At 43.0% G+C, this 999,138-nt stretch overlaps 6 protein-coding genes, 5 long non-coding RNA genes and 2 pseudogenes across 46 annotated transcripts; 5 read left to right on the top strand and 8 right to left on the bottom strand.

Annotated features, from left to right (window-relative positions):
* The first annotated feature begins 91,001 nt into the window (after positions 1-91,001).
* FJX1 (four-jointed box kinase 1) lies at positions 91,002-93,414 on the top strand. Its single transcript, XM_005596035.5, has one exon. The coding sequence runs from the start codon at positions 91,180-91,182 to the stop codon at positions 92,491-92,493; it is 1,314 nt and encodes a 437-aa protein (XP_005596092.2). The 5' UTR covers positions 91,002-91,179; the 3' UTR covers positions 92,494-93,414.
* Positions 93,415-134,839: 41,425 nt separating this feature from the next.
* TRIM44 (tripartite motif containing 44) lies at positions 134,840-333,473 on the top strand. Of its 4 annotated transcripts, XR_283882.5 has the most exons (6): positions 134,840-135,846; positions 157,838-157,915; positions 195,015-195,254; positions 204,425-204,444; positions 257,326-257,421; positions 267,180-268,563. XR_283882.5 is itself a non-coding variant. In XM_065528322.1 (5 exons), the coding sequence occupies exons 1-5, from the start codon at positions 135,178-135,180 to the stop codon at positions 331,623-331,625; spliced, it is 1,017 nt and encodes a 338-aa protein (XP_065384394.1). In that variant the 5' UTR covers positions 134,840-135,177; the 3' UTR covers positions 331,626-333,473. The 4 variants fall into 4 exon arrangements, 3 of the variants coding, with proteins under 3 accessions (XP_065384394.1, XP_005578239.1, XP_073870060.1); XM_065528322.1 differs by lacking the exons at positions 257,326-257,421; positions 267,180-268,563 and adding an exon at positions 331,616-333,473; XM_005578182.4 differs by lacking the exon at positions 257,326-257,421 and having other exon boundaries at positions 267,180-271,831.
* Positions 301,541-388,842, bottom strand: LOC135967032 (uncharacterized). The gene is made up of 3 exons (XR_010580831.2): positions 388,764-388,842; positions 388,194-388,297; positions 301,541-302,555 (listed from the first exon to the last, which is right to left on the bottom strand). It is a non-coding gene; the product is annotated as an uncharacterized lncRNA (long non-coding RNA).
* On the bottom strand, positions 320,495-322,074 carry LOC102117635 (keratin, type I cytoskeletal 18 pseudogene; annotated as a pseudogene).
* Positions 350,598-353,411, top strand: LOC135967031 (uncharacterized). Its single transcript, XR_010580830.2, has 2 exons — positions 350,598-352,039; positions 352,771-353,411. It is a non-coding gene; the product is annotated as an uncharacterized lncRNA (long non-coding RNA).
* Positions 388,843-406,702: 17,860 nt separating the features above from the next.
* On the bottom strand, positions 406,703-416,808 carry LOC123568619 (uncharacterized). 3 transcript variants are annotated; one of them, XR_012423331.1, is made up of 4 exons: positions 416,691-416,808; positions 416,453-416,527; positions 408,112-408,211; positions 406,703-406,929 (listed from the first exon to the last, which is right to left on the bottom strand). It is a non-coding gene; the product is annotated as an uncharacterized lncRNA (long non-coding RNA). The 3 variants fall into 3 exon arrangements; XR_012423330.1 differs by lacking the exon at positions 408,112-408,211; XR_006692025.3 differs by lacking the exons at positions 408,112-408,211; positions 416,691-416,808 and having other exon boundaries at positions 416,453-416,587.
* A 284-nt stretch (positions 416,809-417,092) lies between these two features.
* On the top strand, positions 417,093-745,013 carry LDLRAD3 (low density lipoprotein receptor class A domain containing 3). 7 transcript variants are annotated; one of them, XR_012423327.1, is made up of 7 exons: positions 417,093-417,159; positions 506,531-506,677; positions 552,613-552,738; positions 574,407-574,541; positions 737,307-737,405; positions 740,258-740,330; positions 743,092-745,013. XR_012423327.1 is itself a non-coding variant. In XM_074013956.1 (6 exons), the coding sequence occupies exons 1-6, from the start codon at positions 417,114-417,116 to the stop codon at positions 743,129-743,131; spliced, it is 567 nt and encodes a 188-aa protein (XP_073870057.1). In that variant the 5' UTR covers positions 417,093-417,113; the 3' UTR covers positions 743,132-743,264. The 7 variants fall into 7 exon arrangements, 4 of the variants coding, with proteins under 4 accessions (XP_073870057.1, XP_073870056.1, XP_065384393.1 ...); XR_012423328.1 differs by having other exon boundaries at positions 574,410-574,541; positions 741,484-743,250; XR_012423326.1 differs by having other exon boundaries at positions 741,484-743,250.
* Positions 418,681-420,816, bottom strand: LOC141408457 (uncharacterized). Its single transcript, XR_012423332.1, has 2 exons — positions 419,737-420,816; positions 418,681-419,431 (listed from the first exon to the last, which is right to left on the bottom strand). It is a non-coding gene; the product is annotated as an uncharacterized lncRNA (long non-coding RNA).
* LOC107127288 (wee1-like protein kinase 2 pseudogene) lies at positions 437,310-438,982 on the bottom strand (annotated as a pseudogene).
* On the bottom strand, positions 742,455-745,926 carry LOC141408456 (uncharacterized). The gene is made up of 2 exons (XR_012423329.1): positions 745,694-745,926; positions 742,455-744,194 (listed from the first exon to the last, which is right to left on the bottom strand). It is a non-coding gene; the product is annotated as an uncharacterized lncRNA (long non-coding RNA).
* Positions 745,927-747,725: 1,799 nt separating this feature from the next.
* Positions 747,726-761,964, bottom strand: COMMD9 (COMM domain containing 9). Of its 4 annotated transcripts, none has more exons than XM_074013957.1 (6): positions 761,902-761,964; positions 754,847-754,972; positions 752,301-752,468; positions 750,634-750,668; positions 749,755-749,858; positions 747,726-748,538 (listed from the first exon to the last, which is right to left on the bottom strand). In XM_074013957.1, the coding sequence occupies exons 3-6, from the start codon at positions 752,459-752,461 to the stop codon at positions 748,398-748,400; spliced, it is 441 nt and encodes a 146-aa protein (XP_073870058.1). In that variant the 5' UTR covers positions 752,462-752,468; positions 754,847-754,972; positions 761,902-761,964; the 3' UTR covers positions 747,726-748,397. The 4 variants fall into 4 exon arrangements, with proteins under 4 accessions (XP_073870058.1, XP_005578235.1, XP_015290399.2 ...); XM_005578178.5 differs by having other exon boundaries at positions 752,301-752,440; XM_015434913.4 differs by lacking the exon at positions 750,634-750,668 and having other exon boundaries at positions 752,301-752,440.
* Positions 761,965-768,670: 6,706 nt separating this feature from the next.
* On the top strand, positions 768,671-945,549 carry PRR5L (proline rich 5 like). Of its 22 annotated transcripts, XM_074013943.1 has the most exons (13): positions 852,082-852,408; positions 855,073-855,159; positions 855,624-855,866; positions 856,221-856,287; positions 857,334-857,469; positions 876,858-877,146; positions 879,183-879,263; positions 893,565-893,613; positions 906,214-906,271; positions 911,736-911,827; positions 926,792-926,932; positions 931,723-931,849; positions 942,738-945,549. In XM_074013943.1, the coding sequence occupies exons 6-13, from the start codon at positions 876,983-876,985 to the stop codon at positions 943,130-943,132; spliced, it is 1,107 nt and encodes a 368-aa protein (XP_073870044.1). In that variant the 5' UTR covers positions 852,082-852,408; positions 855,073-855,159; positions 855,624-855,866; positions 856,221-856,287; positions 857,334-857,469; positions 876,858-876,982; the 3' UTR covers positions 943,133-945,549. The 22 variants fall into 22 exon arrangements, with proteins under 22 accessions (XP_045226360.1, XP_073870055.1, XP_045226358.1 ...); XM_074013946.1 differs by lacking the exons at positions 855,073-855,159; positions 855,624-855,866; positions 856,221-856,287; positions 857,334-857,469 and adding an exon at positions 878,932-879,071; XM_074013947.1 differs by lacking the exons at positions 852,082-852,408; positions 855,073-855,159; positions 855,624-855,866; positions 856,221-856,287; positions 857,334-857,469 and adding exons at positions 853,471-853,849; positions 878,932-879,071.
* A 21,000-nt stretch (positions 945,550-966,549) lies between these two features.
* TRAF6 (TNF receptor associated factor 6) lies at positions 966,550-989,430 on the bottom strand. The gene is made up of 7 exons (XM_005578173.5): positions 989,210-989,430; positions 980,980-981,297; positions 977,453-977,603; positions 975,758-975,916; positions 973,579-973,650; positions 971,193-971,270; positions 966,550-969,272 (listed from the first exon to the last, which is right to left on the bottom strand). Exons 2-7 carry the CDS (start codon positions 981,273-981,275, stop codon positions 968,460-968,462), a joined length of 1,569 nt encoding a protein of 522 aa, XP_005578230.3. The 5' UTR covers positions 981,276-981,297; positions 989,210-989,430; the 3' UTR covers positions 966,550-968,459.
* Positions 989,431-999,138: the final 9,708 nt, after the last annotated feature.

Raw genomic sequence — 999,138 nt, 5'->3', positions numbered from 1 at the left:
GAAAGAATAATCAAACCTCCTTTGTAGATCATTGGAAGAATTTAATAAGATTATGCATGTAAGGCCCATAGCACAGAGCCTGCCACATACTAAGTGCACAATAAATATTAATCATTATCTCTATTATCTGTCCTGAGACTGCCCCCAAGAACATCGCATGGGATGAGTCTTGTTCCTACACTCAACTTCCATATTGAGGTGAAATCAGTTTAAAATAAGCACCAAGAGTAGCCTTAAACAGGAGCAGAATACCAGAGGGCAGCATATACCTAAGAGGTAGAGGGTAGAGGTTAGAAGAAGGGAAGTTCACCTTGTTGCTGGCCAACCAATACTGGTCCTTTGGTGATGGGATGGGGAAGAAGATGACTTAGTTTCCAAATAACTGTAGGCATAAGAGCCTCTCGGGCGGGCGCCTGTTTCAACTCCAGCTGACAGCACCACTTCCTTTTTCCTTTCATCTCCCGGGTCCCCATCTCCCACCCCCCACCACACACACCTTCCTGAGTTAATACCAAGCAGCCTCATCCCTACATGAATTGCATCCCCCTGACAGGATGGGGCTGTAGGTGATGAACCTGAAGGGTACCAGTATATACCACCCCCAAATATGCCCCTTTGGCATAAGGATTATTTTGAGCTGAAAGCAGTTAAGAAGAAGTAGATACAAGAAGAGGTCTCCACCTCCCCCTCTCTACCAGGACGGACAGAAGTTAATCACTGGAGACAACCCTAGACCCTTATCAGCCCAGAAGAATCTACATAGCAAAACTTACTAAGTAGTCTTATCTCCCATTAGTACCCCCATTTATTTATCTTCCCATAATTTGCTACCCGTAGAAGCTCAAAGGCCTGTTTCGTTGTCTTGCCATTTCTCTGTGAATTTATTGTTCTTTTTTAAAATGCAATATAAACCCAAATTCTAACCATCCCTTTGAGTTACTCCTCACTAGGTACCTCCACGTGTAAGCACCATGCACAAGTTAATAAACTTTTGTTTGTTTTTCTCTTGTTAATCTGTTCTTTTGTTGTTTTTCTGTTTGCTTGTTTGTTTGTTTGTCATTCTAATTTACAGGGCCCCAGCCAAGGAATCTAAGATGGGTAGTGAAGAAAGATTACTTTTCCTTCCCAACAAACCTGTTTGGCTACTTGCTAAGGAAGTCCCTGGTAGTAGGTCTTTTTTTTTTTTTTTTTTTTTTTTTTTGAGACGGAGTCTCGCTGTGTCTCCCAGGCTGGAGTGCAGTGGCGTGATCTCGGCTCACTGCAAACTCCGCCTCCCGGGTTCACGCCATTCTCCCACCTCAGCCTCCCAAGTAGCTGAGACTACAGGCGCCCGCCACCACGCCCGGCTAGTTTTTTGTATTTTTAGTAGAGATGGGGTTTCACCATGTTAGCCAGGATAGTCTCGATCTCCTGACCTCGTGATCCACCCGCCTCGGCCTCCCAAAGTGCTGGGATTACAGGCTTGAGCCACCGCGCCTTTACTTCTCTAGGTTCGGGGGTCTGGAAACAGAGGCCCTTATTCTGTTTCTGGAATCCCCTTCAAGAGTTGATTTGCCAGTTTGTTGTCACTAATTTGGGTTTGTAAATTTCCTAGAGCTGAGGAACCTGGAAAGAAACTCTCAAAAAGATGCTCTGCAAAGGTGGAGGATGTATTTTTCTGGAGAAGTCAAAGTAGTAATCAGATATTACCTTGTTGAACTGCACAATAATCCCAGGGCTGGAAGAGAAAGAGGAGAACTGTTATTATGATACAGAAAAGTCAGTAGTTTACCGAGGACATTCAGCACTACACAAATTTCTATGTTCTACACAAGTTTACCTTTCTGTCCCCATTATGGTCAATTCTATTTTTCATATTGATAGAGTTTAGTATTGTTCTAAATCAAGGGTTCTTAATCTGGAAGCTCCTGGTTGAGATAGGGTTTTTTGAGGGACTTTGAATCTTCCAAAATCATATGCAAATTTTTGCATGCAGGCTTTTGAATAAGAGGGAGCCATAGCCTTCTCATTTGCAAACTTGCAACTTTTTTAGAATCACTAATCTTCATAAGTTGAAATTGAAAAATGGACCAAATCTGAGATTTGGGGAGTGATTTTGTGAATATATACAGTCGTTGAGTCTAGGCTATAAACTGCACAATGGACATTTGGAGGGCCCTCTCACCTCCTCCTCACCTTTAAAAAATATTTCTGACTTAAGAGCACTTGCTCTGGACTCTACTGACTAATGTTGAATGCAGATGGACCACTCGCTACCTGCATACACCTGGGCATATTATTTCACCTATGATGGCCTTGGTTTCCTCATCTGCTAAGTCTGAAGAACAGTACCTGTCCCCATAGGGCTAGCGTAAGGAGCTCAAAACAGTGCCTAAAATATACTAAGATCTCAGTAAATGTTAGTTATTTCTATGATGCTTATCTCCCCCTCTGCCCTCACCTCCTATCACTGCTTGCTTCAGGGGAGAATAAATCACAAGAAAGGCTGTGTATGAAAAAGACAAAGTGGCATGCTGGGACGTAGGGCATGATACCTGGAATTAAGAATTATCTACTAATAATCAGCATCAGGAATAAAAACAAATTGGCTCTAAAGATAGAGTCAGGCCACCCATTTAATTACAAGTCATAATACCCACTAATTTTCACCTGAAAGGATGAGGCACTCTAACAATACCTGTACCTTTTTCAGTGCCACCAGGGAGGCTGGTTGCATGTGAATCCATAGGGAGAGACAGAGAGGAGACTGTCTTTGTGAATTCTTACAGTTTCCTCAATCTCCCAGCTATCACTTCTGCAGATCAGCAGCTAAGAAGCAACCACACACTGGGAAAGCCAGAGGAAAGAGGGCAGAGGTGGAACTGGTCTGCAAACCTATAAGAGGCATCCCAGACTTCTGGTAATTAAGTTTGGTTTCCATTAGCTGTGCAAAACACCAAGTTCAAGTCAGCCAAGGCCAGAGATGGAGAAGGGCAGGACTGTGGAAAAGACAAAGGACCCTTCCACTGGAGCCTGCTATAACTGGTCCCTTCATGGAAGTCTCCAGCCCTAATGAATCCCGGCTGTTCACCTACACAATGAGCAATCATGTTCTGCCTCAGGTCTGGCTCAGCTCCACTCCCTTCCACTGGGAGCCAGCAAGGGGGTAGGTACATCTGTGGTTCTTTCTCGGGCCACATTCTTCTGGCTCTATGTCATTCTTCACACAAATTGCTGAAAGCCGGCAAGCTTTTCTCCTTCATAGTTAATATGCTCCTGAATCACTTGGGGAAACCTGTTCTTGACTTCTAAATGTATATTTATAAACTTCAATTTTTAAAAAAGTTGTCTGCTACACAACTGAACTGCAAAGCCTTACAAAGAACACTGGCAAAAACGTTGACCACAGTCCAAGTGGCTAACTCAAAAACAGTTGAGTCATTTGGGTAGGGAAGAAAACAAAATATAGAATAATTCCAAGAGAAGGTGATGGAGTACAGTGGCACACAAAAAAGTCACTGTGGTCAAAAGATCCCCACATGGATCAAGGTTCTACTATGTATGAACCTGGGCAAGTCCATCAGCCCTTCTGAGCTTCAGTGTCCTCATCCGTAAAAAGGGGGTAATAGCTACCTCTGAATTTTGGTAAGAAGACTACAATGATGCTGTTATACATAATAGGAGCTCAATCAATGTGTACTATTTTTTAATATTATAACTACTATAACTATCTATCTATCTATGAACACCTCATCCTGGAGTTTTTAAAAATAGGATGGAGAGAAGTGGCTTGACCTGAGAGGCACTGAAGAGGTTAGAAGGATGGGATCTGTGATTGATGATACGTGGAGGATAACAGTGAGAGAGAAGTGAAAGATGATTCCCAGTTTAATGACCACGTGGTGGTGGCTGGTGCATGGTGGTGTGCTGGAGGAGCCCCTTTGTTCTCTCTCTCTCTCTCGGATTACTCTATCTGGGAGAATCTGGGAAAAACACTGTGGAGAGTCTTACATGGAGAGGAAGTGAAGCCTCTTGACAGTAGTCATATGAATGAGCTTGAGAACATATCCCCCAGTCCTTCAAATGACTGCAGCCCCAGCCAGCAACTTGGCTGCAACCTCATGAGAGAGTCCTAGCCAGAACGACCCAGCTAGGCTGCTCCCAGATTCCTGACACTCAGAAACTGGGCAAGATAATGCATTCTATTGTTTTAAGCAACTAAATGTGTTAGTTCATTCAGGCTGCTGTAACAAAATACCATAAACTGGGTGACTTATAAACCACAGAAATGTATTTCTGTCAGTCCTCGAGGCTGGGAATTCCAAGGTCAAAGTCCCAGGAGATTTGTTGTCTGGTGAGGTCTCACTTTCTGGTTCATAGATGATGTGGTTCATAGATGATGTGGTTCACAGCTGAGTCCTCACATGGTGGAAGGGAAGAACCCTGATCTCTTCAGTCCTCACTACGGTCTGAATGTTTATATACCCTAAAAATGTGTTGAAACCTAATCCCAAATGTGGTGGTATTCAGAGGTGGGAACTTTAGGGTGTGATTAGGTCATGAGGGCAGAACCTTCATGAAGGAGATTAGTACTCTTATAAAAGAGGCCTGAGGGTGATTGTTTGCTCTTTCTGCAATGTTAGGACACAGCAAGAAGGCACCATCTATGAAGCAGAGAATGAGCCCTCACCAGACACTGAGTCTGCTGACACCATGGTCTTGGACTTCCCAGCCTCCAGAACTGGGAGCAATAAATTTATCTTGTCTATAAATTCTCCAGTCTATTGTATTTTTCTTATAGCAGCCTGATTGTACTAAGACAGCCCCTTACGCATCTACCAATCCAATTCATGAGGTCTCCACCCTCATGACTTAACCATCACCCAAAGGCCCCACCTCCTAACATGTCATGATGTGGATTAGTGTTACATATATAAATTGGGGGAGATCATAAACAATCAGGCATAGCACACAGAAATAAAATACAAATACAAAAGGTTTCTGGATTGGGCAACATGGGTTAGAGGAGAAACTAAAACCTTCTATATATCAGCAAACATGCAGTCAAATGAAAACTGCCAGCCCAACCATATTTAATGTAAATATACATTGTTGAGCCTAAGGACTCAACAATGAGAAATGTTTAAATAGAGTTAGATTATCACAGTGAAGAGGCTTCCCTGTGCATAACAACAAACCAAATTCATGTGGCTTAAATAACAAGGAATTTTATTATCTCATATAACAATGAGTCCACAGGTAGAACAGCTCCAGAGTTGTTTAATCCTGTGGCTCAACAACAATGTAAAATACCCAGGACCAAATTACCAAAAGATACCTACAGCATGCAAGCATTTATATAAAATCTCAGAACACACAAAAAATAGCATACATTATTTATAAATATAAGCACATATCATTAGACTACTAAAACATATAAAGAAATGACATTCTCTTCAAGATAGCAGTTACCATTGAGAAGGAAGGGCAGAGCAAAATATGGGATATGAAATTTTTAGTGAAAATTTAAAAGAAGCACAGGAGAAATTTGAAATAATTGAAGCAAAATATTAACATGTGTTTCATCTTTGAGATGAGTACATAGGTATCCGTTATTACCTAAGCTTTTTTTATATGCTTGGATTGTTTATAATTATATGTAAATTTTATAGTGCTATAGAGATGACATAAGGGGGGAACATGCAGGAAACTATTTTCAGATGGATAAAGAAAACAAGCATTTATCGATTTATTTCAGAAACCATTTTGAGTGTCTGCTATATGCCAGGCACTATTCTAGGCAGTAGGGATAACATGGTGAGCAAGATGAATGATTTCTGTTTTTATGGAGTTCATGTACTACCAGACAAAAGTATGCAATAAAAAATGAAAACCAGATGATGATAGTGTTAGAAACGAAACAGAAGAATATGCTTGAAAGTGACTATTTTGTGGAATCAGAGCAGGCCTCTATGAGAAGGTGACATTTAAACTGAAAACCGAGGTGAACAAAAAAAAAAAGAAAGCCATCCGTGGGAGCCTCTGAGGAAAGATATTCTAGGCAGAGGAAACAGCTAATGTAAAAGGTCTGAGCTGGGAATGGGCTTAGTGTTCTTGCAGAGCACAAAGAAGGCCAGAGTAGCTGGCACCGAAGTACATCATCAACTCTTTAAACAAGAGAGAATACGAAAAGCGCCTGGAGAAAACGGGAGGATGAAGTGAGGCTTCATATCAGTGTAACTTTATCGTTTGGGTGTTAAAGAATCCTTTGAGAATTCAATAAAAAGGTATGGATTCTAGAAAAATATACATGCATTCTGATATTTGCTTACAGTTTCAGGATATGTGGGGACCCTCTCAAGCCTATCCAAAATGACCTAACTCCCACATTTGAGCAAAGGCCACATTCTTCCCAGGCAGCCCCCAGTCAATGAGGGTACAGAGAAAAAGCCTCTGAAAATGCCATCCTCTCCCCAAGATAGCAAATCAAAGACAATATCACATTCCAAGGGTATGGTTGGAGACTGTTGTCACCCCTAAAGATCTTAATGATGCAGTGTTGACAATCTCTTTCTTAGCTCCCTATCTCAACTTTATTCACCAGTCTAGTCCCTGCAGAATGTAGAATAATTGTAGATTACCACATGTTCAACAAAGTAGTAGATCCAATTATGGCTGCCTTATCATGCATGGTCTCACTGCTAGAGAAGATCATGTCAACTCAGGTGCATGATACGCAGCCATCGAGTTTTTTCTATTGCAATCAGAGAAGAAAATCGGAAACAATTTTGTTCATGTGCAATGGACAATAATATACATGCACAGTGCTGTCCCAAGTGTATGTTAACTCTCCCGCAGTCATCACAATATAGTCACAAACAATCTGGAGTATCTGGACATCTTCCAGGGTAACACATTGATCCATTACTTCAGTAGCAGAGCAGGGAGAGTAAAAGGTGGCTAGCATACTGGAGGCCTTGGTGAAACAACTCACTTCTGATGGTAGGAGATAAACTTTATGTAGATGCATGAACATGGTGCATTGGTAAAATTGTTAGGGATCCAGTGATTAGAGGAACGCTGAGAGATCCTGTTCAAAGTAAAGGATAAATTGCTGCATCTTGCATCCTCTATTACAAAGAATGAAGTAAAATGTCTGACATTGGTTGCCTCCAGAACCCCTCTTTGGGTTGGGTTCTGGAGACAATACATTTCACACCTCTCAACGCCACTTCAACCCAGGAGACATAAAAGATAGCTAACTTTGGGTGGGGCCTGGAGCAAGAAAGGGATCTATAATCAGTCCCGGCTGTAATGCAAGTAACTTGGCCACATGGAACATATGATCTGGTGGAAGATTTTATATTGGAGATGTCAATGGGGGGGGGAATATGCATTATGGATCTTATGCAAGCCCCAGTGGGAGAATCAACTTAAGCCCCTGATGTTCTGGACCAAGGTCATGCCATCTGCAGCACAGAATTCTATGCTTTTTGAAGAGCAAATACTGGAATGTTCCTGGACCCCAGTGGACATAGAACACTTGACTCTGGGGTATCAAGTGACACAAGTATGAAACTCTCCATCATGAACTGAGTTCTGTCAGACCCTCCAAGTCCTAAAGATACACAAACCCATAGCAATCTATCTTAAGATGGAAATGGTCCATCCAGAATCAAGCCCAAGCAGGACCAGAGGGAACAATCAAGCTTCATAATTGGAAAATCCAGACCCACATGCCATCCTCCATGACTGTCCAGTGCCCCTCTCCCAGCTTGCACTGTGGCCATATGGTTAGGGGAATTTCCAGTACAACTACCTGAAGAAGGGAACCCCATGCTTGGTTTACAGGTGGGATATCTTGGTAGTTGAGTGCAAGCTGAAGGTGGGTGATGAGTACATCGCAGCCACTTTCAAGAGTAGCTTTGAAAGACAGTGCTGAGAAAAGATCTTTCCAATGGGTGGAGCTTTGAGTGGTGTACCTTTTCATCTGCTTAGTGTGGAAGGAGAAGTGGCCTGAGGTAAGAATATATTTGTAGACTCATGGGCTGGGGTGAATGGCTTTGCTGGCTGATCAGAAGCCTGAAGTGAAATGGACTGAATAGTTGGAGGCAAGAAACTCTACAGTAGAGGCACGTGGATGGGCATATGGGAGTGGGTACCAAGTGTGACCAGAAAGTGTGACAGTGGTCAACAAGAAAGCCTCCACCATGGAAGAGGAATTGAGCAACCAAGTAGACAAAAATGGCTCATCCAGTTGACATTAGCCAGTGTTTGTCATCAGTCACCCAGGCCTGGCATGATGGGCACATAAACAGAATAGCACAGATAGAGGTGTTGCACAGGCCACAACAGCCTAGGCAGTAGCTTACCAAGGCCAATCTAACTACTGAAACCCCTGCATATTCAACCTCCCAATGCTGCTTCCCTGAGAAGGCACTATTCTGACCCACCAAGAATGAGACAGGGACTGGAGATTTTGCATTTCTAACAAGGTCCCAAGCCATGCCCCCAAAAAGGCTGGTCTGTGTACTAGTTTGAGGAGTGAGGACTTAAAGGAGCAGGAGTTACCTCCTCTGAGGTCATAGGTTGGAAAATTGACAGGAGAAAAAGCTCTTTCAATAGGCTGTAAAGGAGAATCATGAGGATTTTTAGCAGGGAACACTTTTTCCTTTAAGCAGAAGCAGCAGCAGGGGGACTGCTGGCCCTTGAGAACCGGCATCTATGGACTGGGGAGAATTTTCCAGGCAGGCTCCCTGGGAATGAAGGGGTTACTCTTTGCTAAGCAGCTTAGAGGTGAGCAGCATGAATTGTGTTGCATCTAAAGGGATTTAGGATTTGTAACAAAGTCTTCTCTTTCCCCTCTGCCCTGCTGGCTTGACCATAGGCCTTAAACTTTGCATCTTGAGTTTCCATGAGCCACAACAGCATCATTATCTGAGGAAGCATGCTACTCTCTGAAGGGGGGCCCCCATAAATCCAAGCCCACACATGCTTCCCTTTGGGCTCTGCAAACCTGCTTTACCCTTTCTCCTTCACAGTGGGTCTCCCAGGGCCTCAGCACAACCATAAGTCAGACTGGACCAGGGCTGTGTTGACACCGGGCTCCTCACAGATGTCCCTGTGGTGAACTGGGCCAATTTACCTGTGATTTGGCTCTGGACTCTTTTTTTCTTATAATATTTCGTTGGAAAATCTGATCTCATTTCAGGTTTGGGCTTCCAGTTCTGTTTTTGGTCAGGTGATCAGTGGAATGCAGCCAGGGAAATGTAAACAGTTAATGAAATCGAACAGGGCCCACACTTTCAGTGATATTTCATGTCTCCAACAAGTCTGCCTTTCCTATTTCCTCCACTGGGCTCTCCCTCCTGGGTATGGCCTGGGTCTGTTCTCCATCATCATGGTGAGCACTTCAGGGAAACACAGGTGTCTGCAGTCATCAGAAATTCAAATCCACCTGCTGGACCACGTGCATGCAGGAGGGCTACTGAAGGCCAATCTGCATGTGGTGGGTGGGGGGTGGGAGTTGCTGTCTAGCCATGAGTCCAGAGGACCCATAAATCATGCTGGTTTCCAGAGGCAAGGCGCTCTAATGGGAGTTAGGCGAGAGGCCCACCTGCGGCCAGGCGGCTGGATGCTATTAAGCAGTGGCCCCAGAAGGACTTGAAACTGGGCGTATTTGGCTCCTTCCACTCTGGAAGCAATTTACTGTTCCTGTCTGCCCTTTCTCTTATTGTGTCTCTCTGTACATCTCTCTTTCTGCACACGTTTGTTTCTCATTTTCTTTCACATATTTGTCTCTCTCCCCCTCTATTCTCCTCCTTTTCTCTCTCTCATTCTCTCTTCCCCCTTTCTTTTCCTTGGTTTCCCCTCTCCTCTCTTCTTTCTCACTCCTGACTTGCAGGGAAGAAAGACTCAAAAACATAAATAAGTCAGGCCTAACCATCATTACCCGGGAAGGGAGATTTTTGCACCCATGGCTGATGCAGGGACTGCTGCCTTGAGGAGGCATGGGAAATGGGCTGGGAGCTTCAAGGTAAAATTGAGAGTAGCCCATTTTTTCATTGTCCTCCACTTCCACTCCTTCCCCATTTTAACATCTGTTCACCCTTTTTGGAATCCCCAGGCCTCACTTCCAGGCTGCACCCCGGCTTGCCATCACACATAGTTGCTGCTGTCTCTGCTAGTGCTACAGGCTCCAGCTCCCTTCTCCAGCCCCTCTCCCATGCTCACTATTCCAAGTTCCTCAGGAATTGTCCCCCTTGACAAGAGACAGTTCCTCTAATAAAAGCATCTGCACTAAGTACCTAGTTCTAGTCCAAAGGAATGACTTCAGTGGAGGATGTTGCTGAGTCCAGGGTCTGCCATCAAGAGAGACATCTCGGGCAGGCTGGTTTTTTGTTTGTTTTTTTTTTTCTTGTTTGTTTTTGTTTTTGTTTTGAGACGGAGTCTGGTTCTGTCGCCCATGCTGGAGTGCAGTGGCATGATCTCAGCTCACTGCAGCCTCCACCTCCCGGGCTGAATGGACTCTACTGCCTCAGCCTCCTGAGTAGCTGGGACTACAAGCACATGCCACCACATCCAGCTAATTTTTGTATTTTTAGTAGAGACGGGGTTTCACCATGTTGGCCAGGCTGGTCTCGATTTCCTGACCTCAAATGATCCTCCCACCTCAGCTTCCCAAAGTGCTGGGATTACAGGCATGAGCCACCACACCTAGCCCAGGCTGGCTTTGGTCTGTCCCTGAAGTCACACCACATGGAGTCACCCAGCCTGGTGACAACTTGCTGGCATCAGCATCAGTGCACCCTTCCAAGTCTCAGTGGCCTGAAGAAAATATCAGTGATATATGTAAGTTCCCTCAAACTCCCTGAGGTACCAAGAGAAACAAGGCTAGAACTCAGATCTCCATCTTAGCTATCTACTCTGGGAAAATCAACCTTCCTCTCTGGGCCTCAGCTTCCTCCTCTGTAAAGTGAAGGGTTAAGCTCTGTGATCTCTAAAGTCCACTAAGCTTCTAACATCAGTGGGTTTATTCTACATAAAACTGAGTTTCTCAGGTCTCTCTGACCTGTGGGTAGCACTGGTCACCTATCACAGCCATTCCCACACTTCACTGGCTCTTTCTCCCATCGGATCCTAGAGAACATCAACTCCCCATGAGATCTCAGTCTCTGCATCCCAGCGTCCCTTGGAAGTGTCTCTCAGGTGCTCATAAGCCAACAAGTCACCATTAGACACAATGCATCCAGTTGCAGCCACTGGATTTTTCTCTTCTCCCACCTCACCCACCTATGTTGCCTGCATCTGAAGTCCCCCGGGAGTTGACAATGCTTGCCTCCCAGCGGCCGTGGATGCCAGTCCGTCACAAGAATGCCAGTGTCCACGGCAAGGGTGCTACCTACCACTGCTCCCACAGCTGCTCCAAGTGCCAGCAGGCTGCTCTGGTCCATTCAGAAGTGAGGAGATTGTCCCTCTCCCCTCAGCATCACATGGGGTCACCCAGACCTTCAAAAGGGCCTCCTTGTGCCCTCAAGGGTCACAGAGACTCTTGTGTAAACAGTTTCTCATTCTTTCCTTTAGGAGCCTCCTTTCCACCCGACTCAAATGCATGGCTAACTTCAAGGGTTCCTCCCCATCCCCTGGTTCCTCCCAGTTAAGGGTGGGAGAGCCGTCCTGCAAATCACCTCCTGGTCCCCGCCAGCCTCCCGCCACTGCTTCTACAGACATGAATTCCATTTTTAGGCTCAAGTTGAGACATCCCCACTGTCCCAAGCAACTCTCAGTATGCCAGACCACAAGAGCAGGTAAAAATAAAGAATTATCTTCTCCAATTCTTCCTCCCAATGTATTCTAGAAGCAGACCTGGGTCTCCAAAGAATGCCTGTGACAAAGAGTATTGCTGGTGATTTTTAAAACTCTGTGCTGGCTGACAAAGAAGAATCAAATTGATGAGGGAGTAAAATAATATACTGTAAAAAAAAAAAATTCCTTTCTAGTGATCAATGCAGGGGGCCTGGAGGCAAAAATATAGGCTCAATGCTCAGTCTGGAAAATCCACCACTCTATTTTTAGAACCAATGAAAAGAGCCTTGTATAAGGACAAGGCACAATAACAGCTATTTTTCTCCCTCTAAGAATGAGGATTAACAAGTGGTTATTAAGAGTCTGGATCCAGGATTCCGAGTGAAGAAACCTGGCATCTAAGCATGACTCTATGATCCGTGCTCCCTGCCTGTGACCCAGAGAGTGCAAGTCAGACCACATACTCCTGTAAGGGAGACATCCATTCAATAATCGTTGACTCAATTTCAACCAAGACAAGGCATATGACCAGAAGCCCAGACCCAGGCTAAGGGACCAGGGAAGGCTTCCTGGAAGAAGTGTGGCCAGAGCAGAGTGTTAAAGGAAGAAGAAGAATTGATGGGATATTAATAGATGGAGTGATACATTAGTGTTCCAGGCACAGGGGGAAGTGACACTTGCCAAGGCAGGCTGGGCAGGAATGTAGTGTATGTGGCAACTGAAAAAAGACCAGAGTAAACCGAAGCCCAGAGATCAAAAGGAGTATTTTATGAGCGGAGGCTGATAAGGTAAGCAGTTCTCTGTTAAGGACTTTGTCTTTAACTTAAGGGATGGTCACCAGCCTCCAAGATGGTGTCTCATAATTTTGGCCTCCTGGTTGTCATGAACCTTGCATGATCCCCTCCCGCAGTGTACCAGGGTTGGTATGTGTGACCCATCACAGATGGGAGTTGTGACCGCAAATCCCTCCTGAGATTAGGTTATGAAAGACACTGCTGTCTCCATCTGCACTCCCCACTGGATCACGTGCGCTGTGGGAAGTCTTGTCCTGAGCAGCCCCGAGGACAGGCTCCCAGGCAAGGAACGAAAGCTTCCTGAAAACAACCATCTGAGTAAGCTGCTGGAGAGAAAAAAACTGTTTTCCCTCTGCCCATCTTAGATTCATTCGCTGGCTGGGCTCTGCAAATTACACTGATAAAAGTCAGATAAACAAGAGAAAAACAAGCAGAATTGCATTAACATGTGCATGACACATACACATGGGAACACCCAGTGAGTAACTCAAAGGGGTGGCTAGAACTTAGGCTTATATTGCATCTTAACAAAAGAACTATACAGTTTTAGAGAAGTGGTAAGACAAAGGAAAAAGACTTTGAGCTTTTACAGGTGGCAAATTATGGAAAGGCAAATACATGTGGGGGCTAATGGAAGAGAAGGACTCATTGGTAAGGTTTTTTAATGAAGATTCCTGTGGTGCCCTCTCTGGGCTTATAAGGGTCTAGTGTTGTCTCTTGTGACTAATTTCTGTCCTTCCTGGTAGGGAGAAGAGAGAGGGCACCTTTACAAACTCACATCGTGTTTTAGGCAAATAGAGGGAGGGCAGAGAATTCTTCTTGGGTCTATCTTCTTTTTCTCCTTCGCTTCCAGCTCAAAATAATTCTTATACCAAAATGGCATATTTTGGGGTGGCATTTTCTGCTACCCTTCAGAGTCATCTTGGAAATGATGAAATCCAGCCCCAGTCAAGTCTTCAGAAACCACAGCCCCAGCTGACACCTTCACCGCAACCTGATGAGAGAACCATAGACCTAAGCTGCTCCCGGATCCCTGACCCTCAGAAACCATGTGAGATAATACATGTTGTTTTAAGATGCCATATCTTAGGGTAATTTGTTATGCAGCAATAGATAACTAATACGTAAGAGTAGCAACAGAATTAAACTTGCTAACTGTGACTTTGAACAAGCCACTTCACCTCTCTGGGCATCAGTTTCTCTCTTCACTTATAAACAGAGAGGAATGGGCTCAGGTAATAGAATGTTAGCCCAGGAAAGATTTTATATATAATCTAAGAAGGCCACAAGTCCCTGAGGGCAGAAGAGTGGGCATAGATGGGGACCCAGAATGACCCAAACTGCAAGGCAGCTGGGAGTGTAATGAAAACAAAAGCCTAATATTTACTGGTTACCAACCCTGTGCTAGGCATGGTGCATGCATTATCTCATGTAATTCTCCCGTCTAGCCTCAGTTAGGCCCTGGATTGCCCCAATTTTACAGAAAAGAATGTGAGGCACAGAAACACTAAGTCAATGACAATCCCATCCTTCCATACTTCTGAAAGTTGCAAATAAGTTGTTTGGGTCTAGAAGTAACTGCTACAAAACGCAAAGCAGAAATCACCTGCTCTTTTGCCTTCCCCTTGGTTCCTCCCCAACACCACCCTCATCAGCATCCTCCAGGAAATCATCCTGACCAGACAATTATTAAAGTGGCCCCATTCTACCTCCTGGGTACAAATTCCAAATTTTCAACCCCAGCTGACCTGGGAGTTCGAAGGTGGGTGCCATAAATGGCAGTGGGATGTGGTGTCAATGGTAGAAGCCAAACAGCAGCCACACAAGTGCCTTCCAATCATTCATTTCCTGACAAAACACTAAAAAGATGGCCATTGAAAATTTCTCCAGATTCATTGGAATTTGGGGTCTTTGTTCCCATGTCAGGAAACACATCAACCTGCCAATTCTGGTAACAGAGTCTACGATGATGCTCTTGGCTTTCATCATTGTTTTTGGCAAAAGCACTGCTAAGTGCTGCTTTATTTTTTTAGTTTTGGTCTCACTTTTCAGAGAAGATAAATCAACTGTAAAAGTGTGTTATGAAAACCAACTTGGCAAGCAGTCTCCTGGAGAGGAGCAGGGGTAGCTTTATTTTCCATTATCTCAGTGTAAAACAAATAGATTTCTCCCTCTTAGATGTTCCTGTAAGGTCATCAGGAGCACGTGATTTAAAACATGGCCCTTGGCCGACTCCAGTCCAGAGCATGATCTAATCAGGCCTGGAATTCTCAAAGAAGAAAGGAAGAGAAAAAAATTGGCCTCGTTTTGAGGATTTCAAAGTTATCTCAGTACAAGGAAGTTTTTCCTCTCTGCCGAAACCTCCTGAGAATCCTCCAAAGGAAACCTAATTCTCGACATGTTTTTAAGGTTCTCTGTCCTGTTAATAGTGAGTGAGGTTAAATCTGGGCAGACTGGGCCCTTGTCTTCATTCTTCTCCCAACAGGCTCAGACCTTTCTCAGCTTGATGGCTTTGCTTGGAATGTTAGGATTGAGCAATATTCGCAAAGTATTTAACCTATCTGAGCCCATATTTCCTCATCTGTATGGCTGCCATCAGAACCCATACTGAGATGTAATTATTTTTGTGAAAATTAAACAAGGTGATTGATGAGCACATCACCAGGCATGTCCCAACGAGTCATTTAATAGAGTAGCTATGGTGTGATCAAGGGTATAAGGACCACAGCTGGAGATGCTGCATTTGTATCCTGGTTCCATCACTTACCAGCCACAGGCAAATTACTTGACCTCTCTAAGCCACAGTTTTCTCATTTGCAAAAGGGGGTGATAATGGTATGTATCTGCTACCTCACAGGATTGTTAGACGGATGATATGAGATAATGCTTAGACTATGCCCAGAACATAATAGATAGTAAGTATGTGGCAGTTATTACTACTGTGACTTCAAAAAGGATGTCAAAAACAACCACAGCTACTATGACCAATGTGACCCCTCAAGTATTATTTAGGGTTCTTTGATTACTAAGCAAAGCAAATCATCTGTGTGTAACTTAAAAGAAAAGAAAATGTATTAGATGACTCTGAGACAACTGAAAGAATCAAAAGCTAAATTGAATGGCCAAGGTTTGGAAAGAACCAGGAAGCAGAAGAGCCCCAGATACGTCAGCCACAGGAACTAATGATGGACTCTTTAGGGTGCTACTGTCAGGACCAGTCAGCTCCACCGGGGTGCCATCTTTGAGCCACTGGCCAAAGGAAGGTGTACACGCTGACATCCCAGCCGAGACCAGATCCAATCGGGAGGGATAATTATACAAAGGAAAGCCTAGTTGTTACCAAAAGCAGAGGCCAAAATACTGGGGAAGCAGAAACAACTGATGCCAGCCATAATTATGAATGCACCTACCACTATTCCTACTAATATTAATATTTATTATAATAATAATAGTTGTAGTAGTGCTCCTAGACCAAACCAAGGGTCAGGCTGCTTATTCTCACAGCCCAGTAACAAAAATGCAGATGAACTGGGAGAGAAGGGAGTTTATTTCTATAGCCAGGTACAGGGAGAAGGCCTGGAAAATATCGCCAGACCAACCCAAAATTACAAAGTTTTCCAGAGTTTATATACCCTTCTAAGCTATATGTCTACATGTACGTGTGCATTCATCTAAAGACGTAAGTGATTAAATTCTTCTAATCTCTAACTAAGATCTGAGTCCTGAACACCTTCCTCTGGAGCCTTAGTAAATTTACTTAATCCAAATATGTCCAGGTGCTGGGGTAATTACCTTTATCTAGTCTCCTGCTAAATCATGGAGGTTTGGGTAGTTCCTTTAGACCCCTAATAAGCTTCTTTGTGGAGGCCTGGGGAGTTTCTTCAGACCCCCCAATAAGACATGTTTAATCTTAAACGGCCCCTGTTAAGAATTCCTTCGTTATCTTGTCATGCTTCAAAGCCCAGGAAAGGCCTAGGCAAAACTCCTGGTGGGCTTTTGTTACATTCCAGCCTTTGTATAGAAGCACTAGGCCTTTCAGCTTTTAATATTTAACTTAACCACTCAGTGCTGAAACAGTTGTTATGGAGGCCTGCCTGTTCAGCCTTTAGGGAGACCTGGCCTGCCACAGTAGTTGCTACTAATATTGCCACAGTATTCCCCCATTATCCTTGGGGAATATGTTCCAAGACCTCCAGTGGATGCCTGAAACTGTAGGTATTGAAGCCTATATATGCACATACATATATGTATATATACACACATATACATATATATACACAGATATATATGTACACACACTATATATATAATATATACTGTTTTTTCCTATACATTCAAACTTACGATAAAGTTTAATTTATAATAGGCACAGTAAGAAATTAATAATAATAATAAAGTAGAATATAATAATATAATGTAATAAAAGTTATGTGAGTATGGTAACTCTATCTCTCTCTCTGTTACTCTCTCAAAATATCTTATTCTACTATAACAGATAACTGAAACTGCAGAAAGAGAAGCCATGGTGATATGGTTTGGCCATGTCCCTGCCCAAATCTCATCTTGAATTGTAACTCCCATAATTCCCACGTGTTCTGGGAGGGTCCCGGTGGGAGATAATTGAATCATGGAGGTGGTTTCCCCCATACTGTTCTCATGGTAGCGAGTAAGTCTCATGAGATCTGATGATTTTATAAGGGGTTTCCTCTTGTGCTTGGTTTTCATTCTGCCTTGCCACCTCCATGTAAGACGTGCCTTTCGCCTTCTACCATGATTGTAAGGCGTCCCCAGCCAAGTGGAACCATGAGTTCATTAAACCTCTTTTTCTTTATAAATTACCCAGTCTTGGGTATGTCTTTATTCACAGTGTGAAAACAGATTAATACACATAGATAAGGGGGAGCTACTGTATTAATTCAAGAAAGGGCAAAAACAACAATGTCAATGAATATCCAAGCCTGAACTTCATGAACGCTGTCATTCCTAGATAATCAGACTAGCCATCAGGCTGGCACCATTTTTTTTTTCTTTTTTTTTGAGACAGAGGCTCACTCTGTCACCCAGACTGGAGTGCAGTGGCACAATCTCGGCTCACCGCAACCTCCGCCTCCCGGGTTCAAGTGATTCTTCTGCCTCAACCTCCTGAGTAGCTGGGACTACAGGCACGCACCACCACATCCAGCTAATTTTTTGTATTTTTAGTAGAGACAGGGTTTCACCATGTTGGCCAGACTGGTCGCAAACTCCTGACCTCGTGATCCGCTCACCTCAGCCTCCCAAAGTGCTGAGATTACAGGTGTGAGCCACCGTGCCAGGCCCAGGCTGGGACCATTTTTATTTCTCTTTTGGAAAACCTACAGTTTTCCAAAATGCTTTTATCTTTTGGGAAAAGTATAATTTTATTGTGATAAAATGAAGACCATCATTTCTTGTCTGCTTCCTAAATGTATGACGCCATGCTAAACACTTGACATATTTTATCTCACTCACTGCATTGTGAGGTTGGCTCAGGAGAAAGAATTAACCATTGTTAAATAAAATGTAATGGAAACCATAAAAGTTAATGTTGAAGTCACAATAATTTTTATAATTGCTAATAATTAATACCAAGCTATGATCATTTTTAATTTTGCAATAAAGCTTCTTTATATAGTGAGTCAGTCATTCAATTCACCAGGACACACAATTAAATCCATGCAGCTACTTGCCCTGGATCACACTACACAGAGTCAGTTGCCTGTGTGAGAAGCAGTTCAATCAAAAATCGATGCCTGCAATTTGGAAAATCTGTCCTTGTGATGTATAAGGGGTGGAACAGGAGAAACAGATGTTCATTAGGCATCTAATGTTTGTTGAATTATTAAGTGATTTAATGCAAAGGACTTATAGGTACTGTTACAACGTTTAAAAATTCTTTAGGATAATTGTACTGCCTCTTTTTAAGACAGCATCAACTTTCGGAAATTGAATTGCTGTTAGATTCTTTAGCTTAATCCTTTCAAGGCTCGTATTTGAAACCATTGTTTGTTGTCTGTCTTAATGGAGAGCAGATCTTTATGGGAAGGCAATGTAATATCCTCTGAGCTGGAAATCCATTGCTAGGGCTGTGAAAGCCTGGGCTTCTCTCCACAGCCATCACTTGGCCCTCTGAATCTCCCTCTGGAACTCAATTTCAGCTGCCCCAGAGCACCACAGCCTATCTCTTTAGTATCAAATATTTTGAGAGAGATGCATTGTTCTTTTCATTATGAAGAATATGTGTAGAGCTATTAATATTAATATTGATATTTTTCCTAGCATAGTGATGCCTTTGCACTGACCTTTCTATCCTCCATCGACATTTCTGCTGTGTCCAGCAAGATACACTTGTGCTATCAGGAGTAAGGGGCAGAGTTCTTTGCAGAGCTAATTATGACTGGAAGGATTCATTCATTGGCCCACCATGCTAGACATCCTAGCCTTCCTGGTCACACCCAGAGGAAGCTACAGGAGAAACGGGAGACGACTCTGAGAGTACTCATAGGAAAAGACCACACAGGCCACCAGGAGAAATGTAATCGTCTAGAGACCAACGGAACACGCTTCAGCAGGGGAGCTATGGAAAGTCTTATTGCATAATGGCATTGAAAGTACTTATTAAAGACAAAATTTCCAGAGCAGAGGAATTCTCTCCATCCTCCCTGGGGCTGCTCACTCAGTACTGAAGTGCTTCTCTTGGCCCCAAATCCCGTCTATGAACCTTAGGGCACAGAAAGAGGAAATGAGAGTGGAGTCCCTGGAAGCAAACTTATTCTATTTAATCATTTTGTAACAGTTTTAATCCTGTGCCTTTTCCCCTCATTTAGTACATCTCCTCCCACAGACAAATGATAGACGCCTGATCATTTAATTCACACTACAGCAGCTGGGGGTAAAAAAAAGAGCTAGAAGGACAGAACGGTGCCTAACTTGAAGGCAAAATAATAGGAAAAATAACCAATCAGTGCTCACAGTTGGGCATTATGTACCAAGCAATGCAAATGCATAACTTGATTGGCCTATTAACCGTCTTAAGAGGCAGTGACTAACCATCTTAAGGGGTAGTAAGTAACTTCTGCATTTTACAGAGGGAGAAATAGATGAAGCTCAAAGAAGCTATGATTTGATTTGTCCAAGGTAAACCCAGAAAAAAAAAAAAAACTGCCAGAGTTGAGACTCCTGCCTGGATGCCCCCACCTGGTGTCAGCATATCTCTGAATCATGTTAATAGAGCTGTGGTTCTCCATCCTAGCTACACATTAGAACCACCGGGACTGCTTTTTAAACTACAGAGGCCTGGATTCTTCCCATGAAAATTAAGTCAGAATTTTGGGCAGGGGGAAGCTGACTTTTTTTTTTTTTAAAGAGCCCAAAGTTGATTCTATGTGCAGCTGGGATTGAGAATCACTGAGACAGGGCACCCTATTGATGGAGGAGATCAGAATTAGTTCCCCTTACTTTCCTCGTGTCTACAATAAGACCACCGACAACCAGACCTTCTTCACTGCTCCTCTGCCCCATCGCAGGCCTGAGTGAAGCTGCTGCCTCTGCCCTGCTGAGCTAAGGAAAATGTCAGGCCAGAACTAGAAAGAAGACCCAGCTCCCCAGCCAAGAAACCAACAAATTTATCTCCACATCTGTCATGGGAAGATCTAAAAGGGAGCAGAAGGAATACGAAAGGGCACCAGATGAAATATGTGTTGGTCAGTCCAGAGGCCACTGGGGCACTGGAAGCAAAGATTAACCAGTTGGGGGAAAGGACTGATTCTGGAAAGTGCAAGGGAGGAGGAAGCTCTGGAGCCGAGCAGTGGTCTGGGGGCCAGGAGAGCAGGGTTCTCACCTACCACAGTGGTCTGAGAGATTTCAGACGTAGATGACCTCAGCCCAGCTACTCTAGGGTGAAAGGTGAGAAGTGTCTTTCCCAGTGGGCACAGCTAGATTGATTTTGGGGGTTTTTTTTGTTGTTGTTTTTTCTTTAGAATTGCAGTCCAGGCCTGACTGTTCATGCTAATGGAACGAGGCCATGTTGTACAGCAGTGGGATTTTTCAGGTTTTTTAAATTTTTAATTTAATTTTATTTCAAGTGCCAGGACACATATGCAGGATGTGCAGGTTTGTTACATAGATGAATATGTGCCATGGTGGTTTGCTGCACCTATCAACCCATCATCTAAATATTAAGCACCATAGCATTACTTATCCTGATGCTCTCCCTCCCCCTGCTCCCCTCAACAGGCCCCAGCATCTGTTGTTCCCCTCCCTGTGTGCATGTGTTCTCATTCTTCACCTCCCACTTATAAGTGAGAACATGTGGTGTTTGGTTTTCTGTTTCTGTGTTAGTTTGCTGAGGATGATGGCTTCCACCTCCATCCATGTTCCTACAAAGAACATGACCTCATTCCTTTTTATGGCTGCATAGTATTCCATGATGAATATGTACCACATTTGCTTTATCCAGTCTATCATTGATGAGCATTTGGGTTGATTCCACGTCTTTATTATTGTGAATAGTGCTGCAGTGAACATATGCATGCATGTGTCTTTATAATAGAATGATTTTTATTCCTTTGGTTATATACCCAGTAATGGGATTGCTAAGTCAAATGGTATTTCTGGTTCTAGGTCTTTGAGGAATCGCCACACTATCTTCCACACTGGTTGAACTAATTTATATTCCCACCAACAGTGTAAAAGTGTTCCTATATCTCCACAGCCTCACCAGCATTTGTTGTTTCTTGACTTTTTGATAATCGCCATTCTGACTGGCATGAGATGGTATCTTATTGCAGTTTTTATTTGCATTTCTTTAATCTCTAATGATCAGTGATGTTGAACTTTTTCTCACATGTTTGTTGGCCGCATAGATGTCTTTTTTTTTTTTGAGACTTGTCTATTCATGTCCTTTGCCCACTTTTTAATGGGATTTTTTTTTCCTTGTAAATTTATTTAAGTTCCTTGTAGATTCTGGATATTAGACCTTTGTCAGAAGGATAGATTACAAAAATATTCTCCCATTCTCTAGGCTGATGACAGTTTCTTTCGCTGTGCAGAATCTCTTTACTTTAATTAGGTCCCATTTGTCAGTTTTTGCTTTTGTTGCAATTGCTTTTAATGTTTTTGAGCTAGACTGGTTTTTAAGTTTCCTTAAATAATCTCACATCTGGACTATGACAACAGCCTTCTAACTGGCCTCCTTGCCTGCTGTCTCTGTCCCCACCCCATTCCCTTCTCCACTGAGCTACAGTGATCTTTCCTTCTCCACTGCAGGGCAGCTTAATCCTCTGTTCAAAAGCCTTCCAGACCTCCTATTGTTTCCAGTATAAAGCCCAAATGCATTAATGAGGCTTAAAAACTCTGCACGGTCTTTTATCTTCTTGCCTTTCTGTTCCTCAAACGAACCGTCTTTGACTGCTCTGGGCCTCTGCACAGACTGTCCCTTCCTCCTGAAACCCTCTTCCCACTCCACTTTTTACTCATCCCTCAGGGATCAAGTTAGACATCACTTCCTTTGGGAAGTCTTCTCTGATTCCCCTAGAGTGTGTCAGTGCCTATTTTAGCTCTTATTATACTGAATTACAAATGCTTGTTTCTTAGTCAGCTTCCCTTGAGATATAAACTCCCTCATGTAGGAAACATTGCTATAATATATTTCCAGCACCCAGTTGTTTGAGGTTAAAATGTCTCCAGCATTGGAAGGAAGAAATATAGAGTAGATCAAGAATAGCCCATCCAAATATACATCTCTTTCACTGGGGGAAAAAAATCCCAATGCTTTAGAACCACATTCTAAAATCAGAGGCCCTGATTTGACTTTGTGACTTACCAACAGATCATAAACTCAATCTCCAAAGGGCTAGAAAAGCCATGAAAGAATAAGACAGGAGATAAGGAAACAGAGTCAGCTTCCCTTGAGATGTAAATTTCCTCATGTAGGAAATATTGTTATGATATTAATCTCAGAGGTTTGCTAGTAAGTGCCATGCTTTCTCTAGAGCCCAGCATCTTAACCACAGCACCCAACTATCTGTCCTGCCCCACTCAGCCACTGGCAGGATCTCCAGGCTCTCAGCTGAGCATCTACTGCTCTGTAAGTGCAGGTATATTTTCTAGTCCCCAGTGAGAAAATTGCAGCATGTGCACTGAAACCTGAAACCCTGGCTATTCCAAGAGCCTCATCATATCTTTCAAGTGCTCACATTCCACAGCCCCAGCTCACCGGTGCTTTCTCACCAGAGGACTTCAGCCTGCCTGGAACTTTGTCTCCTCTGTAGTGTTGAGAGACCACAGTTATCACTCACCAGGGATGTGGCTACAATCAAGCAAGAGGATCTTAAGAGCAGTCGTTGTCAAATGTGGCAGATTCTATCCAATGATTCCTGAATTCCAAGTCAGTCTTTCCTCTAGTGTGACCCCAGTAAACCACTCTGCTTTATATTATGTTGGTGTGAAAATAATTGCGGTTTTTACCTTTATTTAAACAAAAAAAAAAGGTACTTGCAAAAACCTCAATCACTTTTGCAGCAACCTTTAACCAGCCTCTGAATTTGAAGTGAAAGGACTCTGACTTGAACACTGGATATGCACATTGACACCTGTGTAGCCTTGAAAATGCCACAACTCTGAATCTCAGCCTCTTCTTCTGTGGGGTGGCATTGTACTTGGACACCCCAATCCTTTCCACATCTCTGAGTTCTATCTTGATGCCACTCCCTGTTTGCTTCTTCCTTTTGAACGAATCCATGTTGATGGTCCCTGGCTTTAAATTTTGGTTCCTCTCCATATCACTGAGTCTCCCATTCTCTCTTAAATTGCACACCAGCCAAAGCTTGTGGTTAACTCCTAACGAGCCCTTGTCAGAGTCCCAAGTGTTTCCATGGAGATGGATATTGGAGAGTAATTGTGCACCAAAGGATTTGTCCTTTTTTTTCTGTGCAGCCAAACTTTGGAGGGTGGCAGATGATGGTCAAGTGACCTTTGGCCCTGAAGCCCAAGAATTAGTTCTATGAGAAGGCAAGAAGACCAAGAGGACTGTTGAAGAGAGTAGATTTGATGACATGGCAAGTTCCAGGGCACCAAATACACCTGAGAAGTTTGTGTGCTGCACACAAGCACCCAGGCTATCAAGTGGAGGCTGGAATCCAGCCCAGCTTCTACTGACCACGCCATGTGTCCATGGCTACATTCACCCAAAGGGGGTATCTTTCAGTAGATTGCACAAATGTACCCTACAAAGGATCCTTACTGGTCCTGGTACATGTTAGGGCTCAGTAAAGGTTAATTGAATCTTAAGTTCTTTATTATCCACACAGACAGAAAATAGAAACTATTATTGCTGAAATCATAATAATCTCAGCCTGCATCCCTGGGGTAGCAATACAGCAGAGTAATTAAAAACAGAAGCTTTGGAGTTAGCCCAGGGTTTGAGCCCCAGTTCTGCCACAACCATGCTGAATGATCAGAAGCAAGATGGGTAACTTCTCTGAGTTTCCGTTTCATCATCTGTACAAGGGGAATAATTTGGGAGGATTAATGGTGACTATCATAACTACTATCTCCTGAATACCTCCTGTTTCAAGTGCTCTGGGACCTAGCTTTATAGGGAAATGGACCTCAGATCAACCGAGGTAATCAAACATTCATTATTGTAATTGGTATTTATTAAAGTTTTAATGTGTTCTAGGCTCTGGAGGGCTTATGCCATCTATTGAGAATTTTCTATTTACCAGATAATGTGCTAAGCACTCTGTACACGTGGTCTCATTATATCCACAACCGCCCCAGGAAGCAGATACTATTATTATCTGCTTGCAGGGAACTTACAAACTAGTTAAGAAAGCAATGAGTTAGTGCTTGAAACCATTTGAGTAAGCACAAAATGAGTAAGAATAGATTGAGTTTCCAGGGAAGACAAGTACGAGGATGCACTTTGAGTGATAGAGTAATTAGGAACTAGAGTTAGTTGTTGGAGGCCACCTAGATATCTGTCTCTAGAGTGTTTGGTATAAAAATACAATAAAATGTTATGCAGCAGCCAGAAATAATCATTTATTCCTGGGAACAGGGATAGATCTAAAAGACCGTATCAAATGAAAACACTAAGAAACAGAGTGAGATTTAGAGAATAACAAGACAGGATAGTACATGCCAGATTGTGAGGTGACCCTACAGAGCTTCCCTTATCTAGCAGGGCTCCTCAGCCCTGGGAGCCTCCATTATGGATATCCAGGGACAGCCCCAGAATCATCCATTCATTCCTGATGCTGCCACGTAACATGGTACCAAAAACAAAGATGAGCAAAACCTGGACCCTTCCTCAATTTGCCATGACCTAGAATGGAATTCCTGAATGAGTAAGCTCTGATAGAAAACTATCTCTGCTACACATGAGCTTCTCTCTCACAGTTGTCCTTCTGGGTCAGTAAATTCATTTTTCTTTGCCAGATATGTTTTTATAAAGTGGTAGAAATTAAGCCTTGGTCAAAGTCGGGAGTGGTATCAGCTGGACCTGTGCTGGTCATTCTGAAGAAGCTAATTAACCAATGTAACATTCCATCAATGACCACTATCCTGTCCTGCTTGTTGAATTATTATGGACGAAGTTTCCTGGGTTAAAGAAAAATAGGTTCGGCATTCTGTTCAAGCATCATAACCACCCCTAACCCTATATAAGGCCTCAAACAGTTCAGCTTGATTTTTGATGATGATAGGCATATCTCGGACCTGCAAATATTCTGGGACCAGTACCTCCTCCAGCCCCTCTATAACTCCAAGACCCCGTTGGCTGCTACTAGTGTATATTTGATTGTCACACTCCTCACATCTTAGCAATACTTGTGGCAAATTCATGCTCCAAGATAGCCCCAGAAACTGTTATGTTCTGGGAGTTCTGGCTCTACCAAATCCCCAGCCAATAAAAAGGCCACTGTTTACATTACCTTCTCACAGAACTAATTCTTGGGCCTCAGAGCGAAAGATCACTTGACCATCATCTGCTACCTTCCAAAATTTGGTCATACAGAAAAACAAGGACAAATGCTTTGGTGTACAATTACTCTCCAATATCCATCTTCATAGATGGATATTGGGACTTTGAGAAGGACTGGTTAGGAGTTAACCATGAGCTTTGGTGGTGTGCAATTTAAGAGCCAAAATTTAAAGCCAGGGAACCATCAACATGGATTTGTTCAAAAGAAAGAGGCAAACAGGAAGTGGCATCAAGAAAGAATGCAGAGATATGGCAAGAATTGGGGTGTGGAAGGGTGCTAGGCATTGAAGCCACCAGAACAGAGCAGGAAGAACTCTTCTTGGACATTCTCGGCTTCAGTGTAAGTGACAAGGAAGCCATGAAAGTCTTTGAGTAGCTGTGGACAGCATAAAGACCACTGAGTATTTACACACACTCAGTAATGGGAGGATCACCCTGATTGCATTGCAGCAGAACTTGTGTGCATCTACAAACTCAGGTTTTCACATATTGTATTTAGATTCCCAGAAAGTCAGAGACAGAAGGAGATATGGTTTGGATCTGTGTCCCTGCCCAAATCTCATGTCGAATTGTAACCTCCAGTGTTGGAGGTGGGGCCTGGTGGTAGGTGATTAGATCGTGGGGGTGGATTTCTCATGAATAGTTTAGCATCATCCTGTCTTGGTACTGTTCTCACAATAGTAAGTTCTCACAAGATCTGATTGTTTAAAAGTGTATAGCACCTCCCACTTCTCTTCCTCTTCCTCCTGCTCTGGCTATATGAAGTGCCAGCTCCCCCTTCACCTTCCACCATGATTGTAAGTTTCCTGAGGCCTCCACAGAAGCCAAGCAGATACCACAATTCTTCCTATACAGCCTGCAGAACCATGAGCCAATTAAACCTCTTTTCTTCATAAATTACCCAGTATCCAGTATTTTTTTACAGCAATGTAAAAATGGCCTAATACAGAAAGACAAATCAGTCGGCCGGGCGCGGTGGCTCAAGCCTGTAATCCTAGCACTTTGGGAGGCCGAGACGGGCGGATCACGAGGTCAGGAGATCAAGACCATCCTGGCTAACACGGTGAAACCCCATCTCTACTAAAAATACAAAAAATTAGCCGGGCGAGGTGGCGGGCGCCTGTAGTCCCAGCTACACGGGAGGCTGAGGCAGGAGAATGGCGTAAACCCGGGAGGCGGAGCTTGCAGTGAGCTGAGATCCGGCCACTGCACTCCAGCCTGGGCGACAGAGCGAGACTCCGTCTCAACAAAAAAAAAAAAAAAAAAAAAAGAAAGACAAATCAGTCCACTGACTCCACACCATTTTTCATGTGGAAAAACATTCCCAGGGAGAGAAAGCAACTTATCCAAGAGACACCACTAGAGAGTGAGGAGCTTGGGGAGAAGTTGCTGCCTTCTTTTGCTTGGCCCTGGGACTAATTACGTCTAATAAAAGAACAGGTCATGATGTCTGCTAGCCTCAACATCCCATGTAGTGGAATGTAAACATTGGCTAAAACTTCTGAGGTCATTCAGATGGGTTCTCTGATTTCACACACGGGGAAACAGAGACTGCTCATCTTGCCATCATTCTAGTTACAAATGCCAGTGGATCACATCTCCAACTAGCCAAATACTTTCAGGGCCCCTACACAGCACAGCAGACCCCAGTATGACCTCTACAGATGGTTGACTACCCAGATGGTGAAGCACTGCTTTCTGATGACACAGAGACCTGGGTTTAAAGAAGGTCTCAATGGCCAAAGAGCTGTCCTAGGGTCAGGGCTGCTGAAGATAACCAGATAAAATGTTTTATTTGTCTGGAACCCCACACATCACTTTTGGGAAGCAATTCTCTTTGCTCTTTCTATCGCCAGCCTGGACTTTTGCCTCTCTCTCTCTCTCATTTTGGATGTGGATTGGAAATTCAAACTCCAGTCTGTCCTTGTATTTTTCCTTCCTCTAGTCTATCTGTTACTGAAGTAATCTCTTACAAGAGTTACATTCCCAAGGCTCATCTTTCAACCTCCCCACAATGATTTCCCAATGCAGCCACCTATTGATTTCAACTCCACCCTAGTTCCAGCTTGGCTTGTGGGTTCTCAGCCAATCACCTGCCCATTTCCATTACCCTAAGCCCCAAACCCCACAAGGGCTGCCTGGTCATCACCTCACCATTCAATTATCCCACTCTGAAAATTTCTGAGTCTGAAAAGGGCAGAAAAACCTCAAGAATTCTTCTGGAATTGAGGGATTATCTTTTACTCCTGTAAAAATGTTCAGAAGAAGCTCTTGTCTCTTTTAAGAAGACTTTAAATCTTGTTACACAAGGAACAGATGTAGTCAGGATTTTATACCAATGGAATCATGATCCTCGGTATTTTAACAAGCCTCTCTGTTTTGAAAATTCTTCAGCAGGAATCACCCTATGCACTCTTCCTAACAGCCACTAGGCTTACTTCAGTAACACTATGAGGCTTGGGGAAACAACATATTTGTTCGGATGTTTGTCTGCTGCTCTTCTTACTGTAGCAGGGCCTGCCATGTGTTTACCTTTTCCTGCAGACTCCTAAGAGGCTTTCATCTCTAGCCTCCCTTGCCACATTCGTTCTAGCCAAAGGAATATGATGGAAGTGATGCATGCCACTTCTAAGTCTGGTCCATGAAACAGCAGAGAGACTCTGCTGTGTCTCTTTTCTCATCTGCCAGCTAAATGAAGAAGACTTCAAGAATCTTGAGGAGGGCAGAGCCACCAGATAGAGGGATCCTGAGTCTATAAGTCATAACTTGGAAAAGAGCTGACCACGAACACCATCGTGGACTGTTGCAAAAGTGAGAAACAAATTTTTGCTGGGTTAAACTCTAGACAAGTGGGGACAATTTGTTGTATCAGCTAGCCTACTTTGACTAACACATTACTCTGTTTTTCAGAGACAGTAACCTAAAGTCAATAATCTAAAGTCAACTCAAGACAGAATAATCTTTAAGAATCTGTCTATTTATTTATTTATTTATTTATTTATTTATTTATTTATTTTTTTATTTATTTATTATTATTATACTTTAAGTTGTAGGGTACATGTGCATAACGTGCAGGTTTGTTACATATGTATACTTGTGCCATGTTGGTGTGCTGCACCCATCAACTCATCATTTACATCAGGTATAACTCCCAATGCAATCCCTCCCCCCTCCCCCCTCCCCATGATAGGCCCCTGTGTGTGATGTTCCCCTTCCTGAGTCCAAGTGATCTTATTGTTCAGTTCCCACCTATGAGTGAGAACATGCGGTGTTTGGTTTTCTGTTCTTGTGATAGTTTGCTAAGAATGATGGTTTCCAGCTGCATCCATGTCCCTACAAAGGACGCAGACTCATCCTTTTTGATGGCTGCATAGTATTCCATGGTGTATATGTGCCACATTTTCTTAATCCAATCTGTCACTGATGGACATTTGGGTCGATTCCAAGTCTTTGCTATTGTGAATAGTGCTGCAATAAACATACGTGTGCATGTGTCTTTATAGCAGCATAATTTATAATCCTTTGGGTATATACCCAGTAATGGGATGGCTGGGTCATATGGTACATCTAGTTCTAGATCCTTGAGGAATTGCCATACTGTTTTCCATAATGGTTGAACTAGTTTACAATCCCACCAACAGTGTAAAAGTGTTCCTATTTCTCCACATCCTCTCCAGCACCTGTTGTTTCCTGACTTTTTAATGATCGCCATTCTAACTGGTGTGAGATGGTATCTCATTGTGGTTTTGAAGAATCTGTCTATTTATAATGAAAGCATCTTGAGAATAACAGATGGTGAGAAAATATTTGCAACATATTTTATGGTCAAGTAGTTATTATGACTAAGAACAAAGAGTTCTAAAAATATCAAAGGATATAAACATAATTCACAGAATTACAAATGACTCGTAAATGTATAAAAAGATGTTCAACTTCATTAGTGATCTGAGAAATGCAAATTAAAGTAGCAACAAGATATAATTTTTCACCAATCAGATTAGAATAGATTAGATTAGATTATCTTGATAATTATTCAGTATAGGCAAGGGTTTGGGGAAAAGAGCATTCCCAGATACTTTTAATAGGACGGTAAATTGCTATAATGTTTTGAACATTTGCCTGTATCTATCAAAACACAAAACGTGCTTCTTATCAAACTGAAATGCATGTACTCTTTGCCTCAACAATCACAATTCTAGGAATATTTACATAAGGGCACAAGGATAGATGTTAAGGAATTATTCATTGAAGCATTACTCGTAACATCAAGAACCCACCTAAATAATTATCAATATGAAAACAGTTAAATAAATTTTGATACATCCAGCTGTACCACATGAGACGTTACACAGCTGTTGAAAAATGTAGAAACTGTCATGTCAGTGAAAAAGGCAAGTTTAGAGATACAGATGAGTATATAAGTATATGTAACGGATTACTACATGGGACTTTTCCTATCGCCTTTAAATTCTGCTAATGCCCAAAGCTAAAAACAGTAAGTGGCAGGTACCTACGCATTCTAGTTGTAGACTCATCCACCCACAGAGGACCTCTACTAGCAGACCCCCTCGCCCACCTCCAGGTCATATAAGAAAAGGTTGAGATTCCATACAGAAGATTTCTTTGAAGGAAATTCATAGGGGTAGAGAGCAAAATCATGTTTTTCCTCCCTTTCCCTTCAAACTGAGGGAGATATGCTTCCAGAGAACTACCCATGGACTCTGAGTTTGTCTGCCAGGAGAGGCAGCTACATCTCACCCTTTAGCTTAATGCATCCTGGGAACAATCTGCAAGCCCATCACCTGGCACGACTACCTGAGTGGGGCACAAAGGGGCTCTGGGGGAATCTGAACTGTAGCCCCAAGAGTTTGAGAGTTTTGGATGGGGAGATAGAAGTGCCTTCTTCTAGCCTAGACAAGTTTAAAGGTGGGAGACTAGCTAAAGCGACTTATGATGCTGGGGAGAAGAGAGAGGGCAGAGGCAGAGCCCACATGTACTTGAAAGGTTGTGCGTGTCAAGGAGGCATAAGGTTTCCTATGGGTTGAGTCATAGCCACTCCTAATATTTCCAGGGTCCACAACAGGATTACAAATGGAGGCCCACATATTCTATGTCTAAATAGTTTAAAGTATAAATAAAGCTCAATGAAACAGTTCTATCATTCCATGGTGACAAATATGTCTTCAAAGTGAGCTGGAAAGCCAGATCCAAAAAGAGACTTCTAAAAATCCTTGGAGTTGACTCCTATACACAGAGGCAAAATGAGAGCTGGCCCTGCCAAGCTTCCCTTCTTGTCCCACCCCACATTCCTGTTCCCACACACACATACAAGTTCATCCATATACCCAACAAGCAGCACCCCTTGGCAACCCCTTGAGCCTAGGGGTGTACACATCTGCAATGAGTCCCAGGTGAACCTGGGGAAGAAACCCACAAGAGCTTTAAAAGAGGCTTTGAGGCCATCCAAGCAGAGTATTCAGGAGTCCCATTACCCAAAATGAGGTCTACAGAAGTTGCGTGAGCTCAGCTGGGAACATCCTTGTGGACTGCTGAGTTCTCACCTGGTTAAAGAGATGCCGGCAAAAGAGGACAAAAGTGGAGTCTTCTAAAGTGTGGGAAATAAGGCTGGCAGCCTTCTTACCCAAATCTGAGGGAGGACTGGGCCAAATGAACTCTGTGAACATTGAGTGGGGATAGGAGGCAACTAGACCCCAGGGTGTATCCTTGGGAGTAGGGCCCAGGTCTTGGGGATAATAATTGTGTCAAATGGTATATCCTGAAGAGCCAGCATTCAGGCACCTGCCACACAGATCACAGCACTGCAAGTCAAGTAAGACTTTGCTTTTTTCTTCTAACTCCCTCTTTCCCATCCTGGGGGAGCCAAAAGCCACAAAGGACATAAGGGTGTGAAAAGTTTGAAAGAACAGATCATATCACCACTACTCCTCCTTCCCCATCAGCTCAGGACTAAGGTGGGTCAGAGGTGGTGGCGGGGGTGGCAAGGAAAGAAATTTTGAACTAGATGAGAGATTGAAGACTTAATGTGTACTGGACTGGACTGACAGTGATTGGAAATCTATGAGACCACCCAAGATGCCGTCAAGAGATTGAAAAGGGAGGCCAGGCATGGTGGCTCACGTGAGCCTGTAATCCCAGCACTTTGGGAGGATGAGGCGGGCAGATCACGAGGTCAGGAGATCGAGACCATCCTGGCTAACACGGTGAAACCCCGTCTCTACTAAAAATACAAAAACAAAAAAAAATTAGCCAGGCGTGGTGCTGGGCGCCTGTAGTCCCAGCTACTCAGGAGGCTGAGGCAGGAGAATGGCGTGAACCCGGGAGGCGGAGCTTGCAGTGAGCCCAGATCACACCACTGCACTCCAGCCTGGGCGACGGAGCGCGATTCCATCTCAAAAAAAAAAAAAAAGAAAAAGAAATCATTAGAGCATATTTAAAGTAAACATTGGGGTAAATTATACTAATTACTGACTGCACCCTACCAAGTCCTTCCCACTCAATAACCATGAAACAGAAAAAACCCAAACCAATTAGTAACACATTTGTATGTCATGTACAGGAATTTTATGATGGTTCTTATATTAGTGGTTACCCAAGAAGAATAAGCTATAAGAAGGGCGAGAGGTGATTTTGGCTTTTTAATTCACACATTCTGAATGACTTTTGTTTAAAAGAAATATCTGGAAAGGTTTTGAATGATGTATAATTGCCTGAATTTGACCAACGAGGCACTGAGAAATTCTCTTCAACCTAGGAGGAAAAAAATCAAGCCAAGCACAAGACCTAACTTGTGTATTACATAATTCCTCTCCGAATGTTGCCACAAGGCCAAACTCTATGATTTTCCTAGGAAAAAAGAAGTTGTTTATTATTCCAACTGTTGCCATAGCAGTCAGTGTTTCCATGTTACCATCCTTTTCTCTCCAGACATTACTCCACTAATACATGTTCCAGACCTGCAATTCCAGGCATTTCAGCCAGAAGGAAATAACCTTGTGCTGTTGTAAAAATCAACTGAGAAGGCCAGCCCTGTGGTTGTCATCTAAGTTCCAGCATTTTCTATCACTGCATCAGTGAGGATGAAAAAGTGGAGTCTGTCTCTAGACTCAGCAGGCTGGGATCCTGAAGAATTTTATCCAACCCCATGATCCAAGGCTGGCAGCCCATTCTTCTCCGCTTTTGGGACCCCTTTGGTCCCAGCCATTAGAACTGAGCTAGTCTCCTTAAGAAGAGTAAAAGAAGAATATAGAAACCTAGAGATCTGTTCTTTGAAAGTTTGGCCCTGGCTATATCTATGTTAATATAATGAAATAAAGAATCAGGGCAATTCTTCAATTATCATCAGGATATTGTTGTCTGGATTCACCAAGTCTCCCAGCCCTAGCGGCATGGTGTGGCCGTTTCATTTATCATTCAAGTAGAATAGTAAATGAATTGGCAATCAGAATCAATACCATTACCCAAATAACTCAAGAGGATTCTTTGGGGCCTTACATTTCTTCTGGTCACCTCTTACCCTGATTTTGCATTTCTGTTGAATGATCTCTCTCCATTCCACTCACTTCCTTTGATTCTTGTCTGTTCTCTGTCCCTCTGGTGACACAGTAAATACCACCCCATTCCTTCAGCCCTTTCCAAGTGCCTTAAAGTTACGTGTAGCAGACTTTTACTGAAGGTTGTAAGCAACAGAATTACAGCATAGCAAATATAAGAATCGGCTTAAACTTTAATCTCGTATGGTTGCATGTGCACAGAACATCCCTGCAAGCATGTGCTACACAGAAGAACGTGGAGTTAGGAAGATTCTAATTCACCTGGAAAATACTCACTGAGTGCCCAATGTGTGCCAGGCATCGTTCTAGGTACTTGGAATAAATCAACAAACAAAACACACAGACGGCCCCATGCGGTGGCTCACGCCTATAATCCCAGCATGTTGGGAGGCCAAGGCAGGCAGATCACCTGAAGTCAGGCATTCAAGAGCAGCCTGGCCAATATGGTGAAACTCTGTCTCTACTAAAAATACAAAAATTAGCTGGGCCTGGTGGCAAGCACCTGTAATCCCAGCTACACAGATTTTATTCCATCGAAGGGAATCAGAATAAACAACAAATAAATAAGTAAACTATATATTAAAATAGCATACTAAAAATGTATAAATGTAAGTGCTATAGAACCAGTAAGGAAGCCAGGAGTGCAGGGGGCAGAAGAGTTAGGTTTTTTTTGTTTTTTTGTTTTTTTTTTTTTTTTTTGAGACAGAGTCTCGCTCTGTCGCCCAGGCTGGAGTGCAGTGGCGCGATCTCAGCTCACCGCAAGCTCCGCCTCCCGGGTTCACGCCATTCTCCTGCCTCAGCCTCCCGAGTAGCTGGGACTACAGGACTACAGGCGCCCGCCACCTCGCCCGGCTAGTTTTTTGTATTTTTTAGTAGAGACCGGGGTTTCACCGTGTTAGCCAGGATGGTCTCGATCTCCTGACCTCGTGATCCGCCCGTCTCGGCCTCCCAAAGTGCTGGGATTACAGGCTTGAGCCACCGCACCCGGCCTAAGAGTTAGTTTTAAACAGGCAGACAAGAAAGCCTCATTGGGAAGGTAGCATTTTAGCAAAGACTCGAAGGAGGTGACAGAAGGAGCCATGAAGCTACATAGAGGAAGAACATTCTCCGTGCGGCAAGCAATAGCTACTACAAAGCCCATGAGTCAGAAGTGTGCCTGGTGTGTTAGACTCTGACAGGTAGAGGAATAGCAGGGAGGCCGGTGTGGTTGAAGTAGCATTAATGAAGAGACAGGAGGAGGACAAAGGATCAGAAAGGTAGGGCTGGCAGGGTTATGATCAGGACTTCAGGGTTTTCTTAGAGTAGGATGGGGAGACTTTGGAGGGTTTTGAGCAGAGGAGTAATGTGATCTGACTTGTGTTTTATCAGAAATACTCAGGCTGTAGCATTGCGAATAGGCTACCATGAGCCAAGAACATACCAGGGAGCCCAGTTACAGGGCAATTGCAGTAATCAGGGGATGTGGCTCCTAGCAAGCTGGTGGCAGATTTCAGATTTACTTTGTCATTAGAATTTCCTAATGGATGATGTGGTGTGAGAAAAGGAGAGAAGGAGATAACTGTGGATGGAGTAGGTCTGGGGAGGAATTTCAAAAGTTAAATCTCAGAAACATTAATGGGGGGGGCGTCTATTAGATACCCAGGTAGAGATATCAAGTAAGTAGCAAATATATAAGTCTGGAGTCTAAGAGAGATGTTTGGTGGGGATGTAAAGTCGGGAGCCATCAATACATAATTGAACTTAGAGCCATGATATCAGAAGAGATCACTGGGGTAGTTAGTATGGATCGTACATAAATGACTACACAACATCTGCAGTATTAAAATTTCATGGCTGGAGAGAGACAGTTAAAAAATAACAGAAAAGTCTCCTTAAGGAGACACTAATGAAAATAGAAAACTTGAGAAACACTGTTTAAAGACAGAATGTAAGAAAAGGCATTGGAGACAGAAGGTAAACAATGCTCTCATGAGTTTTGTTGCAAAAGAAATCAAACAAATAGCCAAGGACAAAGCAGGGTTCAGAGAAACTCCCCTAAAATATTTAATAATGGGAATGTAACAATAGTGCTTATAAAGTGCTTATTCTAGGCCAAATACTGCTCTTAACCTTTTACAGATGTTAACTCAGTTAGTCTCCTCATCAACTCCATAAGGTAGGTACCAACATTGTCCTCATTTTGTAGCTGGGGAAATCGAAGCATAAAGAAGTTAAGAAACTTGATCGCCCAAGGTCATGCAGCCAGGAAGTGTTAGATCTAAAATCTAAATAAATGCAGTTTGGTTTCTGAATCCAGAATCTGGATTCTGTTACAGTGTTTTTATCATTTACATTTCCTTTACAAAAGCAAATATATATACATATATCTATATACACAATCATACATTTCTAAAAATTAATATTTGGCATTTCATCCCTAAAATATGTCATTCTCTGATGTGGGGAATTCCTCAATGTTTCCTTCCTCTTTTGGTCCTTCTCTCTCGGGAGATCTTCTCTCTACTTCGGCTATCATCTCCCCCAGCTCTAATTCTTAAGACTTTCTATCCACAGCAATGTATGCTTGCTCATCCCGATTCAGCCAAGGGGGTCTTAACTTCCAAGCCAAAAAGTCCATCAAGGCTAATGAAGGTGATTTCCTTCATAGAAGAGCCACCTAATTCTAAAAGTAAATTAAACATAAATATAGTAAAACGTAAAATATTGAATTAGCCCTTCCCCTGGAAGGTAGAAATGCAGAGTCATTTTATTTATTAAATTACAGTTTTTCCCACAAAAATCCCAACACCCACTCCTCTCAGTAGCATTTCCTTCCACAGGCAATGGCTTAATTAATATAACCCAAAAGTAGTTCAGAGAAAATTCGAATAAAGAAATCCTTTGCCTTAATTAGATGTATTTGTCAAGGAAAACTATATTTGAAGGCTAAATTATTTGCATAATTATCTTAATTCTTTATTTAATTTAACAGGTTCATAGCAAGTGAGAGGCAAAATTGTTTAATTCTGGTAGATGAGTCCTAACCAGTATCTGTCCATGACAAATTATTTTAATTAGGGTTCAATTTGGGAGCAGGGACTTTTTTTGCTAATCTACAAGGGGCAAATGTAATGGATTCATGAGAAAACAAATGACTTTCTGAATGTGCTGTGTATAATGCTTTCATGGAGTGTCCTGTGAGCACACATAGTTCCCAGTCTTCCTTTCTGGTCTTCGGGTTTGTGATTCTCAGGGAAAGCATCTCCTGTTACTCTCTTCTGGAAAGTTCTCCACCAGCCTTTGGAGCAACCCTACCCCCATCAAAAGAAACCGGTCTTGTCCCAGGATCCATCATTACCCCTCACAGCAGGCAATATCCCCAAGTGGAATTCATGGAGACTGAGTGGGGGCTGGGGAGAGCTCCAGCAAGATTCAACCCTGTCCTCTGACACCCTAAGGCCCATGAAATATCCCAGAATATATCTTGCTATGCTTTTGAAATTGGTGTACAAATGGAAGTTAGAGATAAACTTCATAATTCTCCCTATTGTCCAGCTCCTTCTAACGATCAAAATCAAACACATCCACTCACAATTCCAAAGACAAACATCAAATTCAGAGTCAGTACAGTCATCTGATAAGCAGAAATATTTTATTTTTCCCATAATCCTCAATGTATGAGGCTATCTCTCACATAAAGAAGTGAGTCCTTTCTTTTATTATGCAGAAGTATGACTTCCTTTCCTCCAACTGCTAACTTCACCATTTCAAATGGTGTCCTCAGGTAGTTGGCATTGATGAGCGATAGATATCTAAATAACAACCTCCTTAGCTCCAGCCTGAATTTAGAGTAACCATGTGTAAGAACATTCAAGTCTGGCTGAGGACCATTCTCATCCTAGAGGATGCTAAAGATGCTTCCTTTTCTCTGGATGATGTAATTTTTTGTTCTCTAATTGCACTTTTCCCCTTTATCCTTCACTCAAGAAGAATATATGAATAGAAATGTGTGGGAATGATATGACTTTATAGATAATCCAGAATCCACCCTGGTTTCTCAATGTAAATCATTAGCTCTTATCAGTATTTTATGATTGCCAGTAGATTACTTGTACTATATCTAGCAGCTGATTGCAGGTACATAGCAGTTCTTTGGTTGAGAACTACTGAAATAGAATAGAGTGAAGGGATATATAGACAAGAGAGAAAGGGTTCATAAGTTAAAGTTATTAATACGGAGCACTAGGTAAGAAATACCATAGTTAAGAGCTTGAGATGTGGACCCAAACAGAGTCCTTAAACCTGTCCTGTGCTTTAGTAACTTTTAAGACTTTAGGCAAGTTACTTAAAACCTTTTGTGACCCTGGGTCTTCTCTTTTTAAAGGGATAATACAGTATATACCTCACAGCACTGCTGTGACAATTACAAGCAGTAATATAAGTAAAAGAGAAAGTACAAGGCTAATCCATAAAGAGATGGTTGTATCCAATGATCCACAATCCACACAGTCATAATCCTATGGGAGGGAAAGAAGAGGTTGGGCTGAAAGTTTTGCTAGTTTCCATATTATTGATAAAGAAAATATTTCAATCCATTTGCACATTGCACAGATGTTTTAATTTTAAAAATATGTAGCTGATTTTGCAATAATGCAAAGTTATTTGCCTAGGCCCATATTTATACGATGAAAAATCCATGTTTTGAGACAATAGAATGGTCCATATATTTTTGTGTTATCTAAATAAGCCATTTTGAAAACATACTGCTTTGAAATCTGTCTTGAATCCAAGCTAGTTTGAGTAAGTGTTTGGAAGTTAAGCAAAGAAAACTTATCCATAAATCTCGGTACTCAGATAAGTAAGTTTTTAAAGAGCTTTAAATTGTTTTGATTAAAAATTATTTAATTTTTAAATAGTATAAAATTGTTACCAAAATATTTGCCTAAGTGATCTGGTTTCAAAACACATTTTGACACTAAACAGGCTTGCACTGCCTTAAAAACCACTTATAAGTTATGAAAACCACATTAAATAGATTCCAAAACAAATAATGTTTAGAAAACCATTCCAAAACCACTATTTTGAAAAGCTTTCCAAATTTAATCATCGATGGCAATGACTCTCAAGATTCCAAAGAAATCAATTACTAGATGTACATTTCATGGGTTCAAACTTTACAAACTATCTTATTCTTTTTCACTCCTGGTTTATTTTGGCCTTTTTTCCTAGAAGACCCATGAATGCAAGTATGTTTAGCAACCAATAGCATGCAGAGGAGAAAGATATAGCAGAGACGGAAAGGACCTGTTTCTGACTGAAGTTCAGGCTCGAATTCCTTCTCTGCAATATACTATCTGTGGTAGCTTGGTATCATCACTACCCTTTTTTGAATTGCAATTTCTTTCTTAGACCAGATTCCCCATAAAGCAAAGCCTAGTCAAGAGTTTTCATGCAAGTAGTTTGGGAAATGGTCTGGGGAAAGGATTAAGAACTGAAAAAAGTAACACAGGAAAAGAGAAAGAGCCATTACAAGGGCTGGAGTTGGCCACTATTGTGAACAATTGGGCCCAACTGTGCATGTACCTTCTGGGGGTCAGGTTGAATGCCCCAAGGACAGAGGTGGGGACAGTTCTTGATGGGCTCCATTTTCCCCATAGGCGTACCCTCCCAGATTATACATGCGTAAGTGCCAGATGGGTTCCTGAAGATTTTCCACGTTAGAGAAGCCCCTGAGGTGGAAAGTGAGAGAAGTGAAGTGTGGCCCATATAAGGTGTCATCAGGCTACACCTGTGCAAGCTGGTTGCTGCGGCAACGGCTGCAATAAATGGTAGGCCCAAGAGGATGTGAGGTGGGGCACAAGAGATTTCTCCTGAAGTCTCCTCCTCTAAGTAATGGGAGTAAAAATATTATTTGCAGAACCTATGCTTCAGGCCTGGCAGAATGGCTCGTGCCTGTAATCCCAGCACTTTGCGGGGCCGAAGGGAGCAGATTCCTTGAGCTAAGGAGTTCGAGACCAGCCTGAGCAACATGGTAAAACTCCATCTCTACAAAAAATACAAAAGTTAGCCGGGCGTGGTGGCACGTACCTGTAGTCCCAGCTACTAAGGAGGCTGAGATGGGAAGATTGCTTGAGCTCAGGAGGTGGAGGCTGCAGTGAGCCGAGATCGCACCACTGCCCTCCAGCCTGGGTGACAGGATCAAACCGTGTCTCAAAAAAAAAAAAAAAAAAAAAAAATCTTCATCATCTAACTCTTTGCCTTTCTGAAACTTTTTCTGATATGAAGCAAAGAAGGCTCCCTTCCCCTCTGTCTGCCTTCCTCCAGGATCTAAAGGAAAAAAATTCTGTCCTCTCCATTCCAAACCACCCCCAGCCACCACCACAAACTTCTGTAATCTCCTAGTGAGAAGGAGTAGCTTATTTGAACTGCAATCTCAGAAAAAGCTCTCTTTTTCAGATTCATCTGACCACTCTTCCTTCTCTAAGGTGGGGCCTGCCTTCTATAGTAGGTATGTACCAGCTGGGCAAGATGAGGCAGGATTTACCTTCCCTAAAGTTGATGGGAGGGAAGGAGACTTGGGAGGAAAGAAAGAGCAAGGCAGATTCCAGCCAGATCCTCCCATCCCAATTACAGTACTTGGTTTTTACATCATCCATCCCAGCAGCTGGAAACTGAGTTCTAGCTATCCCCACCAGCAAGGGCTAAAGTACTCTGGTGTCTTAAATAATAACGAGCTAATAAATCTAGTATGTTGATCCCCATCTGATGCTTCAATCTACTTCTCATGGGCTCCTCTGTTACAAGTTCTCCAAAAGGAGAACAAATTCTCCTTTTGTTTACTGATGTCTCCCCACATGCCTGGATCAGAGCCTGGCACACAGGAGATGCTCAGTAGTTGTTTAACAAATTAATGAACTCACAGGGAGAAGGGACATGATTAGCACCTCAGAAACCTCAGTCATTTCCTCCAGACAGAAATGGGCTCTCCCTCCTTCGTGCTCCCTAACACCTCCTCCTACAGCATTTAACACGTTGTAATCATTTGACACACCTAGCTCTCATGTTTGACTTGGAACTTCCCAAGGACATGGATTTCGTCTCCTACTTATCTTTGTTTCCCAAATGCCAAACAGCATGAGGTCTGACCCCTAGAAGATGCTTAAAAAAGATAGCTGAATGAATGAGAAAGAAATGGAATGTAATAATATCACACTTTAGCTGCCTTCTTTTACTACTAATGCCAGAGAGTCGTCTGTTTTAAAGTTAGAATGTATGATTAATGAATCACTCCCAAGCTTCTCCCAGAATTCTAAAGAGAAGGAATGGAAAAACAAGATAAGCCAAAAGGAAAAGCCCAATGGACAAATGTAGACAGTGACTCTTGGCAACTATACTTGAAATCCAAGAAGCCTGTGTCATTCAAAAGGAAGGGTGTAAAGTTTTTTGAGGATTTGCTAAAATTGTCAAAGCTATGATTCCAAAAAGGAAAATAAGAAACCCAATGAAATAAGACTAGAAGCTGTTAAAACTTTAAAGAATTATAAGAATGGCAAATATGTGGCAATTGTGACAAATAATTTCCCCCACCCTCCTCATTCACCCCTTCACCTGCCGTCCTTGGTAGACATCACCAATGAATCCAAATACAGTCATGCATGGCATCATGCATATATGACAGTGGTCCCATAAGATTATATATAATACCTTAATTTTGCTGTGTCTTTTCTATGTTTTAGATATGTTTAGACACCCAAATATTTACCGTTGTTATAATTACCTGCATTATTCCATACAGCAACATGCTGTACAGATTTGTAGTCTAGGAGCCTACACACCATATAGCCTAGGTGCATAGTAAGTTATATCATCTAGGTTTCTCAGAGTACACTCTATGATGTTTGTTTGATGTTAAGCAACACATGACTGTACTTGTTTCTATCAAGGACTCAAAGTCCTTCCCAATCAGTGTGGTCAAGAATTATATTTGTTGGCCAGGTACGGTGGCTCACGCTTGTAATCCCAGCACTTTGGGAGGCTGAGGTGGGCGGATCACGAGGTCAGGAGATCGAGACCATCCTGGCTAACACGGTGAAACCCCATTTCTACTAAAAACACAAAAAATTAGCCGGGCGTGGTGGTGGGCGCCTGTAGTCCCAGCTACTTGGGAGGCTGAGGCAGGAGAATGGCGTGAACCCGGGAGGCGGAGCTTGCAGTGAGCCGAGATGGCCCCACTGCACTCCAGTCTGGGCAACAGAGCAAGGCTCCGCCTCAAAAAAAAAAAAAAAAAGAGTTACATTTGTTATTTGGTCTAGATCAAGAGTTCCCAAACTTGAATGAACTTCAGACTCACCTGGGGAGCTCCTTAAACATTCAAAAGCCTAACCCAGCTTTCCAGAGGTCCTCTTAGGTGGTTGGAGTGGGGCACAGGAATCTGAGTGCTTACGAGTCTTCCGGTGAGGAGGATCCTGGGGAGGAAAAGCGTTTCCTCCACCCTGTTAGGTTCAGTACTTAGGAGTCTGTGAATTAAACTGACAATAGGAGGTGGAACGAACAAGATGGCCAAATACAACCCTCCAGCAATCATCCCTTCTGTCCCTCCACAGGAATACTAATTGAAAAACTGTCCACACAAGAAAGCACCTTCATTAGAACCAAAAATCAGGTGAGCAATCACAGTACTTGGTTTTTACATCATCCATCCCAGCAGCTGGAAACTGAATTCTAGCTATTCCCACCAGCACGGGCTAAACTACGCTGGTGCCCTAAATAAACTTGAAAGGCAGTGTAGACCACAAGGACTACAGTTCTTTGGAAAGTCCTGGTGCTGTGTTGAGCTGAGACCAGTGGATCTGGGGTGCATTTGACCCAGTGAGACACCAACTAGGGTGGCCAAGGAAGTAATTGCATCACTCCAGGCAGTGCGGTTCCCAGCTCTGGGAAGAAAGGCAAGAGTAAAGAGGACTTGGTTTTGCAACTAGAATACCGGCTCAGGCGCAGTAAAATAAAGCACCAAGCAGAATCCTAAGGCCCCCATTCCAGGCCCGAGTTCCCAGATGACATTTCTAGACCCACCCTGGGCCAAAGGAGAACCCATTGCCCTAAAGGAAAGAATCCTGTCCTGGCAGAATTTACCACCTGCTGACTAAAAAGCCATTGGGCCTTGAATAAACATAAGCTGGAGCCAGGAAGCAGTCATTCCAGGTCTTGGACAAGACCTAGCGTGATGCTGGCTTCAGGTGTGACACAGCACATTCCCAGCTGTTGTGGCCATGAGGAGAGACTCCTTCTGCCTGAGGAAAGGAGAGGGAAGAGTAAACAGGACTTTGTCTTGCAAGTTGGGTACCAGCTCAGCCACAGTCAAATAAAGCAATAAGCAGACTCCTAAGGCCCCTGATTCCAGGCATCCCCTCCTGGAGGGGATTTCTAGACCCACCCTGAGCCAGAAGGGAATCTGCTGCACTGCCCAGTCCTGGTGGGATGTATTACCTAGTGACTAAAGAGCCCTTGGGCCTTGAATAAACATCAGCAGTAGTCAGGAAATAGTTGCTACAGGACTTGAGCAAGACCTAGTACTGTGCTGTCTTCAGGTGTGACCCAGCACAGTCCCAGCAGTGGTAGCCATGAGAGTGCCTACATCACCCCTCCCCTAACTCCAGGCAGCTCAGCATAGAAAGAGAGAGAGTTTGGGGAAAAGTAAGGCAAGAAATCAGGAGTATTGCCTGCTAATCCAAGGAATTCTCCTGGATCTTACCCAAGACCATCAAGTTGGTACCTCTACAAGTCTGCAACAGTCACAGCATTACTGGGCTTGGGGTGCCTCCTAATACAGATCCAGTTATAGTGACCAAAGACTTAGTTCACAACACTCAATTCTCTTTGAATACTTGGAAAGCCCCCTGAGAAGGATGAGTACAAACAAACCCAGACTGTGAAGACTAAAATAAATATCTAACTCTTCAATGCCCAGACATTGATGAAGATCCACAGCCATCAAGACCATTCAGGAAAACATAACCTCACCACAAACTAAATAAGGCACAAGTGATCAATGCCAGAGTGACAGAAATATGTGATCTTTCAGACAGAGAGTTCAAAATAGCTGTTTTGAGGAAACTCAATGAAATCCAAGATAACACAGAGAAAGAATGCATAATTCTATCAGACAACTTTAACAAAGAGAGTGAAATAATTAGAATCGAGCAGAAATTCTGGATCTGAAAAATTCAACTGGCAAACTGAAAACTGCATCAGAATCTCTCAGTAGCAGAACTGACCAAGCAGAAGAAAGGATTAGTAAGCTTGAAGACAGGCTATTTGAAAATACATAGAGGATTCAAAAGAAAAAAGAATAAACCATGCTTACAGGATCTAGAAAATAACCTCGAAAGACAAATCTAATAGTTATTTGCCTTAAAGAGGAGGCGGAGAGAGAGAGAGAGACTGAGGGAGAAAGTTTATTCAAAAGGATAGTAATAGAGAACATCTCAAACCTAAAGAAAGATGTCCATATTCAAATACAAGAAGGTTATAGAACACCAAGCAGATTTAATCTAAATAAGACTACCTCAAGGCATTAGTAATCAAATTCCCAAAGGTCAAGGATAAATAAAGGATCCTAAAAGCAGCAAGAGAAAATAAATAACTAACAATTCCACTGCTGGATATATACTCCAAAGAAAGGAAATCAGCATATCAAAAATATTTGCACTCCCATGTTCATGCAACACTCTTTAAAATAACCAAGATTTGGAATCAAGTGAATCAACCTTGGTGTCCATCAACAGATGAATGGATAAAGAAAATGGGTGCATACACACAGTGGAGTACTATTCCATCATAAAAAGGATGAGATCCTGTCATTTGCAACAACATGGATGCAACTGGAGTCTATTAGTTCATTTTCATGCTGCTGATAAAAACATACCCAAGACTGGGAAATTTACAAAAGAAAGAGGTTTATTGGACTTACAGTTCCACATGGCTGGGGAGGCCTCCTCATGGCAGAAGGCAAGGAGGAGCAAGTCACATCTTACGTAGATGGCAGCAGGCAAAGAGAAAATTTGTGCAGAGAAACTTCCATTTTTAAAACCATCAGATCTCATGAGAAATAACATATAAAGGAGCGTCAATATGTCTGGCAGCAGATTTCTCAGTGGAAACTTTACAAGTCAAGAGACAGTGACATGATATATTTAAAACACTGAAGGAAAGAACTTTTATCCTGGAATATAATATTCAACAAAAATACCCTTCAAACATGAAGTAAAGACTTCCCCAAACAAATAAAAGCTAAAAGATTTTATCAACACCAGACTTATCCTATAAGAAATGCTAAAAGCAGTTCTTCAGTCTGCCTAGCAAAAGAAACAATCAACAAAATGAAGAGACAACCCACAGAATGGGATAAAATATTTGCAAACTATCCATCAGTCAGGGGTTAATAACCAGAATATATAGGGCACTCAAACAAATCAACAAGAAAAAAAAATCTAATAATCAGATTTATAAATAGGCAAAAGATCTGAATAGACATTTCTCAAAAGAAGACCTACAAATGGTAAATAGGTATATAAAAATGTGCTCAACATTTTGATCATCAGAGAACTGCAAATCAAAACTACTGTGAGACTTCATCTCACCCCAGTTAAAATGACCTTTATCCAAAAGACAGGCAATAACAAATGCTGGTGAGGATGTGGAGGTAACCTTTGTATACTGTGGGTGGGAGTGTAAATTAGTACAGTCTCTATGGAGAATGACATGGAGGTTCCTCAAAAAACTAAAATAGAACTACCATATGCACTAACAATTCCACTGCTGGATATATACTCCAAAGAAAGGAAATCAGCATATCAAAGAGATATTTGCAACACTATTTAAAATAACCAAGATTTGGAATCAAGTGAATCAACCTTGGTGTCCATCAACAGATGAATGGATAAAGAAAATGGGTGCATATACACAGTGGAGTACTAATCCATCATGAAAAAAGATGAGATCCTGTCATTTGCAAGAACATGGATGCAACTAGAGAGTATTAGTCCATTTTCATGCTGCTGATAAAAACATACCCAAGACTGGGCAATTTACAAAAGAAAGAGGTTTATTGGTCTTACAGTTCCATGTGGCTGGAGAGGCCTCAAAATCATGGCAGAAGACAAGGAGGAGCAAGTCACATCTTACATAGATGGCAGCAGGCAAAGAGAAAATTTGTGCAGAGAAAATTCCATTTTTAAAACCATCAGATCTCATGAGACCCATTCACTACCACAAGAACAGCATGGGAAAGACCCACCCCCGTGATTAAATTGTCTCCCACTGGGTCCCTCCCACAACACATGGGAATTATGGGAGCTGCAAGATGAGATGTGGGTGGAGACACAGAGCCAAACCATATCATGCAGAAGATTAGGTTAAGTGAAATAAGCCAAGCACAGAAAGACAAACTTCATATTTTCTCACCCACTTGTGGGAGCTAAAAATTAAAACAATTGAACTTATGGAGCAAGAGAATAAAATGATGGTTATGAGAGGGTGGGAAGGGTACTAGGGAAGGAGGAGGAATGGTGGTGGGTAATGGGTCCAAAAATACAGTTCAATACAATAAATAAGATCTAGCACTTAGCAGCACAACAGGGTGACTACAGTCAGCAATAATTTGTTATACATTAGAATAACTGAGGTACGACAATTGAAATGTTCATAACACAAAGAAATGAGAAGAGCTTGATTTGCCCTGATGTGATTATTATACATTGTATGCCTGTATCAGAATATCTCAAGTTCCCCATAAATAAATAAATACACCTACTGTGTTTCCACAAATATTAAAATTAATTTTTTAAATGATGAGACTGGAATTTGAACCCAGTGGAAAAAAGACATACACTGACAATAGATTAGCAAGAGAAAAAACAAACTTAATCACACACTGGAGTTTACAAAGAAATGTGACCCAAGGAGGTGGTTAGAATTTGGGGTTTATATACTATCTTAATAGGGAAAGGAAAGAGAAAGAGCACTTAAGGGAAAACAAATGGCTTTTTGGAAAGATAAGTGGGCCCTCAGGGGAAGAGATGAGAGATATGATAGTTTTGTGACAATATCTGTGTGTTGTGCTGATTTCTCATCTCCAGTGATAAGAATCAATCTTCCCAAGTTACCCCCAGGGAGAGAATTTATGACAATTGAATTCTGTCGGTAGGCTCTGCTTTTAATCAGATAGATTTCAGGAGCCAAATGCCTTTAGCTCAAAATAATTTTTATGCTACACTGATGTATTATGGACCCCTTCAAGTATTATATGCCTGACATGGTTTAGAATTGCAGATGCATGGTGATCATAAAAAGCAGAACAACTTTTAATCCTTTGTATTATTGTTTGTAAAATCTCTACAGAAAATACACTCCCTCATTGCTCACTCCATCTTTAATACCCACAGCAGAGCACTCAGCTCAGCTCCTTTTGTAATTAACCTGATTGGCATAGGCTGGAAGCTCCAAGAAGTCAAAGGACCCATCTGTTTTTCACCTTCACCATTGCATCCCCAGCACTAGCAAAGCCTGGCACAGTGTAGGCTCTCAATAATATCTGTTCAATGAAGGAAGGAAGGAGCCAACTCAGGTGTGGTACGACAGTCCTAGGTACCCTTAGACAACTCGACCCACCCCAACTGTGCCTAACTCCCAGGCACCTGTCCATGAACTGGCACGGTCCTCAAATGAATTCATAATGAAGGGAGAACAATAAGAACAAGACAATTCATTTTTTGTTCATCTAAGTTTCTTTATTTTAAAAAATTCAGAGATTATGATGGCATGTGTATGTGTGTGCCACTGTACTTTTCTTATACTAAATGGTAATACAGAATTGCACACGTAGCTGCTGAGCACTTGAAATGTGGCTCACCGAATGGAAATGCAATGTAAGTGCAGAACACGTGCCAGATCTCAAAGGCTTAGTATTTTTCAAAAAGTCACATCCATATTTGTGTTATTCCATGTTGAAATTAGAATATTTTAGATATCTTGGATTAATCAAAATACACACTTTTTATAAAAAATTGTAAGCCTTCCTGTGATGCTAATGATTAACAAAATCTGACTACAACTGAAGTTGAAGACTAGATAGAGACTGAATTCAGAAAAGAACCTCAGGCACTATCTGACTATCTGAATTAAGAAGGCTGAACTGCTGAAAAGCCTTTTGTAGACACCATCTTCCTCAGGACTTTTCAACCCAAGTTTCCTGACCTACAAGCATGTCACCAGTGCTTTGTTACTAAAAATAATTAAAATTAAGTTTGAGAATTAATTTCCTTTTAATAAAATATAGTATAGTCAAGGATACTTTCTTACCAAAGTTATTTTCTCACTTACATACCAATATCCATTCTTTTTTCCATGTTAAATAGATGATTTCATTTTAGAATAGGGTTAAATTTACAGTAAAATTCCGAAAATAGTACAGAGACTTCTCATAGGCTCTGTATCCAGTTTTCATTATTAACATCTTATATTAGTATGGTACATCGGTCACAGTTAGTGATATCATATTTATACATTATTACCAACTAAGGTCCATAATACCTTATTCCTGTTTCCTTAGTTTTTCTCCAGTGTCTTTTGTTTTTGGTCCAGGATCTAATCCAGGATAGCACATTACTTTTAGTCATCATGTTTTCTTAGGTTTCTTTTGAAATTACTGCAATAATTTCTCAGACTTTTCTTGTTTTCTGTGACCTTGGCAGTTGTGAGGAAAACTGGTCAGGTATTTTGTAGAATGGTCATCAAATGGAATGCGCCTAGTACTTTCGTCATGATTGTTAGACTGACAGCTGTGGTCTGAATTTTTGTGTCTCCCCAAAATCCATATGTTGCAATCCTCACCCAAAGGTATAATATTAGCAGGTAGGGTCTTTGGGAGTATAGAATCCCCTTGGCTCTCTGAAGTTTCACCAAAAGAAAAATTCAACTTGCAAAAAGCAGATTAACTGGAGAAAAAAACATACTCATTTATTTAACATGTATTCACAGGAACCTTCAGAATAAAGACCCAAAGATACAGGGGAAATTGTCCATTTTCATGCTTAGGTTCAACAAACTATAGACAGCTGTGTAGAAATATCACTGGACAAAGTAGGTATTACCTAATGCTAATAGACTTAGGGGAAAACCCAGCAAGACCTGTCTGTCTAGATTCTTCTTGGCCTCTGAGCATTCATTTGGTCCTTCTGGGTATGGGCAGGGCCCTCTTTTCACCTATAGTTAAACGAGGTATATCAGATAATTGCTTTATGGCCAGTTTTTACCCAGAAAGGTAGAGGATAAGCTAGAGTAATATTTTTAGGTTTTATAGCTGACTTTGAAGAAAAGGACTTCTAGTTTCTACGACCTGTCCTGGGGAAGAGGGATTCTATTTTCTGTGGCTAAAGCTAGCCTTGGGGGAGAATGGGACTGAGAAACAGGAGGGCAAGAGAAGGTCAGACAAAAACTTTTGCTTCTGAGGCTACTTCAGAGAACTTCATTTTGGGGAATTGTTTTCTGAGCCCCAACAGGTTATTATGTTTTGAGGGCACAGTCCTTGTGAATGGAAATAGTGCCCTTATAAATAAAAAAGGCCAAAGAGAGTCCACTCGCCCCTTTTACTTTGTAAGGCTGCAATGAGAAGATGGCTGCCTGTAAACCAGAAAGCAGACCCTCACCAGATCACTAAACTGTTGAACCTTGGGAACATGCTTTGCTGTCTCTAAGGCTCAGTCTTCTCATCTGTAAAATGGCTGTAGCAGGGACAAATCTCAGTTCAGAAATCCATGTGAGTGAGAAATATAATTGTATTTTTCATAACATGGCTTAATTTCTGTCTTGAGCTCTGCTTGTAGCTGAATAGCAGGTCTTTACCTTCATCTGGAATCCAGTCTTCTGCCCTTTCTCTCTGTGGTTGTGAACACATTCTGAGGGGGTTATAACATGCTAAGTTTATGAGTGCTTACCTGGTCCCTGTTCATAGTGATATCTACAAAAATATCAGTCCTTTTATCCTTTTTAATCAGTCCAGCTTGGTAGCCACAGCTGTCAGCAGTTGATTTTTCTCTTGCATTTCTGTCTTCAGTTTCGATCTATCAAATTTCTCAATCTCAGCCATATTGGGTGTGTTGGACATGGTTGCCAAAGAAGCCCATCCAGCTCCCTTCTCTTCTCACAATGGTAGCTGCTGCCAGGAGCTTCAGACCACTGCACTAACTGCCTCCTCACTCTTGCTCACCAATGCAGCCAATAGCCTCTCAATTTCCTTGAAGTCCAAGATCAAGGCATCAGCAGATTTGGTTTCTCCTTGGAATGCAGATGGCCATCTTCTCTCTGTGTCTTCACATGGCTGTCCCTCTGTGAATGTGCGCCCCTGGTGTCTCTCTGTGTGTCCACATTTTCTTACGAAAGTACCAATCAGATTGGATTAGAGCCCACCCTAACAGCCTCATTTTAATTCAATCACCTCTTTAAAGGCCCTGTTTCCAAATACAGTCACATTCTGAGGTGCTGGGGGTTAGGGCTTCAACATATGAATATGGGGAAGGACACAATTCAGCCCATAATGATAGCAAATACATTTCAATTATTTAAATTTGAGAATTTGGCAGACTTTTTATCAAAAATAAATGAAATGAGACTGGGTGTGGTGGCTCACATCTGTAATCCCAGCGCTTTGGGAGGCTGAGGCAGGCAGATCACTCAATGTCAGGAGTTCAAGACCAGCCTGGCCAACACGGTGAAACCTCATCTCTACCAAAAATACAAAAATTTAGCCAGATGTGGTGGTGGTGTTTGCCTGTAATCCCAGCTACTTGGGAGGCTGAGGCAGGAGAATCATTTGAACCCAGAAGGCAGAGGTTGCAGAGAGCCGAGACCATGCCACTGCACTCCAGCCTGGGTGCCAGAGTGAGACTCCATCTCAAAATAAATAAATAAATAAATAGGCCTCATCATTTCAAGAAAAACAATGACCATATGTGTCACCGATGATAAAATTTTAGCTTTCAATTGAAAATTAGAATTTGGAAAAATTTTATTTACTATTATGAGCTTAGCAGTTTCTCAATATTTAAGAACGTTTCTAATGAGATCAGTGGTAATATTCACAAGTATGATTTTGTGATATTTTATAGTGAAATATTTGAATATGTGGAAGATAAACATAACCTCAGTGAGCCAATATTTTCCATGGTATTACAAAATCATGCATGGGTAAAATATCCATTCAAATTTCAAGACAGACCAATGGATTTTAGTGTAACAGGATATGAAAGTTCACTAACATAGTTTTAGATTCCACACTGAAAATAACCTTTAAGAAACTACCACTTAGCAAATTTTGTGTAGTATCAAAGGATAATATCTCCAATTTAGCAGGCATGGTGGCTTACGCCTGTAATCTCAGCACTTCGGAAGGCTGAGACAGGAGGATTGCTTGAGTCCAGGAGTTTGAGTCCAGCCTGGAAAACATAGTGAGACTCCATCTCTATAAGCAAAAAATAATTAGCTAGCGTGGTGGCATACGCCTCTAGTCCCAGCTACTAGAGGAGCTGAGGTGGGAGGATCGCTTGAGCCTGGTAGTTCAAGGCTGTAGTGAGCCATGATCACACCACTGCACTCTAGCCCGGGTAACAGAGCAAGATCCTACCTCAAATTCCAAAATATAAGAATATTTGCAATTATCTAAAAAGCCTATTAAAAAACTTTTTCCTTCTCCAACTGCATATCTCTGCGTATCTTCTTCATAAACTTCAACCAAAACAACATATCACAACAGATTAATTGCAGAAGCAGATATGAGAATCCAGCTGACTCCTTTTAAGCCAGATATTTAAGAGATTTGCAAAAATATAAAGCAATGCTATTCTTCTGACTAACTGGTTTTCTGTTTTCAAAACTTTTTTTTATTAAAAATGTTATTTAGTTAACATGTAATGCACTTGTTATTTTTAAATGAATCAACTGAAATTTTAATAAATGTTTTCTTATTCAGTTTTAATTTCTCATTTGATAAATATCAATAGATATAACCCACATAAACAAAAACTCTTTGGAAGGCTCCATAAATTTTAAGAGTATAAAGGAAATCCTGGCCAGGTGCAATGGCTGACATCTATAATCCTAGCACTTTGGGAGGCTGAAACGAGTGGATTGCTTGAGGTCAGGAGTTTGAGACCAGCCTGGGCAACACAGGAGACCCTGTCTTAAACAAAAATACAAACAAAATAGCTGGGCGTGGTGGTGTGCACCTGTGGTCCCAGCTACTTGGGAGGCTGATGTGGGAGGATTGCTTGAGCCTGGGTGTGGAGGTTGCAGTGAGCTGAGATCACCTCACTGCAGTGCAGCCTGGGCAACAGAGCGAGACTCCGTCTCAAAAAAAAAAAAAAAAGAGGTTCTAAGACCATACAGTTTGAGAACCACTGATTTAATCGACAGTCATATTTTGAACATCTACTGTATGCCAAACAGTGGGCACTTTATAACCACAGCTGTGGTATAAAAAATAAAAGTCAGGGCCGGGCACGGTGGCTCACGCCTGTAATTCCAGCACTTTGGGAGGCCAAGGCAGGCGGATCACGAGGTTAGGAGATCAAGACCATCCTGGCTAACACGGTGAAACGCCGTCTTTACTAAAATACAAAAAAATTAGCCGGGCATGGTGGCGGGTGCCTGTAGTCCCAGCTACTCGGGAGGCTGAGGCAAGAGAATGGCGTGAACCCGGGAGGCAGAACTTGCAGTGAGCTGAGATCGCACCACTGCACTCCAGCCTAGGCGACAGAGTGAGACTCCGTCTCAAAAAAAAAAAAAAAAAAAAAAATCAGTCTTTCTCCTTAAGGAGCTCACATCTAGAAGAGGAGATGTTGAAACATTATATAGTCACAATAGATTTATTTGTGCACAATGAAGGTGTGCAAAGGTGGCTCTGGTAAGGGGCAGGTATAGCCTTTAACTCTCTTGAAGCATCACTATTTCTCTGAGACCTCCTCTGACTCCCCAGGCTGCGGGCAAAAGGATAAAGAGGAATCACACAGGGAGACGTGGCAGGACAGAGCAGCCCAGGCGAGAGAATTACACATTCACATAACCCAAGGCAAGAGAAAGCTGCTCTGCTCAGGGAAGAGCAAATGGTTGTTTAACATGGCGGGCGTGTGGACCACACAAGGATTAGCAGGTGGGGAGGCTAAATTCCTTTAAAAAGGAAAATAAATAGATGTTGCAAGATCTTTCCTTTTTTTGCTGTTAGCAGATGATAATAGTTAGCTTCCCCATGTCACAGAGGAAATAGGCATGCATGACTCAGCAGAGATGACCCATCAAAAGGAAACTGGTGCTGTGAAATCTGAGTCAGTTCAAACTAAATCCACATGGTGCTTCGCCTTGGAAAATAAATTTTTCTCCATGGGAAGTAATTTTTACACCTTTATATTTAAGCAAACACATATATTATGGCCTAGATTACATGATTCATGTGAGTGAGACAAAGCATAAAACTTAAAGAAATGTTCTGTTTGCAGCTAACTGCTTTGGCTCCATGGGTACATTGATATTTTCAGTTGATTAGTACTTAAGTGGAGAGGTTTGTCTAGCACAATTTAAGAATTAACCCATCATGTGTTCTCTGCAAAAGCCAAGACAGCCCTATTAAAGGATCATATTCTTGGAAATACATTTTCACCTTCTCATTCTTTCATGTCATTCTTTCATGATGCCCTGGAGTAGAGTTTATTGTTGTGTGATATGCAGTCTGTGGAATGGCTCTCAATTATCCCTTCCTCTTGTCTTTCACACCCTCATGTAAGTTCCTCCCCTTGAGGCTGGGCTGTGCCTAGTAACTTGCTTCTAATCAATAGAATATGGCAAAAGAGATGGGGTAAGAGTTCCAAGATTAGACTGCTCTGATCTGAATATTTGTATTCCCACCCCAAAAATGTACATGTGATGGCATTAGGAAGTGTTACCCTTGGAAGGCAATTAGGTCATAAGCAAAGAACCTTTATGAATGGGAATATTGCCTTTATAAAAGAGGTCAGAGAGAGACTCCTTGTCCCTTTTCTACCATGTGAGGACATGGCATGGAGGTGCTATCTATGATCTAGAAAATGGGACCTCTCTGGACATCAGTTCTTCCAGTTTCTTGATCTTGGACTTCCCAGACTCCAGAACCACAAGGAAAAAATGTCTGTTGTTTATAAGCCATGCAGTTATGATATTTGTCATAGCACCTTGAACGGACTAAGACAGGTTACAAAAGATGGACTTCTACCTTGCTCAAATCCTCTCTCTGTCCCGCTCTCTTTCCCACTCTGATGAACTCCAGCACCACCCACTGACAGCTGCCCTGTGGAGAGACTCACCCAACAAGCAACTGAGCACAGCCTCTAGCCAAAGCCATCAAGAAACTGAGGCCCTCGGTGCATCAGCCCTCAAGAAGATGGATCTCGCCAGCCACCACATGGATGTGGACCTTCCCCAGGTAAGTCTTGACATGACAGCAGCCCAGATGACACCCTGATTACAGTCTATCAGTGACCTTGAACCAGAGCGCCAGTAAAGCTGCCCCAGATTCCTGATCCACAGAAACTGGGAGATTTGAAAACTATGTTGCTGCTTTAAGCACTGCATTTTGGGGTCATTTGTCATGAAGTAATACATAACTAATACACTCTCTATTGTTATGTTGTAAATGGATAAAATTGTCTTACTTTAATAAAAGAGGAGAAAAATATCTGTGCCAGCTTGAGAGAATGTGGCAGGCTGGACTGTGGGAACCCATTCCTCAGGAACAAATGTTCACATGCATTGTCTTTCTCCAAGGCATACCATGAGATCTAGTTTTTGACATGCTCTGTCCAATTACCCCCCACTTCTGTGATTACACAAAGCCAGCAGAGCTGTATGTTTCAGTGCCTCCATTCCAAGGGCTGCTACCATACCCTTGAATGCCCTAATCTCACTTCTTTTGCTATCAAACATCCAATAAACATTCTGCATGCTGTGTGTCGGAGCTGACATCTTCTCTCATGGTGAGAAGGCTCTAAACTCAAAAGAGATTTTTATGTCTGTTTTTCCTATTCAACTCCCTAACCTTCTGCTATTTTCTCCTCCTGTCAGTGCCAGTTATCTGGAATAAAGGCTAATAGATAGCATTGGCTTTATACCTCTGCTTTTCTGTTAGGGTTTTTAAGTTTGGACTGAATCTAGGTATGGAAGGCAAACTGGACAGTGGCTGTGTGAGTGAGAACAGGCACTGGATTCAAAATGGAATGGTGCTTGGGATTAGCCAGCCTTCCAACCAGTACAGGCCCCACAGGGACTGTTCTTTGAACCCATGTTAGCTAGGGTTGTCTGAGAGTCAGACTCCAACACGAGATCAAATATGCAAGGATTTGATAGGGGAAACACCTAGGAGAGAAAATGAGAGGGAGTCAGAAAAGGCTGGGAGAGTCATCAGACTGAGATGGGATCCTGGCCCTGAGTAGGAAGAGCAGGAAGGGAAGTATCCCAGATTGCCACACAGTCCAAGGAAGGTCCTGTAAAACTCTCAGGAAGACTTCAAGCCAAAGCTGGCATGGGAGGATTCCTGTGTTACCTAGAAAAGGTCTGCCCAGTAACCCTACTGCACTCGTCATTGACGGGGAGCATGGCCTCAGCACAGACGCAGTGATGGACTTCAGAGTCCATCTGCAGTGCCTGGGGCTCTTGGTCAAGTACACTCCCCGTGGGAGAGGTTTGCAAGGAGCATACTATGGCCAGCATAGAGGCATAAGACAATGAAAATTCTGGCAGCAGTGGGTCAGGGGGCAAAGGAGTATTGTAGAGTGATAGCTCTCCCTCTAAGAGGTAACAGCTTAGTATTTCTTTGTCTATATTGACAATATACGATCTTTACATTGTCACCAAAGAAGCAGAACAGTGCTATGTTTCCTGATTTATGTAGGTCATTTTCTGTGTTGTCACATTTCCTATTCATTTGCTTGTTATTCACCCAAGAATACCTTTTTTTTTTTTTTTTGAGACAGAGTCTCACTCTGTCACCCAGGCCGGAGTACAGTGGTGTGATCTTGGCTGTCTGCAACCTCCACTTCCTGGGTTCAAGTGATTCTCCTGCCTTGGCCTCTTCAGTAGCTGGGACTACAGGCACCCGCCACCACATCCGGCTAATTTTTTGTATTTTAAGTAGAGACGGGGTTTCACCATATTGGCCAGGCTGGTCTCAAACTCCTGACGTCGTGATCTGCCCGCCTCCGCCTCCCAAAGTGCTGGGATTACAGGCGTGAGCCACCACGCCCGGCCTAACAATACTTTTAAGAGTCTAATTCTTCTAGTCACTAGAGAATCTGTGGTAAATTGACAGTTATGGAAATATCTTGTTTTAGGTAAAATAGACAATAAAAGTGTGAACAAAAAAATAAAGAAGAAAATTTCTGATCATTATAATACCCTAAGGAAAATAAAACAGGATGATCCAATAAAGAATTACTTTTAGCAAGTGGAGGAAGAAAATCTGTTACTTGTATGTCCAATCATGTTTTCAGCTACTTTCTTTTCTTGTCCCACAAACTCTATTTTGAAACATTAAGATGGATCGACCTAACCTGACTCCAGTTTGTTTTCTCCCCTGGCATAAACATTGGCTTACACTATACACTCCAGCCTCTGCCTTTCCCTAACAATGTTATTGCTGGCAAGCCCAATCCCTCCCTCCGATAGTGCAAACTGCTCTGTACATCCCTCTATACACAAGGGACAGGGTTGGTCCCGCAGTGATGAATAAACATTTCTTCTGTATTAGTAACTCCTCTAATTTGTCTTGGACTATCATTATTTTTTCCTTTCAAGAAATAAAACCCCAAACAAACAAGGGTCTAACAAGCCACATGAGAGTAAAGCCTACCAGGTCACACTCAGCTCTGGGAACACTCAGCTCTCCCCTAATTAATTGTAATAGTTGAAGCATTAGCCACACAGCTAGATGAGAAGGAAGCATGAAGTTGTAAGAGTGTTGGGCTGGAAGTCGGAAGACCTATATTTTTGCCCCAGTTCTACCATTAACTAAATGGGCAATCTCAAATAAATGTCTTCTTCTCTGGCGCCTGCCATATAATAAGCATATAATCTATTTTGTTGAATGAGTGGAACAGGATCTTAAACTACCACTGCCCCATCAGCTAAAGTAGAGATTCAGAGGCTGTAACAAAGAGACCTCAGCATATAGTGGCTTAACCAGCAAAGAGGTTTATGTCTCTCTGATGCAAGAGAATAGTGGTAAGGAGGGGAGGTTGGCAGTTCTGCTCTGTCAGGATATCCCGGGACCCAGGTTTCTTCTATTTTCTTCTAGATCGTTTTAGGGTGGTGCTGCATGGCTGATGCTAGTTCAGCAGTGCCACATTCAAGTACCAGCCAGAGAGAAGAGGAAAAGGGAGTAGATGTGAAAGACTTACACTCCTGCTCCCATTCACAAGAAGCTGATAACGTGGCCACAACAAGCTTCAAGGGAGACTGGGAAATGTGGCCTCTAGCTGATTAGCCATGTTCCCTGAAAGCACCTATGGAGTAGGGGAGAATTTCTGACTAAAAGAGAAAAGGAGAGAACAGATACAGTTGGACATATAGCAGTCTTGGACATGCCTATAACAAGATTCTGTACTCAAGTCTGTTATTCTACTGAGGAATTAATTTTATTGTCAAGCAATCATTTAATTTTATTTGGCTTCTTTTTTTCTTTGCCCAGAATTTTACCTTGATTCTAACTTCAAACCTACTGCTGACCTAAACCTAATGTCTTTGGGCATGTGTGTTTTAATGTGAGGTCTATGGGTCCCACAGGACTCCCAAGGGAAGTCTTAAAATTTTTATGAGGATGTTTTTAATTGGAGGTTTTCATTTTGATCATAGTCTTAAAATTGAGTTTTACTATCTTCTGCATCATTCTAGTGACTCGTGATCAAATCATACCACAGGATTCCACTGGCCTTGTTTATTCCAGTTGCACAGATGTAAGCTTTGCAAAGATATGTTGGGTTAACCCAAATTAGGGCCAAATAAGTTCATAGTATACTTTACAAAGGCAGTTTCCATCGCAGTTCAAATAAACAGAAAGTGTGCAAAATTGGGTCATCACATGGCACCCAGTAGCATAGGCATGCCAAATTTAAAAGAATTAATGAGGCAGCAGTCAATATCATGTTTTCATTTGAGAGGTAATTTGGTTTCAGCAAAACAACATCATCCTTCTCATTAAATTAATGTTGTTAAATTGAATTACATTGACTTTGTAGTTTTGTTTGAATTTAACTTGTATTGAATTATATAATTTAACTTGTTTTTGGTTTTATATCTATATCAGAGCCATAAGGATAAATTTGAAAGTAGCATTATACTTAAACAATTTAAGTAAACATTGGGAGGAAAAGTGGAGATTGCTTTTTTCTTTCAAAGGGCTCCATTTATTACTAAAGGTTAAGGGGCAGAGTAAACATGAAGATTTGTAAACAGTGATTTCCCCCTAGACTATGATCCTAAATATTTTTACCCTGGAAATACTTGTTTTAGATCTTGTCCACACTCACCACTCAACCTCAATGCCTGCTCAGTTGCTGCCAACTTTAGAAAAAGAAGAAACATGGAATTGTATAATATTTGCAGCATTTCATGAACCAGAAATTTTGCCCAAGAGGATGAGTAGGTTACTCTCTGATTGCTAGTTGATTTCTGTTGCTTGAAAGGACAGGAAAGTGAAAAGTTCCTTCCTTTGCCTCTTGTCTTACCCATGACTGCAGTTTCTAGGGTAACTGCATGAAAAGGGCAATAAACATTCCAGCCCCCTAACGCAATGGTGTAGAAAGTGACAAATAGAGGGGCTCTGCAGCAGTGCATACATCAGTCTATCTGGTGCTTGGAGATCCTTTGGGATGAGAGGTGCTACATAACTTTAAGTTATAGAGACACTTAATCAACCATTCTCCCACTGACTTGTGTTCTGTCTGTGATTTACTGGCACCTCTGTTTACCTACAGGATAATGGTCCTGGTGGGCAAGAGTATGAGGAAATAAATGACTAGGTGGGTGATTAATTGTCCTCGCACAACACAGGGTCTGGTACCAAGATCATTATTTCTATTGTATGACAAGAAATAAAGAAGGAACAGCGAAGCAGTGTGCATAAATAATGGGAGAAAGGTTTCTTCATTGCTCAGGAAAGCTTTGCTGTCCCATTCTTTTCAGACTTCCTGAAGTGGCCTGTCCCATAGTGTGAATTCTCATCTCTCTCTTGAACCTTCAGAACTTGTCTTCACCAGTCCATTTCATTGGGGGCTAACAGATATTTGCGGGATAGTTTCCATCCTATTCACTACCAAATGCAAAGGGAGTATGGAACTGTTACTTTGCCCTTTCTGGAGCTTAACAATGCAAGGCACCCCCTAGGAGACAGCTCTGGGTTCCAAAAATAAGAGGAAGCAGGGAAGAATATATATTTGGTTTGAATGAAAACTATGAGTAAGGGCAGAGCAATATGGAGAAGAGTTCAGGACCCAGAGGCATCAGCTTTCAGCATTTTATTTTAATTAACTAAAGCAAGCATTTAGCTTAGTTGTTCTCAATCCCAGTACATATTAGAAACACTTCACTTGGGAGCCTTCAAAAAATACCAATGCCCAGGTCTCACCTCAGACCAATTAAATCAGAAAGAGGTCAATACCTTAAAATAACTGACCAAATGGAAATGAAATTCCTGGTCCTTGAATGTAACTCTTTGGGAGACTTGGAGCATAGATTTCATCACGGAATCCCTCGCCTGTCTATAGAGAGCAGCAGACAAGAGCAAAGCACAAGCTACTGTGGACTGTTCCCACTTCAACATTACTGCTTCCAATAGAAGGAGATAAATCACTAAAGAACTGTGCCTGATTTTAACTAGCCTGGGCTTTAGTAGCCCATCAGCTTTGGTTTAAATGCTTTTTGATAGCACTGAGCATTTGACCTTAAGCAAAGCACTTGGATTCAGCCTTGACATTTACCATAATTAGACAAAGAAGATTTTGCTCATTAAATATTATTTTTGTTTCTTGGACCATGAACTGAGTTGTGAATAATCTCCAGTTTCAGGCAATGCAATGGCATGACTCGCAGTTCCTTGCAGCTAATAGCAGCTACAAGCCCCAATCTGCCCTCAAAGGAAGGCAGGAGGCAAGGCTAGCATTTCCCACAGGTTCTCTTTGCTACTTGCAGCTGCTGAGAGATGTCACAGAGGCTGGCATCCACCAAAAGGAGGATGGGTAGGGGGTCAGGGAGGTAGGCAGCCCCATGCCAGTTCTCATGGATATGAACTTTAATGCCATGGAATCCCCACCCACTGAAATAAAGGAGTGGATCATTTTTGGCATACCCACCCAGTTCAAGCAGAAACTCTTAACTCCCTCCTCATCACGGCAGTGAGCCTTTGGCAGTTATTTTGTAAAATCTTGCCTCGATCTTCTGCCATGATTGATTGGACCAGATGTCACCAATTCACTCAAGTTAGATTGAACAAAGTTTTCCCAGGAACTGGGAATGGAATCAAGAAAAAGAGAATATGACATTGGATGACCAGACCTGTACAATGGACATGCTCCAGCCACCATGTGAATTGAGAAGCAGAGAAAGCAAGGCTCCAGGAAAAAAGAAGAATGGAACAGAGATCAGAGGCAAGAGACCCAGAATGAGTATGGCTTGTGTGTGCCCTGATCCCTGATCTTAGTGCTTTTCCAAGCCCCATTTTGTTCCTGTTGTTGGCTTCCAAAAAACACTCCTGTGTCTTTATAATAAACTCCCCTGTGAGAAAAAGTGACCTTTAACTGGTTTGTTCTTTTATTAAGGCTTAAATATTTTAGAGCAGTTTAAGGTTCAAAGCAAAATTGACAGGAAGATATAGAAATTCCTTCTGCCTTCACAAATGCACAGCCTCCCCCACTATCAACATCCCCCACCGGAGTTTTCCATTTGTTACCATTGATGAGCCTACGTGAACTTATCATTATCACCAGAGTTCATAGTCTACATTAGGATTTACACGTGGTGGTATATGTTCTATGGGTGTGGACATAGGTATAATGACATAGTATCATATCTAGTCGTTTCACTGCCCTAAAAATCCTCTGTGCTCTGCCTTTTCACCCTTCCCTCCCCATTCCCCATCAACCCCTGGCAGCCACTAATCTTTTTACTGTCTTCATGGTTTCCCCTTTCCCAGAACATGAATCACACAGGATGCAGCCTTTACAGGTGGGCTTCTGTCACCTAGTAATATGCATTTAAGGTTTCTCCATGTTGAACTGGTTTTTGTTACTTACAAACATGGCCTAAGCAAAGCAGACGGGGAAACATCTCATCCCTGTTCCCTTCCTCAACATTATTTATCTTCCCTCCTTTCTTGATGTGGTGTCCAGGCACCACGTGACCCACTTAAAACCAAAATCTAGGCTGGGCATGCTGGCTCACACCTGTAATGCCAGCACTTTGGGAGGCCAAGGCAGGCAGATCACTTGAGCCCAGGAATTCGAGACCAGCCTAGTGAACATGGTGAAACCCCTGTCTCTATGAAAAATACAGAAATTAGTCAGGCATGGTGGTGCACGACTGTAGTCCCAGCTACTCAGGAGACTGAGGTGGGAGGATCACCTGAGCGCAGGAGGTCAAGGCTGTAGTGGGCCATGATTGCACCACTGCACTTTAGCATGGGTGACAGAGCAAGACCCTGTCTCAAAAACAACAACAGCAACAACAAAAATCCAGGTGTAATCTCTAACTCTCTGGAAACTCCACCCACTGAGATGAGATAATGGATCCTTTTCGGCAACATCTTTCCAGTTCACAATGAGACCCACAACTTCCTTGTGATGGCTAATTTTATGTGTCTACCTGTCTGGGCCACAGTACCCAGATATTTGGTACATTATTCTGGATGTTTCTGCAAAGATGTTTTTTGGACGAGATAGATTTTGAGTAAAGCAGATTACCCTCCATAATGTGGGTGGGCCTCATCCAAATAATGGACGACCTTAATAAAACAAAGACTGGCCTCCCCTCCCCAAGCAAAAAAGGAAATCTGCTACCAGACTGTCTTTCGACTCAAACTGCATCTCTTCTCTGAGGCTGCAACCTGCTGGCCTCCTCACATCTCCTATCTAATTTTGGACTCACCAAGTTTCCACAATCATGTAAGCTAATTCCTTAAAATCTCTCCCCCTCTCTCTGTCTCCATATACTTACATACATAGCACACATCCATCCTGTTGGTTTTGTTTTTCTGAAGAGCTGGAGAACTCTGACTAATACATTCCTCCTCATCCACAACAGTGCGCCTCTAGCTATTATTGTCTCGATTCCCTCCTTGTATTTATTTGTGATGTTTTAGCATTGATATTAACTGACAATACGGAGGGAGTGTGGCAAAATGGAATGAACACTGGACCCCATTCAACTAATTAGTAGGGGTAATTAGTTGAGCAAGGCACCAATCCTGAGCAAGTCACTTAACTTCTCTGAACCTCCTCCTAGACTATAGTATTCCTAAGGGTTCCCCTCGTTTCATAACATCTCAATGGGAGGTGAGTCATTCCCTGTTCTGTTGGCCTTCACCAAGGCTTGGGACACACAGCTTGAGGTGCCTGTCCCTTTCTTTTCCATGTTTTTCCTTGGTTGGAAATCTTGTTTCTGCTCCTATAGTCTTTTTGTCATTTTGGACCTGGGAAAGGGAAGACGAAGGGTAAAGAACAAGGAAGAAGGAGGATATGAGGGCAGTTGTTGCTGGAGAGAAGGGGAAGATAGAAGGTACTTTCAGTGAAAGGAGGAGCTGAGAAGAGGGCTGAAGAGAAGATGGGCAAGTGTGACAGAGTGTCCTGAATTCCCCCTACAACCAGATCAAAACCCCAGGCTGGGCTGGGTGTGAGCATGCACTGGGACCTTAAGGAAACTTTGGAGAAACCTAGCAAGGCCATGGCTGGTGCTCTGCTTCCCCAGGTACAGCCTGAAAGAGCCACAGCCTGTGGGAGAAGTCTGCATTTCCAAAGGGTGCCGTGTACATCAGGTCTAGGTACTATGGGGCAGCATGGGCAGAAGTGGGTGCCTGTATAGCCAGGGCCTGAGATAGCCTCATTCTACCCCACCCTAGCTCTCTCTTGGCTTCAGCAGAGCACAAAGAAGATCTGGAAAGTTCTCAGGGACCAATAAAAGGGATGGCGAAAGTAAAGAAGAATTAGGAATTGAGAAGCCTGCCTGCAAGTGCTCACTGGGACGCAAGATGGGGAAACCCTGTAGCAGAGGCCACAGGGAGGTCTGGCCAGGTCTGGGGGACTCAAGGAGCTTGTGACCATGTCTCAAAGGACCAATATCATCAGCAAAATATCAGGTAGCTGGAGTTAGCAGTGGGAGATGGCTGAGGTTGTATTCCACGGGCTGAGAGAACGTTCACCAGGTCCACCAGGCTTCACATTGAGGCAAAGAAGGTTATAAGGCCAGAGGCTGGAGCCCAGAGAACAGCGGCCCAGAGGACTACATGCAGGCGCAGAACTCCTCCTCTCTGCTGTGAGGATATCTAAGGCTCTGCTTCCCTCCACCTCAGGTGCCATCTTGAAAAAGAGTAGAAAGCAACTTCTTGAAAAGAGAAAAACAGACGTGGTCGGGAACCACTTCAGAATATTTGCCCAAAGGGAACTATTTTGAGCTGAAAGAGACTGGGTTCTCATTTATTGGCATGTCTATTTTTATTTGTGTTTTTCTGCCTACTCCTATGGGGGCTTCAGAGCAGAAGAAAACCCATTATTAAAATAAAAGAAGCTCCTTTCTGGTTTTGCACACCTGAGCTGTAGTGTGTAGCCATAACAGAGGATGGAGAAGGGGAAGCCTTTCTTGCTGCCATGCCTTGGAAGGAGAGGTGCTCTTCTCCCACCCTGTCGGGAGAGAGAAAGTCAGGGATGGCTCCAAGGATGCCAGCTATTTTTAGGATGTGACTCACTGTCCCTAAGGATACATCACTGTGATAACAAGCCAGAAATACAAGCATTGAATTGTAGAATGATAGCTTGAGTCCTTCCCTCCTCCTGATGCTATAGCAGGTTGCAGCAAGAAGAACTGGGAGAGGCACCAGGGATCCTAGTTTATGGATGAAAGAGCTAAGCCAGGGAGTGGCGTCTCCCAGGTGTTGCTAGACCAACGGAGGGACTCAACAGGGAGAGTGTGCCCTTGTCCCTGCCTTTGTCAGTTTCCTTACCTGTTACACTGAGATACTTTAGGAGTTGTTAGAGCTGAGGTTTTCAGAAGAGGTGCCAGCCTTGCCAAGTCAACAAGAGGAAAGATTGGAGGGTAGCCCATGGGAACCAAAACTGCTTCTGCCATGGGTATGACACAGCTCAAAATCAGCTTGGAGAGCTCTCTGTGTCCAAGTATGGTCCGGTTCTGCCTATTCTGTTGCCATCTTACATTACTCGTTTATCCCCTTAGCCCTGTCACACTAGTCCATGGCTTTTCCGCCCAGACCCATTATTTCTTGAGAATTATCTGAAAGTGAAAAGTTAGTTCTAATACTATCTCTTATAATGTAGTTGCTAAAAATGCATCCCTAAAATCATGGCGCTTTCTACAACCTGTCTATCTATCTATCTATCTATCTATCTGTCTGTCTGTCTGTCTGTCTATGTAATCTATCACCTCTACCACGCTCACTATTTCTGTTCTTACTAGCTACTGCTCAGATCCATGCAAGGGCTTGAATCACAATTCCCCTCACCAGTTCTGCAAATTTGGTTTCTGTATGGTCATCACTCTTGTGTGCATACAATGTGCAAGGCACAGGAGTCGACATTTGAAATGTATCTTATTTAATCCTTACAATAGTCATGAGATGAGGGTAATCATCCCCATTTTATAGAAGAAATGAAAGCAGGAAAGATTAGAAAGTGAGTACTTTGCAAAGGCAGGAGTCAAAAACACTGGTCTATCTTTAACCAAAACGCATGCTCCTTCCATTACAATGCACTGCTTCCTTATTGCCTGCTCTAACCCCAAAGCTGCCTGTGGCCACATACCAATGCCTTCTGTCTATGCTGCTGCTGTTGCTGCTGCAGCTGCAAAATGAGAGCTCCTATGTAACTCTCTGATTTTTCACTGTCATTTTTGTGGAAAGATAACAATATCTGGATTAAGTTCAGAACTGAACTGGACTTCACCAACTGGATTGAACTCAAAAAAATCTCATTCATCTTCAGCGACCCTTCATTTCTTGTTTCCATTATCAATTGCATCCACAACAATAGTGAAAACACGTCTGTTTATGGGTATGTGCAATATGTATTCCTTTGGGTTGTCTACAAAAAGATGACGTAGAGAGAATTGAAATGTCTAAATGATTATATGACAGTTTATATTATGCCCCATTGCTGTCTCAGGAGAACGGTCCAAATATCAATTACAGGGCGAAAATGATTTCACCAGAATGTAAATGCAAAACCAGCAAATGCTTTCCAGAATTTTGTCAACATATTTTCAACATCCTAATTGTTGGACATGTTACAGTTAGTCCATAAGGATGGCGAGGGCCATTTTCCTTGTGCATCCTATTTCTTCATTTCTACTGGTAGAATGTGTACCTTCACTTTTAGAATAACGTCCCAGTTTTGTCCTTCCTGAACTTTCCCCTTCTTGTCACTGGTTATTTCTCTGTCTCCAGTGGTTATTGCTAAGTTCTTGAGGTGTTACTTAATCATGCCTTTCTCCCTTCCATGTTCTGAGGCAATTGAGAAATATACAAAGGAATCAGAGGTCCTAATAATAGTGGTACTACTGGCTACCTGGTCTGGTGAATGGAAACTGTCCCTGTGATCTGAATGAGTTTTCTATTCCATACTGAGTTATACTTAGCCACCTTCTCATGGCCACAGCAGCTAAACGACTGCAAGCCTTTCCTCTTGAGGGCAAAGCTTGCCTTGGCAGACTCACCACATGAAAGAGGCAGGAACAGAAGGAAGAACACATACCAGCTTCAGGCCATCTAACCTAAGAAAGGGAGCCACAGAGAGTATAACGTTTAAAAAATCATTGCTGGCCAGGCGCGGTGGTTCACACCTGTAATCCCAGCACTTTGGGAGGCCGAGGCAGGCAGATCACTAGGTCAGGAGTTTGAGACCAGCCTGACAAACATGGTGAAACCCCATCTCAACTAAAAATACAAAAATTAGCTGGGCATGGTGGTGCGTGCTTGTAATCCCAGCTACTCAGGAGGCTGAGGCAGGAGAATCACTTGAACCCAGGAGGCGGAGGTTGCCGTGAGCCAGTATCGCGCCACTGCACTCCCACCTGGGTGACAGAGCAAGACTCCATCTCAAAAAAATAAAATAAAATAAAATAAAATAAATATATATATATATATCTCTACAAATGCCTCCCATCCCTATATGTATGCCCCCTGGCAATGTGGGGTTGCTACTGCTCCCATCACTTGCCTTGGCCAATGGGTCAATGGAAAGAAGGAGAATGATGTTAAGCAATTTCTGAGCCAAGGTCTAAGTCAAGCGACCGCTGCATTCTCTTTCTCAAAATTCACCCACCAAGTGAAGAAGACCAAGCTAGCTAAACCAGTGGAATGGCCATGTGGATAAAAACCAAAGTGCCCCAGCTGACACTTCAGCCAACTGCTAGGCCTGTAAATGACATCATCCAGGATCAGCCAACACCAATCAACATGCCAAGTGACCACAAATATGTAAGTGAACCCAACAAACACCACACAGAATGGAGATGAACAATCTCAGCTGAACCCTGCCCAAATCACCAGGCCACAAAATCTTGAGTAAATAAATTAACACATGAACAGAGCATGCTCAGTAATTGTTATTCAGCTTCTCCAATCAGATAAGTCTCTCTGGTATAAGGCTAGACAAGCAATGTGGCTTTAATATGGTTTTCTACAGAACATGAGGTAATATCCTTACTCAAGAGTTATGAATTCTGCTGCTATCATGTACACTAATGCCTTCCATAGGCACTAGAAAGGCACTTTAACCATTGACCATTATTCAAGGATCCATTGAAAAGTAGAGTATATGTTTCCTACTGCTGCCATAACAGATTGCCACAAACTTGGTGGCTTAAAATGAAACAAATTGATTATCTTATATTTCTAGAGGTCAGAAGTCTGAAATGGGTTTACTGGGCTAACATTAAGGTGTTAGCAAGACTGCATTACTTCTGGAGGCTCTGGGGGTAAATCCTTTCTCTTGTGTTTTCCAGCTGCCAGAGGCTCCACATATGACTCATGACACTCTTCCATCTCCAAAGCCAGCAATGGCCAGCTGAGTCTTTCTCAGTCACTCTGAATTTTCTACCTTCCTTTTCCACATTTAAGGACCCTTGTGATTACATTGAGCTCATCTGGATAATCCAGGATGCTCTCTCTATTTTCAAGTCAGTCGATTAACAACCTTAATTTCGTCTGCAACTTGCATTTCCCTTTGCCATATAACATAACATATTCATAGGTTTCAGGGATTAGGTCGGGACATCTTTGGGGTGTGAGGGCATTATCTTATCTACCACAAATAGTGATCTCAGAAAGAGCAGCATCATACTACACAGGAAAAATTAACACTCAGTTCTCTTTTTTTGTTTTGTTTTGGTTTTTTTAGACAGGGTCTCATTCTGTCACCCAGACTGAGTGCAGTGGTGTGATCACAGCTCACTGTAGCCTCAACCTCCAGGACTCATGTGATCCTCCCACCTCAGCTTCCCAAGTAGTTAGCACTCCAGGCATGCACCACCATGCCCAGCTAGTTTTTTATTTTTTGTAGAGACAGAATTTCACTATGTTGCCCAGGCTGGTCTCGAACTCCTGGACGCAAGCAATCCTTTTGCCTCAGCCGTGGAAGGTGCTGGGATTACAGGCATAAGCTGCCGCAGCTGGTTACACACAGTTCCTTACTTCCACCTTACCTAACAGTTACTAAGTACTCTAAAAGTAGGGATAATAAGAAGTCATATTTCATGGTATGTTTTGGAGTTGATCATATAAGACAGACATGGAACCTTGTTGAAAACAAAATACATTTTATCTCTTGCTTCACTCTAATAGCCCTGTGAAGGCCAAGTTGACAGACTGTCCAGCTTCTCTCTCAATCATGTTGCCAATAACAACATTGAACCAGTGCTGGGGCCTTCAGGCTGGACACTGTCAACAATGCAGGCCTCATTGAGAGAGAAGCAATCTGTCTCAGTCTGTCAGATGCTACAAGATTTCTGATGGCAATGGCGGGGAGAGCACTCAACTTCCTGTTTTCATCAGTCTACTGAGTGGTGGGAAAGAAGTAGTACAGCAGCCTCCCTGCCAGAAGCCAGAGAAGGAGATGGATGGATTAAACAATACAGAACTCTTCTGCCTGCTTGGCCATTTTCTTCTTGTAATTGAATGCTAAAAAGATGACATAAAAAAAGAACAATTTGTCTCACAAAGGTGCATGCATATCTGTTAAATGATACAAGACACAAAGCGTCATCCCTACAAATGTGATGTGCATTCATTCACTGTAGGCCCCATACATTTAAAAAGTGAGAGTGGCCTTTCCCTACTCTATGTTTTTGTTTGTTTTGTTGAAGACTAGTTCGCTATAAGTATTTGGGTTTATTTCTGAGTTCTTTATTCTGCTGCATTGGTCTATGTGCCCATTTTTATACCAGTACCATGCTGTTTTGGTGACTATAGCCTTATAGTATAGCTTGAAATCAGGTAATGTGATGCCTCCAAATTTGTTCTTTTTACTTAGTCTTACTTTGGCTATGCAGGCTCTTTTTTGGTTCCATGTGAACTTTAGGATTTTTTTTTTTCTAGTTCTGTAAAGAATGATAGTGGTATTTTGAGGGAAATTGCATTGAATTTGTAGATTGCTTTTAGCAGTATGGTCATTTTCACAATATTGATTCTACCCATCTATGAGCATGGAATATGTTTCCATTTGTGGGGCATGATTTCTTTCAGCAGTGTTTTGTAGTTGTCCTTGTAGAGGTCTTTCACCTCCTTGGTTAAGTATAGTCCTAAGTATTTTACTTATTTTTTTTTTTTTTTTGCAGCTACCATAAAAGAGGTTGAGTTCTTGATTTGATTCTCAGCTTAGCCACTGTTGGTGTATAGCAGAGCTACTGATTTGTGTACATTAAGTATGTATCCTGAAGCTTTGCTGAATTAATTTAACAGTTCTAAGAGCTTTTTGGAGGAGTCTTCAGAGTTTTTTAAGTATACAATCATATCATCGGCAAACAGTGTCAGTTTGACTTCCTCTTTACTGATTTGGATGCCCTTTATTTCTTTCTCTTGTCTGATTGCTCTGGCTAGAACTTCCAGTACTATGTTGGATAGAAGTGGTCAGAGTGGGCACCGTCTTGTTCCAGTTCTCAGAGGGAATGCTTTCAACTTTTCCCCATTCAGTATTATGGTGGCTGTGGGGTTGTCACAGATGGTTTTTATCACATTGAAGTATGTCCCTTGTATGCCGATGTTGTTGAGGGTTTTAATCATAAAGGAATGCTGGATTTTGTCAAGTGCTTTTTCTGCATCTATTGAGATGATCATGTGATTTTTGTTTTTGATTCTGTTTATGTGGTGTATCACATTCATTCATGTTAAACCATCCCTGCATCCCTGGTATGAAACCCATTTGATCATCATAGATTATCTTTTTGATGTGTTGTTGGATTCGGTTAGCTGGTATTTTGCTAAGGATTTTTGCATCTATGTTCATCATGAATATTGGTCTGTAGTTTTCTTTTTTTGTTATGTCCTTTCCCGGTTTTGATATTAGGGTGATACTGACTTCACAGAATGATTTAGGAGGATTACCTCTTTATCTTGTGGAATAGTGTCAATAGGATTGGTACCAACTCTTCTTTGAATGTTTGGTAAAATTCAGCTGTGAATCCATCTGCTCCTGGACTATTTTTGTTGGTAATCTTTTTTTTAATCACCATTTCAATCTCACTGCTTGTTATTGGTCTGTTCAGTGTGGTGCTGGGATAACTGGCAAGCCACATGTAGGAAAATGAAACTGGATCTTCATACCTCACCTTACACAAAAATCAACTCAAGATAGATCAAGGACTTAAATCTAAGACCTAAAACCATAAAAATTCCAGAAGATAACTTCAGAAAAACCCTTTTAGACATTGGCTTAGGCAAAGATTTCATGACCAAGAACCCAAAGGCAAATGCAACAAAAACAAAAATAAATAGGTGGGGCTTAATTAAAGAGCCTTTGCACAGTAAAAGGAACAGTCAGAAGAGTAAACAGACAACCCACAGAGTGGGAGAAAAATCTTCACAATCTATACATCTGATAAAGGAGGACTCTACAGGAATTTTACAAGGAATCTACAAGGAACTCAAACAAATTAGCAAGAAAAAAATAAACAAACCCATCAAAAAGTAGGCTAAGGACATGAATGGACAATTCTCAAAAGAAGATATGCAAATGGCCAGCAAACATATGAAAAAATGCTCAGCATCACTAATGATCAGGGAAATGCAAATCAAAACCACAGTGCAATACTGCCTTACTCCTGCAAGAATGACCATAATCAAAAAATTAAACAATAATAGACGTTGGTATGGATGCTGTGAAAAGGGAACACTTCTTTTTTTATATTTCTTTTTTTTAGACGGAGTTTTGCTCTTGTTACCCAGGCTGGAGGGCAATGGTGCAGTCTTGGCTCACTGCAACCTCCGCCTTCTGAGTTTAAGCAATTCTCCTGCCTCAGCCTCCCAAGTAGCTGGGACTACAGGCACCCACCACCACACTGGGCTAATTTTTGTATTTTTAGTAGAGATCAGGTTTCAGCAACACTGCTGATGGGAATGTAAACTAGTACAACCACTGTGGAAAACAGTGTGGAGATTCCTTAAAGAACTAAAAATAGAACTACCCTTTGATCCAGCAATCCCATGACTGGGTATCTACCCAAAGGAAAAGAAGTCATTATACAAAAAAGATACTTGCACATGCATGTTTATGCAGCACAATTCTCAATGGCAAAAATGTGGAACCAGCCCAAATGCCCATCAACAACTGGATAAAGAAACTGTGAGATATATACATATATATGTGTGTATGTGTGTGTGTGTGTGTGTATAGGAATACTACTCAGCCTCAAAACCTATAATTGAGGATAATAATAAATACCTGTTCAGAGCCTCCTGTAGCAGGTTGTTACATTGATTGCCCACAATGAATCCCATCTTCCTGTATCCATACCCTTTCTAGCTCCCTTCCACCGGTGCTGGGCTTAGCCATGAGCTCTGCTTTGCCAATGGAACGTCACCAAATGAGACATCAACAGAAGTGGATAAGTGCCTGTATACTGGGGCTTGCCCTCTAAATATACTGCCACTACCATGAAAGAAACCTAAGATATCTTGGTGTAGAAGATACCACCTAGATACTCCAGCTAGCAGCCCCACCTACTCACTTACTGCAGAGCCCAAGGCCCTCCATCATCTGGCCCCTGCCTGCTTCTCCAACCCCTTCCTCCTCCCCTCCTCGTCTCTTTCCTCCTCTCTTTCTATTCACACTAACCTTCCTTCTGACCCTCAAAACTGGCAGATCTGTTCCCATCTCAGGGCTTTTGCCCTTGATGATCTTTCTGCTTGGAAAACTTCTCCCCAAAATCCGTACATAGCTGTCCCTTTTCTCTCACTGGGGGCTCTGTTTATTGTCACCCCCTGCTACCACCTTCTGTGACCTGCCTAGCTAAAACAGCCCCTCCCATATGCAGTCACTCTACATCACAGGACCTGTTTTATCTTCTTGATGGCTCTTAGACACACCTTCTTTGTGACTGCTTGCGTTGTCTACTGCTACTGAAAGGGGACCCCTTGGGCCCAGGGACTCTTCTTTGCTTACTGCTGTTTCTCAGCCTGGTACACTGTCTGGCTCCTAATAGGTACTCACAAAGTATAGATTGACTATCGGACAAGTAGATAGCAGAGCTGCCACTCAAACCTGGGCAACCAACTGTTCCCCAGTTGCTGAGGGGTTTTCCAGGATACGTGACATTCAGTGCTAACACTGGGAAAGTCCCAGGCAAACCAGAAAAGTTGGCCATGCTAACTCAAACCCAGTTCTTCTAACTCTGGCCAGTGTTTCTTCCTCTGCCCCACCCTTGAGATTCCAGGACATCTCATGTAAAGTCAGAGACCTCATGCTTTACAACAGTGCCTGACACGAAGCAGACAAATGACAAATATGTGTTGGATAAATGAATGAATGAAATGAATTAATGAATGAATGACCTGACTCCCATAAGTAGAAGCCGAAACAGAATCTCCCTGTGTCAGCTTGTTTGAATCATGTGGCCTGGGTACTCTGCAACATCATTCTGTGGGTATAACTAGTCATCTCAATATCCTAAGTTGTGAGCTATAATAAAGTATCCAGGCATTCCCCCAGTTCATGTCTTGTTTACTCCACCCTCTGGCTGCTGGTTTTCAGCTCTAGGCCAAAGACCTGCATTGAAGGGGCTTGGACACAAACAAAGAATCCAGAAAACTGATTCAGATACATTGGAATTTTTTTTCTCCTTGGGAATTTTTTTGCTTCTCCTTAGAATTTGTTGATAAACCCTGCAGTCCTGCTCATGGGGATGGAAAACAGAGTGGATGCACAAAGGTAAGTTATGATGACCCCTTCTTAGCTGCAGCATGGAGCCGCGAGAGTGGGAGAAGGCAAGTGTACATGCCCATGCAACAGCGGAACAAGTCTGAGACTTAATTGGGGAGGGGCAGAGAACAAAATAGACTGCTCTGGTAATCAGTTTCTGAGCCAAAAGGCAAGGGACAGACTCCCCTGTGCAGTACATAAAAATACATGTTCAAGGCCTCAGAGTTTCTGCAGCTGCAGAAAGGATGGCTTTGGAACCCAAATGACCTGCGTCAAACTCTCAGCTCTGCAATTAACATACCAGTCACCCCTCTCTATCTGTAGGTTCTGTATCCACGGATTCAAAACCAACTGCAGATCTGAAATATTGGAGGAAAGATAAAAAATAATAATACAACAATTAACAATACAAATTTTAAAATGCAGTCTAACAACTATTTTCATAGCATCTGCATTGCTCTAGACATAAGCAACCTAGAGATTATTTAAAGAATACAGGAGGATGTGTGTAGGTTATACACAAATACTACACCATTTTATATAAGAGAGTTGAGCATCTGTGGATTTTGGTATCCACGGGGATTCCTGGAACCAATCCCCTGTGAACATCAAGGGACTGACTGTACATGTGTGACCTTCAGCAGATTATTTAACCCCTCTAAGTCTCATCAAGTTTCTTCATCGGTAAATTGAGATTGCCGTGAGAACTGGCGATAATGGATGTAAAGTAATTGTCACATAAGAGGCACTGATAAACAGTGGCTGTGCATCTCGTCATTACATTAAAAGTTTATATCCAAGGGAGAGTTACTTGGGCCAAGAATAGTAGGTGGCTCTGTCCCTGGATAAAGAACAATTATCAATGCAGTTATGCTTTAGGGGCTGGCTTTGGCATCCTCATGGCGAGGTGGGAGTCATGAGGCTGGTGGTTCAGGATGCTCACAACATTGCCTGACTAAACCCTCCCCCACCCTCCAGCACTAATTTGTGACTTTCATTTCAATTTAGTAGATTTGAGTTTAACAAGATAATTATTATACTTGAAATAAATACTGACTGGCCAGAAATGCAATGTTTACTGCAAATTAGGAACAAAGAGACCTCCTTGGTTACATCTCTGGTATATCTCAAACACAGCTTTTGAATAATTAATTTACCATTTTGATAATACGTAATAACCAGCCTACTAAGCCAAGAATCTTGCATTTATTAAATGCTAACTTAATGGCAAACAAACAAAACCTGAGTCAATAGTTGCTTTGCCAGATATTAAAAGCTCTCCTCCCTGAGGATTCATGTGGGAGGCAGACCACATGGTTGGGGTGTGTGGATCTTAGGAGTAGGCAGTAGGAAACTGAAGGTGCATGCAGTAGGATATTCAAAACTCAGGCTCTGCTCAGGTGGGAGGATATTACTAGGGTCATCTGGGGTAAGTGCCAAAGAAACCACCTGGATTTTCCACCAACGCCGTACCAAAGCCATAACATTTGCTTTTTGTTTGGGCTTTCTGAATGTTCTTAATGCCTGAAGATGGGTTCGGGTGCAGTGGCTCGTGCCTGTAGTCCCAGGACTTTGGGAGTCCGAAGCAGGTAGGTCACTTGAGCCCAGGGGTTTGAGACCAGCCTGGGCAACATGGTGAAACACTGTCTCTACAAAAAAATTAAAAAATTAGCCAGGCGTAATGGCATGCACCTGCAGTCTCAGCTACTTAGGAGGCTGAGGTAGGATAATTGCTTGAGCCCAGGAGGTTGAGGCTACAGTGAACCATGATGGTGTCCCTGCACTCCAGCCTGGACGACAGAGCAAGGCTCTGTCTCAAAAAAAAAAAAAAAAAAAAATGTAGAAAATGGTAGGGATCCCAATATTAGGATCTCTCAATCAAGAATAATGTAGAACTGAAGAATACAGCCCTTGTTGTAGTTAACCACACAGTACAGATGCAAACAATATGGGCTTCAATGAAGAAACAATTAGGATGTTATTGATTGCGTATAAAAGCAACTCCAATTCCAAACAGTTTATACATTAAGAAAATTAGTTCTCACCCACAGGAAATTCAGAAATATATAGGCTTCTCAGTTGGGATTAAACCAAGCTGCATATAAAAGAAAACATTAAGTAACAGTAGCTTATGTAAGTTAGAAATTGCTAGCTTACATAGAGAAAATGCTATATTTCTCTCACATAAAAGAAGCCTAGAGAAAAACAGTCAGTAGCTGGTATGGCAGAACCCACACTCTCAGCACTGCCATATTCAGTAGACAACTTGTATCCTCAAGTTAGCTTCATGGTCACATAATGACTGCCATCGTTCAAGCCACCGTGCCCACATTCCAGGAAGCAGGAAAGTAAAGAAAGGTAGGGCAAAAAGCCACATAACTTCCATTGATGAGGAAATCTAGAAAATGAGGTTTTATATCTGGGTACATTACTACACTTATCAATGTAGATTTTTTTGTTACTAAAGGAGAATAGAATGCACACTGGAAAGGCAAGTCGAAGTTTCTGCTGCTGTAGGCTTCTAGGATGGTTATTTAGTGACTGAGTCCAATCCTCAAGGACCCAGATTCTCTCTATCCCTGCACTTCCATCTTGGGTATTGGCCTCATCCTCAGATTTGGTAGCAAATGGCTATGCAGCAGTTCCAAATGTCCCATCCAGATGCAATGAAAACCAGAGGAAGATGAAGGAAACTCCTCCCATAGCACTCCCTCAGAAGTGAGAACACTTTTCTCAGAAGCTCATCAGCAGATTTCTAATGGTCAAAATTAGATCAGTGGAAAAGGCGGCCTTTCCTTTGGAGGTGAGGGCAAGTGCATATTCCTTAAAGTACATGGCTTCATGGGGGAGGGTGGGATAACTGGTCATATTTAGGGTCTGTTAGAAAGGAAGAGGAAGGTGGGAGAAGGATGCTGGATGCAAAGACCAACTCTACCATAGTCTAACTCTGGACATTGCCACGGACTTAATACCTCCAAGCTGGAGGTATTGAGCTGCCTTCTCTGTCAAATAGCAGTATTTAATGACTAACTTGTAGAGTGCTGTAAGGCTAGAGTGAGATGTGTGTCACATATGTGTGTGTGTGTGTAATTTTACAGTTCTATAGACGTGAGCTGTTCCATGCTCTTGCAATATAAGTAATGCTATAAGTCTTTATTTCTCTAATAAAATGGAAGCTGCTCAAAATCCTATACACCAGATTGGAAGGAAGTTCAGTTACTGCACTCTTGAGACTTCTCTTCTCTAGGGCTTATAGAGCCCAAAAAGGAGGTTTGTCAAACTGTCACTTTCACACCAGGATGCCTCCGGAATCACTTGGCCTCCTGTTTCTTTTGCTGCTACTGCTTCTCACTACTTCCTAGCAACTAAAATTAAAAATACTTCTTGTAACAATGATTGAAAATGCCCTCCGTGTCATGCTCTCCAAGTGCTACACATAAATGAACTTGTTCAATGCCCCCAGAGCCCTTCTGGGTCTGTGGCCCTCCACATGTCTGCTGCTGTTGCTCCACGCTGCCATGGGGTGCCACTCCCCAGCTCCCTGCCTTGTCATGCCAAGACAGCCTTTGAAAGACTGATCTTTGAAAGACTGAAAGGCTTTGAAAATGTCTCCTTCACTGATTCATTCCCATAAAACCACACAAAATCCTGGAGGCTCCTTGTCTAGCACTCTAGGACTTTGGTTTTATGTAAAACCAAACATGTCCAGTTCTCTCAGGCACCCTCGTGATTATTCTCCGCTACAGCCCCCAGCCTAGAGCCCACACACACTGTCTCGCTTCTCAGTTTGGGAAATCGTCCACCCCTCTTGGATATTTTCTTCTTCAACTTTATCCACTCCCCCATACACCTACAAACACCAGTCATTCCTGCTTTATTATCCTAAACTAGAGTCTGACAGCTCCCTGAAATCCCTTCCACACACACCTGCATTGTGCAGCTGCCATATGGGTGAGATATGGTGATCCCACCACCACTGCCCCCATAAGTATGCTTTGCTCCAATAACCTAAGCCAATCAACATTCCCCAGTCAAAGGGACTCAGTCAAGTATGAGCATGAGACCCAATTTGAGTGGGTGAGAATGAACCTGAGCTTTTTCAAGGAACTTCTAGGGGCAAAAAAGATTTCTCTATCTCCTTCTAGATAATGTGGAAGTGAAGGCTGGAACTGCTGCATCCATTTTGCCACCATGAGGAAGCCAGGCTGCTGCTGTATGAAAAGCGTAACAGAAAGCTTGGAAGAAACTAGCATTGGATGACATTGGTGAGCCTTTGAATCAACCCAACCCAGAAGACCTTCTAGATACTCGTGCCTTAAATCTATCTCCTATATTGTTTAAGCAATTTGGAAGTGAGATTCTTATAGTTAAAAACAAAAAACAAAAAAACAAGACTTAAGTGACCCAATAAGGCATCCAGAAATGGCCCAGACCTTAGAAAGGCCTTAATTCTCTCAGGCTGGGATAAGAACAGCCCAGGTCAAGGGAATAATATGAGAAATACTGCCCTAACCGAGGACCTAATTAGACTTCTAAAGGAGTTCAGCCTGAATCTAAAAGGACCCTTAAATGAAGGAACTCATTCATTTGTCCATCCATCCACCACCCACCCACCCATTCACTGATAATTAGAATTCTAGCTCCTTTAGGTCCCTCCATAGCTCGGCACCAGTACCTAGGCTCCGTCCTCATGAAAACAGTGCCACTTTGCAAGACTTCAACAAATGCAGGTGATACCCCTGGCTCCTGGTTTTTAATGGCACTCAACTCCACTCCCTTCCTTTCCATCTTCACTGCTGCCACCCAAGCCCACACCCTTGCTAACTTAATTCCAGCTCCACTGGGGCAACTTCTTAACAGTCACCTATCCTATCTGCCTTTTGATGATCTGATGCCATAAGGCACGAATTATTCATTTGAAGGCATTCCCTTGATCATTTCAGTCTGCTCAAAAATATATGCTGAGTATAATGAATTTAAATGTCCAAGAATATAAGAAATTTTTTGAAAAAGAAAAGAAAGAAAGTCCTTTCTCTTCAAATTTCCTTTTCCCAAGGTAAGGTATGTCAACAGTTAGATACGTGTCCTCACAGACTTTTTTCAGGGAATAAATATATTTTGTACTTTTCTTTTTCAACAAAGTACAGTATAGCTTTATAAAAGTTACTATACTACAAGGGAAGGACTGCCCTGAGATCACATAAAAAACCATCCCTACATGATTCCTTAGGGCCACATTCACTCAAAATAATGGAAATTTAAACTCAACTGCCCTGCTGGGGGAGTGCTCTGAACACAATTGGAACACAACTCCAGTTTTGTTACTGTGATATTTCTGTTGCTACATTCTCCACTGACTTAATTAGTGCATGCTATTGTCTGAAACAATGTCACTTTTACTCCAGTTAGAGCCAGAGGCAATGAGCACGAAATTCACAATATTTTAAATTCCAATAAAACTATTCCGTCTAATGGTACTGTTTCAGCAACTTCAGAGGGTAGAACACCAGCATCTGAAGCTGCAAATGCAGGGAAAAAAGCTTTCCACGGTGTCTTAGAAAGAGTACTCCTCAGAAGGTCCATGACTGGACGTGAACTCCTGAGAGTTCCTGGTGCCTTGTTCTCCCAAACCATATACAAAAGAGCTTACTCAAAGGCTTGGCTTAAAATGATGTTAATACCATGCTGGTTCTGGGAGCAAATATTATATCATAATTTCCAATCTGTTGTAGTCCAGACTATGACTACTCAACAGTTCTGTGACCTGTCCCAGAGCAGCCAGGGATGGGTACCAAAGCTGCCAGTCTGGGGTCCTTTCAAGCTACCTTTGCAATACAGATGCGCGGTCAGGACTGGGTGACCTGAAGACACACTGGCCCAGGTTTGGATCTGGCCTTACCATTTAAGAGTCGTATCATCTTTAGCGATTTACAAGTCTCTGAAGCTTGCTTTACTCATCTGTAAATGGGGCTTATAAAACCCACCTGAAAGGGTTTGTGAAGCTATGCGAGCTGCCTGGCATGGAGCAAGACTCGGTAACTGGTATCCGTTATTAGCCTATCCCTGGTCGTTAGAGATGTGGCTTCTGCCTTTCAATAAGTCATTTCTGATCTCTTCCCCCAGCAACCACCCAACTCCACTTCCAAAGAAAAAACAAACAAATCACAAGGAATGGGTGGGCGGCAGAGGGAAGGATTTATTGCCACTAGAAAGGACTCTTACGGGCTGACCGGAGGGGAGCTAGCTGAGCAAGTCCTCTGTGGCGCAGATGTTGCCAGGAGGCATTACAGAGAACACAGAGCATTCCTCCTCCCCTCCTAAACTGGCCAAGCTCTCTGCTTCTCACTTTATTCTCAACCTCGTGGGCCTTGGCTGAGTGCCTCTTTGCTGGGAAACACGGATGGTCCACATAGAAAATGCAGTCTGGATTTGAGCTCGCCTTAGAAGAGCCCTAAATCAGTCTGCCCCCAGGGCAATGACATGTTTGTCTCTCTCTCTCTGTCTTTCACACACACACACGCACATGCACACGCACATGCACATGTACAGATTGTACTTTGCATGCCTTCTGTATGCTTCATATTCTCTGCCTCCCAATCACTGTAAAATGACAGCTCGTGATAGAAAAATCAAAAGATCCTCTATTACTTTTCTTTACCCTAAAAAAGGTCTCAAATTCCCTTCCTAACCACAGAGGCAGCACTAAAACAAATGTATGGAAATTCCGGATCTGCTAACCGTTGGAGTCAAGAAGACAAGTGTTGTTATTATTATGTGGGTGTTTGCCATCATAATCAACATTTATTCAGACCCAGGGCAGACGTGTCACTTCGCGATGTATCACCAAGCACATGAATGATGAATTCTGCTGGGTTTCAATTTTTGTTGGTTCCTTGTAAAAGATGGACAAAACACATTTTGTCAAGATCTTACAGCATAGCTCTACTCGCTTTATCCATTGTTAGAGGTTTCACATTATTATTTTTAAAGAAATGCAAGATTATAACTTTTTAAAAAATCAAACACCACAAAATTGTTGGGATGGACATGTGCAGAATCATAGTCCAGCACAGAACTGTTCCCTTACATACTAAAGGCTGGATGAGCCGATGCTCGAAACCTGGTCCTAAAATGGACCAATCGGATTCCTCCTTCCTGGAATATTAAAGCTTGAATGGAAGGTACCTGTAGCTGAGACATCTTATATCCACACCCTTGATCAAAGGCGCTCCTGTTTACATACTCGGGGCTGCTCAATTCTGGTGTTGGCTGGTGCCCACTTTTCAGTTCTTCCATTGATGCTGTTACGTGTAGTAAGTATAAATTTTGTAATCAACCTGGGCACAGTGGCTTATGCCTGTAATCCCAGGCATGAGAGGCCAAGGTGGGAAGATCATTTGAGCCCAGGAGTTCAAGACCAGCATGGGCAACAAATTGAGACCACATCTCTACAAAAAAATTAAAAACTTAGCTGGGCAGGGTGGCATGTGCCTGTAGTCTCAGCTACTTGGGAGGCTGAGGCTAGAGGAGCCCTTGAGCCCAGGAGTTGGAGGCTGCAGTGAGCTATGATTGCACCACTGCACTCCAGCCTGGGTGACAGAGTAAGGCCCTGTCTGAAAAGAAAGCCACAAAAAGCAGATTTTACAATCACACAAACAGGTGTACAAAAATGTCACATTAGTACTCTTTATCTGATCATAACTCTTAACGTGAGCATCTACACACCCATTAATACTTACATATCATTCCCACAATGAGATATAAAGTAAAAACATATGCAGTAAAAAAGTGAAAGTGCCCCCCACACACAAACATCTTCTTGGGGAATAATGCCATTACCAGGTTAGTGTGTGTCCTCCCAGACATTCTATGCAGCTTCATGTGTGATTTTTAATATTTATTAAGTGCCTACTATATGCCAGAAACTGCATTAGAACTTTTCACTTGCTTTTTTTTTTTTTTTTTTTTTTTTTTTTTGAGACAGAGTCTTGCTGTCGCCCGGCTGGAGTGCAGTGCCACGATCTCGGCTCACTGCAAGCTCCGTTTCCCGGGTTCCCGCCATTCTCCTGCCTCAGCCTCCCGAGTAGCTGGGACTACAGGCGCCTGCCACCACGCCCGGCTAGTTTTTTGTATTTTTAGTAGAGACGGGGTTTCACCGTGTTAGCCAGGATGGTCTCGATCTCCTGACCTCGTGATCTGCCTGCCTCGGCCTCCCAAAGTGCTGGGATTACAGGCGTGAGCCACCGCGCCTGGCCTTCACTTGCTATATTTTATCTAATCCCATAATCTCATTGAATTCTTGCAATACTTCTGCAAGGCAAGCATTAATATCCTATTTTTACAAATGAGAAAACCAAGGCGGGAAGACTTCATTAGTCCAGCACTCTCACTTATCCTAAAAAGCCATGCAGACCTGTTGTCACCCCTAACTAAATGGCCCTCTTAATGGGAAGAGATGAAGACAAAGTTAAATACCATGCTTTGATCTGCTGACTTGATTTTGCCCTGAGGGAGCGGGGGTATCGTGCACAGGAGCAGAAGAACAGGAGGAAGCTGTTAGCTATCTCAGAGTTGCTGTATGATCTTTGTCCCCCAGAAAAATTTCACTCAGCAAATAAGTCAATAATCAGTGATTACCTGCACTTTCTTTCTCTGACTTCTTTGGTTAGCTCTTCTGGTTATTGAAACAGATAAGCAGAGAAAAGTATTTAAAAATAATATATCTCCCTTTCCCCTAACTTTTCTTGCTCATTTTCCTTCCCCTCTTCCTTTCTTTCATAAGTGCTAGTAACAGAGATAGAAGAGTCCAACGCAGGCAGGTCACTTGAGGCCAGGAGTTCAAGACCAGCCTGGCCAACATGGTGAAACCCTGTTTCTACCAAAAAAAAAAAAAAAAAATTAGCAGGGTGTGGTGGCGCATGCCTGTAGTCCCAGCTACATGAGAGGCTGAGGCATGACAATCACTTAAACCTGGGAAGCGGAGGTTGCAGTGAGCTGAAATCACACCACTGCACTCCAGCCTGAGTGACAGAGCAAGACTGTCTCAAAAAAGAGAGAGAAACACCATTGAATGGGAGAGGAGTGTCTAAATATTCTAACTTTTCAGCAATCCTTGGTTTCTTTCTTCTGTCCTCATTACTGGAGTTTTAGCAGCCATTGTAATATACAGGTAACATGCACCTGTAACTATGTGGAAAACATGAGATAGAGATAGAATCTGCAGATGTGAGTCACACTGGGCAAAGAGGGAGTGTCCTATAAAACATCTGAGGTGGAACTCAGGTAAAGTGCATTCATGTTCTTGGTGTGTCAGGAACTAGCTGTGAACCTAGGGCTCATTATGCAACTCTCTGAAGCTCAGCTTTCTTCTTCATCAGTAGGAACGGTAACTAACCCCTGCCTTACTATCCCTCCCTAGCAGGTTGTTGTGAAAACCCAATGTGATCAGCATGTGAAACTGCTTGGCCAAACTGCAAGGAACTAGATAAATATATCACCATTGTTATTCCTCAGCTTTTGTCCTGCTATTCCTCAGGCCAAGATTGTAAAATGTAGCCATTTTTTAAACTCAAGCAGCAAGAAATGGCCTTTGAGGTTTCTTTCTTGTTTTATTCTTCAGGTGAAATGAAAGGGAACGAGACATTCAACAGCAAGTCTCAATGTGTGGTGTGTAACAAACACACCCAGCCCCACAGAGGCAGCTTCCCTGGGGCAATCTCAGAGTTTGCTCATGGGAGGGGCAAAACCAGAGGAGAAATGACAGCAGGTGTTCTTGCATTGCCATTCTTGTCCAAGCTGATCCGCTTCCCAGAGAGAAACAGCGCCATTTCCAGGATTGTCAGGCCAGCCCTCCTCTTTCGGAACCAATCACAGCCCACTCAATAAGGTATTAACCCTGTGGAGCTTTCTGTACTGCAACATACCTCCCAGTAAACGGGCTTGGGCTTAATCACTCAGCAGAGATGAGGATGCAGGTAGTACCTATATCAAACAACCTTGAGAAAGATGACGTCCAGGTACCAAAGAGAGAGGTAATTCCCCTGTAAGAGTCCCCTTTGCTAACTCACTAATGTTTCTCAGTCCCAGGAAGCCAAGTGGCATTGCAGTTAACATAACTTTGGTCTTTTGGCAGACAAGAATTGGGGTTCCTCTTCTACCCAGTAGCAGAAGTGTCCTGGTCTGAGGCTTGCTCTAATGATGTTCCTTTTTCCCATCAATGAAATGGGAAAATAAGATCTTGGGGTGTTGTGGGGGGATCTTAAAGATTAAGTGCATGGGAAACTCTCAGCACACTGCCTGACATGTAGAAAGTATGCTGAAAATGTTAAATTGTGTCTACCAGAAACCCCTTCAGGGACTCCCCAATTTGATCCCTAGAAAAACTTTGACCTGAGGTAGAAGCTGAGATCCTGAATGGATCCTGAATGGAAGTAGCCCTGTTTTACATGATGTAAGAGCAAAGTTTCACCTGTTTGCCCACACGGGAGGGAGCGAGAAAGGAAAGAGAAGACAGCTGCATAGATGAAGACCTTGCGCAGTGCAGTGACCTCTCCTTAGGGAGCCTGCCCCCAGATCTTTAGGAAGGTCAATGAACTTATGATATTTTGTTCCAAATGCAGGCGGAGGGGTGGTTAAGGCACCGAACTTCACACCCATGCTGATGTGTGTTGGAGCCAAAGTCACAACTGTGAAAGCAGGAAGTGGACACAGAGACAAGTTTGAGGCACAAAGCTCCAGGGAGTCTCAGGAATAGGGGGCAAGTCTTTGAACCTCCCCGCCACCGAGACCACACAATAGGAATACAAATAGGAATTTGGGCTAAGTCTAATTGGATCTCAAAAAAGCAGGTGGCTTCAACTGACAACAGGGTACATCATTATTAACATCATGATCATCACCATCACTGCCATCACCAACATCATCAAATGACATTGTCTGCCTATGGGATGCAAAAAGCTGATTTTAGGCAACCAAAGCTGGGGCCCTAGAAGCTAACACATTCTTAACCAGGGCTGCATTACCTAAGAACTTCTGTTTTTTCACCTAACTGATTGTGGAAATATAAAACTACCTCTAGGCTCATTATTCCCCATCAGTGAGTGTCTGTAAGTTATCCCTTGCCTTTTCCTACTCTTGCCAGCCAGTTTTCAGTCCAGCAGCAATGGCTTTTCCAGGGTCTGGAAGTCTCTCAGTCTCCCACTTAGGTGGCTCACTATTCCAAAGCCACTTTTCTGCACTGCAGTAAGCCCCCAGTTATAAATTACTTACCTGCTGGCCATCATTTTAATGTAAATGGATTTTAAAAAGCAGCAAAGGAATATATTTTCATTTGGAGTTAAAGCATCCATTTTTTATTTGAGCGTGAGCCTGGTCTAGGAGAGATGGCAGAAGAATGGCTCCAAGGCTAATATGGTTAATGATTATGATGGAGATCCCATGAGCAGCCGATATTTCACTTACAGCTATCTCGATCTGGGCTTTGCTGGCTGCAGTACTTTCTTTTTTTCACAGCTACTTCCATTAACACCCACCGCCTATGATGGAACCATTATGATAATATCTGCTTTCGGCAGCCTCGATTGGTCTTGACACATTATCACCCTAAGAGCTTAGCCACGTCGCACTAAGTCCTATTTATAATAACCTTTGGCAGGAGCCACCAAAATAAAACCTGGTACTTATGAACTACCTTTCATCTGAGGAAATCAGAAAGCTTTATAAGCTTAATTAAGCTTCAGCATCTATCTGACCGATGAGATATGTGGGGCCTTGGAAAGCTGAGGAGGCACAGAATCACTAATTGTGCACTGGATAAATCTCTGGGCGGCAATGAAGAACAGAAATCAACAAAGAAGAATGACAGTCACCTTTTTTAGTGGCAGTGTTTGTTAAGTGAAATTTTTCAGGGTGGGTTGAGACCAACAACCACAGGTTATTGATGAAGGGGCCATGGAGGGTCTCTAATGAGGGGCCTCTCAATCTAGGGAGGGTGCCTGAGATTTACTTCTTTTGCCAAAAGAGGATTAAGCTAATTCAACACACTGAAGGGCTTTCAAGGATGAAGAAATCGAGCTCCTGAAAGATGTAGTAATCCGCCTGTGGGCACATGGCTATTGAGCTCACACACTGTTCCCTCTACTTGACTGAATCTCCCACCCCACCTGTATACCTCCACCTCCCCTTCAAGACTCATCTTTAACACCTTCCTCCTCGGTGAAGCCTTCCCGGACTTCCCCAGCAGAATCAGTCACTCCCTATTCTATGCTCCTCCATGTGCTTTCTATTTCCATAATAGCTACAGCAATTGACATTTATTAAGTCCTTTCTAAGTGCTTAAGGTACATCTCATCCATACAATAATGAGGCAGATACAGTTACCATCTCCATTTTACAGATGAGTTAAGTAGTCCAGAGAGGCTAAGTGATTTTCCCAAGATGGTACAGCTCATAGGTGCAAGACAGCCTGGCTGCGGAGCACATGTTCCCAAACATTAAACCACACAACTTTCCCAGTAGCCCAGTTGTGATGGAAGAGATCTGTTTATCAGTCAGCCTCCTTCCTTAGTTCGTGAGCTCTGATGTGAAAGGGTATGTCATTTAGGAGATTTGGGGCTACAAACAAAGAAACCCCAACTCAGAGTAGCTTAAACCATAGGAAGTCTAGAGGAAGGACATTTCCAGAGTTGATTAACTTGGGGGCTTGGTGACATTAGCAAGGATCCAGGTTCTTTCCATCTTTCTACTCTGCCTTCCTGATTGTGTGAACTTAGTTACCCTCGCATTAACATGACTTCCTCAGTTCCAGGCCTCCCATCCAGCCTTGCCATATCTTTCTTGTGTCTCTGTAAGAGTACAGATATATTTTCCAGAAACCTCCCACTGGGCTTCCCCCGTAACGTTCACTGGCCAGAATCGTCTCACATGCCTATACCTTAACCAGTCACTACAATGAACTGAAAGCACCATGACTGGTTTAGCCCAATCAGGATTCGGCATCCCTTAAAGGTCAAAGGCACAGAGGATGAAGATGGAGACCTGCCAAGAAGGAGGAAAGGAAGGTGGAGGATGAAAAGAAGACAACAAACATTCCCTGATGCAGGTGTGAAGGAAGATCTGATGCCCAATCACTTATTCCTCAGTCCTTTGGCCTTTACATGTGGGCAATAAATGTCTGTTGAACTAAATTATAGTACAGAAATTCATGTTTCCAAATGCCCAGTCCAGAATTCTTACCATCATACTCTGTAATCAGGACTGAAATATGTGTTAGCAACTGCTCTAAAATTTACTAAATTGATTCACCAGTGCTCCAACCTTTAGATTCGAGTCTTTAACACTAGTGCCTGCAGGAACGTTTGCAAAGCAGGTCCAAAAGAGAGCTAGGTGGAATAACGAGAATCGTAAAAATATTAGTCTCACCATAATTTACAAGGTTCGTGTCAACTATGACTTTCTTTCCAGAAACACAATATGTTCTTAAAAGTGGGACTTGTTCTAGCAGGTAGGTTAATTGCATTCAAAGATTACTCTATTTCCTGACCTCCTTCTAGCTCTCCAGTAGGATTTATCTGGAACCAGGCATCAATATACCCGCCCTTGACAGCTGGGAATGTGAGAATGAGATCACTTAAGCAATTTTTGGAAGACCCAGATCATAGTCAAATAGAGATACCAAGAAAAGGAAACTGATGCCCAACCAGAAACATAATGTACCCTGGGGTAGAAAAGATGGGAAGGAGGGAGTGTCTTAGTTCAGGCTTACTATAACAGAGTGCCATTGGCTGGGGTAGTTTAAACAACAAACATCTGGCCAGGCACAGGGGCTCACACCTGTAATCCCAGCACTCTAAGAGGCCAAGGTGGGTGGATCACTTGAGACCAGGAGTTTGAGACCAGCCTGGCCAACATGGAGAAACCCCGTTTCTACCAAAAATACAAAAAAAAAAAAAAATTAGCTGGACGTAATGGCAGTGGCACACGCCTGTAATCCCAGTTATTTGGGAGGCTAAGGCAAGAAAATCGGTGTAGGTTGCAGTGAGCCGAGATTGTGCCACTGTACTCCAGCCTGGGCGATAGAACAAGACTCTGTCTCAAAAAAGAAAAAAATATATATATATACACACACACATATATATACACATATACATATATATACATTTTTTATATATAAGTGTGTGTATATATATATATACGCGTGTGTGTGTGTGTATATATATGGAGATTGGGAGGTCCAGGATCAAGGTGTCAGAAGACTGGGTGTCTAGTGAGGCTAACTCTTCCTGGATCATAGGCAGTGGTATTCTTTCTGGGTCCTCACATGATGAAAAGAGAGCTGGAGAGCTTATTGGGGTCTCTTTGATAAGGACACTAATCTCATTTATGAGAGCTGTGCCCTCATGATTTAATTGCCTCCCAAAGACCTTACCTCCTAATGCCACCATATTGGGAGCTAGGTTCTCAACATATGAATCTATGGCGCGGGGAGGAACACAAACATTCAGTCCATAACAGAGATACATAAATAATAAAATTATAGCCCAGAGGGTTAGAAAACTCCCCAGGGTCAAACAGTAGTGGCCAATGTAGGAGTCATACCACTTTAATGGAATACTATACTCATCTCTGATATCTTTTCTCCCCTCTCTTCCTTTTTGTAGAAGTATGTGGAAGGGTACATTTGTAGGCCTCTGTTTTGTCCAGGGGCTTATAACTCAGGACATCCAGAAAAGGTCAGGATTGAAGGAGGCAGAGTAGTGAGAGGAAGCCAGAAGCTGTCTGCCCGAGGCTGGCTGGAGGCTCTGGGCTTCTAACAAGAGTTACACCGGGAACCTTGGTAGAAGCCAGGTGGTCCAGCTCCATGGGGAAGAAATATTGCAAAATTTTCAGGAAAGATACCATTTCAGGCATAAAGCAGGTGCATTGAGCTGGAACACCACTTGTGTTAGGTCTCTCAAGACCAAGTGAGGCTTGGTAGAGGCCAGCAACAAGAGAAGAAAGACATCCCCATTTGGGCAATGAAACAGTGAAATAGAAAGGAAATAGAAAGCAAAAAGAACACCACCACCTATAATATAGTGAACACTTAGATGGTCTTTTAAGCACTTTAAATATAAGCACTAATTTAACCATCACAATAATCTATAAGATTTGTTCCTATTAATTACTAGTAATCATTAGATACTATATATTGTTATAATTTTTGTTAGTAATACTAGTAATACTATTCTTATTGCATTTTACAGATATATCCACTGAGGCACAAAGGGGTTAAGTGACTTATCCGTCACATGACTCGTAAGTGGCAGGACTGGGTTTTAAATAAGATAATCTGGCTTGACAGTTCACACTCTAAACCATTTCACTTGGGAACAAACCCTAGAGAATAGATGAAACCAAAATTTCGTCTGAGTTGAATCTATTTTGATTTAATGTAATAATTTCTGCACCTGACATTTCCCTAGCAATTTATAATTTACAAAGGGTCTAGCCCCCATCATTTTGGAATCTCAGCCCTGCCACTTCCTTGCTGCATGACCTCATTCCACTGACTGGCTAAGCTTCCACTTCCCCATCTGTAAAGTGGGAATAACAATACTTGTTGGGAGGATTTCATGAGATAAAGCACATGCAGGGTTTAGCTCCACACAAAGCCCATAATAAGAGCTCAAAAAGTGTTTGCTGCCACTGTTGCTGTGTTTATTATTAATATTTCACTTGAGCTGCATGACAATCCTGTGAGTTCGGAAGGATTTATTAACTTATTTCTCAGGTTCTGAAACTGAAACTCATAGAAAGTAAATAACTAGCCCAAGGAACAAGCCAGAAAGTGCTAATGCCAGACTTGGAAAATATTCCAACTCCAAACTTCCTCCCCTGCTTCCAACCCTCAACTCCACCTCCTCTCTTTCCCCCAGGAGGCACCATTACATGAACTAGATCATTCTTCAAACAGGACTGTGGGAAAGTTTGAAGATATTGGAAGTCCAGGTTCAGGGATAAATTCTAAGGAGAATCAAGAAAGTCATAAAGGTGCAAATAGATAGTTGCCCAAGCAACTGCCAGAGGGCAGAAGTGACTGAGGTTGCACATGGTGATTAACTATGCTACCCCATAGAGCCAAAGTGGTTTGGGCACAGGTGGCAGGGGAGTGTCCTCAGGCCAGAAAATAAAGGAGAATGGGAGTATTTTCATCTAACAGCTAAACAGAGGCATGTTTTTAAACCCTGTCTCAAACAATCAAATACCATTCCAAAACTGCATTCCACTTTGAGGAAGGGGCAGTGTTTGTTCCTTCGGTTTTCTGTATTTGTGCATTTCAATTAATTTGTTAAAGTTTCAATTAATGCATCCTGTTCTGGTACATGATGCATTCAGTCCTATGGCTATAGGCAAAGGGCTGCTCAATGATAAAATTAGTCCATCTTATGAGGTGTACGGTCTTAGTCAACTTCTTTAAGCCTGGTTTTTGTTTTTGTTTTTATCAGTACCAGTCATATGATTGGGAGATTCCAGGATTTCTAGTCTCTGGATTGGGAGCCAGTCCTCCCAGAATTAAAATCATGTGCTTCCCCTCACATCTGTTATGCAGAACCCTCACCGATATTTTTTCTTTTTAAAATTAATGGAAGTTCTTATTTTGTATTCTTTAATCAGTTAAACAATAACCCGCAACCCTTGGACCAAATTATTTTGTATTCTTTAGTAGTAAGGTGTTTAATAAAAAAAAAAAAAACTTGATACATGCTACTTGCAGAGCTTCATCTCATTAGCATTCTAACGATGTATTCAGCAAACTGTTGTTGAACACACACTAAGTGCCAGGCACTGTGCCCTGGCAGCCATAAAACAATGGACAAGACAGGCTCCCCAGGAAGTTTACAATGGTAGTTACTTACAGCTTTTGTTAGCTGCCAAAAAGACGAGACCCCAACTACTTTGGATTTCTCCATACCCCCTAGGACATAGCTTGGGACATAGTAAACATTTAATAGTCTTCCGAGTTTAACTTTAACAATTAATCATTCAGTTAAAAATGTATACTTTTCTCCAATTAGATGATACTCTACTTATGCCCACTAGGTGGCGATCTTGCTTATAGTTTGCCCACGCTGAAAGAGGCTGCCTTTCAAATACATACATATCCCAGTAGAAGTTAAACCAAAAGACAAAAAAATTAAATTTGCGTGCTTATTTAGTGTAATATACTATGTTAGGTGGTATAAGAAATAAAAGGTTAATAAGATGTAGTCCCTGCCTGCTAGGGAAAGACGAGGAGTTTGCACAGGGCAAAAAAATAAGACCTTTGAAGGAATTAATATATTTTGATGTAACCATATGGGAGCCATAGTAATCTCATTATCAGATAAGAGTTATAAAATTGCATGATAAAGCCACCATGTGGTTGGGAACAGATTCAACAGTTCAGCCAATACGTACTTAACTACACCAGTGAAAACACTTGACCGTATCCTGGGTCAGTGCTGGAATACTCCAAATGTGGTTTTTTGATACCTCTGTTCAGCCATAAACATAAGAGTGTCTGCTCTATCACCCTAGAACGTTTTTTCTTTGGAGAAAAAAAACATAATCAGTGCCAGTTGATGAGGTAGTCCAGTTGAAAACCTTCATATGCACCTGATGGGGAGATGAAAGGAGAGAAAAGATACACCATGTAAGGAAACAGATTTCAAACTCTGGCCTTTGGGAGGTGGATTCCACCACGCCCCTGAACTTGTGTCTACCCTGGGTATCTCAGTGTGGATCTGGGACTCATTCTGAGGCAGAGAGGTAAGGGAGAGGGCTGACTGGCATCCAAGAGTTTTCCTAGTAAATGTAACCCAGAGGTGACTGGAAGATGTGTTGGGGTGGAGAGGTTGTTCATTTTGTTTTGTTTGCTCCTTCACCACCTCCCCGCCCACTCTCCCCCCACCACCATTTGTTTTTCCCTTAAACCATAAAAGCAGTAAATCAAATGCAGTATGGGATGGAAGTTTTCTTTTTTTTTTCTTTTTTTTCCTGTTCATTTGAAAACTCCTTTTAATTGAAAAATCACATTTGGGGAACAAAGTGGTCAAATGACAGTTAATTTCAAACTTGAGAATGCTGACTTGATTTTTTTAAAAATACTGATCTTTCTTGATGGAGGGAAAATCAAGCACATGCAGCCAGGAGACCTGAGTTTGACTTTTAGTTTCACCACTTGCTAACTGTGCAATCCTGAGCAACACCCATTCCTTCTCCGTGCCTCAGTTTCCTCATGGACAAAACGGTATCATTTCCTTCGAAAAGTTGTCCCTGACTCCCCTCTCCCCAACACGAGGTTGGATGGCTATAATCTCTCTTAGCAACCTGAGAGTCCCACTGGAATGTAAACTCCAGCAGCATGGGACCGGGATCTGTGGATTTTGCTGCTGGTGAGCAAAACCAGAACCGAGGGGCAATCGCTGTGTTGAACGGATGCACGAATGAATGGGAGATGGCCTAGGTGTTCAAGGGCACGTGCACAGCGAGGCTTCATGCCCTGGGAGTCCCTTGGGAAAGGCAGAGGGCCAATAGTGATTGGTGCTGGTGTACGTGCTCAGAAAAGGGGGTGTCGGTTCAAAGTTGTTGGCTACAAAGGGTTCCTCTTTCCGCTGGAATCACATCCTCTGTGGCTCAGAGACATTCCCAGGGATTTACATAAAGCAGCGTGAATCACCCGGACAGACACTGAGAAAGCAAAGGGACTCTGCCTGATCCTAGCCTGGCGGAGCTCGGAGAGCGGTGGAAATTTGTCTGAAGTTTGCAGGAGACCCGGTGCTGCCTAGGCGAAGGGACCAGGCGACCACGACACCCCCACGAGGGCCCAGGGCGCGTCCCTCCCGCCAGGCCCCAGACTCCAGCTCTGCGCCACCCCCTCCTACGCTCTGGCGCGGGCGCAGCCAGTCCGGCTTCCTCCAGGCCCCTAAGTCCCCGACCGAGTGTGCGGCCGCCTCTCCCTCTCGGAAGAAGCCATCGCCGCTTTAAGGGGAAGAGGAGGGGAAGGGGGCGGGGGAGCGGGGGGCGGGGAGCGGCGGCGGAGGAGGGGGAGGGGGATCCCCCTCGCTCCCACGTGGTCCGGGCGCCTGTGAATCGCGCCCACCGGAGGGTCTCACAGCGAAATACAAAAGCAGCTGGGAAGCGGCGGCGACGCGAGTTCCCAGCGCCGGGCGGAGCGCCGGACAGAGCCCCGCAGCGCCCCGCGGCCGCGATGGGGCCGAAGCGCCCGAAGCCCCGGGGCCCACCAACTGCCGGGCCCGCCTCGCCGCCGGGACCCGGGTGCCTGGGCTCGGCTTGAAGCGGTGGCGGCGCACCGGCACTGTCGCGGGAGCATGGGCAGGAGGATGCGGGGCGCCGCCGCCACCGCGGGGCTCTGGCTGCTGGCGCTGGGCTCGCTGCTGGTGCTGTGGGGAGGGCTCCTGCCGCCGAGGGCCGAGCTGCCCGCCTCCCGGCCGCCCGAAGACAGACTCCCACGGCGCCCGGCCCGGAGCGGCGGCCCCGCGCCCGCGCCTCGCTTCCCTCTGCCCCCGCCCCTGGCGTGGGACTCCCGCGGCGGCTCCCTGAAAACTTTCCGGGCGCTGCTCACCCTGGCGGCCGGCGCGGACGGCCCGCCCCGGCAGTCTCCGGGCGAGCGCAGGTGGCACGTGCCTGCCGGGCAGCCCCGGCCGGAGGAGAGCGCCGCGGTGCACGGGGGCGTCTTCTGGAGCCGCGGCCTGGAGGAGCAGGTGCCCCGGGGCTTTTCGGAGGCCCAGGCGGCGGCGTGGCTGGAGGTGGCTCGCGGCGCCCGGGTGGTGTCCCTGGAGCGCGGGGGTTGCGGGCGCAGCTCCAACCGACTGGCCCGCTTTGCCGACGGCACCCGCGCCTGCGTGCGCTACGGCATCAACCCGGAGCAGATTCAGGGCGAGGCCCTGTCCTACTACCTGGCGCGCCTGCTGGGCCTCCAACGCCACGTGCCGCCGCTGGCACTGGCCCGGGTGGAGGCTCGGGGCGCGCAGTGGGCGCAGGTGCAGGAGGAGCTGCGCGCTGCGCACTGGACCGAGGGCAGCGTGGTGAGCCTGACGCGCTGGCTGCCCAACCTCACGGACGTGGTGGTGCCCGCGCCTTGGCGCTCGGAGGATGGCCGTCTGCGCCCCCTCCGGGACGCCGGGGGTGAGCTGGCCAACCTCAGCCAGGCGGAGCTCGTGGACCTAGTACAATGGACCGACTTAATCCTCTTCGACTACCTGACAGCCAACTTCGACCGGCTCGTAAGCAACCTCTTCAGCCTGCAGTGGGACCCGCGCGTCATGCAGCGCGCCACCAGCAACCTGCACCGCGGTCCCGGCGGGGCGCTGGTCTTTCTGGACAACGAGGCGGGCTTGGTGCACGGCTACCGGGTGGCAGGCATGTGGGACAAGTACAACGAGCCGCTGTTGCAGTCAGTGTGCGTGTTCCGCGAGCGGACCGCGCGGCGCGTCCTGGAGCTGCACCGCGGACAGGACGCCGCGGCCCGGCTGCTGCGCCTCTACCGGCGCCACGAGCCTCGCTTCCCCGAGCTGGCCGCGCTCGCCGACCCCCACGCTCAGCTGCTACAGCGCCGCCTCGACTTCCTCGCCAAGCACATTTTGCACTGTAAGGCCAAGTACGGCCACCGGTCTGGGACTTAGTGTCACCCGGAGGAAAAGAGAGAGACCTGGGGCTGGGGTATGGATGATGGGGGGAAGGGCCGTCGCCTCTGCCACTGTCGGGGACCAGCCGGCCAACGCCCACCCGCAAAGGTGTCTAAAAACTTAAGCTCTTCACCCACCTGCCCCTTTCTTTCAATCCCACGCTGTTTCCTTTCAAAGTTCTGGGAGGACGAACTCACCGAGGCGAGAAGTGTAACATTCCCTCCACCCAGCTTATAAAAGGATTCTTTCCTGTGCCAGCACGGAGATTGGATCCGAAGAAACTGGCTACTGGGGTTTGGCCCCCGAGTGGCCGTCCCTGTGGGAGATGTACCCCATTCTTGGGCCCCCCTCATTCCCTTTCCGAAAAAGGAAAACTTCCGTTTGAGCCGTTGAGCTAATTCTGCAATTTTCTACCAAACACAGCGCTGGTGGCCCCGGAGCAGGGCTGTGACATTGGCTGGTGGAGCCCCCTTCCTGTGTTCTCCCTTTGTTCCAGCGCCGCGATGGTGAGATCACTGTTCCAAGCAGGGGGACGGCTCCCGATAGGACAAAGAGAGCAGGACCTCCAGACTCTGGGGAGCCCTGCAGACCTTGACAATTTGCCTGACTCATTCCTGACCTCTTGTCATTTTGGCCTGAAGGCTACAAATTCAGGGCCAGCTGTATGCACTAAGTCAAATATAATGAATTTCTTCTTCCTCCCACTCCCAACCGACCAAAATTTTGACAATGATGATGTTCACCAGAAGGAACAAAAAAAATCAGTTTTATGCACTTTATTTTGTTTTTATTTTAATTTTTTATTAAGAAAAACTTTTTTATTTTACAGAATTTACCTTCTCTGTATATATGTGCATAAAGTGTGGTGTAAATATACTAAACAAACTTATATTTCAATAAAAGGGAGTTTAAAATTTATAATTTAATTCCTGTGGTTTTAACTTGTTTGATATTTCTGATGCCCCATCTGCTTTCAGAATAAGATTTAGGTTTTCTTTCTTGTGGATGTGCTTTTAAAACAAAGGATGCATATCCATTCCAGTTGTGACTACGGAACTTACAGAATTGAACAAAGATAAGAGCAGACTCCCTGTCCTCACTCAGATGAACCTTGGTGCTGGAAATTTGAGTTCAGCCTAGAATGTGGGGGGAGATGGGGAGAGAGATGGGAGGAAAGTGTTCTATTTCCTGGCAAATAAAACTTTGATATGAAAGGATTTCACTGTAATATATTCCTATATTAATCATTTGGCAAATATGATAGAACCAGATGTGGGGACTAAATTATGACAAACACCCCCCTTTTTAAACTTAACTACAGTCATGTTGCAAATTATTTTCAGCATTGTAATTACAGTGCATTGCAATGTGTACAGATAATAAGCTGAGCCCACATTGGGAATGGGTAGAAAAAGTCATAAATTAATTCTTCTGTTTAATCTCCTGGCATAAATTCCAATGGATTCAGAAGATCATAATCTCCAACATCTGGACTCATCCAGTTCTCTGAAGAGGTTGTACTGTTTTCCGGGTACTAACTGCATGGTCTCCTCAGAGCAGCCAGTGTGAGACCATGAAGGCGTACAGTACTTTGTGTATGACATTTGGACCCTTTTTAGGACTTCAAATTATTTTTGGATTTTTAACTCAAGAGGAAGAGGTTGATTTTTATTTTACAGCCCTCGGTGTTTTATTTTGGCATTTTCTTTGGTATCTGGTGACCTTGCCTGTTAGCTTCTTTTTATTTCATGACCTTTAACTCGAATCATCTTTTGGTTGCAACTTTAATAGTTTTTTATTTGACTTGCATTTGTAAAACTAGGGTTTTATAGACTCAGAAAGCTATTAAATCTCTGTGGGTTCCCCTTCTCACTCTGCATTACAACGGAGTGTGTAATTTAACTATTTAATGTCATCCTTATGTTTTCAGTGCCTTTTGCTAAGCCAAATCTTAGCCTTAAAAAAAAAAAAAAGTCCTGAAACTATCTGTGGTGTAAGTCAAGTGTTTGCACAGTACAGCCATAGAATGTACTGATAATGGGAAATTTATCTTTTTTCAAGACATTGTTAATGGGATACTTCTCATAATTACACCTTTCAGAAAGAAACATTTTCCATTTCTGGTGCTTATTTCACTATTAGATTTGCTGCTTTCGTTAATGGAGGCTGTTCCAAGAACGGGACAAGTATTCAGCAACCTGCATTTTTACCCAACATATTCATGGAGGAAAACAATGAGCAGTAATAAATTAGAAGTTTCACAGATTGCACAGGAAATACATCCTGGCTCCCACGAAGATTCAGCACTGGTGAGTTCTGGGCCAGCCGCATTCTCCACATTCTTTCTAAACTTCAGTTCCAAGCCCAGACTTGATCGTGGTTAACCCAGAGCAAAACACTAAGCATAATTTAAATGGCTCTTCTCAGATTCTTTAGTGAACCGTGTCTGCTTGTTTGAGAAATAAGTTTAATTACATGGTGGAGTTGTTAATGGAACCAAGACATAACTACAGAGTGGGTTTTAACTGTTGCTGTTCCTCATGGATAATAGGTAGGCTGTGGCATGGAAAGATCATTTAAAGTTTCGCCATGGTCAGTGAATGCTGCTAGGGACAAATTTCTCAAATGAACAACAACAACAACAAAAAAAAAAAAACTTTCAGACCACAGCATGATTTGGAAAGAGTAATGGGTTCTACAGGCAGACAATATTCTGAATTCTGTTCCTTACCTACTTTCAGCAAGTCATTTAACTTAGTTCCCTCATCTGTGAAATGGAGATTCGATCAGAATATTGTGTGATTTAAATATTAACATATAAAACATACAAGCACAATACAGGTGCTTACAAAAACAAAAACAAAAAATCCTCACTTCCTGTTCCTCTTTTAAAAAAAACAAAAAAACAAAAAACTTTTGCCCTTCTTACACTTCAGTAATTTCCATCATCAAAACCAAATCTGGCTGTTTCCAAGGTTGGTATCAGTTTTAAACATGTGGTAGTAAATTAATTCAACAAATTGTTTACTAAGGACCCTCTTCCAGCACTAGGCAAGGCACTGGTGCATAAGGTCAAGGGCACAGGTCCATTTGGGTTTGAGTGGGTGATTTCAGGACCCAAGCAGACTTCAGCACCAAGGCAGCTATACTACAAATATATGAGGGTGGCTTAAATTTAAAAAAAAAAAAAAAAAAGGCAGATGGCTTATTGCAAATCCATCACCACTTCTGGAAAGCTTCAAGAAGTGATGAATCTTTGCAAGAACAACCCTCTTCCCTATTCCTTCTGCCAAGAGAAAGTAGGCAGTTGACCTTTTCTCCCTGGATTTGACTTTTGATTAATTTGCTTTGTCAATGACATAGTTCTAAACTCTATTAAGTGTACTCACCCTCCTGTCTTCGAATCAGAAAGAAAAACAAATTATTTTAACACATCTCAATGCTTCTCAACCTTCTGCCTACAATTGCAGCTAGGAGAGTCCTCTAAGACCTTGAGGTTGATTATGTGGATTAAATGAGTAAATATTTATAATATTGTCAGAATAGTGCCTGGCACACAGCAAATGCAATATAAGTATTTATTGGTGAGGTAGAACATTTCTCCTCTAACTCAAAAACAGGCACCTTACGTTCCAGACATGATCCTCTTTCATAATCCTGTTCTATCTCTGCAGTTATAGAACACGATCTACACACTTCTATTTTGACCCAGGAAAACCAACTAGAGTGCTTGAGTTTGGCAGGAATTACCCAGAGCCCACAGCTGTCAGCTAGCTGTCTTGTTTCTGAGCATGCCATCTAAGTGAGTGGTCATATGTACTTCCCTCTTTTTCACAAGGAGGCTGTAATTCTATTCCTCATGTGGCTCATCAGCTCCAGGGAGCAGTGAGCTGTGGAACTCCAAATCTGGTGAGCTACCATGAGCTATCCATGAGTCATGGATCATCCAAGCCTAAGCGCTGATATTTTGCCCCTGCGCATGCCAGCCCACATCACACAAAATCGCTGATCCCAAGTGGTAGAAGGGCTGTGGGAATGCTAGAGATGGAGAAAAGGAAATTCAGAGCATAGGAAATGCTCCAAAAGAGAATATAATGTCAGCTGCCAAGGCAGTATGGAAATCAAAGGACAAGGGTTGACATCCGCCTTCAAGCATATTTTAGGTATTAGAGTCTAATGGAAAGGATACTGAGAGACAGGAGACCTGGGCTACTTCTGACACACTGTCTGACTTGAGAAAGTCATTTGCCCCTCTGGCTTCAGTTATCTTCCCTGCAATGGGAAGGTATTTGATTAGGCTGATAATTTCCAATATTTTGGACCAGAACTCACAGTAAGACACATGTATTTTATATTGTGACCTCTGTTAGAGAGACACACACACTCATACACTGAAATAAAAGTTTCACAAAACAGTATGTATAACATACTTTTTCTCTTTCGTTGAATGTTATTCTATTCCTTCTCCTCCTCTATTTCCTAACGCTAACTGTGGCCCTCTAAATTGATTTCATAACTCATTGGTGGGGCACAGGCTGCTGCACTATGCAAAACATTGGATTAGATCATCACCGTAGGCTCCCTTTCAGCTCTAAGATTCTAGGGAAATTCCATTTATAACCAGATTACTACCTACTACAATATTTCCCCAAAGGCAGTACAAACAGACTTCAATTTTGTACACTCTTTAAAAACAAAAGACGGTAGTGCTTTATTTCAAAATGTCATTGGAAGAACTGCTCAAAATCTTTCATAGGGTCTTTCTATAAATACTTGAAAAATTCCCTAAATATAGGAGGTGACTTTCCATCTGTTCCAACCTTGTGTGAGCAAATAGTGCTTTGAAGCAAAAATAATAATAATAATCTTTTGCATCTCTGTCTCAACATGGCCCCAGGATGACTCAAGAGGACAGTTTCTCTTCTGTGTATTCATAAAGATCAGATGTAGGAGTCATAATTTTTTAATGTGACTGTTTTACCAGTTTCTCTTTCTGTGTCCTGCTGTGGGGGAAACTGCATTAATAAACTATGTCTTAATGCTGCCTAGCTAGAATTTTTTTCTCTGCAGGACTCCACTAAATATAGCTAAAGGAATGCTCATTTTATTTATCTTTCCAACTTTCTTTCCATTTTGAATATGTCTTCTTGACACTTTGGAAATTTTTCTCCTAATGGCACCTTAGTGTTTTTTTGTTTTTTTTTTTTTGTTTTTTGGGGTTTTTTTTTTTTTGTTTTTTTGGAGAATAGAGAACTAATTGTTCATTGAGTAACAACAACAAAAAAGAACTCCTTTTTTCTCTTTCATCTGTGCCATATGGAGTCTTTTATGGTTTTATCAGTTATTTTACACCATATGCAGAAAAATAATGTAGAACTGGCATTTTTCCAGTACCAAGTCACGGATTTTACTTTGCTGAGAAATTGTGGGTTAAAAAATAGAGAGGTGTCACTTTTAATTAGATAGCCCTACACCATGCATTTGTCTTTGCCTCTTTACACCTTCCTCATGGTGATTTTTTTCCTTTTAATATTCATTAAAGACTTTGTCCTCACCTCACAACTGGCCTGGAAAGGCAAAGTGACTGGGGAATGATTAGTCATGACCTCTTTTTTGCTTCTTTGTGGTAAATATACATAACATGAATTTTTTTTTTTTTTTTTTTTTTTTTTTCAGACGGAGTCTCGCTCTGTCACCCAGGCTGGAGTACAGAGGCGTGATCTCAGTTCACTGCAACCTCTGCCTCCTGGGTTCAAATGATTCTCTTGCCTCAGCCTCCTGAGTAGCTAGGATTACAGGCATGCACCACCATGCCCAGCTAATTTTTGTATTTTTTTGTACAGACTGGGTTTCACCATATGGGCCAGGCTGGTCTTGAACTCTTGGCCTCAAGTGATCTGCCTACCTCGGCCTCCCAAAGTGCTGGGATTACAGGCGTAAGCCACCATTCTCAGCCCCATTTCGATCATTTTTAAGAGCACTGTTTAGTGTCATTACATATACTCACAGTTTTGTGTAACCACACCGTTGTCTATTTCTGAAACTTTTTCATCCATCCCCTGACCCCGTGCCAAAAAACCTCTGTAACCATTAAGCGATAACTCCTAATTCCTCCCTTCCTCTAGCCTCCGATAACCTCTAGTCTACTTCATGTCTCTATATTATAACATTGCCTATTCTAGGTATTTCATGTAAGTAGAATCATACTCCATTTGTCCTTTTGTGCCTGGCTTTGTTCACGTACACAGCCATAGTCACGGAGGCAACGTGACAAAAGTGAAGCAATACTGTTTGGGAACTGGCAGAACTGCATTTGAGCCTGATTTTTACCATTTAATAGTCCTGGACCGTAAGACAAATTGATGAACTCCTTATTTCCTTCACTGGAAAAGCAATGGAAAGACTACATAGTCTCTGGAGTCCCTTTCGACTCTAGAAAAATGTCATGTTTTTATGTACAGCAACTACGCAAATGAATTCCATTCCTGACTTCCAGCTTCTTTTCCATACCTGCAGATTCAAAAACTTTTTAGGTTCCTCCTAAAAAGCCCCAGGCTATATACTAGGCACTGTGGATTCAGTGGTAAGCAAGGTAGGTAAGAACCTGCCTCCATGAAGCTTAGAGTCTCACAGCAGAAGATGGAAAATTATCTAGCCGAAGCTCAATGTGAAAAATGCAATCTATGGTAGAGAAAAGTGCTATGGAACCATATGACAGGACTTCAGATGCTCATCTGGAGGGAGGTCAAAGAAGGCTTACAAGTTGGCATGTGTTTATCTCTGAATTTTAGAAAAGGTTTGAAGAAAAGGAGGGTACAAAGAGGAATTTTTCACAGTGGTTTTCTGAACAACCTAAAGATGTTCTGCTGACTGTGGTGAGGCATGACCTCTATAGCTTGTCTTGGAGGGTTGAGGGAGCCCTGTGGTATTGGTTTAAACTTTTCCAGCGGGAATACTATGTACTTTCTGCAACAGGACATCCACCTAAATAGTAATCACCCTGAGATTGGCTGCATAGGGAGAGTATGGTAGGAATTAATATCACAGGGAAATTAGTTCTGTCAATAACATCAATACCTACATTTTGCTGAATACATACAAACAAACTAGGCTTTGTATGAGGCATTTTGCAGGATTGTTAGGATAAGCAATGATAGCTATACACCAAATATTTCTGTTACAGATATGGACACTAAGGCTCAAAGGGATTAAGTAAACTTCCCACATGTCTAGAAGACATGGGGCTGTGGCTTGAAGATAGATCTAGTGCCAAAGAGTGAGCTGTACTTTTTCCTCCTCATCTTTTTCTTTTTTACTCCTTTTTAATATTGATTTTTTTTTTTTTTTTTTTTTTTTTTTTTTTTTTTTTGAGATAGAGTCTCACTCTGTCGCCCAGGCTGGAGTGCAGTGGCGTGATCTCGGCTCACTGCAAGCTCCACCTCCCAGGTTCACGCTATTCTCCTACCTCAGCCTCCCAAGTAGCTGGGACTACAGGCATCCGCCACCACCCCCGGCTATTTTTTTTGTATTTTTAGTAGAGACGGGATTTCACCATGTTAGCCAGGATGGTCTCGATCTCCTGACCTTGTAATCCGCCTGTCTCAGCTGCCCAAAGTGCTGGGATTACAGGTGTGAACTACCACGCCCAAGCAATATTAGTCTTTAATATTTTTTTTAAGTTTTGTCTTTGTCTTTGGTGTCCTATAATTTCATTATCATGTGTTTATATATGGTTGGGGATTTGTTTATTGTTTGTTTTGTGGAGAAAACATCTTGTTATGTTGCCCAAGCTGGTCTCAAACTCTTGGGCTCAAGCATTCCTCCCTCCTCAGCCTCCCAAAATGCTGGAATTACAGGCATGAGACACCATGCTGGGGCTTCATTGAGATTTTGTTATTGTTGTTTTTTCTGATAGAAACATGCTCTTTCTTAAATCTAAGAATTCCCTTTTATTTCCAGTCTAGAAAAATTCTCAGTCATCATCTCCTAAATTATTTTCTTTCTTATTCTTTCTATTCTCTCCTTTGAGAACTGGTATTCATCATATGTAAATCATCTTTCTATCCTTCATGGCCCAACCTCTCTCACATATTTTCCATCTTTCTGTGTTGCTCTCTGGGTACTCAGAGCTGTCTTTCAGCTGATTTGCTTTCTCTCTGATAGTGTCTAAATTGCTGCTTAATCCATCCCAAAGGATTTGTTTTGTCTGTCTGTTTAAATTCAATGACTATTTTCATATTTTCAAAAGTCCTATTTGGTTCTTTTTCAAGAATTGCCAAACATTTGAAAAATATTTTCTCTTCTTATATATTCAAGACTTTATTGTATTCGATCATTTAAAAGTATACAATCTGATTACTCTATCTGAAGTTCTGAGGTGCTCTAATCCTGTACCCCAGACTTTTGTGTGTCTCCTGACTTTTGCACATTTAGGACTGCCACATAAAATACACAAAACTCAGTCAACTTTAAATTTCATATATGCAGTGAGCAATTTTTTAGTATGTACATATTTTAGTATGCATGTAGTATTTGGAATATGCTTATATTAAAAATTATTTATTATTTGAAACTCAAAGTTAACTAGGTGTCCTGTTATGTTTTGTTTTGTTTTGTTTTGTTTTCCTAAATCTGGCAACTTGACACACAGAGTCTTTCTATTTTGTAATTTGAGATTGTAAACTCATGTTCAGGCAGGATTTTATCTGTGAGACTCTCATTTCGTTTGGGTTGAACATATGTCTTTCCCAAGATGTTTTCATTTCCTTGTATCAGACACTCCAGGGTTAAAGCCAGACTGGCTCACTTTTATATTAATCATTTTAAAGTGTAAATTTAAATAACAAACATATGACAACCGGAGGAATCCTCCCAGAGACTTTTATTTTTTTCCCCAACCAGAGTTCAAGCTAAGACAAGCAATCTCCTCTCACATCTTCCTTTGCTGGAAGGATAACGTTTTCCTTTGACAGTCCTGGCTTTATGGAGGTCTTTGAAAGACACAACTTTCCCTCCCACTGGGGCACGTTAAACCCAATCTTATTACAAAGACCAGACACACACACATACACAAAACCAGGGCAGCCCCAGTTTCAGTTCACACCTATCACTCTGTTTTTGGTTCTGTCTTTGTTTTGGGCCCCTGGGGATTTTCCTTACATTTTTATGATCTCAGCTATGCATTTTAAAAGATGTTTGTTATATTTTATAAAACATTTATAGGTGTTTTACAGAGGGAAGGTTTTTAGGTCATGTAGTTTGCCTTATTGCTGGAAACAAAGTCCACCTGAGCTCCTTCTAAACCCTGTTATCAAATCCTGCTTGCAATAAGCTGGCCCTTACTTGAGGATTAGATGCCCTATTTGGTTATTCATAGTGATTTCCCCACAATGGAGACATTTACTTTAATAGGATTTGACCCGAAATAATCCCCAAAACAAGTGACCCAGGAGTCAATAACAAATTCTGTTCTGTTTGCCACCAGCAAGTTTGAGATATATGCCAGGAAAATGATTAAAAGGTAAGACAAAAGGAAAAGATTGGGAACAAGGGGAAAGGGGAAGGAACGTTAAAAAGAATCACATGTGGTAAAGTGGCAAAGAAGCAGCCTTTGCCTCTGGTACAGATAGCCCTCACATTGACCTTCAATCAGCATCAGAGCCAGAAAAATGATACCACAGTGCAGAGGAAAGAGCTAGTGCCTCTGCAGGTTACATTTAGGATTAAAGAAAGGTCAAGTTACTCCAGGGAAAATTACTTTTCATTTGCAGTCATCATCCTGCCTCTGCCACAGCTCCCAACCATGCGAAGTCCAGCCATCACCACTTGATCTTTGGCCCCTTGACGCTGAAGAGCACATTCTGCCAACCTTTCAAAAAAGAAAGGCTTTGCCATCACACATGAATCTCAACCTTGCACTTCCAGAGGCAGCACATTCAATTTCATTATTTAGTGAGCCTATCTCTAGTGACCTATTAGCAAAAATCAAAAATGCTAATGAAAAAACAGGTTAAGCGTCTTTGACTTCTCAAGGCATTGAACTAATAAAAGATGCCCAGAAAACATTGCTGTGTGGCTCCCTTCTCCTCCACCTGTTTATAATTGGGATCCATCCAAAGTCTCCCTGCAATATAACATTCATGACCCAACTCCATATAAAGTGTCTGTCTTTTCTGATACTGTGATCCTGGATGCATGACTCGTGCCATAAAAATTATTGTAATGACTCTGGACTTAGCAATTCGGAAGTTGGTGCTCCACGTGAAATCCCTCTTGGGCTGTTTTCAAGTGATTACGCATGGCCCAGGTATGTGCTGCATGTATGAGTATAGTTATGTTGGTTACTAGACTATCGAAATACTTCCAGCTCAGTTGACAAATGTCTACTCTGAGGCCCCAGAGTGACTCTTCCATGTTTCTGAACAATCCCCGCTACCATCCCATGATCCTGCAACTAACAGGTTAACACCTGGAGTAGCAGAAAGTTCTTGAACCAGTAACCCAGCACTAAGACCAATAATAAGTTCTGATTGCCCCATATGTAATTTGAACAGTATTTCGTGGATATAAGAGTAAAGGTTCAAATCCACGGAACAGAGGTGTCATCCTAAACCCTATCTTTTGTTCCCCTGTTTTATTCAAAGCCTTGATTTACGTGGCAAACAGACACTGAGCATCTGCTCATTGCATTAATGTTTCCTGGCTGCTAACTTTGGGTCAGACACTGTGTTAGGTGGTAGGAACAGGTCAGTTAACTGGAGAGATATGGTTTCTGATCTTCTGTAGTGTAGAGTCTGGTAGAGGAGACAGACATTAAGCAAATTATTACTGTAATAAATGGGATGACAGGAAAATACATGGCCCTATGAGAGTGTTAATAGGGGACAACCTCACATTGGAGGTTGAAGGATGTGGCATTTAAACAGAGACCAGAGCAATGAGCAGAAGTCAGTCAGCGTAGAGGAGAAAAGAAGGAGTGGAGAGCATTTCAATCAGAAGGAATTGCATGTTTGAGAGCTTGAGAGAAGGAGCTTGCTGCACAGAAATGAAAGGCTGGTGTGATTGAAGAGTACGGCCCTAGAAGGGGATTGCATAGTTCGAGGTTGCAGAGATAAGCAGGCACCTATTAAGTGCCAGGCACAGAGGGCAGGAGATGGATATATCATAATCCTCACCCCTTAGGGAGGCCTTATCTCATAGTGGTAAGGGCTGAATTACAGAGGGGGACTCTCTAGGTTCAAACCCTGGCTCCTCCATTTTCTGGCTCTGAGACCTTAGGCAGGTTACTTATGCTCTCTGACCCTCAGTTTGCTCATCTGAATATAGGAATAATAAGACCTACCTATTTATGAATAACACATGCAAAGTACTTATAACAATGCCCAACACATAGTAAAGACTCAATAATTATTAGGCATTGACCACTAAGACACAAGAAAGAAGTGGAAACACAGATTAAGTGGCTTCTTTTCTACTCATTTCCACCCGGTTCAAAGGTGGTTATGTGGTGATATGGTTTGGCTCTTTGTCCCCACCCAAAACTCATGTTGAGTTGTGATCCTGAGTATTGGAGGTAGGGCCCGGTGGGAGATGATTGGGTCATGGGGGTGGTTTCTAAGGATTTAGCACCATCCCCCTAGTACTCTCTAGTGATAGAGTTCTCACAAGATCTGGTTGTTTAAAAGTGCAGCACCTCACCCTTCGCTCTCTCCTGTTTTGCCATGATAAGATGTGCCTGCTTCCCCTTTGCCTTCTGCCATGATTGTAAGTTTCCTGAGATCTCTCAGCCATGCTTCTGGTACAGCCTGTGGAACTGTGAGGCAATTAAACCTCTTTTCTTTACAAATTGCCCAGTCTCAGGTGGTTCTTTATAGCAGTGTGAGAATGGACTAATACATGTAGTAAAAACATGCTGTGCTTAATAATCCCACTAAAGGCACCAATGCCGTCTGTGCTATATAGTTCCTGAGAAGCTTATGTAGTGACTCTCCCTCCCATGATCCATTCTATCAAAAGCAGTTTCCGGCTGGGCATGGTGGATCACACCTGTAATCCTAGCACTTTGGAAGGCTGAGCTGGGCAGATCACTTGAGCCTGGGAGTTTGAGACAAGTCTGAACAACATAGCAAAACCCTGTTTCTACTTAAAATAAAACGCAAAAAATTAGCTGGGCATGGCGGCATCCATCTATAGTCCTAGCTACTCAGGAGGCTGAGGTAGGAAGATCACCTAAAGCTTGGAAAGCTGAGGCTGCAGCGAACCAAGATCACGCCACTGCACTCTAGCCTGTGTGATGGGAGTGAGACCCTGGCTTAAAAAAAAGCAGTTGCCATATACCTGTAGGGGTTTGCTACTGATTCTTTCCCAATTCAACTTCTTCACAAATTCCTCAAAAGCAAAGCCACAGAAACCTGCTTTTAAGGGAGATCATCCAGAGAGTACTGTAAAAACAAAGCCATCATCTACAGAGTTGTTATAAACAACAACAACAAAAAAGGAAGTACAAAAGAGGATAAAACCACCATTCTGAAATTTGTGACAATGCAGGACAGAAGGAAAAGGAAATCCAAACAAGAAAAGGCACACCAAGGCCCCACCATATTTCTGACAGGTTTACAAAAGACTTTCCTGAGTGCTCCGCTGGAACCCACAGAAATGTGCAGGGACCTGGGAGCAAACCAATCACCCTGTGATGTAATCCCAAGAGTACAGATCCCTCGGGGTTCTGCAGAGCTGTCTTCAAAGCCGTAGTCACATTAATCACCCTGGGCAGGAAAGGGAGAAACTGGAGGTGAAAAGGGCAGATTAAGTTCTTAAGTCTTTCCCCAGAGAATGCCACATGAAGATCACTCTGTGAAGTGCGCTCTCATGAACTCAGTAAACTTTGGGATTATTCAAGCTAAAGGCAGGCAGCTCTTCCTTGGAGGTCATTGTTTTCTGCAGTCTAATGGGCTTTGGGTTGTTGTTTTTTGTTTGTTTTTGTTTGTTTTCACAGATCTATGCTGCCCTCACATTCTGTGAAACACCATGGACATGAGGGTTACTCGCCATGATCATCTCCTTTGCAGAAATGGACCACAAAACATTTCCCACTGTGGGGACTAAGAAGGTAGAGTGAACATTTGTTGTGGTTATGGTCACTCAACATCTATTTCTTCAAGAACATCTGATTTTCTTTGGAAAATTACCCAGTTGTGGTTAATGTTGTTGAGTCCTAAATCTAGTTCTCCAATACATGGTTCTCTCGTACGTACTCATCATGCCAAAGAGTGAGCATGTGATCTAAACTCAGTTGACTGGATTCTCTCTTTTAAGAAGTTGCTTCTTGGCTGGCCACAGTGGCTCACGCCTGTAGTCCCAGCACTTTGGGAGGCTGAGGCAGGCGGATCACGAGGTCAGGAGTTAGAGACCAGACTGGCCAATATGGTGAAACCCCGTCTCTACTAAAATATACAAAAATTAGCCAGACGTGGTGGTGCACGCCTGTAGTCCCAGCTACTTGGGAGGCTGAGGCAGGAGAATCATTTGAATCCAGGAGGTGGAGGTTGCAGTGAGCCAAGATCACAACACTGCACTCCAGCCTGGGTGACAGAGTCAGACTCTGTCTCAAAAAAAAAAAAAAAAAAAAAGTTGCTTCTTAACTGTTTTTTCCAGTTGGGGAGACAGTTGGGGAGTGCCTGCAATCAGAAGTTCTGCAGCTGTCTGGGACCTGTGTATTCCAAGCTACATACTTCAAACTTCCTTTCAGATGTGTAAGTGCCTTCATTCTTGCCATTAAATTCCCATTTTGCTTATGTTTGCCAGAGGGTGTTTCTGTTGCTTACAATTAAAGACCCCTGATTAAAGAAAGCATTCAAAACGTGGGAGAGTTGGAAATGATGTCTGGAATGATTGTCCCATGACAACAGATATTTCACCTAATGCATTGTACAGGGGTGAAGACTGCATGGTTAGGAGAGGAGGAGTATCTGCCCCTTCCCATCTGTTTAACTGGGTAGTAGCCTTTGACCTGGCTGGGACCCCTATTTTCACCCAGCCCTGAAGCTGTGGAAAAGCAGGTTCAGTGGCGCAGTGTGTTCTCTCGCACTCAGCAGTATCCTGGTGAATGTTTAACAATTGGCTTTGGGTAGGGGATGGGCACTGGGGTTTATCTGTAATGTTTGCCAATTTCCATGGTGTAAACATTCCCACTATGGCCAGTTTCAAGCTGCAAATGTGATGTCATTGAATGCAGAGTTGGGAAGAGATGCACACATCAACTCCCCTGAGCCAGTATGAGCCGCTGCAGTGTGCCACTGCCTCGCTGCCTCTGACTGTGGCAGTTGCACAGGAAAGTTTCTGGGTAATGATAATGGCTAAGATTTATTTAACACTTTACTTTGTGCCACATACCATTCTGGGCACTTTACTACATGTATTATCTATCACATGAATTTAATCATGATCTCTTTGACAGATGCAATTCTTGTCTCCATTTTACGGATAAGAAAACTGAAGTACAAAGAAAATTAGAAATTGTTCAAAATCATAAGACTTGGAAGTTGAGGTGCCATGATTTTCATCCCTGGTCATTGTTTACAGGGGTATCTTGCTTAATGACAGCATTGTGCTGAGAGAACAAATCAGATCATGAAAGACTTCTGCCTTCTATAAGGCAAGGTGAGAGGTGGTATCAGGCTCAAACAACCTGTCAGAAATGACAGTGAAAAGATACACAGATACACTCAACACAGACGTTTCCTATTTGAGTCTAAACTTTATTTTCTGTATGGGAATTCTAATTATTTATACCCCATCTACCTTTTTTTTTTTTTTTTTTTTTTTTTTTTTTTTTTTTTTTTTTGAAACACAGTCTTGCTCTGTCTCCCGTGCTGGAGTGCAGTGAAGTGATCTCAGATCACTGCAACCTCTGCCTCCTGGGTTCAGGCAATTCTTCTGCCTCACCCTCCTGAGTAGGTGGGACTACAGGTGCACACCACCATGCCCAGCTAATTTTTGTATTTTTAGTATAGATGGGTTTCACCATATTGGCCAGGCTGGTCTCAAACTGCTGACCTCGTGATCTGCCCCAGCCTCGGCCTCTCAAAGTGCTGAGATTACAGGTGTGAGCCACCGCACCTGGCCTTGAAATAGTAATATCTAACAATTATTGAGTACCTGCCATGTACTATTTACATTTTATCTCATCTTCACTACAACCCTTTAGAGAGAGGAATTGTTCTGCCCATTTTGCAGATAAGGAAACTGAAGCTCACTAAAAGTTGATCTACCTCAGCCTACATAGCTAGTAAGTGACCAAAGGAAGACAGATTTTTAAAATCCTCTTTATTTCATTGATGGGGAAGCAGGCACAGAGTGGTTAAGTAACTTGCCCCATGTGACATAGTTAATTAGTGCTGATCCAAACCCCAGTCCATCTGCTACTGAAGCCCATGATCTTCACACCATATCCAGCCACTTCTCCCTTTAAGCAGATCCCCTTATGATGCAGCCAGAATTGATTTTCCTAAAAAGCCCTGTCTGGGACACTCAGGAAAATGACTCTGCCAAGAGACCACTGAAGAGTTAACTGCAATTCCACAGCTCAGAGGGCTGTCTCGGGACCTCCTGCCACTTGCTCATGATCCACAAAGTCAAACACTTGTCTCTCTGAAAAGCTTACCTCTCTGCGAAGATCAGCAACAGGTTAAAAGCAACATCAAAAGAATGAGTTTATTTTCCCAATAGTGGTTACTTCCGATCTTCTGTGACTTCCCTATGGAGACTGGGCTGGATGGGGGAGGTACCGCACCAGAGTGCATGATTCTTCCTGGGTGTGATCCTGAGTCGCTTTTGCCGGATGCATACACGACCCAACCTGACTGCCTTGACAGGTGTGATATGAATGAGATGCTCCCGTTATTGGTGATAATGAGACTTTTCAGTGTCTGTCAGTTACAGAACAATTGGTGTCATCCAATGAATGGCAGCTTCTCAGCTAACTTGAGGCAGCGCTGCTGAAACATGGAACACTTTAAGGAAGTCATTGGTGCTGGTTCTGGAAGGGTTAACACACCCCAATGTGCCTGCCTTCACTCTTCCAGCAGAGAGAGGAAGGGGTGGGCTGGGGGTGGGATGGGTCACATTCAGACACATATCCATAGCAAAACAGTGGAGAAACAGTTTTAAACCATAACGCTCCCTGTTCTGGCTTGCATACTGATGTCTTTGGGATTACTTTTCCCTGCTCTGGCAATCTGTCACCTGTAACCGGGGAGGAAAGGCAGGCATCAGAGAGCCTAAATGATTAAGTCATGTAGTCTTGTTTGTATGGGGCTGCCTTGCAGGTCCTTGGCCTCATTAGGGCACTCATGGTGGGACAGTTCTGCAGCAACACCTGAGAATCTCCAACGGTACCTCTCAACACCGCTTCTACTGCAAATAATATACACAAAGGACATCCAGCCTCAAAAAATTAAACCTAGAATTATCCTAGGACCAGCCATCCCACTTCTGGGTATACACTCAAAAGAATTGAAAGCGGGGAATTAAACAGATATTTGCACACCAATGCTCATAGCAGCATTATTCACAATACCCAAAAGGTGGAAATAACCCAATTGTCCACCAATGGTTGAATGGATAAACCACACACCCTTAAAATCATTCAGCCTTAAAAACAAATGAGTTTCTGACATATGCTACAATGTGGGTCAACCTTGAAGACCGTATGCTGAGTGAAATAAGCCAGACACAAAAAGACAAATATGGTGAGATTCCACTTATATGAGGTACATAGAGCAGTCAAATTCATAGAGACACAAAGGAAGATGGTGCTTGCTAGGGGACTGGGGAAGAGAAGAATGGGGGTTATTTTTTAATAGGTACAGAGTTTTAGTTTGGGATAAAAAAACATTTCTACAGATGGATGTTGGTGAAGGTTGTACAACAATGTGAATGTACTTAATGCCACTGAACAGTACACTTAAAAATGGTTAATATGGTAAATTTTATGTTATGTATATTTTACTACAGTTCAAAAAAAAAGATACCTAGCAGAGTGCATGTAGTCAGAGTACTTACAAATCACAAGCCAAATGAAAGAGAACTGAGGTATTCATTGCCATCAGCTATAAAGTATCCTACATATGTTAGCTAAATGTGCACACTTGCCTTTACCTTACTTATTCTTCAGGGAGGTATCATCAGCTTCTTTTGACAGAAGAGGAAATTGAAGTTCAGAGAAGTAAAGTCAGTTGCCCAGGTTCCACGGCAGTGATAGAGAGAAGATGTAAACCTTGAGCTGCCTATCATCAAATGCAGTGCAATTTACATACTGCAAAATGCCTTAAAGCATACTCCCTTTTCAGGGTGTTCACATGCCAGAGAGTCAGATGAAGCCAAATTCATCTGTTCTGTGAAACATGGGAGATTTACCCTCAGAAATACTTTAGAATTGGCCAATGTAGAAGAAGTCAACTTGTAATTTATAGAACTAAAGTGTATATCTGCTCTGATAATAGCTAAATAGAGAGAGACCTGGAGAAGATCCCACATCTATCATGTGTGACTTTGGCTGGCTTTGTAAGATACAGCATCAGAAAATTCAAAGCATTCCATTTATAACCAAGAGAGCCATGCCTCCATGGCATTGGTAATGACCACACCCCATTTGTAATAACCACACACCACTGGTTATTTTTCTAAACCTAGTTGGAATAACTTATTTATCCCTGGCCAGATCTCTCTCTTAGTTTGCAAAAGGTAATGATGTGTTATTCTCGTTATGTTTTTGTCATAGGTTTGAAGATCTTGGGGCTGTGTACTTTTCCCAGGTATTCGTTCCACTCTCAATGTTTATGTTAGCATATACATTGTAGTCTAAGCCAGGCTTGGGCTAATTCAGCATAGTGGTTCAGACTATGGGCGCTAGGGTCTTACTGCGTGAACGCAAATCCTGACTTTACCACCTACTAGTTATATGACCTTGGGCAAGTCACTTCATTTTTCAGTGACTCAGTTTCTTCATCTGTGATATGGGGACAACAATAGCACATACTTCATTGGATTATTGTGAAATTCACCCGCTCTAATAAAACTACCCACCAGGGTGCCTGGTTTAAAATAAACATACAAAGTATATTGGCCATTATTATTAATTTCTTTGAATGCTTCGATGCGTCTTACTTCCCAAGTTCTAATGATATGGAAAAGATCTCAGATCACTTATTTTCAGAAGTGCACCCACTACTATTTGAGAAGAGGGAGAGGCAGGAACTGGGAGGTGAGGAAAGGTGGCTTTGAACCAAGTATAAGCATCACACATTCTCCTCTGGTACCAATTACTGTGATAAATTGAAGGTGACAAGTTATTTTATGACATAAATGCAAATCAGCATTCACTTCACTGTGATTTTCCAATGCCCTGGCACTTTAATGGTCCCCATAAGTTTGCTTCACTTGCAGCAAGTATCAGTATGTTCACAGTCAGCCAGAGAATTTATTTTTAGGTGGGGAGTGCAATGAACTGAGCCCACCAGCTGACTTAGAAAAATGATCACATTTCCATCCACAAATTATTCACAGAGCTAGTTAGCATTTGAGCCTTTGTTGGTGAAATAACGCAATAAATAGAGATGTGTCAAAAGGGTTCATTTCCACCTGCCAGACTTGACTCTCTAAATATTAGGCATTCACACATTTGTGGGTGCCTGTGTGTTTATCAGAAAAACAAAAACTTATTCCAAAAGGTAAAATTCCCTGCAATGGATAGGAGTAGAGACTCCTCAGAAAATGCCGTGGAGAGAAGAGCATGGCTTCCTGTCTGTTGAGACAGTAAAACTGCTGTACACCTGAAACTCATGCCAGTGACTTCAATATGAAAGGAGACAAAAACAAGGAAAAAACTATGTGTTTGCTTTTCAGCACTGAACTTGATTTCTCATTCTACCAGTTCTACCAGCCTGTCATTCCTTCTTTATTGATGTTGATGGGGGGAAGAAAACAAAAATTTAAAAAATAAAAAAATAAAAAGCAAACAAAACCAAAGAGACTGGCAGCAATTGTCACTGTAAACAGGCTCTACCTCTCAACCTGTCATTGTACCATTAACAGACAGTGGAAGCTGCTAAATACAATACCTAATTAATTTAAAATACAACTTCAGACAGACAATCCCTAATTGTTAAAAGCTTTTTATTAGGACATAAAGATAATCATAGAATTAAGTCATTAAGAGTCATAATAAGGAAACTGGTGCTCAAAATGAAACCCGATCCCCAATGTCACCCTTCCTCCATCAAGGAGTTAGCGGCTACATTCATTCATTTATGTATTAACTAAATATTTAGTGAGTGCCTACCACCCTACCCCTGCCAGTGAGGCACAAAAAAGAAGGTCTTACATTCTAAAGACAGGTGGCTTTTTCCCCCGCTTCATCCCTAGAATTGCTGTTTGTGTGTATGAGAGTGTGTGCACATTGTGTGGTTTGCATGCTGAGATGCAATCCATGTGCAAAAGCAGGGAAGGCCAAGGGAAATGGGCAGTGAGAAACATTTTTAAGCAAACCACAGAATGAGGAGACTTTCTATCAACACCTTTCCTTAGGTGTATTGCATTAAGCATTGCCTCTGACCAGTTGCCACTTAGAGACACAATCTTACCCCCTTCCCCATCCTCCAACTTGAAACTCGACATTGCTTCACATCAAATGTTTAATTTCCCATTGTTTGAAATAAAATGGTATGTAAGGCATGCGTTGCCATGGATGCAAGATCCAACAGTGCATATAGAGTTTTCTGAAGTCAGTAACTTTGGATCTGCCCAGATAACCAGGTGTTGAATAAGGCAAAGGGAGAACTGACTCTCCCGAAAGAACTTCCAGTGGAAAGTTCCTCTGCTGCAACTGAGCAATAGAATATTTACCAGCAACGAACTCTTTCTTCTGTCTGCAGAAAATGTATCTGCTTCAGTCTTTCCTCATCTGCTGTCAAAAAAGTCATTTTCTTGGCCAAGTGCGGTGGCTAACGCCTGTAATCCCAGCACTTTGGGAGGCCGAGGCAGGCAGATCACGAGGTCAGGAGTTTGAGACCAGCTTGACCAACGTGGTGAAACCCTGTCTCTGGTAAAATTCAAAAATTAACCAGGCTTGGTGGTGTATGCCTGTAATCCCAGCTACTCAGGAGGCTGAGGCAGGAGAATCGCTTGAACCCAGGAGGCTGAGGTTGCAGTGAGCCAAGATCGTGCTACTACACTCCAGCATGGGCGACAGAGCAAGACTCTGTCTCAAAAAATAAAAATTAAAAAAAAAAAGTCATATTCTGAGGGATGAAAGCAAAGAAGTTTCTTTTATACACAACACTACAACACTTAAGGTGAGGCAATAGCTACTAGCAATGGATAAACATTCAATTCCACTCCTAGGTATATACCCAATAGAAATGTGTCCGTATCTTTTGCATGTTTGCAAAAGTTCCATTCTTAATAGCCCTAAACTGGAAGTTGAGAATCTGCTTCTTTGTGGCTGCCAGGCCAGATGATCAGGGGATGCTTCTTTGACTTTTGCTCCTCTAACTACCTTCCTCAACCCCAGTTGTTGTTGTTTGTTTGTTTTGTTTTGCTTGTTTGAGATAGGGTTTCACTCTGTCTCCCAGACTGGAGTACAGTGGTATGAACACAGCTTATTGCAACCTCGACCTCCTTGGCTCAAGTGATCCTTCCACCTCAGCCTCCCATGTAGCTAGGACTATAGATGCGTGCCACCACACCCAGCTAATTTTTAAATTTTTTTGTAGAGACAGGGTCTTACTATGTTGCCCAGGCTGGTCTCGAACTCCTGGACTCAAGTGATCCTCCCGTCTTGGTCTCTTAAAGTGCTGGGATTACAGACATGAGCCACCATGCCTGGCAAACCCAGTTTTGTTAAACTCAAATTCCTCATGTTATAAGCCTTCAATCTTGGAACACATTGATTGGCCTTTGGATTCCTGACTGATCCCTGACAAAGCAGAATAGTAGAAAGGCACACACACATGGAAGATCTACCATTTTGGAATCTAATGCTTAAACTTTTAACAGAGCTGTGAGGCTGCTGCCAAGCCCTGGGCCTTATCGGAGGAGCTGGCTTCCAGAGCTGTAAGACCTCTATAATCCCACCTCTGAGTTTTTCTCTGACTTCACCTAATACCATTCATTCCTCTTTCTCTCTCAGTCCCAGCCAAACCAGGCTATCTGTGTTTTGGGTCCTTTGACCGGCCTTATTCTACACTGACTCGGAGGCTTCACGTCAGCATTTGCTTTTATTTGACACCCTCCTTCTCCCCTCAGTCATCTAGCACACATCCTGAAGGCGTTAACTAACCAGTCACTTCCTCGGAAAGTCATTTTCGATACCCCAGAGCGCATACTCCCATTGCATCCTATGTGGCTCCTTTCTTACTTATTGTTTTCAATGCCCAACTCCTACCAGTCTATAAACACTGTGTGGGCAGAAACCAGGCCCAAAGAACGCACCACTGTACCTCTAGCACCCAGCATCCTCCTGCGACATGGAGCGTGCACAACGAATATTTGTTGAGTGATTGGTATTCGAAGCCTCCTCTTCGTGGATAAATAATGCATTTCCCTCAGAACAGATGGGACCCAGTTTTATAGCAGGTGGAATTGAGCAAAAGAAAGAATTAACATACATTGGGCCCTTTCTTTACACTGTACATTGTGTCAAGCACTTTGCCTACATTATCATCATTTAGTCCTTGCAAGAATACTATTAATATCTCCATTTTACACATGAAGGAACTGAGGCTTAGAGAGGTCAAGAAACTTGGCCAAGGTCATATAGTTGCCCCAAGTCTCAATTCCTCATCCTCTGTTTCATCAGTAATTGTTCATGATATCATATGGCCTTCACACGACTGGCAAAAAATGTCTCAGAAATAGCAACAGTTAATTTCCATAATTACATGAGGTTGTTTTGAGTGTGTCCTGATATTCTATTTTGCCACTTTAGCAATGACAGGCTTGCATTTCTACATCGTTTAGCTACGATGGCTTAGTCCTGACCTCTAACCTCCCCCGACTCTTTGAAATTGCTTCATTTCTCTCCCTTCAAAAGGAGCCAACACTGTTTCAGTTAAGGGGCTCCACAACAATTTCCTTCTAAATCCCTTTTTTCTCAAGATGGATTGAGGTTAGTGGTTTTCTGAGAGGCTCCCCCACCCCCAACCCCACCCCTAACTGGTAGACAGGGTGCATGGCCTGCTGGCAAAAGCAGGTGCGTATTTAGCAGTATAGTATCATGGCCAAGTGCATGGGCTTTGGAGTCAAATTATCCATTTGAATCCTGGCTTCACCATTTATTCTATGTTACACTCTGCCTCAGTTTCCTCATCTGTAAAATGCAAATGATAATAATATCTCTTGCATGAGATTGTTCAGGGGATTCAATGACATAAGAAATGGACTGTGCTTACAGCAGTACCTGGCCCATTATAAATGCTTGACAAATGTGAGCCTTTGTCATTATCGATGCTGTGTAAGCACTTGAGACAGAACGTATGCAAGTTTTATCCTGCATCCAAACTGCAACCACAGCCCTGGTTTTTGCTTTGTTTTGTTTCCTTTCTCCAAATAGACCTGAAGCTAAATATCCCTTGGCTATTTGGGAATGAATTCAAGAAAGCTTAGCTCCAAGGGCGAAGAAGAATATACCCTAGTAGGGTGAGCCACTGGCATCCATCCTTTCTTTGTTGACGAGTTTTCTCCCTTCAACAGCACTACCCTCTTCTCTCATCTCTCACCAGTGCTCCTGTGGCAGAAAAATTCATTCCCCTTTCTAACTGAATCACAGCTTTAATAAAGCTATTGTATTTGACCACAGGCTTAGAAAACGGTAATATAACATAATAAGAGAAGATCATTAAAGTTCTATAAAGCAAGCATTCGGCTCCTTCATTTCCAGTGTCCCCAAGCCTTAGATAGCAGATAAACATTTTTTAATCAAAATCTAAATAACAGTAAATCTCACTCTTCGTTTTATTTCAACTATTTTTCCAGTTAAGTATGTGGTGTTTTCTAATTTCCTGTGTAGATCAGATGGACCATAAAAGTTTTCTTTTAATTTTAAGTTTTCAGGGCACTTTTCTGACTGCAATTTCAGCACGTCTCTGGTTAGGTTGTCAGAGAAGTGAGCCAAGAATGATTAAAATTCTGGAAACAGTTTTGTAAGGGAATAATGACAAATAAGTACCGAGAGGTAAACACACTTAACTGTAGGTTAACTGGGTAAGTAGCTCAGAAAGACTGAGAAAACCAGACATTAACTACAATATTCAGAGGGTAGAGTTGCTCTGAGTTAGGAAAATTGTTTTAAAGGAAAACAGAAGCTTTTTATCCCCCTGCTTTTGCTTGAAACAGCAAAGGCCACGAGCACTGGTGTCCCAGGCAGAGACTCAAGTCTTATTTATCTCTACCATTTGCTGGCTGCGTAGCCTTGGAAGTAACTAAACTTCTGAGCCTCAACTGTATTGTCTGTAAATGGCATTAAGAAAAACCTAATTATTCATGAGATGGTCAGGAAAAATCAAGAGGAATATTTAATGCAGTTAGCACAGTGTCCAGCACATAATCAATTTCAAAATATTGACATCATTGATGTTTTGTGGTGATACTTCTGAATAGTATCATATTTTTAACAATGTAAATCTTCCAAAGGAATTGTTCAAAGAAAACTTAATTAAAACATTTCCCCCCGGCAAGGCAGAGTCTCACTCTGTCACCCAGGCTGGAGTGCAGTGGTGCAATCTTGGCTCACTGCAACCTCCACCTCCCAGGGTTCAAGCGATTCTTCTGCCTCAGCCTCCCAAGTAGCTGGGACTACAGGTACACACCACCACGTCCAGCTAATTTTTTTTTTTTTTTTTTTTTGTATTTTTAGTAGAGACAGAGTTTCGCCATGTTGGTCAGGCTGTTCTTGAACTCCTGACCTCAGGTAATCTGCCTGCCTTGGCCTCCCAAAGTGCTGGGATTACAGGCGTGAGCCACCGCGCCCGGCATTAAGACATTCATTTTTAAATGGTCTGGGCTGAGCCCAGCATGGTGGCTTATGCCTCAAATCCCAGCACTTTGGGAAGCCAAAGCAGGAGGATCGCTTGAAGCTAGGAGTTCATAGTGAACCTGGGCAACATAGTCATCCAACTCTAAGGTGAGATCGCTCAAGCCCAGAAGTTGAAGCCTGCAGTGAGACGTTACTGTGCCACTGCACTCCAGCCTGGGTGACAGTGCAAGACCCTGTCTTAAAAAAAAGAAGTCTGGGCTGAAGTATAAGAAATCTAAATCATGGGTAAGCCTGGAAACAGACCAGCAAACTGGGATTTGACACTTCATCAACACCATCATCAAAAAAATTTTTTTAACTTTATTTCATGGACTGTAAGATGCATTTTTTTCCCACATTTTCCAATCATGAAATCTTACGATCCCTAACTTTTTTTCCTTCTTAGTGCTATATGGAATGACGGTATGTATTCCAATGAATGGCATCTAAGTTTTGATGAAATATGGGGTTAAGCATTAAGCTTACTGGTGTACTGGTTTGAGTAAATCAGCCCAAACAATTTTGGCTCTTAAAGAATCTGTAACGTGAGGCGGACAATGTAAAAAGAACATCGAAACAACTAAGTCAACATTGCATGGAGACAGGGAAGATTTGGTTCTTTGTGGGCAAAAAATAAAAACAAAATTCTTTAATTAAAAGTTCCATTTCACCATTTACTTATTGTGTAAACATGTTTAAGTTACTTAATTTCTACATATGTTCATTTCCTCCTCTATGAAAGGGGCCTAATAACATCTCTTAAAATGTTGTGGTGAGGATTGAAGGCATCACTATGTAAAAGGAAAAGTCCTATTGGCCCTTAGCTTGGCACACGGGAGGCTTGGCTTTCATACTACCAAAACAGATGTCTGTGTCTTCCCTGAGTGCCCCCCAATATGGAGGAGCCAGACCAGTCTTATTTTAAGATTTCAATCAAGGATGATGTTTAGTCTATTCAGCCTGCTATGACAAATGAGTCCAACCTCAGGATTCTCATTGTAAATGGAGGTTTATAGTCTGTTCAGGCTGCTATGCACAATTACCATAGACTGGGTGGCTTAAACAACAGAAATTAATTTCTCACAGCTTTGGAGGCTGGGAAGTCCAAAATCAAGTCACCAACAGTCACCAATGTCTGCTGAGGGTACTCTTGTGGTTTGCAGATGGCAGTCTTCTCACTGTGTCCTCACATGGTAGAGAGTAGAGAGGAAGCAAGCTCTTATGCCTCTCTTTTTATAAGGGCACTAATCCTCTTCATGAAGACTCTACCTTCATGACCTAATTATCTCCTAAAGTTTCCACCTTCTAATATCATCGCATTGAGAGTTAAGATTTTAATGTATGAATTTTGGGGAGATACTAACATTCAGTCCACAGCAGGAGGAATTGTAAGCATCTACTGTCTCAGCTCTTGTTCCAATTAGCAACCCACATTCTACTGATACTTTCCCTCTTCATGGGTTTCTGTCTTACATCTCTTCTGTGTAGCTGTCATGATTTACATCTCCAAATTCTCCATGGTAAAATCGATCCTCATTACCAAATAGGCTTTCATAAAGTCCTAGTTGCTACAGAACGCACACCTCATAAGCTACATGAGGGTAGGGTCATGCCTGTCTCATTCACTGAGGAGTCAGTGGTAGCAATCGCAGAGTGAAGTGGGAAGGTGCTCAGTAGCAGGTCTCACCATGCTAAAGTCAAGGTTTAGAGCTTGCATTCCTTTTTGGAGACTCTAGGAGAGAATTTGCTTTCTTGCCTTTTGTATCTTCTGCATTCCTTGGCCCGTGTTCCCTTTCCTCCATTTTCAAAGCCGGAAATAGCAGATTGAATTCTTCTTATATTGTATCACTCTGCTTACCTCCCCTGTCTCTCTCTTCCATTTTTAAGAACTCTTGTGATTACATTGGACCCACTGGATAATCCAGGATAATCTTTCTATTAAAAGGTCAACTGATTAGTTACCTTAATTTCATCTGCAACCAGAAATCCCCTTTGCCACGTAACGAAGATTGGGACATAGATGTTTTTGTGGGTCCATTACTCTGCTTACTATACTAAGTTAGGTTTTTATTAATAATAGCAAACATTTGTGAGAGCCTAGTATGTGCCAGGTACTGCGCTGGCTAAGCACTTTGTATACATTCTGTCATTTTATCTTCACAATAACCCTACAAGGCAGAAACAATTACAGCCCTAGTTTTAAATATGCCATAGCTAAAGAACCCAGAGATTTAAAAGACCTGTGCAAGGACAGAGATCTAATCAGTGCAAAACCAGGATTTGAACCCAGGAGCAGGGCTAGTCGCAAGGTCTTAGCCTTAAGAGCTAGGCCATATAATTGCAGGTGGCAAGTATATCCACAGGAATGGATGAACCTGAACAAGGAACAGAGGTTCCAAATAAAAGTCCAAGAGAGTACCATAAAATTAAAGTGGCAGCTTGGTGGATGGTTTCATAATGAATATCCACACTTCCTTAGCTGGGATTTCTTTCTTTATAAGTGACAGAAAGTCTTACCAGGACAGTCTATTCAAAAAAAAGGATGGGTCAAGTAAACTGAAAAATGAAGAATTAGGGCTTCAGGCATGATTGGATTTAAGACTCAGTGATCTTATCAAGAGTCAGTTTTTTGAATCTATAATTTTTTTGAAAATTTTATTTTAGAAGAAACGAATGGGTTTTCTTTTTTTCGCTTGTGTCTACCTTCCTTGGAGTGGACTCTTCAAGTCAGCAAGATGTAGGGAAATCCAGCTGCTCCAGCCACTGTTCCTCTTTGCTTCTAGGTCCAGCAGGAAAAAAAAAAAAAGGAAAAAAAGTCCTCTTTCTCAGAAGTCCCAAGAAAAATTACATTGCCTCTCTGGCTCTGCCAGAGTTTTGGCCCATCTTTGAAATAATCACTGTGGTCAGGTGAATGCAGATGCTAATTGCTTAGTTCTGGGTTGTAAGCTCCTTCCTAGAATCACTCATGAAGTCAGTGTCTCTAGAACCATACAGATTCAGAGGAGTGAAAGAAGGATACTTTTGACAGTAGATAACAGACTTGCTTGTTTATAGGGGTGTATTATCTCACATAACAAGAAGTCCAGAGGTAAGCAGATCTGGGTTGCTGTCTTAGTTCATCTGTGTTGTTAAAAAGAAATAACTGAGACTGGACAATTTACAAAGAGAAGCGATTTATTTGGCTCATGGTTCACAGGCTGTACAAGAAGCATGATGCCAGCATCTGCATCTGGTGAGAGCCTCAAGCTGCTTCCCCTTATGGTGGAAGATGAAGGGGAGCCTGTCACAGAATGAGAGCAGGAAGAGGGAGGGAAAGGGAGAGGGAGAGGGAGAGGGAGAGGGAGAGGGAGAGGGAGAGAGAGGAGAGAGGGGGAGAGAGAGAGAGAGAGAGAGAGAAGGGGGGAGAGAGAGAGAGAGAGAGAGAGAGAGAGAGAGAGAGAGAGAGAGAGAGAGAGAGAGAAAGAAAAGAAAAGAAAAGAAAAGAAAAGAAAAGAAAAGAAAGAAAAGAAAAGAAAGAAAGGAGGAAGAGGAGGAGGAGGAGGGGAAGGAGAAGAGGAAGGAGAAGGAGGTGACAGCCTCCTTTCCACAATCAGTTCTCTCGGGGTCAAGGGGTAGGGGGAGACAAAGTGAGAATTAACTCCCTTGAGAATGGCACCAAGCCCTCAATGAAGGATTCACCCCCATAATCCAAACACCTCCCACCAAGCCATATCTCCAACACTGGGGATCAAATTTCAACATGAGACGTGGCAGGGCAAAACAAACCATATCCAAATCATAGCACTGGGTGACATAGCAGTTGGATAAATACAAAGCTTAATAATGTCAGGGGGCTAGGTGTTTTTTTGTGGTCTCTTACCTTCATGATTATAAGATGGCTTCCATAGCTTGTTCCTCACAAGATCCTAAAGCAGGACGGAAGGGACAGAGCTTTCCTCCTACAAGTCTCTTTCTTCTGTTTAGAAAAGGAAATCTTTTCCAGAAGTGCCCCAATGAGACTTGCCTTAATGCCTCATTAGCCAAGGCTTGGTCACATGTACACCTCAAAACCAATTACTGGCAAAAGAGGTTGGGATTCTCATGATTGGCTTAGCTCTATGATGGTTCATGCCCCAGGGCTGAGGATGTTAATATTTAAACATCTGGACAGATGAGAGTTCTGTTAGTAAGGTAGCTGGGTTTTAACCAGCTATGTGTGCACCAGGTCCCTGGAGGGAAACTGGGGAGCTTGGTTACCAGAAGGAGGCTGAGGGGACACCAGGTGGAAAAAACAATGAATGTCTATTAGAGCTAAACTCAGAGTAAAGAGAGTTCAAGACCTGGAACATACTAGGCTCTCAGTGGGGGAATTCACAGAGTTCAAAAACCAAATTGAGAAGAATGAGAATTGCCTCAGAACTTTAGGTTTAAATATGGACTGGCAGAACAAACATGGACCACACAGATTATGGTAATTGCTTTGAAAATGGTCAGAACCATCCCTCCCATCCTGCATGCCCTTTTATAATGTAACTCTGAAAGTCTTCAGGAGGTAGAGCCTTTCTCCCTCTCCTTGAATCTTAGTTGACCACTGACTTGCTTTGAAAAATATTCTACAATGAAAGTAATATTGAATGACATCTGGACTAGGCCTTCAGAAGCTTTCAAGTTGCCATTTTCATCCTCTTGGAACCATTTAGGAAGTTCAGGTTATCCAGCTGGAGGGACTGTGTAGAGAGAGAACTGCAGATCAAGTTGTTATTTCTTGCATGATGCAGTAATTCCTTTCAGTTCAACTCTGAATCTTGTCAATTCTCCAATGTGCCTTAGCATCTATATGGATTTCAGGATGAAGACAGAGTAAACACGTTTGGATTATTCTAGCCCTAGAGGAACTCTCCCTAGTGTAGAATTGACAAACATAGCTGCCAAACAAGTGGGCAACACCATCTTGGATGTTGCAGCTCCAGCTGAGCACCCCTCTGAAAGCAGCTGCATGAATGATCCCAGCCAATACCCTATAAAGCAGAAGAACCATCCAGCTGAGCCTAGACAATCCATACCATCCTGATAAATAATGAATCATTATTGTTTTCAGCACCTACATTTTGGAGAGGTGTGTGGTATAGCAATAGATAACCAAAGCAGGAATCATCTACTTCAGCTCACTCATTTCACAGAGGAGACTGAAAAGCCAGTGAAGTTAAAGGACTTGCTCAGAACCACATAGCTCATTAGTGGCAGAGGCATGGCAAGAACTTAGATTTCTGCATTCTCAACCCACTGCTCTGATAATTAAACCTGGCGTAATGGTCAGGCACAGAGGCTTACACCTATAATCCCAGTGCTTTGGGAGGTCAGGGTGGGAGGATGGCTTGAGGCCAGGAGTTCAAGACCAGCCCCAGCAACATAGTGAGACACTGTCTCCACAAAATAATAATAATAATTTTAAAATTAGCCAGGTGTGGTGGCACACGCCTGTAGTCCTAGTTATTCAGGGAGGCTAAAGCAGGGGGATGGCTTGAGTCCAGAATTTTGAGGTTATAGTGAGGTTGCATCATTGCAGTCTAGCCTAGGTAACAGAGAAAGACCCTGTCTTAAAAAAAAAAAAAAAAAGAAAAGAAAAGAAAAGAAAAAGAAAAAGAAAGCCTGGTATAACTATTTGCATCCAGACAAAACAGGTGTGCTTGTAACTTCTGCTCATGTGCATATAAAGTAATAGCTTGCACTGAATGAGTGTTTATTATTGCTTGGCACAGGGCTAAATGCATTATCTCATTTAATCCTCACAATGAGCCTATGAAGTGGGTCCGATATGACCACTCCCTCCCCATTTTACATGTACGATAATTGAAGTTAAAGAGGCTAAATAATGTGCTCAGAGTTGCCCAGCTAAGTAGGTGGTGGAGCCAGGATTCAAATTCGGATTTCTCAGGTTCTGAAATGCTTACTCTTTAGCTGTCATGATACACAGCTTCCACTGACTCAGAAGGGCATTTTTCACTGCAGATCAACTTTTTCTTTCTTGCATGATGCAGTGATTCCTTTCAGTTCAACTCTGAATCTTGTCATGTCTCAAATGTGCCTTAGGGTCTATATGGATTTCAGGATGAAGGCAGAGTAAACACGTTAGGATAATTCTAAGAGTTTTTCTTTACTGAGCATTTTCTCTGAGTCACTAGGACTGTTTCTAAGGAAGGAAATTAAAAGATCTTGAGTTTTTAGCCCTCAGAAGAACTACAATCAAGACACTTCCCACCCTACCCCACCCATTGTACACTTTGCATTGAGATTTATGGACTCCTACTATCCTGAAATTACCTGTGAAGTAAAGGTGAGAATTGTAGGGTTATGCTTTGGCAAGATTGGACACTCTTGCTGAGCAAGAAGAGAGGAAAAAAAAGATGGAAGGAGGAAGGAACTAGCTGGAAGGAGGCTGGACCCAAGAAAGACAAACTATTGATCTAAGATGATTACTGGGAGACTAGAAATCTAAGGCTAAGGCTGTTTCCCTTGGTTAGTAAGATGACTGTACATCACACTTTACCTAGGACAGTTCTGGTCTTTACCTAGTGTTCTGGCACGATTGTCAGTAGTGCTCCATTTCATTCTCAAGGTATCCCAGTTGGGGCAATAAGTCATATAGTGATCCTTTCAATCATGTTTTACTCTCGGCCCACCACTTGAAGTTTCAAGAAAGAAAACTAGGCACTAGATGCTACCCTGAGTGCTGAGGACATCAGAGTCAACAGATACGGCCCATTCTCCTGCAGAGTTCACTGCACAGTAGGGGAGATACATGGCCACTTTATGATTTAGGAAGCATGAGAACAGAGGCACTGCTGGGCACAGGGGTAGGCAGTGGTTGGGAGAGGAGATGAGGTGGCCATTACAAGAGAGGGAAGAGCAAGTGCAAAGCCATGGAGGTACGGCAAAGCATGGCATGGTTTAGGGAACCATAGAAACGAATCACTCCTAATGCCAAATGCCATGCAAGATTCTGGCCCCAAATTATTTTTCAGAAAAGGGCTATCTTATAGTCGATTTCTTCCCCAAGTCTCTCATTTTATGAGGTGATCTCCAGGTTACTTTATTTTAAATAAAATAATTACCATTTACGGAAGTAGATGAAATTGGTTGAGAAAGAGAGAGTGTGTGTGCATGCATGTGCATGTGCACGCATTCCTGGGCTCCCAATAATGCTTCCCAGAATAGCTGGGACTGAAAGAGGGAGCTCACTCACAACCGAGTCTCTCTTCATCCAGTGCTCTTTGCCCCTCTGCCCTGCAGAGCCTGAGAGCAGGGTTTGCTAAGAGGGAAAGAGGCAAAGAAGGAAAGCAGGCACACTGAGCCCAGAGCCCTAAGGACAGGGAGAGAGACAGATTGATGTAAAGACTCAGTATTATTCCTTGCCTGGGGTATGTCCTCAAAATCCTTAGGGGTGCATGTCATTGTAAAGTAGCCTTTTAAAGACCACTTTTAAAAAGCAACAACATAGCACATGGCTACATTGTGGAGAATATATATATTCTCACCTATGAGGAATGGATTTTTCTCTTTTTTTGGGTTTTTTTTTTTGAGACGGAGTCTCGCTCAGCCCCGCCCAGGCTGGAGTGCAGTGGTACAATCTCGACTCACTGCAATCACTGTCTCCTGGGTTCAAGCGATTCTCTTGTCTCAGCCTCCCGAGTAGCTGGGATAACAGGCACCTGCCATCGTGCCCAGCTAATTTTTGTATTTTAGTAGAGATGGGGTGTCACCATGTTGACCAGACTGGTCTCGAACTCCTGACCTCAGGTGATCTGCCCACCTCGGCCTCCCAAAGTGCTAAGATTACAGGCATCAGCCACCGCGCCCAGCCTATAAGGGACTTTCAAAAAATGTCCTGTTGTTATATAAAGGTATATGTATGACTTGTGCTAAAAATTCCAGTGGCTGTATCATTTCATTTCAAAAAGTCCTATGTTACAAAGAATGTAGAAAGCTGTGAAGATGGTATGCCTTGAAAAGCTGTGTTCTGTGACTCAAAATGTAGCTCTAGTGATGATGAAGACATTGTCAGAACTGCCTATGAAGAGCTGGAATAAACATTCATGAAATTTGAGACACAAAAATAATCAATGTTTCTAAATTAATATTTTATATAATATTTAATTTAAAATATATTTAACTAAATTAATACATGAAATATTACAAGGAAACACTGGAAATTTTCAGCTATATCCCCAAACATTTATACACTCAAGTTGGCCATACAAGTTTTCTTGTATGGTCATTTCATAAGAAAATGGGGGAATTGCCTTATTTGAGGTCACCAGATGTTTCGCACATACAAAACATTCCCCTTGGTCTATGGGGAACCAAGGTGTAGAGTTGAGGGAGCAGCAAGAGATGAAGTTGGAGAGGTAAACAGGTGATCAAATCAAAGAGGACCTTGCATACCATGCTGAGTTTGCAGTAGGCAATGGAAATCTAATGGATATTTAGAAGATGAGTATATCTTAATTAAATTTGCATTTTGAAAGAATGATTCTGATGGTAGTATGGAGGGTGAACAGAAATAGAAGAATGTTAACATATGCTCAAAATATAAATGCACTGGCAGCACTCATGACTCTGTTTTGCAGGTGCATCTTCAGAGCCTAGGAGAGGATCTGGCCTACGGAAAGTAATCAACACTATATTTTATTTATTTTATTTTATTTTATTTTATTTATTTTTTGAGACAAAGTCTTGCTCTGTCACCAGGATGGAATGCAGTGGTGTGATCTCGGCTCACTGCAACTTCGACCTTCCAGGTTCAAGTGATTCCCCTGCCTCAGCCTACCCAGTAGCTGGGACTACAGGTGCACGAAACCAAGCCTGGCTCATTTTTTTGTATTTTAGTAGAGATGGGGTTTCACCACGTTGGCCAGGATGGTCTCAATCTCCTGACCTCATGATCCACCCGCCTCGGCCTCCCAAAGTGCTGGGATTACAGGCCTGGGCCACTGTGTCCAGCCTACCAACACTTACTAAATGAATAAGTTAACGACTGAAGGAATGACCCACTCTGAAACTACCTATTCTCACTCCTCATTCCTCCCCATCAGAAGAGGCTGCCTCAGCGTTTTCAGGATGGCTCTTCTTCATTTTGACTACGTCTGTGGGCCCTCTGGCTTATCTATGTTTCTTGAACTGAGGCCTCTTCCATCCTCAACTCCACTCCTCTAATGTCTTGTCATCATAGTCTAACTACTATGGCTATATGTTGTCTTAAAACATTTTTGAAAAGGTACCACTTTTAGAGAGCATACTTAGGGGAAATAAGTCACCTGTCACCTGTCCCTCACTCTCTACTCTTACCTCCATCATTATGATACCTCCCACAATACAAATTTCTTTATTCATAGATAAGATTATAAATTGAGTCAATATATTAAGAAAAATGCCTCACTCTATGGAAAAAAAAAAGTTAAGTTAGACCCCTATCTCAAACCATATACTAAGGTAACTTCTAGATGGAACTTAATGTGAAAGGTAAAATCATAAAGATAAAGGAAGAAGATATTGGAGTGTATATGTATAATCTCAGAGTAGAGATAGACTTTTTAAACAGAATGGATTTGACTATGTCAGAACATAAGATCTCCGTTCAAAAAGGACACTACTATAGACAATGATAATGGACAGGTGACAGATTGGGAGAAGATATTTACAATGTCTAAAACTGACCAGGATTAATTACTCAGAAGAAACAAGAAAATTCTATGAAAACAATCATGAAATGTCAGAGAACTCAATCAAAAATAAGCAAAAGCTACGAACACACTGCTCATATAACAAGAATATAAAGAACCACGCATCTTTAGAAGTAATCCGAGACATGCAAAAATAATACAAGTTATCACTTTATACCAAAAATTAGAAAGTCAGATAATACCAAATGTTGTCAAGGAGTGCACATCCAAGATTTTAACAATCTCAGCATTGTATTAAAAAAAAAAGACAAAAACAACATTCCTTACTGCCATATTTATGTAAGGACTAACACGTGCATAAACAAAATAATTACAACACTTTTTAAAGATAGATACATACTCAAGGATATTTATCAAACACATTAGAGTGAGTTTCTGTGGGAAGAAGTTGGGGGAATGAGCATGGGAGTCTGTAGATAAAAGAAAAATTAAATTAAAATTACCTAAAATAAGATAACTTGCATAAACTAAAGACAGGTTATGATCTGAGTAGTATGATTAACTGTCCTATCTGCACCTGAGTTCCAAAATAAATAAATAAATGGAGAGAACAAGCCTTGGGGAGATTTTCCCTCATAATCCCTGATTTACAAGGGCAGTGCACTAACCGCTGAAATACAAAGACTTTAATTACTTCCAGTCCAGAGGTGACTGCTTTTCGAACTGGAGTAATGGAAGGCAAATTTAGGGATTTTTCTCACTCCCAAAGAGGGCTGATTTCACAGATGATTAAGTGTCTGCCTCCATTACCCGAAGTCCACTCGGGTAAAAGCGAAGACCACCCCTGAGAAAGCATTTTCAAGAAGAGGAGTTTGAAAACATCATTTTGCCAAAAAGAATGAGCACCACCCAGGGGTTAGGGAGCTGGCTTGGGGACCAGGCAGGAAGTCAGAGATTAACTCACAATTGACTGGATGTTCTTTTAAATCACTCTCTTGGCCTTTTATTTCCGTACTGGTAAAATGGAAACTCCACTAGCAGAGACTATAGAAAGTGCCTGAAGAAAACTGAAACAACAATCAATGAAATCTTTTGAATTCTTACAGTGAATAAAATGATGAATATAAAAATGGGGTATGTTATTATTGTTATACTCACAGGAACTATTTAGCAAGTATGATACTCCATGAGCGTAATGAAAACCTCTTGATCAGGGATTCTCCGAAGTTATCTTTACATATGCTTATAGGGATTGGGGTGTTTAAAGCATTGTGATGTTACCAAGAAGCAAAGCATTTGCTTGTAAGCACTGGATGAAATGAAAATATTCAGAAGGGAATTGGGCCATGGAATTATTTTGTATATCCCTCTCCAACAGGCTTCTGAGGAAAAGAGTCAGGCTCAACCATAAAGGCTTCATTCTTTATATTTTGGCAGGGCTGGGATGGGCTGGGAGATACTATATTTCACTGCACTGACGTTAATGGGATAAGATGTTAGCTAATATGATAACAGCATGAGATGAGATTCAGGTGATCTCAGGGGCTTATTGGGGAAAATGAAATGAGTTACTGAAGTGACAGTCTAATTACATAAGAATGGGATCAACTGAAGTGGTGCATTACCTTTCCTAAAGCAGTGGACTTCGAAATTCCACCCTGTTGTCTTTTCAATGTTTAAAGGTTTTTCTAAAATTAAATGTACTATGTTATGCCTCTTACTAAACTCGGCTCTTCTATTTGGCATAGGTGAAGGGGATAGAAATAGATTTCACAGCTGGAAGGAAAAGACAGGTAAAGTTACTTAGAATCAGGCAATTAGGGGGATATTAATTATTCAAACCACAGGTGAATATGGTAATATCCAATCTGAAAGCTCTGAGTTTGAATCCCAACTCAGCTAGCTTCTGACTGTGTAAACCTTAAGTTTCTTCACCTCTCTGAACCCAGGTTTCCTCATTTTGCGTAGAGTTCAAACGTTAAAGACTTAAGGGCTATCAGCCACATAACAGCTGACACCTGTTTATTTAGGAATACACTATTTCTGGAAGCCTCACATGCACTCAGAAAACAGCTGCAGCTGCAAACTGCCCTATTCTCCGCATCTGCCAGCTGCTGAGCATCTTGGAGATGCCTTAGAGCCATGCTACCGACAATGAGAAGACAACGGCAATGCCAAGTGTGATGACCAGCCCCCAAGATGACTCAAAGTTTTGGGGTAATTTGTTATTGTTTGGGCTCAGAAAATGATACCCCAGAATGAAGGCTTCGGAAGCACAAGTTTCTCTCTGACCTTCTCCCACGTTCCTGTCTCTAGCCCCTCATTCTCCCCCAAGGCAAGCCATAGAAATGAGAATTCCTCTTTCTCAAGGTGGGTCATAGATACCAGAACCTTTTTCCCCAAAGCCAGTCATAAAACTTAAAAGTATTACTCTAACATCCCCCCCCCCCACATTTCTGTGTAAAAACTGGCCATAAAGAAATTATCTGACTTACCTTGCTTGACTGTGGGTCATAAGACCCCCATTCTAGAGAAAGTCCTACCCTGTACCTAGAAGGAAGGAATGTTGCACAGAAAGGCCAAGAAGAATCTAGACAGGCAGGCCCTGCTGTCTCCCCACACAGTCTGTTAGTGTTATCAGAAAGGGGTCCCGATCTAGACCCCAAGAGAGGGTTCTTGGATCTCATCCAAGAACGAATACAGGGTGAGTCCGTAAAGTGAAAGCAAGTTTATTAAGAAAGTAGAGGAATAAAAGAAAGAGCAGCCCTGAGGGCTGTTGGCTGTCCATTTTTATGGTTATTTCTTGATTATATGCTAAACAAGGGGTGGATTATTCATGCCTACCCTTTTTAGACCATATAGGGTAACTTCCTGACGTTGCCATGGCATTTATAAACTGTCGTGACGCTGGTGGGAGTGTAGCAGTGAGAACCTCCAGAAGTCATTCTCATTGCCATCTTGGTGTTGGTGGGTTTTGGCCAGCTTCTTTACTGCAATCTGTTTTATCAGCAAGGTCTTTATGACCTGTAGCTGGTGCTCACCTTCTATCTCACCCTATGACTTAAAATGCCTGACCATCTAGGAATGCAGCGCAGTAGGTCTCAGCCTCATTTTACCTAGCCCCTATTCAAGATGGAGTTGCTCTGGTTCAAACAACCCTGGCATTAGCATTAGATCATACCCTTTTTTCTTCAATCATATTTCTACATGGCTGTTCATACTTCATTGACCCTAAGTATAAAAATAGACAGTTTCCTCCGTACCTTTGGGTCTTCATTCTGAAGACTCTTGTGTAATGTAAAACTTATATTAAATAAATTTACACGTCTTTTCTCCTATTAATCTGCCTTTGTTCAGGTGATTTTTCAGCAAATCTTCTGAGGGTGAAGTTTCCCCTCCCTTCCTACATTATGTAGCGATAGACAACTAACACAAATTTTATTAAAAAGAATAGTTTTTCCATAACAGAAACCTAAAATGTTGGAATGGTTTTAGAACTGAGCAGAGGGTAGAAGCTGGAAGGACTTTGAGGACAATGTTAGTCAACAACTAGAGTCTTTGCTGGATGCGGTGGCTCACGCCTGTAATCCCAGCACTTTGGGAGGCCGACGCGGACGGATCACCTGAGGTCGGGAGTTTGAGACCAGCCTGATCAACATGGAGAAACCCCATTCCTACTAGAAATACAAAATTAGCTGGGCGTGGTGGCTCATGCCTGTAACCCCAGCTACTCGGGAGGCTGAGGCAGGAGAATTGCTTGAATCCTGGAGGTGGAGGTTGCGGTGAGCCGAGATATCATGCCATTGCACTCCAGCCTGGGCAACGAGAGCGAGACTCCGTCTCAAAAAGAAAAAAAAAAAAAAAAAGACTAGAGCCTTTGAAGAAACCATTAGTAGAATCATGTTGGCCCTTGAGAAGGCTGCAGGGGAGAGCTTAAAGGGAAATGAGGAACATGTTTTTGTGAACTGGAGGAAAAGAGTCCTTGTTATGTAGTGGCAGCAGTTCAGTAACATTGTCACCTGCAGTAATGTGCAAAGTAGAAATTGTGCCTAACCAGCTGAGTGTTCTAGCTAAGGATATTTCATGGTAGACTGTTGAAGGTGCTAACTAATGTTTTCTTGCTGATTATATCAAAATGTGAAAAGAAAGAGATCATCTAAAGGAAGGACTTAAGAAAAAAAATCTGGAACTTGCAAGTTTTGAAAATTCCCAGCTTCCCCAGATGGCAAATGATGCTACTGTGAAAAAATGGCTTCCAGGCAAAGAAAAACTCCAGGACATTCCCAGGAAAACACCATTAAATGATGAAGGTAAGAGTGCGGCTGTAAAAATCCTTTGTTCAGACCTCAAAAGCATCTACAGCAGTGATTCAGAGAATCATTCAAACAATAGAGCTCTGAGGAAGTTTACAGTGTTGCGCTTCAGCAGTTTCACTGAGGGACTCTACAGAGAAGGGTTGATCTTGAAAAGAGCTGTAGGTGTAATTTTTGTCCAATGGTGTGAGCCCCAATTCAATTTATAGAAGATTCACAAAGTTTTCAAAACAATTCTTTGGCAGAAGCACTGCCAGCATGGACACACAGAGACAGTACAAAATGAAAAGTAGCCTTTGCACTTCCTAAATTCTACTTGCAATAAGCAAACTGATACAATTACACAGCTGCAAACATGAACTACTTTTAATGGAAAAGGAAAGATGACTCAGAGTGGTATCAAGAGCTCAACGGGTGAAATAAAAGACACGGGGAGTCATTCCTGAACAAGGAGTAGGTTTGAACCCTAATCAAACAACTTCCAACATGTGTCTACCTGGATTTAAGGATTCTATGGCCCAGTGACTTCTCAGGCCTCTGGTCTTTCCTCCTTTTTGAACAGGACTGTTTGTTTGTACCAGTTATCTCTCTTTTTTTTTTTTTTTTTTTTTTTTTAGGCAGAGTCTTGCTCTGTCACCCAGGCCGGAGTGCAGCAATGTGATCTCAGCTCACTGCAACCTCTGCCTCCCGGGTTCAAGCGATTCTCCTGCCTCAGCCTCCCAAGTAGCTGGGATTACAGGCATGCACCACCACGCCCGGCTAATTTTTGTATTTTTTAAGTAGAGATGGGGTTTCATCCTGACCTCAGATGATCTGCCCGCCTCGGCCTCCCAAAGTGTTAGGATTACAGGCATGAGCCACTGCGCCCAGCCTGTACCAGTTATCTTAAACCTGTCCCACCATTGCATGTTGGGGTGTGGGAGACACAGACATTCAAATGAACTATACTTGAGGAGCTGCACTTAAAACACTACACCTAAGAGCCTCATCCACACCTGGTCCAATTTAGATGACAGGGCTTCAGACTTTGAGCTGATAATGTAATGGGTTCAGACTTTTGGGGACCTTGGGAAGAAGTGAGTGTATTTCGCATTTGGGAGATACGTGAATCATTGGTGATCAAAGGGCAGACTGTGACAGCCAACCTCCAAGATGGCCCCAAAGATTCCCATCTCTTGGTATTCAAGCCCTTGGGGAATTTCTGCCCATACTGAATAGAGCTAATCTCTGTAACCAATAAGCTATGTAGGAAATGATGGTGTGTGACTTCTGAACTTAGGTCATAAAAGACATTGCATCTTCCATCTCGCCCTCTCTTGGATCCCTTGCTTTGTGAGAATTCAACTGCCCTGTCTTGAGGACATTCCAGCAGCCGTATAGAAAGTGGTGAGGCCTTTTGCCAACAGCCATGTGAGTGAACCATCTCGGAAGCAAATTCTATGCTTGTAGGTAAGCCTTCAAGTGACTATAGCACAGCCAACATCTTTACCAAAATCTCCTGAAAGACCCTAAGTCAGAACCACTTAGTTAAGTCACTCCCAGAGTCCTGGCTCAAACTATGTGAGACAATAAATGTATATTGTTTTAAGCTGCTACATTTTGAGGTCATTTTCTATGTAGCAATAGGTTAATATAACAAGGGTGCTATTTGTGGACACTCCCAAAGAGACGAATTCCTTGGTAATCAGATGGTTGGGATTTCTGTGCAGAGGGGTACAGAGATCTGCCTCACTGAGTCTGCCACACCTTGTCACCAGAAATTTATGAAGTCCCTTTCTAATAGTTTAATCTAGCCAAGTGCGGTGGTTCACACCTGTAATCCCAGGACTTTGGGAGGCCGAGGCAGGTGGATCACTTGAGTCCAGGAGTTCGAGACCAGCCTGGGCAACATGGCAAAACCCCATCTCTACTATAAAAACAAAAGTTAGCAGGGCATGGTGGCACACACCTGTAATCCTAGCTACAAGGGAGGCTGAGGCAGGAGAATCACTTAAACCCGGGAGGCAGAGGTTGCAGTGAACCAAGATCGTGCCACTGCACTCCAGCCTGGGCAAAAGAGCGAGACTCCATCTTAAAAAAAAAAGTTTAATCTGCCTGCCTCTAAGACCCTCTCTCCACAGAGTGCTCAAAGAAGAAATGTGAAGTGTCAGATACTGAACTGCACAGTATTATATTTTAACTTTCTGTCAAGTAACATTAGGAAGAAAAAAACGTTAAAACAATAATGACGACATGACTCCTCTTCCCACCATCAAAGACCCTGGATACAACAATATCCTTTTAAGATATTAAAAAGCCCAGGCCTGTGGCTCACACCTATAATCCCAGCACTTTGGGAGCCTGAGGTGGGAGGATTGCTTGAGTCCAGGAGTTCAAGACCAGCCTGGGCAACATAGTGAGACCCTGTCTCTATAAAAAATACCAAAACAAGTAGTGGGGCTTAGTGGCTCATGCCTGTGGTCCCAGCTACTTGGGAGGCTACTTGGGAGGACTACCCTGTGCAACAGAGAGAGACCCCGTCATGAAAAAAAAAAGAAAAAAGAAAAAAAGAAAAAAAAACACATTAAAAATTATTTTCATTGAAGGACTTTCTAAATGTGAGAACGTTATGTTTGTAAAGGCTAAGTTGTTTTCTTTTAAGCCGGGGGGGAGGGCGGGAGTAGAAACAACCAAGCAAGGCACACTTCTCACTAGGTATATTAGTGTTGATGTTTGAGTTGACATTAGTTGATTTTTTTTTTTTTTCGGAATGGTGCATCAACTCATGTTTCAAAAGCAGACACAGAAATAATTTCCAGAGAAATGAGCCAGGGGAAAACAGAAATGTGTATGGAATTGGAACAAAATAAACCTGATTTTTTTTCAACATTCTACAGAATTGTTCTGAGATTAAAAAGAAAGGTTTCTAAAAACTAAATATCTAACAAAAGCTGCACAAAGATTAGGCATACATTATCCATGGAGACATTAAAAACTATTAATTTTTTTTTTACCCCACCTCATCCCCTGGTATGTTTGAGGAAAGCATCTGAAAATTCTAACTCAAAATCATCTAAGGGAATCAATGTAAGACAGACACCATTCTATCCCCCTTCATTCTTCTTAACACACCTCAGCCTCTCCCTTGACTAGATAAAAACTTAATTTTCCCTCTCTCAAATACAGTGCAAAACAAAAACTCTCCTGTGAACGGAGAAACATGGATATGGGGTAGAGGTAGGGACTTGCCTACATTACCAGCAGCCAGCCGAAAATGCCCTGTGTGTGTAAAATATGTTCCTTCAAAGGGGCATTGTGAGCACGAAATACAATTTGTGCCAAAAATAATAATGAAAGCTTAGTGAATATTCTACAGTGCAAGCATCGTTACATTTAATCCATAAAACTATCCCATGAGGTACATATTTACCGTTCTTTTCACTTTACATCTTTTTTAAAAAGTGGAAAACAGAATATGATGAATTAACTTGTCCATGGTCATAAAACTGATAGGTAGTGGCACCAGGATTTGGGGACCATCGGGCAGAGGATCTTCCAAAACCGGCTTTCAAAGAGCCACAAAAAGATGTAGCCGGGTTCTTGGCACTACAGTACTGCTTTATAAACAACAGTTTCCTTCCGTTTTCTTAATGGGAATCTAGAGGGACACCTTACATAAAGGAAAATGACTGCAACCCGGACCTGTCACTCGACAAATACTGCCTCTCCCCACCTCACTTCACTTGACATCTCTGCCCAACACAAGGCAGCTCTCAGAAAACCGCACAGAGGTTACCACTCCAGAAGTTCTGAGATCCTAGGAGGCAGGAATGCAAATAGACAAAGCACAGTATTGCTTTGGATCGAAAATGTTTGTTTGCTCATCCTGACCCCGATTCCCCGAGCCTAGAACAAACATAGCCCTTCCGCACTCAGGAAATCCCAAGAGGTCAGGTTCAGTCTGGTAAACAACACTGTCCTGGCACCTTGCAGAACACTGGGGACTGTGACAAGCGGCGACAAATTGACACAGAGAGACTGAAATGCACAGGGACAGCAGCCTAGTGGCCTTGAAAACTCAGGTTGACACTTCCAGGGAGGGAATGGGGGAGGTGGAGCCCAACTCCGGAGAGAGTAAGAGACTTCCCCCATCCTCCTCCTTCTCCCTCCTCCTCCTCCAAGGTACGCAGAGATTTGGAGCGGCGGAGGTGAGCCCCGCGGGAAAAGCAGAAAAGGGTCATTGCCACTTTAAATGACTCAGGAAGTAAAAGGAGGCCTCCTGACGGGGAAAGGGAAAGTGGAACCGGGGCGGCGCGGGGGACAGCGGCAGCAGCAATCTCGCCCGAGTAGCGGGAGGCTGAGCGGGCGGCGCCACGCGGGGGCCGACGGGGGCGCCGGGTGCCCGCGCCGGAAGTGCCCTGCGCGGCAGAGGAAGCTCAGGGACAGAGCGGAGCAGGCCGAGCCAGCGGAAGGCTCTTTGCTGCTCCGCCCGGGCAGGGGCTGCCCCGGCCCCAGGTCCCGCTTCCAGACGCGGCGCGGTCCAGGCGGGCGGCGACTCCCGAGGAAGGGACCCGGGGCGGGAGAAGGAAGTGAGGAGGCCGCGCAGACGGAGGGCGGCGAGCCCTGAGGCCCCGAGGCCTTACCGCGTCACAGCAACCACATGGCCTCCGGAGTGGGCGCGGCCTTCGAGGAGCTGCCTCACGACGGCACGTGTGACGAGTGCGAGCCCGACGAGGCTCCGGGGGCCGAGGAAGTGTGCCGAGAATGCGGCTTCTGCTACTGCCGTCGCCACGCTGAGGCGCACAGGCAGAAGTTCCTCAGTCACCACCTGGCCGAATACGTCCACGGCGCCCAGGCCTGGACCCCGCCAGCTGACGGAGAGGGGGCGGGGAAGGAAGAAGCGGAGGTCAAGGTGGAGCAGGAGAGGGAGATAGAAAGCGAGGCAGGGGAAGAAAGTGAGTCGGAGGAAGAGAGCGAGTCAGAGGAAGAGAGTGAGACAGAGGAAGAGAGTGAGGATGAGAGCGATGAGGAGAGTGAAGAAGACAGCGAGGAAGAAATGGAGGATGAGCAAGAAAGCGAGGCCGAAGAAGACAACCAAGAAGAAGGGGAATCCGAGGCGGAGGGAGAAACTGAGGCAGAAAGTGAATTTGACCCAGAAATAGAAATGGAAGCAGAGAGAGTGGCCAAGAGGAAGTGTCCGGACCATGGGCTCGATTTGAGCACCTATTGCCAGGAAGATAGGCAGCTCATCTGTGTCCTGTGTCCAGTCATTGGGGCTCACCAGGGCCACCAACTCTCCACCCTAGACGAAGCCTTTGAAGAATTAAGAGTAAGTATTGGGCCTTCAAAGCATAAGCCTAGGGGTCAGAACACCTGGGTTTCTGCTCAGGTGGCCTGACTGTAACCACATTCGCTTTCACTGTGTCCCTAAGAAGCTAGTCTTTCCAACTTTTTGGGAGCAGTTCTTATTCGCCCTTTTTGGTTGAACTCCTTTGAGAATCTAATGAAAGTTCTGGACTCTCACCTGAGAAAATACATGCACACACAAAATCTAGTATACAATTTCTAGAAAATTGCAAGTTTCTGGTCTGTGGATTCCAGGTAAAGCATTTCTTGGGAGTTTTGACCCCACGTAGGCCAGTTTCCACAGCATCACTATTGTTGAAACTGGTGCTTTGTGCTAGGGCTCTTGATAAGGCAATCTTTTTGCCTACTTGAAAACATGGGAAATATGATTTTGCCACATGAATCCAATCAGGTGGTACGTCTGCATTGAAAAGAATAACACAATAGTTTAATAGTAACTTCATATGTGCCCTGAGTTCATTTTAGATTCTTCGTGTTTGAAACTTAGTAGAAAAGGAGGGTAAGAAGATGGAGGCCAAATTGGGGTGGGAGTGGAAGTTCCCATGTCCTCTGTCTGGATCTTTATCTGTCTTGGACCTTACTGGTCCTCCAGGCAGTGGACACTTAGGAAATGTTTGTTGAATGAATGAATGAATTTGCAGACGATGCGCCTTTTATTTATATTGTGGATATCTACTATCATTCAGAAAAACTGCTGGTGTTAATCGGGGAGGGAGGGGGGAAATTTTGAATGGAGTGATCAGTTGATTAAGTAATCTGTATTAGCGAGCATTGTCATATTATGATGACTTTTGCTTTCCTGAATAGGGAATAGCTGGCTTTGGGATAACAAATACTTAGAGAATGAAGCTCATCTTTATTAGGTTTTCCCTTTTTTAGTCCCTGTTTATAATTGTAAAATGCACATTCAGAAAGTATGTAAAAACTTACAGTCTAAAAAATAATTAAAAAATAGGTAGTCTCCAGATTAAGAAATAGAACATTGCTAGCAATATTGAAGCCTTTCCCCCATACCTTTTCCAATTATAACCATCTCTCTTCTGCATAAGTAAGAATAATCTTGACTTTTGTGATCATTTCCTTGCTTACCTTTATGCTTTTACTCCATATGTATGCATTCCTAAACTTATTTGAACTTGACACTACGGGTATAATATTTTTATCATGCATTCTTCTGGGTTTTGCTTCATTTTCTCAACATCGTGTTTGTGAGAGTCATCCTATGAGTGGCTGTAGTTTATTCAGTTTCTTTACTATATCGAATTCCATTTTATGAATATGCCATAAGTTACCTATTCTGTCATAGATGGACATTTGATTTGTTCCCAGGTTTGGGAGCATCGGGCTCTTACAAATAATGTCAGTGTAAATATTCTTGGTCCTGTCTGTTGGTGTACATTTACATATATTTAAGTGGCCTATAAACGCAGGAGTGAAATTGCTGTGTCAGAGGCTATGCATATCTTCAGTAATACTACATGTTGCCAACTATTTTCCAGAGTGGTTGTACCAGTTTGAATCACTATGAAGAGTATATGAGAGTTCCTGTTGCTCTGTATCTTTAACACTTGCTGTTACAGTATTTTTAATTTTTGTCAATCTTGTGGATATGTAATGGTATTTTATTGTGGTTTTAATTTTCACTCCTCTTATTACTAATGACTTTGAGGATCTTTTGTATTTTCTCTGTGAAGTACCTAGTCAGTTCTTTTGCCCATTTTTTTTATTGAGTTGTCCTTTTCTCATTATTTGAATTTTTATATATGTTTGTTCTTTTCTTTTCTTTTTTTTTTTTTTTTTTTGACATGGAGTCTTGGTCTGCTGCCCAGGCTGGAGTACAGTGGCTAGATCTCAGCTCGCTGGAACCTGTGCCTCCCAGGTTCAAACTATTCTCCTGCCTCAGCCTCCTGAGTAGTTGGGATTACAGGCACCTGCTGCCAAGCCTGGCTAATTTTTGTAATTTTTTTTTTTAGTAGAGACGGTTTTGCCATGTTGACCAGGCTGGTCTTGAACTCCTGACTTCAGGTGATCCGCCCACCTGGGCCTCCCAAAGTGTTTGGACTATAGGCATTAGCCACCATGCCCAGCTATATATTTGTTTCTGATTTTTTTTGTTGTTGTTGTACTCTGTGTGGGTTGCAAATATCTTCTGTGTGGTTCTTCTTTTTAAAAAAGTTGTGCTTTGAATAGAAGCTCTTCATTTTAATGTGGTAAAACTTATCGATACTTTTCCTTATGGTTAGTGCTTTTTGTGTCTTGTTCTACTTAGTATTGATTTTTGTGTAGTAGAATTAGCGGCTCAATTTCATTTTTTCCCCATACAGATAGCCAATTACTATTGGCATATTTATTGAAAAGCCCTTCCTTTGTGCACTGATTTGCTGTCCCACCTGTCATATATCAAGTGCCCGTAATGTGTGTGAATGTGTTTCTTGGCTCTTCTGTTCTCTACTGTTGATCTGTTAGTATATCCCTGTGTGAACAGCATGTTTTCTCAGTTACCATCCCTTTATAATATGTCTTAATATCTGGTAAAGCAGGTACTTCCATCTTGTCTCATAAGAGTGTGTTGGCCAGTTTTGGCCCTTTACATTTCTTAGAGTCATAGTATTAAAAAGCCTGCAGGAGTGTTTTTGGATATTGTATTAAATTTATAAGCCAATATAGGGAGAATTAATATCATTACAACATGAAGTCTTCTGATTCATTTATTTAGGTCTTTTTTATTGCTTTGCAGTAAACTTTTATTTTTTTTTTCCCGAAAGATTTTTCACATCGTTGTAAAATGATTTTATAGTATTGTAGAAAATATGAGCCAGGCACAGTGGCTCACACCTGTCAGCTACATGGAAGGCTGATGTGGGAGCATTGCTTGAATCTAGGAGTTTGAGGCTGCAGTGGGTTATGATCCTGCCACTTCCCTCCAGCCTGGTCGACAGAGCAAGACCCTGTCTCTAAAATAAAAATAAATGGTTTTAAGTTTTGTTTTCTAATTGTATATAGGAATGTGGTTAACTTTTATGTATTGATTTTTTTGTAATCTAGCTGCTGAATTATCTTACATATCCTAATCATTTATCTGTAGATTTATTCTACATACATGATTATATTATGTGTGAAGAGAGATACTTTTTGTTTGTTTCTTTTCAACCCTTATACCTGTTATTTGTTTTTTCTTGCCTTACTGCATTGGATAGCACCCCCAGGATTATGTTGAATGGATGTGATTGATAGATATTCTGGCCTTGTTCGTGATCTAGCAATAATTGATAACATTGCACAAATAAGTGATACAGTCTATGGTTTTTGAAAATAGATATGTTTTATCAGTTAAAAAAAAATTCTAGTCCTAGTTTGCTAAGTTTTTCTGAATTTTGATTCATTACTTAATATCAAATGCTTTTTTTGCATCTTTTGGGATGATCATGTGATTTTCTTTTTTACTGTGTTATGATGATGAATTACATTAATTGATCTTTTAAAGTTAAATTTAAAAATCAGTGATATGTTCACATGCCTCAAAAGCCTTTGCCCTTTTTACCTGATTCTTCCATCAGCTGTTGGTAACTACTTGTTTTTTTCTTAGAAACAGGATCTTACTCTTGCTCAGGCTAGAGTGCAGTGGTGGGAGCATAGCTCATTGTAATCTCAAATTCCTGGGCTTAAGCGATCCTCCCACCTGAGCATCCTGAGTTGCTAGGACTACAGGTGTGCACCACCATGCCTGGCTAATTCTATTTATTTTTTGTTTTGTAGAGAGGGTGTCTTGCTGTGTTGTCCAAGTTGGTCTTGAACTCCTAGCCTCAAGCAGTCCTCCCGCCTCAGCCTCCTACAGCTGTGGGATTACAGGCGTGAGCTGCTGTGCCTGGCCAGTAACTGTTTTTATTAGTTTTTTGGTTACCCTTCAGGTGTTTCTTTCTGCAAATAGAGGTGTGTGCGTATATATGGTCTTACTTTCATCTCTTTGTATTGTCGTATTTTATAATTAAAGCAGAAAGGCTAGCATTTCTGGGATTTCCTTGACCCAACTTGGTCAAGTTGAAGTAGCCTCATGTTTTTGGATTTGGCTTATTAATAATTTATGTAGTTTTTTTCGTTTATATTTATGGAAGAAATTGGCCTATCATTATTCTTTTACTGTTCTCGTGAGATTTTGCTATCAAAGTTTGGCTTCATAGTCTGAGGCAGAGTGTAGTGTTTCTTATATATTCTTTCTCTCTTTTAATAGTCTGGAAGTATTTGTGAAAGACTGAAATATTTCTTCCTAGAGTGATTGGTAGAACTGACCATGGAAGCCATCTATTCCTGGAGACAGTGAAGGGGGAAGGGAGAGTTGGTTTATTATTCGTTTATTATTGGTGTTTTGTGTTTTTTGTTTGTTTGTTTTTTGGTTTACATTTTTTAACATCCCCAACATTTTTTATTATTTTTAGTTTTAAACTTTTAAGTTCTGGGGTACATGTGCAGGATATGCAGGTTTGTTACATAGGTAAACGTGTGCCATGCTGGTTTGCTGCACAGATCATCCCATCACTTAGGTATTAAGCCCAGAATTCATTAGCTGTTCTTTCTGATGCTCTCCTTCCTCCCACTCCCTATCCACTGACAGGCTCCAGTGTATGTTGTTCCCCACCATGTGTCCATGTGTTGTAAGATGCAGCATTTGGTTTTCTGTTCCTGCGTTAGTTTGCTGAGGATAATGGCTTCTGGCTCCATTCATGTCTCTGCAAAGGACGTGATCTGATTCGTTTTTATGGCTGCGTAGTATTCCATGGGATATGTACCACATTTTCTTTATCCAGTCTATCACTGATGGGCATTTAAGTTGATTCAATGTCTTTGCTATTGTGAATAGCACTGCAGTGAACATACATGTGCATGTATCTGTATAATAGAATGATCTATATTCCTTTGGGTATATACCCAGTAATGTAATTGTTTTATGTAGTGTTTTTGACTATGGACTCAATTTCTTTAATGGTCATAGGTCTGTCTAGGTTGTCTATTTTTTCTTAGGTTAGTTTTGATAAGTTACATTTTCTCAGACGTTTCTCCATTTTATCTAAATTTTCAAATGTGCTAGTATGAATTTGTGAATCATATTCTTTTTTTTTTTTTCTGTAGCTGTCTTAGCTATTCCTTTAAGAACTGTAGGCATATTGATTGATAATCTGCCTCTGATAATTCTAGTGTGTGAAGACTTTGTGGACCTCTTTCTGCTGCTGTTTTTATTTTTTCATGTTTCATGTTTTTATTTCTTTTTGTGCTGGGTTCTGTGTAGCTGTGTAGCTTCTCATTGCTTTTTAAAAATTGCTTATGGTACTTTTCCAAATCTTGCATGAAGCTGCATACTTTGAGAGAGGATTTGAATTTGATTCTGCTAAGGCCTGAGAGTACAACTTGTTTAGAATCCCCTTCTACTAAATTAATTTCTTGAGGTTTCTTGGACCAAACTTTCAGGAGGACCTTGCCCACATCTTAGAGACTTTCTTTCATTTTATCCCCCTCTCTGTTTTGTTTACCTCTCTACCTTCCCCTTTAGATGTTTGGGTAGTGACAAGTTTAGTTTGCTTTTACTCTGAGATTTTATGCTTTAGCGGGGTGAAAAAGTGAGAGGGTCCCAAGTCTATATGGAAAGGATCCCCTTTATTTATTTATTTATTTATTTATTTATTTAGAGACGAAGTTTTGCTCTTGTTGTCCACGCTGGAGTGCAGTGGCTCCATCTCGGTCGGCTCACTGCAACCTCTGCCTCCCAGATTCAAGTGATTCTCCTGCCTCAGCCTCCTGAGTAGTTGGGACTACAGGCGCCCACCACCATGCCCAGCTAATTTTTTGTATTTCTAGTAGAGATGGCATTCCACCATGTTGGCCAGATTGGTCTTGAACTCCTGAACTCAGGTGATCCACCTGCCTTGGCCTCCCAAAGTGCTGGGATTATAGGCCAGAAAGGATCTCCTTTAAATGGTTTTTTGTTTGTTTGTTGTTGTCGTTTTTGAGATAGAGTCTTATTCTGTTGTCCAGGCTGGAGTGCAGTAGCGTGATCATGGCTCACTGCAACCTTTGCCTCCTGGGTTCAACCAGTTCTCCTGCCTCAGCCTCCTAAGTAGTAGGGACTACAGGCATGCGCCACCACGCCTGCCTGATATTTTGTAGTTTTAGTAGAGACCGGGTTTCACCATGTTGGCTAGGTGAGTCTGGAGCTCCTGACCTCAGATGATCTGCCCACCTTGGCTTCCCAAAGTGCTAGGATTACAGGTGTGAGCCACCGCCTGGCCGTCCTTTAAATGTTTTACTCTGAGCATGCCATAGGCTTTGCTTTCTGTTATCCCATACTCCCCTCACACCTCACTTTCTACTAACCAAATGCACAGCCTAGTTTCTTGGGCTCAGTATATGTTCTTAGATCAAAAACTGCTTCGTGCACTCTGCTTATCCTAATGTTAGAACATTACTAACTGAACTGTAGACTTTACTGAATGTCACTAGTTTTTCCTCTGATGACTTCTGTACCACGATTCTATCCGGGACCTCACATTTCCTTGTTTTGGATGATCTTGACAGTATTAAGCAGTGCTAGTGAGGTATTTTGTAGAATGTTCCTTGATTTCGATTTCTCTGGTGTTTTTTTCCCATGGTGAAACTGGAGTTATAAGGTTTGGGGAGAATATAATATTCTTTTATGCTTTGTTTTTTTACACTTAGTATGTCCTGGAAATCACTCCATAGATTCGCTTCATTCTTCATGTATAGCAGCTGGAAATACTCCATGAGTGTCACTGAATTCTTCATTTAAGATACCGTGTTTTTCAACTCTAGAATGTTAATTTGGTTATTTTTTAAGAGATCTGTTTCTCTGGATCTTTATGGAAATCATCCTTGATTGTATGTTACATTTTTCTGATTCTTTTTTTTTTTTTTTTTTTTTTTTTTGAGGCGGAGTCTCGCTCACTCAGGCTGGAGTGCAGTGGCGCAATCGCAGCTCACTGCAAGCTCCGCCTCCCGGGTTCACGTCATTCTCCTGCCTCAGCCTCCCAAGTAGCTGGGACTACAGGCACCCGCCACTACGCCCGGCTATTGTTGTTGTATTTTTAGTAGAGATGGGGTTTCACCGTGTTAGCCAGGATGGTCTCTATCTCCTGACGTCGTGATCCACCCATCTTGGCCTCCCAAGTGCTGGGGATTACAGGCGTGAGCCACCGTGCCCGGCCACATTTTTCTGATTCTTGTCATGTCTCACAGTTTTTCATTTAATGCCAGATGTTGTGTTTGAAGGAATTGTAGAGACAGGAGTAATATTTTCTTTATTCTTCTCAGAAAGAGCATGGCATTTGCTCTGTTAGGCAGCTAGGGTGAGAAACTGCTCATTTTGGTTCAATAAAGATAGGAGCTTGATGGCAGCTCTGGTTTCAAATGTTATGAGTGCAATGAACATTTACTTATTGGCAAGAGAATATCTTGGAACAGTAAAAGTGACTCAGTGGGATGATGGACAAAAGAAGAGGATCGTTATTATACTGCATTCATTCATTCAGCAAGTACTTATTGAGAATCAACTGAGTGTAGATACTTTCTAAGTATTAGGAATATAGTAGTGAACAAAATGAAAGTCTGTACTTTTGTCAGAGCTTACATTCTATTGGAAGGAAGTAGGAAAGAACAAATAAGCAAATCAACATGTAATAAGTATTATAAATGAAAAGTAAAATATAATACAGGATTAGAAAGGGACGGGAAATATGCTAGCTCTACCACTTTTTGACCTTAGGCAAGTTATATTATAGTTTGGCCTTGTTTCTGTATTTCTAAAATGGGCATAATGATAAGAAATAAAATAGAGCTTTTGTGAGAATGAAATTACTTTGTGGGTGATTAAGAAACTTTAACAATGCCTAACACATTGTTAGTGCTCACTAAATGTTAGCTCTTCTTTTTATTATTAATATAAAGAGGCTAATTATACAAGTTTAGAATTGAGAGGAATTTGTACAATTTATGTTTTGATACCTCAGTGTTTAACCAGGCTGTCAGTGGCTGGTATTGGCAGTAGAAGGCCAAGTTCTTGCCAAAGTCTGCTGACATTTAGAGAAAAAGCAAACTTCAGAGTAGGCCAGAATGAGCAGAAAAACAGGGTGATCCTACAGCGAGAGGGGATTAGGGATGGAGACAACCTGATAGGGAGTGAACATCTTGAGGGGACAAGATCATCACTTAGTCACTTGAAGTACTGTTCTTTCTTTTCTCCTGGATGTTGCTGTATTACAGTTTTGGTCTGTGGCATTTGGTCTCCAGGGGATTTTGTGGGTCCAAGTTTGAACTGAGCCTAGTCTTTAGCTTTATCATAGAAAAATAGTTATGCAGCCCAATTTATGACTTCTTACCGAGTCATGACTTGTCATCTCACATATGTGTGTTTCTCTTACTCTGACCATAATTTCTGGCTACGAAAATGGGTCACTGGATCTGACAAAGGAGCTTGATCTGGCTTATGGATTTATTCATACAAAAATTCTTACATTGTCAAGGGAATTTGCATTCAGAGCTACATTTAATGAACTTTTATGTTGAAATAAAAGTGCTTTAGATATACTCAATAGTCTAGTATTTTTAAAAATTATTTTGAACACAACCTACAGTAGAGGAAATATATTTTATACTGTGATCTCGTTTATACACACAGCCACTCACCAGACATACCCCGTTAACTCAAATGAGACACCATTTGCCTTACTACATATATGTTCTGTTTCTCTTCTATTCTGTTAAAAAAAAAAAATTCTGGACCCTCCCACTACATTGATCTCATGGCACACTAATGTGTCATGTCCTGTGGTTTGAAGACCACTTGTCTAGTTTACCCCAAGATCACCTGAAGAAAAGGTAGAGTCTTACAAAGTGGCAAAGGGAGAAGTGGTTGGCAGAATTCAGTAAATATATAGCATCTGTGGAGTTCTTAACATGGCTTTTCTAAAGACAGATCCGAAGGTTTTTAAGCCACACCCTTTGCTTTTAAGATGGGTGTTTGGGAAGAATGTTTGGTTAAGTGATAAGAGGAACAACTGCTTGGGGAGTGACTGAGGAGACATTGGTATCTGGGTGGATGGAAGAATATAAGTATATGCTCAAAGAGCTGTGATTCTCGAGGAGCTGGAGGTATGCCGTAGTGTATTCCATAGGGGTCAGTGAATCTGGCTTTTCAGTCAGCTCATAGAAGAAGCTTTCGTAGGGAGACAGAAGGTTGAAGGCTTGCTGTAATGTATCTATTTATGTTTTTAATTTTTTGTTCTTGCTGAAGAGATACAGGTCACTTCTAATTAGAGTTTGTAGCACTGGCATACATAGTGGTTCAACCAGTGTCTTATTTATTTGTACAGAATAAGACAAAAGTAAGACCAAGGTAAAGGGAATGGCATGCTGTCATTAGTTGGAGCCACCCTTGCGTAGTTCTGTAGAAAGTTTATGTGAGGCCTGCAGTTCTGGGATTTCCAATCAAAGTGTACTTTCTTAACCTGTAAAAAGTCTTGAAAGTATGCAGTGAACTAGACAGATAGGGCTCTAGCTTTTTGGAATTCACTCTCTCCAGTGGGAAAGAAATAGCAGAGTAATTTGGATGGTGTTATGTGCTATGAAAACAATAAATCATGATAATGTAAGAATGAGTTGGTGTGGCAGGATAGGTTACTTTTTGATAAGATGTGTTATAGAAGGCATCTCTGAGCATATGACATTGGGTGGGGACGTGAATTATGACATCTTGTGAAGTTCTAGGGAAATTTTCCTGTTGTATTACCATTTGATGCTACTGTATAGAGTCCAGTGATTTTATTCATAGCAGAGACAATTGGTTTGGTTTATTTGAACAACTCCTCATAGAAGGGTTAGTTGGCTCTGTAAATGAGAGAATGGCATTGTTCTAGCATTTGAATGTGTTGTTAGCACAGATGAAAATACTGCTCTATGGAGGGAATATGAGATTATGGGAATCCCTTTTACATTAGTTAGATTTTTTAGGGGATTCAACATTGATGGTGATGGAGCTTCATTAAAGAACCAGAGTGCTTAGCCAGTGGTCTGAACAGTCCACTCGAGAGTAAAGATCCAGGCTTTCTCTACTCTCTCTCCCAAAAGTCTGGTGCCCTCTTTTTCTCTTTTCTGGCCTTTCAGTCAAAATAGGATGAGTTCATAGGCATTTTATGCTGTTAGGCAATTGCTTTTTTGGGTAAGATTGCTGATGCAGTAGGCTTATTCTTAGGCTTCTCTGGTGATAAAGGACTCTTGAGCCTCTGTCACCATTGTCTTGACCACAACTCTCGACATGGAGGTTGCCCTGCCTGCCTCTTCATTGACATACCCACCTTTTCCCTCCCCTTGCATCTAACCCAAGTCTGAGAAGCCAGAGATTCATCTGTATCAGTGCCTCGTATGTGTTCTGCTTGAGGTTATAGTTCAGTCTGGGAGGACCAGCCCAGTTTCATGCTCTTATTCTTGTTTTAATAGAACCAGGGGCTAAACTTGTTAGGTGGCAGTAAGGAACACAGATGCTTATGGACCTTTCAGAATAGGAGATGTATTATAGACAGTGGATGAAACAAAAGCTTTAGTCTTGATATGGGGAGTAGAGATGAGAATGGGGTAAGAAACGCAGAAGCCTGACTCTGGGAGAGTTGAATCTCGTGTGTGTGGGTGGGGGAGAGAGAGAGAGAATTGTGTGTGTGTGTGTGTGTGTGTGTGTGTGTGTGTGTGTGTGTACATATCACTATGATAGGATCAAACCAACATTGCATCAGGTGCAAAAAAAGTCAATGTTGATGCCCTTTTTAAGTGTCAGAAAACTGATCAAGAATGAAAAAACCAAAACCAACCAATCAAGCAAAATCTACCAAAGGCTCAATCCACAATTTACAGCAAATAACTATATGGGCAGTGACTTTGATGTATACTGTAATGTGCTAGATTATTTTTGTTGAACATTTATATATTAAACCCACTTCAGATGGGTTTAGCTAGTTTTTGGTAAGGTAATAATTGGTTTTTAACATCAATAAGAAGATTAGCAAATACATTCATTATAATATGTCCAAACTATAACATATAGCTAGCTTTCATTTTAGAGACTGATTATGTTATTTTTTAAACTAATTTTATTCATCTGAATAATTTTGGAGCGTTTATTATGATGAACTGTGTGGTGGATACTAAGAAGAATAAGCAAAGTTTCCAACTTCAGCAAGCTTACAGCGCAATAGAAAAGATAGTCTTTTCACATGCTTATTTGTGTGTATTAGAGAAAAGGTACAAACAGTATGCTATGGAAGTGGAGAGAAAAGAGAAATTGATATCACTGGAGGGCATGCAGCCAGGAATAGATTCTTAGAGGAAGGAGTCTTCGAGGTGGGCCTTGAAAGATGGATAGGGTGTTACTAGGTAGATATAGGCTTTGAGGTATCCTTCTCTGTGTTCCCATTGTAACAGCCTGTGAACATTTATTGTAGCACTAGATACTGTGTACTATGTCATGTTATTTCTTTCCATGTCTTTCACTGGTGGGTTATAAACTCTTTAAGGCTAGAACTATATGTTACTCATCTTTGTATTCCCAGCACCTAGCACAGCGCCTGCTGGATAGTAGATGAACATGAAATATGTGATAAATGTGTGATAGGAAGTATAATAATCTTGTTTAGTTCCAGGGCATTAATGAAGAACTGAGAGAGTATTGCATAGGTGTTATATATCAGTATTTACATTGGGATTAATTTGACTGCATCTAAAATAATGAAATAATTTGGAAAAATCCAAAATAACTACTCCCACATGATGTTTATTTCTCTGTCACGTAAAATAACTTTGGGTGTAGGCAGTCTAAGGTTGGCGTGGCAGAACCATGAAGTTACCAGAAATGTAGGCTCTTTTCAGCTCCATTCTGACATCCTTACTGCATCATGGACCAAGATGACCGCTGGAGGTCCAGCTAGTATTTCCAAGTTCCAGAATCACAGACATAGAAAAGTGAAGGGCACACCCCTCTATTTTTGTTTGTTCGTTTGTTTGAGACAGAGTCTTGCTCTGTCGCCAGGCTAGAGTGCAGTGGCACGATGTCAGCTCACTGCAACCTCCGCCTCCCGGGTTCAAGTGATTCTCCTGCCTCTGCCTCTCAAGTAGCTGGGATTACAGGCACCCGCCACCCCGCTCAGCTGATGTTTGTATTTTTAGTAGACACGGGGTTTCGCTGTGTTGGCCAGGATGGTCTCAATCTCCTGACCTCGTGATCTACCCGCCTCGGCCTCCCAAAGTGCTGGGATTATAGGTGTGAGCCACTGCACCTGGCTGGGCACACCCCTCTATTTTAAAGGGAACTCTTGAGAAGTTGTACACATTGCTGCTTATGTTTCATTGGCCAGAACTCAATTCCCTGGCCTTACCTAGTTGCAAGGGAGGCTGGGAAACAGTCATTTCTCCAGGCCACAGTGTGTCCAGCTAAAAACCGAGATTCTCTTACTAAGGAAAAATGGGAGAATATTTAAGGACCAAACAGTCTTTGACCCAGTTGGCTTTGCAGTCTGTTTTTGAGTCTTAGCTCTTCCACCTACTAGCTGTATAATGTTGAGTAATTCACTCAGCCTCTGAGTCTTGGTTTCTTCTTCTGTAACATGAGTTAAGTAATTGTTTCTCCCTATTGAGTTATCATTAGGAACAAACAAGATCATAGATGTAAAGAGTTTAGCACAGTGCCTGGAATATCATAAGCCCTCAGCAATGGGTTGCTCTTATTCTTATTACTGTTATAAAGCCATCTAAGGTTCTATTCTGAGTTCCATTCCAGACAAGTTAGTCTGGCAGCAGTAGAAGTTCTGGACACCAAGTTTCTTGGGTGCAAACTGTTCATCCCCCTCTCCTTCTGTTCCTTCTGCCTGCTCTAATCTGGTGGGTAGATAGGCTGGAGAAAAACTTGCCTTTAGAGAAGAGGCTTCTGTATATTTCAGTGTCCTGCTGATGCCTTATGCACTAGCTAACCAAAACACAGCTGGTAGGTCTAATTTTAGGTTCACAAGTCTTTCTGGTTGTCCTCTTTAAATTCTGTTTTACATTCTGAACTGTGGGAAGTTTTTATAGAAGCAGAGGGGAGGTGGGGACAATATACTCTTCACTTTCTGGTTAGAAAATAACCTTCATTTTCTTTCTAGTAGGCAGTCATGGGGAGAGATGTAAGGTTAAGTTTATATAGGCACCCCTACTGTTTTCCTCTCAATTTTGAGTGTGTGTGAACCCTGGCAGGCTCGAACCTGTGTTGATTGGTAGACTCTGACTTCATGTGTATAAATAATGAAAATGCTAATCTTTGGCCAAGGTTATAAAACCAAGAGAGTCTAGGAATTTTTGTCTGTTGTTGAGTTTTGAGTCTCTGTTTCCAGATATATGAGAAAAATAACATAGCTGTCATTTATTGAGTGGCCAGGTCATTTTCATATATTGTTTCATTTGTTTCTTAATAAAATTCCACAGTAAGCTGTGTTGTTATGTTTCCATTTTATATATGAGGAAATTCAAAAGAGGTTAAATTTTGCTGAAGGTTACTTAGCTAGCAAGTGTAAGGACTGGGATACTGGGATTTGAATCCAGGCCTGACAAAGTACATATTCTTTCCATCATTCCATTTTGCCTCTACAAATTTGATTACTCCCTCTCATATTTAAGCCAAGCTGTACTGGTACATTATCCTTATGTTTATTTTCTGTATGAAGGTATTTAATGAATGAATACTTTCTGAATATCCTAAAACTACTTTTCCCCTTCTCTTTGGTCTTCTTTCTATATATTGTATATAATTTTAATTAGTAACCGATTTTTTTTTATTTTGTTCTATTCAGCACTTGTCTAGGTCAATACCTGATACTTAGTAGTCACTCAGTATTTTTATTTAATTAATAATAACAATAACAGAAATGATAACTAACATTTATTGAGAACTTAGCTTGTACCTCTTCTCTAAACTTTCTGCATATTTTTTCATTTAATGTTCACCACAATTCTTTGAAGTATAGTATTTCTTAAGATAATTTTGTATATTATTCCAAGTTAGTGGCATGTTATTTTCTTTTGATCTATTTATTTATTCAACATATATTTATCGAAGGCTTAAAATTTGCCAGGTGGAGTATTTTGGGCAGTAGGGAACCAACAAGAAGCAACTCTAAGTCATGGAATTTATAATCTTTGAGCAGAACAGACAGTAAACAAGTTAAATAATAAGTAATATTTTAAATAATGATAAGTGCTATGAATAAACAAACCGGGGAAGGAGATAGGGAGTGACTGGGATGTGGGAATGAGAGGGAAGCTTTTTAAGGATCCAAAGACTTTTTGAACTAGTGACCTGGGTATAGTTAGAGCCAGTGATGAGAAGCTCTAGAGGCATAATGGTTCAACTGAAGGGAATAGCAAGTGTAAAGGCCCTGAGATAGAACAAGTTTACTAAGGGGATAAAATGAATGGCTGGAGTATAATCAGTAGGGGTGGGGTGGGGGTTGAGTAGTGGATGAGGTCAGATTACCAAGTAGGCTGTGGTAAGGATTTTGGGTTTTATTCTAAGTAGTCATAGACTGTTTAAGCAAGGGAGTAAATGATCTGATTTATATTCTTAAAACTTCTCTTTGGTTCCTATGTGGAGAATGGGGCTGTAGGGTAGCAAGAGCAGAAGCAGTATTGCTGCTTATACTAGGTTGGGAATAGTGAACAATACAATAGTGAAGAATACATGCCAATTGGATATGGTGTATATTTTAGAGTTAGGCCTAAAAAGACCTGCTGATGGATTTTTTTCAGACCCAAGAATGACTTTGGGTTCTGACAACTAAAAGTGATGGCCTAGTGTAGGAGTGGGGGTTTGGAGTTAGAAAATGAAGTAGTATGAAGGAGATGATAACTTTTGTACATGGGATGGTGATACTAAAATTTAATTTCATTTCCTTTTGACAAAACCTTGCTTTCTGATTCCTTGGGAGGACTTCTCCCCTCCCCCTCCCCCTCCCCCCCTTCCCCTTCCCTCCCTCTCCCCCTTCCCCACCCCTCTCCCCCTTCCCCTTTCCCCCTTCCCCTCTCCCCCTCCCCTCTCCCCCTCTCCTCTCCCCCTCCCCTCTTCCCCTCCCCTTCCCTCTTCTCCTCTCCCCCCTTCCCCTTCCCTCCCTCTCCCCCTTCCCCACCCCTCTCCCCCTTCCCCTTTCCCCCTTCCCCTCTCCCCCTCCCCTCTCCCCCTCTCCTCTCCCCCTCCCCTCTTCCCCTCCCCTTCCCTCTTCTCCTCTCCCCCCTCCCCTCCCCTCCCTACTCTCTCAGTCAGTGTCTTGCTCTGTTGCTCAGGATGGAGCGCAGTTGATCCCCACCCACTGCAACCTCCACCTCCTGGGTTCAGGTGATTCTCATGTCTCAGCCACCCAGGTAGCTGGGAATACAGGCATGCACTACCATGCCCAGCTTATTTTTGTATTTTTAGTGGAGGTGGGGTTTCTCCATCTTGACCAGGCTGGTCTCGAACTCCTGGCCTCAAATGATCTGCCCGCTTTGGCCTTCCAAAGTGCTGGGATTACAGGTATGAGCCACTGTGCCTGGCCAAGAAGGACTTCTGTATTCCATCTTCTGATCCTTTTCCACTATTTCTCCCAGACAAGACCTTCTGGTAAAATGACTAAGTTGGATTGATGTTTTTTGTTTTGTTTTGTTTTGTTTTTTTTGAAGAATGATATCGACACAAGCCAATGGAATAGGGAGAAAAACACCCCAAAACAGATAGCTAGTATTCTTTCTGAATTCAACATCTTCTGATTGATTCTTCGTAATAATAGAATTCAATATTCAGGAGCCAGTTTAGGATATTTATGTGGCTTATATTTACATTTTTGCTGACATGTGACTTTTCGGTGCCTAGCTGGTTATTGGCATTAGACTAGACTGACTTCCATGAAAGTGCAGAGACCACTTGTCAGGGAATACTTCTTCCTATTCTGATGCCACTGCTACCTGCCATATTCTACTTTTGCTTCTACCCTTTGCCCATTTTTAAGACGTGTTTCCATTAGAATGAAATATTATTTCTGTGTTTTGGGGTGGATGGATATGAATGTATCATGTAATACGTGCTCCTTTGAAGAAAGGTACCCCTATTTTCATAGTGTCCAAACACAAGGAATCTTAGAAGTAGAAAACTTTTAGAATTGCTTCCGGGGATAGCAACTTCAAATATCTACCAGAAAGGTAATGTAAACAAGAGAAGCAAGCCAAAGTAACTGGCAAACTTGAGAGAGCTTGCTTTGCCTAAAGTGAATAGCTGCTACTACTCAGTTTCAGCCAATTTCTGCTGTATTGGAATGGGAGCCCATTACCGTCATACCCTTTGGATTTACAAAAGAAGCTAGAAATCTTTATTTTTATGTCATATGTCCTGATTTTTAAATGCTAGCAACTAATTTAAAACTCTTAGTGGATGTGTGGGACAATACTCTAAAAGCCACAGAAAATAGTTCTGTAGGCCACAGGCTGTTGATGTGTAGCTTTTGGTCTGGTCCATCTTCCTCATTTACAGATGGGAAAACAGAAACCCAGGGATGTAAAATGACTTTTCCAAGCTCACACAAGCAGTTACTGGCAGTGCTAGTAGTAAAACCTGGGTCTACTTTCTCTTTGTGCAATACTCTTTACATTTGGAATGTTAATTGTTTTTGAGGATGTAAGAAAAGCTAATGTCATGTACAGCCCAAATTTTATATTGTTTTGAGGATTTCAGACCCCCTGAAATCCATACCTGAATATCAAGTAAAGAACCTTCTCTTGAATCTCCTGGTTCATATGTTTGCAGTGTCAAAGGAAAAGGCCCCAGTATTTACATTTAGGCAAACACATGGGAAGAAGCACTGGAAGCAGGAGACCTTGGCCCTCTTGGTCAAATTCTACCTCTCTCCCTCCCTTCTTGCCTATCTTTTTTTGTTTGTTTGTTTTTTCGTATGCTAAATCTTAGCTATGCAATTAGTAGGAATATATTTAACTCTAAAATCTGTCTATCCCAAGTACCAGTCCCAGCAATAATTGCTTTTCTAATATTTTACATACCTGTATCACTCATAGAAAGTAATAGTTTTTTTAAAAATTATATTTATTACATGTACCATTTTGCAAGGTTTTTTTGTTTGTTTGTTTTGTTTTGTTTTGTTTTAAATTCAACAGTATGTCATGCCTTGTATCCAGGTACATACAACCTACCTCATTCTTTTTATTTGCTATGTCATGTTCCACAGTGTGTTAATTCAGTGGTTTATTTAGCCACCCACTATTGATGAATCCTTGGGGTGTTTGCAGATTTTTAGTATTACAAACAATGCTGAAATAAATAATTTTGTACATGCATCCTTGACACAGGTGCTAGTCTTCTTCAAGAGGAAAGAAGTGGATTGGTAGGCATGTGATTTCAGAGTGGCAGTTATTTTATATATCCATCAACAACATATGGAAGTCCCCAATTTCCCCAGGGCCTAACACTTGCTGTTATGAGATTAAGATTTATTTCAGGCTGATGGGTGAGAAATGATATTTTAATCATGAGTGAGTTTGAGCATCTTTTGCCTGTTTTGATGTGTTTGCATTTCACATTTCTGTTTTTTTTTTTTTAAAGAAGGGTCTTGTTTTATCTGTTCATATTTTTGGGGGGATTTCTTTTGGGTTTATTTGGCTTTTTCTTACTGATTTATAGAAATTCCTTATGTGTTTTTTCTGTATTCTTGATACCAGTGTCTTCCATTGTATATGTTATAAATCTTTTTAATTTAGATGTTTCTGATCTTGGTTTTGGCACTGACCAGTTCTGTGATTTTGGGGACATCGTTTGACATCCACAGTGCCATTTTAGTCCATTGTGAAGTGAGAATACACTATCTTTTAGTTATTGTATTATTGTGAAATGCCAGTGAAAGAGTGTAAGTGCTCTGAGCTTTGGGTTCATTTGATTTTCACCAGCCATTTTTCTCAGCTGTAAAGTGAGAATATACTGCTTTTTAGGGTTATTGTGAAATGCCAATGAAAGAGCATATGAAAGTGCTTTGGAGACTAAAGAATACCTTCACATGTACAGCATTTTGTCCTTTCTTTGGTTTTATTATGACTCATCCCTAGGAGCTGGCTTTTGTGAAGCATCCTACGCTTCTGCAGATTAATCAAATTCTGAGTGGTAAGTGTCACAACGTAGCACTTGTCTCTTTTTATTCTACACCTTCTTAGGGGAGGAACAAGGTGCATAAACAAGTTATGCTCACATTGAACTCCTGTGTTCTTAGAATGCATTGGGTGGGATGGAGGTGGAGAAGTACGGATAGCAGGAGAATCCTACTACTTCACTAGTCATGGTATGTGCCCCAAGGATTGACAATCATTTCTACTGTGGAACCAAATGTCTACAAGGTGAATTAGGCTGCCTTTTCTTACTATCCTGGTTCACTTCTCAATTAGAACTCAGGTTTCAGAGGCAGCTGTTCTGTTCCACTATCTTTTCTGTTCACTGGTTTCCCAATTAGGGAATATATGAGGGTATAATCTATCTGGCTATCTTTTGACTAATGGCTGTCCTCAACAACCGAATAATTAACCGAAACATGGTACTATTCTATGGTTTGGGGATACTCAGATTCAGATACCACCACCCTTAGACCCAAACAACCCCATGCCCCTGACCTATCCTGACCTATGTCCCATACTTTTTTTTTTTTTTTTTTTTAAGATGCAGTCTCACTCTGTCACCCAGGCTGGAGTGCAGTGGAGTGATCTTGACTCACTGTAGCCTCTGCCTCCCAGGTTCAAGCGATTCTCCTGCCTCAGCCTCCTGAGTAGCAGGGCTGTGTCCCATGCTTTTGAAGACCCCTCCTGTAGCCTTGCCTGTCCTCTTCCATACCACTCTTCAAGTACCTAGTTACCCAATAATTACCTTCCATGGCCTGCAGAGCCTCTTCCTGAGTCCATCTGCCTAAAGATGGACCAGTTTCTGATACATGTATCCCTAGGTCTCACATGTGTATCATGGGTGACCTAGAAGGGTATTCTCAGCTTGGACATGCTAGCTTGAACACCTGTGCACAAGGCCCCAGAGTCCATTCGGACTCTTGCCCCAGCTCTGCAGCTATCAGGGTCGGGTCTGCCCTAAGGAGCCTCTCCCTTCTGACCAACTGCTTATTTTGTGGATTTTTTAAAAAGCCTTTGGGAAAGGTTTTCTCACCACTCATTTAGAGACTGAGTATAGCAGGTTCACCATAGAGCCCAGTTAATCTTGAATAATTCACAGAGAGCGAGGTGGGGAGGTGGAACAGGTGAGTTTCCTGAAGGGAGGCTCTCTTAAGTTGCCTCTCCTCTCTCTCTTGCCTGGTTAGGTGATGCTGCTGATGTTTTGTGAAAGCTTTGTGAAAAGGAGGAAGGATTCTGCTGACACACTGAATTTTTATGAAAGAAGGCTAAGGGTTCGCTTATCCATCCACACGAGGCACATCTGCTTGCAGACAGGCTGTCTGCTTCTTAGGGATTCCTTCATTGTCGTTTTATTCTTTTCTGAAGGTTTTAAGGCACAGTTTGGTGCATTCCTTTCTGCTCTCTAGAGCCAGGGGAAAGTCATAATATATCAGAGCTATTGCCGAAGAGCTTAAAATGGGCGCTGGCAGCTGGGATGTGGGGGAAGAGAGCTTTCCAGGGACAAGTGCCCTGCTTGTTCAGCCAATGAGAAGCAGGTTAGAGGAATGATATCACCAGACAGGCTTTATTGTCTGATCATCTCGTAAAAGCAGGATTGTGTCTGGCAACTTAACCCTTTTTTAGGCACTTCAGGTCTCACCTGCTCCCTGGCATATGACCTCTAAGTTCCTTTTCTCTACTGTCTGCTATGAGACCACAGAGATTAAAGACTAAAATTAGTGGAGGATATAGGGGAGTTGTAAACCATCACTTTAAAAAATAGAACTTACTAAAATTTAGAACCTCTGCTAAGATGGAAATATGATCTAAGCTGTGTTTGAAGAACACATCTAAAGTAGATATTGGTTGTAGTCATGTTGTGTCTGATTTTTACTGTGTAGACTTGAGAGGCAAGAGAGGTCAGAGGGGGAAAAATTGAGCCTTTAGTATATTTTAATTTATATAGTGGAATCTCACTAGGTATTTCCTGTTTTGGAGGAATTGAAATTAGTTCTGTAAATTTGGAAGACATGTTATCACGGATCCAGAGGCCAATTTTGAGTAAGAGATATTTGCAGTGTCTTTCTTTTCTTGTGCTGCTTTGTTGTCCCTACCGCATAGAAATGACAGTGATTTTACCTCTTTGTGCTTCCTTTCCGTCATTGGTAAAATGAATGTTCCTACCTATCTCATAGAATTGTTGAGATAAGAAAATAAATGAATTCCTGTGATTTTAGATTGTCCTATATACAATATAATGTATTATTATTATGGCATTCATGTCTTAAGATTATATGTTCATTCATTGATTTGTTCAGACTTTTTACAACATCTAGATGTTGGGCGTAAGAGATACAGAGATATAAAAAAATTACGGTTCTTACCCTTAAGGAACTGAAAATATCATGAGGGAGACAGATAGTAAAACTGTTTCATACTTCCTTTTGTATTTACCATGTGCCAGGCTCTGTTCTGAGTACATTGACATACATTACCTAATTTAATCTTACTATAGTCCTATGAAATAGATACTGTTATTGGCTCTGTTTTACAGATAGAGAAATTGAGACATAGGCTAAGTAACTTGCCTAAGGTCACACAGCTAGTGTGTCACTAATGGCACTAGGGCTGTAGTCTGTGCTCTAAATCTGTACTGACCAATATAGTAGTCACTAGTCACATGTGGCTTTGGAGCACTTGTAATGTAGCTGGTTTAAATTGATTGGGCTATGATTGTGAAATACTAGATTTCAAAGACCTAACATGAAAAAAAAAATCTCATGTTGAAATTACATGTTGTAATGATATTTTGAATATACTGAGTTAAGTAAAATATATCAAAATCAATTTTACTTTTTAATTGTGGCAATTATGAAATTATATACATACGCTTGCATTTGGGGCTCACATTAGTCTTTTATTGTACTGTGCAACTCTAAATCATTATACTGTAATAATAGTAATGGCATGTGAAATTTTTGAGCACTCACTGTGTGTGAGCCACATACTGTGCTAATACCTTTTAAAACACTTTCAATTAGGCCCCAAAATAGCCCAGTTTATTATCACTATTTTATAGAAGGGGGAGAAGGTTTTGAGAAATTTAGTAATTTGCCTGAAATCAATCAACTAGTTAATGGCAAATCCAAAATTGGAACTGTATATGTCTGACTCGGAAACCCATGAGTTTTGTGGTTTTTTTGGTCTTGAACTCCTGGCCTCAAGCAGTGCTCCTGCCTCAGCCTCCTGAGTAGCTGAAATAACAGGTGCAAGCTACCACACCCAGTTAAAAAACCTGTGTTCTTAATCAGCACACTGGAGTTCCATTCGTAATTAAATTTCAGACTATTTGTTTTATTTTTATAAGTATATTTAATATTGCATACTTCTGTATCTGATGCATAAAGGTTCAAAATTAAAATTACTAGTCTGTAAAATAGACATCTTGTATGGGACTGTCTTTTGTAGAGGCACAGTGAACACTGGCACAGTTGAGCCTGAGGTGAAGCAGTGAGTCAGCCTATACAAATTGTATTTAATTTTCATTCCATATAGTTCTGCCAGTCACTGGGCAGTTTATGTCCTGACACTGTTTGTCCATAGAGAAGGGAAAGAGGGACAATGCACCTCTCCTTAGTTGTTTAGCTCTCTTCGCTGCTAAGAAAAAGTTGCTTTTTATTTCATTGTCCTCCAAAATGCTGTTTGTGTTTGAGAGAGCAACAAAATGCTGTCTAGTGACCCCTCACTTTTCTTCCTTCTAGAGCAAAGACTCAGGTGGACTGAAGGCGGCTATGATCGAATTGGTGGAAAGGTTGAAGTTCAAGAGCTCAGACCCTAAAGTAAGTATTGTTTGGAATTGATTGGGTGTTGGTACCCCAAGCATTTCATTCTTCTTGAGCTAAAATTGTGGGGTGTTGATGATCATCTCTCTGAACATTGCATTAAGATTTAATTAAGCCTGCCCATCAGAAACAGTGTTCTGGTATGCCTAGAGATAAGTCATCTATTTTTCCCCTTCTCTATTTTATGACTTACAACACATAATCATTAATTGCTTTCCCTGAACTGCAGACAAGTTCATTTTTAATCCTCCTTTACTGGGAGTCTTTGAATCTTTGGTCCTCTGTGTCCATTAAATGCAGCCAAAGGCGTCTGAGAGAAATACAGATCTTTTTTTTTTTTTTCTTGAGACAGAGTCTCGCTCTGCTGCCCAGACTGGAGTGCAGTGGTGCAATCTTGACTCACTGCAACCTCTGCCTCCCGGGTCCAAGCCATTCTCCTGCCTCGGCCTCCCGAGTTAACTGGGATTACAGGTGTGCACCACCATGCCTTGCTAATTTTTATATTTTTAGTAGAGACGGGGTTTCACCATGTTGGTCAGGCTAGTCTTGAACTCTTGACCTTGTGATCTGCTTGCCTCAGCCTCCCAAAGTGCTGGGACTACAGATGTGAGCCACTGCGCCCGGCCGAGAGATACAGGTCATCTTAATGCCAGGGACTGGCATAGGATCCAGACTCATTTAGTTGGTGTTCAGCACTAACGTCTTATCTCTCCACTGCTTCCAGGAGCCAGCTGCCACTCAGAATACTTTTTTCCTTATGACCTGTAGTCTGGTTTGGCAACTGTTTTAAGTGTCCCAGCTTTTTTTTTTTTTTTTTTTTTTTTTTTTGATATGTCGGGGTCTAGCGGATTGATATTCTGGGAGACACCATAATGGGGTGAAGGTAAACTGGGAACTGAACATGCTGGAGGGACTATGACTAACACAGACTTCCTTCTCTTTCCTACCTAGACACTTACTGTGGCACTACCTGGTATTGGTGCCAGCTGGCTTTGCCTTAGAATCAAAGTTTCTCACAGTTAAATAGGGAAAGGAGCATGATTTCATTTTACTGTAGGTTTTGTTTTTTTGTTTTTTTTTTTTTATTTTAAAACAGGAATGGTACTAACATTTCTTGAGTATCTACTGAGAGCCAGGCACTTTGCTAGGACTCTTACATAATTGTGCTAAAATATACGTACAAAATTTTAACCATTTTTGAGTGTACAGTTCAATGGCATTAACTGTAACATTCACTTTGGTTTTTTGTTTGTTTTTGTTTTTTGTTTTTCTGAGATGCAGTGTCACTCTGGTGCCCAGGCTAGAGTGCAGTGGCATGATCTCAGCTCATTGCAACCTCCGCCTCCCAGGTTCAAGTGATTCCCTGCCTCAGCCCCCTGAGTGGCTGGGACTACAGGCACACACCACCACACTCAGCTAACTTTTTGTATTTTTACTGGAGACAGAGTTTCACCATGTTGGCCAGGCTGGTTTCAAACTCGTGACCTCAGGCTATCTGCCCTCCTCAGTCTCCCAAAGTGCTGGGATTATGGGCATGAGCCACCACACCTGGCCACACTTGGTTGTATAACCATCACCACTGTCCATCTTTAGAGCTTTTTTACTATCCCAAACTGAAATTCTGTACCCATTAAACGCTAACTTATCATTCCTGCTCTCCCCTCAAATATTTTTAATTATTTAACAACACTGTAAAGTAGCATTTTATTCCTACTTTATTGATAAGAACACTGAGGTTTAGAAAGGTAGAATCATCTGCTCAAATCTAATGTAATACAGATGTGGAATTCAAACTCTGACTCCAGTGCCTGTACTCTTTGTTTTATGTCATGCTGCAAACCAGGCACTGGATTTTATCTCCTTTCTACCACATAATCACATTGTGCTGCAGTTTTCTAAATTGAAACACAATATGTGGCAGAGCCACAGACTGGTGGGCTCTTCAAAAGGTGGCTGCAGCCGCAAAAATAAATTTCTCTTCATATGGCAATGAAAATATTGGGGACTTTGGTAAGATCTCTCGTCTTCTGGTGTAGTTAGGGTTCTAGAAGTAGAGAGTATCTTGGTAGACAGAAAAAAATTGGAGTAACATTTGTCAACTTTCCTAGCTCAAAGTAGGGGGACCCCTGATAAAAGTTTTTCCTTTAGTTAGGATGAACCACTTATTAAAAGTTACTGAAAGCTTTTCTTGCCAAGTTTCTCTGGTTTCTGAGGCAACTCCTGTTCTGCAGGAGACAACCATATTCTGTTTCCACTAAATTTATAATTAGCAGGGCAGTGAAGAGGGAGCGGATGTGTGCAAATCACACTGAGTGTTCTCTATGACTATAATACAGGTAAAGTGCTTTGGGATCCTTTATGAATGCATGTAGTGCTTCTGATGGAAAGCTTGCCACAAAGTGAAAGGACTGAGTGGTCCCATCAGAGGAATCCCTGGAAGTGTCAGGCTTTTCCCTTGATGCATCATAAGGTAAAGGATATTTGTAAGGACCTGACTGGGTATGTGTGTCTACCTGCACCTGTTTTTTACTCTTCTTTATTTTGCCCTGGATCATTTACTACCAACCTGTTTTATTTTCAAGCCCCTTTTTAGTCTACCACAAGCATATGCTGTATATACTCGGAGCCAGCTTGAAGGAAGATGAAGGATAATTACAGAATGACTGCCAGATCAGGAATGGGGGTAAAAAATGGGCCACTTAAATGTATAATTTCTGCAACAAAGAAGATTTTCCTAGAAATAAATTGGCATCTTCCAAGACAACCCTTAAATTTTTGTCTGTTCTGTTTTCCCACAGAGCCCCACCATCCCCTTTTTGAGTTGGCCTATTTAAGAAGGGCAGAAATCTGTTAGACTTTGTGACCTGTCGTTTCCTGGCACAGAGGCTTTACATAGAAGCACTGATTGAGTCATGGAGGACTGAGCACTATCTCTGCCTCACTTCCTCTAGAATTCCCTAAAGCATCACAAAGCTTGATTAGTCCAGACAATGAAGCCTATTGGGAAATGAGTTAATTTTTACCTCTTGAGTTTTGCTAGAGAGGAGTAGAAGATGTCTAGATTAATCATTTTTTTAAATTATAAAATAATACATGCTTATAGATTTAAAAATACAGCTATTCATAAAGAAAAAGTAAAATCTCCCCCAAGTTAGCCACTGTTAACCGTTTAGTATATAACCTTCTAGACATTTTTCCATGTAGAAGTACATTTTCAAAATTGTTTTTTGCGAAATTATACCCATAGTTTTACAACTGCTCTTTCCTTTATGTAGAATATCTTAGATATTCTTCTGTGTCAATAATATATACTTGATTCTGTTTAATGAGATGCCTCATTTTATCCAAACATTTTGTCAGGCATCTTCTTTTCTTCCAGATCCAGAGGTTCTTAAACTTCAGTGTGCATGAAAATCACCCAGAAGACGTACTAAAATATAGAGTACTGGGCCCACCTCCAGAGTTTTTTATTCAGCTGGCCTGGGGTGGCTAGACAGTGTTCATTTCTGTGAAATTATCAGGTGATGCTGATGTTGCTGGTTGAAGTATCACACTTTGAGAACCTCTGTGCTGTACATTAGCTGTTTTCCTCTATGTTAATGATTTTTTTTCCACTCTTTTGAACAAGTAGAAGAGCCCTTAGAAATAAGTCCAGGTGATTTCAACTTTGAAAAAAGGTAGATAAAAATCTAGGCTTATGAAACAAACAAGTTGAGCAGAGGTAGGAAAGAAGTAGGGAGGGGAAAAAGAGGTAGGTTGGGAAGTCAGCTCAGGCTAGGAGGACAGGACTGCTTTACACTGTCACTTCCAACAGAGAAGTAGCAAAGCCGAAAAGAGGGAAAGAGATCCTGGTCAGGATTTAGGAGGATGATCAAAGCTCCCTGCCATGGTTGAGGTATAGGCTGAGTTCTAAAATCAGAGGAAATTCAGGAACAGCCAGCCATTATGGGTGAGCCTGAAGAGAGGAACCAGAGCCACTGATGGTTGAGAAATAGGGCACAGGACCAAATGAAGTTTTGTGCATGCATGTTGCTGTGGTGAGCCCTGTTTTAAAGGGTACATACCTCTGGGCATCTAGAACCCTCTATATCATGGAAGAAGATTACTTTTAATAACGAACAATCTTTAGTTTGTCAAAAGGATTAGTAGGAACTAGTCTTTTACATAATACGCTGCCCTAATGTGTTTGACCTGATTTAGTTTGCCAACTTTTTTTTCTCCAGCCAAACTTTTCTGAAACACCTGTTGTACAAGCAGGATACTTATCTGTAGATTGCGTACATTTATGCTAGGCTTTAGGGAAATTTAAAAATGTAATCAGTCAGGGGTATGTGTGTATATGTGTGTCTATACTTGGATTTTTAAAAAATTTAAAGCTTTCTTAATTCTTTATCTTCATAGCTTTCCTTTGTAGTGACTATGCAGTTATCTTTCACAGTTTACTCAGAGGTAACCTAGGCTTAGAAAACACATTGATTCCCTTTCCTCCCTTCCCCCTGCCCAGTCCTCAGAAAGCATTGAACCAAAAGTACAACATGCTAAGCTCAATCAAACTAACCTCTTATTATGTAGTTAATAACAGCCATTTTCTCTCTATTATGTATTGATTGCTTTTCTTTCCCTCTGATATGCACTGTTCATTGTTTCCTGTAACTGGTGTGCTTGAAGCAAACAGTTAACACAGTTGTGTATCTTGAATTCTTACTAATCTTATAGTCTCAAAAAAGAAGCATCTTAAAACTTGAGCCAAGTGGCTCACATTATTCTGTGTGACTGGAGTGGGATTAAACAGGGGATCTGATCATACCCAAGACTTCCTAAAACAGCAGGTTTTTTTTCCTTTTGTTTCTTCTAGCCTCTAGAGGTATTCTTACTGAAGTGTGAAACCACACCATTATCTAGCAACGTGAAATTAGTTAAATAAACCCAAGAGTGGTTTTCTTTTTTTATTTCAGTGTTGATGTAGCATTTTATAATTGCAAAAGAACTTTGCAGTCATTTTTCATAGCGATATCATTGGCATGGAACACAGCCCAGTCCTTCACTCTTCTGTGATAATCAGATTCTTGTCAAAAAATACAAATTTTTAATGTACAGGTAGTGATGAATATAAGCAAAACCTAATTTGAAATTCTTATTATTGTGTCCTACTATTCACAAGGGTCAAGCCAGGCGTCATCTTGATCCTTGCCCTGTGCCAAAAAAGAAGTATTCACTGGGGCACTGTTTATTCAGCCCCCCGAAGCAGAGAATTGAGATGCTTCAGTTATCAAGTTGTTACATATGAAAGTGTTCATGTGGTTGATGAGTTATTAGAATTATTGACCTATTTCTGTACTTTTCATTTAAAAAGTTGTAAGTAGGAATTTTGGAGGTCATGAGTTATATTTATTTTATCTCTGTATCTTCAGGCCTTATTAGCATGGAGCCTGGCACATAGTAATTGATACGTATTATCTATTATAGCAACCCTATAAAAATAAGTGTTTGTTTTGTTTTGTGGATGAGCATTCTGAGACTTAGAGGGATTAAATAGCTTGCTAGTAAGTGATGGGACCAGGGCTTAACTCGAGATTTGTCTTACTTCATGTTCTTCACCTATACACTATTATTGAATCCATGGGTAAATACATGTATATATAGCCTGGCATCCCTAGCAATATGACCCTTAACTGATTATTTTTTCCTCACACTCTTCTTTTACCTCCTTTTACTGGGATCCTGTGCCATAGCACAGTCCCCCACAATTCCAGAGAACCAGGACTGGAGAATGGCCTTTTCCAACAGAAAATGTGGGGAGATGGCAAAAAAGCCATAACCCTCAGAGCATTTAGCCCTCGCTAAACGAAGAACTGAGGCAAGTGCTTCCACAGTTTGACCTGATTAGTGAAGGACATCAATTGGGAAAAATACCTGTGCTCCCTCAGGCCTGCTCTGGGAAGAAGTAAATGTGGCCCCTTTTTGTCCTCTGTAGACACTTGGGCAGGAAAAAAAAGGAGAAACAAGCTCTTTCCCTCCTTCACCATTCCCCTGGCTTTATCAAAACAAAACAGCTTATCCCTCTCTCATCCTCCCCTACCCAATTATAAAAGAAATACCAAATATTCCTTGACTTACAGTGGGATTACATCCTAATAAACCCATCATAAGTTGAAAATATTATGTCAAAAATGCATTTAATACATCCAACATTCTGAACATCATAGCTTAGCCTACCTTAAACGCGCGCAGAACACTTAACATTAGTCTATAGTTGGGCAAAATAATCTAACCAAAGCCTACTTCATAATAAAGTGTTGAATAGGCTTACTTTTATTTATTTATTTATTTTATTTTTATTTATTTATTTTTGAGACAGAGTCTCGCTCTGTTGCCCAGGCTGGAGTGCAGTGGTGTGATCTCAGCTCACTGCAAGCTCCGCCTCCCGGGTTCACGCCATTCTCCTGCCTCAGCCTCCAAGTAGTTGGGACTACAAGTACCCGCCACCATGCCCAGCTAATTTATTGTATTTTTAGTAGAGACAGGGTTTCACTGTGTTAGCCAGGATGGTCTTGATCTCCTGACCTCGTGATCCACCTGTCTCGGCCTCCCAAAGTGCTGGGATTACAGGTGTGAGCCACCACGCCTAGCCGAATAGGCTAGAATAGTTGTATAGGTACTTGAAGTACAGTTTCTATTGAATGGTAGCACGTTTGCACCATCATAAAGTAGAAAAATAGTAAGTCAGACCGTTGTATGGGGACTATCTGTATATGTTTTCTGTAGAAAAATGTAGAAGACACAGGACAGACAAGTCTAAAGAAGAAAGAAAGAAAATCACCAATTTTTTTTTTTATCCCTGCAGTGGCTTGTAAACTTTGGATACTTACTTTTTATAAAGAAATGCTGATTCTTGAGCCTCACTCAAAGCATCTAATTTTGTGGTTCTGAGATCTACTTTTCAAATATGCACCCTGGATGATTCTCATGCACATGGTCACATGCATTCTTTTGAGACCATACTTTGAGGTGAAAGATACCTATGGAAAAAACTGGGTAATATTATGGTTCTTTGTGTTTTGTGCATAAAATGGTATTATAGATTGAGTATCCCTTATCTGAAATGTTTGGAACCAGAAGTATTTTGAATTTCGTATTTTCGAATATTTGTATTATACTAGTTGAACTTCCCTAATCTGAAAATCTGCAATCTGAAATGCTTCAGTGAGTGTTTCCTTTGTCAGTGCTCAAAGAATTTTGGAGTTTGGAGGATTTCAGATTTTGGAGTTTTGGATTTGGGACGTTTAACTTGTGTTATATATTGTTAGAAGAAAAACTTCAGGGCCTGGTGTGGTGGATCACGCCTGTAATCCCAACACTTTGGGAAGCCAAGGCAGGTAGATCACGAGGTCAGGAGATCGAGACCATCCTGGAAACAAGGTGAAACCCGTCTCTACTAAAAATACAAAAAATGAGCCAGGCATGGTGGTGGGCACCTGTAGTCCCAGCTGCACGGGAGGCTGAGGTAGGAGAATGGTGTGAACCCAGGAGGCAGAGCTTGCAGTGAGCCAAGATCACATCACTGCACTCCAGCCTGGATGACAGAACGAGACTCTGTCTTAAAAAAAAAACAAAAACAAAACAAAAAAAACCTTCAGCCGAATTAAATTTAAAGGACTTTAATTGAGCAATGGACGATTCGTGAGTTGGGCAGCCCCCTAGACTCACAGCAGATTCAGAGAGACTCCAGGGGTGCCTCGTAGTCAGAACAAATTGGTAGACAATAAATGACATACAGAAATTAGAAGTGAGGTACAGAAATAACTGGATTGGTTACAGATTGGCACTTGCCTTATTTGAACACAGTTTGAACACTCAGCAGTGTATGACTGGTTGAATTATGGCTGCTGGGATTGGCCAAGACTCAGCGATTGTAACAAGTGCATACTCCTAAGTTAGGTTTTCAATCTTCTCTACCTATTAAGTTAGGTTGTAGTTCATCCACAAAGACTCAAATATAGAAGTACAGAGTCCTTCTCAGGCCATATTTAGTTTGCTTTAACAATTCCCCCCTTTTGGTCATTTTCTCAATTTTGAGAGATTGACTAAAACTTTAGTCATTGATGTCAGTAATACCATCATAAATGTACTTCATTTGGTCTTGAAACCCACTGGGAAACAGTAGAACAGTGAGTCTTGCAAAGATAGGCACAGATACTGAGTAGTGGGTACCTCTTTATGCTGGAACATCCTGTTTGCAGGAGAAAAACAAAACATGGTCCTTTCTGTCTAGGATCTATGTTTCTTTAAAGTCTTAGTTTGATTGTGTCGCATTTAGCATGAGCGGCCCTGGTTTTGTATGGTTTGGTCTGTTGGGGCCTAGTGCATGAGCTCAGTCCAAAACAATGTCCTCCCATAATTTTGTTTTAAAAAATTCTCCCTTTTGACCAGATTCTCACTTAGGTGACTGTAACTAAAACTTAGGGCCTTAGTGCCACCCTTAGTTACCATCATTTTGGGTTTCCAGTCTCAGCATGTCATTCATAGGTTTTGGTGTCCTGTAATATTTCTTTTGGCTCTTGTCATTCCAGTTGAAGAGAAATCATTTGACATTCTGGAGGTGGCTGTATGCAAACATTTAAAACCTTTGAAAGAATAGAGTGTACTAGGGAAATTATTATTATGACTATTGGGAGGATAATACCAAGAGTTTGGAGTATGCTCCTTACCCAGGGTCCCCATAAACCCAACCACCTAAAATCAAATAGGTCAAAGAATGAGCTAACCAGTCTACTTACTTAACTAAGCAGTCTTTTTGTTAATCCCCAACAACTGAATCTCTATAATACCAGATTTTTTTCTCCATGGGACACAGGTGCCAACAACTGCTCATACACAGATACTTTTCTGTTTAGTCAATTCTATTATTTAGCTTAATTTTCACAAGAGAATTTAAAGTCTGTTGTGTAAGCATAGCCTTTACAGAAGAATCTGCTTTTGAGCTGATTATGTGGGATATGTTTCTAATCATTGCCTTTTTTATTCCGAATCATGGACAAAGGACCTAACAAATGATGCCGTTCTAGAAGAGTGAAAGTTTCCTGCAGTATTCTCTTTAATTCATGATGTGGGTTAAGAAGAGTGAATTAATGTTCTGTTTCTGACTGATGATGAGGCAACATATGTACCATTAGGGTTTCTAACCTACATTGGGCCTTCATCTTTTACCTTATAAAGTATAAGGTTATCCATGAATAAGGCTGGCTGCAAAATCCTTCACAAATAAAAGTATACCCTGTAAGTGCACACAACAGATCCCCTTTTCATTTCTGTTGTTCATAGAAGCATAAATAAGAAAAAATATTCAAAGATAAGAGTCTTATGATAGTAGAAGTCTTGATCTGTGATCATAGGAAAAGCTGTTCACATCAAGGATGCCATCTTCTGGGGAGAGACTTACGTAGTAAGTTTACACTAAGTGTTTCAATGGGTGTACATTTCTAAGAGTGAAGGGGGACCCTTCTCAGTTGTGAGATTATGAATCCAAAATTCAGGGTTCCAAAGTTTTGCTGCAATGTGGATGGCAAGGGCGGTCTTTCACTGATGTTCTTAGATGACCCAGTCTTTGGGTTCTAGATTGTGAAGGGGTTGACTGTCCTCAGTGAACCATAAAAAAGCTTTATTTACCTGGTGAAAGTACGCTGTGGCATAATTACTTAGCGTTATAACATTAGCCCTCTTGCGTGGGAGAGCTTTTATACAACCAGAAAAGATGCGTTGAAAATAACAGTTGAATGAAACTTTTTATAAAATGTTTAAATGGCCCATCAGATGACCAAATGTACCTGAAGCTTTGATTGTTTTCCCAGGAATATAGGACCAAACATTGTTTATAAACTATTTTAGCAGTTTGTAAGTCACGACACCAATATATTCAATTTGGATCATTTTATCTTTTCCATGTCAAGTCACGGAATGCAGAACTTGTAATAACAAAAGCTTTAAGGACTCAAGAAGGACAAGGTGCCCATCCTGGGTCTCCATTAGTCCATGCTTAATTAACATTAGACTTACGTCCTCTTTGAATACCAGTTGTTTCTTCAAACTAGGTGCAGAGCACTGATAACTGATAGGTTATCTTGGGTGATTTGACTTAGACCATAGAGTTCATTCAAATTGTGTATCTAAACAATTTCAGTATCAGCTGATTTAGCATTAAAATCTGACAAAGTATATTCTTGGTAGCTAATTTTGTTCTGCTTGAGTTAGCAGTTTTATAAACCAGTCTGTCTTTTCATTAAAGTTCCAGGAATTCTTACCCAGTTCAAATGATATGATTCTGAAGTTGTTAGAAACCTGTATTGAAGAGTACTTTTTAGGGTCCTTTTCATCCTTTCCTGAACCTCGTAAAAGACACGATATTCTAGGATTTTGTGTCCTCGTGAGGTTTTCAGAAACTGCATCAGCATTAAACAATTAACTGTGGAAATAACTTTAAATCGTTATAGATGAAAACACAATTGATAAGGAAATTTCGTTATTTATGTGATCTGCAATAACATAACCACAATTATGATTAATAGCGTATACTCAGACATACTAGAATTTTAGAGATCCCATACAACTTTGTAACATATGTTAATATCACTCACTAAAATATAATCTGAAGAAGATTAAACTTTTTTATTTTTTGACAGTGCTTCTCATGTAACATGTCACATCTGTTTACCTCTCTTTTGGATGCTTTAGGGGCCCTCTGTAGCATTTCAATGTTAGAGGAAAGAAAAGGCAATTTTGAAACTGAAATTTGATTTTGGTACCCTATCAAATATGTTAAAGGTTTAAAACACTTGATACTATGAAATAGAATTCCAGGTTACCATAAGTCATTCATTTAGCCAAAATGATGAGTCAAAAGTTTTTTAAAAGCTAAAAACCTTTACTCGTTGATAGAGTGAAGACTTAACTTTCCAAATCATGGGTCTCTTGTCTTTCCCTCTGCCCCTTTTTTGGTAGTTAATTTAAAAGGCAATCAAAGGCCGAGCACAGTGGCTCACGCCTCTAATCCCAGCACTTTGGGAAGCCGAGGCAAGTGGATCATGAGGTCAAGAGATCAAGACCTTCCTGGCCAACATGGTGAAAACCTGTCTCTATGACAAATACAAAAATTAGCTGGGCGTGGTGGTGCATGCCTGTAATCGCAGCTACTTGGGAGGCTGAGGCAGAAGAATTGCTTGAACCCGGAGGTGGAGATTGCAGTGAGCCGAGATCATGCCACTGCACTCCAGCCTGAGCAACAAGAGCAAAACTCCGTCTCAAAAAAAAAAATTAAGTAATTAATTAAATAAAAGGCAAACAAAAATGTTTCATTATCTTTTAATATTACTTGAAAATCTTGTTCAAGAGAGACAGCCAAATTTCACTGTTGTATTACTGTACTATTAATGTCAACCCCAATTTTTAATAAAACATTAAAGACAAATTTTTTCAATCTTAATCAGTTTGACCATAAGGTGAGATTTTCATAAACCTTTTATAGCCCTTTACAAATTTTTGTTTAAAAGCAGATCAGTGCTTTTGTTTCTATGTTCAATTTACTGAAAAACCAGAAAATACTACTTTAAATTTAGTCGAGGTGTTCATACTCAGAATTTTTTTTACAAGATTTTTACAGGCCTTCCACAACTTGTTCAAACCTTTAGCTTATTCTTATCTAATTTAAAACAATCCTTTAACCCTTTAATCCTTCAGGCAGAAATTTACATTCCCATGCCTTATAATCTTTTACCAAATATACATTTCATTCTCCTCACACATCTTGCATATAAAACTATTTTTTCAGTAGTCTTAATCACATGTTGTAACGGTAACTCTTAACAACTTTTACTTTTGATGCATACATTTCCTTTCATGAATCCTTTCACAACTTAACATAGACCATCTATGTTGTGTGGATTTTCTAACTTATCCTAAATATCCCTCTTTTTAAACAACCAGTTATTTTACTTTAAGACAAGAATTACCCATACAAAATCCTTTCTTATATAAAATCTCTTTTCTTTATAACCTTCTTTGCATAGCTAGGAGGCATGGCTAATTCCACATGTCCCCAGGCCTTATCTATAATATAATGCTCCAAAGTAGGTAAATTGAACAATTTTTAAAGGCAGTTTTAATTTCCCAAAGATTACTAAAGTTACGTGAACTGAAATATTACAGTTTTTATTTTTCTGACAAAATATTTAAGGGCTTATTCTTTTTTTTTTTTTTTTTTTTTTTTTGACAGAGTCTTGCGCTGTCGCCCAGGCTGGAGTGCAGTGGCCGGATCTCAGCTCACTGCAAGCTCCGCCTCCCGGGTTCACGCCATTCTCCTGCCTCAGCCTCCCGAGTAGCTGGGACTACAGGCGCCCGCCACCTCGCCAGGCTAGTTTTTTGTATTTTTAGTAGAGACAGGGTTTCACTGTGTTAGCCAGGATGGTCTCGATCTCCTGACCTCGTGATCCGCCCGTCTCGGCCTCCCAAAGTGCTGGGATTACAGGCTTGAGCCACCGCGCCCGGCCTATTAAGGGCTTATTCTTAAAGTCAATTAATTAGAGCTGTTTTATATAAACATTACACACACAATACATGTATAACTACACAGAAGATCCAGTAGTTGTAAGATTTTTCATTTGCCAGTTTTTAAATTTTTTTAAATTGGATTACTGGCTTTAGGGTACAGTCCTTAGAAGAACAGGGCCAGGAAAGCATGCAGTTTCTAAGGCCTAATATAATAAGCAGGCACAGCTGGAAGGCAAACCAGGTCCCCCAAAATTAAAGGTCCCATTTTTATACCAGATCCTCGATCCCAAAAAGAACAGAGCCTTAGATTTTGGGTAGATCTATCCATTTCCAATTCCTGGGGTTCCATGAGGAAAACAGGTTTGTTTCCGCCCCCACCCCAAAACGGGATCTTTTGCACCCCGTTTTTCCCGAGGAGTCCCAGGTTGTTAGAGCTTGAATATCTGCTTTTAATTAAGCTGACGTTTATAGCGCGCTTTTTTATTTTTATTTTATTATTTTTTATTTTTTTAAATTTATTTATTATTATTATACTTTAAGTTCTAGGGTACATGTGCATAACGTGCAGGTTTGTTACATATGTATACTTGTGCCTTGTTGGTGTGCTGCACCCATCAACTCGTCAGCACCCATCAACTCGTCGTGGCACATATACACCATGGAATACTATGCAGCCATAAAAAAGGATGAGTTTGTGTCCTTTGTAGGGACATGGATGCAGCTGGAAACCATCATTCTTAGCAAACTATCACAAGAACAGAAAACCAAATACCGCATGTTCTCACTCATAGGTGGGAACTGAACAATAAGATCACTTGGACTCAGGAAGGGGAACATCACACACCGGGGCCTATCATGGGGAGGGGGGAGGGGGGAGGGATTGCATTGGGAGTTATACCTGATATAGCGCTTTTTTAAAAAAAAAAAAGTCCTTTTAAATCTTTTATTACCCAACTGACTAGGCCAAATGGCCAATTTCTATGCTCAGAAAAAGGAAAATTTAAGATAGTTCATGGAGGGAAAAAGAATCAACAAATGATAAAGGTCATGCAGATCTCAAACCAGAAAGTACTCATTCCCTAAGCCAGGAATTGAACCCTGAACCCAGGCTGCCATTGTGAAAAGAGAAACCACAGCCATGTGGTTACAAGGTCGAGCTCCCAAGGACATAACAGACCAATTTTCTGGACCGTCTTGAACAGCAGGCTTATGGGGTCCTAGGCAGGCATTTTATCCTAAGGTACCCCTCTTCATGATAAAACAATACAGAAAGACGCAAAGCACACTAGATTCACTACAGCTTAAGACCAGCCTCAGAATTCTTTTTTTGTGTTAACGCAAACTTTATAGAGGAGATAAACAATGACTTTTACAATTCGTTTGACCGGTTTGCACAGAGAGAGAGGCCAGAGTCTGACTGGTAAGTAGTTCTTACCATTTTGTTGGCAGGCCAGACTTCTGGGTTCCTTTTCCCTGAGAGGCCCTAGTGACCCTGCTTGCCACACTATAACCCTGGGGGCCAAGCTGCATCATAAAGGAAAATCATCTTTTTTGTTTCATGGATCCGCAGCAAAAGCCTCTCAGTTTTGCAAGTTGCCACCCAAGGAGTTACATGGGGTGACTCAGTTAACATTTTTAATTCTGGCCAGAGGAATATATATGTGACTAAACCTAGAAATTAGTCACTCTGCTTAGCACCCAATATTGAACTGGCAGGACTCAAACTTGCCCTTGGTTGAACCCTGTCACCTTTATTCCATTTTTAACCAAGAAGGACTTTACTGAGGGGAGGACCTCTACCCCAATCCCTTCCTTTACTCAGGTAAAATGTACCCCATTACTTATCCAAAGTCAGCCAATTGGTGCTGCAGTCTATTTCCTTTGGATCGGGTTAGTAACTAAGCTGAAAGATAAACATTTAATTTTTGGAGGCTCTCATTTGTAAATGCACTTCAATGCATTGTTGTTTATTCAGAACATTCTACCATGAGTTACCTTTAGTAAGATTTCATTGTTTTCTTTAAGACTTTGCTGCCTCCTGTGCCTAATGTATAAGCCAGAAGGAACTCAGTTTTTCAGAAATTAAGGATCCCATTTTTACATAAAATATTGGCTTTGCTCTCAGATTCCCTTGATTAACTTAGCCAATGATTTTTCCTACCTAAGTGGGCAAGAAAAGTGAAACAAAGGGATCAAACAAAAAAATCCTTGCAAATCTTTAATCACCAAATTTTGTACCCCTAAAATACTACCATTTGCTGTCAGTTTCTTTCTGACCCAGTCAGATGTAAGAGGCCTCTAACTGGATCCAAGCCAATTAATTACCAGATCAAATCCATTGCTGGACCCAGCCCAGTTTCCGTCGTGACTTCCAAACCCAGTTTGGATCAGAAATTTGCTCAAAGAAACTCAGAGAGTTCAAAATGCAAATCCGAGGAGCTCTGAAATCGAGAGAGAACTTAACGCTTCCCAGCCACTCTGAGAGATCAGAGGGCGCAAGTGGATCCTGCGGGCACCTTACTTGTTCACTCAGCACTCCTGGGGGTCATTAGAAGCTGTACTTCAGACCCCACTTGTGACACCATTTGTTTAAACAAAAATGTCAGCTAAATTAAGTTTAAAGGAGTCTAATTGAAAAATGAACAATTTGTGAATTGGGCAGCCTCCAGAATCACAACAGATTCAGAGAGACTCCAGGGATGCCTTTTGGTCAGAACAAATTTATAGACAAAAAAATAAATAAAGTGACATACAGAAATCGGAAGTGAGGTACAGAAACAGCTGGATTGGTTACAGTTCAGCATTTGCCTTATTTGCACACAGTTTGAACCCTCAGCAGTGTATGACTGGTTTGAAGTATGGCTGCTGGGATTGGCCAAGACTCAGTGATTGTTACAGGCGCTTACTCCTAAGTTAGGTTTTCAATCTTGTCTATCTTATTAAGTTAGGTTACAGTTCATCCACAAGGACTCAAATAGAGAATTACAAAGTCCTTTTCAGGCCATATTTAGTTTGCTTTATATATATATACACACACACACACACACACACACACATATATACACACACACATATATATACACACACATATATATATATAGAGAGAGAGAGAGAGAGAGGGAGAGGGGGGGAGAGAGAGAGAGCTTTGTATCCTACTTTTTTTCACCTAATGTTATATCTTATAAATGGATACAATTTTATCATTTGAATCCAGTTCCATCGTTGAATCTCAATTTAGAAAACCGGGATCCTGAACAATAATTTTCCTCTCTACCTTTCAGAGTTCTTAGTTGAGACAGACCCTTTTAACAAAGACAGATTACCAAGAGAAAAACAGAAGTTTAACAACATACATACCTCATGTGTGCATGGGATACCTAAGGGAAGATAAGTAAATCCCAAAGAGGTGGCTTTGAGTTCAGGCATAAATACCATGGAAGGGAAGGCTAGTTACCGGGAGATGCCCAGGAAAAGCATAGTAAACAAAGGTAAAGTTTGTTATGCAGATTTAAGTTGGTGCCTTCTCCATTTATAACAAAAGAGTTTCTAGTGATTGGGAGTCATCCTTCTCTTCCTGGTATAGAGAGGGAGACACCCCTGTAAATGGAGATTTCCTTTACAGATGTACATTTCTCTTACAAAAGGGTAGCTTTTCTTGTTTTCAGTACTATTCCTGTATTTGCAGTTTCTCCAAATAATCAGCTCAAAACAATTCTTCTGCCAAAGAAGCATGTTTTGGGGTGGCATGGCCTCCTACAGACATATTTTGGGATAGCATATCTTGAACCCCATCAATAGTTAAAGAAGTTATTCTTTATATTCTTTATATATTCTTTAACCAAATATATGATTCTATCTATATGAGATGTTCAGAATAGGCAAATATATAGAGATAGAGACTCAATACTGTATGGGACTGAAGGAGACGGAGGAATGTGGGGTGACTGCTAATAGCAATGGGGTTTCTTTTGGGGATGATGAAAATGTTTTAAAACCAATGGTGGTGATGGTTGCACAACTCTGGGAATATACTGCAAACCACAAAATTGTATACTTTAAATGGGTAAATTGTAAAACATGTGAATTATATCTCAGTAAAGCTGTTGAAAGAGAACAAGATTACTGCCTGAATCACTTTTTTCAACCATTCACTTGGAGTGTCAGCAGTGAATATTAATTTTCTTTTTCCTTTTCTTTTCCTGACAGGGATGAGGGTTAAAAACCTGATGTTAGCCTCTGGCAGGGGGAGGCAGTATACTACAATTATTAAAAGTTCAGGCTTGGGAATTGCCTCATCAGCTCCAGCATTGATAGCTATCTGGCCTTGGGCAAATCTGTGCTTAATCTCTTCGTTTCTCAGATTTTTTGTTTTTTCAGTTCCAAAATAGGGAATAATAGTACATATTTCATAGGTTGTTGGGAAAACTAAGTGAGATAATCCATTTAAAGTGCTGAGTACATAAGGAGACCCCCACCTCTACTAAAAATTAAAAAAAAAATTAGCCAGGTGTAGAGGCACGTGCCTGTAGTCCCAGCTACTTGGGAGACTGAGGTGGGAGGATCTCTTGACCCCAGGAGATTGAGGCTACAGTGAGCCATGGCTGTACCACTGCACTCCAGCCTGGGCAACATAGTGAGATCCTGTTACAAAAAAGTGCAGAGTACAGCCTCCTATAAATGGTGGCTGCTGTTAGCCTCCAGTCCGGAGAATAACCACTACTTCCAGCAGAAGGGCAAGGGTACGTGAGGGCACCTTCCTCCCCACAAAGTTCTGGAAATCTTCCAAGCCTTGCAGAGAAAAGTAAGCCACCTGTTTATAAATAATTCTATGCTTTGATCAGTTAACGCTTCCTAGGAATAGTGACACCAATTGCATGTTTTAAGGGGCCATTGATACCTGTCTGAGTGATAATGACTTGCAAATAAATTGAGTTTAGTCTCCACTTTTGGGTTCCCTTGGTGTGGTTGGTTGGCTCGCTTACTCTGTGGGTCTTGCCTGGCTGCAGAGTAACTGGCAGTAGTTCAGCATAGGTCTGTTGCCTGTTCAAGTCAAGGCAAATGTATCTGCCTTGGGAGTGTGTAGTTGTGTGTCCATATATTCCCAATAGAAAGAAGAAATCAGTGCATAGAAGCAACTGTTTATTGTTATGAAGCAGACTCCCTAGTTAGTAGAACTGCTTGGTGCCCAACTATAAGAAAAATAAAGAAGTTAAGTCAAATTTAAGAAACACATTAGGAAATATATTCCCACTTTAAAGTAAACGCTACTGAGATTCTTCACTCCCTTCCTACCTCCTCTTTTCCCTTCCCCTGCAGCTTTATCTTATCCTTCTCTTTCTTACTGGAGCCCCAGATCTCCTAACTGAACCACAGCACCATTAGATTATAGTCATTTAAAACCAGGTGGGCATGGTTTCCAAGCTGCCTGGTGGACTGGAGCATTGTTACAAAGCAAAGGGATTGAGCTTTAAATGGCTTAATAAAATTAACACTTTGTGATGTCTTCTTCCCCCTGCTCCAGCTCCTCTCTGCACTGACAGGAGACTTGATAATATACTCTTTGCCAAAAGCTTGAAGGGCTGATTACACAGCGAACCTGGAGAGGGAAGTGAAGCTGTCAGGACTCCCCCGTAGCAGCCACGCTTCAGGTTTCCAGTGCAGGATTGTATTTGACAGTTAATTTAGGAGCCGGGGTACCTAGATATAAAACTTTATTGTGATAATAGTGATAAAATCACCTAGACTTTTATTTAAGGGCCTGCTGCTCTCCTATCCCCCTCCTTCCTCTTTCCCTGTTAGTTCAAGTTCTCATTCAGTTAAAGAAATAAAATCAGATTTGATAAGGGAAAAAGGTGTTTTCTTTGATATTTTTAGACCAAACCTGCAGAATGCAACTCTCAATCTACCTCAGATCTATATGTAGATGCTTATACATATATATAAATATAAAATTTGAGAACACTGCCTCTCTCCTGATTGACTGCATTTAGCCAAAGGGCAGAATTTGTCAGGTCTTTGCACCTACGAAGAGACATTTCATTCAACCCAGTGATTCAATGGATGTCCATCCCCTTGTTTAATGACTTTTGTTTACTTCTACAGCAGGTGAAATAGATTCTACCATGTCTCCCTACTTCCTAACTGAGCTCATTTAGTTAGACATTATAATCCCCTTTTACAAATGAAGAAACAAAGATTTAAGAGGTTAAGTGACTTGTTCAAGGTCACAGGGCTAAAGATGCTAGGAAATTGCCTTTTTGTGACGTCTATATAGAAGTTATTAACTTTTACCTTTAGAAGATGGATTGAGAATGGTATTCCAATGTAGTATTTGTTCAGACTTGGGGTAAAAGTTTACATTATGACATGCTTTTCTTTTTTTTTTTGCGGGGGGTGTGGTGAAAGAGCACAGATACTGGAGTTAGATGACATGAGTCCATATACTTCAGTTTTATCTATAAAGGAGGACTAATCATATTTTTATTAATGAAGATCCTGAAAGTGAAAACTTGTAAGGAGGAGATAAGAAACAGTGGAAGATGATTTTGTGGTCTTAAATATATGTTAGCAACTGTACTTAGTTAATGAGCACTGTGGTTCTTGGGTAAGCAGGTTGTTAGCTCCTTAAGGGAGTAGAGTAGGGTTTCAATCTACAAAGGAGAGAAAATACCATGAGAGGCAAGCTGTGAGATTGAGGAGCCAGCTATGCCCATAGACTGACTTTGTGTAGGTACAGAGGAACAGAATGTGACCCATCCTTCTTTGCTTCTGTATCATTGAAGTAGACTGACTCTGAGATGTTGGGCAGTCAGATCTGATCAAATTAGAAAAGGCATTCATTTCTCCTTGACAGCTCGTGGCCATTTATTTGAAACTCAGGCAAGGAGCCTTGATATAGATATCTTTACTTTTCAATGCCTAGGATGAGTAGGAAAGTCTTTTGTATGTTCCCCTGGGAAATTAGATCTAAACTCCCCAGGGCATAGGCTCCCTCTTTTCTTTAGGAAAGCTCATTGGGGGCTCTTTTTCTGTGAGAGCTCAGTAGATACCATATGGGAGGCACACAATAAAAGTTCACAGTTACTGTTACCTCTAATGAGCAGAATGGTTCTGCTGATGGTTCTGTGTGCCCAGAGAGCACTAAGTGCTTTCCATGTATTATTTTGTGTTAAGTTTAGAAAAATATCTATGGGAATGTTGTTATTACCCTCATTTTACAAAGAAACTTTTTATGGAGAAACTTTCACCTTTCTGAGCTACAGAAGCAGGGAGTTAGCAGAACCAGTCCTCAAACCCCTTTCTCTACTACATCAAACTCCATGTGCTGTACTGTTATGACCCTCTGTAGGAAAGAAGACTCAGCAAACATGAGAGCTACGTCTCAGTGCCCTTTCCTGAGTATTCATGGCGGTATGCAGTTGTTTTGGTGTTGTGTTTTTAATAAAATACAAATAACTGGCTTTATAGGGAAACTGCTTGAGAGAACTGGAGTGGAGATTGAGTCTTATTTAAAAATTGCTTTAATCTTCAGCAGACAAAATAGGCTTTCTTTGTATATTCAAGTCTAACTTATTTTAAGTCACGACTTAAAAATAGTATAAATTCTGTATAGTTGCCCCTCAAATTTTCAGTGTCACTTTCAACCTCCCACTTCCTACACGATAGTTCCCAAAGCAGAAGTTGTCTTTCTGGTTTATGCATAGGCTAAGGTGTTAAGAAAGCAGGAAAACAAGATGGAATAGAAGTTCTCACACTTATTCTTGGTTGATACAAGTCCTGGGTGTCTCTGGGGACACATTCTTCTAGTTTCACATTCCTATAGCAGGGGCCACCCAGAATTTGTTTGCTCAGAAGTTTGTGATTGCTTTCTTTATTGCCACCCTGGGGTCAAGCAAAGAAAGAAGCAACTTAAGAGCAAGCATTAGTATTGAGTCAAAGTGAAGCCACCATCCCCAGTGAACTGCTTTCTGTTGCATCCAATTCAGTGTCATGTCACTGGGTTACACATCAAGTTGTCATGGCAATAAAGTCATAGCAGCTGACAGCATGAACAAGCAGCCCTGGGAGGAAAGGATGCTTGGCGGCGATGCCACAGTTATAGTGGTTAGACATCCATCTCTCCCGTTAGGGGTGCTTGACAGTCAACTGTGGCTGTGTCTCAGGTAACTGGGGAACACAGTTGCTGTCTACTTCACAGTTGATTAACTGATTCAATTCGAGTGTTTATTAGGCCCTTTAAAGTACAAAGCCTCTAGGAAATATGGTCCTGAGCATGTATTATTCTCTATGTGTATGTGTGTGTGTGTGTATACAAGGACATGTATATTTATGGCTATATGGAGGAGGGAGAACCATGAAGGGAAGGCAATTCAGAAGAAGCGTAGGGTCATATTCATGAAGCTGTTAAGTAACAATACAGAATTAGGGCTTAAGTACCAAAATTTATAGTCTTCTGAAGAAGTACTCTGGCCACAAGTAGAGGAAGGATGGAGTAGTCTGACTGAGATATGGGGTGTATTAGTCCATTCTTGCATTGTTATAAAGAACTACCTGAGACTGGGTAATTTATAAAGAAAAGAGGCTTAATTGGCTCACGGTTCTGCAGGCTGTACAGGAAACATAGTGGCTTCTGGGGAGGCCTCAGAAAACTTTCAGTCAGTGAAAGTGAAGGGGAAGCAGGCATGTCATACGTGGCTGGAGCAGGAGGAAGAGAGAGGAAGGAAGTGCTGCCCATTTTTAAACCAGATCTTGTGAGAGCTCCCTCACTATGCAGTATCAAGAGGGATGGTGGTAAACCACTCATGAGAACTCCACCCTTATGATCCAGTCATCTCCCACGAGGCCCCACCTCCCTCACTGTGGATTACAATTGAATGTGAGATTTGGGTAGGGACATAGATCCAAATAATATCCAAAAGCATTTGTGTCTGGGAGTCAAAGCTATAAGCCAAGAAAAAGACTATATAAGAGAAAGCTGAATTCCAAGCACCAAGGCAGAGGGAGTGAAGGGCACATATGATCACTAAGTTTGAAGGGGCCAAAGGTGGGATTTGAGATCAAGGTTAGAAAGCCAAGGATTCAAGGCCAAATGGAGATGAAAAGAGAGAGAAAGCTGGTCAAGAAAAAGTTGGAGGTAGAAGCAAGATACTAACCAGTGTCCTCAAATCACTCAAGAGTTCTTTGTGACTTTGAATTTTGTTTTAGCGAGGTAGTGGTGCAGGGGGCAGTGGGACTAGGTTAAAAGGTCTAGGTGGGGTGAGCAGGGGATGTTAAAGTGGAGCCTTGAAGCATGGGTCTAGATGTCTAGCAGGGAGTGTTAAAGTGGAGCCTTGAAGCATGGGTCTAGATGTCTAGCAGGGAGTGTTAAAGTGGAGCCTTGAAGCATGGGTCTAGATGTCTAGCAGGGAGTATGTGGAAGGGAATACAAAGAAAAGAAGGGGATTTTCATGTATATGGGGCAACATCTCTGCAGCCATACTGGTGAAGGGACAGATGTGAGCTGGCCTCTGACCTTCAGTCAGAATGTATTGCCCACCATTTTTTGCAGGGCCCTTAGTTAAGGTGTCATAATTTCTCCTTGAGGTAGTAGTAAGTCAATAGACCTATTATCTGGTGGAGAAAATAAAACTTGGCTCCAGAGTTTGGAGCCTGATAACTGCCTAAATCATGGTGTCATTAAGGGGAATAGAGGAAGCAAGTCGACATTTGAAGGGAAGACGTAGGAGAATAATGTTGTGGTCAGAAAGCAGATTGTATAGTCAAACTACTTGGGTTCAAAATCTGCTACGTACTGTGTGCCTGAATTTGGGCAGGTTTCTTACCTCCCTACTTCAGTTTCCTCATCTGTAAATGGGTATAATAATACTAGCCACTCATGGCATCATCATAATGATTAATTGCAGTAATACACTTAAAGTGCTTAGAATAGTGTCTAATATGTGGGGCACTGAAAAAAAGTAGCGATGATAATGATGAGGAGGGGGAGGATTCAGTTTGAGGCTTGATGGCTTGGATAATAGAAATGTATCCAGGTAGAGAAGTACATCAGCCAAGAGCAACTGTGAGACTGATTTCCTGTAGAGAAAACCTAGGCGTAGGAGCCATCCTTATGGAGGTATTAGTTGAATTTCCAAAGATGGAATGAAATTGTTAAGGAAGACTGTAGAGTAGTGCTTCTCAGTGGAAAGTGATTTTGCCCCCAGAGGGCAGTGTTTAAAGACCAAGGGTGTCAGTATGCTGAATGCTACAGACAGGTCAGTGGTAAATAGAGTTGGTGACTTGCAGTAGACGCCTTTGTGGTGGGGGAAAAACGGGTAGCAAGTGTTATGGTACCTTTTTTTAAAAAGCCTAGTGTCAAAGGTAGAAGTCAGCTCCCTATGATTTCATCTTCAACCTAACCAATCAGGACTCCTGACTCCCTGGTCCCCTATCTGCCAAGTTATCCTTAAAAAACCCCAGTCCTCCAATTTTCAAGGAGACTGATTTGAGTAATAATAAAACTCTGGTTTCCGGTTCAGCCAGCTCTGCATGCATTAAACTCTTTCTCTATTGTAATTCCCCCGTCTTAATAGATTGACTCTATCTGGGCAGTAGGCATAGTGAACCCACTGGGCAGTCACAAAACTATGCCTCTGAGAACCAGGATTAAACCACTGGTAAGCAATTCAGAACAGAGGAAAGCACCAAGATAGAAGCAGAGGCCCCAAATATCAGTCAGTCAGTCACACCAACCAGCTGTGTGATTTTGGGCAAGTAACTGAATTTCTCAGAGCCTCATTTTTTTTAATTATAAAAAATGAAAAGCCAAACTCAGTTTCCTTTTATCTCTAACATAATACAACTGCATAGATTTTAGAGTCTTGAAGGAGTAATTCACCAATCCAGATTTGTTTCTAATCACATCTGTTGCACAAGAGTGGAGATTCAGGGCACTAGGAATCTAACTCAGTAGTAGTTAGGATGAGATAGCCAAAATAAGAAGTGAAGAAGATAATAGAATAATCTTGTCTTCTGACAATGCTCCTTAGCTATTTTGGATGCCATTATTTTCATGGGCTTAAATTGAAATGGGCTTTTTAAAACTTTGATTATTCTAGAAAGGGGGAGTCATATTGGGAAGGAAGGGTCTAGTATTAAATGGGAAGGCAGAGAATGAAAATGTTGACAAATCTGGGTGTCAGGTTTAAGCAGAATTATCTTTTCTGGTCCATTTGATGGTCACCCCAGCCCCAGATCTTCTGTAGGCTTCTCAGTGGCTACTTGGTTTTCTGTTTTAATTTTATTAGGTTGGTGTAAAGGTAATTGCAGTTTTTGCTAATGAAATGGCACCAACCTAATATTAACATTTTAAAATAGTTTTTTTAAAGAATGGTTTTATGTTAACAGAAAAATTGAATGGAAAACAGAGAGAGTTTCCATGTACTCCTTCCTCACCCCACGTGCACAGCCTCCCCCACTATTATCATCCTGTACTAGAATAGTACATTTGTTATAATTGGTGAAGCTGTACTAACATATCATTAGCACCCAAAGTTTGTAGTTTGGATTAGGGTTCACTGTTGGTGTTGTATATTGTGTGGGTTTTGAAAAATGCATACACCATTAAAATATCACACAGAATAGTTTCACTGCCTTAAAAATCCTCTGTGCTATGCCTTTTTATTTTCCCTTCCTCCAAACCTCTGGCAACTGATCTTTTTACTGTCTCCACAGTTTTGCCTTTCCTATAATGTCATGTAGTTGATTCCAAGCCTTTTAGATTGACTTCTTTCACATAGTAATGTACACTTAAGATTCTCTCTTGTATGTTCATGACTTCATAGCTGTTTGTTTTTCTTGTGTTTTTTTTTCCTGTTTGTTTTTTTGTTTGTTTGTTTTGGTGGGGGGGGGGATTAATATTCTATTGTCTGGATGTACCACAGTTGATTTATTATTTTACCTGCTGAAGGACATCTTGGCTGCTTCCAAGTTTTGGCAATTATGAATAAAAGTTGCTATAAACATCTGTGTGCAGGTTTTTATGTGGATATAAGTTTTCAGCTCATTTGGGTAAATACCAAGGAGCATGATTGCTAGGTTCTATGGTAAGAGTGTATTTAGTTTTGGAAGAACTGCCAAACTGTCTTCCAAGTGGCCTTACCATTTTGGATTCCCACCGCAATGAATGAGATTTTCTGTCGTTCCACATCTTCGCCAGCATTTGGTCTTGTTAATGTTTTGACTTGGACCATTCTAATAGGTGTGTATGGAATCTCGTTGTTGTTTTAATTTTTAATTTCCTAATGATATATGATATTGAGCATCTTTTCATATGCTTATTTGCCATCTGCATATCTTCTTAGTGAGGTGTCTGTTTTTTTGTTTTTTGTTTTTTTATACTTTAAGTTCTAGGGTACGTGTGCACAACGTGCAGGTTTGTTACATATGTATACATGTGCCATGTTGGTGTGCTGCACCCATTAACTCGTCATTTACATTAGGTATATCTCCTAATACTATCTCTCCCGCTGCCCCTCCCCACAATAGGAAATGGTATGTGATGATCCCCTTCCTGTGTCCAAGTGATCTCATTGTTCAATTCCCACCTATGAGTGAGAACATGCGGTATTTGGTTTTCTGTTCTTGCGATAGTTTGCTGGGAATGATGGTTTCCAGCTGCATCCATGTCCCTACAAAGGACACGAACTCATCCTTTTTTATGGCTGCATAGTATTCCATGGTGTATATGTGCCACATTTTCTTAATCCAGTCTGTCACTGATGGAGATTTGGGTTGATTCCAAGTCTTTACTATTGTGAATAGTGCCACAATAAACATACGTGTGCATGTGTCTTTATAGCAGCATGACTTATAATCCTTTGGGTATATACCCCGTAATGGGATGGCTGGGTCAAATGGTACATCTAGTTCTAGATCCTTGAGGAATCGCCACACTGTTTTCCACAATGGTTGAACTAGTTTACAGTCCCACCAACAGTGTAAAAGTGTTCCTATTTCTCCACATCCTCTCCAGCACCTGTTGTTTCCTGATTTTTTTAATGATTGCCATTTTAACTGGTGTGAGATGGTATCTCATTGTGATTTTGATTTGCGTTTCTCTGATGGTGAGTGATGATGAGCATTTTTTCATGTGTCTGTTGGCTGTATGAATGTCCTCTTTTGAGAAGTGTCTGTTCATATCCTATGCCCACTTTTTGATGGGGTTGTTTTTTTCTTGTAAATTTGATTGAGTTCTTTGTAGGTTCTGGATATTAGCCCTTTGTCAGATGTGTAGATTGCAAAAATTTTCTCCCATTCTGTAGGTTGCCTGTTCACTCTGATGGTAGTTTCTTTTGCTGTGCAGAAGCTCTTTAGTTTAATTAGATCCCATTTGTCAATTTTGGCTTTTGTTGCCGTTGCTTTTGGTGTTTTAGACGTGAAGTCCTTGCCCATGCCTATGTCCTGAATGGTATTACCTAGGTTTTCTTCTAGGGTTTTTATGGTATTAGGTCTAACATTTAAGTCTAATCCGTCTTCAATTAGTTTTCGTATAAGGATTAAGGAAAGGATCCAGTTTCATCTTTCTACTTATGGCTAGCCAATTTTCCCAGCATCATTTATTAAATAGGGAATCCTTTCCCCATTTCTTGTTTTTGTCAGGTTTGTCAAAGATCAGATGACTGTAGATGTGTGGTATTATTTCTGAGGGCTCTATTCTGTTCCATTGGTCTATCTCTCTGTTTTGGCACCAGTACCACGCTGTTTTGGCTACTGTAGCCCTGTAGTATAGTTTGAAGTCAGGTAGCGTGATGCCTCCTGCTTTGTTCTTTTGGCTTAGGATTGTCTTGGCAATGCGGGGTCTTTTTTGGTTCCATATGAACTTTAAAGCAGTTTTTTCCAATTCTGTGAAGAAAGTCATTGATAGCTTAATGGGGCAGTATGGCCATTTTCACAATATTGATTCTTCCTATCCATGAGCATGATATTTTCTTCCTTCCATCTGTTTGTGTCCTCTTTTGTTTCACTGAGCAGTGGTTTGTAGTTCTCCTTGAAGAGATCCTTCACATCCCTTGTAAGTTGGATTCCTAGGTATTTTATTCTCTTTGAAGCTATTGTGAATGGGAGTTCATTCATGATTTGGCTCTCTGTTTGTCTGTTACTGATGTATAAGAATGCTTGTGATTATTGCACATTGATTTTGTATCCTGAGACTTTGCTGAAGTTGCTTATCAGCTTAAGGAGATTTTGGGCTGAGACAATGGGGTTTTCTAAATATACAATCATGTCATCTGCAAACAGGGACAATTTGACTTCTTCTTTTCCTAACTGAATACCCTTTATTTCTTTCTCTTGCCTGATTGCCCTAGCCAGAACTTCCAACACTATGTTGAATAGGAATGGTGTGAGAGGGCATCCCTGTCTTGTGCCAGTTTTCAAAGGGAATGCTTCCAGTTTTTGCCCATTCAGTATGATATTGGCTGTGGGTTTGTCCTATATAGCTCTTATTATTTTGAGATACATTCCATCAATACCGAATTTATTGAGAGTTTTTAGCATGAAGGGCTATTGAATTTTGTCAGAGGCCTTTTCTGCATCTATTGAGATAATCATGTGGTTTTTGTCTTTGGTTCTGTTTATATGCTGGATTACATTTATTGATTCACGTATGTTGAACCAGCCTTGCATCCCAGGGATGAAGCCCACTTGATCATGGTGGATAAGCTTTTTGATGTGCTGCTGGATTCGGTTTGCCAGTATTTTATTGAGGATTTTTGCATCGACGTTCATCAGAGATATTGGTCTAAAATTCTCTTTTTTGTGTGTGTCTCTGTCAGGCTTTGGTATCAGGATGATGTTGGCCTCATAAAATGAGTTAGGGAGGATTCCCTCTTTTTCTATTGATTGGAATAGTTTCAGAAGGAATGGTACCAACTCCTCCTTGTTCCTCTGGTAGAATTCGGCTGTGAATCCCTCTGGTCCTGGACTGTTTTGGTTGGTAGGCTATTAATTATTGCCTCAATTTCAGAGCCTGTTATTGGTCTATTCAGGGATTCAACTTCTTCCTGGTTTAGTCTTGGGAGAGTGTAAGTGTCCAGGAAATTATCCATTTCTTCTAGGTTTTCTAATTTATTTGCATAGAGGTGTTTATAGTATTCTCTGATGGCAGTTTGTATTTCTGTGGGATTGGTGGTGATATTCCCTTCATCTTTTTTTATTGCGTCTATTTGATTCTTCTCTCTTTTCTTCTTTATTAGTCTTGCTAGTGGTCTATCAATTTTGTTGATCTTTTCAAAAAACGAGCTCCTGGATTCATTGATTTTTTTTGAAGGGATTTTTGTGTCTCTATCTCCTTCAGTTCTGCTCTGATCTTAGTTATTTCTTGCCTTCTGCTAACTTTTGAATGTGTTTGCTCTTTCTTCTCTAGTTCTTTTAATTGTGATGTCAGGGTGTCAATTTTAGATCTTTCCTGCTTTCTCTTTTGGGCATTTAGTGCTATACATTTCCCTCTACACACTGCTTTAAATGTGTCCCAGAGATTCTGGTATGTTGTATCTTTGTTCTCATTGGTTTCAAAGAACATCTTTATTTCTGCCTTCATTTCATTATGTACCCAGTAGTCATTCAGGAGCAGGTTGTTCAGTTTCCATATAGTGAGCGGTTTTGATTGAGTTTCTTAGTCCTGAGTTCTAGTTTGATTGCACTGTGGTCTGAGAGACAGTTTGTTATAATTTCTGTTCTCTTAACATTTGCTGAGGAGTGCTTTACTTCCAACTATGTGGTCAGTTTTGGAATAAGTGCGATGTGGTGCTGAGAAGAATGTATATTCTGTTGATTTGGGGTGGAGAGTTCTGTAGATGTCTATTAGGTCTGCTTGGTGCAAAGTTGAGTTAAGTTCCTGGATATCCTTGTTAACTTTCTGTCTCGTTGATCTGTCTAATGTTGACAGTGGGGTGTTGAAGTCTCCCATTATCATTGTATGGGAGTCTAAGTCTCTTTGTAAGTCTCTAAGGACATGCTTTATGAATCTGAGTGCTCCTGTATTGGGTGCATATATATTTCGGATAGTTAGCTCTTCCTGATGAATTGATCTCTTTACGATTATGTAATGGCCTTCTTTGTCTCTTTTGATCTTTGATGGTTTAAAGTCTGTTTTTTCAGAGACTAGGATTGCAACCCCTGCTTTTTTTTTGTTTTCCATTTGTTTGGTAGATCTTCCTCCATCCCTTTATTTTGAGCCTATGTGTGTCTCTGCATGTGAGATGGGTCTCCTGAATACAGCAAACTGATAGGTCTTGACTCTTGATCCAATTTGCCAATCTGTGTCTTTTAATTGGACCATTTAGTCCATTTACATTTAAGGTTAATATTGTTATGTGTGAACTTGATCTTGTCATTATGATATTAGCTGGTTATTTTGCTCGCTAGTTGATGCAGTTTCTTCCTAGCATTGATGGACTTTACATTTTGACATGTTTTTGCAATGACTGGTACCTGTTGTTCCTTTCCATGTTTAATGCTTCCTTCAGGATCTCTTGTAGGGCAGGCCTGGTGGTGACAAAATCTCTAAGCATTTGCTTGTCTGTAAAGGATTTTATTTCTCCTTCACTTGTGAAACTTAGTTTGGCTGGATATGAAATTCTGGGTTGAAAATTCTTTTCTTTAAGAATGTTGAATATTGGCCCCCACTCTCTTCTGACTTGTAGAGTTTCTGCCAAGAGATCTGCTGTTAGTCTGATGGGCTTCCCTTTGTGGGTAACCCGACCTTTCTCTCTGGCTGCCCTTAACATTTTTTCCTTCATTTGAACTTTGGTGAATCTGACAATTATGTATCTTAGAGTTGCTCTTCTCAAGGAGTATCTTTGTGGCATTCTCTGTATTTCCTGAATTTGAATGTTGGCCTACGTTACTAGGTTGGGGAAATTCTCCTGGATGATATCCTGCAGAGTGTTTTCCAACTTGGTTCCCTTTTCCCTGTCACTTTCAAGCACACCAATCAAATGTAGATTTGGTCTTTTCACATAATCGCATATTTCTTGGAGGCTTTGTTCATTTCTTTTTATTCTTTCTTCTCTACACTTCTCGCTTCATTTCATTCATTTGATCTTCAATCTCTGATACTCTTTCTTCCAGTTGATCGAGTCGGTTACTGAAGCTTGTGTATTTGTCACGTAGTTCTCGTGTTATGGTTTTCATCTCTATCAGTTCTTTTAAGGTCTCTGCATTGATTATTCTAGTTATCCATTCATCCATTCTTTCTTCAAGGTTTTTAGTTTCTTTGCGCTGGTTACGTAGTTCCTCCATTAGTTCTGAGAATTTTGATCGACTGAAGCCTCCTTCTCTCAACTCGTCAAAGTCATTCTCCGTCCAGCTTTGTTCCATTGCTGGCGATGAGCTGCGTTCCTTTGGAGGGGGAGATGCTCTCTGATTTTTTGGATTTCCAGCTTTTCTGCCCTGCTTTTTCCCCATCTTTGTGGTTTTATCTGCCTTTGGTCTTTGACGATGGTGACGTACTGATGGGGTTTTGGTGTGGGTGGCCTTTCTGTTTGTTAGCTTTCCTTCTAACAGTCAGGACCCTCAGCTGTAGGTCTGTTGGAGTTTGCTTGAGGTCCACTCCAGACCCTGTTTGCCTGGGTATCAGCAGCGGAGGCTGCAGAAGATAGAATATTGCTGAACAGTGAGAGTTGCTGTCTGATTCTCACTCTGGAAGCTTTGTCTCAGGGGTGTACCCCGCCGTGTGAGGTGTCAGTCTGCACCTAGTGGGGGATGTCTCCCAGTTAGGCTACTCAGGGGTCAGGGATCCACTTGAACAGGCAGTCTGTCCGTTCTCAGATCTCAACCTCCGTGCTGGGAGATCCACTGCTCTCTCCAAAGCTGTCAGACAGGGGCATTTCCTCTGCTGAGGTTTCTGCTGCTTTTTGTTTAGCTCTGCCCTGTCCCCAGAGGAGGAGTCTACAGAGGCAGGAGGACCTTCTTGAGCTGTGGTGGGCTCCACCCAATTCAAGCTTCCTGGCGGCTTTGTTTACCTACTTAAGCCTCAGCAATGGCGGGCGCCCCTCCCCCAGCCTCGCTGCCTCCTTGCAGTTAGATCTCAGACTGCTGTGCTAGCAATGAGGGAGGCTCCATGGGCGTGGGACCCTCCGGGCCAGGTGTGGGATCGAATCTCCTGGTGTGCCGTTTGCTAAGACCCTTGGTAAAGCGCAGTGTTAGGGTGGGAGTTACCAGATTTTCCAGGTGTTGTGTGTCTCAATTTCCTTTGGCTAGGAAAAGGAATTCCCTTCCCCCTTGCGCTTCCCAGGTGAGGTGATGCCTCGCCCTGCTTCAGCTCTCGCTGGTCGGGCTGTACCCATGGACCAGCACCAACTGTCTGACACGCCCCAGTGAGATGAACCTGGTACCTCAGTTGAAAATGCAGAAATCACCTGTCTTCTGTGTTGCTCACACCGGGAGCTGGAGGCTGGAGCTCTTCCTATTTGGCCATCTTGGGCGCGCCAGGTGTCTGTTTTTTAATCAGGTTGTTCATTTTCTTATTTTTGAGTTTTTATAGTTCTTAGTATATTTTAGATAACAGTCCATTTTCCTCATATAGATCTTGTACATATTTTGTTAGAATTATACTTAAGTATTTCATTTTTGGAGGTGCGAATGTAAATGGCATTATCTTTTTAACTTAAAATCCTGCTTGTTCACTGCTGGTCTGTAGGAAGGCGATTGACTTCTGTATATCGGTCTTCTATCCTGTAGTCTTGCTGTTGGTTCCAGGAGGTTTTTTCTTTTCTTTTTTCCTTTTTCTGGTGAATTCTTTCAGATTTTCTACATAGACAATCTTATCATCTGCAAAGATAGTTTTATTTCTTCTTTCCCAATCTGTATACCTTTTATTTCCTTTTCTTGACTTACTGCATAAAGTAGGATTTTCAGTACAGTGTTGAAAAGAAAAGGTTGAGAGGGGACATCCTTGCCTTATTCCTCATCTTAGCAGGAAAGCCTTGAGTTTCTGACCATTAAGTATGATGTTGGCTGTAGGTAATTGTAGATGTTCTTTATTAAGTTGAGGAAGCTCCCCCCACCCCATTCCTAGTGTACTGAGAGTTTTTATAATAAATGAGTATTGAGTTTTGTGTATCTATTGTGATTTTTCCTCGTTAGCCTATTGATGTGGATAAATTATATTAGCTGATTTTTCAAATATTGAACCAGCCTTGCATACTTGGTGTATATATCCCTCATTTATGTCATGGTATGTAATTCCTTTTTTTTTTTTATTTTGAGACAGAGTCTCATGCTGTCACCCAGGCTGGAGTGCAGTGGCACCATCTCCACTCACTGCATCCTCCACCTCCCAGTTTCAAGCAATTCTTGGGCCTCAGCCTCCTGAGTAGCTGGGATTATGGGTGTGCACCAACACACCCAGTTAATTTTTGTATTTTTAGTAGAGGTGGGGTTTTACCATGTTGGCCAGGCTGGTCTCAAACTCCTGACCTCAGGTGATCTACCCACCTCAGCCTCCCAAAGTGCTGGTATTACAGGCATGAGCCACCACACTTGGCCTGTTACTCTTTTTATACATGGATTAATTTGACTTGCTAGTATTTTGTTGAGAATTTTTTTTTCGTTAAGCCACATTTCTTTTAAAAAATCGTTTTTTTTTTTTTTTTTTTTTTTTTTGAGATGGAGTCTCGCTCTGTCACCCAGGCTGGAGTGCAGTGGCCGGATCTCAGCTCACTGCAAGCTCCGCCTCCTGGGTTCACACCATTCTCCTGCCTCAGCCTCCCGAGTAGCTGGGACTACAGGCGCCCGCCACCTCACCCGGCTACTTTTTTGTATTTTTTAGTAGAGACGGGGTTTCACCGTGTTAGCCAGGATGGTCTCGATCTCCTGACCTCATGATCCACCCGTCTCGGCCTCCCAAAGTGCTGGGATTACAGGTTTGAGCCACCGCGCCCGGCCTAAAAAATCGTTTTTAAAAAGTGTTACATGTTATTTCAGAAAATTTGAACTGAGAAGTAAAAAAGAGAAAAGTACTTGTAATTCTACCATTCACAGATAACCACTCTCCAACATGTTGGTATTTATTTTGGTCTTTTATAATGAAAATAATAACGGTAACAATAGCAATAGTAAATACCATTATATTATTTCATTGAGTGGATCCCTGAAGTAACTAAGTGGTTAACTGAGGTAGAGATCTAATAGTGCCCTGTTAACAAAGTGGAGGTGATGACAGAAGTGAAGATACAAATGACTGCTTTTGCCTGGAGGCTTCTGAAGAAGATGAGAAAGATAGCTTAATGAAGAGTTTAAATGTTCACTTCAGTCAACTTTTTTCCTTTCATTCTCACCCCACTGTAAAACCTGCTCATATCAGGCATCTAATTAGGTCGCTGAGGATGACATCACTGAGAATGTTGGTAGTGGAATGCTGTTCAGAGTTTATGTCTACTGTGTTTCTAGGCTGCGAATAATTTTCTAAGCCTGGTGGGTGGGCAGTTGTTTTATTCACAAATAGTGGCTATTGCACCGATACACAAAAGACACAAGAAATAGGAGATCTTCCCATCCATGGAAAAAAACCATGACCTCCTTATTGGTGAAGTATTTCCCTTGCCTGCCCTCACTGGAGTCTGGCCTAAGTTTGGAAGGAGCTCTCTTGGAGTACAATGTAGGAATAAATGCTGAAGGCTAAACAGATTCCTTAACTTTGAACTTCCCAACTTGAAGTTTCCATAGACACTGGCAAGTGGGGAGGACACTGTGCTGTGGGAGTGTGGACAGCTTGTAGCATCTGAAAAAGTTCCATTTCCTGCTTTTTTGTTTTTCTATTTTAGAATAATGGCCTTTCAAATGAGGAAGAGGGAAGTGAAAAATGGATTTTTGGGGGAGATATTTAGAGTCTTCAAACTATATTTCATGCAGTCTACAATTTTTAAAGTTATTTTTGGAGTAGTCTCCTTAACACCTTGCAGGAAATTTGGCTTGTAGGACTGTTACCAGAAAGGGGTCCTGATCCAGTCCCCAGAGAGGGTTCCTGGATCTTGCTCACAAAAGAATCCAGGGCAAGTCCATAGAGTGAAATGAAAGCAAGTTTATTAAGAAAGCAAAGGAATGAAAAAATGGCTACTCCATAGGCAGAGCAGCCCCAAGGGCTGCTGGTTGCCTATTTTTATGGTTATCTCTTAATCATATGCTAAGCAAGGGTTGGATTATTCATGCCTCCCCTTTTTAGACCATGTAGGGTAACTTCCTGACATTCCCATGGTTTTTGTAAATTGTCATGGTGCTGTGGGACTGTAATGGTGAGGACCACCAGAGGCTACTCTCATCGCCATCCTGGTTTTAGTGGGATTTGGCCAGCTTCTTTACTGCAATCTGCTTTATCAGCAAGGTCTTTATGACCTGTATCTTGTGCCGACCTTTTATCTCATCCTAAGACTTAGAATGCCTAACCTTCTGGAAATGCAGCCTAGTAGGTCTCAGTCTTATTTTACCCAGCCCCTATTCAAAATGAAGTAGCTTTGGTTCAGACGCCTGTGACAGAACAAATGTTTCTGAAATATTCAGTGTAGATTTGGATGCTTCTCTTTTGAGTAGCTTCCTGCTCCTAACCCTGACCATTATTCTCAGTTCATCTCAGCAATACTTTTGTGAAACAAATTTTTTTTCAATCTCTCTCTCTTTCTCTCTCTACCTCCGTCCCTCCCTCTGTTTCTCTTTACCTCCCTCCCTCCCTCCCTCCCCCCCTTCTCACTGTCTCTCCCTGTCCCTTCTCTCTCTTTCTCGATCTCCCTTCTTCTCTTTTTCTTCTTTCGACAGGGTCTTGTTTATAACTCACTGGAAATGATGAGTTGTAAAAGTACATTAGACTGGACCAGAGGAAAGTTTCTAAACCTAACTTTATTATCATACTTCTCTGTGGCTTTTTTCCCCCTTCACCTATAAAATTAGAAGGTTGAATTCAGATGTTCAATAGGTAGTTCTGACCATACAGTGGTCAAATTTTTCAAATTGCAGTGCTATGTTATAATTTCATTAAAATGCTATGTTTAATCATATTGCACTTCACCCTAATGCAACTATAACAAAGATATATCAGCTTGATTGTAACTAATGCGCTAAAGGTTTTGATGTCTTAGGCTGGAAAATGCTTATGTGTTAATTAGAGAATGAGAGTGGGAAAAGGCATAAAGGTTTTATAGAGTGGATTATTTTTCCTTCAGTTTTCATTTGTGACCTGATCTGTATAAAATACAGTGTCATGCTGAAAACCCTATGTAATAAAGCTATGGGAAATAGAGAATTTTAAAATCCATGACTTATTTACCTGCTGCAGTCTGGTCCACACCTTTACTAAGTGGGATGTCAGCTTCCTAACTCTGAACCACATGTGTATGTAAGGTCTAGTAAAATAGGTTGTGAGTCAGTTTTTATTAAGATATCCGTTGTTAGTTACTTGTAGCCATTAAGAGAGTTTCTCAGGCATTCAGAAAAGTCCAACCCTTAGTGGAAATGTTTGGTTTCTGAGAGAAGGTCCTAGTTATTTAAGACTCAGTTTATTTCAGGAGTAGAGATCCGTTGATCAGTGATCACTGTAAAGCATAATAGTCCTAAAATACATATACTAAACATAAAAAGGAATTATATAAACACCAAATCACAGTTCTCAATCTGATACAGAATTTGCGGGGACATTAAGAACATTTAATACACCTTCCCATTTTCTCCAGCACCAGGGAGAGCACCTGCAGAGAGTGTATGAGGGCTTATGACACTTAGTCACTTGATGTGTGAGCAGATACATTGTCATACAGGCCTTATTTTGCACTGATGTCCTTAGCAGTGTTACAAAAGCTGCGTAAGGTATCAAGCTTCTTTCAATTTCTAAGAGGCTAATTAAAAATGACTTATTCTGCTACCCTCTCCTTTAGGCTTTCTCTTTCTCAGTCTCCTTTCTTAGGTTTTCCCAGTTTGACTTCCCTGCTGACAGGCTTTTACAGTGAACAGAGCACCAGACTGAGAACAAGAAGATTGGAGTCTTTCCCTCTTCTGCGGGTTTGCAACTATGTCCATTTCCTTATCTGTAAAAAGGAAGGAGTTCATTTAGATGACAACTATTTTCTCTTCTAGTTCTAAAATCCTCTATTGACTTTTCTTCTGCCTTTCTCCTTTCATCTACAGTTTACTTCTTCCCTGTTCCCTATCTCAGCTACACTCATAATATGCGTAGTTGTTTTAAAATACTCATAAACTAAACATGGTTGTGAGGAAACATCAGTAAATGCAGGTAAAATTTGGAGTTTAGAAGTTCTCATTTTGATGATTTCTCACTTCATTAGCCTTTCTTATGCCCTAAGCATAAATATAGCTAGCAGTTGTATTTTCTTTGGTTTGCAGTTATTATAAAATAAAACAATAATATATTTGCACCCATCATAGTAAAAGTTTAAAAGCTTGATATTATCCAGTATTGGTAAGGGTGTACGGAAGTGCTATACGTTGTGGTAGGAATGTAATCAATACATCTTTTTCAGAAGGCACCTTGGCAGTATGAAACAATATTTTTAGAGTATATGCCAATTTACTAAGTGGCTCTAAACGTCTTTAAAGAAACTTATATGCAGATATTAAGAGATATACCCAAGGATGTTTATTGCTGTGTTGTTTATAATAGCAAAAATTTGGAAATATCCTGTACTTCCATTAAGAGAGGAATGGTTAAATAGGAGAAATACACACACACACAACCCTCCAGCTCCATATCATACAGATAGTAAAAATAATAGAACGAAGTTGATCTGTATGCACAAATATATCTTAAGTAGAAAAGACAACCATATTTTCACTATGATTCATTTATATAAAACCTACTTAATTATCTATATACATATATGTACATAACTATATAGAAAAATGGCTGGGAGGATACATACCAAACTGTTAACAGTAATTGGGGCAGAGAGGAAGAATTTCATGTTTTGTTTTGTTTTGAGATGGAGACTTGCTCTGTCACCCAGGTTGGAGTGCAGTGGCACAATCTGGGCTCACTGCAACCTCTGCCTTCTAGGTTCAAGCAATTCTCCTGTCTCAGCCTCCCAAGTAGCTGGGATTACAGGCACCCGCCACCATGCCCAGGAATTTTTTTTTTTTTTTTTTTTTTTTTTTTTTTGTATTTTTAGTAGAGACGAGGTTTCATCATGTTGGCCAGGCTGGTTTCAAGCTCCTGACCTCAGGTGATCCACCCACCTTGGCGTTAGGATCACAAAGTGTTAGGATCACATGCATGAGCCACTGCGCCTGGCCTCATTTTTTACTATATATGCTCATCATATATATTACTGAAAATGAACAAAACAAAAAGGAAAAAAGGATAAGAAATTACTCCCTGAAGAATGAAAAAGGCAAAAAGATTAGCAGGAAATTCATCAAAGATATTAGGGGAACATTGTTTTTAGAATATTCCCAAAACTTCAGGATCAGATAGGATCCATGGTATGTATTTTAGCCAGGGCTGTGTAGTAATAACTCTGCCCTTTTGTTTCTTTGTGTGTTCAACTTATTCTTCTTATTTGCCTCTGTTCTACAGGTAACTCGGGACCAAATGAAGATGTTTATACAGCAGGAATTTAAGAAAGTTCAGAAAGTGATTGCCGATGAGGAGCAGAAGGCCCTTCATCTAGTGGACATCCAGGAGGCAATGGCCACAGCTCATGTGACTGAGATACTGGCAGACATCCAATCCCACATGGATAGGTTGATGACCCAGATGGCCCAAGCCAAGGAACAACTTGATACCTCTAATGAATCAGCTGAGCCAAAGGCAGAGGTAAAGGAAAAGCCCATAATGTTTAGTAGCAAGAGAAATAGGAGGAAACTGATGCCATATTTGTTAGACCCCATGTGGTCGCTGAACATGAATGAATTGAAATCTAGGTAGGGTGTAAGTGTTTCACATGGTGTATAAACCAGTATGGAAGAACTGGCCACTAGTTTACCCAGTGGCTGGGCCTACCAAATTATTTATCCATCATTATTTTAAGGCGTATAGTCAGTGGGGGCAGATACTAATCACAATTAAGGAAGGAAGCCAAAAATTACAACCAGAGAAGAGGGCAAGCAACAGACCCCAAGTTGTGAAATGAGCCTTTAAAGTCATCATAGACCTGAGCTGAATGAGAACAAATCATGAAGTAGAGCATAAAGCAGGCCAGAATGAAAGATTTTAGACTTACTTTATACATAGTGAAAAGGTATCTCAAGCTGGCTGTTATATGGAGTCAGCTTCATAAATTGGAGGCATAACTACTGGATTAAGAATGGCATGTGCACTAGGTCATTGTAAGATTTAAAAAAAAAATACTACGAATGAAAGACATGAGGTAAATGTTGAATCACTATACAAATGTTAGTTGTCATATTCATTGTTTTATAACAGGAATAAAAGGGTCTTCAGCATTTTGCCAAACAACATATTTAGGCATTTTGAATCTACTTTGAAAAAAATTATTTAAGGTAGCCATTAAAAAAAAAAAAATGCTGGGCTCAGTGGCTCACACTTTAATCCCAACACTTTGGGAGGCTGGGATGGAAGGATTGCTTGAGTCCAGGAGTTTGAGACCAGCCTGGGCAACATAGTGAGACCCTGTGTCTACAAAATAAGAATTAGCAGACGTGGTGTCACCTGCCTGTAGTCCCAGCTACTCAGGAGGCTGAGGTAGGAAGATTACTTGAGCCCCAGAGGTTGAGGCTGCAGTGAGTTGTGATTGTGCCATTCCACTCCACCCTGTGAGATGGAGTAAGATCCTGTCTCAAAAAAAAAAAATTATGTTTCAACCACTAGAGAGAGGCTACTATTAATCAGATTTCACAGCATTATGTTGACAATTCTAGTGAAAATAATGCCAGATAGGTTTAGGGTAGGTCCTTCTAGAAGAAAACCTAGGAGCATCCTGTGGACTTTCTAGGACTGTTGATTACTCAGCAAGCCCAGCCTTAACTGGAAGTCTTGCCTTGGCTCGAGAGAGCCTGGCCACAGAATAAACTGGCCAGTAGAAGAGCCAAAGTAAACCAGGAGGCAGGTATTTCCAAGCTATCCTGACAGAAAATGTAAGAAACCATTAAAAGGTGTCTGCTATACCTATCCAAGGCTTTTGATTAATTTTCATCAATGTGTGAAAAGAATAACTCTTCCTCTTTTCATTTTATTCTCCCCATAATTGAGAAATTATGTGCCTAAATAAGTTTCTAGATTGGCAAGAGAGCACTTTATATTCATCATTTCATTTAATCCTTATGTCAGCATTCATTAACTTCATTTTACAAATGGGATATTTGAGATGCAGAGAACTGCAGGGATACTAACCCAATGTCATTTAGTCAGTAGAAAATAGAGCCACAGTTTAGATTTAAGTCTGTCCTATTTCAGTGCCTGTGCTTTCCCCCTACTATATGACATATGCTAAGCATCCCATCTGTATCTGTGGGAAAAATGAGAAGAATCCATGTTCTGGACAGCTTTGCATACCTTTACAATGTCCAGATGGTCAGTTTGTGTCTTAATAAACAAAAGATTCAACTAGAGTTAATTCAAGGGATCAACAGCATAACTCTGTCCACAATTCCCATCAAGTTCGACCCCTTCATTTATTCTGTTTGTTGATTAGGTTGTTATTTGAAAACAAAAGTTTAATTTTGGCTGGGCATGGTGGCTCATGCCTGTAATCCCAGCACTTTGGGAGGCCGAGGTGGGTGGATCACCTGAGGTCAGGAGTTTAAGCCTGCCCTGGCCAACATGGTGAAACCCTGTCTGTACTAAAACTGCAAAAATTAGCTGGGTGTGGTGGCGAGCCCTTGTAGTCCCAGCTACTTGGGAGGCTGAGGCCGAAGAATCACTTGAACCCAGGAGGCAGAGGTTGTAGTGAGCCTAGACTGTGGCCACTGCAGCCCAGCCTGGGAGACAGAGCGACACTACATCTCAAAAACAAACAAAAAAAAGTTTAATTTTGAGGTTTATTCTTCTCTTTTATTTTCATTTTAATCTATGAATTTAGTCCTTCTCTGACCTTCGCTGTCCTTTAAGCACCTCAACGGTACTATGCTTGTTAACTCTGATGAAATTACTCTTAAAGGGATGCAAGAGCTGACAAGGCTTAAGGACCAGGTTACAGACAAAATGAGCTATTAAAAATAGAGATAGCGTTCAGCCACTAGAGTAGAGTGTTTACAAAGAGCTGTTATTATTTAATAGCCTCTTGTTCCAGTTAATCTGGTAAGTTATTGGTGAGAGCAAATATCCAGTACCTGTCTTTCACTCATCAGAGGAATTATGTTATTTTTATGGTGTAGAATTTATCAAAAATCACCTGCATTTTGAATTCAGCCAAAAGACCCCCCCAATATTTTATTATAAAAATTTTTAAACATACAGCACAGTTGAAAGGATTTTACAGATTATGCCTATGTACCTACCACCTAGATTCTCCTATTAACATTTTGCCATACTTGCTTCATTACATATTTAGTCATCTTTTCAACCTTCCACTCACCAATCTATTTTATTTTTGGCATATTTAAAGCAAATTGTACCTTCTGCTTCTGAGCATGATGGAGTAAACATATTCTGTTTTACTCCTTTCATTTATTACAGTAGAAATCTCTGGGCAAAAATACTGAAATCATCACCAAAAGACTCTTGCAGGTGGAGAAAAGATGGCATACTGATCAGGGACCTTGGGATTTGAGGGAATACAAGGCAGTGAATTCTCTGGGGTTTTCTTTACTTCCTGTATATCCTAGCCAGGTATCCTACAAACTGGAAACACTAATACACACAGACCAAAAAAAAAAAAAGGAAAAGAAAGAAAAAAACCAAGAAAGGCTTGCTTCGGGAGGCAAACATCATGAAAAAAGTGGCACTGCTCCTCAACCCCAATTGGCACTGCAGCAGTGGAGCCAGTGAGTGAAACTAACTCATTTTATATATGCCCTATGTTAATGAGGTATCTTTCTCTATGGAACCTGTGGGTGAAACTTTTGCTTCTACCTTTGGCCCTGCTCCTCTCAGTAATCAGTGGTACCCATCTCCCATGCATCTGTGGGTAGAACTCTGACTTCCAACCTACCCTGCAGTAATGGTACAGAGGAAGTAGTACCTCTTTGTTTTGGAGACTGTAGATAGAGCTCTAAGTCCTCCCTCTCACCCCTGCATTAACTAGGCTATGCACTTCCCCAGCTGAATCAGTTATTGGAATTTTATCTTTCACTCCTGCCTTGTAGTAATGATTTGGTTTCCCTCCTCCTCCCCAACTAGCTCTGCGAAGAATGTAGAATGGAGTCCTATCATCTGAGTGGGACAGACAAGAATAGCACTGTAGAGGCTTTATAAACTTAAGGTGACATGTGAACCATAGTTCACAGAAAGGATCCAGGACATGCATTCTGAATCTAAACAGGTTGACTGCTAAAATAGAAGATTTAAATAGGAACTAGATTTTTATAATACAACTCATCGTGTCCAGGATACAGACCAAAGAACCAATAAAAATCTCAATTCTGTAAGGCCGAGGCAAGAGGATCGTTTGAACCCAGGAGGTCGAGGCTGCAGCCATCTGTGTTTACACCACTGTACTCCAGTATGGGTGACAGTGCAAGATCCTGTCTTAAAAAATAAAATAAAATGAAAATCCCAATTCTAAGGAGAAAACAGAATTGATGTATGCCAACTCTAAGATGGCATAGATGTTGGAATTATCAGACAAAGATTTTAAACCTGCTATTGTAAGAATGTTTCAGTGAGCAATTACAAGCACTCTGGAAATAAATGAAAACCTCAATAAAGAAATAAAAATATTAAAAAGTACCAAATTAAAATTTTGGAACTGAAAAATATAGTAACTGACACCAAAAATTCACTGGATGGGCTCAATGGCAAATTGAAGGAAAGATCTGGTGAATTTGAAGATAGATTGATACTGATCAAATCTAAACAACAACAACAAACATGGAAAAATAATCGAACTGAGCTTCAGGGACTTATAGGACAATAATGAAAGATACATGACACCAGTGTCAAGGGGGGAAAAAGGAATGTGGAGCTGAAAAAATAGTTTGAAGTAATAGTATCTTAAAATGTCTAAAATTTGGCTGAAAGACATAAGCCTACAGATTTAAGAAGCAGAGTGAACCAAAGCAAGATAAACTAAGAAATTCATACCCAGACACATCAGAGTCAAACTTCTGAAAACTAACGGCAAAGAAAAAAAATCTTGAAAGCAGAGTAGCTAAAGAGAAATGACACATTAGCTCTGCAGAACAGCAGTATGAATGAACATATGTCTCCATTTATAAGTCAGTTTTTACATGCTCTCAGAAATGGTTCATGGTTTTTATTTAAAAGTATTAATGGCTTTTATTAAATTTATTCCTAGTTATTTAATATTTTCAATACTATTGAAAATAGAATTGTTTTTAAATTTTATTTTTCAGCTTATGTTAGTATATAAAAAATTGTTTTTTATATATTAACCTTATATCTTGTAACCTTGTCAGATTCACCTATTAGTTATAATAGTGGCTTTATAGATTCTTTAGGATTTTCTGTATCAGCAATTATGTCATCTACAAATAGAGACAGTTTTACTTCTTTGTTTCTAATCTTTATGCTTTTTATTTCTTCGTCTTGTCTTATTGCCATGGCTACAACCTCCAGTGCAATGTCTAACATAATTGGTAAAAGTGGACATCCTTGCCTTGTTCGTAACCTTAGAAGGAAGGGATTCAGTATGTTACTATTAAGTATGATGTTTTTTGTAGATGCCTTTTATCAGATTGAGGAAGTGCCTTTCTATAATGTGCTGAGGGCTTTTATACAAACTGATGTTGACTTTTGTGAGATACGTCTTCTGTATCTCTTGAAATGATCATATGCATTTTTTTTCACTATTCTATTGTAATGGTTAATCATGTTGGTTAATTTTACAATATTAACCAACCTTGCATTTCTGAGATAAACTCCCATTTGGCCATGATGTATAATCTGGATTCAGTTTTCTTATATTTTGTTCAGGAGTTTTGTGTCTTTGTTCATAAGGGATATTGGTCTGTATATTTTTATAATGCCATTGTCAGGTTTGGGTATTAGGGTTATGTTGGCCTCATAAAACAAACTGAGAAGTAGTCTCTTCTCCTTTATTTTTTTTCTCACTCTTTGTGGAATTTACTTACATCATTTTATAAAACTCTTCACTAAAGCTAAGTATTAAAAAATGGTGTGTCTTTATTTATATGTCATGTGAGCATTTTTATCTTTTGTCCAGTTTGGTAAGGAGAGTAGTGAGTTGCAATAAGCTAATATTGGGAAAAGTATGTTCAGATGGATAAACCATTAAAAATGATACATGCATATGATAACTATTTATTTTAAACTTGAAACATATATTCGTACTTTTTTTAATTCCAAGGCAAGGCCTTTGAAAATATGGGTTTGCTAATTAGAGTTAAATGTCATGTTTCTGGCTTAAACCACACCCATTTTGCACCATTTATAAGGTCCAATTTCAGACTCTGTAGTGAGGGTGATACCATTCAAAGCAAGCTGAATGCAGAATCTTAGTTCTTGTAACTTATTGTTTCTAGTATTTTGCTTGTGTTTCACCTACACCAAAATTGACAACAATTTTTAAGTAATTCATCTTTATCAGTACTGTGGATGCATTCAACTTAGTTTTTATGTGAGCAAGTTATCTCTCTTGCATTCACTTTTTGTTATTTAATTAAATGTGACATCATTACAAGTTCATATAAACAGCCTTGTTTGATTCTTGGTGAACAACATTTCCATTGGTAGAGGTAGAAATGGGAGGTTGCACAAGAGTGCAGTCTGCCCAATCAAGAGCATTTGTGATATCTTAATTAGGGATTTGAGAGCAGTGCTTAATCTAACAAGTCATTTAAATGGAAGTTGGTATTTAATAGACTGTCACTTCTGATATTCTCTGAAACCAGAATTTGCTCATAATAGGAGAAGAAATTAATCTTAAACCTTACCCATATCTTGAGTAATTATTTACTATGAGCCTTGTGCTGTGTTCGGTGCAGTGAATACAGAAATGAGCAAAATACAAGCTTCTATTCTCAAGGAGTTGAAATCCAAAGAGGGAGGCACTGTTTGATGTTGTCATTGTCAGTTTTCTTCTCTAAGTACTAGTGTAGAGTGGCAAACCCTACAGATGTGGGGGAAAGGAGGATTAACTTATTCAAGATGTTAGTGAAGAAGTGTCTGAGTAAGGCTTGATCTTAAAGGATAGATAGGAATTAGCTAGGTTTTTAGAATAGGGATGTACATTTCAGGTAGCAGGAACATCACATGCACATCTTTTACTAGCAAGATTAGCAATTCTCTCTGTGCCAGCCTATTCAAAACGGCCTTATAATTCATATGTGTGTGTATATTCTTGCTTTGTAACAGTGACCATTGTTTCTGAAAAGAAGCATACATCTATAAGCAGTAGAATTGGATGAACATATAGCAAAACTTTGTGTCCCATCTTTTCTGTCCTTCCCTACTCTCCCCTAGAAATGTTATTAATTAACAATTCAGGGAAAGTAAAAATAATGGCTGCCATTTGTTGAATGATTACAAGGTACTAGACACTTGCTTAGTTTTTATACAGATTTTCTCATTTATTTTAATCCATATGGTGACCCTTTGAGGTAAGAACTAGGATCTTTATGTGCAGATGGAGAAACTGAACCTTGGAGAAGTAAATTGCCAAAAGCTGCACTGTTGGGATTCATGAACCAGAATTTGAGACCATGTTTTTATATTATAACTGGGAAACCCTGTCTCTTAATCATTACACCAAAGTATGTGATCGTGAGGAGGACTTGCTCTAAATTGTGGGAGAAAGTTTAGATATTTTTTCCATAAAGTTCTCTTAGACAATTAGGGTTAAACATCCAAAAATCATGGAAAAATTTGTGTTGGGATTTAATTGTGTCATTCATAGTTATGTAACTAATATTAAATTTAAATTATATAACTTTTTAATGGATATATTATAGTTCCCATGAGACATACCAGATGATAAAAATGCGAAGAAATTATCTACTATCCCTATACCCTCCCTCTACCCACTCGCCCTACTTCCCTCTAGTTGGAGTGTGGATGATTAACGCCCTTCCCACTATTGCAGATGCTTAACAGTCTGCCAAAAATGCCCTTCTTATTCAACCTCAAATGGCTAGTCTGATTTAAATCACCTTTCTGGCTGCAGCTGTGCTTTACAGGCTTTCACCCTGGCAGTCTCCCTTTACCTCAGTCACGCTCAACCCCACATTGCCCTCAGTTCCAACCTTATACCACTCCCAGCACCCTGCCCAAAACACACACGTGCACATCCCCATTCTCCAGTTTCACAGAACTCAAGGTTCCTTGAACAAGACATTTTTAGAAACTTGCCTTTGCTCTTGCTAGTTCAGTGTCCTTCCCACTTTTCTCTGTTGTCATCCTGGGAAAATACTATTTATCCCTCAAAGTGGCAATATCAATGTTACCTTCTGCATGTGAAGCTTTTCCCACCTTCTCCAGCAGAGGCAGTGTTCATAACTTCCCTGTTGATTCTCATATTATTCTGTTTATGTCTTTGGTATTGTTCATAACACATTTACTAATAGTTCATTTTCTTTCTGCCTGTTTCTCGTACTCCTGATTCGAAAATCCTAGAAGGTTAGAGCATTATGGGTGATTGTTTTTCCTTAGTTAGCATATACATAGTAGCTTCTTAATGAATCTTACTGAGTTGTTACTGATACTGATAAATAGCCTTTATTAAATACATCCTGTGTCACAGACACTGTGTTTGATGATTATAAGCATTATTGCATTTAATCCTCATACTTATGATACAGAGACAGTTATTACCTCATTTTACAAATTAGGAAATTGAAGTTAAGAAAGGCAAAATAACAAGAGTAGGCTAATACAGCAGTAAAGTGACAGGGTTAAGACTTGAACCCAGAACATCTGACTTGAGAGCTCATTCTGCCTTATACCAGTAGGAACCATTTATTCATTCATTCATTCGTTCTCCAAGGAGTACAACCAGAATGTACATTCTCTATTAAGACTACCCCTGAATGGCTAAAAAGAAGGATATAAAAGATATGCTGACACTAAAAGGATGAGTGAGGTCCCTTGGGAAAGGCTTGAGAGTTATTTGAAAAATCTCATTTGATCACAGAAGGAAGCTCAAAGGAATCTGCTGTGATCACTTCTGATAAAGTTAGGTTGAGAGAATGCCATACCTGGAAAAATAATGTTCACACATTGTTTTTGAGAAGTGGACAAGAAAAAGAGAAGAGCCATTGTTTGGTGGAAGAATGATACGGATCATCAAATGCCAGAACTAACCACTTACAGAGGAGAAGACCAAAGTCCAGATTAATTAATGTTTGCCCAAGGACACATAACTAATAAGTAACAGAGCTTGGACTAGAATCCCAATTTCCTGAGTCCCAGTTCAATGCCCTTTATACCACAGTGTTCTTTACATTAGAATTGCAGTGTTCATGTTTGATGAAAAATGCTAGAACAAGGCAGAAATGAGTCTTTGAAGGAAACAGCTTGATGCTTTTGGAACTGGCTAGCTTTTGCCTAAGACCTGCCTCTATTTTGGGTTTCTCACTTTGCTAAGAACTAAATACTGCCAGCCATACAAATAAAAAGGCAAGGCTATTATTTAGGCCTCCTAGGTCTGTGCATTCATTTCTCTGCTCTGCTTGTCAGGGCAAATTATCAGTTCATCTCCACTGGGCAGTTTGAACATAGGATTATATTAGCTCTTGTCTTATACTTTAGATGTCTGTTGGTTTGTCTCTGTTACAATAAATGTATAGTACATGCATTCAGGTTGGGAGAGGGGAGGGAAAAGAAGGAAATCTGACTCTCTCTGTAACAACAGTGATTTCTAATACTGTTTCTTTCTGTTTGTCTTTCAGGGCGATGAGGAAGGACCCAGGTAAGATCACATTATTGTTGCTTGTCTTTTCTCATAATTGAAATAGAGTGACATTTGTGGCCTTTAGTGCTCCATGAAATATGGACAGCCAAGGAATAGCACAGAGAAGGGATCTCTATCTTAAGCCTAGGATTTGAAGATCTTGTTTTGTAAGACTCCCATCTTCCTCTCATCTGTGTCATTTCCTGCCTGTAACTTTCAGATAAAGGTAGACTTTAAGGTATATAATGACAGTAACTTTGCTGTATTCTTTTGTACATTCAGAATACCTTGTTAAGAAGAATAGGCACTACATTTAAATGGTAATGTAGTATCATTATGGTAATGGTAATGGTATCAGGTGGACTGACTAGATAAATTTTTGTAGTGTTCTTTCTTGATTGGAATTGGATTGATTTTTTTAATGGCCTGTAGATCTAGTATTCTTTATTTCTGACCTATAATATCTTTGTGTCTGACCCAAGACACCTATATGATGAATCCTAGGGTACAGGTATACAAAACTTTGTTTAGGAAAAAAATGTTCTTTGTGCTTCTGTATTGCCACAGTTGAATACAGTGCATTTTATTATTGTCTCAGCCTTGCAGTGAACCTGGACTGTGGTTTACTTACCCTTCCTGTCATTCTCCTTAAGCAGTGAAAACAGACTCCAGGAAAAGCTACAACTGTGTCATCAACACATTTGAGGCATATTTGTACAAAGTAAAATGCAATGTCCACATGGGTCCCATCTGTCACATAGAATCAAGGGTTGTTAAGGCTGGGAAGTATCAGAATAGTCATCCAGGCCACTGCTATTCAAACTGTATTTTTAGCAGAAGCACCCTTTTTTCAAGTGGACTTTAAGCAGAACCTCAATGTGTGAAAAACAATTTTTTTCTGGTTAAAGTTGGGGCAGTATTCATTGAACCTTCTCTCTTCATCACAATATACCCTGAGGAGCTTCTGCAGAGACCTAGGGTTCCTCAGAACTCAGTTTGAAAATCACTATCAAGTCCCTCATTAAAAGAAGCTAAATGAATTGTCAAAGGTTACCTTACTGGAATCAGGATTTGACCCTTCTTTGTTATTTTGTTTGTTTGTGTGTTTGCTTTTTACAAACCAACAAAAACAGTTTCCTCTCTTTTTTTGTTTTCCCTCCCCATATCCTGAGCCTCTTTCTTAGCACCAAATGTTGTCCCACATCTGCATCTCTTGGTGTGTTCTTCCCTTGGAAATTATAGTTTTTAACATCTGCTCTGGAACAACAAGATCTTGTCTGTCTCCTTGTCTGCTATGGCTAAAGCCACAGGCACCCAACTTTAAAAGACATAGGCACCTTGCTTTAAACCTACAGGGTTTCAGGGAACCACTTCAGACTCCATCTTTCAACCATTCTCAGGAACAGGCTCTTCTGTGTTGTGGTACTTTTCCTTCCTTCCTCACTCTTCACTCCCTTCCTTTTGCTCATTTAACGTGTATTCGTGACCTACCGTGTGTCTGGCACTGTGCTACATCCTGAATATATCATGGTGACTAAAGCAGGCATAGTTCCTACTCTCGTAGATCCTAAGTGTAGTGGAAGAGGCGAACATGTAACTGGGCAATTATACCGTAGGGAATGTGTTCTGATAAGTTTAGGCTATTTTAGGAAGGGCTCCTAAGTTAGTCTTGGAGGATAAGGGGAGGCTTACCAGAAAAGGGTTTATATAAACAGAGATCTGAAAGGTTGGAGCAGGGGTTGGTTGTTCTAGGTAAACAAATTGTGTGCCAGTTCCAGACAAGAGAGGAGTGGAAGAAAGACAACAGAGCCCAGATCATTTAGGGCCTTGTAGACCTTCTTAAGGCATTTGAGCACTATACTGAAGGCAATGGGAAGCTGTTAAAGAATTTTAAACAGGAATTAATGAACAGATTTGCATTTTAGAAGTGTCTCCTACCTACGGAATGGAAAATGAATTGGAGGTGGACCAAGATCCTGGGAGACTTCCAGGCACAGTGACGCACATCTATAATTCCAGCTACTCAGAAGGCTGAGGTGGGAAGATTGCTTGAACCCAAGAGTTCAAGAGCAGCCTGGGCAATATTATGAGACTCTGTCTCTAAAAATACGTAAATAAAAAATAAATGTTAAAAATTGAGGCCGGGCACAGTGGCTCATGCCTGTAGTCCCAGGACTTTAGGAGGCGTGACAGGTGGATCACCTGAGGTCAGGAATTTGAGACCAGCCTGACCAACATGGTGAAACCCTATCTTTACCAAAAATACAAAAATTAGCCAGGCATGGTGGTGCACACCTGTAATCCCAGTTACTCGGGAGGCTAAGGCAGGAGAATTGCCTGAACCTGGGAGGCAGAGGTTGCAGTGAGCCAGGATCGTGCCATTGCATTCCAGCCTGGGCAACAAGAGCCAGACTCAAAAAACCAAAAAATTGAAAAATAAGAAAAGAGCCTGGGAGACTAGTTAGACTAGGTTATCAGTGATGGGAGCCTAATCAATATCTTCTAGTTATTGGTTAGGTTTTTATCATTTTGCACAGACCTTTGGTTTAGATGCACGTTAACCTATCTCCTTGGCCCTCCACCTTTTCTCTCAAGATTAGCTCTAACTCCTTAAAATCCAGTCCAGTCAGAGCCCTAGACTTACTTTCCCAGAAAAAGAGTTCAAACAAGACCATGATAAAGAAAATACCTTGGCAGAGGTAATGTGCAGGCTCCACAGGATAGCAGTGGCATTTGTGTCTTGGGAGAGCTGGATTAGGATGAACACACTCATCTTTATAGTCACATGCCAGAGGCACATTGATTAGAAGAATACAGGGACCGTATGAAGATATTAACTCCCTTTAAATATACTGTTCAGTGTGAGATTCTGGCTTTAGAGTTTAATTGCGGATACCTTTGTATCATTTTGACAAGATAATGGAAAGGCATAGAGTTTCTTTACTTGCAACCAAGATGTCAGGCCATCTCCTTCGAGCCAGGCTGCTATGGAGGTCTCAGCAAGGAGTTCACTGGACTAGGACTTGACAGACACTTTTTGGTATAATAAGTACTTGAAGTGCATGTTCTGATTTGTCAGAAAGAAGAAGGAGTCGTCAAATTTTCTTTTTTAACCTTTAAATTCCTATTTGTTGGTGCAATTCACTTTATTTGTATTGAGCTACCATTTGGCTCAATTTATTCTGATTAACCCTTCAGGGCAAATTGCCTTTGATCTGAATTTTTCTCATTTATGATATATACTTTACCATTTCAACAAGCCAAATATAGTTTTGTTCCAAAGCCTTCTATATTGCTGACAGTACTAAATGAGAATTTGATGTATAAGGAAGGCAGAAAGGAAGTGTGGGAGTCCCTACACAAGGGATGGATGAGAAATGAAGCCGGAGACACTGAGTTCCAGTTCTGCTTGGATCATTATGCCTGTGTCTCCTTTGCTAGTGTTCTTTTCACACAGCCACTTCTCCACTGTCTACATGAAGTCCAGAGAGAATTAGATTCTAACTAGTCTCCATGGTGGAAGGAAAAAAGAAATTCCTGTCCTATGGAAACATATTTGTCTATAATGGATCTTCCTCCCTTTCTACTAGCTGGAGTGTCTTGCCTTTTTTCCTTTTTCTGTTTTGATTTCCCAAGCTGTTTGATATGAGGGGACCAAATGTTGTGCTTTTAGTCATGTCTGTTCCTTGCCCTGAATTTCATTGTGCAGTTATTCTGCTAATTTACCACAATCATAATCGTAGCTACATTTATTGACAGTTCATTATGTCCAAAGTGCTTTATATATATTCTAATTCAATCTGCATGCAAACCTCATGATGTAGTTATTAGCCCACTTGTCAAATGAAGAAATTAATGCTTTGAGAGATTAATTTGCCTTAGATCACATGGCTAGTAAGTGGCAGAACTATGACTTGAATCTAGTCTGGCTTCAGAGCTTAACCACCAGGTGCTCTCAGCCACCATTTGGACTGTCTTCAAAATGGCAGCATGCTTCTCTCTGTGACCCTATACAAAAGCCAAGAGGATTCACACACAGTCCTCAGAATATCACTTTAGTCTCGTTCCTCTAACCTGGGAGTTCTTCTGTTGCTTTGACATTGAATTGCTGTGGCCCCTGTTTTCTGCAGGTTGCTTCCCCTTCTCAGCCTCTGTCATTATAAAGGTAATGTCTTTGTCTCATTCTCACACAGTATCCTCTGAGGGTTAGAAAAAGGGGTGCTCCCTGGGGAGCAGCGAACTAAGCCTGCCTTTGACTCCACAGAATAGCTGCCTGTTGCCTCTCAAACTGGTATGTTACTCCTCAGATCCATGATACGCAGTCATATAGCTGTCAAGAATTCTTGGAGGACATGGAGAAACAAAAGTCTTAATATATAGAACATGTGTATTAACTGTTGTGGAGTCATCGTTTAAAAGAGTGTCTTTGACTTTGGGAGACTGAAGTGGGCGGATCACGAGGTCAGGAGATCGAGACCATCCTGGCCAACATGGTAAAACCCTGTCTCTATGAAAAATACAAAAATTAGCTGGGCGTGGTGGCGTGTGCCTGTAATCCCAGCTACTTGGGAGGCTGAGGCAGGAGACTCACTTGAGCCAGGGAGTCAGAGGTTGCAGTGAGCCGAGATCGTGCCACTGCAATCCAGCCTGGCGACAGAGCGAAACTCCGTCTGAAAAAAAAAAAAAAAAAAAGAGTGCCTTTAAAGACCAGAGTGATTTTTTTTTTTGCCCTAAGCAGAAAAGCAATTTACACTTTTGGCAGCAATTTTCTGTCTTTGTGCTATTATGAGAGATTTTGTGTTCACTCCCTCACAGATTGACTCCTTCTCTACTCCTGCTGGAGCCTGCTGAGAAGTAATATATATCCTAGGAGAGGGGGTGGCAATGGGATCTGTTGGCGTAAAAGCTATTGTGTAGTGGGAGGAAGTCAGAGAGGGAAAAGACCCTTAAACTCTTGTGCTTAGAGGAGAAGGAGGAAGATCAGGATTAGATTTTGATTTGCTATTGAGGTTTTCTGTAATTTTTTTTTAACCTAAGAGGAAAATGGCTTTTTAATAGTAACAGCCACACTTGGAACTTCTGTAGAATTTTTCATCTTCAAAGCTGGCTGTTATTCAGGCAAAAAGCTCCTGCTGAGATCAGTGTGAATCTGACCCATACTGATTCTGTGATCAAACAGGAAGCGTATTCTGAAGGAGTAGGAGCCGAAGGAGAGTCAGCAGACTTAGCTTCTATTTGTGTTTCTGTCTGTGACTGTGTGACCTTGGGCAAGTCATTTAACCTCCTTGTACTCTATTTTTAGTTTTCTGTAAATACTATCCTCACCCCTCTCCACTCTTCCTCCACCTAGTTTTGGGGCCATCCTTGGGAGAAGGAATACAAGTCTTTTATCAAATATGGAGTGGAAACAACCTGCTTACAGATTCTATAATTTGGTGGATTTTTTTTTCTCAATTTTGTTTCTTAAAAATTATCTTGGGTCTGTATTCTAGGTACTCTTTTTGCCCCTCTAAATGAATAACCATATGTTCTTAGATATGGCATTTCTCTTTCTGTTTAGGTTGGAGAGATAAAAGAAGACTAAGTTAGTGATACGCTTACGTTTCTTTTGTCTTCTGATTGCAAATTTGTAGTTTGGTTGTTGCATTGTCTTCATTGCAGGAAGTCTGTCTGAAAGCTGAAGAAAATGGCTGTGATACTTGTGACATGGAATGGAACTATCAGGGCTGCTTATTATGCAGAGTGGGGTGCCAATATTTTAAGCTGGCCTTCAGCTTACAGAGTCTCTTAATTGTCACATTTGCCTGTTACGGAACCTGAGCTGACCTTATTTTTCCGTGTTGATAAGGATTGTTTATCCCTTACTTAAGTCAGGTGAAAGTTGAAGCCATACTATGCATTGTGCTGCCTGTCTATACCCAAAGCATACCTCCTTGCTAAAATAATTGATTCAGAAATTTGCCTGTAAGAGTCACAACTTTATTTTGTGCATGTTAGTATATTAACCAGAGATTCCATTCACAGCTGGAAGATTCAGCTGAAGTGCTTCTAGCTTATTGCATCTGCCTCCAACTGGAAATGTTGACTAGAAGCAGCCTATGTTTTTAACATACATCTACCTACTTCATAATGCTAAGAAAAAAGGTTCCAAGAGGAAGGGGCATTGATGTCATTTTGCATGCTATTGTTTAACTCTAATCAACTTGTTTGCCATCCAGTACAGTAGGTATGATGCTTGGCAGGCTAACCTTATTTATATATTTGGCCTCAGAACTTAATCAGGATAACATTTCCCACTAGGAGCTCTATTCGCTAACCTCTCAAACAAGAAAGATTGCAGAGGAATTATTTCTTTCAGACATCTTAGAGCGCCTAATGCCAGGACCTCTGCTAGGCCTCAGGGATATGAAGATGACTGACTTTGTTCCTGCATTTAAAGATCTCAAAATCTAGTTTGAAAGAGAGCTAAATAAACCATTTTAATTTTATTTATTTGTTTATTTATTTATTTATTGAAACAGGGACTTGCTCTGTCACCTAGGCTAGAGTGTAATAGTACAATCACAGCTCACTGCAGCCTCAACCTCCCTGGCTTAAGCGATCCTCCCAACTCAGCCTCCCACCCCCATCAGCGAGTAGCTGGGAGAATAGGTTCATGCCACCATGCCTGGCTAAATTTTTTATTTTTTGTAGAGATGAGGCCTCACTTTGTTCCCCAGGCTGGTTTTGAACTACTAGGGTCAAGTGATCCTCCTGCTTCAGCCTCCCAAAGTGCTGAGAATATAGGAATGAGCCACCACATCTAGCCAACAATTTAAATTTTATATTTAAGTGCAGTATAATAATTATTATGATAAATTATAAAGAAGCATTGAGTGCCAGCTATATGTGAGGAAGTATTTTAAACATTTACATATATTATCTACTTCTCACAACAGTCCTAATAAATGGTTAATATATTATTTTTATTTCTCATTTGAATGAAAAAACTGAGTCACAGAGAAGTTATATACTCATGAGGTCACACAGCTAAAAAGTGGTAGAGCCAGCATTCAGACTCAAGTAGTCTGACTCCAGACTGCAAGCTCTTAACTACTGCAGTATAATGATTCTCTGAAAAAAATGCTGGTTGTAGAGTAAGTTCCAACTAACTCAGGATAAAGAATCAGAAAATATAGTGTTTCTTCTGGACCTTGACAAATGGATAGGTCTAGGCTTCTTCAGATGGAAAAAACAGGAAAGCAGTCTAAGCAAAGAGGTAAGTATAAAGGCTCAAGGAGTGAAAACACATGTGCTGTGTGGGGAATGGTGAATAACTGCATGACTGGCCCGGGGCAGGAGACGAGACTAGAAGGTGGGTTGAGTCCAGCTTGTAAAGGGTGAGGTGTACCATGTTGAGGCACCAAAAGTTGTTACTGTTTTCTGTTACACTTTATCTCTTGATTACAGCATTGCCCCCTTATAGAAGAAATGGACAGACTTCTGAATCTTGCGGGTTTCTTCCTCTAGTAACATCTTATGATTTGTTATGGGTAAATTGCTTTCTTTACATTTTTGTTTCCCCATAAAAATCTCACATCTTATTATACTTAAAGGACAAATATGTTTAGAAGCATTTAAAGTATTCCCCTTTTGGGCTTTGTTCTTTTAGATGGAAAACTAAGCAACCGAGGTAAAGTAGTTGTAGAAGGGAATTGTCTATTTGATTTGTGTCAGTTTTGATAGCTTCTGCCTTCCTCTAATTTATTCTTTCTTTTCTTTTCTTTCCAACAACACCACGTTTATTACATAAAAGACTGACATTCTGTTCCATCATTGTCATCATCACTAATGTTCGTGACCCACTAAAATGATTTCCCATCTCATCAGTGGGTTATAATCCATGGTTTGAAAAACACTGGAGCACATTTTATGCTAATCTGCCATGGATACAGGGTTACCACTGTCCATGATACCTTGGCGTGAACTAGAAGAAGGTGCCCCTTCCTCAAGATGTCTAATTCCATCTGCCAAAAAATTGTCATAATGTGCTGACTTTGTTACAGTAAAATACTGTCATATGCCAGATAATGGTTAAAAATAAGTAAAACTTGATGTCAACATTATGAATGGTGTCCCCAATAAATAATTACGTTGTAAGCACCCTATGCACAACTGTACCTATTTGCCCTGGTGGACACTAAACCAGATGACAAAACAGATTGGAGTTGTTTGTTCAATGGATTATCTCAGAGTACCTGTATATCAGGGATTTGTGACAGCTGTTTTGCCTTCTTAGGGCCTTCTGCTCATTTCCCAATTAGAATAGCCAGATAAAATACAGAACACCCATTTTAACTGGAATTTATATAAACAACAAAAAAATTAGTATAAGTATGTGCTACACAATATTTGGAAGACACTCATGCTAAAAAAAATTCATTATATATTTCAGAATTGCTAAAAGAGCATTATCTTAAATGTCCTTAACACAAAAAATAAGTATGTGAAGTCATGGATGTATTAACTAGCTTAACTAATGTAATTGTTCCACAATATTTACATATATCAAAAGATCACATTATATCCTATAAATATATACAATTATTATTTGTCAGTAACATTAAAAATTAAATATTTAAAAACATTCACTGTTATCTGAAATTTAAATTTAACTGGGCACCCTGTATTTTTTTTTTATTTATTTCTTCAATGTTTAAGTTCAGGGGTACGTGTGCAGGATGTGCAGGTTTGTTACATAGGTAAACATTTGCCATGCCGGTTTGCTGCACACATGGTCCTATCACTTAGATATTAAGCCCAGCATCCATTAGCTGTTCTTCCTGATGCTCTTCTTCCTCCCACCGCCAACCCTCTGACAGGCCCCAGTTTGTGGTGTTCCCCCCATGGGTCCATGTGTTCTCATCATTCAGGTAGCACTTATAAGTGAGAATGTGCAGTGTTTGGTTTTCTGTTCCTATGTTAGTTTCCTGAGGATAACAGCTTCCAACTCCTTCCATGCCCCTGAAAAGGACATGATCTCATTTCTTTCTGTGGCTACATAGTATTCCATGGTGTATATGTACTACATTTTCTTTATCCAGTCTATCATTGATGGGCATTTGGGTTGATTCCATGTCTTTACTATTAGTGAAGATGGCTGCAATGAATATATGCATGCATGTATCTTTAAAATAGAATGATTTATATTCCTTTGGGTATATACCCAATAATGGGATTGCTGGGTCAAATGGTATTTCTGGTTCTAGGTCTTTGAGGAATCACCACACTGTCATCCACAGTGGTTGAAGTAATTTACACTCCCACCAACAGGTTGTTTTCTACACCTTGCCAGAATCTGTTACTCTGGCTGGCGTCAGATGGTATCTCATTGTAATTTTGATTTGCTTTTACTTTAATGATCAGTGGTGTTGAGCTTTTTTATGTTTGTTGGCTGCATGTATGTCTTCTTTGGAAAAGTGCGTATTCATGCCCACTTTTGAATGGGGTTGTTTGTTTTTTTTCTTGTAAATTTGTTTAAGTTCCATGTAGACTCTAGATATTAGGCCTTTGTCAGATGGATAGATTGGAAAAATTTCCTCCCATCTTCCTCTAATTTAAAGTCAGGTTTGGAAAGCACAGCAAGTCCTCACTTAACATCGTTCATAGGTGCTTGGAAACAGCAGCTTTAAGTGAAATGATGCATAACAAAACCAATTTTACCATAGACTAGTTGATATAAATAAGAGTTAATAAAGATTTAAGAAAGATTAATAAAACAAGCAAGGTAATTATTTACCCCATTATTACAGTTCAGAGTCATGTGTGGCTGGAGCAGCTCAGGGCAGAAGGTGGAAACCTGCCCTGGCCAGGATGCCATTTCCTTGCAGGGTGCCCTCACACCCACATTCACTCAGACTATGACAATTTAGACACACCTGTTCACCTAAGGTGTACATCTTTGAGATGTGATTGGAAACCAGAGTACCTGGAGAAAACCCACGCAGACATGGGGAGAAAGTACAAACTCCACACACAGTGGCCCGGGCTGGGAATCTGCCCCCCTCCCCACTTCCCTTTTTCCCCTCATGAACATTATTTAAAAAAATATTGAATGAAATGACTCTATTCAAGGACCTGCTGTAGTTTAGTTCCTTCTAAATTAATGGAGAAAAGCAGTATTAAAGCACCATCTTCCAAATAGATTTAAGGATTTAGAGGTTTTCCTTAAAAGGTAATCTAACAATTAAGTTGATGTGAAGGAATGCCACATTGGTCCCTGAGTTAGATCCAATGCTGAGGAATCTAGCTGCAGCCTAATTATCTTCTTCCTTATTTGTCTTCATAGCTATTTTGGACTAGCACTAAGCAGAGTGGAATTTAGGAAGTCACACAACTTCAGTCTGTGTTTTAAGAATAACTAAATTTGATGTCCTTGGTTATGCCTCCCTCACCTGTGGACAGCCACAGCAAAATTGTTGTTGGTGGTGTCTTTTTCATTTTAGGAGAAACCTGCTGGTCTTGAGTATCTTGTCACATTTTTTCCCAGTGAGAGGCAGGCAAGAGGTCAGTGATTCCATTTTCCCAACAGCTTCCAAGGGTCCTTCCTTTTTTTTTTTTTTTTTTTTTTTTTTTTTTTTTTTTTGAGCTCTGTGTCACCGAATTGTAGTCACCTCTTTATCCAGAAGCTGAAACAGCAGGTGTCTGTAACTCATGCTGGCACCTCATGCTGGTTGAGTTTTTTGTTTGTTTATTTTCTTTCCAAGATGATGTGAAGTTCAGAGTCGATGAGTGCAGATTTTCTTAAAATTAGAACTGCAGGGAGGTGGCTTCAGAACTTTAAGAAAGGTAGCCAAAGGCTGAGTTAAAACTGGAGTACCCTAAATGGTGAGGTTTTACCATGAGGCAAATTCATGTGCCTGTACTTGTTTGGACCCAGGACCTAAATATGAGTGGTTGCAGGTTCATAAAATACATACTTTCTTGTCTATAAGCAGGGGGTTCCGCGAAGAAAAACATTTTCTTATAAAAATGCCTCATTCCTTCTTAGCACCACTACCAGTTGTTCCCTGTAGGTTTGCAATGTGGTTGTAAAATGGAAAAGCATTTTGTTTTCTTGGTGAGTACATGTCTTACCCTCTGGTTTCATCATTTCTATTTAGAAATTGAGCATGAGAAAAACAGTGCAAAGAGGGAGGAGCTGACAGAGTTGCAGCAAAAGCAGAGAAAGAGGCATTTCTTAGCTGCTAGATGCATCTTGGTCTGGATACTTTGGGACAGCTGCCATTTTCTCCCACCTGTACAGGTATTATTGTCTCTCATACAAGGACTAGTTAAAACTCACTAAGCTGCCAACTTTTCCCTAACTTTCAGGATTGTCCAGGGTTAATAGTTATCCAGCAATAATACCTGCCTATGTATCGAACATTAAGTAGGAGCTAGATCTACATATATAATTTCAAAGTTTTGAAACAACTCCATGAGGACAGGTATTCTAATCCCATTTTTGTTTGTGTATGTGAAGACATTGATGTTATAAGAAGTTAAGTGACTAAGCCGTGATCACACAGTTAGAAAGTGACTCAACCAGGATTAGAACCCAGATCTATCAGGATTAAAATTCTGTGCTTCTAACTATTATACTGTACTGCCTTTGTCAGAAGATGGAAGATTGAGATCTTCCAACCTCATGGTCAGGAAAAAGTAAAGCTGATGGATGGAATTATTTGCCTACAGGGATTTGGTAGTTTTATGAGAACATTTTTTCATTTTCTTTTTGAATGTCAACAAGCAGTTTGTCTGAGAAGAAAGTTGAGGTGGGGCTTGCCAGGAAAGTGCCTAAGGTGGAATGAACAGAAACTTCTCTCCCCAGACAGGTAAACACTAGTTTACTCACTGGCTTTTGTGAAGCCAGCAACTGCCATTGCCTCTTCTGAAAGAGCCACTGTTCACCAAGTGGCAGGTGCAGGCCAACTGTTACCATGGCAACAGCAGGAGAGGCAAGCAGTTTAATTCCAGAACTGATAATTAACTGGGGGGTATGGTGTGGGGTGGGGAGAAAAATGGGGGGATAATTGCTGCAGAAGGGAAAACTTAGCAATTACCAGCAAGTTGCATAAATGAAAAGGCCAGGCACAGATGCTCCAGCCCAGCATGCTCCTAGCTTTCAGCACTCATTCCCTCAGGTTAGGAATTTTTGATACACTAAAGTGAAGGGTTGAATCCCTAGCCAACCAAGTCTTTTTAAGGAATCACCTGAGGAAAGAAGATTGTCACGTAGGCTGTGAAAAGAAATACAGGGGGCCAGATGAATGACTACCCGAAATTATACCACTCACCCAGAAACAACCCAGAAATGCTATCTAAACTCTGCAGGAAGGATTCATACTTGGTGATAAAATAGGACCCATAAAGCATACTTGTGGGTGTCTACTTCTTTGGGTTGAATAGGGGAAACTGGCTTATTAGAAAATAAAAGGAGGACTCAAGGAAGTGATGAATTTGTTTAGGTACTTAATCATCATGGCTATTAGTCCATCAGCCCTTCAGAGACTGTGTTAATGAAAGTAGCCAGCACTCACATGAATGATTATCTATCTCATTTAATCCTCAAAACAATTTAGGAAGAAGATGCTATTAATATTCTCATAACAGACTCAGAGATGTTCAGTACCTTGACCAAGGTCATAGAGCTAGTAAGTTGATGTACTGAATCTTATCCTATTGGGTTGTATTTTAAAAATAGAACCTATACTTTTCTATAGAGAAATCATGGTCCCAGTCTACAAAATCAGACTTCAGCATATATAAAAAATTTATAATAAAAAGGAAAATATTTTTTCTAGCAAAATAAGGTTAACTGCAAAATAAAATATCCTGAATGAGCAATATTGGAGAATATCCTTTTCTTTTGAGATCTATCAGGCTCATAGCTCAAGATTAGCCCTATGTCCCAAGCCCTGATCAGGTGAATAATGCGAGTCATGATTTTTTCCTAACTTGGTTCTGTGGCTCAGCTGGGTTAAAGCTCAGAAGAAGAGGAGACTTGTTGACATTAAACAATGCAGAGACTGTCCAAAGCTCATCTAAATGATCTGTTAGAACCAAACTTCCATGATGTATGTATTTTTCATGGGAAAAATACCATAATGTACAGCAAGACTTCTGTGTATTCCTTGGTGTGTGTATGCGTATGTTAGAGAGAGAGAGAGAGAAAGAGAGAGACAAAAACAGATATTTTACTTTGAAACAGTGAGTCTCAGTTGGAGGAGAAACATGGCATTCATTCAGCAGAGTTTAGAGCACCTGCTTCATTCTAGCGTTGTCTTTCGTGCTAGGGATATAACTGTAGAGAAAACATTCAGAGTCCCAGCCTTCAAAGAACTTATGCTATAGAATCTTAAGAAAAGGTAAAGGAAGGTAAGTGATGTGTAATTTAAAGACACATTTTTAAGGACTCATTAATCCTTTCAAAATCTATTAAAGAAAATAAAACTTACTCAGTCTTTCTGGCTGGTAGGAAGGTACACAAAAGATAGAATAAGAATAACAGAGCAGTAGAGGCTGGGTGCTACAGCTCACTCCTGTAATCCCAGCACTTTGAGAGGCCTAGGCGGGTGAATTGCTTGAGGCCAGGAATTCCAGACCAGCCTGACCAACATGGCAAAACTCCGTCTCTACTAAAAATACAAAAATTAGCCAGGCATGGTTGTACACACCTATAATCCCAGCTACTAAGGAGGCTGAGGCACCATAATTACTTGAACCGGGAGGTGAAGGTTGCAGTGAGCCGAGATCGTGCCAGTGCACTCCAGCCTGGGCAAGGAAGCAAAACTCTGTCTCAAAACAAACAAACAGAGCAGTAGAGGTTGATAATCACTATTTAAAACTGTGAGCTTACTCTTGATTTTCCAGAGGTTTGACAAACTAAGTTAATATTGCCTTTGCAAGGGAAAAAAATTAATATCAAAATTTGGGAGCTCAACTGACACAGTAATTATGCTGGAAAATGTAATTTTGCCTCCATAATAGAGATGGGATTATTTCAAGAAGATCTCATTAATGTGCTGTTCATCAACAAAAAGCAGTGTAACCTTTCTTTTATTAGATTAATGCAGGGTCGTGATGCAAAAGGCTGTTGGAATAATTCTCACTCCTTTGTTCTCAAAGAAAATAAATTAAGTACCGTCTTAAAGTCTAGATACGGAAATTAAAATCATTGAAGACAGAAAAACAGTGTGACCACTCATTCCAAAATCTCCATGAGCCTTCTGTCATTTCTATACAATTCATTCCTTTATCCATTTATGAAACAAATTTGATCAGGTGTCTACTATGTGCTAGGTAGTGCTAGATGTTGGAGCTATAGTAGAAACCGAAACCAAATGCAGTCTTTGTTTTCATGGCGCTTACCACATGGTGAATGGTCTCTCCACATTTCAGGGGCATATATTTATTCTGTGTCTGCTCAACTCACATTAAAAGATCAGCAACCTACTAAAACATACATGTCACTTGTAGCTGTAAATGGAAATCTCCCAATGCAGGGCTTTCTAGATATATTAGACTAAATACTATTTTAGTTGTTAGTTTACTCTTCTAAACTAGGGTTCCATGGTCCAATAAGTTTGGCAAAGGCCACCCTCTTGGAGTTCCACAAGTATCATGATGTGATAAAGACTTTGAGCATCCTCGTGATAATGAAATATGTTTACTTTGTTTAACCTGACATTCCCAAACTTATTGACTGTAAGACTCTTTTAACCCCTATCACATAAATGTTCTTTAGAAGCTGTGTTCCTCAAGATATACTATGATGCATGCCGCTTTTTTTCCACTAGGTGTTGGGACTTGTTGCTAATGACTGACATGCAGAAAGAGGGTATAAAAAAATGTAGAGTCATTTCCTTTGTTGAAATCATCTCTTCACCGTACTTTGGGACTTTGGGACTTCTAGAACATTTCTCTGCTATTATTCGTGTAATCTATTTGTACGGCAGTTAAAAGTGTAGCTATCAGGGGTAGAGAAAATGAAGGTAATACATATTCCTGGGAAAAGGAGGCCCAGAGAGGGCTGCTCAGATTTTTTTAAAAATTGCCATTAAAAAAAAAAAACAAAAAAAAACTTGGATGTACATAATTCCATATAAAAAAATGCCACCATAAATAAGTTTTGTGTTCTTTTCATCTTAATTGATTTTTTTTCCCAATTTTTAATAATAACAAAGCAGTGGTACCACTGTAAAACAAGCATCCAGCACATTGCCTAGCACAGAGTAGACACTCAAATCTTGGTTAAATGAATAAATGAATCAGGCAGTGACAAGGAACATTACTAAGTATAAAGCAATGCAGAACAATTACATTTTTCCGGTTTTAACTCATTGCATAAAGTGGGCCAATCCTTTTATGTCTTGATAGTGCGTCTTACATCTAAAAGCTAATACATGTTTATCATATGTTGGGAAGAACCAATAAAACATTTTGCAAACCCTTAAGTACTCCATCTAAGGAATAGTAATTTTTTTTCACCAATGATGATGGAATTGCTTTAACTTTCAATGTGTGGGAAATTTCTCTAATATGGCCAGGCGATGCCAAATGGATTATAAACTAGGATCACAGTATTCTGACTAAAGGCCAAGAGAAAAGGGCAGTGAGACCAGGATATCAGGCTTTCATTAGAACCTCGCTGTCTCAATTTTCTCATCAGTCATATAGGAGCAGTAGTACCTGCTCTGTATTAAGAATCAAGTAATGATAGTATATAAGAAATACAAATGAGAAGTATAAATTGTGTCTTATACCCTTTAAAAGCATAAAGTGCTAAACAAGTGAAATAAGAGTGAAATAAAGGTAAGTCTTTTATAATGGTATCTATTAAGACATAATTGTATTCACAACCTGAGGCTTAAATATGAGTCATTTAAACATTTACCGGAAATAACAAAGGCAACAAGAAAATTGACCTTGATTCAGCACCTTTACAATTTACAGGATGTACACAGACATCTCATTTCCATATTCTGTCAATCCTGAGAGGTGGTTTTGCTATTTCCATATTACATAGATGAGGATATTGAATGAGTATAAGTGACTTGTCCAAGTTTGCCCAGCTAAAACTAGAAGTGGCAGGAGTTAGAGTAAGGCCTTCCTGTCCTACATCCCATGGCTTTGCTCTCCTAGCTACTTGTGTTCAAAACATAACTCTCGTTTTCTCCTCTGTCCTCCAAATTCTCCTACCCTTTGCCTTCTTAGTAAATGGCATTAGTCTGTCTCAGGCCAGTAGCCGAAGAATTATCCCCAATATCTTTCTTTTTTCTTTGCATTCCACATCCAGTTAATCAGCAAATCCTGTCAGATTTATCCTAAGTATACATCAAATATAGAGACTTCTCACCACCTCTACCTCACCTTCCTGGTGTATGCCACATACTTCCCTTTAAGAATCCTACTGCCTTCTTCCTTTTGGCCACTCTTACTCATTCTTCCTCCTGCCAGACCTCCCCACAACCCCCACTGCCATTCCATTCTTCACATAGAAGCTAGCATGAACTTTTAGGATACAAAGAAGATCATGTAATTCTCCCAGTCAGAACATTGCAATATTAATTATATTGTGTCTGGAATTTGTGTCAGAATAACCTGGGGGAAAGGAAGCCTATAAAGCCTCACAAAATGAGGCTCCCACCTACCTCTCTCCATCCCCATGCCCCGTTGCTCACCTTAGCCACATTGCTTTCTTCCTCTTCTTCAGAGGTGAAGTTCCTTCCTACGGCAGGGCCTTTGTGCTCACGTTCCCCTCTGCAGGAATGCTTGTCCCAAGAGCTTCACATGGCTCTCTCTCTGGCTTCATCCAGGTGTCTGCTGAAATACTACTTCTTTAGAATAACATTCTTGACTGTGCTTTGGTTTTCTGCATACACTTGCCACTGCATGAAAGTATTATATATTTAACTTATTTTCTTTCTTTTCTGCTAGAACATAAATGTAATAAGGGTAAAAATTTTGTCCATTTCACAACTGTATTCTCTAGAATATAACAGGCATTTATTTTTGAATATACAAATCGCTTTGCAAACCCTGTTTTCTAAGTGAAGAAAACCCTGGTTTGGAATAGGAAAGCCTTAGATTCACTGGATTACATTCTCAGTCTGTCACTTTGTGCAGGTCATTTACCTTTGGCAGTTATTTGTGAGTCTGCTTTTGTTATTTACAAAATGGGCATAATAAGGTGATATGATGGGGCAGGGGAGTTAAATTAGCAAATGTATATGAGTCTTTTGAAAACTGTAAGGTGTTGTAGACGTGGAAGAGAAAGCCTGTATTTGGGCCTCAGAGCCTAATCCCCCTCTAAGACGGCGCTTGTAGGGAATTTATACAGACCCATTTCTTCAGTGTTTCTCTGCAGCTCTGTACCCTTACAGCTTGGCAGAGATTCTACTCTGCCAATGTTAGAATCCCAAGCCTAGGATCTTCATTCATTCTCAGACCCTGGCCTAAAGAATAACTTGTCTAAGCCATATGGTTTCCAAATGACTATGGGAAATAATGCCTATGGATCATAATTTTTGCTGGGAACCAATATTAAACCATCTAGGGGCAGTTCTCTTAGGCAGGACTACCTTAATGAAAGGCAAGTATTCTCTTGCTTCTTTTTAATCTTATTTTGTTTCCAGAACATGCAGATTATGCTTAAGTAAATGAGTAACACTGTTATTACTGAAACCAGATCTATCCTAATGCTGTTTGGAATGAGAATGTAGTTGCCAAATTGGATTTTTTTTTTTTTTCTTGAGATGGAGTCTTGCTCTATCACTTAGCAGGTTGCAGCACAGTGGCATGATCTCAGCTCACTGTAACCTCCACCTCCCGGTCTCAAGCGATTCCCCTGCCTCAGCCTCCCAAGTAACTGGGACTACGGGCATGTGCCAACATGCCTGGCTAATTTTTGTATTTTTAATAGAGACAGGGTTTCACCATGTTGTTCAGGCTGGTCTCGAACTCCTGACCTTGAACCCAGGAGGCCAAGGTTGCAGTGAGCTGAGATTGTACCACTGTACTCCAGCATGAGTGACCAAGCGAGACTGTCTCAAAATTTAAAAAGAAAAGAAAAAAAGAAATTTATTAAATACTTACTAAGTGACTAGTAAGTGCTAAGCATTTTACATGTGAGTATTACCATGGGCCTTGAGACTTTGTGTTAGAGATAATCTTTCTTTCTTTAGTAATCTTTACTAATCTTTTAGTGGTTGTATAAAAGAGAGGCATGCTAATATTACTGTAGTTGAAGGGAAATTATTGGCAAAATTTTCAGGTGAGTAAACGGAATCATCTCGAATTTCTTGCAGGATGCAGGGAACATTCTGGATGTAGTACAAAACAGATAGCCAGTGTCCATGCTGCGTGCTGCTCACTCTAGTGCCCGACTGTTACGGAGACTCACTGCCTGTCTCCTCTTTATCTGTACACCTCCTACCTTTCTTTCAAGGTCCCATTTAGTTGCCTCTTCTTCCATGAATCCGTCTTTGATCCTTCAATCTTTACAGTTTATTTTTGTGTTTTTTCAATTTATTTTTTTAGATTGACAGATAAAATTGTGTATTTATATAGTACAACATGGTGTTTTGAAGTACATATACATTGCTGAATGGTTAAATATAGCTAATTAACATGCATTATCTCACATTATTATCATTTTTTATAGTGAGAGCACTTAATATCCATTCTTAGCATTTTTCAAAAATACAGTATTTTATCATTATCTATAGTCACCATGGTGTAGTCACCATGCAATCTATCTGTTAAACTTACTCCTTCTACCTCGTTGTAATTTTATATCCTTTGACCAACATCTCCCTAACCCCTCCCTCAACTGCCCTAGCCACTGGTAACTACCATTCTTCTCTCTACTTCTGTAAGATCAACTATTTTAGATTCCACATATTAGTAAGGTTGTACACTATTTGTCTTTCCATGCCCGGCTTATTTCACTTAATATAATGTCCTTCAGGTTCATCCATGTTGTTGCAAATGACAGGACTTCTCTTTTTTTGATGGCCAACTGGTATTTCATTGTGTATATGTACTACATTTTATTTATTCATTCATCCATTGATGGTTTCTTGATTCCACATCTTGGCTATTGTGAGTATAATTTATCTTTGGACTTACCACTTTCTTCTCTGTTTTATAATTATCTGTCTGCTGTGTTATACCATCAGCCTTCGAGCTCCCGAATGGCAGTGTCTGTACCCAAATTTTCTTTATCTCTGTAACAAGTCTGTTGTAGCAGGTCTGTTGTATTATCTGCTCTCTCTATATATATATGCAATACTTTGCCATGTAATGGCATATATACTTTGCGATACTTTGGAAATGATTGGAAAATGATTGACTAGGACTCATGAACCCATGGCCATTCCTTAGATAATAATGATCACAGCCATAATAGCTAATACTGATTGAGGGCCTACTATGTGACAGACACTGTTAAAGAGTGTTACCTGTCATCATTCCATTTAATCCTTATAATAACCTGATAGGGGTAGAGTAGATACTATTATCATCCCCATTTTCCAAATGAGGAAAATTAAACATTCAAAGATAAAATAATTTGTCCAAGGTCACATAGCTAGTAAATGGTAGACTAGTAGTTGAACCAAAGCTTTCTGGCTGCAGAGTCAAATCACTATTGTAGACTTGCACTGAAATGAATAAAACTTCTCCTATGCATGTCTACTCTTAAAGATGGCTTTAAATCTAACTTCTCAAGGCTGTTATTTATTTTTGTTTAAAGCGACTTACCTTCCCTGTTTGCTCTCTGAGCCTTCTGAGAAAGGCAAGGATGCAGCAGGGAGAGCTTTGGAAGGAGTAAACTGTATTCTCAGGCATACAATGGCAGAAGAGCACCTGGAGAGATTTGGGCAGTGCCCTTTTCCCTTTCCTTGCGAGGTGACAGGCTAAGAGGGTGCTTTCATGGGCAGTGGCTGTCCTTTCAGCTTCAGGCTCGTGTACCTTGTACATGATGAGACTGGAGAACAGTGGACTGTCTGAGCCAGTGACCGTGCAGGCTGCTCTCTGGAAAAGCAGGGTGTGAATACAAATTTATTGTCCTGGGACATTCCCCAAAATAAGCAGACTTTTTGTGCTGACTCCTGGCTTTTCCAATTGAGGCCTATTTTCTCTTTCTTTTTTAAAAACAATCTTTCTAGATGACATTTCTTTTCCTTCCTGTCTTTGAGTGATAGGGCTCACATCTAGGAAGGAAATGATCTTTTACTTCAAAGGTTATATCTCTGTCAGACTTAAAGTTGTTTAAAATTAAGTCTTTGCCTCTGGAGCTCTGAGTCAAGGTGAAGAGTGCTCACTCCAGAGTTCTGACTCCTTGAGGACTGGAAGTAAGAGTGAACTCTTGCCCTGAGCCAGCTACAGTCGGTCAGGAAATAAGTCTTTACTGAGCCTTGACTAGGTGCTTGGGCTTGTGATAGGATGAAATCCTTGACCTCAAGTTGCTTACAAACATGGGGAAATGGTGTAGAAGAGTCAAGATCATAATATGTGAAATAACCAGACAATAATAAGATCATACATAATTATATATAATACGTATATCAAACTCAAGCGTTTTCCGAATCAGTGTGATGTACTGGTTAAACAATTTTGGCTTTGGGGTTAGAGGTTCTGGGTTTGAATTCCAGCTTTACCACCTACTAGCTATATAACCTTAGCCCTACTATTTAAACTCCTTAGACCTTAGTTTTCTCATCTGCAAAAAGGAGATGAAAATAGTGTCTAAAGTCAGTTTGCTGTTAGGCTTAAAGAAGATGATCCATTCATTCAGTTAAAAAAAATCTGAGTGCCTTCTTTGTGCAAGGCGCTGTTTTAAGTATGTGGAATATACAGATGACCCTGGAATCTCAGTGGCAATAACAACAAGTGGTTGTTTTTCTCACATACTACATGTCCACTGTGGATCAGCTTTAGCTGTGTTCCCTTCTCCTTTATTCTAAGACTGAAGTTAAAGGTGAGCCCCTATGTGGGACATGCTGGCAAAAGGAAAAGGGCAATAGCAAAACGATGCAATCCACCCTGGTAGAGCAGAAAATCACTGTTAGGGCAGAGTGAGAAGTGACTTCAGATGGGGAGAGAGAGAGTCCTGAAGGCCCACTAGGTTAGGACATTACTGCAGTGATTCAGATGAAAGATCTTGACATCCTAGACTTGGATAAGAACAGTAGCGAAGGAGAGAAAAGAATAGGTGGAGGGAACAAGGATACAGGGAAATGGAGAGGACTTAGTGAGTGTCTGTATTTGAGGAATAAGGGAGAAGGATGGAGCTAAACTAAGAGTACTAGTTTTCAAAATTAGCTGTGCTACTAAGTTTACTTAGTTGTGTGAACTCAAGTCATTGAACCTCTCTGGCCTTGAGTTTTGAACATTTATAAAATGAGAGTCCTGAGTTTGATGTGGCCCCTAAGGTTCCTTCCAGCTCTATTCCTCTGTGGCTCTAAAACTCCAAAGTCTTTGTTCTAGAAGACCACACACTACTGGGAGTGGTGCTGTTGGGAGGGAAAATTAATTTGGAGAGAAAGATGTTACAAAAACCTAGTTTTGCATTTGTCTGCTTCTATTGGGTTGTGTGCCTTTCCTTTTTGCCTTTGCTCATAGCCTTCACTTTCTCCTTGGCTTGATTGTAAATCCAGAAAGGAGATATAATTTATTCTTCATCTCCAAGGTGGGATCCTTGGGAAGATACAGGGCCTGGAGGTCGTGGAACTAATGCAGCCTTGTGCACAATGCCTTTCCAGCGTCTTTGGTATCTTGGCATCTTTATATGCTTCCACTAGCATATTTTGCAGTATGATAACATCTTCACAAATGTCAGCCAGGAGGTCTGTTTGGAGAAAAACTTTTTGTTCCCCTATTCCCACATATCCACAGAATCAGAAACTTTGGCCAACTCTTTCTTCTCAAGGGCATGCTGCTTCCTCTCTTTTATCTCTTGGTTGCTCCTTCTCATGGGAAGAGGAGCAACTTGTCTCATTGGTTAGTCTGGCAATCATTTGGTCCCTCTTCTCTATTGTACAGAGTTAATGTGTTAACAACCCCTGCTTCAAAAAGACAACATGGTCTTATCCTTCTTTTCTTTTGCTTTCTTTGATCACCTAGTTCAGGCAGGGTGGGCCTTCCTTCTGCTCTCTGTTACATTAAGCAGATTAGGATGGAATTGCCTCTGATACACCCAGACAGGTCTTTCTTTCAACTTCTCTAGCAGGTCACTTTTCCCCTGGGATTTAGATAATTTTAATTTAGTAGGAGAGGTGGCATGAAACACCTGCTATAGCCTCTGACACCAGTCCATGTAAGTCAGCACTGTACTTTATTAGTTGGGTCTCCATTAGCAAAAGTAGTACCTTGATCACAGTTTAGCTGCTTAGTTTCTGCTCTTCCTGTTTGAAATTGGAGAATCTAGTCAATAAGTGACACCATGACCTTTGGCAGAACCCATTCAGCATCACATCACAATTGTTAATGGTTTCCTATCCCTCTTTCCCAGCTTTGCCAGTAGGAGAGTACAATTATCAAAGAGGAAGGCTGTTTGCACCTTGCATCATAGGAAGTAGTTTACAAAGCTGAGTGGCCATCAACCAGTATCTGCTTGACCCATAAACTGTGCTTCCAGGAAACAATCCAGCATTATATCCTGGCATTTTAACCATTTCAGATGGTCTTTTCAGTATGAAATTTATTATGCAGTATGAGCTCTCTGAAGATGAATGTTGTACTTAATATTGTTTTAAAACCTCCTTCTCATACCCATCCCTATTCCATATCCCATATAGTGTTTTGTAATAAAACTTTTCAGCTGGAAAGTACTTAATAAATTCTGACATGATATCGAAAGACTTTTTTTGTTGTTTTGTTTGTTTCTAAAATGAGAGGCCAACTCAATTGAAATGGTTAAGCCATTTGTGTGCATAGTTGCAATCCCAGTTGATTCATTACAGAAAAAAATTAAATCTTAATAATTATTTTCAGGACCTCTCTCATGAGACAGAGCTCATGGGCCTTGATTTATTCCACAAACATGCATACCAGATACTGTATGAGGCACAACAGAGAAAAAGAATAAGCCAGGGACCCTGCTTTCAAGGCATCATAGTCTAGTTGAGAAATGAAATTCCTGAACAAAGAATTATAATCTACCAGTATGAGAACCCACATAGAGAAATGTGTTAAGTGCCATGGGAGGCAGAGTAAAATATGACTGGTTCTTCCTAGGAATTAAGGAAGATTTCACAGATGTTGACTCATTCTGACTAGTGACTTGAAAAGAGCTGTACAACAGTAAATTGAGTGGTGACAGATAGAGAATGGACATCCTAATAGTAAGCTTGGACAGCCTAATAGTAAGCTCTATTAGTTACAAGGAAATTTTTGAACTGTAGTTAAGGGGAAAGTATGCATTCCCTCACTATTTAAGTCCTTTGCCAGCATCGCGCTTTATTTTGTAAGGAGAGGGTTTTGCCAGCATTTATCTTTCTGGTTCTAGGCAAAGCTTGGGTATAAAAGAAATAAACTTGGCATATTCTGAGGCAGCCATAATTTGGGGCCTTTCAGTCTTGATGTTTCACTCATTCATTCATTTGTTTATTCATTCTCTCCTGCTCTTTCTGTGCAATCTGATAGAACAAAATTTAGTTTCTTTTTAACCATCCCCTACTCTTTCAGTGCTTCTTTGGTATAACTATGTCTCCTGTTTCTTACTGTGTTTGTCGGAGACTAATTGTAAGAAACCAAAATCCATCCAAACTAGTTCAGTCAACACGGGGGTTAGGAAAGGATATGGTACATTTCATAAGACCCAATGAAAGCAAGTATTTCTGTGCCTGGTGGAGACAGGAGTAGGAATTGCTTACAACCAGAGATTACTCTCACAGTCTTCTTTCTTCTCTTTGTCTCTTTCTCCTTTTTGTATCAGTCTCTACCTTCCAGAACAGCCTCCTCTTTTTACTTGTGCCTCTCTTCTTCCCGTGTAATTTCAGCTTGCACTGGCATCACTTTGGCCCATGCCTTGCAGTTCTCTGATGCATATTCACCCTTACCTTAACACTGTCTCAAAAGAAAGCCCAGCCAATTCATCTGACTGTTAATTAGCTGCTCGAGTTAGGTGGGCATACCTAGTCCAGTCAGCTACAGTAAAAAAGTATACGTGTGTTGAGGGTCGGGAATTTATGTGGTTATATAGGGCTTTTCCTCCCCAAGGCCAGGGTAGAGCAGAAGGGTAAATTGGGAAATGTAGGCAAAATTGAATGATACTCTGCTTTGTTTCCCTAGAGAGACAAACCAATGTACAATCTAAGATGACAGTTGAGACTTTCTTAACAGAAGTTTTTCATAGTTGGACAACAGAGTGCTCCTACATGCCCACATTCAGTGTCCATTCCAAAATAAATTCTACTTCTTGCATGCCCAGCATTTTGCAGATAAACAGAGTAGTGATCGTTCATCCAGCACATAGTTTTTACTCATTTCTCACTTGCTGTGGCCTCGGCAGGCCGGGGTATATGAGAAAAACCATGAATTTGGAGTCACTAGATTTATTAGTTTCATCCCTTACTAATTCAGTGACCATGAATAAGCTCCAACATCTTAAGAGCCTCTCTTCCCTGATTCAAAAAATGAGGTTGACTTGTGCTTCACCAGCCTCCCTGGATACTTATGAGGGGCACATAATAAATGTGTGTTGAATGACTTTGTGAATAGTAAAGCACTGTGCAAATGAGTTCAGTTATTAACAAATTATGTTACAGATGGGAACAAAGGTTGATTTTTGGCTTGTCTCACATTTAGCACGAGGTACCAAGGGGTAGATGCTCTGATATCTGCTCATCCAAGTCAAGGCATGGTTTTAGGCAAGATTCATAAACACAAGTTTCTGGTGCTCTGGCTCTCAGACTGTCATCAAGCATGTGAAGTTCCTTGAATGAAAGATGTAATGGAAACAAATGGGTGCATGCTTCTTCATCAATGTGTGTATCAATATGACCTCCAGGCATGATAGAGGACCTTTCATTTTTTAGCTGAAATTATTTTAATCATTATAGTGGTATTAAATGGGCTGTTATCTGGGTGTTTCTTTTAGTTAGATGGTGATGGTGAGAGAAAAAGGTGGATCACAAATGTCATTTAACTGAGGATCATCTTTACTTGGTGTGGATAAGAACAAAGAAAAGACCAAACTTGTCAACATACGAGATCACCTTCCCTGGCCTTCCTCTGTCAGTCACAGGTTAGGTATGCAATAGATAATCCTCAGTACTACTGCTCTGTTCCAGGATGGAGAAGTAAGGAGAGGAAAGGTCGGAGGTGCTGCCAGCTCTTTTTCTTTGTCTTTTCCGTGGTTGTATTATGTCTCTGTGCTGTGGCGGGATAATGAGGAAATATGAGAAGAATGTTCTTTCTCTGTGAGGAAAAAAGATATGTATATATGTATTATTTGAAGATGTATTATTTGAAGAGAGGCAACTTGATGTAATGGAAGGACCATGGGCTTTGAAGTTATACAGACATGGATTCAAAAATCAAATCCCACATTAACTATTTTTTAATGGATATGACCTTGGGAAATTACTTAACCTCTGTGAACTTTTCAGATGTTTCATCCGTGCAGTGCAGCTAATAGTTCGGATATGTGATCCCCTTGGACGTGGCCTAGCACATAGATGCCCACTAAATGGTGCCTATAGCAGTAACGATGTAGGCCCCTAATGGTCCTTGGCCCCAAGTGGCAGCTGCAGTGGAAATTTTAATCAGAAGGTTAGGGGGGCTTCTTTCTAAAACCACAGTTAGTTCATAAGGCTGCTCACAGCCCTCTGCTGCAGTTATAACATTCGCTGAATCACATAGAGGGACCTTTGGGGGAAGAGAGCCCTGCCCAGGGCATAGCAGACTAAAGGCCTAAAGGAATCTTAGATGGGGAATGAGGATTTAAAACGCAATGATTTGGTTGTGGGTAGCCCAAAGAGAATGTTTAACTTGTATTCAAACTTTGAGTGTAGACTGTAGAATTGAGTTTAAGAAAGTTTTATTATTTAATCCCCTGCCATGTGGCAGGCACCATGCAAAGTAGCTTGCATACTTAATTTAATTTACTGTTCATGGTAGCCGTACAAGGTAGGTGGGATTATTCTCACTTTGAAAATAACTAAAAGAACCTTAATAATTTGTTGAAGGTCACACAGCTAGTCGAAGGTCACACAGTTAGAAGTTGAGGATTCGCACTCAACCCATTTCTGTTTCCAAATTCAACATTTTTCCCAATATGCCTCATGGCTACCAGATCTTATAGCCCACTTGTTTAGTGCAGTAATTTCTAATCGTGGCCCTTGGATCCCTGAAGATAGAAATGAATTCTATGTGCCATTTTCATTATTTCAAAAACTTTAATGGAAAATCTTATATTTAGTTGCAACAAGTTTATACTTGGTAACAAAAATGGTATGTTTCTTTGCTTACAGTTAATGTTAACTGTTTTTCTCCCATGGTGACCTAGTGCATCAGTTACTGATGTATTTAATAAACTAATTAAGTACTCAAAAATGCTTTTGGTTAGACAAAGTCTTCAGATTCTGAAGCTCATGAGGTTAAATGGGTGTTCTTGATGGTAAAAAAAATTATGAAATATAGTCAGATTTGAAGACTGCAAATTGATGGGTCATCAGCCAATTCTGGCCTAAAGATGCATTTTGTTTGGCTAATAAAGCAGTGTTGTTTTTTAATTTATAAATTACTGACAAGCATTTAAAAATTAGAAAATGTCACATCAAAAAGCAGATGTTTAAGCTTCTTGTCAAAATTCAAAAGTTCTGGCATTACTGGATCCACATTTCTCCATGACAATAACCAGCTGGAACCAGGTTGTAACTTAGATGGAGCATGTGCTTTTCCAGTTTCCCACAGCCTCCACCTGACCCAGTTCATTGATGTATATTACCTGTCAGGCCCAGTAAGCATGTGAGTCTGTGATGCCTGGGCTAGCTCAGACTCCTCATCATCTTGTTATGCTATAGAGTAAAACCCATTTTCTGGCTGTGATCACTCACATCTTTTGTACTCTGTACAGCTTTGTGTCTTGGGATTTTTTCTTTTGTTGTTAGTTTATGTCTTTCATGTAAATAGGTCTGTTTGACAAGAGCCACATTCTCATCAGTTCACAATTGGCATTGTTTTGGGGGCTGAGAATGCGGAGGAGTCTTATGGCGCTCGTACCCTGAGGGAGGTCACAGCCTAGCCTTCTTTCTTTTTAATTTACAAATGCATCCAGCATTCTGATGTGCATGTTCAGGACTTATTAGAATGTGGAGATTAACAGCATGGGATTGGGTATCATAAAGACCTAGGTTAGAGTACTGACGTAGTTTATGTAAACTCTTCAGCTTCTGTTTTCTTGTCTTTAAAAAGGGGATAATTATGGTACTTACGAGATGCAGTGAGGTTTGAATGACCCAGTAATTATAAGGGGTTTAGTTCCAATCCATAATATTTAATAACTGCCAAATACCTGGTAACTCTTATTAATAGGGCTGGAAAGGCAGTTGGCCCTCAACTGATGCTTGTTGAATTAACAAATAAATTGAACAAATTGAGTGTAAGGAATTAGATGTATTCAGACAAATAACTGCAACGGATGATGTCACCAAAAGTGTCTCCAGCAGGCCTGAGGACTATGAATTTATTTTTTTATAATTTCAACTTTTAGGTTCAAGAGGTACATGTGCAGGTTTGTCACATGAATATATTGCATGATGCTGAGGTTTGGGGTACAATTGATCCTATCACCCAGGTAGTGAGTGTAGTACCCAATAGTTTTTCAACCCTTGCCCCACTCCCTTCCCTGTCTGGTAGTCCTTAGTGTGTTATTGCCATCTTTATGTCTGTGTCTACCCAGTATTTAGCTCCCACTTACAAATGAGAACATGCAGTATTTGGTTTTTGTTCCTGTGTTAATTCACTTAGGATAATGACCTTTAGCTGTATCCATATTGCTGCAAAGGACATAATTTTGTTCTTTTTATGACTGCATAGTATTCCATGGTGTATATGTACCACATTTGCTTCATTCAGTGCACTGCTGATGGGCACACAAGGTTGATTCCATGTCTTTGCTATTGGGAATAGTGCTGTGATGAACTAACAGTGCATGTAACTTTTTGGTAGAATGATTAATTTTCTTTTGGATATATACCCAGTAATGGGATTGCTGGGTTGAATGATAATTCTGTTTTAAGCTCTTTAACTGCTTTCCACAGTGGCTAAACTAATTTACATTCCCAGCAACCATGTATAAACATTTCCTTTTCTCCGTAGCCTGACCAGCATCTGTTGTTTTTTGACCTTTTAATAATAGCGATTCTGGCCGGGCGCGGTGGCTCAAGCCTGTAATCCCAGCACTTTGGGAGGCCGAGACGGGCGGATCACGAGGTCAGGAGATCGAGACCATCCACCGTGAAACCCCGTCTCTACTAAAAATACAAAAAACTAGCCGGGCGAGGTGGCGGGCGCCTGTAGTCCCAGCTACTCCGGAGGCTGAGGCAGGAGAATGGCGTAAACTCGGGAGGCAGAGCTTGCAGTGAGCTGAGATCCGGCCACTGCACTCCAGCCCGGGCTACAGAGCAAGACTCCGTCTCAAAAAAAAAAAAAAAAAAAAAAAAAAAAAAAAAAAAATAGCGATTCTGACTGGTATGAGATGGTATCTCATTGTGGTTTTGACTTCCATTTCTCTGATGATTAGTGATGTTGAACATTTTTCCATATGTTTATTGGCCGCTTGGATGTTGATATGCTTTGGCTCTGTGTTACCACCCAAATCTCATCTTGAATTCTATTCCCATAATGTGTTGTAGGAGGGACCCAGTGGGAGATAATTTGAATCGTGGGAGCGGTTTCCCCCATACTGTTCTTGTGATAGTGAATAAGTCTCACAAGATCTTTCATCTTTCTCATTTTCTCTTGTCACCACCATGTAAGAAGTACCTTTCACCTCCTGCCATGATTCTTAGGCCTCCCCAGCCATGTGGAATGCAAAGCCCAATGAACTCTTTTTCTTCCCAGTCTCAGTTATGTCTTTATCAGCAGCATGAAAATGGACTAACAGAGTAAAATGGTACCAGTAGAGTGGGGCATTTCTGCAAAGATACCTGAAAATGTGGAAGCGACTTTGGAACTGGGTAACAAGCAAAGGTTGGAACAGTTTGGAGGGCTCACAATAAGACAGGAAAATGTGAGACAGTTTGGAACTTCCTAGAGAGTTGTTGAATGGCTTTGACAAAAATGCTGATAGTGATATGAACAATAAGGTCCAGGCTGAGGTGGTCTCATATGGAGATGAGGAACTTGTTGGAAACTGGAGCAAAGGTGACTCTCGTTATGCTTTCGCAAAAAGACTAGTGGCATTTTGTCCCTGCCCTAGAAATTTTTGGAACTTTGAACTTGAGAGAGATGATTTAGGGTACCTAGCGGAAAAAATTTCTAAGCAGCAAAGCATTCAAGAGGTAACTTGGGTGCCATTAAAAGCATTCAGTTTCGGGTGGGCACGGTGGCTCATGCCTGTAATCCCGGCACTTTGAGAGGCCAAGGTGGGCGGATCATGAGGACTGGAGTTTTAGACCAGCCTGGCCAACATAGTGAAACCCCCATCTCTACTAAAAATACAAAAATTAGCTGGACGTGTTGGTAGGTGCCTGTAATCTCAGCTGCTTGGGAGGCTGATGCAAGAGAATCGCTTGAACCTGGGAGGCAGAGGTTGCAGTGAGCCGAGATCATGCCACTGCTCTCCAGCCTGGGTGACAGAGCGAGACTACATCTCAAAAAATTAAAAAAAAAAAAAAAAAATTAGTTTTAAAAGGGAAACAGAACATAGAAGTTTGGAAAATTTGCAGCCTGACGATGTGATAGAAAAGAAAAACCCATTTTTCTGAGGAAAAATTCAAGCTGGCTGTGTAAATTTGCATAAGAAGGAGCTGAATATTGATACCCAGGACAATGGGGAAAATATCTCCAAGGCTTGTCAGAGGTCTTCACAGAAGCCCCTCCCATCACAGGCCCAGAGGCCTAGGAGAAAATGGTTTCCTTGGTCAACCCAGTGTCCCTGTGCTGTGTGCAGCGTAGGAACTTGGCGCTCTGCACCCCAGCCACTCCAGCCATGGCTGAAAGAGGCCAACATAGAGCTCGGGCCTTGGCTTCAGAGGGTGGAAGCCGCAACCCTTGACAGCCTCCACAGGGTGTTGAGCCTGTGAGTGCACAGAAATCAAGAACTGAAGTTTGGGAACCTCTGCCTAGATTTCAGAAGATGTATTGAAATGCCTGATGCCCAAGCATAAGTTTGTTGCAGGGTCCGGGTACTCATGGAGAACCTCTGCTAGGTAGTGCAGAAGAGAATGTGGGGTTGGAGCCCCCACACAGAGTCCCTACTGGGGCACTGCCTAGTGGAGCTGTGAGAAGAGGGCCACCGTCCTCCTCACCTCCAGACCGTAGATCACTGACAGCTTGCACCATGCACTTGGAAAAGTCGCAGACACTCAACTCCAGCCCATGAAGGCAGCTGGTAGGGAGGCTATACCCTGCAAAGCCACAGGCACAGAGCTGCCCAAGACTATGGGAACCCACCTCTTGCATCAGCATGACCCAGATTTGAGACATGGCATCAAAGGACATCATTTTAGAGCTTTAAGATTTGACTGCCCTGCTGGATTTTGGACTTTAAGGGGGTGGTAGCCCCTTTGTTTTGGCCAATTTCCCCTATTTGGAATGGCTGTATTTACCCGTGTCACACAGATAGAACTCAGTGTGCCTGTACCCCCATTGTATCTAGGAAGTAACTAAATTGCTTTTTGATTTTACAGGCTCATAGGTGTAAGTGACTTGCCTTGTCTCAGATAAGACTTTGGACTGTGGACTTTTGAGTTAATGCTGAAATGAGTTAAGACTTTGGGGGACTGTTGGGAAGGCATGATTGGTTTTGAAATGTGAGGACATGAGATTTAGAGGGGCCAAGGGCAGACAGATATGGTTTGGTTCTGTGTCCCCACCCAAATCTCATCTTAAATTGTACTCCCATAATCCCACTTGTTGTGGGAGGGACCTGGTGGGAGATAATGTGAATCATGGGGGTGGTTCCCCCATACTGTTTTCATGGTCGTGAATAAGTCTCACGAAATCTGATGGTTTTATCAGGGGTTTCTGCTTTTGCATCTTCCTCATTTTCTCTTGCCACCACCATGTAAGAAGTGCCATTGCCTCCCACCATGATTCTGAGGCCTCCCCAGCCATATGGAACTGTAAGTCCAATTAAACCCTTTTTCTTACCAGTCTCCGTTATGTCTTTGTCAGCAGTGTGAAAACGGACTAATACAGGTATCTTTATTTTTAAATAAGTATCTATTCATGTCTTTGGCCCACTTTTTCATGGAGTTACTTGTTCTTTGCTTGTTGAATTGTTCAAGTTTGTTATAGATTCCAGATGTTAAACCTTTGTCAGATGCATAGTTTTCAAATATTTTCTCCCATTTTGCAGGCTGTTTACTCTGTGGATAGTTTATTTTGCTGTGCAGAACCTCTTTTTCTTAAATTATTATACTTTAAGTTCTAGGGCACATGTGCACAACGTGCAGGTTTGTTAAATATTTGTATACATGTGCCATGTTGGTGTGCTGCACCCATTAACTCATCATTTACATTAGGTATATCTCCTAATGCTATCCCACCCCACTCTCCCCACCCCACGACAGGTCCCGGTGTGTGGTGTTCCCTACCCTGTGTCCAAGTGTTCTCATTGTTCAATTCCCACCTATGAGTGAGAACATGTGTTGTTTGGTTTTCTGTCCTTGCAATAGTTTGCTCAGAATGATGGTTTCCAGTTTCATCCATGTCCCTACAAAGGACATGAACTCATCCATTTTTAGGACTGCATAGTATTCCATGGTGTATATGTGCCACATTTTCTTAATCCAGTCTATCATTGATGGACATTTGGGTTGGTTCCAAGTCTTTGTTATTGTGAATAGTGCTGCAATCGACATACGTGTGCATGTGTCTTTATAGCAGCATGATTTTATAATCCTTTGGGTATATACCCAGTAATGGCATGGCTGGGTCAAATGGTATTTCTAGTTCTAGATCCTTGAAGAATCACCACACTGTCTTCCACAGTGGTTGAACTAGTTTACAGTCCCACCAACAGTATAATAGCGTTCCTATTTTTACACATCCTGTCCAGCACCTGTTGTTTCCTTTTTAATGATCACCATTCTAACTGGTGTGAGATGGTATCTCATTGTGGTTTTGATTTGCATTTCTCTGATGGCCATGATGATGAGCATTTTTTCATGTGTCTGTGGGCTGCATAAATGTCTTCTTTTGAGAAGTATCTGTTCATATCCTTTGCCCACTTTTTGATGGGGTTGATTTTTTTCTTGTAAATTTGTTTAGTTCTTTGTAGATTCTGGATATTAGCCCTTTGTCAGATAGGTAGATTGTAGAAATTTTCTTCCATTCTGTAGGTTGCTGTTCACCCTGATGGTAGTTTCTTTTGCTGTGCAGAAGCTCTTTAGTTTAATTAGATCCCATTGGTCAATTTTGGCTTTTGTTGCCATTGCTTTTGGTGTTTTAGACATGAAGTCCTTGCCCATGCCTATGTCCTGAATGGTATTGCCTAGGTTTTCTTCTAGGGTTTTTATTGTTTTAGGTCTAACATTGAAGTCTTTAATCCATCTTGAATTAATTTTTGTATAAGGTTCAAGGAAGGGATCCAGTTTCAGCTTCCTACATATGGCTAGCCAGTTTTCCCAGCCCATTTATTAAATAGGGAATCCTTTCCCCATTTCTTATTTTTTTCAGGTTTGCCAAAGATCAGATGGTTGTAGATGTGTGATATTATTTCTGAGAGCTCTGTTCTGTTCCATTGGTCTATATATCTGTTTTGGTACCAGTACCATGCTGTTTTGGTCACTGTAGCCTTGTAGTATACTTTGAAGTCAGGTAGTGTGATGCCTCTAGCTTTTTTCTTTTGGCTTAGGATTGTCTTGGCAATGCGGGGTCTTTTTTGGTTCCATATGAACTTTAAAGTAGTTTTTCCAAATTCTGTGAAGAAAGTCATTGGTAGCTTAATGGGGATGGCGTTGAATCCATAAATTACGTTGGGCAGTATGGCCATTTTCACAATATTGATTCTTCCTATCCATGAGCATGGGATGTTCTTCCATTTTTTTGTTTCCTCTTGTGTTTTGTTGAGCAGTGATTTGTAGTTCTCCTTGAAGAGGTCCTTCACATCCCTTGTAAGTTGGATTCCTAGGTATTTTATTCTCTTTGAAGCAATTGTGAATGGGAGTTCACTCATGATTTGGTTCTCTGTTTGTCTGTTATTGGTGTATAGGAATGCTTGTGATTTTTGCACGTTGATTTTGTATCCTGAGACTTTGCTGAAGTTGCTTATCAGCTTAAAGAGATTTTGGGCTGAGACAATGGGGTTTTCTAAATATACAATCATGTCATCTGCAAACAGGGATAATTTGACTTCCTCTTTTCCTAATTGAATACCCTTTATTTCCTTCTCATGCCTGATTGCCCTGGCCAGAACTTCCAACACTATGTTGAATAGGAGTGGTGAGAGAGGGCATCCCTGTCTTGTGCCAGTTTCCAAAGGGAATGCTTCCAGTTTTTGCCTATTCAGTATGCTATTGGCTGTGGGTTTGTGATAAATTGCTCTTATTATTTTGAGATACATCCCATCAATACATAGTCTGTGGAGACTTTTTAGCACGAAGGGCTGTTGAATTTTGTTGAAGGCCTTTCTGCATCTGTTGAGATAATCATATGGTTTTTGTCTTTGGTTCTGTTTATATGCTGGATTACGTTTATTGATTTGTGTATGTTGAACCAGCCTTGCATCCCAGGAATGAAGCCCACTTGATCATGGTGGATAAGCTTTTTAATGTGCTGCTGGATTCAGTTTGCCAGTATTTTATTAAGGATTTTTGCATCGACGTTCATCAGGGATATTGGTCTAAAATTCTCCTTTTTTGTTGTGTCTCTGCCAGGCTTTGGTATCAGGATGCTGCTGGCCTCATAAAATGAGTTACGGAGGATTCCCTCTATTTCTGTTGATTGGAATAGTTTCAGAAGGAATGGTACCAGCTCCTCTTTGTACCTCTGGTAGAATTTGGCTGTGAATCCATCTGGTCCTGGACTGTTTTTGGTTGATAGGCTATTAATTATTGCCTCATTTTCAGAGCCTGTTATTGGTCTATCCAGGGATTCAACTTCTTCCTGGTTTAGTCTTGGGAAGGTGTATGTGTCCAGGAATTTATCCATTTCTTCTGGGTTTTGTAGTTTATTTGTGTAAAGGTGTTTATAGTATTCTCTGATGGTAGTTTGTATTTCTGTGGGATCAGTGGTGATATCCCCTTTATCATTTTTTATTGCATCTATTTGATTCTTCTCTCTTTTCTTCTTTATTAGTCTTGCTAGTGGTCTGTCAATTTTGTTGATCTTTTCAAACAACCAGCTCCTGGATTCATTGATTTTTTGAAGGGTTTTTTGTGTCTCTATCTCCTTCAGTTCTGCTCTGATCTTAGTTATTTCTTGCCTTCTGCTAACTTTTGAATGTGTTTGCTCTTGCTTCTCTAGTTCTTTTCATCGTGATGTTAGGGTGTCCATTTTAGATCTTTCCTGCTTTCTCTTGTGGGCATTTAGTGCTATAAATTTCCCTCTACACACTGCTTAAAATGTGTCCCAGAGATTCTGGTATGTTGTGTGTTTGTTCTTTTTGGTTTCAAAGAACATCTTTATTTCTGCCTTCATTTCATTATGTACCCAGTAGTCATTCAGGAGCAGGTTGTTCAGTTTCCATGTAGTTGAGTGGTTTTGAGTGACTTTATTAATCCTGAGTTCTAGTTTGATTACACTGTGGTCTGAGAGACAGTTTGTTATAATTTCTGTTCTTTTACATTTGCTGAGGAGCGCTTTACTTCCAACTATGTGGTCAATTTTGGACTAAGTGTGATGTGGTGCTAAAAAGAATATATATTCTATGATTTGGGGTGGAGAGTTTTGTAGATGTCTATTAGGTCTGCTTGGTGCAGAGCTGAGTTCAATTCCTGGATATGCTTTTTAACTTTCTGTCTCATTGATCTGCCTAATGTTGACAGTGGGGTATTAAAGTCTCCCATTATTATTGTATGGAAGTCTAAGTCTCTTTGTAAGTCTCTAAGGACTTGCTTTACGAATCTGGGTGCTCCTGTATTGGGTGCATATATATTTAGGATAGTTAGCTCTTCCTGTTGAATTGATCCCTTTACCATTTGACCCCCAGCCTCACTGCCACCTTACAGTTCGATCTCTGACTGCTGTGCTTGCTAGCAGTGAGCGAGGTTCTGTGGGCGTGGCACCCTCCGAGCCAGGCACAGGATATAATCTCCTGGTGTGGCATTTGCTAAGACCATTGGAAAAGTGCAGTATTAGGGTACAAGTGTCCCGATTTTCCAGGTACTGTCTGTCATGGCTTCCCTTGACTAGGAAAGGGAATTCCCCGACCCCTTGTGCTTCCCGGGTGAGGCGATGCCCCACCCTGCTTCGGCTCACGCTCCGTGGGCTGCACCCAATGTCCAACAAGCCCCAGTGAGATGAACCTGGTACCTCAGTTAGAAATGCAGAAATCATCTGTCTTCTGCGTCGCTCACTCTGGGAGCTGTAGACTGGAGCTGTTCCTATTCAGCCATCCCCTCCTCTCCCATCTTATCTGTCTAGAAGCTCTTTAGTTTAATTATTAACAGATCCCACTTCTCATTCTTATTACAATTGCTTTTGAGGACTTAGTCATTAATTCTTTCCCAAGACCAAAGTCCAGGATGGTGTTTCTTAGGGGTTTTTCTAGGATTCTCAGAGTTTGGGGTTCTTATGTTTAAATCTTTAATCTATCTTGAGTTATTTTTTTTGTATATGGTAAAAGGTAGGTATCCAATTTCATTCTTCTGTATATGGCTAGTGAGCTATCCCAACACCATTTATTGAATAGGGAGACCTTTCTCCATTCCTTTTTTTTTTTTTTTTTTTCCCACTTTGTCAAAGATCAGGTGGCTATAGGTGTGCAGCTTTATTTCTGGGTTCTCTATTCTGTTCCATTGGTTGATATGTCTGTTTCAGTATCATTACCATACTGTTTTGGTTACTGTAGCCTTACAGTATGGTTTGAAGTCAGGTAATATGATGCCTCCAGCTTTGTTCTTTGTGCTTATGATTGCTTTAGCTATCTGGGCTCCTTTTTGGTTATATTCAAATTTTAGAATAGTTTCTTTTAAATTCTGAGGAACACAGATTTTTGATGGCTTTGAATATCTTGCAGGATGAGACCAGAGGAAGCACATGTGGCAGAATCAGCACCCAGTTATTTAAAATAGATTTATAAGCCTACCCCTGTGGGATAACATCAGCCCCAGTTTAATATAAGTTGATACAAGGTTGAGAAGAGAGGAATAAAATATCCATCCTTGCAAGGTAGACTCATGCTTAGTGTTTTGAGAATGTACCTCAGGACTTCAGAATTGGCTGTAGGCTAGACTCCCTTATACAGCAGCTTGAGATTATCTCCCTGAAGAATTATAATATTGGTAAGGTGACTGCTAGAAGCATTAGCCACTTTCTTAGGGATCCTGCATTGCTTTTAAGAGCCTTAAGGACAGGCAGAGGGGAACTAACTGATATTGTGTGTTATCGTGGTCTCATTTAATTGTTATACTGATCCTCTGAGAAAATTCACTAAACAGATGACAAACCAAATCTCAGACAGATAAAGGAATATGTGCCAATATTCATACATGTTGTAAGTGACAAGATCAGGACTCTTTCTACAATTCCACATAGCATCTCAAAGCCATCCCCATCACCCCTACTCATATTAAATCCATAGCACCCATCAGCCCCAACCCCGCTCTCACTCTGAAAAGGAAACTTAAGGTAATCAAAATGGATCAACTCAGTGAACACACGCTGCCTTCTTTCTTTTTATTCATTTTCAACACATATTTATTAAGCACCTACATTATACCAGGCACAGTTCTCAGATGAGAACGCTTCTCTCATTTAACTCTAGTGGGAAGAGCTAGACAAAAAAACTAATAAACCACTAAATGAACAAAATAATTTTCGATAGCCATGTTAGAAAGGAAGTGAAATAGTGATTTGGTAGACAGAGACTGAGGAGAAGCAGCTACATAGCTACAACGTGGAAAGTGTTCAGAGAAGGGCTAAGGAGGTCACTTTTGAGCTGAAACCTGACAGAACAAAGGAGCCATCCAAGCAAAAATGAACACGGGGAGTGTTACAGGCAAAGGAGCAGAAAGTTCAGACCCCATCAGACCACTTCACGTTTTAGCCTTTTTTTAAATGTAATGTGCATAACAGTGAAGCATTTTTCTGATTTATAGTCTGAATGATATGTATTATTTGGCATTATTATTTTTCTGGGTATTTTGGCAGTGGGGCTAATAATCTTACCTCAAGAAGACTGTGATCTGCACAAGTCCCAGAGACGAGCTGGCTTTATAGGAGGAGAGAGAACATGCGAGTTTACATCTGTTTTCTGAGGGAACCGCATACCTTAGGCTCAGCCTGAGGAGTGACTCACTGCATTCAGAGATGGGCGAGATCCAGATATGCCAGAGCCAGCGGGAAGCCTCCAGATCCCTAGTCACACAGATAGAACTTAGGCACCTCAGAAGCAAGGTGCTGGATTATGTGAACATTTGTTTTAGTGCTAAATGGGACTTTTCCCAGGATGTCTTTGGTAATCATGAAGAGTAAATTCTAAAACAAGAAAGAAAATAAAATTATTTTTGTGTAGATAAGAATAAATATGTGGCATAGAATAATTGAGAGAGCCAGGAGTAGGAGAATGTTATGAACTTGAACAAGGATCAAGTGGAATAACTTTTAAAATGATAAAAATCACTGCCTAGACCTATTCCTTTCCAACCTAGAATCTCTGAAAGCAGTCACAGGAACTAGAAAGCGGTTTGTAGTGTTTCAAAGATAAAAGTGAATGATAAGGCCACATAGGCTATCCTTTACTTCATGCCCTTTGAGATCATTTTTTCATCTTTCAGTATTTCAGCAAATCGTTAATGAGTTATCTACTGTGTGCCAGGTACCATGCCAAGTGCTAAGAAATTTTGTAAATGGCTCAAGTAAGGACCCTTGGTGTTGATACATTTTAACCATCTAATGTGGCAAAGAGACAAGTAAATGGATAATTTTAAAACAATATTACTTGTACTGATACAGGGGTTTATGGAGTACTTTGCAGAGTCCAACGGGTGGGGGGAATGCTAATCCAACTGGGGTAGGGTCTTGGAAAACTTCCTAGAGGAGACATTGCTAAATCTCAGTCTTGAAGGACATATATAAATTAGCCACCTGGATCGAAGGGAATGAAATTCTTGGCAGAGGAAAGATCCTATACTTATGTATAGGGCTTTTAATTCTCCAGAGTACTTACTCATTGTATTAGTTAGAATTGTGTTCAGTTTTGAGGAACAGAAAATTCTGGTATCAGTAGTATAAGCAAATAAAGGTGTGTTTGTTTCACAGAGTAAATTTGGAGATAAGTGACATCTGGCTTTGGTTTAGTGGCTAATGATGTCAGGACTGCCATGTGTCTCTGAGATTCCCTGGACATTTCCTTCATGCTTGTTGCCTTACGATTGAAAAAGAGCTGCAGCTTTGGGTATTATACCCATGTTCAATCATGAGGGAGGGGTCAGAAGAAGCGCTATGTCTCTATTAATCAGGAAAGTAAACACTTTCCCAAGGAGCACCCCACCACCACCACCACCAAACCAGAAGACTTATCCTTCTGTGTCATATGCTCAAGCAAGGCTACGTGCCACTCCTAACTGCAGTGTAGGCTAGATACACAAATACTTAACTCTTCTACTCTCCAGAGTAGAAGTTAGCAATGAGAGTGAGTTGGCAAATGACTACTGAGTCAGCCGATCAGTAGTATCTGCCAAATATATAATTTCATTTGCCTCCTTGTAATAAGTTTGTGAGATGGAAAGAGTGGGTGTTATTAGCTCCACTTTACAGAAGAAGGAACATTTGGAGAGCCAGATGATACCTAAAATCACAAAGCTGAACATTTATTCACTGATAACAAAAACAAAAACTAATATTGGTTGTATGTATGCTTGTTACACACCAGACTCTATGCTAAGCACTTTACATATGTTCTCTCATTTCCTTCCCATGCAGTCCTGTAAGGTAAGCTCTCCTCATTTTATAGATGTATCTGAGTAACACAACTGAGGTATAAGGAGATATTGACATAAGTTCCCCAGGATCACAAAGCTAGTATATAGCAGATCCCTCAGGATTCAGACTTCATTTCTCCAGAATGTCAGCCTGATGCTCTTCTTGCCTCACCTCCCTTTGATTTAAATGATCAAAATGTTCTCCCTGTAGATCCAGCGAATGTACCACCTCACTGTTGCCCAGAGCCCTTGAAGCTACCCTGTGCCCTTGTTACTTCTTTTAATTATGTGACCCACTCCTGTTTCTTCATTATTGCTTTTATGGACATAGAATCCAGCAACACATTGTTTCAAATGTGCTTTCATTATGAATGCAGTTTCTTTCATTGGAATAGCACCAACCATAATGAATACATTTTGTATCCATGCAGATGTCACTGGTGTTTTCAGTGCTTCATTCTAATTTATGCTGGAAAATGAATACTTAAAGTATTGCCCAGGCTCCCATTACTCCAGAGGAAATTAGGGATGCCTTGTGTGTCTGCATATGTTTTTGTGTTCATGCAGCAGATAGAATGTTTTGGTCAGAATGAATTGTGTGCGTGAAATAAGAGCCTAGCCCTTTCCTGGAAGGGCACTTTGGAGGTAATTCACTATGCCTATCAGTAAACCTGTGCAAGCAGGTATCTTTGTGAGTGGGTGTTTTGGGCACAAATTATAGTCAGATTTTGTTAGAAGTGAAAGAGGGAAAGCCCTACTGATTGAGAGATACATGTTTTGGGGTGCCCCAAGGTCTTCTGGCCTTCTTATATACAGCCAGCAAAGGTTGCAGATGTCCTTGGTGGCAGCAGTCACCCCATCTATCAGCTTCACACTGACATGGCCTTCAATGTTGAGGGTGAACAGTGAGACAGAGGCCTACCGGCGGGGAGAATGTGCTGGGCTTGGGGTTAATTATGTGAACTCACCTTTATGGCAAGAGTTGGTTCATGACGTAGAGGATAATAGTCAAAGACTCTGAAACTATGGATAAGGGCAGGAGTACTCAGCTATCCAAGAAATGACCTCTCTTATGTTTGAAACAATATGTAGGCCAGAATGCTGTAGACATTCAGCCTGTCTGCAGGGGATTCTTGAAGTGATGTACTTTTAGATACATCTATGCCAAAATTATTATTTCTGAGGCTTGAGATCTGAGCAGCTAAAGGGTAGCTGGAAGATAACTTGTAAGATCCATTATTATGAATTTTTATTCAAGGGTTCTACGTATTAAAAGAAGGAGAAGTGGTGGTTTACAGAATATAAGAGTATTCTAAGTTTCTTTAAAAGACTACATTTTTATACCATACCTATTTAAATCTTTTAAATATTCAGGAGTTGCCTCTTAATAAAAATTGTCTACTTCGTTTAGAATTACTGACTCCATAATTGCAAGGCAAATCGAAGAAGGAATAGTGATTGCAAACTGAATTTAGAATGGGTATTTACGTATGTATATATGTATGTGTATGTGTGTATACACACATATATAACATGCATATAGATTAAGGGGGTTGGAAATGTTTATTTTGCCTCTAACACAAAAGGGCAAGAACCATTCTAAAATTTGGCTTGGGGAGAAGCAAAATCTCTCTATATATCTTTAAGTGATCTTAAATTTCACCAGGTTTTTATTGCTGAAAATCTAGGAACAAAAAACTAGGTTGTAGAATTTCAATATCTTTCATTTTCTGTTTCATAATGAGTACTTTCCCCTCTTGCAGTCTCTCAAGCCTTAATTTTTACACGGTGCATCACCTGACTCTTATGTCAATACCTGAAAGACAGATTTGCAAGAACTAGTTTTCTCAAATCTATCTAGAAATAGAGCCTAGATAAGATCAATGCACTAACCTTAAAGAAGGTATTGTTGGCCGGGCGCGGTGGCTCAAGCCTGTAATCCCAGCACTTTGGGAGGCCGAGACGGGCGGATCACGAGGTCAGGAGATCGAGACCATCCTGGCTAACACAATGAAACCCCGTCTCCACTAAAAATACAAAAAAAATTAGCCGGGCGTGGTGGCGGCGCCTGTAGTCCCAGCTACTCGGGAGGCTGAGGCAGGAGAATGGCGGGAACCCGGGAGGCGGAGCTTGCAGTGAGCCGAGATCGCGCCACTGCACTCCAGCCTGGGCAACAGAGCAAGACTCCGCCTCAAAAAAAAAAAAAAAAAAAAAAAAGAAGGTATTGTTCTTTGCTTCTTTCACACCAAAAAGCTACAAATACTTGTCCTATACTGACTAAAATGTTTACTATTTTACAGGAAATTCTATAGAACCAAGTATACTGTTCGAGGGGATTAGTTAAAACACAAATGAATTTAGCTCTGAATTGAATCTGAGTTCCATGTTCTCCATTTTTGCAGATTCAAATAGCAGTAATGCTTGCTGTATCGCCTAAAAGAAAACAGCAAGAGGCAAAAACCTTCAGAGCTCTGCTTGTCTGATGAGATGGCCCCACTGTTCGCCATTTCCTCAGGGGTGGTGATTCAAAGCACATTTTATATTTGCCCTGGGGCAAGGATAGTCTTGCTTCAACCTAGAAGCCTTTTTGAAAGGGGTGCAGAAAGGAGGATGGATAGAAGGTGCCTCCTGCCGTGCTGCCTTCAGATTTCTGTGGACAGAGCACAAAAGACAGATGCAGTTTACTATCAGAGCAGCTTTGAGTCAGAATTGTAGGAGGCTAAAACCTGAGAACCACCTCTGGGTCTCTGCACCCCATTCGGTTAAGAGTTCAGTCTTTATGGTAGGGAGCAGGAGTGGCTAAACAGTGTCAGCCTGATTCTCCTTCAGTTTGCTACTTTCAGCTGTTAAGCTGGCAGGCAAGCCTGGGAATCGGCCTGAATCCCTCCCTAGGAGCTGCCCATCTTAGGAGAGTTCCTCTAGCAAATGTGCCTTCAGGGGCCTGTATAACTGAAGCAAAGCCATTTGCATTAATTCATCCTACACATGTCTTTTGCCTCCTAAAACGTTCAAGGTTCCCTGCCATATGTGTATACTGGATAGTAAAAGTTTCTAGTCTCTAAATTGCTGTGCATTTAGTCTGTGCTAAGATGATTGAAACATGTGAGAGAGAACCAGCCCCAAAGAGAATGTGGCATTTTATTTCCTTAACCTGAGTCATCTGTGCTTTCACTGCCATTCTTTTGTTGTGGTTGTTTTTAGCCGTGAAACGAACTCAAGATTTTTAAAAAGTGTTTTCAATCATAAATAGCACCTACTGAATGAGAATAAGTTAATACCAAACTTAGGTATTTTCCAAAACTTTTAATTTGAAATAAAACAAGTTACAACTATTATTTATAAAATATTACCCCTGTGCCCATTATAATATTAAGAACTTTAAAAAGTGTTTCTCTTTAGTAGCATTCACATCTACTCTATTACATAGGTCTTACTGGATGCATTTTACAGATGAGAAAACTAAAACTCAGAGAGGAAAATGACTTTCCCAAGGTTACATTATCTGCTTATCTCAGTTCCCAGTCCTTTCCTTTTAGATGGTTATTGACAACTAGAAGACTGAACGAAGATTCCATCAAAGACTCCATTAGCTCACTTAAGATAAATAGGTTGACTCTTCTTTTAACCAGGTGGACAGCAAAAGCCACCACACTATGCACACCACTTACACTACTACCTAATTAACCCAGGAGTAACAGCTACTGAGACCTGGCGAGATTCACAGTCCCATCCAGCCTTGTTTTTAGTGGGAAGAACATGAGTTTTGCAACCAGTCACTCCTGAGATCCAAATGTAGTCAAGTCACTGACCCCTCTGAACCTCATTTTCCACATCTGTAAAACAGAATCATAATGCCTTCTTCACAGAGATGCAGCCCTAATTGGACAAGAGATTATATATGAATACCTATTATAATGCATACTCATTGAATAAATTTTTTAAAATACACAGTTGCTTAAAATATAATTTTCTCTGTGTTAGCAAAAGGTTTCCCAGGCACCATGAAGTGTTTTGGCTGCAGTAGGAGAGTGGTTGGCAGATAGAGTGTTCTTCAGTTTCCATTTTTCAGGTTCATTCTTTAGAACCAACTTTGCTTTTTATGTCGTGTTTTTTCCTCCAAGATAGGAAGTGGGCTGACGCTTTCCCTTCTACACTCCCCATCCTATAGCTCTCTGTAAGTATTCTCTCGCCTCCCTTTTGTGATTTCCTTAAGTGCTTTTAATGGTTGCTTGACACTAGAAAGATATTCCCAGCAGGCACTCAATTTGTAATCACTGCTTGTTGTTTGATGTGAACTTGTGGCTGACCTCTGGAAAAGCGGCGTGGGTGGGCATGGAGACGAGAGGAGGGAGCAAGGCTCTGCTCCAGCAAAGTGAGATGGTGCATCCCTGAGCAACTGGCTGGCAAATGGAGGGGTGACTCTGAAGATTGCTGTCACGCCTCCTTGCCACCTTGGGTTGGCCAGCGTGTCTGGAAGTATAACACCAGCAAAGCACAAAAGAAAAACAGGATGATAGAGCAGCTACAGTACGTTTCCACAGTGTCTCTGTTATTACCACAAGGTGGATGGAATGCCCTGAGGAGCAGCCTGCATACAGCTAGAGCTAATCATCCCTTATTCCACAGCCTGCAACCTGGGGGCCTAGAATGTCCCCCACTTTTTTTTATCTTATAATTCTGACTGTCTTCACCAAGGAGGTGATTGAGGTATTGCATATGGAAGAAAAATACAAATTCTTTGTGTCTTCATTCTACAAATCTTCATAGACACATGACTGCTAATCAGGGCTGTAAATGATGAATCCAGATACTTGCCTTCAAGCAGCAGTTCCCTGTCTAGAGGAGGAAAAGCCAAGTGTCTGTACCAGCTTAGTATCACCACAAGAGACACCTGTGGTAGCGGGTGTCAATGTCAGGGAAATGGATTTCATGTTAAATGCCTTGTGCCCAATCTTTTGTGACCTGCCTAAACCTTATGGGCATATCCCCAAACCACACTGTGAGCCAGGACTTCATAATGAGGCATCCAGTATCTACCACTGTCCACAGCCTCACTTCCTAGCCTTTGTAATGAATTACTCTGTTTATGGACATGGCTCACTTTCCAGGCTGCCACTCTCCCCTTCCTCACCAGCTTTGATGCCATCCTATGGCAGTTGTTCATGCTTATTCCCTTGATTAGGCTACTTCTAGCTCACCTGGTCTTACCAGCCCTTGGGATCCTGCATTTCTACTGCTCCCGCATGAACAGTAGAGCCACCAAGTTCCTCTTGGTCCTACAAGCAGGACCCCGAATTCTCTGATCTTGAAGGTGGATGATGAGTAGTCTCTCTAGAGTGGAGTGGTCAGCACAGACTTCATGGAAGACATAGACTTAGGCTGGTTATGATTTGGGTGGGTAAAGAGAAAGGATATGGCTATTCTACCCTAGAGCAAGAGAGATCTTTGTTATGACTTGTTAACAGCCATTTAAACCATCATTGTGAAGAAGGAGTTTAGAACTGGAGCTGCCACAGAGATTCAAGGATTATCTGTGGATTTCGGTGCTGTACTGTTCTTTACCAAAGGGAGGGGAGGGGAGGCAAGGGGTTGTTGGAACGAAAGAAAGAAAATAAAGCCTCTAGTATGGCATTATATCAGATTCATGGAGTCCTTCTGTTCTTTTCCTCCAGACAATTTTTATATTCCTGCATTGGGCCTCATTTGAGAGTCTGGTTTTGGCCCCTAACGAGAATGCCCCTTGTAGCCATGTTGTAACCATTCATGCCAATTAAAATGAATAAGAGCTAAGTGATCGTCTTGCCTTTCACACAAACCAGTGGTTCTCAGAGTTGGTTGCTGGACCCCTACAGTTAATGGCTCTATTTCCAAAGCCTGGTCTTTCCATCCTCTTCAGTGGGCAAAAAGAGGCATACGATTAGCCACCAGAGGCCTTAGTCCCACCAGGGCTCTGAGCTCTATCAGAAATCAGACTCAGGAGAGGTGGCTGGAGAAGCAGTTTGGGAAGGATGTAAGCTTTCTCTTTACAGCTGAACATAAACTGAGTTGTTCCACAGGCTTTGCTTAAACTTTTACACACAGAATTATCACTCTTAACTCCTTTTTTCTTTCTTGTGTATATTTCAGCCTGAGGCCCTAAAAATAGTTTTTTTATAGAGGAGTAGCTTTATTGTCTCACAGCAAATATTTTTTAATTTGAAAACAACTCTCAAAAGAATTCTCTCATCTTTTCCCCAAAGTGGTTGACTGAAAAATATTTATTTTGTTGTCATTCCCTCCCTCCTACCCATCTCTGCTGGGCTGAGTGAGGACTGCAGTGGAATGTTTTAAGAAGTGAGTGGGTGACTGGATAGGGAAAGTAAAAGATCTATACCTCATGTTAACTTCTCATACTAGAAGAGCCATCTGATATATTTATTGTTCTATATTAAACTTGAGTCTGATTGGGACTGAGAATGTGAGAGCCTTAGAAATCATCTAATTCAAGGAGGAAGAAGGGGACATAGCAATATGTCATGAAAGTTTAGTATGTATAGGGTACTGCTTCATACAGTGTTTAATGAGAAAGGTAATCACTTAATAGTTTACCTTGTGCTGTGTGTTTTTACATTCATTAAGAACCTGGGAATCATTGATCCTCTTTTACAAGTGAGGAAACTGGGACCCAGTGGAGTAAGTTTTGCCCAGAGGGGTCTCAGTTAATAAGTAGAAGGACTGGATTCAGCCTTGGTTTCTCTGTGCACTCCTGCTCCTCTTAGCCTAAAAGGCAAGGTTGAGAGTTCTGACAGCAGGAAACCCTGTCATCCAAATTACTGACAGATGCCCCTCAATTAAGCAGTCTTAGAGGGTGACTGGGCCTTACTCAGTTCTAAGAGGCATATTCCCCTGGTGCTCCTTGGGGTATTTACACTGTTTTCGTTCTGCCTGGGCCTTGCAATTGGGCCATTGGTGACCAAGTGCTTTCCAGGTATCGTAAATACATCTTATGACACTTGATTTCTGTTGACACTAAGCCATAAACAGGTTCTTCTTCATATAGATGAAACAGGTTTAAAGTTGTAGAATTATGTCATTTGGGTGTCACAGCAGAGCCAGCTTCTGGAAAAACTGGGAGGAGGGCAAAATGTTCTTTAATAATCCTTATCTGCTTCTTTCAGCACCCGTACTTATGCCCTAGTCCTGACCCTTTAAAGATTATCATTTCTCTTTCCCCCAGCAAAACTTAACCTCATCCCAACACCTAAGATGACAGCTGGCTCATCCAGAAACTCTTCTGCACTCAAGTGGTTTATGGTGGTCCCATGGCATACTCTTGTCTTATAATACATACTGATTTTTAACTAGGGGCTAAACTATCAGGAACCTTCTAAGTGCAGCACCTTAGACTACAGGAATAACTTTAATAGGGACTTTAGGCTTAATGACTTATGGGATATCTTTTAAAAGTGGCAAAGGCCTTGCTGTTTTTCACATGCTCTCATGTTTGGCATCTGTTACCTCCTCCAGTACATAGAGCAGTCCTTTGAGTTCAAAGCACTGGGCTTTGTTCAGTCTTGAGATTAGGCAGTGACATATAAAGGATGGAAAGCTGCAGTCTTCAGTTCCTCTCTTCTCCCTGCTTCAGCTCTGTTTGATGTTTTTATGTGTTTTGGATCATCTAGTGGTGACCAGACTAGTGCTGTCTCTCATCTGACGGCACTGCACTGCAGTACAAGGAGAGCCTCTGGTAAGATTGGCTGAAAGTAAACTGGATGTGATGTTCATCTCATTGCTGTCTACATCAAGCAACCCTCCTTCCAGGAGGGGCAGATTTCCTACAGTCCAGGCCTGTTGACTGTATCATGAGCTTTTGGAATATTGAGGTTGGAGTGCAGGTAGGGATAGCTTTCTTACCTTCTTTTCCATTTCCTAGGGAAACTCGTAACAAGAACACTTACTAAAAGGGCAGGGGTAGAACTGGGTAGTAAACAGGGAAGAAACCAGGCAGTGGGAGAACAGGGACCCTCTGTTCCCTTTCATAAACATCCACTTCTCAGTTATACTCATCTGAGAATACATGCTGGCAGAGATGCTTGAGTTATTAACTAGACATAAGACACCTCCTCATGGTTTCTTGTTTTCCCATTTCAGAGCCCTCTCACTGTCCCTGGCACGGACTTTAGACTCCTGGACAAGTGAGTCTGGCTTTGACAAAGAGGGAGCCCTAGCCTCTGCTTGGGAGCAAGTGTCCATTTGCTCCAGACCCCCAGCATCATGACATTGGCACCTATAATACTCTTCCAAGCTGAGTCGCAGATCTGTGCTGATGATGTCATCACATTTGAGCAGCCTAATGCCTGCTGGCCCCCATGTAGGCTTTATATTGAGTTACCAATGGGTGTTTGTTTTTCTTTTTTTTCCTGAAACATCTGCTTGTGCTGCCTCAGGGAGTGTCACACAGAACACAGCCTGTATATTTTAAGCATAGCCCTTGTTCACATTTTGAAGTGCTGGCAATGTGGTAGACGCCATATGGAGCCCTGACACCCTTCACATCTCCTATTCTTTCCCATCTACATCCCCTCATTTTCTTAGGAGACACTTCCAGCATGACCCATAAAGATGAGCATTAGGAGCTGCTGATGAGACACGTTCTCTCTCTGGACCCTCACACATTTTATCTCTAGCCATTCTGAATTTTTCACAGCTCCTTGAGCATGCTGAGCTGTTTCACATCTTCAAAGTTTGTTCAAGCTGTTCCCTCCACCTGGCACACCCCTCTCCTTGCCCCATTGTCTTCCTAGAAAATACCAATCCATCTGTCAACACTCAGTGATAAAGTCTTCTCTGACTCTGCAGGTGGAATTTAGCACTTCTTCTCTTATGGCTTATAGCTACATTCTTTGCCATACTGTGAGCTCCTGAATGGTAGAGACATCTGATACACCACTGTGTTCCATCACTGGCATGTATTTGGGGCTCAGTCACTGCGAGGTGAAAGAATAGCCACTGACTTCAGGATGAGAGTGATACAAAAACAGTTGATTTTAGTTGAGTACTCATTAGGCAATAGGCTGAACACATTATATCCATTATCTCATTTAATATTTATATCAACTCTTTTAAGAGGTGGATCCTGATACTGCCCTTTCCTGAGTTGCCCCTACACACACACACACACACTCTCTCTCTCTCTCTCTCTCTCTCTCTCTCTCTCTCTCACATCATCATTCTCTATTCCAGCATCCTGGTTTATTTTCTTCATATCCACTATCAGAAATTATTTATGTGTTTGTTGTCAACTTACTGGAAATTAAGCTCCATGAAAACAAGGACTTTGTCAGTCTTTTTCACTGCTATTTTACCTATTTGAATGCCTTATATACTGAGGGGTACTCAATAAATACTTCTTCACTGAAAGCACAAATGAAGGAATGACTCCCCATTTCACAGATTCACAGATGAGGAAACTGAGGCCTAGAAGATGTTAAATAGCTTTGCCAAAGTTACACAGCTCAGAGCTGAAGGGTTTGGATGGTAAGTAATCCTGGTCTCATTCCAAAGTGGATGATCCTAACGTATTATACTACCTCCTTTAGGAGTTCTTCCAGTAGACAGATCTTAGTGCTCATAGAGAAAGGTCTGCTTTCCTGCTGGATGTAGTTTTTACCTTGAAGGTTTACCTTCCCCGCCTTTTATCTCACCGGTGAAATCCCTCCTTCTAGGCCGAAGCAAGTTATGAGAGCTGCCATATGCCAGCTGCCAAATGTCTTCAGTGCCAGGCATGTTGCTAAACTAGGGGTAAAATAGTGAATGAGAAACAAATGCAGCCTCCAAAGAGCTCAAGTGACAAATAGTGACTTTTACAATATAATGATGCTGAGGTGCACTGAAGCCCGGAACCTCTGGAGGCTACAAGGGCAGAGCAGTGATGTGTCAGACCACCTGTATCACTGGTTCCCTGATGGCAGACAGGAGACATCATCTTCACTTAATTCAGATTTCATCCTTTAGTAGGGTGTAGTGAAAATCAACTCAAACCTTGAAAGATATTTCTATGTAACCTAACTAAATGAGTGAGACCTTGGTGCCTCTCACTGCAGGACAGGCAGGATTGAAAATGAAACCAATATCTGACCCAACGAGATTCTATTGTAAGTTCTGGGGAACAGGTCTTGGTGGCAGGCCGTTTTGCCCTTTTACATGACTGTTTGCTGGAGCGCACAAGAACCAAGACGAGAATCTGAGGGAAATGGCCACTATGCAGCCAGGTTACAACAGGAAAGTCATGACCGGCTGCAGTTGTAAAAACTGAAAAGAAAAAAAAAAATTTAGCTGTGCTTCTTCTTTTTTAAAAAACAAACAAATAAAAAAACACTATTGGGGCCAGGCACAGTGGCTCACACTATCCCAGCACTTTGGGAGGCCGGGGCAGGCGGATCACCTGAGGTCAGGAGTTCGAGACCAGCCTAGCCAACATGGTAAAACCCCGTTGCTACTAAAAATACAAAAATTAGCCTGGCATGGTGGTGTGTGCCTGTAATCCCAGCTATTCAGGAGGCTGAGGCAGGAAAGTCGCTTGAACCCAAGAGGTGGAGGTTACAGTGAACCAAGATTACACCATTGCATTCCAGGCTGTGCAACAGAGTGAGACTCTGTCTCAAAAATAAATAAATAAACTAAGAGACTATTGGGATCCCCTGTAACAAGGAGAAAGTTTTCAAGTAATTAGTGCCCAGACTGGAGTTTGAGTCTGCCAAGGCCTTGGAACATCTTTAGCAACAAAGTACCAGTTACTTCCTCTGCTACTAGTAATGAAGCATTACTAATAACCAAGCTGAATAAATGCAGCCAGCTGATGTCACAAGCCCCCCCATATGCTACCTTCCCTTGTCATTGCCCAGGGCCAAAAACAAGAGCCAGTCCTTGGTAATTTCAGTGCTGCCTAGCTGTGGGACCTTGGGATGTTACTTCCTTTGTCTACTCTGCATTTTCTTTGTCTGTAAAATGGAGTGTTGATGCTATTACACAGGATTATGGAAACTGATTGCGAAGATTTGGGTGAAGTGATTAGTTCAGTGTCTAGCAAGTAATAACATCCATTTATTAATTGTAAGTGCTTATAATGTATAATTATCCTCTTTTTACAGATATGGAAACTTTAAAGAGGCATCTCACCCAAGGTTGTGCCGCTAATGCCTGCTAGAATGGGGTCTCGAAACTTAGTTGTGTGCTTTTTCCATGATCAGTCTCAACCACCACAATAACTAACCTAGCTCTCCCACTTCTGGATCCATGCCTCAGCTGACATTTCATCTGAGGGAAAGAGGGAGCCATGAATTAAGTATCCCCTCACCTCTATCTTGGCATTGCTGACTTGATACCATCCTCATCTCTCTCCCTTCATAGACTGTTAGGGTAAGAGGTGGATAAAGTATTGGAATCCAAGCTTGCCTTGAGAACAGCTCACAGCTGGGTTGTGGAGAGTTAGAAGTTGGCAAACTCACAGCTGTTTTATAGAGAAGCCAGATGAGAACATTTCCTCATGGAGATGAATTTGTTCTTCAGGTTTCTTTGTTTAGGGAGGACTGGATATGAGCTTACTTCTGCTTTGTCACTGCTGTTGCAGTGACAACAGCATTCCCTGTCCATGGGCCACACCATCCTTTACTCATACGGCTTCCAGTAAGGCTTATTTGTTTGTAAGAATAATCAGTTTATGATATAGCATTTTAATTCATTCTAGAGCTCCAGTGGTTATGTGTGCCTGGTCATTGCAGAGACAATTAGAAAAGAAATGGAGGTTGGGTTTACCTGTCAAAGTAAGCTGTTCATGAGATTCCTAGGCAGTGTCTCCATGACCAGCAAGTGGCCCATGGTTTGCCTGGGAAGGCTTCTTGAACAGTCACGTGTTATACGATTGTTTTGATCATTTACTCATTCATTCACTCAAAAATATTTGTTGTGGTTTCACCAGTGCCAAGCACATTACCAGGTACTGGTGATACGGCAGGGAACAAAATAGTTAAAGCCCTTTGCCACCGCAAAATAATTGTAGATAGTGATCAGTGCTATGAAGACAATACAGCAATATAGTGTAATAGTACAGGGATGGGGTGGCTACTCTAGATTTCCTGGTCCAGGACAGCATCTAAAAAGGTGATACTGGAGCTGAGACCTGAATGTTAATGAGTCTTGCATTCCAAGATGTGAGGGTAAGAGCTCTAAGGCAGACCAGCAAAGCACAAGCCTTAAGGCATGAACAAGATCAGCTTATTTGGGGAACAGAAAGCAAGCCAGCGTGGCTGGAAGGTGGCATGAATCAAGCTTGAAAGGGAGAGAGGGGCCAAAGCATGTAGGAATTTGTGTGCTATGAACTTTGTTCTAGGGATTATAGGAAGCTATTGAAGGATTTTTAAATGGGGCACTGATATAATCTATTGCACGTTTTTGAACTGTTACTCTGAATACAGTTTGAATAATAGGCAATAGTGCGTTAAGATTAGAAGTAGGAAGACTAGTCAAGAAGCAACTCCAGTAGTTCAAGCAGGAGATGGTGGCAGCAGTGGAGAAGACGAATGGACACACATGGGAGAGGTCGTGCAGGGTGAGTCAATAGGACATGCTGTTGGACTTAGTGGGATAGGGAGACGGTGCTGCTAAGGTTTTGAGCACCATGCTTGGCACATAGAATGCGTTCTTATTCATGATAGCTGTTACTGTCTTTATTTTTTTAATGGCCTGTACACTAAGAGAACAAACTTGAGAAGGAATCTTAGCCCATTGGAATGACAGCATGGTACCTAGAGTGTACAGGTGACAACAGTGTTAACTCTTCTAGTTTTTTGTTAATAGATAGCAGTTTTAGAGGAAATGGGTGTTACAGGTATGGTGATGTATTCAGGAGCCAGAAACTGACTTCCAGTCGATCTCCCTCTACCATCAACTCATTGTATGACTTTTAGTCTCTCTTAGTCTTGGTTTCTTCACATGATGTTATTAAATAACTACAAAATGTTTTGAGCATTTACTGCGTGATAGGTACTATGTCAAGCTCTTTATATATCTGCCAAGTACTTCATATACATTAATCTCATTTAATCCTTCCAGCAGCTCTCCCTGGTAGGTACTACATTGTCCACTATTTCCAAGTATGATCACCGACCTCAAAATCTCACAGCTAGTAAGTGGCAGAGCTGTGATTCAACCCCAGGTGTTTCGAACTCCTAGGTCCATATTCATAACCTGCTGCCCTATGAAAAGTAGCACTAGGACATTATGGATTGGTATACTTCCAACTTCCTACAACTTCAATTGAAGGTCATCATCATGGGACTGCCAAAGTTACTGAGAACTGTTTTCTCTGTGTGTGTGTGCGCGCGTGCCCGTACGTTTTGTATCTTTGCCTCTGTGTGTGTGTGTATCTGCCTTGCTTGCTCACTCTCACACACACTCATGTGCATGCACACAAACATGGTGTGAGTCTCTATTCAGACAGAGATTAGAAATCAGTGTCAAGTATATTTATTTATTGATCCTTTCTCTTTTTTTTCTTTGATAACTTGTGAGATACAGCAGCTGAGGCAACAGGAAATTTGAAGTCCAGCATTTTACTAAATCTTGTCTTATGTTTAAGATTTCTATGGAAGGAAACTGCTTGAGAGAGATTTGGTTTCCATTATACACATGCCAAGAGAAGATGAGGAAACTGGGTCAGGTGGATTTCCTGAAGGTACGGGAAGCAGGGAAGGCAAATCCTTGGGCTAATTTCTGCTTCTAACTCTCCACCCCTTGAAATTGCGTGGGCTCTAATAGAGGGTGTAGGAAAGGTTCCTTTCAGACCTCATCACAGGAGATCGCCAGTGATAGAAAATCCAGCAGCACTGGGGGAAGGAAAGGGAGGTTGGGGAAGGTCAATGTAAGGGCAAAGAAAAGGAAAAACCTGGCCCCAGGGCACTTTTCTCTTGAAGTTCAACAGGAGACTGAGTAACGTAGAAGTTATTTTAAAGAGATGGAACAGATAGACACATGCATGCATATATATGCACACACTGTATCCCATGCCAGGTCATCTCCCTGCAGTCACTTTGAAATTGCCCTGCTATTGGCAAGGGTGTGGGGAAAATGGGCATTCCTGTGCCAATGTGAGTAATGACTGTAAATCAACATAAGATTTCTGGAGGGTAGTATCAAATGCCTCTAAAACCATATCTCTTGTGTCCTTTGGAGAATATCTGATTTTAGGTCTGGGGAGGAAATAGACAGCTAAGCCTGAAGGCTCTGTAGTGCTAGAAAGTAGGGAAGTGCTCAAAAACAGAAAACCGGTATTGATGGGGATATGTCAATGGAACATAGCCAGCTAACGGAGCTTTCAAAGGCCAAAGCTGAGCAGTTTGAGCAACAGAATAGTAATATTGGATTATAACCCAAAGAATAAAATAAACATCCATGAGTCCATACTGATATAAATGATCAAATAAATAAATGAAGAAGAGACAAAGCTCATGTTCGAAAGTATTTCACATAATGTATGTAGATATTCCACCCTCAAGGAGAGGGAACATAACTTCTCACTCTTTAAGTATAGGCGACTCGTAGTGACTTCCTTCCAGAGAATACACTGTGGGAATGGGAAAAAAGAGTAGCCATACCATAGAAAAACCTGACAAGCAATACCTCAGCCAGGTGGTCAAGGCCACCTTCAACAGTGCTGTCATATTGATAGTATCAACCCTTGATATGATGTAATGATAATGGCACTTTACCTCTGTAATTTTCGTTCCAAAAGCCCATAACTATGGCCTAATTGTGAGAAAAACATCAGACAACTTCCGATTGAGGGACATTCTGCAAAATACCTGATCACCACCCCTCAAAACTGTCCTCACCATCACAAACAAGAAAAGTCTAAGAAACCATCACAGCCAGGAGGAGCCTATGGAGACTTAATGATGAAATGTGGTATACTGAGTGAAATCTGGTGCAGAAAAAGGACTTTAGGGAAAAACTAAGGAAATCTCAAAATATGAACTTTAGTATGAAGGTATCAGTATTGGTTCTGTGAACCTGAAATATCTGAGGCAGGTCTCAGACAATTTAAAAAGTTTATTTTGCCAAGGTTAAGGACACACCCATGACACAGCCTCAGAAGGTCCTGATGACATGTCCCCAAATTGGTCGGGGCACAGCTTGGTTTTATACATTTTAGGGAGACATTAGATGTCCATCAGTATATGTAAGATATACATTGGTGTGGTCCAGAAAGGCAGGACAACTCAAAGTGGGGAGGGGGGCTTCCAGGTCATAAGTAGATAAAGGACAAATGGTTGCATTCTTTTGAGTTTCTGATTAGCTTTCCACTGAATCAAAGGAAGCAATTGGATATGCATTTGTCTCACGTGAGCCGAGGGATGACTTTGAGTGTTGTCTGTCCTTTGTGAGGGAGGTATGTAGCTTTTTAATCTTTGTAGCCATCTTATTTAGGAACAAAATGGGGGACAAGTTTGCCACGGTTCCCAGCTTGACTTTTCCCTTTGGCTTAGTGATTTTGGGGTCCCCAAATTTATTTTCCTTTCATAGTTCATTGGCAACGAATATACCATGCAAATATAAGATGTTCATAGTAGGGGAGACTAAGTATAGGAATCCTCTGTACTATCTTTGTAATTTTTTGGTAAATCTAAAGCTGTTCTAAAAATTAAAGCTTATAAAACAAATGCAAACAAGGCTTTTGACCCAGAAGGAAACTCCAGGGAATTTTTCTTTGGAAATAACTAAGGATGATTCATCCACAATGATGTGTGTCACAGAGATGTGGATAATAGTGAAAAGGTAGAAATAATTTAAATACCCAATATTAGGTATGATAAATCCATACAAATCAATCATGATCATAATCTTATAGAAATATATTTCTTGATATGACATTCATGATTGATAGCTGAGTGGAAAAAGCAGACTGAAGAAGGCTGTCAAGTATGAGCTGATTTTGTAAAAGATATTTATTTTTATATATGTATAGAAGGTGTATGGGGAAATATATTTCACTGTGATAATGGTGATTATCCCTGGTGGTAACATAATGGAATTTTTTTTCTTTTTTATGGAACCAATACTTGTTTGTTACAGAAAGTAAAAAGCAACAAAAAAGCAAAAGTTACTCTTTGAATTTAAAAAAAAAAAAAAAGCTGTAAATGATTCTACTCTAAATTCAGCAGCAGTAAAGGACTAAAGAAGGAAATTCTGAGAGCAGATGGGACACTGGCACGCTACAAGCCTGCCTGTTACTTCCGTTCAGTCACCTCCCTGTTGCAAGGCACTGCCTGGGCAGGCCTGCTGGCTCCTTTTAATCTTCCATAGAAGTAGGCCATCCCCACACAGGCCCTGCCAAGTGCAAGAAAGGTAGCCACCTATAAAAACAGTAAATAGGCTGCAAAGTGCATGGAGATCAATTCAGACTTGGCACTGTGGTCAGTGCCAAGGAGGAAGTAGACAGCTAAGCCTGAAGGCTCTGTAGTGCTAGAAAGTAGGGAAGTGCTCAAAAATAAACAAAAAACAGAAAACCCGTTTTGATGGGGATATGTCAGTGGAACATAGGAGCCAACTAACAGAGCTTTCAAAGGCCAAAGCTGAGCAGTTTCAGCAACAAAATAGTAATACTGGATTATAACCCAAAGAATAAAATAAATATCCATGAGTCCATACTGATATAAATGATCAAATAAATAAATGAAGAAGAAGAAACAAAACTCATGTTCGGAAAGTATTTCACATAATGTGTGTAGATATTCCACCCTCAAGGAGAGGGAACATAACTCCTCACTCTTTAAGTAAAGTATAGGAGTGTGGGCCTGAGGTCATGCGGGAGACCCAAGGCAAGGCTCTCTCAGAGGTCCCTAAATAGGTGTGGAGAGACAGAGTCAGCTGTGAGGGCTGAGACAAATTCAGGTCTGTATTTCTTCTTTTTCTTCTATAGTAATCCTACTCATCTCTGGCATTTTTTCATCTTAAAAAAGCACTTGCTTGTATCTTCCATCTCCTCATGGTAGGTGTTAATATCCCATTTTTTCAGGTGAAAACATTTTGCCTCAGAAAACTTAAATGGCCACTACTTATCAGCTGGGTAACTAGGGATCAGAAAAGACAGGCTCATCTCTTACCCAAGGTCAGTTCATTTCTCGGGGTTCTAGAGTCTGATTGCTTAACCTAGGTCTATTATTTACAAGTCATGTACCTTAAGCAGGTCTTGCAGCCTCTGTGGGCCTCATTTTTCTCATCTGTAGAATGGAGATCATACCAGAAGCTATCGGTGAGTTTATGTATATAGATTTCTTAGCACAGTTTGTGGAACATTAAGTAAGCCCTCTGTGAATAGTGGCCATTACTGAAAGAGAGAAGGCTCATGGGATAAAGTAGAATGCAAACTAGAGAGAGAAGAGCCCTTGCCCTTGTGGTCTGAGAAGGAATTGCAGTGAGGCTAGAGCCAAGTCAAACTTTAAGGTCCATGATGAAATAAACAATCATGGGACTTTTGCTCATGGCAGAGCTTACTCTTGGGTCTACACTAGGTAATGATCAGGCAGTACTGTGTCCGGAATTTATTCCTTCCGGTGGGTTCTTGGTATCACTGACTTCAAGAATGAAGCCGCGGACCTTTGTGGTGTTACTGCTCTTAAAGGTGGTGTGTCCGGAGTTTGTTCCTTCATATGTTCAGATGTGTCCAGAGTTTCTTCCTTCCAGTGGGTTCATGGTCTCGCTGACTTCAAGAATGAAGCCGCAGACCTTCGCGGCGAGTATTACAGCTCTTAAAGGTGGTGTGGACCCAAAGAGTGAGCAGCAGCAAGATTAGATAGGATAGAGGGGGGCACAGGAAGCAAAGAGAGACAGTTGTATAAATGAGAGCAAATTAATTAGCTCAGCAAGTCTGTATGTTGGAGAGAAGCTTTATTAGTTTTTGTCTGGTTTGGAGTTTTCCTAAATTTTGCGTAAAATGCAAGACATCCTAATTTCCCAGATAAGGATACTGGGTCCTAGAGTCACACAGCAGAACCAGGACTAGAACTCTAGTATTTTCATCACGTTTTTCTCGGTTAGCCCAAAATAGACCAAGGACGTTTTACTTTATTTTGTAAAGTTCAGATCCTTTAAAGCACAGTAACCTTATTTTCAGTTCAGGCTGTTAGGGCAGGTGAGTGTGGGACAGAGGGGACAAAGAAGGCAACTCTGCTCTGTCTAGTAAAGAAAGGTCCCTGGATCCGATTGTGTAGTCCCTCTCTCCAGCAGTGCTGATCGCATATTTACTGCAACTAGGCAACCACTTCCTCAGATACTGAAAGCATGAGACTTCCCCATCAGCTCCTTGTACAATGCCCAGGCAGTATAATTTTTGGAGAATATTAAATCTATCTTTTTGAATTTCAGCTGAATCTAGCCTTCCTCCCTTGTCAATAACTCTTAATTTCTCCATCCTCCTGAGTTAAATAATCCTTTTACAGCAATAATCAATTAATAAATAACTAAGAACTCAGAAGGCGTGAGTGATGCCAAGTCACATTAAGTTGTACTATATACTTAGGAAAAGAAACTGTTAAACTTGCAAAGTCAGAATGCCTGCTACCTGATTTATTAACTCCCCCTTTATACCCCTACAATCTGGGGACAGAAGCCAAAAAGCTGAGCTGCCTATGTATACAGCCTAACTAAAAAATTGTCAGTGAAACACTGTAAAATGATTATGATAAAATATGATCATTTTATCAGCAGGTGTTTAGGGTCTGAACGTGGGGCTTATGGCATGCCCTCTGACATTTCAGTTTCACAGGCATCACATCAGACAGTGAGCCCAGCTCAGAGAAGGGATACAGCATTCTGCTGACTGGGATGCCTTAGTCTCATTCTGTCACCCCAACCCCTACCCACAACCAAGAAAGTGTTAAATTTCACACCATCCTCCTGGTCAGAATTTAGGAGCTCCCAGTTCCTTTAGCTAAACATTTTTGTTTTACATCCCCTAAAAGAAAATTTAAAAGTATGTGCCTTTTTGCACATTTTTAAATTAATTCCTGAAATCATATATCAAGTGTAAATAGTTGCTAAGGGTGTGATCACTGACATATTGTGTAGTTTATATGAGTTTTTATATATATTTTTGTCAAAACTTTGGCACTGTTAATTTAGCTTATTAAATTTACAAGCAAGGTACACTATATAATCTAATTGGCAAAGCCAGTTCTGTTGGTCAAACCATCCAGCCAGATCAGACTTGCTTTCTGTCAGATTAAGTCTGATTTCGTTTTTTTCAATACCAATAAACATTAGCACACACCTCATGATAACCATCTCACTTTTGAATTTGAAGTGTTAGATTGATGGATAGATAGATAAAACACACAGCCTTGCCAAGAGTTTCCTGCCTAAATGAAAAAAGAGATTGTCTCCTTTACTATTGCTTGCCATTCTCTCATAGGACTCCTCTAAGGGAGACATTCTAAAATTGTTACATGCTAAGATTCAGAAGGGTGAGAGTAGCATTTCTGCAGAAGTGTGGGACTATAGTGATCTGGAAAGTGGGAGTGGCTGAAACAAGAACCTTATAGAGCACAGGCATGTTTCTGAGGAGATAAGTTTTAGGAAGCAGTATATATGGAAGTTAAGGATTTGGACATTAATTTTCATAAAATTACCCAGGCCCAAATACTTCCTGGAAGGTAATTACATACCACAAGGGTATCGGTACCCCAGTTTTAAGGCCACCACTTTTAGATACAGCAATACCCTCAAACTAGATCAGTGACTGAGCTAAGGCCGGTTAACTAAACTTCACTCCGTATTTGTTCTCCCCAGTGTTTGCAGGCATGACTTTTCTCGAGACCTGCCACCTAGAAGGGTCAGAGTGATACTCAGCCTTTCTAGTTAATACCTGTATTTCATTAGGTCTGGGTTGTCATTTACAAAACTCTCCAAGTGAGCAAAGCAGGATACTGTTGCTCTCCAGATATTTGAAGGGTATTTGGGGATAGGAACACACTTGTTCTGGAATGTAATGTTTCAGCTGCCAGAACTAGGAACATTGGAGGGAAAGGCAGGAGGAGGCAGGTTTTTATTCAGGATAAGAAGGAAGGTGGGTTGAGGAAGGTTAACATTTTTTATCATTTGTATTGCATAAAATACATAAAGCTTTCACAGTAACCCTGGAAGATAGCATTTCGACGAAACTGAGATTCAGAGAGGTTAGTGACTTAAGATCCCACCGTTTATTAGTTCATAACAGGGATTTGAACCTAGTTCAGTCTGGTGACATCAGAGTAATTATGTAATGCTGACTCTCTCATTGGCATTACCTGGTATAGAATGGGCTGTCTGCCTAACACCCTTAGTTTATTTAAAAAAAAAAAAAAAAAAGTGAAACAGCCATTAACATCTGAGTCCCATTCCGGCTGTAAGTCTAAATGTGACTGGTAGGTGTTTCAGAGGAGCGTGGTAAGTGGCTGAGGTAGAAGGCTCTATTACTTCCCTTGCAGAAAGTGAAGACTTTTATAGACTATTTAAGATAAAAAAATCTCATGAACAGTCAGGCATGGTAGCTCATGCCTATAATCCCAGCACCTCGGGAGACTGGGGCAGGTGGATCACAAGGTCAGGAGTTCAAGGCCAACATGGTGAAACCCCATCTCTACTAAAAATACAAAAATTAGCTGGGTATGGTGGCGTGCACCTGTAATCCCAGCTACTCAGGAGGCTGAGGCAGGAGAATCACTTGAACCCGAGAGGCGGAGATTACAGTGAGCCAAGATCACACCACTGCACTCCAGCCTGGGTGACAGAGCAAAATCAAAATAATAAATAAAAATAAATAAATAAATAAATAAATAAATAAATAAAATGAGATAATCTCATGAACATAGACTAGCTTATATACAAAGTTTATATACAAAGTGAAGGAAGAACATTCAGGAGAGGAGATGATGCCTAACACTAATTATATTGTTGAACCCTCCAGGAGAGATGACATAGAAGCTGAGCAAAGCTCTGTGTTACAGATTCAGTTATGATCCCTTTTCTTATTCGTTATTGTGAGAAGTGGGTTATTATAAAAATAAGATGCTTTCTTTAAAGATGCTCTTCTGGGGGGAATAAAAAGGTTCTCCCTCTCTCCCCTGAGCCTGTATCTCACCTACTAGGCTTTAAAGTCCTAGAGGGCAACTCCTGTGTTCATCTTATTCATTATTGTGCCCAGAATCATGACTGACACATGGTTGACAGTCAACAAATATTTAGCAAATGAAGTAATCAATAAATGATATGCCAGTATCCTAAGATCTCATGTTTTAAACTGTGAGATAAATTTCAGACCCAAGAACAGATCTTTTTTAAGTTAATGAGAAAAGATTTTATCAGTTCAGACTTCAGACCTTTTCCCCAAGCCACTCTCCAAATCTTATAGTAAAGAACCTGGCAACTGGAAAAGAGTTTATTTATAATTTGGTTATTCCCAATTTGGCAAGAGTTGTTGACTTCTTTGAAAATATGATGAAAAGTATGGCTTCTCTCAGACAAAGGAACACACAGATAAAATTCTGTATACAATTTCATTAGGTCCATGAACATTTAAACTATGTGTCTCAAGAATGCTAAAAAGTGAACTGCAGCTTAGGGCAGAGTCACCATGCTGCCCTCATATTTGAAATAAAACTGACAAGAGAACAATGAGAGCTTGCTTTGGATATAATACCAAGGGGGAGAATATGGCGCCAGTTCCAGCTCTGCCTTGATTCTGGTGAGAAGCTTTCATAAAAGACCCTTTGTTCCCTTTGGGACAGATGCCATTAAATACTGCTCCTTAATGACAGCCCACTGTCCAGCTCTTCCTGGCATGCACCCTTCATCCCATGATTGTATGACCAGCAGGAAAGGGGAGTGGAAACAAGGCAGATTTTGGAATGGTGAAGATTACTGGGTTGGTTCTTTTGGCTCCTAGCATACACTTACCTTAACTTGCAGGACCTGTTTCTTGAAATGTTTTTGCCTTTAGTGGAAGGTCTAGAAATCTGCTGCCTAGGATATTTTCCCTTAAGGTCTTTCCCAAATGGATGCAAAGGAGCACAGCTTTTATATAGACATAGATAATCCCTTGTGAGATGAAAAATTTCTAGGTAATAGCTGGGAGCTGATGTTCTACAGGCCTTTTCCTTCTCTACCAGCTTGACCACTTCAGACTTTATCCAACTGAAACTAAACCTTGAGTTTTAAGGACACAGACCTTACTATGTGACCCTAGGATTTTACATGTCTCAGAGCTTCACGTTTTTCATCTGGAAAACGAGGGATAATAATAGCCCCTACATAATAGGAAGAATGGGTAAGTAACACACGTAACTCAGTGCCCCGGTCCACAGTAAGCACTTGATCAAGCTGGCTCTTGTTACTATTTTAAGGACAGTGACCTATGGAAGTGGATGGGGAGAAACTAGGCAAGTTTGCTACTTTTGCCTTTCTGAGTGTGCTCATTCCTGCTTTTTCAGGCTCTGCCTTCTCCTTGCCCCTGTCCCTGTACCAACAGTGTTCTCTCCCAGGTCCACGCCAGAGGTGCTGTAACTCTGAGCAGCTGAGGTACTAGCCATGCCTCTGGGGCTTGACAACTCATTTTTTGGTCACTGAAACATCACTAACATCTGGAATAACCTGGCCAGGGCAGTAATGACTGACCAGTCCCTTCAACTGTGTCCATCCCTCCCTCCCTTTCTTCCTGTTGTTTGTATTTCACTTCCTTTTTAAAAACAATTATTTATTGAGCTCTTCCATGTGCCTAGTCCAGTGCTAGTGCTAGATATACATAGTTAATAAATAGTATTGCTATTCTTGTATGCTCTAGTCATGGGTAGAGAGAAGAGTAAATCGCAAACAAATTATGTAATGTGATAAGGCCTATGAGAGAAGTAAGAGAGAATCACCAGGGAGTCCTACTTAGTAGAGTACCTTCTCTGACGAGGTGGCATATGTCCCTATGGCATGAGTTGAAATCTTGGATTTTTTCCAAGTGCAAAATGCCATTGAGAGTGCAGATGATAGTAGCTTCTCCTTGTTTTTTCTCTCCTAACAATAAATGGCTTAAGGCTTAGAGGAAATCACACACCTGATTTTTACCAGCAATTTATTTTGTCAGTTAAGTTTAAAAGAATGATGACTCTCACCTGCTCCTTTAAATAGCTGCTCACTTAACCATATACCAGGTACTGTGCATTTTGTATGTATTCTCTTATTTAATCCTCTAGTAACTCAAGAAAGAAAGTTTTATCATCATCCCCCTATGGCCAGATAAATCAGAATTTAGAGAAACTAAGTAACTTGCCTTTGGCCATGTTGCTCAATCATGGTAGTTAAGACTTAAAATCCAGGTATGTCTGACATAAAGTCTGTGCTATCAACCAGTAGACTAGGTTGCCTCCCTTCTTGTGATACCTTAACTCACCTGGTTCTCCTTTTCCTTTGTAGTGGTGCCAGTGAAGAAGAGGACACATGAAGGCTTGCTACCCCCAGTGGAAAATCATCCCCTCCCCTTGTGTGTATGTGACAGTGTGTATGTAACGGCTTCTGATTTCTGTGAAAGCTGCTCAGCAACAAACGTACTTCCACCAGATGTGTCCCCAGATCCACAGCAGGCACATATCTCTCCAAGGGATGACCAGTTTTATGCTTACTGACTGTGCGCTTCTCATCCTCTGGTTGTGGTAGGTCAATGAAAAGAGCCCATTTGATCCACCAGGAGCAATTAAGAAGGGTCCTTCAGGTAATCCCTCAGTGGCTGCTTTGAACTTACTCAGGAAAGTCAGCCCCCATAATATTGTGTTACCAAACAGTATGGCTTTGTTAGGAAGGATCTGGAATAATCTTGAAGGGAAGTCAGAGTTTTCTCCCTGCCTATTAACAGAAACCCAATTTTGTTCATATTGAAGCATGAAATAAATGAGAGCAAGGTAGGGCCACATTGACTCATGTGGGCAGTCCCTAAAAGTCCAGTTCTGCATTTGTGAAAATGTGGTGCCATGAATTAAGGTGGATGAGTGGAAAAAGGTGTTAAAGATTAGGAAGAGATATTTTTAGTATATGAAGTTATCCAGGACTTGAGATTCATAATTCAGTGCTGTGGAAATGAAAAAAAATGATTGAAGAGGTGGAACGGAAATGACCTTAGGGGGAAAAAAAAGGACCAAAGAAATCTGATTAAAAGTTGAAATCAGTAATTCTGAATTCAACTTGCTTGAATTTCCAAAATAGTCAGTAAAGGATCTAATAGAACCACAATTATTTGGGTGAATTCTGCAGGTTTTATGGGCTTGTCACAACATGAAGGGCTGGAATGTATATTACCAAACGGGAATTTTCATTGTAGGTTTTTGCTAGTCCTACCCCCATTTTAGCTTAATTTGTCTTAAATGCAATATGGGGAGAATTGATGCCACTCCATGTGTTCTGAATTCAGCTCATCTCCCAGCATATAGATATAACCTCCTTTACCTCAGACCAGAACCCTTCTTCCTGTGGCACTCCCCACCCACAGACCTTCAGATCATCTCCCACACCCTGGATCTCGCTCTCCTCTTAGTAACAGAGACATGCCTGAGGTTGGACTTCCTTGCTTTTCTCTACTTCCAAATCACAATTTCTTACAACCAAGCTTTGTACTCCCGACTAAGCAGGGATGTGCTAGGGGAATGTAAAACTGCAAACTTAAAAACCTGCATCTTCTTGAAGCATCAGTTTTACTTACCAAATGGTTTGGAGTCAGGAGATGACCTATTTTTATATAAAAGTTATATTATAGAATAAAATGTTCATACACATAGACTGTTAAGATAAAAATAGGAATCTTGAAAGGTAATTATTTGCAAGTGGGTTATATGTTCACTCTCCTCTGCCTTTATGGTATTTTGGTGTTCACTTATGAAGAATACAACTGGAACCATATCCAAGCAGACTCTGGGTTGCTGCTAACCCAGGGGCTAGACTTCTAGTGCCTCTGAGGCAGAACTAAAGGAGCCTGCACCGGGGGAAATCCCTTTTCCTGCCTGCCTATGACCTGTGTACCTATTATAGGGCCAGCTGATTATTGTGCTTGCAGGATGGTTTTGAAACAGAAACAATACTTGTTTACTATAAGAGTCCTATTTATATTATTTTTCAGTCCTGTGAATGCTGTGAAATGATTTATTCCTTTGAGGCCAGGAAGCTCCCAGGCATATATGCTTCTAGGTTAGGATTGTCCTAACTCACTAAAGATGCCAGGATATTGGGGCTGAGAGGAGTTTGAGATGTTAAAAAAAAAAAAAAAAAGCATTTTTCTCTCAAACTGGTGGCCAAGAAATGGCTAAGACAATTTTGGTGCTTTAGCTGTCTCTGCAAAGACTGGAGAATTTGGCATACCATTAATTACAACCTCCAATCATATCCAACAAAACCACCCTAAAAGAAGGACCAGTGGCCACTCTTGAAAAAGTTTAAGTATCAGAAGATTAAAAAGATTTTAGGATTTGGAAGCTTGTATTGTCTTTCCCCAATAATCATTGTTTGATCTCCAAATAGTAGCCTTATATTAGCAATGGACAGATCATTGGTTCTCCATATCTGATCATATGTTATTACTTTGAATCAGTATTTGGGAAATTCAAGTATTTATGCAGTGGATATAAATGGAAATATAAAAATGTGTGCCAATCTGTCTCAGTAACTTATCTCTGATCCTCAAGGAAAGCACTTTTGCTGTTACTTAGAAAGGGTTTCAGAGTTGCTTTACAGACTCCTGCTGTCTTCAGCACCTGATAAAACTTTAACCAGGGAAGCATTAAACACAGTGCAGCAGCTTTTGCCCAGGCTCCTAAGTTCCTGCCGGCAGCATTTATCAATGTAAGAAACTAGGATGCTTCCTGCAGTGGCACCACCTTCCTATAGAGCTGGAGCATGCTGCTTGGCCTTAAGCCCCAGCATGATGAGGCTTCCCTCCTGCCACGTCAGTAAAACTTAGAAAGCTCAGAATTGTGTCTTGCCTGGCTGCAGGTTGCAGGGTTTGCTGAAACCCCTAAAGAGAAGTCACCAAGGGAGGCAGGTAATGAATGTTTCCAAAATCAGTCAGATACTCATAGCAATTTCTGGCTACCTTTCAAATGTTGAATTTCTGGATGCCGAGAGGGACTTTGATTTGATATCATTAAATCCAGGACAGTCCCAAGAAGTGCTTGGAGTCTCCGCTCTGACAGCCCAAGAAGGGAAATAACTTGTATTAAGGCACAACTATGAGCCAGGCCCTGAACTGTCTCTTAGATAATAAAACAGATGGGGAATGGAAGTCATTTGCTTCAAGTTACACAGCTAGGAAATACTCAAGCCAAATCTTGTACCCAGCTCCCCCTAATTCTGTGGACAAGCACTTTGTACCACACACTGTGGTCCACCTAAAAACAGAAGGATAAAAAGGCTTCAGGTTTTCCCACTGTGCGCTGACCATCCCAATTTATGAATCTTTTTCAAAATGACAGTTATAGTTAGGGCTCAGAAATGGCATTGAGGTAGCCTTATTTCTCCCCTTTAGCCGATGCTTTAAGTACACATTGCTGACTTGAGCCCACCCCCAGGAGTTGGGAGAACATTTCCCTTTTCATGCCGTCTTCCATAAATAAAGTGTTTCTTGGCCTTCAAAGGTATAGAACTTTGCAGCAGTAGTAAAAGTGAAGGGTGTTCTGCTTTCTACTCAACTTTATTTGCAACTCTCTGCAGCTTCACTGCTGTAGAAAAGGAAATCTTCATATTTTAGTAAACTTAGCGGCCAGTGTGCTCTGTGAGGATGTGGCAATTCAAAGTCCAGTGAATCTGGACTCTCCTACTGATTCCTGGTTTGCGTGTGTTGGGTTAGTGTGTACCTATATATAAATGACAAGTGTGATATGTGTGTATATGTATATACGTACATGTCCACACACACACACAATATTTGAGAACAAAGGAAAACTCAAAGCAGCCCCTTCATTATCTTGCATACTACTTCAAAGATTTCTGTCAGCCCTAATTACAAGTGTCACCATATAGTTGGAGCTTAGGTACTTGCTTACTTGCTTACAAGAAGAGCAATTCCCTAGCAAAAGTTGTTAGCTCCTAAGGCACTGAGTCAAAGTGACAGCCCTGAAGGAAATTGCACTCCAGCCCTCCTCCAAGATGTCTAATAACATGGGAAACTTGGATGCCCAGCCATTTTGGTGACCTGAGAGTCTAACTACTCCAGTTAGACCTGAGGGCACAAATGCAGAATTCATGACCTTGTAGTAGTGGCAGGGTCTAGGAAGTCCTCTCTCCCCAAGTAGAAAATGCTCCCTTGCCATTCTTGAAATTCCACATTCATTATATGTATTGGCTGTTCCATACATGCTTCTCAATAAGAAAATTAACTGCATGTTTACTGTGTGCTGATCACATCAGATTTTTATGTTTAAAAAAATCTCATTATGGACTGAGTCCAGCCCAGCCCTAGGAGAAAAAGAAGGCCCATAGGGGAGACTTCAATCTCATTATTATTGCCTTTATCCAACAGGGCTTATGAAACCCCCTACCCTGTCCCATTCCAGAAACCATAAGACTCAGGCAGTTCTTGATTCTGGAGGCCTGCCTGGTAAGATAAGATAGTATCATTTGGAACTGAGAACATACCAGAAACAGCAGAACAAGGTCCAGAGGAGAAAAATGAAAATAAGTGAAGACACTTACGGATACATTGGTGCAGAAAAAGCCACGGAGCCCATACTAGGCTTGATATGACTTTGAGGGGACAGCAGATTAATACTCAATGAGGATTAAACCTGACCGGTCTTACAGTGACAGGCCACACTGCATGAATGGGGAGAACCAATGAATCCATTGTCCTCTGCCTATTTTCCTGTGCACAGTCACATTCCTTCCTTAGGAATCTTCCCCTTCCACCCTTTACATTAAACAAGGGAACACTGAATCTTTCAACAGAATTACACGTTTGAGTTAATGTTTCAGTATATCATTTTCATACTGTAAATTATTTTGTAAGAGAGATTTACTGCTATCCCAGGATGTTCAGACTTGGCGCCCCTGTGCATTTGGAAATCAATAAACTATTACTGGAAATGCCATTTGTCTCTCAGAGTTGTGCACAAAGGACCCTGCAAGGTGTAAATATTTATGACGATCTGCATACTTCACTGTGGTAATGCTGGAGATGATGGTGTTTTGGTCACTAGATGTGGAAGTCTAATTTACTCCTGACTTTCCCTGAGTGCCTTAGGAGAGATCTCTGGGAAGTGGCAAAAGAACAGACTTAAGATCATTATTATTTAGTGATATGTTTTCTCCTCAAAGTAAAATGATCCAGGTCTAGATTAAATTTTATGAGCAACTTAGATTATAACCTAAAGAATACTTGGTGCCAAATTATGTTTTCAAGTAACATTAAAGTTTTAGAATTTGGATGAACTAGAAGGAAGGTCAAATTGTAATTTTTGCCGTCTTTTCTAGAAAAAAAAATGTCTTTTAGAGCAAATTACAGTTAGGCCAACAAAATCTTTGTTTTGTGAAACTTTAGAAATACCATATTTGCATATAATTGATGAAGAAATAGAATGAGTTGTAAATGAAGCAATTCCAATCTGGTTTGAAGGACCAGAGGTTGCACTGAAATCAGAAGTCATATACTCAGAGGCCTTCAGGAGCCAAATGTGAAGACTCAAGATGGTAGATATTGTGTGAATTAGAAAATACCAAGCCCTGCCTAAATGCATTAACATTTAACATTTAAAAATCCTAAAACCCACCAGCAGGTGTATCTGGAGGGACAGTTTGTGGACTCTCCTCTAAATTTTAACGCATTTGTCTTCATCAGACCCTTTTAGTTAGCTAGGGACTATGTGAGAACCTTGAGAAAATTGTCCAAGCTAGGGAGATAAGTCACTCAAGGTCACCCAACAAGCCAGGCTGGTAAAGCCCAGGACAGCAGACTCTGTCTCCGGGAGCAATCATTAGGCCCTACTTCCTCTTCCCCAGTTGCGGAGAACACTGCTGCCTGGTGGGGCGGCATTGCCTGCCACTGTAGCACTTAGGAGTCTTCAGTGTTTTAACAAACCACAATGTGTTTGGAGGTTTTCTTCCCTGCTTCCTGGTGCCAGTATCTCAACACCACATCCACTGCCCCAGCCCTTTCTTTGTTTATCTTTCCCTCTGAAAGCTACAACTCTTATTTTATTTTATTACTCTTTGTTTGGTCCAACATGGCCCCATTTCCTTTATTCTCATAAAAAGGTAGAATTTCAGCTTGTCTGGAATATCTCCTGGCCTTCACAAGGCACAAGAGTTAAAGAGACACCCAACAGAAAGTCTAATAAGATATCACAGAAATAGAACCAAAGCAAAAGACTGCTTGAAGTCAATAACAGGCTGCAGTAAGTGTCTGTGCTTGTTAAATATTGTAATCTCCAGGTTTAAATCATTCATTTTTGTTAATAATAAGAGCTGTCACTTAGCTCTTTCTCTGGGCCAGGCACTCTCCTGTTGTCTTTCACATTATCATAATAGTAACAGCACCAATACTGTTATTCTCCACTCTATTGCTCAGGAATCAAATTTAGAGAATTAAGTACTGTGACCACGGTTACACCCTAATAAGTGGGAAGCCAGAACTTAAACCTAGGTCTAGCAGACTTCACAGCGTCTTTCCTTAATCTCTTCGCTCCTAGATGCACTGATTCCACCTTGTATTGGTGAATAACAACACTTATCCCCCTACAACTACCCCCACGCATGTACCGTATGGCTTCGGGGCAAAGGAGTTTGCCTTTTGCAAAGAAGGTCTTGCTTTGTATAGTCTGTAAAATGCAATGTACAGTGAGGGAAAGAAATCTAAGGGTAGCAGTCAAATCTTCTTCTGGCCTGAAACTGTACTTTTGGAAGAGAGGACTATTAGACTTGCTTCACCTTCTTTATTCCAAGGCCATAAATAAGGAAATCAACAAGAGAGGCAAAACCATGTTTTCTTTTGCTATAGCCTTAGAATCCTGAAAGTCAGCCAGCTCTGACACTGAGTCTGTTATTTAATTAAACATGTTGAAGGCTCTCCAACAGCTTGACATCAGGCCAACTTCATATTCTTGGAAAGGGACAATAGCAAAAGGAGCTTATCTGTTTTAAAGTTCACTTACTGAGTTCAGCTGTCATGGCCACAGCATACCATTTGCCTTATAAAAATGGCCCACAACCTTCACAACATTTTAGGATTCATAGTAACTCATTTACCTAGGGCTTAGCCACCTGATAGCTTCACCTGTCCCTATTTCCTGAACACAAAATCTAAACTAGTGGTTTGACAATGAGTAACTGAGACAGAGCTATAAAAATCTAGAACCTCTGCTCAACCCATCAAAAATGACTGAGAATTAAGAAGTAAGCAAACAAGGCTTCCAACCAACTGAAATAAATCCATGAAGCAAACGCATAAGACAAAGGCCATACATCTAGCCATCAAGCACCTCCTCAGAACCTATTTGCTTTTCCTTCACACATACTTCTAAATGTAAAGGAGAGAAACAGACTTTTGGAGGAAACAAGAAGGAAAAAGGAGGACTGCAATAGAGAAGATGGAAAGTTTGAGTAGACTGCAAAACTGAAAAAGCCCTGATATATGGGTTATTTAGTGCCAAAAACAGTCTATAGACATCTCAATCTTTAAGAGTCTCACTGTATCACAGGATAATATTCTATTTAAAATGATGACCCTGTGCACCATACATTAAAAAAAAACTATGCTTAGAAGGCAAAAATGTGTATATCAAACATTTTAGAAATATTTACATCCCAATGGTTAAAAAAAAACAAAAAACTTCTAGGAATTAAAAGGAATAAACTCTTGACCATCCAGAGTATTTAGCTACATCAAACAATGTATATCCCCCTAGCTAACTTATTGTTTCATGAGCCTCTGGTGTTTAGAGAGATTTTTTCACAGCTTTCTAAGTGACTTTCATGCTACAGTGCTTTGCATATAATGGCATGAACAATGGAAGTACCAAGTTTCCAATGTGATGAATAAAACTAATAACTAGAATACAGATCAAATTATGTTACAACAAATACTGCTACCCATAAAAGTCACTTAAGCATCCCTGTTATTTCTAAGCCCCTGTCGATTGCTCATTTATTTTAGGCAATAGTCATTCAACAAAATTGGAGGATAATAAAAAGAAACTGGACCCTCAGCACAAGTTGGGTGTAACACATTTTAACCTGTAATAACAGATTCTCACTTGTATTTCTCCAGCTCTTTGCTGTAAGAAGAATAAACGTTATGTAGATATAATACCAGCATGAAAAGCTTGTGGTTGGTGGTTTCTAGGAGAAGAAAGAATTCAGAAGCAAAAGACACATGAAGTTATGTGGCAATTCCTCACTAGGGAATTTGCTCTCCAGGGCCACTTTTGACCTTAATCCATATTGGAGCCATCAATCAAAGAGTTGCTTGCATCTAACTGGTGTAATGCCTATACTAAGCCCTGGAACGAAGATAGGATTCATTTCTCATGGATTATTGAGCACTCTGGGGTAACCTGGCCCTGATCTGAAGACGCTAAGATTTAAAAACCCAGACGCATGTGACTGGAACTGTCTTTTCTCCCATGATGCACTGCTTTCAACACTGCAGGATTGTAAAAACATGTGCCGTGTTGACTATATATAGAGATGGTCTAAATTAATCAGCTGCATCCCATTTGGTACCCAGGCAAGGATTTTTCCATACCTATCTTTTTGCTGGTGGTAATGGTGAGCTTGGTCACTTGATATAACATTCTCTGTCTGTCTTTTTTTCTTTTATGTAAATACTTTTGTGACTTCATTGTAACCAGCATTTTGTAATATTCTTAACAGCAGAGGGGATTAAGTCGTGATTCACTTCTGAACAGTACAATCAGCAGTAGGAAAACGAGAAGGGAGGGAGAGGGAAATTGTCCACCATTTCCCAATGATAATGCCTGGCTCGGGCCCCAGATTCACATCTTACTTGAAGTTCATAAATTCTGGGCACTGCTCAGCTTGAGGAGGCAGGCATTGCTCCTTTATATTTCAGGGTAAGACAAATGCTCTGTTGAAGCCATGCCACTACAGGATACGTTCACCTCTGCTTTCCTTCCTAAGCCAGAGTGTAGTTAAACATTTCTATGTCCCAGGCCAGGAGATCAAATTAAGAAGAGGTTAGCTACTTTCCCTGGCTCTTAAAAACACTGAGTCGAAGTATGGTTCTCCAGCTTGAGGGTGGCCATTTGCTGTCTCACTGTTTTTATTAGGGCATCTGGAGATTAGAGGTGTTAATTGGAAGTAACTTTTCTGTATTTGGTTTCTCTCCACACATTATGAGACCTTTTAGACCCAGTTGGATGGCTATATCCTAGTATGAAATTCAACTTCTAAGTAGGAAGAACCATGATAGAGGAACAAGATTGCTCTTTGACTTGGTGGTAGTAGTGGCAATAGGGAGTGTCAGTAGGGTAGTTTCAGGGGGGAGGATGACAAACCACTGATAACAATAAAAATGGGTATTCCTCAACACTCAAGCCAATGTCCCATTTGATAACAAGTAGGTTCTGATCTATTTTCCCCAAATTAATATTTTCCCTGGAAGATTCTGACCTGTCTGATCAAATAAAGGCATTCCTCTGAGAGTACACCTAGCCCACTTGTGACCAAATTATACTTCACTGTTATGTACTCCAAACAAGCTTGCCTGTTAATCGCTTTCTCTTACCTCTATTACGAGGACAAGACGTGAAAGAAGAATTAGGTCATCGGGGGATCCACCATTGTGTATATTTAAGTGATATAAAGAAGCCAGGATTCCTAGAATGGTCTGTCTTTTGCCATTTCTGGGACAATGAGAAAATCCATCTGGAGTGCTTATGCCCCTCTGAATAGCCAAGTCATGGGCTTGTTTGCTTTCAGTCACTGCTTTCAGAAAAAGACAATTTCACTATGACTTACTTCTAATAATCACTGAAACAGCCTCATGAGGACATGCAAAACTGCTATCTTCAGGCCTGGCCCATCGTCAAATGGCAGACTTGCAGAGCAAATAAGAGACCTGGCCTAGTTCATAAGGCAGTCAAGTGATCCAAAGTTCAGGCTCCCCCTCCTTTTTGTCCCTCCACCCTGCCTTCACTCCTCCGCCTCCTATTCTTCCGGCCTTTCCATCTGGAAACCATGAGCCTCATGGATTCCAGGCACAAATTCTCAGATTTCAGATGTTTGGGAAATTTCTCAGCTTGGGTCATTCTTCAAGAGTAAGAGATTGAATTTGGGAGAAAAAAAAACGCTGAGACCCTTCCACAGAAGAGAAAATAAATAAGGTGTGGTGTGTATCCATCCTTTTCCCAACTCAGCTCCAAAACCACACACAATGTCTAACTTCAGAAAGAGTATTTAGATCCCCCCTGGGAAGGAACAGAATGGAAAAACAATCTCCACTCATAAAAACACTTTTCTGCCTTCTACGGTATAAACACAACTGGCATCAGATAATACAATGTAATTGATTTTGTGTGTGTAATTGGGGAAGAGAAGGGTCTCTAGAGGGTAGACCTAAGAGTAATGGAATGGAGTGAAAAGTAAAATTTAGACTAAATTGTAGGGAGGAAACTGTTAACATTATGAACCACTTGACCCTAGTGTTGCATCTTCACAAAAAAAAGCAACATGCCGTCTTCTGTCTTTGGAAAATGGGACAAGCGTGCTCTTGGTACTAGGTTTTAGAAGCAGACAGACTTGATTTTAGTACTGGATTTGTCCTTTACTAATTCTGAACAATTAAATGAGCAGATGGTCTATAGGGCTTAGTACAGTGCCTGACACATAGTAAGCACTTAGAAATGGTAGCTTGTGACTGTTGTGCTGGAGTCCTGTTAGGGATTCAGTAGATGGAGCCACCTTCAGGTTGCCCCTCACTGAGCTGCTCTGCTCACCTCTAGATGCTCCCCACAGCTGTTTCATAGCCCTCTGTACCACATCCCCATGTACTTTTTCATATCAACAGTAAGTACCTCAAATTACTCTATGTATTTACTTGTTCATATGGTTGATGTCTATAACTCTTTGAAGGTTGTATTATTTGTTTGCTGCTATGTTACTAATGATGACAAAGTTGCCTGACAGAGTAGATGTTCAAATTTATGGACTTAAACTGACTGACATCTTGATAATGTCCATATCCAGAGGTACTCCAGATATTATATCTTGATGCAGAAAACTGAAAAATACCTTTAGCTACATCTACCCCAGAATGAGTGTCCAAAGCAGGTGGCACCACCAAAAGGCACCTTCTTTTCCCACGAGAAGAAGGAAGAGAGTTGAGAAGCCTCACTGCCATCCCTGCCCTGCCACTGACAAGTTGTGAGGCATTTGGCACATCATGTTCTCTTTCTACATGCTCCTAAAATGACGGGTAGGGTCAGAGACATCGAAGGATCTCTCTTTTCTCTTCCACCTCTAACACTGTAAGATCTTAGCAAAGTAAAAAGGGACAGTGGTAACAGGAAAATTGTTCCTTTAAGAGTCCCAAGTCATCTTTTTTCTCTCCATGTGTGTTAGCATTTGTGTGTGTCTGTGGGTGTGTACGCATGTGTGTGGAAGCTATACAAGGAAAACTGGATCCATATGTAGACTTTGTGGAGAGTAGTACTGCTCCAAATGCAATATGGTTTGCCTCTGTGTCCCCACCCAAATCTCATGTTGAAATATAATCCCCAATGCTGGAAGTGGAGCCTGGTGGGAAGATTGGATCATGGGGGAGGTTTCTCATGGTTTAACAACATCCGCCCTTTGTTGTCATGACAGTGAGTTCTTGTGAGATCTGGTTGTTTAAAAATATGTGGCACCTCCTCCAACCTTCCTTCTGCTCTGGCCATGTAAAGTACTCACTCTCCCTTTGCCTTCCACCATGATTGTAAGTTTCCTGAAGCCTCCCTAGAAACTGAGCAGATGCCAGCATCATGCTTCCTGTGCAGCCTGCAGAACTGTGAGCCAATTAAACCTCTTTATAAATTATGCAGTCTCAGGTGTTTCTTTATAGCAATGAAAGAACGAACTAATACACCACGAAAAAATAATGTACCACAGTCAAACTGGGAAGCAAAACAGTGGGCCAAAGAAAGTTAAACAGGTTTCTTTCCTGTAGAATTTCTGGGAGCCTTTAATATGTTCGCATGCATTGTAAAGCTTTCATGTAACAATTTTCTAGTTTTCTGGCAGTTCTGTGTAACAATTTTAGGAAATACTGATGTAGAGATGAATCTAACTCTTCCTGAGTTAACTGTTGAGAGAACAAAGGCCCAAAGAGATTCAAGGATTTGCTTAAGGTCACCTGGCTATTGGGAAACGTGAGTTCTTACCCAGATTTGACCACTGCATCCCAGAAGAGAATGTCTGTTTATTGACTCAAGAGCCCACATTAGAACATTCTAGGAGACACCCCAAGGTTTCTCCCTTGATCCTAAAGGGAAGCGTTTGATAGGCTGTAATTCTCTGTCTCAGGACTTGCACAGACATTAATGTTCAGCATAGTGCAAGCTTCTTTGTCAGTGTGGTGCTGTCGGTAACATGGGGTGCAGCTCTGACAAGCTAGTTCTCTCTGTCTCTTCCTCTCTTTCTTCTTCTCTCCCTCCCTCCTGGTTCTCTTCCAGGTTACATTCCAGGCTTACTATTGTCATACTCTTGAGTGATGGTAAAGAATAAAGCAGCACTGACCTGCTTGATTAAGATCTCTACCGCATTGATATACTGAGCACTGGGGCATTCAGGTGCTCAGTAAGCCTTGTGCATGGGAAGCCTCTTGATTCAGATGAATGGTGACTGGGAAACTGGGGTGGAAGGCCACTAAAGGTGGCCATTTTTATCTGGTCATGAACCATTCTCAAATGCCTTCCCTGGAATGTTAGCCTGAGGCATCAGAGGAACCGTCAGGTGCCTTGCGGGGTATCAGTGTGTGACAGGCAGCAACATGGGAGTGGGAGGTATAGTAAGAGCAGGTGTGTGTGTACAACACCAGAGGGAAATAGGGCATATCAGGAAGAATAATGACTTGGCACCCCTCCAAACTGCTATTGTTTAGATTTTAGGTCAACATCTATTTAGAGAGGATGGAGGCAGGTGTGGGGTAGGGAGCTGGAGTCTTGTGTCCCCACCTGCTTACCACACTCACAGAAACAAAAGCCCGGGCCCTCTTTTTAGAAGACCATTTAGGGACCATCTGTTGTTATTCCAGCCTAACCTTTTTGGGGTCTCACCCCACCCACTTCCAAGTGGCTTTCAAGTTATTTATTCTAATCCCTTACAGTTACCTCCCTGAAAGGAGTTCTTGGAAGTGCATTTTTGTCCATCTCATTAGTGAGGTTTTTGCAGCACCGCAATCCCCTCCCCCAACAAACTGGTCATATGTTGTGTGTGGTGATCAGACTGGTGATTTAGTGAGGAGCCCACTCCTCATCTAGAAAGTATGCGTGACACCCAGATCACAACATTCCCCACGTGGTCGCCGGCTGTCTCGTACAGAGTTCATGAACTTCCAAGTTAGAAGAGACACAAGAGTGGTATTTTCTTAGGAGATTATTAGACCCACTGGAAGATAAGAGCATTTAGCGATGGTAAAGAATAAATGTCCCCACTTACTGGGACAGCTCTCTTTCCTCTGTCTCTTCCTCATCCCTTTCCTCAGCTTCCTCCTACTCCTCTCCCAGGAATAAAGGAGCTTCATCTAGAAGAGCTCATGGACAACAAACATGCCTGGAAAAAGCTATTGCCTGACTGGCTCCCAGTTCTTATTGTGATGTTTCACACCTATCAAGTGACTTTGTTTTTAGGAATGCACAACCAAAGTATGACCTTGAATTGGATCAACCCACCATCTCACTTCACACTACTCAGCCTAACATGACAGAACCATCAAGACAACCAGTTAACTGGAAAAAAAAAAAATCAGTTCAACCAGTTGTTTGGCAGATGTTAAGTAGAATTGTGTTGATTGAATTATGCATTTTAAAAAGAGGCTACTTAGGTACAGCTGAAGTGAAATCCTTTTGTGACCTTGAACTTGAGTCTTTTATTAATGAAGACTCAAGATTTCCAATAAAAACATTTCCAATTAAGTGTTTCTAGTTCGCTCCCTTTCCCAGGTGAAGTGGCCAACTTCACTAAGCCCAGTGGCTGCCGTTTGCCCAAGCTGTCTTTTCTTGAAATAGAGGTAAGTTCTCTTTGAGTGAAATAATAGGAGCATGAACTTCTAGATCAGAATGCCTGGGTCTGGCATTCACTAAGTCACTTTAAACAAGTAACTTATATGCCCTTTGTCTCCATTTCCTCATCTCTAAAACAGGGACCGTAATAGAACTTGTCACACTGGGTTGATGAGAGGATCAAATAAGATAATGGGTGAAAAGTGCTTAAAACAGTGCCTGGCACATAGTAAGTTATCAAGAAATAAAATAGTTATCAATATTGGCATCATTATCATAACTTGATTGGTGTAGTAATGAAACAGGTTATTGGATGGGAAATTTGGTGGTATCCAACCCCATTTTTAGAAATCTCCTTGAAAGAAATATGACATAGGTATAAAACTTTTTGTGTAAGAATGATCGTGTAACATTGCTTTTAAGGGCAAAAATGTGGTAATGACTTCAATATTCATTAACGGGATGGGCTAAGTGTCTGAGAATCTGTCCTTGTAGAAGAACATTCTCTAGAAAATCAAGGGTAGGTTCGTCTCTGCTGACTCAGCCTAGCCAACAGTGCATCCGAAAATCACTGAGGCCTCCAAGTTCAGATTGGCAATCACAGCTTTCCTTCCTGAAATCACGTAACATTCTCTGGGAGGCTAATCAGGATGATTTTTTTTTTTTTTTTTTTTTTTTTTTTTTCCTGGGAAGAGTGGATTTGTGTCACTGAAGCCAAACTCTGAAGCGGCACAAGCCCTAATGAGGAAGAGATCAAGGAACATTGTTGAACGATACCCTGGTTCCCAGTATAACCCCATCTCACAACTGTGACCTTCAAGTTATAGGGCCAGTCGGGTAGGTCAAATGAGTTAAAACCCTAACTTTTGGATTTTGATAACCTTCCTTAGAGCTCTCTACCGTGAGAAGAAAAGGTCATCTGCTAGGCCATGTTCAAGCAAAGAAAAGTAGAATTGTTCCCATCTCTCATGATTCCCCAATCCCAATCCTTTAGGGATTGTTTCCCTATTCATATTAACCAAAAACACTGAGTTGGAAGTGGAGCCAAGCCCCTTACCACTCCACCACTCCCTAACCTCATTCCTGCTATGTCTGATTTCTACCAAACAGGAGCACTAATCGAGATCCCTTTCCCCAAAACAAAAGCTTTGCCCCTTTGAGGCTCTTGTTTTGTTTGGGTCCTTCTTGCTATCCCTGGCTTGCTCTGTGCTTTTCCTGGGCCCCATTTCATTCCAGTTTCACGAAAGAAGAGGAGAAAGTACAGACCACAAGAAGGAAAAGCATTGTAATTCTGGGTGCTTTTTATACCCACAGACGACGACTCCTATTGTAGTAGCCGCATCACGTGTATCATTGAGCGCTCTATCGTGCCCTTGACTGTTCCTAGTCCCGGCTCTTTGTCTTGGAACAACAGAATGAAAAAGCTGAAGACCCAGGCGCGGTGGCTCACGCCTATAATTCCAACACTTTGGGAGGCTGAAGCAGGTGGATCACTTGATGCCAGGGGTTGGAGACCAGCCTGGCCAACATGGTAAAACCCCATCTCTACTAAAATTACAAAAATTAGCTGGGCGTGGTGGCTTATGCCTGTAATCCCAGCTACTCGGTAGGCGGAGGCACGAGAATCGCGTGAACCCGGGAGGCAGAGGTTGCAGCGAGCTGAGATCGCACCACAGCCCCCTCCAGCCTGGGCGACAAGAGTGAGATTCTGTCTCAAAAAAAAAAAAAAAAAAAAAATGCTGAGGCGAACGCCTCTGCGCCCCCTAGAGGTTGGAGAGTGCAACCAACAATGAGTGTGAACACATGGAAAAGCTCAGTGCTAGCCTACAAGCTGTTAGCAATGAAGAGTGAGCTTGTAGGGCAGGCTGATCCAAGCCCCAGCCAGCCGCCCTGAAGGGACATTATAATCCCCAGTTCCTCCTCAAGAAGTTCTCCGTTGTAAGGCAAATCCTACTTTTCTTCTTGCTCCCATATTGGCACCTAGATATCAAGGGAGGCAAAACCAAATCCTTGACGTCTCGGCAATTTGCTTTTGTAAGTCAATTTCCCCACTAATAACTGGAGATTGTGTTCCCCGGTGCAGTGCCAGACCAGGCCAGCAGGGGTCTAACATTAGTTGCTTTTAACCTACAATGACTGGCTCTCCACCGTAGTGGCTGAGTGCGTGAACTTGAAGAGCTAATAGCCCTGGCTGGAGAAAACAGGTATAAATAGTGCATCCATTTTGTAGTAAGACTAAAAACAGCCCAACCCACAGGATATCGATTTTCCTTATCCACAATGAAGTGCTTGGTTTAATACACTTTTCCTGTTTACTCTGAAAATGCATTCATAAAGAGAGCTATCTTAATCCAGGATCTTGGACCATCCAGATTTCTGTCTGAAACAATTCACTAATTGCTGTGTGGTCTCTAAAGAGGATGACATGAGGACTAAAGATTATATAATAAAAAAGACAATGTCTCAAAAAGCAAATGTCTCCAACTTATAGAAGTCATAGTTTAAAAAACAAAAAAACACATGAGTTTAGTATTTCTGGATCATTCTTAAGGTTGGTATTTGAAACTGTAAGCTCAAATCTTTACATTGTCCTTGAATATCTTGTCATTGTGGCTGACTATTAATTACAACAATGATGAAATACCTAAGAAAACTATTGTGGTTTCCAGTTTTCAGTCTTTTTACATACATTACCTCATGTGGTCCTTTAACACAAGAAAAAAAAAATTAGTCTCATTTTATGGCCAATGAAATGGAGGCTCAGAGAGGTAAAGAATGTTGCCTGAGATCACACCACGAGTAGTAGCAGAGCTGGCAATTTTCCATGCCAAATGCAGCAATTAAATTAAAGTACATGCACATTAAAGGACATTTACATGTGCAAACATTTATATAATGCAACCTTATTATGAATGGTATTTTTTCAGCAACTAACCTGATTTTAGTTATTAATATATATTTATATCTTGTTACTATGATAGAATAATCATAATTTCTTTAGATTATGGAATACGTGCTTTTGAGTGCACATTCCTTCACTTCATATAGCCCTGTTCTATGTTTGGCTCTTTGATGAGCTAGCAGGAAGTGGCAAGAATCCAATCTACCCAGATTCAAAAATTCTCCTTATCTTCAACAGGCCACTCTGTCAGAGAAAACGAAACTATTTTAATTACATAACAACCTGAAGAGCTAGGTACTATTATTTTTCTAGATGAAAGAAGAGGCCCAGAGAGGCTAGCTTGCCCAAATGCAACAACTATGAAGTGCAGGGACTGATTTCTACCTCACTAGACTGACCCCTACCAGGGTCACAATCACTATGGCACCAGGTGCAAAGACCCTCCAGGTGGCACAGAAGAGGTAACAGGACAGACTATCATTTCCCCCAGAAGAGTTTAACGTGGTTGTGAGAACTAAATAAAAAGGGCTATGTTGTTATACCTTGGAGAATAGGGAGAAGCGTTACAGGTTTTTAAAAAAGTCAAATGCAATACGGATTTAAAAGGACTTTATAGACATTATGATTTTGATACCAATCACTCTGAGCTGCTTGGGTTGTCTCAGAATCTCCATTTTCTCCCTTTTATTTAGAGGTTTAATGACCTTAGATAATATTAAGGAAAGGCACCTTGAGCTTGCCTGTCTGTAGCCGCCAGCACTCCAGAGCCGGCTGTGGCAATCTGCCAATCCCCACAGGGTGAGTTCCCATGGACTGAGAACCTACTACGTGCGGCATTTTGCAAACTGCCTCTAGAACAGGCCCTTCAGGCTGCCTAACGACTGTGTGTCTACTCCCTCTTCTTGCAGGATTGGGTGCAGGGATTCCTGCTCCCAGGGGCCTCCAGAAACAGGCTCCACCTCCCACCTCCAGGTGCCGACCTGATTCGTGTAAGGGAAGTCCCACCCTCTTGGTCATGAGTGGTTCAGAAATGAGCATGTGACCTGCGGGGGCTTCTGGAAAGTTTTGTCATGCCTACAAAAGCCCGCCAGAAAGTACCACCTCTCCCGTTTACGCAGATGGTGCCTACATTTGTTCCTGTGGTTTGAGAAGGGAGCTAACCTGGGGCTTCGGAGCAGAAGGTGAGGCAGCTTGAGACAGACTCACTGCGACTTGCTCCCAAAGCTCTAAGACCCTGCGGTCCTCACAGCACTCCCACAAGGGAAGCCTTGTTAAGGCCCTTTTGCAGATGGGGAAACTGAGGCCGAGGGAGGTACAGAGTAAATAACCAAACTGGAATTCAACCAAACCCAGAGATATCTGCCTCCAAAACCTGGGCTCCCCTTCAGCTCACTGATCTGTCCACTTGTCCAGAGTGGGGAAAGTTAGAGCAGGACCCCTTTGATCTGGTGAAACCAGTGGATTCCACCCCACGCATACCTTCTGCTTCCCTCCTCCTCACCTTTCTTAAGTCAATTCCCTCTGCTCAAAATGCCCGTCACTGTCCCCTCCAACCCGTGACATCCTTTCCAGCCTCCACAACCCACCTCTGAGTTGAATTCCACTTCTGTCCGCAAAATGCACTGGATCTGCAGCCTATATCAGGCTTTCAGCTGAACTTCCAACCTCATCACTTGTGCCCTAGGTTTGGCAATTCCCAAGTTCGTGTCATTCCTGGGGTGTTTAATTTATCCACATTGAACTCTTGTTATTGACCATTAGGTCTTCTTGGGACCTATTTGTGGCTTGTACATCTGCATGTCTTAAGGAATCAGGTCTGACACCAGGAGCTACTTCTTCCCTGCCAGGAGCTACATTCTGTATTCCTCTGTTCCCCCTGTTCTCTGTAAGCCAAACTAGGCTCTTCCCAGTCCCAAGTGTATTGGTTTTACAAACTAGATCTTTTCTCAGGCCATTTTTTTCTGTCTGGAATGCTAACCTGTCCTTCATGTCCACCCAGAGTTATGTTCACTTTTGTGTGTGTCTTATCTCCTTTAATGACCTGGGGACTTCATGAGGGAAAGACCTTAGTCAATCTCATCCTGATATCCTCACAGCACCTAACACAGTGCCTGGCCCATAGGAGACATTCCGTAGATGTTTGTGGAATGACAAACGAATGAGTGAATGAATGAGTTTTCCTCTGATGTGAGAAGACTGCAGCTAGTATACTCTCAGGACCAAGGATATAACTCTTTCGTGGAACTGGATCTCCCAACAAGGCAGTATTTTGCAGTTGGTGGGATCTCGCACTATTTTAAACTATTTAAATGACTATCAGTCTCTCATATATTTTAAATAAGACTTTAATTTTGGTTCATGTCCATAGGCAGTATTGCAAAGCCGCGCATTTTACAATCGGTAACACTGATAAATGGGTGGCAGCTCCATTCACCCCCACTGCACACACGCACAAAGTCTCAGACAAGGCTCAGGCAGCCTCCCCCTTCCTGTATCTTCTGGCCTAATTATAGCCACAGACTGGGTTGCAGGTGGAGGGCTCTGGTAGATAATTGAAATCCACAGACACCTGCTTTGCACTTGACAGCTTTGACCTTCTCTTCTGATCAGGTTAATAAGTCAGAAATATAAGGCACTGAAATTTGGCCCCCTCTCCTTGCCTTAACCCCAGCCAGCCAATAGTGCAAAGTCAAGTATTATATACTTACACTCTCAAAAGACACAGAAAGATGGAAAAAATCTCCCACCCACCCACCTCCACCCCTCTCAGCTCCTGAGTTATACGAATAATAATAATTTGAAATGATCCATATTTTAAGAAAATTCACCTGGGAAGACAGTGTTGCCTCATGGTTAAAAGCACAGGCACTGGAAGCAACCAGACCTGAGGTCAAGTGCCGATTCTGCCACTTTCAACTGGGGGCACTTGAGGAGGTTACTGAGCCTCTCAAAGCACTGGTTCCCTCATCTGTAAAAACCTACCTTGCAAGAGTTTGGACCAAAGTTGTAAATGTAAAGATGCTCCGTAAACAGTAGCTCTTAGTATCTACACAGACTCTGGCCCTCTTCCTACTGGAATATCATTTTGCAAACAGGGCCGATGTGGAGACCACCCTCTCTACTTTTGCCTGCCCCACCCTAAGGCAAAGAGAGAAACAACACAGAATTTATCCCTACCTTTGGCTCTTTTTCTTTCCCCCTCCGGGAGCCCACTGCCTGTCACATTGCACACACCTTCAGTGGCTCTCACGGTCCTCACTCAGGGCAATCTAGAGGATCTTCTCGGCACGTAGGCTTTGGAGACAGATTGCAGGATTTTGAATTCCAGCTCCATCTAGGACGTCCATTTACCACCCCAGCTTGCCCTGAACTTCCTAGTTTTAGCACCAAAAGTCCTTGGTCCTGGGCAGAGCCGGACATTTGGGCCTTCTTGCTCCATGCTGTCATAGGCTGTAAATCCTGGCTAATTTGACCTCTTAATACCTTGGTGATTTGAGCAACTCTAAAATCATCCTTGGTCATTGGAATGGAAGAAGTGAGCGCTTGGGGCATCCTGTCCCAGAGCCTCAGCCAACATTCAGATTCTACCCTAACCCACTGTGTGCACCAAAGGGCCTGTCCCCAAGACCCCTAAGCCCCCACTCTCAGCCTGGCCTGCCCTTGAGAAGCTATCAGCTGCCTAGTCTCAGGGTCATCTTTTCCCTTCGGGCGGGAGGGAACCTTGTCGTGACCACAACTAAGGCAAGCACTCAGCTGACACCCTCACCTGTGTTTGAGTCGCCATTAAATCCTGACTCTTCCCCAAGCCGGAATGAACCCAAGGACAAAGGAAGCCAGTGGGGTTGAAGGAAATGGGAAATGTTCTCCCTGAGGGACCAAGTGTAGGCTGGAGGTGAGGGGAAGGTGGACGGAAATGGAGCAACTGCTTCTCTTTAATGACAGCAGGGCCTGTTGTCTTCCCCAGGAGCACATCAACAGCACTAATGAACCTGAAAATCAATCCTTGTTGCTGCTGTGCAGAGGATTGAGCCAGGTCAGCTGGCAGCTCTGGCGTTATGACTCCACACCCTACAGGGAGCCTTCCAACCACTCATCCAGAGTGACATTGACATGAGAGGAGCAGCCACCATGTGCAGTACCCATTGGCTTCTCCCAGGGTGGCTTTCTGCTATTATTGCTGAGCACTTTACAGTTTGCTGGGTGTTTGGAATTTTGAAAAATCCTTCAAGGTAGACTATCAATATTTCCACTTTCCAAATGAAAAAAAAAAAAAAATCTAGGCCCAAGAGTCAAAGGGATTTTTCTTCCTTTGACTAATGGAAGAAATGTCTCACAACTAGTGTAAAGGTAGTGATTGAGGCTGAGCACAGTGGCTCACACCTGGAATCCCAGCACTTTGGGAGGCTGAGGTGGGTGGATCACTTGAGATCAGGAGTTCAAGACCAGCCTGGCCAACATAGCAAAACCCAGTCTCTACTAAAAATATAAAAATTAGCCGGGCGTGGCGGTGCACGCCTGTAATCCCAGCTACTCGGGAGGCTGAGGCAGGAGAATCACTTGAACCCGGGAGGCAGAGGCTACAGTGAGCCAAGGTCATACCACTGTACTCCAGCCTGGGCAACAAAATGAGACTCTGTCTCAAATATTATAATAATAATAATAATAATAATAAATTTAGTGATTGAGAATAATCTTCCATCTTGGAGTCCTGTCAGAAAAATGATTCTGAGCAAATACCTCCAATGTATATGCATGATTTATTTATAAATTACAGCCATGACTATTGTATTGACTACTGTATTAATATATTAAGTATATTATGAAACATGCAAATGAACATTAATAAGGAATGAGACCATACATATAAATAGGAGGTCCAATACTTGCTTCTTCTGCCCCAACAGACATCTTGGATGAAGTGGGCACTTTGGAGACACAAGCCCAAATGCCTACTGGAGCCAAGCAGTCAATATATGTAAGTGAACTGGGCTGAGCATAAAAGAACCAACAGTCCAGGCAGGATAAGAAGTGGCAACTGATTGTGAGCCTCAGAACTGGAGATAATAAAGAGTAGCAGGGACTGTAGCAGAAATGAGAACAAATACCCCATCTAAAGGGAGATGCTCTTATTCAGTTTCAGCCAATTATTGCCATAAAAGAGGGTAGGTCCAGGGCTTCTGACCTTCCAATTTTTTCAGTAGAAGTCAGATATCTGTATTTTTTGTTGAAATTGTACAATTTTTATGGTGTTGGCCACTGATTTTAGTTTTTTCAACAAAATTCCTGAGGTCCAAGTGGGTCAAAATCTGCTTAAAGGCTTCCAAAGGACAACCGTTAGAGTAAAGGAAAGAGCTTTGCCTTTGTAGCTAGATGGTCTTGATTTTGAATCCTATTTCTACCTTTAACAAGTATTTTAACCTCTCTGTGTTTCAGTTTTCAGGCCAATAAAATGGAAAGAATAGGCTTTTGGAGGGTTAGTGATAAGGTCCATGAAGCATTTAACACAGTTTCTGGCACATAGCAGAGGTTCAATAAATAATACCTATTGTTAGTGGGGCCCACCCACTACTCAGCCCTGCTGACAGCTGACCCAGTTCTCTTTCCTTTATGAAGAGGCTTAAACAGAAAATCCACATCCCTGTCACTCAACTTCCAATCCTGCACTTTGCAGAATTCATTCTGCCACAGAAAGGCAGGTCTTTCCCACCCTGGTCTTATTCCCAAGAAGAATGCAGAAGCCAAAGAAATGAGCTGGCTGTCACCCGAGGAGGCTGGTATGGCAGGTGGCATGGAACAAGCAGTGGGAGTCAGGCGATCTGCGCTCTAGTCCAGGCTTTGCCATTAACAAGCCGTGTGAGCTTGGACAAGTGACTGAACTACTCTGGGCCTCTGTTTGCCATTAAAAGTAAGCACAGTAATATCCACCTAAAAAAGTAATCATGAGAAAGTCAAATTATACATTGTGCCAGAGTTCCTCCATCTACCTCCCCACACCTGCCACTCTCCTGACTTGTATAGGAAAAAGCAACTGTTTTTCTCCATGCCCACACTGAACACAGAACACTTCTTTGACCAAGTCTGGGAGGGAGAGGGTTGTCCCACACCAAGTATTAATAATTCTCCACTTCTTGGTGGGCACCAACTGGGTGTCCTATAACTTAACTCAATTATGACACTATCTACCTGGAGATAACATCTAAATCCTACAAGTTAAGGGCTCGGTCCCATGAGATTGCCCCATTTCAAACATCTATTGCAAGCTCAGGTTGTCACCCATGCTTCTGACTGATTGACTATAAATCAGAGGTTCACACGACCTCCTCAGGTTCAACCGTTTGGGCTAGAACAACTCACAGAACTTAGGAAAATAGTTCACTGATTCGATCAGTAACTTATTATAAACGGATAAAACTCAGGAACACATGGGAGACATGCATAGAGCAAGTTATGGGGAGTGGGAGGAGCTTCCATTCTATCTTCCAGGTGCCGCCCTCCGAGAACCTCCACATGTATGCCTTCCTGAGAGCTCTCCAAAATTCATCCTTTTGGGTTTTTATGGAGGCTTCATTACATAGACATGATTGATTAAATCATTGGCCATTGGTGATCAAGTCAGTCTTCAGTCCCTCTGTCCTCCCAGAGGAAACTGGGGTGGGGTTGGGGGAAGGCTTGAAATTCCAAAAGTCACCTCGTTTACATAAACTCAGGTGTGGTTGAAAGGGGCTTATTATGAATAACACAAGACACTCCATTCACCTTTACTACTCCCACCACTTAGGAGATTCCAAGAGTTTTAGGAGCTCTGTGCTTGAGAATGAGGACAAAGACCAAATATATATATTTCTTATTACAAGTCACAATATCACACCACTCTTCTCCCCCTAGCTTTGTGCCCTGGAGTTTTATCTCAATGGGCTGCATCAATGGGACCCCTCCCCTCTGGTTTCCAGTAGGGTTCAGCACTGAGATGCATCAACAGGTGATCAGTGGATAGAAAGAAAGGGAGATGGCAGAATTTATTTCCCCAGCTTGTGGCAGTGGCCAGAGTCTATGCTCCTCTCCATCTCCTATCAAGCAGACCATTTCTACAGCTGCAGTTCCAGATCTCCATTCAGCTGTAGCCACAGATCCAGAAGCAGCTATCACTCTTTTTCGTTGGGGATCCACTTCCTCCCCTTACCCTTTCAGCCCAGCAGTGGTAGCAGCTACCCAGTCTGTCTAGCCCCAGAACTTCACCACCCTTTATTGGTTTCTGTTAACCCTGACACACCTTTGTAATCAGTCTCTTCCTAAACTCTCCCCCATTACCCTGATTGTGCCATCTGTTTACTGCAGGACCCTGACTATGACACATACAGCATATATATATATATATATATATATATATATATATTTTTTTTTTTTTTTTTACCTTGGAACCTTATATCTGGAAGACACTCAAGCAGTGTTGTTGGAATTTGAGATCATCAGCCTTTCTGCTTCATCCTCAGGCTGTCAGAGAATCCAGTTACCCGAACCCTCATCTCCTGAGTAGCCCAATCCATTAAGGTCCAAACATGTTGATGGGACACACATTCGTTCACAAATGTTTGTCATGTACCTGTAAGATACCAGGTCCTGCACTGGGTCCTGAAGATCCAACTGAGATCAAGAAAACAATGTTTGTGTCTTAGTGGAACTTACAGTCCTATGGGATGATGTGGAAAATATTCCCAGAGAGACAACTTCTTTGCAGGCCATTAGGAGGCCAGCTACCTGGCCAGAGTTCCCATGGACATGAAGACCCAAGGATGCTCCCTCAAGACTATATGAATTTGTATTTATTGTTTGTAGCCAACCCTGTAGATTGGCTAACCCAACACCCATCCAGAGCTCCTAGTCACCAGTTATGTGGCCATGAGGCACACTTCTGGCTAAGGAGACATAAGCATAAATCTTTAGGTTGGGGCTTCTAGCAAAGCCCTTGCTTCCCTTATAAATCAGGACAGACTCTGTTGATGTCAACCTTCATTCTCTTTTTGCCCTTTCCCTTTATTTGCATAGAACAAAGATGTGATGCTTGGAGGTGCAGTGACCATGAGACAACAAGCCAATCCTCTTAAGTGTGGCAAAGCAGGAAAAAGAAATAGCTTGGGTCATACAGAATCATTAAGCTGCCACATCAGTCCTGGACTGCTTCACTCTGAATTTATATAAAATAAACTCCTTTCTGTTTAAGCCACAGGTAGGTAAATAGTCTATTACATACATTCAAGAGAATTTGTATCTGGAGGGAACCTTCGGATTGTCTGTTCCAACTTATTGCCATGTGTATGATGAAACTAAGGTACAGAGAGGGAAGAAACTTGCTCCAAATCACACAGCCCAACTAGAGCTTCCATCTCCCAGCCAGCCCTAGTCCTCACTTACAAGCTCCTACAACTCATGCAAGGATTAAGCTCTGTGTGTTTCAGCTATTTGCCTAGTTAACAGGTCCTTTGGAAACACAGCTAATTTCACTCAGTCCTGAGTGGTCCCCTTAAAAAAAAAAAAAAGCCTAGCTGATGCTCAAGCATAATCCTGTTGAGCCTCTAGTAGGTCTAGTCTGGCTAACCCTGCACTGGGTGATTTTCAGAGCTGTGAAGAAGCACTTTGTGCCAACCAAAGGCATTTGTAAGAACAAATTGAGAAAAATAGAGGCTCTCTGCCTCTTCTCTGTCTCTTGGCATGGAATTTTTGTGGATTGTGTTTAACCCTATCTCTAAAGCTATCTTTGGCAGTGCCACTCCAAAACTACTCCTGATCAGAGGCAGAGATCTGTTTCTGTTCCTTACCCTAAGTAGTCCCCTCTCTCCTTCCCCACCTTCATCTACCACCATGCATATGCACACACATACATACACACACACACGACACATGCTGGAGATTTTGCTGTTAGTGAGTCACTACTTTAGGAAGTAATTTCTCTCTTCCCAAGAATGCTGAAAGGAGGAAAAGCCATAGAAAAAGAGACTCCAGAATCCCAAAAAAAGGCTCATCAGCTTTATCAGAAGTTGCAATGGACTGAATGTTTATGTCTCTCTAAAATTTATATGTTGAAATTCTAACCCCCAGCATCACGGTATTAGGAAGTGGGGCTTTGAGTATGTGATTAGCTCATGAGGATGGAGCCCTCACGAATGGGATTAGTGCCCTTATTAAAGAGGCCCTGGAGGCCAGGCAAGATGGTTCTCCCCTGTAATCCCAGCACTTTGGGAGGCTGAGACAGGCAGATCACAAAGTCAGGAGTTCAAGACCCACCTGACCAACATGGTGAAACTCCGTCTCTACTAAAAATACAAAAATTAGCCAAGCTTGGTGGCACATGCCTGTAATCCCAGCTACTCTGGAGACTGAGGCAGGAGAATCGCTTGAACCCAGGAAGCGGAGGTTGCAGTGAGCCAAGGTTGTGCCACTGCACTCCAGCCTAGATGAAAAAGCAAGACTCCACCTCAAAACAAACAAAAAAGGAGGCCCTGGAGAGCCCCCTTACCTCTTCTGGCAACTATCAATGGACCAGGAGGCAGGCCTTTGCCAGATGTGGAATCTGCCAGTGCCTTAATCTAAGACTTTCCAGCCTCCAGAACTTTGAGAACTAAATTTCTGTTGTTCTTAAGCCACCCAGTCTAGGGTACTTTGTTATAGTAGCCCAGATGGATAAAGACAGGGACCTCCTGCATGCCAAGAGTACCACATGCTGCAACCTGTTCACTTTCCTCCAGGACATTCTGCATATTCGTTGGGAAGCCTGCAGTCACTGCTGTAGGATAAATTCAGAATTCTCAGCAGCTTATAACACCCACCTGTCAGCTTTTTCCTTAGGTCCATCTCCTGCACTGCAGTCTGATGAGGGCTACCTAGGGGAAGCTGGAACCCACCACTCTGCATGCTCATGGTTTTGAGCAGGAGTTAGCTGATTCTGAAGCTGGAAATGCTCAGCTTGAGAGATGCAGATGAACAGTACTTTCCTGCTCTTCTGGCCGTTCTAGAGCCCTGGGATGGGACCCAGGAGCCCTGTGGCTTGGCTTTCTCCAGGGTACAAAACTGTCAACACTATCATCACTACCACTACTACAATGATGATGGTACCTAACATGTGTAAATTGATTACAAAAATGGCCCCGATTCATCTTCCCTCCCTCATCCACACCATTTCCAATGTGTCTTTACAGTTCTTCTCATCCAGTACTTGACTGTTTCCCCACACGTTGAATCTGGATTAATTTGTGGCTTGCTTTGGCCATTTGAACGCATCAGAAGTGACATGGGGCCAATTCTAAGCTTAGGCCTCAAGAGGCCACACTCTCCATTGGGACCCTGCCACCAACATGTGAGTAAACCCAGGTTAGCTTGTTGTATGAGGAGCCACACATGACCTATTTACCCCTTGTTCCTTCTTACAGCCTACCAATCTCCAAACATGTGGGTGAGGTCATCCTAGACTAGCAAGCTCCCAGCCAACCTGCCCACTGACGGCTGACACAAAATCAGCCAAGCCTGGCCAGATCAGCAGAGCTTCCAAGCGGACATGTAGACTCATGAGCAATAATAATACATGATTCTTAAGCCAACAAGTTGTGGGTGGGGGTTGGCTGTTGCATAGTCATTTTTTTGACCGTTTACTATAGGCCAAGCTCTATGCCAAGAGCTTTTCACAGAGTGCTTCATTAAATTCATACAGCAGCTCCAGGAAGTAGAAATTATCGTCTTCATTCTCTAGAGGAAGAAACTGAGATTTAAGAAAATTAAATAACTTGCCCTCAGTCACACAGTAAGAAGTGGATCTAGATTTGAAGCCAAGTATTCCAACTCTACAACCATATTAGAATCTTTCTTCCAGTAGCCTTTCCCCACCCCACCCCCCACCCCCAGACATGTTTGGCTCCAAAATTTTAGGACTTTTTCTTTTTAGATTTCTGTCATAGTACCTACAGCAGGGGTCACCAGTCCCCAGGCCATGGACCAGTACCAGTCCGTGGCAGGAGGTGAGTGGCAAGCAAGCATTGCCTCCTGAGCTCACCTCCTGTCAGATCAGCGGTGGCATTAGATTCTCATAGGAGTGTGAACCCTATTGTGAATTGTGCATGCGAGGGATCTAGATTGCGTACTCCTTATGAGAATCTAAATAATGCCTAATGATCCAAGGTAGAACAGTTTCATCCTGAAACCATCCCCCCACACCACCTCATCTGTGGAAAAATTGTCTTCCATGAAACCAGTCCCTGGTGCCAAAAAGGTTGGAGACCGCTGACCTATAGTCTCTTTGGGGTCAGGGCATGAGGATTTTGGCCCATGCCTGAGTGCACATTCTGAATAAGGCTAACCGTCACATCAGCTCTAATTTCTCTCTTTCGTACATGTAATCCATCAGCAAATCCTGTCGACTCTGCCTTCAAAATCCATCTGAACTCTTGTCACTTCTCATCTGTGTCACTACCAGTCTAGTCCAACCCACCATCCCCTTTGACCCGGTTGATTGAAGCAGGCTTCTAACTGGTCTCCCTGACTATTCTTCTCCACTACAGTCTTCTTCTTAGATCAGTTATAGTGATCATTTGAAAATTAAAGTTAGATTATGGCAATCTACTGTGCAATTGTAGATTGGCATAATCTAACTTTAATTTTAACCCTTTCGCGGTTTCCCAGAACACTTAGAATAGAATCTCGAATCACTACCACATCCTCTAAGGTTTCATGATCTGGGCCCCGGCCATTTCTACAACTTTATCTCCCTCCACCTTCCCCCTGCTCACTGCTGTCTGGTCATGCAGTGAGGAGCTCCTGGCTCCTCATATCCAAAGCATACTCCTGCCTTTGCATTATTTCCTCTACCTAGAATGTTCCTCTCCCCTCAAATATCTACAAAGTCTTACTCTTACATTGTCAACCCAAATATTACCTCCATAGTGCTCTATCTCCTTACCATGCTTTATTTGTATTTGGAACACCTACTACTACCTACCATTATGTCATATTTTCTTATTGTTTAGTTTCCTTTTTTTTGTTTGTTTGGAGACAGAGTCTTGCTTTGTCACCCAGGCTGGAGTGCAGTGGTGCCATCTCCACTCACTACAACCTCTGCCTCCTGGGTTTAATGTCTCCTGGATTTAAGTGGTTCTCATGCCTCAGCCTCCCGAGTAGCTGGGACCACAGGCACGCCTAGCTAATTTTTGTATTTTTAGTGGAGATAGGGCTTCACCATGTTGGCCAGGCTGGTCTCAACTACTGAGCTCAGGCAGTCTCTCCCAAGTTGTCATCAGCTGATCCAACGTGCAAGAACCCAGAAACTTGCAAGGGTTTCTGCACATGTATCCTCTGTCTTATCTTCAACTGACAGCTCCAAGCAAGGATGCACCTCAGAACTTCAACAATGAAATAAGTAAGAAACTAGTATGCAAATAGATCCTTTTATTGTGGGGAAAGAAATTCAGATCATTTGAGCACAGAAAAATGGCCCATTGCAATCCTGAGTTGACCTACCTCTTTGGCCCTAGTGGCAGTTTCTGGAATTGCAGGCAAGGAAGAGCCCGTGGAAGGTAAGAGAAACATTTTGTTTATTCAACAATTATTTCCTCCGGGTGCATTTGCTCACCCCTGTAATCCTAGCTCTTTCGGAAGCCGAGGTGGACGGATCACCTGAGGTCAGGAGTTCGAGACCAGCCTGGCCAACATGGTAAAATCTTGTCTTCACTAAAAATACAAAAATTATCCAGGCGTGGTGGCGAGCACCTGTAATCCCAGCTACTCAAGAGGCTGAGACAGGAGAATCAGTTGAACCCAGGAGGCAGAGGTTGCAGCAAACAGAGATGATGCCACTGCACTCCAGCCTGGGCAACACAGCAGGAATCCGTCCAAAAAAAAAAAAAAAAAAAGCAGCTATTTCACTAGACTCAAGACATGGCTGCCTCCCCTTTGGGAAATCAAACCCCAGGCTCTAGCAAAATAGGATCTAGCAGTACCACTGTCCAGGGGTATTGCTGATACCTTCTTTGTTCTGGTCTGTAGAACATTTGGCAGGGAGAGTCTATTTGAATCCTCGCAACAGACGTGCTAAAGAGGTCTACCCCGTTATTAACAAAGAAACCAGGCTGTGAAGTATTGCTAGAGCTAAGAAGGAAAAGATTTGGAACCTGTCAGGCTGATTCTCAACCCTGTGATCTTCCTCGTACTGACCAAAGGGGATAAACTTTGCAAATTCAACTCATTGCATACCACATCAAACTTCCCAAGTCTCTGAAATTTGAACTTCCCTGCCAGTTATAGTCTCATTAATTCAACAGCCTTCATTGATTGCCTCCTGCGTGCCAGGAACTGTGCTTTGCCCAGTGGCTTCCAGAGAATGACAAGTGAACAATGATAATGACATAATTTATGTGGCAAAAATGCAACTCTTAAGGAGTGCCTCTCTCAAATTGAGTTACTTTTTCACTATTAAATAAATTGTCATTTGAAAGGCCAGTAAAAGTGCCCTCTTTTGGTGAGCCAAGCCAATCAATACATGCCATTTTAAATGCTTCATTCTGCTTTTCTCCTATTCAGGCAGACTGGAGAAAGTCAGCACTGGAAGGCTGAGATTACTGGGTTAGGTTTCTTAATAGAATGAGGTGGTTGTTTTTTGTTTTTTGTTTTTGTTTTTTTTTTTGAGTGATTTGTTTCTGAAGAATAGGCAGCCTAGGGCAGCAGGCTAAGTGGACTGCTTTCCTGGACCCCCACCCCCAGCCCCCCCTCCCCCAGCCTGTGGGAGCTTGCCTGTCCACTGGTCATGTGGTCATGGGGGCAGGGTGAGGGGGATAGGGAATAGCCTCTGCCGAAATTTTCTGGGAGATGCAGATACTCTGATGGCCCCAGGGACCCATCCCTGACAGCTATCATCAATAGTGATCAACCACAAAACAGATTCTAGAACAGTAGGTACTTGTTACAGAATGCATGCATACACATACAAAACCTGGGAACTTTGGCTCTAAAATCTTAGAAGGGGTTATTTCTGCCTTGCAGGATTGTGAGTGGCTATTTTTTTCTTGTTGTATCTCTGCAATGCCTGTTTTTTCTCTGTAGATCTGTATCACCTATAATCAACAGGCGCCAATGGGCCGCTCCATCCCGCTTTCACTCTCCACACTCCCTCCACCCTTCCGAGCCCCTCCCATTCTCTTTTCAGAGTGGTTTTTTTTTTTTAATTCTCTCTCCCCACTTTACAGAGATGAGGAAAATCCTCCCTCTGCCCTCTCCGCCTGCCTACTTCCACCTTCTTCAAGCCTAAGAATGCAGAGGGTTCAGGAATCTAAAAGCAATTTCTCCTGTCCTCAGCAGTATGCCTGTCAATCAACTTCCCCAGCTGTTTCCCTTGGAAAGGAACTGCCTATGGGCCCAAGCGAGGAGGATGGCAGGAGTAAGGATGGTACAGGAATATAAGGCCACAAATCTGTCCAACACAATTTCTTTTTCCTGAGCTCCAGGAAGGGTCAGGCTAAATCCAGTGACCTGGGCCACAGATCCATAGTGTGACCTTCGAGGCACAGAGATGTGCGGGGACTTGCCAGTTCCCTCGCTTGTCAAGTGGAAAGAATAATGCCTTCTGCCTCACAGGTGTGTAAGGAGGGTCAGAGGAAATTATGACTACAAACGTGTTCCAAAGGTTGAGAGCCCTGCAAAATCAATCACCAAGCCCCAGAAAGCCTTTGTCCTTAATTTCTTTCCCATCTGTCTTCTCCTTTCCACTCCCCCGAATCTCCCTCTTCGTGGCCTTCACGCCCCTCCCCTGCTCTCGGGGCCTCCCTGTCTTCCCTCTTTCCTTGTCTCAGTCCCAGCTCCACACTCAGGCCCAGTCATCTCTGTAAAACCCAGTACTCAGCAAGGCACATCCCTCTATAACACCTCCAGTAACAATCCTTTACCAACACAAAAAGCAGAACTTTCGGCTGGGTGGGGACGGGCAGAATTATAAGTATGACCCCATGACACTCATCCGTGTATACATATATGTTTCCTTTTGAGTGTGGGTGGAACCTATTAATAGGTTGAGCTGTCATGTCCATAATTACGTTATACAGCAAAGGGGAGATTATCTAGGTGGGCCTAATTTAATCAAACAAGCCCTTTAAAAGTGTAGAGTGTTCTTCAGCTGGTGGCAGAAGAGAAATTCAGAAATTAGAAGTATGAGCCAGCCAGGAAACAAGAATCTACAAACCACAAGAAGCTGAACTGGGCCAGGAACTGGGATGAGCTTGAAAAGCCGATTTTCTCCCCCAGAGCCTCCAGATAAGAGCCCAGTCTGGCAACACCTTGATTTTGGCCTATGAGACCCTAAAGAGACATCCAAATGGTCCTGCCTGGACTTTTGACCTACAGAACTATGACATAATACATGGGTGTCATTTTAAGCTTCTAAATTTGTGGCAATAGAAAATGAATACACCTGATATTTCAAAGCCTTAAAAATTCTTATTCAGCCTACGTCTCCAATCCCACTCTCAAACATAAGCTCTGAGCGATTTTGGGGTTCACATCTGGCCTCTACCACTTGCTGGCAAGTTATGTGGCATCTGTGTTTTTCCATCCCTTCATCTATATATTTAGGATAATTCTAGAACCTTCCTCATGAGACTGTTCGGAGGATTAAAATGAGATAATGCAGCAAAGCCCTCAGTATAGTACCCAGCATAAAATAAATGCTGGATAAATTATTTTTTCTTTGTAGTAGTATATTCTCTGCAGAAGTTCCCGTTAAGTCAAATGGGTTTATTTATTAACTCAGGAAAATGCACTCTTGTGCTTGGCTCACTTCATGGCCATTGCCAGGCATGCCTTCTGCCTGCTACTGTGCCTCTCAAACGCCCATCTGTATTAGTCCATTTTCACATTGCTATAAAGATACTACCTGAGACTGGGTAATTTATAAAGAGGTTTAGGCTGGGTGCAGTGGCTCGCGCTTGTAATTCCCCAGCACTTTGGGAAGCCAAGGCGGGCGGACTACCTGAAGTCAGGAGTTTGAGACTAGCCTGACCATTATGGTGAAACCCCCTCTCTACTGAAAATAAAAAAATTAGCCAGGCGTGGCGACTCATGCCTGCAATTCCAGCTACTTGGGAGGATGAGGCAGGAGACTCGTTTGAACCCAGGAGGCAGAGATTGCGGTGAGCCAAGATCGTGCCATTGCACTCCAGCCTGGGTGACAGAGTAAGACTCCATCTCAAAAAAAAAAAAAAACAAAGGTTTAACTGACTCACAGCTCCGCATGCGTGAGGAGGCCTCAGGAAACTTAAAATCAATGGTGGAAAGTGAAGGGGAAGCAAGACATGTCTTACATGGCGGCGGAAGTAGGGGAGGGGAACTGCCAAACGTTTTTAAACCATCAGATCATGTGAGAACTCACTGTCATGAGAACAGCATGGTGGGGGGGAATCGCCCCCATGATTCAATCACCTCCCACCAGGTCCCTTCCTCAACACATAGGGATTACAATTCAAGATGAGATGTGGGTGGGGACACAGAGCCAAACCATATCCCTATCCTTTCAGGCCTTGCTGAGATTCCTCCCTGCTTCGTGAAACCTTCCCTGACCTTTCCAGCTCATGGTGGTCTAGCCCTTATACTAACTTCTACAGTACTAGAGAATGACATAAATACTGAGACTGTCTCATACCTAATCATGTAAAAGTATGCTTTTTATTACAAAATAAATACCTGTTTGAGATAATTGGGAAAATCCATAAAAGTTCAAGGCAGGAAATGAGTTGATATTTCCAACATTGTTAATATTTTGGTGTATTTCCTTCCAGTCTTCTTGGTTTTGTTATTTGTGTAAATGTAAATATGTATGTAAACAGTTGCCTTTCTGAGCATAAACCTTTCTGCCCAAGGCATTCATCTGTCTGAGAAAAGATTAGGATTTATTCACAGAAAGAATTCAAAGAGAAAGAACAACATGATATTCAGCTGTAGTCATGCAAAATAGGAGTATGCAGGAAACCAAGGCATTAAGAGTTGTTTTAGCTGAGGTTCATGTACTAGTTTCTTATTGCCACTGAAATGAATTACCATAAACATAGTGGCTTAAAACAACACAAATTTATCCTTTTATGGTTCTGGAGGTCAGAAGTCTAAAATGAGCCTTATGGGGCTCAAGGTATTTTTAAGATTTCCTTCAGGAGACCCCAGGAGAAACCATTCCTTTCTTCCAACTTCTAGAAGCTGCCCACATTCCTTGGCTCACGGGTGCACCACTCCAATCTCTGCCTCCATTGTCACATCGTCTTCTAGCTTTGACCTTCTGTTTCCCTCTCACAGAGACTTGTGATTACATTACTTGTAATTACAACCACCTCCCCACCCCAATGTCAAGATCATCATAGTTCCTCACTGCTTAGTGTCACAGAACCAAATTAACTGTGCAAACAGGAAAATTAAGCAGCAATCCAGTGGAGGGGAGAGGAGCTCCTTAAGGGCTGCTGTGAGCAGCCATGGTGTTTGGAGGGCTCCCAAGGACAGGAAGCTGCTAGGAAAGCCATTCTCAGAATTATTATAGAAATAGCTACCATTTGTTGAGTATCTATGTGCCAGGAGCTGTACTAGGCTGTCTTTTAAAATAGTTGATAGGAAAAACAACATTGAAATAGCCACAGAATCTGAGATAAAAATTGCCCACACTCCAGTCACCTAATTAAATCAATATTTTAATTTTTACACACATACAGATTTTTCATATTCAGTATATCATAGATATAACTTAGAATGTTAATTTGCACATTTCCACTTTAATTTTTACCATAAATAATATTTCCATTTGGCAAAAATCACAGTTTCTCTCTCTTCCAGTGTTTCTCTCCTGCCACACTACAACCAGCATTAACAACCTGAGAACATCTCTCTACATATTTATCTACGTTCACTGAAAACAATAACAGTACACAAAAGGTCTTAATGCTTGTTATAATACAGACTTGTTTTCATATATTACCTACTATAGCTCACTTAATCCTCCAAACAACCTTATGAGAGAAGTACTATTGTTATCTGCCATTTACACATGAAGAAACTGGGGCCCAACATACACGGAGTATTCAAAAATGTAAACAAATCTGTAGACACCATAAAGGAAGGTTTTTTGGTCATTTAAGAAATACAGAGAAAGCCAGGCATGGTGGTACACGCCTATAGTCTCTGCTACTCGGGACACTGAGGCAGGAGGATCTCTTGAGCCCAGAAGTTCAAGGCTGCAGTGCACTATAATCACACCTATGAATAACCACCACACTCCAGCCTGAGCAACATAGTGAGATCCTGTTTCTAAAAATATAGAGAGAGAGAAAAAGAGGAACACATTACATAGTTCACAGTGGTAGCTTTTGAAGTACAGTATATCTTGCCATCTCTCCAGGGCAACAGATCCAGCTCTAGTTCATTTTTAAGGAGCAATAAAAAATACCCCATTGTATGAATGTACCATCATTTATTGCACCTATTGATAAGCATTTATGTTACTTCCTTTTTTTGCCACTACAAATGATGTCACAATAAATATCACAGAATATAAATTCTTAGGTCCTAGAGCTCTTATTTTGATAAGGTAGTGTCTATAGACTTTAGTGCTGACTTCGGAAACTTCCATATGAAATGAGAAACACAGCCATAAGTTGAGCCAAAGCGTAAGACTTCCTTGAAATATGTGGGCTCCACCTAGGTCAGAGAGAGAAGACACACCATTTATATGGCCAAAGGAGTGGTAGCTAAAGAAGACACACAGCTAGGGAGGCCTAAGCTGGCACAGGAGGAGGCCAGACAGGGCCCAGCCTCTGATTGTAATAGCCCAATCAATTCCACGATTCCCTTGGACATCTCTGGAGCAGACAGAGCTACAGCACACACACTGCCCCAGTAAAAAGGCATCCACCTTCTAGTCTCCACATGCTCATTCTAAAGGAAGAATGGAGAAACAATATATAAAACCACTCTTATTACCTTTCTGCTTCCCCTAGGAACTCTTGTGCACAGGGTGTGGGGGTGGGGAGGGAGGCATGAGACTGTGGCTCAGAACCTACTTTTATTTTTAAATTAAATTCAATTTTTTTTGAGATGGAGTCTGGCTCTGTTGCCCAAGATGGAGTGCAGTGGTGCAGTCTCCGCTCACTGCAACCTCCGCCTCCTGGGTTCAAGCAATTCTCCTGCCTTAGCCTCCTGAGTAGCTGGGATTACAGGCATGCACCACCACACCTGGCTAATTTTTGTATTTTTAGTAGAGACAGGGTATCACCATGTTGACCAAGCTGGTCTTGAACTCCTGACCTCAGGTGATCTGCCCACCTTGGCCTCCCAAAGTGCTGGGATTACAGGCGTTAGCCACCACACCTGGCCAAAAGCCTACTTTTAGATAGTTGAATCACTGGTTAATGATAACATCATGGTGGGGAAAAAAATGGAAGAAAATATAAGAGAGAAATGAGAAGGAGAGAGGTGACCGGTAGAGATTAGAGAAAAAGAATAAATACTCTTGACCTGCTAGTGGAAGAGAAAAAATCTAAATAAATATTTATAATAGCTTGATATGTTTAAAAACAGATATATATCATGTAGGGAAGCATCTTCAAGGAACAAAAACGAACAAAAAACTGACCACTGTCAGTCTAAGGGTTCATTTTTCTTGCATAACAAGAAGTCTAGAGGTGGCTACTGCCGGTTCAGCAGCTCAACAATGTCAAGTCCAGGGTCTCTGTGGGGTTGCTGCATCAAAGGGAAGATGCATTAGTAATTCTGCTGGATATTCCCAAATTCCCCTGCACATGCCATGGGATTGTGCCATTTTGCATTATCTGAAATACAGCTTATAAACTAAGGATCAATATTCCCAATGGATAAAGAGCTTCTAAAAATTGAGAAAAAAATCAGCAACGACCCTACAGAAAAATGAGAATTTATGAACTGTTTGCAGGAGGGAAATGCAAATGATCATTAAACGTATGGCAAGAAACTCAGCTTCCTCAGGATAGGAAAAAGGCAAGTTAAAAGTACACAGAAATATCACTTCTCCCCTATTAGACTGGCAAAAATCCAAAGTCTGACTACCTACTCTTGATAAGGCTGTTGGAAAAGAGATTCTCTCATAAGTTGCTGGCAGAAATGCAAAAGAAAAGCCATTATGGAGGGAAATTGGGACTGTCTAGCAAAATTACAGATTCATCTAACCTTTGACACGGCAATACCACTTCTAGGAATCTATCTCAAAAATAAGCTGGCAAAAATATGAAATGACATATATGCAAGGATATCCATTGCCAATAATTATAGTAAAAGAACAGAAACAGTCCAAATGTCTATCAGTAGAGGACTGGTTAGATCCATTATGGTGCATCCATACAATGGAGTATTAAACAGCTATAAAAATGAATAGGAAGGATTTCTATATATACTTATATTTCCAGATATATTGTTAACTAAGAAAGGCAAGGGACAGGAAAGTGTTTCTGGTATGCTCTCTTTTTTGAAGAAAGGGGAGTAATGAATAAAAATATATATTTGTTTATATTACCAAAAGATAGTAATAGCAGGATAAACCAAAAACAGTTAAGATGGAGACCTATAAGGAAAGGGAAAGAATATGCTGGAGAGACAGAGATGGACCCTAGACTTAACTGTACTGTAGTTTGTTGTATATTTTAACTTTGGAACAGTGTCAGTGTTTCAAATAAAAACACAAACGTAAATAAAGATGAAAAGGAGGGAGGATGTCATAGCTCACATCTGTAATCCCAGCACTTAGGGAGGTCAAGGTGGGAGGATCATTTGAGGCCAGGAGTTTGAGACCAGGCTAGGCAACATAGGGAGACCCCTATCTCTACAAAAAAATAAAAATAAAATAAAAAAGCTAGGCATGGTAACACACACCTGTAGTCCCAGCTACTCAGGAGGCTAAGGTGGGGGTATCACTTGAGCCCAGGAGGTCAAGGTTACAGTGAGCCATGATTATACCATTGCACTTAGCCTGGGCAAAAAAGCGAGACCCTGTCTCAAAAAATAAAAAATAAATAAAAGACAAAAAAGAAATTAATACAAGTTGGAAAAATGGAAACAAGTGATAATGATTATGTATTAGGTTGGTGATTTAACCACATAAAGAAGAATTGCTGCAAATGACTCTAAAAACAATAGTATTTTGACAGTATATCCTTAATGGGATATATATCCTAAGGACTAGAAAGAACCATGAAGAAATATTAAACTGCATTCAATGCTCTATAAATCAAGATAGACTAGATCATGTTATGTTATAGTAACAAATAAATCCAAATCAAGGTGCCTTCAACAACAAAGGCTGTTTTCTCCCATGCTACATACATGTTTATTGTATGTAGCTACAGCTCTGGTCCATGTTGTCTTCCCTCCGTAACTCAGGCTGAAGGAAGAGCACCTGTCTGGAATATCGTGATAGTCATTGAAGCAGAGAAAAAAGGTACTGAGGCTCTTAGACCTTCTTCCTGTAAATGACCAATGTTACTTTTTTTTTTTTTTTTTATGACCAATGTTACTCTTATTCCACTCTCATTTTATTGGCCAAAGAAAGACACACAGCCTGAGTCCAACAGGACAGAGATGTATAATCGCCTACAGAGATTGGCACCAAACATGAGTGAGCAAGGATAGTCTCATACAGAGAGGAAACTATTGGTATTGTCATTATGAAACTATCCAATGCATATTTCAGGATCAGCAAATATGTGCTTTTATTATGAACCAAGATCTTTTAGCCCAAAAGATGAGAGACAAGTAAAAACTCAAACGAGTTAAGACTCTGTAATCTAAGGTTTTAATTGGAAATACTGATATGAACTCATAATTTATCTTTCCCCCAGAGAGAACTATTTGCCTTTTGCCAGGGTAACTTTGAACAGGGGGAAAGTCCATGAATCCATCCCTTGTTTATTTCCCTGGTTCTCAATAACTCTGGCTAGAATGCATAGTTGGGATGAATATAATTAACAGATAACAGATCCCTCATGCTGGCTCCCTGGCTTACAAGTTAAAAGTCATTTTGATAGGAGGGGCCATATGGAAACTACCCTTTGTCCTGGCCAAGATAGTAACTCAGAAGCAATACTTCATTTTAAGAGGAATTACAGAGATTACTGCTACTTTTGAGGACTTAAAGCGTACAGGGATAGTGGCTCCCATCACATTTCTATTCAATGCACTTTTTTAGCCTTTGCAAAAACCGGACACATCATGGAGGATGGTGGTAGATTACTGTCAACTTCACCAGGAGGTAGCCCCAGTGGCAGCACAGCTGTTCTGCCACTGGTGGTACCTCTGACATTTGATACATGGCTGTTGATATGGTGAATTATTGCTTTTCCTTATTCTGTAATAACAGGGAGGTCAAAAGCAGCTCTCCTTTGTATGGCAAGGAAAGCAATAGACCTCTCCGTTGTCCTTCTGTTGAGAGATGCATTGGTGCAAAAGGGGTAGGTGCCATGGGAGTCTGGGCCACCTGTTCGTGTCATTTGCTTGTGCCTTCTGTATTTGGTCAGGCCACATCTTCACTGTATGTATATGTGTGTGTGTGTGTGTGTGTGTGTGTGTGTATTTTTTTTTTACACGGAGTCTCACTGTGTCGCCAGGCTGGAGTGCAGTGGAGCAATCTTGGCTCACAGCAACCTCCACCTCCTGGGTTCAAGCAATTCTCCTGCCTCAGCCTCCCAAGTTAGCTGGGACTACAGGTGCATGCCACCACGCCCAGCTAAAATTTTTTTTTTTTTTTTTTTTTCCAGTAGAGATGGGGTTTTACCATGTTGGCCAGGATGGTCTCCATCTCCTGACCTTGTGATCCACTTGCCTCAGTCTCCTAAAGTGCTGGGATTACAGGCATGAGCCACCACACCCAGCCCTGACTGTATCATTTTTATTGTGCAATGGATTACTGCTCTATCCACCCAACCTTATGACTCATTGGATTCATAGTACTCAGATCACAGTGAACATCTGTGGTGCCATGTAGTCATTTGGTGTCCCGTGGTCAGGCATTTAGTCTCTGGCAGGGCTTGAGAGCACACCAGACTCAATGCATGGCCTTGCTGAAGAACCCTAGAGGTCCGCTACACCTCTCTTGCTGAAGTTTATTAGAACTCCTGCAGCATTATCATCTGCATGGATACCTCTAGTACTATTGGATCTGCTGGGTCATACCTCCTAAGTGGCAGGGAAACTTGTACTGCTGCTTGGACATTCTGGGGAGTCCTTTTTACCCTCTGAGCCCCACTGTCCCACTTGAAAACTGATATCCCTCTGAGCCACTCAATAGGACTTGGTTATATTCATTATCTACTAGCATTAATACAAAGTTGACCCTAACCGGAAATGGACTGTGCCATATTACAGCTTCACACAGAAGCAGGCCTAGAAATAGCGGTAGAGGGAAATCCACTCTGTGGGCAGAGCTGCTAGCAGTACGCTGCTTACTGTGTGGAAGTGTGGACCCCTTGGCAGTAGGGAATGGCTCTGCTTGTTGGTCAGGGGTCTGCAAGGAAAAAGGCAACAGTCCATGTACCACCTCCAGTGTCCCAACCCTGCAAGATGTCCCTGAGCTGGCCTTTTAGCTGAGACTTCCCCAAGTCATTTGGCCATAGTTTTCTCTTGCAAGTTGTCTCTGGGTGATGAGGTACATGGAAGACGACTTTATCTTGTGGCTTTGAGCCCAATGTGTCATACTTTTTTTTTTCCTACAGTGCTTCTGCCAGCACCACCATCTGAGGGTGGACAGAATGCCCCATCTGTTGATATGATACCCTACATTAGATTGTCACAGACCAAAGAGCACATTTTGCTACCAGCCAGGAGTGACACAATGGAATCAAAACCACAGGATATAATAGTCTGCCGTGTACCTCGTCACCCAGAGACAGCCGGCTTTATAGAAAAAGGTGTGATGGGCTGATACGGTCTCAGCCGAAAGGCTAGCTTGGGACGAATGCAAAGTTACCGCACTGGATGTGACACCCACGCTGAACTGGAACCGATACACGGTGCTGATACACATGGGTTCAGAAACCAAGTGCTGCAAGTACAGTTGTCCTCCTCACTAACACTCCCAGTGAAGACATGCAGAATTTTAGCTTCTTATTCCCACCAGCCTAGATTCTGTTGGATTAGAGGTCTTGGCACTTAGGTGGGAACACTTTCACCTAGGTACCTAGTAAGGATTCCACTTAATTGGAAGTTGCAGAACAAAATGAGCAGTGTAGGAGTAAGATGATGAATATAGATTTTGGCCATTGGACCAGCAGCAGCAGTGGGGACTGTGGCTTTGTTTGTAAACACTTTTAGATCTCTTGAGGAGATTGCAACTGGCCGTCATCTGGAAGAACTAGGCTTGTACCTCTCCTCTAAAGAAAGAAGTATGGGTGATTTTTCCCACGTGAGATCTGAATACTGCAAAAGGATCTGAGGATGTCTAAAAGCCTAAGAGGCAGTAGAGGTGGATGTACCCATTCATGTAGTCCTCCAGGTCCACTTGGTCACCCTGTACCAATGGGCCTTGGCCATGTGCCTTGCTTCCTGGTCAGTGCAACCCTAAGCATCACTCTCACTGTTGTCTTGGTTATAAAGCTGTGCCCAGAGCCACTGCCACCAGCACACACTGAGGCGTCCCTGCACACAACAGTGAGTGCCAAGAGAGCCACCTTGACAACACGCTGGCTGCACAGGCCACGTGGAGATGCTGGCTTCCCCTGTAGCCACGATAGGAGCAAAGAAATACACCTCAGGGATGCAGAGGAGACAACAGCACGTGGGATGCCACATGGCAGACTGTGCTGAGATGCAGTCTTTCCACGCCTCCTGTGTCAAGAGGCTGTGAGCATCGGAGCAATTGGCTGCTTATTAGGAAGCTGTGGCCACCCGGGAACATCTCCCTTTGTACTTCATCCTCCCCTCTGCCTCACTTCCCATTTCTTTTAAACCTCCCTGCTTCCCTGGGATTGCACTCTTCCCAGTAAACTGGCACTTACACTTTTGCCTCAGCCTGTTTTCTAGTGAGCCAGGACCAAGACACAGGGCTGATGACTGCTCTGGAGAAAGAACTGCACGAAAAGAGCTTGGGCCATCTTATTGCACCTGATAGCAAGGAAATGATGAAATATTAATGGTGTCAGGTCAAAAGGACACAAAAGCTAATCTGAAGGGGCTCCCACTGGCCAAAGATGTCACAATTTGGCATCAAAGGAAATACTGACTGCAATGGATTTAAACACCTTAAATATATGTTTAAATTATGAGTTCTTAATAATACTAAGAAAAAAATCATTGGCAGCTAGTTCACTGACTGAGTATTCTGAAAGATGATAAAGAAAAAGACATGTATATGTATTATGTCTTTTCTGTAATAATTATTTCAGGGTTACAAATAGTTGATAAGAGAAAATTCTTCTCTGTAGAAAAATTCTACCTAACAAATGCAGAAGGAATGATAGACTTGGAAAATCAGCATTTTGCAAACCCAAATGAGATAATGGATCAGGCAATGATCATCAATAAAAACTAACCCCATGAGATAAAAGTTTAATGGAGAACTTGATAATGGCAAGAGGAAGCTAACATTTCTGAACCCACAGATCATTCTCAACATTGCAGAAAGTGGGAGAAGCAGATAGTCTGTTTCTGCAAAGTGATCCAAGAGAAGACACCGCCCATGAATCTAATCAAGCCAAAATCTAACTATCAGTTTGCAGGAAATTCAGGAGACAGAGGAACAAGTTCAACAACAACTCAGTGATGCCAACAGCCAAATCCAGAATGTGAGAAATTCTTCAGAGGGACAAATGCCTCCGTTTTGTCAACACATGAATGTGATGCATGAACTTTGTTTAGCTCCTGATTATAACAGACCAACTGTTAAAAGATATTTTTGAAGCAATGGGGACATTTGAGAATAGACTAGTATGAGACGTTTTTAGGGAATTTCTGTTAATTTTATTGGGTATTGGCGTTATTGTCATTTTTAACAGTTCTTATGTATTATAGATGCATACTAAACTATTTTGGGGTGAAACAATATGGTTTCTGGGATTTGCCTTAAAATACTCCAGAAAAAAAATCAGAGAGTGATGAAACAAGAATGGAAAAATATTGGTAATTGCTGGAGTCGGGTGATGGGTACCCTTCTCCCTACTGTCTCGTGTATGCCCTGGTTCTTCCACTTTTACCCCCGGGTCCATTCTCTGCCCGTCTGTGTCTTGCTCTGAGGCCTGGGAAGCCACCTTTATTGATGGAAACACCCAGACAACTTTGTTGGCTGGTTTCTGGTGAGTTGAGCTAATAGTGGTCTCCAGAAGTAGATCCGGAGTGGGAGAAGGAACAGTCAGGGAATTATCTTCCACGTGCCCTCTCTGCCTTCCTGTGGTCTGATAGTAGCTTTGTTCCACTATAGCAGTTATATTAGTTTGCTGGGGCTGTCATAACAAAGTAGCACAGTGTGGCTTAAACAACATAAATTTATTTCTCACAATTCTGGAGACTAGAAATCCAAGATACAGGCGTGAGCAGGGTTGGTATCTTCTAAGGCCTCTCTCATTGATTTGCACATGCCATCTTCTCTCTGCTTTTTCACATGGTCCTCCCTTTGTGCATGTCTGTGCCCTAATCTCTTCTTATTAGGACACTAGTGGTTCATGCCTATAATCCCAGTACTTTGAGAAGCTGAGGCAGACGGATTGCTTGAGCCCAGAAGTTCGAGACATCCCTGGGCAACATGGTGAAACCCCATCTCTACCAAAAAAATAAACAAATAAACAAAATTAGCCAGGCATGGTGGCACACACCTGTAGTCCCAGCTACCCAGGAGGCTGAGGTGGGAGGATTTCTTTTTCTTTTTTTTTTTTTTGAGATGGAGTCTCACTCTGTCACCCAGGCTGGAGTGCAGTGGTGCGATCTCGGCTCACTGCAAGCTCTGCCTCCTGGGTTCGCTCCATTCTCCTGCCTCAGCCTCCCAAGTAGCTGGGACTACAGGTGCCCGCCACCGCACCCGGCTAATTTTTTGTATTTTTAGTAGAGACAGGGTTTCACCGTGGTCTCGATCTGCTGACCTCGTGATCCGCCCGCCTGGGCCTCCCAAAGTGCTGGAATTACAGGCGCCCGGCCAATGGGAGGATTTCTTGAGCCTGGGAGGTCATGGCTGCAGTGAGCTGAGACCACGCCACTGCACTCCAGCCTGGGCAACAGACCAAGACCTTGTCTCAAAAAAACAAAAACAAGAAAAATAAAAAAGCTGGATACCAGTAATATTTGATTAGGGCTCACCTTAATGGCTTCATTGTAATTTAATTACTGCTTTAAAGACCCAATCTTCAATTACAGTCACATTCTGAGGTACTGGCGTTAGGACTTCAATGTATGGATTTTGGGGGTTACATTGGCCATAACAGCAGTGATCAGCAAACTTTTTCTGGCAAAGCGTAAGACAGCAAATATTTTTGGCTTTGTGGGTAACACAGTCTGTCACCAGTGCTCAGATCTGCCATTGTAGCACAAAGCAGCTATAGATAATATGTAAATGAATGGACATAGCTGTCTTCCAGTAAAACTTGATCTATAAAACAGGGGGCAGACCCCTGGGCCGTAGTTCACCGGCCCCTGCTTCTGGTGATTAGCCCGTTTTCCATGTGTTCATTTCTCCCCGGTGTCTGCCCCTTCAGCAGAGGTGGTGATAGCTTCCCACTATTGCCAATCCTTGGATATCACACTTTCCCTTTTTGGTTCTGTTAACCCTGATGACGCCTTCTTTGGTCCCTTCATTCAGTTCTCCTTGGGTAAATGCCTTTTGAGTGTTTCCTCTCTTTCTGGTTTGGACACTGTCTGATATTTTATATTCAAAATTCTAAGCTTGAAATTGCCCATAAAAGAATCATAATGAGGCCAGGCACGGTGGCTAATACCTGTAATCCCAGCACTTTGGGAGGCCGAGGCGGGCAGATCACTTGAAGCCAGGAGTTCGAGACCAGCCTGGCCAACATGGCAAAACCCCATCTCTACTAAAAATACAAAAAATTATCCGGGCGTGGTGGCCATGCCTGTAATCCCAGCTACTCAGGAGGCTGAGGCATGAGAATTGCTTGAACCCAGGAGACAGAGGTTGCAGTGAGCCAAGATCGTACCACCATACTCCAGCCTGGGCAACAGAGTAAGACCTTGTCTGTCTCAAATAATAATGATAATGAAAGGAAAGGACTGATTTAGAAGGTAAACTTGATATGAGCTGCCTCTTGTCCCTGGAGAGTGCCCCAGCCAGGGAGGGGCTAAGATGGAGAGGACAACAGGTGCCCACAGGTGAGAACCAAGAGGGAGCTTGGGTAGGGAACATGTCCAGGACCTGATCTAGCCAAGAGAGGGACCAGACCACATGGGACGCCAGTCACAGGCTTCAGTGGCCCCCACCTGGGGGCCGGCTTGGACCACTCCACCTCAGCAGGCCCAGGGCAAGGAGCAGCCCAGACCAGCGACTCTACAGCTAGCCAGCAAGGATCCGAAGGCCACCACCTCCATCTGCCACCACACATGCAGGCCACAGTCCTTCTCCACACACCCGGGCACCATCTCATGGAGGGGCAGGAGGGAAAATATGAGGGACTGGGATTTTATTTTTTGTTTTACTTAAAGAGGCTAACCATGACTTCTAAAAACCTGCATCGAATTAGGTTTACAGGATTGGACTAAAAGTGTTTAATCCAGCAGCCAGGTCCTGTGTGGAAACTCAAAGTAATTATAAACAAATAAAGGAATGACATTCTCTCTGCACCCCCAAGAGAAGTGTGGGGAATTTTGAGAGTGCCTACACCGGTGTTAGCCTGGCAGCCCCACACTAGCTAGAAAAAGGAGGCCGAGCTTCAAGGGCTGAAACAGGCTCTCGGGGATTTTAGATGCAAACGTGTTCTCGGGTAAAGTCCTGAGAACCACAAAAGCTAAGGCAAGCTTCATCAAAAGATAAAGAGATGTTTCTGCCACCCACCCAACCTCAGAGTCAGTCCTCAGTTCTCACCCACAACACTCACAAGCCAGAGGGCCTGGGAACCTTGCTCAATCCCATTCCACTCCTTCTCTGCTGGCTGCTGGAGTCCCCAGGAAATGAAGCCAGGAGGCTGCCAGCCGGCCTCAGCACTCCTCCTTCCTCTTTCTTCGCTCTCCTCCTGTGCTGCTCAGGAAATTGCACACATATCCCCTGCCTTTGGTGCTGGCCAGCAGCGCAGATGTCTGCCCCATTCACCTGCCACCTGAGGCCACCGGCTAGGAAATGAGGAGGGCGAGCTCATGGGAAGGGAAAGCAAACTCAGGGTGACAGCAGAGCCACAGGGCACAGGGATGGGGAGAACCCATTTATTTAGATGAGATTGTGGGCCCCTGCCTTATTTAGGGATCCCAATCCTAGATATGCTAATAAATTGGTATCAAAAATGCCTTCATTCATCCAGAACAATCTGGAGGGGAAAGTACTCTGCTGGCTGGATAGTAAGAAGGATGCAGAAGAAATTGTTAAAAGTAACAGACATTGTTTCGATCATTCATTCAACCGGCCGTTATCAAGTGCCTGATTTGAGCGGGTGGGTGTTTTAGGCATTGGGGATAGGGTAATGAATAAGACAACAGTGTGGGAGGAAAGCAAGAAACTAATACACACGGCATGTATGTATACACATGCGTGCATGTCTACATACAAAATACATGTCTGTTATACATAGATATGTGTACATACAACACATATGTAGCACAAAGCAGGGATGAGTAATATGAAGAAAAGCGAAGCCAGGTTAGGGGGAGAGAGGGTCAGGGAGATCCCCTGAGGAGGCCCCTCCAAGGCAGAAGGGCCAGCACGTTTGGAAAAGGCCTTTCTGTTCTCCAAGGGCTCTCCTTAGGCCTTACCAGATCCTCTCCCTCAGGCCTCACATCAGTCCTATTGTCAAGTCAGGGAAACTCAGGACTAGAAAGATTAGTCAGGATTTGAATCTTTATCTCTGAGCTGCCCTTCCCCCTCCTCCGCCCCCCAAGATGGAGTCTCCCTCTATTGCCCAGGCTGGAGTGCAGTGGCACAGTCTCAGCTCACTGCAACCTCTGCCTCCTTGGTTCAAGTGATTCTCCTGCCTTCCTGAGTAGCTGGGACTACAAGCGCGTACCACCACGTCTGGCCAGTTTTTTGTTTTTGTTTTTGTTTTGTATTTTTAGTAGAAACGGGGTTTCACCACATTGGCCAGGCTGGTCTCGAACTCCTAACCTCATGATCTACCCGCCTCAGCCTCCCAAAGTGCTGGGATTACAGGCGTGAGCCACCACACCCAGCTGCCCTGACTCTTAAATACTATGAAGGCTGACCACCGTGGCTCACGCCTGTAATCCCAACACTTTGGGAGGTGGAAGTGTGTGGATCATCTGAGGTCAGGAGTTCAAGACCAGCCTAGTCAACAGGGTAAAACCCCATCTCTCCTAAAAATACAAAAATTAGCTGGGCATGGTGGTGGGCGTGTGTAATCCCGGCTACTCAGGAGGCTGAGGCAGGAGAATCGCTTGAACCCAGGAGGTGGAGGTTGCAGTGAGTCAAGATCACGCCACTTGCACTCCAGCCTGGGTGACAGAGCGAGACTTCATCTTAAAAACAAACAAACAAAAAATCTATGAAGCCCCAAGTCTTCCAGAAACTCCCGTCTCATCAGAAAGGCCCCAAACAAGGAAGCAATGAAATGAGGGGGTTGTGGGCACAGCCAGGAGAGATTCCCTGGGTTCCTGGGTCAGCTAGTGGGAGGCAGTAACAGAAGTAGAGGCCGGAGTGTGAGGACGGAGCAGCCAGGGTATTCATCCCCTTGCCCCCTCTGTCTCCTGCCTTGGTAGTAGCTCGTTCTGCTGTAGCAGCAGTCAGGACGCTTTTTCTGTCAAGGGCCAGATGGTAAATATTTCAGGCTTTGCAGACCATATGGTCTCTGTTACCACTACTCCATCCTAACTATCCCACTCACTGGGGCTTTGGGGAAATTATTTCACCCTCCCACCATGCCTCTACTTCCTCAGTTATAAAATGGGAATTGAAAGAATTCCTACTTCGGGGATTATGGAAAGTATTACATGAAATAACATCTGTAAAACGCTTGGCACAAAATAAGCATCAAGAGCTACCACTGCTGTTGTACAGCTGGCCTTCTGCTTCGTCGGGTTCCACATCCACCAATCACAGATGGAAGATATACAAAGCACCAAATAACAACAATGCAACAAAAATAGTCCAAATAAAAAACAATATAGTATAACAACTATTTATGTAGCGTTTACATTGTATGAGGTATCACAAATAATCTAGAGATGATTGAAGGTATACAAAAGGATGTGCCTAGGTCATATGCAAATACTATACCATTTTATATAAGGGACTTGAGAATTCTTGGATTTTTTTATCTGCAGGGAGGCCTAGAACCAATCCCCTGTGAATACTGAGGGACTACCGTATTTACCTCTCCCCTTGCAAATCAGCAGGTGATTAAGGGCTGGCGGGTCACCTGTTCTACCCTCACACCTGATCCCAGCTGTAAAGACCTCTCTCTCTCTGGCCTGTCTATCAGGAGAGGCCCAACTGCAGATTGACTGAGCTCAGACGGAAGCAGCCCCTTGGAGGTGAAGTCAGGCCCTTGCACCAACATTACCTTAATTTATCTTGCTGAATTTCTCACAGCAATTCTGTCCATTTGATAGAAAGGAAGACTGAGGGTATGGATGATAAGAACTGCTCAATTTATGACACCATCCTGTTCTGATGCACCATTTCCTCACGATGGGGAGGTATTCAGCTGAAAAAGTAGCAGACCAGATGAATGGTCTAGAGGTGAGAGGAAAGGCATCCGCTGCTTCTTTTTCATTCCTTCCCCAGACAGCCTTCAAACTGTCCCCAAGGTGCCACAGGCTCATGCTTCTCTTCCATGTTCCTTCCCAGCAGCGTCTATGCAGACCTCCCCCTGGCTCCATCAAAATCCATCAAGACCTACCCTCCCTGTGTTCCATACTCTCTGGGCCTCCTAATCTCACAAATACATTTGAATAATAATAAAAGCTGATTTGACAGTGGGATGAGCTCCCAGAGAGCATATACATTTTAGCAAAGTTTTAATTCCTTGAGGGGGGGGACTAGTCATGGTGGTGTTGTCAGGTACCGTGGCAGACCCTTTGAAGATATTTTCATTTGGTTGGGAAAGGAGATATGGAAGCTTTGTTCCATTTGACAGATGAAAAAATTGAAGCTCAAAGCATGTATATCTAGTAATGCCCTCCTACTTAGATCATGCTGGGATATCTGCCATGGAAATCAGAACTATAAATGCTATCACATAGATCAGGAATTTAGCACAGTAAGTATTAGTTATCTGACCTTCTCCCTTTCCAATCCTCTAACCTCAGGCTGGAGGAGATATTTAGGTAAAGCATTTAGGTAAAGTAAGGAAGGACAATGGAAGCCGGATATTAAGGAGGAAGAGTTCCAACTCGATATAGAGAAGGAGAAAGTGAAAAGGGGTTATTTACAGAGACACATTGCACATTCACCCAATCACAATTTAAAATTTGCCAAACCTAACCCATTTTCCATAAATCCATTTACTGACATCTAGAAACCCCACTGAGAAATCTATTTCTGATCTCCTTTTGAAGAGTTATTTAATTCCCAGGGAGCCTGGCCCAGTGGCAAGATATTTCCAAGAAAAGGGAGGAGAATCTAATTCTCTATTTGGTTTAATTTTGTTCTGGAACACTTATGAAGGCTCAAATCCAAGGGGAGAAAAAATACACTCCTACTTCAGGCCGCACAGCAAGGACACAAAGAGAAAGCAAAAAATTCCCTGTAAAGAGAGGTAGGCACAACATCACTCGTATTTGCACTACTTTACAAACATAATTTGCCTGAATTTGGAGGGAAGCAGGACTTCTAAGACCAAGGGCAGGTGGAGAAAATGGAACAAAATGAATATTTCCATCTTGTAAAGGTTTCAGAGGGAGTGTACTTTAACAGTGGAAGAGGAATGGATGGATGGACGGACGGACGGATGGACGGACGGATGGATGGATGGATGGATAGACGGATGGATGGACGAAAGGATATGTGGGTAGAAAGATTAGTGGGGTGGATGTATGGCTGTGTATGTTTATGGGTAGATAGGATGGATGGATGGATAGATGGATGGATGGATGGATAGATGTGTATATAAGTGTAGGTGGGGGGGTGTATGGTTGGAAAGTGGGTAGATGGAGAGATGGATGAATGGATAGGTGCATGGATAGATTAGTGGGTGGATGTATGGTTATGTATGTGGATGGAAGGAGTGTGCATGGATGAATGGACAAATGGATGGATATGTATATGGGTGGGTGAATGGATGGTTGGATGGGTGGGTAGGTGATGAATGGGAAGGTAGGAGAACCAGGTGGCTAGCTAAATCCTGCTTATGCTTGAATTTTGTTTGGCCTGCATGATGTTTTGAAAACATTTGAATTAGTTGCTTTCATTTAAAGCACAGAAAATTATACCTAAAACCTTGATTTCTGGCTTCTCTCGAAAAATCAAGGGAGCTGGCAAAACTGAGACCACATTTCTTCATGGCAACAATTAACTAGAGCTGAGTAATGACTGTCCCTTCAAACAGGACACACACGCTTCAGTCCCCCAGAGTCCCTGCGGATGCACATTGGCTCTAACACCTGTCAACTTCACTCTGTCACAGTATCTGCCTGCCCAGGAGGCATTCATTCAGGCAATAAAGGACCTAGTAAACATAGGCCCCATCCTAGTCCATTCAGGTTGCTATAACAAAATACCTTACACTAGGTAATTTGTGAATAATAGAAATGTATTGCTCACAGTCCTGGAGGCTGGGGAGTCCATGAACCAGGCACTAGCAGATCTGGTGTCTGGTGAAGGCTCATAGATACTTCATAGATGATGCCTCTTGCTACATCCTCACATGGTAGAAGGGACCTGGGAACTCCCTTCAACCTCTTTACCTAAGTGACTAATCTTATTCATGAAGGCTCTGTCTTCATGACTTAATCATCTCTTAAAGCCTGCATCTCTTAATACTATCACATTGGTAATTAAGCTTCAACATATAAATTCTGGGGGAACATATTCAGACCATAGCAGACCTTTCCGTAAGCAGACACATAGCAAGATGGAGGTTCCATGGATTACACAAGACCTCAATTCTTGCCCCTCCATATACCTCCAGAATGGAGAGCTAACCTCTTAGCAAAACACTTAAAGCCCTTCCAGATCCAAGTTCCCACATGCCTGCTAAACTCTACATTCTATGCCGCTGCAAACTCAAATATCTAAACTGGCTTTCCTGTTAGGCAGGACATGAACCAGCAGTTCTTTGCCTTTGTTTGTGTTATTTCTTCTTCCAGAAATGGGCCCTCTCACCGCTTTTGATCTGTCTGGTTAACTCTTCCTCTTTCAGCCTTAGCTCAAGTATCACCTTCTTGCTGAAGTCTTCTCTGACCACTCTCTCCAGACAGAATGAAATACTCCCTTCTCTCTGTCCCTACAACTTGGACAATTATATGAACACAGCCCCCTGTGACTGTCTCTCCCAAGAACCACAGCACCTTGCCTGATCCCCGGGGCTCAGTACTGTTCCTGGTTGGTTTTCAGACACATTTGTTGTTGCATGAGTCATTAGCTGTGCTGTACCCATCTAGCCATTGAGATATCAAGGAAATGCTTTACTGCTATGGTCAGTCAGGTTCTGCACTGCACCACTGAAGGAAGCACCATAGACATAGATCAAAATAGGAATGGAGCCCCCTAGATTGTACAGTACACCAGCAGGTTAGGTGGAGGACCTGCCCATGGCCCATCCTGGCCTTGGATGATGTGGTCCTTCCTCATAATCATATCCAGTTACAGTTGCCTGCTACTGAGTGTCACCCAGTCCAGAGGCCCTCACTGAGTGAAAGGGACATCTATTATTCTACAATTAATCTATTCAGTACAGAGCCTCATCTTCTTCCTTATAATCTTTGTCTCCCTCTGTCTTTTGATGCTAGGCCTTAGTTCCTGACAGCCCCTATGAAGGTATCTATAAGTTCTTTTCAACTCAGATTCCAGGGGTGGAACTTACCAAACTATTTTCCATGCTACATGTCCCTCCTGCCTTCCTTCTTACCTGCTCCTGAAGCTGGAAGCCATGCCCCTCCCATCCTCGGCTCATTCCTTCTTTCTAGGAGTTGGACCAACAGTTGGTGATCTGCACTAATCAGGTTGTCCAGGTTAAAGGACCTCCTCTTCACTACTCTTTGTAAAAGATCCTGTGTTTATTTTGTTTGTTTGTTTTGTTTTGTTTTCTCTGAAGCCTGTATTATTTGAAGTATTTCCTCATACTCTACCCCCAAGCTAGGTAAGACTATCCTGGCAGCCAATCTGTTATTGACCTAGAGTCCTCTGGGTCACCTGACCTTTCCTGGCTGTCTTCAGGTGAGGACAGTGATTGCTCTGCACTTGTTCATCTCCACCCCACCCCACCTCCATTTCTTGAATTGTCATATGATCTACAGCCTAAGAATATGCCCAAGGGTGCCAGGGAAGTGGGCCTAACCTACCTTCCAAAGGTTCCCCATGCTGCCCTGAGTGAAGCCCTTGTGAATCAGAGGGGCAGGGGGCTTGGAGCTTAGAAAAGGATTAGACAATATGAGGAAGTCCAGTTTTCCAGTGGAGATGGGCTGCTTTGTAAGTGCTGATACTTACAAAATAAGTTTGCAACTCTCCGTGGAGTTTGCCATTTTTTCCAACATGGGGAGGATCTGTATCTGTACTTCCTTTCCCATCGTGCCTAGAACAGGGTGGATTACTATATGTCGACGGCTGATGCATAGGTCTCATATGGCCATCACTGCTCTTAACCTCTCCCTCTGGTAGCGGTAACTACTGCAATGAGTTACTCCTCCATTTCATTTGATTCATGGGGGCTGCCTGCCTGGCCACTGGTCTTGACGTGTGACCTAAGCCAGATAATCAAATAACCCATCCCCCTGGCCATAGTAACTTGCCAAGAGAAGGATGGCATGTGACCCACACTGACCAATTAGGGGTTTTCCCGGGATTTTATATATGGACTCCAGGAAAGAGAAACTCTTTTCTTCCACTGGAATTTCCAACTAGGGTGATGTAAGCCTACAGCTTACATAGTTTGGGACCAGACCTCCCTCCCACTCTTCTTCTTTTGCCTCTAAAATGTATGAAGTCATACATTGAGAGAAGCAGACTTAGAGGTGGGAAGAGAAAACGATGGCAAAAAAGAACTGGGGAGAAAAGGAGAGAAAGAACAGTGGAGGGAAGAGAGAGGTCCTCTGGGATCCAGCACATTTTTTAATTTTTTGAGACAGGGTCTCTGTCACCCAGGCTGAAGTGCCGTGGGGCAATCTCAGCTCACTGCAGCCTCAACCTCCAAGGCTCAAGCGATCCTCCTACCTCAGCGTCCTGAGTAGCTGGGACTACAGGTTTGTGCCACTGTGCCTGGCTATTTTATCTTATTTTATTTTATTTATTTATTTATTTTGACCTCTGAACTTTTTTCTTTTTCTTTTTGAGACAGAGTCTCGCTCTGTCACCCAGGCTGGAGTGCAATGGCATGAATTCGGCTCACTGCAATCTCTGCCTCTCGGGTTCAAGCAATTCTTCTGCCCCAGCCTCCCAAGTAGCTAGGATTACAGGCACCTGCCATCATGCCCAGTTAATTTTTGTGTTTTCATAGAAACGGGGTTTCACCATGTTGGCCAGGCTGCTGACCTGAGGTGATCTGCCCACCTCGGCCTCCCAGAGTGCTGGGATTACACGTGTGAGCCATTGCACCCAGCCTGACCTCTGAACTTTTTATTGGCCTCCTGCTCCCCAAAGAGTACCCTGCTTCTCCTGGCTTAAGGCTCAGAACTTTGGTGTCATTGGTCTCAGACACCACTTTGCCATCCACTATCCAGTGGGGGGTGGTCTTCGGGATGGTTTGCATGGAGTTGCTGACGTCCAGAGCATCACCAAGATTGAAGCCCTCGCTGCAGTAGGTGGAGATCTCAACCTCCAGCTTGACCTTGATGTTCGACTGGGCCTCGTACTCCTGGGCCTGGCGCTGTCCCTCTGCCCGGGTCTGTGCCAGCTCTGACTTCAGGTGCAGCACGATCCCGTTGAGCTGCTCCATCTGCAGGGTGTAGCGGGCCTCCACCTCCCTCAGGCTGTTCTCCAATCTGGCCTTCAGATTTCTCATTGAGTCCAGGTCGATCTCCAAGGACTGGACCGTATGTCTCAGCTCCGTGAGTGTCATCTCAGCAGCTCCAACCTCGGTGGACTGTGTGGTGACCACTGTGGTGCTCTCCTCAATCTGCTGAGAGTACTACTTGTCTAGCTCCTGTAGGTTCTTCCGAGCCAGCTCATCATATTGGGCCACAATGTCTGCCATGATCCTGGCAAGGTCCTGAGATTTGGGAGCTTCTACCTCCACAGTCAACCCAAAGCTGGCAATCTGGGCTTTCAGGCCTTTTACTTCCTCTTCATGGTTCTTCTGCATGAAAAGCAGCTCCTCCTTGAGAGCCTCAATCCGCCTCCACTTGCAGCTGAGTGACATTGGTGTCATCAATGACTTTGTGGAGTTTATGGATGTCACTCTCCACAGACTGGTGCATGGTCAGCTCTGTCTCATACCTGACTCTAAAGTCATCAGCAGTAAGATGGGCATTGTCGATCTGCAGAACGATGTGGGCATTGTCCACAGTATTTGCGAAGATCTGAGCCCTTAGGTCCTCGATGATCTTGAAGTAGTGGCTCCAGTCTCTGATCTGGGGTCTCTTCTTCTCCAGGTGCTCCCGGATTTTGCTCTCCAGTTTCCGTTCTCAGTCTCCAGGCTCCTCACTGTCCAGGTAGGAGGCCAGGCGGTCGTTCAGGCTTTGCATGGTCTCCTTCTTGTTCTGCATGCCTCCCATTCCTGCCAGACCCTCAACCATCCCCGCAGCCAGGCCCCCGGACCCCATGCCACCCTGGAAGCTGGTGGAGTGGGACACAGAGATCCGGGAACCAGAGCCCCCAGCGCCTGCATAGAGCACCGGCATAGACGCTGGCTGCCCTGCTGACTGGCCGGGTGCCATAGCTGGGCACCTGGACAGAGCCCAGGGACTGGCAGTTGGTGGAGAAGGTGGAGCGAGTGGTGAAACTCATCCCATCTGGGGAGGAGAGCGAGAGGACAGGACTCAGACTTTGCCCTTATTTTTTGTAGAGACGGGTTCTCCCTACATTGCCCAGGCTGGTCTTGAACTCCTGGGCTTGAGCGACCCTCCTGCCTCGGCCTCCCAAAGTGCTGAGATTGCAGGTGTGAGTTGCCAAACCCATTCCCAGCACATTCTTGTGGCCAGTTACCTGTTTACCTCTCATCAGCCTTCAGCTGCCCTCTGTCTCTGCCTCTCTTTGTGCCTTTAGCTTTAACTCATGCCACCAAGCACACAAGTCCCCACATTTTGGGGTCTGTGAGGGGATCTGAATGGCTCAGATAGTTACCCTTGTCCCAGTTAGAACCAACTTGTGCCCAGCACCACTTCATGTGTTGGTGATCAGTGTATGGATTGGCTGTCCTTAGGTGACAGACCGATTCCCTATGACCAGGGAGATGGGAGTCAAAAGGCACCATCGGTCAGTGTAGGAGAAGAAGCCCCAGAAAAGAAGCTGAGGCACGGCAGCAGCTGGCACTGTGCCCACCCAGATCCACCAGCCATCCAGAATTGGATTCTTTAATATTTAATATTTATTAATAGGTAGAAAATACTGAGTTGACTGTTTGTAACTAACTCACACAGAATCCCAAAAATTAAATAAAAGGGAAGGAGGCATGGGAGGCAAAAAGCAATTTCCTCAAAAAATTCAATTTGTTTTGTTCTCTGTGTCTGATTTCCTTTGGGTTGGCCCTGCTTTCCTTAAGATCTCCAAAACCCCAGACTCGGCTTGCGTCTGGAACCAAGGCAAGACAGGGGCCATTTCTCTAGCCCAGGCCCAGGCCTAGGCCCAAGCCCTGACAATAACAGAGAGGCTGGCTCAACAGTGAGGTCTCGCCAGGATACATTAACCACCGCCTCAGTGTGAAAGATGATCAGCCGTGAGCTTAATTCCTCGTAAAATATCACTCAGGCCAGAGCAGGTTAGCTAAATATGTGGTCCTAAGAATTAAACAGAGTTTCCCTTTTAGCTCCAACAAAGAGGGGAAAGGCAGGGCTGCAGGGGTATAATTTTGCAGGAGCCTTCAGGGCTGCTCCTGGGCTGGCTGCTAAGTTGCTTGAGGGCAACCTCATTGTAATGATAGGGTTAACGTTTTCTCATCTCCCATTGGTGCAGCCCTCCCCCTACTAACCATGCACGTTTCTTCAGTGCAAGTGGACATCAGCAGAAATCTAAAGGTTCTCTCCCTCCTTCCCTAGGCACAAAACCCAGCCTCCAATCTCTATAGACTTCAGAGAAAGATGCCAGGAATATAAAGTATGGTGAATGTGCTTTGTCAGAGGTAAGACATCAGTGTATGTATAGCAGTGGTTATACACGTTTTAATTTCATCACTAAAGGAAGTATATGATATTCACTACCTTTCCCCCGTATGGCCTTTGATCTAGCTATGCTGGTTTCCTCAATATTCTTTGAACACCGCTGATACCACTCCCGCTCAGGACCTCTGAACTGGCTGTTTCCTCTGCTTGGAATACTTTTCTCCTAGATAACTCTGTGGCATGCTCCCTTAATGTCACCTTTTCCATGAAACTCTCTGGTCACTACATCCAAAGCCACTTCAAATTGCTGCTTTTCTTCCTTGCTCTGCTTTTCCCTACTTAGCCTTATTATTTACACTTGATATGTTTTACTGTTTAAATTGTTTGATCTGTTTCCCCTTATATAATGTAAGCTTCACGAAGGCAGGCATTTTTTTTAAGTTCAGGGGTACAAATGCAGGTTTGTTACATAGGTAAACTTATGTCATGGGGGCTTGTTGTACAGATTATTTAATCACCCAGGTATTAAGCCTAGTATCCATTAGTTGTTTGTCTTGATCCTCTCCCTCCTCCAACCCTCCGCCCTCTAAAAGGCCCCAGTGTGTGTTGTTACCCCCGTGTGTCCATGTGTTCTTATCATTTAGCTCCTACTTATAAGTGAGAACATGAGGTATTTGGTTTTCTGTTCCTGTATTAGTTTGCTGAAGATAATGGCTTCCAGCTCCACCCATGTCCCTGCAAAGGACATGATCTCATTCTTTTTTACGGCTGCATAGTATTCCATGGTGTGTGTATGTACCACATTTTTGTTATTTTTCTTTATCCAGTCTATCATTGATGGGTATTTAGGTTGATTCCATGTATTCGATACTGTGAATCATGCTGCATGAACATACATATGCATGTGTCTCTATAGTAGAATAATTTATATTCTTTTGGGTATATACCCACTAATGGGATTGCTGGGTTGAATGGTAGCTCCACTTTTAGCTCTTTGAGGAATCGACAGTGTATAAGCATTCCTTTTTCCCCACAACCTCGCCAGCATGTTATTTTTTTACTTTTTAATAATAGCTATTCTGACTGGTGTGAGGTAGTATGTCATTGTGGTTATAATTTGCATTTCTCTAATGATCATTGATACTGAGCTTTTTTTCACATGCTTGTTGGCCACATGTATGAGGTCAGAGATTTTCATCTATTTCATTTACTGCCTCATCTCCAGCAATTAGAACAGTGCCTGACCTATAATAGATGCTCAATAAACATTTGTTGCATTCGTGAATGTGTCAGAATGAGCCTATATTTGGGGTTAGATATGGGTTCAGATGTGTCCACAGCCAATTATGAACAGTGAGACCTGGGTACATGACTTCACCTCTCAGAGTCTCAATTTTCTTATGTGAAAGTTGGATATGACATCTATTTCATAAGGTCCTGGGAAATGTCAACAAGGTAATGCATATAAAGGGTTGAACACATTGTCTGGCTAGGAAATAAGTAACTGACAAGTTGTATTACCATTGCAAGAAGAGTAAGTGGTTGCTACTTCCGAGGTGCTTGAGAACATTTCAACAGAAACACAAAGAAAAATAAAAAGCATCCCAAAGGATTATAAATCATGCTGCTATAAAGACACATGCACACGTATGTTTATTGTGGCACCATTCACAATAGCAAAGACTTGAACAACCCAAATGTCCATCAATGATATACTGGATTAAGAAAATGTGGCACATATACACCATGGAATACTATGCAGCCATAAAAAAGGATGAGTCCATGTCCTTTGTAGGGACATGGGTGAAGCTGGAAACCGTCATTCTCAGCAAACTTTCACAAGGACAGAAAACCAAACACCGCATGTTCTCACTCATAGGTGGGAACTGAACAATGAGAACACTTGGACACAGGATGGGGAACATCACACACCAGGGCCTGTCATGGGGTTGGGGGAGGAGGGAAGGATAGCATTAGGAGATATACCTAATGTAAATGACGAGTTAATGGGTGCAGCACACCAACATGGCACATGTATACATATGTAACAAAGCTGCACGTTGTGCACATGTACCCTAGAACTTAAAGTATTTAAAGAAAAAAAAAAAAGCATCCAAATCTGCCTGGATTGGGAACAGGGCAAATGAATCTCGTGCACAAGGACAACTTGATATGTAAACATCTGTATGTGTGTGTGTTTGCTTGTGCACATGTTCAGGTACCTCCCATTCATATAGAAGGCAGACTTTCATGGGTTTTCATTCCCATGGCAGTGTTTCCAAGTTTCATATTTGTATTTCTGCACATACACAAGCGTTGTGAACACGACACACTTGCACAAGCATGCACATGCATGAATACACATGCACACACACGTGTGCACACATGAGCACATGTGCACACATGTTCCTCCACCCCAACCCCTAACCCAAGGGGAGAGGCTCTCTGGTAGGGCAGCTACTTCACTATTCCTGGCTTGCAGGATTTATGTCCTTATAGCCATGTTGCACTGAAGTTCCTTGCTAGACACTGCACCTGCTCCAAGCATGGCCCTCTGTTCCTCTTCCCCAACCCTCTTGCTAGCTCAGACTGTACTTTCTAAGTCCCTTCTTGAAAGGACACCTCCCTTCAAGGCTCAGAAACCTCTAGTGGTCTGACTGCAAAGGAGAGTGAGGACACTAGATAAACAAACACCAGTCCTGGCCCCAGGTGTCACTGAGAGAAGCCACAACACTGAGCCAGAGTTTAAAATGGCAGTGGCTTTCTGGAGGACTTTCCTATGTGGCGAGGCACGCTGAGGTCTAGACTGGGGGCAGCTTTCAGGGTAGAACCAGCACCTGCTGGAAACAGTTCGTGTCATTATATAGCCCCTAGCCCTCCATCCTACCCCATCTGCCGTCTCTGCCATAGTGAAAGTAGAGTCCTGGTAAAAGCACTAACTTTAGAATCAGGTGGTTTGGGGATTAGAATCTCAGCTCCAATACTTGACAGCTGTGAGAAGTTCAACCAGTTTCTTATTCTCTCTGACCCATGATTTCATCATCTGTTGAATGATCTGAACTCCTTAGAATTACTGGAAGGATTTAAATCAGAGTCACCATGTATTGCTGCTCAGGTTGTGCACTGCACAGTTCCAGGGAGCCATCACTGATATGGGCTGTAAAATAAATGACAGCCCTTGGACTGTGCAGGACATAACCCATACCAACTTACGTGATAATACATGTGTGAAATAACATGTTAAAAGCACCTGGTCCAAGGCCTGGCACCTAGTAGGTGCTAAATAAATGGTGGCCAAAAAATAGGTTTATTAATCATGCCTTTAATTCACAGAAAGGCACCCATTGGCCGGGTGCTGTGACTCATGCACATGATCCCAGCACTCTGGGAGGCTGAGGCAGGCAGATAACTTGAGGCAAGGAGTTTGAGACCAGCCTGGCCAATAGGGCAAAACCCCATCTCTTTAAAAAAAAAAAAAAACAGCTAGGCTTGGTGGCACACACCTGTAACCACAGCTACCTGAGAGGCCTGAGGCATGAGACTCGCTTGAACCCAGGAGGTGGAGCTTGCAGTGAGCCGAGATTGCGCCACTGAACTCCAGCTTGGGCAACAAAGTGACACTCTGTCTCGAAAAAAAAAAAGAGAAAAAAGAAAGGCAACCATATAGCCTTCATTGCCTGCTGACATAATGGCTGAGGGTAGGAAGTTTTAGCCGTGGTAATATACAAGGCAACTTCAGTGGTGATGGGATATGATGTCCTCGGGACATCCATTTTTATTGTTCTTTAGATTCCAGAGTTTAAGAGTTTGCTCATGGCTTTTGCTCACTGGAAATTTTCTTGGTGAACAATCAGATATCTTGCAGTACTAGGATGTGTGCGCTCTTGGAATCATTTGGTCTTAATGAGGTGGGATTTGCTTTAAGTGGAGTATAATTGCCCTCCCCCATTAAAACATTTTCTCTTAAATCAAAACATTATGTACGATGTCCTTTTAAACATAGCTGACCTTTAAAAAGGAGAATCTAGATGCTCAGACCTCCAACCTCAATCCTTATGGTCTGGTAACTACCCCTTCTATACCCAGGCAGAGATAGGAACTTTACTTTCTGGTGAGGTCAACTCGTAGACGTGGCGTATACCTGAGAGAGGTAGAAGAGGCCTTCTACACACAGGATTTACGTTGTGAAAAGTTGGACTGTCAAATATGGTGCCCCTACCTGCGTGCCATAAAGCTACAGCCAAACCTAAACCACCCCACCCCAGGTAGCAGGCTGGAGGGTTCTGATCAGCCTAGATAATTGGCTTAAAAATATGAACAACAAGGATTTCCAAGTGAAATAGCCAGGTCCCACTCAGTCAGCCTATAGTGAAGTTCACCAGCTGCTAAGCCACACTAACGAGCAAAGAACCTCCAATCGGCAGTTCAGAGCCTCTCTCCTAGAGGTTCATCAGATACTGAGGGACTGATTTTGACATGGAAGATAGAGACTAAAAATAACAATCATAAAGAGCACAAGAAAGAGAGAAAGAGACGAGAAAAGAAAGGAAGAAAGGAGGGAGGGAGGGAAGAAGGAAGTAACTGACACAATTAATACAAAGCAGGGGCAAAATAATACTGACCAACATAGTGAAACCCTGTCTGTACTAAAAATACAAAAATTAGCCATGTGTGGTGGCACGCACCTATAGTCCCAGCTATTCAGGAGGCTGAGGCAGAAGAATTGCTTGAACCTGGGAGGTGGAGGTTGTAGTGGGCCAAGATCACCCCAGTGCACTTCAGCGTGGGCAACAGAGTGAGACTTCATCTCAAAAAAAAAAAGAAAAAAAATATATATATATATCTCTCTACACACATATATATGGGCCAGGTGCGGTGGCTAACACCTGTAATCCCAGCACTTTGGGGGGCCAAGGCGGGTAGATCATGAGGTCAGGAGATCAAGACCATCCTTGCTAAAATGGTGAAACCCCGTCTCTACTAAAAATACAAAAAATTAGCTGGGTGTGGTGGTTGGCACCTGTAGTCCCAGATACTCAGGAGGCTGAGGCAGGAGAATGGCATGAACCCAGGAGGCGGACCTTGCAGTGAGCCGAGATCACGCCACTGCACTCCAGCCTGGGCAAAAGTGCGAGGCTCTGTCTCAAAAAAATATATACATATATAATATATGATTAGTAGTCATGATGAGAGAAGATATTGCAACTATAAAATAAGAATGAAGTTCATAAAAAGAGAAGAACAAGAACGAACTCATAGAAATGAAAAATGTGAGAGCCGAAATAAAAATGCAACAGATGGATGAGAAGATACAGTTGAGGACATTCCCCAGAAACTCTAACATTACAACAGAAATGGAAAATGAGAGAAAGTGAGATCTGTCTGGAGATCCAAAGTCTAAATAACCAAGAGAGACAATGGAGGAGGGGAAACATCAAAGAAAGAAATAGAAGAACTTTAATGAATGGAGGAATCTAAGTTTCTAGATTAAGGAGGACTTCAAAGAGCCTAGCATAATGTAGGAATTCTCAAATCAAAGCCTGTCATTCCAAAACTTTAGGTCACCAGAAATGAATAAAAGCTCTTAGGGAAAAATAGACATCAAAATGTCATCAAACTAGAAAATGATAGAACAGTGCTTTTAAAATTCAGAAGGAAAGTTATTTCTAACTTTGAATTCTTTAGCCTGCCAAACTATCAGTCAGAAGCGAATATAGAATAGAGACATTTTTAGAAAATGCAGGGTCTTAAAAAAATTACCTCCCATATACCTTTCTTAAAAAGTTACTGAAGGATATGCTCCATCAAAATGAAGGAGTCAACTGAAGAAAAGGAATGGGATCAACAGGTAATCCAGTACAGGTGAGAAGAGACCAGGAATTTTCAGGAGGATGGAAAAGAAAAGGCCAAGAAAACAGCTGTACAGCAATTCAAAAGGAAAACTAATCCAGAGCAGAGCAGAAGAAGAGAGATATCTAGAAAGTGTCTCTGGGGATAAAAAATAAAAAGTTGTAGATTATCTGACATGTTTTGTTACATAGAGAGGCATCCTATAGCTGTACAAATATTTCACCAGAAATTTGACAAACACCAAACATTTTTTTAAAAAACAATTAAATATAAGAAAAATAAAACATTCTGTAATTACCTCATATGAGGACTCTTAAATTTTTCTCTCCATAATATATCTTGAAAAATTATTCCACTTTTCAGACAACTATTATTTGTCTTTTATTTTTGTTTTGGGGATAACAAATTTTTACTCAGAAGCACACTAAATATATGTGCTGCAAAGACATGATAATTTGACATTACAATTTCAGGCAATGACATACCTACTAACTGATTCAACATTTCCATTCATAGACTAGCATACTGGGCAAATTTGAGTTACTTGCCACATAAATGAGCCCCAAGTGCTTTGTTACGCAAGGAGTGCCAAATAAGAAAGACCTTCTACAACACTTTAGTCTTTTGGGTGTGCATACTGTTTCCACGTTTTGAGGTACTCTCATATTTAGCTTTTATTTAGCCGTACAGGTGTAGGTCCATATTGTTTTTAAGTGCAGCTTGAGCAAATGATAACTATGACCCCCAAAAGTTGATGAATACAATGGTGCAACAAGAACATACCTTCCAGAGAATGACTCCCTCTTCCATCACACACTCAAGTCTACTCCTCCTCCTTTGGTGAATAAAGTCAAGTCTTTATTATAACAACTCATTGTGTATTATTTATTTAAGCTTGTTTTTATTGTTCATTTGATATTTTTTCCTATCTGTGAAAGTTGAGCATCTTGGGTTGGGATGCATTAATACTTTCTCCTGTTAATATTCATGAGGTTTTTTTTCCTCCATTTAACAGGTCTTCACTTAGTGGCAGGGTTTTCAGGGTCAAATTAAAGTCCTTAAAGGAAATAGGTGTCAGGAAAGGAAATGTAATTACATGACCTGGATCAGCAGTAAATAACACATGGTCCATGTCATAAAAACAACAAATACAAATTGAATAAAAATAAGAATTGGGCTGGGCGTGGTATGTGACTTAAGCCATGTTGGGAAGATGAACAAAGAATTGTATTCAAAGGGTGCTGTAACATAATTGTCTTCGTACTCCTTATTAGAAAGTCAATATGTAAAATATAAATTTGAAGTATCAAGAATAGCAATATAAACTTGTTATTTAGAAAAATGGAAATAAATACTTAAAAAAACATCTAAAGCATTGAACGTGCTTGCCTCTGGAAATGAGAACTAGGGTGAAGAGAGACACAGGATACTGCTTTTCATTATGTTTTATAGGACTGTTTGACTTTCTAAAGTAATAACTAATAAAAATTAAAATTACATTTAAAAAGGCAATAAATATTCATTGGAGAAAACTTGGAAAATACAAAAATGGAAAGAGAATAAAATAAAAGTCATTCGTAACATATCTACTCAGAAAAGCTGCTGATGAAACAATTGTAGGCTAGTTTCGAGTTTTTCTACTATACATACGTACATGCACGTTTTTAAAATAAAAGTGAGATCATATTATAAATATTGTTTTGCAACCTGCATTTTTTTCATTAAGGTAATTGTGGCAAATTTTCCTATATTAATATTCACCTACTACATCATTTTAAGGGCTGTATATTCCCCATTATACAAATATACTATAATTTATTTAATTCAACCCAATATTTACTATTAATTATTCAACCAGCATAATTATTCCAGCAAACAAATGCAACTTTTGATTCTTTTGAAAAGATAGTAGAAAGGAATTTTCTCTATCCTTTGTTCAATTGTTGTCAATAATTTCTATTTTGCTTTACTAGCAAGGCTGAGATATTTGACTTGCTCTGAGATTTTCCCCTGACAATTCACAGTCTTTTAAAAATTCTTTCTCCCTTTAAAATTGTAAAAGGAATGTGTATGTGGAAAATAGATGTTCTTGCCTGATAGTGACCATTTTCTCATCGTTAGGGAATAGCACCTCGGTTTTTCTTCCTAGAATCCCTCCTCCCTCTCAGGCAATGGCTCAGCCTCTCTGGTTTGGATGAAACTGAACCTACCTCTGGTCCAGGGTGACCATATGATCTCACCTGGTCCCTCAGTCTAATTCATCTTTCCAGGCTCCATAAATGGTACAGGGATGGATGTATGGCCAGAAAGGATGCAACAGAGTCAACACCACAGCTTTCGGTGGAAACTTTAGGGAAAAAGATTTCTCTTTCTTTTCACAGGGATGGCTGAGCTGATAAAAGTTTAAGTCTGGGGTGACTGGTGACCATTTGCTACTGCAAAGGGAAAGCCTGCCTGAGGATTCAGCCAAAGAGGAAGAAAGATGACCAAGAGATTTAAAAAGGCAGAATAATGACAACACCTTTTGAGCACCTGGATCCAGCACTGCCCAATGCTCCCAGCCAGTTACAGGAATAATACATTTCCTTTTTTCCTTAATCTCTTTTGAGTTGGGGTGCTGTCATCTGCAAGTGAGTATATATGTTAATAATATATACTCAAAGTCAAATAACTCAAACAGTATTGGTAAAAAGTGAAAACTAAAACTTCCTCTTTTCTTCCCCAGATTCTCAGTCCAAACACCCCACAGACAATCACTTCTCAGTTTCTTAACTATGCGCCAAGATGTGTCTGTGCATTTACAAATATACCAATTTCCAATTTTTGAAATATACAAACACGATTATACTATCTATACTATCTTGTAGCTTGTGTTTTTACTTTACCATGAGGAAAGAAGATACCTTGCCTTGTACAAATCTAGATGTTTACTTCATTTTTTCCTAAGACTTTTTTTTCTTGAGATGAAGTCACACTCTGTTGCGGGCTGGAGTGCAGTGGCATGATCTCAGCTCACTGCAACCTCCACCTCCTGGGTTCAAGTGATTCTCCTACCTCAGCCTCCCAAGTGGCTGGGATTTCAGGCACACGCCACCATGCCTAGCTTTTTTTTTTTCTTTAAGTAGAGACAGGATTTTACCACATTGAGCAGGCTGGTCTTGAACTCCCAACCTCAAGTGATCTGCCCACCTTGGCCTCCCAAACAGCTGGGATTACAGGCGTGAGTCACTGCACCCGGCCATTTTTTCTAAGACATTTACTTGCATGTTTTCATTTCGCAAAGGAGTGTGTTATATGGACATCCCATATTCTAACCAGTCCTGTACTGATGACCATTTAGGTTTACCCAGTTTTTCATCATTAAAAACAGGCTGTGATGGGCGTCATTCTTTTATCCTTTTGTGCAGCATATCCACAAAGCCAAAGAAGTTGATGCTTCTGGCACCTCATTGTCCAGGCCCCTTCCAGGAAGCTGCCATTTCATTTACTGTCACAGGATTCAGGTAAGTGAATGCCAGCTGCACAACGTAAGAGTGACGTCCAGTAATAGTACTACTGTCCCGTGCCAACTCACAGGGGTCAAGATCCAAAGTTACAGGACCCTGGGCCATGTCTCAGTAAAAACATGCCCGAGGACAACAGGTACAGAATTTTACAGCAGTGGAAGAGACCTAGTTTGAAATGTACAGAACCGGAAGCTAGTCTGAGGAAAGTTCCAATGGTCAGAGGTATGAAAAGGATTTTGATTCTCACAAAAGTCTACCGGAAACATAATATTTCAGCATGTACAACAAAAAATGTACCATATGGTTTCTTTTTTGACTAGAACCCGGGAGAATAAAATTTATCAAGATTCTGTCTTTATAGGGCCAAATCTGCAGTAACACCAGAAGCAGTAAGTATATGTCTGTATGAAGTGGCTTGTTTTCTCATCATGACTATCAATAATAAAGAACAAATTTCCATTTGCTGTGCCATAGGAAGGACTGAACTATCTTCCTACTCTCTTTATGAAAAGTGATATTTCAAAATTGTTGTCATATGAATCAGAAGCAATCAAAGAGTACGCAGCCAAAAAATGTAGGAAAGAAGGCATTGTAAAAGCACATGAAGCAGTAAATTAATAAGAACATTGTTATTTTTCTGAATGTTGTGATGATGGTATTTGGTAGCTTTTTAAAATGTGTGACTTTTGCAGTTTATTTTCTCTTTGCAAATAAATATTCATTGTGTGCCTAACTTGTATGTGTAATTTTGTGGTTTTTTAAGAGGCTCTCTAAAATTGTCTGAAACACAGGCTCTGCAAAACTTGCTTCTGCACCTGTGTAGAGGATGAACACATGATCTGCAGCCAGCCCTCCCAGCTTCAGATCTCAGTGGGGCCATCTGCCAGCTTTATAATGCTGGGTGGTTTACTTTGCCTTTCTATGCCTCAGTTTTCTCATCTATGAAATGGGGATAATAACTTCAAAGGGTTTTTTGTAGGATTAAATGAGTTAATACATATAAAGAACCCAGAAGCTGGCTATCATTCATCATCAATAACAACTATGTTTGTTTGTTTCTTTTTTTTTTTTTGAGACAGAGTCTCACTCTGTTGCCCGGGTTGGAGTGCAGTGGCATGATCTCGGCTCAATGCAATCTCCGCCTCCCGGGTTCAAGTGATTCTCCTGCCTCAGCCTCCCAAGTAGCTAGGATCACAGGCACCCATCACCATGCCTGGCTACTTTTTGTATTTTTGGTAGAGACAGGGTTTCACCATCTTGGCCAGCTTGGTCTCGAACTCCTGACCTCGTGATCCACCCGCCTCGGCCTCCCAAAGTGCTGGGATTACAGGCGTGAGCCACCGTGCCCGGCCACAGCTATGTTTATCTCTTATGCACATGTGCAGGTATTTCCACAGGATGCTTTCCTAGAATTATAAGCCCTGGTACAAGAGTACACACTTGATGGATTTTAATAGAGAATGCCAAATACTCTTCAGAAAGCTAGGCTAACTTACCACCACCCTACTGTGTACATAGTGACATATCTCAGAACTGAGGAGTCAGGAAGTCCATCCTGGGTGACGCTAAGGCTTGGGTTCTTACTTCATTCCAGACTAGCCCAGTTCCCTGAACATGTCCAGGTCAAGTTGGTTTGGTGGCTGCGGGGAATTGCAGGCCCTGCTCCCAGCTGACACTCCCGTCAATCTTGGCAGCACCTTACATTTACAACATGCCTTACCTTTTATTGAGCACAGTGGCCCTGTAGGTTAGGCAGGTCAGGGCAGTGTTTAATAATTTATGGAAGAAGAAATTATGTCTCACATCAGCAAGAGACCTATGCAAGATTACTCCAACTGGTAAGTATTAGTTGGGGCAAAAGAAATTGCAGTTTTTGCTATTAAAAGTAATGGTAGGCCGGGCGCGGTGGCTCAAGCCTGTAATCCCAGCACTTTGGGAGGCCAAGATGGGCGGATCACGAGGTCAGGAGATCGAGACCATCCTGGCTAACCCGGTGAAACCCCGTCTCTACTAAAAAATACAAAAAACTAGCTGGGCGAGGTGGCGGGCGCCTGTAGTCACAGCTACTCGGGAGGCTGAGGCAGGAGAATGGCGTAAACCCGGGAGGCGGAGCTTGCAGTGAGCTGAGATCCGGCCACTGCACTCCAGCCTGGGCGACAGAGCGAGACTCCGTCTCACAAAAAAAAAAAAAAAAAGTAATGGTAGGTCCGGTGCGGTGGCTCACGCCTGTAATCCCAGCACTTTAGGAGGCCGAGGTGGGCAGATCATCTGAGGTTAGGAGTTCGAGACCAGCCTGGCCAACATGGTGAAACCTTGTGTCTACTAAAAATACAAAAATGACCCGGGCATGGTGGCGGGTGCCTGTAATCCCAGCTACTCAGGAGGCTGAGGCAGGAGAACTGCTTGAACCCAGAAGGCAGAGGTTACAGTGAGCTGAGATTGCGCCATTGCCCTCCACCCTGGGCAACTAGAGCGAAACTCTGTCTCCAAAAAAAAAAGTAATGGCAAAAACCACAATTACTTTTACCTCAACCTAACAGGAGGGAGAGGACCAAGAACCCAGGGCTCAAGCCTGTAATTTTAAAGGAAACTGGTGTGTTTCCTTGTGGTACCTCATTGTCTCTCAAAATTCTATTAAAATGAAATATACTTTTTAAAATGGCATATATTCACAATGAAATATACCCTTTTCTCCAGGTCAGTAGTGAAAAGCAGGCATTAAGGCTATATAATATACTAAAAGGGCACCTCTTAGAAAAATAAATTTAATTGCAGCCTCTTGATTCAAATGAAACTCACCCTGTTTTAAACTTTAAATTATAGTAAGATAAAGCTGCTGAGAATGTGCTTTCCATCCTAATTTGAGACTTCAGATGGCAGCTCCTTTTGTACTTCTATCTTTAAAAAACTGCCTCCCCCAGCCCCCAATCTTGTTATCTTCTCTTTGACTTGCCAAACAAATCTAGTCCAAAAAAATAAAACTGATTAAATGCCTAAGGGAAGGAAGTGAAGAGCTTAAAATCGGTGGAATCTGTTACCACATGTTCGGGTTAATTTAACTTTGCTCACATGACAAATTAGAAAGGAAAAGGAAAATTTGCATACAAGGACAATTAAGAATAAACTAGAGGTGTCATTTGTCCCAAATTAGGACAGGATCCCATAATTTGTTTTTCCACTGAAAGAGTACTTTCTGGCAAGCAGGGACTACTGGGTGCATGCTTTTCTTCTCTGATGTCACGAGCAAGTGGGCGCTTCATCACAAAGGGAGGCTCAGCCCACGGTGAGCTGTGCCTCAGGCCTCCTCTTCAGCAAGCCAGGCTAACCACATTGTAGTGTTTCCATGCCCTAGCTGTTTAGCTTATATAAAATGTGAACATGCCTAGGGTCTGTGAAAGTGCATCCAGGTCTGGTGGCAGATAGACAATAGGTAGATGGATGACTGATGGAAAGATTCATATATAGATTGTTCCATAGACAGACAGCAAGGGGATTTATTTTATGTAACATGGTGGCTCCCAGACCACCTTCTAGCCTGCCTGCCCTGGTGATTTTCACATACTATGTCTGTCCTCAAAGCTCTAAGAATACTCAAAAGACCCCCTCTGTAAGTATAATAATGGGGATAAATTTTTAATGTGCAGGACATAGTATTCAGTAGCCACTTTGTTATTCCAGCTGCCACAGGAAGTTTCTCTCTCTCCTTAGCAAAGAAAAGATGCATGCACTTAGAAATGCCCAGCTGCTGACAGTCTTGAATTATCCAGAGATTTGCCTCTTAAAATGAGCTTTATGGCTGGGTGCGGTGGCTCATACCTGTAATCCCAGCACTTTGGGAGGCCAAGGCGGGCAGATCACGAGGTCAGGAGATCAAGACCATCTTGCTAAACATGGTGAAACCCCATCTCTACTAAAAATATTTTTAAAAATTAGCCAGGCGTGGTGGTACCCACCTGTAGTCCCAGCTACTCGGGAGGCTGAGGCAGGAGAATCACTTGAACCTGGGACGCAGAGGTTGCAGTGAGCTGAGATCACGACATTGCACTCTAGCCTGGGTGACAGAGTGAGACTCCATCTCAAAAAAAAAAAAAAAAAAAGGTTTACAAGAGCTCAAAGGCCAACTAACCCAAAATAGGAGCTGGCAAACTTCTTACCCCCTCACTGGTGGACCTGAAGGATAGATATAGAGCAGGCTCTGAAGTTGTTGAGCATCTTGTTGGGGTGTCAGTGATGGTATTTTTTATTTGTTTGCTTATTTTCTTAATAAGTAACAGACATGAGATCTGGTGAATTTAATAAAAACAAAATGCAAGAATTTATCAAAAGGCTATATGAGAGCATAGCAAATTCTAGGAAAAGCTAAGCCAACAGTAGGAACCCCAGTAGCTCTGGGAGTCTGGGTAGAAGGAACTAATAATGGACAGTTACAGCAAATAACTGCCTTTGAGAAAAGTCTGTTCAAACGATTTTCCTATCAGGTTGCTCCACCTGATTCCTAACTGGGTGAGAGCATCTGATTAGCTCAGTGTTAACCCAAGGCAGGGGATACAGGACACCGGGACAGAAACCTGTATACCTGATTCATACCACTGGGTGAGGATGTCTGATCAGCAGGGACAGAAGCCTGTATACAGTGGTAAAGGAGTGATTCCCCAAAGACCAGCTGCTGCTATATATATTTTTAAAATGCCAAAGGGATGTGGGCAAGCAAAAGCAACAGATATCCATCACACTCGAGTTTCTGCCTGTAACCTAAAGAAAGAGGTGTGTTTTCTCACTTGGAGTTGGGTCCAAGGGTTTCCAGCCCAAAGCAAGAAATACCCAGTACTCTATCTCAGGAAACTAAAGATTATACTCAGGAACAAAATTTCCCCGTCCTTACCTCACATATCAAGGACAAGCTCACCTAAACCTTCAAAGGAGATAATGGGTCCAGGGTATAGACAAGTGAACATCCAAGCACAAAGTAGTGTAGCAAGAGCCATGATAGGGAGGTGCAGAGTCCTACAGGAACACACAGCACGACACCTGGCCTGACCTGGACTCAGAAAGAGTCAAGGAGGAGTTGAGGGTAAGTGAGAAGCTGGCAATCTACAAAGAAGTGTCAGATGTCTGAAGGTAGGAAGAGGAGCAGGTGACCCCCTGGAGGAGGTGAACCTGGTCGGTCAGACAGGAGTACATGGGGGTGGCAGTAGATTAAGCTATTGACTCCAGTTCTTCACCACTCCCTGCAGCCTCAACTTTGCTGTGGACAGGATGAGGAGAGCCTCTCTCCCCATTTACTTTGGCTTGGCCGTGAGATCTGGTAGGTATGTCTCTATGCCAATCCTAAGAGGCATTTTCATAGCTTAGGTCTTAGGCATTGGGCGTTCCATGTGCCCCCATAAGCCACTGCCATGAGAAGAATGTGCCCCACCTAGCTTGATGGGCCAAGAAGGATGAGAGACACATGCAACTAGAAGTGGAGCCAGATCTAGTCTAGGTCACCCAAACCCCAGTCATGAAGGGCCTTGTATACCTGTTAAATTGAACTTGATTCTAAGGGCAATGGACTCTATTGAGGTGTTTTGGAAGTGACACACAGATCAGCTTTTTTAAAAGCTCACTCTGGTCCGTTAGGGCGGTGGGGAGACAGATTCCCTGAAGTTCACAACCTTACTTTTTCAATGTTTTTGGCTTACAAGCATATCTTATAAGCATGCTTTTATTAAGGAATAAGAAATTAACAATTAACATTGTATATTCATTATAAACAACTATAGGCATAGAAAACATAGAACATATATAAATAGAAAAAACATATGTCTAAAGGTTTACAATGATTATCTCTGGATGGGATTATGGTTATTTTCTTTTCTATAATTGTATGATTTTCTACAATGTCACATGTCTTTTTATTATTATAAAATAGGCGGAGTGCAGTGGCCCATGCCTGTAATCCCAGCATTTTAAGAGTCTAAGGCTGGTGGATTACTCGAGGCCAGGAGTTCAAGACCAGCCTAGGCAACATGGTGAAACCTCATTGATACGGTTAGGCTTTGTGTCCCTACCCAAATCTCATCTTGAATTGTAATCCCCAGGAGTTTAGGGAGAGACCTGGTAGGAAGTAATCAGATTATAGGGCAGTTCCCCCATGCTGTTCTCCTGATAGTGAACTCTCACGAGATCCGATGGTTTTATAACTGGTAGTTTTTCATGCGCTGACACAGGCATTCTCTCTCACCTGCCACCATGTAAGATCTGCCTCTTCCCCCACCACCATGATTGTAAGTTTCTTGAGGCCTCCCCAGCCACGCAGAACTGTAAGTCAATTAAACCTCTTTATACATTACCCACTCTCAGGCATGTCTTTCTAGCAGTGTGAAAATGGACTAATACATTTGTCTCTGCAAAAATTTAGCTGGGTGTGGTGGCTTGCGCCTGTGGTTCCAGCTATTTGGGAGGCTTAGGTGGGAGGATTGCTTGAGCCCCGGAGGCAGAAGATGCGGTGAGCTGTGATTATGCCACTGAACTTCAGCCTGGGTGACAGGGTGAGACCTTCCTTATCTCAAAAAGATAATAAAATAAAATAAAATAAAATAAAATAAAACCACAATTTAGTGGGCATTTATTACACTGTATGTGCTTATAAATTATTCTATTTCATTATCACTTCCCTTTTTACAGCTGAGGAGACTGGATTTTAAGAAGAATACTTTATTTTCCCAAGATCAGCCCACTAATATGTGGCACTATCAGAACTTGAAACTTGCTCCATCTGACATGAAAGCCTGAGCCATGATGCTAGTTTTCATGTTTGTTGTTTTGATTTTTAAGGGCATGCTCAGATGTTAAGCGTAAAGTCTGACAGCTTCTAATAGATGCATATACTTCAGTAACCCACACCCTGAACAAGACCTAGAGAATTTCCATGACCCTAAAGTTCTCTCTTCCCCATCTTTATCCTCAGCCTTCAGCAACTACTGTTGTGACTTCTTTATAAATGGAATTATACAAAACGTATTCTTTGGTTCCATCTTCTTTCATTCCACATCACATTTTTGAGATCACAGAGTGTGTCTGCTGTTGTTTATTGCTGAGTAGTACTCCATTTCTCTGAATATGCTGAAATGTGTTTATTCATTCTCATGTTACAGGTACTTGATTATTTCCACTTTGGGACCATTATGGACAAAGCTACAATGCATATCACACACAAGTCTTTGTGTTCAGATATGTATTTTCCTTTCTCTTGGGTAAATACTGAAAAATTGGAAACGCTAGGTCATAGAGTATACGCATAGCTAATTTTATAAGAAACTAACTGTGGCATCATAAAAAAACATTACGTTTGGTTTCTACCCCCAGGTTTTGGATACAGAGCTCCCAAAACTTTTGCAATTTTCTTTAAGATAGAAGTGCTAGGAGCATCTTTTAAAAAAATATTTGGTCTTTAACACTGGTTCCCGACACAGATATGCTAATTGCCTTGGAATTTCCTGAGTGATAAGAGCATCTCTTGTTCTAACGAGGTGATTCTTGGTGCGGCTCCTAGATAGCTTCAGAATGGGGGCTGGTCACCAGAAACACACCAAGCCATCATGAGAAGCTTGGAACTTTCAGCCCCATCCCCCATCCTCCTTGGATGGTAGGGAGGATAAAATTGAGTTAATAATTGATCATGCCTACATGAAGCCTCTATTAAAAAAAACCTAAAAGATGGAGTGCAGAGAGCTCCAAGTTGGTAAACACACCCACGTGCCAGGAGGGTGGCACACCTCTGCTTTATGGGGACAAAAGCTCCTATTCCCAGGTCCCTTCTGGACCCAGTTCTATGCATCTCTTCATCTGGCTGTTCATTCATTCCAGATATCCTTCATCATATACTTTATAATAAACCAGTAAATGTAAGTAAGCATTTCCCTGCGTTCTGTGAGTCCTAAAAAACTTTTGAGTCTGAATCTGAGGAGGAGATTGGGTTGTGTGAACCCCCGCTTTGTATAGCAAGTTGATCAGAAGTACAGGTGACAACCTGAGACTTGCAATTGGCATCTGAAGTGGAGTCAGTCTTGTTGGACTGAGCCCTCAATCTGTGGAGTCCTATGCCAGCCCTAAGAAGATGATGTCACAATTTAGGTGAATTGTGGGACACCCAGGGGGTGTTTGGAGGCGTAAAGAATTTTTTGTTGATGTGGAGAAAGCCCACACATTTGATGTCAGAAGTGAACTGTTGTGAGAGTATAGAAAAATATTGATTTTTCCTCTTTTAATAACAGTTTTCCAAAGTGTGTGTACCATTTTACACACTTACCAGAAATGTATGACAGTTCCACTTATGCCACAATTTTACCAATACTAGGTATTGTCAAACTTTTTAACTGGAGTCATTCTGGTGGCGGTATAACGATATCTCATTATGGTTTTAATTTACTTTTAATTGATTACTGATGATGTTGAGACCTTTTTCATGTGCGCATTGGCTATTTCTGCATCTTTGAGAAGTGGCTATTCAAGTCTTTTGGCCATTATTCATAGTTGATTGTCTTCTTAATGCTGAGTTGTAAAAGTTCTCAATATATTTTGAACTCTCAGAATGTATATGCAAATGTTTTCTTTCAGTGTGTGGGCTGCTTACTGATTTTTTTAAAAAATATCTTCAATGAGCAAAAGTTTTTAATTTTATAAGACCCCATTTATTGATTTTTTTCTTTTATGGCTAGTGTCTTCTATGTCTTGTCTTTTGTGTGTGTGTGTGTGTGTGTGTGTTTTGAGTCTCACTTTGTCACCCAGGCTGGAGTGCAGTGGCGCAATTTTGGCTCACCGCAAACTCCACCTCCCAGGTTCAAACGATTCTCCTGCCTTAGCCTCCTAAGCAGCTGGAACTACAGGCACGTACCACGCACGGCTAATTTTTATATTTTTAGTAGAGACAGGGTTTCACCACATTGACCAGGCTGATGTCGAACTCCTGACCTCATGATCCGCCTGCCTCAGCCTCCCAAAGTGCTGGGATTACAGGAATGAGCCACCATGCCCAGCCCTTCTATGTCTTTTCTGAGAAATTGTTGTCTATCTCAAATTAGGAATGACATTTTTATATGTTTCTTCTAGAAGTTGTATAGTTTTAAATTTAGGTCTATGATCTATATTGAACTAATACTTGGATATGGTATAAGGTGGAGTCAAGAGTCTTTTTTTTCCCCACATGGATACCCAGTTACTCTAGCACCTTAATTTTGTTTTTGCTTTCACCATTGAATTGCCTTAGCTCTCAAATTAAAACCCCACTTATATAAACTTATTTCTGGATTTAGTAATCTGTTTCATTGATCAATTTATCTGCTTTTGCACCAATACTATGCTCTCTTGATTACTGTAGCTTTCTATTTGGGAGGCCGAGGCAGGAGAATCGCTTGAACGCAGGAGGCAGAGATTGCGGTGAGCCGAGATCACGCCACTGCACTGCAGCCCAGGTGACAGAGCACGACTCTATCTCAGGAAAAAAAAAAAAAAAGGAAAGATTTGGAATCAGGTGGTTTATAAGTCATCTAACTAGGTACTTTTTCAAGATTACCTGACTATTCTAGGACTTCACATTTCTATATTAATCTTAGAATCAGCTTGTCAATTTCTTACAAAGAAGGGTCTGCTCTATGATAACTGTTATGTTCTTGCAGAATAATCTGGGGAGAAATGACATGTTAACAGTGTTGAAATCTTTCCACCCTTGAACATGAAATATCTATTTATGAAGGACTTTAATATTTCTCAGCAGTTTTGTACTTATTAACATGGAGATCTTAAATATCTTTCATTAACTTTGTCCCTAAGTATTTCATTTTTGGGATGCTATGGTAAATGATATTGAGTCTTTGATTTCATTTTCCAACTGTTTGTTTTACTCTGTAATATAAATGCAATTGATTTTTGCATACTGACCTAATATTGTGCAAACTTTCTAAAGTTAAATCTTACATAACTGGGATACACTCTATTTGGTAATGATGAATTATTTCCTTCTAAAATATTCAATTTCTCCAGTATTTAAGAAATGTTGTATCTAGGCCAGGAGGGATATTGGTCCATAATTCTTTTCTTGTAATATCCTTAGTATTAGGATTATGCACACCTCGTAAGTCAGAAAGTGTTCCTTCTCCACTATTTTCTGAAAAAGTTTGTGTAATATTGGCATTATTTCTTCCTTAAATGTTTGATAGAATTTATCCGTGAAGTCATGTGGCCCTGAATTTTTCCTGTGGCAAGGCTTTAAATTTTTTAAACAGATATAGAGTTATTCATATTTATGCTTGATATTTTGTGAGTTTCATCATTTGTGACTTTTAAAGAATTTGTCAGTTTTATCTAAATATTGTAATTTATTGCTATGAGATTGTTAGAAATAGTCTTTTATTTGTCTTTTAACAACTGCAGAAACCAGCAGTGGTCTCCCATCTTTCATTCTTGATATTTGTAATTTGTGTTCTCTTTTTTTCTTGATCAGTGTAGCTAGAGGTCTATCAATTTGATTACTCCTTTCAAAGAATGAACTTTTGGTTTTGTTGATTTCCTAATCTACTTTTTATTTCACTGATTTATACTTTTTACTATTTCCTTGTGATGTATTAGAGGTATAATTTATGTTTCCTAGTTTTTTTTGTTTTTTTTTTTTTTTTTTTGAGACGGAGTCTCACGCTGTTGCCCAGGCTGGAGTGCAGTGGCGCGATCTCGGCTCACTGCAAGCTCCGCCTCCCGGGTTCACGCCATTCTCCTGCCTCAGCCTCCTGAGTAGCTGGGACTACAGGCGCCCGCCACCGCGCCCGGCTAATTTTTTGTATTTTTAGTAGAGACGGGGTTTCACTGTGGTCTCGATCTCCTGACCTTGTGATCCGCCCGCCTCGGCCTCCCAAAGTGCTGGGATTACAGGCTTGAGCCACCGCGCCCGGCCCCTAGTTTCTTAAGATGAAGAATTAGATCACTGATTTTAAGACTTCTTTTCAAAAATTTCCCCCAACTTAAATAAGGTATAATTGATAAATAAAAATTGTATATATTTATGGTGTACAATGTGATGCATTGACTCATGTACACATTGAGAAGGGATTAATTCAAGATAATTAACAGCCATCATCTCACATATTTTTTTGTAGTGAGAACATTTAAGATCTACTCCTTCAGCAATGTTCGAGTATACAGTACCTGATTATAAACTATGGCTACCACTCTAGAATAAGGTCTCCAAAACTTATTCATCCTGTCTCACTGAAACTCTGTACCCTTTGACAAACATTTTGGTATCCCAAGCACCTTTCCCTCCCTCCAGCCCCTGGTAACCACCATTCTACTCTGCTTCTGAGTTCAACTTTTTCAGATATCACAAATAAGTGAGATCATGCAGTAGTTTTCTTTCTGCATCTGGCTTATTTCACTTAGCGTTATATCCTCCAGATTTATCCATGTTGTCATAAATGACAGGATTTTCTTTTTAAAAGCGGAATAGTATTTGATTGTGTGTGCATATATACATACACACCATATTAATTTTATCCATCAATAATCACTTTGGCTGTTTATATATCTTGGCTATTATGAATAATGCTGCAATGAGCATGGGTGCAGTTATCTTTTTTTTTTTAGATGGAGTCTTGCTCTGTCACCCAGACTGGAGTGCAGTGGCACAATCTCTGCTCACTGCAAGCTCCGCCTCCCGGGTTCACACCATTCTCCTGCCTCAGCCTCCTGAGTAGCTGGGACAACAGGCACCCGCCACCATGCCCATCTAACTTTCTGTATATTTAGTAGAGACGGGGTTTCACCGTGTTAGCCAGGATGGTCTTGATCTCCTGACCTCATGATCTACCCACCTAGGCCTCCCAAAGTGCTGGGATTACAGGCGTGCGCTACCGTGCCCAGCTGGGTGCAATTATCTTTTTATATCTCTCCATATCTCTATTCCTTTGGATATATAACCAAAAGTGAGGTTGCTGGATTAGATGGTAGTTTTATTTTTAATGTTTTGGGAAACCTCCATATGGTTTTTCTTAATGGCTGTGCTAATTTACATGCCTACCAATAGTGTGCAAGTATTCCTTCTTCTCCACATCCTTGTCAACCCTTGTTATCTTTTGTCTTTTGTGTGTGTGTGTGAGATGGAGTCTCACTCTGTCACCCAGGCTGGAGTGCAGTGGCAGGATCTCGGCTCACTGTAGCCTCTTTCTCCCAGGTTCAAGCAATTCTCCCGCCTCAGCCTCCCAAGTAGCTGGGATTACAGGCGTGCGCCCCTAAACCTGGCTAATTTTTGTATTTTTAGTAGAGACGGGGTTTCACCATGTTGGCCAGGCTGGTCTCGAACTTCTGATCTCAGGTGATCCACCCTCCTCGGCCTCCTAAAGGGCTGGGATTACAGGCGTGAGCCACCACTCCTGGCCTTCTTTTGTCTTTTTGAGAACAGCCATTCTCACAAGTGTGAGGTGATATCTCATTGTGGTTTTAATTTGCATTTCTCTGATGATTGTTGATACTGAACATTTTTTCATGTACCTGTTGACAATTCATACCTTTTTTTGAACAATATCTATTCAAGTCCTTTGCCCATTTTTGAATATGGTTGTTTTCTTGTTATTGAGCTTTTTGAGATCCTTTTACATTTTGGGTATTAACCCCTTATAGGCTGTATGATTTGCAAAATGCTTTCTTGCATTCCAGTGATTGTCTCCTTGCTTTGCCAATTGTTTCCTTTGCTGTGCAGAAGGTTTTCAGTTTGATGTAATCTCATTTGTCCATTTTTGCTTTTGTTGTCTGGGCTTTTCAGGACATATCCAAAAAAATGTTGCCTAGACAAATGTCAAGAAGTTTTTTCCGTTTTCTCCTAGGTGACTTGCAATTTGGAGTCTTTATGTTTAAGTCTTTAATCCATTTGTGTTGATTTTTTGTCTATGGTGTGAGATAAGGGTTCAATTTCATTCTTCTGTTTATGGATGTCCAGTTTTCCCAACACCATTTATTGAAGAGACTGTCCTTTCTCCATTGTGTGTTCTTGGCACCTTTGTTGGAAATCAGTTGACCATAAATGCATGGATTTACTTCTGTAAGCCTTCTTTTTCTCTGATATAAATATTTAAGACCATAAATTTTACTCCAAATGCTTCATTAACTGAATCTCACAAATTTGGATATACTATGGTTTTATCAGGACAAAAGATTTTAAAATTTTTCTTGTGATTTATTTGATTCATGGGCTATTTCGCAATGTGGTTTAATTTCAAAATATTTGGATTTGCCAAAGTTTTATCTTGATTTTTATTTTAATTCTGTTGTTATTAAAGAATATGTTCTTGGCTGGGTGTGGTGGCTCACACCTGTAATCCCAGCACTTTGGGAGGCTGACGCAGGTGGATCACAAGGTCAGGAGTTTAAGACCAGCCTGGCCAAGATGGTGAAACCCCATCTCTACTAAAAATACAAAAAAATTAGCGGGCATGGTGGTGGGCACCTGTAATCCCAGCTCCTTGGGAGGCTGAGGCAGAGAATTGTTTGAACCTGGGAGGCGGAGGTTGCAGTGAGCCGAGATGGTACCACTGCACTCCATTCTGGGAGACAGAGCAAGACTCCATCTCAAAAAAAAAAAGAAAGAATATATTATTTATCATTTCAGTCCTTTGAAATGTACTGAGACACATTTTATGGCCCAGTTTATTGTCCATTTTGGTGAATAAAGTACATAAACGTAAACATAAAAAATAAAGTACATAAACATAAATGTACATGTAAATACAATATATATTCTGTAATTGTTCAGTAATGTTTGATAAAATGTCAATTAGGAGGCCAGGTGCAGTGGCTCACGCCTGTAATCCTAGCACTTTGGGAGGCCATGGTGGGCAGATAACCTGAGCTCGGGAGTTCGAGACCAGCCTGGGCAACATAGCAAAACCCTATCCCTACTGAAAATACAAAAAAATTAGCTGGGCTGGTGGTGCACCCTTGTAGTCCCAACTACTCAAGAGGCTGAGGCAGGAGAATCACTTGAACCCAGGAGGCAGAGGTTGCAGTGAGCTGAGATCGCACCACTGCAGTCCAGCCTGGGTGACAGTGAGACTCTGTCTCCAAAAAACAAAAACAAAAAAAGGCCAATTAGGTTATGTCCGTTTAGAGTTATTCAGATCCTCTGTATGTTTTCTGATTTTTTTTTTTTGTTTATATGTTGTATCAATTACTGAGAGAAGGTAAATCTCTTCAACTCTTATGAATTTATCTATTTATCCTTTCAATTCTATCAGTTTTGCATTCATATACACTGAAGTTTGTTAGCAAGTATTCAGGAATTGTATATCTTCTCAATGAACTGATTCTTTTGTCATTATGTAATGTCACTCTCTATCCCTGGTAATTCTCCTTGTCTTTCTCTGATAGCAATATAGCCACTCCTGTGTTTTTACAATTAATCAATACATGGTTCTCTTTTCTATTCTCTTAAGTTGCATGTATCTTCATATTTAAAGCATGTCCTTATAAACATCATATAGTTGAATCTCACTTTTTAAAATCTAGTCTAGCACTCTTGCTCTTTTCATTAGACGGTTTAGTCAAGCTAGACAGAATGTAATTAGTAATTTGATTGGGTTTGATTCTATCATCTTGCTGTTTGTTTTCTCTTTGTCCCCTTGTCCTTCGTTTCTTATTTTCCTTTTCCTGTCTTCTTTTGGATCAATTGGGTGTTTTCTTGTATTTCATTCTATCTTCTCAAATAGCTTTTCAGCTATGCCTAACTTTTAGTGGGTGCTTTGGGGATTAAAATAAACATATTTTACCACTGTCTACCTTGAATTAACTTTATGCCACTTCACGTAAATGTAAGAACTTTACAACAATATACTTTCATTTATCCACCCTCATCTTTTGTGCAATTGTCATACATTTTGCTTCTGCATAGATTATACACCTCACAGTACTTTGTTACTAATTTTGGTTTAAGCACTTGAATTTTTTTTTAAAGAAACTAAGAAATAAGAAGAAATGTCTTTTATATTTATGTCCCACATATTTTCCATTTCTGGTAGTCTTTTTAATGCAGATCTGATATCATGTGGAATCATTTTCTTCCTGCCTGGAGGACTTCCTTTAACATTTCTTGAAATGCATGTATGTTAATGATTCATCCAGCTTTTACTTATCTGGAAATGCCTTTAGTCTACTTTTTAAGACTACTTTTTTTCCGGATATAGATTTATGGGTTGACTGAGGCTTTTTAGTATAGTTTTGTTTGGTTTTTATTTAGTCACTTCAAAGATGCTGCCCCATTATCTTCTGACTAGTTTTATGTCTGATTAAAAAAAAAATAGGAATATTTCTCATTATTCCTTTTTGAGTAACCTGTCTTTTTTCCCTGGCTACTTTTTAATTTTTCTCTATCTTCAGTTTTTAGCAACTTGATTATGATGTGCCTAGGTGTGGCTTTCTTTGTGCTTCTCTTAAGTAAGTTTTATTGAATTTATTGGATTTGTATGTTGACATTTTTTCATCAGATTTTGGGGAAAGTGGCCATTACTTCAACTTTTTTTCCTGTCTCACTTTTTTCTCTGTTCTACTGTGACTCTACTTATGCATACATTATACTGCTTGATGTTTTCTCACAGATCACTGAGTCTTTATTTTTTTAAAATCCTTTTTTTCTCTGTGCTTCAGTTTAGATAATTTCTGTTGACCTGTTTTCAAGCTCACTGATTTTTTCTTATGCATTGTTCAATCTAATGTTAAGCATTAAATACAGTGAATTTGTTTCATGAAGTATGCTTTCTAGTACTGTAATTTCCACTTCTCTCTTTTGAAGGTTTCTCTTTCTCCATTGAGATTTCTATATTAATGTGTCCATCCTTCCTTTTAATTCTTGAACTTATTTCTACTGGCTGTTTTAAAGTCTTTGTCTGCTACTGCCAACATCTGTGGCATCTCTAGTCCTATTTCTACTGACTTTATTCTCTGGGTTATGGGTCACGTTTTCTTACCACTTTGTATGTCTAGTAATTTTTTTATTGAATGCTGGGTCTTATGAATGCTACAATGTTGAGTTTGGATTACGTTGTTTTCCTTTAGGGTGCTGAGTATTGCTAAGGCAAGCATTTAATTTACGTATGGTTCAGCTTGATCCTGTTGAGGCTTGTTTCTAAGCTTTGTTAAAGTAGGCCAGAAATAGCCCATAGGCTAGGACTAGAGTAGTCCTGTTTCTAAGGATTGGTCTTTCTGGGATCTCAATTGAATGCCCAGAGTGTTCAGTGATACAGTTGAACTATGATTGGCCAGAAATCCAATGTCTGCCATTGCTATGTAACCTCGAGAATCTCCAGCCAGAGCACAGTCCCTCAGTAGGTACCCTCTGCCAGGCTACGCAGGATCCTGTTGCACATGTGCAGCTTTGTATTTGGCCAAAGACTGAAGGGGACCCATAGGCAGATTTCTAGGGCATCTTCCCTGTTTGGCTCTTTCTTCTTTGATATCCTGCCATAGAAATTCCAGCCACTGGCTGGGCGCGGTGGCTCATGCCTGTAATCCCAGCACTTTGGGAGGCCAAGGCAGGCAGATCACGAGGTCAGGAGATCAAGACCATCTTGGCCAACATGGTGAAACCCCGTCTCTACTAAAAATACAAAAATCAGCTGGGCGGGTGGCACATGCCTGTAATCCCAGCTACTCGGGAGGCTGAGGCAGGAGAATCACTTGAACCAGGAAGTCAGAGGTTGCAGTGAGCCGAGATCACGTCACTGCACTCCAGCCTGGGCGACAGAGTGAGACTCCATTTCAAAAAAAAGAAAAAAGAAATTCCAGCCATTTCCACAGCCTGAAGTCTGAACTCTGTTGACTCCACCCAGTGAAACTAGTACTGTCTTGTGGGATTTACTTCCTTGTGTTGCCACTTGGAAAGTGTCCCTGGCAGAAAGCTAACTTGAATGTGGAGCTTAGCACATGTGTTTCCTTTGCTCAGGATTTACTGGCCAGGTTTTGGTAAATCTTTACAAGCAATGAGCAAAGCTCTTGGCAAATATTAGGTGCTTAGTAAGGTGTTTTTCACGGAGGAAGGTGTGATGAATTTAGTTCACTTCTGGAAATACCCACAAGGCTATTCAAATGGCCTGTCCAGAGAATCAATCTCCATTTCTCCCATTCACTCCCAGCTTCCCCTCAGGGGTAACAAACTGTCTCCTCTCTTTGGAAGCTGACAAGCAGTTTTCTGTGCATTTGGGTTACTCAGTTTGTAAAGCTTTGAGCATTTAGATAATGATCAGAATTGCATTCATCCACAGTTAAGATACACACTGTTTTCTGGGGGATTTGATATACTTTTTCCAAATCAGCTAAATGCTCTCTGGAAGAATTATTGGTGGGGAGGGGAGGCTAAACGACTTAGCATAAATCATCATTCAGAATGTGTCCTTGAAGCCCTGCATATAGTTTCTCGTGTTACCAAGAAAAGAACTTCTGAGTCTGTTTAAAGAAAGCAGCAGCAGCCAGCTCCAGTGTCCTCTTCAAGGAGAATGCTCCAGGTTTAGGAAGCTCTTGGGTGAAAGAAATCCCCAACAAGACCTCCTGGCTCCTTGTATTCACCTCAAACACCAGCTCGGCCTTATCTTCCCAGGGCCCATTTTCTGGACCAGTGAACCAAATAAAGACAGGCCATTTTCTTTTGTTTGCATCTTGACTGGGAAGACCAGGTCTCCAAAGGAAGGATTATTTTGAGTTGCTTTGGAGATTATTTGAGTATTTCACACTTTATCCTTATCTACTGCGTGTCCCCCTACTGCCATCACCCTGCAACATAAACACACTATATATAATCAATACCATCTTCTCTCCTGTGAAAGACGTGTCATTTGGCTTTGGGGCCCAATCACCCCATTCTTGCCTTGGAGACACCGGATGGGTAATTTGAGTTCACAATTCCTATAGTTCGGCCAGTAGATCTAACCCTTCAACTAAGATTTCCTCTTCATCAATAAGCACTAACTTTCCCCGTGCCTGCGTTTTGATTAAAAAATACAAGACAAACAAAGGATTGAAAAGATTAAATGTGTGAGGGTTTAATTTTCCTCTGGGGGAGAAAAGACAAGTTATGATTTTCTTCTAAGCAAACAAACCATTTTCCATATGCCTCTAAGAGAAAACTGCTTTTCTGTTATTCTGCACATTCCACAAATAAGTCCAGTGGGGATGGGGGTGCCTAGGAAGCAGCACATTTTCTTATGTTGTAGAAAAAATGTGTTTTCCAACTCATAGTCTCTAAGCTCTAGTATAATTAGGTTTGAGGAGCAACTCTGCTTTTGAAAGGGAGCCAGGGAGCATGGAAGAGCCAGGGTTTACTTTCTGCATGCTGTGAGGGCCTCTGGGTGGGAGTCTAGCGAGACCTGACTTCATGGCTTGAGGCAGCTGGTGCACCATGCGCCTGCCCCCATGGTAGGACACTTGCCCCTCACCACGAGATGGGGCTGGGAGGCTGTGCAACCTACAGAAAGATTGTCCAGAAATACCTTCTGCAGTGTTACCTTCTGGATTCTAGCTCCTGGGGCATATATAACCCCCATTCTCAAACCTTAGAGGGGAACCTAGGGTAGCCCTTCACATCCTTGCTAAAACTTCAAAGACTTTGGTACCTGGCCTTGTCATTCCCCTACTTCAGTCGCCCCCCAATCTTTTTGGCACCAGGGACCGGTTTCGTGGAAGCCAATTTTTCCATGAATGGTGGGGGGGATGCTTCTGGGATGAAACTGTTCCACCACAGATCATCAGGCATTAGATTCTCATAGAGAGCACACAACCTAGACCCCTCGCATGCGCAGTTCACAGTAGGGTTCACGCTCCTGTAAGAATCTAACGCTGCGGCTGATCTGACAGTAGGCGGAGCTCAGGCAGTAATGCTCACTCCCCTGCCGCTCACCTCCTGCTGTACCGATACCAGTCCATAGCCCTGAGGTTGGGGACCCCTGCCTTACTTCATTGCCTTCAATAGTTCCCCATTGTTTTTATGATGAAGTTTCTATTCCTTAGATTTTCTCACAAGTTTTTGTTTGTTTTTTGTTTTGAGATAGGGTCTCACTATGTCACCCAGCTGGACTACAATGGCACAAACACAGCTCATGGTAGCCTTGACTCCTGGGCTCATGCGATCTTCCCATCTCACTATGCCTGGCTAATTTTTTATTTTATTTTATATTTTTAGAGATGGTGTCTGGCTATGGTGCCCAGGCTGGTCTTGAAATCCTGGGCTCAAGTGTTCCTCCTGCCTCAGCCTCCCAAAGTGCTGGGATTACAGGGATGAACCACTGTGTCCTGCTGGTAAGTAAGTCCTTAATAACCTGATCCTGCTGTATCTTTCCCTTATCTTTCACTCCTCCTTCTGCAATCCTCCCTCCACTCTACTAATGACACCCTCCACCAACCCCTGCCTCTCTCCTCCAGCATATGGAAGTCTTTGCAACCCCTTGGATGCACTGGACTCTCTTCCAGCTTGGAATGCTGTACCTGGAGGGTGGGAACAACATCCCCTTGCTGCATCCTGCTAGCTCCTGTTCACACCTCAAATCTCAACACAGGATTGCTTCCTCCAGGAAGGCCTCCTTCAAGGCTGAGTTGGCCATCCCTCCTGCTTGCTGCCATAGTTCACTGTGCTTACCTCATTACAGTTATTCATTCACAAGTATTTATTGAGTGTTTCCATATAGCAGCCACTGGGCTAGGTCCTAGGAATACAGTAGGAAGAAACAGTAATAAATAAGAAAAACAAACAAATACCTGAGAAAATCCTATTTGTGATAATTTCTGGGAAAGAAAAGGATATAGACATGGAAAATAGGGGGCAAGGTAAAGACCACCTTATCCTATTTTATTCTTATGTTCTCTTCATTACTTTCTCCACTAGATAGCAGGTACCCCAAGAGCAGAGATTTGTGTTACTCTTCGACTCTTCGCTTTACTTCTAATGCCCAAGTAGGACACAGTATAATGATGGCATTTGATAAGAGTTTGTGGTATGAGCCATAACCATTTTCTCTTCCTTACATTTCCAGGCCTTAACATTGTTGGAAACTGGAAATTTCAAATCTCTTTCCAGGAAGGGTCAACTGGACAGAGAACACAGGACATTGAACGAAGACACTCTGAATTAAAAGGACAGAGAAGACAGACCCTGGCTCATTTGGAAATCAACCTCCTTCCCTAGTCTGCCAAGTATCTAATATCTATCATTATTGGTATTTTAAATATAAGGACATTTTAAATATGACCTCAAATTCTTTGACAATGCTTCCTCTTGAATGTGGGCTGGTCCTAATGACTAGCTTCCAATGAGTAGAAATTGCAGAAATTATGTGTTAATTTTGAGGCTACATCATAAAAGACAGAGATAATGCAGCTTTCATCTCAGTCCCTCTTCCATCTTGCTCTGTGGGAAGCTGGCTTCCATTTTGTAAGGACATTCCAATAGCCTAAGAAGTGATGCCCATGGTTAGGAACCGAGACCTCCCGCCAAATGACAAATGAGTGACCATCTCAGGAACAGCTCCCTTAGCCCCACCAAGCCTTCAGAGGACTGCAGCTCCAGCCAAAACCTTAGCTGCAACCGCATGAGAGAGCCTGAGTCAGCCTCTCAACTGAAGTGTTCCCAGACTCCGGACCCACAGAAATCCACAGATAATAAAAGTTTGGTTTCAACCACTGTGTTTTGGGGTAATCTATTATGTAGCAGTAGATAATATGTCTGCACACTTGAACTTATGTCGTAAAAGATGGGAGTTAGCTGAGCCTCCTCTGCAAGGAAAGGCTCTTTCCATTCCAGACAAAAAAGGACAACTTGTCTGAAAAATCAGAAGGGTAGTGGGATGGACTGAATGTTGGTGTCCCCCTAACACTCATAAGGTAAAATTGAATTCCCAATGTGATGGTATTTGGAGTGGGTCCTTTGGGAGGTAATCAGGTCATAAGGGTGGAGCCCTCGTGAATGGGATGAGTGCCCTTGTAAAGGGGACCCCAGAGAACTTTCTTGCCCTGCCCTCTTTCTGCTATGTGGAGATACAAGGAGAAGTAGGCACTCTGCAGCCAGGAAGAGGGCCCTCACTAGAATCGACCATACTGGAGCCCAGAGCTTGCACTTGCAGCCTCTGGAACTGCAAGAAATAAATGTTTGTTGTTTATAAACCACGCAGTTTGCGGCTGATATAGTTTGCATGTTTGTCCCTTCCAAATCTCATGCTGAAATATGACCTCCAGTGTTGAAGGTGAGTCCAGCGGGAGGTATTTGAGTCATGGGGGTGGATCCCTCATGAATATCTTGATGCCCTCCCCACAATAATAAGTTCATGTGAGATCTCTCTGTTTAAAACAAAAAATGAGACAGAGACTGGGACCTCCTCTCTCTCTTGTTCTCTCTCTCTCTCACCATGTGACACACCTGCTCCCTCTTTGCCTTTCACCATGATTGTAAACTTTCTGAGGCCTTACCAGGACCCAAGCAGATGTGGGTGCCATGCTTGTATAGCCTGCAGAATTGTGAGCCAAATAAGCCTCTTTCCTTTATAAATTAACCAGTCTCAGGTATTCCTCTATAGGAATGCAAAATGGACTAACACAATGGCACTTTGTTATAGCAGCCTGAATCAAGACAGGTAGTTGCTTTTTCATCTGTAAAGAGACTGGGCCTATCTTGGATTCTCAGGTTTCCAGCCTTCTCCATAACATCCCCTATGACCCCAAAGGAGTTGTGAATGTAAGTAGGCATATAATTAACAATTCACGCATCTTGAAAACTTTCAATGTGTTGGCACTGTTCTAAAGAACTTTGCATATATTAACTCATTTAAGCCTCACAACTGCCCCGTCAGATACTATGATTGTCCCTGCTTTACAAATGAAGAAACTGAGGCACTGAGCAGAAATAACTTGCCAAAGCAAGCTTTTAATATTGGAGAAAAGGCCCTAACAAAAAAGAAGGCTTACTATGTGAAAATCATTTTAACAAACACTTTCATAGCATTTCTCTTAATCCACAACACAAACCTGCAAGAAATAGGTCAAAGGCCCCTCTTTTGAAGATAAAAAATGAGGCCCTTGGAGGGTAAGTGACTTGCCCATGGTCATACAGGAAGTGGCAGGTGTGGGTTCAAAGTCTAGGTCTGTTGCTTTCAAAGCCTTTCCTCAACACCCAGCTGCCTCCCTGTTCCCCTACCCTCTCTCTGCTCTCAGCTTCAGATGTGTGCTTGGCAGATCCAGAAAAATCCCTCAGGTGCTGGCCAGCTGCCTAAATGAGGAATGAGGTGACAGCCCTGAAATTACACATCCCCAGGCACCTCCAGGCAGCTGTTACCTGCACCCAAGTCTATGCTGATGTGCTTTACCACAAGCCTTGGGTCAGAGATGAGTGAGAAAAGTGGGCAGAAAAGGAGCAGGATAAATGGGCTGCAGTAAGCCCAGCTGTTTTGGCTTCAAGGCAAGAGTTCAGTAAATCCAGAAACACCTGTGCCTGTGACATTCCTGAGGTTGATGCTGCCTCAGGGCGTGGCTCTGCTTCCTGGGATGAGGCAAGAGTTCAGAGGAGATGGACAGAAATCTCTCTCCTGACTGTCAGGAGAAGGGAAGAGCCCTATCTATGAAGTCAGACGGGCCAGCCTAGGAGAAATTCATACTGTGTATCCATCCACATACCTGTGTCATCTGTGTGAGTAGAAAACCTGCTTCCCTGCACATAACACGCACTCACTTGTCCATGTTAACTCCCTCGCCTCTCCACTCTCCTGTCCTCATCTGCAGGGTTTGAGGTATCCCGTGACTTAACATGGAAGTCAAAAGGCCATCCTCATGAGCTAGAAACTGTTAGCTCTCCTTGCATTTCTATAAGGCAATGGTCTGAGACCTCTTCTGGGCACTTGGGATGACTGCATTTTGCTGTAACACAGGGAAAAGAAGAGAGCTGTGGGAGTCCAACTTTGAGGGCTTAAAGATCACCTGGAGAGCATGTTAGAAACGCAACACAGACTCCAGTTTCATTCCAGCGATTCTTATTCATTGGGTGCCCCCATGAATAAGTCTTTTTTTTTTTTTTTTTTTTTGACATATCAAATTTTTTCCCTTCAATCACATTTAAGATTAGCCCACTTCAAAGTTTAAAGTTAGAAGAATTTTACTTCGCTAATGGAAGTGGACTTTTTTATAGAAGAAAAATCACTTTCACTTTTTTTGAAGATAGAAATAGATGTTATTGTAGTCATTTGTGCAGTGAAGTATCTATTTGTCACATTTTAAAAATCCCAGGAGCATTTTTTTCTTGGTAAATTTTAATAAGATATCTTAACATTTTTCCATATGTCTGATCTGCAAGGTTGTTGTTTTTCTTTATATACATACTTTATGTTCTAGGGTACATGTGCACAACATGCAGGTTTGTTACATATGTATACATGTGCCATGTTGGTGTGCTGATCCCATTAATTCGTCATTTACATTAGGTATATCTCCTAAATGCTATCCCTCCCCCTCCCCCCACCCCACAGCAGGCCCCAGTGTGTGATGTTCCCCTTTCTGTGTCCAAATGTTCTCAGTGTTCAATTCCCACATATAAGTGAGAACATGCAGTGTTTGATTTTCTTTTCTTCAATAGTTTGCTGAGAATGATAGTTTCTAGCTGCATCCATGTCCCTAGAAGGGACATGAACTCATCCTTTTTTATGGCTGCATAGTATTCTATGGGGTATATGTGCCACATTTTCTTAATCCAGTCTATCATTGAGGGACATTTGGGTTGGTTCCAATCTTTGCTATTGTGAATAGTGCTGCAATAAATATACATGTGCATGTGTCTTTAGAGCAGCATGATTTATAATCCTTTGGGTATATACCCAGTAATAGGATGGCTGGGTCAAATGGTATTTCTAGTTCTAGATCCTTGAGGAATCACCACACAGCCTTCCACAATGGTTGAACTAGTTTACAGTCCCACCAACAGTATAAAATTGTTCCAATTTCTCCACATCCTCTCCAGCACCTGTTGTTTCCTGACTTTTTAATGATCACCATTCTAACTGGTGTGAGATGGTATCTCATTGTGGTTTTCATTTGTATTCCTCTGATGGCCAGTGATGATGAGCATTTTTTCATGTGTCTGTTGGCTGCATAAATGTCTTCTTTTGAGAAGTATCTGTTCATATCCTTTGCCCACTTTTTGATGTTTTTTTTTTTCTTGTAAATTTGTTTGAGTTCTTTGTAGGTTCTGGATATTAGCCCTTTGTCAGATGAGTAGACTGCAAAAATTTTCTCCCATTCTGTAGGTTGCCTGTTCACTCTGATGGTAGTTTCTTTTGCTGTGAAAAATCTCTTTAGTTTAATTAGATCCCATTTGTCAATTTTGGCTTTTGTTGCCATTGCCTTTGGTGTTTTAGACATGAAGTCCTTGTCCATGCCTATGTCCTGAATGGTATTACCTAAGTTTTCTTCTAGGATTTTTATGGTTTTAGGTCTAACATTTAAGTCTCTAATACATCTTGAATTAATTTTTGTATAAGGTGTAAGGACGGGATCCAGTTTCAGCTTTCTGCTTATGGCTAGCCAGTTTTCCCAGCACCATTTATTAAATAGGGAATCCTATCCCCATTTCTTGTTTTTGTCAGGTTTGTCAAAGATCAGATGGTTGTAGATGTGTGGTATTATTTCTGAGGGCTCTGTTCTGTGCCATTGGTCTATTTCTCTGTTTTGGTACCAGTACCATGCTGTTTTGGTTACTGTAGCCTTGTAGTATAGTTTGAAGTCAGGTAGCGTGATGCCTCCAGTTTTGTTCTTTTGGCTTAGGATTGTCTTGGAAATGCGGGCTCTTTTTTGGTTCCATATGAACTTTAAAGCAGTTTTTTCCAATTCTGTGAAGAGAGTCATTGGTAGCTTAATGGGGATGGCATTGAATTTATCAATTACCTTGGGCAGTATAGCCATTTTCACGATATTAATTCTTCCTATCCATGAGCATGGGATGTTCTTCCATTTGTTTGTGTCCTCTTTTATTTCATTGAGCAGTGGTTTGTAGTTCTCCTTGAAGAGGTCCTTCACATCCCTTGTAAGTTGGATTCCTAGGTATTTTATTCTCTTTGAAGCAATTGTGAATGGGAGTTCACTCATGATTTGGCTCTCTGTTTGTCTGTTATTGGTGTATAAGAACGTTTATAATTTTTGCACATTGATTTTGTATCCTGAGACTTTGCTGAAATTGCTTATCAGCTTAAGGAGATTTGGGGCTGAGATGATGGGGTTTTCTAAATATACAATCATGTCATCTGCAAACAGGGACAATTTGACTTCCTCTTTTCCTAAGTGAATACCCTTTATTTCTTTATCTTGCCTGATTGCCCTGGCCAGAACTTCCAACACTATGTTGAATAGGAGTGGCAAGAGAGGGCATCCCTGTCTTGTGCCAGTTTTCAAAAGGAATGCTTCCAGTTTTTGCCCATTCAGTATGATATTGGCTGTGGGTTTGTCATAAATAGCTCTTATTATTTTGAGATATGTTCCATCAATACTGAATTTATTGAGAATTTTAAACATGAAAGGTTGTTGAATTTTGTCAAAGGCCTTTTCCACATCTATTGAGATAATCATGTGATTTTTGTCTTTGGTTCTGTTTATATGCTGGATTATGCTTATTGATTTGCATATGTTGAACCAGCCTTGCCTCCCATGGATGAAGCCCACTTGATCATGGTAGAGAAGCTTTTTGATGTGCTGCTGGATTCTGTTTGACAGTATTTTATTGAGGATTTTTGCATCGATGTTCATCAGGGATATTGGTCTAAAATTCTCTTTTTTTGTTGTGTCTCTGCCACGCTTTGGTATCAGGATGATGTTGGGCTCCTAAATTGAGTTAGGGAGGATTCCCTCTTTTTCTATTGATTGGAATAATTTCAGAAGGAATGGTACCAGCTCCTCCTTGTATCTCTGGTAGAATTTGACTGTGAATCTGTCTGGTTGTGGACTTTTTTTGGTTGGTAGGCTATTAATTATTGCCTCAATTTCAGAGCCTGTTATTGGTCTATTCAGGGATTCAACTTCTTCCTGGTTTAGACTTGGGAGGGTATATGTGTCCAGGAATTTGTCCATTTCTTCTAGGTTTTCTAGTTTATTTGCGTAGAGGTGTTTATAGTATTTTCTGATGGTAGTTTGTATTTCTGTGGGGTTGGTGGTGAAATCCCCTTTATCATTTTTATTGCATCTATTTGATTCTTCTTTCTTTTCTTCTGTATTAGTCTTGCTAGTGGTCTATCAATTTTGTTGATCTTTTCAAAAAACCAGCTTCTGGATTCATTGATTTTTTTGAAGGGATTTTTGTGTCTCTATCTCCTTCAGTTCTGCTTTGATCTTAGTTATTTCTTGCCTTCTGCTAGCTTTTGAATGTGTTTGCTCTTGCTTTAGTTCTTTTAATGGTGATGTTAGGGTGTCAATTTTAGATCTTTCCTGCTTTCTCTTGTGGGCATTTAGTGCTATAAATTTCCCTCTACACACTGCTTTAAATGTGTCCCAGAGATTCTGGTATGTTGTATCTTTGTTCTCATTGGTTTCAAAGAACATCTTTATTTCTGCCTTCATTTCGTTATGTACCCAGTAGTCATTCAGGAGCAGGTTGTTCCGTTTCCATGTACTTGAGTGGTTTTAATTGAGTTTCTTAATCCTGAGTTCTAGTCGATTGCACTGTGGTCTGAGAGACAGTTTGTTATAATTTCTCTTCTTTTACATTTGCTGAGGAGCGCTTTACTTCCAACTATGTGGTCAGTTTTGGAATAAGTGCGACGTGGTGCTGAGAAGAATGTATATTCTGTTGATTTGGGGTGGAGAGTTCTGTAGATGTCTATTAGGTCTGCTTGGTGGAGAGTTGAGTTCAATTCCTGGATATCCTTGTTATCTTTCTGTCTCATTGATCTGTCTAATGTTGACAGTGGGGTGTTGAAGTCTCCCATTATTATTGTGTGGGAGTCTAAGTCTCTTTGTAAGTCTCTAAGGACTTGCTTTATGAATCTGGGTGCTCCTGTATTGGGTGCATATATATTTAGGATAGTTAGCTCTTCTTGTTGAATTGATCCCTTTACCATTATGTAATGGCCTTCTTTGTCTCCTTTGATCTTTGTTGGTTTGAAGTCTGTTTTATCAGAGACTAGGATTGCAATGCCTGCCTTTTTTGTTTTCCATTTGCTTGGTAGATCTTCCTCCATCCCTTTATTTTGAGCCTATGTGTGTCTCTGCACATGAGATGGGTCTCCTGAATACAGCACACTGATGGGTCTTGACTCTTTATCCAATTTGCCAGTCTGTGTCTTTTAATTGGAGCATTTAGTCCATTTACATTTAAGGTTAATATTGTTGTATGTGAACTTGATCCTGTCATTATGATGTTAGCTGGTTATTTTGCTTGTTATTTGATGCAGTTTCTTCCTAGCATTGATGGACTTTACATTTTGGCATGTTTTTGCAGTGGCTGGTACCGGTTGTTCCTTTCCATGTTTAGTGCTTCCTTCAGGAGCTCTTGTAGGGCAGGCCGGGTGGTGACAAAATCTCTCAGCATTTGCTTGTCTGTGAAGGATTTTATTTCTCCTTCACTTATGAAACTTAATTTGGCTGGATATGAAATTCTGGGTTGAAAATTCTTTTCTTTAAGAATGCTGAATGTTGGCCCCCACTCTCTTCTGGCTTGTAGAGTTTCTGCCAAGAGATCTTCTGTTAGTCTGATGGGCTTCCCTTTGTAGGCAACTCGACATTTCTCTCTGGCTGCCCTTAACATTTTTTCCTTCATTTCAACTTTGGTGAATCTGACAACTAGGTGTCTTGGAGTTGCTCTTCTCAAGGAGTATCTTTGTGGCATTCTCTGTATTTCCTGAATTTGAATGTTGGCCTGCCTTGCTAGGTTGGGGAAGTTCTCCTGGATAATATCCTGCAGAGTGTTTTCCAACTTGATTCCATTCTCCCCATCACTTTCAGGTACACCAATCAGACGTAGATTTGGTCTTTTCACATAGTTCCATATTTCTTGGAGGCTTTGTTCATTTCTTTTTTACTCTTTTTCCTCTAAATTTCTCTTCTCACTTCATTTCATTCATTTGATCTTCAATCACTGGTATCCTTTCTTCCAGTTGATCAAGTCAGTTACTGAAGCTTGTGTATTTGTCACATAGTTCTCGTGTCATGGTTTTCATCTCTATCGGGTCATTTAAGGACTTCTCTACATTGGTCATTCTAGTTATCCATTTGTCAAATCTTTTTTCAAGGCTTTTAGTTTCTTTGCACTGGATTCGTACCTCCTCCTTTAGCTTGGACAAGTTTGATCGACTGAAGTCTTCTTCTCTCAACTCATCAAAGTTATTCTCCATCCAGCTTTGTTCCATTGCTGGCTAGGAGCTGCATTCCTTTGGAAGGGGAGAGGTGGTCTGATTTTTAGAATTTTCAGATTTTCTGCACTGCTTTTTCCCCATCTTTGTGGTTTTATCTACCTTTGGTCTTTGATGATGGTGACATACAGATGGGGTTTTGGTGTGAATGTCCTTTCTGTTTGTTAGTTTTCCTTCTAATGTCAGGACCCTCAGCTGCAGGTCTTTTGAAGTTTGCTCGAGGTCCACTCCAGACCCTATTTGCCTGGGTATCAGCAGCAGCGGCTGCAGAAGAGTGAATATTGCTGAACAGCAAATGTTGCTGTCTGATCATTCCTCTAGAAGCTTCGTCTCAGAGGTGTACCAGGCCGTGTGAGGTGTGAGGTGTCAGTCTGCCCCTAGTGGGGGATGTCTCCCAGTTAGGCTACTCAGGGGTCAGGGACCCACTTGAGCAGGCAGTCTGTCCATTCTCAAACTCTGTACTGGGAGAACCACTGCTCTCTTCAAAGCTGTCAGACAGGGACATTTACATCTGCAGAGGTTTCTGCTGCCTTTTGTTTGGCTATGCCCTGTCCCCAGAGGTGGAGTCTACAGAGGCAGGCAGGCCTCCTTGAGTTGTGGTGGGCTCTACCCAGTTCGAGCTTCCAGCAGCTTTGTTTACCTACTTAAGCCTCAGCAAGGGCGGGTGCCCCTCCCCCAGCCTCACTGCTGCCTTTCAGTTAGATCTCCAACTGCTGTGCTAGCAATGAGGGAGGCTCTGTGGGCATGGGACCCTCCGAGCCAGGTGCAGTATATAATCTCCTGGTGTGCCGTTTGCTAAGACCCTTGGTAAAGTACAGTATTAGGGTGGGAGTGACCCGATTTTCCAGGTGCTGGGTGTCACAGTTTCCCTTGGCTAGGAAAGGGAATTCCCTTTCCCCTTATGCTTCCCAGGTGAGGTGATGCCTCACCCTACTTCGGCTCTCGCTCATTGGGCTGCACCCACTGTCCGACATGCCCCAATGAGATGAACCTGGTACCTCAGTTGGAAATGCAGAAATCACCCGTCTTCTGTGACGCTCACACTGGGAGCTGGAGGCTGGAGCTGTTCCTATTCGGCCATATTGGCGTGCCACCTTTTTTTTTTTTTTTTTTTTTTTTGAGACGTAGTCTTGCTCTGTTGCCCAGGCTGGAGTGCAGGGGCACAATCTTGGCTCACTACAAGCTCCACCTCCCAGGTTCGCACCATTCTCCTACCTCAGCCTCCTGAGTAGCTGGGACTACAGGCACCTGCCACCACGCCTGGCTAATTTTTTTTTTTTTTTTTTTTTTTTGTATTTTTAGTAGAGACTGGGTTTCACCGTGTTAGCCAGTATGGTTTCGATCTCCTGACCTCGTGATCTGCCCACCTCGGTCTCCCAAAGTGCTGGAATTACAAGTGTAAGCCACTGCACCTGGCCGAATGGGTATCTCTAAGCCACCATCTGGCCACACTTAGAGAAGTTCTGGATTAAGGAGAGTTTTAGGCAGTCAAGAAAAGCATCCCATATTCATCCCCCTTTGACAAATTATTAGATCCTGGTTACCTTTAACCAGTTGAACATAAAATTTCAGATTATATCTTCATAAGAATTTATAATAAATTTTTAAATTTCAGATTCCATTGAAAAGCTGATGAACATCTAAAAAGAGAGAAGGTAGGGCTTATCTCCAAAACAAAATGAGAGTTGCTTTTTTTATCCTTGGGGAGACTAGACTTGTCTTTAGGGTTCTTCAGTCCCTTCCAGAAGCCAGCTTTGTTTTTCCATGTTTGTATCTGTGGTAGACAGAATTTGGGGTCCCATTACCTTGTCTCTGGCATTACTCAGAGGAACATGTTATGCTACCTAGGAAAAAGGACTTTGCAGCTACAATTAAGGGTACTAATCAGTTGTTCTTAAGATAGGAAGATTTTTCTAGAATAGCTGGGTGGTTCCAATATAATCACATGAGCCATTAAAGAAGAGGAAGACAGAAGAAGTTAAGGACATTTGAAGTAGGAGAATGATTTGACACACTGTTGCTCACTGGCAGATGGAGGTGGCTATGTAAGAAGGAAGGTGAATGGCCTCAAGGAGCTGAGAGAGACTCCCAGGTGACAACTAGCCAACAACAGAGATCTCATTCCTACAACCTCAAGGAACAGAAGTCTGCCAACACCCTGAATGAGTCGGAAAATGCAGTCTTCTTCAGAGCCTTTAGATTCGAGCCCAGCTGGCTGACACCTTGTTTTCAACCTTGGGATACACTGAGCAGAGCCCAGAAGAGCCTGCCTGAATTCTTAACCTACAGAACTGTAAGGGAGTAAATGAGTATTTTAAGCTGTGACCACAGCACTAGAAAACTAACAAAATCTAAATGTTTTCATTTAAAATAATATTTAAATAATGTCATTTAAAATAATATTCCAACACTTTGGAAGAGCGAGGTGGGTGGACCATGTGAGGCCAGGAGTTCAAGACCAGCCTGACCAACATGGTGAAACCCCGTCTCTAGTGAAAATACAAAAAAATTAGCCAGGCATGGTGGTGCGTGCCTGTAGTCCCAGCTACTCTCAAGGCTGAGGCAGGATAATTGCTTGAACCTGGGAGGTGGAGGTTGCAGTGAGCCAAGATTGTGTCACTGCACTCCAGCCTGGACAACAGAGTGAGACTCCATCTCAAAATATAAAAATAAAATAAAACAAAACAAAATAAAATAAATATTTTGGTCTGGAATTTTGTTTTCAGTTTGGTTTTTGGTATTCTTAGACTTGAATTCATTGCTGGATGATTCCCTATGTACAAGTTCCCTGCCTCTCTTTAAAGACCACATCAGATGCCACTTCCCCCAGGAAGCTTTCCCCAAGTAAGTCATTTGTTGTCATTAGCCTAATGATCTTTGCTGGAAAAGTCCTCGTTTGTTGGTGAGTGAGAAATGGGGGATGTGATACAGTTTGGATATGTGTTCCCACCCAAATCTCATGCTGAGTTGTACTCCCCAGTGTTGGAGGTTGGGCTTAGTGGAAGGTGATTGGTCATGGGAGTGGATTTCTCATGAATGGTTTAGCACCATCCCTTGATGCTGTGCTCGTGATAGTCAGTGAGTTCTTGCAAGATCTCGTTGTTTGAAAGTGTGTGACACCTCCCCTGCCTCTTGCTTCTGCTTTCACCATATGACATATCTGCACCCTCTTGACCTTCTGCCATGACTGGAAGCTTCCTGAGGCCTACCCAGCAGCAGACGCCACTATGCTTTCTGTACAGCCTGCAGAATCACGAGCCAATTAAACCTCTTTTCTTTATAAATTACCCAGTCTCAGGTATTTCTTTATAGCAATGGAAGAATTGGCCTCATACAAGGTGATAAAGGATTGAATGTATATATGAGGAGGGGGGATATTTGGGAACCAGACAGAAAAATAAGTTCATTAACTCATTCAAGAAATACTGATCAAGCATCTATTGTTTCTTCTAGGTGCTAAAGATACTCTGGTGAATATGACAGACAAAGTTTCCCTCTGATGAACTCTACATTGTAGAGGAGGGAGGCAGATAATACACAGAAGTCAACAAATAAATGAAGAAAAGTCTCCAGACAGCAATAAGTCCTATAGGGGGCAAACTTCCAGTAATACATGAGAAACAGAAAAAGGAAGCCCCTTTAGAGAGAGTAACTGTTAAAGCCTTCTGTAAGAATGTGATTGTTGAGCCGAAACTTGGATGATGAGAAGGAAAATGTGCCCAAGAAGGGAAACAGCAATTGCAAAAGGCCAGAGGCTGGAGGGAGCTTGACATGTTTTCTGAACAGGGGAAAAATGACTATTTGACAAAGAAGCAGTAAATGAGTGAGAAAGTACAGCCAAGGTCCGATTAGCAGAGAGAGGCCCCAATCAACTAATGTCTTGTAGACCACAATGAGGGTGCGGGTTTTGTTACATATGTACTGGACACCAATTGCTGTGGAATATTATTGCAGCTTCTTCCAGACCAGACTCTTGCAGGAGTCAGATCTTGGAAGAGGGGTCATATGAGGCTGGAACTGTAGGAGGATGCAGCTGCAGTCAGAACCATGGCAGGCTTGCAGGGATGATGGGAAGGACAGAATAAGTATTCCAACTGCTCTAATCTTACAGTCTCTTGCCAGTCCCTCCCACTAGCTACAAAATAGAAAGGGAGAGGACAAAGCCACCTTGGTGGTGCAGTTCTCCAAGCGGTCAGCCTCATAGAAAAAGGAGAGAATGTGTTGGAGAGGGCAAAGGAGATCATTACACACAGACTTGCTGTTTTCCGTACCTACAATGTCTTCTTAGCTGGCAGACTACTAGTTTATCTTCATAACTATCTTCCAAAACCCACACGGGCGGAGGGAGATAACTGGAGTTAATGTATTCTAAGGTTCTTCCATTGTCCAGGAAGTAGTAAAAGTACTAATTTATACTAAACTATTGTAAGTCAGGAATGCATGGTATAATTTCTAAGGTGATCACTTAAAAAGGAGATGAAAGAATATATACCTAAAAGGTCAATAGAAGGGGGATATGGAATGATAAAAAAAAAACTTGACCAATTCAAAAGAAGACAACAAAGGAGACAAAAAGGAATATAGAACAAAGAAAAGATAAATCATATGATAGATTTAAACCCAAATAAGTTATTATTTCAGTATTTCCATGAATGTAGATGGACTGTGCTACAATTCAAATTTAAAAATTGTCTAATTGGATTTTTAAAAAATCCTCAACTATGTGCTGCTTATAAGAAACATACCTTAAATATAAGGGCATAGAAAGGCTGGCTATAAATAATTAGAAAAAAATATACCATACAAACATTAGGAAAAATAAGGATAATAGAGTCACGTATCAGAAAAATAAACTCTCTTTTTTTTCTTTTTTTCTTTTCTTTGAGATGAAGTCTCACTCTGTTGCACAGGCTACAGTGCAGTGGCAAGATGGTGGCTCACTACAACCCAGACCTCCTGGGCTCAAGCCGTCCCCTCACCCCAGCCTCCCAAGTAGCTGGGACTACAGATACATGCCACCGTGCCTGGCTAATTTTTCTTTTTTGTAGACATGAGATCTCACTATATTGCCCAGGCTGGTTTCAAACTCCTGGCCTCAAGCTATCCTCTTGTTTTGGCCCCCCAAGTGCTGGGATTACAGGTGTGAGCCACCACATCTGTTCAGAAAAAGTAAACTTTAATGTAATGAGCATTACTAAAGATAAAGAAGGACATCTTATAATGAGAAAAGGATTAATCCACTAAAAAGGTATAACACTTCTAAATTTTTTTTTCTTTTTTCTTTCTTTCTTTTTTTTTTTTTGTTACTGAAACAAGGTCTTGCTCTGTTGCCCAGGCTGGAACGCAGTGGCATGAACACAGCTCACTGCAATCTCAGCCTCCTGGGCTCAAGCAATTATCCCACCTCAGTCTCCCAAGTAACTGGGACTACAGGTGCACACCACCATGCCTGGCTAATTTTTGTATTTTTGTAGAGATGAGGTTTCACGTGTTGCCCAGGCTGGTCTTGAACCTTGGGCTCAAGTGATCTGCCTGCCTCAACTTCCCAAAGTGCTGGGATTACATGCATGAGCCACTGCACCTGGCCTGTATTTTCTGTATTTTCCAACATGTAATACATAGCCTCAAACTATAAAGCAAAATTAGCATAAGAAAAGGGGAAAATAGATAAATCTATTTCTCAGGAAATGATAGAAGAAGTAGACAAAAATCACTAAGGATAGAGAATATTTGAACAGCATAATTAATAAACTGTGCTCATGTAGAACATTTCACCCAATAAATGAGGAATATAAATGTCATTCAAATGAACACAGAACATTTACCAAAACTTGACAATATGCACGGACAAAGCAAACCTCAAAATATTCAAAATAATTGAAATCATACAGAATACGTTAGACTACAGTGCAGTTAAACTAGAAATCAATAACAAAAAGATAACTTACTACTAAGGAAAAAAGTTACGAAAACCCTAAATAAATAGATGGATATATGATCTTCATGGATTGGAAAACACAGTATTGTAAAGATGACAATGCCCCCAAAATGACATATGGATTCAATGCAAGCTAAAGTAAAAATCCAGCGGCTTTGTATGAGAATATGCATTTGGCTGGTGTTAACAACCTGATTCTAAAATACATATGGAAATGTAAAGGATTAAGCACAGCCAAAATAATATTCAAGAACAGAGCTGTAGAACTGACACTATCAGGTACAATGCTTATTACAATGCAAGATTTATAAGTGTGGAATTATTACAAGAGTATACAAATAGACCAGAGACATAGATCTAAGAGTCCAGAAACTGATACACACATACATGATCATTTAACTTATGATAAGATGGAAAACAAGTTTTTTTTAAATAACTTGTTCAGGAGCAATTATAAATCTTAAGGGAAAAAAAATAAAATCTTGATCCCTACCCTTACGTCATACATAAAAAGCAATTCTAATATGTTGTACACAATACAACAGATAAAATGTTACCTGTCAATTTTAAAAATTTAAAATTTTCTTTCGTGGTGGCTCACGCCTGTAATCCCAGCACTTTGGGAGACTGAGGTGCACAGATCACAAGGTCAGGAGATTGAGACCATCCTGGCTTAACACTGCGAAACCCCATCTCCACTAAAAATACAAAAAAAAAAATTGGCCGGGAATGGTGGCAGGTACCTGTAGTCCCAGCTACTCCAGAGGCTGAGGCAGGAGAATGGCATGAACCTGGGAGGCGGAGCTTGTAGTGAGCTGAGACTGCACTATTGCACTCCAGTCTGGGTGACAGAGAGAGACTCTGTCTCAAAAATAATAATAATAATAATAATTTAATTTTGTCATAAAATTGATGCTTTTACATGATTTTTCTAAGATATTTTAAATAATAAACTATTTCCTTAAATTAAAAAAAAAGACGATTCTAGTGGAATGCAATGTAACTTGAAAGGTAAAACAAAATATGTCTTCTAAAAGTTAAAAACTGGAGAATATCTTTGTGATATTGAAGTAGTTAATATATTTTTAAAGGAATTAAAATTGATAAACATGATGGAAACCTTTATAAATTGGACTATATTAGAATTAAAACCTTTTTTTCAGGTAAAGGCATGATTAAAAGAGTGAAAAGGCAATTCAAAGAGTAGGACAAAATATCTACAACACGTAATTCCAAAAAAAGGACTCATGTTCAGAATGCATAAACAACTTCCACCATTCAGTAACAAAACAAACATACAATCCAGTGACTCAATAGAAAAATAGAAAAATGGAGCTGGGCATGGAGGCTCACGCCTGTAATCCTTGCACATTGAGAGGCTCAGGTAGGTGGATCACTTGAGGTCAGGAGTTTAAGACCAGCCTGGCCAACATGGAGAAACCCCATCTCTACTAAAAATACAAAAAAATAACTGGGTATGGTGGTGCGTGCCTGTAGTCACAGCTAATCGGGAGGCTGAGGCAGGAGAATCGCTTGAACTCAGGAGGTGGGGGTTGCAGTTAGGCGAGATCGTGCCACTGCACTCCAGCCTAGGTGATAAAGCTCTCAAAAAGTAAAAAAAGAAAAGAAAGAAAAAGAAAAATAGAAAAATGAGCAAAATAATGGACTTTACGAAGAAGCCAGCCTAATGGCCAATAACTATATGGAAAAAATGATTAGCTTAATTAGACATCAGAGAAATGCTAACTAAAACTACAATATGATGTCACATCTACAAAAATGGGTAAAATTTAAAAGGTAGACAATACTAAGTGTCGACTAAGATGTGGAACAACCTGGAACTCCTGTATATTGCTTACAGCACTGCAAACTATTTGAACGGATCTATGAAAGTTGAACATATGCATACCCTATAATGCAGACAATTTTAGTCCTAGGATACTCCCCAAAAATACATACACACATTCCCCAAAAGACATATTTAAGAATATAGTGTCATACTAACTTACATGTTCATACTGGAAGCCACTCAAATTCTTGTCAATGTTGAAATTGGTAAGTAAATTTTTGTGTATTGATACAATGGACTACTAAACAGCAATGACAATAAATAAACTATAATTACATTCAATAACATGAATGTCACAAACATAATGTTGATCAAAAGAAGGCAGATACACACACCAAAACATACAAACATTATTCTGTTTATATAAAGCATGGAAACATATGCTATTGCATTAGAATTTGGATGATGGTTGCCGTAAGGAGTGGGTTTGTGGTTGCAAGTAGGTAGGAGGGAGCTTCTGAAGTGCTGGTTATACAAGAGTGTTTAATATGTGAAAACGTACCCAGTTGGGTGCTTCTGGTTTGTAATTTTTAAAAACCAATTCCTGGTGGATGGATAGCTATTACTACATCAAGACTAAGAACTTCTGGGCTAATATAGCCACACTGAAGGTGGCAGATAGAAAAAACTAAGTCACTTTGGAAAATAGAATTCTGGTTATATATTGTAAAGCTAAAGACAAAAAGAACCGTATAGAAATATCGTACTATAGTTAAGTACATTTGCTTCTTATAAAGGCTATGAGGTTAAAGGTTAAGTACATTTACTTCTTATAAAGGTTAGCAATTCTGAAAGCATTTGATGTCGATACTAGGTTTGAGCAAATAAATACATTGTAGATAATGACAGGTTTTTCACTATCAGAGAAAGAAGATAAAAATGAGGGAAATGAGAAGGGTCAAAGAAACTCTGTGGTGTTAGATTATAACCTATACCGTCAGTATGAATTCATGGCTTTTAATATACACTCACATGGAATGCATAGATATAAAAATAAACATAGCTATATGTATGTGTGTGTGTGCCATACATATATTATATACTTCCTAGCTCTTTCTGTTGAGAGGGACTAGAAGCACTGAAACCTCAGTAACAATGAGCAAAGCTAGCACCAAGATCTTGATTTATAAATATCATTTTATAATAAAAGGAACAAGAAATCCTTGGAAAAATGGTTGACTCCAGAGCATGGACAGGGAAAATAGAAAATGAGCCTGGAACATATTGCAGGACCTGAAAGTAAGGATGTAACCAGAAAATGAGGTGATATTGATAGGAATCAATCTGAAAAAGCCCCCAGTGGCTAATCCTGGGAGCATTTGAAAAACAAAATAAATATGAAAGAAATGAATTGTAACCCATAAAATAAAATCAATATGCTTGAGTCCATATTGGTATAATTAGATAAATGGGGGTAAAAGGACACCAATTTCTTATGCAGAATTCCAATTAATAAGTGCAAAGAGAATTATAGACATAGAAAATCATTATAGGCAACAACAGAGTAATAATTACTGGGAGCATGAATCATTGAAGGATGCCAAAACTAGTAGGTAAAGGTAGAATGAGAAACAGGATAGTTGTATGCTTCCAAAGTATGTCCCTACAGGATACTTATTAGTTATAAAGGCAAAAATAGTAAATTTACTGTGAATTCTGGCACATATCGCCTTAATCAAAGTTAACCCGACCAGTAACAATACCAGCATCCTATACTTTCTGATATGGTGCACTGAGAAAAGCAAAATGTCAATGGTATTCTTTAAAAAAAAGCATAACCTCAATCTAATCATGAGAAAAACTGACAATATCAGGTGCTATCAAGGATATGGAGCAACTAGAACTCCCATATGTTGAGAGTGAGAATGCAAAATGGTACAGCCACTTTGAAAAACAGTTTTAAGCTTGTGTCCACGCAAAGACTTCTATACAAATTTTATAATGGCTTTATTTGTATAGAAGTCAAAACTTTACCAAAAACTGGAAGCAACTCAATGTCCACCAACTGGTGAATGGATAAACCAGTTGGTGCCTGTATATTCTTCACCCGGCTTTCTCTAATAGTAACATAACCAGAGTAAAATCATTGAAACAAACAAAAAAATAACCAAATTGTGGTGCATCCATACGATTGAATACTACTAAGCAACAAAAAAGAACCGACTACTGATACAACCAAATAAATGTGTCTCAAATGCATTATTCTAAGCAAAATAAGCCAGACTCAAAAGGCTCTATTCTGTATGACTCTATATGTCAATTCTGGAAAAAACAAAACTATAGGGATTAAAAACAGATAGGTCAGCAGTCCTCAACCTTCTTGGCACCCGGAACTGGTTTCATGGGAGACAACTTTTCCACGGGGTGGGGTGAGGGGGATGGTTTCAAGATAAAACTGTTCCACCTCAGATCATCAGGCATTAGATTATCATAAGGAGCATACAACCTAGATCCCTCATATGTTCAGTTCACAATGGGGTTTGTGCTCCTATGAAAATCTAATGCCGCTGCTGATCTGACAGGCAGCAGAGCTCAGATGGTAATGCTCGCTCAACTGCCACTCACCTCCTGCTGTGCAGCCCGGTGATAACAGGCCACAAACTGACACCATGGCCTGGGGGTTGTGGACCCCTGAGATACGTGTTGCCATGACATGGAGTAGGGGAAGACATTGACTAAAAAGGGGCATGAGAGGGCCAGGCGCAGTGGCTCACGCCTGTAATCCCAGCACTTTGGGAGGCTGAGGCAGGCAGATCACGACGTCAGGAGATCAAGACCATCCTGGCTAACACGGTGAAACTCCATCTCTACTAAAAATACAAACAAATTAGCCAGGCGTGGTGGCGGGCGCCTGTAGTGCCAGCTACTCAGGAGGCTGAGGCAGGAGAATGGTGCAAACCCAGGAGGTGGAGCTTGCAGTTAGCCGAGATTGTGCCACTACATTCCAGCCTGGGTGACAGAGCGAGACTCCATCTCAAAAAAAAAAAAAAAAAAGAAAAAGAAAAAAAAACGGCAGGGTGGGGAAGGGAATTTTAGGGGGTTAATGGGACTGTTCTGTATTTCAATTGATAGCTGTTACATGACTGGAAATATTTGTCAAAATTCAGAACTATACACTAGCAAGGATGAATTGTACTCTATGTGAATATAAATCATACTCAAAAACCTGACTTTAAAAAAAGACAAAGTAAACCAAAACATCTTAAATATGCCATGTTTATAGTTACTAATTACTGGAATAGTTTTGCTAATTATGAGAAAACATTAGAGAGTCCCAGATTGAGGGATATTCTACAAAATACCTCTTCAAAAGTGTTGAGTTCATAAAAGACAAAGAAAGACTGAGGAATCACCCCAGATTGCAAAAGACCAAGGATACATGACAATTTTAGGCAACGTAGGAATCTTAGGTTGGATCCTGAACTGCAAAAAGGGCATTAGTGGACAGTTGACAAAATGGGGATTAAGGTCTGCAGATTAGTAAATAGTATTGTGGCAGTATTAATTTTTTGTACTCTGGTAAAGTAATATGTTCCTATTAAGGAATGCTAGGTGAAAAGTACACAGGCACTCTCTGTATTATTTAAGTCTAAAATGATTTTATCATAAAAAGTTTTTTAAAAAATTAACAACTTCTATTTATTAAAAGATTCTATGAGAATGTAAAAAGGCAATCCACAGAGTGGAAGACAGTATTTGCAATACATATATCCAACGAAGAACTCATCTCCATAATATATAAAGAAGTCTTAAATATTAATAAGAAATATATATAACACTCAACAGAAAAAGGATGAAAACTGTTCTAAGCACTTCATAGAGGCCGCTCTCCAAATGCCAATAAACACAAAAGGTATGCAATCTTATTATTCATCAGGAATATGCAAAATAGGACCACAACAAGATGCTGCCACACACTTAACAGAATTGCTATCATTAAAAGGCCAGTAATACCAAGTGCCGGCAAATATTTGAACTGATACAGGACTTTCATACCTTCTTGGCAGAAATATAAATTGGGACAACCTACCAACAGTGAATATATGCATACCCTCTTCCCCATTAATTCTGCCTCTAGGTACATACTAAGAAAAATGTGGACATAGATTCACCAAAAGACATATACAAAAATGTGATAGCAGTACTATTTGTAATAGCCCCAAATTTGCAAATCAAATGACCATCAACATAAATTGTAGTGTAGTCATCCAATGGAATGGTATGCAGTAGTAAAAATGAAGAAACTACCGTTATCCATGACAACACGATTGAATCATACAACTGTAATGTCAAGCAAAAGAGGAAAAATTTAGGCTGATGATAGAAGTCAGAATAGTGGTTACCTTTGAGAACAGGCAGGCAGTGACAGGGAGGGGACATGAGGGGACGATAGTTACACGGCTGTGCTCTCTGTGAAAATGCATTAAACTACACACAAAAAGGTTTAATTTTTTAAATCTTTTGGAAGGCAAAGAATAGGGAGAGAAATAGAAGTGTTTTCATGAAAATATTAAATATTCCTTTTGTTTTGAAGAAAACTATCGTTCTGTGTAACACACTTGTCCATGTGGGCAAAGAAAAGTGTCCGGATAGCCCTCTTAAATGTAAGTATGATGTAAAAGCCAAGACTTCCATGTGCTAAAACAGTAGCAACAACATAAGCAAATACCAAAAGGAAGCAGACAGAAAAATTAGAGAAGAAAGTAACCATACACATCTGAGAAACAAAAGCAAACAAAAAATTCCAAGATATCCATGGGAGAAGTGAAAATACAGTATATGTTTCATAAGATAATCAAACTGCCATGCCTATGGTGATTTCAGGAAGCTGCCTTCTCAGAGTGAAAGCCAGGGGTTACTTTGCGGGGTAAGGATAAAGAAAAAAAAGATACACTGCATAATGAAAGGGCATCAGAATGAATAGAAGATAATTCCCTTGGACATGAAATGCAATCAAGTCAAGACCCATATTTTATCTCTGCTGGAGGCAGTCTTATTTGTTAGTAAAGTGCTAGGATAATAAACCATTGTTCTCCTTGCCAAGAATGTCAAAACAAATACAAGCTTCTTTGCTCAGTGCTAAAAATGTCTGAGCCTTTGGAGAACAGCTGGGCAGAAAGCGATCTTGTTCAATTTCAGCACATTTTCCCCCAAGTATTAGGCTGTCCGAACTCAGCCCACATCAAAGCATCCCAGGCACCCAGTGCTGGGACAGACCTGTCATGAAAACACAGCCTATCAAACTCGAGCAAGCAGAACGCACAATAAAACCCCTTTAAACTTGTCCAACTCTCTGTCTGAAGGAGCAAGGACTTTGAAGCACAAAAATAGCTACTTTAAACAGATAATTCCTTTGAGGTGCTTTTTTCATAAATATATAAAAGAATGTTGCTGTGCTTGCAAAATAATGTATATTGATAAGGCTCTGGGAGCATTAGAAATGATTTATGATCTCTTGGCTACCAATATCACTGTTGCCTAAGGGACAGCTTCTCCTAAGAATTTGCAGAATTGTTCTGCACGCTGTCAAGTCAGCTCTCATTAAAGTATGTCTTATTTGTGGCTTGTGATTTGTATTAATTTGGAGGTATGTCATTTAGGATGTTTGGGGATTCAAGTAACTAAAAATTAAAAATGAATTCAACTGGCTTAAACAATAAGAACACTTCTTTTATCAAATAACAAGAATCTCAGAAGTAGGTGGGTTAACCCAGTGATTCAAATGATGTCATCAAGGACCCAAGTTCTTTCCATCTTTCAGTTCTTCCATTCTCATGCTAGGTCCCCTCATGGGCCTAAGATGGCTGCCACAGTCCCACGCATCACAGCCAGATCTAAGAGTATCCAAAAGAAGAAAGCGTGTTCCTATGAGTTTCTTTTCATCACTGAGAATAAAAAAATCTTTGCAAAAAGCCTATCAGCAGACTGTCTATTGAGTTTTAGTGGCTAGAATTGTATCACATGCCTATGTCTAAGCCAATAACTAGACAGCAAATAGGATCACAATGTACCTATTAGACTAATTGACATCTATACACAGGGATGGGGATTATCTATGACTGATAAGATGGTGGAGCAGATACCCAAATAAATGTGTCGTATTGTCAACCTAGAAGAAAAGAGAATGGGCTGTTAGGTAGGCGAGCATCTGTGTCTACTACAATCGAGATGCAAGGTAAAATAAGTTTGGTCTAATTGAATTTTTTGACTTAACTATGGTATGTATTTAAAAAAAACCCTTATTTACTTTCATTTTTTAATAGGCAGAATGTTATTCTGCTGCCCAGACTGGGGTTTAGTGGCACAATAATAGCTCACTGCAACCTTGAACTCCTGGGCTCAAGAGATCCTCCTGTCTCAGCCTCCTGAGTAGCTAAGACTTCAGGCATGCACCACCATGCCTGGCTAATTTGTTTTTATTTTTATTTTTGTAGAGACGGGGTCTCATGTTGCCCAGGCTGGTCTCAAACTCCTGGGCTCAAGTGATCCTCCTGCCTTGGCCTCCCAAAGTGTTGCAACTACAAGTGTGAGCCACCATGCTAAGCCAAAACACTTTCAGATTGTAACTGGCTGTTGAAAATTATTCTATATTAGTTCACTTTCCCCACTACTGTTTAAACTGGAATGACACCTTTGGTGTGTCTATACCTGATGACACTCACCTTTCCCCACCATTTGAAACTCCTCTTTTATTTCCATCCTCGGGATCTTAGAAGTAAGCCTCCCGCACCTGTGTTTATACAATGCTGTCTGCCTACCCACAGATGATTGGAGCTGAGGTGTACAGCAGACCTTAGCTAGACCAATCAGCTTCTTTCTCTGAGAATTTCAAATTGGGGGCAACTCTGGTTTCATCAGTCTTCATGTGCTTGGGTCTATAACATAACCTCTAGAATTGCGGGGCAGCAGTTTTTCTGCCATTTGGGACATGAAGGAAAAACTAGTGTAAGGGAAAGTAAAAAAGAAAAAGATACACAGTGAGAAGTTTCTACAAGTTTTGGCTCCATAAGACACTTTGAACTACCCCTTCACCACACACAGGCACGTGGGCTTGTGTACATGCACACACACACACCTCCAAATCCATATGCAAGCCAGCTTGAGGCAGCTTATGTTACTTGCAACCAATCAGTCCTAACCAAAAAGGAACACAGTGTCCCTTTTCAGAGATGATTGAGGATCTTGCAGAACGCTAGGGTCACCCTGAAGAACTGCCAGTTCTCATTTCCTTTGTGCATAGAAAACTGAAGACAATGAGTCATACTTGTCATAAATTCACCCCAGACCTTGCTACAGAGGTTGCCTTTGTTTAAAGCTTCACTATTACTTTGGTTTCTAATACTTTTTACTCTTTTTTCTAAAAGTATTCAACAAAACATTCAACAGTGAAAATAATAAATAACTGTGTATTATGTGAATGGGAGGTGTTGTGTCTTCCAGGGGCAGGCAATGGGACTAATATCTATTGAGTTCCAACAATTTGCTTTGCATGTATTTTTTACTTTAATCCTTATCACACACAATCTACTAGTAATAACAAAATGAGGCCATGCCTGGTGGCTCATGCCTGTAATCCCAGCACTTTGGGAGGCCAAGGCGGGTGGATCACTTGAGATCAGGAGTTTGAGACCAGCCTGGCCAATATGGTGAAACCTGGTCTCTACACAAAATAAAAAATTAGCTGGGCGTGGTGGTGGGGACCTATAATCCCAGCTTCTCGGGAGGCTGAGGCAGGAGAACCACTTGAACCCGGAAGGTGGAAGTTCCAGTAAGCTGAGATCTTGCCACTGCACTCCAGCTTGGGAAACACAGCGAGACTCCATCTCAAAAAACAATGTGTGTGTGTTTTTGAGATGATAACAAAACCATTTTACCAGTGTAGAAGGTGAGTCTCAGAGAAGCATTTAGTTAAGGTCACACAGCTAGAAAGCCACAGAAGATTTTAAGCCCAGGTCTCAGGAGAATCAAAGTTGATGATGCTTTCACTATTCCACATTGTTAAACAGAAAAAAAAAAATGCTTTGATTAACCATCCTGTTAGATAGACTCTGATTAACTGACATCTCACTCTGGCTATTTTTATTCTCACAATATAGGGTATTCTCTACCATCAGGGAAAGAAACAGATAGGGAGAATGACCTTTTAGCACCAGATCTATTAAGAATATTTCTGCATTTTTAAAATTTCTAAATGAAGCATTGCTACCTCTGATAAAAACAGAGGATAACATTTTTTAACATGTGGAAGAAAGAAATGCCAGGGAAGACTAAATGAGGGGCACAAGATGTTTAAACACAGAAGCATCTTGTAGCCATCCCTTCTCACTGTCTTAGTAGGTGTACATTCTCAAGCTGTTGATTTTTCTTGACTAATTAAAGACGATCGGAGTTTTAGGGTTTGGCTTTATTTTTGCTTCTCCATCTTTCACATATTCCAACTCACACACTGCTGCTGCCAATTAGCAAGAACGTTGGAGAAGAGTTAGTCCTGGCTGTAACCAGGCTGGATACAAACCTGTCACAATGAGATTAGGGAGATTCAGGCAAAAGCATTTACCTTAATGTGTTTCATTCCTAGCAAAACAATCATGCAAATGTTTTAAGTCAAACTTTCCAAAACAGACACAGCCATGCAAAGCTGTCCATGTGAAACAGGTTGCGAGTCAGAACCACCATTTTTATCTTTCACTGCTGTTCTGTAGGCCAGTTAACTCTTCTCTACCCATTGAATGTTTTCTTTGTTTTTAGATTTATTTTTAAAAAAACCACCCAGCTGAACTGTTACATTACAAAGAAATGTTATACTTTTGCTTTTAATACATTCCAACATTACAGGAATGAAATGCAGAAAGGGAAATTTGGGTTTGAGTTTTTCATACTGTCAGTAGCCCTTCCTGTAAACCTTGCCAATGTCAAGAATGTCTTAAAAAGTGTAAACTACAGGAAAACTCCAATTAGCCAAAATGCCCTGGGTATGGGAGATTCCAGGTTATCTCAGAGTTAACCAGAAAATCCTTTACACTTCAACCCTTGCCATTGAAAATCTCTGAAAAGCATGAGTTGAGTTTCCTGCCTTAAAAAGCACAGTTTACTCTAAATGCAATTTAATGTTTGCCTGATAGTTGAGGGTCAGGGTGGACCTCAGGCTAAATATTCTGGACCCCAATTCTCATTGTCCAGAAAAAGCAAAACAAAAGGAAATGGGAGATTGGGTAGAATTTGTACTCAACCGTAGGACATGTTTTTGAAGTTCTTGAAAGGAGCCTTTTCCTTCTGGTATTTTGCTCCTTTCTGCTTCTATAGAGAAAGAGAAAAAAAGTCTGCTAAACCAGGAGTTTTGCCTATATAAATTCCAATGAAATCAAGATGTTATGATATTTGAATTTTTTCATTTAATCTTTATGAAAGAGATGACTGAGGTGTTGGCCATCAGGAATTGGGAGCCATCCTCTTCCACCTGGTCTTGGGTCTAGTACAGGGAGGCTTGGAAAAGTGAGTTGCCTTAGCCACACCCTACCTTTCACTACCCTTCCCCCACCCCCCACCACCAGAGAACAGAATGGCAAGGGTCGTGCATTTGGTTATTTCTTCTCAGATCATTTGTCAGTCTCTAGACCAAGGTTCTTCATCTTTGGCATTACTGACATTTTGGGTTGGGTAATTATTTGTTGTAGGAAGCTGTATTAGGGTTATCCAGAGGGACAGAACTAATAGGATAGATGTTTATATAAAAGGGAGTTTATTTTTTAAAATTATTTATTTATTTATTTATTTTTTGAGACTGAGTCTCGCTCTGTCGCCCAGGCTGGAGTGCAGTGGCATGATCTCAGTTCACTGCAAGCTCCGCCTCCCGGGTTCACACCAATCTCCTGCCTCAGCCTCCCGAGTAGCTGGGACTACAGGTGCCCGCCACCACGCCTGGCTAATTTTTTTTTTTTTTTTTGTATTTTAAGAAAAGATGGGGTTTCACCCTGTTAACCAGAATGGTCTGGATCTCCTGACCTCATGATCCACCCACCTTGGCCTCCCAAAGTGCTGGGATTACAGGTGTGAGCCACGGCACCCAGCCAAGGGGAGTTTATTAAGGAATATTGACTCACACAATCACAAGGTGAGGTCCCACAATAGGTCACCTGCAAGCTGAGGAACAAGGAAGCCAGTCTGAGTCCCAAAACCTCAAAAGTAGGGAAGCCAAGAGTACAGCCTTCAGTTGGTGGTCAAAGGTCCAAGAGTCCCCAAAGCTTGGAGTCTGATGTTCAAGGGCAGGAAGTGTCCAGCACAGGAGAAAGGTGTAGGCTGGGAGATTCAGCCAGTCTAGTCTGTTCACATTCTTCTGCCTTTTATTCTGGCCGCACTGGCAGCTGATTAGATTGTGCCCACCCACATTGAGGGTGAGTCTGACTTTCCCCATCCACCGACTCAAATGTTTATCTCCTTTGACAACACCCTCACAGACACATGCAGGAACAATCCTTTGCATCCTTCAATCCAATCAAGGTGACAGTTGATATTAACCATCACATGGGCTGTTCTGCACACAGTAGGATGTTCCTGCTAGATGCCAGCAGCACTCCCCTCACCTCCTCAGTTGTGACAACCAAAAATGACTCCAGACATTGCCAAATATTCCCTGAGAGGCAAAATTGCCCCTGGTTGAGAATTACTGGTCTAGACGGAGGCACAATTATTCTTTTTCTCCCCCACTTGTCAAGATTATGAGTTTTCTTGACTTTGGCAAGTAATTTCATAACATATTTCCTGTACTATTTCATGGAAAAACAAAAATAATTCTCTGATGAAAGTGGTATTTTGACTTGAATTGTATGAGGCAGGCCTTGTTAAAATACAACTGCAGGTTCTGCATTGTTTACTCGTCTAAATTTCCCTTGAGGTCATTGTCATTATGGACCTCGAGCCACCCCTAGCCACAGTCTCTTATGTTGTACGTCTTCAATTTCATTTTTGCATCTATCTCAGAAATACTTTCACTACTGTTGCTGCTTCCTAAAGGCTTAATAGATTTTTCACCCACTGGGTTCTTTTAAACCCATTATTCTTTCTCTCCAGTGGATTGGGTTAAGTTTAAATTCCATGTTCTTAAAGAATACTTTGTATATTTTAAACATTTGCTAAATTAGTTGAATTCAGGCAGTTAGTTCTAGATGCCTGATTTTAAGGGTAAGTATTTCTGCTGTAGAAAGAGTAGAAGTTAAATTTTTGTGGAGAGCAGATTAGGAGAGTTACCTACATATGTTGATTTTCAAATTTCAAACAATTAATATTTCATATATTATAATGTATTTATGTACAATTTTCCAGGTTCATCAGATTTTTTGTGTATGTTATTTTTACTTAGATGGTAAAGAATAGAACACAGAACAATAGGTGCTCTCTGACTGTATAAAAAATTTTTGTTTACCTAGGTAAAGCCTAAAATATAACAATTAAGGCTGGGTGTGGTGGCTCATGCCTGTAATCCCAGCATTTTGGGAGGCCGAGGCAGGCAGATCACTTGTGGTCAGGAGTTTGAGACCAGCCTGACCAACATGGAGAAACCCTGTCTCTACTAAAAATACAAAATTAGTCAGGCGTAGTGGCGCATGCCTGTAATCCCAGCTACTCGGGAAAGCTGAGGCAGGAGAATCACTTGAATCCGTGAGGTGGAGGTTGTGGTGAACTAAGATCACACCATTGCACTCCAGCCTGGGCAACAAGAGCAAAACTCCATTTAAAAAAAAAAAAAAAAAAAATCCTTGTTTACATAAATTTAAAATAGCATGTATTTTTCTGATATGAAAGTAACACCCTCACATGAAGTTCACTGGAAATACAAAAAGTGAAATGATGAAAAAGTACTTGTGATATTATCACCCAGAGATTGCCACTATTAACATTTAGAAAATGTTTCCTTTCGGTCTTTCTTTCCTTTTACAAAACTGAGACCACCCTAAGTTTAGAACTCTTTATTCTGATTTTTGAAATAATAGTGAGCACAGATACAAATATAACTAGTGTATTTAAACTGCCCCACCCTGTAGGACTTTAGGTGATTTCCAGTTCACCATTATATGTTTAGTGCTGCAGTGAAAGTCTCTATACATAAATCTTTGCACACATGCCTGAGCAGCACTTTCAGCTAAAACTTGAAAAGACAAATACAGGGTCAAAAGGTATGAATTTCTAAGACTCAATCCATATTGCCGAATTACCTCGGGAAAGCTATGCCCATTTTCAGTCTTTCTTTATTGGCAATTTTCTTGAAGGGCTTCCATCTTGTTCTGTCAACCTACAGGCCTGTGAGACATTTCCCGCGAGACATTCTTCAGATATGTCAATGTCAATGTAATAAGATACATCTTAAGATATCTGTCAACAGCCTCCCTGGACCCATCTCAAGCCATCTGTCAATGGCAACTCTAATATATTTTGGGAAGATGCTGATGCAGTTGCCAAAAAAAAGTTTGCAATGGAATCAGATTGTCCAATCACTTAAGTTGCAGAATTGAACTGTGTTAATGACATGTGACAATTTTATCACAATATCCAGAGACTCCATGCTAGGAATATGTCATTTTTTGTTTGTTTGTTTGTTTTTTTCTTTTTGAGACAGATTCTCACTCTGTCACCCAGGCTGGAATGCAGGGGTGCAGTGGTGTGATCTCAGCTCACTGCAACCTCTGCCTCCTGGGTTCAAGTGATTATCCTGCCTCAGCCTCCTGAGTAGCTGGAATTATAGGCACACGCCATCACTCCCAGCTAACTTTCATATTTTTAGTAGAGATGGGGTTTCACCATGTTGGTCAGGCTGGTCTCGAACTCCTGACCTCGTGATCTGCCCACCTCAGCCTCCCAAAGTCATGTCCTTGTAAATTTAAGGGCAGGCTGCAGGACGGGGAATGGGAATTATCTTTCATGTGCATTCTGCAGAACTCACACAATCCCAGCCATGTCGCAAACTTGGCAGCAAGAATTGACTGCCAACCCTTAGCTCCAGTCAAGACTAGGGAGAAAAACACTGCTTAGATACAGGACTATATGACTTAGAAAGGTAGATTAGTATAATCTGACTATAACACATGCAACTGTTACTTTGCTGTGGGTTTGAATTTCGTGCCACCAAATTATCTCTAACCAAGACAAGTATGGTGTTCCCAGGAAATGGAAAGGATCAGCTTTCTTACACTATAGAAAGCACTTTCATAAGTATATAAAAGTACTTTTCTTTCTTCCATTTTTTTTCAAATGGAGTCTCCCCCTGTCCACAGGCTGGAGTGCAGTGGCACCATCTTGGGTCACTGAAGCCTCCATCTCCTGGATTCAAGAGATTTTCATGCCTCAGCCTCCCAAGTAACCTAGAGTACAGGCACATGCCACCACGCCCAACTAATTTTTGTATTTTTACTAGACATGGGGTTTCACCATGTTGGCCAGGCTGCTCTCGAACTCCTGACCTCAAGTGATACACCTGCCTCAGCCTCCCAAAATGCTGGGATTATAGGCGTGAGCCACCACACCCAGCCCATAAGTGTTTTTTCATTACTGTTTTTTACTGTTATCATAGCTTTATTATTGTTCTGAGCTGACTCTGAAACCCAGAATCTAAAATATCTGGGAACTAATTCATTTTATTTTTTTTATTATTTTTTATTTTTTATGTTTTTTATTTTTTATTTTTTTTAATTTATTTATTATTATTATACTTTAAGTTGTAGGGTACATGTGCATAACGTGCAGGTTTGTTACATATGTATACTTGTGCCATGTTGGTGTGCTGCACCCATCAACTCGTCATTTACATCAGTTATAACTCCCAATGCAATCCCTCCCCCCTCCCCCCTCCCCATGATAGGCCCCGGTGTGTGATGTTCCCTTTCCCGAGTCCAAGTGATCTCATTGTTCAGTTCCCACCTATGAGTGAGAACATGCGGTGTTTGGTTTTCTGTTCTTGTGATAGTTTGCTAAGAATGATGGTTTCCAGCTGCATCCATGTCCCTACAAAGGACACAAACTCATCCTTTTTTATGGCTGCATAGTATTCCATGGTGTATATGTGCCACATTTTCTTAATCCAATCTGTCACTGATGGACATTTGGGTTGATTCCAAGTCTTTGGTATTGTGAATAGTGCTGCAATAAACATACGTGTGCATGTGTCTTTACAGCAGCATAATTTATAATCCTTTGGGCATAGCGTTGGAAGTTCTGGCTAGGGCAATTAGGCAAGAGAAAGAAATCAAGGGTATTCAGTTAGGAAAAGAAGAAGTCAAATTGTCCCTGTTTGCAGAAGACATGATTGTATATTTAGAAAACCCCATTGTCTCAGCCCAAAATCTCCTTAAGCTGATAAGCAACTTCAGCAAAGTCTCAGGATACAAAATTAATGTGCAAAAATCACAAGCATTCTTATACACCAGTAACAGACAAACAGCCAAATCAGGAATGAATTTCCATTCACAATTGCTTCAAAGAGAATCAAATACCTAGGAATCCAACTTACAAGGGATGTAAAGGACCTCTTCAAGGAGAACTACAAACCACTGCTCAGTGAAATAAAAGAGGACACAAACAAATGGAAGAACATACCATGCTCATGGATAGGAAGAATCAATATCGTGAAAATGGCCATACTGCCCAAGGTAATTTATAGATTCAATGCCATCCCCATCAAGCTACCAATGAGTTTCTTCACAGAATTGGAAAAAACTGCTTTAAAGTTCATATGGAACCAAAAAAGAGCCCGCATCTCCAAGGCAATCCTAAGTCAAAAGAACAAAGCTGGAGGCATCACGCTACCTGACTTCAAACTATACTACAAGGCTACAGTAACCAAAACAGCATGGTACTGGTACCAAAACAGAGATATAGACCAATGGAACAGAACAGAGTCCTCAGAAATAATACCACACATCTACAACCATCTGATCTTTGACAAACCTGAGAGAAACAAGAAATGGGGAAAGGATTCCCTATTTAATAAATGGTGCTGGGAAAATTGGCTAGCCATAAGTAGAAAGCTGAAACTGGATCCTTTCCTTACTCCTTACACGAAAATTAATTCAAGATGGATTAGAGACTTACATGTTAGACCTAATACCATAAAAATCCTAGAGGAAAACCTAGGTAGTACCATTCAGGACATAGGCATGGGCAAAGACTTCATGTCTAAAACAGCAAAAGCAACGGCAGCAAAAGCCAAAATTGACAAATGGGATCTCATTAAACTAAAGAGCTTCTGCACAGCAAAAGAAACTACCATCACAGTGAACAGGCAACCTACAGAATGGGAGAAAATTTTTGCAATCTACTCATCTGACAAAGGGCTAATATCCAGAACCTACAAAGAACTCAAACAAACTTACAAGAAAAAAACAAACAACCCCATCAAAAAGTGGGCAAAGGATATGAACAGACATTTCTCAAAAGAAGACATTCATACAGCCAACAGACACATGAAAAAATGCTCATCATCACTGGCCATCAGAGAAATGCAAATCAAAACCACAATGAGATACCATCTCACACCAGTTAGAATGGCGATCATTAAAAAGTCAGGAAACAACAGGTGCTGGAGAGGATGTGGAGAAATAGGAACACTTTTACACTGTTGGTGGGATTGTAAACTAGTTCAACCATTATGGAAAACAGTATGGCGATTCCTCAAGGATCTAGAACTTGATGTACCATATGACCCAGCCATCCCATTACTGGGTATATACCCAAAGGATTATAAATTATGCTGCTATAATTCATTTTATTTTGATGCACAAAATTGGTAAGTGTCAGTAATCGCCTGGTTTCATCCCCTTACCAGATCCTCCCTGGCAACTTGACCCTCATCAAGAATCATAAAGCTGGAATTAGCCTTTAGCTTTCAAGGGACTGGTGTATAGTCTAGTCTAAATTTTCAAGTGGCCAGAGTGGTCTCTACCCTCAAATGGATGAAGTGTTCATGGGTTCTCATTGCTCTGAACCACTGGCAAATTGAGTCACTTTCTGAACTGTCACAAACAGTACAAAGTCCCCAGGCGTTCAGACTGTTCCTTAGCTCTCTGGACCATATTATCTCCTTGGCATCTCGTCTAAATGCAACACACCACCAAAGTCAGAGCAGACAGAAACCACAAGGAACACATAACAGACAGAAGTCAGGGGCCTACCGCTTTGCCAATGAGGCAGACTGGAAAGGCAGGCCTGACCCAAATTGCTTCTCACTATAAATAGCTTTATTAAGAATGGGTTGTACTTAGCCACACCCATCAGATGAGATCAAAGCATCTTGAATGCATTTCCTGCGTGTGGTCTGTCGGGTATAAGAATAACCCAAATTCTTTATGTCCGTACACTGTAGCCAAAATTCACCCAAATGGCATTCTCCTGGAATGGAGACTAGAACCCAGCTTATCCATCTGCATGTGTTCTATGGATTTATTCCTACCCTGAGTGTAGGAATAGAAAGGGGGAATTAGAAACAGACATTTTTAAACACTTCGCCCATTTTATTACATGTAGTTGTCCCAATAATTCTGTAAGCCAGGACTTTTATCTCTTTCACAGAAGAGCGAAATGAGGCTCAGAGAGGGTAAGTATCTCACCCTAAGTCACACAGGAAAGAAATGGCAAGGCCAGGACATGAACGTGAATCAAACTGCCCAGTTTTTTTTCTTTTTCTTTTTGAGATGGAGTCTCGCTCTGTCACCACTCTACAGTGCAGTGGCGCAATCTCGGCTCACTGCAACCTCCGCCTCCTGGGTTCAAGCAATTCTCCTGCCTCAGCCTCCCGAGTAGCTGGGACTACAGGCACCCGCCACCACATCCAGCTTATTTTTGTATTTTCAGTAGAGATGGGGTTTCACTATGTTGGCCAGGATGGTCTCAATCTTTTGACCTCGTGATCCACCCACCTTGGCCTCCCAAAGTGCTGGGATTACAGGCATAAGCCACGGCGCCCGGCCTCAAACTGCCCAATTTTAAGGTCTCTGTACTCTCCATCATCACATAGCAGGGGATCTCAAGTAGACAAATTTCTTTGAAGACAAACTTCAAATCTAGAAGAGTTAACCAGAATGAGGACTCCAGGGGTTACATCACTTTTTATGAAAAATGAGCATTATAAGGCATGGCATATTGGTTATAAATTTGTGCAATTTTTATGTGTTAATGTCTCTGTCTGAATGAACCTCATTTATCCTATATCAACACAAGTAACTTGTATGTCTTTTTATAGGTTTTTGTTTCGTCTTGAACTCCTAGGGCCTGAGAGCCCTGACCATCTATGTTATACCTAGAATTTAGAATTGTTTTCCCTTTTCTTTCAATCCTGATTTAGTGTGAAATTGAGTCAGGGCAGGCAACTCAAGAGTGTATGATTATTACAGAAACAGGCTGCCCAGTCAGGGCCACATTTCATAGTCCTCTGAATGTAGCTGGGCCCGTGTGGTCATTTCTAGTCCAAGGTAGTTAAGAAAGAGATATATATTCCTTCATGCTTCCTCTCTTCCACCTGGTTGCAGAGAACTTTGCAACTAGATGTGGTAGCTCATGCCTGTAATCTCAGCACTCTAGGAGGCCAGGAATTTGAGACCAGTCTCGGCAACATATTGAGACCCTGATCTCTACCAAAAAAAAAAAAAAAAGAAAGAAAGAAAGAAAAATTAGCCAGGCATGGTGGTGTGCACCTGTGGTCCCAGCTACTCAGGAGGCTGAGGCAAGAGGATCACTTGAGTCTGGGAGGCTGGGGCTGCAGTGAGCCATGATTGCACCACTGCACTCCAGCCTGGGTGACAGAGCAAGATCCTATCTCCAAAACAAAACTCGAATATGCCTCAGAATCAACTGGAAGACTGTTAAAAGGCAGATATTGCTGGGCTCTATCCCCAGGTTTTTCTTCAGTAAATCAGGGACTTGATGATTTGCAAGCCTTACAAGTTCCCAGATGTTGTGGATATACCAATCTGGGCACCACACATTGGGAACCACTGCCCTAGGGCAACACCCTTGTGGAACGCTGACTAGACACCCCTGGAGGTGTTTTAAACCTAATGCCCAAGCTGCAACTAAAACCAATAAAATCAGAATATCTTGGGGATGGGGCTCGTGTATTAGCATAAAGCTCCTCAGGTAATCACAAAATTGAGTTAAAATGGAAAATCACTGGTGTAAGGTGGAGCCTTAAGATTGAAGAAACATTGGTTCTTAAATCACTGAGTGGAGGAAAGCAGCCTGCCTGGAAGAAATGCCCACTTTGGATTGTTACACGAACAGGAAATAAACTTTTACTGGGGTAGGCTGCTGAAATTTTGGAGATGATTTGCTGTTGCAGTTGGCATTATCCTTATTAACACTCTAATGTTGACTGTTAAGAACCAGCTTTTTTTTTTTTTTTTTTTTTTTTTTTTTTTTTGAGACGGAGTCTCGCTCTGTCGCCCAGGCTGGAGTGCAGTGGCCGGATCTCAGCTCACTGCAAGCTCCGCCTCCCGGGTTCGGGCCATTCTCCTGTCTCAGCCTCCTGAGTAGCTGGGACTACAGGCGCCCGCCACCTCGCCCGGCTAGTTTTTTTTTTTTTTATTTTTTAGTAGAGACGGGGTTTCACCGTGTTAGCCAGGATGGTCTCGATCTCCTGACGTAGTGATCCGCCCGTCTCGGCCTCCCAAAGTGCTGGGATTACAGGCTTGAGCCACCGTGCCCGGCCTGGAACCAGCTTTCAAACATTCTCTTGCTTCTCCTTTTAATTCCTGCCTTGTTCTGCTCTGAGAGTATTGATCTGATTGGTTAGATTCTGCCATACTTAGTGGCCCTTATTTTCTAGAGGTGGAACTTAAAACAGATAGAAGGTTATATACCACACACATAATATAGGTATAGCCTGTCTTTTTCTCTCTTTATCCTTGTGGCCAGAATAGCAGGGTAGCTCTAGTTCATTCTCTTCGCTTCTCCCCACCCCTTCACTTTTTCTCTCCTTGGAAACACGTTCCTCCTCCCACCTGGAAGCAGGTTCAGATTTCTTCACTCAGTTTGAAAGGACTTGGGCAGCCACCATTCGGCAAATATTTTAGGCAAAGGTGAGAAGATGCTTTCCCTTTCTTCTCTGATATAGTTAAAAAACAAGAATCAAAACCAAACCACAAAAAACCTGAGCCAATACACATCAGCCAGAGGCAGAGGACAGGGAACTAGAGAGTCGAACAGGTAATACCTGAGAATTGGGCTCGAACCACGACAGGCAAGAAGCAAGAGGTCCACTCTTGCTCAAGTTTGCATTCCGGTTTTTCACCAAAGCTCTAAAAATAAAGTGCTACTTACCGCTCCTATGAAGGCACTGCTGGGAAATAGAGCTAGTCAGCCAAAGGCAGGATTTAGGTGTTGCAGGGTTCTCTGGCCAAATGTCTTCATCGACCCTCCATTAGCTAAAAAGATGGTGTAATTGTGATAACAAACATTTAAAAGGCATGGTGACCAAAAACAGATATGGATGACTTTGTTGAGGAATCAACCCATGTCTGTGTTCACTCTAAGGGAGACTAACATCATGTGAATAAAAAACTAGACAGATTCCCCCCACCGCCCATAAAAATGTCAGGTTTTCGATAGACAGAAATGGAAAAGCTAATGACTCTAAAAGCATATGTTGTAAATTCTGCCTTTTCATGATAAACGTAAAGGGACAACAGTCTCAGTTGAGAATCGGTTTCCTGGCTGACAGCAGTGAACTTACCCCTCTCCTGGCCGCTCTTGTTCTTGGAGCTTCCCCTCAACTTTCCCTAGTGGGAAATGGACAACTTTTTTGTTGTGAGAAACAGAAAATCCAACCTAAGATAGTGCTCAAAGAAATCTTATTGAATCATGTACTGACTGTCTGAAATCAGGACTTACTTCAGACATTGATTGATTCGAAGGCTCAAGCACTGTCCTCAAGATCCAACATCTCTCTGGTTCTCGTCCTGACTTGACTGAGTTCTCAAACCTGTGTTCCCTCAATAGATGGAAATGGCTACAGCTGCTCCAACCTCATACCTCTCAAGTCAAGCAAGGATCTAGTGAGAGTCTCCTTCCCAGAATTCCCTGCAAAAGTCTCACTGTGTCTCTAATTGGCGCTAATTAAGTCACATAATTATCAATGAACCAATCATTGGAGTCCAAGGAAATGCAATACCTTGATGGGCTTAAACGTAAATCACATGCCCTACTCCTGAGGCAGGGTGAGTCATCCCGGTAGAAAGAAGAAGGGATGGTGGAATTGTCAGAAGAAGGGGGATTAGATTCTGGACAGCCAAAAAGGAACAGGTGTCTGGCATAGTATCCCTGACTTCCAGGGCCAATCCAAGAAAATTCTTCTTTAACTGTTTTCTCCTGAGGGGCAGCTCAGGAGGTACATTTGATTCGCTACATTGAGTTTCCAACTAGCCCCAATAAAAGGGGAAGGATGGAGACAGGAATAAGCCTGAAAAGGGAACAGAATTGAGGGGAGAGCTCTCCTGAGGAGGGAAGAATGAGACTGCAGAGTGGGAACTGTGTCATCCACTCTACACATCATCTTTCCCCTGGCAGAGCAGCCCACCCACACAGGAACTGGATCGCAAGAGCTGGTGATGTTCTCTTTCCGATGGAGACTCACCAGGCAGATGCTTCCTTCCTTGTTTGCCCTGGGCTGCTTCTCTCCTGCCACTCTATTGACACACACATAGATCCTCTTATGATGATGCTCCATGGAAACCAGGGATGGAATGAATCAAAAGTGGTCAGAGGAACCATTGTTCTCCCTTGTAAAATAACTGAACCCTTATTAATCTGTTGCCAGCCTTACATTTCTCCCGGCGAGATCTCCATTGGATGGAGGCTGTAAACAGGAAACTTGAAACCCTCAGTCATCCTTTGTATTACTTATTGTTTGCAGGCAGCTGCAGGGTATTCGCCACCACAGAGCTTATGCCTGGGGTTGAATCCTAGTAGGGAGATGAGCAGTATAGTTTCTAAGACACAACACGCGGAGGAGAAAATACACTTCTTCAAAAGGAAAGCAGAAATAAGGCTCAGAGTTGAGCAAAGACGCATTTTTAAATGGGTGACAGATTTGCAAGGATAGTAAAATAACTCTTAGTTTTACTTTGTGTACAATCTGCATGCCCACACACTGTGGCTACAGGAAAATGTAAAAATTTTTTAATTTCCTGTCGTCTGGCTGAAGATGGACTATTACTATGGACAAAACTGAAGCTTTGGGGAAACAGAAGTAAATTGTAAAGTAAGGCATACTTCAGAAATACCAGCAGATGTGGCTGGTGTCCAGGCTCAAGAGATCCTAGCTACAAAGATGATACCAAGTGGGGGATGAGAGCTAGGACCCAGACGGTATGAGTGTGAATCCCAGCTCTGGCACTCACCAGCTGTGGGGCTTTGGGAAAAGCACTTAACCTTTTTCTGCTTGTTTCCTCATCTATAACACGGGGATAATAATAGTACGTACCTCACTGGGTTATTGTGAACATTCTATAGGTTACTATGAATAAAGTGCTTAGAACAATGACTAATGCATAGTAAGAGCTTGTATGTGTTAGCTATCATTATTTTTACTAAATAATTCTCCCCCATGTAGGTACTGGATTTGTTTGTTGAGTGAATAAACAGATGAATGGATACAATCAGCCTTAGCATTCACTGCACATAAAGCACCAACCTCTCGGTCCCATTTTACCCAGGTCCATTTTCTCAGCAATGACTGGTGTGCGGTGAGGCTCAGACCTCCTGGTTGTTTCTAAAGACAGGGTCTCCACTCTGCAACTCCTGAAAGCTAGCCAACCCCCACCAACCCCTCAATGTTTAAAAAGCAAAGTGTAGTCTAAAATCCATTCAGGGAGAAAACGTTTATTTAAATAAAAATAAAACAAAGCAATACTGTCTGTGAAATAAGCACTCAACTAAATGAAACATTTTTCACTGTATGGAAGGACTTTGAAATGGACCAAATGCATTACTGAGTACATTCAATGAAAATCTACGTGCTGTCTTGGGCAGCCTTCCAGGGTGTTTGATTCTGTGGGATTGCTGCACTTTCACTGCCTTGAACAATTTTACAGCTTTGTAAGTTGCAGCTAACTGATTGCAATACAAGTGATTATTTTCCGTGGACATGTGTATGAGTTTTCTGTTGCTGTTTTAAAAAAAACTACCACAAACTAAGCAACTTGATATAACATAAATGTATTATCTTATATTTTCTGTGGGTCAGGAGTCCAGGCACAGGTTAACTGGGTTTTCTGCCCAGGATATCAGAAGGTTGAAATCATGATGTGGTCCTGGGCTTGGGTTTCTCTCCTAAGTGCATTTCGTTGGCAGAATTCATCTTGTGGTTTCAGACTGAGGTCCCTAATTTTTTTTTTTTCAAGACGGAGTCTCCTCTGTTGCTCAAGCTGGAGTACAGTGGCACGGTCTTGGCTCACTGCAACCTCTGCCTCCTGGGTTCAAGCAATTTTCTTGCCTCAGCCTCCCGTGTAGCTGGGACCACAGGCACGTGCTACAATGCCTGGCTAATTTTTTGTATTTTTAGTAGAGACGGGTTTTCACCATGTTAGCCAGGATGGTCTCGATCTCCTGACTTCGTGATTCACACTCCTCAGCCTCCCAAAGTGCTGGGATTACAGGCGTGAGCCACCGAGCCGGGCCCCCTGGCTGTCAGCATGGGCTGTTCTCAGCTTCTAGAGACCACCTGCTATTCCCTACCATGTGGCCTTCACAACTTGGCAGTTTGCCTCTCAAAGGTCAGCAGAATCTTTCCTACTTTAAACCTCTTCATTTAAGGGTTTGCTTGATTTAGGTCATATCCACTCAGGATAATCTCCTTTTTGATTAATTTGTCTCAAACATTTAATTACACCTGCAAATTCCCTTCACCTTTGTCGACCAATGTAACCTAATCATGAGAATGAAATCCATCATACTCGCAGTCCTGCCCACGCTCAAGAAGAATAAATTCTGCAGGGGGTCAGCCATGGTGGCTCACACCTGTAATCCCAGCACTTTGGGAGGCCGAGGCGAGTGGATCACTTGAGGTCAGGAGTTCAAGATCAGCTTGGCCAACATGGTGAAACCCCTTCTCTACTAAAAACACAGAAATTAGCTGGGCATGATGGTGCACACCTGTAGTCCCAGCTACTCATGAGGCTGAGACAGGATAATTGTTTGAACAATGGAGGCAGAGGTTGCAGTGAGACAAGATCACACCACTGCACTCCAACCTAGGCAACAGAGCGAGACTCTGTCTCAAAAAAAAAAAAAAAGAAAGAAAGAAAAAGAAATTCTGCAGTCTAAAAAAAAAGAGAAGAAGTTATGCAGGGCATGCACACTGAGGGGTAGGAATCTTAGAATTCTGGTTACTACAACATGCAATGAATTTTGAAAATTGTCCCTACTATTTCCCCTCAAGCCAGTTTTTGCATCTCTTAAACAAATTTGTCAGCTTTCTTGTTTGTTGGTTGGTTTGTTTTGGTGGTGTTTTTGGTTTTGTTTGAAACAAGGTCTCACTCTATTGCCCAGGCCTCAGTGCAGTGGTGTGATCATAGTTGCAATTGCTCACTGCAACTTTGAGCTCCTGGGCTCATGAGATCCTCCCTGCTCAGCCTCATCTAGGAATTATGGGCACCAACCGCCAAGCCCAACTAATTTTTACATTTTTGGTAGAGATGGGGTCTGACTGGGTTGCCCAGGCTGTTCTCAAACTCCTGGGCTCAAGCAATCCTCCTCCCTGGGCCTCCTGAAGTGTTGGGATTACAGGCGTGAGTCACCACACTCAGCTGTCGGCACTCTTCATTGCCCATATGTGTATCTACTCTTTGATTTCCTTTGAACCTGTTATAACGTCTTACTGTTTTCCTCATTAATTAATGAGTTAAATAAAATATTTGACACGTGTTCATTTTCTGTTTGTATGAGTCATGGTTTTAGTTTTTAAAATATTCTATTTTCACATTAACTTTTATATTAATATTAATTGCATAATTTTTCTTAAAAATGATGGATATGTTACTTACTTTTATGTGTGCAACTAAAGGGCTCTTTCCCTTTTCTAGAACTTCTAGCTCTTGAGACCAAATATTATTTGCTGCTGTGAAAGTCTAATGTTTCTGGCTTTTACTAGCCTCATCTTAAGAAGCTTAATCCTGAGACCTAGTGATAGAACTACCGTTACCTAGAAAGGGGCAAACAACCACCTGCCTCACCACCACTAGATTATTTTCCTTCCTTAGGAACAAAAAATATCAAAGGGCGCTGCTGACATTTTCTTCTAGAATCTTGGGATTCCAGGATTTTGCTACTGGAAAGGGCAGGGGATTTTTTTCTCCTCTCTATGCTCAAAATAATGCACTTTTTTGATCACTAACAATGCCTTTGTGGAAACAAATACCAACAAAATTTGATGTTATCTTCCTGTGCCTAGTGTGGTGCCTGGTACATAGTAGGACTTCAGGAGATGTTAGGTCTCTGATTCCTTTCCAGCCATACTGTGAAGGGTGAAAAGAGAATAGGCATAAAGAGGCTTCTGGGTTTCCTGTGTCTATCCTGGCATCAAGCTGATTGGCAGCAGGGCCAGCCTTTCACAAGTGAGTATAGCGCATATGTAGCACACTCCTGATGGCTTTCATGAGCAAAGAAAATTCTTGCTCTTGCCAGAGAGTCAAATGAAAGATTAATGCCAGTTAAATAATATATGATAGTAAGATCATTATCCTGTCCTCTCCCAGTCAACTAACTTTGTAATGTGTAAACACTTACAGGGCATACAAAATCAAACTACATTAACTGTTGTAAAGTGGAAGAACGATTCTGATCAATCTGGCGGCACACAAGGACACAAGAATTGTCTTTTGTTTCCCTTTTTCGAGTGAGGAGTCAAGCTGACATTCTGGACAATCATGCAAAACAAATTTCCTGTCCAAGTTTAATAGGCAACCATCTGATCTTTACAACTGGTGCTTCCCATTACATACCCCCATGCTAACTTTCTCACAAGTTTCCTCTCTTTCTACCTTTAAAAGCAAAGGCTGGAACATCATAGTTTTGTCTTCAAAGCCGTCAGCAAATATTAGTCATGTTTCATCAAGGTGTGTCCTGGAGAGACAGAAAACCCACATGACTCTCTTTATCCATTTCTTCTTACTGCAAGGTAAAAATGAAACAACAAACTATTATAGAAAAAGTCTTGGCCGGGCGCGGTGGCTCAAGCCTGTAATCCCAGCACTTTGGGAGGCCGAGACGGGCGGATCACGAGGTCAGGAGATCAAGACCATCCTGGCGAACACGGTGAAACCCCGTCTCTACTAAAAATACAAAAAAAACTAGCCGGGCGAGGTGGTGGGCGCCTGTAGTCCCAGCTACTCGGGAGGCTGAGGCAGGAGAATGGCGTGAACCCGGGAGGCGGAGCTTGCAGTGAGCTGAGATCCGGCCACTGCACTCCAGCCTGGGCGACAGAGTGAGACTCCGTCTCAAAAAAAAAAAAAAAAAAAAAAAAAAAAGAAAAAGTCTTAAAGAGGGGACTTAAGATGGAGGTTGGGAAAGGTATGGTTTGCAATGTAAAAGTAGAAGTAGAAAAGACATTCATGTGTGAGCAGCGCACATTTTTGAAATTGCTTCTGAATCCACTATTGTAGGTTACATTGTCAGCAGGCTGTATTGATTAGTTTTAGGTAATTTATTTGTAGAATTTCTGCTAATGGACACTTCAGGATCATCTTTTGCATTTAATGTATCTAATACCCATTGATGAGGTCATTGGCTTATTGGTTATCTACTTTGCTGCCAAATGATTCTCTATAATTGCTTTCTTCATTACCCATTTCTATTCCAGGAGCAGCTTCTATTGTGTCCCATTACACTAATGGAAATTATTGATATGGAAATTAGTAGGCACTGAGCTTAAGAATTCTATGATACACACATTGCATTTCTTTAAGTTGTAGATGTTCTTGTATAATTAGCAGTAAATATTGACATGGTGAAATTAGTGGATTTAAGTCAAAGCAAAAGAACAAGAAACATCTTTAAAAAGGAAACACCAAATATTTTGCATAGCTATGTATACTTTAGTAAAAATAAATATAGCAAGTTTGGTGTTTATGTTTAACATTGTTTAGCACCCCGAGTTAAAAGACAAGAGTGTTTTTGATTCTTGTTGCTATAAGCATGCTCATGTTATAGATGGAAATGTTAGCCTCAGGGTGGCTAATATCTGTGTGATGTTGTCCAATATGTTAGCCACTAGCTACATGTGGTTGTTGAGCACTTAAAATATAGCCAGTCTAAATTGAGATGTGTTATAATTATAAAAGGCACACCGAATGCTGAAGACTTAGCATGAAAAAAGGACTGTAAAATATCTCATTAATTCTTTAATTAATTATAGGTTGAAATAATATTTTGAATAGTCAGTCATAACATATATTATTGAAATTAATTTCACCCTCTTTCTTTTTCCTTATTTTAAGGTGACTACTAGAAAAAACTAAATTACATATGTTGTTCACATTATATTTCCGTTGGACAGCACTGGTCTAGCACAAGTCCTAAGTGGGCAGTGTCTAGCACTTCACTGTGCCATATGGTAGCAACTAGTCTCATGTGATAATTATATTTAAATGCAAATTATTTAAAGATAATACTTCTAAAATTCAGTTCCTCAGTTGTGCTAGTCACATTTCAAGTGCTATTGCTCTGTGTGGCTGGGAGCTACCGGACTGGACGACACAGATAGAGAAGCCTCATAGCATCCCAGAAAGTTGCATTGAAATGTGCTGGTCGAGGTCAGGAGTTCAAGACCAGCCTGGCAACATGGTGAAACCCTGTCTCTACTAAAAATAGAAACATTAGCTGGGCATGGCAGCATGCACCTGTAATCACAGCTACTTGGAGGCTGAGGTAGGAGAATCACTTGAACCCAGGAGGCAGAGATTGCAGTGAGCCAAGATTGCGCCACTGCTCTCCAGCCTGGGAGACAAAGCGAGACTCCATCTCAAAAAAAAAAAAAAAAAGGAAAAGTGCCGGTTCAGCACATTGCTAAGCAACCATTAAAACTGAGAATGCCTAGTCTGGGCATGATGGCTCACGCCTGTAATCCCAGCACTTTGGGATGCTGAGGTGGGTGGATCACGAGGTCCGGAGTTCGAGACCAGCCTGGCCAACATAGTGAAACCCCGTCTCTACTAAAAATACAAAAAATTAGCCAGGCCTGGTGGTGGGCGCCTGTAATCCCAGGTACTCGGGAGGCTGAGGCAGGAGAATCGCTTGAACCCTGGAGGCAGAGGTTGCAGTGAGCCGAGATCTTGCCATTGTACTCCAGCCAGGGTGACAGTGTGAGACTCCATCTCAAAACAAAACAACAACAACAACAAAAATCCCTGAGAATTCCTCTCTGCTAAGTCATTGTCCACGGAGACTGTAATGAAATACTATGAAAATAAATGAGTCATATTAAAGGTGAAACTGTGCAAATAGTGATAACGCATAGTTGGCAATGATAGTTATTAAAACAGGTGTTCGTCCTTGGAAAGGCTAATCTCTAAGCACTGCTCAGAATATAGCTTCAGAGGTGGTATTTATCCATTGGGGTGACCACTTAATTTTGAGGGACAGAAAGGATGCAAATTGGGCAGAAAAAACTGGAAACACGTATAGCATTTTAATAAGTTGTAGTGAACAAGAACTTCCATTCTGGCTCTAATCTCTTTGAAGGGGCTTGGAAGTTAGACGACGAAGCAAGTCCTGAGGACCCCCAGCCAGACAATGCCAGACAATGCCAGTGTTCTTTCCTCTGTGCCCGGCTGCCTGGAGGTTAAGAGAGTGATGAGAACTGTATGTTTGTTTAGGGGATTGGGGGCTGCAGGGTGGGGAAGTCATAGATTTCAAAGTAAGCACTTAAGGGGAAATTTCTATAAAGCCAAGGGTCAAAATTATTCCTAAACCTAAACCCTCAGAATCAGAAACCAAAATTAATGTCATCAGTTTCTCTTTGTTTTTGGCTGTGACCTTTTTGTACCCCAGCGCCATAGAAGGTCCAGGTGTCATCAGAAGAATTAGAAAAGTAGATCTTATTTTCTTTCTTCGGCACACTGTCACTCTCTTTTGCTTGGTGGGAATGGGGGGGGGGGTGTGTCCAAACACGTTTATTTATTTATTTATTTATTTATTATTATACTTTAAGTTCTGGGGTACATGTGCACAACGTGCAGGTTTGTTACATATGTATACTTGTGCCATGTTGGTGTGCTGCACCCATCAACTCGTCAGCACCCATCAACTCATCATTTACATCAAGTATAACTCCCAGTGCAATCCCTCCCCCTTCCCCTCTCCCCATAATAGGCCCTGGTGTGTGATGTTCCCCTTCCCGAGTCCAAGTGATCTCATTGTTCAGTTCCCACCTATGAGTGAGAACATGCGGTGTTTGGTTTTCTGTTCTTGCGATGGTTTGCTGAGAATGATGGTTTCCAGCTGCATCCATGTCCCTACAAAGGACACAAACTCATCCTTTTTATGGCTGCATAGTATTCCATGGTGTATATGTGCCACATTTTCTTAATCCAGTCTGTCACTGATGGACATTTGGGTTGATTCCAAGTCTTTGCTATTTTATTTAAATGTACATTTGGGTCGGGTGCGGTGGCTCACGCCTGTAATCCCAACACTTTGGGTGGCTGAGGCTGGCAGATGACGAGGTCAGCAAATCGAGATAATCCTGGCTAACACAGTGAAACCTCATCTCTACTACAAATACAAAAAATTAACCAGATGTGGTGGCATGCGCCAGCAGTCCCACCTACTCAAGTGGCTGATGCAGGAGAAGTGCTTGAACCCAGGAGGCGGAGGTTGCAGTGAGCCAAGATGGCGCCACTGCACTACAGCCTGGGCCATGGAGCGAGACTCCATCTCAAAACAAACCAAAAAAAAGTACATTTGATGGAACCACTCACCACTCCATAGTTTTGTTATGTTTATTGTGCTTGTGTAGAAGTGAAGGCATCAGGGAAATTATCCCTTCTTGAGTGTCTGCATGTTATTATTCTCTCCAGTGTTCATAGGAGGACCGAGATCTTGCCACTGTACTCCAGCCAGGTGACAGCGTGAGACTCCATCTCAAAACAAAACAACCACCACAACAAAAATCCCTGAGAATTCCTCTCTGCTAAGTCATTGTCCACGGAGACTGTAATGAAATGCCATGAAAAAAATGTGTCATATTAAAGGTGAAACTGTGCAAATAGTGATAACGCATAGTTGGCAATGATAGTTATTAAAACAGGTATTCGTCCTTGGAAAGTCTAATCTCTAAGCACTGCTCAGAATATAGCTTCAGAGATGGTATTTATCCATTGGGGTGACCACTTAATTTTGAGGGACAGAAAAGATGCAAATTGGGTAGAAAAAACTGGAAACACGTATAGCATTTTAATAAGTTGTAGTGAACAAAAGCTTCCATTCTGGCTCTAATCTCTTATCTGAGTCTACCAATGATAAAGTTCATTGTCCAACGTCACCAGCTGGTTAGTAGCTAAACCAGGATTTAAACCCAGGTTTTCCCTGAAGCTGAGCTCTGTTTTACAACAAAATAGCTCTTCTGGGCACCGAAGCAGGCACAATGGAGTTTCCTGCTGCCAGCATTATTGTGGGTATAAGTGAGTTAATACTGCACACTGCTTCTGGGGCATGCGATGTAGCCCATTAGAGTCTCCGCGGACTCTGAGTCCAGAGGCTAGGAATCTTTGCTTTGTCACTGATAAATGATCTGCGGGCTCTTAATCCTGATTCCATATTCCTCATTTGTAAAGCTGTTGGCATATTTGCACTGAGCAGATTGCTCTCTCTGCCAGCTTAGCTTCACATGGCAGTTTGGGATTTTATTTTTTCTTTAAGATTTCATAAAGCTGAGTGTAAAATGGGAATGTTTTCATAAACGCTTAAGCATCTTTAGTGAAGCTAATTTATAGAATTTAAATGTTCCTCTCCGGCAGTTTTAAACTCAAATTCCTCAGCAGTGGTCGGGGGTTGGGGCCAAGAAACAGGAAACTGCTCTGTTTCATTGTTCATACTCAACAATAAAAAATTAAACAGCCTAAAAAGTGCAAGCTAGAGAGAATTTTTTCAGACGTTCTCTCCTCTGAATTGGAGTGATGGTGATAAAGGCAAAAATGGGATTCCTTTCTTCTCTGGGTCCCCCGGCCCTCCCTGGCAGGGGCCTGGCAGCCACACCTTGAATTTCTGGGGTGACTCAGCCCCTGTGGCACAGTGCTAGGCACGACACCCAGCACCTTACTCAAGTCACCTTTGCCAGCGGCTTGCCTCCCAGCCCCTCCCTAGGGAGCATGCTTTGGCAATGGCGTGACTGGGTGGTGAAGAACCTGGATTGTGCAACCTTGCAAGGTTGTGTGCAACCACCACGGCTGCACTTTTTGCACAGTCTGCTAGATAGCTTAGCACACAGCCAGAGTCTGCAGCGAGGTTCCCATGGTAAGATTTTTTTGGGAGCGACTTTCTGCTTCTATTTTACATCCCATCCTTGTTTTAGCATCTGTTTTTGTTGCCAGAAGATGAGATGGCATGAAGTCTGCCTTCCTCTCTCTTCTTATATGGAACCAGGTGGTGTATACATAAGTTAGATATTTAATATATCAAAAGGGGAGGCCTTTCTCCTCGCTTCTCATTTATGGCTTTGGGAGTTCAAAAGCCTCCTTTTGCCTCTCAGCCCTAACCAAACTCAAAAGATACTCAATTTTCTCTCTGGATCTGCTGATTCGGCTTTTTTTTTTTTAAACTGTGCATAGCGGACACCATCCTAGCCTTCAGCTCAAGAGATTGTGGACTGTATAATAATAGAAGTAATATGGCCGGGCGCGGTGGTTCACGCCTGTAATCCCAGCACATTGGGAGGCCAAGGCGGGTGGATCATGAGGGCAGGAGATTGAGACCATCCTGGCTAACACAGTGAAATCCCGTACCTACTAAAAAATACAAAACAATTAGCCTGGCGTGGTGGCGGGCGCCTGTAGTCCCAGCTACTCAGCAGGCTAAGGCAGGAGAATCTCTTGAATCCAGGAGGTGGAGGTTGCAGTGAGCTCTACTCACTGCAGATCGCACCACTGCACTCCAGCCTGGGTGACAGAGCTAGACTCCACCTCAAATAATAATAATAATAATAGAAGTAATATAACAGCTAACATTTAATAAGTGCTTATGCTTTTAAGAAGCAATATAACAGCTAACAGGGCCATATAATAGATACCTCATCCCAGTGCCATATAATAGATACCTATCCCTTAATTCTCACAGTCCTGAGATAAGTGTTATAATCATCTTCCCATTTTACTGGTGAGAAAACTGAGGCTCAGAAAGATTCCGTAATTTATCCAAGGCCACACTGCTTGTAAGTGGCATGACAAGGCGGGCACTCTGGTCCATGTCATGCTTATCTCACGTGTCCTACTGAGCAGAAGCTCAGCTTTCCAAATTACCCATGGTGGAAAGGAAAGACATTCCTCAGGCTAGCCTCTAGGCTAACAGGGTTTATCTCATTACATTAAATAGCTGTATACTTGAAAATCATTGTTAGTCCAGGATAAGGTAGGCTACACTGCAGCAATCGACCCAAAGTATTAGTGCCTTAGCATAGCAAAGGTTTATTGTGGACTCATGCAAAATCTAATGTGAAAGTCCAGGCTGGATAGAAGGGCATGTGTTGATGTTTTGGCTGATGGTCCCAGCTGGGTCCAGTCTCAGAGTTGTCCCGTCCCAGACCCCAGGCATATGAGGGAAGAAACCTCCAGGCAATTTCTTTTTCTTTATTTTTTTCTTTTGAGACAGAGTTTCACTCTTGTTGCCCAGGCTGGAGTGCAGTGGTGTGATCTCGGCTCACTACAACCTCTGCTTCCCGAGTTCAAGTGATTCCCCTGCCTCAGTCTCCTGAGTAGCTGGGATTACAGGCATGCACCACCATGCCTGGCTAATTTTTTGTACTTTTTAGCATAGACGTTTCATCATGTTGGCCAGGCTGGTCTCGAACTCCTGACCTCAGGTGATCTACCCGCCTCGGCCTCCCAAAGTACTGGGATTACAGGCATGAGCCACTGCACCCAGACTTTCCAGGCTATTTCTGCTCCTAACATTTCAAGTCGCCTCCAGCTATTCATGTTGTTATGGGCTGTTTGTGTACCCCCAAAATGCATATGTCAAAGCTCTAATCCCCAAAATGATAGTATTTGGAGACGGGACCTTTGAGAGGTGATTAGGGTTAGATGAGACCATGACGGGAGGTAGGGGAGACCTGGTTTGATAAAATCAGTGTCTTAATGAGAAGAGACAGCAAAGAGCTCCTTCCTCTCTCTCAACTGTATGAGCATAGAGTAAAAGGGGGCTCCCTGTAAGCCAGAAAGAGAGCCCTCCCCGGAAACTGAACGGGCTGCCACCTTGATCATGAACTTCCCAGCAGCCAGAACAGTAAGAAAATAAATTTCTGTTGTTTAAGCCACCCATTCTATGACAGCCAAAGTTAGGGCAGCCAGGCCAGGCATGGTGGTTCACACCTGTAATCTCAGCACTTTGGGAGCCTGAGGTGGAAGGATCACATCAACCCAGGATTTCAAGGCAGCCTGGGCAACAGAGTGGGACACCCACCTATACAGAATATAATAATAATAATTAGCTGGGTGTTGTGGCACACACCTGAGGTCCCATCTACTCAGGAGTCTGAGGCAGGGGGATCACTGGGGGATCGCTTGAGGCTGGGAAGTCAAGGCTTCAGTGAGCCATGATAGTGCCACTCACTGTACTCTAGCCTGGGTGACAAGAGTGAGACCTGTCTTAAATAAAATACGTAAATCAATAAGTCAATAAAAACATAGTTATGGCAGCAACAGCAGAGTAATACACACATTTTTCCCAGCTGAGGCTCCAGATATCATGGAATTAGACAAGACATCCCACTTTGTCCTGTTGGAACTCCTGGCCCACAGAATGCATGAGCCTATTACAATGGTTGCTGTTTTGAGGATGGTTATTTATGAAACTACAGATAACCTACACACACACAATAGATTTGCACACACCACAGGCTATAACTTTCATTCATTCAACAAATATTTACTGAACACATATTAAGAGCCAGACACTATTCTGAGTATGTATCAGTGAACAAAACAGATAAAGACCTGTCCTCCTACTGCTTATATTGTATAGGGATAAAAATTGATGTTTTTAAAAATAATCATTTTAAGTATATTTTTCTAGTTACAAAAGTAACACTTGCTTATTCAATGCATTTGAGAAATACAAAAAAGTACTTTGAAAACACACAAAAAATAATCATTATGCAGAAATAATGCATTCCTAATATTATTTTATCTGACAATCACACACACATAGATGAACAAACACACTCTTTAAACTGGAGTCAAACTTTATATTCACTTTTATATACTGTTTTTATTTCACTTAGTTATTGCAGACCTTTTCTCATGTCATTGAAATATGATTTTTAGTGGTTGCATATTGTTCCAGCCTGTAGCAATACCAATTATTTAACCATCCTGCAACTATTTTACATTTCAGTTGATTCCAATTTTTCACTGTGATAAGCAACGTCTTGAAGAACAACTTTGTATGTGAATCTTCGGCTGCATCTCTGATTAGTTCCTTAGAATATAATCAGAGAAGTGGGATTACTGGTTCAAAGGATATGCAAATGTTCAGGCTCTTGATAAATATTGTCAGATTACTTTCCAGAATGTTAGCGCCAATTTACATTCTCACCTGTATTTTATAAGATGCCTCTCCGGCATTCTTGCCAATATTCAGTATTAGAGTGTTCGTAATCTTTGCCAATTTGTTGCATTAAAGAAAGGTATTTCATTTTAAGACTGGTTGACTGCCTAGGTCGCTCAATAATTATTGGGATTTGCCTAAATCTGAGTATTTAAAACCTAGCTCTGGCACCTTCTAACAAAATACATAACCTCTCTAAGCCTCAGGTTTCTTTTTCTACCAAATGGTAACATTTATCCTGACTTCTTAGGTTATTGTGTGGATTAAATATGTTCCAGTTTATAAAGTGTTTAACACCGAGCTTGTCAAATGGTAGCTATTATCACAGGTGTGACACTTTAGAAATTATCAACACATGAATAATTCCAGCCTTTGCTCTTTCCTGTGTGTGTTAAAGAAGATCCTGATTTTGCTTCATCTTATTGTTCTTCCTTCTCTCTCCTTTGAAGGAGAAGCTTGCCATGCTTTGGGGCTTTGTGAATTAGAATTAGGAGGAATGAGAAGAAGAAGGACAGGGAGACACACTGACCATTGACAGACCACCCAAAACCCAGTGGCTAACAACAAACGTTATTCTGCTGCACATGGGTCTGCTGTTGGCTACAGTTAGACTGACTGTGGCTGGGCTGGGCTCAGCTGGGTGGTTCTGCATCAGGCTACAGGCTGACTGGACTGGATCCAAGCTGTGAATGGGTTCATGTCTGCCCCATGTATGCATGGTTAGGAACACATATGAATAGAGCAGAAAATACCCAGGGCATATTCTCATGGTAGATTACCAGAGCATAAGAGGTCAAAACAAAACCCACAAGCAAATTTAAGATCTCTGGAGTGTTAGATCTGCTAATATTCCTTTGGCCAAAGCAAGTCACATGGCTTAGCCCAACATCAGGGGGCTGGAAAGTCTCCTCTTCCCACAGTGGAAGGGGGAGAGGAAGTGAATATTTACTGAACAAAAGATCACAACAAATGTTTCCAGAAATTTGCAGGAAGAGGCTACATACAGTGCAGTGTAAGAAAACTGAGAAAAGTGATTATGAAATATGTTGGGTATGTGTAAGATTTTACAAATCAGGTTCCTCTTAATTTCTGGAAGACTTCAGTTAAGAATTTCATGTAAGTTATATTTTGCCCGTTTAGACTGGAATTTATTAGAGACAACTTCCCCTCAGGACTGATCTTATGGTGTAATGGCTTCGATAGGGTTACATAATGGAAACCATATTATCTTTTCGATTGCCACAACCCTACACAGTTCTTCCTCTTTGGGTATTTTAGATCTTTCAAACATATCCTAATAGTTCTCTTTTTTTTTTCTTCCCAGAGGAGAACAAGTATGGGTGTCAGCTTCCTGATTGTGATTTACCAACTAGAGGCACAGTCTCTGCAGGAAATATGTCAGCTGTCTCATTGCTATCTTATTTAAAGTAGGACAGACACCAAGCTTGAGAAAACTTGGACAGGAGGACTCAGTGGTAGAAAATGCAAGCAACCAAGTCAGTCTCAGTCATGACTCACAAGCTCCAAATTCACTTATGGAATCATCCGGTGAAATCAAATTGATAGTGAGAACAGGGCGCAGCAATGATCAGAAGGAGCCCAAAGAGCTCTAATGTCATTTTTGCAGCCTTTATTCTTGGTGTCTCCCTGAAGACCATTTACTTGGAACCTAGACAGGAGACTAAAGTCTGTGATCTCTGGGTTTGCTTAGCTCTGTAGACAGCTGGTACATCACATACAAAATATTACCCCACGCTCTCATAGTGTGATGAGTTGTTAATAAATCCATTCCAAATTCTTGGTTCTCATTCCTCTGAATGTAGATAGACTGGCTGAATATGGATGTATCAGCTCTGCTTATCACTCTAAATGTCATCTGTCTTTAACTTTATCCAAAACAGTTTTATTTTGCTTCAGAGAAAGCAGTGTTCTCAACTTGTTGAAAATCCAAGCCAAGAAGAATCATAGAATGAAGAATTATGCTAAATATTTGGTCCTCAGCCTTCCTGGAGCTGTGGCACGAAGCATCCGTGGCCTCAATATGTGTTGGGTTTTCCTTGGAATAATGAATAACACGTGTGCTTTTAAAAAAATGCATGTACATTTGACAGTTTTGGGATAGGGAACTGTCCATAATTCTGTCTCCTCAAGTCATTACAAGACATTTTCCTGTCTTTCCATATTTCCACAGAGAGAGTGTGAGTGTATAAAAAATTTCCTAATATTGTTTCTGTCTCGCTCTCACCCCATCCCCAAATAGTTGCTTTTTTTGGTTTGCACTCTTTCTGAAGTCCCAGTATAGGTGGTATTTTAACACGGTTTAAAGCCTAGACTAAGGATTTGAACAACAGTTTGAATTTTCAGCCATTTCTTAACTCTGCAACTTTTAATAAGGTACAGATTCTTTTTCTGAAAATGAGAAAAATAATAGGTGCTGCCTTGGCCTCCCAAAGTGCTGGGATCACAGTTCTAATGATGGACAACAGAGTAGGGTTGAAGTAGGAGGTGGGACTCAATGCCAGAGGCGGGGCTCGGACACCAGACCATACTGGGAATTAGCTAAAACAGGGCCGGGGTGGGAGCAGCTTTCCAATCAGACACACCCACCAGTGTGCCATGTCAGTTTACCATTACCATGGAAACACCCAGGAGTTATTGCCCCTTTCTGTGGTAATGACCTGATGACTCAAAAGCTACTACTCCTTCCCTAGAAATTTCTGCATAAATTGCCCCTTAATCTGCATGTTATTATGTGGGTGAGTATAAATGTGACTGCAAAACTGCTCTGAGTTGCTACTCTTTGCCTACAGGGCAGCCCTGTTCTGCAAGAGCAGTCACTGAGCAGTACCACCACCAGCGCTGTAACACTGCTGCCTCAATAAAGCTCTTCTCCTACCCCTGGCTTGCCCTTGAATTCTTTCCTGGGCAAAACCAAGAACCCTCGAGGGCTAAGCCCCACTCTGGGGCTTGCCTGCCCTGCATCAGGGTGACTCTAGTTAACGATATGTTTCAAGGTAGCTAGAAGAGAGGACTTGAATTGTTCCCAGCACATAGAAATGATAGATACTCAAGGTGATACATATGCCAATAACCCTGACTTCATCATTATACATTCCATGCATGTAACAAAATATCACATGTACCCCATACATATGTAAAATATTATGTATCAGTGTAAAAAAGTAGCATGCATGCTCCTCCCACCAAAGAATTGAGCAAATGAATAAATGAATGAATGGTAGTTATTTGCTATTTTCTAGTAGTTGTGATCAGAAATGATATTCAAAACAGAGGGCATCAACTAGTTGCATGAAGCTTTAATCCCAAATGGTCACTGCATCAGGGAGCTCCAGGGGTAGCTGGGGTGATATGGGAGGCACCCAGGGGGATCAGCCCCCAACTGGTCCAGAGGTGTTTTATTATTCAACAGTTGACTGTCTGTATTGGCGTTCTCTGTCTGAATGTAAGCCCTGCTTGTCAACACTGGAAATAGGTCTTCCACACTCTTTCCCAATCCCTTTTTGACCCCAAACACCAGCATTGGCAGGATGACTGAGTGGGATGAAGGTTCTAGTCAGTGACCATAGAACTTTTTGCCTCCTCAGTGCAAAGCCAACTGGCCCGTATCAGTATTGACTTCAACTTTGTCTTCTTTGGCCCTGCACTGTGAGATCTGAGCCACTGGCTTATGCAGCCAGCTTCCAGTATTACCACTGCCTGATCTTCTTCTACCTTGGAAATTTTCATTTTAACTACTCCGTAGTTTTGCTATGATCAGGCTTATGGTGATAAGGCAGTGGGTTGGCACACTTCTTCCGATGGACTAGCTAGGGCACATGTCCTCCTTCCAATTCTCTCTTAAATTGAATCACTCCTCTGGCTTGGCCAGGACACCAGCTTTGCCAAGGTGACTTTATTATGTGTATCCTGGTACACATTCCCTTTTGTGTATGTAGCTCTGTTTCCTGGCATCATTATTTTTGGTAGGATTGGGGTTGATTTCTGGCTACGTGTTATTTTTCCAGCTAAAATATTTTGTTCCTGCACTTCGACATTCCATGAAGCTTTGTGAAAACACTCGTCCTGCTTCGGAAGGTTGTTTGTAGAGGGTTATATTGCCCTAAACTTTTCCTTCCAGGCCATGGTGCGATTCACAGGACTGAGACGAGCTGCAGCTCTGCTGCTCATTCACTGCAGGACTTGGGGCTTAAAACTTGATTTTTGTGAGCCTTTGTTATCACACCTGTAAAGTGGAGATAAGGAGAGAACAAAAGAGATAATGTGAATCGAAGTACAAAGCAATAGAACGTAGTCATTCATTCTACCGCACATCAGCCATAGTTCCCGACCATAGGGAGCTATGGATTGATGGGGGAAATAACACATTAATAGTCAATTAAGATACAGACTCAGACGTCCTACAAACAGGGATAAATGCAAGGTGTTATAAAAGCACACGGGAACAGGGCTGAACTCAGTCTTGAGGGGTTAGAAAAAGCATAGAAAGAGTAGGAATTATTAATAGTAATGATAGTTAAAATTAGTGGGGTGCTTACAATTCACAATTGCAAAAATATGGAACCAGCCCAAATGCTCATCAATTGACGAGTGGATAAAAAATTGTGGTATATGTATACCATGGAATACTGCTCAGCCATAAAAAGGAAAGAAATAATGGCATTCGCAGCAACCTGGATGGAATTGAGACATTATTCTAAGTGAGGTAGCTCAGGAATGAAAAACCAAACATTATGTATTCTCACTTATGAGTGGGAGCTAAACTATGACGATGCAAAGGCATAAGAATGATAGAAAGGACTTTGGGGACTCAGGGGAAAGGGTGGGAGGGGGATGAGAGATAAAAGACTACAAACTGGGAACAGTGTATACTGCTCAGGTGATGGGTGCATGAACATCTCAGAAATTACCACTAAATAACATTCATGTAACCAAAGACCACCTGTTTCCCCAAAACCTATGGAAATAAAAAATAAATGAATAAAAAACTAGTGGGATGCTTCCTGTGTGTCAAGTAGTATGCCGAGCATGATCTCATTTAGCTCTCACAAAGTGTGCCCATCTCATAGAGGTTTTAATTCTCATTTTATAATCAAAGAAACTGGTCCAAAAAGCTTCAGTAAGTTGCCCAAGGACATACAATTAGGTGGCATGGTCAGACGTTAATTTAAGTTGAATTCCAGAACCCTTGCTTTTAACCACTAGGCAAATCTGTTCATGCCATGCCCCTGCTTAAAACTGACCATTTGTGGCCAGGCGTGGTGGCTCACGCCTGTAATCCCAGCACTTTGGGAGGCCAAGGCGGGTGGATCACCAGAGGTCAGGAGTTCGAGACCAGTCTGGCCAACATGGTGAAATCACATCTCTACTAAAAATACAAAAATTAGCTGGGCGTGGTGGCACACACCTGTAATCCCAGTTACTCAGGAGGCTGGGGGAGAAGAATCACTTGAACCCAGGAGGCAGAGGTTGCAGTGAGCTGAGATCGCACGCCATTGCACTCCAGCCTGGACGACAAGAGCAAAAACTCCGTTTCAAAAAAAAAAAAAAAAAAAAAGACAACAGAAAAAAACCCTGAGCATTTGTGACTTTCCATTGCTCATAGGATAATGACTAAACTCCTTTATATCCCTAAAAGTTTCCTGCCCAACCCTCTGGTCTTACTCTTCTACTTTTCTACTTTTTCTACTCTTCTACTTTTCTCTGCCCCCCGCCCATGGTCATCAGCCTCAGCAGCAGATCATAAACGATATACTCAGCTAAGGAGTCTGAGCTTGTCCTATCACCAACAGGGAGCCATGGAGCTTTTAAGCAGATTGAACAGGAGCAAGACAAGACCTGAAAACGCCAGTGAGGAGGCGGTTGAAGTAACCCAGGCACAGGTACATGGGGGTGTGAACTAAGGGACAGAAAGAGGGAGGGAGAGGGAGAGGGGTGAATTGGATTTAAGACACATTAGCTTATGGAATCTACAAATCTTGGTGACTGATGACGCAGGGGAGTCCAGCAGAGCGAGGACTCTAGGCTTATAACCACATTTCTAGATGTGGTTAGATGACAAGGTCTTAGATGACAAGGTAGAGGGCACTAGCTATTTTTAAGGAGCTGCTATGAATGCCTAACAAAAGCAAACAACACCCACGATCTGCGTTTTTATTACATGTATGCTGCAAGGCCCTGAAAGCTGTACGATAATTTCTGTTCCCTGTCCCTTTTGTTCACTCCCTTCCACACTGAGTGTGGGAATTCACTGAAAGCTCAGCGAAACCCATCACCTCTGCCACACCCCCGCCCCCTGCCCAAGTTGAACTACAAACCCACACATCAGTCCCAGGTTAGCAATCTAACAGTGCCTGAAATTAAGCATTTAAACATTAAAATCAATCAAGCCCAAAGAACCTAACTTGAAGAGGTGTTTAAAAGAAGTAGGCTGAGGTACACCGAGAAAAACAACTTAAATTATTAAAGTGGAGTTTTCACCATGCAGGAAAAATGTTCCAATAATGTCAGATTAAAAATGTAAATCTATTTATCTTCCAGACGGTTTTTATGAGAGCTCTTATTAAAATCAGCTGCCTATCTGTTTGTCTGTGAAACAGAGTTTGTTACTTAGGGAAGGTAGTCAGACCCAGGCATGCTGGAATCATTTTCTCACATTTGTCACCGACTGAATAGCTCCTGTGACTTCTGGTTTGTCAGTTAATTACTCTATAAACTTTCCCACTGAAAACGGAGGTCTTATTTTGTGTTGTTTTTTCTTTCTTTCTTTCTTTCTTTTTTTTTTGTTTTTTGAGATGGAGTCTCGCTCTGTTGCCCAGGTAGGAATGCAGTGGTGTGATCTCGGCTCACTGCAACCTCTGCCTCCAGGGTTCAAGTGATTCTCCTGCCTCAGCCTCCCGAGTAGCTGGGACTACAGGTGCCCGCCACCACGCCCAGCTAATTTTTGTATTTTTAGTAGAGATGGGGGTTTCATTATGTTGGCCAGGCTGGTCTCGAATGCCTGACCTCAAGTGATCCACCCGTCTTGGCCTCCCAAAGTGCTGGGATTACAGGGATGAGCCACTGCACCCAGCCTCAGTGTTGTGTTTTTTTCTGAATCCAAGTGACAAATGTTCATGTTGTCTAAAGCGGATTTTTTCCAATTTATCTCCTTCCTCTTGACCCTGTAGTGCATTTGTAATTCCAAAATTATGACATTAATATCACTTCCATATCAACGAACTTTGTGTCTAGGTTATATGGTTAAGAGAGCTTTGAGGCAGAATTAGTCAGATGGAGAAACCATGAGGAAAAAAAAGGCCTTCATAAGTCAGTGATGGACAAGACGACTTATTTTCAACTATGTTGCCAGAAACTCCAAAGGGTCATGTTTTCATTCATGAAATAAAATATTATCTATATCAGTTCGGTTTAATAGAAATATGTTGTGAGCCCCTATGGAAGCCACAAATGAAATTTAAAATTGTCTAGGAGCCACATAATAAAAGCACAAAGAATTATGTAGTAATTTTAATATTGTTTTAGTTAATTCTATATATTCCAATACATATTTCAATGCAATGTAAATCCTACTGAGATCTTTTACATTCTTTTTTGTATTAAGTGTTTGAAATTCAGTTTGCATTCTATAGTTAAGAGCATATCACAGTTGAGGATAGCCACATCTCAAATGCTCAATGTCAGGAGTAGCTCATGACTACAGTACTGCATTCTGCAGATCTATGCAGTTCAATGACAGCTTTCCCCATCAAATTGATAGACCAAGAATAGGTTTATACATTTAATAAATCTACCTTTTATTCCAAATGAGAAAGAAAATGAAATGTGACTATGGGAAAACCTGGCCAAAATTTCTCTTGCTACCCCGCACGTTAAATTTATTTTTCCTATCATTGTTCCTTGGTTTCAGGTCTAGTCACGTATGAGAAATCATCCTTTTAAGGGGGTCGACAACTTCATTCAAGGGACAATAAAACTAAGGCATTAAAATAAATAACCAACTGCACATTTTAAAAAATGAGGGGTAAAAATGTCAGTTTCAGATGGTGCAAAATTTTCATTAATATATGTCAGCAGCTCTCTTTTCTGCAAGCTTCTGACTATATTAAACATGAATTACAAGAACTCTGTTGGTTCCCAGCAGTATTTTTTTGTAGATTAGTATGACAACTTAAAAATATATAGATACATTTGGCAGCTCTGGGACGACTTTAATTTCTAGCTGAAAGAACTCTCACGCTCAGCATGTTTTGGGGGTGGGTGGAGGCTACACCGATTAGATGCATCCTGAAAACTTTTCTAGTTTTCAGTTTTCTAGTTTGTAATTGTATTACAAAATAAATCAAGTTCTGTTTGATGTGCTGAACATCTTGAGCTTTCTAGCTCAAACCCAGTGAACACATTATCTTCGAAGCTGCAAATGCATTTTGTGTTTTATACATTGGGGATTATTTTGCTGTAGTAGGCAGCATGGTTTGGCATGGTATTGTGGGAACCTTTTAGAATCAATAGGATCTGCTTCAAATCTCAGTTATTCACTGGATTATTCGGGGGAAGTCTTTAATTCTCTGAGCCTCAGATTCCCCATCTGTGTAAAAGAGATAATAATGTCTATTTCAAATACTATTGTAAAAATTAAATGTGATCCTAAATATACAATGCCAGAAGCAGGCACTTGATTAATGACAGTCCTCTGTTCCTGCCTTTCTCAGGGTAACTGGTAAGTGAGATTCAATGATGTTAAGTATTCACAGACCTGATGTTTGCTGTAAGGCTTTGTATTAGTTGTCTTTTGCTAAGTAATAAATTAGCTCAAAACTTAATGGTTTGAAACAACAAACATATATAATCTTGCAGTTTTTCTGGGTTGGGAATCTGGACACAGCTTAGCTGGGTACCTTTGCCTTAAGGTCTGTCATGAGGTTTTAGTAAAGCTGTCAGCTGGGGCTGTAATTTCATCTGAAGGCATGACTGGGGAAGATCTGCTTCCAAGCCCACTTCTGCGGTTGTTGGTAGGATTTAGTTCTTTGTGAACTCTTGGGTTGAGGACCTTAATTCCTCACTGGCTGTGGACTGAAGGCCTTTACAGTTCTTTGTCACATGAGCTTTTCCACAGGCAGTTCACAACATGGCAGCTAGCAAGAGAGAGAGAGACCAAGGATAGGAGCCAGAGTCTTCTTGCAACCTAATCTTGGAAGAGACCATCCCCCTGCTTTTGCCATATTCTGTTTGCTAGAATTGAGTCACTAGGTCCAGCAACACTCAAGGGAAGGGAATTGCACAAGGGTGTGAATATTTGGAGATGGGGATCATTAGGGGCTGTCTCAGAGCTTGCTGACAGCAGGCTTTTCTCCCTGTTTTTTCTTTTCCAAATCAATTTCAGGCAATACAGCAGGCTTTTTCTGCAGCTTTAGCCTTCATGTTTCCTGGCCTTACTCCTCCCTCACATGTAGGTTCTAAGTCTGTAATACAAATAAGAGCTGAAAACACCTGAGTTATACAATAAGGAACTCTGCTAAATGCTTCACATAGCCCTTATGACATCATACACCCTTATATTATATGCCCTTACATTATATACTCTTATGACACTACATGATGTGGTCATTTGTTAATTTAATACTCATCTACATCTCAATATACTGTGAGCTCCCTGAGGATAGGGAATTGGTTTTGTTCACTGCAGAAATCCAGAGCCTACAACAGTAATAACTGTTTGTCAAATAAATAAAGGAAGGAGAAAGAGTCCTTTTGCTTCACACAACAAACCTAGGAGGTGGGTACAGTTCTTATGCTCATTTCACAGGAAATTGAGACTCAGAGATACACTGAGTTTCTCAGCCTTACATAGCTAGGAAGTAGGGGAACCTAGGACCCCAGGTGTATCAAGCCCCCTCAAAGCCCATTCTCTTAGTTACCTGAGTCTGTGGCCTCCTGCTTTTATGTTGGGGGTAGAAAGTGTGTGTGTGTGAGTGTGTGTGAGAGTGTGTGTGTGTGTGTGTGTGAGTGTGTACGTGTCAGAGAGTGTGTATGTGTGATGTATCTGGGAGGGACTTAGCGATCTTCTTATACCAGGCAGCTTCTCAGTAGGCAGTTTCCACCACCCACTATAATCTGGAGTAGAGTAAGCCTTCCTTGGCTGAATCCTCAAGTGAATTTCTATTTTCTTCACATATTGGAGAGAAGAATGAAAATCGGATGAAGGGAAGGGAGAGCAGAGAGCAAGAAATATGGAACCATAGAAACCATGAGTCACAGAAGTGACTGGGGGAGTTGAACGTCTCCTACTGTCTCTGCCTGATTTTTATGAAGTGAATCAAACTAAGGCAGACTTGGTGTCAGTAAACTTTTTATAGGTAAGGTTTGGTCCTTCCAGTGTCCCTGCTCCTTTTATCTTCTTGTCAGTTGCCACAAGTTCCTACTCTTATTCAAGTTTAAATATATTTTTTTGAAAGTTTGAAAGGTCTGCGTCTTAGGCGCTTTGTGAGAGAGGTAAGACACTGACAATTAAAAAAAAAAAACTATGATAACAAAACTAACATATATTGAGTGCTTACTATGTACTAGGCAATATTCTAAGTGTTTCCCATGTACTAACTTATTTAAAAGATCCTATAGAACCATTAAGTCAACCCTACGGATGACCTTAAAGGTAGATATACTAGTTATCTATTACTGCATGTGAATTATCCTGAAAGTTAGTGGCTTAGAACAGGAATGAACATTTATTATTTCTGCCAGTTTCTGTGTATCAGGAATTTGGGAGTGTCTGGGGGTTCTATTCCAGCTCACTGCAAGGTCAATCACGTTAGCCAAGGTACAGTCATTCAAAGACTTTACTGGGGCTGGAGGATCTACTCCCAAGATGGTTCACTCCAAGGCTGGCAAGACAGCAGGAAGCTCAGTTTCTTCTCATGTAGACATATCCACAGGGGTGCTTGAGTGTCCTTACAACATGGTGGCTGGCTTCCCCCAAGCCAAGTTATCAAAAGAACAAAGGAGAAACTGCTATGTCCTTTTTGACTCAATCTTGGAGTTATCTGCTGTCACTTCCACAATAGCCATTGGTCACATATGGCAGCCCCATTCAGTGTGGAAGGACACTGCACAAAGGCATGGATGCTAGAAGGTTAGAAGCTTTGAGAGCCATCTCAGAAGCTGGCTTCCACAACAGTTGCCTTGTAGTATGTACCAGAACTACACAAAAGCTAATGCTTCTTGAGCAATTACTGTGTGCAAGGTACCATACTAGAGACTTTATATATATTATCCTTTTAAATCCTGGACAGCAACTCTAAGATCCAGGTGATACTGTAATCCCCATTTTACAGATAAGGAAACTAGGACTCAGAGAGGCTAATAACTTGCACAAGGTCATAGAGCTAGTTTGTGGCAAGAGAAATGAGCATAGGAGCACATCTCAGACATACCACAAGTTCAGTTTGTGCTATTTTCACCTGTAATGTTGCAGGGGCCGCTGTGGGGAGTAAATGAGAAAATGTTTGCAAACTACAGAGCATTGTATGGAGGCCCACAGAGAGAAGACATTCTTTCTTCCCTCCTTCAGCAATGTGCAACCGTGTCAGAAGCACACATGCATGGTCAGAGTGTCTCTTGGTAAATAAGAGACATAAACCACTTTGTTTTTGATTTTTATTAAACCAATCTTAAAAAAGATTGATTGGATCCATAGGACGTAAACAATTAGCACTGAAATCTCTCACATTTCCTGGAAACTGAATTTTTTTTTTTTTTTTTTTTTTGAGACGGAGTCTGGCTTTGTTGCCCAGGCTGGAGTGCAGTGGCCCGATCTCGGCTCACTGCAAGCTCCGCCTCCCGGGTTCACGCCATTCTCCTGGCTCAGCCTCCAAGTAGCTGGGACTACAGGCGCGCACCACCACGCCCGGCTAATTTTTTGTATTTTTAGTAGAGACGGGGTTTCACCGCGTTAGCCAGGATGGTCTCGATCTCCTGACCTCGTGATCCGCCCGCCTCGGCCTCCCAAAGTGCTGGGATTGCAGGCGTGAGCCACCGTGCCCGACCGGAAACTGAATGTTTTGTGCTTGGAATTCTAAAGAACTGGGAAAAAGGAGAGTAATAAAGTATAAAGAATGGTTTCATCTCCTGCCCAGCTTATATGGTGAGGAGGAGGTTGGCAGTGATTTAGTATAATTACAAAAACAACAGTTGGGCCGGGCACAGTGGCTTACACCTGCAATCCCAGCACTTTGGGAGGCTTAGGCGGGCAGACACGAGGTCAGGAGATGGAGACCAGCCTGGCCAACATGGTGAAACCCCCGTTTCTATGAAAAATACACAAATTAGCTGGGCACAGCAGCAGGCACTTGTAGTCCCAGCTACTCGGGAGGCTGAGGCAGAAGAATCCCTTGAACTCGGGAGGCAGAGGTTGCAGTGAGCCGAAATGTGCCACTGCACTCCAGCCTGGGAAACAGAGTGAGACTCTGTCTCATAAATAAATAAATAAATAAATAAAAACAACAGTTGACCTTAAATAAGGTTTTACATTAGTCCAAATGATTTCAAAAACATTAATATATTTAAAAGTGTGTGTGCCTGTGTGCATGTGAGAGAGAGAGAAAGAGAGAGAGAGAGAGAGTCAGAGTGAAACTTGCAAAGTAAGGAAGTCGATGTGCCCAAAGAAACCTAAGGAAACAAGAACTATAGCACTGGATCAGTCGCATTATCTTTCCATATCCCTAATGTTTAGAGGCAAAAGAGCAGCTGTAGGAGAAATTATTTGCTTATTCACCCCCTCAGATATTGTTATCAAAGGCAGGGGGCCTCTTCCCAACAAGCTTCCTGGAACAATGCACATACTCACATGCACAGGAAATTTTGCATAAAATTTTAAGGGCTTTAAAATTCCTTAAAGCCCATGGGACAATGTCCTTAATATTCATCAATCCCAAGATAAAAGCCCTGAATGCCAAATCATTTAGATAATTGATTTATATTTCCATATGTACTACGAACTACGGAACTTGTTAAACTTTCTTCCCTTATATCACATTTTCTCATTACCTCGAACTATCGTTGGTATTTTAAAATTGTGACCTGATCCATTTGAGCCTTTATGTTTCCAGACTACGGCAGGCAATTAAAAAGTAAAGTAATTGAATCTTAACACCCTTCAGAGTGTCTCCAGGGCATCCCAAAATCTGATGCAGGCATCCCTTTTATAACTGCCCCTGTACCCATACCTTCCCCTTTCCTTCAGCCAGGTGCAGTTTGTGTAAAGTAAACTTAGCCCTTTCGAGGGGTGGATTTTAGGGATGCAGTTCTATTGTTTTGACAAATGTATACAGTTGTGTAACTACCACTATAATCAAGATTAGAACAGTGGCACTGCCCCCAAAAGCTTTAATTTGTTGATCCATTTTATCAGTTGATGGACACTTGAGTTGTTTCCAGTTTTTGGCAATTATTTGCATTAGTCTTTTGCTTTTTTTTGGGGGGGGGTCGGACAGAGTGGAGCACAAAAGCGTCATCCCCTTCTTCCACTATCTAAGTCTTTTGGGACTTTTCACCAGTGCCCTCTAGAAGCAACTGCATTGGTGCAGCTATATGTTTTGCATTGAGCCTTTCATGACCTTTTTTTTTTTTTTTTTTTTAATTTTACTTTTTCCAAATTGGGTCCCAAACGTTCAACAGGTCAAGGTGGACACTATGCAGACAAAATAACTCGTGTGGTCCACCCTGTGTGCATGGAAGGTGTCAGCTGCTCTTACCTGTGGCTCCAGGATCATCAGCCTTGGAATCAGCCACGATGGTAAAAATGCAGAAACTCAGGCTCCACGCCAGATCTACTGAATCAAAGAGTCAGTATTTTCACAAGATCGTCAAGTGTGCCGGATGCATATTAAAGTTTGAGAAGCACTGGTATTCCACACTCGCTACTAAAAATATACTACAATTTTCTCATAAGATTTGGCCCTTTAAGTTTTTCTCTCTCGGTAGTAAACTCACTTTGTAGTTTGAGTAAAGAACTCAAGTTTTGGGCTGGGCGCTGCATCTCGCTGGGTGTGGAAGCAAAGGCAGAAATGAGAGGGACAAAAGGAGGCAGAGAACAGAGTCCAGGCTGTTAGAAGACCCCCGCGGCCAGACCCGGGAGGCGACGAGAGACCGAAAGGGTGAACCCTCCGCCCCTCTCGGCGGCCCCTCGGAGTCAGGACACCCAGGGTAGGATGCCGGCGGCCACGCGCAGCCCAGGCGCTTGCAAAACTTAGCGGAGCCGGGCCGGGGCCGGGGCCGGGGCCGGGGCCGGGCCCTGGGCGGGCTGGCGGGAGGAGGGACAGGCGGGAGGGCGGGGCCGGCGCGGCGAGGGGCGGGGTCAGCGCCGAGGCCGCGGGGGCAGCGACGGCGCCGGGCAGCGGGAGCGGCGGCCGCGCCATGTGGCTGCTGGGGCCGCTGTGCCTGCTGCTGAGCAGCGCCGCGGGTGAGTCGGGGGGCGGCCGGCGAACTTCCCGCGGGGCAAGGGGTGCGGGGCGCGGCGGCCGGGTGCCATTGCGTCCCCTCCCGGGCACGGGCCGCTCTCCGGGCGTGGGTGTGCGCGGAGGGCGGACCCCGGCGCCCGGCTGGCCGGGACCCTGCGGAGGGGCCGCCGCGGGGTGCGCGCCGTCCTATTGTGTGGGCGTGCGCGCCGGGTCGTGTTGTGCTGTGTGCGCGGGCGGGGCTCTGTGCGGTCCGGGTCTGGGGAGCCCGGCGGCTGCCCCGATTGGGCGTAGCTCGAGTGTGGCTGTGTGTGTGTTGTGTGTGTTGAGGAACGGAGGCGGGGAGAGGAGAGGAGAGAACTCTTCCCTGGTCTCGTCTTCCCAGACGCCCGGGCGCGCGCGGCTGCGTTAGCCTCCTCGGGGCCTCTTCCCGAGTCTCTGGCGTGCTCTCCGTGCCTCAGTTTCCCCACTTGCACCGCGGAGGGAGTAGGAAAGCTGCTTCCTTTCATTCCTCTCTGGGTCTGTTTGGTTTGGGTAAAGTGAGTTGAAGCAGGGCCGGATCTGGGAATTCTTCATTTTTCCCTCTGATCCTGGGAACCGAAGCTTTATTTAAGACGTCTGACCACCCTGCTTGCCCGGCGATAGGCGCCCTGACCGGCGAGGGGCCCTGGGAGAGGACACGGGGCTTCATCCGGCGGCCCTTTGAACTTGGCATCACTACCGCGTGTGCATCCCGGGGCCTGGACCGCAGCAAGCCTGCTTCCCTTCCAGACAGCGTGCTGTTCCCAGGAACTTTTCTGCTGATGTGGGCACGATCCGAATTCCAGCCTGGGAGCCCTTCCTCCTCTGCCCCTGCCCGCCGCCCACAGCTGTCAGCTGTCCCTCCTGGGCTGGACCCGCCCTTGGTCCTTTGACGTTTATTTCTGGGCATCTGATGCCCAGAATGTGGGTGACAGGGCCCAGTGAACTTTCTTCAGTAGAGTCTTGCCTGCCTGGCGTTTGTGCCATCCGCATATCTAATAGCTGCCCTGTTTTGCCAAGTGCTTCTAGCAGCTTGGCTGTCGAGGTGTCTTTGGTGGTGTGTGGGTTTGCTAAGTTGAGGCTCACTTCATTCTGAGCTGTCCCTTGGAGATATGAATGCGTTAAAGGGAACTATCCCCTCTTCCTTGATGTCCCTGGTCCTGGGCATCCTCACAGCCCACTAGGCAGCCTTTCCTGCTCTCAGACCCATGACATCATCTCCTCTCCTCTGATACCCCATTTAGATGCTTGTGGGTTTGCTGGGCTTCCAGGGAGGGGCTAGACCTCCTGGTGACTGCTGTGGATTTTTAACCAGGTCTGGGTGAGAGTGCCCTTAAATTAGTACACCTGGGGAGAGAGTTCTCACAGGACATTGGGCACCCAGGAGCAGGTGTGAATTGTTTGGAGGCTGTTAGAGCAGGTCGATTTCCAGGGCGTCTACAGACATGAAGACCTGTTTGGATTCACAAATTCAATTTGTGTAGCTGTGGTGTGTCCCCTCATAGCATCTGAGAAGGACAGCTGGCTCTTGTGTGTGCCCTGGGAGAGCCACTGTGGCCAAATAGAAACTGTTATTTATTGCATCTCCCAGTTGGTACTGGGTTGCTTTAGTTGAGTCTCCATCTCTGTAAAAATAGTTGTAAAGTTAATTTTGTCCCTCTCTGGTCAGCAGTGGCTATTTAATGTGTGTGTGTACATCTAAAATAGGGCTAAAATAAATAAAATGGTCATAGTGGGGAGTGGAGGGGTAGGGGGAGGAATAGCGTAACTGTCCCCAGTGCGTTTTCCATTATCTGAGGGCTTTGAATTACCTTTACAGTTGCTTCCTTAGAAACATCTAGGCAGGTTGGAGTGTGTGCATCTTTCATGTTACATTAAGCATCATCTTTTTAGCATGGACTTCACTTTGACCCAAGTGTTGCCAGAAACAGGGCTGGTCATTTTTCCTAATGTCAACCAGATTCTCCTGGGCGCCCAGCCCATAAGAAAAGCCTGTTTGGTTCAGTTTGGGTTTCATAGCCAGACCAGAGACCCTAACCCTCCATCCCATAGCCTGTGCTTCGATCCTCTTCTGGGAAGTTGATAAAACAAGAGAGATTGTAAAAGCCAAGACTTTGGATTTCTGTCTCCATCTGTTAGTCTGTGACAAAGAATCCCGGGGTCAAGGTTGAACCCTAGTTAGAGCCTGGGTCTTTGTGGGGCTGGAAAGCCACTGACATTCCAAGAGCAGTTTGGAGGCCTTTTTTATTCAGGAACCTTCTTTTTTTTTTTTGAGACGGAGTCTCGCTCTGTCACCCAGGCTGGAGTGCAGTGGCCGGATCTCAGCTCACTGCAAGCTCCGCCTCCCGGGTTTACGCCATTCTCCTGCCTCAGCTTCCCGACTAGCTGGGACTACAGGCGCCCGCCACCTCGCCCGGCTAGTTTTTTGTATTTTTTAGTAGAGACGGGGTTTCACCGTGTTAACCAGGATGGTCTCGATCTCCCGACCTCGTGATCCACCCGTCTCGGCCTCCCAAAGTGCTGGGATTACAGGCTTGAGCCACTGCGCCCGGCCCAGGAACCTTCTTAGAAACCTTCTTGTGTATTTTTTTCTTCCTTTGTTTTTATTTGTGTTAGGGAAGTGAAGCATTGATTTTCACCGTGACTATTTTTTAATGTATCCTGCGAGAGAGACTCAGCCCGGGTCACGTCATCTGATGTCCAGTTTTCCTGCATGTGGGTGCAGTCAGTGGGTGTAAGTGTGTAGGGCTTGAGATATTTCCAAAGGCGGCCATGCTGGGTGATGGCCCCATCTTCTCACCTCCTCCAGGACTGACCTTGGCCTAGACCTTCTGACATTGTTTATCAGTGAAAAGGCTTGATTTTCCCGTGTGTACTCCCAGCAGTGAGTATTGACCTTTTCTCCTGCAAAGATCTGCTTAGTGGTGCGAGGGATGGGTTTTGTTGTTTTTAACTAGCTGAGTGGCTGTGCACAGCTCAGCACAGCTCAGCTCAGGAAGATGAGGCCTAGAAGAGGCCTTGTACACCAGAGTACAAATAAACACACCTTGTTGCTTTTCATCTTCAAAGAGATGTGACTGAGGCTCCCTACTGGGGTGTGAGATGTTTTTTCCTGACAGCCAACTTAGGCCATTTACTCTGGGATAGGTGGGGGAGGGAGAGAGATTAGAGTAGGAGAGGGTGGGGTGGTAAATTCTGGGCCTTGAAGAGTGGTTTAGACACCTTTCAGCCAGTCTGCAGGATAAATTGAAAGTGGACTTGTCACCTTTGTAAAGCAGTTTAGAGAATTTGGAGTTTAGGAACACTTATAATCAAGTAATTTCATATTAAAGAATTGGCCTTAAGCCGGTGTGGTGGCTCACGCCTGTAATCCCAGCACTTTGGGAGGCCAAGGCGAGTGGATCACTTGAGGTCAGGAGTTGGAGAGCAGCCTGACCCACATGGTGAAACCCTCATCTCTACTAAAAATACAAAAATTAGCCAGGCGTGGTGACGTGTGCCTGTAATCCCAGCTACTCTGGAGGCCGAGGTGGGAGAATCACTTGAACTTGGGAAGTGGGGGTTGCAGTAAGCGAAGATCGCGCCACTGCACCCCAGAACAAGATTGCCTCAATTAAAAAAAAAAAAAAAAGAAAAAAGAATTGGCCTTTACAGCCTTGCCTGTTTGCGTGGGCAAGGGGAAGAGAGGGAACCCACTATTAGTGAAACATCTCCTGTGTGTGAGATGCTTTGCTCATTACTTTAAGCACATGATCCCATTGAAACTTGCCAAGGATATCATGTGGCAGGAAATCATTGTGTGGTTCAGGAGAGACTGATAATACCCAGGATACCACAATAAAGGCTGAAGCCTAGATTGTAACTTAAGCTTCTCCTTGCCCCCAACCTGGGCTGTTGCCGTTCTGTTTCCAGCCTTCCTGCACCATGCTTCCATGCCTTTCCTCCACATCACTCTTGTGAATTGACAGAATCAATGAGATTGTGTACATGAATGCTCCCCCTCCCCATATCTGTTCACTTTGTGGTCACTGCCCAGGATTTATTCAGCAGAGACATCAGCTTTCTCTGCAGGACACTTTGGTGTTCATGGTAAATACATAAAGTACATCTCAATCCTTATGTGAAGGTGAACCTTTTTCAGAATAACTCTGGTCCTTTTGCTGTGTGTGTGGGTGAGTGACAGACACGCTAGGCGGGGACATGATACCAGCCAGGGTTCGATTTCTTGACCCGAATTGTACTCACATGGGGCTTCGTTTTTATTCTTTGAGCTCTAAATTCATATTTCCACCCTTAAAATGTGTTTATTGTATTTTAGAATTAAAAAAATAAGTACAGCATGGACATGCCTTGGAGTGATGGAACTGTTTTTAGCTGTGGGATTGCCCCAGGGACGGATCTATTTTTGGTTGTTGGGTTTTCTTGTTTGTTCTTTTTCTCCTCTTTCTGTCTTAGAAATACTTAGGAAATGCTTGGGCCATTCTAACCATGCAGTTTTGCTGTTGTTGTTTTGCCAGTGTCTCTACGTGACAACCAGGGAGATTTTTAAGTTGTCTGCTCGTGTGTGTGTGTGTGTGTGTGTGTGTCTGTGTGTACGCATGTGCATATGTATAAAACTGCCTTCTATTGCTGTGAAAATATCTACTCACTTGGATGCTAAGGAGTGCCTTGAAGATGTTTGCTGGGAGAGCAGCCAGGTACTTTTGATATGCCATATTTGCTTGTCACATCGTTGGCTTGATGTTTAATATATCTTAAGATAGTACGTGGATGTTTATGGCAGAGTAACTGCTTGGTCGGGGGGAATAGCAAAAGTTTACTTGAGGTATGATTCTTAGGGCTTTTGGAGGTGGTTTCAGGGATGGGGTTAGTCTCGGACAGGGTTTCTCAGCCTTGGTACCAATGACACCTTGGCATGGATAGTTCTTTGTTGTGGGGGCTGTCCGGTACATTGCGGGATGGTCACAGCAGCATCACTAGTTCTCGATGCCCATATTGGCTTCCTCTTCACCCAGAGTGGTGATGGCCAAAACTGCCTCCCGACATTGCCACATTGCCCCTAGTTGAGAACCCCTGGTCTAGGGTGGATGCATCTTGAGCACATTTCTGTGCATCCTAAATGTGTCTTCTGGATGCAGGGGGTCAAGACGCCATCCTACTCTCAAGGGCCTTTGGGCTTTGGCTTTATGTTTTGTAGCCACACAGTTCCATGGGAAAACCCATTCTTAACCAGAAATGCCCTCAGCACTGACCCTTTCCCTCTCGCTTTCCTCTTGTGTTAAGAGTGAAAACTTCTGGAATTTTCTATATGTGGTTTCCTTGGGAGAGACATATGCAGAGAAAGCAGGTGACAGGCAGGTGACAGCTGACACCAAAAGCCACCTGGTTCCCTGAATGTTAAACCTGGGAGGTTCACTATCCCTGAGGGCTGCAGGAGCACAAGCTGCCAGTTTGCCTTGGAAGCCTTGTGTTGAAATCCTAACCCTGGAAGTTCCCCTTCCTCCACTCCACAGAGTAGGTATTGTTCTTCTGGGCTCCCCTCTCCCTCCCCATAATTCCTTCTCCCTTGCCATCAAAAGGCCTTACAACTTGAGTCGTTCTGCAGGTGCTTGGGAAAATCGTCTCTACCAGCAGCAAGCTGTGTGTGTGTGTTTTTACAAGTTTTCATCTTACACTTTTTTTCTCTAAAGTCTCTTTGTTGCTCTGTGTCGCTTTATAATAACTTCAGTTCCTTTAAGACACTTTCCCCTCCAGCTGTCATTTTGCTTCGCTCTGTTCCAAACTTTCCTTAAGAATTGTACTTCCACCTCTCTTCAGACTTGCCACATAACTTATCTGCAGCTGTCTTCTTTTGGGCATGAATTCCCAGGACGCAAGGTGGCACCCAGAGGAAGACGATGGCTTCCTGGGGAGAAGTGCACATTGTCTCAGTTCAGAACCATTGGTCTCAAACCATACCCTCTTGGAAAAACCTTCTCTAGTGGGGAGCTCTAGCTTCCTGAGTGTGCAGATATCATTTTCTTTGTCTTTGGATAACTAGAAATGTCTTAACGTTTTATTTGGTTGTTCGTCATTGTGCCATCAGCTCTGCCACACCCAGGCACTGTGTCTTATTTCCAGGGGTAGGCAAAGCCATGTAAAACTTGTTCTTTGCCCTCAAAGACCCAAATGACCCGCTGATGGAAATGGGATTGTTGACCTTCTTCTTCCTTATCTGAGAAGGGTAGAGGCTCTGCGCCAGCGTTATCTCGGAGGCATTTCTAAACAGGAGACGTACTGATGGATCTTGGACCTTGATGGGAACACAGAGCTGTGAAGATGTCACAGTGCCCAGGCAAACATGGGTACTGCATCTTCAGGGATATTTAATCGATGTGTCATTCTTGAACAGGTTTCAGAGGTGATGACACGTGTCCTAGTTTGCTTCTTTAGGTTTCCAGATAAAATATTGGTATACGTGTATTGGTGCTCTGCGACTTTTCCAGCTCTAGGCTTCTGAGGTTTGAGCTAGAAATGTCTTCTGTGGCTTTTGGACAATAGCCTTCTTTACCTTATGGTCATACACAATATATACGTGTGTACATGTGTGTGTGTATACCCTGGTTATATATGTACACTGTATGTATAAAACCTCTCTTTTAAATCCTGCTAGATTGAAAACTCCTTGAGGGACTGGGATCATATATTAAATGTCTATGATACTTTTTCTTTTGTGGTGTTTAGAAGAGTGAGAGTGACTCCCATTCATTGAAGGTTTACTCTGACTGGCAGGGTGGCAGGACTGTGTGTGCCTTATTTTGTTGTAAACTTCTTGAATGTCAAACACTGCAAAAATAGTACATGGGGGCCAGGCGCAGTGGCTCATGCCTGTAATTCCAGCACTTTGTGAGGCTGAGGTGGGTGGATCACAAGGTCAGAAGATCGAGACCATCCTGGCTAACGTGGTGAAACCCAATCTCTACTAAAAACACAAAAATTTAGCCAGGAGTGGTGGCATGGATCTGTAATCCCAGCTACTTGGGAGGCTGAGGCAGGAGAATCACTTGAACCCAGGAGGTGGAGGTTGCTGTGAGCCGAGATCGTGCCACTGACTCCAGCCTGGATGACATAGCGAGACTCCGTCTCAAAAAATAAAATAAAAATAACTAAGTAAGTAAATAAATAAAATACACAGACTGAGTACGTGCTTATGATACGAAATTCAAACAAATTAGAAGTAATGGCAATAATAAAACGTTAAAATCTTCCTTCATGTTCCTTTCCCATTTCTCTCCCCTCCCTTAAGTAACTACTGTGAATCGTCCGGTATGTATCAATTTTTTTTAACATGGATTTATATTTATATACAGATACACACACAGACATAATTTAATGAGCTCCTGCTTGTCTGTATCTGTAGTTTTTTGGCTGACTGTTTAACTCAAGTACTATATTTCATCAATTTTATTTTGAGCCGTGTGAGTGGGTCACATCTGTCTCCTGTTTAGACATTTCAGTTATTCCCAAGCAATTTGGCAGTTTCCCTCACCTTCCCTTGCTTTGCTCGGCTCTTGAGCAGACACCCCTTTTGCTGCTCTCAGAAGTACAGCTGATACACCTTCAGTTATTCGTGTTTTCCTCTTTTAAATCTCTTAAAGCGCTGGCTCTTGCTTTGCAAGAAAATACGGAATTATAGTCATTTCTTGCAGTGAGAGATATTTGCTTCACTATTATCAAATTCATGCTGTTTCCCTACCTCTTTGTGTATACACGAATGTGTTTAATTTTTCATTTCAATGCCGCATTTTAACATCATCTTTTAAAGGACATTCCAAATAGCAGGTCAGTTCAACCTGTGCAGCACCAGCCATGCACATAACTCGATGGAAGTGTTGATGTACGAACAGCTGTGAGCAAGTTTACCCAGGCACTGCCAGTGACCAATGAATCACAGCTTCCACACACCCCATGCTTTTAGAAGATGCAGTTGGCCATTAGGTATGTCCTGATGTCAGAGACGTTACAACATCAAATAAATGTGTCTTCCTGGCCATCTTTCTTTCCGCTCTTATATACCTACCCATTCTTTTAAAAATAGCTTTCCGGGATGTGTACATACTATAATTTATTTAATAATTTCTCTGCTGGTGGATCTTATTTCTTTTTCAGAGCAGTTTATTCAGGTAGGTAGTATGCTCTACCATTGGATAGATGAGGAAACTAAAAGGTTCAGTGACTTTCCTAAACCTTCGACCAGTAAGAGATAGTTTCAGAATTGGCATGTGGGTCTGCGTGGTCTCCTAACCACTGGCTCTGCTGCTTTGGTATAGAATAGAAATCCAAGTCTGTATTTGTTGGGAGAAGAATCGCACCATCTACCTCGTGCTGGAGAATTCCAGCATTGCATAGGGATGTCAGTATTGACTCCATGCTTATCGTATTGGATAGAATGATTTGTTAGAGAGCCATTGGAGTGGGGGGCATCTCAAGTTGATTTTACTCAAATGGCCTGTCTGTCTGATAGAAACTGCTGTTCCCCTATGTGGAGAACGTATCAGTATAGGGGTTTAAATTGGCTTTTGCAGAGACTCAATTTATTAAAAGAAACAAAAATAAGAATAAACAAGTTATTTTAGCACCATGACACTTGCCTTTGAATATATTAATGATGGAGACAATTTTTCCCCCCTTTACGGGAATATTTTGTTAGAATACCCACCAAAAGGCTTTCTTTTCCCCCAGCACTTCCCTCAAATAGTACTGGGTGCCAAATAGAAGGACCCACTGTTCAAAAAGTCCGGAAATAGATTTTCCAGACAAAGATATAGCACTGATGATAATGCCTCATATCAAAAGAGAATTTAAAGTATTGTTAAAATTACTTTCTGACCCTGAGCTTAAGCTTTTAAGCTTATATGGTCCATGTATGAGAGAACGTTCCTGAACTAGAGATTGATGTTCTTTATTGTGGAAGCAGAAATTTTAATGTGTCGCTCCAGAAAGAAACTAGAAATAATTGACCCCATCTTGTTGCTTCAAACTAAGGGGCTCTTGTGAGAAAGTAGGCAGTGGTGCCTTGTGAGAAAGTAATGCCACAGGGCCGTAAAGTGTTAACTACAGGCAGAGCAGAGTGAACCCCAGGATTTTAAACTCACCCCCAGGGCCTTTCCAGAGACCTGAGAACTGGACTCTCCTTTTAGTGAGTCATTGTGATATCAAGAGACTGGTGATAAATTGGGTGAATTCACTGTTGCCCAAATCGAACTGTGATTTTTGACAGACAAATAGCGCAGTGTGCAGACGATGTTGTCTCTGTCCTGGAGAGCAGCCACAGGGAGGGAGGGCAGGCCCTTTAGCTTACTCTGGAACAGGCCTTGGGCATCCGGGTACTGCGAGGATAAGGAATTTATGAATAACTTGATTTAGAAGACTTGCAAACCCAAGGTGCCAGTGTTCCAGGTGGCAGTGGTACACTTATGTGTTTGTTGGCATAGAGAAATGAAAGCATAAAGGGTGTTTAATTTTATTGCATTAAAAATCCCTTCTCATTATTATAAGACCCGGTGAGTTTGGCTTGGGGAATGTCAGAAGTGTGTCCTCTTTGATGGCATTACTGGAACATTTTCCTTCAGCTTTAGCTTTGAATCAGAGCAGTGTTCTCCAGGCGTCGTTAAACTAATTGGACATGGCTGAAAAATGAGCCCTAGTCACACTTGTAGTTCCACAGTCAGTTGAAAAAAGCCCCTTGATTGATTTGGAAAGTTCTAAATTTAACTTGTTTTTTTATTATAAAAATAAAATTGAGGGAATTTGGGGAGGGAATGAGTGATTAGCAACACAGGGTATTTCATCAGAGTTCAAGCCGTAAAAAATGGTTAATGCTAAGAGTAACCAGAACAGAACTAAGTAAGGTGTTTCAAAAACAGATTGATTAAAACATTGGCATCAGCTTGATTAAAAAGTATGAGACCAGCAAGTGAGCCCAGCTGGCAGGAACCTGGGGAAACAGGATTGGAATGAGTTGGTGCTTACTACTGTAAAAGAGATAAAGTTGGAAAGAATGACTTTTACGTTAAGAATATTTGGTATTAATGAAAGATAGAACTAATCTTGTAAATGTTATAGTGAAACAATAAGCATTGGTGGATCCTGTGAAGGGCAGTGGTGATATAAAGGTTTAGCATACCCAGAGTTCATTTATGTTATTCAAGTAAATGATAATACAAGAAAAGCTAACAGATGTCAAAAATATCATAGGGTTCGGTTTTTGAATAATGAGCATACCAGAACAGTCAGAGATATACAAAATATGAATATATATATAAATATATATATATATATTTTCAGAGAAAGGAACACTGCCCAGAATTGAAGGGCAACATCAGCATCTTTTGAAAGTACCCATAAGATGTGACTTGGCAACAATCCTGAACAGAAAAAAGAATTCTTGTTTTCCTGTGTCTAAAGCTCCGTGAGGCGGGATGCAGTCTATTGTGTTTTTGATGTCTATCTTATTTACTGTTATACTCCAGAACCTGATTCAATGCTTGGCATAGTGTTAGGCACACAGTAGGATTTCCTCTAGGTTACCTATAAGAAGGAATGGAGGGGATCACTAAAGACATGACTATGACTTTGAAAAAGAGACGGAATTGGGAGAGTCAGACTAAGCCATGGTGAATGAAATTTACCTGGCCAAGCTAATTCTGCCTTTTGGTGAAAATTGCTTCTCCTTCGCTGGAGTTTAGAACAGTCTCATTGATCTTCAAAGACTTGGAAAGATCTTTACAAGATATCCCTTGGCTTAAAAAGGCGAAGAAAAAGAGGCCTTTGATAGGGCAATGTACTAGAGCAGTTTAAAATCAGGTGATAAATTAGATTCACTATGAGACTAGCATGTGACGTATCAAAAGGGCTTCTGACAGGCTAATGAAAACTGCTATGCATCTTAATTCCATCTGAAGGGAGTTTACATAGTTTACTTAACAAGTAGGGGAGGTCACCAAGAGGAAATAAAGCAGGTCTGTTTTCTAAGATATCAGTGTTAGGCCGGGTGTGCTGGCTTACACCTTGGGAGGCCGAGGTGGGCAGATAACCTGAGGCCAGGACTTGGAGTCCAGCCTGGCCAACATGACGAAACGCTATCTCTACTAAAAATATAAAAATTAGCTGGGCATGGTGCCACATGCCTGTAATCCCAGCTACTCAGGAGGCTGAGGCACGAGAATCACTCGAACCTGGGAGATAGAGGTTATAATGAGCCGAGATTGCGCCACTGCACTCCAGCCTGGGCGACAGAATGAGACACTCTCTCTCAAAACAAAACAAAACAAAAACAGTATTAAACACATGAAATAGTAAGGAACAGTTGGTTATCTTCTGGTCTAGTTTAAAAGGAAATAAAACTTTGCTGGTCAAACCACCCTAATGATTCCAGGAAGGAAACACATCAGTACATATAACATTAAAGGAAAGTGGAAGGCGATATAAATACGCCAACTGAAGACTAAATATAAAGCAAGATGTTACTAATTCTTTTTAAAAGAAAACACCTATCTACTCACTTTAGGACACGTAGTAAAATCCAAGAGATAATAGAGTGAAAAATTAAGGAAATAAAATCTATTATGTAAGGACTACTTTTATGGTATCATATAAGTAATTTCATAGCATTAAGCATTAAAATAGATAAACAGGATTACTGCAAATGACAAAAGGTTCATTAAACAACAAATATCTGATCATCCCACATAAAAAGACATGAAGAATTAGGAACATAATGAAAAGGGTATTGAAGATTCTCTAAGTATAAAATTAGCTGGTGCTTGCCAAGTTTTCGAAAGTTAAAATATTTAGAGAATACACAGTTCTAATGTTTTAAGTAAGGTCTGTGGGTATGGGGAAGTGCTCATCAGGTGCTGAGGACTGGGTGGTTTGTGCAGTGGGAATGGTGGGTGGGACTGACCCGTTCCTTGAGGAGCCCCCAGGGGCCTTTCCTACACATACCTGCTCCCTGGATCTACAGAAGTGCTCACTAATGGAAGCTATGGGGATAAAATCCTTCCTGCTAATGAGATGAGAAGTTTGATTAACTAACTTTGAGTTGGGCTTAGTGAGCCTGACACCAGTGGCTGCCCAAGAGTCGTCTGCTGGTGGGAATTTACAAGAGCAACTTCGGGCCTCTTATATGGATAGAAAGAGGATTTAAAGGTTACTGAGAAGAAGGTGTATTTTTGTTATGTATTATTAAGCATTCACATTATTTAAATTGTTTGATAACAGAGCTGGGAATGGTGGCTCATGCCTGTAATTCTAGCTACTAGGGAGGCTGAGACAGGAGGATCGCTTGAGGCCAGGAGTGGAGACCAGCCTGGGCAACATAGCAAGACCCCCCATCTCTAAAAATAAAAATCAAAATAATTATTAGAAAACATTTTCCTGGTTGAGTATAGTGTATTTTCTCTTTTAAGATTTTACCATATGGATTGTGTAGAGCTTTGCTACTCTTAATGTAGTTGACAGACCAACAGCATCAGCATCCCCTGAGTCAGAATCTGCATTTTAACAAGATCCCCAGGTGATACATGTGCATATTAAAGTTTGAGGAGCATTAATATGGTGATTAAGAATACAGGCTTTAGAGTGAGTCAGTCTGGGTTCAGATTCCAGCTCCTTGCCTTGATCTTGGCTAGGTTTCTTAAACTTTTTAAATCCATCACATCTTCGTCTGTTAATAGGTATAATAATGGTCCTTACCATGTAGAAATATTTTAAATAAGATAATGCATGTAAACACTTTATTTTTATTTATTTATTTATTTATTTATTTATTTATTTATTTATTTTTGAGATGGAGTCTCGCTCTGTTGCCCAGGGTGGAGTGCAGTGGTGCAATCTCGGCTCACTGCAAGCTCCGCTTCCCGGATTCATGCCATTCTGCTGCCTCAGCCTCCCGAGTAGCTGGGACCACAGGCGCCTGCCACCACGCCCAGCTAATTTTTTGTATTTTCAGTAGAGACGGGGTTTCACGGTGTTAGCCAGGATGGTCTCGATTTCCTGACCTCGTGATCCGCCCGCCTCAGCCTCCCAAAGTGCTGGGATTACAGGTGTGAGACACTCTGCCCAGCCACACTTTAAAATTGCTCACTAAGTGTTATTGATTAGTAATAGATTTATTATAAAAACTTGGACAAAAGGTAGAAACACATAACATACAGTCTATCACCTAAAGATTTTTAACACATTGATTATGTTTGATTTTAGATAGTTTTGATCATACATGAAATATAATTTCATGTCCTGCTTTTTTCACTTATGAATGTAGCATAAGCATTTTCCCATGTTACACTAATCAAAGTACAAGGAGTCTCCCATCACAGAATGCTGGGTTCACTCTTTGATGTTGGCTGTAAAAAGCATCTGACCCACCCAAGCCAGCAACATGCTGCCTCACAGCTCATATCCTCGTCTATATGTAGGAGATGACATTACCTGGCCCCTCTACTTTTACATGATAGTCCTGAGAATCTTAGAATCGTGTAGTATGTAAAAATAGCTAGTAAAAAGTAAAATGAGCTGGGTGCAGTGGCTCATACCTGTTATCCCAGCACTTTGGGAGGCTGAGGCAGGCTGATCACCTGAGCTCAGGAGTTTGAGCTGGGCAGCCTGGGCAACATGGTGAAACCTCGTCACTACTAAAAATATAAAAATTAGCCAGGCACAGTGGTGTGCACCTGTAGTCTCAGTCGGGAGGCTGAGACAGGAGAATCGCTTGAACCCAGGAGACGGAGGTTGCACTGAGCTGACATCATGCCATTGCACTCCCGCCTGGGTGAGAGTGAGATCTTATCTAAAAAAAAAAAAAAAAAGAAAAAAAAAAAGTAAAATGCTGTACACATCTGTGTTATTTTAAGTGGGTGAATCTAATGTATAGGAAAACCCTAAAAACAGAAATGACCCGTTGACTCCACAATTCCACTTCTAGCACTTTAACCCAATAAAATAGTTTGCAGTGTGTACAAAAGTTTGGCAATGAGGATACCTGTATTTGTGGCAGTATCGTTTATAGTGGTGAAACACTGGAGACTAACAAAATGCTCACTAGTAGGGGAGAGTGATCGTGTCAGGATACTAAAATACTATGTAGACAGTAAGAAGGATGTTACTGACCTGTATTCTCCAGTAAGGTGGCCACTAGCCACCTGGGGCTACTGAAATTTAAATTAGTTAAGTTTAAATAAAATGTAAAAGTTCAGTTTCTCAGTCACACCCAGCCTATTTCAGATGCTCAGTAGCCCCTTGTGGCTGGTGAGATTGGATAGCACAGATAGTGAGCATTTCTGTTATCGCGGAAAGTTCTAGCGGACAGCGCTGCTGTAGAATAATTCTTCCATGGGAAGAAAATTCTTACGAAACAGATGATTCAAATTTGTAGTGTGTATGTGTGTGAGGTACAAATTGCCCCGTGGTGCCCAGCATTTCATTTCTTTGTTTTTCTACGTTCAGTCCAATCTGGCCGTAGCAGTCCCCACTCACTAAAAGCTAGATATCTGATGTCAGCCACCTCGAAGTTTGCTGTAGGTCAATTCTTGAGGGCCCTCCTTTTCCTGTAGGCTCTCTCAGGACTCCTGGGTGCCTGGTCTGATCATTGGTGTTACTATTGCTTTTTGTTCCAAAGTCTGTTGTTGCCCAGCCTTGGACCTTCTTTTCTTCCAATTTCTTCAGTCCACCTCTTCATATCAATTAACTACCCCCTACATTTTACAGCAGTGATATTCAAGGGTTGGGGAAGAGGAAGCCACTCTTCCCCTCCCTCATTGAGATTGATGGGAGAATGTTACCTAGGGGGTGGAAAAAAGGCTGAAAACCATATTACGTGAGTACACAGTAACAACCACCCTAGACCTTGATTCATGTGCACCTACGTACGCCGCTCTCGCCTAGTTTGCAGACCCTCCTGGACACTTTGCAAGAAGGCTCTGCGGTCACTGGACCCTCCATCCCCTGGCCCTCCCAGCAGCATTGGGCCTCCAGGCGCTCAGGCCTTGCCACATGGGTGAACTGACACAAATCAAGATGGTGTCAGTACCATAGTGATCCCTTTTTCTTGTTGGCTTTTTTAGCACATGATTCTGGTTGGCTTGATGGAGAAGGAACACAGTCTCCCAGCTTGCACCTTTCCCCACAGCTCAGCACAGCCATATGCAGTGTGTGCTCTTGTTTTCTGTCTGGTCTTACTATTAATTAAGGATATGACTGTGTTTGCAGACAGTTTATCAGAGAAAGCTTCCTGTTCACTCTCTGAAACCTGGCTAGTGAATCTCCTTTTCTAGAAAAGTGTCCTCCCATCTTCAACTCCCAATCAGAGAATTAATCTCTGACTTCTTAATGGCTGCCTCTAACTTGTATTTGTTCGTGTAGAACTTAACACACGATATTGCAGTTTATTTATGCTTGTTCCCTATACTTGAACGGTTATTAAGCCTAGATGATTGTAAGAGTAACTTGGGTGCTTTAAAATATATTTTTAATTACTTTAAATTATTGAATCTTCCAAATAGCATAAAAGATCTGAGAACAGCATAACAAACACTAGTGTACCTGTCATGTAGATTTATCAGATTTTTAATATATGTCATTATAATTCAGGCTTTTCTTTTAAAAGAAAAATGTGGCTGGGTGCAGTGGCTCATGCCTATAATCCCAGCACTTTGGGAGGCTGAGTCTGGTGGATCACTTGATGCCAGCAGTTTGAGACCAGCCTGGCCAACATGGTGAAACCCCATCTCTACTAAAAATACACAGAAAAAATTAGCCGGGCATGGTGGGGTGCCTGTAGTCCCTGTAGCTACTTGGGAGGCTGAGGCATGAGAATTACTTGAACCCAGGAGGCTGAGGTTGCGTGAGCTAAGATCTCACCATTCTACTCCAGCTTTGGTGACGGAGTGAGACTCCGTCCCCCGCCAAAAAAAGAAAAATGTATTACAGATAGAGTCAAAGACTTTGCCTCATCCCATTACTCTCTCTTGGCCCAGAGGTCATCACTATCCTCAAATTGGCATATATCCTTTCTGTCCGTTTTTAATCTTTTGCTACCGATGTGCATTTATATTCCTTGCATAGGGTTTTAAAGTGTACATAGATGCTATCAAATGGCCTATACTTCTGCAGCTGGCTTTTTTCATTTACCTTTATAATTTTGAGTTCCGTCCCATTTATAATTTTGAGTTCTATCCACGTTGCCACATATAGATATAGTTTATTTTAGTTGCTGCAGAATATTCTATTGTATGAATATATTACGCTTTGCTCATTCATCTCTTAACAGGATATTTAGATTATTACCATGACTAGCCACACTGCAGTGAAAATTTTTGTGCATAATAGCAGGACTTTCTCTATAATAATACTCTTGAAGTAGAATTGCTGATCAAAGGATTTGCACGTTTTCAACCTGAGTAGATATTGCCAACTTCTTTATAAAATGGTCTTGCCCATTTATGCTTTCATTAGTGGTTTATGAGAGCGTCTGTTTCTCTACCTTTCTTCCAGCGTTTGGAATTTAGGGTTTTTAATTTGTTTCTCCAAGGTGCAAGATGGTGACTTGCTGTGTCTTGTTTTGTTTTTTTTTGTTTGTTTGTTTTTGAGACAGAGTCTCGCTCTGTCACCCAGGCTGGAGTGCAGTGGTGCGATCTCAGCTCACTGCAACCCCCGCCTCTTGGGTTCAAGCAGTTCTCTGCCTTAGTCACCTGAGTAGCTGGGATTACAGGCTTGTGTTCCCATGCCTGGCTAATTTTTGTATTTTTAGTAGAGACAGAGTTTAACCATGTTGGTCAGGCTGGTCTTGAACTCCTGACCCCGTGATCCACCCACCTCCCCTCCCAAAGTGCTGAGATTACAGGCATGAGCCACCACGCCCAGCCTGCTGTGGTTTTAATTTGCCTGCCCCTGATGACTGGTCAGGGGAGTGGTGGCCTGTGCCCAGGCTTGTTCCCTCATCCCCTGCCGAGGTAGATAATGGATGGGGAATCCCAGGGCCATTCATGACAGGCAATTAAGAGGCAGTTGTTCTACTGTTGGCATGGCATGAATGTCCAGGCCCCAGCTGTGGACTGTAGGACTGGGTGATAAGGTCTCATTCTGCTGGAGATCAGAATATTTCCCAATTGTGTGGATTCTGGTGCCCCCATGGCTCAGCATATAGAAGGCAGAGCGCCTCAGCCGTGTGCTTCTCCTCCCTGGAGGGTGTCTCATTCTGTGATGCTGGGACCACTCATCCAGGGTGTGCCGCTGTGAGAAGATAAGCAAAACAGTGGGGAGCCACTTTCTAGGCTCCACTTCCAGTGGAGGTGTGGGAGAGTGATGGTTCAGAAGGCAGGTTCTTGAACCAAACAGTCTGAGGCCAGGTCCTGGCTGCGTGACCTTAGGCCAGTTACAGAGCTGCTCTGCCTCAGTGTGTTCGTTACTTGTAAAAGGAGGATAAGGTTAATAGGCTCATGGCATTCTTGGGGAGAGTAGACAAGATCATGAATGCAGGGTGCTTAGCCCATGCTGGCATTTCAGGAGCATTCACCACATGCTTACCAATCCATGCTGAGACTAGGGTTGAGGGCTGGGAGTGTCAATTTCTCTCAAATCTCCAGGGCCTAGCCCAGTGCTGGCACTGACTGGGAACTCAATAAATGCTTGTTGAATGAATGAATGAGTTTCTACTTAGTGACTTCTTGGTTGTGCTTTGGTTTGTACAGCAGACAATGTAAAGCTTTTGCATTTTACTCTAAGAGCAGTGAGAATGTTAAATTTTTTTTAAATGTTAAATTTTTGTGAGTACAGAGTAGGTGCATATTTACGGGGTACATGAGATGTTTTGCTACAGGCATGCAATGTTTCATAGTCACATCATGGAGAATGGGGTATCCATTCCCTCAAGCATTTATCCTTTGTGTTGTAAACAATCCAATTATACTCTTTTAGTTATTTTAAAATGCACAATGAGGATATTTTAAACCAGGGACGACTGTGATCCTGTTTGTTGTCTTAAAACAGAGATGAGGACTCTTGATCCTCCTGAAAATGTCAATCCTGACATTTCTGGTCACCAATCATGAACTTGAAATTAGACTTTTGTGACTCCTCATTTTCACATTTTCACTTTAAAATAATTATTTGCATTTTTTCCCCCTCCTTGAAATGTTCTTCCCTCTGTCTTCTTGGTGTTTTTGAAGTGCATTTAAATAGTCTTTTTCCTTTTTTGTTGATTGTAAAATCCTCACGATTTTGGAGTTTGAACTTGAGCTCGTCTCCAAGGTCGAGGGGTATTCTCTTTCATGACCTAGGACATAAGCGCAGGGTCAGTGCTAAGTGAGATTCTGGAAGCAGAGTCTTCAGAATTCCAGGTATATTTTAGTTCTGCTGCTAGTTCAAACGGCTCATCTCAGTCTCATTTTGCCTCTACAGAAAGTACCTTTTTCTTCCTAAATTTTGGGTTGAAGAGGGTATGCCCACCCTCTGGGGCCATCATCAGGACTAAGTGGCTGATGATCATTTTCCATATGTTGGTTCCACACTGACTTCAAAAGGGTATGAACAGCTTGCGTCTGGGAGGCTCATTAAGTTTCCTGGGCTCTCTGGACCACCTCCAGTTTAATGAGTTCGTACAGTGGACTAAAGAGCCTCAAAGATTATGATATAGAAACGCCCTTTCTCTAAGTATATTTAGGGGAGGACACACTGACTGTTCCCTTTTCTGTTTAAATGTGTTTTATTTGCGAGATGGAAGAGGAAAGCAGAATGAAAAGAAATTAAAATCTCTGTAGACTTGAGCTATTTGCATACTTAGGACACCATGACAAGGACATTTAGTGGATTCAGAACCCAACGTGGGTGGGGAACAAAACGGAGGGTAAAAAGACTGGCTTTGCAAAATAAATAACAGTGTCATTTGGAAATGGTGATCGGAGTGAAGATATGGAAATAATGTGGTAAGTACTAAACCAGAAGTAGACATACCAGAAGAAGACATAATCAAAACAACACAGAGATCAGAAGTACAGAGATGTAGATGTTAATGGGAGAACAAAATAGAGTTATATGGTGACAGTCAGTCACAGCTGTGGAGGGAGGAAGGCCAGGCGACAAGGATGATGGATTTAAATGCCATTGGATTAAATTTTTAATTACAGTCCACTTGCATTGCCTGAGATTTTGGGATGAATGTATTTGTGTCTGTGCGTGTATATGAAACCAACCAACAGTCCCATAGTTAGTTTTTTTGGGTAAATATAGAAATTGACCCTTCTGATCTTAAAGCTTGAAACTTACATTTTTTAAGTATGAGTTTCTTCCTCAGGAAATGATCTTCAGGTCTCTTAAAAAAAAAGAAAGTATCAAAGAACTGAAATTCGCCAGATCACCACATTCCCACAGTTAGATGTCAGAACCCCTCATTCATCACGATTGCTTCCTTGCCCCTCCCAGTTCTGTTTTTTTTTTTTTTTTTAAACACATTGTTACATTTCTTCCCTAAAACCTCTAGTTTTAGTTATTCAGGGAGATTGATTCGAGACTGAGTCTCCTCAGCTTTAGCACCCGATGAAAGCCTTCTTCCTTGGCAATAATCATCATCTCAGTCATTGGCTTTCTTTGCAGAAAGCAGCAGGACCTAGACCCAACTTGTGGTATTTCCGTAATATATATACCCACATATAAACATTGCTGTTCTTCGTCCTAGGAAGAACTTCAACATTGGCCATAAGAAGTCTCCACAGTGTATGTGCTTACCATCTATTTTTAAATGACCTGTTCGGTATTATTGTCACTGTCATTATTACGGTCTTACTTTTACCCACCTCGTGTAATGGTGAAACCATTTATTTAGTAAATGCAATATCAGAAAGGGTATATATATTAGGAGACCCACTTCCACAAAGGGACTGGGAACTCTTTTTCAGGAATAGCCTCATATAACCTGGCAAGTACTGTGGAATTCTAGGCACATTTTCTTGTAAACTGTTACTTGAATTCAAAACCAAATTCCATTCCTTTCTACATACAGTGAGTCCTTGGGATCTTTGGTGGGGAATCTACAACAGCAGCCTTCTAATCCGTAAGGCCAAGCCAAGGACTGTTTCCCTTTTTCTTCCTTTAGTTCGGAGGCTCATGCTGTCCCTAAGGTAAAGCCTGAAGACCTTGCACTCTTTCCTCCTACCAGGCATTTGATGTTTCCTGACCCCGTATGGTCCCGGAGACCCCAGGGTCACCATGATGGAAGTCTTCCTGCGGGGACTGGGCCTGCTGGGTTTCTCTTCGTTCCCTTTCCAGTGCAGCTGTCTTGGACTTTTCCAAATTCAGCTGCTGCTAGAGCTCTTCTGCTTTCCCCAGGAGGGCCAGGGCCAGTTTCTGAACAGAGCTGCTGCAGAAGATCTCTCTCCTGGATCAGGGTGGATCATGTGCTTGAGCAGACTGTGGAAGTCTTCTGAGAGCTCCTGAGGAATGTCTGGGAGGTTACTCTCATGGTTATGGTGCCGTGCAGCACTGTTGATGGGTAATGTCCGTGCTCCTTCAGCTGTTGCAGTGATTAATCCCAAGGCAAATAGGTCTACTTTGGGAAGGTACTAATCATCTTCTTGCAAAATCTCATTTGCCGGGAAGCAACTATCTCCTTCTTCCACTTTGAGTTTGCTTAGTGATGTCACATGACCTAGGTCACCAATTTTATATATCACACGGGCAGAGAGAAACTAATCAGCTTCATTTTCAACTTCTGTGACTCCAGAGGAGTCACTTCGCATCTTGTGACAAAGGAAGGTCTGAGTAGGTTTGATGTCCGGGTGCACCATGCCAGAGTTCAAGGGAAATCTGTAGAAGGATGTCCTTGAGTGTTGGCTTTTGGAAATGATTGGTAGACTTAGTGTTTTCAGATATAGCAGCCTGCAAGCTCCTGCCATTGCAGTACTCATTCTGAATGATTATATGGTCATCTTCTGCCCGTGAGGAGTAGTATTGTACCAGGTGGGGTGATGTCAAAACACTGCATGAGCATAAACTTCCCTCAAAGTCAACTTCTCAGGTGAAATCCTGCAGAAGTTTTCATAGAGTGCTTTACTGCATAAACACTTCTATCCAGGCTTTTAATGCACTTGTAGACCGTACCAAATTCTCCAACCCCAATTTTTTCTACCTCTGAACATTCTTTTTTATAGCAGGAAGCCATGTTGGTTTCTCATAGAACGCATGTCTCAGCAGGCAGCCCTTGTTCTTCCTTGCCTTCCTCTGGACCAACTTCCTCAAGATCATCTCGAATTTTCCTCTTGACACTGGATTGAAGGAATAATTTTCTGTAGGACTTTGGAGTGAAGGGATTAGTATTGACCAGAGCCAGTGAGGTAATCTCATCCTTGGGAGGAGTAGATATGAGCCTCAAATGCTTAGAGCCTCTGGAGGGAAACTTTGCCATTGGAAAAATAACCTCTGGCTCAGCAGGCTTTTGGGAGTAGAGGGACTGGCACCATGTGGCAGCTTGTTCCTGTTGCCTGGTTGGCCTGGGGTCTCAGGACATTTGAGAAGGTGTGACCCTGGAGTCCTCAAAATCTGATCTGAATTTTCTTTGTCTTTTTCCCGAGGTGTGCTGAGTTCATGCATGTTACTGAGAGGAGCCCTGGGCAATGTAAGCATTGTCTCTGAATCCTGCACTTCACTCTTCTCTGGGGTCTGGCTCTGGGCCTCCCTGCTTCTTTGTGCTTTCTTTTGCCCTTCATTCTGAGTCTCTTCTTCACAACAGGAAAAGCTTAATTTCTGCCTCAGTTCTTTGTTAATATTTCTGTCATCCATCTCAGCCAAAGAGCTTTATAACATAGGCAAGATCTATTGCAAGAAAACACCGTGATTCTGCAGAAAGAGGAGAAAATTATTTAACCTGGCAGGTTTCACAACTCTAGCCTGCCTTTCCCTCCACCAGCTAACAGCTAGCTGTTTCAGATGGTTAAATTCCACACGTGCGGCCTCGTCATTTGGTAACTGGCAGATGGGACTCTGTCGTCTACAGATCTGTTTACGAACAGTCCTTTCCTAAGTGCATATGGTGTGCGTACCAAGTCCCCGGCTCAGAGTCACGATTTTATACACAGGTTCCAGCCGTGGAATCCACATGCCTTAGACTGGGGGACACTTCCCCCTCAGGACGCCGAAGCTCAGAGAGAGGAAAGAAATCCCTAATATTCCAGATGCAGCCAGGATTTGAACCCAAGCCTCTGTCTTCTCAGTCGAGGTCCTTCTCAATTCATGTCCATGGAGGCTTCTCTGCTCACGTCAGTGTGAACCCCAAGGGGCTTCCCCTGGAAACTCATAATAGAATCTTTGAACAGCTGCCCGAGAACAGATTTCAGATTTTTAGCCATTTTCCTCTTTTAATGGAAGCTCTGACTGGCTAGTTGGTTAATGGGTCCCAGGTTCTCCCAAGTCACTTAACTTCCTAATTTTCAAGCATTATCCATGGAGAAAATCCACTCTGCAGAAGCTTATGACTTAATGAGCTCAGTCAAAGTCAATCTGAAGTTGCGGGCAGCAGCTTTGATCATTGTGATAGGCGTTTTGGTTTCCACTGAGCAGGGAATGGGAAAAAGCTTTGCCCATGATTTATTAATCACTTCCTTGGCTGAGCCGTCTCGCCTGACTCTCCTGGGAAGCCCCAGTGTTGAGGTTGCTCAGGATTCAACCTCAGTACGGGCTTTAGGTGTCCATAAGCCCTGTGTTGCCTTGTTTCTGGAAGGCTTTGCTGAGCTGGAATGCAGCCAGATGTTGGAACCAGGGGTGCGCACCTTGAGCAAACTCCTCTCTGCTTTCAAGCAGCCCTAGGGGCCCCTTATTGGCAGAACCAGCTCCTCCAGGGAAGAGGCGTGTGGGACCCACGTGCGTGCATGGAGTTTTTTTCAGAGATCCACCGATAAAATATTTACATCAGTGACTTGGTACCAAGTCCTGCTTTGTTTATTTTAAAGTCTTAATACGGCATTAGCCATGAGGATACCGGCTTGTTTGCTTTTGGTTTCTTGCTTGTGGTTTTTGTTTTTATGAGGAGCAAAGAAGCTAGGCCTGATCTGGGAAAGTAGCCTGCTGTGTATTAGCCACACACTGGAACAGAAAAACGGTTCTGTGTGGAGTGCTTGCTGTGTGCCCCGGGTACTGTCCTTACTGCTTTTAGGTCATTATTTCTTTAATCCTCTCACAATCATCCAGGTAAGTGTCGCAGGTTAAATTGTGTCCCCTGAAAAGATGCATTGAAGCCCTAAACCCTGGTACTTGTGAATGCAATCCAGTTTGCAAATGGCGTCTTGACATATGTAATTCGTTAAGACACACTTCTGTTGGACTGGGGTGGGTCCTCATTCCCATGACTGGTGTCTTTGTAGTAAGAGGGGGCACACGGTCACTCACAGAGGGAAGATGGCCTTGTGAAGACAGAGGCAGACATTGGAGCATGTAGGTGCAAGGCCAAGGTGCGGAATGCCAAGGATTGCCAACAACCTCCAGAAGCCAGGCAAGGAAGGATTCCGCCCTGGAGTTTTCAGAGGAAGCATGGCCCTGCCAGCACCTTGAACTCCTAGCCTCTAGAATTGTGAAATAACATATTTTTGTTGTTTTAAGCCACTCAGTTCCTGGTGATTAATTATAGCAGCCCTTGGAATTAGTATAGTTAGAATTACCTAGAAGAATATTAACCCCATTTTAAAGATGAGTACATCAAGGCTCAGAGGTGTTAAGCATCTTGCCCCAGGTCACTCAGTTCATAAGTGGAGACAGACAAATCAGGTCTTGCATAATGCTGCTGCCAAGCCCATGCATTCGTTTTCACTATGGAGCCAGCAAGGTGGTAACTTTCTAATGCTGGATATCTAGGACAACTTAATGAGCAGTTTAGTCTCAAAGGGAGGTCGCCCAGTCGTGGTTTAGATCTGCTTCTAATCCTGGATTCGAAGATTCCGTGTTGACTCTGGGGGAACCTTTACTTTTACAGAGAGGATACAGGCCTGGTATTTTCTGTCCAGGGGATCTAAATGTGATGCCATCTCTCCCTGCTCTTCAGCTAGGCCTGTGGGTCATCAAGGACCCAGCCCGTTCTGCAGAGAGTTTAGACAGTTTGCCCAAAGTCCATCTGTAGTTGGAAGAAGCATGACTGGAAGGGAGATAATGAAAGGGTGCCATTTCTTCCTGATCTCTCTAATTCTGCCTGTATCCTTACCCCCATCTGAACTCCCACCCCTCCCTACACTTCCTCTCCATTTGGGAGAGAGAGTAGTAGGCAGGGGTCATGTTTTGGAAAGGGTATTATTTCAAGGATATTGGAACCCCTGTGAAAGATTTTATTGAGGGGAGTGACATGACCTGTTGGACACTGTGATGGGCTGACTTGCGTCCCCAAAACTCATATGTTGATCCCTGACCCTCAGTACTTCAGAAGGCGACTGTATTTGGAGACAGGGTCTTTAAAGAGGTAATGAAGTCACTTGTTAGGTAGGCTGTTAGGATAGGCTCTAGCCCAGTTTGACCTATGTCCTTGTAAGAAGAGGAGTTTTAGACACACAGAGAAACACCAGGCATACACATGCACAGAGGAAGGACCATGTGCAGACACAGTGAGAAGGTGGCCATCTGCAAACCGAGGAGACTTCTTGAGAAGCCACACCTACTGACTCCTTGAACTTGGACTTCCAGCCTCCAGAACTATGTCTGTCGTTCCAACCCCTCAGTCAGTGGCGTCATGTGATGGCAGTCCCAGGGAACTATTACAGAACCAAAAAGATGAATTGAGCCTCAGGGCGGGGAATGGATGGGGGAGTGATATTGTGGGTATTCAGAATAGCTGGGAACTCACAGGAAAGAGAGGAAGGTGGTGTGGACCAGGGAGATCTACAGAGGTGGGAGGAAGGGGACAGATTACAAGAACTGTGTAGGAGCCTTAAAACTGATTATTGGGGTGGGGAAGGTGTGGGGGAAAGAATCTAGGAAGATCCCAGTATTCTATCTGAATGGATGGTGGCTCCATTCACTGGTTTATGGGAACACCGAAGGAGCTGCCATTGTGGGGGAGGAGTCCCAGTTGTCAGTAAGATGTCCTCTAGCAACTGATTTTTGTATCTGGAGCTCAAACAAGAGATCTGGGCAGGGATGGAGATTTCGAAAGCACTGGCATCTAGATGATCACTCAGCTGTGGGTACCAGTGAGGAGAAGGAGATGAGAACTTATTAAGCACAAAACTCTGTGAAACCCCAGAGTTTCACAGAAACCCCAGTTTTGCAGAAGCCAGCTCTTAAGGGAAGGCACCACCGTAGGAGAATAAGAAGGGGAATCACCAGACCACTGTGCTGAGAAACTGAGGGAAAGACTGCTTCAGGATGGCAGTTCAAGACATGGACCAGGGTAGACATGGTCCATAACTCCAAAGATTTAGGAGTTATCAGCATGGAGATGTTGGGGGCGTTCATCAGTGAGAATCTTAAACGGGGAAGAGCAGAGGACCAGAGAAACCACAATAGCTTAAACTTTTTTTTTTTAATAATTTGTTTTCGAATTGGTAATAGATATAATGGTATAAAATTTGAAAGAGAATTTCTCACCCCTCAGCCTCACTGCACAGTTTACCAGTTCTCCAGGCCAGAGGAAACCAGCCCTCAGATTCTTGTGTGCTACTTCAGAGGTAGCTGTTTACATGCAAGAATGTATGTATGTAGGTATGTCTGAACAGATAGATAGTCTGAATTTAATTTCTTTGCAGAAACTGTAGCATACCATGCATCCTGTTCTGCAAATTATATGTATTTATTGATTTGAATTTTATTGTTTGAAAAAGAAGTGCAACCATGTGGTTCAACATTTAAAAGGTATAAAAGAGGCCAGGCATGGTGGCTCACGCCTGTAATCCTAGCACTTTGGGAGGCTGAGTCAGATGGACTGCCTGAGCTCAGGAGTTCAAAACCAGCCTGGGGAACATGGTGAAACCCCGTCTCTACTGAAAATACAAAAAATTAGCCAGGCGTGGCGGTGTGCGCCTGTAATCCCAGCTACTTGAGAGGCTGAGACAGGAGAATCACTTGAACCCAGGAGGTGGAGGTTGCAGTGGGCCGAGATTGCACCATTGCACTCCAGCCTGGGCAACAGAGTGAGACTCTGTCTCAAAAAAAAAATTGAAAATAAATAAATAAATAAATAAATAAATAAAAGAGCACATAAAAGCTGTCCTTTTGACCTGACCCCAGCCGCCCTGGTCTCCTCCCTGAACGCACCTCAGTTTTGTTTTGTTTTGATTATTGTTGTTGGTGTTTACTTAATATATTTCAGAGATCTCTCTTTCTGAATGGAAAGAGATTCCTTGTTCTGTGTGTATGGTTCATGGTATTCTGTTACATGGATGCACTATAAATTATTTCATTATAAGCTCCTATTGGTAGACAGGTTGATTCACATCTTTGTTGTGACAAACAATGTTACATTGGATAGTCTTATACATATGTCATTCTAAATACCTGTAGAAATGGAATTGTTGAGTTGAAGAGTCAAGTGCATTTGTAGGTTTGTTTTTTTTTCCTTTTCTGAGATGGAGTCTTACTTTGTCTCCCAGGCTGGAGTGCAGTGGTGTGTGGCGTGATCTCCGCTCACTGCAACCTCAGCCTCCTGGGTTGAAGCTATTCTTCTGCCTTAGCCTCCTGAGTAGCTGGGACTGCAGGTGCATGCCACCACACCTGGCTAATTTTTGTATTTTTTTTTTTTTTTAGTAGAAATGAGGTTTCACCATGTTGCCCAGGCTGGTCTCCAACTCCTGACCTTAGACGATATGCCCACCTCGGCCTTCCAGAGTGCTGGGATTACAGGTGTGAGTTACCACGCCCAGCCACATTTGTAGCTTTTATAGTTACTGCCTTGATGTCCTCTAGAAAGGCTGCACCACTATACTCCCCACCTAAATGAGGATGCCGTTTTCCCCATTGCATTTCAATCAAGTGTGTTATCACACATTTTGATCCTAGTCAGTGTTTCATTGTGTTTCTCACTCTTATAATGAGGAAACATCTTTCCACAAGTATAAGAACCATGTGTAGTTTCATTTCTGTAAACTGTTTATATCCTTTGCTTTTTTTTTTCCTATTGAGTAATCCTTTTCTTATTGATTTGTAGGAACTACTTATATATTATAGAAATTAGCCCTCTGTGATACAAGTTGCAGATATATTTTCTCTGTTAATCAGATTTATTAATCTTTTCTTTCATAGTTTTTGGACTTTCACTTAGGAAGGCCTTCCTCACTCCAAAATTACATATTAAAAGCATGTTTTCTCTTTTGATGTATTTTTCATATTTAAATCTTCCCTCAACCTGGAATTTATGTTGATATCATGTAAGAGTGAGGGATCCAGCTTTTTTTTTTTCCCAGGGGCTACCCAGTTGTTCTCATCATTTGTTGAATAATCATTGTTGCTCACTGACTTGACCTCTGTTCATTTTCTGTTGCTGTGTAACAATACTATCACAAACTCCATGTTTTAATACAGTACACACTTATTATGTCACAGTTTCTGTGGGCCAGGAGCCTGGAACATAGCTTAACTAGACTCTCTGAAAGCCTGGAATCAAAGTGTCAGCTAAAGCTGCAGTCTTATCTGAGACTCGACTGGGGAAGGACTCAATTCTAAGCTCATGAGGTTATTAGCAAAATTTATTTCCTTGCAGACAGCCAGATTAAAGGCCTCATTTTCTTGCTGGCTGTTGACTGGAGGCCAGTCTCAGTTTCTTGTCATGTCGGTCCCCCATATAGCCTCTTGTTTCATCAAGTCAGCAAGAAAGAGAAGGACTCCAGCATGTTGGAAGCCGTAATACGCACATCTGATCACCTTCCATTTATGGATTAGAAGGAAGTTACAAGTCCTGTCCATATTCAGGGGAAGAGGATCACACAAGGGCACGATGCCAAGAGGTGAAGACCATGGTGGGACCTTAAGAGTCCACCTGCCATCCTAGGTTTATTTTACTTTAAATTTCTATGTGTATATATCTGCTTCTATGACCCCACCAACTTTTAAGGAGTGAAGCCAGCTGCAAGAAGTAAATGCAACGGGGCTGAGCTCATCTTTCCCGATTCCCTGCTTAGGTGTGGAGCCTAACTCTGTCCAGTTGTGGACTTCATTTCATAAGACCCTTTGGCAGCTCTTCACTGGTTGAACTTGATACACATGTTGCCTGCTGACTTCATGTCCACACTCCATGTCTCCAGGCTTTGATAACCTAGGAACTGCTTGGGTATAGGAGAAGCTTACTACCTGTTTCCATACATTTGGCCCTGAAATTCTGTATTTTATTAGGGATTATGTTCATATTGTTAAATATTACTTTTCTGGCCACACCACTGCCTCTTGGTGAAATCAAGTGTGTCGTTGGAACTTGAAAATGTTATCCTAGTAGAATGCAGTAATAGCAAAGCTGTAGAGTGTTTGAGATGCTGATGGATTAGTGCCAGCCTCTCTCCCTGAAGAACGAGAGTATGCAGAACAGGCATCTGGAAGAAGGATGGAAATTCTGGCAGCTATGTTCTCTGCATTTGTGTTTTCCCCACATTTCCTGAAGTCAATTTTGTTACCTACAATTCCTGGCCAAAATAATGCTTCCATTTCCTTTCCCAAAAGTCATTATAGATTGATTGACCTGTAGGGGGTAGAGAACTCAGATTCTAATTAAAAGATGATGGGTTAAAGGAAGTTAAAAAACAAAAAGCAGTAACAGTATAGGCACTGGAGTGCAGCTGGTATAATCTTTGGCACTGAGCTTTATAGGACAGAGAGATATAGGATGATGCCGTGATTTATGAGAGAAGGCTGGAGAATGGAACCTTCAAATGGGCTGAGCCAGAGAGCTGGCCAGGAAGAGGAGGGAGCACTAGAGTTTTTTTTTTTTTTGTTTCTTTGCTTGTTTTTTTTGTTTTGTTTTTTTCTTTTTAGTGGAAGGGTGTGAAGTCAAAAAGTTGTCGGTTGTGTTTTGATGTGCCGATGGTGGTAGAGACTTCTGAGAGCAGGTGAGTAGAGCATTGCGTGTCCAGGCTCAGGAGAATGTTCATATAGAAGATACCTTGGGCAGGCTGGGGAATCAGTTGAAGAGAGGGACCCTTTTTGATATCAGGTAAGGGGAGTTGGGCTGGTGAGGAGTGGAGGGGTCTCATTTTCCTAGGAGTGTAGGGTGCTGAAAGGAAGGATAGGGCCTAGTTCCTGAAGCAGAAATGGGATGATCTGAGTTGGGGACCACATGGATGGGGTGGGGTGATGTTGGCAGGAAACCTGCCTGGTAATTCTTTAAACTTGTTGCGAGTGAATGGCATCATGGTAGAATTTGAACTTGGAAGTGTACACAGTTAGATCCTTATGTCCCTTTGTAATTGAGAAAGGCGTAGTTGTAGGGATTAGTTCTGTCAGTTCTTGTGAGATGTGGAGGGTTCGTATCTTGGTGGGAAAGGAGGGTAGTAGGCAATATGGGACTTACGGATGTTGGAGCTGGAAAGTTTCTCCCCAAAACAGGTGATGAGAGCTGACCAGGTGGCCTCTGAAGGAGATCATGTAGAGGAGAGGTATGGGGGCCCAGGGACGATGGATAAGGGATGCTTTCTGGAAACACAGACTTAGACACAGTCAGGAAGGGGATGCTGGTATTTCCTGTGTACACTCATTTCCTCCCCTCCTGGGACAGTGCCTGAATTCGACTTCATTCATCATGCAGCCTACTATGTTCCAGGCATCGTGTTAGGCACTGGGTGGTGCTGAGTTGAATAACACAAAGTCTCTTCTCCAGGAGCTTAGTCCGGTGGGGGTGGGGAAGGACACTATGAGGTGTCTGAGATGATGTTGGAATGAATGAGTCTTCCATTTTCAAAAGAGTCTGTTTTAGTTGAATTTTATTATATGGCAAGTGGACGATGACTTAAGGTGTGTGTGTGTGTGCGTGCGTGCGTGTGTGTGTGCACACATGTCCATGCATGCGTGTGTCTGTGTTTAGCTGTGCTGCTTTGGTTTTTTTTTTATCTTGGAGTTTTGGAAATATGCATGCTTAGAACATATTTACAAATGTGTTTTTTTGGGTGTTACTGGTTTATTGAAATTCAAGCTCAAATTCAATAACTCACCTTATTAGAATGAAACCTGCATTGCTCAGGCATGTGTTCTGCCTATTGAGTGGCTTTCAGAGCCTGCTGGAGGTAGGTAATTCAGGGTGGCATGGTGGCTGGCTCCATGCTATCAGGGATTCAGGCTCCCTCTCTTACTTGGTATTCCTGCGCTAAGTACCTCATGGCCCAAGATGACTGCTTGAGTACCAGCCATGTCATCTGAATTCCAGTTGGAGGAAGGAGGAAGGCACCAAGAAGGATGAGCTTCCTGTTCTTAAGGATCCTTCCTGGAAGTCACACACTGAACTTCTGCTTATATCCCATTGGCCCAAATACAGCCACACTTTGTTGCAAAGAAGAATGGGGAATGTGCTTAAATAAAGTCAGGAGTCTTTTTAGTAATTAGAAAAGGAAAACATATAATGGGGCCGGGAGGAGTGTATGAAAGGGTTCATAATGAAGGGAAGAGGACCAAATTCCAGAATTTTACTTCCAAAAACTTCACAGGGGTATTTTATAGAAAATATGATTGTTCTCCCAAGCAGCTTTACTAGAGGAATAAGAGGTATCCTGGGAGAGTACAGGTAGGGAGAGGCCCAATGAGACGCCTGTCTTAGGTCCTTTCAAGCTGCTGTAACAAAATACCTTAGACTGGGTAATTTATAGATAATAGAAATTGATCACTCACACTTCTCTAGCCTGGGAAGTCCAAGATTAAGGCACCAGCAGATTCTGTGTCTGGTGAGGGCGCTCTGCTTCATAGGTGGTCCTCACATGGTGGAAGGGGAAAAAGGCCCTTTCAGGCCTCTTTCATAAAGGCGCTAATCCCATTCATGACCTAACCACCTCCTGAAGGCCCCATCTCTTAACACTATTACATTGGGGATTAGATTTAAACATAAGAATTTTGGAGGTAGGCAGATGCTCAGGCCATAGCAGTGCCTTCAGATGGTGGGGTTAGGGAAAACATACGGTGGTTTCAAAGCTGAACCCCCACATCGGTGGTCACCGTGGCAGGCTCCAGGATGTGGATATGGATTTATAATAGGGCTGCAGTTTCCTGTGTGGGCTCCATGGGATATGCTCCAGCGTGAGGCACAGTGGGGATCGTTTTATTGATTGACAATGGCTTGTGATTCTCCCAAGTGATGCAAAGTAAGCCAGCTTACTTAAAATAACCAGCACATCTAATTCACGTTTTTAGGAGGAAGGGAAGTAACCCTGAAGGCTGTTTCCCATTGCCTCAAAGGCAAAATCCAAACGGTAGCCGTTTGTGAATGGAATCCCTGTCTGTCTCTAGCGTCACATCCACTCAAGGTGTGCCTGCCTGCAGTGCTGCATGCGCCCTTCAGCCTTCGTGCAGGGTCGTCCAGGGTGGTCCAGGGCAGGGCAGTCTCATCCATTCTGTTTGTGACGTTATGTGACATGGATCCAGTAGAGCCATCAGTGAAATGTGTTTGCAGTCGTGGTAGCTCTTTTTGATACATTAAACTCCTTGGTTCAAGGTGGGGCTGTTTCTCACACATCTTTGGGACCTCAGCTTTGCTTTGCCTGGGACACGTGATTCTGACCCAGTGCCCCAGACCTGAAGGCCCCTCTGTGTGTCAGTCCTGAAAGGATTTCTCTGTTTTCTTAGCCTCATGGTCTCTCCTAAGCAGGAGGCATTGCTTTACCTAGAGCAGATTATTGAGCTGGAAAAGACAGTTAATAGGTAAATTGATCACCAGCTGAGTCCAGGATACTCAGCTCAATGAAACATTAAAATTTTAAACACCCGCATTCAGAGTTGTTTCTCTCACATTCCAAGTGCTTCAGGTCAGGGGAGGAAAGAGGAGTTATTTTAGCTTAAATTATGCTTATCCTCTGAGGGGCACAGCTATTTAGTATATTGTTTCCCTGAACTTGGACTCATTTTGGATTTTGCTGAATGGTTTACCCATTTTTCCCTTATTGGTGAATGCCAGAATCTCAGATTTGCAAAGGACTCTTTAATAAGGCTGTTTGTGGCCGGGCGCGGTGGCTCAAGCCTGTAATCCCAGCACTTTGGGAGGCCGAGACGGGCGGATCACAAGGTCAGGAGATCGAGACCATCCTGGCTAACACGGCGAAACCCCGTCTCTACTAAAAACACAAAAAATTAGCCGGGCGAGGTGGCGGCGCCTGTGGTCCCAGCTACTCGGGAGGCTGAGGCAGGAGAATGGCAGGAACCCGGGAGGCGGAGCTTGCAGTGAGCTGAGATCTGGCCACTGCACTCCAGCCTGGGCGACAGAGCGAGACTCCGTCTCAAAAAAAAAAAAAAAAAAAAAAAAATAAGGCTGTTTGTTCCCAGCCATTTTCTTTCATATTTGAGTTGGTTTTCTTTCCACACATTGAATAGTGCTCCACTCTGGATCCAGGGTGTCCGCCTAGAGTGTTGCTTTCATAAACATGGTGAGGAAAGACAAGAAGAAGCAGGCACAATCTGTGGAAACTAGCCTGGTTGATAATTCTGGTGGTGGGCACCAGCAAAGAGGCATGTGGGTTTTCCTTTGGGTACCCTCCAGCCGAGTGCGGCCCGGGCTCCTGGATGGGACAGTGCTGCCTTAGAGTTTGGTCACAGGCTAGATCAGGTGGAAGAGCTTCCTGAGAGTTGTGTGCAAAAAACCACTTAGCTGCAGTTCCGTATTTGCTTGCTCGATCACCTTGGCTGCTTTGGGACTCATCCATCCTATGACCTCTCTGACCTTGGGAACTGAAGTTGCAGTTTTTGCCACAGGATATTGATGGTGGAAGGCCGTGGAAGTCTTTGAGTTGTAGTTGCGTTGTAGTATGATAGTTTCCCTTCTTGAGGTTGACCATGGGTTCGTCCTTGCTATACAGGGTAGTGTGAGGGTTGGGCTTCTCAGGTTAGCGGAACTTTAGGTGAGTGTTGGAACTGTCTCAGAGCCTCTGATCTATTTGTTTTAGGTTGTTGGAGGTTATTTGCCTCTTCTGAAGACACTGGGAGAAGCCAAGTTAAAATCGAGTCAAGTTAGTTCTTAGGTACCATACTTGAAAGAGAATTTATGAGATACACTGGGTCTTGTTGCTCTGTGCTGAGAGCTGTGGTGATTGATGTATCTGGGACAAGGTTGTTGAGCCAGTGTCATTCTCCTGGGGAGGGCTGTCCTGGTCCCCTGATTCCAGCCAGGCTCACACCTATTCTACTAGATATATCCTCTTCCCTTTAATTGGCCAATAGTTTATCAATGCAGAGCTTCATCAAGAATGTTAGAGAAGGCCCGGTGTCTCTTTGCCAGAAATATCTAAACCGGATGTAAGTGTTCTTGTCTTTAAAATAACAAAGTGATGGAAATTATTAAAAAATGAAGCCTTTTAATTGAGCCTTAATCTCCATGGAAGTATTTTTATGAGATTTATAACTGTGTTTAGTAGCTCTCTAATGAGTTCGTCAATTTGCATAATGCTGATTATCCAGGCAATTCAAAGTAATTTATAGCTATATCTTCATTACTAGGTGGCAGATATTATCCCCATTTTATTGCTGGGGAAATTGAGGCTTCATATAGAGAAATAAATGACCCGTAGACAGTCAAACCACAGAAAAGAATTACTGCACTGGCATTTTCCCCTTCCTTGACACCATTGGCTTTATTGGGATGGGCTGTTACATGGCTTGTTGGCTCCTGTTAGGGAACCGATCTGCTGGCAGATTAGTTAGGTGGTTTGAGTTACTCCTTTTGAAAACGAGGTTTCTGTTTCTGTTTACATATATAGAATGGAAATTCTTGTTCATTTAGCTCTCCTACTGTGAAGGTTAATGAGTGTATGTGAACTTTGTTACAGTTTGGGAGAATGACACTATGAGAGATGTTATTTCATTAATGAGAAACTCGGATTCTGCTCCTGGGCCTCGTGAAGGTATTTTCTGATTTTTCCAGATGCGAACAGGTGCTGATAAATCCTTTTCCACTCACTTCCTGCCCAACCCAGCTGAGGACTTCTTGTATAATATTCCCCCCACTAGCCAGATGTTTTGAAATAGCAAAATTATTAAATAATAATTTGTATTGTTAAAACATGAATGAAAGACATTTATAGCTATGAGAGTTTCTGCTCAGAAGAAGTCGTTCTCGTTGTCCTGCAGATATGTTTTGATTTCAGCCAAGGACAAAGATATTTGATATGTCAGTTGCCCAATGTTTAGGAAAAAGGACAATTTTGGTTACTGCTTTTGCACTAGTGGTGGGAACCTTGGGCATCCCCCGCAGTCTGCGGACCCCAGTTTGGAAGCTATTATTGGGGACCCTCGGGCCACTGCTGACCCCAGGGGAAGCAAGGCTTTCTCGTTTGGATTTTGGTTTTCAGACTGGTTGGGGGAAATCTCATATATGGGAAAAGAAGAAAAACAAATGTAAGTAAGTTTCCCTTTGGGGCCATGGTCCACTTAGAGCTGTGACTTGTACCTTTCACTTCTGTTTCCTAAATGCTCATGTCGTTAGGCCATACTTTTGGGAAATGTGAGGGCAGTGTGTGTGTGGGGCGGGGGGCAGTCAGAGGGAGGAGGGTTTTGTAGTGACAACCAGGACTCTGCAGGCACAGTAACTTGGGACTGTAACTTTGCTGTCTGTTTCTCAGCTATGTGACCTTGGCCATGTCACTTAACCTTTCTGGTCTCAGTGTCAAAAGGGAGAAAATAACGACCTTAGTGGGTGGCTGTGGGGATTAAGTGGGTTAAGGTTTGTGAAAAACAAACAAAAACAATGGGGGTGTCCCCGGCTGTTAATATTAAGAACGGAAAATAACTCTTGAATATCTCAGATTCTGATAGCAGGTGCACACGCTGATGAGAAGATTTGTTTTCAGATCCTCAGATTTTTTTAGGAGTACACTTCTCTAATGTTCATTTAGATGGTCTTGATGCTGTGACCTTCTCTGTCTCTTTAGAAAAGGAAGTCGATTTCAGTAGGGCCTTCTCCTTGCCTGCAGTTTGCCAAAGCCGCATTGGCAGGATAGACTTGGAAATGCAAGGGTGCTTGGCATCTCCCATTACGTTGGCATTTCCCTGGCTTTAGCTTTCGACAGGAGCCAGCTGTAGCCCTGCTCAGCCCAGGCTGTGAACGTAGTGTGTGGGTGGGTGTTTGGGCGTTTGAGGCATGCTTTTGTTGCATATTAGAAAAGCTGTATTTTCCGCTTTTGGTTCTTCCACTGAAAGCTGAAGGACGATTTCTTCTTACTTGGCCGTGTAGCCTGGGAGTCAGAGCTCCTTGGGCCTTCCATCACCAGTGTTGTTTCCTCGGCTGTTCTGGGTTGCAGTAGTTAGTCCTATGTTCAGGGTCAAGTTGTGTGCCTGCACTCAGGAACAGGCACTATATTATTAAATAGTTTTCTGGAGTGGGTATAACAAAGTACCAAGACCGAGTGGCTTAAACAACAGAAATTTATCGTCTCACAGTTCTGGAGGCCAGAAGTTCTACATCAGGGTGTCTGCAGGGTTTGTTCCATTTGCAGGTGCGGAGGGAGAATCTGTTCCGTGCCTTTCTGTAGCTTCTGGTGGTTTTCTGCAACTCTTTGTCGTTCTTGGGCAGCAGCAGCACCTTGGTCTCTGCCTTCATCGTGACATGATGTTCTCTGTGTGTCTCCACATCACCCTCCCTCTGTACAGGTCTGTGTCTGTGTACAGATATCCCCTCTTTATAAGGACCCCAGCCATGTTGGATTAGGTCCCACCATAATGACCCCATTTTAACTCGATCACTTCTGTAAAGAGCCTGTCCCCAAATACGGTCACATTCTGAGTTAACTGGAGGTTAGGACTCTGGCATATTGTTTTTGGGGGACACATTTCAACCCATAACTAATAACCCATTTGCTCATTTGCACAAAGTAGCCTGCTCATGAAGCCGTGGACTTACTGTGCATGCCCAGAAGGTGTGCCTTTTACAAATCCACTCAAGGGCACGTCTGGGTAGCTGCCACTTGCCCCACAGGTCTGTCATCCCCCTTATTCTCTTCCCATCCATGTTGTTATGCAGCCTGAAGACAGCTTAGCCCTCTCTAAGGTGGCCATTTCTTCTGAATTCGTGATACCCATGTGCATTCCAAGGCCACTGCTTGTGACATTTCTTGTGTCTGTGTTTAGGACTGTTTGCTGCTTTTTTTTTTTTGAGACAGAGTCTTGCTCTGTTGTCCAAGCTACAGTGCGCAGTGGCGCAGTCTCGGCTCATTACAACCTCTGCCTCCCAGATTCAAGCGGTTCTCCTGCCTCAGCCTCCCGAGTTGCTAGGTCTACAGGTGTGCACCACCATGCCTGGCTAATTTTTATATTTTCAGTAGAGACGGGGTTTCACCATGTTGGCCAGGCTGGTCTTGAACTCCTAACCTCAAGTCATCTACCTGCCTCTGCCTCCCAAGGTGTTGGAATTACAGGCGTGAGCCACCGCTCCCAGCTAGTTGCTGCTTTTGAACTAATCCTGGGAACTTGCTTGATTATTGAATATATTTGAGACTTATTTCCTCACCTCCATCGTATACACATTGAAGACAAGGATCATAAATCAACCCTATATTGGGTGTATAGGTTAAATAAAAGATGTCATCGAAATTAATTTTATCTATTCCTTTTTACCTGTTTGTAACGTGGCTACTAGAAACATTTTAATTACATATGTGGCTTGCATTACATTTCTGGTCACTGCTCTCTCCCTGTATCCGTATAACAAACCACATGGACCTGTTTGGGCTATGAGGCTAGATTGAGGGTTTGGAAGGAGGTGGGCATGCAGTGCTCTCACTGGCTGGCTTACTGTTCAGTTGGCAATGCCTAGACCCCTACAGGGGAGTGTGTGGTGGTCAACGTATGTACACTCTGAACGTGTGAATCTGACCTTATTTGGAAAAAGGGTAATTAAGAATTTTTTTTTTTTTTTTTTTTGAGACAGTCTTGCTCTGTCACCTAGGCTGGAGTGTAGTGGCACGATCGCAGCTCACTGCAGCCTTTGCCTCCCTGAGCTGAGATTGCGCCACTGCACTTCAGCTGAGATTGCGCCACTGCACTTCAGCTTGGACGACAGAGCAAGATTCTGTCTCAAAAAAAAAAAAAAAAAAAAAAGCAGCAAACAGTCCTAAACACAGACACAAGGAACTCCCAGGTTCAAGTGATTTTCCTGCCTCAGCCTCCTGAGTAGCTGGGATTACAGGTGCGTGCCTGGCTAATTTTTTTGTAATTTTAGTGGAGACGGGGTTTCACCATGTTGGCCAGGCTGGCCTCAAACTCCGGACCTCAAGTGATCCGCCTGCCTTGGCTTCCCAAAGTGCTGGGATTACAGGCATGAGCCACTGTGCCCGGACAAGTTAAGATCTTAAGAAGAGGTCATGCTGGATTATCTAAAGCCAATGACAAATGTCCTTATAAGAAGAAAAACAGTTTGCTAATTATGAAGGGTTTTTTCTGCTTGTTGAGAAATCTGATGTCTTAGTGCTCATTAAGTACTTGTTGAAATGGATTGCTCCATTTTTGGGAAAACAGCATGACATACTGGTTTACCTAGAGATTTTGGGCTCCCAGCAAATGTTTTAGAAAGGGCCCTCACGTTACTGATTGCAAAATAAACATCTTCAGCCTCATGTGCAGCTGACTTATTTGGCCAGTGTTTATATTTACGGGGAAGAGAAGGAACATTTGTTGACCGCCCACAATGCAGCAAGCATTTTGTTTTTTTCATAATTACTTCTGTTAATCCTCATGCTAGGCCTGTGAAGTGGTTTACTGCCCTGGTTTATAGAGAAGGGATCTGGGTCTCAGAGAGATCAACTGATTTGTCCAAGAACAGACAGATGGAGAACTGAGAGTCCCACAGTACAAGCCACTTTCAGCAGCAAGTGACTTTTTCACCAAGGAAATCTTTACATCAAAACTAATATGTGAAACAGGTCATCTGTACTGCTTTGGTTAGGTGGGAATTGGGTGGGGTGAGCTCTGTGTCCCTTCACCAAGATTCTCACCAAGCAGGCTCTGGTGCATCCCTGCAGAGCACATTTAAACTTCATTGTTCTTTTATTATTATTATTATTTATTATTTATTTATTTATTTTTTTTGAGATGGAGTTTCGCTCTTGTTGCCCAGGCTAGAATGCAGTGGCGCGATCTTAGCTCACTGTAACCTCCGCCTTCTGGGGTCAAGCGATTCTCCTGCCTCAGCCTCCAGAGTAGTTGGGATTACAGGCATGCATCATCACACCTAGCTAATTTTATTTTTAGTAGAGACGGGGTGTCTCCATGTTGGTCAGGCTGGTCTCGAACTCCTGACCTCAGGTGATCTGCCTGCCTTGGCCTCTCAAAGTACTGGGATTACAGGCGTGGGCCACCGCACCTGGCCTGTTCCTTTTTTTTTTTTTTTCCTCCTGTAACAGGGTCCCACTAGGTGCAGTGGCATGAACATAGCTCACTGCAGCCTCAAACTCCTGGGCTCAAGCCATTCTCCCACCTCAGCCTCCCAAGTAGCAGGGAACTACTTATGCATGCCATCATGCCAGGCTCACTTTTTACTTACAGTTTTTGTAGAGATGAGCTCTTGCTTTGTTGTCCAGGCTGATCTTGAACTCCTGGCTTCACTCAATTCACTTACCTTGGTTCCCTGAAGTGCTGGGATTATAGGCATCGGCCAACATGTCAGATCCATTATTGTTCTTGACTTGGTGCTTCCTGTACCCTCCCGCTGTCTGGTTCTGTGGATTCACTATTGCATGTCTCTCTGGAGTTAGTAAATCTCTAGCATTTTGAGCTTTTCCTTTTTGACAAGTTAGGAAATGGAGTAGACTCAGGGAGAGGATATTTTTGCAGATTCCATAAAGTGGTCTTGCTGAGATGGTGGGACTCTCTGGCCATTGGGAGGGTAGTGCTGAAACTCTGTGCTGGAGCCTTTTAGTACTTGGGCTCTAGTCAGTCTCTTGGTCCCTGAGGGAGGCAAATGTGGGAGATACTTTGGTGGATTATGTGGTTTGGCTGTGTCCCCACCTAAATCTCATCTTGAATTGTAGCTTCCGTAATCCCTACGTGTTGTGGGAGGGACCTGGTGGGAGGTAACTGAATCACGGGGGCAGGTTTTTCCAGTGCTGTTCTTGTGATAGTGAGTAAGTCTCACGAGATCTGATGGTTTTATAAAGGGCAGTTCCCCTACACAGGCTCTCTTCCCTGCCATCATGTAAGACGTGCCTTTGCTCCTCCTTCACCTTCCACCATGACTGTGAGGCCTCCCCCAGCCATGTGGAACTGTGAGTGCATTGAGCCTTTTTTTTTTAAAAATAAATTACCCAGTCTCGGCTATGTCTTTATTAGCAGCGTGAGAACAGACTAATGCAGTGGAGTTCAATTTATGGTGTGTGGAAGGTACAAAATCTAGGTTGGGGTGTGCCCAAGGAGAGGGCAGGGGACAGTACCCTGATGCCAGTCTGGACAGATGGGTATTTGACGAGAGACTTATGTTGATGACTTTGTGTGAGAATGCTGCCATTGTTCATGAGAGACATTCATATCCCAAGCATTTGTTGGATCCAGGAAGATCCAGATCCATCTAGGTTGGGGACCACAAAGATAAGACAAAAATCTCTGCATAAAGGGCCATTTGGGTTGCAACTGGACAGTGCCTGATTATCTCTAGGAGGAGGCTGAATTCTGAAAACACTTTGTATATGCAATGCCTCGGATTGGTTAAAGGAGAGAGAATGTATTTCATTTTATTTTTGTGTCCCTTTGATATAGAAGAAAAGAAATTTGAACAGACCTTATACAATATATGGTAAATTTCTCTCTACCAGAATATTGTTAATGTTCAGGCTTCAAGAATTAATGTAGTTTTATCTTGGAATTTAACCTGGTATTTATTGTGATATGCTATGTAAGGACATGTGTTAGATAATGTATTAGTCAGGGTAGGAGAGGTCTGTGTTGCAGTAACAAACTTCCCAGAAAGTTTAACACATAGAAACCTATTTTTCATGTACACAAAAACTCCTGAAGATTGGATGGCAGTAGTGGGCAAGGGCTCTGCCTGTCTTGGTCACTTTCTCCCGGCTGATTGAGGCTCCACCATCTGCAACATTGCCACAGCAGAAGAGATTGCAGGACCTCTTATTGCCAGCTCCTCTGTTCTCCCAGAAGTGATACATGTCACTTTTCTGCACTTTCCATTGACCCAAAGTAGTCACGTGGCCCTGCCTCACCTGGGAAATGGGGGGACTGTCAGATGAGTACCACTCTCTGCCACAAATGATGCAGAGCACATCTTTTGGTAATTAGTTCATTGAATCTGAGTAAAAGCTCAAGCATGGGTAGTGTTGGGCCCATTCACTTGAGAAAATGAAGTCTTGAGCTCCTGAAAGTCAAGGGCTGTATCTCTAGATCTCTCACACCGGACTGTCTGCCTCACACTTTCTCAGCACTCAGCAAAGGTTGGTTGAGTTGAATGAATGAGGCATTTAAAATTTGAGTATTTGTCTGATTCACAGGGCTGCTTGACTTAGAGTTTTGCTAATGTAGCAGTCCACCTAAAGAAAATGTTCATGCTTCCTATGGTGGAGGTGGGTCAAGTACCAGCTATGACATATTTGTATATCTTGTTATGATGCATTTGTATATCTTGTTAGCAAGAAACTGCTGAAGTCTCTGCATATTTTTAGGGATCATCTTTTTAAAGAATAATTTCAACTTTTATTTTAGATACAGGGGATACCTGTGCAGGTTTGTGACATGAGGGTATTGCAAGATGCCAGGGTTTGAGGCATGATTGATGCCATCACCCAGTTAGTGAACTTAGTACCCAATACTTAGTTTTTCAGCTCTTGCCCTGCTCCCTTGCTCCTCTGTCTAGCCGTCTTCAGTGTCTGTTGTTGTCATGTTTATGTCCATGAATACCCAATATTTAGCTCCCACTTATAAATGAGAACATACGGTATTTGGTTTTCTGTTCCTGCATAAATTCACTTAGGATAATGGCCACAAGCTGCGTCCATGTTACTGCAGAGGACAAGATTTTGTTATTTTTATGGCTGTGTATGTAGTAGTCCATGGTGTGTATGTACCATATTTTCTTTATCCCATCCATTGTTGATGGGCACCTAGTTTGATTCCATGTCTTTGCTATTGTGAATAGTGCTACGATGAACCTATGAGTGCATGTGTCTTTTTGGTAGAATGATCTATTTTCTTTTAGATACATACCTAGTAATGAGATTGCTGGGTCGGTCGAATGGTAATTTTGTTTTAAGCTCTTTGAGAAATCTCCAAACTGCTTTTCACAGTGGCTGAACTAATTTACATTCTCACCAACCGTGTATAAGTGTTCCCTTTGCTCCACAGCCTCATCAGCATCTGTTGTTTTTTGACTTTTTAATAATAGTCATTCTGACTGATGTGAGATGGTATCTCATTATGGTTTTGATTTGCTTTTCTCTAATGACAAACATTTTTAAAAATATGTTTGTTGGCCACTTGTATACCTTCTTTTTTGTTCATTTGTTTTTTGAGACATAGTCTCACTCTGTCACCCAGGCTGGAGTGCAGTGGCGTAGTCACAACTCACTGCAGCCTCAATCTTCTGGGGTCAAGCCATCCTCCCATCTTAGCCTCCCAATTAGCTGGGACTACAGGCATGCACCACTATGCCTGGCTAATTTTTAAATTATTTTTTGTAGAGATGGGGTCTCACTGTGTTGCCCAGGCTGGTCTCGAACTCCTGGGCTCAAGTGATTCTCCCACCTGAGCCTCCCAAAGTGCTGAGATTACAGGCATGAGCCACTGTGCCTGGCTGTGTGTCTTCTTTTGAGAAGTGGCTATTCATATCTTTTGCCCACTTTTTAATGTGGTTATTTGATTTTTGCTTTTCAAATTAAGTTCCTCATGGATTCTGGATGTTAGACCTTTGTAGGATGCATAGTTTGCGATTATTTTCTCTCATTCTGTAGGTTGTTTACTCTGTTGATAGTTTCTTTTGCTGTGCAGAAGCTCCTTAGTTTAATTAGGTCCCACTTGTCAATTTTTTTTTTTTTTTTGAGACAGAGTCTTGCTCTGTCACCCAGACTGGAGTGCAGTGGTGCGATCTTGGCCCATTGCAACCTTTACTTTCTGGGTTCAAGCGATTCTCCTGCCCCAGCCTCCCAAGTATCTGGCTCTCCAGGTACATGCCACCATGCCCTGCTAATTTTTTGTATTTTTAGTAGAGATGGGGTTTTACCATGTTAGCCAGCATGGTCTTGGTCTCCTGACCTCGTGATCTGCCTGCCTTGGCCTCCCGAAGTGCTGGGATTACAGGCATGAGCCACTGCACCTGGCCAGGTCCCACTTGTCAATTTTTGTTTTTGTTGCAGTTGCTTTTGAGGACTTAGCTATAAATTCTTTGCCAAGACTGATGTCCAGAATAGTATTTCCTGCATTTTCTTCTGGGAGTCTTATAGTTTGTGGTCTTATATTTAAATCTCTAATTTATCTTGAGTTAATTTTTGTATGTAGTGAAAGATGAGTGTTCAATTTCGTTCTTCTGCTTATAGCTAGCCAGATATCCCAGCACCATTTACTGAATAGGGAGTGCTTTCCCCATTGTTTATTTTTGTTGACTTTGTGAAAGATCAGATGGCTGTAGGTGTGCAGGTTTTATTTCTGGGTTCTCTATTCTGTTCCATTGGTTTATGTGTCTGTCTTTGTACCATTACCATGCTGTTTTGGTTCATGTAGCCCTGTAGTATAGTTTGAAGTCCAGTAATGTGATGCCTGCACTTTTGTTCTTTTTGCTTAGTATTGCTCTGGCTCTTTGGGCTCTTTTTTGGTTCCATATGAATTTTAGAATTGCTTTTCTCTAATTCTATGGGAATTGACATTGGTAGTTTGTTAGGATTAGCATTGAATCTGTAGATTGCTTTGGGCAGTATGGCCATTTTAACGATATTGATTATTCTAATCCACGAGCATGGAATTTTTTTTTTTGTTTGTTTGTGTCTATGATTTCAGCAGTGTTTTTTAGTTCTCCTTATAGAGATCTTTCACCTGCTTGGTTATATGTATTTCTAACCAAGGAATCTATCTTGGTTAGGTATGTATTTTATTTGTTTTTTGTGGCGATTATAAATGGGATTGTGTTCTTGATTTGACTCTCAGCTTGAATGCTATTGGTGGATAGAAGTGCTACTGATTTTCGATCCCAAAACTTTACTGAAGTTGTTTATCAGTTCCGGGAGCCTTTTGGCAGAGTCTTTAGGGTTCTCTAGGTATATAATCATGTTGTCAGTGAAGAGAGATGGCTTGACATCTTCTTTTCCTATTTGGATGCCTTTCCTTTTTTTCTCTTGCCTGATTACTCTGCTGAGACTTCCAGGGATCATCTGAAAACCTCGCAGGAAAACCACTCTACAGACACAATGGCAACATTTGGTGCCTCCTAACTAGTAGTTCAGGCTTGGGGTTTACTTATACAGTCTTGGGGCCTGATTCCTCCATTTGTTCTCTATGTGATTTTGACATTTTGTTGAGTCTCAGTTTTTCCACTACCTATAAAGGCATGGGGGGTGGTTTGAAAATGCCCAGCTCTCAGGGTTGTCGTACGGAATTTATTTATAGTGATATTAGTTCCCTAAGGCTGTTGTAACAAATTCTTACAAACTGGGTGGTTTAAAACAGTAGACACTTTACTCTCTCACATTTCTGGAGAGAGAAGTTTGAATCAAGGTGTTTGTAGGGCTGGTTCCTTCTGGAGGCTCTGGGGGAGAATCTACTCTATGCTTCTGTCATAGATTCTGGTGGTCACCAGCAATCTGTGACATTCTTTGGCTGGCAGCTGCATAACTTCAATCTCTGCCTCCATCTTTTTTTTTCTTTTGAGATGGAATCTCGCTCTGTCACCCAGGCTGGAGTTCAGTGGCGTGATCTCAGCTCACTGCAACCTCTGCCTCCTGGGTTCAAGCGATTCTCCTGCCTCAGCCTCCTGAGTAGCGAGGATTACAGGTGCACGCCAGCTAATTTTTAAATTTTTTAATATTTTTTTTAGTAGAGATGGAGTTTTGCCACGTTGCCCAGGCTGGTCTCGAACTCCTGGCCTCAAATGATCTGCCTGCCTTGGCCTCCCAAAGTGCTGGGATTACAGGTGTGAACCATTGTGCCTGGCCTCTGCCTCCATCTTCACAGGGTATTCTTCCCTGTGTCCACATTTCTCTCTTGTTATAAGGATACCACTCATTGCATTAGAACTCACCTTGATCCAGTGTGACCTCTTCTTAAACTTTGTATCTGCAAAGACTTTTTCCAATTGAGGTCACATTCACAGGTATTGGAGGTTAGGCTTTGAACCTATCTTTTTGGGAGACTTAGTGCTAACCTCAGTAGCATGGAAAGTCCTAACACAGTACTCACACATAGGTGGCCTTCAGTAAATAATAGTTTCCATTGTTCTGCTGTTGTAGTGTTTGGCATGCCTGCATGGAACTTTCTAACTGAATTCTGCTATCTTTTCAGACCTTGGAGGCTATTGTATTGATAAAACCAGAGCATTTCCTATTGTTTGGTAACGCACAGCTTCTGTTTGTGGCACGATGCTCTTCTAGGGTGCGTGCAAGAGCCCCCATGCATCTCAATTACAGAATATGTTAGGCGTTTGGTTTTGACTAACTTAGCCTAGTACTGCCGTGGGTTCCTTCGGGCACTTTTGTCTTGCTTAACAATGCAAACTAGAAACTGCACACAAATGGTTACTCAAAATGAGTCGTGTTATTATTGCTTCTTTTACCCCCGGGGCCCCAAACTGCAGAAAGGTTATTCACTGCAAGACTCTAAATGTCTTGCCTCCATATATTACATTCCGTATTACACTGGAACATGGTGAAATTAATTGTAGCCAGGCAGGGAAGACAGAAAAAAACCTATAATGGTTTATCATATTTTGTAGGCTTTGTGAGGGTCATAAATTTAAGGCATATAGGAATTGTATTTATTCATTAGATTTCACAAATTTGTCATGTTCCTTTTCTCCAATGGTGACAGGTTTTTCCGACAACTAGGTCTCTGTTGTTGAAGTAGAAAATAGAAAAGGGAGTGGGCACGGGGATGTTTCTAGTGTCACAGATCATTGCAGAGCTCTCCCTCGCAAACTTTTTTGGTTACATGGCTGTTAATAGCTAAATTATTGATGCAGGTTTGCTGGTGGGGGGAGCTGCTTTTGACCATTGCCTCTCTTCTTACATCAGCTCTTCAATAGCCACAATCGTAGGAGTCACATTGCATGCAGAGCAGTTCATAAATTGAGTGTGTGTGTGTGTGTGTGTGTGTGTAGCAGAGGAGGCTCGGAGTTTTGGCCTCTGGCTGTGTGGCTGTATGCTTGTGAGTGTCCTTTGTCTGAAACCTGATGATGCAGGAATTTACATCTTAGAATGGAAGCTGGTTTAAACAAGGAAATTTATTCATTACTGAATTCTCCTGAGAGTTCAGCTGCTCCTGTCAGCATGGAAGTGCTCCTGTCTCAATCTTTTTGGACAATGAAGATGGATATTCCAAAGGTTAGATTTCTCTGAAATGACTGGTTTTTCAAGATAGTAGGGAAACAGTATTGGCCACAGAGATCCAGTGGCTGCATGAACAAGAATGCGACCTTGATTTTATGGTCTTTATTTCCTTTTCCAAAGTCACGGTCCATGAGTTGATTAAAAATATCACAAAGTGATTTAACTATTCCTCAGTAATCATGTAGCCTATTGCCATCAAACTTTGTTGACAGTGACTTATGGAAACACATTGGTATGTCCACATACAAATTTGTACGCTAGTGGTTCATAGCAGCCTTATTCATCATAGCCTGAAAGTGGCAACAACGCACATGTTCACCAGTGGATGAATGGATAAATAAAATGTAGTATATCCATACAATGGGATATTATTCAGCCATACAAAGGAACAAAGTTCTGATACATGCTACAGGATGAATGAACCTTGGAAATATTATGCTAAAGGAAAAGAAGCCAGTTACAAAAGACCAGATATTGTATCATTCAATTTATAGGAAATGTCCAGAATAGGCAAATACATGGATATAGAAAACAGATCAGTGGTTGCCTAGTGCTGGGTGAGGGTTTGGGAGAAAATGGGGCATGGCTGCTAATGGGTATGGGGTTTCCTTCTGGGGTGATGAAATGTTCTCAAATTGATTGTGGTGATGGTTGCACAACTCTGAATATACCAAAAGCCATAGTGTTGTATACTTCAAATGGGTAAATTGTGTAGTGTGTGAGTTTTATCTCTTAGTCATGCCGTTAAAGATCACATTTACATTGCAAACAAGAACACTTATATAAAGGTGAATCAAAACATACTCTTCATATCTGATATATTCTGATTTATTCCAGTCCTTTCCATTTTATTTCTTTAAAAGTGTCTGGACATGAGCCATGATACTGAATCCATAATCCACACTTTTATGGATTCCTTTCCATTTTACAGATTTAAAAAACAGAGTCCCAGCGCTTAATGAGTGAGTACAGGGTTACACAATTTATAAATGACTGAGTTGAGACTTCAAACTGGGTCTTTCTTCTGACTCTCATTTCACTGTGCTAGCTAAGAGGTTGGGTAGTGTTTAAAAACGATGTAAAAGGTTGAGCAAATTCGGGGGTAAACAAAAAAGTGCCAGCAAGGAATAGCCTCCTTATAAATACCTTCACCTATAGTCTGAAGTGCTTAGGGAAGCTCAGGGCACAGAGAAGGGCTGGCTGCACATCTTTGCATTGAGCACAGTTTTCAGTGTCTGACACCCTGTGCATTGCCCTGGCTGAGTGAGGAGGCTCCATTTGTTTATTTTTCAAGCAAAGATGCTATTTTCTCAGCACTGTCGAGTAAAAACATTAGATAAATTTCTAGCTGCCTGCCACTTAGGGCTTGCTGGCTTCTAGCCCTTCCACTGAAAGTCAGATGTGAGGTAGGGGATCATAGAAAATGAAGAAAAGACATACAAGTCATTAGGGAGAAAAGAGGAGCTGATGTTCTCTTACAGCTCTGGAACTGGTATCAGATAATTGTGCCCTGACTGCGCAGTCCTGGCCAGAGATACAAAAAAAAAAAAAAAAAAAAAAAAAAAAGAAGATTTTTACTGGAGTAAATGGGGAGTAGGGAGTGAGGTACCAGAAAGGTCTTGAGTTAGCCCAGATGAGTGATATATTTTTAATAGGGAGAGGATTCATGAGCTGATTCAGACGTATGGCCCCTTCCAGTGTCTGTGAGAGGCCATTTCATAAGCAAGTCTGTTTTTTTTCCACTAAGTTTTGCTTAACATTTGGAAAGAACATTCTACCTCCTTAGTTAATTATGTGCATAAATATTTGCTTCTCCCAGCAGGACCATTTCCCACGTTATAAAGGGCTCACATAGATTTAAAGGTTTTCTTTTCTCCCGCCCATAAGGAATTCAGTGTTGGTAAAAGGTACCCATCTCAGGAACAGAGAAGCTTCTGATTAGTTAGGGGTCCAGCTGTGGATATAGGAGCAGAGATGGGAGGAAGAACAGCCCTGTACTTCAGCAGGGTTCCAGGAGCCTACCACACCTCAGAGATATCGTGGGTTCAGTTCCAGACCACCACGATAAAGTGAGTCACATGAACTTTTTGGTTTCCTGGTACATATAAAAGTGATCGGGAGGCAGAGGCAGGAGAACGGCATGAACCCGGGAGGTGGAGCTTGCAGTGAACCGAGATCACGCCACCGCACTCCAGCCTGGGGGACAGAGTGAGACTCTGTCTCAAAAAAAAAAAAAAAAAAAAAAAAAGGTGATGTTTACACTATATTGTAGTCTATTAAGTGTACAATAGCATTATATCTAAAAAAGCAATGTATATACCTTAATTAAAAATACTTTATTGCTGAAAAGTGCTAATGATCATCTACCCTTCAGTGAGTTTTAATTTTTTTTGTTGATATAGGATCTTGCCTCAGGATTGATGGCTGCTGACTGATCAGTGTAGTGGTTGCTGAAGGTTGGGGTGGCTGTGGCATTTTCTTAAAAATAAGATTACAATGAAGTTTACCGCATTAGTTGACTCTTCTTTCATGAAAGACTTCTCTGTAGCACGCAATGCCTGTTTTATAGCACTTTGCACACAGAACAACTTCTTTCAAAATTGGAGTCAGTCTTCTCAAACCCTGCCACTGCTTTGCCAACTGTTTATGGAATATTCTCAATCCTTGTTGTCATTTCAACAATGTTCATAGCATCTCCATCAGGACTAGATTCCATCTCAAGAAGCTACTTTCTTTGCTCATCTGTAAGAAGCAGCTCCTCATCCATTAAGTTTGTTCCTGAGATTGCAGCAATTCAGTCACATCTTTAGGTTCCACTTCTAATTCTAGTTCTTTTGGTCTTCCCACTACATCTGCAGTTACTCCCCCGACTGAAGTCTTGAACACCTAAAAGTCATTTATGAGAGTTGGAATCAGCTTCCTCCAAACTCCTGTTGATGTTGATATTTTGATCTCCCACGAATCACAGATGTTCTTAATGGCATCTGAAATGGTAAATCCTGTTCAGAAGGTTTTGAATTTACTTGGCCTATATCCATCAAAGGAATCAATATCGATGGTAGCTATAGCCTTAAAAATGTATTTTCTAAATAATAAGACTTGAAAGTTGGAATGACTTTTTGATCCCTGGGCTGTAGAATGGATGTTGTGTTAGCAGGCATTAAAAATCGTTAATCTTCTTGAACATCTCCAACAGAGCTTGTGGGTAACCAGATGCATTGTCACTGAGCGCTAGTATTTTGAAAGGAATCTTTTCCAGAGCAGTAGGTCTCAACAGTGTGCTTAAAATATTCAGTAAACCATGCTATAAACAGATGCAGTGTCATCCAGGCTTTGTTGTTCCATTTATAGAGTGCAGGCAGATAAACATAATTTTTAAAGGCTCTAGGATTTGCAGAAAAGTCAATGAGTATTGACTTCAGCTTGAAGTTACCAGCTGTATTAGCTCTGAACAAGAGAGTTAGCCTGTCCTATGAAATTTGAAGCCAGGCATTGACTTATTCTGTCTAGATATGAAAGTCTGGATGGCACCTTCTTCCAATAGAAGGCTGTTCCATCTACGTTGAACATCTGTTGTTTAGTGTAGCCACTGTTATCAATGATCGTAGCTGTCTAGATCTTCTGGATAACTTGCTGCAGCTTCTACATCAGTATTTGCTGCTTCATCTTGTATTTTTATATTACGGAGATGGCCGCCTTCCACAAACCTCATGAACCAACCTCTGCTAGCTTTAAACTTTCCTTCTGCAGCTTTCTCACCTCATTAGTCTTCTAGAATTGAAGAGTTAGAGCCTTGCCCTGGATTAGGCTGTGGCTTAAGGGAATGCTATGGCTGGTTTGATTTTCCTCTCCAGACCACTAAAACTTCCTCCATATCAGCAATAAGGCTGTTTTGCTTTCTTATCATTTGTGTGTTCATTGGAGTAACACTTTTAATTTCCTTTAAGAACTTTTCCTTTGCATTCATAATTTGGCTAAGTGTTTGGCCCAAGAGGCCTGGCTTTCTCCCTTTCTTGGCTTTCAACATGCCTTCCTCACTAAACTTAACCATTTCTAGCTTTTGATTTAAAGTGGGAGATGTGCAACGCTTTCTTCCTCTTGAACACTTAGAGGCCATGGTAGGATTATTAACTGGCCTAATTTCATTATATTGTGTCTCAAGGAATAGGGAGGCCCGAGGAGAAGGAAAGAAATGGGGGAACGGCCTGATGGTGGGGTAGTAAGAGCTCATGTGTTTATTGATGAAGTTGTTGTCTTATATGGGTGTGGTTTGAGGTGCCACAAAATGTTTACAATGATGACATCAAAGATCACTAATCACAGGTCACCAGAACAGATATAATAATAATGAAACAGTTTGAGATATTGTGAGAATTATCAAAATGTGATGCAAACACATGAAGTGAGCACACGAGGTTGGAAAAATAGTGCTGGTAGACCTACCACATTCAGGATTGCCACAGACCTTCAGTTTGTAAAAATATAATACTTACGAAGCTCAATAAAGTGAAGCACAGCAAAACGAAGTTTGCCTGCATGGTTTCTATGTTGAGTGGAGGTCTGTCCCTTAGATCAAGAATTGATGTTCTCACCTGCTTGAGAGGGCCAGGAGCAAGCAGCATGCCGAAGGGAATTGAAGCCGCAAGTATAAATCATAGTGAGTGAAACAATAACAGTTAACTGTTTTCTGTTAAATGTGCCAGCCCCTGTGCAGTGTGGGTTGCCTCATCCAAATTCTTCCAACGTCTCAGCACAGCAGGTACGATATTGCCAAACTTTGGCAGACCTGGTTCAAGTCTGGGCTCCTCCATGCACCTATGGGAATGGGCTAACCATGTACCTTTGGGAATATCGTGTCTGCCTTTCTAAGCCTTAGTTTCTCATATGTCAAACAAGGACAGTGATGTCCTTGCCTCATGGAATGATGGATGGCTGAAAACAAAGTAATACACGTACAGCACTTGGCATACAAAATGGGCCATAAAATGATTGTTATTTTTATGATTAGGTGGAAACTTTTCTTTCTTATTTTAGTTGTCAAATGATCCTTTATTGAAATGTTTTCCTTTGTGCTTCTTAACTAGCTGGGGATTCCACTGCACCACTGTTGACATCATGAAGTGGCAGCCATCAACATCGCAACTCAGAGACTGGGCGGTTCCCAGGATCTCTTTAATGGTTTCAGAGAGTTCTCTGGCTAAAGATCAGTGCCACATCTGTGGAGCAATGTTGACAATCTCATCAAAAGTCATATTTCCATTGTGTTTAATGTTTTTCTGTTTCTTTCCGTCTCTTTGTGGTTCCTTGAGGGCTTTGCAGAAACCCTTCTGGCAGAGGCAGATGGAACCAGCTCACTCTGGGTCTGTTCTGAATGGTCAGTTTCACTGTAATCCTTAGACCCTTCCAGTCACTGGTTGCTTTGGCAGTGTCATCACCAACCTTTTTTGCAGACAGACCCAGAGGGCCAATCTTGGGGACCAGCACAGACATGGCACCAACTTTACCCGAGGTGCACCTCAGGTATACGACTTTGATCTTGTTGAGGTTGAACTTCAATGGTGTGCTGGAGGCGGCTGGTGTCAGATGAACCTGGATTTGGGACGACCCAATAAAGTTGCACCTTGGCCTCCTCCGAGCCGAAAGCCAAAAGCGGAAACTTTCCTTATTCCTATTTTACAGATCAGGAAACTGAGGCTTATCTAGGTTATGAATTCAGGGGTCGCAGCTGCAGAGTGGTGGGGCTGGGACTGGAGTTCAGGTCTGTCGGACTCTGGCCTCCTGTTTTTTCCCTATCATCTGATAATTGGCTGAAGATGTCAGTTTTCTAGAAGAGGCTGTGGCGAGGGCACTGAACCTGTGCTGCCTTTTCAGATTGGACGGTCTTCTCTAGAAGGGCGTTGACTCAGCCAGGTGACAGCCAGGAACAGGGTTAGGGTGTTCACTGGAGGAGGGTGATTGCACCACCTGTGAACATGGGCCTCCCCCAGGTGTTGTCTTTCATTTCCTTTTTCTCGAACCCTGGGATTACCGAGGCTGAGGAGGTGTTTTCCATCTCCTTTTTAAAGAAGAACTCTGAGCTGATTTTTGGTAGTGCAAATTTCCTTGTCATCCGCTTTCAATATGTGTTTGTTTTTTGTTCTTGTCGTCTGTCAGAGATTATCATCTGTTGTGGCAGAGAAAGGCCTTTTCCCTCCTGCCTCTTCTCTGATGCTTGCAAATGCTCCTAGTGTCTTAAGAAGCATCGGATGCACCCATGAAGTCGAATCCACACATTTAAGTCTAGATTGATTCTCTCAGGCCTTCCCTGCCAGCCTCCTTTCAGCCAAGCATGTTCGCCCTTTGTCAGGCTTGTGTGCTCAACTCTGTGAAATGCTCAGAGCCTGTTGGGCAGGCTGATTTAAACAAACAAACAACAAAACACAAAACAGTCCTAGAATGAACCTCTGGAGAGGAGTATCCTGGATTCACTTGGAAAATATCCTCTGTGGTTCCAGGGAGGTCAAAGATGTGAGCCCAGGGGTCTGTGGTTTATGAATGTTGCAGATCTCTAATTGGGGTCTTGGTCTGATGGCTCCGGGAATCCTCTAGATTAGGTGTAGTAATAGTAATAGCACTTTAAAGTAGGCTCATTACTAGAGCGGTTATTGCTTTTGTTCGAAATGGCCCATCTAAGTCAGGCCCTATTAAATAGAGCAATTTAACTGACACTTAGCGTCTTTAGGGAGATAAATTATCCTTTGGCCTGGTCACCTCCACTTTGAAATTTGATCATTGGTATGAGTCCTGGGAGAGTCGTTCAGGCAGATGCATTTGTTCATGTGAGCCCACATTTCAGTCATTCGTTCAGGACACATTTAATGAGGGCCGACTCTATACCTGACACTGTGTAAAGCCCTGGATGTATGATAAAAATGAAGGGGACATGGGCCCTGCTTTTAAGGAGCTCACAGCTTTTATTCAATCACGAAACATTGGGCACCTACTGTGTGCAAAAAGCCCTGTGCTCGGTATTGCACAGGAGACAGGTTAGTGGCAGAATGTGTGTGCTCATGGGGCCTTTGTGATCTGTGTGGAGAACAGACTTGCAATCAGTTAACTGGGTGCAGCCTAGAACTGAACGTACGTTATAAAAGAGGTGGAGGGAAGTGCTGCAACCCCAAGGATGCAGAGGTTCCTTCAGTTGGTTGGACTGGAGTAGCCTTGTGGTGGTGGTGGCGTTACTGATCCCTGAAGGATGTCCTCTCTGTTGAGAGTCAGCCAGATTACCTGGAGAAACAGCATTTAGGACTGCTCCAGGGGCCTGGCTGCAGCCACAAGCCTCTCCAGAACTGAAGCTGCCCCTCTTCATCTCTCCTGCTGCCTGCAGATTCACTCTTTCTTGGTGTTCTTGGCTTCCCATTGGAGGCAGCTGCGTTCTCGTCCTACCCACTACTTTCTCCAGGCTTCATGTCCATGACCTACCCAATCCCAAGTCTCCCTCATACTCTTCCATTCAGCTTCTTTGGCTAACCCAAAGTGCACTAATTCTGAAGACCCAAAGGGAGGGGTGTGTCACCTCTTTGACTTTTCTGGACCTCCATGCTTGTCACTGACCTCCTGGAAATCTTCTGTTGGATCAGAGGCCCCCACTGCAGTCAGCAGTGGCAGCGTCCACCCCAAGGGATGTTGGTGACCCACTCATGAGGGTCCCAGGCCCAGTAGTATCCAGGCAGGGTGATCCTTGCTTCCTATGGATGCAGCATTATTGCTCAGAGAAGGTCTCTGCCTGTGCCTATGGAGACATGTACAAGGATGCTCATTGCAGGTCTGTCTGCAATGGTAAACATTGGAAATGGCCTCACTGCTCATCTCAGGGGACTGGGTAAATAAATTACGGTACTACTATGAAGTGGAATGCTATCCAGCAATGAAAATGAATAGGCTAGATCTTCACATATCGATGCAGATAAATCTCTAAGGAGACTTAGAGTAGGTAAAAGGAAGGATCTATATGGTATAATGCCACTTGAGTTTATTTTAAAAGCACACAAAACTCTGTGTATGTGTGTAATACTGTATAATGTATATTTTTGTATATATATGTATACATGCTATATACTACTATAGAGTGTAATATATATAACATAATACAGATACATATCGTATAGTGTTTCATGTCTATACACAGACACTGTTGAAATGTATGTGGTAAAAGTAGAAAATGAGTGGTAAAGCAGATACTGGGATTGTGATTAAAATGGAAAAGGAACAAAGAGAAAGGAAGATGGGTGAGAGGGTCTTTTCAACCATCCATCTCAGTAATATTTTATTACTTAAAAAAAGATAGGAAATAATGATGGTAGAATACTAAAATTTATGAATTTGGGGTCTGGTTCCATGAGCATTTATTATGTTAACTATATTTCTTTATATGCTTGAAATATTTCATGCTGTTAAACGGTTTGTCTAGAGAATGGGAGGTTGTTTGGGGTGTCTGGAACGTAGTTTGTTGGGAGGAAATATCGTGGATGATGAAAGTAGGAAGGTAGGTGGAACCTTGGTCATGCAGGCCATGAGTCTTCAAGCTGGGGCGCATGACATGGAGATGGTGACATGACCCATCCTCGGTGTGAAAAGGGCTGGAGAGCCAAGGAGGCTGGGGGCCAGGAGGCTGGATAGGAGGCTGCTGTAGTGGTCCCAGCAGAGCGGGTTGAGAGCCAGAGGTGGGCGGATAGGGGGATGCATCAGAGGGTCCCCAGGGAAGCAGAGACATGTGGGAAGGATGGGAGATGTGCGGTTAGATCTGCAGGAGTCCCTAGCGCTAAGTCCTTCACACTCAAGGGAGTGTTGGCTGTTGAAGTGGTAGAACTGGTTTACCCATACCTTGACGGTGTGTGTTCTCCCTATTCAAGTGGTACTTTCTTTCTCAGGAAAGTGCCTGGAAAAATAGATGACAGCCGGAAAGAGAGCTTGGAGAAAAAAATGACTCCAAGGAGAAGGTGGTCATTTCCTAGAGTCTGGCTGGTCAGTTGTAACTCTGTATTCTTGATATGTAAAATATCTATTATATTTCCAAAGTACAAATTAGGATGACAGTTATTACAGAAAGATTCTGTGGAGGAATTCTTTAATGAGCTCCATATATGTTTATCTGAGTCGTTTCTTTATAAAAATAATCTTTTAATCTAATAATTTGGGTGAAATGGTTGCTTCAGAATCAAAGCTCAGGCTACTTTGACTTACTGTTTGGCAGTTTTGTTTCTGTGGTGGTCTTTAACCTCCCCTACAATTGTAAAAAATAAAGAAGGGCTTTTGTTGCTGTTTTTATTGTTTGTTGTAGAAAATACAGTTGGAAAAAAGAAAATAAAAATCACCAGTAATCCTATCATTCAGGAAATGCTGGCATAGTATCCTTTCAGTTATTTTGTATACGTGTGTGTGTGTGTGCACATATAATTTGTAATGTTCTTTTTAAATTTTATACACAGTGGACATTTTTCTATTCATTAAAAGCATTTCTAACTTGGTTTTCACTCAGACTTCTTTACCCCAACTCTTTTGGTCAATATTAGCTTTATTTTTTGTCTATGTTGTTGAAAACATAGGCTTTTAGGTTACTTGACTCACAGTTAGCAGCTCTGTTCTAATATTAATTAACATTTACGAAACACAAACGGCCCTTTTGCTGGGGCTCTTCTTCTAGGAGGGTTGCTTTCCCATTTCTTCTAAACCAGTTTTAATTGCTGTATTGAATTTTGTCCAGTAGATGTTCCATAAGTTGTTTAACTACTCCCTGCTTTTGGGCTTTGTGTTGTTTCCAGGTTTTTGTTGTCATAAGCATCACTGTGAATGACAGGTTTGTAGCTATTACTAGCATACACTTAACAGTCATTCCTGTAGATCAGAAAAATCCCCAGAAATTCCACATCCCTTTTTTCCCCCAGAGATGAATGACTTGCAGCAGAGGCAGCTGCCTGGCACTGGCCCCTATAGGTCAGGAGCTTAGAGCTCACTGTTTTGTGTATGTGTTATCACTCCTTCCTGTGTCATTCTCATCTTCCCTTCAGTGACTAGAGTTGGAGCTGGTGTTGCATGATTCTGTTCCTGTGACCATCCTGCCTGTGCACGTGCGATCATCTCAAAGGCCCCATTGATACCCTCAGCTAACATCATCTCCTGGTGCTTTTTCTAACTCTGGCTTATCTTACCAGCCACCCAGGGTCACACTGGATCTTCATCAGGCCCCTCCTGGACTACAGAGGGTCCACTGGAACCTCACCTGGCTTTAGGACAGTGAGTGTCATCGAATTGGACAAGGTCAAGGGAAGTCAGAAATGTTATTCCCAATAAATAGCTTGCAAAAATGATTTTAGCCTGGCTTGCTTCAGTGGGGAAGGGCCCCTATGGCACACCTACCACCTTGCTTCCCACTTTCTGGTAGAAAAAAATTAGAGATGGACTGCCTAAATAATAACGTGGGATTTATGCCATAGAAGCTCACAGGCATCCTACGAATGGAATATGTAAAAACAGCTATTTCCTACTCAACAGGGCCCATTTATCCCTTTGCTTTCTGACATATAGAGTAACCTTGCATGTATTATTAGGTTACCATCACATTTTGTTAGGGAAAACCATACACATTTCCAATTAAGACAAAGAATGTGCAATTTCCTGAAGTCAGGATTGAGGTCATAACTTTGAGTGCTCAAGAATTCCAAGTTTAATTAAGCCACCAAATGCTGCTGATAAAGAGAAAATGCCCTATCAATATCAGAGGTGATGAGAGGGTGATCTGGCTGTGACAGGTCACTCTTCTAATGGCCAAGACTGATCTTAACCTGGCCTGGCTGGTCCAGGAAGTATCTCATATTAGTGTGAGTGTGTGTCAAGGTCTGGAAGCTGCCAGGTTCTGTTCTAATACCCTTTTCTGTTTCAGTAGAGACTACACACAGATTTTGCCACTGTGAATGGGGTGTGTTGCTTTTCTTCCATATTAACTGTATTTTCTCAGCCTTTCCTGTTGAAGTCTAAGTCCTTTCAGTCAGAAGGCCTATGAGCTTCCAAGCGGAGTGGACTTGGAGGGAAAGTGAGAGAGTGTTGATAGGGTCTTACAGCAAAAATGAACCCTGTCACATCCTGCCTCTTGGAAGGGATGGAATGCTTTTGTCCCTGTTCTAAAGAGTCACTCTCCAGAGAGGGAGCATCATGTTAGTTCAGCTTAGATTACGTGATCTCACTTTGGCTAGAAAGGGTAGAACCTCCGACTCTGGTCCTATTATATTATAGCCACTGAGAGAGCAGTGATTCAAATAAAGTAGGAGGAGAATGGATGTTGTATTAGTACATTTTCACATTGCTATAAAGAACCACCTGAGACTAGGTAATTTATGAAGAAAAGAGGTTTAATTGACTCACAGTTCCATAGGCTTTACAGAAAGCATGACTGGGAGGCCTCAGGAAGCTTACAATCATGGTGGAAGGCAAAGGGGAAGCAAGCACCTTATTCACATTGTGGCAGGAGGGAGAGAGAGAAGGGGGAAGTGCCACACACTTTTAAACCGTCAGATCTCATGAGAACTCACTCACTATCACAAGAACAGCAAGGGGGAAATCTCCCCGATGATCCAGTCACTTTCCACCAGGCCTCTCCTCCAATACGACATGACACTTGGGTGGGGGCACACATCCAAACCATATTATTGCACCCCTGACCCCTCCCGAATTTCATGTCCTTTTCACATTGCAAAATACAATTATCCCTTCTCAACAGTCCCCTACTCTTAACTCATTTCAGCATTCACTCAGAAGGTCACAGTTCAAAGTCTTATCTCAGACAAAGTAAATCCCTTCTGCCTATGAGCCTGTAAAATCAAAATCAAGTTAGTTGCTTCCAAGATACAGTGGAGATACAGGTATTGGGTGAATGCATTTGTTCCAAGTGGGGAAAATTGACTGAAAAAATGGGTCTATAATCCCCACACATGTCTGAAACCTAGCAGGGCAGTCATTAAATCTTAAAGCTCCAAAATAATCCCCTTTGACGCCATGTCTCACATTCAGGGCACACCGATGCAAAAGGTGGGCTCTCAAGACCTTGGGCAGCTCTGCCTGTGTGAGTCTGCAGGGTACAGCCCCCATGGCAGCTTTCACAGGCTGGCATTGAGTGCCTGTGGCTTTTCCAGGTGCATGGTGCAAGCAGTCAGTGGATCTACCATTCTGGGGTCTGAAAAATGGTGACCCCCTTCTCACAGCTCCACTAGGCAGTGCCCCAGTGGGGACTGCGTGTAGGGGCTCCAACCCCACATTTCCCCTCTACATTGCCCTAGTAGAGGTTCTGTATGAGGTCTCTGCCCCTGCAGCAGACTTCTGCCTGGACATCCAGGAATTTCCATACATCCTCTGAAATCTAGACAGAGGTTCCCTTCTAGAGGTTGCCTTCTGTACACCCACAGGTCCAACACCATGTGAAAGTTGGCAAGGCTTGAAGCTTGCACCCTCTGAAGCCACAGCTTGAGCTGTACCTTGGCCCCTTTTGGCTGGAGCTGGAGTGGCTAGGACACAGGGCACCATGTCCCAGGGCTGCAGAGAGCAACTGAATCCTGGGCCCCACTCACGAAACCATTTTTCCCTCCTGGCCTGTGATGGGAGGGGCTGCTGTGAAGTTCTCTGAAATGCCCTGGAGATATTTCCCCCATTGTCTTGGCTATTAACATTCAGCTCTGCTTTACTTATGCAAACTTCTGCAGCAGGGTTGAATTTCTTTCCAGAAAATAGGGTTTTCTTTTCTACCACATGGCCGGGCTGCAAATTTTCCTAACTTTTATGCTCTGCTTCCTTTTTAAATATAAATTACAATTTCGGATAATCTCTTCGTTCATGCATATGAGCATACACTTTTAGAAACAGCCAGGTCATGAATGCTTTGCTGCTTAGAAATTTCTTCTGTGAGATACCCTAAATCATCTCTCTCAAGTTCAAAGTTCCACAGATCTCTAGGGCAGTGGCAGAATGCTGCCAGTCTGTTTGCTAAAGCATAGCAAGAGTGACCTTTACTTCAGTTCCCAGTAAGTTCCTCATCTCCATCTGAGACCTCCTCAGTCCAGACTTCATTGTCCACGTCACGATCAACATTTTGGTCAAGACCATTCAACAAGTCTCTAGGAAGTTCCAAACTTTCCCACATCTTCCAGCTGCCTTCTGAGCCTTCCAAACTGTTCCAGCCTCTGCCCATTACCCAGTTCGAAAGTCACTTTCACATTTTCTGGTATCTTTATAGCAGTGCCCCACTCCTGGTACCCATATTCTGTATTAGTTCATTTTCACACTCCTATAAAGAACTGCCTTAGACTGGGTAATTTATGAAGAAAAGGCTAATTTACTCTCAGCTCTGCAGGCTTAACACGAAGCATGACTAGGAGGCCTCAGGCAACTTAAAATCATGGTGGAAGGTGAAGAGAGAGCAAGGACCTTCTTCACATGGTGGCAGGAGAGAGAGAGAGCAAAGGGGGAAGTGCCACACATGTTTAAAGCATCAGATCTCTTGAGAACTTGCTGTTACGAGAGCAGCAAGGGGGAAATCCACCCCCATGATTCCGTCACCTCCTACTAGGCCCCTCCTCCAATTCGACATGAGAGTTGGACAAGGACACAAATCCAAACCATATCTGAGATGTTGAGTAACTTAAAAAAACTGCCACCCTTGCCCACTATACATGTGACCTGAAAATGGCCTACTCATTCCTCATCCCACAGGAAATATGGGCTCAGAGACCTTGTGGGTAGCACCATTGAGTATTTTCCTCTAGCCCCAGCAGTTTGATTCTGTTTAATCCTTCTTTTTTCCCTAAATCATGTAGGCACCATAGTTACCAGAGTTACAGTTAACTCAGATTAGGGTAAAAGCCATGACTTTAGGAAGCATATGGATGAATTAAAATGTTGGCTTTTCTACTCACTAGCTGGATGCTCTTGATTTTTCCCAGCCTTGGTTTCCTTATGGGTGCAGTCAAGGGGATGAGATGCCTGCCAGAGTTCTTCTGAGAATTAAATGGAACAGGCTTGGTGAAAGCGCTGAGCTGTGTGCCAGGGACATAGGAGGTAGGAGTTACTGAATGGATGTGGGATGGTGGTTCCCCCTCCTCAAATCCCAGATGGGGCATCTTGGGCTGGCTGCCTCTTCACAGCTGCTGCAGTTCCTAGTGTTTAAGAGTGTGGGTTTTAGAGTCAAACAGATCTGGGTTCCATGACTGTCTGATTGTGTTTCCTTGGGCAAGTTTTTGAACTCTCTGAGCCTTAGTTTTCTCCTCTGTAAACTTAGCACTGGTTCCTTCCTCTATCACATGGTGGTGGTGAGCAAACCCGTGACGATGCAGGATGTAGATATTTAGCTCAGTGCCTGGTGCATAAGTAGTGCTCCACTGTTATCATACAAGGTGAAATTACCTTATGGGCTCAAGCCCGTGAATTCAGACCTTACTTCTGACTGCATCTGCCTTGCTCCAAATGTCAACCATTCCCCTTCTTGCAGAGGAAGTAGCACTTTTAGCCCAAGAGGGAGGAAATGGCTGCTTCATTGCCACCACCCTGCTCAAGGTTCAGCCCTGCTGGTCCCATATTTGTGCCTTGACCTGGGTCACTCTGTCCCCAGCCCCACACAGTGGGCCTCAGTGACTCTCTCAGTCTGTGGGGGAGAAAGTTAACAATTCTGATTCCAAGAGCTTTGGAAAAATCCCACCTCCTCCAGCAGTCGTTATTTATTTATACTTTACTCTTCATGGATTACTCTGAGTTGCTCATAGCTTTCCAGAAAGCTCCGAGTAAGTGGAAGTCGTACATGCACCCGAAGTAATTAATGCACTTTCTACTAGCGAGAGAAGGTGTAATTTGCAGGAATGTGTGTCAGGACCCACCCTGCTAAATTTATACCCTGTAATTTGCAACGTTTGTTGGCACTGAATTGGCAGATTGGTGAGTCTAGCCTACCTGCTTTGCAATTACATCTCCTGGCCAGTATTGTAGGATTGAGTAACTGGAGAGACTCATCGCTTAAGTAAATTAGAACCCGCTCCTGGGACCCATCTGAGATCACCCTCTGGTAGGGAGGCTGGTTAATCATGTTTCCTTTGTGCATACTGGAGAGAATCTGATAAAGGCAAGGGAGGGAAGAGGCAAAGGCAGTCCTGAGGCTTGCCTGGGTGTGGAAGGACCTGCGGCTTGGGAAGGCATTTCTGCAGCAGTCCTCCTCAGCCAGCACTCTGGAAAAGGAAAACACAAAACTATTAGGACAGAAATGGTTTTATGGTATGTTTTATGAGCAGCATCAGCCCTAATAATCAGCTCTGGGGGAGACTCTTGTTAGTTTTTAAAACCAGAAGTCACTTTGCAGCCTCTGAAGACCAGTGATTTTAGTAAAATCCTCGTAAATTTTCTTTCTGGGGGGAAACTGGCAGGAGAATCCGACAGGCTGCAATGTAGGCTTGTAGTTCAGGTGCTGGGAAGCGGGTGTGAGATGGTTGAGTTTTTCCATGGCTATGTTTTTGTGGCCAGATAAAAGAATTGAGTGAAGATGAAATAAAGTTTAGGCAGACCCAGCTCTTGTAGAAATCCCAGACCCTCAATTTATTCCACGTGACCTCTGGTGGACTGTTTAGCCCTACCTGAGAGGTCTCTTTTCCTTTGTGAAAGGGAGCTAATGAGTCTTTTGATTAAAGTTGTTACAAATACTAGATGCTTGTAAAGGCTCTGGCACATGGTGAATACCCCATAAATGGTAGTTATCATTAGGGCCATTTTTATGTGAGGAGGGCATATTATTTGTCGTTTGTAAAGAACACTTGGGGACACAAACTGGGCAGAATGGGTAAACAAATTGGGTCAAATCCTAAATTTTTTCAAAAAGCCATTTGAATGTGTACCTGAGGCCTGAAAATGTGGATTAGATACAGATTTTGCTTTGATGAGAGTGCGGTTGTACCTCAGGGAAAGCCTCCTCCATCCCAACTCCAGGATTCATGGAAGACCGTAGCATTCGTCTATTTGGTGTTGGGACTTCTTCAAGCCTTGAGAAAATATAACGAGGAGTTTAGAATCTGGGGAGAGGGATCTTTTCTCCCGGAAGTTTGCTGGGGTCAAGAAACATAGCTTTAAATGTTCCTATTGCAATATTGGGTTTGTAGATATGCAGACAATTCTATGGGTGTCCCAGTCCTATGGGTTGAGAAAGAATGAATATGTATATATATATTTTATCTCTCTCTGTACGTGCTTGTGTCAATTCCTAGTAAATATTTATGGGCTGGCAATCTGCAACTGGGAAAGGCCTGTATTTAACTGGCTAAATATTAATAAGCATATTCAAGAGAATTGAGGCCTTCGTTTTGTCTTTTTAAGAAATGAATCCGCTCTTATTCACTGTGTATTCACAGGAAACTGTGCTGTTCAAGGAAGAAGTACTGCCTTGTTTTCCTTGTAGGCTTTCCAGCTTGGATTTCGATTTCCACTGAGGCCTTATTTTTAAAAACATGTTTTTACAGCAGCATTACAACTGTGGGGATTATAGCCATCTCCTACAGCTTTGGTTATGAAAATAATATATATCGTCTTTTTATTCCTTTTAATTGACCATTCTCTTACCTTCCTTTGTTTCCACATGGGGACAGTGCCAGGTATCTCCCTCCTTTGTATTTTTTTCTCTCTTCTCCAACACTCTGAGATCAAGGCCCAAGTAAGTACACACCTTCGCTTTTATCCTGGCTTCCTGGTATCCAGTGACATGGATTTTATACTGTTGAAATGTCCATCCTTTCCCCAACTCATATCTGTGGGTACTCCTCCCTTTTTCTTTCTAGAACTTTCCTCAAGAGTTCATTTCCTTACCTTGGCAGTGCTTTCCAGGAAACTCCCTTTTTTTGCTCTGAGACAGACCTTTTAATATTATTAAATCAAATGCTTCCGAACCATAGTTTGGACCCCCTGGTCTGGGAGCAGTCATTATAGGCAGGGCTTTTGATGAACTCCCTTTGCATGATCTGGTTGGCTATCCTGGTCCCCCGGATTTACAGAGGGCTAAGAATAGCGTTGGAGGAGACAGTCCTGTATTATTTTCACTTACATACTTGAAAAATTAGTTTCTGTCAGAATAGAAATGGATTTCCCCCTAGCCAGAGGTTTCTGCTGAAAGATGTAAAGTGGAATTGGGAAGATGAAATTAGATTCTTTAGGAAAGAATGGGTTTCCCACCTCCACTATAATCACTGTCATCCTTATAAGTGGATTGGGTGTTGCTGAAATGCAAATGCCATTCGTTCTGTTGCTGATTTGCTTACCGAAAGTTGCAGAAATTAAATCCATGCAGAAAATGCTGTGAGTCACTTTATTTCCTGTAACATTTTTTCCCATTATTATGGAAAGGAGCACATCAAAAAGGCAGGTCTACAAAAAACACAGTTTTCAAAAAGATTGTTTTATTTTTCTTACAAAGAAGTTTTCCAGAAATCTGTAACCAGTATCAGGAATTCTCCAGTTTTGTTTACATAGCCACTCATGATTGGATTCTACTCCTTGCTTTTATCTCACTTGTTGTCTTTGGGGTTTTGAAGATTTGAAGGAAACTGGTCAGAATTATTGACAAAGTGCTCAGGCCTTGAAATATACTATCAGGAAAAGGGACTGAAGAATATAACCTACTTTATTGTATTTGTGTCTGCAGTATCTGAGTGTTAAAATTTGAAGCCCAGGATAGCTTTCTGTATTGCTTGTTACATTTTAGGATTGCTTGCCCCTTGCTCCAATGGTGCAGGCAGAAGAAATGCAAACAAAGTACAGCATTAGCCTTAGCAAAACATATAACTAGGACAGTGGATCTGCTGCCAAAAATACCATCTGCTGTTTTCCAAAGCCAGAGATTGATGACTTGAGTTGTCTCTGCCTTCAGCAAATAGTCAGAGACTAAATAGATTTATTTACTTTTAAGTTTGCCCAGCCCTTCATAATATTTCTTATTAGAAGAAGAATATGTTTTGGAATTAGTGAAGATAGACCCAAGTTTTTGATTCCCAAATGGATGCCTAAAAATTTCCAATAGCTTCCGAATTGTTTTTTCTTATTACTTTTCTTTCCCAGTCTCTTTCTACATAGGGCTGCCAGGTTAACCTGTCTGAAGCATTACTCATCTCATGTCACTCCCTTGCTCAAAACGGATGATGTTGGCTTCTCCTTGTGTATAAAGTCAAGTCCATAGCCTGGCACTTAAAGCTTTTCCCACCCTTATATCCTCTTCTCCATGACTGTTTGCTTTCCTGCCTCCATTTAGCTCAGTGTTTCATTCGGAATGGAGGTCTGCATCGTACCCAACCTACAAACCGGCCTGATTGGAAATTATTCTATGCAGCATTCCATGATGCTTCCCCCGGATTAAATTTCCGCCTCCTTAGTAATTTTTTTTTTTGTGTGTGAGACAGAGTTTCGCGCTTGTTGCCCAGGCTGGAGTGCAATGGCGCAATCTCGGCTCACCGCAACCTCTGCTTCCAAGGTTCAAGTGATTCTCCTGCCTCAGCCTCCTGAGTAGCTGGGATTACAGGCATGCGCCACCATGCCTGGCTGACTTTGTATTTTTAGTAGAGATGGGGTTTCTCCATGTTGGTCAGGCTGGTCTCGAACTCCCAACCTCAGGTGATCTGCCTGCCTCGGCCTCCCAAAGTGCTGGGATTACAGGTGTGAGCCACCGTGCCCAGCCCCTCATTAGTAATTCTTACGTTCTGTTTCCTGTTTTCTTCTGTGGCATTTATGACTTCCAACTTTTATAGTTATAAAATAATTGTAATTTTATAGCCCTTTAGGTGCACACTCTTCTCTCCTGCTCAACAGTAGGTTTTTGATGTGCTCAAGTCTTGTATTCCCTGCAGCCTTGAGTATAGTAGGTGTCTAATGCTTTCTTTTTGGGTAAGTGAATGAATCAGTTAGTTGAATGAGTGCTTACTACAAAACAGAGCATGCGATAGGCAGCGGGCACCTATTAAATATAAATATCTTGTTCCATGGCCCCAAGCGGTGAAAAATGTCATTGTTGAGGAGATCACTGGCTAGGAATTTTAGCAGCGAGAACACAGTGGTCGTTGCAGTAGTCTAGATTTGGGTGGTCCTTCAACACTGTAGATGTATAATTAATTTGGGATTTGTGTATCAAAAGTTCTGCTACCTCAATAATACTGATATTATAAATTTTGAAAGGGTGGAGAGAGAACCATAAGCAGTTGTAACTTATGTATTCTTCATCAACAGGTCTATTCTGCTATTTTGGGGACATAGCAGAGGTCAGTTGGAAAGAGATTTAGGGAGCCAGTTAGAGCCTGATTTGCATCCTAGTTCTCATTACCTAGCTTGTCATCTTGAACCTCAATTTCCTCATCTGGAAAATGGGCATAAGTAGCTACCGAGTAGGGATGTAGTGTGGATTAAATGACAAACAGAAAGCACCAGTGCAGGCTCTAACACATAGTGGGTGCTCCACGAATGCAAGCATCACGTCTAAGGGAAGTCTGAGTGGCGGCCTGTCACCAGCATCGTGACTGTTTGACTTCATAGTCTGACTGCATAACTGGGGGGAAGAAGGCAGGCAGGGTCATAGTAGTTCGCTATTTTCTTTGAAAGTGGTTTCTTACTATTAATTTTAATCAGTTTACATTGCCATTCTTCTATATTCTGAAGTCTCTAGGGGTTAGGAATTCTGATTAATATATTCTGTAGTAGTCTCAAGACCCCTTATCTTTGGGGATACATCTCAAGACCCCCAGTGGATGCTTGAAACCGAATATGGTACCAAATTGCTGTCAGTTGGAACCTATTTCTGTCCATGTGTTCCACTCACAAATGTAATGCCTTTTCCGTCCTAACTAAGCACTTATCACACACTCTGGCTGTAACTTTTGCAGTTTGAGGTGTGACAGCAAAACTAGCACAAATTCTTTTTCCTTCTTCACAATTTCACAGATAGAAAATTTGTTCGTAATGTACATCTTAGCAACCTCAGCATAAGATTTTTCTTTTCTTTCCTTACTAAGTCGAGAACTTTCACCTTTTCACTTAAAGGAAGCACTTTACAGCTTCTCTTTGGCATACCTGAGTTATCAGCATCACTCCTCTTGTGCTTTGGGGCCATTATTAAAAAAAAATTGGTTGCTGAAATACAAACATTACAAGACAGAGGCAGTTGATCTGATAACTGAGACCGTTCCTAAGTGACTAATAGGCAGATAGTGTAGACAGTGTGTGTACGCTGGACAAAGGGAATATTCATATCCTGGGCAGGACACAGCAGGACGACAGGAGATTTCATCACACCGCTCAGAATGGAGCACAATTCAGAACTTATGAATGGTTTATTTTTGGAATTTTCCATTAATATTTTCAGAAGTCCATTGACTGAGGGTAACTGAAACTGCAAGAAACGAAACTGCAAAAGAGGGAGGACTGTTGTATTTAAAGATGTGAACTTCTGGGAAGTTTGAAACTGGAAAAAAACTGGATGGAAAAGTTGAAAAGAAAAAAGTCAGATGTTTGGGAGCAGAGGATGGAAATTTATGCAGTTTCAATTCTACCTCCATTATAGTTCTAAAGTTTCCTGTTAATTTTGAAATATAAAAAATGTCCACCTGCATAAATTGGCTTGCCCAAAGGTGATTATATTTGGTATATTTAGAGAGAGAAATGCTGTTCCTTATTTGTACAGGCCACCTGAGAAATATTTTGTTTTCCAAATATTGCTGAGTGTTCTTATCTCTTGTCCTTTGAGCAGTGCCGAGGATAATGCCTGATTCATAGGGGCAGTTTGGTAATAATACGTTTTTTTCTGAAATTGTGTGCTTATTAGCAGGCCTTCTTAGCCTCTCAGCAGCTTGCTGATACAAAGGGACTTTGAAGGAATGATGTCTGTTTCTTCTTCTTCTTCTTTTTTTTTTTTTTTACTTTAAGTTCGAAGATACATGTGCAGAATGTGCAGGTTTGTTACATAGGTATACATGTGCCATGGTGGTTTGCTGCACCTGTCTACGCATCATCTAGGTTTTAAGCCCTGCGTACATTAGGTATTTGTCCTGATGCTTTCCCTCCCCTCGCCCCCCATACCCTGACAGGCCCCTGTGTGTGATGTTCCCCTCCCTGTGTCCATGTGTTCTCATTGTTCAACTCCCACTTATGAGTGAGAACATGTGGTGTTTGGTTTTCTATTCCTGTGTTAGTTTGCCGAGAATGATGGTTTCCAGCTTCATCCACATCCCTGCAAAGGACATGAACTCATTCTTTTTTATGGCTACATAGTATTCCATGGTGTATATGTGCCACATTTTCTTTAGGAGTGATGTCTATTTCTTTGGATGGTGTTTTATACAAAGTCTGTTTCCTTTTCTTCTCAGGAGTTTGCAACCCCCCAGGGGAGCGTGCCTGAGTTTTTTCCTGCTGTCTAGCTGGGGTGATTGACAGTGGCTGTTACAGATGCCTTGAAGTCTTTCTGCCTCCCATCCACCAGTTTTGCTGCTGCCCGGTAGATAAGTGTTGTCCGCTAGGATCAGGAAGTCCTTGGTGGAGAGCTAAGGCAAGGTAGACTTTGCAGGCACACCCCCTTTTTTTTCTCCATAAAGATACTTTGTAAAAAAATCTTAAGTTGGTTCTTTCTTTTGGAACCTTTCCTCCTGTGGTTTTGGTTGTGTGTCCTGCTGCTGAACTGTGGGCCTGTGATTCTTGGGCCTGACAAGTGTGCGCTGAGGTGTTCCTTCCACGCCTCCCTGTTCTTGGAGGCTGAGCTTTGAGCAGACCTTTGCGTGTTTACACAAGTTTGGGATTTTTACTGGGGTTGGGGAGGTGTCTGGAGATTGAGTTGCTCTGGGCGGAAGTTTGAACAGAAGCTGTTTGTTTTGTGGGAACACAAGAAGCTGATCTGAGAGAGAGAGAGACAGACAGATAGACAGACAGGGGTACATGACCGGCATGAAGCTGTGTACTAAATACAAAGGAATGGTATTACCAGCCTGGCCTGTAATGAAAATGCTGTATAATACCATTATGGGAAATGATGACTTCTGTTGTGCCCAAGGAATGGAAGTGGCTGGAAGGGTGCAGTACGGGGTGTGCATGGTACCTGCAGTGATGGTAATGCCTGGAGTGCTCTTAAAGTCGCAACTCCCCTTGTCTCACTTGCTGCCAGCTTTCCTGCCTGCAGTGGGGAGGTGGCAGAAACTCTGCTGGTGAGGTGAAATCAGCCTTCCTTTCCCAGGGTTCAGATTCCTTCCTGAACATCTGTCTTGGCACGGGTGGTGACAGGGCAGTGCCTTTTTGAAAGAGTTATTATGGCAAAAAAGAGGAAGAAAGCCAGGTTCAGACTTCTCCCTTGGCTGCAGGCAGAAACCAGCATTCAGTTGCCTAATCTGTAGACTCATCAAACGTAAATTATTCTGGATTGCTTTTCTCTCCGTATAGTTTGCTATGAGCTTTATGATTTATTTTTATTTTTATTTTTTATTTTTTGCCAAAGACAAATAAAAAACGTTTAAACAAAAGAAGGGGGGGAGCCCCCAAACAAACTAGGTGGAAAAGTTCAGTGAAGACCCCCCTAAGATTCCTGATAACGAAGAATAATCCCAGAAGAGTTTGGAAAGTGAGTTGGATTTTAACTGGAGCTGGAATTGGCTTCTAGGAGGCGAGTCCCCTACTCTCTGTTCAGATTCATTTTGGAACCGAAGCGACAGCAGCCATGTAGACTTTTCTGAATGCATCCCAGAGTTTGGCTCTTCACGCGAGCTTCAGTAGATGCCACTGCAGAGACTTGCGCCAGGTCTGAGAAGTTTGCATGCTTGGGGTTTATCAGGGTGTGGCTCGTGCCATTTTGGGCATTGCAGAAAAGGAGTGGGGCTGTTTTGAGTATTCGGAGAAAATGAGTGAATAAATTAAAAATAAATCCAGGACATGCCATTCCCCGCCCCTCCTCACATTGCCTGTCCCCATCCCCACCCCTTGTCGTTGCATTATGAAGTCCTTGGACTTGATAGTGAGGTTGCTGGTGGCTCAGGCTGTGGAAGGAAGAAAGGAGAGGAATGGTGTCTATGAGCCAGCTGTGCTGTTCAAAAACATGGTTTTTATTTTTTATTTAAGTAAACTTTTTATAGAAACTTAACACATGCACCGAAGAGCGCGCAGATGTTAACTGGGGAGCTCTATGAATTTTCATGAAGTAAACACACCTGGGGAAGCAGGGCTTAGCTCAAGAAGTACAGCATTGCCAACCCCAGAGCCCCGGTGGTGCCCCCACTCCATCCTCCCCACCCCCGCCCCACTATCCTGACTTCCAACGTCACAGATTCCTTTCTTCTGTTTTTGAACTGGCAAGAATGTCTGGCTTCTTTTACTCCACATTAAAAAGATATAGTTTCCACCTCGTCTTCCAGGAGGTGGGTCGTAGGATAACCCTCCACCCACTTGGGTTGCAAGGACAACTCCAAAACCTTGGCAACCCGACATCCCACAAGCCTTGGACTCCAGACTCTAGAACTCTTATTCCAGGCACCCTTGAATGAGCTCCTCTGTTTTCCAGCAGAAATCGTGGCCTAATGCCACCTGGAAGACCCAGTAGCGTGGAAACGGGAGTCCAGAGCAGGCTATAATTGTGAGCTCACAGGGAGGGCAAGCGAAATTTGGAGAGACCTGCCACGTTCCCCGCAGAGGGCGAATGACGTTTACATCCCTTAGTCAGAGTCAGAAGCATCCCACCCAGGCAACTGAGGCATGGCCCTTTTGTGGGGAGTGGGGCTGGCCAGAAGGGAGGGGAGAAGTGTGGCTGTGGAAGGTGGCTCATAAGAGCTTTTATAGAATACATTTGTGTTCTAAAAGGGAATAAAAGGAAACATAGCCCTTGGGTCATTTTCTATGATAACTCATTAATAAGCAGTCATCCACAGGTTTCTCTAAGTGATTCCTTGTTTAGTTTTTCTTTTTAGTTTAAGACAGCATTTGGGACTGTTAGTTTCTGACTGTATCGAGTACTCTTATCCCAAACTTGCTTCTCTTGTGCTTTAAGGAATGCTTCTTGAAAATATTTTGTAATTTGGTGAGTAAGATGACTGTTTCCTTTTGGGTTTTGTTTCTTAAGGTTAAAGGAGCAAATCTTTCTCTGTGTGTATGTATTTGTATAATGAGCAGCGCTATGCAACCTCTCCCCTAAATCATCTTGGCTGCTCTCATAAGTTCTCCAGGCATATTTACTATGGTGACATTTTAAGCAATTGGTTCTGAAGAAAAGATGCCAATAGAAAATACAACCACATTCTAAAAGGACCTCTCAATTCCTTCCCTGCAGAGTGTGTGTTCTAAGACCATGCAGATATAAACATAAATACCAGTACTATACATCTACATCTCTAGCGATGAACAAACATGGGATTCTGCTATACATATTGTTTTGCAACTTGCTCTTTCCCTTCTGACTCTATTGTGGCTATTCTTCCATATCAGTACATTGTAACTCCTGAATTCTTTTTAAAGGCTGATGTGGTAGTATGGCTCTACGGCATCATAGGAGGGGACCTCAGAAAGTTCGTGGAAAGATGGAATTAAAAGATAAAAATTTCAACTTTACTCCTCAACATAAGCTTCATCAAGTTCAAGGTACTTTTGTAAGAGATGATACCAGCCATTTAGTCCATCCCTAAAGAACTGAGCGTTCTGGGAATTTAACCACGTCAATGTGTTTTCCATATTATTAACTGAAGAAAAATGTTTGCCTTTGAAAGATTTTTAGGATTAGGGAGCAAAATCAGAAGAAGCCAAGACTGTAAGGAGGCTGCCTCTTGCATTCCCATTGAAATTCTCAGAAACTTACCCTGTTGGATGAGATGAATGAGCAGGCACATTACTAGGATAGAGGAGGACTCTCTAGTGAAGCTTTCTGGGCCATTTTTCTGCTAAAGCTTTGGCTAACTTTCTCAAAACCTCTCATAATAAGCAGACATTATTGTTATTTGGCCGTCCAGAAAGCCAGCAAGCAAAATAGCTCTCAAGTATTCCAAAAAACTGTTGCCATGACCTTTACTCTTGACTGATCAGCTTTCACTGTGATTGGACTACTTTCACCCCTTGGTAGCCATTGCTTTGATTGTGCCTTTTCTTCATGATTGTACTGATTAAACCATATTTTGTCTTTTTTTTTTTTTTTTTTTTTTTAAAGACAGAGTCTCACTCTGTTCCCCAGGCTGGAGTGCATTGGCGTGATCTCGGCTCACTGCAACCTCCACCTCCCAGATTCAAACAATTCTAGTGCCTTAGCCTCCTGCGTAGCTGGGATTACAGTCGTGCACCCCCTTTCCCGGTGACTGTATTTTTGGTAGAGATGGGGTTTCTCTTTGTTGGCCAGGCTGGTCTCCAACTCCTGACCTCAAGTGTTCCACCCACTTGGCCTCCCACAGTGCTGGGATTATAGGCAGGAGCCACTACATCCGGCCCATGTTTCATTTAATACAGTTCTTCAAAGACATGCTTCAGGATCTTGGTCCCACTTGCTTAAAATTTCCATTGAAAACTCTGTTCTACTCTGTGGCTGATCTGGGTGCCACAGTTTTGGCATTCATCGAGTGCAAACTTCAGTTTTTCAGTCAGAATTGTGTAAGCTGAACCAATTGAAATGTCTGTGGCATTGGCTATTGTTTCTGTTGTTTATCACTGATCCTGTTAAATTAGGGCACAAACGAGATTAACTTTTTCCTCAAAAATTGATGTGGATGGTCTGCGGCTGCAGACTTCATCTTCAACACTGTCTTGCCCAGTCTTAAAATGAGTTAGGCGTTTGTAAACTGCTGATTTTGGCGGGGGGCATTGTTCCCATAAACTTTTCATAAAGCATCAGTGATATCATCATCCTTTCACCCAAGCTTCATCGTAAATTTGATGTTTGTTCTGCTTCAGTTTTAGCAGAATTCATGTTGCTCCTGTAGGGGCTTTTTTCAAATTGATGCCTTATCCTTCTTAGTGCCTCAAGCTCGATTCTGTTCAGACATGTTATAAAAAGTTAATACGAGTTTATTTGGGTACAGAAAAATTTTAAAATCCACACATAGTTTTTTCATAATATGCATTTTCACGAACTTTTTGAAGATCCCTTTCATTTACCCATCTCCTCTTATAGATACTTAGGTTCTTTAAAGTTTTGAACTTTTACAAGTGATGCTATAAATAAAAAAAACCCAAACTTTTATGTGTTTCTCCCTGCATTTATTTATTTCTAAGGCTAGATTCCTAGAAATACAGTGGGTCCAAAGGTAAGCTCATTATAAATTGTGCCACGTGCTGTCAAATGGCCCCAGAGAGATTGTACTACCTTATACTCCCACCAGTAGGGTCTGAGGGTGCCAGTTTCCTCCCCTGCCAACCCTCAAGAGTACCCATCTTTTCAACTTTTGTTTTAAAACATTGCATTTCACCTGCATTTGTTTACCTGCTAGTGAGGCTGTGTGTCTTTTCATTTATTAGCCATGTTTATTTTTTGTGCCATGCTTGTTCATTTTCTTTATTCATTTTTTTTTCTTGGTTTGTTTGCAGTTCTCTTACTGATTTTTAAGGAGTTCCCATTAGGGACATAGAGGATTGTTTTAAAACATGCATTTAGAAAAAAAAAAAAAATCTTGATTGGCATTTCTGGCTATAAAGCTCTATAAAAGACCAAGTACTTCTTTCTGGCATTGAAGGCTTTGGTTTTCTGCTTTGTTTTTATTTAATTAGGTGAAATTTTTCCTCCTGGCTGGAGAGTCCGGCTGTCTGTAAATGCATTATCATTTGTGCAGCACAGGGTGGATTGTGATGTGAGGTGGAAAGTGAGCCATGCCAGGCAGGGGTTGGAGCCTGTTGGAGCTGATTATCGTGGGTGTTCAGTGCGAAGCTGGATGTCTTGCCCCGTGTCTTTTAAAAACCGTGGTCTCTCATGTTGTTAGCATAAAGGCACTTGATTGACAAAAGGAGAGACAGGGAGAGTCTCTGGAGATGTGCTGGCACTCTGGTTCATTATGTTTCTTTATTCTACTGGCATTTCCTATGTCAGTCTTGCTTCATGTGGAGCAGCCAGTATTCCTCTCTTCACATCCAGGGCATGTGGAGAGCTGCCACCTTCCTTATAGTTAGATAACCTGGCCTCATTGTTCATAGGACATAGAGCTTCCAGGAATGGGGTGGCCGAGGGCCTGGGTCCCAGCGCTTCGATGGCCTTTGATAACAGAGGCAAGCTCTCGACCGAACCCCTTTAGGCTCCTTCATTCCTGCCAGCCCACCCTTACCTCTCCTGTAGTAAAGGGCTTGTGCCTTTGCCTGCTCTGGGTGAGAGTCCCTGAGCACAGCGGTCCGTCACTGTGTTGCAGCTGTCACTATTCCCTGGATCCAGAAAAGGTAGGGTGCTAATGGTTTGGGATTCACCCTGGGGAGAAGGTGAATCAACCTCTCTGTGGATGGAAGACTGGAGGCTTGACTGAGAGGCTGTCTGCCACCCAGTGAAGAGCAGAAACAGAGGGCTGACTCAGAGAGGCATTGTCACCTGCCAGATGCACCTGGGCCTGGCTCTCTTCCCCTTTAACATGTGTCTGACCTTGATTTCCTGTGAGCTGGCTCTGTGGGCATGCATGGGTCATCACAGAATGCTGGGCTTGTCTTACGGGCAGCTGTGTCAGATGGTGCTGACAGCACATGTTATCACATGCAAAGTCCTCGTGCCCCAGAGTTTCTGGAGGCAAGCTTTTACCTGCCCTGGTTGCAGTATGAAGTACTGGGCTACATTTGAATTTTTACTTTGGTCCATAAAGAATTACTGGTTTACACTCAAGCTAATCTGGAGGTACAGTTTGCCTCACAGAAAATCGTAGGGTCCATAACCTTCTCAGGAAAGACAATAATAATAATATGAATAAAAAAGAATATGAATAAAACCATGAATTTTTGGTTCCTGTCCCCACTCCTGCCTTTTAAAATAAACAAGTTGTCTGAGCATGAAGAGACATGTTTTAGTTCTGTAATCTTAAAATGCATGCAAATAGGGACTGTCCACAAGATGGAGGAATAATCCTAATTTGAAGGAATAATCCACAAAATGTTCATAGTGCTTGTAATCTCAGCACTTTGGGAGGCCAAGACGGGTGGATCACTAGGTCAGGAGATCGAGACCATCCTGGCTAACACGGTGAAACCCCGTCTCTACTAAAAAATACAAAAAACTAGCCGGGCGAGGTGGCGGGCGCCTGTAGTCCCAGCTACTCGGGAGGCTGAGGCAGGAGAATGGCGTGAACCCGGGAGGCGGAGCTTGCAGTGAGCTGAGATCCTCCAGCCTGGGTGACAGAGCCAGACTCCGTCTCAAAAAAAAAAAAAAAAAAAAAAAAAATTTTATAGTGTTTTACAGGGAAGCAACTGTCCATTTTTCCCTCCTCCTTTTTCTCTTTCCATTTCAATAGACACTCTGTTGCGGACTCTGGGCTGCATTAGAACACATTCCCTCCTCCAGTATCAAAGTTGCTCCTGGGTTGTGGGGGGAAGAAAGGCACCCAACAGAAATTTGTGAAGCATTATGGTAAATGAAGAGATCGAGGTTTGCATAAGTTATGTTGAGAGGTCTGAGTGGGGGCATGTACATTGTGTTGGGGGGACTAGGGAGAAAACCCCTGGAGAGGTGGGCTGGCCAGGATACCCAGGCTGGCCAGGATACCCAGGGCCGCTTCTGCTGACCCAGGGACCTTGAGTTTTACCTGCTGTGGAATGGGGATTTGAAACAACATGTGACATGGTCAGATTTGTTCTACAGCTGTGTGAAGGATGCTTTTAGGGGCCAACACTGGAGCCAGGAAAGCCAGTAAGGAAGCCATTAGGGCCAAACAGGCAAGAAAAGCATTTGGGCTAGGGTTGTGAGTGGCAGGAATGGGACATATTAATGAAAGCACCAGTTGGTTGATGGCGGTGGGGGTGGGGGAGAGGGATGGTTGGTGGTTCTACCAGCTGAGATAGCGCATGATGCAGGAGGAGCAGCTTTAGAAGAAAATCCCAAAGTTCTGTTTTGGACATGCTGAGCTTGTGCCAGGGACGGAAGTATCTTTGGCAATATGGGGTGGAAATGTGAAGCCAAGGGTGGAGGATGTCGTTGAAGGGAAGAGAGCTGAATTGGCCATGTTGGTTTGGAAGCTGTCACCGTGAAGGTCCAACTAATAGTGGACAAAATGACTTAACTAGGGAAGATGTCGTTTGCTTAAGCAGTTGGGAGCAAAACTCTGAAGCCTGTTAGAGGAGGGAAAGGAGCTTCCAAGATGACTGAGAAGGAATGATCAGAGAGCCAGGTGTGTGTTAACGGGAGGCAGAGGAAGAGAAGAATATGGTGTGAGGGTGGCCAAGGGAATGGAGTTTCAGAAGGAGGGAATGATCTAGCTGATCCAAAGCAGCAGAATTGTGCCTAAGGAAAGATGGAAAATTAACATTTGAGTTCAATGATTGGGAGGTCCCCCAGTGACCTTGTGAAGACAGATTCAGAGAGAGTGATGGTTGTGGGAATCAGTGCTGGTGGAGAGAGCAGATGGGAAGGGATTGAAAAATATGCAGACTGTAGGGTTTAAACCTTGTTTTTTTTTAGACAGGGTCTGAGTCTGTCTCCCAGGCTGGAATGCAGTGGCATGATCTTGGCTCACTGCAACCTCTGCCTACTGGGCTCAAGTGATCCTCCCACCTCAGCCTCCTGAGTAGCTGTGACTTACAGGCACACGCCACCATGCCTGTCTAATTTTTAATTCTTTTTTTTTTTTGGTAGAAATGACATCTCACTATATACCCCAGGCTGGTCTTGAACTTCTAGGCTCAAGTAATCTCCCACTTGAGCCCTGCCAAGTGCTGAGATTACAGGCGTGAGCCACTGCGCCTGGCCTCAAACCTATTTACAAGTTAATCATGGTCTCAGCATTCGCCAGGCCTTTGACTTCTTCAGGCGTCTTGGTATTGAGCTGCCCCTGTTAGCAGGGAGCAATGGAGTCACCTGAAGAACTGGACCCACACTGTGGGGCACGTTATTTCAATTTACTGAAAAATCATTTCCTAATGAACAGTTCCCTTCTGTTCTTTCATCTCGCCTGGTATGATTCTATTGTATTCAGTTCGGGGTCGATCCTTTTACACTTCAGATCACCCTTCCTTTAATTATTAATCATGTAACTACATTAGAATGCTTTGTCTTGTGAAATGACATGTTATGTACCTACATTACATCTAGTCTTTATATCATAGTAATTCTTTAATCATGAATAATAACACCTTTAAGAAATGAGCTCTAGTTAATCTTATGGCCACTATCTGCATGCTGTCATAAAATGTGTGAAAAATTCAGAAGCTTCTACTGAATTTTAGTATATATATATATATTTTTTTTTTTCCTGAAGAGGTTTTCTGGTGTGAGTGATATGCAGTGAGAATTCTACTGTTTTCAGGTCTGTGACTAGTTGGCTCCAGTACCAAGATGGACAAAACAGCCCTTTGATTACCCAGGGAGCCTGTCAAGTTTGTATTTGGTCAGCCTCTGTTTTACATGTAAGGAAACTGAGGCACAGGGCGGGTAAGTAATTCCCTGAGCTTGGAAAGTAATGGTAATAGAATTCAGTGTATGGGCTCCAGGGCTGACTCAAATGAGAAGAGCTCTATAATCCATCTTTAATTTTTAAACTTGCTTCGTTTTCCGGAAGGTCCTAAGCTACCTTTTCATAGGCTACCCTTTGCAATCTGGAAACCCCAAACAGGTTTGTCTACACAGTTTCAGCCCTTTAAAACAGATTTACCAAATCTGATCGTCTCTTGCAAAGGTAAATTGCTCACTCAGGAGGTCTGAAAGCTGCGATCATTCAGACATGCATACTAAAGTGGGGACTCCATGGTAAACACTGCTTAACTCTGGCACTCTCTAGATGTACAAACATCATTTGCTCAAGAAGTCAGCTAATTCCTCATGATGGAGGGCCTGTCGTCGTGCTCAGGAGGGAGTGTGCCTGCGTGAGCAGATTGTAGAAGCGGGATGGACCAGTTTAATGGATTAAGCTACTTAAGAAAATGTAAAAAGACTCCCCGGTGAATATGCACACTCTTGTGCTTGACAGAAACAGGCTGGCATTTTTGATCTCCCTGGCAGGGTTGCTTTCCCAATCAGAAGTTATAAGCCAAACAATCATTTATTTGCTGAGACATGATGGAAGATTATGGATAATTGAAGTGAACCAGAGAGGCCCTTTAATCCATAGGGAACGGGAGGCAGGTGTGAGTCCCATCCCTTTGGAGATTATTTTCTCCTGTTGCAGGGGGCTATGGGGAGTAGCCATCTCCTAGCTGACGGTGGAAAATGTCGGAGTTGTAAAGTGCAGAGGCCAGAATTGGGTCTCATTTGGGAGCTGGAGACCTGGATTCTTTGGCCAGCTCCAGCACTGCCTTTTGATGAGCTGGTTGATCTCTGAGTTTTAGTCTCTCTGTATTAAACAGGGGGAACTATTTTCAGTACCTGCCTTTCAAGGATCTCTGTGTCAGTCCCACTTATTATTTTTAAATGCTGAAGACTCTATCTAGGACAGGCAGATGATGTGTGTTTGCCTGCTATGGGGACGATTACGAGTCCACAGAAACAAACAATGAGTGGGGGAATTGGGTTGTCATCTGTTACTGCCTTACTTTATGCACGGGGAAACTGAGGCTTAGGGAAATGAAGCAGCTCCCCCAAAGCCCAGTGGTGAGTCCCAAATGCCTTTTCTTTTGACCTGCTTTATAGCTTTATAGTTGTTTGGAAGGGTTGGTTCATGTGTATAGTTTGGCTGCTATTAAAGAGCTCTAGGAATGACTTAAGGAGGGCTAATTATTTCTTAGGAATAATTGAGCTGAGGCCATCGTGTATGAGAAGACACACAGCCAGATTCTGCATTGGGAGCTCTTTAACTGTGTCCTTAAAACCTGGTGTCTGGCCCCACAATCTGCTTTTCTGGATCTAAGGGACCACTAGGTCCCAGACAACCAGCCCAAATTCCAGCAGGCTTCCCATCTGACCAGGTTATACCACTCTAGAGAGGCAGGAAGAGAAAAGGGACCCAGCCTTCTCTGACTCAGAGAGTCAGTAAGAATGTGTGGAGGGAAGGAAGGTATGACATATACTCGTACCATTTATTAACCCCCAAGTACATACCACCTGCTCTCTATATATGCTTTATCCTTCTATCTCTTGTATGTCCACATTTTACCTATATTTATATATATTTTATCTATATCTATACCTATATCCATATCTATAGCTATATCCATATCTTTATGATTATTTGTATCTATCATCCCTCTATCCCTCAGCAATGCTGCCCGGGAGGGGGGGTTTCAGTTTTACAAATGGAAAATTGAAGCTCAGAGAGGGTAGCTCTCTTGTCTGAAGTTGCCACAGCTAGTTATGGTTATAAGAGAATTCAGCATTAGAACCCAAGTCTGGCTCATTCCTGAGCTCATGCTCTTTTTAACAGACTGCCTTCCCAGAAGGGAGGACAAGGTGCAGGGATTGGGCTTCACTGTCTGGTTTGCTTGCCTTCCCCCATCCTTCACCCTCAAACCACTTCTGTGCTGGCCGCCCTGGTTTTTGACTCTGCTCTGTGCCTTTGGCCCCTCCTTAGTCGCAAAAGCCAGGGGGCCCTACCAAGTCACAGCCTTGGCTACCCCCCAGCTGAGCCCATCTGAGCCTTGCTCAGCCTCCTGCAGCCCCATGTTGAGGGGTGAGGAGGCAGATGGTGTGGACGATTCTAAGGAAGACAACTTTACTGTGGCTTTCCTCGCCCTGACTTCTTAGGGAGTTAGTATTCAAAAAATATCTGGCCTACTGGCTAGGCCTTGCTATTTCTGTTTTTGGAATGTCATGGCTTAATAAGTTTGGTGGGTAAATCTATCTTAGGAGATATGTTTATTTTTTCCTCCACAATCAGCTTCTACCCTGCAACTGTTGCTGCCTTTCAGAATATGAACAGAGTTCATACTAGATGGAATCTCCCAGAAGAATGTCTTTGCATTCGCTCTTTCTTGTCCAGTATGAACACTTGCCCCCTTTTATCTTGCATTCCTTTGTAGTTGGTGGGGTTTTTGAAGTAAGAATAAAGTGGTAAAAGCTTCCATATATCTTTCATAGGTTTTTTTTCCCCTCAAATATTAGTGTAATTTTTGTTCTTTATAATGAAATTTTAGCAATGAAACATTTTTTAAAGGGGAGAGAAAAGATACCAAGAATAACACAAAGCCCGCTGTGTGCCTGCCACCCAGTTCCCCTGAATTCTGATATTTTGCCATGCTGACTTCAGATTTTTTTTAAAGACAGAAATCTTGCAGTTGAAGTTCATTGTGACGATCCCAGTTGCCAGAGGTACCCACGATCCTGAATTTGATTTTTTTTTTTTTGAGATGGAGTTTTGCTCTTGTTGCCCAGGCTAGAGTGCAGTGGCACGATCTTGGCTCACCACAACCTCCGCCTCCGGGGTTCTAGCGATTCTCTTGCCTCAGCCTCTTGAGTAGCTGGGATTACAGGCATGCACTGCCACGCCCAGCTAATTTTTGTATTTTTAGTAGAGACGGGGTTTCACCATGTTGGTCAGGCTGGTCTCGAACTCCTGAGCTTAGATGATCCGCCCGCCTTGGCCTCCCAAAGTGCTGAGATTATAGGTATGAGCCACCACACTCGGCCCTGAATTTGATATTTATCTCTCCTGTACATTTAAAAAATCTGTATGTATCCATTAAAATAGTATTTTTTGAACAGGATGTAGGTGATATTCTGCAGTTTGCTCTTTTCACTTAGCAGTGAGTTTTCTCAGATTTACCTGTGTTGAGTCATGTAAACTCTAGTTCATTTAATTGAAGTTCTGAGTAGCCTTTCATTGTGTGAATGTACTCTGTTTTCTCATCCATTCTCCTTTTGATGAACATTTAGTTTGTCTTACAGTTTTGTATGATAGTAGTGTCTCACTGAATGTTCTCTTACTGTCACCCTGTGCACATGTGCATGTTTGTCCCTGGGCCTAGAGTATGTATTAGGATTGGCTGGGTCAAAGTGTTAGAGGCGTTTAAACCAGAGTGATTCCATCTTAGTAGGGGCTGGATAAAATAAGGCTGAGACCTACTGGGCTGCATTCCCAGGAGGTTAGGCATTCTAAGTCACAGGATGAGATAGGAGGTTGGCAGAACATACAGGTCATAAAGACCTGCTGATACAACAGGTTTCAGTAAAGAAGCCGGCTAAAACCCACCAAAACCAAGATGGCGAGGAACTTGACCTCTGGTCGTCCTCATTGCTCATGATATGCTAATTACAATGCGTTAACATGCTAAGACACTCCCACCAGTGCCATAACAGTTTCCAAATGCCATGGCAATGTCAGGAAGTTACCCTATATGGTCTAACATGGGGAGGAGTCCTCACTTCCAGGAATTGCCCACCCCTTTCCTAGAAAACTTATGAATGATCCACCCTTTGTTTAGCATGTAATCAAGAAATAACCATAAAAATGAGCAACCAGCAGCCCTCGGGGCTGCTTTGCCTATGGAGTAGCCATTCTTTTATTCCTTTGCTTTCTTAATAAACTTGCTCTCATGTTACTTGGGATTCGCCTCAAATTCTTTCTTGCATGAGATCCAAGAACCCTCTCTTGGAGTCTGGATCGGGACCCTTTTCCAGTAACAAAAGCGTGTGAGCTTCACTAGGAGTTGCCAAATTGCTCTTCAGATGTGCCGTGTGTGAGTTCCTGTTCCTCCCCATCTTCATGCCACTTGAGAATGTCAGGCTTCAAAGTTTTGCAAGTCTGATGGGTGTGAAAGAGAGCCCTCTTGTTCCATTAATCATTCTTTGATTACAAGTGAGATTAAGTGTATATTAAGTGGTTATTTGAGTTTCCTCATCAGTGAAAGTACCTGTTCATGTGCTTTGTCCATTTTTCTGCTGGGCTGCTTGTATTTTCTTATATCATTTTTTCAGAAAATTCTAGATATTGATGCTTTGTGGGTTATACATGTGGCAGATAATCTTATTCTAGTTCGTGGCTTCTCTTTCAACTTTGTTTATAATATCTATTGATGATTAGGAGTCTTAACATTTTCCTGCAGTTGTATTTATCAGTCTTTTCCTTTGTGGCCTGTGCTTTGAGTCTTATTTCGGAAGAATTTCTTCCTTACCCTGAACTCATAGAGATACACTTTGGGGCCTATATGAAGATGGTTTTGCTTTTCTGGCCTTATTCTTTAGTTGACTTTGGTATTTTCCACATTTGCTCTGCCTGGAGACGTCTGCGCGGAGCAGAAGAGAGGCTACCGAATGGTTCCCAGTGGCTGTGGAAATTGTTGCAGTTGTTCCTGGGCACAAGGGGCTGGGCTGAACTTGGGGTTGTAGCAAAATCCTTCCTGGGCAGTGGCTCTTCCTGAGAGGTGCTGAAGTGCAAGTTGATTGGCTCTCTCATGAGCCCTGGCTTATCGCAAGCCAGATAAAATTGGTCATAAAGTTGTCCCCTCCTTCAGTTTAGCAGCATGCCCAACTCACTTCCTCCTGCCACTGCTGATTGAGCTGAAAAGAAAGAAGGCATGGGGGGATGGCTCCTGCTCTGGGTTCTTTCCCAGGCCTGACCAGCGGCCAGCCCTTGGCAAGGACATGGGTGTGAGTGAAAAGCAAGCGCTTGCAAAAGTTCTTCCAGAAGTTCTTGACTTCAGTGCCTTTACTCGTGGGAGCCCAGCAGTGTTCTTCACCCCAGTCTCATTTATCCATTGCATATTGCGTGGCAGAGTATAAATGGGTTCAACTCCTGTTTAGATAAATTCACAGAACTTAAGAATGTCACAACTGGAAAGGTTCTTAAGGGTCAACAGGTTCCGTTGCCTGTTCATGCAGTCAATAGGCATTTATGGAGGGTCTTCCAGGCACCTGGCACTTGCTGGTTGCTGAGGATGCAACAGCAAGAAGACATGGTGTGGGGAGCAGCCAGTCAACAACGGGGCTCATTTCAGAGTGGTGGGTGTGATGGGATAGGGAGAATGTGCCTTGGGATTGGCCACTTTTGTCATTTTCTTATTTTACATAAACCTGTAGTCTTCTAGTGCAGGGAGTCAGTTGGCAAATGGGCTGAAGCCAGCCATCACCTGCTTATAGACACTCCCCTGAGCTAGGTATGGTTTTTACATATTTAAATGGTTGGGAAAAAATCAGACATTTATAATATATTTTGATAATGGAAAACAGTAACTTTGAACCTTAATTAAGTGAAATGTTAATTACCCTTCCCAAAAAGAATTCCATTTTTTTCTTAGTAGACCTATATTACAGAAAATTGTTCCCAATGATTATGAAAATATTTTGAATTTAATCAACAAAAATTTGTGGAATATTCTTTTCTTTCCTCTTATATAGGTACCTTAATTTGGCCTCTTGGCCTACACGGCCTGAAATATTTACTCTGGCCATTTATAGACTTTTTCTAGCTGTGTTACCTTGGGAAAGTTACTTCAGTCTCAGTTTCCTCATCCTGCAAAATGGAAATGGTGCCTATTTCATAGGGCTGTTGTCAGGAGTAAAAAAGAACTGAAGGGCCGGGCACGGTGGCTCACGCCTGTAATCCCAGCACTTTGGGAGGCTGAGGCAGGCGGATCACAAGGTCAGGAGATCGAGACCATCTTGGTCAATATGGGGAAACCCCATCTCTACTAAAAATACAAAAAAAATTAGCTGGGCGTGGTGGCATATGCCTGTAATCAGACAGAGGAATTGCTTGAACCCGGGAGGTAGAGGTTGCAGTGAGCAGGAATCACGCCACTGCACTCCAGTCTGGGCAACAGAGCAAGACTAAGTCTCAAAAAAAAAAAAAAAAAAAACCCCAGAAAAACGGATGTTCCACTCCTGCTGTGTGTATGTGTTTCAGTAGATGTCAGGTCTTCCCTAGTGAAAAGTCTGTAATAATTGATTTCTTGAGGGCTGTTAAAGGGAGCAGGAGGAGGGATGGGATGAGGGTGGGGCCGGGGCTCAGTGCTCATCTTGGAGGTCAGTATCGTGACAAACAGCATCTTCCAGAGTTGCTGTCAGACCCCCAAACTGTGGACCTTAGATCTCACAAAGACCGTATCCTGATGGCTCTGCAAACCCACACTAGATTAACATTGCTGCAACATAATTTTCCTCATGAAATGCACTGAAGCATAACTAAAAAAATGTAAGTAGCAGCTATCAGGACCTTAATGAGGTTATAAATACAGCAAGAAAATAATTTGTAAAACTCTTTCCTGGTGAAAAACTGTCCTTTACCTAGACCTCTTTGCTTGCCCCATTAATAACAGCCATTGGCTTTCTTTACTAACTCGCTTTGTAAGAAAGGAACAAAGCCTTTAACATTTTGTAACTCATGCTGCTTTACCCTTGTAGGAGAAACAACCATATAGCCGTAGGAAGTGCAGACTCCTCATGGCAGAGTAGGCAGCTAGGCCCCCTCACTATCCCGGTGACTTGCTCCATCCATCAGTTGTTCCTGCTGCAGTATTGCACACCATCTTCTTTTAGGATCATAGGCAGTGTAAATATGAAATCTGTGGATATCAATAGCCAGTGGTCCTGGGCTGAACCCAGGGGTCGTGTTATACCTTCTCACCAATTTCCCTGGGCTGTCTTTCTTTAACAGATGGGTAAATGGAGGCTGGGGCTACTGGAATGAGCTCACAGGGCAGGGTGGTCTGAAGAGTCTAGACAGAGCTGGAGACATGGCTATGCTGAGGTACTTAGACCCAGAAGGCCCATCTTCGCCCCAGACTCAGCCTTGTGTGACTGTTCTTGGTGACAGCTGGAGTGCTCTTCATAGGCAGGCTCTAGCAGGAAGCAGTTTGATGGGAACCGAATGGGAAATGCACAGGACAGATGTCTCTAGTTCCTTCTTACACTGATGCTACCATGCGGAGCAGCCTAGAGTCGAGGAGGTCTTCAGGGATTTTCTAGGGATGTTTGTAAACAGATCATTGCAGAGCAGCTCACTCACTTGCCTTGTGCCTGTGCATGGAATGTGTGTGTGTGTGTGTGTGTGTGTGTGTATGTATACGTTTAAAGAAGGCAGTCATGGAAAACAGACAGTGGCGTTCAGTGCCTCGTAACACTGTGTTGGCATTAGGCAGTGGAAAGAGGTTATTAATTCTCTGGGGAGGTTTTAGACAAGATCCGTTTGAGATTTGAGATTTGCAGAACCAAATGCTAAGCCTGTGTGTCTGTACATATGTATGGGTGTATGTCTTGCTTTTGCTGTTCATTGAGCAGAGATTGTCTCAGATCCAGATTGTCAGGAAGCAGAGGATAAAAATGAAGGCCACTGGGCAGAAGTTGGAAAGCAGGGCTGTCATGGTTTGCAGATGTCAATTCTAGATTGCATCATGACAAGGGGTCCCCCTAGGGTGGGAAGAACAGCAGAAGGAGAGGAGAGAGCCAGGAGGACTCCAGCTGGTAGGCTGGAATTCCCATTTCTCAGCTGGAAAAGTCAACCTCACTAACTGCGTGTTCTGGAGTAATTTAGGTGGAATGCAGCAGCTGAGTTTGTGTAGTTGCACCAATTTCGGCCCCCTTGTCAAATATAAATTTGTGGGAGCCAGCAGTTTTGGAAGAAGCTTCTGCAGCAGGCTGTTTGCCTTTGTCCAATAGAATGGGACTTGGAATTTTTTTTTTTTTTTTTTCATTCTTGGTGCAGATGGTGTAGTTATTTTAAGTAAGTGATGTGCTGCAGTGAAAATGGGCAACTCTCTTTCATTTTTCAGCTTAATGAAAAAAAGAGAAGGGAGGAGGAGAAACCCCAGCTAGCCAACTTTGTGCTAATGCTTGTCTTTTTTGGATTCTAAATGTGTCCCAAGGCACTAAGATGGGATAAATATTTCAGCCACTAGAAAGTCCTGCTGTCGGCCTGAAAAGATTTCTAACCTCTTTTAAAGCAGACTGGGTAGTAATTTACTTGTACAAATCCAGACACCCCCATGTCCCTTGTTTTAACTATGCATGTACAGATTCTACTCACATTCTAGGGGGATGAGGCAAGGGGCAGATGGAACTCTCTAGGGAAGAGTATGTGGGAAAGGGAGGAAATAAATTAGTGACTGAACATTTGCCTTCCTTCTTAGAGTGGTTACAAGTATTCATTGGAGACCTACAGAGTGGTCAGGTGCCCAGGGTGCAGAGTTGAACAAAACAGTGCCTCTCTGCCTTCATGGAGTGTTCAGTCTAGGTGGAGAGAGAGTACAGACACACCAGTAAGCAAAAGTTGGAATAAAGGAAAACAGGACATTACCAGCATGAAAAACAGGGAGACGAGCTTTAGATTGAGTGTCCATGCAGGGACCTGAAGAAGTAATTTAAGCGGAGGTCTGAAGGATGAATGAGGTTAGCCTCACAGTGTATTAGTTTGCTCGGGCTGCTGTTAGGTTGGTACAGATGTAATTTCCTTGTGCATTATGCAACTACTTTTGCACCAACCTAACATAGCAAAGTCCACAGGCTAGGTGGCTGAAACGACAGAAGTTTGTTTTCTCACAGTGCTGGAGGCAAGAAGTCTGAGATGGGGGTGCAGGATTAGTTTCCTCTGAGGCCCCTCTTCCTTGGTTTATGAATGGTTGTCTTCTCCCTGTGTCCTCACATGGTCTTCCCTCTTCAACGGTCTCTGTCCTGATCTCTTCTCAGAAGGACATCAGTCATACTGAATTAGGGCCCACACTAATGCCATCGTTTTAAAGATCCTCATCTCCAAATACAGTCACATTCGGAGGTTCTGAGGTTCAGGACTTCAACATATAAATTTTGGGGGGACACAGTTGAGCCCATTACACAGATGAAAGGTAGGTGGAAGAATGTCTGGGCTCGGCAAACAGCACATCTGGAGGCCTCACAGCGGGGGGTACTGAGGTGTGTTGCAGGAGATGATGTGAAATGAGTATCTAGAAGTAAGCAGCAACTGGACCATGCTGGACTTTGTAAACTATGGCCAGAGTTTTAGATTTATTCTGAGGACACAGAGAACCCGTAGTGCGTTTTAAAATCTCACTCTGTGTGAAGAGAAGGAACTGGAGGGAGTGAGAAGTGGGGAGTCCAAAGGTTTTTAATTAATAAACTAAGGTTTGTGAACCTCGCCACTATTGACATTTTCAGCTGGATGATTCTTCATTATGGGGGCTGTCTTGTGCATTACAGGAGGTATAGCAACATCTCTGGACTCTGCCCACTAGATGCCAATAGCACCCCCATCTCCCCATCACGACAACCCAAAATGTCTCCAGAGAGTGCCGTATGTTCCCTGGGGGGCAAAATTGATCCCTGTTGAAAACCCATGGTTGAAAAGGGCAAGAGATAATGGTGACTTGGATTGGGTGGTGCCAGTTGAGTGATGGGTTTGCAAATTGGATGGGTTTGAGGCAGGTTTTTGAAGGCAGAATCAATAAGATTTAACCTGCCTTTGCCTTAGTTTCTCCTCATGCCTTTTTTTTTTTTTTTAAAGACAGAGTTTTGCTCTTGTTGCCTAGGCTGGAGTACAATGGCGTGATCTCGGCTCACTGCAACTTCCACCTCCCAGGTTCAAGCGATTCTCCTGCCTCAGACTCCCAAGTAGCTGGGATTACAGGTGTGCATCCACACCTGGCTAATTTTGTACTTTTAGTAGAGATAGGGTTTCACCATGTTGGTAGGCTGGTCTCAAACTCCTGACTTCAAGTGATCCACCCACCTCAGCCTCCCAAAGTGCTGGGATTACAGGTGTGAGCTACCGTTACTGGCCCTCCTCATGCTTTTGAGTTTGATGATGTCACTTCCCTAAAGCACATGGCTGTGCACCACCTGCATGCCTAATACAGTCGCTCAGAAGAGAAAAAAGAGTGTGCCTCTCTGTTACTGTTCACCAGGCCCCAGGATCCCTGGTCCTACTGAGAAAGCACTTTGAGCCCCGTGGCTGGCAGGACCACCTGTGTGTAATAGGCATGGTATTTAGTCTCTGCATCCACCCATCCATTTGTCAAGTCCGTGTGCCGCCAGCCTTATTGACTCTCAGAGGAAGTGCTTTGGAATCTAATCTGGCCAATTCTCCTGCTCCAGAAATCTGTTTATCAGAACATGATTTCACAGTTGCAGTGACATTTCCAGGGGGGCTTGCCTTCGAGGAGCTACCTCTACAAATGCACGTGTAAGTATTTCCAAACAAAGCAGAATGACCGTTACATTCCCGGCCCCTGGAGAGTTCTCTGCTTGCTGGAGAAGCCCAGAGCAGTTGTTAGCAAACAGCCGGAATGTGTGGATTTTCTGGGTTGAGCATTCGTTGTCTGGCTAGTATCCAGTACCTGGCTGCCCTTCTGGGGTCCCCCTCACGCCCTTGCCTGGAGATGGTGAATTGGTTTCATGTTCTTCTCGGGGTTGTTAGTGGCTTTCTGGAGTCCAGTCTTGAGAGGGAGTCTCATATGGATTCTGGGCTCGGTGGAACAGAGCATCATGATTAATTAGGGATGGCCGACTTTGCACTAGGATAGGAGAAATTGCAGCAGAATAGGAGAAATAGTAGCATAATACCTTTGCATTTCCTAACAATCAGAGCTGCATGATTTTTAAATTCCACGTCGTTCCATGTTCTGGGCTACATCTTCCTGCACAGAGTCTTTGCTGACACTGTTCTCTAGACCTGAGGGGTGCTTAGTTTTTATCTCTGTGTGTCTGTCAACATCCACTGTAGATGCTACCCTCTTTCTAGGAATCTTTTTTGATTTCTTTGAATTTTGACTTTATCTTAAGAACACCAGGGAGCCATTCAATGACCTTTTAAAGTTAAGAAATGATTGACTTGGTGTTTAGACAGATCCTTCTGGCCACAGAGGGGAGAGTGGGTTGGAGGGGGGCAAGATGGGAGGCAGGGAGACCAAGTTGGGAAGTTGTGCCGCGTAGCAGTCCCCATAAGAGAGGGTGGCTGCTTCGGCTGGAGTCGCAGCTGTGGCAATGGAGACTTGGGGACTGGCCATTATCAGAACATGATTTCACAGTTGATAGACTGAGGAGGGGACAAGGGAGATTTCTAGGGTTCTGATGTGGGCAGTTGGGCAGGGTAGAGCCCCTCATTGTAGCTTCTCTCCTAGAGCTCTCCAGTGAGTGATGAAAGCTCATTTTCAGTAATGAAACATGCATGTGCATTATTAATTCTGTATAATGCAGCAGATAGTCCACAAGGGAAATTCCATGGCACCAAGGCCGGTGGGGTATTGCTTGCCTGTGACGGTGTCCATTGTAATTGGTTGTTGCCTGCTTGTTCTAGTTATAAAATAATTTTAGTATCACCCCAGTGGTACTATCACCAGACTACAGAGTTAGTGCTCATCTGTGTTTGGAGAAGCCAGGGAACACGTTAGAGGAAAGGGGACATATTTGTTTGTTTAAGGGTGTGTAGGGATTTACTAGGAGACCCAGCAGGCCGAAGGGCATCCCTGGTAAAAAAGAATAGCACACATAAAGGATAGTGGTCTGTAGGCGGATATGATGTTAGGGATCTGGAGATCTAGAGATGCTTCTCCTTGGCAAGGTTTTTGAAAGAGAATTATGGACCCTTCTCTTCTCCTGCTACCCCCAGGCAGGTCTGGACATCACTGTTCTTATTTTGCTGTGTGTGCCTTTCCAGCCTAAAGGTATAATAAGCCCTAGGCTTTATCTCTGTATCTTTAGAACACAGCACAAGTATCTGGTCATAAATGTCTAGTAAATGCTTATGGAATGACTCAGGAGGAGGCTCTGGAGCTGTGGTGTGCTGAAGGACTGGTCCTTTTTTTTTTTTTTTTTTTTTTTTTCTGCTTTTCCCCAAAACTCTTTTACTCACATGGCTCCTTGTCCCCCAGCCATTGATCACAATGGCTCAGACTGGTCAGATCGATCAGATCCTGGCTGCCTTGAAAATCTGCCCCCAGGGTCCACTGGTAGATGAACTCAGCACGCTGCCCACCTCCACCGCCACAGCACTGGCCTTCTCTATTTGCTTTCCAGCCTGAGAGTTGGCTGTTTGGGTTGGGGACTTTGGCACTTTATGACCATGTTCAGTGGAGTTGAATCTGAACTTGCAGCTTGGTTCTCAGCCTCCAGTAACTCTTGGCAGGCAATTTCGTGACCTTGGGACCCTCATGGAGGTTACAAATCCCGAGTTCAAGATTCAGTGCGGCCTTTTCTACCTGTGCGACCTCAGGCAGGTTGGTTTTATAGGTCTGGGCTCCTGTTTCCTAGAGTGAAATGATCTCCCAGTATTTCTGCCAACTTGGCCCAGCTTCAAGGATTCTGTGATTGTAAGGGCTACAGAGTCTGAGGCCTGGAAAGGTCTTGCAGTTCCTACTGTTGGAGACATTGGGAGTCCAGTGCTCACTCCTGTCTAGAATTTCAATTTTTAATCACTGCTGATGGGCCAGAAAAGAACATTTGGATTTTACAACCAGTCTTTGATGGAGAAAGAAAAAAAGTCAGTGAACACCCATTTTGTGCTCGACATTTAAGTATGTTTGTTCCCTGTATTTCTCCATTTAGTCCTCTCAGAATCTCCGGAGGTGGACTGGGGCAGATTATTAGTCCATTTCACAGATGAGGAAACTGAAGGTCAGAGAGGTTGAGTCACCTACCAGAAGTCTCACCTATACCGAACCAGACACCTTTCAGCTGAGTCCCTACTGTTGCTGTGCCATCTGACCTGTCCCCTCTCTCCAACAGAGAGCCAGCTGCTCCCCGGGAACAACTTTACCAACGAGTGCAACATACCAGGCAACTTCATGTGCAGCAATGGACGGTGCATCCCGGGCGCCTGGCAGTGTGACGGGCTGCCTGACTGCTTCGACAAGAGTGATGAGAAGGAGTGCCGTGAGTGGCCTGGCCCTTTGCTGGGGTGGGGTGGCAGCCATCCTGGGGCAGAGGGGAGCCGGTCCTGAGCTGGCTTAGACCCTGCACACTCTGCTTGCTGCAAGCTGGTGGTTTTGTGCCTCTTGCCAGCAGTCCTGCTTCTCTGCTGTATCTCCATCTCAGTGTCTGTGATCTGTGTAGACACAGGGATCTTGGTGGAGGTGGAGCTAAGGCTTTGAGAGAGCAGAAGGTTTTACCATCAGGCTCTACTAATCCCTACCCTGGAGTCCCGCCCTTGCCTTCATTTTATATACAAGCCAACTGAGCATCCCAGAGGTTATATGGCTGCAGCACCTTAAAACCAGCAAGTGGCACATTGGACGTGGGAACCCAGGGCTGCCTGACTCCAGGGTCCATGCTGGTGACCATCTGACGGAGCACCATGGAATTTTCTTGATGATTAAATGAGGCATAGCATCCCACCAAGTATCCAGCATGGAGTTGGCACTGAATACATAGTAACGTGCTTTCCCATCCCCTTTTCTCTGCCAATAGATATGGCTTGAGCCTTTGCTGGGGACATCATCTCCTAATGGGCACCACCAGGATCCGATGGTTTTGTGATCCTCCCCACCCCACCTCCTTGTCAGCCCTTTGCCTGTTTTGTGCTGCCGAAACATGTGTGAGAGTTGGGTTGATGGTCATCCACGAGAAAAGAGGCACCGGGGATGTGAGTTGAAAGGGTCCGTGGTGTCAAGTGATCCTGCTCCCAGCCCTGCAGAGGTGTATTTCTCTTCCTCTTCAGTTTGTCTCTGCAGAGTGAGCTTGGCCATGTGCCCTGTGTGGTTGTCCTCCTGGGTGCCCTGGTAGGTAGGAAACATGACTGACAAGTGGTGGGCACAGTGTTGTCTCACAGGGGATTGCCTTGAGACCACATGACTAGACGATGGTTCCTGGCTCTTTCGTGTGCTTTGGGCACCAGGCCACGTGGCCTGTCTGACAGTAGAACTGTGTGTCCTGGCTCTGAGCCTGCTGTCTCCCTGGAAGCCAGCTGAGGAAACAGCTGAGGACAGGTTAATCATTTGAACTTCTTTTTTTTTTTTTTCTCCCCGAAATGGAGTCTTGCTGTGTCACCCGGGGCTGGAGTGCAGTGGCGCGATCTTGGCTCACTGTAACCCCCACCTCCCAGGTTCAAGCAATTCTCCTGCCTCAGCCTTCTGAGTAGCTGGGATTACAGGCGCCCACCACTGCGCCTGACTAATTTTTGTATTTTTAATAGAGACGGGGTTTTACCATGTTGGCCAGGCTGGTCTCAAACTCCTGACCTCATGATCCGCCCACCTCAGCCTCCCAAAGTGCTGGGATTACAGGCGTGAGCCACCGCGCCCAGCCAATCATTTGAGTTTTTAACATATCTCTGACCAGAATTTGGGGCCCCTGTCTGTTGACGCACAGGAAGGGGTACCTCTGACCAGAGCTTGGGGCCCCTGTCTGTTGACGCACGGAAAGGGGCACTGGCTTTGGAGTTCACATACCTCTGGAGCAAGCTGCCCCCTCTGAAACTGGCCCTTTGCCCATCCAAGGGTTCCCGTATCCCCAGTGCCTGCTCCTGCCCTTCAGAGAAGTTTCTGGGATGGGAAAATTGAGGTGTGTTTTTTGGGGAGAATACTTCATACTGCTTGTTGCACGTGACCTTTCTGAAATGATGACTATACGCGTGAATTTTTATTTTTGCAGAACTGTTTGTTTGTTGTCTTCCAGCCCAGGCTGAAATACAATGGCATGATCATAGCTCACTGCAGCCTCCACCTCCTGGGCTCAAGTGATTCTCCCACTTTGCCCACCCCTAGTAGCTGGGAGCACAGGAGTGCGCCATCACGCCTGGCTAATGTATTTTTATTTTTTATAGAGACAGGGTTTTTCACCATGTTGCCCGGGTTGCTCTTGAACCCCTGAGCTCAAGCAGTCCACCTACCTCCGCCTCCCAATGAGCTGGGATTACAGGTTACAGGTGTGAGCCACCAAGCCCGGCCTGTAGAATTATTTTGTAAAATTATTATGTCTAGTTTAGCTTTTCTCTGTTTCTAACATGGCCTCAGAATTACTAGAGCTGTAACATTAGTAAGCTGAGCAAATGGCATAGTATGTGTGAGCTCTGTCATCTGTCTGGTTTTAAGGATTTATTAAACACTATACAAGTGTGCCAAGTTACCATTTTTGAGATATGGTGTATATTTGACCATCGGCACATGCAGATTGTTGTTAGCTGACCTGGGAATATTTGGGACATGATGTTTCCGAAAGAACGCAGGGTTAAGGAGTTAATTCCTAAATTGTATTCCCAGCTTTGTCAGTAGCAGCTGTGTGATACTAGTGCAATCTCTGACATTCTGTGTCCTGTCACAAAATCTCATGATTTCAGAATTCATGCTCAAATGGGAAGACATGGTGGAGAGCAAATATTTTTTTAAAAAGATGTTGCTGGCAGCTACCTGGAGCTGCTTGGTTTGGTTTGGAACAGGCTCATTCTTGGCTATTCTCCATTCGTTTTTTCTCCTGACTTCCTACCTTTAGCACCCAAGTGTGGTGGAGATTTGAGTGGCATTTATGTAGTCTTTTGAGCAAAACATAATTAAGAAACTATGCGCCCCAAACGTATATTAACCTCTCTCTGTAGCCCTTCTTTTTTGTCTTTAAATTGTGAAAACAGAACATTAGAAAGTTTAGATAGTAGAGGGAAGGAGAAAAAGTCCCTTTTCTAAAACAAATTCTACTTTCATTTAAAATTTCTTATATATTCCCTTCCAGCCTAGGACTTGAGGGTGTGAGCCCTTGAGAAGGCCTATTTGTGTCAAAATCTGAGCCCTTCTTCCCTCTTAGGGGGCTGTGTGATCGTGGGAAACTTACCAGAATGTTCTAAACTTTAGCCTTTGGGAGAATTAAAGAGAATTCTTTAACCTCCTGGTGCCTCAATTTCCTCCTCTCCAAAACAGGGGTAATAAAGGCTTCTGATACTTAACACTGTTGTGAAGTTTTAACCTGTATGAAGCACGCAGCGCAGTGCCTGTATACAGTAAGTGGCTTGTAAACATGAACTATTATTGGTTAAATCTGTACCAACTATTTTATTTGGTGGTTGTCATGGGGAAATACGGTTCAATTGCCTGCTTTTTTCTACTTAACGTTAGAGGCCCTTGGCCACATTCTGTATTGAGGATTCACAGTTGTTTTGGGAGGCTGCCTAATGCTGTCAGGTAGACACACTGTAAGTTAACCATCCCCCTGCGTTTCAGTCTCTTCTGTTTCACTCTCTTCCGCACTTTTACTTCTGCTGATCAAAATGTTTAGGATCATTTAAGGAACTTATGCTTAACCAGATCACGGAAATATACAATGGTTTCAGCCAGAGCCAGGGTGGATGGGGCTGAGGTCTCCAGGGTGACCAACTTGAACACCTTTTCAAGGATGATTGGAACGGCTGATGTGGAGTTCCTGCCGCCTTCCCGGAGGGAGGGAGACTGGTTCTGTGTCTTGCTCATGAGCTACGAAGCCCTTTCTCTGATTCTTTGGAACAACTGTGTACCGAAGGGGAGGCGAGTGAAGGTGGCAGTGTTCTCGCCTCAGAGAGGTGATTACTTCAAGTGCCCTGTGGAGCTTTGGCATTGGGAAGATAATACGCTTCTTAAAAAAGAGAGAATTATTGCCCTTTCCAAAGGGCAAGAAAGAGCCTGCAGAGGTGTGTCATGGTGGGATATGAGGCAGTGAGCAGCTCTTCTGTATCCACAGCACAGGAAGGATTTTTACCAGACAGGAAGAATTTTTTAAAAAATTTTTATCGTGAAGGTAATAAGACCACATATTGTAAAAACTGAGGGCAGAGAAGGAGGAAAAGCGTATGTACTCAGATCCACTGTTGGCATTCTGGAAGTTCTCATTCAGGCTTTTCCCCAGTGTAATCGCCAGGGGTGTACAGTTTTATATTTTGACATTTTTTCATGTAACATTTCAATTTCAACCTGTTAACATTTTTTCTGTATCTTCCCCCATTTTCCTCTTTGTCATTTTTAGTGCCATTAACTTGCTATAATATGGTTTATTTACACATAATTTGGCATTTCTCTTCTTTCCAGTTTTCCACTATGGGAAACAGTGCTCACTTGTGAACAGGAGGGTGGACATGACTTCCCCTCTGTTTTGAGAAATTTGCTTAGGCTCAATCTCAGAATTAAAATTACTGGGTGAGAGGGAAGGCACCTTGTCTTGGCTCTTGACACTGACTGCCCACTTGTTTTGCTAAAGTTTTGCACTAGTTTGCTGGCAATGTGTGAAAACTATGACTTTATTTTAGTCGTGGCAGCCCTGGGTAACATCTTTAAAAAATATTTTTCTGGTTAATTTAATAATTGAAAACGGTTACTTTTTTTTAATTTAAAAAAATTATCTAGCGAGATTGTTTTCCCTTACCTCTACTTACTAGTTTTATTTCTTTGTGAGATACCTATTGATGGACTAAAATTAATTTCCAGCTGAGTTAAGACATTAGATTTTCTGCCTCTTGAATCTATAGAAGAGGCTCATTTGGGGACACTTTGAGTGTATTTCTGTTCTTAGTTAGTGGAATGCCCTCAGAGATAGTTTTATCCAAATAGCTTTAAAATAAAAGGAATAAAGATAATGTTTTAGAAAAACGAGGAAGCACCATGCAAGTCCTGATTATGAGGAGAGTTTATTAGAGCTTCCTCTAGGCCACACTATCCCAGGCATTTTACATTCTATTGATTCGTTTGATCATTGCAGAAGCCTTATTAGTAAAGGGCTGGTGTCATCTCCAGATGAGGAAATTGAGCAGTAGAGCGATTCCGTGGAGCTTGCCTGTTGGCCCAGAAAATAAGTCTCCATAACCTTCTTCTGTCAGAGACCCCCAGTGGGGGCTTTCAGTCTTTTTCTCCAGTTATCTGTTACCCTGCTGAAATGGAATCTTACTGCTATCATGACATATTATCCTGTCGAACCTGCTTTATAAAAAGATTCTAAAAACATCGATAATGGTTTCCTATGGAAATGAATATTTACATGGCTGTTAGTCCCGGGAGTTTCTGAAATGTTTTCCTTGAAGAGACTGTCCTTTGATTGGTGTTGCCTTCTGTAATAAAGCAGCAATCCAAATTTCCAGAACCCACAGGGGACTGGGAGTCAAGAGCCTTAAGTTCTGTGTCGATGTTAGCTGCCATCTGTTTGTGTTCTAACCAAGTGGTTGGGGGGATCCTGAATGTTTGGGGTCCTCTTCCCATGGCGGTTCATTTTCTCCTTTGGAAAGTTACACCGATTGATGTCTTTGGCTTTGCGTTTACAGACCTGGCCATTTATGTTTGATGGGTGTGTTTGGTTGGGGGGAGGTGTGGAGGAGGGATACATTTGAGGACTTTGTCAAATGATAAAATATGAACGAATCTCCAAATCCAGCTATAGGAAAGTAGGTGCAAAAATGGGATTTGAATTTTACTTGCTTTTACTGTTCCTGACCATTTCTTGAACATGTGTTATTATTGCTCTGGTGCGAAGGCATAAATCCATGAGATAGGGTTGAGAGGGCAAGTTTGGGCAAATGATCCCCAAGAAATATAAAAGAGCAAGAAAGCTGGGGTTGAGATTGTTCAGGCTCCACACTCTTCCTCTTTCCTTTTTAGCATCTTCCTCGCCTTCTGCCTCTAGGTGGTGCCACCTATATTTTCTTTTAACCTCGCACTACAGGGCAAGTAGAGATGTGGGAAAAAGCTGGATTCTGAGTTATCCTTTACCTTTACTAAGCTTTACCAGGAATTCAGCTGTTTCTCTAGGGCACCTAATACTGGCTCCACACACAAAATGCCTCTGGAAATCAGGAAGCTTTCTTTTTTTCTTTTTTTGAGATGGAGTCTCGCTGTGTCGCCCAGGCTGGAGTGCAGTGGCGCGATCTAGGCTCACTGCAAGCTCCGCCTCCCGGGTTCACGCCATTCTCCTGTCTCAGCCTCCCGAGTAGCTGGGACTACAGGTGCCCGCTACCACGCCCAGCTAATTGTTTTTTGTATTTTTTTAGTAGAGACAGGGTTTCACTGTGTTACCCAGGATGGTCTCGAACTCCTGACCTGGTGATCCGCCCACCTTGGCCTCCCAAAGTGCTGGGATTACAGGCGTGAGCCACCACGCCCAGCCTAGGAAGCTTTCATAGGATGGATAGAGCTTGCGGCTTCTTCTCTTGGACTGTTCTGTCGTTTCTCAAAGAAGGGGATGTGTTGGCTGATGGGCTGTGGCTTAGGGAGGCAGCCTGTCAGTCACTGTGTGCAGCTGCAGTGGGCTCAGGTCTCCCCATCACTGTGTAGAAAGCAGAACTGGCACAGCACTATCATTTTGGGTTGAATTGTAGCCCAACCTTCCCCCACAATTTTCCTGTGTTGAAGTCCTAACCCCTAGTATTTCAAAATGTGACTTTATTTAAAGATGGGGTTTTAAAAGATAACCAAGTAAGAATGAAGTCATTAGGTGGGTCCTAATCCAATATGACTGGTGTCCTTATAGAAAGGGGAAATTTGGACACAGAAATATGTACAGAGGGGAGACGATGTGAAGACTTGTAGCAAGAAGACAGCTATCTACAGTCCAAGGAGAGGGCCTGAAACAGATCCTTCCCTCACAGCCTCACAGCCCCCAGAGGGAGTCAAGCCTGCTAACACCTTGATTTCAGACTCCTGGCCATCAGAACTGTGAGACAATAAATTCTGTGGTTGAAGCTGTCCAATTTGTGGTACTTGGTTATGGCAGCCCTAGCAAACTAACACGACTATCAACCTATCTCCTTTGTTTTAAAAAATAAATTATTATAGGCCGGGCTTGGTGGCTTAGGCCTGTAATCCCAGCACTTTGGGAGGCTGAGACGGGCAGATCCCTTGAGCCCAGGAATTTGAGATCAGCCTGGGCAACATGGTGAAATCCTGACTCTACTAAAAATACAAAAATTAGCCAGATGTGGTGGCGGGAACCTGTAATCCCAGCTACTCGGGAGACTGAGGCACAAGATTTACTTGAACCCGGGAGGTGGAGGTCACAGTGAGCTGAGATTGTGCCACTGCACTCCAGCCTGAGTGACAGAGTGAGACCTTATCTCAAAACAAACCCCCAAAATTATTATATAGTGAATGATAGCTTCCTGCAGCTGTCTAACAGACTGACATGTGCAGACATCCTGCTTTCATTTTTTCCTTTAACAATTTGCAAGTAAGAATCTCACTGTTATGGGTCAAATTGTGTCTTCCAAAAGGATATAGGATATGTTGAAATCTGAACCCCCGTATCTTAGAATGTGACCTTACTTGGAAATGGGGGTCCTTGTGGATGTAATTAGTTAAGATGAGGTTGTACTGGAGTAGGGTGGGCCCTTAATCCAATGTGAATGTTGTCATTATAAGAAGATAATATGAAGATATGAGGGAAGAAGACCATGTGACAACAGAGGCAGAGACTGGAGGGAGGCACCCGCAAGCCAAGGAGTGACCACCATCACCAGAAGCCGGCCTCTGCCCAGTCCACGTGGACCTTTTCTTAACCCCCCTACTGCCCGGCCTCTCGGGAAGAGTCACACCCTCTGTTCCTTCTGGAGGCCCACTGCTTTCTCATATGAGTGAGGTGTCCGGTTTTTTTTTCGCATCTTGGTTCTTGGCAAGCCACTGCTAGCTAAGGGCTGAATTCCAAAGGCCTTCTGAAGGAGCTGAGCCTCAGAAAACATAACTGGCACTCCAAAGGGTCTAGAGAATATCATCGTGGTTTAAAGATCTGTCCATCAAACACTTCGGAATGAAAAGACATGCTCTTTCACAGCGCTTATGGTATGGAGGAAATCCAAGACCTATGTATATTAGCGTTGCCTCTTTTCTCATTGAGTCATTCTGTTTGTATTTGGTTTTTAAATGACTCACCTAATTCCTGGCATGATCCTCACTTCACTGAATTTCTTTAGTCTTAAATTCAAAACCATAAATCCTATGGTTAAGAACAGGAGCTTTGGGCCCAGACAGTACTGAGTTCTCCCCACAGCTTCCATTTATGACGTGTGCAGCCCTGGGGCTTACCATGCACCTGTTTTCTCATCTGTAAAATGGAGGTAATAGCAGTGCCTATCCCAGAGGTGTGATATTTCGGGGGTGATATTTCAAACATCTAGTAAGCGCTGTGTCCAGGCCCTAAGCCAGTTAGAAAGGACTGGATTTAAACAATAGGTATTGTTTCCTGGTGCAGACAAGGTGAAGATCAGCTCTGTGAGTCTGACATGAGCTAATGTGAGGCTTGTAGCTGGTACCTGGTATGAGTTAAGCATTCAGTGAATGCTAGCTGACCCTATTCCCTCAAACACATGTATGCTGGTGACATTTCCTGGCCAGCGCAATGCTGGGAGTTATTACTGCCCTGTTCCCAACACCTCCCTCCTGCACTTCCCCTTCCCACACCCGATCTTTTCTTGCTCTTAGTTCGAGAGCCTGTGCCATGGAAACACCATCATCTGCTAGGTCAACATCTGCTTTTCACTGTCCAGTCTTGAACACACATTCATGAGCTTGCATGAAATTGCTTTTAGCTTAGAGCTCCAGGGAGCCAGCCAGACACCCAAACTGGTACAAAAGGGAAGGAAACAAACATTTGAGGGGCTGAGGTGAGCCAGGCTCTTGAGGTTGCGGGGAAGGAAGCTTGGAGGTACCTCCTCTGCATTCAGATGGGGACCTGTGTCTTAATGGACCTGCAGTAGGCGCCCACCCTCAGAGTGGCTGCCTTAGGCTGTTCTCAGCTCTGCTGGAGCCCTGCACAATTAAACACCTAAGTGGATTTTAATGACGATATTTTGCTTCAGCGCCCAGGCTTCTCAGCCTCCATGAGTATGTAGTCTCTTCCACCTTCACCACACTGAGCTGAAGTCAGCACCACTCCCTGTGGCCTTCAGCATTGTAGGCCTAGAACTTGCAAAAATTACTGTCTTCCTGATTCCTTCTTGCCACTCTAGATGTGCTCTTTGTGCCTCGTGGCCTGTGGTGAGGACAGACTTTCAGTTCAGATGTTGGAATCACAGCATGAAGTTTCAGGTGGGCATCTGATAGGCACCCACCTACATACGGACGTTTCCAGGTTGTCAGGCTACACATAACATGCATTTGACTGTATGCAAACTTTTCTTAAAGGCCCCTGATAGATTTTTGAAGATGTTGGTGATTTTACACTAAGTGGAGAAGTACAAAGTGCTCCAAATCTTTCCAGTTTTATTAGTTTCCTAGGGCTGCTGTAACAGAATACCACAAACTGGGTAGCTTAGAACAACAGATACTTATTCTTTCACAGTTCTAGAGGCTAGGTGTCTAAAGCAAGCTGTCGACCTGGCCATGGTTTCTCTGAAGGTTCTAGGGGAGGATCCTTCCTTGCCTTGTCCTCACTTCTACTGATTTGCTTTCTGATATGGTTTAGCTCTGTGTCCCCACCCAAGTCTCACTTTGAATTGTAATAGTCCCCACGTGGTCATGGGCGGGACCTGGTGGGAGGTAATTGAATCATGGGGGTGGGTTTTTCCTGTACTGTTCTCGTGAGAGTGAATAAGTCTCATGAGATCTGATAGGTTTTTTGTTTGTTTGTTTCATTAAAAAAAAAATTTATTTCAGTAGTTTTTGAGGAACAGGTGGTTTTTGGTTACATGGTAAGTTCTTTTTAAATTTTAAGTTCTGGGATACATGTGCAGAAAGTGCAAGTTTGTTACATAGGTATACATGTGCCATGGTGGTTTCCTGCACCCATCAACCCGTCATCTAGGTTTTAAATCCCACATGCATTAGGTATTTGTCCTGATGCTCTCCCTCCCCTCGGCCCCCACCCCCAACAGGCCCCAGTGTGTGATGTTCCCTTCCCTGTGTCCATGTGTACCCATTGTTCAACTCCCACTTATGAGTGAGAACATGTGGTGTTTGATTTTCTGTTCCTGTGTTAGTTTGCTGAGAATGATGGTTTCCAGCTTCATCCATGCCCCTGCAAAGGACGTGAACTCATTCTTTTTTATGGCTGCATAGTATTCCATGGTGTATATGTGCCACATTTTCTTTATCCAGTCTGATCTGATGGTTTTATAAATGGGGTTCCCCTGTACAAGCTCTGTTGCATGCCGCCATGTAAAACGTGGCTTTGCTCCTTCTTTGCCTTCTGCCATGATTGTGAGGCCTCCCCAGCCATGCGGAACTGTGAGTCCATTAAACCTCTTTTTCTTTATAAATTACCTAGTTTCAGGTATGTCTTTATTAGCAGCATAAGAACAGACTAATACACTGTCCATCATTGTGTTCTTCGGCTTGTAGATGCATTACTCCGTTCTCTGCCTCTGTCATCCATGGTTCTGTCCCTGTGTCTCTTTGCTTTTTTGTCCAAATTTCTTTTTTAAGGACACTGATCATTGGTTTAAGACCCACCCTAATCTAGTATGACTTTATCTTAACTTCATTATATCAGCAAAGACCCAATTTCCAAATATAAGGTCACATTCACAGATCCCAGGGCACTGTTCAACCTGCTACACTGGGTAAATATTGAGGAGGTGAAGCTCCCAGTGACCAGCAGCTACCACCGGAGGAGGCCTTTGCAAACTCAGCTGCCTGGCGGTCCCCATGCTGTGTGGATGCTCACTGCATTCACTTGGGGAATATCGCTATTAATTGTTTTACCTCTGCCTTTGTAGCATAGTGGTTATGGAACAGAACCAAGTGTGTCAATAAAACAGGGATGATTTGAATGCCTAAGAAGGTTGATTCAAATGAGAAAATAAATAAATACATATATTTTTAAAGTCAGCTGGATGTACTCTTTTTTCTTCTGTAATCTGATGCCTTCCTTTGGCCACTTCCATAATGTGAAGATACTCTAAATGCTAGTTAGTGTGTATAGCAGTCTGTGAAAGTTCTGTGCTTTTAGTAGCTCTGGGGCTGGAGGGGGCTGCTGTGGACTAAGCACAGTGTCACCAGCTCTCTGCTGTCCAGCCCCGCTTGGAACCTGGGAGGGTTCCAACTGAGGGTCCCAGCCAGTTTGGACTGCAGTCAGGTTTTGTTTGTCCTGCACAAGGACACGAAAAACAAGAATTAGTTGCCAGTGTTTATAAAGCAAGAGCTTGCACATAAAAATTAGGATTATCAGGTTTTCTTGAGAAATCAGATATTAGGTTACTTTTTGCACTCATGGAGAACCATGTCCATTCTGCATCTATCATGTATTTCCCCGTCTTGATCATTCTAAGGCCTCCAGTGTTTTTAAAATTCTGAGACACACATTTTTTTTCCCCACATTTTTCAATGGACTAAGAAAACAGTGTCTAATTTAATTGGCAGAGTTGTTTCTTTCTTAGTTGTGCACAAAATAGTGGCGTGCTTTGCACTCAGTGGCATCTTGGATTCAATGAAATGCACTAATTTTCTCTGATTGTTAGCATATGATGTTTCAGCCAACGGTGCTGAACATTTCCAAACAGATCAATGCACCATGTGTGTGTTATGTTTTCCTTTGGGTGCTGTGCTTAGAGGATAGCAGACAGGGTGCAGAGTGAGAAGGACCTGGCTCTGCAGCCAGCACTGCCAGTATTGAATCCTGGCTCCATCATCTGGGAGCTGTGCGACCTGGGCAAGGTACTTGGCCTCAGTTTCCTCATAACTCCCCTGGCATTTTTGTGAGGATTAAATGAGCTGAAACCTTGAAAATGCTTCAAACAGCAGCGGGCACAGAGGAAGCACTCCATCAATGTTAGCTGTACTCCTGGCAGTGTGGAGGTCCCAGCTCTGCCCCTAGCTAGTCACTTCTCTTCTTGGAATCTCAGTTCCTTCATCTGGGAAATGGGAGCAGATGTGAAAAGGGGCAGGGTGAGAATACATATGAAGGTGCTGGCGCCTGCTGCATAGCAGGCACTTAATGTGGTATGCTTTCCATCTTCTGCCTTCCTTGGGGATGCATTGTGCCCTGAAAGGGAGAGCCTCCAGGGTTGCCAGAGAGTTTTTGATCTAGGCTCCTTCAGGTGTCAAAGATGAGCTGGGTGATGCTCCATAGGTTCTCCTTTCTAATAGGTGACAGTTCTGTTTCAGAAATACTGTGGATGTTCAGGTTGACAGCACATAAGTCAAACTTAGCCCCTTCCTTTCCCTGAACCATTTTCAGGAGATGGAACCCGGGGAGCTTGTCATAGTCTGGTTCTGAGGAGTGGGCTGGGGGACAGCCTAGGATGGGGAGCCCCACTCCAACTACAATGCTGTCGAGTTCCCATTGACACCCCCAACCACTGCCCAGGAGGTGAGAAGCATCAGACTATCTACCTGAGGTCCTGGGGCTCCCTCCCTTGAAGCTGGGACAGAAGACCCAAGACTCTGGTTGGGAAGAAGTTGAGTCAAGTCTATCGGGATAAGGCTTCCTGGAGCCTAGAGAAAAACTGAGAAGAACTTATCCAATTGAGTAACTCCCAGGAGAAGAGTGACTGTTTCATTTTCTGAAGTGACTAAATCTCCCAGTTCTTAGAAAGTTTGTTTCATTATTTAGTTAAATCTCCCATCACATATCCCTGCTGTTACCATTCTGATCCTATTCTGGTGGTGACAGGGAAACTTGGACGGCATCTGCAAGAATCCCACCAGGCCCCTTCCAGCTCCCTTGGTCCTTCCTAGGTGACAGCAGCTGTTGTTTGAGACCTGCCACTGCTTTCTTGGAAACTACCAATTTAAATGCCAATATTGTCACCAGCTGAGAAGTGAGTGGCATGGAGTCGTCTTAAAGTCATCTTTTAAACCAATTCTTTTGCACAAATATCAGCTTCATTCCATCTCGCCAGTCTTCTTCCCCACTTCCAGAGAGCTTCATTATCATCAGCAGTGTGTGCTGCCTTTTCTCTGCCTGCGAAGGGAGAATCTTAATGAAATAGCTCTGAGCTGGGGGGCAGGGGTCATGTTTCTGTGTTTCTGGAATGAGTGTGGTCAGGTCCCTGTCATTCTGGCATGCTCTCATTGCCAGGACTTGGCTGTAACTGCAAAATATAGTCAGTGGTAACACGCTTGGTAATTGCTAATAAAATTTAAATGGCTGCAAAATCATAGAACATCAAAAAAAATTTTCTCCTGGCACATCCAGACAAATCTTGCTGATCCAAGTTAGGGTGTGCAGTCTTTATTTTTATTTTTTAATGCAGACTTGCACTTTTATCTGCAACATAGCTAGTTTGCAGTCGCCAAATGACTTTTTAAAAAAATCTTGAGACAGATGAGAAAATAATAATTAAAAAAAAGAGAATATGGTGCATTCATATAATGTAGACATGTGACCAGAGAGACTTTCGCTAGTAACACTTGAATATTAGTTTTCTAAAGGTTTAGAGTGGGAGGAGATGGGGGTAGAGAATCTTTAAAGTCAAAAGGTAACTGCATACCCCTCTTCAGAAACTTTAGCTTTTGACGTGGTTAATGCCATGTCCTTTTCTCAGATCACTACAAGAGGAGTCACATAAAATGTGGGGAATGTCTTAGGGCTGAAAGGCCGTTGGGTGTTCTAGAATCAGTGATTGGAAGGCAAAGGACTGAGGTAGGTTACATTACAAGTATTCAGTGTTCTATAGCACCACAGAGTTCCAGGTTAATTTCAAATTAAAATACAGTCTCTTACTCCACTGGAAAGGCATCATTTACGTGTACCTGAGTTACTTATTTCTATTATCCATGCCCTTCATTTTGGTGGGATAAGGGTGGAGAGGCAAAAAGTTAGTGTCTCAGATTCTCCATGGGATTTAAATATGCAGGGTCTGAAGACCATCTTGGCTGCTGCTGTCTGTTGTCAAGTGAAGGGTTGTTTGCCTCTCCTGCTGTTTTGGGATCTAGCAATAAAGCCTGTGATGTTTACTGACCTCTGAGAGGGAGGTGAGGAGAAGAGACCCAAGAATTTTGTTTATTTGGAGAGAGGAGGGAGAGAGGCCATCCCGTTGCCTTCTCGAATCACATAGAGAGCTACGAGAGAATGCTTCAAAGATGGATTGGACACTGTTGGAGGAGTAGGTGATTGTGGTGAGGAGGTTTCCATGATCTGTGTTTTCCTTTGGCTGTTTTGAACATTTTAGCCAATGACAGGTTAACTATAGCAGGATCCTGCTGGTAGCTGTATATTTGTTCCTGAGCCTGTGCAAGCCCATCACCATCATCTGCTGCATGTCTGTAGACCTTGTCCTGTTGAGCCCTGGGTAGTGCCTGCTTTTTGATGCTCAAACCACATATTCACGTTGTTGTCGGTCCCCAGGCAGCAGGGCAGGCAGTCTGGTGGGCCACTGAGTGAAGCTGTTGGATGACAGGGAGCAGATGGCCCTGATGCAGAACACGGTGGGTGTCTGCCACTTGTCTGACTTTAAAATCCAAGCTGGGGCTATTCCCAGTTCCCTGGAATGGAGGCCACTGGCCAGTCAGATGCTGTTAAGGGAAAGTTGAGTGTAGTTCAGTGGTGACAGTGCTGGCCGCCTTGATTCAAGACCTGGCTGCTGCATCCTCTCCATTTCTCATCACTACTGGCACTCAGAGCCTATACTGAGTGTCCCTTTAGATGGATGTATTCTCTGCTTTATTTTTCTATTTAATCTTCTCAGAGTGCCAGTATCTTAATCCATTCAAATACTACTAACTGGGTGGCTTATAAACAGCAACACTTATTTTTCTCAGTTCTGGAGTGGGGAAGTCTAAGACCAAGGCACTGACAGATTTGGTGTTTGGTGAGGGCTCGCATCCTGGTTTGTGGACAGCCGTCTTCTCTCTATGTCCTCATAGGGTGTAATGGATGCTTGAGCTCCCTTGGGCCTTTTTCATAATGGCACTAATCTCATTAATGAGGGCTCCACCCTCATGATCTAACCAGATCCCAAGAGCCCCGCCTCCTAATACCATCACATTGGAGACTAGGGCCTGAACAGAAGAATTTAGGAGGACAAAAACATCCAGTCCATTGCAGGGTAGAAGAACTTTCATGGAAAAGGAAAGCCTAAATACAGCCCTGAGGGTAAAGAAAGAAGAGGATGCTGCATATTTAGGCCTGCCCATGGTGATTCCTATGGCTGGTTGGAAGGAAGAGGAGAGATTTCAGGGGTGCCTAGAGAAGTATGTAGTGGATCAGGCAGGCAGGGCTGCATAAGCCAAGGTAAGGAAATAGCCATGTGCTTAGTGGTCAACAGGGTCGAGAGCGTTGGCTCCAAAGTCAGATGAGTGAGTCAAATCATGCTGTACCTCTACCTAGCTGTGTGATCCTGGGCAAGTTACTTAACCTCTCTGTACCTCAGTTGCCACATCTGTAAAATGAGATAGGAATAGTTCCTATGCCACGGGCTGGTGAAGATTAAATGACTCTCTGTAAAGTTCTTAGAAAACACCTGCTTCACAGTAAGCATTCAACAAATGTTTGTTGCAACTCTTGACAATACTTCATGCTTTAAATTCTCCTGTATAAAAGTTATGGCCAAAAGTTGTAAATGCTTGCCTGCCGTCATCTGTTAGTCACCAGACTAACCATAATGACACGACTCATAAATTTTCTGAATGAATAAAGGAGTACTGGAGTGTTATCTTGGTGGCTCAGCGTGGTGCTGCCAAACAAAAAGAAAGAAAAGAAAAAGAAAAACGAAACAAAATAAGTTTTGAGTTGTCTCTTGAATAACCACAAAATAAAGGGCTAAGCTCTTTGCCACCTTGGGCTCCTGGGCTCTTAGGGACAGTGCCCAACCAGTACTTTCTAAATTGTGCTTGATGGGTCATCTTACTCATTTGTTAATGTAGATTTGGGGATGACTCAAAAGCTGCTGGAATAGAATTCTTAGAAACAGAGTGGAGCCCAGGAGTCTGCACCTGAACAAGCAGCCCAGGGGAGTCTGGCGCTCCCTCCATTTTGAAACTCATCTGTCATAGGACTAGACTAAGTCTCACTGAGTGAGGAATTTGGTTGGACAAATCTTGCATTGCCAACCTCTTTTGATATCTGGGTAGAGGAAATGTCCAGCAGAGCATTCCTTCTGCTAAGTCCAGGCAGATGCATTGCAGTTAGTATGGTGGCCTCAAAAGCACACTGTTTTGAAGAGAGAGTGCTAAGTAATGGGATGGCGACATGATACGGGTTATTGCTTTGTTTTGCTTTTAAAGTTCTTTCATGCGTATTATCTCCTGAAGAAATAAAATAGATCGCAGATGCTCTCATTGCAATACCCATGAGAGGAAATGACTTTATCTGAGCCAGAAATGAAATTCTCAGCAAGAGGCTCCTGTCCATTGGAAATTTCAACAAATATTGCCAACAAGATTATATGCCTGTTCACAGTGGGTATCTCTGGAAGGTGGGATAATGATAATTGTTCTTCTCTAACATCATCTTATTTTTGCACGAGAGGCGGTGTGTGGCGTGCTTGAAAATACACAAGCTTGACATGGGCCAATCTGGGTTTGTCCTAGTTCCTTTGCATACTGGACACGTTATTTAATCTCTCTGTACCTCAGTTTCCTCATCTGTGAAATGGGGAAATAATAAAATAGTATCTATCTCCTACAGTTTAAATACATTTATACCTGTTATATGTTTAACTGGTATTAACAATGCTTGATCTTTCTTAGTTGTTGAAAAGAATTAGCTATAGTTATTAACAATGTCATCAAAGTACATGCAACTGGTAGTCCTTGGAGCATAAATTAAACCATAAAGAGAAATGCTGTCCAGGTCCTGGCAGCTGATGTGTGAAGGGTCTAGCATATCTGTCATAAGGACCAATCGGGATTTGCTAGGACCCAGCTCTCTGATTTGGGGTCTGATTTTTTTTTTTTTTTTTTTTTTTTTTTTAAATCTCTGCAGTGAGGAGTAGGACTCCTATCAGTGTTTTTCTAACTGTACTTCTTGGAGTGCCAAAGGGAGAAAGGAGAGCACCTGAGCCATGGGGGCTTGGAGCATGGACTCTTGTCCTTGCTGAAAGCAAAGCAGCTACAAGTCTATTTTGTAAAAAAAAAAATCTATTGGGCTTGAGATTTGATTTTCACAGAGACTTCTGTGGTAAACAGACAAAAGGGTTGATTCCTACTGGACTTGCTCTCTAAGCAGCCTTTTTTTTGTTTCTTTTTTAAAATCTCATTTTGACATCTGTGATTCCAAAGACAGCACTGTAATTGTCTTTTTCCAGAACAGAGCTCACTTCCAACTCTCATAGCATGGGAGTACTCAGAAATTTATTTTCATAATGAGCCAAAATCTCTCTGCAGCTCTTTAAAGGTAGCTGTGGAGCACCTTGGGTGCTAATGAGCTCCCTGTTAATAGAAATGCTCAGGCTTGTATTGGTTTCAGGTCCCGGCTTCACTCATGACTGGCTGTGTTGTGTGTCTAGGTAAGTCTCGCCACCTGTCCAAGAAATAAATATGAGGATGTATGCAAAGTCCTCGGTACAGTGCCTGGTAGGTGTCAGCCTTGGCTGCCACCAGCAGCAGCAACACTACTGTTCTAATAATCAGAAGTGACTGGTGCACATCTGCTTGGAATCCTCTTCCCGTGACCCCAGAAGAGAGTCTTATGTTCATGGTTAAGGATGATTTTTAGATGATGCCATTAAGATCTCTCTTCAGTGCCCCTGACACTGCAAATGGGCCATGCACCATTAGGAGATGCGGCCTTTCACAGTTACTACAGAGGCTACCTGGAAACATTGTATGAGCACCTCCAGGAAGTTGTGGACATGTGACTCTTATAAGGAGTCACCCTAATGCTAGCAGTTAGCTATGCCCACGGGCAAAGTGATGGATGGGGTTCCCTAGAGTCCATCAGTCCTGCACTCTTCCCTTTGCCCTGCACGGTGTATTTCAGAAGAAAACATAAACTGTGGATTGTATAATCATCCTCTGATGCAAACCAAACTTTGGCAAGTGTGAACGATTATGAAAACAATGCACATGTGAAACACACTTTCCCTGCGCTCTCTGTTTAACATCCCAGGTTATGTGCCAGGTTTCTGCGCCCCCCCCCCCCCATTTTCTGCATTTCAGAAATATTTTTTTTTTTCATTCCAGACTGTGGGAGTACAAAGGCAGATTTGTGTCATCACTTAATTTGTTAATTCTGCCAGGATTTTTCTCCCACCAACCGGCAATCCTTTTTGCAGTCTTATATTTAAGGCTGGCCTTGAGGAAAATTACATAGGAGCAGCATTGTATTTACCCTTTGTATGACTGCAGGGGATGTGAGTAAAATCAAAACAAAACAAACAATTTTAAAAACAAAACAGTGCCTCTGTGAGTGAATTCCAGAGTAGACTGATATGCCATGGCTGAGCAAGGTAGAAGAGCAGCTCTTCTTGACCCTGCATGGAACTTAGAGCATGGAGTTTTACTTTACTGAGCCTTCTTTTCCTTCTAAATAGAAACATGCTCTCTGGCATCTTCCCAGAGATGCTGGTTATTTACAGGATCGACATCACCCAGTTCTTTGATTTCTCTGCTGATGGAAGTACAGAACTGTAAAACATCAACAGAAGCTGCTGCTTAAAAAGAATGAAGATGGATGGATGGATGCGTGGATGGATGGGTGGGTGGGTGGATGGATGGATGGATGGATGGATGGATGGATGCTTGGATGGATGGATGGATGGATAGATGGATGGATGGATAGATGGATGGATAGATGGATGCATGATAGGTACATGGATGGATGGGTGGATGAACGGATGCATGGATGGATGGATGAATGGATGGATGATGGATACATGGATGCATGGATGGATGGATGATGTATACATCGATGCATGGATGGATGGCTGCATGGATGGACGCATGAATGGATGGATGAATGGATGGTTGGATGAATGGGTGAATGGGTGAATGGATGCATGGATGGGTAGATGAATGGGTGGGTGGATGGATGGATGTGTGGATGGATGGATGGATGGATGGATGGATGGATGCATAGACGGATGGATGGATGGATGGATGGATGGATGAATGGTTGGATGGATGGATGGATGGATGGATGGTTGGATGAATGGATGGATGGATGGATGGATAGATGAATGGATGGATGGATGGATAGATGGATGGATGGATGGATGGATGGATGGATGGATGGATGGATGCATGGATGGATGATGGATACATGGATGCGTGGATGGATAGATGGATGCATGGATGGATGGATGCATGGATGGGTGCATGGATGCATGGATGGGTGCATGGATGGATGGATGGATGGATGGATGGATGGATGGATGGATGGACAGATGGATGGATGGATAGATGCATGGATGGATGGATAGTTGGGTGGTTGGATAGGTGGATGGATGAATAGATAGATTTATGGGCCATTGTGTAAAGACAGAGGCCTCTCATTCCACAATGACATCTCCTACTGGAAGCCTTCTCTCCCTTCCTACCCAGGCTAGGTAGATGCCCCTTGTCCCTGCTCCCAAAACATTGCCTCTCTCTACATTTGACTTGTAAACAAGAAGATACAGTAAACTGGTATAGTTTTCATTTCCCAAGGAATCAGATGCTTCAGTACAGTCAGAAAAGGACTGATATCCCTTGTTAACTGATACACCTTGTTATCCCCACACCAAACAACATTAGCTCCTGCTACGTGGGACATGCTTAGTACACATTTGTTGAATGAATCAATGAAAGAACAGTGACTGTTTACTAGGATTTGTGGGGGCAAATCATTGCTTGCATTCTTACATCTCTTTCACTACTGCTGTCTCAGAGCTAGTTTTCTCTTACCAGGAGGCCAGATGGGATTGCTGAGCAAGAATAAGATTCCTTCCATCTGTCTCACACACACACACACACACACACACACACACCCACCCACCCCCATTGCTCTCTCAGCACTTTTAAAGGATCACTTGATTGATTCACTTTAACAGCCTCATATCCTCCCTTTCCACCTGCCCTGACCCCAATTCCTGCTTGTAATTAATTTTTCTTCTGAAGGTAAATCTTCTCTCAACTTTTCTCCTTTTTGATTTGGGTCCCAAGGAGTATGAACTCTTGGAGAGTCTTATCCCTCCCTCTCTTTCTCTCTGTCAGCCCTCGCACAGATGCCTATTATCATCATCTCAAGCCATGGTATCCAGATAGTTTGCTTGGATTTAAAGACCAGAGGCAGAAGCTAATGAAGGGCTTTCATGTTCAGAAACAGAGGGTTCCTGGCAGCTTCTTCTTCATTTAATTCCAGGGTGCTAGGAGCACTCCCACTGCTTGGCACAGCCTGGGGGACTGACAGATGGCACAATCAGCCCAGAAGGGCCAGTCTTCCCTGGTTCAGCCATTGCCTGTGCAGCCACAGTGCCCGTGTGCAGGGCAGAAACCACAGCACTAAAAGACACTTGCCTGTGGTCTTCCTAGTTAGTATACTTTGGTGCAAAGAATGAACTCTTGCTGTGGGTGAGCACTCTAGCTTTTCTCAGCCTTAGTTTTCTCATTATAAAGTGCTTATGTTACCTCCAAGCACCCTTACAACTACAGACCTCTGTAATTTTAAATGGAATGTTCTCCTCCTTGTGAAAATACAGAATGGTTTTCTTGCAGGTGGACCTACACATGTAGTAATGAGTTTGGGTAGCTTTATGGTTGTGCAAAATTGTGGAGACCCTAAGTGAGCATGTAGTGTAGGGGGGGTTCTGGGGTCAGACAGCCTGCCTATTTTTTTTTTTTTTTTTTGAGACGGAGTCTTGCTCTGTCACCCAGGCCAGAGTGCACTGGTGCGATCTTGGCTCACTGCAGCCTCTGCCTCCCAGGTTCAAGCAATTCTCCTGCCTCAGCCTCCTGAGTAGCTGGGATTACAGGCATACGCCACCACGCTCAGCTAATTTTGTATTTTTAGTCGAGACAGGGCTTCACCATGTTGGTCCGGCTGGTCTCGAACTCCTGACTTCGTGATCTGCCTGCCGCGGCCTCCCAAAGTGCTGGGATTACAGGTGTGAGCCACCACGCCCGGCTGACAGCCTGCCTTTAAAGAGCAGCTGAATTTTATATAATGGGCACCCAATGCTCTGCAGGGATGATCTCATTCAGTCCTCACATCACCTGAGTCCTGCTAGTATCCCCATTATACAGTTGGAGAGTTGAGGCTTAGGCACTTGGGTGGCCTAGCCAAGTTTTGAAGGCAGACATTCTGGCTTGAGTTGAGCCACTGAACCACTCTGCTCTGCTGCCGTCTGTGGGTAAGTGCACACCACCGCAGGTCTGTATGGAGGAGGCTTTCAGGATTCACTTGGAGCTCTGGGAATGCATAAAGTGCAATACTTTCCCATTGCTGCAAAAGGATATTGCGTTTTAAATGTCTGAAATCATGATTGACTTAGCTCCTCAGCCCTGGAGGGTGCAGCAGTGGCTTGAAGCATCAGAACCTTGAAGGAGGTTTATTTGAGGAACACTTTGCTATCTCCCGTAAAAATTACAGCAAACATTCTCAGGGCACTCTCCACTAAATAGGTGTGGCAGGAGGGTACATGATACCTCTCGCCTCAACCCCAAAATCCTCCCTGTATTGCAGTCTAGAGCTTTTCAAACTTCATATGCATTCAAAAGGCATGGGGGTCTTGGTAAAATGCAGAGTCTGGCTCAGTAGGTATGTGGGGTGAGGCTGATTGAATTTCAACCCCCCAGGTGGTTGCTGATGCACTGGTCTGAGGTCTACACTTTGAGCCACAAAGGTCTAGAGTTTATGATTTTCAGGGAGCTAAGCTGGCTGTATCAGAATGACCTAGAGTCTTCAGTAAGCAGCTTCCCAGGACCTTTCTGGGATATTCTCAATGAGGAGGCCTAGGATAGACCCAGGAAGTTGCCAGTGTTCCAGGAACCACACTATGAGAAATGTTGCCTCACTCAGTGGTTCCTGTGATCGTCAGGGTCCCTGGTGGATTGAGGCCAACTTGGGAAACAAAGGTTGTTGGGTTTGGGATGGGGCCAGAAACCCACTTGTATCCTGTTTCGCCAGGGGAGCCTAATCTACACTCAGGTTTGCGAATTCCTTGCAGTAATTACTTCTTTACCTCCTCATCTTTAGTCTCCCCCCTGGCCCCACACTCTTCCTCAAGCTAGTGTCCCACTGGCTCTTGTTCCTTCTCCTTTGTTGTAGCCAGTGTGTGACTCCTGGGCCCTCTGCACCTGGCTTTTGATCCTCCACAGTAATGTTTTGCTCCAAGAATCTCTTAGTTGTCAGATCCAGCAAATGTTGAAATCTGTTCTTACTTGACCTTGAAGCAGTACTGGATGCTGCGAACTGCCGCTTTGTCTTCTCTCCTTTGTTTGCTGAGATTCTCCCCACTATCTCTTGGCTGCCCTTCTGCCTTCTTGGTCTTCCTCCCTGGATCATCAATTGCCTGGAAATGAATTCTGACCTTTCCATGTAATACATTTTCCCTTGCTCATTTATTTCCATAAACTAGTGATCCTCAGATATTTTTATTTCCTGAATGATCTTCCTAAACCACACATTTGCGTCACAATTTCCTTGCCTAGCGTGAACTCTGGAGCCAGCTGGTCTGGGTTCACATCCTGGCTCTGCCACTTGTCAGCCAAGAAATCTTGCGCAAGTCACTGAGTTCTTTAGGTTGCAGTTTTCTCATCTGGAGGAAGGATGAAGTGCCTCATCTAAGTAGAGCGCCCAGCACTGGGGTTGATGCCCTCCGAGCACTCGGGAGATGTCTCTTTGATTTTCCTTTAATCATTAGTAATAAGGAGTAGGAATAACAACCACCCTCCACTGGCTCCCAGATTGCACATGGAATCAAGTGTGTCTTACAGAGCCCTCCTGGCTGGTCCCTCCTGTCTGTCCAGCAGCAGCTCCTTCCCTCCTCCTCTCTGCCCGCCAGCCCTGTCTCAAACCCAGTGCTGTGGCACATGCCATTTCCCTCTGTGCCTCTGTCTTCCAGGCACAACATTGAAATCTCACGGGAGCACTCCCACCACTTCCCCCAGAAGCAAAGAGCCATGTCTTCCTTCACGCTCTGGTCAGTCTTGGGGGTTTTTCTGACGCATATGACCTACTTTATCAACCCCATTTGCTTATAGGTCTATGTCTCTGTCAAATTGTGAGCTCTTTAAGTTACGCTTGCGTCCCTGGCATTGGGTTTGGCTGACACTCATTGTGGACTGTTTGAATGAATGAATGATTGAGTAGCACTGAAAATCAAAACCCAGCCCACTGGTATAGAGGGAGAGCCCTCTGAATGTCTAAGATGATCTTACCTTGTTACATACAAAAACTTAGAAATCCTTCTTGAGTCCTCTCTCTCCCTGTTCTAATCCATTAGCAGGCCCAGTCAACTCGACTTCTAAAGCAGTGGGTCTCAGTCAGAGGTGATTTTAACCCTCATAGTCGTTTGGCAATGTATAGAGACATTTTTGATGGTCACAATTGGGGTTGCAGCTGGTGTATGTGGATAGAGGCTAGGAAAGATGTGAAACACCTTACAATGTATAGGACAGTCACCTCAACAAAGAATTACCCAGCTTTAGTGTGAAGAGTGCTGAGGTTGAGGAACCCCGGTTTAGACGATACTGAATTCATTCACAGCTCTCTATCTTCCCCACTCCTGTGCTAGTGTAAGGCACTGTTGTCACTCCCTGGACTGGTCTACCTGCTTCCTTTGCCTCCCTCTGTGCCTCCCTCTGTGCTCTCAGAGCATTTCTCACAGGGCAGCTGAGTGGTCTTGTATAAAGGATAAATCAGGCCAGGCACAGTGACTCACACTTGTAATCCCAGCACTTTGGGAGGCTGAGGTAAGAGGACCACTTGAGCTGAGGAATTCAAGACCAGCCTGGGCAACACAGTGAGACACTGTCTCTACACAAAATGAGAAAATTAGCTGGTCTGTAATGCATGCCTGTAGTTCCAGCTACTCAGGAGGCTGAGGCACACTTGAGCATGGGAGGGTGAGGTGGCAGCGAGTCATGATTGTACCACCGCACGCTAACCTGAGCAACAGAGTGAAACCCTGTCTCAAAATAAATACATAAATAAATAAGGTCACTCAACCCGAGCAACAGAGTGAAACCCTGTCTCAAAATAAATAAATAAATAAATAAATAAATAAATAAATAAGGTCACTCAACCTGAGCAACAGAGTGAAACCCTGTCTCAAAAAAAAAAAAAAAAAAAAAAAAAGATAAATAAGGTCACTCCCCTGTAATGACTTCTCATCACAGCTAGAATTCTGAACTCAAACTCCTTAGCCAGGCTGAAGAAGCCCTACCTAACCCAGCTCCTGCTGACCTCTCTGACTCATTGTGCCCCCCCCTGCCATCCCTGGGCACTCTGCTTCAGCCCCACTCCACAACCCTTCTTTCTTTTTTTTTTGTTTTTGTTTTTGTTTTTTGTTTTTTGAGACGGAGTCTCGCTCTGTCGCCCAGGCTGGAGTGCAGTGGCGCGATCTCGGCTCACTGCAAGCTCCGCCTCCTGGGTTTACGCCATTCTCCTGCCTCAGCCTCCTGAGTAGCTGGGACTACAGGCGCCCGCCACCGCGCCCGGCTAATTTTTTGTATTTTTAGTAGAGACGGGGTTTCACCGTGGTCTCGATCTCCTGACCTTGTGATCCGCCCGCCTCGGCCTCCCAAAGTGCTGGGATTACAGGCGTGAGCCACCGCGCCCGGCCCAACCCTTCTTTCTGTTTCAGATTCTTTCCAGGCTTTAGGTATGTTCTCGACGTTGCCTCTCTGCCTGGGCTGCTGTCCCCTCTCCCCCTTGGTTGGCTGACTTCTTGTCTTCTAAACCTCTCTGGAACTGCTTCTGCTATAGATATTCCTTTCCTCAACACCCAGACTACTTGTCCAGTTGCCGACTATCACATCTCTGTACATCACCACCTAGCACTTAGCACTGCCTGATTTGTTTTTTTTCTTTTTCATCCTCCCCTGACTAGAGCACCACTGAGAGTGAGACCTCCCCTGCCTTGTGAAAGGCTCTATCCACCCATGCTTAGCACAATGCCTAGCACATAGTCAGTCAATAGACTGTGATGGGAATAGGAGGGATAGTAATAGTTTACACTTATGTAATGGAGTCTAAAAAGTCTAAGTGCTTTACATTTAATCTCCACAGTAGTTTTGCGAGATGAGTATCATGATTGGCATCTTCATTTTACAGATAAGGAAACTGAGGCATCAGAAGTTATATAACTCAGCTGGGTGCAGTGGCTCATGCCTGTAATCCCAGCACTTTGGGAGGCCGAGACAGGTGGATCACGAGGTCAGGAGATTGAGACCATCCTGGCTAACGCTGTGAAACTCCGTCTGTACTAAAAATACAAAAAATTAGCTGGGCGTGGTGGCGGGCACCTGTAATCCCAGCTACTCGGGAGGCTGAGGCAGGAGAATGGCATGAACCTGTGAGGTGGAGTGACTCACATTTTATGATTTGCTTGCTTGTGTGATGGGGTTATGGTGTGGGGGCACCAAAAATCTCTTGTCTTATAAATAGTTCACTTCTAATGTTCTGGATACTTCTCTCCATCCTTACTATTGATCATGCTTCCTTTGTTATTTTGGCCACAAGGAAACTCAACTAAAATTTCAGCCCTGATACTAGTGATCTTATAATAGTTTGTGAAATGCATTTTGTCTATTACCTTTCTTCTCTGCTTTTCCTTGTAACATCCCATTTTCCGCATTTAAAAGTATTTATTTATCTCAGCCAACTCAATTTATGAAAATAAATTATGAATTTATAACAAATAAATATATGTATAAAAGTGTGTCCCTGGACAGGTTCCTTAACCACTGTGATGCTTCCTGTCTTCTGTGCAGTACTGGTAATCATTCCTGCCTCACAGTTTTTTCGTGAAGTCTAAGCAGGATAAAGTCCATGAAAGCCCAGAACACACAATAAACATTAGTAAGAGTGTCTTCTTCCTCTTCCTCATTTACAGTAAAGATGAGGGAATCGTTTTCCCCCCCCCCCCCCCCCGAGACAGAGTCTCGCTCTGTTGCCCAGGCTGTGGTGCAGTGGTGCAATCTTGGCTCACTGCAACCTCCGCCTCCTGGGTTCAAGTGATTGTTCTGCCTCAGCCTCCCGAGTAGCTGGGACTACAGGCACGTGGCACCACATCCGGCTAATTTTTGTACTTTTTTAGTAGAGATAGGGTTTCACCATGTTGGTCAGGCTGGTCTTGAACTCCTGACCTCAAGTGATCTGCCTGCCTTGGCCTCCCAAAGTGCTGGGATGACAGGTGTGAGCCACTGCGCCTGGCCAAGGATGAAGGAATCTTGTGCTGGTACCTGGCATAGTGGAGGTAATGGAAGGTGGTTTAATATGTCTTACTGAGCTGCTAAGAAGCAGCTGCATGTCTTATTGAGCTGCTAATTGGTACTACTAACTGGGGAGCACCATTACAGAAACCCACAATAAATGACAGGCTGTCATCACGTCCTGTTTTGGGTGGCTCTTTTCACTATAATAAATTGGTTTTTGAGCAGCAGAAAGATAATAGGTTTAGTAAGTAGAAAAGACTCAACCACAGGGGGCTTGTGCATAAAGCCCAGCCTGGAAAATGGAAAAAGCATTTATCAGTAAGACCCACAGAAACTTTTTATTACTATGGCAACTGGGTCTTTGGTCAGTCTCTCTTTAGCTAGATTATAACGTAATAGTGAGGAATATCAACTGTGTGTTTCAATTGCTTATTAGCTCATAAAATTTGCCAGTTTGCATATTAATTGTTACCGGATAAAATAGCCCTATTTTTAGGTGACCCAGTCACCCATTTTCTGATACCAAGCCGCTTTCGGAACTTAAAAAAAAAAAAAAAAAAAAAAAAAGGTAGTTATAGTAATAAAAACTCTTAGCCTTAGGCATCTTCTCATTTAATCCTCCCAACTACTCTGTAAGGTCAGTTTCATCTTCCATTTTATGGATGAGAGAGGAAAAGCCCAGGGCAGTTAGGTAACTTGTCCAAAGTTATAGTTCTGGTAAGGCATAGATCCAGGATTTGAGTCCATGTCTGTTTGATTTCTATTATAAAAATAACTTTATAATCTTAACCATTAATATGGGCTATATAGCCCATATGATGTAGAATATAAAGTTTCTGTAAATCTGAAAAGGCAAAAAATCCAAGAGTATTGACCTTTCCCTAGTACAGGGTTGGTTCTTCAACCTCAAAAGTATTGACATTTTGGGGCCAGGTAAGTCTTTCTTTTTGTTACTGAAACACCAGGTGTTCAGTATTAGGACCTGCTACTCCACACACAGAAAGCCCATCAGCAACATGACGATCATTGCCAAGGAAGAAACCTTTCAATCAGGTGCTGCAGCTTAGGAGATGGGAGCTCAGTCTCAAATTCATCTCCCTGACTGATATGGTTTGGCTGTGTCGCCACCCAAATCTCATCTTGATTTTAGTTCCTATAATCCCCATGTGCCATGGGAGGGACTTGGTGGGAGGTAATTTAATCATGGGAGTAGTTACCTTCATACTGTTCTCATGACAGTGAATGAGTTCTCATGAAATCTGATGGTTTTATAAGGGGCTTTTCCCCCTTTTGCTGGGCACTTCTTGCTGCCCCCATGTGAAGAAGCACGTGTTTGCTTCCCCTTCCACCATGATTGTAAGTTTCCTGAGACCTCACCAGCCATGCTGAACTGTGAGTCAATTAAACCTCTTTCCAATTACCCAGCCTTAGGTATGTCTTTATTAGAAAAGACTAATATGTTGACCCACTAAAACTAGCTTTGTATAGCAGGGAAGAAATGTAACAATGTGTAAGCAAACAGGAACTGGGGAAGAGCAAGGAAACAATTATGATGAATAGAGGATCTCTGCATTTCATTGTCTGGATGTGGTGATCTGGTGAGTTTCAGCTCTTTGATACTTTTTTGAGAGGCCTGTAAGTCCTTCCCTGAGGAAGGAACTCAGATAAAACAAATGTAAACTTCAAACTTTAAGACCAGAAAGGTCATCCACACTCACCTCCCTACATCCCCCAGTATTGCCTAATTTTGCCTGGGGAGGAATTTGGCTAATTAGGACTTTCCTGGAAAAAAGCAACTCTTTCATTTCTGATGTCACCAGTCTTCTTAGATCTTAGCCTTTACTAGAAAGTTTTGTTCTTTATCTAGTTATGTTCAGAGAGCTGTACAATTTATTGCTACTATCTAATTTTAGAACATTTTAATCACCCCAAGAAGAAACCATGTACCCATTAGCAGTCATTCCCCCTTCTTCCCTCTCTTAGTTCCTGGGAACCCCTAATCCACTTTTTGTCTCTACAGATTTGCCTGTTCTGGACATTTCATATAATGGAATCATACAATATGTGGCCTTTTGTGTCTGGCTTCTTTGACTTAGAATAATGTTTTCAAGGTTCATCTGTGTTGTGTCATGTATCAGTACTTCATTCCATTGTATGGAATATAGGAGTCCAATTTCGTTCTTTTATATGTGAATTTCCAGTTGTTTCAGCTATTTGTTGAAAAGACTATCCAGTGAATTTTCTTGGCACTCTTGTCAAAAATCGATTGACTAGAAAAGTAAAGGTTTATTTCTAGACACTCAATTTTATTTTATTGATCCATATGTGTACCCTTATGCCAATAACCACAGTGTCTTGATTACTTTAGCTTTGTGTAGTATATTTTTAAATTGAGAAGTGTGAGTCCTCTAATTTTGTTCTTCTTTTTCAATATGGTTTTGGCTATTCAGAGTCCCTTGAATTTCCATATGAATTTATGATCAGCTTGTCCGTTCTGCCAAGAAGCTAGCTGAGATTTTAGTATAAGGGTTCCGTAGACTCTGTGGATCAATTTGGGGAGTATTGCCGTCTTAACCAATTTTAAGTCTTTAAATTCTTGAACATGGGATGGCTTTCTGTTTACTTAGGTCTTCTTTATTTCAGTGATGTTTTGTAGTTTTCAGTGTGCAAGTCTTACACTTCTTTTGTTAAAATTATTCCTAAGTATTTTATTCTTTTTGATACTATTGGAAATGGAATTGTTTTCATAATTTCATTTTTGGATTGTTAATTGCTAGTGTATAAAAACACAATTGATTTTGGTATATCCACCTTGTCTATTGCAACCTTGCTAAGCTTGTTTGTTCTAATAGTTTTGTTTTTTTATTTTTGAGACAGGATCTCACTCTGTTGCCCAGGCTAGAGTGCAGGAGTGCAGTGGTGTGATCACAGTTCACTGCAACCTTGACCTCCCAGGCTCAAGGGATCCTCCCACCTCAGCTTCCCAAATAGCTGGACTACAGGTGCAGGCCACCACACCTGACTAATTAAAAAAATTTTTTTTTGTAGAGACGGGATTTCGCCATGTTGCCCAGGCTGGTCTCCAACTCCTGGGTTCAAGTGATCTGCCCTTCTTAGCCTCCCAAAATGCTGGGATTACAGGCATGAGGTACCACTCTCGGCTAGTTCTAATAGTTTGTGTATGTGCGAGTTTGAAATCTTTCTGTTTTTTAATGTAGGCATTTACAGCTATAACTTTCACTCAGCCTTGTTTTGGTATGTTGTGTTTTTGTTTTCATTCATCTCAAATTGTTTTTTAACTTTATTTTTGATTTCTTGTTTTGACCCATTGGTTATTTAGGAGTATGTTAATTTCCACATATTTGTGAGTTGCACAAATTTCCTTCCTGTTGTTGATTTCTAATTTCATTCCTTTGTGGTTGGAGAACATATGTTATATGATTTCATTCCTTTTAAGTGTATTGAGGTTTGTTTTATTTCCTAATATTTGGTCTGTCCTGGAGAATGTTTCATATATACTTGGGAAGAATGTGTTCTGTGGTTGTTGGGTAGTGTGTCCTGTAGACATCTATTAAGTCCGTTTTGTGGTGGTGTTCATGCCTTCTATTTTCTTGTTGATCTTCAGCCTAGTTATTCTAACCATTATTGAAGATGGAGTACTGAAGTTTCCAACTATCATTGTTTAACTGACTATTTCTCCCTTTAATTCTGTCAGTTTCTGCTTCAAGTATCTTGGGGCTCTGTTTTTAGGTACATGTAATTATGTCTTCCTGATAGAAGATATATTGACTATTTTATCATAAAAGTTCTACTTTGTCTCCAGGAACTGAACTTTTTTTTGGTTTTAGATTTGATTTTGTCTGATATTAGTATAGCCACTTATACTCTCCTGATTTCAAATATTTTTTTAAGCCTCCTAGGCTATTCTAATATGCAGCCAGGATTGAGAGTCACTGCCTTTATAGGATAAGTTAGAAGCTGAGGATCAGTATTTTGTTGTTAAAGTTAGCTCATAGCTACCAAGAGATGATAGCCATGGGATTTTCTGATTCCTGTGACTGATGTAGAAGGCATTATAGAAATTTCAGGATGCCTTGGTGAAACCTTTCCTAGAGCAAGACTTGTGGTGCACTAATGTACTATTTTCCCAAAAGAGTTGTTTTCAAGTTACATCATGACACAGAATTCTGTTATGGTTTATAGTGTCTTTCTTCCTAAAAGTACAAGCTGTAGGAGCAGCCTGAAGGAGCCTCCCTCCCTCTCTGCCCCGTTGACACTCTCACCCCTGCTGTCTCTGAATGGAAGTCTTGAGTTCGCATGGATGTTACAGTGGCTTAATCTTCACATCGTAGGCCTTTATCTCTGCCCTTTGCAGGTGTTTTGAGAAAAAACCTGAGTTTTAGGGTTCTGCTGTTTATGTGGATCATGTGGGGAGGGCCAGGAAAACCTTTCAGAGATGCCCCTAGAGAGCTCATCAGAAATGAGCTTCCTCTTTGGAGTCTGAAGGCAAAGAATATGCCACGGAAGCGAGGATGTTTGAAGAAGGAAAACCTCAAAGTTTGCCAGGAGTCAAGGGGATGGGAGAGGGTGGCGGCTCTGAAAAGAAAACCCTTCTTTTGGTGAAGATAACCCTCCTTGCCTAAGTGAGATGGAAGAGGGGCTACAGTGGAGTCCTCTCTGAGTTTATTCAAACTTGAAAACTGTCTGTGATTCTCACACTTTTCACTCATTTTTTTTTTTCGTACTTTTTTTCTACCACTTGTTAGGAGTCATCCCTTAGATATCAATTTTCATGCTGTTGGATGATACCTTTACCGAAACACTTTTTTTTTTTAGGTGGAGACCATTCTGTTCTGCCGGAATCTCTGTGCCCACATCTGGTCTTAATCCCAGGGACTTCGATCCACTGTCAGGAAGATTTTCCACCAAGTAGTGAAAAGCCTCCAGAGGCTCAGTTACCTAACCCACATGTATTTATTATCTTTTTAGATCTTTCCCCACCCCTCAAGATTTGTCTGTAGAAGCAGTGGTTGGGAGTATCTTAGTTTCCTGCTCATAAATTCTCTAGAATTTTCATTCCAATATATATGCACACAAAAACCTCTTTATCCATATACGTGTGTGCATTACAGATAGCCAAAATAAATAACCTTTAAAAATCCCTTTAGATTATAATTTCCTAATCCCAAACTTGCTCGGTGGAAATTTTGCCTTTTTTTCCGCCTGTCATTCTTCATAATAAAAGTACTTTAAGGGTCCATGATAGCCACTTTGAATTCTGTTGTGGTTTATAGTGTCTTTCTTCCTAAAAGTGCAAAGAATATTATGGGCTTGTCTCTCTTCTGCTCCCTCAGGGCTTTTGAGGGGGATGAAGAGATTTCCTTGACTTCCAGTAGCTTCATGATATCTTTGTGGGTTCATATAAAAAGTTTCTTCATAAAAAACAAATCTGATGCATCACTTTCCTCTAGAAAGATGTCTGCTGGCTTCCAGGATAATTCCAGACTCCTGTCTGCCTTGCTTCCAGACGCATCTCCTGCCACATAGCTCGTGTCCCAGGTGCCCTAGCTTCTCCCAGATTTCTGTACAAGCCATAACCTGTTTCAACTCTGAGCTTTAGTTCATGCCATTCCTCTTGCCTGGAGTGTCCTTCTCTCTTTTTTTTCACTAACACACTCCTATAAATCTTTCATAACCAACTAAAATAGCACGGGTTTATGAAGTACCCCCTGGCTCCCCCAGGCTGAGTGGGTCCCACTCTTTCTGAGGTCCTTTTGCATTCTGGCCATTCCCCACATATTAATTAAGCATCCACTGCTGGGCAGAAATTATCTGAAATGATAATAATAATAATAAATGGGAATAGTAATAATAGTTAATACTGTATAATAATGCTGGATAATCTGTAACACTCAATACTACATAATACTACATTTTATATTTTATAATACTATATTTTGTAGTGTAATATCAGATAATAACAAGATGTAATGTATAAAACAATAGCAAATATAGTATTAACTATCATAGCTAATACTTTGTTCCAGAAAAAGTGCCAAGTAATTAATACATTGTGTTATTTAATCCCCACAACAACTGAGCGAGGTTAGTAGTGTTCATATCTCCATTTCCTGATAAGGAAATTGAGGCACAGAGAGGGTAACCAACTTACCATAAATCGTATGGCCAATAAGTGGTAGAGACAACATTTGAACCCAAGCAGGCTGACATCTAACTGCTTAACTGCTGTAATTAACTTTTTTAAAAGACAGGATCTTGCTCTGTCACTCAGGCTAGAGTGCAGTGGTATAATCTTGGCTTACTGCAGCCTCCGCCTCCTGGGCTGAAGCGATCCTCCCACCCTAGCCTCCAGAGTAGCAGGAACTACAGGCGTGTGCCTGGCTATTTTATTTTATTTTATTTTTTTGTAGACATAAGGTTTCACCATGTTGCCCAGGCTGGTCTTGAACTCTTGAGTTCAAGCAATCCACCCATCTTGGCCTCCCAAAGTGCTGGGATTACAGGTGTGAGCCACCACACCCAGCCATAATTAACTATTGAAAGGCAAATGTTGATACAGCTTATGTAGCACTTACCACATTTCATTGCAATCGTCTGTTTATTGTCTCTTTTTTTTCTCTTTCTCTTGGCCAGGTGTTTTCTTTAGCTAAGGGCCTCTTGCTAGCAGAAATTGTTTTATTCTCTTTGCAACCCCCACACTTGGTTCTGTGTGTGGCATAAAGCGAGTTGAGAATTACTGTTGGTGGAATGAATAACTGAAAGAGCAAAGCCTTAGACTGTCTAAACATTACATTGATTTCCACCTCATTTTTCTCAGGACTAGCCATCTATGTGAAAAGCAATTTGTAGAACCATGAACCATGTTAGGGAGGGGAAGGCATTACTGACTCTCTACCAGATAGCAAACGTTTTGCTGTATTCTCTACATGCAAAATCTCATTTTATTTTCACAACAGCTGGGGAGTTCTGTACCATCTTTATCTTTCTTTTACAGATGGGGACACTGAGGCTGAGGGAAGTTAAGTGATTCATCCAAGATCTCAGTGATTACGTGGTGGAACTGAGGTGGATACCTGGATGCCTCTTTTCTTTTTCTTTTCTTTTCCTTTTTTTTTTTTTTTTGACAGTCTCACTCTGTTGCCCAGGTTGGAGTGCAGTGGCGCAATCTCAGCTCACTGCAATCCCCGCCTCTTGGGTTCAAGCGATTCTCCTGCCTCAACCTCCTGAGTAGCTGGGACTACAGGCATGTGCCACCACAACCGGCTAATTTTTTGTACTTTTAGTAGAGATAGGGTTTCACTGTGTTAGTCGGGATGGTGTCGATCTCCTGACCTCGTGATCCACCCACCTCAGCGTCCCAAAGTGCTGGGATTACAGGAGTGAGCCACCGTGCCCGTCCCAGAAACCTGGATGCTTCTTGACCCTGAGTCCTTCTGACCTCTTAACCCCAGGCTGTAGACCTCCTCTTCTCAGCTTAAAAGAGAAGAGGTTTGGAAAGAATTTTCTACAAGAGAATCTTCTGGCAAAGCTGCTTCAACTGGATGCCTTCTTTCTGTATTTATATTCCAGTTAGCGTATGGTCTGTTGCTCTTTCACTCCCCAGTGTGTACGTCTGAAACAGCCAATATGTTATTTTAGGAAGAAATAATACATTGCAATATCTGATCGATAAAACTTGGAGTCTACTCCAGTAGTCATGTGGAGCTGAACTGTTGCAACAAGCAAAGGGCTTTTTGCCCAAGCCGTAATTTTTGCAAAGGCTAGAATTCCAGGAGTGAGTTTGTTTTCTGGGCTGTTTGTCATCTGCCTTGGGACCACAATAAAGGAGCTCCCTGCTTTGGCCCCCAGATTTCCTGGAGAATCCAGGCAGATTACTTTTTAAAAGTCAGTTATTTTTACAAGGCTTTCTTTGCTTTCTTGTCCCCAACCATGAAGTCATTTTAAAAGGAACCAGTTTGACCTTTCACCAAATGAGCTAGAGGACTGAATATATTAATAGTAGCAACATCAGATCGACTGCTTTTTGCAGTTTTTAGCTAGCAATGGCCACATGTGGGTATTCACTTTGGGGAGCTGTGCATGTTGATTCAAATTATGTGAATTTTACACTTTGATTCTTTTCTGACATATACTTTTGCTTAGCCCTTGTCATTCTCACATCTTTACAGTGAGCTGAATTGTAACTGGTTCATAGCACAGTTTTTTAAATGAGAAATAGGGCTTTTGATTTTTTTAATTAATGAAAAGATACCAGGTACTTTTACGGATATGAGAAGCATGTTCATACTGACCTCCTTTCAGTTCCTCCTTTATCACTTTGTTCTACCTCCAGGCTTTTACACAGGCGGCTTGGAACATCGTTGATTCCACAATTCCACAAACACCTCGGTGTCTTCTGTGTATTCTCATTCTTTGCAGGTGTGACACAGAGTTTGTGAATTAATATTAGTGGAATGAAAAACGGAATGAGTGAGGCCTCACGCTGTAAATATTACATTGCTTTTCCGCCTAGACCATGGCCCACCTCAGCTGAAACCGACCTTCCCCTGAGAAGCCTGTTCTGATGCCAGCCTCCTCCCTAGTTTGAGATTAAGCATCCTATAGCTCCCCCATCAGGGCACTATTTGCATTACATACAGGGGCTCCTTTACCTGTCTCTGTCTTCCACTATCACAGAGAGAGCCTGTCGGCTTCGCGTTTGAATTCCCACACGACTGACTCAGCACCAGACAGGTTGAATTCCCACACGACTGACTCAGCACCAGACAGGTAATAGGATGCTTAGGAATATTTTGATATTGGCCAAACAGGAGCAGATTATTTATTGCCTCTTTAATTCTATTTTCTGTTGGGCACAGGTAAATGTAAATCCTTACGAAGTGGACAGAACTGAGTAAGTTTCAAAGCTTTAAAAAGGGCCTTTTTGCTTGAATAACAACCATTTGTATATGAGCCCACAGCTTTTGTGTGTGAAGCAGAATTTGTATCTTGCACACAAATGGGAAAGAAGAGAGCAGTGTTGAAATGCGGAACGATCATAAAGAGGCCAGTTGTTTCCTTGTGGATATTCATCTCATGGTAACTCCTCTATCTGGGATGTATTAGACTTGGCTTGAAGGAGTCATGGCCAGAGTAGGTCTCACATTGGCTGTGTAGCCGTGATTCTTGGAGCGGCAGTAACATCAGGAAGAAAAGAATGATGAGGTCATTTGCTCTGTGGTATAAGAAAGCAGTAGAATCGGTCAGAGTAGGATGTTCACATTTTAGTACCCATTGGGATCCTTAGTGTGCTTAGTAAAAATGCAGATTCCCCTAGGGGAGAGACTCAGGAATCTGCATGTTCACAAGCATCCTTGGGGATCCTGCTGCAGGTGGATCACTGACTTTTTCTCCGCGACACTGCCCCAGAGAATGGGGAATTCTGGAAAAATACCAGCAAGTAGGACAGTCCTAAGAGTGAGAGTCAGCCCTTGCCCTTTGTCAGGGTCATTAGTCGAAGGAGACCATGTAGCCCAGGAAAATCAACTCAAGGAGCATCTCACAGAAGGAGGACGCTGCATTTTCCCATGATTCCTGCAACCCGGGGAAACCAATTCCAGCAAAGACTGATGCCCTATACCCGGTGCAGATTTAGAAATGATAAAAAGAAGAGTCATGGTTTCCTTGACTAGACAGGAATGTCCCCTACTCTGCAGAATAATGAAATACACAGATGTTAAAATGAAAAGAGAGAGATGGATGGAGAATAATAGAGCGCAGCAGCAGTTAAGGAGCAACTTAACAAAAATGCAGAGGAACCATGGGATGCTCTCAGCCTTTGTGCTTCTAGGAGCGTCATTGCCAACATGGGAGAATCAGCCCATAGCAGACAATCCTGGGCTGGAGGCTTTTCTCATAGCCATCTGTGGCCAGAAGACAATACCAGTTCCTCAGGGAGGAGGCAGTCAACAGTCAAAAGGATACCAAAATGTGAAACATGCATATCCTTTGACCTAGCAGTTGTACCTTCACGAGATAATATACAAGTGGGAAAAATATGCATCTGGCTGTGCATTATTTATTGAAAACACCCCAAATGTCCATCAGTAATGGGATTTATGGGTACACAGACAAAGTAAAGTTACCCTTAGCCCTTAAAAATGATGATGTGTACCAGTAGTTATTGACATGAAAAGATGTCACAATATGTCATGTAGCAAAAACAGGTTTCAGAATAGCATATATTTTAAGGGTGCATTTAAGTAAAATTGCACGCTCGGATTTCTGCCTCTGAATTCCGTCAGTAATTATTGAGTAGCCTGTGTGCCTGGCACTTCTCTGGGCATTGGAGATACACAGTGAACAAGACAGTGGCCCTTTGCTCTTGGAAGTTGTGGCACCTGGAGCCAGCAGTATCGCCTGGGAACTTGTTAGGAATGCAGGATCCCAGGCTCCACCCCAGACCCACTGCATTTTAACAGGGTCCTGGGGCGATCCATTTGCACACACTAGTTTTTGAGAACATGCTGTAAGAGCATGTTTACCAAAATGGCCGCAGTGTACTTCCCCACGTGGTGGCAATTTGTTATACATTTTACATCTGTCTTTGTATGTTTCTCCATGGTTTGACTTTTTCACAGTGAGCTATGTCTTGTGTTTATAAAAGCAAGGGTGGCGATACTGTGAAACAGCTCCTTGTTCGTTGGGCTCTCTCAGCCACATACCGGTAGGATCCTGGGGCAGGAGTAGGAGATGAGCAGGGGTTGAAGGTGAGTAGCTGTTGCTCATTTGGCCAACCACAAAGGTCTAGAAGAGAGATCCTAGAGACCCACAGCTACAGCAGCAGCTGTTGCCATAGCCTGAGAGAGGCAGCAGGTCTGATTAGCTGACTTCATGGCTGTTCTGGTGGAACAGAGATGCTTCCACATTGCAGCCTCTGTCCAGCTCTTTTGTGTGATTGCTGCCTGGGAAGCATCTGGGGTGGTGGCCAGAGACAGCAAGCCCATGCTGGAGTTTCCATCACCCTCCAGACCTTGAGCAGCCCTGTGCCCTTCCTGGGCAGATTGGGAGCTACAGGCATGATGATGTCTGGGGAAGAGCCTTCTCTACAAGGCCTGGAAAGTTCTGCTCCTGTGGGAGAGTGGCTTTTTCTTGGGAGTTTCTCCTGTGCCTGTCCCAGAAGAGGGGTTTGATCAGGTGTGGCCCTAGGGTACCCTGCCTAAAGTGTAGTATAGTTAAAAGAAGCTGGACTCCAGCAGAAGAACTGGACTATAGACCAATCTGACCCTAAACAGCTATGTGACTTTGGGCAAGTACAGTTGCCTCTTTGGGCCTCAGTTTTCTCATCTGTGGAATGTGAGAATTAGTTACTGAGTGAACCTGGGTGGACTGCCTGTGTGCTCCAGTTGTTACGAGTCTTTGTCGTTAGGATATCGCAACCTGGAGACACTGGAATGCCTCCTGGCCCCCTCTAGTTCTGACGTGGACCCCGAATATTGGTCCCAGGACTGTCTCTGATTTATGACCTGGTTGTCACTGGCCCCTGGTGAAATGGGAAAAATAAAGACAGTCTAGTGAACATGTAGCTATAAAGTTTCTATCTTTTCAGGTTAGAGAGTTCCTTACTCTGAGACTTTGCCTTCCTGCATTTTGGATGCTAAGGCAATATGTTATTTTAGGCAAATGTTTATTTAGGGCAATAGTAAGTAGAGGTCATCGCGTGTATTCGTGTAAGTTTTTGCGTAAAATAAAAAGTTGGCAATTGTATTAGTCTTTCCTCCACTTTCATCTAGTTTTTTATTTTTTATCTTACTGGTCTGTGAATTCCAGGACTGTGGGAAGTCGGCTCTAAAAAGTTGGGGGAGGGCTTCGGTCAGGAAATAAACCCAACCCACAGGAGACCCTTGGTCCCCATCTTCCTGCTAATGAAAGCTGCCGCTTTGAAAAGTTTGTGGACTAAATCCTTGAAAAGTGGTGAATTCAAGTATTCAGCGGAATAGAGTCACCCTGTCTGCCTTTGTCAGGGCTACTTTAAAGACAGGCAGGGTCAGTGTTTCGCCTTCTGCCAGACGCTGCTGAGTTCTATGAGGAAATCTGCCCTTTGTGGAAATGGGGGGTGAGAGAGGGACAGTCGGAGCCTTGCCCAGGACCCCCCTTCCCCACAGCCCTGTAGCAAGTCATGCAGGCAGGCAGCAGCTGACAGCTGTTGTCTGGGACAGGCTTTTCTCTGCCCCTGCCAGGCACTCGGCTGGTTGCCTGTGATCTGCTTTGTGGGCATGTGATGATGCAAATGTAAATCATAACAGGACAGGCTCCCCTGACATAAACCACGACTGAGCATGCTGACCAGGCAGGAAGTCTCATTAGTAATTCCTGAAAAGGGTGCAAGGGCAGGGCCAAAGAGCCAGTTAATTGGATGATGGCTAATTTGTTTATAATCATTCATATTTTCACTCTTTTCTCTTTCTCCCATAAAATCTAGTCCTCTGGAACTGGGCTGGTCCTTGGAGAAATCTAAGGAGGCGACAGAGCAGCTGTGCCAAGGGAAATATTTGAGCCTTGACTCTGTTTATTAGCATTGTCAAGTTACTTCACTTCTGGACCTCAGTTTTCTTATCTGTAAAATGTTTTTTTTGTATGTGTGTGAGAACTTAAAAGATATCAGTGAGACAGAGTGTGATGCTTAGCTCATACTAAGCATTCAGGAAATACTAGCCATGTTGTCCAGCCTCACTCTTTCCTCTTATAGGTTCATTTGGACATTATGCAAATATTTATGAGGCACATGGTGTAGGTACTGTACGGTGCAGCTCCTTTAAAAATGATAAATGAAAGTATGCAAATGAGTGTACGTTCTTGGAGGCTGGAAGGCAGGGGCATTAGCCAAACAGCTTAGTACAAAACTGGTGAGATCAAGTAGTGATGTGTCCTGTGAAGGGAAAGAAAAGAAGGCTGAGGGTTAGAGCGACTAAGGGTGGGAGCATAGGTTCTACTGCAGATAGTGCAATGATTCAAGAGACTAAGATGGAGGAGTGAGCCGTGCTGAGCCCTGGGAAAAAGACATTCCAGGTGGTGGGAACAGAGAGTGCAAAGGCCCTGAGGTGGGACTATGCTGGCTGGACTTGAGGAGGAACGAGGAAGCCTGTGTAGTTAGATTTCCAAGATGGGAAGATCTTCATGGCCTTGATGAGAAAGCCTGGAATTGGAGAGCAGCATGATGACTCCAGGTTTTATTCTAATGGGAAGGCAGTGATGTTCTTAGTAGAGGAGTGATGTGCTGAGGCTTATGAGGAAACACTCTCAGCCTAGATGGCAAAGTCTATAAGCATTCTTCCCTGCTCCCTCAAAAGGTGCCCAGAACGAGACTGGCTGATTAAGGACCATGTGTCAGAAGCTTGAACCTGTCTGGAAGGACACGATGGCTGGAGAGCTGGCAGAGGGGCAAACTTGACCCTGGAAAATGGAACTCCTCTGCTTTTCTCTTCCTGTAGCCTTTCCCAGCAGAAGCCAAAATGCCCATCTGTGCAGAAAAAGCATTAACACAGCAGGCCTGACTGCTGCCCTTTGAAAAGTGTGCTTGGAACATTGGCCCTTGGCTGGCATCTGGGAACCTAAATTTCAGTAGGTTTCCCATTACCCAACTGTTAATGGTGGCTCACCGTGCCTAAACTGGCTGTGCAGACCGTGTAGTTGATGCTGTTTTTCTGCTGGAAGTCTGGAAATGTGGTGTACTGAGAATGCCTGCGTGACCAGCCCCTAATAAAAACCGTGAGCACTGAGCCTCTAATGAGCCGCCCTGGTGGGTGACATTTCACACATGTTGTCAACAACTTGTTGCTGGAGGAATTAAGCACATCCTGTGTGTCTACCCTGGAAGAATACTTGTGAAAGCTTGAGCCTGGTTTCCTGTGACTTCATTTCATATACCTTTTTCCTTGGCCTTTTTATCCTTTCACTGTAAGAAATCTTAGCTTTGATTATATGCCGAGTCCTGGGAGTTACCCTAGTGAATCATTGAATCTGTGTGGGCTTGGGGACCCCTGACACAGCATCTTATATGAAGGGACTATAATGTTGATGTATCTCATTGCTGATGATGTTGACCATGGTCACTTGGTTGAGGTGGTATCTACTAAGTTTCTCCACTGTCAAGTTACTGTTTTTCTCTTTGTAATTAAATGACATATTGGGGAAGATACTTTGACACTGTGCATATCCTGTTTCTCCTCAAGTGTTTATTTTCTAATTTTAGCATCCATTGCCAGATCTTGCCTGTAACAGTTATTACAATAGTGTTTGCTTCGTGGTGGCTTTCTGTTTCCGGCACCTCTTCTACATTTATTAATGAGAAGTCTTCAATAAAGAAGAACTTTCCTTTCTCCCTGTTTACTTACTTATTCAACAATTTTTGGTATCAGTCTCGGGTACTAGATCCTTATTTTGTTGGCCTCAGATATTTATTTTATTATCTGTGTCATAATCTGATACTGTTGTTGACTTTGTTGCTTGGATTGTTCTAGCTTTGGCTATTGGGAACTTCAGGGTGACTTCTGTGTCCTTTTGACATGCTCCCATGATATTTGGACACTTATTTACTTTATTTTCACACATCTGGCAACAGAAGATACTCCGGGTTCATCTTGTTTGTATATTCTTCCTGGAATCAACCACTTCTCCAAGGAGGTTGGTTTTCTTTGTTAGATAATGGTATTTAGAAACCAAGATCTGGCTGCTAGGTGTGCTTATTGCTGTTTAGGTGTACTGCTTCTAGTCTCCCTCAGCAGATGGAGCTAGGAAATGTATGTATATACACTATTCCGTATATACACACAAGTCAATATTTATTTTTGTCTGTCTGTCCATCTGTCCATCCATCCATCCATCCATCCATCCATCCATCCATCCATCCATCCATCTGTACTGTCTGTCTAATTTTTGCAGACCTTGAGTTCATACTGGTGGCCTCCAATTCCTTCAAATTTCCATTGGAAATTTTGGTTCAATAACCAAAGCCTCAGGATTCACTTTAGCCTTCTCACTTTCTTTTCTTTTTCTTTTTTTTTTTCAGATGAGTCTCGCTCTGTCACCCAGGCTGGAGTGCAGTGGCACAATCTCAGCTTACTGTAACCTCCACCTCCTGGGTTCAAGCAATTTTCTGCCTCAGCCTCCTGAGTGGCTGGAATTACAGGTGCCCTCTACCACGCCTGGCTATTTTTTTTGTATTTTTAGTAGAGATGGGTTTTCAGCATCTTGGCCAGGCTGGTCTTGAACTCCTAACCTCGTGATCCACTCACCTCAGCCTCCCAAAGTGCTGGGATTACAGGCGTGAGCCACCGCACCTGGCCTAGCCTTCCAACTTTCTTTATTTGCAACTTCTCTCTCTGACAGAAATCTTACAGTATATTTACATATTTGTTCAACCCTAGTGCACCCAGAAGATAGTTTCAGAATTGATGACCCATACTCTTGGGAGAAACAAATATAACTAGTGTACAGTATTGTAGTTTTTTTTTTTTCTTTAGCTTTATGGAATCTAGTCAACATACTGTTTTCCTGAGTTACTTAGGCTGGTTGTTTTCTTCCCCATCCCCTTCAGTGTGGTGGTGTTATTTACTAGTAATACGGTTATGTTTACTTATTATTGTTAATATTTCATTTTGAGTTTTCCCCACATGTGATTGATTTTAAGTGTTTATTTTTGGGGTGTGTGAAATACTACCATGGTTCCAAGATATACAGTGCTCTGAGCATATTTACACAAGTATATGGTGAGTCAGATAGATATACTCGAAGAAATGTGCAACCTTCTCATCCTGTTATCTTGTCTGATATCAGTTCCCCATGGTTTTTCACTCCTTTCCAACTCACCCCCTATAGATAACCAGTCTCGTTAGTTTCTGGTTTATCCTCCTGTATTTCTTTTGCACAGATAAGTCAGTACATGTATATTTTCTTACACCCCTTCTTTTCTCATATGGAGGGCAGTGAAGTACTGTTACGGGATCTCTGGGGTATCACTTTGCCAGCTGGAAATTTCTGTGGCCAGTGGCACCTTTGCCCAAGTTTAGCTCTGGCCTTCTGGGCTCCTCTGCCCACTTGACCTGGCAGGCTGTGCTTGGCTCCCACTACAGGCCTAGACCCCATACCTGACAAGGGCAAGCCAGTTGCACAGCAGTGAGAGTTGTGTGAGTGAGTGTGGAGTTCAGCCACTGCATATTCAGGTATGCCAGCTGTGGTGGGGCAGGCAGCTCCAGACACAGGCATGGGTGCTAGCTCCCCGCAAGGCTGCGGTTGGACCAGGCATACCATAAGCAGTTTCCATGGCTGACACTGGGGAATGCAGTGTGATGCCTGGAAGCTTGGAGACTCCAGGAACCACAGAGCCCTAAAAAGGGTATCACAACCCTGGCTTGGGGGTGCTCTTAGGTCTGGGCTCCCCAAAAGGCCACAACTCTTCTCTTTCTTCTCTCCTCTTGTCTCCCACAACATGGTGGGCAAACAGCATGTTTCATCCCTGTTTGTGGTATTGCTCTTTTAGCCCTGCCATTCAGTGAGTCCCTAGTTCTTGTCCTGCATCCAGGAAGAATGAGGTATGCAGACAAGTGGAGGGTGAGCAAGACAAAGAGGAACTTTATTAAGCAATAGAACAGCTCAGAGGAGACTCACAGTGGGCAGCTCCTCTCTGTAGCCAGGGTGTCTTGATGAGTGTTCAGCTCTCAGCACAGAGGGTAACTCCTCTCTGCAGTTTGTCCTGTTGTCTCCTCCAGTCTGACTGAGTTCAGGGCTTTTATGGGCCTCAGAGGGGAGGAAGTGCATGCATGCTGACTAATCCATGGGTGGGCCTGGAAAAGTTCCCACTCCAGTCTGTGGGACCCACAGCCTGGCCCTCAGGCCTCAGGCCTTCCCTGGCTTGAAGATTGGGCTTCACCAGGGACCTGCCCCCTCTGCCTAGGAGCATGTCTGCCTCCTGCTGTCTTTCATGGTGCCCAGGGTTGTGCCAAGGGGCACCTGCAGGGCAGTGCCAAGCTGTCTTCAGCACCGCCTTGGTCTCCCTCCCATGTTTGTCTTCACCCAAAGTCCAGAGGCAGCTGAGGTGGCAGGGCGCTGGTGTGTCAGCACTGCCCTGAGCGTGCACACATCCAGCTGGGTTGCAACAGTGCCCAGGCTCGGCCTCAACTTTGCTCCATGATCTCAGTGGGTGCTGACAGCAGGGAGAGGCCAGGGAGCTGGAGCAGACACCTCTGAGACTGTGGGAGTAAAGGGGGGCCCTTCCTGGGCCCCTGAGAATACAGAGATGTCTGCGTCTGCAGCTGCAGTTTGGGTGACTGCAGCCATGCCCAGAAGGGTGGGACTCCTGCCTGCTCCACGCTCCTGCTGACACCATAGAGTGTGGTACTGCCCTGGGCCCAGCTCTGCCTCTGTGCCCCTCTCTGCCTGCCTCTCCATGATCAGTTTCTAAATTCTGTGAACTTAGTGATGATGATGATGATGATGATGACGATGATGACAAATAGCATAAGCATTACCATTAATTGAGCATCTACTGTATACCATGCTCTATAATGTCTCGTATAGATTATCTCAATCCTTACTAGAGCCCGAGGAAGTAGATGTTACCTCCAATTTACTAATAAATGTTGTGGATGCAACTGGTTGGGGCTGATGTCGTGGGTGGTAAAAGAATACCAAGACAGTCATAGGTAAAGAAGGGCAGATTTGTCAGCAAAAGTACAAAAATACGTTGCATGGGTGCAACAGGCAGCACGGCAGCGAATGGGCCGTCTGCAAAGCGGCAGGGGCTGGAGGAAAGTTTTATAGGGTCATGCTGGAGGGGCCTACTTATGGAATGAGGTATTTAATGAAAGGATGTTGGGCCAGTGGGTTTGTGATTAGCCATTTCTTGGAACAATTGTTCTTCCCAACTTGGGCCCGCTTACTTGTTGCTTACTTATCAGGATGCCACAGTAAGGAAACTGAAGTCTCGCAAAATTTAGAAACTTGCCCATCATAAAAAATAGAGTTGGAACTTGAACCCAGGACTGTCCTGAGTTTATGCTTTGAGAAGAGTACACCAGTACCGTGACAGAAGTTCCAAGGTGAAACAAAGCCACATGGGTTTTTAAAACCTGGAACATTTCAGGCCTTAAAACCCTGATGATTGTGAGTTGGCTGTTGCCAAAGTCAGCATGTTACAGACAGCAAGAACGTGGAGGTAATTTATTGCCTGTTTGTTTCAAAGAAATGGCCCTTCCTTCTTGGAGGACCATGGGCCCTGCCTCTAAGACAGGAGACAAGAGGGATGCTACATAGGGCCTGCTACCTGGGATGTAGCAATAGATCTCATCTCACATCCCCTAATCGCAAGCCAGAGCACCAGAACCATTAATGGGAGAGTACATTACCCCACAGGGCTGTTTGGTTTAGCAGGACACTCAATCAAGCCCAAGTTACAGCGGTTTCTGCTAAAACTATTTGTACAGCATGAGTGGAAGAAGAATTTATTTGGAGCAGGAGTCTGGCTTCTGTTGTGGAAAGTGACAGCCTCTGGCAGAGAGAGAGGCAATGCTGTCGAGTTGGTTGAGGTCAGGGCTTCTGGAACCTGTGTGCCGGCCCTCACCCGGTGCTTGATTTTCCAACTGTGTGACCTTGGGCAAGTCACTTGATTTCTCAAAGCGCATTTATGAAGTGGTGATAAGAACCATACTCATTTGTTTGGGGCTCCCAAGACCACCCCAGGTTCAGCGATTTGCCAGGAGAATTCACAGAACTCAGTGTATGGTCATACTCATGGCTATGATTAATTACAGCAAAGGGATACAAAGCAAAATCAACACAGGTAAAAGATGAGTGGAATAAAGTCCGGATGAAATCAGGTTCAGGCTTCCAAGAGTCCTCTCCCAGTTGAGTCCAAAGGATGCGCTAATTCCCCTAGCAATGAGTTGTAATGTAACAACACATGTGGAATGTTACCAGGGACACTCACTAGAGACTCAGTATCCAGAATTTTTATTAGAGACTGATCACATAGGCACCCTTTGCTCAGCATGTACCAAAATTATAGCCTCCCAGAAGGAAGGAAAGCAGGGGTGTTCAGTGTAAGTTGTACTGTTTGCATAAACAGTTTAGGCACAGTGAGCCACTCTTGTTAGTTAGGGTGGTGCAAAGTCTCTCAAAATCCAAGTTCCCAGACTCCAGCCAAGGAAGAGCCAACCTTGCAAGGAGGTCTTTGTAAGCATAGCAGTTGCAGTTCTGTTTTGTTACCTCTTTTCTGCCCATCATCCCGTTGGGTGGTTGCTGGGTGAATTAAATGAGATGATCCATACAGAGCTCTGAGCACACCGCCTAGCATGGTGAACACTTACTAAATGTTGATGCTTCAGCACCTTCATCTACTCATCATCCATTTACTTACCTGTTCTTCTTCGTGGCTTCATTCAGTACGTTTTGATTGGCACCTGCTGTGGTGCAGGGGCTATGTTAGCCTCTTGGGTACTTTTGAAGCATTCCTCTCTAGATGATGCTGCATGTGGGTGTTCAATCTGGCTGGGTGTTTGAGGTGGGTGGTGGTAATGAGAAGAAAGCTTCAGGGACTTTAAGATAAATCTTAAGTGGACTCATTTTCACATTCAGTGTTAGTAGGATGAGTATGCAGTCATCTGAGAACATCTCCTGATGTCTTGCTGTTTCTTTTTCTTCCTGCAGCCAAGGCTAAGTCGAAATGCGGCCCGACCTTCTTCCCCTGCGCCAGCGGCATCCACTGCATCATTGGTCGCTTCCGGTGCAATGGGTTTGAGGACTGTCCCGATGGCAGTGATGAAGAGAACTGCAGTAAGTGCTGTGCACTTGGACGCTGTGATCCCTTGTTCTTTCCCGCCAGCCAAACTTGTCCACGTCGGTCCCCCTCATCATGTGCTTCTTATACCTAGAGGCTCAGGCATTCTCTTCTGTTACCCAGATTCTGTTCTTTCCTACTTCTTGTGTAAATCTGTAAATGTTCAGCCACCATTTATTAGGGGCTCTACCAAGTGCACTGAGCCTGAGACTTGCTATATTTTCAGTTCTGACAATAGCTCTGCAAATGCAGATGTATTATCCTTAGTTAACAAATAAGAAATTTCAAGTTAGAGAAGTGCATTAGCTCATCCAGGGTCACATAGCTCATAAGAAGCAGAGCCATTTCTAGGTTCATTCAAACCCTCATCTGACTGATACAACACTTCATGTTTGTGCTTGCTTACTTTTTTTCTTACTTTGAATTCTTTTCTTAAAAAAGTTGGCTGGGGCCGGGCGCGGTGACTCACGCCTGTAATCCCAGCACTTTGGGAGGCCGAGGCAGGTGGATCACGAGGTCAAGAGATCAAGACCATCCTGGGCAACATGGTGAAATCCCATCCCTACTAAAAATACAAAAAATTAGCCGGGCGTGGTGGTGGGCGCCTGTAGTCCCAGCTACTCGAGAGGCTGAGGCAGGAGAATCACTTGAACCCGGGAGGCAGAGGTTGCAGTGAGCCGAGATTGTGCCACTGCACTCCAGCCTGGCGACAGAGCGAGACTCCGTCTCAAAAAAAAAAAAAAAAAGTTGGCCGGGTGTGGTGGCTTGCACCTGTAATCCCAGCACTTTGGGAGGCTGAGGTGGGAGGATTGCTTGAGTCCAGGAGTTCAAGACCAGCCTAGGAGACAAGGTAAAACCCCATCTCTACGAAAAATACAAAAGTTAGGTGGGCCTGGTGGCACATGCCTCAGGTACTCAGGAGGATGAGGTGGGATGATGCTTGAGCCTAGGAGGTCAGGGCTGCAGTGAACTGAGATGGCACTACTATACTCCAGCCCGGGCAACAGAGTGAGACCCTGTCTTAAAAAAAAAAGTGTTTGGCCGGGCGCGGTGGCTCAAGCCTGTAATCCCAGCACTTTGGGAGGCCGAGGCGGGCGGATCACAAGGTCAGGAGATCGAGACCACAGTGAAACCCCGTCTCTACTAAAAATACAAAAAATTAGCCGGGCGCGGTGGCGGGCGCCTGTAGTCCCAGCTACTCAGGAGGCTGAGGCAGGAGAATGGCGGGAACCCGGGAGGCGGAGCTTGCAGTGAGCCGAGATCGCGCCACTGCACTCCAGCCTGGGCAACAGCGTGAGACTCCGTCTCAAAAAAAAAAAAGTGTTTATATGTTAGTTGTATGCATACTATAAAAATTTATTCTTGAGAAAACAGTTCAAGTATCATAGATGAAATTAATGTCCTCCTTGACTGTGACCACCCTGATTTGTTTTACCTGCTGTATAATATTCCCCTGGTGTCAGTGTGCACACACACATATTCACTCCCTCTCACCTTGCAGCCAGCAGTCTTGCTGTTGGATTTAACTACTCCTTGCCTTGGATACATGCAGATCCTTCCTTTTAGAATCCTGCTGTCCACAATGACTTTGCATACAGTAGCCTCAGTGACCTTCAAACCTCTCTTCTTCACCTTTAATACTGGCCCAGCTCTCCCATCAAGTTGCTTCATACCTGCCACTGGTCACTCTGGTCACTGTTTCTTCTTCTTTCCCCATTCCTCAAGATGTTTAGACTACTTGAGCCTTCATAATTATCATCGGCTCTGAACAAACTTACGTGTTTATTTTCTGTGCGTATATATATATATAAAAAAAAGACTTTATGTTTTAGAGCGGTTTGAGGTTCACAGCCAAACTGACAGAGATTTTCCAAATCCTCTGCCCCAACACATGCACAGCTTCTCCCATTGTCAACATCCCTGGCCAGGATGATACAGTCATTACAATCAAACCTGTGTTAACACATCAAGTCCATAATTTACATTAGGGTTTGCTCTGGTATTGACCATTCTATGGATCTTGATAAGTATATCATGACATGTAGCCATCATATAGTATCATACAGAATAGTTTCACTGCCCTGAACATTTTCTATGCTCATCCTACTCATCCCTTTTTGTATCCCTACCACATATTTTAATAAATAATTTTCTTCTGATTATTGTGAAGAACTTGCAAAATATAAACAAGTATACAGAAAAAAGCAAAACTGCCCATATCCCATAAGTTAGAATGAGACACTATTAATATTTATGCCATTGTGTGCCAGTTCTTCCCTCCCCTCTGCTCCTCCTTCCCTCCCCTCTCTCTTTCTCTCTCTCCCACTCTGTCTTCTCTCTCCCTTTCTCTCCTCCTCCTTCTCTTCCCATCTGTCCCACTTTCCTCCCCACCTTTCTGTCACTCCTTCTCCCCTTCTCTACACACACACACACACACACACACACACACACACACACACATACACACACACACACACACACAGCCCCCTTCTCTAAGCACATTGTACTTGCTTGTACTGTCCTGTATGTTGTGACCATTTTCACATTATCAGTTTTTTCCAAACATAAGTTTTAACGACTTCAGTGATTCTTTTGATAGATTATGTTCTTCCTCCTACCTCATTGGCTCGATTTTAAGTCTCTGATGAGGAGGATGACTGTCTCCTATGTCATATGTGCCTTTCTAGGGAGCAATCATGGCTGTCCCTTCCCAGTAGGGGCACAGGAAGTTTCTAACTCTCCCCTGCATTTTGTCCTGTTGCCTTATTTCATCTTCTGGGCTCCAAGTGTCAAGAATCTGGCACAGCCAGCAGATGATTGTGTGGTTAGTAGAGTGATGGACATGCACCCCAGCAGGGAGGATACATATCACTAAGAGGAGAGGCGCAACTGGGAGAAATGACTCGACCCAGACTCTGGGCTTGGATTTGTGCATACCCTAATGAAGAATGAGTCAGATATGCCACATCATCTCTTGCATAGCGGTTTACTGGTCTGCACACTGGGGGTGCTGAGAGCCTGCTTCCCAGGATTGCTGGAGAATTAGATGAAATAACTGAAAAGACTCAGTATAGTGGCTGGCACAGAGTAATTGATTTTTTAAAATAGTGGTTTAAAACAACTGTGAGAAAAGACCATAGTTACTAGGATTTTGCCTTTGATTTTGGACTTACAAAAATATACTTCTTTTGTATTTTACTTAATCCTTTAGTAAGTATCACCTTGATCTCTGCTTCCTGTTGTCCATGGGGATCTTATAATCTAAGGGAGAAATGACACACACAGACACACCCCCCCCCCAGAATAATCCAATGGCAATAAAATGCAAGTATGACACCTTATAGTATAAGCAATCTAAATGATTATGTCATCCTATATATTCCCTGCCATAATTAAAGACCTTATATGATTTAAATGTTTGGACAATGGTCTTTAATTTTCTCTTTTTTTAATTAATTTTTTATTGTACTTCTAGGGTACATGTGCACAATGTGCAGGTTTGTTACATATGTATGCATGTGCCATGTTGGTGTGCTGCACCCATTGACTCGTCATTTACATTAGGTATATCTCCTAATGCTATCCCTCCCCCCTCCTCCCACCCCACAACAGGACCCGGTGTGTGATGTTCTCCTTCCTGTGTCCAAGTGATCTCATTGTTCAGTTCTCACCTATCAGTGACAACATGCAGTGTTTGGTTTTCTGTTCTTGTGATAGTTTGCTGAGAATGATGGTTTCCAGCTGCATCCATGTCCCTACAAAGGACACGAACTCATCCTTTTTTATGGCTGCATAGAATTCCATGGTGTATATGTGCCACATTTTCTTAATCCATTCTGTCGCTGATGGACATTTGGGTTGGTTCCAAGTCTTTGCTATTGTGAATAGTGCTGCAATAAACTTATGTGTACGTGTGTCTTTATAGCAGCATGATTTATAATCCTTTGGGTATATACCCAGTAATGGGATGGCTGGGTCAAATGGTATTTCTAGTTCTAGATCCTTGAGGAATTGCCACACTGTCTTCTACAGTGGTTAAACTAGTTTACAGTCCCACCAACAGTGTAAAAGTGTTCCTATTTCTCCACATCCTCTCCAGCACCTGTTGTTTCCTGACTTTTTAATGATCACCATTCTAACTGGTGTGAGATGGTATCTCACTGTGGTTTTGAGTTGCATTTCTCTGATGGCTAGTGATGGTGAGCATTTTTTCATGTGTCTGTTGGCTGCATAAATGTCTTTTGAGAATTGTCTGTTCATATCCTTTGTCCACTTTTTGATAGGGTTGTTTTTTTCTTGTAAATTTGTTTGAGTTATTTGTAGGTTCTGGATATTAGCCCTTTGTCAGATGAGTAGACTGCAAAAATTTTCTCCCATTCTGTAGGTTGCCTGTTCACTCTGATGGTAGTTTCTTTTGCTGTGCAGAAGCTCTTTAGTTTAATTAGATCCCGTTTGTCAATTTTGGCTTTTGTTGCCATTGCTTTTGGTGTTTTAGACATGAAGTCCTTGCCCATGCCTGTGTCCTGAATGGTATTGCCTAGGTTTTCTTCTAGGGTTTGCTGAAGTTGCTTATCAGCTTAAGGAGATTTTGGGCTGAGACAATGGGATTTTCTAAATATACAATCATGTCATCTGCAAACAGGGACAATTTGACTTCCTCTTTTCTTAATTGAATACCCTTTATTTCTTTCTCCTGCCTGATTGCCCTGGCCAGTCTTGTGCCAGTTTTCAAAGGGAATGCTTCCAGTTTTTGCCCAGTCAGTATGATACTGGCTGTGAGTTTGTCATAAATAGCTTTTATTATCTTGAGATACGTTCCATCAATACCGAATTTATTGAGAGTTTTTAGCATGAAGGACTGTTGAATTTTGTCAAAGGCCTTTTCTGCATGCATTGAGATAATCATGTGGTTTTTGTCTTTGATTCTGTTTATATTCTGGATTACATTTATTGATTTGTGTATGTTGAACCAGCCTTGCATCCCAGGGATGAAGCCCACTTAATCATGGTGGATGAGCTTTTTGATGTGCTGCTGGATTCAGTTTGCCAGTGTTTTATTGAAGATTTTTCATCGATGTTCATCAGGGATACTGGTCTAAAATTCTCTTTTTTTGTTGTGTGTCTCCCAGGCTTTGGTATCAGGATGATGTTGGCCTCATAAAATGAGTTAAGGAGGATTCCCTCTTTTTCTATCGATTGGAATAATTTCAGACGGAATGGTACCAGCTCCTCCTTGTTCCTCTGGTAGATTGGCTGTGAATCCGTCTGGTCCTGGACTTTTTTTGGTTGGCAGGCTATTAATTATTGCCTCAATATTTCAGAGCCTGTTATTGGTCTATTCAGGGATTCCACTTCTTCCTGGTTTAGTCTTGGGAGAGTGTATGTGTCCAGGAACTTATCCATTTCTTCTCGGTTTTCTAGTTTATTTGTGTAGAGGTGTTTATAGTATTCTCTGATGGTAGTTTGTATTTCTGTGGGATCGGTGGTGATATCCCCTTTGTCATTTTTTATTGCATCTATTTGATTCTTCTTCTTTATTAGTCTTGCTAGCGGTCTATCAATTTTGTTGATCTTTTCAAAAGACCAGCTCCTGGATTCATTGATTTTTTGAAGAGTTTTTTGTGTCTCTATTTTCTTCAGTTCTGCTCTGATCTTAGTTATTTCTTGCCTTCTGATAGCTTTTGAATGTGTTTGCTCTTGCTTCTCTAGTTCTTTTACTTGTGATATTAGGGTATTCATTTTAGATCTTTCCTGCTTTCTCTTGTGGGCATTTAGTGCTATAAATTTCCTTCTACACACTGCTTTAAATGTGTCCCAGAGATTCTTGTATGTTGTATCTTTGTTCTCATTGGTTTCATAGAACATCTTTTATGTACTCAGTAGTCATTCAGGAGCAGGTTGTTCAGTTTCCATGTAGTTGAGTGGTTTTGATTGAGTTTCTTAATCCTGAGTTCTAGTTTGATTGCACTGTCTCGGAGACAGTTTGTTGTAGTTTCTGTTCTTTTACATGTGCTGAGGAGTGCTTTACTTCCAACTATGTGATCAATTTTGGAATAAGTGCGATGTGGTGCTGAGAAGAATGTATATTCTGTTGATTCGGGGTGGAGTTCTGTAGATGTCTATTACGTCCGCTTGGTGCAGAGCTGACTTCAATTCCTGGATATCCTTTTTAACTTTCTGTCTCGTTAATCTGTCTAATGTTGACAGTGGGGTGTTAAAGTCTCCCATTATTATTGTATGGGAGTCTAAGTCTCTTTGTAAGTCTCTAAGGACTTGCTTTATGAATCTGGGTGCTCCTGTATTGGGTGCATATATATTTAGGATAGTTAGCTCTTCTTGTTGAATTGATCCCTTTACCATTATGTAATGTCTCTTTGTCTTTTTTGATGTTTGTTGGTTTAAAGTCTGTTTTATCAGAGACTAAGATTGCAACACCTGCCTTTTTTTGTTTTCTGTTTGTTGGTAGATCTTACTGCATTCCTTTACTTTGAGCTTATATGTGTCTCTGCACGTGAGATGGGTCTCCTGAATACAGCACATTCTCTTTTTTTTTTTTTGAGACAAGGTCTTACTCTGTCACCCAGGCTGGAGTGCAGTGGTGTCATCACAGCTCACTCCAGCCTCAATCTCCTGGGCTCAAGTAATCCTCCTACCTCAGCCTCGTGAGTAGCTGGCATCACAGGTGCATGCCACCATGCCCACCTAATTAAAAAAAAATTTTTTTTGTAGAGATGACATTTCACCCTGTTGCCCAGGCTGGTCTCGAACTCCTGGGCTCAAACAATCCTCCTACCTTGGGTTCCCAAAGTGCTGGGATTATAGGCATGAGCCACCATGCCTGGTCTCGTCTTTAATTTTCTAAATGAGTAAATTATACCCATTCCAAACTACGCCAATGAGGATTAGGTCAGCATCTTCCTCTGACATAGCTACCATTTAAAAATAGTGATTCTGAAGCCGGGCGAGGTGGCACACGTCTGACACACGAGTGTGTGAGATGGAAGGATTGCTTAAGCCCAGGAGTTCAAGGTCAGCCTGGGTAACATAGCAAGACCCCATCTCTATAAAAATAAATAAGTAAATACAATTTTTTTAAAATTAGTAAAAATAGTGATTCTAGCTCACTGTTTTGGAAAGTGGTAAATAAAAGTATGAGTCAAACTTTATCCCCTTGCTCCTATGTGAATTATATTTCAGAGTAATCAAATATCTGACTTTAAAAGGTAATTTTTTATTGAAGAATACCAGTGAATAGAAGAATAAACAAATTAGAGTATCTTCATTTTGTAACTCCTAATGAAGAATGGGTTTAGGTAATGATCATCAATGACTGCTTAAAACCATTAGGTAAAAAATTGATGGGGCCTTCATAATGGAGAGATCAGGCTAAAAACTCCTGAACAGCTCTGAATTAGTGTGGATTCACTTCAAGTAGAATGTATTAATAGAAACCTTGCCACTCTCTAGGTCACTTTAGAGTATAGTTGTCTTATATAGTACATCTGTGTACATTAGCCACCCCACAAGGCAGTGTTTTAATTTTTGCTTTAAATATTCAAATGGGCCGGGCGCGGTGGCTCAAGCCTGTAATCCCTGCACTTTGGGAGGCCGAGACGGGCGGATCACTAGGTCAGGAGATCGAGACCATCCTGGTTAACACAGTGAAACCCCGTCTCTACTAAAAAAAAAAAAATACAAAACACTAGCCGGGCGAGGTGGCGGGCGCCTGTAGTCCCAGCTACTCAGGAGGCTGAGACAGGAGAATGGCCCGAACCCGGGAGGCGGAGCTTGCAGTGAGCTGAGATCCGGCCACTGCACTCTAGCCTGGGCGACAGAGCGAGGCTCCGTCTCAAAAAAAAAAAAAAAAAAAAAAAAAAAAAAAAAAAAATTCAAATGTATTTTGAAAAGTTCCAGAGGTATTGTATTTACCCAGATATTCACCATTCACTCTTCCTTCATTCCTGATATTGCCAAGTCGTCTTCTAGTATCATTTTCCTCCTCTGTGAAGAACTTCCTTTAGCAATTCTTCTAAAGCTGGCAACAAATTATCTTAGCTTGCCTTCATCTGACAATGTCTATTTCACCTTCATTCCTAAAGGGTGTTTTTACTGCAGATAGAATTCTGAGCTGACAGTTCTTTTCTCTAAGCACTTTAAGTATGCCACTTCCATCTGGCTTTTACGATTTCTGAAGAGAAATTTACAGTCATTCAAGTTGTTTCCCCATAGATTATACATCATTTTTCTTTAGCTGCTTTGAAGTTTTTTTTTGTTTTTTTTTTCTTTAGTTTTCAGCAGTTAGATCATAGCATGTCTGGGTATAGATTTCTTTGAGTTTATCCTGTTAGGGTTCTCTGAGCTATTTGAATCTGTAGATTTTCGTCTTTTGCTATACATGTTCAGCTATTAGTTCTTCAAATATTTTTAAAGTACTATACGTTTTCTCCTTTCTTTATGGGAGTCTAATGACAACAATGTTGAATCTGTTTTTATTGTCCCACACGTCCCTGAGGATCTGTGAGTTTTTATTTTTTTTAATATTTTTGGGGGTGGGCGAGGGTTTCACTCCATCACCAAGGCTAGAGTGCAGTGATGTGATCATGGCTCACTGCAGGCTCAACTTTCTGAGCTCCAGTGAACCTCCCTCCTCAGCCTCTTGAGGAGCTGGGACCACAGGCATGCAGCACCATGCCTGGCTAATTTTTTTTTTTTTTTTTGTAATTTTTGTAAAGGTGAGTTTTGATATGTTGCCCAGGTTGGTTTTAAACTCCTGAGCTCAAGTGATGCACCCGCCTCAGCCTCCCGAAGTGCTGGGATTACAGGTGTGAGCCACCACAGCAGAACTCTGTTCATTTTTTATCACTCCTTTTTCTTTTCATTGTTCATATTGGACAGTTTCTATTAATCTGTCTTCAAGTTCACTTACACTTTCATCTGTCATCTCCAGTCTGCTTTCAAGCCTGTATAGTGTTTTTTTTTTAGTTGTTTAAATTTCAGTTACTGTGTCTTTCTATTCTGAAATTTCTTTTTGGTTTTCTTTATATCTTCTCTTTCTTTGCTGAGACTTTCTGTTTTTCCATTTGTTTTGAGAGTGTGTGTGATTGCTTATTAGAGTATTTATGTAACAGCTGCTATAAAATCTTCATCATATAACTTCAACATCTGTGTCATCTTGGCATTTCTCTGTTGATTGTCTTAACCCAAATGAATTGAGATTTTCTTGGTTCTTAATATGGCAAATAATTTTGGATTATATTCTGGATAGTTTCATTATTATGTATGACACTGTGGGTCTTATTTGAAGCCTAGGAGGAGTGCTTATATATGTGTTTTAGTAGGTAAATGACCTAGGCAGGTTAGGCCACAGGTTTCTACCAGCCCTTTGTGGGCTATGGTTATAGCCGTTTTCACGCTGTTTTTGCAGTGCTATTTGAATGTGTCCTGCCTGTGCCCTTACCAGTAGTTTGTGAGTTCAGTCTTTGATGTGCTGATTAGGACCAGGTCCATGTGCATGCAGCTTGTGGGGATCATCCCAGGAGTTCATAAACAGTTTTATGGGTTAGCTTTTCTGAGCTCCTCTCTCTTCTTAGTGTCTCTGGTTCTTTCCAGTTTCCTGGGGCTCCAAAAGGGAGAAAATACAGTAAACCCAGCACCATTTTGGTGATAGTTTAAATTTTGGTCTTATTCTCCATTTGGCCTGCTCCAAATTACCCTTTGCAGCTACTGCATGCATTCTCTTCAGGTTTTTAGGTGATACTCAGTGGGAAAGCCGGAGTGAGGTATGATGACTGCATCTGACCCGGAGCAGGAACTTCCATAAGCCAGTTTCAGCAGCACAAAAAGACAGTCTTCTGATGCGGTGCCAAGGAATACACATCACCAGTAAGAGATCGTGCTGCCAAAAACATCCCACCTAAATCTGATCGAGTCTCTAAATCTAACCATTAGTTTACTGGAAATTCAGGGACAGGGGAATGTGTTAATGACCCCACAAAGGGGCATACTTTTAGATACAGAATGTGGGAAATTCTTCAAGACCCAGTTTCATTCATAAATAAACTCTAAGAAAAAACAGAGGAAAAGGAAACTTATAGATTGAAAGAGAGTAAAAGACAAATTAACCAAATGTGATGTGTTGACCGTATCTGAATGCTGATCATACAGATCGACTGTTAAAAAAATTGAGATAGAGAAATTTAAATTGTGGTTTGATACTTGATATTAAGGCATTATTATTTATTTTTAATGTGTAAGAATGGTATTTTGTCTATTTTTTAAAGTCCTTATCTTTTAGAAATATATACTAAAGTATATAAAGAGATTATGTGCTATCTGGGATGCACTTCAAGCCAATTCCATCAGGGATTGAAACAAAATGGTCAGTGAGTTGATAATTGTTAAACCCATGGAATTCAATAAACCAGTCTCTATTTTTGTATATGTTTGAAATTTTCCATAATGAAATGGTGAGAAGAAATAAATAGAAGTTAAAGAAGTGGTTCAGTTTGGTGATGTCTTGACTTTAACAAAAATAACTAGAGAGTTATATTTTTAAAGAACTTTGGTTTGCAGACATGTGTTTTCCAGGTGTAGCGTTCATTTTGCAGTCAGGAGTGAGGATAAGCAAAAACCCAGTATATGTAATTTTTTTTTTCCAAAAAAGGCCTTGCTCTCATTGTCTAGGCTGGAGGGCAGTAGTACGCACACAGCTCACTGCAGCCTTGACTTCCTAGGCTCAGGTGATTCTTCCACCTCAGCCGCCCAAGAGTCTCTGGGACTTCAGGCGCACACTACCACACCAAGCTAAATGTTTTTTGTATTTTTAGTAGTGTCGGAGTTTTACCTTGTTACCCAGGCTGGTGTCGAGCTCCTAGCCTCAAGAAATCCACCCTGCTTGGCCTCCCAAAGCGCTGGGATTACAGGCATGAGCCACTGCACCCAGCCAAATTAAAAAAAAAAAAAAAATTTTGTAGAGATGGGGTTTTGCCATGTTGCCCAGGCTGGTCTTGAACTCCTGAGCTCAAGCCAACTGCTTGCCTTGGCCTCCCAAAGTGCTGGGATTACAGGTGTGAGCCACCGCACCCAGCCCCTCAAAACCAGTATTTTCTTTTAGAGCTTCACAAGGCTGAGATTTTTGCCCTTTGACTGTTTTTCTTTTCTGCTTTTTGCCGTTTGGCCTCTTTCTTCCGCTGTCCTCACACATTCTGGGCTGGAGGTGAAACCTCGGGTTGGCTGGCAGCACGGCTCTCACCCCAGTCCTCATTCAGTAAGGATGAGGACTCCAGCCAAGAACTGAAATGGCAGGGTGTCTGGGGACCACGACAGAAAATTGAGTCAAGCTGATGATCTTCTGCTACAGCTTTTAGTGTAGTTGTGCCCAGAAAAACCACTGTGTCCTGGACTGTATCTCCCACTGATGACAAATTTTTGCCTGAATTCTGAGCACCACTGAATCATTTAGCTAGTATGTCTGTGTTTTTGTGCACAGAGCTCCACACTGCTGGCATATTTCTGTAGCTCTATTCATGTCAATCCAGATGAGAGTCCCCGTTTCCTCTTCGCCCCTCAGCCAATTCATCAGTTGTAGCCTCAGAAAACTGTGTCTTTTATTGGGTAGACTAGCCGAGCTAAAAGTGTCAACAGGAGAATTTTTCCTCCCAGTACTCCAAAGCTACATCATCAAGGTCTCCTTGAAGACTCTTATATGACTGGTTTCCTTTGGAAATCTTTCTGGTTTGCCAAAGCTGGGCTGGGTCATCCCCCTGTGTGTTCTCAGACCATACGGGACCTTCTTCAAACAAATGTCACCTCATCAGAGAGGCCTTCCATAACCACCCTATGAAAAATGACCCCTCTCATTCCCAGTCTCCCACTCTGTTTCTGTCCCCTGCTTCATCCTTCTCCACACTTACTGTCTTCCCTACTACACTGTGACAGCCATGAGATGGTATTATAGTGTGGCTCACAGCTATATTCCCAGTGCCACGTATATTGTCAGGCTCAGCCTTAGCAAGCGACAAACATACACTGAATAAATGGTACTTCTCATGCTTTCTCGTAACGGCGTATTGACTTGCCTGTATAGTATACAAACTTTCAGGGCATATGAACTGCTTGGCTGACAGTTACTGAGCACTTACCTTGTATATGGCCTGTTTCTACATGCTTTACGTGGATGATCTCATTTTAGGTAGCTAGTATTATTACCTCCTTTTCATAGATAAGGGAACAGAGACATAGAAAGGATAAGTAACTTGTCCATACTCACACACTTAGTAAGTGGCATAGTTGAGGTATCAACCTAGGCAGTATAAATACAGAGCCTGAACTTTTAACTGTTATATGAATGTGTGTTCCCAATACATTTTTTTTTTTTTTTTTGAAATTGGAGTCTTGCTCTGTCACCAGGTTGGAGTGCAGTGGCACGATCTTGGCTCACTGCAACCTCCATCTCCTGGGTTCAAGCAATTTTCTTGTCTCAGACTCCCGAGTAGCTGGGATCGTAGGTGCGTGCCACCATGCCCAGCTAATTTTTGCCCAATACATATTTTTTAGAGACAGGGTTTTGCTCTGTTGCCCAGGCTAGAATGCAGTGGTACAATCATAGCTCACTGTACCTTAAACACCTGGGTTCAATTGATACTCCCATCTCAGCCTCTTAAGTAGATAGAAATACAGGTGCATGCTACCTTGCCTGGCTAATCTTTAAACTTTTTTTTTTTTTTTTTAATAGAAGGGGTCTTGCTATACTGCCTTGAATGGTCTCGAACTCCTAGCCCCAAGCTGTCCTCTCACTTCAATAACCTGAAGTGCTGGGACTACAGGCTTGAGCCATCATGCCTGGCTAATAATTATTATAATAAACATTTATTGAGCACCTACTGTGGCCCACATGCTATTTTCCATGCTTTGCTCGTTTCATTTTTATAAAAGTTTATGACAGGACATTATTTTTATCCTCACTTTACAGATGAGGACATTGAGGCTTAGAGAAGTTGAATAATTTTTCCAACATCATATAGCTGGTGAAGTGGTAGGCTGAAATTTGAGCCCAGGTGGACTTCACACCTTCACATCTAACCACTACAGCAAAATGTGTGCTTGGAATTGTCAGCTGGAGCAGATCATAAAAAGTTGAGATTATAAAAGGTTATATATTATACTCAATGAGAAGCAGTTGATACTGAGCTGATGCAGGATGAGGAGAGGAAGAAGGTCACATGACTGGAGACCGGGGAACTGGGACATGGTGGCACTTTCATAGCAGTAAGACCACAGGAAGAGGCAGAGGTTAGGAGCAGAGGGGACAATGTCAGTTTCAGATCTGCAGAGTTTGAGGTGAGAGGGTATTCAGGCAGAGGAACCCATGAGGCAGCAGGAGAAAGATGTTTGTTTCTGGGGGAAGGTTTAGGGAGCTATCCACAGAAAGGTGGTAATTGAAGCAGTGATACTGGACTTGTTCCCTGGAAAAGGCAGGGTTGGGTGTTGGACAGGAGATAACCATGCCCAGGAAGCCTTTACCGATGAGGAAGAAACAGACTGCCATTAGCAATGACTCTTGAGTTCTGGCAGTGGCCCCTTGCACTGACTCTAGAGGAGTTTTGAAAATTAAAATCCTCTGAGTCCTTAGAGCCTGAGGAAAAGGGAAGCAAGACTGAAATATTTTTGCCTCTTGCCTGCTTGCCCAGCCTGGCGGCCCTTTCCTCTCCTGCAGACACAGAAGAAGTTCCATGTGCAGAATGCGGCTGCACATAGGCTGTGTTCTGTCTTGGAGGGGGAAAGGCTGCAGAGGCTGGGGGACCTGGTAGCCTTGGGGCTGGGAGAGGCCCACAGGACCTGTTGAGCAGACTTTGGAAGGAGGAACTCACAGGTGTCCATAGGCAAGCCGAGGTCAAGGCAGCGAGCATTTTCCAAGTCACAAAGGGTACAGGACTTGTTGCCGGGATAATTTGCAGGGAGACTGCTTCAGCGGGCTCTGGTTTCCTGGAGCCAGGCGCCCTCTATCCTGGAGAAGAGAAAGTCTCAGTGCAGCTCTCTCTCCGTCAATTGCCTGGTTTCCAGGGACATTGGGGCTGGTAATACAAGGACCGTGTGGAGGCTGTGAGGTTGGGAAGTGAGTGGTGACCACCGCAGGCTGGAGGAGCCGATGGGAATTGTGGGGGCTAATGACAAGGAGTTTCTCATTTATGTGTTTTATCAAGACCCTTTGAGGTAGGAGGGGAGCCGACTTCACAGACTTTAAATGAGTTAAAGAGTACATTTCCTAAGTCCTCCTGTAGACAGATTGCTTCATTTCCTGTCTTGAAGCCAGTCAGTTGCTTTTGGAAGACCACAGTGGTCCCTCGGTCCTATCTTTTAGATGTGGTGGAAGTAAACCCTGCCAGTTTAATTAACCACTAAGCGGTTCCCTTCACTCCTGCCTCCCTCCCCCCCTCTGCCAGAGAGAGACAAGTTCTTTCTCCTGAGTATTGTGGCTTGGGAAATAGAGCTTTAGAACCCTGTGTTTTTTGGGGGTAATAATAACCAAGGAGCTTTTGAGCCTGTGATTCAGTTTTTGAAGTCGACTCTGCAGACAATTTTCTCCACCCCTAGTGAAATAAATATTGTAAAATACAATGTTCCTCTCCCCAGTTAACTGAGTAACATAATACATTTCTCAGTGACTGGTAAGCCGCAACAAGGATGAAGAAAACAAACATTTGGAGCACATTAAATATGGCTAAACGATACTGAAACATAACATCCCAGAGGATGAAATGTTTCCTGGTCCATTTATGATCTGTTCATTGAGCATTTACTATTTCCAGGGTCCTGGACCAGGCCCCATGGGACCACAGAAACCCCTAAGACTTGTCCACCATAGTCCCAAATACAATCATTCTGAAATCTGGCTGAGCCAAGTAAATAGCTGCAGAGGCTTTGGAAGAAATGTAGTGAAATCTGAGCTGTCTGGGGTCTTTGGAGAGATCTGCCACTCTGGTTAAGTCAGTCTGCTTAATAACTGAATATTTATGCCTTTCAACACCAGCAACAGGAATCTCTCTGAGATGTATCGAATCTTGGCTTTGTCAAAATGTACCTTTTTTGGTAGTAGCACAGGGTCATTCTTAGGAACATTAATTTTTAGACCAGGCTATAATACAGGGCTGCCTTTGGCTCCTTTTTAGAACTTTTTTATTAGTCTCTTTTGGAACTATCCTAGGCTGTTGTGCTTTTGGAATTCTTTTAAAAATACCTTTATTTTTATTTTTTAAATGTATGCATATATATGGAGTACAGGAGAAATTTTGTACATACATATAACGCATGATGTGATCAAGTCAGGGTATTTAGGTGCCCATTACTCAAGTGCAGTACACTTTTGTTAAGTATATTCACCCGACTCTGGTTTCCTTGTATCTCACTGTATGTTTGTATTCTTTAATCCACTTCTCTTCATCTCTTTATCTTCCTCCCTTCCCCCTACTCACCCTTCCCCATCTCTGTTACCTATTTTTCCACTCTCTACTGCCACGTGATTAAATTTTTAGCTTTTGGAATTCTTGAGGTTGCTTTTTAGAGCTTTTCTGTCCCCTTCTCTGGTTGTCAGTTTTTATTTCTTGCTGCCAGTTTGTCTACAAGGCAGCAAATGACATCCCCTCTCCCTTTTTATTTGCTTTGTCCTTGGGAGCCGGTATGCAGAACTTGTTGGAATTTACATAAATGGAGAAGGCATAGACCCTGAGAGAGGTGACGGCTGGAGCCCTTTTCCTTGGAGGAAGCTCCTGGCACTTTCAAGGCATGAACATTGTGATGTATATTTTGATGGTTGGGAGGTGTTTTTCTCTGGCTTGCTGCTGGGTTTGGGCTGTGTTCCTCTACCATCCTCTACTTCTGTTTTTCTGCCCTGCAAAGGATGGGGGAGATTACACTGTGTTTTATGAGGAGTCATTGACGAGGAGGAATGCTAGGTGTGGTTGTATACAAGGATGTAGCTATGTCTCTTGAGCAACTATGCCCCTGAGTGTGAAAGATACTAAATATTAAGAGGTGTTTGTGGACCAGGGAGAACTTTATGATGGGAGAGTAAAAGGGAAGGAAAGTGAATGCTCACTGAAACATTTCTGTTAGACTAGACGTTGAAAAATGTTTAGTGAGGTTTCTCAAACATACTGAAAAGGAAAAGTAAAGTAAAATGAACACCTGCATTCCCAACATCCAGTTTCAAAAATGTATCACCATGTTGCTGTATTTGCTTCAGAATTTTAAAATAATAAAATATTACCAAATATAATTAGAAATCTCCAGCCATATCCCTTTGGGATCTTCTCTTCTCTCCAGAGGCATCCATTGCCCCGGACGTGGGGTTGTTTATTCCCATTCAAGTTTTTTTTTTTTTTTCTTTCCGTGTGTGTATTTTTTAATCCTGCTATGAGAAGTAGCATTCTCTTGTGTGGGTAACTTGTTATGAATGGTATGTAGTACAGGACATAACCTACTACTGACACAGGATTTTTGTGGGCCACTTTGCCAGTTGGGTACCTCCACAGGCAGTGACGCTCCCTGCCCTGCCTGGGCCTTACTCCACCCCAGGTTTGCTGCTGGAGGCACCCTGCCCATTCAGCCCGCCCGTGTTATAGGTTGTACCCGTGTTCAGTAGTTCCTGAGCTCTTGTCCCATGTCCAAGAAGAATGAGGGTATGCTGAGAATTCAAAGGGTGAGTGGGGGTGGAGAATAATTTTATTGAGTGATAGAACAGCTCTTAGTTGAGAGGGAATGCAGGGGTGGTTTTCTCTCCCAGTGTGCCTGGGTCCAGGGCTTTTTATGGACTCAGAATGGGGAGTCCATGCTAATTGGTTTGTGACTGTGCAAAAAAGGTTCAAGTGAAGACACCACTCAAAGGTGGGCATGACAGTGTAGAAAACCAATTAGGAAAGGGTAGGTGTATGTAAAATAAGTGATGGTGGGGATCCATCAGAGGAAAGTGCACCAAACAGGAAGGCAGTTTCTCAGTCTGGTCCATGGATTTGACTTGTAGCTTGGCTTTCAGGCTTTAAACTGTCTTTGGCTTGGAGGTGGGGTTTCACTGGGGACCCACCCCTGTCTGCCCAGGCATTTGTCTGCTTCCTGGTACCATCACTGCTTGCTTTTCTCCCTCACCATTGTATTTGTAGGATTTATCCATCTTGACACCAGTTCATTCATTTTTCACTACAATACAGCATCAGTTGAGGCACTATGGCCCTATTTTGCCTAACACCAGCTTTTGTACATAAAGTTGTATTAGAATGTAGTATGCCCTTCATTTACAAATTGCCTATGGCTGCTTTGCAACACAATAGCCAAGTTGAGTCATTACAACAGAGACAAAAGACCAAACAGCTGCCAAAACCTACAATATTTACTATCTGGCCCTTGATAGGACCAGTTAACCAGTCCTAGCATTGTAACAGTATAACACATTGTGTCTGTTCTCTTGTAAGTAAACATTTGAGCCACTTCCTTTTCTTTCTTTCTTTCTTTCTTTCTTTCTTTCTTTCTTTCTTTCTTTCTTTCTTTCTTTCTTTCTTTCTTTCTTTTTCTTTCTTTTTCTTTCTTTCTTTCTTTCTTTCTTTCTTTCTTTCTTTCTTTCTTTCTTTCTTTCTTTCTTTCTTTCTCTCTCCCTTTCTTTCTCTCTCTTTCTTTTCTTTCTTTCTTTCTTTCTTTCTTTCTTTCTTTCTTTCTTTCTTTCTTTCTTTCTTTCTTTCTTTCTCCTTCCTTCCTTCCTTCCTTCCTTCCTTCCTTCCTTCCTTCCTTCCTTCCTTCCTTCCTTCCTTCCTTCCTTCCTTCCTTCCTTCTTTTCTTTCTTTCTTTCTTTCCTTTTTTTTTTTTTTGAGACAGGGTCTCATTCTGTCACCCAGACTGGAGTGCAGTGGCACAGACTCAGCTGACTTCAACCTCTGCCTCTCAGGCTCAAGCGATACTCCTGTCTCAGCCTCCCAAGTAGCTGGGATTATAGGTGTGCGCCACTACCACCTAGCTAATTTTTGTATTTTTAGTAGAGACAGGGTTTCACCATGTTGGCCAGGCTGGTCTTGAACTCCTGACCTCAAATGATCCACCCACCTCAGCCTCTCAAAGTGCTGGGATTACAGGCATGAGCCACCGTGTCTGGCCCGTTTGAGTCCTTTCTGATTTTTTAATTTTACAAATAATGATTTCAGTAAACATTTTTGTTTCTTCAAGACTCTTGCAATGGCTCACACCTGTAATCGGAACACTGTGGGAGGATTGCTTGAGGCCAGGAGATTTGAGACCAACCGGAGCTACATAGTAAGAACCCTGTCTCTCCAAAACGTTAAATAATTAGCCAGGCATAGTGGTATATGCCTGCAGTCCTGGCTACTCAGGAGGCTGAGGTGGGAGGATCGCTTGAGCTCAGGAGTTTAAGGCTACAGTGAGGTGTGATTATACCACTCCACTGCAGTCAGTGACTGAGACCCCGTTTCTTAAAAAGGAAGAAAACAGAGTCTTTCTAGAGCAGAGTATATAGCTGCAAGTGAAATTACTGGGCCATGCTATGTACACCATAGGCTTTACTATTACTGAATGGGCCTCCCAGGTGGACGTACCAATTTACACCCCCGCTTATAGTTTATGAGACTTCCTCTCCCTCCACATTCTTGCCAATGACCTGGTACTTTAAGACCTTGAGTGTGGTAAGTCTGAGGCATGGTGGCACGTCATCACTAGTGACAGTATACATTATTTCACGTTTTTACTGACCATTTGCTGTTCTTCCTATGTCAGTTGCCTGATTACATCCTTGGCCCTTTTTTTCTATTGAGTTGTCTTTTCCTTTTTGATTTTCGAGAGTTCTTTACATATTCTGGCTACTAGTATTTTGGGTTCTATTCATTAAAACCAATCTGTGACTGTGACTTGGTTTTTAAACATACATACGCATACTTAGACATGTAATATGTATGTAGACATATACACATATGTGACTTTTTTCCTTGGAAACTTTGAGAGGTTGAAAGGGTCTGAGACTGAAGGAAAAGTTAGTAGATGACATTGGTTTCAGCAAGGATGACTCTGCACAGCTTTCCCCGTCAGGAGGTTTATATAAGCTTGTGAACACTGCATCTTGGAGCACTTAGAATGCCTTTCCCAGGCTGTCTGAGTGAGCTGATGGTTACTGATGTTTTGGTTGCATAGATGTGACCCACAAGGTCCGAGAGAAGCCGAAGGTCACCATGGTGGGATGTTGATGGACACAAGGGTTTGGAGAGCTGCCTTGGACAAAAACCAAACGTGATTTGTGGTTTTGGATTTCTCCATCTTGGTTTTGGCTGAAGTCAGACCTTGGTTTTGGCTTGATCCAGTTGAGCCATTCTCTGGCCCACAGCGATGTCAATAATTAAAACTTCAATTTTCAGGCCAGACCACTTTTGTTTGACTTTACATCATTGGTCCATCATCCTCAACACTGAAAGCACTGGCTTCCTCCATTCCCCCCACCTCTTCTGACCTTTCGGATCAAACTTTTGGAATTGAATAGTTAAAATAAGAAAGTCTTCAGTTCCTCAGATTTAGATAGTGCTATGAAGTTAACCAAGTCCTTGCAGCTATGATCTCTGTGTGTTCACAATAGCTCAGTGGAGTGTAGGGAGAAGACAGATCACAGCTGCCATCTTGCTGTTGAGGACCGCAGAGAGACGCTGGAGCTGGTGTGGCTCTGATCCTGTAGCAACGTAGCAATCTTCTGTGCTGGGCCTGGCGTCCCTTCTGGTGCTGTGCCCACCACATGCAATGCAGGTGCCGACTCAGTTCATTCCCCGAGATCCGGGATGACCCCTCTTCATCATTACAGATGTTGCTCCTCATGGGAGGACCACACTCTGTAGGACCGAGATTTACATAATGAGGGGAACGAGTGTAACATTCCCTGAGCCTGTGCTACATGTCAGACTGGGCACTGTACGTTTTCCCGTGGATATCATCTGATGCTTAGATTAATGCTGTAAGTAGCAGGATCAGCTTGTTGGTCTGTGGCTGGCGTAGCCATACAGGGCCAGTGCTTAGCTGAGAAGGGACCATGCTTGGTTTTATGTTCTGCTCTTGCCATCTTGAGTTCTTAAAATAATTTTTGACAGCAGATCCCACATTTTCAGCAGGCACTGGACCTCACAAATCATGTAGAGGGTCCTGTCCACAGATAAAGCAGCTGAGACTCAGAGAAGTGAGGTCATTTGCCCAAGATTAATAAGTGGCAGAGCTGGGATTGGAGTCATTTCTACTTGGCTGATTCAGTTACCGAAAACAGAGCCCTGGAATGAACCTTGTTTGAATTTTACTGCAAGTAAATTGTACCATAGAAATACTGGTTTTCTGTGGAGATTTGCTGTTGTGTTGTTAAATAGTTTTGTGCTGACCTTGTACTGGCTGGTTGTCACACTTCTTCTTAAGGGGAGGGCGCAGATCTGTCATTTCTTTTGAGGTCTCAGAAGGTGCCCAGAATAGGAGCCTCATGGAGGAGCTGCTCGGAAAGTGGTCACTGACCAACTAGGTTCATCAGCTTTTTTGTTTGCAAAGAAGAAATTGAGGCTACTCAGTTTACCTTAGTGAGTCATAAGGAATAAGTGAGGAATTAAAAGGCTGCTGCGTAGTTAGAGAACTGGAAGCATCCTATACAGCTGTGGGATCAGATCCTGTCATTACTTCCCCAGTGGCAGAGAGGTGTCAATCCCTGCCTCAGCTACTCCTTCTGTCCTGGCTTTGCTCCCTGTGTCTCTTATGCTACCAGCCATTCACTCTTGCCTCCTCCAGGATATGTGCATGAGGTTCAGGTTTTGCCCAGACCCCTCAGTGTCTGCTGGCCAGCCTTCAAGTTGACCATTTCAGGTGAGGCATTGAGAGCGTGGGGGTGGAGAGTGGCAAAATAGATAACGGAGACCAGAGACTTGGAAGGGTGAGTTCGGGGAAGGGAGGATGATAAAGAGATGAAGAGAAGTGGGTTAAAGGATACAAACACAGTGAGATAAAAAGAAACCAGAGTAGGGTGAATATACTTAACAAAAAAGTACCGCACTTGGGTAATGGGCACCTGAATACCCTGACTTGATCACATCATGCCTTATGTATATGTAACAGAATTGATCACATCATGCCTTATATATATGTAACAAAATTTGCATAAATAAAAAAACAAAAATAGAAAAAAAAATTTTAAAGAATTCCAAAAGCACAACAGCCTAGGATAGTTTAAAAAGAGACTAGAAAGTTCTAAAAAGGAGCCAAAGGCAGCCCTGTATTATAGCCTGGTCTAAAAATTAATGTTCCTAAGAATGACCCTGTGCTGTCACTAAAAAAGGTAAATGTTGACGAAATCAAGATTCAGTACATCTCAGAGAGATTCCTGTTGCAGGTGTTGAAAGGCATAAATATTCAGTTATTAAGCAGACTGACTTAACTGGAGTGGCAGAGCTCTCCAAAGACCCCCAAGAAGTTTTAGAATGAGGCAGAGTAAGTCTTGTTTCCAGGTTTGGCTGGCCAGTCTTCCAGGATGGGCTTTGAGTGTGTCAGCTTAGAAGATAAACTTACTGCTTCCTGAGCGGGACACACCCCAGGCTGGAAGACGTTCCACGGTCCCCAAGGGGACTTGCTGGCCTCCCTGGTCATGTGCTATGTTTTCCCTCCGCAGCAGCAAACCCTCTGCTTTGCTCCACCGCCCGCTACCACTGCAAGAACGGCCTCTGTATTGACAAGAGCTTCATCTGCGATGGACAGAATAACTGTCAAGACAACAGTGATGAGGAAAGCTGTGAAAGTTCTCAAGGTAGGAACCTCTCAAGCCCTAAAAAGATCATTGCAACACCAAACTGCAGTGACGGAACACACTAACACACTGAAAGGCAGAAAGCAACATCCGTCCCCACTTCCAAACACAATAGCTATGTTTTTGCACTCGGCCTTGCGGTCCTTGTACAGGTAGGTACCCGTGTTTACATGGCTTTAACTGCAACACACCTACCATTTTGTATTTTGTATTGTTCCTGAATTAAATATCATCTATACATTTCTCTTCAAAACTGTAAGATGCCCCAACTGTATTACATACTGTCACGTTGCCCTACTGTGGTTTTCTGAGGCACTGCCTTGTTGGGGCAGTCCAGGTTGTTTCTTTCCCTTGAATGACTTCTTTGGGATAAACTCCCCAGAGTGGGATGTCTGCACAGGTGTGCGTTACACCTCAGCATGCAGCTGTTTGTTTGTTTGTCTTTTAGTTTACATTGCTGACATCATTGTGCGTGTCGGTTTTACAGTTTTACTGTACTATCACAGACATTCACAGGCATCACAACTGCTGCCCTATTTTTTTTTTTCTCCATTTTTGCTAATTTGGTAGTCATAGAATGACAGCCTCCCAAAATGCTTTCATTTGCATTTCTCAGATTGTGAGCAGAGTTCACGTTTTCCCCCCTCATGTTTGTTTACTGCTTCGTTTCCTTTTTTGGGAATTGCCTCCTTGTGTCTGTGCTCTTGATTTGGGGCTGTTTCATGGAAGCTGAAGGATGCAGCTGGAGGACGAGCTTTGTTAGGGAGTCTGAGGAGGACACAATGGGGTAAGGTCATGTCCTCCCTTGTTAAAACTGACCGGGTACATTTCTTTACTCGTGGACTCTTTTTTTAGTATTTCTTCAGTGATTAGAAACACTAAGATTTAAAATGCACATCTGTTTTAAGGCATCCGAAAGAATATATATTTCTAATGTTATAAACTGATAGATATCATCTGTATGTAATCTTTCCTTTTTTCACTTAGTATTATGTTGCTGTGATTCACCTGTATTCTTGTTTGTTGTTGGAGATTGTTTGTCTTGACTGATGTTCAGTGTTCCACTGTATGATTGTACCATAGTTTCTATATCTAATAAAAGTGTAAAAAGAAAAGTAAGAGAAAGATGGTTAACTGCTTAGCTGGTGAACTCATATATTGGGAGGTAGGATAGATGATGGATAAGTTCCATGTGGTTAGGTGTAGGTTATTTTCAAGGTCCTAGCTTTTATTTTGATTGGTGTTATTAAAAATGAATGACTGAACGAACAGATGGTCATACGTAACCACTGGTAAGAGTGGGCCACAAACCAAGGATTATGGTCAATCCAAATCTATATGCCTGAGGTCCACAGGAAAGAAAAGACAAAAATGTGTATTGGCAAAGACTTTGCTAAGATTTGTGCAGAGAACAGCTGTGGGAAAGCGAGTCTTGGAGAGAATTAGCTTCTGATTGTCTCTGCCTGGAAAATGCCCTTCTTGGGTCAACCCTTCACAGGGGTTCTCAAAGTATAATCCTCAGTCCAGGAGCATCAGCATCACATGAGAACTCAGGAAATGCAGTTGTTCAGTTCCCATTCCAGATCTGCTAAATCAACTGGCGAGGGTGGGCCCAGCCATCTGTGTTTTACTTAACAAGCCCTCAAGGTGATTCTAATGCACACTGAAGGCTGAGCTCCACCATTCTTCACTCACCTTAGAGAGGTTTATAATCCTGCCATTTGCCTAGAAATTTCCAAACTTCTGACTGAATGCAATGTATTGGTGGCCTGTATACCAGATCAAATTTTTATAAAACCAAACATGCCAATGTCTTGCCAGTGATGGACATGAAATAGGGAACAAGAATACAAAATCAAGTAAGTATTAGCATAGATAGGAAGGATTGGGGAACATTTTCTATGGAGATTATTTCTTACATAGTTTCTTTTTTTGGTTGAGGGCAGGATGGAGGCTAGCTCTGCCGCCCAGGCTGGAGTGCAGTGGTGTGATCTTGGCTCATTGCAACCTCTGCCTCCTGGGTTCAAGTGATTCTCCTGCCTCAGCCTCCTGAGTAGCTGGGACTATAGGCGTGCACCACCACGCCCAGCTAATTTTTGTATTTTTAAGAGATGGCGTTTCACCATGTTGGCCAGGATGGTCTTGATCTCTTGACCTTGTCATCTGCCCACCTCGGCCTCCCAAAATGCTGGGATTACAGGCGTGAGCCACTACGCCCAGCCTATACAGTTTCTTAAGTGTATATGTATCCTGGACTCACTTACTCATGGCACCCTAAGATGTTCAGTGAAAAGGCTCCCAAGTGTAAGATGTGGAGGTTAGGCCTGTCAGTGGTTTGGGCAACACCCTCTTCTGTGCCCTTCCCAGTGTTTTACTGAAGTGGATTTTTGCTTGCCGTTAAGAAGAATGGTGGATCTCTCTATAGGCTCTTTAAAGCTCCTATTTTTTAAAGTTCTGCTTTTCTCTCTCTCCATATTCCACGTCTCATAAATATGAGGTTTATGGAGAAAGTTAGTGGTGGACACATACACATGAAGCCCAACTCTTGACAGATAACCTTCTTTAGAATCGCAGCTTTGTGCCTTCCTTAGCCAGAGGGCATCCCCTTAGCAAATAAGCTACATATACACATGCTCCCAGAAAATAAGGCCCACCAGGTGATTGGTGACACCTGTCAGTTTCATGGTATAACAGCCACCCCACAAGGTGGCCACTTGTGGAAGGCATTGCTGTGAGCTACCCAAGAAGAGTAACAAGAAAAGGACGTGTGCCCATGTTGCCTCTCAAATCCCGCCAAACCTGTGTCATGGCATTGTGCTCAGTACCTCGTGCATTTGCTAAGTGCTGAAGACTAGAAAAGACTTCTTAGTAGCGTGTTGTTATTAATGCTGTGTTTTAATTTGCACCCTATGTGATATTGCACCGTATAGGATTTTAAGTTACATGAGTTCAGATATCTACGATCTATTAAAATAATAACAACAAGTATTATTATTATTGTTTAAATTGAGTAGAAAGTTCCATCATTTCCTCAGTGGGAATCTGCCCTGCAGTGAGTGTGAGATGGGAGACAGATCTGGAGTTCCCTTAGCTGTCTGCAATTCTACAGCCTCGTCCCTCATAGGGTGTACATATCTCCCTGCCCTGAGTGAGACTCTGGTATTGAGAGTGTGTTTTCTTGTATCAATGTAACCTCTATGTCCAAACCGACTAACTCATTTTGGTGCTTGACCAAAGGAACCTCAGTGCATCAGTGCTATGGGAAAACTGACCCACACTGAGCTCCATGCAGTATTTTCCTGAAGAATCTCAGAGATATTTTGACTAGACAAAATATTGCCCTATGCCACATAGGATTTGACCCACTGTCATCTTATTTTTTTTTAATTTTTTATTTTTTTGAGACAAAGTCTCGCTCTGTTGCCCAGGCTGGAGTGTAGTGGCGTGATCTCGGCTCAGTGCAAGCTCCACCTCCCGGGTTCACGCCATTCACCTGCCTCAGCCTCCTGACTAGCTGGGACTACAGGTGCCCACCACCATACCCAGCTAATTTTTTGTATTTTTAGTAGAGACAGGGTTTCACCGTTTAGCCAGGATGGTCTCGATCTCCTGACCTCGTGATCTGCCCGCCTTGGCCTCCCAAAGTGCTGGGATTACAGGCGTGAGCCACCGCACCCGGCTGACCCACTGTCATCTTAACAATACCTTTCGATGCACCGAGTACTCTGCTAAGCACCTCTGTACGTGAGCTCACTTAGTCAAACTTTGTTCTCTCTCCTTCTGCTGGGTGTGTCGCCCTTAAAAATAGATCTTTGCTCTCAGTTATGTGGGAAAAAATGACATTTTATCATATTTATCTTGATGGAGTAGAGCAGACTGGCTCCAAGACCAGAAAGAGAATGCTTGAAATAATTTTCTTCCAATTTGACTAGGGTATGTAATAGTGGTTTCTCCACTTCAGCAACACCAGTTTATGGGAGCCCCTCCTCCTTTCTCTCCTTATCTGGGATTTAGTTCCCCTCCTTATCCTTGGCCTTGAAAACTAACAGTACAGTCTGTAAGGAAATGGGCATGAGAATGGGGTCCTGAAAGTGCAGTCATTATTCTGTCGTTGTATTCTATATGAGATGTATTAGAGACCAAAGAAGGTTGTGGTGGAACTGAATTTGAATTGGGGCTCATTGATTGGAAACATAACCTGTTTACGAGATAATTCTAAAAGTAAGAGCTGTGGAGCAGGCTTTCGATGGTTTTTCTGTTGCTTGGGACCTCTCCGTGGGAGGGACAGATCTGAGAGTTAGCAGGTCCTGCCATGCACATGTTGGGGGTGGCCGGCACTCAGGTGGCCTTACAAATGTTGACTGAATGTGGCAGGCAGCCTCTGATGTCTCCCACCTCCTGGTATTCATGCCCTGGTATAATCTAGATCTTAGATCCCATTCTTTTGGTATGTGTCAAAATTTGTCTACCATAAAATTTATCATTTTAACTGTTTTTAAGTATACAGTTCAGTAGTGTTAAGTATGTTCACACTGTTGTACAACCAATCTCCAGAACGTTTTCATTTTGCAAACCTGAAACTCTATACCCATTAAAAAATTAACTCCCTGCTCTCCTTCCCCCCAGGCCCCGGGCAGTCATCATTCTACTTCTCTCTTCATTAATTTGGTAACTCTAGGTACCTCATATAGTGGAATCATACAGTATTTAGTCATTCTTAAGTGTGTATGTGTCCTGGACTCACTTACTCATGGTGCCCTAAGACGTTCAGTGAAAAGACTCCCAAGTCTAAGACGTGGAGGTTAGGCATGCTGATGGTGTAGGCAACACCGTCTTCCATGCCCATCCCAGTGTTTTACTGAAGCAGATATTTGCTTGCCCTTAAGAAGAATGGCGGGTCCCTCTGTAGGCTGTTTGAAGTTTATATCTTTAAATTCTGCTTTTCTCTCTCTTTATATTCCACGTATTTGTCTTTTTGTGACTGGCTTATTTCACTTAGTATAATGTCCTCAAGGTTCATCCGTGTTGTAGCCGGTGTCAGAATTTCCTTCCTTTTTAAAGCTGAGTAGTGTTCAGGTGTGTATATGTCACATTTTGTTTATCCATTCAGCCATTGATGGACACTTAGGTTGCCTCTACCCTTTGACTATTGTGAATCATTATGCTAAGACATGGCTGTATGAATTGTGACTCGCTTTTAACAAAGAAAATGCAGCAGAAGTGGTGGATGTGAGTCCCGAGGTTAGATGATGGAGCCACTCTGCCACTGTCTTGCCTGTCTTCGCCAACTGGCTCTCTCCCACTCTCTGAGGCAAGCCAGTTGCCATACTGTGAGCCGCCCTACTCAGAGGCCTATGTGGCAAGGAACTGAAGGACAGCTCCAACCAAAGCCAGCAGGGAATCGAGAGCTGCCAATAGCCACATGAGTGAGGTTGGAAGTGGGTCCTCCCCTAGTCAAACAAAGACATCTGCAGCCCTGTCTGACACTCCAACTGTAGCCTTGTAAGACACCCTGAGCCCGGTGTGGCCACTCCTAGGTTTCTGACCCATAGAAACTGTGAGATCATAAATGTTTGTTTGTTTAAACCTCTAAGTTTTGGGGTAATTTTTTTCTGCCACATTAGATAACTGACATACTGAATACTTCTCAGGTGGGCCCCAGTTCTCATTGCTCTAACCACCAAGAGCTTGTGGTGACTCAGGTCACAGTGATCAGTAAAACCTTTGGAAGATCATGCAGGGATTTATAAGAATAGCAAACATTGGCCAGGCACGGTGCCTCATGCCTGTAATCCCTGCACTTTGGGAGGCCAAGGCGGGTGGATCACGAGGTCAGGAGATCAAGACCATCCTGGCTAACGTGGTGAAACCCTGTCTCTCCTAAAAAAGTACAAAAATATTAGCCAGGCGTGGTCGCAGGCGCCTGTAGTCCCAGCTACTCAGGAGGCCGAGGCCGGTGACTGCCGTGAACCCGGGAGGCGGAGCTTGCAGTGAGCCGAGATGGCGCCACTGCACTCCAGCCTGGGTAACAGAGCGAGACTTTGTCTCAAAAAAAAAAAAAATAGCAAACATTTGGAGTACTAACTGCATGTCAGGCACCATTCTAACCATTATTGTATTTTCCTACGCAGTTCTCACAGATTCCCTCTGAGAGTGGCTGCTCTTATCACCCCCATTTTCTAGATGAAGAAACTGAGGAACACATAGTTTGTTCCTGGTCAAGTCTGCATAGGGAGCAGGTGGTGGAGCCAGGATGGGAACTCGGGTCATCACACTAATGGACAGACTCGTGTTTTTCATCTCCCCTTGAGACTGCTGGCTGGTAACACTGAGCTGGGCCCAGGACTTTCAAGTGGTCAGTCCAACTCTTGGCCTGTGAATTTATGGGGGAGGTTAGTTTGAAGACTAGCACGTTTTCCCTCTCTTTGTACTCCCAAAGTTTTCCTTTCCAGGAAAAAGAATAATGTGCCTGTCCACCTTCCCTCCTCCTGAGGAATGCCGGGAAGTTAAGCTCTTCTCAAGAAGCCACCAATGCCAGGAGAGTTAATTAAGTGTTTTGGCAGTTTCTTTATCTTGCTTGCTGTATCCTGGTGATAAGGCTTGAGGAGAATTTGAAAAGCTGGCTGTGAGATTTGGCACCTCACTGGAAGCTAACATTGACAGCTTTGTCCTGTTCCTTCTGCAAAAGTGTGTGTGTGTGTGTGTGTGTGTGTGAGAGAGAGAGAGAGAGAGAGAGACAGAGAGAGAGAGAAAGACAAGGAGGGGTGTGTGATTGTGTGAGTGTATGCATTCTTCAAGTTGGCATTTTTGTCTGTGGGGAGGTAATGGGTAGGTGAGGGGTTGCCTCCCCTGTGCCAGGCCCCTGGCTGCATGCAGGGGTATAGAAGTGGTCTTGGCCCCTCGTTGAATTGTCCTCCTCCCCCGCTGAAATTCTCGTGTTGATGTCCTAAACCCCAGTGCCTCAGAGTGTGATCTTATTTGGAAATAGGGTCTTTGCAGATGTTACTCGTGAAGATGAGGTCACACTGGAGTTGTGTGGGGCTGTAATCTGGTATGACCGGTGTTCTTATAAAAAGGGAAGTTTGGACACCGACATCTCACAGAGAGAACACCGTGTGAAGGTGAAGGCAGAAATTGGGATGACGCATTTACAAGCCAAGGATCAGCAGAGATCACCAGCAAACACCAGAAGCCAGGAGAGGGGCTGGGAACAGATTCTCTCTCGCAGCCCTCAGAAGGAGCCAACCCTGCCGACACTTGGATCTTGGACTTCTGGCCTCTGAGGAGGCAATACATTTCTATTGTTTAAGCTGCCTAGTCTGTGATACTTTGTTGCAACAGCCATAGCCAACTAATACAGTCCCGGAGAAGTCACACTTAAGCAAGGCACAGACATTCACTAAGTGCCAGAGCAAAAATATAGCCAAGAGGACGTGAAACTGCCGGAGAGTGATCAGAGTACAAGAGTGAAGGGAAGTGAGGTTCCAAGGGAGGCTGGAAAGGCCAGATACAGTGTAGGAACTGTGACAGTTGCTGGTAAAGAATCGCCTTGGTAAGGAGAGCTGCTGGTAAAGAATCGCCTTGGTAGGGAGAACTCCTGGTCTGCCTATGGTGTGGGACTTGGTAGAGCCACGCTTGGTTAGGAGGACACCTCCCAGCCTGTATTTCAAGTTCATTTTCTGTACTTGGTGCACAGACCTCATTATCTCTCTCTACGGCAGCCCTGGACCTAGAGTCAATGGAGTCAGAACCCTTCCATGTTCCTTGAGAGCTATGGCCTAATCCATCAATATCTGTGTTCTAAGGACCTTGGACAGTTGTACTTTCCCCTTCGAGTTCTAATGCCTAAGTTAGTGGTTACTGACCCTGATTGATTGCTGGATTCTGGGCTCACAGTGAATATATATGTATCTATGAGAAGAAAGAATTAGGGATAGTGACTGCTTCTTGCCTTACCCTCTCAAATAGATACCTCAAATAAAACCTCAGAGGTGGGGGACCCCAGGAGGAGGGTCCTTAGGGCTGGCAGGCAGAGGGGTCACCAAATGAGGCCAACACTGCTAACTGTGACTTCTGTGTCCTGCATCTGTAATGACCAGGGCCATATTGCATATGGTTCATCAAGGGAACTGTCCTTTAGCTACTGCTGAAATTTGGAGTTTGGTGTCCCTTCACACGTTCCACCTACCCCAAACCCACCACCTCCATATGGGGTCTGTGAAAAGACTGGATTTTTACTTTCAGTTCTTCACTCCTCCCCTCTGCTGTGTGACCTAGCAGAATGGCCAAAGGAAATGTCCCTGCCCCGTGGATGTGGGGCTTGCTTTGGCCCGTGGAATGTTGGCTGTCAGCATGAGACCAGCATGGCCTCTTGCATCTCAGGGATCTTCCTGGAAAAAAATATACCCTGGGAGCTGCTGGTCCAAAGAGAATGCAGAGGCACATGGAACCGACCTGGACCTACCCCACAGCTCAGGATCTATCCCAGCTGAAGCCAGCAGAGCCACAGCCAACCTGCAGATCCAGGAGAAGCCAGTAAATCTTTGCTGTTGTAAACCACTGAGATTTTAAGATGTGTTTGCTACACAGCAAAACTGATTGATATTGGATCCTCAGGAAATGTCTCGTTTTTTTTTTTTTTCTGAGACAATTTTGCTCTTGTCACCCAGGCTGGAGTGCAATGGCGTGATCTCAGCTCACTGCAACCCCTGCCTTCCAGGGTCAAGCAATTCTCCTGCCACAGCCTCCCAAGTAGCTGAGAGGCGCCCGCTACCATGCCCCACTGATTTTTGTATTTTTATTAGAGACGGGGTTTCACCATGTTGGCCAGGCTGGTCTCGAACTCCTGACCTCAGGTGATTTGCCCAACCTCAGCCTCCCAAAGTGCTGAGATTACAGGTGTGAACCTCCGCACCCGGCCTCTGCCTGTAATTTAACAGGTATAGTCATGTGCTGCATAATGACATTGCAGTCAACCTACGTGTATGACTGTTGTCCCATGAAATTATAATACAATATTTTTACTGTATTTTTTCTGTGTTTACACAAATACTTGCCATTGTGTTACAGTTGCCTACAGTGTTCAGTACAGTAACATGCTGTACAGGTTTATAACCTAGGAGCAGCAGGCTGTACCATAGAGCCTAGGTGTGTAGTAGGCTGTTCCATCCAGCTTTGTGTCAGTTCATTCTATGATGTGCACACCGTGATGAAGTCGCCTAATGAAGCATTTCTTAGAATATATCCCTGTCGTTAAGCAACGCATGACTGTATTTTTGATTGCTACTGTGTGCTAGGCACTATGCCCAGGAGACTAAAGGCACATACCAAATTTTGCTAAATCTTAAAATGCCATCTATTGTAAGAGCCATCATTATTTTATGTTTTACCGAGAAAGAAACAATACTGACCATTAAATTATGGTACAATGTTGTTTTTAAAATGCATTCCAGGCCAGGTGCGGTGGCTCATGCCTGTAATCCCAGCACTTTGGGAGGCCGAGGCGGGCGGATCACGAGGTCAGGAGATCAAGACCATCCTGGCTAACACGATGAAACCCTGTCTCTACTAAAAATACGAAAACAAAATTAGCTGAGCGTGGTGGCGGGTGTCTGTAGTCTCAGCTACTCAGGAGGCTGAGGCAGGAGAATGGCGTGAACCTGGGAGGTGGAGCTTCCAGTGAGCCAAGATCGCGCCATTGCACTCCGCCTAGGCGATAGAGTGAGACTCCGTCTCAAAAAAGAAAAAGCGTTCCAATTTCTAAATGTTAAAATGTAAAAAGAAAATTGTATCTTAGAATTGAAGAACGGTAATAGGGAGCCAGACAAATGTGGTCTCTGCTCTGATAGAGCTCATATTCTGTAGTAAAAATGGGTGTTCAGTTGGTCGGTAGCGTGAGGAATGGGTTGCAAGGACAGGCTCAGAACACTCTGTAAGTGAATGGCAGGGCAGTCTGTGGGGTGCTAAGGCTTTCTCAAGACAATGATGCTGAAGTTGAAACCAGAAGGACGGGGAAGAGTTAACTGGACAAGAGAGAGCAGGGTCAGGGGAGAAGGATCCTTCCAGGCAGAGAGAATGGCAGGTAAGTGGATCCCGAGGTGAGAAACAGCGTGATGCATTTGAGGAACTGGCAGATCCACACGATTGCCCTGGGGTGGATGTCAAAGAAAAGCCAGAGCTAGATGATAAAGCACTAAAAACAAACTTTATCTGGAAAAAGGGTTGCCATCAGGGAAAAGAGACCTCAGTCTAGAACTGGATTCAATTCCACATATAATAGGAAAAGTGGGAATTTTTAGCCAAGCAGTAGGGTGGGGTTAGTGGGTGGAAAATTACTAAGAGGAAACATCAGGGTAAGGGGGGATTCTGACTCAATGGACCTAATGGGATTCTCACTGAAGGCAGGCCAGGGTGATCAGACATCACCGGGAGGATGGTGAAGGAGGAGGAACAGGATCAGATACCAAGGGTGAGCATGTGGCAAATGGAGGATTTTGCTAAACTGACTCATCAGGGCTCAGCTAGAATCAGACAATGCAGAGAGGAATGCAAAGCCCCAAAGCTAGGGCCTCTTTGAGAAGAGAGCTTAGAAGAGCCGGAGTGGAGTTTGATCAAGGAGAGAATCTTTGTCATGCACAGGGGAAGAACAGCCTGCGGGGAAGCTGGAGTGGTCCATGGTGGCCTATGTGGCCTGGAGGCCTGGGAAACCACGGGAAGGATGTTGAACTCTCTTCCATGGGCTGTGGGAAGTCACAGGTAAGACATGTGCAGGTGGTGGCAGTGGGAACATATGGGGGATGGCTTCAGGAAGTATTTCAGTCTAGAATCGCCAAGATTTGATGACAAACTGAATGAGAGTAGCAAGCTGCGTATCACCATGGGGATACTAATTTTGTGGAACTAGAGAATCTGCCGTATTATTTTCTGATTGTGCTTGCTTTCCACTTTGCTGCTGCAGGCCCCCCACTAGCCTGGGTAATTGAGAGTAAAAGAGCTTATGCTTTTGGAAGAGAGAGATCTTTGCTTTTTTCTGTCGCCAAATAGAACCAAGTGACTAAGCAGGCAGAGGTAATTTCTACAGAAATCGTGCCGGGCATGTGATAGAAGAAGTGCTAATTTTAGTTTAGTTTTCCAAATATGGATGGGAAAAAGCTTTATATTTTAAAAAAATAGTAGTCTGCGTTTAGGGGATCCAACCAAAAATGTCACAACCTGGAATTTGAAGGGTGGTCAGTATTTCTGCCAAACCTTGTGGCTGCCAAGTGATGTCAAGAGCTTCATTAGAGAGTCCGTAGGAAAGAATCACCACCCTTACGGAATTCCTGTAGATTTTCGTAGAATGAAACTGCTGGAGGTCCGTTTAACAGGAAGAATGTGGAAGCCTTTCTTCCACTTTTAATTTAAGAGTTTGAAAGCCCAGCTGGGCTGAGAGGCAACAATGCTGACTCCGTTGGAAGAAACTGAAGGAGGCTGGGAGAGGTTGCTTGCCGCCTTTCTGTACAGGTGGGGTTTTCTTCTTAGTAATTGAGTGTTTGCATCACAAAAGCTGCCTTTTCTTTAACCACAGCAGCAGGAGTTCGAAGATTTCCGAAAGGTCTTTCATTTAGAAGCAAGTCAGAATGATTCTGCAGTCAGAGACAGTCGTTGCTTCCTGATCACTTTGCTCCTGCAGTAATCTTCAGGGCTGTTTCTTTAGTCTCCCCCATTTCTGTCAGGTGCAGGTTTCCCCTCCTCCTCCCTCTCCCAGTTGGTCCCCGCCTCTGTCCTGCCTCTCTCTCCCTGGGGAATGATGGAGTCCAGCCTGGACACCTGGCAGAGTGCGATTCCTCCTGAGGTGGAAGGACTGAGTTTCAGAGCAGTCAGGGATCGGGTGTAGGGCTTGCTGTCTCTCTACACGTTTGCTCTGAAAGTTCCTGGAGCCCTAAGACTGCTGTGTTGTGCTGCTTGATTGTAGAGGGGCCGTTTATCCCTCCATGGACCGACTGCTGTGGCTCTCAGCTCCCCGACCCCCAACACCCTTCAACTCTCTTGACTCTAACATTCGTTCATGCACACATCATTTGCAGAGTGCCTGCAATTGCCCAGTCTCACCCAGGTACTGGAAGAAATACAAACTATTATAGATCAGATCAAAGTTGCTCACAGCCCTGCAAGGGAGAAACATAATAGCCTGCAGATAATTACCCTCAAGTGTGATAAATGCTGTAATAGAGGAATGAGCAGCGTGCTGTGGGAGCTTGAGGCTGGCGAGGAGTGACGGTTTTTCCTAGGGGGATATGGCAAGCCTTCAGAGAAATGAAATCGCTGCCCAGTCTTTACAAATACATAAAAATGGACCTGAAAACAAACGTGGGGCTGGGCATCCAGCCAGAGAGGGAATAGTATATCCAAAGACAGAGATTCTGTATGGCTGGAGCAAAGTGTGCATGTGTATGTGTGGGGAGTGGGAGACGTGAAACTGTTAGGGTGCATCGAGGCTGACTGCTGGGGGCCCCCTCCCTGCAGGGTCCAAGGAGAAGGTGGAGACATGAAGAAACCCAGGAGAAATGAGATGTTCAGCCCTGGAAAAGGAATTCATAGGAGCCGCTCGTTATCACTGCATGCCGTGAGCATTCTGCTTATCCTTGTGTCTTATTGAGCCCTGCTAGTATACGTGGCAGGATGAGCCTGGGGAATCGGGGAATTGTAGACCTGTGAATTTCTAGGGGTGAGAAGGGTTTGGGAAGCTCAGTGACCATGGAAGGGATGTCCTCCCCCTCCTGCTTCCAACAAGTGGCTTGAAAAACTTTCCTGGGTTACTCAATCAAGTCAGTTATGTCTTTTTTTTTTTTTTTTTTTTTGGCCCCCGTTTGACTTCCTGATAGTTGTGTGGCCAGTGAAATGTGGAAATGTGCTCTCTGTTGCAAATATGTCAGTTCTTGTCACATCCCCCAAGTACTCCAAGCAGCTCTTTCTTGTTTCCACCTTGTTTTCCTCTCTGGAAACCCACCATGTTATCAGTCTGGTTCATCTTTTTTTTTCCCCTCTGAGACAGAGTCTCACTCTGTTGCCCAGGCTGGAGTGCAGTGGCACGATCTCGGCTCACTGCAACCTCCGCCTCCCGGGTTCAAGCACTTCTTTGCCTCACCCTTCCAAGTAGCTGGGATTACAGGCGACCGCCACCAATCCTGGCTAATTTTTGTGTTTTTAGTAGAGACAGGGTTACACCATGTTGGCCAGGCTGTCTTGAACTCTTGACCTCATGATCCACCTGCCTCAGCTTCCCAAAGTGTTAGGGTTACAGGTGTGAGCCACCGTGCCCGGCCCAGTCTGGTTCATCTTTAGTTCATTTTGTGGAATGCCTCTAAATGACACTTACCCATCTTCTCCCATTAGTTCTCTTCCTTGAGACTTCGTGCCCTTCATCATGTGTCTGCTGCTCAGATTTGCATCAGTAGGTCAGCTGTTATTGAAACCCTCCTTTTTTTCTTTAAGAAAATTTATTTGTACCTCTACAGCAGAAATGGAGAAATAATGAGTAAGTTTATGCAAACCATACTTTATGAAATGGATCCTCATAGCACATCCTTTTTAATGCAGGTTTGTTGTTGCAACATTATTCCTGGATTTTCAAAATCCAGCCAACATGGATACCTCTGGTACTCTGAAACCCTCCTTTTTGCAGAGCACATTGCTAGGTGCTGAGAGTCAAGAGAATTCTTAGGAGCTGCTTCATTCTAGTAGCTTATATTTTAGTTGAAGAGAAAGACCAAGAATACACAACCATGTCTTTGACCACTACTAACTTGAGAAATGTTGCATAAGGCCTTCTGTTTAAAAGTATACATGAATTCCCCATACATCCCGAGTGCCAGGGTACATAATGTATGTTGAATTAGTTGTCCTGTCCTCAGCAACTTCCAGACCGTGCACTCGTGACCTTTGGAAGGGGCAGCCCTCTGCTCTCCAAGACACCTCCCTGCCATCTCAGTCACTGTTGACCAAACCTTAAGTGGACAATTGATCCTAGCCTAGTCGGTTTACAGCTGGCCGGCAGCAAATCAGAATGTCTCTTTCAAAGACACTCAGGACTGAATCAGCCTTAGGATGCTAAGCAAATCATTCTGTAGGGTAGGACACAGTCACGTAGAAGCTACAGCTGGGAAAGGCAGAATTCACAGTAGAGGGTACTGGTCCACCTAGAGGCCAGCCCAAGAGGCCAGAGATGGCCATCCCCAAAAGAGAGATGGAGAGAGTATTTGTTTTTTTTCTCAGATGTTTTCCCAGATTCCCAGGAAGCCCAGTGTTTCTGCCTTTTCAGTGAAGCCTCTGTCTTCTAGAATATGCCTTTCCCTTATTTGAACTGATTTCAGTGGATTGCAAGCTTTTATCAAGAATGGTCAGTGTCAGTCAGTCATACATGGAGCCATGGAAGACTTACATTGCATACCTCTGACAAATAGGGAGGAATGGGAAGGCAGGGAAAAGGTTCAGAAAGACAGATATGTGTACATCTTTTGGGGGACTTTTGGGATCTAGGTTCTAGGGTTTCTTCTATGATTCTTTCTCACATTAGGTTCTTAGTGTAGAATATTTGAGGCGGCCCAGGGATTCTATATTAGTTAGAACATAGGGTAAGCTGCCATAACAAAGATAACCCATCATGAAGTGGCTAAAATGAGATGCAGGTTATGGCTTAATAATTGCCTTCAATGAGAAAACGTCTCTCACTTGGAATACCCCAGAGATGAGCAGTTTAGGCCACAAGGAGCTCTCCCCTCCTCAGGAATTCCAAGACCACTACAGTGGTTACTATTTCTGAGTTATCAGAAAGGGGGAACGTACAGAAGGAGCAAGACTGAAATTTAAAAAAAAAAGAAAAAAGAGAAAGGAAACAAGAAGGGGGAGACCAGGACAGATAGCTTGATATATAAGGAGATGACCTGAAAGTTATACACATCACTTTCACTCATGATCTGGTTGCCTGATCATGACATACTCACATGACCACACCTAGCTGCAAGGGAGGCTAAGCAATGTTTTCTTTCTCATTGTGGGTACTTATATTTCCTTTTATATCCTAGGTGTAGAAATCACATAGCATCACTTTTTTTTTTTTTTTTTTTTTTTTTGAGACAGTCTTGCTCTGTCACCCAGGCTGGAGTTCAGTGGCATGATCTCAGCTCATTGCAACCTCTGCCTCCCAGGTTCATGCGATTCTCCTACCTCAGCCTCCTGAGTAGCTGAGATTACAGGCCCGCGCCACCACACCAAGCTAATTTTTGTATTTTTAGTAGAGACCGGGTTTTGCCATTTTGGCCAGGTTGGTCTCAAACTTCTAACCTCAGGTGATCCACCTGCCTCGGCCTCCCAAAGTGCTGGGATTACAGGTGTGAGCCACCACGCCCAGCCAACTTCTGCCATACTCTATTGATCAAAATAGTCAGGACTTTCAGTAATATTATGAGAAGGCAGAAAGGGAGATTGGATGGGTACTGGGAATTGATTAGCCACAGTCTTTGCCACAGACTCTTTTGGACTGAGCTGATAGGTCAAAGGTTAGCTTATGCAGTAGCATGGGGTGTAGGTTTTTTGCACTGACCAACTCCTGAACTTTTAGAAGACTTTTAGAAGATTTGTTTTCTGCTGTGAGTGACACCAGTTCACACAGCCTGAAAGAGAACCCTCAGTCCATGCTGTCCCTCCTTAGGCTCACGCAAGCGAAATGGGTCTGAGCTGCAACACCCTGCAGTGCCAACCGGGAGAAACCTGCCTGTCAGGGCTGAGAAACATCCTGTAGCAACTGCGCATATCTCTTGCCCCAAATGTCAAGTGGAAGAGGTGTTTCACATATGTATTTCTTCCTACATAGGCTCATTTATTGTACGCCTGTTGTGACCCTTGGAGAGCCAAGCTTTTATCCTGATTTTGGAGTGTGATCAGGGTTACAGTTGTTCCTGCGGATGACAGGAATCTGACTTTGGTTTTGCTTTTTTCATAGAGGTCAGTTGGCCTCAAATTTGGGCCAGTTTGCATCTGAAGGAAATCTCCAAGGACAGATGCCTTGTCCTCATTAGCTAATTTGTCAGGCAGTCTTTCCTGAGTGGCACAGAACCTTTTATAGATGTTTCCTCAAACTCGTCTTGGTCGGCCAGTGCCTGCCTGCTTTCCTTCTGGAAATGTGCTGTGTATTTGTAGGGACGTGACTCCATGGTGCGTCTCTCTTCCCAGTACATTCCCTTTCCCCTATCCACGGCCATGTTGCTTCTGTCTTTCTTCCACCGTCAGTGCAGCAGTTTTAAAGTACATCCATAGACTCTTTGGCACTCCTACCTTCGAGAGGTACAGACTGTGCCCCCGCTTCTGGAAACTGGGCCAGCTATTGTGACCATTTTGATCAGTAGAGTATGGCAGAAGTGGTGCTATGTAATTTTTACGACTAGGATATAAAAGGCGACACGACCTCTTCCTTGTCCAGAATACCCCTCTTGAAAGCTTCAGCTGCCATGTGAGTGTGGTGCCCTGAGGCTGTCGTATTGGGAGGAAGCCCAAACTATCTACACGAAGAGACCATGGAGAGGCCAATGAGAGGAGAGAGATACTTGGGCCACCCCTGGCTGCTTCCTCCACTGCTGTCCCAGCTGCAGATACTGTCTGACTGCAGTGACTTGTGAGACCCCGAACCAGAACTACCACTTCCTTCCCAAATTCCTAAACCATAGAAACTGTGAGAGATGATAAAAATGGTGTTAAATTTGGGGATGATTTGTTACATAGTAGTTGCTGATTGGAATCTCAGTCAATAAAAAGGCATGTCCTTGCTGCATCATCAGTGTGCTCGTCTTGATAGAGAAGCTAATAGGTACCCATTTTCAGAGTCTTACTTTTCCTAGGGGCAGCTCGGACCTTTCACTGGACCCCCATTTCCCAAGAGAGCATTCATGTGACCCTTGTGTTCCCGAACTCTGTCAAAGGTGACCACTCCCTGAGGTTGCACACGAAGGCCAGAAAGGCCACTGACCTCAGGCTCTGCTGTGTCATGTCTCCGTCACACAGAGCTACTCCTCATCACCCCACAGTCACAGCCCCAAAAGGTTGCCCCGGTCCCTCCTCACCTCAAGCATCATCTAACAAGGCTGTGTATGGTGCTTCTGATGGAAGCTGAGCCTGAGTCCCTGGTCCCTCACTTCCTTGGCATGAGACTGAAGCCTGAGATACCTTTCCTTTATCTGTGCCAGGCCTGTGCTAGGCATGGAGGATACAGAGGAGAACATTAGATGTGAGAAAGTTTTAAAAATAAAATCCTTCAAGCTTTGGGTATAAATTTCAGGAGCAAGCTGATTTTGCAAGGCCTCCCCCTTACCTTAGCATGTATATTAACATATTCATGATATAAAACATTAAGAGCCCAGGCTCTGGATAGGTCAGACAGCTGTACCACTTAGTAACTCTGTGATTTTGAGCAAGTTACTTAACCGCTCTGAGCCTCTTCAACACAAAGGCAATCAGGACTGCCTCTGGGATTGCTGGGAGGAAATGTGAGAAAGGCCGTCCAGCACTTAGCAGGTACTCGTAAGTGTGGGTTCCATTCCCTGTGGGCCACCATTCCCTCATGTAACGAGCAACCATCAGAGCTACCCGCCCAAGCCATTCCATCTTTCGAAAAACACCAAATTGAAGCACCAGATGGGTTCTCCAGGGGACTGTGTCTCCGACAGCTGACAAGGGTTTTCTTTTTCCTGCCTACCAGCAAGGAGCCAGGGTCCCAGCTTGGTTCCATCTGGCATCTTGCTTCCTGGCCTAACAAAAAAAGGAAATACCAGTGGAATGTTCACACAGAGCTGGGGGTGAAACAGACCCTGTTCCAGGAAGGCAGGGATGGGGGGATGCTCAGAAGGCGCTTCTGTTGTCTCAAGTGTCCACTCTAATAACTCCCCCAGTTGTGTTCAGAGAGACTCTATTACAAATAACAGAGCTGAGTCTCATACTAGCCTCTGTTAATTCAGTGTTAGGCACCCGGGATGCATCCTTGGACCCTCCCTGCTTTATGTGGTTCTCTTCATTTCTAGTGATTGGCACCTCAGATACCAAGGGTGGAGACTAAAAAAAGAAAAAAATAAAGACTAGCACTAGTTTAAAAGCCACGTGTAAGTCTTGATTAGTTTGGGGAAATTAACCATACTTTGATTATTTATCAGGACAAAGACTTGCCTTGTGATTGTCTGAATAACTTTTCTTTCTTTTTTTTTTTTTTCTTTTGGATATGAAGTCTTACTCTGTCGTCCAGGCTGGAGTGCAGTGGCGCGATCTTGGCTCATTGCAACCTCTGCCTCCTGGGTTCAAGCAATTCTCGTGCCTCAGCCTCCCAAGTAGCTGGGACTACAGGCGTGAGCCACCATGCCTGGCTAATTTTTCTATTTTTAATAGAGGCGGGGTTTCACCATGTTGGCCAGGCTGGTCTTGAACTCCTGACCTCAGGTGATCTGCCTGCCTTGGCCTCCCAGAGTGCTGGGATTACAGGCGTGAACCACGGCACCTGGCCTGCCTAAGTAATTATTCAGAGCAAAAGTTGTGAGGTAGAATCTGAAAGGAAAGGGAGGAAAGAGCCTCTGAGATCAGTGATCCTTTCTAGACAATCACACTTTGAGACATTTGGTGTAGATGAGTCACCTTATACTAATTTATGGTGTGTTTTCTATTAGAATTGCAAAATTCTCACACTTACAGGGTGTTAAAATCTGACTTCACATCATATTTAATACATACTATATTTAAAACTAGGATGTGAACTGAAACAGAAGCAAAAACTAGAAAGAACTACAGTCGTTTGCTGACTTCTGAAACGATCAGGGTTTGACCATTGTCCTCTTCATTTCCACCGTGGTGACTTTCTATATTTCAGTACTGTGTTTTGGATCTGAACCATACCATGAATTATCAGAATTATTCCACTAGGACAAACCTAAAACGTCGGAACACCCCAGCAGAGCTGGAACTGAACTGGTTGTTGCCTGGCTGCCTGGTTCCCGCCCAGCATGACAGTGTGATGGGCAGCGTGGCAGCCGCGGCTGCTGTGGTATCTGCGACTGAGCTTCTGCTTCAGCTCTGCTCTGATTCAGGGGCAGTGTCAGTGATGGCCTCGATGCCTTAAATGGTGGGTTCTCCGCTGTGCCAACCCTCCAGCTGCTAATATGGTGGTAAAGTTCAGATTATTATGTAAGATATCTATAAACAGGCTGGGCGTGGTGGCTCAAGCCTGTAATCCCAGCACTTTGGGAGGCCGAGACAGGCGGATCACGAGGTCGGGAGATCAAGACCATCCTGGCTAACCCGGTGAAACCCTGTCTCTACTAAAAAAATACAAAAAACTAGCCGGGTAAGGTGGCAGGCGCCTGTAGTCCCAGCTACTCGGGAGGCTGAGGCAGGAGAATGGCATAAACCCGGGAGGCGGAGCTTGCAGTGAGCTGAGATCCGGCCACTGCACTCCAGCCTGGGTGACAGAGCAAGACTCCGTCTCAAAAAAAAAAAAAAAAAAAAAAAAGATATCTATAAACATTAGTGGAAAGATCTGGAGAGTGGAAGTGAGTGTGAGGCAGAATTTATCAAAGGAGAAGGCACCGAGGCCAGCATCAAGGTGTGTTTGGAGCTAGAAGAGTTGCCCTGGAGAATATCTAGTTATAGGGATCCTTAACCAAAGGTGGTAGAAAAATGTGGGGCTGAGAGAGAGCATTTGGAAATGTGGATGGTGAGTTCCACAGTGTTGGCGTCGGGGTGGAGACGTGATTGGCATTTAATCATAGGGTCAGGGAAACTTAATGTCCCCCATGATAGGGTAGTCTTACAAAGCAAAGAATTGTCCCACCCCAGATACCAAGAGTACTCCGGTTGAAAGGTGTTAGATCAACTCTTTTGTTTTATAGAGGAGACAATGGAGACCCAGAGAGATGATGTAATTTGTGCAAGGCCACACAGCTAGGAAATGGCAAGAACTGGGAATGGGAACCCAGTTCTTCGGACCCTAAAACTGAGGTCTGTTTTCATCATGCTCCTTGTAAGGGGAAAAAATTAACTTACGGCATAGTGATTAGAGGGAAACGTCTGCATGGCATTGTATATGGTATCAGCACATTACTATTGTGCCATTTGACACACATGTCTCCAAACAGAAGTGAGGAAATAAGAGTGTGTGTGTGTGTGAGAGAGAGAGAGAGACAGAGACAGAGAAGGAGGGAGAGAGAGAGAGAGAGAGAAAAATACCTCATTCTCTGCCAAGTAGAAGCCCTAAACTGAACTGGATTCAATTTGGAGGTCCTGAGCACCACTACAAAAGGTATCGGTCAATAAGTATATTACTTTGTTTTAGGGTTTTTTTAACAGCTTTATTTTAAACCCTGCTATGGGTCTGAGTGTAATTAATATACCATATTAATTCACCCATTTAAAGTGCACGATTCAATGTGTATTCACATAGACAGCCATCACCACTGTCTAATTTTGCAACATTTTAATTACTTCGGAAAGAAACCCCCATACCCACAAACAGTCATTCCCTATGATCTCCCTGCACCTTTCCCTCAGCCCTGGGCAGTCCCAATCTCATTTCTGTTTCTATGAATTTGCCTATTCTAGACATTCCATAGTGATAGAGTTATATAATATGTGATCTTTTCTGACTGACTTCTTTCACTTAGCATAACGTGTTCAAGGTTCATCTAACCATGGGTAACTTAGACCTTTTGGCTTCCCTGGGCTACACTGGAAGAAGAATTGTCTTGGGCCACACATAAAATACACTAACGATAGCTGATGAGCTTTAAAAAAATAAAAAAAAAAAAAAAAGTTCGTGCATTATTTTCATGATATCCACCACAAAAGATAAGCAAAAAAGTCCTCACATTCAAAGGGTTGGGCACTCATGATTCTAAGCTATAGTATGTATCAGCTTTTGGGATTTTTTCACTTTTTGGCTATTATGAATGAGGCTGCCATGTACATTTGTGTGCAAGTTTTCTGTATGCACATATGTGTTCATTTCTCATGAGTGTACAGCTAGAAGTGGAATTGTTGGGTTATGTGGGAACTCTGTTTTAACTCTTTGAAGAACTGCTTTCTACTATTTTGGACTGTTTTCCAAAGCTGCTATGTTGTTTTACCTTTTACATTCCTACCAGCAGTGCGTGAAGGTTCTGACTTCTCTACATCCTCACCAGCACTTATTATTCTCTGTTTTTTTGAAGATAGCTATCCTAGTGGTGTGAAATAATATCTCATTGTAGTTTTGATTTGCATTTTCCTAATGACTAATGATGTTGAACATCTTTTCATGTACTTATTGGCACTTGTATGCTTTCTTGTGAGAAATCTCTGTTGCTGTCCTTTGCCCATTTATAAGTTGAGGTCTTTTGATTGTTGAGTTGTAAGAGTTCTTTTTATTAATTCTTCAGACAATTCATTTATCAGGTATACGATTTGCAAATATTTTCCTCCATTCTGAGTTGTCATTTCACATTCTTGACAGCATCACTTGCCACACAAAGGTTTAATTTTGATGAAGTCCACCTCATCTATTTTGTTGTTGTTGTTGCTTATGCCTTTAATGTCATATCTAAAAACCATTGCCTAATTCAAGGTGCCAAATATTTACTCTCGTGTTTTCTTTTAAGAGTTTTGTAGTTTTAGCTCTTGTTTTTAAGTCTATGATTCATTGTAAGTTCATATTTATGTATGGTGGGAATTAGGCATCATTCTTTTGCAGGTGGATGTCCAGTTGTCCCAACATCTTTTATCGAAAAGATTATTTTTCTGTCACTGAATTGTCTTGGCACCTTTGTCTGCTGTTTTAAATAAATACACTGCATAGACTCCCTTGGCTATGTTTCTAGTCTGGAAACAAATACACAAGTAGTGTGTGATTGTCCCTCTCTCTATATTTAGTTGGGACAAGCCGAAGCTGTATGATGCTGTAACAACCATTTTTTTTTTAATGGTCCGATCTCTTCTTCACTGGGTGACCTTGTAACACCACACACCTCTCCTGCAGAGAACCAGTGCCAATCTCCTTCACTAGAATATTTTCTACTCCACAGATACTAATAGTTGTGGCAGTAGTTGTACTCATTGGAAACTGTCCTGTGTTTAGTATGTGCTAGGCACTTTCCTTAGCACTTTATGCATATTATTTATTTAAACCTCGTGAGATCTTAGACTAAGGTAGCGTAGGGAAAAAAGCAATTTTAAAAAAAGAAAAAAGAAAAAGAAACCTTGTGGGAACCTCATGAGGCAGTGATGAGTATCCACGTTTTACCAATGAAGAAAACAAGACCCAGAGACATTAGTTAATTTGCCCTGGGTCACTTAGCTAGTAGGTGAAGGTGCCAGTTTTGAAACCAACAGCCCACCTCCAGATGCCAGTCTGCACCTCCAGAAGTGAGACTAAACTGCCTGCTATGGGTCTGAATGTGTCTCCCCCAAATTCTATATGTCGAAATTCTAACCCCAAGTATGATTGTATTAGGAGATGAGGCCTTTGGGAGGTGATTAGGTCATGAGGGCAGAGCCCTCATTGATGCCTTTAGAAAAGAGGTACAAGGGAGCACGTTCGTTCTTTCTATCGTGTGAGGACACAATGAGAAGACACTGTCTGTGAACCGGGAAACGGGCCCTCACCAGATGCTAATTCTACCAGGACTTTGATCTTGGACTTCCCAGCCTCCAGAACTATGAGGAATAAATGTTTTTTGTTCACCAGGTCCATGGTATTTTGTTGGAGCAGCCCCAACTAAGCCACCGCCTCTCTAGTTCACTGTTCTGTCCCCGGTACCCATCACATCGTAGACACTCAACAACCATTCGTTGAATATGCAATTGGATGAAATGAATAAACGACTAGAGGAACAATCCAGACAGAGCAGCAGTGGCCGAGGGAAGGGAGGATTGATTTATGGGAGAAAATTAGGGGAATGAAATCCATAGAAAGGGTTTGCCTAAGTGAGAGTGATGACTGGAGCCGGAAGACGCCCAGGGGGAGAGGAATTGTATCACATGGTAGGAAAGGGGAGGAGGGAGAGAGGTGGGGTGGTGGAGTGCAGCGTCGAGGCTGGAATATAAATGAAGAGCCACAGAGCTGATGTTTCAGCCCGTGGAACAGTCTGGAGGAAAGTACAGAAATGCCACCATGTAAGCACATACACCCAGGGCGTTCTACCCCGTCCTGTAAAACAGCGAGGGCCCGCTTTGTCTGTGACCACCACAATGGTGACGCCTCCTGGGAAGGGTGCACCATGAGTATCAAATTATTTTGGTTCAGGAAAAGAATTGCTGGTTGTGGAATTCTGGAGAAGTGGTATCGCAGAAGAGAGACATGCACAGAAGTGTTCAGGCAGGGAGAGCTGGTTTGTGTAAGTAAGAGCTCGATGAGCTATCTGTGATGATTTATGCTAGGAATCCACAGCTTCTGTGCTTCTCATACAGTACGTAAACCCAAAAGGTCGCTCTAGTTTGGAGCGGTGAGGCTGTGCCAGTGTGGGAGCAGGCAAAGCCGTGAGGCCTTCTTGCTCACAAATCCGGCACCTCCCACCTGCCGTCGGGTGAAGAGAGTGAGGGCACTGCAATGGCTGGTGTTACCGAGCCCTCGCAGCATGCTATTCGTGTTTTACACCATTTCGGAATCCTTTGAGGAAGTTATTTCTATTATCATGATCCCCATTTTACAGGAGGGGAAAGTGAGGTTGAGGGAGAAAATAGGACATGCATGAGGTCATCCAGTAAATGGCAGAGCCAGGATTCGAACCCACACTCTTGTGACCTCAGAGCCCAAACTCTTAGCTACTGCCTTCTACAGACACAATCCCTGCACCGTCGGATTTTTACCTAAGGTTCTTAATTTGGTTTGGGGGATCAAATGAACAAGTAAACAGAAAATGACAAGGAAGGGCTGTGCTGTGTGCCCAAGAGAGGAAGCAAAAGGATGGGCATGAACAATTTGTAGATGCCATCCAGAACAGAGTGGTCAAGGAAATGGAGGCTCAGTGCAGGGGGAGAAGCGGGAAGGGCTTGTGCTGTACACATGAAGGTTAGGAACTGACGAAGCAACCTCCCCAAGCCTCAGATTTTCCGTCTGAAAAATGGAAACAGGATTGATCTCCTTAATTGTGACTGTCACGTGTAATAACATTGGTAAAGAGCTTAGCACAGGCTTGGCACATGGTAGGACTCCATAAATAGACACTGCAATTAGTCGTTGTGTGGTTACTGCATGATGATGATGATAACAATAATAATCACTGTGATTATTAAGCAGGAACTGTTTTATGTGCTGGGAAACCAAAAGGAAAAAACTCCAGCCCCAGCTCCGAGGAGCCTGTCGTCTAGTGAAGGAGATAAATGTGTGAACAGATATAATTCCTATCTCACTGCTTGCTTCCTTTTCTATGCACTCATGGTACTGCCTGGTGCGATGGTTCATGCCTGTAATCCCAGCACGTTGGGAGGGTGTGTCAGGAGGGTTGATTAAGCCCAGGAGTTCAAAACCAACCTGGGCAACCTAACGAGATCCTATCTCAATTTTTAAATATATAAATAAAATAAAATTTCATACAAGGCTAGCAAAGTGACTCACGCCTGTAATACCAGCACTTTGGGAAGCTGAGGTGGGAGGATTGTTTGAGCTAAGAAGTTTGAGACCAGCCTAGGCCATGCAGTGAGACCTCATCTCTACAACAACAACAAAAATTTAAAAATCAGCCAGGCATGATGGCACATGCCTGTAGTCCTGGCTGCTTGGGAGGTTGAGATGGGAGGATCACTTAAGCCCAGGAGGTCGAGGCAGCAATGACCCATGATGGCACCACTGCATTCCAGCCTGGGTGACAGAAAGAGACCCTGTCTCAAACAAACAAACAAAAAAGTGTGGTACATAATAAGTATTCAGCAGATACTTTCAAGTGAGTAACCATCAATGCATATTTTTAAACGTAATATGCTGTGTGCAACACAAGAGTTGAACCCGGCCTATAGCTCAGCTAATCGTAGCTCACCAAGCTTAGCTCCATTCTGCAAGCTGGTGCAGGTTTGCCCTACCTGCTTTTCTTTCTCCTGGAGCAGAGGGCTGCCCCATGGCATGGTTTTCTCATGGCAGTATTAGAAGTACAAAAGTGCAAGCCCAGCTGCATAAGCATATTTTAAGCATCTGCTCGTTTGTCCCATTGACCCCAAAGTCACATGACCAAGCCCAGGATCAATGGGGCAGATAAATCTATTCCCTCCAGTGAGAGGCTGCAAGGTGGCATGGCCAAGTGCATGGACATGGAAAGGGTGAAGAACTGGAAACAGTCTTGCCTCTTTCACAGTGAAGTGTGGAGGGGGAGTAGGCCCTAGCCACAAATGTCTGCCCCTTGGCCTGGCAGATGTCTTGTTTTCCAGGAGTCCAGCCAGGCTGTGGCATAGCGCCGACCCCCTGACTCCTGTCCGAGGGTCTGTGCCAACCATCCAGACTCCTAAAGTCCTGCTGTGGCTGTAGAGTTAAACTCTGGCTGAAGCCAGGCTGCCTTTTATTGAGTCTGCCTCCGCCTCATTATTTACATAGACTATAAAATAAAGCTTAACTCAAAATTACCGTAAGTCAGCGCATCCGAGTGAAGCCGGCAGCTGGACCTTCACAGTTGAAAGCAGACTAAATAAAAGGGGGCGGATGAAAAAAGAAGAGCTGCAAATGAAATGTCAAGGAATGCTTAATTATATAAAGGTTATGCATTTGCCTGCATAATTGTCCAAAGCAACTGATGGCAACAGCTGGCAGAGAAGCTGGTCTTCAGCTCTATTTGTGTTTATCTGGTGCCTGTCACCATAATAGCTACAGGAAGTATTGATCACAAATTAATTTGGCCTCGTTCCTTCTTTTTGGCTGTACCCTTATCAGTCTCACTTCCCCCACTAAAATAGGAAACCTATTGAATACACGGAGAAAACTTGGAGGTTGTGGAGGCAGAGGCTACCAAGTAACACGGAAGCAATATACTATATGCCAGGCACTAGCATAGGTAGCATTTGTAACTGACTCTTTTAATAAAACAGCCCTGTAAGGTAGATATTGTTACTCCTGTTTAACATATGAGGGTAGTGAGACCCAGAGAGGTGAACTCATTTGACAAAAGTCACACAGCTTGCGGTAACCTGGTGATTCTCTTAACCACGGTTCTCCCAACTGGGCTCTGCAAGGTGAGTATTTGGGGAGTTTTTTTGCTGCACCTGGAGTGAAATCTGAACTCTACCACAGACTACATGCCCTGTGTGTTCTAACTGGTCTTCAAGCACCTCTTCTCCGAGTGGTATCCTCCACCTTGTCCAGCACGCTAGTCTCCTTACCATTTCTTTTCTTTTCTTTTTTCTTTTGGAGACAGAGTCTCACTCTGTTGCCCAGGTTGGAGCGCAGTGGCGTGATCTTGGCTCACTACAACCTCTGCCACTTGGGTTCAAGCAATTCTCATGCCTTAGACTCCCAAGTAGCTGGGATTACAGACTTGTGCCACCATACCCAGCTAATTTTGGTACTTTTAGTAGAGACGGGGTTTTGCCATGTTGGTCAGGCTGGTTTTGATCTCCTGGCCTCAAGTGATCCACCCACCTTGACCTCCTCATTTCCATTTCTCAGACATGCCAGGCTCTTTCCTGTTTAAGGGTCTTTGCAGGTGCTGTTACCTCTGCCCAGAACTGTATTCCTGCAGGGTCACTTGCTCTACCTTGGCTGTTTCTCTCCTCACCCTTAGTATTCTCGATCACAGTATCCAGAGTGTTTCTTCTAGGCAGTTACCATAATCATCAGTTGTGCCTTTCTGATTGTGGGTCTCCACTCTGATCTGTGCATTCCATGTAAGCAGGGATCCTACTTGTTTCATTCACCTATGTGTACCTAGATCCTGGTACACAGAGTGCATTAAAGCATGGTCTCTGAAAGCAACTTCCTGGGTTCAAATTCCAGCTCTGCCACTTATTGTCGACTATGTGACTTTTAGGCGGATGACTTTCTCTTTCTGTCCTTGTTTTCTCTGTCTGTAAAATAGGAATAATGATATTGTTGTTGTGTGGAATGAATTAAGACATAAAAATGTACAGTGCCTGATACGCGGTAAGCCCTCAGTACATGTTTAACTGCTGTTAGTCATCATGATCAAAATCATTAGCGCATATTAGATAGTCAATGTTTGTGGAATGGATGAATGAATTTCTAATTGCAGAAGGGCAAACAGGCCTCAGCGATCGATGGGGTGAGTTTGTAAGCGCAGTGTGAGACTGCTCCATCTGAGATGACACGGTGATCAAAGGGTTGTTCTTGTTTGGTGTGCTGGTCTCCACTACTGGGCAGTCTACTGTCCAAACAGTACTGTAAGGTAAACAGATTTGGGAGACCACCTTTTGTGATTCTGTAAGTTCTTTTGGTGGAGTTGGACAGAGTTTTGTTGGTGGAGAATGGTGTCTTCTTGCTCCTGCAGTACACAAGATGTTTTCAAGCCACATGGAGGGTGTGGCTGGTAGGCTCTATGGTCGTGTTCTGTCCCGTCCCATAACCCCCTCAACCTGATCTACTGCAGAAGGTCACCCCCCTTGGAAGGCAGCTGATAGAGAAGCTGTAGGCTCATGCTGGGACCCCAGCCGGGACAAATGAGGCCAAGTTGGAGACGCTGTGGAACCAAGAAGTCAGTCTGCACATTGAGATCTGCACCTGCGCTGCTCCTCCCCACCCTTCACGTACAGTGCGGTTTGGAGGGTTCAGTCCTGCTTTCTGCTCTCCTCTTGCCTTTGGTTCTCCTTTGGCAGGATCCCGCAGGAGGCGTTGGAACCCTACCACTGCTCTCCATTCCTTGCTTCTGTCTGCTGCTGGTCCCTGCTGCCTGCACTGCCCACGCCCCCATCACCTATCTCTGCTGGCCTCTCAGGGCACTGCATTGTCCTTCAGTTCCTGGGCGTAAATCTGCTCATCAGGCACCATTTACCTTCTCCAGCCCTGTGCCCTGTTCCTAAATCAAGGATTACACCCGCCAAGAGCAGGGTTTCTTTTATCCCACTGTAACCACTCCTAATGTAATCAGAATGCTCAGATCTCTTACTGAAGAGAGTAAGTTATCACCAAGACCCCTCCCAGACCCATTTCAGCCAATTCTAGCATGCAGGGAAGGGGCTGAGGATTGGCCCTCGGTGGGGTCAGGGTCAGGAGGCTGGTCCCCAGAAGAAGCCAGTTGTTGGCTGTGCCTTTGGGGTAGCGGAGTCTGGAGCCTGGATCATCCACCAGGGCTGTCAGCCTTGTTTGGGTTTTTCAGTGGGAGCTCATTCACATATGCAATAATGGGACGCTGGATGGTCTAAGTTGCCTTTTGATTTTTTGTCTCCAGGAATTCCAGTGTTCCTGGTGTTATTTGGTATGTCTGTGACTTTAATTTCCTTTTTAATTTCTGTTGAAAGGAAGAAAGAACTCTGTGGAGTTACAATCTGCAGAGAACCTATGTTGTAAGACCAGCAGGTGTCCTGAATGGCTAAGTAATTAGAACGTTCGTAATCACCCAGGCTTAAACCCACTGCCCAGCAAGTGCATCCTGTGAACTCGACTGTGTAAACAAAATTGTGCAGGATCAGCCCAGAAGGAAAATTCAACAAATGTAAGCAGTGGTCATCCCTCGTGGTAGATTGTAGAGAATTTAATGTCTGGTTTTGCCCGTTTTTCAGTTTTTTACACTGAGCACATTACTCTTGTGTTTTGTAAGAAAGACACGCATTAAAAAATAAACAATACCTGTATTCTTGAACACTTGATCTTGCAATCTTAATATAGAAGGCTGAAAAAAATGACAGAAGCTAAAGATACAGGTTTAAGGAATGTCTTTATTTTATTGCTTATATAATGAAGTATTAATATAACTGCAGATTTGCATGTGGAATTGGGGTTAAACGGGTTTGAAGGATTATCAGTTATGAATAGTTTATGGTGAAAGTTAGAATCGGAAAATAAAACAGTACTAGGGAGGAAGGTGTTTTTCACTTATATATTTGAATTTGTATAGTACATGCTGTTTAGTCCTGGGCTGGTTCCTTAAATCTCACTTTGCCTCAGTTTCCCCATCTGTAAAATTGGGGTAAAATAGTACTGGCCTGTTAGGTTATTTTTAGGATAAAGTGATTAATATTTGTGAACTTCTTAGAATAGGGTTGGAACATAGCAGTTACTCAAGAAATGCTTGCTGCTGCTGGGTTAGTCTTATTGTTGTGATATAGAAGCTTTGACAACAGTTTTTGCTCCTACATCAGAAGTAACAGTAGGTAAAGCTATAATGTTAGTGAACCTGGGTAGACTTCTTACCATGTCTGAGCCACCATGCTCAGTTTTTTATTTAGGTTATCTCATTTGCTCCTCAGATCTGCTTCATATCAGTTTAGGATGTAGGGGCTCAGAGAAGTTAAGTGACCTACCCAAGATCACACAGCTTGTAAGAATTTGATTCCAAAGCTCATGCTCTGAATCACTGTTTTATTACCTAGTATTGTATTTTTTGTTCTTCTGCAGGTACCTAAAATATGCACTTGCCTTTACTTTCCCTGGGTCAAAGGTCCACTGGTTGAGGTGTTTTAATGCCCTTCCAGAGGTATATGTTGGGAATTTCTCCAGCTGTTTCCCCAAAGCAGCCTCCTCCTGGTGGATGTACACTGAGGAGGCAGGAGCTACCCCACACTCACTGATCTGAGGCCTCAGGTGGCCAGGAGGTTCGTAACTCAACTGTTGTGTATTGATGGTAGAGGTTTTTTTTTTTTTTTTTTTTTTTAAATAAGATATGTAGGCAATTAAACTTCGAATGGGAACTGAAAGATGAAGAATTAATTTCCTGTTTGTTTGTAATACTGTGTGTAGGCAAACAATCAGCATCTGTATAAATACCCCCCCATAGGGGTCTGGCCCAGGGTCAGGGAGCTCCTCTGCCTCCTGCTAGCTGGAGAATGTTGGTCCATCTCATGCATTTAACGGCAATTTCTTCTGCCCAGCTTTGTGCTGGATGCTTCAACAAGCGAAGCTTATGGAACCACCATGCACAGATGCTCTGCCTGGGACCCATGGGTAAAGATGCCAGAGGGTGCCATCATATAGGACTGTAGAAGCCCGTGCACCTGGGGAATTGGACTTTATCTCGAGAGCAGAGGGGAGCCCAAAGGGCACAACTACAATCTACAATCCAGTTTTTAATCAGAAAAGCCACTCTAGGCCGGGCACGGTGATTTGTGTCTGTCATCCCAGCACTTTGGGAGGCTGAGGTGGGTGGATTGCCTGAGGTCAGGAGTTCAAGACCAGCCTGGGCAACACGGTGAAACCCCATCTCTACTAAAAATACAGAAGTTAGGCTGATGTGGTGATAGACACCTGTAGTCTCAGCTACTCAGGAGGCTCGGTGAAACCCCATCTCTACTAAAAATACAGAAATTAGACTGATGTGGTGATAGACACCTGTAGTCTCAGCTACTCAGGAGGCTGAGTCAGGAGAATCGCTTGAACCTGGGAGGCCGAGGTTGCAGTGAGCAGAGATCACGCCACTGTACTATAGCCTGGGTGACAGAGTGAGACTCTGTCTCAAGAAAAAAACAGAAAAGAAAAGAAAAACCACCCTAGCATCGGTCGAACAGTGATGGGCAGAGGCCAAGGTTAGTAGAGAGACCCTGGCTGGGATGCTACCTTTGTAGTCTACATGAGGGATGGTGGCAGCTTTCCCTGTGAGATGGAGGGAAATGGACAGAGTCAAGAGATGTTAGGGAAGTAGAAGTATAGGTCTCAATACTAGATTTGATGTTTGGGGAGTAGAGAGGAATAATGGTGAGGGAACCGGCCCCTGCCTCTAGCTCGAGAAATTTAACAGACCTTCCCAGATAGAAATGTCCCGGTCATTGTGTGGGAAGGTTTATTTAGAAGAGCATATGGCATTCGTTCTCTGCCTGCTTCTGAGCAGAACACTATTAGCCCTTTTCCAAGTCCTTTCTAAAACAAAAACTAAAAACCAAAGGATCTGGCTTGCAAATGTTGATGGCAGAGGCTGCTGCAAGCAGGAATTGGTGTTTGCTGATTCTAACATTGAGCAGAGGTACCTGGTCTGGGATTCCCTGTGAAATCAGCCCCAGAGCCTTCATCTCCAGTAGCCTGTGCCCACCTGGAAGGCCAATATGAAAGTCGAACGAGGAACTAGGAATGGTCCTTTCCCAGAGTCCGTTCAGAGGAGGTGAGCCAGTATCAAATCCAACCTTGCTGGGACCCCAGGGGATGTTCTGGGCTCAGATTTTATAAATCATTCTTGGGACTTCCCAGGAGCCACAGACATGACTTCAGTTGTTGCGTGGATTCCCTCACCTAGGGCACAGAGAGGCCATGCAATTGACCATTGCTCTGAGGCAGTCAGAAAATGTGGGAGGAGGCATCGCAGCTGAAACATCTGCCCTAAGCCTCCTTCTTGACCCTAAAACCTGCCTGGAATGTTCACCACCCCCAGCACTCTCCCCAGTCCACCCACCTCCTCTGGGTCTTTGCTCAGTGCGACCTTCCCTGACCACCCTCTATCAAACTGCATCTTTTCCCTTCCCTGCTATGTTTTTCTCTGTAGTATTTATCACCGTTGGGTGTACACTGTCCTTACATTCATTCTTGTGTGCTAGTCTCCCCCTGTAAGAGAGAAGCTCCAGGAGGGAACTTCTGTGTTGTGTTTGTTGTTCACTGCAGTATCCTCAGCCTCCATAGTGGTGCTTGGAACTCAGGAGAGGCTCAGTCAGTATTTGTTGAATGGATAGTCATAGTAATGGCTAGCTTTTATCAGCTGAGACCCTGTGCTTACAGTTCACTGCGGAGTTGAGAGACAGGCATTGAACAGGCAATTTCAAATGTGATGATTCGTGTAAGGAAAACTGGAGGACATGATAGTAGCATGGTTGTCTTCCCTGAGGAAGGGGCATTTGGCTGAGGTCTGAAGGGTGATAAGACCCTGAAGAGAAGAGTCTTCCCAGTGGAGGGAGCAGCATTTGTGAGGGCATAAGGTAAAGAGAATGGGGCTTACGGCATAGAAGACAGGGAGTGTGCAGAGGCCTGTCTGGACGTGCCCACGGGGGCTAGAAGGGGCTGGATTTTAGAAACAGTATTAAGATCCCAGCCTTGATCCTTAGGACAGCGAGAGGCCATCAAAGGGTTTGGAAGGAAGTTTGGAGGGCAGAAGGCTGGAGGGAATGCTTCCTTGCCCAGATGAAGCCTGAATGACTCTCAGGGCTGGGGCAAGCTGGAGCCAGTTTTATCCACGAAGCAGCAACCACATCGGCTAAGATAGTGGTGAGTCCGAGCCCCTCCAGCTTCCCTGTTCTCCTCAACCCCAGTCTGAGCGCCTGCTTTGTCCAAGTCATTCAGGCTTTATCAAGGCACTATGTTAATGTTAGGTCCTTCTTACAGATCAGCCCACATAATCCTCACAGCAGCTGGTTGAGGAGCTATTATCATTATCATCCCCACTTGGCAGTGGTAGAGGCTGAGGCTGAGAGAGTTGCCCAGGTTCACTCTTCTGGAAGGAGCCAGCTCTGGAATCTGGAATTCAGCCCCAGGCCTCTCCCAGTCCAAGTCCAGTGCCCACGATCTCTTTCATGGACTGCCTCCCATTCTCAGCAGGTCTTTATCCAACCCTGCTGGTGGCCAGAAGCCTCTACCTGGTACCCCTCGCAACCTGGCTTAGACCAGGCATCTCAGGATGCCCCACCTGACTTCCGGCTGGAATCCAAGCTGAGCTGTGCAGTTGGCTCAAAGGGCGGCCAGCCAGAGGAGCAGCTTTATCCACGCTGGCATCAGAGAAACCACTCTAGGCCGGGCACGGTGGCTCATGCCTGTAAGCCTCATACCTTGAGAGGCTTTCCCTGTTCTCCCAGCTCTCAGCCCACCACCAGTAATCTGTGCTCGAACGGGCTGTCTTGCCTTTCCACGCAAATGAATTGCAGATAGTGAGGCTCGAGGCAGCAGCAGACGCATCTCAGAGCTGGTTTGGGGCACAAGACCTTTCTCTCTATGAGAATAACCTGCTTCAGAGCCTTCTCAATGATAGGGAGGTTGGTATTTATATAAAGTGAGGTTTTTGAAATGAATAGAGGTATGAGCTGCCTGGCAGTGTCCTGGAACCAGCCAGTTTGTAAAATAACTACTTTTTTGTTGCTTTGGGGCCAGAAGACATTATACCAGAGTAAGAGATGGTAACTGATGACATCATTGTGTTTATTTCTTGGGAATGAAAACACTGTTCCTGTTATTGGGGATGCTTTGCCTTTAAAAAAAATTATGGTGAAATATACATAACATAAAACCTACTGTCTTAGCCATTTTTAAGTGTACAGCTCAGTAGCATTAAGTACTGAATTATTGTGATGATTTGCCTTTTAAAATCCAAAAAAGAGTACCTGGGTGTATTTTGTCCAAGCATATAGTATTGCTTCCTTGACTCCTGTTTATAATTGCTAACGTTTGCATGGTTTATTCCAGTTTGTCCAGTCTGTATCACACATCCTGCCCATTGAACCCACCTGGGGCCTGGGATGGACTGGGCAAAGGACCAGAGGAGCTGAGGTGTTGGGTGGTCTTTGTTTTGAGCATGTTCTAGCGCCATCTAGTGTCTGTGGGACCTTGTGCTGGCCAGGCTAAGGCTGTTGGATTTCCCCTGCTTGGGGCGATGGCTCTGTAAAACCCAAATAGCTTTAAAAGAGCACCAAGGAGATGTTTGTCTTTTTAGATTAGCTGGGATTTTTTTTTTTTCCAGCTCTGATCCCTTTGAAACTTACAACTGAAATTCATTTCCTTAGGAGTCAGAACAGTGTGTCCCTTTGACGTTCAGACAGGGAGCGATTAATATGAACCCGATATTAAGCTATTAAGCATCAGTTTGGCGAACCTATTTATAAAGGAGAGTGGAAGATGGAAAATAAAGGAGGCTGCATTAAGAGGCTCCTTTGCCAAGTCCACTGTCTCTTATTGGAAAAATGTGTCTCAATAACCAGTCTTTGTGTGAGAGAAGAGAAAAAGAAAAAGTGTGACTATGTGTGTGTGTGCACACATGCTTCGATGATGTGTGATTATCTAATAAGAGCGATAGTGCGGCATAGCTAAACTTACACGGTGTTGACTGTATGCCCAACACTGTTCTTAGTGCTTTATATTTAAAACGTGTTAAATCACACAACAACCCAAAAGGAGTAGATGTCATTATTTCCCCGTTTTATAGATAAGAAAACTGGGGCACACAATGGTTGGGTGGTTCGAAAGTCACAAAGCTGCAGTAAATATTTCGTGATAGAGAAATTGTTCAGGACTCAGAAGCACGTGGATTTTTAATTAGGGTTTCAGGTGATGTTGTGTTTTTTCTTCCTATCCATACGTCACTTTTGAGCGCCTTACAGCCCCAAGAGGAGAGGACCTTACATAGTGCTTCTTGAGTGAATGCAGCAGTTTAAGCCCATGTGGGGTTTTGGCTTGTTTTAATGCACTCCTGAGTACCAGGTCGTGAGGGGCTGTGTGTACAGAGGGACGAGCACCACGTTAGAGTCAGCAGGTCTGAGTTGGGTCCTCAGCTCTGTGGCTTCCCAGCCACGTGGCCGTGGGCAAGTGACTTCCTCTCCCCAGCCTCAGTTCCCCCATTTTGGGGATAAATAGAATGAGTTTTATAATGTTTTGGGGTTTTTATTTTGAGAGGATAAATGAGATACTGATTAAAATAGCACCTTGTCTAGTGTTTGGACCATGGTATATGCTCATTAAATTTTACCTTTGTTTACTTTTTATCTGGAAACTTAAACTTACTTGGCTCTCCTTTTGCATTTTCTGGCGTCTCCTGCAGTGATGATTCATCTTCCTTATGGCCTAAGAAGGCTAAGTCCATTTGTCCATTTTCTTTCTTTTTTTTTTTTTTTAAGTTGAGGCGGGGCCTTGCTATGTTGTCCAGGTTGGTCTCGAACTCCTAGGCTCAAGCAATCCTCCTGTCTCAGCCTCCCAGAATGCTGGGATTACAGGCGTGAGCCTTCATGCCTAGCCTGAGTCTCTTTTCTTTTCTTTCCTTTTCTTTTCTTTTCTTTTCTCTTCTCTTCTCTTCTCTTTTTTTTTTCTTTCTTTTAGAAAAAACTGAGACAAGGTCTTGCTCTGTTTTTCAGGTTGGTCTCGAACTCCTGGGCTCAAGCAGCCGTCCTGCCTCAGCCTCCCAAAGTACTGAGCCACCATGCCCAGCCCAAGTCCATTTTCTTTGTTTTTTTTTTCTTTTGAGACGGAGTCTTGCTCTGTCGCCTAGGCTGTGTCTCCACTCACTGCAAGCTCTGCCTCCTGGGTTCACTCCATTTTCGTCTCAGCCTCCCGGCTAGCTGGGACTACAGGTGCCTGCCACCATGCCCGGCTAATTTTCTTGTTGTATTTTTAGAAGAGACAGGGTTTCGCTGTGTTAGCCAGGATGGTCTTGATCTCCTGACCTCGTGATCCACCTGCCTCAGCCTCCCAAAGTGTTGGTATTACAGGCGTGAGCCCCTAATTTTATGCTCCCGGCCCATTTTCTACATCGAAGGATAAAATGGTCCAGTTCTGCTTGGATGTGGGTTCTTAAATGTCTGTTCTAATTGAAAGAACTGAAAGCTGAGAAAATCTGGCTGCTTCTTTCAGATTTCCAAGTGTGTGTGTGTGTATATATATATAAAAAACATATATGTATACACACACATACACACACATGCATGCATAGCAACCTGGATAATTTTGGATCAAGTATAACAGGAATGGAGATAAAATCAGAAGGACGCCAGACACGGGGGAAAAAATATTGTTCATCTGCATGTTACCTCCTACAAGGCAAAATCATAGCATCAGCATCTTATGGAAACTGAATAGGGAGATCCCGAGAAGCTTCCAGAAAGCAGGGGGATACATTGAAATGCATTGTACACTCCTAATGATTGCAGTTTTAAGATGTGTAAAGTGTTACTGATAGTCTCCTTAATATGCAGTGTCTGTTGTCATTAGGTATTAATAAGCACTAATGATATTAATAAGCACTTTTATCAGTTCCTGTAAAAATCAAGTTTTCCTAATCTTGTTTTTCCTGTCATGTCTTAGGCTACTCAGTCATAGATTCTCACTCCATAGGGTCTGCAGCATTTGCACGTCTGAAGGAAATGGTTTCTTCATCCAAAGTTCTCAGGCTCTGAGAGGGAATTTTACATATCATCTTTATAGTGGTGTGGGAAATGAGATACGGTATTTTTGTTCAAGGGAGGTTATAGGCCCCCTTCGCATCTCATGGAGAAGGCAGCAGTGTAGTTTTTGCAAGCTGAGTCCAGCCATTCAGCTGAAGGTAGCTACAGCCACATCGGGCATCTGTTATGGACCTCATTGAGAAACGGAATCATTCATTCCCTCTTGGGCTCATTCAGTTGCAGTTATGTTTAACGTGCTCTTGGGAACTTCCCCTCTTGCTGAGAAGTCAATCTTTTGATCTGTAGCAGGAAGAATAGCTCAGAATTGGCAGGTTGGTGGTGGGTGCTGCTGGCTCTCTGGGGACCCAGGAGGTATCATCTGCCTGGTACCATGAGGGTATTAAAGGGGGTGAAACACTAGTGACTTCTTCCAGCTCCCCTGCCTCTAGGTTTCTCTCCTGGTTACTCTCATGTCCCCAGTTCTCCACTCTCAGCACCCTTCTTTGCTCCATTTTCCCTCTTTCCCGCCTCTCTCTCCCTCCTCTTCCTCACTGTGGTAGGTGCAGCCAGAGTGATGTTTGGTGGATACGTGGGATAACTGAGCTTCCACCTTCTTTTGACTCAGCGTGGAGATGCAGCCTCTCAACTTTTCTATATAAATCATTTAAACACAAGGTTTAATAGGCACCAAGTTTTGCTGTGGCTTGTCCCTGGTCTTTCAGATCAAAGCCAGAAGTCCAGGGAAAGGTCTGAGAAAAGTCGTGCCTCTGCATTCCAGTTCTGTGCATTTTGATTCTTGAAAGATTCATTGCTGGCTTTTTGCCCTTTCCCCATGGCTGGGGTTTGGGAAGATTCTGGAGAGTTGTTATTTCTGGCCCCTAAGCCTTGAGGGGTGGCAACAATTCTTTTTTTTTTTTTTTTTTTTTGGAGACGGAGTCTCTCTCTGTCGCCCAGGCTGGAATGCAGTGGCCGGATCTCAGCTCACTGCAAGCTCCGCCTCCCGGGTTTACGCCATTCTCCTGCCTCAGCCTCCCGAGTAGCTGGGACTACAGGTGCCCGGGGTGGCAACAATTCTGACCTTGCTTTCCTTCTTCCTGCCTTCTGTTCCCATTCTGAGTCTTCTCATTATCCTGAGTGTTTAAAATGATAAACTCCTTCGTGCCATCACTCACCCATCTCCCAAAACAGTGACTTTAAAAGTATGAAAAACCCCAGGTAAAATGAAGTCAAACCGGTTTCTTTGCTTTGGAAGTACTACAAGTCTTGGGTGCTTTAGAAATCCCTAAGTGGGGTCGGGCATGGCGGCTCACGTCGTAACCCCAGCACTTTGGGAGCCCGAGGTGGGCGGATCACTTGAGGCCAGGAGTTCAAGACCAGCCTTGCCAACATGGTGAAACCCCGTCTCTACTAAAAATCCAGAAATTAGCCGAGAGTGGTGGCGGGTGCCTGTAATCCCAGCTACTCAGGAGGCTGACGCAGTAGAATGGCATTAACCCAGGAGGCAGAGGTTGCAGTGAGCTGAGAACACACCACTGCACTCCAACCCGGGCAACGGAGTGAGACTCCGTCTCAAAAAAAAAAAAAAAGAAAGAAAGAAAAGGAAGAAAAAAGAAATCCCTAAGTGGGAGATACAGTGTTTGGCATTTTCCAAAATACCCAACCATGGAATTATTTCTTGGAGTTACATCTCATGGATCAACACTACTTGCTAGCTTCATTCCTTCAGGATAAGATATTCCTTCCATATAACCCACTTCATCTGTGCACATGAATCTGTGTACATTGAGTCCTGTGCTCTATGCCAATTGGCCTTCATGAATATGTGCTGCAGGGGGCATGCTGACCTATCTCAGAAGGATTAAGTTGAGGCATAAAAGCCTGAGTGCCCACTGTGTACCAGATGTTTCATATATACTGTCTTAGGAAGACTTCATAACAACCCCACAAGGTAGATCCTATTGTTCCTGTTTCACAATTGAGGCCAGTGTACAGAGTAGTAAAGTAAGTTACTGATATAGTTTGGGTATTCATCCCTGCCCAAATCTCATGTTGAATTGTAATCCCCAGTGCTGGAGGTGGGGCCTGGTAGGAGTTGTTTGGATCATGGGGGCGGATCTTTCATGGCTTGGTGCTGTCTCTATGATAGTAAGTTCTCTTGAGATATGGTTGTTTAAAAGTGTGTGGCACCTCCCATCAGACTCTCTCTTAACTTGCTTCTGCTTTCACCTTGTGACATGCCTGCTCCTCTTCACCTTCTACCATGATGAAAAGCTTCCGGAGGGCCACCCAGAAGCTGAGTAGATGCCTGTACCATCCCTCTTGTAAAGCCTGCAGAACTGTGAGCCAATTAAACCTCTTTTTCTTTGAGACATAGTCTCAGTCACCCAGGCTGGAGTAGAGTGGTGCAATCGTAGCTCATGGTAACCCTTGTCTCCTGAGTTCAAGTGGTTCGCGTGCCTCAGCCTCCTAAGTAACTGGCTAATTTTTGTATTTTTAGTAGAGGCAGGGTTTTGCCACGTTGGCCAAGTGGGCCTCAAACTCCCGCCTCAAGTGATCCACCCTCCTCAGCCTCCCAAAGTGCTGGGATTACAGGCGTGAGCCGTCACGCCCAGCCTAAACCTCTTGTTCATAAATTACCCAGACTCAGGTACCTATTTCTTTTATAGCAATGCAAGAACAGCCTAACACAGTTACCCAAAGCCCTACAACTAGCAAATGGCAGGGCCAGAATTCAGCATAGATATTAGGAAGAGGTCCGTGGAACATAACTCAGCCACGCTAAGCCTCCGTTGTCACTGGCCAGCAACCTGAACTGAGGTTGACCAGGAAGTGGATTTGTAATGGGGCCATTCTGTCACTGTTTGTGTATGTAAATAAGGAACATCTCTGACACCTGCTGAGGTAGCCAGAACATTTACTATCCTTTGCCTGCCTGAACATCTTTTCAAATGTAGGGCTCAATTCACATACCTACAAGTTCAGTTTTTACCCAACCAACTTCTAATGACATAATCTCATGAGTTCATTTTATCTGTAACCTCTCATCAGAATTAGCAGATCCTCTGCAATTTGGGAACTCTGGACAAAATCCAGGGGAAAGATTCTGAAGGTGAAGCATTCAAGTCTAGCAGCCCTAATGGAACAGTGTAATAGCAACACGCCCCTCGTCTGCAGTCAGCCTGGATCACTTAAATTGGTTTCCAGGAGGTTGAAGGTTCATGAGAACAGCTCAGCACTGCTAAGCTGGTATTAATAAGCACATTGTGCCCGTGGACAGCATTGTAGATCAATACAATGTATGCTCCAAATTCACATGATAGATGAGTACCATTATGACCTAATTAGCAAGCCTTATATTTTGAATAGATAAATAGTAATTCCACCACATAATCCTAAACCACTTCTTGAAAAACGCTGTTGCCGCCGCTCTTCCCTGCTGCAGAGATGAAGGCAGAGCAAGCAGAGGAACGGGCAGCCATTTACATATTTATTTGCTTCTGTGATGGGTAACTGTTTTGTCTGTATTCACAGACGTCTCTAGCTCAGCTGTGCTCATTATTTTTTAACATGAGATAAGAGGAAAGTGTTCAATTTTTTTTTAAAGTCAAACTGCCTCTTAAGGGTGGAATTTACTGGGCCATACATAACTCAGGGGCTTTTTAATCTGTTGCATTTGAGGTGCATCAGCCTGAGTGCCTGACTGAAGATCAGGGAGTTGGGTCCAAGGCTGGCAGTGACACCACCACGCTGTCCTCTGCAAGGGAACCATCCATTGCCTTGCGGGCAAGAACATGGACTCTGGATTCAGAGAGATCTGGGTTCAAATCCTGACTCTCACCTTTCTTAACTTTGTGACCATGACATTTCTGAAAGGCAAGTAAATGGGATTGCTAATAGTACCTACTTCTATGGGTGGTTGGGAGGAGTAAAGGAGATAATGTGTGTCGTGCCTAGCACAGTGCCTGGAACACGATGCGGGAATAGATCAGTTAGTTTTTATTGATAGTCTCTTTTATCTTTTGTGCAATAAAGTAGTACGACCAAATCAAAGATTCCCAAAGTAAGGTCTTGACAGACATCCTGGTGGAGGTGGCTCTCAGGCTATTTTAAGTAGTAATTAGAAGTGCCTGATGTCTTTGCCTTTGACTGGACTCATTCCAACTTCATAGCAACACCTGTTATCTCATGGTGGTCAGAGGCTTGGTTTGGCAGTGACATTTGTTTACGATTAGTAAAAAATGGGAATCATATTAATTAGTACTTAATAACTGCATTTTGCTGACAGATTTTGCTACCAAAGCTTTCCTTACACATCTTACTTGGAAAATGCCTCTGGTTTAGAAGATGGCAGTTGTCGGAACATGTGATGCTTGAGGGGTTTGAGGGGTAGGTGGACAGTAAAGATTGGTGGTGGTAGAAAGTTTAAGACCCTTGGTCTGGATGGTGTTTTCTAGTTAACCTTCTCTGATTCTGTGAGTCCTGCCTGTGCAGAAAGCGCAGTAATAGGGTAATATGGAACCCCTATGTAATAGGGAACCTGACTGTTTACCTATACACACCTTGCCTGGCCTTTCCTCTCCCACCCATTATGCCCTAGCTGGTGGCCTTGGCTTAAGCCAGATAAATGTCCTTATAATCTCAGGAAAATGCAACTCTCACTTCTACTCCCTACTATCCCTGTGCTGCCAGCCTGCCTGGAATGCTCTTCTCTCTTTGTGACCCTACTCAGGGTTCCTTGAGCTTGATACTGCTGGTCTTTTGGACTGGCGAACTCTTTGTTGCAATGTAGGATGTTAGCCAGCATCTCTGAGGTCTATCCATTACATACTAGTAGCGCCCCTGTCCCCTAAGTTGTGACAACTAACAGTGTCTCTAAGACCTTGCCAGATGTCCCCTGGGAGTGGGGGCAGACCCAGCTTAACATCCCACATTTTCCATGAAGACTTCAGTTCCAGTCCACAGAATTCACCTGTCAATTATAGATGATCCCAACTTTGGTCTGTGTGTGTCTTCATTTTGTCTTCCCTTTCAGGTCTCACTGTTAAAGAGTTTGGACCACATCGTAACTCTCTGTCTCCACAGGGCAGATCCTTGTTTGCTGTATTGGTTTTTAATAAGAGTCTCCTGGCTTGCTGTTGGTTGCCATGAATTGAGTGCCTGATATTTTCCAGTCGCTTCATGTATATTTTCTCTAATTCTTACAACAACCCTCATCTTAACAGGAAAGATATCTGAGGCTCAGAGAGGGTAAGTCACTTACCCATAGTCACATAGTTGATGAGTCCAAACCTGTGCCCTTTCCCATAAACCACCAAACCCTGCCACTTTCGGGAGGGCAGCAAGAAGGCATTCGGTGTCTGTCTGTCTGTGGCCTGTGTTTAAATTATCTTGAGGAGATAAGGGTGAAGGGATAGTGTGGGAGTGCCCTTTGAGAATGTATGTTGGGAAGAACCTAGTATGAAAGAATAGGGGGCAACCTGTCTTCCCCTGGAAACCTTGGCAGCAGGAATCCAGCCGAAGTGAATGTGCGGTGGGTGTAAAGCTGGGCACTGATTGGTTCTTCTGTGGCAGCCCTGAAGGCTGAGTCAAGAATAGGTCAGCCTGACATCCTTGGGGATGCTCTGGAAAATGACATATCTCTTATTGGGCTAAGCACCATGCTAGGGAAAAGTAAATATTCCCTCTGGCAGCCATGAAAAGAACAGCCAGCAGTGATGAGCAGGACAAGGGAAATGATTTGTTTTGTCTCGGAAAGCTGTGTTTGTTACCTCTGATTGTGGCATGTTTGTTCTTAACGAAGACTTACGTGGGCAGTTCGCAGAAGTGGAAATCTGGTGAGCTGTGAGCCTATGAGGGGACGTGCACTTCTTCTAGCAGGCAGGGCAAAGTAAACCGAAACGGCAGGACCCTCCTCACACCAGAGAAGACCTTGGCCTGTATAGAAGAGGATGCGCTTACACGCATTCATATCCTCATTGTTGGTAATGATGAAAAATTAACAAACCAGCTAAATCCCTATCTCTAGGGGATTTGACAAATCCTGTGATGGAATACCATGCAGCATGAGACAGGGTTTCACTGTGTCACCCAGGCTAGGGTGTAGTGGCACTATCACGGTTCGCTGCAGCCTCTACTTCCTGGGATCAAGCGATCCTCCACCTCAGCCTCTTGAGTAGCTGGGACTACAGGTGCGCGCCACCATGCCCAGCTAATTTTTTGTAGAGATGGGGTTTCTCCATGTTGCCTAGGCTGGTCCTGACCTTCTGGGCTCGAGCAGTTTGCCCACCTCGGCCTCCCTAAGTGCTGGGATTACAGACGTGAGCCACCGTGCCTGACCTGTGTGCACTTTAAAAGCACATGGAAACCAATATTATTTATTTGTCATAGATAGACATGTGTCGGTGAAAGTATTAAAAATAGACTTTCAGGTTGCAAAACAAACTGAAGGAAATAATTATCTAGGAGCATGAGGGGTGAGCAGGCAACGCAACTGAAGTGGATGAAGCATCCTTCTTTACCTTATCCGAAAAGTACTAAAGTGAAAAATAATTAATGGAAATGTGATAAAATCCTAGCTAGTTTTAATTCTGGGTGCTGTTAAGCGCGCGCTCTCTCTCTCTCTCTCTCTCTCTCTCTCTCTCTCTCTCTCTCTGTGTGTGTGTGTGTGTGTGTGTGTGTGTGTGTGTGTGTGTTTCTGTATTTTAAAAAATGGTTCCATCCAATATGGAGATGTGTGTGGTACTAGCCCTACTTCCTGTGTGGGCTGTCATGGGGATTCGATGGCAGTAATGTATGTGAAAATGCTCTGTCAACTAGGAAGCAATGCAAAGGCAGGATAATGTTTATTTAATAAGAATAATCACCTATCGGGTTTTTCTTTGGTCCTTGGCTAAGTAGCTTTGTAGCATTTGGAGGCTTAGGAGAGTTTGCAGTGATTTACACTCTCCATACCTTGAAGTTCATGTTCGTTTGTTTTGTAAAAACTCCCCAGAGCACACAGCAGAGATAAAAGTAAAGAGAAAGCAGGGATCGAATTTTTATGTGTGTCTTGGAAGGCTGGGGAGGATGTGGAAACAGATGCATCCCTCCAGGAAAATGGAGACAGCCGCCTGAATGGAAACCCACAGCCCCATCCCTGTCCTGCGGTCTGGGGTTTGATCTTGTAGCACATCTGATCAACTTTAGTACATGCTTACTGGGTCGTGGTCTAGGCAGTACCCGGAATAGAATTTGGTGGGGGTGAGAGTAGGGAATCAGTCAGTAAAGGGAGATAGGGATGGGGCAAGAAGGAATGTTGGCTAACCCATATAGATGAAGGGCATGTTCAAATAGTGGTTTCTATGGCAACACGTGGAGTGAGCCAGGTGCCCCTGGCCCAAGCACACAAGCAGGCTCTGCACGGAGCAGTCTCCATTACCTGAAGAGGTAGCTGGCTGCAGCAGCCAGGGTCACAGGAAGTCAGCAGAATAGTTGGGTGGAAGGCAGGCTAAAACACAGTGCATAGCCTCATCTGCATTTCCGAAGGCAATAAATTCCCATTTAAGCTGCAATATCGATCTGCTCTGTGAAATTGCAGTATGAGAGGTTTTCTTTTATTTATTTATTTTTTTTAACCATACAATTGGGACCTTTTCCTGAATCTCAGACAGGATGTGCAGGCTAATTTGTTCCATTTTCTAAGGAAAAATAAACCACTATTGCTTGCTTCCAGTCTCCTCCCCCTTCTTCACTTTTGGGGAAGCCATCCAGCCGTGGCTGGGGTTTCCAGACAGATGGTGCCCATCCTAAGCAGCCTCTGTGAGCCTCCATTTGGGACACTCTGAGTGCAGTGACACGCTAGAGTCACTCCTTAGTTTCAGGCCTCTCTGATGGTTTTACTCTGATGAAAGGGTGGACTGCAGTCTCCCCCTCATTCACACATCCCGGCTGTATTAAGTGAGCTGACGAAGACATAGACACAAGAATATCCATGTGCCCTTTTGTTCCTGCTCTGTAGTTCTGCTGTGTGTTTGTGATTTGTCATCATGTTCCATTTAGTAGCTGCTGGTGAAATTTTGAGGTTGAATTCTTACTAGGACAACCTGTTCACCTACCAGCCTTAAACCTGGCTCCTCATGAAGTCTGAATGTCCTCAGCCTTCAGTGCGTCTTAGCCCTTTAGTTTGAGTGGAGGAGGATTCGGTTATTTGATCCACAGTGCATGCTGAACCCACTCTTTGGTTCCCGCCCCCGCTTCCTGCACTTAGTCTTAAGTACAAACATCTAAAAGAAGCCAAGCGGGAGGGGCAGCAGTGCAGCCGGTGAAGTGAGACTCACGCACATTGGAGAGCACGTGCCACACCAAAGGGAAGCCCCCAACCGAGCCACAGCCAGGCACTGCCATGCAGGAGGGCACTTTCTGCATTGCTGCCTCCAGGTTATCTAAAGGAGCCAAAGGTTGGAATTTCTGTGTGAAAGCTCTTGATTTTTAAATATTGGAGGAAAAAAAATTGGAAATCTGAAAGCACTGTGCAGTCACACACAAGTCCAGCTCCCAGGCTCATGGAACCCAGGGGAAAAGAGGCAAACCACCCCAATGGGATTTAGGTACAGTTGAAAAAGGAGCCAAATTGGTGAACCTTTTCATTAATAAACATAACAGACATTGATTAAACACGTACTATGTGGTGGGCACCATGCTAAGTGCTTAACATTGCCAATGCATATTCACCGGTGAGGTGGGTGGGGTTAACTTCACTTTACAGAGGAGGACATTGAGTCTCAGTCTGGGAAAGCATTTTGCCTGGGGTCACCTAGGAGTGATCAGAACCTGTATCTGAACCCAGTTCTCTCTGTGAGCCTGTGAGCCTGTTCCCCAGGCACAACACGCTGTCTCCCGCAGCCTTGCTTCCTCTATTTAAAAGTCACAAAGAACTCCCTGGCCACAAAGGAAACCCAAGGCCTGGCGTCCCCTCCCTGTTTCCCATGGTGGCTTTGAATGAGAAACCAGGGGAAGCTGGCACATCACATGAATGTGGCTTTGACCACTTTCTTTCTCCACGGTGCAGGGTGGACTTTCTTTCAAAAATAGAGTTGCCAAAAGTCTTGGCTGTTGTTAGCTCAGAAATAGCCTCATTGGGCAGGAGGATCCTGTACCTGGAAATTATGCATTTTCCCACTTCCTGTTTGAACTCAGGGAGAACACCACAGGAAAAAGGCAAACAGGTATAGAGACTGTGTGTTCCAGCCTTCCTAAGTGTGTTAGTTGGCTATAGCTGCTAACAAAATACCACAGACTGGGTGGCTTAAACAACAGAAATGCATCCGCTCACTGTTCCGGAGGCTGGAAGTCCAAGCACAAGGTGTCAGCAGGTCTGGTTTCTCCCAGCACCCCCTTTTTTCTTTGGCTTGTAGATAGCATCTCCTTGCTATGACTTCACATTAGATTAGAACCCACCCTACAAACAAAACAAAACAAAGCAAAAACCTCACTTTAACTTAATCACTTCTTGAAAGACCTTGCCTCCAAATGCAGTCACATTCTGAAGTGTTGGAGGTTAGGACTTCAACATAGGAATTTAGGAGGGAACAAAATTCAGCCTGTAACACAGGGTAAATAGCCAAATGAATGGGTGCTGGTGAGAAGCGCCAAAACCTAAATTCTTATTCAGACTCAGTCAGGACTCAGCCTCCTGATCACACTCCAACTCAAGTTGTCACCCATAAAATCAGAATAATGTCTCCTCATGCACTTACCTCCCTGGATTATTTTGAATATCAAATGTCTGATGAAAGTAATAACTGCTACATGGCAGCAAGGGTTTGCCTTTAGATAATCCATCAGTGATGAGAGATGGCAAATTTTTTATATGTTTCTCATAACCTTTTCTCTCTTTACAGAAGTAATATATACCCATTGTCCATCCTTTTCATACCATATGATTGAAATTATCTGTAAAGAGTTATATAAGCTGCTTCTACATATCATAGTATATTGGTTTTCTCAGGCTGCATAAATTTCTACAGATTTGGTGGCTTAAAACAACAGACAGTTATTCTCACACAGTTCAGAAGCGAAGTCCAAATCAAGGGGTCAGCAGGGTTTGTTCCTTCTGCGGACCCTGAGGGAAAATTCACTGCATACCTTTCTCCTAGGTTCTGGCGGCTTCCAGCAATCCTTGGCATTTCTTGGCTTGTAGATGCGTCCCTGCAATCTCTGCTTCCATCTTCACCTGGCATTCTCCCTGGAGTCCCAAGATTTCTTGTCTCTGTGTCCCAAATTTCCCTCTACTTATGTTATGTTATGTTATGTTATGTTATGTTATGTTATGTTATGTTATTGATTGAGATGGAATCTTGCTCTGTCGTCCAGGCTGGAGTGCAGTGGCGTGGTTTTGGCTCACTGCAACCTCCGCCTCCCAGCTTCAAGTGATTCTCCCACCTCCGCCTCCTGAATAGCTAAGACTACAGGTGTGCACCACCACGTGCGGCTAATTTGTGTATTTTTAGTAGAGACAGGGTTTCACCGTCTTGGTCAAGCTGGTCTATAACTTCTAACCTTGAGTGGTCTACCCCCCTTGGCCTCCCAAAGTGCTGGATTACCGGCGTGAGCCACCCTGCCTGGCCCCCTCTATTTACTTTTTTTTTTTTTTTTTTTGAGACGGAGTCTCTCTCTGTTGTCCAGGCTGGAGTGGAGTGCAGTGGCACGATCTCAGCTCACTGCAAGCTCCGCCTCCCAGGTTCACACCATTCTCCTGCCTCATCCTCCCGAGTAGCTGGGACTACAGGCACCTGCCACCATGCCCGGCTAATTTTTTTGTATTTTTTAGTAGAGACGAGGTTTCACCGTGTTAGCCAGGATGGTCTCGATCTCCTGAACTTCTGATCCGCCCACCTCAGCCTCCCAAAGTGCTGGCATTACAGGCATGAGCCACCACGCCCGGACCCTCTATTTACTTTTAAAAGGACACCAGTCATTGGACTTAGGGTCAAGTCTAAATGGAAGATGATCTCATCTAAAGTTCCTTAACTCAGTCACATCTGCAGAGACCCCATTTCCAAATAAAGTCATATTCACAGGCACCAGGGGTTAGAACATAGACATAACTTTTGAGGGACACAGTTCAACCCCCTACACATAGTATCATGTACACATTCTCAAGTTATTAACAATTCCTAAAACAATCAGTGTTTCAGAATATCTTCTCATGTGGCTGTGGTATAATGTATCTGACACTGTGTATCTGACACTGCAGTTGCCAGGCTCCTGTGATTCTGACCTCTTACATCACAGCAAAGCAATACCTGACTTTGCATATGCCCTGTGGTGTTATAAGGGTGAGCCACCAGCTTGAATCTTTGTTGCCTGGGCCTTTATTTCTTTTCCTTTTTTCCATTAGTTTTTTTTTTTTTTTTTTTTTTTTTGAGACAGAGTCTCGCTCCGTTGCCCAGGCTGGAGTGCAGTGGCGCGATCCTGGCTTACTGCAACCTCCACCTCCCAGGTTTAAGCGGTTCTCCTGCCTCAGCCTTCCGAGTAGCCGAGATTATAGGCACCCACCACCACCCTCGGCTAATGGTTGTATTTTTAGTAGAGATGGGGTTTCACCATGTTGGCCAGTCTGGTCTCCCAACCTCAAGTGATCTGCCCACCTCGGCCTCCCAAAGTGCTGGGATTACAGGCGTGAGCCTCCGCACCTGGCCAGATTTTTTTACTGTTTTCTTTTTTTTCTTATTAAATACATGTTACATATCTAGCATAGGGATTTTAGAAAAGGGGCCCAGTGATGGTCCTCTCCTTATTTCTCAACCCTGTGATCTTTGTGTTTTAACCCCTGCCCTGTCATTTTAGGGGTCTGGAAGTGGGAAGGAGACATCTGTGAGTGCTCAGATGACCATCCCAGTACACTCAGGCTGTATTTTCTGGGGTGACTCTGGGGGCATCTCAGTTCATTTGGTGGCAAATCCAGCTTTTCTGTTCCCTAACTAGGACTTAGCTGCCTTTATGATTTTTCTCTCACTGCCTGCTTCTGGAAAAATCTTCTGACAGTTACACTTCCCAGTAGAACTAGAAGGGAATGCTTCAGTCTATCCTGTGTTTAGAGTCATGGAGTTGGAGGAGGTTTAGGTGGGAATCTGAGTGACGGCTAAAAAGAAGGAGATAGGGCCATCTTGGGGTTTTCTGCAGTCTCGGACTCTGGGTCTTTGTATGACCCTTGGGCACATGAAGCAGCCAGGGAATGGAGCCAGGACCACTCCCCCCCAGCAAGACTCCCAAGCGGTATCTTCAAAGCTCTGAGGGACGTGGTGCATTCACCTGTCTTCTGCTAACCACAGATGACCCGCTCTGTGAAGGAGGCATCCCCTGGCTTGGGTAGGCAGAAAGTGTTGGAAAGGAATTGAAGTAACATTTCAACTTGAAGCTTTTGTAACAGATGGTGGTGGCAGCTGCTCTAGGAGAGGCAAATGAAGTTAGTGAAATGGTCCTTCATTCAGTCTAACTTGTGCATCCATCCATTTAGCCAGCCGTGTGGGTTGGCTACGATGAACCAAGCCCCGTGTCGCACACTGGGATGATAAAGAGAGAAGACCTGGCCAAAGCCTCTAGAAACTCCTTATCTGAGAAGAGGGACAGACTCATGGCCCACGTGATGAGTTCTGTTGAGTACCAAGGTAGCAGAAAAGGGGAGCTTTGAACTCTATTTGGGAGTGGCCAGGGAAGATGGCCTTTCCGCAAGATTCTTGAGGGAATGATCAGGCACTCAGGCCTGAGAGGGGAGAAGACATCAGATGTCAGGGGATGGTCAAATGTCTGTGCAGAAGGTAAAATGAAATCTGTCAAAATCTACAGAAGAATAGGGATTGGAGAGTTGGGGGCACAACAAATGCAAAGACCATCGTGGATAAAGTTAAGTTGGCAGAAAGCAAGAGAAAAAGGGGAAAGAAAGTACCAGCATGCAGTTGCTAGAAAGGATAGGACAAAATAACCCAACTTGGAAGGCCCCAGAAAGACAAATGATTCAAGAAGCACCATCTGTGTCTGAAACGTTGACCCTGCACGGCAATGTCCTCCAGCTGGTGAGAGATGAGGATGAGAGGGAGTTTGAATCTGTCCGCTGCTCCTGCTTACTTGTTGAAAATGTCAGAGCTGCGAGTCTGCTTCTGTGCTGGTGGCCAGGGTCTGTGGCTCCCAGCGCTGTGGTGTCCTGCTTCATTTGTGTCAGATGGTAATTGTGGAAGAAAACCATCTCCTGGGGCTTGGTGACTGGGGTGTGAGGACACTGAACACAGTGCCGGAGCTTCCAGAAGTGCTGGGGCAGGTGCGGCGCTTGCTGACTTGGGACCCCATTGAGGCTCTGTGTCTGTTCCTCAGGGCCCCCCGTGTGGCTAAGTTGAGGGCTAAAGCCTTGCTTCTCTCTTACAGCGTTGCTTTGGCATTCACCAGCCCAGGGCAGGCGTGAGCGGTGGAACAGGGGAGTGTGGTAGGATGAGGTGGAAGGTGGGGTGTCCTTTTTCATTCCCAGAAACGGCTTTCTTGAACTATCCACCAGGCTGCATGGGGGTGTCTTTTACCTGGGGACTTCCCATCTCTAGGGAAGAACCGTGTTGCCTCCAAGTGGCTGTGTCTGTCTTGGACACCAGTATCTTAAGAACTGAGAATAATATTTGTTCCATAAATGAGGCATGAATATTACTCTTTAAAGATTCCCTGTTGAAGGCAGGTACAGTGGCTCACACGTGTAATCCCAACACTTTGGGAGGCTGAGGCAGCAGGATCACTTGGGACCAGGAGTTTGAGACCAGCCAGAGCAACAAAGTGAGACCTAGTCTCTACAAAAAAATTAAAAATTAGCCAGGTGTGGTACTGCACGCCTGTAGTCCCAGCTACCTAGGAGGCTGAGGTGGGAGGATTGCTTGAGCCCAGGAGTCCCAGGCTGCCGTGTGTTATAATTGTACCAGTGCACTCCAGTGTGGGTGACAGAGCAAGACCTTGTCTCTTTAAAAAAATAAAAAGGGTGAGACCATCCTGGCTAACACGGTGAAACAACGTCTCTACTAAAAATACAAAAAAGTTAGCAGCGTGTGGTGGTGGGCGCCTGTAGTCCCAGCTACTCGGGAGGCTGAGGCAAGAGAATGGTGTGAACCCAGGAGGCAGAGCTTGCAGTGAGCTGAGATCGAGCCACTGCACTCCAGCCTGGGCGACAGAGCGAGACTCCATTTATAAATAGATAGATAGATAGATAGATAGATAGATAGATAGATAGATAGATAGATAGATAGATAGATAGATGCGACAGAGCGAGACTCCATTTATAGATAGTTAGATAGATAGATAGATAGATAGATAGATAGATAGATAGATAGATAAGAAAGAAAGACCCTTGTTGAAGCTGAATGCCCGTGCCCAAATTCTGGCCTTCTCTCCACCTCCTGCTTTTGCAATAGCTTTCTAATGAGCCTTCCTGACCTCCAATCCTTGTAACTGAAAGCCCAGCTCTGCTTGTCTTGCCCTCTGTGCTCAAACACAGAATAGCCCCTCATTGCCAGTAGCATAAAGCTGAATCTCTTACTGGACATGGAAGGTTCTCCGAGGGCTGATGCACCCACAGGCACCTCTGTACAATCCTTGGTTTCCTACCTTTCAGGCACACGTTTCTGTCTGTCTAGAATGCCCTCCGCAGTCTCAGCCAGGCCAGAGGTTTCCAATTGTGCAAATTGTAATTCACATGGCACTGTTTCGGTGAATCATGCTCATATCTGGGAATGACCTGAATTCTGTCCCAGCTTTGATGTACCTGCCTTTGGATACTTACCCACATGGTAACATCAGAGACAATCATAATAGCAGCTACTGTGTATTGAGCACTTACTACACATAGATGGGCCAGGGCTACCCATTGCAAAACTTCAAGGGGTGCCATTTACATTGAATACAGAACAGAGGCACTGCTGGCCACTGTGCCAAGACCTTCATATAGATAATCTCAGCCCTAACAGGTGGACTCTGTTACTGCCATTTTACAAAGAAGGAAACTAAGCCTACAAATGTTAAGTTTCTTGCCCAGGGCCACATAGCTAGTAAACAGTTGGGCTGGGTAGTAGTCAACTCAGGTCTCTTTCCAAAGCCCATGGTCTTTCCATGGCACTCTGCTCCCTCTTTAATAGACGCTAAGCTCCGTGAGGGCAGGATCCCACTTTGAATTGTTTTTAGTCTTCCACCTCCTCCATTGAGCTTGATAAATGTTGATTGGTCAAAATCTCCAATCCTGTCTAGTGCCAGTTACACATCAGTGTCTGTAGTAGAGACCGTGGTGCTACCATGAATTCTGCCAAGTAGGCTAGACTTTACAATCAATCAATAGACTAAAAGGAAGGAAAATATACAGTTCCTCCCAGCCCACTGAGTACTATTGTCTTGTCTCTTAGTACCACTACAAGGAATTGCTAGATCATGAGCTGGGGCTACCAGAGGGCTTCATAGACTTGACCCCAACACTTTAGCTGGATGACTTGGAGAAAATTACCCCAAAGTGTCTGCAGTGACTTCTGTGACCACCACCAGCTTCCCGAACCAGCCCATCCAACTCCCATTTCCTGAGTGAGGTAAAAACTGGTAGAACCAAGGAATGCTGAATTTCCAAATGCCTCCTAAGGGAACTGAAACCGCAAATTGGCCGCTTGGCTGAGAAATGCTCTCTCCCCCTCCAACACACACTTTCCTTTTCCTTTAGCTAAAGAATCCATAGATGTGTCTCACTTTGTGATACATGTGCTCCTGAAAGCTGTGTGGAATTGAGTCATATTCTAAATTCACCAGGGAATCTATTTTAAAGAAAATCTCTAGTCAGTTATAAAACCAGATGCTATCAGAGACAGAAAGACCATTAGAGGTTTATCTAATTCAGCTTTTGTCTCATTTTACAGATGAGAAAACCAGAGAGGTTAAGTGACTTGGCCACAGTCACGCAGCTCATTAGCGATAGGAATTGACCTTAAGTCAAACAGAACCTTAGATCCTCTGATGCTGGTGCCAGTGCTTTCCCCTTTCCAAAACTCTTTCATCATGAAATCACCCGGCCCCTACCCATGTCCCTATTCACTGCCGCCAAAAAAAAAATCCTCCATATAGTGTATTTTACAAATTCACCCATTCTTCTATCAGGGAGAGTGTCATCTATACTTCTAGTTTTGTCTGCTTCCAACTCCCTTTGGCCATTTGCATAGATCAGCTTTTCTAACAGAAGGGTGTGCAGAAAGAAGTTTAAATAGCAGGCCTGTTTTAGGATAAATAGTTGTGATGCTTGACAGCTTGCACCTGGTTTACCCCAGCCTTTACTCCATGCACCTTTTTCCATGCTATTTTTGCTCTGTAATCTGTTGCTCTAGTAAGTTGTGCCTGTGAGTACAACTATATGCTGAGTCCTGTGAGTCCTCTTAGCAAATCTTCACATTTGGGGTGCTCTTGGGGACCTCCAACAAAGAGGGAGAGGAAGCTTTCAGTCGAGGGTACAATCAAGCAGTCTCCTGTCTTAATTGAGGCATGGATGATTAAGGTTTGTGGATGAATACTTTGAGGTCCTGCTCACCTGGGCTCCACTCCGGAATCTGCCATTTACCATGGATTTGTGGCAAGTTATTTTCTCCCTCTGAGCCTCAGGATCTCCGGTAAAGGAGTTAGTAACACTTACGGCTTCGGGTTCTTGGAGGACACCAGGAGACACCCGGCATAGTGGGGGTGCTTGACCAGGATATGCTACATGGGCGTAGGAACCCTGAGTTGTAGATGTGGTGTCTCCACTTCTTAGAACAGGTCCTCCTGCAGCAAATATTTGTTGAATGTATACTTCAGGAGTGAATAAATGCCACCTAACATTGCTACAGAAAGCACTTGAGTCCAGGAGGGACCAGAGATTATTGTCAAGCGAGGTGAGTAAATTCCGTGTAAGTTTCTGTCTGAGCACTGGCTGGCTCCGGTTGTTGTGGGAGAGAACTTTTAATTGAATACAGTTGGGGGTATCTCTGCTTTACCCAGACCTCTTGCTGGGTCGGTTGGCACCCCTCCCTCTCTTAGGACATTGAGGCTTCTCTCTGGGTTACCTTGGTTGATCTATTTCTGGATCGGTCTGTAAATTTGTCGTAAAGGTAGACCCTGTTACCAAGTACAAGGTCTTAATTAGCAAGACACATTTTGAATGGCTAAGTGGAACATCCCTTTTGCAATCCCAGTGACCCATTTCGTAAGTGCTGTCTTTTGGCCTTATTTTTTTCTGCTTCTTGAACAAAGGAGAAGGGAGGAATGTAGCTATGTGCCTATTTGTTTGCTCTAGTGGTGGGCAAATGTTTACCTTCCTGCCTTAGGGGGTTTCTCTAGCTTGCTTTGCTTGTTAATGTTTTTTTTACAGGATAAATCATGTGCAAGTGTCATCGATAGACTAACAAGAGGTAGGCCGGCCATGGGAAAGTAGAATTTACCACCTCTCCGACGGCTCAAGGACACCGTTCTTCTTAGTTTTTAAACATTGGTTGGAGTTGTGCCTTCAGTGGGGTTGGGGGAATTGGAGAGGTACCTTCATAATGGACTGAAGGCCAGAAGCCTCGGGTTCCAGTTGTATCTTAACCACTGACTTATCCCAGAGATTTTGGCATAAACCACTTGACTTCCTCGGCCTCTGCTCTTCCTTTTGTAAAGAGATGAGTTCATCCAGAATGTTCTCCTGCATTCTGGCATTCTTAAAGAGTCCCAATTTTGAACTTTGAGAATGCCACACCCACTGAAAGTCAGCCACACCTTTAAACATCTGGGGGACTTCAATTTGTAGAATGTGCCCGTGATACCACCACCGCTGATGTCCCCAGCCTGCAGATGAGCCAGGACAGGTAAATAGTGACCCACCGTTAGTGTCCAAGAGATGACTAGACCCCAGGTGGCACAGCCAAGGGGCTCTCGGACCCCACTGATTCCTTTTGTACCCAAGTAGCTTTCCTAAAGCATGTTCCTTAGAACCCTAAATCCACAAGCATCTCCACCTGTGTTCACATGAATTTGGGAGGCACTTTCCCCATCTTAGAAATCACAACAGAGGTTTAAAGAAGTCGTATGGAAAAAAAAAATTATTGTTGTCTAACCTGTGTTTCCTGAACTTAGCTGACCAAATAGCCCATTATTTTACCCCTTTCCATACTGCCTGTAGCCTCCCATGCGAACCCATTCCAGAACCTGCGGCTGCAGTCAGTCTGGAGTCAGGTAACTTAATTAGGAATTTGTTTCGTGTCTCATCATTCAGTTCCTATTGGTTAATTTTCTTGGAACCTTTGTCAGAGGGACATCCATGTGCATCCTAATGACAGCCTCATTTGAGACAAAATTTTCCATTGTGGACAAACCAACCACCAGGTGACCCCAAGCAGCCTCCCCTGGCCTCTACCACAAGTCCCTCTCCCAAGAGCTCGTGCCGTCTTCAGGCCCCGTCCATCTGTGTGTCTGCTTCTCTCTCTCCCTTCCTCCCCTTCCTTGGGCAGCTCCTCCTCTTCCCCATTTCCCTGTTTTCCATCCTCTCACCCTTGCCCTTACTTTGAATTCTGCTGGGAAGGGGATGGCCTTGAAAACCCAGACCCGCAGTCTTTCCTGGTTCAGGCTGGTTCCTTTGCCATCATTTGCTTTCTCATTGATGAGGAATTAATCGATGGCTGACCGTCTCCCCAGAGTGGATCACAGCTGTCTAGGAAATCTGCTGATCCAGAAAGATTTTCAGATGCCGTTAACAACCCAGAGATCACGCTGTCAAGTATTTTCTTTTTCCAGCAGCTCTTGGCATGGCGAGCATGTGATTCAGCCCCCCTGCTCTGTGGCCTTTCAGTGACATTCATTTATTTATGCCGGGCTTTGAAGCACGGCTCCAAAATGTTGTCAAAAATTCTAAATTATTTTCTTCCTTTTTGTTTAAAGAATTGTCATGTAAAACTTTGTTTGGAGAGAGCCCAGTCAGGTCATAGTGATGCTGACGTATGTGTCTGTTCCCCAGCTCATCTTTGCTCCCTGTTTTCTCCCCACGCTGGCCTCTATGCCTAGCACAAGTCAGACTTGGGTTACTTCCCAGCTGTGTGACCTTGAGCAAGTGGCTTAATGTTTCTGAGCCTTAGTTTCTTCGTCTGTAAAATGAGGATAATAATACCTTCCTCACAGACTAGTGGTAAGGATGACAATGAGAGAATACAAAGCACTTAGCATAGTTCAAGAACATAATTATCCGGCCCGGCGCAGTGGCTCATGCCTGTAATCCCAGCACTTTGGGAGACCAAGGCGGGCGGATCGCGAGGTCAGGAGATCAAGACCATCCTGGCTAACACGGGAAACCCCGTCTCTACTAAAAATACAAAGAAAATTAGCTGGGCGTGGTGACGGGCGCCTGTAGACCCAGCTACTCCGGAGGCTGAGGCAGGAGGAGGGTATGAACCCGGGAGGCAGAGCTTGCAGTGAGCCGAGATCACGCAGCTGCTCTCTAGCCTGGGCAACAGAGAGAGACTCTGTGTCAAAATGAAAAAAGAAAGAACATAGTTATCCATCACTTTAGAATACAGCAGGGGCCTCTTGTTCACCCCTGTTTTTCCCAGGGGCACCCGCCTGGCTCATAGTAAGTGCTCAGCAAGATTTTTTTCAATGGGAACTAGAGGGATGTGCCTATCTAGGAAATCCTCTGTTGGAGCCAGTCTAGGTCCTCAAAAGTCCTGGGCCTGCCTTCCCCCTGGCTTCAAGGAGCTGCGCCAGTGATAGTAGCACGTGGCCACCTGCAGGGCTCTGTGGAGGAAAGACCTTTGAACTGGGAGATTATGTTCTTAGATGAGTCATGTTCTGCCTCTGCATTTCTTTAGTGGTTCTCAGTCCTAGCTGCACATTAGAATCACCCAGGGAGCGGTTTTTAGAGACTCCATGCAAGAGACTGACTCTGCTGATTCGAGGTAGAGCCTTGCGATGTGTCAGAAGTTCTTTGCTTTCGTTGAGAAGACCGTACTGAGTGGAAATTGTATAACCTCATCAACAGCTAAGCACTTGAAGGGATAAAAAGGACTGCCAGTAGTTGGCAGTCTTGGTTGGGGCTTCAAGATTGAATCCGAAGCAGTTTGTGATTCCTGTGGAGTGGCATGATCCCCAACTTAAGCGCTGTTTGCACATACACATTGTCACTGCAAACTCAAAACCCAAGTTTGTTCGTATAACCAGCTCTGCCCAGCAGGACCCTGGGTAGGGCCAGGTGCCTTGGAAGAACATGGATGAGGCAGCGCAGGGCCACTTGGATGAGGGCCTCCCATTCGTCATTGTTAGCATGAACTGAAAGAAGTTGGGTCTCCCAAGGCGGTGCTGTCTCACTGCAATAAACAACAGTTTTCAGAAGATCCACCTCCTTGAAATATACATGGATTGGGTTTTGTTTGTTTACCCACACACAGCCTTCTCTTAGAGGGGAGTTAAGGTAAGGAAATGACAGTCTCAACACCCACACCCTGATGTGGCATTAGTTGGCAACAGTGACTTGTTCTTCAGCCCCTCCCCTCCTCATGGCACCCACCCAACTGGCAGAAAATGACAAAGAAGGAAAGTCAGCATTCATCATCTTCAGCATGATATGGTTTCAGAGATTTTTAGCATTTGATTTGTAACATGTCAGAAGGCAGCATAAATCATGTTGGTAATTTTTTTTTGTCATGCCAAAAAAAAAAAAAGGAAAATCTGAATTCATTTGGGAGAATGTGTGTATGTCAGTCACAGCCTCTTCGGATCTAGTTGAAAAGCTGCAAATATTTTTCTCCACACAAAGTACATTCAGGTTTTGTTGATGATGTTGTTAGTACACATCTCCTCTGGGGCACTGAGTAACCCTGGGGAGAGGATGGGAAACAGTGTAAGGCCTGTAATTTTCAGCCTGGAATAGAAGCAGCAATTTTAGGCAATTTAAACAATTCTATTAAGGGTAATCTGTTGGTCTCCTGCTGGAAAGAGAGGACCCCATTCCGAATGCTCTCGGTAATACTGTAAGGGGCTGATGGGGTCTCCAGATTGTATACAGTCTCCTGCACCCCCGAAACCATCATAGAGGACCTCTGCCCCCTCATGCCTTTAAATAAGAACATTAATAATTTCCTGCTTAGTGCGGGATGTAGTCCAAAAACTCAAAATGAGTTGTCCAGATAAAGGGAGACCTCTGGGGGATGCCAGACAAACTTGGTCTTGTCAGAAGAGAAAAACTTGAGAGGGAGTTAATTGAAGAGTTTCCCACATTGCAGCTTGTGTGAGTGGTTCTGTTGTACTTTTGTTGATTTTTAAAATTTCTTTTTATTTAGTCAGTTTTTCAAAGTCCCACATGAACCATGGTTCTTGGCCCAGAGAACAGATGAACATTGGTTAGGCCAGGGAGTTATTTTCCAACAAACCGCCCATGAGTTAAACTCCACTCTGTGAATTGGGGATTGTGATAAGGGAAGGGAGCTCCTACTATTGTGCGGTCTCTGTTTTGAGTGTCTTAAAATTCTAGCAGAGTAGGAGCCATTGGGACCATCATGCGAAGATGTAGCCCCTGGGTGGGAAGCAGGGTGTCTGTCTTTTGTAACCTGTTGGTTAGTAGCTGTTAAGCAATTTTGACCCAAATCTACAATAAGAACTACTTTTGTTTCGCAAATATACAGATAGGAAATCATCCTACCTGCAGCACACTGATGCAGGTATTTTTAATACATTCTATTTCCTTCTTTTAATTTTATGCTGGCTGTGACCCACTATGTTAGTTTCTGTACTTATTATACTATTTGGTTGAGACCTGATGTTGAAAAAACATTCCAATGGGATAGTCTATGAAGACGGCCTCAGCACATGAGTTGTGAGAGCTGCCTCAGCTAGAAGAGTTCTAGGCACATCGCTGTCCGGGAGTAATTCCCTTTGAGTTTCATTGAATTTTAAAGAAAAAGCCCCCTTGCTGTTCCTCAAATGTATCAAAGACTCTCTCACCCCAGGATCTTTGCATTTGCTGTTCTGTCCACTTAGAACACCTGCCTTCCATATACCCAAGGGTCCCTCTTCAGCTCTTTATCAGGTGCCACCCTTTCAAGGAGACCCCCATCTCCATCCCTACCGCCTGTTTAAAATTGCAACCCATCAGCAACCCCGCTCCCTCTTCGTTCCGCTTACCACGTTCTGGGCTTTTGTTGTTGTTGTTGTTTGCCACAGCATTTATTACCTTCTCCCAAACAATATACCTGTAATTTTTTTTATTATGTCTAGTCTCTGTCTCTGCCCACTACCCTGTAAGTTCTGTGAGGGCAGGAATTTCTGTTCTGCATATCATCACATCCCATCGGCCGGCTCAGTGCCTGTGATGTGACAGATGCTCGCTAAAGACTTTGCGGAATGAATAAATGAATTAATTAATGATTTTAAATTGATAGCTTCTTCTTACTACAACGGTCTTTTATTTTTTTTAATTGACACATAATAATTGTACATATTTACAGGGTACAATATGTTTTAATCCATGTATACATTGTGTAATGATCAAATCAGGGTAATTGGCATATCCATTGCCTTATATGTGTATCATTTCTTTTGGTGAGAACATTTGGAAAGCTCTAACTATTTTGAAATATACAATACATTATTATTATCTATAGTTGCCCTACTGTGCAATAGAACACCAGTTTTTCTGATTGTACTTTTGTACATGTTGATTGCTTTCTTAAATTGTGGAAATTAAAGGAAGGGCTGAACTGTCACTCAGATTTGAATAGAAATGAGGAAGATGAAGAACAGTGAGATAAGGAGATGGTGACAGTGATACCTGGTGACAGTTCCATTGAAAAAGGAGAACTTGACCGGGTGTGGTGGTTCACGGCTGTAATCCCAGCACTTAGGACACGAAGGCCGAAGCATCGCTTGAGCCCAGGAATTTGAGACCAGCCTGGGCAACATAGTGAGACCCCATCTATATAAAACATTTTTAAAACTTGGCTGGGTATAGTGGCGTTTGCCTGTAGTCCCAGCTACTCGAGAAGCCCAGGTGGGAGGATCACTTCAGCTCGGGAGGTTGAGTCTGCGGTTAGCTGTGAGCAGGCCACTGGACTCCAGCCTGAGCGACAGTCAGACCCTGTCTCTAAAAAGAAAAAGGAGCCAGGTGCGGTGGCTCACTGCTGTAATCCCAGCACTTTGGGAAGCCAAGGCAGAAGGATCACTTGAGGCCAGGAGTTCAAGACCAGCCTGATCAACATAATAAAACACTGTCTCTACAGAAACAAATAAACAAACAAAAAAATAGCCAGATGTGGTGGCATGCTCCTGTAGTCCAGCTACATGGGAAGCTGAGGTGGGAGGATTGCTTGAGCCTGGGTGGATGAGGCTGCAGTGAGCCCAGATCATGCCACTGCACTCCAGCCTGGGCAACAGAACGAGGCCCTCAATAAAAAGGAGAACTCAGGGGACAAGAATCAAGGTGACAAAGGCCTATGACCTTTGCCCACAGAATAACCACCCCTACCCTGGAGGGCCAGGACGGTTCCTTCCTCTCCTTCCATCCCAAGCCTGAGTCTTCTGTTCCCTGCCCAGTAGTGAGTCCTCCGGCAACTCATGAACAACACAGAGCCACAGGGCTTTTGTTGGGACCCCCTTGAAGACACTCAGTCCCACGTTGCTGCACATTGCTGGTGGTTGATAAGACTGTTGCAGGAAAATTTATAAATCCGTGGCCTTACTGGCTGTGAGTGAGGCAGATAAGCCACAGTCTGACAGAAAGAAAAGCATCTCCCTTCCCTGTTCTTGACGCAGAGAAGAAACCTGAATCTGTGTGGTGAATGAACATCCTGGTGAAGTGAATGTGATAAAATTCCAGCTTGCTGTTTTGTGGGACGTATTGCAGGCACTGCCTCTTTGTGCTCAGACCCCTCTGCCCTTTGTGTGGGCCAGCCTCGAGGGACGTGGCCCGGTGAAACCTGGGGGAAAATCACGCTCACAGAAAGCCAGCATGGTTTCCCAGCCAGAGGAGATAAGGCCCATGGGAGTGAATGGCAGCTTAGCGACCCCTGTTACACCAAATCCTCCTTGAAATATTTAATTATAAGATACATGAATGCTTATCCTAGCAGTTATTTTTTCCTCTTAACCCATGTTGAGCCTTGCAGCAAAAAATAAAATATGGTTCCTGGGAGTTTATCTTTCTTTTAATGAGGCTCTCAGGGGTCAGTTTTTTCCCTTACAGTATTTTTAGCCCATCGTTCAACCCAGGAACTCTGCTTGTCAAAGAGGATCTTTCAATAAAGTAATGCTGTCTGGTTTCTTTCATAGGTACCGTTTACCCTTTCATATTGGTTTTCAGTTTTAAAAAGCGTTTTCACATAGAAGAAATTGGGATTGAAAATGTGTTAGTGACCAGCTCAAAGTCACTCAATGACTTAGTGAAACCTCGAAATGGAAACAGGATCTTTTTTTTTTTTTCTTTTTTTTTTGCGGGGGGAGGGACAGAGTTTCACTTTTGTCACCCAGGCTGGAGTGCAATGGCGCAATCTGGGCTCACTGCAACCTCCGCCTCCCAGGTTCAAGTGATTCTTCTGCCTCAGCCTCCAAGTAATTGGGGTTACAGGCACCCACAACCACGCCCAGCTAATTCTGTATTTTTGGTAGAGACAGGGTTTCACCATGTTGGCCAGCCTGGTCTCGAACTCCTGACCTCAGGGGATCTGCCCGCCTTGGCCTCCCAAAGTGCTGGGATTACAGGCGTGAGCCACCGTGCCTGGCCAGAAGCAGGATCTTGAAGCTCTCAGAATGCCCGTTTCTGCTTCTGTGCACAATGAGGGCTTCCCATTCTCTCTGATTTCCCTTTCCTGTAGCAGAGAGGGGGAAGATACTCCACATTTGTTAAGAGCTTTAGGGTACCAGGCACTGTGTGTGAAGTGCGTTTCTTATATTACCCCCTTTGATCCCTCCCAGGAATCCTATGACATGTATAATATTATCCCTGTTTTCTAATTGAGGAAATGGAACTTCAGAGTGATTTTGTTCCAAGTAGAAATCAGGCTTTGGCAACTGCTTCCTGCTAGCAGGGTGAGATATAAACTTTTACAAATAGCAGACAGGCCATCATATAAATATATATGATGTATTTATAAATATATATCTGTAGATGTATTTATAAATACATATCTGTAGATGTATTTATAAATACATATCTGTAGGTATATTTATAAATGGGGGGAAAACAGATAAAAATCCCTACCCTTGTGGAGTCTGCATTCTGCTGATTCATTTTGGGATGAATGGATGGATGGATGGATGGATGGATGGATGGATGGATGGATGGATGGATGGAGTACAACAATCTTCAGAGGCCAATTCCACTTCCGTTCCAGCAAATTCCTCTTACAGAAGGGTGGAAACATACATTGGTAGACCTGGGCTTCAGACCAGGAAAGTTGTATTTTGCCACTAAATTTAGCCACTGTGTCAACACATCTCCCGACTTACAAGATGACTGAGAACAAGTGTAAGTTCTTGAGGGCACAAGCCCTTGCCTTAGTCAGCTTTGTGTGCCCTGCTGTCCTTAATGCTTCATGGGTATTCATTAAATGTTTAAATGAATGAGATGTGTAATTCAGTTACAGTGAGGCTCTCTGAGAATGAATTAACATCTATTGAGAGTTGTGCAGTCCGCAGACTTAGAAATATCCAAAAATAATCACCCCTAGAGAGATCTCTGCAAATCAGTAATGAAAGAACTGTAAAACTATAAATCATTCCGTTACGGTTTCATACATTTACAAGTAAGTAATTTTGGAAGCAAAATTGGTATATAAGCTGTATTTAGCCTCAATGTGCTAAGCAACTTTGAACCAAATATAAATTCCTGGCGTGGTATTTTTAAGCCATGGTGGGGGCAGGGCGCTGGGGAAAAAGTAGAGTTGGAGGAGCATCAAAGCTATTTTTGCAAGTTTCATCTACAGTTTTAGAAAGATGCATTTTTGAAGAATTGGGATATCAGTCACTTCTTCCTGGCAGGATTCCTCATCAGGGGAGAAATGACAGCATGTCCGATCTTCCTTGGGTCTCTAAAGATCGCATTATTAAAATGGTTTCTGTCACTGTGCACCATGAGAAGAAACTCTTCCTTGGCACACCACCCTGTCCTTCGTCTCCTGATTTATAGCTTGCAATAGACTTGTTGAGTGTGAAGCTAGAGCCCAGACAGAATGTTAATGCAGGGAAATGGCATGTGAGTCAGTGGTGCCCTGGGCTTTGAGTGTACATGACTGAGGGGAGGCCCAGTCAGCTGTGGCTGTGCTCCTCACATTAGCTTTGATTTGCTAGACATTGCATGAAGAATGAAACAGAGCCTTAGCCGTGAGCTTCTCAGACTGGAGCTAAGTGATGGTCCCTAAGTCTATAGCTTCCCACCAGATACTGACTTAATTAGCCAGGATCCTGAGCTTGGCTAATGGTGGGCCCAGTGAATGCTTGATTTGCAATGGAAATGCCCAATTTGATATGGAGTCTCCATTTTTAAAATGCACTGACTAACTTTGCAGCTTCCCCCATCCCCTTCTCATGACAGTCTCCCTTTCTGGAGTATTTCAAATGTGAAGGGGGAAACAGGGTTGTCATTATATCTGGATCCTATCCACAAGAGCTCAGCAGCTGTGATGTTCAGCAGGACAAATACAGACCCAAGAGACCAACAGCTTCTTCCTTCCCCAAGTAGTTAAAACAAAGACCTGTTCACTGCCTTGCCTGTGTGTCTGCATGGGTGTTTGATATCAGGGTAAACTCTAGGGACTAAAAGTGGGAGCAGAAAAAGCAATGCAAATGCATTAGGCGAGCAGCCAGGGCGGATCAGCAAAAGGTCTGGAATTATGGAAGGTTGAAGATAAGCAGTTTTGGTTGATTTCCAACACAGGCAGTTGCCTGCTTTAATGTCTGGATAAGAACTTGCCTGTAATTGGTAGATGGATTGCTTGGCTATAAATGGAGCCTGAAAAGAGTCTATTCCCTTCTAGCAATTAAACATCCCCCCGACTGCTGCCACTTTTTCCACTTTGATTATTCAGCAGACCCATTCTTCTTAATACATAGCACCAAGGTGTTGCATAGCCCAGCCTGGTTTGAATTAGCTTATGGGATCCACGTTAATGAAGCTTAGCTTACTTCCCTGCATATGATGTATGACTGGGTATAGTCGAGTGCCCAGTGTAGGTAAATAGATTTGGGAGAATGGTGATGTAAGATACCTACCAACCATATGTGGAAATCCCTTTCAGGATGGTTTCCCTCTGCAAGACTATAAAGGTAGGAAATGCACTTCTTTTCCCGCCCGTTCACTCCAGCACCTATTTGATAACCCACTTGAGTATTTAGAACAGTCTTCCAAAGAGGGATGTGTGCAAGGTGATTGTTTAGGGAAGGAAGGAAGGGAGGGAGGGAGGGAAAAGGGAGAGAGGAAGGGAAAAGGGGAGGAGAGGAAGGGAAAGAAGAAAGAAAAGCTTTATATTTGATATATAGATTGACAGGATCATGTATATAATGTAAATATACATATATTGGGGGGATATTGTCTCAAATGATGCAAGTTCGCTGGTTTAGAGCACTGATTGAGCCACCTCAATTTTGCTCCCATTTTCTTCTTTGTCCCTAGTGCTGAGTGGCTTCCGTTTTCCCTGCTTTGATCTATGTCCTGCCTGACTGGATTACGAAAATAGAGACCTAGAGCTTCTAGTGGGAAGAGAGGAAATCGGTGACAGAACTGGATTAAGACATCTCTCCAGAAGGAACCGTTTTCCAGCCTCTTACCACTGCCCTGGGTGATCCCCTAGGTCACACAGGAGCTGATATCATGGTTGAGCCTGTGAATCTCAGCCACACTCTGTCCCTGTGCATCTCATACAAGCTTCCATGGCGATGAAAACTGTAAAGATGCCTGTGTGAAGCACGTGGGCTTTGGGTTTGCTCATTCCAGGCTGCCTGCTGCTGATGCTGTTTCACCTATTTAAATCACCCAAGTGTTTCTTTATTTAAAATTGAACAAGAGTCAGCCACTTAGAACATTTATCAATAAACTCATCACTCAAATGAAAGTGTGCCCCCACCCCTGCACTTGCATATGGCCTTAGATTGCTGTTCATTTCCAGGCACAGATGACTTGCTTCCAAATGTTTTGCTTGAACAAGGTAAAAAAGTGAGAGGTGGTAGCTTTCAGGTGTACAAACCTGCCAAGAAAGGAAAATGCCGTGAGTGGGGGTAATTGCTGGCAAGGAGCAGGGTCTGATACAATCCATGTCTGTCCATCTGTGTGTCTGTTCTTCAGCCCTGTGTGGCAGATCCCCTTCCAGTGAATGAGCTTAGCAAATGGAGTGTCTACGACAGCTATTTGAATCATCCTAGAATCTACTGGCTTAAAGCTGACAGCTCTGACTCTTCCTTTAACTTCTTAAGTGCAGTATTTTGGACAGAGATAGAAGCTTTGCGAGCAGGCAACCCGCCAGATTCTTCTGTATCCCAGATCTGGATGTTAGATTAGAAAATTTGGTATTTACAAATGTGCTTCACCTTGAATTAGCCATGACCCAATTGCTATTGTTTGTTGAAGGGGACATCTTTTAAAATTTTACTTATACAACTGACTTGCTTTTCAAAAGCACAATAAAATCTTATGTTCCCAATATAAAAGTGCATATACTCATTACAGGATGTTTGGAAAATACAGAACAGGGAAAAATTCACACACATTTCCTGCTTCCATAAATAATCACTATTAGCAGTTGGCGTATTTCCTCCCATATCCTTTTCCGTGCCTAGGTAATGGAGGCTTTGTTCTTGCAATCATGATACTTTTTATTCAGTTTTACATCCTACTTTTTTTCCCACTTATATTAATAAATATTTTCCCGTGTTGTTATAAACTCTTAGTAAGCATTCTTAATGGTCATATGATATTCTATTAAATGGGTGCATCTTATTTTTTACTTAGCCACACATCTATTGATGAACATTAAGATTTTGTCAATAAATTGTAGACAAAGTTGTAATGGCCTTTAAAGCTTTTTTTTGCTTTCGTCTTTTGGATTACTTCCTTAGGATAGATTTCCATAAGATTTATATCAGGTATGAACACCTTTAGGGCTCATTACATTTATATTACTAACTTGTTATCCAAATGGATATCTGTTTACACCCCCACAAGCAATTGGATAGAACCTTTTTTTCATCACATAATTGCCAACATGGGATATTATCATTTTAAAAAATCATTCTTGCACTGCTAGGCAAGAAATGGTATCTAATTGCAGCTCCCTTCTAAGTGTTGATTGAGCCTTTATTTAGGAAGGCCCTGCTGTGTTTTGCATAGTTCATGGAAATTCTAGGAAAGTGCTCTTGAAAAATGAAATGATTTATTTTCATTTTACTTTTTCAAACTTCTCACCTCCCCCTCCCACCCCCCCAGTTTTAAGTCATTTTACATGAAGAAATACAAGACCAAACTACAGAAGTAGGGAATTAATGCTCCACAGATTCTAGTTAATGAGATGGCCACCCGGTTTTCAAAAATAAGTGATCTCATTTTTATGGCTTAAATATTTTATTCAGTAATCGTTGAGTGCCTACTGTTTATATTTCTTTCTAGGCTGACTTCTTTCCTTCCTTCCTTCCTTCCTTCCTTCCTCCCTCCCTCCCTCCCTCCCTCCCTCGTTCCTTCCCTTCCTCCCTCCTTCCTCCCTTCCCTCCTTCCTTCCCTTCCTCCTTCCTTCCCTTCCTCCCTCCCTCCCTCCTTCCTCCCTTCCCTCCTTCTGTCCCTTCCTCCTTCCTCCCTCCCTCCTTCCTCCCTCCCTCCCTCTGTCCTTCCTTCCTGCTTCCTTCCCTTCTTCCCTCCCTCCTTCCCTCCTTCTCCTTCCCTCCTTCCCTCCTTCTCCTTCCCTCCTTCCCTCCTTCTCCTTCCCTCCCTCCTTCCCTTCCTCCTTCTACTTCACTCCTTCCCTCCCTCCCTCCCTCTCCCTTCCCTCCCTCCCTCCCCCTACTTCCCTCTTTCCTTCCCTCCCTTCCTCCCCCTCCCCTTCTTTCCCCTCCCCTCCCCTTCTTTCCCCTCCCCTCCCCTCCCTTCCCCTCCCCTTCCCTTCCTCTGTTCCATCCTCTCCTCTCCTCCCTCCTCTCCCATCGTGGACAGCTTAGGTAAAGGGCTGACGGAGGGAAATTGACTGGCTAATCTATGTGCAGTAGCCCCTGGTCCCTGCTCTTTCCACCGAACATGATTTATAGTTGTTTGGCAGAAGGTCAAAATCTGATTCCATAGAGTGGGGATGCAGGGGGAAATATTTGATTTCTTTGACACAGTTCATTAAAAATTCATACATATGGATCTGAAAATGAAACATTTCTCCATGTCAACATGAATTACAGTGGGAGCCTAGAGCAAGACATGAGTATTCAAGTGAGACACTGTCACCAGGTAATAACATCGGCATGGCGGTGCCTCTCAATGAGACAGGAAAGGGGAAAAGGTGGCCTGGACTCTGGAGGGTGGAAATGAAGTTTTTCTCTCTTTTGCCTAAAGACTTTCCTTGTAAATAGAAGCCAGTTTGTTAGAAAACCTCTGTTATGAAGAGCCCATTTCATTCATGTATTCTTTTCTCCATTTGTTTGACAAATATTTATTTATTTTCCACTATTGGTAAGGTGTATATTGATTAATAAGAGAGAGTACTTATTTCAAATCTCCCTGTTATTTCTACTTTGTTTCTTTTTTTTTTTTTTTTGAGACGGAGTCTTGCTCTGTCGCCCAGGCTGGAGTGCAGTGGCCAGATCTCAGCTCACTGCAAGCTCCGCCTTCCGGGTTTACGCCATTCTCCTACCTCAGCCTCCCGAGTAGCTGGGACTACAGGCGCCCGCCACCTCACCCGGCTAGTTTTTTGTATTTTTTAGTAGAGACAGGGTTTCACCGTGTTAGCCAGGATGGTCTCGATCTGCTGACCTCGTGATCCGCCCGTCTCGGCCTCCCAAAGTACTGGGATTACAGGCTTGAGCCACCGCGCCCGGCCTCTACTTTGTTTCTTAATTCTTCCTCTTTGACCCTTTACTTTAGAGCTATCTGACTTTTACAATGTCTAGACTTCAAGCCTTTTATTATAAATACCATAAATGGTTGGAAACATGATCTTCTAGCCCAGTACTTCTCAAATTGTAATGTACACACAAATCATCTGGGGATCTGTTAAAATGAAGATTCTGATTCAGTAGGTCCAGGATGGGGCCAGAGAGAATGCATGTCTGTCAAATTCCCAGGAGATGCCACTGCTGCTAATCCAAGCACCATTTGAATAGTGAGGCTGTAGTCTACCATATCTGCACGGGGTTGAATAATGTTCTCCGAAAATTCATAACTACCCAGCACCTGTGTGTGTGACCTTATTTGGGTATAGTTTTTGCAGCTGTAATCAAGTTAAGATGGCTTTATGGTCAGCATTCTTCAGGAAAACAGAATTAATAGAATTGGATGTAGATAGAATGATATTAATTTATTTTAAGGAGTTGGCTCATGCCATTGTTGGGGGCTAGCTAGTCCAAAATCTGCAGGGCAGGTCAGCAAGCTGGAGACCCAGAGAAGAGTTGATGTTGCAGTCTTGAGTCAGAAGGCAGTCTGGAAGCAGAATTCCTTCTTGCCCCAGGAACCTCAGTCTTTTCTCTGAAGGCCTTCAACTGATTGGATGACGCCCGCCCACATAATTTGCTTGAACTCAGAGTCTACTGATTTAAATGTTAATCTCCTCTGAAGAAATATCTTCACAGCCGCATCTGGAATGGTGGTTGACTAAAAGCTGATTACCATAGCCTAGCTAAGTTGACACATAAAATTAACCATCACAATGAGGTCATACTGGATTAGGGTGGGCCCTAAATCCAATATGTCTCATGTTCCTATAAGAAGAAGGAATTTTGGATACAGAGATACAGACTCACAGGACCACATGAAGACAGAAACAGAGATTGGGAGCTAAACACAATTGATCCAATTGAGGTAAAGAGTAGAATCATGGTTACCAAATGCATCTGCAAGCCAAGGAACACCCAAGATAGCCAGCAACCACCAGCAGCGAGGAAAAGGCAAGGAAGGACTCTTTCCTAGGGCCTTCAGAGGACCTGCTGACAGCTTGATTGCAGACTTCGGGCCCCCAGAATACATTTCTATTGTTTTCATGCCACCCAGTTCATGGCACTTAGTTACAGCAGCCCTAGGAAACTCATACAGTATCTAAGACATAGGCCTACAACAGGCCTAAGAACATCATCACAAAGCCAGAATGCTTGACTTTTCTGGTAATTTGCCACCTTGACACATGGATGCAGTGTCTGGAAAGTGCACCAACTAAAATATTTTGTCATTCTCGTAGAAAAGAAGTTCAGAGTCACTGTGGGTGGGAATGAATTGGTCAGGAATCCCCTCCTCTTTCTTAGACTCCCAAGTTGGTCTGAAAATGCTCGTCGATCTCCTCTGCTTTCTCTTCTGGCCCTGCCTTCAGGTTGCAGGGCAGCCCGGTGACAAATGAGGAGGAGCTTAATTTGCTTTTTCTTTGAACAAACTATACTAATTGAAATGGACCCCACTGGGATTGCTGTTTGCCATAAGTAATGCATATTTCATTAACATTTGCTTTAAAAACCAACAAGATCATAAAGCTAAGATTGCTTTAGCCTAAATGCTGTCCAGATTTAATATGTGTGATATAACCTCCTGGCATAGCACTAAGCTTGAGCATGCAATTTTTGGTGCCTCCCTGATGCTTGTTTTTAACAGGAGGAGAATCAATACCGGGTGAGGGTTAGACTAACAATGTGTTCGAACTGTTACCAAAGAAATAATTAAAGTTATAATATTAACAAAACAACATGGTTGTAGAGGGGATGGATAAATGATTTTATTCCATTTCTTTCTTTCTTTCTTTCTTTCTTTCTTTCTTTCTCTTTCTTTCTTTCTTTCTTTCTTTCTTTCTTTCTTTCTTTCTTTCTTTCTTTCTCTCTCTCTCTCTCTCTCTCTCTCTCTCTCTTCCTTCCTTCCTTCCTTCCTTCCTTCCTTCCTTCCTTCCTTTTTTTTTTTTTACTGCCTCAGGCATGTTTGTTGGCATTTTCAAAAGGAGATAGAATCTAGGAGGTATTTTTCTGCTAGGAAATGTTTAAGTAAATGTCAGTTGTGATCAATAGGGTAGCCTCCACAAAGCAAGCAAAGCAGTAAATGTCACTCATTTCACTTTTTAGCAACAGTTGTGGGTGTTAGAGCCGAAGTCTGTAATCAGTGACTTCAACTTTAGCCAGGGAGTATCGACCAAAATCGGTGGTGAGGAGATAAAATTGCCCTGGAAAAGTTGGGTTCCCCTTAACAATGGTAGCATGGAAAAATCAGACTTCCAGACGTTATGATTTCTCAGCTCTCTAATTCATCAAATTACGATGACTCTCAGGACTGCCTGGAGATGAACATCAGACAGAACACAGCCCACATCGTGCTTTGAGCTGAACACCTTTAAAAGAGTTTCACACCGACGTTGAAGCATGGCTGTGCAGAATGACATATAAGGAATGATTCTGTATTCCCAGTATAGGAGTCACCCTGCTTTTTTACTTTCCCGGAAGAGTTGTCTTATTTCTGATTTGGGTCAGTGGAGACTACAGTTGTGTAGCATTAGCTGGACCCCTGCTCCACCTGGGGCAAAACAAATCCTTCTTATTGATCTCCTATGAGATTTTTATTGATACATAATGATTGTAGTGTTTATGGGGTATATGTGATACTTTGATACATGCATACGGTGTGTAATGATCAAACCAGGGTAATTGGGATATCCACCACCTCAAACATGTATCATTTATTTCTACTGGGAACATGCCAAATCATCTCTTCTAGCTGTTTTGAAATATATAATTATTGTTAACTGTAGTCACCCTACTGTGCTGTTGAATACTAGGACTTATTCCTTCTGTCTAACTTTATGTTTGTACCTATCAACCAAACTGTCTTCATCCCAGCCTCACCCCTGCCATCCTTCCTAGCTTCTGGTAAGGATGTTACTGCAAATGACAGAATTTCATTCTTTCTGTGGCTAAATAGTACTCCATTATGTGTACATACCACATTTTCTTTTTCTGTTCATCCATTGGTGGACACTTATGTTGATTTCCTATCTCGGCTGTTGTGAATAGAGCTGCATAAGCAAGGGAGTGCAGGCATCTTTTCTATATCCTGATTTCCTTTCCTTTGGATATATCCTTAGCAGTGAGATTGCCGGATCATGGGGGTAGGTCTATTTTTAGGTTTTCGTATCTTTTAATTTTTTTAATTCAATAGGTTTTTGGGGAACAAGTGCTATTTGGTTGCATGGAGAAGTTCTTTAGCGGTAATCTCTGAAATTCTGGTACACCTATCACCGGAGCAGTGTACACTACCCAATGTGCAGTCTTTTATCCCCCACCCTCCTCCCACCCTTCCCTCTCTGAATCTCCAGAGTGCGTTATATCATTCTTATGCCTTTGCATCCTCATAGCTTAGCTCGCACTTGTAAGTGAGAACATGCGATGTTTGGTTTTCTATTCCTGAGTTTCTTCACTTAAAATAATGGTGTTGAACTCAATCCAGGTATTTTGTTCCTTTTTATGGCTGAACAGTATTCCATGGTGTGTGTGTGTGTGTATGACATTTTCTTTATCCACTTGTTGATTTATGGGCATTTGTGCTGGTTCCATATTTTTTCAATTGCAAATTGTACTGCTATAAACATGTATGTGCAAGTGTATTTTTTATATAATGACTTATTTTCCTCTGGGTAGATACCCAGTAATGGAATTGCTGGATCAAATGATAGATCTACTTTTAGTTCTTTCAGGAATCTCCATATTGTTTTCCATAGTGGTTGTACTAGTTTACATTCCTACCAGTGATACCCTGTTCACCACATTCATGCCAGCATTTATTATCTTTTGATGTTTTAATTATGGCCATTCTCGCAAGAGTAAGATGGAATCACATTGTGATTTTGATCTGCATTTCCCTGATCGTTAGTGACGTTGAGCATTTTTTCATATGTTTGTTGGCCATTTGTATATCTTCTTTTTTTTTTTTTTTTTTTTTTTTGAGACAGAGTTGCCCCCTGTCTCCAGGTTGGAGTGCAGTGGCGTGATCTTGGCTCACTGAAACCTCCACCTCCCAGGTCGAAGCGATTCTCCTGCCTCAGCCTCCTGAGTAGGTGGGACAACAGGTGCGTGCCACCATGCCCAGCTAATTTTTGTATTTTTAGTAGAGACGGGGTTTCATCTTGTTGGCCAGGATGGTATCGATCTCTTGACCTGGTGATCACTTGGCCTCCCAAAGTGCTGGGATTATAGGTGTGATGTATATCTTCTTTTGATAATTATCTATGTGTGCCCTTAGCCCACTATTTGATGAGATTATTTGTTTTTTTTCTTGCTGAATTGTTTGAATCCCTTGTAGATTCTGGATATTAGTCCTTTGTCGAATGCGTAGTTTGCAAAGATTTTCTCCCACTCTGTTGGGTTGTGTGCTGATTGTTTCTTTTGCTATGCAGAAGTTTTTTAGTTTAGTTAAGTCCCACTGTTTATCTGTTTTTATTGCATTTGCTTTTGAGTTCTTGGTCATGAAGTCTTTGCCTAAGCCCATGTCTGGAAGGGTTTTTCTGATGTTATCTTCTTGACTTTTTATGGTTTCAGGTCTTAGATTTAAGTCTTTGATCCACCTTGAGTTGGTTTTTGTATAAGGTGAGAAATGAGGATCCAGTTTAATTCTTCCACATGAGGCTTGTCCATTTATCCCAACACCATTTGTTGAGTAGGGTGTGCTTTCCCCACTTTATGTTGTTGTTTGCTTTGTCAAAGGTCAGTTTACTGCAAGTATTTGGCTTTATTTCTGGGTTCCCTGTTCTGTTGCATTGGTCTGTGAGCCTATTTTTCTACCGGTGCCATGCTGTTTTGGTGACTATAACCTTATAGTATAGTTTGAAGTTGGGTAATCTGATGCCTTCAGATTTGTTCTTTTTGCTTAGTCTTTCTTTGGCTGTGTGGGCTCTTTTTTGGTTCCACATGAATTTTAGGATTGTTTTTTCTAGTTCTATGAAGAATTATGATAATATATTGATGGGAATTAGATTGAATTTGGAGATTGCTTTTGCAATATGGTTATTTTCACAGTATTCTACCCATCCACAAGCATAGGGTGTGTTTCCATTTGTTTGTGTAATCTGTGATTTCTTTCAGCAGTGTTTTGTAGTTTTCCTTGTAGAGGTCTTTCATATTCTTAGTTTTTTGTTGTTGTTGTTTGTTTTGTTTTGTTTTGCAGCTATTGCCAAAGGAGTTGAGTTCTTGATTTGATTCTCAGCTTGGTTGCTGTTGGTGTATAGCAGTACTTCTGATTTGTGTACATTGATTTTGTATCCTGAAACCTTACCGAATTCATTTGTCAGATCTAGGAGACTCTAGAAGATCTAGAGTCTTCAGGGTTTTTTAGGTATATGATCATATCATAAGTGAACAGCAACAGTTTGACCTTTTCTTTGACAATTTGGATGCCCTTTCTTTCTCTTGTTTGATTGTTCTGGCTAGGACTTGCAGAACTATGTTGAATAGAAGTGGTGAATGTGGGGCATCCTTGTCTTGTTCCAGTTCTCAGGGGGACTACTTTCAACCATTCCCCATTCAGTATTATGTTGGCTGTGGGTTTGTCATAAATGACTTTTATCACATTAAGGATGTCCCTTATATACCGATTTTGCTGAGGGTTTAATAAAAATGGGATACTGGATTTTTGTCAAATGCTTTTTCTGCATCTATTGAGATGATCATGTGATTTTTGTTTTTGATTCTGTTTATGTAATGTATCACATTTATTGACTTGCATATATTAAACCAGCCCTGCATTCCTGGTGTGAAACTCACTTGATCATGGTGTATTATCTTTTTGTTATGCTGTTGGATTCTGTTAGCTACCATTTTCTTGATTTTTGCATCTGTGTTCATCAGGGCTATTGATCTGTAATTTTCTTTTTTGGTTATGTCCTTTCCTGTTTTGGTGGTAGGGTGATACTGGCTTCATAGAATGATTTAGGGAGGATCCCCTCTTTCTCTATCATTTGTAATAGTTTCAATGGGATTGGTCCTAATTCTTCCTTGAATGTCTGATAGAATTCAGCTGTGAATCTGTCCATTCCAGGACTTTTTTGGTTGGCAATTTTTTAATTACCATTTTAATTGGGCTGCTTGTTATTAGTCTGTTTAGAGTTCCTATTTCTTCCTGGTTTAATCTTGGAGGGTTGTATATTTCCAAAAATTTACCATCTCCTCCAGCTTTTCTACTTTATGTGTGTAAGGGTGTTCATGATAACCTTGAATGGTCTTTTGTATTTCTGTGGTATCACCTGTAATATCTCCCATTTCATTCTTAATTGAGCCTATTTAGATCTCTCCTTTTTTTGGTTAATCTCACTAATGGTCTATTGATTTTGTTTATCTTTTCAAAGAACCACCTTTTGTCTCATTTATCTTCTGTAATTTTTTGTTTCAATCTCATTTAGTTCTGCTCTGATCTTTGTTCTTTCTTTTCTGCTGCTGGGCTTGGGTTTGCTTTGTTCTCGTTTCTCTAGTTCCTTTAGGTGTGACCTTAGATTGTCTATTTGTGCTCTTTCAGACTTTTCAATGTAGGTATTTAATGCTATGAACTTTCCTCTTAGCACTGCTTTCGTAGTATCCCAGAGTTTTTGATAGGTTGTATCACTATTATTTTTCAGTTCAAGGAATTTTAATTTCCATCTTGATTTCATTATTGACCCAGAGATCACTCAGGAGCAGATTATTTTATTTCTATGTATTTGTATGGTTTTAAGGGTTCCTTTTGGTGTTAATTTCCAATTTTATTCCACTTGGTCTGAGAGAATACTTGATATAATTTCAGTTTTCTTAAGTTTGTTGAGACTTGTTTTGTGGCCTATCATACAGTCTATCTTGGAGAATGTTCCATGTACTGATGAATAGAATGTATATTCTTCAGTTGTTGGGTAGAATGTTCTGTACATATCTGTTAAGTTTATTTGCTTTAGGGTATAGTTTAAGTCCATTGTTTCTTTGCCGACTTTCCGTGTTGACCTGTCTAGTGCTGTCAGTGGAGTATTGAAATCCCCCACTATTATTGTGGTGTTGTCTATCTCATTTCTTAGGTCTAGAAGTAATTGTTTTATAAACTTAGGAGCTCCAGTGTTAGTACATATATATTTAGAATTGTGATATTTTCCTGTTGGACTAATCCTTTTACCATTATATAATGTCCCTCTTTGTCTTTTTTAACTTGTTGCTTTGAAGTCTGTTTTGTCTGTAGCTACTTCTGCTCACTTTTGTTGTCCATTTGCATGGACTGTGTTTTTTTTTGCACCCCTTTACCTTAAGTTTATGTGAGTCGTTATGTGTTAGGTGAGTCTCTTGAAGACAGCAGATACTTAGTTGGTGAATTCTTACCCATTCTGTCTCTTTTAAGTGGAGTATTTAGGCCATTTACTTTCAATGTTAGTGTTGAGATGTGAGGTCCTATTCTGTTCATTGTGCTAGTTGTTGCTTGAATACCTTGGGTTTTTTTTTTTTTTTCATTGTGTTATTATTTTATAGGCCCTATGGGATTTATGCTTTATGGAAGTTCTATTCTGGTGTATTTCAAGGTTTTTTTTTTCAAAATTTAGAACTCCTTTTAGCAGTTGTTGTAAGTGCTGGCTTTGTAGTGGTGAATTGTCTCAGCATTTCTTTGTCTAAAAAAGACTTTATCTTTCCTTCATTTATGAAGCTTAGTTTCACTGGGTACAAGATTCTTGACTGATAATTATTTTGTTCAATCAGGCTAAAGATAGGACCACTCCCTTCTAGCTTGCAGGGTTTCTGCTGAGAAACCTGCCGTTAATCTGATAGATCTTCCTTTATAGGTTACCTGATGCTTTTGCCTCACAGCTGCTAAGATTATTTCCTTCATCTTGACTTCAGATAACCATGTCTAGGCGATTATCTTTTTGTGATGAATTTCCCAGGTGTTCTTTGAGCTCCTTCTATTTCAATGTCTAGGTCTCTAGAAAGGCCAGGGAAGTTTTCCTCAATTATTCCCTCAAATAAGTTTTCCAAACTTCTGGATTTCTCTTCTTACTCAGGAACACCAATTATTCTTAGGTTTGGTGGTTTAAGATAATCCCAAACTTCCTGGGGGCTTTGTTCAATTTTTTTATTTTTTTTTTCTTTGTCTTTGTCAGATTGGGTTAATTTGAAAGCCTTGTCTTTGAGCTCTGAAGTTCTTTCCTCTACTTGTTTGATTCTATTGTTGAAACTTTCCAGTTTATTTTGCATTTCTCTGAGTGTGTCTTTTATTTCCAGAAGTTGTAATTGTTTTTCATTGATGCTATTTACTTCTAAATATTTTTTTTACTTTTTAAATATTTTTAAATATTTTTACTTTTTAATATTTATTTTACTTTCTAAATATTTTTTCATTCATATCCTGTATTACTTTTTAAATTTCTTTAAATTGGTTTTCATCTTTCTCTGGTGCCTCCATGAATAGCTAAAGAATTGAGCTTCTTAGCTCTTTTTCTGGCAGTTCAGTGATTTCTTCTTGATTTGGATCCATTGCTCATGAGCTAGTGTGATCTTTTGTGGATGTTAAAGAACGTTGCTTTGTCATATTACCAGAATTGTTTTTTCTGGTTCCTTCTCATTTGGGTAGACTCTGTCAGAGGAACGATTGGGAATTCAAGGGCTGCTGTTCAGATTCTTTTGTCCCACAGGGTGATCCCTTGATGTGGTGTTCTCCCTCTTCGCCTAGGGATGGGGCTTCCTGAGAGCCAGACTGCAGTGATTGTTACTGTTCTTCTGGGTCTAGCCACCCAGTGGAGCTACAGGACTGCAGGTTGGTGCTAGGGAGTGTTTGCAAAGAGTCAAAGAGTCCTGTGATGTGATCCACCTTCAGGTCTCTCAGCTGTGGGTACCAGCACCTGCTGTGGTGGAGGTAGCAGGGGAGTGAAGTGGACTGTGTCCTTGGTTGGGATTTTGTATAGTCCGCTGATTTTCACAAATGCTGCTTGTCCTCCCGGTTGGTTGGCCTCCAGCAAGGAGGTGATGCTTTCAAGAGAGCATCAGCTGATACAAGCTAAGGTCGCCTAGATAAGTATTTGGGTTTCTCAGGCCATAGGCAGTGCCATAGAGCTCCTAAGAGATTATGTCTTTTGTCTTAATTCAGAGTTTTTGTTTTTTGGCTGTCTCTTGGAGTTTGCAGTGCAAGCCACTTCCTTCAAAGAGTCTGTGAAATCTTGCGGCTTTCCTGGTGTGTTCCTGTGGTGGTTTTTGGAGCTAAAGTTCACGATGTGAGTTTCTACATGCTGTTCTGTCCATCTGAGTGGGAGCTGCAAGTTACTCCTGCCTCCTCACCACCATTTTTCCCTATTTTCAGTTTTTTGATGCTACCACTGTTTTATGCCACTTTGTTCTCAGTCCCTCAGTCTCATCATGCAGAAATCCTTGCTTCCAACTCTATGGAGAACAATTCAGGCCTCCCAGTGAGAGTGTCTTCAACCTCCTCTCCACCCCAGGATTTCAGTTTCCCACTGTCCCTCTCCCTTCCACTGCTGAGGGTCCTCTCCTGGAACCTGCCACACTTCTTTGACCTCCATAGTTCATCTGCCCACTGGTCTTCCCACCTCCTCATTCCCTCTTATGCCAAACCCATCCTACACTCAGTGTCATATTATTTTTTTCTCAGTTTTGTTACCTCCCCACTCAAACCCCTTCCAAACACCCCTTCTACCTTTTAGATTAAGAGTAAACTCCTCACCCTGTCATTCAGAGCTGTGCATTTGACTCCAGTGGACATATACCCTACCCCTGTGCCCCATCAAAACTGGATTGTTGATCATTACCCAAAAACATCTTGCAGTTTCTCTCCTTCCACTGACCAGTGCTAATTCCCTTCACAGGAAATATCCTGTCTCCATCTCCACTTGCTAAAATTGTTTCCATCCTTCAGGACTCAAATACCTACCTGATGAATCATGAGCTGATTTTCACTTCTGTGCCCGAGACCCTCCCATCCCTCCTGCCTTTGAACATCCACAGCATGGAATTTATACGCTTTTCCATCACTTATGTTGGAGAACTTGTGTTCCTGACACTTGCCTACCTTGATTTGTCTACTGATTTGATTGTAAGTTTCTTGAGGTCATAGAAGTAAGAGCATGCCTTGTTACACAGAGTACAGGCTGTCTGCCTTTGCTAACATAAGCCCTCCTTAATTGTGAACTGCATTGAATTCTCAATAGAGCAGGGCCTGTCTCTGTAATTTAATCGTTTCTCTGACTTGAACAACAATGAAGCAGGGAGACAGAATGCTCTGGCTGACATGGGAATCCCAGGGTATTAACTAAGTACACATTCTTGGTCTGCATCCCTGGAGATTCTGAATTAAAAGGTAGAGCCCAGATAGGCCAGGCATGGTGGCTTATGCCTGTAATCCCAGCACTTCGAGAGGCTGAGGCGGGTGGATCACTTGAGGTCAGGAGTTAGAGAACAGCCTGGCTAACATGGTGAAACCCCATCTCTACTAAAAATACAAAAATTAGCTGGGGGTGGTGGCAGGTGCCTGTAATCCCAGCTACTTGGGAGGCTGAGGTAGGAGAATCGCTTGAACCCAGGAGGCGGTGGTTGCAGTGAGCCAAGATTGTGCCACTGCACTCCAGCCTGGATAACAGAGTGAGACTCTGTCTCAAAAACAAAAAACAAACAAACAAAAAAGGTAGAGCCCAGAAACCTGTCTTTTTAACAGGCATCTCAGCTCAGAAGTTCATTGCTACTAAAACACGTTGTGGGAACCACTGGGGGAGTGGACCAAATGAAGCTGAATTTGAATCCAGTTCTTCAGTTCCCTAATTGTACAGACCTGAGCAGCCTCCTCATCTGTAAAATGGGATAATACTTGCTTTTTCAGGCCATTGCAGGGAGTGAATAAAACAACAGATGTAGTCGAGCTCGGTGGCTCATGCTTGTAATTCCAGCACTTTTGGGAGGCTGAGGCAGGAGGATGGCTTGAGCCCAGGAGTTCGATACCAGCCTGGGCAACATAGGGAGACCCCCATATCTACAAAAAATTAAAAATTAGCCTGACATGGTTGCCTGTGCTTGCCTGTGGTCCTAGCTACTGGGGAGGCTGAGGTCGGAGGGTCGCTTGAACCCAGATCTAGGCTATAGTAAGCCATGATCACACCACTACACTCTAACCTAGACAACAGAGCGAGACCCCATCTCAAAAAAATAAATAATCAAAACAAACAAAAAACAATATATGTAAACTGGCCAGCCCAATGCACAGATCAGGGTAGATGCTCTGTCAGTTTCCTTCCCAAAGTGCCACATTCAGTTCTGCATCCTGGTTCCAGGTGGGTCCTACCTGCCTCGGTATACTGTCATTTTCCTCATCCTCAGCATTAGTTGAAGGTCTCTTCACCCTAAGTCAGCAGCTCTCCTTCAGCTGGGATTTGTCTGCCTCTTCACTCCCTTCTGCTTCTGGCCCAGAGGACCTACGTTGCAGAGGACACGACTGCCGTGCTGGCTTTCTTAGAATACTTTTCTGTTGGGCCGTTTCCTCAACATACACTTGTTGAGTGTCTGCCCTGTGGCAGACTCTGTCCTAGAGACTGAATGTGCATCTGTGAACACAATGAGCCCAAATCCCTGTCTTCATGGGCTTGTAGTCTAGAGGGACTGCACATGTAGAAATAAGTAGGAGGGTGCTCAAGGAGGCCTGCGAGGAGAGTGGCGGGAGCTGGGGACAGCTGAAGAGAGGAGGTGTGTGCCAGAGGGTGAAGACTTATGAGGCATTGAAGGGACTTTTGCCTCTATTCTGGGTGACACGGAGCCCATGGAGAGTTTTGAGTAGAGGAATACCCTCATGTGGCTCATATTTTGACACGATCATCCAACTGCCGTATTGAGAATAGACTGCAGAGGGCAGTGGTGGACATGAGGAAGCAGTTGGGAGACTCTGGCTGTAATGGGGGTTAGGTGGGGGTTGGGGGTGGGGTGAGGATGGTGGCCAGGGCCAGTGTATACCAATCGGGGTGGTAAGAACGGTCAGTGCGGGCCATGCTTGGAAAGTGGAGACCATTGGAATTGCTTGCGGATTTGATGTAGAGTGTGAGATAATAGCCAAGGATGGCACCAAGGTTTTTTTGGCCTAAAGGAATGAAGGGATGGAGCTACCAGTAACAGATGGGGCAGAGGCACACATTGCAGGAAGAACAGATCAGGAACTCAGCTACGGATATATTGCCTCCCGAAATTCAGTGTGGCCTTGGGTAGCTGATCTTGAGCACAGATTGGAGACTCTTGTCCCCGTGTGTGGCTCAGGGTTAACTTTTTAACGATCAGATGCTCACCCCTCCCAATAAAATGCATTAACTGTGGGCACCTCTTCAAAACTCTGGCTAGTCTTTAAAATAGCTAGTTAGCTTTCATTACAAAAGTAATACATATACATGGTAAAAAAAAAAAAAAAAAATCTAAGAATTACAGGACTAAGGTGAAAAATAAGCCTTCCTCACTACCCCTGCGTCTTGTTCTTTGTCTTTTTGCAGCTATTTTTCCACAAATTACTGTGTCCTAAGCCCTGAGCTAATTAAGTGCTGGATAAGCATCACCTCCCAGTAATCCTCTTAGCAGCCTTTCAAATGAAGGTCACTTTATTATCCACATTTTGCAGATGAGGAAACAGCATCGGGTGAAGTGTCTTTTCCAAGGCCACAGGCTCCTGAGGGCAGGGGCTCAAGTTTAGGCCTTCAGACTCCAAAGTCCAGACCGTCCCCTGGGAACATGCACCCTAGGATTTCACAAGGAGCCTCTGAAACGCCTCTGGCATCTCCTGCTGTGGGTTGGATATGAGCTGTCTTATATAGACTCTACCTAAATTAAATTAAAATTGACTAATTAAATGTGGCCTCTTTGAATACACTGCCATATTTCTAATTATAGCTTTCCTTCTCTCCTGAGAAGGCAGCCCAACATTGTTTCTGAAAAGGTCCTCAATTATTAATGGTTGGATAACATTTTGAAAATGTAAGTGTCATTAAATTGTTAGAAGGCCCTGAGTGGGGATGAGAGTATGGAAGTCAGTTGTCAACTGTATCCTCTCTCTCTCTCTCTATTTCTGTCTCTATCTCTCTCTCTCTCTCTCTCTCTCTCTCTCTGTTTCTGTCTCTGTGTGTGTGTGTGTGTGTGTGTGTGTGTCTCTCTCTATTTCTGTCTCTGTCTCTCTCTCTCTCTGTCTCTCTCTGTAATACACATATGCACATCCTTATCTCACAATTGACCCAAAGCATCAGAAATAAGAAGTCAGACTGAGTGACCTTAGCTGCTAAGAAGCATCTTATTGTACCTTCCCTCCCTCTCTGACTTTGGCCTCGACACTGATCTGAGCCTGCAGATAACAGAAAGCAGGAGCTTATCTAGACAGGAGTGGTGGAAATAGCCAGTAACAAATCATTGAAGTGAGGAGAACGAAGGTAGAGAAATTGATCAGCTTTAAACAGGAGGTGACTCTGCATTCCTCTTGCTTGGAAATGATTCCCGGGATGGAATTATGTCCAGGTGGGAGGTTGGTTGTGATCCAGTCCTTTCCAGATAGAATATATGAGGCTTGAAACTACATAATGCTTATTACCAAGAGATATATAGGTTTGTCAGAGCAAGAAGACCGCTCCCACTTCGTCTCCGGCAAAAAAAAAAAAAAAAAAAAAAAAAAGAAAGGTAGTATGAGACTTAGAAAGTAGAGAAATATAGGTAGAAGTACAGTACCTTTGAGTGACCTTCAGAATTTGGTCCTCTTGGCTCAACATTTAGGCATCATCTCAACAAACTCTTTTTTTTTTTTCTCCCCTCATTCGATTTCCCCTTCAAGAAGACAGGGAGTGAGTGGGCTCCAATCTTGGCAATGTTGGCTGCTTATTAGAGCATTTGCAGGCCTCGGAGATTTGCTCCTCTTCTTGGTATCTGAAGTTCCACAAGCCCATTGTTCACTTCCCCTGGAGTGGGGACTGTGGAATGTTACCACTCGCCCTCAGTTCCCTGTTGAAGCTCTTGCAGACCCCTAACAGTGCATGCTACTGTTCTGCAGAGAAAACCATGATGACAAACCACAGCCATCCTCCGTCATCTGTTGTCTTCTGGTCTTTAGGAAGGCATTCCTGGAATGACTGGGGGCTGTGCATCTCAGTTTAATAATGCAAGCTTTTGGTTTTTGTTAAACACATGCAGAGCCTGATATTAAGCATTAAACCAAGGAGCCAAGCTAAGACAGTTGTGTCAAGAAGTTGCTGTCTTTGAAGAAGCACAAGGAATTTAAAGAGATGAGGAAACAAGAAGGGGGCCTATACGGTTGGGACCACAATACAAAATTGAATTTATCATCTATAATAATGGCTTCTAGTTTTTGAGTACTTACTGTGTCCCAGGCACTGTAGATGGTGGGACGTAGATGGTGGGATGGTGAGAGACCCCGAGAGCTTAAGTGATCTAGCCATGGACACACAGTGCTAGTTAACTTTTGGGAGACACTTTTCACAAGCTGGTGTGAATGAAAGAAAAGCAGCATGTACTTTTACAAACCTTAATTTAAGCAAAGGTAATAAATTTAAACCTATTCAAAGCAGAACTAGGGGGTAATTACTTGCTTTGTAAAAGAATTTTTTGCTTTGAAAAGTTAGAAATACTGGTTTTCAAAATATGTTTTGATTTTCCTATCTAAACCTCTTTTGGATTATAGTAAAACATGTTGACCATAATATCTGGAGAAATAGTGCACATTCTGTCCAGCTATTCTGGATGAAAAGGGTGCAGTCAGTGACGGGTGAAAAACTTAATCTAGTTTGGACGAGAAGAAACAATTAACTTCTGTACTTTGCTACCTAGATGTCACTACTCTAATACTTCTCAAAGTATAGATGGGCTGGGTGTGGTGGCTCACGCCTGTAATCCCAACACTTTGGGAGGCTGAGGCGGGAGGATCACAAGGTCAGGAGACCGAGACCATCCTGGCTAACACAGTGAAACCCCATCTCTACTAAAAATACAAAAAAATTAGCCGGGCGTGGTGGCAGGCACCTGTAGTCCCAGGTACTCGGGAGACGGAGGCAGAAGAATGGTGTGAACCCAGGAGGCGGAGCTTGCAGTCAGCTGAGATCACACCACTGCACTCCAGCCTGGGCGACAGAGCATGATTCCATCTCAAAAAAAAAAAAAAAAAAAGTATAGATGGACACCACACCTGCTAATATTGCATATTCCTGGGACTTGACCTAGTATGAATAATCAAACCAATGGTATTAGGGCCTCAGAATCCATATTTTAATAAGCTCCAAAGGTGATTCTGCACCATAATTTGAATTTCCTTTAGATCACCTCATTCCGTATCTGTTAACCTCTTGTCCATATTTTCTATCTTTGTGTGTGTCTTTCTGCTGCGTTCTGAATAGTTCTTCTTGAGCTGTCTTTCGGTTCATTTATTCTTTTTTCATCTGTGTCTAATCTACTGTTAAATGGGTCCATTGAGTTTTTAATTTTAGCTACAGTATTTTTCACTTCTAGATATTCTGTTTGGTTCTTTTTCTATATATATTTCATCTTTTTTTTTTCCAAGATGGAGTTTCGCTCTTGTTGCCCAGGCTCGAGTGCAATGGCACATCTTGGCTCACCACATCCTCCACCTCCTGGGTTCAAGTGATTCACCTGCCTCAGCCTCCCGAGTAGCTGGGATTACAGGCATGCACTACCACACACAGCTAATTTTGTATTTTTAGTAGAGACGGGGTTTCTGCATGTTGGTCAGTCTGGTCTCAAACTCCCGACCCCAGTGATCCACCCACCTTGGCCTCCCAAAGTGCCGGGATTGCAAGCGTGAGCCACTGCATCTGGTCTTCCATCATTTCTTAATAGTTTGCTCTTCCCTGCAGATGGACGTATTCAAGCTTTGCTTTTATTTCTTAATAATTTACTAATATGTTCATGAAATTTAGTAATATGTTTATGATTAGGTCTGATAATTTTAATATCTGAAGTCTTTACATGTCTATTTCTGATATCTGCTATTTTTACTGGTCTATTCATGGTATCTTGGATCCTCCAGTACTTAGTATTTTTGACTGTATATTACTCATTGTCTTTGAAAAATTATTTTTGGAAATTCATTGAGGACTGTGATAAAAAATGACTTTCTCCAGAAAGATTTAGATTGGCTTCTGCCAGGTGCCTAGAAGTACTACCAGTTCAGGACCATTTCAAACCAAGTTTATGAGGTTCCCTGGACCATCTGAGTAATGCAAACCCAAGGTATACAATCCATGAGAAGGCCACCCATGGTGAATAAATTCTTCCACATCTCCCTTGTTGAATTTGTTGCAAAGACAGCCTTCTCCACAGTTCCCTAATCTGGAGAAGGTTTATTTCTGGTTCATCTTCACCTTCTGGTTCATCTTCACCAAAGCCTGCTTTGCAGGCTCACGCTTGCAAAAATTAACACTTTGGAGTCTAAGCATAACAGCGGGTCTCCTTTAGACTCTCCACTTTGGCCCTGGATCTTGACTTACTGGTCCTCTCAATCTTTGGTAAAACAGAAACTCAAGTTGGTCCAGCTCACCATTGCCCTTAGAAGAAAAGTTGCCTCAATTTTCCAGGTGCTTACCTTTTACTTTTTATTACTTTTTTGAGGATATTAAGAATCTTAAAAAATATATTTTACTCTAGAATTAGGTTTTTTTGCCCAGTAGGGGAGATGGTTTGCATATATAGCTCACCATATTACTAGAACTGGAAGTCTCTGCACTAGAATTATAGAACCATTCCTCTGTTCATTCCAGCCCATGATGCTGGAGAGACAGAACCAAAGCTGTCCTCTGGCCTGTGGTTGGGTGGAACGTTTTACTGACCTTTGCCCAAATCTTTCACCTTTGTTCTCCCTAGGGTGTTTCCAGCCATCTCAAATGAGATGGCCCAAGTCTCAAGGCACCAGTAGCTTTAAAGCAATAAAAAGATCAAATAGTACTTTTAGAAGGAGACAAAGGGGATTCTATAAAAGGTAAAAATCTTTAGATGCTGAGAATTTAGGGTGTAGTAACCACAGCTATTCAGATGAACTTGGGCTGGTCTTCCCTGTCACGATCACTGTGTGCCTCTAGACAATAAATGCTGTTTGAGGAATGCAGTGGCACAAGATGGCTTGTATTCACCACGGAGACTGATAAATGAGAGCTGGAAAGAGTGCTCCAGTGTCCGTCGTTGAAAAGTGGGGAGATAGACGGCCTGTACCCGGGCTCCCTCACTGTCGAGTTCATTATTCCCTCACATGGATGAATTGGCCTCTGGAGGTGAGATTGCTACTGGTTCTGAAGGATGCCTCTCTTTAACACGTTATTGCTTGCCCTTCACTCTGCTTCTGAAAGTCACCCTTGAAAACACACATTCTTCTCTACCGGTGAAGCCTGATTTATCAGCCAACTCCTCAGAGAAGAAACAAGATAAAAAACCTCTGGCTATAAAACACCGTTATGCATTATGCTCTGTTGGCTGTGTGTCTAGACAGAGCTAAGAGACCCCTTTGTGACCCTAGGAATACCTAGAGATGACTGTATATTTACCTCTTTTTAGAAGAAAGATGGACTTGACATTTTTATATATTAGACAGAGGCCACAGAGGCAAAGAAAACTCTAGCCAGGGAGACAGGAGGTGACACTTTAAAACCCTGGTCTGGCCATCCTTCCCTGAATGACAGAAAGTATAGTATAGCCTTGCAGATAAAAACAGACCCTGGAGTCACCAACTGCCTGGATTCCCATTCCTCACACTATGACTTTTTAATTCTGTGACCTCGAGCAAGTTACTCACATCTCTGTGCCTGAGTTCCCCCTCTATGAAGTGGAAATAATGGTGGTACCTATCTCATGGTGGTGGTGTACAGATCAATCATGTAAAGTACTTAGAATATAATGCTTGACATGTAGTAAACACTCAATAAATGTGAGATATCATGATTATTATGCCAGCCCAGAGAAACTACAATATATGCAGTTACTGGCAATGCCTGTAAAATAGTCTCCTCTTGCAGTGAGCCACAGGAGCTAACAGCTCCCATTTTGAAAGGGGAAATTGACAGTGGTATCTGGCGTTTTTGAGAGAGTTGGTCCACATCCAAAAATCTTTTCAGGCCAGTAAATTCTGGCCAGACTGATTGCATGTGTGGTCTAGGGTTACCATGTTCATTGCCAAGAGACATGTGAGTTACTGAGCTAGGAGAAACCCAAATTAGGAGGGTACAGAATCAGGAGATCTCTGGGAAATGCAGGCAGAAGACTAGATAGCACTACCAGGCAGGTCCTGATTCAGAATTAGTGAGACGGATGGGGTATGAATCCCATACTCACCACCTATTCCTGTGATTGATGGTGGCTGAGTGAGCTCTTCTCCTACAGATCCATGCACTTGCATATAGCCATGAGATTTTTTTTAAATGATTCCCCCTTGGGTTACGTGGGCATATGCATTTTTCGGAAGTCATAGCCTGTATACTCAAGATGTGTGCATTTTGCTATATGGAAATTACACAGTTTTTAAAAAATGAGTTCTTCCTCCCCTTAAGTTGATAGTGGAGCTTGCATAAATGTGCAGGTGGTTGCCATGGCCCACGGGGATCCATTTGTGGTTACCAGCTGGGAGGAGATACACCTGCTTGCATGTCTCTAGCAGAGGTGTGTGACCTGCCCCCAACTCCTGCCAATTTGGGCCCCTTTCTTAGCCTCTTCTCCTATATCCATCTTGCCTTGGCTTCTTATTACCTTTACTTCTTTTCTCAGATTCTGGGTTTTTTTTTTTACTCTTTTAATTTACATTTAGTCTTTCCTTTTTTATGATCAGAAATAACCTGTGCATATTATGAGAACGATCAAACTGCTTAGAACTATATAAAGTAAAAAGCAAAAGTTTTTTTCAGTTCCCCAGAAGTGATCAGCATGATTTGGTGAAAATGCAGCCATACTTTTCTATATAAACATGTCACGTATCTATGTGCCTATATAATACAAATATATAGATGTGTAGATAAAGACCTCCACATATATAGGGTTATGTTGTTTTATTATAGGAATGGAATCCCACAAAACATCTTTCATGGCACTGCAAATAGCACTGCCACCCCATTCTTTTTCAGTGGCTATAATAGATCCACTGTTTGGATATATTAACTACTCTTTTTTCCATATTTCTAACTTTAGTCAAGGTGGACATACAGCTCAGCTGAGAGGCAGACATATTGTGAAATGGACTCCTCAAAAAGAGTTTCATCTCACTTATCCCTTCTCAGCAATAAAATCTTGGATTCTGGGTGTATTTGTTTTAGATGCTGTGGTACTGGCTGGTTTTGGCAACAAGGACAGTGTTGGTAGGGTGAGAAACACTATCCCAAGTCATATGTCTATGTGACTACAGGACATTTCTTTTGAATGCCACAAGGATGATTTGTATGATTACTGGAGACAAGCCTCTGTCTCCTGAAGACAGGCCAAGATAACGTTAGATTGAATTTCAAGAGATGAAAGTGAGGTTTTTAAGTAATAGCAAAGCCTTGTGTTTCTGTAGTACTTTGTGCTTTTTGAAGTGCTTTCACAGTCATTATCCTGTTTGATCCTACTAAGAACCCTGAAAGTACATAGGTTGGTGGTTTTTATCCTGAGACTACAAATGAGACCAAGGATAACAATGAGTAGGAATCAGAGCTAGAATTAACCCCTATTTTCTTATTATTGACCCAGCGTGCTTTCTGCATTGAGAAGTGCACCGCACTGAGAAGAGATGGTCACCACAGCACAGGGCACACAGAATTCCATTAGTATCACTTACCTGGGAAGTCCAGGTGCCTTCGATAGTTGAGGGGAGTAAATGATATGACTACCTTCCTTCAAAACTTGTAGTTTAAAGTGGTAACTTGAATTCTCACATTTATCTCTGCTACCTTTCTCTAAAATGGTTTTTTAAAGGGTAAATCCACAGGGACAAAGAAAAAGAGAGGAGAAACAGGAAAAAAAATAAAAAAAAAAAAAAAAGGAAGCTGGAGAACAAATGGGTGAGCTATGACTGGATTAGTGAACTCAGAAAATGGAATTCTAAGCTGGCACTCAGGAGAACCAAGAGGCAACCAGATTTACTTCCAGAAGGCCTGGGAATTGGCAAGTTGAGATAACTCTGGAAACAAAAGAGATGGTGGGGCTAAAAATGGGAAGATTAGTTGAAATTTCATTAGGAAGCTATCACACTTTCATATTCCTTCCCTATGCTGCACAGCCTGGCGACTGCCCCTCTCACACCCAGGCAGAAGACTGGAGCTTACTCTCTGGTGAGGGTAGAGCAGGTCTCTGGAATACCAGATATGAAGCACAGCTGAGAATGGGGATCCGTTTCTGAAAACAGGGATTTAGCACAAGTCAACATAATGAACATTGAAACTACTAGTCCTTTTCCTCAAGTCCGGTCCCAGAACACAGCCAGCCAGGCTCATATTCCTTCTAAGCAGGAGTTTATAAAAGTCTTCTTTGGGAAAACTCACCAGTTTAAGAGATTGGATGTCAATGAAATGGCCCAACTGAATCATCTAATGATGAAGCCCATAACCAAGAGCTTTTTAGTGTCCCACATTTAAAAATGAGTGTCAGCCAAGGATCACCAGACATTTGACACTTGACAGAAACCTTGAATATGAAAGACAGAACACTCACACATCTATGGGGAGGGGGAGGAGAGGAGGAGGAGAAAGAGGAGGAAATCACCTGGGAGGAAAACAGGCTATATCAAGAGAAGGAAACTTAAAATGAAACAGAAAAACCTAAAAGATGACTGAAGATATGGAATCCGTGAAATAAAAATAAGATGCCTCCCTGCTTTTAAAGGACTAAACAGGAAAAGACTCATAGAAATTTAACTTGAAAAAGTTGGGATTGCTTAAGGCCAGGAAATCAAGACTAGTCTGGGCAACATAGTGAGACCCCATCTTCACAAACAATTTAAAAAATATATTAGTTGTGTGTGGTGGCACATGCCTGTAGGCCTAACCACTCAGTTGGCTGAGGTGGGAAGATTGCTTGATCCCAGGAGTTAAAGGCTGCCATGAGTTATGATTGCACCACTGCATTCCAGCCTGGGCAACAGAGTGAGACCTTGTCTCTAAAAAAACATAATAATGGCAAAAGTTAGGTCATAAATTTGAAGGTATATCCCAGAAAATTGAAGGTATATACCAGAAGGTAGAAAAACACAAAGAAATAGAAAATAAGAAAAACTGAAGACTGGGTTAGGAGATACACATCCAAATCATAGGAATTCTAGAGAGAAGAGAAAAATTTGAGAAATTGAAGAAAATGCTCCCTGAACCAAAGAACAGTGGTTTTCAGACAGAAAAGAGCCCACCTGATGCTCAGATTGGTGAACGACAGTAAACCACACCAAGCACATCGTTATGAAATTTCAAAACATTGGGCAAAAAGAAGATCCTACAAGTTTCTAGAGAGGGCATTACAAAAGTAAATACATAGATAAAAGTAAGTTTTTTACAAAGATTCAAGAATCAAAATGGTGTCAGTCTTCTTAATAACATTGGACGTGAGAAGACAGTTCTGAAACAAATCATTTCAACTCAAATTCTGTACCATAAAGACATTTTCAGAAATGATTAAAAAGTTACTTTCATACAGCCCTTTCAGGAAGCTACTAATAAATATGGTCTACCAAAACCAAGGGAGTAAACCAAGAAAAAGAAAGACATAGGATATGGGAAATTGGGAATCCAACCCTAGAGAGTGAAAAGGAGCCTCTGGAATAACACTGAAGGGCCATCACACGGTGGCAGCTGGGAACCCTTTGTCCAGACTGGAGTGGATCCGAAGGTGTGGGGAGAGATTTCTATAGGAAGAAATTGATAGGCCAAGCTTGGTGGCTCACTCATGCCTGTAATCCCAACACTTTGGGAGGCTGAGGAAAGAGGATCACTTGAAGCTACAGCCTGAACAACATAGTGAGACCCCATATCTACAGAAAAATTAAAAATTATTATAGCTGGGCATGGTGTGCTCACCTCCAATCCCAGCTACTCCAGAAGCTGAGTTGGGAGGATTGCTCGAGCCCAGGAGTTTGAGGCTGTGGTGAGCTGTGAGCACGCTACTGCACTGTAGCCTAGGTGACAGAGCAAGACCCTTTCTATACACACACACACACACACACACACACACACACACACAGAAGAAGAAATTGATAGAATACTTAATGTATTTGAATTTGTTGAGAAGAGATTTATGAATCTGGGAAAGACTTTGTGTGTGGATTATTGAGAAGTATATGGAATGCTAAACAAATGGGGAGGGGGAAGGCTTTTGTTTTCCCAGGAAGAAAAGTGTTCAAATCATAGTATACCTGTGTTGTTCATCTGTAGCATTTTCTTGATCAAGATAACAAAAACACTGATTATCTATAATTACTGTCTAACTAAGAAGCTTGAAAATGGGCATGTGTGTGGCAGTGGCAGAGAAGGTAATAAACTAGAGCTAAATCCTCAGCTTTCAGAGAGGGAAGACAATAAATAATTCCTAAAACTAAAGAATCATAAAGTAGCACACAAGCATGCTATTTAGAGATACGGCAGTAAGCTATCAAAAGACCTAACCAAAATAGTAGAAGATGACTGCTTCTGGAAGATGAGGGTCAAAGAATGCGATCGCTTTTATCAAGCCTCTTGCAACTATTTGACTCTTTAAATTGTGTGCACTGGTTACTTTGATAGAAATAAAAGTGGAATTTCAAGAATGCGCTGGTAGGAACAATTGGTCTGTGACAGCACTTTGCACTTTAAAAGCGAGCTGTCAAACAAAAACCTCTTTCAAGCATCTCTAGCCTCGCCAACAGATGGTCTGGGCATGCACAAGACCACTGCACCCCTGCTTGTCTCCCAATCTTGGATCCACCTTAATGATGGAAGCACAGAGGCTGTGGGAACATTTCAGAAGCCTGTGACCTGACTTTTTTCTCTGCAGGTAACTGCAGGATGAGTGGTTTATTGAAAAATCCAATTCTGAGCATTTTGGTCTATCACAAACTAGAGGAGAAGGCAGAGGTGCCGTCTCAATGGGTTTGGGTCACACACAAAGCATCACAAGGCCGCTTTGTGGGGAAAGTTATAATGCTGCCCTGCTCTTCAAAGCAAAGCTACATGCACATATTTGGCATATGTGCAGCATAAGAATTCATTCTCTTTTCTCTCACACTCCTAGGTAGCCTGGATGAGGTCCAGGGCATAGAATGTGTTGCCAGAGTTGTCTCCCTGGCACCTTTTAGGGTGAATGGTGGAGACTCCTTTCCTGAGATGAGATCCTGCCAACTTGCTCCCAGGCCAAACCAGCCAAAGCCTCAGGGGCCAAATGCACTTGCTTGTGAGTATAGCAATTCAGAGCATGGACTTTGGAGCCAAACTCAATGGAGTTCAAATCTGAACCTTGCTACTTACTAGCTGAGTACCACTCCGAGGAAGTTACTTCACTTCTCTGAGCCTCCATTTTCTCTTCCGGGAGTGGGAATAATAGTAGTGCCTGTGTTGTAACATTAAGTAAGACCTAGGATGTGCTTTTAGCACCTATCATATATTAGCTCTTAACTCAACATTATATTTACTGTGTCATTGTGGGAAAGTCACGGAATCTCTCCAAGCCCCAGTTTCCTCATTCGTCAAATGGGGGTAATGCTGCATCCTCAAGAGTGTGGGGAACGTTCTGTGAGCCGATGTGTGCAAATTGCTTAGCCCAAAATGTGGCAACTAGTGAGAGCTCAATTCATGAAGGTGATTATTACTTTCCTGCCTTTTCCTTTTCACAGCTTCTCTCCTAATTCAGGCCTACTTTCGTTTTGTCTGGCCACCAGAATAGCTTATCTGGCCACCCTGAGTCTCTCTCCCTCTTTCTGCTGTAGCTCATCCTACATACAGTCGCCAGAACAATTTTACATAAACATGGCTTTTATAACTTCCCACCCCTGCTGAGGAGCCCACTACAGTTAGAAGATCGAAACACCCCAGGCTGTTATTTAAAGCTTTGCACGCTGAGATGTGTGCTTTGCATCTTTGCTGTCCAACCAGTCACCTTATTCCTCATCTACCTTTGTGCCTACTGCCTCTGTGTGCTAGACATTGTCACATGCCCCTCCCAGCTCTCCTGTTAAGAGCACCACTTAGTTTTAATAATTGATTTGAAATGAAACCCACTTCTTTCAAAAATTCACCCTGACACCTTTACCCTCCTCATTCCTTTATGCCTTGCCTTAGCAGCCCTTGGGGCTATAGCCAGCACTGGTCTCATGCAGCTTTGAGTAAATTTCCTTGTCCTGAAAAGCCACTGAGTGTAGTGGGAAGGCCTTGAGGCTTTGGAGGTCTGACAGATTTGGATTCAGATCTTAGCTCTGCCACTTACTAGCTGAGACATCTTGGGAATGTTATTTTACTTCTCCATGTTCTCACTTACCAAATAAGAATTTATAAACTGGGAATACTGTCATTATTCCCAGTTTACAAATGGGGACATGGAGAGGTGAGATAACACATGAGATTATTATTACATAAAGTCCTTAGTACCACATCTGACATTTAGCTGCTTACATATTACAGTTCCCTTCCCCCCGTTGTTTCATATGTGCATGGTTTGTTGCCTTGCCCAGATGTTTTGTCTGTGTACCTTAGGTCCCTGTATTAGCTGGTATATGCTAGGTGGTGCTTTGGTAACTTACGGACCCAAGTCTCAGCAGTTTCAAACAATAGAGGTTTGTTTCCCACTTGCTTTGCAGGTCCATAATGGATTAGTAGGGCAGGCTTCTCTCATCTTAGTCACCCAGGGAGCTAGACCACTCACATTACACTGGCCAAAGCATATCACCTAGACAGATCTGAACTTCTGAGGGGACAGGGAAGTCTAATTCTATTGTGTATCTGGAAGGACAGAAATTCAGGAACATTTGTCAACCACCTAGTGACCACCGTATCCTCCAGGTCCTATCTCAGGTTTCCTGTGTGGCGATATCTGTTGGCAAGCCTGGTGCCACCACTGGGTATATGGTTCACTGCCAGGACTTGGAGTCTTAGTGATTACAGTCCTCTTCTCCATGGGTTCATGGTTGCCCAACTGTGATTCACAACCTGTGCCAGAAACCCAGTGTGAATCCACTTGTCTCAAGACTCAACCATACCCCTACCAGTAAGGACACAATGAAGACGGCACCTTTGTCCTGTTTGAAAAAATAAGCAACGTTCAGGGATCCCCAGTTCTCTAAAACTCTGTCATCCTTTACTCATTCATTCACTCCACAATACTAGATTTGTGGAGATTTGCTATGTGCCAAGCACAATTTTATTTACAACAATACAGTGATACTAAGACAGACATGGTCCCTGCCTATTCAGATCTGACAATTAGGCGGAGAAGGCAGTAGTCTAAAATGATTAACAGAATGGGCTCTGGAGTCAGACAGCTCATCACTGGGCCTGCATTTCTTCCTATCAGCCTTGGGAAAGTTCCTAAACCTCTCTGCACCTCAGTCTTACCATGTGCAAAGTGGGAGTGATGACCATACTTCTGTTATAGAGCTTTTTAAAAGAGGAAATGAGGTTGGTAATCCATATAGAACATTTCATAAAGACATCAGCTTCTAGAAAGCCCTTGGTAAATGTTAGCCACGGCTGCTGTCATCATCTTCTTCATCACCATTACCATCATTAGTAGTAACAGTAGGAGTATTTAGGGTGAATAGTGGTAGGATGAGGAAGATGTTGAGCCAGCAGGGAAAGTTTTGCATTTTTCTAGAAGCATCGTACTAAAAAGGGTCATTGGCATTGCACATAAGTCCATGAAAACCTATTTCTCGTGGACCAGAAGCACACTGTGAGCACCACCATTCCAGTCACACCTCACCACTGTTTATAACATTGTGCAGGGTCCAGCTCATCCCCTGTTGTTGGCCATTTATGTTGTTCCAACTGATTCTCTGTTGCTGGCCCCTGAAGTCCCACCGTCTAATTCCTTTTGAACATTCAAGTAGCTTTTCATGATTAAGGCTCAGAGTACAGAAAGGAGAGCTGAATAGGAATTGAACATTTTAAAACAGGGAGAAAAGGACTCATAATTCTAAAAGCCAGATTATAAAGGGCTGCAAAACAGCCCCTCGATGCATCAGCCTGGTGCCTGTGTATAATGTTTATGGCCTGACTTTGTGTCACTGTTCTTAAGGAAAAATATATTCTAAATCCCTCTGTGACTCCCCTGCTCAGTCACCCAAGACACTTGACCCAGCGGTGACATGGTGAATTCAGCATTGAAGCAGGAAAGACAGGAGAGCCAGAGACACGCTGCTGTTAATTCCCCATATGTGCATAAAATTCAGATACCTCCAGGTCTGTATTTACTTGTGTTTAGCATCTGCACGTAAAGAAAGGGAAGTTACTCCCTGCTACCTCCCATCAGTCAAGCATCACCTGATTCAAGGACATACTAAGCCATAGTCGGCCCATCCCAACTTTTTGCCAAAATGCCCACCCCAAAAGACAAAGAAAAACCATACCCCATCCAAAAAGCTGGCCTAATTAAATCCTGACAGATTGCTGCTCTATTTCACAGCTGCCTAGTAGCTGGGTCTGTTTCTGAGCTCTGGCAAGAATAGGATACATCTGGCTTTACTGAGTTATTTAATATCTTTGGCATGAGCCAGAAAATGGTGGAAATGGTAGAAAATGTGTCCTTTTCTTACGCTAAGACGCAAGGGAGTTGGAAAAAGTACATTTTTTCCCTCCACATTTGAAAATGACTAGAAGGTGAGAGAGAGAGAAGGCTCATCTGCAGCCAGTGAAGTCACGCTTTTGCATTCTGTTTGTAGGACAAGTTGTCAGTGTGCGATGATTTCTGTAGGCTTTGAAATGGGGTAGCAGTTTAACCATATCAAATGCTTAATGAAGTGAGGCCCCATCTCATCGGTATGCAGTGTGGCATTAACATTACATACGCTAATCCTGAAACGATAAGCTATAAGGAGAGCCTCGCTTTCTGGGTTTGAAATGAATGGAGCAGTCTGAATTCTTCCAGTTTTATCTCCTGCTTTAACCTGGAATGATGCCAGTGTGTTTGGTTTTACCCTGGAGAATTCATATCATGTGAAAAACTTAAATCAGGTCTGTCTGCCAGTACATGCAGTCCTAATCCGTTAAATATTCCTAGCTAACAATGCACGTGGGGCTCTTCAGCTCTACAGACAGTCATGTTCTGCTAAGTCCATGCAAATATGACCACTTCTGCCTGCTTTTTTGAGAGGGGGATCAATAATCCCCCATGCCTACATGGTTTTACCCAAATCCCTCATGCAACATACAAGGCTCTTGGCATATCTTAACCCTGGTGGTAGCTCCCCATCCATTCTCTAGGGGCTGGCTCTCTTACTGTGAGTTTGGGAAGGTTTCAGATGAGACACTGCTTCTCTTTCATTGGTCACTTAAAAGGAACCAGAACTCTTGACTTTATCAGGTTATAGAAACTTGAGCCCAGAGTCCCATTTGTAGAATGTCTAAAGAGAATGCCATTGAACCCCATCATTCCCTGTGCCCTTCTGCATTCGGGAAAATTAAAAACGTGAGGACTTGTGTGAACCATGTATGGGGCATTTTTCTTCAGAGTCAAGCACTGCTGTCTGAAAAAGAACACTTCTTTCCAGAAAACTCTGCTTTTTCAGAACGACCTCTTTCATTCTGCTGCCTCATTCCCAGAGGAGTGATTTTGTATTTCTCCTCATCCAAACATGGAGATGACTATTTCAGGATTGTAAAAAGGAATGTGTGATCAATCTTTTATTTAATACATATTTATGAGGTGCTGCTGTGTGGGAAGTGCTGGGTAAAAGGGCAGTGTAGCATCACAGTTGCAAGCATGGATTCGAGAGTCCAGCTGCCCGGGTTCAGATCCTGGCTCCCACCTTTGACAGCTGTGTGAGGTTGTGATGGTTACACAGTCTTTCTGGGCTGTGGTTTCCCCTTCAGGAAAATGGGGATGTTGACCATACTGACCTCATAACGAAGTCCTTGGAGTCTGGTACCTAGCAGGTACTAAGCAAATGTTAGCTGTCACTGCCTCTATTCCTGCTCCTGCTGCTCTGCTGTTGATCTCATTACTGTTACCTTCATCATTATTATTATTAGGTGCTGGGAACAAAGTTGTCCACCAAAACAAAACGAAACTATACCCACCATGGTTCCTGTTCTTATGGAATACTAAGTTTCCTGAGGGAGGCACACACTGAATAAAAAACTGTAGACCAGGTACAAGGGCTCATGGCTGTAATCCCAATGTTTTGAGAAGCTAAGCAGGAGAATGGCTTGAGGCCAGCTGTTCAAGACCAGCCTGGGCAACATAGCAAGACCCCATCTCTTAAAAAAAAAACAACAACAAAAAATTAATTGGGTGTCATGGCACACCTGTAGTCCCAGCTACTCAGGAGGCTGAGGCAAGAGGATTGCTTCCTCCCAGAAGTTCAAGGCTGCAGTGAGCTATGATTGTACTGCTGTACCCTGGCCTGGATAACAGAGACCCTGTCTCTAAAAAATACCAAACAAACAAAAGATTGTGGTAAATGTATAACTATAGCGTGTGCTATGATGAGAGATAACTAGATTTAGGTGAACACGAATAAGGGGAACTGTCATAATCATGAAGGTCATCAAAGGCTTTTCTGAAGAGCAGATGATTGACCTGAGATCGAAAGGAGAGGTATTAATTCAATACAAGATCATTAACTCAGAAAATGTAGAAAAATACCCCCTTCACATCGCGTGTAATTTATCCATCCAATGATAGTAGCCATTGTTAACATTTTGCTGTATAGCCCTCTATACCTTCTTTATGAATGGAGAGAAATACACACACACATACACACTTTCTCATCAACGCATAAATGGCATCCTGCTCTCGTAAAAGATATGCTGTCCACTAATGTGCTGTCTTCACCAAGCAGCCTGCTGAGGATACCTTTCTGTGTCAGCCAGCAGGACCAACATCCTGAGAGCCAAGAGCCACTGCGGACCTTCCAGCTCAGTTCCGTGCCTGGCTGGCTTCCCACCCCGTCCCACGCTTGCCTCTGCATGAAGCAGGGTGGTTATGCTTCTAGAGCCAGACTTCTTCACTCTCACCTGACAGCTCTTGGCACACACCTAGCGCTGGACTTCCATCTATTTGCAAGGCTACTTCCTGACACCTGCTTAGAGCCTCCAGGTACCTTACAGTATATTCTCCTGATGTGCAAATTGGATCCAGAGGCTTTATGGCTGTGTCTGAACACCTCATTTGGGTTTGTGATCACCATCAACATTTATGGGCTTATCTGGAATGAAAGCCTCTGTTTACACATTTGGAGGAAAAATGTATCCACAGGCACAGCACCTTATTTCTTTATTTTATTTTCTTTTTTTGGAGACAGAGTCTTGCTCTGTCACCTAGGGGCTGCAGTGCAGTGGCATGATCTCCACTCACTGCAAGCTCTGCCTCCCAGGTTCATGCCGTTCTGCCTCAGCCTCCCGAGTAGCTGGGACTACAGGCGCCCGCCACCACGCCCAGATAATTTTTTGTAATTTTAGTAGAGATGGGGTTTCACCATGTTAGCCAGGATGGTCTCGATCTCCTGATCTCGTGATCCGCCCGCCTCAGCCTCCCAAAGTGCTGGGATTACAGGCATGAGCCACAGTGCCCGGCTGCACTTTATTTCTTAAAATACCTTTCATATTCCTGGAGCCTGAGCTCTAAAGGATCCCTGTTAAGGAATTTACTCCTAGGGTCTTAAGAGACTCCCGAATCGTGGGAGCCTCTTAGAGGATGGATTGCTTCTTCTAAAATTGTTGAAGGCTCAAATCACGAAAGTCGCCTTTAAAGGAGGTACTTTTATGGACTTAAAAAAAAATCAATGTCTTTGTGCTATGTTAATTTGCTTTCCACCTCTTTCTCCTCCTCATCTACTCAATACAAGCTGATTCATTCATCTCCTATGTGGTACGATCGAAGGCATCTCTCAATGAGGGCCCCTGTTAGCATAATGTTAGGAGTAGCAGGAAGCTGTGGTTCTACACACACACACACATGCCCGCACGCACACACACACACATTCTGGCTCATTCCAGGTGGATTGACAGCAGCTGCTTAGCATGTCACAGGCCTCAGCCTTCTAACAGTAGCCCGCCCGTCTAGCTTCCTTTGTGTCATGAAGAGTTGTCTTCTCCCTCTTGAGTTGATTTTTCTCTTGTATTTTCCTTTATACTCTCACAGCTTAACCCTGAATCAGTCCAAAATGAGTAAAGTGAGTAACCAAGGTCATCTAATAAAACTGTGAAATGATCTCACAGTCTGCTCAGGCTGCCATAACAAAATACCATAGACTGGAGCCGGGCGCCGTGGCTGACGCCTGTCATCTCAGCTCTCTAGGAGGCCGAGGTGGGCAGATCCCTTGAGGTCAGGAGTTCAAGAACAGGCCGGCCAACATGGTGAAACCGCATCTCTACTAAAAATACAACAATTAGCTGGGTGTGGTGGCATGCACCTGTAGTTCCAGCTACTCAGGAGGCTGAGACAGAAGAATCACTTGAACCAGAAAGTCGGATGTGTAGTGAGCCGAGATTGTGCCACTGCATTTCAGCCTGGATGACAGAGCAAGACTCCATCTTAAAAAAATAAATAATTAAAAATTTAAAAAACAGACCAGGTGGCTTAAACAACAGAAATTCTCAGTTTTGGAGGCTGAAAGTCCAAGATCAAGGCTCCCACCAATTCAGTTCCTAGTAAGGGCCCTCCTGGCTTATAGACAACCAGCTTCTCATGGTGTTCTCTCCTCAGCACGCTCTCTGGTATGCCGTCTTCATTGGGGCACGAATCCTAGCATGGGGGTCCCACTCTCAGGACCCCATTACTCCCTAACCTCCCAAAGTCTTCATCTTAACCACCATCACATTGGGGGTTAGTACCTCAACATATGAATTGAGGAGAATACATACATTCAGTCCATAACCATCTGTTTTCAGGACTCAGGGCCAAGAAAGGCATGTGGCCAAGATACCACCGCTGGCAAAAGCTAAAATCTGAACTGCCAAGATGGCCGGGCATCAGGAAAAGGATGGAGAGGCAACATGGTGGTTGGGTGGGGGAATACAGTGTTGGCACCAAATGCCTGCTCTGCCACTTACTGGCTGTGTGAACTTAGAAGCGTATTTAATCTCTCTGAACTTGCCTTTCCTTCTCTCTAAAAGTAGGGCCGATGGTGCTCACCCCGTGGGCTTGCAGTAAATGTTCTTCTGTCAATCAGCCAGTCAAGAAATAGCAATGGATTTATATGTCAGGAACTCTTAGGTGATGAAATTAAATGAAACTCTTGCTTATGCCGAAAGCTCGATGCAGGACACGGTAGGCACGTGATCAGTGTCTCCTTCCTGGTCCCACACAGAAGGGATCCCCAAAACACGATTAGTGGGAGTAACTCAAATGGAAGAGCTGGTGGGAACAGAGTGCTGTAACAGAGAGGGAGAAAGAAATGTTTTGTTGGTTTGCTGGGCATGAAGGTGAAGTTTCTTGCATGCCAGATTGCAGTTGGGGCCTGCAAATGGGTACCAGTAGAGTTATTTGAGGGTGGAAGTGTGAGGGAGTGACAATGGAAACCACCTGCTGTTCTTCTTTGAAGGCTGGGGATGTAATTTCTGAAGGATACCACGATAAACCAGCAACCAGAAGACAGGTGGACCCCTGACAGCCCTCCCCACTCAACACAAGTCTTTGTTGCTATATGGTAGAAAAAATAGAGATGTGAGTTCTGAGACATTTATGGGACTGGCCTTTTATTATAGCTTGACAAGTACAACACTGCACTCAAGTTAGAAGTAATCACATCACATTTTTAGGGCACATTGTAAGTCTAAAAAACCAGGTTTGCCATAATGCCTGCTAGTGGGATTTTTTTGTTGTGGGTTTTTGTGGGATTTTTGTATCTTTTAAATTAATTTTCAATTAAGTTTTGAAAGGACAAAGTGTAAAATTAACTAACTTGCAATTAATTTCAACAGTCATTATGCAAAAATTCTAGGCATGTGAAAGATGGGGAGCACGGAATAATTAGGCGTGGATTTTTTCACTACCATAATTACAGTAATGAATATGCATGAAGCCATTTGGGAAAGGAACACACAGCAAGCAATTGTATTTAATTAAACTTCTAACTGGCTTAGCCAGGCAAACCTGCCTTGTGTTGTGTTGTAGTCTCCTCAAACTATTAGCAAAGTCTTTCCAAACAAATAGCACCCCAAAATATAAAGGAGGCAGTTGCTGGAAAGGAGGCAGTTGCCAGTGTGGTTTTTCTCAATTCTTCCTTTAATTTTCAGATTTCTAGCTTCCTTGGACCTTAGGCATGGCATGCATCATAGTCCGGTGTGACCTGAACAGCAATACCTTGGAATAGATTTTTATGTCAAATAAGCACAGCTCAGCCTTATGCAGATGCCACTTTGTTTCATTTCCACCTTGTATCAAAGACCCCTCCTTGGGTACTTCTTGGGGGCACTTTTTTTTTTTTTTTTTTTTTTGAGATGGAGTTTCGCTCTCGTCACCCAGGCTGGAGTGCAATGGCAGGATCTCAGCTCACTGCAGCCTCCACTTCCCAGGTTCAAGCAATTCTCTTGACTCGGCCTCGGGAGTAGTTGGGATAATAGGCATGCACCACCATGCCCAGCTAATTTTTGTATTTTTAGTAGAGAGGGGGTTTCACTATGTTGGCCAGGCTGGTCTCAAACTCCTGACCTCAGGTGATTCACCCGTCTCAGCCTCCCAAAGTGCTGGGATTACAGGCGTGAGCCGCCGTGCCCGGCAGGGGCATCTTTATCTATAATGCAAGATGTAGGAATTGGGCTATAGCTGGAATACCCAATAATAGTAATAACAGCACCTCTCACGGTTGAGCTGTTCCTACAGGCCAGAGATGCTGACCACTTGACATGCACTTTTCTCTTTCATCTTCCTGGCCACCGAAGTTTGACACTTGAGGAACTTGTTCAGACTCACTTGCCTAGGAAGTGGCAGAGGGAGATTTGAACCCAGGTCTTTTTGATCCTGAGGTCTGGGTTCGTATCATTTTTCTCCAGCTTGAGAAAAAGAAGGAAATTGTTGTGAGTCCCCACTTTAGGCTGTAGGTGGAGTTCATGCATCTCCCTTGTTTTTCCAAGGTCACCTTCCTCCTACAGATAGATGTCCCACGGGTGCCTGAGTCAGTAAAGCCAGACCCTGACAGGGAGCTAGGAAGAAGGGCACAGCAGAGGGGGATGTGATGGTGGCACTGGCAGCAGCAGCTGCAAATATTTAATGACCCCTTCGAATGTTTGCCAGGCATTGTGCTACATACTTATTTAAGTATGTGGTTTTTTTTATCTTAAGAGACAGAGTCTTGCTCTGTCGCCCAGGCTGGAGTGCAATGGTGCCATCATAGCACACTGTGACCTCAAACTCCTGGGCTCAAGCCATCCTCCCTCCTCAGCCTCCTGAGTACCTAGGTTTATAGGAGCATGCCACCATGCCCAGCAAATTTTTAAATTTTTTATAGAGATGGTGTCTCACTGTGTTGCCCAGGCTGGAGTACGGTAGTGCAATTATAGTTCACTGTGACCTTGAACTCCTGGCCTCAAGCGATCCTCCCATCTCAGCCTCCAAAAGTGCTGCGATTACAGGTGTGAGCCCCCATGTCCAGCCCTGTGCTACATACTTTATAATGACCGTGTCTGATCTTCACAAATACCTCACGAGATGCATGCTCTTTATTCTTCATTTTACAGATGAGGAAAACAGGCTCAAGAGTTGAAGTAACTTGCCACAGTTGCAAAGTTAATAAATGGTAGAGCCAGGATTCAGACATGGGTCTGTCAGCCTCCAGAGTCTGTGGTCTGTGTTGGATGTCAGTGCATCATCGTCTCAACTCCTTTTTAATGTCCATGGGTGCCCATCCACCAGGTGGGAAAACCTGGCCCGACAAACGCAGTGTTTAATCTCGCTCACTGGTGGTAAGAGCCAGAGTGCGAGTGTTGGACATCTTGGAAAATTTCCCCTGGCGGCACATGAGATGATACTTGGAAACTTGCAAAGAACTTTCTAGAATCTCCACAGCAAAGAGTTAAAGAAGCATAGATTGTCTCTCACTGTAATGATTACGGGGTCTTGTTTTTATTTAACACACAGCACTTTGTCTGAGCTTCTCATTTCCAAATACATAACCCCAGAAGGCCTCTCCACCCTTGCCCCCTCACTGTGAGGTCACAACACCCCGGCTAGTGACTTTTTTTGATCTGGGAAGAACACTCTTTGAGGTCAGCTGTTACCTTCTGGAATAGTGTGTGATTTCTGAAGGCAGTTACAACTCACCAGAGGGGCCAGGATGGGCCCTAGTGAATGCTGGTTCCACGGCACTTTTCCAGTTCTCACTAAGCACAATGACTTTTAGTTTAAAAAAAAAAAAAAAAAATCCATCACAGACGTGCATACCAGACTGCCATTAGCTGAACCGGGAAGAACCTTTTGCCAAGTGAAGCAATTTCCTTCTTCTGTAATTAAAGCAATTTGCGGGCTGAATGTATTTATGGGCAAACCTGGTGACGTGAGACAGAAGCGTTTTACAATGTGCATGTCAGAGGAAAACCGGAGGCTCTGGGCAGAACATCCTGGGTATCCCCTTGTCATGAATACAGCATAGCAGGGGGGTCAGGTCTGAGCCATCTCTTCCTGCTATATCAGGGGCAGCATGAAGAGACCAGGAAACTGAGGTACAGAGAAGGGAAGCAGTTGGCCCAAAGTCAGAAAATGAGCCATCCAGTGGCCAAGCAGTTCCAGGCTTGGTCCTTCCTCTCCTCGTGTTTAGACAACTCGTCCCTCCTACTCTTAGCCAACTCGTGTTCTTTTCTGTCATGTTGGGTTTTTCTTGATGTCATTGGAGTTTCTCTCTCTCTCTCTCTCTGTTTTTTGTTTTGTTTTTTGTTTTTTTTTTTGTTTTTTTTTTTTTTTTGCGGTGGAGTCTTGCTCTTGACATCCAGGTTGGAGTGCAATGGCTGCTCACTGCAACCTCTGCCTCCCAGGTTCAAGCGATTCTCCTGCCTCAGCCTCCTGAGTAGCTGAGATTACAGGCACCCACCACCATGCTCTGCTACTTTTTTTGTATTTTTAGTAGAGACGGGGTTTCACTGTGTTGGCCAGGCTGGTCTCGAACTCCTGACTTCAGATAATCCACGCGCCTCGGCCTCCCAGAGTGCTGGGATTACGGGTGTGAGCCACGGTGCCCGGCCTGGAGTTTCTTCTTTAATGGTTTCAGTTTTCCTCTAGTTCTTAAGTTTTCAAAGTTTTCCTAGGCTATCATTTCAGTATTTGGACATTCCTGTCTCCTGCCAGACAGCCACTTAGGTTGTCACATTGGCACTTGTTCTGCAAAAGTCCCTTGAGCGCCTATGACGACGGACTGGAGCCGCCTATTCTTGCCCCCGCCCTAATGCACAGCCCCATCTTCCCTTCAGGTTCCCGGGTTCTTCCTCCTCTTCATTTGTAAGTGACTTGAATTCTCCGGAACTAAGATTTATACTTTCCAAGCTCAGCTGGGACTCCAGTGCCATGTTCTGTTCATTTTGGTTTTGCATTATTCTGAATGGTAACAGAAACGTATGAATTTAGGACAGATTAAGGCAACAAAGCCATTCTGTGTTCTCCGTGGGGCCGGGGGATTCCTGCCTTCAGATGAGCTTACCCCACATTTGACTGTCATCATCATGAATGTCCCAAGGCAGCTTGCAGCTATCTCTTCCTAGAGGAAAAAAGCCCAGTGCTGTGGCTCTCTTCCTGCTCCCCTCTGCGCCTTGAAAAGTGAATTCCGAGGAGTGAGACAGTCACTGGCTTCACACAGCCCTGTCACTGTCTTGATGTCCCTGATGAAGGGCTGTTGAAGGGCTTTTATCCATAGAGAGAATAGATAATGGTGGAGATGCCACAGATGACAGTATCTTTAGCTGAAGGTGTAAAGTTGAGGGGTATAAGCAGAAAGAAGCAAGAAGGTCCACAGCTTCTCCTGTTATTCCCCCAAAGTCTTTACAGATCAAAACAGGGTTTAAGAGCTGTTTATCTGCCATCAAGCAAGATGCCTTAGAATAGCTCCATTTGGGGCCTGTGCTGCTGAGACCACAAGGGAAGTTTGTAATTACGACTGATTATGGGTTTTTCTCCTTGGAAGCCAATGAAGAAATACAATTAGCTGAGTCTCCCTTTATCTCCCTCATTTGCGTGTTCAATTAGTGCAATTGGACATAGACACTGTTATAAGAGGAGCTTTGCCGGCAATGATAGGGTGGCCAGCAAATGCTCAGAGGCGATGAGTAGAATATTAATTGACGTGAATCTTGTTTATGCTCCTGCCTGGAAGTTCCCGCTCCCTGGGTCTCCAGTGCAGATTTTCCATTGGTGTTAACAGCGGGGTCTCCTTGTTGCTCTGGGTGAAAGTATCACCAGAGGAAGCACTTGATGTATGAAAACAGCAGAATTAAGCTAGAGGCCCTCAACTTTTGGTCTGGAGTTATTTCTTCTAAACTTAGAAATTCAAAAATCAGAGAGGAAAATCATGAAGAGTCCAGAAAATTATATCCTTGTTAGAGAAGCAAGCATTCATTCTTGAAATATTGAGTGGCAATAATAGTGCTTCTAAGAGCTAATACTGTGTGCAGTAGGTGCTGGGGCTGCCTGGTGGTCCTGAACCCACCATTTAAGGCTAATATGTAATATGACATATTAGCTTTACAGATATTTTAGAACACCTAACATATATGTGCAAGGCTGAGCTTAGTGCTTAGCAGTGAGAGGGATGGGTTATAAACATGACTGAGAGGAGAATCCAGCCCTTAATAAGTTTAGTGTTCGGAAGACTAGCTATGTCCGTAACTCGACAACATGGGAGAGAGGAAGATGTGCCATGACATGGGCCAGGTAAAGCACACTGGGAGGCTGAGGCAGAGCGTGGTTATTACTAGTTAGGGAACTCAGGGGAGAAGTCAAGGAGAAAGTGGCTTAGTGGCCATTTGAATCTTGAAGGCTGGCCAGATGTGGGCAGGAGGTCATCTTGGCCAAGAGAGCATCAGGCTCTTATACAAAGTCAAGAGAGCATCAGTCCTAGGAAGAAAGGACTGCTAGAATGATTTACCTGTACAGCCCTGTAACTAGCAAGACTTGTTGATTTTACTTTTTTTTTTTTTTTTTTGAGATGGAGTCCTGCTCTGTCACCCAGGCTAGAGTACAGTGCTGCGATCTCAACTCACTGCAACCTCTGCCTCCTGGGTTCAAGCAATTCTCCTGCCTCAGCCTCCCAAGTAGCTGGGATTACAGGCGCCCCCCACAACTGTGCCCAGCTAATTTTTGTATTTTTAGTAGAGGCGGGATTTTACCATGTTGGCCAGGCTGGTCTCAAACTCTTGACCTCGTGATCCACCCACCTCGACCTCCCAAAGTGCTGGAATTATAGGCATGAGCCACCGCGCCCGACCCTGATTTTATGTTTTGTACCTGAGTTTCTCTGGCTTAAGATCTCTCATGTGATTGCACTTCTCCTATCTGCTGGAACTGTGGTCTCATCTCAAGTTTCAACTAGGGGGTTTCCATTTCTTGTGGGTTGCTGGAATGAGAGCCTCAGTCCCTCACTGGCTGTCTGTTTGCTGGAGGCCTCCCTCTGTTCCTGGGCATATGGACTTCTCCATAGAGCAGCTCACATTGTCGTGGCTCTTAGAGCAAGCAAACAAGAAAACGATCAAGAGCAAGCAGACAAGAGGGAGCGGAAGCCACAGTCCTTTGATAACCTGGTACTGGAAGTGACATCTTATTTCCATCATATTTCATTAATTAGAAATGAGAAATGTCTGGGTGTGGTTGTTCCCGCCTATAATCCCAACACTTCCGGAGGCTGGAGGAGTTCAAGATCAGCCTGGGCAGCACAGGGAGACCCTATCTCTCAAAATAATTTTTAAAATTAGCCAGGCGTAGTGGCATGTACCTGGGGTTCCAGCTAGTCAGGAGGCTGAGGCAGGAGAATCACCTGAGCCTGGAAAGCTGAAGCTGCAGTGAGCCATGATCATGCCACTGCACTCCAGCCTGGGCGTGGGGGTGTGAAGGGCCATTTAAGGGCTTTTATCCACAGTGAGATCCTGTCTCAAAAAAAAAAAAAAAATTAAATAAAACAAGTAAGAAATAAGTCCAACCCCACCTGATGGGAAAGGGATCACAGAAGGCCATGAATCTGAAAAGGCAGGCATTGGAGGAGCTGCCTCAAAGGTTGTCCACCACACTGGGGAAGGGAATAGAACATCGGGAACGAGGGCAGAGAGAGAACACGGGGGCTGCTCAGAGAGGGCCTCCTAGGTCTTTGTAAATGCTTTAGGTTTTACTTTAACAATTGCTTATGTATGAAACAGCCCACCTACAAGGATTTTTATTGTAAAAGATTATAATAGAAAAGTTTGGAAATAGATAGATCCTGGTTATAATCTCCACCAATGGTACACTCACTATGCAACTATCAAGAAGAGTTAGAGTTGATTCTAGGCCTCGGGCTGGGAAATACAAGATGTGCCTGAAGCATCTTCTCCCAGAAAGTAAGCAAGTAGCCCCCAAAGCATAAAGAACAAGAACGTGGAGGTTCATTGAAAGGATGCAGGAGCCAACCTGAGAAAGTGCTCCCCATGGCCAAAGGTGAAACAATGTGAGCAACCAAATAAGTACTAATGCCTTTGTTTTGTGCTGGTGTAACAAAATACCTGAGACTGAATCATCTAAAAAGAACAGAAGTTTATTTCTCACAGTTCTGGAGCCTGGGAAGTCCAAGATCAAGGCGTGAGCAGGTTCAGCTGTCTGGCAAGGGCTGCTCTGCTTCTAAGATGCTGCTCTATTGCTGCATCCTCTAGAGGCGACGAACGTGTGTTCCCAGGGGGCAGAAGGGCAGCTAGCCAAACATTGCATGATGCCCCTTTTATAAGCACCCCAGTCCCATTCCTGAGGAAGGAGCCTTCCTGGCCTAACCACCCCTTAAACGCCTCACCCCTCAATACCATCACATTGGCAATACTTGTATTTTGGAGGGAACCCATTCAAACAGTATTGGGTTTTATAACTCAGAGAGTAACTTAAATAACAAGTCCATCTGAAGTAAATAAATAATAAATAAATTGGAGAAAGGGGCAAACCTTCCTTATAGAAAAATCATAATCATTGAAATGTAGAGGAAATCAAGGAAATAGGGGGGGAAAAAAAAACCATGAGAACAACACAGGAATATTTGCTGCAGGCAGCAGGCAAGATCCATGATGAATGCTAAAATGAGTGGGTGAAAGTTTAAGCAGAAACAGGATATTTGCATAGTTTCAAAGAATCTCCCCCAAAATATTTATTGACTACAAAGACAGAAATGGTAACTTTGCAGTGAAGAATCCTGGCAGATAAAGTGATCAAAGTTAATATCATCAGTGAATGCATTTCAGGTACCCCCTGATGGGGTACACTGAATATGCTCTGATACTCTTTTCAATAATATATATTCTCACAATTGTGAAACTACATCAGAAAAACCCAAATTGAGGGACAGTCTACAAAATAACTTCTCAATCCTCTTCACAGTATTAAAGTCATGAAGAACAAGGAAAGACTGAGAAACTGTCACTGATTAGAGGAGATCAGTGCCCCATGGGATCCTGGCAAAATTTGAATCAATTCTATTAACTTAGTTAATACAGTTGTTCCAAGGTTAATTCAGTTTTAGCAGTTGTTCTGTGGTTAGGAAAGGAATCATCACTAGGGGAACCTAAATGAAAGATTTACAGAAACTGTGTCTCACTCTGTCACCCAGGCTGGAATGCAGTGGTGTGATCTCGGCTCACTGCAAGCTTCGCCTCCCGAATTCAAGCGATTCTTCTGCCTCAGCCTCCTGGGTAGCTGGGATAACAGGTGCATGCCATCACACCCGGTGTCTCGAGAGCTTTTGACAGGGATTCTAAAGCGGCCCTGGGGGCACTTGGTTATTATTTCCTCTTTATAGAATTGAATGAGTAACTTTGAATCCTCCACAGCCCAAGACCCTGTAGTTATTCATATATTATGGCACAGCCGGGTTCAGTGACCTACTGCCCAGGAGGCCCACTGGTGTTGGAGTGGAGCCTCTAGCACCTTGTCTTAAAGAACATTAAAATGCTCCACCAAGCCTTCATTTCAAGAAGCATAAATATGAGACATCCAAGTACCTCTCAGAAGACAGGGTTGCACAGGCAGACAGTATTGCTCAACCACCCAGGGAGGTGGTGGTGGCAAGAACAGATAGGTTTTTAACTGTTCGGGTATTTCATAGCCAAGATTGAGACCAAGTTTGCCATTTCCTATAGGAACATTTCAGGCGCTTACTTCTACAGATAATAAAAAGCAAGAGCTAATTGAGGGACAGCAGGGGAAGGGTGTGCTTGATTTATTCCTTGATTTCTTGATTTCTCCATTCGTTTTCTATAGCAGTTATAGTTACCTTATGCTGATTGCCACATTTTGTGTATTAGAGTAACTTCCCAAAGAGACCATAGCTGGATAAAAGCTGCGCATCTCTAAGCTCATGGTTCACTGCAGTATTGGTCTGCTCGAGGAACTAACATTAGCCCTCCTTGGGTCAGTTTGTATTTTAGGCTTGATGGACCCTAGAATCACTGTCTCAACTATGCAACTCTGCCATTGTAGCATGAAAGCAGCCATAGACTATACATAATGAAGGGGAATGGCTGTGTACCAATAAAACTTTATTTATAAAAGCAGACAGCAAGCCAGACCTTACCGACCCCCAAGCTAGAACACGGGATGCTAACAGGCAGGTTGTAGAAGAGTCAAGGGCCTCTCGTAGAGATCATATGTTTAAGCCATTGCTAGGAGTTTGGATTTTCAGTACAGTGAGCAACCCTTGGCAGGGGTATAAAGCAGGAAACATACCATGATCTTATTTACTTCCTAAAATGAGCTCTCCTGGTGCTGTATGGAAAACGGATTGGAGAGGGGCAAGATCAGAAATTGGGAGACAAGTAAGAGGTTCACATGGTAATCCATTCAACAGATGATGGTAACTTGTCCCACATTGTGGAAGCAGACTCAGCAGGACCTGCCCCTGAGTTAGACATGAATGGAAAAGGAAAGGAAGGAACCAGCTTTAACACTGAGGCCTGCAGCTCCAGTGACTGCCTGGGGGCCCTGTCCTAGGATTGTAATTGCTATTTGATGATGATACTTGTTTTCCCAGCTCCCACAAATGAAGTTTTACTTGCAACAATGGCCTGCCTGAAGTAGATTTCTCTCTCTCCAGTTTTTAGGGTTTGCTTTTCCCTGCAATGCTATTTGTGTGTGATTACACCATACTCACAAACTGATGAGAGCATCTCCGCTCCCTGCATCCTGCTTGAGTTAGCAGTATTCACTCTGGCCGCTGACACAGCAGGCTCAATAAACTATTGTATTGTAACTGGCCAAGCCTTATTACTGGACCAGAAACCCACTGACCATTGAGTTCAAAGAATGTCTGCTAAGCATTTAATTTTGCAGCTTCCACCAAACACTACAGGTAAATAGATACAGTAAGCAAGAGAAATAGTAATTCTTTAGAACCCTCCTTATTCAGCAAATTCCAGGAGGCATGGATAGTCATTTCCAGCATGTTGCCTGCAGGAGCAGCCCGGGATGTCACATACAGGAAACTGGGTCTGGCGAAGCCACTTAATGCAGAGGAGACAGATGCCTCAGAGGTTTCCCTTCGGATGGGTGCAATGATTAGATTGATCCCAGTGCAGGTGCATGAGCTCATTACCAAGGCCCACCCCTTTCCCGCACTGTCTCTCATTGGCCTTTGCTGCTTTTGTGGCCTGTGGTAGGAGAGGTAGCAAAGAACTCTTACCCCTCATTTTCACTGCATTCTTCTGTTGACATTTTCGAAGCGATGACGCAATTGAGCAGAGTTCTAAAAAGGCCAACTGGGCCCTAGCTCCCAGTTACCCTCTCACTGAGTTTGAGTGGCAATCTGAATTCTTATTTAAAAAATGCCCTTGCACTCTAGCCTGGGCAACAGAGTGAGACCCTGTCTCAAAAAAAAAAAAAGCCCTTTTCTATCTTAAACAGCCAATTAAATGCCTTACCCTCCAACCAGTTCTGCAACTGCCCTGAGCCTGTGTCTTAGCAAAGAGGCCATTAGCCACCCGACTCTCTGGCTTATCACTGGGCCCTTCCTCATCAGACGCAGAGATCAAATTCTGAGGGTATACAGCAGCTGTCAGCAGGCTTCAGAGAGCTCTGGGACAGCTGGGGGCTTTCCTCCATTCTAAGAAACTCTCTGGGGTGAACACCTTAGAAATTAGAGGCCATTGATACCAGTTGGCTGTTCAGTAGCACTTACTGAAAGGATAGAGTGCAGCTTTCAGGGAGACTCCCTGCTCCCATTTGCCCAAAGGATGGCAGTGGTTAGGCAGATAGGAAAACTGTTCAGTCTTTTGCAGTAAGAATGACTGAAAATTCCCAGGAAATGCCTAAATGCCTGCTTCATTCGGTCTTCAGTCTTAGAACTTTCTCTCCCTCTCTCTCTCTCTCTCTCTCTCTCTCTCTCTCTCTCTCTATATATATATATATATATATATATCCCCCTCCCCCTCTCTCCCTCCCACTTGTCTCCCTCCCTCCTTCTCTCCCTCCCTCCCTGTTCCTCTTCCACTCCCCCTCCCCTTGCTTTCTCTCACTCATTTTGAATTTAATCCTCGGGCACTTGTCTCCCAGATCTCAATGGTCCCGGTTCCCAGCATCCTGGCAGATGGGTCTCCTCTCTCATTTCCCTCTGGCTTGGGGCCAGGATGGCCCCTGCTGTGGCTGGTCTGAGGTTGGGCAGCTCCAGTTTTCCCATCACCCTCTTTTCAGTTAATTTTAGCAACTTGAGTTGCCATGGTAATGGTTCAGTGGGGTTTTCGTGGCTCTCTTTTGATTCAGTCATTTGCTGGTCTGCCCTTTAGATTAAACTTTTTCAATCCGCGTCTAAATTGGGATGGGCGATGTGCTTGGAATAGGGATCTGCAAAGGCGCTCCAGTCCCCTGGGATGCTTTTTTTAAATAGGAAAGTCGGGGTGGATGTGGGGATGCCCTTGGTTTACAGTGGTCCAGACAGTCCCTTGATGCTTCCAGGCTTGAGAAAATGTGGCTGCCGCTGTGGCAGAGGCCATGGTAGGAGGCATGCAGGAGTGAAATGGGCCCCCCAGGGCCGCTCCCACCCTGGGAGTGCCACCGGGGTCAGGCCTGCTCCCAGCTCCTGAGCACAGGGCACAGCCAGGATCTGGGGTCTCCCAGTGGACGAATGAAATGTGGCCCCAGCCAGACTTCCCTCCATCATGTCACAGCTTAGAGTTTCTGTGTCCCTGTGATTCCCAGCTGTTCTCCCTGCCTTCCTCTCAGCAGCATTTTCTCTTTGCCATTCAGCACTCCCGAGGCCCGTTTTAATCTGGTGTGAAGGGCCGGACTCTTCATCCAGGTAAAAGGAAACTGCAGAAGCAAGCTCACAGTCGCTTCACTTGGCTCAAATTTAAAATAGTCTTCAGTGTCCATCTAAACTTTGGGGTGGGTATAAGTTGTTCATCCTGACTTTACAGTCCCAATTTTAATCCTGCTGTCCCTTCATTAAATGCTTTCAGTTGTCTCTTTTAAACCAGGAGGCTGTGGGGCCCGGCGTTGACAGGCTTTAGGCACTAGGCAGGCAATTTGTTCTAGGCGTGGCCAGCACACTGAAGAGCAGCTGGAGAAGGAGACAGTGAGAGAGGAGAGTGGGGGAGGAAGGCCCTGTGGTGAAGAGCTTTGACTTTCATGATGAGGGGGTGGGACTTGACCCTTGGCAAATAGGAAGTCCTGGAAGGGCTGTGAGTGGGGGCAGAGCCAGGTCCAGTCTGCAGGGTTGGCCCGGAATGACTATGTCAGGGCACCATCTTGGCCACTTTGGGAGAGGAGTCTGCCTGCACTGGCCCCACACTTTTGGTCTTGCAAGGCAGTGGATCTCTAGATGATTCTGGGAAAGGGTTACATTGATCCCACTTTATTTGTGAGAAGGAAGATTCTAGAAGGATGAGACTCTGTTTTTGTACAGTGAACATGTGTTTTCTCTCTGAGTCCTGAGCTCAGCCAGTGCCCATCAATAACAGTGTGAATATTTCAGCCAGGGGGGTGGTTTTACCTTCCCCAAAACAGATCAATGGGACAAACTGGTTGAGTGGGACCTGCCCTCATACCATGTGTCATCTCTGGGTGTTGGTCAGACAGACCTGAGCTCCTGTCTCAGCTCCATCATTTCCTGGCTGTGTGACTGGGGGCAAGTGACCTCACTTCTCTCAGTCTTCTTTTTCTCACCTGTGAGGCTGAATGGAATGATGGCCATGAAGCCGTGGAGTCTCATAGGAAAGATGCACAAGCCAAGACTTCATAGGGCCACAGAGTTAGAGACACTCTGCCCGCTTCTCCCAGCAAATTTTTACTATTTGGGACTTTGGGGATTCAGGGATGAACAAGCAGAACTCAGCTCTGCCCCCAGGGAGTTCTGTTCCAGTGGGAAAGAGAGACAATTAAATACAAATATAAAGTACAGTGACAGGCAGTGACAGTGCTGTGAAGGTAGACGAGGTGAGTAGGGGGATAGAGAGTGATGTCAGTGGGCCAGAATGGAGTAGAGCCTTGAATGGAATCGTGAGTGATGCGGATGCCCTGGAAGGGTGTGCTAAGCAGACGGCAGGGGCCCTGTAGCAGGTGCATGCTGGGTGTGTTCCAGAACCACATCAAGGAGGCCAATGGGTCTGCAACAGCAGCCAGGGAGGAGCAGGAGTGGAGGTCAGAGTAGCAACGGGGATGAGATTATTCAGGGCCTGGAGGCCATGGTGTGGACTTTGGGCTTTATTCTAGTACATGCGAAGCCATTGGAAGGTTTTGAGCTGAGGAGTGACATGAACAGATGAATGTTTTTAGAAGGAGCACCCGCAGCCATGTGGAAAAGAGACTACAGAGAGTCAGAGTGGAGGCAGGTGGAGGGGACGTGGCTGAGAACAGAGAGGTTATGAAGCACAGGCAACAGGACTGGGGATTGGTTGAGGCTGGTGTGCAGAGTCCCGTCTGGCATCAGGTATGTCTTGTGCTCCCCTTTCAGGCATGCTCATCCTTCCTGCACTGGGACTGGAGCCTGAGAGCCCAGTGTCTGGAGAACAAGAATCCGGTGTGTGCGAAATGAACAGCCCTCCCTCCAAGGCACTGGAGCTCGTTGGGTCAGGGTCGTTGTGTTCAGATCTGAAATCTCAAGAAGCCATGAATTTGTTCATGGTCGATAAAGCTCCCCCTTGGGAGCCCCGCTTACAGTGATTCTGTATCAGCCCGTTCCCCTCAATTACTCAGAAAGTTTTCTGCCCTCTGAAGCTCCAAGTGTGCGCACTCAGCATTTCCCTGGGTAATCAAGTTTCACGGGCAGGAGTAGCACCTGATGAACTGATTATGCAAGGGGCCATGACAAACTCACAGATCCCAAGAACAGAACCAGGGCAGCCTTTGGACTCCTTGTGAATTTCTGCAGCATCAGCTCCTGCATGCTCAGTTCTTGACAAATGTCAAATGCGGCAGAGTGTCGTACAACCCTCAGGGTGGCCTCTCTCACTTCACACTCAGGAGCTGCTCCCAGTGCTTGGCCGTCAGTGATGGTGCTGCCGAACCTTAACTGATGTGGCCTGGGACCTGGGTCTCACTGTATCATGAGAAGAAAGGATAGGGCTAAGGTAATTGTCTCTCAGCTTCATCTTCTTCCATTGGCAGCTGCAACACAGAGCTTCCTCCAACAGCCTGCCCAAAGGCCGGGGATTCCCCTTTCTGATTTGTGAGAAGATACCTTCTAGAATGTTGGGCATGCACATATTTGGAATATGGTGTATGTTCTGTCCATCTCAGCCTAGCACTGAGATTGAGGAAATAACCACATCCTCTCATGAAGTGTCACAGTGGACATGTGCCTAGTAAAGGCTCTGACGAGTCAGTAGCTATTGATAATAACTGAAAGGTTTGTTGAGTGCTACTTACTCTGCGCCAGACACCACTTTAAACATTTCTATACATACTTTCCCTTTGTATCCAAAACAAAACCCTATGGGGTGGGTTCTGTTATCCCATTTTAAAAGTGAGGATTTTGAGACACAGAGAGGCAAAGTAACTTCTCCTAGTCCACACAGCTAGTGAGTGACATGGCTGAGGTTTGAATCTAGACAGTTTGATCTCTGTACCTTCGCTCCAAACAGCTACAAAAAAGGAGGGGGGAAGGGGTTTATCTTGTCTTATTCCAGTCATTGTCACACCTGTTTGACCAAGGTACTCTTTTTCATGAAATACCTCTTGCCATCCCACAGAAGATACTTCCAGTATATTGATCAGACTCTAAGATTGAGTCTTCATTGAAGTCACTGGAAAGGGACCTCATTGCAAGAGCAGTACAGTGAAGTGACAAATGGTCAGGATGAATGCGAAAGAGGAGAGGAGGGAGCAGAGAGAAGTATTCAGGATAGCACAGTGGATTCTGACATCAGACTCCTGCAGCCAAAGACTAGTTGTACCACTTGTTTGCTCTGTGACCTTCTATAAGTTACTTAACCTCTCTGATCATAAAATGGCACATTTCACAGGATTGTGGTAAAGAAAAAGGGAAATTGTATGTTTCAAAGGAAGAGTAGAAAAAGGAGGTTCAGTGCTCACTGCTCAGTGTCTAGGTTATCCTTATTTTCTTCTTCAAATGTTTGCCTTCCTGTAGTTTTGACTGTCTGTAAGTGAAGAAATTGTGAATTACCATGTTGACATGTTTCAGAGTTAGTTTACCAATATCAAAAAACACCGTGGAGTACCTGTTGTATTTCCCAGATTGCAGTGAGCCCTGAGTGGGGTTCCAAGAAGGAGCAAGCCTGGTCTTTGCCCACTGAGAACTTAATGGTAAGATGGCCACATATGTAAAATGAAATAAAGCTGTGGGCTAAGAGCACAGATGCTGGAACCAGACTGCCAGGGTTCCTCTTGGTTTCTCCACTAGCTAGCTCTGATAATAGCTATTAATCTTTCCTCAGGTGTAGGGAGTACTTGGGCAAGTTCCTTAACCCATGTTCCCATTTCCTCAGCTGTGAAATGGTCCACTTCACAGGAGGGTGTATTTGTTTGCTAGGGCTGCCATAACAAATGACCACAAACCTGGCTTTGAAACAACCAAAATTTATTCTCTCACAGTTCTGGAGGCCAGAAGTGCAAATTCAAGGTACTGGCAGGGTTGGTTCTTTCTGGAGGCTCTGAGGGAGAGTCTGTTCCGTGCCTCATTCCTAGCTTCTGGGGCTGCTGGCAATTCTTGTGTTCCTTGGCTTGGTTGGGGCTGCATGATTCCAGTTTCTGCCTTCAACTTGGCATGGCCTTCGCCCTTGTCTGTTTCTGTGTCATCTCCTCTGTCTCTCATAAAGACACTCATTGGATCCAAAGCTCACTCTAATTCAGAATGAGCTCATCTTGAAACTCTTACCTTAATTGTATCTGCAAAGACCCTTTTTCCAAATAAGGTCACATTGTGAGGTTCTGGGTGGACATATTTTTCCGGGGGACACTACTCAACTCAGTACAGATGGTGTAAGGATTAAAAGTGTTAGAATGTGTAAAACACATCAGATATTAATGAGAATAGGGTAACAGCTGCTAGGATAACTCTGGTGATGATATTATGGTTACTCTTGTGTTTTATTTCAAAGCAACTATGCATGGTGGTGATGGTTGTTAGTATTATTAATATCATTATTTAGTTCAAATCAGAAATGAGGCCATGTCACAAGGCAGATGGTGTTCCTCATTCCAACTCTGGACTTTTCCCCATGCCCTCTGGGGGTTGATGCTGGGAAATTAAGCACAGGGAACAGTGCTATCTGTGAATGACAGGCCAAACAGGGTGATGTGAGCAACTGAGGTTCCTTGATCTGAAGAATATTACAAGAATTACACAGCAACACAGTCCTTGGTAATGTTCAGACTTGTGGGAGTATTGCAAAAAGACTTCAGTTCAAAGAGGCTACAGTTGGCAAGACTCACGGAGGTTTTCTTCCTGGCCTGGGCCTGGACGTGACCATGAGAATGGACGTGAGGTTAAGAGGCTGGAGAAACACAGCACAGTAGAAATTGATCATACTTGGTTGCTTGATGTGGACAGAGAAAAAGGAGAATGTTCAAGACAACCCCAAGTATTCAAACCTGGCAGACCAGATGGCCAGGGAAACATCCAGCATCTAGGAATTCGTCCAAAGAAATAATTGCATCAGTGAGCAAAGATCACTGGCCCCTCCCCTCATGACCCTCACTATCTGCCTGAATGGTATTGTAGCATTGTTTGTAATAGCAAAAATGGGAAGTAACCTAAAGGTACTTCAATGAAGGTTTGGTTAAATAAACTATAGTTTATCTCTATAGTGGGATACTATGTGGCTATTCTTTCACAAAGGTGTAGGTGACAAGGAAAGATGCCCACACGCTGAAGTATCCATATAGCATGAAGAAAAGTACATGCATGTTCACAAGCATAGGGAGCAGTTTTCAAGGATCTATGCTGTGGGTAGACAGCAAACTATGGCCAGTGGGCCAAATCTGACCTGCCGCCTGTTTTTGTAAATGAAGTTTAATTGGGACACAACCACATTCATTCATTGACATATTGTCCATGACAGCTTTTATGCTACTTGTGTAGCTCACAAAGCATAGAATATTTACTGTCTGGCCCTTGACAGAAAAAGTTCACCAGCTCCTGGTCTATACCGAACTGTAAACCATGTCTAGTAGAATCCTAGTAGGTTTGAGGGAGAGGAGGGGACGTTTTTGTCTGCCTTGAGTATTTCTATATTACTTTTTTAAAAAAATGACATGGGTTTTTACAATCAGAAATAAAGTTCATTTTAGAAGGGGGAAAAAGGCATGTAAGACACACTGCCTCATTTCAAGACTTAACTATAAAGCTGTAGTTAACAACCCTTATTGGCATAAAGATAGGTGTATAGCTCAATCATACAAAATAGATAGTCTAAGAATAGACTCAGACTTGTATGGTCAATTGATTTTCAACAAAGGTGCCAAGGTAATTCAATAAGAGAGGATAGGCTTTTCAACAAATGGTGTTAGAAAAATTGGAAAGCTAAATGGGGAGATAAAAAGAACCTTGACCTTTACCTTGGAGCATAAACAAAAATTAACTTGCTGTGGATCATAGACACAAATGTAGAAGTTAAAGCTATAAGACTTCTTCTAAGCAATGATATAGGGGAAGATTCCTTGAAATGAATACAAAAAACACAAACCATTAAAAAGAATTGATGGAAAGGACTATATAAAAATTTGTTTTGAAACTTTCTCTTCATTGACTAGTCTTAAAAAAGAAAACACCAAAAAGCTCTTTTTAAGACACTGTAAAGAAAATGAAAAGATAAGCCATAGACTAGGAGAAAATATTTGCAAAACACATTTGTGATAAAATACTATGTCGCAGAACATATAAAGTGCTCTTACTATCCAATAATAATGTCAAACCAATTTAAAAATGGGCAAAAGATTTGAATAAACACTTCATTAAAGAAGATAAAACTGTGGCAAATCAGTACATGAACAGATGCTCACACCATTAGTCATTAGGAAATGCTAATTAAAACCTCAATAAGAGTTTTAACTGGTATGAATAAGATACCACTAAATACCTATTAAGATGGCTAAAATTTAAAAAAAATTGGTATTACTAAGTGCTGTTGAGAACACAGGATGACTGAGAATTTCATACATTGCTGCTGGTGGAGATGGGAAATGCTACAGCAACTTTGGAGAACAGTGGGACAATTTCTTCTAAAGTTAATTAAACATGTGCTTCCCGTATGACCCGGAAATCTCTCAGCCCTAGTATGCCCAAGAAATATGAAAATATATGTTAGCACAAAGACCAGCCTTCCTGAAATTGGAAACAGCCCAGTACCCTCCCTCATTTGGGGAATCAAACAAATTGTGATACATCCATGCAACTGAATACAACTCAGGGACAAAAAGGAATGAAATATTAACACTTAAAGAAACACGGATGAATCTCAAAAGCAATGTGCTGAGTGAAAGAAGCCAGATGGAATAGAGTATAAAAAACACCATTAAGAAAGAATTGATCCAAAGGACTACGTAAAAATTTGTTTTTAGGTACTGTAGGATACTGCATACTGTAGGATTCCATTTGTATGGCTTTCTGGAAAAAAAGTGGATCTATTTGGACAGAAAATAGACCCCTGGTTTCCAGAGGCTTGGAATGAGGGGAGAAGAGTGACCACAAGAAGCACAAAATACCTTTTGTGGGGGATGGAAGGGTCTGTATCTTGATTGTGGAAGAGGATGTGTGACTGTTTCATTTTATCAGAATTCATCTAATGGTGCGTTTTTAAAGGGCAAATTTTATTATGCCTAAGGTGTACCTCAATAAATCTAACTTTTAAAATATATAATCTGGAGGAAAAACAAACAAAAAAACACTTAAAAAAATAGCAAGGTAGGAGTTTTTCAAAGGGATGAGGAAGAGTCAGTTTGAAGGGCAGTGAATATTCCAGAACAGGAATTCTGGACTCAGGAGGTCAGGCTGGGCCAGGCATGGTGGCTCACGCCTGTAGTCCCAGCACTTTGGGATGCTGAGGTGGGTGTATCACTTGAGGTCAGGAGTTCGAGACTGGCCTGGCCAACATAGTGAAACCCCATCTCTACTAAAAATATAAAATTAGCTGGGCATGGTGGGTGTCATGTGCTTATAATCCCAGTTACTCATGAGGCTGAGGCCGGAGAATCACTTGAACCCAGGAGTTGGAGGTTGCGGTGAGCCAAGATTGTGCAGTAGCCAGGATTGTGCCACTGCACTCCAGTCTGGGAGACAGAGTGAGACCCCGTCTTAAAAAAAAAAAAGTCAGGCTGGAGGCATTGGAAGCTGTCCTCAGGGAGTCATGAGTCAGCAAAGGGTCTTCAAGTGAGCATGGGACAGTGAGGCCTGAACCCAGGGAAGCACCTACAGGGAGAGAAGGACAGGAAACAATAAAGAAACTGAGCTGGGTGCAGTGGCACATGCTGCAATCCCAGCTACTCAGAGGCTTAGGTGGGAGGATCGCTTGAGCCTGGGAGTTCAAGACCAGCCTGGGTAGCACAGCAAGACCCTATGTCTAAAAATAAAAATAAAGAAACTGAGATGCACCATCAGCCTGGGCATGTCTAAAGGAAGAGGACAGAGTGCTTGTTTTTTTAATAGATAATACAGAACAAATTCTACAAAGGAAGGAAGGAGTAAACAATAAAAAGTAAATCTCCCTCTCCACAAGCATCTATTCCCCTTCCTGGAAGCTCCCAGTGTTACTAGTTACGTTGTGTCTTTCCAGATATATTTTATACGTTCTCGACTGAACTTTGCTTTTTTCTCCTTATCAATATATCCTTCCGATTGTTCATATCAGTATATTTAGAGGTTCCCTGATTTTAAAAATAGGTACAAGATTGTATGGATACAGCATAATTTATTTAGCCAGGCTGCAACTGATAAACATTTGGATTGTTGCTGATATATTTTGCTGTTATGAACCATGCTTTCATGAATGCTTATTTTGTTTGTTGGTTTTTTAGAGACAGGGTCTCACTCTGTCACTCAGGCTGGAGCATAGTGGCATGATCATAGCTTACTGCAACCTCAAACTCCTGGGCTCAAGTGATCTTCCTTCTTAGCCTCCTGAGTAGCTGGGACTACAGGCACATGCCACTACACCCAGCTAATTTATTAAATTATTAAATGTTTATTTTTTTGTAGAGACAGGGTCTCCCTATGTTGCCCAGGCTGGTCTCGAACTCCTGGGCTCAAGCCATCCTCCCTGCTTTCACCTCCCAAAGAGCTGGGTTTATAGATAGGAGTCACCATGCCTGGCCAATCTCAAAAAATATGCACATTTTATATTAATATATATTATTAGCTCCTCCACCACCCTGGGTTCGTACCAACTTACCCTCCCACTAGCCATGCCTGCATATATATACCAGGCACAAATATACCTGTTTGCCTGAGACCTGGCCAGCAGAATATGAGCTCAAACTTTGCTTTTGCCAATCTGATGGGTGAAAAATGGTATCCGGTAGGAAATGTAATTTGCATCTGGAGGAGGGGATTTTTTTGGAAGTGAAGGAACACCAAGTCACAAGTGTCAGCTGCTTGAGTGCCTTCGCTGGTCCAGACAGCACCTCTGAGTGAATTAGTTAAAGGTACTCCTCCTCAAGACACTTGGCTGCCATCTGCTAGAAAGCTGTCATGATAACTAAAGAAATATGTAATGACTTTGAGGTGAAGAGCACCCCTGGAGTTGTACAAAACACAGCCTGCTTCTCCACAAGCGGCCGTGGAGCTACTGGCAGTCTTGATAGAACAGCAGTCTCTAGGTAGTGACCAGATTGCCTGGAATTAGTACAGTAGAAGCGGTACGGACAGGACAAGAATTCAAGATGCTTGACAGTGGAGCACGAGGGCATTAGCTTGAGGGACAGCCAGAATAAATGGAAACTTCATTATCCATGGATTATGCGCTTGGAACTTAGGTCCCAGGCAACTCTGATATTAGTAATTTGGCCAACAGGCTCATTAAGCTCTTAAGAAAAGTGGGCCTAGTTAATGAATTAACACAAGATGACATTTTACACACAGCAAAAACGAGAGCAGGCACCACTGAGTTATGCAACATCATAATTTCTCAGGCAAATGTGATCACTGTGTCTCGCCTGCCAAAGTGAAGAGATGTCTGAAGAGGCCTGCTTTCGGAGACATAAGTGAGACCATTAAGTTCCCCAGGCATTTTATATCCTATGCATTTTAAAGGGCTCCCACTTGTATTCTTAAAACCTCACGTGTTTACACAGAAGTCAGCATTTTAAAATCTCTGGACCATTTGTTTTCTGTGTGACAGTTTACCCACTTTCCTCCTTTAAGAAATACGTTTCACTGGCCAGGAGCAGTGACTCACACCTGTAATCCCAACAGTTTGGAAGGCCAAGACGGATAGATTACCTGAGCCCAGGAGTTCAAGACCAGCCTGGGCAACATAGGGAGACTCCGTCTTTACAAAATATGCAAAAATTAGCTGGGTTGTGTGGCGCACGCTTGTAGTCCCAGCCACTGAGACAGGAAGGTGGCTCGAGCCCAGGAGGTGGAGGCTGTTGAACCAAGATCACCACTGCACTCCAGCTTGGGCAACAGAGTGAGACCTTGTCTCAAAAAATATATATTAAAAATTTAAAAGCAATAAAAAATAAAAAGAAATACATCTCACTGGAATGGAGCTCAGTCTGTTCATATCTTCTCCCCAACCCAACCCCATCCCCCAGAGGTGGCTCCCCCAGCTTTCTACCCCCGGTTTCGAGAAGTTGGTGAGGATAATGGTAAGAAAGGCAACACTACAATCTAGTGTTCATTAGTGAGGGATGATGGAAAATTCTGGAGCTGGATAGTGGTGATGGATGCACAATAACACGTATGAACGTTAATAATGTGTATGAATGTTAAGCACCCCTGAACTGTGCACTTTAAAATGGTTACAGTGGTAAATTTTATGTCTATTATTTATTATATAAATTATAATTATATGAGCAAATTCAGATGAGCAGATTGACTCAGAGAGGTGAATTATTTTGTCTAACATCACCTGCGAAGTAGGCAGAGGAACAGGACTAGAATTTAGATGTTTCTCCTTCAAAGTTATATAATAATTATCATTATTATTTTGTTGTGGTGGTGGTGGTTACAAAAAAGAGCTGGCATTACTGAGGCAAACCCTTGCCAGGCACTGTGCTCAGTGTATATATTATACTCTACCATCTGGATAATCCAGGGAGATACGGATACTGTTGTTTACCTAGGACCGCCACCATTTCGCAGACGAGGAGGGTGAGGCTTCTAAGAGTTAAATAACTTACTTGAGCTCAAACAGCTAGAAGCAGTGGCTCCAGGATTCCCCCCAAGGCTCCTAACTCTGCAGTTCTCCCTGCTAGATAACAAAATAAAGAAGATATTTTAGTTTAAGCCTGAATTCTGAAACATACACATACACAAGCCTCCACCCAGCTTCTAATTGTCTAAGCGGAGAACAGACAGAACTCCGGCAGAATCCCTGAATGACAGCTAATTGTCTTCAGAAAACATCCAAAAACCGCCTCCCTCCCTTAACTGTAGTGCAACATGATTCTGTCTTTCCGCTGGGCCCCTATTTGCTTCTCTCTGTGCAATGAATCATTGAAACAGTGACCGCCAGGGATTTGGAGAATCTTTGTAGCTTTTAGTCTATGCTTGGGTGTGGCTGGAGAGAGAAATTAACACACAGAGCCGGACCTTGAAGGGGAAGGTCATCATTTGTCTCAGATTGGGATCGTTTGGGGAATCAGAAAATGTTTATATCAGAAAAGAAGAGAAGTCAATGTGTTTCACAGTCTGTGATTTTTTGAAGGAGAAACATCTAAATTCTAGTCCTGTTCCTCTGCCTACTTCTTAGGTGATGTTAGACAAAATAATTCACTTCTCTGAGTCCATTTGCTCATCTGAAAAATAGGAATAACAGCAGCACTCACTTTACTAGGGCATGTGAATAAACAGATTTTTTTCCCATTGCGTGGCGGGTATTCATTGAGTGCCTACTATGTGCCAGGCACCATCCTACTCTCTCGGGATACAGCAGTGAACAAAATAGATGCACAGCTAGTGATGAGGGATGGAGTGAAGCCCTTAGCCGATGCCAGGACAGCGGACACGAGTCACCTGTAGTCGCTGCCACTGCTGCTATTTCATGGCTACATTTTGACCCCTGTGGACCCACTGAAACCTCCTCACTGCCTCACAGGCGGAACAAGGACAGGGTCGTGGCCACCAAGTGTACTCACTTGAGCTGCATTTAGATTATTCTTCCAGCTAGGCCATGACAGTAGGTAGTGGCAGCTGTCTGTAAAGATGAGGGGTACCCAGCTTGGACCCCTGGTTTCCTCCACCTGCCTGGGCCTTACAGTGGTAGCCAGGTGTGTCCTGCTGACTGGGAAGCTCCTTACCTGAGTGCTTGAAGCATGGCTCTTTAGCATGTGTGCAGAGAAGGATATTATGATAGCAACCTGCAGGGGTGGGATATGTATCAAACCTCCACCCTGGAACTCCCGAGGAAGTGCCTGCAGATTGCCTGGCAGGTCTTATTCGGGTGATGTAGAGCAGAACGCTGGGGCCAGGTTCTGAAGTCAGACCCCTGGACTCAACTCATGCACAGCTCCTTACCTCCAAACTGTGTGGCCTTGGTCAGGGGAACTGACTTCTCTGAGCTTCATTTTCTTCATCTAAAAAAAAAAGAATCACAACACCTACCCCATGGAGTTGTTATGAGGCAGGGAGATGTGATATAAAGCACGTACTTGGCCAGGCACAGTGGCTCACGCCTGTGATCCCAGCACTTTGGGAGGCCGAGGCAGTTGGATCACTTGAGGTCAGGAGTTCGAGACTGGCCTGGCCAACATGGTGAAACCCCATCTCTAAAATACAAAAAGTAGCTGAGCATGGTGGCATGCACCTGTAGTCCCAGCTGCTTGGGAGGCTGAGGTGAGAGAATTGCTTGAACCCGGGAGGCGGAGGTTGAGTGCACCGAGATCGTGCCACTGCACTCCAGCCTGGGTGACAGAGCGAGACCCTGTCTCAAATAAATAAATAAATAATCAATCGTGTATTTGTATGTACCAAACACATGCACTTACAGAGCACAGCGTGTAGCTATGTTCAGGGGCTTGATGAGTATTGACTCATTTCATGCTCACAGAAGCCCCAAGAACTTGGCACTATTGCATCTCCATTTTGCAGCCGGGAGAGGGTAGCACTTCCAAAAGGCACACAGCAAGCAAGTTTTGAGGGGCTGGGATTTGAGCCCAGGAGTTCCTGCTGTGAGGCTGGGCTGTGCGGGCTCTCCATCCCAAAAGCTCCATATGGGGCCTGGCTTAAAATAAATGATCTGCAGGTATGAGGACCCCAGAGGTACCATACGCCTGTGTTCCTGAGGTGTGTTACATTATACATTTCTACTAAAGAACTGATTTCTGCCACCAAAACTCTCACTCCTGTTCCCTGGATAGTATATGAGTATATGATACTTTTTTAAACAACTTAATTGAGGTATTATTTGCAGTACTTAAAATTTGCCCATTTTAAGTGTACAGTTCAGTGATTTTGCAGGGGGAAATTTGCCAATTTGTGTAACCATCACCATAAACCAGTTTCAGAACATTCCCATCACCCCAACAAGATTCCTCCTGCCCACTGACTGTTAATCCCCATTCTCTTTCCCACTCCAGGCAACCACTAATCTACTTTCTGCCTCTGTAAAATCGCCTTTCCTGGAAATTTCGTATAAACAGAATCATACAATATGTGATCTTTTGTGTCTGGATCACTTTACCGCATCATGTTTTTGAGTTCCATCCATGCAGTAGCATGTATCAGTATTTAGTACTTTTTATGGCCGAATAATATTCCTTTGGGTGGATGTACCACATTTTGTTTATCCGTTCATCAGTTGGTGGACATTTGGGCAGTTTCCACTTTTTGGCTATTGTGAATAGGGCTACTGTGAACATTCGCATGCAAGTTCTGGGACTGACGTTGAAACACAAAGATGAGCCAAACTGGTAACCTTCTCTCTTTTCTCTCCTCTCTCTGGGGTTTCTCAGAACCTGGCAGCGGGCAGGTGTTTGTGACTTCAGAGAACCAGCTTGTGTATTACCCCAGCATCACCTATGCCATCATCGGCAGCTCCGTCATCTTCGTGCTGGTGGTGGCCCTGCTGGCACTGGTCTTGCACCACCAGCGGAAACGGAACAACCTCATGACGCTGCCCGTGCACCGGCTGCAGCACCCTGTGCTGCTGTCCCGCCTGGTGGTCCTGGACCACCCCCACCACTGCAACGTCACCTACAACGTCAATAATGGCATCCAGTATGTGGCCAGCCAGGCGGAGCAGAATGCGTCGGAAGTAGGCTCCCCACCCTCCTACTCCGAGGCCTTGCTGGACCAGAGGTGTGTGCTGGATGGAAGACATTGAGGCGGGAGAGGTCATCCATTGTGGGGAGGGGAACAGGTGCACACACTGAGGTTCCTAGGTCTTGCTGAGAGCCTGGCTTCAGCTGCCGTAGGCAGTGGCAGCATCTGACATTCTCCAAGTCCTTGCAAAATGCTCTACATGTATCACCTCATTTAATCCTCTCAGCGCCTCACTGTGGGAGGAAACTGATAGGAATGTTCCAAAACTGGATTATGGTGATGGTTGCACAAGCCAGGAAATTTTCAAATTCTACAGATGAGGAAACTGAGGCTCTGGGATGTTAAGTGACTCATCTGAGGAACATATAGTTAGGATCCTGGCTAACTCAGAGGCCTGCTCCTCCTGGGAATGCCACGCTGGTCCATGTTCTGGCCACAGACCAGCTCTGAGCCTCACCTGCTACTGCAGAGCAGTGCCCAGTACATGTGAGAGGTTTGGTTAATATCTGTGGAATGAATGGATGAATGAAGAAGTGAAAGAATGAGAGAATCAGTGAGTTCCTTAACTTTGCTTGGCTCATTTATAAAATAAAGGAGGCGGAAAGGAGCACTTTCAAGCTTTTTTAAGCAGTAGACACCACATTGCAAATGGAATTGTACAAGAGCCCCCAGTAGGTATAAAGCCAAGAAGCAGAGTTCTGTAGTTGAAGCAAGTAGTGGGTCCGTTTGCTGATCAGCATCCCTCTTCCTCGAGCTCTGCTATGTATGGCATTAGACATTTTGCAGGCCATGTTCTGATGGTGACTGGGCTCTTCCTTGGACCCTCTTCAGTGGCAGCTCTTATATTATTTAATCTTCGTTTTCCTTCCTCATAAAAGGTGAATAAAGTTTCAGAGGTCAGGGGAGGGGATGGCACTTAAGGATCTCTTTGCAAATAAGTGTAAGAATTCAGGACCTTCCTCACCTAATAAAGTTCCCACTCATAACCTCTCCATATGGACCATCCAGCATAGGGTAGGGTTAAAATTGCCGGATCCGGAAACAGAATGCGTGGGTTCAAATCCCAGCATTGCTGTTTACCAGTTATTTCTGATCCTGGGCCAGACATTGAATGTCCCTGTGCCTCAGTTTCCCCGCCAGAGTAGCAGGCATGAGAGTAATGCCCACCTCACAGCATTCTTGTGAGCATTAAATGAGGTAAGAAATGTAAGGGGCACGGCAAAGTGCCTGACTCACGCGGAGACTTCAGTAAATGAGAGCTAGAAAATCAAATGTCTTTTCTGTTCAGTTCATTCCTTTCAAGCCCCTTCTGCAGATACAGACTGAGGTGTTGAGAGGATGTCCTCTCACCTACCCCAGTTCACAGCCAGGAAGAGTTAGCTTTCAGTAGAAATGCCAATTCCGTGTTCCCATCAGAGGCCCAGTCAAGATACCAGCCCAGCCTCTTGACCACAGGGCTTTTGGCCAATGGCAATGCCGAACCACCCAGGTTGAGCCGAGGGACTTGGCGGGCGACCTCATTCTGGTTCTACCCAGAGGATATGGTTTTGGCACTGCCCGGTCAACCCGAACCAGCCAGAACACACTGGCCTTTTCTGTTCCGCCGTGGTTCCTGGTCCTTGAATTGACTGTCTTTGTACTTGGATGGAAAATCTCATTTCGCACTGGAAACACCATCTCAGAAATGGGCTGAAGTTGGCTTATCTTGGCTCTAATGTGTTCTCTTCTTTTCCTGTCTCCACTGCCCCTGCCCCTCTGCTGTCCCCATCGCAGGCCTGCGTGGTATGACCTTCCTCCACCACCCTACTCTTCTGACACGGAATCTCTGAACCAAGCCGACCTGCCCCCTTACCGCTCCCGGTCCGGGAGTGCCAACAGTGCCAGCTCCCAGGCAGCCAGCAGCCTCCTGAGTGTGGAAGACACCGGCCACAGCCCGGGGCAGCCTGGCCCCCAGGAGGGCACTGCTGAGCCCAGGGACTCTGAGCCCAGCCAGGGCACTGAAGAAGTATAAGTCCCGGTTATTCCAAAGTCCATATGGGTTAATCTGCTCTGACTTGTTGCCGTTCTAACAATTTGTGCTCATGGGAAACATTTTAAGCACCTGTAAGGGCGTCTCAAGTTACAGTTTGGGATATTAGCTATCTCTGCATTCCCCTCCTCCCCCAGATTTCAGAGATCTTTTCCTGGCCTCTCAGTTGACGTGATCTGTTGTGCACTTTTTCTGTGAGCTCACTCTTCCTTCCCTTGGGGCCCGAGATCACACCCTTACTTTTCACATTATTCTGTTGCTATTGGAAAGACAGCAGATAAAACAGTATTGAAGTAGGCTGGGAGAGAGCAATGTTTCTATGCTCTATTATATGCAGAAATGCAGGAGATGCTGGACCAAATTCTCTCTGCTGGGCAGCTACCTGATGGCATTTGGGGATTTGGGTTACATGATCTAACCAGGAGGCCATCATTGGATGGTCACCCCCCCAAAAAAGACTTCCAGTTGAGCATCAGAACCTGCCTTGCACAATCCTGTATGTTGCCATCAGTTCAGCAGAATCAGTAGCCAAAGAAAACTTTGGACGTGAGTAACACCCTTCAGCAGTCACAATGTGATTATGGTTTTGTGAAGGACTCTGGAACCATCTATGCTGTATAAATTCTGGCTTTAGAAATTTGCCCAAGAATGCTTATTCTGAGAGCTTCCTCCAGCAGCATATATCATCAGCCTCATCCCAGAATAGGCAGGGAGCCCCTGCCATGAGTTGATATCCAAGTTCTCAGCTCCTAAAATGCAGGCTGCCAGGAGCCTACACCTGCCCTTGCACTACCAGCCACTTACCTGGTTTCTGGACTGCCACCCTCCCAGCTGACCCGCCCATAGCCAAGGAATGAGGACCTAACTTGAGTTGAGCCAAAATCTGACCTGGTTGTATGTCCCTGTGACCCACACCCAGCCTTGTCTTGCTCATTCGTGCAGCCTCAACACTGGCCTCCGAAGTTCCCTTAAGACTTGCAAGTCCATTTTACCTGTGCGTTTGGACTTGAGGACACTGGTTTCTATCACAGGTGAGAGCTGTATTCAATACCTCCACCAAGAGCTCCTGGCTGCCTGCACTGTGCACGCTCCTCTTCCCAAGGTCCCACCCAGTACCAGCGCCTCTAGTTAGAGTTAGGATCAGGGTCAGGCCTCTCCCAACATCCCAGTAGTTTCTCCTCTGAGACACATGGGCAATAGACAATTTGGAGTCAAGGTTTCCCGTTTGGATTTATTTTAAATCTTTTAGAAATGCATTTGAAACAGTGTGTTTGTTTTTTCCCTTCTAGTTAAGGGACTATTTATATGTGTATAGGAAAGCTGTCTCTTTTTTTTAATTTTGTTCTTCCTTTAACGAGGTCCAAAGAAAAATGCAAAAGGAGATCACACCCTTGCCCCACGGAGCCCCGTGATAACAAGTCACTCCATACTAACCTGTGTGCCAGACATTTGTGCATTGTTGCACTTTGAGGTTATTATTTATCGAGTTCTTGAAGGAAGCAGAAAGAGGGACTCCTGTCTCCCTCCGTGTATAGTCTCTATGTTTGTGCTCGTTTTTCTCTTTCTCTGTGCCCAGCCAGCCACAGGGCCCGCCTCCCGGCAGGAATAAGGGGTAAAATATTAGGCGTTATTTGGCAAGAAACCACACTGACTGATGAGGGGTGAAATGGAACCAGGTAGAGCGACTCGGGGCAGCTGCCACCCATTCAGAACTTCTTTCTGCAGCTGAAGAAATGTTCTGTAACCTGTTTGATGCTAATTAAAATAGAGCCTGCAGGAAGTGGGGCTGAAGTGGCATTCAGTGATCCTGTTCTGCAGACTTTTCTTTCTTTTTTTAACCAAATCCAAAGGATGTTACAGGAAAGCTAGCCATTGGTATTTTGTTTTGTTAAAAAAAAAAAAAGAAAGAAAGAAAAAAAAAAGGGAAAGGAACCTAGTTGCCTGTATCTTTCATTTTTAAAATAGCACTTGAGTTATTTTCTGAGTAATCCAATAAGGAACTTTTGATGACAGCTAGAATGTGTTAGAACTCCGGCTGAACATTTCATCTCCTGTGAGTCAGAAGGGCTTTATTTCTCCCTTTGATGGGGCCCTTTCTTCTTTCTGGTGCTCTGGAAGTTGTTTAGAGGAAAGAATTCTAATTTTAATTAATTGCGCAGTGAGTTAATCTCACTTGCTTTTCTGCTTCCAAGCATCTTAGGAAAAACAAATGGTTTTAGTAGATAAGGGAAGCCTACTAATGTTGTTTTTTAAAACAAACAGGGACATTTTTATTATAGATTTGGTTTTTTTAATGAATGTTTTTAAAAATATATAGGATACCAAAGCGGCAGGGTTTTTTGCGGGGTGGGGTTTGTTTTCCTACTCAAGATGGCAAATTAGCGGCCAGCAATATTTTTTAACTCATTCCAACCAGGAAGCTTTTTTATACATTGCCAACCAGAAAATGGTCTCGTCTCTTTTTTTTTTTTTTACAAATGAGATCAGTGCTTTATTTTAGCATTAAATTAGTGACACTCTGATGGCTGGCCTATTACCTGACTCAGCTCCCCCTACCTTGAAATTGACATTTTTATAAAATGCAACTAAGTGATTAATAGTGTGTGATGCTCAAAGTTAATGTAAACTGGAAAGGTTGTATGTCTTTGCTTGTTTTTTGGTTAGGCTTGGTTTTGTTTTTTAATTTTTATACTTTCTAATAAATTTGCAGTTTCATTCTTTCTCTTTGTGCAAATGGTTCTTGACCCACTCATTTCCCTTATAGCAATATGAATAGTGGACAGTCACTTCTGTCATAGCTTTTGCAATGAATTTATGCTATAATAAAATGAGAAAAAGGAAGAATATGTTGGTGGGACCTCAAAATGTGATGGATGCTTCAGGATTCCACAGCTGATATGATTGGAATACAGAGCCAAAGTTGTGGACACCAGTTAATGTAATGGGCCCTGGGAAATCATACTGGAAGATGGATGTTTCTGCCTTTGCTACAGCATTGTTCAAGGGAAAAGGACAAGTGGCTGTGATAACTAACAGATTCTGACCACATATTCAGGAGCACACTATACCTCTTGCACAGGTGTGCTAGTAATTAGTTTCAAAACACAAATGGCTCAGATTGTCCCCACCAATGATGGGAACATCTTTATGCTTTTTTAAGTCTAGTTTTGGAGCCACATGTGGTCCAATGCAGCAGGGACATCTATGCGGGAAGGAAGTTAGGATGCTCCATAGGTCACCACCACCATCGTGAACAGAAGCAGTAACTCCAGCCCTGGCCAAAATGAAATCCACATGGAAATCCAAATGCAGGACCCATGGTACCAAGATTTAGATCATGTGTTGATCCCAGATTCCTCAAAAAGAAGACTGGGCTCTCAGACAGGTATATCCCAAGTATATGCTGTGTCATGTCCTGCCCCAAGTGGTGTAGAGTAGACTTTCCTAAGCCCCAAAGATTTGTCAGGTTACTCATTTCATCATCCCTCAAGGTACCTTATGAATACCATTTTTATGGATGCCAGGATGAGCATTTTTTATAGATGCTCGTGCTTTGCAATGATTGTAAAGTACTCAGCTAGAGCCGGGGTTGATAAACTCTCTAAAGGGCCAGAGAGTAAATATTTTTGGCTTTGTGGCCATGTGGTTTCTGTAGCAACTGCAAAAGCAGCCATAGACAATACAAAAATGAATGGATGTGGCTGTGTTCCAAGAAAAGTATTTACAAAAACAGGCTACTGGTGGGATTTGATCTGTGGATGTGGTTTGTCAGTAATCTAAAGGATCACTTTCACATTGAGTTCATAGATCTAAAGCTAAGGACACTGAAGAGAAGAAACAGTTGTGTTAATGACTTGGAGTACTAGAACCTTTGAAATGACACCAACCTCAAAAAATTAAAAAAAGGCCGGACATGGTGGCTCATACCTGTAATCCCAGCACTTTGGGAGGCCAAGGACGGTGGATCACGATGTCAGGAGATTGAGGCCATCCTGGCTAACACGGTGAAACCCCATCCCTACTAAAAATACAAAAAAAAAAAAAAAAGTCGGGTGTGGGGGCGGGAGCCTGTAGTCCCAGCTACTCAGGAGGCTGAGGCAGGAGAATGGCGTGAACCCGGGAGGGGGAGCTTGCAGTGAGCCGATATCGAGCCACTGCACTCCAGCCTGGGCGACAGAGCGAGATTCTGTCTCAAAAAAAAAAAAAAAATTTAAAATAAACTCATGAAGCAGACAATTCAAGGCCCCTATTCTCTTTCAAAATAAGAAGATACAGGATTAAGATGAAGAGAGGCTTTCTTAATGAAGTCCTAAATATTTGGGTTGAATATAGCAATCCCAGAAAGAACAAAAAAAAAAATTCTACCCTTACTGGGAGTTCTTCAAGGTCATGAACTCAGACAGCAAACGGTCTTTTTTTTTTTGAGACGGAGTCTCGCTTTGTTGCCCAGGCTGGAGTGCAGTGGCATGATCTTGGCTCACTGCAAGCTCCGCCTCCCGGGTTCAAGCCATTCTCCTGCCTCAACCTCCCGAGTAGCTGGGATTACAGGCGTGTGCCACCACACCTGGCTAATTTTTTGTAATTTTAGTAGAGACGGGGTTTCACTGTGTTAGCTAGGATGGGCTTGATCTCGACCTCATGATCCACCCGCCTCAGCCTCCCAAAGTACTGGGATTATAGGCGTAAGCCACCACGCCCGGTTCAGCAATCTGTCTTTTAGAGAAGGCCCATGGGAGTGAGGGACTTGAGAGGTCCATTTTCTCCATTGAGCTTGCAACCCACAGGCAAAGCAGTAGATTCGAAGAGTGAATTGAATGAGAAAGAGATTCAAGTGGCTGTAGTGGAAGTGTATGAGTGTACATAAGGAAAGACTGCACTCAGTGAGACCCTTAGGGAAAAGGTCAGTGAGGAAATACACTGACTCCCTTGACATCCTATAGCTAAACAAGTTCATAGGACATTAATTAGAACTCCTAGTTATAAGTAATAGAAATCTGACTCATACGTGATTAATTGCATTAAATTTTAGAACGTATATTGTCTAATGCAAATAAATCCAAGATTAAGGAACTTTTGGTTTCAAGCAGACATGGATCCAGCTGCACAACAGCTCTCATTAGGAATTTGTTTCTCCCTTGCCAGTTTCTCAGCCCTGCTTGCTTATAGAAAAGAGAGTTCCAGAAAACCCAGGTTCACAGTCTCGGGAGAGGCACTGTCTCCTAGCATCCATAGCAAACTTTAAACGGACTCACGATTGGTTGTTCTTGGTCATGTGACCACTACTGGGCATGGGACTCAATCCCTTGATCGACAGCCCCACCTGAATTACATAAAGTGGGAAAGAGAAAATTCCCACATGGAAAGAGTCTGGTAACAGACCAAATACCAATACGTCTACTATAAACCATCACCAAAGAATGGGACACACAACTGGCTGGTACAATTTGTAATATACGTAAGAAAATAGCAGACAACTACAAGCTTCAGACAACATAACCATGGGCATTATATGGTCTGAAAGAAACAGAGGCCACGTTGCAGTGAAAATTTAAGGAGACTCAACAGCCTTTCCTTAAACCTATGAGGCAAGGTTAGTTTCAAGTTGGGGTTAGATCATGTATACTTTTGTGAGATGGTCATCAATAAGCTGTGTAGGAGGAATTCTACCCTAAAGATACCCCAAATATCTATTGGGCACAGAACTGTCTCCTAACCACTGAAATGGGGCAATTATCCTGCCAAGAGTTTCCCCATCCTTCACAGTATTTTTAAGCTGATGGATCAGAAATATATTCCCATTCATCACCCTTATCAAGCTACCTAAAGACCTAGACTCAAGTACGCATGCAGTTAATGAAGGTTTCCATAGTTAACCATTTTATCTATACCTGAAAGTTAGGATGTGTCAATATCTAGAGAACCATTCACTGGAAATTTTGGAACAGCTTGTGTCACTGGAGCTGAGGGACTGAATTTCCATTAGATTGAGAGCTTGAAGGCATAATCATGAGGAGCTGTGATGAAATATTGGAGGAAGCATGTTAATATAAATATGACTGATGCCTCAGCTGGGCTGAGTTGATAGTCTGAGCAAGGATAATTCACTCTACAGTTCTAATATCAGACTGTATTTGACTTTACATGCTTTTCAAGGTCACCCTTGACGGTGAGTCATCCCAGTGAGCCGGCAGAGAAAAGGCATTCCAAGGAGCACACATGCATGGGCAATGTTTATGGGCCAGACCTGGAAGCAACACACACACCTCCACTCACATTTCATTGCTCAGAGCCTGGTCAGTCCCATAGTCAGACCTACCTGTAAGAGAGGCTGAGAAGTTAGATTAGCTGGGTGTCCAGGAAGAACCAGAAATGGATTTTGGTGCTGGTTACCAAACCTGTGTTTGCACTCTTCTTCCCCTTCTGGAAGAAGACACCCAACCATTCCATCCAATCAGATTCAAGGTCTGGGATCTGGTGAAAATGTCTATGTCAAGTCCAAATGTGGCTTTTCTAGAATGACAACTTTTCAACCCCACACAGCTCATATATCATCTCTCCCCTAGATTGCCTCCTTTTGGCCTGTTCTCAGAATCTTTCTCTTTTCTTTTCTTTTCTTTTTTTTTTTTTTTTTTTTTTTTTTTTTGAAACAGGGTCTCATTCTGTCACCCAGGCTGGAGTGCATTGGCATGATCTCTGCTCACTGCAGCCTCAACCTCCCAGGCTTAAGTGAACTTCCCACCTCAGCCTCCTGAGTATCTGGGACTGCAGGCATGGGCTAACATGCCCAGCTAATTTTTGTATTTTTTGTAGAGATGGGGTTTCGCCATGTTGCCCAGGCTGGTCTCAAACTCCTGAGCTCAAGCAATCCGCCCACCTTTACCTCCCAAAATGCCATCATTCCAGGCACACAGCAGCGCTCCCAGCCTATTCTCAGAATCTTTGAATAACTTTTCCAGACACACACGACCACTCACAGCCTATTCTCAGATTCTTTGAATAACTTTCAACTCACTCCAGAGAAAGATCAAAATGCTAATCTATGGGACTTTCCACCACCTGGCTCTTCCCTTCTCCCTTACCCTGCCCCAGCTATCCTGACCACCCTCCTGGCTCGAACCCACCAGGCAGACTCTCAGCTCCCGAACTTTGTTCTTGCTGTTCCAGCAGAGGGAACAACCTTCTCAAGATCCCTAGAATACTCTTCCCCCTCGGAGAACCATTAGGAGCCACAGCCACTTGGAATCTTGCTATTGATGTCTTTGGGACCTCAGCTGTGGCAACACTGAGATTTGTGGAAGACAGAAGTTCCAGACTCCTTGATCAAGATACTGATTGATCCCTAGACTAAAGCAGTACATGAGAACTTGGGAAGGTGAGTTGAAATACCTTGAAATTATAAACAATACACTGGAATATGAAGAACGGGACTAAGTGATGGAGGTGGTACCTGAACACATGCCCACCTGGGGCCCTGCTCTTTTGGTGACCCCTCAATAAGTATGGCTCTTTTGCAAGAGGACCTGGGCCAGACCATCTTGGAAGTGTGTTCCTGGTGTGCCAGTCTGTGAATCAACTAAGAGCATGCAGACATGCCAGGCAACTTCCCAGGGATTGGACCACAGATTCTGTTTGAAAATGGTGGCATCCCTGGTTTGGAGATAAGAAACTGACACTTTGCTGAAACATGGAAAAGAGGTAAGAAATTATAGAAAGAGAAGACAGGGCCAACCTCCTTTTAAGTGAAAAATAAACTGCTTGAGTAACTCAGCCCTCAGTTACCAGGAAATGATGGAATGTGAATGTCTTGACCCCACTTGCTGGCTTGGCTTAGATCTAATAAGTGATCCTTCCATGAAAATGATGTTTGTGCTTGCCTGGTGTATCAGTTAGGATCAATCAGAGCCACTACAAGTATTACAGGAATAAGGGATTTCATATGGAAATTAGGGCTTACCCTGATGCAGAAAGAGCTGGTGGAGGGATGGTCTGGAAAGCTGGAGGATCCGGGACACTATCTCCATGGACACTAGCCTGGGGCCTGGGACAGGTGGAGGAACTGGAGCTGGCAAGGAAGGCCAAGAAGGTGCTGCTCTATTAAGTCTTCAAAATGGTATTGCAACAAGTGAGCTCATGGAGAAGATTGTGAAGCCACATGTCTGACCACCCCAATACTTGGAGAATAATGACTTCTGCTCAAGTTCAATTATCTGGCCCTCCCAGAAACTCTTCAAGCCACTTAATGAATTCCTTTTTTGTTTAAATCAGCAAAACAGGTTTCATCATTTGCAGCAAAGATCCTAACTAATCCAATATTCAGCCCAGGTGAGTTGTGGGAGAGATGAGCACTGGATCTAAAGTCCAAAGATCTGAGCTCAAATCTCAGCTCTGCTCCCCATCTTGTGACTTCACACGTCAGTCTGTCTTACCAAAGCTCAGTGTCTTGTCTATAAAATGGTTGTAATAGTCATTACTTCTTCAAGCAGCATTTGAGAAATCCTTGCAATATTGCAAAGAAAAGTCCCTTGTGAAGGGCAATAGACTTTTTTTTTTTTTTTTTTTTTTTGAGACAGAGTCTCGCTCAGTCACCCAGGCTGGAGTGCAGTGGCCCTATCTCGGCTCACAGCAAGCTCTGCCTCCCGGGTTCACACCATTCTCCTGCCTCAGCCTCCCGAGTAGCTGGGACCACAGGCACCCGCCGCCACGCCCGGCTAATTTTCTTTTTTTTTTCTGTATTTTTAGTAGAGACGGGGTTTCACCGTGTTAGCCAGGATGGTCTCGATCTCCTGACCTGGTGATCCGCCCACCTGGGCCTCCCAAAGTGCTGGGATTACAGGCATAAGGCACCGCGCCTGGCCTGGCCGGCAATAGACATTTTTAATGGGAAGTCCTGTCATTGTTCCTTCACTATGGATCCAAACTGCCCTTCCTTTTAAATGCTAAGCAACTGGGAATTTGCATTAAGCAAATCATGTCAGGACAAAATCTTGACTGCACTTGCACCCAGGAATTGAGTGAGTCCATTCACATGCCCTTTTTGGAAAGGAGTGATATGGTTTAGCTCTGTGTCCCCACCCAGATCTCATGTTGAATTGTAATTCTAGTGTTGGAGGAGGGGCCTGTTGGGAGGCGATTGATTCATGGGGGTGGATTCCCCCATGCTGTTCTCGTGATAGTGAGTTCTCATGAGATCTGGTTGTTTGGAAGTGTATAGCACCTTCCCCTTTGCTTGCTTTCTTCCTCCTGCTCCCACCATGTAAGACGTGCCTCCTTCTTCTTCACCTTCTGCCATGATTGAAAGTTTCCTGAGGCCTCCCCACCCATACTGCCTGTACAGCCTGCAGAACCATGAGCTAATTAAACCTCTTTTTTTTTTTTTTTTTTTTTTGAGACGGAGTCTCGCTCTGTCGCCCTGGCTGGAGTGCAGTGGCGCAATCTCGGCTCACTGCAAGCTCCGCCTCCCGGATTCACGCCATTCTCCTGCCTCAGCCTCTCGAGTAGCTGGGACTACAGGCGCCCGCCACCGCGCCCGGCTAATTTTTTTCTATTTTTAGTAGAGACGGGGTTTCACCGTGGTCTCGATCTCCTGACTTTGTGATCCGCCCGCCTCGGCCTCCCAAAGTGCTGGGATTACAGGCGTGAGCCACCGCGCCCGGCCTAAACCTCTTTTCTTTACAAATTACCCCATCTCAGGTAGTTCTTAATAGCGTTGAGGAAATGGACTAATATATTAACTAACAGGTAGAAGAATGCAGGGAGAAGGGAAGTAGAGCTATTTACTGTCACTTGATGATCTAAGTGGCCGAACGCAGAGCAGCAATGCCGATAATAATAGTAGTAGTAATAGCATTTATTCTTCAGTTATTTTGTGCCAAGCACTTTGTTAACACATAATCCTCCGAATCAGGAGCTGGCAAATGTGACCCACAACCCAAATCTGGCACTGCTTATTTTGTCAATAAAGATTTATTGGGACATATTCCCATTCATGTACTACTGCCCTGGCTGCTTTCATGCAGAGTTGTAGCATGAAACATATGCCCAAAATATTTGCTGTTTGGCTCTTTCTAGAAAAATTTGCTGACTCTACTCTGAATGAACCATGGAAGATGGATACTATTATTCGACCCCCTTTCCAGATTGGAAAACTGAGGACTAGAGCTGTAAGGAGCTTATACTAACACCAAAAGCTAGTAAATCCTCAAGCTCGGATTTGAGCTCAAAGCCCAGGCTCTAATCACTGTTTTAGCCTTGCCATCATTTTAGGTGAGTGATGTCCCCTCCTTTTTCTGTTTTCTGTTGCTTTGGGGGACATTGGTGCGGGGCAGTCACTGCCTTCCACCTCAAGTGATGACATCAGGCTTGGATTGAAATGTCTACTTCCTGCCTTCAGGCTCTAGAGCAGAACTGGATGTTTCTTCCCTAGGGGTTATTCGCTGCCTTGCTGCTCTCAAAATCAATCAGTTCCCTAAAGCCGTGGTTCTACTTCTACTAAATGGTAGGAAATCTGTGCAGTTTTGGGGGCTGAATCCAGGGCCCCTGGAGAAATGGAGCTTTGCCAGGCAGAGCTGGCTTTGCAGAAGCTCTCCCTTTTGGAGCGTGAGTTTCCAGGGTTTCAGCTCACATGACTTTGGTGTCCCTGTACCCCAACCCCCACTGTAGGGAGCCCTGGACCCTAGAGGGTGTTTTGGCATTTTGCTGTACTTCTCATCTGAGTCCAAAGCTTACTTGGGATGGATTCGCCTCTGGCAGTAAACAACCACAGACTGTGGATGGTGCCGTGGCAGATGCTCCTCCAGAGAGGGGCTCTCGGTCTGGGCACCTACCCACTGCCTGTCTGGGCAGAATTAAAGGAGGGAGCCAGAAGAACAGTCCTCTTCTCTGCGACTTCCCAGTTTAAATTGCTTCTTCACATCTGTGGTTTTCTTTTTTTTAATTTTTCTATTTTTTATTTTTTAGAGATAAGGTCTTGCTCTGTCACCCAGGCCGGAGTGTAGTGATGCGGCCACGGCTCACTGCAGCATTCAATCCTCCTGCTTTACCCTCCCCTGTAGCTAGGACTACAGGCATAGGCCACCACACCTGGATATTTGTTTTATTTTTTATTTTTATTTTTGTAGAGACAGGGTCTTGCTATGTAGCCCAGGCTGGTCTCGAACTCCTGGTCTCAAGCAATCCTCCTGCCTGCACCTCCAAAATGCTGGGACTACAGCTGTGAGCCACCACACCCAGTCATATCTGTGGTTTCTGACTGACTTTGTCATCTTAATTCTGGTGTCATGAAACATTTCAGAGTTGGGAGAAACTGGGGGCAGGAAGCAGTCAGGAAGCCCCTGGGCGAGGGGTCTGCCAGGGCAAGGGGTCTGCCAGGAAGGGCTTGGCCCATTGGTACGAAGCCTGAGAGAGTGGGTTGGTGTCCACCCTGCTCAGAAACCTCTTTCAAGCAAACGAATGCTGATAGAATGGTTCCGCCCTTCACAATGAGTTTCCCCTGGCCCTTCGTACCACTCAGAATGAGCTCCTCTATCATCTCAGGGTGTGCCAGAAAGATACTCTGTTATGCACAATTCCCAAAGATAGGCAAGCCCAGGCCAGTCCTGGCTTCCATGCGTCCCAGGGCTTTTTCCATGTCTAGGACCCTTTTCTATGCCTCAGCAACCCCGTCTGTAAAATGGGAAAGCAACTGGCCAGCAGCCCAGGGAGAATCCCCATTCCGGAGAGCCTTGGTCCCAGTAGACAGGCGTGGGGCTCGGCAGCACTGATAGCAGGGAAATTCTACCTCTCAAAGAAAGGGCTGGGGGAGGGTTCTGCAGATAGTCTCTCAATAGGCCTTATATCTTGACTAAATTGCATGTTGGAATTTAATTTGGAATCCCTGCTGTTTCCTTGATGAACGCAAACCACACTGCAATTAGAGTGATGAAGCGGGCTGCTGCCACGTCTGACAAGGGTGATCTGTTTGAGCAGGGAGGGAGGGGACAGGCAGTTGGCAGGTGGCTGGTGGACTCATGCTGGGCATATTCTCAGCATCTCTCCCACTAGACAGAGGTCCTCAGGGGAGAGAAAGGAGTTCAGAGGACAGAGGTTGTGTGCTCTCACAGCTCACAGGGCAGAGTAGGGGAGAGTTTCAGGGGACTTTATTGGATTGTGCTCCATGGCTTATCCACTGCAGTGTCCTGGGCCCACATGACACCAAGTACAGCAGACTAAGCTCATGACTTCGGTCTCAGAATCTCACCTCTTCCATCATCCCACTATGGAAGGAAATAAACTTTTATTGAGCACTTCCTATGTGCCAGGCACTGGGGTAGGTGCCCTAAAGGCATTATCTTATTTAATCCACCCAGCCACCTCATGAGATGGGTGCTGTTATCATCTCCATTTTACAGATGCAAAACCTGTGAGCCAAGAGGTTAAATAACTTGCACACAAGGTCACAGAGCTCATAAGTGATGGCGGTAGGTAGGATCTCAGCCTGATGGTCTGGGTCTAAGTTCCCTTTCCACCTTACCCATGCATCCGCCAAGGCCCTAGCCTTCCAGAGACTGAGCTGGTCTCTCCCTAATCATCTGCTACTTCCTCCAAAGGATTCTTGCTCCTGCTATCTGCACATCCCCATACTGGCTCATTAAAAGGGGAATTTGCTCCCTTCCCACCCTCCTCGCTGCTTCTTCCCTGCTGGAGGAGGACTAGCTTATCTGATGCATTCATGTAGGAGAGTTGCCCATTCGTGGGACCATATGAAACAGGTGCGCTGAGCATACCCGCCCTCCCAGTCTCTGGGTGGAAAGCAGACTCTACAGAGTCCACTGCTGGAAGCCTGAGCCAGGTGTTTGCTCTCTGACACCAGCTCTTCCATCTGGGGCTAGATCGAATGCTCAGTGTGGCCGTTTCTGCAGAGAGATCGCAGATAGAGGTAGAAAAAAAAGCTTCATTTGGCCTCAGTCTTGGTTGCATACTCTCGAACCTGACTTTTGAGCCCCATTTTGTTCAGTTCTCTGTATTGATACATTATAGGCCAGAATTCAGGAAAGGAAGAAAGAGGCTATTGCTTTAAACCTAACCCCCAGCTTACAGGCACCGGAACTGGATACCCTTGCTCCCAGGCTGGGGCGCTGCAGTGGAGGAAACTTTTCCAGAAACTGCCACAGAGCACCCAGGCAAAGGATATTTCCTGCTGAACTCCCAACACAATCTTCTTCCTGATACTCCAAATCCAAACCATCAGAGAGGAGATGCAAGAAGAGTCAGAGACTCCCAGAATCAGACGCAGGGGAAGAACAGCAGCAATTGCACTGGAAAGTTTACATATTGACAGTGGGACCTGGAGCAGTAGAACAAGTATGGACCTCATAGGCAGTGAACCTGAATTTCAATCCCGGCTCTACTCCTAGCTTGCTGTGTGGTCGTTTTGGGCTTAACTTCCACGTGGGTAAAGTAAGAATATTAAGTAACTGCTAAGTCATTATGCTACTGTGATTCTAATGTGATTAACAGACATGTGAAAGCCAAAGACAATAGGTCAAGAGATCCTGAGTACTCGTGGTGACCCCCCGCTGAAAACAAGTGGCAAATATACCTCAGGCCTCTTATTCCACCATTCATTCTGCAAACATGTAGTAGAGGTCTGTGGTGTGTGGCTTGTGCCGGGAGGTAAGAATTCATTACAGAACAAGAACGTTCTTCGTCTCACGGATCACCATCAAAGGGAGGGAAGGACAGTGTCACAAGGGCATAAGCACAGAGGGGCTGACTACAGGCCAATCTCAGCATCTCCTGATGTCACTGCGGTGATTAGGCTATAGGTTTGGCTGCTTGACTGAGACCAAAACTAGACTTGCTCAAACAAGATAGATATCTGTTTCTCCCCCACCTAGCAGTTCAAACACAAGGCATCCAGGGCTGTTATAATGGCTTCAGGATATCAGGGACTGGATTCCTTCCATCCTGAGTCTCTGCCATCCTTGTGTGTTGCCCTTGTTCCCTTGTCTGACGACGGCCCACCACCATAGCCATTGTCCAGCCAGCAGGAGAGAGGAGGAGGAGAAAAGGGTGGTGCAGCCCAGAAGTTGCACACCTCCCTTCTGCTCATGTTCTATCAACCAGAGCTTAGTTGTATGTCCATATCTAGTCCGTAAGGACGTTGGGAAGGGTGGGCTTCTGGGGGCAGCCAATGTGGAGTGCCTAGCTAAAGACCAAGGATTCTCTTACTGTGTAAGGGAGAGTGGGAAACAGAGAACAAGCCATCACTGCCAGACTTGTTTTCTCCTTCTTTTAAACCATGACTAAATCAAATATAACAGACTTAGCCCATCACGTGTCAAGTGCTGTCGTAGTCCCAGAAGACAGAGTCCACACCCTCAGAGCATGTAGGTTGGTTGGAAACCAGAGAACGTAGGACTGTGGGACTGCTTTGTAGTAGGGAACAAATCAGAAAAGCAGCCACTGTAGGTCTTTTAAACAGAGGACAATCAGTACAAGGAATTGGTTATTCAGGGAATGGAAGAACTGATAAACTGAACAACCCAGAGACTAGAAACTGCAGGAAGTCATTTCACTCCCAGGCTGCAGGGACCAAGGGAAGAGCCAAAATCATGGTGGTTGATGCCCAGTGGACTCTGGGACCACAGAAGGAAGAACTGTCCGCGGGAACTGGAGCCAACAAGGAAATACAGTTAGAGCTGAGGCTGCCACTCGAGGCAGAGCAAAAAATGAAGAAATATTCTGGCTTCTCCCTTCTTCCCACCTTCTGTCAGTGCTGCCCATTGGCCAAATTTAGCTGGACGCCAGCTGGAAAGAGATTCTTGAAAGTGTAGTTTTCTGCAGTGTGGAGCAGAGCAGAGAGCAGGGAACGGCTGGCGGGTGGATCTGAGTACAAACAGGCTAGCACAGGCCAGCACAAGGCCAGAAATACCCAAGGGACAGACCTTAGAGTATATTATTGGAAAATTGTATTTTCTCCAGTCTAGCGCTAATTAATATAACAGAGTACGCTTTGATTTTTATAATAAGATAAAAGCCGGATCCTTGATTTTAGAAAAGGATAGAGCACATTTGAAAGTAGAAGACCCATGTATTAGTTTCCTATTGCTGTTGGAACAAATTATCATCAACATAGTGGCTGAAAATGACACAAACGTATTACCTTACAGTTCTGGAGGTCAGAAGTACAAAATGGGTTTTACAGGGATGAAATCAAGATGTTGGCAAAACTGCATCTCTTCTCAAGGGTCCTATAGATAATCCATTCCTTGCCTTTTCCAGTTTCTATATATTGCCACATTCTTTGTCTCATGGCTAACCTCCAACCTCTGCTTCTGCGGTCACAGGTCCTTCTCCCACTTTCCCATGTCCCTCCTACAAAGACACTTATGATTACATTGGGCCCATCCAGATAACCCAGAATAATCTCTCCATCACAGGATTCTTAACTTGATCATATCTGCAAAATCTCTTTTATGATGTAAGGTAACATGTTACTTAGGGTGAGGATTGGGATGCAGACATCTTTGGGGAGGCCATTATTCTGCCTACTACAACCCTCTTTCCATTTTCTTCCTAGATCTGAATCTAGGCCCCCAAAGATTATCAGCATGCAAAAGTAATTACAGTCAAGTTTCTTCAGGCCCTTGGTAGGTCTCCTGTAGGTACTCTGTGGACCATGGCTACCCTTTGAAAGTTAACACACAATATGTCTTTGGAGGATGTGCAGAGGGAGTTCAGTCAATACTGGCTTCCTTCCTGGTCGAGCGGCATTGGATCAGTTAGGAATACTTTGGGCTGCAAGATACTAACATCTGACTCAAATATGGTTTGTCAGTTGTTGTTGTTTTGTTTTTCTTAATAGCAAAAGTCTATAGGTGGCTGCTGGCCTTGGTTCAGTGGGTCAGTGATTTCAGGGCTGGCATCTCTGGGAGTCACTTTCAAGTTCCCTAATGCTTTTACCTCACTCACTGGATGTCTGCCCCAGCTCTAGGCATAATGCTTTTGCTTCACTCACTAGATGGCTGCCCCAGATCCAGGCATCATGTCCAAAGTCAAGTCAAGAAAGATGGAAGAGATGGCAACAATAACTACGTCCCTGTTGTCAGGAAAGCAAGCTCTTCCTGATCCCCCAGCAGACTTCCACTTACATGTCATTGGCCCAAACAGTCATGTCACCATCTTTAGCAGCAAGGGAGGCTGGAAAAGTGAGTATTTGACATTTCCAGCCTCTATAGTGAAGTTGGGTGAGCAGGGAGGAGGTTAGGTATTGAATTAATCAAACAGAAGAATCTGTCACCACTACCTTTCTTGGATTTACTTAGTTCCTCCCTTTGAATGTATAGATGAAATATAGTTATTTTGGGCTGATTATACCTATCGGCAACTTTTATCTCACCATTCCTCTTCTAAACCTCATCAAAGTCAGCTCTTTGGAAAAGCTCATGACCTCTCTGTCCATCCTTGTTGACTCTAGGGTCCTGGCAGGCTAGTGCTGGGACCTAGGGAGTTTGCTAGAGACCCACAGCATGGATGACCATGTTCGCTGCTGCTGATGACAGTCTCAAAAATAAGTATGAAATGGGTTCTATTATTATTTCCATTTTACAGAGGAGGAGACTGAGGCTCGGGAAAGTTTAATGACCTTTCTCAAAGTGCCACCTCTAGTAACAGCCTAAGTAGTTGGTTACTATGATATACCTCCTCCTGGAATTCACTTTCCAGGAAGAAAGGACCAAAGGCAGAAAGTCTCTATTACTACAAAGCCAGGGCAAGAATGTTGCAAGATTAATGATCCAAGTGATAGCTCCAGTGTCCAAAATTTGTTGCATATACAGCATCAGTAGAGTTGGAATGTGATATGAAGATGCAATGAGCACACCACACACTTAGCCTTGTCCCACAGTTCATTAATCACCCTCAATTCAAAAGCATTTATCATGATTAGATCCAGCTCAGCCCCCGTGGTAAGAGGTTTTTTTTTTTTTTTTACTTTTTTTTTTTTTTTTTTAAATAAATACACTTTAAGTTCTAGGGTACATGTGCACAACATGCAGGTTTGTTACATATGTATACATGTGCCATGTTGGTGTGCTGCACCCATTAACTCATCATTTACACTACGTATATCTCCTAATGCTATCCCTCCCTTCCCACCCCACAACAGGCCCCGGTGTGTGATGTTCCCCACCCTGTGTCCAAGTGTTCTCATTGTTCAGTTTCCACCTATGAGTGAGAACGTGCGGTATTTGGTTTTCTGTCCTTGTGATAGTTTGCTGAGAATGATGGTTTCCAGCTTCATCCATGTCCCTACAAAGAACATGAACTCATCCTTTTTTATGGCTGCATAGTATTCCATGGTGTATATGTGCCACTTTTTCTTAATCCAGTCTATCAAAGATGGACATTCGGGTTGGTTCCAAGTCTTTGCTATTGTGAATAGTGCCGCAATAAGCATATGTGTTCGTGTGTCTTTATACCAGCATGATTTATAATCCTTTGGATATATATGCAGTAATGGGATGGCTGGATCAAATGTTATTTCTAGTTCTAGATCCTTGAGGAATCTCCACATTGTCTTCCACAATGATTGAACTAGTTTACAGTCCCACCAACAGTGTAAAAGCGTTCCTATTTCTCCACATCCTCTCCAGCACCTGTTGTTTCCTGACTTTTTAATGATCGCCATTCTAACTGGTGTGAGATGGTATCTCACTGTGGTTTTGATTTGCATTTCTCTGATGGCCAGTGATGATGAGCATTTTTTCATGTGTCTGTTGGCTGCATAAATGTCTTCAAAGCTGGAGGCATCAAGCTACCTGACTTCAAACTATACTACAAGGCTACAGTAACCAAAACAGCATGGTACTGGTACCAAAACAGACATATAGACCAATGCAACAGAACAGAGCCTTCAGAAATAATACCACACATCTACAACCATCTGATCTTTGATAAACCTCACAAAAACAAGAAATGGGGAAAGGATTCCCTATTTAATAAATGGTGCTGGGAAAACTGGCTAGCCATATGTAGAAAGCTGAAACTAGATCCCTTCCTTACACCTATATAAAAACTAATTGAAGATGGATTAAAGACTTAAATGTTAGACCTAAAACCATAAAAACCCTAGAAGAAAACCTAGGCAATACCATTCAGGACATAGGCATGGGCAAGGACTTAATGACTAAAACACCAAAAGCAATGACAACAAAAGCGAAAATTGACAAACGGGATCTAATTAAACTAAAGAGCTTCTGCACAGCAAAAGAAACTACCATCAGAGTGAACAGGCAACCTACAGAATGGGAGAAAATTTTTACAATCTACTCATCTGACAAAGGACTAATATCCAGAATCTACAAAGGACTTGAACAAATTTACAAGAAAAAAATCAAATAACTTCATCAAAAAGTGGGCAAAGGATATGAACAGACACTTCTCAAAAGAGTTTTTTTTTTTTTTAAATAATGCAAATAGCAAACCATATCTTCCCTGTGGCTTCTACAGTTCAGGGTCTGGAGGTCAGGCTCCCTAATTCATTTAGCAAATATTTATTGAGCACCTACTGTGTGCTAGGCACTGATCTAGATGCTGAAAATCCAGCAAGAATCAAATACATCAAAATCCCTGCCCTCATGGTACCTATATGTCTCCTCCAGTGAAGAGAAATGCAATAAGCGAAATAAATAGGTGAAATATAACGATTGTTACATGGTGTTCCCATAATCCTAGGAAATAATTGGTTGTTCCATAATCAAGATGACAAGTTTCCATCACTTTGTTTTAAACCTATCTAATTCATCAAAGACAGTCCTAAAATCTTTGTGTCAAAGAAAAGCTAATTTTACAACTTGGACAAGTTGATGAGTGGTAACTCACTTCAATGATCAAAACTCTGAAAGCCAACCAATCCACAGCAGCTTCATGATGTGGAAGTAAACCAATTCCTGGTGGACTCGCTTATGTGAACATCCTTCTGAGGCTGATATCAACCCACCCCTGCCTCTAAAAACAACACAACCTGAAACACTCTTCCCAACAACTCTATAAAAGACTGGCAATTTGCCTTGGTTGGAGAAATGTTCCTGACTACAATGGGTATTCCTTACTTAAGAAAGATACTCAGATTTTAAGTGGTGGTCTCCTCCTTTGATAAATCTGGAGGTCCCAATGAGATTGTGTTGAAAATGCCTAGTTAGCAGAATTCCATGGCACTCAACAACAGATGCTTTGAGCCTAGGTCCTCTGTGCCCTAATTCTACTTACTTTGTGGATTTTCCTCACGTGTTTCATTAAAATGTCTTTGCTGAATTTATTTTGTTATCCTAGATTTCATAACCAAATAGTTCTTTGTACAAGAAAATGAGATCTCAATCTTTTTGTATAATTAGCACTTCTTTGGAAATGCATCATTTGGTGAATATTTTTGCCTTTAATCTGCTTATTCTTTTCCTGCTTGCTTTGCTTTTGTTTTTATTTGACTATTTGTACAAAGTCTTATCTTGTGCAGCTCTGATTTGATCTGCACTGTCTTGTGTCTGTTAAATGCATGAGAGAGTGCTCCACAAGGATAGCTGGAGGCATGGGCTTCGATCCCATCCAAGCTAGCCCTGAGGACTGCAAGTCGGAGATTCAGGAGATAAGCAATTAATTCATGCAAAAGTGATGGATCAGATTTTGCTCTCAATCCCTTTCCAAATTTTGTGAGGATGTTCCCTGTCTTAACAACTTGTAAAGGAAGGTAATTTTGTTCAGTCTATCCCAAGGTCAACAATTGTTGCATCATTGGTTGTGTGACCTCTTCCTAGATTCTGCTTGGTTGGTTGAAACACTCTTTACAAGTACACACACTTTTGACTAACTATGGTGGTCCCTTTGTCATGAGATTGGCTAGGTCAAAGCCCCAACCTTTTCCTAACGGAACTCCTGCTTTTTGTACGAATTTACTTTTAACTTGGTAAGTGACAAAACAAAATTGTTTTACTTAGTATATTAGCTTGCTAGGGCTGCCATGCCAAAGTACCACAGACCAAGTGGTTTAAACAACAGAAATTGATTTTCTTGAAATTCTGGAGGCTAGAAGTTTGAGATCAAAGTATCAGCAGGATTGGTTTCTCCCTGTGTTGTCATATGGGTCTTCTCTCTGTGTGTTTCTGTGTCCTAATTGCTCCTCTTCTCCTCCTCCTCCTCTTGTTCCTTCTCCTCCTTCTTGTTCCTTCTCCCTCTACTCCTCCTCCTCCTCCCTCTCTTCCTCCTCCTCCTTCTTCTTCTTTCTTTTTTCTTCTTCTTCTTTCTTCTTCTTCTTGATAGGTCTTGCTCTGATGCCCAGGCTGGAGTACAGCGATGTGATCATAGCTCACTGTGGCCCCAAGCCATCCTCCTGCCTCAGCCTCCCTAGTAGCTGGGACTAAGGGCATGCACCACCATACCCAGGTAATTTTTATTTATATTTTTTAGAGATGAGGTCTTGCTATGTTGCCCAGGCTGGTCTTGAGCATCTGGCCTCAAGCCATCCTCCTGCTTCAGTCTCCTGAGAAGCTGAAATTACAGACTTGAGCCACAGCACCTGGCTCTAATCTTCTCTTGTCACAAGGATGCTGGTCAAATTGGATTAGGGCTCACCCTAATTACCTCTGTGGCAACTCTATCTCCAATTACAGTCAGATTCTGAAATACTGGGGATTAGGACTTGAACATATGAATCTCAGAGAGACAAAATTCAGCCCCCGACACGGAGAACTGATCATTTTGGGGAAATTGTGACATGTCAAAATTAAGAAATTAATGTATTTCACAATAGCTCTGGAAAATGCTGAGAAAAACATATTCAAAGTTCAGTAGTCAGCTTTTTTGATGGATAGACTAAGGACTCAAAACAAAGTATTGATATGGACAGAACCTGTCACAAAAGTTCTACTTAGCTCCCGCTTAGACTCAGAGCTCTCTCCTCTGTGCTCTGCTCTCTTTCCTTGCTCATCACCACCGCTTACATTCCTCTATTTCTTCTGCTCTCTCTCCTGAGCTTCTAAGGAAGTTTGTCTCAGGAAAAGAACAATTACATTGCAAAACAGCCCCTGAAAACTACTAGACCAGAAGGCATATCTATAGAAGCTGAATTTTAACCACGGTCTACAGCTAAACTGAGGGATATAATTAAAGTATTTTTGTAAACCTCAGGAAGGAAGGCAGAAATTTGCTACAGAGTTCAGGGTTTTTTTTACACTGATCGTCCCCAGCAATCAGATATATACCAACTAGTCTACTGCATTGTCAGGCCCTCTGGTGAGGGAAAATGTTAAAAGTAGCAGTGTAGGAGAGAGAAAGAGAGAAACTAAATAACTCAGCTATGCCATAATTTTTTAAATGGCCCTGAGAGCACAAGGAAACAGGAAAGTTGTTAAAATAAGGCCATGTCAGAAGGCTTTTCCTAAAAGGCAGTGGTGTGCTGGTAAATATTTAACCACCAGCTCTTTGGGGTTGGGGGAGTAGGGGAAAGCTATGAATCGTAACATTTGCAGATTTCCATGGTGTAAATACTCCCACCTTAGCCAGTTTCAAGCTAATCACAAGATATGATCTAATGCAGCATGTGGTACAGAAGCTCCCAAGAGTCAGTGCAAGCCAGTTCCAGCACACCATGGCTTCAGGGTAGCTTGGACAAAGATTTGAATTTGCAAAGAAAACAAGGATGAATCAACAGATGCCAAGAACCTTTCATAACAGTATTCTGGAGTGAACCCACAGCCGAAGTCAAGAGAGAGTCATCCTCTCTCTTTTTTAATGTCCTCTGACCTAAAATAGGAGAATAGGAAAAAATATGTTTGTAAGAAAAGTTGCCAGTGTAGAAAATTTTCAACATGTAGCCTAATAGAAATCAATAAGCTAGAAATGGAAGTAAACATCAGAGTTTCTGATTTAAACAACTGACCCAGGGATCAAAACATGCCTTTTGTGCTCAGAATTCAGAACTTGTTGAGAGGATTACCTGTGGAGGTTACACGCAGAAGAACCATTGGAGGAATGAATGGCCCATAGTTGTGTAGAAACTGAAAAAGAACTATCTGAAATCTGTCCAGTGATGTCTCACAGAGAGACATTAGCACCCAACAATTCCTAGTTTTCCTCTTCTAAACTCCATGCACCAATAGACATTGTTTGTTTTACCTGCCCAGGGTCTCTACCTCTGGAGTCAAAACCCATTTATCATGTGCTTTAAGTGAAGCTGACCCCAGCTCCTTCACCTTCCCCTAGTCTAGCAGGTGACTCAGAGATGGCTGGTTGGGAACTCCAGCCCCTTGGTTCAATGATGGGCAAGTGACCCAACCTGGGTCAATCAGAGTCCTCCTTGATCTGCAGGATTTTCAGGAAAGATGGTATCTGTTCAATAGAGTTGGTAAGCTAGTGAGCAGGCATCCACTTCTCCTTAAACCTGGGCTTGCCACTGGGGCAGCTCAGCTATGTTTTGCCTCTGCTTCTATTCCTCCCGCATTCCTGACCATCCTTCTCCCTCTTCTCTGTACCTCCCTCATAGCTGTTGCTTTCTCATGATCTCCAATGGCCTACCTAGTTCATGGCCTTCCCAGTTCTTGCCTATCGCTTTTGCACTTTGCATCTTTACACCTCTGCCTATCTACCCTGTGAAGACAGGGATCATGCCTGTTTTTTGCACTATTTTATACCCAGTGCCTGGAATTCTTTTGAATAAGTGAATGATCTTTGTCTTTCCCTGAGTTTTCCGTTCAAACTTGCCAAGAAATGGGTTCTGATGGAGTTGAGCCCCCCACCCCACTGGGGCTGTCTTTGGTCAGGTATTCTAGTCTTGTCCAATCCATAATGGCGAGTGTCATTATGGCCACCTCGTATAAGGAACTCTCTGTGGGTAATGGAAGGTTTCCAGAAAGACGAATGTATAGCTAGCAGAAAAAGCCTGTTTAGCCCAAAAAGTTATGGGAGGCAGATTCTGACATGACCCCACTGATCTCTGCCTCCTGATATTCCTATCCTTTTGTAATCCCCTTCCCTGAGCATGGGCTGGACCTACTGACTCGCTTCTAACCAATAGAATAAGGCAAAAGTGATGAGATGTCACTTCCATGATTAGGTTAGAAAACACTGACTTATCTTTTTCTTCTTATATGTTTGTGCTGATGGACAGGCCAATCTGTCACGGAACTATGGGTGACTTCCAACCAACAGCTGGAAACTGAACCCTACTAATGTGTGCTTGGAAGTGTACCCTTCCCAGCAAAGCCTTCAGATGAGACCACAGCCCCAGTCAACACATTGATTTTAGTCTTGTGAGAAACCTTAAGGCAGAGTACCCAGCTAAACTGTGCCTGGGTTTTTGATTTACATTAACTGAGAGAAAATAAATGCTGTTTTAAGTCACTAAGTTTGGGGATAATTTGTTACGCAGTAGTAGATAACTATATACAAGCCAAATGATATCTCATCCCACTATCATGCCTACCATTATTTCTTAAAGTACTATTCCCTTTTAAATTCAGGGCAGTCATCCTGGGCTGGGCATTTGGAGTGACAGAGTCAACTCTTTCTTAGAACTCTGTTGTGTTTCAAGGACCAGAGGCAGGGAGATGCCTAAATAAACATTCACAGAAGACATCCACAACTCGGGCCTGTAACTAAGGAGGAGACTACAACTCACCAAATCTCTGACTTCGAGTGCCCTGTAGTGCCCGTGCTGGGAGCTGAGGCTTTGTCGCCTGGGGAGTGGGTAACCAACCCTCCGAAAAGTGGCCTGAGGCCAAGAGACACCAGTAACAGCAAGAAGATGACTTGCATTGGGGCTGAATTCTTCTCTTTCATTTCTGGAGAATGGTTTATATTTTGGCCTAGGATGGCCACTGGGTTCCCACATTCTACTCTGAGCCTCTGAAAAAACCTGAGCTGTCTAGGCTAGAAGCCCTTGGCTGCCCTCCCTGATATCTCTCTGTTGCATTCCAGGCTCCTAACGTTGCTAAAGTGCCCTCTGTCCAGAGAGCCCAGGATTCATGACTCCAGAGCCTCTCAGCCAGAGCCAAGACACAGGACTGCCCAGCAGGAGATGGCGCAAAGGCAAAGCCTCTTCCCATTCTTCCCCAGACTAGCTGCCTCCTTGGGTTAAACACCCAGCTGAGGCCTAAACCAGAAGAAAAACAAAGCATCCCTATTGAAAGGGTACCTCCATCATTTCCATCCAATAGATGAGGTGGCTTCTCAGAGAGTAGCTGGGAAACCAAAGACAAAAGAGACAAAGAGCCTGATGTCCTCATCTTCCCGCAGGCTGCTGGGTGGGTGGGTCACAGGGTGGGTTGGGAGCTGCCTCTGTGTCTTCATTGCAGCCCCAGCCTCGGGAAAGACATAGAAGATCCCTCCTCCAGGGCCCTTTTAGTCTGAGGCCCTTCCCCTCTCTTTACTTCTGTGTTGCAGGCCAACAAGTTTACCTGGGTGAGCAGAGCCATGTGCCCTGCTGGGTCTGCAGAATCTGCCATCATATCACCCTTGTGTGATATAGGAGTCCCAGGGTGGGTTTCTGGCCATCTCAGAAGGCCAACTTTGTAGCAAAGCAGTCCTGAATGACTTCAAATAAATGCTCTGGGGGCAACTTTGTGCAGTGAGAACAGAGGCACGAGAGTCAGACAAGGCCAGGACTAAATATATCCCAAGCCACCTGCAGGGTGCCCTTGGGTAAATTACTCACACCCTGGCCCCCTCAAGCCTCAGTTTCCCCATCTGTAAATGTGCGATAATTTATTCACCCTGCACCAGTGCCCTACCTTGTAGAATTAAACAGGGTTGGGACTAGGATGAGGTGAGGGAGACACTTGTCTTAGGCATAAAATTTAAGGGGATGCCAGAAAGCTCAGTAGCCAACATAAATAATATTTTAATGCAATATTTTTAAAAATCAGAATTAATGCAAAAAAATCCATGATCAACAAAATGTCACAATTCTAAACAAAGAGGATCTATTCAATAAGTGCCTGTGAACATTACGCTCAATAAACTTTGTGAAATGCTTTCCAGGAGGCTGCAAGTATGGATTGTAGCTGCATGAAGAGCCCCATCAGACCTGCTCAGGCCCAAGTTCAAGTGCACCGTGCTGGCTTGCACTGTGTAGTGCAGTGGTTGGTCGTATAGGCTTGGGGGTCCAGTAGACCCAGGCCTGAAAACTGACTTCACTACTTATCATTTTTGTGACCTTGGATGCTTTATTTTGTCACTCTAAGGCTCAGTTTCCTTATGTGTAAATTAGGGATAATAATAACACTATTGGCCGGGCGCGGTGGCTCAAGCCTGTAATCCCAGCACTTTGGGAGGCCGAGACAGGCAGATCACGAGGTCAGGAGATCGAGACCATCCTGGCTAACACAGTGAAACCCCGTCTCTACTAAAAAATACAAAAAAAAAACTAGCCGGGCAAGGTGGCGGGCACCTGTAGTCCCAGCTACTCGGGAGGCTGAGGCAGGAGAATGGCGTAAACCCAGGAGGCGGAGCTTGCAGTGAGCCGAGATCCGGCCACTGCGCTCAGCCTGGGCAACAGAGCAAGACTCTGTCTCAAAAAAAAAAAATAATAATAATAATAATAATAACACTATCTCCACCAAAAGGTTGTTGTAATGCAGGATGCCTGACCCATAGCAAGGGCTTCATCATAGTGGTTGTCATTTTGGTATCATTTAACACACATCAGAATCAACATGAAAAATTCCCTTGGTTGGGCAGAGGATAAAACAGGCTGGCATTTTGTGGCTGTCTGCTCGCTGCCTTTGTGAGTCTTCCCGATAAGCTGCATCTGCCTGGCTTTCTTGTTAATCAAATACACAGCTGGCTTGGGAGCTGCTTGCCTGGAGCTGCCTTTGCTACTGTGTCTGCTGCCATCTGGATATCAGAGGGATCACAGAGAAGAGGCTGGGTGTCAAGGCAGGAACAGCTGGGGCAGAGGGCGGAGAGAGTCCCGGGCTGCGATCTGTTTGCTGCACGCTTGTTTGAGATGCATGGTGCTTGGCAAGGAACAAAATACCATCCCTGGGGTTCAGCCAGCCACTCTCTGCCTTCCTCCTTGGCACACAGAGAGCATGGGGCTCTGGTCTGGTTTTGACCAGTGATCTGCTCTGATAGCTGACTTGTCCAGTTTGAGGAGAGCTAGGGGTGCAAGTGACCCCGACAGGACAAAAGAGGACGCTTTCCAATTTATTTTGGGCAGGCTTTTTCCTTCTGATGCTTCTATCATCAGATGCAAGAAGAAAGGTTTTGAATCAGAGTTATGTGTAGGTGACAGTATGAATTTGTTCACTTAGTAAGCCACAGACCTGTGCTAGGTATGAGAAGAATTAACTGATGGGGTGGAGAAGTAGCACAATAGCAGAGCACAGGGTTCGTAAACTTTAACGTGTATCAGAATCATCGCGAGGGCTCATTAAAAACCAGAGTTCTGATTCAGTAGGTCTGGGGAGGGACCCAAGAATTCACATTTCTAACAAGCTCCCAGGTGCTGCTGCTGCTGCTGCTGCTGCTGCTGCTGCTGCTGCTGCTGCTGCTGCTGCTGGTGGTGGTCTGAGTACGACTGACATTAGATGTGTGCTATGTAGTTAGACTGCCTGGGTTTGAGTTGAGACCAACTCAGGTACTTACTGGCTGTGGGGGGCCTTTGGCAGCTTAATCTCTCTGTGAATCGGTTTCCTTATCTGTAAAATAAGGATGAAAATAACAGCATCTAGTTCACGGGCTTCATGAGTTATGCATACAAAGCACCCAAAGCAGTGCCTGGAATATGGTAAGCACTCAGTATGCATGAGCTATTATAATCTGTAATATGTAAACATTTTACAATGAATTATGACATGTGTGCTTTTATAAATAAACAAGGAAAGGATTCATACATATACAAAATATTTGCATACAATTTCAAGGGGCTCATAGGCCCCCAGGAATTTCATCCTTCTTGATGCCCCTGGTTTTGTAGATTATAAGAGGTATTATTTTCGAGACTCCTCTCTGTTGTATGAAGTGTGGCAGGTAATTGATAGTCTAAATTATTTCACTTAGTTCGCACTCTAACTTTGTAAGACAGTCATTGTCATTCCTGTTTCACAGGCAGAACAACCAAGGCTTAGAGAACTTGCCAAGTGAGGGCTAGAGTCAGAATTTGCACCCAAATCTGTAAAACTCTATGTCACATGGCCAATAGTCACTTCCTTAGAATGACTGCATCACCAGTTTATCCAGAAGAGCACATTTAGCAGTGACCAAGTGATCAGCCCTATAGGGGAGAAATTGAAGGTTGTTCTTGACCTCAAAGAGCTTCTGTCTAATTGAGAAATCAAGGTAAACAGAAATCTGCAACATAGCGTATGATTGCCCACAAATAATAGGTGTGGCAGAGCATTGATGTGATTCACCAAATATGCATTTGCTTTTCACATTTTCCAGCTTCCCTTGCAGTTGTATTAGCTCAAGTGACTGGGCTTTGGCCAGTGAATATTGGGCATGATATAAGTTACTTTCCGTCTTGGCCCCTTATAAACATGTCGAATGGTCTCTGCTTTCTTTCCCTTGCCTTGTTGCAGTGATTTAGGGAGCCATGTGTTCCAGATGGCACAGTTCAAGATGGAGGAGAATTGCCCACCTGGTGTCAGACTGAGACAGGAAGGAGAAAGGAACCTCTATGTGTTAAACCACTGAGATTTCTGGTCACTGCAGCATAGTCTAAGTCTCCTGAGTAGTCAGATGGGATAGCCATAGTTGCATACCGAGGAGTTCTAAGAAGATTAGGAGTCCTGAAATATTCAGGTCTCGAATTGGCTACCGGCCCCATTCTAGACAAAGTGAGTCAAAATCTTTAAGAAGGGTCACAGTACTCTTTATTTAAGGTGATACTGAGGAAAGGCTGGTACTGTGGTCTGCTGCGTCTCCCAGAGAATCTCTCATGCGAGAGCCACCATCACATGAGCATCTAGAGAGTCCCACCTCTGGGGTGGGACTCCTTGGACTAGAAGCCTGCCACCACCTCCTTCTAGCTTTATGCTGGATAATTTAAGGATCTACTTTGTAAAGTTGTTGTGATGACTAACTGAGAGTTGTATTCGTTATCTATTGCAGCATAACAAATTACCCCAAAACGTGGTACTGTCGACAACAAGAGTCAAACACTGTAAAATATTTGAAGAAGTTTATTCTGAGACAAATATGACTGACCATGGCCCAAGACACAGCCCTCAGGAGGTCCTGAGAACATGTGCCCAAGGTGGTCGGGGTGCAGCTTAGTTTTATGTATTCTAGGGAGTCATGAGACTTCAATCAAATACATTTAAGAAATACACTAGTTTGGTCCAGAAAGGTAGGACAACTTGAATCAGGGGCCTCCAGCTTATAGGTGGATTTAAAAATTTTCTGATTGACAATGGGCTGAGTTTATCTAAAGACCTGGGATCAATAGAAAGGAATGTCTGGGTTAAAATAAAATATTGTGGAGACCAAATTCTTATTTGCAGAGGAAGCATTCAGATGGTAGGCTTCAGAGAGAATAGGTTGTAAAATGTTTCTTATCAGACTAAAGTCTGTGTTGATATTAATGCCCGAGAGGTATAATGAGACAGATCCAGCCCCTACTTCTTGTCAAGTAGTCTTTCAGGTTAAATTTTAAGAGTGCCCTGGCTGAGGAGGAAGTCCATTCAGATGATTGGGGTACCTTAGAATTTTATTTTTGGTATGTGGTGCCATAAAACAGCCACCATTTACTATCTCATAGTTTCTTTTTTTTGAGACAGAGTCTCGCTTAGTCGCCCAGGTTGGAGTGCAATGGCGTGATCTCGGCTCACTGCAAGCTCCGCCTCCCGGGTTCACACCATTCTCCTGCCTCAGCCTCCCGAGTAGCTGGGACTACAGGCGCCCGCCGCCTCGCCTGGCTAATTTTTTACATTTTTAGTAGAGACGGGGTTTCACCGTGTTAGCCAGGATGGTCTCGATCTCCTGACCTCGTGATCCGCCTGCCTCGGCCTCCCAAAGTGCTGGGATTACAGGCGTGAGCCACCGCGCCATACCACTATCTCATAGTTTCTATGGACCGGGAATTGAGGGGTGTTTCACTGCACAGTTCTGGCCTCTTGTGAGGGTGCTGTCACATGTTCGCTGGTGCTGCATCATCTGAAGGTTCAAGTGGGGCTGGAGCATCCACTTCCAAGTTGTCTCACTCACGCGGCTGTTGGCCAGAGGTCTCATTTCCTTTCCACACAGGCCTCACCATAGGACTGCCTGAGTGTCCTCCCTGGATGGGGGCAGGCTTCCCTCAGAGCGAGTGATCCAAGAGACCAAGGGGGAAGTCGTGATGCACTGGCATCACACAGGTCAGCCCTGACTCGGTTTGGGCTGGGACTAAGCATGGATAAGGATACTAGGAGGGGAGGATCCCTGGAGGCCATCTGTGAGGTTGGACAGCATAAGCTTTTCAAATATCAACTTATCTGAAATATAATCTTACCCTTATCAACAGCATAACCATCTCATTTGATATCTGAAATGCTTCAAACCGTGTCTGACACAGAATTACAACTCAGTAAACATTAGCTATTCGTTATTACTAATAGAATGATCAGTAATCTCTAACTGAGATTCCAGCTTTTCCACCATTTTATCCTCCTTCCCTCATTCCTCAACTACCCTCCCAGGTGGAGTCCAGCTGTATAAACACCTGTGCACCTGTTATGCCAGGCCGCGCACTAGGTGCTTGGCTCCCAGAAGGTAGGGGTTCACCTGGGCACCTCTGTGCCCCAGGGCAGAAAAACTCTAATAGAGACACAGAGGATGCTAGAAGCCAGGGAAGAAGAGGTTGAATAATAATGAATGCTTATATGGGGGTGTCAGAGTTAACAGGCTTGTTCGCCTCCATTATCCTACTAGAGAAAAGGTGGTGGAGCGGCTAAGAGCACACACTCTTCAATGAGATTGCCTGGGAGCAAATTCCAGTTCTCCTGACTAACTATGTGAACTTGGGCAAGTTACGTAACTTCCCTGGTGCCCAGTTTTCTGTTAAAAAAGGGAATAATAGTTCTCATTTTACCAGGTTGTTGTGTGAATGAAATATTCTGAGCATTTAAAAGGCTCAGAACAGTGCCTGGCTTATACTACATGCTAAAAAAAAAAATTGCTATTATTTTCTTTCTGAAATCACCTGGGGCAGGGGAAGGGGGTAGTGGTTAAACAGGAGGTAAAGAGACAAGGGAATAAACAGATGCAGACACCTTAAAAATTCCAAGGCAAAGCTGGTGTTAAGACATAGCTCTCTAGGACTTTCCCCTAGAGTCTCCCTGGCTCCGGGGGTGCTGCTCACACAGAGGAAAGCTTGACCCAGAGTGCGTTCATCATGCTGTGAGTCCCTGGGCCAGGGTTGCACGCCCTCACAGCCACCTGGCACGCTTCTTGGCTGACTTCTTCTGTGACCAGGGCCTCTGGTAGCCCTGTTCCCCTCCCTGCATGTTGTTTGTATCTTCTTTTCCTAGCTTTGTTTCAGATAAGCTCAGGGGTTCCTGAGCCATCTTGTCTTCCTTTGATGGATGGGTGGCAAGGGAGTAGGGCTGGAGCCAGGGGCCTGTCCGTGGAGGGTGGAGGCAGATGGAGTGGGGTGAGGCAGCAGGTAGGTAGGAGAAATCAAAGGGCTTCACATCAAAGAAAGAGAAGCCAATCAGCTGGAGTATTCTCCATCCTCTGAGATGGGATCTGAGCTCTAATTTGTGAATCTTAGTTAAGTTTTTAAAATCAAAAGCAAGGGGCTGCTGGACCTCCTGCCTAACAAAAGTGTTTGCTGAAAAGATTCAGAACCGCGACAAAGACACAGCTCCTGCAGAGCTCTAAAGAGATGGGAATTCAAGCTCCAGAAGGTAGGGACCCCACAGTGAAAATGACAAACAGGGTTCACACTCTCCTAGAGCTGGTCTTCCAGTGGGAGTACACAGACAACGCCAAACAAGATCATTTCAGCAAGTGTGATATGTAGGAAAGATGCTCTGTGACTTTGGGTTGGGTGGTCAAGGAAGTCTCCCTGAGAAGGTCACACTGGGGCTGAACCCTGTGCAGCCACATGTGGATCTGGGGGAAGTGTGTTCTAGGGCGACCAAAGAGCTGGTGCCAAGGTCTCATGCAGAAGGGAGTTCAGTGTGATTGAGGAACAGAGGGAGGTCAGCGTGCCTGGGGAAAGTGCAGGGAGGAGAGGCGGCCCACTGAGCCAGGGAGGCTGGGACAAGGAGAGCAGGTGTTATGGTGAGCCTCGTGGCAGGTTTTAAGTGTAGAAGTGATGACATCTGATGGGTTTAAAGTGACCACTCAGCCATCCGGCACAGAATGGATTTCAGGGGACAATAGAAAGGGCGAAGCCTGTTAGGAGGATGTCAGGAGTCCAGATGAGGGCTCTACACCTAAACTAGTGTCGACAGTGGAACTGAAGGGCATGGCAAGTGGACTTACATTGTGAACAGAGAAGAGAACTGCCATTTACAACTCCTGAGGGAGTGACCACAAAGGAACCTCACTTGACGGTGCCACAGGGTGGGGCTCTGAGGAAAGGCGGCAGATCACAGCCAGGTCTGCAGTGTCTAGAACAAAAAGGGTTTGGGAAGAGTCCCTGATTCCAGCCCCAGTCCTAGCATGAGGGAGTTTCTTTTATCCTAGGACTCAGCAGATGGGAGGGCAGGCGACTCACCCCGGGACTGGGCAGCTGATGGCGGACCTTCTTTCCGGACTAGTGCTCCCCCTGTACGAATCGCTGAATGCATAGCTTAGAAAAGTGAGATGCTTCAGGGGGTTTGGAAAAGGGAAGTGCATTGGATGAGGCCAGGACACGTGTGTTGTGAGGCCCAGAGTTCTGTGTCGTGGTAGCCTCTGAGCCCCGGCCGCTCCAGCCCTGGGGAGAACTATCCGTGCAGCTTCCACTGTTTGTCTGGATGGAGCACGGAGCCTGTGCAGGTGTCCATCTTCGTCGGCAGCAAGGTTCAGAGGGAAAAGGTGCAGGATGAACTTAAGGAAGGACAGGTCAGCAAGGACCCATTTCTTACTACTCTCCCCTAGCTGGCCAGGTTCCCAGCAGCACCACCTCCAGCATGCAGGAGCAGCGAGGGCTGCTGGGCTGGAGATGGCATGAAGGTGCTGTAGAGGCACCCCTGGGAACCACTGTGCTGGCAGAGAGGGACAGAGGAGAGGAGAAAGGGCTTCAGAACAAATGCAGACCACTCAAGACTTGGTTCTCCCTGGAGCAACCTCCCAGACCTAAGTCCGTTCAGTCACTCACTCACTCACCCACCAATATTTGAGACACCGGTGATATAGCCAAGAGGTAAAATGAGGAAAGAAGCAGGGAAGGAAGAAAAGAAGGGAGGGAGGATAAAGAGAACGGGATGGAGGAAAAGGGCACAGGCCCCGCCCTTATAAACCTCACAGCCTAGTAGAGGAAAAAACAGGAATCAAAGAATGACAGGCCTATGAGTTGGAGGTTCCAGCCAGACTGAGCGTGAATTCCTGTAGTCAGCTCTGAGCCCTTCACTGTCTCCTCTGAGCCTTGGCACATGCTGTCGCTCTGCCTGACCATCTTCCCTGTGTCCCTCCCTCCTTTATCGGTGGAGGGAGCAGAACTGAGGCTGGGCCGGTAGGACATGTTCACCGGGGCAGCTGAAGGCTCAGTTGAGGTCTGAGGAGGGGAGACAAGCGGGGCATATAGACCTGCCCCTGCCATCCGTAGACGCTTCTCATTCAGAGGGACCATGGCCTGGGGGGCTTTCTTGTGATGACCCTCAGCAGTGACATGAGTGGGATGGCGTTTCCTGTCCCCATGGCATGTGCTTCCCCTCAGCCTTTCACCAAGGACCTGCCATGTGCCAAAGACTAAGCACTGGGGGATAGAAGGGGAACGAGACTGGTGTGGCCCCCCTGCCCTGCTCTCAGACCTGCCGATCTCCGGCGTTTGTTTTCTTGAGACTCCTGACACTGCCTGCCCTCAACTAGGGATTCCTGATCTCTGCATATCCCTTCCCAGCCATCCAAGACAGCAAGAGCTGTTACCCTCTGGCTAACTCTTACTTATGCTTCCAGTCTCAGCCAGATGTCATGTCCTCAGTTCAGCCTCCCCAGGGGTCCCTCCACATGTTCCGCAGCCCCTGTACCTCCCCATCATTGCCCTGGGCCAGAACGGGCTCTGACTGTGTGTCAATAGAGACAAAGAAAACTCGGAGCAATCACAATACCACTTTGGCTTCCTAATTTTCTCTGCAATCTTTGGAGGGCCAGTGCCAACCAGGCCTTGAAGACTGATATTCCTCTGCGGGGTGAGAGATGCCTGCCTCCCTCTCTGGACTCTTGTGGGACCAGCAAGGGGGATCCAGCCTCTCTTGTCATCAGAAGACATGAGCTATAAATGTGATTCCCCAACCTGGCTGTATGTGCAACACTTGGGGAATTCCTAAAAATAGAGATGCCTGGGACTCTAACTCCAAAGACACTGCCTCAGTAGATCTGTGCTGAGATCTGGGCGTATACATTTCTTGGAACTTACTCCAGCTTCATGTACAGATCTATCGCAGCAGCATCTGTAATAGCAGAAGGTTGGTAACGGCCTAACTGCTCACCAATAGGAAACTGGCTAAATAAATCATAGCCCATCCAGGCAATGGTATTCTGTGTACCCTAGAAAGGAATGAACAAGCTCTTAAGTACTGATAGAAAGAGACCTTCAGGATAGGTTATTGGGTTAAAGAAAAAAAAAAAAGGCAAGGCGTATAACATACTATTTTTTCATCAAACTTTAATCAAACTTTTTCTCTAAAGAGCCTGATGGTAAATATTTTAGGCTTTACAAGCCACGTATAACCTCAGCCTGGAGGCGCTGATGTGGCTTCAGCAGAGTAAACCTGTGAATGGAGTGGATCACAGAAAACTGAGGGGTTAGTCCTGAGTGGCCACTGGAGAAGACAGGCACCTGTGTTAGGACCCTCGGATGGAGGCTTCCGAAGAAGCCACAGAGGCACCTGATGTTAAAGCACCAGCTTTTACCATCCGCAACCCTCGGAGCCAGAGAATAACCCTACAAAGCCAGGCAGCTATCCCTCCCCACTGTCCTCCCCACTCCAACCTTGCCCTGCCACCTGGAATAACATGCACCCGCCCCTTTCATGAGATAGCCTTTTGATGTTACCTCCTCCTGAGTCTCCTTCTTTCTTTCCCTCCTCTATTTCCAACTGCTCCTAATGTCACCAGGTTCCCAGACATCTCCCCAGCCTCCTTAGTCTCTGACCGGTCCGTCTGGGGCAGCCCCCTTCTCCTTATCCCTGGAGCTCTCAGCTTTAGATCACCGGCACTCCTGGGGGCCACCTCGTCAATTTTGACACTTTTATCTTCTGAGGATGATCCTTTTCCACACTGTAACTTCCCAGCCCTGAATTTGTCCAGAAACCAAAGACCACTGGACTTGGGGCCAGACCTAGCTGTGACCTCCAGCAAATTATTTCTCATCTCCAAGGCTCTGTTTCCTGATCTGAGGAAGCGGAGATAATAAAACCACCGCTGAGGGATACAAGGATTCAAAGACCTGGTGTGCATGCCCGCCAGATGCTTTGTGTGCCAACTTCTGGTGCCCAGTGTGAACGTGGAGATCCTTTGCCCTCTCAGCGGACTCAACTCAGTGGATTAATCAGAAGTGCACACAGTTTTTGGGGTTTGCTTTGGAGAAGTTCGTGCTGCTTGGAAGGACTGTGGTTCGTGAAAAAGTCCCTAGATACCGTCAGCTCCTCCTACCCCATCCCTGCTGCAGAGGCTCAGTTTATATCTGTGGTCAGGGCTGAGCCCAGAGGGCTATCCCCAGAGCTGCACACCCAGGAATTGAGGGAACACTTTCTGAGGAAGCTGACTTGGAAACTCGGAAGTGCCTTCTTCAGTCCTGGCAGCTGCCTGGTGCTGCTGGGCTTGGAAGGCTAAGAGCAAGAAACCGGGGGCTGAGCACAGTGGCTCATGCCTATAATCCCAGCACCTTAGGAGGCTGAGGCAGGAGGGTCGCTTGGGCCCAGGAGTTTGCAACCAGCATGGGCAACAAAGCAAGACCACATCTGTATATATATATATATATTTTTTAATCAGTTGGGCTGTTGTGGTGTGTGCTACTTGGGAGGCTGAGGTGGGAGGATTGCTTGAGTCCGGGTGGTTGAGTCTCCAGTGAACCCAGATTACACCATACTCCAGCCTGGGCAACAGAGCAAGACTCTGCCTCAAAAAAAAATAAAAATAAAAAAATAAATAAAAGAAACCCTATCCAGACACAGAGCCATTGCAAAGAGCCAGCAAAGATGTTTAATCCAGCAGATACGTTTATCAGTGGAGGGAGCAGAACTGAGGCTGGGCCAGTAGGACATGTTCACTGAAGGGCAGCTGAAGGCTCAGTTGAGGTCTGAGGAGGGGAGATGAGTGGGGCACATAGCCCTGCCCCTGCCATCCGTAGATGCTTCTCGTTCAGAGGGACCATGGCCTGGGGGACTTTCTTGTGATCTGAATGGGATGGGGTTTCCGGTCCCTGTAGCATGTGCTTCCCCTCAATCTTTCACCAAGGACCTACCATGTGCCAAAGACTAAGCACTGGGGATAGAAGGTGAACGAGACCGGTGTGGCCCCCTGCCCTGCTCTCAGACCTGCCAATCTCCAGGGTTTGTTTTCTTGAGACTCCCGACGCTGCCTGGCCCGAGTAGGCACTAGGGATTCCTGATCTCTGCATATCCTTTCCCAGTCACCCAAGACAGCAAGAGCTGTTGCTTCTGTTCTCAGATTTCTCCCTTGGCTTCCTGATTCAGCGTTTCATCCCAGCTATGGTTTAAAAAACAAACAGCAAATAAATAAACTAACCACACACCCAAACAAACCTCAGACTGCACAGAATGGAAGCACTGCCTGCAATCATAAAGATCATTTGTTCTTGGCCGGGCGCGGTGGCTCAGGCCTGTAATCCCAGCACTTTGGGAGGCCGAGACGGGCGGATCATGAGGTCAGGAGATCGAGGCCATCCTGGCTAACACGGTGAAACCCCTTCTCTACTAAAAAAATACCAAAAAAAAAAAAAAAAAAAACTAGCCGGGCGAGGTGGCAGGCGCCTGTAGTCCCAGCTACTCGGGAGGCTGAGGCAGGAGAATGGCGTAAATCCAGGAGACAGAGCTTGCAGTGAGCTGAGATCCGGCCACTGCACTCCAGCCTGGGTGACAGAGCGAGACTCCGTCTCAAAAAAAAAAAAAAAAGAGATCATTTGTTCAATGTCCCTTTTTCTTACTGCCAGGCCAGGGCTCTTGTCTGCACCACGGAACCCATTATGGCTTGAGCCTTTCCAGATCAATTCCCCATAAACCTAATGAGGACATTGGAAAGGTGAGCTGAGGTAAGTTGGTGAAGAAACTCTAATGGAGCCCTATGGAGTCTGGAGTTTTGACAGCATACTGGGGACAACGGGAAACCATTGACAGAGAAAAGCAGGACAGAGCCATGATGCATCATCCGTTCACTTATTACATTCAGTTAGCATATATTTATTGAGCATGTGCTCTGTGCTAGGTTATGGGGATATACCATTGAACAAGATAGACAAGTTTCTCATCTTCATGTCTCCAGTGGGGAGACAGAAAATGAGCATGGTGAATAAATTAGAATGCACATCAGTTCACCAAATAAGACTTTCCATGGCATGGGGTGGTGAGGGGCAAGAAATGAACAGGATGCTGTGATTCAGAATAAAAGACAGAATCGTCTTTAGAGAGCATAGCCTGAGAAAGTTTCTCTAAGGAAGTGATCTTTTAGATGAGCCTTTAAAAAATGGGAAGAACCCAGTCTTGTCAAGAGCGGGAGAAACAGTGTTACAGTTCGGAGCAGGGCGAGGGATGGGTGGGTGGCGGATGCAGTGAGTGCACAGGTCTTGTGGCTGGAAAGACTTTGGAGGACACTTGGAACTGAAGGAAGGTTGGTGTGAATGGAGTGCTAAGGAAAGTGTTATGAGCTCAGGAGGCAGAGGTGGGCAGATGTCATCATGCTTAGAGGCTACCATAGGTGAGAAATGACAGAGTCGTTAACCAAGTTGGTGCACAGATGGAGAGACATGGACCAATGTGAGTATATTTTGGATCGAGAACCGGCAAGTCTTGCTAATGGATTAGATGGTGGGTGCAGCGGCAGACAGAGAAGGAGGCAGTGATGTTTCCCACGTCTCTGGTTGGAGCTGTTATTTACTAAGATGGAGAAGCCTCGGAAGGTCGGACCAGGTTTGGGGGGTAAAACTAGATCAAGTTTGCACTGAGAAGGTTGGACTTGGGGAGGACAAGGTCAGTGCAGGGTGCTCTTCAGAAGCGAATCCAGTATTCCAGGTGAGAGATCATGATGAGGATGAGCTAAGGTGGTGAGGGGGGATGAAGGGAATACCCATGCCTCTGCTAAACAAGCCAAGAGAAGAGTTTCCCACTGCCTCAGATGCTCTGAATTTCATTTTGTGACACGGCTCAAGAGACCAACCAGAGGGAGGAGTTCGTTTTGGATAAGGTTGAAATGAAATCAACATATGGAGAGGAGTGGAGGCGAATGATGTGGAAAATGGGGTCACGAAAGACACCAGGCAGAGAGTGCAGCAATGCAGTGCCTTCCGCAGCTGGCTGTGTGACATGGGAGAGAGGAGTCTGGATTCACCATCTGTGCCAGGGAGAAAGCCGTCCTGGGAAACAGATGGCCGGCAGCCATGCCCACGCACCCTGGACGACCACGGGGTTTCCCTGGGGTTCTGCAGCCCGGGTGACTTTCTTGGGAGGTTTGGGACAGAGCATTCAGAGGCTGTGGGCATAGCAGGCTCTGGGATTTCTGCCCTTGATGCCACCGTTACCCAAACCCCTAGAGCAGGGTCCCAGATGGTGCAGCTGAGATGAGCTCTCTTTAGCCTCACGGTCCTCCAGCAGTGCCCCTTCCAGCCTCTGAGGTTAGCAAAAGCCAGTGGCTGGTGGCACTGACAGTGACCACTCAGTCAACCCTAGTCCCTGTCAGGATAGTCATCTTTTTCCTTCATTTGTTCTTTCATTCCTACATGCATTCAACAAATCCTGACTGAGTATCTGTGACTGCAGGCACTGTCCCAGGCCCTGCCCTCGAGAAAAGGCAGATCGAGAATTGGACAGTGTGGGCTACCAAGCCCTCTCCTTCCCTTCTTCCTCATCCTGTCACTCCTTCCGGCCTTGAGGCCCAGAGCTGACCCGAATCCTCACCCAGGACCCATTCCAGCCCCTGGTCCGGGCACTGCTGATTCTGATTTAAGTCCATTTCTTAATTTTATTTCATGAGACTAAAATGTCATCAGAAATCAGGTTGTAAAGGACACTGAATAATATTTTTCTGAGTTTGGGCTTTATTCTGAGTATTTGTTTAAGTATTTTAGGCAAGAGAGTGACATTAGATTTCCATTTGCAAGACACCTGCAGCAATGAGGAGGAAGGATGGGAGGCAGGGAGAGAGGGATGGCACGATGGGAGGCAGGAAACCAGTTTGGAGGCCTTTGGACTTGTCCAGATGAGAAGTGACAAGGGCTCCTTGCCATGTCCCCACCCCTGCTCCCAACCCCATCACATCAAAGCTACTCTCAGAAAAGAACTCACGAATCCTGTGAGCTGTGGAAGGGCTCACCCCAGTGGAGGCACCTGTGTACATATTTGAAGTTAAACCAACATTCGGCATCTTTTATTTCTCAGACACCTTCATGTACAATGAATCCCCTCCAAGCAGCATTGTCAGGAAAAAATACTCTCCATCTCTCTCTTTTAGAGATGAAGAAACTGAGACTTAGCTCTAAGCACCCCTAAATTTGAATCCTGGCTCCACCACCTGTCCAGGTGTAGAAAGTTCCACTGTGGACAGACTGCGGGACCTGCATGGTTGCCATGAGCACAACCTGATCTGGAAGACTTGTATCTAATGGGCCCTAATGGTGGCATCTCAGAAGCACCGAGGAGACCCTGGGGGCTTCTGCAGCTGGGCCTGGGGAGCATGTTGAACGGGCGCCCTGGGTGGGCCTGCCCTGCCTGCTCTGTCTTCTGCCTTCTCTGCCTATGTTGCCCAGGGCCTGAGCGGGAGAGTTCTGTAGGTGAAGGGGCCTGGGCCTGAGGGCTTCTTTTGCAGGAAGCTTCTCCCCTTGCAGGATTCTAGGAGAGGCCTGCCCACTACCCCACCTTCCCCCAGCTTTCCTGGTCTTTGTTCCGATTTTAGGCCAGAGTGGGACGATAAGGAGGACGACTGCGCCATCTGCTGGGCATCTCAGGCAAGCTCCAGCTGCGCCCAGGTGAGTTTGGCTTTTGCGCATGAGAACCTTGGGTCACCAAACGGGCTCTGGCCCCTTGACCGATGATCTGTTTTATAGAAGTAGCCCCAGGGATACACTACAGTCAGCTGCTGCCAGGAAACTCTCGGTACCCACAGAAGCTGCCCATTATCTGTGCGCTCAGGTGTGGGGAACAGAAAGGTGAACAGGGCGTGGGGGAAAGTACAGACACAGACTATTAAAATGCAGTGTGCCGAGGAATGACGGAGAAAACGCAGGTGGAGAAGACAGGCCAGTTAATTTGACTTCCTGGGTCCCTGTTAGGTGCTGCTCCTGAACTCAGAAGCATGAACTGGAATTAGGGAAGGATTAAGGGAAGGCCTTCCAGAGAGACGGCATGGCAGGGCAAAGCCCTGGTGACCGTGTGGCCACCTCTGCTCAGGCCCAGGGCTACTGCCTCTTTCCTGCCCTCCTCCAGCAGTTGGAGACTTTGCTGACCCCTTGGAAGTGCTGGTCCCTGAACTCTGCAGTGGCAGGAGCTCAGAAGGTCCACATCTGCCCCTTCACTTACCACCTCAGCAGCAGCTCCTTCCTACCCTCACCCAGAGTTCCCAATCCCTACCTCTTCCTACCCAAGCCAAACAGTGTGGCTGAGAGACTGCTATGAACCAATCTCCCACACTCACAGACTCAGAAATCAATGCTGGAGAATGAAAGAAAGGTGGAGAATGATGAAATCACCTAGTTGGTGAATTAGGGCCCAGCTGAGGTCGATTTAGGAAGAGCAATTCTAGTGAGCGTGAGTTCTGTCAGTCTGCCATTATATTGCATTCAATCTAACTCAGGCATGGTTTACTACACAGGTCAAATCCTGCGAGTTTGTGGAAGAAGTGGGATGCAAAGGGACATTTACGGGGCAATCTACTGTGTGCCAGACACAGTGGAAGCTATCATGGATATCAAGTGAATGAGACATGGTCTCTGTCCTCAAGAAGCACCCACATCACCACCCGGTCCTCCCCACCACCGCACAGTTCCTTTCTGTTCTTTTCTCTTCCTGCAGAAAACCTGCTTCCGGGAAAGTAACTGATAAATTAAGCCACACTGAGCTGTAGTCAGTTGAGTGGGTGTTTATGACAGTACCTGTGAATTGTCTCTATCTGCTCTATTTCAGTAAAATCAAGAAACCCACTGGCTTATTCTCCTGCCCTCCCCCACCCCAACGTGTTAGCTACACACAAGACCACCCAGCAGAGACTGTATTTCCCAACCTATCTTGCAGCTAAGTATAGATTATGTGATGGAGGCCAGTGGGACATGAGTGAAAATAATGTGGCAATTTCTGGGGTATACCCTCCTCCTCCTCCTCGTCTTCCCCTTCCCCCTTCCCATGGCTGGGATATAGACTTGGAGGGTGATGGCGTACAGGCTTTGCTCACAGCAATGAGGGTGGTACCTGGTGGTTGGTGAAACAAGAGGGAAGGATTCCGAGTCTATGAACCAGAGCAGAACCATCCTACTCGCTCAAAGCTCCTACCAGCTCAGACTTTTACATAGAGAGAAACTTCTAAATTCTTTAATCCACAGAAGCTGGGCTTTTGTTAAAGCAGCCAAATCAATATCCTAATACAGTGGCTCTTGCTCCCTGATGTTTAATAAGCAAATAAGCAAAAATATCTTGAGCAAGAGCTTTATCAGAGTTCCTGAAATTCTAACCAGAGGCCATCCCCTGAGCTGGGGATCCAGCATGTGTATAACAATGACCCCATGCCCTCTGATACCCAAAAGCATCTCTCAACTAATTCATCATTCAGTTTGTTGGGACAGTATTGTATTTTACTGTGTGGTATGTGTCTTAGGTCATATGGCTAGTTCAACATTGATAACAATAGCCAAGAAAGTTCCATTCTTCAGCCTGTGGGTCTATGCAGTTTACTGTAAATTTATGGGATGCATTACTGAAGGAGTTATCTTATCTCTACTTACAGATGAGACCTAAAAGCCCATTAGAGACTTTCCCAAGGGCCTGGGGCTAATAGAAACTCAGCCTCTCAAACTTACCTTTAAGAACTCTTGACACTTCCCCAAATAAAGGACCATTCCCTCTCCTTAGAGATTAGGGTCCTCTGACAACAACCAGGGAATACTATTAGAAAATATTCTTTATTTTTTCTTGAAGTACTTGTAAAAAGGACGATTAAATCACAAAAATGTGAGCACCAAAGACAGAAGGAAGTTGTGTAAAGGTCAACATTATGCTGGTAAGAGCATGTTCAGGAACGATCAATATTTGGAAGCCAATGGTCACAGGTTGGCAATTGTTCTTGTAAATGTTCAACCACTGGAAAACTTTCAAAATGCTAGGTAGCCAATGGTTTCTAGATTAAAGTATTAAAACAAATAATAATTTTTTAGAAAACTATCATTTCTGATAACATCTCAGCTTACTGAACAAAGTAACGGAGAGCCTCTCGCACCACGCTGGACTCGTTTCCTGGAAATTTGTAAATACCAGACCACAGAGCTTGACTAATGACTATTGGACATGGTGCCCACTGTGTGTATTTAGATAACTGGCTTGTGTGGGAAGAACCCAAATGTCTGGTCCTCATGCCAATTTGTCTTTGGACCTAAAAATGACCAGAAAAGGGAGGCAAAGGAAAATGACCATGATCTGGATGGAGATGGTGAGGCAGGACTGATGGCGGAGTGAGCCGAAAGTTGCCAAATTAAGGGGAAATTTAGGTGATCTGTAAAGAATCATGAGTTTTCTCTTCCCCAGGTTGAGGCAGGAATGGAGAAACCACAGGCTTTTGAGTTGAAAGCCCCAGATACAAGTTCCAGCTCAGCCCCGGACTACTTTGAGCTGACTTCTCCTCAGTAAAATGCACAAATACTTGTGAATGGATGCTCCAATAACCTGAGAAGGTTGTGTGAAGAGGTAAGATGGTATCTAAGGAAACGTTTCAAGTGCTCTCATGTGCCACACAGGTGAGGAGATTTATCATTATATCATGAGAAAAAAGCTGAAATTGGGTGTCAGGGCATGTATTATTACAATTCTTTTTTATTTTTATTTTGAGACAGGGTCTCACTCTGTTACCTAGGCTGGAGAGCAGTGGTGCGATCTCAGCTCACTGCCACCTTGATCAAGCTCAAGCAATCCTCCCACCTCAGCCTCCTGAGTAGCTGGGACTGCAGGCACACACCACCATGCCCAGCTGATGTTTGTATTTTACGCAGAGGCAGAGTTTCACCATGTTGCCCAGGCCAGTCTCAAACTCTTGGCCTCAAGTGATCTGCCCGCCTTGGTATCCCAAAATGTTGGGATTGCAGGCACAAGCCACTGCGCTCGGCCACAATTCTTTTGAACAATTCTTCTTCCTTTTGCTTAAGCAAGAGAGGAATCTTTTGGTTCCAATGACAGTTGTCAGTAGTCATCATGACTAATCACAAATATCCCGCTTCTCTTCCGTCCTGGCACATGGTAGGATTCAGCTTCTCTGCTCTTTCATGGTTAGATGTGCCCACATGATTTGACTGGTACTTCTGGGCAGCAGCTTTAAGATCACAGGTACAATTTGCCATAGTCCCTTTCCCTGCCTTGGTGATTGTGGAGGCATGTGTTGAGATGAAGCTTCCATCATCTTAGGCCCTTAGTGATTACAGTGAGCAGAATACCCACCCTTCTCCTCCAACCTGCAGTGAATGTACAGCATTGGCAAAGAAACTTGAGTTGTGTAAAAAGCCACGACAACCTTGGGATTGTTTGTTACTGCAGCATAACCTTGTATTGAGTATATGTTCTTATTTTCTGTATTCTTCATGCTCTAGCATTTGGGTCGTTGATCCAAAGAAGCCGCCCCATCCAGGGCTAGCAAATTCCTAGAGAGAGACAGAGACAGAGAGAGAGAGAGAGGTAGAGAGAGAGAGAGAGAGAGAGAGAGCGAGCGCGCGCACACAAACAATTCTCCTGGGAGCATGCCTTTGATGTACAAACCAACTAATCCAGAGCCCACACTCCCAACCATCTTCTTCTTTTTAAAACCAAACTTTCACATGCCAAGCCAATATTCCCCTTGCCCTAAGTCACCCTAGGGCCAGACGACTAGGGACCATCCCTATGGCCCTGAACCCACCCAAATTATTCAAACTATCCAACCCTAAACTTAGTGAGCATATATACCTTGTCTTAACCATTCCTTCCTATGAAAACCCCAATAAAGGCTTGGGGCCATGCTCTCCCCTCTCCCTGCCTCCTGACCAACACTTATCCTTCTGAACCACGTGGCCCCGTGTGCCACACCTCCTGCTTCTAGACTCTATGAGCACAAACTTCTTCCTTCATGATAATCATTTCCATGTCTCTGTGCCTTATGTCTTAACATTCCTGATTAAAACAAATCCTGAGAACACCTGGCACAGTGAGCAGGGTGGTTTGATGCCAGATGGAGATGGAATGTCCTTAGACTGATCTTGACTTGCTACCTGGACCCAACAGACAGCAGCCACTGCTTGGCAAGGCACAGCTGGGAGTAGAGTGCTCAGACTTCCTGCTTGATGGCTACTGCATTGGGTTGTGTTTTTTGTCAGGTGTTGCCATTATTTCCCAGCTTGAAATTGTGATGCTCGAGAAGCTGAGTCCCGGAGCTGCCTCATAGGCTGGTGTCATGTGTCTGGGACTAACCTATTTCTCCACGGTGGTGGAGCACCCAGGATTCAGGACAGAGTGCCTGGGGTTATATAAGTAATTGGCTACATTTGTTTCTTAAAAGGTCCCTCTGAAGGGGACCAGGAGTGACTGGCTACCCTCTTTATGCCAAGGGACAAGTCTGATCCACTGACTGAGGATCACTGACAACACTGGGGTCATGAGAGTCATTTAGATGAAAGTGCCTAGTGTCTAGGATGTGATAGCTCCTGAGGACACTCATAAACCACTTTCCCTTTTCCCTCTGGGCTTTGCTGAGTCAAATTTCAGCCTCTTCCTTGGAGTACTGCGAGAGCACTTCTCTGAATGCTTGCTCCTTGCTCGCGCATGTGTTGAGGGCCATTCATGGGGTCAGTGTGAAGGGCTCCTCCAGGGATTACGGCATCCCACAAATGTTCAGATCACACACTTCTCTGCTGTCTGCTTGCTGCTGTCACGATTTATTTCCCAACCCAGGGGTAAATAAGAAGTCCCCTTCCTAGAGACAAGTGACTCAACGTTTAATGATAAACAGGAAAGAAAAGGATCATCTGTTTCCAACTTCCCCAAAAGCCCCAAAAAGATGGTCCTTCCCCACGTGGCCCTATGTGGCATGCCATGCCTCCTGTTTCTAGGGTTCTGTGAGCACAGACTTCTTCCTCATGACAACCACCTCTGTGCCTGTGAGTCTTACCATTCCTGATTAAAACAAATCCTGGGTACACCTTAACACAAGCCTGGTCCGTCCTGATGAATACACAAGGAGGAAGAGTGGGATTGGCGTCAGGCACCGAGATTTTCTCATCTTCTTCCCAACCTCTGGGGTCTAGATGGCCTCTCCAACTGCAGACAGGCTTTCAGTGTGCAGGAAGATGGACCCCATCATCACTGGCCTGGCTGTCAGAGCCTGGAGGCAGGAGGTGGTCTCTATTGGTTACAGCAGAGAAAGCCCCAGGGACAGATTCAGATTGGCTGATTGGAATCATGAACATTCATGAGACGATCCCTGTGGCACATGCATTTGATCAGGATTGAGGCAGATGCTGACCCCTGTTGGTGGGTGGGTAGGTGGGATGTGTTGGGCAAGCCAGCACAGGCACCAGTGAGATTGATCACTGTCCTTTTGTGGATGGAGTTTGGACATCCAAACCTTGCCACTCCCTGAGGAAGGGACAGTTTGTATACAGCTGCTTCATAACACAAAGTACTACTGGGAAACCAGACAAGCAGTGAATGAGCCAACTTCCTTTGAGATCAACAGATACAGCCCGGAGGCCCTTCTGAGATAGGGCCAGGCCAACCAGAAATACGGTATCTACAAACAATCCATCATCACTACAGAGGAAAACAAATGCCTTAAATGAACACATGAGGTGAAGGGTAGCAAACATGTATTGACTTTTCCAATTATTTATCAAATGCCCTCTGTGTCACGTACCCAGATGGCTCTATTTGGACAGATCTGGCTAAAGGAAATGTCCAACTGCCCAGACACCTCTACTGGGCTTCTTGCTTCAAGTGTTTCTTATGGATGCCCATGGGAGGCCAAGAGAAAGGTATATGAGATCTCTCTCTGCAGGTCATGGGGAATGGAAGGAAAGGAGAGGGGTAAATTTGTGACAAGGGTGAGCTCAACTGGAAGGTACAACCAGGGGCTCTCAACTTGGAAGTAGTGGGCTGACTTCTGGGGTCCATGACCTCTTGTCATTGCATGCAAAAAACTGAATGTTCACTTCCTATAGCAGATAAAGAAGAGCTTGGAATTTTTTTCCCTTGACCTTCCTAGTATCTCACTGGGTAGGCAGAGGTAAGATCTCTCATTTGTACTTCAGTTTCAACATTTTGCAAATGGCGCTAGTCACAGAATTCCATGTTCCTTGCAAAGTCATGTGTTGTAGAGAGGCTAGAGAAATAGGTGTCTACCTCTTAATGACCAGCAGATGACTCAACCTCAATGAGCTGGTTTCCTGGTCAATAAAGGGAGGATAAGAGTATTAATTCCTACACCAACTCTGTTATAGTAGATGAGACAATAAATGCACCAAGCTTTCTACTCTCATCCATTAATAATCAAAGCCTTTCCTATTAGTTGTAACAGTACTAAGTGTTTTTAGGTGCATTATATCATTTAATTTTCACAAAAGTCCTATCAAGTAGGTACTACTACTATACTCATTTAATTTAGGAAAAAAGTACAAAGTGGGTGAAAATTGAGATTTAGAGGTCAAGCACCTTACCACTGAGAAGCAGAGCTGGCTTCTGACCTTGGCTGCCAGACTCCTGAGAGCATATTCTTAATCTGAGGATTTACCTCCTCCATTCACTCAGTACACAAACTAGCAGAGAAGCTGCCAAAGCAAAGCACTCAAACAGCAGGCTGCAAGCTGTTGCCATGGGGATGATCTGGAGAGGGAAGGGAGATCTTCACGCATGGAGTCCCTGTGAAGCGTGAGGCACATGACAGATGATCTCATGTGGTTAAACTCGAAGGAGTGCCTTCATCGTAGCTCTTGTAACAAGCACATATTGATGATTAGCCTTGCTTCCTTTTGTTCTATGTAACAGGTGAAAACACAGAAGGTGGTTGAGATTCATTTGCCTGATTTCATGTCACATCATGGGTCAAGGGCTTAGCTGGGAATTAGGAAGTGGGGATCATCTTCAAAAACTAGAGAAAGTACTGGCTAAAGGCCATAACTTGGGGACAAAAGAAGCTACAAAAATCATGAAAGTTTAGAACTGTTGTTTATTTCCAATTATTCCCACTTCTTCACCTAGGAGTGGCTGCATCAGATGAAGGAAGAGGGCCCTGGTTTCATGAAGAAGCGAATTAGTACCCATTTCAGACTTCCTGCACTGAAGAGGGGTTCCAGTGTGGTGGAGGGAGCTCAGGAAACACTCTCGATGGACCATGCTCTGTGGGCTCTGCCTGACTTCCCTGACAGAGGAGCAGGAACTGCTGGCATCTCTCACCTGATTCCCTTTGTGTGTTCTGGGATTGGAAATGAACTAATTAGAGCTAATGTTGGAAATAAATGTATTGGATAAACTGCATGATTTGGGCCTGAATTTCCCAAACAGCTATGCAGAGGCAGCTGATGACGCAAATGTTCCCTCACCCTGCCATGGTGGGAATTCAGTTGCATTCAGGAGCTTTTCAAAGATGGGGGCTTCTGCTCTCCAGCTTCAGAAAGAGAAAGAAGATGAGTGAGGAGAACAGCGGGGGATCTGGCTGCTTCTTCCCAATCCAGCTGTAACTTCTGGATGGCAGTAGCCCCCTGCTGTCCCCACCATCCTGCCTGTTGTCAGCTGCAGCTGCGAGGGCAGCCTGCATGTGGGGAGACATTTATCGCTCATGAGCAGCTGGGTCACGGCAGTGGCCCTGGCAGCTGGCTGGATCATTTACTGGCCACGGCAGAGAGTTGGTCTCGGATGCGGCCCAGGCCATCTAACATGGTGTCCAGTGTTTCTTTGCTCAGCTCCACGGTGACAGCTGAGATGGAAGGTTTGTCTCCACATAGGCTGGGATCTTCCTGGATCTGAAAAGAGAACATAGCCCAGGAAGTCAAAGCTGCTTCTTTTCCTATCTCCCTGTAAGTCAGCCCTGAACCTGCGAGGTTGAGCTCAGTTCTGCTGAACCTTTGAAGAGAGGCTCTTTCCTAAGCACTAGAGAGTACCAGCCCTTGGGTCATTTAGCAGTAAGGGAGAGGGCTGGAGATGCCTCAGAGGCCTGGGTCAGTCTCCATTTGCAACAAGTGCCTGGGGTAGGTATCAAAGAAGGCCAAGCCAAGGCCCACTCACCTCTCTGATACCCTAACTCTCAGCATTCAAGTAAGAAAACATTATGTGTGTTTACATTGTATTTAAGGAGCAGGCTCTGTTGAATAATTAAGACAATCCTGCACTGGGATGCAGGAACAAGCTTACAACCTTTAGTTTAAAAAAAAAAAAGAAGTTAAGCTTCACTAATATTTAAAACTTAATTGCTAGAGGCACCCTTACTTCTTCATTTTCTTACAAGTGTTAAATTTCTGGGTGTCTGGTTATGTAGACCAGAAACTCTTTTTTTTTTTTTTAAGATGGAGTCTCACTCTTTCACCAGGCGGGAGTGCAGTGGTGTGATCTCGGCTTACTGCAATCTCCACCTCCCGGGTTCAAGCGACTCTCCTCCCTCAGCCTCCTGAGTAGCTGGGACTACAGGCACCCGCCACCACGCCTGGCTAATTTTTGTATTTTTGGTAGAGAGGGGCTTTCACCATGTTGGCCAGGATGGTCTTGATCTCTTGACCTCATGATCCGCCCACCTCGGCCTCCCAAAGTGCTGGGATTACAGCCGTGAGCCACCGCGCCCGGCCACTAGTAGAAACTCTTGAGCAGCCACGTTACAAATAATGACAGCCTAATCACTGGATAAGAAGTTGGCTAGAGTACACTGAAATGATCAGGCAGGCTATTCAAAATCTGGAAGCCCACCACTATTGTTAAAGCTAAACTGCTAAGAGTCTATATAGGGTTACCTTTAGGTATCAGCAAATTATTTTAAAAATATATTTTGCATTTGTTTTGTTGTTTTAATATGTCCATAATATGTTAATACAGTAGTATACACACACAGTATAACTAAACAAAGGAGGATAAAGGGGATAGTAATTTTTAAAAACATATGGGTTAGAGATCCTAAACCTTGGAGACTGGTGTTTTAGATGGCCACAGGGGTGCTGCCTCTTCTTTTTAATGGCCTGATAGTGAATGTACCTTCATCTGGAGCAGGCAGGTGGGGACGGCCATGCGGCTGATGCTGTCTGAGGAGGTTTTGATATCCACTCTCCAGTCCAGATCGACCAGGCGTGGCAGAGAGACTGTGGAAGGAACAGCTCAGCTCAATGCTCTGTTGGTCTATGCAGCAAGTCTCTGAGAGAGACAGACAGACGAAGCCCAAGACCCACAGGAAGTCATGTGCCTTACCCATTGCTCTGTGCGGCCTGAACTTAGCACTAATTCACAGTGGCAGCATATCCAGCCTTCTTCCTGAACACCCAGCCCTTCGGATGTTAGGGCACAATGAGAAGTGACATAAGGCAGAGAAGAAATCATGGCCTGAGGCTTAGGAAACGTGTAGTTTCAGCAATAGTGGTAAGAGCTCTTGTTGTGGAGATAAATGGACTTGACTTGAATATAGGTGCTACCACTTATCTAACCTTGAGCTTCTGTTTGCTCATCAGCCTGGCTCACAGGGCTGTCGGGAGGACTCAATGACTTAACACAGACAAACTGCTCCAGCACTGTGGCTGGCTCAGAGTTAGTGTCATGACCACGTATTAAACATGGACTTTTATTCAGTCAAACTATTTTTGATCACTGTTGATTTTTTTCACAATTGAAATATTTTAAGTACTTCACTTTCTGCTTTGGATATTTCTGTTTTTTAACAACATGCCTATATAATCATGTTTATAATCAGAAAAAAGTTAAAAAGTAGAATTAGGAAAAAAAAAACCCCACCATACACAGAGTATGGGTTGAGACTAGAATGGTTCACTTTGGTTTCTGTTGAACTCTCTGATCACCTGGGAGACTGAGAGCTGAGGCTGGGGAGACAAGTAAGAAGGGCGGGGCAGATTTCTTGGTACTCACTCTGATTTGCCTGGGCTTCGGTTCTCCAAGCAGACCTGTTTAAGAGGGAAAGATGAGGAAAAAATAATGGAAAGGGGATGAGACGGACTCTTCTGATAGAGAGGGGACCTTGGTCCTTCCTGCGATCTTCAGACCTGTCATCACCTGCTAACAGGAAAGGACCACAGAAACCCCTCCCTCCCAGAAAGTCTTTTATTTGTTTTACAAGCTCAGTGATGTTAAGGCCGTAAGTGTTGTCAGTTTTCATAGTTTAGGACAAAAAAGAAGAAAATACAATGTATTGTAATCTTATTGCGCTATTGTTCTCTTTTTTTTTTTTTTGAGACGGAGTCTTGCTCTGCCGCCCAGGCTGGAGTGCAATGGCCGGATCTCAGCTCACTGCAAGCTCCGCCTCCCGGGTTCATGCCATTCTCCTGCCTCAGCCTCCTGAGTAGTTGGGACTACAGGCGCCCGCCACCTCGCCCGGCTAATTTTTTGTATTTTTAGTAGAGACGGGGTTTCACCGTGTTAGCCAGGATGGTCTCGATCTCCTGACCTCGTGATCCGCCCGTCTCGGCCTCCCAAAGTGCTGGGATTACAGGCTTGAGCCACCGCGCCCGGCCTGCGCTATTGTTCTCAAAGACAAAACAGAAAAAAAGTCAACTTATCTTCTCTTTATTGAGCACCTACTGCATACACAAATATTGCATCTTCTGCAAAAACACATCCAAAGAGACCTAATGCTGCAACATACATAATAAAATGTGATCATGTATGAGAGAGTTCTTAATATACAATAAAACCCTTGGTAAATAGGCATTATCAGTTATTGCTATTAGAGAGGTCTGTTCAAGCTTTCTGCTAACCAACAGTTAATCAATTCTGCTTAAAATGTACGTGTTTAAAAGGAACTTCCCAGGCAAGAAAATATACAGATACTTCACAAAAGAAAAGAAAAAATCATCAATAACCATATGAAAAAGATAACTGACATCACTAGTGTCAAAGACGGGAACACTGAAATTGTCATTTGTGGAACTGGGAAAAATGTAAGAAAAAAAATCCCCTCAGTGAAGGTGTAGGGAGAGGGTTACACTTGTATCCTACTACTGTGGAAAAATACTGCAATCTTTCTAATAGCCAACTTGAACATTTAAGGCCAAACCCTCAAAATGTCCATTACCTTTAACCCGGTAAAAAAATAAGCACATGAGCAAAGTTTTCACTGTAAATTGTTCACCGAAATGAAAAAGTGCCAAGAGCCTCAGTATCCAACACTACGAAATTTTAAAATTAAATTATACATCATTTCTTCCTATAATAGGATATGTTTAACCATTACTATGATATTGAAGGTAAATATTGACCTGAAATGTCACTATCGTTCATACTGTTAACAGAAAATAAGCAAGTTACAAAATAGCATGATCCATTTGGTAAAAACAAAAACAAAACATCAACCTCTTATAGAGGTGTAAAGAGAAAAAAATAAACATGTCTTAAAAGGCTTTCCATTAAGAAAAGACTATGCTAACCTCTGGCTGGTGGAATTATAGGTGTCTTATTTTCTTTTTGCTTATCTGGGCTTCCTAATTTTTTTTAACAATGAGCATATTATTACTTCTAGAATGAGAATAAAAATAAGAAATATAAAAGTTAGAAGGGACTTTCAAGAAATGAGCACTTACACATGTTCTAGGATGATCTTCGTCAGCAGGTTTTTGAGGTTTTGGTGGAAATTTTCTGGAAAGAGAGCCAGAATCGCCTCGGCAGAGGACAGGTCACGGAATGCCACCAGCCGAGTGAGGCGGTGCAGAGCCTGGAGCAGCTGCAAGATAGACGGAACCATCCTGTAGCTGCAACAGAAGCAGCAGGCAGGGGGCACAAGTGAGGGCCAGGGGTAGGGCTCTCCACCCCTAAGGCTGCACACTGTCACGGTCATTCAACTGAGTCACGAGTCCAGAGGCCTCTGTGGCACATGTTCGTGCCCCACATGCCTAGGCCTGCCTCGGAGTTCACCTGTTGCTTTAGAAGACAGATGCAGCTGCCTGACCTAGGAAGCCGTCAGCTTGCCAGAAACTCTCCACTTGTGGGCAAAGAGTTAATATAGCCCTTTTCCTTCTGCATGAGAATCTGACCTTCAGTTAACTTTCTGGTGCTGTTTCCCTGGTAACCTGAGAGCCGTGCAAAGTCAGCTGTGTTACTAAGCAACCCTGCATTGGTCCAAGCCTCTGGACTGAGAGGACTGCATAAATACCTAGGGTGCCTGTAGCTCCGGACTTGCCTATGTGTGGCTACAGGCTCCTTTTGAGAACCTGAAGCTGTCCTTACTGAACCGTGACACGAGATACTGGCGCCTGTGGAGTGAGGGCCTTGAATCCAGGGTGGTAGGATTCATGTCCTTTCCTCTCAACTGTCGCCTAGGAGGGCAAAGAGAACAAACAGCTCCTGGCCGGCTGTGTGGGTTCCTTCTGGGAAGAGGCGTGTCCGCCCGTCCTGCTAAAATGCTGTGTTCCCATCCTAGGTCCTTCTAAGTGAATCTGTAACTACGAAGTGTAAGAGTGGTTTATGGTGGTCTTGTGAATACAGTAATTCTTAGCTAACCTAAAAAAGCTCTCTGGAGGTAACTGTTTCTCTGCTTTGGGGCTTTCTCTGATATCACTGCAGATTACCTGACACAACCTGGAAGTGAAGGGAAGTTAACCTTCCACCAATGAGAGTGGGTGTTCATGGATAAATGGCCAAGCCTCTCTGTCCTCCTGGGGAACAATTCTGAGAGGTGTTCTACTTGGTTTCTTACAGGATCCCAAGTTTTCCACAGCAGTAACCGCTCTTAACATCCTCTTTTATTGACTTGCCATCCCTGTTTGATTTTCCCCACTGCTTTGTGTTTTCTAGAATCATCTCCTAAATAATCTACTTTGGGGGGAACCCAAAATAAGTCTCCAAATCACTTCCATAATCTTGCTTTTTCCTTTTACTTTTCTACAGCTCATTTCAATAAATAAGGTCCAGAATTAAAACAAAAAACAAAAACCATATGCCAGGTGCAGTGGTTCATGCCTATAATCCTAGCACTTTGGGAGGCTGAGGTGGGTGGATTGCTTGAGCTCAGGAGTTCGAGACCAGCCTGGGCAACATGGCAAAACCCTGTCTCTACAAAAAATACAAAAATTAGCCAGGCATGGTGGTACATGCCTGCAGTCCCAGCTACTCTAAGATGGGGGGACTGTTTGAGCCCAGGGGGTCGAGGCTACAGTGAGCCATTCTTTGCCCTCGGCTTGGGGAACAAAACAAGACCCTGTCTCAAAAATTAAAAAAAAATCCAAAAACATACGCCCATTGGGATGAAGAAACTGCTGTTTTAAAAACATATTTGCTGGCCGGGAGCGGTGGCTCACGCCTGTAATCCCAGCACTTTGGGAGGCTGAGGCAGGCGGATCACGAGGTCAGGAGATCGAGACCATCCTGGCTAACACAGTGAAACCCCTTCTGTACTAAAAATGCAAAAAAATTAGCCAGTCGTGGTGGCGGGCGCCTGTAGTCCCAGCTTTTTGGGAGGCTGAGGCAGGAGAATGGTGTGAACCTGGGAGGCGGAGCTTGCAGTGAGCCGAGATTGCGCCACTGCACTCCAGCCTGGGCGACAAGCGAGACTCCATCTCAAAACAAAACAAAACAAAACAAAAAAACATATTTGCCTTGACAAGATAAGGCTGTCGCTGCTACATAATAACTTACTACAAGTTAGCTTAATCTCCCTCTTGGCCACCTGCTGATATCAGATGAGCTGAGGAGAAGGGGACCTTCTGTGGGACAGAGGGCTAAGGAGGGAGTCAGAAACACAAAGCACCCCTCAGGAAGCCTGATGGAATCTAGGAGTGCATACTCCTGAATCTTACGCAGGCCTCAAAGCTTCTGTTCAAAGATCCCTGAAAAGTCTGTCCTAAGCTATCCAGCTAACAATTTATCAGCATCAGCACGTTACGGGTTGGAAAAGAAAATCATGGAAAGGTTGGCTTTTGTTCCACATTGTCTAGGTAACAGGTCTGAAAGAAAATGGTCAGGAGCTCTGATTCTGGGTACAGTTCTCCCATTCATGTCCCATTTATCAAAGTTTGCTATAGTGTCAACAGATGTTTCAAGGGATTTTCCTTGGACATGGCGATGACTGGGAAGTCAAGAAAGAGACTAATAAGAGGGCCAGTGGCCAAAGGTCATTTCTGACCACACTTACTTCCTCTGCCTCCTCCTGGGTCACAGACAAGCTGGAACATGTAATATCCAAGAGTTTTTTCGAGCCAAGGGCTGAACTGGAAAAGCTCTCTTGACACAGCTGTCTGACAACATCTTTTGAGGAGGCCTATGAATTAAATCACAGATAGGAAAAAAAAAAAAAAACCTCAGACTCTGAAAACACACATTTTGAGTAATAACATCTTAGTCATACATGATACCTTTGAGACTTAAAATTTAAAGATACGTAAGACTTTGGATTCTAGGAAGATCAAATAGATGTACTTTTCCCTAATCTTTCTGCTAAGTACAACCAAAAACTCTGGACACGATGCAGAAAACATACATGAGACGCTGGAAGCGGGAGAGAAGGAGGCAGATCTGCTAGGGACCGCATAATACAAGGAATGACACAATGGTGAGTTCCCTGGATTTTTTTTTTGCTTCATATATCCCAGACTTTCAGCTGAAGAAGAGGGCAATGTGGAAATGACAATGGATGCAGAGGGGAAAAAACGCCACAATAAATACCTGTTCTATCTAGCTAAAGGACCAATAAAGGGGCAGCCTCGCAAGACAGAACACTTTTAGATGACAACTGCTACACTCCAGCCAAATATCATAAAAAAAACTGCAACCCGACCCACCTCTATGTCAACAAAGGCTGAGTGGGAGGCCTAGACCTGAGTGAGAAGACTTGTGAGGCTATAATGAGGTACGCCAACACTCCTGCTGGGGAGGTGTCAGAGAAGGTCAAGTAGGAAGCTGGGACCTTTATCCCCACCAGTTGGTAACAAGCCTCATCATTGTGTGATATCAGTGGAGACGACATGGAGTCAGAAATTCCACCCCTCCCCAGTGGTAACAAGGAACCTCTGCTTTCATGTATCAACAGAAGCTGAGTGGGGAACCTGGACTTCAACTTCCAACTGCTAGTAATGAGGTAGCACCCCCTTCCCCTGCCTAAGCAGTGCCACAGGAAGCCAGCTAAAACATAAAATTTAAATAAAATCCATTCTCAGAACGTAATATGAAAATGTCCAGGTTTTCACTGAAAATCATTCATCAAACCAAGAACTAGAAAGATCTCAAACTGAATGAAAAAAAGGTAATTAACAGATGTCAACACCAAGATGACAGATGTTAAAATTAGCTGATAAAGAATTTTAAGTAGCCAGGATAAATATGCTTCAACAAATAATTATGAACTTGCTTGAAACAATTTTTAAAATCACCTCAGCCAAGAAACAGAAGAGATAAAGAACAACAAAATGGAAATTTTAGAACTGAAAAATAAAATAACCAAAATAAAAAGCTCAATAGATGGGTTCAGCACCAAAATGGAAAGAATAGGGGAAACAATCAGTGAACCAGAAGCCAGAGCAGTAGAAATTACCCAATCAGAAAAGCAGAGAAAAGAGACAAAATTATGAACAGAGCCTCAGGGACATGTGGGACCCTAACGAAAAACCTAACATTCATATCGCTGGAGTCCTGGAAGGAGATGAAAAAAGAGGGCAAGACTGAAAGAATATTCAAAGAAATAATACCTGAAAACTTCCCAAGTTTACTTAGAGACATACTCCTATATATTTCAAGAACCTGAGTGAACCCTAAACAGGATAAATCCAAAGAAATTCACACTAGGACATATAATTGAACTTCAAAAATGAAAGACAAAAAAAATCTTTCAAGCAGAGAAAAATGATACCTTACCAATTAAAAAAACAATTAGAATGAAAGCAGATTTTGTATCAGAAACCATGGACACAAGAAAGAAGTGACAATATTTTTCAGGTGCTGAAACGGAAAAAAAACTGTCAACCTGGAATCCTACACCCAGCAAAAATATCCTTCAGGAATGAAGAGGAAATTGAGACATTCTCAGATGAAGAAAAACTGAGAATATCTGTCACAAGATCTGCTGTACAAGAACAGTTAAAACAAATTCTCTAAACAGTAAGGAAGCAATGAAACAAGAAACCGTGGAACACCAGTGTGCTAGCCAGAGCTCTCCAGAGAGACAAAACCGACAGGGTATGTGAGAGGGGATTTATTGGGGGGAAATGGGTCACATGATCACAGAGACAAAGCCCCACAATAGGCCATCTGCAAGCTGGAGGAAGCTGGCAGTTTGGCTCAGTCAAAGTCTGGCAACCTCAGAACCAGGCAAGCTGATGGTACAGCCCCTAGTTTGAGGCCAAAAGACTGAGAGCCACTGGGAGGCCACCGGTGCAAGCCCCAGACTCCAAAAAATGAAGAACCCAGAGTCTGATGCCCAAGGGAAGAGGAGAAAAGGCATCTTACTTTAGAAGGAAGGGAGAGAACAGAAAGAAAGGGAATCCCCCATCTTCCACCTGTTTGGCCCAGTTGGGTCCCCAGCCAGTGGGATGGTACCTGCCCACATTGAGGCAGGTCTTCCTCTCTCAGTCCACTGACTCACACATCAGTTTCCTCTGGCAACACCCTCACAGACACACTCAGAAACAGTGCTTCAACAACCATCTAGGCATCCCTCAATCAAGTTGACACCTAAAATAAACCATCACAATCAGGAAGACAGAACAGGGCAAACAAAAACATGGAATTCAAAAGAAGTGAAGTAATGAAGAGTGTGTTCTATGTGACCACAATGGAATCGAACTAGAAAGCAATAGCAGAAAAGTAACAGAAAAATATCTGAACACTTACAAACTTAAACTTCTAAATAATTCATATGTCAAAGGGGAAGTCTGAGGGATATTTTAAAAATTACACTAAGTGAAAATGAAAACACACCATATCAACATTTGTGGGACGCAGCCTAGCAAGTAGTGAGAGGAAATTTTATAGTATTAAATGCATATACTAGAAAAGAGGAAAAGTCTCAAATCAATAATCTAAGCTCCCACCTCAAGAACCTATAAAAAGGAAAGCATAATAAACCCGAAGGAAGCAGTGGAAGTAACAATGATAAGAGAAGAAACCAATTGAAATTGAAAATAGAGAAATCAATGAAACAAACAGCTGGTTCTTTGACAATGTCAATAAAAATCGACAAACCTTTAGCAAGACCGACAAAGTTAAGAGGGGAGACACAAATTACCAGTATTAGGAATGAAATAGAGGATATTACCACAGATCCCGCAGACATCAAAAAGATAAGGGGAACTTAATGAACAATTCTATAAACATAAATTTGCCAGTTTAAATAAAATGGGCCAATTCCTCAAATAACACAAACTACTTCCACTCCCCTTCTATAAAATTGATCACTTGAATTGATCATTTGAATTAATATGACTACTAAGAAAATTAAATTCACAATTTTAAGGCCCCTAAAAAAATTTCTAGGCCCAGATAGTTTGGAGAATTCTAACAAACATTTAAGAAAAGAATGAACTGATTCTACACAATCTCCTCTAGAAAAACAGAAGACAATGGAGTACTCTCTAAATGATTTTATACAGCTACAAAGCTAGCATTACCCTGATACCAAAACCGCACAAAATTGTACAGAAAAATAAGAAAACTACAGACCAATATCCCTCATAAAAATAGACGCGAAAATTCCTAGCAAAATATTGGCAAATAGAGATGAGTTATATATATATTATATATATAAAATAAAATATTACATATATAATTATATAATTATATATATAAAATATTTTATTATCAAATACAGACATATAATTATATATTTATATATTATATTATATGTTTATATAATTATATGTAATATATAATTATACACTATGACCAGGTGGGATTTATTCCAGTTGCAAGGCTGGTTCAATGTCTGCAAATCTATGTAATCCACCGCATTAACAAAGAAAATCACATGATATAAATCAATGCAAAGAAAGCATCTGACAAAATTAAACATCCATTCTTGATAAAAACCCTCAGAAAAATAGGAATAGAAGAGAACTTCCTTATCTTGATAAACAGTATCTACAAAAAACCTACAGTGAACATTATACTTAATGGTGAAAGACAGAATGCTTTGCTCCCAAAACCGAGAACAAGGCAAGATACCTGCTTTCTCCACTCTGAATCAACACAGTGCTGAAAATTCCAGCCGCTAAAATAAGGCAAGAAAAGGAAATAAAATGTGTGCAGATCAGAAAGGAAGAAATAAAACTGTCTCTACATCCCAAGAAATATACCAAAAACTCCTAGAAACAGTGAGTTTAGCAAGTTTGCATGTAGGATATAAACATACATAAATCAGTTGTATTTCATATATTAGCAATGAACACGTGGACACTAAAATTAAAAATATGGGCTGGGCGTGGTGGCTCACATCTATAATCCCAGCACTTTGGGAGGCCAAGGCCGGTGGATCACTTTTGGCCAGCAGTTCAAGACCAGCCTGGCCAGCGTGATGAAACCCTGTCTCTACTAAAAATACAAAAAGAAAAAAAAATCAGCCTGGAGTGGTGGCAGGCACCCGTAGTCCTAGCTAGCCGGTAGACTGAGGCATGAGAATCGCTTGAACACAGGAGGCGGAGGTTGCAGTGAGCTGAGATCACGCCACTGAACTGTAGCCTGGGCCACAGAGCGAGACTCAAAACAAACAAACAAACAAAAAACCCAAAACCATTTGCAATTGCTCAAAAAATGAAATACAGGATGTGTATGCTGAAAACTACACAATACAACACTGTTGTACAATCATTACATGGAGTACTACTCAGCAATAAAAAGGAAAGAACGACTGATACAACATGGATGAAAATTAGGCTGAGTGAAAAAAGTCAATCTCAGAAGGTTACTTACTGCATTATTCCATTTATATGGCATTCTTGAAATGACAAAATTAGAGAAATGAATAATTCCAAAGGTTAAGGAGGGTGTGGCTATTCATGAGGAATATTTGTGGTGGCGAAAATGTTTTGTATTTTGACTGTCAATGTCAATACTTTTGACATTAGGTACTGACATCCCATTTATCCTTTACCCAATTTCCCCTATGCAGAACTATACATAATAGTAAGTATACTATATATGTATACTATATATACACTATATTATATAGTATGTATACTATATATTATATACATACTATACATAATAGTATGTATACTATATTATATATAGTTCTGCAGAATCCGGCAGAACTGGGAGAAATTGAGTAAAGGATAAATGGGATCTCTCTATATTATTTCTTACAACTACATATGGATTTATAATTATCTCACAATAAAAAGTCTAAGTATTTTTTTAAAAAAAAAGAAAAGAAAGTACATAGGACAGTAGCAATGAAAATCAATGAACTACTGCTACATAATGGTGAGCAAAAGCAGCCAGGCATTAAAAAAAAGTATATGCTGTATTATTCCATTTATGTAAAGTTCAAACATGGGCAATATTAAACGAATTGTATCAGAAGCAAACATGGAGTTTACTGTTGGGGAAGAAAGTGAGGAAGCAAAGAAGGGGCGAAAGGGGGACTTCTGGGGTACTGGTAACATTTCATTTTTTGACTTTGGTGGTGGTTACACTGGTGTGTAATAAATCATTTAACTGTAAATTTATTATTTATGCACTTTTCTGTATGTATACTACGCATTAATCTTTTAAAGTTTTTAAAAGAAAAGAGTGCATAAGACCAACAGGCATAGGGACGGGGGTAAGTACACAGCAGCCAAAATGAAGGTGAAAAGGCACTGGGCTGGGAGCTGAGAGCCCTAGATTTCCAGTCCCAGCTCTGTTACTTCATTTATTAATTCACTTAACAGCTATTTACTGAGCATGTGCTGTGTGTCAGGTATTATTGTTCTACTTGTTGCGCATTAACACTTGTGAACCAAAGAATAGATAGGAGTGGAGAATGCTAATGAACACTAAGAAGGCAATTAAAAAATAAATAAGTAAAACAAAACAGACTATTACATGAACTGATGATTATGATGTGTCATAAATTGAGGAGGGTAACTCAACCCTCTTCACCTGGTGTTTAAAAAAAAAAAAAGAGAGAGAGAGAGAGGAAGAAAGGAAAGGTCCCTGATGGATCTTACATTCTTATGAGACAGACAGACAACAGGCAAATAGCTAGCGACAAGTTCTACGAAGGAAAATAAAGCTGCCCTTTCTCCTACAGGACAAATCATAAGTTAAATAATTCCGGCTAGGCGCGGTGGCTCAAGCCTGTAATCCCAGCACTTTGGGAGGCCAAGGCGAGTAGATCATAAGGTCAGGAGTTCAAGACCAGCCTAGCCAAGATGGTGAAACCCCGTCTCTACTAAAAATACAAAAATTAGCTGGGATTGGTGGCCAGCGCCTGTAATCCCAGCTACTCGGGAGGCTGAGGCATAGAATTGCTTGAACCCGGGGGGCGGAGGTTGCAGTGGGCCGAGATTGCGCCACTACACTCTAGCCTGGGCAACAGAGAGAGACTCCGTCTCAATAATAACAATAATAATATTTAATAATATTATTGTTTAATAATATATTTATATATAATTATAATTAATATATATTATAAATATAATTATTTAATAATAATAATATTATCATTACATCATTTGAGCTTTACAAAGCCCTATTAAGTAGGTCCATTTCAACCTCACAACTTTTCAAATGATTATCAGGAGAGGGTCCCGCCCCTTTCACAGGTCAAAGCGAGTAGGGAAAATCTGGACCTCAGGGGAACACTGAACGCATAGGTCATTCGGAGGGCTGGGCGGATGTAGTAGGAGATAATTTCTTAATTATGGAGTGCAGGAGGGGCTACGGGATAAAATGGGGAACTGGTAACGTGGGTCTAGCAATTACCACTCCAATGCCCCAATACCGAAAACCAATCCCAGAGACTAATAGCAGGAGGTTGTACTGCGCCTTCATGCCCATTATTTTATTTTATTTTTTATCTTACGTTCCTGTCAAAACGATATTTTGTTCTTTCTTTTTAAAAGCTCAGAAAGAAGCCACGATTTGCCTGGGATCACACAGAGAACAAGCAGCAGAATTCTGGCTCTACACCAGGGTCAATTTGTTCCCAATTCCTGCTCCGTCTAAAGTCTCGGAGACAAAGGGCCACCTCACGCTGTCCCCACCCCTTCGATTTACCTTGAGTAGGCTCTGGAGCGCTGCAAAATGCTCCGCTGTCAGGGCAGCCATCTTCCCGAAGTCACATGACCGCGGCACCCAGTGAAGCGAGGTCACGTGGCTTTCGCTGGCTGCTGTCGCGGGGCCTGCCGGGGGCTTCGGGGTGGAGGAAGGCGTTTCGGTTGTGGTGCTGCGGCCGTGGAGCGCGGATCCAGACGGAGGCGGCGGCTGGATGGCTAAACCCTGGGACTGTAGGACCGAAGGACTAGGGGAACCAGGGTGGAGGATGGTTTACTCGGGGGCGAAATTGGCTTGACTTTACTTACCAGGTCAGGGAAACAGGTTTTCCCTTGACTCATGTGGGTGGGCTGGCACATTTGGGGAATGCACCTGCAAGCTTGTCAGGCGCCTTGGAAACGTAGCTGTTCAGGAGTGATCAGCGTACCAGTGTTTGGAATGAAAATGAAGCTGTGCATATGGGGCTTCTTGGAATTTACACACACACACACCCCCTGTCTTTAAGAATGTAAAATTACTTCTGCGTGTATAGTTTTTCAGCCTATAGAGTAGGTTGGAGCTGGTATTATTAGTATTATCCAGATTGGGAAATAATCATTTAGGGTTTTTAGTAACTTTCCCATAGTCATAGAGGAGATCTGATTCCAAGAGCAGGTGAGGAAGTGTTTGGGAGAGGGGACAAGAGAGGAATGGAATGAAAGCTACTACCTAGCTAGGTTCTTGTTATACAGGGGTGAGATGGGGGAGGTGGTTTATGGAAATGATTTAATTCATTTATTCAGAAAGGTAATTACAATGAGTATAATTGTAAAGAGTGATTTTGCATAGGCAGTACTGGACTCTGATTTGCCCAGTTCTCGGAGGCTGTACATCAAAACAGACATTTCCTTTATCTACCTTTAGTATTTGGGTGGCTCTTTTCTTTTCCTACCCTCCACTTTTTTAAAGCAAATTCCAGCTCAAAAAAAATGGGTTCTGATATATTCGAGCTTAAGAAAGAATGTCCATTTGTGAAATTCCAGAAATTGGTAAGCTGCTAAGGACACTTACTCCTTTGTTTCCTCTCCTCCCCTTTCCCCTTCCTCCACTCCATTTTCTGTGGGGATGTTGTCAAGGCCCAGGAAAACAAAAATCACATTGTCTAAGGAGGAACCCATTCCTGGATTAGAAGATTTTAGAACCATTTTGTCACGGAGTCCTGATTGTAGCTCTCTTTCTTGGCCTCTCTTTTCCATGTACCCTCATGGCCTGATTCCTGGTTTCTGTTATAACTCAATGTAGGTTCTAGGTTTAACTCCTGCCTGTATCTATAGGGTTGGGCCCGTTGCCTTGGGTGAATTGAGTATTTGTTAAATAAACAACCACCCAAAAAAGTGATTAGACTAAGATGAACTTTTGTGACTTATTTGAGGATATTGCTTTGTTATTTGCAGGATTGTGGCTTCTTGTCTTACTTTAGAGCAATGAGGAGTGTGGTCACCAGCCTTCAAGATGACCCTCAATGATCCCATCCTCCTGGTGTTCATAACCTAGTGTAGACACCTCCCACCTTGTACCAGGATTGGTATGGGTGACCAGTAGCATATGGTGGGTGTGAATGGCATATCACTTCTGAGATTAGGTTATACAAGACTGCACCAAAAACAAACAAAAAGACTGAAGTTCCCGTCTCCTGGCTTGGGTACTCTCTCATGTACCCTGCTCTCTTTCACTTGAGTCCTTTGCTCTGGGGAAAGCAAACTGCCATGTTGTAAGCAGTCCTACAGAGAGGCCTAGGTGACAAGGAACTGAAGCATCTGGCCAACAACCTCATAATCGACCTTAGAAGCAGAGTCTCTAGGCCCAGTAGAGCCTTAAGAAGGCAGTAGTCTTGGCCAACAGCGTAACTGCAACCTCATGAGAGATTCTGAGCCAGAACCATCCAGCTAAGCCACGCCTGGATTTCTGGCCTTCAAACACTATTAAGATTATAAATGTTTGTTGTTTTAAGCTATGAAGCTTTGAAGTAATTTATTACACAGCAATGGTAACTAATGCATGGTGGCAGCAAAGCATAGGGGTTTTAGAATTCAACTTGTTGGCATCCCAATTCTATGCATTATTAACTTTTCCATGTACAAATTCTTGAACTTCTCTGGGCCTCAGTTTCCACCTTTGTAAGATGGTGTTCATCACACCCATCTAGTTCAGAGAGCAGAGCTGAGTGACAGGAGATGCTTGAGTGGGAGGATTCCCAGCTCTCCTTGCTCCTGTGGGCAGGTGTGATATGAATGGCACCATGTCATCCTGTTTTGGTAGGGCTGCCTGGATTGCCAATGCCATGTTGCATGTAAAGGTTCGTCTGTGGTCTGCAGAATGTCCAGCAGTTTCTAAACCATAAACATTTTCCTCGGTAGGAACAGAACAGAATGTCAGAGTTCATTTCTATGATTCGGTTCCATTGACTGTTTTTCATTAGGCCAAATCTGACTTCTTTCCAATTCTGAGTATAGGAATCAGTGCTGACTTTCATTTATTTAATAAACTTGTTATGTGCCCGACTCTGTTCTAAGCCCTTACACTTACTGATTTACTTCCCATTCCTATCCTATGATATTATATATATACACACATATATACACATATATGTATGTACATATACATATATAAGCACACACACCCTGTATTATTTCCATTTTACATATGGAGAAACAGACATAGGCAGGTTGAGTAGTCTGAGGTCACACAGCTAAGTAGTGGCAAAGTCCAGATTCAAATATGGGCAGTCTGGCTCCAGATTCTGCACTGTTAACCATCAAGCTGTACATGCCTCCTTGTTGTCCCACAGCTGTACATTCATGTTTCTTCTCTTTGCATGTCTGGCTACCTTCCTCAGGCAGCAAGAACAATCTAAGAGTATTCCTGGGCAATCAGTCTGGTGGTGGTGAGAGACAATATAATGAGTGAGTGGAAGGGCTACCTTGGGCTTTGGAAAAAGACCTAGGTTCAGTTTCTGACCTCTGTGTACTGTTAGCAAATTACTTTCGCTCTTGGAACCTCAGTTTCATCATCCGTAAAATGGGAAGAATAATAAAAATACCTTTTGACCATTAGGGGGAGCTCAAGGATGACTTATACCCCAAAAAGGGGAAGGATTGCTTATGTGGATTCTCAGTTCTAGTCATTGGCAACACTAAAGGGCAGAGCTTTCCTGTGTTGTGGGCAAGGGTTTGCATGACGGGGACTGGCCATCCCAATTTTCCCAGGGATGAGGGATTTCCTGGGATGCAGGACTTTCAGGGCTAGTGCTGGGACAGTTCTGGACAAACCAGGCCAGTAAGTCACCCAAGTTGGAGCCCTGAGCCTTGGGGGAAACCAGCCTTTTGGAACACTTGCCCTGATTTCTCCAGTGGGGCAGATATGAAGAGAGGGATATGGACACATAATTTATTAGTAGAAAATGATTAAGGGCAGCAATCTCAGTATTGAGGGTTTTTTTTTTATCATAGCTTTATTGAGATAGAAATAACATTCACGTACCATACAACTTATCCATTTAAAGTGTACAATTCGATGGATTTTAGTATACTCACAGAGTTGTCCAACTATTACCACAATTAATTTTAGGACATGTTCATCATCCCCGAAAGAAACAGCATATCCTTAGCTATCGACGCTTGCCTCTGCCCCCGGTTCTCTCCATCACACCCAGCCCTAGGCAATCACTAATCTACTTTCTGTCTCTATGGTTTTGCCTTCTGGACATTTCCTGTGAGTTGAATTATATGATATATGGTCTTTTGTACTAGTTTCCTCTACTTAGCATGAGAGGAGAAACTTCTTCAAGGTTCATTCATATTGTAGCCTGTATCAGTACTTCATTCGTTTTTTGCTGAATAATATTTTTTTGTATAGATATACCATAGTTCATTCATTCATCAGTTGTAGACATTTGGGTTGTTTCTACTTCTTAGCTGTTGTGAGTAATGCTGCCATGAGCAATCATGTACAAAGTTTTTGTGTGGACATATGTTTCATTTCTCTTGGAGTATATACCAAAGAGTGGAATAGTGGAGTTTATGGGCCATATGATTACTCTGTGTTTAACCTTTTGAGGAAGTACAAGACCACTTTCCAAAGTGACTGCACCATTTTACAGTCCCCAGAAGCAATATATAAGGGTTTCAATTTCTTCACATCTATACCAACATTTGTTTAAAAAAAAAAGAGAGAGAGATGTGGGTCTCTGCTCTTTTTCCCAGGCTGGAGTACAGTGGTGTAATCATAGCTCACTGTAGCCTCAAGCTGCAGGGCTCAGTTGATCCTCCCACTTCATCCTCCTGACTAGCTGGAACTACAACCATGCACAACCATACCCAGCTAATTTTATTTTATTTTTTTAGAGACAAAAAATATGTTTTGTCTCTAAAACATATGTTTGCTATGTTGCTCAGGCTGGTCTCTAACTCTTGGCCTCAAACAGTCCTCCTGCCTCAGCCTTCTGAGTAGCTGGGATTACAGATGGGAGCCACTGCATCTGGCTCTGCCTTTTTGATTATAGCGATCCTAGTGGGTATGAAGTAGTATCTCATTGTGAGCGGTCTTGTTTTGAAGTTGCATTGGTATAGCAAACACATTTTATCACTGGCTCTGTCTTTTTGATTATAGCAATGTTAGTGGATATGAAGTGTTATCTCATTGTGAGCAGTCTTGTTTTGAAGTTGCATTTGCATAGCAAACACATTTTGTCACTTATACTACTTGGATTCATTTGAGGTAACTGGTGAAGGTTATGGGAGCTTAAATAAACTCCTATTCTCCCCTTTGGTTTTACTACTAAGTCCTGGCTGCCTTCTTTTTCAGAGGAATGCCTGCGGGAGGTGGATTAGGTCAAGGGTCCTGTAGTCCTTTAAGGAGAGTCCTTGCCACCCTCCCGTTATTTCCCTAGTTTCCCTTTTCCTCACCCTTGTGTCAGTCCAGAGATGAGGGTGGGTTGCAGGGTGAAAAGACTGATCAATCTTTTTAGCTTTATGCTCCCTACTGTAGGTCAAAGAGTGGCTTTGAAATGGCCCGATCAGCTCACCAGGCATCTTAGTCCATATGGGCTAATATAACAAAATACCACAAACGGGATGGCTTATCAACAACAGAAATGTGTTGCTTATAGTTCTGGAGGCTGGGAAGTCCAAGACCAAGACACTGGCAGATTCTGTGTTTGATAATGAGTTTCCTGGTTCATAGATGGTGTCTTCTCACTGTGTCCTCAAATGGTGGCAGTGAGGAAGGGAGCTCTCTTCTGCCTCTTTTATAAGGGCACTAATCCCATTCATGAGGGTTTCACACTCATGACCTAATCACCCCCCATAGATCCCACCTCCCACTACCATCACCTGGGGGTGAAGATTTCAACATCGAAATTTGTGGGGGATGCATACACTCAGACCATAGCACAAGTTGGGGACAAAAGCTTTGAGTGTCAGCAGGGTTGCACTGGCTTGGAAATGCTGTCTGTGTCCAGATCAGGCATTACAAACTGCATGACCTAGGGCTCATGTTGCATTAACAATGTTGTGTGTGGTCCACAATGTTTCAAAATTGGAAAACTTGACATAAAAATCCACTCTTCTGGCTTTTGTTTAAAAATTTGCCGGCCCAACCATGCTGTTTCCACCTTTCTGCGTTGCTGCAGTTGGCTGGGGCTGAGCCCTGGCTGCCCCCTGAAGACTGGTGTGAGCTTTCCAAATCTCCACAGTTCCCACCATACACTGTTGCATCACAATGGGCCATCTCCACACATTTGTCACCTGTCTCATACTTGAGAATATTTATTAGTGCCCAATTCCTTCAGGGACCTAACACGGTGAACTTAGGCCATAATAGGTAGCAGGGCTAAATACAGACACTTGGGATCCTGGTTTTCCAGCCATCTGCATACCATCTCCTGATGAGTGAGTGCAAGCAAGTTTCAGGGGTAATGTGGGCATCTAATTTGTGATTTATGGTTCTTGATCACTTTTATGGGCCAGCCCCTGTTCCTAAGAGTTTTGCGTATATTAATTCATTTAATCCTCATAGGAACCCAGTCATCCTAGTTTACAGATGGGAAAACTAACCCCCAGAGAAAACACTTACTCACAGTCCATGGGTAATAGTTGCAGAGCCAGAATTTGAAGTCAGGAGCAAGTGAGGTCATTTTGCAAGGTTGCTCATGACCTAGTGTCTTGTTCATTATGGGGATTCAGTGGGTGCAAGCTTTATAATATTCATCTAATCTTGCCAGCTGCTGCTAACGTGCTGCGTGGCTGGGGATTAGTCCCGGCCAGATGTCCCATAACAAAAGTTAGGAGTTGAAGAGTTGAAGTAGATGACATTTGTGTTTGGAGAAATGATATGTCTCATTCTTTTCAGCTCTAACTTGGGGTAAGTTTCTGAAAGCAGTAAGAGAAGAGGAGAGGGACATTTGTGATCTCTCATGTATAGAAGACTAGCAAATAGGCAGGTGGTCACACCTGAAGGCATGTCCCCTGACCCCTATTACATCATGCCATGGGCTGAATGTCCAAAATGCCTCTCCCAGCTCTGATTGACCTGGCTACTCTGATGAGTGAAGTCCACCAGGGAAGACATCGTGCCCTCATTTCTCATCCTCCTGTCCCCAGGAGTAACACAGAAGCAGTTAGTAACACAACAGCATTGTCCTCACACACACAGGCCTGCTTTGTTTCCCCACCACACAGAGCAGCGGCTGTAACAATGGCCCCGAATGACACTTTGCCCTCCTTTCTCCGATGTTGCACTTGTTTTTTTAGTCTGGAATTGGCTAAACAATGATTTCCTGCAGTGGGTATCAGCTTTTCATATTTTCTGCCTGCTTCTCTGTCAGTCTTCAGGCCCCAGGTGAGTGAGTGGCGAGCGGGCCCAGAGAGCTCTGGGCCCATTGGAACATTCCCTTTTCGGGAGGCTGGAAGGCCATGGTTCTTCACCTCTCCCCAGCAAGGTGGAACCTGCCCTGGAAGAAGAAACTGGATCAGGTAACACAAGAGAGACAATGAGAGGTTGGGGCTAGGGGGTGGGGCTGCAGGGGATGGCTGAGTATCCAGCCCAAGGAGGATGGGTTTCTGGCTTCAAGACATCCTATTTTCTTGAGAGCCACCATATGCTGTTAAATAAATAATGAAAAGCAACAGAGGTCAAGTTCAGCAGCCTCCCGATTAGGAAAATGCCCGCTGGCTGGCTGGCCCTGTTCAGGGCCTCTGATATCTCTGGGTGACCAGGGTCTTCATGGCCCATGTAGATTTATTGAGGTGACTGTTGCCTTAATAATAGCCGCTAGTACTAAGCTCTTTCTCTATGTACTGCATATGTATACCTATTACTGTATGTCTCTCACTGAATGATTAGTAATGATAGCAAACCCTTATGCAACGTGCCTCAGATTCTTGCTTCATTCAAACCCAGGCAGTCTGGTTCATCTGCGCCTTTCATCATCATGCCCCTTGTAAAGCTTTTTTTTTTTTTTTTTTTTTTTTTTTTTAAACAACGTTGTGCTAATAAACCAAGGTCATCACAAGATTTCATTTTGAGAGGCAATGATGTATAATGATAGCTATGTGTATTGTGAGTCCTTTGCCCTGTGCCAGGCAGCGTTCTAAGTGTTTTGCAGCTATTTCATCAGATGGATACTTTATGATCTCTATTTTATGGATGAGGAAATTGAAGTACAGAGAATTTAAGTCATTCACCCGGGGTCACACAGTTGTTAAATGGCAGAGCCTGGATTTGAACTCAGTTTTCTCTTAAGTATTGTGGGAATCTTAGTCCTGCCCAGCCCTGCTGGTCTGGAGTTAGTCTGCTTCTCTAGGTCATGGGGTATAGAGGATGACATTCAGTTTCTGGCTTCATAGAACATCTGCACCCAAGTTGAAAGCTTAAGGATTTTTTTTGTTTGTTTGTTTTAAATGATTTTTCTATTGGCATCAGCTAGTCTTGCTTGAAGAAGATGGAATTGCTCAATGATGACAGTGAAGGAATTTGAAAGGATAAGAATTGCTCAATGAGTGGTATCTCTTTTTTGGCCAGAGACCAGGCTAAGTTGCCTCATGTGTAGAAGAACATACGTGAAATATACAGGACTCATGGTATATTATGAAAGCAAACTTTATTTTTGCCTATCATTGTTCCTAATTTTTTTCAGTGGGTCCTCACTCTTCCCTTGCCCTGGGATGAAAATTAAAGCAGGTCCACAACTCTTCTGGGCCCCCTTCAGGAATCAAAAGTTCTTAAGTCACTTTTAGTTCCAGCACAGCCTCATTCAGCAATTGGGATGTCCAGTCCCAGGGAATCAGCCAGATCTTCGAATTTGATTCCTAGTGGAGACTTCTCTCCCTTCTCTAGTGGGGCCTGCAGCTTGGAAAGGGGATCTATGGATGGCTTCTCATTTCCCACATTAAGTTTCCATCCTTCTCTCCTCTGGCTTACTGAGGATTCTGACTCCTGGCAGGGTGAAGGGAGAAGAGAGGAGGCAGGAAAGGAGCTGGAAGTCCTTACTTGGTTAATGCTATGACAAGCTGGCATTTCACTGGCAGGTTCTGGTGGGTGTGTAAACCTAGTTCTTTCTCTCTTGGCACAGTCTTGTGGATAGTTCAGAGAGCGCCATTATTTCTCATCTTTGGGGATCTCTGAGTTGCTGGTCCCTTGAAGCTGGTTACCTAATAAGACTCCTTCTTAGTTCCCTGGCATCTAAGCAGTGCCATATTAGTTTGCTGGGGCTGCCATGACAAAATATCACAGACTGAGTGGCTTAAACCAGCAGTCCCCAGTTTTTTTGGTATCAGAGACCAGTTTTGTAAAAGACACTTTTTTCCACAGACCAAGGTGGGGTGGTTTCAGGATGATTCAAGCGCATTACATTTATTGAGAACCTTATTTCTATTATTATTACATTATAATATATAATGAAATAATTATACAGTTCACCACAGTGTAGAATCAGTGGGAGCCCTGAGCTTGTTTTCCTGCACTAGACAGTCCCCTATGGGGGTGATGGGAGACAATGACAGATCATCAGGCATTAGATTCTCATAAGGAGCATGCAACCTAGATCCCTCACATGCGCAGTTCACAATAGGGTTCGTGCTCCTATGAGAATCTAATGCTGCTGCTGATCTAACAGGAGGCGGAGCTCAGGTGGTCATGTGAATGATTGGGAGCAGCTGTAAATATGGATGAAGCTTCGCTCTCTCTCTCTCCCTGCTGTGTGGCCTGGTTCCTAAAAGGCCACAGACCAGTACTTGTCCATGGCCTGGGAGTTGCGGGCCCCTGGCTTAAACAACAGAACTTAATTTTCTCACAGATCTAGAGGCTAAAAGTCCAAGATCAAGGTGTTGGCAGGTTTGTTTTCTCCTGAGGTCTCTGTCCTTGGCTTGTGGAAGGCACTTTCTCACTGCGTTCTCACGTGGTCTTTCCTCTTGGCATGTCCAAATGTCCTCTTCTTGTAAGGACACAGTCAGAGTGGATTAAAGCCTACCCTAAGGGCCTCATTTTAACTTAACCACATTTTTTAAAGGTCCTGCTTTCAAATACAGTCACATTCTGAGGTCCTGGGGGTTAGGGCTGCATCATAGAAATTTTGGGAGGATAGTTCAGGCCACAACAAGTGCTGTCAGCTTTTTTCTGAAGGTAAATTTCCATTCCTCCTGGTGGTCCCTGTCAGAAGGACCTACACATCCCACAGGTTGGCCACGGTACGTCTCTGGTTTATGGAAAATACTCAAGTTCCATTATCCCAGGGAATCCAGAGCTACCACGTTCTTCTCACTCCAGCTGATCACTCCATGTCTCTTGTATTTTGGGATTCATGGACATGATTCAGACATCAGCCCTCAGTGACAGTCAACCTCCAGGGACCAGCGTCTTGGAGGCCACTGTTGGAGGGTGGGTAGCAGACAATTGGGACTTGGAGTGCACCTATTGCTGTCTCCAAAATTCATCCTCTATGCCACCAACTGTTCTCCTCACCCAACCTTCTTTGTGGGCTGGAGGTGGTCAGGTAAGAGGGAAACCAGCTTCATGCCACTTATTTTGTCATCCCTGCTTGATGGCCTCGGTGTCACAGCTCACTTTGAAACATGTCTTTTGTCCTTGGCATTACCCGAACTGAGACCATAGTCATTTTTACATCCCACTACACAAACAACATCTCATTTAGTTTTCATAAAGAACCCTAGGAGTACTTCTACATGTGGAAGAGGAATCTGGAGCTCAGAAAGGTTAACAAATTCACCCAAAAGAGATTATTCAGTGAGTGCAGGGAGGGGAGTAGAGATTCAAGCTTTAGCCCACTTCATTATTTACTTCTCTGGGCCTTCATCATCTAGGCTTCTTAGAGCTTTTACCTACTGGAGTAGTTTGGTCCGTGCTGGTAAAACGTTTTCTTCTCAGCAGAAAGCTATAAAGGTAAAAAACAAAACAAAACAAAAAAAACCACCACACTTCATCTCCTCTTGCACCACTTGTGATGCAGGGGCTGGCAACAGGAGGACAGGCGTATCAGGAGCTTTCTTGGGTATGTTGTGAGATGACCTCTATGTAACCAGGAAAGTTCTTTGACTGCTTGAAAGTCCTCCATTCCTGCCCCAGTATAATTTAATCAGCAGAATAATGAAGTTCAAGTGAAATATCTTTTTTTTTTTTTGTAGAAATGCATAAAGGCAATTCTGTTAGTCTGTTTTGTGTTGCTGTAAAGGAATACCTGAGACTGGGTAATTTTTAAAGGAAAGAGGTTTATTAGGCTCACGTTTCTGCAGGCTGTACAAGCATGGCACTTGCATCTGCTCAGCTTTTGATGTGGCCTCAGGGAGCTTTTACTCATGGCGGAAGGTGAGTGGGGAGCATGTCACACGGCAAGAAAGGGTGCAAGACAGTGCCAGGCTCTTTTTAAACAACCAGCTCTCTTGTGAACTTACAGAGTAAGAACTCACTCCATTATCATCAGGGCAGCAACAAGTCATTCAGGAAGGATCTGCCCCCATGACCCAAACGTGTCCCACTAGACCCCACCTCCAACGCTGGCATTCGCATTTCAACATGAGATTTGGAGGATACAAACATTCAAACTGTATCAGCAATATTGCATTCTGAGAATTTTATTCAAGGCAGAAGGGGCCATATCATCTCACCTTCTAGCTCCCAGGAGGTACTTTACTTAAAGAGGATTTCCAAATATAAAGCTATTAAAAAAAAAAAAAAAAAAAAAAACCCTCTTTTTTGTTTAGATTTTTATTTATTTTTTCACAAATAAAAAAACCCAAGCCTGTTGTTGCCCATTCTTCCTTAGGAAAGGGAAAGCTACATATGGGCCTGGCAGTGGTTCAGAGGCTGCCTGCCAAGGCTGTGTCAGGTTCATCTGGCAGCCGCACAGAGCTGGGCTGGGTTGGGCTGGGCTGAAGTTGGGGCCTAGGGCACAGGCCTGGGATGGGCTGGAGCTGCAGCTGCCTCTATCCAGGGAGGAAGGGGAGGATGATATTTTCTGTTCACCCACTCAGCAGTTATTTAACGAACATTTATTGTGCCCAAGGCTTTTGTGGGCTCTCTGCCAGGAAAGGGCAGGTCATTGAATGGGCCCTGGGAAAAATGATGTCTGAGCTTCTCTCTAGTTCTCAGAGGAAGGTAAAGCACTGGAGGCGGGTGGTTCAGGGAGAGGGCGCAGAGGCATGGAAAAGCATGGTGTGCTTGGAGACCTATGGATGTTTTTGAGATGCTCAAGCACAGGCCAGGGGTCAAGGGAGGGCAGGGGTCAGAAGAGGGAGGAGGAAGAAGGTGGAAGAGCTGCTGGATTGGAACTTGGTGGGCAGGCTGGGCCCTGGGAGGGCCACAGAAGGGTTTGAAGCAGAGTTGTGACCAGAGTGGGTTTGTCTTTTAAAGGGAACTCTGATGCAGGACGGGGACACACTTGAGCATCAGAGGTGTCAAGGCTCAGGGAGAGGGGTGAGGGAAGATGAAGGGCAGAACCGAAGCCCTGGGAGGGGTTAAGCTGGAGAGAGTGGCAGCCACCTAAGGGAGGGGTCAGTCTAGAATGTCTTTCAGGTTTCCGACTCGAACCACAGAAGGGATGCTATGCCATGATGAGTCAGTGTGTGTGTAGGGGCCAAGGACCCTCCCCAGCTGGAGGAAGTGGGGCGTGGCGGGGGGTTGGAAGGTTGTCCTTTCTTTCAATAAATATACGGAGGGGCTACCCTGAGCTGCATGCTGGGAGAGGAGAGCAGAGGGGACACCTTCCGTTCCTCACAGAGCCCTTGGGCCAATGAAGGAGCAATTAAATGCAATGGAGCAGGAAGACCCTAAGAGGGAATTGAAAAATGACTGGGAAAATTTGAATGTAGACCAAGCATTCAGTGATATTAGAGAATTATTAATTTTTTTTTTTTTTTTTTTTGAGACGGAGTCTTGCTCTGTCATCCAGGCTGGAGTGCAGTGGCCAGATCTCAGCTCACTGCAAGCTCCGCCTCCCGGGTTTACGCCGTTCTCCTGCCTCAGCCTCCCGAGTAGTTGGGACTACAGGCGCCCGCCACCTCGCCCGGCTAGTTTTTTTGTATTTTTTAGTAGAGATGGGGTTTCACCGTGTTAGCCGGGATCGTCTCTCGATCTCCTGGCCTCGTGATCCGCCCGTCTCGGCCTCCCAAAGTGCTGGGATTACAGGCTTGAGCCACCGCGCCCAGCCGAGAATTATTAATTTTTTAAGGTGTGATGGAAGTATTATGTTTTAGGTGGGAGAATACCCCCTCATCTTTTTTTCTTTTGGGGAGATACAAGCTGGAATATTTAGGAGTGAAATGTCATGTCTGTAATTTACTAGGAAACAAAATAAATACATACACAGAGAGAGAAGGAGAGACAGAAAGAGAGAGAATGAGCAAAGATGGTGAAACGTTACCAGTGGTTGAGAGTGTACTGTACTCTGCTTTTGGCTTTTCTGTGTGAAATATTTTGTAGTAAAAACTGGAAGATACAAAGTAGCAAGCGCATTGATGGGAGGTAAGGGTACCATAGGAACACAATGAAGGGCCCCTAATCAGAATTCGATGCATGAGGGATGCTTCTAAAGAAAACAGCACCTAAGACCTGAGGACGAATGATCCTTGAAGTGGGGATGGGGAAGAATTTTGGGGAGAATGTACGAGGCAGAGAGGGAACAGCCTGTGTGTAGGCCTGCTGACCTGTCTTGCTAGAGGAACAAAAAGGCATTTAACGTGAGTGCCAAATGTGAAGCAGAGTCACTAAGAGATGGGAAGAGAAAGGTAGGCAGGTCCTACAGAGTCTTATAAGGAGTATGGGGGAGTTTGGACTTTGTCCCAATGACAGCATAACTAGGGGACTGCATTTCAGAAAGATGCTGGCTCAGCCGGGTGCGGTGGCTCAGGCCTGTAATCCTAGCACTGTGGGAGGCTGAGGCAGGCAGATCACTTGAGCTCAGGAGTTCGAGACCAGCCTGGGCAACATGGCAAAAACCCATCTCTACTAAACACAAAAAATTAGCTGGGCATGGTGGTGGGCACCTGTAATCCCAGCTACTCAGGAGGCTGAGGCACAATAATTGCTTGAACCTGGGAGGTGGAGGTTGCAGTGCACTGCACTCCAGCCTGGGCAACAGAGCAAGACTCTGTCTCAAAATAAAAATGAAAATAAGAAAGAAAGATGCTGGCTCATGTGTGTGCACCTGCTAGGATCTGGCAGCCCCTGTTTTAAGCACTTCATCTATATGAGTTTGCCTAATCCTCACTGTGCCTTTATCAAGTATGTGCAGATTAGCACCCCTATTTAAGAGAGAAGCCAGCCAAGGCACAGAAGAGTGAAGTCACTTGCTCAACATCACATATCTGGAGGAGTCAGGATTCGAGGCCAGTCATCCTGGCTCCAGAGCCCACGCTGCCCTAATGACAAGGCAACATTGCCTCTCGAGTTTAGTCTCTCTCTGTGTGGAGAAGGAAGTGGAGGGAAGTAGGACTCTTCCTCAAGACAGGAAGACAGCTTCGGAAGCAACCATACACATCCAGACTCAAGGTGATGGTGACTTGAACTAAAACAATGACAGTGGTGATGGAGAGAAATAGATGTAATAGAAAGTTACTTTGGAGTGAAATCAATAGGACTGGGTGCTTGAAGAGTTGTGTCAGGGGAAGTCAAAGACAATGCCCAATCATACCCCACTGAACACCTAACTCTGTGCCTTCTTGCCATGAGAAAAGGGCTAGAGTAAGAGAATGTGGAGATACCTTGCTCGTAAAAAAAAATCGAGAAGACGTTATCAGACCCATAACATCCCCTTCAGCTGTGAGGAGCAGCCTGTTGTCCACCCAACCTACATATCTCTTTCCTGGCTTCCGCTAATCCTTATTTTTGGTGCAACTTGCCATTTTCACTGTTTGAATTTTGTAATCTGCACCTGTTGTAAAATATAGATCCTTCCTTTATCCTGACTTGACTGGCAAAACAGAGTCAAACCACAGCTCCTGGTCCCTTCCCTAATTGTCTCTCAAGTCCCTAAACTGCCATTAGCCTTGAGTGATGTGACATATGCACCTGCCTGTGTCTCACAAGAAGCCCTTGATCCTTGGGCCTCTTCAGAGGGCTTAACCGCAATGAAAAATTAAACAAATATTGAAAAAACAATAGAACGAACAACACATGGTCATGTCCCTCTAATACTTATTGATTTTTAAGATCTTCTCAGGCGTGAAAACAAGATTCACTGCTAGCATCCCAACATTGGATTCCTGTTAACTGGAAGAGTAGCTTATTGATCAGGGTGGGATGTCCAGCAGGGCAGGAGCAGGCCTGTGTCTGCTCCACCAGCTAATCACCCCCAATTCAACCCTAAGAGGTGGAGCTCAGCTGGGTGAGAGCTACACTCACTTGAAATGAGGGACATTGTGGCCCAGGAGGGTCCTCATAGCATCCTCAGAAGAGACTGAGGCCATTCCTCAGTCATATACCAACTCTCTGGGGACCTCATCTTTTTCTTGCTAAAGGCCTCAAGAATTCCTCATTATTTTTTTCTGTGTCAAAAATAATATAACTACTACATGAATTCATGTATAGAGGACATGGGTCTGCAGAATAAAATGAGTTCATCTACATATATTCCTGCCTTCCATTCCTCTGTCTCAAGGAATTGTTCATTTAACAACAGATTCAGCTGTTATTCTGTGCTGTTGCTTGAAGGTTGGCAATACAGCCATTCACCATACGCCAAATGACAAAAATCCCTGCTCTCATGGAGCTTTTGTTTTAGGGGATGTTGTCAACAGTTTGGTGAGGAGCCTTCCAATCCATATATGTATTAACACAAACAGGTTTGTGCTGTACATATGATTCTGTGGCTGGGTTTTTTCCCTAACAATATGTCTTGGAGCTCATTCCGTGTCAGCATGAATGATCCTTCCTCATTCTTTGATAGTTGCATAACGGTTCTCTGCAGGGATAAACCCCTGCTAGTAAACATACAGTTCTAATTTTTCTTTTCACAAATAGCGTTACAGCGAACTTCCTTCTGCATGTACTGTTGTACACCCACAATTTTGGACACTTACTAAGTCATGATATATAAATTAACCTCTCTGTGCCTCAGTTTCCTCATCTGTACATTGAAAGTAATGATAATAATCTCCCTCTAGCCATCAGAGAAGAGCAAATGAAAACCATGATGAGGCGCACTTTACACTCACTGGGATGGATATAATTTTTAAAAATAGATAACAAGTGTGGGTGAAGACATGGAGAAATTGGAACCCTCATGCGCTGCTGGTGGGAATATAAAATGATGCAGCTGCTTTGTAAACAGTCTGGGCGTTCCCCAAAAGGTTAACACAGAGTTACAATTTAACCCAGCAGTTCCACTCATAGGTATATACTCAAGAGAAATAAAAACACATGTTGCCACAAAAGTTCATTTAGAAATGTTCAGAGCAGCATTATTCATAATAGCCAAAAGGTGGAAACAACACAACTGTTCATCAACTAATGAAGAGAGAAACAAAATTTGGCATATTCACACACAGGAATATTATTTCACATTAAAAAGATATGAAGTACTGATACAGGATCCAACATGGATGACCTTTGAAACGTTATGCTAAGTGCAAGAAGCCAGTCATAAAAAGCTACATATTACATGATTCCATTTATATGAAATGTCCAGAATCGCCAAATGTATAATGACGGAAAGTAGATAAGTGGTTTTTAGGGGCTGGGGGTGAGTGGGAAGGGAGGAAATGGAGAGTGACTGTTAATGGGTATGAAGTTTCCTTTCTGGGGTGATAAAAACGTTCTAAAATTTGCTGTGGTGATGGTTGCACCTATCTGTGAATATACTAAAAGCCATTGAATTGTATATTTTAAATGGTTGAATTGTATGGTAGGTTCTATGGTCTGAATGTTTACGTCCCCCTGAAATTCATCTACTGAAACCTAATTACTAATGTGATGATGTTTTGGAGGTGATTAGATCATAAGGGTGGGGCCCTCCTGAATGAGATTATTGCCATTACTTAGAAGGCTAGAGAGAGACCCCTCACCCCTTCCACCGTGAGGACACAGCAAGAAAGTACCATCTATAAACCAGAAAGTGGGCCCTCAATAGACAGTGAATCTGCCAGTGCTTTGATCTAAGACTTCCCAGCCTCCAAAACTGTAAGAAACAAATTTCTGTTGTTGATAAGCCATTCAGTTTATGGCATTTTGTTATAGCAGTTTAAATGGACTAAGTTAGTATATGAATTATATTTCAATAAAGCTGTTATTAAATAAAGTAAGATTGCTGTGAGGACTGACTGAATTACATAAGGTGTGTAGAAAGGTGCTGGCACTTTGTCTTTTTGGGCGTAGCTTATGTCACTTAGCCAGGAATCTCCTTGCAAAGGACAGGATCTCATTCTTTTTTATGGCTGAATAGTACTCCATTATGTATATGTACCATTTTTATTATTATTATACTTTAAATTCTAGGGTACATGTGCACAATGTGCAGGTTTGATACATAGGTATACATGAGCCATGTTGGTTTGCTGCCCCCATCAACTCATCATTTACATTAGGTATTTCTCCTAATGCTATCCCTCCCCTAACCCCCCACCCCACAACAGGCCCTGGTGTGTGATGTTCCCTGCCCTGTGTCCAAGTGATCTCATTGTTCAGTTCCCACCTATGAGTAAGAACATGCAGTGTTTGGTTTTCTGTCCTTGTGATAGTTTGCTGAGCATGATGGTTTCCAGCTTCATCCATGTCCCTGCAAAGGACATGAACTCATCCTTTTTTATAGCTGCATAGTATTCCATGGTGTATATATGCCACATTTTCTTAATCCAGTCTATCATTGATGGACATTTAGGTTGGTCCCAAGTCTTTGCTTTGTGAGCAGTGGGTGCTGGCACTTTGAATCTATGTACCTACTACCTTCGTTATTGCTTCCAGGGGATGGATTTCTAGAAACAGAATTGCTGAGCAAAAGGGGAGGTGCATTATTATTATTTTTTAATCATCTTGCAAAGTTGCCTTCTAATAAAGGCTTTACCAATGCACCCTCCAAGAAGCAGTGCATGAGGATACCAGTTTTTTTCTCTTTCCGTTTCCTTTACAAAGCAACCACCACCATAAAAGTCTGAAAGAATATACACAAGTGTTCACAGTGATTTCACTGGGTGATGGGATCAGGTGTGCACTTCCTTTTCCTGTATTGCTTATCTCTATTTTCTCATAGTGCTAAAAAAAAGAACATAGAATAGTTGTATAATATTTAAAAAATAAAAGCACCCCCCACATCTCTTCTTGAGGCTCCTACCCACTCACAGGGTTGGTAGTCATGACTACAGAAGACCCTTATTGCCACACCCTAAAAAGGACAGGAGCCCTTCCCATTGTGACAGTTTTTCTGGTAAATTTCTAGAAGAAACAGCCAGGGGGCGACAAACCTAAACATGAAGGAGGTGCGGAAACTGCAGTTACTTTCCCAGACCTGTACTTTCTTGCTAGAAGGCACCAAAAATCCCTGTAATAAAAATCATACTGTGAGATATTCCCCCCTTACCAGCTACTAGACACAACAAGTTTGCAAGTGCTTCATATGCCTTGTCATTCACTTCTCACAATTCTATGACAGAGGTACTGGCGCAAAAATGAAGTTAAGGAAATTAAGCGGCTTACTCAAAGGCAGACTGCTAGGAAGTGGCAGAGGTAGATACTGTTAAGACGCCTTCAACTTCAAGTCGAGAGTATCAACAAGGATATTTTATTATCTCATTTAAAAGTGAGGACATAGGGCAAGCTTCAGGGAAGGTTGATTTGGCAGCTCAGCAATGTCCTCAGGGTGCCTCTTCTTTCCAGTCTGCCATCTTCCTGTTGCTTACACCCTCAGGCAGAAATAGGGCACTAGCAGTGACATGTGGAATAGCAGAAGACCAAGCCAATGCACCCTCCCAGAAGTAGTGCATGAGGATACCAGTTTTTCCTCTTTCATTTCCTTCTCGAGGCAGCCACCAACAAAAAAAAAGTCTGAAAGAATACGCACAAGTGTTCACAGTGATTTCTTTGGGCGATGGGATCAGGTGTGAACTTCCTCTTCCTTTTCTTGTATTGCTTATCTCTATTTTCTCACAGTGCTAGAAAAGAACATGTAACAATTGTGTAATGTTTAAAAAATAAAAGTACCCCCCACATTTCCCTTTGCTACGTCCAGGGGAAGAAGAGAGGGACAGTTTCTTCCTAGGGTTTTCTCCTTGGAGTGAGGAAACATTTTCCTGAAATCCCTTTCCCTTCCTTCTAGCAAACTTTCCCCCACAGGCACACTGTGTGTCTCATTGGCCCAATCTAGGTCACTTACCTACTTGGGAACCAATCATTGGCGAAGTGAATGGAATTCCCTCTAGGTCTATCCCTGGGGTTTGTGCTGGAGGTGGGTCATTGTCCCCTGAGGAGGAATGTTTCCTGAGAAAAATTGGGATTTTATTAGGAAGAAAGAGGGGAAATGGATGCTGTGGAGTTGGAAGGAAGAACCAATGTGTCCAGCATTGGTAGAGACTCAGACATGCATTTGTGAAACTCGGTAGCCTGTTTTTAGCTGCCGTGCTGTTCTGTATCTTTGCCAAGACTTCCATTGCTAGAAATTGATTTTGGAGGATGGAGAGTATAAGTCACCCACATCTGCTCTTTCTCTCTGTCTTCAGGACCCGTCTTCTAAAGGGGATTTGAAAGTTTGGTTTGGGGCAGGTTTTTAGAAGTGAAGTAGTTGGTTTTTGAAATGCCACGGTCTCCACTAGATAATTTCTACCTTGCTGTCTCTAGCCTGGAAGAGTGCCATTACACATTCCCCCAGGTCCCTCAGGGAAGGTCCCTTTGGGATGGTCTCCTCCTGGCAGCTTATAGGACTAATTTGATTAATAGTATTACATTTTCGATTTAGAGGACTTTGGAAAGACCTGTTTGACCTCCCTTCATGGGAATCACATTTTTAGCTGATGTGATAGATTGAGGTATTGTTCAGTAAATCTTCACTCACTTCCCTTCTACCTTGGGACACAGTACACTTCCTGAGTCACTGACTCTGGGCTTGGGCATTGACTTATTCTGGTCAACGTAGTGTGATCAGATGTAACTCTGTTAGAGGCTCTAAACAATACTTGCACTGTTTGGCTTGGCCTTCTGCTGTTCTGACAGCCAAGAGAAGAGCATAACTTGGGTAGCCACTGCCCTTTCTCCCTGTGCTCTAGAATTAGTCACATGCAACAGACACAAACCTGAACTAAGGCAGAATTGCCCTAGTCAATCTGCAGATCTGTAAGTGAGAAAAAAAAAGTCTTATTTTCCTCAGTCACAAAGTTTTTATTTTGCAGCAGTATTGCAGCAATAGTAGATGGATACAGGTGAAATTGGAGGGCATTCAGCAAAGTGTATGGACAGTGTAGACACATTAGACAAACTGTGAGAATATGTCTCATTGAAGCAGCTCCTGGAATAACAAGTGTTAGGTATGGCTCAGGCAGGGAATGACTTGGAGTTGTTTTGGTGAGTTTCTTGGAGCAGCCTAAATTCTAAGAACTTTCTATAAACTGTTTTCTGACCTATTCTCACCAAAACAAGCATCAAGGCCAAGAAATTACTAAACCCTGTGTTTCATCATCAATACTCAAACGTGGTATAATATAGAAGAAAGAGCACTGGACATGGTGAGGCTTTGGGACCACAGCTGTGTACTACAGTTTAGCTCACGTCTAGTCTGTGGCTTCAGGCATGTCATTTAATTTCTCTCAACTTTACTTTCCTCACCTGCAAGTTAGGGGTAGTTTTAAGAATAAAATGACCAGGCTTATCTATGGTTTTCAAACTGTACATTTAGTGATAGGATTTTTTTCAAACAAAATCAACAAGTAAACCTGAGAGTTGAACATCACAGTTAGTTTCAACATTCCTTATTTTGGACCCAAGTCTTTTACAGTTGGCGGAACCTCCCAGGTTCCTCTTCAGAGCCCTTAGAGTTGCTTGCAGCCTCATTTGAAAACAACTGATATGGCACAAACACTCTACAAATGTGGATGGTGGGGCTAGTGGGGATGATGGGTGGTGGTAGTGAGGATGATGGTGGTGGTGGTAGTGGGGATGATGGGTGGTGGTAGTGAGGATGATGGTGGTGGTGGTAGTGAGGATGATGGTGGTGGTAGTGAGGACAATGGGTGGTGGTGGTAGTGGGGATGATGGTGGTGGTGGTAGTGGGGATGATGGTGGTGGTGGTAGTGGGGGTGATGGTGGTGGTAGTGAGGATGATGGATGGTGGTGGTAGTGAGTACGATGGGTGGTGGTGGTAGTGGGGATGATGGTGGTGGTGGTAGTGGGGACGATGAGTGGTGATGGTAGTGGAGATGATGGGTGGTGGTGGTAGTGGGGATGATGGTGGTGGTGGTAGTGAGGATGATGGGTGGTGGTGGTAGTGAGGATGATGGTGGTGGTGGTAGTGGGGATGATGGGTGGTGGTGGTAGTGAGGAGGATGGTGGTGGTGGTAGTGGGGATGATGGGTGGTGGTGGTAGTGAGGATGATGGGTGGTGGTGGTAGTGGGGATGATGGTGGTGGTGGTAGTGGGGATGATGGGTGGTGATGGTAATGGGGATGATGGTGGTAGTAGTGGGGATGATGGTGGTAGTGAGGATGATGGGTGGTGGTGGTAGTGGGGATGATGGTGGTGGTGGTAGTGGGGATGATGGGTGTGGTGGTAGTGAGGATGATGGTGGTGGTGGTAGTGGGGACGATGGGTGGTGGTGGTAGTGGGGACGATAGTGGTGGTGGTAGTGGGGATGATGGTGGTGGTGGTAGTAGGGACGATGGTGGTGGTGGTAGTGGGGATGATGGGTGGTGGTAGTGGGGATGATGGTGATCGTGGTAGTGGGGATGATGCATGGTGGTGGTAGTGGGGATGATGCATGGTGGTGGTAGTGGGGATGATGGGTGTTGGTAGTGAGAATGATAGGTGGTGGTAGTGAGGATGACATTGGTGGTGGTAGTGGGATGATGGGGGTGGTGGTAGTGGGGATGATGGTGGTGGTGGTGGTATATGATTTCAAAGTCTCTGAAAATGTTTCCTTGTCATCTCTTTCTCCCAGGTCCCTCTTACTGGCTGTAATCTGAAAGCCACCATTAGAGATTTTGTGTATGTGTGTTTGGCACACTTCTAAGATTAAAAGGATGAAGAGACTCAACTATATTCAAAAAGTCCACCATAATGACAACACAGTCACTTCTACAGTTCTGTGATGTCTCAAAGTGTCTGTGTATCACCCATGATTATCCTGTTAGTTAGGTGGCAATTCTTTGACTCCATGTCACTATTAGAGCAGAGCAATTTACCATCCTGACCTGGAAGCCTGTTGTGTCCTCTCAAAAGAACACAACATCATTCCGTGGCTTGACATAATGCTGGGCTTCTTTACTCATATGTGCTGCAAATGGTACCCTAATTTACTCTGTCCCCAAGGGTATTCTCAGTTCACAACTCTGTCTGACAGTGAATAACAATAAGTACTATCAGTTGTTGCAAAAATAGATTTTACCGTTAGATCGAAACTTGGCAGCAAGCCCGTCAAGAACTCTCATGTGTCCAGCCCACTGCTTTAGAACTACTGCCTTAAGTATATTTCTGCTTTGAAACTCATTCCCCTGATCCCTAGGAGTTGTTTACACTTTCATAAGAATGAGCCCGTTAGAGTCCACCCAGAGAGCATTCAATAAGGGCAAAGTAGAGCCTCTTAGTTTGAATTCACTCAGGAGCAGACCCTGAGATAAGGATACTAATGCAAGTAATTTCTTTGGAAGGTAAGGGGAACACCGTTACACAAGTAAGGATGTTAGGTGGGCAAGAGAAAGTAGCCAATAAAAGATGAATTGTCAAGAAAATTACCCATGTAGGTGACTGAAGCTAAATCCTACCAGGGGATTCCCAGAACCAGCATGGAACATGCACCCCAGAGTTCTCCCACCCAAGAGGAAAAGGACTTGCAGTATTCATACAGCAACTTCCTTAGTCACTGGTTAAGAATGTTGCCAGGGGCTGGGCGGGGTGGTTTACGCCTGTAATCCCAGCACTTTGGGAGGCCGAGGTGGGCAGATCACGAGGTCAGAAGATTGAGACCATCCTGGCTAACATGGTGAAGCCCCGTCTCTACTAAAAATACAAAAATTAGCTGGGCATGGTGGCATGTGCTTGTAATCCCAGTTATTCGGGAGACTGAGGCAAGAGAATCGCTCGAACCAGGGAGTCAGAGGTTGCAGTGAGCCGAGATCATGCCACTGCACTCCGCCTGGTGACACAGTGAGACTCCGTCTCAAAAAAAAAAAAAAAAAAGAATGTTCCCAGGAACATCAATCCTGAATTTTCTGACCTTCCATGTGCATGAGCATAATGCACCCCATAGAATCAATTACGGGGAGAACGGGAGGGAGGAAGAGCTTGAGAATGCAGCAATTGAGTTTAGGGAAGGAAAGAATGTCAAGGGTATTTAAAGTTTCTTAATTCTCATTTTATGCAGTGCTAATCCCATTCTAAGGTGTGGCTGCTTGGCATAGCAGTTTTTAGTGAAAACCTTAATGAGGTAGAAGAAGAAATACCACCTCTTGGTGACATATCTAGCACCAACATGACATTTTCACAACTTCAGGCAAGCATCTCTGGCTTGGTTGGGGCAGAGCCGGGGGAGCAAATGTCTTGGTGGAGAGGGCTATTTTTTGGCTCCTAATGGGCCCAGCCCAAGAAGCAAAGGCCTCCCTTCTTGGCCCCCTCTTGAGTTGGTAGGCTATGCCAGGTTGAATTTTATATTATCTTAACAAACCATCTGAAGTTATAGTAAAAAAATCGGGGAGGTTTATTACTTTTATGAAAACTCTAAGACATTAAGCACTAATGCTCTATGTATGGGTTACCTAGTTCAAGATGTCACTTTTTTTTTTTTTTCTGAGCTGAGGAGAAATGGGATCTTTGGAAAAAGCCAGATATGGCAGTCTCTCCTGGCGTAGTAAGATCTTTTCACACAGGGGCTTTTGCTGAATTTTTGCTTTTTTACTCAGAGCTTTTAGTGGTGAATAGTGTTGGAATTTTGGATGTCTATCTATCTCCTCTCTGAGCTCTAGCCAACTGAGGTATAGATTCAAGGAATTCAAAGTATCAACTTATGAATAACAAAAGCTTGGAGACCATCAAAATGTTTGTTAATATGGGAAAGGTTAAATATTAATACATTATGGTAAATCCATATAATATAACTATGTAGCTATAAAAGAGAATGAAGATGCCCCCTTGAATATTCACATGAAAAAAGTGCCAGTAAAATGGGAAGGAGTGAGAGGAGATAACGTATTTGTAGTGTCTTGTATATGCATGAAGTTTGGAAAGAATCACAAGAAAATATGAATAGGTAGGGCCTGGGAGTAGGAACAGCGTAGATGGGGGCCTGGGTGGGAGGGAGCATTTTTACTGAATACCATTTTTTGAGAAGCACATAAATATATTGCCGGTATATACCTAGATATCTAGAGAAAGACTCAAAGAGGGGAAGATGAAAATACTTGCTTTTTTCCTCAGATCATGAGTCATCTGAGTGTATCTTACCATGACTTTGGGAAAGGGAAAAATTGTTGGGGAAGAAAAGATGGAAAAGTACAAATGAGAGAACAGGGGTTGTGTACTCTGAAGGTAGAGATTACCATCTCCATCTGCTAAACACAGCACTGCTGTGCTGTCTACATTTCACTCAGCAGGTGTGCTTTACACCAAGTAGGTGCTTGGGAAGTACGCCTGCTAAGGGCTGAGCCAGTGTTGTATGATCTGTTGGATCAGCTGTTCATTGCCACTCACTTGAGAGGTGGTGTAGGGTGATGGATAAGAGCATGGTCTCCTCCATCAGAATAAACCAATGTTCAAGTCCTGGCTCTGCCACTTGCTAAATATGTGGGCTTAGGTACCTAGTTCATCCTCTCTGAGCCTCTGTCTTCCCTTGTAAAACAGGAATACTGCTATTACCCACCTCGCTATTATGAAGTATAGCATACAGAGTGCACAGCACAGTGTCTGGCCCATTGTAGTTGCTCAATAGCTTTTAGTGTTTGCTTTTATGAGTTCGAGTCATCTTTGTGGTGAGGAGCACAGACCCTGAACCCTCTACTTGAAGTAGAACCAAGTCTATGGTTTTTCAGCCTGGGCAGGGCAACCTGCCCTTTTCTGACTTTGCTGTGTGATGAAGCAGCTGCATTTCCATTCCAGCTTCCAAGGGCTGAGTGTGGGGGTCTCCAGAGGAGCCACTTTACTGACAGATGTATCCTCTAGGATTCCAGAGGCAATGCCAGATGTCGGTGTGCAGCTGTGTTCACAGAACATCCTATCAATGTTTATTCCCTGTGTAATTGCAAAGCAAATGGCTTAATGCCATTGTAAAAACAACTCTAAAAGTTAATAGTTCTTCTAATAGGAACCCCCTCACCGCCACCTTCAAAAGCACCAAATTGTTAGTTCTCAGTCTTCTGTCTCACAGAAAGAAAACCAGATTACACATTGGTCAAGATATGTACCTAAAGTTTCCTTCTTGATGATTTAATCTTGGTTGGGGTGAGAAAAAAGCAGGTATCAGCCATGCTAGTGGGGATTTCCTACCCTTTATATTATTACATGTTTCATCCTGCCTTGAGGAAGAAGTTTTAAGCTCTACCAATATTCGGGGCTCAAAGAGTTATGTGTGTTTCAAGTTTTAAAAATGTTTGATATATCAAAGATGGTTTTTGTCCTGGTCCCTACCTTCTGGCTGGAGACACTTTGCTTTGTTGGGTAGCCAAATGCTGTCTCCTTTTGAAGCAGCAGGTGAGCCAATGACCGATGTAATGGGGAGTGGGGTAGAGATGCTCTAAGAATGGAGGGATCTGGGATTGGACATCTGGCTTGTGAGTCCAAGTTCATTCCCAATGTCTTTTCCTGTATGAAAAAGCCACGCACCTCAAAATGAGGTTCCAAAAGCAGCCAACCTGTAGTTTTAACAGCATGATTGACCTTATCTGCATTGCCAGTTCAATCTACCTTGAGGAAGAATACTAAATAGACTTGCCCATGGTCAATTTGGGAACCAGAGATGGGAGGTTAGAATGCACTGCAATTACTGCCATTGCTGATTTCTCCTCTGTCCACTACACTCGAGGCAGCATGTACTGGGCAGTTTGGTGTAGTGGTTCAGATTATGGGCTCTGAAGCCACACTGCCTGAATTCAAGTCCCAGCTGTGCTCTTATTAACAGCTGTGTGGTTTTGACCTAGTTATTTAACTTCCATGTGCTTCAATTTCTCTGATATAAACTGGTTGTTACAAGATCTCTACTTCATAGGATTGTGAGGGTTAAATAATTAACATGGGTAAGGTGCCTGTTTCATAGTGAGCAGTGTAGAAACTTAGTCTCAAATACCCTGTAATGAGTTCTTTCGTTTATTTGTGTAGTACCTGGTACTAAAGAGGACCTAATTCAATTGAATCATGTGGTTGGCAAGAAGGAACTGAAATAAGTTCCCTGTAAATTATTTACGTAACTTGGATGGGAGGTCAGCTGGTCCCTTGGGCTTGGGCTCCTGTACCCACATGAGCAATCTCTGTTTTTGCCTTGCAACAGCCCACAGCTAGGGTTGTTATCCGAAAAGAATCTCCCCACACATCAGTGAGTAAAGTGAACTTGGCTCACAATAAGCTGGTGAGGTCTGAGGAGGGGGTGAGGGGATGTATATTGCACATACTTCAACGCGCACACACATGCACCTGCACATTCCTGCAAACCACTTTCACATCTTTCAGGATTTCTTCTCTCCAAAGTCCCACTTGGCTACGTTTTAAGGGTTCCCCTTGATGCCCTTTGCCCCACAGCAGCCTCTAGTGTTGTTTTTTCTCTGCCTCTGGGGAACTTCAAATTCCTTACTCTTTTTAGTAAGCAGAGCTGTTTAGCTCTGCCCCAGCTCTGACCCACAATTTTACTCCATCATACACATCTCAGCCCAACATCTTCAACTAGATTCATTGATGTATGAAGACGGCGCTTTCCTTAAGGGGTCTCAAAGCACTTTGCAGACATCCAAATGTCCATTCCCCAATTAAGTGCCTGCTCTGTTATCTACTATCTATCTGACCTTGGGCGAGTTATTTCACCTCTCTGAGTCTCAGGTCACTCAGTTGAAAAATGAAGATAATGCAAGGACTGTGGGGGTTGCTAGCAAGAAGTGAAATCATGACTGCAAAACATAGAACAGTGCCTGGTGTCTAATAGCATCTCAGTGTATGCTTTTTGTATAAATATATAGCAGAATCCTTCATCTAAATTGGATTTCTCACAGTGGAAAATGGACATTGACTTGACAACTTTTTATGATGTTTGTATAAGGACTATAGGGCACAAAGGAGTGAACAGGGCTATCTAGACGGCACTACGAACTTTTGCAAGTTACTTAATTACTACACATTAGTCTCCTCCATTGTAAAATGGGGATAGTAATCGTACTTATTTATGGCTGTCGGGGAGATGAAATGAGATAATGCATGCAAAAACAGAGTCTAGTCCAATGTAAGAATTTAGGAAAACTTAGCTATTATTATTAAAAGCATATGCTTTTAATTGAACTATTAGGATAAGAAAGCATATTTGCCTCCTTTCCTGGTATAAAACTCACATTTGCAAAGTCTAGATGTATTTAGGAAATCCCAATGTTTTTTGCTGAAGGCTTTAGTCAAGGCAGAAGTTATTTAAATTAAGCTGATAGCTTTGGCTTTAGAAGTATTAAATCACTACACAGTCCATAAACTTACTAATAATTGTCTCTTGATATTTCATTTGAAAATCTGAACTTCTTTTTGGGCTGTTAGCTTTGTAGTAATATCCTTTCATCGGCTACACATTAGAATTAATCTGGAGTATGAGAGAATAGTTCAATACTCCTGACCAGTGTTCCCTTTGATTTTGTATCAACTGTGAGCAATTGGCCATATTCCACAAGCAACTAGTTATGAAGTGGAATATGCATGAGCAGACTTTAGTGTTGAGATCAAATAAAGCTTGCAGCAAATTTAATGTGATGTTGTAAAGGATATGCAAAATCAATATTGTGCTGTGTGATAATTAGACATAAACGCAGTTCACACAGATGAGTGTAGCTGCCTTGCCTGAAACAAGCCCTTCTAGGATTAGCTACCTAAGAAGTGGGTGGGCCTGTTAGGAGCAGAAAACAGCTTTGGAGCCCCTCAGAATTCTTCTGAACTAAGAGCCTCCAGATGTCTCTTCATGTAGATGGAGCCTGGGTGACCAGGAGGCTTATCAGGACCAGGACACGACAAAATCAACCTCCTCCTGGCCGTTATAGGGGATTGACTAAGGGGAAGTTTATTAGTCTAGGACAGGAATCAGCAAACTTTTTTATAAAGGGCCAGATAGAAAATAATTTAGGCACCAAGGGCCATATGGTCTGTGTTGCGGTTACTCAGCACTGCCATTGTAGGGCAAAAGCAGCAATAAAGGATACAAATGGTTCTGGCTGTGTTCCAATAAAACTTTATAGAAAACAGGTGATCTGCTGGACATGGCTGTGGTTTGCCAGCTCCTCCTGTAACTATCCGATGGGTTCACCTTGCCCTCTGCCTAGACAGAGCTGATTTATCAAGACAGGGGAATTGCAATGGAGAAAGAGTAAATCATGCAGAACCAGCTGTGTAGGAGACCAGAGTTTTATTATCACTCAAATCAGTCTCCCTGGGCATTTGGGGATGGGAGTTTTTAAAGAGAATTTGGCAGGTAGGGGCTTGAGAAGTGGGAAGTGCTGATTGGTCAGGTTGGAAATGGAAGCATAGAGGGGGTTGAAATGAGATTTTCTTGCTGTCTTCTGTTCCTCACAGGACTGGTTGAGCCAGATTACTGGTCTGGGCGGTGTCAGCTAATCCATCCAGTGCAGGGTCTGCAAAATATCTCAAGCACTGATCTTAGGTTTTATAATACTGATGTTATCCCCAGGAGCAATTTGGGAAGGGTCAGACTCTGGCAGCCAGAGGCTGCATGACACCTAAAACATAATTTCTAATTTTGTAGCTAATTTGTTAGTCCTACAAAGGCAGACTGGTCCCCAGGCAAGAAGGGGGTCTTTTTGGGAAAGGATTACTATCAATTTTGTTTCAGAGTCAAACTGTAAACTAAATTCCTTCCTAAGGTTAATTCAGCTTACGCCTAGGAATGAACAAGGACAGCTTAAAGGTTGGAAGCAAGATGGAGTCAATTAGGTCTAATCTTTTTCACTGCATAATTTCCTCAGTTATAATGTGTACAAAGGTGGCTTCACTCCTAGTCTAGACTAAGGCTCTGAATGGGAAACTGGAGAAGAGGAGAACCCGAACCAACACTTTCCGGAAAAGGCTAGCATCTGGGTTGATGAATGAAATAGGGCCATGGGAAGTCGGAGCACAGGGAAGCTTTGAACACTCTTCTCTCCTCTCCACCTTTACAGGGCTTGTCTGCCTTAATGAGGGCAACCAGCTGGAGAGGTAGTACAGAATGGACAAGCGTGTGAACACTGACTGGGGTCAGGCTTAAACCCCAGTTCTCTCTCAATTTAACTGTGTGATCTTGGACTAGTTGTTCTGCCTCTCTGAGCCCATCTGTACAATTGGGTTCATAGAACCTATCTTGTAGAATTGTGAGGATCAAATGAATTTTGCTATGTAAACTGTTGAGCATGCACTAAATGGTAGAGATAGTGTGTCTATATACTGTATTTTATGGGCAATTTGAGGAAGGTTCAAGGTCTTTTTGAGATTTGTCGCTTTTCCTACAGACTTTAAATTGCAACTCCCCATAAGCTGAGTTTGTGTCCAGAGTTATTTGACTAGTTCCGTAATATGCCTAGGAGTAGAATTGTTGGTTCAGCTTTAGGTTGTCCATGTTCAGCAAGTACTAAACAGCTTAGTAGACGCTAAGCAATTTTCCAAAATGGCTACACCTATTTGCATTTCCATGAGCAGTGTGATGTGAATTCCAGTTGTTCATCATTCTGGTTCCTGGTGGTTTTAATAGGCATATTCCCAGTGGGTTAATGCGTGTGTGCATTTTTTCATATGCTTGTTAGCCACCTGAATATCCTGATGCTTCTGTGAAGTACCTGTTCAAATGTCAAGTTTTCTTATCGGTTTGTGAAAGTTATTTATATAGTCTAGATATGAGAATTTAGCTGCTATGAGTGTTTTCTGATGAACAGAAGTCTCTAATTTTAATATACAGTCATATACCACATAATAACATTTTTGGTCAATGACTGCATATATGATGGTTGTCCTGTAAGATTATAATGCCATGTTTTTACTGTACCTTTTCTATGTTTAGATATGCAAATATTTACCATTGTGTTAGAATTGCCCACAGTACTCAGTACAGTAATATGCTATACACGTTTGTAGCCTAGGAGCGATATATACCATATAGCCCAGGGGTGGCAAAGGCTGTCCCATCTAGGTGTGTATCAAGTCCATTCTCTGATGTTTGCACAATGACGAAATGACCTCACAACACATTTCTCAGGTTATGTCTCCATGATTAAGTGCCTGACTGGAGTTCTATTTATCTATCTTTGCTTTACTTTTTTAAATCAATAATTTAAGTAAATTATTTGGTACTATTTATACCATATTGCTTGTAACACTTCCCACTAATATCTACTAGTTGAGAACCATTGGATTCATTGATTAATTTCCTTCCAACCCCGAAACTTGGTGAATCTGTGAAGTCCTGCCAGTTGGTGTTCGTCTGGGCTCATTTTCAACACACCTAAGAGGGATGGATATGTGGAGCTACTGTTAGCTGTGAATCACGATGGACATCTTGATGTAATTCAGTTTAATCTATTTGCTTGTCTAGCATCTAACTAAAAGTGAGAGTGGTTGGTGCAGAAAAGAAAAGGAGGAAATTTTGGAGTGCACAAATTTGTGCTAGGTTAGGATTTCAGGGGAAAGGTTAGGTAGTGTAGGGAGACGGAGATTTGAGCAACCATGGAGTATAGCAAAGGAGGGATCCTGGATATCTGGAAAAGTGAAGAGAAATTGAGAGGAAGGTGGGTCACAGGACAGGTGAGAGAGAAGGGAAGTGGGAGGGAAAGGCCAAAAAGAAGGTTTCAATTATGTAGCAAATGTCAGAGGCTTAAACGTAACAAAGGAAGCTGTTCATGAGAGCTTGGCCTGATGAGAACTGATTTCCTTGACTTTTCTCAATTTTTTTACTAGAAAGGTCCTAATACTAAATCACATATCATGGCTTTCTTTGATAATAGAAGCCATTAATACTCATCACTTTTTTCTCTCCTGATTGGGAATAAAATGGATTATTAACTCCTGAGTAGGCATTGTATGAAATAAAGGGGATAAAGGAAATTTAGGAGCAGAAGCAAGCACTCTCAGCTCCTGCAGTTAATCCTGATTGGCTTAAAGCAATCAGCAAGTCTCATCCCTGGGACCACAGTGAAAGGCTGATTTGGACCAGTGAGGGCCTGGCCTAAGACTTTTATTTGCTGGTGGAGGGGATGAAGCTGAGAAGATGTAGTTTGGAGTTGTTGCAGTCATCTTGCTACCACAGGGAAGAGCCTGAGAATCGAGCTAACATGAGGAAGAAAGCAGACAGAAGCCAAGAGATGGACGGATCGGGGGTTAGAAATGTCATCTGAGTCCCTTGATCTAGCGGCACCTGACTTTTAATCTACCTAAGTCAGGGATTGGCAAACGGGCATAGTAAGGGCTTTAGGCTTTGTGGGTCATATCATTTGTATCACAGCTGCTGGTCTCTACGATTGGAGTACAGAAGCCATAGGCGATACATAACTAATGGGCTTAGTTGTGTTCCAATAAAACTACTTACAAAGGCAGGCAGTTGTGGGGAGGGCTTGGCACAAGAGCAATAGTTTGTAGATCCCTCATCTAAGACGCTACAGTTCCTTTTTTTTTTTTTTTTTTTTTTTTTTGCTTAAATGTATTTGGCTTGAGTTTTCTAACACTTGCAAATGAAAAAGGCCTTAAGTGTTACAGGTTCTTAGGTTGTGAGCAATGGAAATCGACTCCAAATTCCTTAGGGAAAAACAGAGATTTATTATCAAAATAAAGCATAGACAAAATACAAATTCCCAGGAGAGAAATTCCAGTTGTTATGACTGAAGTCACATGTCCAGGGAAGGGGGATTTACCAGCCTTCCCAAGGCTGGACACAGGAGGAAAGAGATTGTTTCTGTGGGGAAAATTATGGGACTGTATTTAGACAAACAGGTACTAGAGGCTGGATCTACTCCATTCAGACAGGAAAAAGTTCCTATATCAAGTGTATTCAGCAGGTGCCCTGCAAATGCAGTTCATCAAAGGCAGTCTTGTGTATTAGAAAGACATGCTGGTTAACAAAGACTTGTGTCATTGTACCTCTGCCACTACTGGCTGTGTTGCCCTGGGCAAGATATGAAATTTCTCTGGGCCTTAGTTCTTCAAGTACAAAAAGAAGGTGATGAACTGGGAATCTTTAAGGGCTCTTTGAGTGCCAAGCTTTGGTGGCTTTTTCCATGTATTCATCATCTTGCCTGTTAATGTCTGAGACTTTACACTCTGTGCCCTGTGGCTTACCTTTTTGTATAATTACTAGCTGTGGGACCTCCCTCATGTTACATAATGTCTGTGAGTGTTAATTTCCTCATCTGCTGTCAGCCCTACCTTGCAAGGGGGTGTACGGATTAGAGCTATGCATGCTACTTGCTTAGAAAGGCAGAATGTGTACTGGTATACAGTAGGGGCTTCCGAGTTACATGATGAAGACTCAATCTTTGTTTAGTCTTTTTCTTACTGTGCAACATTAAGCAAATTATTTAAACTCTTGGAATCTTTGTTTCTTTATCTGTAAAATGAGGATATTTATAGACCCCTCTTGATGAGATTGTTGTGTGGATTAAATGAGATACTGCATATAATATGCTTAGCACATGGCTTGGCACGTGGTACTCTGTAAAGAGAAATTGTTCATTACTTGTAATGATTTAATTGGTTTCTAGAAATAGGCTCCTGTTAGAAAGAAAGTTTCTCCTAATTTTTACAGTTCTTATTATGGAATTTTAAAAAATAATTCTTTGAGTTTTAATGTTGTTGTTTGCTTTAGTTATTTTGGTAAAGTTAAAAAAGTAACAGAGGTCTATTTTAAAAATATTTTATTTTCTAACCATTATAGTAGGATGCATTCAGTTATAACAACAGACTTAAGAATGAAAAGGCATTTATTGGCCCATGTAATTGCTGTGCTTAGTACAGCGCTCAATAATGTCCTTAGATTGTTTTCTACCTCTCTGCACTCTGCCTTCTGTAGGAATCATTTCCTGGTAAAATAGTCTCAACTCATGATCACAAGATGGTTGCCAGTAGACCCAGGGCCTGCCTGCTTCCCCCTCCAGATCCTGTAGAAAGAGTAAAGGGGCTCTTTACTCTTTTTGTGGCTTTTTCAGAAAAGCAAGAAAGTTTCTTTTCCATGAGCTTCTAGCAAATGTCTTATCAAGGCTCATTTGCCCAGGTTAGGTCATGAACCCATTATAGAAAGAAATTGTGTCCCCAGAGGTTGGGCATCAGCTAACGTGTTTGAAAGGACCTGGACCCATCTCTGAAGCTGGCTGGCCGTGCCCACACAGCATGCCTGAGAACGCAGAATCAGCATGCCCCCAAGGAAACACTGCCATGACTGGGTGGCAAAGGTTAGGCATCAGCATGGATTCACCGCCTCTGCTTTGATCCTCGTGTTGTCGCTAAGTCCCTATATTAATTTGCTGGGGCTGCCACAACAAAGGACCATGAGCTGGGTGGTTTAAACAACAGGCATTTATTTTTTCACACTGCTGGAGTCTAGATGAAGTGCAAGATCAAGGTACAGCAGGGTTGGTTTCCTCTGAGGCCTCTTCCTTGGCTTGTAGATGACCATCTTCTCCCTGTGTCTTCACAGGGCCTTCCCTCTGCACATGTCTGTGTCCTAATCTCTTCTTATAAGGACACCGGTCATATGGGGTTAAAGCCCACTTATTTAATGTCGTTTTATCTTAATTACTTTTTCAAAGCCTCTGTCTCCGAATATGGTCGTATCTGAGGTTCCTGGGACTTATGACTTCAACATATGAGCTTTTGAGGGACATAATCCACCTATAACAGTCTCCCCAACCCTCAGGTCTATTCCTCAGAATCACTATTTTGAACACTTTGTAGATATCTATAATTCATAATTATTTCAAAAATGTTCTTTGAAATGAACCTACATTGACTTTGCTTCAGAGATTAAGGCAACTCTTTTATCAATGAGATGATCTCAGCAGTCAGGAAATCTTCTGGGTGCCTGACAATTTTTTCCTAGAAAGGGTTTAAAGCAGATGTTACCAGTAATTCAGGGTATCCACTTTTTTAAAGTATCTCAGTAAAATATCTCCACCAATATATACACCATAAATTCTTGGTGAGCCCTCCTCAAATGAATTTCATAATATATGCCACACTAGAAAACAGAATGATTTATGGTTTAGAGTAAACTGTTGTAGATATTGTTTTTATCTGCCTACCATACTTTGGTCGTACCATTTCTTTTGTTTTGTTTTATTTTTTGAGGAGGAGGCGGAATTCTTCCTCTAGTCCATTTTTGAATATTTGACGGTCAAATCATTGTGCACCACCACCCACCTCTGGCTCATCACAGGGCTGAGTATGTGATCCAGACTAAACAAACTATAGTACTGCATCTTTGGGACACCAAAGATAAGTTAAAGAGCTGAGCACATAGCCTGAGTCAGCCCTTCCCCAGATGTAATGAACTGCCGGGGAAGAGTAGGCCCTCTGTTGTCGATTGGATCATGTACCACAAAAGATATGGTGAAGTCCTAACCCCTCATATTATGAATGTGACCTTATTTGGAAAGAGGGTCTTTGCAGATATAATAAAATTAGGATGAGGACACTCTCCTTTAGGGTGGGCCTTAATCCAATATGACTGGAGTCCTTATAAAAAGAGGAGAAGAGGCACAGGACATAGGAGGAAAACTTCCTAGGAGGAAGGAAGCAGAAATTCGAGTAATGCTCCAGCCAAGTGGCATCTACAAGCCAAGGAACGCAAGCATCGCTGGCGACACCAGAAGCTAAGAGAAAGGCATGGACTAGATTCTTCTCTAGAGCATATCCCTGTGCACACCTTGATTTCAGTGTTCCAGCCTCAATACAGAGGCGAAATTTCTGTGTTTTTAAGCCATCCAGTCTGTGGTACTTTGTTGCAGAAGCCCCAGGACACTGATGCCCCTCCCATTCTCTTGGATAGAAGTTGTCAGAAGCTGAGGATTCTGGGTGGCTACCATCCGCACCCCATGGAGAAAAGATAAGGCCAAAACAAAGAGATAAAGAGTGATGAGAGGTAGACTAGTAGGAAGTGGGTTCTCGTATCATTGAGTCCCTGTTCTAGTATATTGGCCTGGTTCCCATAGCAATTCTTTATTGTGTTATCTGTTACTGACCTCAGAGCTTTCCAACCAGGGTGCCAAAGGTAGCAGGGTTGAGCATCAACTTGGGTTCATCGCCTCCTCTTTAAGCCTCTGTGTGTTGGTTCCTTCAGCCTGGTAGCTAGACTGGGCTGAGGCAGGCATGCTGCCTCCAACTGCAACCAGAGTCGATCCAATTTAAGATGATTCCTGTGGGCTCTTATACGTATTATCATTTTCTACGTGTGCCATGACATGAAAAACCTGTCTTCACAGCCTTCCAGTGGTATGAACCATATGTTTCTGGTTTTTGCTGACACTATTTTGATTTGACTTTCTATCACTTAGATTTAAAAGTGTCCTTTGAATCATTAGCTGTAAATCTGTTAAGCATTGGGAGAAGGCCTACTAAAAATTATTTGAAGGTTGTGAGCACCAGTAATCCCAGTTACTTGGAAGGCTGATGCAGAAAGATTGCTTCGGTTTAGGGAGTTTGACGCTGCAGTGAGCTGTGATTATGCCACTGCACTCCAGCCTGGGCAACACAGCAAGACTCTGTCTTTTAAAAATTGAGCTAAAATTTAAAAGACTAATAATACCGTGTATTGACAAGAATGTAGAACAACTGGCAGTCTCTTACATTGTTAGTAGGAATATAAAATGGTGCTACTTTGGAAAGCTATTTGGCAGTTATTATAATGAACCAGTTATTTCACTCCCAGGTATATACCCAAGAGAAATGAGTGTATATGTCCACAAAAGACTTGAACAACAAAGTCACTAGAAAAGTGATTCCTAATAGTCCCTGACTTGAAACAGCTCAAATGCCTCAGTAACAAGATAATGAAAAAATAAATTATGACATAATTAGATAATTAAATTCTGTATAGTTAGTACAAAAGAATGGATCACTAGAACGTACAAGAATATAGATGAATTACAAACACGGTGGTGTGTTCCAGAAGCCAGACCCAAAAAGTATATACTGCATCATTCAATTTAGATAATGTTAAAGAACAGTACAAATCCGACAATATTTATAGATGTCAAAATAGTGGTTAATTCTAAGTGAAGGAGGGGGCAATACACTGGAAATGTGTGTAAGAAAACAGGAGGTGCTGGAAATGCTCTGTATCTTGATGTGGGTAGTGGTAACATCTGGGTGTGTACATATGTGAAAAAACCACTAGGTTGGGCACCTGAAATTAGTGTACTTTACTGCAAAAAAAAAAAAAAAAAAAAATTAGAAGAATATATACACCTACTATGTACCCACAAAAATTAAAAATAATATTTTTAAATTCAAAAAATAGTCATTGCCAAAAAATTCTAAGAAAAAAATAGTGCTTTTTGCATTTGTAAATCACGACACTTAACACTAAGAATTTTAACCTATTCTTTTAAAATTAATCTGAAAACAAATACATATTTATATTTAGAATTTTAGACAATACTGAAAACTAAAAAGTAGAAAATAAGTCATCTATATTCCCACTATTTAGAGAAAATCATTGTGACTTTCAAGGTGTATTGTTTCATTCTCTTAAGAGCTTTCAATTTTCTTAATTTTAGTGAAAGTCTGATTGTAGTATGCCAATTATTTTGTAATCTTTTTAAAAAGCTATTTTGTACATTTTTATATTAGTATTTTTCAACAGCATTTTTCATGATGACATAATACACCAGCATAGTCTTTTACCTAAGTTAAACTAATTTTTATTGATGGCAACTACAGTTGTTTTTCATGTTCTGACATTCTAACGTCCTCCAGGACAAATATCCTTTCAGTAATCTTTACACATATCCGGGATTATTTTCTTAGGACAGATTCCTGTGAGTCAATTGTTGGTCTGCAAAAATGCTGAAGTTTTTTGTTTGTTTGTTTTTAAGAGGTAAGCATTTTTATTATTTTTGGTGAGTATTTCAAATTCTTTTTCAAAGAATTTGTATTAATTTACACTACCAGCAACAATGTGTGTCTTTTTATTTTACTTTTTTATTATTTAAAGTCTCAAACATACAAAATTAGAATAGTGAACCTCTACATACCCATCACCCAGTGTTAATAATTATCAGCATTTTTCTGATTTTGTTTAACCTGTGTCCCTTCATCCTCCAATATGCACCTTTTCCCCCCGGGTGTATTTAAAGTAAATTGCAAATGTTATAGCTTTTTATCTCTAACCACTTTAATGTGTCTCCCCAGTAGATACACACACACACACACACACACACACACACACCACACACAGGCAAACCATTATTGCTATCACTCACAATTAAATTAACAATCTATGATTTAATTCTAACTGGATCTTCTAATATCCAATACACCTTCAATTTTCCCAGTTTTCTCAAAAGAAATCTTTTAGCACTTGGTTTATTGGAATCAAGATCCAAACCAAAATTACATGTGATTGATCTACCTCTTGATTCTCTTTTAATCTCTAACAGTTTTCCCTCTCCCCCCTCCCCTCTTTTTACTCAATTCCATTGATCTGAAGAGGCTGGGTCAGTCATTTGTTCTATAGCAGGTTTCCTATTCCTCATTTGACTGACGTACCTCTGTGGTATGCTGAACAGGCTCCTCCCTTCTCCCACCCCCAACCCCCTCCCTGCAAGGAGCTAGCTGGCAGAGGCTCCATTAGATTGTTTCAGTTAAAGTAGCTGAACTCTAGAAATGACTTTTTAAATGCCCCCTGGAAAGGTCATAAATATTTAAAGAATCTAAACCTTTCTTAAGAACCCAATTAAATATCATGGTAAGTGGTTGTTAACACCTCACCTAGTTAGGGGCAGAAATAAAACCCTGTTGTCTGCACTGGGTGAATTCCCCTAGAAGCCAGTTGGAGATGAAACAGGAGGGTGGTACGAAACCTTTAAATCACAAGTTAAAGTGGAGTGGAAAATTGACTTACTGAATTTTCTGACTCTGTGCCCCCAGTTGGGGCCATTGGACAAACAGAAGAATCCTTGTATACAGGTAGCTATTAATTTAACACTACCTGTGGAGGCAGTCTCTGTTTCATTTACACTGTGAGGAGGAAATACTTCTCCTTTACCTTCTTACGTTCGGTAATTGAGAATGTGCAAATGAAACTGACTGTAAGCCAAAAATAAAACTCTAAGATGCCCACCAAACTGAGTGGACCTCTTCTCTTGGCCAAGGGAATTCCAGGGTAAACCTGAAAAACTAGTTCATGCCATGATGGGAACGGGGTGTTGGACACGCCTTATTTTACCCTCCTTCCTTTGGAATTTCAGGCACAACCAATCAGCATTAACATTCAAACAGAGATCCTAAGACTGGCAAAACAGACTCTTTGTAACAATAAGATTCCAAATTCCAACTTGACTCTAGTATAGCATCACGTGACAGCAGGCCCTGAAAGAAATTATTTTACCCAAAATACATTTCTTTGACATAATTTGGAATGTCCCTGCAAAATTCTCTCTTGTAGAAGAAATTTACACTCTCTAGAGAATCCTCTTCCCTTTCCAGGTCTTTTTCTGATTCTCAAGAGATTAAGTGAGAATCTAGCACTTTTAAAGGTCTGAATAGAAATCACTGGTCATCTATTTCCTCTAAGGGCAGTCACCTGTGAGAATTCTTCTACATAATAAGAACCTTAGACTCCACAATCCCTTATCTTAACCCTGACATTCCTTTCTATTGATTCTAGGTCTTTAGATAACAACTCTTTCAACCAACTGCCAATCAGAAAATCTCTGAATCTACCTATGACCTGGAGGCACTCCTGTTGGCACCCCCTGCCCCAACTTCAAGTTTTCCTGCCTTTCTGGATTAAACCAATGTACACCTTACACTTATTGATTGATGTCTGCCTGCAGCATTTTCCAAAATCGAGCTGTAACCCAATCTTTTTGTGTACATGTTCTCAGGACCTCTTGGGGTTGTCACAGGTCATGGTCCTTACATTTGACTCAGAATAAATCTAGTGAAATATTTTACAGAGTTTGCCTTTTTTGTCAACATGACAAAAGACAGATTAGCAAGATTTTTATTCATGTATGTACATGAAGCTCACAGAAAAATGTGACTTGAAAAAGCAGTTAGAATTTGGGGTCTTATACTATATATAATAGGGGAAAGAGAGAAGGACACTTATGGGGAAAAAAATGACTTTTAGGAAAGATAAATGGACTCAGAAATATGAGTGGGAAATATGAGTTTTGAGACTGATATGGTTTGGATTTGTGTCCTCGCCCAAATCTTATGTCCAACTGTAATCCTCAGTGTTGGAGGTGGGGCCTGGTGAGAGGTGATTGGATCAGGCAGGAGCATTTACCCCTTTGGTGCTGTTCTTGTGATAGAGTTCCCACGAGATTTGGTTGTTTAAAAGTGCATGGCAACTCACCTCTCTCTTTTTCTCCTGCACCAGCCATGTGGAGTGCCTTGCTCCCCCTTTGTTTTCCACCACGATTGAAAGGTTCCTGAGGCCCCCTCAGAAGCTGAGCAGATGCCAGCATCATACTTCCTGTACAGCCTGTGGAATCATGAGCCAAGCAGATCTTTTCTCTTTATAAATTACTCAGTCTCAGGTATTTCTTTAATACAGTGGCAGTATATGTTTTTCCCGATGCCAACTTCTTATCTCCAGTGATAGGAATCTATCTTCCTGGGTTGCGAAACTCCCATGGAGGAGATTAATGGCTATCGAATTTCTTTGGGAGGCTCTGTCTTTAGGCAGATCAGGGATGTTCAGAAAAAAATACTCTTTATAGTGGTATATTCTGGTTCTTTTCATTCCCCCATCTGACACTTCCCTAGAAATGTCACAGATAAGGAGCGGAATTATTTGATTGCCCCATATTCCTTTTTTCCAGGCTCCCAATCCTGGGAAAAGTTAAACAGTTGTAACTCATTTCAGGAGGCAGTGGTGCAGGTGGGAGTTAGGCCTTTGTGTCCTGGAAACAATCAGGTATTTAATAAAGGGCATTTCTATGGAGACAAAACAAAAACAAAGATAAATGTTTGAAGCAGACAATAAGCTCATTTTTTTTTTCTTTTTTTCTTTTAGTCTAGAGTACAGGCAGTCAAAAAGCTTTCTAGACATTGGGCCCAAAGTGTCTTTGGATGATGAAATGAGGACGACAGTGGCAATATTACAGTCATGGTTATTTCCTTGAGCATGGCATGGAAGATGAGGTGTTCTAGTGAACTTTCTCACTGGCCCAAATTGTTGTGATAAATCCTTTGAAGTTTTATCAATTCATTCAGCTTCAACTTCCAGGGCTTTGGGAAAAGGGCAGTTTCAGCTCCCAAGTCAGGAAGGTGGGAGAAAAATTGGAAACATTAATTACTGAAAAAATGTGTAAAAGAGCAGGATCCAATTTACATTGAGATAAAAACAACTCAAAGACAATGAATAGGACTGGAATCTGATAAGCTACAGGGTGAGTCATAGTTTTCCACTGCACATAAAATTTCTGTCTGCAATTATTCCCATTTTGCTCAAAGATAATCAAAGTAAGATTACCCGTGTTTATAAAATAAGTCATCTCATTAAATATGTCCTGATCCCTTATTTGCATAAGTGCAGCAAAAATGGTAATTGACCATACAAACTTTTTAAAATGTGCTTTATTGGAACTTTTATAAGAAACCTCAGATTGGACCTTTAAAAGCCTTTGAGGCAAGAAGTCAAGCCAAGAGCTTAGTCTCAGACTTCACTTGCAGTCCCTGTAGATTTGGGTGAATTCCTATCTTCCTGAGGTCTTCAAAACATACTGTTTCCTGAGACTGCCACCTTCATTGCTCATCTGTAAGGCTGGGAACCCTGTAGTCCAGGAACCAGGTCCATTTTTCCAAGACAGCTTTTTAAAGCATTGACTCCAAAAAGTCAAACTTAGTTTGTTAAAATATTGGTCATGTCTGATTCAAGGCACATCAGTCTCAAATATGACAATTTAGTCGAAGCCTTCATAATATAACCAATGTTACCAATTATTTCTTGTTTCAAGGAGAACAGATTTTTATTAAACTTATGCAAATAGCTATATTGCCATGAAAATAAGAATACTCAATAAGAGTTTCTGAATTCTGGAGGGATTACAGAGAGAAAAAGATGAATGTTTCATTTTTGTTTACAGACATATAATCTACTAAATTGCTGTAAGTTATAGATAGTTCAAGATAAAAGAGAAAGGGATTCCTTATATCCCCAGAAAATAGAACATTAAAGAACTAACAATATTCCAAACAAAAAGGCCATAAAAATTTTAACTCTTCTTCATCAATTCATTCAGTCCTATGCAATCCATTTTTGTTTTGCTTGATCTTAGCAGTTTTATGAACCCATACCTCCTCTATTAGTTCTGGAAATCTTAATTCAGTCTAGTGGTATAATCATCAAGTTACTTAGGTAATGTAATTGGAAACCTGCACTTCTGAGTACTTGTCATATCCCTTTCCATGGATCTTGAGACAGGCCGTTTTGTTAAATGTGAAGCACTTTGACCTGTTGCTGATTGTAAAAGCATTCAGGGAGGCATCAGAGTAAAACAGTAACTATCTGTGGATGACAAAAGAGTTAATGCCTGTGGTTAAAGGTCTGATGAGAGTTCATTTTAATGTAATTGATAAGAAAATTTCATTGTCTCTGTGACATATTAACACAACATTTAGAGACAATAACTAGAATTATGACTGATAACATTTGCCAGGACATCATGGACAGCAAGGACATTGACAGATCTCTTTTTTTTTTTTTTTGAGATGGAGTTTTGCTCTTGTTGTCCAGGCCAGAGTGTAGAGGCATGATCTTGGCTCACTGCAACCTCCACCTCCTGGGTTCAAGTGATTCTCCTGCCTCAGCCTCCTGAGTAGCTGGGGTTACAGGCATCTGCCACCACGCCTGGCTAATTTTTGTATTTTTAGTAGAGATGGGGTTTCACCATGTTGACCAGGCTGGTCTTGAACTCCTGACCTCAGTTGATACTCCCGCCTCGGCCTCCCAAAGTGTTGGGATTATGGGCGTGAGCCACCATGCCTGGTCCACATTGACAGATTTCTAAGAACATTATAAATTTCTGAAATATTTATATTAATAACATATACCCGTACTAATATAGCATAGAGACAGTTAAGAATCTCTTTTTATTTGACAATGCTTCATAGGCAATTTAGAATGTCAAATAACCTAATTTGTTTAACATCTCTCCTTTTACAAGGCAAGAGAACAAATTCAGATTTTTCAGAAGCTGTCTTGATCTCAAAATCAGTTTGAAGTTACGAAGAATTCATTTAGAATTTCATTTGGGAAGTTGTCAAAAATGTCAAAACGTTTGAACACCTGATGAAATAGAATCACAGGTCACTTGGAGAAAAAGATTTGGTTCTCTTAAATAATCAAAGACAAGATAAAGATAACATAAAGTATAGGAAATTATTCTGATAAGATGGAGAATCTTTGTTTCCTCAGTAGATTATTCAAAAAGTAAAAGAACAAACAAACTTTCATAACTTCCTACTAAAAGCAGACCAATAATCCAAGAAATTTTATCCTTTTAAGAGAGAGAACAGCAAACTCTAGTTTAGCATTGAAATGCTATTGATATTAAAACTCATTTTCAAACCTTATAATAAGTCCATTCAATGTTAGCCAGATTGACCATGAATTAAACTGTAAGCTAAGCTGAAAAAAGAGATTTGCAAGGGAAAAGACAGATTTTTATTCATGTATATCCACGAGTTCATAGAAAAATGTGATTCAAAGAGATAGTTATAATTTGGAGCTTGTATTAGTCAGGGTTCTCCAGAAAAACAGAATATGTCTATATATGTATATAAATATTTGGAAATAAAGTTCCAAAACATAAGTATCATTCCTTACAAGCTGTTTGACCTTGGATAAATTACTTAACCTCTCTGGGTCTTAGTTTCTTTACCTGTAAAGTGCAGAAAACCACAGGATTGTTGTGAAGATGAAATGAAAAATCATTTACCTAAAGCTCTTTGTCTAGTTCTTGGCTTTAGATGGGCTCATTCTTATTTAAGTTCCTTAATTTCACACTACCCCCCGGATTTGAAGTTAAAAGGAGGCACACACAGAAATCAATAACAATAATAATTTCATTAGTATTAATAAAAATGTAATAATATTCCAAAAAAATCCGCATGGATGCCAACATCATCATTTGTACATCCTCTTTCCTTCTGTCTAAAATGCCCTCTTCCACAACAAAACAAAGATACAAACAACCAAACCAGAAAAACTGTAAGTTTGCCATAACTGAAGCTGCAGCCATTGCCAGTTTTCCTCCATGTGACTTTGGCATCTTGGGGACAAAGAGAGCAGTAGTTGGGAGTATTCTCTGGCATTAAATAGGCCTGGTTCTGAGACCCTGTTCCTCTATTATATAACCTGAGTGATTTTCTTAACCCTCCATACCTAATTTATCATGGAATCCTACATCCATTATCTCCTAAATGTCTCACCAATTCATCTGCTATGGTTTTGACGTTTGTCCCCTCCAAATTTCATGTTGAAATGTGATCCCCAATGGTGGAGGTGGGGCCTGGTGGGAGGTGTTTGGGTCATGGGAGTGGACCCCTCATGAATGGCTTGGTGACCTTCCCTTGGTGATGAGTGAGTTCTCACTCTATTAGTTCATGTGAGAGCTGGTTGTTTAAAGAGCCTGGCACCTCCTCCTCCTGCTGTTGCTCCCTCTCTCGCCATGTGACATGCCTGCTCCCCTTTGCCTCCCACAATGAGTGGAAGCTTGCTGAGGCCTCATCAGGAGCAGGTGCTGGCACTATACTTATCATGCAGCTTGTAGAACCATGAGCCAAATAAACCTCTTTTCTTTATAAATTACCCAGTCTTGGGTGTTCCTTTAAAGGAACTAATGAACTAATAAACCATTCATTTTTCTCCATGTCCACTGCCTTCCCCTACTCCAATCTACCATCATCTCTTGTCTGAACTACAGGAGTCTCCTAACTAGTCTTCCTCCTTCCTTCCTTGCTTTCTGTATTCAATAGAATTTAGCTTTGGCTGAGAGTGATAGCAAAGCCAAAATAATGTGGCTTAAGGACAACTTAAAATTTTATTTTTTACTCATATAAAAATCCAGGTAGCCTACTGAGAACCCATTAGAATGTCTAAAATTCAAAAGACTGACAATACCAGGTATTGGGAAGATCTGGAGCAAGTGGCACTCCTATTCGCTGCTCATGGGGATGGAAAATGACACACTTACTTTGAAAAACTAGCTGTTTCCCATATTGTTAAACATACACCTGCCATACGACCTGGCCATTCCACTCCCAGGTATTCTCCCAGAGAAATGAAACATACATCTATACAAAGACTGTATGTAAATGTTCACAGTTGTGTACACAATAGCCCCAAACAGTAAATAACCCAAATGTCCAATGACTGGTGAGTGTATTAAATGAAGTGTGGCACAACCATAAACAGAATACAACTTGGCCATAAGAAAGAATGAACTATTTATAGAACAGCATGGATTAATCTCAAAATAGTTATTCTGAATGAAAGCAGCTAGACACAGAAGAGTGTGTAACATGAGTCCATTTATAGAAAGCTATAGAAAATGAGAAATAGTCTGTGACAGAAAGGGGGTCAGCGATTGCCTCATTCTGGGGTAGGGTTGGGGATGAATTGCAAAAGGGCATGGAAATCTTCTGGGAATGGTAGAAATGTTCTGAACTTTGGTTGTGTTGGTAGTTGCATAGTTGTATACAACTGCCAGAAAAAATTGTACACTTTAAATGGATGCAGGGGTTTATTGTATATAAAAAGTGTATGTAGATTATAGCTCAATAAATTAAAAAGTCAAAGGAGCTGTCCAGGGCTAGTAAAGCAGTCCACACTGTCAAGAACCCAGGATCTCCTTTTTGTGCTGCTCCTGCACAAGAGGCTTCATTCTCATGGTCCGAGATGGTAGCATCTGCTTTCCAGGCTGCATCATGGAGGAAGGGCCAAAGCAAAAGAAGAGCACATGGGGAGTCTCTTAGAAGCCCCTCCCACTTGGCAGTTCTGCTCACATGCCATTGGCCATCTTCTAGTCACAGAGACACAGCTATTGCAAAGGAGGCTGGGAAATGTAGTCTTTATCCTGGATGGTCTTGGGTCCGGGGGAAATTTCATGACTGTGGAAGAATGGAAAAATGGATACTGAGGGACAATTTGCAGGTGTTTTTGACACTGCCACTTGTATCTAGTTTTCAAAATGTGCATCCGATTGTATTTCCCTCTCTGCTTAAAGCTCCTCTGTGGCTTTCCATTGGTCTCAGAATATAGTCCAAACAAGCTCCTGGCCATGGCCTCTAAGAACCTGTGTGGTCTGGCCCTTGCCTGCCTTGTAACTTACTCTGGTCTAGTTCTGAACTCCACCCAGTATTTGCTGGCTTCAGCTCCTCTGGTACACCATCGAGGTTATTATTTACTCTGTTTCTTTTTGCTTGGAACCCTTTCCCCTCCCTCTTTGCTTGGTTAACCACTCTTTGTCCTTTGGATTTTGGTTGGTTGATCTTAACTCTTCAGCATAGGCCAGACGCCCTTTTTGTTTTACACTTACCTTTTCTATGTAGCACTCCTCACAGTTTGTAATTTTATATTTGTGTGGTAATTTGGTTACATCTTCCTCATACACTAGACTGTAAGCTGCTTTTGTGCACCTTTGTATTCTGGTGTCTAACTCAGTACTTAGCAAGGCAGAAGGAACTGAATAAACTTTTGTTGAGTGATCAAATGAATGAATCCATTATATACAATTCATACTGTTAATTGATCTGAGGCTGCTAAGGAATAATTTTGTACTTCCACTGAGCTTTGACTGCAAAACACTCCACTAATTATCTTTGTTAGGTATTGCTTTTGAAATACTGAATAGTATTTCTTCTGATCATTTGATCTGTACCACCACCATAAATGTTTATTTAAGTCTCCATCTATGTTTTGAGTGGAGATCTTTTTTATTTTATTTTTTTAAGACAGAGTGTTACTCTGTGGCCCAGGCTGGAGTGCAGTGGTGCAATGATGGCTCACTGCAGCCTCTACCTCAGGCTTTCTCCCAAGTAGCTGAAACTACAGGTGCACGCCACTATGCCAGGCTAATTTTTGTATTTTTTGTAGAGACAGGGTTTCTCCACTTTGCCAAGACTGGTCTCGAGCTCCTGGGCTCAAGTGATCTGCCTACCTCGACCTCCCAAAGTGCTGGAATTATAGGCATGAGCCACCATGGTTGGCTGAGTAGAAACCTTTCTGTAAATATTGTCTGCTTGGGTGGCGGTGTGTGTGTGTGTGGTGTTTGGGGGGTAATGTGAAATGAGTAAAGTTTGTGGAAATGAAAGTTACTGTACAGTTCATTAATGCCTGTTTTCCTATAAGGGAAATTTGAATTATTTAGGGTAGAAACAGGACTGGTGTGTAGCAGGCTCCAGGGAAAGCAGCCACACGTTGTGATGTGGTTATATTGTTCATTTAACTGGAGAGGTAGGGCTCTGTTGATCTACTTGAGGAGATAAATTATTCTCTAGTATGTGGTATTTATTTAGAATGCAAATACAGTATGGTCTACTTAAGTGGGAGCTTTGACAGGATAATTATAGGATATTAATATAGATTCAAAAAACCATGTTCTCCATAGTGTGACTCATGGTTAGCCAACTATATAATAAGCAAAAGTGAAACCACTTTTCTTTATAAATATTTTCTTATTCAAAGTTTCCTTCATTTATTCATTTACAAAGCTTTGCCACAGTGAATCCTATTAGTGGGTTTTCTTACACTTTGAAATGGAAGTACTCTGATTTAATCTTGTGTAAGCCGCAGAACATAGTCAAAGGAGTAACTGCATGACTTGGGATGAGAACAGGAGGAGGCAGGCAGAACCTGGGAGGGAACGTGGCCATGAGGTTCGAGGTGAGAGCACCAGCCTGGACAACTCTGCTTCCCATGGGTACTTAGTAAGCTGCCTCAGACCCAGCACATCCAAACGTGGCTGATTTTGTATCACCCTCACCATTTTTGCCATATCTGCCAACCAACCAGGCATTGTTTACTTAATAAAATAGACTCTCTTTTTCAAACTTAAATGTATTTTAAAAAGAAAACTGTTTTGTTTTTTTTTTTAAATATGAGATGAGGTCTCTGTTGCCCAGGCTGGAGTGCAGTGGCACAATCATGGCTCACTTGCAACCTCCTTCTCCTGGGCTCAAGCGATCCTCCCACCTCAGCCTCCCGAGTAGCTGGGACTGTAGGCATGCACCATCACACCTGCCTAATTTTTGTATTTTTAGTAGAGACTGAGTTTTGCCATGTTGGCCAGGCCAGTCTTGAGCTCCTGGGTTCAAGTGATCTGCCTGCCTCAGCCTCCCAAAGTGCTAGGATTATAGGCGTGAGCCACCGTGCCTGGCCTAATTTTTTTTTTTTTTTTTTTAAATGTGTAATGCCAGCGCTGGTATGTCAGGGATTTTTCTGTGTTGCTTTCTGCTGTATTCCCCTAGTGCCTAATCTAGTACCTGGTAGACGCTTAAGTAATGTTTGTTGAATGAATAAACGTCATTCTCATCAATAGAAAAGCATGTATTTTTCTAAGATGTGTTAAAAACATATAGCTATTACAATTAAAAATGTCTGCTTCCCATTTAGAATCCTCTTGCATGCCACCTGTAATACACCTATGTACCGTAGTGTTCTTTTCTTTCTTTTTTTTTTTTTTGAGACAGAGTCTCGCTCTGTCGCCCAGGCTGGAGTGCAGTGGTGCGATCTCAGCTCACTGCAAGCTCCGCCTCCCATGTTCACGCCATTCTCCTGCCTCAGCCTCCCGAGTAGCTGGGACTACAGGCTCCCGCCACCACGCCAGGCTAATTTTTTGTATTTTTAGTAGAGACGGGGTTTCACCATGTTAGCCAGGATGGTCTCGATCTCCTGACCTCATGATCCGCCCGCCTCAGCCTCTCAAAGTGCTGGGATTACAGGCGTGAGCCACCGTGCCCAGATGTACCATGGTTTTCTAAACTGCATAGCAATTGTCACTGAAGAAACTGTCTCATATCATTATTTACTTATTGTCTTTGTCCGTTATAGATGGGTACCTCTGTTTCTTAAGAGTTTTGTTGGCCGGGCGCGGTGGCTCAAGCCTGTAATCCCAGCACTTTGGGAGGCCGAGACGGGCGGATCACAAGGTCAGGAGATCGAGACCATCCTGGCTAACATGGTGAAACCCCGTCTCTACTAAAAATACAAAAAACTAGCCGGGCGAGGTGGCGGGCGCCTGTAGTCCCAGCTACTCAGGAGGCTGAGGCAGGAGAATGGCGTAAACCCGGCAGGCGGAGCTTGCAGTGAGCTGAGATCCGGTCACTGCACTCCAGCCTGGGCGACAGAGCGAGACTCCGTCTCAAAAAAAAAAAAAAAAGAGTTTTGTCGACCTCTCTATCCTGAGCATCCAGCACTGTGTGGGGGCACATTATAGGTATACTACAAACATCTATAAATAAATAAATATCTTTACAATTATCCTGGCATGGAAATTATTATCTCCATTATCATATAGATGAAGAAGAAACCAAGGCATAGAGGAGTTAGGCCACAAAGGTTGTTGCTAAAAAGCATTTGCCATGGTCACTGGGTCATGGGTCATTCCCCCATGGATCATCCCCCCAAAATTAATATGTTGAAACCTAACCCCTAATGCAATAGTATTAAGAAGGAGGACTTTTCAGAGGTGATTAGACTATCAGGACTCCGTCCTACTGAATGGGATTAGTGCTCCTATAAAAAGGGCTTAAAGGAGTCTATTTGCCCCTTCCCACTTCTCCCCTCTTCTGCCACCTGAGGACTCAGCAAAAGGTGCCAGGTATGAAGCAGAGAGCAAGACTTCACCAGACACCGAGCCCTCTGGCATCTTGATCTGGGACTTCCCAGCCTCCAGAACTGTGAGCAATAAATGTATGCTCTTTGTAAATTACCCAGTCTAGGGCATTCTGTTACAGCCTCCCAAATGAACTAAGAAAATTCTCTTGTGTATTTATGACTTTTTAAAATCCCAATTCTTAGAATGGTTTTACCCCCAGACAGGTTTCAGCACATGTTCATTTATTCTTCTTGCCTAAATGGCTGCACTCGACTTCCTCTCTGAGCTCTTAGCCTCTGGGCTCTTCTTCCTTGCTGCACAGTTGCTGCCGTATTGTTTCCCGTGGTATCCTCCACACCACATATTCATCTTACAACCTGCCTGCTCCTAAACTTCCAATGGTTGCCTGCTGCTCCAGGGCGAAAGTGTGAAGTCTTTGGCTTGCTAATCAGTTATGACTAATTTCAGGCACAGGTTAAGATCCAAAATAATAGTGGCTTATATCACAAAGAAGTTTCTTTAATGTGAAACAGTTCAGAGGTCAGATGTCCAGGGCTGATATATTCATCAGGGAGGTTGGTCCCTTTCTTTTCCTTTCATCATCTTTAACATTCTGCCTCATGATCTAAGATGGTGCCAAAGTTCCAGCCATTATGTTCACGTTCCAGAATTTGTGCATAAGACTTTCTCTTAAGTCTTATTCTTTAGAACTTTGTCACGTGGCCACACCCAGCTACCAGTAAGGTTGAGAAATATAGTCTATGCTAGGAAAGTAAATTCGATATCTTGTTAAAATGGAAGAAGGGGAGACATCTAGTAGTCTCTACCATAGCCTGGCATTGAAGGCCTTTCTCAGTCAAGTATCAACCCAGCTTTTCAGATTTCCTTTACTTACTTGGAGTTCTTTTTTTTTTTTTTTTTTTTTTTTTTTTTGAGACAGAGTCTCGCTCCGTCGCCCAGGCTGGAGTGCAGTGGCCGGATCTCAGCTCACTGCAAGCTCCGCCTCCCGGGTTCACGCCATTCTCCTGCCTCAGCCTCCCATGCAGCTGGAACCACAGGCGCCTGCCACCTCGCCCGGCTAATTTTTTGTAGTTTTAGTGGAGTTCTTAATACTCTATCTCCATTGCGCTCCTTTGTTCACAGTCTCTGAAACACACTTTGTATTTTGTAACTTTCTCTCCATTCATTCACCCCTCTTGGAATGCTTTTTTGCTTCTCATCCAAGCTGTAATTTTGTTTCCATGATTCTTTCCCCTAACTGCTGGAACCTGAAATGACTTCTGAAACTGAACTCTTCTAGCAATGACCATGAGATTTGTTCAGATAATCACTCTCTTCTGCCTTGGATTTCTCTTCTTTTGATGAGTTGAAAAGCTAAAATCTTTCATTGTTAATGTTTTACACACTTAGGTCTTACCCCTCACTTCAATCCTTCATTCTAGATTCCCTGAGGGCAGGATCCCCTTATGCAAGGAATATTTATTGGCCATGTACTTCACATGTGACATCGTACTCTGTGCTGGGAATTTTGTATGGAATAAGATGTCGGACCACTCCTCAAAATCCTCATATTGCCTATGAATTTTTTTTTTTTTTGAGATAGCGTCTCACTCTGTTGTCCAGGCTGGAGTGCAGTGGCATGATCTTGACTCACGGTGACCTCTGTGATATGGTTTGGCTGTGCCCCACCCAGATCTCTACTTGAATTGTACCTCCCAGAATTCCCACGTGCTGTGGGAGGGACCCGATGGGAGGTAATTGAATCACAGGGGCCCGTCTTTCCCCTGCTATTCTCGTGATAGTGAATAAGTCTCATGAGATCTTATGGGTTTATCAGGGGTTTCCTCTTTTGCTTCCTCCTCATTCTCTCTTGCCACCACCATGTAAGAAGTGCCTTTTGCCCTCTATCATGATTGTGAGACTTTCCTCAGCCATGTGGAACTGTAAGTCCAAGTAAACCTCTTTCTTTTGTAAGTTGCCCAGTCTCAGGTATGACTTTATCAGCAGTGTAAAAATGGACTAATACACTCCACCTCCCGGGTTCAGGCAATTCTCCCACCTCAGCCTCCTGAGTAGCTGGGATTACAGGCGCCCGCCACCACATGCAGCTAATTTTTGTATTTTTAGTAGAGACACTGTTTTGCCATGTTGGCCAGGCTGGTCTGAAACTTCTGACCTCAGGTGATCCAACCGCCGCGGCCTCCCAAAGTGCTGGGATTACAGGTGTGAGCCACCGTGCCTGGTCTTGGAATCTGGTTTTAAAACTTGCGTATATTAAGTACTTCGTGAATCCCTGTTGGTTTATTGAGGAATAAAAGCTGACACTTATTTAATTGATTATAACTTATATTCACAATAATATTTATTAACTTCGATGTTCTAGGCACTGTGCTAGTCTTTCATGTGTATCATTTCATTTCTTTCTTTTGACATCTAGGAGGTAGGCACCATTAATTTTTACAGATTAAAACGAGGCACAGAGAGGTTAAGTTACTTGCCCAAAGTCACACAGCTGGTAAGGGGTGGAGCTAAGATTTAATCCAGGTAGCTTGATTCCTGAGCCTAGGCTCTTAGTCACTATGGTCAAAAGGTGACTGGAAAACATTGGTGGTCTCATCATTTAAAGATTTACTGCCTTTGTTTAAAATATCCATGCACAACGTGGATGATGCCAGCTACCCCAGCCCATTAGGAAGCTTTCTTGGGCTGGGATGGCCTTGCCCCAGCCTGGGCACTGCCAACCTACCACTTGCCATCCAAGTCTCAGCTGCCAGCCCTCTCTCCCTCTCTTCCCTTATAGTTATCAAATCCTACTTTGGACGTGATAAAAACAATTCACCTCTTTCTGTGTTTTGCCTGAATGACTGCACCCAACTTCTTCTCTGAGCTCTCAACCTCTGGGCTCTCCCTCCTTGCGTCCTTACTGGACAGTTGCTGCCATCCAGTGCACAGCTGTGTTTCTGGGTACAGCTTTGATCTCATCCATTCTGCAGTGACAGGAAGGAGTAACTGAGCAAAGACTGCAGTCTGGAGCCCCCCTGCTGGACCGGGCTCACCAATCTGTGTGGTTTTGTTCTGTCCAGCCCAGTATTTAATAATGTTTCTAAATTTGTTGTCAGCAATTGCAAATTAGATGTCACAGAAAATCTGGATTTTTAGTTTCTCTTGAAAAATTGGCAGGTTTTGGAAACATTGGCTCTGTATGCCCATGGACTTAGGCTGCCAAGTGCAGATGAGGCATGTGCTGTCTAAGATGGCACAGTCCCTCCTCCCTATGACTTGGGTCCTTAGAGCCATATTTGTTTTCCTTTCTAGCTTGTCATAAATAATAACTGATAATAATGATACAGAGTGCGCATGCATATAACACTATGTGTCAGACACTGTTCAAAGTGTTTTACTTTTTATCACTGCAGTCACTTTGGGAAGAGGTACTATTACACTGGCACCACTTTGCAGATGAGGGAATTGGGGCCACACTAGTAGTGAAATGGCTGGGACTCACACCCTGGCATTCTGGCTTCAGAGTCTTGGCTTTGAAACTCTGCACTGTTACCTCTCAATGCAGACAGTGGAATTTGTGTCTCTGCTCTAAAAGGAGACAGAAGCAGGGAAGAACCTGCCCCCTGTGCTGCCTGAAGCTGACACATCAAAACTACAAAAACCCCAGAGCTGATTTCCTATACAAATAACATGCAAGGGGGGAAAGACTGTTCTTCTTTATTGCTCTAAACAAAGTTGAACTTGCACTAGAGATGGGGGCAATGAAAGGATCCCAGGTGAACACCTAGCAGTGTCTCTGGGGCCATCTCAGAGACAGCTATGGTAGAGACAGCTTTCTTCTATCTCTCACGGAACAGAGGGAATTAATTAATTCTATTAAGCCTCCGTCCAACTCTCACTTGAAACATAAGCCCATAAACAAGTGTAATCCATCTCCATCCCAGATTCTCTCCGGGAAAGGCAGGCAGATGGAGAGGCAGATATGAAACATGGTGCTGGACTCAGTAAGCATCCTGGCCTTCATGCCAATGTCCACAGTGGTCGCCCAGCCTTCCTGAGCCTCCCTGTGCTGCAGAGTCCACAACATGATAAATGGAGCCTGTCACACAGAGACAGATTAATTTGGGTTCAGGATTACTTGCCTCACAGCCATGGGAAAGTGAACCCCCTATATGCTTGGCTCAAGTGATAATTTCATTTGAAAGCTTCTATAATTCAGAGGTAAAGGGAATATGGCTGGTTCGGGGGGGGTGAAGTCTGTCCCAAGACCAACCTGGGAGCTGAAGATATTCACTGGGCACTTCGATATGCCAGGCACTATGGATGCAACAATGGATAAGCCTCTAGCATAGTTAAGACGATCATAGGATTCCAGACCAGAGTGCATTGACAGTGAAGAACACAGGCTTCAACTGGAAGTATTTGGAGCTCACTGGGACATGCTGTCACAGTAAGCAGAGCCATTAAGACCACCCACAGCTCTGGAGCTCCCAATTCTGAATCTGGCTAAGTGACCATGGGCAAGTTAACCTCTGAGCTTGTTTCTTGCTGCACAAAATGGGAACAATAATAGTACAGAGCTCTTGCCTCCCATAAATGTTGTAAGCGTTATATCAGATAATAATAGTGGCTAGAATTTGCTAAGAACCCCCTCCCCATAAGACAAGAACTTGAGGTCAAGTCATTGGGCTCTGTGGTGTTTACCTGGCTTTCCAGAAGCTGAGATGCCAGGTGGGCTTTGCAAGGTAGAGCCAGTGCTTAATGGCTCTGGAATATCCAAGGGAATTACAGAGGCAAAGGTAGGGACGAGAACAGGAGAAATGAAGAGACAACTAGAAGAGGAAAGAAATGTTGGGTAGACATTGGACAGCTAACGGAAATTTTCAAAGTTCCTACTGTTCGGTCTACACTGTGATTCCATCTACAAGCCCATCTCTGCATCAAGTCTTCAGTAAAGTAGCCATTGTTCCTGAATGTCTTGATGGAGCTAGATCTTTTTGGGAGGATACAGCAGACTCAAGGTGGGTCGGCAGTGGGAGCTGAGACACTCCCCGCGTCCCACTCCGCACTCCATGAAGGCTCAACTAAGGGTGAATTGGTGAACACCAAGTGCTTAGCCTAGTACCAGTCCACAGAGAAGTTTCTATAAACCGTATTATTATTACCATTATCTTTATTGTATAGGCTGGCTTTGGTCTGTCAACACTAACCTGGACATATAAAGCTGGAAATCAATAGGGCAGACGGGAGGAAAAATGTGCCCTGTAAGAATAAAGGGGGCCGGGTGCGGTGGCTCACTCCTGTAATCCCAGCACTTTGGGAGGCCCAAGCGGGCAGATCACGAGGTCAGGAGATCGAGACCATCCTGGCTAACATGGTGAAACCCTGTCTCCACTAAAAATACAAAAAATCAGCCAGGCGTGGTGGCCAGCGCCTGTAGTCCCAGCTACTCGGAAGGTTGAGGCAGGAGAATGGCACGAACCCGGGAGGCGGAACTTGCAGTGAGCCGAGATCGAGCCACTGCACTCCAGCCTAGGTGACAGAGTGAGACTCCGTCTCAAAAAAAAAAAAAAAAAAAAAAGAACAAAGGGGAGTGTTATTATTACACATTATCCCTAGAGAAGCCTAGAGTTCAGCAGAAAGAAATGACTTCGGGAAATCCCAGGAGAGTCTCAGGCAGCTGGTGTGCCAGGTCTACCTCCAGTAAGACATGGGCGGTACTCCACCCTGATCAGTTGTTTGAAGAATGAGAAGAATGTTAATTAATCCTGTTATCTGAGTCAAATAGTTTCTGGTTCAGTTTCTCTGATAAAACCACTCTGAATGGAGAACTCTCAGAATACCAAAGCAGGCCTCCTTCTGGGATCCCTTGAGGTACAGTGAGACTTGGAATCAGGTGGAGGATGGGGCACCCTTTCTGGCCCTAGGAACTTCAGGGTCAGGGCTGACTCTTTCCTCTCAGTGTTCTGACCAGAGACGCTTTACCATCCAGTCTTCGTCCCCCTTTAAACGTAGCCACACTTTAGAAAGAAATGGGAAAAAATTAATTCATGTGTCACTTTGGCATGTTGTTTTTTTCTCATAATCTCCTTTAAAAACCTGTAGGCATTAAAAAAAAAAAAATACCGGGGATGCACCAGGGACTGCGTGCTGGGCACTGGATAGAACTGCTTTAGAACAGACTTCAATAAGTGAATTGTTAAATTGAAAGGCAAGAACAATTTGATGTTTCAAGGGAGATCATGGTTTTGCAAAAGCGATTCTTAAAGTGATTGGCAGCTTACACAGATTCACAATTTAGCATGAAGGGCTGACGATCTCAAAGGCAGCTGGGCAAAGACCCCAAAATGATTCCTTCAGGACCAGGATGTGACTGGCTTGTGTGATTTGTGTCAGAATTCCATGTTAATCAGAAATGCATTCGGAATTGCTTCAAATGTTAAAAAAACAGAAGAGAGAGACAAATTCTAGTTCGATATCTGTAAGGGAGTACATGTATTTTCAGTGAGTGATAGGCAAGATTTGCAGATTAGCTAAAAAGTATTATTATTGTCCACCCTGTGTGAAAAGTATATAAGATGACTTGATCCTTATAAGGTCCTCTATCTAGTTACTTAGAGGATTTCTTTGTTGCTTGAGTCTGTCTATAAGGGTCTCACAACCTTACCTCTGAAATATGGTTTCACCTACCTTGAGGACCCTTTCATGCAAGGTGGAGGTTGGTCTGAACAGCTAAAAAGACAGCGAACAAGGACTTCACTGAGCATGCAGTAAAGGCTGTAGGAACCACATTATTCCTGCTTACTCTAAAAGTTTAGCAAACGTTGGTATTGTGGAAGATTTGATCTGAGATTTGCTCTTGGGTGGTAGAAGAGCAGCTAACCTTCAACCATCAGCCTTTATAGTGGTTTCCATCACTTACCAAAAAGAAACTAAGAGTACGTACATAAGGTACGTGATTCTCACAATGACTCCATGATGTAAACACTATTATTACCTCCACTTACTGTTGAGGAAACAGGTCTAGAAAGCTTTAGTCACCTATCCAAGGACACAGTCAGAATATAGATCTAAGTCATTTGATTCTAAAGCCCATGCTCTTTCTACTATGTAGAAATAAGTTTTATGTTGTTTTTATTTTAGAAATATCACATGCTTGGCGTGGTGCAGTGGCTCACGCCTATAATTCCAGCACTTTGGGAGGCCAAGGTAGGTGGATTGTCTGAAGTTAGGAGTTCAGGACCAGCCTGGCCAACATGGAGAAACCCTGTCTCTACTAAAAATACAAAAATTATCCAGGCGTGGTGGCATGTGTCTGTAATCCCAGCTACTCAGGAGGCTGAGGTAGGAGAATCACTTGAACCTGGGAGGTGGAGGTTGCAGCGTGTCAAGATTGTGCCACTGCACACTCCAGCCTGGGCAACAAGAGCAAAACTCCATCTCAAAAAAAAAAAATCACATGCTCATAGAAAAATTGGAAAAATATATAAATGTATAAAATAGTCTAATTTCATTACTCAGAGAAAATCGTGTTAAGTCTTGGTGTATTACTTCCAGACTTATTTCCATGAACATTTAGTTGAGATTGCACTGTATTTACAGTTTTATGTTTTGCTTCCTTAACATGTTATAAATATTTCTTGATATTATTAAAAGTTATTGACATAATTTTTAAGGCAAACATAATGTTCCATTCTATGGCTATATTGTATCACCTGTTTTGGACATTTAACTTCATTTGCACTTTTTGTATTGTCAATCACAACAAAATAGCCATCTCTGAAGGTAATTTTTGTTTTAATTTCTTAGTATTTTATCAGGGCAGATTTCTGGGAAGGGTATTACTGGGTCAAAGGGCAAGGACAGTTTAATGGACATTATGAGGCATTAGAATACACTAAAGTGCCCTCAGTTTTTGTAAATAACAAAAAATGAGCATTACTTTTCAAGACTGAGATTAAAAAATCAAGATAAATGAAAACCACGAGCATTCTGACAGAATGAACTGACCAGACGTCAGGTTTATTTAGTGCTACTTTTCTGACCAGTAAGGAAGGGACAGCACAAATACCCATGGAGCTCCTCCTTGACTATTGAATTTGGCATTTTTGAAGCGTTTTTACCAAGCTTGATTTGTTATAATTCAGCAACAACAAAGTCATCAAATTTTCAGGCAGAGGCCGGAAAGGAAAAACTAGTTCACAAAGATTTACAGCTTTTAGGAATGTTCCAGAAGACTTTTCCAGATGGCAAAGGGCTAGAGAGAAAAGGGTCTTTCCAGCTTGGGCTTGACTGGAGGCTAGGAAGGGAGGTCAGGGTGACAGCAGTGGCAGGAAGGACCGTGTCAGCGCGTGGGACTGACGGTTGTGTTTTGTGCCCAGTGAGAGGTGGTTTGAGGGCTAGGAAGTCCGTTTATCTTCCCAAACAGGATAGGTAGAGGAAGAAGGGGGCACGTGACTGCCAGCCCGAGGAAGTCCTTTGGAACAGCAGGCACAAGGTCGATGATGGGAGGAAGGGAAGTGTTAATGAATCACAGAGAAATATGCTGCGTCTTAAACTCCTGACAAGGGGCGGGTAACCCGCTGTAGGGAACGTGATTGCAGTGTACCTGGAGCTGGGGTTGTTAACCTAGGGATTGTGCCCCATGGATAGCATCTTCAGGAATTCTGTGCATGCCCTGAATTTATGAAGAATTCATGAAGAAAAAAAAACAGACATAGTTTTTGGGGAGACAAGGTCTATAGCTTTTAGGAGTCTGTGATCCCCAAAAGATTAGAAACAAGTGACCTGTATGTATATTCCCTCCATCTCTAGGATCAAAGGTATCTTCTCTCCTGAGCCTAACTCCTCCCCTGTTCCAAGGTGCCTCTTGCCCTGGCAGTGGCAAAAACCCTGCCTGGATGCAGTGGTGGGTGCCCCAGCCTAATGCCTGGGTTGTAAAGGAGGGTTTAGTGGGAGATGTGGGTAGGTCAGGTAACAGCAGATGCTCAGGGAAAAGCTCTGTGCTTTGGCAGAAAGCTGGAAAGAGTGTAGGTGAATCTATCAGGACAAGATTTTCACTTGGAGACATATTCTGTTTCCTAAAAGTATAATTCCTTTCACAGGAGCATGGCAACACCCAGGGCTGGCTATAACTGCTGCTTGAAGAGGCTTATTGACACAGTGAGAGCATTGCGTTTGAGATGAGGGCTGTATTTCTCTTGAGAGCCCCTTGGCTCTCTTCATTATACCCAGTTTCTTTTGAAGGCTTTATTTTTTAGTTTAGTTTTTTTTTTTTTTTTTTTCGTAGAGATGGTGCCTTATCATCTTGCCCAGGCTGGTCTCAAACTCCTGTGTTCAAGCGATCCTCCAGCCTCAGTCTCCTAAAGTACTGGCATTACAGGCATGAGCAACTGGCCCAGCCTTCTGAAGGATTTAAGAAATAGGTGTGTAGGCTGGGCACGGTGGCTCACGCCTGTAATCCCAGCACTTTGGGAAGCCAAGGCAGGCAGATCATGAGGTCAGGAGATCGAGACCAGCCTGGCCAATATGGTGAAACCCTGTCTCACTAAAAATACAAAATATTAGCCAGGTGTGGTGGCGGGAGTCTGTAGTCCCAGCTACTCGGGAGGCTGAGGCAGGATAATGGCGTGAACCTGGTAGGCGGAGCTTGCAGTGAGCCGAAATTGCACCCCTGCACTCCAGCCTGGGCAACAGAGCGAGACTCCATCTCAAAGGAAAAAAAAAAAGAAATAGGTGTTTATTACAGCATTTTCCATAGTGACAGAAACCTGAAAACAATTTCAGTGTCTAGCAGTAGTGAAATAATAGAAGAAACTGTGGATCATTCATATTACAAAATACTAGATAGCTTTTACAAGAATATTAGCTCCATAGGCAGTGACCTAAAGAGCGTCCACAATGTTTTCTTAAGCGAAAAACCAAGCTAGTATAGTGCATAGGATAGGAATGGGCAAATATTTTCTGTAAAGAGCCAAATAGTAAATGTTGTAGGTTTTGTGGGCCATATGGTTTTTGTTACAACTACTCAGCTAGTGCAAAAGCAACTATAGACAATACACAAAAGAATAGGCACAGCTGTGTTCCGATAAAACTTTATTTACAAAAGCAAGCAGTGCATCAGATTTCGTGTACGGGTCATGGTTTGCAGATACTTTGCATAGTGTATGATATCTTTGAAAAGAAACTTTGGATATTCTGTATATGTTTTATAAGAATAGGCTCCAGGCCGGGCGCGGTGGCTCATGCCTGTAATCCCAGCACTTTGAGAGGCCGAGATGGGCTGATCGCAAGATCAGGAGATAGAAACCATCCTGTCTAACAAGGTGAAACCGAGTCTCTACTAAAAAAAATTAGCCGGGCGTGGTGGCAGGCGCCTGTAGTCCCAGCTACTCAGGAGGCTGAAGCAGGAGAATGGCGTGAACCGGGGAGGCAGAACTTGCAGTGAGCCGAGATTGCGCCATTGCACCTCCAGCCTGGGCAGCAGAGCGAGAGAGACTCCGTCTCAAAAAAAAAAAAAAAAAAAAAAGAATAGGCTCCAAACTGTTAATACTGATTACCTTGGGGAGAAAAAGGGTGGGATTGGCAGTAGGGTGATTATTCGTTTTTTCTTTATTCATTTCTGTTTTCTTTGATTTGAAATGAAACACATGTATTGTTTCGTAATTTCTTGTTCACATTCCTACAATGAAATGCGTATGCAGTGGGAATTCCCAGATGTATAGAAATGACTTTGCCTATGGAATGGGACAGTTTTGACTTGATTTAAGGGGATTTTGGTTGACCACAAGCTTCAAGAAACCAGCAGTTGCTAAAAGCCCAACCTAGTTTGAGATGGTGGTAATGAAAGTATAATTTTCTGATTAATAGAGGGGACAGTCCCAGTGTTTTTTGCAACAGTCAAACCACATCTAGGACTTTCTTTTAATTTCGGGGTGCTGAGTTATAAGGCAGACATGGACAAACTAGATGTTTGCCGAAGACAGAGATTGGGAAGGTGAAGAGTGTGGAAGTGCTGTCAAGAGGAGTGGAGTTTGCTGAGCCTGAAGAAGAGAGGACAAGCATGGAAGAAATAAAAGCTGCCCTCACATCCTAGAGAGGAGAAAGGAACTGTTACCCATGCCCCAGGCTGTGCCCTGAACCACTGACATCCACTTCTTGTCGAGCAGATGATGGTTCAGCCACCATGTAAGGACGAGATCCTTACATAGCCTCCTTCTAAAATATTTCAGGAGGGCCTGGTCTCTGCAAGATTCAGGAGCCTGGGGGGAAAAAAGTTCCTATGGTGGTTCAGGGCCTGAGCTTTGGGGTAGACAGACCTGGGTTTGCAACCTTGGAAAAAGTTTCTGAATCTCTCCAAGCATCCATTTTTCCTCTGTAAAAGAGCCACAGTGGCCGGGCGCGGTGGCTCAAGCCTGTAATCCCAGCACTTTGGGAGGCCGAGGCGGGCGGATCACAAGGTCAGGAGATCGAGACCACAGTGAAACCCCGTCTCTACTAAAAATACAAAAAATTAGCCGGGCGCGGTGGCGGGCGCCTGTAGTCCTAGCTACTCAGGAGGCTGAGGCAGGAGAATGGCGTGAACCCAGGAGGCGGAGCTTGCAGTGAGCCGAGATCGCGCCACTGCACTCCAGCCTGGGCAACAGCGTGAGACTCCGTCCCAAAAAAAAAAAAAAAAAAAAAAAAAAAAAAGAAAAAAAAAAAAAAAGAGCCACAGTAAGATTATGATAATGATACTTATTTCATGGGGCTATTATGAGAATCAAATGAATCAATGCACATTTAGCATTTTCCATTATGTCTGGCACAATCAGTAAGTGCTCAGTACATGTTAACAGTTTGTTGTTGGTTTGGTTGTTATTATTATGGTTGTTACTATAACAGCTGCCGGAGTAGCCTTATTTTACTCTGGTAGCTGTGTTTGATATGCTGGTCCCCTTAACTTCACAACATTTTACCCTATACTCTTCTTAGACAAAACCAAGGTGATAGCTTGGCTGCATGGCTTTCTCTGGGCCTTGGTTGTTTTCATCTGTGAAACAGGCTTCATGGTATCTATTGTTCCTATTTAGTAAGGCAGATGATGTATAAAAGACTCCATTGATATATCCTTAGAGAGAGAAATAAAGGATGCAAATTGAAGGTGACACAGTGCCCAAAGCCCCAGTTCCCTGCCTCACCTTTCTGTGCATCCGAATCCCACTCCTCCTTTAGCTAACCAAAGTCCCCGCATCTTCCGACCATGTGTTTATCTCCTTCCTGGAACTTCCAGGCACCTCTGTCTGCCTTGCCCATTTGGGCTGGTAATTCTATGCTGTATTGGTTTGCATCATAAATGAATAATCTCACATGGCTGTGTCATAACCATAACTGTAAGTAAGATTTTAGAGAGTTGGGTCTTTGTCTTACATATTTTCATATTAATAGCTATTAAAAAAAGATTACTTTAAAATGAATAATTGATGCCAAGTTCAAGAAGATTGCTGTGTGTCAGAAATGGTGCCAGATATCTTCGCAGATAATCAATATTGAATGACATTGCAACACCCCTATAACTCAGGTACCAATGTCTCTACTTTACTGATGAGCAGTGGAGTTCGGAAAATTAGTTAGCTCATGACCACTCACGTATAGTAAAAGACTGGTTCTTTCCTATTCTCTCAGGGCCAAGCAGGGTATCAGGCACACAGTAGGTTCAGGGTACATATGATGTAAAATGTACTTAGCGTCCCTCGCTAAAAAATTGAAGATTTTGGCTGGGTGTGGTAGCTCACACCTGTAATCCCAGCACTTTGGGAGATGAAGGTGGGCGAGAGGCCAGGAGTTCAAGACCAGTGTGACCAAATGGTGAAACCCCATCTCTACTAGAAATGCAAAAATTAGCAGGGCGTGGTGACAGGCGCCTATAATCTCAGCTACTTGGGAGGCTGAGGCAGGAGAATAGCTTGAACCCAGGAGGCGGAGGTTGCAGTGAGCTGACATTGCACCACTACACTCCAGCCTGGGTGACAGAGCAAGACTCTGCCAAAGCAAAAAAGAAAGAAAGAAAGAAAGAAAATTTGAAGATTTCAAAAACTGTTGTTTCTAAAAACAACTAAGTTAAAGTTAAAAAAAAAAAAAAATCCATAGGAGCTTGCACTTGCCTCTTTCTGGTATCTGTTTACCAAACAGGCTGATCATTCACCGGGAACTGAACCAGGGCCAGTGAGGGAGGGGAAACAGGAGGCCCAAGTAGGACCCAGGTTTCCTGCAGGGAAGTCCTGGCCAAGTATCCCGCTTCCTTCTGGTCGATTGTTCATGGGAAGGAAGGCGAGGGGCCTTCTGTTCTTTCTCTGGAATCCCGTGGTGCCCGTCTTTGGCAGGCAGAAACAATGAGCCTACCCCAGCCTCCCACAGTGTGTTTGAGGCACATCTTCGCCATGCTGTGGCCTCGGTGATGCTTGGACACATTGTAAGCACACAGATGTATGGATTTCTTCTTATTTCCTAAAACCTATGCTCTGCTGGCTGAGATGGGCCTGGGATTTATAAGCCCTACCAGTTAGCCGAGTGCTGAGCACTGTAACCCAGGGCCAGGACTGCTCTCCTAGCTGCAGGGAAGGTGTGGTGAAAAATCGCAAGAGGAAAATGGAACCTGGCACTAGAATGTGAGCAAAGAAGGGGCAATTCTGCTGACTTCAGAGAAGCCTCCTTGCAGAAGGAATCTGAAACAGGAGCACCTCTCTGGGGAGGATGAGAAGAGCACAAGGAGGAGGGAAACATACCTTACGCTTTGTAGGAAGGGCTGCTGAGAATCCAGGTTAAAATGTTTAACCCTGGAGAAAAAGAAGTCAATTAGGAGTTTCTTGCTGTAATCCAGGTGGTGACAATGAGGGCCCGGATAGTGAGTGTGTGTGTGGGTGAGTGTGTGTGTGGGTGGGTGTGTGTGTGGGAGGGTGTGTGTGGGGGGGTGGGTGAGTGTGAGTGTGTGTGGGGGATAAGTGAGTGTGTGTGTGGGATGGGTGAGTGTGTGGATATGTGAGTCTGTGAATGTGAGAGTGTGTGTGTGGGTGTGTGTGTGTGAATGTGTGAATGTGTGTGAGTGTGTATATGTGTGCATGTGTGTGCCGGGGAGGAGGAAGTGGTGGAGAAGTGAAGAATAAGAGGGAGTGAAGAATAAAAGGGACAGTGGCAAGAGGTTCTTAAAGGTAAAGATAAAACTTGACTTGGGATTGGTTATGAAACAGAGGACCAGTTAAAAAAAGTTCATGTTTCAGAATTTGTTAAAACTAGGGTTTTATTTATTTATTTTCTTCTTTTTAAAAATTTCAATAGGTTTTTGGGGAACAGGTGGTGTTTGGTTACATGAATGAGTTCTTTAGTGGTGATTTCTGATATTTCGGTGCACCCATCACCCGAGCCATGTACACTGTACCCAATGTGTCTAGTCTTTTATCCCTCACCACCCTCCCACCCTTTCCCCCGAGTCCCCAGAGTCCATTGTATCATTCTTATGCCTTTGCATCCTTACAGCTTAGCTCCCACTTATAAGTGAGAACATGTGATGTTTGGTTTTCCATTCTTGAGTTACTTCATTTAGAATAATAGTCTCCAGTTCCATTCAGGTTTCTGTGAATGGCATTATTTCATCCCTTTTTAATGGCTGAGTAGTATTCATTTTATGTGTGTATATATATAATACACATAAATATATATATACACATAAATATATATATACACATACCACAATTTCTTTGTCTACTCGTTGATTTATGGGCATTTGGACTAGTTCCACATTTTTGCAATTGCGAATTGTGCTGCTATAAATATGCGTGTGCAAATATCTTTTTTGTATAATGACTTATTTTCCTCTGGGTAGACACCCACTAGCAGGATTACTAGATCAAATGGTAGTTCTACTTTTCCTTCTTTAAGGAATCTCCACACCTTTTTCCATACTGGTTGTACTAGTTTACATTCCCGCCAGCAGTGTAAAAGTGTTTCCTTTTCACTGCATCCCCGCCAACATCTATTATTTTTTGATTTTTTGATTATGGCCATTCTTGCAGGAGTAAGGTGGTATGGTATTGTGGTTTCAGTTTGCATTTCCCTGATCACTAGTGATGTTGAGCATTTTTTCATATGTTTGTTGGCCATTTGTATATCTTCTTTTGAGAATTGTGTATCCATATTCTTAGCCCATTTTTGATGGGATTATTTGTTGTTGTTTTTTCTTACTAATTCGTTTGAGTTCCTTGTAGATTCTGGACATTAGTCCTTTGTCAGATGTATAGATTGTGATTTTCTCCCACTCTGTGGGTTGTCTGTTCACTCTGCTGATAGTTTCTTTTGCTGTGCAGAAGCTTTTTAGTTTAATTGAGTCCCATCTATTTATCTTTGAAACTAGGGAGTTTTAGATCTAGACAGGGCTCACCTTACTCCTTCCCCCTTTCCCCTTTACAGATGAAAAGTTGAGCCCAGGGAGGTTAAACAACTTGCCTACAGCAGTAACTCATGTCGGTACCTGGCTTCAGGGCCAGTATTTAGATCTCTGGATCCTCAGGCTGGATCCCCAATTTTCCCCTTCTCTTCAGCTCAGAGGGCAGTGCTAATCCCAGGTTACAGACTTGGCACTCAGCTAAACGGTGGGGCTTAGACATCCCTGGCCCTCCTCAGATACCAGGATACCAGTTTTATGAAGAACAAACCCTGATACCAGTGTTCTCAACCTCAGCACTATTGACTTTTGGACAGAGAGGACAGAGAGAAGGAATATGGCGTGAGATGAACTGGAGAGGTGGACAGCCGTATCGGGTACAGTCCTGTGGGTCACATAGATTTCTGCCTTATCCCAGAAGTGACAGGAAGAACTTGGCCCACCTGACTGAGAAGGATGGTGTAAAAATATTTGGTTATTTGGTTTTGTTTGTTTCTTCTTACAGACAGAGTCTTGCTCTGTCTCCCAGGCTGGAGTGCAGTGGCACAATCATAGCCCACTGCAACCTCAAACTCATATAGCTGTTTGTTGTGGGTGACTGTCACCCACATTGTAGGATGTTTAGCAGCATCCCTGTCTTGCACATCATATGTTCAGCAGCATCCTTGCCACTAGATGCCGTTGGCATCTTCTCCTTCTCTGCACATCTACAGTGGTGACATTTAAAAACATCTCCACACATTGCCAAGTGTCTCCAGAGGAGTAGGTATGGAGGGACAAAATTGCCCCTGGTTGAGAACCAATGTCTTATATTGATGAGCTCCAGCATCACATGAGTCAAAGAAAACCATAAAATTGTAAAGGGCGAAGCTCCTATCATTCATTTAAAATGAAATGATTACTATTTTCCAAATAATCTTGAGAAAAGTGAATTGTTCATTCATTCGTTCAATAAAAATATACTGTTTATGTGCTGTTGCCAGGTGCTGACAGTCTTTAGGGAGACAGGAATGAACAGGCTGGACTCTAGAGCAGCAGCCCCCAACCTTTTTGGCACCAGGGACCAGTTTTGTGGAAGACAGTTTTTCCATGGAGGTCTAGGGAGAGATGGTTTTGGGATTAAACTGTTCCACCTCAGATCATCAGGCATTAGATTCTCATAAGGAGCACACAACCTATAGCCCTCACATGTGCAGTTCACAATAGGGTTAGCGCTCCTATAAGAATTTAATGCTGCAATTTAATGCTGCAGCTGATCTGACAGGAGGTGGAGCTCAGCTAGTAATGCTTGCTTGCCCATCACTCACCTCCTGCTGTGTGGCCCCATTCCTGACAGGCCACAGACTGGTACTTATCTGTTGCCCGGGGGTTGGGGACCCTTGCTCCAGAGGGTTTATAATCAAGCTCAGTGACTGTAAAAATGAGTGACCATTCCTAGGACTTTAAGAGTCATGTGGAGAAAGGGAAAAGGGAGAGAAGCCAGAGGAGACAAAGAATCAATAGTCAGAAGTGGCTAGAAAGACAGGAGAGTACACTGCTACAGAAGTCAACCTAGGCATTGGGTGGCTGAGACATAGACTTCATTGTCAGGAGCACCTTTGTCTCAATTCTGGCTTACTATGACTTGGGCAAATCACTTCTTTAACCTCAGTTTCCTTGTCTGTAGAATGGAAATGATAACAGTAGTCACCTCCTGACTGTTTTGAAGATGAAATAAAAATAATACATGTGAAGCTCTTAGAACAGTGCCTGGGACCTGGTAAACATGCAGCAAACCTACATAAGTGTCTCTAGTCATCTTTCAGTTTATACTATTTTATTGCTATGAACAAAGTTGCGCTCCAGGCAAAGGCACATCAACTGCCACCAAAGATTGGAATAAGTTGTCGGGACAGTTATTTTAGCTTTGGCCATCTGGCTGTCCCTTATCAATAATTTGTTGGTTGCATCTGTGGTGAGTTTTGAGGTATGATAAAGTTTACTAAGCCTGTTATTTCCTATATGCACAGAAGCAGTGAGAGGAATGTGCTGCAGTCATAATGAAAGTAGAGGTCATTTTTTAAAATTGAAAGTGAGAAAATGTATTGCAATAGGACCATTCTATATTTGTCTAAAAAAGAAAAGAAAGTGAGAAAACGCAGAATGTTACATGTGCCTTTGAAGTGAAGCATCGGATGATGGGGATGACGATACATATTAAATACTTAGAAATGAGTTTGGCACATGGTGAGCACTCAAGCAACATCTTCCTTTGTGATTATGATTATTATGGTGGTGCAGAACAAAGAGGGAATCATATGGTATGTGAAAAATGTTGAGCTTACACACAAGACAGTTATTAGCCAGGGGCAAGGAAAAGTGAAGACTAAACTGGAAAAAATCTGGAATATGTGGCTAGAGCTCAGCCTCAATTTCAGATGGCTTATGCAAATTCAGCAGATGGCTAGAGGTTGGAGAACATAAAGGGGTAGCTTGGAGAAAATGCTGCTTGGAGATGATTGTTGTAAGCCATGGGCATTCCATGAGGTTAAGTTCATTCATTTGAATATGTTCTTCATTTAAATGAATCTCAGGTGATTGGGTCATGGATCCCATACCTCTCAGATATTTCTAGAGACCATCAGCTGAGGGAGGTCTCATCTGCCTCAACAGATTTACAAATTGATCCATTTTAAGGAAGGATGTCCAAGAGTGGAATGTTTTATGGTGGCAAAGAGAAATATAAACTTCAGAGTCTAAACTAACATTTCTATTTGGTGGATATGTGAGTGAAGATTGCAAACTTAGTCTCGTCTTGTTCACCTTGGATTTACGAATATAGCATCAACAACAACTCGCACCTACTGAGAATGCAATATGTGGCAGACAGTTCCAAGCATACTGCATGGACTTTCACCAAGACTCTGTGAATTAGTTAGTGTTACATGCCTATTTTATAGATTTAGAAGTGGAGGCACAACTTGCTTAAGGGACCCAGTTAGTGAATTGTACAAGTAAGATTTGAACCAGGTAGTCTGACCCCAGAGTCCCTGCTTTGCTCTGCTTCGCTTTTTTTTTTTTTTTTTTTTTTTTTTTTGACAGAGTCTTTCTCTGTCACCCAGTCTGGAGTACAGTGGCGCGATCTCGGCTCACTGCAACCTCTGCCTCCTGGGTCCAAGTGATTCTCCAGCCTCAGCCTCCGAGTAGCTGGGGTTATAGGTACATGTCACCATGCCCAGCTACTTTTTTTTTTTTTTTTTTTTGTATTTTTTAGAAGAGATAGGGTTTCCCCATATTGGCCAGTCTGGTCTCAAACTCCTGATCTCAGGTGATCTGCCCGCCTTGACCTCCCAGAGTGCTGGGATTACACTGAACTTACAAACAGCCTATTAACAACTGATCTTTGTTTTTTTTTCTTTTTGAGATAGGGTCTCCCTTTGTTGCCCAAGATGGAGTGCAGTGGCGCGAACAGCTCACTGCAGCCTTGACCTCCCAGGCACAAATGATCCTCCAGCTTCAGCCCTTTAAGTAGCTGGGACTACAGGCACATGCCACCATGCTCAGCTATTTTTTGTAGAGTCGAGGTTTCACCATGTTGCCTGGGCTGGTCTCAACCTCCTGAGCTCAATTGATCTGCCTGCCTCGGCCTCCTAAAGTGCTGGAATTACAGGCATGAGCCACCATGCCCAGCCAACGTCTGATCTATTTTTAAGTATCAAAGCTTCTGTATTATTACGACAGCTGTCACTAGTGGGGAAGCATGATCACTGATATCAAGGACAATTGTGACTAAGTAAAAGTCATTTGATTTAGCAACAAGCAGATCATTGACCTCTGAGTGGGTGGTTTCTGTAAGGTACTGGGGTGGCAGTCAGACTGTGAGGCCTTAAGGGAGTTTAAGGAAGTGAGAAAAGGGAGGCCTCCAGGGTTTACAGGCATACCTTGTTTTATTCTACTTTGCCTTATTGCACTTCACAGATACTGTGCTTTTGGCAGATTGAATGTTTTTGGCAACCCTCTGGCCAAGTCAGTTGGCCTCATTTTTCCAACAGCGTGTGCTCACTTTATGTCTCTGTGTCACATTTTGGTAATTCTCACAATATTTCCAAATTTTTCATTATTATTTTATCAGTTATGGTGATCTATCATGAGTGATCTTTGCTGTTACCATTGTAATTGTTTTGGGGCACCACACGCTGTACCCGCATAAGATGGCATACTTAATCAATAAATGTTATATGTGTTCTGATTGCTCCATTAACTGGTTGTTCCCTTGACTCTCCCTCTCCTGGGGTCTTGATATTTCCTGAAACACAATAATATTGAAATCAGTCAATTAATAATGCCACAGTGACCTCTAAGTGTCCAAGTGGAGGAATGACCACGTCTCTCACTTTAAATCGAAATCTAGAAATGATTAAGCTTAGTGAGGAAGGCATGTTGGAAGCCGAGATGAGCCAAAATTCCATCTCAGCTGGGCCAAACAGCCAAGTTCTGAATGCAAAGGAAAAGTTCTTGAAATTAAAAGTGCTACTCCAGTGAACTCAATAATAATAAGAAAGCAAAACAGCCTTGTTATTGATATGGAGAAAATGTTAGTGGTTTGGATGGATGATCAAACCAGCCACAACATTCCCTTACGCCAAGGCATAATTCAGAGCAAAGTCGTAGCTCTCTTTAATTTTATGAAGGCTGAGCAAGATGAGGAAGCTGCAGAAGAAAAGCTGGAATCTACAAGAGGCTGGTTCATGAGGTTTAAGGAAAGAAACCTATCTCCATTACATAAAAGTGCAAGGTGAAGCAGCAAGGACTGATGGAGAAGCTGCAGTAAGTTATGTGGAAGATCTAGCTAAGATCATTGATGAAGGTGGCTACGCTAAACAGATTTTCAATGTAGACAAAACAGCCGTCATTGGAAAAAGATGCTCTCTAGGACTTTCAGTTTAGTGAGAAGTCAATGGTTGTTTCCAAAGCTTCAAAGGACAGGCTGACTCTCTTCTTAGGAGCCAATGCAGCTAGTGGCTTAAAGTTGAAGTCAGTCCTCATTTACCCTTTTTACAATCCTAGGGCCCTTAAGAATTATGCTAAATATACTCTGCCTGTGCTCTGTCAGGGGAACAAGGAGTCCAGATGACAGCACATCTGCTTACAGCATGTTTTACTGAACACTTTAAACCCACTGTTGAGACTACTATTCAGAAAAAATAAAAAGATGTCTTTAAAAACATTACTGCTCTCTGGCAATGCACCTAGTCACCCAGGAGTTGTGATGAAGATGTATAAGGAGATTAATGTTTTCATGACTGCTAACACAGCATCCATTTTGCAGCCCAGGGATGAAGTAGTAATTTTGATTTTCAAGTCTTATGATTTAAGAAATACGTTTTGAAAGGCTAAAGTTGCCACAGATAGTGATTCCTCTGATGGATCTGAGCAAAGTCAGTTGAAAACCTTCTGGAAAGGATTAACCATTTCAAATGCCATTAAGAACATTTGTGATTCATGGGAGGAAGTTGAAACCTCAGCATTAACAGGTGTTTAGAAGAAGTTGATTTCAACCCTAAGGAGTGACTCTGAGAGGTTCAAGACTTCAGTGAAGGAAGTAATTGCAGATGTGGTAGAAATAGCAAGAGAACTAGAATTAGAAGTAGAGCCTGAAGATGTGACTGAATTCCTGCAAGCTCATAATAAAACTTGAAGAGATGAGGAGTTGCTTTTTATGGATGAGCAAAACAGTGGTTTCTTGAAATAGAACCTCCTCCTGATGAAGATGCTATAAACATTGTTAAAACAACAACAAAGATTTAGAATATTACATAAATTTAGTTGATAAAGCAGTGGCAGCGTTTAAGAGGACTGACCCCAGTTTTGAAAGAAATTCCACTGAGGGTAAAATGCTGTCCTCTATCTCTTGTGAAAGGAAGAGTTTTTTGTGAATGGAAGAGTCAATCAATGAGGCTAACTTCGTTGTTGTCTTATTTTAAGAAATTGCAACAGCCATGCTAACCTTCAGCACCCAGTACCCTTACCAGTCAGTCAGAAGCCATCAACATTGAGGCAACACCCTCCACCAGCAAAAAAGATTACTGTTCACTGAAGGCTCAGATGATCAACATTTTTTAGCTGTATTTTTAAATTAAAGTATGTACATTGTTTAGGCACAATGCTATTGCACACACTTTTAATAGACTACAGTATAGTATAAACGTAACTTTTGTATGCACCAGGAAACTCAAAACTTTGTGTGACTCACTTTATTGTGATATTATTATTCACTTTATTGCTATGGTCTGGAACCAAACCTGCAATATCTCCAAGGTATGCCTGTATATAACTTCCAAGAATTTGGCAGTAACTGTCAGGAAAGAAATAGAATTACAACTACAAGGAGTGGCCAGCCATGTAGAGGTTTGTTTTTTCTTCTTCCCAAAGTGATAAATATACATTGGACGTAAGAAAAAGGGCTGGTAAAGGGGGAGAGAATGAAGATGCTAAAGAAGAAGGAAAGATACTTCATACATCTGGGAGGGGATAGTGCTCAGGGCACTGGTTAAGGGCTTTGGCACCTGGCTAGATTTGGAGATGTTTTGCATTTTACTTATTGACGATCCCTAATACATCAGTGCTTGAATTTTTAGTAATCAGTGGTTGGATTTTCAGTCACCTGGACCCACGCTGACTTGCAGGCTCACATTCTTGTGGTTGGATGGTCCTTTATCTAATGTTAGGAGAACTGCGTTTGAGTCCCAGTGCTGCCATTAAATAGCTGTGTGTGATTTTGGACAAATAAGTCACTTCATGTGGCTGAACCTCAGTTTCCTTATCTGTAAGTGGCAGATTTGAACTAAAGATCCAGGGGTCCTTTGTACTTGGAGCAGTATTAACTTCTAATGAGAACAGAAGGATGTTCTGTCATTTTAGGTGAAAGATTAATCCTCTTATTGTAAGAGTTTGTCTTAGCGTGGGAGAGAGGCCACAGTCACTTTCTTCGGTGTTGGAGAAAGAGGTGATTTGACCAGAATTGTAACAGAGGCCGCATTATATTTATACATGTGTATACTATTCTTTGAAATGGATTAATTTGTTACTTGGAGTCTAGGGCATTATATTTAATTTTTATTTTATTTTATTTATTTTTTTATTTTTATTTTTTTTAGCTTTATTCTTTTTTTTTTTAAATTTATTTATTATTATTATACTTTAAGTTGTAGGGTACATGTGCATAACGTGCAGGTTTGTTACATATGTATACTTGTGCCATGTTGCTGTGCTGCACCCATCAACTCGTCATTTACATCAGGTATAACTCCCAATGCAATCCCTCCCCCCTCCCCCCTCCCCATGATAGGCCCCGGTGTGTGATGTTCCCCTTCCTGAGTCCGAGTGATCTCATTGTTCAGTTCCCACCTATGAGTGAGAACATGCGGTGTTTGGTTTTCTGTTCTTGTGATAGTTTGCTAAGAATGATGGATTCCAGCTGCATCCAAGTCCCTACAAAGGACTCAAACTCATCCTTTTTTATGGCTGCATAGTATTCCATGGTGTATATGTGCCACATTTTCTTAATCCAATCTGTCACTGATGGACATTTGGGTTGATTCCAAGTCTTTGGTATTGTGAATAGTGCTGCAATTATCATTTTATTCTGGTGTTTTGTTCTTTAGGAAGACATAAATGTTTGTGATCAAATGTTGACAATCAATAATGATGCAAAGATATCAGCAATGACACTTTCATTAAAATGTAGAAAATAACAGATAAGATACAGACATAACGATTCCAGAGCAGATGCCATGAAGACACTAACAGTATGTCCCAAAGGAGTGGGATCAACAGAAACAGAGACGGGATACATCCAGACTGTTATATAACAGAAACTATAGGGTATTGTTTTAAATGTTACAGAAGTCTGGCCGAGTGCAGTGGCTCATGCCTGTAATCCCAGCACTTTGGGAGGCTGAGGTGGGTGGATCACGTGAGGTCAGGAGTTTGAGTGCCAACAGGGCAAAATCACGTCTCTACTAAAAATACAAAAATTAGCTGGACACGGTGGTGCGCACCTGTAGTCCCAGCTACTAGGAAGTCTGAGACATAAGAATTGCTTGAGCCTGGGAGGCAGAGGTTGCAGTGAGCCGAGATCATGCCACTGCACTCTAGCCTCGGTGACAGAGTGAGACTCTGTCTCACACACACACAAACACACACACACACTCACAAATACTACAGAAACCTTTTTATGTTCTTTATTAGCTAAACTCATCCCTGAATCTCAGGAGAATCATGAAATATTGTTACCTTGTTTCTAGTAGAATGACAGTGACATACTGTTCTTCTTTGGACAAGTCTACCTATTATTAGTGGGATGGTGACCTCTCTAAGTGTTGAGTTCTCAGGAAGGAGAATCAAACGGGATATCTATGTGCCAACCATCAGTTGCTAACAGTATTTAACAGGCATAATTTTCTTTAACCACCAGAGTTATAAAATTTAACTCAGCAAATGCTTAGAGTGTCTACTATGTATAAGGTACCAAACAGGAAAATGGGGACTAGAGGTATCAGTTTTGCTGATCAAAGCCTATAACCCAATAAAAACCCAAAACAGGAAACCATGACAAATATCTGACTATCTGGTGTGCAGCCATTTGGAACACAAAGGGTATGTGCAACCCATCACACATGTAACGCACACACCCACATGCATGCAACTCATCAGCTCAAGGAGTATGTGTGTGCATGCATAAATGCGTGTGTGTATGTGTGTGTGTGTTTAGGGTCAGTGTGGAATAATAGGCTGAATAAGAGAATAAGGTTTTATGATATACACCCAGAGGGAAAATCTGTGTAAGTTATGCTTTTATCTTGTTAGGTATATGCTATTACTCAAGAACACTTACACCTGGTGATCCAGCAGCTCAAACACACATACATGCACACACTCCTAACTTGATATCACCCTGGTGTACGCTAATTGTCTGAAGCCACTCATTTGATTCAAGAAGCAAGTATAACTCTACAGCAGCAGTTCTCGACATGTGGTCAGAGACCCCTGAAGTTGCCTGCAGGAGCCGTGAAGTCACACAGGGCCCCATGCTCAGAGCTCAGTTCAATGTTCTGCTGTGGCTGTCTTGAAATTCTTTATAACTTTTGGACAGGAAACAGCATTTTCACTTTGCACTGGTCCCCACCTATGTAAGTGATCTTAGTTGCTTGAGATCCTTTTAGGAGGTCCATGAGCTCAAAACTAATTTTTTTTTTTTTTTTTTTTTTTGAGACGGAGTCTCGCTCTGTCTCCCAGGCTGGAGTGCAGTGGCGCGATATCGGCTCACTGCAAGCTCCGCCTCCCGGGTTCACGCCATTCTCCTGCCTCAGCCTCCCGAGTAGCTGGGACTACAGGCGCCCACAACCGCGCCCGGCTAATTTTTTGTATTTTTAGTAGAGACGGGGTTTCACCGTGGTCTCGATCTCCTGACCTTGTGATCCGCCCGCCTCGGCCTCCCAAAGTGCTGGGATTACAGGCGTGAGCCACCGCGCCCGGCGCTCAAAACTATTTTAACAGTAATAACAATATTAATATATTCTTTGCCTTCTCTACTCTGATTTTCACACAAGTATACAGTGGAGTTTTCCGGAGGTGACATGGCATTAGTATTAAAACAGATTGAGTGCAGAGCAGACATGAGAATCCAGATCTGTTAGGCCAGACATTCAAGAGAGTTGCAGAAATAAAAAAAAAAAAAAGCCACTTTTCTTGCTATATATACTTTTTGCTTTTGGAAAATATAGCTATTTTTCATAAAAACATGTTACTTATGTTAATTTGTAATGGCTTTTAAAAATATTTTTAAATTGATTAATAAATAACCAAGGATTTTCTCAGTTTTAGTTTCTAATATGTTAAATATCAACAGATATAACTGGTAAAAACAAAAGACTTTAAGGCTCATAACAGTTTCTAAGACTTTAAAGTGGTACTGAGTTCAAAAAGTTTGAGTCACTGATCTCTAGGTATTTACTGTTTCTGCTAGAGGAAAGAAATCACTGTAGGAATGTGATCAAACGATAGTGTGTTTGCTTATACTTGTTCATTTATGTGGGCAAATCAATGTCTACTGAAAAAAATGAGGCAAAGAGACAATCTTTTTCATTACCCTTGGACTTCTACAGAATTTTCCCAACTGTGACCTAACACAAGTCACTTGTTTTGACTTGTTTCTCTCCTTTGTTTAAGTTTTAGATCAGCAGGTTCTAGCTTATATCTAGCTCTTGGAGTTTTCCAAAATGGAATGGCTGTTAGAGAGAGATCACGAGCCTCTCTTCCCTCGAGGGGCTTGGGAGAGGCGCTACAGACGATTCCAGCATGAGGCAGAGTTGGATAAAGTGACCTCCGAAGGCCCTTTCAGTTTGGAGGATGAAAGTAGAGAGAGTCTTTTCCCTTACCAAGTTCAAAGTCAGGGGGGCTGAAGTAATAACAAATGAGTACATAAAAGGCAAAAAAAAAAAAAAAAAAAAAAAAAAAAAGACATTCTGTCAGCATGGAAGCAGCAGGCAGTCACCAGGGACTCCTGCCTTCCATAGGCAGCAGAACTGGCCACCGGCTCCGTCCTGAAAACAGAACTTGCTCCGAGTGATGTAGGCAAGGGAGAATGCTTCCGATGGGAGGGCAGGGCAGGGTGGGTATGGGAATCGCATGCTCTCATTCTTATGACTCTGACTCACTGAAACGGATCCCTCCCTTCCCTTTTTGGGGCCCCCTATTCCTCCACTTTTAGCAGCAAAGTGCTGACGTGCCTTTTCCCCACTTGTCTTTAGAAAATCCATCTTGCAAGTGAATGCTAAGGTGCTTGGCTATTGACAGTTTCACACATCACCCTTAGTGGGGTGGGGGTGAGGGGGCGGGGGCGGTAGTTGGTGGGAAACCATGACAAGGAGAACCAGACACAGTATCTTTACCCCAGGAACAAATCTCCAAAAAAGGACATTTTAGACACGGGGCAAGCAGAATTGACATATTGGGGAAAGAATGTTTTTCTAGCACTTCTCACACCATGCCTGCTGTTTCTGATTGAAAGCATCATCAGTTATGTCTGTCCTCCCTTCTTCTCTCTACCCGTCTTTCCTTCCTCACTTCCACTTTTCCTCCTTCCTTCCATAAAAGGTCTTACGGATTCTCTGTTATAACCCAGGCATTGCTTAGATATTGGAGATTCAAAGATGAATAATGTGCTGTCATTGATTTTATAATTTGTGAGTGGCGACAGACAGGTAAACTGATCACTGTAACAAGAGGAGGCAAATGCTGCATGGGTGGGGTTTGGGGAGTGGTGTGTGTGCTGAGTGCTAGGGCAGGTAAACTGATCACTGTAACAAGAGGAGGCAAATGCTGCATGGGTGGGGTTTGGGGAGTGGTGTGTGTGCTGAGTGCTAGGGCAGCCTGCTTGGGATGGAGGAGCAGGGCAGCGCTTTGACCTGGCTCCTGCAGGAGGAAGTGGGTGTTTCTAAGGGGGAGAAAGAGAACAAGGTGCTCCAGGCCCAGAGAGGCTAAGCCATGCACCCAGGTTCACATGGCCATGCCACTGGACCGGGCCTGAGCCTGGTTTGTCTCTGCACCCTGCATCCTCGACCCGTATGCAGTAACTACTGCCTTTTCCAGACCACAGGGATCTCAGTGTGCCTGGGCATAGGGTGAGGTGAGACGGAAAGAGTGGCCGGGAATGAGGTTGTGGCCAAGACTCCACACACTACTCTTTGTGTCATACCAGAAGACAGAAAAGAGAGGCAAATATTTATGGACCAGGAGAAAAGTCAAGCCCAATTCTTTGCTGTTAACTTACATTCGTGCCACAAGTTATTTAAAATATATTCCCGGAGTGCTTTCGAAGTGTGAGGGCAGACGTCACTCCCTGACCTCTGGGAGCTCATGTCTTTCTTTCCAGATTAGCTGGAGACAGAATGACTGCACTAAGCAGAATTCAGTGTTAATAGCTCAATGCCTTTTCTGCAGATGCTGTGGTTACAGCTCCTCACCGCTTCCTTAGAAGTTCTTTTACCCCTTCTGATAATAAATGACCTGACTCTTGTCTTTTCTTTTCCCCTTCCTCCTGACCCGCCTTTGAGAGATGAATCAACCCCAAGGCAGGTTTCCTGCAAGGAGTGGAGGAAGGGCTGCAGCTCCTAGATCGGTAGAAAAAGCAGGAGTTGACCGATTTCTGACAAGCTCGCTTGACAAAGGGATCTGCTCCCCTCCACCTACCCGTCCTTCTGTACCTGCCTGACACTGGCCGGGCACTTACTCTTCCAGAAACAGCTGGGCCAGAGGAAAATGGCCCAACCCTCCCACAAGAATGCCAAGAAACAATTGGCTATTAATTTCCAGTAGGATGAACAGGAACCCTTTCAGCCAGGAAATCTAAATTGAACCGTGATTAAGTCATCCAAGCTCCGTGGCCCTGTTTAACTTCCAGGTCTACAGATGGCTCTGCCTTCCTCTTAGAGACCATTTTTAGCCACTGGTCTCGGGAGGGTATTTCACTTTTAAATAAGGCACATGCGTGTTCTTGTCAGGCTGCACTCTGTGGTGGTTAAACCCACAGACTAGTCGGAGCAGAATGTCCCGGTGTGAATTTCAGCTCTGCCATTTGTTGTGTGACTTTGGGCAAGTTACTTACCTCTCTGTGCTTCAGTTTCCTCATCTGTGAAACGGAAATAATAACAATTGCACTGGGCTCATAGTGTTGTTTTGTGTTGTAGGAGAATTAATGAGTTGACACTTGTGATGTGCTGAGAGCTATGCATAGTAAACATTTTTGGGGGTTAAATTAATACATATATTTAATTATCCAACTGCGGATGGGACTTGCCTTTGTCCTTTCCTTTTCTCATGAGGTCTGTCATTAGACAGAGGGAATGAACTTAGTAAAGAGGTTAAATGCAGAGATTTGGAGATCAAATTGCCTCAGTTCAAGTCCTGACTCCATCACTTAATTAGAGGTTAAGTCACTTCACCTCTCTACTCTTCAGTTTCTTCATCTGTAAGGTAGGTTATAATTGCACCTATTTCTTAGGATGCTCGTGGAGAATGAGCTTTGTAAAGTTCTTAGAGTAGTGTCTGGCACTTAGTAAGTGCTCAGTAAATTTTACCTATTGCATTATTACAAACTCAAAAAAAGTGCCATATAAACTCAGCGGTTTTGATTATACAAGCTACAAGCTGCCCAAAGCTAACATTCTGAGCAAGTGTAGCCAGAGCCTCAAGCCAGCTCCTAGAGGCTGGCTGTGTGTTAGTGAGCAGGAAGCTTGGCAGTTTGTCCAGGTGTGGAAGAGCTCAGCTCTCCCATGTTTGAGTCCTGACTCTCCTGCTTGTTGAAGGTGTGATGTTGGGCAGTTTGACTTCTCTAAACCTCAATTTGTTTCCTTTCTCTCTCCCTCCATTCCTTTCTCTCTTCCTTCCTCTAGTGAACATTTGTTGAGTGGCTGCTCAGTGGAGGAGGCACTGTGTGAGGTTCTAGATATTCTCCAATGGACAGTTCAGTGATCCATGCATCACAGGCAGGCTATAAGGATTAAACGAGTTACTGTCTGCTGGGGGCTTAGTCTGGGCCTGGTACTTAATGTAAACTCAGTAAGTAATGGCTGCTCATGCTGATTTCCTATCAAATGTCCTTAGATCCTATCTGTTGGGTCTCATCATCCCTTCTGTGAAGGAGGTAGCTGGTTCTTATGATAAAGCACTTAGGGGGAATGATTGTTCAAGGTTACTTGCTTTGTTTCTGCAGTGGAAACTGAAGCAGGATTTTTTTTTTCTCTGTAAATTTGGGAGACTATCAGCAGACCAGTCATCCAAGAAATTAAAAAGCCGAAAGCAGAGTCTACTGAGTAGACTCAATTAAGATCTCCCCTCATCTTATACAGTCTCTGGCCCTTTCAAAGCAAGTTTGACTGACAGGGAATTCTTTGGTCGAGGACCACATTTCCCAATTATGTCCTGCAGAATATTATTTCCTCAAGCTGTTAATAGTATTCCATGAAATGAAATTAAACTATTGAATGTTTTTTTTCTGAAGACCATCTCCAAGTTCTTAATATATGAATGCATTTTACAGTATTGCATGCAGTATTTTTCCAAAAGTTATTAGATTAAGGAATGTTTCTCCAGCAACACCAGCAACATTTCATGGTATTATCCCTTCCTTTCCTTGGGGAACAGTTTGAGAAATGCCCATCAAGGATAGCTAAGCCAGACTTCATCAATAAAAATCAGGCTGAAATACCAAAACTCTGGTAACACAAGTATTATATTTAGGAAAAGAAGTGAAGCAGATGTTGAGTGATGGGCCAGTCTGTGTTATTGTCAGATTAGAACTTCCCCCCAGTTAATGCTGGAGAAAGAACAGAGTTCTTTGTGAAGGGCAGCCATCCACTTGGCTGGCGTGGCTCACCTTGACTGAGTGAGACATTCAAGCACACTACATGTGCTGCTAGGGGACAGGGCATATTTCCTCGTTCACTTTCTGCTCCTGCAGAATTCTAATTTCTCACATCCAGCAGAAAACCTCCCTGCAATGAGTGGTTTGGATGAGAATATTTATCTTCCCCAAACAGTTTTGCAACTTCCTCTTCCTTAATTGGGAGGTCAAGATGACTGAAGAACTTACATTGGGAAATAAAACTGTATAATTTGTAGTTATTTCTGCCTCTGACAAGCTGTGGGACCTTGGGAAATGACTAAGCTATTTCTTTTCATCTTAACTTCTTCATCTATAAAATGGGGATAATAATAGCACCTCTTTCCTGGTGTTGTCTGGGGAGTAAGTGAGCCACTGCTTGCAAAGTACCTCACACGGTGTCAGCACATTGTACATCTGCAATTAATTTTTTTTTGCAATTAATGTTAATGTCAGTTGTAATTTGTTTTTATCAATTCCATATTTGCGTGTGTGTGAGAGAGAGAGAGGACAAAAAGGGAGGAAGAGGGAGGCATATGCCATGCTTAGAGTATAATGTAAATTCTATTTTGCAAAGGAAGATTTAGATTAAATGAAAAACAAATACATTTCCTATTATTGACATCTCTTTTGCCTAAAGAGATAATTTATAAATGTGATTTTAGGTAGAAAATTCTAGAAACCATATTACTGATTAATTAGTATTTTAGTTTATTCATCACTCTCTGGGGAAGGTAGTTAGCATGAGTTAATCCCTCAAAGCTTGCTTTGTATGGGATGTACCTTGTGGGTGTATTATGGTGCCTAGGACGCTAAATTAGTGGTTAGAGGGTTATACAGTAGTCTTTGACTCTGAGGAAAGGGGCTGAGATTGCCTTGAGGAATTTTTGATCGGGTCTCTTGAATAGCCTAGATAAACTATCCTGGCCAGAATTCTTTCACAGTAGAGTTTAAAACTCCTCTCTCCTTCTTTCTCCCCTTCTTTCCCCTCCCTTCCTTCCCTTCTTCTCCCTTCTCCCACAGACAGGAATAAGCATATATAAATTTTTGCTTATTCCATTTGCCTTTCTATATATCCAATGCAGACTGCTGCCTTGTGTCATTATTTATGTTATATTCATGTGATTATGTTCCTTATCTTGATTTTATCTATTTCTGAAGTAGGAAGGGTGTAAATGTCATGGTTTATTTTTTTATTTTTATTTTTATTTTTTTTGAGATGGAGTCTCGCTCTGTCGCCCAGGCTAGAGTGCAGTGGCCGGATCTCAGCTCACTGCAAGCTCCGCCTCCTGGGTTCCCGCCATTCTCCTGCCTCAGCCTCCCCAGTAGCTGGGACTACAGGCGTCCGCCACCTCGCCCGGCTAGTTTTTTGTATTTTTTTAGTAGAGACGGGGTTTCACCGTGTTAGCCAGGATAGTCTCGATCTCCTGACCTCGTGATCCACCCGTCTCGGCCTCCCAAAGTGCTGGGATTACAGGCTTGAGCCACCACGCCCGGCCGTCATGGTTTATTTTTAACATTACAACTGTATTTCCATATTCTCGGACCACTTATTGAGGTCTCATTTATATTCAACAGCATGCAGTAATACGCATCAAAATATAAATAAAGGCTAAAACATACGTTCACCAAATTGGGACTGGAATAAAATACTAGGCTTTGCCATAAAAGAATTGAGATTATTTATGTGGGGAAACAAACATAATAGTTGGTCAATAACATACAAGGGTCTCTTATTTTAAATATGGTATCTAATTATTTTTCTTTTGTTACTAAAAAGTGTGTTACAATGTGCCAAACATTGTGCCAAGTATTTCACACAGCTCTCCTAAACCTCATTTAGGCCTCACGAAATCCCTGAGAAACAGGTCGTGTCTGCAACTGAGACTCTCACTGCCTTCAAATGGAACTGTCCTTAAATAGTATTACCAGGTCTCAGTCCAAACCTTAGCCTTTTTCCCCACAAGGAAACATTGATTGACCTAAGGTTTGGCTTATACTAGAAGGGATGACTGTTCTGGTCAACATATTTGGGTTTCAAAGGACAACTTGACCTGGACCCTGGACCCCACTATCTCAAATAAAAGGGGCGTCTCATAGAAACAAGCCCAAGCCAGGCTTCATGGGATCTGGGACCAGAGAACTTCTCTCTCTCTTCTCTTGCTCTCTCTCTCTCTCTGTTGCTGTCTCTCTCTCAAAGCAAATACAATGAAGTGTATGAGGTAAACAAAAGGGTAAGAGAGTCCAAGGTGTATGTGAGGGAGTTAATATAACAAGGGAATCTAATCTGGGTGAGGACGGAAGTGAAGACTTGAGAATGACCAGCCGTGGGTTAAGATAGTGTATCTCAGGGGAGTTGAAGATTTGTGAGAGCCAAGGCACTAGAGAAATGACCGTGAAAGATGGGAGGTGGTGATTAGAGAGTGGGAGTCGGTGTAAATAGGAAATGACAACATCAAGGCTGACTGTGAGAGTAAGTGGCTGCTGTAGAGTGGAGAACAAGGTCATCAGGGCAGAGGTCAAGGATCTGAGCTTCTGGGATACTGGAAAAATTATTTCTATGGATATTGAAATCATGGAGAATTATGAAAAGAGCAACATCTAAGAGAGTGATCATAAACCAGGTCTGAAAGTTTCAAGGCAAGAGGGAGATAACCCAGGAATCTGTAATGAACACTACAGGGGCAGGGGAGAGCGAGTAGAATAGTCTAATGGCTTGATGGGGATTTTAGGGAGGGATTGTGGTCTGGAAGTGGCACAAAAAACAAGGAAAACAATAACTCTACCTCAAAGTCCAGCCATGCCATGAGTGTGGGAGAAAAACTACCATCATTTGAGACGATTTTTAGGGCCTCAGTGGAAAAGCAGAGTTCACTTTGAACAGTGATTCTCAAAATGTGCTTCAGGGACCCTTAGGGAGTCTCTAAGACCTGGCAGAGATCCCCAGCTCAAAACTATTTTCATAGAAAACTAAGGTATTAGTCACCTTATCACCCTCATTCTCTCACGAGTCTATGGTGGAATTTTCCAGAGTCTATGTAATGTGTGATAATGCAACAGTAGATTGAATGCAGAAGTCAGTAGAAGAATCCAACTGTCTTCTATTAAGCCAGGCATTAAAGAGATTTCCAGAAATGTAAAACAACACCATCCTTCCCAGTACTTTTTTTGTGTTTTGTTTTGGAAAATATAGTTATTTTCCATAAAATATGTGATGGTTTTATTATTATTTTAAACTGAATATGTTAAGTTTAATTTTTAATTTCAAATACAGTAAGTATTGATAGATATTACCCACACCAATCAAAGCTCTTAGGGTCCCCAGTCACTTTAAAGAGAGTCATGAGATAAAAATGTTTGAGAACCACTGAGTTAGGGCATAAAGGCAAAGGAAATGTTCAGAAAAGAAGTCGAAGTGTAGAGGATTTTGCTGGTGATGGACTATGGGTTTCAGGGTGCACAAAAGGAGGTTTGGGCTGGGAGACAGGTCAGAAATGGGGATGGAAAAAAGCACGTGGTGATGATAATCTGGGGTGACTAAAAGAATTCTGGGCCCTGATCTTTGAACTGATGGGCAGAGACAAGGATGCAGGGCATAAGGTGGCCTGATGACTGCAGTGCAGAGAGTGATGCTGAGGCTGAGGCTGAGTGTTGTGAGGAAACCAGGATCACATGAAGCCAGCTTCTGTTGGGGGAGGATGAAGCTGGGAAACCAGTTATCTTATATGCCATGTGGGTCCCTTAGTTTGAACTCCAAAGGACACTTTGATTGGCACATCTCATCTGCTCATGTGTCAGGTGCCCAGTCCCAGGACCAGTCACCTGATACAGGTCTAGGACAATCTGCTGCACCGTTCTGCAGAGTCTGAGGTATGTGATGGTTCTTGGAAAAGGCAGTATGGTCTGGTCAGATGTTCCCCAAAGGCATCTACAATCACCAAGAAAGATGAAGAACTCTTTTTTTTGGTAACTCTGGGAATTTATTTATTTTTTTTTTGAGATGAAGCCTTACTCTGTCACCCAGGCTGGACAGCAGTGGCACAATCTTAGCTCACTGCACCTCTCCCTCCCAGGTTCAAGCAATTCTTCTGCCTCAGCCTCCCGAGTAGCTGGGACTACAGGCTGCTGCCATCGCACCCGGCTAATTGTTTTGTATTTTTGGTAGAGATGGGGTTTCACCATGTTGGCCAAGCTGATCTTGAACTCCTGACCTCAGGCGATCCACCAGCCTCGGCCTCCCAAAATGCTGGGATTATAGGTGTGAGCCACCATACCCGGCCTGCAACTCGGTATTTATTTGGAAAGTTTCCCATTCAATCCTGTCTTAAGATGCAGAGAGGGATTATTTGCAACGGAGTGTCTTCCACTGAAGCAAAAGACCTTCTAGGAAATGAACTGGGCAATATAATGGCAGCATGTTTGATCATTGGCAGTGGTGACTTCCCACTGTGACCAACTCCTTACCATGACCTTACCATGACCTTGCTCTGTTGCTTGGACCTCATCTTGTCCCCTCCCCACCTGTTCCCTAGGCTTCAACCATAGGGGTTTGCTTTCTCCCTCTAAATTCCCATGCTTCTTCCTCACTCAGGGCCTCTGTACTGACCATTTCTGCTGTTTGCAACATTCTTCTGTTTCCACAGATGCCTCTTTTCATCATTTAAGTCTCGATTTCAAAGTTTTCTTCTATAGAAGATCATCCTTGATGACCCTACGTAAAGCATTTCTCTTCTTTTTCTCCAGTCACTCCAGTTTATCCTCTTCACAGCACATATCAGTACTTCAGATGATCTCCTTTATGCATTTGTTTCCATGTGTAATGTTTGTCTTCTGCTCTTTGGTGTTAGAAACCTTGTCCTTCTTGTTCACCATTGCATCATTGGTGCTTGACACCAATAAGTGACCAGCCAGTATTTGTTGACCAACTGACGGACTTAGGATTGTGGGAAGGAATAATTGAAACCCTTGAAAGTTATCTAAGAGGCCGGGCGAGGTGGCTCACGCCTGTAATCCCAGCACTTTGGGCGGCCGAGGCGGGCAAATCACAAGGTCAGGAGTTTGAGACCAGCCTGGCCAACATGGTGAAACCCCATCTCTACTAAAAATACAGAAAATGAGCTGGGTGTGGTGGTGGGCACCTGTAATCCCAGCTACATGGGAGGCTGAGGCAGGAGAATCGCTTGAACCCGGGAGGCAGAGGTTGCAGTGAGGCAAGATGGCGCCACTGCGCTGCAGCCTGGGTGACAGTGTGAGACTCCATCTCAAAAAAAAAAAAAAAAAAAAAAAGTAGAAAGAAAGTTATCCAAGAAAAAGTCAAGGAGGATCACCAAATTTCTTTTTTCCCTGTTAAGATTTGCTTGTTCAAATTATTCTCAAAAGGCAGTCAGATTTAATTCACTACCAGCCACTTTAGAATGGAGGGCAGACTCTCCCCGACACCAAAAGACAGAAACGATGGTAAAACCCAATATACCAGAAATACCCCATTGCTAACAAGAGAAGGATGAAAGGGACTAAAATAATTATTTTGTTTATGTCATCCAAAATTCTCCCAAAAAGCGAACTTCAGGGTTCTCAATTTTTCTACTATGGAAGTTACAAGGAAGGCAGAAGGAGGGCAGACTTTTATCATTTGTGTGCTAAATCTCCATGCTGTACCACAGGTCACTGATTTTACAGCCTGGTGTTAGATCAGATGCTGAGTATATTTCTCAAATGGTCCCATTTTTATGGATAAGGCTGTACTGTGGTGGTATATTGAGTGCTTACGCAAGTTTTATATCTAGATTTGTATTTATCATGAGTAACTACGTTAACTCATTTTATTACCTGAGCTCTGAGGACCTGAAAAACTGTGTGTTCTTATGTTGCACGTGACTGGGAGACCTGCCTGTGCTCCTCACAAGTTGTGCTAGGCATTAACAAAGGATCTTGGATTCTCAGGGCCTCCTTTTTTCCATCTACAAAAGGAGAAAGCTTATGGAAGGATATATGTTTTTCTTCACTGGAATACTTTTGTATCATAATATGAGACATTGGGGTTATCGTGGAGGGAGATCAAACTTTAAACACCTAAACTTGGCAGACATTTGTTTCACAACTATTGTATATCAGACCCCTAAGGCATTAAATGCGATAATATGCACTGGGCATGGTGGCTCAGGTCTGCAGTCCCAGTGCTTTGGGAGGCAGAGGTGGGCAGATCACCTGAGGTCAGGAGTTGGAGACCAGCCTGGCCAACATGGTGAAACCCCATCTCTACTAAAAATACAAAATTAGCCAGGTGTGGTGGTGCATGCCTGTAATCCCAGCTACTTGGGAGGCTGAGGCAGGAGAGTCGCTTGAACCTAGTCACTTGAATCCAGGAGGCAGAATTTGCAGGGAGCCAAGATCGTGCCACTGCACTCCAGCCTGGGTGACAGAGAGAGACTCCATCTCAAAAATAAATAAATAAATAAATAATAAAATGAATAAATAAATGTGACAATGTGTAAATTTTTTTTTTTTTTTTTTTTTTTTTTTTTTGAGATGGAGTCTCGCTCTGTCACCCAGGCTGGAGTGCAGTGGCCGGATCTCAGCTCACTGCAAGCTCCGCCTCCCGGGTTCACGCCATTCTCCTGCCTCAGCCTCCCGAGTAGCTGGGACTACAGGCGCCTGCCACCTCGCCCGGCTAAGTTTTTGTATTTTTAGTAGAGACGGGGTTTCACTGTGTTAGCCAGGATGGTCTCGATCTCCTGACCTCGTGATCCGCCCGTCTCGGCCTCCCAAAGTGCTGGGATTACAGGCTTGAGCCACCTCGCCCGGCCGATAATGTGTAAATTGAGTAATTTTCATTATCATTCAGAGATGGAAGCAGTTAATCAGAGGAAGAGAGAGTGACTTGGTATCAGAGATTTCTGTCCTGTCCTTTTTTGCCTGTGTATAACTTTAAACAAGTCACCTAACCCTGCCTGAACTTGGTCTGATTAGGCTCTTTGTGGGGTAGAAATGAGTAATGGGAATGGGGTGGGAAGGCATTGTCATGGGAACAAAGCAAAACTAGAACAATGGACTTTTGAAAGAACAGAATCTGAAAGGTGGTTTTGATCACAAGGCAGCCTCTCAGGGAGGGCCTCTGCTTCTCCTGGTCTTGATGTCCAATTGTCTTCTACTGTTTCCTTTATCTCAGTAGTGTTCAAATTATGTGGTTCCAAGCAAGGTTTTGTTTGTAAAATGGTTTGAACCCATGCCATTCTATTGCATAATTTCTGCTTGCTCATAGCGCTGGCCCCTTCTATGTGTCTGCATCCCTTGCAAGCTGCATTCAGAGTGGCAGGAAAATGGGTGATCAGGCTGGTAACAAGAGAAGCAGGGAGTGGCTGGGACTGTGGCAAACTGGAAACTGCATGTTCTCCCTAAAAGGGAGAAAAAGCACTGCAGAACTAGCCAATTATGGAGTGCAGGTCTGCAGCAAGAATCATGCCGGGTTCCCCAGGTTTTTCAAGGCAAGCTGAAAAATCTGCATTTTCGCATAATGTTTTCTGATTTTAAAATATCGGCAAGTAATTCAAACAATGTTGACCTCATGAGGTTCAAACAATACAATCTAATATATAACATTTAACGGGCTCACAGCCAGTCTGCAGCTTTTAGAATCTAGAGTTCAGATAAAGTCACAAACTTCAGCTTTTGCTCTGCATAATAGTTGTGTGTGTGTGTGTGTGTGTGTGTTCACATTCCTGAAATGTAATCTTACTGGCAAAGTGTACTTCTGGGGGCCAGAATTTTCACAGGACAAATCTATGGATTGGATGCACCTGGCTTAGGTGCCCACCCTTAGTCTTAAAGGGGGCTGCCTAAGGGATAGCTACTCTTTCAACAGGAGCCTCTATTGGACTGACTTCCATTTCAGAGGCTGTGGACATGGCAAGCTGTGTATATATCTAATAAAGACCTAGAATTTTCTCCTCATAAATTAATGTACTGGTTTCTCCTATGAAGATTCTGTTTCTTAATAAGAAAAAGCAATGTCCCATTGACATTTAGGTAGAATTTTGGTGAGAATTTGGGTGGTGACAAGCATCACATATTGGCATTAATGGTCCTTAAGGAGAAGCTCTGATTTCCATGGAAATACTGACTACTTCTCGTCTTAAGAAAATTCTGGCTTGGCGTGGTGGCTGTGATCCCAGTGCTTTGGGAGGCCGAGGCAAAGGATCAGTTGAGCCCAGAAATTTCAGGCTATGGTGAGCTATGATTAAGACACTGCAGTCCAGCCTCGGCGAGAGAGCAAGACCCTGTTTCAGAAAAAAAAAGAAAAAGAAAAAAAAGGAGAAGAAAAAATATCTGCTTACAAAATGAGAAACTCTTAGGGTTAGAAAAGAATTTAACCTCTTTAAACTTCCCTTTCAGTCCTTCAGTACTTTTTTATGGCATGCTCCTATATTGTGAATACTTCTGTTTACCAGGAAGTATGCTTCTTCCACAGGAGCCTCTTTCATCTTTGGATAAGCCTCATGATTAACTTTTTTTTCTTATTGCACAATGCCCTGCCCACCATAGGCAATCAGTACAGCATATGCTAAATGAGTTCATTTCTATGGCATTTGCTGAGTACATACCATGTGCCAGACACTGTTCTAGAAACTTGGGCAATATCAGTGAATTTTTAAAAATTGGATTTGTTTAACTAAAGCGGTCCCTTATAGAGCCGATGTTCTACCCTGAAAGTAGGAGGTGGTAAAAGAGAGATAATTCCTTCTTTCCTTTGCTTGCTTCCTTCCTTCCTTCCTTCCTTCCTTCCTTCCTTCCTTCCTTCCTCCCTCCCTCCCTCCCTTCCTTCCTTCCTCCCTCCCTCCCTTCCTTCCTCCCTCCTTCCCTCCCCCCTTTCTCTCTCCTTCCTTCCTTCCTCCCTCCCTTCCTTCCTTCCTCCCTCCCTCCCTTCCTTCCTCCCTCCTTCCCTCCCCCCTTTCTCTCTCCTTCCTTCCTTCCTCCCTCTCTCCCTCCTTCCCTCCTCCCTCCCTCCTTCCCTTCCCCCTCCCTCCTTCCCTCCCCCCTCTTTCTCTCTCCTTCCTTCTTTCCTCCCTCCCTCCTTCCCTCCCACCTCTTTCTCTCCTTCCTTCCTTCCTTCCTTCCTTCCTTCCTTCCTTCCTTCCTTCCTTCCTTCCTTCTCTCTCTCTCTCTCTCTCTCTCTCTCTCTCTCTTTCTTTCTTTGTCTCAGAGGCTGGAGTGCAGTGGTGTGATGTCACCTCACAGCACCCTCCACCTCCCAGGTTCAATCAATTCTCTGCCTCAGTCTCCTGAGTAGCTGGGATTACAGGCACCCACCACCATGCCGGGCTAATTTTTGTATTTTTAGTAGAGATGGGGTTTCGCTATGATGGCCAGGCTGGTCTTGAACTCCTGACCTCGTGATCCACCTGCCTCGGCCTCCCAAAGTGCTGGGATTACAGGCGTGAGCCACCACACCCGGCCATAATTTTTTTCTTAAAGTAAACCATACAATATGTTACAAGGTGATAGATGCTATTAAAAAAAAAAAAAAAAAAAAAAAAGCAGAGTTGAATGAGGGAGACTGGGAGGGAGGGGCGAATTACAACTTTAAATAGGTGGAATAGGGTAGGTCTCATTGAAATAAGACTTGAAGGAGATGAGAGAGTTAGCAATGTAGAATGGATGTTCCCAAACTGATCTCCTTGCAGCCGCGTAGAACTAGCTCCCTTTCCTCTTCCCTGGCCCTGGGGATAATGATAGGAATAATAATAGCTTAATATCCTTTGAACCCCAGCAGGGCTTCTAAGCATTTTTTCTGTTTGAATTCACTAAATCCTCATAGCCACCCTAAGACATAGCTACTACTTTTATCCCCATTTTCATATGAGTAAACTGAGGCACAGCAAAGTTAAGTAACTTGGCTAATAACCAGAGGATGGGAAGAAGAGGAGCTGCTGTAGAGACCTTGCCATTTTGGCTCCAGGCTTCGGCTCTTAATCCTTCAGACCAACCTCTTTTATGTCTCCTCCCTGCTCTTTGTCCTCTCAGTTTCTGGCCAGGCACAGTGGCTTATGCCTGTAATCCCAGCGTTTTGGGAGGCAGAGACATGTGGATCACTTGAGGTCAGGAGTTCTACACCAGCCTGGCCAATATGGTGAAACCCTGTCTCTACTAAAAATACAAAAATTAGCCGGGTATGGTGGTGCATGCCTGTAATCCCAGCTACTCTGGAGGCTGAAGCATGAGAATTGCTTGAACGCAGGGAATTGGAGGTTGCAGGGAGCCAAGATCATGCCACTGCACTCCAGCCTGGATGACAGAGGGGAAATGTCTCAAAAAAAAAAAAAAAAAAATTGTTTCCCAGGTATGTGTCCCATGCCCAGTCTCTTTCATTGTGTGTGATTCCTGGGATGAAATTTAAAGCCCTTCATCATTCTAGGGCTTCTGTTGAGGATCTTTTAGCTTTACCTAATATCACAGGACAAATGAGACACCCAGAACTTCCTCAACCCGCTCCCATGCCCACAACAACCCTAACACGTAGGTTTTGTAGGGTCGCAATGACCAAATCAAAAAATGAAAATGAGTCTTGCTCAGTTTTGAGATAAAAGGACACGCATATCTTTTTCTTCAGCAAATGTCACTGTGGTTTCAAAGCCTACGTGTGATGTGCGATCGGGCAGCATTTTTAAAGTATTTCCTGCTCAACCATAGGGTGAAATGATGCAAGTAGTGAGTCCTGCAAACAGCTGCACTAAATTCTTAACACCTGCAAAAAAACAAAACAAAACAAAACACACACACACACACACACGAACAGTTTTCAAAATAATTATGCATTGTTTTTAATTTTTGGCTTGTTGGTTTTCTGTGGTATTCAAACTCTGAAGGACCCTCCAATTCATTAAACCTGCAGTTAGAAAATGAGTTTGGGAGCTTTAAAAGAATTTGCAAACAGGGGAAAGATTTCACTTGCATTATGTTTTCATTAATGCACTTGAAACAACTTCTGGAATCGCCCTAGGGACTATTCCTTAAAAAAAATAAAATTAAATTCAAATAATATAAAAAAAAAAACTTCCAGGCTACAGTCCTCTATTCAGCTCTGCCCTGCTCCTTTCAAGTGAGCCCCAGAATCACCTCTTGGCTTGACGGTTTCCCATTGCGGGGCAGCGGGGCCGAGGGGCTGCACATCTCCCCTTGTGTGAGAGAAACACAAGCACGGAGCTCCCTTGACCTGCATCGTCCTTGTTTTTTTTTTTTTTTGGTTAAGTCAAAAAGTTTGGATTTCCTGAAATTGTTGAACTGGATTTAAGTGCAGGGCCCCCCTCTCCGCTCTCCCCAGCCGAGTGAGAGTTGCTGAAGGGGAGGAGGAGTGGGATGGTGTGAAGTGAGGTGGGGGCTGTTTGTTGGAGAGAAACTAAAGCGAGGTGCCCGGGACAGGAAAAGTGGGAGGAGGAGGAAGGGAGGAGAGGGAGGAGGAGGAGGAGGAAGAGGAGGAGGAGGCCGTAAGATGAGAGAGGAGGGAAACGTGTCACCAGCCCGGCTGTGGGAGCTCCGCGGCCGATGCGTTTGTTGACTCGCTCTGGAGAGGAACCGAGGCTGGACGAGACCCCATCGGAGGGCAGAGCTGAGGGAGGAAGGAGGGAGGGAGGGAGGGAGGGAGAGCTGGGCAGAGCGCGACAGGGAGAACCATCCAGGTCGCTCATTTCTCCCCGGTGAGAAAACTTCCTCGGGAAGACCGGAAACTTTTTCCTAGGCGCGCGGAGTCTGGGGCGGAGGCGAGCGGCGGGTGTGCGCGACTCGGTGTGATTCACGCCGGAGATCCCAAGGAGGTGAGTGGTGGGTGGGGGGCGTCTCTGGGAGGGGCCGGAGTCATAGGCTCAGCAACCGCGCAGGATTGAGCAGCAAATTACCGCGCACTAATCTGACTGGGCGCGGCGTGGCGGGGGTCGCGGGGAGGAGCTGGGGAAAAGTGTCACATGTGGGGGCCAACCAGGTGGGAACTCCTGCACGGTTAAGGATCCTTCGATCGGACGCTGCAGGCAGGCGTAGGGGATCCTACTCGCGACCACCATGGTGGGGCGGTGGGCAGGCCACGCTGCGGGTCTGCTGTTTAGGGTGGCTGAGGTACCGCCGTGGGGTGGGATGGGGATGCTGGTGATCATGGGACCTAGGCTGAGCCGGGAGGTCGAAAAAGAAAGTCGGCTTGTTTGACTCTCTTTTTCTCGGTCTGGGGGGCAAATCTAAAGAGCTGTCCCCGCTTAAGCGCGGGTGATTTCGCGCCTGCAACAGCCTTTCCCCGGCCTTCCCCGTTTTTCTGGAAGGAGGCGTGGGAGAGAAGGGCAGGGAAGGGAGCCACTTTGTCCCGTGCGCTGCTGCACACGCGCGCTCTGCGGACTAGGGCGGGCCAGGGCCCATCCCGCTGGGACCCCGCCGGGACGGGCTGCGAGCAAGCCCTGGGACGGCCCAGCTGCGGACCCCGCGCTGGGAGGCCGCAGTATCCCCCCTCGGTTTTATTTCTCCCGCCTGCCTGCCTTATGGCGAGACTTTCCTCTGCGCGCCTACTGTGCGCGCACGCCGGGCTCGCTGCACGCAGGGGGCGCTCTGGGGGCCCCGCCCCGGCAGCTAGGACCCTGCCTGCCCAACCCTCCGGCCCATTTTCCTAGAGGCCGCCGCCCGGGGTGGGACCAGGCTGTATGCTTGCTAACTGTGCTTCAGGAATCGGCTCTGGGATGCCTTCCTGTCTGGCAATAGGGGTTTCCCCCAGTTCTACCCAGCCCCTGTCCTCGGTCACATGCCGTCGCCGCCTCTTCCTCCGCGGTGCCGGGAGCCCGCGTTTTGTTTGTCAGCAGTTAGGCGGTGAGTATTTATAGACGCCACGGCAGTCCTGCGGTGTGCAAGGTTTCAATTACTGCGATGCGCTCCACAAGTCGAAAGGTTCACGCGCTGCGTCTGAGCTGCACGTCTGCCCCGGAGACCCGCGTGGAAAAAACTTTGGGCTGGAATCTCCGGGCTTCCCTGCTTGGGCGGAGTTCTGGACCTGTTGCCCAGACGACACGTGCACATTCAGGTGACCCACACTAAGGATCAAAGGGATGCCACCGGCCCAATGGACGCCTTCAATCCCCCACCATCCTCAAGGGACCCTTGCTGATCAAGCCCGCGAGACTATCCTTTTTGACCTCTCTTTGATGATCCTGACCACCGGAGAAATTTGCAGTCATGACATTTCATTGCCCTACATACTGCAAAATGTCAAAGTGCTGAGCTGTGGTAAATTGCTCTGGGGTGGAAGGCGCTGTTACAACACGAAGCAGCTAGCGGGTCAGGAGGGGAAATGGAGCTTGCAGAAACTAATTTAGCCACATTTAAAATTTAGCCCCTGGTAAGGTTCCCAGTTCGACTGAGGAAGGTGCAGGGCTCCTGTCTGTGGAAGCTGGCTGGTTAGTCTTCTCTGGTTGCAGCCCTAGAATCAGGATCAAGGGTGCTGTTTAGAGCGGTTTCTGTAGAATGTAGCCTTGCAGATAAGGGAAGTGATGCTTCATCAGTCCCCAAAGTTGTCTTCAGTTTTTCCAACTGCAGTCATCGCTCTTTGAGTATGTTACTGATGCTTCTAACAACTGGAACCATTAATATGTAAAAGAAGAAAGGCACTAGAAATAAGAAAGTCAAAAAAGGCTTGATTTAGACTAGTTTGTTTCTCAAGGGCGGGACCTCATTTCTTTCAGGTCCAGCCGGCCATGGATACATATTTATTTCTGTGAGTGAGATTTCAATAATGTTCTGTGTTTGAACATTACAATATGTGCCACTTGTTTTAAAAAGGGGAAAGGTGCAAATACCTCTTGAGGTCTTAAGATGTTTTAAACTTTGCGTTGAGAGACTTTGATAATATTATATACTCCTCATGCAAACAATGATATAGGTACTATTATATCCCTACCATATAGATGAGCCCACTGAGGCTTGGAGAATTTAAATAATTTGTCTAAGGCCATAAACACAGGGATGGAGCTGAGAATGGATTACAGATTTGTTACTCCAGACTCGTAGTCGGGAGATGTCTTTCCCTTCAATTCTCCATTGTTGATTAGCTCACATTATAGTTGATTAGATTGATGGTTTTTAATTTATTTTTAAAATTTAACAGAGTGTTACAAATTGGCTCAGTTATTGGGGAAAAAAGCCCTAATCTTGTCTTTAGAAAACTGTTACACTGATTATCTGAAAATCTCTTGCTAATAGTCCAGACCTAAATTATAATCCTCACTTTGCTCCTTGACTTAGTGTATCTTCAACATTAAAGCCATTTCTCTTTAGAGAATTGAATTCAGTAAGGACTTTGTGGATTACTTCATTTTTTTCAGATTTCTCCATGCTAATGATTTGTAGGTGTGCATGTGTCTGTTTTCCTGTGGCTGTTCCTTTCGTACAAGGTAAAATATGCTGACATCTCTCTTAAATTGCAGCCTTTTTCCTTTTCATTCTTTCTGCAGAGCTAGACCCAATACAGAATTGATGTGAAAAATAGTGTGTGAGTTCCTCTGAAAGATCCCTACAATGTCTAATGTTCGTCATTAAAGGTTTGTTCTCAAGAGTTGCCTCTCTGTATGTCAAATGTAAATACAGGTTAAAGGCAATGCTTGTAGAAATGACCGTTTGTTAGCAAGTCAGTGTGAATTCATATGTTAGTTGCTGAAATCTAGGAATAAAATATTTTGTGGATTTTGTATATAATACGGGTTTTGGAATTGGGGAACAAAGAGAGCGGTACCCCGATAAGCAGAAAGCACTGTTTTACAAGAGATTTCACATGGAGCCAAGGAGGGGGACGGATGGCAGTGATGGGGCATCAGAGGTGAACTTGAGTTAATTCACATTTTTGTCGGTACCTGGGGATCCAAGATTTACTTTGTAACTTGTACAGTTAAAGCAAATGAGCTGACTTATTTATTGGGCAACTTCTGTGAGCCAGGTCTAGCTATGGTAATGGTATTTGTGCCTCCCAACAAGCCAGGCAGGAAGGTGTTATTTTCTCTATTTTCAGATGAGAAAACGGAAGCTCAGAGAGGGTTATTACTCTCCCAGTGTCACACAGCCACGAATTCAAGCGTCTTGCTCTTTTCAGTACATTTTGATATCTACCCTTGAAGGCCTTCCATGGAGAACCCAGGGTCCCATGTTCTCAAGAAAATCCTAGTGGTTCACATGGAAGTTTCTGGATCGGAAGTTTCTGGATCAGGAGTCAAGGCTGGAGCTATTCAGGGACTGTAAAATGAGGGGACAGGAGGTGGGTAAACAATGAAGCCTGAAGGGACAGTCTGGATAATTCTTACAGTAGCGATGCCACAGAATAAGGAAAGTCACGCCCTGTCGTTATTGTGAATATAGAGAATTACTAGCATTGGCCTGGGCGAGGATGGCTGTCACACTGCAGAACACACCAGACGAGGTTCCCAGAAGAGAAGAGTGGGGAAGTGTCTCCACCTCCCTCCCGATGTCTTCTGCTGCTCGGTGTTGGCTTTATAGTCAATATAAATCAGGAAGCCTGTGGGACATGTTTCCATTTTAATTAGACTTGGCCCTTTGAGGTTCCAGTCACCCAGTCTCCCTCTTTAAATATTCTTTTTTTATGCTTTGCCAGTTTATGGCCTTTGTAGATCAATCCTTGGATTTCATGTACGGGAGAGAGAAAGAGAAAAAAAGCAAAGGTTAGTGATTACCTAAATTGGATTAAGTTCTGTCTAGCAGCGTTTAAAGAAATGCCACTTGCTCCCTAATTACCATCAACTAAGAATTTAAACGGTCTATTCAATTTAAGCTGACTTTTTTTTTTAAACTCCCTGAAATTTCCAGCTGTAACATATTCTGAGATTTTAGAGGCTTTTATATATTCTTCAAATGTGTAGAGGACATTCTCTGCTTTCCCCCCCTTTTAAAAAATATTGCATTTCTGGAGCAGGGTAATGACATCACTATATACTAACTTCATTAAAAAGCAGAAGCTCACAGCTAGGCTCTCTAGAAGGGTTTGTGGAGAGCGGTAGAAACCCGTCTGACTGTGGCCTGAGGGAAGACCTGATAAACATCTACCCCCTCCAAACAACCTGCCGTTATTATTTGTTCCATTTATTTAGCATATAATTATATGTTACATAAAATTATGTATTTACTCATGTATTAAACTCGCAAAGCTTTCATTCTTCTTTTTCTCTCCTCAATTTTGAGGTGCGAATATATTTCCCTCACCCACACATCAATATTCTGGTTTCACTTTAGTTGGTTGCCAAATGCCAGCAATACTTCCACTTTTCCGTTCTCTCCTTACTTTACCTATTACAGAACTTTCTCCAACTTTGCTGGTTCTTTTCGACACAGGATGCGTCCCGTATTTTGTTGATGGCATCTTTGACAGCAGTTGGGTTTCCAGCAAATACTAGGATTAAGGGCCTGCATTGCACTCAGCTGTTTAGGAATTGGAGTATATGTTAGCTTAAGTTGAGCCTGGAAGAATAGCTGAAAGGATTTGTTTTTGTCTTCTTCCCAAGGACAGAGGGCAGGGTGGGGGTGGGTGGGGAGGGGGAGAAAATCTACCACTGGCTCTGATGTGTATCTGTATCAGACTGAACTAGGCTGTCTAAAACCCTGTCACAACCTGCTTATGACCTCAGCCGCATAAATCCTTGGTGTAAACCCTTTTACGCTTGCCATTTAATTCTAAATACTTATTTGGAACTGGTTCAACATCTTTCCCCAGATGCCTTTGGGGAGACCGTATTGACTGCTGCCGTCATTTTGGAGAACGGTTTCATCATGCTAGCTCCTGGACATCACCACTATGGGAGCAGTATGGCCGCTTTCCTTGTAAAACATCGCGCAGGCTGAGTTAGTGGGTAAACATGGTACTCTTTTGTGGTGTTTGGGATAATTTTTTTTTTTAATTATTCACCAACAGGACAATAGATTCCTTTCAGGCCTCAAAAAAGCTCTCCACCGGCTGGTCGTGGTGGCTCACATCTGTAATCCCAGCACTTTGGGAGGCCAGGGTGGGTGGATCATGAGGTCAGGAGATCGAGATCATCCTGACCAGCATGGTGAAACCGTGTCTGTACTAAAAATACAAAAAATTAGCCGGGCATGGTGGTGCGTGTCGGTAGTCCCAGCTGCTGGTGAGGCTGAGGCAGGAGAATCGCTTGAACCCAGGAGGCAGAGGCTACAGTGAGCCAAGATCGCATCACTGCACTCCAGCCTGGGTGACAGAGTGAGACTCCATCTCAAACAAAAGAAAAGCTTCCCACCAAGGTTGGTATCAACTTTTCAGAGAGGCAGGATTGTTGAATGAGCCCTCATTTTGGTCCTAATGGGCATCATGGAGATAACACAGGTTGAGGAATTGAGATCTGCAATCTGATCTCAGCTCTGCCATGAGCAAGCTGTATGACCATGGTGAGTTGCTCAGTTATTCTGGGCCTCAGTTTCCCTATTTACAAAGTAATGACTTTGGCCTACCACTAAGGTTCCATTCTGTTCTAAAATTCCTTGATGGCCATGGAAGCGTGGTCTAGACTGTGCTTCTGAAAGTGCACGTGCATCACCTGGAGATCCTGTTAAACCACAGAATCTGATTCAGTAGGTCTGGGCTGGGGCCGGAATGTCTAAGAAGCTCCCAGGCAATGTTGATTCTGTTGGTTCCCAGATCACAATGTGGGTAGCAGGGCGCTAGATCCTTGGTCAGGGCTTCCCAACCTTGGCCCTATTGATGTTTTTAGCGGATAATTCTTTGTTGTGGGGGCTGTCCTGTGCATAGTAGGATTTTTGGCAGCATCCTTGGCCTCTACCCATTAGATGCCCACAGCACCCCCCACTCCTATAGTTATGACTATCAAAAAGTGTCTCCAGGCAGTGGGACAAAATCACCCCTAGTTGAGGACATTGGTCTAGACCAGTGTTACCAAACCTAGTGGTACATCAGAATCACTTGGAAGATATCTGGAAAGTACAAATTTAGGTATCTTGGACCCAGTGAATGAAAATCACTAGGGGAGGGCCCAGGAATCTATATTCTTTAAAAATCAGGTGATAGAGATGGCCTGGAATTCTTCTCTTTGAGAGTCTGAAAAAGTACAAGATCTACACCTGAGTTCTGGTGTTATCCCTCCATGGCTATGGGACCACACAGGCAAGCTCCTTAAATGCTCTGAACCAGAAACTCTCCAATTCTAAAATAGGGATAATAATAGTGTCCACCTCCTAGGATTGTTGGGGGTCAAATGGGATAACATGAGGAAGAGCTTTAGTAACTATAAAGTGCTGTGCAGATGTTAGTGGCAAGTGTTATACCACAGGCCTCTGGAGTTTAATTTTTTTGGTTCAATTACTTTTTTTCCCCAGGGCTGTATTTCTTTTTCTTGAGACTTAGCTCTGTAACCTTCACAATATGTCTTTTCATCATTCCTTTGGCCCTCACAGTCAACAGCTGTGTACATTTGTCCCCACTCAGTCTCATGCAAGGGTCTAAAACTGGCAGCCCATGGGCCAAACTTTGGCATCAGACATGTACTGTTTGGCTTGCATTGTATTTTGGGGAAAAGAAGAAAACAAGATGATTTTTCCAGTATTTAAAAGTTGGGCGAGTTGACATCTGAACACAGGTTTTCAGCTTTTCTGTAATAAACCAAAAGGAGTCTGAGGACACTCTTTAGTTTGCCACATTCCCCACCTGGCCTGCTAATCTTATTCACATTCTCTGCTTTGGTCTGCTGTAAGCATTGTTTCCCAGCCCAGCTTTAGGCTTTCCTGTCTTTTTCTTTGTTTTCTTTTCTTTTCTTTTTCTCTTCTCTTCTTTTCTTTCTTTTTTTTTTTGAGATGGAGTCTTGCTCTGTCGCCCAGGCTGGAGTGCAATGGCGCGATCTTGGATCACTGCAACCACCGCCTCCCAGGTTCAAGTGATTTTCCTGCCTCAGCCTCCCGAGTAGCTGGAATTACAGGTGCCTGCCACCATGCCCAGCTAATTTTTGTATTTTTAGTAGAGATGTGGTTTCACCAGGTTGGCCAGGCTGGTCTCAAACTCCTGACCTCAGGTGATCCACCCGCCTCGGCCACCCCTGTCTTTTTCTTTAATCATGACCAATTACTATTCCCTTTTATTACTATATTATTGTAGGAGCCTATCTGGCTCATCTTTGTGGCAGGGGTAGTAGGTACTCCCTAGATATTTGTTGAAATGTGATGTTTTCATCCTACACCTGGTATCTCATAGTTAAGACTTGAATACACCTTGAACTTTTAAAACTTCTTACATATGAAAGCTTGTTTTTCCTTCTCAAAATTTCCTTTCCATTCTCCAGGCCCCATATTCGTTAGACTTATGGGCAAGGAAGTGGAGAACCTGTAGTTTTCAGTTGACCTTTCATTAGCTTTGTTTCGTAACTGTAGAATGTCAGTTAACCTTTCTGCCTCAATCTTGTCTCAGTTGTCCATCTTCAGTTACAGCCCTTGGTGTCTGCTTGCATTTATAGTATTACTTTTGGATATTTCCTTTGAAACTCTGAGCTCCTTGGGGGAAGATCATTTATTCTTCTTTGCCCCCTGTAACTTCCTTTACTCAGATCCTGGCATCCAGTGGGCACTCTAATGTTTGGTTGAGTTAAATGGGCTTGAATTGGACTCATTACGTCCATGAAATGATCATATGTGGATATTTCATCAGTTTTCTGAGTCTGTATTCAATGCCTGTTATACCTGGCTATACTACCTGAGAAGAAATTTCCCTTCCCTTCCCTTCCCTTCCCTTCCCTTCCCTTCCCTTCCCTTCCCTTCCCTTCCCTTCCCTTCCCTTCCCTTCCCTTCCCTTCCCTTCCCTTCCCTCCCCTCCCCTCCCCTCCCCTCCCCTCCCCTCCCCTCCTCTCCTCTCTTCTTTTCTCTTTTCCCTTCCTTCCTTCCTTCCTTCCTTCCTTCCTTCCTTCCTTCCTTCCTTCCTTCCTTCCTTCCTTTTCTTTTCTTTTCTCTTTTATATTTTTTTGGAGATAGTGTCTTACTTTGTCACACAGGCTGGAGTGCTGTGGCGTGATTATAGCTCACTGCAGCCTTGAACTCCTGGGCTCAAGGGATCCTCTTGCCTCAGCCTCCTGAGTAGGTATGACTACAGGCATGTACCACCGTGCCTGGCTATATATATTTTTTTGTAGAGATGGGATCTGGCTATATTGCCCAGGCTGGTCTCAAACTCCTGGCCTCAAGGGATTCTCCCACTTTGGCCTCCCAAAGTGCTGGGATTATAGGTGTGAGGCACTGCACCCAGCCTCATCTCCTTTTCTTATGAAAAAAACATTTTATCTTATTTCTGCAGCGAGAGAGTGGAGCTAATTTTTTAAAGTTGCACATTTTAATCTAGAGCACATTTTCCCACACTTAAAACTCTTGTTGGCTGCCAGACTGTAGCTTTTGACTACTCTTTCCTTCACCAGGGTTTTATATACGTTACATGTCAGAAATGTAATTACTCACTCACGTAATGGTCAGTCTTAGCTACTGCTTGTGTCTAGACTTTTTGGCTTACCATCTGGTAGGCGCTGTAGAATCACTCTGGATGACATTTGTGGGCCACACCCAGACAATATGCACTCCAAGAAACTTGATACTTAAAGTGGGCTTATAGATGAGTAAATAAGATGTGTGGTTATTTCCCACAGCTTTGCTTAACTTGTACCACAGAAGGGGATTTCTCTGGTGATTATACAGTGGCTTGCAGGCCAATGCAATGATGACGTGATGATATAATGACTTCTAGGTGCGTCCAAATTGTCAGCTTTCTGAATCCTGTGGACACTTAGTGAACACTGTTAAGCAGAGATAAACACTTGAGTGTGTATCCTGTTTGCCCTAATATTTATTGTTGTGCCAGTTTGGACTCTCAGACACTTCTGTCTGCACTCAGTTTCCAGTAGCGCCTGAGAAAGTTGTCTCTTGCTTCCTGTTGAGCCCTTTCCATAGTTCACAGTTGACCCTTAACATTTGCCTGTTTGTAAGAGTCAGCGTTCATTCCTTGGCCAGCTGTCCGGCTGTTGTCTCCTAAGAGTTGCAAAGATTGGTCCTTAATAGAAACAAATGTGCTATGCTATGTAGCAGGCACTTCTGCTCTGCTATGTCTGTAGGCTCCACTGACCAGCAAACAGGCTCAGGATTGCTCACCCATGTGGCCCAGGTCTACGTCCCTGTGGACAATAATGCTTAGGTGGACCCAAGTTTAGTCAGCAGCAAAGAAAATTATTCTGATCTCTCAGGAAAAGGAAGGCCACTCTTCCTGGTGACTTGGAAGTGCACCTTTTATTCCATCATTTAAAAGTATTTGGGCAGGCATGGTGGCTGACACCTGTAATCCCAATATTTTGAGAGGCCATGATGGAAGGACCACTTGAGGCCAGGAGTTCAAGACTAGTCTGGGCAACACAGCAAGACCTGTCTCTACAAAAAATTAGCTGAGTGTGGTGGTACACACCTATAGTCCTAGCTACTCAGGAGGCTGAGGTGGGAGGATTGCTTGAGCCGGGAGGTCAAGGCTGCAGTGGGCTGTGATTGTGCCACCATACTCTAGCCTGGGTGACAGAGTGAGACCTTGTCTCAAAAAAAAAAAAAAGTACAAATAATTAAAAATATGTTAAAAATAAATAAAATAAAAATATTTATTGGGTACCTTTTATGTGCTCAGTGCCATGCTAGACACCGGGATATGAGAGTGAACAAGACGGGCAAGATGTTTGCCTTTAAGGAGTTTCCATCCTGTCAGGGCTCATCAGACACTGAACAAGTAAATAAACACAACAACTGCAGCCTGGTCTGTGGGTGCCACAAGGAAACAAAGACTCCTTGCTTGAGGGGCAGAGTCCTCTTGCTCTAAGGTAAGAAGCTATGGGTGATGTTTATGAAGGGAAGCAACGGGTGGCGTTTAATCTCTCAGCTCTGTGTGTGGCACACATGAGCATTGTTTAAAACAGAGGAGTCAGGAGTTCAGGCTCTGAAATCATACAGGATTTGCCTCTTGGTCCCCCTTCCTAGTCTTCTGCCTTTGGGCAAGTGAATCCCTATGCTTCGGTTTCTTCATCTGCAAAACGAGCCTAATGAAACCTACCTCATTGGTTCAGAGTAGAAATTAACTGAGGTAATAGATGCAAATAGAGGCTTGACACAGTCCTGACCATCCTGGCCAGCTTCTGATGATAGTTAATATTATTCTAATTAGCAGTCATAATGATAATAAAATAGCCATGGTAAACAATTGATTTGACCAAATGAACCCACCACTTTTGAAAATTTACTTGTGATCTAGTTTCCATCTAGTGGTCTGGCCCTGGGGCAGGCGTGGGGTCCAGATCTAGTCTCCTCTGCTGGCTTGGAGGGTTGTGCTTTCTGTGTGTTTCCTTTAGCAATATCTTGGGTGCTGCTGACTTACCCTGTATCTGGGTGTGTATATAATACATAGGGGAGGGAGTATGTCATACGTGAGGCTTCATAGAGACATCGATAATGGGTTGAGAGTGAGTTAAGACAGAGAGCCGCTAAGTTAAGAGGCTGGTGAATTCGATAATGTGGTAGGTGGGAGTTCAAGCATGGCTGAGGGAGGGTTCTGAGTTTGTGTTGTGTTAGGGTGTCAGTCCCTGCCTCCTCTCTCAAAGGTTCTCGGTGTGTATGGCTCCCAGGGTAGGGGCTGAATGCACAGCCAGAGATGGTGAAAGAACATCGTGGCCATCAGCTGGGCCAAACCGTTAATTAACTGGTGAGTCAGCAGACCCAGAGAAGTGAAGTGACTTGCCCAAGGCCACAGGGACTGATTAGTGCGGGCTTACCTTATACCTGGCTTAGGCCCCGCATAAAAGCTCTGAGAAGACTGGAGGCTGCAGCTGTGATGGGGGTAAAGGTCATAAACCTACATGTTTGGCCTTCAAAGTGCTGGTTGGCCTGGTGAATTAGTTGCCAACACTTACAAATCCAGTGATTGCACGTTTCTAAAAATTTGGATTTTTGGCTTTTCCTGGGAAATATCAGATCTGGCAAAACCGGGCTTATATCCGAAGATGGCAAACACCAGATCAGATTGAGTAGCGGCTGCCTCCTTTAGCCAGGGCAGGTGCTGGTAGTAAACCAAGCTTACTGTCCACACCTGCCTCACTCCCTAAGCTGGTCCCAGCCTGGCCCTTTTGGCCTGTTCATGATGCATAGTGCAGAAAAAAGAAAAGAAATTGGTTCTTCCTTTCATCGACTTTTCCTGCCAGTGTTTATTTGCTAGCGCATATGTTCCTGCACAGGGTCACTCCTGTTGTGGAATAAATGCTGAATAAATAAAATTGGTGTCAAATGAATGAACTGTCATTGCTAGAGTCCTGCTTGGGATCAGAAGCTGAATCTTGACTTCCTCCTAACAGCTGGGTGACTTTGAAGAAATCATATGACCTTTATTTGTTGTCTTCCTTTTGTGGAAGGGAGGTTAGGGGAGCCACTATTGCCTTTACACTTATTTATTTGAAGAAGTAAGGCATTTTCATGTTTCTGAATTCAAAAAGTCCAAAAGGGCTTGTAGAGAAAAGACTTCCCTACTGTGTCCTTGCTACCCAGCTCCTTGCCCTGGGGGAAACCAGTGTTACCTGTTGCCGGTTTGCCCTTCCAGAGACATTTTACGCACATGCAATGAAAAGGGTAAATGCTCTTTTTTATCTTTTTTACATAGATGGTAGCATAATGTACGCATGGCTCTGTGTTTAGCCTTTCTTTCATTCAAGTTTGGCTCTTTCTTTTTTTTTCTTTTATTTGAGATGGAGTCTCGCTCTGTCGCCCAGGCTGGAGTGCAGTGGCAAGACCTCAGCTCACTGCAAGCTCCGCCTCCCGGGTTCATGCCATTCTCCTGCCTCAGCCTCCTGAGTAGCTGGGACTACAGGTGCCCGCAACCACGCCTGGCTAATTTTTTGTAGTTTTAGTAGAGACGGGGTTTCACCATGTTAGCCAGGATGGTCTCGATCTCCTGACCTCGTGATCCGCCCGCCTTGGCCTCCCAAAGTGCTGGGATTATAGGTGTGAGCCACCGCGACCGGCCCAAGGTCAGCTCTTTCTTAGAGCTGCTTTGCCTTCCGGTATATGGGACACCATAGTTTACATATGGCCAGTTCCCTGTGGGGGAGCACTTAGGTTATTTCCAGCTCATTGTTGTTATAAACAAGGCTGCAGTAAAACCCATGTTACATAAGCCACTTGATGTGCCTTGAATAAAATTCTTGGAAATAGATTTGTTGGGTCAGAGGGTATGGCCTTTGTCACTTAGATAGATCTTGTCACATTTCCTTCCGCAGCAGGCAAGTCAGAGTGCTCTCCCTCCAACGACGCGTGCGAGTGCCTGTCTCCCCCAACCCCACCACCCATCACCTTGTGAAGCCTAAGAGAGTTTTGCAAAGAACACAATGTTGTTTAAAAATATTAATAATAACTATAGCTTTTTGGGCCTCTACTCACGGCCAGGCCATGATCTAGGTTATCTCAGTTTCATCTTAACAACATGCACTTAAGCATTACAACCATTTGACAGACAAGGACACTGAAAATTCAGAGCCTATGAGGAACGTATGCAGGTCATCCAGCTAATAAGCTATAGAGGCTGGATTTGAAGCCAAGTGAGTCAGATTTCAATACCCTGGTGTTTACCCATGGTGAAGCCCCATGTAATTTTTTTTTTTTTTTTTTCTGGTAGAGTTTTGCTCTTGTCACCCAGGCTGGAGTGCGATGGCGCGATCTTGGCTCACTGCAACTTCCGCCTCCTGGGTTCAAGCAATTTTCCTGCCTCAGCCTCCCGAGTAGCTGGGACTACAGGCACCCGCCACCACGCCTGGCTAACTTTTGTATTTTTAGTAGAGACAGAGTTTCACCATGTTGGCCAGGCTGGTCTTGAACTCCTGAGCTCAGGTGATCCACCCGCCTCGGCCTCCCAAAATGCCCATGTAATTTTAAATGTTGGTGTTCTGAGCCGACACCTACTTATAGTTGCTGTCTCTTAGCAGTGATGCTTCACATACACCTGGCTCATTTACTCATTCAGAGAACATCTATGGAATTCCTGCTTCACTAAGCCCTGTGCTAAGCCCTGGGGATGTACCTGAGAACATGACAGATAGTGCCCGCCCTTATGGGCCTCACAAAACTGTAACAAATAATTCTGTAGTCATTTATTAAGGCGGATTATGACAAGATGACGAAGGAGGTAGGGAGGGTGCTCTCTGGGGGTAATGGAACCTAATCAGGGGTGAGGAGAAAGGAGGGCCTCTCTGAGCGAGTGATGGTGGGCTATAAAGGGGGTGCAGGTTTGAACCTGGGGAGTAGGGCGGGAAATATTTCACATAGAGGCCACAGCACATGGAAGGATCCTGGGGCGGGGCAGAGCAGGTGCTGGTGGAAGACATGAAGGAAGGCCAATGAGAGGAACTGCAGAGTGGTGAGAAGTGAGGCTGTGAGGATGGAGTTTGTGAATTTATTCTAAGACTTGTGGGGAACATTTGAAGGCATTGCAGCAAAGAGTGACGTAAGCATGGTGGGCTCTGGACTGTTGGGTTCTAGTCCCAGCATCCTTTCTCATGAGCTGTGTGACCTGAGACCAGTTAAACATTAGACACCTCCATTTGCTTCTCTGTAAGCTGGGGCTGGTAATAGCACCTACCTTCTGGTGGTTGTAAGATCAGACACAGGTACTCCCAAACAGGTGCTTTCATGTAGTTTTGAGTGCCATATGAGGTGTGAAATAGATGAGACATTTTAACCCAGTAAACATGAAGATATTTGTTTTCTCCAGATGTGATGCACTCTAATACTTTCTATTCTATTTCACTAAAAGTCAAGACCCTGTAAGTTCATTTTTAAAATGCTGAGATAATACATGGCAAGTGCCCGCCTCACAGTTGGCAGTCAGTAAATGGTGCTATCATGATCATCAAGGTTGTCATTAGAAAGACCATTCTGACTGCAATTAGAGAATGGATCAGTTGAGTTTGACCGATCATTATCTAAATCCTGGTGGTGTGGAAGGACATTGGGTCATTCCTGTGTTCATGGGCCAGGGAAGGATTTGCATGCTAGGCTTTCTGACTGCAGAAGCTTCTGAGGGTTATGTGTAAAAGAGGCCATCTCTCTTGTTTCCCTGGGAACTAGTGTCTCCTTGTTTTCCAGGCAGTCACATCAGATGGCATGGCTGTTTTCTTTGACTTCTTTGTTATTTACACTCAGAATGGCTTTTTCCTGGAAGCCTCAGAGTTATTATAAGCCACCTACTTCTTTATTTTAAGTTGTTGAGCCACGATTCTACTTCCCTTTTCAGAGTCAAAGGTTGGAGCCCTAGTGGAATTCATTTGCATTTTCCACTAAGTGCAGCATCTTCCTCTACCCATTGCCCCAGTAGGCAGGGCTTTGCCCCATCTCTATGCCCTGGCCGTGGCAGCTGTGAGGAGAAAGTGAGATGACACATTCTGTTTTCTCCAAGAAACACATCGTGGAAGTTTTTGAAGAAACTCATGTGAGCTGAGTGTTAGCAAGGCCTGTGATACCTCCCAGTAACTCTGTAACTGCCACGGAATTTCCTGGACCCAGGGCCTGGGCTTTCCAGATAACTGAGGTGCCAGCACCAAAACTTTTAAGTTGCTTTTGAAGGGAATTTTTCTTAATGTAACTAGCATTGGTCTTTCAGAAAGGAATATGGACCAAAATTCTAGTTTCTCTAACTCAGAGACATTGGGCATAGAACATTTCTTCTAATTTTTAATTTTCGTGGGTACTTAGTGTGTGTATTTAGGGGGTACATGAGATATTTTGGTACAGGCATGAAATGCACAATAAGCACATGAGGGTAAATCGGGTATCCATCACTTCAAGCATTGTTCCTTTCTTTGTTTACAAACATTCCAATTATACTCTTAGTTATTTTAAAATACAGTTGACTGTAGTCACCCTATTGTGCTATCACATACAAGATCTTGTTCATTTTACCTAACTATATTTTTGTACCCGTTTAACATCCCCCCTTCCTCCCACCACAAATACCCCTTCTCAGTCTCTAGTAACCATCATTTTCGTGTCTCCGTGAGTTCAATCATTTTAGATTTTAGCTACCACAAATAAATGAGAACATGTGAAGTTTGTCATTCTGTGCCTGGCTTATTTCACTGAACATAATGATATCTAGTTCTACCCATGTTGTTGCAAATGACAGGATCTCATTCTTTTTTATGGATGAAGAGTACTGCATTATGTATATGTACCACATTTTCTTTAGTCTGTTGATGGACACTTAGATTGCATACAGGTCTTGGCTATTTTGAATAGTGCTGCAATAAACATGGGAGTACAGATACCTCCTTTATATTCTGATTTCCTTTCTTTTGGGTATATACTCAGCAGTGAGATTGCTGAATCATATGGTAGCTCTATTTTTTGGTTTTTGAGGAACCTCCAAACTGTTCTCTATAGTGGTTGCACTAATTTACATTCCCACCAACAGTATATGAAGGTTCCATTTTCTTCACATCCTCACCAGCATTTGCTATTGCCTGTCTTCTGCATAAAAGCCATTTTAATTGGGGTGAGATGATATCTCATTGTAGTTTTGATTTGCATTTATCTGATGATCAATGATATATTAGTCCATTTTCACACTGCTGTAAAGAACTATCTGAGGCTGGGTAATTTATAACAAAAAGAGTTTTAATTGGCTCACAGTTCTGCATGGCTAGGGAGGCCTCAGGAAACTTACAATCATGGGGGAAGGCAAAGGGGAAGCATAGTGGCAGGAGAGAGAGAGAGCAAGAGGGGAACTGCCACACACTTTAAAACCATCAGATCTCATGAGTACTCATTCACTTTCATGAGAATAGCATGGAGGAAACTGCCCCCATGATCCAATCACCTCCCACCAGGTCCCTCGTCCCTCTCTGATATGTGGAGATTATAATTCAACATGACATTTGGGTGGGGACACAGAGCCAAACCACATCAAATGATGTTGCACATCTTTTCATACACCTGTTTGCCATTTGTAGGTCTTCTTTTGAGAAATGTCTATTCAGGTATTTTGCCCATTTTAAAATCAGATTATTAGATTTGTTTCCTATAGAGTTGTTTGAGCTTCTTATATGTTCTGGTTATTAATCCCTTGTCAGAAGGATAGTTTGCAAATATTTTCTCCCATTCTGTGGGTTGTCTCTTCACTTTGTGGATTTGTATCTTTTGCTGGGCAGAAGCTTTTTAAATCAATGTGATCTCATTTGTTCATTTTTGCTTTGGTTTCCTGTGCTTGTGGGGTATTACTCAAGAAATCTTTGCCCAGTCCAATGTCCTGGAGAGTTTCCCTAATGCTTTCTTTTAGCAGTTTCATAGTATAAAGTCTTAGGTTTAAGTCTTTAACCCATTTTGATTTGATTTTTATATATAAGATAGGGGTCTAGTTTCATTCTTCTGCATATGAATATCCAGTTTTCCCAGCACCATTTATTAAAGAGACGGTTGTTTCCTCAGTGTATGTTCTTGGCACCTTTGTCAAAAATGAGTTTACTATAAATGTGTGGATTTGTTTCTGGGTTCTCTATTCTGCTCCATTAATCCGTGTGTCTGTTTTTTATGCCAGTACCATGCTGTTTTGGTTACTACAGCTCTGTAGTATAATTTGAAGTCAGGTAGTGTGATTCCTCCAGTTTTGTTCTTTTTGCTCTGGAAGATTTTGGCAATTCTGGGTCTTTCTTGGTTTAATATAAATTTTAGGATTTTTTTTTTCTATTTCTGTGAAGAATGTCATTAGTATTTTGATTGGGATTGCATTCAATCTGTAGACTGCTTTAGATAGTATGGACATTTTAATACTATTGATTCTTTCAATCAGTGAACATGGAATGTCTTTCCATTTTTGTGTGTGTGTCCTAGAAGAGGCAATTTGGACATAAAGAGAAACATCAAGGGCATGAGTGCACAGAGGAAAGACCATGTGAGGGCATGGCTACAAGGCAGCCATCTGTAAACCAAGGAGAGAGACCTCAAAGGAAATCAACCCTGCTGACACCTTGATCATGGACTTCTAGCCTCTAGAACTGCAAGAAAACAAATTTCTGTTGTGTAAGCCATGCAGGCTGCTGTATTTTGTAATAGCAGTTTGAACAGGCTAATACAGGGGTCACAGTAATGGAGGCAATACAATAAACCATAGGTAGCATTTATCAAGCACTTGCTATGTTCAAGGAGCATTCTAAGTCCTACTTGAGTCATCTCATCCAATATCTTGCAAATCCTAAATCACCTGCTCAGTGCTCCACAGGAAGTGGTGACACCAGCCTGTCTCGGGTGACTTTTCTCCCAGCCTCCACTGCACCTGTGTGTAGCACCTGTACAGTTCCAGGAACCATGCAAAGTATTTCATAGACAATCTTTCTGGTCACCACAACTCTCCAAGGTAACTCTTCCTTTTCCCACTTTTGAGATGTAGAAACTGCAGCTCAGAGGTATCCAAGGTCATACTGTGAGTGTATTGGTTTTTTGTGGCTGCTATAATAAATGACCACAGCTTTCATGGCTTCAAACAACAGAAATATATTCTTTCATGGTTCTTGAGGCCATAAGTGCAGAATTAAAGTGGGTCAGGGCTGTACTCCCTGTAGGGGGGAATCTGCTTCTTTTCTCTTTCAGCTCCTGGTGACTGCATTACTCCAGTCTCTGCCTCTGTCTCCACATCACCTTCTTCTTTATGTGTGTCTGTGTCTTCTCCTCTTCTGTCCCTAGTACCTTCTGCATCCCCTTTATAAGGACACATGTGATTGTGTTTATGGTCCACCTGGATAATCCAGGACCAGCTTCTCTTCTCAAAATTCTTATCTGAATCGCATCTTTTGCCATATAAGATAATATCCACAAGTTTTGGTGACAAGTGACTGTATCTTTGTAGGGGGTCGGGAGATGTTTTTCTGCCTACCACAGTGAGCGAATGGCAAAGTGACCACTGATTCTAGGGTTTATCTGCCCCCAAAGCTCTTGAGTGATACACACTTGTGGCTGTACATCCTTCAGAGCTATAAGCATTATACTTCTCAACATCTTTTCTGCAATGCTATTTCTAGGCTCTGGTAGGGGTGGGTATTAGAGTCATAGCAAGACTTTCTGGGCCCTTTGATTCAGAAGTTCCACTGCTGAGAAGGCACCTTACAAACGTGGTCATGTCATCCCTAAGACCCACAGATACGCTCATTCTTTACAGTAACAAAAAAAGGAGAAACTCCCTAAATATCTACCCATAGGGGACTAGTTAAATAAAACGTAATACCTCCTAAATGGAATAGTCAAGCTACCATTAAACATAATAAAGTAGATCAATATGTAGTGATATGGGAAGATGGCCATGACGTGTTATTAAAAGGAAAGAAAAACATTACTCATTCTTATTAGCATATTAACAAGAATGTGTGTGTACACATGTGTACAGCTATTAAAAATTCAATGCAATTAAAATTCAGTTCCTCACTTGCACTAGCCACATTTCAAGTTCTCAATGGCCATATATGGCTAGTGGCTACCATATTGGGCAGCACAAATACAGAACATTTGTGTCATCTCGAAGTTCTACAGGATAGCGCTGCTTTATACTAAGTGGCTAGAAAGAGGCCTTTCACTATGTATGTTATAGAGTTATGTGAATTCTTATGTTTTTTGTAATATATGACCAAGTATGCTATTATCAGAAAAATAGGGGCACATAGAGTTTCCAAGGTAACATTCTATTTCTTAAGTAGGTACTAGTTTATTATCATTATTTATTTATTCATTTTTTTTTTAAATAGAAGCAGGGTTTTGCTCTGTTGCCTAGGGTGGAGTGCAGTGACAAGATCACAGCTCACTGTAACCTCGAACTCCTGGGCTCAAGCGATTAGCCTGCTGAGTAGCTAAGAATACGGGCAAACACTACCATCGCTGAACAATTCATTTTTATTTTTATTTTTTGTACAGACAGGATCTCACTACATTGCCCAGGCTGGTCTCACCCTCCTGGGCTCAAGCAATCCTCCTGCCTCAGCCTCCCGAAGTGCTGGGATTATAGGCGTGGGCCACTATGCCTGGTCTACTATTATTATTTAAAATATATGTTTGTGTGTGTATAAACTCTTAAAGCATGTTTCATAATGAAAATATTTTGAAATATATAGGAAAAAAGATAAAAGGAATCTCCTGGCAGGCTCAACAGTGAGCCAGGTGTGAGGCTGGGAGGCTCCCGGCCGGGGCTGAGTCCCTGACCTGACAGCTATCCAGCCTTGGCCGAGTCAGGCACCTGCTCAGGCCTCAGTTTTCTAATTTGTGACAGACTGTCTGCTCCATCTGCCTTACAGGATTGAGGTAAGACTTAGAAGCACAACTGTGGGTGGAAAAACACTTTCAAACTGAGGAACTTGCTACAGAGAGGTGTAGGATCAGTAAATAACGTCATGAGTTATCAAAGGGCTAAGGAGGCAAGCCTGGGTGTACTGTGATGGGGATGGGGGCTCAGAGGACTTGTCTGCTCCTCAGTGGAGTATTTCCAGATGCCACTGGGTTACCAGAAGCAGAGGGAGCTGCTGTTGTATCCCTACTTCTGTCACAGCTTGGCAGTTTAGGAATAACTGCAACAACATGATTTTATTTATTGAACGAGCTCTTAGGTAGCACTTATTTGCCAGGTACAGTTCTAAGCGCTTGACAAATATTTACTCACTTAATCCTCCTCTAACCCTCAGGCAGTCACTCAGGGTCATTTCATGTGGGAGGAATTTGAGACTCAGAGAGGTCGAGTAACTTGATCAAGGTTACACAGCTAGTAGGGAGTGGGTGTCTAAGGCAGCTGTGCTTTCTCCTTCATCCTTTCTCACCACTCCTCTTGCCCCATCAAGTATGGTCATAGAGTTCCTTATGCCAGTTTATTTATCTCAGGGGCATGAGATTGAACTTTTGATATGAAATTTGGTTCCTAACTTAGTGGCTTCAATTCTGGTTTTCTGACTGAGTTTGGTAGCATGGAAAAGTGGGAGTGGGCTAGGGAATGAGGCACCAGTCAATGGTCTGTCACTCACTAGCTGTGTGACTTTGGGTAGGTTACTTAACTTCTCTGATGTTCAAGTGTTTTGTTTTGTTTTGTTTTGTTCTTTTCTGAGATGGAGTCTTGCTCTGTCGCCCAGGCTGGAGTGCAGTGGCACGATCTCAGCTCACTGCAACCTCTGCCTCCTGGGTTCAAGCTATTCTCCTGCCTCAGCCTCCTGAGTAGCTAGGATTATAGGTGCACCACCACACCGGCTAATGTTTGTATTTTTAATCGAGACGGGGTTTCATCATGTTGGTCAGGCTGATTTCCAAACTCCTGACCTTGTGATCTGCCCACTTTGGCCTCCCAAAGTGCTGGGATTACAGGCATGAGCCACTGTGCCCAGCTCAAGTGGTATTTTGTGAGGGTTGAGGAAGTTTATGTATTGAGACAATGCTTGGCTTCATGGCAGCCAGGCAGCCGATGCCTTTTTTGTTTTTTTTTTTTTCTTTTCCGAGAGAGATTGAAGCCTTGCTCTGTCGCCCCGGTTGGAGTGCAGTGGTGCGATCTTGGCTGACTGCAACCTCCGCCTCTCAGGTTCAAGCTATTCTCCTGCCTCAGCCTCCTGAGCAGCTGGGACTACAGGCACAGACCACCATGCCCAGCTAATTTTTGTACCTTTAGTAGAGACAGGGTTTTGCCATATTGGCCAGGCTGGTCTCGAACTCCTGACCTCAGGTGATCCGCCTGCCTTGGCCTCTTAAAGTGCTGGGATTACAGATGAGAGCGACTGTGCCCGGCCTAGCCAATGTCTTCTTAATTCTTATATCTTCCTTCATCTCTTTTCTTCTCTCCCCTCCCCTCCCCTCCCCTCCCCTCTCCTCCCCTCCCCTCCCCTCTCCTCTCCCTTCCTCTCCTCTCCTCTCCTGTCCTCTCCTCTCCTCTCCTCTCTCGTCCCTTCCTCTCCTCTCCTCTCCTCTCCTCTCCTCTCCTCTCCTCTCCTCTCCTCTCCTCTCCTCTCCCATCCCTTCCCTTCCCCTCCCCTCTCCTCCCCTTTCTTTTCTTTTTTGATGAGTTTTGCTCTTGTTGTCCAGGCTGGAGTGCAATGGCACGATCTCGGATCACTGCAATCTCCGCCTCCCAGGTTCAAGCGATTCTCCTGCCTCAGCTCCTTGAGTCGCTGGGATTATAGGCGTGCTCCCCCATGTCCCGCTCATTTTGTATTTTTAGTAGAGATAGGGTTTCTCCATGTTGGTCAGGCTGGTCTCGAACTCCCGACCTCAGGTGATCCACCCACCTCAGCCTCCCAAAGTGCTGGGATTACAGGCTAAGCAGTGAGCTTAGTCTTGAGGATGCAGAGGTGAATGAAGCCCTATGTCTGTCTTCAAGGAGTTTGCAGATTGGCCTAGGTGGGAGCTGGGGAACATGCTCAAACAGGTGTCGGGGAACAGCTCTCACAGTCCTAGCTCTCCTCCTGCCTCGAGTACCTTGGATGAGTTTCTTTGTTTCTTTGCTATACCTTTGTCATCTGTGGATGGGACCTGGACTGGCCCCACTCCGAGGGCCCGTCTGTTCTGTCATTTTCTGACTTGTCAGATTTAGGTCAGGACAGGCCTGCGCCGGTGGGGCCAGCGCTGTAGCAGGTGAACCCAGGGTGTATCATTTCCCTTTAGGGCACTCTTGTCAATGCTCCCTCCTCCTTCCTCCCTGTGCTGCTCTGGGGAGGTCTCTTGGCTCTGCCCAGAAGTAGGAATGGTGGAGACAAAGACAGCTTCACATTCTCTTCAACTGTCAGCATTGAGAGTGGTGGATTCGGGAGGAGAAAAATGAGTCAGTGGCAACTCGTTGTGTGTGACTCTGCAGTTTATGAGTCCGCGGGAGCCACAGTCGTAGGCTGAAAGTGACCCTTATTTAAGAGGGGCTGAGTGTGTGGATGGAGCTGCCCTGGCGCTTTGCTGGACTAGGCGGCCTGGGGACACTAACTGAGAAGTGGATGGGTACAGGAGCCAGCCTGCAATCCTCAGTGTCTTACAGTTTCCTGGAGAAGTGGGTGTTTCGGCAGGAAGGTGGTGGGTAAACACCTGGAACGATCCATTCTGCTCACTTTTCTACTTCCCTGTACCAGTGCCATGGAATGAGAGGCAGCTCCATTAACTCGTTTAAGATCCTCATAAAGGGAGTTAATATCCTGTAATTACACAGGTGAATTGCAGTTAGCAGGCCCATTTGAAGAAGGGCAGCGAAATGGATCCTGTCTTTGTAGTGTGACCTTTACTGGGCGAGTTAAATCCCAAAGCTAGCCAGTTTAAGGATACGGAAGGACCTTCTGTGGCTTGCTTTCTTCATCATCTCATTTGTTGGTTTATATAGATCTTTCCAAGTGGCAGTGGCATTTATGAAGCTGCTGAGGCCTTCTGAAACTTGACAGGCCTGTTATGCTTCTTTTGTTAATAAAGTTTAACGAAACTGTTGAACTCATTCTGAGCAGGGGGTGAAGGGGCAAAGACTGTACAGAAAAACAGGACATAAGTCTGCTTTTTCCTTAAAAGAAAAAAGAGACAGGACAAGTCATTTCTTTTCTGCCTCTTCGTATCACAAGTTCCTTGTTGCGATGCCTGTTGCCTGCAGACAGCTGCTAACACCTCCCGTGCCCTCTCGATGGCTTGCCTCCGTGCCCATCTGAGTGGCCTAACTCACTCTTCTGACCACAACAGCATGTTTGATTTGGAGTTGAGACTTCGGTTCCCCCTTCTTCGAATGCTAACCAGCTGGGGTTGCAAAAACCTTCTCCCCTGGCAACCTGAAGGTTGACTTAAGGCTAGAATATCTTTTTCTTGCATCATTAGTTTTTGGGACATAGCAGACTTAGCTGGTGAGAGAGATGTCAGTGAACATACTTCTGGGCTAAACCTACTAAACCCCTAAGTAAAAAGTGACTATGAGATTCGTGGTGTTTCCTTTTGTCCTTCACTCTGCTGAACTCTAATACTCACCTTTTAAGTCATTCATTTAGACTTTAGAGTCACTATAGAATAAGAGACTGAAATTACAGGTCCAAAGGTGTCGAGGAAAGAAAGAAATTCATCCGAATGGAAATAGCCAGTCCTTGAGGCCCATGGCTGTGCCAGTCTGCCGGCCATGTCACGTGATCTCATTTCGTCTCTCCAGTCCTGGAAAGTGGGCATTAGTAACAGCTGAGGACTTTAGACTCAGTGTGTCCAAAGTCACACAACTTGGGAGTGGCCAAGTTAAGACTCAAACCTGAAGCCACTGCCTTTAACTGTGAAGCCGCGAAGTCTCCCAGCGACTGCTACAAGGGGACAGTGTCGTTGAACCCAACCCTGCAGGGTGAGTTGGGTTTAAATAAGCAGAGGGAAAAAGGAAGAGAATTCTGGGTAAGAGGAGCAGTTGGTATGAGCAAAAGTGTGGTGGAAGGATCAGGCATGACATAGACGAGTGCCTGCCGGTTGTGAGCTCCATGGGGCAGGGCACCATGGCCTCTGGAGCCAGCTTATAGCTCCCAGTGCCTGAGTGCCTGTGCATAGTAGCTGCTCAATAAATATTAATTGCATGAGTGAATACTTGAAAAGATAGTTATCTTCTCCATAGACTGAGTACCCTGAGGGCAGGGATTTGGTCTTAGAAATCTTTGGATGTTCTGCAACTCACAGTGGTTAATAAATAGCAAACATTCAGTGAGTGTGTCCTGTTGAAATGAGTGAAGGAATAGCAGGTAAGGGAAGGTGAGATGCGCCTGAGTGAAGAGACACTGATACTTTGAGAAAAACTGAGCAATACATTCAGACTGGCATGGTAAGGGTGTATCATGGAAGGTCATCAATGCCAGGATGAGGAGCTCTTGTGTCCTCCTTGAGACATTTAAAAAAAATCTATCTCTTACTGCACAACATCATGGGCCACAGAAACCCAGGCAGTGCCCAAACTGATGGGTGCATATTAGAACCAGAGTCTAGCACAGCTTAGAAATCATTTTTCTGCAGGACTGGCCTTAGCCTGGCCCCATTGTCACTGTCTTCCCACTTGAGGGTGACCACACTGTTACAACGAAAAAGAGATCTGTACCAACTTGTGAATGGGAACCTGCAAGGGAATAGATGCTATTTCTGGGTACCACAGTTGTTTTGGGGGTAGTTAGGCTGGAAAGTCCCAGCCAACTTCCTCTAAGAGGTGTTCTCAGGCCAGGAGTTCTCAATAAAAGCTGCCCTCTCTTTTCAGGTGTTGGCTACGTTTGTGGTTTTAAGAAAGCCTGAGCACCTGAAGGCAGCCCTTGGAAAAGCCCTTTCCGAGGGCATTCAGAACCTCCTGCTCCTAGAGGTGAAGCTGAACTGTCACCAGGACTTATGACCCGTGGCTTCGCTCCCATTCTGCCCGGCGAGTTCCACAAGATGGGCTCCTTCCGCAGGCCTAGACCGCGCTTCATGAGCTCCCCTGTGCTCAGCGACCTTCCCCGATTCCAAGCGACTCGGCAGGCTCTGCAGCTGAGCTCCAGCTCAGCCTGGAACAGGTGAAGGAGGCCGCAGGATGTGGGGTGGAGGGCTGCCAAGGGCCATGGCAGGGAGGGAGGCATCCAGGGGCTGACTGAGCTTCTGCTGATTCTGGGAAGGTCGTGATGATGGGGGTAAATGATGACGAGAGCAAATTTTTTTTTTTTTTTTCCTTTTTTTAGAGACAGGGTCTCACTCTGACACCCAGGCTGGAGTGCAGTGGTGCAATTATAGTTCACTGCAGCCTCAAACTTCTGGGCTCGAGCGATCCTCCTGCCTCAGCTTCCCGAGTAACTGGGACAACAGGCACATGCCATCACACCGAGCTAATTAAAAAAAAATTTTTTTTTAAGGGCTGGGGTCTCACTATACTGCCCAGGCTGCCCTTGAACTCCTGGCCTCAAGGATCACTCCCACCTCAGCCTTCCAAAGCGCTGGGATTATAGGTGTGAGCTACCACACCTGGCCAAGAGAGGAAGGTTTTTTTACATCCATTGTGTCTGTTAGCTTTCTTTGTTTCAGTGGCCAGAAAATAGACCGCTGAGAGCCTCTGGCCTGTCAGAGTCAGTTTACCAGACTGGGACAGTTGTACTGGAATTACAGTCACTAGTCATGCTCATTAGTCACACCTGAAACTGTCAGCATATCCGAGAGTGGGCTTCTATAAGTAACCTTAAGTAACCTACTTCCCACTTCCTACTTGGGAAGATAAAACATGTCTGTGAAAAATTAAATGAGTGGCATAAACCAAAGATTATGAAGACCTGTGAGCTACAGGTGCTTAGAAGAGGAGGCACAGAGTTTTGTCAGGTGTCTAGCCAACCTTTTGTGCACCAAGAATTGAGCAGACTGAATCAGCACTATGTCTTATATGCTTGTGGGCTACTGTTTTTCAAATCTTTATAGATACTGTTTGGAGAAATTAAATGCATCATTATTTTGAAGCATGACTGAATTCTTTATAGTTTGGCTCATTATGGATCTTTTCTCTTTTCTTTTTTTTTGTTTTTTCTTTTCTTGAGACAGTCTTGCTCTGTCACCCAGGCTGGAGTGCAGTGGTGTGATCTTGGCTCACTGCAACCTCTGCCTCCCAGGTTCAAGCGATTCTCCTGCCTCAGCCTCCTGAGTAGCTGGCTTTACAGGTGCACGCCACCACACCTGACTCATTTTGTATTTTTAGTAGAGACGGGGTTTCACCATGTTGGCTAGGCTGGTCTCGAACTCCTGACCTCAAGTGATCCGCCTGCCTCTGCCTCCCAAAGTGCTGGGATTACAGGCCTAAGCCACCGTGCCCAACCCATTATGGATATTTTCAATGAATGGACACAGAAAGCACGACTCTGATGATAGGGATGGAGAGAGGGGGTTCCAAAATGTTTTGGTGTTAAATGGATCCCTGTTCTTTAAAGAAAAGGCCAGGGCCCTTAATACAGACAAGATTGTAAGCAGCTCCTTTGCTGAAACACTGGGCTGTCGTCCTAGAGGCTGTGGAGTAAGCCCTGATATGGCCTCTCAAGGGACTGACTCTGCTGCGGGTACACCTTACAGGAGTGGAAATATGAGGGGCCTGTAAGGCTGGCCTGCGGGAAATTCTTCCAAGGAAAGTGCTGTTAAAAAGGAAAGGAATTACTGGTTCATGTTAGTTCAAGGCCACCAAGCTTCCCTGTGAAGACAGTGGCTATGAAAGAACCCCAGGCATGGGTCAGCTTCTGCTTGCAGGAAATGCCATTTGGAATCTCACAGGCCCATGCAGTTTCCTGCAGTCAGATCCCACTGCCTGCGCTTGACTGTGGCTGCACCAGCAGGGCCGCCAGCGAGGTGAGGGAGGAAGACCTGCCGGCTTGCAAGAAAGCGGGGGCTGCTTTTGAGTCCTTTCGGCTTCCGTCTTCCTTTCTCTCCAAGGACACTGAGGAGGAAATGGAGGATGGATGGAGAGTGTGACCAGGTTTGTGCTATGAGCTTCCTGGTCACTCCACCCACCTTCAGCCCTGAGCTGCTATTGAAATGGCCCAAGAAGAGAGATTCTCTAACCGGGGGTTATTCTCTTTTCCTGTAGCGTTCAGACTGCTGTGATCAACGTTTTCAAAGGGGGCGGCTTGCAAAGCAACGAACTCTATGCTCTGAACGAAAACATCAGGTATGTGGCAGGCCAGACTTGGTGCCATTTTCCTGTATAAGCCTGAGCAGGGGCAGAGGGGCTACCCCCTTAGGAGCCTTAAGGGTTTTTTGTTTGTTTGTTTTTTCCCTGCTTGGCTCTTATTGCTTCTTCTGTCAGCTACGCTGCTTTCGTGGCTGTTGCGTTCTGAGACCTGTATCTGTCTAGACTTCTGATCCAGAGAGAATCATTTGTTCAGTATGTAGTGTGTTTTGTGGGGGAAGGGGTAGAGGGTTGATAGATGGCAGGTGTCATTTATTCTGCAAGCATTTATTGTGCCCCTCCTAACCATTAGGCACCATAATAGGCAATTCAGCTTGGTTGTTGGAACCAGACTGCTTGGGGCTTTATCGCTGTTCTTCCTTTTACTAAGTGTCTTACCAGCAAACATTTCAGTGCGTCTCTGTTGGCCAGGCACTGGAGAGACAACAAGGACCAAAGACAGACATGGACCCTGCCCTCCTGGAATTTATATTCATTGGGAAGGGAATCATGAGTCAACTAGCCACACATGTGAAATGTAACAACGCAACTAAGACAGCTACTCCAACACAGCTGATGTGATGAAAGCATATGTTAGAATGATTGATTTTTGTCAAGGAGGCCAGGAAGGGTGGATGTGATGCTGCTGCTGTGATCTGAAACATCCACGGATATTACCTAGGTGAAGAGGCCTCCAGTTGGTAGAAACTGCGCATGCAAAGTTCCTGTGGTTGCAGTGAGCAAGGAACCAAAAGGCGGCCCATCCACATGTGTAGAGCACCTAAAGTTGGGTAGTTGTGCAGTTAGGTCTGTGTTTTGGTGAAATGAGAGCAGCAAGTCAGGCAGGGCTCAGAGCACCAGGATCTTCTAGGGATAGAAGATTGATCCATCAGGTCTTTTTTTTTTTTTTTTCTTTTGAAATGGGGTCTTGCTCTGTTGCCCAGGCTGGAGTGCAGTGGCGCCATCTTGGCTCACTGCAGCCCCCGCCTCCTGGGATCAAGCAGTTCTCTGCCTCAGCCTCCGGAGCTGGGATCACAGGCGCCTGCAACCATGCCCGGCTCATTTTGGTATTTTTAGTAGAGATGAGGTTTCACCATCTTGGCCAGGCTGGTCTTGAACTGCTGACCTCGTGATCCACCCACCTTGGCCTTCCAAAGTGCTGGGATTACAGGCATGAGCCACGGCGCCTGGCCTCCATCAGGTCTTTTCAGGCCCTGGCATTCATTTGTTTCTGGATATGTTAAGTGCAGAACTTCAAGGCTAAAGACCCAACCCTGGAGTGGGCAGAACAATAAACAAGTCCATTGTTCTGGTCCTGTTTACAGTTAGTTAAGGCCTGCCTTAAGGTCAATGGGGTGTTTTAAGAGCTCTACTTTCATTAAAGTCTTTAGAATTGTATTAAATTTCCATCCATGTTCTTGAATTTCACATCTTATATAAATATGGAAAAAGACAAAAGATATCTAGCCCAAGGCCTCATTTTACAAAGGAGGAAACTGAGGCCCCAAGAAGTTGAGTGACAGGGGCAAATCTGGGTCAGCCAACCCCCACATTGCCAAGCTTCATTTTTCTCCAAGGACTAAAATTCTGGCCTTTCCATGAGGTTCTTTAGTTCACAATACAAGTATAAATAAATAAAACAGTGACTCAGGAATGTGCTAATTGTTCTTCACTTTGGGAGGCTGATCCTGAAATTGTACTTAAAAGCTCTGTTTGTGGACAGCTGGGATAAGTACAGGCCAAGCCAGATTTCACTAGCCCAGGTAGCCCAAGGGCTGCTAACTCAAAAGACTTCAGGTACCAAGCAGGTCTTCTGAATGGGTGAAGCTGGTGTGGGTGCCGGGCGGTGAGATCTTGTCCTCTGTCGAAAGAGGATTACCCTGGCAGAACACAGGCCCTGTGATACATCTCTTATTTTTCCAGAAGAACTGGAAATTGAGATGTTTATGTGAAATTTTCTGACTTTTAAATGTTGGTAAATCCAAATTTCCCCAAACATTGGTGCAGGCCAAACAAAACACATCTGTGGACTGAATATGGCCAAGAAGCTGCCCTTTTATGATACTAGTCGTTGCATGCATTGGGGAGGTATTGCTGCTTCGGGGTGTTGAGTCCCCAAAAAATGCTAGGTACCTTCCTCCTACATCAACACATTCAACTCTCCCCACAGCCCTTTGTTATGAGTAGTTGATAAATGAGAAAATCATGTATTAGAGAAATAAAATAACTTGTCCAAAGTCACACAGCAATGAGCAGTGGCATAACGATTTGAACTCCTTTCTGACTTAGATACTTCTAGTAGTCTGCTGGGGCTGCCATAACAAATACATAGACTGGATGACTTAAATAACAAAAATGTATTTCTTGATGTTCTGGAGGCTGGGAAGTCCAAGATCAAGGTGATGGTCATTTCCATTCCTGGTGATGGCCCTCTTCCTGGCTTGCAGATGTGTACTTTGTGTACACATGACCTCTTTTGCATTCGATGGGGAGAGCTCACTCTCTGATGTCCCTTATAAGGACACTAGTCATGTGAGCCCTACTCTCATGACCTCATGTAACCCCAAGTATCTCTCAAAGGCCCATCTCCAAATCCCATCAAATTGGGGGTTAAGGCTTTGACATATAAATTTTGGGGGGATGCATAGCAACACCTTTGTTCTTTGGGCAATATTGTAGTGTCAGAAAGAGAGGTCTTATGCTGGCAGAGGGATTAAGCTGATCTTTTTTTCTGCCATCGTTCCATTCCTGAGGTCTCTGTGAGCCCATCTCTTATCATATTCTGTGACTAACCCCCATCCTGAGGAGCATGACACTCCCCCAGCCCTCCTTTCCAGTGTTGGAGTTAGGGCTACTAGATGTCCTCTGTGTCTTGAGTGATTTTTCAGACTAGTGGGAACTACATATGGTTGAGGTTTGAAACTATTTGCCCAGATATAAATTGAGCCCAGAGTAAGCCAAAGCTTAAAAAAAAAAAAAATCAGAGCTTTCTTCCCCATTTTTCTGTACCTGGTATTCTAGCCACACTATATTAGAGAAGGCCTGAGGATGGAGATAGGCTTTCACATCAGAGACGCAGATTATAACTGAGGATGTGAAGTATCTCCCAGGGACTGAATGTGACCTGGATGTCCCAAGTTGAATAAAGCCAGCCCTCCCACATCAGCAAGTGCCTGTGTGGAGGTAAACACAGCTGCCTTTATTCCAGCATCTTAAACACTGAAATAGGCTGCTCTCTGGTTACATTCAAGTAGACACTTGGGTTTTGATTTTCCTTTCGGAAGACTTGTTTGCAGAATAGATCTATCAACTCAACATGATTGAGGCAGGACTGGTGGAGAGGGTGGGGCACAGAATGGTAGGGATGTCAGAAAGAGATGTGCAAACAGAGAGGCCTCAGTTCTTCAGCCCATTTTTCAGTTGTGACAGTCCTCTTACATGCAAGAAGATTTGTGCTAGGTTTAATAGAAATTTTTAACCGAAGAGAGCAGTTTCTGGATTCAGAAAGATCAGGGATCAAGATTGGGCTAGCTGCGTGACCTTGGGCAAGTGACTTCATTTTTCTAAGTCTATTTTGTCTTTTATGAAATGAGGATAATAATAGCCCTAACCTCATGGTCACTGGGAGGATTGAGCTAATGCTAAAAGCATCCTTAGTACAGGGTCTGGTGATTTAATAAAGTTTAATAAATGTTAGCCATATGATTCTTATTACTGTGAACACTTAAGAAATAGTAAAGTGATACATAATGGGTGAGTATAGTGCATGAAAGCACAGGCTGATGTGATGAATTTCCCCATGAATAGTGCTGTGTATAACCCTCTCTTGGCTGGGTGTCATGCTCTCACTTGTAATCCCACCACTTTGGGAGGCTGAGACAGGAGGATCGCTTGAGTCCAAGTGTTTGAGACCAGCTTGGGCAGCATAATGAAACCCCAGTTTCTACAAAAAAATACAAATAAAATTAAAAACTGGGCATGACGATGCACATTGCACTCCAACCTGGGCAACAGAGCAAGATCCTGTCTCAGAAAAAACTTCTCGAGCAGTTTGGATGAGGTGAGCTCACTTTGAACTAGAGAGTCTGGGACAGAATCCTCAGAGTGGTGCCTGGAGTTGAAGTTTGGGTGAGGCTAAGTTCTTACAAGGAGAGCCAGCTGTTTCTCCTTTCCACAGAGAAAAGAACAAGAGGAAATGACTTTCTCAGTTCTCCATTCTACTCAAGCCAAATGGTAATAAACTTTTGATGGAGTATCCAAGTCTGGGGTCAAAGCCTAAATCACGTTCTTTGGGTCACTCATCCCAGCCACCCTGGCCACTTTCTATCTGTGGAATTAGTATGTACCTGGAAAATACAAATTTGTTTAAATAGCAGCCAATGCAAAGGATGACTAGGAAGGAAGATGTTTTATGTAGCTGGGTCTTGTAATGCAGTCATTATTATAAGTGGTCTTTCCATTTAAGACATGTCTTTGAAAATAGACTCTATTTTAAATGTTAGCACATAGACTTTGAAGTAACTATGAGGAAGAACTTGGGACTGAGGAAGGTCAAGTTCTAAAACACAGTATTGGATCCAAAGGCAGGTGTCTCCACACTGTAAGAATAAATCCAGCTGGGTGTGGTAGCTCACGCCTGTAATCACAGCACTTTGGGAGGCCAAGGCGGGCAGATCACAAGGTCAGGAGATGGAGACCATCCTGGCTAACACGGTGAAACCCTGTCTCTACTAAAAATATATATTAAAAAATTAGCTGGGCATGGTGGTAGGCACCTGTAGTCCCAGCTACTCAGGAGGCTGAGGCAGGAGAATGACGTGAACCCAGGAGGTAGAGATTGCGCCACTGCACTCCAGCCTGGGCGACAGAGCGAGACTCCATAACAACAACAACAACAGGATACATCTGTCAGGCCAGGTGTGGCGGTTCACCCTGTAGTCCCAGAACTTTGAGAGGCCGAGGCGGGTGGATCACCTCAGGAGTTCGAGACCAGCCTGGCCAACATGGCAAAACCCTGTCTCTACTAAATTAGCCAGGTATGGTGGTGTGTGCCTGTAATCCCAGCCAGCTATTTTTGGGAGGCTGAGGCAGGAGAATTGCTTGAACCTGGGAGACAGAGGTTGCAGTGAGCCAAGATCATACCACACTGCACTCCAGCGTGGTGGGGACAGAGTGAGACTTTGTCTCAAAAAAAAAAAAAAAAAAAAAAATCCGACAGAAATGTTTCACCTCAATACAGTGGCCAGCGTTGCCCTGTGTAAAAGTCAGGGCACATGGTCTGTTGATATGAAAACCATAAATCAGAATATTTCCTATTGAAACTGCCTTAGGAGGCATAGCTTGCACGTTGTAATCTCTCTCAAGGTAAGACAATGACCTTTCAGAATAGATGTATTCTGGCTAAATCCCCAGGCATCACAATCAACAATTCTGGCTTCCCTAAATTTCCATCTGCTGGAGTCCGGGCTGATTCTGGGAATCTTCTTGTTTTGAATTCTCTGTGGGGTATTAGTGCGGCTTTTAACACCCCTCTCCACCCTCACCCCTGATGTGGCTGCGTTTTGGCAGCAGGGACAAGTCTGGGTTAGAGGTTTGGGTTTCATGAGCCCTTCCAGGAACGAGGGCAGCTAAGCTGACTTTAGAGAGGAGTGCACTCCCCCTAAACAGTCTTTTCTGCCAACTCTCCCACTGATTTTATGCGACCGAGAAGAATTAGAAAAGTGTGAAAAAAAAGCAAGATTGATGTTTGCTGGTTCTTTGAAGAACCTGCTTGCCAATGTTCTTATAAGTTCTTATTCAGTCTTTGAGTATTGGGGTGTGTGTGTCGAAGGAGGGGCCATTGATTCATTGATTCTTTTATTGAATAAATGTGGAGTACTGGGCTGTATTCTGGGGTGGCCATTGAGTAGGTGGTTTGTGTCTTGGAGCTCTTACAGCAGAATGAGAGAGGAACTGGGCAGGTAGTTCTCAGGCAATGCTTTTAGAGGGGTGAAGGTGGAATCTGGAGTGCTGGGAGCCTGTGGAGGATGGGCACATAATTAGACCTAGGAGAAAGTGATACCCAAGTTGAAATCGGAAGCGGGAGCAGGCAGAAAGGGCAGTTGAGCATCTAACATTCTTGCCACCGCCACTCACTCCATGCCCTCCCGCCTCCTCAAACTCCCTGGGAGGACTTTTTCTCTGCAGAAATAAATGCTCAGAGGTGAGGTTTCCGGAAACCAGAGATGAGTTATCTGCAGCCGGCCTGAGACAGGAAACGCACATTTTCCTTCTCTCTCCAACCACCCTGCTTCTGTTCTTGTTGGGAGGGAGGAGGTGGTATGAAGAAAACCCCAGAGATTTTCAAGGAAAGAGGAGGTTCCAAGAATTGTGTTTGATCTCTGACAGGTCTGAGTTGAAATATCTTCCTTCTGAGTCAGTTGGTTGCCGGAAACCCAAAGGGAAATCCACCTCCAATTTTTCCATCTCTTTAACAGAGTCTGTTGACTGTAGGAGAGGGGGACCCACAGTGGTGGGGAGAGCTGGGAGGGGACGGGAGGAAGGTGAGCCTGGATCCAGCTCACAGGCTGATATCATAGACCAGTCCCTGGCCTGATGCCACGAGGTAATGATAACCGCAGACACTTGCTTAGCGTTTAGTATGTGCCAGGCTCCAAGTGCTTCATATATGTCAACTCTTTTAAAACTCCCCACACCCTGTGAGATAGATACCGTATCCCTGTTTTACAAGGAGGAAGTACAGATACAGAGAGGTGAAATAACTCGCCCGGAGTCATGTAGCCAGTAAGAGCCTGAGCTGGGATTTGAACCGAAGTCTCCCATGTCCTTAAACCCTTAGTAAGTGGGCTGCAAGAGCCACACAGAGCTGGCATTATCCAGATTTGGGCTTGATGTACCTGGGCAAAGGTTCATGAATAGATCATGAGGGGGGCATTGACCTTCTGAGAAGCCTAGTTTTGGAGGGATTAAGATGAGGTCTCTTCTTGATCTGGGTGACTCTGCCTGATGATGTGTTCCTACCTTGTATCTGCTGTGGCTGAGAAACAGACTTGGTTTTCAGGTTAAGAAGGGTTGTTAGAAATGGCAGATTGGAAACCCATGGGGTCGGCGCATGTGGTGTTTGGCCTAAAAGTTGTTTAGAAATCTGGACATCTCACCTAAAACTCCAGGTTTCCAGCCTCTCTGGAAAGGTCAGATCTGGGCACTGGACTCGTGGTCTGGCATGGAGCTTGTCAGGGGAGCTGAGGCCTGGCTGCTGGCTTTAGAGGGACTTTCTTGGACTTTACAGTATACACTCACTTGCCTCCCTTCCTTGCCTGCCTGCCCCTGTGGCATGGGGGGTACCACTGCCTGGTTAGGTTGGCCTCCATTTGAGTTGGGATCTACCAGTGTATGCCCCTGGCAAAGCTCTGAGCATCAATCTCATCAGCAAAATGAGGATACACTCCTACCTGTGAGGCTGTTGGAGAATTTGAGATTCTGTGTGCAGACTGCTGAGCATAGTGAGCCGCATAACTAGGAGTTCAATAAATGCTCTTTGTCGGTTTCCTCCCATGTTTCTCACTGTTCCCATTGCCACCCACTAGGATGCAGACACCCAAAAGGTGGGAGTACTCCATGTCCTGAGTCAAGGATACCACCTCCCATGGGTTCCCATGGAATGGACCAGAGAAGGGGAGGGAGTCTTTCTGTCTGTTCCAACTTAAGAGAAGCTGTCTCCTTGAAACATATCCTATCGCAGAAGTGAGGTGGGTGATATCAGGACATTCAGCAATCAGGCTGGATGGGCACTGACCGGCTACAGCATTGGGCACAGGACTCTGGAGGAGGACCTCTGCTGTTCCTGGATCTTGAGGTGGTCTGGGCGGATCTTGCCAAAGGGCCAGGGTGCAGGGCTAGGGAACCCCTACTTGCCAAATGGCACAGAAATGTTAACTACTGATATGGTTATTCCAACTCATCTTGGCTAACCTGCAGCACTTCTTGCAAGCTGCCTCATCCTCTTTAACCTCATGTGGGAAGAGAGTTGGGTCTTTAATCTCATGTGGGAAGAGAGTTGGGACAAGGAGAGGGATTTCGCCACCTTGGGTCTTTCTCTGTGTGCAAGGCAGACTGACTCTGTCCGAGGTGATTTCCCTCTGTCACTTCCACGCTTGCCTACTCTGCTGCCATCCTGCTGTCCCTGCGCCTCTCCACCAGCTTGACTCCAGCTTTTAGTAATGCCTCCTTTACCTTTAAGCCCACAGGAGTGGGAAGTTGAGTTGACAAGACGGTGAGGCGTGAGATCGCAGGTCTGTGTAATAACAGGAAATCCTGTCAACTGGGGTGGTGCCTCAGCTGGTCAGCCTGGGAGGGAGAAAGGGTGAGATCATGTAGACCAGTCAGTGCTTCCCCATTTTTTCCCCCTATTATGCCTCCTTTTGGCTTCTGGCTGAACTTCACACCCAGTTTCTCATTTTGGTCAGGCCCCATGTAAGTGTCCCCTTCACATTACCCTCAGTTCCCGGCTTCCCTTTTTCTAGCTTAGTGGCTTGTGGTGGGGGTTGGTAGCAGTAGAATTCTGTTTTCAAATGAAACCAGGCATGGAGGTCCAATATGTGAAACAGATGGCATATGGGGGCTGCTGAGGCTGAGGGGTTGCTTTCATGTCAGTTACACGTCCCGGCAATTCTCTTCTCCAAAACTGCCTCCACCTTCCTACCTTCTTATCCTTTCATCAGCTGGTCTGGTCCTACCTAACATATTACCCGCTTTATGAATTTCTCCTGGGTCCTCAATCCCAGCCATAGGAAATGCTAGTGTGGCTGTACTTGTAGGAAGATGCTGAGAAGCAGTGGGCTGGAGTTTTCAAGACCCTGGGATTCAGAGTCCTGGGTGAAATCATAGCAGCTCATGCTTGCCAAGCCTTGCTGTGGGCCAGGCAGCGTTCTAGCAATTTGATGAGGATTAACCCATTTTACTTGTACAGTAATCCTATGAAGTAGGTATCCTTATCCTCCCCACATTCTAGGTGAGGAAACTGAAGTATGAAGAACCAGTGAATTTTCCCAGGTCATTGCTAACAACAGCTACTAAGTGGCTGCCAGGATGCAGAGCCAGGCAGCTCTGGGCTCCCTGGTCACAAGAAGACACATGCTATCTCTGGCCTGTGCTTGCTCGGGACAGTTTCCTTGTGTATTAAAAGTGAGGCTATTATTGCTGCTTACAGTTCTGTTTTAGGCTTAAATGTGGGAACGCCTACATTGTTGACAGTGGTTTCCAGCACCCAGTAAGTGCTCAATGAACTTTAATTGGAGAAAAATGCCGGGTTCCATCCTAAGAGCAATTTGTTTATTATTCCTTATGATGATGTTTGTTCTAACAAGTAATTGCTTTTCTGTTGACAGGGCAGCAACCCTAGGATAGAGCGGGAAAAGTGGAAGGGAGGCTGCCAGATTCTAGGCCTGAGCCTCCAAGGAGCTTACGGCCTAGGTGTTAGGAATCAAGATTTTCATCTTTCCTGCATCTAGGGAACCACAAACCACAGCCTCTTTAATTTGGCTGTCTCTCTCCAGCTTTTCTCTTCTTTCTTGTCCTTTACAAATTAAATTGGTAAACGTGAGTAAGGCTATAGGGTGAATTGTCCCATTGTGATTTTGGCCTAGGTATCTAATGCCTTGATATTTTTTATTCTCATCTTTTGGGTAAGATGAACCTCCTGTGCCCTATAAAAGAGTGGACCAGATCACTCTCTCGTGGGGCACAGGAGAAATCATTGAGCTGTTTCATCCTTTTCTTCTGGCATCCAGCACCATGTCTAACACATAACATTTTGTTTTCAGTAAATGGTTAAGAGTCAAATAATTAATTAATGGGGTCTCCACTCTGAGTTCCTTCTTTTTTTGATGGGGGAAGGTATCTTTTAAGTGGGGAAGTGTCTGCCAAGTTCCACTGGAGATGGTGTGTTGGAACAGAGGTGTGGAAAATCCCCTTCTCTTAATTCAGTTGAGACAAGATAGAGGTTTTTTCAGAAACATTCTTTCCTTATAAACCAATGCAAGCAGAATAAACAGAGTATAGACATGGATTGTAGATTTGCAACATGACTCAGCCACGGTCTGCTCACAGGCTGGCCTAGCCAGCACTGCTGGGGACTCCTGGCCCCCTTTCCTCATCTCTTCACTCTCTATAGTCCTGGGAAAAAGGATTCTTGGGTTACCAGCTTGAGGCAGGTCTGGACTGGTGGGTTGCCAGGACTTGTGGGATTCTCTGTTAGCTGGTAGCCACCCTGCTTCCTGATGTGCCCTTGATAGGGACTTACTCCTGCGATTCTTTCTCGGGCTTCTGACCATTCTGCAATAATCTTGGTGGTGGTTATTAACTTAAGAATCTTAAAAATTTGTTTCTGAATAGGATTGTATCGACGTGGTTCAAAAATTTTACACATATAGCAAGGGTATACAGTAGAGTCTCCCACCCCTGTATCCCAGAAACCAGTTTTCCATTCTCTCTTCCTCGTAGATAAGTATTAGTAACAGTAACTTATTGGGTATTCTTCCAGAGTTTCTTTATGCGTATATAAGAAATACATACGGAAACACAGTTGATAATAGTGGATACTTTGTACAAGGTCTGTGGACTGGAGTGGGGTCTGGTGATGTGGTGTCTGCAGGACAGCATCTTCCCCAAACTTCAGGGAATCGGGTCGGCTAAAGTGTTGTGTTGCCCTACGTAATTTCCAGCAACAACTTCAAGCTTCTCCAAGGCTTTACGTGTAGACATGGAGAAGAGGACACACAACCCAGTACTTTTTTACATATGATTAAAAAAATGCATATGTGGGTCGGGCACAGTGGCTCATGCCTGTAATCCCAGCACTTTGGGAGGCCAAGGTGGGCAGATCACCTGAGGTCAGGAGTTCGAGGTCAGTCTGGCCAACATGATGAAACCCTATCTCTACCAAAAGTACGAAAATTAGCTGGGAGCGGTGTTGGGTGCCTGCTATCCCAGCTACTCAGGAGGCTGAGGCACAAGAATCGCTTGAGCCCAGGAGGCGGAGGTTGCAGTGAGCTGAGATGGCACCACTGCACTCCAGCCTGGGCAACAGAGTAAGACTCTGTCTCAATAAAAAACAGCTAATGAATTAAAAAATAAATAAAATGTATTTGTGTTCTCTGTGTTTAAAAATCAAGGAGCTATATATTTCAATTCTAAGGGCCTATGGGGAAACCCATTCATATAGTAATACAGACTTGAACAGCAAGTTATAAGAGTGGAAGAGTGGAATTAACCAACAAATGTGTTAATGTTATATAAACTAAAATATGTATTCTTGTTTTTTTCTTCCTATTTTATAAGATAGCCTGTTGTATGTACACACTGTTCTGTATCTTGCATTGTTTCATTGCTTACTATGACTTAAATCTTTCATGTCATTATTTAGAGCACTTTTTCACTCCCTTTTTTAAATAGTTGCATAGAATTCCATTGCCTGGATGAACATAATCTTTTTATTAGCACTTTATTGGTGCATATTTATGTTGATTTCTATATTTTGCTGCAACGAAAAACTCTGCACATATGTGACATGTGACGCTGTCTAACCATGTTATCATGCCCAGACAGAAGGCAGGATTTTATAAGGAATAAGGGCAGTGTAGCTTACTGACTTGCCCACGTAGAGCAATAGAATCTTGCCTTAAGTGATCAGTAAGGTCTTTTCTGTTCAGATAAGTCTATGAACAGTACCTAGTGGAGAAGGCTTTGCATTCTAGATTTGATAAAAGAACAAGTGTGTGGTTCTCCTACTGTACCTGGCTATGGACCATTATATTTAAAGTATATAAAGCAGATGACCACATCACGTCTGGTTCCTCCTCAGTAAAGAAATAGTTATCACTATCAGCATGGTGGAAGGCCCCTCTTCATGTTCTACTTCTTTATTCTTCCCCATTACCATCTCATCACCTCTGTTATAGCTGCTTCTAGCTTCAGAGTCCTTTCTGCTAAGTCTTTGTCTTGGAAGTTGCATTGTCTGCTCTTTAGCTTCTGCTCTGTTAGGCTGATTTCTACCTAGACTTCTCTTCCTGGGACCCTCTGCAGAATTCTGGCCTTGGCTGTGGCTTGCTGCAATGTAAGGCTCCTGGGCTTCCGCCCTCCGGGTAGAGTGAAGCCCCTTCCTGCCTTCCCTGATAGGAGGAGAGGAGATGTCTTGGATTCCTCAACTGGGTAGCATCAGGATGCTTGTCTGCATCCCACTGTGAGATGCCTGGGGCAACCTTTACTTGTTCAATCATATCCAGCCCAAACTCATAATTCCGACACCAGCATAGATCCCTCCTCCATGCTGCTCTCCAGGAGGATGTCCATAGTTTTTTATCTTGAAGGCCCCCTTAACCCCGACCTCTTTCTTTTTCAATCTTACCCATGGCATCTTCATGAGCACGGTGTTTTCCCACTGTGGGTTCCTTGGGACACCAATTCCACAGCATATTATATGATCTCAGAACCATGTTAGTCCCTCAGCATCATGAGTACCCAAGATACCTCCTTGGGAAGCTCTGCCCTAAGTAGCCTATTGTTAGGACTTGTTTTTCCACTTGTGCGCAAAGCTTGGCTTCTTCACCTATGGCATTGAGACTTCCCAAGGACCACGAGGACTTTGTTAGAAGGTGTTTCTCCCTCCTGTGGTCAGAAGCAATCTTCTTACCTCTTCCTGTTTCAAAGCCTCCATCCACTTTAGGCTGCCCCATAGGTTGCTGCTTCCTGTCTGAGAGACACATCTAGCCTCTGCCTCAAAGACTAGTGATGCCCAACCTGCTCTTAGTCCAGTGGCTTTTGACAAAGGCTTCCTTCTCTTGGATCAGACCTGCCCACATCTGGGAGAACCCCTGGGTTGTGTTGACCGGGTGGCCCTCCATGAGACTGCCATTAAATTGGCCCTCAAAATGCAGCATCCACGAGAGACATATTTTCTGTCATGGGAAAAGGAAGGTATTTTCTTTGTTCAACGTGTGTTTGTGGTTTTCCAGGGCTTTTTCTGGCACAGAAATTCAAATCGTGTGGTTCTCTCTTTTTTTGTCTTAATTTTATTGTGCCTGTTTTCTCTGCACAAAACAACATCTTGCTGTAACCTCCTGTTTATCCTTCAGTGACATGAGTGAACATGTTTTGGGGGAGTGAATCCTCAGCAAGGGTTGTCAGAAACTTGAGCATTTGCTCCTTATTAGCCATAGCCAATGGGATGAGTAAAGAAAACCATTTGAAATCATGAAGGGTTTACTCCCTAGGGAACTCACTGGATCTGGGGAGCAAGTTATTCTTGTTTTTTTGTTCCCTTACCTTGTCTGGATCAAAATAAAGAATAGTATGGGTGGTTCCATTATTTGTCACAGAGGAGAGCTGGCGTCAATATCCCTATTTTCCATTTGTATTTTATTAGCACTTAAGATTCATTGAAATCATCTTGTGAGTGTATTTATTAACATGCTATCTATCCATCAGCCCCCAAGAAGAGAGCAGAGACCTTGTCTGTCTTATTCACCTTTGAACTCCTGGTGCTAGAACGACGTGTAACACATAAAGAGCCACTCAACACATATTCATTGCTGGATAAATAAAATCTCTCTGTTCTCCCTGCTGTGGTCCACCTTAAAGACTGCTTCAGTCCATTGGGCATGGGTTGTAAGACCACCCAAACCATGGTACCAAGTTGAATGTTAAGTCAGGGTTGGGGGAGGGGTTCTGGATTTAGAGGAGAGACAGGGTGGAGTTATGGGAAAAGATGTTGATTTTGCACAAAGTCTGGGTTCAAATCTTGGCTCTGCCACTGACTTGTTTTGGGGAACTCTCTGAGGCATAATTTTTTAAATCTGTACAGGAAGAATAATAATTACTCCTACCCCCCCAACATATACTTTATAATCCTTGGTTGAAGAATGTATGAAAAATGTGTTTTAAACTATAAAGTGCTCTGCAAATGTGGAGGAGTGCAAAATGATGGTCTTTCTCTTCTTCTTTTTGCTTCATATAAAGCCTGGTGCCCTGGCCTGCCCTTAGCAGCTCTGCTAGAATTAGGATTTCCTGTGGCTGGCTGCCCTCTTCACAGTGCTACTTTCTCAGAGTGAACTGAGGAACACATCTTCTAGGATTTCCGTTGCTGCAATTCCATGATAACAATGGGGGCAGGGGGACCAGGACCTAAGAAAGTGTCCCCAACTTCTCAGGCCTGGTCCCACCCCATGCCACTGGTGAGCACATTGTCACCATGAGCTGTACCATCAAGGGCCGCTTGACGGTGTTTCTCTTCTCCCTTCTCCCCAGGCGGCTGTTGAAGAGTGAACTTGGATCATTCATTACAGACTATTTTCAGGTAAGCTGTGTGGATATGAGCATCCGTCATTATCATGCATGTGGGGGCATGGACCTAAAGGGGGTGGCCAGTACTGTACAATTGGACATTCTTTCAACAGCCAAAATTACATATCCCTAGTCCCTGCTGTGTGCTGTGCGTTGCAGAGGAGCACCAGGCCTGAGTGTCCCGGCAGTTAATGGAGATCCCAGTCCCATGCAGCAGTTCTCAGGCATTTTGATCTCAGGACCCCTTTACACTCATAAAATATTTTGATCCTTGTCTGGATCAAAATAAAGAATAGTAAGGATGGTTCCATTATTTGTCTTATGTCTGTCTTTACCATTATAGAAATTAAACCTGAAGAGCTTTAAAATATGTCTTAATTTAAGTAATAAGCCTATTACATATTAGTGCTAATTACATTTTTATGAAAAATAACTCTCAGAATAAAATAGTCAGGAGATGTCTGCATTGTCTGGCTTCATAGAAGACAGTTGGATTCTTATACCTGCTTCACTTTCAACTTGTAATGATATTGCATGTCATGTAGTTTTGGGGAAACTCCACTGTAAACACGTGGATAATGCAAGGGAAAAAAACAGATAGCTTAGTATTACCGAGAAAATAGTTTTGACCGTGGGGATCCCCCAGGGGACCCTGAATCATACCACATCTGGATCCACTGTCTGGATCAGTCAGACTTCTCCCCTGTCTATAAAGCTAGTGTAAAGCTAGTGAGTTTAAGGTTCCAGGACCAATCAGAGGATAGTTTCTCATTCACAGACACAAGCTGTTTTCATGACTCTATCCAAAGTCATATGGTAGAGAGGGAATGGGGAGTGTTGGGTGACAAGGAGTAACTGACTGGACAGCACTTTAGTGAAGTCAGAATCCCCACTTCTCATTCATTTGCTGAGTGGGCAAGCTGTTTCACCTCCCTGTGCCTCGGTTTCCTCATCTGTAAAATGCAACTAAACATACAACTTATCTTAAAAGATTATATGCTTTATGTGAAATAACACATGTAAAGCCCTCTGTACATAGTGTGTAGGGGGGCAGTATAGGGTAGTGGTCAAGATCACAGCCTTTAGAGGCAGAGTGCTTGGGTTCAGTGCCCAGCATAGCCACTTACTAGCTGTGTGACCTTGAGCAAGTTGCTTTACCTCTCTGTATTTCCTTTTCTGTGAAACAACAGTAATAGGACCAAACCTTATAGAGTTGTCATGAAGACTAAATAAGTTATTTATAAAAAGTGCTCAGTGACTAGCAGAGAGAGTAAGACAGTAATAAGTGCTTACTAAATTTATATAAGTGCCTATGTGTTATTCTAAGGTGTAATCCATCTCTTTTAATGGAAAAGTAGCATACAATGCATAACATCTTGGTTTCAGGTTAGCAATATTATTCTGTATCCAAATAGAGCATGCTTTTAAGACAGTTTAAAGAGATTTTAGGTTTTGAAACAGTACGGGCATCCTTTTATAATTTTTCTTTATGAGATTCAGGAAGCTTAAACTTTTACATGCACTTTAAAAGAATGACATGGCAGTTTAAACACACACACACACACACGGACAACTCCTCTAAATCTGGACAAACCAAGACCCAACAGAAGCCTGGAATTCAATCCGGTCATATGTCTCAGCTGCTTGGAAGACAGCTCCTGTTCAGGGAGGGACAAACATAAAGATTAAGAGAGAGATAATTAGTCACAAATGTGAATCATTTCAGTTGCCCTTGACTCAAAGGTCAGTCTTGGCCTCATTCTCTTCTCTTGCCGTCTCTACTGATTGATTTTTTAAAAATCTAACTACAGAGAAGTGGTTTTTCAGTCAGTCCTGGAGAAACCTGCTGAGTTGAATTGCCATCCTCCTTGACATTTAAAAGCTCCATGGTTTGGTGTGGTTTCAATCAGGTTTTAAATGTCGTTTGTCTTTTGGCTCTGGGGGTTACCCCTAGGGCGGATAGGAAAGGGTGTTTGGGTGGGGACTTGTTTATCTGGGAAGCCCTGAGGTTTTTGGGGGCGGTTAATACTGCTTACAAAGCATGCCAGATGCTTAAAAACTAATAACCACTTGTCATTTCCTATCGGGAACCTAATCAGAGAAGCTACTATGGGAATAGAGTCTCTTGCCAGGGGTGGGGGCGAGGACTGGTTTTCACAGTTTTAAATCGAAGTTTATTTAAGGTGCTGATCTGGAAACAAGGCTCTCCTAGATACAGTTGTTGTTGTTGTTGTTTTTTAATAGATTTTAAGTGTCATGTGGGCACACAGCTTTTTTCTTTCTTGCTTGCTTGCTTGCTTGCTTGCCTTGCTTTCCTTGCTTGCCTTGCTTGCCTTGCTTGCCTCTCCCTCCCTCTCTCTCTCTCTCTCTCTTTCTCTCTCTCTCTCTCTCTCTCTCTCTCTCTCTCTCTCTCTCTCTCTCTCTCTCTCTCTCTCTCTCTCTCTCTCGGTTCTCCACTCCCTGCAAAGTTCCTGGAATATAGTGATACTCAGTAAACCTTCTTGGGAGAGAGGGAGGGATTTTCTGCCACAGATCACTGAAATGATTTTAGGTGATGCGTGCAATGACATTAAATAACATTAGGCCTTGTGGTTAGAAACTGCTCTCCTCTTTTATTTTCCTTTCACCCTTGGGATTGTGCTAGAGAGGATCTTGAGTTGCACCATGGTGTCCTCTCCCCTCCTTCAGGACTTCGTAATCTCTCTTGTTTGAATAAGGAGGAGAAGTCCTCGAACTTAGTGTCTTCAGCTAGGGACACTGACTAGTTAGGATTTCTTAACATTATTTTGTTGGCATTGAGTTGATCGTTGAGTTCCATTTCACTTAGTGTAAATGATGTTGCCATGGTTTCGGTTTTAAACATATTTATGTGTTTAAAAAGTGGATTGATACAAGAAAAATAGTATGCAAAGAATAATCACGTAGGTGGCCCTGGCTCTGGCCCTAGTCATGCAGGTGGTTCAAGAGAGACTCAGATTTGGAAAGCCCATTACCAGCTATTGCTTAAAAATGGGCTGGTTTCAAACCATTCATTTTACAGAAGAAATCTCCATATAAGGAGGCACGTCCCAGAGGGAAGGCTTGTAGAGGCGAGCTTAGCCTTCACATTCGACTGTCAGATGTCGTTTCAGGAGGGAAAATCAGGAGGAATGCTAGAAAGTGTGTTCCTCCAGTAAAGGGGCAGAAGGAAGGCCTGAGGACAGATGAGGAATGGAACCCAGGAGTGGACAGGAAAGTCACCAAAACCATGGCTCTGGCTGTTGGGAAAGGTGAAAGATGAGCTTCCTGGGTGCTGGGCTCTGCACTGCAGAGGCTCGGATGGCCATGCCCAGGCATCTGCATTCAGCAGTCAAGTCTGTCTCCTCACCCTGACCCCCACCTCCGAGCTTGCCACTCGTACAGCCCTTTCTGTGGCTCTGCTTTTGAAAGCGAACGTTCTTATTTTACATTCTGTGAGTCTTAACACATTTCCCACTTTCCTGAGTGGGAAATAATGAAAATGACCCCGGGTGAGGCCAAGAGAAATCATGTAGGAAAACTGTGCTTATCTCATGCCTGCACACAGAGAAGACAAGCTGTGAGATCTGCGGAAGCCCTGAGAGACATCCATAAGGCACTGGCCGGAAAAGTCTCTGACATTTCCAGTATTGATTTTTTCCCTTTCCCTCTGTTTTGAATTGTGCCCGGAAGGAAAATTGGGGTTTCCGAGAGAAATGCTATATACTAATGACAGCTCTGAGGGATGATTGGTTTCTTGTAATTTTTGAAACTGATGATATGAAACGTTCTGGATTTTCCTATTTACCTAATTAGGTATCTTGGTGGTTCAGAGCATGGGCGTGTTTGCAGATCGCACTTTCTGCCATTCTGTATTTACTGGCTTTGTTGTGTGTATTATAAGCTTCTCCCCCAAGCCCAGAAAGTTCAATTCCTTTTGTTGGAACTGGTGTTTTACTTGATAACAGAAACTCAGGCTAGAGTCCGTGGCTTTGAATGGGTTAATACTAGGAAGAGAGGAAACTTAGCTGCCACGGTTGTCAGTAGGTCATGGATACGTGGTAATGTTTGAGATGCATTTGTGTGTGCGCATGTATGCATATATATTTATTTTTCCATTTGCTGCTAATATCTGCAAGAGTCCCAGGAGGTCAGTTTTCCCTAGAGTTTACAGCATATGGCAGAGAGCTGAAGGAGTGTAGCATTAACTGAAGACCTGAATGGATGGCAAAGACTTTAAATCAGGCCCAGAAAAAGCAATTATACTTTGTGGGAACAAAGATAGGACTTCTGAGGATTCTTGGCAAGCTGGATGGAGAGAAGATCAAGAGTGGTGAAGGTAACTTTTGTGATTTCTAAATCCAAATTGAGGAGGAGACAGAAGTTTCAGCTGTTCTTTGATCAGTTGGACAGGCTTCTCTAACAAGCAGGACTCCCAAAATGGGAAAAGAGCTAATTGGGTGAACAGAGTAGTAAAAGGAATTCCACATACACCCTTCTTTCAAGGTAAAATTGAGGCCTATCCACACAGGGGGGCTTTGAACAAGTGGAACGGGGATCTGGTGAGAAGACAGAGGAGAAGTTATGTTTTTAGGTGAGAGGTCATTAGAGGTTGCATTTTTTTTTATTTGGCCAGTACTTAGAGAAGAACAGCATTGTGGAATCTGTAAGCTTTGGGGTGGCCTAGAAGCTCCCATTGGCCACCGTGAGGGGCGAGAATGAGGTGGAGCCAGACTGGGGGCTTTGAGAAGCATCCCTGGGTGTCTTGGGCTACTCACTGTGGAGCTCGCTGCCTGCCAGAGGTCACTTTTCAGCAGCTTTGCCGTTTTTAATCTCCTTAGCAATTATTTGAATTTTGTGCAATTAGTTGAGTATTTTGATTGTACTTTTATTGTACTTTATGAGTTTATGCGGGAAAAATGGATCTTGAAATTGACCACAGGTCGTAATATAATTGAGATAAAGATGAAAATTGATAGGCTTGCAGAAGTGGCAAATCTTTATCCTCATTGGACTCAGGTTATTGCACATCAGTTGTGGAAGAAAGGAGCACATGGGTACCAAAGGCTGAAAATATATCACCCAAAAATGAGCTCTGAAGATGAGGTGTAATTAGGGATTTCATAATCCTTTCAAGCTCTGGGGGGACAGAACTCCTCCTAAATCATGGAAGTGTGGTATTCTACATGAGTATGTATTTGCAGGAACTCACTATGTATGGAATTTGGTGATTCATTGTAGATGAGAAAGGAATAGCAGGAGCCAGGCTTAGGGCATTGATGGGGGAGGCATAAAAGGTAGGAGCAGATGCTGGAAACAATGTGGTATTAAAATAGTGGAAACACTTGGTGATTCAGTGGGCATGAGAAGTAGAAACTGAGTTGGAAGCGTCGGGAAATTTTTGTTCAATATGGAAAGCAATAAGGTGACTTTCTCTGAGGCTCTTTAAGAGCTATAAGGAGAACAGAATTAATGATAATGGTAATGACAGCTAACATTTTCAAGCACATACATGCTGGGCATTGTTCCAAGCTGAAGGTTCTCAAAGTATGGTCCCCGAACCAGGGGCTTCAGTATCAGCTGGGAATCTGTTAGAGAAGCAAATTCTAACTGAATCAGAAACTCTGGGGTTGGGGCCCAAGCAATCTGTTTTTTTTTGTTTTTTTGTTTTTTTTTTAGACAAAGTCTCACTCTTGTCACCCAGGCTGGAGTGCAATGGCACGATCTTGGCTCAGTGCAATCTCCACCTCCCAGGTTCAAGCAATTCTTCTGCCTTAGCCTCCTGAGTAGTTGGGATTATAGGGACACCCCACCATGCCCAGCTAATTTTTGTAATTTTAGTAGAGACGGGATTTCATCATATTGGTCAGGCTGGTCTTGAACTCCTGACTTCAGGTGATCCACCTGCCTCGGCCTCCCGAAGTGCTGGGATTACAGATGTGAGCCACCGCACCCAGCCACAATCTGCGTTTTGATGAGTCCTGCGTGATTGTGAGGCATGCTCAAGTCTAGCAATGCTTTCAGCATTTCTCCTGGGCTAACTCATTTATTCCTCCTGAGGACTGATGAGGATGGTTGTGTTATTACGTATCCCCCTTTTACAGATGCTGCCACTGAGGCTCAGAGATGGGGATTATTTGTCTAAGATACAAATACATACAGCTAGTAAATGGTGGCACGAAGACCCAGCCCAGGTCATCTGGCCACAGAAGAAAAATCTCTTGGATTATATTTAAATGCCCTCAAGGGATCCCCAGGAAAAAAAATCCCAAAAACCCAGGCAGGAGGAGTTCCAGGTTTACTTTATTTGTTGTTGTTTTTGTTTTGAGTGTTCAGCAAATCAGACATGGACTGTCTTCCTTCTTCCTTATAAACATAACCTTTTGAAAGCCCCAGTTCACCCTTGAATTATGGCTGAAACGGTGCTAAATGAAGAATTAGTATTAGCACCGAGTTTCCACTTCTTCAGTCTCCATTTGGGGACTTCTCGTGAGTCTCATCACACGTACACACACCAACATTGGCTTATTAGGACTTCTCTGGGCCTGGGAGTAAGTTGTGTTTGTAAGGCTTTGTTGTTTATCTAGGAAAGCTTCCAGGTTCACAGGAGATGTACACATCATTAGAGGTGATGGCTGACCTTTCAAAGTCATAGAGAAAAAAAAAACTGGAAGTGGCCTATGATTTCCAGCCCTGGGTTTATGCCAACAACAGGAACCTTCTAAGACATTGATATCTCCGGAAGCAAATGTCTAGAGTGAAACTGGTTAACACAGGTTCTGGGAAGGCAGAGCAACACAGCTGCTTTCCCTCTGGGGTAGGAAAGAATATCTCATTTGGGAATGGAATCCACTCGAGTGCCAGGCACTCTCCTTGCTAGATGTTGAATGTGGATAGTCGAGAGGAAGGCCCAGTTGGGTGGAGGCCCTGTGGCAGAACCCAGTTACATGGCCTGAGATTGCCAAGCCAACTGCCCCAGTATCTGAATCTGTAATGGATCCCATCTGCTTTCTTCTCTGGGCAAGGACGTAAGAAACCTCTCTAAGGCAGGAAAGCATGATGTCTAAAAGCACCAGCTCTTCTACCAGTAGATCTGGGTTCTAATCCTTGTTAGAACACTGACTAGCTGTGTGCCCTCAGCCTTGTTACTTAACCTCTTTGATCATCAGTTCTCTTAATAGTAATCCAGGTGGAATCAGGGGACCTACTTCATATGGTTGATGTGGTTGCTAAGTGAGGTGACGTATAAAAAGTGTCTGGTTACATCGTGAGCAGTCAACAAGTGATAAGTATTTGTATCAGTATTTTTATTACTATTGCTAAGTAAACCAGAAGAATACAATAGGGGAAAGATTTGGGCTTTGGATGCAGACCAACCTTGGTGCAAAGTGTGATCTCACATTTGCTAGTTGCTTCTTCGAGCCTCAAATTCTTTATTTGTAAAAAGTGGACAGGTTGTGGTGAAAGTAAAATGTGAGAAGGCAGCAAAAGACTGTAAGACAGTGTCTGATACTGAGTAAAAACCAATAACTGACTCCACTGGCATTCTTACTGCCATTGTCATCACCCCTAAAACATTAAAAGGGACGGTATCTAGCAGCTTAGCATTTACAGATTTCCTGCTTCCTGGTCTCCGTGGAAAGTTCTTCCTGCTGGGAAGATGGGGTTCTCCCTGGTGACCCCTCTCATCTGGGTGCCTCCCACCGGGTTGGGAAGGTGCCTGCTTGGCAGGAGGCATGCATCGTTGGTAGCCCCACACCACCCATGGCCACCCTCTGCTCTGTTCTGCCCACTCCTCCAACTCGCTCTCTGCGATGACCCGGGAGGAGCCGGGTCTTTCCTGTCCATTGAAGACTGGTGGTTTTAGATGCCTTTCCCCAAACATCTTGTTTACATTTTTCCTAGCTAAGTCTCATTTTTCTGTTTGCAGCCCATTTTTCTATGTCTTAGGAAAAATAGATATGTCAGCTGTTTTTCTTTTTCACTTCCATGTCCTCTGCCACTTCATTAGAGTGTGATTTGACTGTGTCCAAGTTCATGTATCGGATGGGGAGAGGATGCATTAAGTAACAGTGGGCCCAGTTCCAAGTCCCAAGTTGCTTCCTAGGTGGTTACCATTTAGTAACTGTTTTTGGCTTAGTCTTCTGCCTGGGGAGGTGGTGGGGTTGGTGCCATCAGGCAAGGAGTGGGACAAGAGAAACTTGGGCCTTCTCCAGCTCTGTTACCATACAGCTCCATTACTACAGCTCAGCAGCCAGCAAACATTCAGAAACTTCTGGAGTCAGGCATTCGTCAGGGGATGGGACTACTGTGAGGTAAGGTCCAGGAAGACTGGACACTTAGGAAGAACACACAATGCAAGATGGCTGCCTGAGCCAAGGCTGGGTTTCGCCCCGCCTTCAACCCATTTGAGCAGGCTTAAGCCCCACAGATGTTAAGTTGGCATATCTTTAGGTGAAGTGACAGGGTGAGCTTCATAATTTGCAGAGGCCAGTCCAGAAGGAACATGTGGGTACTCAGCATTCTGTGCAAGGACTCCTGAATGCCATTCTCACCACCTCTAATGTCAACAGTGGTGTCCCTGGCTTCTTCTAAAATAACTCTACTAACCAGACTGGTGTAGGGATGCCAATCTCCCCTTCCCACGGGCCTGCCACTGCAGCTCATAGTGGGCAGAGGTCCCCAGGAGATTGCACATCTGCACTGGGCACTCTTGGTACCTAGATGGAGGGTGGGTGAGAGGTCCCCGTTGAGTCAGCAGCAATTGCACTGCAGCACTGCCAGTCCAGGGAGTGCAGGATGGCTGGCACTATGCCTCTCCCCAAGACATTGCAGGGCGCATGCCCAGTCCTGACTCTCCCTGTACAGGTGCAGAGGCCTCCACCAACATGACTCTGTCAGCACCTTGGGAGTAGGGTGACACTGGTGATGGAGCCCAGGCACCAGGGGTGAGGTGTAGGTGCCTAAAAATCCCTCCTGGGGAGGTGGTGAGGAGGCAGGACCATGAGTGAGCTGAGGCTTTAGATGCCAGTGCATGTTCACTTATAAAACACAAATTCAAAGATAAAAATACTAAGAATCAAAGATGGCAACTGCAGAGCACCCAACCGCAAGTGGAGGCCTTCAGAGTACAAGGCCCTTAAGAATGCAAGACCCTTTGGGGCTCAAATTCTCTAGAGAGATTTGGGGTTCAGTTTGAGACCCATTAGCAAAGCTGGAAGATGCAGCTGTGGCTCGGATGTTGGAGCATAAATGAATGGGCACACCTCCACTGGGTGGATGGCAGTGGTTCCCCAGTGAAGAGGGGCCTGGGGCTTGGCTAACTCAAAAGATCCTTACTCTGATAGTGTGTGCTGAATAAAACATGAGCAGTAGAGAGACTGAGCCTCACTCTCATGTCTTTTATTGGAATTGTGGAGAGGGAGACCCTACTTCTAGCCTCAGTTTATACAACTATAAGGTAAGAGCAAAATCTACAGACTCCTGGGAGCAGGAAGTTATATAAGGATTTTCAAGATACCTTTGAAAGGTGCGTTAGCCTCCTGGAAAATGGAAATGGATCCACTAAATATCATTAAAATGTGTGTGACCAATTGGTTTTGACCATAGGACTGGGGAGAGGAGAGAATGTCTATATGATTCTTAAGACCCCTTCTAACCTCAGGTTTGTGTTTCTCTTATTTTGGTCTAAGCTGTAGAATTTCCATGCTGTGTATTGTGAGAAGTTTTAAAGGAGTATTTTCTTTATCCTTTCTCCATAATATAGGAATAATTACTTTTCCTTGAAAATATATAAAAAAGATTTTTTTTCCTAATGGCTCCTTGAAGGGAGAAGACCTTGAAAGGAGAAGAAAGGAAAATCCAGGCCACGTTTTGAGGTTTATTCCATAAGATATGGACAATGTAATTTTCAAATGATTTTCTAATTCAAATGAAGAAAATGGCAACAAACTTAGGGACCCTATAGCACTTATTCTTCTTAAAAATATTCTGTCTTTTATCTTGGCTTCTTAAAAATAAAAAATGATTTTTATCACTAAAATAGTCAGTATATATATTCAGTAAATATTTATTAGGTACCTACTATGTTCTAGGTACTATACCAGGAGCCAAGGATATTAACTAAAATAAGACATGCCCTCACTCCTAAGGACCTAAAATTCTAACAGATGAATGGTTTGAATTAATTTCTGTTAACTCACGCTATCACCTGGACTAGGTTTTTATTTCTGTCCATGCCTCAGTTCCCCCTATCCTCCCCCCATGTAGATAATTATAGTGATAGAACAACATGATGAAAATTGCATCACAGAGGCAATCTCTAGTACCTCTCTAGGTGGATTTCAGAAATGTGAAATTAGGGAGGGTTAAGAAAGTTGTTTTAATAGAAGCCTGGGACATCAGTGTTGACACTAAAGGTGCTGAGAAGAATGGCATTCAGGAGCCCGTGCACAGAATGCTAAGGGGACGTTCTGAGAACCTCGCCTGGGCTAGGTGTAAGGGACCAGCCAGGCGGAGACTGCAGGGCACAATTGAGATTTGTGCTCAGAAGTATTCAGTGGAGTGGTTGCCATCTGAACATACCTCCACAGACCACTCATGTCCAGCTCAGCTGTCACAAGATGTCAATTTGGTGCTGGGGTATTTTCTTGCTTTCTGACCCAGAAAGTCTTGCCATGACCCAGCTGGGATTCATGAACTCGGCTGGAAGCTAAAGAACAGGTTAGGGCTTTGTCTTTATTGCCTGTGTGTTTCACAGTTCTTTGTGAAGGAATTGCTTTTTTTTTTTTCTTTAACAAAGTTGGTATATTCCTATATGGTGTCACTGTAATTTTGATTTGGTGTTCTAGCTGCCATCTTGAAACTACATGGTGGCTGGGTGTGGTGGCTCACGCCTGTAATCCCAACACTTTGGGAGGCAGAAGTGGGCAGATCACTTGAGGTCAGAAGTTCGAGACCAGCCCGGCCAAAATGGTGAAACCCCGTCTTTACTAAAAAAGTACAAAAATTAGCTGGGCATGGTGGGTTGTGCCTGTAATCTCATCTACATGGGAGGCTGAGGTGGGAGAACTGCGTGAACCTGGGAGGCAGAGGTTGTAGTGAGCCAAGATCCCACCACTGCATTTCAGCCTGGGTGACAGATCAAGACTCTGTCTCAAAAAAAAAGAACTACATGGTGACCAGTTACTTTCTCTAATTAGGTTGTATTTTGTAAATCCTAATAGGACTGTGAATTTGCTTAGTGTGTATCCATCACAGAAATGGGATAGTACCTTTGATAAAATGTTCTATTAGTACATTTTATAAAGGCCCATTCACTACTGACTCTCGGCCTCCCACTCCTTTTGTGAAGTTGGGCTGAGATAGCAGTTATTACTATTGCTACCACCAATGCTGATTACTAAGGACATAAAATACTGTGTGTATGTGTTTATAGTGATTAATCATGTTTATAATGATTAATGTGTTTATAATGATTATAATGAAGAATGTTATGGTATTGCTAGTATGCCATTTTACAGAGGAAGAGCTTGGGACTCAGGGAAATTAAATACAAAATCGCACAGCTAGAATGTAGCTGACTGGAACTTGAACTGATACCCAAGTTCTTTCCACTCTGCTCCATATGCTTCTTTTATCATTGCAATAGGGTCTAGGGTTTTATAAAGGAGAAGGCTAAAGAATGCATTAGGTCCTTTGGTAAGACACATTATCACCTTTGCAGCTGCCTCTCCCATAACATAGGCCTTGTTAATCTAACAATGTAACATGAGGGTAAAGACCCCAGCCCGTCATTGATCTCTGAGCTTCTGTGACTTGCAGAGAGGCTGCTCCATGTCTTAGGGGGCCAGCTGTAGCCTTTCAAGGGAAGAAAGGGGTCTGGGTGGGAAGACTTGCTGGAAGGCAGTGAAGTGGAGTGGAAAGAACATGGCTTACAGACTCAAGAAGACCAGGTCTGTCTCCCTTGAGCAAGTCTCTTCACTGACCATCAGTAAAGTGAGGACAGTAGCACCAACTTGATAGGAGTGAATTAAATGAGATGAAGGATATAAAGCTTACGATGTAGACAGGACACTCAACAATTGTTAGTTGCAGTTGGAAGAAGACTTTACTTTTCTCTTTCCACAATTTCCCACGTGCACATTCATCGACAGATGCATATTCACTGCTGCTTAAGATTTTGCACGCGGTCTCTTTCATGCTAGTGTGAGAAGCCCTAAATTTATGTTTTTAAAAATATGTTATTTCTGCATAGTTTCCCATTGCCTCAGTGCTCCCTTTTGTGAGTTTAGATCACTAAGGGCCTCTAGGACACTGGGTGTCAGGAATAGCGAATTCATCCAAGCTTGTGTCATGCCTCTTTCCTGGTCTGAGGGATGAAGGTGGCGGTTGGGGTTGCCTGTTTTCTCACCCGCTCTTTTGCTATGGGAAGTCTTACTGTCTTCTCCTGAAGCCTTGGCCTTCCAAGAGGAGAAAAGGCTTCTTAAACTCGGAGGCGTGGCTAGAACACAAGTGCCTAGAACTCTGTGCCCTTGCCCACTGGCAGTGGAAGAGGGTTCATCACTCACGCTCTAGAGTTGCCCAAATACTTATGTTCTTTGTTCTCTTTTGGCAGAACCAGCTTCTTGCAAAAGGACTGTTCTTTGTGGAGGAGAAGATCAAGCTATGTGAAGGCAAGTATAAGACAGCCCTGATAGACTGGGGCCTCTGTGACTCAGCCTTTGATGTCTGAACAGCTGAGATGCTTCTGTCCAGAAGTGACAGACTCCAAGCGAGTGATTCACCCTGTCCATTTCCTCCCTACCTAGGCGGCAGCACTTTGATTTGAGTCAGCTACTCACAGCATTGCAAGTCAGAACTGTGTTTCAGAAAAGTGTAGTGGGATGGGGTGGTTTCTTTGGAGACCTTGTTCAGGATTTTGTTTGTTTGTTTAGTGGGATGCAGGCTAGGGGTCTCTTTTGAAGGAATAAGTTACTCTGTGAATCCTCCATGCTATTTCCTCTGGTCTGCCCCGAGCTATTTCCTACAGACCTTTGTAATATTTCTGGGGAGTCATAGAGGAGTCCTGTCCATTTGGGGGACATTAGGCTAAGCAGGTACTCACTCAATAGGGTATGATTTGATAGATGAAGGGAAATTTCCTGATCTTAGATTTTAAAGTCCAACTGACAGGAGAGAAAGGAACTGAATGGAGATGGAAACAGGTTTCAAAGGTAAGAATTGGTCAACCCCATGACTCTATCAAGGGCTACTTTTAGCTCCCACCAAAGTGGGACTTGATCTTAGCTTGCCACCTACTTTTTGGGTAACTTTTGGTTAGTTACTAGTTTCTCCAAGTCTCAGCTTTTATCGTTTTTGAAGTGATAAATTGGGGTGAGGGGTTGTAGGGAACATAAGGCACATGAGTGGCGTAACACCATACCTGGCACACAGCAGGTGTACATACCGGACCCTTTCTTTTTTTTCTGCTCCAGCCTAATGTCCCATAGATCAAACTTATTTCCAGGCCCAGACTTATTAGGTGTCATGTCATCGTCCTTTTGTTTCTCCCCATTCCCTGGGAGAGACACTAGTGTGTCCAGGAAAGGGGCTCCTAGAAAGACAAAGTAGGAAGGAAAAGGAGAAACTGACGCTAGAAAGTTCTGAGGTCTGGCATACAGTAAATGCTTACCAAGCCTTGGGAAGAATAGAGGTTAGAAATTAACCTTTGCACATTTGAGAATTGGCTGAAGCCATTCTTCCCTTGAATACATCGATAATATTATTTTTTTTTCCAAACTTAAAAATACCCAGTAACCCAAGGCCTTTAGAAAAAAATTGTAAATTGTGGTTAAACAAAACCCCACACAATATAAAATATACCCTCTTTATAATTGCAGTACTTTACAGTTCAGTAGTGTTAATTATATTCACATTGTTGTGTAACAGATCTCTAGAACTTTATCTTGCAAAACGGAAACTCCATGTCCATTGAACAACTCCCAACATTTTGCCCCCTTTCCTCAGCCCCCGACAGCCACCATCCTATTTTTTGTTTCCGTGCTTTGACTACTCTAGGCGTCTTATAATTGGAATCATATGGTATTTGTCCTTTTGTGACTGGCTTAGTTTCATTCAGCATAAGGTCCGCAAATTCACGTTGTAGCATGTGAGAGGATTCCCTTCTTATTTTAAGGCTAATATTCCATTGTATGTGCATGCTACATTTGCTTTATCTTCTCACGTGTCAAAGGAAGGGGCTTATTCTTAGGTGACTTGCTTAAGAATTTAGTGGGTCTTTTGCATTTTATTTATGTATTTTTTTTGAGACAGAGTCTCACTTCTGTGGCCCAGGCTGGAGAGCAATGGTGCGATCTTGACTCACTGCAACCTCTACCTCCCAGGTTCAAGCGATTCTCATGCCTCAGCCTCTTGAGTAGCTGGGATTACAGGCACCTGCCACCACGCCTGGCTAATTTTTGTATTTTTAGTAGGGGTTTCACCTTGTTGGCCAGGCTGGTCTCAACTCCTGACCTCAAAAGATCCACCGCCTTGGCCTCCCAAAGTTCTGGGATTACAGGCATGAGCCACTGTGCCCGGCCCTCTTTTGCATTTTGGAGTCAGGCTAGTACAAAAATGTGGGAAACAACTGCCTGGTAAAGGGAGGGGAAAGAAACATTGTCCCTAGTCACATAAATTGTATGTATGTTATCTGGGGAGTTATTACAAGCTCCTGGAAATGTGGAAAAACAGCTCTATGAAAAAGATACTGAATAAAACCAGAGCTTCAAGTGCCCTTAAAAGGGGAAGTTGAATGTCTCTCACCCGAATAACCCTCATCATAGATACACTCAGAGTGAAAACTCAGAAATGGGGCTAGACAGGATGAACAAAGTTCATCCCACATTCTATGCCCCTGCCCTGGCGTGGCCTGAGAGCACCAGGCCTGGGGTATTCTCTCTGAGTCTCTTCTAGTCCCGGAGTTCTGGTGTTGGGGCCTTTTCTGTACAGTGAATGGGCATGTGGGGAGCCTTTAAGGGCCTCTGCCATCTTCAACCAGGCATCTCTACTGTTTAATTTTATGTATTAGAACTCCAAGAAAAATTCTGTTTGAATAAAAGGATTCTCTTGCTATAAAACAAAGTTTGAAAACAATTAATATGATATGTCCAGTCACTGAACAAACTCCTCTTTGTTGACATCTCTGCTTAGATACTTACATGTCTATATATACACACCCCTTCTTTACTGCTGCAGAAAAGACAGGTGGCTGTTCATACCCACCTGTTGCTCTTTTGTGGGCAGAAGACGCCATGTTAAGTTCATCTTTTCTAGAGCCTTAGTGACCTTGAGTCTTAGGAAGTTTCTGACACTTACCCACATACTTCTGGTGACCTAAACTGCTGTGTTACATTAGAGGGCAGATGTATAGGACAGTCATCTAGAACCATCCATCCAACCCCCTTCATTTTTTGCAGGGAGCTAAGTCCTTGACTTATGGGCTGTTTCTGGAAGGGAAGGCACCTGTGTTCTTTAACTCTTTCTCCCCCAGGGCTGCCCTGTTGCTGTGTCTGTGTCTGTCTGATGTTCTTCTCTGAACACTTTCCAAAACCTCCATTACTCTCTGAAGTTTGCAGCCAGCAATTAGACCTGGGTTCTTGGGAGGCGTCTTACTGCTGCTAGGTTGCAGAATTACGTTGTGTGTCAACGAGCATCCTGTCTTGGCACTGCAAGGGGGAGTAAGTAGGCAGCAGTGCCAACCTGCAAGGTTCTCTCTTCTTCCCTTCCTTCAGATCAAGAGGACCTCTGCTTGTCTTGGTTGTAGAAGGCTTAAGATAAGGGACATCAACAGAGAAGCTGGAGTCACCTTTTACCATGTGGGGTACATTATCCAGGTGCTGGAGTTCACCTTGGTTCTAGGAACCAGGATGACCCAGTATGTGAGATGGTCCTTTTAGACTTCCCCTTCCTCCTCCCTGCAGTGAAACAGCATAGCCTGCATTTGAAAGAGGATACCGACTGCTTCAATCAAATGTTTATTTGATTATCTACTATGAGCCAGTACGTTGCTAGGTGCTGGGGAGTCAGGAGTCGGAGAAACCATCACAGCATTACAGGCCCTCATGGAGCTCACACATGAATCAAATCATCACCAAGTATAAAACTGTACCCAGGACAAGTACTAAGAATACAATCTGTAGCAGAGTGGTTTGACCAATGGGGAGAGACTTTCTCCTAGAAGTGATGTTCAAGCTGCAACTAGAAAGATCAACAGAAGTAGGTTAGGTAAAGAAGGGAGAGAAAGAGCAGTCAAGGCAGAAGGGCCAGCACATGCAAAGGCCCTGTGGCATGAGAGAGAAGGGTGACTGCAAGAGAGATCATTAGAGCCCAAAGGCCAACAGGAATACAGAAGAGGATCAAGACCCAGAAGGAGGAGACGGATTCTCCTGGGCTGTGTGGATCATATTATTCAGGTTTTGTTTATCCTAGGAGCAAAGGAAAATGTTCATGCTAACTATTAAGTCCTGTTCTACACTGTCCCATATTTGAGTTAAATGGTAACCTCCTTCCACTCACCAGTCCCAGTATCTGCAAAAATCTATACACTTGGCACTTTCCATCCATTCAAGCAAAGCTTTTAAAAGATTGATTTATGAAGTGGCTGCACCATCCTTAGCACTAGTAATATAGTGATGAGCAAGACAGATAGGGCCCCATTCCCACTTCCATTCCAGTGACAAGACAGAGAAGAAGTGAATTAAACCGTTCCAATAAAGTGTGATCAGTGGTTTGCACAGGAAAGTTGAGGGTGTCCTGGATTTGCATTTTCCCCCTGTGAATTTCACCCTGACCTTTCAAAATCTGCACATCTTTGGACCTGCTGGCTACTAGTCATGCCCTTGTTCTATTCTGTCTCCCCAGCCACTGCTTTTATTGCCCATTAAATTAATAGACGGTGCCAAATGAATCTTTCAAGATTCATTCAGTGGAACTGGCAGTGTCTTGCCAAACGTGTCTCTCAGTGTCTAATCTTGGCTGACCCAGTTTCTTTGCCTGGGATGAGCTGAGGCAGTGACCAATATCAGCTCTGATATCTAGGTCATTAAACAGCAACTGCTATGCAGGCCCTTCTCTGCCAGGGCCCGTCTTTCCTGGAGGTGCAGAGTTCCTCACACAACCTTCCGATGGTATTGGGTGACCTGTGTGCTCCAGCCTGGGGTAGCAGGGACACTTGGCTGTAGCTTAGGCTTCCTCATCCTGGGAGTAAGTAGGGACAGCATCAGGAGTCAGGTGCTGTGTTTTGCAGAAGGCCTTTTCAGAGAATGCTGCCCTCCCAGTTACTGTAAAGAAGTGGGTGGAGAAAACAGTTTCCAGATCCTCTTTCTGCCTCTCTCCATTGACAGCTGAAATCCAGAATAAGCCCAGTGTCTTAATGAGTAAGAAAACAAAACAGTATATAGTGGTGCACATGATCTTCCCGGATTAGCCTGGCCAAGAGCATGGTTTCTGGAATCACAGCTCTGCCTTTGAGCTGTGTGACTTTGGGGCAGTTAGTTGGCCTCTCTGAGCCTGTAAAGCGGGGGTATTAGAGTCTAGTCATGAGATATCTTATAGGTAAGTAAACTAGCATTGTGCTGGATAATGTTGTAACCATTCATGTGATAACAGTTACTGTGTGATTCTAAGATGTCAGCTCCCTTTTCTGGATTGGAGGATGGAAAGGCATATTTGCATATTTTCCATTGGATTTTCCCACCCAGTCCTACATTTACTATAGTAACACCTTGTAGATCAAATGTAAGTAATGCGCTCTCTTCCCTCCCCACACCTAATGCTGCGTCTCCCATTCAGAGTCTTACTAGTGAAGACTGGTAAGTTTAGATTACTTATTAGTAAGACCAGTGAGCTAAGATCAATGCATGCATCCTTGTGAGATGGAATATATTTCTGCCCTGAGAATTTCTGTTGGTCTTAGCCTGGAATGAAGATCCTGCAGTACCACACCTCTGCTCTCTGGGCTTTAATAGCTCCTGGCTGCAAGTTTGTTAGCATGTGCAACTTAGACATTTTATGTGGAACTGTCTTCTGGCCTCTTCTACAAATAATGACAAATTCTTTTCTTTCTTCCTCCCTTCCCATCTTCTCGCCCTCTTGTAGGTGAAAATCGCATTGAGGTTCTGGCTGAAGTCTGGGACCACTTCTTCACTGAGACTCTCCCTACCCTGCAGGCAATATTTTATCCAGTTCAGGTTAGTCTCACTGGGGAACACTTCCTGTCATCCTCAGCAGTCTGTCTTCTCTCCTGGCCTTTGCAGCCTGGGGGCTCCTGGTAAATGGGAGAAAACTTGGAGATTGGGCAAAGGAGTTTAGAGATGTTTTAAGGGCTCTCTGGTTCTATATTTAGTACCTAAGTTCAAGTGAAGAAGAGTGCCTGCATAACTAGCAATTTTTAGGCTCTTGTTACCCTCTTGGTTTTGAGTATGTCTTTATATTCTTGGAGTGGTTTGTTTTTCTTAGTTTTCAAAAGTAGAGAAGTTGGGGGGAAGGGAGATTTCTTGTTTCTTTTCTTTCTTTCTCCCCTGCCTCTTTCTTCTCTCCTTTTTTTTTTTTTTTTTTTTTTTTTAAAGCACAATTTTAAAGCAAGTTTGCTGTTGCCTTCAAATCATGAAAAAGGAGTAGCATTCCGTGTTCCTCTGTAAGGGATCCTACGTGATTTAGTAGGAGGAACGCCGGACTAGGAATCCGTAGACTTAGATTCAAGAGTGTGGGTTTGGGCAGAGTCATTTATCTTCTGTGAGCATAGCTCCATCGTATCTCCAGCAAAACGAGGACTTGAGAGTAAAATATGAATGACACCTCTAGTATTCTTACTCTGTGGCCTCCACTCCTTCTACCATTTATGTTGATATCCTTGCCCCCTTGTCTCTGTAGAGCTAATACCATGATGATCACTGCCAGGTCGATGCCACCTCTAAGGAAGGTTGACCTGTAGATGTTCCTCTCCAAAATACATGTCTCTCTCACTTAAGCTGCAGTGTGCTCACTCTTCTCTCCTCCCACTGTGGTTGAGGCTTCGTATGTAATTAGGTATTGTTGAAGTGTGGGTGTCGTATGCAGAGGAACACAGCCATTAAGCAATGGGTAGAATGACCTTATGCCAGAGGTCAAGACCTACGTGGACTGTTTGGTCTGAACAGTGTTTTAAAGGAATTTTGAATTGCTGAAAACATATGTCAAGTATCTAAAACCTGGGAGGTTAGGCTTATAGATTCCATTTTCCATGTTAGACCCACCCCATAATATTTCCAGTAAGGTAGTACAGATAGAAGCCTCTGTCCTGTAGCCTGCAGAAACCTTCCCCTTCCTTGCAGTAGTCACCCATCAGCCATCAGTGAGTCTTCTCTCAGGAAGACAGACATGGGGATAAGGTTGCCAGATTATGCATATAAAAATACAGGATGTTGGCCGGGCACAGCACTTCGGGAGGCTGAGGCAGGTAGATCACTTGAGCCCAGAAGTTTGAGACCAGTCTGGGCAACAAGATGAAAACCCATCTCTATTAAAAAAAAAATCAGCCAGGCATGGTGGCATGTGTCTGTAGTCTCAGGTACTAGGGAGGCTGAAGTAGGAGGATCACTTGAACCCAGAAGATCAAAGCTGCAGTGAGCCGAGATTGCACCACTGCACTTCAACCTGGGAGACAGAGCAAAACCCTGTCTCTAAATAAACAAACAAGCAAACAGGATGTTGAGTTATATTTGAATTGCATATATAAGCAAATAACGCAATATTTGGGACATGTTTATACTGAAAAACTCTTCAAATTTCTATGGGTATCCTGTGTTTTATCCGGCAACCCTACTGGAAGGGGGGTGTACAGAAAAGGCCTGGATTTGTAAGTCGACAAAGAGGCATGTTGAATCAGTACCTGGTGTCTCCTGTGTTTGTTTATTTACTTATTTATTTATTTATTTATTTATTTATTTATTTATTATTATACTTTAAGTTCTAGGGTACATGTGCACAGCATGCAGATTTGTTACATATGTATACATGTGCCATGTTGGTGTGCTGCACCCATTAACTCGTCATTTACATTAGGTATATCTCCTAATGCTATCCCTCCCCCCTCCCCCCACCCCCCGACAGGTCCCAGTGTGTGATGTTCCCCACCCTGTGTCCAAGTGTTCTCATTGTTCAATTCCCACCTGTGAGTGAGAACATGTGGTGTTTGGTTTTCTGTCCTTGCGATAGTTTGCTGAGAATGATGGTTTCCGGCTTCATCCATGTGCCTACAAAGGACATGAACTCATCCTTTTTTATGGCTGCATAGTATTCCATGGTGTATATGTGCCACATTTTCTTAATCCAGTCTATCATTGATGGACATTTGGGTTGGTTCCAACTCTTTGCTATTGTGAATAGTGCCACAGTAAACATACATGTGAATGTGTCTTTATAGCAGCATGATGTATAATCCTTTGGGTATATACTCAGTAATGGGATGGCTGGGTCAAATAGTATTTCTAGTTCTAGATCTTTGAGGAATCGCCACAATGTCTTCCACAATGGTTGAACTAGTTTACAGTCCCACCAATGGTGTAAAAGTGTTCCTGCTTCTCCACATCCTCTCCAGCACCTGTTGTTTCCTGACTTTTTAATGATCATCATTCTAACTGGTGTGACATGGTATCTCATTGTGGTTTTGATTTGCATTTCTCTGATGGCCAGTGATGGTAATCATTTTTTCATGTATCTGTTGTCTGCATAAATGTCTTCTTTTGAGAAGTGTCTGTTCATATCCTTCACCCACTTTTTGATGGGGTTGTTTTTTCCTTGTAAATTTGTTTAAGTTCTTTGTAGTTCCTGGATATTAGCCCTTTGTCAGATGGATAAATTGTAAAAATTTTCTCCCATTCTGTAGGTTGCCTGTGCACTCTGATGGTAGTTTCTTTTGCTGTGCAGAAGCTCTTTAGTTTAATTAGACCTCATTTGTCTATTTTGGCTTTTGTTGCCATTGCTTTTGGTGTTTTAGTCATGAAGTCCTTGCCCATGCCTATGTCCTGAATGGTATTGCCTAGGTTTTCTTCTAGGGTTTTTATGGTTTTAGGTCTAACATTTAAGTCTCTAATCCATCTTGAATTAATTTTTGTATAAAGTGTAAGGAAGGGATCCAATTTCAGCTTTCTACATATGGCTAGACAGTTTTCCCAGCACTATTTATTAAATAGGGAATCCTTTCCCCATTTCTTGTTTTTGTCAGGTTTGTCAAAAATCAGATGGTTGTAGATGTGTGGCATTATTTCTGAAGGCTCTGTTCTGTTCTATTGGTCTATATCTCTGTTTTGGTACCAGTACCATGCTGCTTTGGTTACTGTAGCCTTGTAGTATAATTTGAAGTCAGGTAGCATGATGCCTCCAGCTTTGTTCTTCTGGCTTAGGATTGTCCTGGCAATGCGGGCTCTTTTTCGTTCCATATCAACTTTAAAGTAGTTTTTTCCAATTCTGTGAAGAAAGTCATTGATAGCTTGATGGGGATGGCATTGAATCTATAAATTACCTTGGGCAGTATGGCCATTTTCACGATACTGATTCTTCCTATCCATGAGCATGGAATCTTCTTCCATTTGTTTGTGTTCTCTTTTATTTTGTTGAGCAGTGGTTTGTAGCTCTCCTTGAAGAGGTCCTTCACATCCCTTATAAGTTGGATTCCTAGATATTTTGTCTTCTTTGAAGCAATTGTGAATGGGAGTTCACTCATGATTTGGCTCTCTGTTTGTCTGTTATTGGTGTATAATAATGCTTGTGATTTTTGCACATTGATTTTGTATCCTGAGACTTCTGAAGTTGCTTATCAGCTTAAGGAGATTTTGGGCTGAGACGATGGGGTTTTCTGAATATACAATCATGTCATCTGCAAACAGGGACAATTTGACCTCCTCTTTTCCTAATTTGAATACCCTTTATTTCTTTCTCCTGCCTGATTGCCCTGGCCAGAACTTCCAACACTATGTTGAATAGGATGGTGAGAGAGGGCATCCCTGTCTTGTGCTGGTGTTCAATGGGAGTGCTTCCAGTTTTTGCCCATTCAGTATGATATTGGTTGTGGGTTTGTCATAAATAGCTCTTATTATTTTGAGATACATTCCATCAATACCTAACTTATTGAGAGTTTTTAGCATGAAGGGCTGTTGAATTTTGTCAAAGGCCTTTTCTCCATCTATTGAGATAATCACGTGGTTTTTGTCTTTGGTTCTGTTTATGTGATGGATTACGTTTATTGATTTGCGTATGTTGAACCAGCTTTGCATCCCAGGGATGAAGCCCACTTGATCATGGTGGACAAGCTTTTTGATGTGCTGCTGGATTCGGTTTGTCGGTATTTTATTGAGGATTTTTGCATCAATGTTCATAAGGGATATTGGTCTAAAATTCTCTTTTTTTGTTGCATCTCTGCCGGGATTTGGTATAAGGATGATTCTTGCTTCCTTAAGAGTTAGGGAGGATTCCCTCTTTTTCTATTGATTGGAATAGTTTCAGAAGGAATGGTACCACCTCCACTTTGTACCTCTGGTAGAATTCGGTCATGAATCCACCTGGTCCTGGACTTGTTTTGGTTGGTAGGCTATTAATTATTGCCTCAATATCAGAGCCTGCTATTGGTCTATGCAGGGATTCAGCTTCTTCCTGGTTTAGTCTTGGGAGGGTGTATGTGTCCAGGAATTTATCCATTTCTTCTAGATTTTCTAGTTTATTTGTGTAGAGGTGTTTATAGTATTCTCTGATGGTAGTTTGTATTTCTATGGGACCGGTGGTTATATCCCCTTTATCATTTTTTATTGTATCTATTTGATTCTTCTCTCTTTTCTTCTTTATTAGTCTTGCTAGTGGTCTATCAATTTTGTGGATATTTTAAAAAAAACAGCTCCTGGATTCATTGATTTTTTTTTTTTGAAGGGTTTTTTGTGTCTCTATCTCCTTCAGTTCTGCTCTGATCTTAGTTATTTCTTGTTTTCTGCTAGCTTTTGAATGTGTTTGCTCTTGCTTTTCTAGTTCTTTTAATTGTGATGTTAGGGTATCAATTTTAGGTCTTTCCTGCTTTCTCTTGTGGGCATTTAGTGCTATAAATTTCTCTCTACACACTGCTTTAATGTGTCCCAGAGATTCTAGTATGTTGTGTCTTTGTTCTCATTGGTTTCAAAGAACATCTTTATTTCTGCCTTCATTTCGTTATGTACCCAGTAGTCATTCAGGAGCAGGTTGTTCAGTTTCCATGTACTTGAGTGGTTTTGAGTGAGTTTCTTAATCCTGAGTTCTAATTTGATGCACTGTGGTCTGAGAGACAGTTTGTTATAATTTCTGTTCTTTTACATTTGCTGAGGAGTGCTTTACTTCCAACTATGTGGTCAATTTTGGAATAAGTACAATGTGGTGCTGAAAATAATGTGTATTCTGTTGATTTGAGGTGGAGAGTTCTGTAGATGTCTATTAGGTCTGCATGGTGCAGAACTGAGTTCAGTTCCTGGATATCCTTGTTAACTTTCTGTCTCATTGATCTGTCTAATGTTGACAGTGGGGTGTTAAAGTCTCCCACTATTATTATGTGGGAATCTAAGTCTCTTTGTTGATCTCTAAGGACTTGCTTTATGAATCTGGGTGCTCCTGTATTGGGTGCATATATATTTAGGATAGTTAGCTCTTCTTGTTGAATTGATCCCTTTACCATTATGTAATGGCCTTCTTTGTCTCTTTTGATCTTTGTTAGTTTAAAGTCTGTTTTATCAGAGACTAGGATTGCAATTCCTGCTTTTTTTTTGTTTTCCATTTGCTTGGTAGATCTTCCTCTATCCCTATATTTTGAGCCAATGTGTGTCTCTGCACATGAGATGGATATCCTGAATAGAGCACACTGATGCGTCTTTAGTCTTTATCAAGTTTGCCAGTCTGTACCTTTTAATTGGAGCATTTAGTTCATTTACATTTAAGGTTAATATTGTTATGTGTGAATTTGATCCTGTCATTATGATGTTAGCTGGTTATTTTGCTCATTAGTTGATACAATTTCTTCCTAGCAGCAATGGTCTTTACAATTTGGCATGTTTTTGCAGTGGCTGGTACCGGTTGTTCCTTTCCATGTTTAGTGCTTCCTTCAGGAGCTCTTGTAAGGCAGGCCTTGTGGTGACAAAATCTCTCAGCATTTGCTTGTCTGTAAAGGATTTTATTTCTCCTTCACTTATGAAGCTTAGTTTGGCTGGATATGAAATTCTGGGTTGAAAATTCTTTTCTTTAAGAACGTTGAATATTGGCCCCCACTCTCTTCTGGTTTGTAGGATTTCTGCCAAGAGATCTGCTGTTAGTCTGTTGGGCTTCCCTTTGTGGGTAACCCAACCTTTCTCTCTGGTTTCCCTTAACATATTTTCCGTCATTTCAACTTTGGTGAATCTGACAATTGTGTGTCTTGGAGTTGCTCTTCTCGAGGAGTATCTTTGTGGCATTCTCTGTATTTGAATGTTGGCCTGCCTTGCTAGGTTGGGGAAGGTCTCATGGATAATACCTTGCAGAGTGTTTTCCAACTTGATTCCATTCTCCCCATTACTTTCAGGTACACCAGTCAGACGTAGATTTGGTCTTTTCACAGAGTCCCATATTTCTTGGAGGCTTTGTTCGTTTCTTTTTACTCAGACTTCTTGCTTCATTTCATTCATTTGATCTTCAGTCTCTGATACCCTTTCTTCCACTTGATAGAATCAGCTACTGAAGCTTGTGCATGTGTCACGTAGTTCTCGTGCCATGGTTTTCAGCTCCATCAGGTCATTTAAGGTTGTCTCTATGCTGTTTATTCTAGTTAGCCATTCATCTAACCTTTTTTCAAGGTTTTTAGCTTCTTTGCAATGGGTTTAACATCCTCCTTTAGCTCGGAGAAGTTTATTACTGATCATCTGAGGCCTACTTCTGTCAACTTGTCAAAGTTGTTCTCCATCCAGCTTTGTTCCGTTGCTGGTGAGGAGCTGCATTCCCTTGGTGGAGAAGAGGTGCTCTGATTTTTAGAATGTTCTGCTTTTCTGCTCTGGTTTCTCCCCATCTTTGTGGTTTTATCTACCTTTGGTCTTTGATGATGGTGATGTACAGATGGGGTTTTGGTGTTAATGTCCTTTCTGTTTGTTAGTTTTTCTTCTAACAGTCAGGACCCTCAACTACAGGTCTGTTGGAGTTTGCTAGAGGTCCACTCCAGACCCTATTTGGTATCACCAGTGGAGGCTGCAGAACAGCAAATATTGCAGAACGGCAAATGTTGCTGCCTGATCCTCCCTCTGGAAGCTTTGTCTCTGAGGGACACCTGGCTGTATGAGGTGTCAGTCAGCCCCTACTGGGAGGTGTCTCCCAGTCAGGCTACTTAGATGTCAGGGATCCACTTGAGGATGCAGTCTATCTGTTCTCAGATCTCAAACTCTGTGCTGGGAGAACCACTACTCTCTTCAAAGCTGTCAGACAGGGACGTTTAAGTCTGCAGAAGTTTCTGCAGCCTTTTGTTCAGCTATGCCCTGTCCCCAGAGGTGGAGTCTATAGAGGCAGGCAGGCCTCCTTGAGCTGCAGTGGGCTCTACCCAGTTGGAGCTTCCTGGCTGCTTTGTTTATCTACTCAAGCCTCAGCAATGGCAGATGCCCCTCCCCCAGCCTCACTGCCTCCTGGCAGCTTGACATCAGACTGCTGTGCTAGTAGTAAGCAAGGCTCTATGGGCGTGGGACCCTCCAAGCCAGGCACAGGATATAATCTCCTGGTGTGCCATTTGCTAAAACCATTGGAAAAGTGTAGTATTAGGGTGAGAGTGTCCCGATTTTCCAGGTACCATCTGTCATGGCTTCTCTTGGCTAGGAAAGGGAATTCCCTGACCCCTTGCATTTCCTGGGTGAGGCAATGCCCCACCCTGCTTCAGCTCACACTCCATGGTCTGCACCCACTGTCCAGCAAGCCCCAGTGAGATGAACCCGGTACCTCAGTTGGAAATGCAGAAATCACCCATCTGTGTTGCTCACGCTGGAACTGTAGACTGGAGCTGTTCCTATTTCGCCATCTTGGAATCAGCTGCCTCCTGTGTTTAAAGGCAAGATGAACCAGACCCAGGACAGCAACATGGTACCACCATTTCAAAGGGCCCTGGGTCTCTCTTCAGGACATTTGTGTAGGGAATTCCAGGGTGCAGGTGTCCAGATGGTTCTAGAATGGAGAATGCAGGATCTGGGTGGACATAGCCCCAGTATAGTCAAGAGGGCAAAGGTGGAGGCAGGGGATGGGGAGGGTCTTAAAAGCTCAGAGCCAGGCAGGAGCCCAGATATGTGGGTCTAAGGATAGCTCTGTTTTGGTTCTCTTGAAAGATGGTAAGATCTGGCAAAAATTAATATTGCCCCTGTTCACCTCCTCACTCCCCACTGACTGACTTGAATTCTGCTTCTCTTCTCGAGTTTGCCATGGCCCCAACCTTGCTGGCTTCTCTTTTCCTGTCAACTCCTGAGACCATTCACATGTGCTAACCCTGCTTTATTCAATTAGCTGAATTGGGTGTGGGTGAGATGGGCATGTCCAAATTCAGATTGTGGACAGGGAATATTCCGGGGAGGTGGTGAAGATCTGTAGCAAATGGGCATCAAAGGTATATAGCATACCCAGAAGGAGGCAAACTGTGCCTTCCTCCTCCTTTTTGCTCTCAGCTGATCAGGTTCACATATTTATCATTTTATGGGACTATATGCTCTTAGGCTTTACTTTTTCTTTGTGCTTAGCATAGAGAAACTGGATGGCATTTGGGTAACAGGGATATGCACTGTTATTTTTTTTTGGAGGATGTAGGTTGTGAGGAGACAGGCTTGGTTTTCTTATGCTTTCCCCCCACCCCCAAGCCTAAAACAAGAAAAGAAAAGCCAATTCTGGATTAGTATGAATTCCTTCTCTGATTCATTGTGGGCCTAAGAGATGGCTAAGTCCTGGTAACAAGCCAGTCCTCTGGTTAATGGCCCCAAATGATCCTTGAAGAAAGCAATGATTAACTTGTTTATGTGGCAGGTTGGTATAAACCAGGTACCTCACACCATCCCTTAAAAGTATTTTCTGCCTACATCAAAGGCCAGATTCTACATTTAGAAAAAGAATTTATGGGTTGGAAACCAGCAAGGAGTTCTCAAGATAAAGCCCCCTGCCCCCCACCCATGCTGGGGAGGAATTTAGATATTGAGAGACTGGGATATTGGAGCCAGTTCTAACATAAATGGTCATGGCATGTTGCTGTCCTTGGCCTGGTTCAGCTCACCTTTAAACACAGGAAGTACTAGATACCAATTCAATATGCCCCACTGGTCACTTATAAATCGAGGCCTTTTCTTCTGAGAGTGTAATGTTTAACCATGGGCTTAGAAGTCCCAAAGGCAAAAATCCGTCATGTTCTCCAGGTGAGTGCTGTAACTACTCAGGCCCAGTCTAGACCCAAATAACTACAGGTATTTCATATGAAGAAGTGATGACAACAGAATAATCTGGGTAAGAAATGAGGGAGGGGGAGCAGCACCAAAGAGGAACAAAGTGGTTCAAAGCATGAGCTGCTGAGTTAGCTCATGACTGACTGTGTTTGTCTGTTTGTGTTGCTATAAATGAATACCCAAGACTGGGTAATTTATAAAGAAAAGAGGCTTGTTTGGCTCATGGTTCTGTAGGCTGAACAAGAAGTGTGGTTGCCAGCGTCTGCTCCGGGTGAGGCCACAGCAAGCCTTCACTTATGGCGGAAGGCAACAGGGGAGCCAGTGTATCACATGGTGAGAGGAAGCAAGAGATGGGGAGGAGGAGCTAGACTTTTTAAAACAACTAGCTCTCTCATACTAATAGAGTGAAAACTCACTAAAGAGTGAGAGCTCACTCATTACCAAGGGGAGGGCACCAAGTCATTCATGAGGGACCTGTCACCATGACTCTACCTTCTACTAGACCCCACCTCCAACCCTGGAGATCACATTTCAACATGAGGTTTGGAGGGACCAAATATCTAAGCCATATTATTCTGCCCTGGTACTCCAAATCTCATGTCCTTCTCACATTGCAAAATACAATCATTCCTGCCCAATAGTCCCCTAAAGTCTTAACTTGTTCCAGCATCAACTCAATCAAAAGTTCAAAGTCTCATTTGAGACTCAAGGTAAGTTCCTTGTACCTGTGAGCTTGTAAAATCAAGAACAAGTTATTTACTTATAAGATGCAGTGGTGGCACAGGCATTGGGTAAACATTCCCATTCTGAAAGGGAGAATTTGGCCAAAAGAAAGGGACACCAGGCCCCACTTGAGTCTGAAACACAACAGGGCAGGCAGACATTAAATCTTTTTTTTTTTTTTTTTTTGAGACAGAGTCTTGCTGTGTCGCTCAGGCTGGAGTACAGTGGTGCGATCTTGGCTCACTGCAAGCTCAGCCTCCTGGGTTCACACCATTCTCCTGCCTCAGCCTCCTGGCAGACATTAAATCTTAAAGCTCCAAAATAGTCTTTGACCCCAAGTTCCACATCCAGGGCACACTGACGCAAAGGATGGGCTCCCAAGGCCCTGGGCAGCTGTGCCCCTGTGGCTTTGAAGGGTGCCAGCCCCTGGGTCTGCTCTCACAGATTGGAGTTGAGTGCCTGTGGTTTTTCCAGGCTCAGGGTGCAAGCTGGTGGCTCTGTCCTTGGGTCTGTGGGAGGGGGTAGAGAGCAGCAACCCCTTCCCACAGCTCCACTAGGAAGTGGCCCTTTGTGGACCGTGTCAGGGGCTCCAACCCCACATATCCCCTTGGCACTGCCCTGGTAGAGTCTCTTTGTGGGAGCTCCACCCCTGCAGCAGGCTTCTGCTTAGGCACCCAGGCTTCTCCATACATCTTCTGAAATCTAGGTGGAAGCTGCAAAGCCTCCTTCTCTCTTGCACTCTGTGCACCTGTAGACTTAGCACTATGTGGATGCCACCAAGGCTTATAGCTTGCTCCCTCCAGAGTAGCAGCTGGAATGGTACCTGGGGCACTTCGAGCCACTACTGGAGCCAGATAAACTGGGATGTGGGGAGCAATATCCTGAGGTAGCACTGGGCATCCCCTGAGCGTGGCCTCCAAAACCATTATTTCCTTTTAGGTCTCTGGGCCTGTAATGGGAGGGACTGTCCCAGAGGTTTCTGAAATGACTTCAAGGCCTTTTTAAAACTGTGGTCTTGGCTATCAGCACCTGTTTCCCTTTTAGTCATGCAAATCTCTCTAGGAAGTGATTGTTCCACAGCTCTCTTGTATTTCTCTCCTGAAAATGCCTTTTCCTTCTTCACTGCATGGCCAGGCTGCAAATTTTCCAAATTTTCATGCTCTGTTTCCCTTTTAGTTATAAGCTCCAACTTTAAGTCATTCCTTTACACCTATTCCTGATTTTAGACTGTTAGAAGCAGCCATGCCACATCTTGAATGCTTTGCTGCTTAGAATTTTTTTGAGACAGAGTCTCACTCTGTGGCCCAGGCTGGAGTGCAGTGGCACAATCTCAGCTCATTACAACCTCCACCTTCTGGGTTCAAGTGATTCTCCTGCCTCAGCCTCCCAAGTAGCTGGGATTACAGGCGCCTGCCACCATGCCTGGCTAATATTTGTATTTTTAGTAGAGACAGAGTTTCACCGTATTGACTAGGCTGGTCTCGAACTCCTGATCTTGTGATCTGCCCGCCTCAGCCTTCCAGAGTGCTGGGATTACAGTTGTGAGCTACCATACCCACCTTAGAAATTTATTTTACCAGACACTCTAAGTCATCATTCTTAAGTTCAACCTCCCACAAATCCCCAGGGCATGGACACAATGCAGACAAGTTATTTGCTAGGGCATAAAAAGGGTGATCTTTATTCTGGTTCCCAATAACTTCCTCATTTCCATTTGAGACCACCTCAGCCTGGCCTTTACTGTCCATATTTTTATCAGTGTTTTAGTTATAATCATTTAACTAGTCTCAAAGAAGGTCCAAACCTTCCCTTGTCTTTTTGTCATATTTTGAGCCCTGAGCCCTCCAAACTTCCAACTTCTGCTCATTACCCACTTCCAGAGCTGCTTCCATACCTTCAGGTATCTTCCTAGCAACATTCTACTCCTTATACCAATTTTCTGTATTAGTTCATTTTGCATTGCTATAATGGAATACCTGAGACTGGGTAAGTTTTTTTTTTTTTGAAAAAAACAAGGTTTATTATTTGACTTACAGTGCTGCAGACTCTATAAGAAACACAGTACCAGCATCTGCTCCTGGTGAGGCTTCAGGAAACTTTTATAACCATGGTGGAAGGTGATGGGAAGTCAGTGTATCACATGATGAGAGAAGGAAGCAAGAGATGGGGGAAGAGGCACCAGGCTCTTTCAAACAATTAGCTCTCATGTGAATTAATTGAGAACTCACTTATCACCAAGGGGAGGGCACCTAAGCCATTCATGAGGGATCCACCCACATGACCCAAACACCTACTACTAGGCCCCACCTATAACACTGGAGAAAACATTTCAACATGAGATTTGGAGGAGACGAATATCCAAACCAAGTCACTGACCTGGGTTCACGTCCTCAGTCTGCCGCTTATCATCTTGATATTCTTGGGAAGATAAGTTTGCCTCTCTGAGCCTTGGTTTTCTTCTAGAAAATAATAAAACTTGTTTCACAGGAGTGTTAAGAAGAGTAAGTGAGATAATACATGAAAAGCACTTAATTTTGCATATGACATACAGTAAGGGCTTAACAATTGTCATCATCATCATCAATATCATTATCATTACTATTCTCTGTACAATAAAATGTGTTGGAATCACAGCAGATAATCCAGTTATTTGGATGTGGTTTTCCTATGTCATCGGCTGAGCAGATGAGTTGACAATGGATGACTGTTGAGTGTCTACCATATACTGGCACTGTTGTGGATGAGTGTCTACCATATACTGGCAGTGTTATGGAAGTGTGGGCACAGCTCATGAGAATTGTCTAAGTGGGGTCATGACATGTATTTTCCTAACCATCCTACTTAAGAAATCATCCTCCCAGTTGGTGTGAGACAGTAGGCTCTCTTATACACTGTTGCTGGGGGTACACACGGATGCAGTCTTTTTGGAGAGCAACATGGCAGTATTTTTTTAAAGGACTTTTTAAAGGCATATTTGGATTGAGCAATTTTCCTTTGCAGGACAATAATCTGGATATGCTGACAAAATATGTCCAACATGGCATGGATAAATATGTTTGAAACACACACACACACACGTGTGCAAATGAAAGCATCTTGGTCAGGAGTTGGTTGGTTACACAGAGTGTGTTCATACAGTGGTAGAATATTACGCAGCCTTAAGAGTGAGGTGGGTCAGTATATGCTGGTATGAAAAGATTTCCAAAATATACAAAGTGAACCAAAGCAAGCTTCAGAACAGTAGGAGGGGTATAATATCTGTGTGGGTTTAAAGGTTTTATGTGTGGTTTTGTGGATATAGGAGCTTTCTGGAGAAATCTAGAATATAAGTAAAAACTTCAAGGAGCAGTTACCAGTGTGGAGTGAGAATAAGAGATTAGACGAAGAGGACTTGTAACTTTACCTTAAGCCCTTTTTTTCTGATCTCTTTTAATCTTTGCCTTTAAATTTTTTATGATGTAAATACAAAACCAAAAACAGTAAGGCAAAATAATTGTCTATTTGGAGTGCAGTTCTGGGGAATGAAGGGTCCTTTGGGATGCCTTGATGACCTTCTAGGGAATTTCTAGAAAATCAGTTCTGGAAAGTGATTTGGCAGTTGTTGGAGCAGGAGGTCCTAGAATTGTTTCCTTTTGCCTTGCAGTCTTTCCTTCCCACCAGAATTGCTGTTCTAATTTCTAGAAGGTTGCCTGCCCCAGTCTTCCTTTTTCTCTCTTCCCACATTCTATAGTTTAAATCAGACAGTTCTGTTGTTCACTTCCCTGGAAGGTTGTGAACAAAAAGTTGGTTATGTCTCCTCTGCTTCCAGCATCACACAGGACCAAGAGCCAGGACCTGGCCAGAATAATGCTGCCTAATGCTGGCTCTCTCCTGTTGCCTTAGCATCTCTGTCCATCAGTCCATCCAACAGAGGTAGTACCAACTGGCCAACTTTTAAAAGATATTGAAGGAATAAAAACCCAATCAAAGTCCCTCATTATAAGATAACTTAAAGCACTCAACATAATGTGAGCTCTATAATTTTTTATGTTATTGAAAGGTATGGGTGGTGATTGTGTGTATCTGTTGGATGTGGGGGATCAGGGGATATGGAGATAGCAAAACCACTCTTGACCATGTTTCTATAAAACTCTACGGAGTTGCAGGAAATAGAAAACATCCTTAAACCTTCGTCGAACAACCGACTTCTAGTGTGCATTTGTATGTATGTGTGCAAAGGAGAGTCTGAAAAATGTACCTTCCTTTCTCTTTTGGTCTTGGGAAACTTGAGGAGCTCTAAAATCAAGAAGTTTGGGTTTGAAAGCAGCTCTACTTTGGTTGAATTATAGTAACTCTCTGGATGTTTGGGTGTTTCATCTGTGAAATGAGTTTTATAATGGTACCTATCTCAAAGGGTGGTTGTGGGGATTACATGTGTTGTTTACATCTAAACTATGTAGAATCATGCCTGGCACATAGAATTTAATACATGTTAGCTTACTGATAGTTATTATTTTTCACCTTCTGCTCCCTACCGCATCCCAACAATTGAACAAATCCCTTTCCTCCTACTTTCCTATTTATTTTTCTTCCTCAATTATTGGTATTTATACAACAATCTAAGAGGTCCCGTGTTTTTCTTCTTTATTTGTATGATAGGTGTTCAGATGTATTATAGATGAAGTTGGGAAAACAGCCTTGAATGTAGGGAGGTAGTATTGATCTTCTTCTTTGTTTCTCCCATCTTTCTCTTTCTCTCTTTCCTGACCACTTATAGCACTTATAATAGTGTGGCCCCGATTATATGTGCCTTGTATTGTCTTTGGGTCATTTAGGTAGGCAGGTTGAGTCATGACTTATCTTAACGACATTTTAATTCTAGAGGAGCCTGGTCTTTGGCTCTCTGAAAGACACACTGGCCCTTGCAGATGCCTCATCCCATCTTTGGTGCTATGTAAACATGTGTTTTCTTGAGCTTCACATGATTGGTGGCAGATTCAGTGAGATCTCACCTCACAGCTTTCCCTTCTCTGTCCTCTCTAGGGCCAGGAGCTGACTATCCGCCAAATCTCCCTGCTGGGCTTCCGAGACCTGGTCCTGCTGAAGGTGAAGCTAGGTGACCTGCTGCTGCTGGCCCAGTCCAAGCTGCCCTCGTCCATTGTCCAGATGTTGCTCATCCTGCAGGTGAGGCTGTGCTGGAGACTTGCCCCAAGGCCAAGGGAGGGAGCGAGGGAAGAGACTGCCTTTTTGAGATAAGGGGGAAGGAACCTAGTGACCAGAGCACCTTAGCTTGGCTAACTACTATTTAGTTTGTTGGCCCGTGTTCGTTCGTTCGTTCATTCATTCATTCATTCATTCATTTGTTCATTTGATGTGCATTCACTGAGCACCTGTTAGGTCCTGGTGCTGTGCTTGGTGCCAAGATTGCACTGGGGAGTGAAGGAAGCATAGTCTTTCATTCAGGAAGTAGATACCCTTTTCCCCTCTCCAGTGATGCCAGGGAGCCACAAGTTGCAAGTCACAGCAAAGAATACACTTTGGCCTAGCTTAGGCAGATGAGGAACTCCCTGGAAAGCTCCCAAGGCAGATGGACTTCAGGAGGGATTACAACCAGGAATGAGGCTGTCTCAGGCCAGGAAGCCACCATCCTTCCTCTGCTTCCTAGTCTCTACTTGTATCTGGGCTACCTTGTCTGTCTTCGTCTTGTCCTATCTTTCCTGGACTTGGTCTTTTTCTCCTTGCAGGTTTGTGTTCTGTGTTTGGTTTTTACCTGATCGAAGGTGACACCTCACAGTTGATGTGCTTCCAGTAAGAGACTAGCTAGTGGCTGCCTAGTGTCACTCAATCCCAATTCTAAATCAATACTAGGAAGTTGAGCTAACACTTATTGGTCCTTGGCTATGTGTCAGTCACGGGCCAAGGACTTTAAGTGTGTTGTTTCCTTAATCAGATAATCCAGACAATCACTGTATGAAGTAGGCATTGTTGTTATTCCCATTTTAGAGGTGAGGAAAATGAAACCTAGTAAGTTTGTGTGCTTGCCTGAGGTCCCTCAGCGAGGAAGAGGCAGTAAGATTTGGAATTATGCACACCATGCTTCCTCCCCAGAGGAAATAATTTAATTGGTCCAGCTTGGGCTAGATGATTCCTCTTTGCCCGATCAGCCATGACCCTTGAATAAGATCAAGCAGTATAAACATGGCCTTGGCAAACTCATTCCTATGGGTGGGGGCACACAATTCTCGAAGAGTAGGGTTTTTGGCTAGGGACACCCCCAAGAGGTGACTGCTATGCCTCTTCATCTCTGTAACAAGTTCAGACGCTGCAGCATTAGCTCTGAGCCCTTCCTCAGGGAAGATGGCTTCATCCTTGATCAGGCTAGTGGTGACCCCTTGCTGCCCTCACAGCAGTGATGGAATGTCAGGCATTGGGGCCCCAATCCTACCCCCACATCCCCCAGCTGGTGTTATGTTTCAGTCCTTGAAGCTGGGCCATCCTTCTGGGCATTCTCCCCCTTTCCTATAATTAGAGAGGAGGAAGAGTTGCCTAATAGGGTGAGGGTGGGTGTAATTGGCCGGAATGCCAGGTCAAGTATTTTTATGGAAGAGATGGAGAAGGAGGGGGATAGAAAAATGCATGGGGGGCTCGGGTCTGAGAAGAAGCCTTAATTAGATCGTGCTTCCTGAATAAGGAGTCTTGAAAATGAGCCCTTTGGGATTCTGATAGGAAAATTCGGAAAGTTGGGCTCCCATCTTCCCATTTCAGTTTATAATAGTTTAGAGCTGAGAAGCGATTCCTTTGTGTTTTGGGTGGTGGTGGTTTGTTTGGTTTTGTGGGAAGGAGAATTGATCCAGTCCTGCAGGTGAAGGCTCTCACCTGTCACTGCTGGAACAGGAGGGCCTGTGTCTATAATGAAAGACACCTATCACATTCCAACATTCTGGGCCCTGGGCCAGGTAGCCCTGCAACCGTATGAGAAAGCTGTCATCATAGCCCTGAGTCCCCAAAGACAGGTGAGACTGCTTGCCCAGGAGAATCTGCCCTCATGCACTCTGGTCCCCACCCCAATTTGCTCTCCATGGGACGGCCTCAAACTCTTCAGTGGTTTCCAATCGATCTTAGAAAAACAGCCCAAGTCTATACCCTCACCTTCAGCATCTCCCACCCTTCCATCCCTGCCTGGAACCTGACTTCCCCACTGCTCTGGTCTTCTTGGCTTCTCCTGGCTGCCATGGGATCTTTGTACTCAATGTTCCTCCTGCTCAGAACACTTTGTTTTCCGGGCCCCTCAATCCCCTCTCTAATCAAGGCAGGTCAATGTTTTCTCCTTGCCCTTGAGCCCTCAGCACCCAGCACAGTCTTTGACACATAATAGGTATTAATTAAACACTGGCCATGGAATATAGTAGAAGCTTGAGCAGGACTGACTCTGGGTCCCTGGCCTCACACCCATGTTGGTGACCATCATGCAGGGCTTCTTCTCTTGGCAGAGGGAAGTACAGTCAGAGAAGCTCTGGGGTCATGGTGAATTTCTGGAAAGTCAGGCAAGGAAGCAGTTCCTCCTGTGTCTATACCATTATTTTCCCCATCTCACAGCTGAGATGGAGGTTCAGAGAAGGTGGTGGCTTTTCTCAAGGTCTTGTACTCATTGATAACAGAGCTTGATTGCTCCCCATCCCTTAGCCCTTGTCTTCCTACCTCCACTTAGCCTTTCTTGGCAACTACTGCCTTCCTTTTGCAGTCTCCCGGGGTACTGAGAAACGCCCCACAGGCACCCTACAGACCATTAAAGATCGTCCACTCTCCTGCAGGGCATCTGGCATCACTTCCCCTGAGGGCTTCCTGGGAACAGTGCCTTTGGCCCATGTTTTTCCTCACCAGGAGCTCTAGAGTCTGGGGCTGGGGGTATGACTGTGAAGAACTCGGATCTTTCCCTGGCCCAAGTCCATCTTGAGCAGCAGGGGCGGTGGCCTCTGGATCTGAATGAAACTTCCAGGTGGCACTGCCCTGGGGCCATATCTGCTACAGGAAATTTGGGCCTCAGCACTTAGAATTGTCCATTATCTGCCTAGACCTGCACTTTCCACAGTGCCATGAGACCTGGGGCTGATCTTTTTCAAAACTACCTGAGCCTACTACAGAGAAAGAAGCTCTTTATTAGGCCTTCAGCTCCGTCTTTTCTGTTGCTCTTCCACAGTGTCCCTGACCCCACTCTACCCTTCCCAAAATGTACAAATACTCCTACAGTGGGCCACGTGCGCTGCCTTCAAACCACCCCAGTGAGAGGCACAGTCAGAGATATAGACCAGTGCGAAGATCAGTTCCCTCCCAGCTGACGCAGACAGGTCCTGACACTACCGTCAGAATGGTGCATTCTCAGGGGTCCCAGCCAGGCAGAGTGTGCAGCCTGTGCTCAGAGGACCCTGAGCTTGTTTTATTTTCTCCCATCACCATTTGACATTCTTAATGAGTTTTGAACACGGGGCCCTGCGTTTTCATTTTACGCTGGACCACACAAATTCCATAGCTGTTTGGCAGCCAAGCCAGGGGCTGAGGACAGCACCTTCCTAGAGGGCTGTGCACAAGCCAAGTTCTCAGCAGCGACTTTTCTGGGAGAAAACCATCCAGCTCCAAATCACGTGTTCATTATCCATTTTCTTCCCACTTTTTGCCACTTCTCCTTTTTCTGTGGTCCCTCCCTGTTTTGCATGTATGGAAGGTTTGGGGGAGAAGCCACTCATTTTCTCTGCATCTCTTCTGGCTCTGTTTCTACCTCCAAATCTGCACCATAGCCCCCTCCTCAGCCTCCTTGTATTTCCTGAAGCTGTGTCCTCTCTCCCCCAGCCCCTGCCACACCCATCTCAGTGTGATGGTACCAAAAAGGGGCCCAGGAAGAGCCTGTTTCCTTGGCAGCTTACATCTCCCCCTGGGATCACCAGCCTGCAGGAGTCAGCCCTTCCTGCCTCATTACCTGACCAGTTTCCCCTTCAATCCCTGAAACACCGCACTGGAGTGGAGTCTACTTTGAAAGTGAAAGTGATTTACAGTCTACTCCATTTCGAGAATTTGACATGTTAACCCCTTGGGCTGGGCACAGCCCCACGGAGACTTGTTTCTTTCCTGGCCAGTCCCTTCTTCTGCCAGGTGGGCTTTGCTTCTTTGCAGCCCCTCAACATGACAGCATGTTTGAGTCCTTTCCAGCAAGAAACTGAACTCCCTAGGAGTCTGCCAGTTTTCTAGAAAACATTGGTTACTGGCTTCTTTCTGGTTTTGACTGTTCTTTACTCAGGGCTTAGCTTTGAGGACTTCTGTCATGCTGGGGTTTTTAACTGGCTCTTCATTTGGGGCTAAAACTATTCCTGGCTCTAGAAGAATTCTCCTTTTCTCTTATCACCCTGAACTTTTCCATATTCTTTCTTCCCTTCTTTTCTAGCCTGTTAGCAAGTGGCAGAAGAGGGGATCAGAGCCAGATAGCCTGGGTTCCCGTCCAGGGTTTTTGCCATTTACTGGCTGTGTTTTTCTGGGCAAGGTATTTAAGCTCTCTGGGTCTTTAGTTCTTCATCCATAGAAGGGGCATAATAAGAGGACCTTCCTTTTTGCATTGTCAGGAGACCTCTGTGCATTATATATGTTAAATGTCTCTGTGCTGTGTATGAACCAGTGCATGTGGGTAAGATTATTGTCCTTGAAACCAGTCGGATCTCAGCCTTGGAGGTGGGACACCCACACTGTATTGGTGGCCCAATGGGAGAGGCTGCTGTGGTACTAACCATGTACAGTTCTAATTGCAGTGACCCATGGCAAGTGACTAAGGCTTCAGGCCTCAGTGTCCTTCATTCTAACTGCAGCGATGCTGCCTGCCAGCAACACAGACTTGTACATTGGAAGAGGACAATCAGGATTTGTTGAATGAGAACCTGCTGGTCATGGCAATGAACACTGACCTTTGTGTATCTTGGTTGTTCATTTTCCAGAGTGTTCACGAGCCCACAGGCCCAAGTGAGAGTTATTTGCAACTGGAGGAGCTGGTGAAGCAAGTGGTTTCTCCTTTCCTTGGCATCAGCGGGGACCGTAGCTTCTCAGGCCCCACGTACACGCTGGGTAAGGAGTGCAGCTCTCAAGTTGTCAAGAGGCCTGGTGATCATGATACCAGCACTGTTTAACTGAGCACTGATTATGTGCCCAGCCTTTTGCTTCCTGTGTGGGTCAGAGCAAATCTCTGCATCTTAAGCACTCACGTTCCTGGCCTCTGGAGGTTGCAGTAACCTCTACCCCTTGATGATTCCTCCCCAAGGACCGATACTATGCCTTTGTGGTGGTGCTTGTCTGATCCACATCTTTGATCAGTGGCTTTGATCATTTTGGTGTGCCTAGGACATTAATCTTTCTGTATCTGATACCAGAAACTGTGCTTTGTTACACTCTTCCTCTGGGTGAGTAAAGAAACCTACTGTGATGGATTTCCCTTTGAAACCAACTGGAAATGCCAGGCCAGCTTGTATGCGTGGCCAGATGTTATCGAGCTGCTGTCTCCCACTCCGTTTCTGTAGGTACCACCACATGGCAAGGAAAGGGGCTCCTGGATTTGGGGACAAATCCTGTTGGGGCCGTTTTTTGATGGCTGTAAACCTAGCATCAGTGAGTGTCAGGCTCTGTACCAGGCACCTTGGAAAATCTGGAGATGAATCAGATCTGTTCCTTCTCTCAGTGACACTGCAGTCTAGATGGGTTCAGTACAAATATCTCTATAATACAAAATAGCTCTCACACCAGTCTTTGTAGAAATAGCTGTATGATAAGGCTTCTAATAATAATAATAATAATAATAAACCCAGTTATTGTCTGAAATATAAACCCTCGAAATGCAGAAACGTTTTATTCATTATTCTGTCCCCAGGAATGGTGCCTGGCATATTGTAGGCACTCAAAAAATGCTAGATGATGGCAGCAACGGTACTTCGGGGCCAAGGGAGCCAGCACCCACAGAGAGATGCAGAGGCGGAAATGGATTACTCAAATTGGGAGCCTGATACCCCCTCTTCTCGCTTTAATGGAGTTGTAGTAGTTGAGCTTCAAAGAAAGGAGTGTCCTCCAGTGAGGTTCCTGCCCCTTCCTGGGCCTCTTACCACAGCAAGAGCCAGGGCCAGCTGGCCGTTTTCACCACCCTGATCATGTTTTTCTGGAGACACCAGCTTAACCACAGCCACCACAGATCGGAGGGTGCTGGCCTCAGCCTGCTGCCTGCTGGTTCTTCTCCCTCCTCCCTCCCTCCTTCACTCATTCCTCCCAGGAGCTGGAACGAGCCAGTTTCAGTGACACTAAAGGAAAACAGCCTTCTGCAGCCCCACTCTGAGCTGGGCGCCATGTTGCTGCAGTCTCCCTGGAGCCCACGTTCCTGCTGGCTCAGCTTACCGACTTTGGGGGTCAGGGGCATCCAGGGAGCTGTCAGGATGTCAGCAAGCTAGCTGGGCCATGGCAGGAATGCCACCATTGTTTGGGCCTAATGCCAGTGTAGAGGAAGAAAAACAGTTTTTCTTCCAACCCTCCTAAGCTCTTAGTTGGAACAGACCCCTGTAACACATTAATAGGAGAAAAACAGAAGCTTATTAATATTGTATGTTTCATATATACATGGGTCACACCCAGGGAGATAGTACTTCTTAAATACGTGGCTTTGAATTTCAGCTCATATAGCATCTTCAACAACAAAAAATAAATTTCTAGAGAAGTGACAAGGCAAAGAAAAACAACTTTGAGTCCGGGGAGGCAGCTTGTGGCAAGGGAAGTAGATGGCAGATAAGGGCTGGTTAGTGAGGCTTGTTCATGTAGGTTTCTCTGGTGCCATTGCTGGCTGATAAGGGTCTAAAATTGTCTTCAGTGGTTAACCTTTGCTCTCCCTGGTAGAAGTGGGATGGGATACCTTTTGTCTTTATACATCTCTATAGCGCCTTTAAGCAAATAGAGGAAGGACAGAGAGCTTCCTGTATCTGCTTCTTAACTGTCTTCAGTTCATAAATCCTTATGCCCAAGAGGCATATTTTGTGGTGGCTTATTCTGGTGTCCTATCCCAGGAACAAGAGTCGATTGGGAAGCTTGTTCAGTGAGGATTCACTCTAAGAGGGGATAGCTTTAGCTTTCCAACTAAAATAAGAATAATGCACATTTTTGCCAAATTAAAGATTTGAGGTTTTATTCTTGTACCTAGGACAGTCCCTGCCTCTGGTGAGTTGTCACAGTAGGGGCAGGGAGGGAAGGACGTGACCCTCTTTTGGCTAATTTTAAATTATTTCAGCAAATGTGTACTAAGACCCTGTCCTGGCACTCTGGGAGGTGCTATAGACATATCTGTGAATGAAGCCAACCCATTCCTGCCCTCCAGCACACACAGCCTAGGGGAGAAGTCACAAACAAGGCAGTGTCTCGTCAGTGTACACTTGTTCTCAGGGGGCAAGTACAGGGGCCACGAACCCAGGGCACGTGGACTTCACCTTGACTAGGGAATCAGGGAAGACTACCTGGAGGAAGTGATGATGTCTGTGATGGGACCTGCAGGATGAATATGAGTTAGCTGAGTAAACAGAGAGGGATGACTATAAGGGGAGGACCTTGGGGGGGTTTGGAGGACAGGTGATGAGCAAGAGGAAGGAGTGTTAGAGGAACTGAAAGGGCTTCAGAGTTGCAAGGAAGCTGATGGCAAGGGAGCTACTGGACACAGACCTCGTCCTGGGCATGGTGCTGGGGGCGCTGGATGCTGGGCCATGGAGCAGACACTGCTGTTTCCAGGTTTACAGGGGAAGCAAGTGAGGATTAAGGTCACGTGGAGCCAGGATTACAAAGCCTGGAGTTGTGGATGCTGTTGCGGATACTTTATCAGCTGCCCCACGTGCGCTATCATCACCTCCACCCCCACCGCCCGCTGCCAACTTTGAGGAGGTGACTTTATTAAGGGACAGCTCAGGAGGTGTTCCTCAGCCCAAGAGGGATCCTCCCTCTTGGGATTTCAGCCCATGTCTCTGGATACTGAGAAGCTAAAGTGGTCACAGCGGTGCCCATCCTGACTGAGGACATGACTTTCCAGATAAAGAGAGGACTCTGGGGTCCTCCGTCTGCCCCTTAGTAAAAGGTTTATTTTGCCTGTGGGAGGGGAGTGTTGAGATGGCTGGCTGAAGTAAAAACTAAGGAGTCAGGCTGGAAGTGAAAAACCCCTTAACCTATGGGAGGGCTTTGCCGCGGCTCACTTGGGCGGGAGGATGGGTAGGCGTGGTCGCAGGTGGGCGTGGTCACAGGTAGGCGTGGTCGCAGGCAGCAGGGGCCAGCCATCCCCGAAGAAGTCGCCACTCAAGCTGGATTACTGACTAGGGTTTTGGCATGTAACTCATTCCATCCTCCAAGGTACTGTTGGGCTTTCAGTCTTAAGGTCACCTGCAGGGCAGGTGACTAGAGCCAGAGAAGCGGTTTATTCCCGGGACTCCGCACTGCACCCACGCGCCCGCGCGTGTTTGACTGCACGAGGATTCTCGGGTGGTCTCCCTTCCTGCCAGCCCGGCCTCACCCCTGGGTCAGAGGCCCATGATGGGAGTGAGAGAATGTGCTCCCCTCTCCAAAGCAGCTACTTTTCTGCAGCAGTGGGAGTTGGTGAGGGAGGAGGAGGAGGGTAGTGAAACTTTGTAAAAGGCCGACTCCTCAGAGGCTGGCCCTTGCCCCACCTTTCAAGTCCCCGAAGTCTCCAGGCTGTTTGCCTGCTGTTTGCCTGCTGTTTGCAGGGCCCTCCCAGCGTGTACACTCAGCAGCACGCTCGACTTCTCCCACACAAAGGCACTGGTTTCCCACAGGCCTCCGTCCATTGTATCTTCCGCGGGAGGGCCCTTCTCCTTCAGGATACTGTAACTTCTCTGCGTGACAAGCCGGCATTCACGGCTTTCAGGTGCCAGCCTGGAGAGGGACGCCGACCACGGGCTTGGTGTGCTGGGGTCACAATGGCCGTATTATGGCGGTAGCTCCGGTGGGGCCTGGCCAGGGAGCCTGGGAGATCAAAAGCCTGGGAACCAAGTCCCCAACAAAGGGCCCGACGACGGCCTTCTCCAGGCTTTGCTTCTCTCTGGGGGTTTGAAAGGAGCTGCTCTTGCTGGCTCCGGTGCCGTGGATGAATGCCAGTGCTCAGCAGGGCTCCTGGTGAGTGAGGAGGGAATAAAGGCTCCCCTTGGCCTCACCCCGTGTGAAAGGGAAGAGGAGGCGGCAGAGGTGGCCTGGAGATGCCAGCTGAAATGGCAGGACCCAGCCCTGTTCCTGCTAAAAGGGCACCACTGCAAGGGAAGGGCTGGCTTGGAGCCCCAGGGGGTACCCACAGGGTAATCAGTCCCTTAGTGGGATATTCACTTCCCTGGGTGACAGGGTCCTGCCTTCCCGGGGGCAAAGAAGGAAGAGGTTGGGGAGGAGAACAAGAAGCAAGAGTGTCAGTCGCTGTCTGCCAGTCGTGGGCATGGCGTTCGGTTTTAAGGCCTCCCAAGGGGCCCAGCAGGCCTGACCTCCCAGTGGGGACACAGCTGACGCACTTGTCTGAGGCTTGGCTCTGGAGTCTGGCGGGAACTTAGCAAGGAAACGCTGTCTGCTCGGGGGACTCAACACAGCCTTGTGGTCCCTTTGGTCCTGGCTCTGCCCACACCCAATCTTGGGAATGAAAACATTCCACCCAGAAAGCAGAAGGAAGAGCTGTAGCCTCTCTGGTGAGTCATCAGCAGGGAGAGAGAGGCTGAGGCAACTGTGGAGAGAGCAGGGCCTTGGAAACCACAAGAGCTGGGGCTCAGCTGTGTGGCCTGGAGCAACTTCTGAGCCACAGAAGGCTGAGCACAGAGGCCCTGTCCTCCTATTCAGGGCCAGCAGGAGGAAGAAGCTGTCCTGTCTCAGGGAGGGGCCAGGTAGAGCTGCCTGCTATGTTATGGACCCCAGCTAAAGGCAGCCTGGCCCCTGTGAAATCGCTCTCCGGGGAGGTTATGTGTACCTCCCCAGTCCCTCCCCTGGATCCCAGACCACATCCTTGGCCTTGCCAGAACGTGGCTGTATTGCCATGTTCTGTTTCTCAGCCTCTCCCTTACACTGAGCTTGCTCGTTGAGAGCAGGGATTTTGTATCCCAGGACCTGGCACAGACCTCTCCTGTGAGTGAGTGGTTCAGTCTGTAAGTCAAGCCTAGAGAAGCACAGCCCATCTGAAATAGACTTTGTGACTTCTCTTCCTTCTCCTCTGAATTTCCAGGGTGCTGTCATCTGTATCTCCGACCTGACATTTGCCACACCGACCTGTTCTGACAGTTATTTGTGTGTGGGGGTCATGAGCTGGGCCTGTGCTGTCTGCTCTGGGTTTGAGTCCTGGTTTCATCACTAACTGTGACTGTAGTTATTTCACATCTCAACTTCAGGTTCTTCTGCAAAGCGGTTAGAAGCCATCAGTGGAGCACATCCTTTCTGATACATACCGTAGATGCTCAGTAAATAGTTGCTCCTAAGAACTCTTTCCCCTGACATGTGAACATACATGCATGGAGGTACACAAGTGTGCTGGGCTCAAGCCCCTGTTGGGGGCCCCACATCAGATTTATGTTCTTTTCTTCTCTGTAGCTAGTGCAGCATTTTGCATGCACAGGAAGTAGTGTTTGTTGAAGGTGGGGACAGCTGGTGTTGGGGTCTCCTCGTCCAGGGCAGCCCCCCTCACTCTGGCTCCAGCTCTTGACCCGTGAGCAGCCAGAGGGGCTTCTCTTGTCTGTTTGCTGCCTGGGCCCTCCAAGGACCATTGGAGACACCTTTCCCTGGCTCATCCCAGTGGGTTGGGACCTGCGGAAATCATCAGATAAATTCTCATTTCTTCCAAAGATGCTGCATGTGTCTGCCATGCAAGTAGATTTCCCGTTCCCTTGATTTACCCTCTGTCCTCTCTGGTCCCAGCCTTTCTTCCAAGTTTCAGCCATGTTGTAAAATCTAACATTAATACTGTATCTTTCCAGATACCCCTTCCCCAAAGAGAGGAGTCCCCCATACTCTTATAAAGCATTATCGAGGCCGGGCGCGGTGGCTCATGCCTGTAATCCCAGCACTTTGGGAGGCCGAGGCAGGCAGATCACGAGGTCAGGAGATGGAGACCATCCTGGCTAACACGGTGAAACCCCATCTCTACGAAAAATACAAAAAATTAGGCGGGCGTGGTGGTGGGCGCCTGTAATCCCAGCTACTCGAGAGGCTAAGGCAGGAGAATGGTGTGAACCCAGTAGGTGGCGCTTGCAGTGAGCTGAGATCGCGCCACTGCACTCCAGCCTGGGCGACAGAGTGAGACTCCGTCTCAAAACAAACAAACAAACAAAATTATCGAAATCTCTAGCAACAATAGAAATAATGTTGCTACTGTCTGCCTCTTTTGCCCTACCCTTTGCACAAACCCCTCCTGGCAGGTGGGTACCCCGTCTCAGGAGCCCAGACATCTGCATGCAGCAAATGCTCCCCAGATAGGTCTTTTCCCATCTCCTGCTAGGCTGGCTGTAGGGTTCAGGTCCCAACATGGGTTTCCCAACAGCAATCTAAAGTGTGTACTTCTATCAGCAGTGAGAGAGAAATGAATTGTTCTCAAGGGCGTTTTTTTTTAAGGACAGTTTTTCAGTGGGATCCTTGCTGCTTTGAACTCTTCTGGTGCTTCTGTTTTATAGTTATTGATTTTGGAGATCATAAAAGTAATGCAGGTTATAAGAATGTGGGAACATTTTAGAAATGTGTAACTTGGAGAGTAGGAGCGTCCATGCTTCACAAAGAACTGCTGCCAGTGCCTGGCGTAGATGCTTTCTTCTTGGTTGCTCCTTGGCGTTTTGTCTCTTTTCTCCAAAGAGGGGAGCCAGTGTCAGCTACTTGTCTAGCACCTGCTGGGGGGCAGTGTTTGCTGTTACTTGACTTTAGTGGGGGGGGGGCCCGCTTCCAGGGACATGTCTTCTGAGGGCAGCAGCAGTCCCCTGAGACACAGCAGCATGTAGTGGGGAAAGTTTGGGCGCTGCCATCTGGAACCTAAGAGAACTGGGGCTGATCCTCAGTCTTCCTCATCTGTGCAGTGGGCATACTGAGAACAACTCTGTTTTGGAGGGAGATTGGGACTAAACAGCGAGATCCTGGGTGGGAACACACTGTACACTCTAAATTCTACGTATTATCCTTTAATTTTGAAAAATTGTTGTTACCACCAAATAGGCCCCTTGGGCTTCTGAGCCAGTAGACTCAAGATTTAGTCCAAAGGGTTAGAATTTTATTATCTTCATTATTTATACACACACACAACAGTCTGATGACAGGAGCTGCTGTGAGCTTTGCACATGGATGTGGGCAGGTCTTGCTGTGATCTCCTTCCGGGAGCATGGGTCTGGAAGTGGCTGACACACGTGTCTAGGGCCCTCCAGATCCACTGCAAGAGCAGAGAGTAAACTAAAGCAGCATGAGCCACATGTCCCCACGGCCAGTCTGTGAACAGCATGGTTTGCTTTCCTCTTGGAAAGTGGGGTGTTCCCCCTCCTGTCCAAGTGTGGTGGGAATACCGATACCATCGGCCCCGCTCCCTTTCTCCCCACTGCATTGTCCTGCCTGGATGGCAGAGGGAACACCGTTCTCTTGGGTCTTCAGGGTGTCAGAGATATGGGCACTGTGGAAGGCAGGGACAGGTGAAATTGGGTGTGTGAATGGGAAGCTGGGGAGAGGTGTGCTCTGGCAGAAAGGGAGGCTGAAAAGAAGAGGCCCAGAACAGAACCCACCCATCCCCCAGCCCTCTGAAGCTGTGTTTCTCCCATGGCCGTGCCTTCAAATTCACTCTCTCCCAGGCCAGACCAGCTGCAGTGGCTGGACTGTCCCATGCCTCCGCCTCTCTCAGGTCCAGAGCCATCCAGCTCCTAACATGATACCGGGCCTAGGTGGCAGAGGAAGCAGCACTGCCTTGAGAGGAGCATGGGTTGGGGGACTTCTCTGGGACCATGGGACCCCGCCTTGTCATGGTGCTTATTCTATTTCAAACTCTGTGCAGGTTTCTGCCCTGGAGCAGCCTGTGTGAAGGTGGGAGAGCAGAGGCCCTGGGAGCTGGGGTGTTGCTGTCAGATTTGCTTCCTCTCTTGGGACTCTACTCCCCAGGCTTTGGTTACCTGAGTGTTTTGGTTCTTCTCCTGCCTCTCTGACGCACCGTAGGGTTTCCTTCCTTCTGGAAAGGCAATGAGGCTCACCTGGTTTTTGGAGGCTGCCATCTGTGCTCCAGCCCCAGCTCTGCCTCTTCTTTGTAATGTGGAACAAGTTATGTAACCTCTTCCGTGCTTTAATTTCCCCATCTGTAAAGTGACAGTGGTGATAACAGGACCCACTTCATTAGGTTGATAATTAGTTCATAGATACAAGATGCTCAGATCAGCACCCAACGCTCTGAAGTGCTATCCTGTGTGTTAGCTGTTAATACTTTAGCCCCTCTGAAAGTAGTGCTGTTAGCTCCTCTCATTTTATCCACCCAGCACAGGTGCACACATGAGAATAATTTAGTCCTTTACCCCATCTTCATTTTCAGAGAGGTCACGTTCACTCGGAGGGCCCCAGCCATTACTAATTTCCAGAGGACTTTGATTTTCATATCCTAAAATGTTTTCTTCTTGTCGTAAAAGAAATGCCCACATATGGAATGAAAATTTTAAAGACATATCAATGAAAAGATAAAGAAATTTTAAAAATCACTGGGTAATACCTTTACCCAGAGATGATAATTTATGTAGCCTTTCCCAGTTTTTATACATAAGTGTGGTGGGTGAATATAGCACCCAGTATAACCCCAGTTTGGCTTAAAAAGGGATAAAATGCATATAATACTGTTGTTTATATTCTGCTTTTGTTACCAAATATTATCAACATTTCTCACTGTCCTTAAATATTATTTGAAAATGACCAAATTTCTGTCTTTAGATAGAAATTTCTTTTCCCAGCTCAAAACTGCATGTCTGTCTGCCCGTGGAGGTTGCCCCTTCAGCATCTCAGATGCGATGTGGCCAGGCCCCGGCACTGGGTCTCACGAGCTGCCTCCTCTGCATCTTCCCCATCCCTCGCCCCTCCCCCAAGTCTGCTGTTCCCTCCTTCCATCCCACAGCTCCTCCTCCCTGCCCCGCTCCCAGGATCTCCTAGTTGTGGGGTTCTGTAGTATCTCTGTGGTGCCTCCAGCGGTCATCCTCACTTTACCCATATCACCACAACTCTACTTCCTTTCCTCATCACCTCTCACTTTGACTCTGATGTTAGCATTACCTTTTTTCACATGCAATCCATATTTATTATAGAACATAATACCCGAACCTTCTCCCTGGCTTTCCTCGCTGCTGGCCTTGCTGGCTCCAGCCCATTCTGCCACACTTCTGCCCAAGGAAGCTTCCTGAGCACAGCCCATCCTGCCCTGTGACCTTCGATGTTAACTGTGTCCCCGCAGCTCTGCTGTGACCTGGCTGATGTACTACAGGTGCTTCCATCTGCCTGCCCGGGCACCTCTCTACTGTCTCCTGGACTCTGTTCCAGCCAGACTGTGACCTGATGGTGCACCTGTCTCAGCAGCTCTCTCAGGCTGCTGCCATTGCTCAGAACTCTGTCACCCCTTCCCCGCTGCTGGGAGTTCTGCCATCCTAAAGGTCCATCTCCCGTGTACATCCTCCTGGCAAGTTTCCTATCTCCAGATGGGCATGCTTTTTCCAGCCCTCGAAGCACCTCCACTTGGCTTGTCCTTCCCTTGAGGTATTTCACCTACCCTAGTTATCTCTGGGCCTTGGATGGGCAGCTAGAAGAGCAAGGGTCTGGAGAGAGACCGACCTTGTTTGAGTCCCAGCTTAAACTACCTTCTATCTATATGACCTTGGGGAAGCTACGTCCTCTCTGAGACTCAAGTTTTCTCATCTGGAAAGTGGAAGCTGATACTAGACCATGAATTAGGTTCAGTTTTGGGGAGGATTCAAAGGATAAAATGTCTAGGTTTAGCAGTTTCTGGAACATGATGAGAATTCAAAAGCAGCAGTGTAGGCTGGGCGTGGTGGCTCACACCTTTAATCCCAGCACTTTGGGAGGCTGAGGCGGGTGGATCACCTGAGGTCAGGAGTCCAGGATCACTCTGGCCAACATAGTGAAACCCCATCTCTAGTAAAAATACAAAAATTAGCTGGGTATGGTGGTGGGCGCCTGTAGTCCCAGCAACTCGGGAGGCTGAGGCGGGAGAATCACTTGAACCTGGGAAGCGGAAGTTGCAGTGAGCTGAGATGACACCATTGCACTCCAGTCTGGGTAACAAGAGCCAAACTGTCTCAAAACCAAAAAGCAGCAGTTTTATAATTAGTACCCAGTCTTCCCGTGTCTGCCTCCTTGGGGTGTCCATGGAACCTAGCCTGTTCTTTGGTGATGCTAAAGACTGAGTCCAGGAGAATTGACTTGAACAGAACGTAGGTCTGAGACCCTTGACCTGGCGGGAGATGAGGGTCATTGACAGCCCTGGTTCCCTATGATTTGCAAGACAGTCCTGCTACCTTGGGTTTGACAACTGAGGTAACTCCCCAGTTATCTCTTCCTCTGGAAGCCAGGTGCTTCCTTTGGAAGCTGGCCATCCCATGCCCGGGTCCTCAGGGGACATTGTTTGAAAGGGAATTTTAGGGCAAATCCGCTGAAGCTCAGGCAGCAGCTGAGAAACACACCAGATTCCCTTGACCCTTATCTGTCAAGGAAAGTCTGTTGGTGACCACCTAATATGTGGGGTAGGGTTGGTTATGGGCAGGATCTGGCATAAACAGGTAAAGTTGTAAGAGAAACATTTAGGTATCACCAAATTCCTCCCTTGCATTGTAGCAGGGCTGCACCTAAGAGCTGCTCCTAAAGGTTGAGCCACCACCTTGTCTTTTCCCCCATTTGGATTAGGAGCTTTTGAGCACCAGTACCCTCTCCCCAATAACAGTCTTTGCTGATTCTTCTCTTGCAGCCAGGCGGCACTCCAGGGTCCGGCCCAAGGTGACTGTCCTGAACTATGCTTCCCCGATAACCGCAGTCAGCCGGCCACTGAATGAGATGGTCTTGACCCCACTGACGGAGCAGGAGGGGGAAGCCTACCTGGAGAAGTGTGGCAGTGTGCGGCGGCACACGGTGGCCAATGCCCACTCGGACATCCAGCTGCTGGCCATGGCCACCATGATGCACTCAGGCCTGGGGGAGGAGGCTAGCAGTGAGGACAAGTGCCTTCTCCTGCCACCCAGCTTCCCCCCACCCCACCGGCAGTGCTCCAGCGAGCCCAACATCACCGATAGCCCTGACGGACTGGAGGAGGGGGCCGGGGGCAGCCAGGAGGGCTCAGAGCTGAACTGTGCTTCCCTCAGCTGAGTCGCCACCCCCAGGCCTTTCCACCTCCTGTTATGCAACCAGGATGAGGACACCTCCATCTCCATGGATTACTGAGGGGCCTCTTGCTTTATGCAATGCTGCCTTATTTCTTTTAGGGTACTGTCCTGGTCAAAATGCCTTAAGGGGAAACCGTTGTTGTAAACCTGTTCATTTTGGTGACTGTGACCTGTTCTTTGTAGCCACCAATTGTAGTGACCAATTGCCTAATGGTCACTTTCTGACTCCAGCCTTGCCAGCCTGACTCAGATCCTCATCTCTGGGCCTTTCCTCCTCCCATGTTGGACTGCCTAATGTTCCCAATGACATATCCAGTACTTCTGGCATTTCTGGAGCAGGAGGTTGTCAGGACCACACGTACAACCACCAAGGATGTGTTGGCCTTTGGAGTTCCCCTTTAGGTTCCTTGTGATGCGGTGGGTTATGAGTGAAAAATTAGTGAAGAGGGAACTCCTCTCCCCCATTTTGTGTAGAGTGAAAATAGCCTGCAGCCCCTACTCAGCAGGGCTCTGGGAATGTGCCTGCCTTATTTTAGTTTCAGGATTGCTGGGAAAGTTACCCCTCTGGTGGGTAAGGATCTGTCCTCACCTACATCCATATCCTATGTGCTGCTTGCACAGAGGCCTTTGGCTTTTGACCCAGAGGGGCTGTGAGGCTGGAGCTGCCCTGTCTTTTATTGAGCCTCAGCATTTCCCTCTTCGGCTTCCTCTCAAGCTCAAGGAACTCACCCCCAGATGCCTCTTGTCTCTCTCATTTCAGAAACGGACTTTCTTATCATGCTTTCCTATGGTGGGTGTGAGGGGCCAGCTGATACCAACCAACTAGCCTGTACCTGGATTTGACTTGAATTTTTAAAATGTGTGTTGTTTCAAAAAAAAAGTTTGCAAATTTTGCACGTGGGATCTTGCACTGTTCATTTCCACTGGGGTGAATCTTCACACTAAAATCACAAGCAGAGCTCCTGGGAAAAGAGACTGGAAGTGGTTCAGGATAAAGAGATCTATGGTGCACAGAGCTCTATGTCACAGAGCTCTAGAAGCAGCTGGACTTGAATCCACAGTGGCCTGTGTAAATTTGCGAATTTCATGGTTTCTGGAAAAAGCTGCATTGGGGTGGGGAGACCCAGTTTGCCTCATGGGCAGAGGGTTCTTCCAGGAAGCATGGAAAATGGAATGTTTCTATGCTTTACAATGCGGGGAGAGAGGGGAGATGTAGGCAGGACCTTTTGGAAGGATGTTTATTCCCTGTGGTTAAAGAAATGCCCGGAATTTCTAACACGTGAAGCACTTGGGGGCTGCAGGCCATGGCACAGTGCTGCATCCTTCTACTGCTCCCTCCAGGTCTGGGGGCTTTTATCCACCTTGAATTCCTATCCTCCTCTTTGTAGTTGTCTGTCTCACTGATAACAGCTCCAGGAAAAAAGATAAGGCTCCTCCTCTGACCCTTCCTGTTGATGTTTATGAAATCTCAAAGAGATGAGCCACCTTGGCTTCCAATATGGCAAGAGGGTGCTGGGAGAAGGTGAAGATCAGTCTAAGCTGCCGTGGGGATGAGACCTTCTCATTTAACTCTTGATGGCATTTCCCTTCTGGCTGAAGATTTGAAATATCAGAATTGTGCTCTTGATGGCTGGGAATTTAGAAATTTAAGAGTTATTTCATTTTCATTCTAAGAATGATGGGAGAGAAATGTCCAAAAGAGATCTGCTGATCGGCTGAGAATTTCAAACAAAAAAAAAATCATCTCTGTGTGTGTGTTGGATAAAGTCTACAGATTGACTAACATGCATTAGCAAATGGAACATCAGTAGGTAGCAACATGATGATTTATGTAACTGATAGCTTCTGTCCTTATTAGTACACTTAACATTTGAGACTAGTATTTATTGATCCAGGCAAATTAATTAATCATGCTTGGGCTTACTTTTTCAGTTTGTAAGGTTAATCACATGTGCATGCGTCCGTGTGTATATAAATGCCTTTTCCATGTCTTAAATGTCCCTGATGAGGAGAGCAGTCATCAATTAAATATATAAGCTCTTAAAATGAGAATGGGGGTGTCAGACCCAGTATACCTAATTGCTGATGACTGTTATCCAGTTTACAACTTTACCATCGATGTACACACTTGATATTTGTGCAGTAAATAGACCTTACCTATAAAAATTTTATTGATGTTTATGATCATGTCAGCTATCAGAGGGCTATTGGAAGAGTGATAGCTGAGGTGTTTTTAACCACTTTTTCTCTCCTAGATTCGTTTTCATTATTTATGCTAGGATTTTCCTATGGTTGACATTTGATGACAGGAAGCAATCATGACTCTTCGAGTGAGCTCACAGAAACCTTTCATGTCGTCTGTTTCCAAAACGAATTCAATAAACAACATTTTGTCCTTGCTGGGTGCCCCAAGGGTGTCTTGATTGAATTTGCAAGTATAGCAGTCAAAGTAGATCTTTTTTTTCCCCTCAAATTAGATCTTGATGCATCCTTCCCTCAAACTCCCTGTCCCCACTTCTGCCTCCTCATCTGTTTTCCTGTTGCCTCCACTCCACAGTTGGACAGCAGCCTTAGTTCAGCCAGTCTTCCCTGGGTTTTGTTTGCAATCCTGGACTGGATTGGCAACTCATTTCCTGGAGAAACAGATTGTGGAGCTAGAAAATACTGAAAATAGTCTGAGAAGCCAACACTTTTTCTAAAACCAGCTTGGCCTTTCTTCCCAGAGTATTTGACCTAGAGGGAACACTTAGCATATGTACTCATGGATGATCTCATACATTCCCCTCTGATTCTGTTTGGCAGAGGACATTTATAATATTTTACTCTGCATAAATACTTCTAGGAGGCCTATAACGGCAACAGTCTGAGATCTCTAAAGGCTTGATAAGAGCCTTTGAGGAGGTGTGACTGATTAGTCATCTGTAGGATGAAAAAGCAGAGTGTGTATGTTTTGGTTGAGCCTTTGCAGGTCATAACTATGGTAAACAACCACTGAGCATTCTGTCTCAGTAGGTTTCATGTCATTAGTGTGCCCATGACATAGCAGTGCACCATCATATTCATTTATCCACCCATCTACCCATCAAACATTTGTAGAGCTTCCATTGTGTGTAGGCACTTTTCTTGGTACTAGGGATATGGTGATGGACAAATAAGCAAGATGCCTTCTCTCATGGAGCTTACTCTAGTGGGGAAGGCTGGAAATCAGGTCAACACAAGCATCACAACTACCAAACAACACTGGGTGAAAGGGCAAAGTGCCAGTGACTGGAGAGTGAAGAAAGGATGACTGTGGGTAGAATGGCCAAAGGAGGTCTCTCTGCAAGTCAACTGACCCAAGAGCTGAGTGACAAGGAGCCAGCGTTATGATCTACTTTGTTTCCGATCACTGCCATAACTACCACAGACTTAGCAGCTCAAAACAACTTATTTATTATTCCAGTTCATCCACTGGAAGTCTGACAAGGGTCTCACTGGGCTGAAATCAAGGTGGTGTCAGGGCTGCATTCTTTTCTGGAAGCTTTAAGGGATAATCTGTTTCCTTACCTCTGCCAGCTTTTAGAGGCTGCCCATATTCCTTGGCTTGTGGCTTTCTTCCTCCATCTTCAAAGTGAATGGTGGTTGAGTCCCTTTCACATGGCATCACTCCAAACTACATTCAGCCTCCCTAGGACCCTTGCTGATTACATTGAGCCCATCCAGATAATCCAGGATTATTTCCCAACTCAAAGTCTTTAATCACATCTGCAAAGTCTCTTTTGCCTTGTAGGATACATCGCAGGTACTGTGGATTAGGATGTGGACATCCTTGATGGGGGAGGGGGAGTCATTATTCTGCCCCACAGAATGATGATTACCACATAATCCTTAGTTTTTGCTGCTTCTACTGATTACTCTTTGTAGGTGGCAAGCTCCTGAAAGACCAGCTTAGCTACTCAGGAAACTCCTTGTCTTCTGGCCCAGTGGAATCCGATGGGAAAAGAGAAGGAAAGCAAGATGGACAAAAAGTGTCCACCCCAGGGGCTCAGCCTGCCTTCATGCTAAGGAGCAGTGGTAAGTTGGCTGAAGCTCTTCTGAAAGTCCTTAAATGGCCTTGAGCCCCTCAGCTGGCCAGAGATGCACTGGTGTCCTCCCTGGCATGCTTGCTGTTGTCTCCATCCCTTCTCAGCTGGACTGAAGATTTCTGTGGGTACTGCTCTGCTGCCGCCTCTGCTGCAATCTCTCTCCCAGCGGGAGAAAGGCCAGTCATGGGATGTACCTGGGAGCCTGGTAAGATGAAACTGTAGCATACAAGTGCTGGTCTCAGTGTACAGGGGAGACTAGGTGACATGGCCTGGGGACCTTATAGCCTGACCTCCACCCACCATGGCCTAGACTCCCACAGAGACCACGATTCTGTAGTCCCAGGCTCCAATCTCTAATTGCCTCATTGCCTTCTGTCAGGCCCTCACCATCCCTAGTCTGGACTTGCACAACTTGGTACGTGCTTTCTGTATTTGTGTACAGACTCCATCTCTCCCTTATGGACATTTCCATTTGATCTAAGGTGCAACCCCTGCTTAAAACTTTTCCTTGGCTTTCAATATAATCCATACACCTGAACTTGACTTCAAGGTCCTTCACAAGCCGGTCCCACCTACCTTCCCGGCCTCATTGGCTGCTCTTTGACTCCCTCGAGTTGGAGACCAACTGCTTCACCAGGGCTGTTCATGGTCCCAGGAAGCTGCCTTCCATCTCCATACCCCCTGCCATGCTCCCACTGTTCCCTCTCCCTGGGGGCCTCCCCACCGCTTCTCCAGATAGAAGCAGTCACTTCAACCTCTATACATTCTCAGGGGCTTAATCCAGGAAGGCAAGAATGTGTAGGATTTATATTTGCAGGCTTAGGGCCTCACAATACAGAGAAGCTTCTAAGTCATGTGCATTGAATAAATGAATGGGATGGTATAATTCTGATCTCCACCCCGCCCCTCCCAGGTATGTGCAGAAAGGACGCCACCTCTCTCCTTTTTCTCCAGGTAGGGATCTTCCCCATGCAGCTCTCTCCAAGCATGTTCCAACTGAGGCTGTGTGCCCAGGTGACCCAGTGAACACAGGTGGGAGTCTGAGCCCTTCTTGCAACTCCTCCCTTTTGCTCCAGCCAATGTCTGCCACTTCCCTGCAGAGAGCTAACCCTGTTCACGGGGCTGATGTTTTGCTCCAGAGTCAGCTCTTTCTCTTGGCCTGCCCTCTTTCTATCTGTGGTAAGAGATTGCTTTGGGACCTGGCAATCCTGAGGACAGTGAGAGCACCTGTTGTTTGCCATAGGGCCATCTCTTTGAAGAAGCTGTCCTGCCAAGAAGAGGGAGTGTCCCAGGCCAGTGAGCTCAGGCAAGAGCCTCCTTGCCCCAACCCTCTCTGCATTCAGGAATCCAGCATGAGGGCCGAGTACTATGCTGTTCCTCACAACAACCTTGCAAGGCAGGTATCACCTCCATTCTGCAGATGAGCAAACTGAGCGTTGGGTCTTTTAAGCAGTGGAGCTGGGACTTGACCCCAGGTTTACCACAAGTCCAGTGGTCATCCCCTTCTATTCTAGGAGGTACCCTAGCCTGAGAGAAAATGAAGAATAACTAAGCCAGGGGCGTAATCTCCTCAGCTTGCTACAAGGTAAGAGATGTTCTGGGGTTTCTAGAAAAGCTGAGGAACAAAGCTGCATCTCTTGCTTTTCTGCAACCATTTCTAGAAAACCTCATGGCATAGGGAGTGGGGGTAGGGGACTCTGGTATCCTGGACAGTAAATTTCCTATGTAGAAAAGATTTTGGGGCTTTTTTAAAAAACTTATGTTAAAATTTGTCTTTGAAAAGTAATAATTTAATGTTTATATTTAATTTAATACATAACATAATTTCGTCTTTAGAATCAATATTCCATTTCAGATGCAAAGTTTAAACATTTTTTATGCTTTTAAATTCAGCTTACAAATTTTATTCTATTTTATAAGTCTAGCAGATCATGGCAGTAACTTTGGAGGAGGGTTTGAATAATGCTTGCTCTTATTTACAAGCATAGCTCAGCATTTCAGACATTTTTAAACAAATTTAGAAATTTAATATGTTTATTTTGTAACTACTTTGGTTGTTCTGACCACAAGCAAAATCATCCCAAATTTTAAACTCTTATAGAAGCTAATAAATTTAGCTTAAAAGAGAAATCTAAGTCCTCTTCAATGTTTTTATACTGTACCTAAACTTAGATGTCACCATTTAAAAAATCACAAGTCTAAATTAATTCTCAATTATACATTTTAAAGTGGAGTTGTAAAACTGCACTCTAATGGGTTTTATTCTCTTCAATATCACATTCTGAAACACCAAATAGGCACATATTCCTTCCTAACATAAAATATTAATGCTATAGTTTTGTTTCTTTTAAATATTTCTACCCTTAAATCTAAACTTTCCTGAAGTGTTGGTGACCTATTGTCTCTCAGTTTCGAGCCTTTTCCTTTTTGTGTGTTGCTGTGGCTGGGATTCTGCAAACCACCTTGCTGCTTTGTCAGTAGGTTCTGCTAATGGAGGGCACTAGAGGGAGCCTGGGGTACTGGTGGAGGGAGAAGAATTGGACTCATCCTGTTTTTGTCCACATTACCTAGCACAGACAGCTGGGTGCAGCAGCAGTGTTGAGTTACTGTTCGCAGTTTATCCACATTCCCAGAACCAGCCTCAACATCTCCCCTTAAGAGATGCAAGCACTGTCCAGCCTGGGACCCCTCCTCAGAATTCTGAAGCCCTCTGGGGCTCCTCCTCTAATTTTTTAAATTTCAATAACCCCTAACACTTCTTTTTGTTTCCCCAGTTCTAAGGGTGGTAGTTGCTTCTTGTAGTTACCACCTCTGTGATTCCTCTGGGTCCCCTCTTTGCCATTTTATTTGTCCAATTTCTGATTAATAATTCATATATTAAATTATCTCTGTTAAAATAATTGATGTGGCCTTTGTCCTCTGACTAGCCCTGACTGATGAACCAGGGTTGAAAAATACCCACTAAAGAAGATAATAACCATTCCAGGTAACCAAGGCAAATCGCTACCAGAAATTTCCTTTGGGTGTGAGACCCAGATCTGCAGACATTGAGTGGATTCTTCTCCCCACACCTGAGAAAACCATATCACTGCCAGTAATTTTGGTGGTTGCTTCTCAGCATTCTGAGTTTATAGGTGGAGCATACTCGATTCTTGTCTGAGTCCCTAAGAGACACTGGATCCCATTTGTGGTTGCTTAGTCAGTGACTTCATAGCTTAAAAGAAGTGACCTCGGGGCCCTTGTTCCTGTATCGTACAATTGCCTAGTTCTTCAGTTATCTTCAGCAGTATGCGTTTCTCACTAAGTCACTCATTAGATTGGCTTTTCATTTCCTTGGTGATTCTAGCCTGCATCTAATGACTTTTGAGAGAAATCCTAAGCCATGTAAACACCTTGAACCAAATAGACTTCTGAATTCTTTTATATTCTCAGGACTGCGTAACTCTTAACAAGTGCTTAAATTTCAGTCTGATATCAGTTAAATATCTCAGATAGCTTTGTTTGTGGTCCAGCTTATGAGGTCATTTCATTCTCTGTAGGCTGAAGTAAGGATTAAATCATTTGCCTGCCAACAGAAACTTTTGCTGACTAGTCTAGAGCAGTTTTGAGAAGGGTTCAGTAAGTGGAAATCGCATTAGGCTTCTGGTTCTGGCCATATGGGAATGGCTTGTATCAGATTAATTTTCCTTATAAAATAATTAGGAAAGCTGGGCAAAATATATAAAGGAACTGTTCAAAGGAACTGGAGAACATCCAGTGCAGGCAGGACCTGAGAGGCTGTGATCCCCAAGAGAAAGGAAACATGAGGAAAGCTTCACATTCTTCCTGGCTTTTCCCCTGAGAAGATTTCCCCGAGTCCCTGGAGTGGGTGAGGGTACAAGGGAGTAAACAGCAGAAAGCAGCAGTCTGACTAGGCTAAGAGGAGAGTTTAAAGCTGCCAGAGCTGCTGGAGTTTGAAGGTAAAGTGATAGGAAGGGCTGAATGAGAAATATGCACACAAGTTCCCCTCAAGTTGTTCGCTGACTCCTAAGATGCGCACGTACAGTGAGAAGTAGAGGAAATCAGCAGAAAGGAAAACTACTGGGATGCTAAATACGGGAACCAAGTTCAGCTGCCACATGATGCTGAGAGGTTCAAATCCCACTGGTGGAAGGGCTTTGGCAAACATCCTGGGCTTTGGATGAGACTCCCCAAAGGGCCACAGTCTAGGAGTAAGGGTCATACCCTAAAGCAAGCTAGTAGACTTAAACATAACTATATCAGTAATTATGTATGAAGTAAACACTCTGATGAAAAGACAAAGTTAGTAAAACAAGATGTTGTTTATAAGAGACACACATTGAATATAAGGACACAGAAAGATTGAAAATAAAAGAATGGAAAATGATATACCATGTAGACACCAGCAAAAGAAACAGTGTTGCCAATTTAGAATCATGGAAATTTCATAATGATAAAAGGTCAGTTCAAAGAGAAGATATGAATTGTAACACAGGTTGAGTTCCCTTATCCAAAATGCTTGGAACCAGAAGTGCTTCAGATTTCAGGGTTTTTTCAGACTTTAGAATATTTGCATTATACCTACCTACCAATTGAGCATCGCAAATCATAAAATCCAAAATCCAAAATGCTCCAATGAGAACTTCCTTTGTGCATTATGTGGGTGCTCAGAAAGTTTTGGATTTGGGGGCGTTTCAGATTTTGAATTTTTGGATTTGGGATGCTTAACCTGTACATAAATTATCATTTACTGCTCATTGACTATATGCCAAGCAACATCCTATATATTTCATATTCTTTGTCTTGTGTAGTCCTCTGAGCAATTTTATGAAGTAAATATGATCATCCCCATTTTACTAGATGAGGAAATTAAAGCTCAGAGAGGTTGAGCAACTTGAGCAACTTGCCTAGTCACACAACCAGAAAATGGTAGAGACAGCATTCAAACCTAGTTTTGTGTAGTCTCTTGCCCAAGAGCTTTTAATCGCTGCTCTGCTTTCTAAGCACCATACTGCCTGTGGTATGCTTGCCTGAACTAGTTGGAGAGGTCCTGTGCACACAGGAGTATTATTTAACCCAAGGGCAGGACATTCTGCAGGGACTCGGAACTCTGGACTGAAAACCATTCAAAAAAGCAGTCTGTCTGACTCTCTCTCTCTCTCATACACACACACACGCTCTGCCTTTGGGTACACATGATCCCCAAAAGGTTATCCCAGTCTGAGTCTAAGGAACCTTCCAATTCATGGACCACAGCCTAACATCTTTGAATTTCTTGTTCCAAATCCTCAAGAATCTGATTGATCTGATTCAAGAATCATGAATCCATCCCTGATCCAACCAGCTGCTTCTAAGGAGCACCATCTCACATGGTTTTAGACTTCACCTCTGTTAAGTCCTTCCCTTGGAGTTGAAGGGGAAGGGTTCAGCAGTTCTTGGGGAAAAAGAGAGACTCGTCTGCCCCAGGCTGAATCCATGCATGCATATGTGGGTGGCCAGAGCAGAAAACTTCAGATAATCTTTCCCAAGCAACCTCTAATCATGGTCTTTCCCCTAAATGTAAATATGGTTAAAAGAGGGGACAGGCAGCAGGCTTATGTAAAAAGGGCTTGGAAGTCCTGAGAGACAGTGAGAAACAAATGGGCCCATCTTCAGGTGGGAGGGGGAACATGGAGGAAACCATGAAATAAAGCATTTCCTAAAGTGGGCAGTCTGGGGATGGAGCCTCGTATCTGCCTTTGAGCTACAAGAGGGGCACTTTCAGAATATTGCCATGCCGCTCCTCTTACTATCTGGGCAGGTGCAACTGGAAAAGCCTCCAGAGAAAATCGGCTAAGGTTGTGGCATTTGCTGTTGTGATGGACAACTGGAATTATGTAGGGGGAGTCCAAAAAACCTATGTGTTTTCCAAGCTTCTGAGACCTCCAAGGATATTTCTGTGGCAAATAATTGTAATAACAACATTTAATACTTATTTAGGGTTTACTGTAGCCAGTTCCTAGCATAATCCTTGCTTTCTCTATCTTATTTCCTTTAACCCTCATATCAACCCAGCGAGGTAGATGCTATTATTATTAATATTTTACACATGAAGAAACTGAGGCACAGAGACGGTAAGTTAACTTGTCCAAGGCCATGGAGTAATTAATAAGTGGCAGCCCCAGAATGTGAACCAAGACATAGTTTGGCTCCAGAGAATTTGCTTTTAACTCCGATGTAAACTCCTCCACTCTTTGGAAAATGTAATATCAATTGTCAAGCAGAGTTAGAGTCATTAAGAAAGGCAAGAGCTTGCTGGGAAGCCCCTTAGAGCCCCTGGTTTTCCATAGGGAAGTTGCTCCACTCAAGAGAAATCCCTTCTGTGGGCTGTCCCCACACAATGCATGAGAGCCATGAGGCTCAGCAGCCCCAAAACCTGCCACCAGAAAGCCAGTGGGCACAAGGTAGAGAAACAACTCACAGAGAAATCAGGGGTCACTATTTAGGGTTTAAACCCCACCTTCTTTTTTCTCTGTCACTCTGCTGCCACTGCTGTCAGTCAGATCCTTTCTCATCCCCAGCTAAACTAGCTGTGTGGCCTTTGGAAAGTCTTTTTCTCTTCTGCAAACTATAGTTAATCATGTCTGCCTACCTTGCAGGATTAGAAGGTACACACACACACACACACACACACACACACACACACACACACACAGGTATTCATACACATATACATACATATGGCAGAGAAAAGGTTTAGGCTATCTCTGAGTAGGTAAAATCATGAGTGTTAAGTGTTATATTGCTCCTTTTAGTTGTCTATATGTTCCTAATTTCTGTAATAAGCATGTGATGTCTTTACTATGAATAGAGTTTAAAAACAAACTTCAAAATTCCAACACCATTCATGATAAAAACAAAACAATTTAACAAACTTGGAATAGAGGGAATTTCCTCAACCTAATGAAGGACATCTGTAAAAACCTACAGCAAACATCATACGTGATGGTAAGGGACTGAATGCTTTCTCCCAAAGATCAGGAGCAAGGAAAGGATGTCCGTTCTTGCCTCTTCCATTCAACAGAGTCCTGGAGAGTTTAGCCAGGGCAGTCAGGCAAAAAGGAAAAACAAAGGTATCCAGTTTGAAAAGGAAAAAGCAAAGCTGTCTTTATTTCAGATGACATGATCCTTTATGTGGAAAATCTTGAGGCATACACACACCCACAAGCCCCTCTTAGAAGGAAAAGACAACTATAATACAACGAGGGCAAAGGATACAAGACTGATGTATTTCTGTATGTGAGCAATAAATAGTCCAAAAATGAAATGAAGAATAACTTTCCACTTATGGTAGCATCAAAAAGAATACAATATTCCAGGAGAAATTTGATGAAAGAAGTATAAATCTTTGTTTGAGGGACATTAAGGAAGATGTAAATAGTGGGAGAGACATTTCATGTTCATGAATTGGAAGACTCAGTATTGCAAAGATGGCAATTTTACCCAGGCTGATCTACAAATTCAATGTAATTCTGATCATAATTTCAGTAGGCTTTTTGGGTAGAAATTGAGAAGCAGATCCTAAAATTTAGGTTGAAATACAAAATATTTATAATAGCTAAAATGATTTTGAAAGGGAAGAGCAAAGTTGGTGGACTTTCACTTCTAAATTTCAAAACTTATTATAGCTACAGTAATAAAGACAAAATGCTATTACTACAAAGATAGATCAATGGAACAGAACTGAGAGTCCAGAAATAAATCCTTACCTTTATAGTAATTTTTTTTTTTTTTTTTACAAAGATGCAAGGCAATTGATTGGAGAACCATTCTACATTGTTCAACAACTAGTGGTGAGACAATTAGATACTCACCTCATGCCATACAGAAAAATCAACAATGGATTGCAGGCTTAATGTAACAGCTAAAACAATAAAACTTTAGAAGAAAACAGAGAAAAAAATTGTTGAGATACTGAGTTAGTCAAATATATCTTAGATACGCTATCAAAAGCATGGTTCATAAAAGAAAACCATTAATTAGACTTCATCAAAATTCAAAACTTTTGCAGTTTAAAAAAACACCATTAAAAACATGAAAAGTTAAGCAACAGGTTGGGAGAAAATATTTGTAAAACACATATCTGTTCAAGGATTGCACTCAGAATTAACAAAAATTCTTACAAATCATTAAAAAGATGACAAACACCCCAATCAAAAAGAGGCAAAAGAACCGAACAGACATTTTATCAAATATGCAAATGGCTAAATAGCACATGAAATGTTGCCCTACATCATTCGTCATCAGCAAAATGCAAATCCAAGTGTGAGATACCATTTCGCATTTACTAGAATGGACATAATAGTATAGACAATCACAAACGTTGGCAAGGATATGGAGAAATGAGAACCCTTGTATATTGTTGGTTGGAATGTAAAATAGTGGAGTCACTTGGAAAAGCAGTTTGGCAGTTTCTCAAAACCTAAACCTAAAACTGCCATATGACTCGGCAATTCCATTCCTAGGTATCTATCTAAGAGAAATGAAAACATGTCTACACAAAAACTTGCATGAGAGTATTCCTAGTAGCATTATGATGATAGCCAAAACTGTAAACAACCTAAATGCCCATCAACTGAGACATGCATGGATAGACAAACCCAAGCATATCTATACAGTGGAATTCTAATCAGCAATCAAAAGGAAACAAACTGCTGACACATGCTACATCATGAACAGACTTCAAAAATGTGCTAAATGAAAGAAGTGATACACAAGAGACCACCTACTGCATGATTCCATTTATATGAAATGTCCAGGGGAGCTGAACATAATTTATAGAGACAGAAGTAGATTACTAATTGTTTGGGGCTATGGATGGCAATAGGGATTAAATGTAAATGGGCATCAGGGATCTTATTGCAGGGATGAAAATGTTCTAAAACTAGAAATGTTGCACCATTTGGTAAAGTTACTAAAAATTATTGTACACTTGAAATTGGTGATTTTTAAAATTGCAGTAGAATATGCATAGCATAACTTTGCCATTTTAACAGTTTTGGGTACACAGTTCAGTGGCATGAAGTACATTTATGTTACTACATGATCCACCTCCAGAACTTTCTCCATCTTTCCAAACAGAATCTCTATCCATTACACAATAACTCTACATCCCCTGCTTCCCCCAGCTCCTGACAACCACCATTCTGCTTTCTCTGAATTTGACTGCCCTAGGTACTTCATTTAAGTGAAATCATGCAATATATGTTATTTTGTGCCTAGCTTATTTCACTTAGTGTAATGTCTTCAAGATTCATCCAAGTTGTACCACGTATCAGAATTTCATTCTGTGCGTGTGTGTTTTATTGTGGTAAAATATTCACATAAGCTAAAATTTAACATTTTAACCATATTTTAATGTAGTTTTGTGGCATTAAGTACATTCATGTTGTTGTACAACCATCACTACCACCCATCTCCATAATGTTTTCATCTTCCCCAACAGAAATTTTGTACCTATTAAACACTAACTCCCCAATCTCCTCTTCCCCTAGCCCTTGGCAGCCACCATTCTATTTTCTGTCTCTTATGAATTTTGCTACTCTTAGTGCCTCATATAAATGGAATCATGCGAAATATGTCCTTTTGTATCTGACTTATTTCACTTAGCTTAATATCTTCAAGGTTCTTCCATATTGTGGCATTTGTCAAAATTTCCTTCCTTTGTAAGGCTGAAATATTTCATTGCATATATATGTAACACACTTTGTTTACCCATTCATTCCCTGATGGACATTTGAGTTGTTTCCACATTTTAGCTATTGTGAATAATGCTGCTGTGAATATTGGTGTATAAATATCTTGATATTGGTGAATTCTATGATATGTAAAGTATACCTCAATATAGTTATTTAAAAATAAAACATCAATTTAAAAAATTAAATTGTCAATAAATGGTAGATGTCTTTATTATTATTAATAACTTCAAGAATGGTAAATTTGATCAATGAAGTAGGTTTTAAAAAATCAAGTTAATTTATTAACTTAAGCTAATTAAATTAAGTTAGCTAAATAATTAGGTTAGTTTTCGAATCGATTACTTTACAAAAAATTACTATATTTTAATTTTACTTGAAATTAGTAGAAGGAATTAAAATGAAATGAAGTTGGTGAACTTTAGATGTTTATTCACAACAGAGATACTCATTGCTAATCTCTCTCAAGGCAAAAGAAGTTATGAGGAAACATTGAGGTTGGCTTGGAACACATGGTTTTTCTATTTAGATTCATGTTTCTTGATGGTCAGTTTAATCCCCAGGTTGACAACTGTTTCATAAAAATCAGAGGACATTTCTGATGTTTAAACAAACACAGCATCCAAATTTTTAGATTGAAAACAAGAAAAAAGTTCAAAAATTTTGCAAACCTTTAGGATAAACTTCTAAGAGAAATTATTAGGGAATGGCTAGCTTATACATTTAACACTACAAAGAGGACAAACCACTTGTTAAAAAAGGAGGAGGAAATGACTGTAGTAAGTGTCTAAAACAAATCCAAGAGGTTATTTATCAATTCTCTGTATTAGTCAGTTTTCTTCTCCCTCTGAATGAATTGGTTCTTGCTTTGGAATGTATCTGCTCCAGCCTGAACTGCCTGAATTGTCTTACCCAGAGTTGTAGAGTCCACCCATTTATGTTCTGCTGTCTTCATTCACTGTATAAAAGAGTTATTTAAAACCTGAACATAGGGCAAAAAGTTGAGTGGCATACTCTTTCAATGTCACACTGGAGAATTATTTAACAAGTCCACCCAAGGATCATTTAATTTTCTGGAAGAATGGATCTGTGTTTGACTTTGTTATTTAGATACTGTGAAGTTACATGTTAATTGTATTTTTCTTTCTGGTAAGAGAGATAACTCCAAAGGTTATGATTTTATTAGCCTGCAGGACATTAACCAGTTTCATCTGTAACCTAGAAATCTAATTTTAACTGTTTTCATTTTGAAAATATTTTTTCCTGGTGGATTATATAAAGCCCTTTTCCTTGAGTGCTCTTGCAAGAATCAGCTTTCCCAGCTAATGGCTCCATCGTAAGCTAAGGAACTGAATACAACCTTTGACATGTGTCTATATTTGAACGAGTCATGATTTTAACATTTTATCAATTATACTTTGATACAGCTGATATACCTCCACTCATACTTTCTCCTCCTAGCTACTGTGCTTACTCTTTAGGTGCAGAAGAGCTACCTGGGGGCCTGTTTGAATACAGATTCTTCCCCCTTCCAGCTCCCACAATCAGAGTCTAATTCAGGGAGGTTGATGTGGGCCTTGGTGGTTGCATTTTAATGAGCTCCTCAGGAGATTCTGAAGCTGATGGTACTCAGACTAGACACCTTGAGAATATTGCCTGGTAAACTAGGTGCTGGTGATGATCTAAGGCCATATTGATTCACACTGTTCGGAGTGGATGGAGTTAGCTGAAGTTTAACCTTGAGGCCTGGGATGGGCTGGAATCCAACAATCCATTTGCATAAACTTCAATTTGGATGTGGTAGGTGATTTCAGGTGTTCACCCACTTATTGGCTGTATCAGAAAGCAGGTGGGGCTGGGAACCACCAGGAATCTGTATAAATAGGTTGAATCACATGATATTGCTGATATTTGACTTTTTAATTGACCTTAAAAAATATGAGTTTAATATGCCTTGATGTAATAACTCCTCAGCTGTTTCTAACTCGAAGCTGATTTGGCAGCTAACTCATCAATATGACAATTGGGACAGAAGATTTCCAATATTTGTGGAAAGCGCTCTATAATTTTCATCAGACTTAGAGCAAAAATTTAATAATCCTCTTCCTAGAAAAGTGCATCAAATGTAACCTTTTGCATACAATCTCAGGGGGATTTATGGACTCCTTAAAGGTCCAAGGACTCTTACAATTTTTTTTTTTTTTTTTGAAGGCTGCATTGCCGAAGGCTGCATTCTTTAGAAAGAGTTTTGCTGCCACCTACTGCCACATGGTTCTTGAGCTGGGTTTGCTCTATTCTTGCCTTGTCAATGACCTCCAGTTTGGAGTTTTGTAGGAGCTATAAGCAGCTATCATCTCACACCAACTGACAAGAGAAGTCCAATTCTAGGCTGAAATGGGCACCAAAAACCTGTTTATTTGTCATTCAAACACTGAATTGAATTATCGCAAATGTAAAAAAAATTTGTGCATACTCTGCATTGTCTAGTCTATGCATACTCTTCAGCTTATAGCTGATTCTAAGAAGGCTTAAAATAAGAGTTGGAATAGAGTAACAGGGCTATCTGGTTTTGAGTCTCAGGGAGCTTATTTTACAACTCTGTCCTGTACCTAACTGATGACACTGCAAAATAATTGTTCTAGAAATGCAAATTATGTCTTATCCAGGAGGTTCTCTTGACTTTCTCCCTGCAGCTAGTTTTGGCTCCATTTGCATATTTATTTCAATATTCCTGGTCCGTAAGAGTATCTTTTCTTTGGATTCTCCTTTGAATCAGTTATAACACGTGCCTGATTTCCTCAGAGTGAAACAAAATCCTTCACATGAGCTCATTTGCTATCTGTTTTGAGAGTCATTATACTTTTTTGAAAATTATTCTTTAACAAGGGCCAAAACTAGGTATCTTTGATTCCCATCTACGAGAGGTCTTCTGGCCTTTTCTTGAAAGTGCACAGTCTAATTAAGATGTTCCATATTGAAAGTAATTTTTTGAGATGTCCCAACCCTCTTTTCCCTTTTGCTCCCATTCAAACAGTTAAGACCCTATCTCATTGCCTCAGGGGAGGCAGGGCCAAAACTAACAAAATATAACAAAGGAGTTTGTAAATCTTTCTGGACTTCGTTTTCCTAAAGCTCAAGTTCTTCCAAGAATTGAGAGAGGACCCAAATGTTGGGGGAAAAGATAGGAGATTGTGTTTTCCTTCCACAAAACAACGAGATTACCTCAGACTGAGGGAAGGAGGGAGAGACAGGAGCAACAGGACCAGGCCCCGAGAGGTGAGGCTGCAGGGGCTGGAGGGACTGGAGCCCAGACCACATGGAGCAAGACTGCGCTGGGAGGGCCCTGAAAATAGAGTCCTGGGAGGTGACCCCTGTGGACTAAAGATCCTTGACAGTGTTCGTGTGTGTGTGTGAACAAATTTGGCCTCTAACCTTCTGGGCAGTCTTGACTCAAGATGCAAGTTGCAGTCTTATAAACTCATTTGTGTCCTGGACTACATTTTAAAAGTGAAAAAAAGGGCAGAAAATATCAGAAAGCATAGAATGTGGTACAAGCAAGTGTTTCATAAACATTTTGTTTCAGCTGAGTCAGTATTGCATATTATTTTTCTTTCTATGCTCAATCTATATAATTTTACTGCGGGTTCTGAGCCAAAGGGAAAAAATTGCAAAACACTGACCCTAAAGGTATTTTAAAAAGTCAGATTTAACTTTATTAGCTCAGCTGTATTCAGGACACCTGAGCTTTCCTTTTCTTCTTTAACAATGGCTCCAAAGGAATACCACATTAGGGCTGAAATAAACTTTACTTTCAGGTTCCTACCTATTATAAAGGCAATGACTAGCTACTTAATTTTTTTTTTTTTCTGTAGAGGTGGGGTCTCGCTATATTGGGGTCTCAAACTCCTGGCCTCAAGTGATCCTCATGCCTGGGCCTCCTAAAGTGCTGAGCCACCACTATTACTTCAAAAACTTTTGCTGGGGCTTTGTCTACTTTACCTATTTAGCTTCAGATTAAGTGACCTGGGGGAAAATGAAGCTAGGATCAAGACAGGCCAGACCTCCCTGGACAAGTGTCCCCCACCCCTAATACATTGAAAACAAAAATTAGTCTCTGCCAATCAGATTAGAGCAACAAGTGGGAAAGTGGGAAGGACAGGAACAATTATTTTTCAGAATTTGGGAATCTATTTTTCAGTGTGGTTTTATAATTTAGCTTTCAGGAGTATAAGTTCTGTGACGAGACTTGCTTTTCTATGGAGATATGCAAAACCCTACCCAGGTGAAGCAAAAATTATTGTGCTTATGCATCATTCCCTGAAAAGGTTACAAGTGTCATGGTCCAAGTATTCGAATATTGACACTGCTGGCCCTGGTAAAACAGTTAATTTTAAAAATGTGACAACAGGGTAACAGACATGTACAGAATAGACTAGAAGATAGAAAAGTGTTGAGAAGTTAACAAAAAATAAGTGGAATATTTTTAAAAAATGTGTTGCTTACTCTGGAATTAGTAACAGTATTTCACTTTTGGAATTTTAATTTACAAATTAAGGTGGCATTTATAAAGTAATTACATATCTTACCAGCTTTTGTACTCCACTTAGGGAAGTTGAGTCTACTTTAGAAGAGAAAGGGGTTGACCCCATAGAAAGTTTCCTAAAGTGCTTTTAATGGCGTCACAATAGAGGCAGCTTTGCTTAAAAACCCATTCAGGGAGTTTGGTACCTAAGGAGAAGGCAGAGACAGCCACAGCCCTTTCTGCATTTATTTTTTGGGAATAAATTCATGTTATCTGGCTTCACACTTTCAATCTATCTGTTTTTCTCACTGGACCTAAAGGAGTTATGGAAGTTCCTCTCTCTTTAGGCCTAATTTTTTGTAAAATAAAGTCTTAAAGGCCCCAGGGCTGAAACCACAGCCCACACCAAGGAGTAAAATGAATGCTCACTTACCATTTCCTGAAGGAGGAAGGACTAGTTATTTCAGGTGAAAACTAGTGCCTTAAATTGTTCTCTTCCAATATAGTTACATAGTGCCCCAAATAGAACAACTATGAAGCAAAAATCAAAGTATAGTTATTTCATTAAAAACCACCTGGGCCTGGTGTGGTGGCTCACACCTGTAATCCACGCACTTTGGGAGGCCGAGGTGGGTGGATCACGATGTCAGGAGACCGAGACCATCCTGGCTAACACGGTGAAACCCCATCTCTACTAAAAATTCAAAAAAAAAAAAAAAATAGCTGGGCATGGGGAATGGTGATGGGCACCTGTAGTCCCAGCTACTCGGGAGGCTGAGGCAAAATGGCGTGAACGCAGGAGGCGGAGCTTGCAGTGAGCCGAGATCACGCCACTGCACTCCAGCCTGGGTGACAGACTCCATCTCAAAAACACACACACACACACACACACACCTGGACTATCCCTTATATTTTATATTTTAATATATATATTTCATTTTAATGAAGAGTGCTTTCTTGTAAATACCTCGGTGCAGTACATCGGGCTGGTAAGGAAGTAATAAGTGGGCAGGGGTAAGTATGTCAGTCTGGCATGTTGTCTTCTAAATTAATATTCAAAAAGGTGGCATTCAAGGAACAGTTTTGGTCATACCTTGCAACCAGTACTGAGACATGACATGAAGTGAAAACTCCAGGTGCTTTTGTGAGATAAATGTGAATCCGCATTCATAACCTGGGTTTAGAAAGATCACACTTACCTACTTACTAAAATGGAGTCCTCCTTCAATCTTAAGTCAGCCTGGCAATTCAGTTGTACTGACCTGATGGAGGCCATCTGAGGTTTCACTACCATTAGAAGCAGGGCTCGTTTTATGCGTTCTGTGCATGCTGATGGTGCAGGGAGCGGTGGAAGACGTGCTGCCCCGAATCTGGATAATTTCTTTAATCCCTTCCTTCAATACAACCTGCTCTTAAAACTGAACACTGATTTTCATTCTTTTCATGATTAGTGTTTCCCCACCCTTATCTTTGCATTCACTCCCTCTGGTAAAGGACGTATTTTCAGAGTCCAGATGGATTAGGATAACTGCTTACAAATTCCATGGCAATAGCAAGTTCTGAGGAACAGCAGGCTTTGTGATAAGACCATTGGATGTGTTTCAGTTTTCAAAAGTCGGATTTCATTCCACAGCTTGTCATAAAGTTTATAGAATTATGAGAAGCTCCCTGGATTCACAGTGCCTTTCTTAAAAGATCCACACATTAATGAATGTTACCCATTATTTAATATCTAAATATCAAATTCTAGTTTCCACTTTACAGGGAAAAGGACACGAAGACAAAACTGACTGGTTTTGTTAGTGGGGAGAAAATTTGTCTCAGCTGCTAATTTCGTGATCTATATGCTAAATTATACCTCTTCATCCCTCTGAGAACATAATTCTGGAAGCTTGTAGAAGCAAAATAGGCCCCACATTACATTCTCACCACAGAAATTAGATACCTTATCAAGTGCAAAAATAACACGAGAATATTCTGCACAATTTATCAAGGACCTTCAAATAAATCCATTACAAAACAAAAACAAAAACAAAAACAAAAACCCCTTCAGGCAAACAAAACAAAACAAAACAAAAAAACCCAAAAAAACCCCTAAAATTCAGCATAACAAATTTACAAAGTTTAAAATTAGCTTAAAGTGAGGGCTACATTCTAGTTACAAAGCAAATGTCCCAAGTCCCCCCAAAGAACTGAAGACAAATTGATTAAAGTTGTTCAATTATTTTAGAATGTTTTTAGAGACACCAAACTTGAAGTCTCATTAAAAGTAACATCTATCAAGTGATAAAGCAAATGTAACATAATACTCCTGCAGATTCTAGGTGGTATATGTTCACTATACAAGTCTTTCAACATTTCTGCGTTTGGGAAATTTCACAAAATGCTGAAGAAAAAAAGCAAAAAGAGTAATATCTACGCCTTACCATCTAAAATTTACATGACAACTAAGGTACCAGAAATTGGTTGGCTTCAACTGCTGCTTTCAATAAATGTTCATTATTACATATATGAGTGTGTGCGACGTGCCAGGCACTGTGGTAAGAAGAGGGGATTCAGCACACATCCCCATTCCACAGAGTTTACCTTCTCCTAGGTCAACTCTTGCTTAGAACTATGGTCACTGCTGCTTGGGCGATTGTCCGAGTGGGACCACACCTGCCTTCAGAGCTGCAGAAATCAAGAGCAGAGAGAGGCACATGCCCCAACTTCCCCATCTTAAAGGCAAGGCTAGCGTCCTGCTGAGAAAGCACTCAGAGAGGAAAAGCAGCACCACATCTCTCATTTCCTAAAATGTTTTTCCCACCTAGAATGATTTTTCAGGATTTTGTAACCCGCATTTCCTGTGGGGAAACAGCTTTAAAATATTACAGACACAAGTAACATTTAGTGAAACCACCAGGCATCTCCTTGCAAGTGTCTGTTTTTGACGGAAAGTGAAGGCTGTAATTGACTGTCACAGTCTGCCAAGATCCATCCAATTTGATTTCATCAGATCATCTTTCTGGATACTGGGAATTTGTGAGTGCCAAGTACACTCGACAGGCACAAGGATAGAAATGGAGAAACTAACTTACAGTCCGTCATGTCAATCTGGGAGTTTAGAAAAAGCACACTTCAAAATAAAAATATAAATGACTACTTATTGCTCCTTTTTCATTTCCTTAAGGCATTGCACTGCTTAGGTTCTAAGCAACCAGGCATCACAAACAGAATCTGATGTTTTGGTTGTGTCTTGTGAGACAGTGTCACACTCTGTCACCCAGGCTGGAGTGCAGTGGCATGATCTTGGCTCACTGCAACCTCTGCTTCCTAGGTTCAAGCGATTCCTGTGCTTCAGCCTCCCAAGTAGCTGGGATAACAGGCATGCATCATGACACCCGGCTACTTTCTGTATTTTTACAGAGATGGGACTTCACCATTTTGGCCAGGCTGGTCTTGCACTCCTGGCTTCAAGCAATCTGCCAGCCTCCACCTCCCGAAGTGCTAGGATTACAGGTGTGAGCCACTGTGCCCAGCCTAATGGTATTTTATATAAAATAATGAGTAGACCTTGAAGCAAGCCCAGAAGAGAACAGTGTTGGTACATCCAAGCAATTGTTCCTCTGTAAAAAGAATGTATTCTAATTGTACACATAATTCATAAGCATGCTGTTAGTTTATCTAAGACTTACTGGTATAAAAACAGTAATGGAGAATTATACTGTGACCTGTATAATTTTACAAGGGTCACAAAAATTAATTGCTAGAGATAGTCCAATAGCTCTGTATTAGTTCATCATTAGGATAAAAAACACCTGCCTTCATTCTGTTTCACTTTTTTCTACTCTTTATCCCCAAAATAAAAGTTAAATCACATTGTAGTATACTAATAAACAATCTTTGCTGCCAAAAGATAGTAACAAACTACCAAACTTCCAATCAACATTCAGACTTGCTTGCCAATAGCAAAATGTATGACATACAGCAAGTTTCATCCAGCATTGGGTTGGATGCTGGGCACGGTGGCTCATGCCTGTAATCCCAGCACTTCAGGAGGCTGAGGCGGGTGGATCATCTGAGGTCAGGAGTTCCAGACCAGCCTGGCCAATATGGTAAAACTCTGTCTCTACTAAAAATACAAAAACATTAGCTGGGCGTGATGGCAGGTGCCTGTAATCCCAGCTACTTCGGAGGCTGAGGCAGAAGAATCTCTTGAAGCCGGGAGGCAGAGGTTGCAGTGAGCCATGGTCGCGCCATGAGTGTCAGAGTGAGACTGTCTCAAAACAAACAAACAAACAAATGAAAAAAGCAAAAAAATCACTTGGTTAGACATCTCTGGAAAAAGAGGAAACAATTTCTTTTTAATTTAGCAATGTCCCAGAATGATGCCAAAAGATAAGTATGTTAAAAGATGGTTAGTAACATACAACATAAAGCCCAAAGGCTTGTACACCCAACTGAGTGAAACTAGCATGTTTAAGAATGGAGTAGGAGACTGGGAAAATATAAGGAAGAAACCAACTTTCCAGGTTAAGGCTTAATTCTGATTGAAGTCAAAAGTTTTATTTGGAATGACAGCTTGACTCTTTTACTTTGTAGTCACGATGAATGACCAGCATAATATAATGGCTGGTTTATGACAAAATGCCAAATGTTGGGGGTTAAAATTGCTCATTTTATTTAAGATGTGACCCAGCTGACAGACACTAAATTAGAGGAAAGTATCAGTGTCAGCAAAGAATAAGTTAAAGACATTTTCTACTGGCAAAATACTTTAGTAAGTATTGTCAGTGTTCTGGTGCTTGGAACTTAATTTGAGACAGAATGTTATGGCTGGAGGGGACTGTAGAAACATCTAGTCCAACTCATTTTACAGATGGGAAGCTTACTAAAAACTGAAATTAGGCAAAACAAAAAAAATTTTTTTTTTAAAGACTTTAGTAGAAAAAAATAGTATCACCAAGGCAGGAAATGACTCCTCTTTGTACCTAATGCACAGCCAATGCTTTTAATAGAAATCTGACCAGGAAGTTTTTAAATATCATTTCCTTTTTTGAGCTGGGGGCGTGGAGATTGAATGTTTTGCGGCAACATTTAATTCTCTGATAAAAGTACACATTTATTGTAGAAAATGTAAAAAATATAAGCAAGCACAAAGGAAAATAAGCCAACAAAAAGTTTAGTATATTTCCTTCAGGCTTTTTCTATGCAAATACAAAACTACTACTGTTTACTTTTTAAATGGAATTTGACAATTATTTATTCATTGTAAAACAATCACAGGAACAGCAGCAGTGTGGGTTTCCCTAGGTAGAGGGTGGTATGCAGTGATTCTCAGGAGCTGGTTGGAAGGCACAGCTGAGGGACACAAACTGCCAGGAAATAATGTGGTAACTAGCCATGAGCTTGTGGTACTAATGGTGGCATGGGGAACAAGGTCTCTGCTTGACTTTTATTTTCACTCCATAACAAACTCGCCAGATCAGGAGCAAGGGTGGGTGGGGAGGGAGAAGAGAGAAAAAAGCAAAGGGAAAGTTCAAAACGACACTCGCTGGGGCTGAAAACCACACTCCCCAGTAGATGAGGGCCTTGGCTTTCTCTTGAAATGAAGGCTGATCTAGAACGCTGGCTGGGGACCCTGATTTGGCCTCTCTGGGGATACAATGTTATCTCTCGTTACCAGACAACTTTAAATGGTGGATGGATCTTTAGATCCTTTATAAGCTTATACTAGTTGCGGGTCTCCCTGAGAACAATTCCACAATATTTTATATCTATATATAGGCCTTTAACAAATACATGGCACACAAAAAAATCATCTTTCCCTATTAGGAAAATTTGGCTACTTCCAGGATTCCACAGGATCCTTCTCAGAACCTGCAGTTGTTAGGCTACAGCAACGTACTCAAGCTAAGTTGTGATACAACCACTATGACTTCTAATCTTAGTTTGGTGACCTCTTAGGTATCGCCAATCATCTCCCAGGTTTTAAAAAATTCTCATTATAGGAAATCAATTTTGTTCTATTTAATTGAACTAAAACAGAGGGTATTCGAAAGAGCTAAAAACTTCTGGCTCACATAGCTTCTGTCACCACCACTGAGATGCCACATGGGCTGACTACTTGAGTCACTTTTAATTTTTATGTTGCTGACTGTGTGTATCTCCTGTCTTGTAAGCATTAAACAACTGAAGACATATGCAGAGCTGTGAAATTCCCTCTGCACTGAATAGACAAAAAGGGTTACACAGCATACAATAAGCACTTGGTATCCACATGGTTCTCAGCATTACAAACTCTGGGGAAGATGCTGCTTCGTAACCTCAAGGAAATATGTAAGCAAGGCATAACTAACACTTAAACAAGTATTCAACAGACATGTTTACACTAAATAAGTAAGGTTATATTTAGGGTTTAAACTCATCCCTGAATATCCTTAGTAACAACCTGGAGGAAGAACTGTGGTGAATGAGAACTTAAGTTTTCCAAGGATTATGGTTCAAATCCTCTGAAATCTATAACAGGTTAAAAAAATGAGAACTCAACTTTCTAGAGCAATAACTCTTCTCGAGGGCACTAGCACAAGGCGGTAGTGATTTTCACGTTTAATATATTACATATAATACTATAAAACAGACTAAGTTTTAAGGAAAGTCCATTATTATTAAAAGTTTAGTACTCTTGAGTCTGGGCTTTCTGACAATAAAATACACCAGAGCAAAAGCCCAAGAAAGCACAACAAAGAGGTATACTAATTGACAAAATAGCTGCTGCAACATGCCACAGGCACTTCAGACCTAACCATTTCTGAAAAAGCATGGAACGTGTGGATTCCCAGGAAAAAACTGCCTCAGATCATTTGTAACAGGAATAGTAAGTGACCTCTCTAACAACACTCACTAGTAGATACTACATCTTTCCTGCGGCTCATGTGCATGTTATTGAGAACAGGGCAAGGAAAGGCACTGTTTTCTCCAGGTAGTTGTTTTTGAACAAGTGAGGGCAAGCTACACCCCTGAATCAGTACTTCGTGGCTGAAAACCCTCCCTCCGAAGGCTACCCATGTCAAAGCGGGTAGAGACCTCACAGCGCACTAATAATGTGTCATCCTTAATGAAAGTTCTTTGTCTTAGGGCTTCCAGATGCATGAAAGTTACATAGCCAAAACCTTTTGGGTTCCGTGGGATTGTGGGTCGCTGGAAAGCAAGCAGGTCTGGTTTGGCATCCATTATCTCTTCATGGTTTTGCCTTACAGGTGCTTCGGACTGATCAAGAATTGTAAGGCGTATTGTACCCTGGAAGGGCCAAGGGAGGTGGCTGTCATACTCTCCTTGCATCGTGTGGACAAAAAGGGATATATAGTTCGCACAGCGCTGAGCAGTCGGTAACTGAAGGTGCAAGCGCATGCAGAGTTTGTACCCGGGTTTGCCTGTGTAGAACCCAGGGCTATGAATCACAACAGGTTTCTCCTCTTCTTGACATTTCAAATGCATTCCAAAGTTGCCAATCTTCCAAATGTAAATTCCATTGCACTGCTGTGCTTCAATTTCAGCAACTTTGTCCTCAAGGGTTCGAATGGTTCGTTTGAGCTCACTTACATACGTACTCTGAGTTTCCATTTTAGCAGTCAGCTCCCGGATTTGATGGTCTTGTCTTACAAGGCGACCCTCTAACTGGTGGATAGTTTCCTGGAAATTCCGGACCTCTGAGACATACCCAGAGTCGGGTATAAGGCTCAAACTATGAACAGCCTGGGCCAACATTCTCATGTGTGACTGGGTGTTCTCTTGTAGGTGGCGTGCCAAGTGATTTCTCTGCATCTAAAAATCGAGCACAAGCCTTAGATTGGGAACCGATACTGTGAGGAGCAAGAAAGGGACCTGGCCAGGTCAAATAAGAGGTTTTCAAGTAGTCACACCACTTCCCTCAATTCTCTACCATTTTCCTTTGCCTTCAACAGATTTTTGATCCAATGAGGCGACTCTGCCTCTTAGTTCACTGAAAAACAGACTATCTGATGACTACTCTCCCAGCTTTCACTCATATACATCTCCCTCCCACCTACAAAAAATGTATTTATACACATCCTTCTTTTCTGACTGAGATGCCTGTCCTCTCCAAGATTAACATTCTACCTGTGCGCTAAATGTCACCTGACCTGTTGCAACACCCCAGAGATTTTACTCAGTGATTTTTCTTCATCTTCAAACATCTCTCCCTCTTTAGAATACAATTATTAAAATCTTTCCCATTAAAAAAGGACAAACTTCTCTGAAGATCTTTTGTCTCTCCAGTTAATATTAATACCATTTTCTTTTTTTTTTTAAAGTCAAGAATATAGTCTATCTGTATCGTCTGCAATTCCCAGTATACAAATCTATTGCAAATTGGATTTTTTTCCTGGCACCACGCTATTCTAAGGTCATTAAGAACATCCTATTATATGAAAAACATTCATAATGCAACACTTTTTTATTATAAAAGGTCACATAGTCTTTAAAAAACCTAGAAAATATAGATGACCAAAAAGAAAGTATGCTACCTATTATCTCTCCTAACTTCCATTAACATTTTATTTCTTTCAAGTCTTTTTCTCTAAGCACAAAAATACAGAATTTTTCCACAAACTATAACCATACCATTTTGCTCATTTTATTTTTTTAAATTATTAAATGTATGTTTGTTATACATAAGTCAGGAAAAAAAAAGTATAATGGAAAAGCAAAAGTGTAACTGCACTCTCCAAAAAGAAAGACATAACATAAACAATGATCCATCTCAGACATTTGACACTACTGATCATGAATCTTGAAACTAATTTTGGAGACCATAATAATACTTTCTCTTTGCCTGGTTCATCTGTTTCTTACACTGTTTGTTCATGGCTCTTTTCCTTGGTGTACTTCTCTTTCCTGTACATACTCTATCTGATCTCAATCACACCTTCCATTATCACCACAAATCACTTCCCCAAAGCAATACTTGAGTCCTAATTTCTCTTTGGGGCTTAAGACAGCACAGAATGCATGTCAGTCCTCTCCACCTGTTCCCTAGCTGGGTGAAGTCATATCTGTAACTCAATTCATTAAAACAGATTTTTCTTTTTTAAACTCCACCTCCAATCAGTTCTTCCTGTGTTCACTCTTTTTTGCCGAATGGCCCTTCCATCTACCCAGTGACAAAGGCCAGAAACCAAGAGTCATTCTAGATGCCTCCCTCTCCTTTACTCATCACATTTAGTTAGTCACATAGGCAATAGATCTTCTCTCCTAAATATGTACTGTCTCCTAGATCTATCTTCGCTGTCATCACCATAATTCAAGCTGTCTTCACTTAAGTATTTCCAACAGCTCAGGTACTAGTACCCCCACCTCCACCTCTACCTCAAATCATCTACATTGCTACTGGGTTGAACTAGCACAACACAAACTAATTGTAGTTCCTCAAATCACCATGCTCACTCTCTCTCACTGGTCTTCTCTCCCTTGTCTTCTTGGAAAACTATTTCACCTGTCAAGATTCAGCCCAAGGCATCATGTTTTTTCAAGTCTGTCTGAATGCTTTAGGCATTGCTAAGTATGCCTTTGCTTCTGCTCATGGCATCCATGAATAACTCTATTATATAACTTATTACACTGCTTTATAAACCATTTACATTCTTGTTGTTATTCTCCACTACATGATGTAACTGAGTATTTTTTTACTTATATTCAAGAACTAAAAGAAAAAAAAAATCTTACCTTTTCATGGCAACCAAAAGTACTGAATGTGCATGGAATTGGAGCTGTAGGGCAGTCTAGATCATAATGATTAGGCATCTGAAATCCAAAACAAAGGCTGAAAAATCCTCCTTGCATATCATGTTCGATGCAATAACATTTAAACTGTATTGTCAATGGCTGCTTTTGTACCACATTGGCAGTTGAATAGGTGCAGCATAAACCATCACCCACAAAGATTAAAATAACATTTACTTCCAAAAGTTATAGAGAAAGGAAATATCAACATCTCATCATAACCCCTCCAATTATTCAAAATTCAAGAAAATGAATTTGTTCCTCTTGCTGGGAACTGGCATCCTCTAGGGGCACTTTACAGAAAAAACACCTGACAACAGCTACAACTGCAAACTCAATCGACTCCCACTACGGTCTAGGCCATTTAATAGGAACCAGTCAACTGCATGCACTGAAGCCACTGACTACACCCATACTTTCCTCATGACCACCTTTCAAAAATCATCTTAACTTTTGTTAATCTGGGCATATGTTAGTTACAATGGGGAGACTCAGATGTTAGAAGGTACTTTAAACACATTAATAAAAGCTCTAGAGAAAGTCTCAGTTCTCGATGTTGGAATCTAAGACACATTTTCTAAGGTAAGATCCATTATACTCAATCATATTTTTTAAAAGAGGTGCCAAATTCCCTTTAGAAATTTAATTTAGCTATAGTTGTAGATATTTCAAACAGAAAGTACCGGAGAGACCATTTATTATAATTCAATCCTTCACTTCTCAAGAGGGAACAGTGCAGAACAGGGGTCAATAAAATTTTTTGTAAAGGATCAGATAGTAAATATGGGCTGTACTGCCTCTGTCCCAAGTATTAAGCTCTACCACTGTCATATAAAAGTAGCCATACACAAGACATACACACATGGGCATGGCTCTTTCAATAAAACTTTACAAAAACAGGCAGTGAGACAAATCTAGGGGGCAGGCCAGTTTGCTGATCCCAGATCTATTTAGAATGTCAACTTGTTAAACATGAGAGGGCACAAATAAAACCAGTTAATACAGTTTAAAACTAGGATGAAAACCCAGGTTTTCTGACTCTTAGTCTAGGGTTTTTTCCTGTATTTTCTTTTGCTGGGTTTTAATTTGTTGCATGGTTTCCTTTAAATATTAAAAGAGAGCAAAAAGGAAAATGAGTTAGGACTTCATTAAGCAAAAAAGTTTAACACCTTCAAATTAAGCCTTTGTTGGAAAAATTAATAGACTGGCAACAAACCAATGAAAAAGTTTTAAGGTTAACAAACTTGTCCAGTGACAGGTTTTGCTTGCTGCTTCTCAGTAAGGTATGTCAATAATGATCTCTGGGTTTACAGATTTCATGGGTATATAAATATTTAATGGTTAATATTCATGTTTTGTGGGAAAACTCCCCAAATGTCAGAAGATAGCAATCAGATGGAATTTTCCTTTCTCTACTAATAGTCAAAACAGTCTTTGGGCTGGGCTTGGTGGCTTGCACCTGTAATTCCAGCACTGCAGGAGGCCAAAGTGGGAAGATTGCTTGAGCTCAGGAGTTCGAGATCAGTCTAGGCAATATAACAAGACCCCATTTCTACAAAAAATCTAAAAAAATAAAAAATTAGCCAGGCATGGTGGTGCACACCTGTAGTCCCAGCTCCTTGGGAGGCTGAGGGAGGAGGACAGCCTGAGCCAGGAATTTGAGGCTGCAGTGAGCCATGACTGTGTCACTGCACTCCAGCTTGGGCAACAGCATGAGACTCTATCTCAGAAAACAAAAAAACAAAAAAACCCCACCATATAATTTTCTGTTACAGTTACTACTTCTAATGATGCCTGATTGGTGGCCCACAGGACAACTGAACAGAAGGGCTACAGGTCCTGAAAATCTGAAAACTTCCCTGTATGCCTCAGGGATTACAGCTTCAATTAATATTCTCCTACTGAACAGAACTACTTTCCTTTATTTCATTGTTCTTTCTTATTCTTTCGGCCAATCTGTGGACACTTGAGAGCCTCATTTCCCTGTGTGTAAATAGATATATATCTTAGTTTTTCTTTCTATAACTGGGGACCCTTACTTTTGATTATTTTTATCTTAAAATTGGTTTTTTTGGGAAGTTTTATGAATATACAAAAGCACAGGTATTATGTTAATGACTTAGGAATTCTAAGTACTTAAAAAGGGCTGGATGTTTTGTTCTTCATTAAAGTATTTATTATTTATATTAATTAATATAAAAAATTTCCACACAGCTCTAATACTTCTTCAATCTGTATTTCTTTGCCTTATTGATTTAAATTTTCAATTAAAAATCCTAACTTCTTTAAGCTGTTTATGAAAATAATAATTTATGAAAATGAATAATACCTGTTCTCTGATGAGTATAGTATTGCAGTATTCACAGATGACATTTGCCAAAGGACAGTTCTGGTCATGGATCTAAATTTTATTCGAGAAATATAATTAAAGCATGAAAATATCTGAAAAAGTGAAAACAACTAATTTTGATAAAAAGCAATTTTTCACTATAAACAAATAAGGACATCAATTTGTATAAAACAAAAGTGAGTGAAAGTGAGAGTAATATATAAAGGATATTTTCTTTCTCTTTCCCAGTGTCATAATGAGATTCATTCAACCTTCTAGCTCTTTAAAAGAGCAGGGTAGTATATAAAAAATAATTTTTCCAATTCCTTCCTTTTATCCTGAGGCGGTGCATCTGTAACTACTTTGGACATCATCTGCCGAGGCTATAATTCTCCAAAGGCAATCTTTTTCCAAAAATTTTCAGCAGCAGAATGACAATTTAATTAAAATTTCTTGTCAGTAGAGTTAAAGAACAAATCTTTTATTAGGGCATGAGGATTTGGTGCTCAGGTTCTCAGATGCCCCACAAGGGTGAGCCTTATTTTCTAGAATATAATGACTTTAGTTGACGCGCTAAGAAATAATTAGCCTTCCAGGTTAAGTCAATCTAATTTACTAAAGTTTAGAAAGAAGTTGTCGGGCTTGGCGCGGTGGCTCACGTCTGTACTCCCAGCATTTTGGGAGGCCAAAGCGGGCAGATCACCTGAGGTCAGGAGTTTGAGACCAGCTTGACCATCATAGAGAAACCCCGTCTCTACTAAAAATACAAAAGTAGCCAGGCGTGGTGGTGTAGGCCTGTAATCCCAGCTACATGAGAGTTTGAGGCAGGAGAATTGCCTGAACCCAGGAGGCAGAGGTTGCGGTGAGCCGAGACTGCGCCATTGCATTCCATCCTGGGCAACAAGAGCAAAACTCCATCTCAAAAAAAAAAAAAAAAAAAAAAAAAAAAAAAGAAAGGAAGGAGTTGTCATTTTACTCTGATTATGACTGAGACTTCTCTATATTTATATCAAGTTGGCTGACTTTTTTTGAATATTTTATCAATGTAATGGATATAATACACTTGATCTCAAAGTAGGGAAAAACTGCCAATATGAATTTATAAAAACTGTAGTTTAAGGATGTATCTAAGTAATAGAACAAAAGAACATAAATTATATGTAGGTTATTTTATAAAAGTATACATAGGATAGGGATCAAGGGCTTAGATTTCAGTGTTAGCTTTTTTATTGGCAATATTAATACAAGTCTACTTAATCTATCTCAGTTTCTGAATATAAAAACTGTCCTATAATCATGATGCTGTTAGGCACCATCAAGTTTCTTTTTAAAAGATAAACTTTTTGCCTGGTCTGGTGGCTCGTGCCTGTAATCCCAGCACTTTGGGAGGCTGAGGCGGGCGGATCACCTGAGGTCAGGAGTTTGAGACCACCCTGACCAACATGGAGAAACCCCATCTCTACTAAAAATACAAAAATATTAGCCAGGCATGGTGGTACGCGCCTGTAATTCCACCTACTCAGGAGGCTGAGGCAGGAGAATCGTTTGAACCCAGGAGGCAGAGGTTGCGATGAGCTGAGATCACACCATTGCACTCCAGCCTGGGCAACAAGAGCGAAACTCCATCTCAAAAAAAAAAAAAAAAAAAAGGATAAACTTTTAAATTTAAATATAACATACAAAATGAGAAGTAAATGTAAATACATTAAATACATTATATATACAGCACGATGAAGTATCATTGAGGAAACAGACTTTGTGGGTTTGATTTATTCTTCATAATAATTATAACCCATTCTCTTTTTCAAAATAATTTTGTGTAGATCTTATGCAGTAATTATTCTACTTGTTTGTCTCCAATCCAAAATTGGTCATCAAAATATCACACGGGAAAGCTGATCGGCATATGCCCTTCCTAGAAGTTTTGTTGCTTGCCTATCTACAATAGTGATAACTAGTATAAATGTTTTTTAAGAAAGACATGCAAATACAAACTCTACACTTACAAACTAAAATGGCTTATTGAAGCTTCTTTTCTTAAAAATCATTTTTCCCAAAATTGATAATATAGACTCAGAGTTGGAGTCACATCCTTATCTACTGCTAACCCCCTCAAGTACACATTGAAGAACAATGTTTTACGAAGTAGTGAATTTAACAACTCCAAGTTAGTACATGCCTCTTTATCTTCAAATGCCACTAATGCAGCACAGTTGTCACAAGAAACCTGTCTCCTTGGACAATCCTTCAGAATGTGAATATTAATATGGAATTTTTGGAAGGGACGTTGGCATTGGGGACAATCCACAAGAGCAAACTCACAATGTGCTTGATGATCCTATAATAAAAAAATAATAGATTAGTATTAGCCAACTCTGAAGTCTTCTACATATAATCTCTCCTAATAATATACTGTTCTCTTTCAGCAGGCTACTGAACCTACTTTGTCTAGTGCACACCACAGAACCATTCACAATGTGAACGTCTTTAGTGAATTTTTTCAAATGGTCATGGATTGCAAATTTATACAAGAAATGTGAATTCTCAAGTTCATGCATCCAATTAGGGTAGAGAGTTGGAAAGAAGTCAGATTTCCCATTTATCAATTTATTACTGTGTCGAAAAGGCCACTCTCTTTTAAGAGCTAGTAAGTAAAAGGAGCAAGTAGCATAGCTGTCTTAAACATTTAATTTCAAATATAACATTAATAATATTTAATTTCTGGTAAAAATCACCAAGTTAATAATTGATCTATTTAGTTTAAAAGCAAATTATTTTATAATCTGATTGTTTCAGTTAATCTCAAACTATAGGAGTATTCCATTTAGTTCATAATAAAATGCACAATTTAAAAAACAGAAAAAAGTATAATGAGGATACTGAGATGATTACTTGGGACTTAGTGCTTATTTCAAAATGACAAAAATGAAGTTTTAAGATTAAAATATGACACTTGTATTTTCTTTTTTGAGACGGAGCCTCACTCTGTTGCCCAGGCTGGAGTGCAATGGCGCGATCTTGGCTCATTGCAACCTCTGCCTCCTGGTTGCAAGTGATTCTCCTGCCGCAGCTTCTTGAGTAGCTGGGATTACAGGTGCATGCCACCATGCACTGGCTAATTTCTGTATTTTTAGTAAGAGACGGGGTTTCACTATATTAGTCAGGCTGGTCTCGAACTCTTGACCTCGTGATCCACCCGCCTCAGCCTTCCAAAGTGCTGGGATTACAGGGGTGAGCCACTGTGCCTGGCCGACACTTGTATTTAAAATGCTCCTCAGGTTTACTGCAGATAAAACTCACCAAAAAAGCTTATGAAACAATACTGATTTTTTTTTTTTTTTTTGAGACGGAGTCTTGCTCTGTCACCCAGGCTGGAGTGCAGTGGCCGGATCTCAGCTCACTGCAAGCTCCGCCTCCCGGGTTTACGCCATTCTCCTGCCTCAGCCTCCCGAGTAGCTGGGACTACAGGCGCCCGCCACCTCGCCCGGCTATTTTTTTGTATTTTTTAGTAGAGACGGGGTTTCACCGTGTTAGCCGGGATCGTCTCTCGATCTCCTGACCTCGTGATCCGCCCGTCTCGGCCTCCCAAAGTGCTGGGATTACAGGCTTGAGCCACCGCGCCCGGCCGAAACAATACTGATTTTTTTAAAAAAATTACTGCTAGGCAAAGCCAGAGTAGATAAAACAGTATATTTCTGGTTTCTACTTATATTTATATTCAATAATTAAAGGACTGGCATTAATTCAGCAAGAATTTATTAACTAATCATCATATGCTAGGTACTGGCAATACACAGATGGACATAGCAAAGTTCCTATTCTGTAGGAATTTCCTTTCATACATGCGCTAACAGCTAGAAAAGAACTTTAATACCTCAAGATGCCTCAGTTCCATCTTATGCAAACAACCTTCATTTGGACACTTCACCATCAGAGAAAGAATCTCACGTTTTGCAAAATTGTCTGGAAATAGTTGATTTTCCAGCAGTATTTCATTGTCAACTGGACATTTGTGACCTGCATCCCTAACAGAAACAAAATACACACAACTAGATTTAAATATTCACTTTAGAAAATCCAAACAACTTTAATTCGCTATATATAAATTCTCCATTTACTGTTTCAGAAGGAAAAAACAATTTAACACATTATGTTGCACATCAACAAAATAAACTGTTCTTTTATGAAATGAGTACAACTAGCAGCATATTGATAGCCTATCAAAAGCAAAGGGATTTTTATACAGTAGGATAGAGTCCAGCTTTTTGAGACAAATTAGCTGAGTAAGGTATTTTGATTGGTATAAAATGAAGTGCAAGTTAAGAATGGGAATTTTGGCCGTCTGGCCTCTGTGTTGTCACACCTATACAACACACTAGAAAGATGCTCACAGTGCTAATAACATGTCTATAATGCAATTGCTCAGTCATAAGTAAAAATTTCAGCACTTAGCAGTACCTCCATGAAGTCACATTTTAAAGTTTACTCTGAAATAGTCACTATAACACTCCAGCTAACAGTCAACAAAAGTCCTCCTTTATTTGTATGTCTAGGGTCCAATGTGACAGAAAGTTAAAGGACCTCTATGTCCTGCTTCTCAGTGGTTTATTCTTTCTTATGCTGGAAAACACTATCCTCAGGAAAAGACAATGGGGTTGTATTGAGATGCACTTTGATTGCTTGAATGACGAACTCAATGAGAAATTTCAGAGCAGTTCCTTTAAGAACACTGGCGCTAGGTGTTCGTTTTTAAAAAGCTTACAGGGAGACAGAAAAAAAAAGCCTCAGACTTCTTTTTGTGGGTTGTATTTCCTTCTCAGACCACTGTCCCACTACTTTCACGAACATCTTGCTATTAAAAAGCTGCTAAAGGTTAGCTACCTTCCTGGGCATGGCTGACACCTGGTAAAAAACTACATTTCTACCTACAGGAAAATCAATGATCCATAATATGCTACCATTTTACCTAAATACAACATAAATAAAAATAATTATACACAGAAAAAAAAATTGAGGCTGGGCACAGTGCTCATGCCTGTAATCCCAGCACTTTGGGAGACCGAGGTGGGTGGATCACTTGACGTCAGCAGTTCAAGACTAGACTGGACAACATGATGAAACCCCATCTGTACTAAAAATACAAAAATTCACCAGGCATAGTGGCATGCACGCCTGTAATCTCAGCTATTGGGGAGGCTGAGGCAGGAAAATCACTTGAACTTGGGAGGCAGAAGTTGTAGTGAGCCAAGATTGCATCATTGCACTCCAGCCTCTGCATCAAAAAAAAAAAAGTTGTGCCTTTAATTCTGCTCTCATGTATAGAGCGGTCGCAACTAGGGGCAATTTTGACCCCCAGGGGATATTTTGGGACTTCTAAGTGCAGGAAAGGATGATACTAATAGCATCCAGTGAGCAGAGGCCAGGGATGCTGCTAAAGATCCTACAACACACAGGACATTCTCCCATGACAAATAATTATCCAGCCCAAAATATCAATAATGTTGGTCAGGTGCAATGGCTCGTGCCTGTAATCAGCACTTTGAGAAGCTGAGGTGGGTGGATCACGAGGTTAGGAGTTCAAGACCAGTCTGGCCAAGATGGTGAAACCCCATCTCTACTAAAAATACAAAAAATTAGCTGGGTGTGGTGGCGGGTGCCTGTAATCCCAGCTACTCAGGAGGCTGATGCAGAGAATTGCTGGAACCCGGAAGGCAGAGGTTGCAGTGAGCTGAGATCGTGCCACTGCACTTCAGCCTGGGAGACAGAGCAAGACTCCATCTCAAAAAATAAAAAATAAAATAAAATAATGTCGAGGTTGAGAAAATCCACCCAAAATAGATCTTGTAAAGTCAGCACTATGTAATACATTTTTCCCCAAAATTGAAACAACAGACATTACCTTTTGTGATTTAAATTAAGCCAAGTCCCGAGTATGGATGTAGTTACTCTTAAATTCAAATTTTATAGAAAAGTTAATGTAAAAGTTGGCAGATAAAAACTTTTTGGAGACTAACAAATTGCCAGAACAGACTTACAATGAATTCACTAATATAACTAGATGGCTATTTATTGAAGAACATAAAATCTGCCCCTCTTCATCCAATTTTTTGTCCTGTATAGGAATCCTTAGTCACCTAAAAAATTCCTATGTACTTTTGAATTACAGTAAAATGTATCTATTTCCATGGAAATTGCAAGTACTTTCATTCAGTTAAAGCAACCACGATTTACTGATCATCTACTATGGGTCAGGCACTATTTCCAGAACTTGGGAAAAATCAAGAAATAAAACAGATCTAAAATTTTGCTCTCAAGAAGCTTATAATCCAGTGGGGCAGACAATAACCACATAAATTATTTGGTGCTTTAGAAGGCAGAAACTGCTAAGGGAAAAAAGAAAAGTAGAGCCAGGTGGAGAGATTGGGAGTGGCTGGCAAGAAGGGTGGAACCACACTGTGGTATAAACAGGGTGGTGAGGGGACCTATGAGAAGGTGACATTTGAGCCAAAGAGGAGGAGTTAAGGGGTTAGCTGTGGCAAGAGTGTTGCAAACAGAAGAGCTAAAGCCACTCACCAAGGTAGGAGTGTGCCTGACACGTTCAAGGAATAGCAAAGAGGGAATGAATGGGTAGAAGGACAAAGAGCACAGCAGAAAAGAGGTCAGGAAATGAATCATGGGCCTGTTATACAGGGTCGTAAGGAGTTTAGTTTTTACTCCCAGATACCCTGCTACAATGGTCTGAGCAGAGATGACACCATCTTACTTATTTTACTAGGTTCACTCTGGCTGTTGTATTGAGAACAGCCTGGAAGAAGGCAAGAATAGAAAACAGGAGGCCTGTTAGAGAGCTGGTGGTGATTCACAACAGGATGGTGGTAGAGGCAGGAAGTGAGTAGGGACTGGATTTTGGATATATTATGAAGGTAGAGCCTTCAGTTAATAATTTCTTTAAAAATACTGGTTGACCATACACTTTAGGTAACAGGCAAGATTTAACATGCCTAAAATCACAATAACTGATTGCTTACAGTCAGTATTCTTTGTGTGGTTGAGATTATCCTTCTCTAGTAGCATCATAATTTAAGGTACATTTAAAAAATACTATTTTCTTTAAAGCATAGAGTCACTCCCCAGTCTGCATTAGAACTGCTTTAAGTAAAAGTAGCAGATTATTTACTTATTTATTCAAGGGTCAAGAGAGGAGGAGATTCAGGTCACTTTTCACACAACAGTGGAAACTGGGATAAGAATCTAACTTTCTCAATTTTCTGTCCATTGTTCTTTTTTCCTAAGTAGCTTTTTATGTGTAAGACTACTTTTGGGATGTTCCATGTTCTATGTAATAATGTTCTCTGCATCTGGTTCTGTTATAGGACACCATTCTTTCTTACGCTCACGTACCTTATTGATTTTATGATGCAGGCTTTGCAGAACCTATGGCCGCATGGTGTTTGCACTGCTTCTCGTAGTGCCATCAAGCAGATGGGGCATTCGTACTTGCTTTCCAGGGGTGGGTCAAACTCTACATCATATCCCTGGATGTCCTCCATAAATGAGCTGGAGAGGTTTCCCGTGCTGGCAGTTCCACCCACACTATCATCTTTTGTTGCAGCGCTACAGGAGCTGGCCATGGCCACACAGCAGTCACTTTCAGACTGGCTGGATCCACAGCTGTTTTCACAGTTTAGCAGACTCATAGTAACTTGATTATCACTTGCTCTGTAGAAACAACAAGAAAAAATGCCTTTATAAGAAACGCACACACTCACACCCTACACATATATATCATAGCTTATCTATACAAGTCACTTTTTAATTCATGTACCTCAGCTGTATTGTTATTTACAGAAAACTTTTAAAAGTGTTTTGAGCTTTTTCACGACTATTGTAAGTTACCTGATTCTCTCTTTCAAAATATACATTATTATTTGTGCAAATCACTTGGAGCACACAAAGAAAGCTAGGTCCCTTCAGAAGTTCATGATCTAGTAGAATGATAGCATATAAAGTTAAAAAAGGAGAAGCACCTCAGTTGTAATATTCTTCTATATCACAATTATCTGTTTACATGTCTGTTTCCTGTGATTGAGCTAAATATTTTAATTTCCATTTCCTCAGTACTTAGCACAAGATTTTTCATCCAGTAAGTGTTCACTAAGCATTGCTAAAGAACTTATCCATGTTGTTGAAGTTCCTTCAAGTATCCTGAGCTGAAGGGAATAGTATGGCTAGCAGCTCGGTGCCAGGAAAAGCAGTACACAAGGAATCAGGTGATCATGTGCCACTATCAGACGCATGATTAGAGCAAGTTACTTAACCATTTAGATCTTGGTTTCTTTTCTAGGTCTAAAATTCTATAAGGACTTCTAAATGCTCAGTGTGGAGATTTCTATTAGGTATTAAAAATAGAATTGAAAAAGTGTACTTTTATGTCCTTCTGCCTTCCGTCAGGTCAAGTGACTATGTTTCATTATTAATGACTGGAAAAACAAGTGATGTTTTGTTTGCCTATGGAAAACTATTGGTTTCATGAGCAGAGGAGATATTGGTATTTACAAGCAAGCAGCTAATATGTAAGAGCAATTCACAGCCCATGTAACCACATCTGTATTTTAAATAATTACTTTTGAAAAAAATTTCTAGTATGTGCCAGATATCATTCTAGAAACAGAATGTAGGCCTCCAGTCATATTCTCCTGCTTGTCTCACTTTTATGTAAAATTCCTTGCTGCCACTGCACCAAATCAAAGATTAAGACAGTAGTACTCAATCCTTTTACCACTACAAATACCTTTTTATTCTTTTCAGAGATTCTCAGTAGCACTTGATGACCACCTACAATGAGGCACTATTCTGGCTGGAAAGGCAGTGCTAGTAAGTGGTGATGAGCTCAGGTGCTGGAATTGAGTGATATGAATTCAACTCTTTTCTTCCATTTATGAGCTGGGCAAATTATATAACCTTTCTGTGCTTCAATTTTCTCATCTGTAAAATGGTTCTAACAATAAAATCCATCTGAGTTACTCAGAGGATTAAATGTGTTAATATGTGCAAAGCACTTAGAACAGTGCCAGTCAGTAAGAATGAGTTACTACAACAACTTCATGTAGTATTTTACTTAAGTTTTGTTGTCGCCACTTATCAAAGTGGTAGTTATGGAGCTTAAAAGGTTAAGCAACTTACCCAAGACTACCCAACTAATAAGTAACAGAGTTGGGATCAGAACCCAAGTCTACCTGACCTTGGAGCTTTGCACTTTGCACTACACTACTTTTATCCATGTTTTGACCAATTTGTCCATGAAGCTGCATTTATAATTTATTTGCCTTTACTTTATTACACTAAAGTGCTGGCCACAGCTACTATTAAACATGGTCTGTCCAGCACTACTACACTAAATTGACAGAATTCCCAAGAATCTGCAAAGAAACTTGGCATGTAGTTTACTTGTCTAGGTTTTTTTTTTGGAGACAGGGTCTCACTCTGCTGCTCAGGCTGGAGTGCAATGGTGCAATCTCGACTCACTGCAACTTCTGCCTTCAGGGTTCAAGCAAGTCTCCTGCCTCAGCATCCCCAATAGCTGGGATTACAGGCGCCCGCCACCACGCCCAGCTAATTTTTGTATTTAGTAGAGATGGGGTTTTGCCATGTTGGCCAGGCTGGTCTGGAACTCCTCACCTCAAACGATCCACTTGCCCTGGCCTCCTAAAGTGTTGAGATTACAGGCATGAACCCCCGTGCCCGGCTGTGGTTTATTTAGTTTTGATACAGTATGCCCTAAGTTAAAAATAGCTCCCATAGCCTTGCTATATCTGATGTGGACTCCTAGGGAAGGTTCATACAGATTGAAAGGAAGCAAACAATGGCAAGACAGCAGAAAATAGCAGAACTAGTCACTACAGCTGAGTCATAAAATAGGGTAGAGGGCCCCCTTTATACCTTCCAAATCTGAGGACAAATGATGCTGTTATGCTACACTAGGGTATATATCCTTTGTTATCTTTATTCCCATATATGGGCATACTCAGACAGTTTGGGTTCAGTTCCAAACCATAGCAATAATCCAAATACCATAATAAAGCAAATAATACAAACTTTTTGGTTTCCTAATACATATAAAAAGTCATGTTTATACTATAGTCTATTAAGTGTGCAATATTATGTCTAAAAAGGCAATGCATATACCTTAACTGAAAAACACCTTATTGCTAAAAACTGCTAGTGATCATCTGAGCCTTCAGCGAGCTGTAATATTTTTTGCTGGTAGAGAGTCCTGCCTCAATGTTGATGGCTGTTGACTGATCAGGTTGGTGATTGCTGATGGCTGGGGTGGCTGTGAAAACTTCTTAAAATAATACAACAATGAAGTTTGCTACCAAGAAGTATTTCTCTGTAGCATGTGATGCTGTTTGATAGCATTTTCCCTCAGGAGAACTTCTTTCAAAAATAGCGTTAATCCTCTCAAATTCTGCCACTGCTTTATCAACTAAGTTTGTAGAATATTCTAAATCCTCTGTTGTTATTTCAACAATGGTCACAGCATCTTCACCAGGAGTTGATTCCATCTCAGAAAACCACTTTCTTTGCTCATCCATAAGAAGCAACTCTTCATCTGTTCAAGTTTTACCATGAGACTGCAGAAATTCAGTCATATCTTCAGACTCCACTTCTAATTCTAGTTCTCTTGCTATTTCTACCATATCTTCAGTGACTTCTAATGAAGTCCTGAACCCCTCCAAGTCATCCATGAGGGCTTCTTTCAAGTTCAACTTCTTTCAAACTCCTGTTAAGGCTGATATGTCAACCTCCTCCCATGAGTCACAAATGTTCTTAATGGCATCTAGAAAGGTGAATCCTTTCCAGAAAGTTTCAATTTACTTTGTCCAGATCCATCAGAGGACTCACTCTCTATGGCAGCGATAGCCTTATGAAATGTATGTTTTAAATAATAAGACTTGGAAGTCTAACTGACTCCTTGATCCATGGGTTACAGAATGAATGTTATATTAGCAGGCATGAAAACAACATTAATCTTGAACATCTCCATCAGAGCTCTTGGGTGATTAAGTGCATTGTTAATGAGCAGTGACATTTTGAAAGGCATCTCTTTTTCCTGAACAGTTCTTGACAGTGGGCTTAAAATATTCAGTAAACTACGCTATAAACAGATACACTGTCATCCAGGCTTTGTTGTTACCTTTATAAGGCACAGGCAGAGTAGATTTAATATCATTATTCAGGCCCTAGGAGTTTCAAAAGTGTAAATGAGCACTGGTGTCAACTCACAGTCACCAGCTGCATTAGCCCCTAACAAGAGTCATCAGCCTGTCCTTTAAAATTCTGAAGTCAGGAACAGACTTGTCTATAGCTATGAACGTCCTAGGTGGCATCTTTTTCCAATAAAAGGCTGTTTTGTATACACTGAAAATTTGTTGTTTGGTGTAGCCACCTTCATCAATGATCGCAGCTAGATCTTCTGGATAATGTGCTGTAGTTTCACATCAACACTTGCTCTTTCACCTTCCACTTTTATGTTATGGAGATGGGCTTCTTTCCTTAAATCTCATAAACCAATCTCTGTTAGCTTCCAACTTTTCTTCTGCAGCTTCCTCACCTCCCTCAAACTTTACAGAATTGAAGAGAATTAGGACCTTGCTCTGGATTAGGTTTTGGCTTAAGGAAATGTTGTGGCTGGTTTGATCTTCCATCCAGACCACTATAGCTTTCTCCGTATCGGTGATAAGGCTGTCTCACTTTCTCATTAGTGAGTTCACTGGAGTACCACTTTTAATTTCCTTCAACAACTTTTCCTTTGTATTCACAACTTGGCTAAACGGCCCATTTTGGCTTCTGATGTGCCTTCTTCAGTAAGCATAATTATTTCTAGCTTTTGATTTAAAGTGACAGACCTGTGGTTCTTTGGTTCACCTGCACACTTAGAGGCCATTGTAGGATTATTAATTGGTCTAATTTCAAAACTGTTGTGTCTAATTTCAATATTGCTGTGTCTCAGGGGAGTAGGGAGGCCTGAGGAGAGGGACAGTAAGGATACCAGCTGGTCAGTGGAGCAGTCAGAGCTCTCATATTTATTAAGTTCACCATCGTATATGGGTGTGATTCATGTACCCCAAAACAACAATTACAATAGTAACATCAAAAATCGCTGATCACAGATCACTATAATAGATATAATGAAGTTTTAAATATTGCAAGAATTACAAAAATGTGACAGACAAATGCAGAGTGAGCACATGCTGTTGGAAAAATGGCATGGAAAGACTTGTACAATACAGGGTTCACATAAATCTTCAACATGCTGAAGAAAAAAAAGCAGTATCCGTGAAGTGCAAAAAACCAGTGCTATAAAATGAGGTATACAGATAGACCTCATTTTATTTTTGTGTCCAATTACTTCCTTAGGTAAATTTCCTAGAGGTAGAATTGTTGGATCAGAGGGTATGTAACTTTTTAAGCTTTCTGATAGATAATCCTGGTTATCCAATATGTGTCAGACATTCTAATTTCCACTCCCACAGGCATGGTATATATGCAGGAGTCCATTTTTCTCTACCCTTGACAATATTAGGTATTGAACCATTTTTTTTTAAAAGTAAAATCACTTTTGAGAAATTAGTATTTGTTATTTGGTTATAGGACATATATCCAAGTGCTGGCCAGAAGACAAAGGCAGAAATTACGAAGCTAGGTGTATCTTTTCTTTTCTGCCCAAACGTCCAGTTCAAAATTTAGTTTATTGGACAGTCTATACACTGCCTGCTTCCAATCCAGTTCAAAAGGCTTGAAGGTCTTTAGGTTTGAAGAGACCTTTTATAGCTAATGTGTTCCTAAGAAAATCTGTCTAATCAATTATAATTCCTTAAAAGGAACTCCACTGTGGGAATGCAGTGTGACATAAAAGTGAGCATGTTCAAAATCTATTTGCCTTCAAGTTTCACATTACTTTCCATGCTTTAAGAAGCAATCCAGAGCTTTCTATTTTCCAAATAAACTTTTTTATATGGTCACCCTTTAAGTCCATAGTATATAGTTCCATGTAATTGAACATGAAGGAAAAATTAAGTTAAAAACAGTTCTTGACTGCCATTTAGCATTTTTGTTTCCTCTTTCTTTGGTAAGTTAAAACATTTTGTCCCTTTAGTTTTAAGGATCACAATGAGTTAAGGAAAAATCACCTTTCTAACTTAATTATAATGATAACTAATACTAAGAGAAGAACAAAAAGTGCTTTGTGTCAGTTACAGAAGTAAATAAAAGATGATCTGGCATGCATGCAGAAAATATTGTGCTCTATCAGGATTTTTTTTTTACTTTTTAACCTCCTACTGTGTCATAGGAGCTGCTACAAAAGCAGGCTGGAGATAGAACTTTGATTTTACATAAGAAAGAATATGTTTTTGAAAAAAAAAAAAAAATATATATATATATATATATATATAAAATTTTGTCAGGATCCTGCTCTATTGCCCAGTCTGGAGTGCAGAGGCACGATCATGGCTCACTGCAGCCTCCACCTCCTGGGCTCAAGTGATCCTCCCACCTCAGTCTCCCAAGTAGCTGGGACTACAGGTGTGTGCCACCAAGCCTGGTTAATTTTTGTATTTTTTGTAGAGACAAGGTTTTGCCTGTTGCCCAGGCTGGTCTCAATCTATCCTCCCACCTCAGCTTCCCGAAGTGCTGGGATTACAGGCATGAGCCATTATGCCAGGCCTAAAATAAAAATTTCTTACAGCCTCTATTCTACTTACTTACGTGGCTTTCTACAGGAATTGATAAAGGGATGGAACAAAGTATAAATTGTTCCTTAACTTGTATGTTAAGAGTGTCCTGATTGTAATTCCCTTTTGCAGTTGTGAAATCTAATAAGCACTACCTTAAATATTGTGGAATGTAACTACTGCTAACTTACTTCAACTATAAAATGAGTAGTACTGAAAACAGCCTTGTCATAAATCATGATTTAAATTCACAAATTAGTGTCTGGGTGTACATTATCATCAAAGGAGAATACTGTAAAATGTCTTGGGGGAGGGGGAAGTAGGATGATGTACAAAATGTTAGTCCTCCAAGGCAGATGCTAAGGAGATACGAGCCAAGTTAAAAGAAGTCAACGGGTTATGTCTTAAATGAGTCAATTTTAAGTCAACTGAAATTCATACATGAGTAAACATGTAACTTATTAAAGTAAAAACCATGTAAAGAAAATAGGAGAAATTACCTTTAATTTCCTACTAGCTTTAGAAACAGAAACTGTTTACCAGCTTCTTAAATTTCTAAAGTGTGAAGAAGTACAAATGTACTCCAATGGCCAAGAGATGCTGCAAAATATTCAGCTGTTGTGCCTTAACTTTGAATCCAAATTCAAGGGGCATTCCCCTTTCTGGGCACTATTTATTCTGCTCCAGGAGGCAAGGATTTGAACTTCTCTCCAAATCTAAGTGGCCAAAAGTTTATCGGCATCATATGCCCAAATTTATCACAGAGAAGACCTCATGTTACAATTCTGAAATACTGTGGTGCATGCAGGCTGAATCTCTGAGGTAATCCTGTACCCACCACATGCCCGACTCCTTCCCAGAGTCACAAAAGAGGCCACATTGTTCTTACCTAGACCCTCAGCCTCAAAATCAGAAAAGCCCCTCTCCCTTCCCTAGCAACCAAAAGAGAATGAATGAAATGACAGCGGCCAAGTTCACAAGGCCAACACAGAATTTCTTTACCAGTTTTTCTCGTTTCTATACGGAACCTGTGTAACAAGACATTCAGAAATAGTAATCTGCTCCCAGAGAAACAAACAATCAAATACCATACAGCGAAGCTGCTAATACTTTAGGTGCTTTCTGTTCACATTCAAGACAGTCCTAACTCAGCTGGAGTTCCCCTAAAGCCAAATACTAGGAACAGCTTTATCAACCCGGCGTCTGGAACAGTCGCTCGAACTACCGACTGTAGGGGTGGGGGAGGAAACATTCGTGTCATCTGAGCCTTTTTTTTTTTTTTTTTAAACTCGCTGCCTGAGACTTCTATCGAGTTGAACAGGGAATCCGAAAATAGCTTTCCCATGACAGTGACAGACGGAGTCGCCAGGAACGTAAAGGATTTTTTAAAAATTTAAGCAGGTGTTTGTTCCAAGGAGCGGAAAACTGCAGGAGGCAATTTCCTTATCTGGGAAGGGGAAAAAGCGGAGTGAGGGGAGCAAGGTTGAGGAAGGCGACATGCGGTTTTTTAGGAGGTAGAGTGAGCGAGGAAGAGGAGGCCTGGGGAGCAGAGGTCAGGGGACAGGGAACGGTGTCCGCGACCTGTGGGAAGCGTGGAATCAGAGGCGGCGTCCCGACCGGCGGGAAGCCAGGGACAGGGAACGGTGTCCTCGACCAGCGGGAAGCGAGAGGACAGGGGCGGCGTCCAGCAACCTGTGGGAAGCAAGGGAGCAGGGGCGGCGTCCTTGACCTGTGAAAAAGCGAAGGGACAGGGCAGGCGTCCCCGACTGGTGGGGAGCGAGGGGACAGGGACACCGTCCTCGACCTGCCGAGAGCGAAAGGGCGGGGGGCGGCGTCCCTGACCGCTGGGAAGCGAGGCTGCGGCCGCCAGAAGGAGGCGCCTGAAGGAGACCCACCACTCAAGTGCGCAGGGAGGCCGAACCAGGCGGGCAGGGCTCCCCCCGAGCCGCACGACTCCGCTCAGCCAAGGTGCTGGTAGAGGACGGATACAGACACTGCGCGCCGAGACGTGGCTGCTTGGACGTCAAACTCTGGGTCCAATGGGCTCCGTCGCCATCTCCGGGAACCGTCCGCAGGCCAAACGCTAGCTGCGGACGCCACTGCTTCCGCCTTCTCTGCTGGCTGCGGGGAGCGAGGGGCAGGGAGCGCGCGGGGGAGGAGACAGAGCGGCCGACTTCGGCGAGAGTGCCCCCTGGCGGTGATCCTCCAGGCGAACTGTGGCGCGGGCCGGGCCGGGCTCCCAGCCCCGCCGCCTGGCTTTCTTCCAGCTCGCGCGTCCCACCTGGGAATTCGTTGCGCCGCACAGCCAAATCCGAGTATGTCAATGGGTGTGTGTTGGAATAGGGATGGCGACGACAAGATCACTCACCGAATAACTTAATTTGGTGAGCAGCAGTGACAGTAGTAATCCCAAATTGCGCTTTTATAGCACTCCTATAGCAGGAGAAAACCCCAGCTGGGCTAGATCGCTTGACCTTCAGGAATTCTTAAATCCCTCCCCAGCTCCACCTTCCTTGCCCAGGAAGTTTCCGCGATCCATAGAACTCTATTATTACCTGCTCTTCCCCTTCATCCGGTCCAAGGGAGTCAGCCCTTGCATTAAATATTTCTTTGAATTTCCTGCCAACAACACCAGCCCTTTGTTTTTCTCTGTCATGGGAAAGCTATTTTAAATTCCCTGTTTAACTGGTCATAAACGTCTAGGGAATGTACCACGCATTTGCTGGAGAAGCACAAAAGATTTTCATCCACCTCTGCGTATTTGGTTCATCGTCCACCTCTTAGGAGAGGTTTTCCAGGATAGTGGTCGTGTGTATGTATCCTGAAGCCAGAATGCTTGGTTCCAATCCAGTTTTTCCCTTAATAGATGTGTGATTCAGGTAAAATACTTAATCCGTACTTGTTTCAGTTTCCTCATCTCGTATTAACATGGGGATAATAATAGTATCTACCTCATAGTGTTGTTGGAAGGATGAGATAAAATATGTAAAGAAGTTATTTAAAACTATCTGGCCAGGCACAGTGGCTCATGCCTATAATCCCAGTACTTTGGGAGGTTGAGGCAGGAGGATCACTTGAGGCCAGGAATTTGAGACCAGCCTGGGCAATATAGTGAGACCCCATCTTTACACAAAATTTAAAAATCACCTGGGTGTGGTGGTGCACATCTGTAGTGTGAGCTACTCTGGAGGCTGAGGTGGGAGGATGGCTTCAGCCCTGGCAATTAAGGCTACAGTAAGCCATGATGGCACCACTGCATTCCAGCCTGGGTGACAGAGTGAGACCTTGTCTCAAGGAACAAACAAACAGACAAACAAACCCAAAACTATGACATAGTATGGGCTCAACAAATGTTACCAATACTATATGTCCTACTTTCTGGCTGCCAATATTCATTAAAAATGCTTCTTTTTTTAAAGAAGAATTTATCCTTGGTTCTCAGGTTCTGTCAACCCCCTTTTAAAAAGATTGTATTTTGAAATACTTAAGACATAAAAAGAACACAAACATCTGTGTGCTCACCACCCAGCTTTAAAAAATAAAACATTGCCAGCCTTTGTGTATCGCTCCCTAGAAGCTCCTCTTATAAAAGTAAATCTCTTATGGGATGGAAGAAAAGATCATTACATGAAATTGAGAGCTGGAGAAAAGGAAGAGCAAGAGAATCAGAGTTCCCTCCACTTCTTCATGTGAGCTCTGGGGCAGGTTACATAACCTCCATGAACTGCAATGACCAAAAACCATAAAAAAGGGGATAATGTCTACCTTACCAGGCTTTTGTCAGGATAAAATAATAAAAATCTATTGTGAGAGACCCCAGCACTAGCCTTTCAAAAATATTAGGTGTTCTGTGTATGTTTCTTTACGTTGTTTTCATAAGTGCCTTCAAGGGGCCTTTTCCTACGTCTTCAAATCCAATTTATTCAATATAGGAGAGAGTTTTAGTGCTCATCCATGCCTTGGGCACACAGGAAACTTACAAATACCATTTCCCTTTGCAATCAAGCAGGGCCATGTGACTAGTTCTGGCCTGTGCACTATGAGGAGAAGGATGCATATCATTCCTAGGTCAAAGCGTTTTATTTTCATTGCAAGACTCTTTTCCCCGTGTGCAACCAAGAAGCAAGGGGCAGCTACAAGAGGGAAGAGATGGATCACATAGTTGATGTATAAGGGCAGTTGCCTTGGAAAGTCAACCCACCTGCATTGGACTGCATTGGACTTACATGAGCAAGAAAACCAACGCCTGTTATTGGGATTGTCTTTTCTGCTGCATAGCTAAGCCTACTTTATGCACAGTTCTTTCTTGAAGTCTTTCCTGATACTAGAAATAAGAAAGCCAAAGTTCTACTCCTGCTTCTGCCTCTCACTGGAATTGGGACCTGGTCAGATGTCCTTGTCTATAGAGTGTAATGAAATCTATCCTGTCTTCTTTTCAGAGCTGTTACGAGTTCAAGTGAGGTCACATGGAAAGATACCTTGCGAACTAGGAAGTCCTACAGAGATGGAAAGAGTTGACTATTCCTATTAGTAAGGTTACCTATATACAGCAACCACAATGATCAGGTTTCCTGAAAAGCTGCTGTTAGGTTGGTGCAAAAATAATTGTGGTCTTTGCTTTTACTTTGAATGGAAAAAATGCCAATTACTTTTGTATCAACCTAATAATTTAAAATATTTTGTCCAGTTGTCCTTATAAGTAAATCAAATGTGAATAAACATATAGTCTCCGTATCTTCTATAGTTTCAATGCATCCCCTAAATTTCATGTGTTGGGAACTCGATCTCCAATGTGGTGGTTTTGGGAACTGGGACCTAATGAAAGGTATTTGGGTCATGGAAGGACACTCTTCATGAATGGATCAATGGCATTATCATGCGAGTGAATTCATTATTCTGGGAGTAGTTTCCTTATAGAGGGACAGGTTTGGTCCAGCCCCGTCTTTCTCTCCATCTCTTTCTTTCACTCTTGCCTTCTTTTTGCCCTTCCACCATAGGATGACACAACAAGAAGGCTCTTACAAGATACCAGCCACTTGAGTTTGGACTTCCCAGCCTCCAGAACTAAGCCAGTAAATTTCTGTTCATTATAAATTACCCAGTCAGTGTTATGCTGTTATAGCAGCACAAATTGAACTAAGACAATATCATTCCTGGGTTGCTGTTTCTCACATCCTGTTTGAAAAATGAAATAGGATATACTTTTACACAGCTGAGGGTAGAGTTGGGAAGGTAAAACTTCCCCAAACATTTGGAAATAAGATGGCTCCCTACAAGTTGAGTTATAAAATTATGACACAATTCATTAGCTCAAAATACACTTATTGAACAACCATTATAAGTGTGTGTGGCAGCCTGCCTTGAAGATGATATTTATGCCCATGTGTAGTTTGCATACATAGGGCTGCCTCATGTAACAGTATATTTGTCTGTTCTCACACAACTGATAAAGACATACCTGAGACTGGGTAATTTATAAAGTAAAAGAGGTTTAATGGACTCACAGTTCCATGTGACTGGGGAAGCCTCACAATCATGGTGGAAGGCAAAAGGCACGTCTTACATGGCAGCAGACAAGAGAGAGAATGAGATCTAAGGGAAAGGGTTTTCCCTTTATAAAACCATCAGATCTCGTGACACTTATTCACTACTACAAGAGCAGTATGGGGGAAATTGTCCCCATGATTCAATTATCTCCCACTTGGTCCCTCCCACCAAACATGGAAATTAGGGGAGCTACAATTCAAGATGAGATTTGGGTGGGGACACAACCAAACCATATCAACAGGATATTGTGGAAATGACAGAATATTCCTCCCTAGACTGGGCTGTAGAAGACATTGCAACTTCTGTCTTGCTCTCTCTTATTTGCTATGAGGGAAACCCCTGCCCTGTCCTGAGGTTTAGTAGCCCTTTAGAAAGGCTACTGAGCAACTGAGCCCTCTTGCCAATATCCCGACAATTGTGGAGTCTTTCTGCCAAAGCCTCATGAGTGAGTCATCCTGGAAGTGGATCTTCCAGCCCCAGTCAAGCCATCAGATGACATCTTGACTGCAGTCTCATGAGAGACCCTAAGCTGGAACCTACAAAAACTGTAATATAGTAAATGTTGTCTTAAGCTCTAAATTTTGGGTAATTTGGTACACAGCAATAGATAATCAATAGAACGTGTTAGGCACTGTTCTTAGCCCAGGAGATACAGCAGTGCAGCAGTCCCCAAACATTTTGGAACCAGGGACTGGATTTATGGAAAACAGTTTTTCTACTGACCAGTGTGGGGCAGGGAGATGGTTTTAGGTTGATTCAAGTGCATTACATTTATTGTGCACTTTATTTCTATTATCATTACATTGTACTATATAATGAAATAATAATACAACTCACCATAGTGTAGAATCAGTGGCATTTCTGAGTTTGTTTTCCTGCAACTAGACAGTCCCATCTGGGGGTGATGAGAGACAGTGACAGATCATCAGGCATTACATTCTCATAAGGAGTGTGCAACCTAGATCCCTCACATGTGCAGTTCACAAAAGGGTTTGTGCTCTTATGAGAATCTAATGCCACAGCTGATCTGGCAGGAGGTGGAGCTCAGGCAGTAATGTGTGGATGGGGAGCGGCTGTAAATACAGATGCAGCTTTACTCCCTCACTCACCACTCATCTGTGAAGGAGAGATTTAAACTAAAAACCTGAGTGATGGTTTCTGCATGCAAAGATCTTTAAGCAGAGTGAGAGTGGTCCATGTGGAGGGAACACCTGTTGCAAAGGCCCTAAAGCTAAAATAAGCTACATTTATAATATAGGGCCTTAAAGTCAGTGTGGTTGAGGCAGGGAGAAGGAACTAAAGCAGCAGGTTTTAGATCAGAGTGGGCATACTCCTGAGGGGATACAAAACTTTCCAGAGGGTGCCCAGCTAGTTTTAAGGAGGTGACACGCAACCTAGAGAGACTGTGTGTTCAGAGAAGAAATGCAACCTGGTACATGCAATCTGGACAAAAACACCCGAGAATCAGAATCTTTCTTGTGCCAGAAGCAAGAATAAGAACTTAGATACGCTAACCTTTTATGAAAGTATAGACCAAGAAAGAATGAGTTAATTAAAAGGGGAAAGAGGAATTAGATATGATGGGACCTAGGCAAGGTCAGAGGTCCAGCATGACAGCTGTTTGGAAGAGGAGGTGCACTGCATCAAAATCTCCCCCTCGTTGCCCATTTTCAAAGGCAGGCTTTTTGGAGATGGCCTGATGTCATAATCTTTGAATTGTTAAATGATTTTACAATTGCTAACAGCAGCTAAATGAAGCCAAAGGAGCACATGAAGGTATATTTCTGAATACAGGATTCTGGCCTTAAAATACACTCCAAGTGTCCTAAGTTTCTGATCAGCCCCCACCATTCCACCCTCTTCTCCATCCTCCCCATTACCCTACTCCATCAACATGAGGGAAAATGCTTAAAGCAGAGGAGGGAGGGGGTGTTAAGAAGTGGACGGGCAGGGCAGTGGGAGGGGGTGACAAAGAGGGAAGGGAAGGTGTGTGGACATGTGGATGTGTGCATGGAGGCCCCCGGGGAGACTGCACACAGTAATGGCAGGCTTTGGAGATGCACCTTTGGTTGTCGACTGTCCAGGCTAGAAGCAGAGCCTGAGCCACCAGGAGGCAGAAGTTTAGTTTTAGAAATCACATTGAAACCTACAAAAGTTCTCCAAATTTTCCAAGACAATGAGTTTTCCTTGGTAAAGCCCATCTACTAGCAAGGAGTACAAATATGTGCTCTCCTTCTCCATTGTCTTTCCCAAATCCCAATAAAAAATGTAAGCTTTTTTGTAGCCACACTCATTTTTCCTGCTCTTGGATAAAGGAATAAGTCTATTTATTTCTTAATTTTGAAGAAAGGGGACCGTGGGCACATATCCACTGCATTGGAGTCAATTTTGTTCTGAATTTTGCCACTGTTCATCAAGCAGTTGTTGAGATGATAAATTGACCCAATTAACTGCTTTCCTTGGGGGGAAAAATGTACCAGCTAGAGGATGTAAGTATATGATCTACTTGTGAATTATAGTTTTAATGCAAATGAATTGCTTTTGTCTGATTTGCATATATGTTTCTTGTGAGCCGAGTTAGTGCCCAGGCACATGGTGTGGTAAAAATCTGTGTTTTGTTTGTTTGTTTGTTTGTTTGTTTTTCTGAGATGGAGTCTCACTCTGTCGCCCAGGCTGGAGTGCAGTGGCATGATCTTGGCTCACTGTAAGCTCCGCCTCCCGGGTTCACAGCATTCTCCTGCCTCAGCCTCTGGAGTAGCTGGGACTGCAGGTGCCCACCACCACACTCAGATAATTTTTTGTATTTTTAGTGGAGACGGGGTTTCACCATGTTAGCCAGGATGGTCTTAATCTCCTGACCTCGTGATTCGCCTGCCTTGGCCTCCCAAAGTGCTGGGATTACAGGCGTGAGCCACTGCGCCCAGCTGGTAAAATCAGTTTTTGAACTGAGCTAAAGGTCAGATTAATTCACCAAAGTAAATAATACCTTATGAATTCTCTTTGTACCTTCCCTTCTGGACACATTTTTAAAAATTACTAAAATCACCCAAAACCTGAAATAAAGCAAAAGGATGCCTACATGTCCTTTCAATATCATTGCTTAACATGTTCACCTAATAAATATTTATCTATGTTGGAGCATGTGCCTCTGTTTGACTTTGCTACTTACTACTGGAATTACAGGTGTGAACCACTGCACCCGTCCCAAAAACATATATTTAAACTTTTGGTTTAATCTGTATTTTGAAACAGTTGGAGGTTTATTGTTTAGGAAGTGTCTGAATTTAAAAGCCTGGTTTGTGTATATTGCTGATGGCTGCTAGGTGTGGAGACTCTCGCAGCAGCAGCAAAACAGAGAATCTGAGGTAGGACAGGAGGAAGTGTCCCAAACTGAGGTTTGAACTTGGTGAGAAAAACAGGATATTTGTTTCCAGTGTTCCTGATTTGAATTTGTGATATGATTTCCCAAAAAGGACACTAAATCATGATTAGTTTTCTTGAATTGCCCGCAATGTAGTTGAAATAATGTCTTTTATGCAACAGTATTATTTTCAATAATTGCATATTTTCATTGCAAACATATTTTAGATAGAATATGAACCAAATTGTCTCTTGTGAGGCTGACTGGAAAACTAATCCCAATTTATAACATTGTTTCTATGAAAGAATGTATATTTTGTTCCAAACAACTAAACGCAAATGTTTTGGGGTGGGGGGAATATACACATTTTTTAGAGTAGAATCAGCTTACAATGAGGTTTATTAAAATGACAAAATTAGGTAAATTACAAATGGCTTTAGTATAGAAGGAAAGGGAAGGTTTGTGTAAGTGTGTGTGTGTTTGAGTGTGTTTTGTTAATGCTATCATACCTTTTAGTTTTCTATCACGTATAGTAGGACACACATTCCAGACTCCTGCAGTCTTTGCCCACGTTTGCCTCTCTCATATGGTGTGCTTGTTAATACCTTGTGATTATTAAGAATAAAATAACTTTCAATTTCAAATTGAACTTGCAGAATGCATCCACCAAAAAGTCACTTTCATCCCAATTCCTGCCAGAACAAAACAGATTTCTTCGTGGATTTACTAAGTAGAACATTGCTTTAACAAACAACATGAGAGTGTTTGCTTTCTTATAACAAAGTAATGTTCATGTTCTGAATGAGCTAATGCTACTACTTTCCTGAAGGAGATTCTGTAGGGGATATCAACTATGTTAAATAAATAATGACCTTTGAAGATTTGATATATGCCCATTGGAAGATTTCCAAAATGGTTATTTGAGGGTGATAATGGTGGTAATTTTTTCTTAAGGCATTTATTAAGGACCATTTACATTTTTTTGTTGTTGTTTTCTGCATCAGTAAGGTAGGGATATAAAGAGTCAATATTAGAAAGCAATGGGCAACAAAGAATTTTAGCCATGACCAGACAGGTGTGTTTTCTGATAGGAAATCCCTCAAAACTAAGGTAGCGAAGTGCCAAAAATCATATTCCAGAGAGGAAATAAAATATTAGAAATTGGAACACAGTTGGAAACTGAAATTCAACAGCTTTAATTGCATTACCCTTAAAGTCACTTATATTTATTTCAAATACATCATGCATTTTTATTTGTGATCAAATGTTTCAGTATAATATTAAAGAATATACAGTTTCCTATCTGTACAACTGCACTTAAAATAAGTTAACTATTCCTCTAAGGTTGAACATTAGGTTATTTCTTCTGCCTTTGCATTTATAATGTGCCAATGAACTTTTTTTGCATGAATCTTTGTCAGCATTTTAAATTATGACTGTAAGAAGGATTCCTTCAAGGGAAATTGGTAGGCCAAAGGCTGTGAATATTTATGACTCCTGTTACAACTGACTTCTCAGAAAGGTATCAATTTGTGTTCCATCTGGCTCTTGGTATCATCCTGTTTATTCTCTCCAGGATTCTGAGATTGAGTATTGTCTTAAAAACCAAATGAACATAACCCCTCCACGCTCTCCCACCAACCCACACCCACAACTTTAAAAAGAAATTCAAATTCACAGATAAGAGAAAATAGTCATGTTACAGAAGATTATTAAATAAAAAGTAAAAACATCCGCCTTACTATTTTGAAACTCGGCTCTACTTTCTGAAATAGCCACTGTGATTGGAATTTAAATTTAAATTGATTACCAATTTTAAAATTTAAAACATAGTCTTGCTGTTTATATAAGAACTACATTGGGAAAGGAAGGAAGAGCTTACCTGCCAGGACTTGAAAACCATTATCCCACAGTTCCTAAATTCATCAACATCGCAAGCTTTCTTTTGACAGGAGTGCAATCTAAAGCCACTTCAAAGAATCACCTTGTTTTCTTGCTGACATTGCAGTGGGGAAGATGAGACCCAAGGACATTCAGCCAAGAGGGAAATGTGAATCATATGTTCACAAACTGGAAAAAGGCTATTTATTATTGTTATTATTATTATTTTTTTAGATGAAGTCTTGCTCTGTTGCCCAGGCTGGAGTGCAGTGGCATGATCTTGGCTCATCGCAACCTCCCTCTCCTGGGTTCCAGTGATACTCCTGTCTCAGCCTCCCGAGTAGCTGGGACTACAGGCGCGTGCCACCAGGCCCAGCTAATTTTTTGTATTTTGTTGTTGTTGTTGTTGAGACGGAGTCTGGCTCTATCACCCAGGCTGGAGTGCAGTAGCCGGATCTCAGCTCACTGCAAGCTCCGCCTCCTGGGTTTACGCCATTCTCCTGCCTCAGCCTCCCGAGTAGCTGGGACCACAGGCGCCCGCCACCACGCCCTGCTAGTTTTTTGTTTTCTTTTAGTAGAGACGGGGTTTCACTGTGTTAGCCAGGATGGCCTCGATCTCCTCACCTCGTGATCCACCCGTCTCGGCCTCCCAAAGTGCTGGGATTACAGGCATGAGGCATGGCACCTGGCTGAAAAAGGCTATTCAAATGTAGTGATAACATGTATTTGAAAAGGTTACAGTATCTATCCAGTAAAACATATCAGATGTATAAAAGGGTTACAAACTTTATCTGAGAAAGTAAAACATTAGTGTTGTAAAAAGAAATTGCTGTGTTTGTCCAGGCCAGTGAGACATTAAAGATTACTTTGTTAGTTGAGATCTTAACTCTTAAAATATGGGACAAAGTTTATCACTATTGGTTATGGAGGCTGCTTTCCTTTCATTCTTTCCTCCCACTTCCCTTTCTCCAGTTTATAATTTCTCAATGGTTTGAGAGTAAGGGGCAGGCATTGTTACATGTTATCCTTAAATAT

This window comes from Macaca fascicularis, chromosome 14 (genome assembly GCF_037993035.2).
Source record: "Macaca fascicularis isolate 582-1 chromosome 14, T2T-MFA8v1.1".
In the NCBI taxonomy this organism is placed as follows: domain Eukaryota; kingdom Metazoa; phylum Chordata; class Mammalia; order Primates; family Cercopithecidae; genus Macaca; species Macaca fascicularis.
The sequence above is the reverse complement of the archived record's forward strand: the minus strand, read 5'-3'. Positions and strand labels throughout refer to the sequence as shown.

Excerpts from the sequence above, each read along its gene's own strand:
- FJX1 (XM_005596035.5), top strand. The coding sequence starts at position 91,180 with ATGGGCAGGAGGATGCGGGGCGCCGCCGCCACCGCGGGGCTCTGGCTG.
- TRIM44 (XM_074013959.1), top strand. The coding sequence starts at position 135,178 with ATGGCCTCCGGAGTGGGCGCGGCCTTCGAGGAGCTGCCTCACGACGGC. Across the intron at positions 135,847-157,837 it reads AAGCCTTTGAAGAATTAAGA|AGCAAAGACTCAGGTGGACT; the intron begins GTAAGTATTGGG and ends TCTTCCTTCTAG. Across the intron at positions 157,916-195,014 it reads TCAAGAGCTCAGACCCTAAA|GTAACTCGGGACCAAATGAA; the intron begins GTAAGTATTGTT and ends TCTGTTCTACAG.
- LDLRAD3 (XM_015434102.4), top strand. The coding sequence starts at position 417,114 with ATGTGGCTGCTGGGGCCGCTGTGCCTGCTGCTGAGCAGCGCCGCGG. Across the intron at positions 506,678-552,612 it reads GAGTGATGAGAAGGAGTGCC|CCAAGGCTAAGTCGAAATGC; the intron begins GTGAGTGGCCTG and ends TTCTTCCTGCAG. Across the intron at positions 574,542-698,693 it reads AAGCTGTGAAAGTTCTCAAG|AACCTGGCAGCGGGCAGGTG; the intron begins GTAGGAACCTCT and ends GGGGTTTCTCAG.
- COMMD9 (XM_005578178.5), bottom strand. The coding sequence starts at position 761,952 with ATGGCTGCCCTGACAGCGGAGCATTTTGCAGCGCTCCAGAGCCTACTC. Across the intron at positions 752,441-754,846 it reads CCCAGGAGGAGGCAGAGGAA|CTGCTCCAGGCTCTGCACCG; the intron begins GTAAGTGTGGTC and ends TCTATCTTGCAG. Across the intron at positions 748,539-749,754 it reads CCTGCCTGCTCCAGATGAAG|ATCCAGGAAGATCCCAGCCT; the intron begins GTACATTCACTA and ends TTCTCTTTTCAG.
- PRR5L (XM_045370425.3), top strand. The coding sequence starts at position 876,983 with ATGACCCGTGGCTTCGCTCCCATTCTGCCCGGCGAGTTCCACAAGATG. Across the intron at positions 879,264-893,564 it reads GCTCTGAACGAAAACATCAG|GCGGCTGTTGAAGAGTGAAC; the intron begins GTATGTGGCAGG and ends CCTTCTCCCCAG. Across the intron at positions 906,272-911,735 it reads GAAGATCAAGCTATGTGAAG|GTGAAAATCGCATTGAGGTT; the intron begins GCAAGTATAAGA and ends GCCCTCTTGTAG.
- TRAF6 (XM_005578173.5), bottom strand. The coding sequence starts at position 981,275 with ATGAGTCTGCTAAACTGTGAAAACAGCTGTGGATCCAGCCAGTCTGAA. Across the intron at positions 977,604-980,979 it reads TGCATCATAAAATCAATAAG|GGATGCAGGTCACAAATGTC; the intron begins GTACGTGAGCGT and ends TGTTTCTGTTAG. Across the intron at positions 971,271-973,578 it reads CTATACTCATCAGAGAACAG|ATGCCTAATCATTATGATCT; the intron begins GTATTATTCATT and ends TTTGGATTTCAG.